The following is a 1153433-nucleotide window of genomic DNA, read 5'->3' on the forward strand; positions in this document are numbered from 1 at the left end:
AATAATCACCATCAATTCAATCCAATAATCAGGTTGATAAGTAATTAAACGTGTGGCTGAGGGGGCGCCCTATGATGATTATGTTTCATGAACATTATGTTGTATTTCGCTTGTTCCGATTATATGCTTAATGGGATTGGGAAGTAATGGGCGGCACTGGAGCGCGCTCGCGCCCCTAACACAATTGTCGCCCTAGGCGACCGCCTAGCTCGCCTATAGCAAACGCCGGCCCTGGGAATAGGGGTGCAACAGTCATATGATAGCGATGGCTACTAGTATTCCAGTACAGTTTTATATCCAATTCAATTTCATTCCAGAATACTCCTGCATATATCGATAAGAATGTGAGAGAACAAAAGCGCTAGAAAGACATAATACACCAAATAAGTGACCAAATAAAGGGTTTTCCTCTCACTGTCCCTGCTTGACATGTGCTCTGTGACTAATAGCAGGCCTTGAGCATGACACCAGACCAAAGAAATCAATTTATAGCGAGGGGAGAGGAAGATGACCCAAGGGAGCATCATTCATTTGATGGCCTTGAGGATTCATTTCTGTACCTTTCCAGTGTCAGAACATTATCATACATACTGCAACATTATCATACAATAGGAACTGTATATACCAAGAGAGATGATTTGCAAAGTGCATTTCTATAGACCAGTGAAAGGCTTCATTTAATACAATAAACAATATAAATCCACATTTAATGTGTGTTCAATGCTTTAATTATACCCCTGAAGGATGATTTCTCGGGCAAATACTGATATATATGATCAGCGCTGATTCATTCGATTATTTAATCAGCATATCATGTAAATTAAACCAATTACAACATTTAATCAATTACAAGACCTAATTAAAACAATTATATAACCACATAAAATGGTGAAAGGGAGATGACAATAGGAACAAAAAAAGATGGGGAAAAGATGTTGAAAGTTGGTGCAATCGCTCAGTGAAAGTATTTGTTCACCTGCTGAAAGAATCTGCACAGCATGAAAGAACAAATTTCTCTCACACTGACATGCTCTCTTTCTCTCACGTACACAGTTTGGAAAACTGTTTGGAAAGTAAGCATAGCCTTTTCTGTTTGCACAAGCAATGCAATCTTCTTGCACAATGCTATAAAACATACATATACAGTACACGAAATAGAAAATAGCTGTTTCCATCCACCTATTTTGGGATACCGAAAAAAAAAAAAATCCATGTAAAAAAACATGTTACTCAAGTGAGGTGGATCCTTTTTTTACTCACTAAAAAGACATGCACATAAACTACGATTAGGCGTCTCCGATTATGACAAAAATCATAATTGTCTATTATTCGCTTGAAATTGTAATTGTGATTATTAATGGCGATTATCACATTTTACATTGACAATGATGTTTTGAATGGCATATACCATTGTTTGAAGCAACTCTATGCCATATTTTTATATGAAAATAAACAAGCTGAAAAAACTTTTTTCTGCAGCTTTAAGCCTCAATTTTCAACTATACATTGGTTTGGATTCTTCTTTAAATAAAAAAAAAGTAAAAATATGCATGGCATTATAATGTTACACTATAGTGATTTCACAATTTTTAAAAAGAGGGAAAAATAGAGTGAGATTGATAACAGCAGTGAAAAGAGAGAAAGATGTTAATTTTACCACTCCTATAGATGCTGTATTAGAAACACCCTCACAGCAGTGGTAACTAATTTTTTGTAATTTGATGCAAAAGTAATAAAATACGAAGTATTAGTGTTATAAATGCACATACCTTATTTTAAAAATGAAAATATATAAAAAGTTGCAGGATTTACGATATTGATGACAGTTAAAACAGATCACAGTCTGTGAAAAGGGTCTATAGAAAAAATTAAGATGTAGAAAGAGCATACATATATATATTTTTTTGTTGTAATTACGCCATTTGATAATTATGTAATTGTGGCATCTGTAATTGTAATTATGATTAGAAATTTAATTAATTGTGCAGCCCTAACTACGATCTACATCTATCAAATAAATCCCTCAATGTCCAAATAAAATAATAATTCCCCAAAAGAGGATGTGATTTGAATAAAAGGACGAACCAGTAGAGCAATTTTATTGCACAATAATCACTGATTTTAGTTTGGTCATCCTGAAATGCCTGAGCCAAGAACTGTCATCAAAATGGTTGGGAATAATTAACTCCACAAAACCGTCTCACACGATTGCGTTCTCAAATATCAGGCATCCGCCTCCGAATGCAAGATAACATGACAGCATTTATTACGTTTCATTTGCACACTTTATGATGTATGAATAAAACAGTGGCTTCAGCTGATTTCAGCAACTTCTATTTTCTTTTTCAGGAAGTGATGATTTTGTTTTCTTGAACATGGTATGGAAAAGCGTACACAAGGTACATTGGCAACTTTTAGTGGGAACATAGTTATGTCATTCAACCACAGTGACTATCACCACCGCACGATATCATGCAACATAAAACCATGGTAGTTTCATCACACAGTGAGCTCATCTCTCTCATTGTCCCATTCTGTCTGAATCATTCCTCACATCAATGCAGTATGACATACAAGTCAACGGAAACCAACAGTCACACCTAGATCCAGGTCACTGTTCCACTTGTTATTCATCGGCCTGATGTGGGAACTTGAAACACTACGAGATTATCAGTTTTAAACCTGTTTTATACTGTTAATCTGTCTGTGGTTTGGTGTTGGCGAGGGCCTTTATGGATGATATGACACACCTGTTGTATAGGATGTTGTTTACTGGGAAAGTGTACCTCAGTTCAAGATATAGGTTACACAGAGGTAAACTGAGTGAAGGGAAGAGCTCGGTCTCAAACACATGAAAGCAGTCAAAATGAAATGACAAGGAAAATGTAAAGTAGTATCTTTAAAGTCGCCATGACTTGGATATATTTCACAATAGGGAAGAAAAGACTATCACAACTTCTGGTTTATGCCAACATTAAAACTGTTTGAAAAACCTTTAGCTTTTTCAAAAAGACATGAATTTCATGGTTAAAGACATGATTCTTAAATCTCATCATAATAAAATAAACTATACTTCAGCTGATAAAAAAATAAGCTAAAAAAAAAGCTAAGCCCTACTTTCACAGTGTGCAGTTTGAAATACTATTTAGTAGGCATTCCTTATAAAATAATTAAAAAAAGATAAATATTTAAATATTATTAAAAAAAGATGGTAAATATTGAAAAAGGGCACAAAGTAGTATAGGCAAAAAAAAAAAATGGGGAAAAGAGGCCAAAAGCTCACCATTCCCTCAGTGGAAGCATGTGTAAATAAAAAATATTTAAATATTTAGTAGTGGAAACTTGACTAGCTTTAACTAGCTAATTAAATAAATGTTAATTAGTTGCCCAACGGGACTAGTATTATCTAGGGACCTCTGGTGATAATAATTAATAATTGTAATAATTGCCGAGAATGTTGAATGATATGTTTAATATTAACATCAATACTATTCTTAATGAAAAACAGAACAGAACAATGACATAGGCGCTTTTACATTTAGCATTGAAACTGAATCATCCACCGTCTGTCAGCTTCTCACTCGTGATCTGAATCTGCCGCTGGTCTGTGCTCAGTTCATGGTGTCTGTTATCTAACTGAACGAAATTATGTTAGTTACTACTATAAAATAATCAAAACATCGGTGCCTGTTTATGATTTCATACAGCTATATCTATAATGAAGTCTTGACATCATATCCGGGAGAAGTCAGTAAATTGAATTTGAATAAGTAAATTCCCGTGCGAATGCGCCACGTAAAACTCAGACGTAAAACTCAGTAATTTCTAAATCACAGAGGTCCCTAGATAATACTAATCCCGTGCGAATAGTGCTTTAGTCTGAAATAAGTTCATAAAACTCAAAACAATACAGATTACTTCAAAGGTGTCAGTCAAAAAAAGCTCTAAATACTGATAAAAGTTCATTTGTTTGAACTAACTCGTTTAATTTGAGTCGGCTATACTCAAACCAATGAATTATTTTAACTGTTAAGGTTTCACAGTGTAGGTCTCTTATAAAGCAATGAGTCCTTACGCATTATAAGTTTTACAAAAACATTTATTGTTTGGAAATTCCAATTTGCTGATCAATTCCATTATCACCAGTATTATGAACCGAGGGTGATGAACAAGCTACTCGGATAATAAAAAAAACACTACAAAGATGATATTTTGGCATGTGTAGCACTCTGGCAATCAGCATTAGCACTAACAGAAGAGCCTGAAAACCGGTACAAAGGCAGCAAAGAGGGCAGCAATCAGACAATCAGTGCTTCACACAGCAGCAGGAGAAGTGCACAGATCTCCCAGCGTTTGATGTGCCTCCCAGAGGTTTATCGCCAGCAAAACAAATAGACACTTCCTACGGAGAACTAAGCAGTGCCTTAGTGGGGTTTTAATGTTTGATGTGAATAGAATATATCCATTGGAGAGGGAAAGGAGGGCGGGACAGAAAGTCAAGAGATAACGCTGTCAATTCTCCTCTGAGAACTCCAATCTCACCCTAATCTCTACAGCAAACACTATTCACATTATTCAATTATGAGCTTGAGAAGAAGAATGAAAAAAAAGAAGAGCTGACAGCTGAATAAAAACTAAAGGATGAAGCAGGAAGCTCTAACTGACAGACATATTCTTCCTTTGTGTCTGATAAAGGTGTGTTTGAGGATGAGGCGAAGCTAAATGGTTTACAACAATAACACTATAATGTATTCATCAGGTCATTTCTTCTTTTCTTCTAATGTAGTGAAGGTTTTAGGAAACAGCTGCACTAAAACATAACACTATATCCAGTATCCTGTATGGTTCCTCACAGACCTTGTGTCAAAAAGATGCTTTAAGCCATTTGGAGAAACCAGGAAGTGACCTCAAATTCTCTTGCTGTGTGCTTCCGTTTCCTTTCAGTCTGGTGAGTTTAACACTTGTCATTTAGCACAAGGGCTTGATATTTATGTAATGTACACACCATTTTTATATCTGCCTTTGCAAACTTTAATTTGTATTTTTTTTTATATTTACCCCCTGGGTATTCTTTACCTTTATAGACTGTGCCCAGACACTGAATGTAATAAAATAAGAATCATTCTCTAGTTACTATTTAATCACTGAACTTTTAATCCAGTAAGGCAAGTAAAATTCACTTTTCACACTAGGCAGTACTACGGTATATAACTAGCCACAAGGGCAGTTCCTCAAGAACTAAATGTTCCCCTAGGGCCATTTTCCTGGTTGCATTAAACCCGCCAATAGGAACTCTGAAGTTATGCATGCGTGCTTGTGTTTTTGACTTTTATTTTGAGGGCATGGCGGACATTTATTTTGATGCCGCTGAGAATGCCAGAGCCTGAGCAGACAGCGCTCCCATTCTCCGCCTTCATTAGTTTAAGATCTGTTTAACGGTCCTGTCTAATACGTTATTGAAATAACTTTTATGCAACAAAAAAAAAGACCGTATATGAAAATGTTTTAGCGTTTGCAGTGTGGTTGATGTCCAATGTCGCTAGCAGAGCAAAAATACATTATGTTTTGTTTGGTCCCCTCAAAGTTACGTTGGATTTTCTCCTTAGCGTAACGGTTGAGAGATCCATCTATCACTGTTTTCCATGTTTGTAGAGTTAGTACATGGAGTAAATATATAGACTATAATCTGTCTAGAGCTTTTTTTAATGGCGGGTGGTAGTTAGTTTCACATGCGTTCGGCCAATGAGCGTAGATTTAGGTAGTCCCTATTGTGCTGGGTTAGACCCTACTCTGAAGTAGAAGCTAATTTAGTTCCCTGCAAAAGCCGTTCCTAGAACTAAAATCGTTTCCAGTTCCTGCAGTGCGAACATGCCAAAAAGCGGGAACTTCCGCCATTATTTCTAGGAACTACGAAAAAAGGTTCCTACGGTGTGAAAGCCCCCTTTTACCCCTTCAAAGAATCTACGTGTCCCGGACAAGCATTATACCATGCCCTGCAGAGGACATTAAGGGTTTAAATAATAAGAACTAAGAACAGGTAACAAACTAATGACTAAATATGGAAACTAACAGGAACACAGGCAAAACTTATCCAAAACACAATGAAACTCAACATAACTAAACATAACCCTGGCAGTAAAATTCAAAATTTAGATTTTCCTTCGTTTAAACGTTTCATGAGTCACTTTCATTTCTTACAGCGACTGATATTTATGTTACAACCTGCAACATTTTAGTTAGCTGGACATTTTTCCAGAACCGTTTAGCTTCCATGACAACACTGACAGTGGCCTGAGCAATCATTCTTCACAGCAGATGATTTATCAGCTTTTTCTGGGAAAAGCCCACTAAGGACTGTAGCAACTGCCTGGAGCAACAATATTCATACAGAACTGACCAGTTCCAAAGCTGCATTGAATTGCAGATAGATCTGTCTAACCTACATAAGTTATGTCAAATTTGTGCAGGAACAACAATATACATATCTTTATTACATGGACATACTTAAAATTAAATTTTGTCTGTCAAAACTGAGAAAAAGAATCACGGCAGAGAAATAACAGAAAGGAGATAAGAGAAGAAAAGGGCAGTTGTAAGACACTCGTTCATTTAAGATGGACATGATAAGGCCAAGAAGCAAAGCTAGACTCCTCCATCTTCCTGACCGAGTGTTTTTTTTTTAAATATATATATCCGGCAGCATCCTGAGCATTCGACTTAAAAACTGATTAAAAGGTTGCAGCCTTGGAGGGGAGATAATACAATTTTAAAAGAAAGAGACAGTCTGAAGGAATATGGTGTCACTGAGAGAAGCCTCTCTGTGCGTCACGCGGGTTATCTGGAGGACAGTGAAAACTCTGCAGGGAGGGAAAAAACTATTTCTTGTAAGTCCTCCCAAAGCCTCTTTTACGATCAGCTCCTGCCAACTCAATTAAGCAAACAACTGCAATGCTGTCTCGCTCTAATGCAACAGGAAGATACGGGTTGTGTGCTCCTGGACTAACTTATTAAACAAGATTTTCAAATTCAATTATGCAGTCGAAACCATTTAAGCCCTGGTGATCATCTGATGCAATTGTTATTTAGCAGATGCTTTATAACCCAAAATGAACCACACGCTAAATTCTCGGAAAGTCTAAAAGGTGACGTAAGTAGGAACCCAGTTTATTGTTCACTCACTGACTACTATTAGTATGCCATTCATGAGTTATCTCCCCCTAAGGTATAAACATTGAGCCCCCCCGCAGGCACCATTCCAAACACTGAAAGCAGTCAGCACAGATCTGTCAATCTCTTTCCAGCTCAACCCATAGTGAGAGTTTGGGGCGTGGCCAGCGAGTGTTAAGCTGGTGTGGGAGCATGACTGACGTGTTACGTGGGAATAGATATTCAGCTTTGGTTACATGCATGGCAAAATTCACTTAAAGGAAAACTCCGGGGAATTTTTAAGTTTATCCTGATTGTTATACATTTGTGAGTACAGTCTATAGAAAAAAAAACAAACCGGATTGGTGCTTGCAATTAAAATGTCTGTCCAACAAGAACAGGGCCCTTACATGACAACGAGATGTGTTTAGCCACTTTGCCATTGTTTAAATTCACCTAAATAGTGTTTTAGACGGCTAGCTGTAGTCTCGCGCTGAAGTCCCATGGGACACGCAGTTGTAGCCGGAAAAAAAGGAAAACAGTCCAGTTGGGAAGAGCGTGGTGTGTGTAAAGCATGATTATTTTATTACTGCACATCTTTCCGCAAGCCGTGTGTGCCCAAATGGAAGGATAAATAAAGTTTATATTACTGGGCATTGCAGCATTGAAAATTGCAAAATCTATTAAATAAAAATAAAAAATATTTTAAATCTCCCCCAGCATTAGTGTGACCTTACCTCTTCATTCTCGATCTTTAGGGTGGCCAGGCGGGACTGCAGCTGCTGGAACCTCAGGAGGAGCTCTGCCTGCACAGGAGGTTGGGCTGTGATCTGACACACCTGGAAAATAAAACACAGACTTCCAATAACAGGAAAGCAAGATGACATCTGGCATTAGAGAACCTGCTCTTATTGAGCTTAGCTCCCTAAAGGAGTAATCTTCGATTCAAACAAATAACCAACACCTGGCACAAGCATTATAACTGACTCTTATGAAAGCAAAACCCCAGTTGCTTTCAATGATCGAGAGAGTACAGGCATGACCACAAAACAACAGGTTGTAAACCATGCGCAGACATGATATCAGTGACAAAATGGCCAATTAGTGAGAATAAATCCAATAAACACTCTCTAAAAATGGCTTGAAGGGGAGAAATGCAATATGATTTGCTCTCAGCACTCCGCGTAAACACCGCGCTGCCAGCTGAGACTCAATAAAAGAAGGATATGAAGCAATCCTGACCGCACATAATTCAGAATTTCATTAAGATGCTTTTCTCCATTCGGTATCCTGTATGATCTCATGCGCTTCACCACGGCCAGAGACTAGATTAACGTGGGGGTAATGGATGGGCCAGTGGATGGGAGCTGCATGTTAAAATGAAACATAACGTCTGCTTAAAGGTTATTTGGAAGGTAAAGAGTGTTGGGTTAGTCCTACAATGCAGTACATTTTCGTGGAACAGTGTAGAAGACTGGCACAGGCCAGAACGAAATTGTTGAATTAAGTCATTATTTTGTTTGTTTTTGCACACAAACAGTATTCTCGCCGCTTCATAAAATTAAGGTTGAACCATTGGAGTCACATGGACTATTTTAACAATGATTTGACTACCTTTCTCAACCTTGAAAGTGTTAATTAAATTGCTGTCTATGGAGGGGTCAGAGAGCTGTTTTCCGAAGATGAATGAAGGTCTTACGGGTTTGGAACGACATGAGGGCGAGTAATTAATTGACAGAATTTTCATTTTTGGGTGAACTGAACCTTCACATGTTCTTGCTTTTCTGTGAATAATCAATTTATAATTATTAAATTATCAACTTAACTTGATTTCCTCAACCTTATTAAGGGAGTATGCGTTTTTCTGTGAATGTGGGAGACTTCCCATTCCTATTAACCATCACAGGTAAATAAAGTGCACTATTTGTGCTAATAATTACACACATACATACATATATATTATATATATATATATATATATATATATATATATATATATATATATATATATATATATATATATATATATATATATATGTGATAACAAATACTAGTTTGCAATATAAGCAGCAGAATGGACTGTTGTACAGCAAAATGTGGATGACAGCAGAAGCCAGACACATTAAAGTTATAAATGTCCACGACCACTCTTAAATATACGGGTAAATCACAACACAAAATATATATATATATATATATATATAAAAGATACATAATACTACAGCATAACAGACTGTTAAGAAAATAAACCCATCTCATCTTAGGTTACATGGTGTTAAGATACAACTTAACCAAACATTGGGTGTCAATGTGGTTGCTACTGTGTGTGTACATATGTACGTGGGTTTGAGGGTAAGACTTTGTTTAAATCTGACCTCATCTCCCATATGTGGCTGGAACTCAAATTTGATGGGTGGGCAGAACGCTGTTGGGTACATTTCCATAAAACGCTGGCGGTCACTACGGGGGTCCAGACTGTCCACGGCGTTCTCAATGATGTCCAGGCCCTCGTGACGAGACGTCTCCAGGTTATATTCAGCTGAGAGGTAGGTCCGTAAAGCTCGGTTCAGAGAGGCATGATATCCCAGATCACAACACTATACAGGAAGAAAGAGAGGGGAGAAATTGTATGACATTTTTGAGAAACGGATGTTTTATCTATTATTTAAACCATTGTCATCCTGCCACTGATAGTGATGGGTAATGTATTTTAGTTGTGCAAGCCTATAAATTCATAAAATAGGTATTTAAGTAGCATTTTCTGTCAAGCTGCATCACAATTTGTCATCAACCATACACAAAATCTATCATGATCTCAGTCGATTTTTCAAATGTGAAACAAGATTTGAAAGCTGCATAAGCAATCCTTTAACCGAGACACCTTTTAAAAAGCAGTCACTATGAAACTGCAAGTGAAATCTCTCGAATTGCCTCAAAACTACAATCTCTTGGGTACCAGCCAAGATTTGTGACCACTAGGCCTTGTTAAGCAAATGTCAGGTCTGACTCAAAGCTAATATCTGAGATTCCAAACACATTAACATGAAAGGACACTGGGTACTGGTCTATCAGCAACTGTGGCTTTGGGAATATTTGTGTCTCAGTGTTCTGAGGTGACCTAATACATACTGAGTGTGCTCTGATGGTCTGAGTGCTGTCTTTATAAGGCCTTGGACTCTGAGGACAGTTGTAGCCTGGTTGTTTCCTGGCAGGGATTTCCATAATTTGATTTTGACTATGATACAGGAGTCATGGGAAACTGAGATGTCCTGGATAATAAAATATGGGGGATAACTGGGCCATCCTTGGTGATATTATTTAAGTTCTGACTCTGTGTCCCTGGAAGATCTGTATGTATGTATATGTGTGTGTGTGTGTGTGTGTGTGTGTGTGTGTGTGTGTGTGTGTGTGTGTGTGTGTGTGTGTGTGTGTGTGTGTGTGTGTGTGTGTGTCTATACACACACACACACACACACACACACACACACACACACACACACACACACACACACACACACACACACACACACACACACACACACACACACATATATATATACACACACTGATATATGGCCAGAGCTCAACTTGAGCGAGCCACCGTGGTCATCAGGTATTACATTAAAAAGAAAGAGTAAAAAAGAGGGACCAACTGAATATTATGAACTTCTAAAATTCACTTTAAGAAAAGGCCTCTGGTTTCTCCACCCACTTTCTCCACATATTTTAGCATGCTTAGTAAGTCCTTGATTAGATGTTTGATTGTTTTTATTGGGGGTTGGAGCTAAATTGCAGGACAGTAGGATTCAGGAGCAGGATTGGACACCCCTGCACTACAAGGAATGTTTTTTTTTTATCTCACACTGAGCACTACTGTGCTTCATTTTACAGAGACATTGTGTGTTAAACTCCTCCTCCTCCTCCATCAGGCCTTCATAAAACGTCTTCAAATAAGAAGTTTATGTTGTTGTTTGGAGATATGGAAATGAATGCAATTTAACCACAGTGTATTTTTTAAAACATCTCATTCCTGTCAGACACACCTGCATCTAAAGTCTAAAGAGCTTAAATTTGAATGCAACACTGACAGCTCTCGCTGCGGAATCTATGCATTTCCTCAGATCAAAGCAGGTGTAGACAAAGATGCATATTCAACCAAGAAACCGGTGAACAGTGAACACAGCAGCAGTCTTTGTCATATTTAGCATCCCAGCAGACCTGAGGTCAGTTTGAAACTATTTATAACTGTCCTACTTGTCACACAAACTTTCTTCCATCTGTGAAAGAATCCCTGCACCTCCTTTTCTTTCCCCGGTACTTACGTCTATTAAATCAGACAAGTCGTGAATGTAATACTTGAAGATTGAAGCATTAGTGGCTTCGAGTGTCAGCAGGTATTCGTTCCGAGCTTTGATCGACTTCAGCTTGTTCTCCGAGTACTTGGCTTGCCTCTGATGAGAGAGAGAGAGTGTAGAAACGAAACAGACAGAATTTGAGAAACCGGGTTGAAATATAAAAAAACATGCAAGCGGGCTTTTATCTCTGCATGCAATATGTTCCTTGAAGATTTTTTTTGTGAAATGACAGAACAAATCCTTCCAAAAATAAACCAACAGGGACGTGTAAGCGTATAAACTGCAAAAAAATCATTATACAGACATCCATGGACCAACAGAGCACATCTATGTGGTTAGAAAAAGATCTTAAAGCAAAGGATGTCATTACAAGTACTGTAAATTATAAAGTATTGCTAATTTCCTGTATCAGTAAGGATACTTCTAACATTCAGACCCACTTAGTCATCTAACTCAACTGACTGACCAACAGACAGTGAGTCATGCTAACTTCCATATTTTAACCTTCCCACAATGTCTCGTTCCAGGAAGCATCACATGGAGAAAAAAACACTCCCACAGCTGTTAAATCATTTGTCACAGGCTTTAACAGAAAACAGATATACTAAGAGCATAAAATGTTGCCATTCCTGTTAAAACAGAGTCAGGCATGGCTTCTTTAAAAACATGACTCATGCATAAAACTTAGCTCCAGGGGGATATTTATTATTATTAATATTATTATTATTATTATTATAATTAATAACAAATACTATACTTTTTTTTCTTGGTTTTTATTGTTTCATCTTTTTGTGTATGAAAAAGCGCATTACAAATACTAATAATATTAGCAAATTAAATTAAATCAAATATGGGTCAAATATACGGGTTATATCAAATTAAATGCTGTACAAATATTAATATGATACAAACAACTGTATTGTACAAAATATTATTATTATTTTATTATTATTATTATTTTATATTTAAATTGAAAGATTTTAGATTTTAATTTAAAATCTTTTTTATAATAAAATGATGTGTCTATTTTTTTCTATTTCTGTGAAATATGACACATTTTATGATTCGCCAGACTTTAATGAGGTATAAATCAACTGGGCCTTGAGAACTTGATGACCTGACAGTTTCATTGAATGGTTACTCATGGTTCTGTTAAGAACAACTACAGACCATTTCTTATTTACCTTCTCCTTCATCTTCTCAATCTTCTTCACAGAGCTTCGTCTCTGGTGTCTTTCCTCTAGTCGAATGTGAAAGACGGGATCTCCAACGCGTCCGATCTGCTTTTCCTCCTGCTTCTCTGCCTCTTTCAGTTTACTCTCGGCACTGATGCTTTCCGTGTGATACATATGGTAGGTTTTCATCACCTGCGGGACCGGAGGTCAGAGGTCAAAGTTCAACAACAGCCAGCTGAGCTCAAGAGAGCATCTGCTAGTCAAACACTTTCATCAATACACTTGACACAAATCAATTCTGTTTTCCTTCAAAGAAACAGCATTTTATATTCCTTTGTATGTAAAGCGGACACGATTTAAAACAACATCATATGTCCGTCATCTACCTTAATTAGCATTTAATTTGACTCTTTAGCTTTTAGCTTATATTTTACCCCCCAAAATAATATTTTTTCCGGTACATTAGCGATTGAAAAAATGACACTGGTGAATCTTTGTATGTGAAGTACACTAGTAATCACACATATTAAAGGTGCAGTGTGTAGTATTTGTAAAGATCTACTGACAAAAATGCAATATAATATACATAACTATGTTTTCGGTGGTGTATAAATACCGTTACCGTTATGTTTTTATTACCTTAGAACAGTGGTTATCAAACCTGTACTGGAGGACCACCAGCCCTGCACATTTTGTATGTCTCCCTATATCTGACACACCCATTTCAGATCTTGCAGCCTCTACTAATGAGCTCATGAGTTGAATTTGGTGCGTTACATGAGGGAGACATACAAAATGTGCAGGGCCGGTGGGCCTCCAGGACAGGTTTGAGAACCGCTGCCTTAGAATGAGCCATTTCTATTTACATACACCCTAAACGGGCAAACTGCTCTACAGTGTGTTAGCTACTCTCTGCTGTCTCAGACAACAACATTTCTGTCCTGTGACGGCCACCGTAGCTTCTCTATGTGCTTTGAAAGGGAGGGGTGAGCGGTGGGCGGTTGCAATTCACAACCTCATCACTAGATGCCGCTAAAATTTACACAGGGCACCTTTAAAACAGAAACAGTAATATTATATATATATATATATATATATATATATATATATATATATATAATTTGAAGATGAAACACATTATAAAGTACTAAGCTCCCATGAGGAAATCCAATTACTGAGATGTGACTGTGCAACATAATGGTAAATGCTGCCTCAGATGGCCTGAGTCATTGTTTTGGTTAGGTGGTTATTAGTCATATTCAGATTTTATAACAAGCATTAGGATGTGACTCACAGCTTATGAACCTGTACTAACAAACTAATTATCCCCACAATGTCAAACTCTTCACAAAGAGTGAGTGCTTAAAATCAACACTAGAAGCTTTTTCACATTATAATTGATGTAACATCGGCATGACTGAACACTGCATGCAGCTGATATTTCATACTCTCCTTAGTCCTTTCCTATAAATGTTTAAAAAGATGTCAGTTTCTGAGAAAGTAAACGGTTTGAAAGTACATATGAATCTTAAAGGGTTAGTTCACCAAAAAATGACATTTCTGTTATTAATTACTCCCACTCATGTCATTCTAAATCCGGAAGACTTTCGTTCATCTTCAGAACACAAATGAAGATCTTTTGATAAAACCTGAGAGCTTTCTGTACTCTCCATAGACAAAGCAACTACCATTTTGACGTTGACGCTTCAAAAAGTTCAGAAAGAGATTGTAGATTAGTCTTATGGGTTTAGAATGACATGAGGGAAAGTTATTAATGACAGAATTTTGGGTGAACTATTCCTTCAAGTGTAAGGAGTTTGGTTTATTTGCCAATTCTAAATATTGTCTCATGTTTTCCTGTCAGTCTTGCTAGCAAATTTATGTTAACGCCTATTGAGGTGGCATGTCTAACAATTTTCTAAGTATGATTGTAATGTTTTGTGCCTTGTGCTCTGTAAGCCTCTTGCAAAGCCTGACGCTAACGCTAAAGCGCTAAGCTCCGCTCATCAGCTTGCCTTCTCCTCAATCAAAGGTGACTGAGCACCAAGCTGATTACAAGGGCCCATTCATGATTAGACCCCTGAACACCGGGTCAGTCCAGGCCATAATCACTGTGGCAGCTACACAGCATTATAATTCACTGTACAGTAAAGCCTCAAAGGGCCTCAAAAGAGAGCTTGACTATAAAACGTGGACCAAACTAAATATTGTTCATAAATATGTACAGTCGGAGCAGCACAGTGCACTGCTGTCCACGGCTGTATAATTAGACACATGGTTAGAATGGCAGACCAAACCATGGGCCCCGCTCTCCACTTACTGGTCTGGAACTCTGTTTACATTTCTGCTGGTTTTAGAAGGACCAATTTTAGAGTCACACCAGACCTGTTATTTTACTGGCTGTGGCTGCATGGAGGGTTTCTGATGCAACGGTCCCACAGGAGTGATTCCCTCCCGAAGGCTAATTCAGGTCAAAAGGGATGATACCCTTCTACAGTAATCAAAAGGAAGCCATGGCGTGCGGTGTGATTACCAGAACAAACGTTCAGTAAATAAATAAATGTGACAGCTTCAAAATAAAAGAATCTGAGCTGAGTGTTCTTAAAGAGTTCTCATGATGGGAGAATGCAAAGACAAACCAAATTACCATTTATAATTGAAACCTATGTAGTCATTTTTAAAGTAGTAATTTTAGCAATTTTGTTAATTGTCTTTTTTTTCTTTTCTTTTTTGAAAAATTAATAGTTTTATTCAGCAAAGATGAAACTGATCAAAAGTGGCAGTAAAGACTACTTTGCTATCTCAAATAAATTGCTTACTATTCATGGTTTCTGCAAAAATATTAAGCAGCTGATTATCATCAACTGCTTTCAACATAAAATTAATAATATAATAATATGGAGGAGGAGAAAGAGGAAGAGGAAGAGGAAAAATTTGACACTGAAGACTGAATAATGAATTCAGTTTTGCCATCACAGGAAAATATATATTTTAAAACATTAACAGTTAGGGTAACCACCTGGTTATTGCAAGGCAGATGATGTGATTTTGCTGGACACGTGTGTGACACAGAGATGAATAGAACTATTATACTATGTAAATATTTATTTAAATTAGTTGGAAAGCCTATTTGCCATCAAATTGGATAACACCTATTTAAATCGTATTATTATATTTATATTTCTTATTGTGGTATTGAAATTTCAGGAAAGAAATTAAATTTTAAAAAAATTCAGGCATAACGAAAAGTGCGGGGCACTGATTACGGTTTGTCTCTCCCAATTTCGGGACTGTCTCACACTCTTTTTCAATTGCAATATTTCACAATGTTTCGTTTTTTTACTGTATTTTAATCAAATGAACATTAGATTTATTTCAAAAGCATTTGAAAAAAATCTTCCCGACCCTAAAACTTTGAAGACTAAGCTGAACCTGAATATACCATATATTCACTGCAATGTAGAATAGAAACAGAAATGCGCTGCAAAGAAACAAAATCAACCAATCAGAATTTAAATTTGATGTTTTGAAAACAGCAATGAGGAACAAGAAAATAGGCCAATAGCACTTTACCATGGGCAGAGCTAATTACACAATAAGTTAGAAATGGAAACCAATGACGGGTCTAAACTTTTTGCTTTGTGGTATTTTTGATACATTCACTCAGCGCTATTTTAAGAAAAACACTTGGAAGATTATCATGAAAGATATGTAATTTAATCACATAATTAATTTTAGTTTGGACACAAAGTACAAAGCAACAAAAGTGAACAGATTTAAAGGGAAAACACAACTCAATGTTGAGCATTGCAAACAAATAAACACACAAAAGAGGGCAAGTCCTCAGTCTAAAGGTGGTTTTTAAGACCTGGGAATATATTAGCATCGTATTAAGACCACAGGGAAAGCAAAGGATGCATGAATCTTCCAAGCCATTGTGGTGGACCTGACAGCGGTAATCAAAGTGTGGGAATTAATTATTGATTATTGGTATAAACACCATAATCTGCCAAGGTCAGAGATGTGAAAAGTGTGTGTAAAGTATAGGCGGTTTTATGGGTCTTTTACCATAGTACCCTCCTGGGTTTAGCCAGAGGCAATACATATTACTAAAATAATGTGAGCATGACATGCTTAAAAAAAAAACTTTTACAACGTTTAAAACGTAAAACACTTACCGTGTAGAGCTCGTTGAGGACTTTCATCAAATCCTCTTGCAGCTGAAATGTGATTTCTTTACTCTGAATAGAAAGAGAGATATAAAAAGGAGGAGGCATCAGCTATCAGATCACATTAAACTTCGCTAACAAAATAGGAAAGTAAAATTGTACTTTTGCATGAGATTTATGAGCACTCTTCGCACTGAAGGATTTTAGTTGAACTGTTTGTTTCAAATTTTAGCAGTTTGTGTGGATTACCTGCGTGAGGCTAATCTTTCTGTCTCGCAGGCCACTCAATAATCTCAATAACCCAATTATATCTCTACTGATCTGATTTCACAAGCCATTCCCAGCATCCCAGTGCTCAGGGGTGCTATGAGCAAATCCTTTTGCAACAGTTAGAGCAGGACCTAGAGTCAATCTTCAAAAATCAGAGGCCACAATGTTCTTCAAACTAAATTATACTCACAATGTATGACCAATGTGAAAAGAATAGGAGACGCTATCAGCATTTTAGTCTTGTTAGTCTTAGGTTTATTTATTTATTTATTTATTTTTATTTTTTTAATGGATGGATGTTTTAGGGTGAATCTCAAGCAATCATATATATTATTATATAATATGTACAAGAAATAGATATTTCTAAATAAATAAATAAATAAATAAATATACAAATAAATAAATAAACATATACATAATGTATAATATAACCTTAATTCTACGTGGCATTGATTCAACAAGGTGCTGAAAGCAATCTTTAGAAATGCACATCCAGGGCACGAAGCTCCTGTTCCACCAAATCCCAAAGATGCTCTATTGGGTTGAGATCTGGTGACTGTGGGGGCCATTTTAGTACAGTAAACTCATAGTCATGTTCAAGAAACCAATTTGAAATGATTCAATCTTTGTGACATGGTGCATTATCCTGCTGGAAGTAGCCATCAGAGGATGGGTACATGGTGGTCATAAAGGAATGGACATGGTCAGAAACAATGCTCAGGTAGGATGTGGCATTTAAGCGATGCTCAATTGGCACTTAGGGGCCTAAAGTGTACTAAGAAAATATCCCCCACACCATTACACCACCACCACCAGCCTGCACAGTGGTAACAAGGCATGATGGATCCATGTTCTCATTCTGTTTACACCAAATTCTGACTCCATCTGAATGTCTCAACAGAAATCGAGACTCATCAGACCAGCCAACATTTTTCCAGTCAGCTGTAGCATAAAAATATATATTGTGTTTTCAGGATTTTTTTTTAGATTATGTCTCACATTGGACATGCACCTACGATGACAATTTCAGACCCCTCCATGATTTCCAAGTGGGAGATCTTGCAAAATAGCAGGGTGTTTAAATACTTATATCCGGTTTTTAAGGCTGACGTCACGCGGCAGCGCTTCCGGGTCCAATGATGAAAACCTTCTCCAGAGTGCTCAAGACCTCAAACTGGGCCGAAAGTTCACCTGCAGCAACAGTGCAGTTGAGCTCTGTTGACATTTGACAATGCGTCGCTACGTTGCTCTGATCGGTTGAAGGTCTATCCAATTGTGGTCTTTCCTGGTTCGGTTGAAACACGCACCATAATCACAGCCCAATGGAGCAGTTTCAGACTCATATTCTGACTAGAATTGAGTATGACCACGTCAGGCTAACAATGACCCTAAGCACACAGCTAAAATAACGAAGGAGTGCCTTCACAACAACTCTGTGACTGTTCTTGAATGGCCCAGCCAGAGCCTGACTTCTGAACCCAATTCAGCATCTCTGGAGAGACCTGAAAATGGCTGTCCACCAACGTTTACCATCCAACCTGACAGAACTGGAGAGAATCTGCAAGGAGGAATGGCAGAGCATCCCCAAATCCAGGTGTGAAAAACTTGTTGCACTTTCCCAAAAAGACTGTATTAGATCAAAAGGGTGCTTCTACTAAATACTGAACAAAGGGTCTGAATACTTAGGACCATGTGATATTTCAGTTTTTCTTTTTTAATAAAGCTATAAAAATGTCAACAATTCTGTGATTTTCAGTCAATATGGGGTGCTGTGTGTACATTAATAAGAAAAATAAATAAACTTAAATGATTTAGCAAATGGCTGCAATATAACAGAGTGAAAAATTGTGAAGGGGGTCTGAATACTTTCTATACCCACTGTGTATGTATATCCTAACATTAAAAGGAAATCTTAATGCACTCAGTCCATTTAGTCCTTTAGACATAATTTACTACTTCAAAGGAAAAAAAGTATTTCCATTATATAAATGTCAAGTATGCATCCATTCATCAATAGAAGGTGACTTTAACAATTTTATTATGGCTATGCTATCCAACATAACATAGGTGGGTTAACAATCATAAGAAATGTATAATCTATGAAAAGAGACATTAGATTCGAAAATACTATCGCAAAGATCTTTCAATTGCCAAAATGAAAAAATTACATACAATTATGTTATATTATCTTCATGAGAATTACAGGGAAAAAGAATATCAAAAAGGCAGTATATTTAAATAATATATAAAATAATAGTTTTAGTTAATTTATATTTTTAGTAATAAATATTAAACACAAAAATGTAAGTATAAAAATGTTATTAAATATAAAAATGCAAAATGCACAAACAATTTATTCCAGAAATAAGAATAGGATAATTGTTAAAAGTAATTTAAAAAAAAAACTATATAATCTTTTTTATTTTTAGGAGGGAAAATATGATCTGGACATGTCATTCACAGGTTATTTGATATCAACTCTTTCAGACATTTAATTTAACTAATTTGTATGTTTAAAGCAAACATAAGACATGTGGCGTGTGGAGGTCAAGAGTCAAAATAATTTTGCTAAGATCTTCAAACACCCACACTGCTATTCTACACTCAACCTCTCAAGAGCAAACACAAGAGCTAACAGCTGTGTGTGTACATGTGTGCACTTCAGCACACCCGCAGGATCTCAGAGGCACACAAGTCTGCACTAAATGCTATCCGTGACTCATCATACAGTACTGGCAGCATCTGGGCATGCAGATCCAAACAGGCCTAAAAAGATTATTAACATGCCATGCCAGAGCTCTGCCTTCAATCAGGCCTCCACTCAGGCTCATCTAACACCAGCCAATTTTGCCTTTTACATAACCGTTTCCAGCCGATGGTCAAACTGACAGTTGCATGGATAGCTGGGGTGGCTCAGCCTATTCTGGGAGCAATCAAGCAGGTTGGCAATAGAGCACAGGATTGTGGGAAGCAGGGGTTTGTGCTATGAAGAATTGAATTAAGAATTAATTTCATGTATATGAATGGCCAAAAACACAAAAAGATTGCCCTTTTTAGTTTGCCCCTTAGGTGCTGGGCCAATATATGTCAAGTGAGAAGTCAAGTCATTGTGGCACTACTATCGACAAGTTGACTTTATTAAGGACTCTTTAAACAACTGTATCAAGCCTCTGGGTATAGAGGGTTACATCTTTCCATTAAAATTAATCTGGCTATGAAAAATGTACAACCTTCAAGGCACGAACATGAGATGCATGAGACAGCATCATGTGCAGGGCCAATGATGAAGCCATTCATATCAAAAAAACTGAGTAGCCATACAGTTTATAGCAGCAGGCAGCATATTGCGTGGCAATAAAGGAACTAAATAAAGTGCTGACAGCCATTTAACATGTGTGACAGTTGTAGACAGCTTTACTACATTGCAAATTATGATCAGGGCACTTTACAGTAGGGTTTATCCTTGAAGACTATTATCAGTTACCTTCTGTATTGTGAAGTACTGAACCCAGTATTGAAAATGGTATGCTATTAGAAATAATAATAAAAAATAAATAAAAAACTAGGAAAGGACACTTTTAAAAGAACAAAGATCTCATCTGAGTGCATCAGGAGAGTGTTTAAAAAAAATATTCACACTTGGATTTCATAAATAACCTAAAAGAGTTTTAAAAAAAGTATGTTGTATAAATAATGAAAAGAAAATACATGTGACAAAATCTGCTCTACCATGATGGATTTCCTCATTGTACATGCATACTCGACGAGAACGTGCGCTCTAGTGATGCTGAGCTCCATACGTGGGAGCATCATAGATCCTTTAACACACCCTTAGCTTTTTAATTTTTTTATACTGTTGTCTGTTGCTTCTGTTTTGGTAGCCCGTCTGGAAAACACATTTTCTTTGCGAACCCTGGCCCATACATGTCCAGCGTGCTAAAGGTATGTTCCGCATGTACACATAATTAAAACGATCTATAACAATGCAATACTATTACATATAAAAAAACACGTTTTACTCACACAAGTGTGTTGCATCATTCCTCCTGTCAGATCAAATATAGAAGAAATAGCATTGTGTTTTAATATCAAATGTCTGCAAATAGACCTGAGATTTGTTTACAGACGATTCCACAGTGAAAGGCTTCTCCATGAGAGCCAAATTAAATTAAGTTCCTAATATTAGGATCCGAAGGAAGCTTATGCAGCCAGCGACTTCGTTCTTCCACAACATCTTGCTATATTCTTCGGCATGTTTATTGCTGCTGGCTAGCGTGAGCCAATGAGTCGGTGGGCGGGGCTACTGAATTACACGTGTTTATTATTCAGTAGAGGCGGAGTTTCGTCAGTCGATGACGTCAAGATGTGAACACGATCGTTTTCTGGGCCTGGTGCCCATAAAAGCTTTTCTTTGACTAACAAGGACGTTTTCAGCTTTGAAACTTACAGGATATTCTTAGAATACAATGACCTTTTATATATCAAAAGCTCAAGGGAAAATTCCTCAATTCATCACCCCTTTAAATAGAAAGAGTTTCTAGCATTTCTTGTTTTCACTGTTAACTTATCAACTGGCTTTTTTTAAAGATTCAGCTTACATTACCGTTCAAAAGTTTGAGTTCTTTAGGGGGGGGGGGGGGGCTGTTTCGTGCATACTGAGCTTTTTTACACTGTTGAAGACTTGGATTCCCATCCTAAACATAGACAAAGTTTCAAAAACTAAGTTGGACGTTTGATGGAGTATTTCAGTGTCAAAAGTACTCCTTCCGGTTTCGAAGAGTTTTTTTCTAGTATGGATCCGCTTGACGCCAATAAAGTGGAATGTCCTTGTATGGGCCGTACAGGCTCTTCTCCTGGTAGGGTGCGCGCGCGTGACTAGAGCGAGAGAGGAAATGCACGCCCATAAACACTCGTCCGTGCAACACTTCTGTCCCACCAAGCTTCACTTTATTCCCATCCCATTCCTATGCGACTTCAACGCTTCAGCACAGCATTCCGGGAAGGCAGCGCTGCATTTGAACCGATTTAAATGCAGAAATGACAGGAAGCGGCACAACATCACGCTTTAATCGTGTCGCAAAAGTTGATCTCCACGGTCACTGCTGTCACAGGACTTCACGAAATCAACAGTTACCAAAGAAGTGTGTTTTTGATGGAGCGGTGACGATAAAGGTTCGGTCCTGCTTTGGAAGCAGCCGGTGAGTAAAACTGCTTCAAATGTCTGTTGTTGACTATCATCACGTGAGTAAACATCAGTAAACAACACGATCGTGTATAACGTTAGTTAATTTATCAATGGAGCATGTGATCTATAGGGTGTGTGTTTAAATACATTTGTTTAGCTGACCACTATAGCTGTCAGTTTGTTTATTGTAAAACCATCCAAACATAAACCTAGCATTTTCACAAAGCGTGCTTCGTCCTTCAAATGCGCTAACGGACTCCATTGCTGTTCTATGTATAACGTTACACTAGTCTGACGTGCAAAACCGTTTTGCTTGCTACTGCTAATGTTTAGTCGCATACAATAGTCCGTAAACCGAATCATGTCATCATAAACTGTGAGTAAACACACACAAATGTTGACAGGCCACTATATACAGTACATACCACAGAGACGGATGTCCTGCTGTTGTTGCTTCCCCTGTTCAATTTATTTCAGCCTCCGGATCTGATTCTGGATCATATATGTATTAGATGAATCTGATCAATAGCCGTTTTCTTCTCCACGCTTGAGGACGTCACCGCTTTGCACGATCGTCATTCTTTAGCTCCGCCCACACGATACGCCTCCGGCCGCTCTTTTTTTTCCGGAAAGACTCGGTACAGCCCATATTTCTTTTATAAATATAACAAAACTAAAGACTTTTCGGAGATATGAAGGATGCAATACTACTCTATAGGTACTCAAGATTGACATGAGATTGACTTAACCCCCCTCCCCCCCTCTCCTTAAGGTTGTTGAAACAAGTCTCTTATGCTCTAACAAGGCTGCATTTATTTAATCAAAAATACAGTAATATTGTGAAATATTATTAAAATGTAATTTCTTATTGTTTGCATATATATTTATAGAAACTGTGATGTATTTTTTCCAGGATACAATGTTCAACTTAAGCATTTATTTGAAATATATTTTTTGTAACAATATAAATTACTTTGCAATTTATGCATCGTAAGTATCCATTTCATAAAAAATAAAAAAACCTTAAATAATAATAGATGAATAAAATACTAAATGTGTATGAAACAAACATTTTAAAAAGAAAGGCATTAATTTAAGGTAACTAGATTCGAATTTAGAAGAATAGATTTAATTTGAATGCTATATAAATATTACAAATATGGATTCCAACAGTTATTGCTAAGGTTAACCAATAATAAAATGACTTGGTCTAAATACATTTAAAAAATGCAATCATTTATATATATATATATATATATATATATATATATATATATATATATATATATATATATATATATATATATATATATATATAGTGGGGGTACAAATTCCTAACTTCAAATATAAGCAACAATACCAATGACCACCACTAACACATCTTTTGAGAGACATTCTCGAGATCTGCCTCTCGGTTTCAGCTGTGCCTCTGAGGGTTGAAGTGACAGCAGGAGCTTTGCTCTCCTGTATGTGTGGCTCATTACTGAAACAATGTTGTGATCAAAGAAAGCAGGGTGCACTGATTACAGGGAAGAGCAGTTTCAACACCATGGGTGAATGACTGCCCCCCACCAACAACATCCAGCGCCCTTAAGGGAAACAACCCACTGCCCTCTCGCTTCTGCCACTCTTGTGTCACACAGACAGCAGAGAGCAAGAGAATGTGTGTAAGAGGTTGTTTTTGTTATATAACTAGCCACTTAAGCCATACAGACACATCAGCTTTGTTTTGAGGTTTGGAATTTCTGTCATGACTCATTAGGTCTTTAAAATTCTCCTCCATCGTACTTGAACATAAGGTGCTCATTCTAATGAAAACAGCTGTGAGTAGCGCAAAGAACACCTGGTTCTTATGTCATAGTAGAGTACCAAACCTTACAGTAATAGGCAGTTTCCCCTTGTGTTTCCATGCAACAATGAAAGAACACTACATCAGACAAATATAGCTCAACCAAAAATGAAAAATCAGCAGTTATCTACTCACCCTCAGGTTGTTTCAAACCATAATCACTTTTCTTCTTCTGTGGAGCAGTTTTGAAGAATATGCTGGTCACTTTTGCCAGAGTAGGGTTGTAAAAGTTCAAAAATGACAGAAATTTGCAATAGAAATCTCATAAAAGTGGTCCATTTGGATCTTGCACTAGATTTCCAGATATTTCAAGTAATTTACAGCTTCAACAAAAGGACCCGATCCAAAAATAACAACTTTATTCAACAATTTCTTTACTTCTGTGTGAGTCTCCGATGCTGTTGACGTGAGATGTAGAACCCGGAAGTGCTGCACTGTGTTTACAAGGTGAACAGCGTCAGAGACTGAAACGGAAAATAAGAAATTGTTGAATAAAGTCGTTTTTTAGTTTTGTGCACAAAAACTATTCTTGTCACTTCATAACATTAAGGTTGAACCACTGGAGTCTAATGAACTATTTGAAATATGTCTTTAATACCTTTCTGGGCCGTGAAAGTGTCTATGTGGGGTCAGGAAGTTCTCAGATTTCATTAAAAATATGAACAAAGGTCTTCCGGTTTTGGAACAACATGAGGGTGAGTAATTCATGACATAATTTAAATTTTTGGCTGAAGTTACCCTTTAATTATCCTCAGCTAGGCTTTTGAACATTGTTGTGGAAAATTAGGGGCCTTGGGAGTCATTTAGACCTCTTTTATGATATTTCTATGGTGCTTTTTTGACTTTTTCTGAACTTCACAGCCTCAGTTCAAAACTTAATTTCTTGACTTCAATGGAAAAAAGAAACTGAAACTGGTTAGGAACAACGTGAGGGTGGGTTAATAATGACAGAACATACATTTTTTAGGTGAACTCTCTCTTTAACCATCTCAAAGCCGGTCAGATCTGCTGGTCAAGCCCTCTGAGTAACCCTTGTTTGAGACCAAACTTATACCTCCCACATTCCAGCCTTGTAATTTGCTGTTGTGGTCGTCTCATATGACTCGCATGCATGGCAGCACATAATCTATTTGGGAGTTGTCCCCCTTCTGTGGCCTGCACTGGAGGGACCGCCACGTCGTCTTGGTCATGGGGCCGCAGACATCAAACGACGGGCAGGAGGCCATGATTAGAGTTTGGGCTTTAGGAACTTCTCAGAACAGAACCGCAGCTCAGAACCAGAGGTCCCGTATGGCCGGACCCACATCGTAAATCTGACAAGCGAACACACAAGCAATCCCGTTCCGCACAAAACATCACATGCCGCACATCTGAGTTAAGCAAGAACTAACTGCACATAGGTACACTTTTAAAATCTCTCAACTCCTGTTTACACAGCAAAAGCAGCACAAAAAGGTTTACACAGTATTATAATGCAGCACTGAGGTAGCCTACAAGTATTTACACAGTAATGACAATCTCAGGAAACTACTCATCTAACCCATTGACAAAACATTGCCATCTGCGCTCATTCTAATATATTAATGCTGATAGAAAGCAAGTCACGCGGATTGTCATAAAGACAAAATGACATGCAGTATTTTACTTATTTAAAGTGACAGTTCACCCAAAAATGGGTATTCCTTTATATTTTTATAACTTACTTTTAAAAATTGGTTTGTGAAGGTCAATAGGATCCAAAACACTTTAATTGTAGGACAAAAATATTTTTTATATACTTTATTCTGTGGAACACAAAACAAGATATTTATACAAATCTTTAAAATATAATATGTATTTTTTTTTACAAATTTGTAACAACAAATGATCACAGAATTTCCGTTTTTGGCTATCCATTTAAGAACAGTTTAATTATACTGTAAAGTTGCTTTTAGGGTCCACCATCCAGAAATATAAGAGTAACTGCTTGAAAGTAATATAAAAATTCAAAGGAATAAATATAGCTTTTTAGAAAAGAATAACAACTAAAAAACGGAAAGAGGACTGACAGTAAAACAATAGACGGGGAAAAATGAAAGTAATCTAGCTCAACGAAGAGCTTTTTTTGTTGCTATTTCCATTGCTAAAAATAACTGCACATCTTATTATGACACAAGTTTTGATTAATGCCTGGTTCTTACGAAATATCTTCTTTTTTTTCATGAGAGTTTTTAAAGGGAATGTTCCAAGTTTAGTACAAGTTAATCGACTGCATTTGTGCACTCTGTTGATCACCTCAGAAAATAATGTTAACCTGTCTCTTTTTTTGTAACAGTAATATAACACACCTACATTGGATATAAACATGGAAAAAGTTAAAAATTAAGTGACGAGTGAAAAGTTTGTCAAATATCTACTTAGCTAAAAACATTTTTTTTTTAAATTCTCCACAAAGAGAAAAGAATCAGAGGTGACCATGAAAAGCTGTGTCAATCAACGGGCAATCATTCATTTAGAAAACATTCCTAAGTTTGAGGTCAAATTTGTGTGGGAACTGTGGTTTTCTATTCTTTGACAAATAGAAAGTTTAATGTGACAGCATTTTTCTAAACATTTGCCAACCTGAATATTTCCTTTTTCATTTTAAAGCATGTTTTCAGGAGTCGACAAGTTATTTTGAGACCTTTGAGGAACATTTCGAAACTGGAGGTCTTGGAAATGTAATCAAAAACACTCCTGACCTTTTTCACAAGACGTGTGGAGTCTTCACTAATCTGCATAAAGCGCATGATGACGTTGTTCAGATAAATGTCGCTCAATGTCGCGTGGTCCTTGCTCTCCCGTCGAACCTGGTTCAGCAACAGATACCAGCAGTTCACCGGTGACAAGAGATTCTGGTCTTTCCTGCATGTCAGAGAAAAACAGAGAAATAGACACCGATCAAACATAATGAAAGACTCCTGTCTGCGAGCTGTCAGGACCATCTGTGCACTTAACTCATGAACTGAATGAAACCACAGACGGATCCATCTTCCCAGCACCCATCAGGATGCTTTAAGAACCATTCATGTGGATCACACGCACATTAACATCCCTCTCATCTCTTCCCTTGATGATACATGGCCTATTTAAGCATTCATGATCTGTGGATACTTTTGTAGCATGCATGCAGAGCAACAGAACCGCGAGTTGGACCTAAAAGTAGTGTGGAACTCGACGTGCTTCGAGGACATATGGGAAATTCAGAACGTTTCTGGGTCAGAACTCTCTCCAGATAATTACGTACCTGCAATATGACAAATACTCATAGTATTCCGTTATATTGTCATATTCATTTGCATAGCGACCGCACAAAATAAACAGAATGTGACAGAATGGGTTTATTTTGTGATACTGACTGAATGTCTATACTTTATCCCCTTTATTACAGAACAAATTCAGAAATACATCACTGTTGTAAATTCAAAAGTTCAATGTCAAAATTCTTTTGACAGAAATACTTTTATTCACCAAGAATGCGTTTATTTTTTTAAAAAGTGAAAGTTAAGATATTTATAAAGTTAGCAATATTAATAGCAATGCTTGTTATATCAAGTCTAAAAAAAAAAACGTTGCGAGGACAATGTGACATTGGCAGCGGATAGAGATTTGGATGTAAGGAAGTCTTTTTCAGCTCCATTTCCCTTTATAACCCTCCCTGCAAAACAGGCAATGCATTTCATCACTGCAAGTGAAGGAAATACGCATCCGCACCAGATGAGCCAATACATACATACAGTTTTTGACCTTAACAGTGTTCTTTAAAAACAGGAAACAAACTAAATCCATAAATATGATGGACATTCCTAAGAGTAACTGACTTTTTGCCAGGAGGATCAGTCATCTGTGTAAGACTGGATCAAATGGATAATCTAATTGAGCTAAAAGCCTAAAGATGCATGTCAAAATATGAACAGGCCAGGGATTCACATTGCAGGGAGAATTATTAGAGCCTGTGAGCTTTCTGTCAGTCTGCAATTACTGTAAATCCTTTCACAAGACTGTATCAGCCTATAGAGCACACACTCGGGTCTGTGTGTACTGTATGTAAAGAATCATACAGTACACACAGACTGTATGTACTATATGATTCAACAGAGTCATGCTGGGCTGTCTGAAAACTGAAAGTGTACACGTCATTCAGATTTTAGATTCATAAAGCAGCAAAAACACAGCTTTTGCTTCTTGATCGCTGAAATGGATGGGGAAAAAACAAGTCACAAGGCTAAAACATGCCTGATGTGCATGAGCAGAGGATGAGACAGAACTTTGTCTACCTGAGGAAGAATATTATATTTAACATTACTAACATTGTTCTACATTACAGATAATTACAAAACCATAATAATGAGCCTTAAAAATATACATGAATGATTATGGATGTGTCAAGAGAGAGAAAAGGAGACTGTCCGACTCTGAACATTTTAAATTATTAATAAACTGGTGTTTTGTAGGTCAATGTAGGAGGCAAAGAATACGAAGAGACTTTAATCTCCGCAGTACAGTGGATGCGTCTATAGAGAAATGCACATCGAGTTAAACGTCGTGCTGTAAATGCAGTATTAATTTTGCGTGTACACTCTGCATGAACACTTAGATATGCACCTAATAATAGTGCACATTTATCTAGGTTAACGTTAATGTTAAAGCAAGTGGGCATGCAGAGTGACTAATGTTAAGCTACTAATTGTTTAAATGTTTAAAATGATTAGCCGTGTTTTATGTCAATGAATGAAAAGTGAAATTTGGATTTCCTGGCAGATATAATTACCACATAGACCAGTCGTATGTAAACAAACTGTCTGTCGAACTGATTCCTGTGGTGTTTCAATTTTTTTAATTTAACATTTAATCGATTATTAGAGGGCAGCCCTACTTCATACTAGATCATAGAATAAAAATATTTGAGGCAAATGTGTCCGGAATGAAGAATGCAGAGATTAAATAAAGCTTACATGCCCGTCGAGGTTTGCGGATGACATTGTGATCTGTAGTGAAAGCAGGGAGCAGGTGGAGGAAAGGAGGTTTGCTCTGGAGAGAAGAAGAATGAAGGTTAGCCGAGACAACCAAGAGGAACAGTGAGGTTACAGGGAGAAGAGGTAAAGAAGGTGCAGGATTTTAAGTACTTAGGGTCAACAGTCCAGAGCAATGGGGAGTGTGGAAAAGAGGTGAAGAAGCATGTGCAGGCAGTTTGGAATGGGTGGAGAAAAGTGTCGGGTCTGTTGTGTGATAAAAGAGTACCAGCAAGAATGAAAGGAAAGGTGTACAGGAGAGTAGTGAGACCAGCGATGTTGTATGGTTTGGAGACAGTTGCACTGAGGAAAAGACAGGAGGAAGAGCTAGAGGTAGCAGAGCTGAAGATGTTGAGGTTCGCTTTGGGAGTGACGAGGATGGATAGGATCAGGAATGAGTACATCAGAGGGACAGCACATGTGAGATGTTTTGGAGACAAAGTTAGAGAGGCCAGGTTCAGATGGTTTGGTCAGGTTCAGAGGAGGGAGAGTGAATATATCTGTAAAAGGATGCTGAGGTTACAGCTGCCAGGAAGGAGGACAAGAGGAAGACCAAAGAGGAGGTTTATGGATGTAGTGAAGGAGGACATGAAGGTAGTCGGGTAAGAGAAGAGGATACAGAGGATAGGACTAGATGAAGGCAGATGATTCGCTGTGGTGACCCCTGAAGGGAACAGCCGAAAGAAAAAGATGCCCGTCGAGGCATGGACTCCTCTAGATCCCTGAAGGTGTATCTTGCACCAAGATGTTAGCAGCAGATCCTTTAAGTCTTGTAAGTTGCGAGGTGGTGCCTTCATGGATCGGACTTGTTTATTCAGCACATCCCCCTCAATTGGATTGAGATCTGGGGAATTTGGAGGCCAAGTCAACACCTCAAACTCTTAGTTGTGCTCCTCAAACCATTCCTGCACCATTTTTGCTTTGAGGCCGGGCACATTATCCTGCTGAAAGAGGCCACAGCCACCAGGGAATACCGTTTCCATTAAAGGGTGTACATGGTCTGCAACAATGCTTAGGTTGGTGGTATGTGTCAAAGTAACATCCACATAGATGGCAGGACCCAAGGTTTCAAAGCAGAACATTGCCCCGAGCATCCCACTGCCTTCGCCGGCTTGCCTTCTTCCCATAGTGCATCCTGGTGCCATGTGTTCCCCAGATAAGCAACTGCCATCCACGTGATGTAAAAGAAAATGTAATTCATCAGATAGTTCTGATGCTCAGGAGCCCACTGCTGGCGTTCTCAATGTTGGACAGGGGTCAGCATGGGTATCCCGACTGGTCTGCAGCTGTGCAGCCTCATATGAAACAAACTGAGACACCTTTCTATCAGAACCAGCATTAACTTCTTCAGCAATTTGAGCTACAGTAGTATGTCTGTTTGATCGATGTTATGCCTGATCTGTGAGGCCAAATCTAGACCTCAAATACACAAAAATAATACATACAATTGTTTTACAAAGTAAAAATGATATATACAGGAATTCAGGAGTCGTAGAGTCTATTAGCTCACAGCCATAGTGGGCATAGGAGTGATGATAACTGGACAGGAAGTTGTCACACTAGGTAATGAAAAGAAAAGACATGAGTTCATTTGGAAAGCACATGACTAATCAGGTCTGATCCAAAAGCAGCCATTAATGCTGAGTAGAGAGCAGAGAGCCAGCTGCAACATTAAAGGCTGCAGTAAATCAGCAGTACTGCTCAGACAAGATTCAATAACAACTGGCCTCAAAGCTGCCACCTATCCACTACTCTTCACTGCATAGATACATCTTGGTGCTTTCAAATCACTTCACAAGCAGAATTTAATCAGAAAACTTCTAAATAAGTTGAGAAATGAAAACAGTCAATAAAAAAGCTTATGGAAATGAAGGTAAAAGAGCAATAGATCAGGGGTTGGCAACCTAGGAGGGGGTAATCACTGGAACGTGAGCAAAAACGAAAGAGGTGTAAGCATTTCATTCAGATAAAGTACCTCATACCTGCATACAGATCTACTATTTGAGGTAAATACTCATCATAGTAACACAGCTTGTTTTATTATGGTAGGAATTATAAATACTGTGTGAGAATTAAACTCTGCAAGCCATTAGCGTGACCACTGCGCATCACAAGCACACAAGTTACTGACTGACAGCTTACAGTGTGGTATGCTAAAAACAGGTAGTTAATTCTATACATTTTAGAGATATTTACTCAACCAAGTAGACTGAGTCCTATAAAAGGTGCAGTATGTAATATTTATGAGGATCTATAAATAGAAATGGAATACAATACACATAACTGTTTTCAGAGGAGTATATTAAAAAAAACTTTTTTTTTTTACCTTAGAATGAGCCATTTCTATCTACATACATCGCAGTTCACCTTACAGTGAAGTCACCATTTTGCGCCACCATGTTTCTACAGTAGCCGTAAATGGACAAACTCCTCTACAGTGCACTAGCTACTCTCTGCTGTCTCAGACAACGAAATCTTTGTTTCTAGATTAGCCCTAAATGTACAAACTGTACTACAGAGCGCTAGCTACTCTCTGAGGTCTCAGACTATGACATCTTTGTCCTGTATCAGCCACAGTAGCTTCTCTATGTGCTTCGAAAGGGAGGGGTGAGCGGTGGGCGGTTGAAATTCGCAACTTCACCACTAGATGACGGCAAAATGTATACAGGGCACCTTTAAACATTCCACACGCATCAAAATGATTGTGATGCATGTGGAAACTCCATTCATGCGTATCTGGTCACTTCATGCGTTTTCTCTGATCGAATAGCTATCCAATAGTGATAAGACCGAAAGAGAGCATTTTTTCTCATTTTAGATGAAACTGGAAAAAATGCATCTAGTTGCTGAAATGGTAAAAACTAAACATGCGAGAGCGTGTTATAATGGCTCCCGGTCTCCAGATATAACAGCGCTACTGAGGAACTGAGCATCTCTTCAGCCAGCCAACATGCAAACTGCCGCAAATGAAACTGAAAGTTCAGCGTTACATCCTGAAGCTCAGAACACGGTTGTCTTCATTAAAAGTAGTGATACTTAATTATCTTACCAGTGCTGATGCCGCTCTCTCTCCAATTGTGGTCTTCGATCTTGGAAATGGCTGATAAATAAAATGAATGTGGCACAGTGATTTACTCAGAAACTTAAAGTCACTTAATGACAAAACAGTTGCTGACTCCTGGACTACACCATCTCAAGAGAACGGTACACTTTCTACAAAATGTTTAGTTATTTTAGAAATTAACGAAAGAAGTGCCATCAATGTCCACTTTAAAGCAATTATTCACCCAAAAGAGAAAACTGTCATTATTCACTTACTGCCTTGTCATTTCAAACCCTTATGACTTATTTTCTTCTGTGGAACAAAAAATTGTATTTATGGTATTGTGAAGACTTCACACTTTTTCATACAACAACAGTTCACACTAAACAGTGGTTTTTATTAGCTAATAGTTTTTAGTTGACTGAAATAAAGCAGTAATAAAATAACATATATGATTATATAATATATTATTATTAAAAATAATTAAAGCTACAAAAAAAGCATCATACAAGTAGCATAAATGCCGTAAGTGCTATATTTCGAATCAATCTGAAATTCAATCTGAGAGAACCGAACCGAATCTAGCACTTCACTTAAAAGCTCACTGACTTTGTTCTCGTATTTAGTTCTTGTGTTCTTTAAAACGCCTCATTTTTAATTCCAAAGAAAGTCAAGGGTTTGAACAAAATGTGAGTGGGTAAATAAGGACAGACGTTTAATTTTTTTTGTTCATGTATTTCTTTAAATGTGAAATTTAATATTTAGAATAATGATATAATAATTAAATAAGTCTAAATAAAAACTTTATTTTAGCATTTAAACCAAACAAGACAATAATTATGTAGTTATGATGATCTAAATATGTCTAATTGCAACTTAAAAGCATTACAAATCCCATAACGTTTTCTAAGACAGCAATAGAGGGTATATGTGTGTGACGTCACCGTCAGCCAGAGTGAATGGTAATGCCCACTGAGTGGCAAAAAGACTGAGGCGGAGCATTTGTTTTCAACATGAATGCCGCAGAAAACACAGAAAACATCTCAAAAGTGAAAGAGCTTTGAGATTGACAGTACAAACAGATTTGACACAAGACCTACAGAAAAGATAAGCAAATGGATCACTGCGATTCAGAAACAACTGGAGTCCAGGCAGCAAAACGTGAATTTGCAGTTATCATTTTGTCTTAATATGTTGAATTTTGAGGTGAAGTCATACTCTATAAATTGTAAAGAACACCTATATTTAGTTTAAACTTAAAATTGTTTGTTTTACTCCTACTTTCGCAGTTTCCCCCAATTAATTTAGAGCAGCTCTTTTGCCACCCAGTTCCGATTTTCCGGCGGGTAAGGGAACTCAATGCATACCCTCTATACCAATGTGCCAGTTACCAGGTATAAGCAAGTCTATATACAGTGGCGAAAATAAGTATTTGAGCACCCTGCTATTTTGCAAGTTCTCCCAATTGGAAATCATAGAGGGGTCTGAAATTGTCATCGCATGTCCACTGTGAGAGACATAATCCAGAAATCACAATATATGATTTTTTAACTATTTGTTTGCATGATACAGCTGCAAATAAGTATTTGAACAACTGTCCATCAGCTAGAATTCTGACCGTCAAAGATCTGTTAAGCTTGGAACATACTCTGCAAGAACAAAGAAATTTGTTTTACAGAAAAGACTACTGTACCAAATATTAACATTGATTTTCTCAGGTGTTTAAATACTTTTTAACTTTACTTTTTTAATTTCCAGCTGTATAATACAAATTAATAGTTAAAAAAAATCAAACATTGTGATTTCTGGATTTTTTTTAAATTATGTCTCTCACAGAGGACATGCACCTATGATGACAATTTCAGACCCCTCCATGATTTCGAAGTTGAAGAACTTGCAAAACAGCAGGGTGTTCAGATACTTATTTTCCTTACTTTAACTACATTAAAGGCAATTATCCAAATTAATTACACCTAGTTATCTTAACTAAAATTAATTAAGCCCTAATCTGCTGATATTATAAAAACAGATCATCACCAGTGGCATAAATAAACTGCAACTACAAGCGATGCAGTAACTGCATCCACACTGTTGCCAGAGGAACTTCATTCGGTGCTGGTGTAAACATCCTGCAGATCGCAAACATTATATTGACAGCTCATCGATTGTGAAATGCCAGAGCAAACTAGAGCGCTTCACTGGAGGGTTTGGCAGCCAACAGCAAGGTCATCAAAATGAAATGAGATAGAAGGCGCAATCACGCAGACAACTAAAACCAAACACACTTACTGAGACATAGCAGATAATTATAATACCTTATATGAAGTGCATTGAATTTCATTTTAGGCGTGTAACCAAAAAGACAAAGGCTCAAACCTACTGTACCCTAAAAAAACACACTCAGTTTCCTACAGGAAATTTGTCCTTGGAAAGTCTATTGGGCTAAAAGGCATCTGCAAAATGACAAGTAATCAAAAGGAAATCTAGAGCGCAAGGAGTGGCAGCTGGATGATGAATATAATTAAATAATTCCCATCCTGAGTCCAGCACCCCTCCCTGGGCAAACTGTATGTGACGCCTGTTAGCTCAGCAAACACGTGCACTAAACTAAGCACCAGTCGATTCGTCGCCACAACGACAGTGTCATCTGGGAGAAGTTTAATCGCACACAAATACCCTGCCATGTAAATGTGTGGACGGAACATGGAAAACCTCATGACATCAATAACCAGAGGCTGGTCTGAAAGCAGAAATATAGGCTACAACTGTTAAATTACACGACTTAATATATAAAATGAAAATCAAACTTTTTTCATTCAATATTTACTGGAAATTTACTAAAATGTGTCTTTATTGAAACACTATGTTGGCAATGTTTTTCAATGTTTTTGAAAGTCATCTTATTTGTTCAACAAGGCTGCATTTATTTGATCAAAATACAGTAAAACAGTAATATTCTGAAATTGTTACATTTTAAAATATTTTAATATATTTTAATATATTTTAAAAAGTAATGTATTCCTGTGATGGCAAAGCTGGATTTTCTGCAGCCATTTCTCCAGTCTTCACTGTCATATGATCCCTCAGAAATTATTCTAATATGCTGATATGTGACCCTGGACCACAAAACCAGTAATAAGTCGCATGGGTATATTACGACAATAGCCAACAATACATTGTATGGGTCAAAATTATAAATTTTTCTGCCAAAAATCATTAGGATATTAAGTAAAGATCATGTTCCATGAGGATATTTTGTAAATTTCCTACCATAAGTATATCAAAAATGTATTATTACAAATACGTGTTGCTATTAAGGCCTTAAGTTGGACAACCTTAAAAGGCAAACAAACCATACATCAATGTAAATCTTATTTATTCAGCTTTCAAATGATCTAACCAGGTTAATCTAAATTTTAAAACATTGCCCTTTATGACTGGTTTTGTGATCCAGGGTCACATTTAGTGTAACAAAATTCTTATATTACTAATGTTGTACAGTTGTGCTGCTTAATATTTTTGTGTCAGGATTCTTTGATGAATAGAAAGTTCAAACAGAAAGCATTTGAAATCAAATTTGTTCGCAACAATGTAGAAGTCTGTTACATTTTGATACATTTAATTCATCCCTGCAGAATAAGGGTTAGTTTAAAATGTGCAAAATGTATAGTGTAGGTCAGGCAAAAATGGTTATCGTACGGCCGGTATGAAATTCTCTAATATGGCTGATGTATTGCTCTAGCACTTTTTTAGTAACGAAATTAGATCCCGTGGTCAATTCTGTCATTACGTTTTTTTTTCTACCCCAATCCTCTATAGAAGTCATAAATCAAATTTTCAGTACAAAAAAAGACTCTACTAAAATGGAAACTTTCGGTTAGGAACTAACCAAATCCATACATACACTAGCTTTGCGTGGTAATATGACCACATCTCTCTGGTATCCAACTTACAGGCCCGATACATCACACTTTGCTCTGACAGAGTCACCTGAGATGCTCCTAGTGCAGTTGAGAAGATTGATTCTGCGACTACAAGAGTAAACAAGGTACAGTAAACTGTTTCTTGACAAACTGTCACTTAATCTTCCCTCTCACTGGTTTTGCAGAATTCTGCTGACTGCATATATCATGCCAACTTTAACAAAGGGGTAAAACACACCCTATACTTTGGCTCAGCTGGCCTCATCTCGGACACCATCGTTTTAGACATTAAGACAGACCTCTGGACTACGGAACACATTGGGATACAATCACAGTGGCAATGGTGTGGACATCTTTGCTGAAGCCCTGTGGTTACAGAAGAGTCCAAATTTAGCTGAAAGACCTGGTAAAATTACTCAAAATGCTTTTGAAATAAGACATTCTGTCTAACAACCCTGGGATGCAGATATCCCAGTTAATTACTGATAAATCTGCAAGCTCATTCTGATGTTAATTCCTTTAACAAGCACACAAGCTAAACTTGCTTTAGAAATGGTCATCCAACTTTACATTGGCACTTTAAACTATATAGTTAGACCTTCACCAAAAAACCCCGACTGTAATCTGTACTCTTTTTTACTTCTGCATCTTCTAATACTCTGTCAGTATTTAAAAAATGGCAAGTTTAGATACTTACGTTTAGGTATCTTATACTTCTCTCAAACTAACAGTCCACATAAACCACAAAGTGCCACGACGAGATTCTCCATTGCCTCCAGTTGTGCACACAGCTGCTGGACTCATTTTGGGCTATCAAACCAGCATTTGGTCTATTTAAAGACGTGAAAAGCAAACATGCTCAATATTTTGAGTTGCACCAGTGGTTTCTGTACCAAAATGAGGTAGATATATTTTTTTCCCAGCCAGTAAAAACTGTGTGTGTGTGTGTGTGTGTGTGTGTGTGTGTGTGTGTGTGTGTGTGTGTGTGTGTGTGTGTGTGTGTGTGTGTGTGTGTGTGTGTGTGTGTGTGTGTGTGTGTGTGTGTTAGTTTATTTATTCAAAGATACATATATTTTGAAATAAGTATAACATTCAAAACAAATATAATATAGGGATCCGTTTCAGATGGGAAAGGAAAAGTGTCATACAATTTTAATTCCTTGAAGAGCCATTCATTAATGGATAATGAAAGATAAGGTAAATGGGAGTACTATCTATTTCCACATCATTTTCTAAACATTTTGTAATCTTTTAGGGATGCAGTGACCCCACTTTTTTTAGAACGAGTCCAATACCAATACTTTTGTTTTTGGTACTTTCCGATACGGATAACAGTATTTTAACTGCATTTGTAATTTTTAAACGTATTGGGTAGAGAAACCAAAAGAATATGATTCATATTAATTGGCTTCATTTGTTTAGCAAATATATATTTCCTTGAGTTATTTTCATGCATTATTAAGCCTGCTAAAATGTATGAGCTTCATTCTATTGCTCATTCACATTTTACCTATAATATAATAGCACAGCACTTATTTAGAGCTTACTGCTAAGGACTATGCCACTGGTTCAAATGTTTTAAATATCTTAATTTCACATTATTAAACAGTCAGTAGTAAATTAAGCAAATAAATCAAATAGCAGAAATAAACACAATAGAAAAAAGAAAGGCTACAAATTAAACAAACAGTGGGGGTTTTTGGGGGGGGGGTGCAGATAGGTCTAACAGTAGTTTTCAGATACATAAATTGAATAAAGTAATCAAATGTGAACAGCAGGTTTATTAGGCTGCTGTCCCTTTAAGACTGAATGGATCCAATATCCTATTAAAACTTTTATTTCTGAACAGTCTACATTTATAACATTATCTGCGTTATATCTGTGCATCGCTCAATCAACTCCGTGTTTCAGCTCGCGCACCACAGCTATTTGGGCGTTACTATTCAGTGTAATATTCCACTAATTAGATCCATTAAGTTAACAGACAGTCTTCTATTTTATCCCCAATGTACTCTCTTTTGTCAGTGTTTCTTTATATGGAAGCAACCACTGTACACACACTGCGGGGTATTGGTAGTTGGTATCGCAGCATTTTAATGAGTACCAGTAAACTACACAAGCGCAGTATCGGTAGATGCATCCCAACAAGCTTTAATATGTTGAATAAGTGACACCATCATCTACATTGCATCATCTGAAAATAGTTCATATGGAACTATATAACAGAAGTCAAAATGTTCATTAGACAATAATAATGATGCTGTGGGTCAGTGGTTAAAGATCTGGGAGATGGAGCAAACGTTTCTAGATGCAAACCACAAAAATGTTGCCAGTAAAACAACACACTCACTTATATTGCTGGTGATCCTTGGTGCTCCTGGTCTTGGCCATAAAGCGTTCGGCAAGCTTCTCCAGGTTGCGCGAGTACTCCATCTCGATCTCGGACTTCTTGCGGAAGAAGTCCTGGAGGTCCTGAAGGAGCTGGACCCTCATGTCTGTCTGCTGCTCCAGACATTTCTGCTGTTCCACCAGCTGGGCTCGAATCTCTGAACAAACAGAACCAAACATTGTCTGTTGTAAGAGTCTCTCAACAGAAACCATGAACGAAGTGAAGGCAAATCATCAGTTTCATTGCATGCTTCAAAAGCTCTTTGAAAACCACTTGCTAGCAGCTCAGCAAATGCAAACTAAAATTTAAAAAATGGCCAGCAATATATCTTCTATAAATAAACCATTCAGATTTGCCCTGAGCTAGTTTCAATGTGCAGTATCAGCAAAGCTACAGTAATCCAGGCTCATCAGGTGGAGAAGGTAATGCCCTTGTGCTGCATTTTATTACAGCCAGAATGAGGAACAGCCCCAGAAACTAACCTAACGGCTCTTTAAAGCCAATGTGTGTACAGCTCTTACAGCCATGTAGGCACTACACTTCATTTAACAAGCATTTCTATGCCCAAATTACCTCCGGTTTCCTCATGTGATTGCCCCCTTGTCATTGGAAATGGAGCTCATTAAATTTGCAGTCCACTGTGGAGGCTCAGTAGCTCCATACCATAATATACATTCAGACTTCCTGAGATCTCTCAGCCCTCAAGTGGCCCAACATATTTTCTTATACATGTGGGATCTGTCCAATTTGACAACTTACACAATAACTACTAGATGCTCTAAAAGCACAGAAATTATGGTAATTGTATCCCGTTCGCCCCAAAATAGCGCATCAACGAATCTGTAATAAAGAAAATAAATGGCAAGAAAAAGCAGTGAAGTTTATATCAATTTAATATAGAACTGTTGTTTATATCAATAAACATGAATATCATGATATGTTTGATGATACTGATACTTTATCAATTCTCAAAAAACACAATCAATTTACATTTATTTGTTTACATTCAAGATTTGTGGCTTTGTGTAAATAAAATTAATTTAATTTAAAAAAAAAATTTTTAAAAAGCAATGCAAAGTAGTTAAAACAAAATTTAGAATTTCAATAGCAGGCTATAAATATATTCAGAAAAAAACTTGTGTGGTTTAAGCACATAATTAATTCACATATAAATAAATAAACTATATCGCCACACTTGTCTATCTGGAACACTCTGTTCTGACTGGTCTGCTCAACTGTCAAACAAGGGCCACTAAATTATAAAACAAATGTATACAAAAACATATTTTGCACTAATAACCAGCTGATTAAAAATCAGTTACATTATCCACAATACACCATTACCTCAAAAACATTCAAAGAAATTCCAAGAGTGATATACAACTTTCTGCACTCAGCTTTCCTTTGTCGCCAGTATCGAGTGACCTTCTGTGATTACAAAGAGCATTCCTGGCCCTGTGAGGTCATGTGTATGGTAAACATCTGCATGGAGTCGGTGTGCTCGAGCATGTGTGAGACCGTGTGTCTGATCAAAGCCCCTGTGATCCACTTCAAACAGAGATAGATGTGAGCACCTGTGAGCCGTCTGATACGGCACAAACAAGACCTGAAGGTGGAATCCAAGCCTTCCACTTTCTGTCTCTACAGTTAGCTTCAACAATTGTGCCAGTCGCAGGTGGGTTACTAAGATAGCTAATAGCTGGGAAGAGTGTTTATCGGAGATTGCATGCTATTCTTTAAATTGCAGGGAAATATGTGAGAACAGGGCCTGGGCCCATTTAGAGACAACTCAAAAAAAATTTAACCATTAATGACCTCCATTGGACATTAAAAGTAAGAAATTACCAAGAGCCAGAACAGCAGACTTCAGTCAGAGGCATCATGTTGAATTTAAAGGTTCAGTCAGTGTGTAGTATTTATGAGGATGTGTTGACAGAAATGCAATATAATATACATAACTATGTTTTCAGTGGAATAAACGCCTTACGTAATGTACCTGTGGCGAGGTAGGTGAGCGAGAGACATGGGAGGAGCGAGCGAGACCGGTGCTTGGTTGAAAATAAGCGAGGGGGGGCAATAACATCACTTGATGCCGCTAAAAATCTAGTTTAAAAATTTAAACTGGTATCTCGGTTTATAAAAACAACAGCATTCAGGATACCTTTTAGAAAACAACTTATGAATAATGAAATATGAAATATGAAACCATTGCAAATGTTTGCTAAATGTATAACAAAATATTAACGCATTAAGCCTCAAGTTTTTAACAGTTAACTCTTCACGTTGTGCCTAACTCCAGCCCTTACTGTTATAAATTCACTCTAAACCATGGCTTCATGTGGCTTATTCCTTTTATAAAGTGGTTACCTCACGATACAATGAGTCGAATGAGTCACTCAATAGCAAAGACTTTTATATTGAAAGCAGGACTAAAACTTGCTGTGTGAACACGGGAATGAGACACAACTGACAAATGAGCGCTGTCACTGTCAAGACAAACACCTTTACTGTAAAAAAGGACAAGATATCACAGCAGACATTCAACAGATTTTTTTATTATGAATAAAATGAAGGTCATAGGACTGACCTTAAGGAAAATGCTAAATCTGAATGCAGTTATTACACTCGGTCACTCAATCCCTCTTTCACAATAATACAAGCTTCAATGAACAATATCAAGAACAAACATATGTTTACATTGCTAAGAGTGGTTGCTAAGGGTGTTGTACAGTGATACAGAGAACCGATGGGTGAAGAGGCCATAGCAGTGTTTTATTGTGAATAACCAATTAGAATCAAGGACAGGAACTAACCGTTTTATATATTTTGCAACCTAAATAATGATTTTTTCATAATAATAATAAATATTCGCATTACGGTAATGGGAACTGGGATAGCTAAATGAGCAACAGCATAATATCTATGCTATTATGACAGCTTCAATATTCTCATACATCAACAGCAGCATGCTGCACTTTTTCCTCGTACAGTCCGTGCCAAAATCTATGTGGGACATACTGTACCAGAATCCTCTATGCAGACGATCTCATCAGCGCTACCTGAAATAGCAAGATTTGTCAGGAGACTTGTGTTAATGCACTGTGTTATCCAGAACTGCCATCTGCTTAACAACTCGGCATGGGGAATATACTTTCCAGACTGTCAAGTTCGCTCAATTACCAAAGTATTCTGTATTTGGGTAATGGATATGACATGTCAAGCCATGCAGTGTGACATGCCCATGGTCTGACATTCTTCTGTACACTGCATCTTAAACAACATCATTGTACATGCAGTTTTTAAGACTGTTCTTATAAAATGTCAAATAAAATAAAAAAACTATCTGCGCTATCGATCTGTCTTATCTGAACACCGCTAATGTGAACTGTGTGCACATCAACTCATAAAAGACCAGGTTCTCAATAAATAAACATGATATAAGTAATCCTTAATGGATACAAAAATCCCCTTTCATATACCCATAACAGATAGTGACTGTTTCAGGTAGACAGGTGGGCAGTGGCCAGGAGAATATCCTGTTTTCATAAAGTTCAGCACAGCTGGGAGAAGTCAGTCAGTCGGCCTTGGACCAGTGCAAAGGCGCAATGTGATCGCAGATAGCCAAATTGATTTTTACCAACTCCAGTGCATCAGGGAAAGTCTACTCACTTTTGACAGTTCAGAGAGCAGCGAGTCTGCATTCTACTACTAACAAGCTATCTTGTTACAAAAACTAGAAGGCATCCTGTGAACAGTGCTGTTTACACTGCAAATCGAAACGAGGCCAAACAGAATAAATACAGATGCAGAACGATTTCATAACAGAAGGCAAAACATGAGCCAAACTCTTGTTATATGCCAGTTTTCTAAATTCTGCCAACAATTATAACACTTAAAGGGGGGGGGGGGGGGGGGGGTGAAACACTCAGTTTCAGTCAATCTCATGTAAATCTATAAAGTAGTATTGCATCCTTCATCTCTCTGAAAAGTCTTTAGTTTTATTATATTTATAAAAGAAATATAGGCTGTACCGAGTCTTTCCGGAAAAAAACAAGCGACTAGAGGTGTATTGTGTGGGCGGAGCTAAAGAATGACGAGCGCGCAGCTACAGCAGGAGATTTCAGAAAGCTGACATCGTCATGCGTGGAAAATAAAACGTTACCCTAAATAAACCATGGCTATCAATCAGATTCAACTAATACATATATGATCCAGAATCAGATCCGGAGGCTGAAATAAATTGACCAGGAGAAACAGCAGAAGCAGGACGTCCGTCTTTGTGGTATGTACTGTATTTAGTGTCAACATTTGCGTTTGTTTACTTGTGGATTGTGAGGACATGACTTGGTTTATGGACTATTGTATGCGACTAAACCTTAGCAGTAGCAACCAAAACGGTTTTGCACGTCAGACTGTGTTATAGTGTTAACGTTACATAGAAAAACAATGGAGTAGCGCATTTGAATGTGCTTTGTGTGAACGTCACCTAGGTTTATGTTTCGGGTGGTTTTACAATAAACAAACAGACACCTATAGTGGTCAGCTAAACAAATGTATTTAAACACACGCCATAAGTTACATCGTATGCTTCATTGATAAATTAACTAAACGATTGTGTTGTTTACTCACACGACGATAGCCAACAACATAGACATTTGAAGCAGTTTTACTCAGCACCTGCTTCCAAAGCACGATCGTGAACCTTTAAGCCTAGTTCAGACTGCACGATTTTCAAACTCGTCGGGTCACAGCTCTATTCACACTGCATGACTATCTGGGGTATCATTCAGTCACTGCTGTGTTCACACTGCACGATGGTTTGACGACAGAGGAGTTCACACTGCATGACTGAACAAGAGGAAGAATCGCCGACAACTCTCTCTCTCTCCGGTGTGCAAACTACGTTTCCCAAACACACGTGCGATGTGACAAGTAAACAACGCGAGATCACACGTGCGTCAGACCGGAGTTCTCCCGCGAGACTTGGAATTGTTATTAAAAATGATAAACTGCACAAAGTTTGCTTCAAATTGTATGTGCGCTGATTTGTGGAGAAAAAGAAAAAAGATTATGGCGGAAGAAATTGTTGGAGAGACAGAGGGAGCCAGGATTTTGTTCTGCAAAGACAGTTTGAGGTAAATAAATAATTATTTAATGTGCTGCTGCTGTGGCTGGATGTGCAAATGTTTGGCCTTTGTTTCTGTTTGATAGAATTGTAAATATATCTATTAAAATACTGAAATTCTGCTTTATAACTCCTCCCTGAACCTCCTGCTGCCCTGTATCGCACTCTCTCATTGGCTGTCGGTGTAATTTTCAGTCAGAGCGCTGTTCACACAGCAGGAGTTTGAATCGCTGACAGGTCCAGATATTTAGCATGCCAAATATCTCACTGGCGTCGGCGACTCGTCGGCGATTCTCTCTGATCGCGTCTTTGATAATTCATACTGCGTGATTGTCACTCGCGTGCACGAGCACCGATTTGCCTGTGATCTCGGGCATTTGTCGGCGATTTCACAAAACCTGTCGGCGACTCAAAATCGGGGCACAAATCGGGCAGTGTGAACTAGGCTTTATCGTCACCACTCCATCAAAAACACACTTCTTTGGTGATGTTGATTTGGTGAAGTCCTGAGACAGCAGTGTTTATGGGCACTGTGCATTTGCGCTCTCTGGTTGCTCGCACACCCTTCCGGGAGAAGAGCCCGCAAGGCCCATACAAGGACATTCGCTCTGTAGTCGCCAAGCGGACCCATACTCGGAAAAAAACTCCCTGAAACTTGTGAGAAACCGGAAGGAGTATTTTTGACACAGAAATACTCCATCAAGCATCCAACTTATTTTTTTGAAACTTTGTCCATGTTTAGGATGGGAATCCAAGTCTTTAACAGTGTAAAAAAAGCTCAGTGCATGAAACAACATTCCCCTCCCTTTAAAAAAATAAGCATCTAAATTAATATTTAGTATTATTTGTGAAGGGACTAGTGAAAACATGGGCAAGTAAAAATTTGAACTATTAAACCAGCGTTTCTCAAAGTGTGGGGCGCGCCCCACTGGTGGGGAATAGAGACATGACAAGTGGGGCGCGACAAACAGGAGGAAATGTGTTAATTTTTTGTGCCCATCTCTATTAACCTTTTGAGCGGTCCCACATGGGATTTTTATGTCTATGCCCCTGAGAGTACGGACCCACATAAGGGATTTAGAATGTTCAATGACGTGACATCACTGCCAGAATTAAACGGTGGGACGCGCTTCGGCTGGCACTGAGCCAAATGCGGACGCGCTCAGCTCTTGACATACATCATGCAGTTTTCAACCACTTACTGTTTATTTTAGGTTTAATTTAATAGGTAACATTTAAATACACAAGTACAAGTAAAACAATACATTTAATGTTAGAGTTTGTAATACACACTAGTGGCTATGGAAGCAGCAATGACAATCCATTCAAATATAATTGGCTGACATGTTTTATTCATATCAGATACACATAGTGTAAGTAACTATAAAGTTTGCTCGATTCTTCTCCCAGTTCAACGGTCACTTACTTATTCCAGGAGAAGCTGATGAATATACGTGCTGTAAATCCAATTGACAGGACTCTGAACTGCAGTGCATTTGTTCAAACGGTTCAATAACGTAATAAAAGCGATACATCTGTCATACAGCGTTTTTTTGGTTGTGGTGAGTCACGTGATAAACATGACGCATTGCCATAGAAACATTAAGGTGAAACTTTCTAAAATAACGTTGCCTTAAAATAAAACTCACACTCTAGTCAGCTGACACTTTTAGACAGCTAAAATATTTTGACTGTACGCATGAAAGGTTTAAATGTGATGTTAATAAAATAAATGTTAACAGGCAAACTTAAAAGCCTAGATAATTACCATTTTGTTGGGGTGATTGGGGACAGGTGGGGCTCGGAGCCCTTCCCTACCTCCAAAGTGGGGAATGGCAGAAAAAGTTTGAGAAACACTGTATTAAACCAACCAGCCAGCCTTACACGTGGCTCTACTCTCTAAAGCCATTTCAATTGGTGGCAAGAACAAGAACATGGGGTGCAGATGTTGTTTTATCTGACTGTAAGTCTTCCTCAGACTCAGCAGGAATCTGAATCTCAGAGGACTGTGTCCAGCTATTAGCTCATTACCATTTCCTGAGATGGTCTGGAGGCCTGCGTACACAAACACACACATAAACAGGAAAGACTGGCCCCTAGGAAGTCTTTGTATATGCCTTCACAGTCTGGTCAGATTGTGGTCTACTGACCTACTGAGAAGCAGTTCCTTCCTGTTCTGGCCTTCAACGGGACTAAATTACACCTTACTGCCTGAACTCATCTGACCTTAAACTCCTCCACTTACTCGCTGCTCTCCTCAAATTTTAAACATGTATCAATAGCACATCCATGGAAACTAACTCAATGTTTGGAGATTTCTTTTTTAGACTGAGGCCAAGCACAGCTGCCAGTAAAACGACTTAGAAAGTATCAAAATTCTCAACGACATGGTCAGCCAAGACTGAATAAATATTAGAAGGTTATTTATTCAAGACAAATAAATGATTTTAGTAGGGAGTTTAATCTAGTTTTGGCACCCTGTTTTAACACATGGAGCCAAGTACAGCAAAATATATATAAAATAAGAAATAAACCAATATTAAAATTGACAAACACAGATCAGTTATTTGTTTTAGACATTTTAGGAAACCTAAACCAGGACAAAAACTCAATATATTATCCAATGAGATTAAGGGAGGAACTAGATCATTAACTCAAACAATTTGAATGGACAGACAACCACTTAAAGTCAGCATGAAACAGAAGTTGCTTATAATAAGCTTTTCTTCCCTTTTGGGATATGAAATGGCTTTTCGAACAAGATTTTTCTTCTTCTTTTTTTTGCTATTGCTGTGATCTTATGAGAGTAAATATTGTCAGAGAAGAGTAGAGATGTCACTGCAAGAGGGAGGGGAAGTTACTTTGAAGTTGATATTTAAAAGATACCCTTCCTTTATTTGCTCCACCCCCCAAAAAAACGAATATGATGCAACCATAGACTGTAAAAAAAATATGTATGTACTGGATGAATCAACTGTGATTTCAACAACGACAACAGCATATATTGGTTCTGTGAAACAGCAACAAAAAATATATATATATTGTTAAGGCTTGTTCACACCAAGGATGATAACTATCCAGCTGATGAATTATAAAAACCATAGCTAATCAGAATCCATACAGCTGTAACAAGCTTGAGACTTTAATGCGGCAGACAAGCAGGCACTTAGAATAAACAACAACATAATATCGTCCACTGGTATGGACGCTAATATAGTTATTTTTACCGTTATCATTCTTAGTGTGAACGCCTTTACTCACGCATTGAGCAAAAACAAAGCAACCTCTAATGTCTCTCCAGCTCTGGAAAGCTTCTCCAGTATTAACACGGGTCCTAGCTCTTGCCCTATCGTAATCCTTCTTCCAATTTCCTCTGACCTTTTCCTTTTTGGTAATTTTTCAGCCATCTCTCTTTCTGCAATCTATCTACAACTGTCCCGCTTGCTCACTTCTTCTCCTCCCCCATCATGAACATATACTATTCCTGATTGGGTACAAGAGTGTGTTAGTGCTCCGTGGATCGGTCCAATCCACTTTGTTTTTGTCCTATTTACATAGCCAGGGCTATGTACAAACACCCTATTTTTTTTAGCACAGACACAGAACCGCATTTTTCAGAAATCACTTTATACACCTTTAAATGTAAAAATAAAATAAAAAAGTTAAAAAAAAAAAAAAAAATTGATTCACATTGTAAGACAAAGTCCCAAAAATAATAAATTACAGACAGAAGTTGGTGATATAGTTTTATAGAACCTCCCAACAAGAGCAGACAGGTCCACTCAAGGCAGATGTGCACTCAAAAAATAACTCATTGGACAAACTCAATTTAATTGAGGACAGGTTTTCATCCAATAAATATGTGTAGCCCCAACTCATTAAAACCTATATCATGCAATGGAATGTAACTGAGTTGGTCCAACTCAATTTTATAAAATACAGTTTAAATTACATTTATATACTTTTAACACAACTTTTTTAAACGTGCCACAGTTTCATCATCATACACAATGTATTGAATGAAAATTGAAGAAAAGGCTAGTGTAACTCTTGCTATTAGCATAGCTCACTGAGTGCCCACAGCCTAAGCACCATTTTTAATGGTAACCACAAAATTCAAAAACATTACAGAAACTCCTCTTAATGTCCAACATAACTGAACATTAAACAATAACATTAACTAACAACACTTTCCCTTTACAGAAAAACACATAAAATAACACTTTAATCCCTAAATTTACTCTCCAAACACAGTCCCTTGCAAAGCATGCTGAGAACTACAGATCCACTGCCCAGTTAGTTATGTCAACTAAAATATTTCATGTAGTTTTAAAACAAATTAAGTAAACCTCAATTTTAAATTAGGTTGATTGAGCACAATTAAATTAAGTTGTGTCAAAATTAGATATGTTTATGTAAAGTGAACATAATTGAAATGTGTTATATCTATGAAGGGCCTGAACCATTTTTTTTGAATGTGCGTAAAACATCAATCACTGAGCATAATCACGCTGGCCCATGGCAGCAGAGGTGGACTGTAAAGTAAATTTACTTGAGTACTGTACTTAAGTACACTTTTTGAGGATCTCTATTTTACTTTAGTATATTTTTTTCTGGAAACTTATGACTTTAACTTCACTACATTTGAAAGACAAATATCACACTTTTCACTCCACTACATTTCTATCAAGGTCCTCGAAGTCGAAAGTCATGTCTGTTGCCGCTTTGAAAATCAGTGGATGTTTTTTTTATTTTTTAAAGGGTGTTTGGGTTTTTGCAGAAAGCCTATCAGGAATCACTCTTGTAGGGTCACATGAAGTTCAATGATTTCCCATCATTCCTTGAAAGAAGACTGAGGTCAAAATGTTGATGCTAATTTTGTAGAGTATTCACATAAACAAAGTTGATTATGTCTTAAGTAAGCATGAAAATTTGGGAGAATATCAGATGTGTATCCGTGTATTAGATCTGTGCATTCGGCCTTAAAGTCACAGCAGCTTTGTAAAGGGCTTTGTTTAAATTTTATACAAGTATTTAAATGAGTTTAAGTTAGTTGTATGCTAGTATGTCGGATGGAGTATCACTGACTGGCTTAAAACATGATAGTATAGTGTGCATTTATACAACAATAAAATAAAAATAGCCAATAAAAATGCATTGGCATTAAAAAGGAAATTTACTTTTGATACTTAAGTACTTTTAAATAACAAATACTTCTGTACTTTTACTTAAGTAAAAATCAGTTTTAACAGATAGAAGAAACGAAGTAGAGTACTTTGTCCACCTCTGCGTGCGAGTCATTACTCAAAACCAAACAAAATAAAGACAGTGGAAGCAGTAGAAATGTGAGATTTATAATTATATTATAAAGGGAATGGTTGTTTATTCAGCTGCTGTCTGATATCTGTTTGAGCTGGAAACATTAAAGACAGATCACATTTCCAGACAAAAATCAGTGTTCTTTTAGATAAATTATCTACTATCATCTTTTTTTGTGCATATAATATTTATTTTTTATTTTTTATTCAGCTTTATTTCTATTAACAAAAATATTTGAATAATTAGTTTCAATGAAACAATTAAGGCTAAAAAATGTCCTGTAGGTCAAAAACGTCTTAATAAAGGTTCAAATATCAACAAAGAGAGACAGAGACAAAAAAGGGAGAAAAATTCAGGTGCATAAATGTACAACCATAGTGAGCAAAGACTGGCCCTTTCAGTGATTCATATCCAGGCTGTCCCAGCTGCTTCGGCTGCCTCGGGGGAGGGGGAGAGCATCACAAGAAACTCAATACACGCTTTCAGACTACAGTTTCATACTGGAAAAGAACTACCCTCTCTCACGCATTTTTTTTCTACAAGAAAGTACCACTATGTTGCAAGATGACACTATGCTCTTTGGGTTCACTTTGTTCCTTTGTTTGGAAAATGCCAGCGAGAAGAGACAGAGGATAACATTTCCCTTGGAAAAACTAGTAACTTTGAGGGAGCAGCCAGAACACGCCACATTTGGAGTAAGACCCTTGGAAACGTGTGGAATGCCGACAGATCTTCTCCTGTAATTAGATGGGACTTTTCCCGACATCTGAGAGGTCAATAAGCATTACAAATACTACATCATGTTTACTCGGAAGGTTCATATCTTCTCACAACCAGAGATCAAAGGAACCGTTCACGTCAAAAATGACAAAATTACTCTTCTGAACTTCAATGATCGTTGTAAAAAATGCAACAGCAATTCCAAATGCCCTGCAGTGTATTGTTTGAAGTGACGACGACTATTCAAGAAACTGCATTCAGTGCTTGGGGGGCCCACTAGAGCAGCCTGACAGGGCCTCACGGACCACACGTGAGGCGGTTCAATCCCACACACAAACACCTGGACGGTTCAATCTAAACATCTGCACGGTCTAATGTTCTACATACAACTGTAAGGATCTGTAGGACACACCTGCAGAACTCCATCCCTCATCAGCCGACATATGTGGTTTATCCCATCCATGAATACACCACTGACAGGCTCCACAGACAATAAACAGTGCAGGATACTTAAACTAAAGGCCCTTTCACATGATACCTGAAGAGAAGTACGTTGTATACTGGGTAAACGTTGTAATTGGCTATGCTTTGAAAAGTTTGCTAATGATCACTAGACAATTTACATCAATAATAATAATAATAATAATAGATTTTATTTATAATGCACTTTTCATTCCGAAGAATCTCAAAGAGCAACAAAGGAGGGGAAAAAAAACTAAAAAAATGAATAACAAGTAAAAATATAGAATACTACAAACAATCAACCAACACAGAAAACAGAACAGAAACAGAGCTGATGGTGAACAGAAACAGAGCTGATGGTGAACAGAAACAGAGCTGATGGTGAACAGAAACAGAGCTGATGGTGAACAGAAACAGAGCTGATGGTGAACAGAAACAGAGCTGATGGTGAACAGAAACAGAGCTGATGGTGAACAGAAACAGAGCTGATGGTGAACAGAAACAGAGCTGATGGTGGAAGTCTCTGTTAGCTCCGCAGCACACTGCGGTCCACTCCATGTTTCAGATTTCTCCCAGCGGCAGTGTCCCGATGACATTGCCGAGGCACGACAGCTGAAGACCAGATGATGGGTCTTCATGACGATTCAAACGATGGGGATCGCCGCAGCACCATGCGGGAGGCAGAACATTTTTCCGGGGCACTTCTGTGGACACACCGGGGTCGGCGCAGAAGTCCAAGCTGCTCCACGGCCGCAATGCAGGACGGAACAGCGGCGCAGCCGAGAAGCGGAACATCCCAACATCATGCCGGACGCTGATGTCGATAGCCCGGATGACGCTAGCCCGGTGCAAACTTCAGCCACCATGCAGCTTAAGCACAAGGGAGACCACCAGCGAGCAGTCGCGGCGAGAAACATCAAATGTCCTCCAAACCAGAACCAACCGCAGCAATTCAAACACAAACATTAGAGAAGCGGTGGAAAACGGCGAAACGACGAACAACGTCCTCTCAGTGGCTGCCAGCAATCAGCAACAGTCCCAATTGTAGCTCTGACTGTTAGACTAGTCACAAACATAAGGAAATAAAATAAAATCTAAATCTAATAGTACATTAACATGATTTGTGGGTGGAGAAGCGGCGAACAGACAACGCCAGCGTCCTCTCCCCCACGTTGCCTAGCAACTAAATCTACATCAACTACATCAGGGAGCAGATATGAGAATGGATATCAGTTTTGAAATTTGCTAAAGATTTTAACAGAGTTATATTATGGCCGGTTATTGTGAGACACTTGTTGCAGTGTGCTAGATCAATATTAGGCAAGGTAAAACATGGTACTCGCAGTAAATCAAGAAAACAGGATTTAAACAATAAGACTAATTGTGTTGAGCTGTATAACAATAATTCGTTTTCTGTGGATGAATGTATCCAAACAGTTGCTCACCTGTCTAATAAAACATAATATATTAAAGCGTCTTTTGTGTTTCCATGGTTTTTACAAAATAAAATTGAGGGTAACGGGTATGATCCTGGTTAACATTTCTTATTTATCTAAATTCAAACATTCTTGGAAACATTTGGGATAATGCAAGTACACAAGTCAACAAAATATACAACATTGTTCTAGTGGTTTTTGATATTCTAATCCAAAAATCGTACATAGTTTGCCTTTAAACGCTAAAAAAGAGGAAATTAGGAAATAATTAAATATCCATTTGCCGATATATTTATTCAACACTGCCCTTTTCAATAAAAATAAAAATAAAATCTCTACTCCTGGCCAATAAACTGATGTATTGTGCATTCCTGATATTTACAATAAAGGGCAGAAAGTTGCTAAACTTGTCAAGATGTGCATTGCAGAACTGACTTGAATTTACATCAACTTTCTGCTAATGCAAATTTTCTCTTCGTAACCATTTACAAAGTCCATGATGGTGTTTTAAAATCAGTTCAGCTTTAGTGTATATTCCAGCTTTTAAGGGTCACAATGTCAGGTCAGCTGACAGGTTACAGTCGGTTTACCTGTAATGTTACTTCACTGCCCAGTAAACATGGGGTTGTTCTGTCAGAGAACATTATCAGTCCCTGGTGAGCTTCTGGCTGACTGCCCTCTTAAAGGAGTCCTTAGAGACCTCTCAGGCCAGAGCGGCTAAGCGACAGTGACACCAGAAGGGGCTTACAGCTGATAGTCAGGAGGCGTCTCAATCTTACACCACCATGCTTCATTGTATTGTGTTAGGATGGTATTGGCCAGGTGATAAGTTTGCCTGGTTTCCTCTAGACATGATGCTTGCCACTAGGCCAAATAGATCAATCTTTGCTTCATCAGACCAGAGAATTTAGTTTGTCATAGTCTGAGAGTCATCCAAGCGGGCTGTCATGTGCAGTCTGTCAACTCTACTATACAGGCCTGATTGGTGGAGCACTGGCGATGGTTGTTCTTATGGAAGGATCTCCTCTCTCCACAGAGAAACCCTGGAACTCTGTCAGAGTGACCATCAAGTTCTTGGTCACCTCCCTGACTAAGGCCCTTCTTCCAAGACTGCTCAGTTTGGCCAGGAAGCCAGCTTTAAGAAGAGTCCTGGTGGTTCCAAACTTCTTCCAGTTACAGATACAATCCTGATACAACTGATGCCTCGATACAATCCTGTCTCAGAGATCTAAAAACAATTCCTTGGACTTCATGGCATTGTTTGTGCTCTGAAATGCACTGTGGGACCTTATATAGACAGGTTTGTGCCTTCCCAAATCATGTCCAATCAACTGAATTTACCACAGGTGGATCAATCAAGTTGTAGAAACATCAAGGATGATCACTGGAAACTGGATGCACCTGAGCTCAATTTTGAGTGTCATGGCAAAGGCTGTGAATACATGTACATGTGATTTTATTTTATTTATTTATTTTTAATAAATTTGATTTCAAAGATTTCAAACAAACTTCTTTTACATTGTCATTATGGAGTATTGTTTGAAGAATGAAGAAAAATAAATTAAAAGGGGGGTGAAATGCTGTTTCATGCATACTGATCTTTTTACACTGTTAAAGACTTGGAATCCCATACTAAACATGGACAAAGTTTCAAAAGTTAAGGTGGACGTTTGATGGGAGTATTTCTTTGTCAAAAATACTACTTCCGGTTAGTCATTAGTTTCGGCAAGTTTTTTTCAATAATGGGTCCACTTGACGTTAATAGGTCGGAATTTCCTTGTATGGGCCGTACGGACAATTCTACCGGAAGAGTGTGAGAGAGAGAGAGAGAGAGAGAGAGAGAGAGAGAGAGAGAGAGAGAGAGAGAGAGAGAGAGAGAGAGAGGGAGAGTGCGAAAGCAACAGGCTACGCCCATCAAAGCGCTGGCTCGTAGGCTGTACTGCACAGGTGATGTGACTTCAAGAAATTAACAATGTCACCAAACAAGTGCGTTTTTGGTTGCCAGACCAAGACAGTCCTGTACAGATTGCCAAAAAACCCTGCATTAAGGCAACAAGGGTTTATGTCTGTTCACTGCATTTCGGTGCCGACTGTTTCATAAACAAGGCCCAGTTCGACGCCGGATTTTCCGATCGCCTAATGCTGAAGGATGGAGCAGTCCCAACGATAAAGGTCCCAACGTTAGAACCGCAGGCGGTGAGTAAGACTGCTTCAAATGTCTGTGTTATTGCCTATGCTCATCAAGTAGCCCAAACATGATCACGTATAGTTCATTGATCAATGGAGCATGCGATGTGTAGTGCGTGTACAATTGTTTAGCTGGCCACTATATGTGTAACTTTATGTTTGTGTATTGTAAAAGCACTCCAAACAACAATACACAAAGATTGGGGAAATATGTTGAACTAAATAAGCACGCTTCTTCATTCAAATGCGCTACTATTCTATGTCTTTCTATGTAAACACTAGCCTGCCGTGCAAAACCAGTCCACTTACTACAATTGTCTACACAAACCACGCGTAAACACACACACACACACACACACACACACACACACACACACACACACATACACGTTGTAACACTCACGCTTGACATGGTGTTCTAAAAACGTGACGTTAAAGTTAAAATCATGGAATAACGGTTTGATTGTAGTCTAGCAAGAAGTGCACTTCCCACATGTACACCTTCAAAGACAAAAAATACGACGATATAATTCAAGTATAAATATGTAAATAACACAAGCCGCTAAGCATATTATATAGTTAGTGTAACTTGTACCACATAGAGACGTCCTGCTCTAGTCGTTTTTGCTGCTGCTCCTGTTCAACTGCAGCCTCTGGGTCTGATTCCGGATCATAGATGTATGGCTGTATCTGATTAAAAGCCATTTTTTTATTTTGAATAAAGTTTTTTCCCGCTGTTAGGGATGACACAGCTTTACGACGCACTCAACACAATAACAGTGGCGCGCACTCGTCATTATTTAGCTCCGCCCACACGATACGCCCCCACCCGCTCGGCTTTTTTCGGAAAGACTTGGAACAGCGCATCTTTCTTCTATAATTATAAAAAAAATAAAGACTTTTCGGAGATATGCAGGATGCAATGCTACTCTATAGGTACTCAAGATTGACATGACACTGACTGAAACTGAGTGTTTCATCCCCCCTTTAATTTAATCTATTTTGGAATAAGGTTGTAACAACAAAATATTGAAATATTGAAGAGCTGTAAATACTTATCAGATACACTGTAGTAGGGATGCATGGTATACCGACCGTTAATGGGAAAAAAACTGTGGATATTTTATTTCAAATGGTACGATATCATGATTTTGCACATTTCGGTATATGCTGCTGTTCCGGCAAATGTGACAACTAGACAAAAAAAATGGATAAAGCAGTTGAATCTCACTCAAGATGCCCTAACGAATTAATAAACAGAGTAGTAGAAGGGAAATTTGTAATTATTTTGCTGATGAAGTGATGAAGAACCATCAAACCTAGCCAAGCATCTCTCACTATCCTGACTTTAAGACTTAAGAGATCGACAGGTGAGTGCATCATTGAAACCATCTAATTTAGACATTTATTTTCTTTTAACACTGATCAACGCACATACATATAACATAAGATCGAATATCACAAAATCTCCAGCGCTCGTTTGAACCAATGACAATTAGATCTCATAATATTTGCACGCGTACTATTGTACTATTTACATTCGTGCAAGACATAACTGACTCTTTTTATGCGAATACTCTCTAAAGCCGGACATTTGTACATCATTTTGTGTATTTGACAGTTTAAGGAAACTTATTCTGAATGTGCAACCTCTAAGTAACAGGCTGTTGTGTGTGTCGTTGGTATGAGTTATATTACTAAAATGCTATAAAATCTCTGGCATGATTTTCGTTAGCCACCCCGAAACGAACATGAAAATATTGAAACGGAGCATGCAGATTACTTTAGCGTAGGAGCGATTTCTTTTAAAGCCAGAAGCAATTTGCTTATTTTAAGAGATTTTTGCTGAAATTATTTCTCACAAGAAAGTTTTCAAATACTGATTTGATGTGATGATCTTTGTTGATTAATTTACTAAAAAAATAGTAAATTAATATTTACTAAAAAAAAGTATACATTTTGTTTCGTCAACTATTTTTAATGGAAAAACTTACAAACAAAAGTATGTAAGGGTACCTATCGTCTTGGTTGGAGTTCATTTTAACATACTAAAAAACAAAAAGGGCTAAACCCAGACATACAAGAGAACTATAATTGTACACAAGACACAGCAGGACAACACATGTGTGCCTAAAAGACAAATTACACAATGAGGCCCATCATGAACTTCAGAGGAACAATACAACTGAAATACCACAGGGCCACATGGCAGACATAACCCATCGGTGCTCATCCGAGACTATATCCTAGATCTTCTAAACAGTGTTTTAAGACATCCCATTCCCTACAACCCCCCCCTTTTTAGTGAAAAACAACCATCACCTCTACAGATCTTTTCAACCAAAGAAGTCCAAAGAAAGTAACCCTAGAAGGACTGCGTTTACATTCAAGTCCAAGCCTGTTGTGCTAGAATATCTGTCATGCTATGTTAGCTCTGGGGGAGAAGGATTCACCGTAATAAAGACGTAATTAGAAGTAAAATGAGAGAGTCTCAACCCCTCAGGGCAGAAGATAGTAGCCGATGTGATCCCAGGGCCTCTAATTGTAGTGCAGAGGTGCCACTGAGAAGTTTGTGCGATGGGAAAATTGAGATAGCACTCAAACTTGAAGTACGCAAAAGATTTGCGCAAGTTCATTACCTCTATAGGACAGGCAGTCAAGATGGAAACAAACATTTCATACTCAAATCAACCTGCTGATGAAATAATGACCAGGTGGAGTGCTCCAAGAACTACATTCAGTTAAACAGGATTTTAGGCTACCTAGTTAAGCAAACCCACAATAAGAAAAGCTATAGGAGTGCTATTGACCAATTGACAGAGCCTATTTTTTACCCTGGGACCAAGCAGATGTACTATTGACATGTCATGCATTATGTCGTGGTTGCCGTTTAGAATTACGTCACATATTGTTCCGTCTTTTATGTCAATGATAGGATCTTCTCTAGACTGTAGCAAACACAACAGCTCAAATAGAAGGTCTCACAAAGAGTGAATAGAAATGATCTGTACTCCTTTAAAATGACTAACAGACATACGGAAGTTAAGATGTTATGTCCTGGGAAAAGAATGTTTTATTGGATATGAAGTCGTTGTTGTTAATGCTTGAATTAAATTGAGAAATTAAAGTTTAAAAGTTTTGAAATGTTTTAAAATAAAAGATATATGGATTAATTATGGGTGGGTTGCATTTCATTCCAAACAACCAAATATTTTGGATGTCTACAACGCTTAAGTGTTGTATAGTCCACCATGAAGAACAGATAACAATCTATAAAAGGTCAAGAGGTTAGTTTGACCCTGCATCCTGGAAGGATGCAAGTTGATCTCAATTAGGCCACAGACTGACATAAAATGAATCATCAGTCTGATATCATATCACAATGCATGCAAATCAGACATGTAACAAAAAAATCTCTATGTGCAATAAAAATACATCCTAATGTGGATTTGTCCAAAAACGTCTTTAATACGCCTTCTACTAAACAAGATTTGTCTTTAGATTTGTTTTTGTGCTTAATGTCAAACCCCCTGGGGTACACAAACAACAAGTCCCAAAAAAGCTGCCTTTTGTAAAGATCTTCAGAGAGCTGGAGTTATGGGACAGGGTTTTGAATAATGGGTCACTGTGAATAAGGCTTCTTATCTCAAAAGGAACAGCTGGGACCACTAACACATCTCCACTGGACAACCAGACGACAGATATGATTCACACACTAATGTGTTCGGTCTCCCTCTCTGTCTCACTCACGTACACGTACACAGAAATAAATAAATAAAAATCACATCAAGTAACACAAACTTGAAAGCTGCATAAGTGACAAGCTACAATACTAAAGAAGATGATTCATAAATCACTTTACTCATCTTGTGTCTGTGTGGTCTCTCTTGCAACTAATTAAACAAAGCAATGCAACATGAACATTGTTTCATGAACATGAGTAATTTACCACCAGATCCTCCTGTTAACCCTGATGACAATGGGGATCTCACTAACCACACTCCAGTGGTGCAGGGTGTCTTGGACAGGTTAGGGGTCAACATCTTTTTCGTCTAAACTTAATCCATTAATACTAACACCTACTATCCTATTATGTTTCTATTATACATGCTATATATAAAACAAAAACCTTGCTACGTGTACTGTGCGAGACTAAGTGTGACTTGTCACAGCAATTTCATATTGTTTCCCTATTGTTGATTTAGGACAAAAGCGTCTGCTAAATGATTAAATGTAAATGCAATGCAAAACATTCCCCTTCTCTTGCTTTCTCCAATAATACCCAAATATAATACTATTGTTATATTTGCTTTCTACAAATTAGGGATGTGATCGTGAGGAACTTTCCCCTACCAATTAATCGATGTGTGACCACACCAGTAATGCCCGTATCACAGACTAATTCTAAACCGAGAGTAAAATGCGCACGGCCGCTCAGGCATTTATAATGGAGCATAGCAAAGTGAGTGTTTTCAATGAATTCCTATGGAAGTTGAGCTTTCATGACTCCTGCTGATGGTCTGTGCTGAGACTCTCACTCGGCTCACACTATATTAAGCAGACTCGTTCAGTTTTAGTTCTCGTTAGTGTGTTCTCTAACTGTGCAAAATTATTTTATTACTATAAAAAAATCTCTAACTCTAAAAAAAAAAAATCTAAAATCTACTTAAAATCTAACTACCAAGGCAGTCATTTTGACTGGAACTCAAAATGACTGCCTTGGTGGTTTTAAATTTTTACCTTTGTTGAAATTAAAGCCATATTTACCCTGAAATTTTTTAAATGTGCATATATTTTGTTCTAATATTGTTATTTTATTAAAATTACAAAACACAAGAGTTCTGAGTATTTCTAGAAATTTGAGCATATGCATTACAGACGGATGTATGCCGCGTATTATTTATTTGCTTTTCATCGCCAGAGTAGATGTGCATTACTGTTGCCTGTCTATATTTGTTGGCATGTAGACTTACAAAAAGCATTTTTTTCACTGCGGTGAAAAACTGCTCTCTCATTTGCCACACAGAAAGCTAGGCATGCACCTTCAGACACAGTCTAGTAGCTCTTAAAAAATTATAAGAGCTACTAGAGCTCGGTGCTCCATTTAATCCACATTGTTAGATTTTATTCAAATTGAGGATTTTGACACTTCTTTATGGCGATGCCATCATAAAATATGACAGACATATAAAGCTTCATTCTAAAACCTCAATAGAAACTTCGAATGTAAATATGACAAGGCAAATGACATTAGGTGCAGTCTAGTACAAAGTCAGAATGACCGTTATGGCCATTCTAGTAGTTATAGAATTCCGGCCGTTCTAGAGTTAAATAGAAAGTTAAATAGCACAATACTTTGCTTATGAGTCTGATACTGCTCCATTGGGCTGTAATTATGGGGCGTGTTTCAACCGAACCAGGAAAGACATCAATTGGATAGACCTACAACCAATCAGAGCAACGAAGCAACACATACCGTTAGTTGTCAAACGTGTTGCTAAGTCCTTGTTTTTTTTCCGCGGGTTGTTTTCCATGTCCGCGGGTTGAAGCGACTGCGACTGAACTGCCTGAGCTCAAATGTTGTGGGCAGGGCTGAGTTCGAAAAAGTGAAAATTGTTTCTAGCACACCTGAACAAGAACAGCATTTCCAATCAATAAGGTTACATTTGGGGGGAAAAGAAAGTAGCTTCCCATGCAGACAGTATACAACAAGGTATAGCTTACTAGGTTTTGGAGTAAAACTAGAGGGCTAAGCAATCAGAATTCAACCTCCTGAGCTTCAGTATACTGTAGAGAAACCAATTTTGTCTTCAACTGCAATAGCAGTAAGTGCAGTTAAAACCTCTCATCTAAGCTAGACAATTCACCTAATAGTAATTTATTTCAGATGCTGCATTATGCAATTAGACAAATTAAGATTCATCACAAACTGCATTCTCAAAATGAAGCAATTCTCTGTTGGCAATGTCACAGCATCTCGTGAAACACGCACCACATCCCCATCTCACTCTCGCTCAAGAGCTTCTCTTCTGGCAAAAACAGCAGTGCTCCAACGTGGATACAAGTGAGTGCAAAAACACTTCAGTGTTCACAGTGTCAAGCATGGTCTATTTTCAGTACTAGCTGCCTGTGTCCTTGAGTAACTGTTCTTTTAAGCAGAGCAACGCTCAACTCTGCTGTCAGCCCGGTTACTTCGAGCCATTATAAAACTGAACCAGGTCTACTGGGAGACGTGTCAAAAGCGAGTGTGCGCCTTTTCCACCCAACCTGAAAAACAAAGACCTACATAGCCCTATCGTGCAACAAAAAAAAAAAGATTGTGTGTGTAATGCGCACTACCTTGCTTCTTTGTGCATTCTCTGCTGAGCCAGAGCACTGGGGGTAGTTTTACATGGAAATCAGCAGAAATGCAGATAAGAAAACCTGATTAACACAATGGAGACCCGTGTCTCCGTAACCTTAGAAAACTTCCCTCTTGCTGATTCATCACGCTGCATTTGAGAGGCATTTTTGTAACACGTGAGATAAAAAAAATGATGTAAAAATTAATGAATAATTCAAGGGGACGACCACAGGATATCCACAGTCCCAGCTGTCAACGCCGGAGGCAATACTACTTCATTGAGAAAGGAAATAGCCAAGGAAGAAACAACATGGAAAACTGTGCTAATTGGTCCAAGATTTAGTCCAAGATTAACACAGCAATCCCCCTCTTCACATTCGACACGGTGCCATCGAGTGTTAAAACGCGAAAGGCGAAGCTTGAATTTACAGGTATGTCCCTCTTTGGCTAATGTACTTTCAAGATGGAGGGGCAACATGGCGACCAGCATTCAAACCCCTCACCCGTATGTATTTTCAATGACATACTATAAACTTACGAGAATACTTTATTACTTGAAACAAGTAAATGTACATTAATGGCAAATAGATTTTTGAAAGAACTAAGTGTTTTTAGCTAAGAATAAACTAAAAAAGTTACACAGTGTAGCTTTAACTAAAAAAAAAACTAATATTCAGTTCAATGCGTTGTCGCTAAAAATGGCACTCAAATTCCTTATGTGAAATAAAATGCTTTAGAATTAGAATTTTTTTTTACATCTAAATATTCCTTAAAGGGATACTTCACCCAAAAATGACCCTCATTTTGTTCCAAACCGGTATGAGTTTCTTTCTTTCTGTGCTAAACACAAAATAAATATTTGGAAGAATGTTTGTATCCAAGCAGATATAACAACCACTTACTAGCATAGTAGGGAAAAAATACTTTGGTAGTGAATGGTTGTTCTATCTGCTTTGTTACAAACATTCTTCAAAATATTTCATTTTGTGTTCAGCAAAAGAAAGAAACTCATACAGGTTTGGAACAAATTGAGGGTGAGTAAATTATGACAATTTTCCTTTTTGGGGCGAACTCTCCCTTTAATACTGCCTTTTAGACATCAATATATAATGAATTGAATAATAAATTGAAACACTCACACATACACACACATAGGTATAACTATATCTGCTATCCCTATTCTATAGGCCCATGTGTACTTGTGATTTGACTCCAGTATAACAGTTTCATAATAAGAAAAGTTTTGTATTCTATACCTTAATCTCAAAGCCCCTAATGATCATCAACCGCATGCTAATTCATGTATAGACCATCTGCAGTTCAGCACAGGGGGTGGAGAGACGACCCAGCAAGAAGAGATGTACCGCAAAAGATGCTGCTCTAGTGGGAAATGTCTGTTTATAATGGATCTATAGAAGACAACAGGCTCCATCTCTCTTATGATAAAACACTCCATAAGACACTTCCAGCACCAGACTTCACTGCTCAGCGGGACAATCATGAAGCTCACTGAAATATCAGACAAAAATGATACATTCCAGACCTGATGAAGAGTTAAGTATTCTAAATGAACATTTTACAGTTCAAATGAAGATAAATGTTGACAAGAATCTACATAATGTATGCCTGATGCTTCAAATCATGCAATTTCTTACGAAGTGCCAATTCTTTTTACAATTACAATTTTCTAGTTATTGTCAGATTAATCTGGAGTATTTTAGTGTAACATCAGCAATCCCCAATGCAGTTACATTTTTTCACTCTCATTTTATCCTTTATTGTAAACAGTTTTCTGTGAGATGTATTTTGTTAACTGGTGAAAAGTTGAAACTAGCCATTTCATAGAATAATGGTTCTGTAATGAATAAGTTGAATGAAAAAAAAAATTGGGAGGTTTAATCTCCTGTACGGAACGGATTATGAACTCCAACTTTTTGATTTCTTTCTTTTTAATAAGAAAACACTCTGGTGCTCTTAATAGTGTGCAGGGGCTTAAAAAGGTCACTGAATTGTAACGCAGCACTAATTTAAATTTCATAAAAGGACCCAAATAATATGCTTTCCGTGTGACTTGGTGAGTTTAGAAAAGAACCACAGCGCTCAGATTGGTATCAATAAATGGCCTTTTCTTTGGGAGTCCCACACATCCTTGGCTGGAACCACAAACGCTGTCTAAAGTTTCTGTCTCCAGGGAGGGAGCTGCACAGTCCAGGCAACGGCACATGAGATGAGTCTGTAGCCCCATGATTCTTTGCGACCACAGCTCGCACCCAGACCACAAAAAAAGGCTTTATCGTGTGGGAGAGATTGACAGAACACATGGCAAACAATTCCAAACATCAACTCTAAAAACAGACACAACCAGGGGCAAAGGCAACCGCATTAAAAAAAAAAAAAATCATAGAGGGAAGACATTCTGGTGACTTCACTGTGATGATACAGCATTGTATGAGTTACATAAATAAAGGACAGGGCTGTGCCTTTGCCACAAGTGATAATCAATCAGGCTTAGCGTAAACAAAGACTAGGGAAAGCCGTTCCCTGACATTTCATGCCTGACCGTTGCCTTCGAAAAGAATCGCCCCCAGCGATTCAGAGCCAGTGGCCCCAGACATCTTTTCAAGGAAGGTTTGCTGAAAGCATGGCCTTTGGCTATTGATTAGGCCGGGCTGGAACCCACCGCCTACCCCCTCAACCTTTAAAGTTCAAAAGGTCAGTGCAGGAGAAAAATGGGGGGGGGGGGTTGAGAAGAGATAACTACGGCAGTAGATGAATTTCCCTTCGATCAAGGGACTGCCACTTGGGACAACCCACACGAATCAGAAAATGGAAAAGAAAACTTTTTTCAGTGCAATATTTAAAGGTCCCGTTCTTCGCGATTCCATCTTTCAAACTTTAGTTAGTGTGTAATGTTGCTGTTAGAGCATAAATAATACCTGTAAAATTATAAAGCTCAAAGTTCAATGCCAAGCGAGATATTTTATTTAACAGAAGTTCCCTTTCAAAGCCTACAGCGAATGGCCGGGTTTGGACTACAGCAGGAAGTGCAGGGATGTAATGATGTCACTAGAGGCGTTTGTTGACTAAGGGTGCGTTCACACTTGTAGTTCGGTTCGTTTGGTTAGTTTGGTCCGGACCAAAAAACAAAAACAAACATAATAGTCCTGGTCCGCTTAGTGTTCACACGGGCATTTTTAACAGCGAACCTAAAGTTACCGAACCAAAGGCACAGGGAGACGCTCACAACCTGATTGGTCGGTTTATATGACGTATGAGCTCGTTTACCGAACATGCAAAACAACTGTGTGCGGATTACACGCGCGGGCATTTTATGCGTGTACATATGGCATTATTTTTTTACCAGAGAACTCATGAAGAGCTCATGAAATGTTCACAACATTCAAAACAACGCTGTGTGCTGGATTAAACGCGATCATTTTATGCGTGTAACACATATGGCATTATTTTTTACCAGAGAACTCATGAAGAGCTCATGAAATGTTCAAAACAACGCTGTGTGCTGGATTAAACGCGATCATTTTATGCGTGTACATGTGGCATTATTTTTACCCGCTGAGAACTCATGAAGAGCTCATAAAATGTTCAAAACATTCAAAACTGCAGCAGGATTTCCTCCGTTGTGCAGAACAGAGACGGCCGTTCTGTCGTCTGTACCTGCTAATAATGGGCAACACAGGAACTTTGATGAGAAGAGCCAGGTATGCTTTTTGTGTGTTTTTTCTAGCATTTTCGAAACATGCTCGTCAGACCAAATATTGATGAGGCTCTTCCTCGTTGCTCTACGTTTGCCCTCTAACGTTAAAGATACTCATTTTGGATACACCGATCTTTCCGCGTCGTCAAATCAGCTGCATTATGCGTGGCATCTTGTGACATTATACGTCCGGTTTTTGGTCCGTTTACATGTCTTTGGTCCGTGTTGCGTTCATATATCAATCGAACCGCACCAGAGTTTGTTTGGAAGCGGACCGAGACCCATCTTTTTAGCGGTCTTGGTCCGCTTGTTTGGTGCGCACCAGAGTTCGGGTGGCAGCGTTCACATATGTTCAAATGAACCGCACTAACCGAGCAACCGCACCAGGGTTCGTTTTAATCGAACCAAACATGACAAGTGTGAACGCACCCTAACCCTCCGCCCACAAGAACGCACAAAAAAGGGGGCGTGGTCTTGTTGCTCTCCCACGTGGAGAAGAGCGCGCATTCAGCACTTGCATCTCCCCGTTATGGTAAGAGGCGGGACCTTTCCAGACAAAGTGCGCTAAGCTGCTGTCCAATCACAACACGGGAAGCGCTGGCTCAATCAGAACTCGTTACGTGTTTCTGAAGGAGGGACTTCATAGAACAAGGAAATCATCAGGCCGTTTTTAGGACAGAGGAAACAGCGCTGTACAGATAAGTAAATTGTGTGAAAATACTGTGTTTTTTTACACGCGAAACATTAACTCGTTATATTGCACACAGTAAACATAATCAAAGCTTCGAAAACATGCAAAGAATGGGACCTTTAATACTTTGTGTGAAACTAAAAATACAGAAATATTTTTCTATCATAAAATTTCCTATTGGTAGTAGCCAAAATGTTTACATATTGATTGTGATTTTTTTTCTTATTATTATTATTGCTAAATAAAAATCAACAAAGAAATTAACTGGCTTTCCCACGTTTTCACTAACTCCCAAAAACCCATAACTGCTTTGACTTTGCGGTTCAACTGCCTTTAACTTTACCATCACTAAAATTGACTATTAATCTTTGAGCCTCTATTTGATGACGACAAACATGGCCTGACTTGTCACCACGATAAAAGATGCTTGTTTGTGGTAGCTGCCAAACTTTGATTGTTTGGGATTGCATTAGTTTAAGTAGGATGAAGACAAAGACACACTGGGCTGAGTGCCAGGAGCAGTTCTACTGCAAGAACAGCCAAGTTAGTAGACCTTATACCATCATTCACACCCAGAGTGGCATAAAGGGCCATGCAGAGAAACACAACTTGGTTATACAATATAGATACGAAAAACTACATATTTTTTTGGTTTAGAGTTCACCTGACTCCCATCAGATGATTACATAAGAAGAGTTCTTGCAAAAGACAGCTAGATGGAACACAGTGGATTGAAACAGCAGGGGTCTCGTTTAAAAAAGTTTGACTCTTTTTCACTTGACATTTCTTAAGAGCAACACTTGATGTGGAACAATAAAAAAATACAAATGTGGCAGCCAAAGACTTTAGGGATGCACGATATTATCGGCACGACATCGGAATCGGCCGATAAACGCTTAAAATATAAAAATCGGCATCGGCCGATATGAAAACATTATGCCGATATGCCTTGCCGATATGATAACGTGTTGATATGTGCCTGCAATAACTCACGTGTGCAAGGAGTGCTACAGCGATAAGACCATGTCAGCACTGCGGTCATTCTTCAAGTGAAAACAAGAAAATACATTGCATGTAAAGTGATTTTATATTGACTGTTTTTAAATGCTGCCTTGAATTTCTGAATGCACGTACAGAAGGACGTGACCGTCAGCAGCAGATTTGCCACGTTTTCACAACAAAACGAACCCAAAACAAGCCCAATCGCGTCTCCCCACTCTCTAGCGCGTGCGGCAGCCTCCACAGCAGCAGAAGCTCCTCCAGGTCCTAGTGCCCTCCAGCTAGACCGCTATATATTTATACATGTAGTGGGGGCGCTGTTGTTACAGTAATACAATGAAAAGTAGAATACACAAATAAATTGAAGTTACTTCTTGTTCTGAATAAACAAATCAGTAATGATGTCATAAATCCCAAGCATGACACTTGTAAATTAAATACTTTTATATACAGTGTATTAATCTGTCATAAAATTTTACGAAATGGATGATGAAAAATAATCCAAGGAGCTCTACAATAATTGTAGAATTAAAAGACAGCATCAATGGATGTCATGCCACCCCCACTTCATGTGCACAAACGTTAAATCCCAAAATACAATATTTAGGTTACAGCTGCATCTGGGGTGAAAAATTACTGACTTTATTATTGTTATTTTCAGAGCTTTTAATATACTCTTATCATAAAAAGAACTTTATTAACATTTATTTATCTTCAACAAGAATCCTTTTAGTAAGGATACCTCAGAAATCTGAAACCAGAATGAAAAAAAAATAGTTTTTGCTCAAAATGGTGTTGTTTCCAAACAAAGGGAAAAAATAAACATATATCAGCATCGGTATCGGCATTAGGGATGGCCCGATACCGATACTGGCATCGGGTATCGGGTCGATACCGTCCTCATATACTCGTACTCGTACTCATAAAAATGAGCCGATACCACGCACCGATACCACGTGCGTTTTGTGAAACGAAACTGTCCGCTGCGAGCCGCCGTTTTGTCTAGGTGAACGCCATATGAACGTAAAATGTCGGCGGTTTGGGCCCATTTCAAGATAAGGGATGATGACAGCAGCAAGGCAGACTGTAAGTTATGTTCAGCTAAGGTATCGAGAGGAGGAAAAGAAAGTACATCGTTTAACACCAGCAATCTAATTAAACACCTGAAGACGCATCATAGTGCTGAATACACACAGTTTAGTCAAGCTAAACAAGCAACTCAGCAGCCAACATTAACACAGGTTTTACAGAAGCGCGAGAAGATGTCCAGAGATAATCCACGGGCACTAAAAATAACAGAGGGAATTGCATACTTTATTGCACTTGATGACCAGCCATTGTCGGCTGTTGAAAATATAGGATTTCGACATCTTCTTGGCATACTGGAGCCGCGATACGAAATTCCGAGCCGCCATCACATTACCACCGCTATGCTACCGAAAGTGTTTAATGACGTGAAAAAGCACGTCAGTGGCCTGTTGCGTGACGTTTCGACCGTCAGTTTTACAACAGATATTTGGTCAAGCAGTGTCTGCCCAATGTCTCTGCTCAGTTTAACTGTACAGTGGATTGATGACAACTTTACTCTTCGCCAAGCCACCTTACAAGCAAAGCCGTTTCGGGGTTCGCACACCAGCAAAGCCATAGCAGACGCGTTCGATGGGATGCTTCAGACCTGGTGCATTCCGAAAACCTCTGTCCACGTTGTGCTACGAGACAACGCTAAAAATATGATTAAGGGCATGAATGATGCTGGACTCCCCAGCCTACCTTGTGCCGCTCACACTCTCCAGCTGGTGGTCCACGAAGGACTTTTATCACAGAGAAGTGTTGCTGATGCATTGGCTATCGGACGCAAAATCGTTGGCCATTTTAAACATTCACCTCTAGCCTACTCCTGCCTCGAAGACATTCAGTTAGAGATCGGTCAGCCTGCAAAACGACTACAGCAGGACGTACAGACCCGCTGGAACAGTACATTTTACATGATCCAGTCCCTGATTGAGCAGAAACGGGCACTAGGAGTTTTTGTGTCCGAACATGAACTCCCTGATAATCTCACGGCTCACCAATGGGCACTGCTGGAGAAGGTTGTAACTGTTCTGGGTCCGTTTGAGGAGTTAACGCGAAAAGTTAGCTCTTCTGAAGCTATGGCAGCAGATGTGATTCCTGCTGTCACTGTATTGCAGCGATTTCTGTCTAGAGAGACCGACGATGACCATGGCATCAAAACTATGAAAGGGACTTTAGCTGCAGCTGTCAGAAGGCGATTTTCTGATGTGGAAGAACAACCCCTCTACAGCATCGCTACTCTACTCGACCCCAGGTAGGTGTTGTGTGTGTGTGTGTGTGTGTGTGTGTGTGTGTGTGTGTGTGTGTCTGTCTGTCTGTCTGTGTGCGTGTGGGTCTGTATCTATGTGTGTGTGTGTGTGTGTCTGTGTGTGTGTGTGTGTGTGTGTGTGTCTGTCTGTCTGTCTGTCTGTCTGTGTGCGTGTGGGTCTGTATCTGTCTGTGTGTGTGTCTGTCTGTGTGCGTGTGGGTCTGTATCTGTGTGCGTGTGGGTCTGTATCTGTCTGTCTGTGTGTGTATGTGTGTGTGTCTGTGTGCGTGTGGGTCTGTATCTGTGTGTGTGTGTGTGTGTGTGTGTGTGTGTGTGTGTGTCTTTCTGTGTGCGTGTGGGTCTGTATCTGTGTGCGTGTGGGTCTGTATCTGTCTGTCTGTGTGTGTATGTGTGTGTGTCTGTGTGCGTGTGGGTCTGTATCTGTGTGTGTGTGTGTGTGTGTGTGTGTCTTTCTGTGTGCGTGTGGGTCTGTATCTGTGTATCTGTGTGTGTGTGTGTGTGTGCGTGTCTGTCTGTGTGCGTGTGGGTCTGTATCTGTGTGTGTGTGTGTGTGTGTGTGTCTGTCTGTCTGTGTGCGTGTGGGTCTGTATCTGTGTGTGTGTGTCTGTCTGTGTGCGTGTGGGTCTGTATCTGTGTGCGTGTGTGTCTGTATCTGTCTGTGTGTGTGTGTGTGTGTGTGTGTGTGTGTGTGTGTGTCTGTCTGTGAGCGTGTGTCTGTGTGTATCTGTGTCTGTGAGCGTGTGTGTGCTAGATAGCGAGTTAAGTTGCCAATGTCTTGCTGAAAAGTACATTTTAGGATTTAATTTTCATTAATAAATTATTTGATTAGGCTATATTATTATAATAAATTACCTATTGTCAGATGCCTCATTTTTTTCTCCCTCTGTTATAGGTACAAACATCTTTTTTTCTCTAACACCAGCACTGCTGCAAATGCCAAGGAGATGCTGATGCGTGAGCTGTTGAGGTCGTCTAGAGAAGAGGAGAATCATGACCTGCACGAGCCTCCTGCCAGAAAACCACGCAGGGACCAGGCAAGCAGCCTGGACAGTATATTTGATGAAATAGCAGATGAGCAAGCACCAGTCTCTCTAAACAGAGCTCAAGCAGGTTCTACTGCACAATTAGAGACATACCTAGGGGAGACCACAATTTCTCGAGAAGACAAACCACTACAATACTGGGCAGTTAACAAAGTCCGGTTCCCTACTCTGGCCAAAATGGCATCCAGATACCTCTCAGCACCATGCAGTAGTGTTGACAGTGAAAGGCTGTTCAGCTCAGTGTCACATATTGTGAATGAAGACAGAAACAGAATCACAGCTGATCATGCAGAGATGATTTTGTTCATCAAAAAGAACCTGCCTTTCATTCTCCCAAAAAGTACCTAAGCTAGTTCAGATCACATTGCTGACTGAAATGTTTGTTTAATTGAAACAAGGGAGCTGTCACTGTGCCACATAGTTTAATTGTTGTTCAATTGAAATATGCAGTAGTTTAATTGTGAATACACAACAGTTACATTGAAATTGAGTTAAATTGAAAGCTGAAGACGCTGTCAAACATTTCATTGATATATTGTTGAGTTGACATTGTTGACTGTACAATATGTTTTTATTTATATTTTGTCAGTTGTGAAGACAGTGCCAGTATTGAGGCTTTTTGTTTACACAGAAATATATATAATTTATTTTTTATTTGAAATTGCTTACATTTATTATTTTACTTATTATTTATTTTAGACTTGTTTAAACAAGCAGAGAAAATAAAAACAGTCTTCCAACCTGTGTTCTAAAATAGTCTTCTGTCTTCTTTTCTGGTAGCCTGTAATTACTTTCGTGGTAGAAATATCGGTATCGGTACTCGGTATCGGCAAGTACACAAATGTAAATACTCGTACTCGTATCGGTTTGGGAAAAAATGGTATCGGGCCATCCCTAATCGGCATCGGCCAAAATGAGCTGAAAAATATCGGCATATCGGATATCGGCAAAAATCCAATATCGTGCATCCCTAAAAGACGTCCATCAGAATGAATATGGCATGCTTTAAAGAGGATGAATTTAAAGACGCAAACTAAAACAGCTAAATAGCATCGTGTTAATTAAAACGGCCACAAAAATATTAAAACAATAAAATAAAATACAATAAATTATTGTTAAAGTTATTTTAAAAGCCATTCTTTAGTTAATGATTTACCTCGAATATGAGCAAGAGGGAGCTTGCAGTGCATCGCGCTCAGAATGCAGAGAACGTGCTCAGTGAAAAAAAACATACTTTTCTTTCGACCTGGAGTCTAATAAAAGTTAAATAGAAAATATGGTACCTTATGTAGGCTATAACTGCACTTGTTTCAGAGTAAGGTTATTGTTAACCCTTTTCTTTCCCTATTAATGTTGCTGCTGCATCCTTTACATCTATGGCTGATCTCAATTTCTCTACGTGCCATGGATCAAACAGAAAATGCACGCTGCGTTAATTTATATATAATAGCTTAAGCTCCGCTGTCATTCCATATGACGGAGAGGAGAGAATGAGGGAGAAGTGACAACCAGAATGATTTTCTCGATCACAGGACTCGTAAAATGTCTTTATCAAACAAACACAATGATTTATTCCTCATCGACCCGCGATTGATTAGACTATTGGACTACACATAGCCCGCAAGATCGGACGATATAAGCGCAAACCGCGCGCACACACATACACATTCGGCGTGCGTGCCACCCTTCAGATGTCAACGAGAGAGAATAGCAGAACAAGAACGGAATATAATGAGATTCATCGGCCTGCCGGGCTTTGCGAGCCCTGGCCTATACGTGTCTGAGTCCAGAGTGCTAAAGGTATGCTCTGTTAGACACACACACACATAAGCAAAACAAACAAACACACCTACATCTTAGATGGCCTGGGGGTACGCAGATAAACATCACATTTTCCTTTTTTAGTGAACTATCCCTTTAATTACTCACCCTCATGGCATTCCGGACCCATAAATATTAAGTAAGGACCTCTGTTCATCCTCAGAACACAAATTAAGATATTTTTGTTGAAATCCGATGGCTCAGAATTTTCATTTTTTGGGTGAACTAACCCTTTAAGTAACAGTGGGTGGCAACAAGTGATTGTTAAGAAAAATTATTGTCATTTAATCATTCAGGTTTGTTCAAAAACATAGATTCATAATGAAAGTATTTATGAGTGAGTCATTAAATCATTCAGTCAAAATATTTTTAAATAGACTGCAGCAATTAACATTTTGTCAGAACCTCCAGTAAATTATGTTATTTTGGAAGAATCGTTATCTCTATTTTTAACACACACAAAAAATATGATTCTTAATTTATCCATAATCGCACAGCTCTGCTATAAAGATGCAAATAAAATAGCGTGTCGAGTGGCTTGCAACCAACAACAACCCAAGGGAGGCCAAGCTGCTTTAGTGTGAGGCCTTAGGGAGGGAATGCAGGTGCCGTGAGGAGGCATCTTGGGTTACTTTGAGCAACAGACGATAAACAATGACAGAGTCATCAGCATGGTTGCTAAGGGAACACACACAACCAATCAGGGCTTTTTGACCTGTTGGGAGAGCGCACGCAAATGAGAGAAGGATTCATCACATATTCATCTCAGGAAAGAGCAAAAAGAGTAGAGGGGTAAGATGAAAGTACTTAACCATATTAATCTGATAGTAAAGAAAAACGAAATGAAAAACTAAAGCATGCCAAAGAAATGCTCCGTCATAAGTCTTTGCAGCAGCCTTGATTGTTTGCTGCTTATCTTAATGGCCAACAATTGTCTCACTGAAGCAAATCAGAGCTGATTGCACATTTCAAAATAGCATAGTGAATCATGTTGATGGCATCGAATTAGAAAAATCTAATTAATGCCATTTATAATTAGCCCAGCTAATATGAAGCCTCATACAAACCAGTATTTAAGGGATGATGTAGGCTTTCACTTGGGGGAATCAGCGGAGATCAATACCGGTCAATGGGTGAGCATTGAACACTGCTGAGATCATTCCAGCTCAGTAGAAATAAACAGCCAAAAGCATTACAATGTATAAGCACGTGGAGAAAACGAAAATAAGCTCAAGTCCTTCCAGGATGTTTGCAGTCACCTTTTTGAAGAGCCACTCCACCAAAACAAACTTCTCAGCTTCAAGAGTGCAAGTTAGGTGGTGAAAGAAGATTTGAAGAGATTAAAACAATTAGATTAAACCGGAGATGAACGGTAACGTGAGACCTTCTATGACTCGGGGAGAAATCTCACCTCCTGCTTTATCCCATGACAAAAACTGCACTCATTGAAGGCAGTATCGCCTTTCTTGTCTTGTAACACTGGTTAGGCTTAACAGTTCTAACTTAGGCCTTATGGGAAGGGGCTCTGGCAACCTTGATGGGCCCCAAGGGAAGGATTTCTGAGCTTGTTCTTTCATCCTGGCATGGGTTGCTCTTATTCAGGTCTAAGGTGGGTCACAAAAGGCCTTCTATTCTATGAGCTAAAGCTGCAAGAGCTACATGCCAGGGCATGTCTGAATATGACCAGTGCGTTGTGATGTACATCCACGTAAAATGATTATATAGAATAAGAAGAAACAAATGTACGGTTTAGACTTTGATCTTTCCTTCAGTTGAAGATTGGCTATAAGCACTTATAAACTTCTATGAAAAATGAAAATGAAAAAAGCCATTAATCACAGACTGACTGATCCCAAAGTGGCTCTTAATGGTCCATTTGAAAAATGAAAAATGGTACAACAATGTTGTGTATAGACGCAGATAAGGCAACCTAGCTTGTAAGTAAAACCTAACAATTCCTTGACATGCGGTGTATTGTTAAGACTCAGGATAGCGAAGTCAGGGTGTGACGTGGGTGGAGAGAAGCAGATTTTATTGGGTGGAGTGAAAAGCCCAGCATGCGTGGAAAGACTAGGCAGGAGACAGGCTTAGTTTATTAAACAAGAGAGAAGGAGAGTAGACACAGATGGTCCCATCAATAACCCCCACTCTTCCCTCAACCACCAAGGGTGTTCATCCACTGTTTGGGCACTAGAATCAAGCACAAAGGATGATGGTCTGGCCGGAGCAGATGGCAGGTATTTGTGGACCTGTGGGGAACAGTGGTACAGGATGCCTCAAGCAGGAAGTGTGGGAATTCTACAGCAAAAGAGACTTCATTAACAAAAACGGGCGGTAAATTGTAATGACATAGCTGTCAAGCAGAGGAATTGCTTTACTTACTTTAAACTGATTTAAGGATATAATTTAAGTTTTGTTAATAATATAGTTTAAATTTTAGTTTATACTTGTCTAAATATATTCTTGTCTTCAGTTTATAATCGTAATTTAGAGCAACTGCTAAACTTTCAGCAAAGAAAAGAAAAGAAAAGCAGATTCATTTGCACATTAATACTCAGACTGGGGCCTTTTAAGGAATTAGTCAAACTGATCAACAAAAAAAAGTGTAAAGGGGTACGTCCAGTTTGTAAATTATTTGTTTGACTGGCTTTTTAATTAAACCAAGTCAATGAAATAAGCCATGAACCCAACTACGGTAAGCATTCTTGACAACTCGCTTCCTAACTGAACCGACTCAGATTATTCACTTAGTGATAATCAGAATCCTGTAGTAAACATTGCCATGTGTTTGGCCTTTTTTTCAGTTTGTATACAAATCGGATTGATTAATATAATTACATTTGTGGTTAGTATAATCTGTGCACTTAAATTAAATAACTGGAAATCCAGGATAAGGCTAAACCAGAGAGAATAAAGTATGAGCTATGAATAATATCTTAAGTCTGTAGCACTGAAAATTACACAAGCCGCAAGATCATCCTGACAGTGACTTTTGAAACACCGAACAACCTTTAGGCCATTTTTAGACATTAACTCATAGCTCATTCATAATTAAGCAAGGTTGGTGTCATTATAATAAAGCAACAACTCAAGTGACAACTCAAATCTCAGTGAAATAATGTAAGATGAGCCACTACAGTACTTCATGCCTAACAAGCCTGTTTATATAAACAAGATTTTAGTTTTTAGTGTTTTTAAGTTTAAAATAAGCACATTAAAGTACACGGAAAAAGTATATTTTAGGTTGTGACTCACCATCATTCATTTAAATTCACATTTTTTAATCATCTTTTTGTCTTCAGTTGCCCATTTTAAAATAGTCATGGTTTGGCTAATTTAATCTTAAAAGTATAAATATTCTAAATATAGTTTCTCAATAAATATAACAAAAACTGAATGCATAATAATGAGAAAATTATGTTTAAAAAAGCTTAAGATGACACCACAGGTCATGCCAGCCCCACAAATATTCCCATCTCTATAGCCATATCAAAAAAAGGTTATAACATTTAATGGGGAAATATTTTCTGACAGGTTGAGGACAGCGTCCATGTCAGGAGCCAGCAGGGGCAGGCCAGTGAGTCGTGACCTGGAGAAATAAAATAAAAAACGCCAACTGTGCAATATCAAGCAGACAATCTGGCCAAAGAAACCAATGTTACTGTGCTTTGCTAGCTGGCCAAGGGACCAAATTATGAGTTTACACATCTCTATGATTACTTGCCATGAAGTAAATCAGCCATGCTTCATAAAGTAAAAATAAAAAGCTATATTTTTAGAGCACTATTCATACATTTCAATTTAGTAGAAGAAAAAAAAATAATAATAATAAAAAAAAAATAATAATAATAATAATTCGCTAAATGTGTCTGAAATGCTAATTTAACAAATGCATTATTGCACAGGGTGTGTTGTTCAAACTTGGCAGGTTTGGTTTGATTAAATGCGAACGCTGCCATCTGAACCTTGGTTCACACCAAAGAAGTGGACCGAGACTGCAACATGGTGCAAAGCAACACATTCTCACACCCAACTCGTCACATATGGACGCTTGACCCGGACCCCTTGTCGTCACTTTTCAACGAACTGGGCGTACCTTTATCGTCAATTTTCGACGCGCTGGGTGCTCCATTCATTACAATGATAAACCTTTGGCGTCATAAACAGACGCATTTAATTATTTGCGTTTATAAAAGCAGACATGATTTTATAAAATACAGTCACAAGTATTTATTGCAAAAACGGACCAAAACAGTATAAAAGTAACTCATGTTGCATTCCAAGTCTTCTGAAGTCATACGATGTCTTCATGTCAAGAACAGAGTTGATCTTGATGTTTTAATCGCTGAAATGATGATCCCGCTGCCCTGTGAACGAACTCATTCATAACTCATTCAAATAATTCAAAAGACTCCTGAGCATGACGCAATCAGTCACAAGACACACGAGAGCCAATGACATTTTACAACCAATGCTGACGTAATGACGCAATTGGTCACAAGATATACGAGAGCCAATGCAGTTTCACTATGAAATCTCACGTAACGGGCGGCAATATTTGAAATTTGATGTGTAGTGTTGTAGTCAAGACCACCTAAACCGAGACCAAGACAAGACCAAGACTTTGAAGGGCCGAGACCGAGTCAAGACCAAGACTTTGAAGGGCCGAGACCGAGTCAAGACCAAGACTTTGAAGGGCCGAGACCGAGTCAAGACCAAGACTTTGAAGGGCCGAGACCGAGTCAAGACCGAGACCAAGACAGGCCGAGACCGAGTCAAGACCAAGACCAAGACAGGCCGAGACCGAGTCAAGACCGAGACCAATGCATGTCCCCACACTTATGATAAAATGTGGAATATGCATATGATTGGCACTTCTCTCGTATGTGTGGGTGTGTAAGTGTACCATGAGAGAAGTTTTGATCAAATAATCAAAAGGCATTGCAGCTTTGTGGGAATTAATCTTTTTCTTCTATAAGCAAATAACACTTAACTTTTCGTCAATGGGAGGCACTGAAGACGACGTGTCCATATTGTTTACAGTCTATGGTGGACACAAACACCAAACTGATAACAGAGTTTTGTGTTTTGTTTTGTGAAAAGTGCTCAATCCCATTTTAAAACTCAAAATTCCCTAAGAATGCTAATCTGGATGAGGTATTAATCTCAGACACAGTCCATTATGTCTTAAATGAATGTGAATAACAGGAGGTGGAATATGTATCATACAGATATGCATTAGTATGCTGCTTAAGCAAATTATTTTATATATGTACATATTTGTCATTTACAAATTGAAAATGTTGTTGTGCAGCTTTATTGTGCAACAACAAGGAAAAGAAACCCTGTACGTGCATTTTTTGATTAACTACAGTTTGATTTAACAAATATCTCACATGTGCAGGGTTTTTCCTGAGTCAAAAATGGTCTTTGGTGATGGCTGACACACACACACACACACACACACACACACACACACACACACACACACACCATTTTTTTTGTTTAAATGCAACGAAACAATCATTCTTTATTATCTTATGTTTATATCTCATATTATGTATGATCTCTTATCTTGATGTTTCTTTTGTTCCAACAGGTTGAATTGTTTTGGTTTATAATCATATCAATATTAGAAATAGCATTAACACAAATAGCCACATTTTCTGCCATATACAATTTAATAAAATGATCAGCTAGCTAACAAACAACTTTGTTCTGTTTTCACCTCACTCCAGTCTAAACTAAATTATTTTAGACTATTTATTTTACTACACATTAGGGCTGGGCGATATGGCCCAAAAAAATTATCACGATATAATTTAGCATATCAGTCGATATCGATAAATATCACGATAAATGTAAAATCTTTATTTCTTTTAAGTTTAAAGGCATATTTTTGCTCCTGAGTGAAATATGTAGAAAACAAACAGTTAGCTGTGGTTTTAAAACTAACCTTTATTGTCAAAACATGACAAACACTTCCCAAACAAGTGAGAATTTTATTTAAACTGAGGTAGATTTATTTATTAAAATCTTTACTGTGGTCGGCATTATTTTACTCAACACTATATATCAATAATATCATTATACAGGGCTTGACATTAAGCATGTTCATGTGCTTGTCCTTCGAACAAGTAATCCGTTCAAGCTTGTCCAAGTAAAAAATTAGCTTGTCCGGAAAAGTGTGTGTGTGTGTGTGTGTGTGTGTGTGTGTGTGTGTGTGTGTGTGTGTGTGTGTGTGTGTGTGTGTGTGTTGTAAATATAATTTATTCTGAAGCATTATTCTCACCAGTGTTCAGTCAGCTTTGACATATTTAAATCTGCATATTTGTGGTTTTTATTTTTATTGAATCATTTGAAATTTGTGATATTTTTACCTTATATAAAGGGCATTTTCCCTTAATCTTATTAAATATAGGCTAAGCTTCATGTTTCATTTTATATTTGTAATTTTGATCAATACATTAAATTAAAATAAGACACTATAAGGGCTGTTACCAATCAAAATCAAAAATTTACACTGTAAAATTACAACAGCATTAAATAATGTTTTGAGATTTGTAGTTTTGATTAGACAAATAAGACATGTTGGAAAGTATGTTTAAAGATCAAATTAAACCACCAGTAGGTGGCAGCAGGTGGCCGTCTTAATGAGCGAGTCATTGAGTCGTTCATTCAAACGATTCATTCAAACACTGAATCGTTAATTTACCCACGTTGCTGTGAGACGCGTTGCGGTTCTGCTGTGAACGATTTTCGCAGCTGAAATAGAACAAAACGGTCAATATTGCATCATATATATTTAATTGTGTAAGTAAAACACTAAAAACGCAAACGGGCAAAAAAAAGCGTTTTAAGAAACATTTTGAGGCCCCTTCTCTTGCCTCACAGTGGATTGGTCCACCGTGCATCTCACCGACACACACACATACACACACACACCTCACCGACAGTGGGCTGGTCGGGAGAGAGAAAAGTTCAGTATTTGTGGATCTACAGTAAGGGCTGTCTAGTCTATTTTATTAATTTTAAACACCAGATGACATTATTTCTCTTTTGATACAGGCGATGCGGAGTCATTAATACATCACCAAAGACAAACAATTATGATAGCGATGTACAAGTCCGATGTTTTAGTGATTATAGTTTGGTAATGTTAGCTTGTTGTAAGTCACCCACTACAACTAAAAAGATAATAAGCCGGTGTGTGAATGTAGTTAATGTAGATTCACCGCTGTGTTGGGCTCAATGTGGAAGAACTTTGAAGAAACACGACAGTTTAATAATTAAATTCCGTGTGGTGAACGTGAACCTATGATAAGCAGCCCACGCACGTCGCTCTGTTTTATGTCTGATGGGATCGCTAAAATATCTCCAAACCACTGAAGTTGAGGGAACTAACTTGTCAACGATATCTGTGTCCTCCGAGCTGGTCGTGAGCGCTGCATTTTCTTCACTATTGCTCTTTTTTAATCGCTCCACTTAACTCCGATCCTCCAAGCTTGTCAGCCACAGACTGTAAACATCACCACGTGCAGCACCCACGAGCCCGGTCTGCAATACGCATGCGCAGCATTACGCATAGCGCGTAAGCATTATATCGAGAATTTATCGACCTGTTGTTATCGTTTTATCGAGGAAAATTATATCGTGATAATTATCGTTATCGTTTTATCGCCCAGCCCTACTACACATTCAACATACATAAGCTGAAATACTGTGGATAGTTAAAACTAATAAATCTTACTCTCCACTCTTGCTAAATTGGGTAAGCACACTTGTGTTCTCATTTCTGAGGTGTTCTGAGTAAATGATTAAACTGATTCGTTCAGTTCATTGTTGAACAGATCAGTTCTTATTACCGTCGTTAAAATCGTTCGGTTCAAATGAGCCATTTGGTCGTGAATCGGACATTAGCAGACCCGTTGTGTGTGAATCACGGCTGTCAGAACATCGCGGAAGGTTTGTCACACAGAAAACACTTCATAACTGGATAGAAATTGTTTTCTGTTTATTTAATGTATGATTTATGTCAGCTGTTTAGCTGGTCAAACATTTTTGAGCGCAATTCACACCGAGCGGTACTTCAAAACAGTTGTCCGAACGCGCAACATTCAACATGGATTCGGTTTCCTGAACTTTTGATTTAGATTAATATGTGAAGTATCAGAGAGAGCTTATGGGCTTATTTTGAAGACAGAGAAAGTGCGCGCAGGGTGGAGTTCTCTGCTCTTTATATGCCTTCAGCTGTGGTCTTGACCGGTCTTGAGACAAAATCCCGAGTCATCTTCGTCCGAGACCGAGACGAGACCGAGTAAAAATGCGGTCGATACCGAGACAAGACCAAGACCGATCTCGAGTACTACAACACTATTGATGTGTTTGTGCATGATCTTCGGCGGATAGAGATGCTGATCGCTTTTGGGGATTTTCCTCATACAAATCAATCGTTTGGCCTCGGAAAACTTGGATTATTTAACTTTTTGAATAACTCGTGGATGCAGACGTATGTTATATCCTGTGTTTTATATCATGTTCACACAAATGGGTAGGTTTAGGGATGGGATGGGGTTGGGTTACATGTTAAGCATGTCTAAATAGCGTAAATCAAATAAATGTAAATAAAATTATGCTTGCTGATTAAATTGAAAAACACACCCCAACATTTCATAATGGCAAAATCATAAACTAATACAATTTCACCATGACGATAACATTCCCAATACCCAGTGCGTCTGTTTATGACGCCAAAGGTTTATCATTGTAATGAATGGAGCACCCAGCGCGTTTATTGACGATAAAGGTACGCCCAGTTCGTTGAAAAGTGACGACAAGGGGTCCGGGTCAAGCGTCCATATGTGACTAGTTGGGTGTGAGAATGTGTTGTGCAAAGACATCTAAACAAACCAAAAACAGGATGCGATGTCACAAGATGCAACCCTAAAAAGGACAGAATGCTCAAGAAAACCTTTTAGCCTAGTAAATAAATGTGTTATCAGTAATACCAATGTAAATAATAGTAATAATTCCTTACCGTGATATCCCTACAATGTGGTCAGGTTTATGAGTTGGTAAGACTTAAGTTCTCCAGCAACTTTATGCGGAGCAACCACTGGGATTCTCTGACCTTTCAGTCATAGCTGGCTGACCCAACATGATAACTAAAATAAGCTTCATGTGACTCATGATGGTGGTGCTAAAGCAAACAATACGAGTCATTGCTGAGCTTATAGTTAGGCAGCACAGAAACAGCATGTGGAAACTATGAGCAAAAGTCATCATAGACTTAATATGTTAACCTTAAACCTTTAAAAATTCAAATACTTGATTTGGAAGCAAATCTTTGAAGTGCCTTAAATCTCTGATGTCCTAATACACATTCTAGTCATCTTACAGTGCATGATTTATCTCTATTCCATAGAACACACAAGTCTGTCTTCGTAATCTTCATCAAAATAGACCTTTCCTTTGCGGCTGACATCCCAAATCCCACTTATTTCCCCCTTCAACCTGCCCCATTCCGCCAGGTAACACCCACTATTCATAATCCAATCAATTGCTAATGAATAAGACATACTAATTAAGTCCTACCATACTTTTTATTTTACTTTCCAAATAAATCAGTTCACAATTATAAAATGGTTGTGAAACTGCCATTTACTTTTGACTTTATTAGCTTCCCAGCTGGATTGAATCAGAAAAATAAAATAAATAATCTAAGCACAAATAATATGATGCATGCTCTGTGACAGTCAGGATCAGGATAAGAAGACAATGTGCAAACACCAGGAGCCTAGAATACAAACAGCACACCACTTAGGACACAACGACACATGAATCCGTGGCATAAGCCGATAAAGAGGGATTCCAGGCACAGTTCAGGCCTTTCCTCTCTCTTACAGTATCACTTTCACAACAACTACAGTGTAGTAGTCAATCCCAAAACATCTCAAGTCAGATCGAAGGAAATTTAAGGAAAGGTGATCTGACTATATCAGTATGACACAAATTAGACATTACACCACTGCGGTATGAAAATACTTAATACTTTAGTATTACAAAAATCGGTTTCACCCGAAATAGGTTTGGAGGGCCAAACCAGTAGCCCTTCTCCGATGACATTTATTTTTTATTTTTTTTAAATGTCAGCATCAAATTTGTGCACACAAATTAGATAATACTCCAACTCCATTATGACAAACAAATAATTAGCAATATGTCATTTATTTTTCAAATGAAATACCAAGAGGCGACTCTTTGCTGAAGAACTTTACTAAGAGATTAGTTATTCCGCCTGAATGAACAAAGATTGTTCGGTGTATCAGTTTTAGGTATAGTGCACACAAGCAAGGTTTACACAAAATGTTACACGCACAATATTCAATACAAATAACCAAAAACCAATAGAATTTTATACATTTTGTTGACTTACTTGCACGTGCATCTAACAAAATGTTTCCAAGAATGTTTAAATCAAGAGAAATAAGCAGGACACGGAACGTGTCCATGCATCACATCATACTCGCTTTACCCTTGATTTCCAGTTTATTTTGTAGAAACTTTGGAAACAAAGGCGCTTCAATATATTATGTGTTTTATTAGTCAGATGAGCAAGTGTTTGGATACTTTCATCAACAGAAAACGAATTATTGTTCTATAGCTCAACACTGTAAATCCTGTAAATCCAGAGAGTACCATGTTTTAACCATGCCTAATATCAATCTAGCTTACTGCAGTGTGCAACAAGTACCCGGCAAGCTAACGCACAAACAAGCATTATAACTTTCAACACACTCAAAATAATATATCTAATATGATAAAACAGCACTGCATACGCATGACCGGAATAAGCTTAAGCGCTCGTCTGCGACATAATAAAAGCTCCTCTAAATCCAGGTGTCATCAAGCTACGCCCTTGTTTTGAATAAGCCACCTCTAGCGGCAAAAACTTACACATTGTGCCTTTGAATTCAAATGTATCTGATATGGATGCCAACATTTAGAAGACAATATAAAAGCATAATAAAATAACTGTCAACATTACAACAGCATTAAGTTTGTGCTACAACAAATCTTCCTCCCTCAGTCATGGAAAAAAACATGACTGTTAATCTGAGGGGGGTTTTCATGTTACTACAACCCCATTTGGCTACAACACAAAGCTAATGAGATGCTCTGCACAGGCGGATTCTGTGCATCATGCTGCTATTAACAGTCTTAGTCATCATCAGAGCGAGGGGATAGAGACATTCCTGCCAAATGAGCACTGCTGCTCTGACAAACGCAATGTCATGATACCAATGTACCTCTCTCTCTCTCTCTCTCTCTCTCTCTCTCTCTCTCTCTCTCTCTCTCTCTCTCTCTCTCTCTCTCTCTCGCACGCTCTCTCCCTCTACATAAATAATAGGCATTTCTGTCTGCAAACAGCCCTGGAGGACTCAGCCCTTGGGGTAATGCCAAATCCCCATGGTTACTACAATGCAGCAACTGCCTCTTTCCTGTGATGAGGATGATGATGCTCATGAGACAAAAAGGAAACAGACCATCCGGCTTAGTTTGCAGGAAAGTAAAAGGGAACCTTTTAAAAAGTTCTGAGAAGACCGGGAGCAAATTTGGCCAATGAGTTATAATGACTGTTCCAGTCATTTGCAATCAATGTAGCCGATATTTTTAGGCGCAACTACAAAATTGTACATTTATTTACAGAAAAAGGTGTCTGTATAATGAGCAATATTAGAGACATTGAGTGGCTTGGGGGAAGGACAGTGAGTAAGTGAGTATAATTGTGGAGAACAATATTAAAATGAGGGTCCTTGCAATTACTCAGTCAATTAACTTGGTATAAAAAACTCAAGCATCATCACCTTCTAAATTATAATATGACGGCATGCCACGAGAAAGCACATACCTCACATTTCTAGGTTCTCCTTTAAGGGTTACGATTGTATTAACTTTCAAGAATTTTCCAGGCCTGGAAATCATTCATTTAAAATGACCTGATACTTCTAGTTTTCTGAGACTGTGAGGACCCATATACTGTAGCGTTACTTCCAGATTAAATACTCAAAATTGAATGGAAAACTAATAAACTCAAACCAGAAAAGAGTTATGTTGAGCACAATATGCGCATAAATGACGATCCAATACTGAATACACAATGAACATGGTTTCAATTTAGTGTCTTATTTTCTTTTCTTTTTTTCTTCTTCTTTTACCAAGATGTCTAGGTTGATTGTCAGAAGATTGTTTAAAAATAAATAAAGAGAAGGTCTCCTTTACATTAAGCTTTGGCATAATAACAGCAATTTTATAAAGTAAAATAAAAATACAATTAATCATTGAAAAAGTCCATGTGGCATAACCAATATGAAAGAAGCCATTTTGCTGTCATGTGACAAAAAAGCATAAATGGAGAGGAACATTTATGCATTAAAAAATCAAACTTAATATTGTGACCTTTCTATGAATAGGCATTTTAAATGGTTCAATGGACAACACCTTGATTTTCGTGAATCAAAAATGCATTACTTTGACAAATGTTTTGAAAATAATGATCAAGTTCATAATTGATGTTATGCCACTTTAAAAAAAATTGTCAAAATATTTGGAAAAACAATATTGTTTAATGAGTTTTAACTAGATTATTAAACATTTATTTTTTGCAAGATCAACCTTATTTGTCATTGACAACATGTGAAAAACTTCTTGTTAGCAAAAAGAAAGAAAAAAACAAGATCACCTGATTTACATTCTTCTGATTCTTTGCACAAAATGTTCAGTCTGTGAATCAAACTATTAGCACGACGCACAAGTGATCCGTTCAATAATTAAATACTTTCACTGCACCACTGCCATAACCAACCATTCAACTAACACTGCAGTTCATGATTCTTACCTTTGACTTGAGTCTCGTAATCTGTAATGATCTCCTTTTCCTTTTTAAACTTCACAGGAGGATTCGACATTTTCAATGGTGAATAGCAATATCAATAGTTCAGTTATGAGAATGTTTGTAAACTGGCTTGTTTTGGGGCTTTTAGCAGCTACTGCAGCAAGTGCATCCCATAGATTTTCCAAGTTGCTCAAGCGGAAAATCCCACAAGCCAAACCCCGCAAAAATTCATCGTCCGAGTCCCGAACGATTCCGTTTGTAATTCCGCCGTCAATGCTATCAAAACAGCGCGCGCTGGAAGAGTTTCCTCCCAAACAAGTAACCCTTTCCTTGGGCAAATGTCCACGGCTTGCTCCAGCGAGAAGAAATTCAGCCCTTCAAGCTGTCTTTTAGTCACCCGCCGACGGACCTGGACAGACATAGCATGCCATGTTACACAGGGCTAGCTTGATTTTCAGCACCCTTTCCTCGCGTCCGTGTGACTGTTTGTTTCACGGAATCTGACTGACCTCAAAGCAGCTGGAAAAGCAAGTGGTTGGAAATGGGAGGGATTGGAGGTGGAGGGGGTGCACGTAGCGGAAATGTGGACGGGATTGACAACTTTTCTAACCAGTTGTCCCCGAAAGTAATTTTGTGTTGTTTTTAGTTTGAGCAATTCAAAATGTTGCATTTTGACAAACAAACAAAGCTAAACAGTTTGAAAACTTATTGTGAAATTTGTTTTTGAGATTGATATATGCTGTTAACGCTTAATCGTTACAGTCTTAATCCTTTGAAAAGTGCATATGATGTGGTAATGACTTTTAAAATTTTAAAGTAAGCCACAATTGTAAATATTTTTTACTGGTTTCAACTAGTTTGATTCATGCTAAAGCAACGCACCAGTGTGTGTTGTGTAGGACGCCTTGTGGCCAGTAAATGTAATTACATTAAAAATAAATAACCGAGCATGGCAAGTCGTTTAGCTTAAAGAGTTAGTTCATCCACAAAAGAAAATTCTGTCATTAATTACTCACCCTCATGTCGTTCCAAACCCGTAAAACCTTCGTTTATCTTCGGGAACACAAATTAAGATATTTCTGATGAAATCCGAGAGCTAGCTGCCCCCAGAGGGGAAAAGTCCCAGAAAAAGACATCGTTAAAATGGTTCAACCTTAAAGCTATGAATGCTTAATGCCCAAAAAACAAACAAAAATAACAATTTTATTCAACAATTTCTTCACATCTGTGTCAGTCTCCTAAACTAATTGCCAGCTGATGTCACATAGCACCTAATGGACACCTTTAGGACACACACAACTATCCCCTCGTAAGAGTTAAAGGCATCACTTCGTTACGAAGAATATATTGTAAACTTGGGGAAATGTTTTACCATGCTTTTAATTATTTTTGCTACTTTTACAGATGTATTTTTATATAGAGAATTTGTTTTTACTATTGCTCCAGACCCACTTTCAATCTACAAAAATCCATTATAAAAAGATGAATTATTACATGTTTATGACAAAATAATAACAGTGTCTTAAATATATAATATAGGCCTACTTTCTTCACATTAGATATTGACGGGATAATTTTCCTAAACAAAACATTGATTTAATTTATCTGCTAAAAATAAAAGTTAAAAATCTATTTATCCCTTCTGTGTGAATGAATGTCATGCACAAACAGTGCAGTTGTGTGTAGAGTGAGTAATACTATAATAGAAAATATGAAATTGATTTTTGGTTCAAAACTATTTTAATACCAGCCCCACCAATTTAGTAGAGATAAACAAAAATGATTTTTTTTTTAAAGCAAACAAGTTTAAATTTATTTTATTTTTTAAATACATGAACATAAGTTGACAATGGAAAAAAAAGAATTGTATTTGTACATTAGTACTATCAAATCGATTAATCACATCCAAAATAAAAGTTTGTTTTAAAAATATGTGTACTGTGTTTAAATATTATAATTATTTATTTTTTATGTTTATATACAAAATATTTATAATATCAATTATATGAATATATATACAATATAAACAAGCAAATATTTCTTGAAATACATGTATGTGTGTTTAGAGAATAATACATAATTATACACAGTACACACACACATTACGTAAACACAAACATCTATTTTGGATGTGATTAATCGCAATTAATCGACTTGATAGCAGTAATTTGTATGCGTTTATCACTTAACCTGTTGATGCACATAATATAAATATATATATATCCATCCATCCATCCATCCATCATCTTCCACTTATCTGGGGCCGGGTCGCAGGGGCAACAGTCTAATGGGTCCCGCACACTGCGATTTTTCAAAATCCTTTGCAAATGTTCCTTGTCAGACTGTACGAACATGATCCCCGATGTAAGCCATGTCACACTGTAAGATCTCAGTTGTCATTAATGTCAGACTGCACGATAGTCAAGGTGCGCCAAAAAAGGACGCGCGCTAGAAAACTCGTCCGGATTTATATATCATCAATGAATGACGCGCTCGGTGACAGTGAGCTGCATTATACGGGACTGAAATGCTGGCTACAAAGAAATCTCTAGCTCTCGTTTTGGTCATAGTTTGTCTTGAAAAACCGAGATATTTGTCTGTCGTCGTAGGAGAAGTCACACTGCAGGATTGTGTGCCAAATCTTCTGATCCTAGGCTAAAATCTGACGTCTTTGATCGTTAATTTGACGTGTTCACCAGCAGCCGTTTAATGAGCGCTGCGATCAAATTTTACCTCAGACGAAATTCTGGCAGTGTCAGAAGATTTGGCAAACAATCCTGCAGTGTGACTTCTCCTACGACGACAGTCAAAGATCTCCGGTTTTTCAAGACAAACTATGAACAAAATGAGAGCTAGAGATTTCTTTGTAGCCAGCATTTCAGTCCTGCGTGTAATGCAGCTCACCGTCACCGAACGCGTCATTCATTGATGATATAAAACTCCGGATGAGTTTTCTTGCGTGCGTTCGTTTTTAGCACGCCTTCACTATCGTTCAGTCTGACATTAATGCCAACTGAGATCTTACGTGTGACATGGCTTACATCGGGGATCACGTTCGTACAGTCTGACAAGGGACATTCGCAAAGGATTGTGAAAAAAAAAATTCGCACAGTGTGCAGGACCCATTACTGTCAGCAATGCGGATCAAACTACTGCTCCGGTCGTACAGGGACTTAACAGCCCTAAACAGGGGACCCTCAACAGCATTCTCCACAGGACACGAGGAACACTGTCGAATGCCTTCTCCAAATCCACAAAGCAAATGTATATTTGTTGGGCAAACTCCCATGAACCCTAACCTAGAAATCTAGACGCACCCTAGTGGCAGCAAATCTAATCGTCCGAGTGTCGTCTAGCAACTCTCAATACACTTCTGAGCTGTAAAAGCCAAACTCTTGTTGGGCCAATCACATTGTGTATAGAGTCGGTGGGCGGGGCTTAACATAATGACGGCAGAGTTGCGCTTGCGTGCTTCTAGTAAACACAGAAGCTGACGAACGGCGGTCTTTCGAATCAGCTTTAACCGCCACTCTGGAAGACTTGAAGTTAAGCTTTTCTCTGAGAAAAGAACAAAGAACGGCACTGAAGTCATTCTTAAAAAGGCAAGATGTGTTTTGAGTTGTGCTGACCGATACTGCGAAAGTTTAATCTGTCAACGGGCTCTGCTTCACCTTCGTTGCTTTGATTGGTTTTAGCGCTATCCAATTGCGTGCACGCCGTGCAGAGGGAGTTTGAAAGACAACCTTTTATCCCACCCCTCGAATGAGCCCTGTCAATGGTGAGTTTCCAGACCAAACATCTTGATGTGGGTCTGGCTTGTCAGGCTACATGAACCCTCCAGCACGCTGGCTGTCTTGGCTAACACACTTCTGCAGCATCGTGTAGCAGTTGGGGACAGTACCTCTAGACTGGCAGACCGGGAGTGGTGGTCCCTCTTTTCAAGAAAGGGGACCGGAGAGTGTGTTCCAACTACCGGGGGAATCACACTTCTCAACCTCCCCGGGAAAGTCTATGTCAGGGTACTGGAGAGGAGAATTCGGCCGATAGATGGAACCTCGGATTCAGGAGGAACAGTGTGGTTTCCGTCCCGGTCGTGGGACACTCGACCAGCACATGATATATTGTACACTATACAGTCCCTGACAAAAGTCTTGTCGCTTGTGTACAAATTGACCTAAAGTGTCGCTGAAATATATTTCTAATCAAGATTTTTTTTACAAGAAATGGCTCATTTTAATCCCACCAGCTTTTGTGATAATGTTTCAGTGAAAAACTAAACTTTCAAAAAGTATTCTAATATTCACAGCTTGGTAAAGCCCATTGAGTCAATTTTTGCAAAGACATAAGTGTTGTCACCTTGTCATATGAGCTTCACCTGTGACTAATAATGGATCAATTAGGTCTCAAGTGTGTATAAAAAGAACCCCAGTACGCTAGACCTTCACATCAACTGCAACTAGGCCTCTGCAAACATGCCTAAGATTCACCCAGAGACTAAAGTTTTGATTATCAAGAGGCTGAAGACCAGATCCACTGCTGATGTGGCAGACACCTTCAATGTGTCTCAGCGTCAAGTACAGAGGATAAAAGATTTGAAGAGACTGGAGACGTTTTTGACAAGCCCAGGTCAGGCAGACCCCGCAAGACAACTGCTCGAGAGGACCGTTTGTTGGCTTGAAAATCCAAGGCCAGCCCATTTTCCACTGCAGCAGAGCTCCACGAGACCTGGTCACCTGAAGTCCCTGTGTCAACCAGAACAGTTTGTCAGATTCTGTCTCGAAATGGCCTCCATGGTCGAATCAGTGCCCAGAAGCCAGCACTAAACAAAAGACAATTGAAAAACGTGTGGCATTTGCCAAGGCCCACAGCCTGCTAAAAGGATGGATGCTGGAAAAGTGGCAGAAGGTGGATTTTTCAGATGAATCTTCTGTTGAATTACACCACAGTCGCCGCAAATATTGCAGGAGACCTACTGGAGCCAGAATGGATCCGAGATTCACCCAGAAAACAGTGAAGTTTGGTGGCGGAAAAATCATGGTCTGGGGTTACATCCAGTATGAGGGTGTGCGAGAGATCTGCAGGGTGGAAGAAAACATCAATAGTCTAAAATACCAAGAAATCTTAGCTACCTCTTATATTCTCAACCATAAAAGAGGCCAAATTCTGCAGCAGGACGGTGCTCCATCGCATACTTCCATCTCCACATCAAAGTTCCTCAAGGCGAAGAAGATCAAGATGCTCCAGGATTGGCCAGCCCAGTCTCCAGACATGAACATCATTGAGCATATGTGGGGTAGGATGAAAGAGGACGCATGGAAGACGAAACCAAAGAATATTGATGAACTCTGGGAGGCATGCAAGACTGCTTTCTTAGCTATTCCTGATGACTTCATCAATAAATTGTATGAATCCTTGCCAAACCGCATGGATGCAGTCCTTCAAGCTCATGGAAGTCATACAAGATATTAAATTTGAATCTCACAGCACCACAAATTAATTTGCTGACATATTTTTGTATTTGCAGTAAATTTGTTCAATTTCTGTATAGGCGACAAAACTTTTGTCTTGCCAAAATTTGACCTTTCTGTCTTGATTAAATGATAAATATTTTTTCTATGAAAATTATTTATTTCAGTGCATTAAACATCATTTGGGAGGGTTTTAGCTTTTCATATGAGCTATTTCTAACACCAATTAATTAATTAAAAGTCAGGTTAATATCAGGTATTTCTAGAAAATAGATAAGTGACAAGACTTTTGTCAGGGACTGTATATTTAGAAAAGATCAGATTAATTAAATAAGTAGCAGTAGAATGAGGGGTAAGGAGATATGTTTAAAACAGTTTGGGAAAGCTTTTCGATTAATTTAAAAGAACTAAATCATATCATTCATTTGGGAATCAGACTACGCTAGTCACTCTGTTTCGTACTCCAACATGTTGGTACATTAATACAGTAATGTAGATATGTATAGCTAAGAATATATAGAATCACCAAAATGCCTAAAACACTGTCACTGTGACTGGTAATTCATGCTAATGTTGACAGCCTTATTCCAAAATTGATTCAATTCATATTTTTTCCCCTCAAATCTACAAACAATACCCTATAATGACAACATTGGGTTTTCGGTCACCTCCCTGACTTAGGCCCCTCTCCCCCGATTGCTCAGTATGGCCGGGCGGCCAGCTCTGGGAAGAGTCCTGGTGGTTCCCAAATTCTTCCAGTTACGGATGATGGAGGTCACTGTGCTCATTGGGACCTTCAATGCTGCAGAAATTTTTCTGTACCCTTCCCCAGATCTGTGCCTCGATACAATCCTGTCTCGGACGTCTACAGACAATTCCTTGGACTTCATGGCATAGTTTGTGCTCTGACATGCACTGTTAACTGTGGGACCTTATATAGACAGGTGTGTGCCTTTCCAAATCATGTCCAATCAACTTAATTTACCACAACTGGATCAATCAAGTTGTAGAAACATCAAGGATGATCAGTGGAAACCGGATGCACGTGAGCTCAATTTTGAGTGTCATGGCAAAGGCTGTGAATGCTTTTGTGCCTATGCTTATGCATATTCTTATGCAATTTATTTATTTTTTAATAAATTTAATTTAAAAGATTTCAAACAAACTTCTTTTGTGTTGTCATTATAGTTCATTGTTTGTAGTACTGAAGAAAAAAATAATAAATTTAATCCATTTTGGAATAAGGCTGTATGTGGAAAATGTGGATATTTTCAAGGTGCACTGTACAACAAATACATTTTTGTTACTTTGATTATAAGTGTACGTCACATCCACTTCGGCACTGTATGCAAGTCTAAATGCTTGATAAATAAAGATCAGATGGGTTAATGGTGGAATCAATTTATTTTATTAATTTGCACTGATCTGAAAGCAAAAGACACCTTCAAGAAAACAAAATTGAAATGTTAACTATTTTAAATATCTGTTTACGTAACCCAGCTAGGTTACAACATAAAAACACTGTACATGTTATTTTAATTGACTTAATAAATTAAAATGTTACATTAAACATGGAGGGCATTAATGCACAGCAGCATATGGTGAACCAGGTTATACTATACCATACAGTAGCATCTTTTATTTCACATGTTTAAAAAGAACTAAACATCAATGTATACAAACCAAATGAATGAACGGCTCCAAAAAAAGTGCAAACCCAAATGAATGTTGATGCATAGTATCTGCTTGCTGTCTTTATGACACTGTATTAATGTTCTATATACGAATCCTAGGTGATTTTGAAAAAGGCTTCCTCCAATACCTCTGTGAATTTGTCCTTCGTCTGTTGTCGAAAGCCACTGTACCACTCCAGAAGTCTCATCCTCCTCTCAGTTTTTTCTTTCTGGTTCATCCCTCTCTCCCTCTCCAGGATGGCAGGCAGATCCCTCCAGTCCTTAAGGAAGATGAAGGGTGCTCCTGCATCTTTAAGCAGTCGGAGCGGGGACCGGTTACCAACTGCACAGGCCCCTGGAGTCAGGACGTCCTCTACCACAGGCACAGAGCCATAGGCACAGGCTTCGTAGATGCGGTAGCACTCTGTGTTCACTCCCACCGGACAAAGAGTGAGGTCACTTTGTGCTAATGCCATCTGGTACTGTCTGGAGGTGTCTGCAGTCTCTTGAGGAAGCCACCTGATGACACAAAATGCAAGAAGTATTTAAAAAACAAACCAGCAATGTTTGGAAATTAAGAGTTTATGGGTAAAACAGTAATACACAGATGTGTATCTGTGAATCGTCTGACATAACTTATGCTCACCAGGGCTGCATTTATTTGAACAAAAACACGGTAATACCATGAATATATTATTACAATTTAAAATAACTGTTTTCTGTGTCATTATATATTTTAAAATGGAACTTATTCCTGTTATTGACAGCTGTATTTTTAACATGATTCCTCCAGTCTTCAGTGTCACATGATCCTTCAGGAATCATTCTAATAAGATGATTTGCTACTCAAATAACATCAATAAATGCTAAAATCAGTTGTGCTGCTTTATACTTTTGTGGAAACCGTGATGCATTTAAAAATATATATATTTTATAGATGAATAGAAAGTTCAGAAGAACAGCATTTATTTGACATAGACATGTTGTGTAACATTAGAAATGTATTTTGATCAATTTAATATGTTGTTTCTGAATAAAATTTTGTGTTTTTCTTTTAAAATCTTATTGGCTATAAACTTTTTAATAAGTATTTTACAACTTAAGTTATCCATCAATGTGAATGCAAATGATTTAAAATCAGACTGATGAAAAATTATGGACATAATTTTTTTCAGAAATACATACTTCTCTCTAACATGCATGAGGCAATCTTTCTCCATGCCGCTCTGCTTTAGGACACCCATCAGCGCTTCCCTGGAGGAGTTTTTGTAGATAGTGCCAAGGAAGTTACAGAGGTACGGTCTTGCAGTTTTCACCATCTGACCACTAAGTGTGACTACAGGGAAATACCTGTACCTGCAAAAAAATGTTTTACATTTGCTTAAACAAATAAACTGATATATATATATATATATATATATATATATATATATATATATATATATATATATATATATATATATATATATATATATATATATATATATATATATTATTTTATATATAAAATAAAATATTAAATAATAGTTATTATAAAATAAATAAACACTTACGTGGCAACACCCAGGGGCCACTGAAATATATCTTTATTGTTGACCCAAAGACTGTCGTACACAAGAAAGAGCAGGTCCACAAACCCACCATGCCTTTTAAGGTAAGGACTGATCCAGTCGTTATTGCACCGCTCATTGCCCAAAAGGACCACAGCAACCCGGGAGACAGTGCGTGCCTGCACCAGACCCTGGACATGCTGAAGCCACTGGGTGGAGTAGGAGATTTTCTGCTGCTCTCGGCCATTCAAAACCAGCACCACACTGTCTGTGTCGAGAGAAACATGCCCTTGGACCACTGCTGGCCCTGTGAAGAAACTGAGGACAGATTATGACAAAAGAGATTAAAGGATTATGGTTTCTGAAAATTGAACATAATGCTTTACTTAAAATAAAAATGTATTTAATGTGTTTTCTGCCTTTAACCCTAAATAGGGCAAGACCATAAAAAGAAATCAGAACATTTATTTATTGCTATTTTCCATCTTATTAGGACGCAAATTATACAATTTCATGTATTTTATTTGTTTGTATCCCACAAGATTCGTCATCCCTTTTAGGGTTAAGTAAAACTCCTTACTTATTAACTGAGCATGTAACATAACTTATACTACCAGTTGTTACGTTTTCTTAAATGTTTTTTTAAAGAAGTCTTGTGTAGGAAAGATTGTTGTTTATGTCATGGAATTTAAAATAAAAAAGGTAATTGTGACTTTTTATCTCACAATTCTGACTTTTTTGCAATTGCAAGATAATACCTTACATATTAGACTTTGTAACTCACAGTTCCAAGTTCCACACAAAATTCAGAACTGTGAGAACTAAACTGAACTGTGAGATGTAAACTATCAGTTGTGAGGAAAAAAGAATTGTGAGATAAATGTTGTATTTAGCATTTTCAGGCTTCTTTAGTTGCAATTATTTAAAGGGGTCATGACATGAGAAATCATATGTGCCTTGATTTTTTGACATATAAGAGGTATTTGTCCCATTAAAGCATCCTGCAAGTTTCATAGCTTAAATGTCCTGCTCATTTTAAACAAAGCATTTATTAAATCAATTCCAAAAATGGCTCCGTTTGATATTGAGGGATCTGTAAAGTCGAATATGGGGTCTCTGCGGAACAAAAGTGGGCGTTTCTAAATTTGTGGGTATTTGTAAATCATGCAATGAAAATTATCCCCTTCACCCAACCCCACCCACACTGTGACATGGGCAAATGAACCGCAAGGAACATATTAAAATAATAACACATGTCATGACCCATTTAAAAACAAATACTTTAAAAACAGTACATTTGTGAACTAAATATTACAATGGAAATGTTTTTGTTTTTAATTGTACTTTAATACTTTTACATTTTTAATTTATTCCTGTGACGGAAAAGCTGAATTTTCTATATTTTCATCTGAATTTTAGAACAGCATTTATTTGAAATAGGAATCATTTGTAACATTATAAAAGTCCTTACGGTCACTTTTTGCTTACCTGAAATTTATCTTCCCAGACTGAATCTCTCCTTCTCTCCATTGGCTGGATTTGTCCGATGGGTTGAGAGGCCCTTCTAAAATATGTTCCCACAAATAAAGTCCTACGAAAATGTGAACAAGAAACAATATTTGACTATGTTCTAAACTAATGCAAAACAACGATAACAAGAAATGCAATGATCTCTGGAACGAACAAACGAAGTCCACTTACCAATGGCTGCTTTGCCCCAGATCTGAATTTTATATGTTTTTGGCCTGTTTTTAGCAACATGATCTTGATATGATCTGAAGGCATCTCTTCGTTTTTGCAGAACTAAGGAGTGTGCACGCTCATCCTCTTCCCATGGGTTCCATTCTTCCTCTCCTCCTTTTCCATTATCTGGAAACACATACACTTTATTAAACAAATGATTTTTTATTATTTGTTTTTTTACATACGATCACAAATGCATGTGCTTTTATTTTATGTAGGCTATATAATATTGAATGTTTACTATAACAAACCCATAGAGTATGCTGGTTATATTATCTTACCTAGAATCACAGAGCCCTTTTTCACTACTCGATGAACGCGAGAAATAACCCTCTTGCTGAAAAACACATTATACGCGGCGTACAGAGAAAATATCGCATACGCTAAAACAACTACAATCGCTAACTTCCGGCGAAAGAATCTCATGTTTGATTTTCAGGTGACCATCCTGTGAATCCCTATATAATGTGTGCGAGAAATGTTCAGGACAGGTCGGAAAGATTCGCCCACGTTGATTCATTCAGCCGACAGCCCCAGTGGCCCCAGTTAGCTAAAAGATTCGGATGGAACTGTTCAAATGAACCGATTCGCACAAATGAGTCCAACGTCTCGTCAACCCACTGTTTACATTTTTCCCAGATATCCGTGTCCTGCCTGTTCAAAATGATAACACATATCAAAAAAGTTTACATATTTGAACAAATATTGTGAAAATAACATGCTGCATTTATTAAAGTTTATATTGTATTTACCATTTCGATAGATGATTTTTTTTATAATTTATATTTTACAACGCGCTTTACGTTCAGTCAATCTCCGGACGACTATGACGTGCTGAAGGAGGAGGTTCCGCGTTACTAGCTCTCTATTCAAAGGTCGGTGTGACCGTACGGGCTGTCAGCATCTTTCTTAACTGGGCAAAAATGATGTCCCTAGCCGCTCGCTTGGGGACCTTGTCCCCTCACCTGCAGGCTTGTGGACCGCTGAAAACATTAGTCCCCGGAGCAGTGAACACAGAGGTGCTGATGAAGTTTGCTGCGAGCGGTAGGTGATCATATAACGTGTTCATGTCATTAGTTGACAGGCTGGTCATACTCTTGACATGACATTCGGTTATGCTGCTTTTAGGTTTGCAAATTTCATAAGAAATAATGTTTTAAACGTAAACTTTTTAAAAGTAGGAAAAATTATACTTCTCTCTAAATAAATGTATATGGCAATCCATATGTTTCATACAGTGTAAAAGAGTTTTTTTTCCCCCACAGTGGATGCATAAGAGGCTCATATTTCATATTAAAGATGTAAACTTGATTGACTTCTTGATTTTGCATAACTCCTGACAAAACATAAGAAATTAATATCACCGATAAAAAGCAGATTTTTATTATTATAATATTTTATAATAAATCCAACTTTCTAGTGATTTTTAGTCATATGCTGCCAGCATGTTAACTTGTAACGTTAACCCTGCTGTTTTTTTTGTAAAATAAGTTGTCAAATATAAACATTATTGGTATTATATTAATATTGTTATTGTAAATAGTATATTTCTAATTTTGTTAAATATTTTTTATTAAGAAATAATAATCAAATCACAATAAAATAAAATCATAATTATAATTAGTCATTAATATATGAGTACAAAATGTTTTATTTGTATACATATACTTTTAATTTGTAAAATAAGAAATCCCATTTTAAATCGCAATTTTAACCAAAAAAATCACAATGAAATATTGTCCCAAAATATAAATTATAAATCTAACTGATGCAGTGTGGAGATATTTATTTAATCATGGCAGAAGTTGTATCCCATGGCCACATTCTGATCTATGATGACAATTCCAAGATTCAAATGGCTCAAATTGGTAATAAATGGTTGAGTGAGCATGAAGAATTATTTTCACACACTGACATGATTTCAGTCCTGATCTTAACCCCATTAAAAGTAGGGATGCACCGAATATTCGGCAACCGAAATTATTCGGCCGAAAATAGCCAAAAAAAGCACTTTCGGCATTCGGCCGAATAAGTAAAAAGGCCGAATAATTTTGGCCGAACAATGACGTTTTTAATGACGCGATCAAAAAGTAACCCACGTAGAGTAAGAGATGCGTGCTTTATGCAGCAAACATGTCAGCAGTGTGGAAGCACTGTTTAGTGCTGAAATTTAGTGCTCATGTCATCGATGAGAAGAGGAACCGACTTTCATGTGAGAAAGCAGAGAAGCTACTTTTCATAAAGAAGAACCTGCCACTTTTCCTGAAGAAGTAGGCTAAGTAGGCTTATGTCTAAGACAGTTATTTATTTGTTGTGGGTTCATCCACATTTTTTGCACTATTCAATGCACATTAGTTGTTGTAGACATACAGAGTTACATTCTTTCAGCAGTCAGTTATAGGCCTAACATAGGCTATTCAAGAAGGGGGGCTTCTAAGATGGCAAAATAAAAATATATTTTTTATTTTACTAATTATTTATTTTAAGTTATGTTGTGCTTAGTTTGTATAATATCTGCTGGAATGTTAAAAAAAATTCAGTGTTAAATAAATATTTTGAAATTGTATTTTTGTTATTTGATTTATTTCTCTGAAAAGCAACACAAAATAGTAAAAAGCAAATTTTTACTATTTAATTATTATAATGGTAAAAAAAAAATTGCCAAATAAATGGAAAAAATGCGAAACACCGCGTTCGGTATTCGGCCTTCGGTCTTCGGCCAAGCATTTCATTATTATTCGGTTTCGGCTTCGGCCAAGAATTTCATTTCGGTGCATCCCTAATTAAAAGTATTTGAATAGTGCTGGTTCCACTCTCCCATTGTATCCTAGTGTCAATACAAGATCTCAGACCAAAATTAAAGGAAGTGTATGTAAGATTGTGGCCAAAACTGGTACTGCAATCACTATCCCCTCTCCCCCTGACTCGAGGTTCCCAGATAGGCTGTAGGATCCAGCAGGAACGTTTGTAGCTGCAGCTGTGGTAACTAGAACAGATCTGGCCACCCGGGTGCCCAAACACAACTGACTTTGTGATTGGTCGATAGGTGGAGGGTGGAGCTTCAGGCCAAAACACAACAAGTCAACATCAATTGAGGGCTGCAACAACAACTTTTAAATGACAATATCCTGGTCGGACTACTGTTGTCAGTGATATAAGTATTTGAAATGAACATGATTTCTTAATGTCTAGTGACATATAAGGGCCATTTTATGATTCATTGAAAAACATTTCTTACATACAGTTCCTTTAATGCAACTGGGACTGACAGCAAAAGACACCATTCACTTAAATGTTATCTTCTTTTAAAAAAAGAAAGATACGTGTAACTATCCCTTTTAAGTTTATCCGATGACTTTTTCTTCTTTTTAGGCCATTCTGGAGCACGTCTCGCTCACACAGACATCAAAATCCCTGACTTCTCTGACTATCGTCGTAATGAGGTGTTGGATCCTAAGTTGTCCTCTCAGGAGAGCAGTGAAACTAGGCGGGCCTTCTCTTACTTGGTGACCGGATCCACTGCTGTGTTGGGTGTCTATACTGCCAAAACGGTTGTGACTCAATTCATCACCTCAATGAGTGCCTCTGCTGATGTCCTGGCCCTGTCCAAAATCGAGATCAAGTTGTCCGATATCCCAGAAGGGAAAAACATGACCTTCAAGTGGAGAGGCAAGCCTCTGTTTGTTCGTCACCGAACGGAGAAGGAGATCTCAGCTGAGCAGAATGTAGACCTCTCAGAGCTCCGAGACCCCCAGCATGACAAAGACCGCGTCAGCAACCCCACCTGGGTCATCGTTATTGGTGTCTGCACTCATCTCGGCTGTGTCCCGATCGCAAACGCCGGTGATTACGGCGGGTACTACTGCCCCTGCCATGGGTCACATTACGATGCTTCAGGAAGGATCAGAAAAGGACCCGCACCTCTCAACCTGGAGGTGCCTTATTATGAATTTCCTACTGAGGATACTGTAATTGTTGGATAGGATAAACAATGGACATTTTCTCTGTGTGCTTTTATCTTGCCAAACCTAACTGTTAATAAATATATATTTTAAAGCATCAAAATGCTAAATGTTTTTGTGTCTTTTGGCTGGGCATGCAAGTACCAAAATATATTAATTTGTGTTACGAAGATGAACGAAGTCATTACGGGTGTCCAACGACATGAGGGTGAGTAATTAATGAAATCATTTTCATTTTGGGGTGAACTAACCCTTTAATTAGAAAATACTAATCAATGGTTTGTGTTAAACCATAAAAAAACACAGACATATAAAAACATTGACTTGATTTTCACCACAGGGATTCTTTAATTAAATTATTTAAAAAAGGCATTCATTCAGCATTTCCATAGGTTCTATAATGCACAATCTTTCTAAATGTTCTGGAAATAAACCACACAGTAAATTATTTTAAATAACATCAAATGCTTCACAAATTGAAATGTACTATATAAATTAATGCCGGTACTCAAGCATCCAGTCAAACAATCCCTATAACGGATGATTTCAATGTGTCTGGCCAAATCTAAATATTAAAAATATATATTTTAAAGCAGCCAGCATCTATGTTTTTAAGGCTTTTGAATGGGCATGCAAATATTTATTACAAATTAAGATTTCTATTAAACAAAACAAAGTGTTTTTTTTTTTACTTTAAAAAGGCATTAATTCAACAATCGCATCCACACGTTCTATAATGCACAATCTTCTTAAGTGTTCTGAAAATGAACTGCACATCATGCCAGGGAATTTCAAAGAACATACAGTGCTTGTCAGATTCAAATGTACTATATAAAGTTAAAAACATATGACAGTTTCAACTACAGTCCTCAAGCATCTAATCAAACAACCCGTATGACATGATTATAAGGTTTGAAATGTTTTTTTGTTTTTATGAAGATGGTGTCAGTCTACATAATGCACTTCAGCTTGAAGTTCCTTATGTACATAGCTCAGAAGAGCAGCAGTTACCTGCTGCTGAAGTGTGGCATTTCCCATTACAAGGGCAGTCAGCTGTGCAACATCAGTCCATGTTATTGAGCCCAAGATGGCTAAAATATCCTCATAGAGTACGCGCTGCTGGTCTGGTGTCAGCTCCATGATAACCTGGGGGAGAGGTTTAAATTGTCCGCTTGTCATCCAGCATCCAAGCAGTCCTCCAACAGCCCCACCTTAAAAACACAAAGGTGCAGGTAAGAAAAACATCTCATACATACTATATAAGAGGTTGCCAGCTTTATTAAAGGCATGAATGTACTTGCCTACTGCAATTCCCAGAGGACCCCCTATTAAGCCTCCTGCAAAAGCTAGACCTCCAGCTGCTGCTGCTCCTTTTCCAGACTGCTTCACTGCTGTTTTTACTTGTTGATTTGCGGATAATTCACAACACAATTTCATGACGTCATCAACACGTGGAGGCATCTTGCTTGGAAAGAATTAGTGTAACTGCAACGTGAAAACAAACCAGTGTGACTCTATAATTTATAAAATACATTATAAAATGCTTTATATATATATATATATATATATATATATATATATATATATATATATATATATATATATATATATATATAGACCGTCTTTACAGTATAAAACGTTGTCTAAAGGAGACAAATAAAAAAGGGGGCTGCACTCACCGTCAAAAGCAACTTTTCGATTCAATATTAACAGAATATAACAAAGATTGTGGCATCAAACATTTAGCTATTCGGTGACACACGTCAAACTACCAAAACGCCAACAAGCGCTAGGTCATGATTTTTTTGAAAGTGTGAAGCTAGAAATAACTGTTTCACAATAAAACCCCTTTACAGATAAAACAAAATAAATATAGAAAAAAATACACGTATGCGTTATAAAAGTTAAACGTTTAATTGTGATTTTATTTGCAGAGATAATAATGTGGAACCATTTAAACTGTGAACTTTGCCTGTATTCTGCCAGTTAATGAAAATAAATACATATGCGATGTATTTCAAATAAATATCTCAATTTTTATTTATTTTTAATAAACCTACAAAAAATGTACATTTGTCAGTTTTATAAAAATAAATTCTGCAAAAATATACATGTTCATGTTGTAATGCCACTTTTAGCTGATGACGGGACGGTTCTCTTATTTTGAAAGTTTCTTCATCGGTTTATTTTTTTCAAAAAAAAATATTACAGTCAACCATTTCTTTTTCACACAAATAATTATTACTATGATCTTACGACTGGCTTGTATTACTGATCAGGATTGAATTTTGAGTATTGAGTGGTATATCTAACTTTGATGTCATATGTATAAGTAAACCAGCAACGTCCTAAACGTGCCCGGGCATGTCTAACAAAATTTGACTTTTAAATGGAGCTCATCATCATCATCTCCGCAGAGGCAATGATTGGATGTTTCCTGCATGGATGCTCTGCGATGACAACAGTTGAGCTGATGCTCGGACATCATGACAGTTCTGAAGACTGAAACTGCTTCTTTTGCTGGAATGAGTGAAAACCTGTGGTTGGAGAAAGCTTGCTCTATCCTTATTCCTGCTTTACCGTTGTGGATCATTGAATACGCATGGACTAAACGGATGATGGAGGTCTTAGAAGGTGTTTCTTAAAATGTCTTTTTTTATAACCCAACCAAATCTGCATGTTCAAAACCTGTAATTTATATCAAATTATGATACTGATAAGTGTAATTTATTACATATCTTGCATTGCTTTTAAATATAAACAGTACAATCTATTTAATTCATGTATTTGCATGTAACTACAGTTACTATGTTACTTGTTACTTTTTTATCCCAAATTGATTGCACAAATTGCAAATACTACACAAATAATGAATCTTACTGTATTAAAGAAATAGTTTACCCAAAAATTAAAAATCTGTCACTTAAAATTAATTTTTTTGGAACAAAGAAAAGGTCTTACTGAGCCTAAACCTTTTAAATACTCACCATCAATTCAACCTGTATGAGTTTCTTTCTTCTGCTGAAGACAAAAGAGTATATTTTGAAGAATGTCAGTAACCAAACAGTTTATGGACCCCATTGACTTCCATAATATTTTTCCACCCTATTATGGAAGTCAATGGGGTCCATCAACTGTTTAGTTCCCAATATTGTTCAAAATATTTTATTTTGTGTTCAGCAGAATAAATACATAAATGCATGTACGTTTGGGAAACTTGAGGATGAGTAAATGATGACATAATTTTCATTTTTTGGGTGAACTAACCCTTTAAGTCGATTCTAAGCCATGAATGATTGGTTAGGCATGTCACAATCATGAATTTTGTTCTGACCATTAGTTGACATGAATTATTGCGATTAACAATTTAATTCTGTCTTGTTCATGTCACTGACTGTAAATCCACACAGAATAGAATATAACATCTTAGTAAAATAAATAATAAAAAATATATATATATAATAAATCTGCCTGTATGCGTTACTTTAACGCTATAACAATGAATACCCAGATATCCGATTTACCCAGAACCAATTTGATTCTGAGTTTCGGTTGAGAGTTTGGCCACAGACCACATGGAATTAAGCCCCAAGATTGGCCCAAAAGCTGCTAGCCGAAAGTAAACCAGACCTATGCCGAAAGCTGACCAAAACTCACCCACAACATCTTCCATGTCCCCATAAATCAGGCATAACTGGCCCAAAACAGTGCCAGAATAATAGATACATAATTAATTATTTAAATATTATAATATTTAAAGTATTTATAATAATAAAATATAATGCAGTCTAATTAAACCCACAAAAAAATGGGAGATCTAATAAACTTTTGTTCAGTTCTAGGTCCTCCGTTATGGCTAGAAGGTGACTGGCATCTTCTGACCCTTGAAGAGCCGTGCAGAGTCCGTGTTGTTGCAGCAGAGGTCTGGAGGATCGTTCAAACCCGAGACATCAAGCACTTCGAGAGAGTCATTGGGTTTTTGGATGTTACATACACACTTGTGCCACGACTAGTGACTCCCATCAAACACATGAAGATCATGTTTGGTCTGCAGACACTGGTGAGACAAATCAACCCAACCAGAATTAACTTGCTGTCATGTATAGTGAGTTTTCAAATTGTATAAATGTGAAGTTGTTTTCATTTTCATAGCTGTATTACGATTCACTAGCGTTTTGTTTTGTTTTAGGTTGTCATGTGGATGTTGTGGAATGACCAGAGTACGGCGAATATCTCTGACAAGATCGAAAACTTTTTCCCTAACAGCCTGCCAGAGTATCACAAATGTGTAAGTATAATCTTCTTCCACCAGGGGCCACCACAAGTACATAAAAAGCGAAGTAGTTGATACATGCTCTATAGATGGCAAGGCAAGGCAAGTTTATTTATATAGCACATTTCATACACAATGGCAATTCAAAGTGCTTTACATAGAAAGGAATTGAAATAGGGATAACAAACGCATAAGAAAAAGAATACAATGTATAAAAATAAAAATAGAAACAGTTGTAAAGAGAATTAAAAAATAATACAATTATGATAACCAAAGAAAAGAACAGGTCAACTAAAACAGTTATAAAAATAATTTAAAAAAATGATGCATAGATAAGGTGCTATCAGTCGGGCGTACAGTGGCACAGTGCTCATTCAGTAAATGCACAGCTAAACAGATGTGTTTTGAGTCTGGATTTAAATCTGGCTACTGTTGGAGCACATCTGATCTGTTCAGGAAGCTGGTTCCAACTACGGCTGGCATAATAGCTAAAAGCAGACTCCTTGCTTTGAGTGAACTCTTGGTATTTCTAACTGATTTGATCCTGCTGATCTGAGCGATCTGTTGGGTTTGTATTTAATCAGCATATCTGCAATATATTGAGGTCCTAGCTCATTGAGAGATTTATAAACAAGGATCCTAAATGTAACTGGAAGCCAGTGTAAAGACCTGAGGACTGGTGTGATATGGTCATATTTTCTGGCTCTGCTCAAAATCCTGGCAGCAGCGTTCTGTATGAGCTGAAGCTGTCTATTGGTCTTTTTGGGAAGGCCAGTGAGATGGCCATTACAATAGTCCACCCTACTGGTGATGAAAGCATGAACCAGTTTCTCTAAGTCTTGGCTGGAAACAAAGCATCTAATTCTTGCAATATTTTTCAGCTGATTGACATGACTACTGAAACGCAGGTCTGACTCCAAAATTTTTTGTTATTAGACCTTTAGCCTCAAGATATGCGTTCACCTTGAGAATTTCATCTTTGTTTCCAAATGTAGTGATTCCAGTTTTGTCTTTGTTTAACTGAAGATAGTTTTGGCACATCCAGTTGTTAACTTCATCAATGCACAGCGAGTCAATGGGGCTGTAGTCATTAGGTGACAGTGCTAAGTAGAGCTGGGTGTCGTCCGCATAGCTGTGGTAAGCAATTTTGTTATTTTTCATTATTTGGCTCAGTGGCAGCATATACAGGTTGAATAGAAGTGGTGCAAGAATTGACCCGTGTGGGACTCCACATGTCATGGATGTCCACTCAGACTTATGGTCTCCTATACTCACATAATAACCTCTCCCTTCTAAGTATGATCTTAACCATTTGAGGACCATCCCAGAAAGCCCGACCCAGTTTTCCAGCCTGTCAAGAAGTATAGTGTTGTCAACAGTGTCGAATTTAGACTGTCTACAGTAGCAAAAAGAGTGCGTGTGTTGTTAATGTTTCTTTTTATGATATTTGAGAAGAAGGTCTGTCTAGCTTTGCCTAGTTCAACATTGAAAGCATGAAGGCTGTCTTTATAGATGTTATAATGGACTACAAGTTTTGTCTTCCGCCACTTTCGTTCAGATTTTCTGCATTGTCTTTTCATTATTTGAACTGCTGTTGAGTTTCTCCATTGTGCCTTTTGTTTGCCACTCTTTTTCCTGACTTTCAGAGGAGCAATATCACACTCTTAACTTTTGAGGTAAAGGACTCAAGGAGAAAATCAACAGTCTGCAGATATGCTTGGTTTTAGAGATAAAGCCTTCATAAACAGCACATTAGTGTTCTCATTTAAGCATCTCTTTTTGACAGAGACAGATCTAGCTTCAATGGCAGGAGAGATTGATATATCAAAGAAAATACAGAAATTATCAGACAGTGCCACATCCTTATTAACAATTGATGAAATGTTTAGATGAAATGTTTAGAGCTATTTTGTTGTACTGGATTCAGCATTGTCTATGTGAATGTAATATCCCAGCAATAGCAAAACAGTCAAACTCTGAGGAAATTATTGACAACAGTTCTGTAAATTCCTCAATAAAGGCTGGAGAGTACTTTGAAGGCCTGTAAACAATGATAAGCAGGATGCGTGGAGCACCTTTTAACACAATACCCAGATATTCTAGAGACAAATATTCACCAAATGACACTTGCTTACATTGAAAGAAATCTTTAAAAAGAGCAGCAACACCTCCACCTCTCCTAACAGCTCTGCAAACACTCATAAAAGTAAAGTTAGGAGGTGCTGCTTCATTGAGGACTGTTGCACTACAGTTTTCTTCTAACCACGTTTCATTTAGAAGCAATAAATCTAGGTTGTTAGTGGTTATTAAGTCACTGACTAAAAATGATTTGTTCGTAAGTGAACGGATGTTTAAAAGTGTAACAGTATTCATTTTTTCACCCACATTAGTCTTAGTTTGACAAGTGACAGGCAGCAGATTATATTGGTTTGCTAAATGGCCTGACAAGGCCTTAGACTATCTTTCACGTAACAGAACTGGGATAGATAAAGAGGCAGGCACACTGGGTTCCCACTTGTTCTGTAAATATTTGATAAAGTTACTGTTATCATAGTGGGGTGATTCCAGCTCTCACAAATCACTGAGAGCTGGAATCAGTTGTTTTTGGTTCACCTACAACAGATGGAGGAGGGTGTGGGCCGTAGCATTGTGGCCGAAGAAATCTCACAGGAGGAGGGGGAGCTGGGCCCACAGGCTTTGGGGGTTGTGGGGCTCGACACTTTTTGGTTGATATCTGGGGGCTCGAAGCAATCGAGTGTGATAGTCTAGTTCCAACAAAAATCCGTTCCTCCATTTTCTCTGAGAAGCTCAGATGCGGGGATGCTGGAGAGAGGAATGACATGTCCGGTAAGAGGGGCTGTTGCTCTGGTGTTATCGGAAGCTGAAGTATGTTGTCCTGGCTTTGCTGTCCATTTTCAAAAAAGTCATCATTGGGTGCTGAATCTTGGAGCAGTTCTAATCCATCACAGTCAGTCTGTGGTGAGCTCTGTGGGCAGGGCTTAGCTGGGAATGTGTCCATGAGCAATTGTTGTGGCTGCGTGGTGTTATCATTGTCCTTGTGGGATGTGTCAACCGAATGTCCATTCAGGAGCTGAAATGAAGTCCTGTGGTCATCCATACCCTGTATCAGGTTGAGTGGGTTAAAGCACACAGCGGAAGGATGCTGAAGGGAAAAATAAATATTGTCCTTTAACACTCTTGCACCAAGTTTGTTTGGATGGAGGCCATTTGATGTAAAGAGTTGTCTCTGACTCCAGAAGAGATTGAAGTTATCGATGAAGTTCACTCCATTCATGTTACAGGTTTTTGCAGCCATGTATTAAGCCCAAGCAACCTTGAGAACCTATTTGTTTCTCTTGCTGGCAGTGGTCCACTGAGGAACGGCTGAACTTTCAGTTTTCTAAGTGTTTCAAAAAGTTCATTGAAGTCCGACTTCATGAGTTCTGACCGCTCTCTCTGAATATCGTTCTTCCCCAGATGAATGATTAGTTGATTTGCAGTCTTATGTTTCATCAGAATATTCTCAATTTCCCTGTTTACATCAGAAATGGTTGCTTGTGGAAGGCAGCCGTAACGAGGTTCGTTGATGGAAGGAAGGAGCCGGGAACCAGCGAACATTCAACAAACTTTTTAATTTGAAAATAAGTAAATAAAAAGAAAGTAAACTGCGGGCAGCCCCTCATGGACAACTGCCCGCACATACACACACATAATAAAACGCGGGCAGCCCCTAACGGATGACTGCCCGCACACACACAACAGAACGTAAACAAAACATAACATAAATTCCAGGCCTGGCCCTCTCTTGTCTTTCGCTGCCTTTGCTCCTCCTTTTATGCTCCCTTCACTTGGCCGCGAGAAGAGACCAGTGTGTCGCGCAGCTGGCACTAATTACCACTCATCACCGGCCCGCTCTCAGAGTCCTTCGCCCCGCTGCTTGCCACATACCCCTATTGCCCCTTGCAGGCCGGGGGGCACTCCCGAGACTGCGCTCCCCCCCCCCACACACACACACACCAAACACCCCCCACCCCCGGCGATCACGGCGGCCGCGGACAGAGGGGCAAGAGAAATGGAGACGGGAGCACGAGGAGCGACAGAACGAGAGAGGGGAGAGAGGGAAAAAAAACATCTGGTCCGGTTCCCAGACACACTGCCGTTCGGCCCTCAGCCCGCAGAGAGGCTCTTCCTCGCGGTGCTGTGTGATGGCCCTGGACGCTTGGTGGACAGCCCGATCCACCTCCGCCCCCTGGTGGCCGGCGGTGACTCCTCCTACTGAGGGACCCGGCAGCGAGCCCCGCTCTCCCTGCTCCTCCCCTAACTGGCGGACGGCAGCAAGCTCCGGCTCACGGCAAGCGCAGTGACTCCTCCGCTCCCTCTCGGATGCCAGCCACCCCACCTCGAACCAGGGGCACAGTCTCTGTCCCACCTTCCTCGCTCCAGCACCACCGCCTGGGGCAGCCCTCGCAGTCTTCATTCATCTGCGCTGCCCGACCTCCTCCACACCGCAATCCCCCTCAGCAGCGAGGGGTCTTCGACAGCATGTCCCTCCTTCCTCCCGGGTTTTCGGCACCAGTGTAACGAGGTTCGTTGATGTAAGGAAGGAGGCGGGAACCGGCGAACATTCAACAAACTTTTTAATTTGAAAATAAGTCAACAAAACGAAAGTAAACCGCGGGCAGCCCCTCACGGACGACTGCCCGCACATACACACACATAATAAAACGCGGGCTGGCCTGGCCCTCTCTCGTCTTTTGCTGCCTTTGCTCCTCCTTTTATGCTCCCGTCACTCGGCCGCGAGACGAAACCGGTGTGTCGCACAGCTGGCACTCATTACCACTTTTCACCGGCCTGCTCTCACGATCCCTTGCCCCGCTGCTTGCCACAGTAGCATGTAGTTGTATCTCTGCTGCGAATGTTTCTGACTGTAGAGTCACCCACTATCAGAGTCCTTGGCTCGGCTGCTCTCTGAGCTGAGCGTCGCTGTTCTTGTTTCTCTATCTGTTGAGTAGCACTAAATTTATGGGACTCACCGGCTGTGTGCAGAGGGAGTTCATGATGAAGCTCTGCTGTGTGATTCTTCCGTTTTGGTGGTTCCACAAATAACTTTGTTTCAAGAACTGCAATCCTTTGTAAAAGTCTGTGGCAGTTTGTGCAGCAAGAAGATTCCTTAGCTAGAAGAGGCATTTTCTTATCCTTTTGAATGTAGGCAGCTGTGTTTTCCCTTCTGGAATGTAAGCTGATGGCAGTGTGGAGGCTGGTCGGATGAGAGAAAATATAGAAGCAATAGAGCAAAGCGCGGAGCAGTAAGCAAGAGCGTCCGAACAGTAGCGAAGCTGGAAGTACCCCCCCCAGTATAAGATGCATGGGTTCTCTATGCGAAGTATAATGTAAAAAAAATGTCTTCATCATACTTTTTCTTAAATCTAGAGCCGCAGAAACATGGACCTGATGCAGAAAAACCAGAAGGATTTCAAGTCCTTTGCTCATTGCCTGGCAAGAGACAGGGACATGCGCGAGACTTATATTCGGGTTAGTGAAAATGGCCTGTTGTTTTAAAGAGCATTATGAAATACTTTGAATGGCGCATTACTTATATCAGCACTAGTTTGCATCAATTGCAGATCTTTAAATCAAATGTGACCATTCATTGCAGGATTTAATGGAGGAGCAATACGGTGAACGGTATGCACAGAAACTGGAGGAGAGACTCTCACACTATTTGAGAGAGCTGGATAAAGTCCTACCACAACCTACATGTATTGAACAGGTTAGTGTTTATGTACATTCCTATCTAAAGTAGCTGCATCTTCTACTTACCGGTAGTTGCTTTTAAGACAGGCATTGCTATTTATTTTGTGCTGTTACTTTCTAAAAAAAATAATGCATAAATTGTTGCTGACAGATGATAAAACAGGTGAAAAAATTCCAACCACTTACATTTGTAAATATATATGCTAAATATCAAGATAGGGATCCTGTGGGTCCTTGTAAAGTCCTAAATGAGTAAAAAAAATAAAAAATAATTTAATAAAAATAAACCCGGAAACCGAGGGTAATGCAGATATGACGCAATTAACAGTTGACTCCCTTAGACACTATGCTCAGACGTCCTGGCTCCTTGGTTAAAATAGCAATTTTATCACAATTTACAAATAGTTGGAAACATTTGGGATATTGTAACTCAACTGAAAAAATATATATATAACACTGGCCTAGTGGTTTTTGGATATTTTACTGCAAAAATACTACATAGTGCACCATTAAATGGTACAACAAACATATCATTTTTAAGGGTTCTAACTTTGAGGACGTAAAAACTTTTAAAAGAGCAACTGGAATTAATAAAGCATAGACATTTCAAAATAAGAGTCCCAATGCATTCCCAAATCATGCTTTTTCACTTAAAATATATTATTGGTATTTTGTCTGGTTAAGAATAAACTATGTAGGAAAGACTAAAAACTTACTGGACAAACTCAATTTATTTGAGGATAGGTTTTCCATCCAATAAATATGTGTTGCCCCAACTCATAAAAGATTAATTCATGCAATGAAATGTAATTGAGTTGGTCCTCAATTACATTGGAACTCAATTTGATCAAATACAGTTTAAATTATATTTATAAATATATACATTATGTGTCAAACTTCAATTAAAACATTTATTGGAAAATCAATTATAAGCAGCTTCATTCATCATTATACACAATTTAATGGAAAAAAACTCCTGACATTAGCATAATCACTGAGTACCAGCCTAAACGCAGGAGCTACTCTTTCTGCATAATTGTAACCACAAAATTCTAAAACATTACATAGATTCCTCTAAATGTCCAACATAACTGTACATTAAACACTAAAATTAACTAACAAAATATTTCTCTTTACTGAAAAATACATAAAATAAAACTTTAATCCCTACATTTACTCTACTAATGCAGTCCCTTGCAAAACATGCTGGGAACTACAGATCCACTGCCCAGTTAGTTGTCAACAAAAATGATTTATGTAGTTTTAACATAAATGAATAAAGTAAACTTCAGTTTTTAATATATTAGGCTGATTGAACACAATTAAATTAAGCTGTGACAAAATGTTTACTTTTTTTTGTTACTTTAGCTCAGTTTAATTAATTAAACTCAACAAGAGGCAAAAAAACTTGGTTGAGTGTAATCAAAATATAGATTTATCAACCCACTTTAAAAACATTATTATTGTATCTAATCTGTCCACATTTGCATATGAATGTGTCCAGGTATTGAAGCAGTCCCATCCATATGGAAGGGGAGAGAAGAATCTGAAAAAAATACTTTCAAGGGATAGTGTGTCTCTAGCCACAGTTCTAAAGAGGCTCCTGTGTAGCGGTAAGAAATGCGTTTTTTGGCTCTGAAATCATCATATCAACTTTGAAATTGTTTAATTTTCATTGCCATTTTCTCTATATTGCAGCTGTAACAACAAATCTGAGCCTTGATGACAGTATCACACCATCCCTTTCAAACACTTGTGAGGAACCAAGGGACGATAAAGTTCTTAAACAAACCCATGATAACCTTCGTGTAATTTTGAGGCCATCTCAGAACAGCTCAAAGGAGAATCGATTCTCACAAACCAGCACAAAAGACCTCTTTAGTTCCCAAGTCTTATGGCAGAATAAAAACACAGGGATCATTTTATCTCAGGAGGAAATTTTTGGTGATGTCATTGTTACATCGACACAATTGTCAGATTCTGAAATGGAAAACCGCCAATCTCGTCTAGTGGTGAAGGACCAGATTGGGAGGCACAGACAGGCGAAGTCTCAATCTGAACCAGAAGAGAAGGAAAGTGAGACTGGTTTTACAGAGCAGATGTGCACCAGACATGGCAAAAAAATGAGGAGCATCCTTCAGGAATGTTCTGAAGAGCTTGATGGAGAAGCTGTACAGGCAGAATGCACTCCCACATCAACCCAAAGCACTCCACCTCTTTTCCCACACACACCAGAACCCCAAGCATCCCCAAACCAGCAGTCATTGTCCTCAAACCCTGATTCATCCTCTACGAACATTTCAATGTCCTACATGCAACAGGTCAGTCTTTCAGCAGTGTCCTTACAGAAACCAGTTGCTCCTTCACATTCAGGCAACCAGCAGTCCTCCTCATCACTTCAATCCACAGCCTCAAAGCAACTCAGCACTCCAAGAATCAATTCAGGACAGATTTTAGCTACTGTTGTCTTCACGGAACCAAGCAGAATCAAAGAACACAATCTAAAACTGTCCTTAGAGAGTCAAAGCTTCCTCATGCAGTCCAAGTGGCTTCAACCTCAAGTGTGCCTTAATAGACTAAGCAAGGAAGAGTGCGCCAGAGCCACAAATTCATACATTTTAGAAGGAGAACAAACAGCAGAACATGATCAATACTTGTTATTTGATGTGAATACACTGTATTCGGATTCATACTCCGAAGATTCAGACTCTGATGACCCTGATTACAATCCTAAAGGAGAATGAATCCGAGGATGTCAAAAAAGTGCTAGTGAACGCGGTCTTCATCATGTTTTGCAGAGGCATAGGTACTCAAACATCTGTTTTAACAGGTACTCGAAATTTATTTTTAACAGTTTACATCGAGTGGTTAAAAACACTTGCACTAGGGTTGGGGAAATATGCAGATTTTTTACCTTATTTTTACCTCATCAGTTTACCTCATGGAGTACTCCTGTCCTCACACATGAGTTCATCCCCTCAGTACATTTTGATGTCGTACATGCAAACCCAAAGCACTCCACCTTTTCCCCCACACACACCAGAACCTCAAGCATCTCCAAACCAGCACTCAGTTGTCCTCAAACCCTGATTCATCCTCTACGAACATTTTAATGTCCTACATGCACCAGGTCAGTCTTTCAGCAGTGTCCTCAAAGAAACCAGTTACTCCTTCACCTTCAGTCCACCAACAGCCTCCAAGCAACTCAGCACCCCAAGAATCAATGCAGGACCAATTTTAGCTACTGTTGTCTTCAGAACAACTTCTGAAAATATCTTCAGAGAGTCAAAGCTTCCTCATGCAGTTCAAGTGGCTTCAACATCAAGTGTGGCTTAAAAGACTGAGCAAGAAAGAGTGTGCCAGAGTCACAAATTCATACATAACCCATGTTATTTTAGGAGAAAAAAAGAGACATTAATATGTCTTATACAACATTAAAACAAACATTAATGTGTATTATTTGATGTAAATACTGTATAATGCTTCATACTCAGAAGATTAAGACGTTGATACCTCTGATTTAATGACTTATTAATACATAGGCCACTAAAAAGAAAGTGACAGTGAACATGGTGTTTATCATGTTTCTCAGATGCATATGTACTCAAACATCGATTTTAGCAGATTACGTCAGTGTACCACATGAAGGTCAAAGTGCTTGCTATTGATGGTCAGTGGCAAAATATTTATATCCTATTGACTCATGTATGTTTTTTGTGATTAGTCCATTTGTCCTGATAGGTCTTATGAAGCGAGTATAACTAAATCTACATGGTTTCCTCTGTGCTGTTGTGGTTTAGTGACGCATATGGTGGGCGGGTCAGGGTTATCGCTGGGTCTCTGGATGGTGTTCTTTAGTGGGTAGATGTTGACAGGGTTCTTTGATTGACTTGGATGGGTTATGTAAGGACAGACATTTTACATCATGATGCAATTTTTTTTTAAGTTAAGCGCACTGCAAAAAAAGGCTTTTCTTACTTAGTATTTTTGTTTTGTTTCCTGTCTAAATATATATTTAAAAAATGAATTTACTAGACAAGTCAATTGGCATAAAATAATGTCTTGTTTTCTGGATCTAAATTGAGTTTTTGTTTAAAACAAGCAGAATTATCTGCCAGTGGGGTGAGAAATAATCTTAATCCAAATGGAAACAAGATTTTGTACCCTATTTGCATATCATTAACAAGGCATTTTATGTAATTGTACTTGTCTAGTAAATGCATCTTGATTTAAGAATTTTAAGATATTTGGACTGGAAACAAGACAAAAAATAAAAAAAAGTAAAAAAAGCATTTTTATAGCAGTATTTACCTAAAATGTCACGGTTGCGGTGACCCTACTTTCAGTTTAGATAGCGCATCAGGGCAGATGAGTGTTTTAAGGTTAATCTTAGCCTCACTAATTCAATGTTGCATGTGTACGTGTTGGTTTTCATACTTAGGTTGTTATGCCAAGTAAAAAAAAAAAAACATGAAAGAGAGTTGTGGGCTTAAAGTTCAAGGTTATTCTGGCGTAAAACCATGTCCTTTTTAAAGTTTGTTTACCGACTTGAGTGTTCACTTTATCTGCCTTAAATGTTCAAACTTCTTGTTTACTACTTTGCACAAACGTTAGAATTTACCATTGGAGGTAGATGAAGCAAGTAATATTGTCAAGTGTTTTGCATACCGAATGTAAATCATCCAAGTGACAACTATTTATTTTCTGACCGTATGATATTTTATTAAAGGGATAGTGCACAAAAAAACTTTTGTCATTATTTACCTCATGTTGTTCCAAAAACTTTTGACTTTACTTTATGTGAAATACAAATGGAATATGCGCTTGTCACACTTCTCCATGCAGTTACAATTCAGTTGCAAGAAAAAGTATGTGAACCGCTTGGAAAATCTGTGAACAAGAGAGATCATACAAAATGCATGTTATTTTTAATTTAGTACTGTCCTGAATAAGATATTTTACAAACAAAAGATGTTTACATATAATCCACAAGACTATAAAAAAAAATAGCCGAATGTATTTAAATGACCCTGTTCAAATGGTTATGAACGTTTGATTCTTAAAGGGGTGATGAATTGAGAAATCAACTTTTCCTTAAGCTTTTGATATATAAAAGGTCATGGTATTATAAGAATATCTTGTAAGTTTCAGAGCTGAAAACGTCCTTGTTAGTCAAAGAAAAGCTTTTATAGACACCAGGCCCAGAAAACGATCGTGTTCGCATCTTGATGTCATCGACTGATGAAACTCCGCCTCTACTGAATAATAAACAGGGGCCTATTGCACAAAACTAGGATAAGGGATTAAGCCGGGATATCTTGGGGATCTTGTCATTTTTATGCAAATTTTAGTACACAGCTGTCATGTAAACATACCCTGAAGGCAAACTCATACCAAGAACGATAACGATAATGAAAGATAACTGTATATTAGTGGATAAATTGAGCCAGGATCACCCAAATATCCCGGCTTAATCCCTTATCCTAGTATTGTGCAATAGGCCCCAGGTGTAATTCAGTAGCCCCGCCCATGCTAGCCGGAAGCAATAAACATGCCGAAGAAAATAGCTTGTTGTGTAAGAACACAGTCGATGCATGAGCTTCCTTCGGATCCTAATATTAGGCACTTTATTTTTAATTTAGCTCACATGGAGAAGACATTTGATTATAAAACACATAATAATAATAATAGATTTTATTTATAATGCACTTTTCATTCCGAAGAATCTCAAAGTGCAACAAAGGGAAAAATTGCAAAAAGATGAATAACAAGTAAAAATATAAAAGAATACAAACAATCAACAAACACATAACAGTTAAAAGCTTTTCTGAACAGAAAACAATCCTATTTCTTTTATATGGGATCCGACAGGAGGAATGGTGCAACACACTTATTTCAGTATAACTTTTTTATGCAGCATGTAATAGTATTGCATTGTTATAGATCGTTTTAATTATGTGTACATGCAGAACATACCTTTAGCACGCTGGACTCAGACATGTATGGGCCAGGCCAGGGCTCGCAAAGCCCAACGTCCCGGAGCTGTGTGTCTTCCAGACGGGCTACCAAAAGGAAGCCCGTCGGCAGGCCGATTAATCTCATAATATTAATTTCTTGTTCTGCTGTGTTTTCTCTTGTGCGCGCGCAGTTCGCACTTATATCAACCGATCGTGTGGGCTATGTGTAATACAAAAATAACATTTTTGTATTACACATTTTTACGATTAGGCCTATTTGTTTTTAATGCCCCCCTCGGGTTAGATTAAACCATGTATACAAAATAAAGAAAACACCTGGTTAGTTTATTTATTTAACAAAATTATTTGTCAAAAGGCCAAACTTTAATGAATTAGCAAATATAAGTTTCATGCGAATGTACAAAATGGCATTAAAAAACTCAAATCATAGGCTACATTGATTCATGCATATTCAAATTTGTTGACTTGTTTTGTTTTTGATTACAGCAGTCATTTTCCTGGGTCTTAAAAAAATCTTTGTGCCTATAATTATTGTGTAATCTTTAGTTTAGACTTCAGTCATAAAACATGAATAGAACCGTTTTATTTATTTTTTAAAAAGGTTCTTTGCTATCCAAGGGTTCTTCATAGAACCATTTTTTATAAAAGGTTTTAATGGCCAATTATGGGTTCTATATAGAACCTCAAGGAACCCTTTTTTAAGAGTGTAGGCCTGCTGGAGAGGGTTCAAATATGCAAAAGATGCTGGAAAACGGAAGAATTTGCAGGACCTGGAGGATTTTTCTGAAGAACATTGGGCAGTTTAACTGCTCAGGATAAACAAGGGACTCATGAACAACCATTACAAAAAAACAAAAACAAAAACAAACAGATGTGTGGATCATCCATGGAATGACACACAGTGCCACGTGTCAGTGTTAAGAATCAATGGTTCATAAACTTTTGAACTGGTCATTTTAATAAATTCATATATTCATATATATATATATATATATATATATATGGTATATATATATGGTCTTGTGAACTATATATTTTTTTAAAACATTTATGTAAAATGTCTTATTCAGGACAGCACTGGCTTTGATTGATCGATCTTACAAACCCAGTTCATTGAGAAGATTTCAAGCAAGTTGTTTGTCTCATTAATAGAAAACAAAACATAAACAATTGATTTGTGCATTTGCATAATGGCTGGGGATTCAAAGTTAGACCATGAAACCATAAACCCTTGATTTGTCCATATTTCGGATAGTTGGCAAAGGCTTTCTTTGCACATAATAATAATAAGAATTTTAGCTGCATAGCAGAATGGCCCAGTGTTGGCACAAATAAAACCACTCCAGCCCCCCTAAAAATGTGGGATTGAATTATGTAAGACAGATGTGGCAACCAGTCCCTTTCATTCTCATTACATCTGTAGAGAATATTCTCCAAATGATGCTTGATGATATCTGAGAACATGATCGAGATTCTGAAATATAGCCTAGCCCAATAGTGTTAATCCTAAACTCTTCTTTGTTTTGCAATTGTAATTTATATGCGCCCTGGAAACAGGTGCCACAAATGAAATAATAGGCTAATTTAAAAATATATGAAGTTAAGTAATAATAGATCTGATTAGATTAAAAAAAGTCCATAACTTTGTGAGCACCGGAGCGTTTGCTCTCCTCGCGCTTTACGCATCAGATCGCGTGCAGAGATCATGTGCATCACAGGCTCACCCGCAGCTTCTAGAAAGAGGAGGAGGTTAAACCCCAAAACTACAGTATTTTAGACTTATGATGTAACGGGGGAGTTTTGGACGGCCCTCAGTCTCCACCAATGAAAATATGGGCAAGGTTCAACACCCATTTGGGGGTTCTGTATAAATTCAGTCTATGAATCAATCTATGCACATATTTACCTATTTACCTCATTCCCAGCCACTGGAGCGTGATTTTTTATAAAAAGCTGCTCAATAAGGTATTTATGTTACATTTTAAGTTATGTAGGCCTGTGTTGATTTTAAACTAGGCTACCATAGGCCTATTCTGGTGTTTTAAATATTTATTTCTACTGCTTTTTTGCATAATTATTTTAAACAATAGAAAGGAAATTTCCATATCACTTTTTTGCTATTTTTGATTTTTTGTCACACCAAGGGTGAATAGACGATAGGCTATTACAATTCTGCAGTCATATATTAATCAGATTATTTAGAATAGTATTTTGTCATATTAGCTATAATTGCTTGCCATTTTTCAGCCGGCCTAGCCTAATTTTACTTTTTTTTCTTCTTTTTTTTAGCAAACACAAAGCGTTTTTAATATATTTGTAAGGTGTAAACCTATAACTAATAAAGTGATTGCAGTACTAATATTTAACTATTAATTATTATTTAATTTAAATATAGGCTACAGTCCGATAATGATTTTATATTGTTGCTATGGTTACTGCCTCAGGCGAGTTCTCTGGTGATTTACCGAGCTTTACTGAAACACTCGAAACTTAAAATGTAATCTTATGTAGGCCTAAGTACACTGCAAAAAAAAAAAAAAAAGAACAAATAATAATAATAATTTCTTATTTAGTAGGCTATTTTTGTTTTGTTCCTTGTCTAAAATGTCTTAAATCAAAATGCATTTACTAGACAGGAAGGTTAAAAATAAATAAATAAATAAATAAATAAATAAATAAATAAAATGAAATAAAATAAAATTATTTTTGACGTCAGTCCGAAACCCATATCGCATAAACGTATAAGTATTCGATAACATATGTTAGCCTACTCTTTCAATGTCCTATTGTTTCCCTTCCTTAGGCATCATCTTTATAGAACAAGAACATGTCTTTTGTGGTGAAAATGAACGAAGCACAGAACGATGGCTTCCACAGTACGAACGGGAAGTTAGTGAACGGGAACGGTGTGCATCATGTGAGCGTGCGGACTCATGTGAGTGTTAACCCAGCCAAACTGAAGAGCAACCGGTCGAGATGGAACGTCAGACCCTCAGAGATGTCCAAGAAAACACTCAACCCCATCCGAGCCATAGTGGACGGGATGAAACTCTCTCCCAACCCCGAGAAACCCATGATTGCTTTATCTATTGGTAAGTTATGAGTCAACTACAGTGACACAATTGAAACTTAGTTTTGTCAATATTTAGTTATTTATATTTTGTCAACTGGATGAAGTTATTGAGACAGGAATAACTGTATCATCGCTGGAAAGTGTCATTACTTTGCTATATTATGTAGCCTATTACTTTATAATGCTTTTGGATTTCTTGCCTCTAAAATGTTTTCAACCGGATTTTCCTCCAGGTGACCCTACTGTGTTTGGGAACTTGCCAACAGATGACACTGTTTTGCAGGCAGTGAAGGAGGCCATTGACTCTAACAAATTCAATGGCTATGCTCCCTCAGTTGGTAAGATTTTTGTAAGAGTTAATTGTTGTATTTGGTATACATACAACAATACAATATTTCCATCAGGCTTTCATTCTGATAAAAAGTGTATTATGCTATGCGCATAATCTCATCTTTTTGACATCTACAGGTTACCAAAAGAGCAGAGACGCCGTTGCAAACTTCTACAGCTGTCCAGAAGCACCGCTGGAAGGCAAAGTGCGTCACATCCATCATGATTATTTTGTAATTTAGATGTTTATCAGTACATTTTATTAGCTACAGGATGTTTATATAGTTTTCATATAATGCTTTTGTAAATAGTAGAAGAGTAAATATTCATGATTTGTAAATAAATCTGCAGGATGTGATCTTAGCCAGTGGCTGTAGCCAGGCTATAGAGTTGGCCATCAGCGTGCTGTGTAACCCAGGGGACAATATCTTAGTTCCACGACCTGGATTCTCTCTCTATAAGACACTGGCAGTGTCTATGGGCATCCAAGTAAAGCACTACAATCTGCTGGTAAGTAAACTACAAGTCCATCTTCAGGTGAACTTGTTCAGGTGAACTTGTGAACTTGTTGAAGTAAATCACAAGTCCATCTTCAGGTTAAGAAGAAACAAATAGTAAAATATAAGTAGAGACTGTTTTAGAAGGACCTTTGTGTCATCGCACCATTAGGGAAAAAAATGCAATTTCAGCTCACTGCAAAAATCCTAAATCAATATGCAGTAAAAGGACAAGATATTATTATTTTTATTTATTTATTGAAGAAAAAAAATTAAGTGAGTTTTAACTTGCCAATAGGGTATGAAAAATAATCTTTATTCAAATGGAAACAAGATTATTTTTCTAATTGGCTCTTAATTTTGCTTGTTTTAAGCAAAAACTCCTCCAGAAAACAAGACATAATATCTTATGCAATTTTACTTATTTAGTGCATCTTTGATTTAATCATTTTTAGATATTTGGACAGGAAAAAAGAAAAAATTCCATGTAAGAAAAGCATTTTTTTTTACAGTGAGTGTACAAACATATGAGATGAGAGGGCGTGAGATGGGCCATTAAATACTATTGGTCGGTTTATGGAGTGGACGGGAGGAAAATGCTGTGTCATTCCTATATGGTGCACATCTGGGACTGATGATTGAAAACAACATATACGTCACCCACACGCACATGCAAATAACTCAGAACATTCTAGCTCAATAATACCACTGTTGTTCTGTAGGCTTTAATGTATACACTATAGATTAATGATTAGGTTTACTTGAAAGTTAATTATAGATCATAACAATTCAGGTAGAAATAATTTTATTTTTGCATATTAAGCAATAGGGATATGTTTTTATTGAATTGAATATAGTTTTAATATTCTTTAGTGCTTATATAATATAATTATATATAACCCCTTTGATCGAATTCTGTCTATACAATACCTCTTGTCAATAGTGATGACTGTATCATGCCTAAGATGAGTTTCTTTCTAACGTCAGTTGATCTTTTGATCCTTTAGCCGGAGAAGTCCTGGGAGGTTGATCTTCAGCACTTGGAGAGCCTGATTGATGACAAAACAGCCTGTCTGATCGTCAACAACCCATCCAATCCGTGTGGCTCAGTGTTCTCCAAAGAACATCAGCATAAGATACTTTCCGGTGAATGCACTGATTTACTCAATCAAATAATATTTGAAGAATGCGCATCTCAAAAGGAACGATTCCAGCATATTAATTGTCTAATATTCTTTTTGGCCTAGTGGCGTCAAGATACTGCATCCCTATCCTTGCTGATGAGATCTATGGAGACATGGTGAGCCCACAATGAATATGAAAACACATCCATGATGATGCATTTCTTAAAGCGCTTTATTTTCTTAGCTCTTTAAAGCGTCCTTGATGAGGTACTCAAAGGTCAGGTAGACCTCAGATCTTCTCACAGTGGACTTTTATGGAGATCACACTCTAAGCTCACATATAACTCCTGTCTGGCTTACTTGCAAGACACTTTTCAACCATAACATTTTAGTACACTCCATTAAAGCATTATTGGCATTACTGTGAAAACCCCTTTTGGAACCGTTTTACTGTACTGCAACTATAGTTAACATCCTCTTGTTAGGTAGCGTGCATTTTCCTGGCTCAGCTTCGTCCAGCAGTGGAGACCACATCAGCATTGATGGGATTAGAGTTGTGTGTGGTGAATGGAAGCCTGACAGCATTTCGGGCTTTAGGTCATGAAGGACAGTGAAGGTAGAGCTGGGGGCAACAGGTTCACAATTCGCAGTTGTGGCCAAGAGAGAATTTTTGTAATGTGGAGATTGGTGCCTTTTCAGCTTAGTATTAGAATGGTCACCTCAATGACTATGCATTTTTCAACGCATGTGTTTGTGGTTAGAACATGCGTGAAGATGATGTATTAGGGGTGGTGTAGGTAGTCAGAGGAAGGGGAATGTGCTTTTGAGCTCCATCTGGCATAGTATATTGGGGTATAGCACCCCATGTGGCCTCACTGTCTGGACCCTGTAAAAAACAACGGCAACAAAACATACTTATTCGTTTGAGCTCATGAAATAGGGCCAACACCGCAAATTACAGTATCTTAGCCAATGAGAGATGGGGCGGATCCATCTCCCAGACAAAAAGCCATACTCATAATTAGAGCCAGGTGGACGACTGCAAAACAGCTATAAGGAACGCTTTCTCTCTCTCTCTCTCTCTCTCTCTCTCTCTCTCTCTCTCTCTCTCTCTCTCTCTCTCTCTCTCTCTCTCTCTCTCTCTCTCTCTCTCCCTCTCCCTCTCCCTCTCTCTCTCTGTCTCTCTCTCTCCCTCTCTCCCTCTCTCTCTCTCTCCCTCTCTCTCTCTCATGCCTTGTAACTTTCTCAAACCCCTTCCTAAACTTCCATGTTCTGCATGGTAACAGCATGCATAAAATTCTAGAAATCAACTAACATTATATATATATATAGTGTATATAGTGTATATAGTGTATATAGTGTATATATATATATATATATATATATATATATATATATATATATACATATATATATATATATATATATATATATATATGTTTACGTGTTCAAAAGTTTGGTGTCAGCAAGATATTTTTTTAAAGAAATGTATGCATTTGAAACTGATCATTGGTGACAATAACAACATTTACATTATTACAAATACATAAAAAATTCTGACTGACAACAAAGTTTTGATTATATAAGAGCAAATTATATAATTTATTTTATATTATATAATATTTTATTATATTAATTTAAAGAACAATATTGCTATTTACAATGTTGTAGTTGGCTGACACATATCTGTCACTCTGCAGGTTTTCTCTGGCTGTGATTTTCGGTCTCTGGCACCTCTCAGCAGTGACGTGCCCATCCTATCCTGTGGAGGTCTGGCCAAGCGCTGGTTGGTACCTGGCTGGAGAATGGGCTGGATCCTCATCCATGATCGTAACAACATATTTGGAACTGGAGTAAGTATTAGCCTCTAACCTGTAACAGATAATGAAATACACCCTCAAAATACCAATAATGCTTATATTCACTCTAGATTCGAGAGGGTCTTGTGAAACTAAGTCAACGCATTTTAGGACCCTGTACTGTTGTTCAGGGAGCATTAGAGAGCATTTTGAATGACACGCCACCAGAGTTCTACCAAAGCACAATCAGTTTCCTCAAGGTAAGAGGAGTAGAGCTTCAGAGAGAAAAGTTAGATTCGGCATATGACTCTGACAGTAACACTTTTTTATGATTTTCTTCAGTCAAACTCTGAGATATGTTTCTCAGAGTTGTCAACTATTCCCGGGCTGAATCCAGTGATGCCATCAGGAGCCATGTACATTATGGTGAGTGTAATTTCCTGCATGATACAACTTAAACTTAAACTAAAGGGATTGACCAAAAGTTAAAATTCATAATTTACTCAATTTAATTGTTTCCCTGCTTCAAAATAACCACACACACACACATTATTAGAGTTAGGTGCTATAGAAGAATAGCTAGCCTTCCATTGAAGCTGCTATTTTCCATTGGACCATTTGACTTTGACTGACATTGGTCATCAGCCAATCAAATTTTGATGTGTAGTCATAGAACGGCCCAGAGGCCCAGCAATGTGTCAGCGCACTACCCTCCGCTGATGTCATCAGCCGTTTGAACTTTTCGCGGGTTGTGAGCATTCTATGTGAAATGGACTATTGCCGTTGCGGATGACGGGCTGCGTGCGAATAATTGATCCTGATGTCAAGCCGCTAATGTTAGCTAACAAGCTGTGTTTATTTTGATGTTCTTGATGGTCCATGTTTTTGTTTGTTTAAGAGCATTTGTGCCAGTGAGCTGATTTTGATTCATTTCACCATTTGCCTAAACGGTGACACGTGAGTGCAGTGGTATCATCAATAAATAGTCAAATTGCCTTTTTGTCTCGCGTATACTTTTTGCTTGGCAGCTTCCCAACGAACACTTTGAAAGCGAGGTTTGTAACAGTGTTGCGTACAGTTTATTATTGTATTTGTAGAGTGTGAGAGTGTGTGTGTGTTTGTGTGTGTGTGTTGGGGGGGGGGGGGGGGTTGCCATACCAGTTTAAAACATCCATACCATTTTAAAACAACAATTACGATATTATCGCAGACAATATATATCACACCCCCCTATAGTAGTGAGAGATCATTTGTTCTGTATTTTGCACATCCGAGTGATCGAAATAGATGCATCGGTTGTTTTGGATGCAGGCATATCTGATTGCAAGAAAATAGCCTGGGTCTAAATGATCTGAGAAATCCAGCAGTTCCAATCAAAAATGAAATGAAATCCATGTAATCATTCACAATAAGATCAATAACAAGCATTTAGAAGATTCAGTTGGGTGAATGTTTATTTGATGCCGACTGTAAACTTTGTGCCCGAATCACGTCAATTAGTTGAACTTGTTGACCAGGTCAGTTTGATTCATGAACAGATCATTCAGACTGGTTTTGTTGACTGGATTGACAGATTCAATGAAAAGATCAGATAAAAATAACGATTAAAGGAAGTGTATGTAAGATTGTGGCCAAAACTGGTACTGCAATCACTATCCCCCTTCCCCGACTCGGGGTTGCCAGATTGGCCGGAACAGCAGGAACGTTTGTAGCTGCAGCCGTGGAGTAGACTAGAGCAGATCTGGCAACCCGGATGCAGAAACACTACTGACTTCGTGATTGATCGATAGGTGGAGGGTGGAGCTTCAGGCCAAAACCCAACATGTCAACATCAACATCAGTTGAGTTGTTGTAACAACAACTTTTAAATGACAATATCCTGGCCGGACTACTGTTGTCAGTGGTATAAGTATTTGAAAGTAACATGATTTCTTAAGGTCTAGTAACAATAACATATTAGGACCATTTTATGATTAATTGAAATACATTTCTTACATACAGTTCCTTGAAGGAATCATATGTAAGAAATGTGTTTTAATTATTTATGGCCCTGATATGTCACTAGACATTAAAAAAATCATGGTCATTTTAAATGCATTCCTGCAGCCTGGCAACCTCGAGTCAGGTCATTTAAAAGTGATTGCCGTACCAGTTTTGGTCACAATCTTACATACTTTAATTTTTTGCAATTTGTTTTAGTACTTCAGTGGTGCGGTAAGGTAAATTATTGTAAATAATAGGTCATAAATAATAGGTAATAAAATATAAGGTAAATTATGTAAGAATTTTCATTTTTGGGTTAACTATCCCTTTAAGTGGCCTTATAGCCACTTAATCATACTTGGCACATTTGCTCATCAGGACGACCATATTAAGAAGTGAGCATGTTTGCAAAGAGTGCAAAGTAGCAAGTTAGCAAAAGGTTAAATGTGTTTTATGCTGGCTCATTCTCAGGTGGGGATCGAGATGGAACATTTCCCAGAATTCCAGAATGACGTGGAGTTCACTGAACGGCTGGTCACTGAGCAGTCTGTATTCTGTTTGCCCGCTACGGTGAATCTCCCGATCTTACCTTATTCTGATACAGTACATTTTCCATTTATTGTCTGGCCGAAGCTTGATTTCACCTTTTTTGTATTTAAATTCTGACACCCATGTTGTTTCTCTCTGCAGGCTTTTGAATATCCAGACTTCTTCCGAATTGTAGTAACAGTCCCAGAGGAGATGATGATCGAGGCATGCATTCGGATTAGAGAATTCTGCTCACGCCACTACCGGCCCCGGAGCCAAGACAGCCATGAGCTAGACCAGTGAAAGAAAGAGACAGAGAACAAAAGGTCAGAAGAAGATAAGAAAGGTCAAAAGACTAAATAATAAAGTGGTGTCCAAAGGTTGAAAATGAATTAAATTGTTAAAAGAGAGGACACAGTTATGTGCATTACATGTGACAATTGAATATTTTTCTTTTGAGGAAACCCAAATATCTATGCAAGCAACATATTTATATATATATATTTTTATATGTGCTAGTATTACTTAGGGGTAGGTGGTTAGGGAGTTACTGTATGAATTTATTTCCATCATTATAAAATATTGTAGTCTCTTTTGTAACAGACTGTTTTGTGGTTTGGGAAGCCTTGTGACCAAACTATAAAGTAATTTCATGTGTAACCAGCATGATGTGAAGTATTTATCCTTTATGTGATGTTTTAGGAATAGAACATTTTGTAGTTCATATGTTTAATTTGCATGCTCAACCACTCAAAGAGAGTCAAAATGACATATGGCACACATATGACATCTAATGTTCTTTAGATTTTTGTTTTCAATTGTTACACCTCAACAGTTATGTAAATAAAATTGTATCTTTTAAGTTCTTTAAGGAGCAACATTTTTAATGTGTTATTGATGCAAAACGTGTGGCTGTTACTATTACCCCACCATAAGGCACTGTTTTTTTTATTATTTCAGTGTAGTATTACACAACTGATTTTGTTTTTCATATTTCAAACATTGTACAAAAGATATGCCAAGAAATTATAAGAGGAAAACTAACAGACTCAACACCCCTATCTGAGATGAAGAGAGCAGAAACTGATGTAAAGGGTGGAAATTCCATCAGAGCTGTGGCAATTCTGGCAAAGAAAAAATATTGACAGGTCAGCCATACGTAGATATATAAGAAAGAAGGCGGGAAAGGAAATGAAAACCTTAGGGTACAGATGAACAGAGGGTCAACAAAGAGGGTCTTCACAGAGCAGGTATAGAAGGAGCCTGCAGACCACATCAAGAAACTGGCTGACCGGTGGCCTCACCCCGCGAAAATGCTGTGAACCGGCATTTGAATAGGCATTCAACAACAAAATTCCTGTCCCCAACTCGAATGAGAAGGGTTTAGCAGGTAGGTTGATGACATTCCTGAGTATGAGAGTTGCGGATCAGATATCACATATGTGTTGGTTGGTGACTTTCTTATAGTTAATTTTAAAACCAAATGAAGGACCTATCATTACATTAGCATGGGTTAGAAACTTGACGACAAAGCGAGTGCAAGAATCCAGGGGAGGACTGTCAATGAGAAACACACTTCTGCATTAAAATGAAAATGATGTGGCTTCTTTCCCACAAAGCGATGTGCTTAAGAAGCGATTAAACTGAAAGGCCTGGGGAAACTGCAAGAAGGGAGCAACACTTCATTTTTTCCCATTGCAACATTTAACCGGATTTTTAATGGTTGTTTTTTATGTTGTTTGACTTAAAAGTTATGTTAAATTACATTTAAATTAAATTTAAGAAACGTGTGATTCTGTATGTTCAGGTTTAAACTTGAAAAACGTCTACTCCCACGTCTCAACTTATCTCCGAGGCAAGCCAAATTTCCACGGCCCTTTGTTGATGCATTCTTATCAATTAATTTGACAGGAGACATCTGAAATAAAGTTTTCATTTGACTATTGTCTCATTTGTCCATGCATAGAGGGCAACACAAGTAAAGAAATATATAGGCTCAGCTTCACAGCTCACCACTACACTGGTGTGAGGAGGTGGATTTATGAAAAGGTTGCAAAGGGACTTTTTAACCACTTTTGACACAACATGTGAAAATCGCTGCATGGTTAACAAAGCTTTTAAGGTTTCTCAGACCAATCAAAAACTAACAGGGCTGATTTAGGCAGATTTAAAATACTTTTGTATGTCAGTGTGCTGCCCTCGAGTGTTTGATGTATGAATTGCAGAATACAAAGCAAAGCTCTTTAAAAAAAAATCCATACCTTTATTTGCGCACACAAACACATACATTACATGCATGTTAGGTTTTGGTATCCTTTTGGGGACTCCATACAGACGTGTTTTTATACTATTCTCCATCCCCTAAACCTACCCACCACAGATTTTTGTTGCATTTTTACATTTAAAATAAAAGCCCAATTTAGTATGTTTATTAATCCACTGGCTGGACCCTACAATGTAGATGATCTCAGGTTTTACTATGGTGGCATTTGGTCCTCACATTGTAGGTTAAACAAGTACACACGGACACACACACTCGCGAGGAAGTAACACAGGGTCACATGAGCTCTGAAGGTCACCTTCACAACTTTGCCAACAGCCTGTAGCTTCAGGAAACATACATAGAGGAACAATAGTAGTACATTATCTGCACTCACGCACATATACCCTGACACCCTCCATGTCAAGTTCAATGATTAACTGCAAAGATAAAGAGAAGGCAGGTCTGCTTAAACTGCAAAGAGGAAGATATGAGCTAGAAATATAGACACAGGAAAAGGACAGGAAAGACAAGTCAGTCCACTACAGCTACTCATTGCATTTACATGGAGGAGAGAACTGGACAGCCAAGGAAGATTGAACTAAATGATGGCACATGCATGCCACTGCTGGGACTTGGAACATGGAAGCCAGAGGTAGTATTCCATTTCTACAATGGCCTCATACTAACCAAACACGCACACACGCACGCACGCACGCACGCACACACACACACACACACACACACACACACACACACACACACACACACACACACACACACACACACACACACACACACACACAGGTTTAATTAAGATCAATCTGAAAACTTTGTAACATTGAAATTACTCTCAGATAAACATTCGGATGAACCTAAATAGGGGTAGGGGGCATTATGGGGCTAGTCACATTGGCAAGTTGAACTATAAGTTGCTAAAATGCTAGCTGTTGGTTTCAATTATTTTAATGATAATAATATACAATAATAATAATAATGCTATTCAATGACAGGTATCCATGGTGACAATAACATGTATGTTATATCACTCTATGTGTAAATGTGTTATTATATAAATTACCAACGAATTAATAACACATAAGTTAATATATTTATTATTAAGTGTTCTTTTTTTCCTGAGGATGTTCATTTTGTTTAGTTTTTACTTGTTTTCATTTTGTGATTTTTTGTTTCTTAAAACATTACCAACATGCATTGGACTCTTTCAGGACCAGAGGACAACCATCTTGTAATTTTTAACAGTGTAATAACGGCATGTTATCATATGCAACAGAAACTAGTAATGATTTAATGTTTTACAACATGGTGAACAGACCACTGGCACAGATATGTGTCAAAGGGCAGCTGAGGCAGCGATTGCTGCTGGATATCGGCATATAGACACAGCATACTGCTACCGGAATGAGACTGAGTTGGGGAAAGCCATCCAGTCCATGATACAGCAGGGCATCATCAGACGCCAAGACATGTTCATAGTCAGTAAAGTGAGTTCAAGTTATGTTGGTGATCTAAGGTGACATTTAAAAGGCGAAAAAACATCATACATGCAACAACGATGCCTCTCTTTTCCAGCTGTGGGGTACTCACCATGCTGCTGAAGACATTCCAGTATGCTTAAATAAATCTTTAAATGACCTTCAGCTAGACTACCTGGACTTGTACCTAGTGCACTTTCCAGTAGGACTAAAGGTAATACAAGGATCAGTGCCCTCAAAATTCTTTGGACCCTTAAAGGAACACTCCACCGTTTTTAGAAATAGGGCTTATTCAACTTCCTTCCTACATTTAGATATGTGGGCAAAATAAATGCATTTTTGTCTCAGTGCATTCATGGTTTTAGTTTGGCAGGGTCACCGCTAGCTTATAGCTTAGCATAATGAATGGAATCCTATGTTGCCAGCTAGCATGTCCAGAGTAAAAGTGATCAAAAAAAAAAAAAAAAAAACCCACCAACCTCATTACTTTTTGTGGCCTGCATATTCACAACGAGTAAAAATGGCAATGCAAATTAAGACTAGGCGATTTCCAGATATTGATTTGGGACTCTTTTATGGGGAAGCACAGGCGAAACACTGCTACTTGAACGCAGAGATATCACGGCTCTCATCCTCACGTCCTCCAGCTGTACCTTAAAGGGTTACTTCAGCAATTAGCATATGGCTTTGTATCAGTAGAAACCCTGGAGTATAATCAAAAGATTGTGCTTACCCCCATCATATCCCCCTGAGACAAGAGATTTATGCATTTTATTTCTGGAAAAATTCCTCCTATGATGCAAATTGACGATATTTGTGTCATCTTTGAAATTTTTGGCCAGAGGCTAAAGACTACAGCCAGCAGAGGGAGCTATTTCCACATGTTTTCAACCCGCACATGAGGGATGTTAGATTACACTCACAGCCCAGCTCGCAGCTGCAGGCATTAATTTAAATGGATGCGTTTTAACTTCTCAAATTAATTTCTATGAAAGTTAAGCTTCCAAAGGCATGAATTGAACACACGTTGTGAATGTATGCCGTGAATGTGGTTGCGATTACCTCATCAGCTAATTTATGATGTTAAATGTAATCTGACTCCTGCAGCGTTAGCGCTGTGAGACTCATGCACCCGGCGACTCGATCGTTATATTGAACAGACACGTTCAGTATTTAATTGTAGTGTCTGTTGACTCTGTTCTCTAACTCAGTAATCCAGTAGTAGTGGCTTTGGGAATGGCCTCACAGTGTAGCAAAACATTCTGCGAATTGTAGTCTTTCATCCCCATGAGACAAAAATACATTTTCTGTTCTCAGTCTAGAAGGCACCAAATTCAAAGATAATTTCACATTTCTACTACAATAATGACAAAATTTAAATACAGATTCATCTTTCCAGCGCTGAAGTACTCCTTTAAGCGATCACAATGTGTTGCGTGATATCTCTGCGCCCAAGAAGCAGTGCTTCAACTGTGCTTCCCCATAATATAGTCCCAAAACAATATCTGCCTAGGAAATCGCTTAGTCTTAATCTGAATTGCTATTTGTACTCGTTGTGAATACGCAGGCCACAAGAAGTAATTAGGTGGTTGTTTTTTTAAATCACTTTTACTCAGGACATGCTAGCTGGCAACATAGGATTCCATTCATTATGCTAAGCTAAGCTAGCGACGACCCTGCCAAATTAAAACGATGCATGCACTGAGACAAAACTGCATTTGCCCACATATCTAAATGTAGGAAAGAAGTTGAATAAGCCTTATTTCTAAAAGCGGTGGAGTGTTCCTTTAAGTCACACTTAAAAATAATGTATATCATTTTGATTTATTTAATAAATGTGAATTATTTATGTAGATAGATAGATAGATAGATAGATAGATAGATAGATAGATAGATAGATAGATAGATAGATAGATAGATAGATAGATAGATAGATAGATAGATAGATAGATAGATAGATAGATAGATAGATTTGTTTAAAATAAATGTCATTAATCCATTTTTAGTGTGATTTAAGTGCCCAAATAGCCTCCTTTTACTTCTTTATATAAATAACAATATCAACATAAATCTTAGGCTTCCAAACATAGTTTGCTTACTAGAGTGTTCAGTTTCTTACAGTTAAACTTGAATGATGTAGTCTTAGGATCAGTTACTGTTTTTAATAAACTTTCTTATGTTAAAGTATACTAATTGTTTGCTTAATAATAACTTACAGAAAGTTGGCGATGAGCTTTTCCCAGAAAAGGATGGAAAGATTCTCACAACTGACATAGACTATGTTGATGTCTGGAAGGTAGGCTAATAACTAACACTCAACATGTATATATCATATATGTTGCTAATGATGTCAAGGTATTTATAAGATGTCAAGGTATTTTCAAGTGTTTTGCCATCTGTTTCAGGGAATGGAAGCTCTGAAAGCCACAGGAAAGGTGAAAAGTATCGGTGTGTCTAACTTCACAGTCGAGCAACTGGAGAGATTGCTATATGTGGCCAAAATCCCACCTGCTGTTAATCAGGTGCATCATGTACATCATATGATTGTTTACCAAGTTGTAGATCAAATGAGGTTTGGGTTCAGGCCAAGTCACATGACATTCTACATTCAAAATGATGCGTTTTTATGGCAACACTATCAATGGCAAAATTAATCTGCTGTAGTCATGTCAGCTAGACTGGGTTAACCCAGCTTGATCTGCCGGCGATTTGATTTCGTCCTGCAGCTCAGGCTGGAAACCTGTACATACTTTTATCTTGGTTCTGTTACAAACCGACTTATCAACCTGCTTATCATCCATTGCTATTGGTGGGTTTAACACAATGACGGATAGAGAAGCGATGGACTGTTGGTCTGATTGGTTGAAGGACTATCCAATTGCTTACAGTCATTTGAACTATGCTCGTTGATCACGCCTCTTGTGCAGTAAAAACACAGCAGACTCCCCAGTTTACAAGCTACAATTTTGGATTTTAAGTTTAAGAGGACATTAATGCTTTTTACAAGTAGGAATTATGGAATTTCCGTGCAACATTGTAACAACATTGTAAATAGCTATTTGTATATCAACAGGTAGAGCTCCATCCTTACCTAGTTCAGTCTGACTTGATTGACTACTGTAAGTCTAAGAACATTGCTTTAACAGCCTACAGTCCATTCGGATCACCTGGGAGACCCTTAGAATTGTAAGTTTAAACTATATAAGAGTACAAAGACATTCAATGTAAATAAGCTTCAAATCTCACCAAAACCGCAAATGAGAACATTGGGAACGACAAGTTCAGTAAAAAAACATTTCTCATATGTTATATAACTTGAACATCAGATATATATTTTATACAATTCTTTTTTTTTTCTTTTTTTTTCATTTCCTTACCTCTGCAGCCAAACAGGAGATACAGATCCCATTAAATTACTAGAAGATTCTGTTGTTGGGGATATTGCCAAGAAGCACAGACGGACCCCTGCACAGGTCATACCTTTCTATGATTACAAGTATCATATTTCACCTTATCATTATCCTAGTTTTCTCTTTTTTGGGTTTTAATGTTGGATCTAATTGTCCTGCAGGTTCTGTTGAGGTACCATGTTCAGCAAAACATTGTAGTGATCCCGAAGAGCATGAAACCCCACCATATTTTGGAGAACACAAAGGTAAACGTCAGAATATTCAATTTATTCCAAAATTACATAACATTACTTCTAATGATGTCAGCTGTTACCTTTAACCATTCATTCAAGCAAAATATTAAGTGATAAACAGTGGACCTAAGAAACAATTGTACATTTTCCAGTCACATTTTCATCAAACTGCGGGTGTTTTTAAATACTGTAAAACGATGAACTATTATCCCTATGATATGTCTTTGTGCAGATATTTGATTTTACTCTAGATGAAGAGGATATGAATGCTCTAAAGTCTCTAAATCGAGGCTGGAGGTCCTGCATCATTACTCAGTAAGAGAATATTATATTCAATTTTTTTAATAGTATGTAAAAAAAAAAAAAGCATATGCAACTGTAAACACTACAAAAATTAGGTCCACAGTAGCATAAGTTTCAAAAATAACTGTTATTTTGTATTTAAGCAATTTTGAATGAAAACGTCTTAACTTATGAAATCAAGATGTTAAAAATGCAGCTGATATTCCTTCCAAACGATTCTTTTGGAAATGGAAAGTTGCACTGTGGGATGCAGTATTATAGACTTACTGTAGTATACTGCATTTCGGCAAATAGTTGATAATGTGGGTGTTTTGTTCATACAGAAAATTCAAAAAATGTGAATTGTATACTTACTAAATACTGTAAAAACAAACATGGCTAACATGCCGTTAACTGGATGGTGTTGTTGCTCCTCAGATTGGAACCACATCCCTTCTACCCTTTCAAGTGAAATGCTGTTAGTCTTGGATGACTAAGAGAACATGCACTAGAGAAAAATGCTGTTTTTGATCGTTAGGTTAGGTTCAGATATTCATATGTGCATAGATAAACTACGACATTGGAATAAAATGTTTTGAAAAGCACTCACAGATGTCATTAAAGGCACACACTACTGTTTAAAAGTTTGAGGTTGGTAAGATTTTTAAATATATTTCTGAAAAAAGTCTCTTATGCTCACAAAGCTATATTTATTTGATCTAAAAATGTAATGTAATTTGGCAAAGTCTTCAGTGTCACATGATCCTTCAGAAATCATTCTAATATGCCGATTTGATGATTATTTCTTAGTATTAACAATGTTGAAAACAGCCATGCTGTTTAATATATTTTACAGAATTCAAGATACATATTTTCAGCATTCTTTGATGAATAGAAATGTCAAAAGAACAGCATTTATTTCATTCAAATATTTTGTAATATTATAAATCTTTTCATTTTGTTCAAATCAATTTAATGTTTCCTTGCTGAAAAAGGTATAATTTATTTTAACTTAGCCTACTGACCCCGAACTATTGAATGATAATGAAAATCTCACCCAAAAAATAACACAAAAACAGTGGAAACAGTCATGTAAAATGGTCACTTCAGAATGTTTTAATTGTAACTGAGAACTCCAAAAAAGTTTGTAACAAAAACTACAATATTAGCTTGTGCTTTTCAACTTCAATTCATAGCCTAACATCTCACAGTATCTCCTGCTGACCTCTTTTCCAAAAGATCTGAGAAACAGCCAATGGCATCGGTCTTATGACAACCCTCATTCACAAAGTCAATTCTCTCATAAAAGTGTTCTTCAGATCACTTTGTGGAATTCAATAAGGTGCCCCAGACAATCACCTGTGCTGCTCTTGGGTGGAATTCTGTTTGTCTCTCTCTGTGTGACCCTCTATACTGTTGGTTTGCTGGTTTCTGACAAGGCACACACATGCTGAAGCTCCAGCAATATGCTTCGGTAGATTTGGACCCAAGACCCACTGGCCCTTGTCGGGATCAAAGACTTGAGTGCCCTGAGAAAAGTCCATGGCCTCCCAGGTGTACCCTCCCAGAACGTAGATCTTTCCATCCAAGACCGCCACCCCTGCCTCACTGTTAGGATACCTGAGTGGGCCTATCTTGGTCCATTGATCTGTCTGCGGGTCAAAGGCCTCCACTCCCAACACGTCAAAACGCTCCATGCTGTCCTCATGGTCATCACTGCCCCCGATGACATAGATTCTGTCCTCCAGAGACGCCATAGAGTGCCAGCCTCGTGCCAAGACCATGGCCTGTCGTTCTGTCCACGTGTCCGCAGTTTTAGGGTCATAACTTAGCATGTCTCGTCTGTATGGCCCGATCTGGTAATCATGACCCCCAGAGATGTAGACAATGCCCTTGTGAATAGTCCCCGCATGACCATATGTAAATCTATGAAAGAAGATTTAAGAAAAACATTTTAGGGTTGTTTGCAAGATAAGTTTTTATAATAACATTTGACACTTTTTCTTTAATTGAACGTAAGAAAGGATGAGATTTGAGGCATTTTTATGGTGTTTTTTGTGTGAATATTGTTGTAGATTTTCAGCCCCAATAAATTATCTTTATGATCTACAGTGGAAAGAAAATCCTATGTTAATAAATCACATGAACATGAGTGTGGTGCTTTTTTAATTTATTTTTGTGACAAAAGTACCGTACACTACTGTTCAGAAATGTCATGTTTTTGAAAGAATTCTCTTTATGCCAACCAAATCTGCATTTATTTGATTATTCATTTATTTTTATATTACTTTTTTCTCTGTGATGGCAAAGCTGAGTTTTCAGCAACCACAACTCAAGTCTTCAGTGTCACACGATCCTTAAGAAATTGTTTTAATATACTGATTTTGTGCTTAAGAAACATGTATTGTTATCAATGATGAAGTATTTTTTAAATGAATAGTTTAGTTTTTAACTGTGACACATTTTAATCAAAATTCTTTGATGAACAGAAGTCAAATAAAATATAAATCTCCTTAAGTAATGTTACTGACCCTAAACTTTGAACAGTAGTGTACAATTCAAAGTTTATAGCCACATAAACTGGTACAATGGTATGAAAAAAAAAAAAAAAAAAAAAAGAAGAAAAAAAAAATACAACCTTGGCAATCCTGCAACATAAGCCCAGTAGTCCTCAGCAGGATGATACACTTCAACAGAAGACAAAGCACCGCTATCATTCCGTCCCCCAACAGCTATAAGACAGTCTCCCATGGTTCCAAGAAAGAAATCCACACGCCGCTGGTTCATAGGGGCACCCTGCAGATCAGCAGATCACTTGGATTAACATTCAAACTCTGGCACAATTCTCTTCTTGTCTCATGCTTGGGGACAGTTTTTATTTTATTTTATTTTTTATAACCACTTAAATTGACATTTTATATCTTTATCTATATTGTCGTTTCAATAAAAATGAAAGCTCCAATGATAATTGTGACTTCAGTCTCCCACACCTATCATCCGATTGGGCTACCCATTTCTTCTCCCTGCAATTACACATCTTTTGAATATCATGCCATTACTGTTACTAAACTTGCCAAACTTCATCTTATTGTCATCTAGCGGCCACAAGGTCATCTAGGCAACTTCCTGGAAGAGCTGCACGTGCTGCTGTGCTGTCCTCTTCTCCGGAAGTTTCACCTAGACAAACCTCAAGTGCCTGATTTTCTAACTCTTCTAGCCTTGTTCGACCTCACAACACCGCACACCCCTGCGACACACATAAGCCACATTTCCACTGCAGGAATTTGGAACTTTGGGTGGTACTCTGTGTGTTTTGACCGCAGGGACAAGGGTCTAAATGAAGTTCAAGGTAAAAATCTTCCCCTCATAAAGTCCCTGCTCGTGAGGTATTACTTTTTCAAAGTTCAGTAACTCTCGGTGTGGGATTTGGGCGCTAAAGATGATGGCCAACGACAAGGATTAGGCTTTATTAAAGGGTTACTTCAGCGATTAGCATATGGCTTTGTATCAGTAGAAACCCTGGAGTATATTCAAATTATTGTGCTTTCCCCCCTCATATCTCCCTGAGACGAGAGATTTATGCATTTTATTTCTGGAAAAATTCCTCCTATGATGCAAATTGACGATTTTTGCATCATAGGAGGAATGTTTGCCCAGAGGCTAAAGACTACAGCCAGCAGAGGGAGCTATTTCCGCATGTTTTGAATCCGCGCATGGGGGATGGGCGGTCACACTCAGCTTGCAGGGAGAGCTCAGCAGGCAGCTACAGGATAATTTAAACGGAGCTATGGTGAGCAATGTAAGTCTTTTAACTTCTCAAATTAATTTCTATGAAAGTTAAGCTTGCAAAGGCATGAACTGAAACGCGCCAGACTGAACTCGCGTTATGAATTTATGCCGCGAGTGTAGTCGCGATTACCTCAGCTCTCATCACTCCTGCAGTTAGTGCTCAGTGCTGTGATATACTCGCGCGGTGACTCACTCATTATATTGAACAGACACGTTCAGTTTTTAATTGTAGTGTCTTCTCTAACTCAGTAGCTAATGAAGTTGGTGGCGTTGGGAATGGCCTCACAGGGCAGCGAAGCATTCTGGGAATTGTAGTCTTTCATCCCCATGGGACAAAAATACATTTTCTGTCTTTTCTCAGTCTAGAAGTCACCAAATTCAAAAATAATTTCACATTTATACTGCATTGATGACCCAGTTTAAATACAGATTCATCTTCCCAGCGCTGAAGTACCCCTTTAAGCTTATTTGCGTGCAGTCCTCACCGGAATAATTTGCCAAATCTTCACGGTACTTTAGACCACGATGGAAATGCAGACAGCACAAGGTCTGGGGGAAAAGGTTCCAAGAGGTTCGAAAACAAACGCGCAATGCTGCGTTCCCACCGCACACGAATGACGCGAATAAATCGCGCTATTCGCGCGAAGTTGGACGCGTGAACATTTTGAATTCATTCGCGCGTGAAATTCGCTTCATTCGCGTGTGACATTAACTACAACAGATGCGAATTTGCGTCATGGGAGGGGGTTCTGCCAGGCAGTGGCAGTCGGCAGAAGGACTAGCCGAGTGAAGGCTGCTCTCACCGGGGTTGATGAGCGCTGAGCTCCGGTGATCGCCTGGGTCTCACACCTCCGAAAACACCAGATCAAATTTTCAAATAGGAGCTCTCTTAATAATAAATCACATATTTGAGCTTTAAACAACTACATTCTCGCCTGAAAAACTATTAAAACTACATTTTGTGACACAATACAGTAGTATTTTTTAATTACTTTGGCCTCTGGGTTTCCCATCCGTCACTTCACCACGTGACAGCAGTAAGCAGGCTCCTCATTGGTTAACGCGGCGCGAATATCCGCCAAAGTTCCGATTTTTCTATTTGAGCGATTCGCGTTTCGTGTGATTCACGTGATCCTTGCTGCGTCATTCGCACAAATCGCGCTATTCGCGTGTGTGCATAAAGTGTGCATTCACTTGCATACGCTCTCGGACTAAATATAAAATATCTTAAAATATGTTCTGAAGATGAACAGAGGTCTTACGGGTGTGTAACGACATTAGGGTGAGTCATTAATGACATCAATTTAATTTTTGGGTGAACTAACCCTTTAAGGTTTACAGAACTACCACTGGAACAGCAACTTTCTACTTCAATTCTTTGCTACAAGATTATACTCCCTCCTACCAGCTAAGGTCACTGAATGTGCAACATTTTGTTGCTCCTTCACAACCAGGTAAAGTAATTCCAAAACTTTCACCCTCTCTGTTCCTTTCTGGTGGAATGAACTACCAACTTCCACCTTCCAGCTAAACCATAGCAATAATCACATCTTTCAAGAAGCAGTTGAAGACACATCTCTTTCACAAGCACTTAAAGGTGTGTGAATTCTAGTGGCATCTACCGGTGGATGATGGCAATTCACAACCTCAACGCTCACACCTCCCTTTCGAAGCACATAGAGAAGCTATGGCCGACACAGGACAAAAATGTAATCGTCGGAGAGAGCAGAGAGTGACTAAAGCTCTATAGAGGAGTTTGTCCATTTAGGGCTTCTGTAGAAACATGACGGCATAAAATGGTGACTTCACTGTAAGGGGACCCGTGGTGTATGTAGATAGAAATGGCTCAATCTAGGCCGGTAATAAAAACATAATGGTAGATTATGTAAGGTCTTTATAGTGCACTCAAAACATAGTTATGTATATTATATTGCATTTCTGTCAATGTCTGTCAGAGGAACATGTCGTGGCTGATCAGGCTCAATAATAGATCATCATAAATACTACACACCTTTAAGCACCCCTTACAAATGCACTTGCACACCCACTCACAAAATAAGTATTCTCTGCATTTCTTTTCTTCTCTATTTATCCCAAAAATGTGCACATTTGAAAGCAATGCATTGTTCTTGAAGTTTGGATGAAGATTTAATTGTGTAGTAATGTAGTAATTAGCACATAAAATAAAACATAGTAATAAACGTAGTTATAAAAAATAAAATAAATACCATTTAGTCATAGTTTGCAGACCTGCTGTTGAAACTTAAATGTCAATTACTTTTTAAACTGTCAGGAGTGAAGCAAATTACCTTAACCCACAAGTTGCTTCGGGGGTCATATCGATACAGCAAATTGCTTGCAGAATCTCCCCCATTGTCCCGTGAGGAGCTCCCACCTGCAGTAAAGATAAATCCCCCCAAAACTGCAACACAGTGGTGACTCCTCTGAGCTGGCAGTTGTGTCTCGACAACCCACTTTCCTGCTTCTTCATCCAGCCAGCACACTTCGGCACTCAGCTCCTCTCCACGTTCAGACACCTCCCCTCCCACCAACAGCAGACGCTCCACACCTCCTCGAAGACCTGTGCGTGTTGTCTGGAGTATAGGTTGGGCACTCAGTCTTGTGTGGTAGCCAACTGCTTCCTCCACTAACGCCTCACAACCTGCATCTGGAGGCAGCAGGGAACGTATGGTCGGCAATATGCGACCTATGAGGTCATCCGGCGGTATGAGAGCAAAACGAATGTTGGAGAGAAGCTGCTGGGCGACCGCAAGACGTTCCGGTCTATGACTCAACCACTGTAAGGCGACCTGCAGAAGAGCTTGCTCATTCTCGTGCTGCACCTGCTCATCTGCGAGGTAAGCACAAAGCTTGGGCAGGCGCACATCTTGGAGGAACTCGGATGTGATGGAAAGCGTGGTGAAATGCTCCAGAATAAAGTGGTCTATGAAGGCGTCCAGCCGGTCTAGGCTATAAAGGAAGGCAAGCTCCTGAAGGTACAAGTAGTTGTCCTCACGTACCTCTTTCTCCAGATACTGACAACAGAAATCTACAACTCGCCACACCTGCAGCAAGTGAGCAGTTTCCAGGACGTAGTCGATGTTTCCACCATCAAGTGGTAACTCTCCACTGTACAGGAAGTCCACTACTGCTTTAACACCAACGTATGAGGCTCCCACCAGCTCTACCTCTGCCTCGTGTTCCTCTCGCATGCCCAAGGTGAACATCGCCTGGAAGTAGGGGCTGGACACTGCAAGCAAAGCCCGATGTGCAGGGATCCGCTGGTCATCGGCCACCAGAACGACATCACACAGCTGGCCATGTCGTCTTTGCTCATTTAAACCTTGAAGGAGGTAGTTAGCCTGGTCTGCCCATCGATACACCTGTTGTACATCAAAGTTAGTGCATGATAGTTTCAAGACACTTGAAATACTTTTTAAAAGTTTTGCTTAATATTAAGCATGCAGTTTTTCTTATCATACCAGTGTTTAGACTTTATACTGACACCTGGGTGCATAAGGTTTGTTAGCTAGTCATGTGACGCCAACATGGTGACCCTCATAGGGCCCAATTTACAAAGAATAAAAAGTTTTCTAGCAGACTGACGTGTCTGGAGTCTTCATCTTGTGCAAGAGCTGAAGATTTTAATATTTTTTATTTTTATTATAACTATTATTATTTAAGTGGGTAATTTATTGATGTGTGAACTTTTTTATAATTGGTTAAAAAAAAGACTAGGCGTACCTTTAACTTACTATAAAATATTGCTTTTATTAATAATGCAATTATTCAATGTCAACAAATGTTTATATTATATTATGAATTTTAATTATTATTTATAAAATAAAACAGGTGACATGATTATGCATCAGTGTTATTTTATTATTATTTCTATATTATTATAGAATGTATTAATACATTGAATTAGCTTTTATGTTTATATTTTATTTTAATTTAATTGAACAAGGTTCAACTTCAACTTTAAAAAAAAGTTAGTTTTCATTTATGATTTTTAAGTTTAAGTTTTTCATCTGATATTTATATTTTATTGCAGCTTTATTTCAGTTAATGAAAATTATTTGAATAATTTTAGTTAATAATAAAAACACTGTTATGCATACCTTTGAAGATTCACTTATTCTGTGAGAACGTGACAGACGAGATTGCTTCCCAATGTCCATTGTGCCACCTGCCATAAGACTATCTGCAAAATACCGTAACCAAAATAAATGATCAGGAGTAATCAAATGTAACCATATAATATACAATTATATAAAGTTCACAACAGTAACAGACATAGTAAAAAAAAAGACAAAGACTGAATACAAAAGAAAAGGGACATTTACACAATAACTCGTGACTACGTTTCACTCAGATTCAATTTAATTGGACATATTTTATCGATACAGCTGTGACAACAACCATATAGTCAAATGCAGATATTATTTTACCATTTTTCCATTCTTTGTCTGTATTAACTACTAATTAAATATCCGCACGCGACTATAACAAGTTATTTTGACCGTGGCACCATGAAGCTGAGTTCTCACTTCCGTGTTGACCTTTCCTTCAAAATAAAAGTCACTGTTTTGTACTCAATTTCAGACTGTAGTCTCTACATAATAATAATAATAATAATAATAATAATAATAATAAAAATAATACGGTACACGAAAGAGGCTTATTAGCTCACTGATCCTCTCCTCTATATTAAAATGTTAACGCAAAATAGTTGTAACCTATTGTGATATGAAAATAAAAGACAAACAAATGTAATATGACAAAGACAACATACTGATCTAATATTTAATATTTAAGCCTATTTTTGTTATGTTGATGATACTTTTTCTAAGACCAAATTTCTAACACCAAATCGATATGCTATACCAACAAATTTCGGCCAAAATAGCCTTTTCTGACTGGTCCGACTTACAGTTTTTCTTAAACCGACGATCACAACTCCCCAAAATCCTATAGACTTACGTTGATGAAATTTTCAAATCACAGCCAAACCCTTCAATCTTTAACTGTCAAAAATTCAAATGTAAACGCACAGAAGCGGTCATCTATCTATCTATCTATCTATCTATCTATCTATCTATCTATCTATCTATCTATCTATCTATCTATCTATCTATCTATCTATCTATCTATCTATCTATCTATCTATCCCATTAATTCATCCATCCATCCATTAGGCATAACCTATTATATGTTAAGTTTTTATGCAAAATGATATTAGTTGTTTTGAAATAATTTATTTTATTTTGAATTTCAAGGGAAAGAATTTCAAGGGAAGGAATTTGCTTCTTGCAGTCTTGCAAATAATTGTAGGATTAGGATATGATCCTAAGAAATAGCTTAATTTTCTTGATTCAAAACTAAACTTTCTATTTAATTTTGAACGTCTTGCTTCTATTCAACTATTGTAATTCTCGACGTAATTCAACCATTACCGAGAAGAGCAACGTCTGGATGAATCCAAGTCCACAAGATGGCAGAGTAGGTCAGACCAAATGTTATGCAGAACAGAACTGGGTGGATTTAATGTAACTCAATACCCAGGTTGGCCATTAGGAGGAGGTGAAAAGCTCTCTGATTCACTGGAACAGCAACCTGACAGACAAATATCACTAACGCCCATTAAGAGGCAATAGGAAATGAATCTAGTCGTGAAATTAGTTGCCTCTCCATCCCACTGAGAGAAGAGACCTTCCTGCCACACCAGCAGCCCCTCTGCCGCACTTTGGAATTTATCTGCATTTCCTATTATTCCCCCGGCTTTGTTCTGCAGTTAGTTGCGTTATCTTCCTTGCATCGTCGAAATGGCAACGCGAATTGACAAAGAGGCTTGCAGAGAGGCATACAATCTGGTGCGAGACGACAGCTCTGATATATGCTGGTGAGTGAAGCCTTGATTTGCTGGAAACGCACATCCAGATATGTGCTGTTTGGCGCGTGCTCGCGGAACTCGTTACAATGTTTCAACAATTAGATTATTTCAAATGATACATTTTTACGCTGTTTGTAATTGATTTAATGACATCAATGTTTGTGGTGCAACATGTAGGGGTGGGTCTTTTAACCCGGGGCAGTGTTTCAAAATCTAGTTTGCAGCCAACATAGGCAGCATTTTCCCCCAAAAAATGTCATGCTTGCTATATTTTGAGACACATCCAGCGTTTAACTGGTAACAGTTAAAATATGCATTTTCTTTTTAAAGGGCATCTTTTAAATATGACGGATCTACTATTGTACCAGCTGGTCACGGGACCGACTATGAAGAATTCAAGAGTCAGTGCACAGGTGAGTTGATTTTCTCTCTATTTACCTGCTTTGTGTTGGGATTAGCCTACTTTTTTAAGGGCAATTTATTACTAAATTAGTTGTTAAAGGGATCAAATGAAAGTATAATAAAGCATAATTTACTCACCACATGTTGTTCCAAGCCTGTATGGCTTCCTTTCTTCCTTCCTTGTTAGGGACTGAAGACAAACTCAGTCACCATTCACTCACAACCAGAAAAATGCAATGAAAGTGAATGGTGACTGAGGCTTACATGCTCTAACATTCCTTTTTAGTTCCACAGAAGAAGAAGAAGGAAAGAAACTCATACAGGTTTTAAAATAAAATATGACTGAGTAAATTATGTCAGAAGTTTCATTTGGGGGTGTACTGCCACTTTAAGTTCTTGCATGATAGGGAAGTAATTCATATTCCATGGTAGACCATACCAAATATGGTATATCGTACTTGTCCTAGATGACATGACATAACTAGAGGGTGAGCAACTGGTGAGATGTTAATGAAATGTTTTTACTAAATACAAGTATATTTGAATTAGTAATAAATTGATCAATAGAACTCATTGGCTTTGTATTGATATTTAATTTTATGGTTTTGGGGAATGGGGACCTAATTAGCTACTATTCTGCATGCAGTATATTTTATAACTGTCTAGCTCCACCGAGAGAATGAAGTGATGTAATTTTTTCGCCTCTCATTCTGTCATCCTTAATGAACAGAGATTTGGGCGTGGTGCTCAGTTCAGTCTCCATGAGTAGAATGTGTAGCCACTAGCAGATGTAAACTTGTACAAGTGTTGCAATACCTTGGCTTCCGCCATTGTGGCCTGACAGATGATCAAGGATGTCTTCCTTTATGGAGCAGTATCATGTTACAATAAGCTATTTTATTGCCAGGAAATACTTTTTCTTAGTATTAAAAGTTTACTTATGAAACAGAAAAGTGATTTGCGCTGTAGCTGTCCATAAACTTTTTATCCAGCAATAAATATATATTTTTTTGTAGGTTCTTGAGTAATGTTCTGTGTATATGAGTATTGCAATCCCCTCTAAAAAGCTGTAGTAGACACAGGACAAATTAAAATAGAACAGCAAAATGGGTGCTTTATAAAGAGTATCATGAAGTGTGTCAGTAGCATAATTAACTACTTTAACTTTATCATGTGGTTTTATGTGATTTCATTGCTTACATTTGTGTTCTGCTTCACTTTTCATGTTAAACTTAGCTTTTTACTTTAACACAAACTCAAAATGGGTTTTTGGGTCAAAGTGACTAAAATGATAGAGCGGGTCACGTTAATAAAACATTATACATTTAGCATAGCATTACATCTAAAGGTTATGTTTTAGGTGATGTCTAACAAGTTTAATAATTTAAAATATTTATTTTTGCTGCATCATCATAGCCTGGAAACCTGGAAGTATAGAGTACACATGTAGTCAGCACAAATACACTGACTTTCTGGAAGTAAGTTCTTCAAAAATGTGCCGCAGACACACAAAAGGAAGTAAAAGTGTGTGGAATCATTGCCACATTTCGAGGATGTATGTAGTGTTTTCACACAATCGTAAAATAAGTCCTTGCTTTCCCACTGTTGACTGTTGGCATGTTGACTCATGACAAGCACATGCTCACTTCCCAAATGGGGTTTGTTTGAGGTTTTTAGTTTTATTGGAATACAGCTCTCTATACAGGTCTCTATAATGTGACTTAGATTCATCATCCACTTTGCTCTTGAAACTTTAACAGCCAATGTGCCAAATACAACTGACAGTATTACCCATGGTTCCCTGACTTAGCTTCTTAAACCTTAAGCCCAGTTAATCAACAACAGAAAACCAGATATTATCAGTCTCAAGTAGTACCAAGGGAATTCACACGGACATTTTTCCAGGAAAGCTCTATCTATCTATCTATCTATCTATCTATCTATCTATCTATCTATCTATCTATCTATCTATCTATCTATCTATCTATCTATCTATCTATCTATCTATCTATCTATCTATCTATCTATCTATCTATCAGCTATAATTATTAGAGATAAGGAGAAGTTTCAGCAGAACTATATTCACAGATCGATAAAGAACAAAGTGCAAAGGTGTGTATCACTAAGAAGTAAAATGGTTTAGTAAGAGCTTTCTCTGCATGCTATCTCCACTGCTTTCCACATGCTATCTCTGATACTGTCTGTGTCTCAACAGAGGAACGTCAGAGTTAGGTGCGATTGGTGTTATCTTTGAATCTTGTCCCAGCGCCACTGCAATGCAGTTGTAGCACATTTGGGAGGAAGTGGCCAGCTGTTAAGCTGTGAGAGACCAGGAGTGTTACATATTATAACACTCATATCAATAGAGTCGGTTAACTAGATCACCTCCTTTTCTCACCCACTTTCTCTGTTCCTTGTTTTTCACGTGATGTCATAGAGCTTAAATTTCTCAGTCTTGTCAGACGCTCGCACGTGATGCTCTCAGATTACGTTTTATGTCATGACTTCTTTCTCTGGAAAACTAAACAATGCAATAGTGTAGATTCAAAACATTCGCTACAATGGGGACAGTGTTCATTCAAATCAAAGCTGTTTAACAACAGACAGAGTTCAGCTAAACTGGAGAGACTGTAATGAAACGCATTAATGTTAAAATTAAAGTCAACATGAAATCAAACTCAATCCTATTTACTTTCACTCGCGTTATTCTACACGAACCATTGATGCATGTTATTCAAACTTACAAACTTATTGAAAAACTTAGTGGCAAAGTGGACTTATTTTATTATGTTATATTTTTTCGTTTTTTGTGTATATCTATATATACGTGTATATGTGTGTGTGTGTGTATGTATGTATGTATGTGTGTATGTATATATATATATATATATATATATATATATATATATATATATATATATATATATATATATATATATATATATATATATACACACACACAATATTTAAAAAAAATTGTGCTGGGAAAATAAATCACAATATAAAAGTTTAAGTGTGTGTGTACTGTGTATAATTATTACAAATACACGAGGATGTGTATATATTTAAGAATTGTTTTAATATTTATATATATATATATATATATATATATATATATATATATATATATATATATATATATATATATAATATAGGCGTGTGCATTTATATATACATAATAATTATACACAGTACATGCACATATATGATGTAAACACAAACTTTTATTTTGGATGCGATTTAATTGACTAATTTTTTCCCAGCATGTATATATATAATTAATAATGAATTATGTGTTATTCAGTTTGTATATTAAATATGGTTCTTGTCTTCCAGAGTGAGGTCTGATTTATCTTAATTTAGATTTTAAATTTCTTAAAGAAACAAATGCAAATCTAGAAAATGGCATGCATCCTCCTTGATAAGGTTCCTCTTTGCTTTCTCCCTAACTTTCAGATGACGAACGTCTCTTTGGTTTTGTGAGGATCACAACGGGCGATGCCATGAGCAAGCGTGCCAAGTTCACCCTCATCACCTGGATTGGTGAGAACATCAGCGGACTGCAAAGAGCTAAGATTAGCACTGACAAGACACTGGTTAAAGACATTGTGCAGGTGGGTTTTGAGTTTTCTAATTCCCTCGCTCATGCCGTATGCAAATTCTCTGACTCAGACTTACAAAATTTGACACACCCAGGCACGCAGATCCTGTGAATGTCCATTTTCACTGTAAACAAATCGCTGCGTTCATGCAAACAATCTTACATAGTCACTCATAGTGTGTTTGCTCTCCTTTTTCCGTGCAGAACTTTGCCAAGGAGTTTATGATCAGCGATCCCCGGGAACTGGAGGAAGACTACCTCCGCAATGAGCTGAAGAAGGCAGGCGGGGCCAACTACGATGCCCAGGCCGAATAGAACTTGGGGAAGGGTTTCCATAGGGTTGGACGAGAAGGAGGGGGGAAACGTCATCTCGTACACATGCGCACACACAGACAAACACACACACACAGACAAACGCAAATATACATACCTCACCCCTATCGCCAGTCTGGCCATGGTTGATTTATCTACTGTATTGTGCATCATCTCAATGTCATCTCTGCTAGTGCTATGAGGTTATCTTTTTTTCAGGGGCATTTTTGTAACTAATACGTTTCTGAGAATGCTCCTCTGGCTAAGAGTTGTCATCACTGTGATACGCTTCCATAATCAATGGAGAGCATACGAGTCCAGCATTGTTTTCTAAGGGGTTTATTATGACTCTTCATCTCCCCGCTGACTCCTCTAATACAGACCACTGTGTTTACTGTCTCAATCTCCCATGGAGAGGGAGACATCATGGAATGTGTGCATTTGTGTATGTGTGTGTTTGCAGACACTGCACTGTGACTGGCTAACTTGCATGCAGGGGGTGGAGTCTCAAAGGATCTCGTAGCCCTGATTGGCTGTTTGTCTCCATCCAACCAAGGAGAAGCCTTTTCTCTAGTGTAGCCTTCATTTTGGAGTAAATTAAAACACCCAAAAAATGTATTTTTTTTTTTTTTTTTAAGTAGGTTTAATTTACATTAAAAATACAATATGTGGTTCTTCCTTTACAATAAAAATGCCTCCCGAGCCAAGACAAGAAATAAGATGGTCACAAAAGCAATCATGTCAGAATAAAATTGTTGTTTTTTCAAGCAGCTTGTCCTTGTGTATTATATTTTGCTTTGCGATTACTCTTTGACGTTATTGCGCTGCGGGTTGGCCTCTGCCCCGCTTAGGTAATGGAAGCCGCTTGCCATGGCATTACTCCTCTGCATGAATGCTAACAATCCCAAGGGGCTTATGGGGGAGTCCCAGGGGTTGTCATGGCCACCGCTGTGGTCAGGCTTCTTCACGCCAAGCTGCTCTGCTCCAAAGGCTGTCAATAATGGTCTCTCCTCTCCCCCTCAAAACCTTTCTCACCCCCTTTCCCCTGTTGTAACCTCCTTTCTCCTCCTCCTCGTCTCTCTTCTTACTCTCCCTGCCTTGCATTTAGTCCAACAGATGTGGGTCCAACTTCTTCCAGGCTGCTTTTATGACGCTGAGTTTTGGTACTACAGATAGACGTGAGGCAGGAATGTAGACGCTGAAATTGGGGCCTGTGGATGATCTGCGTGTGTGTTAATAGTTGGTTAAATTGGGTCAGTAGATCTAAGTATTGCTAAGTGCAGGTTTTCCATTGTTTATGCTAAAGACATGAACGATATGAGAGATGTTATTTTACTTTTCAAAGACATAGAATATGCATTTTGTTTAATGCTTTGGTATTGTTAAGGATGTATATTGTACATTTTCTGTTTTTTTGGTAACTAACTAGACTTTTGCCTCAATAAACTCCTAATTACTGCTTACTAATGGATAATAGGGTAGTTGTTAAATTTGGCTGTTGGGTAGGATTAAGGGATGTAGAATAGTGTCATATTCAGTAAAGCATTAATATGTGCTGAATGACTAATAATATGTGCCTTAATGACTAATAAACATGACTAACACTTTTATTTAGCAATAAAAGATTTTATTTATTAAGTTGACAGCCAAGCCACATGATTTTAGAAAAGATTTCTATTTCAAAAATTGTTTATATACATTTTTCCTGAAAATCAAAAAACTAGTTTCAACAAAAATATTTAGAATCTACAGTAATGGCTGCTGAAAATTCTGCTTTGCCATCACAGAAAATTACATTTTAAAATATATATGTACATGAACATGTTACCTTAAATTTTTTGCAATATTTCTAATTATAATAATATAGTTTGTACTGTGAGCAGACTTCTTTCAAAAACTAAACCTAAACATTTTTAATGATCGTTACCATCAAACTGCTCTTAAAGTTAATCTTTTAAAATACTAATGATTTAATAACATTTTAAATATAATCTTTAACAAATCTCAATATCGTTATAATATCGCAGTGTCTAAATCAGGCTTAGATTAAGCCAGGATTAGGCCTTAGTTCAATTAAGGCATTTAAGTAGGTTTTATAAACATGCCTTAGGGGAAAAAAAGCCCTACTGGTGTCCATCTTAAGACAAAACAATGTCTTATTTTAAGATACGTCAGTACTTTTCAAACTAAATGATTTTTAGTCTTTGTTTGGTTTAAGCCTTGTCTGTGCAACCAGGGGTTTGTGTTTAGTGTTTTATACTTGTCTAATCTTGACTAAATATATTTAATTTTAATGTTTATTCATATATGCTTTACAAGATGCTAATTTTTTTTAAAATGTTAGCAGCTGCACTGCACCTAGATGAACTGTGTGTTTGTAACATCTTCGCTCGAATAACTTGAGTAGCAGGTGTTGTTGGGGGACTTTGGGGACGACTTTAACGAGATAAATTACATGTGAATGATAATTAGTCTCTCCTGACACTGGGGAAACAGGCTCTGTATTGATCTTGTCAACAAGAATTTCATGTTTAAGCCACTCAAGCACTCAGTCAGACCTGGCTAGTCCTTATCGTTATCTCCTTGCCTGCTTACGGGGCTTTTGAGTTGCATACGTGTTCGGACAACTCCAGCGTTGCTTGCTTTCGTTTGTGAAGCTCGCTGTCATACAGAATGTGTGTTTGAGAAAAGAATGTGAGCGTGTGTGTAGACATGTTTCTGAAGATTCTTTGGCATCTTACGCTCAAGGAAGTCATTGCCAGCTATTCTGCTCGGATCCTTCCTGCATTCCAGAGGCCTCCCAGTTCAAGCGTATTTCATACCCCACACACATACTGAAGTCATGTGATGATTGTTTTTGGATAATTATTACAAAAGAGAAATGTATACTATTGTTTTAAAGTTAAGGGTCGATAGGATTTTTAGATTGAAAGAAGTCTCATGATCACCAAAGCTGCATTTATGTGATCAAAAACACAGTGAATTGTCAAAGATTATTACAATTTAAATTGTTTTAATATATTTTAAAATGTGATTTATTGCATGATTTAGTCATGTGATTCCAAAGCTAAATTCCTTCAGAAATCATTATTTGTTGCAAGAACTTTCTATTCAGTTGTGCTTCTAAATAAAAAGTTCAAAAGTAATATATATTTACAATATAAAAGTCTTTACTGTCACTTGATTAACTACTACATATTTGCTCAAAGAAGTATTGTTAATTTCTTTAAAAAACAATAAAAAAAAAAACATCTTGAATTTAATATTTAGGTGACTGATTCTTACAGTCACCAAATGAGTCTGTCATGTACATTACATAATACATTTGCTAGCAGCTTTAAATCTATTCTGATTTCCAATTACTAAGCAAGTATTGTAGGAGGAGTCTGAGCGGAAAAAACACAGTCTTCTGTTAACCTTTTATGGCTCCCTCTGGAAGAACCAAAATTGAGAACAGGGTTCACACAAAGCTGTTTTGCCTTATTGGTTGCTTTTTGACGCTTCAGAGGTATTGGCAAAGGGAAATTTGCTTAAAGGGATAGTTCACCCTGAAATGAAAATCAAGTAATCTTTTACTCACCCTGCTGTTGTTCTAATGCCCTATGTCCTTCTATCTTTTTCGGACCTCAAAAGGAGACATTCTGAAAAACGTTGCACACCCTCCTCAATTTAATGGCAGTGCATGGCAACCAATCTAAAACTTTACAAAAACGATACAAAAGTATGACACAATAATACAGTGACACACGCACCATATATGAAAAGAGGCATACTATAAAGCTTTGCCAGAAAGAAACATTATTATTCTGTCAAAATACTGAGGTCGGCCATTACTCTGTGTGTGAGTGTGTAGCTAGCTTTGGTGTTAACATTCACCTAAGAAGGTTTACCTTATTATGAGTATTATTGTATTATTTCTTATCATTTACCTTTTAGAAGAGACAAGAGTCACATTTGTTTCTATTGAGCCTGATTTCTCAAATGGTGCGTGTGTGTGCGATTATCCTGGGTGACATGACAACAGTGCGAGTTATAGTAAGCGTGAGTGGCTGCTGCCGGCTCACGCACCCTCAAGAATCCACACAGAGCAACGGCCAAGCTCAATATTTTGACTGAATAATAAAGTTTATTTCCTTATAGTATGCCTCCTGAGCACTTTCCGTATATGGAGCATGTCTCATTGCATCTTTACTCAATACTTTTTTTATCCTTTTTGTAAAGTTTTAGCCTGGTCACCATTCACTGCCATTAAATGGAGGAGAGAATGCAGGGTGTTTTTCAAAATATCTCCTTTTGAGTTCCGACAAAGATTGAAGGGCATAGGACTATAACAACAGCAGGGTGATTTTTATTTCAGGGTGAAATACCCCTTTAAATACAAACACCTTTATTTACATTTTATGGGACTAAATGAACCAGATATCCAATTATATTGACACAAATATGGTTTGTGAGCACGGTTTACAGGAATATCTGGAGGAAGAGTAAGATGGGATTTTACTGGGACGAGAAAGGGGCGCCCATTGAGAGTGAGTGAATGGGTCACTTCGCAATGTTCCTGTGAACCGTTTAGAATCTGGCACAGTGCTGTCATTGTCATGAGCTAACAAGATGCACTCTAACCAGCCAAACCTGGCTCAGTGGTCCAATTGTCAGTAACCTGCTGGCCAAAAGTAGGGTCGCAATCACCAACACTGTTCCCAACAATCCAACTTGGAATTTTCTCATATGCTGTTGTCCACACATTTTGAAAGTCCTGGAAATATTTGAAAACAGCAGTATTTATTAAATATGTAAATGTTATATAAAATATGTCAGTTGTGGTTTGGAGTCAGCTTAATGTTGTTTTCAGTTCAGGGCCAAAAGAAATTAAAGGCACAATATGTAATTTTCACCACTAGAGGTCGCTTATTCTAAACAAAGGCATAGCTTGATGACGCCTTGATTTCGCAGTCTCATGTTGTCTTTACCTCAAAAGAATCCAACAGAAATCATATTAATGGATGAGCTAATCTATTAAAGAATTATTAACAGTACTGTAGTATGAATGAAATAAGAATGAAAGGAAATGAAATGAATGAAAGAATGAAAAGAATAAAAGTACAGCAAGAATGAAAGGAAAGGTGTACAGGACAGTAGTGAGACGAGCGATCTTGTATGGTTTGGAGACAGTTGCACTGAGGAAAAGACAGGAGGAAGAGCAAGAGGTAGCAGAGCTGAAGATGCTACGGTTCTCTTTGGGAGTGACCAGGATGGATAGGATCAGAAAAGGAAAAGAAGAAGACTGTAGTATGAAGCAGGGTGGGGCTAAAAGACGTTAGAGCGGAACGAGGCCGCTGAAGCGATTGCGGATCAGAGATAAGTGGGACACATGGCTCGAGAACCGTAGAGCTTTTATTATACCACAGACAAATGCTTCCACTTCTTCCGCTCATGTGTATGGGTAGCGCAGCGCTGTTTTATTATATTAGACACACTGAGTGAGTTGAAAGTTATGTTATAATGCTTGTCTGCACGTTCGCTCAGCAGCTACTTAGATTTATTCAGAAGGAAGTGTTCATTTGATCAAGTAAAGGCTTACATTGTGACAAAATAATATATATTTCAAATAAATGCTGTTTATTTTATTATATAACCATCAAAGAATCAAAATATATAAATAAATAATGGTTTCTAAGTTTTAAACATTGATGATAATAAGAATTTAGAATGATTAGGATACAAGAGGCTGGAATAATCAGCTTGACGTTGTACTACTTTGTACCTACTGTAAAACTGTTTCCTTTATAGTTTTACTCTTTTTTATAATAACATAGAAACCATTATTTATTTCCTTCTCAAAAAATTAGCATATGTGATAAAAGTTCATTATTTTCCATAATGTAATGATAAAAATTAAACTTTCATATATTTTAGATTCATTGCACACCAACTGAAATATTTCAGGTCTTTTATTGTTTTAATACTGATGATTTTGGCATACAGCTCATGAAAACCCAAAATTCCTATCTAAAAAAATTAGCATATCATGAAAAGGTTCTCTAAACGAGCTATTACCCTAATCATCTGAATCAACTAATTAACTCTAAACACCTGCAAAAGATTCCTGAGGCTTTTAAAAACTCCCAGCAATAATGGGTAAGACTGCCAACCCGACCCTGTCCAGAAGGCCATCATTGACACCCTTAAGCGAGAGGGTAAGACACAGAAAGAAATTTCTGAACGAATAGGCTGTTCCCAGAGTGCTGTATCAAGGCACCTCAGTGGGAAGTCTGTAGGAAGGAAAAAGTGTGGCAAAAAACGCTGCACAACGAGAAGAGGTGACCGGACCCTGAGGAAAATTGTGGAGAAGGACCGATTCCAGACCTTGGGGGACCTGCGGAAGCAGTGGACTGAGTCTGGAGTAGAAACTTCCAGAGCCACCATGCACAGGCGTGTGCAGGAAATGGGCTACAGGTGCCGCATTCTCCAGGTCAAGCCACTTTTGAACCAGAAACAGCGGCAGAAGCGCCTGACCTAGGCTACAGACTGTTGCTCAAATTTTGCATGTCATTCGGAAATCAAGGTGCCAGAGTCTGGAGGAAGACTGGGGAGAAGGAAATGTCAAAATGCCTGAAGTCCAGTGTCAAGTACCCACAGTCAGTGATGGTCTGGGGTGCCATGTCAGCTGCTGGTGTTGGTCCACTGTGTTTTATCAAGGGCAGGGTCAATGCAGCTAGCTATCAGGAGATTTTTCATTTCATCCAATTTCATCACTTCCATCTGCTGAAAAGCTTTATGGAGATGAAGATTTCGTTTTTCAACACGACCTGGCACCTGCTCACAGTGCCAAAACCACTGGTAAATGGTTTACTGACCATGGTATTACTTTGCTCAATTGGCCTGCCAACTGTCCTGAACCCCATAGAGAATCTGTGGGATATTGTGAAGAGAAAGTTGAGAGACGCAAGACCCAACACTCTGGATGAGCTTAAGGCCGCTACCGAAGCATCCTGGGCCTCCATAACACCTCAGCAGTGCCACAGGCTGATCGCCTCCATGCCACGCCGCACTGAAGCAGTCATTTCTGCAAAAGGATTCCCGACCAAGTATTGAGTGCATAACTGAACATAATTATTTGAAGGTTGACTTTTTTTTGTATTAAAAACACTTTTCTTTTATTGGTCGGATGAAATATGCTAATTTTTTGAGATAGGAATTTTGGGTTTTCATGAGCTCTAGCCAAAATCATCAGTATTAAAACAATAAAATACCTGAAATATTTCAATTGGTGTGCAATGAATCTAAAATATATGAAAGTTTAATTTTTATCATTACATTATGGAAAATAATAAACTTTTATCACATATGCTAATTGTTTGAGAAGGACCTGTATATATTTTGATTATTTGATGGTTATATAATAAAATAAACAGCATCAAATATATATTACAGCATTTTTTCAAATATATATTATTTTGTAACCATGTAAGTCTTTACTATCACTTTTGATCAAATGAACGCTTCCTTCTGAATAAAAGTATTATTTCCTTAATCAAAAATCTTACTGACCCCAAATGTTTGAACGTTAATGATCAGGAAAGGAACTGAAGCGGCTTCATAAATGCAACCATAAACATTAACCAGGAACCAAGATACTTTTCAGTAATGAAACAGGAAGTAGCCTTACCAGAAATCCTGTTTGAATCTAGCTCAGTTGAATTACTCCAAAACAAATCTATCAGTCTCCCTGAACTGTTAGCCGACTAGAAATGTCTATTTAATTGGGCTATAGCGCTTTAGCATATGGGTCAATGAGCTGGATAACAAAGTTATTCATTTATTGATTAGGCCCACTTCTTGCAAACCAATGTAGGGACACACACAATGTGATGAAAGGTCAAGCGCAAATATCAAAAGAAAATGTCAGCTTTTATAGTCTCAAACAAATTCAGCTGTTTAATTATAATTTAATTTAAACATCTCAAGTACACCTCCTATAATAAAATATCCAATTTGACCTCATATTTCATGGAGGTTAATTATATTTTAAGGTGGAGCATAAAAAATAAATAAATGTCAATGTAAGTATTATATTTAGCTATGCAAACCAAAATGAGTGTGCAAGAGTTATGGGTTAATAAAGACATTTTTTTTTCTAAACACAGAGCCTTTGATATTCTTAACCAGATGCCAGTGCAATGCATCAGTCACACTTGAATGCACTCTTAAAAAATTGGTAGCACTCATGACATTGGTGACTGCGCATGATATGCAAATGTGGGCAGGATAGATAGAAAAATAGACAATAGTGAGAAAGACTTTTGAGAGAATTGTTAGTTCCTTATTAAACAATGTGTGGTATTGATAACAGTGATGTGGTTAAGCATGAACACAAATGAGCACCACAGAGAAAGAACAGTGTTTGCATGCACTTCTATCACCGTGGGTGCTAAGGTTTTCAACATTTCCTGTATACAGGGTTTTACCATATAGGGCTGTGGAACGACGGTGGCGGATAAAGGAAGGAGAAAGAAGAAGCAATCGAAAAGAGCGAAACCTCGTGCCTCAACTTGCAGATTGGAGGTGCCACAGACAGTGACTATGGTTAGCCTATACCACCAGAGAAACATTTACATTGTTTCACATTAAGACTGCCTGTTGGAGACATGACACACAGAGCTACAAAACATGACCCTTCAGTGCAAATAGCTGTATTACACAACATTTGCTATAGTTTTGAATATGAGTATACATTTTAAAATGATTATGATTGAATACAATTAATTAAATAATAAAATACGAACATACAATATTATTAAGCACATTTATGGTTATATTATACAATTATGTGAAATGAATATATAAAAAGACATATATGAGGATGTGACCTTCGCACATATTAAAGCAAGAAGGGTGGTGTGATTTCTATAGGGAATTATGATAGGCAAAGGAAACCAAATATAGAGCTGCAGCATATTCAAATATTGCAACACATAAATAACTCAGTACATCGGCGGCACAGTTATGCTTCATGAAATAAAATGAGTTTACTTTTTTTCTGCATGCTTTCAAATTTGATTCTATGTGGGCAAGACTTCCACAGGAACAACAAAAGTGAAAAAGGCCGGGCCTATGCATGCACATGCTGAGAGCAGGTTGGTGTGCAGCACAATAGTGGCATTGTTGAGGTTTACACCTGCTCAGTATAGACTGCAGCTACACAGTGACAATGTGCAATTAGGTTGTAAAAACCTGTTGTTCACATGTACTATGACCTTTACGCATATATGTACAAGCCTTGACAATGTCAAGATTACTTGAAGATCGATAACTCTCATAAAGTAAAGATTTGACCAGTTTTGGTACATTTATTACAAATGCCAATTACAAAAATGGCTTGTGGTTATCTATTGCTGTGATCTCATTTGAGTGACAGGTTGTTGTCCTGCCTTCATGCCTATAAACATGTCATCAAAGAGATGGCACTGGAGGCAGAAGGTTATTTTAATTAAAGATGACAGATTAATTAAAACTTTTATAATAAATTATGCAATATTCCTTAAGAACATAAGAATTGTCTATTTTGATTTTATGGTGACTTTAAATCAAATCATGCTTTAAATCTAGTATTGTCAATAGGTTTGAGGGTTTCAATATAAGTTTAAAATGTAACCTAATACATATCAATAGGCTATATGAAAATTACCGAGTCTATGAGACGCGTATATAGTAGGCTACTTCTAAGATGTTTGTGTGTGTGTGGGTCAGTTTTGGCTTCATTGTGGAGACAATATGGCCACAAAAGAACAATAAAAACTAAGATCCTCTACAATGTGGGGACCAGTCACAAAAATATGGCTTAATAAGCATAGTACTAAATGCCTTAATGAAAATGTAAAGTGGTTAGTAAGGGCTGCAAGCAAGGAATAAGGGAAATCACTCCGTATATGAAAACAATAAGTTAATAAGAAGTTATACACATGGTAATACAACAAAGGTGTGTATGTACTTTGACTCGACAGAAGTATAGAATACAAATACACACACAGCAGTAGAGAATCTCCATGAGAATCTCAACTTGAGCACTGGCACAGCTACCATGCTAGGCGGATGGTTGATGCGCATGCGCAGTGGCCTACATTATTTTTTATCTGCCGTGAGGTTTTGCCATTCATTCATTACAAAGGTCTGTCTTTCTGTTTCTGTCACTTCGAATTGAATACGATCCCTCACTGCGGCTCATCTGATTTAAATATTTCCATTTCTCTTTTTTTTTACTAGCACTTCCAGTTACGGAAATGTCCTTAAACGGCTTCTTGTAAAACTTCTGGTTAAGACTGCTGAACGTCAGCGCGTCAGCAAGCATCACGCCCAGATCTCACATGAATCTCATGCCCTTAAAAGGCGTTTTTCATCGCCTGTTAAGAAAGATCTGTAAAGCCCCACGAAAAAGACAAAGCTTCTGCTTTAAATCACTGTATTAGTCTGACCTCTTATGGTCAACAAAAAGTACTGCACTACTCTACAATGACAGGCAAATTAGTTCGCTGAGCCAACCTGTAAAACTAGGCTAATTATGAACTATTTCAAACGAATTATATTATATAACCCATATTTATATATATCTAACCTACTTGCCAATCTTATGTGCTCTTTTATCTTCAGATAAGCAGAAAGGCAATGTAGTGACAATGAAAACACTCTTTCAGTTGCCATGGGCATCATTGTAGAGTCCCATCCTGAAATTTAAAAGGCAACTATTAATTTAATGTAAAAATACCACATTCATTCTCTGAAAATATATATTAAATAGGCTTAAAATATTTAGTTTCTATTATATAATATTTATTTAGATGCATTATTTATTATTTTTTAACATTAAAATAACTTTAATCAATGTTTTATTTATTTTAGTGTATTTTTTAATTGGGTTGGTTTCACCTTATTTTATGATATTTATTTTTTTAAACCTTTTACACTATTTTTATAGACTTTCCCCCAGTTTGAAATCCCCCTATTTAGTTAATTTAACAGCAATTTATGCTTTGTTCACTGTGTGGTATTGAAAACCCTAATGCAAATATGTTTCTATATAATTCAACTACATTTGTCTTTAACAGAAAGTAAACATTGCACAAACACTTACAGTAATTGTAAATAATGTTAATACATATAATAATGTTAATAAACAATGCTGAGGAAAAAGTAGCTACATCGAGCTAAAATTATCTGGTGTTTTTTTTAATACTGGAAAATGTAATAGTATTCTTCGTTATTATTGTTTTTTGACACAAATTGCAACTAATTTGCCTCCAGGGTTTTTTCTTCTTCCTAATTTGCCTCCAGGTAAGCCACTATCACTCTGCGAATGTCGCAACTCTGATCCAGCCAATCACAGCGCGGTTTGAAGTTTCTCTCCATTCATTGGTCCTCTTCGCATGAGGTAAGCAGAAGAACCAGGAAATAGATTTGCGTGTGTGTTTACATCGTGAGTCGAAATGTCAAACTGAACCGCTGACCAGGTCTGGAAATCTCACTTCAGTTTTTCAGGACACAAGTGTGTCCTGTATATCAGAGTTTCCCTTGAGCGCTTGTTTCAGTCAGCAGCTGAAACCAAGCATGTATTTTATGAATGCCCATGGCCATTTGTGCCCATCATGACAGTCAGACTAACCTGCATGAATTCATTCGTTTAATTTTACATTCATTAATTTTCCTCTAGGGTGATGGGGAACACCGACAGTGTTGTAGCGCAGAAACGACTGGCACGTTTTCGTCCGGATGAAAGACCCGTTATAGAGGGGACATTCGACAGGCTTCATGCAACTGGCTCCTCTGCTTCATCAGGAAAAACGGGGAAGGTTTTATCCCTAGACATGCTGAAGGTAAGGTGAGCAGGTGTGACATAAGCATTAACTAGATCTGTTATACTAAGACTGTTTATTTATTTATTATTTCATACATTTTATTTTAATTGTGTGTTTGTGTGTGTGTGTGTGTGTGTGTGTGTGTCATCATTTGCTCACTCTCAAGTTGTCTCAAACCGTATGCATTTTTTTCTTCTGCTGCACACTGGGCATTGACGGGGCCCATCAATTGTTTGGTTACTGACCTTCTTCAAAATATGTTATTTTGTGTTCAGCAAAAGAAAGAAATTCATGACAGAAGCATGACCAAATGTAATTTTTTTTTACTGTATAGTTCATACAGTAAAAAATAATATATTTATATATTAAAATAATACAATTTTATAAACAAAAATATCAAAATATTCATAACAACTATAACAGTATCTCAGTGTTACTAAAATAACTATCTTTAATTGCATTATTTAAAAACTAACTGAGTTTAGTAAATTTCAATGTCTACCACATAATTACTTGCCCATCAGTGGGACAATCATAACTATTGTTATTAGATAAAAATTTCAATGTTTCTTTTCAAAAGTAAAAGTCATTTGTAAGAAGGCTATTGTAGAATATCTAATAATAAGCATCTGCCTAGTTGTTATAGCTCGTAAACAGATGCAGGTCCAAAACTTTTCTCTTTGGATCGCATGTCTGTGCCAACACTTAAGATACATTGATATGCACTTTTTTTGTGTTTTCTTTTGTGTTTTGTGTTATATGTTTTCTTTTTATTTGTTTCAGATGACAATAGGAAAGATGTCCTCAGAGTCAATGATAAATAGAGTATTTCATGGCATTTACTGCATTGATCCAGAAGTGCCGCTGCCCCCTGGTGATGGAGTAAGTCGTGAGCAGTTGGTTATTTTCCTGGCAGATATTCTTAGAGGAACTGCAGAGGAACGTGCACCTTTGGTCTTGGCAATGGCAGAGGGTGCAAAGGCTACTGCTACAACAGCTGAGCAGATCAGAGGGGTAAGTATCACCAAAATCGAATTATATAAGTATTTCAGTATTAAAGGTGCCCTAAAATGATTTGAAACAATTTGTTAAATTGTTCTCTGATATCTACATAGAGGGTATGTGGCTTATTTAAGGGCAAAAATTGTCCAGATACAGTTTTACAGGTCCATTTACAACCCTATAAATTGTCACTACGATGTAATGCTCTGTTTTTGCCTTATTTGGAAGGGTCATGAATATTAAGGTTGAGCTCTGCTCTGATTGGCTTATTTCAGCAGCACACAGCAGTTCAGCTGTTCAGCGGCTCGTGAGTCCTGACCGTCCTGACAGAACCAGACCGACTGAATGACACACTTTAAGCAAAACATCTCAAATGAAGATTGCTAAAATGCAGCTTACTTGTTTTTTGGTGTTTTCAGATCATCCGCGTGCGAGAAAGAGCTCTCGTTCAGCGCCAGATTTCAGTAATTAAATCCCCCAAACAGAGCTTTTCTGTGAAAAGAACATGTATGCTATCCGGTGTTTTACCTAAACATGTCCAATCTGGCAACCATATGCACGCGAGCTCTCTTTCGCTCGCGGATGATCTGAAAACACCAATAAATAAGTAAGCTGCATTTTATCAATCTCCATTTGAGATGTTCTGCTTAAAGTGTGTCGTTCAGTCTACATTTTAGACTTGTCTTTTTTCATCAATGATATTGCACGTTTATATATCATTAGTCACAATGTATGTATAACATCATAGGAAACACCATACTTCAGTTCTCAAAAATATAAATATATAACTTATATTTTTACAAAATGAATAGCCTTGTCAAATGACTATCGTTTTAACTTATATGGTGGAAAGGGTGACGTTTGCTAGAAAGATCGAGTGAACGATCTGTAAGCAATGTATACGGTTGAATTTTGTAATACAAAATAATATTACCCTTTGTCATTAGACACACTATTTAGCTTTGTGTGGTACTTGGTGTTTTCTATTGTTACTGTAAGCATCTTGCGTTATCTATACAATGCGGTCTCTCTAAGAAACTCTCAATTTAATCAGAAATTGTTTAAACAGTCAATAAGTGGACAAGTCACTACTACTTACTGCTTGCAGGAATATAGTTGTACTTGCCACTTTCTTCAGTTTAAGATGCTGAGCGAAGCTTGCTTTGAATAGGCCGAACAAACAAACGATCTTGAATTACATTTTTGTGGTATCGGATTATAAACATCAACCATGACTGCTGACATTTTTTATCTGTGGGAAGTGTAGAAAATTCTCCTGCACAGCCTGGAACATGAAATGTGTCTATGCGAGAAGCTTGTTTACCTGATGATTCGCTCTGTCATTTCCGCCTGACAATGAACATGTTTGGACAGATGCAAATGTTGGGGGCGTGCATATAAATGATCCCCAACGCTTGCGTCACGGGTGGGTTTATGTTGTGAAGCACTTTTTTTCCGTGGTGTTTTGGATTCACGAGATTTACATAGAAAGTAGGAGGCAATGGTGTTTGAGACTCACAGTATGTGACGTCCATGTACTGAACTTTTATTATTTCACTATGGCAAGGCTAATTCAATTTTTCATTCTAGGGCACCTTCAAAAATATACTACAACTACTAGTACTACTACTACAACTGCTAATAATATAAGCCGCAAAGAGTCTAACTGTGCATTTAAGTAATTTACTGTCTCATAACAGTGATTTATACATGATTTATTTTTTTATTGCATATTTTAACACATTTCTACAAATGTAATATTCAAAAGGCAAGCAGTATGCCTTGAAGTAGGGGAAAGCGGGGAACAACCTAACACTTTTTGACTTTCTCAGTTTGAGTAAATCCACTTGGGTTTCAGAGTATTTTTTTTTATTTTTATGTCTACTACTGAACTCTTATTATTTCACTATGGCAAGTTTAATTAAATTTTTAATTCTAGGGCACCTTTAATTGTTGGGGACAATAGTTGTGGACAGAATTATTGGCCCCCTTGGTAAAAATTAACAAAGAAGCCTGTAACAATACTTGTGCATTGTTAATCCTTTTGATCTTTTATTTTTTTTAAAATAACAAAAACCTAACCTTTCACTGAAGTAAAATAATTGAAAATGTGGGGAAAATCTCTTTAGGTTTTTCTCCCAAACACATTGGACATAATTATTAGCATCCTTGTATTCAATACTTTTCAACTTCCTTTTCCAAAGATAACGGCTCTCAGTCTTCTTCTATAATAAAGCCTGATGAGTTTGGAGAATGCCTGACAAGAGATCACAGATCATTCCTTCATACAAAATTTCTCCATACCCTTCAGATTCCCAGCTTCATGTTGGTGCGTCTTCTCTTGAGTTCACCCCACTCATTTTCTATAGGGTTCAGGTCAGGGGACTGGGACAGCCATGGCAGAAGCTTCAGTGACACATTTTTGTGTTGATTTTGATGTTTGTTTTGGATTGTTGTCCTGATGGAAGATCTAACCACAACCTATTATAAGATTTCTAGCAGATGCTGTCATGTTGGTATTTGCTAGAATCCATGATACCATGTATCTGAACAAGATGTACAGGACCTCCAACAAAAAAGCATTAAAGCTGCTGTGCGTATATTGTGTATAAGATTTACAAAATGTTTATAATGAGAATGTACAACATGAATACATTTTCCAAACAGTGTGTTTGTCTTACCCTGAATCATTATAGTGCACTTATAATAAGTGTTTATATTGGGAATATTTCAGGCCAGACTGGTAGGTACCGCTGCGGAGGAGCACAGTCCCTACCTGAATCGCCATAGATATAAACAGAGAGAAGTAGCTCTGGCTGCAATTTTCTTTCGCAAGGCGCATGCAGTTCTGTTTGTTCACCGATAGAGCGCAAAAAATTACAGACTGCAGCTTTAAAGACTCAGCAGTATATTTAACTATGGGCCTGGGGTACTTTTTATCCCTTTTTTAACCAAACCCATCTGGTGGGTTGGCTCCCACAAAGCTCTATTTTTTTGTGTTTACTGACCACAGAACCAGGTCCCGTTTGAAACTTCAGCTGTTTTTGTATGAGTGAAGGGGATTTTTCTTGAAACCAATGTTCGCTCTAAGCTGTGCGCGTGCACTTTGCACAGAAAAAATAAAATGCAGCGCAGATGGCAGACGCAGATGTAAAATGAGGGGACGAATCGATTTGATTTACTTTCAATGAGATATAATTGCAGTGCTCTGTTCAACCACTATAGAGTTACTGCCGATATAGTGTTAGAACCGGTGAATGTGATTTAGAGGTTTCATAGAGAGAATGATGTCCTTCGTGAGCAGCAGCAAGTCATGTTTGCGGTCCAAATAGCTCAATATGAGAGGCAATGTGAAATGCAAAGACATGTGAAATAAAACGTCATCATGTTTTAAAGAAGAGTGGCTTGATTAAGTGGTGGAAATAACGGATGATGGGCACAGACAGCACGGTAACAAAATAGACATTTACAGTTACACCCACCAAAAGTGTAGCATGCGAAACACCACAGTAACGCGTCAGTTTTTAAAAGAGATGTGTGTGTGGTTTGGTTTTCAGAGATGTTTAGATAACTATAAGAGTTCACAATGTTCCCTTAACAATACTTAGCTATAAGATCTATGGGAATACTTTTTTTTTTTTTTTTTTTTTTTACAAATCAAAATTTAAACTGATAATAGCCTATACTAGTTTAAATACTTCAATTCGTTTTTATATTATATTATAGGCTGTTATAATTATATTAAATTGGAAGACTAATATAGAGTTAATCTCACAAGGGGATTGTTTAGGGATCCTTGCCATTAAAAAGTAAAAGACAAAAAACAACAACAACAAAAAATGATATAGAAATTAATGGAAATTCATGAGCAAATAAACAAACATGGTTTTAATGCTGCCTGTCACCAATAAAAACAATATCAGTGTAACTGCTTAATTTTTTTCATATATTATATTATATTATATTATATTATATTATATTATATTATATTATATTATATTATATTATATTATAATAAAGCATTCAACTGTTTTGGGGGAGATTTTGAATAGATTTTCTTGGTAAAGAAGATTTGTTCAGTTAAAGGAAGTTTATGTAAGATTGTGGCCAAAACTGGTACAGCAATCACTTTCAAATGGCTGTAGAGTGGTGCAGCTGTGGTAACTAGAGCAGATCTGGCAACCCGAATGGAGAAACACTACTGACTTCGTGATTGGTCGATAGGTGGAGGGTGGAGCTTCAGGCCAAAACACAACATGTCAACATCAACATCAGTTAAGGGCTGATGTAAGGGCTAACTTTTAAATGACAATATCTTGGCTGGACTACTGTTGTCAGTGATATAAGTATTTGAAATGAACATGATTTCTTAACGGGTTACTTCAGCGATTAGCATATGGCTTTGTATCAGTAGAAACCGTGGAGTATAATCAAATGATTGTGCTTTTGATTAATTAATTTGTTTTTCTGGGTCCCAGGGGGATATAAATAAAGTTGACTTGACTTGACCCATTAGAGAAATGTTTTGCTCAGTGAGAAAAGAGATTAGAGGAAACATTGCTTGAAACCCCCGTAAACAACATATGTGATGTAGGATTTTTTAGTCTTTCTGACCCCCAGTCAACTAATCTCTGCAATTCTACAACTGTGATCCTTACAGAGTCTTTGGTCACTCAAACTCTCCTCACCGTGCATTATGATGATATAGACACACATCCTTTTCCAGGCAGATTTGTAACATCTTTAATAATTAATTATTGCCCTGATGATGGAAATGGGGATTTTCAATGCTTTAGCTATTTTCGTATAGACACTTTCTATTTTGTGAAGCTCAACAATCTTTTGCTGCAGAACTATTTGGTTTTACTCATTGTGATGGATGATTAAGGCAATTTGGAATGTTCTTAAATTCCTGTGAAGTCATAGCTAGACAATATTATGTTTCTAGTCACCCTGGGGGTATTGCAGAAAGCAAGGTTAACTCACTGTTACATATACATAATAAATATATTTAAATTGAATTAATATTTAAACATTACCTTGTTCAAATTGCTTTAGAATGAATTAATATTGTATATTATATAACTGTAACTATATAACAAATTTAGTTATATTAATATAATATGAATCATATAACACACATCTGAATACCTCTTAAGCAATCTGAACCTGGAACATAACCTGCTTTGCTTTTTGGAACCAAAACTTGAGGCTGTTCGCTTACTCTTAAACATATCCAGGTATGTCACATAACCTCATTTCTGGAATACCCCCCCAGGTGTGTAACATTTTTAAAGTATTAATGGGACCCCCCCCCCCCCCCATTCTTTTACTTCTATGAAAGGTTACAGTTTTGTTATTTTTGAATAAAGATCAAAAGGATAAACAATACAGAATTATTTTTACAGCCATCTATGTTCATATTTATCAAGACGGCTAATCATACGGACCTCAACTGTATAAACTGTTACAGTATTTATTCATATTTTAATTTTTATTTGTAATTTTTATTAGATTTCCATATTTATATATTTATGTTTTATATATAGAACATATCTATATAGATTTAATTTGTTTGCCAAGTCAATTTAACAATGAAGTATTAATGCAATTTTTAAATAATTCTTGAGGTCTTATTATGGTTATTTAATGTTTATGATATAGTTTGTGGAAGACCTGGTTTCAGCGGCAGTTCAGACTCTAGCCCACAGGGGGCATCTACGAGGTTGGGAACCAGATCGCATGGCTGATGGCCAACAAGGGGTTAAACTGCTGGCAGAACATTTGACCTCTGAATTAAAATCTTCAGGTTTGTATCTTTATCACTGTAAATGCTGTTTTAGATCAAATCCAAGTGAAAATGAATAAAGTGTATTTTTTCTATTAATGTGAATGACAATAATTTAAATAAGAGGTGTTTTGGTATTATTTATATAATATACATTTAGATTTATATTTTATCATTTGTGCTTTTGTAATTTTTAATAGCTTTTGTTTTTGCTTAACAATAATTGAATTTGTTAACATTAGTAATCTAAATTAGTTAACATGAACTAACAGTGAAAAATAATCCTAATATTAATTAATCTATGTGAATCTATGTTAATTTTAAAATCAAAAGTCGTATCTCTTAGCATGACCTGAGCTAACATGAACTAACAATGAACAACTGTATTTTTATTAACTAAAATTTACTAATGGGACCTTATTGTAAAGTTTTACCTTGTTTTTTATATTTCTATTAAGCTTCGTTTTAAAAAAATATGTAAATGTCACTTTTATAATAAAACTGTAACTAACATATATAGTGCACAGCAAAAGGATTATTTAATATAATTAGTCCTTATCTCTTCAATAGATCAGAATACGTGTGACATTCCATGTCTAGAAGACTGGCTTTTCCGGATCCCTGCAATGGCCCTTTTTTTGGAGCTCCTGATTGGTGAGCGGCTAGGTGTTGGGTTGCCCTCTCGTCCTCCCCCGACTCTGTTGCCCCCATGTCGGTACGCTCCCTGGAGTGACTTCCAAAGTCTCTTGAATCTACCTCTTCTGATGTTCCTGTCCCCTCAGTTGCCCGCGGGACACAGCACCCCCTGGAGGTTGTTATTCTCCACAAACATACACGGGGAAAGCTTCACCCGATTGGTGGGTAACTGCAAAAGTCGGGGTCCCACTGTCATGTTGGTAAAAGACACTAAAGGCCATATCTTTGGGGGCTTTGCGTCTCAAAGCTGGGAGGTCAAACCTCAGTTCCAGGGTGAGTTTGGAAAAAGAATAAACCATATACAATGTTTTGCTATGCTGCGTAATTATGAGATGATAAACCGGAGTCGGAGCCGTTCTCGTCAGACTCGGAATTATGTGTTTCTATAACAACACTATCAGCACAAAAATGACTGTAGCAGTCAGGTGGTACATAGATCAGGTGGTACACTCTTATAATATTATATTTTACTTATACATATATTTTAAAATAGAGCCTGCTACAATGTCGCTATTTTGGTTGAAGTGTGTAGCGCTTAAACCTTTTTGTAATTTAATTAGCATTCTCCCACAAATGGATCAGGCAAACCAAACTGTAAGTCGTAGAGACTGCTTGTACCACCCTGTCTACAACGTCACAAGGCTTGCCCCGATGGTGGTGCTACAGTGATCAAAAATACATAATGGCTCATTACTCCTTAACTGTTTGTCGCAGGCTCAGGTGTCTTATATAGTTGGAATCCATATTGGATTTGATCATCAGAAAAATTGTAGGTATTTTGGAAATGTAAAATAAATAAATCAATCCAAATTTCGATTCACGTCCATGGGGGGATGCCAAAATGTCTGACACTTTTACTAAAACAGCTATCCCTCTTGAATGGAAAGGGATAGTTTCACCAAACTCTGTACACAGATGTATGGGCTCGGTCTGTGGTCGTGTAAATAAATACTGGGACTGGCCACTTGGTGGTGCTATAAAAAACAAAAACAAAACAAAACGGCTATAGTTACGCAACAGTCAGTTGCATGACTGACTTGAAAACTGACATGTGGTGTGTCTTTGTCCAAGCTGCCATAATTGTCTACGAGGACATTCACGTATCTTAAAAAACATAGCCACCGTCGGCCAGTTAAGTTCGAATGGCTGTTTGACCAGGTTAACGGAGGCCGATTGGGTTTGTTTGACTCGCGGCCAAAATTCGAAAAAAAAGGGCTCCAGGGGTCACCAGGCTTCACCTTTTTCACATGTGTAAAGGATTGCATTTTACATGTTTTTTTCGCCAAGCCCACAACATTCACATCATATGGTAGAACTCCTCATTCTCAGCAACTTTACCTCTAGGACCACCGCTGTCTATCGGATCGTTCTTTAAAGGGTTACTTCAGCGATTAGCATATGGCTTTCTATTAGTAGAAACCCCCCCCCCCCCCCCCCCCACATCCCCTGAGATGAGAGATTTATGCATTTTATTTCTGGGAAAATTACTCAGATGACACAAATATCATCATTATTTTTGCAAAAATTACGCAAAAAGTTTTGGCCAGAGGCTAAAGACTACAGCCAGCAGAGGGAGCCATTTCCACATGTTTTCAATCCGCACATGGGGGATGGGAGATCGCACTCACAGCTGCAGGAGCTATGCTGAGCAATGTAAGTGTTTTAACTTCTCAAATTAATTCCTATTAAAAGTTAAGCTTCCGAAGGCATGAACTGAAAACTTGCCAGACTGAACACGCACTGTGAATGTATGCCGCGAGCGCAGTCGCGATTACCTCAGCTCTCATCACGAGAGCTTATGTATCACGGTGTAATCTGACTCCTGCAGCGTTTGTGCAGTGACACTCCCTCAGCGGCTAAATCACATTATATTGAACACACACGTTCAGTTTTTAATTGTAGTGTCTGTTCTTTAACTGAACTGATTTTATGAAGATGAATGCAGTGGGAAAGGGATCAGTGGGCCAGCGAAGCATTCTGGGAATTGTTGTCTTTCATCCCCATGAGACACAAATACATTTTCTGTCTTTTCTCAATAAAGAAAAGCACCAAATTCAAAAATAATTTCACATTTCTACTACATTAATGACCCAGTTTAAATACAGATTCATCTTCCCAGCGCTGAAGTACCCCTTTAAATATCAGACATTATTTCAAAAACCTACTTTCGCAAACTAGTCCTAGGTTTTTGTCTGTTAAAATGCTTTAAAACATATTTCCTTAATACATTTCCTGATTTGGCAGTAAATGGTCTTTTCCATCTATGATCTAGGTGGTTACAGGCTTGCTAAAGAAAACATTTTTACGCATGTGCTTAGGTTTGATTAAAATTAATATAAAATGTTTTATTAAAACTAAATAAAACGATCCCTTAAGGTTCTATATAATAAGTGGCTATAAGTCTGAGTTTATAAATTATAATTACGAATTCTATACGGTCATGAATGCTTACAATTGAACATCTCGTAATTATGAGTGAACACACATTTTATACATTACAACCAGTGTTTTTTCTTCTTTTTGCACTAGGTGATTCAAGGTGCTTCCTCTTCTCCATTTCTCCCTACATGCGAGTGTTCACCTGCACAGGCTATAACAGTCATTACATGTACTTGAACCAGGGCCAGCAGACCATGCCAAATGGCTTGGTGAGATTAATGTTAAACATCGTTCAAGGCTTTACAACATCATGAAACAAAACAACTACATAGTTATGTCTTTTTTTAGGGTATGGGTGGTCAGCATGGCTATTTCGGCTTTTGGTTGGACTTCGATTTTGGACACGGCCACAGCAGGGCTCGACCACGGTGCACCACATACGGCAGTCCTCAGCTCTCAGGAGATGAGGATTTCAAACTGGACACCGTGGAGGTGTGGGGCGTTGGGCAGCTGCCTGAAGAACAGGAACAGGTCTGTGGTAATATGAATGCTGAAATTTGTAGGTTTTTGGGGGGATTTGCATTTTTTATATTGAAATGTTTGTTTCTGATGTTGACATTCAGGACGAGAAAAAGAAAAGTATACTAGATGCAGATCCTGAAGTACAGGCCATGATGGAAATGACAGGGAAGACCCTGCACAGCCAAGGCCTCCGAGAACCTGAGGAGGATGAGGGACAGTGAGGAAGAAGAAAAAGAAGACAACATGGAGTTCAAACCAGCAATGTTTCTTTTCAGTGTTTAGTTTGTGTTTTTACACATATAATGAAGAAGAAACCACACTGTTATGAACCACTTATTAAGGTGTTTTACACTGTAGGTTTTATGTGAATATGCAAAATCAAGGATCTGGTTTCCTGCTTTTTCTGTGAAATATTAAAATCTGCACACAAAGACATTCTGATGCTCTGCCCGAATACTGTTTATCACAGAGTATTGACAATGTATGACTGAATTCTTCTTACTGATTACTAATTACTGATCGAATATCTAGACATTATATTTGCATTTTGACTTGACTGGTAGCCTATAATGTGGTGTCTGAAAAAAAATTAAAGATTAATTTATTAAATTGAACATCCAAATACATAAATGTAGTTCTCAGAATGAAAACATGACATTTATGACATTTTGTTTCCACAGTAATTTCTTCGGGATTTTTCAGAGTTAATTACTTTGGTTAGATAAAGTGTAATAAACATTAAACTGTAACTTTGATAGATTTTTTTTTTCTTTAAGTACGACTTGACATTTACATTCTAGGCTACGGAACTTTTTTATTTGTAGCATGTTTAAGAAATAAATATGAGAACAAATAAAATCATTCATTAGAATCATTACACATAGGCCTAGCTTATATCACTGTGGAGGACCGAATGGTCTTCTGACAGCCAGCGCCCTGCAGCTGCCGACAACAGGTGCTTTCGTTTTCATATCGCCTCCTCAAAGTTTACTTAAGTATGCTTACATTTTTATACTTTGGCAATACCTAAGGCATTACGTTGGCATTTAGAGACATACATTTAGTTTTTACAGATGTTAAATAAGTTGTTAATGAACATAAAGAAGAGCGTTGTGATGTCACGATGACGTCAACAATGGCAACATGCGACTTTAAACAACTTGAATAGACACGGAAATAAACGCTTCTCCTGTATCCAGAACTCACGGTTTGGCATATTTTACACTGGCGCAAAGACACAGAAGTTTGAAAGCGCGGTACACACATCGCCCTCTCTTCCCTGGGGATTTTGCATAGATAATTTTGCTTCCGGATTTTTTTTTCCCTCATAATGTTCTCTTCACTTCCTTGTGTTTAGCGAATAGAGGAACTGACCACATTGTGACTTGACTGATCATATACGTTTTTTTTTCAATACTGCATTAGGCTTTTTTATTTTTTAAAATGAGAATTGGTTAGATTACAGCAGGTGGTGTTCGAAGTGGTCATTGATTTTCTTCTCTGAACTTAGGTAAGTGTTCTTTTTATTTGGTATTTTTGATGTTTATATTACGGGAAAGCTATTTATGTATGTAGTTATACATTTGATTTAAATGTCTATTTTTATTTTTTTTATTAAAAAACACATTGATCAAGTCTTAAGGATTTTATTCATCAATATTCACCACCAGTGGGAAAACTTACTTGAAATTACATTTGCAACAAAATGCACAAGCAATACAATAAAATGTACGTACATTTCCGTGGTCTATATTTTTTTATGTTGCAAAAGCAGGTGTGCATCTACTGCTTATATTTATCATTTAAATGATAACAATTACGTATTGTAGCGACTTACAGTAAAGAACAACTCAGATGTGGCTTATTCATTTCCTTACACTGTAGGGCAACAGATCTTCACTTATTCTTATCTTGTTATCATTTGTGTCTATTTTTGGCTTGTTAGTTGGTTGTTTTATCGTAGTGCTTTTTTGTTTTGTTGAGAGTGTTAGGAAAAAAGTGGTCTCACTATCACTAAGAAAGCTCAAAATGGAACATTTGAGGGTGTGTGGGTGATGCACAAAGCTTTCTGAATGAAAACCACATTGGTTTTATTGGATTAATGATTTACTTTTAAAGAGGGACTTGCTTTGGGAGACTTCCACAGTAGGCTACTCAGCTACTCATTTGCAATGCAAATATTGGATTCTATGGGGAATGCGAAATGAAACATCTATTTTGCTTGCCATGGTTCAACAGTTTGGAAAACTGACTTGTCTCTGAAAGGTGTACTGTTCAGTCAAAGATAACTGATGGTGATATTCCTCTTTAGGTTGTGATAATTTCTATTATCAGAGCTGACATGCATCGTTGGGAAGTTACAGTGTTAACATTGTCTTCCTCGCAAACTGTACTTCTTTAAACCCAAAGCTGTAAAGAGGAATCAATTGTACTGGCAAATTCTGTTTAAAGTGCACAAGCTTCTGTGAATGTATGTGCTACTGTCTACTTACTGTATACGCGTTCAATTACTCCAATGCAAGTTTACAACACAATAGATTGTTTAATATTGAAGTATTTCAAGATACTGCATGGATCAAACAAACAAGTAAAATAATTCACCAAAAAAAAATCAAAATTCTGGGTAACACTTTATTTTGCAGTGTCCTTGTTACAAATGTTACATGTACTTACCATAGTAATAACAGTAAATTATGCATAATTACATGCAACTAGCCCTCAACCAAACCCAAATCCTACCCTAACCCTATAGTAAGTACCTGTTGTTGTTAATTAATATTATGCAGTAGGCAGGCCTACTTAATTATATAATTACACTGTTACAATGGCACCTTAAAATAAAGTGCAGTCGAATTATTCACTCCCCAGGTGAAAAAGACGTACTATTAATGTACTAAAAATCATTATAGTATATTTGTATTGTAAAAAGATACTCTAGTGCATTTTTAATGAATTCAATAGTACATATTTTTCACCTTGGTCATTCTCGTTTCAAAAGCCTTTCATCTGCAGAACACAAAAACAATATTTTGAAGAATGTTTCAACCTTTTTTTTTGGTCCATAATAAAAGACAGTGGGGTCCCACAGACTGAGTAATAAATATATAATCATACAGTTGAATGGATTAAAAATGCTGTAATAATGTGTTGGCTGACATTGTTTTACAACATATTGTACTGTTACCACAATTGCTGTCCTTTATATCCCTTTTTTATTTATTTATTCATTTTATTTTATTCTATTTCTTTCTTAAAATATTGGACACTACTCTTACGGATATAATATCTGTTCCACAAAATATGTTGTATTTTTGTTTGTTTGTTAGTTTTTTCTTACAGCTGATATACTCAATTGTTGAATGTCTTTACCAAGTTTCAAGGTACCATCTAAATGTAAAGAAATGAAGAAAAGTACTGTAATAAAAACTTATGTATATATATATATATATATATATATATATATATATATATATATATATATATATATATATATATATATATATATATATATATATATATATATATATAATAAACCATTGAACGGGCAATGCAAATACTTTTCAATACTTTTGTGTTCCAGAGAAAAAAGATTGTCAGGGGTTTGAAACAACGACATTGAGTAAATTGACATAATTTTCATTTTTGGGTTAACTATTTATTTAATGTTTGTTTAGTTCCATGCAGTATCTTGAAATATTTGAATTTCAAATAGTCCGTTATGTTTTCATATTCAAAGTACCGACATTTTTTGCTAAATCATTCAGCTGCACAGAAAGCAAACATACCAAGTGTACATATGCATTATGAGACTACATTGCAGTTTGCAATAAGTTGACCTGTGGCCGTTTATTTTTGGCAGTGTGCGGCGAAAGGCAGAGATGGCAGGCCGCACTCAGCAGGGAGACCTGACCGAGTACAGGAAGAGTATCATTAAGCGGGACTTGGAGATGGGGATCGTGATGACCGTGTACAGACAAAGGATGGAGAGGCTTACCGTGCAGGTCATTATGGAGACGCGACAGGTGGCTTGGACGCGCACTGCCGACAAGACAGAAGGAGTGTGTGAGTGCCTTACCTCAAGCTCATTCCTTCCATTTACACTTATATTAAAGCAAACCCCTGACATTGGTGCTGCCAGTGCCATGTTTTATTTAAGCTACAGAAACTTTATAATAAAGGTTTATTAGGCAATTAAAACCAATACTTTAATTACTTAAAAGTGAATGTTTTCGTTGGACATTACAAAGATGTGGCCATATAAAGTGGCTTTACATTATATACAAAATAACAAAATATCACATTTAAATTTTAGTTTAGCAGACGATTTTATTCAAAGCAACATACAAATAAGGATCATCACAAGCGATTTATCAACAATATTTGCAGTACACAATGGATAAGTACATATTACATTCATATTTTAAAGAAATATTGGGTTAAAAGGATGTTAATGTGGTTTTTTTTGTTGTTGTTGTAGTTTAAAATAAATTTACTCTATGATTCAAATGTTTGGTGTCGGAAAGATTTTGTACTAAAATCTACAGCTAGACTACAAAAGGCTAGTTATTTGATGAAAATACAATAAAAACTGTAATATTGTGAAATTTGATTACAAGTAAAAAAACGAACTGTTTTCTATTTTAATATATTTGGAAAAAAAATATTGACATGTATTCCTAGCATTCTATTAAACAGATTTGGTCTCAAGAGCCATTTCTTATTATTACCAATTTTTTTTCTAAAAATGGTTTAAGCAGTTAAAAAATGAAGCAGTTGTGCTGCTTAAAATATTATTGGAAAACCATGATACCATTTCTTTTCAGTACTCTGTGATAAATAGAAAGTTCAAAAGAACAGTATTTATTTAAAATAGAAATCTTTTGTTAAATGTAAAAGTCTTTATTGTCCTTGCAGAAAAAAAGATCAGTTTCTTTAAAAAAAATGGTCTGATTCCAAACTCTTGAACGGAAGTGAAAATCACAAACTATTTTATATGAACATCCCGAGGATAAAATGAATAGTTAGATGATCTAACAGTCAGCTTTTAACTTTTCCAGGTTGATCTGTTTAGTAACAGAGAGCTGTTCAGTCATAGGCTGTGTCTCAAAACCAAGTGAGCTACTTCTCTGTCTCCATGAGCAGCAACAATCCAAACCCATATGGCACCATGATCTTGTAGGAAGACATTTCTTGAGGATGTGGCCACTGGCCAGTGAACTGAATGTCTGTTGGCAGTAATTATGGCGTTCTGTAGTGTGATCACACCCATCACAGTATTTTTGTCACACTTTGAAGTGCCCCGTGCAGTTTTACTTTTCCTCACCGACTAATCTTTCTACTGTTTCTTTTGTACATGACATCCCAGTGCATTTTATACTGTGCACACTGTGTTTTATACTTATTTTTCCTGGTTATCATGTGACATCATGCAACTTCTCATGGTGTTTCTGATATTATTTATATTTAGATATATATATGTATATATAAAAAACATACATTCATATTTAGTTCAAAAGAGAGTCAGAAGAGAGTTCAAAATCAGTTTTGATTGATTAATATTTTGAATTAGCTTTTATTTGTATATTTTCAAGGTTTTTGAGTTATTGGTATTTTGAATATTTAGCTATTTATCTTTAATATCATTTTATATTTAGCTGCCAGCATTTAAAATGATCAAGTTTTCCATTTAAATATTGTAACACTGAGTTCCAGGAAGACGAGGATGAAGGTAATACATAGGTTTATTAGAAATATCCACAGGGATAGCCAACGTGCGAAATAGCATGCAACATTAAACACAAACAATACCGGACCCTGAAATGTGACAATAATGTTTTATTTCAGTTTGTTTTTTTCAGTTACAGTTTAGTATTATTTACAGACTAATATTGTGTATTTTAAAAAATATATATTTTGAATGAGCTTTTATAGGTACATAAATTTTTTAGTGCTATTTTTTATATTTCTATTTAGCTTTTAATTTATTTTATATTTAGTTGGTAACATTTAACCTTTTTATAAAGTTTTTCTTCTAATATATGTAACACTGAGTTAAAGGAAGACGATGATGGTAATATAAGGTTTGTTAGAAATGTCGTGCAACATAACACAATTTTTTTTACCGTACCCTAAATTGAAAAAAAAAAAAAGTTTTTCAATTAATGTACATACGTTTTATTTCAAGGAACAAAAATGATTTTGAATAGTTTTACTTTTATTTAACAATTACAACACTATGATTTGCTGTCTGATAATCTGAATATTGTCAGTATTTATGTGTTTAAGTTTCTGTTGTTTCTCATTTTTGCAGTGGACCTTTTTGAGATCCGGGAAGTACGACCAGGAAAAAACTCCAAAGAATTTGATCGATTCAAGGACACCAAAGATAAAAATACAGACCCTAACACATGCTTTACCATATTCTATGGCTCTCAGTTTGTTCTGAACACTCTCAGTCTGGGGGGTATGTGAGTTTTCTTATACATATTACAAGTTATAAAACCATCTAAATCAAATCAAATGACTTTATTGTCACTCCACATGCCCAAGTGTGATATGCAATATGCACAATGTGCAGAATAAACAATATATACAATTCAGTAGACACAGCTGGCATAACTTTCATTATGAGATACAAAAAAAAAAATATATATATATACTGTATATGTTTTTAATATATATAATGTATATATAATGTGCATGGTAGGTAAGTATACTTTAGCATGTGACTAGCCTAAGTTTGGTGTAAGACTCTTGAGGGAACCGCTTCCTTTCTTTCAATATACGTTTTAGATTTATTTGATATTTTGATATTTATTTATTGCTTACCTGAGTTAACTGATACTCTATTCTTTGGGTGGTTAAGAAATGACTGTTAAAGGAAGAACCTGATGTGATCCTAAAATGATCTGTTGAAAAGATTGCATTGTTATTAGCACTGATAGTATTTGTCTTCCGCAGCCGATTCAGTGGAAGATGCAGAAAAATGGCTGACAGGACTGGAATTACTCAGACAGGAGACACTGGCAGCTCACACACCAGAGATAATAGAGAGGTACACAACACACACTCACACATGTAGTGTTTCCTTGTTTTATGGGGACTTTCCATAGGCGTAATGGATGTTATACTGTACAAACTGTATTTTCTACCCCCTACACTGCCCCTGCCCCCAAACCTACCCATCACAGGAAACATTCTGCATTTTTACTTTCTCAAAAAAACTCTTTCTGTATGATTTATAAGATGTTTTCCTAATGGGGACCAAAAAATGTCTACACAAGGACAAGGATTTCGGATATTGCCATCTTTGTGGGGGGTTTACGTAGGGCTTACCAGCCCACACACACACACACTTACAGAACGTGTACCTTGTGTATCCGTAAACTGTAACCAAAATCATATGTTTCATTCTCTGTCTTTCATTCTACTCTAGTTGGCTGAGGAAGCAGATGTACTCGGTTGATCAGACAAAGAAAAACAGGTTCTCCTCTTTCTCTTTGACCTGATTCTCAGACTGTTTCATTGCAGTTTTTGTCTCACCTCATTGCTCTTGTTTAATGCTCTGTCTCTCACAGCATGACCATGAAAGAGCTCAAGTCTCTTTTGCCACAAATGAACTTTAAAGTACCAGGTGGACGTTTTTTGAAGGACAGAATTGCGGTATGAATGATGCATTGTATACATATTATCTTGACGGAAGTGCACGCTTTGCATTGTATGAAAAACCTTATAGCAAGAGATTTCCTCTCCTGATGTTTTTGCAAATGATGATTTGTGTTTTTGGGTCATCAGACATTAGGTCTTGTCTCATTCACTAATAATTGCGTTGATTATTTCGTATTTGTACGCACAGGAGAACTTCTCGCGTAAAATCTCCACCTAATTCACAACACGTTCCTACGCACAGGAATTTGTTCTTAACCTCGTTCTGATGTTAGTGAATTTGGAGTTTTCTAAATGAGCAGCCACGTGCAAGAGGGCTTTTTTTGTCAACATTTTCTTTCACAGCCTTTCGCCCGATCCTCGAGCAATGCTAAGTTTGCCATTCTCACAATAAACACCTTTTATAAAGACCCAGAATACGACCTCTCATTAGCCAACTGAACATACGCATACATCTGCATTATTCAGAGAAACCTCCCAGATGAAGCTATTACACAGCTTTTCACTCTCTTTAACTGTATACTATGCTGGAATGTATTTAAGATTAAATTAAATTGTATTATTGATTAATTTTATTATATAATTTTATATATGGATAATATAATACAATATAATACTATGCAACATACTTTAATATGATTATATTTATGTTAGAATGAAATATAACTTCTGAACACGATTATAAAGCCGTACAGTGAAAGATTTTTTTGCATATTACAATTTTTTTGGTGAATCATGATTTGTTCTTAAAAGGACTCATTTGTGCATACGCATGTTTAGTGAAAGAGACCTAATTTATAGTTAATGACTTGGTAATTAAAGTGTCAACTTCATAATTTCAGCTGGTGGGAGCAAAGAAAGAAGTCCTGGATTTTGAGCAATTTCACAAATTCTACAATCTTTTGATATTTGAAAACCAAAAGACGGTAAGAGTGCAGTTTAGTTTGCTTAGTTTGCAGTTTAAATATGCTTTGGGTGTGATTTATGTGTATATATATATATATATATATATATATATATATATATATATATATATATATATATATATATATATATATATATATATATATATATATATATACACACACACAAATCACAAATATTTGATGAATAAAAGGTTCAAAAGAACTGCATTTATTTGTACATATATATGTTTCATGCCAGAACTTGGTATATATATATATATATATATATATATATATATATATATATATATACACATATACCAAGTTCTGGCATGAAACTCTAGAAGGCGCAGAAGTATTTAGTCAGCCACCAATTGTTTAAGTTCTCCCACTTAAAAAGATAGGAGAGGCCTGTAAAATGAGAGACAGAAGAAAAAAAATCCAGAAAATCACATTGTCTGATTTTTTAATAATTTATTTGCAAATTATGGTGGAAAATATTTGGTCACCTACAAAAAAGATTTCTGGCTGTCGCAGACCTGTAACTTCTTTAAGATGCTCCTCTGTCCTCCACTCAATACCTGTATTAATGGCACCTGTTTGAACCTAGCCTGACAAGCCAGACCCACATCAAGATGTTTGGTCTGGAAACTCACCATTGACAGGGCTCAATCCGAGGGGCGGGAAAAACAGCTGTCTTTCAAACTACCTCTGCATGCCGTGTACGCAATTGGATATCGCTACAACCAACCAGAGCAACGAAGGTGACTCCAAGTCCTCCAGAGTCATGGTCAAAGGTGATTCGAAAGACCGTCGTTAGCCAGTTTCTGTGTTTTCTAGAAGCACGCGCACACGCAACTCGGCCGTCATTATATTAACCCCTGCCCACCGACTCTATACACGATGTGATTGGCCCGACCAGAGTTTGTCGTTTACAGCTCAGAAGTGAATTGAGAGTTGCTAGACGACACTCGCGGCAAATTAGATTTGCTGCCGCTAGGGTGCATCTAGATTTCTAGGCTAGTTTGAACCCGTTATCAGTATATAAGACACCTGACCACAACCGCAAACAGTCAGATTCTAAACTCCACTATGGCCAAGACCAAAGAGCTGTCAAAGGACACCAGAAACAAAATTGTAGACCTGCAACAGGCTGGGAAGACTAAATCTGCAATAGGTAAGAAGCTTGGTGTGAAAATATTAACTGTGGGAGCAATTATTAGAAAATGGAAGACAAACAAGACCAATGATAATGTCCCTCAATCTGGGGCTCCACGCAAGATCTCACCCTGTGGGGTCAAAATGATCACAAGTACGGTGAGCAAAAATCCCAGAACTACACGGGGGGACCTAGTGAATGATCTGCCGAGAGCTGGGACCAAAGTAACAAAGGCTACCATCAGTAACGCACAGTGTTAGTTACTGTAATTTAATTACTTTTCCCTTGAAAAAGTAAAGTAAGGGATTACTCTTATTTTTTCTGTAATTTAATTACAGTTACTTCTGATGTAATTAAACTAAATACTAAATATAATTATACATAATTCAATAGTGGAATTAACATCAACATTTAAAGTCTAACTTTAAAATACATGTTTTTATGTATCCTTCTCACATTTTTAATACTTTGGTCAGTTAATAAGAGTAATTTATGTAGATTTATATTATGTATTTGAATGAATTAAGAGCCATTTCATGTCTATTCTTGAATTGCTTAACTCGAGGTTGATATAGAATTTAGAAAGTAATTAAAAAGTAATTAGTAATAAGTAATTAAAATACTTTTTGGAGAGAGTAATTTGTACAGTAATCTAATTACACTATTGAAGATGTAATTAGTAACTAGTAATTAATTACTTTTTTAAAGTAACTTACCCAACAGTGGTAACTCACTCCGCCGCCAGGGACTTAAATCCTGCAGTGCCAGACATGTCCCCCTGCTAATCCCATTACATGTCTGGGCCCGTCTGAAGTTTGCTAAAGAGCATTTGGATGATGCCAGAAGAGGACTGGGAGAATGTCATATGGTCAGATAAAACCAAAATATAACTTTTTGGGAAAAACTCAACTTGTCGTGTTGTTTGGAGGAGAAAGAATTCTAAGTTGTACCATACAAACATTGGGGGTGGAAACATCATGCTTTCAGGCTGTTTTTCTGCAAAGGGACCAGGACGACTGATCCGTGAAAAGGAAAGAATAAATGGGGCCATGTATCATGAGATTTTGAGTAAAAACCTCCTTCCATCAGCAAGGGGATTGAAGATGAAACGTGGCTGGGTCTTTCAGCATGACAATGATCCCAAACACGATCCCTGGGCAATGAAGGATTGGCTTCGTAAGAAGAATTTCAAGGTCCTGGAGTGGCCTAGTCTCCAGATCTCAACTCCATAGAAAATCACTGCTAGAGGAGATCTGCATGGAGTAATGGGCCAAACTACCAGCAGCAGTGTGTAAAAACCTTTTGGAGACTTACAGAAAACGTTTGCCCTCTGTCATTGCCAACAATTAGTATATAACAAAGTATTGAGATGAACTTTTGTTATTGACCAAATACTTATTTTCCACACCCAAAAAAAATCTTTAAAAATCAGACAATGTAATTTTCTGGATTTTCTTTGTCATTCTGTCTCTCATAGTTGTCTCTCATAGTTGAAGTTTACCTATGATAAAAATTACAGGAGTCTCTCATCTTTTTAAGTGGGAGAACTTGCACAATTAGTGGCTGACAAAATATTTTTTTGCCCCATTGTGTGTGTGTCTATATATATACATACACATACAGAGAGTGCAGAATTATTAGGCAAGTTGTATTTTTGAGGATTCATTTTATTATTGAACAACAACCATGTTCTCAATGAACACAAAAAACTAATTAATATCAAAGCTGAATATTTTTGGAAGTTTTAGTTTTTAGTTTTAGCTATTTTAGGGGGATATCTGTGTGTGCAGGTGACTATTACTGTGCATAATTATTAGGCAACTTAACAAAAAGCAAATTTATACCCCTTTCAATTATTTATTTTTACCAGTGAAACCAATATAACATCTCAACATTCACAAATATACATTTCTGACATTCAAAAACCAAACAAAAACCAATCAGTGACCAATATCGCCACCTTTCTTTGCAAGAACACTCAAAAGCCTGCCATCCATGGATTCTGTCAGTGTTTTGATCTGTTCACCATCAACATTGCGTGCAGCAGCAACCATATGTCACATGCCTGTCCTGTCGTGTGTGCACTTGTGGGTTTTGTTATGTTGAGCATGTGCTCGTGTCCCTGTCAGTTCCCTCCCCCTTGTTATCTGATTATTGGTTAATTTGCCCCACCTGTTCTCCCTCATTATCTGCCTTGTTTGTTCCCTTTATAATCTCCTTGTGTTTGTCAGTCTGTGTTGGATCCTTGTGTAATGTCTGCGTCTTCCGTCCTCCCCGTGATTCTGTTGGTTTGTTTAAGTTTATGTTTTATTATTCTATTATGTGTTTTTCCCCCTCGTGGGTTTTGTTTTGAGTTTGTTTTATTTGTTATAAATAAATATATCATTTTCTGCACTTGAGTCCTCGCACCCTTTTCCCTTGTCTGTGACGTGACAGAAGGATCCAACCATGTTGAGGACTCAGCAGAGAGAGGACTCGATCCCGGAATCGCTCACCACCTGTCCTCACTATGAGCGGATTCTACGGTTTCGAGTCCTCCACCTACTTCACCAGGAGGGAATGGAGATTAGGAATTTTGCAAAGAAGTTCCTAGAGACCGCCAAGGGGCTGAGGCTCAGTGACTCTGCACTCAAGGACCTTTTTAATTATGCCCTAGATGAGCCCATGGAGTGGTGGCTCAGAAGGGCATATGACGGAGGCACATTTGAGGCAATGGTGGAAGCTATCGCCTGCCAGCAGGAGAGAGCTGCCAGGGAGATGGCCCCTGCCCTGGCAGTCACAAGATCGGTGGTCCCTGCTCCAGTGGTCCTGAAACGGAGGAGGAGAAGGAAGTCTCCCTCCGTGCCTGTGCCGGTGGTCCCTGTGCCGGTGGTCCCAGTGCCAGCGGATCGTGTTCCGGAGGTCCCTGTACCGGTGGATCGTGTTCCGGTGGTCCCTATGCCGGTGGACCGTGTTCCGGTGGTCCCTGCTCCGGTGGTCCCGAAACGGAGGAGGAGGAGAAAGGCTCCCTCCGTACCTGCTCCGGTGGTCCCGATTCCAGGGGTCCCAGTACCGGTGGATCGGATTCCGGTGGTCTCTTTGCCGGCGGATCGTATTCCGGTGGTTCCAGTACCGGCGGAGCGTGCGCCGGTGGTCCCTGTGCCGGTGGATCATGTTCCGGTGGTCCCTGTGCCGGTGGATCGTGCTCCGGTGGTCCCTGTGCCGGTGGATCGTGTTCCGGTGGTCCCTGTGCCGGTGGATCGTGTTCCGGTGGTCCCTGTGCCGGTGGATCGTGTTCCGGTGGTCCCTGTGCCGGTGGATCGTGTTCCGGTGGTCCCTGTGCCGGTGGATCGTGTTCCGGTGGTCCCGAGTCCGGAAACGGCCTGGAGGGCTGTGATGGGATGCTTTGTGGTGGCAGTCCTGCATGCGTGGAAGGAGCACAGGGCTTTATCCGAAGCCCCGGAGGCAGTTCCGGTGGTCCCAGTTCCGGTGGATCGTGTGCCGGTGGTCTCAGTTCCGGTGGATCGTGTTCCGGTGGTCCCTGTGCCGGTGGATCGTGTTCCGGTGGTCCCAGTTCCGGCAGATCATGTTCCGGTGGTCCCAATGCCAGCAGATCGTATTCCGGTGGTCCCAGTGCCGGTGGATACTGCTGGACTGGAGAAGTTTCCCCAACGCCCTGCCTGCGCCGCTGAGGCGTCCTGCTCTCCGTGCGCCGCTGAGGCGTCCTGCTCTCCGTGCGCCGCTGAGGCGTCCTGCTCTCCGTGCGCCGCTGAGGCGTCCTGCTCTCCGTGCGCCGCTGAGGCGTCCTGCTCTCCGTGCGCCGCTGAGGCGTCCTGCTCTCCGTGCGCCGCTGAGGCGTCCTGCTCTCCGTGCGCCGCTGAGGCGTCCTGCTCTCCGTGCGCCGCTGAGGCGTCCTGCTCTCCGTGCGCCGCTGAGGCGTCCTGCTCTCCGTGCGCCGCTGAGGCGTCCTGCTCTCCGTGCGCCGCTGAGGCGTCCTGCTCTCCGTGCGCCGCTGAGGCGTCCTGCTCTCCGTGCGCCGCTGAGGCGTCCTGCTCTCCGTGCGCCGCTGAGGCGTCCTGCTCTCCGTGCGCCGCTGAGGCGTCCTGCTCTCACCGCGCCACTAAAGCGTCCTGCTCTCACCGCGCCTCCCTGGCGCCCCCTGCACTCACCGCGCCTCTCTGGCGCCCTGCTCTCACCGCGCCTCCCTGGCGCCCTGCTCTACCCGCACTGCCCTGGCTGCCTGAACTCTATGGGCCGCCCCGGCCGCTTGAGCTTGGTGGGCCTCCCGAACTCGGTGGGCCGCCCTGGCCATTTGAACTTTGTGGGCCACCATGGCCTCCTGAACTTTTTGTTTTCCTCGTTCCTCCCTTGTTTACCCCTCCCTTGTCTGTACCTTCTTTGTCTGTCCCTCCCGTGCCCCCCTGGTCTGTCCCTCCCGTGCCCCCCTGGTCTGTCCCTCCCGTGCCCCCCTGGTCTGTCCCTCCCGTGCCCCCCTGGTCTGTCCCTCCCGTCCCTCCCTGGTCTGTCCCTCCCGTCCCTCCCTGGTCTGTCCCTCCCGTCCCTCCCTGGTCTGTCCCTCCCGTCCCGCCCGGGTCTGTCCCTCCCGTCCCTAGTGGAGCGTCTGGTAGCCGCTCCTTAAGGAGGGGGTAATGTCACATGCCTGTCCTGTCGTGTGTGCACTTGTGGGTTTTGTTATGTTGAGCATGTGCTCGTGTCCCTGTCAGTTCCCTCCCCCTTGTTATCTGATTATTGGTTAATTTGCCCCACCTGTTCTCCCTCATTATCTGCCTTGTTTGTTCCCTTTATAATCTCCTTGTGTTTGTCAGTCTGTGTTGGATCCTTGTGTAATGTCTGCGTCTTCCGTCCTCCCCGTGATTCTGTTGGTTTGTTTAAGTTTATGTTTTATTATTCTATTATGTGTTTTTCCCCCTCGTGGGTTTTGTTTTGAGTTTGTTTTATTTGTTATAAATAAATATATCATTTTCTGCACTTGAGTCCTCGCACCCTTTTCCCTTGTCTGTGACGTGACACCATAGCCTCCCAGACACTGTTCAGAGAGGTGTACTGTTTTCCCTCCTTGTAAATCGCACATTTGATGATGGACCACAGGTTCTCAATGGGGTTCAGATCAGGTGAACAAGGAGGCCATATCATTAGATTTTCTTCTTTTATACCCTTTCTTGCCAGCCACGCTGTGGAGTACTTGGACGCGTGTGATGGAGCATTGTCCTGCATGAAAATCATGTTTTTCTTGAAGGATGCAAACTTCTTCCTGTACCACTGCTTGAAGAAGGTGTCTTCCAGAAACTGGCAGTAGGACTGGGAGTTGAACTTGACTCCATCCTCAACCCGAAAAGGCCCCACAAGCTCATCTTTGATGATACCAGCCCAAACCAGTACTCCACCTCCACCTTGCTGGCGTCTGAGTCGGACTGGAGCTCTCTGCCCTTTACCAATCCAGCCACGGGCCCATCCATCTGGCCCATCAAGACTCACTCTCATTTCATCAGTCCATAAAACCTTAGAAAAATCAGTCTTGAGATATTTCTTGGCCCAGTCTTGACGTTTCAGCTTGTGTGTCTTGTTCAGTGGTGGTCGACTTTCTGCCTTTCTTACCTTGGCCATGTCTCTGAGTATTGCACACCTTGTGCTTTTGCGCACTCCAGTGATGTTGCAGCTCTGAAATATGGCCAAACTGGTGGCAAGTGGCATCTTGGCAACTGCACGCTTGACTTTTCTCAGTTCACGGGCAGTTATTTTGCGCCTTGGTTTTTCCACACGCTTCTTGCGACCCTGTTGACTATTTTGAATGAAACGCTTGATTGTTCGATGATCACGCTTCAGACGCTTGGCTATTTTAAGACTGCTGCATCCCTCTGCAATATATCTCACTATTTTTGACTTTTCTGAGCCTGTCAAGTCCTTCTTTTGACCCATTTTGCCAAAGGAAAGGAAGTTGCCTAATAATTATGCACACCTGATATAGGGTGTTGATGTCATTAGACCACACCCCTTCTCATTACAGAGATGCACATCACCTAATATGCGTAATTGGTAGTAGGCTTTCTAGCCTATACAGCTTGGAGTAAGACAACATGCATAACGAGGATGATGTGGTCAAAATACTCATTTGCATAATAATTCTGCACTCCCTGTATATATATATATATATATATATATATATATATATATATATATATATATATATATATATATATATATATATATATATATATATGAACTACTGTTCAAAAGTTTGGGGTTGATATGATTATTTCAAATGATTCTAATGTAAAATAAAAACAGCAATATTGTGAAATGTTATTACAGTTCCAAATAACTTTTATGTTTTAATATATTTTAAAACGTAATATATACAGTGTATATATGTTGCTTGTCATTTGATTAGATTTTGGAGGAGTTTAAAAAGGAGATGTGTGCTTTCATCATGGGGTAAGAAACTGTCCATTATTTTGGTTGATTCATTTCTTCCTTAAATGTGTGACGAATTCATGCTAATGTTCTCTTTCTTCTAATTTTATTTTTATTTTTTCTCTGCAGTAACAATGACCAGCCTATTCAACTCTCCGATTTTCAACGATTCCTTTTATATCAGCAAAGAGTAAGACTGACATTTGTATTTATGTAATTCCTGCTCATCCATCCATCCATCCATCCATCCATCCATCCATCCATCCATCCATCCATCCATCCATCCATCCATCCATCCATCCATCCATCCATCCATCCATCCATCCATCCATCCATCCATCCATCCATCCATCCATCCATCCTTCCATCCATCCATCCAAATGCTTCTGTGAATTTTTTTTTGTAGGAGACTTGGGCTAACAATCTGAATCAAGTGCGAGAGCTGATGACTATCTTTATCGATGACACCATGAGGAAGACTAATGATCCAGTCTTTACTGCTGAAGAGGTACAGCTTAAGCTTATAGAGATCTGTTTACTTTATGTTCATTTCTATTTGCAGGTGATGTGTTTATAGAGCTTTCTTTTATTTCTGTCTTTCTAGTTCCTGTGCTTTCTCTTCTCCAAAGAAAACTCAATTTGGGATGAGAAGTTCTCAGAGATCTGCCCACTGGACATGAACAATCCTCTGTCTCACTACTGGATCAACTCTTCTCACAACACGTCAGTGTTACTGTTCTTCATGCTCAGCTCCTCCTCATCATGATAAGCTTCCTGCGTTACTTCATGTGTTTTTTCCCCACAGATATTTGACTGGAGATCAACTGCGCAGTGAGTCCTCCACAGAAGCTTATGTGCGCTGCTTGAGGCTGGGCTGCCGCTGTGTTGAGTGTCAGTGAACCATACCCTACATAAATATTCTTTAAATCTTTGCTAAACTGATGCAGACTTTTCTGCTTCATTATTACAGTCTGCAATGATGATGATAATAATATAGTGAAATCTGAAATCAGTGGGAGTCATTCTTGTGTCATTTTTTCCCCAATGCAGTGGACTGCTGGAATGGTCCAGATGAACCTATTATATACCACGGCTGGACCAGAACCTCCAAAATAAAGTTTAAGGATGTGGTTAAGGCCATCAATGATCATGCTTTCGCAACATCTGAGTTAGTCATCAGCAACACACACATCCACTCATTTTGTTGGTGAAGTTCTCTCTGTTATGGGGAAATGGGCGAATTTATAGAACATGCTCAGGTCATGATGTGCCCCCAAACTAAAATAAATAAGCAGTTATACTTTACAAAAAGAAAATGTAAGCCTATTTTTATAATGTTGTGACATTATTTGTATGACAATAAAACAAACTTCCCCCTAAATTTCCATTAGTGCTATTTGAAAAAATAATAACAATATATTATTTTAAATGTAAAGTTTTAAATATCATGGGTAGTATCTGTGTTACATGTGGGCATATGGACAGGCAAGGAAACAGACAGAGAAAAGGATCCACATGCATTTTAAGTTTAATTATCCAAATGAGAAACACCGAACGAGAGCATGAATAGCAAAAAATGACTGACAACCTACAAGAGAGACACAAGGGCAAAATATACACAGACTAACAAGCTGGGGGGTGGGGGGTGTAGTAAATTGTCATGATAACACACAAGGGTAACCAGGACACACCCAGGGAGAATAATTAACATGAAAAACTACAGAGAACTACAAAACATGGCGCAAAACAGGAAGTAACACAAGTCTACACAAGATCAGGGGAAACTGGAATCATGACAATTTAATTTAACCTTTAATTTGTTGCTAATCTAAATTTTTACCGTTTTACTAAAGCAATAGATATCAATGGAAGCTTGTTTCCTCCACAGAATAATAATTAAAAAAAGGTAAAATAAAAAATTGCGACTTTTTATCTCATAATTCAGACTTTTCAGAATCGCATGATATAAAGTCACAATTGAGAGATATAAAGTCACAATTGTGTGACACAAATGATTTTTCTCTCTTCAGAATTGGACTTTTGACCTTGTGATTGCAAGTTTATATCTCAGAATTATGACTTTATATCTCACAATTCTGACTTCATAACTCACAATTTGGACTTTATATCTTGCAATTATGACTTTATAACTCGCAATTCTGATTTTATATCTCTCAAAATTCTGACTTTATAACTTGCAGGAAAATTCTGAGGAAAAAAAGTCAGAGTTGCGAGGTGTTAACTCACAAAAGTTGCAATAATCTTTTAAAATGTCTTATTCTGTGGCAGAAACAAGCATCTGATGAGATCATCATTGAGAATTTTTGGAATGAACAATAAACTCAAAATGAAAACTGCTGGAATCATTCATTAAGATCATGGGGGAAATGCGTCTATTTAGCATGAAAATGTACAGAAATCTCAATGAGCTTGAATTTGAGATTAAATGTGACCTGTGCATCTTTCTTTACTTTTCATCTACATTGTATGTTATCCTTGTGGGAGGATTTTCAAATCATAAAAAGTTTATGAAGTAAGTTTGTGAATGTGTCTACTGCTTGCAGGTATCCTCTGGTGCTGTCCATAGAAGAACACTGTGATGTCAAGCAACAGAAAATAATGGCTCAGGTGTTTAAAGATGTTTTCCAGGACAAGCTCCTGATGGAGCCACTGGAACCAGAAGCAGAACAACTTCCATCACCAACCCAACTGAAGGGCAAGATCATCATTAAGGTAGAGAAGCTTCGCTGGGAAATCACAATGCAAAACCAAGCCATGCTTCGCAATCAATATTTTGCAATTAACTTTTTCATACAGCACAAGAAACTGAACATTGATGAGACGTTTGGCAAAAAGGACCTACGGAAAGGAGATAAACAGGGAGAGCTCTTCATCTGGGATCCAATAGATGAGGTACCGAAATCCACTTACCATCATCACGGTCTTGTGGGATTATTTCATATAATTGCAGTTGCCTTAATCGATTATGAATGTGCTTTCTTTGCGACTGTGTCCGTGTGCAGAGATGGTACAAGCACTACTGTGTGATCGAGAATAAGACGTTGTATTATGCTGAGGAGAATGAACTAGAGGAGGAAGTTGGAAAGGTATATCACTGAGATTCAATTTCAGAATGAGATTCACTTTGAGATGCCACAGGTGAGGGAACAACTGTGTAATTCAAACATATTACCGTCGCTCCAGGGAAGTGCAGAGCTTCATCAGTCAGAGTCCTGGTTTCACGGGCGGATGTCAGAGGGCAGACAGACAGCCGAGAGACTGCTGCAGGAATACTGCGCAGATTCGGGTGGAGTTGACGGAACATTTCTGGTGCGGGAGAGCGACACCTTCGTCAATGATTGCACCCTCTCATTCTGGTAATGTAGGCCGGCTCCAATACCCTACAAAGAGGGAGAAGGAATATTTTTTATTTATTTTATTTATTGAATTTAATTTAGTATTTATAAATGGAAGAAATAGGGAAAAGGCATCATATGCAGTTTATATGGGTCATTCCTATTATGCATCATACTAGATAAAATATTAATCTGGCAATTGCTTAAAGGGTTAGTTCACCCAAAAATGAAATTGATGTCATTAATAACTCACCCTAATGTTGTTCCACACCCGTAAGACCTCCGTTCATCTTCGGAACACAGTTTAAGATATTTTATATTTTAGTCCAAGAGCATATGCAGTCTATGCACACTTTACTGTCCATGTCCAGAAAGGGATTAAAAACATCAAATTTGTCCATATGTGACTATTATTAACCACTATCAGTTGGTTAATTAGAATCTCTTGAAAAATCGAAAATACATTTTGGTCCAAAAATAACAATAACTACGACTTTATTCAGCATTGCCTTCTCTTCCGTGTTCCTAAAAAAAAAAAAGATTCAAATGGCCATGAATCAATGAATCGATCAATGATTCGGATCGCCAATATCACGTGATTTCAGCAGTTGGGATCGTGTGTCCAACTGCTGAAATCACGTGACATTGGCGATCCGACTACTTTGATGATGTTTTTATTCCCCCAATTTTATTAAGTGGTCATAGACTGCATATGCTCTGGGACATCAATTTTATTTTTGAGTGAACTAACTCTTTAAGACTAAAATCTAAATAATTTTAGTAACATTTATTTTAAATCAATTCACATTTTAATTCATTTTAATCATGCTGCTTGTGGCATTATGACATTATCACACAGGAAGTGACATAATAACACATAAAAAAATCATTAAATTATATCAATGGATGTGATGATTAGATTTTTTAATGCTTTTTTTTCATCCTATTTGATAAAATTACAGAAATCAGTATGATAATATCTCAATTTTGAAGATAGATAAAATGTCATAATTAAAAGAATAGTTCACCCAAAAATGAATATTCTGTCATCATTTACTTATTTACTTTAAAAATGGGGTTGATGCGCCCCATAGAATTGCAAAAACTACGGAAGTCAGTGGGGTCCCAATACATTTTTGGTTACCAACATCCTTCAAAATATCCTCTTTTTTGTTGAATAAAATCTATACAGGTTTGGAACAATTTGAGGGCGAGTAAATAATGAAAGAATTTTCATTTTTGGGTGAACTATCCCTTTAATCTTAAATTGACACCTTCTTGTTATAGCTAACTCTCAATACCTTTTTTATTTAACGTATGCTTGTTTGAGTAACTCATTTTCATAATGACATCATCCTCCAGGAAGTGGCTTGCAATGCCTCAGTGACCAAGGGAACATTATATATATCATGTTTGTTTTTGTTGTTTCTTCTTTTACATTGTGTAAAAAATAAATAAATTCATAAATAATACATTTATAGAACATTTATGTGCCTGATGTTGACCAAAGTATATTTCTGAAAGAAATACTTCCATTACAATGAATTCATATGGTGCTGCGTAACAAGACATATATGATTCATATGAATAACTTTTTTCTTTGGTCACAATTAAATAGGAATGCACATTTTGCTAAATAAATCCACTGTGTGGTCTTTGCAGGCGCAGTGGACGAGTTCAGCATTGTCGAATCCGTTCCTGCATTGATGGTGGTCACACGGTCTATTTCCTCACAGACAACCTGCACTTCCCCAGTGTGTATACACTCATCCAGTATTATAGGGAAAACCTACTTCGCTGTCAAGATTTTAACCTGCGCCTCACGGAATTCGTGCCTCGACCAGATCAGCACCTGCGTGAAGGGTTAGTCGATACTTGATGCGCACACACAACTCTATGGTGTTTACCACATCCCGGCCAGCAGAGCTGCAGAAGACCACGTGGTCAAGCTCACAAAGCTTCTTCCAACTCTCACCAGAAACTGCAAGCACGTCGTATATGTGAAGTTGTGGGTTTTTTGTTTGTTTTTTAGGTGGTTTTACAGTAACTTGAGTCGGGGTGAGGCGGAGGACTATCTCATGAGGATCCCTCGAGATGGAGCCTTTCTGATCAGGCAGAGAGAAGATTCAGACTCTTGCGCCATCACCTTCAGGTGCTGCTCTGTTTTCCAACTCTTCATTAGCAGTGCTTTCTAAGATGTTTCATGTGTTTTTTTTAAAACACATTAACCCTAGTAGTACATACTTAGAATCATGTGGAGAGATGTGTGTATATATATATATGGCATGGAACTCTAGAAGGCACAGGCTGATAGGTCCTTAGCTCATTTGGTAGTGATTGCATTAGCATCTACATTGTGCAGTTGATTGGTTGCTGTTGCATCAACGGCTAATGAGCTGCTGCTTAAAGGTATAGTTCCCCCAAATATGAAAATTTGATGTTTATCTGCTTACCCCAAGGGCATCTAAGATGTAGGTGTGTTTGTTTCTTCAGTAGAACATAAATGAATATTTTAAAATCCCAAACATTGCTCATATAATGCATGTCAATGGAGTGTTTTCTATGAGAGCCACTATAAGAGTAAAAAAGACACAGACATACGAATCCATATTAAACCCTGTGGCTCGTGACGTCACATTGATGTCTTAAGACACAAAACGTATTTGTGTTATTTTTTTTGCCTTATATCAGACAAATATCATCTAGTATTCCCAACGCCATTTCTTCCGCCGATGATATATATATATATATATATATATATATATATATATATATATATATATATATATATATATATATATATATATATATATATATATATGTACACTCACCTAAAGGATTATTAGGAACACCATACTAATACTGTGTTTGACCCCCTTTCGCCTTCAGAACTGCCTTAATTCTACGTGGCATTGATTCAACAAGGTGCTGAAAGCATTCTTTAGAAATGTTGGCCCATATTGATAGGATAGCATCTTGCAGTTGATGGAGATTTGTGGGATGCACATCCAGGGCACGAAGCTCCCGTTCCACCATATCCCAAAGATGCTCTATTGGGTTGAGATCTGGTGGCTGTGGGGGCAATTTTAGTACAGTAAACTCTCAGTTTCTTGTCATGTTGAAGAAACCAATTTGAAATGATTTGAGCTTTGTGACATGGTGCATTATCCTGCTGGAAGTAGCCATCAGAGGATGGGTAAATGGTGGTCATAAAGGGATGGACATGGTCAGAAACAATGCTTAGGTAGGCCATGGCATTTAAACGATGCCCAACTGAGGGGCCAAAAGTGTGCCAAGAAAACATTCCCACACCATTACACCACCACCACCAGCCTGCACATTGGTAACAAGGCATGATGAATCCATGTTCTCATTCTGTTAATGCCAAATTCTGACTCTACCATCTGAATGTCTCAATTTTGTCCAATTTTGGTGAGCACACGGCCCATTCTCCTCTGCTAGCATCAACAAGGCATTTTCGCCCACAGGACTGCGCATACTGGATGTTTTTCCCTTTTCACGCCATTCTTTGTAAACCCTAGAAATGGTTGTGTGTGAAAATCCCAGTAACTGAGCAGATTTTGAAATACTCAGACCGGCCCGTCTGGCACCAACAATTATGCCATGCTCAAAATTGCTTAAATCACCTTTATTTCCCATTCTGACATTTAGTTTGGAGTTCAGGAGATTGTCTTGACCAGGACCACACCCCTTCAATGCATTGAAGCAACTGCCATGTGATTGGTTGATTAGATAATTGCGAAATTGAACAAGTGTTCCTAACAATCTATTAGGTGAGTGTATATATATATATATATATATATATATATATATATATATATATATATATATATAGATAGATAGATAGATAGATAGACAGACAGACAGACAGACAGACAGACAGACAGACAGACAGACAGACAGACAGACAGACAGACAGACAGACAGACAGACAGACAGACAGACAGACAGACAGACAGACAGACAGACAGACAGACAGACAGACAGACAACAGACAGACAGACAGAAAGATTGATTCCTCATTAGTGCCTGCGCGGAATGCGCGGATCAGTCGAATGATGCATCTATGTAAATATATATCTATGATCGCGCAGGGTTTTGACCTTTCTTGATGGAAGTAATGGCATTGGGAATACTAGATGAAAATCGTCTGATATGAGGTAAAAAAATAACACAAATACTGATCGGTTTCTTGCAGACAGGTTGGGTCAGCACGAGCCACAGGGATATGAATATGGATTCGTATGTCTGTGTCTTTTATACTCTAATAGTGACTCTCATAGAAAACACCCCATTGACATGCATTATACGGCAACAGTTGGATTTAAAAATCTTAATTTGTGTCCTACTGAAGAAACAAACACTCCTACATCTTGGATGCCCTGGGGGTAAGCAGATAAACATCAGATTTTTATTTTTGGGAAAACTATCCCTTTAACATTCAAGTACCGGTAGTGTTGCTGTTAGCAGTCTGCAGTGTGTTTTCGGAAGGCCTACATCTTCCTCAGCTCCACCTGCATAGATGCTATGGGTGGGTTGTTTTACGTATTTTACATGCAGCAGCAGTATTTCACAGGGGGCGTCGCGTCAACGCTTGATGGAGGGCGTGTCTGAAGCACGGTGCTGACACGACCCACAGCCAATCATGTTACTTTTCAGATGATGCATGAACGCAATTGGCTAGTGTCTGCATAGGCGATCTGATTGGCTGACGCCTAAGTTGCCGCTTGAAATGTCGAAGACTTTTCAACTTCTGCTGCGAGCAATGTCAGTGAATAGATAGATGCAACGGAACCCACAATTCAGTTCGGCAATGCATGACATCACCCGTTTAAAGTAAATGAGGAGCGTAGACGCAGACACTCCGTGTGAACGTATCGTTACTTTCTCAAGTTCCTAAGTGGTTTTCACCTGGTACATGATAAAACAGACAAAAAATATTCCCATATCTTTCCATAGACTTGGTTTGGTGTGGATCATAGGATGTTTCATGATCCATGTATTATTTTGGATAAAGATGCTAAACTCAAACAAGAAAAGTCTATTTGTGTGTTTTATGTGCTGAAACTGAATATTTGTAAGATTTATTTCCACTTAAAGGATTTGAGTTAAATACATTTTGTTGTAAATGCACGATAATGATCTGTGAATTTATGTTGGATATTAAAAGTTATTATCTGTATTTTTAATGGGAGATTTGTGGACACACAGTAATTATTAATTTAGATTTGTACAGTAATATTTTTTCTTAATTAACTAATTATAAATAAATAAATAAATAAATAAATAAATCAATCAATCAAGCTCAATTCCTCCAATTCATACCCTCAGAACTGGGGCAGAAGACCAACAGCATGTTGTTGTTGTTGTTGTTGTTGGTGGTGGTGTTTATATTATTTAATTGAATAATTATTGTCATTCATGGTGGGTTTTATTTGCTGCAACAGAGGTGAAGGGATGGTGAAGCACTGCCGGATACACAAAGACGGATCTATGTATGTGTTGGGCACCTCTAGTGAGTTCGAGAGCCTTGTGGAATTGGTGGATTATTTCCGAAAGAAACCATTGTATCGGAAGATCAAACTCCGCTACCCGGTCACACCAGAACTAGTTGAGCGCTTCAGTTCGGTAAGAAAAAGCGTTAAAACAGTGTAATAAAATAAACAACGGTTTCTTTTGGAATAGAAAACACATTTTGGTTCCACTTTATTTTAAGGTGACTGTGTTACAGTGTAATTATACATTTAATTACTGAGTGATAATAATTGACTACATGTGCTTACTATTGGGCATTAGAATTAGAATTAGGGTTTTGATTTAGGGTTAGATACATGTAATGTGTAACAAAGACTGTGAAATAAAGTGTTACCCACTTTTTATACAATACAGCCCTATACTGCGGACTGCACTAAACATTGTGCAGTGATTGTGCAAACATTTTTCCTTTGCGTGCAGTGTGTGCATACACTCTTCAAAGTGAACTAGCACATGTGCACCTCTTCCTTTGCTAAGGCCACAGTTTGCATGTTACACTTGTATGCTTTCGTCTTAAGTAGCTCTTTTGCTCTTCTCCTTTTTCCAATCAAAGTTCAGACCAAAAGTTCTGATTTAGTTGAACAAGTATAAAATGCACTAAGGTGTCATTATTTTTATAAATGTCCAGGAGACATATATACAGCACTCTTTTTTTAACTTCCTGATGACATGCTAAGGTTTTCCCCCTCTTCCTAGTATTGTATTTGCACCCCCACGCACCACAAAGCACATCTTTCCTGATTGAAAGAGCAACTAAACCTAAACAATGACCTTGATTTCACCGAAACATGATTGTGATCAATCACAGGAAACTGCCTTTTGATTAGTAATTATTTACATTTTTTAATTCAATTTACACCCTTAAATTTGAAAGAAGTGTCTTATGCTCACCAAGGCTGTATTTATTTATTTAAAAACATAATAAAAACTTTAATTTTGTGAAATATTTTTTTTTCACTTTAAGGACTTGAAATGGATTTATATATTTATACTGTTTTAAAAAATCTATATATTTATTTAATGTATTTGTGTTACGTCTCCCTAAAAAAAATATATGTCTATTATATATATATATATATATATATATATATATATATATATATATATATATATATATATATATAAATTTAACGTTTCTATAAACTTTTGAGTCACCACATGGTGTCTAATGCAGATCAACTGCAAACCACTGATCTAGAACAAAGACTAATCAGACATTATATAAAATGTGTTGTTTATAGATTTTTGGCTTAAGTCTAATGTGCAGGGAGAAAATTCTGAGAAATGCTTTATGTCTTTCTTTTCAGATAACCAAATCTGCTTCACTTTATGATTCTAAACAGTATGTGGAGGCCAACGAGATCGAGCCGTCTCTGGTAAGCACTTTGAAGAGCAAACACAGTTCCTGCATGTTAGCATGCACAAGAGGTCATCTCCTGTGGGCTGGGGAGGAAGTGGTAGAGCTGGCTATCTTTCTGTCACATAGGAAGCTGATCGGCTCAAAAGAGGAAATGCAGTCTGGCTAAAACAGCGATGTCATGTTTAGCCATATATATGCTTCATGTTTCTAGCTCCACGTAATTCACAAATGCCTTTTAAAGAGAATTTATTTAAGTCGTATTTAAGTTTAAGTTATTTAAGTCACACTGTTTCAACCACTGAGGGGGTTGTGGGTTATGCATTTGAAGATCTGTACAGCAAGATTGAACTTATTTTGATGTGTTGCAGCCCCAAAGCACAGTGAAGGCCCTCTATGACTACAGGGCCATGCGGCCGGATGAGCTCACTTTTTACAAGGGTGCTTTGATCCATAATGTGACCAAGGAGGCAAATGGATGGTGAGATGCAAATTATGTAGATAAAAGCAAGAAATGCACTATTTAGCATTGCAAAAAAGCTGTGGCAGTGCCATGATACAGTGAAAGTATTAAATATTTGCAAATGTGATAAATACCATGGTAACGTACACCACAGCATTTACACAATGCCCCAGGGTATGTTCAAAAGTTTGGGGTCGGTAAGATTTATTTAATGTGTTTGAAAGAAGTCTGTTCGGCCCTAGACTGCATTTATTGATCAAAAGTACAGTAGAAACATTAATATTGTTTTCCATTTTTTATATTTTAAAATGTAATTTGTTCCCTTGCTGAATTTTCAGCATCATTACTCTAGTCTTCAGTGTCATATGATCCTTCAGAAATCATTCTTCTAATAAGTTGCGCTGCTTAATATTTTTTGGGTAAACTATTATATTATTATAGGATTCTTATCTTATAGAATTTATGAATATTAAGTTCAAAAGAACAGAAATAGATTTGCTGTCATCATAAATGTCTTTACTGTTACTTTTAATCTATTTAATGCATCTTTGCCGAACGAATGTGTTACGTTCTTTTAAAATAAAGAATGTACCGACCCCTAACTTTTGAACTGAACTGTACATCAAAGAATAATGTGATTTTTACCATGGCTCATGTCCATAAAACATAGCTACCATGGTATTACCATGGTAAATTGTCAAAAAAATCATGTTACTTTTATTTGTATCACTCTCTTGACCACAGGGTGATTTGAATAGCTTCAATTTTGAAAAGTACACCAACATTTAATTTTCCTGTTTATCTGCTGATCCCTACAGGTGGAAAGGAGACTTTGGTGGGAAACTGCAGAAATTTTTCCCTTCAAATTATGTTGAAGTAGTGGCCAGTGCATCAGATGCGAATTACCAGGTAAAGCATATTAACATTTTGGATATTTAACAAAACAGATATGTACTTTGGTGCTAGTTAGTGCAGTATTTTGCGTATTTGCTTACATACATAGAGAACATCTACATCTAAAACACAGAACATCAACATGTTCTCTTTCAGGCTGAAGAGGAAAATCCATTAGGTGACTTATGTAAAGGGGTAGTGGACATCTCAAAGTGTACTGTTGGTAAGATGATTTATCTTCCTTGCCATTTAACACATGCACAGCACGTGGCGTTATAACGCTTAGACTTATTTTGCATTAATTTCTTCATTTCCAGTTCGCTCAGCCAAACACGGCAAGCCTGTGGTGGTCACGTTGCAGGATAAGGAAAATAAAGAGAACTTGTTGCCTTTCGATTTGGCCACCGAGACCACCGAGGAGCTGTACGAGTGGTATCAGGTGGCCTGGGACATCACACAGAGTGTGGAAAGAGGAGTGTTTGAGGTCTGTCTCACATGCTTAGACTCATGTCTCAAATAGGGCAAACCGGGGCTAGTTGTCAAACGGGGAAACTGTCACAAAGGTTTTGAGTCACCCATTCTGTAAATAAGGGATTGTTTGGTTAAAGCCAGACAGATTCCGGGGGTGTTTAAATGCTAGGTGTAACCCTAGAGAGAACATTTAACCAGTAGCATTCTAAGTATATAGTCAAGTATTTAAGGTATAATGTTGGGCTAGAGTTTTTGAATGTTTACAATAAATTCCCATTGCAGAAAAAAAAGCAGAGGGAGGTCGAGACCAGAGACGAGGTGGCCAGCGAGATGTCTGAACTGGTCATTTACTGCCAGCCTCGCAGTAAAGACAAAGAACGCTTTGGTACAGCTAAATAAATAAATATGCATTTATATACATATACATATACACTTCCATTCAAATGTATATTTTGAAAGAAATTAACATTTTTATTAAGCAAGTAGTTATTAAAGTATACTTATAGTAATGTTACAAAATAATTTTTTTCAAGATTTTTTTTTTTTTTTAGCTTTTTATCTATCAAAGAATCCAGTTTTTTTAAGCAACACAACTGTTTTCAACATTAATAATAATACATGTTTCTTTTTGCACAAATCAGAATACTATAAACATTTCTGAAGGGTCATGTGGCACTGAAGATTTAATGATGCTTAAAATTTAGCTTTGCCATCACATCTTAAAATATATTAAAATAGAAAACTGATATTTTAACATGTAATAATATTTTACAATATTACTGTTTTATTTGTGATTAAACAAATTCATATTTGGTGAAACAAAAACATTTAAAAATCTTACCGACCCCAAACATAAATTAAATGTGTATTAACAATGCGATTCTCTTTTGCTTTCAGATAATTTTACCTACAAAGAGGTCCGCTCCTTCGTAGAAAATAAGACACCCTCCAGAAACAAGTCGACTCAGTTTATGTTGTATAACCGCAAGGCGCTGAGCCGCGTCTACCCTAAGGGCCAGAGGGTGGATTCCTCCAACTATGATCCGTATCCTCTGTGGATGTGCGGCTGTCACATGGTGGCACTCAACTTCCAAACTGCTGGTAAGATGAAGTTGAGTAGATATGTAATTTATGGAGAAAACGTATCTATTAACCTTTCAACTAATCTCAATAGCAGTTTTTTTGACCTCACTGAAATTATATGACCTGTTTTTTTGTCAATGCTTTTCATCAGCATAATGGTTTAGTTAAGCCACCTACCAGCAGGGGCAAGAAAAATACACCACACAAATCAGCCAACCATTGACCTCTTGTGTAAAAAAGTAAACAAGGAAGAGAGGAAATTAAACAATGGAAGTTTTTATTGAAATAAGAGTTAAAGTTTAATAAATGTTTGCCTAAATGGATAGAGTATTAGATGGAAGTAGGAAACAGGGAAATAGGAAGATAGTGCAAGAGTAAAATAAGACATTATTTGGTAAGCTAACACTTTACAATAAGGTCTCATTTGTTAACATTAATTGATGCATTAGTTTACACGAACTAACATTGAGCAATATATTTTATAAAGCATTTATTAATCTTTGTTAATGTTAGTAAAAATCTAATTATTTTATGTTCACAGTGCGTTAACAAATACGACTGGATTTTTGGATGCTGAAATTATCATTGACTACCATTAATTAATGCTGTAGAGTGTAGAGGTATTGTTCATTGTTAGTTCATAATAACTGTGAGAGTAAGCACAAAAAAGTATTTCAGTCAGTCAACAAATAATAGCGTAGCATTTATTCAGTATATAGCCTACTGTAAAACAGCATTTTCTATCTCCTAAGATAAGTACACCCAGCTGAACAGCGCCCTCTTCAGCCTGAATGGAGGCACAGGATATGTGCTGCAACCTGAGCTGATGCGAAGAGATTCGTATGACCCTCATCAGGAGAAGAAGAATGTCAAATGTGCTATCACCATTAAGGTAAGACATGATCTTCAGTCATAGAGAATAAAATTCATTAGAGAACTGAACTAGAAGAACAACTTGAATATATATATATATATGCACAGGTGATAGGAGCACGACATCTTCCCAAACCATGCCGAAGCATTGCCAGTCCCTTTGTGGAGATCGAACTGTGTGGCCAAACAGAAGACAACAAATTCAAGACTACAGTTTGCCGTAAGAAATAGACTTTTTAGTTTTAATATCAATGAGATACTATCATAGTTTTTATTAATATTTCGAATTGTTTTATATTTGCATTTTAGATTTAGTTAAAGTCTTGTGTGTTTTTGTCGCTTTTATTGCTTTTTGTTTTTAAAATATGTGTATAAACTAGTGCTGTCAATTCGATTAATAGCGATGTCAACTTGTTTTGGAGGCTTGGGGACTTGCCAACGGATTTGAATGACTGACAGTTTTTAGTGATTATAAAGGGAGCACTCTTTGCGCGCTGTCTGGGCAATATAATTATTGTTTATTTTTTTATTAATAGGTCTATAATATATTCAGAATTTGAATAAAACTTTTGTTTTCCATTCGTGACAAGCAGCCACATACACGCTTCAATACACTGATCCATCCACATTTACATGCAGGATTCACTCGAAAAATGTCGAAATCAGGCTCATAAAAATGTCAGGAAAACACGATTCCTGGCTGCATGTCATTATCCATGGATCACTGAATCTGTGGTTAGTTGTAAGGACCACTATATCGAGCCCAAACTTTAGTTTAAACGGATAATTGTTTGCTCAACTCGCGTTTTCCTCTATTAACTGCAGTCACGCAGCAGCTCTTTTGCCACTCAGCCCCGGCTAAGGGGGCGTGTTCCGGCGGGAAAGTGCCGTCAATGCATTCCCTCTATTGGGACACCCATCCAAATCATTGAATTCAGGTGTTCCAATCACTTTCATGGCCACAGGTGTATAAAATCAAGCACCTAGGAATGCAGCCGTTACATTTGTGAAAGAATGGGTCGCTCTCAGGAGCTCAGTGAATTCAATTGTGGAACCGTGATAGGTTATCTCCTGTCAATCAAGTCTATTTGTAAAATTTCCTCACTACTAAATATTCCACAGTCAACTGTTAGTAGTATTACAACAAAGTGGAAGCAATTGAGAACAACAGGCCATGTAAATTCCCAGAGCGGGGTCAATGCATACTTTTCACTTTCTGTAGAGTCAACAGCTTCAGATTAGCTCAAGAACAGTTCATGGAGAGCTTCATGGAATGGGTTTGACTGCATCCAAGCTTTAAATCACCAAGTGCAATGCAAAGTGTCACATGCAGTAGTGTAAAGCAAATCGTCACTGGACACTAGAGCAGTGGAAACGTGTTCTCTGGAGTGATGAATCACACTTCTCTGTCTGACAATCCGATAAACGAGTCTGGGTTTGGCAGTTGCCAGGAGAACGGTACTTGCCTGACTGCTTTGTGCCAAGTGTAATGTTTGGTGGAGGGGGGTTATGGTGTGGGCAGTGGGGTTGTTTGTCAGGGGTTGGGCTTGGTCTCTTATTTCCAGTGAAAGGAACTCCTAATGATTCAGCATAGCAAGACATTTTCATGCTCCCAACTTTGTGGGAACAGTTTAGGAATGGCCCCTTCCTGTACCAACTTGACTGTATACCACTAAACAAGGTCCATAAAGACATGGATGAGAGAGTTTGGTGTGGATGAGCTTGACTGGCCTGCAGAGAGTCCTGACCTCAACCCGATAGAACACCTTTGGGATGAATTAGAGTGGAGACTAAGAGACAGGCCTTCTCGTCCAACATCAGTGCCTGACCTCACAAATGCGCTTTTAGAAGAATGGTCAAAAATGCTCATAAACACACTCCTGAACTTGAAGAGTTGAAGCTGTTATAGCTGCAAAGGGTGGGCCAATTCCAATTAAAACCCTACAGAATGGGATGTCATTAGAGGAAGTGTATGTAAGATTGTGGCCAAAACTGGTACTGCAGGTGTATCCCTCCTCCCCCTTCCCCCTGACTCAATGTTGCCAGATTGGCTACAGGATTCTGCTGGAACGTTTGTAGCTGCAGCTGTGGTAACAAGAGCAGAGCTGGCAACCCGGATGCAGAAACACTTCTGACTTCGTGATTGGTAGATGGGTGGAGGGTGGAGCTTCAGGCCAAAAAACAACATGTCAACATCAACATCAGTTAAGGGCTGCAACAACAACTTTTAAATGACAATATCCTGGCCGGACTACTGTTGTCAGTGAAATGAAAATGATTTCTTAATGTCTAGTGACATATAAGGGCCATTTTATGATTAATTGAAATACATTTCTTACATACAGTTCCTTTAAAGTTCATGTGCATGTAAAGGCAGACGTCCCAAAAACTCTGGTAATCGATTTGACAGCACTAGTATATTTTTTTTAAAAAGTAAAAATTTACGTAGATTATTAAAGTTATTAAAAATCTTCACAGATGATAATGGACTGAACCCTTTATGGCTCGGGCCTTCGGACACAGTTACATTCAATGTGTATGAACCTGACCTCACCTTTCTACGCTTTGTGGTCTTTGAGGAGGACATGTTCTCTGACCCCAATTTCCTGGCCCAGGCTACATTCCCTGTGAAAGGTGTTCGCTCAGGTAAGTCTGTCATTGCCAAATTATTAATTAATTATTTAAAGATTTGAGTACAACAACTGAGCTCGATGCTTTCACAGGGTACAGATCAGTCCCTTTAAAGAATGGATTTAGTGAAAACCTGGAGCTGGCATCTCTACTGGTGTATGTTGATATACACCTAGTGGAGGTAAGAAACAAACATTTTTACATTCTGTTGAGCCAGGTACTTTTGTTGATATAATTATAGAATATCTAATGTTGCTTTATTGAGAATACTGTGTTAGTTTAATGGAAATCCCCTGTCAAATCTGACTTGTTTCCTCAGAAAGCACAGGAAGAACTCTACTCCTCCTCGAAACAGTTGCAAAAGAAGCAGGCGGAGTCAAGCAATGAGTTCTGCCTCTATGACACTCAATCCAATCTGCAGCGTGCCGCGCCCCCTCAACGCCGTGATGACTTCTCGCAAGAGTTCACTTACTCGGAAAAAAAGTGAGTGTACGAATTTGAATGAGGGTATTTAATGTCAAAATCACACCTTCAATGAGGATATTCATATCTGTTATATTTGTCCATACAGGTTAAATAAACCACAGCAAAAAATAAACAACAGCAAGTTCTACTCATGAGGGAAAAAAAGAAGTCTAGTTCCCTCTCAGCCTGGTTCTAATGTTCTTAAGGGTCTCTTCCTCTCCATTCTGCTGCTCTGTTACAACTAGTTCCTTAAACAGGCTGCAAGGAACGGAAGTTGCCACCATCTCACTTTAAGGTCACGCTGGAATAAATCGGAAAGTGAATTTGAGCAATACTCATCTGTGAATTCTCTGTGGAAGGTGTAATTGGTCAGGTAGATGTTTGACCAGAACCCAGAAGCTGTAAAACTCTTTAAATTGTGGGCATGAAAACTGCGTGAAGGATTTTGTGTCTGTGTGTGTGGAAAAACTGTTCATCTGCTATCTTAATCGGTTTGTGACATTTCATTTGTAGTTGTAATAAACTCTTCCTTATTGTTTAAAAATTTAAATAAAACTTTTATTTGTTTTTTTTCTTGTTTTAAATATGCATATTGCTAGAGGAAGTTTTATCATGTTTGGTTGGATATATAAAGGCCAATTCACACTGCACTGACAGACGCCGACCAACGCATAGGCTACAATCACCCTAACATTTCTCTGACATTCCACGACCTGACAAACAGGGATTGAATGCTCAATCTGTGAAAACAAGCACAGACCAAATAAAAAAAGGCATAACTGGGGAAACACTGATCCAACAAATTCCAATGAACTGTCTCTACCCTTTACGCACACCTTGGCAATAGAATCGCCATTGGCTAGTACATTTTATTTTGTAGGCTATCAATATCTGTGTATGATGGCACAGCTTTTTAAATATCTGAATGTACAATCTTAATATCAGTCAATCAAGCATTAGAATATGTTATGATATTATGATAATCAAGCATTTAATGGTATAACTTTATAGTAATTAGAACTAAAACTGTTGGTACCCAATTTGATAGTTTAACTGAACTTTGGACTGGTGGTGCTGCTTAAAGGTAATCTAGGTGCTTTAATTCACTTCTGAGCTGTAAACGACAAACTCTGGTCGGGCCAATCACCGGTGGGCGGGGCTTAATATAATGAAGGCCGAGTTGCGCGTGCGCTGTTCTTTCTAATCAGCTTTGACCGCGACTCTGGAAAACTTGGAGTTAAGCTTTTCTCTGAGAAAATAACAAAGAATGGCACTAAAGTCATTTTTTTAAGAAAGGAAGATGTGTTCTGAGTTTTGCCGACCGGATACGGCGAAAGTTTAATCTGTCAACGAGCTCTGCTTCACTTTCGTTGCTCTGGTTAGTTATAGCGCTATAATAGAGTGCAAGCCGTGCAGAGGGAGTTAGAAAGACAACCGTTTTATCCGCCCCTCGGATTGAGTCACCCTGTCAATGGTGAGTTTATAGACCAAACATCTTGATGTGGGTCTGGCTTGTCAGGTTAGCTTAAGGTGCCTCCAATGAAAAATGTAATTAACCTTGCCATAGTGAAATAATAAGTGTTCAGTATATGGACATCACATGAGGTGAGTCTCAAACACTATTGCCTCTTATGTAAATACATAATTACTTCTCTTATTACTTCTTATGTAAATCTCGTGAATCAAAAACACCACAGAAAAATAAGTAATTCTTAACCTAAGGCCAACCGTGACACAATCGTTGTGGTTCATTTTGTATGTAAGTTATGCCCCCAACATTTGGATATGTCCGAACATGTGCATGTCAGGCGGAACTGAGTCAAATCTTCAGTACTGCACTGGCATAAAATATGCTGTTTACACAGGCTTTTATTTCAGAGTACCTACATCACAGTCACTGCGTAGCCTGCATTTTGACTAACGTTATAAACATACATTATCGTTGACGAAAAGAGTCTAAAATCACTGGTTTTGGTTTTGTCTGAGGGAAGAAGAGCATTCGTGCTTGCAGTTGTTAGATTTCAGTCATTTAAATCCCCCAATCAGAGCTTTTCTGTGAGAAGCACAGACAGGTATACTGTCAATAAACACCAATAAACAAGTAAGCTGCATTTTAGCAATCTCCATTTGAGATGTTCTGCTTAAAGTGTCACTCCAGTAGGTGTTCTCTCAGGACACTCAGGAGCAGCTTTGCTGAACAACTAAAATGCTGTGTGAGCTGCTGAAATAAGCCAATCAGAGCAGAGCTCAACATTAATATTCATGACCCTTCCAAGTAAGGCAAAAAACAGAGCATTACATCCTAGGGACAATTTATAGGGTTGTAAATGGACCCGTAAAACTGTATCTGGACAAGTTTTGCCCTTAAAGCTACACTGTAACTTTTATATTTTATTCTTAGCTAAAAACAATTAGTTCTTTCAAAAATATATGTGCTCATTAATGTAGGCTATATTTACTTCTTTCGAGCAGTAAAGTATTCTCGTAAGTTTATAATATGCCATTGAAAATACATCCGGGTGAGGGGTTCAAATGCTGGTCGCCATGTGGCTCCTCTATCTTGAAAGTACATTAGCCAAAGAGGGACATACCCATAAATTCAAGCTTCGTATTTCGCGTTTTAACACTCAATGGCACCGTGTCGAATGTGAAGAAGGGGATTGCCATGTTAATCTTGGACTAAATTGGCCACCGTAGGAGTTAAAAGAAATCAGAATTGAGAGGAACAGAAACTATTATTCACTGGATGGTCATATAGCTTTTCACCGCTAGATGGGGGGAAATATCACACAGTGTAGCTTTAAATAAGCCACATACCCTCTATGTAGATATCAGAAAACAATTTAACATATTGTTTCAACTCATTCTAGGGTACCTTTGAATGCACCAACCAAACAAATTCCTAAAAATGCATTCAGATACGGCCGTTCAAATTTAATTTTAGAACTATTTTTTAACCATTACAGGGCATGTCGGAGGAACGTTTTGCCAAGTCAACGGTCATCAAACGTTTGCTGGGTAATATGGGGCTTTCAAGTCCTCCTGGGGTTTTCGTATACGAGGTGAGAAGTGTTTACGACGTGCGTTCAAATCTCTTTGGTCGGAGCAAGATGACGGTGTACCTTCTTCTAATGAATTTCATGAACTACAGCAAGGTTTGTAACTCTGCTTAGAAAATGAAGAACAAAGAATGCGCGTCATGTGAGTTTTAATCTTTTACGTTTAGAATTAATTCATGAAGCCACTGTTAACGGTATCATTAGGCTAATTGTTACATTGTACCAGCTTACTTTGTTTCAAATAACAATGTTATATTCAACTACAGATGCATCCATTTCCACTATGTTTACACCCAACCCGTACAGATCAGGGCTAGAAAATCTTGAACTTTCCACTGGTTTTTACGACTTCTTGGTGGTGTTCACTTGTTTTCAACTCGATCTTTACAACATGACTCGAACGCACCAATTATCACCAAGAATCAGGTTGTCCTAGAGCTGTAACAAAACTGTTAGTGCAACAACCCCACACAGACTTCAGATGAAAATGTCCAGTTGAAATCCAAAATCTAAAATTGAATTACATTAGTTTATAAAAAGCTTAACCTTTTAAAACCTTAACCTTGTCGATTTAGTATTTTAGCAACCATGCTGTGATTTTCAAGATGCTACTATATGCTACTTCACATGGTGACTTACTCTAAACAAATTGCTTGCCATATATCTTCATTTCATAATCTATCATGATGCAAGCATTTATTTTTGCAACTTACCAAACAGTTGTACCAGCATTTACATTAAGCAATTTCCTAGATATCTCTGTCTGTGGAGGAATCAAGATACAAAAATAAAATAAAATAAAAAAACAACCAAATACAAATTTGCTTCATTTGAAATGTATTGTATGGTATAGCGCCGTACAAACCCCCAGTGAGAGATGTGAGGGTTCATCAACTAATATCTAAAGCAAAAATGTGTTCTAGTTTAGGAGCAGAAACAAACAAAGAAAAACCAAAACAACAAAGAAATGGTGCACAAAAAACACATTTTCAAATGTGGTGAAAGACCTTGCCAGTCCTATATTTCATGACAACTGTTAAACTGAGGAGGAAATTGCACATACTGTACATACTGGCATACTGTAACTCTCACACAATCTGTCTTTCCTGGAAAATCCACTTTTCGTCAATTTTTTAAAAATATTTTTCTCCACCCCCTTGTTTTAAAAAAAAGTCTGTGCCACTGTCTAGTCTATCATACATGATTTCTGCTTTTTACTGAGATTTTTAACCAAGCTTTCTAAATATTTGTTTGGAAGCCTCTGGTATCATAAATACATGTCATATTTTGTTTTAATAAATTAACTATTGAAGGTAATTAAAGGTAACTCCATGAAGATGATTTGGGGATTTTTTTTTTTCTCTATTGTCCTCTAGAAAATCTTTGCTTTTCATCATAGGAAATTAAAAAGCTGTTTATGCCACAGGATGTGATTTTTCTCAAGACCTGGCATGGACGATAACAACTAGATGTCATCTAGTCATTTCTCAATTTGATTTGTGAAACTGGAAGGTAAGTGTGGCTGTATATAGGCTACATTACATGAATAATCAAACTTTTTCCATAAACAAAACACATTCTTAAAAAAATAAAAATAAATTTAAGAGCGTAGTTGGTGTAGCATGTGTAGAGAATGATGCAAAAGAAATCAGGAAGCTGTTTTTACCACAGGATGTGTTTTTTCTCAAGACCTGGTCTGGACGATACCCACTAGATGTCATCTAGTCATTTCTCAGTTTGATTTGTGTACCAAAACTGGAAGGTAAGTGCATCTGGATTTAGGCTACATCACATGAATAATCTTACTTTTAACACAATTATTGCTTTTTTATAAATATAAAATACTTTATTTTAAAAATACTGTGTAGCACGTGTAATTGTATGTGTAAGATGCAGTGATGGTGGGCGGCAATAAGCGGAATGAGCTAAAAGAGGACGTGAGGAGTCGGATTATTGGGCATCTTCAGATGGGTACTGAAATGATGGTATATCAGCAGAGAACTGAGAGACTCACTGTCCAGGTCATTATGGAGACCATGCAAGTAGCCTTGATACGCTCTGGTGACAGGATAGTCAGATTTTGTAAGTTATTTTCTTGAATGTAGGTTTGACACTGTTTAAAGGTTTAAAGGGTTAGCTCATCCAAAAAAAGAAAAAAAAGAAAAATGTTGTGATTAATTATTCACCCTCATATCATTCCAAACCCATTTGGAGATATTTCTGATGAAAGCTGAGAGCTTTCTGACCCCTCATAGACCGCAACATCATAAACACTTTCATGGCCCAGAAAGGTAGTAAATAAATCGTTAAAATAGTCCATGTGACTACAGTGGTTCAACTTGAATGTTATGAGGCGACAAGAATTTGCTAAATAGTTTTTATCTTCTCTGTATAGAGCGATACTGTCGGATATCTGTTGTGTTCCTGTGTCCTAGTTTTCCCTGTCTTGTTAATAACTTATTTCATTCACCTGTGCCTAGTCAATCACCTCATTAATCTCATTTGCTTTGTGGATTTAAGCCCACAGTTCTCCCTCTGTGTTGACGGTTCTCATCTTTCCTTTGTAGGCTATTATTGTTATTAAAGTTCATGTCTCATGGTCATCCTTGTCTCTGTGAGCTTATATCCCACACGTAACGTGACAGGTGCAGGTATGACATCACTTTGTAGGCTAAAATGCCGAAGCAAGTTAGCGTTTTAGCACTTCCGGTTCCATTCTCCCGAAGTCAGTTTTTTTTTTGAATGCGGTTTTGGTTTAATGCTTAAAATAAGCTCTGTGTTCAACACAAGCTCTTAAAATACATCAGTATTACCCCACTTGTGATTTTTTTTATTTTTTTTTATTTTTTTTTAATGGGAAAAGGCAGTTATTAAGTGGCTAAATGGGGTTAAAATGTCATCAGGGCGAAAAGGTAAACTCAGTCCACTGTGTTTACAGCCTTATTATGCTTCTAATTGTGCTGTTATGAACTTTTATAACTCAAACATTCTGGGAAAATTTTTTGTTGGCCTACAAAAGGACATCATGCCTCTGTCAGGTGCATGTGCTCACGTGAATAATAGTCGGCCAAGTGCTCGGATTTCCTCAAAAAATCTTCATTTGTGTTCAAAAGATGAGTGAACTCAGTGAAGGGCTTTAGGGGTTTGGAACGACATGAGGGTACACGGGTGAACTAAAACACATTTTTAAAACAAATTATTGAATCAAACTGAGAAATAATTTTTAAAATGGCAGTTATATTATGGTAGACTAATGCTGCTTTCCAGGCAACCTGTAACCCGTGTTTTTTTTCGACCTTTTATCCGTGAAAATGCACTGGAATGGTCGTTAAACCCCGGACTTCCCACCCGTGATCTCGTACTAGATCGTTGTACTCCCAGTTTCGAGTTCTGACGTCACATAGCCCGCAAAACAACAATGGCAGCCCTGCCTAGGATGCAATGCGGTGTTTATGGAAGTCATACATTAAAAACCAAATCGTTTATTAAAATAAGGTATTGCTCTAATGTTAAATCGGCTCGTCTTATGCACTGTTATTTCTCCTCAATTTCCCTCAAATAAGCAAGGAGTAAGCATAAGCCCTGTATGGTCCGACATGCTTTGTTTACATCTACTGAAATTCCTCGCCCGTGACTTTGCCTGGAGCGCTACAAAGTCGTAAGTCGTGGTTTGAAGTCGTAACTTACGAAACCTGCCTGGAACGCAGCATGTACTTAAGCTCTAATTCTACCTCATTTTTCATAAACCTTATGTGATCTTCAAGATTTATTTATGCAAGCACTTGTTTTTAATTCAAAGGAATAATTATATCAAAGATTGTATAATTGCATTTTATTATGTGTTTTTATATTTGCAGTGGACATTTTTGAGCTCAAGGAGTTTCGCCAGTGGGAGACATTCAAGGATTTCCAGCGGTTTAACGAGAGCAGGGGGAGTAAATTTCGAAGAATCTTTTGCCAATCTGAAAAAGAGTTTCAGCAGGACAGCAAAACATGTTTGACCATTTTCTATGGATCTGAGTTTATTTTGAAGACACTAAGTCTAAAAGGTATGCAAATGTTCCTCACAAAGAGTTGACATTTTCACTGCCACTCTTTAAAAATAAAATAAAATCATAATACTTCTATTCAGCAAGGATGCATTAAATTGATCAAAAGTGACAGTAAATGCATTTATAATGTTACAAAAAAAAGGTTTTTGAACTTTCTATTCATTAAAGAATCCATTAAAGAGAGAGAAAATATTACACACAAAATATATTGTATTATAACACAATTCTTTTCAACTTTGATGGTAATAAGAAATATTTCTTGAGCAGCAAATCAGCATTTCTGACCAGAGTAAAAGAAAGAGAGAAATAAATTGCATTTAAAAAATATTATAATAGAAACCAGTTATTTTATATTGTAAAACATATGAGCATATGCATATTTTTCACCTGGAAAATGTAATGCTAATGCTCTTTTTGGTTGACTAAAGAAGTCTTTCTGGTTAAGCTAGCTAAAAAGCCAGATGAGGAAAGAAGCACATTATCACCAACATCTAAAACCTAGCATATTCTGGTAAATAGGAATGCTAGCAATAGCACACTTATCAGAATTGTCCCCATGGAGCACCCTGAGGTTATGTCCGACCGTGGTGAATGATAAAGCTTTTTGCAACCGTCTCACCACTTTATTATGTCATTATGATAGTCTTGTTGTGCATATTCTGTGATGGGATAACTGATCTATATAGAGCAGGGGTTTTCAAACTGGGGTCCGGGGACCCAGGGGTCCTCCAGAAGGTTCTCAGGGGTCCCCAGAAAAATTTCAGATAATTAAAAGACAAAGCAAAAATGGTTAAAGTATACCGAACAATCTAACTGTTTAATTTCTAAATGTTTCTCACCTTGTTTGCCATATGCATACCTTTCAGAATTGTATATGTTTGCTTTGTATCTTGCTAGTGATTTTTTTTCTCACTTTAGTCCCCTTTATGATGCTCACTGGGTTCGTAGAGCACATTTCTTAATGCGGTACGCAAGCTGCTTACCGCTACATACATTTATTGTGAAAGGTGCTTATACTTTCAAATTACTTTCAAGTTAATCTTTTATTGAACACCTTCTTCAGGTTTATATGTCCAAAATTAAGTATATCCTATTTAAATTTGGAAACAATGTTGTATTTAAAATGTCACACTTACTATTTATCTAACAGTTCTTTTTCATACATAAAAATATAAAGATGGGTTTAAGGGGTCCTCCATAAAGGTGCATCATATTTGGGGGTCCTTGGCATCATGAAGTTTGAAAACCCCTGATAAAGAGAACATCGGGGGAGATGGGACTCTGCTAACAGGGAACTTAAGGGATAGTTCACCCAAAAAAGAAAATGATCCCATGATTTACTCATCCTCAAGCCATCCTAGGTTTATATGACATTCTTCTTGCAGACGAATACAATCAGTGTTATATTAAAAAAAATGACCTGGCTAATCCAAGCATTCAAATGGCAGTGAATGGGAGCCCCTTTAGGACATTTTTAATTATACATTTTTTATTTATATCTATAAAAAAATGATAACATTCAGTAATCATTTTTGTACAACTTAATGGGAACGTTAGCAAAATGTTATAACATATTTTGTTTTGTCTTTCTCAGCTGATTCAGTGGAAGATGCAGAAAAATGGCTGACAGGACTGGAGTTACTCAAACAGGAGACACTGGCGGCTCACACACCAGAGATTATACAGAGGTACACACACATACACACACTTATAGAACATGTATCTTGTGTATCTATAAACCATAATCTGTTTGTTTCATTCTGTTTTTTCCCTCTATTGTAGTTGGCTGAGGAAGCAGATGTACTCAGTTGATCAGACAAAGAAAAACAGGTTCTCCTCTTTCTCTTTCACCTGATTCTCAAACTGTTTCATTGTAGCTTCTCAGCAGTCTCACTGTAGTCATCTGTTGTTGTTTTTCTGACAGTATCACCCTAAAAGAACTTAAGTCTCTCTTGCCACAAATGAACTTTACTGTACCAGGTGGACGTTTTCTGGAGGAAAGATTTGTGGTATAAATAATACTGAAAATATATCACTGAATTCTACTTTTACGTTAATGTGTTTGTATGATTTTATACAAAGCAGCGCAATATTTGATCTACTCCTTAAAGATTATATATATTTTTTACACTTATTGCAAGTCTGAGCGTTGCATTTTCAGGAGGTGGGAGCAAAAGATTATGTCTTGGATTTTCAGCAGTTTCACAAATTCTACAATCTTTTAGTATTTGAAAACCAGAAGATGGTGAGTGTACAATTAATTTTTGTTTCATTTTAATAAATTCTTATTTGAGTGTCAGTTCCATTCCATTATATATGAATGTTATTTGTGATATTGAATTGAATATTTACTTTAAACATGATATAAGCATTTAAGGTGAAGGAATTTATATTATTATTATTTTAATCATTTTATTAGTTGCTAGAAGAGTTTGAAAAGGGGCCTGCAGCTTTCACAATGAGGTAAAACAATTTGTTTTGGTTCAGTTTGGTGCTTTAAATGGGCAATATAATGAGAAATTGAATTTTTACTTGCTTCACTTTAAATAAATTGCTTGTTAATTGTACCATAAAAACATTTATTTTTCTATTCATTTCTCTACAGTAATACTGAATGGCCTGAATCGTCTGTAATTCCCCTCTATGATTTTCAAAACTTTCTTTTATATAGACAGAAGGTAAGACGAATGCATTATTATCTTCAAAAATTCAAAATGTATTGTACTGTTCAAAAAATTGTAGTTAGTAAGATTTTTTTAATGTATTTGAAAGAAGTCACTTATCCTTGTCCAAAGCTGTAATTTGATAATGTGAATACTGTGAAAAATAAAATATTGTAATTTCAAATAACTGTTTTATGTTTAATATATTTTAAAATGCATTTTATTCTTGTGATGTTAAATCTGAATTTTCAGCATTATTACTCCAGTCTTCAGTGTCACATGATCCTTCATAAATGTGCTGATTTGGTGGTGCTCAAGAAACATTTCACTGTATTGTCTTTATTATGTTGAAAATTGTACATTTGTTTCCTGTCTGTAGGAGGCTTGGGCCAAAATTTTTAATAAGGTAGAGGAGCTGATGACACTCTTCATCAGTGACACCATGAGGAAGACTGATTATCCGAAGATTACTGTTGGAGAGGTACAGGCTACATACATATGTTTAGTTTGATGACATCAAATAAATCTGGTTCTGCACCTAAATAAATCAATGCAAATACTTTCTGTCTTTCTAGTTCCTGTGCTTTCTCTTCTCCAAAGAAAACTCAATTTGGGATGAGAAGTTCTCAGAGATCTGCCCACTGGACATGAACAATCCTCTGTCTCACTACTGGATCAACTCCTCTCACAACACGTCAGTGTTACTGTTCTTCATGCTCAGCTCCTCCTCATCATGATGACTTCATGTTTTTTTTCCCCCACAGATATTTGACTGGAGATCAACTGCGCAGTGAGTCCTCCACAGAAGCTTATGTGCGCTGCTTGAGGCTGGGCTGCCGCTGTGTTGAGTGTCAGTGTGTTTCTCAGACATTTTATACAAAATCATATGCACCTATTTTAGTTGTTAAATAATTATAATCAGTGTTGGGGAAAGTTACTTTTAAAAGTAATGTATTACAATATTGCATTACCCCCTAAAAAAAGTAACGTTAAGTAAAGTTAATGTTAATTATTTACTTTTTATGGAAAATACTGCATTACGTTACTTTTGCGTTATTTTTTTCTCACCTTGCTAAGGCTCACTCTCTTCCAGGCCTTAAAGGGGATTTTTCTGAGAATGTTGGTAACCAGACAGTTGACACTAACCATGGATTTCCATGGTAGGAAAAAAATACTATGGAAGTCAATGGCTACCGTCAACTGTCTGGTTACCAGCATTCTTCTAAATATCTTCTGTTATGTTCAACAGAAGAAAGAAACTCATACAGGTTTGGAACAACTTGAGAGTGAGTAAACGATGAGAATTATTTTGGTGAACTATGCCTTTAAGGGTTATATTGTAGGACTCTTTTTATTGAAAGGTGAAAGTAATGTTTTGCTACTTTTGTACTATATGTCTGTGACTACATTGTAGAAAAATTTAATTCAGTATTTAAAAAAATGTTGGACATATTAGACATATTACATATCCCAAATGTTTCTAAGAAACCAAAGACACTTTAATATATTATGTGCTTTATTAGACAGGTGAGCAACTGTTTGGATATATTCATCCACAGCAAAATAATCATTATGTAGCTCTACACAGTTGGTCTTATTGTTTAATTCTCGTTTTCTTGAGTTACCGCGAGTACTATGTATTACCATGCCTAATATGGACTGCTCTGCAGTGTGCAACAAGTGTCTCATAGTAGCTGCGAAACACACAGCAGCATTATAACATAACTTTCAACACATTCAAATGTATCTGATAAAACCGTGCTGCGTTACCCAACATACGCATGACCGGAAAAAGTGGAAGTTCTTATATGCGGAATAATAAAAGCTGCAAAATCCAAGCGTCATCAAGTTTTTGTTTTGAATAAGACACCTCTAGTGGCGATAAATGACATGTTGTGGCTATATTCATGTGTAAATTTATAAAGTGATGTGTTACTTTACTTGTCACATCAAAAAAATAATCTGATTATGCATGTAATATTATTTGTTATCAGGCCCTATGCTATGTTTTCTTTTGTGTTATGCAGTGGACTGCTGGAATGGTCCAGATGAACCTGTCATATACCATGGTCGGACCATGACCTCCAAGATAAAGTTTAGGGATGCGGTGAAGGCCATCAATGATCATGCTTTCATAACATCTGAGTTAGTCATCATCAACAGCAAAACACATTTAATGACATTATCACTGCATTGTAAATGTAAAATTCAACACTCTTATTTCAATTCCTTTTGGCAGGTATCCTGTGGTGCTTTCCATAGAACAGCACTGCGATATCAAGCAACAGAAAATGATGGCTCAGATGTTAAGAGATGTTTTCCAGGACAAGCTCCTGACCGAGCCACTGGATCCAGAAGCAGATCATCTACCCTCACCAAACCAGCTGAAGGGCAAGATCATCATTAAGGTAGAAAAACTTTAAATTTGTCTGTTGAAGTGAAAAAAACTGCAGAGGTCCTCCTATTGCTTCAGTCTCCAATGTAACATGATGCATGAAGATGTCATGATGTGGCAGACTGAGAATAAACATTTTTGTAGTTTCATCACTGTCACAGTGCATGATTATCTATTTATTCTCTTCAACAGCACCAAAAAATACAAGAGCGCGATCACAGCGATAAGGTATCCACAAAACATGACGCCTTCCACAAATATAGATCAAAATGAAAGCAGATGCTTATCTCATCCATGTAACAAACCATCCTAGCTCTGTGTTTATTTCTAATATCACCATCTTCTGTTAATTAAATTCCATTAAGTAGTGCATTGGGTAAATTTAGGCTGTGTTTACGCTACATCCAGATCTGATTTGTTTTTAAAAGCTGATATTTTGTACATGAACTTGCAAACTTAATTAAATAATCCTAGTCACCTTGGTAATGTACAGAATTTTTGTGTAAACACTGATGCACATTGCTGTTGAATGTGGGTGTGAAAAATGAAAAGTAACAATGATTCAAATCAAAATAATTATTACTCATTAGAAGGGATATCACTTGCTCATTCTGTATATCTAACTGAATAAATGCACAGTTTTTTCATGCATGTCACATGTAAATTTATATGTTCTGAACAGCTGGAGGAAGAAAAAGGAAATGCGGCAGTGAAAAGAAAATTAGACAGCTTCAGGAAAATTGGAAACACTTACAGGGAGAAGGTGCATATGTTTTACACATCTGTCTTTCTGGGCCGTATTCATAAATAATCTTAATGCAAAGAGTAGCTCCTAGTGACGAAATTATTTGAAATGTGGGCGTTTACTCTTAAAATAAACAAAACATTTCTAGTAAAGAAAAAAGTAATTCACAAAGCATATTTACCCTTAAAAGAGGTCTTAAGGTCAAATTTGTTAGGAGCATGGACGAGGACTTTTAAAGGGATAGTTCACCCCAAAATGAAAATGTTATGTTTATCTGCTTACCCCCAGTGCATCCAACATGTAGGTGTCTTTGTTTCTTCAGTAGAACACAAATGAATATTTTTAACTCCAACCGTTGCTGTGTGACAGTCATATAATCATGTGAATGGGTAACAATTCTGTGAGAGTAAAAAACATGCTTTGATAACATGCACAAAGAACCCTTTGGCTCATGACCACACATTGATATCTTAAAGGGGTACTTCAGCGCTGGAAAGATGAATCTGTATTTAAACTGGGTCATCAATGTAGTAGAAATGTGAAATTATTTTTGAATTTGGTGCTTTCTGGACTGAGAAAAGACAGAAAATGTATTTTTGTCTCATGGGGATGAAAGACTACAATTCCCAGAATGCTTTGCTGCCCTGTGAGGCCATTCCCAAAGCCACCGCTACTGGATTACAGTGACTGAGTTCAGAAAGTACAATTAAATACTGAACATGTGTGTTCAATATAACGATCGAGTTGCCGTGTGAGTCTCACAGCAGACTCAGATTAGGAGTCAGATTACATTTAACGTCATAAATGAGTTGATGAGCTCTCGTGATGAGAGCTGAGGTAATCGCGACCACATTCGTGGCATACAAGGCTGGCCTTGTTCCTTCATCTCTAAAAACTGCTATCATCAGACCACTTCTAAAAAAACCTACTTTAGACCCAGATGTTAATGACAACTACAGGCCCATCTCCAACCTCCCATACCTCTCTAAGGTGCTGGAAAAAGTTGTTGCTGCACAGCTTCAGGTCCATTTGGAGCATAACAATCTTTATGAGAAATTTCAGTCTGGTTTCCGTTCAGGACACAGCACAGAAACAGCTTTGGTCAGGGTCACAAACAATCTATTGATGGTGGCAGATGCTGGTTCCCCATCCCTTCTCATCCTCCTGGACTTAACTGCAGCTTTCGATACAGTTGACCATAACATCCTCCTTCACCGTTTACATTCCACCATCGGTCTCTCTGACTCGGTCCACAACTGGTTTTCTTCTTATCTCACTGGGAGAAGTGAATATGTTGCGTTAGGAGAAGCTACATCCCTGTGACACAATGTCACCTGCAGTGTCCCTCAAGGCTCAGTGCTCGGACCCACCCTGTTCATACGCTACATGCTCCCCCTTGCCCGTCTCATCAGCCGGCATGGGATTTCTTTTCACTGCTATGCTGATGACACTCAACTTTACTTTAGGACAAGTTCATCTCCCTCTGCTGACCTCACACCATCCACTTTGATCACTTTCCTGGATGAGATAAAGGCGTGGATGAAGCAAAACTTTCTGCAGCTAAACAGCTCCAAGACTGAAGCTATCCTAGTCGGCACTCCACTTCAGGTCCAGAAGTCCGTTATCACCAGCATTGCTATCTCTGATCAGGCCATTCCACTTTCCACTTCAGTCACCAATCTGGGGGTCAGAATGGAATCGCAGCTTACTTTTGAAGCTCACATCAAACACCTGTGTAAGACCTCCTTCTTCCACCTCAGAAACATTGCCAAACTTCGTCCCATTCTATCACTGGCAGATGCGGAGAAGCTTGTCCACGCCTTTATCTCCTCCAGGCTGGACTACTGCAATGCGCTCCTTATCGGCATCCCTAGCAAAAATCTCCAGAGGCTGCAGTGTATTCAGAACAGCGCTGTTGAGGGTGCGCAAATACGACCATATCACCCCCATTCTAAAATCACTCCACTGGCTTCCTGTGTCGTTCAGGATCGAGTACAAGATCTCTCTCCTTACGCACCAGTGCATCCATGGTGATGCTCCCTCCTATCTTAAGGAACTCCTCACCACACAAACAGCCACTCGTAACCTCCGCTCTATTTCGCTGTATCGCCTTAAAACTCCCACAGCCAATCTCCGTACTATGGGAGATCGGGCCTTCTGCTCTGCAGCCCCCAGTCTGTGGAATGCTCTCCCTGACCACCTGCGGACTCCACAGACTATAGATGCTTTTAAGCGTGGTCTTAAAACCCACCTTTTTAGCAGAGCTTTTAATTGACTTGTTACTTTTTTTCCTTTTTTTTTTTCAGTTTTTTTTATTTTATTCATTTACTTATTTATTTATTGTTGTTGATTGTTTTTAATTCTGTAGCACTTTGAGATTTTGTTTAATATAAAGTGCATTATAAATAAAATTTATTATTATTATTATTATCATTTATACATTCACAACGCGTTTTCAGTTCATGCCTTTGGAAGCTTAACTTTCATAGAAATTAATTTGAGAAGTTAAAACACTTACATTGCTTAGCATCGGTTTAAATTAATTGCCTGTAACTGAGCTGTGCTGTAAGTGTGATCTCCATTCCCCATGCATGAGTTGAAAACATGCGGAAATTGCTCCCTCTGCTGGCTGTAGTCTTTAGCCTCTGGGCAAACATTCCTCTCGTGACGCAAATATCGTCAATTTGCGTCACGAGAGGAATTTTTCCAGAAATAAAATGCATAAATCTCTCTTCTCAGGGGGATATAAGAGAGGGGAGCACGATCATTTGAATATACTCCAGGGTTTCTACTGATACAAAGCCATATGCTAATCGCTGCAGTAACCCTTTAAGGAACAAAACGATCAGTTTGTGTGAGAAATCGAGCCATATTTATATAATTTTTTACCTCAAATACACTACAATGCTATATCTAACAGCCTGGAACGCGCTTCACTTCCGGTAAGGTCAATATACAAATTTATTTAAAATCTTAGTGTTCCACTGAAGAAACAAAGACACCTACATGTTGGATGCACTGGGGGTAAGCAGATAAACATCACAATTTCATTTTTAGGTAAACTCTCTCTTTAAGAGTTTCTTTAGCAGCATAGAAAATGGCAGAAAGACGAAGAGGGAAAATAAATGTGTTCCAGACAATGGATGACAGCAAGACGCCATGGTTGTGACAGATCGTATTAGAGACACGCTCACATCTCTGACACAGCGTAGGAATGCCATAGCGCCAGAAACGAAAGTAATTGCTACATTATGATATTTGGCAACTGGGAAAATACAACAATGCAGCAGTGATAATTTGGGTCTGTCACAACCTTCTGTAAGCAGAGTAATCACACAAACAATTACAGCACTATCAGAACCTCATATTGTGCCACAGTTCATTTCGTTACCACTGGACATTCCCACCTACATTGAAATTTCCTCCCTGAATTAAACCACCAATTAAATAGACATGCCAGAAAAAAAAGAGTGGAAAGAGTGGAACAATGTTTATAATTCTAAGACAATCAAATACCTTATATATATACCTTATATATACTTAAAATCGCTCTCTTTTTACCCTTTTTGGACAACCAACCAATCACAGTATTTAAAAGACTGTCATACACCGCAACGGGGTCAGTCCCGCCTCTTCACTAAGATAAAAGTTTTTGTATTTTCCTTGCTCAGAGTTGCTCTCAGATCGGTCCCGAATAGCTCTTAAGCTAAGACTCCTTTGTACAACTTTTTAAGCTAAATTAGGAGTTTTCTGAGCGGACTCTTAGAATCTTTATGAATACGGGCCCTGTGCTTTGTTTTTATTTCCCAATAAATGGTTTTAAAAATGTGTTTGCTAAAAGTGTCTGAATGCCGTTTTTCATGCAGCATTTTCTGTTACAAAATGTATAATTTTTCATATTTCAAATTTCAGATAAAAAAAGCAAAAGAAAACAGCATAGTGGAGAAGGAAGGAGAGCTTTGCATCTGGGATCCAATAGACAAGGTGCTTTAAATTCATTTAAATGTAATGTACTTTTTTAATATCCATTATTCATAGTCAGATAATTCTTAATTATATATATATACAGTATATAATTCTTTTTTTTCCTTCAATGTAGAGGTTTTACAAGCATGACTGTGTGATCTCAGATAATAAGCTGTACTATTCCGAAGAGAAGAGGGAGGAAGAGCATCCGGAGGTAAGGGAAGATGATTACAATCATTGTCTTTGTAAAACCAGTCAGTTCAACTACTTTTTTTCCATTTCTGAAACATTTAGGACAGTTCAGACCTGCATGTCTCAGAGCCCTGGTTTCATTGGCGGCTGGCTGAGGGCAGAAGAACCGCTGAAAAACTCCTCCATGAACTCTGCGGAGGGAGGGAGGGAAAAGATGGAACCTTTCTGGTGCGAGAGAGTTCTGTGTTCAACAGAAACTACAGTATCTCCATCTGGTACTCTGCACAACCTTTCATTACTCTTATTCTTTTTTTTTTATTTCTATTTAAAAGGTTTGTAGCTGGGTCTGAATATCCACACCTGTGCCACAAAACTGACTGCATATAATACAGTATCTCGAGGTCCATCAATGGCATTTTTAAGGATTTTTGTTTGCTCTTTGTAGGACGTGTGGGAGAGTTCAGCACTACAGAATTTTTTGGTCCTCAGAAAGTGGTCATACATCATTCTTCTTGACAAGCAAACAGCGCTTTCCAAGTATGCGTGCCTTGATCGAGCATTATAGGCAAAATTTTATTAAGTATGACGGATTCAACTTGCATCTTAAAATGTACCTGCCTCGGATCAATTTTGTGTCTCACCACCAAATGGGGTAAGAAGAAATCACAAGTTTTAAATGTAATTTTAAAACACTCATTCATACACACACAGATTTCAGTCACCTTTTTTCTTTCACAGAAACTAATAGAAACACCTAGAGACAAAGTTATGTTGTCGTCTTTAGGTGGTTTTACAGTAACTTGAGTCGAGCTGAAGCAGAAGACTGTCTTTTGAGGATCCCGCGAGATGGAGCGTTCCTCATCAGGCAGAAAGAAGACCCTGACACCTTTGCACTCTCAATCAGGTTCCTTAGTTTTTTCCCTTTTCATTTCCTTACTGACCTCACAGACACTAACTTTACTCTCTGTATCTATCTTTATTTGTTCATTTGTTGCTCAGAGTTGATGGGGATATCGAGCATTATCTGATATGCCGACACAAGAGCAAGTATGTGCTGGCAGACATCTACGAGTTTTTTAGCATTAAAGACCTGGTGAGCTGTTTCCGTGAGCAGCTTTTCTACGGCAAGATAAAACTACGCTACCCTGTAACGCCACAATTAGTGGAGCGCTTCTGTATGGTGAGAGAGTGAAAGAAATTAGAGAGCAAGAAATTAGCCACAGAGCCACTTAAATTATTTCTAAAGGATTGTTACCATATATATTTACAAACTATAGTTGATAACGTTTTCCTTTGCAGGAGGATATTTCAGCATGTTTTAGTGAAATGTACAGTGAGGTATGTATAGTATGGTCTGGCATATACTTGTTTTATACATATTATGGCCCTAAAAAGTATTTGGAGGGTCTTATAAGGGTGTCTTAAAATCTAGGATAGTATACATTTATAGAGGGTATGCACTGAAGTCACTTTACTGCCGGAACACACCCCATTTGCTGGACTGAGTAGCAAAAGAGCCCGCTGCATGACTGGAGTTAATAGGGGAAACTGTTCAAACGTGAGTAAAACAAACGATTTTCAGTTTAAATGAAAGGTTGGACTTGATATGTGTTCTTTACAACTCACCAAAGATCTAGTGAGTCATAGATATTGATGCAGCTAGGATCGTGTTTGCTGACATTTTATACATTTTTTATATATATATATATATATATACATTTCAGTTTAATGTTCATTATGTTCAAATAATGAACTTTATCACAATATGCAATTTTTTTGAGAAGGACCTAGGTCCTTCTCAAAAAAATTGCATATTGCGATAAAGTTCATTATTTTCCATAATGTAATGATAAAAATTAAACTTTCATTTATTTTAGATTCATTGCACACCAACTGAAATATTTCAGGTCTTTTATTGTTTTAATACTGATGATTTTGTCATACAGCTCATGAAAACCCAAAATTCCTATCTCAAAAAATTAGCATATCATGAAAAGGTTCTCTAAACAAGCTATTAACCTAATCAGCTGAATCAACTAATTAACTCTAAACACCTGCAAAAGATTCCTGAGGCTTTTAAAAACTCCCAGCCTGGTTCATTACTCAAAACCGCAATCATGGGTAAGACTGCCGACCCGACTGCTGTCCAGAAGGCCATCATTGACACCCTCAAGCGAGTGGGTAAGACACAGAAAGAAATTTCTGAACGAATAGGCTGTTCCCAGAGTGCTGTATCAAGGCACCTCAGCTGGAAGTCTGTGAAAAGGAAAAAGTGTGGCAAAAAATGCTGCACAACGAGAAGAGGTGACCGGACCCTGAGGAAGATTGTGGAGAAGGTCCGATTCAAGACCTTGGGAGGACCTGCGGAAGCAGTGGAGTGGAGTCTGGAGTAGAAACATCCAGAACCACCGTGCATAGGCGTGTGCAGGAAATTGGCTACAGGTGCCGCATTCTCCAGGTTAAGCCACTTTGTTCTACAATGAAGCAGCACTGGACTGTTGCTCAGTGGTCCAAAGTACTTTTTTCGGATGAAAGCAAATTTTGCATGTCATTCGGTAATCAAGGTGCCAGAGTCTGGAGGAAGACTGGGGAGAAGGAAATGCCAAAATTCCTGAAGTCCAGTGTCAAGTACCCACAGTCAGTGATGGTCTGGGGTGCCATGTCAGCTGCTGGTGTTGGTCCACTGTGTTTTATCAAGGGCAGGGTCAATGCAGCTAGCTATCAGGAGATTTTGGAGCACTTCATGCTTCCATCTGCTGAAAAGCTTTATGGAGATGAAGATTTCGTTTTTCAGCACGACCTTGCACCTGCTCACAGTGCCAAAACCACTGGTAAATGGCTTACTGACCATGGTATTACTGCGCTCAATTGGCCTGCCAACTCTCCTGACCTGAACCCCATAGAGAATCTGTGGGATATTGTGAAGAGAAAGTTGAGAGACGCAAGACCCAACACTCTGGATGAGCTTAAGGTCGCTAACAAAGCATCCTGGGCCTCCATAACACCTCAGCAGTGCCACGGGCTGATTGCCTCCATGCCACGCCGCATTGAAGCAGTCATTTCTGCAAAAGGATTCCCGACCAAGTATTGAGTGCATAACTGAACATAATTATTTGAAGGTTGACTTTTTTTTTTTTTTGTATTAAAAACCCTTTTCTTTTATTGGTCGGATGAAATATGCTAATTGTTTGGGTTTTGCCAAAATCATCAGTATTAAAACAATAAAAGACCTGAAATATTTCAGTTGGTGTGCAATGAATCTAAAATATATGAAAGTTTAATTTTTATCATTACATTATGGAAAAAAATGAACTTTATCACACTTTATATGAGAAGGACCTCTGTGTGTGTGTGTGTGTGTGTGTGTGTGTGTGTGTGTATATATATATATATATATATATATATATATATATATATATATATATATATATATATATATATATATACACACACACACAACATAATGACACAAAATGATTACTGCAAATCAACGTTTTGCTGCCTGGCGTTCAGTTTCTGTGAATTGCAGCAATCCATTTCATTCTGTTTTTCTGTAGCTTTCAGAAGTCTGTAGCTCTTTCCTGTTTTAGATGCGTTTGTGTGTTTTTTGCAGCATTCACACTTAAAATTATTGCTGCCACTCAGTCTTTTTGCCACTGAGTGGGTGAAAACACAGTGACTCTAGTCGACGGTGACATCTTGTGCATACCCTCTATACAAAGTTTCATATTGTTTGGATTTAAATAAGCAAATTCTTAAAAGCCTATGATTAGATCATTATTGCAGTGAGTATTATGTTTCTAGCATGTTAAATGTTTGGCAACAGTTCTTCTAACTCTAACTACTGTTATTTATTTCTTTAGCCGAGTTTGTTAGTACGAAATATCAGTTCACATTTAAAATAACCATGAATTAATTGTGCCATTGATTGCAATAATCCAGTGAGATTTTGCTTGCACAAGGAGATCTTATCTCACCATCATCGAGTCTGTCTGTAATTACATGAAGAAACAGATGAAACTGAGACAAATCAAATCCAGAAGAACTGCGGCAGCGTGTCCAAGACGCTTGAAGAAACTTACCCGCAAATCTCCCTGAAAAAATATGCACATTGCACAAGTGTACCTGAGGACAAAAGCTGTTTTAAATGCAAAGGGTGGTCACACAACTTATTAACTAAATCAAATCAATATTTAAAGTTAAAATAGTTTATAAGTTAATTAAAGGTGTTATGAACTGGCTTTTTTATATACTGTTGTCTGAGGTCAACTTATGATGTTTTACATTCAAAAACATCATAACTAATAAGTAATAGGCTATTTTCTACTCTGGTTTTGAGGCTCTCTCCAAAATGCTGGGTTTTGATGGGCGTACTGCACTGAAGACTTAGAAGTAAACGCCCACAGCTAGGATTGGATAAGATTGGCATAATTAATAAGCTTCTGCTCCCGTCAGTTCACATGAGGGAGGGATTGTTTTGAAAGTGACAACCTGAATTATTCTCTGACGGGGCTCTCAAAACGTATTTATTAAACATACACAATAAATTATCTCTCATCCACCTGTGATTGATTTATTTTTTTATTACTTGGCCTGCCCGATTGGTGGATATAAGTGTGAACCACACACACACAAATGCGCGCGCACTTCAAACACAACGGAGATCAGGAAATGAATGCTATTTCACTATTTAGGATTCACCGGCCTGCCGATGTGCTAACTTTTTGGTAGTCCGTCTGGAAAGCACATAGCCCTGGGACGATAGATTTTGCGAGCCCTGGTAGTCTGACCCGAATTGCAATGAACCAACAAATAAAGGATTCTCCAGCCTGTGACAGTGTGCTGGTATGCTCTATTAGACATGTCACATACACAAAATCAAAATGATCTGTAACAATGCAATACTATCGCATATAAAAAAACATGTTTAACTCACATAAGTGTGTTGCACAATTCCGGTTGCATCCAATATAAAAGGCACAGCACTGTGTTTTAATCTCGATATGTCTGCCAATCCAGTGTCGACGTAGCTAGTGTCGACCTGTGTCTTGTTAACAAGCGATTATCTTGCTATCTTCGGCATGTTTATTGCTCAGTAACGTGATCAGTTTAGCTCCACGAGTCAGTGGGCAGGGCTACAGAAGCAGGCATACACGGAGGCGGAGTTTCACCCTTCTAATACATCATTGATTTGAGAGCCTCGTTTTCTGGTCCTGGTGTCTATAAAATCTTTTCTTTTACTAACAAGGACGTTTTCAACTCTGAAACTTACAGGATATTCTTATATTACCATTACCTTTTCTATATTAAAGGCTCATGGGAAAGTTGAGTTCTCAATTTATCACACTTTTAATAATGAAAGTCTACTTATAACATTTTGAAAGCATCCTCATTTTACATCATACACAAGTGCCTAAATTGTTTACAGTACTGTAGCTTTGCAGGTAGGTTTCTTCAAGCGTCTTGGAGACTTTGCCACAGTCTGTCTCAGTTTCATGTTTCTTGTAATCACAGACAGATTCGATGATGATGAGATCAGATCTCTGTGTGGAACGTAGTGCATACAAAATTAAAATGATTAGCAAAATGAATGTTTGGAAATGTAAACTGATATTTCCTAATGACACACTAGAGCAAAATATATAAATAACTGGCTTAAAATAATTTTTTTGGGTGAAAATACTAACGTGCCTAAGACTTTTGCACAGTATTTTATATGTGTACTCAGATTAAGCTCAATGTTTGTTTCAGATTGCTGAAGACAATCCCTTAGGTGTCCAATGTAAAGGTGTGGTGGACATCTCTAAGTGTAATGTTGGTAAGATTTTCTTTGTCATCAGCGTAAATATGTATTGTGCATATACACACTATGCTTAGACTAAGTTGTGACTCGCATAAAAAAACACAAACTTTCATCTGATATTGTAAGAAAGATTATTTTCATTAATGCCCTATGAAAAAAGCTTCTCATTATACTCTTTTCCTTGTTGATTTTATTGGGTTCTCCTTAGCACGCAAAACTAAACATGGCAGACACCTCGTGGTGTCTCTTTTGGATAAGGAGAATTTGAAACAAACTGAGTTCACGTGTGAGATCTTAGAGCAAGTGGACGAATGGTATCAGGTGATTCTCAACATCATCCAAAGAGAGCAGAGTTTGGAGAAAGCGGTTGGTATATCTGTCTTTCGCAAGAGATGCCACACAAACTGACATTTATTGTGCTTGATTATGAATATATAGTGCACTGTGTCTTTATATTTGTATAGTTTTGATGACTGATAATTCATGTGAATATCTGTGCACTCTCCTTCACTTCTCAAAATAGAGAATTGCAGAAATGGAGTCCAAAACCAATATAGCTGTTGAGATGTCAGACATGGTGGTGTACTGCCAATCTATCAAAAAGAAATCTTTTGGTATGTCATTTCCAGAACGTTGCATGAGCGAAACACAAAAAATCTGAAACAAACTAAAATGAAAAGCATCTGTACTGTGTCAAACGCATCAACGTTAAGCAATTTCAAGGCCATGTTTAAACCATTCCAGAAATGTTTTGAGGTGAGTGAACCGGACATTTCATTTCACTTATTATTCCATTCTGCACTTTTATGACCTCGCAGAAAATTACAACTACAAAGAGGTTCGCTCCGTTCCGGATAACATGATTCTAAAAGAGGGAAACGAAACTGGCGTGGAGAAATCAGACGGCATTCTGGAGTATAACCGCAAAGCTCTCAGCCGTGTGTATCCCCACGGAGGACGGGTTGATTCTTCCAACTTTGACCCTTGTCCTTTATGGAAATTAGGCTGCCAAATGGTGGCTCTCAACTTCCAAACTTCTGGTATGTGAAAGAAAAGAGAGAAGATTTCTTTGCTGTTTTTGAAAATCTCTTATTATGCACACTAAGGCTGCATTTATTTGACAAAAAAATACTGTAAATACTGTGAAATATTACTATTTAAATTAACAGATTACTATTTTAATATATTTTAAAATTTCATAATTTCTGATGGCAAAGCGGAATTGTGCGCTGTGAATCTATGGAAGCGTTTACCTCAGCTCTCATTACGAGCTCATCCATGACTGCCAATATATCTGACTCCTGCAGCGTTTTGGGCTGTGAGATTCCCTCAGCGGCTAAATCACATATTGAACAGACACGTTCAGTTTTTAATTGTAGTGTCCGTTCTCTAACTGAACTGATTTTATGAAAATGAACGCGGTGGGAAAGTGATCAGTGATTCAGTAATCTAGTAGCAGTGGCTTTGGGAGTGGCTTCATAGGGCAGCAAAGCATTCTGGGAATTGTTGTCTTTCATCCCCATGAGACAAAAATATGTTTTCTGTCTTTTCTCAGTCTAGAAAGCACTAAATTTAAAAAAAATTGACATTTCTACTACATTAATGACCCAGTGTAAATATAGATTCATCCTCCCAGCGCTGAAGTACTCCTTTAAATAGCCTTAAGTGTCTTTAAATAGGCAGTGTCACATAATCTTTCAGAAATTATTATAATATGCTCATTTGGTCTTTGCTGTCATGTTTGATAACTGATTGTGTTCTTGCAGAATAAATGTAATTTGTATTTTTTTTAAAGAAAGAAATATTATTTTACGAAACATTGTAACCAATGGCCAGTTACTTGAATGTGTTGTGTCTTATCCCAGTTCCGTTATGCACTGCTTGATATAGAAAGCAACTACTTAATTATTTTATTATATTAATTATCATAATCATAAACACATTGGTTTGTTGCACAAATTATTTTAACATCTACAGGGTTTTATTGATTCGTCCAGTTATTTACCTATGGGAAGTCTCCACACACTCACAGAAATGGGTTACTTCCGCGTTGAAAATGAAACTATGCAATGAAAGCGAATGAGTACAGAAGCTCTCTATCTTTAAACATACACATACATTGCTGTGGGAGTAACAAACCTCAGTACTCAAGGGGGCGATATAGGGCTATGTTAACAATTCTGTTTGGAAGGAATGAAGTTTGCATAATTATGAGGCATATTCGGGCTGGATTAGTTTAACATGGGGAGATGTTATATTGTCATGTTTATCAAACTAAAACTGATAAAAACCATTGACAACACTTCATTGATAGTGTAGGTTTATATGTTGAACTTTAATCTTGTCCAAATAGACGCTTTATTAAGCAGTACATAAAGTATTGAATGAAAATGTCACTTGAAACATCTGTGTATTTGAGAAATATTGCGTTTATTTAACTTCAGCTGTGATAAAGTTTGCAAACGCAATGCAAGCGTCAGCATGGGAAGCAGAAAGTGTCCGACTTCAGGTCCGTTTGCAGCTCTTTCCCGCCTGCACGCGGCTACTCTCACCGATCGCATGCATCCAGCTGCAGCCGATGTCGAACACACCCAGGGGCGTGGGACTGGGGGGATAAAGGGTACTGAGTAACCAGGGCCCAAGGCAGGGAAGTCCGTTTTCTATACATACACATACATGGTACGGGGGCCCAGCAAGATGGTTTGTACCCAGGGCCCAAAATTTGGTGCTACGCCACCTAACATGAGCATCAGTCTGAACTCCTATAATACATGTTTTATAAAACAGTTAGGTCCAGTCTAACGATTTTAATTTGATTTTGTTGCTAATAGAGACTTTTTTCTTAGAGCTAAAATAAGTGTTGTGCCTCTAATAAGTGATTTGATCTTCTTTTTGCTTTAAAGCTACACTGTGTGATATTTTCCCCCATCTAGCGGTGAAAAGGTATATCACCATCCAGTAAATAATAGTTTCTGTTCCTCTCAATTCTGATTTCGTTTAAATCCTACGGTGGCCGATTTAGTCCAAGATTAACATGGCAATCCCCCTCTTCACATTCGACACTGTGCCATTGAGTGTTAAAATGTGAAAGACGAAGCTTGAATTAACGGGTATGTCCCTCTTTGGCTAATGTACTTTCAAGATGGAGGGGCAACATGGCGATCAGCATTCATACGAGGGGTTCGAATGCCGGTCGCTATGTTGCCCCTCCATCTTGAAAGTACATTAGCCAAAGAGGGACATACCCGTAAATTCAAGCTTCGCTTTTCGCATTTTAACACTCGATGGCAGTCATCAACGAGGTCGAACTGGAAGCCATGTTAATCTTGGACTAAATCGGCCACCGTAGGAGTTAAAACAAAATCGGAATTGAGAGGAACAGAAACTAATATTCACTGGATGGTCATATACCTTTTCACCGCTAGATGGGGGAAAATATCACACAGTGTAGCTTTAACCTTAGAAGTGTTTACACTATAGTGTCCCTGTTGCATGATTGTTATCTCTTTTCAGACATGTTCATGCAGATGAACAGCGCTCTCTTCAGTCTGAATGGAGGCACGGGTTATGTGCTTAAACCAGAGTGGATGCGAGTTCCAACCAAGAAGAAGACTTCTAAACAAAACATCAGAATCAGAGTAAATATCCATTTTGTTTCAGTTTGAAGTTTTATTGAGTTTTGAATGATGGCTGACACCATGGGATGTAAATGGGCTAGTTACTCACCACAGTGTGTTGTTCCAAACCCATAAGACTTAATTTGTGTTTTGATGATTAACGAAAATCCTATGGGGTTTGGAATGACATGGTGAGTTATTAATGACATCATTTTCATATTTGGTGAACTATCCCTTTAAAGTAATAAAAAATTACATCATCAATTGCTCACTTTTATGTCATTCCAAAACTTTCTAAATGTTCTCTTCAGGTGATAGCAGCCAGGCATCTGCCCAATCCAGACCACATCGTCAGTCCTTTTGTGCAGGTTGAGCTGTGGCCGTACACAGGCGGTCCAGCTGATGACTACAGTTTCAAGACTACTCTCTTCAGTAAGGAAGTGGAAAAGAGAATAATTAGTTTTAGATTACAGTATAGTTAAATGTTGGTACTGTACCTTCACAGAGGATAATGGACTAAATCCAGTGTGGCTGGGCCCAATGAATCCACCGAAATGCTTTGAAGTAGACGAGCCGGACCTGGCCTTCCTGCGCTTTGTGGTTTTGGAGGAGGACACGTTTTCTGATGCTAAATTTCTTGCACAGGCCACTTTTCCTATCAGAGGTATTCGCTCAGGTAAATCTTCCAAATGAATAATAGATTTGAGCAACCAATATGATTTGTAAATATTGAATTCTTTTAGTGAACAGACTTTATATATTTAGACCAGGGGTCTCCAAACTCGGTCCTGGGGCCCGCTCTTTGTACGTTGCTAACTCAGTTAGCTGGATTTCATGGTCGACAATTTCGCATAATCTTGGATTGTTTGATTCTTCAAAACTTATCCTGGACTTGCTGTCATAGCAACAGGTCCAAAAGCTTAAACCTGTTCGGGAGCAGATTTATTTCATGTAAACAGGGTTAGATTGCATCTTGAGGTGATACTTAAAATCTGTCTCACCCACTGCTACTTTATTACAAGACTTCATTACTGAACCAGGGGCAATAATAATTTAAAATAATAATAAATATAAAAGTTTATTTGAAAATATTTTAATGTTGTGTAAAATTTGCATATAATAGATTACTATAGACACAATTGATTGAGAGATTCATTTGTGAATTGTGATGGAATAATTACTTTATAGTTGTATTGGAGGTTTACACACAATTATTTTCGTTAATCTTCGTTGTGCATTAATTTGAGTGATGACGGATATTATGGGAGTGTCTTGATGCAGCGCAAGAGAGGCAGATAATTTGATCTTGACCGTTAAGAAACTTCAATTAATACTTACACATAACAAATCTGCTTCAAATTGAATTAAAAAGGAGATTATGACATTGAAATAAAAATATAATGTGTGTACAAATATTATAAAATCGTGAATATAAATCATGTTCATCAAAACAGTGGATAATTCATTTATCTAACTTTTACGTTGGTTTGGTCGTTTGTTTGTTTCCTATTAAAGGTCCAGAAAATCTTTTTTTTTTCTTTTTCTTTTTTTCTCCTTTGACAAGTTTTTTTGCCAGGTGGCTTTTTTAATTATATGATGTCATGCATATATGATGTCATGATGTTATGGCTGCATTGCTGATCGTGGTTTCATTGCATCTGCCCTCTTCATGGAACACAGGCACGATCATTGATCTCAGATAACTTAATCCAGATATTTTAATCCAATCTGCAAATTCGTTTGAAGAACCAAAATAGCCAGAGATCAGTTATCATGATAAAAAGATGTGGGATCTGTCAAATCATCTCAGATGTATTAAGCGAGGTATTAGAACAGGGCCACTATCCTGCAGAGTTTATCGCCAACCTCAAATAAACACACCTTAACCAGGTAATCGCTGTCTTGCTAGGCCCATTTGGGGTTGGCGGTAAACTCTGCAGGATATTGGCCCTCTATATATATATAATTGGAATTGATTCAACAAGGTGCTGAAAGCATTCTTTAGAAATGTTGGCCCATATTGATATGATAGCATCTTGCAGTTGATGGAGATTTGTGGGATGCACATTAGGGCTGTCAACGAATATTCTAAATTCGAATATATATTGGAATAGTTTTTAAAAAACGAATTTCGAAGGTGAAAATTAATATTTGAAAAAAAGTGGGGGGAAAAAACGCCAGCGGTAGTAGAGGCATGACTGTCTGCTTTGAATAACCACTTGTTACAAGTGAAGTATGCAGCGAAGCATTTGTGAAGCCACAAGCACAACCTAGAGGCGTATGGGCTACAACATATATATATATATATATATATATATATATATATATATATATTATATATATATATAATATATATATTATCCACCTGGCGTGCTATTGGCGGGTTTAAATAGAGTAGACTACTCAGACCAATGTTCAGATTTAAATTAAATTAATTTAATTCATGGTTGCATGAAATGCAGGTTTGGGAAACCCTGAACTAGGAGCATTACTTTTATTACCTTTCTTTTATTATATTGAGCCTCTTTACTTACTATCTCAAATGAGCTAATGCACTCCTCTTTTTTTATTAGGGTATCGGTCTGTCCCACTGAAGAACAGGTTTAGTGAAAGCCTGGAGCTTGCATCTCTTCTGGTGCATGTACAGCATTTAGAGGTAAGAAACACACACTAACTGATATCTTTCTCCTTTAGTCCTAAAGACGTCATTAACAACTGTCAATTTGTTAAAAGGCTAGTTCACACAAAAATCTTATACTCACCCTCGTGCTGTTCCAAACCTGCACGACTGACTAGTTTTTGAATAATGCTTGAATCAGATTTCCATTAAGTTTATGTGAACAGTGATGTTAGCAGCACCAAAAATAACTCCAAAAAGACAAAGGAGCAGCTTCCGAAGACTTCACTCACAGCTCCCCCTCCCCCTATTGACAGAAATGGGAAGGGATTTTTCAGGCGTGACTTTTTACTGTGCCGAGTCGAAATACTCTCAGAAGTGCTATTCTGCCATACATTATAGTTCTCCTTTTTAATCCGCTTAGAAAAGCGCCACGGTTTATTTTATGTCACTATACCAGGTTGTTCAAATATTTGTGTAACTGTATTTAAATAGGGAAAACGTGGAGGTGTTTGGTCGCTTCTAACTTGATCTCTGTTTGGTACCATAGTGGATGAACTGGGCTTAATGGGCTAAGCTAAATGCTATCAGATCGTCACCACACGTTAGAGTGATTAAGTGCACGCACTGAGAGTTGAGACGTATGTATCATCATTTTAGTTAAGGGAATAACAGTTTAATATGAAAAAGCGGTGAAGTATCCCTTTAAGGGGGGGGGGGGGGGAATTCATGCATTCTGACTTTAGACTGTTAAAGGTGCACTATGTAACTTTTACATCTGCTAGATGTCGCCTATTCAAAACAAAGGCGTAGTTTGATGACGCCAAGTTTGAGCGCAGAATCTTGTGGTCTTCATCTCAGCCGGTGGAAAAGAAACAGGAAAGGACTGGGGCAGAAATCATGGATGCGATTATTAACGTTATGTAGTATGAATTACAGCAGGAACTAGTGTTGTAGGAGCTGGGCAAGGCTGCTGGCCTTGTTAATAAATAGCAATTGTTAATAAGATGAACACAACACGCCTCTCGAGCTGCAGGACTTTTATTATGCCACAGTTGCAGGTGCCATTTCCGCTTTTCCGGTCATGAATAGCCTATGAGGTAACGCAGCAATGTTTATCATATTGGATACATTTGAGTGTGTTGAAAATTATGACGTTACTCTGTGCGTTCGCTCCGAGGCTGCTATGAAACTTTTGCACACTGCAGTGAGAATAAATAGTTTTTTGAAGGTGCTGCAGATATGACGCAATTGACAGGCGACTCCCTCATACGTCCTGGTTCCTTGGTTAAAAATAAAAAGGCAATTTTCTAACGATTTACAAATAGTTGGAAACATTTGGGATGATACATGTACTCAACTGAACAAAATATATAACACTAGCCCAGCGGTTTTTAGATATTTTACTGAAAAAAATCCTACATAATGCACCTTTTAAAGAGTTGGCCTAAATAAAAAAAACTGAGTCGGCTGCTTTCGAAAAGAATCGGTACAGCGCATCTGTCTTTTATTAATATAATACAACTAAAGTCTCTTTGGAGATATAAAGGATGCAATACTACTCTGTAAGTACTCAAGATTAACATGATATTGGCAGAAACTGTTATGTACACTTTAAAAAATATCTTCATTTGTGTTCCTGAAGATGGATGATTACAGGTTTGGAACGACATGAGGGTGGGTGAATAAATGACAGAATTTTTTCATTTTGGATGAACTAATACTTTAACCTTGAGACTGCTGATATATAAACAGTAACACCAGACCAACCTACAATACTACTTCCTCGTTCCAGTCAGTAATGAAAAATCTGTTTTGTCAACAGGTGTAAGATAAAGAGCAAGTGTTAACCACCCGGAAATAGCAGACCTGTCGATGTGAATATGATTTTTGCTTTGGAGGAAATGCATCATTGCGGAAGTGCATTTTACTGCTGTGATAAATTGAATAAGATCTAAATAAACGGTGTAAATATATGTATGTATGTGTGTATATATATATATATATATATATGTATGTATGTATGTATGTATGTATGTATATATATTGCATAAAAGATGTAAATTTGTTCATACGCTCATGGTTCATAATGACAACACGTTAAAAAACGAATGCATATGTTGTAATATGAAAACCCCATCTTTTCAAATGGTTAAACAAAAATGTATATGTAAAATGCAGCAATAAAAAAAGCTTTGAAAGCTTTCTATTTGAAACATATTCACAGACAGTTTATTTTGATTGAAACTGGTTCACATATTAGGCTTATTTTCCTGTTGAAGGTTGTGTGTTCTCATTACAACAGCCACAGAGCAGCAGCAGCAGCAACCCAGCTGTAGATAGAAGCAGAAAAACACAGAAGAAATAAGGGCGGCAGTTCAATCTGCAAAAAACTCCAGGAGTCATGGGTAATGTAGTTCATTCTGTATGTACACGCCTGTGCTACAGGGGCCGCGAGGGCCCCACCCACATCATATTAAGACTCAGTCTCAATTCAACATCGCAAAACGCGCTTTTCAAAGAAAAGACCAAAAAAAGTTAATGAGACGTTATATGTTGATAAGGAGACATTGGAAACACAAATAGCACAGTGAGCTCCACAGGATATTACAAATTAATCAGGAAACAGGTGACTGAAGTATAAACTGGATTTCCACCCCAATCGATAAGCCATTTTTTCAAAGAAATGGCCTTTTTCTTGTCTTTTTTTTTCTCAAGATGATTTTAACAAAATGAAGGCTGGGGGAAACCCTGCCCCCTTAATCCTTCCCCGCACAGAGAAAAATGCTCCACTGTTAGGACTGAAGACCATTACAAAGTGTCAGTCACATTACCACGGCTTGAGTTTCACCAGCGTACAGAATGGCACAGTTTCTAGCCACTCATGAACGCACCTTAATAACACATTCTCAATATAATCCATCGGTTTACTCCATGCACGAAAACTCTGTCCATCTTTCACTTTTAGAAACACGCATTGATTCATATGGTAAGTGGTTGAAGGGGGCTAGTGCTTTTACCCTTTATATTTAAACCTGTATGGTCAAACATGCAAAAGGAGAATTAAACAAACAGAACAGGCAACAAAAATGGATTAAACTTATCATACAGTCAAAAATAAAAAGACCTGAACACAATGACAGTGCACTTGGTCTGTGGGAGGGAAGGGGAACAAAATTAGGTGACCATATATGCACGCACGCACCTCAAAAAGTGAAGGCAACAAAGAGTCTCCCAAAAAAAAAACATGAAAGAGAAATGGGAAATTATATACACTCGTATGTACATTATACAGTATGCAACTATGCAAGTTGGCAGGTGCCCAGTACTGAACGCCCCCCGTCTGGACGGCATCTACAGCTGTGTGGAATCGAATGCGCGCACACAAGCTGGACCTACAAAAACTGCTACTTTCAAAACCGGCCACATGGACGGGGCAGCGACTTTATCTAGATATAGTTTAAAAGTGGGAGTGGAGACAGACACGCCTTTGTAAACATAAGAAAAACTCGAGTTGAAACGGCAAATTGATTGTTTTATTTCTGACCGTCTTCATGAGATTTTTTTTTTCTACAAGATCCGTCTCATTTCTCTACATGTCAAGGTACTGACTGTAATTTATTACAGTGGTCATAAACTATACGTTCGGAGAGACGTTGATCAAAAAAAAAGGCGAGAAAATGAAATATAAAAAGGTAAAACTGCATAACATCGCACAAATCTTGGCTCGATTTGATATAAATATGAGGAACATTGTCGACCGTTGTGGCAGGACACTCTTGGTGGACTCCTATCGACCACAAGAGGCAAAGTTTACAGAGAATAATAAAGCCTATTAATCTGTTTAAAAGTTCATAATGTATCTATGTACAGCTGACTTTCCTCAGAGTTGCTAGGTGATGCAATCTTTTACAGAAAATGTTTTAGGCACCGTCTTGGTTCAGTATGTTTGACAAAAAGTACTTAATAAAAGAAAAAAGGACCAGAAAGTGGGGGCTCATAAATACAAAGTAGTCCCAGACTACTTCCTGGACGACGTTTTCTTAAATATGGTTGTGAAATTAAAATTACACTGTACAATGTGGCTAAAAAAAGGAGAGAAGAGAAAGAAAAAGGAAATGACAAACAAAACGTCTTTTTTTTTTTCGTTGAGCGAAGCCCCTGAAATGTTTGCATTAAAAATGGGGATACGTCGATTTTCTTTACAAACACACATATATGAAAGCAGTGTATGGAAAAATATGCTTATTCAAGTTGATAAAAAAATGATTTTCAGAGCGATAGAGATATAGAGATGAACATGTCAAGAAGTGAACATTGTTAACAGACACATTTTACACAAGAAATCTTTGTGAGGATGCAAAAATGACTGAACCGAGAGGACCAAGCACACATGTAACAAGGACAGAAAAAAAAAAAACGATGTGGAAATTGGCATTCCACTCAGGAGGTGATATCAAAACTGTACTGGAATGTGGCTCTGAATATTCAGGCCTTCACCAGACGCTGGTACCACAGGGGAATTGGCTCCAGGTGGTTCAAGGAGAAAGGGAGAAATCGACTGTCTTCTATGGGGACAAAAAAGGGACGTCAGTTACAGGTTAAAACGAGGGACGTGGTTCCTCTTAAGGGGGTTTGAGATAAAGGCGAGAACGAGAAAGAGAAAGAGAAAAGAGTCCCCCGGTGATGCCGTTAGAAAGGTTCCTGTGCTGTCTGATGATGTCACGGGACTTGACTTGGATTTTGATGCCGCTATGAAGAGCGTCCTCCGATGAGACACTAGACGATTCTTGAACGTTTATGATATTATAAGAAGGTCCTTGTCGTTTCAATGATGTTCCTATAAATACGGTCCTCGTTTCTTCGTTATGTTGTGTTCGGATGATGTGTCAGATTTCCTGCGTCTATAAATCTCGAGCGTTGCGTTCACCACGCCTCTGTGTAGCGAACGTCCACTTCCTTTAGATTGGGTAGCTTGGCCTGCGGGTAGGATAGGTAGATATAGATATTAGATATTGAGATGCATTATGCGGCAAGTTCCTGGTTCAACATTCTTTGTCGTTCCTGGAACAACATTCCTATCGGCCTATCATTCTCTGGTTTTAGGGTAAAGGGTACGATTGATTGATTTATTGAACCAGGAACATGTCCTGCTTGTGTAAATCACATTGTGCACATAGGCAATAAAAAAAAACCTGTCTGCATGATAAGATTTAAAGGTGAATGTGTCATTGCTGCGCCGTTAGTGTCACCAAATGGAATTTGTAGATTGTTCAAACTTGTTTTCTGAACACTCTAACATTTGCTATTGGCCAACCAAACAGATAACAACGCACCCCAAACTCACACTAAGTTGCTATTTTGTGCTGGTTGTAATGCTCAAACAAACTGATGTTTTAAAAGCGCTACAGAATCCCAGTGTTTTGACTTTAGGAGGGAAAAACAGTTAAGTAAGAAAAAAAAAAACAAACAGATAAGTAAGGAAAAAAATACTATGGTAGTAAATGGTTACAAACATTCTTTAAAATATCTTCTTTTGTGTTCAGCAGAACAAAGAAACTCATACAGGTTTGGAACAACTTCAGGGTGAGTAAATGATGACAGAATTTTAATTTTTGGGTGAACTATCCCCCAAAAATCGACACACAACACCTTTAAATTCAAATATTGAAATTCTTTCACACAGTCTGAGGGTGTGTTGTGTCATCACTCTCTTACCTTCAGGTCCTCATAGGTGTCGGCTGTGAGTTTAGTACTGTTCATATTCAGGCTGCACAGGCTTTTCATAGCTGCAAGGAAAATTTGCACTATGTTAGTGGTCCTACATGTTAACCAGGGCTTGACATTAACTTCTTTGCCTTCCAGCCATTGTGGCTAGTGGTTTGTAACTTTAGACTAAATTAGTGAATATCGAACGTCCAATGTCAAGCCAACTTTATGCCATTCACATCAGATGTGCTGTATATATATCACGCTGCTGTGATATTTGTTTAAAACTATTTTCGCTGATTGACAAAACAGTCAATCAATGTATGATGAATGAATCTCTTATGTTCATTGCACATAGGCTACATCACTTCTTTGTAGTTTATGAGAGTGCAGATTTCAGTGTGTGTGAGAGCACGCTCTAAACAAACCTCTGGCGTTTCAGTGATGACTAATCTGATTCTGAACACCTTTGATTATTAGACATTCCAATAATAATCACAAAATAATTACGTGTAATTGGTTATAACGTGCAACACGATTATAACAGAGGCCTTTTGAGAAGACTACAATAAAATTCAACCCACCAAAGTGGCTAGTGGGAGTGGTTATGTTACACGGCTCAACTGAAATCCACACGCAAATGGCAGGTTGGTGGGTGTTAATGTCAAGCCCTGATGTTAACTAATAAAAATGTGTCAGGAGTCAGGACATACACAGAAGGCTTTTTTCATTTTTTTTGTTCACTGCATAATTTGGCAAAAATGTATCATTTACTTGGCTGCGTGGACCAATACAACAAAAGAAGTGCACGGGTAAAGCATAAGGGCCTGACTGAAATCTGAAAGCTGATGGGAAAAAAAAGTGACGATGCATAAGAGCATGACTTCACTGACGACAAAACCCAATGGATCTTGCGAACCCAAAAGGTTCTGACGTGGCAAGATTCAAAACACGACGGCGAATGACATTTGAGATCTATGGCAGAGAGGAAAATTATCTGCAAACAATAACTGTGGTTTCAGAAGACTTGGACTATAGCGCATGAGCCACATTTTACGATACTTTGGAGCTCGAGAGTATAAATCACTATCCACTTTTTCTAACTGTATATGAAAAACAGAAGCTCAGACATGTGTTCTTTTGTATTCCACAGAACAGAAAGTAAGTCATACTGGCCTGGAATAACATGAGGGCGAGTAAATCACAAAAGAATGTTTATTTTTGGATGATTTTGGACACCTTAACGACGACTTTTGGACTCTTAAATTCAGCAGCAGCTGTTTTTTAACAGTTCAGAATGAAGGTAGCTGAGTGCAAGATGTGTGTAATGCGCTCTTACAGCTGAGGGAGAGCAGGCCAGCGTCCGTGACTGGAGTCTCACACAAGTTCAAAACCTGCAGACAGGCCAGATGCTCTGATAGCAGACGGAGCCCTGCATCTCCAAACTGAAAAAGACAAAATACAAACCAAGTCAATTAAAATAACGATTGAAAAGTTATTTAGCAAGCATGCAGTAAATTGAACAAAGGTGACAGTATTATAATTCTTATACTTTGTAACATTATAATAATAACAACAGGGCCGGATTAAAAATATTGTGACATATATAATGTTTTTGAAAGAAGTTCTTGTTCTCATCAAGGCTGCATTTATTTGATCAAAAATACAGAATTTTTTTTTATATTGTGACATATTTTTATAATTTAAAATAATGGGTTTCTATTTTAAAGGTGCACTATGTAACTTTTCCGTCTGCTAGATGTCGCCTATTCAAATTAAAGGCATAGTTTGATGACGCCAAGTTTGAGCGCAGAATCTTGGGACATGTGGTCTTCACCTCACAGCCGGTGGAAATTAAGACTCCGGCAGAAATCATGTTCATGGATGTGATTATTAACATTACTGTAGTATGAAGCAGTGCAGGACCGAGTGTTGAGGGAGCTGAGCGAGGCCGCCGGAGTGATTGTTACAAAAAAGACGCACCTCGCGAGCAGCGGGACTTTTAATATGACGGGACGGGACAGTCGCCAGGCACCGACGCTATGAGTATGAGGTAATGCAGCTCTGGTTATCATATTAGATACATTTAAGTGTATTTAAAATTATGTTGTGACGTTCGCTCAGCAGCTGCTGTGACACTTGTTGCACACTGATAAGAGTAAAGCGGTTCTGCAGAATAAAACCAGAAACCGAGGGTAACGCAGATATGACGCAATTAACAGGCGACTCCCCCAGATGCTATGCTCAGACATGTAGTGTCCTTGGTTAAAATAGCAATTTTCTCACAATTTACAAATAGTTGGAAACATTTGGGATATTGTAAGTACTCAACAAAACAAAATCTATAACACTGGCCTAGTGGTTTTTGGATATTTTACTGCAAAAATACTACATAGTGCACCTTTATTTTAAATTGTTTTTTGCCCAGCATATTTCAGACATGTGTTTTATCCATCGTTAGAGTGGCAGCATCATTAAGTGCTGGGGATGCACAATGTATCGTCCACCATATTGGTATCGGCCGATATATATTCATTTTTAATGTTATCGCTATCGGCCCAATAAGAAAATTTATAGCCGATAAATACATTTATTATTTCCTTCAGCTGAGACACTTCAGATGCGCACCGTTCGCCATGATGGTTTTGAATTGCTTGAAATATGATTGAAACTACTTTCAACAAAGTAAAGTATAGTTAGGTGCAACATGCAGCGCAAGTCTGTCATATAGGCTACATAAAATTCTAATGAGAACATTATTATAATTGTGTGCTTGGGACATGGCTTTTAATGACGAGAGTTTTGTTTTTGTAATCAGGCTCTCTACAATTTGGACTTTCAATTATAAAGAATTATCGGCCAAAAAAGTCATATCGGTGCATCCCTAGTAAGTGTTATAAAGGTTATAAAGTTTACTGTAGCTATGTGGTAGCTCAGTGTTTTCTGTAATTTGGCCAATATCTCATGCTATTAAAGACGATGTGCTTCTCACAGGCTATTTTAAGATGGTACTGGCTATACTAGTGTCCCAAATCAAAGGCTGCATCCTTCGAAGGTCGATTGCATCACAGCTGCGCAAAAAACCCTGTCCCAATTCAAAGGCTCCTTCAAATGTGGCCTTGAAGTGCATCCTGCTTTTCACCAGCGAAGCGCTGCCTAGCTAACCCCAAAATTAAGGATAGGATTTACTTTTTTTTTGTTGAGGAATTACCAGATTACACAGATTTAAGAAAATGTAAGTATTGATTTCTACTTTAAAGCATTTAAATGTTGACATATTTTACCAAGATGTGATTTGATATAGTTTAGGCTCTTTGTTTTATACAGAAATGGGCTATGTTGAACATATTTAGATAGGTTGTAAACATGCATAGAATGCATATGCATAAATCCAGCCCTGAGGGAGGATAATTATAATTATAATGAAATATGAACATTTCAAAAATATTAAGCAGCACAACTTGTCAACACTGAGAATTAGAAAAGTTTCTAAAAATGATTCCTGAAGGATCATGTGACTCTAAGGACTGGATAAAATTCAGCTTTACCATCAGAAATAAATTATATTAAATAGAAAGGATAGTTTAAATTGTAATATGTATTTTTTAGTTTTTACAGTTTTTTTAAAAATTATAAATAAATGTAGCCTGTGTGAGCATAAGTGACTTCTGAACTGTATTTTATAAAGCATTGGGATGGTGCCGTTTGTTCAAGGGCACAGCTTGACTGTTTCTCTGGAACTATGGGACTGTGGAATGAGCAGAAGTAAACAGAGACCTGGGTGGACCACAGGTTGAGCTGTTTGAGGGATGGCAGTTTGATGAGCTGTTCGGCGCAGGCACTGGTGACGTTGGTGAACGCCAAGCTGAGGTTCTCCAGATTGCCGAAGGAACCGGAGCTCAGCAGGCGAGCCAAGTCAGCATCCTAGAGTAAAAAATATGGGTGGAAAAAAGCTTTGAGCAAGGATTTGTGGTACTGCGTTTAACTAAGAAACAACAGCATTGATGCAAGCACATACACACGTTGTAGTTTACACAAACACGCGCTTACCGTAGATTTAGAGGGCAGGGTGAGTCGGGTAGGGCCTCCTTTTCTTTGCTAAACGGAGAGAAAGATTTTACTAGTTCTGCAGTTTTCAGTTCAAACAACAGGTGACGCTTGAGAGTCAGCACTGTATACGTAGGAAGTCTGTAAATGGGTCACTTCTGTCTTTCTGTGTTAATGGGAGCACTGCGTTAAACCAACAGTCAGAGCTCGGCCTGTGACGGCAGCAATGATTGCACAATGACCGGCCACTGTTATCGAAATCTGCATGCGGCAGTGAAAATATCTCCGTGTTGATTGGTGAAGTTGGTTAGTGCACTCACCAGTTCTTTAAGTTCCCTCTGCCTGTCGCACAGCTGCTCGTACATGCGCAGGCCGACCTGGGTGCTCTCCAGGGTGGAGATGATTTGTAGCTGAGTGTCCTTGTTCTCTATGATGTTATACTCCAGCATCAAACACAGGATCTGCACAGAAGAAACAAGGGATGAATGTTTTATCCTATTTTTTATAGGATATACGTTTTATCCTATAGTTTCTTGAACTCTTAACAGATAATGTAGTGAGCTGCCGTGCTGTCTACTTGGGGAGCATTCACACGCAAATGGACCCTCATGGATAACTGATCTGATCTTTTTCAGGGGCAACAACCCTTAACGGCCACTTTGCATGCTGCAGACACTGTTCTTAATGTGACGCACTTGTCTAAAGGTGCTAGCCTGGTCCTACCAGACTCTCGTACATTTCATTTGTACAGAGAGTCTGGACACTCTACATTGACAAGTGCTAACTTCCTTGAAGGTGGGTACTCTGTTGAAGTTTAACTATTGGATCTGCCATAACTAATCACTAATGTTTGGTCGTGACAAATGTTATCCAGGGTTGCCAGGTTTTCACTACAAAACCCGCCCAATTGCAACTCAAAATTAGCCCAAAACAATATGGTTCCCTGGTAAAAAATGTGTTCCGGGGGGTAAATATATGTTTTTTTTTAAAAGGTTCTCCGCTAAAATGTGCATTCCGGGGATTAAATATCACATAATTGGCGTCATTTCAACCCGGGGACAACAGCACGCGGCAACAGTGTTAAAGTAGCTCAATTCTGCGGAAAAACCGCTGACTTGGCAACACTGTCATCTCAAACAAATCTCAAACCATAGACTGCAGCGCACAACATCAACGGCATCGTTCTCAGCCATTCCATCTTTTTGCTGATTGGACCGGTTAAAATTTGATCGGAGAAAACCAGAGAATATACCGCAATCCCAGAAGGAGTACTGAAGGAAAATTAAAATTGAGCAGAAGTACGTAGGAGGGTGGATCCAGGCTATAAAGGTGCAGCCACATTAGCAAAACTTAAGAGAAAGGTCCTTTCTGTCTATATTGTAGCAATGCATGAATCTCAGCTCACACAGAAGTCACTTTGTTGGTCAACACAAAACCTGTTGCGAAATTCCCAATTGTGCGGAATCCTATTGAAACGATTGGATTCCTCCCACGAAAAACTCGCAAAACAACTGTAAATGTGACCACACCCTACCGCTCTCAATTGATTCCAGTGAAATTGTTTGAATGTTGCTAAACTAACAAGTGGATACTACAAAAACATGCATTCAGTGCATACAAAAATTTGAATGAAATAGTAAAATATTGGCAGACATTTAAATTTGATTTGAATCACTGCAATGCATTCTGGGATTGCCAAATGCACAAAGAATACATGCAATATTGTGCTCCTGGATGCATTGTTGGCCCTTACATAGTCAAAGTGTTGACTATTTGGTCCACTTTGCTGTTTATCCTAGTCTAGAACTGCAAACTTAACTACCATTTATTTAGTTTTGTCATGTTGTTTAGGTGTAAGTTTAACTGAAAGTGATCATACTACAACAACAGATGGCTGGCTTTAGATTTATACATGCTAGTCTCAAGATAAATCTTATTATCGTCCTACTGGAGCTGCCAGTTTGCTAAGTTTCAAATATTCACTCCTTCAAGTGGAGTAATGCAGGGAATAGTAAATGAGGGATATAGGGATTTCGAACACAGCTTAGGTCTTTGAAGCTAGCAGTCTACGGTTTTGAAAAGCCTTCGGTTTGAACCGTCCATGATGCTAAAAAAATGTTACTCAGGTGGGTAGCTTACTACATTTCATCTCAAAGCAAAAGCAATTTGTACCTCCACCATGGTCTGGTTCCCCCGCAGGGCCAAGAGCATGCAGGGCCCCAGTTTATTTTCAGCCAGCGACAGTAGAAATTTCTTCGTCTTGTAGCAGGAGCCCATGAGGATGTGGACCTGTGAGGACGAACAACATCAGACCATTAAAGTAGATATAGTGGCAAGACAAAAGACAAAATGAGACATCTCGTATTTCACACAAACACTTTCATACCATGCTAGCAAACAACTCTCCGTCATCGTCGCAAGCTACACCTCCTGGACTGTAGAGCTGGAACCACCCGTCTTTTCCAGAGCGCACGCTGAGCAAACAGGAGTGGACCTGTGAGACACACACATATGCATATACAAACCATTACTAAGCCTATAGCGGCAATATTAAGCAAGCATTCAATTGAAACACCCTTTCTGCAAACAACACCTTCCTGTCTCACCTCTTGTCTGGGATCTTCAGCAAACCTCTGAATGACATATTTCAGCTCCCTGTTGCAGAAATAAATAAATACAGCATATCTGTTAGATGACATGAAACATGTCACACTGGTACACTTTCAAGTTGTTCCAAACCTGTACCTTACTTTTTCTGAACGATATGTTGCTCTGTCCCATGCACTTACAATAAAAAAAAAACTTACAATAAAAATAATTCATTTAAAAATAAAATAAAAAAATCACTTTTTCTGTGAATAATGACAAAGTGTGTTCCTCAAAAGTGTAGTATGGATTCAGAAGACTTACAGTGCCTTGCGAAAGTATTCGGCCCCCTTGCATTTTGCGACCTTTTTCCACATTTCAGGCTTCAAACATGATATGAAACTAATTTTTTGTGAAGAATCAACAAGTGGGACACAATCATGAAGTGGAACTTTTTTTAAAAAAAATAGGGCTTGCGAAATTATTCGGCCCCCTTAAGTTAATACTTTGTAGCGCCACCTTTTGCTGCGATTACAGCTGTAAGTCGCTTGAGGTATGTCTTTATCAGTTTTGCACATCGAGAGACTGAAATCTTTGCCCATTCCTCCTTGCAGAACAGCTCGAGCTCAGTGAGGTCGGATGGAGAGCGTTTGTGAACAGCAGTTTTCAGTTCTTTCCACAGATTCTCAATTGGATTCAGGTCTGGACTTTGACTTGGCCATTCTAACACCTGGATATGTTTATTTCTGAACCATTCCATTGTAGATTTTGCTTTATGTTTTGAACAGTTGTCTTGTTGGAAAACAAATCTCAGTCTCAGGTCTTTTGCACACTCCATCAGGTTTTCTTCCAGAATGGTCCTGTATTTGGCTCCATCCATCTTCCCATCAATTTTAACCATCTTCCCTGTCCCTGCTGAAGAAAAGCAGGCCCAAACCATGATGCTGCCGCCACCATGTTTGACAGTGGGGATGGTGTGTTCTGGGTGATGAGCTGTGTTGCTTTTACGCCAAACATAACGTTTTGCATTGTTGCCAAAAAGTTCAATTTTGGTTTCATCTGACCAGAGCACCTTCTTCCACATGTTTGGTGTGTCTCCCAGGTGGCTTGTGCGACACTTTTTATGGATATAAATGGCAAGAAGAAATGGCTTTCTTCTTGCCACTCTTCCATAAAGGCCAGATTTGTGCAGTATACGACTGATTGTTGTCCTATGGACAGAGTCTCCCACCTCAGCTGTAGATCTCTGCAGTTCATCCAGAGTGATCATGGGCCTCTTGTCTGCATCTCTGATCAGTCTTCTCCTTGTATGAGCTGAACGTTTAGAGGGACGGCCAGGTCTTGGTAGATTTGCAGTGGTCAGATACTCCTTCCATTTCAATATTTTCACTTGCACAGTGCTCCTTGGGTTGTTTAAGCTTGGGAAATCTTTTTGTATCCAAATCTGGCTTTAAACTTCTCCACAACAGTATCTCGGACTTGCCTGGTGTGTTCCCTGTTCTTCATGATGCTCTCTGCGCTTTAAACGGACCTCTGAGACTATCACAGTGCAGGTGCATTTATACGAGACTTGATTACACACAGGTGGACTCTGTTTATCATCATTAGCCATTTAGGTCAACATTGGATCATTCAGAGATCCTCACTGAACTTCTGGAGAGAGTTTGCTGCACTGAAAGTAAAGGGGCCGAATAATTTTGCACGCACAATTTTTCAGTTTTTGATTTGTTAAAAAAGTTTGAAATATCCAATAAATTTAATTCCACTTCATGATTGTGTTCCACTTGTTGTTTATTCTTCACAAAAAATTACAGTTTTATATCTATGTTTGAAGCCTGAAATGTGGCAAAAGGTTGCAAAGTTCAAGGGGGCCGAATACTTTCGCAAGGCACTGTATATAGACAACTTTTATGGTCATTTAGAGCTTGAAAACTACCCAACAACCAGTTCCCATTCACTTTTATTTTAATAACAATGACACTTTTCAAAACATCTCCTTTCATCTTCCACATAATAGAGAAAGTCATACTGAAGTGTTAAGTGTGAGAAAATGATGCCTGAATTTGTATTTTTGTATCTCCCTAAGTATCATAATGACTCAAAGGCTAACCTTTAGAACTTTACTCTTAAAGGGACAGTTCACTCAAAAATGAAAATCCTGTCATTAGTTTCTCACCCTCATGTTGTTCCAAATTTGTATAACATTTGTTATGTGGAAAATAAAGGAAGATATTTTGAAGAACTTGTGTTCCACAGAAGAAGAAAAACTAAGCATACAGGTTTAGAACAACATAAGGGTGAGTAAATGATGACGATTTTCATTTTCGAGTGAATTGTCCTTTTAACAAGTGAGATTGTTAGTCACTGACATTTTATATCTTAAAGCCTTGTTAAGCATCTCTCTAAATTATTCTGTATACAGTGTGTGTGTGTGTGTGTGGGGGGGGGGGGGGGGGGGGGGGGGGGGGCATCACTTAATGTCACTTACTTTGTAAATTTGGCATGTGCAAGTGCCCTGGAGAGAAAAGAGCAAATAGAGAAAAACATTGATTGACTCAGGTACACAAAAAGAGTGTCGTCATTCCACAATTACACAAGTTGCTTTCTTTATATGTAGGCGTGTTTGCCTCAACACGCATGATGATACAATTTCATCTAAAGTGTATGCGTGTCTGGGAGGACTTCATCAAATGTTTTGCATGTGAGCTCTGGGATGCGCCTGGCTGTTGTTAACTTTTTCTAATGAAGGCTGGAAGCTCGCCGTGGCGTACGAGCACAGGTGAGCCCCCCACCTGTGGCAACTGCAGGGCTCTGCAGAAGACCTGTAATGATGTGCTCTGTCCTACAGGGCCAATTACAGGAGCCACAAAGGACCCGAAACGCCTCACCCAATACCCACAATCCCACTGCAGAGGCCTGCTGCGGCTCGCCCACGTCAGTACTCTCCCCTGCACGCCGATCCTCGAGAGACCAGCCCACCACACGTACACAGAGAGCCCCTGTATTGTTATGTAGGCTACACATCTAAAAAAGGAATTAATTCTTTACATACACTACTGTCCAAAAGTGTGAGGTCATTAAGACATTTTTATGGCTTTAAAGAAGTCAAGGCTGCATTCATTTGATCAAAGACAGTTAAAATAGTAATATTGTGAAACATTGTTACAATTAAAAAATAATCTATTTTAAAATGCCCTGTGATGGCAAAGCTGAATTGAGCGGTCATAACTCCAGTCTTCAGTGTATCATTATCAGAAATCATTCTTAGGAAGCATTTCTTATTATCATCAATGAAGGATCTGCCAGTCAGCGCAAGTAAAATAGTTTTCAAAGAAAAGGTATTCTCAGAAAACATACAAATAAAGATACAGTCTTGTTCAAAATAATAGCAGTACAATGTGACTAACCAGAATAATCAAGGTTTTTAGTATATTTTTTATTGCTACGTGGCAAACAAGTTACCAGTAGGTTCAGTAGATTCTCAGAAAACAAATGAGACCCAGCATTCATGATATGCACGCTCTTAAGGCTGTGCAATTGGGCAATTAGTTGAAAGGGGTGTGTTCAAAAAAATAGCAGTGTGGCATTCAATCACTGAGGTCATCAATTTTGTGAAGAAACAGGTGTGAATCAGGTGGCCCCTATTTAAGGATGAAGCCAACACTTGTTGAACATGCATTTGAAAGCTGAGGAAAATGGGTCGTTCAAGACATTGTTCAGAAGAACAGCGTACTTTGATTAAAAAGTTGATTGGAGAGGGGAAAACCTATAAAGAGATGCAAAAAATATAGGCTGTTCAGCTAAAATGATCTCCAATGCCTTAAAATGGAGAGCAAAACCAGAGAGACGTGGAAGAAAACGGAAGACAACCATCAAAATGGATAGAAGAATAACCAGAATGGCAAAGGCTCAGCCAATGATCACCTCCAAAATGATCAAAGACAGTCTGGAGTTACCTGTAAGTACTGTGACAGTTAGAAGACGTCTGTGTGAAGCTAATCTATTTTCAAGAATCCCCCGCAAAGTCCCTCTGTTAAAAAAAAGGCATGTGCAGAAGAGGTTCCAATTTGCCAAAGAACACATCAACTGGCCTAAAGAGAAATGGAGGAACATTTTGTGGACTGATGAGAGTAAAATTGTTCTTTTTGGGTCCAAGGGCCACAGGCAGTTTGTGAGACGACCCCCAAACTCTGAATTCAAGCCACAGTACACAGTGAAGACAGTGAAGCATGGAGGTGCAAGCATCATGATATGGGCATGTTTCTCCTACTATGGTGTTGGGCCTATTTATCGCATACCAGGGATCATGGATCAGTTTGCATATGTTAAAATACTTGAAGAGGTCATGTTGCCCTATGCTGAAGAAGACATGCCCTTGAAACGGTTGTTTCAACAAGACAATGACCCAAAACACACTAGTAAACGGGCAAAGTCTTGGTTCCAAACCAACAAAATTAATGTTATGGAGTGGCCAGCCCAATCTCCAGACCTTAATCCAATTGAGAACTTGTGGGGTGATATCAAAAATGCTGTTTCTGAAGCAAAACCAAGAAATGTGAATGAATTGTGGAATGTTGTTAAAGAATCATGGAGTGGAATAACAGCTGAGAGGTGCCACATGTTGGTTGACTCCATGCCACACAGATGTCAAGCAGTTTTAAAAAACTGTGGTCATACAAATAAATATTAGTTTAGTGATTCAAAGGATTGCTAAATCCAAGAAAAAAAAAATGTTTGTACAAAATAGTTTTGAGTTTGTACAGTCAAAGGTAGACACTGCTATTTTTTTGAACACACCCCTTTTTAAACTAATTGCCCAATTGCACAGCCTTAAGAGCGTGCATATCATAAATGCTGGGTCTTGTTTGTTTTCTGAGAATCTACTGAACCTACTGGTAACTTGTTTGCCACGTAGCAATAAAAAATATACTAAAAACCTTGATTATTCTGGTTAGTCACATTGTACTGCTATTATTTTGAACAAGGCTGTACTTTAATAGCTATTTGGATCATTGGGTTCAATAGATGAGGACTTAAAAAATTTTTTCACTTGTTTTGCATGTAGATTGAAAATTCAGACTTATTTTGCCAGCATGGGGTACATTTATTTGAAATATAAATCTTTTGTAACATTAGAAATGTCTTTACTTCACTTTTGATCAATTTAAAGCATCCTTGAAAAAAAAAAAAAGTTAAATAAAATTTGTATTGACCCCAAACTTTTGAACGGTAGTGCGTTTTAAACTTTGCATGGGCATTCATTGGAGCACAAAAAAACAAATTCTTAGTCAAAATTCATTAAGTCACACATCCAGCTGCAGATGATGCTTTTCAACTTTTTTTCATCTTTTTGAGTGTCAGATGATGCAGGAATCAAGTATCTGTTGATCAGACTGGCTAAATTAGTGGCTCATTAGTTTCTGTTACTGACAGGCCTATCGAGTAATTGAATCAAAATCCGATTCAATTCGCCACTGCAATAGTGCGCAACTGCACAAAAACAAGTTGTACAGTAAGTAGAGATAATAACGGAACGGGAGTGGAGCTAAATTGCAGCAGCTATAAACGTAATGCATTACCCATTCAATATCAAATTAAAATTGTGTGTCCCTAGTTAAGAGTTAACACAGACGTCATGCAACCAGGTACAAAGAAAGCAACTGTGAGCCGGATGAGAAGGGAGTAAATGCCCTTACTCTTTCGGGAAGGGGATGGGTTGAAGCAGGCTGGCCAGTGCTGGTCTCCAGTCATCGTAGTCCGATCTGCAGAGAGAAAAGGCCAGAGGAGAAATTAGAGATTCGGAGGCAGGAAGAACGAGAACTGGAGAAAATAAGAACCTTATGTAAGATTGGCCAGCGAAAGCCGAAACCTCTTTGGCTCTGCTGTGATCTGCAACCGGATGGTTCACAATAAGATCAGATGGAGGAGGTAAAGGCTAAAAATGGATTCAGTTCAATAAATCTGTTATAAATATGCAGACAGGTTTAAGGTCACTCCTTATTGTGATTATAGTTGAGTCTGCTTTTTTATATACCAAAATGACAATTTAAACACCATGTGGGATGATTATCAGTGTTAGAGTGTATCTAAAAAGTAGCATTGCTACAGTTTTTCAGTGCAAGCTGTTTTTAAAATAGCAAAGGTTTTTCTGTACGCTAATTATTCCAACAAGCAGCAGTGTTACACAACAAAGTGTTTCTTCTAAAATGCTCCTCCCTCTCTGTTGCTTAAATAGTGCAGGTTAAGACAGTTTGTTGAAGCAAATGACTTTGATTAGGCAAATAATTTGAACTATCAAAAATATGTATATTTAGCAATTAATTTGACTCATCACCAGAATTCCCTATATGCGTTTTTTTTTCTTTACTTTTTTGGTAGTAATTAGACCAAAGTATTTAGCTAAATTAAATGTAGTTACATTTGGAACACATACGTTTAAACTAAATAGACTTAAGGCCCCAATATACTTCAAATGAAGCCAAAAAACAAACTGGCGTAATGTCTTTAAAAAAAAAAATCTGTTTGGAATTTGTGTATAAACCTTCTGTTTATACACAAATATGAACAACAAATATTGCATATTCTATGGCTGCAATACGCAGTGTTTACTGCCAACTGGCAACCCGTGGTGGCGAAATACTATTTGGTAAATTGGCCACGTGTGTTATCGCACAGACCAAAACAAAAACAGACATTCCAACACGGAAAGCACATTTCAAAGTAAAATAACTATCTGTAGCATTGTTTTTAGAGAGATATGAGTATGTGAACAGACTCAAAGCATGTTTCAAAAATATCTGTATCTCTAACATATTTTTTTATGCTTTACTAGAGCTTGTGCAAACATTTCCACTTCGCTATGATCAGGTGCTTTCTTAACTGCCGTTTTCTCACCGCTGTCATTTTTGTTTTAAGCTTATTTCATTATTGAGAGGAAAGCGCGGAGCACAGACTTACAGATTCATCTAAACGGCACTATCAAAAGCGTTAGGATGTTCACAAACAATACCGCTGAGCAAAAGATCGGAAAAGAACTTAGCTATGAGTATATTGGGGCCCCCATAAAACTAAAAAGAAATTGTTGCTGCAGAAAAATATTCTTCTGTTTTCAAAAAAATATATATACCCATTATCTAAGGTGATGTAGCTACTTGTAGTGTGTGTAGCTAACTAATTTTTTAAAGAGTAGATTATCTTCATTAAATTACCAGTAGAACGTACTTTGGCAAGCTCACCAATTAACAATTAATTTAGCACTATTTATCTGAGGTCCAGTGATGATGCCAGCATTTACCTCCAGCATGTGGGCAACTCTGGCAGCCATTACTGCCTAAAGGAACATTATAAAATTGGATGGAAACGTATAATTAGAGCGGAATTATAAAACAAAGATCCAGTGACGGCATACTTACAGCATCTTGAGGATGAGGGCGAAACAGCCCAGTACTCTGTCGGCGTGGGCAGGCAGCTGAATGGACAGGGCGTTGAGCGCGGGGCTGACCAGTAGACAGTCTATCAGGTTAGGTTCGCTGTCGCCCTCCGCAGGGGCCTTGCGCAGTGTGTTAGTGGTGTTGTTGTTGCGCTCCAGCTCTACCAGGATCTCGCTGGAATTGACGATGGAAGGGGGAGGTGAGAGGGGCAGGGCCGGGGGTGGAGACAGGTTGGTGGTCAGGGGTGGCGTGGGCGGCTCAGGCCGCAGCAGCCGCAAAGGCATAGGCGGTTTCCTCTCACTTTGCTGCTGACAACCGTTTCGGATTTCTTTCAGACTAGGAGAGTTGTCCCGACTAACAGAAAGAGAAAGAAAAAGATAATCCACTTTCCATTAATTAAACTATTAACTATATTATGGTAAATGGACTGCATTTATATAGTGCTTTTAAAAGACCTATGGCCACCCAAAGCACTTTACATATCGCCTCACATTCACCCATTCATACACCGATGGCGATGTCAGCCATGTAAGGCGCCATCCAGCTCGTCGGGAGCAGCTGGGATTAGGTGTCTTGCTCATGGACACCTTGGCACTTGGTCAGGTGGAACCAGGGATCGAACTGGCACCAACCTTCCGGTTTGTAGCCAACCTACATGAATCACTGAGCCTATAAAGCCTATGAGTATATACACTACTGTTAAAAAGTTTGGGGCTGTTAAGATTTAAAGAAGCCTCTAATTCTACCTAGAAAACCTCTGGTTGACAGTCAATATTTTGTAAAGGTCACCTCCTTTCATGGTCCAATTGTTGAAAAAGAAAAACACTTTTTAATAAATTTGAATGTAATATTATTATAGAGCTTTTAGGCCCTTTCCATGGAAATAACCATATTTGCATGTAGTCATACACAAAACCCCAGGTGTTCAATTTGCTACACAGCCACAGCATTTGAAAGACCTTATTTGACTAGCAAGTAACTATCAGACATCTGACTCTGGAATGGAACACAGAACGAAAACATGTAAATGTCCACATTTAAAATATCCACAAACTGTACAGTAATTACGGAAATTTGTCTTTGACACATCTAATGTCTCCTGAGTAATTGTGAATCATGGAAACTTTTGAAAATAGTTCCTCATTCATCTCAGGTGGGATCACCATGGCACAGAGGTTCAAAGTAATGACACAAACAGGAGAGGTGAGACCTAAATTGTCACTATAGCCACGTCGTTGCTGTGTCGCGCAGATGACAGACCAATGAGTATTTTAAGATTATTTAAGAACAGGCACATACAAATGTGGGGCCGTGGAGATGGCAAATGTGATTCAGAGAAATGTTTTGAGCTCAGGTCTCGGGGGTACGTCACATCTCATGGGTAGGAAAGCCAGTGAATCGGACGAACCTGTTGATGAACTCTTCGTAGCAAGAGTAGATGGCAGCAAGGCACACCGCCACGAGATTGGGGAGAACCCGAGGATGAGGGCACTGTCCGGTGGGACCGTGCATGCTGTAGTCAGTAAGAAAAGGTCAGGTTAAAAGCACATAAAATGACAGCTAAAAGAAAACAAAGCTGTAACAGGAAGTAAGCTCAGGGCTTGGTCCTAAACAAACCATTAAAATGACACAGTCTGATAGATAAAAGGATGTTACAGCTTGTGTACATATGAAGGCCTGTTCTTTGTTTGCAAGTGGGGTGGAGTCAGGATGAGGTAACATTGTGTCCTAACCATTCCAAGCTTTTATCGCTTGCCGCATTGCATCGGGTAAAGTCAATTCTGTTTTCCTTACTACAGTTTGGCTTGCAGGAAAAGTGATGTGTGTTTGTGTAAGAAAAAAAAAAAACTGTCACTCACCTGTGAATGAACTTCTTGACCACTTCCATGCCAGCGTTAAGTTCATTCAGAGCCAAAATATACTCCTGAGTAAAGAGACGGAGTCTGGGGCATTTCCCAAAGTCCTGGATCAAGAAGAAAGGACCAAGAGAGTCAGATAATGATGGCGCGGTGACGCGTGAATTCGAGAGCACGTCTGGCGTAGTGCGCACACCCACCATGTTGTGTTTGAGGATTCTCTGAACCACAGGAGTGAACACTTCAATCACCACCATCGACCGAGGACGCTCCCTACAGTGCTGAATAGAGGAACACAATCCCAAAAAATCTTGATTAATACATATATTATTATTATTAATCATCGGAAATCATTTATCCCATTGTACACATTTTCGGGTTGGTACAATTTTTTAAAATTATTTCTCTTATGCTCGCTCACCAAGGCTGCAATCAAACATAAAAACAGTAATATTGTGAAATTACAATAAAAATAACTGTTTTAAAACTATTTTAAAATATAACTTTTATCTGTGATGGCAAAGCAGAATTTTCAGCCTCATTACTCCAGTCTTCAGTGTCACATAATCCTTCAGAAATAATTATAATATGCTAATTTGCTGCTCAAGAAACATTTCTTATTACTATCAATGTTGAAAACAATTGTGCTGCTTAATATTTTTGTGCAAACCATGACACTCCCCCCCTTAATTTTTTTTGGATAAATATAAGTGCAAAAGAACAGCATTTATATGAAAAATAAATATTTTGTAACATTGTAAATGTATTTACTGTCACTTTTGATTAATTTGATGTGTTCTTGCTGAATCAAAAGTTTTAATTTATTTGAAAAAATATTGATAATGGATAATCCTAGTGAATTAAATACTGTACAAATAAATGGTGCATCTGATATGACCATTTTTTTAATGTAACGAACACAAGAAAATAAAGATTGTATTAAAAAAATGAAAATCATATTTTCAATCATATCAAGTTTACACTACTGAACTCATCTGTAGAATAGCACATTCCCCTGAAGAATAGCCAGAATCAGCACATTTACCTTGCAGAAGAATTCACACAGGTCAGGGGGAGGGTGGTTATTCTCCAGCAGGGGTGCGATGGCCTACAGACAGATTCTAACCATTAGTCACCTTCCCTACAGACATGTAGAGTCTTGTTGCTTTTCATCCACATTTTCGGGAACTGCATAACCTTCAGAAGCTAGTCCAGCACATCTGTGCATGCATGCCCTGTCTCTATGGCAGTAAACTACATTTTCAAATTAATTTTATTCTAGAGCATGTTTCACTGAGCCTTAAGACACATTATATAACCCTGCCTTTGTTAGCAATGGACTTTAAAACACTCTTGTGTGAAGACAACATGTGTTTTCATATTTTCTTTGTAAAGAAGCAGCCCCACTCACCACAATGATGTTCTCATGGTCCTGAGCGCTGAGGTTAGTGTTCTGGGAAGGAAATGACATGAATTCACTGTTGAGAACTTATTGGCCACAGCTAAGTGACTCAAAAACCAGCAAACCCTGTTTTTAAAATGTTCATTTTTTTCTTGGGAAAGCCTATGTGACTCAGAGATTCAGCCTTCGGGAATTCGGCCAGAGAGATCTGTTTTTAGACCTTTTAAAACATTTAAATTTTTGGTATAGGTGAGCTTAAAGGGTTAGACCCAAAAATGAAAATTCTGTTATTAATTACTTACCCTTATGTTGTTCGACAACCGTAAGAATTCCGTTCATCTTCTGAACACAAATGAAGATATTTTTGTTAAAATCCGATGGATCAGACTAGGGGTGACCCCTAATAGTCGAAGATTCGATGCATCGATATGCAGGACCGGATTCGACCACTGATCTCATGGTCGAATCTTCGCGGGTGTTATGAAACGAGGATTATACCATTTTGGCAATATGGGGGTGCTCAATCTTAGTGTTATAAAGACGTGTCGCGGCGCTGAGGGATCGCCCCTTTAAGGGCACTGAGCTTCGCACCGGACGCGCTGTGCCTTTAAAATTCGAACACATACACCGACGGCGGCATTCGACACCTGTCCGCGGCGATAAATGTATATTTCCCTCAAATCGTAAATGTATACTGATTTCACCCTGTACTACAAGATACACTCATCGTGCAGTGATTCAAAATTGAGCTCGCGCACGGCGCATTATGTTCACGTCTGCCTGGTGTGAGATCCTGAGACACGGCGCTGAGCTTCAGTCCGGTGTGCGACCCCCTTTAGGCACAATCGGCTTAAGAACGTGCATATAAACGCACTCAAAGTGTTCTTTTCCTCTCTAGGTAGGTATTGTTTTTAGGTTTATTTATCAAAATGTTCTTTTATATATTTGTGTGATGTTCTGTTTCGATCGCGGCCTTTAAATGTTATGAGAGAACGGTTCATTTACGAATGTGTAGTGTATAGTTTTAAAAACTTTATTAAAAGTGGTGGCTGTGTGCCGTGTGTAAAGTAAAATAAAAATAGTCTTAGCCTCCTGCTGACTAGTGTCCTGCCCTTCCCAACCCGTTTATACCGTTTATTTTTTTCCAGTCTATGGTTTACACACGCATAGATGATTCGACTATCGGTCGACTATAGAGAGATTCGAAAATTCTGATTCGAATGTGTAAATCCTTAGTTGGGGACACCCCTAGATCAGACAGGCCTTCATTGACACCAATGTCATTTCCTCTCTCAAGACCCATAAAAGGCACTAAAGCCACTGTTACGAAGTCCATCTCACTACTGTGGCTCTACAATAATTTTATGAAGAGACGAGAAAAGTTTTTGTACGCAAAAAATAAAACAAACGACTTACACAGTGATAGGCTGATTTCAAAACAAAGATTTGAACCGTTATGAATCAGTGTATCGATTCATGATTCGGATCGCCAGTGTCACGTGACTTCAGCAGTTTGACACGGGATCAGAATCATGAATCGATACACTGATTCATAACCGCTCAAAGCCTTGTTTTGAAATCGGCCCATCACTATATAAGTCATTATTCCGTTTTTTTGCCCACAAAAGCTATTCTTGTCGCTTCATAAAATGATAGTAGAGCCACTATAGTGAGATGGGCTTTGTAACGACGTCTTTAGTGCCATTTATGGGTCTTGAGAGAGGAAATGACATTGGTGTCAATGAAGGCCTGTCTGAGCCATCGGATTTTAATAAAAATATCTTCATTTGTGTTTCGAAGATGAACGTCTTGCGGGTGTCGGACGACATGAGGGTAAGTAATTAATGACAACATTTTTGGGTGAACTAACCTTTTAAATATATAATATTCATAATATTCATCTGCAAATCAAAGTACATATTCAGCCAGTGTTTTCATTTCTGCAAACCCTCTGATGAAAAGGAGCTTTTTTGTTCTGGAGCAGTTGTGTAGTGTTGCCACGAAAGAAAGGTTTATTTAACCACAGTTACAAAGGCAACCACACCACAGGTAACTCATAACCTGAACATGAGAACGAAATGAGGTGCAAGACGTACCTCAATTCACAAATGACACTCATAACCAGAAAGGAAAGCAGAATGCTGCTTGAGTTCTAAAAGAAAGATGCCAGCTATACTTTAAGAAAAAACTAGCTTAACAAATCAGAACAAAAAGTCATCAAAGATACTTTGTCTTGCTAAGGATAAGTGATATTTGTTGTTTCCTTCACTCATCTCATATTTCTTGTCAATTATGCAATTCTTCACTAACGGTATTATTTTATTATAAGGTATTATTTCACAGGTATATTATCTATCTGTAAATGTTACATTGTGATTTTAACCCTCTTTTTGCACATAATATATTGCATAGCCTACATTTATTACATTCACTATATTGGTTTTCAGAGCCTTCAACATCAACATTGTTTGTAGGACAACATTGGATGTAGAATGTGGATGTGAAATACATTTATAAAAATAATAGTACTTTTTTTTTTTTTTTGTTAAATCCAAATAGAATTTTTTTGGAAATACAGAGATATATATCGTATCACCATTTTACAAAAAATACCAAGATATGACTTTTTGGCTATATAGCCCATCCCTAATACATCCTTGCAGAAAAAAAACCACGTATTGATCCAAAATATATACTGTATAATTTGATATCTGTTATTAAAAGTATAGTGTATCTGCTTTTGTAGAATTTATTAAAATAAAAGTGTATTTATATATTAAATAGCCATGTGAGACATTTTGCAAATTCCTAGAGAACTAAATATTGTGCAAATTAAAGGTACTTCACATTTGACCTTTTTTTCTTTTAATTGTAATTTCATGAACACAAGCCAAAAGATTTAAAACAAATTAAAATATATATTTTTATAATTAAAAACAGCATTGTATAAGAAATACAATTTTATTTCAGCAGAAATCATATATCTGATGCCTCAATGAGAAAAGAAACTCACAAACACAAACTAATGTTGTAGAGTTTAGGGTTGCTAACTTGTCACTTATTGACGTAAATTAAGAGGACCTCTGTCAATATAAATCTGTATTTATTTGACCATCAGGTGAAGTGTGTAAATACAATAGCTTAAAGGTCCCGTTCTTCGCGATTCCATCTTTCAAACTTTAGTTAGTGTGCAATGTTGCTGTTAGAGAATAAATAATACCTGTAAAATTATAAAGCTCAAAGTTCAATGCCAAGCGAGATATTTTATTTAACAGAAGTTCCCTTTCAAAGCCTACAGCGAACGGCCTGTTTGGACTACAGCAGGAAGTGCAGAGATGTAATGACGTCACTAGAGGCGTTTGTTGACTAACCCTCCGCCCACAAGAACACGCAAAAAAGGGGGCGTGGTCTTGTTGCTCTCCCACGTGCAGAAGAGCGAGCATTCAGCGCTTGCATCTCCCCTTTACGGTAAGAGACGGGACCTTTCCAGGCAAAGTGCGCTAAGCTGCTGTCCAATCACAACACGGGAAGCGCTGGCCCAATCAGAACTCGTTACGACTTCATAGAACAAGGAAATCATCAGGCCGTTTTTAGGACAGAGAAAACAGCGGTGTACAGATAAGTAAATTGTGTGAAAAACTGTGTTTTTTTACATGCGAAACATAAACTCATGTTATATTGCACACTGTCAGCATAATCAAAGCTTCGAAAACACGCAAAGAACGGGACCTTTAAAAAAATAGTTATAGTTCACTTATCAATAAGATGCATTATTTGAAGTATCAAGTATCATTACACACCAAAATTCTGGGCAGACATATACGTATGAGCAATAAAAGTGATGCATGCCTCAGCAAGCACAATTAATGAGCTTTGCTTAAGAGCAACACTCATTTCGAACTTAAAATTTATAACTAATCTTACCTCACCAGTTGGGCATGTAAACGTGTGTGACATACCTCAGCAAGCAGGGTGGAGATAATATGCAGTGGAGCCTGATGAATGGATTCGTCCTGCAGGGGTGAGGTGAGGGCCATGTCCACCAGGGCCCTGATCTCCTTCAGAACCACATCCCAGCGGCTCGGGTTATTCAGAACCTTGCGGTACTTGTAGATCTTTTTCTGCATATGAATCAGATAACCCAGATTACACACACCTGCCTTTCACCACTGAACCAACAGTTACGAAACCGGGACGCATTTACCGCCATAAATACAACAGCGGTTTTATATATATATATATATGATAACAGCAGTTAAACTACATTGCAGTGTAATGTTTGTTGTGAATTTACCCAGAAATGAGCTGGGGTAATCAGGTCTAGGTATTTAGGGTGTGGAATTCTTATTTTATTCCATTTGATTGGCCTCATGCATGGATGTTTTTTTTAACCACAGGCATTTAAAAAATGGAGCAGAAGAAAAGGCACACACACACACACACACACACACGGTATGGTGTTGGGTTGATTTTCAGTTGGGCTTGGCCCCTTAGTTCCAGTGAAAGGAACTCTTAATGCACCAGGATACCAAGACATTTTGGACAATTTCATGCTCCTAACTTTGTGGGAGCAGTTTAGGGATGGCCCCTTCCTGTTCCAACATGACTGTGCACCAGTGGACAAAGCAAGGTTCATAAAGACATGGATGAGCAAGTCTGGTGTGGAGGAACTTGACTGGCCTACAGCTGATAGAAGTACACCAGTCCTGACCTCAACCCGATAGAACACCTTTAGGATGAATTAGACCCGAGACTGCGAATTAGGCCTCTCGTCTACCCTCACAAATGTGCTTCTAAGAATGGTTAATCATCCCATAAACACACTCCTACACATGTGAAAAGCATTCCCAGAAGATTTGAAGCTGTTATAGCTGCAAAGGGTGGGCCAACTCCATATTAAACCCGACAGATCAAGAATGGGATTTTATTAAAGAAAGTGTGCATGTAAAGGCTTTTGGCAATATAGGGTAAATATTAGGGATGTCACAATACTCAATATAATATTGAACCATTTGGTACGGCATTCATGGTTCAATACACACTGGTGAATTGCGTTTTTTTCCAGTTTTGCATTTAATTAATTATTTCCATTTCCCTCCGTTTGAAATATTCATCTCAGTTTATTTCGGCTCTTTTTGAGTGTGCCTGTGAGTCTAAGCACTGATTTGAGCAAATATCCAATCATTTGCACTAAAGTTAAGGGGTGTTTACCTGCGTTTTAAAGCCTTGCCGGTTAAACATTTAATTCGCGTACATGCACTATTTTGCATTGAGCAGATGCACTAAACGTCTGTCAAACACACGTTATTACTGGACAGTCTTACTGCGCCAATACTGTGAAATATACAAAAGGTTAACATATCCATATTCCCGAACTCTGACCTTTCCCATGATTGCTATATAAACACAGTCGGTTATGTCTAAAGTGAAAGTAAAATCGCATGCGTCTATATATGAGATGTGACCAGGTCTTCAATTGACAGCAGTAGCCTAGTGAACCGCTTGTCCTTAGGGACCTAAGGGACAGTTCACCTCTAAAATAATGTTAATAAATAAAAAGACCTTTAATACAGTAGCTTTTAATAAATGTTGTATATTCAAGACTATGTAGTTTTAATTTAAGCCTACATTTATTCATTCAATTTCATACTTAAATGCTACTGTACATCTCTGAGCTGCCACTGTAAATCTTTATATATATTTATTTTATATTATAAAATACACTAGGAATGTGTACAAAGGTTTTTTAGGTAGAGTTTTAAGTTTAAGTAAGGGTTTTCAAGTCTTTTATGTAAAATATAGAAAGAGTATTGCAATAAAAACATGTTCTCCTTAACCTTTTTCTGTTCCTGTCGCCTAAGAATAGAATAGCAAAAAAAAAAAAAAAAAAAAAAAACACGAACTGAACCGCAAAACCGTGGTTAAAAACCGAGGTATGTATTGAACCATGGACTAACTGTATTGTTGCATCCCTAGTAAATATATATTTAGCTTCAGTGGAGATAATTTCCTTCACACATCATATCTCATATTTCCTATGAACCATGCTCTTCTTCACAGATAAGATTCCTTGGTAACCAAATATTAACTTATGATAAATTACGGTGGAATTGACGCCAAGGCACTGAATGTAAATAGTGTAGAAAATATTATAAATCATTTGACAATAGTATTCAAATGGATCATGACGGTTTTATTCTTCCTCACAAGAAAGATTCAATGTGAAAAATCACATAATAAAAATAGATTATAGAAATAGAAATCAACCCATGGAACAACAAAATGCTCGTAGTTGAACAAACACCCACTTACGTTTAAAATTAAACTCTCATTAAAACCATGCAAAAAGTCATTACACCAATGCTTTTTGCAAGTTTAGCCTTCCAAGACGTGTGATCTTACCTTCCACTGTATAGAGTGAAACCACTGGTCCCGCAGATAGCTGTTAGCAGCCTGTGAGTGCACACAAACATTCACAAAATGAGTCAGAGCGTAATCGCAACGTGAGTGCCATGAAACAGTGAGGGGGCTGGAGATACCTGCAGGAGAACCGTCCCTCCAGGGAAGCTTAGCTGGACACAGTATTTGGGGGCATTGTCCCAGGACAACAGCTGCAGGTCCTCTATAGTGCTGTAAGACAGAGGGGCCTCCATGTATCCTGTGGGCTACAGAGACAGGAAGAGACACATTAATGCTAGTAGAACACATTCAGGGCTTTAACACCTCTCAGGAGGAGCGTCACAGACCGCATTGACCACCTTAATAAAAGTGTCCGCATTTCATCATAGAAGGATGAATGTCTCTTTGAATGTCACACTATACAGCGTCACCCACATAATTTTTTCAAAGGTCCATAGCAAACGTGGTTAAAAGTGTTTGAACTTGTTTGCATAATTTAAAATGGCAAGACCCTTTCTAAACCTAAAAACAACTGATTGCTAACTATATTCAAGCAGAAAGTAAAACAACTAAAATAATAAAAAGCACAATGTTAAAGTGTACAAAGTTTGAAGAACATTCACTCGTCTGAACATTTTAATTATATTACATAAATGGGCTATACCAACAATAGTGCTTTTACTGTTCCTGCTCCCATAAATATGATTACTACTGTTACATGGAAATAAATAATAAAAAATGTAAGTGTACTTTAGTTAGAATTATTGCACCCCTATTCTACTGCACTCCATCAGTTTGATGTGCATTTATTTGACTTGTTCATTAAATTCTGCGAAGTTTAACAAGACTCGCTTGCTGTCATAAATTGAATATGCAAAATGGAAATACTTGCAGGACTTTCAAAACATTTACAGATAAGGATGCAGATGAAACCACATCAACCACTGTCAAAGGACAACAGGGCAAGATGTGGTAAACACTTATACATTTTCATGTTTCATTCTCGGGTCATGTACCTTTCCTGCAGCAGCTCATTCTGTGTCCTACACTATGTTTCGTCGATAAAAATAGCTAATTCAGTACTGTGAAGGGACATAATAAATAATAATAATAGATTTTATTAATAACACACTTTTCATTCTGAAGAATCTCAAGTGCTAAATGACTGGCTTATGGTTTCCAAGAACAGAGCGCAGACGGGACTAATCGATAATCAACTTTGTTGTCGATTATTTTCATTATCGATAATAATCGATGTTATCGATTAGCTGTTGCAGCCCTGAATTAATCTCACAAATGAGAAATACATAAAACTGCTGAAATTAATACATAAAGTTAGATGCATTGGGACGTTTTCCGGGAAGTAGCAGGCAATTTTTTTAGAAATTTGATGTGGCATCATCTTATCTATGTCAGAGGACATAGATCGTGGACAACGGATTATGAGCAACGTCTGGTTCTCCATTTACGGCGAATTTAAGGTTCCCCTTCTTAACGCTCTTTAAAAGGAGCATCTTCATTTTCATTATTTGTCACATGAGCCAGCTCATTTCTCAGTTCCACTCCTGACTGAAGTGTCGGTGATCACATGACCTCAAATGTCAACAGGCTGTTCCCAATCTCCTTCCCTCTACAATAGCACACTGCGGCTGTTCCTTTATTAGCCGCCCGCCCTCCTTTACAGCCCGACAACAGGCTCTTCCGTTATTAGCGCCGTCCTCCCTCTGCTCCTTTGCACAAACAGGCTATTGCTTTATTTGTGCTGCTCTCCCTCTAGACACAAACCAAACCACAGTTCCTGTATTTGTGTCAGCCACCCAGTTCAGCAGAGCAAACAAGCTGTTCCTTTCTTTGACTCATTCTCTGCGTCTCTTGCATGCTCAAACAAAAAGGCAGCTCGTCCGCGTATAAGTGAATAAAGCAGGTCTGTCTTTTTATTTACATCCCCCACTCTAAGGTGTTAGAGCAACTGGCTGTTCTGCAACGGAGGTGCTGCTCCATCTGATGGCTGATTTGCCTTCCTTTTAAAGGGTCACTGTGATTAGTATTAAATGATATCTAATTTTTCAAGAAATCAATCACAAGTCTGCTAGCAGGCTTGTGTAGGGTGTAACACGTGCCTCACTTAGACAAAACAAGTGGCCAGAGGTGGCAGAAACCCAGGTAAACGACTTAAGTGGGCTTGTCTATATACATAAACATACACAAACACATAAAAGGTTGCCATATCTACAATATCCTGTATGACGATGTGACGGGAACTTGTGGTGAGCTTGCGTTCTATCTGCTTATCTTCATGTCACTCGCTGCCCCCCCTGTCCTCTTTTCCACATCTCTGTTCCAAGAAGTCCGATTCTTCTTCCTTCGTCTCATTCAGCCTGTTTTTCATGGTGCAATTTTTCTTTAAGGAGGACTTCAATAGCTCTCCTCTCACCATTGCTTTGTTGCCATGGAAACAAAGAGATGAAATAGAGACATATGTTTTTTTTTTTTTTGTGTTACCAGGGAGATCCAGATGGAAAACGATGTGGAGAAAAACATCAGTGTGTTCAGGTGGCGTCTCTATAACTGACAAACTGATCTTGGAGAGCACTCATCAGCACTGCACTGCACCTACTAAACAATGAGGAAGCACAGCGAAAACAAAGCTTCTGATATTGATATATTAAAGAAGAATTGCAAAAGTCAGACAAATCCATTTTAAATGATCATATCAGCAAATAAATGGATAATGCAAAGTTTCTGAATTCAAATATTGGTATTGAATTGAATGGTGTACATATGAAGTCAATGTTCAATATATATTTTTAAAGTCTCTAAGTCTTTAATTAAATTGTAACAGCATATAATAACATATTTTGGCCATTTCACTCTCTAGTTATCAGCATCAGACATTTAAAAACCAATAATAGTTGACCACAATATTTAATACCATGTTATGTTATGACTGTCGCAGCCAAATGTGTTGCTAGGTAGCGGTGTGCAATATACCTATATTGTCTGCGCTGATATTTGATATTGCGATCAGACATTGAGTATGTCCTAGACTGGGTAAACCCAGCCTGATCTGCCGGCGATTTGATTGCGCCCTGCAACTCAGTCTGGAAACCTGTACATTAACTTCTACTGCTTCTGTTACACTTTTGTGGGAACCAATCACAGACTGGCGTGCCATTTGGTCGGTTTAACACGATGGAGTATAGAAAAACGATGGGTCTTTGCCTGTTGATCACGCCTCTTGTGGTTTGATTGGTTGAAGGACTATCCAATTACGTACAGAGTCATTTGACTAATGCTCTTTATCAAGCCTCTTGTGCAGTAGAAAATACAGAGCAGACTCCCCAGACCATAGCCTGACATCGTCATACCCAATTCTAGTCAGAATATGAGTCTGATATTGCTCCATTGGGCTGTAATTATGGGGCGTTAAAATTGTAAAGCAATCGAACTTGGGTTCGGCAATCGAACCAAGTGTGAAAGCACCCTTAATATTAGATGTCAAATGTCAACAGAACTCAACTGCACAATTTTGCTAAGTCTGTGACTCTCCTGTGGGCTGTTTTCAATGTCCGCAGGTTGAAGCGAACACACATTTTACCCCCCAAATCGCCAATTGTTTCCAGAGAACCCTTTTGGGCTAGTAATTGCCAGGTTTTGTTGTAAAAACTTGGCAACCCTGTCTGCACGCAGGCTGGAATAGGTAACGTTAGAAGAAAAAGATGAGATACACAGAGTATTTACCAACAAGATCATTTTTGAGAGAAATAGTGAAGGTGAATGCATATAGGAACAAGTTCTCCGTTTAGGATTAGAACAAATTCAACCCAAGCGCCTTTGATGACATGGATGATTACGTTACTGTTTATTATCTGTCCATCATCGCCTCAAGCCCGTCCTGACAATTTCATTGGTCCGAGCGGTTTTTGTTCGGGCATAATTACTCCTCTGGATCAAGTCCAGACCGAACTGCCCAAGCTCAAATTTTGTGGGTTTTGAGTTTGGCTGGCATCCAGGCTAACCAGACCAATGTTCAATCTTAAATTGAGCTTGGTCTGGTGATAGCCAGACAAAGTATATCCCACACTTTACAAAAAACACCTAGAGAGTCCCAGGTATGCCAGGTCTGTGCAACAAAAATAGCCCAATGGCCAATCAAAAGTAGCCCAACGCGAATTTCTTCATCAAACTGCTGAATTCTCTACTGAATTTGTATGTCTAGGGGGGTGTTGGAGCGCAAAATTGTATTGAGGTGGAAATCAACACGCCAATAACTTAAAAGTTTCCAAATTCTGCAGAAAAATGCAGACTTGGCAACACTGGTGCTAGTAGATTAGACTAGTGTGCTTTTAGACTAGTGCATTTAGAGTGAAGTATTTTATTAAAATGTTTTTAAAATGCCCCCAATATTCAAAGGAGGCAAAAATGTCTCTATGTCTTTTATATTTATATAATTTAAAAACAGTTCAATAAACAAGTTAATATTAAGTGACTTCAATAGACACAATAGTACCTGTTTTGCTCTATTTCGCCAATGAAAATGTTCCGAACAAAGCCACAGGCTTGTTTTGCATCTCTGAGCAACACACAGCGGTTTCCTTACTGAATTAACAAATCGTTAAAATGAACGATTCAATGACTCACTCATTAAGACAGTAAAAGGCTGCATCTGAAATAGCATACTTCCCTACTATACAGTAGGTGAAAACCAGTATGTCCAAATTCACAGTACTCATAAAAAAGTCGGCAAAAAGCACCCAGATGACCTACTACTCCAGGGGAGAATCTGAAGTGTCACATGATAATGACAGAATGGCGAATGTAGAACGTCCAGATCACATTCACACTATATAAAATGTACTATTTTTAGCATATTCAAAATAAGTACCTACTTATATGTGTGATTTTGGATGCAGCCAAATGCTTTTTTCCTGAATGAATCAGCTAAAACACAAAGTAAAGTTTTCTTTTTTTTTAATCATTTCAAATATCAATATTCAACATTTTATGTTTCAAATATGAAATAAACATTTATCTAAATGCATCTAAATGTCACGTCTAACTATTGTTCTTTATAGCTCATTTGCACATTAACTGATTGAAACATTTACTTTATACATTTTTTATTTTTATTGTATTCAGAGTTTTTTAATAAGAAAAAAGGCTATACCTTGATTAAAACTTTAGTAATTTTTCCAACATGAAAATTTGATAGCGTTCCTTATTTATTTAATGTTGTTTTTTGGTTTAAAGTTGCTGTTCTTGTGTGTGTTGTATGCACTTCTGATGTTATTTTATTCCCTCTTTTCCTTTTTTAGTTCATGTGGAAGTTTGAATGCAATTTCGCATCATATGACAGATCCAAAATTGTGTATCTCCTTTTTCTCCTTTCAAACTATCCTTGTTCTGTCTCCGTTTGCTGCATGGTGCTTTTTATTTACTTGTATAAGAGATGGCTCTCTTATACAAATTAAGGACTATAATACATATATGGGGTATTTCAATGTTATCTGTGATTTGTGTGGTGTATTCTGCTTATGTGGAGAAAATCAAAAAGTAAGAAAAAAATAAAATAAATGATACCGTCACCGATATATCCATAACTATCACTAACTTGGAAATGAAAAAAAATCCCTCATAAAATGTTGACATGCTTTAGCAAAACTGTTCAAGCCCATGCAAATTCTGTGTAAATAGACAAAAAAAGGTAATGCATGGAAATGTAAAAACTACGAAAATGTGCTCTCTCCCAAAGTAAACATAGCTTCTTCCAGTTAAACTCTTCACCCATGATATATTAACAGCAAACCATGGCAGGCCAAGAGGAGGAAGCCATTATGCAAGCCAGAAAAAAAAAAAAAAAAAAAAACTCAAACCAGTAAAGCCAACTGTACAATAGTTTACTTGATCTAGTTATTTCCTGTGCATCTAAAACCACTAAAAGCAAAAGAGAAATTCAGTTACTCTACAGACGGGTACGACTGCATGCCTATGGGCTCTATACAGCACTAAAATCCCAAAGACAGCTGGCTTCAATTAACGCCATATCTGTTCAAATATCCATGCACGTGAACAGCAGTAAAGTCAGTAAAGCTCACATTTGCGTCCAGATATGTGGTTTGCACGTGGTGCATATAGGTTAAAAACAAAACACATCTCTTGTGAAATCTAGTCCAACAAAATTCTCAGTATGATGCAAATGACTGTGGTATGCAAAGAGTAATGCAGTCAAAATAGAGTTAAAGTGAAATATCTATTTTTAACCTTTGACTATTCTCCGTATTGCCAGAACTCACAAATACGTTTAACTAGAAAGTAGAGACAAACCAGTTTTACTTTAGGTGGGCTGAATAGGCAGAATTTTAGGATACCGTCATTCATTCATGCGTCAGCCTAACCACAAATTTGATGATCTGAGATGGTTTATTTGACAAAGGGAAATTTGGCGGAGAGTGTCTACATTACGGATGTCAACGTCATTTCTGTTTTAAAACCTCAACAGCTAGCAGCTGAGCAGATAAAAAAGCTCACACATAATCAGCAGAACTAACATCATATGATACATCTAATTACACACTCTTTGATTTATAGCCAAACCTATTGTTTACTCTGAGGGTCTCTGCACCTATAAACCCAATGAAGTCAGAGTGAAATCTCCATTTTGTTTTCATGCAGTACAACAAATTCATAGCCAAATAAATGATTTAATAGTTCATTAAGTGCCAGATTTTTTTTTACGTTTATTTGCATGCCATTATTAGTTATAATCAGTAAGCTTCCCACATACAAAATCATGTTAAAAATTATCTAACTAAAAATACTGATTCTGGTTGATTTTACACACACACACACACACACACACACACACACACACACACACACACACACACACACACACACACACACACACACACACACACACACACACACACACACACACACACACACACACACACACACACACACACACATTTTTAAAGACAAATTCATACTTTTATTCAGCTAGAACACACTAAATCAATTATTTTACAAAAGCTTTTGATTTTTAAATGAATGTTGTTCTTTTGAACTTTCTATTAATCAACAAACATTCATCAGCACAACAGTTTTCAACATTGATAAAAATAGTTTCTAGGGCACCAAATCAGCATCTGAAAACTGCTTTTTGAAGGATCATGTGACTGACTACTGGAGTAATGATCCTCAAAATGCAGGTTTTGCCATCAGAGGAATAAATGACATTGTAAAATATATCACGATGCAAACATTTTTATTGTAATAATATTTCACAATAAAAAAAACAAACATTTTGATCAAATAAATCCAGCCTTGATGAGCAAAACAGAGTTTTTTTTAAATATATATTTTTTAAATCTTATGATCCCCAAACTTGTATATTAAGCAAACTTTATCACAGCTGTTTAGGTACTCTCTAAACCGATCGGACACTGTTAGCCAAACACATCAGTTAAAAATGTTGGGAATCCCATTCCAAGATGCCTTCAAACCCTTAAGCTAATCATGTGAACTAGGGCTGCACTATATACTGTTTTAGCACTGATGTTGCGATGTGCAAGTATAGGGAATTGGGATTGAAGTTGACCCGTGAACCGTACGGGCCAGCTACCCTCCGGTTTGGAACGCATGTGATTCTCGGATTAATTGCAAAATTCAACCTTGATAAAGTGAAAGTTTGTCATTGCATGTGTTTTTAAGTCCTGTCAGTTTAAACATCAAGCGCAAGAAGACTTAATTTCCATGTTTTCTTTGCACGTATACAGGGCCACGTAGACAGTGTGTGAACACCGAATTAAGCAATTCTTCACGGCTGCATTCCAAAGTAGGAAGGCATCAAGGCATGTCTGAATCCAATGTTAGGTGCACTTCCTGTCTCCTGAGATAACTTCATTTTATGGATTATGGAAGGCAGCAAAGATGTATGGGTGGCCGATAGACCGGTAGACACAATTAACTGGTAGAGATTTGGGGATATTGTCTCTATTGCGACGTTTCTGTGCTGCGCGGTCATGAAAGCTTACTGTTTGCATGTTTAAGCATTGCGGTAGACCAAAAATTTATATCACTGTGTTTTTCAAAATTATACTGGTTTCAAGGTATGACGATATTTTTTCCCCCATGCATGACCAGGTGTTAACCCCATTTTCTACTGATTGAGAAAGTAAATACTGCAGTAGAATGCCCTATGTTACTGTCATGAGTCAATGTTGTAGAAAATTCTGCCTCAGAAGACCTGCAACATGCTCATTACAGACACCTGAATATTAAAATATGACCACGAAAAAAAGAGTTGAGGGAACATTAAGCATTGAAAAATGTAACCCCATAAAAACAAACTGTATTTAAAAGGTCTAAGGATAATTTCGGTACATTTAAGAGCACTAGTCTCTGAACTAGGGATGCTCATTTTGGTTCATTTTCCCGACCGGCAACCGATGCTCATTAATCGATTATTAACTGTTAACTGATAAGATTATAATTAGGGCCGGGACTCGATTAAAAAAATTGATCTAATTAATTAGAGGCTTTGTAATTAATTAATCGAAATTAATCGCATTTTAATCGCATATAAATATTTTACCTGAGAACAATGAGAAGTAATTTTTCACATGTATTTTTAGTATACCATTGAATAATGACTGAATACATAAGCTTAATCAACAAAATATTGTTTATTTATTTCAGTCCAGCAGACCAGCGCAATGTTTGCCATTAAGTGTAGCAAAAGCATATTTGTGATATTTGAGGCTCGATGTGCTGCGGTGATACGCTAATTCCTTGTTGTATAGCAGGGGTGTCCAATCCTGCTCCTGGAGGGCCACTGTTCTGCTGAGTTTAGCTCTAACCCCAATTAAACACACCTGTACCCGCTCATTAAGGTCTTATTAGGCATACTAGAAACTTTAGCAGTGTATTGAGGCAGGAGCTAAACTCTGCAGGACGTCAGTGGCCCTCCAGGACCGACTTTGGATACCCCTGTTGTATAGCTTGCACACAACCATGCTCTTGTCGACGCTTCCATCATTTCGTTTTTTAAAACTAAATTTCCCATCCACGGGGCCAAGCAAAGCGGTCTCATCAGCTTCTTCGTTCATGTTCACTATGGTTTGTTGTTTTCATGGTTGTTGTCGTGACTCCGGAGCGCTAGTTGGTGTTCCAGTATAATCGGTCCGTCAAAACTCATTCATTGAAAAACGTTCCGCGGGGCAAAAATAAGTGCGATTAATTTTTTTTTTTTTTTTTGCGTAATTAATTAACGCGTTAAAGTCCCGTAGTTAATTAATCTTAATTAACGCGTTAAAGTCCCGGCCCTAATTATAATATTGAATTGGCATTACATAAAAATACAATTGACGAGTGTCTGTGACACGTTAAAAATATTTTTTTTCACGTGTTTATTTTATAGTGCAAACAGCAGAATACAGAACAGCTCAATACCAGAACCTAGAGTCACACTAGAGCCCTGCATTTAAGCCCGAGCCCGACGGGACCCGCCTTTTTTTATGCCCCTCTAGGGCCAGGCTTCGGGCCAATTTTCATGTCATACCTGAATGCGGGACAGGCTTCGACCTTTTTTAGGCTTCTCCTTCGTTTTTATATTTATTTTATTAATTAAAAGAAACAATGTGCTGTGTTCGTGGAAACAACAGACCATAATAGCTTACGAGACTGTCATATACAGGTCCTTCTCAAAAAATTAGCATATTGTGATAAAGTTCATTATTTTCCATAATGTAATGATAAAATTTAAACTTTCATTTATTTTAGATTCATTGCACACCAACTGAAATATTTCAGGTCTTTTATTGTTTTAATACGGATGATTTTGGCATACAGCTCAAAACCCAAAATCTCAAAAAATTAGCATATCATGAAAAAGTTCTTAAACGAGCTATTAACCTAATCATCTGAATCAACTAACTAACTCTAAACACCTGCAAAAGATTCCTGAGGCTTTTAAAAACTCCCAGCCTGGTTCATTACTCAAAACCACAATCATGGGTAAGACTGTCGACCCGACTGCTGTCCAGAAGGCCATCATTGACACCCTCAAGCAAGAGGGTAAGACACAGAAAGAAATTTCTGAAAGAAAAGGCTGTTCCCAGAGTGCTGTATCAATGCACCTCAGTGGGAAGTCTGTGGGAAGGAAAAAGTGTGGCAAAAAATGCTGCACAACGAGAAGAGGTGACCGGACCCTGAGGAAGATTGTGGAGAAGGACCGATTCTAGACCTTGGGGGACCTGCGGAAGCAGTGGAGTGAGTCTGGAGTAGAAACATCCAGAGCCCCAGTGCACAGGCGTGTGCAGGAAATGGGCTACAGGTGCCGCATTCTCCAGGTCAAGCCACTTTGGGGCTACAGAGAAGCAGCACTGGACTGTTGCTCAGTGGTCCAAAGTACTTTTTTCGGATGAAAGCAAATTTTGCATGTCATTCGGAAATCATGGTGCCAGAGTCTGGAGGAAGACTGGGGAGAAGGAAATGCCAAAATTCCTGAAGTCCAGTGATGGTATGGGGTGCCATGTCAGCTGCTGGTGCTGGTCCACTGTGTTTCACTGTGTTCAAGGGCAGGGTCAATGCAGCTAGCTATCAGGAGATTTTGGAGCACTTCATGCTTCCAATAGTTAAAACATTGAGGTATACATTATCTAACTATAAAATAAAAAAAGAAAATCACTTTAGCTTTTTGAAATGGCTGTTTTAATGAGCTTTGAACCAACTAAACAGTTCATTCCCTTTAAAGGGGGGGTGAAATGCTGTTTCATGCATACTGAGCTTTTTACACTGTTAAAGACGTGGATTCCCATCCTAAACATAGACAAAGTTTCAAAAACTAAGTTTGACTTTTGATGGAGCATTTCTGTATCAAAAATACTCCTTCCGGATTCTCACAAGTTTTGGAGAGTTTTTTTCGAGTATGGATCCGCTTGACCTTGATAGAGCGGAAGGTCCTTGTATGGGCCGTACGGGCTCTTCTCCCGGAAAGGTGCGCGCGCGCGTGACTAGATGCACTCCGCCCATAAACAATGCTCTCAGGTGCAGCAGATCCAGTCGTCCATGCAACACGTCTGTCGCGCCGCGCGCCACTTTATTCCTATGGGTGACATCAAGCGACTTCAACGCTTCAGCACAGCATTCCGGGAAGGCAGCGCTGCATTTGAACCGATTTGAACGCAGAAATGACGGGAAGCTTTACAACATACGCTTCGGTCGCAAAAGTGGATCTCCAAGGTCTCTGCTGTCAGGACTTCAAGAAAATCAACAGTTAACTTACCAAAGAAGTGTGTTTTTGATGGAGCGGTCCCAACAATAAAGGTTCACGGTCCTGCTTTGGAAGCAGCCGGTGAGTAAAACAGCTTCAAATGTCTGTTGTTGGCTATCGTCACGTGAGTAAACGACACGATCGTGTATAACGTTAGTTAATTTATCAATGGAGCATGCGATCTATGGTGTGTGTTTAAATACATTTGTTTAGCTGACCAATATAGGTGTCAGTTTGTTTATTGTAAAACCACCCAAACATAAACCTAGCGTTCTCACAAAGCGTGCTTCGTCATTCAAATGCGCTAACTGACTCCATTGTTGTTCTATGTATAACGTTACACTAGTCTGACGTGCAAAACCGTTTTGCTTGCTACTGCTAATGTTTAGTCCCCTACAATAGTCCATAAACTGAATCATGTCCTCATAAACTGCGAGTAAACACACACAAATATTGACAGGACACTATATACAGTACATACCACAGAGACGGACGTCCTGCTGTTGCTGTTTCTCCTGTTCAATTTATTTCAGCCCCTGGATCTGATTCTGGACCATCTATGTATTAGTTGAATCTGATAGCCATGGTTTATTTAGGGTAACGTTTTCATCTCCACGCTTGAGGATGTCAGCTTTCAGAAGCTCTCGTGCTGTAGCTGCGCGCTCGCCATTCTTTAGCTCCGCCCACTTGATACGCCTCCAGGTGCTCGTTTTTTTCCGGAAAGACTCGGTACAGCCTATATTTCTTTTATAAATATAATAAAACTAAAGACTTTTCTGAGATATGAAGGATGCAATACTACTCTATAGGTACTCAAGATTGACATGAGTTTGACTGAAACTGAGTGTTTCACCCCCCATTTAAGTTCTCAGATTTCTGTCCAACTCAAATCGCACACAAACGCGTTCTACGCATTGTTTAAATATTCTGTTCTCTTCCAGTTGAAAAATAAAAAATTAGGCTGCAATTCAGCTGCAAAAAAAGTGATCAATAAAAGGTGCTGCTTAAACTGGACATTTACTTCAGGGCACAAAGAATGGTAAAATATTACTCTGCAAACAATTATTACAAGTATACAAATTAAAATCTTTTTTACATGGCAATTGAGCTGACAGATTCTCATTCACCTTTTAATTAACAGTATGAAACAGTAACTGAATGATCCTGTCTCCTTTTGTAAGTCGTCATGCATATGGAACAAAATACAGGCAAGTGATAAGACTATAATACCTAACAGTGTTACAATAAGGACTCCTAAGCTCGATCAAGCTTTATTCTATCCAAAATAAATCACATTACTGTAATTATTATTTATAATATAATCATTATTAGTAGTAGCATTGCCTTATCCAATAAATAGATTTTCCACTAATAAGTTAGCTTCAGCTGGAGAACTCTCCTCTCACCAGCTCCTCTTGTGCCAGGATTGTTTCATCTTTAAGTGCTTCACATGCAAGTTGTGCTCCCATTAAAAGCAAGTTGCCCCTTGCATGTATTGCACATGAACGCAAGCCAACACAAATGGCCGTAAATGAAAATTAAAATATGTTTAAAAAAATGCTCAAAAAAAAAGATCTTCAATAAAAATGTATAAATGATCTTACCAGTGCTTATGGTCGCTTGATTTGTTTGCGAGCGGCGTTGCGAGCTGTAGGTTATATCAGCCTGCCTCAGCTCGTCAAAAATGTATTTTTACTGTGGAGGTAATATTATAGTAGGCTAAATGAACTAACATTGTGATGCTTGAAGTGTTATATCTATGAATTTTATTATAGGTAAGACATATCAAGAGTTGATTTGATAGGCTAAACTGATTAAACTTGTGGTTAACTCACTCGCTTGGTCGTCACTTAAAAAATGTAAACTTTAATTTAACAAACAAAATATTGCTCTAAATTAATTTAACAAATAAATGAAACGAAATATAACTACTTTGACATTAACTTAAACATAACTGAACTATTTTAATGGCTGCGACAATGTAAGCCAATGTAAGCAACAACAAAAAAAACACGGGCTCCAGTCGGACTCGGGCTGAGATTTTTGATAAGCTGTCGGAGACAAAACCACACTACGAAAAGCATTAATCAAGGCTTCGAGATGGTCCTACATAGTTTGCATCTTTACCATTGCTTCATTTTGCAATATATGTCTGCGTCAGCACGTATGGTTTGTTGCATGTGTGGACGCCCCCGTGAGTAAAAAACAAACCTTTAATCCATTTAACTGATAGGGTAAATCGGTCAAAATTCTTACTATCGGTTAACGGTTAAACGGTCAATATGAGCATCCATACGCCGAATAAAGTGACTTTTTTGCCCATTCTTCTTTGAATTGTCTACTGTGTATGAGAATAATCCATCGTGTCATCACGGTCATGATCAGACGTACGGCTGTATCAGTGTTTTCTTGTTTGCACATATATTTTATTTGAACAAGACGTGACAAAATATGTGCGCATACACTGTGCTGGTTCATGTTTAGAGCACTCGAGAGTATATGAAATATATCCATAATTTTTTTAAAACTCACTGTCTCCGGTCTGTATCTGACCTATATGATCCATGTGGCAAGCACTCTCTTGCCCGCGCCGCATGTTGTATGAATTTTCTGCTGTAATGTGATCTCAGCTGTGCCCTCACTACATTGCGTGAAAAGGGACCACTCTCAAACCGAATGTTGTTTAATCGATATACCGGTGGGTATAGTGGTTCATATCATGATGACAAAAATAAATATTCGGTATTGAACCAGTATAGTGCCCAGCACTACATTGCAGTTTAAAAACAGGTGATTTTAAACCGTTAAAGTGAAATTAGCAGCGAAAGACAACTCCTTTCTGTTTATGCACACACTCTCTGAGAGACTCATTCTCAGCACTGTCTAAGAGATGATGCTCATAAAACAGCTGTGGTTTGTGGTCAGTTTGTGTGTAAATGTACGTTTTTGACCAAAGTTTTCCACTTCTGATGTAATTTCTAGCAAAAAAAATGTAATAAAAAATACTATTATAGTAATTAAATATTTGCTTAGCTCTCTTTATTTTGCCGTATATCATTAAACCAGTACACTGACTCAGAAGTAATTGCCATAAGGCAGCAAGGCAACAAGTCAGCTGCCTAAGTCTTTGAACGCATCCTTCCTCTTCTTTCTGAGCTTGAACAGACATGTGTATGCACGCAAAATTACGTAGAAATGCCCATCTCAGCGAGTATCCTCGTAACCACAGTCAGTTATGTGTCGTATAAAATTGAGAAAGAAAACGGATGTGTATCATTATATTGGATCTGTGCATTTGTCCTAAAGCGACCGCAGCCTAATAAACCCGCATCTGTTTGTGTCACAAATGTTAATCAAGCAACAAAAGAGAAAGAGACTGAGAAACTGTATTCATTTATTATATTAAATTATACAATCATTAGATGTCATTTTACATTTGATTATTCATTTTCTGGAGCTGAATACTGTCATATTTACCTAAAAAACAAAGCACTGCTTATTTAATTGGTGTTTTTGTTCTATTGTATTTATCTATGCTCATAATTTATTTATAATTTTCCATGCAGATGCACTCCCCTTCAAAATCACCCTAGCATTATTACATCTTTACAAATGGAGCCGTTTAAATAATTTGATGTAATTGTTTTCATATGGCGATATATATAATCCAGAAAACCTGACGTAGCAATATTTTGTTTTTTTCCAATATCACGCAGGAGGACATCCACAGACAAAGCCCTATACATTGCCTCTGGCACCCTCACATGAAAACATCTCATTTCATCAACATGGCTCTGCTGTTTGTTTCGCTTGAAAATATTGTCATTTTAAATCGTCTAGATATGAAAAGAAACAACATCAACCAACCGGTTCCATCCATCCGTACTTACAGCAACAATAATGAAAAATCGCTACAATATCAAGACACAAACAACACAGCACATGCAAAACACTTCATCTGAAACCCTGCCAGTGTTTGAAAATGTCCTCCTAATGGCTTTTCTGTGCTACAAAAACAAAGCCAGCTCCTACATCTCAATTACAGAGCATATTTGGATGGTGGCCGAGGGGATCTCAGGGAGCCACAATAGTTTATGTGCCCAGTCATCACTGTAGCTCTGTTTGTTTACAGCAGAGAGCCCAACAGTCCCGTTAAAATGGTTTGTTAAGTGTAACCTGTTTTGTTTTTCCCCTGACCTGATCATATTTAGCTGAACTCATCACAACCAGACTTGTTCAGCTTTAGTCAGAAGCGTTCCTCAAAACGCGGTGACTCTTCAGACGTGAACCGTACTGTACGGAGCTGCGTTTGTTAACATGTCCTCAAGCTAAACTAAGACAACCAGAACAGCATTTCAAATGCACAGTATCCAGGAGTCCAGCAACCACCCGGATCCAGCAACCACCCGGACCCAAAATGGCAAAACACGACAACCAAAAACAGTTATGCCGCTCTCACCTCAACTAGCTGTGCTATGTTTATACAAAGGATGTGTTATGGTGTATACGGGCTGTTGTCACATCTGGTATTTCATCGAATTAACAGGATCTAACTTGAACAGCAACTATACCCTGCAACACAAACAAAATGGTGTGCTTGAGGCTATAGGCATAAATGTGTCTTTAGAGGTAGGGCTTTCGATGTCTTTTTAACAAATGAGTGACAGGAAGCATTTATAATGGCTAGCTGTTACGCAAATATGATTTAGACTCTGAGAGCTTAGGAGACGGGGGTGAGTCACATCTTTTATATCTTCTAGTGAGATCATTTTCCAGAGCTGACTACACTTATCGAAAATGAGCTATCAAAATTCCAAATGTTTAGTCTTTGCTTAACACACGGGTACTTGAGAAAATCATGGAAAGTCATCTGCATCTTCAGAGAAAATAATGCATTTATCATCAATCAGGCGTCATGTGCTTCATCTACAAAGCAAGCAAGGTCAAATATTTTAAGTACATCTGAGTGAGATAATGTAATTTCAATGCAACCCTGGCATGGTTTGTGCAGGATAAACACCAGGTGAGGAAACCAAAGCATCAAAATCGAACAATTTATATGCTTAACATCAACAATAAGGCCTTTCTGTTGATATACTGACCTCTTTCTGAAGCACAATGGTTCGATGCACACTAGAATCACAAACAGGCTAGTCTTTGCCAAAAGAGAACATTAGCCACAGACAACTACCTCCATTAGCTACGGTCAACTGAACAAGGGTCACTAGCTAAACATCTATTAGAGACCTTGAAACTAAGAGAAAACCAATACTGAGTGACAAGACTGTCAAAGTACAAAAATCACCTAACGCTTTTGAACGACATAAACCGCTGCGAAATGACAGCATATAGTTGTAAACATAAACAGTCTGTGTTTGGCTTGGGTTAATCTCAGCTAGCCTCAGAAATCCCAAGGGCCTCTCGGTGTCAGCGGCTGAGCTTCATCCGACAGTCAGACCGTTGTTAAACAAGCAATCTAATTCATTCTGAAGCGTTCATTTCAGGAAGAAGTCAACGGCTAATTCGATCATATCAAAACGATGAAATATAGCTGTAAAATTTAAACCTTTAATTTAATCAGCCATTTGACGATGGCTCCATGAGCAGACTGTCAAGAATATCCTGAACTAAGAGACTATAGAAGACTTCATTGGCAAGTCTGAGATATGATTCATGCTACTCATCTGAAACAGGCAGAGGGTAAAACATGACTGTTCTCTCCACAAGCAACCTAACATCACTGACTGCACAATTTATTTAAAAAAACTGACATTGAGTGGATTCCCAGATATCTCCCAGGTGGGCGAATCCATTGTGACCGTGACATTACTTTTCCATAGACAGGCCTCTTGAGCAGCAATTAAGATGTAAGCAGTTATGTTTTCAAATATCTAAGCATTGGATCATGAGGCTTAAACTGCAGAGAAGCGAATAAACATCAGCAAGAAAAAAAAGAAAGAACAATAATTATCCAGTTCATCATCTCCACTGACAATAATTCAAATTTAAGGTATCCCAACACCGCTTTATCTGACCAAATTGAACAACTCATGTGTAGCACATGAGCATCATTCATGCACCTGCGATACGCTCACATATTAAATTAGTAACTCCGCTGACCTAAAAAAAAAAACATGACTCTTGAAAAATCTCATCTAGGTCCATGAACATTTTAATAAAGTTAATATTCCTGATAAAAGTCATTCTAAAGGGTGTCTGGGTGGGGGGTCCTAACCTACTGTGAACACCTGAATTACCTTTATTTAGGATTTATTCTCCAATACACTGGACTCCAATCATGGCATTTGTTAATGACGACTCTTTACTTAAATTATAACTTAAATGTCATTCACAATGAATGGCTGCTAACAACTTTTACGGTTTGTTTTTATAGCCAACCCACCTTCTTGATATTAGCAAACAAGGGAATTTAGATTGGAATGAAAATGTGTGCTTTAAACATGTTAACATCAAAAGGCCTCTAGCCTACATGGAAAGATGTAGTATTACTGACATTTTATAATCCTTTCCATAACAGATTATTGAAAACTTGAAATAAGGTTCAAATACCTTATGAACCAGACATTTTTTTAAACGGTTAAGATTTAACTTGAGGTGGTGCAATGCAACCAGCCTACTTTTCCTTACTTTTGTAAAAGATATTTACTTTAAAAACAATCGTTTAAAATTAAATTGGCACACGTCATGGAATGACCCCCCCAATAAAAGATATTATAATATAAACCCGGAAAACGACGACAAGGAAGCTGTTGAATTGTTGTTATTGTGACGTCACGGTGTTTCCATATCTATTTCGAAATACATCCGCTGGATAAGATAATTTTTTCGAGGATATGTTTTATTTATTTGAGTAAAACTTTTCCTAAATTATTTAGATTTTATAGAAACTATGTTGTCTTTGGTATGTTATTGGATAGTAAGTATGTAATACTGGTTCCGGGTATGTCATTCATAAATTAAAACGTATTTAAGACGCAAAAACGTATTTTTCGTTTTTAAAGACATCTTCCATCCTTAAATCTAGATGACAGTCTTAGTAACAATCCAGAAAACCAATTAGGATTAATCTGGAATTTAATTTGACAGCATTTTTTTTTTTTTTAAATTAAAGTGCTGTATTGTTGTAACTGGTACAATATGTTAGCTTAAGACTGCTCGTCTCAGAATTGCCATTATACAAGTACAATATTTGGTTCACTACTTTAGTTTTATATATTAGAGCATGTATACAATGTTGAGCTCAATATGAAACCGTTTCAAATATGGCCATTCAAAAGCGACCCCTGCAGCGCGGTTCTTACCGTGGCAGAGACCAGGCTGCTGTCCGTCAAGGTGAGGTGGTGCGGCTCCCACCTCCGTAAAAATTTGGAGGTGAGGATTTTACTGAGGAAGGTCCGCGGATGTTTGACCACGCACACCTGGATGTCCCCCTCCTGGAGCAATTTGTATCTCATGCCGCTGCTGTTGTGTAAAAGGCTCCTCTTGCTGCAGGGCCCTGCTTTGTGATTATTATTCCCCTCCGGCGGCGGCTGCTGCGCGGACATTTCCCCCAGAAGAGGCTTACTCTCTTCGAACGGATAAAACTGGTTGTTGTGCAGCTCATTTCCCCCACCGCTCCCGTTAAAATCCATGTTTCCCCTCAGCGAAAATCGACGGCTTTGGATCAGATCAGGTGGCTGTCTTTTGATTTCGAGGCCGAATAATGGTTGTTCCCGTGTTTGGCATATAGAGGTTCACGCGATCCACCGTGATTCGACCTCAACAGTGGTACGGAAAAGACAAGGGTCGGTGGCGGCGAGGACTGAAGCCATTAAACAACCCCGTCAAGATGAGGAAGGTTCGATAAAGTAATGTCTTTCCTTTGCGCGTCGCAAGCTATTCAATATGTTCGGGCCATTGCTGTATCCATTCCGCCTCTCCACTGCATAATATTCCAGTCTCCACGCTCCAAATACAAGATCCACAATGTGTTCAATTCTCCGTATTTTATTTGTTCTTTAGATGCTCGGAGTCATGGTTCCCTTTTCTGTCTTTTTTTTCCTCCCTATCTCGGTGGAGGAACCGAGTGCTTCGGTAGGGCTGTGTGTGGATTGGTCCGGGCTCGTTCATGTGATACCGGAGTGACGTCAATGGGGAGGCGAACGGATGCGCGTTTCTGTTTGATAGGGAGCGCGCACTTCCCCTCTCTCGCGCAAAATGGAGAAAAGAAAAGGGGGATTATGGCAAACCGTTTTAACAATGATTTCTTAAAGCTAACTAGTAACGATTTAATGTTAACCAAATAACTAAATGAAATAATTCAATTAGTAGTCGTATCCTATGCAATTCAATCACGAATGGTGCCTTTTCAATTTTTCTAAGTGATGCGCAAATTTCTGTTTATTACATAGGCCGTTAAAAAAATATGGACGACGTGAATCCATTCTCTTTTGCTGAAGTTTTTGAAGTCTCTGGATATCGTGTGCAGATTTGGGACAGAGTCTGTGCATAGTGGTCTCCGGACTGGAGTGCAGTAGAGAGCAGGAAGTAGAGGCGCAATACCAATACCACACTCTCACAGATGCAGAACAATTCATTAGGTTGGTGTGAAATAAACAGAAATGTAGAAATTAAAGCCCCCCCCCCCCCCCCCCAATAACTAGCTAACTAAAACTAAACTTATTTAAAGAATGAACACTTGAAATTAAATCATTACCATAAAAACTGCCTAAAAAGACTGAAACCAACTTGGGGGGGGGGGGGGGGGGTGTTTAGGTGTAATTTGATTTTTTAGTTTGTCTCGCATCCATTAAAAAACACAGAGGGGTGGGGGTTATGGCATATACTAGGACTAACCACCAGGGGGCGATCGAGGCACAGAGGCTTCAGTTTCTGAGAGGAGTGCTGCAGGCCCAGTTTATTACAGGCTTTTAGTATTCTGTTTCTTGACTAAAGTGCACTCAGCCTGATGGTTTTGGCTATATTGCTACTATGTTTGTTGAGAAAAATGCAATAAATTTGTTCTTAAACGTATGTTATTAAATATAAACAATTTCATTTAACCTTATACGCTGTAGTAGGCCTATAACTTCATTTCATAACAGAGTTTTGCATTATTTTCTGCACAATGGCCTACATGTACACAATGTTTTTACTCTTTTTTTCCCATGTGTTGTACATATGCTTATTAATAAATATTCACCTTTTGATTAATAGCCTACTGTTGCCTTACTGTAGTTATTCTGCATGTGATTTTTTATTTAAGGTTCATTTTAAACAAGTAAATATTATACTTAAAAATAGTTAAGACAGTCCACCCTGTTGAGTTAAACATTTAACTTAAAGGCTCAGTTCACCCAAAAATTTAAATTCTGTCATTAATTACTCACCCTCATGTTGTTTCAAACCCATAAAACCTTTGTTCATCCTCAGAACGCAAAGTTCGGGCTCTCTGACCCCTCCATAAAGACTGCATCATTATTATTACTTTTAAGGCCCAGAAAAACATCATTAAAATTGTCCGTGACTACAGGGGTTCAAACTTAATGTTATGACGCGATGAGAATACTTTTTAAGTATCTATTTTAAGGGGTCAGACAGCTATCAGATTTCATGACAAATACATTAACTTATGTTACGAAGATGAACAAATGTCTTAAAGGTTTGGCACGTCATGAGGGTGAGTAATTGATGACGGAATTCTCATTTTCGGGTGATCTAACTAAGCGCTGGGTTTGTCTATTTTACCCCAGTGCTGGGTGGCCAAAAATTACCTGGGTTGTTTTTAACCCATTAAAAATAAAAATGCAAACTGTATTATTATCTTTTGGATATTTACTAGTAATTTAAAAAAAAGTAGCCTACTAACTATTTTAAAGTAAAATAATAAATATTAAAACAGCTTGCCATAGAGGACACAGGGTTTATGTCATACTGTCATTTTCTGTACACATCCATTCTGTAAGGCTTCTTTGTTGCTGAAGATGAGCCATCTGTCCTGTGGTTCACAAGCTTTCATAATATATAACCAGTTCAAATGAATAAAAATTGATTTGGGGGGGTACAAGAAAGTTGCCAATTTTTTTGTTGGTTGTTTTAAAGAATAAGATATCAAATGTATATGGAAAACAGCTGTTTTCCAAATGCTGATTCCAGAAATAGTATATTTGTTTGGGGAAAAAAAATAATGTAAAAAAAGGATATATTTTATATTGGTATGTTATATTGTGTAACATTCTTTCAAATGGCGTTTCAGTGGTCTTGTTTAAATGACACAAATACTGTAAAACAATAGTAAAAGAAACATATACTAAAAAAACAAAACATTGTTTTTGCTAGCATAAACTGTAGTTTATTAATTGTAAAAATATAAAACACTGGTGACAACTTTCCCTGAATAAAAAAACATTTTAAATTAGGTTTGAATCTATTTTTATTTTATTGTTTAACTACCCTAATGCTGTGGTTTGTTGTGTTCTCTTGTGTAAGCCTACTCCTATTACAAACTAATGTGGTATTAGAACTGTAGTCATGAGAAGATTGTAGGAGAATTCACAAAATGTGTAATAGCCTAATTTAGAATAGTTTTTAATCTATTTGAGCTCTACACCCTCAATGTTCATGAATAGGCCTGCAAAATTATGAAGTTTACCCTCATTGTGCTGCAATTCACAGCTCTCCGTCGGACTTTGGTTTGACTTAAACAGCAAACTCTGAAAATAAATAGGCCCACATTTGGTCATTTGAGTTAGATATTTATTCAACTGGGATACTACTTCTGACCGCTCGCTCTCGTTCCGCATTAAGTGCACAAGATTTCTTGGGAGGCTGAAGCAAACGAGGCCACCCGCACTCTAAACAAAGACTCAGTCACAAAAATGAACACTCCCCCGCCTCTGACAACATTGTTATTGTGCTTGTAATCTTTCCTAACGCATTAGTGGCAACATATTTTATCAGAATGGGCTGAGACAGTGCGGAGCAGATGACCAAAACCAACAGAGATAGTGTTTGTTTATGCACTTCCAAATTCAAGAGGTAAAATCCTTCACTGAAATGCACCAGTGCTCAGATGCAAAAAGACTCATGAAATGGCCTTTGTATCAGCAAGTTAAAGGGAAGTGAGATTCTTATCTGCCCTCTCATTCTAGACAGTGTTCTAGTGGAATCGTTTAGTTTAACCCCCTGGTATTTTTTGGTTATTTTAGACCAAACAATTTTGCTTTTTCATTTTTTTTTTTTAAATCTGATAATCTTTATCTGAATGTTAAGAAATTGGGTGACTTTAATCTGCCTCCAGTCAATGTTAATTTGTATTAATTTAAAATGAATTAATTTTTAACAAAGATAAAAATAAAAATAATAATTTTTAATTACCTTTATCCTCAATTTGTATCTTAAATACTGTATTCATTTAAAAATAATTTGTAAATTATAATGCCGAAATAATAATTGGTTTGAGTTGAGCCAACTCAAATTAAACAAATTGGTTCAATCCAATTAACTTTTATGAGTATTTAGAACTCTTTTGTTCTTTTGATTTCACAAAACTAACACATTTTAAGTAATCTGAATTGTTTCAGTTCAACTTGAAAAAAAACTTCAAAGCATTGTGTTACCAATTAGCAAGGTATTTATTGAATTAGCTAAAGCAAGCCAAGTTCCCACTACTACAAATATTTAAGTTGATAATTAAAATTTAAATTAATTGATATTTTAGTTACATTTTGATGTAAGTGATTGCCTTATTTTTTTGTTTCTTGTTTTTGTTTTGCCAATTTATTCGGGTTTACAGTGAAATGTGTTTTCATAATTTTTTAATAAATAGTCCATAATTTAGATATTGTTTAGTAGACTGAGATATAAAATATAAAAAGAAAAACATTATTGAAATGAAATACAGAACATTTGTTTAATAAAAATTTAAATATTATACGATTATAGGTCACCAAATGTACAATACACTCAGCTAAAGGATTATTAGGAACATCTATTAAATTTCTTATTAATGTAATTATCTAATCAACCAATCACATGGCAGTTGCTTCAATGCATTTAGGGGTGTGGTCCTGGTCAAGACAATCTCCTGAACTCCAAACTGAATGTCAGAATGGGAAAGAAAGGTGATTTAAGCCATTTTGAGCGTGGCATGGTTGTTGGTGCCAGACGGGTCGGTCTGAGTATTTCACAATCTGCTCAGTTACTGGGATTTTCACGCACAACCATTTCTAGGGTGTACAAAGTATGCGGCAGTCCTGTGGGTGAAAATGCCTTGTTGATGCTAGAAGTCAGAGGAGAATGGGCCAACTCATTTAAACTGATAGAAGAGCAACTTTGACTGAAATAACCACTCATTACAACCGCGGTATGCAGCAAAGCATTTGTGAAGCCACAACATGCACAACCTTGAGGCGGATGGGCTACAACAGCAGAAGACCCCACCGGGTACCACTCATCTCCACTACAAATAGGAAAAAAAGGCTACTATTTGCACAAGCTCACCAAAATTGGACAGTTGAAGACTGGAAAAATATTGCCTGGTCTGATGAGTCTCAATTTCTGTTGAGACATTCAGATGGAAGAGTCAGAATTTGGCGTAAACAGAACGAGAGCAGAATGAGATCCATCATGCCTTGTTACCACTGTACAGGCTGCTGTTTGTGGTGTAATGGTGTGGGGGATGTTTTCTTGGCACACTTTAGGCCCCTTAGTGCCAATTGGGCATCGTTTAAATGCCACGGCATTTACCTGACCATTGTTTCTGACCATGTCTATCCTTTTATGGCCACCATGTACCCATCCTCTGATGGTTACTTCCAGCAGGATAATGCACCATGTCACAAAGCTCAAATCATTTCAAATTGGTTTCTTGAACATGACAATGAGTTCACTGTACTAAAATGGCCCCCACAGTCACCAGATCTCAACCCAATAGAGGATCTTTGGAATGTGGTGGAACGGGAGCTTCATGCCCTGGATGTGCATCCCACAAATCTCCATCAACTGCAAGATGCTATCCTATCAATATGGGCCAACATTTCTAAAGAATGCTTTCAGCACATTGTTGAATCAATGCCACATAGAATTAAGGCAGTTCTGAAGGCGAAAGGGGGTCAAACACACTATTAGTATGGTGTTCCTAATAATCCTTTAATGTATGTCATCCATATGTCAATCCAAGGCCATATGACTTTCTTTCCTAAAAATGTCCTATAGTCTGTCTTTTCCAAATAGTAAAATTTCACACCTTTATTCCATGAAAAAAAATGGGTAAAACATTCTTACGAAATTCCCTTGCAATGGAAAAAAGAACAGTCAAACAGGTTTGGGTTGACATGCGGGTGAGTAGATGAACTGTGCCTTTAACAGTTTTGATAGGTTATCTGACTCATGTCATATGTTTAGTTTTCGGATAGATTTTGGTGTGCTGTGGTGTGTAATACGATAAATGAGCACACAGCACCCTCCACTCCTAATGACATACTTGGAGAGGGTTGGACTGTCATATCTATCACTGTATTTTGCTGATAGTTTAAATGTGTATGGTCTGTGGGGCAGTACAGACAATGACATCACCACAGGACTGATACCAGCCTGATTAATCCCCTGCCTGAGGATTTCTTCCATGCATGGCTCCTGGAATGAAGGCATCACATCCCTGCTAGGAATATGTGGTAATGCCGTGCTGTGTAAGCAACCAAAATGGTGAGTAAGAAAGGCAAACTGCATCACTTGACTTCCCCAAACAAATGAACTGCATACCTCCTGACCAGCTTCTCGACGAGGAAGTGAATCAGGCCGAACAGATCATACAAAGTCATTCACAAAACAAATCAAATGGAAAGGAGGAAGCCATCTGTTTATGTTGTGAGTGAACATGGTGGGGTTGAAATAAGAGGTGTCAAAATGTGCAAATCATAAATCTTACAGACTTGCATTCAAATGAGGTTTTTTATGCCCCGCATATAAGACAAAGAATCTGGTCTTTTTCAATCACACTCGCATTACTCAATCTGACCAATGGATTTCAAAGTCGCTTGTCTGGACCATATAAGCAACACTTGAACACTTGGTCACAAACTGCAAAAATGGTCACATGCTGTAAACTTAAGCTGAAAGTGAAACAGCTGTTTGTGGTTGTTTGTTTCTTTGATGATGGGGCATTTACAGGAAAACACCCTTTTAAAATAACTTTTTTCAGTATAATTAGTGAATTGTGTAAAAAAAAAAATGTAACCATTAAGGACCAAGATTTCTGAAGTACATTTTCCCTACAATTACTCCTCTAGATGTTTTACCCCTCATTATCCTCAATCTCATTTTTTTTGTATTTATTCAAAGATTTTGGTGTAAAAACGGTATTGCACATAATGAAAATAATTACTTTTTATTTTTTAATTAGGTTGTCAAATGATCAAATTTTTTCAATCTGATTAATTATGAAATAAGCAGATTAATTAATCAAATCAATTACAAATTAATCGCACATCAAATGCTAAGAAATTGCACCCCCCCCCCCCCAAAAAAAAGGTAATTATTGTGTTAAATGAGAAAAGCCTCAAAAAGACCTTACTAAAAGTAGCTTTTTTTCAGAAGCCGCATCTGTTTTGGTATTTAGATATGTTTTCAGATCGTTTATTGCAGCTCATTGGTGGCATGAATTCATTTACGCTGCAATTATAAAATTGCATTAACTAATGCCATGAGATTAATGGGTTCTAAATTAGTATGAAAGTGATAGTTCTGCCAAAAATGAAAATTCTGTCATCATTTACTGTCCCTCATGTTGTTTTTAAACCTATATGACTTTGTATCTTCTGTGGAACATAAAAGAAGATAATTTGAAAAATATTACAGTATTAACAATTGGGTGAGACGTTTAATAGGCAGACATATTATAACATACTTTTATAATTAAAAAAAATCTAAAATGTCTCCATTACCTTTTTCATACATAACCGAGACATTTTATAAATAATAAAATAAATAAATAAATAAATAAATAAATAAATAAATATAAATATATAAATATATATATATATATATATATATATATATATATATATATATATATATATATATATATATATAGTCAAAAAAAAGGTACATTTCTGTCACTGGGGCGGTACTCTAAAGTACAAAACTGAAAAGGTAGTAATATGTACCTTTCAGGTACTAATTTGCACTCTTAACGTACTGATATGTACCTTTTAAGGTACTAATATATACCATTTAGGGGTGAGTAAGGTACAAAGATGTACTTTTTCACTTTTGTACCTTTGGGTACCGCCCCATTGACAGCACTGTACCTTTTTATCTGAGAGTGCGTGAAATTCCTGTTATTGTTTATATTTCCTGTTATTGTTGAGTCATTTTGTTGTTTTTGATTTTTATAAGTTTTATTAAGTTTATTTAGTTTTAGTAAACAATAACCATGGATTTGCATTCGCATATATATATCTGTATATATATATAAAAGCTAACAGACTCATAACGTCAATTTTGATTTTATGTCTAGAAATTGACACCTGCCCTTTTCACACATTTTGCAGGTACAAACCAGGAGAGACCCAGCATGCCTGCCTTGAGCAGCACTAGCTGCCCATCAGTGTCACAGTCACAAGACCTCTGGTTAAATTTAAGTCCCGTCATGTGAGTGGCCCAGTTTGATTGAATTTACCCCATCCTGTTTATCTTCAGTAATCCTGTTAATCCCATGCCTGCCTGTGCTGTTTATTCATAAACACGAGACCCAACTTGTTCATAGACACAACTTATGATGACACCCATTACGCCATGAAAACCCCACTTTGGTAGCACTTTGGCATACCAGAGTTATGCAACAATCAAGACGTGCTTACAAGAGACAAAATTCCCTGCCGTGTTTCAGTTTTACGAGACGTTATTATGACTTGTGTACTGAGTGAACGGATGCTGTACTCCTTCAAATACCTATCATCACATTCTCCTTCTTGAAAGAATGCCTCTTTCAAATTTTTATCTCTATAACTGAGAGGAATCAATACCAAATACATCTGAATGCTACTGTTCAAAGTGAAGTGGCAATGTCAGAGCTGGTGTCAAAGCATTGGATTGCATTTAAGCCATAAAGGATGGAATGAGTTAATTTTAAACATTTCAAATCAATATCAAAATAAATTATTAGTAGCATTTTAATAATTTAAAAGGTGCACTGTGTACATTTTAGCGGCATCTAGCGGTGAGGTTGTGAATTGCAACCGCTTACCCCTCCCTTTCGAAGCCCATAGAGAAGCTACGGTGGCCGTTACAGGACAAAGATGTCGTCATCTGAGACAGCAGAAAGTTTGTCCGTTTAGAGCTACTGTATAAACATGATGGTGCTAAATAGTGACTTCACTGTAAGGGCACCCATGGTGTATGTAGATAGAAATGGCTCATTCTAAGGTAATAAAAACATAACGGTTCATTATGTAAGGTCTTTATGCACCTCTGGAAACATATAGTTATGTATATTATATTGCATTTCTGTCAATAGATCCTCATAAATACTACACACTGCTCCTTTAATTTCTATTATCAATTATGATTAAAGCTTATTATTTTATGCAAAATGTAAAACCTATCGGCATGGTTACATTATTTTCATGCCAATTAAGCACATTTCACTTTTTTCTTTTTATGCATTTTGTTGTTGTTGTGGATATTCAAATTTTCATTATTCTCAAAGGTGATTCTCTTTGTATTTTTCACTTGATTGTAAAAATAAAAAAATAAAACTAACAACAACAAAAACCCGTATATATATATATGTATATATATATATACTTTGATATTTAATTAAAATAACTGAAAATGTAAATCATTTTAATGATACATTAATAACTTTACATAGTATATAATTATATATATATATATATATATATATATATATATATATATATATATATATATATATATATATATATATTCCCTCTTCCATCTCATACATGTTTTTAAAAAAACACAAAAGCAATAACAACAGATTTCTGCATAAGATTTTATTTTTATTTTTCAACATTGCTGTAGAGGCAAATTTAAGCCTGACTCGCACTCCAAACCTTCACAAAAAATGGTGTGAAAATTCCACAGTGAAAATGTTCCTTTTATACCAGAACACTGGAATGCTACATTTTATTAATCACAATGTTCTGGCAGATGCCAAGTGTTTCAGTGTTTTGAGCAAATGGAATCATGTCAATGTTTATAGTAAAGTGAGTGTGTTGAATGGTTTTTTATAAGCTTGAATTGTGTGCGAAATCTTGGCAGGGAACACACATTACATATCATGCATAGTTGGTATATTCTACAGAGTACAATTTTATATTAGATGTCAATAACAACAGCACGTTTTGTAATGATACAGAAAGAACAACTGACACAAATGGTGTTGGTGTGCCAGTGTACATCTTCAGTCTAGTGACCACATTGGTGCAGACACCACAAATTGGTCCTGTAAATATTTTGTTTGGTCTACACATTCCTCTTTCTCATACATTTTGACAAATGTTAGTGTCTACTGTGTGGTATTTATTCCTGCTATTGGTGTGCATTTCCATGGTGGTGAATATGCAAAGTTCGTCCCTTCAATTAGAACAGACAGCAGCAGCTGAATCATGCACAGAACAAATGGGGTCACCAGATGCCAAAACCATCCACACTGACAGGAAAGCCAGTTCAGAGGTCATTCACAAAATACATCTCGCCACATAAGGGTGAGACCAGCAACTTGCATCTATTTCTGACATGCTGTGGTGTTTTGAGTCCCTGGATACAAGACCAACAGCAGAAATTGATCAGACGGGAAAGACCATCACACAAAAAATAGGCAAATATCCCGCACCTTCAGTTTTTACTTGGACAATTAAGCGCATATGAATTAGTCTAAAATGTAAACTTGTGATATTCTTGCCGAAGAACCTCTGATCAGAAAAAACGTAATTTGCATATTAACTAAGGCTACCAAAGTTAACTTTTGGGACTAAACATTGGGAATGTTTAACAATATTCATTAAACTAATATTTTTATATTATATATATATATATATTAATTTAATGAATACTGTTAAACATTTAATTAGCATATATATATATATATATATATATATATATATATATATATATATATATATACATACATATATATATATACATACATATATATATATATACATACACACACATATACACACTTTGGAATGGGCTGAGCCTGGGATTTAGTGAAAGTATTTGATGAAGGTATACTATGTGGAGAGAGCATTCACTCAGTATTGTTATCGCATTTTTGACCCAGGTGGCTTTTAGAGAATTTTGCATTGGAAGTCTTCATACAAACCTGATTCTAAAAAAGTTGGGACACTGTACAAATTGTGAAATAAAAAAGGAATTAAATATCAAATGCTGAAAGTGAGACATTTTGAAATGCCATGCTAAATATTGGATAATTTTTGATTTCATGATTTTCATGAGAGCTACACATTCAAAAAAGTTGGGACAGGTAGCAACTAGCAATAAGAGGCCGGAAAAGTTAAATGTACATATAAGGAACAGCTAGAGGACCAATTTGCAACTTAATAGGTCAATTAGTAACATGATTGGGTATAAAAAGAGCCTCTCAGTGTGGCAGTATCTCTCAGAAGTCAAGATGAGCAGAGGATCACCAATTTCTACAGTGCTGCGGTGAAAAATAGTGGAGCAATATCAATTGCAAAACATTTGAAGTTATCATTATCTACAGTGGATAATATCATCCAAAGATTCAGAGAATCTGGAACAATCTCTGGCGTAAGGGTCAAGGCTGGAAAACCATACTGGGTGCCTGTGATCTTCGGGCCCCTAGACAGCACTGCATCACATACCGGAATTACAGGAACTGGGCGAACCAGTTCACCAAAACGGACTAAATTGTTCTAAATGGATCGCGTCTCAAATCAGCGCTGATCCCACAAGTTACTTTAGTTGCTCACTTTCTGACATGAGTGACAGTCCCTCAGAATAGAAATAAACTAATGTCTTGAATTATATGTTGTAACTCCAACCGTTCACTGAACTGAGACATGTTTTGTTAAGGGAACTGATGACCAGCTGATACTGAGCATGTGTGTGTAACTGAATGTGCTGCGGTTCTCGGATCAGCAGGACAGAATCGAAAGCAGTTTCTTTCGGAAACGTTCAAGACACCCTTTACTTGTATTTACGTGTATGCCCCCATAACTGCCGTTTTAGCTGAGTGGGGGCTCTGGGCATTAACTGTAATAGCTCTGTGTTGCAAGCACCAATCCGGTTCGTTTTTTTTTCTATAGACTGTACTCACAAAGATTTAACGATCAAGATAAACGTAAAAATTCGCCGGAGTTGTCCTTTAAAGGGGTGGCAAAACACAATTTTACTTTTCTAAATTTAGCTAGTGTGTAATGTTGCTGTTTGAGCATAAACAACATCTGCAAAGTTACAACATTCAAAGTTTAAAGCAAAGGGAGATATTTGCTTATAAAAAAATTAATTTCTAAGGACTACAGCAAATGGCCAGTAGGGACTACAGACTTTTCCTCCAGGGTTGCTGACATCACCAGCCCCAATATTTACATAAACCCCTCCTCCGAGTATATTAAATAAGAGGGGTGAGGCCATTTTTTATTACTGTGGAATAGTAGGCTGAAGTGTTGCACAATGCCGATGAAACGCTGTTATTTTTATCCGGATTGTAGGTCCACTTTGTTCAGCCTTCTTATGGATGGGGGAGTTAGGGATCAATGGATAACATTTATTTTAATATATTCTAATAATTATAACCAAAATTTTGCTTCCAAGGAAAGCTTCCACAATCGTTGCGAGTTCAATGAAGGATTCGCACAACAGCTTGTCCTGAAAGATGGAGCAGTTCCAACTTTAAAAAAAGAAGCTGTTTACAGGCCACAACCTGGAAGTATGATTTATTTTTTGTCAAAGTGTTTTCCTGTAATAGTTTGTATTGTTAGTATGATTTATTTTTTTGTCAAAGTGTTTTCCTGTAATAGCTTGTATTGTTAGTTGTACGTTGTAGCAAGGAAGTAAACAAATGACAACGTTGTTTGGCTCTGCAAACCAGTTTGTTAAATGCTCATAGCTCATTCATACTTAACGTTATCTGACGAACACCTAATGTTAGAAACTTTTTTTAAATCTCAACAGCGAAGTTGGAATTAGTGTAAATTATTCTTTGAAAAGGGCTTTTATATATTGTTAATCTACATGCTTGTTTATCTACAGGCATGCTAAACACATAGTTCTGTGTTTGATTTGGCTACTATATACTGTAAAAAAAAATCAGGTTTCCAATTGAACATTTTCTAGTGACTGATCACATTTAAAATGTTCAGTTGGTCAAATTGAATTTCTGTGAATTGATGCAATTGACAGAAATTCAATTTGGCCAACTGAAAATTTCTGATGTGATCAGTCACTAGAAAATGTTCAATTGGAGACCTGATATATATATATATATTTTTTACAGTGTATTAAAGCCAATGTTTAGTGTTTGTTTTGGGTTAATAATTCTTGCGACAGATATTTGGCTATAATCATTCTAAAAATACAAAAGATGACATTCAGTAGTAACGATAATTTTAGATCTGCAGTCTGTACAGACTGCCGGTAAAGGTAAGGGGTTTCCGAGAAACTTGCACTAGGCGGTTAGCGAATCACAAAACACTGGGCCAGCTAACCACTGTGTATTTTTGAGGGACCGGCTTCATAGAACCCGGAAACCATCAGGCCGTTTTTACAAGGAGGGACAGAGCAATGTAGAATAAAGGTAAACTATATAAAAAATAATGCAATTTTTTAAAAACGAAGCATGAACATGTTACAGTGCACCCCACAAACACAAAGCCGTCAAAAGAATGTGTTTTACCACCTCTTTAAAATGATACATTTTCTCAGTTTAAATATTTGATATGTCATCTATGTTGTATACTGAATAAAATGTTGAAATTCGTAATTTCCATATCATTGCACTTTGTTTTTATTTACAATGTGTAGTGTCACAACTTTTTTGGAATCGATAAATCTACTTATCAGCAAAACATTGAGATTAATCACTCTGAAAGGTCTAATATTAAGACATCTAAAATCGTTTAAATAAATCAAACACATTTCCACTTTGATTGTACAGTAGATAGACAGACACTTACATTAGCAACATAATTGTGCTTGATATACCACTAAACCTGGTTAGTTCTTGATTTGTTCCCTTACTTATTGAACCCATATTTATCAGTATAAAATATGCAATTTAGACCTCCTTCACCAATGTTCAAAAATGTTAGTGTCAAATAACAAGCTACAACAACTGCCAGGTAAAACACGGTGACTACTCAAATTAAGCAGTTCAAATAATGAGCAGATCCCATCTAATGTAACAGCATTTCCTGTGTCTGAAAGTCATGTAAAAAATAACCAAAAAGGATGTATAATTTACCGTCTAAGAAAAACAAACTTAAAAATACAAGACAATTCATTCAAGCTTTCCCACATTATCACCAAACCTCATCTGTAGCCAATGTGATTCGACAATCCCCTGCATCCTCCTTCAAACCAGCAGACGACGGAGGAGTGACAAAGTCAGTGGTGAGGATGCAGGTTGTTTATGTGGATGGAATCCGGATCTGGAACTGTCCCTGATGAAGCTGCAGGCGGAAAAGCTTACAGTTTGCAATGCGTAGGGTGGCACAGCTCGTCTTACTCAGATCAGAGGGCATGAGGGGTCTGGTGGAGTGCCAGGTACCCGTACTTCTGCGGAACTCCCGGACATAGTCAAAATTGGAGCCTGCAAACAAAACAAAGGAATCTATATATGTAGAGTGTATTTTATGCTCTGCTCTACACAAATATTGTGCAAATAACATTTGTCACGTTTTATTGTGTGTACTAGCCTGACGTGGTCATACTTAATTCTAGTCAGAATATGAGAACTGCTCCATAGGGCTGTGATTATGGGGCGTGCTTCAACCCAACCAGGAAAGATCACAATTGGATAGACCTACAACCAATCAGAGCAACGAAGCAATGCATTGTCAAATGTCAACAGAGCTACAACTACTTGTTGCCAAGTCTGTGTTTTTTTCTGCGGGTTGTTTTCTATGTCCGCGGGTTGAAGCGACTATTATGTGATATATAGACCCCTGAGTGCGAATTTTAGCAGGCAACCTTGCCAAAATAACACACATTTTACTCCCCAAACACCATTTTTTTCCCGAAGAACCCCCGGAGAAGCTAATGTTTAGGGCTAGTAGTAAGCGCGTTTTGTTGTAAAAACTTGGCAACCCTGTCTGCACGCGTGCTGGAATAAACGATCTTTGCCGGTGTCGTAAAAAAAGAAAATAATTTAATGATACACAGAGTACTTACCCAACATGATCATAATTTTTGAGAGAATTAGTGAAGGTGAGTGCAGATACAAATGTGATGATTATGTTACTGTTGATCATCTGTCCGTCATTGTCTAAAGCCCGCCCTGATGATTTCATTGGTCTGAACAGTTTCTGTTCGGGGATAATTACTCCCCTATGGATCGAGTCCAGACCGAACCGCCCGACCTAAAAATGTTGTGGGCGGGGCTAATTTCGGCTGGAATCCAGGCTGTGTGTGTTCAGAACTACAACTGAATAAGCAAGTACAATTGCAAAATGTGGCCCAGTTGAGCACATTTGTTCAATTTAAGCAGTTCAAATAATAATCTGATGATTCTGAGAGAAATAAACAGCCCTCTGGTACATAATTCAAAACGTGTTATTTTAGTATAACATAGGTTATATTCATATTTTTGGTAATTTTTTAAAATACATTTTTAATTAATATTTTATTTTTATTTATTTTATTTCGGTTTTAGTTTTAGTTATTTTAGTACACCAAGTTAAACTAAATTAAAATGAGACGTTTCCTATAGGCATCTAGCTGAAATAAAAGTTGTTGTAGTATTTTATTTAATTTCAAGTAACTTTTAGTTAACTATAATAAGCCTGATTCCAAATATAATTCCTTCTTAATAACATTAATATAGTTTTTGTGTACATAACTACTTAAAAAAGTCAAATCAAAAAGTTAGCTTGACTTAATTTACTTACCTATAGTACATTAGTTGTTTGTAACTTTTCGAAGTATCTTGTGCTTACTGGTTTTTGGCCCATGAAAATGTTAAAAAGCTAAAATATGCATTAGTTGTAGCTTAAATGAAGAAGTAATCGCAGGGCATTTTTTGACCTTCTCAAGGACTGAATTTGAAGATATCGGAGTAAAAAGACGTACCTAGATAGAGCATAAAGTGTGATTATAAGCCCTTATCAGCTTACCAGTGTCAAGTTCTCCGACCACATATATACTGGCACCAATGGGAACAGCTCCATACACAAAAGATGATGTGGCTTGTATGCAGAGATTTTGGTCATCTAAGAGCACCCACCTGAGGGCAATGATGGGCACGTATGAGCATACACATCACTCTAGTCCTGCTCTGTTTGAGTGTAGCATTGAAGAGATCACCTTTTTAGCTCATCATGGAAGAACTCAGACTTGCAGATGGTCATCTGACTGGACTCTGGATTGTCAGCATCTCTGTTCCGCACTCCACCAAACACGTAGAGCTCTTGTCCAATGCCACATGCTACCGCCCCAAATCTGAGGAAAACCATGTTGAAATAATTAGTGATACTTTTAGCAGAAACGTTCTCAACAAAGAATAGCGCACACTGTCACTTATCAAAGAGATCATTTGCACTAGTGTAAAATGCTCACAAAGGCTGCATTTATTTGATGAATCACAAATATTGTGAAATATTATTATTTAAAATAACTATTTCCTATTGAAATCTTTTATAATGTAATTTATTCTTGTGATGGCAAAGCTGAATTTTCAGCAGTCATTCATCCATTCTTCAGTAACACATGATCCTTCAAAAATCATTTAAATTTGCTTATTTTCTTATTATTAAGGAAACATTTTTCTTATTATTAAAGGATTCAGCATATTAAACTTACGAAAAAAGAGTGAATGAAAAATCATATGTACCTAGGATGGCTTGACGGAGGGTAAGTCACAGGATAATTTTAATTTTAAAGTTAACTAATGAAAAATAAATTAATAAATAAATAAATATAATAAAATAAAAAATAAACTGATGAAAAAAATTTGTGCTGCTTAATTTCAGTGGAACCTAGAAACAGTTATATTTTTCATGATTCTTTGATAAATAAAACAGTATTATATATATATATATATATAATACTTTATATATATATATATAATACTTTATATATATAATTTATTTATTTATTTTTTATTATTATTAAATTTTTTTTTTTTGTAAAATGTAAATGTTTTTACTATCACTTTTGGTCAGTGTATTGCATCCCTCCTGAATAAAAGTATTAATTTCGTATCTGTCTTACTGACCCCAATGGGTTTCCAAATAGCGTCATGCTAAAGCCAAACTCTATTGAAATAAATTGTGAATCAATTGCTCTTCGCCAAGTGCTGCATGCAGAGTTACTGACAATGCATTTTCCCAAATCAGTTACTTATGAGATTTTGTGAGGGTTAGGATGCTGCCTTAGAAGGCAGTAGGCAGCTCATTAGGTTGTGTAACAGCAGAACAGAGCTATGGACAAAATACTTCATTTTTTTTTACACCAAGAAAAATGACTATTTATGTTCCTCCAGATGGTGATCAAGCGTTTCCATTTATATGGGTTAGACTGATAGGTCCCTTGACTACTATTGTTCTAAAAACACATCCGTAAGACATCACAGATCATAGGGCGTCTCTCAGTTTTCATAGTTAGAACCAAATGAAGATGTGCTGCCTTTGACTTAAAATGTAATCTGTTTAACTTATGACATTTCTCTGCGTCATACGCCGGATGGGAAAAAACATTCTCTAAATTCACATCTACAAAGCATATGCCGCTTTAAGCATCCGGTATTTGTGGTTTGAATGCATGGGACCAAGTTATGCAGAATTATGTTTCTACTTTAAAAATACAGACCCTTGCACAAAATGTTAAAGTGGTCATGACATGAGAAATTACATTTGCTTTGATCTTTTGACATGCACTATATTGCCAAAAATATTGGGACACCCCTCAAAATCATTGAATGCAGGTGTTCCAATCACTTCCATGGCCACAGGTGTATGAAATCAAGCACCTAGGAATGCAGACGCTTCTACAAACATTTGTGAAAGAATGGGTCGCTCTCAGGAGCTCAGTGAGTTCTAGCGTGGTACCGTGACAGGTTGCAACCTGTCCAATGTGCAAGTACATTCGTGAAATTTCATCACTACTAAATATTCTACAGCCAACTGTTATTGGTATTATAACAAAATGGAAGCAATTAGGAACAACAGCAACTCATCATGCCATGTGAAAATCACAGAGCAGGGTCAGCGCATGCGGAGAAGTCGCCAACTTTCTGCAGAGTCAGTAGCTACAGACCTCCAAATGTTGTGTGGCCTTTAGATTAGCTCAAGAACAGTGCGTAGAGAGCTTCATGGAATGGGTTTCCATGGCCGAGCAGCTGCAGCCATGCCTTACATCCCCAAGTGCATTGCAAAGTGTCGGATGCAGTGGCGAAAAGCATGCCGCAACTGGACTCATGAATCACGCTTCTCTGTCTGGCCATCCAGTGGATGATTCTGGGTTTGGCGGTTGCCAGGAGAGCGGTACTTGCCTGAATGCCTTGTGCCAAGTTTAAAGTTTGGTGAAGGGAGTATTATGGCGAGGGGTTTCTTTTTCAGGGGTTGGGCTTGGCCCCTTAGTTCCAGTGAAAAGAACTCTTAATGCCTCAGCATATCAAGACATTTTGGACAATTTCATGCATCCAACTTTGTGGGAACAGTTTGGGAATGGCCCCTTCCTGTTCCAACATGACTGCAAACCAGTGCACAAAGGTCCATAAAGAAATGGATGAGTCCTAACCTCAACCTAATAGAACACCTTTGGGATAAATTAGAGTGGAGACAGCAAGCCAGGCCATCTCGTCCAACATCAGTGCCTGAACTCACCAATGTGCCTCTAGAAGAATGGTCAAAAATTCCCATAAACAAACTCCTAAACCTTGTAGAAAGCCTTCCCCAAAGAGTTGAAACTGTTATAGCTGCAAAGGGTCGGCCAACTCCATATCAAAACCTACAGATTAAGAATGGGATGTCATTCAATTTAAAGTTAATGTAAAGGCAGATCCCTTTTGGCAGTAGTGTATAAGAGTAACATCCTGCAACTTTCATAGCTTAAAAAGTCCCCCTCATTATAAAGAATTTATTTAAATCAAGCTTTCCAAAAACGTCTCGTTCTGATATTGTGGGATCTGTTATGTCACAGTTTGCCGTTGCATATGACTGGCTCTAAAGTAAGACATTGTCGAATAGTTATACACCATTATTACACAGCTCTGTACAATACTTGATTCTGATTGGTCAATCGCGCATTCCAGCAATATGTTATTTCCAGATAACAACCGCTCATCCGGGTACTAAGAGTTATCTTGACCGATACTTCTTCTATGCTTAACGCTGGCACCATCTTGTGGCTGTTAAATACTTAAACAGCCTTGGCTAGAATGGAAGACTTCAAGGCGGGTTTCCTTTATAAAGTTTTAAATATGGATATTTTTCTTACACAAACGCATCGATTCGAATCAGAAGGCTCTATTAACCCATTGGAGCCGTGTGGAGCATTTTTTATGGACTTTAAAAAGAGCTACAACTACTGCTGGGATTAACATTAGCCTGGACTTTTTAAATTTAACTCTGATTGTATTTGTCTGAAAGAAGAATGTCATATACACCTATAATGACTTGAGGGGGAGTCAATCATAGGTTTGGTTTCATTTTTGGGTGAACTAACCCTTTCAGCATTCATTTTCAACATTTAGCAGCAATCGATAAAGGCTTGAAGCAGTTTGGAACTGTTGTTCTTCGTGGAAGCTTTGCGTAAGAGCTAATCAAAAATTTAATCTCAAGACAATATTTTGTGTCTAATTTTTTTGAGACTAGTAGCCGTGTAATAAGCGGGATAATGTACACCCAGCCGGTTGTTATGCAGAATAAACCCCTTCAGAGTGATGATCATTCTGATCACTCTGTCGGTGTTTATTCTGCGATAACTCTGTTATAATACCTGTTAATACCGACAATTCTTTTATAATACCACTAACAGTAGAACTGTCTGGGTGTACATTTTCCCTTACTTGCAACATTTGCCTACACTGGATGTGAGCTTTGTGTTGTGTCAAAAGCAAATAGAACCCATTAATAATCACTGATGCTGACTACACTGAATGCAGTATACAGATGTGTGTTCAGTTTCTGACATACTCCACACACTTGAGTCTGTTGACAAAATGCCAAATGGAAGAGTGACAAAACGCTTGCGCTCATTTTAAACAGCTCTTTTGTGTCTCTGTACAGATTTAAAAAGTATCCCAGTGTCAGAAAAAACAAGTGGATGTTTTACTGTAATGGCATCCTTGATCGTGTCAGAGGGTTATATGTTTGTTCGGAACAAATGTGTAAAACAGTGTAAAGCCTTGTTTATACTTTCGCATGGTTCCGCAGCACAAGCCTCCGCTGCCAGCAGAGACAAATCTTTATTTAAAAAGGCTTATTTCAGCTTTTGTAGGCTCATTTTGTAAATAAGCACCTAATTTGTATGTGCAAACTGGATGCCGGTGTGATGAGACGTCATGCTCGGCTGGATTCAACTAGAACTCGTTCATCTTCGGATGCAGTCGCACGTACTGCTACAAAAAATGCGCTGCACACAGGCAGGCGAAATAGGGTCTTGTGCAGCCAACGCGGACGACCGCCCACTCCACGTTGACGTAATTTTTGTCGCGCACACTCTCGCGTTCGTGCGGACGCGTCGAGTGTAAACAAGGCTTAATGGAGAGTTAAGATGAAGTCAGTTGCATCGCATCTGACAGCTGCTACATCGCAAATCACAAGTAAACAATTGCATAATGCTTTCTCTGTAAATGACGGTTTTATATGGATAATGTTTTCAAAACACTTACTCACGTGTAATAGCGAGTGGGCGTTGATACGGTTTCCTATGCAATGACGTTAGCCAATCATAAAAGTGTCCGTTTACTGACAAGCCTTAAAAGGAGCCAGCCCTTAAAAACAGATAATTTCAGACAGAGGGTCAGAATGAAGGTTGAACATAATTGTTTTTCTGCATATACCTGTTCTTTGTTTGTGTGTGTGTGCAAAAACCTTTATCAACATTATAAGCAAACTGCGATGACCATGTCATGACCACTTTAATGGTATTGGCACGTGTTTCCCAAACTTTTTGCTTACATTTTTTTTAAAATCTGTATTAAACGGAAGTTATGATTTTTTCACTTTTCTCCCCTATTGTGATGTATATCTGAGTAATAATACTTCTTGAACGAGAAAAAAAAATGTAGGGTGGGTCATACATTTTTTCCACCTGGAATGATAGGATCATTGTTGTTTGCTATTGCTGTGATCTCACGTGAATGACAGGTTGTCCCGCCCTCACCAGTAAATGCGTCATCAGAGAAGATGTTGTTGCAAGAGGGAGAGGAAGTTATTTTGATTAAAGATTACGAGGGAACATGAATCTGCGCTGATAAATTATGTATAATAAATGTGGCAATATTGCATAAAAAACATGACTTTATCCTGTTAACTTGTTGATCATGAACACAATTATTTCCATACTATATGAACATAATATGCAAATGTATGTAAGTGGCTTAGGAAAGTATCTTCCGCTAAATAATCATCCATGCACACATTTACCTCCTCTCTTTAAGAGGGCAGACTGTTGTCCACTGTTGAGTTTTGGGGTCGTAGCACTCCACAGAGTCATAAATCTTCCCATACGATCCGCCGCCCATCACGTACAGTTTCTTTTTCATGACGGCACAGCTACCAAACTGAGGAATAAAGAGGCAAAAGTATAAGAAACATGAGTATTGCAGTTTGCGAATTAAAAGAGAGAAATGAGCTACATCTCACCTTGCGCACTGTGGTCATTTTTGGCTGTGTTCTCCAAACGTTACAATGGGGGTCAAACACCTCCATCGTGAGAAGGACCTCAGTGTCCTCATTTTCTCCACCCAATACATAAATCATCCCATCCAGCTCTGCTATGGCGAAGTGCTGTCTGGCCTGGGCAGACAAGAAAATTCTATATCACGATACTGACACCTAGTGGTTCTTTGTAAGAACTGCATCAAGAGGTGATGAAATTATATACAGCATTTTCAACCATTTAAAATCAGTAATCTGTATATTACCAAATTTAAATTGCATTTATCTCTGAAATAACACAAGCTGGTTAATTACTAGTCTAACAGTAGCATTGTCATTCAAATTTCCCCATTTACATCCATTTACCAGTAACTGTTATTCAAAGCAACTTGCAAATCACAAGCTTTTTCATTGCACTTTTTTTTTTTTTTTAAATCACTTACATAATTCACAGTGCTTTATAGGATAAGTAATTTATTCAAAATGTAAGTATGCAAGTATTAAAAACATATCTTAAGAGATTCTGTTTAATTCTGTTGTGCTCCGTTTCTTTTTTAAACAGAAGAACACACACTTAATTAGCCTAATACAGGGTTTCCGTACAGATTACTTGACTAGTCGTTCAAGACAATCCACCAACTAGTCGATAATGACACTACGGAGCACATCTCGGAATACCTGCATCATTGGTGGGATTTGGGTCCAGGTGTTGGTCTCTGGGTCATATTTTTCTCCACTGCTCAAGACAGTTTTATTCTCATCCATTCCTCCTACCGCAAACACGAATCCCTCTGATTGGACAGGCAGAATATCAGTTAATTATATACTACCAGTGATAATATCTTTAAGGAAGCAGAATAATTCTCTGGATGAACTCATATGAAGTCTCATACCATTTACAGTTTATAATCTAAAATGTAATCATTTAGATTCTAAATGATTGAACATTTATTTGAAAATTATTATAATAATAATAAAAAAAATTCCCCAAAGAAGTCTGCATTTAATTTATCAAAAATACAGTAAAAACATTGATATTGTGAAATATAATTATTATTTAATATTTTCTATTTAAAGGGGTCATATAATGCTAAAGTTAATATGACTCTTTAGTGTCTAAAATAAAACTTTGTAATATTCTTTAATTAAAAATTCTCATTAGCATTGTAAGAAAACACTAATTTTACCTGGTCAAAAAAAACAACATCTCTGTTTTCACCAAGCCATTTCAGTGCATATGGCTTTAAATGATAAATGACCCCGCCCCTCTGTAATGTGGGCCAGCACGTGGAGCTGTTGCCCTTGACAATTTTGGAGATACTCTGACCCAGACGTCTTAGCCATCCCAATTTGGCCCTTGTCAAACTCCCTCAAATACTTTAGCTTGCCCATTTTTCCTGCTTCTACCACACCAACTTCGAGGACAAAATGTTCACTTACTACCTAGTATATCACACTGAATAGAAAGTAATAAAAACTATTTGGAACAATATGTCTTTACTGTCACTTTTGATCAATTCCCCGCTGTATAAAAGTATCCATTTCTTAATTTTTTTTATAAATACAAAAAATTACCACTGACCCCAAACTTTTGAATAATAGTATAGATCACAGGAATATTTTGTTTACAATTGTGGAATTTATTCAAAAACATAAGCCTTAGAGTTCAAATAACTACAAATAAATAACTAATTAAATAGCAAAAGAATGTAAGCTCCATTCCCTCACAATGCTGAGCAAGTACAAACCTGCTGACACAACCCCATGACCAACTCGCCTCTCATTCATTGGCTTCAGGTCAATCCAGAGCTGCCTGTTTCGGTCATAAAGTGGACAAATGCAGCGAGCTGCTGCTGTGGCCTTGCGAGAGCTAAATGGGAAACACACATGAATTTAGGGAAAAACTTGTTACAGATCTATCCTTGCATAATCTCAATCTATCATCATTTTTTTGCATGAGTTGTGTTCATACTCACGTCCTCTCCTCACCGCCTACTGTGACAATACACTCAGAGTATCCACGGGGTTTGAAGGCAGCAAGCAGCGCCTCCCCATGCTGCACTGCTCCTCTCAGCGACTCCGTACAATAATTCCTTATCACCTCCCTCATTAGGGAGTCTCCGAGCATCTGCTCCTGGAGGTAGCTCTGGTCCAGGCCTTGAACCCAGACGGCAGACATCACCTCTTTCATATGGACCTGGAAGAAAGGGATTCTATTTAAACAGGATTGAATGAAAACAAACTAACAAATAATACCATTCAAAAGTCTGTGGTCAGTAAGTATTATTTTAATAAATTAATATGTTTATTCAGCAAGGATGCATTTAAATAAATTGACTAAAAATGCAGTAAAGAAATGTATATTCTTGTTACAAAACATTTCCATTTCAATAATGCTGTACTTTTAAAGTTCTATGTATCATATTATCCTGACTAAATGATTCATGGTTTCCACAGATTTTTTTAATGTATATATAAACAGACATTTTTTACCCCATAACGTAGGGTTTACCAGGCCACCCACACACACCCACACGTCTGGTTCACTATCTTTGTGGGGACTTTCCATAGACGTAATGGTTTTATACCGTACAAACTGTACATTCTATCCCCTTACACTGCCCCTGTCCCTAAACCTACCCATCACAGGAAACATTCTGCATTTTTACTTTCTCAAAAAAACTCATCCTGTGTGATTTATAAGCCTTTTTAAAAGTGCGGACTGTTGGCTGGTCCCCACAATATAGGTGATCTCAGGTTTTACTATCCTTATGGGGACATTTGGTCCCCACAATTTAATATAAACAAGGGCGCGCATGCACACACACACACACACACACACACACACACACACACACACACACACACACACACACACACACACACACACACACACACACACACACACACACACACACACACACGGTGTAACAATATATTGTCAAAGTATACCATAATACTGAATTGCAACAATATGTATTGTGGATAGTGACAATTTGTACTGTGTGTTTAGTTCAGCCAAAATGAAAAATACTCTGTGAGAAAATATCCAAGTTGCAGAGTTCTGTAGTATTACATTAAACTACTATATGCAATGTTAAAATATAATGTATAATAGTGCAATGGGGGAAATATTTGTTGGTCCTGATAAATGCCAAATATCTTATGTTACCAGTAAACCATGCAATATTTAGTCAGTGACAGAGTGCAAGCATATTAATCTAAAATAATTCTGTATTTTCAGCTTCAGAATCATGAATATTGTTATTTCGGTGTCACCACTGTCCTGTGCATTCGGTTACCAGCAACAAGTCCAAACCTATTCATTTCCACCCCCAATGTAATTAGAATATAGCAATAATATAGTATGCGAGTTCATTATCATGATATGCATCAAATCGTGACATGAGGGTATCGTTAAACCGCTAATTTATATATTTATATCAATTGTCTATGCATGTGCATATGGAACCCTCCTGAAACACCTGTTCCACTCACTCGCCGCGCTTCGATGTCATGGTCTAGCCAGCGGACCACAGCCTCCAGGACGTGCCTTTCGTTCCCCACATTGAGCTTCTCTATGGACAGCAGCTCACACAGGCGATCGGGCGGCTGCTCCAGGAACTCCTCCGTGTTGGCCACATCTCGAAAATGCGTCTGCAGAAACTCTGTGGCCACATGGTGGACGTGGTGCAGGCAGTAATGCAAAGAGAAGACCCTGATGCCTATGCAGTTCTCTGCAGTAATGCAGCTCTCCAGGAATTGGCAGCACAGAGATTTGAGATCAGTGAGGAGCAGAAGATCAGCAGCCTGGACCACATCCTGGATAGTGTCTTCATTTAGAGTAATCTAGAAAAGCATTGACGACAATCAGCCAACTAGAAAACCATTGACAACATGACAATGGAAATCCAATAGTTTGTATACATTCATAATTCATATACAGTTTACCCACAGCTTTTAACACATGAATAGTGTTAATGTTGTCAGCCATTTTTTATTTATTTATTTAGACTTAGTCCTGTGTCAAATTTACTTTTTAGATTTTACAGTGTCAACCTACAGTGTCCTGTATTTTGTTTGGTTGAATTTTAGTTGACTAAAAGCCTGGGAAATTTGGTCTAGTTTTAATAAATTAAAGCAGCACTTGGCAACTTTTGCTCTCGAGGTCCCCCTACAGTTGGGAAAAAATAATGTCCTCAACTACTGTCGTAAGCTCTGTCATCCTACAACAGGGAAATGCCATCGCGCATGCATTTGTTGACATAACAACCCTGATAGCCCTGAACTAATGATGAGCGGGTCGTCTCATAACCCGCGGACCCCGTATGTCTATTTAATGGTCGCGGGTGCGGGGCGGGTTGTCAAAATATATACAGTGGTGCGGGGTGGGCCAAATAACTTCATAAAAGCGTCCCCGCGGGTTGGTGCAGCAACCCTTCAGCTCACGCCAACGAGCTGGTCACATGTTGATCCTCGTCCTGCCTTTAATCCGATCACTTTTTTGTTTCCTCTTATTGCTTTCCTCCAACAAAACCTTTTCTTTCTTATTTGTCTGTGCTGCTTCGGACATGACTATATTATCCGACAAACAAAGTTGGGCTCGCACGTCCGAATTTAAGGAAGTTCTTTTTTTTCTCGGGTTACTACCCGAAACCTGAAGTTTAAAAGTACGATTAAAAACGATACAGACCCCATCAAGCTTTGGCAGACGTGCCATTCAACCTATTGTAAGTCGATGTATCATCACAAGAGTCTTGAAAATATATTATGAAGGTTGAAAAGTTACCTAGTGCTGTTTAAAACTTAGTCATATGTTAGTCATGGTGTATAATGGTTAAACTAATAATCATAATTATGCGACTTAACATCTAGCAACCACAAACATAAAAACTTTTGGAGGCTTTTACTTCCGTAAAATATTATTTCTACACTTTTTTTTGGTGAAGAAAATAAAATAAGAGATTTAGATTTTTATGCACTATGTAGTATTTTTGCAGTAAAATATCCAAAAACCACCAGCCCAGTGTTATATATTGTGTTCAGTTGAGTTCTTACAATATCCCAAAATGTTTCCAACTAATTGTAAATTGTGAGAAAATTGCTATTTTAACCAAGAAGCCGGAATGTCTGAGCAAAGCATTTGAGGGAGTCGCCTGTTAATTGTGTCATATCTGCGTTAGCCTCTGTTTCTGGTTTTTAGAAACTATTTACTATTAGCAGTGTGCAACAAGTGCCACAGCAGCTGCTGAGCAAACACACAGAGCAACGTCACAAAATCATTTTAAACACACTTAAATGTATCTAATAAGATAAACAGAGCTGCGTTACCTCACACTCATGACCAGAAAAGTGGAAATGGCGCCGGCGACTGTGTCCCGTCATAATAAAAGCCCGGATGCTCGCGAGCCTTTTGTTGCACAACAATCGCTCCAGCAGGCTCGCTCAGCTCCCTCAACACTCGGTCCTGCACTGCTTCATACTACAGTAACGTTAATAACCGCATCCATGAACAGGATTTCTGCCCGAGTCCTAGCCTGATTCTTTTCCACCGGCTGTGAGGTGAAGACCACATGTCCCAAGATTCTGAGCTCAAAATTGGAGTCATCAAACTACGCCTTTATTTTGAATAGGCGCCCTCTAACGGATGAAAAAATTACATAGTGCAGCTTTAATTCTTGTCTTTTTTCCATCAACAACACTGCATGTAATACACCATAGTCAGTGTGTAATGATGTTGTCGTCTTGTCTTAATCATGAAAAAAAAGTCATAGTTTTTTCGTCATAGTTGTCGCTTAAGAAATTAACACTACTAATGAGTTGTTTTTAAAGTCCATAAAAGTGCATCTATCCATCATATAACTGCTCCACATGGCTCCAGGGGAAGTGGCTCCGAAGTGATGCATTTGTGTAAGAAAAATATCCATATCTAAAACTTTATAAAGTATCTAGCACTGCCACGTAGCATAAACATTTTGAAATGCGTGAGGCACTACACTTTTTCCGTAAGTTGAATATGGAAGGCGATCTGGTGGAAGCTATATAATTTACTTTATAATGTTTTAAAGGGGTGATGAATTGAGAAATCAACTTTCCCTTGAGCTTTTGATATATAAAAGGTCATGGTATTATAAGATTATCCTGTAAGTTTCAGAGCTGAAAACATCCTTGTTAGTCAAAGAAAAGCTTTTATAGAAACCAGGCCCAGAAAATGAAAGTATTCACATCTTGACGTCATCGACTGACAAAAAAAACACCTCTACAGAATAAGTACATTTAATTCAGTAGCCCCGCCCACCGACTCATCGGATCACACTAGCCAGCAGCAATAAACATGCCGAAGATAGAATATAGCAAGATATTGTGCTATTTCTGGTTGTGGAAGAACAGTCACTGCATAAGCTTCCTTCGGATCCTAATATTAGGAATGTGTGGTTGAACTTTATTTTTAATGAAGTTCCAGCTGACGTGGGGAACTGCTATTCTTCTACATTGGATCCGACAGGAGGAATGGTGCAACACAGTTATGTGAGTAAAACGTTTTTTTAAGTTTTTTATATGTAATAGTATTGTTATAGATTGTTTTGCTGATGTGTACATGTCTAACAGAACATACCTTTAGCACGCTGGACTCAGACACGTATGGGCCAGGGCTCGCGTTTTCCAGACAGGCTATCAAAACAGAAGCCCGTCGGCAGGCCGATGAATCTCGTAATATTCATTTCTCGTTCTGCTATTTTCTCTCTCGACTTGACATTTGAAGGGCGCGCTCAAGCACGTGTATGTGTGTGCGCGTGGTTCGCGCTTATATCGAACGATCGTGCGGGCTATGTAATACAAAAATAATAGTCCAATCAAACGTGGGTGGATGAGAAATAAATCCTTGTGTTTGTTTGAAAAAGACACTTGAATCATTCCGGTTGACGCTTTCAAAACAACCCCTCCCTCATGTGAACTGAACTGACAGGGGCATAGATATGACAGGAGCTGAAGCTCATTAAATATGCAAATCTTATCCAATCCTAGCTGTGAGGGTTTACTTCCATGTCTCCAGTGCGGCACGCCCATCAAAACCCAGCGTTCAGGAGAGAGCCTCAAAACCAGTGTTAAAAAATAGCCTATAGCTTATTAGTTATTATGTTTTTGAATGTAAAAACCACACACACGTCATTAGTTGACCTCAGACAACAGTATATATATATAAAAAAGCCAGTTCATGACACCTTTAAATATGGATATTTTTCTTACACAAAGGCATCGCTGCACTTTTATGGACTTCAAAAACACTTCACTGCCATTATAACATTATAAAGCTCTGAAGAGCCAGGACATTTTTAAAATAACTCTGATTTTATTCGTCTGAAAGAAGAATGTCATATACACCAAAGATGACTTGAGGGTGAGTAAATTATAGTTTATAAACATAACTAACCCTTTAAAGATTTTTACAGGCCTAGAAATCATAATTGTAAAATTCCAGCTATTTAATGACTGTGGGAAGCATGCATATAGTATAATAAGTAAAGTAATATAATTACCTCCCCACTAAAAACATAGTCCAATATCTGCCTCATGGTCGTGACCGAGATCCCTTGCAACTCGATTTTGTATACAGATCCATCCTCCTTTGGTGGGTTGTAATTTAATTTGGTCCTGCAAAAATGTAGCAACACAAGTTCATTCACTGTGGATCTAATAAAAGGACAGACTTAATATCTTGGAAAGTTGCACTACATTCGGGGCAGTTGTGTTCTGATGGTTAGATAGTCAGACTTGTAACGTGAAGGATGAGGGCTCGATTCTCAATACAGGCAGGAAACAACTGAGGTGCCCTTGAGCAAGGCTGGCCACCGTTCCAAGTGTGCGTGTCCACAGCTTGCAGTGTCTTTGTGTGTTCACTACTCACTGCTCCTAATGTGTGTGCACTAACTTGGATGGGTTAAATGCAGAGGACAGATTCTGAGTATGGATTAACAAACATGGCCTTCACATGTTTTTACAAACTTTTCAGTTTTAGCTGATTTGAGATTTGTAAAAACCTGTTAGGCTTTACATGACAGTGTTGAACTATTTGTTTAACTTAAAATGCTCTTTATATGTCATGTACAAAATTGCCTGGAACAGAATCATCAAATAAAAAGAAAAAAAAAATTGCTGGACTTAATTGCATCAACATCAAATAATATATAATTGAATAAACATTGAGTAAAACAGTTTATAGTAGTGTTACATTATCATATATACATTTATGTTTTGTTCATAATTTGATATAATTTTTAGATATACTTTGTATATCTAAAATCTAAAATCTGTATATGTTCTGTTTTCTCTTTAAATTGAGTTGTTGTCATTTTATTATAATTTTCTTTTTAATATGACTATTGTTTTTATTAGGTTTCAGTTATTTTAGTACTTCAACTTAAACTTAAAAGAAAAGGTTTTTATAATTTATTTCATAAAATGTTTATTTCTAGTAAAGTATTTTTGGTTACACTTTATTTTAAAGTGTCAGTTGTTAGTGTAATTATATTGAAGTACTGAGTAATAATAATGAACTACATTACTATAGGGTTAGGGTAGGATTAGGGTTTGGTTGAGGGTTAGTTACATGTACTTAAGCTACATTTACTGCTATGGCAAGTACATGTAAAATGTGAAACAAAGACACAGTAAAATAAAGTGTTACATACTTATATATCATACTTTCATGGTGATTTTGTGTCCTTTTGGGCTTTTAGTCACCAGCCATTGTCGACGCATAAAAAAATATTGACTAGGACATTCACCAAAATGTCCTCTTTCATGTTCAGCAGAAATCTTACTGGCTGGTAGTTGAAAAGAGGGTGTGTAAATTACTTTTTTTGGGTGAACTATTGCTTTAATTGACCCCAAGCGACAGGCAAGGTGGGGCCGTGTGGCACACCCATATGACACATTGCTCAAGGGTCTGCTACATGTCTGAGCAAATATACCAGCTCTACTGATTTCATGCAAATGTAGCTCGTTTCAAGCTTATTCTCATACCTGATGTATGGGCTAGCAGCAGCCAGAATGTTTTTCTGAACAGGAAGCTGCTCTCCTTCCAAGACCAGCACTGCATCTTGAAAACAATCATCTTGTCTTAAAGCCTGAAGGACCCTTAGAATCTTTTGGGAGTGTTGAGGGTCTGACACCACTGATCCAGCATCAGCTCCAGCTGTTTTAGGGTCTGACATGCTGTTGGAACAGACAGACATGAACAGTTAAGATAACAACAACAACAACATGGTTCACACTGGTAAATGTCTTATTTAAACAGACGGTTTAAAACATTCAAACTCACTCCAGTGTACTCGAATTAAACGTGTTCGTTATGTTCGCTGTAACTCCACCTGCGCATTATCAGTCAGAGGACCGTACCACCGTACACGGCAGAAAAACAAATCATGACGTTTCCAGGAAGCGCGTATTTGTTTCATAATAAAAGTTAGTTGTTTTCATAATAAAAATAATCTTTAAAAAAATCTAGATATTTTTTTTCATAATTCATGCATGAAAGTCCATTTTAATTTTTACAAAATTTAGGTTTATTTAAAAGTTATTTAACTGTCCACGTATGTGGACACCATGCAACTGAAATGGGACATAAAGCCACAGATGACAATATGGAACATTGTGTTTTTTTATTATGGAATGTTATGCTATATACAACAGCCCTGTTATTAAAAACAATAGTATATAATATAATAACAATAAAACACATATTGTAGGAATTATAACGGTAGTTACATATATGCGGAAACCTAGAGCTGGGCTTTGCTGGCCCATACTCCTCATCACTGCTGTCACTGTCACTTCCACTGTCCTCTGAGATATTCTCTATTATTCTGGACTGAGTGCTTGACCTGTGCTGTCCCTGTACCTGTGCAAAATGCAAATTTGTCTTGGCATGTATGTGTAAGGCTGCCATTTAATGCCGTAATATGTAATTTTTAATGGTTATTTATGTTGACATATTTGTTTAAAGTCTGTTTTATTACAATACAAGACAAATCATAACATCTGTGCAAAAATAAGACTATAATATAATAGCAATAGATATAATACAATAGATATAATAGCAGGTTAGCCTACAGAAATCAGATTTTATGCAATCTTACTCCACTGTTGCATGACGTCCAAAAACGTGGACAGTTATTTTTTTGTGCATAAAAACTACATTTTACTCTAAATTTTAGTTTATAAAATACTAACATATTCATCATACTTTACTGTACATACTAATATTTTTTTTTAGCTCAATTGACCTTGTATAAAAGTTTTTTACAGATATGCCTGGGGCATTTGGCACCATAGACAGTAAAAGAAATGGACAGAGCGTTCCCATAGACGTCAACGGCAGAAAATGAGGTCAACTAGAGGCACTCACTTCCTGATGGCTGAGCGCACTGCGCAGGCTCAGACTGAGCTTGAAGACGTAGCAACCTGTCTGACAGTTGTAAGTCTTCTAGTAGTTGTGGAAAGGGAAATCTGAATCACTTTGTTTAAATATTTACTCCCGTTGCTTTTGGCTCACTATCGGCTTCTCCCCATTATTCCCCCTTGACTTTATCAGACTTTATGTCTTCACGTCCCCCCGACTGCCTCATAGACAGTAAAAGATTGCTTCTGAGCGTCTCCTCCTGTCTATACGGTAATTTCTCAACTGCGTGACAGAGTTGCATTGGTTATGAAGCAATCGTTAGCCTATATTTTTACAAAAACAGCTTCTACGGGGCGATAGTGTAAGATACAAGGTATGGAGCCTTTTATGCATTGTCGTATTCATTTATAAATAAACAATGGACAAATGGAGTCTTTAAACACCTCAGATGTAAAGTTATTCACTGTCAAAGTGACTCAAAAATGAATGGGAGTCAATGGGATGCTAACAGCAGGTGATGGCTTGGCTAGCAATGGGTGGATTGCACCCGCCCCTATGGGTGGAACGCTTTCCGAGTGCTAGATTACCCCCTTGTTTGGCACATGGCTATCGCTGTCAGCCATCTTGGATTAATGATGTCATCAAGCAAAAATATGAATATTTGGAATACAAGACAGTAGCCACTGCTACAAACTTGGAGAAATTGGAGAAAATAACCATGAGAATATTTTTTTTATTTTTTTATATTTTTTTATGAATTGCTAAATGTACATAACAAGAAAGGAACAACCAACATGTAAGACACTTTCATTGAGAAAAACACAAAGAGTTAAAACAAGAAAGCAAAATAGCCTACTGAAATAATAAATAAATAGAACACCATTTGGAAAATACAAATTGTAAAATATTCTATAATAATATTGTAAAAATATTGTACAGCCATTACACTAAATTTTATAAATAAACTTTATTGGTACATTTTTTACATTTTTACGATAATAATTTATATCCATGTCATTCAACAAATATAGCATTCAACAACTTTAAATGCTGTTTATTTTTGTATATACATTTTTTTCTTCCAAAAAATATTTACCATGGATTGTCAATAAACATGTTAAAATGAGCAACATATATTTATAATCAATGTTTAAAATGCCTCGAAATGCGATACAGAAATTACAAATTTGATGGGCCACCTGTTGAAAATAAGCATCATTATGAGAAACATAAAATAATGATGAACAGTTGCATTTACAAATAAATATATAATAGCCTCTTGTGAATGTGCAAAGAACCTGTGAATGGGCCAATATAGATTAATTTACAATAGGCCAACGTTTTGTGAAGTACGGTGAGTTTAAGCTATTATTTGACAAGCAATAGATTATTTCTCTGTAAAATAAATTATAGGCCTACTTACTAAAGCATTAAACTAGTACTACATGAGGACAAAATGTACTGCATGTTTAGGCTATATGTAGCCTAAAGGCTACTCATGGGATTTCCCTTTAGGTAAATGTCACGTTGATTAATTTCAGTTTTCATTTCAGAGCCAAGATTCATTTCTTTGAAACGGCCACTCTTGCGCAGGTGTAATGCATTTTAATGAAACATTTATAGGACAGTAAATCCCTCTGTTGCTTATAGTCATTAAAGCTGTCATCAATCACGAGTTCCCGTCAGGACATTATGGGAGAAGAGGTTTGTCAGAAAGAAGTCTACAGTGGACAAATCTGTCCTTTATGCATAGAAAGAAAGAGAATTAAGCTGACACATTAATGGGCCGGTAACAAAAAAAAAAAAAAGATTCCGAGGAGAGGTTTTGATTTATGAGAAATCATGACCTCAAAGATGTGAATGAGTGAGACGAGGAAGAAGATTGAATTAATATTTCATTAAGAGAGAGCTATATGGTGATTTAACACCCGTTTGTGGCACTGATCAGCTGTGCCAGTTATCGTAAAGAGGCCAGAGCTATTCCCTTTAAGTGATTCATGTGTATTTCAATGGAATATAAAGAGGAGATTTTAATTACAATCTGTAGGATATACCCTTTACCAAGTATAAAATCTTTTATAGTGTATTAAATTGGCCTGGACCTTCAGTGACTTGGAAAGTCCTTTGACGCCTAAATTAAAGACCACCCTACCACTAGATGGCGCTCACAGAACACACATTTCTGATACAATGTCATTTCAGATTGTGGTTATCAAGTCTATCAAATCTCTCCACCAGTCCATCAGATAAAAAATAAATAAAAAATATATATAAAAAAGACATAATTTACAGAGTTTTATCCATCTTTAAAAGCTTGTGTCTGTCTGGTTATCTTTGATGCTAGATTCTACATTCAGAGGCCCTCTCTCTGTCCCTGATTATTCTGTCTCTTTCAAGCTTTATCCATATATTAATCAATATCATTCTATTTTATATTCACTCTTTGATGTATCAGGGAATGTCTCAAAGACAGGAACATGCAAGCTGTTGAAAACAAAGAGAAAAAAAATATACGCAGCAGGTAGCAGAAGTGCACATGATGTAAGAGCTGCTGGTTCACAGTCAGTAACCCAGACTTAAGTCTGGCATGAGGTATTTCTTATCATGTTCCTACTTTCTCTCCTATCTATCTACACCATTCAAGCATAACATTATGACTAATATTGTGTTAGTCCCCCCTTTGCTGACACAACAGCCCTGACCTGTCGAGCCGTCGAAACATGGACTCCAGAAGATCCTGAAGGTGTGCTGTGATAGCTGGCACCAAGATGTTAGCAGATGTTAAACATTTTCTTTGTATTGCTGCTGAACTTAATTTAATTCAGTAAAGATAGAGGGGTGAAGTTATGAGGTTTGAGGGTCCAACAAGATTTTGTCACAAGGTCTTTTAAATACCTTTTATTGGCTATAATATTTGTAAAACAGACAGGCAGACGTAATGTTGATAGCTTTCATTTATAGAAGAAAAGAAAAAAACACATCACCACCAAAAAAAGGGCACTTCACAGTGTAAGGGCAAATAGGGCATATGATCTGCACAGGTTGAGCCCCACATTTGCATGTGCCTGACAACTTATAGTTAATTATAGTACGATCAAGTATGATGACATAAAATAAAACATGCCGCTTTTCTAAGCGGATTAAAAAGTTGAACTATAATGTATGGCGGAACAGCACCTCTACGACTTGGCACAGTAAAAAGTCCCGGCTGAAACATCCTCCCTCACATCTCCCCCTCCCCCCATTGACAGAAATGAGAGTGAGGAGGAGATGTGAGGGAGGATGTTTCAGCCGGGACTTTTTACTGCGCCGAATCAAAGTATCTATTAGTGTAACTGTATTTAAATAGGGAAAACGTGGAGATGTTTGGTCGCCTCTAACTTGATCTCTGTTTGGTACCATAGTGAATGAACTGGGCTTAGTGGGCTAAGCTAAATGCTATCAGATCGTCACCGCGCGTCATAGTGATTAAGTGCACTCACTCAGACGACAGAAGTATGTATCAACTCGTTTTAGTTAAGGGAATAACAGTTTAATATGAAAAAGCGGTGAAGTATCCCTTTAAAGGGGTACTTCAGCGCTGGGAAGATGAATCTGTATTTAAACTGGGTCATTAATGTAGTAGAAATGAATTTGGTATCTTCTAGACTGAGAAAAGACAGAAAATGTATTTTTGTCTCATGGGGATGAAAGACAACAATTCCCAGAATGCTTCGCTGCCCTGTGAGGCCACTCTAGGGGTGTTTGATTCCAGGTTTTTTGGAGTCGACTCTGATTCCCGACTCCCTCTATGGGAGTCTATTAAATCGATTCCTCGACTCCATTTACTTCACATCAAAACAGGGTAAGAAATCAGAAATAAAATGCTGTTGTTACATATTTAAATTATTCCCCCCTGACTCAAGGTCCTAAAATCCTCTTATTAAAACCGCACACTTTTAGCGTGGCCGTCCAAATTAGTCCAAATTAGCGATGACTTTAGTGGCTATCATGTTTCTGTATCTATTGCCAATAATTTTACATAGGAAAAGTCACGAAAAAAGATGTGATTGTCGAGTGATGGCGCTACATGACCATTGTCATAAAAGGTGAGTTAAGATACTTACCTATACATAAAAAAATGCACATTATTGATTTTAGACCAAAAAATAAAAATAAACACGTGTCTCGCACATGATGCATTCGATTTGCGTTTGAGTAAAAATAAATACTTACTTTTAATGGAAATATGTTAATAAATACTTATCCACTTTTATGAATTCCACAGAGGTCAACATATTTTCAGTAACGTTAAAAAGTTCAGTTAGTGTTGTGTAGGAGCAGAGAAAAGCTTTAGAGAACTTTATGGCGACTGACGAGACACCATCATATGCTTGTCTTTGAAAAACTTCAGAACCAGGCCATTGCTTTCCTGTTGATATGGAGAACCTCACACCTGTCCTTAGCAGTCATTCATTTTCATTGGGATGTTTGTGAAATGCTGCTGTAAGCCCAGAGTTATTAGAGGCACTTCATATGGAATCTGATTAGCATCTTTGAGAGTTCCTAATTATTTCTCAAGTGCTGTCTGTCTGCATCCCTCCCATTTAGAAACAAAATGAATTAATGGAAAGTAAAGTGAAGGCAAGGTCAGGATGTTTTTAAGGTGGCGCGTGTGCACCGATTTCTCTTTGTTCCGTCTGAAAGACAGAATACATGTTTGATAATTAGCTGAGCCTGCGCTGTCCAGAGTTTTCTAAGCAGAGGACAGACTGACAGAATGGGAGCAACTTGAAGACAGAGGCACTGTAAGCATTAGTCTATTAACCTCTCTTTCTTATCTGTAACAATCATTCTTTATGAAGGCATGAGCAAAGGTGAGCCTTCAAGTTCCAGATCTGTCTAAGAAGAACAGCAAATTTAGTTTCTCACATTAGTCCCTTTCATATCTCACCATAGTTTTTCCACCTTCTCTTATTAGGCATTAATGGGTTTTCAATGGAGTTCAATATCCTCAACCCCTTCTTTGACTCGTCAGGCTCCACCGCTCATAACCAGGAGAATTAATTACAATTGATTAAACTCATCTTTGTGGGAACCCATTCCACATCTAAAAATAATTCACCATTTCCTTTTGTTCTTTAATCAGGGTGGGAAGTTTTCAACATCCCGGAGGAAATTGCCTGACAAAAGAGGGATGTGTTTTGTGATTGGGTGGTCAGGAGACAGCGGGTGGTTGGATTGCTCTTTTATGTCTGACCACAGTGATGTAAAGCATGAACTTAAAAGACTTTAAAGGAAGCACTCCACATCGCACCACTGAGGGTTACAGTGAAGCACAGTCAGCCGAGCTATTTTGAAGGCAGAATATATTATTGGTCAGCAAAATAAAACAAGGATTTGTATCCAATTTTACACTAATTACAACATTTTTTGACACAACTTTGCCCAAAATAAAGTTGTATCCAATGTTTAAAGGAGGAAAACAATCCTATAGGAATATTCCTTTATTAAAACAAAAATGTTGTTAAGGAGTTCATTGAAAATGGTGTTAACTTGCACAAACCAAGCCTGCAGCACCCCTCTCAGAAACTGAAGCCTCCTCACATCGAACGCCCCCATGGGACCGGTCCCAGTAGCCGCACCTCCAGGTTTTCTAATGGATACGAGGCAAATTGAACAATCGAATTCCATTTCAAATATTTTTTACGCAAAGTTAGTTTATGTCATTGTAGGCAGTTATCATCACGATGATTTCATATCAAGTGTTCATTTTTAAAATAAGTTTAGTTTTAGTTAGTTATTTGATGCTATAAAAATGGGGGGTGTGACGTCATGATTGACAGCTGAGATCAACGGCTTCTCTGAGTGAAGTTGTCACTGAGGCACTAACAGACTTTTTTCAAGATTTTTGGGAGCAGATTGGAGCTTTAGCTTTAATTTCTACATTTCCACAGATCAATGATTCGGATCGCCAGTGTCACATGATTTCAGGAGTTTGGCATGCAATCCGAATCACTGATCGATTCACTGATTCACAACCGTTTAAATCTTTATTTGAGGATTGAACAGAAACAAGGAAGAGAAGACTGATGCTGAAGTCGTAGTTTTTGTTATTTTTGGACCAAAATGTATTTTCGATGCTTCAAGATAAAGCTTGAATTTACGGGTATGTCCCTCTTTGGCTAATGTACTTTCAAGATGGAGGGGCAACATGGCGACCGGCATTAGAAGCCCTCACCCGTAGGTATTTTTAATGGCATATTATAAACTTACCAGAATACTTTATTACTTGAAAGAAGTAAATATACATTAATGAGCACATATATTTTTTGAAAGAACTAAGTGTTTTTAGCTAAGAATAAACTAAAAAATGTACACAGTGTAGCTTTAATAAGTTAGTTAATATTCATGTACCCTAACAAGTAAAGTCATAACATAATGACACCTTTGTTAATCATTAGCTAATGATTAATTAAGGCAGATAACTTGAAGTTGAAATGCATGGCTTATTATTATTAATATAATATGTTATTAAGGAATTAATACATTATGACACATTTAATAACAATTTAATGATTACTTATCGTGTAGAATCTTCATTAGTTGCAGATGCAGTAATCATTAATAAATGGGTTAGTTCACCATTAGTAATACATTAACCCATGATTATCTGTGCATTAATTAAGCATGAATTAATGGATATTACTGCGCTCTTGTAAAGTGTTACTGTTTTTAATAAAGGGAAAGACCTTTTAGGGTTTAATGCTGTTATGTTTGACATTGGCACTACACTGACTCAGTGACAAGTAATATCTTGTTCATTAAATATACAGTGGTGGCCAAAATTATTAAACACTTGGCATCTGGGAGTCATCTTATAAGGAATCTGCTGGAACACTGAAAATGATGGACTGGCCCCCTCAAAGTCTGGACCTTATCCCCATCGAGTACATTTGGGGCGAGCTGGAAAATAAACTGAACAGATTGTACATTCTAAGAAACACCTTTGGCTTCAGTTGCAGAAGGCACGGGATAACATTAGTGTTCTCAGAGGAAATATATTGACACTATGCCAGAGACATGTGCTGCTGTAATTGCTGCAAAAGGTGGACATACCAAATATTAAAATGAAAAGTGATTAAAAACAGACTTACTTCAGCTGATATTTGATGGTCAGCACAACAAGCTGCATTAAAATGAAAATGAAATAATGTTTTGCAGGCAAAAATGGTCAATATTTTCAGATCTGTCAGATGTTCTAATAATTGACAGCTGTTGATTTGAACTGAAATAGATGAGATTAATTGGTTCCAGGTCTACACCTTTGGTAGTTAGAGCGACTTAAATTTTTTTGGGTTCTCAACCTTTAAAAACTTGTTTATGCTACAAATTATTAAGTTCCTCTAACTGCTGGTTGAATGTTAAAGGGGGGGGGGGGGGGGGGGGGGGGTTGAAACACTCAGTTTCAGCATCTCATGTCAATCTTGAGTGCCTATAGAGTAGTATTGCATCCTAGAATTGCATCTCCGAAAAGTCTTTAGTTTTATTATATTTATAAAAGAAATATGGGCTGTACCGAGTCTTTCTGGAAAAAAACGAGCGCCTGGAGGCGTATCGAGTGGGCGGAGCTAAAGAATGACGAGCGTGCACAAAGCGGTGACGTGGAGAGCGTGGAGAAACGCATGGCTATCGATCTCAGCTAATACAGATATGATCCAGAATCATTCGGAGGCTGAAATAAATTGAACAGGAGAAACAGCAACAGCAGGACCGTCCGTCTCTGTGGTATGTACTGTATTTAGTGGCCTGTCAACATTTGTGTGTGTTTACTCACAGTTTATGAGGACATGATTCGGTTTATGGACTATTGTATGCGACTAAACCTTAGCAGTAGCAAGCAAAATGGTTTTGCACGTCAGACTAGTGTAACGTTATACATAGAACAACAATGGAGTCCGTTAGCGCATTTGTATGACGAAGCACGCGATCGTGTCGTTTACTGATGTTTACTCACACGACGATAGCCAACAGCAGAGACATTTGAAGCAGTTTTACTCACCGACCGTGAACCTTTATCGCTGGAACCGCTCTGTCAAAAACACACTTCTTTAGTATGATTTGCTGAAGTTCTGTGACAGCAGTGACCATGGAGATCCATGATGTTGTGACGCTTTCCATCATTTCTGCGTTCAAATCGGTTCAAATGCAGCGCTGCCTTCCCGGAATGCTGTGCTGAAGCGTTGAAGTCGCTTGATGTCACCCATAGGAATAAAGTGGAGCGCGGCGCGGACTTTAACGACATAAGTGTTGCTCAGACGAGTGGATCTGCAGCTGAGTGTTTATGGGCGTTCATTTCCTCTCTCGCTCTAGTCACACGCGCACCCTACCGGGAGAAGAGCCCGTACGGCCCATACAAGGACTTTCCGCTCTATTAACGTCAAGCCGAGCCATACTCGAAAAAATCTCTCCGAAACTTGTAAGAAACCGGAAGGAGTATTTTTGACACAGAAATACTCCATCAAACGTCCAACATTAGTTTTTGAAACTTTGTCTATGTTTAGGATGGCAATCAAAGTCTTTAACAGTGTAAAAAGCTCAGTATGCATGAAACAGCATTTCACCCCCCCCCCCCCCTTTAATTCACATTGTCGTAATAAAAAAAAGGGATGTAACGCATTCTTTTTTTTAGAGTGCCTGGCCTTTTTTGTGCTACAATGTCTTTTTTTTATAAGATCACATTCAACACAGATGGCCAATTCACATCCGAATCAGCTCATACAGGTAAACATTTTTTTTTGCCTTGGCACTGAAGATTTAGGAGCAGGGGAACAGTTTGACACTACTGAAAAGTAGTGCTGGTAACAGTCATTTATCTCATTTGTTTCAAGTGACATGACTAAACACAATTAAGTTAAACGAGCTATGAAAGAAACCTCTGAGCAATAGCCCCCATTCACACCAGGAAAGTCAAGCATTTGAAGATTCAGACATGTCTCACTCTGTCAGTCGTTGATACCTGTATAGCTCATTCAAATGTGGGGTTTGTACCGTTTGGGTTCACTTTCATTTAGTTGCTATCTTCAGTGACCTGTAAGATAACTGTGCCTAGTGGTTTTCTCTGCTGCATTGCTTTTCTGTTTTCCCCTCTTAAGTGCACTGAAGTCAGCATCATCTCCTGAGAAGGAGTCTCCAGGGGTGAAATCATTTGTCATAACTGCAGCAAACAAGCTCTATTTTTCCTCTTACTGATACCTGCATCTTTCCCAGGAGAATAATGGAGAGCAGCAACATGCCATCACACATTATTATACCATGTCAGGTGTGCTTCATGAGAAATGCTTCCTGTGAAGACAAACCTGGATGAAGACTTCATCACTAGAGTGCCAGCCTATACCCTTCTACATTTACTTTTTCTATTTTTTTCTCTAGAATGGTCCTACAAGACTCTCGTACATTTCATTTGTACAGAGTCTGGCCACTCTCCATTGATAAGTGTTAACTTCCTTGAAGGCGGATACTCTTTAAAACTATTGGATCTGCCCAGAGCAACTCTGGATCTGTGTGACGTATGTCATCTCAAACCATAGTCTGTAGCGCATGACATCAACGTCATCGTTCTCAAGCCACTCTCTCTGTTCGCTGATTGGACCGGTTAAAATTTGGCTGGAGAAAACCAGCGAATATTCCGCAAACCAGACGATGTACTGAAGGAAAATTAAAATTGAGCGTAAGTATGCAGGAGGACAGAGCCAGGCTAATCCCCCCCCCCACCAAATCACTTTACCAGAAATTCTGCATTGTAGCTAATTCATTGGTTAATGTTACAGAGGCAGGTAGGGGACATGGGCGTGGCTTCTGATGTCACATTGGATGTGGGGCAGGTTGGATGTCCATCATAAGGTGCAGCGAGACATCAATTCCCGATGGACCAAATGAAGTCCCGTCCTACATTTATTCTTGTTCAAGAAGACGTTCATGCTGACTTTAATGCTGCCAGTGACAATGCAGACCCCATGCAGTGCTATGCATCGGCAATCCAGTGCATTAATAGCAATGAAAATGACATGCTGTTTCCATCATGTTAAATCCCATGGACGTTCTTTCTCACGTGTCAGTTTGTTACTTAGATCGATGCCAATTTATCCTACACGGTGTGTGTGTGGTTTCTTTGTGGTTCAGATGGCATTTACATCAGAGGACTCGCTAGTGAGCCGAACTTATTTTGATTTACACTATGGGGGCTGGTTAATATACATGCATACAGTTCATGTTACAGCTAGGTTCAGGTTAGATGATTTTTAATGTTTCCAGATGACAAGCTTCATTAGCTCCCTGCTCTGGGCCAAGCAAACGCATATAAAACTATGAGGGAAAATATGGCAGCGCTTTTAAAAAGCACCTTGGGGGTTTAATGTCTCATAAGTGCATGCAAAACATGTGCTTTTCATAACTCCCCCTGTTCATTCACTTGTCCACATTTTGATCGAATATGTGCATGAACTTATTTATTCACTTAGCTATTCATTTATGCGCACTCAAGGAACGTGGTGACATTATTTTACACTCATCAAAACAGTTCTCATACTCTTGTAGTCAGGGAAAAATTTAAGTGTCACAAAGATGTATGATCCTCTGTAAAAATTAAATTCAGCAAATGCGCTTGGCCTGCTGTGAAAACATGTAAGGTGCTTTGGGTGGATTTGTGTGGGTTGAGTGCACATGCGTTCAGAATGTAATGGGACACTCAGAATGAGTGCAGAGCATACAAAGACAAAGGATGTCGGACAGAAGGAATGAGAGAAGAGTTGATCATTTAGCTTTTATTTGCTCCTCCTTCATATGTTGTTGATATGTCATGTTCCTGCTGTTTCCAATAGTGTGCAACACTAAGCTTCTGGAATTAAAATTCCCTTTCATTCACTCCATAGATGAGGATTTTTAGAGATAACAAACCTTTTGAGACCAGTACGAGCTTTGAGAATGTTAAACAAATAAATATGCCTGCTTTCAGTATGATTTCAGCTTCATTTAAAACAAACAAACAAACAAACAAATAAATAGTCAAACTTACATTAAAGGTGTACTTCAGCGCTGGGAAGATGAATCTGTATTGATGACTGGGTCATCAATGTAGTAGAAATGTGAAATTATTTTTGAATTTGGTGACTTCTAGACTGAGAAAAGACAGAACATGTATTTTTGTCTTATGGGGATGAAAGACTACAATTCCTAGAATGCTTCGCTGCCCTGTGAGGCCATTCCCATGCATCATAGGAGGCATGATTCGAGAAATAAAATGCATAAATCTCTTGTCTCAGGGGGATATAAGGGGGGAAAGCACAATCATTTGAATTTACTTCAGGGTTTCTACTGATACAAAGCCATATGCTAATCGCTGAAGTAACCCTTTAAAGCCGCACTTGGCTACTTTTGCTCTCGGGGTCCCCCTACAGTTTGGAAAAAATAATGTCCTCAACTACTGTCGTAAGAGCTGCCATCCTGCAACAGGGGATGCCATCACGCGTGCATTTGTTGACATGACAACCCTGATAGCCCTGAACTAGTGATGCGTGGGTCGTCTCATAACCCGCGGACCCCGTATGTCTATTTAATGGTCGCGGGTGCGCGGCGGGTTGTAAAAATATATACAGTGGTGCGGGGCGGGCCAAATAACTTTATAAAAGCGTCCCCACGGGTCGTTGAACACAGCAAGAGGAGCTCAGAGTTCTTCTGGCGTCGCGTGTGAAATGTCTTCATCCCAGGTACAGTCAGTGGCTTATGTTTCAGCATGTCATATGAATATAATTTCATGGGTTTTATTTTTTTCAAACGCCAAATAATCACGATGCTCACGTTTACAAGCCAGCGTCATTATAGTAGTCTATTGGTTACCGTTTTCCAGAATCTATATGATACTTCAGTTCAATGTTTGAGTGGTAGCTCACCGTAAGAAGCAGGACAGCATCGGTCGGGCACGCCTCCTTCAGCTCACGCCGACGAGCAAACGCTGGTCACATGTTGATCCTCGTCCTGCCTTTAATCCCATCACTTTTTCGTTTCCTCTTATTGCTTTCCTCCAACAAAACCTTTTCTTTCTTATTTGTCTGTGCTGCTTCGGACATGACTATATTATCCGACGAACAAAGTTGGGCTCGCACGTCCGAATTTAAGGAAGTGTGGGTGGTGGTGGAAGTGACGTATATGCCGTAAAGCAGTCGAATTTTGTAGTTCTTTTTTTTTCTCTGCACTGTAAAAATTTTTTTTGCGATTTTGTTATTTAAACAAATTTTTTTCAGTAGAGATAACTAGATTGTCCAGACAACAAGGCATTTTAAGTTTTCTTGTCCTCAACTAGACTGAAAGTTAAGTGAACAAGTATAATTGTTGTTTTAACTCAAAAACATATGTTGAAATAACTAAACTAGATTTTCTGTTGAATGAACAAGTATAATTGTTGTTTTAACTTAAAAACATAAGTTGAACTGTTCTGGATTTTACTCCATTTATACTTTAGTCTATTTATTTAACTACAGTAAACTAAACTTAATCTACTATGTGCAGCTGATTTATATACAACACTCTAATTATATAGATATGAGCACATTTATTTAACTTACCGTATTTAATATGTACCATTCCACACCATATAAACCAAGTCTTAATTCAAGGAGTCAATGCGTAAAGAGTTTTGTATTAACACGGCTAGTGAAAACAGCGCCATCTGGCGGAGAGGATAATTATGTACATCCAGGAAATGCACGTGCTTTATGCGCGCGCCCCCGTATCCCCTCCCCCACCGACTGACAGACCAGACGCCATTTCCATTCAACCGCAATGCTGAGCAAATGAGTAGTGTTTACACCGGCATAGTGTTTTATCTCATTAACAGTATGAAGTTTATAACATTATATTGTGGTAGGATGGTATGTGTGTGTGTGTGTGTGTGTGTGTGTGTGTGTGTGTGTGTGTGTGTGTGTGTGTGTGTGTGTGTGTGTGTGTGTGTCCGTGCGCACCTAAACTTAGAGATATCTTCTTTGACTCGCGGTGCAGAGCGGAGGATAGAAACAGGCGACTGAGGCGAGAGAACTTTTTTACAGGGAATTATTATAAAGTAAGTGTTTTATCTCATTTACCATTTGTTTTTCATAATTTATTGATTTATACCAATATGTAACTTATATGCTGTGCGCGTTTAAACGAGCCAAAATCTTTCTCTCAGGGGACATGACTCACCGTGCAGTGCAGACATGGAGTTTACTTTTAACCAAGATAACACAAAGTAAGTTACGTGTTTAACCTCATCTACAAAGTGTATTTATGACATTATATTGTTTTATAATTATATTTGTGTGTGTGTGTGTGTGCGTGTGTGTGTTGTGCTCCCAGAGCAGTTGAAATACAGAGTTCCTAACGTTACACGCTTTTACCTCGCGGGCTTCATGGAGCTCTCAACAACTCGCGCCGTCTATTTGTTCGAATGGTTGGAGGTGGACAGCAGTTTCACTATATTTGCTGCAATTTCTGGTAAATATTAACTTTATGAATTTAAATAATATCAAATTGTGAAATTTGAAGTATTCAGCCCTAATTAAATCACATTGAGTCATTGTACAGTGTAAACATTGCAACATGTTGTCAATAAGCCTATAAAATGTTTTTTTTTTTTTTTTTTTTTTTTAAATGTTTTTATCTATTGCTCCTTGACAAGAAACTGAACTGGTTTACGGATCGGATGAAACTACATCTCGCTTCACTGCATGGTCTCTCTCTCAGATCGCCATCAGATACAGATAAGTTTCATGAAACTCCTTGAAAATTATTAAATGTGAGTTTGAATCGATACAGGTAAAATAAATAACTATTAAAGGGTATGTTCACCCAAAAAGGAAAATTACCTCATGATTTACTCACCCTCAAGCCATACTAGGTGTATTCCAGACGAATACAATCGGAGTTATATTTAAAAAAAATCTAAAGCATTATAAATGGCAGTGAATGGCAGTCCAAATTTTTAAGCCCAGAAAAAAGTGCATCCATCCATTGTAAAAGTAATCCACATGGCTCCAGGGGGGTTAATAAAGACATTCTGATGTGAATCGATGGGTTTGTGTAAAAAAAAAAAAAATCCATATTTAACAAGTTATAATGTAAAATATGTAGCTTCTGGCGGGACGGCCTTCCGTATTAAAGTTACGGAAAAAGTGTAACTGGCACGGCGATGTCGTCGGATGTAGAGGGGAAGAAAAACGCAACTGGCGCAGCGACGGCATTGGACATGGTGTAAAAAAAATGTAATTGCCGCGACGATGACGTCGGACGTGGCGTAAACCTTTTGAACTTCGAGAAGCATTACACTTATTTCGTAAGTTGAAGGCGGTCCGCCAGAAGTCCGCCAGAAGCCTTTATTAACCCCCCGGAGCCTTCTGGATTATTTTTATAATGGATACAGGGCTTGACATTAAGCATGTTCATGTGCTTGTCTGGAAAAAAAAGTTTGATATTTTGTGTGTGTGTGTGTGTGTGTGTGTGTGTGTGTGTGTGTGTTTTAAATATAATTTATTCTGAAGCAATATGCTGACCAGTATTCAATCAGCTATGACATATTTAAATCTGCATATTTGTGAATTTTTTAATTATTATTTTTTACCTTATATAAAGGGCATTTCCCCTCTAATCTTATTAAATATAGGCTATGCTTCAGGTTTCATTTTATATTGTAAAATTTGATCTATACATTAATTTAAAATAAGACACTATAAGGGCTGTTACCAATCACATTAAATAATTTACACTGAAAAATTTAATTTGCATTAAATAATGTTTTGAAATTTGTATTTTTGGATAGACCAATAATGTTTAAACATCAAACCAAACCTCCAGTAGGTGGTAGTAGGTGGCCGTTTTAATGAGTGAGTCATTGAGTCGTTCATTCAAACGATTCATTCAAACGCTGAATCGTTCAGTAACACACATGTTGCTGTGACGTGTTGCGGTTCTGCTGTGAATGATTTTCACTGCTGAAATAGAACAAAACATTAAATATTGCTTCTTAAATGTAAGTGACTTTAAGGGAATGTTAATTTAAGTGACTGTTAATTGTTTTGCTATGAACTGTCATATGAAGTCAGTGTCATTTTCAGTCGTGGTGGTATTCAGGAAAACAGGTCAAGTGTTGTAATGTCTTCTCTAGAGGCTGCACAAGTGTCAACAGCGCGACCTTGTTATCGTCAGTTCATTATATATTATTATTCACTATCAATCACCACTTACACTAAATTAATGCAATCATTCTTGCATTTTGGTGATTCGCTAGCTATTTTTTGTTTTAATCAGGTCCATCGGGCAAGTAAAATTCTCTTTCACTTGTCCCTTCGAAAAATCCACAAGCGTTAATGTCGAGCCCTGGGATAGATGCACTTTTTTCTGGGCTTCAAAATTTGGGCAGCCATTCACTGCCATTTATAATTTTTGGATTAGCCAAAACATTTTTTAATATAACTGATTCAGGGCTCGACATTAACGCTTGTCTGGGACAAGTGAAAGAGAATTTTACTTGCCCGATGGACAAGGGCCTGATTAAAACAAAAAATAAACTAACGTTAGCGAATCACCAAAATGCAAGAATGATTGTGCATTAATTTAGTGTAAGTGGCGATCGATAGTGGATAATAATATATGATGAAATGACGATAACAAGTTTGCGCTGTTGACACTCGTGCAGCCTCTCGAGGAGAAATTACAACACTAGAGCCATTTAAGCTGTTTCCTGAATACAATCACGACAGAAAGTGACTGTATGTGTGATGATTTCATATGACGGTTCCATAAACATTACATTAACATTCACTTAGTCACTTACATTTTAGATGCAATATTGAGTGTGTTTGTTCTATTTCAGCAGCGAAAATCGTTCACAGCAGAACCGTAACGCGTCTCACAGCAACTGAACAGTGTTTGAATGAATCGTTTGAATGAACGAATCAATGGCTCACTCATTAAGACGGCCACCTGCTGCCACCTACTGGAGGTTTAGTTTCATGTTTAAACATACTTTCTAACATTTGTATTTGTCTATTCAAAACTACAAATCTCAAAACATTATTTAATGTAGTTGTGATTTTTCAGTGTACATTATTTTATTTGATTGTTAACAGCCTTTATCTTGTCTTATTTTAATTTAATGTATTGATCAAATTTAACAATATAGAATGAAACCTGAAGCAGAGCCTTTATTTAATAAGATTAGGGGGAAAATTCCCTTTATAAAAGGTAAAAATATCCTACATTTCAAATGATTCAATATTTTTTTTTTAAATCATAAATATGCATATTTAAATATGTCAAAGCTGATTGAACACTGGGGAGAATATTGCTTCAGAATAAATTATATTTACAACGCACACACGCACGGAAAAACAAAAAAATATCGAACTTTTTTCCGGACAAGCACATTTTTTATTTGGCCAAGTGAATGAACGATATGAAACAAGAATGTAATACACCTAGGATGGCTTGAGGGTGAGTAAATCATGGGCTAATTCTCACTTTTGGGTGAACTAAGCCTTTAATATGACAGTGGTTTTAAATGTTGTTTTTGTTGCTTTTTTGCATTTGAATATTGCACTTTACTAGTAGATACAGCATGAAATAAACATGTATGAACATCAGAGAATATGTTTAAAGATACAGTACAATGTATGAAATCTGTATTGTCTCATGTAATCGCAGTGTTTCAACTGCGCAAACGTTAATAAACGTCAATAAATAGCTTTTAAGCAATGTCATGTCACATTTACCTCAGAAAAAATATTCTGTCAGCTAGAAAAAGTATATTTACTATATTGCATAGTTATTGTATTGCTGTTCTTTAGTATTTAATGTATGTTTGAATAAATATTTTATGACAGCACCACTTAAAATTTGTATCTGTGTATTTTTTTCCAGCCAGATGATGATGAGAGAGACATTGTTCATGGGGTTAATGTAGGGCATCTTGACCATGAGTGAGGACATCAGACATGATAGTGCCTTCCCAGATGATGTGGATGTGGCTGTCATACTGGACGGAGATTGTGGTCATGGATCTAGAAGATGCCCTAAATGCCTTTGCCACACTGTTTGGGCTCGAGCTATGAGGTTATCCAACTTTTTATTTTATTTTTATTTTTAATCTAGGTTTAATGGTTGGGGAGAGCTGCAAAGCTGAAAAAAATGCAGTGAGGTAACACTGGTGCATATGTGCTGTTTATGCTCATTGATAAATGTACTGAAGCTTGAGAGCTTACACATTGTTAATTAAAATGAACTTAAATTAAGTTTAAATTAAAATGGTATAAAGCCAAATCAGAGGTGTTTAACAGTCTGTGCCGTTTCTTTTTGCAATTTTCTGAAGAAAGGACATTTCAGACCTTTTGTGTGGTTGTTTTTGGTGTTTGTTTTTGCAATAAATATAAATGTGTACTGATATGTGTTGCTGTGATTTTAATTTGCTATAGGTTTTATTCTAAATCAAATGTAATTTACAAATCAATATAGTAATGCAATTAATACTTATTAAAGCAGCTTTGCAACCAACTAAAGTGAAGTTATGATGACTAGAACATTTAAGTTCAGAAAACTAAAGTGAAGTTATGATGACTAGAACATTTAAGTTCAGAAAACTAAAGTGAAGTTATGATGACTAGAACATTTAAGTTCAGAAAACTGAAGGGGAAGTTTTTATTACTAAATGGAATTAGTTCAGATAACTTATCCAAATAAGTAAGAGAAACTTAAAAAAACCAATGCAAAAAGATAACAAAATATATTAAGTTAAGTCAACAAATAATTTTTTACAGTGTGTAGACTAACTTAAAGCTACACTGTGTGATATTTTCCCCCATCTAGCGGTGAAAAGGTATATGACCATCCAGCGAATAATAATTTCTGTTCCTCTCAATTCTGATTTCCTTTCAACTCCTACGGTGGCCAATTTAGTCCAAGATTAACATGGCAATCCCCCTCTTCACATTCGACAAGGTGCCATTGAGTGTTAAAACGTGAAAGGCGAAGCTTGAATTTATGGGTATGTCCCTCTTTGGCTAATGTACTTTCAAGATGGAGGGGCAACATGGCAACCAGCATTCGAACCCCTCACCTGTATGTATTTTCAATAGCATATTATAAACTTACGAGAATACTTTATTACTTGAAAGAAGTAAATATTAATGAGCACATATATTTTTGAAAGAACAAGTGTTTTTAGCTAAGAATAAACCCCTAACAGTTTTGGTGGAGGATGCGCGGGCAATCATTCCTTGGTGACACCCCTGGCAACTCAAAAGAGAGAGTAAATGTTAAAATCAAGTGTTATATAATGTAATAATTTTTATGTTAAGTACATTATGTATGTTAAGTGTGCACTTTAGTGTTTAATGCTTTGCTATGTTAATGTAAAATAGTTTCTGTGAGGTTTTTTTGAAGGGTTAACATCATGGTGACGAGTAGCAAAAGTATCAATGTATTATGTTATCGATTACCAAGTTAGCCTTTAAAAATGTAACATTTTATAAATGGTTAAAGCTAGCCAAGTCTCCACTACTAAAATATTTAAGTTAATATAAATAATATTACATGATCATTTTATGTTAAATGCATAAATTTACTTACTCAAACATTTCAAGTTAAGAGCAATTCAAATGTATGAAGTTCTGCTTAAACTTTGAATTTGTTAACCTAAAAAAATTATAAATGATTACCTACATTTTTTGAGTTTTGCCAACTTATTCTGGTTTTTAAAAATATAACTATTATATATAAAAAAAATAAAAATAAAACTTAATATATATTTTTAAGACTTAAAATAAAGTCTTAATATAGGGTCTTTACAGATCAGCACAGTACAAAAATTTGTTTTGTTAAAACTGCCTAATATATATATTTTCTATTACTGTGGGAACCTTCTTCACAACTTAAGTAGGCCATTGACTCATTAAATGACATTAATACACAGTTTTATAGTGTTCTATTTATTATTGTTGTAAGTATTATTAATTGCTTTAATCAATGTACGTAATGTTGTGATAAATAGCTGGTTGATTTGGTTCATGGCTTTTAATTACAGATTTAGTTTAAAAGAAAACTAATGAAAAAAAAAAAAATATTACAGAATCAGGGCTGTTGAAAAAGTAACACACTGTCCAGTGCCCATCCACGTGGTCCACAGTGCCAAGGCCACGGAAGCCATTTGAGGTTGACCATGACCTCTAGAGGGCAGCAGCGCTCCACAGTCCAAAACCTGCAGTTTGCATTGGAACAATTTCAATGGCTTTGTAGTATTGGGTTCACCCTTTCTTCTCTTTTCGATTCTCAGCTGTATTCTTGTGGGCAGATATAATTAATGGATCACTATTTACATCCCATCTTTTTATGCCCCCATCTCCCCCTTCCTCCACCTTACAGAGGCATGTGTGCAGATTGACAGATTGGCTATTTCTGTATATCAGCTGTAATTAAAGCTCATTTAGGCTGCTGATGGCATTTTCCGCCCCCTCCATCCGCTCCAATTAGAGACAGTATTAGGTTCCAAACATTGTAGATTAGAAGGGGAATGCAAAAGGTCCAGGGCGAAAAATGTACCCCTTTGTCTAGTGGTAGGCTTTCGGGGGTAGTCGTGGAGTTATGGATGTTCTATAATGCATGATGGGTGAGCGCTCGGTATTGATCAGATAAACACTCAGAGCTCAGGATGCTATAGATCACACGGAAGATAAATCTTCGGTCTGCTAGTGCCTCTTCTGTTCGGTCCTTCCTCCCTCTCCTCCTGTCGGACTTTTCACGATTTTGCTCAGTTCAAGAAAGATAAAGTGACCAGATGTTTATGGACAGCATGAATAGTTATATAATTATTATTTTTTAAATATTACAAATGTTAACACATGCATTCGTCGCCAATGCGGAACAAATATTAAAATAAAGTATTATGGATCGAGTGAAGTCCAGTTTTCGAACAAATGACTTTAGTGTCCCTATTATTCTTAAGGCTCCTAATTTTGTTTCGGAGGTCAACAAGGTCATATCAAAGGTAAAAAAGGAAAGTTTAATTTTTTCATAATATACATTACACATCACCATATTTTTGAATTTTTTTCAAACGACTCGTCAGATCTGTCCCTACTTCCTTCTTTCTACAAGCGACATTGATCTGATTGTTCTGATGGCCCATTCTGTTGTGATTGGTCTACCGTGTACAGCGTGTTTTAGAAGCTAAACCTCCATTACCATAATTGAACTTCAGCTCCGTTGAGAGGCTTCCTAAATCATCGATTGTACACTGTAAAGACAGTACCGATGGCATTGATTTTAACGTATCAATCCAGGTGCGAATCCGATGATGAAAATTCTGAGATGAAAAGGGCGACTGACTTAAAGGACATGCATGTAAGATTGTAGCCAAAACTGGTACAGCAATCACTTTCAAATAACTGTAGAGCGGTGTATCTCCCCTCCCCCCACCCCCTGATTCAAGGTTGCCAGATATGCTGCAGGATCCAGCAGGAATGTTTGTAGATGCAGGCGTGGTAACTAGAGCAGATCTGGCAACCCAGATGCATAAACACTACTAACTTTGTGATTGGTTAATAGGTGGAGGGTGGAGCTTCAGGCCAAAACACAACATGTCAACATCAACATCAGTTGAGGCCTGCAACAACTTTTAAATGACAATATCCTGGCCAGACTACTGTTGTCAGTGATATAAGTATTTGAAATTAACATGATTTCTTAAAGGTGCCCTAGAATAATTTGAAATAATATGTTAAATTGTTCTCTGATGGGTACATGGCTTATTTAAGGGCAAAAATGGTCCAGATACAGTTTTACTGGTCCATTTAAACCCTATAAATTGTCTCTAGGATGTAATGCCCTGTTTTTGCCTTATTTGGAAGAGTCATGAATATTAATGTTGAGCTCGGCTCTGATTGGCTTATTTCAGCAGCTCACAGCAGTTCAGTTGTTCAGCGAAGCGGCTCGTGAGTCCTGACAGAACACAGACCGACTGAATGATACTTTAAGCAAAACATATAAAATGGAGATTGATAAAAATGCAGCTTACTTTTTTATTGGTGTTTTCAGATCATCCTGTTGCTAGGTTCATGCGGCTGCCAGATTTCAGTAATTAAATCCCCCAATCAGAGCTTTTCTGTGAAGAAAAAAATGTATGCTATCTGGTGGTTTACCTAAACATGTCCAATCTAGCAACCATATGCACGCGAGCTCTCTCTCACGCGCGGATGATCTGAAAACACCAATAAACAAGTAAGCTGCATTTCAGCAATCTCCATTGACTATCGTTTTAACTTATATGGTTGGAAAAGGTGACGTTTGCTAGAAGGATCGAGTGAACGAAGCAATGTATCTACGGTTGTATTTTGTAATACAAAATAATATTAACCTTTGTCATTAGACACACTATTTAGTTATGTATGGTACTTGGAGTATCCTATTATTACTGTACTAGCATCTTGCGTCATCTAGACAGTGCTGCCTCTCTAAGAAACTTTCAATTTGATCAGAAATTGTTTAAACAGCTAGTCAATAAGTGGATAAATCACTACTTACTGCTTGCAGGAATGTTGCCCCTTAAGACGCTGAGCGAAGCTTGCTTTAAATGGGCCGAACAAACAAACGATTTGTTGTGGTATCCGATTATAATAAACCTCAACCATGACTGTTGACATATGACAACAGTCCCCTGCACAGCCTAAACATGACGTGTGTCATGAGAGCCGTTTTTGCTGTCCTCAAGTGTCGTTTGATGATTCGGCTCCGTAATTTCCATGTTTGGACAGATGCAAATGTTGGGGGCATGCATATAAATGATCCCCAACGCTTGCATCACAGTTGGCCTTATGTTGAGAATCACTTTTTTCCGTGGTGTTTTTGATTTACGAGATTTACATAAGAAGTAGGAGACAATGATGTTTGAGGCTCACAGTATGTGACGTCCATGTACTGAACTCTTATTATTTCACTATGGCAAGTTTAATTCAATTTTTCATTCTAGGGCACCTTTAATGTCTAGTGATGTCTTGAATCAATAACAGCACATATGTTAGCCGAGCACTAATGTGAATGACTGATGTAACAAAAAATGTTTGAAGAACAAATGCTTGCTCTATCCTTTATCTTTACTCAAAGTAGTAAGAATGACAGACAATCTGCATTTATATATTTTTTATTTATTATTATTTTTTATTATGCAAACAGACAAGTACAATATTTACAAAAGAGAAATTAGATGCAAAATACAAATACAAAGACCAATGAAACATAAAAGCCAGTACGATTTGGGTGTGCGTAATGACAGGTATTACAAGGAGAGGGCGAAATATGAGGACAATCCCCATGTCCCCACTTTTCAAAAGGCTAATAAATCATACAGGATGAGTTTTTTTTTGAGAATGTAAAAATGCAGAATGTTTCCTGCGATGGGTAGGTTTGGGGGCAGGGGCAGTGTAGGGGATAGAAAATATGGTTAATATAATATTAATATTAATAATAAATAGCGTGTAAATGGGTGTCTGGGGTGTTTTGTGTGTATAGACAATCTGCATTTATGACAGTTTTAGGTAATAGTGGCCCACAGCTGCTCAGAACAACTATTTCTGTAATAATGTGAGTAAGCCGTTTAGTGGGAAACACAATATAAAACACAAAACTACGTATTTTGAACACTCGTTAGAAGATATATACATCAATAATTATTCATACAGGTTGTGGTTCTGAGAAGCAAATAAACAGGGTACTGACCCATCTTTTAAGAGCAAGCGTTTTACAAGATTTGAGAAGCAGTCAGTAAAGTGATGTTTGAGGGCTGGTCAAGTTGATGTGGGTGGACAATATACAATATAGGTGGGCATTATGCAAATGTCTTCTCTAGTGATGTAGAACCGCCATGCAGTGGGTTTCGAAATACAAACAACTTGTGTAGAGTCAGTTATTTAGGGAGACAATGGGTCTCATTCACTAATAATAGCCAGCAGCCATATCACCCTGTAGCCCAAGACTGGTTTACGCAATAACTGAATGTGCAATATGCTAACGTTGTCTTGATGTCACAACAAAACGGCTTACAATTCACATAAAAAACGATTATTATAATTGACTCAGAGTCGACTCTCACATTTGAGAGACTATAACTTTTTTATACCGTGCACATTCAGATTTAAAACTTTGCAGGATGTTTTCATTCACTTAGAACTGTTACACCATAAATGAAAGATCATTTTCAAAAATCCATAATAGGGGCACTTTAATCGGACTGTATGACTACCTGACTGGCTGTTCATGGCAAAGTGAGATGGGCTGTGCATTGTGAGTTTTGTCAGAAATAGGCTTTTTTATAGAAATAAAACAATATGAAATATATTACAACCTTTTTTTTGTTGTTTTTGTCATTTTAATTTGAGCATTTGGCTTAAATGCAAAAAACAAAACAAAACAAACAAACAAACAAAAACAGAAAAATGGCATATGTGAAGTAGAATGCCATGTCTTTTTTTTTTTTTTAAGTATACCAGAGATCCTCCACAGTGCTTGTAAAGTAGTACAGTAGTACAAAATAGGAAGCACAGATATCATGTAAAGAAAGCATGTTAATACTGAGGCACCATTATTCTGGTGATTTTACAGTGTATCCTTGTGTCCGGTAAATAATTTATTCTAAATATTTTTTGTTGTTGTTGCAAATAAATACTATTGTACTGCTGACTCTCTCTCTCTCTCTCTCTCTCTCTCTCTCTCTCTCTCTCTCTCTCTCTCTCTCTCTCTCTCTCTCTCTCTCTCTCTCTCTCTCTCTCTCTCTCTCTCTCTCTCTCTCTCTCTCTCTCTCTCTCTCTCTCTGTAAAGTATTGCGTAATATCATGAATAATTCATTACTCACATTCAGCCATGCAGTGTCCCATAGACGTGCTCTTGTAAACTCAGCAATGGATAATAGCAGTTGAGCTTCTGTGTTTGATTCCAGGTGGACTTTAAAGTCTTTTTTAAAGATTTATGAATTTCAGAAAGCATCTAAGGTAAAAATTCTATCCCTCAGGCATGTTCCTCTTGCTCCACTCAAAAACACTTTGTCATGGTAAACACTTCTTTCAGAATGTGTTCATATGCATGCCTTCAGTCCCAGCACACAGCAAGATGCCAAAAGAGCTACATGAACTTCCCATAATGCTCCTCATCCACTGGATTGATGGACAAAATAAGTAAACCTTTAGTTTGGTCTATTTAAATAGCAGATATGCTGTGGTACTTTCAAAAGAGTTTCTTTCTCTTCCACTCCTGCCGAGAGAGACTTTCATAAAACTGCTAATCTATTTCCACCCATTCAGTCTTTTAGTAATTCACTGGCAGTATCTAATGTGACACTTAAATGTTGAAAATGGAAAAGAAACAAAAAGATGATGTGACAGCATGGTAATCAAAAAAAAGTTACTGTTAATGAAGATATATTCGAAACCACTAAAATCATTTTTTCTACATGCAGGGAAGTAATTCTTTGGTTAATGGTGGTTTGATTGGAAGCATATACAGAGTAAAAAACTTAAAAAAAAGAAGGTATCTCTCACTATGCTAACTTGTATTAAAGGTTATATTTAATAATTGTGAGTTTTATATTACTAAATTATAATATAATCTTACATTGTGACTATCACAGTGGCTGTGACATATAACTTTTAATAACTATATTATTTCTACACCATTAAAAAGTTTGAGGTCAGATTTATTTTAAATTGATACTTTTATTCACCAAGGACGCATTCAATAGATCAAAAGGGACAGTAAACGATTTCTATTTCAAATAAATCTTGTTATTTTGTTAAATCTTGTTACTTTCTATTCATCAAAGAATTCTGTTCCCACAACGGTTATCAAGGTTTCCACAAAAAATATTAAGCAAACTGTTTTCAACATTGATGATGATAATAATAAATGTTTCTTGACCACCGAATTATGTGAATGGAATAATGATGCTGAAAATTCAGCTTTGCCATTACAAGAATAAATTATATTTAAAAATATATAATACAATAGAAAACAGTTATTTAAATTGTAATGTTTTATGATTAAATAAATGCAGCAATGGTGAGCATAAAAGCTCTCTTAAAACATTCTTTCTTTCAAAAACATTCAAATAAAAAGTCTTACTGACCCCAAACTTTTGAACGGTATCTGTTTTATTTCTTTACTCTGTGGTGGAAATGACTTCCGTAGTATTTCCTTGTGTGTTTATTAATGTAATAGCCTAATTTACTTATTTTGCTTTACATGTTGTCAGTTGAACTGCAGGAAATAAATGTGATATGTCCACAATTTGCTGTTCCAGGAATTTGAAAATGAAATCAAATAACACTTTGTCAAATTCCCAATACCAGAATGCATCACTGGTGACTTTACATCCTGCCATCAGCGTTGATCTGATGCATTGATCACAGGGGAAAATGCTTTCACCAATAATGTAAGGGCTCTAAGGAGGGGAGAGGACAACCAGTAAGATGTTCTTCCATGCAAGAAAGAAAGCAGAAGGACATAATTTATGTATGAATGATGATAAGGGATATATACACTCACCTAAAGGATTATTAGGAACACCATACTAATACTGTGTTTGACCCCCCTTCGCCTTCAGAACTGCCTTAATTCTATGTGACATTGATTCAACAAGGTGCTGAAAGCATTCTTTAGAAATGTTGGCCCATATTGATAGGATAGCATCTTGCAGTTGATGGAGATTTGTGGGATGCACATCCAGGGCACGAAGATCCTGTTCCACCACATCCCAAAGATGCTCTATTGGGTTGCGATCTGATGGCTGTGGGGGCCATTTTAGTACAGTGAACTCAATTGTCATGTTCAAGAAACCAATTTGAAATGATTTAAGCTTTGTGACATGGTGGATTATTCTGTTGGAAATAGCCATCAGAGAAGGGGCATGGTGGTCATAAAGGGATAGACATAGTCAGAACCAATTCTCAGGTAGGCCATGGCATTTAAACAATGCCCAATTGGCACCAAGGGGCCTAAAGTGAGCCTGCACAGTGGTAAAAAGGCATGATAGATCCATGTTCTCATTCTGTTTAAGCCAAATTCTGACTTTACCATCTGAATGTCTCAACAGAAATCGAGACTCATCAGACCAGGCAACATTTTTCCAGTCTTTAACTGTCTAATTTTGGTGAGCTTTTGCTAATTGCCTCTTTTTCCTATTTGTAGTGGAGATGAGTGGTACCCGGTGGGGTCTTCTGCTGTTGTAGCCCATCCGCCTCAAGGTTGTGGCTTCACAAATATTTGGACTGCCGCATACTGGATGTTTTTCTCTTTTCACACCATTCTTTGTAAACCCTAGGATGGGTTGTGCGTGAAAATCGCAGTAACTGAGCAGATTGTGAAATACTCAGACCGGCCCGTCTGGCACCAACAACCATGCCACTCTCAAAATACTGTAGCTTAAATCACCTTTCTTTCCCATTCTGACATTCAGTTTGGAGTTCAGGAGTTTGTCTTGACCACGACCACACCCCTAAATGCATTGAAGCAACTGCCATGTGATTGGTTGATTAGATAATTACATTAATGAAAAAATTTAACAGATGTTCCTAATAATCCTTTAGGTGAGTGTATATAGACATATAAAGCATCTGTGGATGATTAGCTTTGACAGCAAAGCGGATGAATGTTTGTGGTGTGCGCTCCCGTACGAGTATGTCTTGAATGTGGGGGTGGGCTACTAGATCAATGAAAAAAGCATTAAATGGAGGGATTGTTTTGTGATGTGAAGTCAAACGCCGGAGATTTGGTTGGTATGATAACAAGACTGATGTTAGAAAGCAAGGGATGTTGGTTTTCTGATGACCCATGCACCCATCAGCGTCTTTCAGATATGAGGGGGCATATTCGATATACTCTTGGAGTGATCGGATATGCTTTTATAAGAACCTCAGAGCAGACGTTTGCCCGCGACAGATTCTTAGATGTTCTGTTCTTCTTCTTAGATGTGCTCTTTCTGTTCTCCTTCCATGTGTGTGACTCACACTCGCTAACACTAATTATCAATTACATTGGTGTGTAATTATTGGGTCAACAGGGAACACAACACACCTTTAACGAAAACAAGAGTCTTTGAGATATGCTTATCTGCTTAGATATACACTAATTATAAAAAATATGAAAGAAATAATAATTGTAGTCACTGAATACACTTGGTCGTCTCTAATATTAGCAGCTGCAGTGTGTAAGGTTCAGTCTTGGGTGAAGGTAGGTGTGATTATCTGTGTGAACGTGAATCTCTTTTCTGAGAAAAGCTTATTTAGTGCAAGGACTTACACTGACCTGGACTAACCTTGAGCCTAATGCATTAACTTATTTAAAAAGCGTTCATAATCTGCTCTGCAAGCAATGATCTGAGGAAACCTTGTTCTCACATTGGCATAAACCGATCACTGCTGATACAGTATAAATACATTATTGCCTTCTTAGGGCCCCAGAAATGGACCTTTGGCAGTGGAATCTGTCAGTATGTGATATGCAGCTTAACAAGTTTTCAAAAACATGTAGTTCTGTATCTTACAGTTTCCTCTGCTGACCCCAGTAACAATCTTGGGGATTGAGCTTCTGTTCAATAATGGCCAGCGTGTCTACTAGACCTTGTGCCTGGTGCATGTAATCGTCTTACAGAACCAATATCCTGCAGATAAAACAGAGGCGTGAGGTACGAGAAGGCATGGTAGACTGAAACCTTGAGTATGTTGAGGACATGGGTACATGTGAAATGGAAGTAGTTTAGACTACATACAGAATAGCATGCTACTCTTACTATTTCTGCCAGAAAGACTCGGGAGAATAAATGCTGTGACAATCATCCATTTATTAACAACCCAGCAAGCAATAAAGTACTTTTGGTCCGTAGCTTGCAATCAGAGGGTAAGGACTCTGCATATCCTGCCTGAAAACGAAGGCAGAGGTGCTTCGATGAAACTTCAGGAGACCGACGAGATGCTTCCACAGGGAGAGAGATACGCGGCGTGATTGACAGCTTTGACACCAAATGGATATACGTGAAAATCAGATGACATGATTTCACAACTTTTCATTGGTCATTTAGATATGGGAAGCACACTGTATACGGAAATGAACCTGGACATTCAATCCGTCAAAAAATCTCAAAATTGGCAAAATGGACATACGTGGTTTTCACCGGACAGCGATGATATAGTTGTGATTGGAGTCAATTGTTTTATTCGTGACAACATTTCAAATGATGCAGATATAATTTTTGGCCAGGAACACAGGCAAAAAACAAGAAAGAACCAACAAAATATTAATAACTAATAATGTTGACTTGCTGAGTCCAAACACATGGTAGCAACCCAATGCATTTATGCATGTAGACATGTTCAAGATGATCTGCTGAAGTTCAAACTGAGCAGCAGAAATGTGAATTAACTGACTTTGAACGGGGCATGGCTGTTGGTGCCAGATGGGCTCGACTTCAGTATTTCAGAAACTGCTGATCTACTGGGATTTTCACGTACAACCATCTCTAGGGTTTACAGAGAATGGGGCAAAACTGGACAGTAGAGAATTGTAACTGCCTGGTCTAGGGATTCTCAATTTCTGCTGCGATGGTAGGGTCAGAATTTGGAGTAAACAACATGAAAGCATGGATCCATCTTGCCTTGTATCAACGGTTCAGGCTGCTATTGGTGGTGTAATGGTGTGGGTGTGGGGTATTTTCATGTCACACTTTGGGCCATGAGTTCACTATACTCATATATTATACTGCTCATATAGGATACTCCACAGTCACCAGATCTCAATCCAACAAAGGACCTTTGGGGTATGGTGGAACGGGAGAGTCGTATCTTGGATATGCAGCCGCCAAATCTGCAGCAACTGTGGGATGTCAATATTGACCAGTTATATGTAAACCAAGTTTACATATAAAGCTTGCTATCCAACTCAGTCTGTTTTTTTTTGAAGAGAAGTGTCTTCCATAGGCCACTGTCCAAAAGTCTTGGCCTCACTGTGTGTGCCGATTTATTCACACCCACTTGCTGCCAATATTGATAAAGCTCTGCACTGGTGGTGACACGATTCTGTAGCCAACTCCTCTGGAGGAAACAATCCTGGTCCATGCTGGACACTCTGGGATGTCCTGAAGCCTTCTTTAGTGCAGTTTAACCTCTCCTTGAAGTTCTTGACCATCTAGTAAATGGTTCTTTCAGGTGCAATATTCTTTGCAGAAACATCCTTGCATGTGTGGCCATTTTAATGCAAATAAATAATGACTGCACATCTTTATTTGTAGGTAACCATTGCTAACACAAGAACACAATGATTTTTAGCAATCAGCCTGCTCTTATAATCCAATCAGAATGACAGTGATTTCCCCTGATTATACTTGTTTACACTTTCACATGTGCTGCTATAACCCCTCTTTGAACCGCCCACTCCAAGTGGGACTCGAACCCTGGTCCGCCGGCATGAGCGTCGGATGCTCTAACAAGGAGGCCAAAGGCTGCAGCCTCTAGCACCAGTCGCTAGATCGTCTCTTGAGGACAGAGGAGTGAGGTTTACTCGCACAGTGACTACCGTTACACTGACTGCCGATGACATGATCAGTGAAATAATTTAGCTGGTCATTTTTTGCCAGGGCCAAAAATACAAAAAACAACACACACACACACACACACACACACACACACACACACACACACACACACACACACACACACACACACACACACACACACACACACACACACACACACACACACACACACACACACACACACACACACACACACACACACACACACACACACACACACACACACACACACACACACACACACACACACACACACACACACATGTCTGGTGCGCTATCTTTGTGGGGACTTGCCATAGACGTAATGGTTTTTATACCATACAAACCATATATTCTATCCCCCTACACTGCCCCTAAACCTACCCATCACAGGAAACATTCTACATTTTTACATTTTCAATAGAACTCATTATGTATGATTTATAAGCTTTTGTACCCATGGGGACCTCAATTTAGGTCCCCACGGTGACACGAGTCCCCATGAGTCTGTGTGCATTCAGTTTGAAGTCCTCACCAGGCTAGAAAAACATGTACACACACACACACACACGTGTCTGGTGCGCTATCTTTGTGGGGACTTGCCATAGACGTAATGGTTTTTATACCATACAAACCATATATTTAAAATTCATCTGTTCACTCTGCACAATAATCTTGAAACAATGTGATTCAACCTCAACAGCTGAAGCAGCAAACTTTGCGAAAAACAAAATGTATGTCTGGCAAATTCCCAATACTTTTGACCCCCGCTGTTTACTCAGCAAAAAAAATGAAAAGAAAAACGAACATTTTTTTAATTCCAGAATTTTTCTTAACGTGTAAATATTTGTATGAAAAATCAATAACTGAGACATAAACTGAAAATATTTCGTAGATGAACAGAATTGGAATAATATGTCCCTGAACAGATTGGGGGTCAATATCAAAAGTATAAGTGGCCACCAGCTGCTTTACATATGCCGCATGGACTGCACCAGACTGACCTGTTCTTGCTTGTTACTCCACTCTTCCACCAAGGCACTTGCAAGTTCTCAAACACGTCTGGGAGGATATATGGTTACATGTGGTTTGGCACTGCAAGGCTGATCAGCTATCCTTCCTGTCTCTCTGTAGCACTGTCATAGGCGTCTTACATGATGGACATTGCAGTTTATTTCTCCTTTCACTGCAGTCCTTATAGATTCCTGCAGCAGGACTATGAGATGTTCTCGCGTGATGAGGCACTCTGGGTGTCTTTCTCCTGGTGTTTTTCAGAGTGAGTAGAAAGGTCTCTTTAATGTCTTAATTATTGGAACTGTGACTTTAATTGTCTACCACCTTTAATCTGTTAGTGTCTTAAGGACTGTTCCAAAGGTGCTTGTGCTATAATTGTTTATGGTTCATTGAACAAGCATGAAAATACTCTACACCCTTTCAAATAAAGATATGATAACTTAATTTCCCCAAATTCCTGGAACACACTTCCTTAATTCCTATGTAGTTGCTTCTATGCCATTTCCTCAGCTAATCGAATGGCTTTGATGATGACGGTATTTTCTGGTTCTCAACCAAAACGGATTGAAGTTGTTTGGATTGTGATTAGTGACATCGGGCATATAAACAACATCCACTTAGGCAAGAGGTGCCTTTTTTGGCAAATGAAGAAAATGTTTGTCACATGTCTGTTTAAGTGATTTTTGGTTAATTTCAGAAATGGTAACAGAAATGTTATGCTTGCACTAAAAATGTGTGGCCTGTTCTATAAAACTGTAACCCCTTCTGTTTGGACTGGGACTGCCGGCATGAGAGTCGGACGCTCTAACAAGAGGCTAAAGGCTGCAACCCCTAGTGCCAGTCGCTAGAGCATCTCTTGAGGTCAGAGAAATGAGGTTTACTCGCACAGCAACTTCTACTAGCTGGCCTCTGTTACAAAACTTTCAACCTCTGAAGTTTTTTGACTGGGGAATTTGGAGGTCAAAAGTCATAAAAGGTCACAGCCACTAGGGAATACTGTTTTCATGAAAGGGTGTAAATGCAACAATGCAAGATAGGGGTCGAACGACTTTAGATTTTTTAACTTTGACATTTATGTGGTGAATGTCGAGTCGACTGATGACGTCATTAATTAAAAAATAACCCTAAACCTTGAACTGAGATGTGAACATGGGTTTTCTGGCAACAGGACAACTATGACACACAGCGCTGCCCTTAAGGTTTCTGCTCCTCCTACATAATAGCTTTTGTCTCAGTTCTTTCAGTCGTTATATTTCTCAAAGATTTCTGCTCGTTCTAAATCAGATACTTAGCTCAATGAAGATAACATGTATGTAATTGAATGCCTCAATGAGAGAGCAATTGCGTGTGAATGAATTCTACCTGTCAACGTCTCCCTACTAAGAGTGAAGCTGTGACTGTGAGCTACTAAGAAATATGTGCTAGAACTTTTCAGTTTTTAAGATATATTATTGATAAAACACAGAAAAGTGTTGACAACACATTTTGCGCTACTGAATGATTTTGTGTGAGACATATGCAATATCTTTATGATGTGTGAGCTATGTGTGTGTGTTACAACGAATGCAGCCTGCATAAGTTTAGAACAGTGATTAACTTACCTGTATAATAAGCGTGCATTCTCCCGATAGATTTTGAGCATCCAGATGGTATTATCAAACATGTCTTGTGGAGAACTCTCTGAGTATGCATTTAATTGTCATTTTAACTTTTGGAAACGTGCGTGTCAGGAAATGGCTTATCCTATTGCGCTCTTTATAGGCCAGCGACTAGTCGAAATCAAGCTTAAAGCCTTGTGGCAGAGCATTAAAGTGGACTAGTTGATTAGTCAACTAGTTTGTGCCACCCCAAAGTAACATTCACATGGATGGCAGGACCCAAGGTTTTCAAGGAAAACATTACCCAAAGCATTGCACTGCCTCTGCCGGCTTGCCTTCTTCCCATAGTGCACCATGGTGCCATGTGTTTCCCAGGTAAGCAACACACACGGCCATCCACATGATGTAAAAGAAAACGTGATTTATCAGACTAGGCCACCTTCTTCCAATGCTCCGTGGTCCAGTTCTGATGCTCATGTGCCCACTGTTGACATTTTTGGTGGTGAACAGGGGTCAGAATGGGCACCTTGACTGGTCTGAGGCAGGGCTGGACTGGTAATCTGGCATACCGGGCATTTGCCCGGTGGGCCGACGTACTTTGGGGCATTTTTTTTTTTTTTGTGTGCCACTGACAACATGCAGCGACAGCGGCCCATTGGTTTGTCTTCTGAATTGACAAGCCGAAGTGAGAGAGACCTCCCCTCCATATTAGGCGCTATTTATTTATTTATTAGTATTTGAGCGCATGGAACTGCAAAAGGCGAATATCCGCACAACGCAGCCGCTGACGAACATACGCTGCGTTTAGATGCTGCTCTATACGGCACTTTGACTATGTATTCATGACGAGGTAAAGTGGAAAACGGCAATACACACAAACGCTTCACTTTAACATAACCACAATTTACATTGCTGCTAACAGCAAAGAAATATGGTGTTTTGGAAGAAACATTTATTAAAATTTTTGCTATATTACTTACATTAATATTACAGAATTTTAGAGGTTGTTTTCGTATTTTTTACAGGTGTTTTTTTACTTACAAATATAATAGGTATATGTTTTATATATTTTAGAAGCCATATAGCCATAATGAGGAGCAAGGTTTGTACAGTCTATGTTTTTTACCCTGTGACTACCATGATCTTACATTTAAATGAAACTGGCCTACAGTTAAACTACAGTCTATAAAACAGTTTTAAAGTCTGGATCACATGAATTAAGGACAAAGCTTTTTTTCCTCTTTAAAAGTCGTATTAACTTTTTTTTAATAGATTTAATGAAATTGAATAGCCTCATAAAAAATAGATATCAGTGTCTTACTTAAAGGATGTGTTAACTCTTGAAAAATATGATTATTCAACCGAAAAATGTGATCATTTACTCACCCTAATGTCATTCCAAACCTAAATGAATTTATTTCTGTGTAGCATAAAATAAAATGATTTGAGTCTGTTTTTTTGTTCATACAATATTCAAACGGTAGCCTAACCAAAATGGCTTGGTTGCCAACATTCTTCAAAACATCTTATTTTGTGTTTCACAGAAGACATGCAGGTTTGGAATGACACGAGAGGGGGTAAATGATGACAGCATTTAAAAGCAGTAAATTTACTTTAATGCATCCTAGCTCAAAATCATGCTTTACTGTCAAGGGCATTTCTGTGTGACAAAAAAAGTTTATCTGCATTTGCAGCAAATTCGCTAATATCTATCATTATTCGTCCTTGTCCTAGTTTTATTTATATACTCCAATTTAAGGCCCCAACCCCAGCAAAAACATTCACGGGGAACTCATGGGCCGGATGTGCTGGGTATGCCAGTGCTCAATTTTAGCCCCAGTCCAGCCCTGGTCTGAGGCTATGCAGCCCCATACACAACAAACTGAGATGCTCTGTGTATTCTGACACCTCAGAACCAGCATTAACTTCTTGAGCAATTTGAGCTACAGTAATCGCTCCCCACGTGCATCAATCAGCCTTGGCTGTCCATGACCCTGTCACTAGTTCACCATTGTTCCTTCCTTGGACCACTTTTGATAGATACTGACCACTGCAGAATGGGAACACCCCGCACAAGCTATTTTGGAGATGTTCTGACCCAGTAGTCTAGCTATCACAATTTAGCCCTTGTCAAACGTGCTCAAATCCTTACGCTTGCTCAGTTTTCCTGCGTCCAACATTAAGGACAAAATGTTTACTTGCTGCTTAATATATCCCACCCACTAACAGGTGCTGTGTTGACGAGATAATCATTGTTATTCACTTCACCTGTCATAATGTTATGCCTGATCGGTGTACATAGTGCTATATAATATTGTCTTGGACTTGTAGGTTACATATTTTGCAGAGCGTCCCAGTGTCTCGACATGTCAGCTGATTAACATTTAATATGCGTCCTCCCAACGCCGCTTCCTTAAGTCCTTCACTGTTCCTGTGCTTCAGTGCACTTACATCATGTCGAGATTACTCTCACATTATACATCAGATTCCCATCAGATCTGCATTAAGTAAAATGCCCAAGAGGTGCATCGCACTTAGTTATCATTTCATTATTTTACTGCTGAAGGTAGAGGAGAAGCCTGTCACATTCTATTCTGTTCTATCTTCTCTCTCTCTCTTCTTTTTCCTCTACTTAGCTCCCACTCTGTCTTTTTCAAGCCAGACTTTGACGATACACTCGCACACAAATGCATGGAAACACACTTACTGCTAATATATTCAATTTGAATGGATTTTCAGGCAGTATTACCTATGTGTGTAAGCTACGGATCACACAGGAAATGACTAAAGATTACAGCTACCCCGCTGAGGATAATGCGCTAATTTTGTTATTTGCTAACTCTGCTATTATGCTCAGAATTTCTTATTCACACTTGCAGACAGACATAAACTGATCAATCTACTCTTTTAAAGCTATTTTACCAGTTCATCCTACAGGAAATTACCTAAATCTACCATGAAAGTGCAGGTGATGTGCCTTTCAAACATACTCCCACATAACTGTATGTTACATCACTTGATTGTGTCTAACTATGTATGAAGGAATGAACTAAGACCTCTTGCGCTACTCCGGAGAGCGTCAAGGTAATTACAGTGAGTGCTGGTGAGGCATGGTCAAGTGATTTACGTGCATTTGGCTGCAAATCTATAATCACATCCGAAACATTTTACATTACGTGTTCATTTTTGTCTCCTGATCTTCAGGGCTACCCATAATCCTGGGATTTGCATCCAACAAAGGACAAAGCTTCATGTTTCCACCATGTCCTTGGTTATGCATCATCACCATGTTGATAAAAAGCAAACATGATGCGCGCATACGAAATGAATACAATTCTTGTCTTTTCTGTGCATCACTTATGTCAATAGGGATGGGGGGAAGTCAAGCACTAAATTACCCATTACACTGTCCATGCATGACATATTTAATTTGCATATTTAATCATGATATGTGTAAGATGGGTCATTGGTTTCCCCTTTGGGCCTTCTGTACTTGTTCAGTATATGGTATAGAATAGCACAATATATTTTCAGTGCTTGAAAGGACACGGTGAATAGCAGAAAACCTGCATAGCTTTTATTGATTTTTTGTTAAAAAGCCCTTTGTGTCTGAATCAATTTGTACAAATTCTTCAGAGTAAAAATGGTCAAGTACAGTTCAACTGTATATTCACATATCTTAAAAGATGTGCTGAGAGTTTAGATTTAAATAAAAACTACATTTAATGAGCATTAATTATTTTTTTACTGACAGTCTTGCCTGTACCTGGGAGAAAAGGTCATTTTAAAGAAATGTTAGCTGTGGGAGGTATTGTAAATTACAATTAAATTACCACTATTGGTAGCAGTTTATTTTACAGTCCTGTTCCGCATGTACTTATTATAGCAATTGGAATAACTGGGTTATAATTAGGTACTAACTCTAAACCTGCCCCTAAACCTAACCTTACCCATACAAATTTATTGTAATTTTACATGTTTTCCCTTGAGGAGGCAACGGAGGCAGTGCCTCCTCAAAAAAAAGCCGAGAAAATAATTCATATTACAAAATAATACAGTACAAGTAGACTCGCAGGTAGAGTTAGCGGGGCTCTGTGTCTCTCGTGCCTCTCCTGAGTCCATTGACTTTTAACAAACCGCTAAAATGTGCTATGGGCTTATTTTCGGGTTATTGAGAATGAATGGGGGAAAGTCATGTCAATGCCTCCATCGTGTTATGATTGTATGTGATGTGATTATAACTGGTTATTGGTTCTCGCGATAAATCCCACCTCGTGTTTTCCATGCTTGTGGATCAGTGATCAAAAGGAAGGCGTTAATAAGAAGACTTAAGACTTAGGAAGAATAGGAAGTAAAAAGGTAAGCAAGCAGCTCCACCACATATAACTGCTGTATGTAACATCAAAATCAAACTTGAAATGGCCTGACAGCACGATGACTTTGTGATTGATCAATTTTCTCAATTTTCCTGATCAATTTTATCTAGTGGCATTTTCATGTGTAAGTCATTAAAACAAATCATAATTCTTTCTTTCTTGTTGTTGCTGTTGCTATTGTAATTGGTTACATTAATTTGTAACACGGGCACTTCTTTTGAAAAAGGCTTAATCAGTGTTTAAACATTTAAATGTTTGGATTAAAACAGCATGATTAAGTGATGATTAAGGTCTTAAATCTGGGTTATCAGAAGACAGCACAGAGATGAAAAGACAAACATTTGCTAAATAATACAACTCTAAATAAAAATGCTACTGAAACACATGCTGATGTGTGCTTTGGATGGTGGTATTGATTGGTTTGAACTAGATATGTGGGTCTGAATGCCTTCTTACAGAACTTGGGTCCTCATCTATTAATCATGGTGGAACATCAAGCTTATGTTATCTCATTAAGCATGTCTCATGAGGGGCTATGTATTGGGTTGTATTTTATCTTTCTTCATAAGCGGAGTTGCTAATAAATCAAGGGATTCACCATGATTTGATAAAAAAAGAAGAAAAAAAGAAGTATGATCTCTTCCTTTTAAGTAAGCTGGTGAGATACCTTTAACGCTATAAAGCAGTGGTGTCCAATCCTGCTCCTGCTCCAGTTGTCTTGCAGACTTTAGCTCCAAACCCCAATTAACCACAACTGTACCAGCTAACCAAGATCTTATTATGCATATACTCGAAACTTTCAGACAGGTTTGTTGAGGCAAGTTGGAGCTAAACTCTGCAGGACAGCGGCTCTCCAGGACCGACTTCAGACACCCCTGCTATAGAACATTAAACATGTTGTACGTGTGAGTTTGTTTCAAAAAGAAGATGATTCATTCTGACAAGGGAAAATGTAAAATGAGAGCTAAGCGAAGAAAATATTCAAACAACATACACTCCAAAAAATGACTTGTTGAATCAGCTTAAAAAAGCAGCATCAAGTGGATGCAGACAACTATTGAGTATTTATTTTTTTTATTTTTTTTTACAAATAAATTATAAAAAAGATTCAAGTAAAGGTGACAGTTACTTTGAGTAAATACAAACCAGTTTGTCACTGTTAAATAATGTTATGCTACATTTGTAAATGTTTATGTTAGGTGAACACATTTATCGATTTTAATTTTCCTTATTAAATTAACTTAGCTTTGCAAGTTTAAGTGGAAAACTATTAAATATCAACGAGCATATTTTTTTTAGAGAAAAAAAGGCAAAAATAGACTAAAACTCTATTTTACTGAGGGATACTATTCAATAAATGGATGGAATTAATTGATTAAATATGTAATTCCATCCAATAAATATCTATGAGTGCCCTAAACACAGGCACCACTCTTCTGCATAATGATAACCACAAAACTTAAGTAAAGCTGACAATACAAATTTTTAGTAGAAACAAGTGATGAACTGTGCCCTGGAATCTCATATGGTCCGCTGTTTCCAAAAGAAAGCACTGAACGCAACAGAGAAATTAAATAAATACAAATAAAAATGTCCATATAATTAGATTTCACAAACTTAATTCCTATCGACCAGCTCACTTAGCACAGCGTTCGTCGCTCGACTTGTCGAGACTGTTTTCCAAGATGGCGCCTGACCGTAAACGTGTAATGCACTACGCGTAATGTCTTGTATCTTCTTATTAAACTGTTTGTACACGTACAAAGTTCTCAATGCTGCAGTTTGCATGTAGGGACCTTTATTATGCTACTGTGTTAGTGTGAGGCTATTTTGAGCCTTGCTAGTGGTATTAAGTAGCTATTTAATTTCACTTACCCTTTGCCCCATAGACTAGCATTATAAGCTAATCTTAGAGATAAAATTCTAAAAAATGAAAACGCATCCCAGAGAACGATCTACTTGGTAACCATCTGTTAATTACCCCTAGGGGCATTTCTCACCGGAGTTGTCCTTTAAGTTCATTACATGAGTTTTTAAGTAATGTGAACAAGGATGGTTTGAGTGCAACTAACAACAGTGAAAGTTATTTTTTTCGAGTATACCTATATGGTTATGATGATATCGTCAGACAACTGATAAAATCATTTAGTTGACATGCAGTGTTTTGCCTGACAATAAATGGAAAATCAAAAGAGCTGTGGTTTCACAATAACTGCATTTCTTCATACGTCTTAATCAACCTCAATGATGACAAATTTGGTGAATAAGTTTCTCTTCCAAAACCAATGTATTCACTACTAATTCAACACCATTTGAATAAAATTATATTCAATTCATTTGACTTCTAATCTGATTCAATTGTGATTGAAATCCAACTCCAATTCTAATTAAAAATCATTTTCAATCAAATTTCAGTCCCTTGACCCAATTCCGACTCTATTCCAGATCCAGTCAAGTTGAGGTTGGGCTCATCCCGTTTATTTAATTTCACTCCAATTATAATCAAAACATTTTATTCACTGTAGCTAAGATACTCCTTAATGCATTTATATAAAAGTAGCATTTTCATTAGAGCATTTGATCTAATGTAATTGTGAATATAAGTTTAATACCATACCTCTCTACCAATTAATTGTCATGTATTTCTGTAATATTGGAGCTGTTCATAAATATTTTACACATTTCTACTGAGAGAAGCTAATCTAATCATGCTGAAACTATCTAATTGTTCTGAAACAAACAGACGTTGCTTAATAAACAAAAGCAGTAACATAGAACTAAGCAGATTTACACCTAACTAAGAAAAGACACTACGCATATCTAAATTCTAATTCTGCACTGGAAAGAAAACACATTTTATCTGACAGCTACACCTAAGGTGGCCTTTGACAATTATCTCTAGATATTCAATGATGTTTTGTCACCAAGATATGTCATCTGTCAAGCCTCTTTTCTTTTCTGACACTGTGTCACTATTTACGGGATCTCGCATTGTCATTTCAGGGCAGATGAGGCCAAGATCCATGGCACACCCACACCAGAGATTTTGAGATGAATCAGTTTCCCACTGTTTGCTCTGTCAGTCTAAATGAAGTCTAACAGCTTATTTAACATTCCTGGGAGCACAAATTCGTATGTGCCAAGTATTGGTTGTTTACACAACTGGATGTTCTGTCCTCATTGTTGTTCACTTTAGCTGTGCTGCAGACTTACTAATCCCAGGCCATCCTTATTGAATGCATGGTTAAATCTCTTGTATTGTTGCGCACAGATGCAGCTGGTTCTTTCCGGATCAGTGACTATGGTAAGAATATCTCATTCAAGGGCAACCGCAGCTTAGCCATACTTAACTTCTCAGACCATGGCTGAGGGGCAGATATGTTTCTGTGGGTTACGATTCAGTATGGAATGATAACCAGAGACAATGGAAAAACAGCTTTTTAAAGATCATTTTAAAGAGTAAATAAGTTAAAAGCAAGCTGTCAGAGCTGGAAAGCTTCAGTGGTGATTAATTGTTCACTAATTTGTTTAGTGACGCTTTCTGGAGTTACATCGACCGTTGTCGTTGCAATGACCGTTTTTTGTTTGTGAGTGAGTCATCAAATTCTAGTCTCCAAAGTTCTTTGTCTCACAATCTTTGTCATGTCTACAAATGTACAAAGAGACTTTAAAAATAGTGCTGTATATCTCAATGTATCTCTGAATCAAATTTTTCTATCAAGCGGGTTTTAAACAAGCTATGGAAAACAAAAATAGACTGATATAGACGTTCAATAATGCCATTTACCCAACCCCAAATGTCTAATTTTTGAAACAGATTTACTCTCATGCCAAACTGAACAAATGACTTGTTCCCTTGCAACCACTGTCAGATCTTTATGCCTTTTAGTTCAGTTCATAACATCCCATAATTAACAAGAAGTTCCTTACACATAGTAACAATTCTATTTAGAACCAAATTGTCCTGAAGAACTATTCTGTGCTATAATGGTTATTTGTGTTAGAGTTTAGACTTAATTGTTACTTATTTTATATATCTGTACCTGTCAAAAAGTCCTTTCAAAGCCACCTCATTATCGCTTTTCAGGAGCTCAACCATCTAAGTACACAGACTGTCAACACACTCTCAACTAGTACTTAATATCCATCTTGAAATGTCTGTACATTTTAACTTTCAAATTGTTACTGTTTCCAACTGTACAAATCATGTCTTTTTTCTCTTTTCTTTTTTTACTGTGAGCTAAGTTGAGACCATAGGTGACAATGGTGCTTTTAGGGAAACACAGTTCCACTCTCCTCTACTCCACCATGCAAATGGCAGACATACTGTACTGAATTGAATATCCATATTCTTAATTGTCAGTTATTTCTCTTTTTATTAGTATCATTGTAGCAATGCTAATGTTTCAGGGAAGAAGGAGAAACTGGCAAACGTTTAACACACTTTAATCATAAAATAAACAAACATCAAGTGAACACAAAAACATAACGTAAAGTCCAGACCTGGTCCTCTTTTGTCTTGCACTGTCATCACTGCTCCTTTTATCCTTCTGGACGTCCTTTCACGAGACTCAAGACCGGTGAGACGCACAGGTGGCGTGATTACTAATGAGCGTCACCTGTGCGTTACACTGGTCTTGAGTCTCGTGAAAGGAGGTCCAAAAGGATAAAAGGAGCAGTGATGACAGTGCAAGACAAAAGAGGACCAGGTCTGGACTTTACGTTATGTTTTTGTGTTCACTTGATGAACGCTCCCTTTTCATGGCTCTTGGCCCCACCCTGCTTGCCACATATCCCCATTGCCCCTCACAGGATGGAGAGCACTGCCATCTGGTCCACCTCGATGCCTGGTGGTAGATCTGAATCCCTCATTCCCAGCTCCCCCTATCATGGCGGACTGCAACAGGCTTTGGCCTGCACTCGAATAGTATTTTCTCATGCTATAATCAGTCTGTATAAGAAGGGAAGCTGTCACTTTTTTCAAAATGGACAGAATGCCGTCAGTAAACAATAGGATTCATTCACTTATAATAATTAAAAACATTACAAATTGTTTACAACCTAATGGCTATATCATGTTTTCAAAGTATTTTCATATATATTTAACAAACATACTTTGAAAACATGATATTAGCCATTAGGTCGTAAACAATTTTAACTGTTTTCGCTGTATTTTGGAAAAATAAATGCAGCCTTGATGAGCCAGAGGGTCTTCTTTCAAAAACATTGAAAATAGTAATGTTTCCAAAACTTTTGACTGGTAGAGTATATTATTTTTGTGATTCAGCATTATTTCTCCAATTCATTCAGATTTCAGCATTATTACTCCGGTCTTTAGAGTCACATGATCCCTAAGAAATCATTTGAATATGCCGATTTGTTGCTCAAGAAACATTTATTATTATTATCACTGTTAAAAACTTAATTTAATTTAATAATTTAATTTAATGATAATTTAATGAATAGAAAGTTTAAATGGACAGCATTTATCTAAAATATAAAGCTTTTGCCACAGTATAAATATATAATGTCATTTGATCAATTTAATGCATCCTTGCTGAATAAATATATTGTCCCCCCCCCCACCAAAACATTAAAATAAGAACTGTTTTCAACATTTAAGGTAATAATCTGATAATAATCATAAATTTTCATTGAGCAGCAAATTATCATATTAGAATGATTTCTGAAGGCTGTGGCACTGAAGACTGGAGGAGTGATTCTTAAAATTTAGCTTTGCATTACAGGACTTTTTAAATATATTCAAATATATTTATAAAATTTTTACATTTTAATAATATTTCACAATATTACAGTTTTTTTATAATATAAATGCAGCCTTGGTGAGCAGAAGAAACTTCTTTAAAAACATAAAAAAAATCGTACTATTTTCGTACCGTAACTTTTGAATAGTAGTGTATATATACTACAGTAATATGATTTAAAATATTATATTTGAAGTACCTATAATAAAAACAGCTTTAATTAACAGCAGCTTCCATCAGAGGCCAGTACAGCACAATATAGCAGCATTAGCAATACCAACATTATTATGGGCAGGCAGTCGTATTGTTGGGCTTCTGTCGTGCAGGCCTCAATCAAAACTCTTCTGGGAGCTGCATGAGAGACATTAACCTCACCATGTTGTTTTGTGCTGCGCTCCTAATGGAGGGTAATGAAGCGAGGCCATTAGACTCTGTGTATATCATCCAGAGTGCCGAAACAGATAAATAGATAATTAAATCACATCCTTAATTGCGTAATGGTGCAGGGAGTGTGGTCAGTGCGACTGACGCCTGGGATTCGATCTGGGTGTAACAAAATTCGCTCTCAGTCCCTTGTATCCTCCATAGGCTCCACAGTTCTTGGAGGAAAATGTAACTGATGGGTGTATAGGCCTTACAGCAAAACCTCTCCTTCACTATCAGACCTTGGATTATAGCCGACCGCCTGCCTTCTTTATCTTGAATCGTCAAGCTCCTTTATGGTTGCAAAGCAAACGTAATTGAAAATTTTCTTGCGGAATGGCCTTTTATACTTCAAAAAATGAGATCCATCTATCTCTAGATCAGTCTGAGTTTTGTTACCTGTCACTCTGCATGGCTTCCGTTGCTCACAGTAGTAGTTTTTTTTCCTCCTGGTCTATCTAATTATTCTTCAGACTTATTCAAGAGGGTCTTTAATCATTTCCGAGAACAGCTATGCATCAGACATATGATAATGTTTTATTTCATAACCAATCACTGGTACATTGTTTACACAGAAATGACTTGAATTTAGTCTTGAATTTAACCTTATTCATATTCATAGGAAGTGTGATTCTAGACAGCCTCTAAAGCATAAACCTTTTAGGAGGAAAAGTTTTAAAGTTGGGAGGAAAGTGGTAAATTTAATTAATTATAAACAATAAAATCCTAATCATTGCATTAGGGCATAAGACATCCTATTTTACCTCCAGTTCTCTCTGAAAAGCCTGCAAAGTGAACGGAACAATAGCATCTGACTGGCACAATCTGACTGGTACTTCTACCATACTTTTACATGGCAGAAATAATAGAGTAGTGTGCAGATTCTTTTAATCTCGCCACATTACATCCACAAGTTCACCCACACTTTCTTAATGGATCACAAGGAAGGGAATGTAAAGACTTAGTTTTTTCACAATTTGGCACTTCTGTAAATCTCAGAGGCATCTCTTAACATTTTTTTTTTTTTGCTGGAGTGATCCTGTATTTGAGTCTCTCTTGAACTACTACGGGACATGTGAACTGAAGTATATTCCCATTAATATTTACATGTTTTAGCACACTAGGGTGACTAGGAGCATGCAATTGTTAAGCTATGACTTCACAGAAGTGTAAATATGAGGAAACACAAAGGCAAACTTCTCTTAATCATCCACCACAAGGAGTAAAACCAAAGAATATAGTTAAGATGTGCAGCAGTAAGAAGCTGCAAGAAAATAGCAAAAGCTTTGACAATCCCAATTTCCTAGCCTAGAAATCTAGACGTACCCTAGCTGCAGTAAATCTAATCTGCCGCGAGTGTCGTCTAGCAACTCTCAATACACTTCTGAGCTGTAAACGCCAAACTCTTGTCGGGCCAATCACATCGTGTATAGACTCGGTGGGTGGGGCCATAATGACGACGGCCGAGTTGCGCTTGTGTGCTTCTAGTAAACACAAAAACTGGCGAACGGCGGTCTTTCGAATCAGCTTTGACCGCGACTCTGGAAGACTTGGAATTAAGCTGTTCTCTGAGAAAAGAACGAAGAACGGCACTGAAGTCATTCTTAAAAAGGGAAGATGTGTTCAGAGTTTTGCCGACCGGATACGGCGAATGTTTAATCTATCAACGAGCTCCGTTTCACCTTCGTTGCTCTGGTTGGTGTAGCACTATCCTATCGCGTGCAGAGGGAGTTTGAAAGACAACCGTTCATCCCGCCCCTCGGATTGAGCCCTGTCAATGGTGAGTTTCCAGATTTCAGTTATAGATGTTAAAAATGCTGTATTTAAGTCTCTCGTACTACTTCATGATATGTGCAAATTGGTGGGCGGGGCTAAAGAGGCAATGATGTAGCCGGTCATTCATCGCACTGATGTAATAATGTGACAAAGTCTTTTCTGAGTTTGGCTTCAATAAAAGCTGTTTTGGACAGTTTTGTGTTATTATATACTAGTTATTCGGAACATCGGGACATCCAGTATTTATTTGGATTCAGTAGTGAGTGTATTTTCCCATTTTGCATGTCACCTATCTTGTTTGTGGCATCCCCAGATGCCATAACACATGTGAAACATTCCTGGCACCGGGGCTGACTCTCCTTTCATCTGGTCTTGTGTGTGTCCTACGAGGCCCTGACTCCACTCTTTCTACACATTGCTTGGCAAACGACAGCCCGTCTCCTAATTTGACAGGAGCACATAATGGGGTTTATAATTAGCCCTGAGGTCATGGAAGTTGTGCTCGGCAGTTCCTGTGCTGTCAGGTTAATAGATATGCCTGCGGGTGATGAGGACTAGAGGATGAAGAGATAGAGCTGCAGAAGGCTACGGTGCACGACCTGCGGTTTGACAGCCCACATCTATAAGAGCGAGCTTACCTGATAAAATGCAATTAGTGTAAATTCGTAATAATATGTGCTTGAGAAGGGAGGACTGTAGCCACTAGCTAGACTTATCAAATCTCACTAGCTAGACTTATCAAATATATATATATATATATATATATATATATATATATATATATATACCTATGTATATATGCACCCTATGTAAGTATAATTAAAGATGGCTGTATACATCTGCATTGTTTATCCCTTTGATTTTTCATTTAAAAAAATGCAAAAAAAATCTAACCTTTAATTGAAGTTTAAGAATTGAAAGTGAGGGGAAACACGTTATGATTTTGTTCTTCTTCTCCAAAACACGTTGGCCACATTATTGGCTCCCCTGGAGAAAAATATCTAGGAGCATGAAATTGTCTAACTATGGCTTCACAGAAGTGTGAATATGAGGAGACACAAAGGCAATATTCCCTTAATAATCCACCATAATGAGTAAAACCAACGAATATACTTGTGAATATACTGATTTGCAGCAGTAAGAAGCTCTAAGAAAATAGCAAAAGCGTTGAAAATCCCCATTTCAACCTTTAGGGTAATAATTAAAGCTACACTGTGTAACTTTTTTAGTTTATTCTTAGCTAAAAACACTTAGTTCTTTCAAAAAAAAAAAAAAGTGCTCATTAATGTATATTTACTTCTTTCAAGTAATAAAGTATTCTCGTAAGTTTGTAATATGTCATTGAAAATAAATACGGGTGAGGGGTTCGAATGCCGGTCGCCATGTTGCCCTTCCATCTTGAAAGTACATTAGCCAAAGAGGGACATACCTGTAAATTCAAGCTTCGCTTTTCGTGCTTTAACAATTGATGCCACTCATGGACGAGGTCGAAATGGAAGCCATGTTAATCTTGGACTAAATTGGCCACCGTAGGAGTTAAAACGAAATCGGAATTGTGAGGAAAGGAAACTAATATTCACTGGATGGTCTTACTTTTTCAACGCTAGATGGGGGAAAATGTCAAACAGTGTAGCTTTAAGAAGTTCCGATCAACTATAGATGTTACAAATTTGCCTGGAAGAGGACGTGCGTTGATATTGTCTTAATGCACATTTGCGAAGGAGAGTTTGAGTGGGCAAAGACTCTCTAATGATCACAGATGGAGAATTGCAGAGATTTGTTGAATCTTGGGGCCAGAACGCATACAAAAATAATAATAATAATAATAATAATAAAAAAAATCAAACAACCCCTACATCACCACATGTTGTTTGGGAGGGTTTGTTTTAGCTGCTGGATCTTTAATGCTGTGGGCCTATTTTTTGTTGTTGTCCTGGATATCTTGTTCAGATACATGATATCATGGATTCTAGCAAATACCAACAGATTAAAAATAAATAAAACCTGACAGCATCTGCTAGGAATCTTATAATGGTTCGTGGTGGGATCTTCTATCAGGACAGCAATCCAAAACAATCATCAAAATCAACACAAAAATGTCACTGAGCACAAAATGAAGCTTCTGCCACGGTATCAGGTCAGGGTCAGTTCCCTGACCTGAACACTATAGAAAATGAGTAGGGTGAAGTCAAGAGATAAAGCATCAACATGAAACTCACTCAGAACTGTTATCTTGGCAAAAGGAGGTTGGCAAAAAATGTATTTAGTATTTTTACAGGCATCTTTGATCATATTTACTAGGGGTGTCAACAACTCGATGACAACTACAGTATATACTGCATGTATGTGTGTGTGGTCCTGCTAAACACCACCACCCCACAAAGATGGTAATACCAGATTTTTTTGACAATGAACAGAACACAGAAATGGGAGCTCTAGTGCAGTTCCTCCTGGAAGACTCAAATGTCACATCATTAATTTATTATAACTAATCATTATTCATCTTCTTTTCCACCCATTACTACGTTCACAGATACTGATGCCAGCGTTCACCTCCATCATCCCCACCACTACCAGGTCAGTCCTCGTCCATACATCGGAGGGTAGACTCCGCTACTGCCTTCAACTTCAGGCAGGAAATGCAAACATCCGCTACCCTCCGAATTCGAACTATAGATGGAGCCTATGCCAAAGAACTTCATAATTTCATCTATTCAATACTCATTGTACACAAACTGTAAATAAATCTTATTCAAATGTTATTCTCGGTTAGCGTTAACAACTTTGTGACTCTGCTGCATTTCAAAGCAGCTATATTAGCTCAACGAGTGGTGTGACTTTATATAGGGCTATACTCTTAAAAAGAAAGGTTCTTTACTGGCATCTATTTCTCTAAAGAACCTTAAACATCCAATAAACCGTCCATATGCACAGAAGGTTCTTTGTATACAAGGTTCTTCAGATTATTAAAAACGGCTCACAACTAAGAAAACTGATTTTCTTTTAAGATCTGTTCCTTGAAAGGTTCTATGGGTAACCAAAATGATTCTTTAATCACTGATTATTCCCTTTTGGAACCTTTATTTTTAAGAGTGTATGTGTTTGACTGACCAACTGGAGACAGGGGAAGTGTTCAGGACAACTTTTTGAAATTACATTGCACACTTTAAATCTTTACATTACATTATCAGTATTACCAGACAAAATTTTACCACATGCACCTATGGATTCGTGCATTAAATAACATTAGGATTTATCCCGTGGCTATGCAATCGTTTTAAAACCTTTTCAAACTTTCTTAGAACAGATTCTGTGATAGTATTTGTCGGTGGAATTAATGGTAGGTGCCATAAACCTCCTTTGTTCATTTTAAGGGTTTTGAGTTGTCATTCCTGTTTGTTCATTGTAGTCTTAAATGCTATTGATCGGTCAACTGTCATTTTCACAACGCCAGTGAATTTCACCATGCAGGCTCACAAAGGCTATCTATGCAGAAAAAAAGGTATTTTTAAAAGAAACACAACTGCAAAAATGTAGAGAGCCATTCACAGATCTGAAATGGTCTATTATGTTTATTTTCTTTCTATATCCATGAATAGTAGTTTTGCTGTATGATATTCAGAGATAATTCTGGCTGATATCGCTTATTTTCAAGAGATCCATGTTCTTAGGAAATGAAGTATGGATGGTCTATAATTCACCACATCCATCAAGGTATAATTTACAATCAACTTACCGAAGGAACATTGAAAGCACTGCCATTATTCCAGATGTATGGACTTTTCACATAGATCAAACAATGGCCTTTAATGAAGACTTAAGTGCCTCTATGGCAATAATGTGGCAACTATCTAAATTGGACCCCAAGCATCAAAATCAAACGACATGATGGCTAAAATACTATTTCAGAGGCATTACAGTTATAGCAGGGGTATTTTATTTATCTATGAGAGTTTTAAATATTTTCGTTTGTCATTTTTATTGTTTTTATTTCACTCTGGAACATATTGGCTGTTAAACTTGCAACTGCTTTAACATGACGTAGGACTATAGGGTCTTTGAAGTCACATTTTCCACTCTGTGACCACTAATAACATTGAAATTAGGGTCTGATGATATAAAGATGTGCAGATAATAAAGCTTTGCAGATCACATTTAACTCATTGGCTCCTAGTTCAGGGTTAAGGCCCCTTCTGTCTGTGTGGATCATTCCGTGTGTTCAGGGGCCACTTTTGTTTGCTTTCACTGAAGCCACAGACCGGCTTCTGATTGAACTGTCTTTGTTTTAGTGGACTGCTCTCTCTTTGAACATAATTACAGTCTGTCTCGCCATAGCATTCTGCTCGTATACACATATGCCATTGATCTATTTCCTTCTCAACCTCTAAGATCTGTTGCTCTTCAGACAGCTATTGCTTTTATAGTGATGGCGCAGTGGGAGTTCAGAGGCAGGGAAGATGAGAGGGATGAAGAAAACATATTTTGAGGCGAGTCATTAAAAAGAGACCTTAAACATACAGTTTTATGTCTAGAGAGCAACAGATTCCATAGTTTCCAAAGTTCACTCATGCTTCATATATTCATTTTCAGGTTTTGGAAGGAAACTCTTAAGATTTGTTGGCCTTGTGATCCCGGGGGAGTTTTCAAAGCCTGAAATATAATTAACATAATAATTACTGCACTTCATAGTATGTTTACGCAAAAACAATGTACTAAAAATTATGTACCTTTGCTTTTGTGTGTGTGCAGATGACGACGTTCCGTGATCCGAGATCCGTGAAAATGACTAAAAGGGCTGTTGTAGTAAAGTTTGTGTGTGTGGGTAAGGAAGAAGACAAAGGGGTCAGCTGGCTGGAAGTCGAGGCTGTTTATTCCTCAATAACTCAGGCAGTAAAACAATGTGCACTTCACACAGATCACACAAACTCAGTCTTTCAAATAGTTCTCCAGTTTCATTAAGCAGTTCCTCTCTGCAATGTCCCAGCTCGAGTCCCAGCGTGGTGTGTCTCCAGCTTCTCTCTCCCGGACGGCATCTCCTGCGTGGCTTATAACCTGTCTCTCCATGCCAATTACTGAAACAAGAGACAGGTGTTCATCGTTTGCACTTGATTCATCCTCCGACTCTCTCTCCCGTCACAGACCTCGCCAAACCACGGCCCCCTTGCCACATACCCCCACCGCCCGACTCCGCAGCCTACCTTACATTTACATTTACATTTATGCATTTAGCAGACGCTTTTATCCAAAGTGACTTACAACTCAGGAGAACAGGAAGCGATCCGTCAAAAAGAGGCAAAGAAACACAAAAAGTGCCCCAAATATCAAGATTTGTATACCTTCCCCTATTTCTGGAAGGGAAGTCTGCCACAACCCTCTGAGCACCCGGCCTGTGGACCACCTTGAACTTAAGCAGCTGTAAAGCTAGATACCAACAGGTGATCTGGCGTTGGTATCCTTCATGCGGTGGAGCCACTGTAGAGAGGCATGGTCTAAACAAAGGGTGAACTCCCTCCCCAGGAGATAGTAACGGAGGTTAAGAACGGCCCACCTGATTGCCAAACACTCCTTTTCAATGGTGCTGTACATCGTCTCTCTTAGAGAGCTTGCAACTGATGTACAGCACCGGCTTTTCCTCTGCCTATCTCTCCTGGGTCAGGATTTCCCCCAGCCCCCTGTCCAACGCATCAGTCTGCAACATAAAGGGGAGAGAAAAATCGGGTGACTGTAAGAGCGGCCCGCCACACAGAGCAGCCTTCACCTGCGGGTAAAAGACTGCTGGCACAGCTCTGACCACTGGACCGGGTCTGGCGCTTCCTTTTTAGTGAGGTCAGTTAGTGGGCTAGTGAGGTCTGAATAATTAGGATCAAATCTTCTATAGTATCTATAGTAGTATCTTCTAGCCCAAGGAACTGCCTCACCTCCTTTTTAGGTCTTGGGTCTCGGGCAGGTTGCCATGACCCAAGTGGAAACCCAGGAACCTGACCTCCACGCTCCCAAACGCACACTTCTTCGGGTTGGTCGACACCTTCCAAAAATCCACACAGAATTGGACTGAGCCGTCCGTGTTAGGAACTAAAACTATCGGGCTGGCTCAATCAGTGTAGGATTCTTCTATGACTCCCATATATAGCATCGCCTCTAATTCTTCTTGAACAACTTTTTTCTTGTTTTCTGGTAATCTATACAGCCAACTGCGAACTACCACACCAGGCTCCGTCTCGATATGGTGTTGAATGAGATTTGTTCGACTGAGTATGGGCGAGAACACATCCGAAAACACTTCCTGCAACTGGGCTATGTCAGTAAGCTGCAACGGTGAGAGGTGATCTCCCCTGGTGCCAGAGTGAGGGATGTACCTTTTGTGCTCACCTCTGGCCCGAGATCCTCCTCCCCACTCACCGCCGTTGCCAACATCACTGACTCTGCCTCACTCATTTTTTAAGGAGGTTAAGGTGGTATATTGGATGTGCCCCGGTCCTATCTGACCGAACTACCTCATAATCGAGATTTCCTATTCGCTGTGTGACCACAAAGGGCCCTTGCCACTTGACGAGCAATTTTGAGCTAGAAGTTGGGAGTAACAAAAGCACTTTATCTCCCGGTGTAAATTCACAATTCTCCTTTTGTACAGCCAGCTTTGTTCGTCTTGAGCCTGTTACAAATTCTCCATGGATAGCCGCCCCAATGTGTGGAGTTTTGCTTTCAGGTCCATTACATACTGATAGAAAAAAATGGGACAACATTCCTATTCCTAAACTTGAGCAACTTGTCTCCTCAGTCCCCAGATGTTTGCAGTCTGTTATAAAAGAAGAGGGGATGCCACACAGTGCTAAACATGGCATTGTCAACTTTTTTGAGATGTGTTGATGCCATGAAATAGAAAATAAACTTATTTCCCTTTAAAATTATAGATTTTTATCAGTTTAAACATTTGATATATCATCTATATTCTGAATAAAATATTGAAATTTGAAACTTCCACATCATTGCATTTAGTTTTTATTCACAATTTGTACAGTGTTCCAACTGTTTTGGAATTGGGTTTGTATATTGTAAAATCATGTAAAATCAATTCTAATTAAATCTTTTGTCACTGCACACATAGCATCACAGTTCAGAAAAAAATTCACAGAGCATAAGGACAAACAGATTGAGAAAGTGCTGTTCTGCTTGTATAAGAAAAATAATAATAACAACAACAAAACAATAAATAAACTAGTAAAAATATGAACATATTTGCTTCACACACACATTGTGTTTTCATGTTTTATGGGGATATTTCATTGACATGATTATTTTACTGTATATTCTATCCCCTAAACCTAAACCTGCCCATCACAGAAAACGTTCTGCATTTTTACATTTTCAAAAACATAATTCTGTATGATTTATAAGCTGATTTCCTCATGGGGACCAAACATGTCCCCACAATGGAATATAAGGGAATACAAGGACCAGACACGCCTGTTTTTTCCCCAGATTGGGATGATGGTCAATTGAATTTGATATTGAAGTAAAAATCAGAGTGAGTGCAACAGTTGAAAATGAGTAAGATTTCTGATAAAATTAATGAAAAGGGCAGATGATTTCATCTTAGAATATTGGATGCAGATCATTCCCTGGTGATAAAGATGAAGGGAGCAGTACCCGATAGACAGTAACTTTTTGTGAGGGCAGTATAATTGTGTGTGGGACGAGCAGTCTGTGAGCGAAAGATAAAAACATCTCAGTACTTCAGACACTCAGGTTTTTGTACGTGGATGGGTTTACAACAGGGTCATTGGCTAAAAGCTTTGCTGTTAGATCTGGTGGGAATGAACATGTGTGTGTTGGTTGGTGAGTTTTGATTGCAGTGCTTTTGCAGCTTGGAGATGGAACTCCCAGCTCTCACATCGGACAGGTCGGGTTATCTAACCCTTTGCGATTTTTCAAATGGCATTTCCTGGCAGAGGTCACTGTCTGCCTGACCCGCTCCCCCGTTTACCCTACCAGCACATCTCCTGCGTCCTCTTTACTCTATCTCAGATTGGATGTGGGCAATATTGGCAGCTGTAAATGTCACAGCGCACTCATCCAGTGTAAATGAGAGAGTGTTGTCCGGCTAACTGCCCTCCCTGTGTAAACTCATTCTACAACTATCAAAGTGTGATCATTTGCTTCACTGCTGCAGTGCAGCATTTCACAAATTATAAAAAAATGAACTTTTAGCTTCTTTGTTGGTCTTGACTTCCAGCAATAGTCAGTTTGATCACAAAACCCACAGTCAACATGTTTGGTAAACTCACTACACTTAACACTTACACTTATCGTACTCTAAAATTACTCCAAATTATAGTGATTTAAGAACAATCAGGATTATATTCCAATAATATAATATCCATGTTGACTTAAATGAATGAATGAATGAATGAATGAATGAATGAATGAATGAATGAATGAATGAATGAATGAATAAATAGAGCTCTAGTCGGTTGACTTTCAATTTCAGTCAACTGAAAAATAAGTTTGATTATAGTGGACCTATGAATGAATACTCTGAAAGTTTCTGTTTGGCATTTAAGTGTTTGCAGAACATAATGTAAAGTGTAAACAAAAGAGAGTTTAGTCTTTGCATACCATGGGCAAGCCATTTTGTTCTTTTAGTCTGATATCTAATGCAGCAGCAGCAGTAATATTTTACATGTGTCATATCACAAGGAATCAAAAAGTCCTTAATTTTTTATGTATTTTATAGCGTAGAGCTTCCTCTGTACAAAACGCATTGCACTTGCTTGTTTAATAATAAAAAAAATTGCATGTATATATATTATTAGTATGTATATTACACTTGTACTTTTGATATGCATTCTCATGTGATAGTGTTGAGCTTGCACAGAGTCCTGACCCACGTCAGAGATAGAACACCTTAGGGATGAATTAAAGGGGAGACTGTGAGCCAGGCCTTCTCGTCCAACATCAGTGCCTGACCTCACAAATGCGCTTCTAGATGAATGGTCAAAAATTCCCATAAACACACTCCTAAACCTTGTGAAAAGCCTTCCAATAAGAGCTGAGGCTGTTATACCTAAGCAAGGTAATGCTAGCCCGACAAGCCAGACCTACATCAAGTTGTTCAGGATGTCTGGGAACACACCGTTGGCAGGGCTCAATCTGGGGGGTGGGATAAAGGGTTGTCTTTCAAAGTCCCTCTGTTTGCAATAGGATAGCATTACAACCAACCAGAGCAATGAATAAGATGATGTAGACAGAGGAGCTTGCTGATAGATTAAACTGTGGCAAAACTCTGAACACATCTTCCTTTTTTAAGAATGACTTCAGTGCCGTTCTTTGTTCTTTACTCAAAGAAAAGCTTAATGGGTTTCTTCAGTGATTTATAATTAAAGGATTAGTTCACCCAAAAATGAAACTGATGACATTAATGACTCACCCTAATGTCGTTCCACACCCGTAAGACCTTTCATCTTCGGAACACAGTTTAAGATGTTTTATATTTAGTCCGAGAGCATATGCCTGTATGCACACTATACATAGAAGGGGGAATGTATGTGACATCAGCTAGTTAATTAGAATCTCTTGAAGCATCGAAAATACATTTTAGCATGTTTTCTCAGTTCTCAGGGGGAAGCACGATCATTCGAATATATTCCTGGGTTTCTACTGATACAAAGCCATATGCTAAATCGCTAAAGTAACCCTTTAACAAAGCCGATTGAAAGACCGCTGTTCGCCAGCTTCTTTGTTTTCAAGTAGCATGTGGAACTGTCGCAACTCTGCCATCATTATGTTAAGCCCGTCCACCGACTCTATACACGATGTGACTGGCCTGATCAGAGTTTGGTTTTTACAGCTCACAAGCAAACAAAGAGTTTCTAGATGACCTGCAAACTAGATTTACTGCTACTATATGGTGCGTCTATTTCTAGGCTAAGGTAATGCATGACTAAAGGAAAAACACATACATAACTATATACTAGACCGAACATATCAACCATATCAATCATGCCAATTGCTTAGAGAGTTGTTGTGACAGAAATATATTAACATTTATATACATACATTCACTGTAGGGCACCAAGTGAGCAAGAAAAAAAGGGTCCAGATATTGGTGTCATCAGAGTTGTCATAAAATGACAGGTTACAGAGGCACTAAAGAAAGAATGAGAGAGACACAGAGGCATGGCTGTTTAGTAGTCATCTGAAGTGCTGGGTGTAATTAGAGCGGTCATGCATTCCCTTCTCGCACAGCAACAGAAGGAATACAGGGAAGCAGAGAGGTTGTTTCATCTAGTCTTATGCTGGCATTCTCCTGGCAGAGTTTAAAACGACTCGTCTCCATGGAGTTCATATGTAGACAAACTCCTGCTCAGCACACACATGGACATCAAGTGAATCAAGAAGGTAGAGAAAAAGAGAGAATGTGTGACACATACAGAGAATAAAAGACATCATAAGTTGGGACTAAATAATAGGACCAAATGACATTTCTTTCTTCTCCTGACACCCATCATTCACAATGTTTTTTTTGTTAAAGGAATGAGCCTTCATGCAAGTCATTCTGACCTGGTTGGATGGAACAAAATGGACATGCACTTTGCAGGGCAGATCCATCAAGTCTGAAATACTTGTGAGAGTACTAGGCAGGATGTGATGCATCCAAGTCTCTCTCTCTATATACGTATATATAATGTTGTCATATAATATAACTTACTAATTAAGTGGTGTAATGAACTGATTTAAATTAGAAAAGTAGAAGGATTGTTTCTTGTGTTGAATTGGTATTCCCTGTAGAGCCCCATTCACTTCTACAGCAATTCAATTTTCAGGAAGGTATAATTAAAAGCTGGGAAAAGAAATTGATATTTTTGTGTCTCAGTGATCTGTAAAAAACGACAACAAACAAGTAAATTAAAATCAATAGTATGAGATTTTAGGTTGGGAACAGAGAACAAAGTGCTCATTTTGAACTTGTATTCTCTGTATTTCCCCCCTCCCCTCTACCTATAATTCAGCTCTACAACCATCTAAACAGACTAGTTTCATAAGAGAAATGCAAATATTTACGTATGCTGCAATTTGGTTCTTGACAGTATCTCTGTGATTAAGCTGCCTTGGCTTTGCCACTATATCCATGGACCTTATGTGATCATTTAATTGCTTAATAACCACTAATTCATTACTAATTAGCAGCAAATAAGCTGTGCTTAAATATGAACTTAAACTAAAATTGCTTATTAATTGCTAATGTGATTCAAGTTGTCACAACTGTCAAGCTCGATAACACTGGGTCGCCTTAACACAGCATGCTCTCTCGTTTTAGGCCTAGTTCGTTAACTTCCCCTTTTTTGTGCCATCGGCGCGTGTCTCTCTGCACCATCTCAAAATGTCACGAGTCGTGTCTGGATGTCTGTTTAAAGCTGTGTGCTGTCAGGGCAGAGTAACTCTGAAATCACTTTATATGACTAAATCCTTCCTGTTTATTCCTGCTGTGGCTGATAAGACTCTGTGTGAAGAAGGTGATGCAATAATCGGCGCTTCTTTTAGAATCGCAATCAAGATCAAATTTACTTTTATCTGTCATTTGTAATACTAAGCTCATGTCAGTCTACACACAAATTCATATTCCTTTAATGCATGGTGCTAATTGTTTTCATGGCATAAGATTGCATAGTATCAGTTTAAAGTATCAAAAAGTGAAGTTAATCTGCACAAAAGAAAATATGCAAATGTGCAAAGACAAGGCCTACCAATTACAAACTGAAAGAAAATGTCTCAGATTGTTATGTCTCAACAATGTGTCTCAACAGTTGTTTTGTCCAGTAAAGGGATCATGGTTATGTTCTGTACAAATGTTATATTGTATTTTGGTTCTGCCTCATAGATCTGTGGTCCACAGATCCAGTTTCCTCTTGAGTCTCCAACATCGAGCTTTCGCCTACAACGCTGGTCCCGTCCGGTGATCTGATGCTCCGGTCTCATCCAAAAATCTTCCTTCTCCAGTGTTCCCACCTGACTTCCTGGTCCCATCTCCCTCGCTGGTTCCGTCCTTTCCTCTGGATCTGCTCCTCGGCTCTGCCTCAACTGCTAACTCTGTGCGTCTTTTCAGTTCTGTCTCAGGCTTTCCCTTCACCAGCTCAGCATGACATCGATTGCCCAGCTGTACCTCGGGTCTCCAGGCCAATGTCTCCACCTCAGCCTGTCAGCCCGTCGGCACCACCCCTGCTCTGTAATCTCTCTTCCCTCAAGATCAACCTCAGTCAGTTGTCACTTTGCTTCCTCCATGGATTTCCGGGTCGGACTCGACCATCCACCCCTTCGGTTCCTGTTCGGTTTCTCATCATCCTCACTCGCTCCATTGTCACCCCAGTCAACCGAGTCCAGAGACCCAGCAGCTCCACCTTGGGCTTCCAAGCAGTGGATTTTGTCTGTCTGCCACTTGGCTCCATGGGTTTCTCCACACACCCTGATTCCGCCTCATTCAGTCGGTCTCTGGGTTCTACCCGGTTATTCAGCCAAAGCTCCACCCTGTCTGCTCCATCGTGGTGTCTCTCTCCAAAGACTACTGTACATCACCAGGTATGTACCCTAATCAAAACCATCCTTCCTCTCTCCATACTCAAACTATGAGTTACACCGCAAGGACGCGCCTTCCGGGAGGGGGGGGGGAGTACTGTCACGGTTATGGGTTCTTATTTTGATATTCTGTTTTTTCCTTTAGTTCCTGTTTCCCTGCTCTTTTTAGTTTCTTGTTTGTTTCTGGTTAATTATCATCAGTTATTTAGTTCCTGATTATCCCCTGCAGAAATATTCTTTGTTCTGTTTAGTCCTTTGTCGGTTTTTGCCTTATGCAATGTGGTTGTGTTACTCATGTGTTCAAACAAAAAAACATCAAATACATTAAGTAATTTCTCTATTCTTTCTTCACTTGGCACATTACGTAAGAAGAAAGAAAGTTCAAGAATGGAGAATGGAAGGGATACGGAGGCACATTATTAAGTTATTGACTACAAAGGAGAGGAGTACTTGTTAAAATCAGTGGATGTCTTCAAAGGACAGTTAGAAAGGCAAAACTGTAGCTGAGCTGCATTAGTGGAAAAGAAAAGGTTTGGAGTGAAGAAAGAAGAGGCTGCCGAAATGTATCACTGGTGCTGTAGTGTGAACAGTACAATTCAATAACAAAACCCTGGTGGTTTTCTAAAATATGGATCTTTCACACCTGTATCGTTCAATGTCTCTGTCTGAGGTGGTAAAATATAACGGAAAATGTATTCTAGTGCTAATTTATTCTACTTTTTTTCCTGCATCTCAGTGTAATCATCCTCATTGCTTTGTAATATCCGTGTTTCTGTGCTGTTAGCATGAAGAACATTTAGACTGTTGTTTTCAATTAAGGGGGAACCATGGTGAGGTAGTGCTTCCGCTCCCCAGACCTCCATATGAGTTGTTTTTTTTCCTTTATCAAACTTTTCATTAGTGATTTCAAATGGATTTTCCTGAAAGTCACAATGCATTCTCAATATCACATTAACAAATCTGCTAACTTGTGATTGTCAGTACACTTAAGTACTTTATATACGTACTACATAAACCAATCAGGCATAACATTATGACCGGTGAAGTGAATAACATTGATTATCTCTTCATCACTTCATTTTGTCCTTAAAGTTGATGTGTTACAAGCAGGAAAAATGGGCAAGTATAAAGATTTTGAGCGAGTGTGACAAAGGCTAAATTGTAAAGGCTAGACGACTGGGTCAGAGCATCTCCAAAACTGTAGCTCTTGTGGGATGTTTCCGGGCTGCAGTAGCCAGTATCTATCAAAAGTGGACCAAGGAAGCAACAGTGGTGAACCAGGGTCGTGGGCGTCCTAGGCTCACTGATGCATGTTGGGAGTGAAGGTTGGCCGTTGTGGTCCGATCAAACAGATGAGCTACTTTAGCTTAAATTGCTCTATAAGTTAATGCTGGTTCTGATAGAAAAGTGTCAGAATACAGAGTGAATTGCAGTTTGTTTCATATGGTGCTGCATAGATGAAGACCAGTCAGGGTGCCCATGCTGGCCCCTATCCACCACCAAATGCGCCAACAGTGGGCATGTGAGAAATGGAAGTAGATGGCCTGATCTGATGAATCACTTGGCACTCTTTTACATCACATGGATGGCTGGATGTGAGTGTATGTGCATCGCTTACTTGGGGAACACATGGCACCAGGATGCACTATGGGAAGAAGGCAAGATGGCAAACGCAGTGTGATGCTTTGGGCAATGTTCTGCTGGGAAACTTTGGGTCCTGCCATCAATGTGGATGTTACTTTGACACGTACCACCAACCTAAGCATTGTTGCAGATTATGTACAAGCTTGTAAGGAAACGGTATTCCCTGGTGGCTGTGGCCTCTTTTAGCAGGATAACAACGAGTTTGAGGTGTTGACTTGGCCTCCAAATTCCCCAGATCTCAATCTAATCAAGCATTTTTGGTGGATGTGCTGAACAAACAAGTCTGATCAATGAAGGCCCCACCTCGCAATACAATGATTGCTAGACACAAAAAGTAATCTTGATAAAACATTTGTATTTTCCTTCCTGAAAATAATTTTTCATAAAATGTCTGATGCTGCTCACAGTAACATGCCACTTCTCCTGGGATCTCAAAAGGTGATGCAAGTGTATGATAGTTGATGACATCATCGCAGCTCTTTTCTTACTTGTCTAACTGACAGTGTTACAACTGACCCTGCGTTACAGAATCTTTATTTCCATAGCACTTAAAAATTTAGACTGTTTTAAAGCAGCTTTACTGGAAAAAACAGCAAAATAATTATTCAGTGATGCAAACAGAGCTCAATTCAGCTATAATGCAGCTCTGCAGAAAACGGTGATATCATTGTCCAACTCAGTTCAGTTCTCATCCAATAGTGTCAGTAGCCTACAGTCAAAGTAATGATATTGCGGAATATTATCTGCTGAATATCATTTGAGCAGGGACTGTCGCTAATGTGTGAAATAATTCATGTAAGATCAAGTATAATCCATTCAATGTATTTTACATCCCTCTAATAGAAAATTTAATCCACAACCCATGTTCTATGGGATGACTTTTAATTTTTCACATGGTCTACTCCACCCTCTCCAAAAGTTTAATCCACTTCTCTAATGCATTTAAAGCAAAATTACATGTAAAAACACATCTGTAGTATTGCTGTTCCTTAAAAACTACAATTAGTTTTAATGGACAAACAATAGTTTTTTATTATTATTATTATTTTTGTTTTTATTACACTACAAGTGTTACGATTCCGGTCTTGTGTTTTCCACTGTTTTGTGTTTAAAGAGGTTTGTTTTGAAGTGTATTCTTTTCTTCTTGTTTCTGCTGTTTGACTTCCCGTGATTAGTTCCTGTTAGTTCATTCACTATTCCCTACATTAGTCCACTGTTATAGTTGAGAGAGAGAATGAAAACGAGTGAGCGAATTTGGGCACTGAAAAAGCATTTACTTTTAAAAAATAAAACATTGCTGTATCTGAATTATGATCAGTTTATATAATTTATCTATAATGGAAAACATTAGCAATTTTGAACAGAAATCAATTTCTAATATTGGTAAGATCTGAAAATTACTTTATGTTTAAAGAAGCACTTGGCAACTTTTGCTCTCGGGGTCCCCCTACAGTTGGGAAAAAATAATGTCCTCAACTACTGTCGTAAGCTCTGTCATCCTACAACAGGGGATGCCATCGCGCGTGCATTTGTTGACATGACAACCCTGATAGCCCTGAACTAGTAATGCGCGGGTCGTCTCATAACCCGCGGACCTCATATGTCTATTTAATGGTCGCGGGTGCAGGGCGGGTTGTAAAAATATATACAGTGGTGCGCGGCGGGCCAAATAACTTCATAAAAGCGTCCCCGCGGGTTGGTGCAGCACTAACAGTTCCCCTGAACACTGCAGGAGGAGTTCACATGCAGATGTTCTTCTGGTGTCGCGTGTGAAATGTCTTCATCCCAGGTACAGTCAGTGGCATATGTTTCAGCATGTCATATGAATATAATTTCATGGGTTTTATTTTTTTCAAACTCCAAATAATCACGATGCTCACGTTTACAAGCCAGCGTCATTATAGTAGTCTATTGGTTACCGTTTTACAGAATCTATATGATACTTCAGTTCAATGTTTGAGGTAATCACCATAACAAGCAGGACAGCATCGGTCGGGCACGCCTCCTTCAGCTCACGTCAACGAGCAAACGCTGGTCCAATGTTGATCCTTGTCCTGCCTTTAATCCCATCACTTTTTCGTTTCCTCTTATTGCTTTCCTCCAACAAAACCTTTTCTTTCTTATTTGTCTGTGCTGCTTCGGACATGACTATATTATCCGACGAACAAAGTTTGGCTCGCACGTCCGAATTTAAGGAAGTGTGGGTGTTGGTGGAAGTGACTTATATGCCGTATATGCCGTAAAGCAGTCGAATTTTGTAGTTCTTTTTTTTCTCGTGTTACTACCTGAAACTCGAAGTTTAAAAGTACGATTAAAAACGATACAGACCCCATCAAGCTATGGCGTGCCATTCAACCTATTGTAAGTCGATGTATCATCACAAGAGTCTTGAAAATATATTATGAAGGTTGAAAAGTTACCTAGTGCTGCTTTAATACTCCAGTAAGTAGCAAAAACACTGTCCATGATGCCATTAATCTTTTTTAATTGATAATCTTAACCATACATTTTTACCAACCACAAACAAATCTTTTTAGATGAAGGTTTGGAGTGTCTATTGACAATAAGTGCAAATAGCCTGCAAACAGTTGTATTATTATGTATTAATATTTATTATGTAGTATTATTATGACATTCTCAAAGAACTGAATTGATGTCAACTCCTTAACATTCATTTTTTTTAAGGAAGTAGACCTAAGTCAGCAACAACAAAGGCATGCTCTAATCACATCGCCAAAGGTAGTCATTAGTTCTTGGCTCCTTTATCACTAAAAGACAAGAATCAGTGACAAGATTTGTCAGCGATTGATATGAATGTTTATTTTTCTTACTGACAAAGCTTGAAACCACAGGGCTGTGCTGTCACGTGAACACAATTAACGCTGCTGTTCTTGTGCAGCAAACAGTAACTCTGTTAGGAAACCATAATTAAAACTTGGAAAATAAATGGATATTCCTATGTCTCAGTGATCTGTAAAAACCGCAACAAAAAGGGAGTGTAAAGTTAATTAAAATCAATGATGTGAAATTTTTAAGTTGGTGGCAAGGGAAATCATGAAGAAAAAAAAACATGTTAGTCATGACCATTTTTTGGGATTATATGACAAAGGACAGTAAATCTCAAGTCCTCAAGTATCAAAATATAGTACACTTGAAGGAAAAGTGAGAGTAGAGGGTTGGGTTCCACATGACAGCAAATTTTTCTCCTCAATTACTTGTCTTGAAAAAAACTCACTTAATGTCATGCATCTTAACATCCTCCAATTAGAAAGCTGCTGAACACTTGAAGAGGGTGTAATTACAGAGGCAGTTAAGAGCTGACTGGCGGCGCGAGAATGAAATATGAACAGCGTTCTGATCGTAGAGCGCCCAGCTGAACAGAGGCACTATAGATTAGGATAGATAAGTATGATCCTTCACAATAACCACCTTCAGAGCCATATGCAATTCTGCCACACAACTAGATATCACTCATATTTAAAAAGAATGGGTACATGTCAAGGCCATCAAACATTATGTTTGCTGGTCCCACTTTATATTAGGTGGCCTTAACTACTATGTACCTACATCAAAAAGTAAGTACAATGTACTTATTGTGTTCATATTGTATTGCAAAGCACTTTTGCTGATATTGAGGTGGGATACGGGTAGAGTTAGGGACAGGTGTGGTGGGATGGGTCAGTTTAAGGGTAGGGTTAGGTGTAGTGCCAACTGTGTAATTTCAAATTTAATTACAGAAATTAATTACAGACGTAATTACATGCAGGTATTTTTAAAAATGTAAGTACAATGTAAATCATGAATGTACACAATAAGTGCATTGTATCAAATTATTAATTACAATGTTAGTACATAGTAGTTAAGGCCACCTAATATAAAGTGGGTCCTGTTTGCCTTCCCTTATGATCCAACGATATCTGTGACATATGTTTAATCAAAATAACTTGCCCTCCCACTTGTGAAGAGACTCTCTCCACTTCTCTGATGACGTGTTTACTGGTGCGAGTCATGTTAAACCCGCCAATAGCACGCCAGGTGGGTAAGCCAGTTTCCGATTGGTTCCCGCAAAAGTGTAACAGAAGCAGTATGAATGTGCAGGGCGCTGAGTTGCTGGGCGAAATCAAATCGCTGGCAGATCAGGCTGGGTTTACCCAGTCTAGGAAAACATGTCAGTTCATGTCGCTAAGTTCGAGAAGCTGTTTTACTCTGATATACAGCTGTTTATTCCTAATATTGTGTTGGTCCCCCTTTTGCTGGCAAAACAGCCCTGACCCGTCGATGCATGGACTCCACTAGACCCCCGAAGGTGTGCTGCAGTATCTAGCACCTTGATGTAAGTATCTTCTGTTGCTTCTGAAAGGCAGTACTAAGTGAAAAATAATTAATATATATATTTAAACAAAGTAAGACAACTTTGGACATCATCCTGTTCAAAAGTTTTACCCAATGAATCTTTGAACCTTTTTCAATTGTTGTGTTTGAGTCCCGCAGTCGTCCTCAATGTAAAAGATGGCTCTCAAAAGCATACACTGCTGGAAAGGGTTCAAATATGCAACAGATCCTGGAAACCTGAGGAATTCGCACAACCTGGAGGATTTTTCTGAAGAACATTGGACAGTTTAATAGCTCAGGACAAACTCTAGAACAACCGTCACAAACAAAAACAAAACAAAAACAAAATAGCTGTGGATCATCTGGGTAATGACACAGCAGCAGTTTTAGAGATGCTCTGACCCAGTCGTCTAGCCATTACAATTTGGCCCTTGTCAAATTTGCTCAAATCCTTAAAGGAACTGTATGTAAGAAATGTATTTTAATTAACCTTAAAATGGCCCTGATATGTCACTAGACATTAAGAAATCATGCTAATTTCAAATACTCATATCACTGACAACAGTAGTCCGGCCAGGATATTGCCATTTAAAAAGTTGTTGTTGCAGCCCTCAACTGATGTTGATGTTGACATGTTGTGTTTTGGCCTGAAGCTCCACCCTCCACCAGATCTGCTCTAGTTACCACAGCTGCAGCTACAAACGTTCCTGCTGAATCTGGCAACCTTGAGTCAGGGGGGAGGGGGAGAGGGAGAGGGAGACACCGCTCTAGAGTAATTTGAAAGGGATTGCAGTACAAGTTTTGGCCACAATCTTACATACACTTCCTTTAAACTCCATTTAAACTCCTTTAAAGGGTTACTTTAGCGATAAGCATATGGCTTTGTATCAGTAGAAACCCTGAAGTATATTCAAATGATTCTGCTTTCCCCCCTCATATCCCCCTGAGACAAGAGATTTATGCATTTTATTTCTGGAAAAATTCCTCCTATGATGCAAATTGATGATATTTGCATCATAGGAGGAATGTTTGGCCAAAGGCTAAAGACTACAGCCAGCAGAGGGAGCCATTTCCGCATGTTTTGAACCCACGCATGGGGGATGGGAGATTACACTCAGAGCTCAGCTCGCAGCTACAGGCACTCATTTAAACGGAGCTGTGGTCAGCAATGTAAGTCTTTTAACTTCTCAAATTAATTTCTATGAAAGTTAAGCTTGCAAAGGCATGAACTGAAATGTGCCAGACTGAACTCACGTTGTGAATGTATGCCGCGAGTGTAGTCGCGATTACCTCAGCTCTCATCACGAGAGCTCAGCTCATTTATCTGACTCCTGCAGTTAGTGCTCAGTGCTGTGACACTCACGCGGTGACTCACTCATTATATTGAACAGACATGTTCAGTTTTTAATTGTAGTGTCTTCTCCAACTCAGTCACAGTAATCCAGTAGCGGTGGCTTTGGGAGTGGCCTCACAGGGCAGCGAAGCATTCTGGGAATTGTAGTCTTTCATCCCCATAAGACAAAAATACATTTTCTGTCTTTTCTCAGTCTAGAAGGAGCCAAATTCAAAAATAATTTCACAATTCTACTACACTGATGACCCAGTTTAAATACAGATTCATCTTCCCAGCGCTGAAGTACCCCTTTAAACTCCATTTAAACTTCCATTTTTCCTGCTTCAACTTTGAAGACAAAATGTTCCTTTGATAAAATATTCACTTCACCTGTTTTGACTGATTGGTGTTACAAAAACAAAACAAAACTATGGACCCTTTTCACATTTCCGAGTTTTTCGGAAGCGGAAGTCATCGCAGTTGGGTAAACTTCCATAGTGGTGAATGAGAGACTACATTAAATATATGACTTTGTGTTCCAATTTGTTCAAATAGAAAATCTTCACAATAGTGTTTTCACAACTTTCAAAAAGAGGGAATAAATAGAGATAGATTGATAATGGCAGTCAGAAGTGTCACCATCACCCGTTTCCTCAGCTCCCAGAATCCTCCCAGAATCCTCCCTGCTCACCAGCTGCACACACTCCACTATCACCCGCCCTTGTCAGCAATCACCTTCGTTATCTCACCCTTTATTAAGCAGTCACTTTCCACCTCATGGTGGCTTGGTCTTATCGCTGTTACCCAACACAAGCCTGACTACTTACCTGTTCAGCCAACCTGCTCTACTTACCTGAGATTGCTGCCATCTGTCTTCTGCTTCTCTCTGTGGTCTAGTCCTCGAGTGTTCTATTCTCCAACCCCATCTACAACATAGATAACTCTGTTAACATCCAGCTAAATCCTCTAAAAGCTATCTGACTGCTGATATACTCACCATTGACTCCATTTCCAGCTGTTCTCCAGAACCTGCAAATAAAGAACTGTATTTTGCTACTCACCTTGTTTGTCCTCTTCCATTGCTTGACAGTAAGAGAGAAAGATTAAAGAAAGTTCATTTTACTTTTACCCTGAAGGCACACTCACACCAAGAATGATAACGATAACGAAAGATAACTATATTAGCGGATAAATTGAGCCAGGATCACCAAGACATCCCGGCTTAATCCCTTATCCTAGTTTTGAAAACTTTTTTGTAAACTGTGTCAAAGGTTCCGGGTTCTGATCCAACCTCATAGTTGTTTTTTCTTCTTCATTAAAAATCAAACATGTTCATCAATGATTGTTTATTAAGAGCAGGGACACGTTTGTGTGCAGTTTTTTTTGTGATTTCACTGGAAAGAATAGAGTCTTTCTCCACAACGGCATTAAACGATAGATTGACACTCTCATCTGTGTAGACTGTGCACGAGCCATAAGAGAACATAAACCCCGCCTACTTTGATTTTATTGGCCATCTCAAACATTTAGATATTGACGAGCACTGAGGCAAACCACACTAAAAACGTAACTTTTAAACCTTTTTGTCATCCTAACATACGGAGCGCTGCTTCATGAAATGCAGCAATATTAAATATTGGGGGTAGGGACAATTTGGACATTTCTAATTATTTGGGGGGACCATAGACTGTAATAAATAGACATAGCTTCTGTGACGTCTCCCATATGATTCTGATGAGCCGTTCTGAAGCGTAAAGTAGAGACGAGCTGGCCGTTGCCATCTTGGCAGCGCGTCATCCCACGTCTCTCCCGGATAACTGACAATTGGCAAAGAGGCGGGACGTGGGCGGAGCTGAGGTGATGCTGAGGTGATGACTAACAGACAGCAGAAAAATGGCTATCCACCTGTCACTTAAAGTGGCCCTTAGTTATGCAGAACTTAAAGGCTTTATTTAATGTAAATTAATGAGTTATAAAAAAAAAATCCAAATCAAAAGTTGTCACGAAGGGTAAAATTAGCCGTATAGACCAAAACCACAATTTGTACCAGGCTGTAAATATGTTTTTTTCTGCTGTAAAGTTGGTCATTTTAACATGGGGCTCAATGAGATTCTACTTCCTTCTGGAGCCTGTCCCTAGTGTCCGGTCGATGAATTGCAGTTTAAGTCACATCCGTATGAAAACCTGGGTGAAGTTTCTGTTTGTGGGGGACTTGTCCCCTTCTGTCTATTTTGGTTAAGGTCCTGGTTAAAACGTGTTATCCATTGCAACTTGTTTCATTCCAATATTAGTTAACGGCTTAGTAGGCCTACACTAGTAATTTCATACAGTTTGTGCATTTATGTGCAAAGAGTTCTCATGCAAAGTTTTCACATAAAATTTCCGCTGGAATCCCAACATTTGCACATTTTTTTCCCTCCCTAAATTTGATGATTGTTATTTTTAATGAAGGAATGTGTGTAGCTTTTCATGCATTTTCACCTCTCTCGTGCACGAGCATGCTAGAGGGAGTATGCACTTAGCCCCGCCCACAATATTGATTTCATATTCTGACTAGAATCTGAGTATGATGAAGGCTAGGAGTATGTGATTTTTGAGTATGTTGATTTCTACACTGTAAAAAAATATTAAAACAATAAGTTACCTGGTTGCCTTAAAATTTTGAGTTCATTGAAAATAATGAAATTAATACAATGAACTTTTTTTTTTTAATCGACAACCTTTATTCAAATATTACCAAATGTTTGGTAATTATGTGTGCTTTATTTGTGAAGATGCAGTGAAACATGCCAAATTGTGCTTTTTTATAATTTCTCATTTTTTTAATGTGATTTAGATATAATTATATTTTGAGTTTCTATTTATTTAACCAATTTCCTTCATTGTATCAACTCAATTTTTTATTTCAATAAACTCAAACAGCCAACAAAATTTTAAGGCAACCTTACTTGTTTAAGTTAAACCAACAATATTTTTTTTACAGTGTAGTTTTTTAGCGTAATTTATCAATGCAAACTTTAAATACTGATGTTAAAAACATATTCCCTAATAACATAACTATACTCAGAAAAATTTCTGAATGTTCTCTGAACGTTCAAAATGCTTAGTTTTTAAACATTTTTACGTTTTTTTCCTTTGTTCGTGAAGGAAAAAAAAAAAACTTTTGATGAACAATGTATAAACAATGTCTTTGTGTTATCATTTGGGGACATTATTACAGAGCAGATAACTTTGAACAAACATTCTATTAACGTTGGAAGAACATTTGTTCATCATTTTGAGAGAACCTTACCAGAATGTTAGCTAAAGTTCTGTGAATGTTCCCTGTCAATGAATGAGTCCTTAGACGTTACGAACATGTTGAAATGGGATTACTATATATATATATATATATATATATATATATATATATATATATATATATATATATATATTGTGACAAGTGTCCCGAGCGCTCATCAGCGTCGCCCTGGAAACAAGGCGGGAACACCTGCACCCGCTCATCACAGGCTGAGCCGTCACAGCTGCAACTCATCAGCGGGCGGCTTTATAAGCCTGCCCGCCGCCCAAAGAGGTGAGAGATGTCTCCAGAAGACTCGGCTAACTGTTGTCTCCATTCTCCCTCCAGAGAGCAGCGTGTGACGGCCAGCACTCACTCTGAGCACGGATCCAGATCACCGCGAGCACCGAGGACGCTAGAAGAGACCACACCGAGCACGGAGCACCGCACTCAACGCACATTCACTTTCACTTTGTTCAATAAATCCACCCTTCGGGGAAATTCACCTGCCCTCCTGTGTCGTGTACTTCTTCACCCCGTCACACTGGTGGAGAATGCAGGCAAGAGTGTGAAGAAGTACCGACATCAGGTTCACGTGGAGTGGTTCCCGTTTCCCCGAGACTTTTTCCCTGGATTTATTTTTTCCCCACACTCATTGGTTTTTTCCCTCTGTTTCCCCAGGTGGCGCTCCTCCCTGCAACGATGGACGAACTGTTGAAACACCTCACCGAGGTGAGCATCCGCCAGCAGCAAATTATGGAGCATATGGCCTCTCGACAAGACACTACCGAGCGGGAGCTGCTCACACTGCGGGCGGCCGCGGCCCAACGCGCTCCGCTGCCTGACCCTCGCGCCCAAGCAACCCAACTCATGCCACGGATGACCGAGCACGACGATGTCGCCATATACCTGGAGATGTTTGAGACCATCGCTACCCGCGAGGCGTGGCCAGAGGATGAGTGGGCTCGCATCGTCGCCCCGCTGTTGACCGGGGATGCGCAGCGGGCGTACTTCGCGCTTCCCCCTGCGCAAAGCACTTCGTATGCGGTGCTAAAGAAAGAGATCCTGGGCCGTGTCGGGCTATCCGCGATCAGCGCTGCACAACTCTTCCATGATTGGTCCTATGACCCACGGCGCCCGCCCAGACTCCAAGCCGCGGATCTCTCCCGTCTGGCACAACACTGGTTGCTGGCCGAGGGTTCCACCGCCATCCAGGTAGCGGAGCGCGTCGTCATTGACCGCCTCCTGCGCGCGCTCCCGCGCCACCTCCGTCAAGCCGTGGGGATGCGGAAGCCCACCACCAAGGATGAGCTGGTCGAGGCTATTGAGCTGGCGGATGCCACCTTCCACCGGGAGGTCGGGGAGCGAGCGTCGCCTTTTCCCCGAAGGGTGGTCCAGGAGCGACGCACGCCGGAGGGTACCTCGCGACCAGTAGGCAGGCCGGCGGCTCCCGGGCCTCCGGACGAGCCCATGCCCACCGAAGCCCCGCGATCCCCTGGACGAGCATGGCTGGCAGGCTGCGCCGTGCACACAGAGAACGCGCCGCGGGCGGAGGTGAAGATTAACGGCCGTCCCTTCCTGGCTCTCCTGGACTCCGGCAGCGCCATCAGCCTCGTACAGGCGGCAATCCTGCCGCCGCGAGGAGATTCGAAGACCTCCGTCCCCATTGTGTGTGTGCACGGCGATACCCGAGAAGTCCCCGCACGTCGCGTGTCCATCGAGGCCGCCCCGGGCACCTGGGCCATCGAAGTCGGGATCGTCAAGGATCTGCCGGTCCCCGTGTTGCTCGGAAGGGACTGGCCGGGGTTCGACCGTCTCCTCACCGCCGCCACTCAGCCTGTCAGCCAGCCCGGGAGCCGCCCAAAGCGCCGGACCGCGCGGAGACCCAGACGGCGTCCTGTGCTGCTGGCTTCGGACAGCCCCCGAGATGGTGAGTCCACCCCCCAAGCTGCTAACCTATTCTATGATCTCTTCCAGCAGGTCTCGGGGGCCGGGGCGTTCGCCCGCGAGCAGCACGAGGACGACCGTCTGAAGCACTGCTGGGCTCAAGTACGGGTCGCGGAGGGGAAGGACCTACAGCCCGCGCCGCACCCTACGCCCCACTTCAGAATTGAACAAGGCCTGCTCTACTGTGTCGCTCAGCGAAGGGGGGAGGAAAAAAACCTGCTCGTCGTGCCCCGCAGCAAGACCGAGGCAGTGATGGAGATCGCCCACGCGCACCCCATGGCAGGCCACCTCGGGGCTCAGAACACCATCCAACGGATCCGAGATCGCTTCCACTGGCCCGGCCTGGAGGCCGAGGTGAAGCGCTTCTGCCAAGCCTGCCCCACCTGCCAGCGGACATCGCCACGAGTTCCTCCCCCCAGCCCGCTGATTCCGCTGCCCATCATAGAGGTGCCCTTCGAGCGAATCGGAATGGATCTGGTGGGACCGCTGCCGAAGTCCGCCCGGGGGTTCGAACACATCCTCGTCATCGTGGACTATGCCACCCGCTACCCAGAGGCCATTCCCCTCCGGAAAGCCACCACCAAGGCCATCGCCCAGGAGCTCTTCCTTCTGTGTAGCCGGGTGGGCATCCCCGCCCAGATTCTGACTGACCAGGGCACCCCGTTCATGTCCCGGATGATGGCAGATCTCTGCAGGCTCCTGAAGGTCCAACAGCTCCGCACAACGGTGTACCACCCCCAGACCGACGGCCTCGTCGAGCGGTTCAACCAGACGCTCAAACAGATGCTGCGGCGGGTGGCCGCCGAAGACCCGCGGGACTGGGACAAGATGCTGCCCTACGTCCTCTTTGGCATCCGGGAAGTCCCTCAAGCGTCCACCGGCTTCACCCCGTTTGAGCTCCTCTTCGGCCGGCAACCTCGCGGACTGCTCGACGTGGCCAAGGAGGCCTGGGAGCAACAACCGGGGGTACACCGTTCCACGATCGAACACGTGCGGCAGATGCGCGACAGGATCGACCGCGTGATGCCCATTGTCCGGGAGCACCTGGCCAAAGCCCAGCAGGCCCAACGGAGGCACTACGACCGGGCCGCCCAACCCAGAGAGTTCCAGCGCGGGGACCATGTCTTGGTCCTGGTCCCGACCGCCGCCTGTAAATTCTTGGCCACCTGGCAGGGTCCCTTCACGGTCGCCGAGAAGGTCGGGCCCGTCACCTACCGGGTCCGACAGCCTGGGAAGAGGAGAGCCGACCAGCTGTACCACATCAACCTCCTGAAGCGCTGGGTCGGGACCGGGCCCCAGCTCTCCGCGTTCACGGACTCCCCACCCGTGATGGTAGACATGGACCCCCAACTGTCGGCGGCCCAAAAGTCGGAGCTGCAACACCTGGTCAGTCAGTTTTCTGCGGTGTTCTCCCCTCGCCCCGGGCGGACTCACGTCTTGGAGCACGACGTCCGGACGGCCCCAGGAGTCGTCGTTCGGCAGCGGCCCTACCGTGTTCCGGAGGCTCGGCGACACGCCATTGAGGCAGAGGTACAGGAGATGTTGAGGTTAGGGGTCATCGAACCATCACGCAGCCCATGGTCCAGCCCGATTGTGATGGTCCCAAAGCCCGATGGCACCTTCCGCTTCTGCAACGACTTCCGCCGGCTCAACGAGGTCTCGGAGTTTGACGGCTATCCCATGCCCCGCGTAGATGAGCTGCTGGACCGCCTGGGGAGGGCGCGGTACATCTCCACCCTCGACCTCACGAAAGGGTATTGGCAGGTACCCCTCTCCGCTCAGGCCAAGCCAAAGACAGCCTTCTCCACTCCGAGCGGCCACTGGCAATACCGCGTCCTCCCTTTCGGCCTGCACGGAGCCCCCGCCACCTTCCAGCGGCTCATGGACATCCTGCTCCGACCCCACCAAGCCTACGCGGCGGCCTACTTGGATGACGTGGTAGTACACTCCGAGACCTGGGAGGACCACCTGGACCGGCTGCGGAAGGTGCTGTCGGAGTTGCGTCGGGCTGGGCTGACCGCCAACCCCCGGAAATGCCACCTAGGACTCGCGGAGGCCAAGTACCTCGGCTACCAGGTGGGACGGGGCCTGATCCGACCCCAGGAGAAGAAGGTCTCGGCAATTCTCTCCGCTCCCCGTCCCGCCACGAAGACGCAGGTACGAGCCTTTTTGGGGTTGGCGGGTTACTATCGGTGCTTTATCCCTGACTTCTCCTCCTTAGCCTCTCCCCTGACAGACCTGACCAGGAAGGGGCTGCCAGAGAAGACCCAGTGGAGCGCCGAGGCGGAGGCGGCGTTCCACCGCATCAAGTCGGCCCTCACCTCGGCACCGGTCCTACGAGCGCCCGACTTTAATAGCCCCTTCCTGCTACAAACGGACGCCTCCGACACCGGGTTGGGAGCCGTCCTCTCCCAGGTCACCGACGGCGAGGAACACCCGGTGATCTACATTAGCCGAAAGCTGACCCCAGCAGAACAGCGCTACGCAACCGTGGAACGGGAGGCGTTGGCCGTCAAGTGGGCAGTCCTGGAGCTCCGGTATTACCTCCTGGGCCGCCACTTCACCCTGACCACTGACCACGCACCACTACAATGGATGGCCCGGGCCAAGGAGACGAATGCCAGGGTGACGCGGTGGTTCCTGGCGCTCCAGGACTTCAACTTCACCGTCCAACATCGTGCCGGGACGGCCAACGCCAATGCCGATGGTCTTTCCCGGATGTGGTCAGCTTTCGCAGGTCTGTCAGGCTCCACTCCCCAACCCCCCCCAATTTCCCCGCTTCTCCGCAGGACCAGGACGTCGCTTAGGGGGGGGGAGTGTGACAAGTGTCCCGAGCGCTCATCAGCGTCGCCCTGGAAACAAGGCGGGAACACCTGCACCCGCTCATCACAGGCTGAGCCGTCACAGCTGCAACTCATCAGCGGGCGGCTTTATAAGCCTGCCCGCCGCCCAAAGAGGTGAGAGATGTCTCCAGAAGACTCGGCTAACTGTTGTCTCCATTCTCCCTCCAGAGAGCAGCGTGTGACGGCCAGCACTCACTCTGAGCACGGATCCAGATCACCGCGAGCACCGAGGACGCTAGAAGAGACCACACCGAGCACGGAGCACCGCACTCAACGCACATTCACTTTCACTTTGTTCAATAAATCCACCCTTCGGGGAAATTCACCTGCCCTCCTGTGTCGTGTACTTCTTCACCCCGTCACAATATATATATATATATTTTAAATCTTGTCAAGTTTCACAGCAAAACACTCTAATTGTCACATCCATATGCCACACTGAAGGAATAAATGAAAATATCTGTATGAAATGATAATACACTGCAAGATGCATCTCAACCCCATGACAACCATTCTGGAACTGTGAGATATAACATGACCAGAAAACATCTACCTGTTCAGCATAACAAATAAGTATGTGCTTTGAAAAAAATATATTTTTTATTTGTTTATGGAGCTGTTACAACTCTCATTGGGTTTGGAAGGGCAAGCAGCAGCTGATGTATGATGAAAAACGGCAGCTATTTTCTCACCTCTTCGTACCTCTTTGGCACCGGCATGCAAAATACTTCATTATGCATCATCAGACAGTCTCCTAATGGAAGGCCGAATGCCTGTTTCATTATTCTACATAAATTAGCAATGCCTTTTCAGCATTAAAGACCTGGAAGCATTCCGGCCTCCAAATGTAATACTTTAATTGCAGTCTGGATTTACAGTATATGCAATTCGGCCACCATTTGTGTTAAAATACATTTGATGCATTTTGTGTGGTATTTCAATTAGCAAATAGTATGCTTGATTAAAGGCAAACATTTCCATCTCATAATGGTGATACAATTTTTCTTGAATCAATTTATTTTTGTAACCTGTACATGCATTTATTAACAGTGAATTGTTTTCTCCTACTAGTTTTAGGCAGAGAAAAACTAGTTTATTTAAATAAATAAACTTGATGTTTGTACACTTAGGCTTACACATTATTTTGGTCAAATCGCTTCACGGGAATTGCACATAGAATGCATTCCCAGAATGAATTGTGATTAATAAAATAACCCTAAGATGGTTAATGTTTGATTAATGATTAATTAATAATAATTAAAGTAACTATTTCATCCATCACCTAAAAAGTTTAATAAAATAAATATGTATTAATACTTGTTTTCTGTGGCAAACAGGGGTGGGGCAGAGCAGAATTAATTGGGAAACCTGTTTGGAAACAATTCTGTTACTTCTGTTTGCTGGATCAAAAATGGCACTTTTCACATTTAAATACATTTGTCCCTGCAACAATAAAAGTCCTAATTGGAAAATTGCAAAGTGTCTCTTTTAATGTTTGAATCGATGGCATGTTGTTCTTTTCATGATTTAATCATGATTTGAATAGGCGCTAATTAACGGCAAGAGTTTCTATGCCTCTCAGCATGGTCTGCTGATATAGGTAGATACATATACAGTATTCTTATGGGATTTTTTAGACAATGAAGTAGTTATTTTAATGATTCACATGCAGAGTCCAATTGTGAGATGATTGTATTCTCGTTAGGGCAATTGTTATAGGGCAGTTGAGTATCTGAAACATAGGGAAAGAATATATGAATAAAGTGGCAAGAAAAAGTGTGAACCGCTTGCAGAATCTGTTATATTACAGATATTTCACATAAAAGATTTTTACATAATAGTCCACAAGACAAAAAAATGTATGAATTTATTAAAATTACCCCGTTCAAAAGTTTATGAACCCTTGATTCTTAATAATGTGTCACCTCATTTAAAAAAAGAAATCAGGCCCCAATTGAACATTTTCTAGTGACTGATCACATCTAAACTTTTCAGTTGGCCAAATTGAATTTCTGTCAATTAAATTGCATAAATTCACAGAAATTCAATGTGGCCAACTGGAAAATTTAGATGTGATCAGTCACTAGAAAATGTTCAATTGGAGACATTTTTTTAAAAAAATTCACAGTGCTGGAAAATCCATGACTTTTTGTTTTGTGAAGGTTGTTCATGACTCCCTTGTTTGTCCTGAGCAGTTAAACTGCTGAATGTTCTTCAGAAAAACCCTCTAGGTCCCGCAGATTCTTCAGTTTTCCAGCATCTTTTGCACATTTGTACCCTGTTCAGATGTGACTGAAGGTTCAAACATTCACTGATGTTCTGAAGAAAACGCGATTCATTAAGAACCGAAAACTTTTGGAATTTGAAGATAAAGGTAAATTGTACCTAATTTGTCTTCCGGGAAACATGTAATTATCTTCTGCTATTTCCGAAAAGCAGTATTAAATGAAAAAATAAAAATTATATTTAAACAAAATAAGAAAAATGTGAACATATTCATCCTGTTCAAAAGTTTTCACCCCCCCAGCTCTCAATGCATCGTGTTTCCTTCTGCCGCATTATTGTTTTATTTAGTTAATGTTTGGACTTTTTTTATTAGTTGTAATTGAGTTCCTCAGTCGTCCTCAGAGTTAAAAGATGGATCTCAAAATCATACAGTCACGATTGGAAAGGGTTCAAATAAGCAAAAGAAAACATCTGCAGGACCTGGAAGATTTTTCTGAAGAACATCGGGCATTTTAACTGCTCAGAACAGACAAGAGACTCAAGAACAACCATCACAAAACAAAACAAAAAACAGCCGTGAATCATTCAGTGAACAACACAAAGTATTAAGAATTCAACGTTCATAAACTTTTGAAAAGGTCATTTTTATTAATTCAGGTATTTTTTTGTCTTGTCAACTATAACAATCTTTTATGTAAAATATCTTATTCAGGAGAGTACTAAATAAAATATAGCATGCATTTTGTATGATCTCTCTTATTTTGTTAAAATTATTCACATTTTCACAGATTCTGCAAGGGCTTAATAAACTTTCTTGCCACTGTATATATAAACATTTAGGCAACTAATAAATCAGTAATCACAAATTCATCAGTCTAGTCCATGAAGGACGATTGTTTGTTCATGTTTGGACGGTTGATGAAAAAGAAATCCATAGCAAACAAAAACAAGATCTCCCTGTTTGTTTTCTATTACATTATTTGTTGCCTGTCTCTTCCTTCTTTTGTCATTACCATTGACCACATTTCTTCCCATCCTTTTTCTTTTCTATCTAACAGCATCTCCTCCACTATCCGCCCTCCCTGAATTGCCCCATCACATCCTGGCTTGGGTTTTGTCTGTACCATCTTTGTTGTCTTTAGGTAAATTACTCAGACAGAATCAATGCGGCATCTCCAACCTTTCACTTCCTTTCGCATTGGCTCTGTTAGCAGGATATTGTGAACTGATGTGCACACTGAGAAGAATTCACAGGCCCTTGACTCATTTAATGCACTTTGAATTATAATAGGAAAACCTGCTATGTATAACAGGGTCATCTGTCTTTCCTGAGTTTTCATGAAGAAGTTTTTTATTTGATATTGCGCTAAGAAAAGGACTGAGGCGTCTCCTGCCTCCAGTGATCTGTTTCCTCTTGCAATCTTGAGCCTTTCACTTGATACCTGAGGAGATCTGTGAAAAAATTACCTTTCCAGAAGTTTCATATAAATATATTTGCCTGACAGACTCAGAGTTACATTCTCATCGCAATGTAAACAAACAGAGCACACATATAAGTATCAAACGGCAAAGCCATAGGGGGGAGTTAGAGGATTTGCAACAAAAAAAAGGACGAAAAAATATTTGCATAGATTCCTATATTATGGATGCATTGACGAACTTTATTTTTAATGATGATCGAGCTCACGTGGGGAAGACATTGAGCGTTTGTTCCTTCATTCGTTTGTAAACAAGAGACTGAATTTGCAGACAAGATGAGATTACATGAATGAATGAAACAACACACTAATGTGAGTAAAAAATGTTTTTTACCCCTGTGTGCATCATGGACCTTCCAGCAGTCAGGCTTATGTTCCTTGAGCAGGGAGAAGGCTCCCTCGAGAGACATTTGGAACTGTATATGGATCTCGCCCATCAGACCACCTTCCCGGACTACTGCATGTGCTGGCATTTTCACAGATCTTTTGATATCTATTGATTAATGTGTACATGTCTAACTGAACATATCGTAGCACGCTGTCACAGGCTGGAGAATCCTTTATTTGAGGTGTCGTTCGATCAGACTCAGACATTTATAGGCCAGGACTTGCAAAGCCCAACGTCCCGGGCTCGATAATCCAGCTTATAACATATTACAATTATGACCGGATGGGTTATATAGATGAAAAGAGGAAAAAAACATATTAGGAATATAGTATCTTACCTGTCGGACACATTTTGTGAGCTGATGCTTAAAACTTTGAAACACTGAGGGGATTAAGAGGCTCCATACGCTGTGGAAATGAACGGGTCCTTATCATCGCTGAAGTGAGCGACAATACGATCGCAAATGGACAAACAAGCGAACATCACACTCGAGCGTATTCAAGCAAAAGCCTCATATATTAGTTCTTTCTTGACTAATGTCTGTCCTGTGTGACTCGTGTGTTTTGAATAATGAGCCTCTCTTCTCACCATAGGCACGCCCCTTACCTGCTGATTGGCTACAAGTTTGTTATTCCACTCGGCGGAGTCCTTTTTCTAAAATGTTTTTGAATAAACACTTACCCCACCTTTAATTTATTTTATTGATAGTGCTAGTTTTTAACTGAAAAAAATATTTTACATAGATGCCTTTGCATTTTAGGAGAATATTATTCCCATAGAAATGACTAATGCAAGTTTTGTTGTGCACCCGTTTAAAAAAAAGCTTATATAAAAATGATCAGTTATGTCTTCATAGTCTTTTTCCTTCGTTGTCAAGTGAACTAAATATGTAGACCTTTTGCTCTCCAGTCTCTTGCAGCAGCTGCGAGTGTTGTGACAAGCTTGTTGTGCCACAATGGAATTCAGATTCTGATACATCTTTGAATGCCACACACTTAAAAAAAAAAAAAAAAAAAATCACCCTGAGGGAATCAGTCAGAATATTGTGAACTTCTGTGTGAAAAGGTTAATAAAAAAAGTATATGGCAACATTGTACCTAGTACACCTTGTTCCCTGGCTGTCACGCTGATATGCACAAAACCCAAATGCCATAAAACGTGGGACTGAAAGCCGAGTCAGCCGTTATGGACTTTTTATTCAGATCTTTTAAGATGTGAAATTTAATTTAGAGGTGAAAAGTCTTTAATCAACACAACAGTCTGGTTTGTTCTAAAAAATGTGTGGACCTGACTAGCTCGAGAAACAAATCCTCAACGTCACTGAAAACCAACATTTTGACAAACGTCAAGAAGTGCCCCCCCCCACCTTGCGGAACAGCTGAAATATTCTTATCAGTTCCGCTTTAGTTTTTCCCGAAAGGTTAACTTGAACGGGTTCACTGTTTAAAATATCTCTGTCCCTGTCAATGTTTCTCTTTAGTTCCACTGAGCTTTCAGCTTTATTTTGTTCTCTTTTATGCTCTCCTCATTCTGTGAGTGCCATGAATGCTGCTCAGTGCTCTTTATCTCACCTTGTCTTCTCTGTAATTGGCACATATTATCATTGGTTGTGTGCAAATGTTCTAGACCTCACAGAGTTTCAGGTCTTTGCTTATGAGAGAACAGATACGATTTAGCTCCACCCCTATCCAACAAAACCAGTAATATTGTGAAATATTATTACATTTTAAAATTATTTTAATACATTTAACATTTTTATTTATTCCTGTGATGGCTCTTCAGTCTCCAGTGTCACATGATCCTTCAGAAAACATTCTAAAATACTGATTTACTGCTGGTTATTATCAATGTTGAGAACATTCTTGCTACATTGGCCGAGAGAGATCAACTCGCTGCTCACTCATTCCTTCCGGTTTCACCTTGGGCTCTCACTGTTCTGGTTTTGCTGTGGACTTTCGGGCTTCAGTCTGCATTTCTATCCTTCACCTCTTGGTCCTCACTCTCTCCGGTGTCGCCCCCTTCTGTCAGGACCTCATCCTCACCTTGGTCCCTCAAGCCAGCGGCATCATCTTGGAATTCTGGGCCTTTGATATTGCTCTGCGCTGTTGTACTCAAAGCTTCACTGGGGTCTCAATGCAAGGTCTCTATCTCTGCATCCATCTGTCTGCCCCCAGGCTCTGCCCAGGAAACCTATCACGGCTCGACATTAGCTCCTCATTCCTTCATCTCCACCATGTGGTTCCCCTTAGCAAGTTCATCCAATTCCCTGCCCTTCGCCAGCTCCTTGTCCACCTCCAAAACCATCTCCCTCTATGATGTGACAGTTGGTTAAGGCGCGAGGACAAGCTTGGAGTGATGGGGGAGTAATGTTATATTTAGGGTGCATTCACACATGGCATGTTTGGTTTGATTAAAAGGAAAGCCAGGTGCGATTGCTTTGTTAATGCACTGTAAAAAATATGGTTGGTTTACTTAAACTTAAAAAAAGAAAGTAACCTAGTTGCCTTAAAATGTTGAGTTTATTGAAATTATTTTTTTTGTTACAATGAAGGGAATTGATTTAATAGATAGAAACTCAAACTATTATTGTATCTGAGCCACATAAAATGTTTTGATAAATCATGAAAATAGCTATTTGGCATGTTTCACTGCGTCATCACAAATTAAACACACACAATTACCCAATATGCTTATAAAATCTTTTAATAATATTTGAGTAAAGGTTGTCAATTCTCGTAAATTCATTTTATTAACTAAATTTTTTATTTCAATGAACTCAAAATTAAGGCACCCAAAGTAACTTATTTTTTTAAATAAAAATGAACTGTACCATCCAAACCCTGGTGTGCACAAAACAAGCGGACCAAGATCGCTGCAAAGGTGAAAAAATTTGAATAAAATATGAATGCAACACACACCAAAGACATGCAAACTAACCAAAAACCGGACATGATGTCAAAAGTTGCAACCCTAAAAAAGGACAGAATGCTCAAGCATACCTGTTTTTTCTCATCATCGTTGCCCATCGCAGGTATCAGAACCAAGAGGAGCCAAGGTGGAGTGATGTACGACGTCACCTTGGGGACGATTGGAGGCAATGGTGATGGTGACGCCCACCGCGTAGACTGAGGACCGATTGGGTGGAGCGAGACCGAAGACCTCGGCAGCCGCGATGGAGCCTCCACGACGACCCCCTGAGGTGGAAGCAGGGATCCGGAGGACAGAGGTGGAGCGGGAGCGATCAAGGGCGGAGGCAAAGCCTGAAGGAAGGGAGAGCTTGCCAAGGCTGAAGGGGTGGAGGGCCAGAGAGCAGCGAACGGCTCGCAAGTCCGCAGCAGAGGCATGGCGATGTCTGACACAGGTGGAGCCAACGTACCGAGGGAGCCCTGCGATGCCGAATGGCCAATGGTCCTTGCTGGAGCTGAGAGAGGAAGGAGTGAAGGCGCAGGAGCCAGGATGACAGGTCGAGGTGGAGCGGAGCACTCGGAGGCTGGAGGCAGAGCCACGGCTTCAGACATCCAGTGATCGGTGACTCCCAAAGGATCCGAGGGGTAGCCACGCCACTGAAAGGAGGCTGAGGTGAAGCTGAGGGACTGATGGGAGGAAGCGATGACTGGATTGTAGGAGTGGCTGAGGGCTGAAGAGGAGACTGAAGAACACAGAGACTGGTGACAGGACTTTGGTTGTTGATGGCAGTTTGGAGAGGTGGTGGGAGAGGGAGGATGGGTGGGGTAAACAAGACTGAAAAAAGAAGATTCAGATGAGATGAGGGGGCACAGGAAATTGGTCTCTCCACACATACACAAACTGTCCATGATGTTCCGGCAGTACTCACTGTCAGTGGCGGGAGGGTGGGCGGGGCTCGTCTCCATTCCCTCGAACTCCACGAGGACTCCCTCGGCGATGGCAGGGTCAGTCGGCTTGAACACCTGGTCAAACGGGTTCCCCTCAGGCTTGGGTGAGATATCCGGCTCCCTCGCTCCTTCCAGTGCGGGCTCAGACGTCGCTGCTGAGGTCTTCTCTCTGTCTGCGGTGGGCACATCCTGCCATTCCTCGCAGAGAGGTGGTACTGGGCTGGGTCCTGGATCAGGAGTGGGGCTGGCAGCATCCACGATGGTGACCAATGAGTTGCAGGATGCCAGCACCCACTCCAAATACGTTAAAAAGCTCCCTCGAGGACCCTCCCTTGACAACTGTGCTCGTGTGGCGGCGTTGAGACCCACATACAGGGACCAGCACAGGCAGTAGTCCGGGAAGGTGGTCTGATGCGCGAGATCCATATACAGTTCCAAATGTCTCTCGAGGGAGCCTTCTCCCCGCTCAAGGCACATGAGCCTGACTGCTGGAAGGTCCATGATGCATGCAGGGGTAAAAACAGAAAAAAAAACACTGAACATGAAAAAGGGGGAAAATAAACTCCTACAAACACTCAACGTAGCTTTACTTTTCTGTCTTTGTCCGTCGATCTGTCACACACCAGTGTTGAGAACAACTCACGAAGATGAAGAAGAACTTGGAACAGGACTTTAATTAAGAGGTTAGTTATACAACTCTTTCATAGAATACTCACACACTGGTATACATAGATGTATAAGGGGGCGTGGATGGAGACGTGGATGGAGACATCGACGCACAAAGACAGAGTGAAACAGAGGGCTTAATACACACACAGATGATGGACATAACGAGGGGGACAGGTGACACAGATGCTAATTAATTAAACACAGCAGGACTGAACTAAACTAACGAGGAATGAAGGTGGCAACAGACATACATGTGACAATTTCCTTCAGTTTAGTTCCCATCTTCTTAGTTACTAATTCCTCCCTGATTGTAGGTTACTAATTACGGACAAGAATTCAGTTGAGAAATGGCCCCTGTATTTATTGTTTATTTCAGCTTTATTTCATTGAACAAAAATGTTTTACATAGTTTTAAATAATAACCCTATTTACTGCATATTTTGGTAAATTATAAGTAGATCATTTTGGTATTTCATGCAGAGAAAATGTGCACGCTGTACTGTTGAAATAGAATGAGTTGTATGGTAATATGCTATTCTGTCCTTTCCCCCCACCTCAGTTGTCATATGTAACATGAGTAGATTTCTGCGTCTGAGGTCACCTTAAGGATTTCAGTTGGATAGAGGGACAAAGAGAAAAAGAGACACATAAGAGCCCATGCAAGTGGAAAACTGGCGTTCATATTCATATGTCTGACAGATGCACAACAGGGTCCTTTTTATATTCATTATGCCTGACTGCCAGTTATGTTACCGCTCCATAGACAAGCTGGAAAATACAATATGCTTTTTCACGATTACAGGAGAGTGTAATACATCCATTTCCACAAACTGCGCTCTGTTGCTGAAAATGACAGTGACTCCATGTTCATAACTATTGTGTTTCTTGACTGTTGGCTTTTTGTGCTCATAAACCGGTGCTTTTAATATGTAGATTTATCTCTGTACAGGCAAACGCGTACACATAATCTGTTCCAAAACCTAGGGAGCTGAGTTTAAGGCATCATAGGTGTGCTAAGACACGAAGTCTGTTCTAAAAGAAAGGCATCTTAAAGTCGAAAATTTAACTTTTTAGAATTAATATGTTAGCAAAAACTGATCTCACTATGTATTTTACGAGGTGGCTAATTCGTACTAATTTGTATGAGCTGATTGAATTTGTAAAAGTTTTACTAAGTCATCCGTATTTGATGAGTTGCTCAATTCGAATGATTTCCTACCTTCTGCTGTCTTGAAACTAAAATGTCCCGTCCCCTCATTCTAAATAGATGCTGATGCTGCAGCTTAAATCATTCACTTGTTCACAAATTAGATATGTTTTAAATTAAAGGTGCAATATTTCAAAATATATATATTTTTTAATTAGCCTAAAATTAGGCCTATATCTGCATTTATGTCAACCTAGAGATTTTCAAACACCAAAATGTTATTTATTAATTATGATGATGATGAAATTAATAAATTCTATATTAATTAATTAATAATTAATATTAATTAATTAATTATGTATTTGTGACAAAATGACGCATCTTTTCATATTCCATTTGCCTGGAAATGCTTTCAACACACTTGCGTGTTACGTGAAAAATAGGCATCGGTTCTATTTCTAGCATGCATATGTTTTTGGCGGTTCGAGCCACGCCTGAAATGCACATCTCATGCGGGCAGTGTGCAAGCTCTAACCTGTTAACATGAGAGCAAATAAAAAAGGATACGCAGCTGAAATGCCCACACCACGTAGCCAGTGTGTAGTCGGCCTAATTCTTTCGCATTTAATTCTTTGCATTTGTAGACATGATTTTATGAATATTTATAGGCTACTTTTATATTTTGGAGCAACTAACCCAACTCCTACCCTAAACCTACCCACTTCTCAACAATATAAAACACGTAACAGGCAAATCAAAAGTATAGCCACAGGTATTTAGTGCAAAAACAGTATAAAAGTATACAAAAGATACACACAACTCTTTAGCCTGACACAATCGGTCACAAGACGTTTTTGGGGATTTTCTTCACACAAATCAATCGTTTGGTCTCGGGACACTTGGAATATTTTTACTTTATGAATAAATTGCGCATGCAGTCATATCTGCCTGTAATATCCTGTATTTTATATCATATAATACACAAATAGGAAGGTTTAGGGATGGGGTTGGGTTACACGTGTCTAAATATCGTAAATAAAAAATACATGTATATAAAATTATGATGGCTGATTAAATTGAGAATGAGGGGGTGAGAACGGGTTACTTTAACTATGCTTTCCATTGTGGTGAATGAAGTCTGGTTCCACATTAGTGTCATGCAAACCCATGCATTAGTACGCACTCAGTCTGCTCCGCCCCGTTGCGTAATGCTTTTGATCTTGATTCTGTATAGTATATATACTATACATAATAAGAAAAAATATGTTTGTTTTAGCACTAGTTTAAACATTTCTTGGGTCAAATTACATGTGCCATTCCTTAATATTCACTTGTGAGTGATTATATAAGTATCATTATTCATTAAAAATATTAGGATGCAAGTAATTCAAGTTTTGAAATTTCACATTTAAAGAAATCTAGTGTTTGATCATCATATCTAAATATTTATTAGAATGCAAAGACTGCAATACTTTTTTGAGCAACCAGATTAGATACATGGATATTTATTAAAGAGCCATAAGGCACCTACTGGTTAATGGCATTACAAATAAACTTTTTTTTTTTTTTTGCCACAAAATGACTGTATGTTTCCTCTTTGAATTGGAATTCTCTATTTTAACATTAATTACTAAACATATTGTAATATAAATATTAGAAGAAATATATACAAATATTAAAAGAAATTTTTTTAAGTGGTCATTTATTGACAATAGCCTAATTGTTGCACAAATAGTATTTAGTACCAAAAGATCTCCTCAAAATATTCAATAAATATAATTTAATGAGTATGAGTGTGACCAATTAGTAAGGAATACCTGAGGGCTAAATACAAGAATAGCATTAATGTTAGCAATGTTGCATCTCTATCACTCTCAATAATAAAACGATCCTGTAAATATGGCTGACTTAATAATCAATACACACTAACACTATGCTGTGCTGTTTACCAAAACTTGCAGCAAACATCTATATGGTGAAACTGTTGTGTATCTGCTTAAGCCATTTAAATTCATTGGCACAGCGCTAGAAGTATTGAGCGCTCATGGGCCACGTGACCAGCGCGCGCCACAGGGAGACGAGAGCATGCAACTCCGCTTTTCAACGCCTCTGGCTTTAACATTATGCCACATTAGCGCCAAAACGCTATTTATTGTTTGAATTTCATTAAAACACATTTAAAAAAATAAAGCTTATAGCTTTGTTTAATATCAAAAGCAGGTTTGGCAATTTGGCGTGAGATTGAGTTGGGCGGAGTGAGAGCGTGAGACAGAGCCTGAAAGCGTGAGTATCACGCCAGAAGCGTGAGAGTTGGCAACCCTGTTGTTATCAGCCTTGTGACTTTCTGATCAATTACCTCATGTCTTGAGAGAATAAACTTTTATCTTATTCGCAATTGGATCCTCTGTTCTTTCTCCTAGCGCACACGACAGAACGATCTTACCAATCATGGATCCAGCGAAGACGATAGAACAACAAGGATATCTGACTGCCAACAGTCAACGTATGGAGAGGCAGGAGGAGCATGTCACCGCCAATGCACGGCCCGTGCAGGCACTCGTTAAGCAGGTGTCCGAGCTCACGACTCCATTCCCCACAATCCAGTCGCCGTCATCAACCTGCACGAGCCACGCATCCCAACACCAGAGAGGTACGTGGGTGAGCCCAAGTTATGCAGACCTTTTTTGACTCGTTGCGCTCTCTTCTTCTCATTACCGCCTCTTACGTTCGCCACGGAGAAGGCGAAGGTGGCGCTGGTCATCATCTGTTGTCAGGCCGTGCGGCGGTCTGGGGTGTGGCGGTGTGGGAGAATAATCATCGTCGCTGCTCTTCGTTCCAGGCGCTCTCAGCGGAACTCAGACTGGTGTTCGACCGGGCTGCCACTGGTCGAGAGGCGGCCCGCAAACTCTTGGATTTACGTCAAGGCAAGCATTCAGTATCTGAGTACATCATTCAGTTCCGGACATTGGCCGCTGAGAGCAAATGGAACGAGGAGGCGCAGTGGGACCGATTCCTGCATGGGCTGGCCGACCATGTCCATAAGGAGATCTACGCCTTGGAACTTCCCAAGAATCTCAATGATCTGATGGACCTGACCCTTCGGGTGGATTCCAGACTGGAGATGCGGGACCGGCGTACCCTCGTCAGAGAATCTCTCGAGCCCTTCGAGTACCCGGAGAAGGACACAGTCATCCCATCCAGCCATCCCGAGCCCATGCAGGCTCGGCTTTCCCGGCAGGAGAGAGAATGTCGTAGAGCCGAAGAACGGTGTATGTACTGTGGTGCGGCGGGGCATTTCCTCAATAACTGCCAGTTAAAGAGATCTAACCTGGCAGTAGGGAGGAGGCTACTGTCGGGTGGAGTGTCATTGAGGAAATCCTCGTCCGCAACTCTCTTGCCGGAAGGAGTGCAATGGGCAGACCGGTCACACAAGTGCCAAGTCTTTACTGACTCAGTAGCGGAGGGTAATTTTATGGACTGTTCACTGGCCACCCAGCTCCAGATTCCCGTGCACCCCCTCAGTACCCCCATCGCTGTGCATGCACTCAACGGACAAACCCTTCCTATGATCACACACACCAAGGACTCTGTCACACTCACCATCACGGGCAGTCACACAGAAACCATCACCCTCCTCATCACTGACACACCTCTTATGCCCGTCGTCCTCGGTCATCCCTGGTTGGTCAAGCAAAATCCCACGGTTGACTGGGGACGCAGTTCGGTTTCTGCTCGGAGTAATCAGTGCTATGCCTCTTGTCTTGTGTTTGCTCGTACGTCTGTGTCTAGTTCTGTGTTACAGGAGGAGGCGGTGAATTTGTCAAACGTGCCCAAGGAGTACCTCGACCTGAAGGAAGTGTTCAGTTAATCCAGGGCTGCTTCTCTTCCTCCTCATCGTCCCTATGAGTGTGCTATAGATCTTATGCCAGGTACGTATCCGCCTAAGGGCAAGTTATACTCACTTTCTATTCCAGAAAGGGAGGCCATGGAGTACCTATCCTTATCCTTTGCCGTTGATGTCTTCAGCCTTTGAGAGGTTGCAGGGAGCATCCATATTCACAAAACTGGATTTACGTAATGCTTATCATTTGGTCCGCATAAGAGAGGGGGATGAGTGGAAGACTGCTTTTAATACCCCCAGGGGGCACTTTGAATATTTGGTCATGCCCTTCGGGCTGTCCAACTTCCCAGCAGTCTTCCAAGCACTAGTCATTGAAATGCTGGGAGACATGGTAGATCAGTTCATTTATGTCTACCTGGATGACATTTTGATATTTTCTTCATCTCTCCAGGAACATGTCCAGCACATTCGACTAGTGCTCCAGAGGTGCTAGCGAATGGGCTTTTTGTCAAGGCGGAGAAATGCGCTTTCCATGCACAGTCTGTTCTGTTCCTAGGACACATCGTCTCGTCCGAGGGAATGTGCATGGATCCCGACAAGGTTAAGGCTGTGATAGATTGATAGATACACTTTTATCTTATTCGCAATTGGATCTTTCTCCTAGCGCACACGACACTACTGGCTATTTAAAAAAAAGTTAGGAACTGATCGATATGTCCCAACCTGTCTTCCTGTTTAGAAATTACATTAACGCATTGAATAGTGCTGCACGTTTCAAGGCACTTCAGTGGGCCTTTATTGTGCTGCTTCCTCATAGATCATTTGACTGATTCTTATGAAGCACATATGTGAATGGACAATTATATCCCAGAATGCATTCCAACAAGCTCAGTGAACAAAAGATGGGCGACTGAAGTGAGAAAATATAATAAATATTTTTATTCTATTAAATAAACATAACTAAACGTCATCTACTAAACATGTTATTAAATATAGTTAACTGTAATTAAAAAATGAATGAATATTTTGACATAATATTATTTTATATCATATATGAAGCAACTGTGCAAAGGTGGTGATGCTTGATAATGTGTTCTTTGAAAATGTGTTTTCTTTTCTATTACACTGGGAGATAACTTTGCTTCTTGCTAAATTAATATAAATGATCCTCTGTGCATGTGCAGTTCTTAATTGATCCATCAAATCAGAGCTCATATTATAATCCCACTCTGCAAACAGGAAAGGAGACAGATAAGGATTGTAAAAAGACAAAAAGAGCGAGATTCTTTTAAGAATCAAGCAAGATCCATTAAACGGACGACTCAAACACTTTGCAAGCTATCCGAACGTTTATGAAGAAAGAGACAGACGTTGTTTTGAGACACTAAAGCTCCATCTGTTCTGAGCAACTGTTACAACAAGACTCTTCCGCATTCTGAGTTAGCAAACATTCTCTCTCTCTCTCTCTCTCTCTCTCTCTCTCTCTCTCTCTCTCTCTCTCTCTCTCTCTCTCTCTCTCTCTCTCTCTTCCTTCTCTCAGGCTCCAGTTTGTCTATGCATTCTAATTTAGCTGATTGTTTTGTCCCTCCGTTGCTCCGTTATAAATGGCAGGCAAAAATAAGACCAACTTATTAAGACTCCTCATAGAGCCATTATCACAGAAAGACACAATTAGCCTTAATGACTGTGGCCACATCTTCATCTGGAATCGAATGAAGGGAAGTTGTGCTCCAGAGGGATGACATTTAAGAAACCGGTCTAGACTCAGTGGTTCGTGAGAATCGAACCGTCCTGCTTCTGTGTAGATCATATCCTGCTCTTTCCATTGAATATGGTAGACTGCAAGTTGCATGACTTGAAATGCAGTAGAAATACATGAAATACATCCTAAAGATATGCTGGGTCATAGATAGTTCCCAAATTTGAAAAGTTGACCCAAAAAGAAATGTTCATGTCGTTCCAAACCTGCATGAACTTTCTTCTGTAGAAAACCCAAAAGCCAGTATTTAAAAAAAAACTATTTTGTACATAAATTAAAATTAAAATTGCTCAACATTTGGTACGCTACAGTAATGTTATTAGCTGCATTCATTAACATGATTTCTTCCAGAGTCCTATCCTGATTCTTTTCCGCCGGCTGTGAGGTTAAATCCCCATGTCCCAAGATTCTGAGCTCAAACTTGGCATCATCAAACTACACCTTCGTTTTGAATAGGCGCCCTCTAACGGATGGAAAAATTACATAGTGCAGCTTTAAGTTGTGATTGCTATTTTTAAATATTCAGACTTGTGTTTTTTGCTTGACAGATGATAAAAAAATAACAAGACAATAAACAAAACAAAACAACAAATCCCTTTCATTTTCTTGGGACCATAACTTCATAGAGCTTGTTTTTTTACTTTCACTTGGTTACAAAGAGGGTGGGTTGCTCAGGTTGACCGGGCAACTTATGCCCTTCTCGACTTACGTTGCCATTCCGAGGTGGAAAAATAATAATAAAAAAATCGTACAATGGATGCAGAATTTCACGTAGGCCTAGATACAAAAAAATATATAAATAAATTAAAATTAAAATTTTCGCAAAGCCTCATTCACTTCCATATTCGGGCACCCATCCGAAAGCGAAAGTCAGGGGAAGGACCGACTCTGTTTACGTGGCTGCAGCGCTGCACGCGACTGGCACCTGAGCTGAGCCTACATGAGCGCCACTAGAAGGAGATTGTCGCAGTTGTCGGGTGAGATGACTTAACGTTGTCGGAAAGGTAATAGACAATCATCATCATCAAGTTTTATGAAATGAATTAAAATCTTCATAAATTCACTTTTTCTACATGGACACGGAGCATATAAACATGCAACTTGTACATTATTATTACCTGTGAAACTGTTGATTTATATGGCAGTTAAAATAATATTGTCTTTTTTATTAGACTATTAATACTGACTGGTTTGAGTTCTTTTATTGGTATATACGCAAGGGGCATGGCCTTAAAGGTCAGAGCAACTGCCCCTCAAAAATCCTGTGCCCGTCCCTGCAATTTACCCAATAGCTCAAGGAACAGTGTGAATAAAAGCAGAGTATATTTTAGGCAGAGACTGAGAATTATACCTTTCCCCCTTCTCTGTATTGACAGATTGATTCTTTAAGAGGAATACTGTTTGCATCCATCTTTCCACAGTTTAAATGATGCATTAGAGAGGCCCGGTGAAGTTATTCGCTCAGAGTGAAAAGCACTGCCATCATTTAGGCATTGAAACAACATAATGAATATGGAACAAGGGAATTCCTGAGGCAAAAGAGAACACCCTTCTGAGCAACCATCTATGATTTCTAATTAATAATTGATAACAGTGGCATTATTACCTTGAAAGCTAGCATTTTTCTGTTTATCTGTTTGTGTTTATGTAGGCTGTGGTAGTCAGGGATTTGCACTTGTAATTATTACAAATTCTATGCTGCGTGCTTCATCTAAAACTTCACACAAAACTACATATTTCAGTATAGCCATCAGTTTCACACTCTCATCTCTATTTACACTTCCCTGTGGTGTCAGAAAATCTGAGATGCCCGGATAGAGTTGTTGTTTTATGATTTTTATTGCATCTAAACTGGAAAAAATGGTAATGAGATTGCAGCTTTGCGAGGTTGAGCCTTTGTCTTTGTTTGAGTTTATTGCTTGTCTCCCCATTGACACTTCAAACCTCTCTTTGGTTTTGTTTCATTCTGAATTGTTACTGATGCTGGGGAGGTATTTGCTCCCTGTATTTCTTTTGTGAACATCTAAATTTACTGCAAGGCTGTTAAAATGACTTTCTCCGCAAGCTGTTGCTTTCCCACCCAACCTGCCTGACTCATCCAACAGTCTGTTAGCTAATTGCGGCAAACAATTTCATTTAAACTTCGACAACAATCGGTGTCTGAACTATAATAATGCTTAAGGTAAGATCCATTGTTTATGTTGCTAATGTATTCGGTATGGTTAGGCAACTGCTTACGTGAATGAAATATTGATGCATGAATATGCCTACCATCTGGGAAAAATATTGACATTGAAACTACCCTATTTTCCACTAATGGGAAATTTACAAAATGAGAACACTTCCTGTGGAAACTATTTAATCTGTAAAACAAATAGTCAGTGGTGAAAATGATGAAAGAGGGAAAAGTGAGAGTGAGGGAAAAATCACCATGTGTAGGATGTCGGAAACAAGACACATGATGATTCACCACCATAATCGTCTGTCATTATCATGATCTTCACTGTCATTGTCAGTCCCCATCATAATCGCAATCGTCATCATTAGTCAACATCATCATCAAGACCACCATTATTGTCATCATCTTCTTCATCATCAGTCAATATCATCATTATCATCTGTCATCGTCATAACTGTAACTGTCAATAACCGTCATCATCACATCTCGATTTGAATAAAACTTTTGTTTTCCGTTCTTGACTAGCGCCCACATAAATGCTTCAATACATTAGTCCAGGAAAGTGACGTCGTTGCATACCCTCTATATCAGATCCGTGCATTAGCTCTTAAAGTGACAGCAGCCTAATAAACCTGCTGCTGTCTGTGTCATAACTTTGTATCTATCAATTAGAACATATATCTGGAACATGAATATATTTGGAATCAACATGCAGAATTGAAATGACTAAAATTCAAATGATACCTAACCTTATTGTCATCATCATCATCATAATCATCATCATCATCATCATCATCATCATCATCATCATCATCATCATCATCATCACCATCGTCGTCGTAGTCGTTGTTGTCATCATCATCATCATCATCATCATCATCATCATCAACAACATCAGTTAGTATATATATAATCATGATCATCACACATCATGATCATCATCATCATCATCGTCACTTAACATCATAAATGCCGTCACCATCATCATCATCATCATCATCATCATCATCATCATCATCACCATCACCATCTTTATCAACATTATCATCACCACAGCAGCAGAAGCATTTTATCAGAATCTTATATTAGAGAATTTTTTGATGTCTCTGGACAGACAAAAGTGTTGTTGTATTCAAGACCAGATGAGACTGGATTTGAATGCTTTTCTGGTCTCTGTCTTGACTCAGACTCGATTTAGCTGGGTTCGACTACAACAGTGGCAGGCAGTTTAGTCTGTTTTTTTCTCTCTCTTTTCCTGCCCTTTTTTATCAGCTATATGTTATGTTTTTCTTATTAACCTTTTATCATTTTCTGTTGTAGACAGATATTTGGCTGTATTTTGTAAATGTAGAGATGCTTCGCCATAATACATTCTAAAGATCAGAGGCTACATGGCTTTCACTTCTTCATAAAGACCTCTCATGAATGAGAACCCATGCCGGTCCATAGCATCACCTAGCAACAGTTAGCCTGCCAGTATGAGCAATTAACGCGTGATTGAAGGAAGCTTCAAAAGGCACAGAATGTCTTTATCAAAGACCGCTGGATTCTGTGGAGCTGCACTGCTGATTAAACAGAAATATTATTAAAGGTACCCAAAGTTCAGCTTGATGTTGAAGACTTGGCCCCTTTTTGATAAGTGTTCACTGTACTCTTAATGTTTACCAGCATTTGCATATTAAACCCTGTAAAAATACATACGAAATAGTTCGTTTTTTTAATAGTTAGTTAGTCTCTGTCTGTTGAAACTTAATAAAAATACACAAAAATATAACGAAAAGGGATTAAATAATTTGCTGGTATTGTAATTGTGGCTGCCATAATACTTTACATCACAACACAGAGGTGGACATTTTGGTATATATACTATATAGCCTATGTTAGTGAACATGTAAAATAAGATTGAATTAAAACAAGAACAAAAAAAGAGCATAATAGAAGCAATGCCTGCACTAATTTGACTGACCACTTTCCCACTTGTATAATGTGAAACAGAGACCATGCCTAATTTTAATTACGTCAAGGCTAACAAGCGACTGGAAAACAGTGGCATTAACAGTGGACGCCATTATGTTCATAATAATGGCCAATCAATTAAATGCTGTGAAATTACCTGAAAGTGGTAACTGTATTATGTGAGTTCTATGTAGGAGCTGCGTTCTAACAGTTCTGCTGTTAACATTCACCACACAAGGGCAATGAGAAGACTAATTGGAAAATGTTGAACTGTACGCCGAATCCTGTGGGGCGACAACAGACATGAGTAGTTTTTATTGTTTTTTTGGTGTTTTTTTTGTGACGCTGTTGCTGTGGATATTTCTGTTTGTTATCAAGTGTGCTTGTTTTGTCTATCTTTCAGAACCAGCATTCCCAAGATCAAGCTTGGGATACTTTTGAGCTGGAATCTGCTAGTCTGCTTGTCTCCACTTTGACTCCACTTTCCATGATATATCTGGAATCAAGACCATCGACTGACTCCCTCTACACCGGGGGTCTCCAACCCTGCTCCTGGAGAACTACCGTCCAGCAGAGTCCAGCTCCAACCCTCATCAAACACGCCTAAAGCAGCTAATCAATGTGTTCTTGAAAATTAGGGAAATTGGAACTGAAGTCTGCAGGAAAGTATCCCTCCAGGAACAGGGTTGGAGACATCTGCTCTGCACATATGTCGCTGCCAGCTCAACAAATGTGTTATGGTGGTGCTTATGTGTCTGAGGACCGGCATTAGTGCAACCCATTTGGTGGCCCACAAGCTCCTGAAACTGTACTCTGTGGGAATTTAGAAACACTGGCTGCCTCACCCATTAAAATCACACAGATAAATGCACCTGTGCAGATAAATGCACCTCTGCAGACTGTTCTTCTCACTCTGTCTTTCTCTTAACTTACACTTTGTGTGTCTATTTACCTTTATATTGCTTCCTATTGCCTTTTGTTGCCATACTTTGTTTCTTAATGTCTTTTAGTTATTGATTGTTATACATGTACATACATTGTCTAAATCATTTAAAACAATACACTAAAAGCAAAATTCTATTATTTTAAGAGCTACAATTGCATGTACAGTATGAAAATGGATTTTCATTTTGAGATTTGCTAAAAACTACATTTAACAGTGTTATTAAAGATTAAAGATTACATTTAAAAACAACAGAAATACACAACTAAATACATAATACTGGATATTATATACACTGCCCTCCACTAATATTTTTCACCCTTGGTAAAAATATTGCTAAAGTTAATTCCCATTCATATTAATATTCTATAGATGTTGGGGACACTAAAATTATGATCTAAGTTATTCAATTAAATATACAAATAAAATTAATTAGGTCCTATTTAATTCTATAAACTATAATACTGATCTGCCAACATTGTCGCTATATGATAAATTAATATAAGCTGATAACATCACTGTTTTCTCTAATTTTGTTGCAATATTGTCCTGTTTAACACTGTGAAGCTGCTTTAAAAAACAATCGTCATTGTAAAAGCGCTATATAAATAAAGTTGATGGATGTGACTAGGGGCGTGAAATAGTCCAGCTATGACTTCCTTTTCCACAGGAGTATAAATATGAGAACACACACATGTTACAAATCTTCCTGGAAGAGGACGTGTGTCTATATCGTCCTAATGCACGGTGAGGAGGAGAGTTTGAGTGGGCAAAGACTCTCTAAAGATCACAGCTGGAGAATTGCAGAGATTTGTCTTGGGATCAGAAAGCCTAAACAAAATGATTAAACAGCACCCACATCACAAAAAGTTGTTTGGGAGGGTTTCAAGTAAAATCCTCCCCGCTCAACCAAAAACTCCATCATACTGTATTCAGCTGTCATACTCGACTGGAACTTCAAAAGGGTTCATTCTATGGTCGGATGAACTAAAAAAGAGCTTTTTGGCAGCAAACCCAGCAGGTGGGTTTTTTTTGCAAACAGGGATAAAAAGGAAATAAATGTTTTTCTCCAATACATGTTGGCCACAATTATTGGCACCCAATTATTGCAACGTCCTTTCCCCCCACTCATTTTCTGTAGGGTTCAGGTCAGGGAACTGGGACGGCCTGGGACGGTTTACAAAGAATGGTGTGAAAAGGGAAAAACATCCAGTATGTGGCAGTCTTGTCCCTTATGAAAGGAAAATATATTTACCAATATATTACTTGAAATATATTATAATATATTATAAATACATGGAGTAATATATTGATGGCATTATACAATATATTATATATTCATGTAATATATTGCAAAATATACAAATGATTGTCGCTTTCAATATATTTCAATATATTGGAAAATATAAATATTAAATCCCATATATGTGAATATATTGCCTAATGTATTACATAATATTTTCCAATATACTGCAATATATTTTTGTTTCGTAAGGGGTGGGCGGAAATGCCTTGTTGATGCTAGAGGTCAGAGGAGAATGGGCTGACTGATTCAAGCTGATAGAAGAGCAACTTTGACTGAAATAACCACTCATTACAATGAGGTATGCAGCAAAGCATTTGTGAAGCCACAACACGTACAACCTTGAGGCTACAAAAGCAGAAGACCTCAACAGGAACCACTCATCTCCACTACAAATAGGAAAAAGACGCTACAATTTGCACAAGCTCAACAAAATTGGACAGTTGAAGACTGGAAAATGTTCCCTGGTCTGATGAGTCTCAATTTCTGTTGAGACATTCAGATGGTAGAGTCAGAATTTGGCGTATTTGGCGACTGTGCATGCTGGTGGCGGTGGTATAATGGTGTGGGGGACGTTTTCTTTGCACAATTTAGGCCCCTTAGTGCCAATTGGGCATCGTTTAAATGCCACAGCTTACCTGAGCATTGTTTCTGACCATGTCTATCCCTTTATGACCACCATGTACCCATCCTCTGATGGCTACTTCCAGCAGGATAATGCACCATGTCACAAAGCTTGAATCATTTCAAACTAATTTCTTGAACATGACAATGAGCTCACTATTCAAAAATGTCCCCCCCAGTCACCCGATCTCAACCCAATAGAGCATCTTTGGGATGTGGTGGAACGGGAGCTTCATGCCCTGGATGTGCCTCCCACAAATCTCCATCAACTGCAAGATGCTATCCTATCAATTTGGGCCAACATTTCTAAAGAATGCTTTCAGCACCTTGTTGAATCAATGCCACGTAGAATTAAGGCAGTTCTGAAGGCGAAAGGGGGGTCAAACACAGTATTAGTACACCCTAAATAATGCTGGGTTGTTTTTTAACCCAAAATGCTGAGTTAAGACTCTTGGGTAATTTTTGTTGGTTTATTTGATCACATTTTAAACACCATTGGATAGTTTCAAATTTCCAGTCGTTGGGTTAAACCTGCTGGGTCGCAATGCTTGGTTGATTCTACCCAGCGCTTGGTTGTTTCACGTGCTTCCCGCCTTGATTCGTTTAAATTCGCTCCCAAACTGTCATTTTGAAAGGACAATGCAAAAGGCAAAGCCACTGGTTGCAGATGTTTTAAGATAAGTTCATATGTTTTCATTAATAATCATTTTAATTATTAATAATCATTTTAATTAATTATTAATTTAACCCAGCATGTGTTCTGTCCAATATTTACCCAGCTGTTTTTAACCCAGCCATTTTTAGAGTGTATGGTTTTCCTAATAATCCTTTAGGTGAGTGTAGATGCACTTGTATATACTTTATTATTTAGAATAAGCAAGTGTGAGTTTTTCAAAAGCCAAGTGAGATACAGTATATAAAATGCTTGGTGTATAGAGTCAATTCATTAGGTGGATGAAAGTATCCATGTTACTTAAGAAAGATTCTATGGCCCACGCAAACATGACCAAGGAATTTTTTATCAGGAAATACCCTGACACATCACTTCATCACCCACAATTGGATGCTCCACTTAAATTAAACCTTTCCTCTGGTTGAATTAGATGCTCGCCTAAATGTTGCAAAGATCAGAATAGATAAAAAGTAAATAAAACGCTACTTAGCTCACAATGTGCTATGTATGAAACAGCTCTCACTCTTGCAGAGCTTGTCGATTGCCAGCCAATTTGATGTTCAACCTCAAACTGAGACTAGTCTTCACACTGTAGGGAATGCAATATTCTCACCAAATTGCTGCAGAAAATATAGCCAGAAAACCTCAGCTAAAGGTAAGAAACTCTATTACAGAGCAGTAAGAGGTCATGTCTTTCATCCAAGCAACACAATACTAAAAAACATGTCCAAGAGAACTGGCCAAGAAAAGTTATGCACTTATATTGAGAATTAAACTGCCATTTGTTGGTGAAGGAACTAGAGATGTTCCAGTCCAAAAAGTACAAACACCAGTGTTCTTGTGCTCCACGACGGCCACTCAACAGCTTCAGAATTCCCAGCGGAGCAGCTAACAGGCAAGCAGAGACCATTTTAGAGACATTGACATGAGGTGAATCTAAAATCTAGTTTTATTTGCTTGCATTTTAAACAGATTTCTTGCTGGGCTCACCAAGCCCCAGTTGTTTTACGCTCAAATGCAGAAATGAATGATAAAAAAAAAAGATGAAAGAACTATTTTTCTTCTGTGAACTCCGACGGAGGCACTGATGCAGTGGCTGGGTAAGGGCGGACAATGTTCTGATAATGAAACCTGTGAGGCTTGAAAACACATCTTCTTGTAACAGTGTAGGATTGCTTTGCTTAAGCAACTGTAGCAGAATTAATGCTTGAACTAAAGTCACTGAAAACTTCTCATTAGCCTTTCAAAATCGAGCTTTGAAGCATTTCGCAAAAGCAGAAACTGAGAAATTAATGAGGAAAAAATATGTCCCGAACATCAGATGCACAAACGATACACAAATTCAACATCCTCACTATGAAATTTGTGGAGTATTGCAGTCTTTATTATGTTTTTTTTCTGCGCATATAATACTTTTTTTATTTTTTATTAATGTGCCCTCATAATCTTTAATCAATATAACTTCCCCTCCCTCTTGCAATTACATCTTTTCTCTGATGACATTTGTGAGGGAGGGACAACCTGTTACTCACATGAGATCACAGCAATAGCAAACCACAACATTATAACCAATTCCTGTTGGAAAAAATCAAGTCACGCTTTACTTTTTTTACTGTTCAAAAAGCCGTTTGACTCAGATATGCATCACAACAGGGAAGAAAAGACTATTGCAATTTCCATTTAATGCCGACTTTAAAGATTATTAATGGTTGTATGTGAATTTAAATGTAATAACTCACACCCTACAGGAAGTGAAAGTGACTCTGAAGGAAGGACAATCCTGTAGGAGGCAGGATATGAACTTGCTCCAGCACAGAATGTTGATATTGGAAAGCAATCACTGGGCTTGCTGAGACTGGATCCTACAAATATGTTTTCATATAGACATGACATAAGCAATATCTGCTGAGCTCGTTGAGGCTGATCCCAGCTGGATTTTTAAACAGATAGATAATATATTCCTTTGGAAATTGATGTGAGGAATGTGGCTATAGAGAGTTTTGGCAATGCTCCCAGTAAGGGACTGAGGAGAGAGATTGATAGGAGGGAAGTGGTGAATGTATTCATATGGTGTTCCTAATGGCCCTGTGATTAAACACACTCTCAGATGTTTCTGGCAAGCAATGGGAAAAAATGGAGAACTCCTCTTTCCTGTCGCATTTACTATGGCTCAAATTCAGGCGTGCGCACACACACGCACACGCACACGCACACACACACACACACACACACACACACACACACACACACACACACACACACACACACACACACACACACACACACACACACACACACACACACACACACACACACACACACACACACGAAATTGTCACTGCAGTGTCTATCAGTGCTCCTTCAGGTTTCCCTACTGGAGTTTATTTGTATTTAGTGTATTTGGATGAAAGTACTATATAAATGCATCATTACTAGTCAGCTTTAGTCTTCAAAAAACATGAAATCATGATTATCTTAAAGCTTATGCTAAGAAAAATAAAAAACTGAAACACAAGGTGGTTGCATTTGTATTCGAGTAAGTCCGCAGTAATATAAGAGGCTGTTTACGTATTGAACGGGAAAACCGGCAGGTCTAGAAATGCCTCGTCCTCGTCCGGAAGAAGGTGCAACGGTCAAACTCCAGTGCATATTTACATTATAAAACAATGTAAACTCAATGGACTGTAAAAACTCATTCTTGGTAAATTGCACCAGGGAGAACGAAACACACCGGTTTCTTGTTGAGAGTATGAGGGACAGCTTCAAATCCGAGAAAAATCCAAAATCTGAGATCCTGCGGTCGCCCTTTGACGAAATAAAATCAGGTTAAGATTAGTATGGTAGCCATAAATAAACAAAGTATCCTTTAACCACTTAAAGTCTATGGATCCTGTACAGAAATGACATCATTAAGTATATATTTTTAATTTTAATTGTTTGTGGAGGAGCTCTGACCTCATATGTGGTACCGTTTGAAAGATTGGAGATATGCATCACTTTGGCATTTGTTTTACACAAAGTAATGTATTTACACTAAATTACTCTGATGTCATTTCCGCCTGGATTTGGCCTACCCAAATTAAAAAGCTTCCCATACACACATACAGACTTGAACTTTTGAAGATTTGAACTAAGTTCAAAATGTTGGTGCCATTTTACAGGGACCCTTTGAAGTTATATAAAACACTGCTGAAAGTGATAAAGTGATAAAGAAAGTGATGAAGGTCCTCCCTTCAGGTCCATTTGAGTAAATCTTGCATACAACATGACACAGACAAACTTCTTTTTTCCACTATTTTCTGGAATTTAGTGGAAACAGCCCAAACTGTCTGCAGATTAAACAGCTCAAACTGTCTGCAGGGTGCTAGAGCTCACAGGGCCTGAGTTACACACTTTCAAAACTGAATTTATAAAAAAGGCGTCTCTTTTTGGGGGTTTATTACAGCTTAGACAACGCATCCTTACATGTTAAAGAGTTTTAGCAGTGTTTTATGTAACTTCAAATGGTTTCCCGTAAAATAACACCAACATTTTGAACTTAGACTGTGGTATGTGTGTATGGGAAGCTTTTCAATTTGGGTAGAACCAAATCCAGGCGGAAATCCCAAAAATGGTCCCAGAACTTAAGAGGTTAAGGGATAACAGTTTTGGGAGACTGTAGCTACTAGCTACAGGCCATTTATTTTGGCATGTCATGTGTTACATTTTGCTCAACAGATCCTCAACCGCTCACAAACTCAAAGACAACCCGCAGCCAAAAAAATATGGCATGTTGTCCTCTGGCAGTGTGAGCTCCAGGAGTCCACTCTTCTCTCCATCTCATCTGTAACCCAAGCCTTCCAACCAGTCTTTCAGTATGTGTGTGTGTGTGTGAGTGAGTGAGTACAGAATTTCTTTCTTAAAGGGATACTTCACCACTTTTTCATATTAAACTATGAACTATTTCCTTAATGCAGCACTAGGTAACTTTTCAACCTTCATAATATATTTTCAAGACTCTTGTGATGATACATCGACTTACAATAGGTTGAATGACACGTCTGCCATAGCTTGATGGGGTCTGTATCGTTTTTAATCGTACTTTTAAACTACGGGTTTCGGGTAGTAATCCGAGAAAAAAAAGAACTACAAAATTCGACTGCTTTACGGCATATACGTCACTTCCACCAACACCCACACTTCCTTAAATTCGGACGTGCGAGCCCAACTTTGTTCGTCGGATAATATAGTCATGTCCGAAGCAGCACAGACAAATAAGAAAGAAAAGGTTTTGTTGGAGGAAAGCAATAAGAGGAAACAAAAAAGTGATGGGATTAAAGGCAGGACGAGGATCAACATTGGACCAGCGTTTGCTCGTCGGCGTGAGCTGCAGGAGGCGTGCCCGACCGATGCTGTCATGCTTGTTATGGTGATTACCTACCACTCAAACATTGAACTGAAGTATCATATAGATTCTGTAAAACGGTAACCAATAGACTACTATAATGACGCTGGCTTGTAAACGTGAGCATCGTGATTATTTGGCGTTTGAAAAAAATAAAACCCATGTAATTATATTCATATGACATGCTGAAACATATGCCACTGACTGTAACGTTACCTGGGATGAAGACATTTCACATGCGCTGACTGTAGAAGAACAGAAGAACACCTGCATGTGAACTCCTCCTGCAGTGTTCAACTGTTAGTGCTGCACCAACCCGCGGGCCACTTTTATGAAGTTATTTGGCCCGCCCCGCACCACTGTATATATTTTTACAAACCGCCCCGCACCCGCGACCATTAAATAGACATACGGGGTCCGCGGGTTATGAGACGGCCCGCGCATCACTAGTTCAGGGCTATCAGGGTTGTCATGTCAACAAATGCACGCGCAATGGCATCCCCTGTTGTAGGATGACCGAGCTTACAACAGTAGTTGAGGACATTATTTTTTCCCAACTGTAGGGGGACCCCGAGAGCAAAAGTTACCCAGTGCTGCTTTAACTAAGACGAGTTGATACATACCTCTCTTGTCTCAGTGCGTGCACTTAATCGCTCTGTCCCGCGGTGACGATCTAATAGCATTTAGCTTAGCCCACTAAGCCCAGTTCATTCACTATGGTACCAAACAGGGATCAAGTTAGAAGCGACCAAACACCTCCACGTTTTCCCTATTTAAATACAGTTACATGAATAGTTGAACGATCAATATGGTGACATAAAATACAACGTGGAGCTTTTCTAAGCGGGTTTAAAAGGAGAACTATAATGTATGGCGGAATAGCACTTCTGAGAGTACTTCGACTCGGCGCAGTAAAAAGTCCAGGCTGAAACATCCTCCCTCACATCTCCCCCTCCCCCCTATTGACAGAAATTAGAGAGGGAGAGATGAGAGGGAGGATTTTTCAGGCGTGACTTTTTACTGCGCCGAGTCAGCACCATACATTATAGTTCTCCGTTTTAATCCGCTTAGAAAAGCGGCATGTTTGATTTTATGTCATCAGACTTGATCGTTTAACTGTTCGTGTAACTGTATTTAAATGGAGAAAGGTGGAAGTGTTTGGTCAATTCTAACTTGATCTCTGTTTGGTACCTAATGAATGAACTGGGCTTAGTGGGCTAAGCTAAATGCTATCAGATCGTCACCGCACGTCAGAGCGATTAAGTGGTATGTATCAACTCGTTTTAGTTAAGGGAATAACATAGTTTAATATGAAAAAGTGGTGAAGTATCCCTTTGGAAAAACAACATGGAAAGTCCTTATTAACACAGCAATTTAGGCCCTTCGTTTCGTTTCACTTGAAATATATATGGGTCATATGAACCCCTTTTATAACACTCTTTTCATCTTATATATAGTGTGGTGGCCAGAAAGAAGTATGGTCCCCAACAGAGCAGCACAGAGAAATGCAGCACCACGGACAGCGACACCAGAGGAGGCCACGCGGTCTGGGCAACCCAGTTAGGATGATCAGGACCATGGATAGCTCCTCCAATAAAGGTGGGCACCTTTTCCAATTTGACAGGGAGCCTTAGCTGCGGGCTGTTAGGCACAATCAATTAAGAGGCCAGGAGAGCAGGAGGGGAGGTGAGTGGACGCAAAGTGCTGGATGTCCCATAGCCCAAACGTCGGACTTGACCTAACCCTTGAGCTCTTGAGGGCAGAGGACGAGCGGAGGATTAGCCGATCCACCTTAACTAATCCGGAGGGAGTAATTTGCTGCAACAAGGGCAAACCCAAAAAGGAACAAATACCTTCGTTTACAGTTCTCTCCCTATCCCCTCTCCCACACCTAATCAAGAATAAAGAAAATTGAGTTCCTGCCTGGTGAATTATTTGTTCTGAAACCTTGAGTTGAACCCTACGAATCCTGTGTTTAAAGGTAACAAAATGTAATGCGTGTACTGCTAAAATGTATTGAACGCAGTGTGTTTGGATAAAAGAAACTCATGAATGCACACACAATGAAATATTGATAAAAAAACACCTCAAAGTAAGATGTGTTCCTTCACAAGGAGAAAGATTTAAAAATAGACGTGCAATGGAAGGAGGCAAGAAAATCTTCACACTCTCATTTTAAAAGTAGGTTCATAAACAGTTTCAGGAATAAATTACCGCTATTTTGGCCCTAGATCCTTAATATCTTCAATGTGTTTCATCAAAAACGTAACTGTGCACATGTCAGAGAACAAAGTTTCATTTCACAGGATGAAACTTTCAGCCCCCTGGGCAGTGTCAATCTTTTTCAGAACTCTAGACAGCTGCTTTTAGGGTGAAGTGAAATGTATACTTTTGTCTGACCATGCCAGGGATATTTTCCTGTGAACTGCCATAGTATTTTCTCCTCTGCTAAATCCCCCGTGCAGTTCTAGCTCCACTCAGCAAGTGGATATTTCTCCCAGAGTGCATCTCCAGAGTGCTGGGGAAAATGCTGTTTGCTTACCCTTTAATCAACAAAAGGGAACAGATGAGCTCCTACAGAGTTGCAGTATTTACTCTGGGATATTTTAATGACTTAAATTACATTGTGTTAGCCCGGACAACATGGCATTGATTAAAATACATATCATCATATTTTTCTCTCATTATATTCTAATTTGCTCTGAAGCAGACAGTCTAATAAATAATTATTTACAAGGAGCACAGCAGTTGGCATCTTTAAGCCTGACAAGTTTAAATACCATAATCAAAAGACATATTCTTCCTCTTGGCATAAATACATCAATGTCTCCACTTTGACCTTTTGTTTTAGAGAAAGGGAGAGATAATGTGGGAAACAGCCAAATGCGTATGGCAAGAGCGCCAAGCTTTAAGACGATGCTGTGTGCATCCTAAGACTGACGGGAAAATTGACAATGGAAGTCAGTCAGATTTAGAATATAGGCAGTCATGTTGTCAGATTTATTTACATATTTTATTATTATTATTATTATTATTATTATTATTATTGTGAACACTAAAAATGACTTTTAGAAAGTAAGAATACACAGCTGTCAGTGGAGAAAGATGCTTTCAAATAATTACAGCAAATAGCAACCAACTGTTACAAACCAGGGATGTTGCAGGGAGGAAACAGGAGGTGGATTTTAAATAAAGATGGGTTTAATGAACATCAGAAATCTAGCCAAGGAACAGGAGAACACATAAGAGCAACATTAACAAAGTACAGTGAGGGTTGGGGAGTAAATCAAAAATAAAGGGAGTGCTAACGATGAAAACCAGGTGCAGGGAATCCAGAGAGAGCGGGAGAGATTATGAGGAAGTGAGTTCAGGTGTGGGCCAGGGAGGATCATGGGAAATGGAGTCCGGGACAGGCGTGACATGTCACACCAGCTGAGTCAATTCACCTCTTCTCAGCATGCACTGGGGAAGAAATACAACCATTGGGGCAATGTTTGATTTTGCCAGATTTGCTTATATATATATATATATATATATATATATATATATATATATATATATATATATATATATATATATATATATATATATATATATATATATATATATATATATATATATATATATATATATATATATATATATATATATATATTTTTTTTTTTTTTTTTTTTTTTTTTTTACACCGTTTTCTTTTTTTTCCCCCTCCTTTAAAATGATCATTTATTTGAATGCTACTCTACTTATGGTACCAAGTGTTGGGTTATGTGCATGTTTGATATTCTTTTTCAGTATGTTAAAAAATTTTTTTAATTTAATTTCACATCCAGATTTGATTAATTCAGCTCACAAAATGCAAACCATTATTATTATAATTAATTAAAACTATTAAAAATGTTTCTGTTAATTAAAATGAAGCTGAAATAAAATTAAATATTAGTAGAAAAATGAGACATTTTCTCTTGCACTGCAATAAGTTTAAGTTGAAGCACTAAAATGATGGAAATAAACTGGAAATAAATAAAAACTAAAATGACCTACAAATAAAACAGAAATAATAATACATTAAACCTAAATAACAATGTTAAATAAATAAATAAAATGGCAAAAAAAAAAAATTAAACTAATAATGTAGAAAAAGCTGTAATTAAAAGCTCATTTAAATTATTAATAAAGGTATAATAAAGCTAAAATAACACTGATGTGAACTGTTGACAATTTCTACATTTATTTATTATTTAATGTATTATTGATTTAATGAATTCATTGTTTTCTGTTTATGTTATGTCTAGGTGTTGATGACGAGTTTTGGGGGTAATGCATTACAAGTAAATTGAGTCACTTAATCAGATTACTTTTTCAAGTAACTAGCCTACTAAAGTAACGCATTACTTTTAAAATGTTACTTTTAAAATGTTACAGAGTTACTTTTTCAAATAAGTAACACAAGTTACTTTGTTTTCACATTTTTTGACTGATAAACTCTCTCATCCCAATGTTGAGAAAAATTAGAAGTGCAAAGTCATTGTGTGTAAACTAATCTTTTCTAATCTCACTTGGGCAAATAAAAGAAAAGATTCGTTCTTCCTCAAAATGAATAAAACGGGGAAAAAAGTATGTATTTAACCTTTATTTACCATTGTACCTGCTGCTGACCTTTGAATTAGTTAAAGGCCCACTTGAAGTGCTTTGAAACGCGCCGCATTATTCAATGTGTTGACGTGATTTCCCCTGAAACGGCTTCACCTGTTAGCAGCTCCTCCCCTTTTTTGAAACAGCCAATAGCGTTTCGTTAATATACAGTTTGACTAGAGCGCAAGAGCGGACCTTCTCTCTCTGTTTGGTAAAGCCAGTTTCCTCTAACACTGTTTACCATCATAATCTCCTCCATGTCGCTTTGAAATGCAGCATTCTGTGCAGAATTCAAATGGGACTATATGTTTGTTGTCTGCGTGGAATCGCGCTTATGATCCGCGCTGCGCTCTCTGTAGTCTAAATTTAGACCAGAGCCGTTGGGGTGTGTGCGCTGCTGCGTGTGAAACTAACGTGAAAACAGACTTTATTCGCCTCAAATGAAAGCATATTTACACCGAATCGTTTCCTATCACAATTATAGTGTGCTATGTGCCTTTCACCATGTAGAAATGAGTAAATGTGTGTTAACAACTGACCGATTTCTGCTTCAGCAGTTTAGGGGGCGGGCTTTAGATTGTAGAGCGCATTCTGATTGGACAGAAGATTTGAAGTCTGCGATGATGTCACCAAAATCTGAGATTCGTTTTAGCAGAAGTGGGAGACTGTAAATTTTGAATGCTTATATCTCCTAAATGCAAATTTTGTCATAGTTTTGGAACATACCAGCTTATTCATAACTTTAAGGCTAACACAGTCATACTAAAAGCTAAAAAACTTAAATTTTCATTCCAGTGGACCTTTAAACCATAAGCAAAACTACTTTAGATTTTGTGTTTTTATTGCTGAAGTAAGAGTGTTACATTTGCCCCAAAATCTAATTTTTGTTCTAAAGCCCAGCCCAGGTGAAAAAAAGTAAAACATAAAAGTCACGTAACAAATGACCTTTCCTAAAAAGTAACTAAGTAACGCATACTTTTTAAGGGAGTAACGCAATAATGTAATGCATTACTTTTCAAAGCAACACTGTTGATGACAATACAAAAATGCAATGGGTTCTGTAAAGCTGTGGATGATGGTGATGTTGTACTTAGATATTCTGATTTAATCTAAGGTGGTTGGTGACCTGAAGGGTTTAAGAATCATTGCTACAAAGTAATTGTATTATCATCAACTTGTTTAAATTGGTTTATAATGTGTGGAGGCATTAGACATATGGATGTGCAAGAAGCCCAGAGAATTGACTTGGTCTTTAGCAGACAATCCCTATAGAGCAATTTAGGCAAACGCCTGGGGCACAATAATAGAACAGAACTGTTATCTCAGAAGCTCTGCAGCTATTTGATTGTCCTTCAATGGATTTAAACCTTTAACCTTTGCATTAGCAGCCTAGATCTTAGACCCAAACCACAGACCTCTAAAACTAGCAATCTAACACAAATGTATATTTCTGATGTGTGTGTGTGTGTGTGTGTGTGTGTGTGTGTGTGTGTGTGTGTGTGCACAACAGTTAAGTCTAATTGCATGTATGTTGTTATATTTATGCATTTGCACACTGAGGAACAGGATTGATAATGTGGTGGTTTTTTTATACTCTTGTTAGCTCAGACTATGCATCAATATATCACATGACGTTCCAAATACACTTTTTGATGATTATGGTTACAATGGAGCCCGAGAAGGCTAATTTTCCTTTGAGGACTCATAAGGCAGCCTGCAGTCTCCAAATGGCTTATTAACTGTACTCTGACTCTTATGTGGAAAAGAGAGCCTATCTTCTAAACACACCATCATTCCACTTCTCTACCCCTCTAGCTCAGCAATGGAGCCTTCATTTGCTTTGTTGCCTACTAGAAAGCAGCTCTAAAAACACCAGGGGTGCAAAAAATGAGTTGCACAGCACACAAGGCAAAGTCATGTTTTTTTTAAACGCACAACTTCTTAAAATAACTAAAAATAACTAGGTGCAAATTTACATTTGCACAGTTTGGCAGACACTTTTTTCCCAAAGCAACTTACAGTGCAGTCCATTCAGTGTTTGCATTGTGCTCCACTGGGGCTCAAACCCATAGCTTTGGAAGTGCATCAATAACAACAGAAAATTATATTTTTGCATGTGACTACAGAATGCTGGAAGGGTCAAATGGCATTTTTAAATTATGCAGAGTGATTAAAGCACACTGAAGGTTAGTAAGTCCTTTTTAGTTTTTGCTCCAGTAATATTTAAAGCTGCACTATGCAATTTTTACATCTGCTAGTAGGCGCCTTTTCAAAACAAAGGCATAGTTTGATGACGCCAAGTTTGAGCTCAGAATCTTGGGACATGTGGTCTTCACCTCACAGCCGGTGGACAATAATCGAGATAGGACTGTATGTTCGGTCAGTGGCTGCTATGACACTTGTTACACACTGCTAAGAGTAAATCATTTCTGCAGAATAAAACCAGAAACCGAGGGTAACACAGATATGACGCAATTAACAGGCGCCCCTCAGATGTCCCAGTTGGTTAAAATAGCCATTTTCTCACAATTTACAAATAGTTGGAAACATTTGGGATATTGTAAGTACTCAGCTGAACAAAATATATAACACTGGCCTGGTGATTTTTGGATATTTTACTGCAAAAATACTGCATAGTGCACCTTGAAAGTCATGATATTAATGTTTCAACAGATATTGTAAAAAAAATATTTGCAGTGTATCATATTGTCATGTTTTATAATGTAATTAAATGGTTATAGTTCACCCAAAAATAAAAAGTCTGTCATTAATTACTCACCCTCATGTTGTTCCTAACCTATATTGTGTTCCGAAGATGAAGACCTTCTTCTTCATCTTCGGAACACAATATAATAACAATAATATTTTTGATTAAATTTGAGAGCTCCCTCCATAGACACTTTCATGGTCCAGAAAGGCAAAAAAAAAAAAAAAAAAAAAAAAAAAAAAAACAAACAAAAAAATAAGGCTAATAAGGCTGGCTTACCATTGGCCGAAGCTGCTCACGTGAGCACCCCGACACATGCACGTGATACTGACGCAGGAACTGACAACTGCACAGGAGACTGAAACGAGAAGAAATTGTTGAAAAAAGTCATTTTTTCCCTTTGCACACAAAAACTGTTCTCCATGCTTCATAAAATTAAGATTGAGCCACTGTAGTCACATGGACTATTTTAACGATGTCTTTAATACCTTTTTGGGGCCTTGAAAGTGGCAATTAACTTGTTGTCTATGGAGGGATCAGAAATCTCTTGGAGTTCATTAAAAATATATTTGTTTTCCGAAGATGAACGAAGGTCTGATGGTTTTGGAACAGCATGAGGCTGAGTAATTAATAACAGAATTTTTTTCATTTTTGGGTGAGTGTTTAAAAATGTATTTATTTTATTTTATGTTCCTCGTTAAATAAAAAATCTTTTCGATTTTATAATGTCCAATGTTAAAAGGCATTAAACAGCTATGTTGATTTCCTATGCCTTATGGTTGGTGGACAGTAGCATTTATATTACACACTCCTCAACAAATGGATAGTTGCACCTATACGAAACACAGTGCATATTTATTTGACTTCTGAGTCTGAGGCTTTTGTGTGTTGCTGTATGCATTCGTCACACTTTTTAAAGGCATTTCCTGTTATCTGTTTAATGACAGAATGCAATGTAATTGCCCTCACTGGAGCAGAACTCAAAGAGGTTCATGGGGGTTCTCATCTCACTCGCTGAAGGGAACCATTGTGTTTTATTTGTTCTGCACATCATTATCCTGGGGCTTAATTGATCTTCTTATTGAACATGGCTTTGGGTTTCTTTATTTATCCAGTGCACTGCACTCTTAAAGATAAGGACATCTTATCATTCTCACTCATGACGGTTCACACCGAATCATTAGAAACGTTGTAACATTGTGAAACCAGGTTAATTGCACTATTAAAGAACATACTGTTTGAAGTATTGTATGTTTCAAGTTATCAAGTGATTTTTTCCCCAGTTCTACACCTTAGGCTGTAAGTGGTAATTGCAAAGAAAATACCCAACAAAAAGTAAATGCTAGCAGTGTATTGGGTCATATTATGGAAAAAAGCCATTATTTTTGGGAACATGCTAACATGCATAATTAGGATAGCAAAACAATTAAGATTATCAGTTTTAAAATGGAGGAGAAAATCTTTTGTTAAAGTATAATGAAAGTTGAATGAATCAAATTTCTAAAACTGAAATCAAAATAAAAAATAAATATTAAAAAAATAACAAAAAACTAATAAAATATTTAAACTAAATTAAAAAGAATATATGAAAAAACAATATGAAATATGAAAAAAATATATTAAAGGGGTGATTAATTGAGAAATCAACTTTCCCTTGAGCTTTTGATATATAAAAGGTCATGGTAATATAAGAATATCCTCTAAGTTTCAGAGCTGAAAAGAAAAGCTTTTATAGACACTGTGCTTCATACTTACGTCATAGCGCTACGAAACACCGCCTCTACAGCGCGTCTAATCCACTAGCCCCGCCCACCAACTCATAGAGGTGATCAGCTAGTGCAAGCTAGCCAACAACAATAAACATGCAGAGGAAGATAGCATTTGTGATAGCAGATTGTTCTATTCCTGGTTGTGGAAGAACAGTCACTGCATAAGCTTCCTTCGGATCCTAATATTAAAAATGTGTGGTTGAACTTTATTTTGAATGAAGTTCCAGCTCATGTGGGGAAGACAGTGGCGCTCACTTCAGTTCACTGCAGGATCGTCTGTAAACAAATCTCCGGTCTATGCTGGATTTGGATCCGACAGGAATGGTGCAACACTAGTGATATTACGTTCATGAACGAATTGTTCTTTTTGAACAAATCTTTTAGGTGAACGAATCGTTCTCGTTCACGTAGTCTATTGACTCATGTTCCTCGTTCACTGAAATTCCTCCCTCCACCGCAGTGTGGCGCTATTAGCAGCGAGCGCATGCGCAGCTCTGTCGACTGTTTCATTCTGTCAAAGAATGACAAAACCTTAAGCCAATAGCGTTCGAGTATGAGATGTGACGGAGCATGTGATTTGTTGAATTCAGTGAACGAATACGCCCTTTACTGACCGAGAGGCTTTGAGTCTGACTCTGAATGAGAAATGTCGTTCCTGAACGAATTGGTAGGCTACATGTCGTTTGTTCGTGAACGAAATGAACCAGTTGTTGAAGGATACTGATAGCGAACAGCTCGGCTCGTGTAGGTGGCATATTTGCTGCAAAGAAAGAAATGTACACTTTACCACTGTAATGAAAACAGTGTAATAATGCAGGTTGATGGTTAAATGATTACTACAGAGTAAAGTAAAGTGTTTGTTTTTTATTTTATGTTTGAACCGTTTTCTTCATTACGTTTGAGTCATGTCATGCACTTCTCTAAAAACTGTAAAACAAATAAAAAATGTGACAGTGGCCTATGGTTTAAAAGATCTTGTGTGTTACGTCAGTAATAGCATTCTGAGCTACTGAACGAACTTCACTGACAGAATCGCTGTTTTGAGTCTGAACGAGAGAGAGAGATCTCGTTCGTGAAACAACTGGTACTTCTCGTTCGTGAACGAAATGAACCAGCTCTGAACGAGAGAGATCTCGTTCGTGAACGAACTAGGCTAACTTACCTCGGTCATTTAGCATGCGTGTCAATCTCGTTCAGCAATCAGCAGAAAGCGGATGCAAAGCACAGTTATAGACAAACCTCATGTTTATAACCCCATGTTTACCATAATCCCAGATATATGAATGTCTAAATGTTTGACTGAACAATTAAATGTTAATCATGCAAGAAAACATGCTTTGGTTATCTGAACCACTTATTTAGACTTTATTTAATGAGTAGATTATGCACATTTTAATAAAGCCAAATCAGTTTTTTTGTAAGTAAATACGTTCGTTGACTTAAGACATTAACGTTACACATAAAACACTCTTTTTCGTCACCTGCGGTTATGTAATTTTTTTTTTTTTTAAATGTTACTGAACGAATCAATGAACGAATCTGAACGAATCATTTTGGTCATGACCCATCAAAACCCAGCGTTTTGGAGAGAGCCTCAAAACCAGTGTAGAAAATAGCCTATTACTTATTAGTTATGATGTTTTTGAATGTAAAAACCACACGAACATCATTAGTTGACCTCAGACAACAGTATACATTTTTTTAAAAGCCAGTTCATGACACCTTTAATATTAAAATGAAAAATAAAAATTATATATAGATAAAATAACAGTGGAACAAAACTATGTTAATACTAAGTTAAAATACAATACAATCAAGACTACACCACTACTTTAAAGGATTAGTTCACTTTAAAATGAACATTACCCTATAAACTATCCTGTGTACATATATTGTGCAGCTATTGCATTGAGAACGACTGAAAGCTGTGACATACTTAAAACGTGGAAATAAAACCCTGTTGTACTAAATAAACAATGGCTATCAATCAGATTCAGCCATACATATATGATCCAGAATCAGATCCAGAGGTTGAAATTGAAGAGGAGGACTACAGTAGAACATCTCTCATTATGTACTGTACTGGCACTGTATATATTTGCTTAGCATATATTGTGTAAATGACTAATTTCTACTTTCATTATGTCATCGTAATGTTTTTTTTATTTTACGGTTTTAAAAGGTGTACATGTGGGAAGTTGCACATCGCATGCTCCATTGATAAATAGGGCTTGGGCGTCATGACGTCATTACTTGGCGTGGCGGCCATGTTGATGGCATCCTTTACTGCTACTCGGACTACTGTGCACTGTTTATAGACGTACTCCCTCTCCCTCTCTGTGTCTTAATTTGATTATTTTGGCGTTATTTCAACTATGGTAAACCGTTGCTGCATTTTGGGGTGTAACAGCGCAACACATAATCACCATGGGAAATGTCGAAAATGGATAAACTTTCCACCGCTTTCATGCTTGGAGGCGCAACCACGGACAAGAAGTAATAACAGTACGATGTGCAAAAAGCAAGACTTGTCACACAATCAGATGGTTTTTAGTGTTTATTTGCAAGTAGTGCAACCTGAGAACACAGAAATGTGGAATGCTAAAAGGTTACAAATAAAAAATGGAACACAGAAAACGGAGTGCAAGTTGTTGCACTTTATATAACGGAGTGCACTTTATATAACAATAACAAATACACTTTAAAAAAAATAAATTCATTCAATACTATATAAGCAAATAAATAGGTATCTATAAAATAACAAAAGACACAGAAAATGGAGGAAGTGCAAATTATAAATATAGTAAACAATAACATTGCAATAACAAATAAAAACGGAGGCAGTGCAATTTCTTATATAATAATAATATATACGTTTCGGTTAGACTTTATTTCGATAGTCCACTTTAAACATTCTACTAACTATGTACGTTTTCAACAGCATGTCAATTAACACTAATTAGAGTATTTGGTAGGTTATGGTTATGTGTTGGGTTCGGGTTAGTAGAATAAGTTGAATTGTAGTTGCAAAGTTACTTATAGTCAGTAGAATGTCTGTTGGGGACCAACAAAATAAAGTTTTCGTCGTCGCCGGTGCTCCGCTCTTTCTTTGGAAATTCATGTGGATCCAAAACTTTAATAGTTCCGATTTTGTCTCTATAGCGGTCCCTGCCTTCCCTATTTAACGTATCCCGGTAAATTCCACATCCCTTTTGGGATTTTAACATGTTTTTTCTTTTTCCCAACTCTGCTTCTCCTCATTCGACTTGCTGTATGTTTACATTAGCGAGGCAATCAACATGGCCGCAACGTCCCAGAATGCAACACGGTGCCCAAGCCCTAATAACTATACAGGATCACTTACGCATCGATAGCCAACAACACACATACAGACATTTGAAGCGGTTTTACTCACTGCCTGCGATTTTACTTTATAAAGTTTTAAATGTGGATATTTTTCTTACACAAACTCATCGATTCACTTCAGAAGTCTTTATTAACCCCCCGGAGCCATGTGGAGCATGCTATTTGATGGACAGATGCATATTTATGGACTTCAAAAACAGAGCTACATCTACTGCCATTAAAAAGCTTGGATTAGCCATGACTTTTAAATATAACTCATTTATTTATCGGAAAAGAAGAATGACTTGAGGGTTAGTAAATAATTCGCTAATTAAAATTTTTGGATGAACACCTTGAAGTCTAATTCCATTGTAACCCGTGGTGGTTAAGTGTTTCAGTCACAAGATGGCACCAGACAGTCAACGACAGCGGAGTAACACGTTAAGCATATAAGTAGTACCGGTCAAGATAACTCGTAGTACCCAGATGAGCGGTATGTTATTCAATTTGGTGGTTGTTATCTGAGAATAACATACCACTGGAATGCAAGATTGACCAATCAGGGTCAAGTATTTAGCAGAGCCGTGTAATAACAGTGTAAAAAGCTCAGTATGCATGAAATAGCATTGCACCCCCCCTTTAAAGAAAGTGCAAGGGTAGGTGTCTGGGTTGTACTGCTGTATGCCAGTACTTTATTGAGATGAGATGACTTGTTAACTTCAGTAACTCAATAAATCAATGTTTAGATGTCAGCAAATCTATCTGTTCAATTCAACACAAGGAAGGAATTTACCTCTCTGCCTACTTGGGAATGCTTTAATGAAGCCAGAATAAATGCGTTTTTAACACATTTAAAAACACCAGCAACAGAACAGAAAACGTCTGTCTATTGTGATAAATGCAAATTACTTGTGAAATTCTTGGATTATGAATGTCAGAAACCCGATAGCATTGACACATGACCATGTGACATTTCAAATTCAGTGATACTTGGTGTTCAGAAGCCTAACACTTGAATCGCTTTCAGTTATAAGGACTGAATTGGAAAGGCGCTTATTGCCAACACACTTTCATGACAGCTTGTAATAATATGTATGAGATGGTGAAATCACATTTTTAATTACAATCATATACCAGTTTGGTTGTAAAAATTCTTACAATGTTGGGAATTATTATTTTAATAATGATAGGTGGCATACTAGTAAGATATGGGGCAGGTGAAAATAATTGTTATCTGCTGTTTTTGTTGCATGCAACTTCATTGTAAGTGGATCTTTGGGAAAATAGTGAACAATTATTTTTTTGTCAATATAGGAAGAGCTTTCTGCACACACTGAGGTTTAAATCTTGATGCACAAATGTTGAACATATGCACAGGTTTCTCAGTAAATTGAGGTTACAGTACCGACCACCAGCAAGAAAATGTTGCACTTCATGTTAAGTGCGATTATTTTCATTGAAAGCCCGTCTTTAAAACGTTGAGACAAGTACAGCGCTGAATGTTGCCAGTGAAACATGGTGAAATACAGTAATCATCCCTGAAGCAAATGTATACCTGCTTTCAGAAGCACAGGTTATGAATGTATGCTTCTTAAGCTTATGTGCCTTAATTACCTGAAGGACTGCAATTTTGCTGTTTGCAGATCTAAAATGTAGTTAGTCTTGCATCTGAAAGGAAAGAAACGCAGAATGCCTGTCACTCCTGATGCTTTTTTTGCCTCTTACTTTTGTGAAAAAATAGTTTCAGAGATTGTTGATTTGGAGAATTTCTACTTTAATGACAATTGACTTTTCTGTCAAACATGTCGAGGAATTGTGTCAGACGCCTTGTGCTTTTGCAGATTGCATATTCAGCCTTTGGCTTCTTTGTTTTTTTTCAGTAGCATTTATGAATAGAGCCACTGGTATTCTACAGTTTTGCCAAGGAGGGAATGGTGATAAGTCATGAGTGGGTTTGTTCTGATTAGAGCAGCACACACACATGATTAGATCATCATTATTGCAGCCTGATGATGCACCCACCCACATTGCCCAGATAACGCTGCCAGTGTCCTCTACGGGTCTATCTGCCCACACACTGTCTAGCACCCTAAATACACTTTCTGTCTGATAGAGCAGTTCTCATCATGCACTCATCAGCGCTCCGTGAGCTGATCACGCTTTTGCAGTTTGGTCTGTTTTTAAATGAAATTATCATGGTGTCACACAACAGGAAACCATGCTTCTGTTTTTTTTAGTTCATTCAAGTTGCTTAGTTATGACTTTAAGCAGCACTGAGATTCTATTTTGTATACGGATTATTTTAATTTAAGGGGGGGGGGGGTCAATTCAGTCAATCTCATGTCAATCTTGAGTACCTATAGAGTAGTATTGCATCCTTCATATCTCCGAAAAGTCCTTAGTTTTATTATATTTATAAAAGAAATATGGGCTGTACCGAGTCTTTCCGGAAAAAAACGAGCACCTGGAGGCGTATCGTGTGGGCGGAGCTAAAGAATGACGAATGCGCAAAGCGGTGACGTCCTCAAGCGTGGCGAAACCACGTAATAGATATATGATCCAGAATCATTCGGAGGCTGAAATAAATTGAACAGGAGAAACAGCAACAGCAGGACGTCCCTCTCTGTGGTATGTACTGTATTTAGTGGCCTGTCAACATTTGTGTGTCTTTACTCGCAGTTTATGAGGACATGATTCGGTTTATGGACTATTGTATGCGACTAAACCTTAGTAGTAGCAAGCAAAACGGTTTTGCACATCAGACTAGAGTAACGTTATACATAGAACAACAATGGAGTCCGTTAGCGCATTTGAATGACGAAGCACGCGATCGTGTCGTTTACTGATGTTTACTCACGTGACAACAGCATAGACATTTGAAGCAGTTTTACTCACCGGCTGCTTCCAAAGCAGGACCGAACCTTTATCGCTGGGACCGCTCCGTCAAAAACACACTTATTTGGTATGATTTGGTGAAGTCCTGTGACAGCAGTGACTTGCTGTGCTGAAGCGTTGAAGTCTCTTGATGTCACCCATAGGAATAAAGTGGAGTGCGGCGCAGAGTGTTTATGGGCGTGCATTTCCTCTCTCGCTCTAGTCACACGCGCGCGCGCACCCTACCGGGAGAAGAGCCCGTACGGCCCATACAAGGACCTTCCGCTCTATTAACGTCAAGCCGAGCCATACTCGAAAAAAACTCTCCGAAACTTGTGAGAAACCGGAAGGAGTATTTTTGACACAGAAATACTCCATCACACGTCCAACATTAGTTTTTGAAACTTTGTCTATGTTTAGGATGGGAATCCAAGTCTTTAACAGTGTAAAAAGCTCAGTATACATGAAACTGCATTTCACCCCCCCTTTAAAAAGTTGTGATTATACCTACTATATAGTTAGGAATTTACTTTTGGACAAAGCAGTGTTTTAACTTAACTCAGTAAATTATTTGTGTCCAATATAAAGTGTGTATTGTTTAATGCACATCCTTGCTAATAAACAAAACTATATGAAATGAACCAAAGACAATTACTGCCCATGCACCTTTGGATCTGACCTTAAGACATTATTACAATTAAAGGGTTGGTTCGCCCAAAAATGAAAATGCTGTCATCTTTGGAACACAAATGAAGATCTTTTTGATGAAATCAGAGAGCTTTCTGATACTGCAACGTAACTACCACTTTCAAGGCTCAGAAAGGTAGTGAAGACATTGTTAAAATAGTTCATGTGACTACAGTGATTCAACCTTAAAGGAACACTCCACCGTTTTTAGAAAGAGGGCTTATTCAACTTCTTTTTAGATATGTGGCAAATGCATTTTTGTCTTAGTGCATGCAATGTTTTAGTTTGGCAGGGTCGCCGCTAGCTTAGATTAGCATAATGAATGGAATCCTATGTTGCCAGCTAGCATGTCCAGAGTAAAAGTGATAAAAAAAAAAAACACCCACCTAATTACTTCTTGTGGCCTGCATATTCACAACGAGTCCAAATAGCGATGCAGATTAAGACTATATTATATATTGACTTGGGACTATATTATCGGGAAGAACAGGCAAAGCCATGCTACTTGGGAACAGAGATATCACGGCTCTCATTCTCACATCCTCTGGCTGTTGAGCGATTGCAACATGTTGAGTGATGGAAAAAAAATTGAAAGTGAGAGGATCCCCCCTCATGCTAACAGATATGTAAAATGTATCTTTACCCCTTACTGACCAAACTTCTTGAGTCAGTGAATATAACGCATTTGAATTTAGCAAGAAAGGCATATTTTTATTAGCATTTTTTTCCATAGATAGCATGTGGCACAATGAGGCCCAGTTCTTCTATGGGGGTCTTATAAAAATAAGAGCATCATTAATCACAGGCCCCTTGGATCTTTTGACAGTATCAGCATTCATTTATTTATGTATGTGTGTAAATCTATTAAAGTAATGTGGAATAATCATGAAGACCAGTAATTTTGATTTCCTTTTTTTTGACAGCAGACAGGAATTAAATTTGGCCCAGGCCTTTTTTCTCTCTCCAGATTATTCCTTTTATTGATAATTAAATGTAGTACACTACATAAAAAAAAGGGGTAACACTTTATTTTGATAGTCCACTTTAGACATTCTACTAACTATAAGTAACTTTGCAACTACATGTCAACTAACTGTCATTAGAGTATTAGTAGATTGTGTGATTAATATGTACTAAAACGTAATTTTTTCGGTCCCCCAACAGACATTCTACTGACTTTAAGCAACTTGGCAACTACAATTCAACTTATTCTGCTAACCCGAACCCTAAAGCTAGGAACACACCAAGCCGACGCCGATCAACTAGTGGCGACGAAAGCAAACTGCTGAGTCGGCTCACGTTGGCTCACGTCGACAGCGTCTTGGGTCCAAAGCGGTCCAAAGTTGCCCTGACACACCAAGCCGACGCTCGACATCCGACGGCCAATAGCGCGTCTGTTCTGCGCCTGCGTTAGAGGAAATACCTTTCCGTCCCAGCTGGTGGCAGTAGTCTGTTTTCGTTATTCGAAGCGGGAAACCGGAAGAGCTATAAAGATATCAGCTGTCGTTTTCGTTTCCCCACACAGACGGATTCGTGCATTTCAGAACGTTCCAAATGGCATTGCCGTTGTCAGCCCTTGGTCTTTTACTTGTGGGAGAGGAAAGGTAGAAGCGGACGCGAAAAATACGAGGAACGCTCACTAAATGGGTGAAACCATGGAGAGCCGAAGTCGAAACCATAGATTCGAAATGTGAAACCATAGATTATTAAACTTGTTCACCTATCAATGAACCATAACAATAACAGGGCATAGCTCAAACAATACCCTGCAAATTGGCTCATTCAGATGCATTGTGGAAGTTAATGTGACACAATCTGAACAATGGCCACTTACCCAAAGGATTGTTAAAATAAATATATGTGTATGACGCATTCTGATTTACAGTAAATTATGTTTGTGACTATGCTTGGTGCTAGTTCAATGAATTATGACAGAATTTGTATATATTTTTTTCATTGGAAACATGCCTATGGTGACATTTCTTCAAAATGATATCATGCTGCTTCTTGCACATCACATAACAGCAGTTTGGAAATGAAATCTCCAGTGGCACAGAAATGTTAATGAAAATAATGTAACACTAAACCATACACTGAACTTAACTGACAGTAACCATGCTAACTATTAATTTACAGATATTGCACTTTGATAACATTGTATTGTGGAAGTACCACATTATGAAAATATGTCTCTATTAATTGAAAATCTATTTATTCTTAAATTAAAACATCAATATAGATGTGTTTATTTACCGTGCTAGTTAGATGTCAAATTGCAAAATAAGGGTTAGAATTCTGCATCATCTTGTGTCTTGTGATCCTTTTTTACATAAAGAACTGTGAATGCAAGTACCCAAAGTCAAAGTTTTTTATTTTTCAATGTTCAGTACAATGGGCACAAATAGCTATATAGAGAATAGCTATAAAAGTAGCTATATAGGTAGATACAGCCAAGGGTGTAGTGGGCCGTAGCTCAGCTCCTCACGGGTGCCAATCCAGGTCTCACTGTTGGTACCATCTGAGGGTAAACAGGATTCACTTTCAGACAAAGGTTCCTTAAAGACACAATTAAAATGTGAACAATGTGATACAATAGATTCTTACACTTGTTCACCAATAACCCATAACAATAACAGGGCATAGCTAAAACAATACCCTGCAAATTGGCTAAATGGATCTATTCAGATGCACATTGTGGAAGTTGATTTGTTGAATTACTTGTAAATAGACCCATCTGAACATTCATTGGCCACTTCACCAAAAGCAAAATGTTCATTTGTTCAAATGGAAAGAAAAAATAAATAAAATAAATTATACACACACACACACATATATATATATATGTGTGTGTGTCCTGATAGTTAGATTTGAGGTGCACGCCTTCCTTTTCGTGTGAGGTTCTAGAAACTGCAGGTGGGTCTTCTGAGCTCCAGAACTTCCTGAGGGTCCATGTTTCTTGTAACACATGTACTGGGTTCGCAATGAATCCCACCGCTTCTTGAGCTCTTTCTCTGAGGGACAATAAAAATTAAAAAAAAACATTACGCTGAGTTATGTCAATTTCATGGCTATTGTAATGTTCATTTTTGTTCTACTTTTAACTGGATGTATTCTGGATGACAGCATTTTTTTTTTACAGTCGCTAGAACACATTTCTCAATACATTTAGGTCACTTTTGCAAAACTCTCCACACAGTTAGTACAACCGAAATATATGAGGGCTAAACTGTGGATTTATCATTGCTTTTGGACATAAAGACATGCATTAAGTGTTTTGATATCTTTAGTGCATTTTGAATGTGAAATTAACTGCTGTGCAAAGATGAAAGTTGCACACAACAATCTAACATGCAGTTTTTTTTAAATATGGACTACTGAAGAAGAAAAAACTATTGCAAAAAAGCAAATCTTACCTGACATGACAACTTTATTTGCGATCTCACGCCACAGTTCTGCTTTCGCCACACAGTTGACATAACGTTAACATTTTCCCGTAGTGTGATACTAAGCTGGCCTTTGCTGGATCATGCTGATCAGTTTGTCTTCACTTGCCTCGGTCTACACAGCCATATATATTAACATGTGTTAGCATGTATCGGAATGAGGAATATAATCAAATGAGACGAGACCATTCTTTTACTGTCTATGTCTGACAGGCGTTCTGTGTTCCCTCTTGACTCTGTCGTTTACTTGCTTCGTCACTTCCGTTTTATTTTCTCGTGCACTGGTTCGCTAGCTGAACAGCAAATCAGAACGATCATATGTCCCGACTGACCGACATGCGGCGACGCCGATTTAACATGTCGAATCGGCTGAAAAACAGCCGACGAGGACCAACGCCAGCCGACGGCGTGGAACTGTGTGGAACACACCGAGGAAACTTAGTTGGCCGATGCACAAAAACTGCCCGACGGCCGACCGTCGGCTTGGTGTGTTCCGGCCTTAACGCCTAACCATAACCTACCAGTCTACTGACAGTCTACTAATACTCTAATGAGAGCTAGCTGACATGTAGTTGCAAAGTTACTTATAGTTAGTAGAATGTCTAAAGTGGACTGTCGAAATAAAGTGTAACCCAAAAAGGTAATATAATGAAATGTTATAGTTTTTTTGTCTTATCAAAGCAAAGTCATCACAAAATTCTGCTGAGATTCATGCTGATACTGTCCAAAACCTGATTTTTCAAACATTTTGGGGGACATGTGCCATACCTTTGCTCCAGTTCAAACCTCTGAACACCGTCTGTAGATCAATCAAGTATCAGATAAAAATAGACCATCAAAATGTCGTTGGTAAATGGTACTTTAAGTGTGAAATTTTAGCTTGTCTTACTTCACTGGACCGAATGGAGATTAAATGAAGCCCAGGTCCAAAGGTCTAATGTGAAACATCTCTTTTCCGAGCTGCTCAAAAAACTAGGAAGTGTTATGTGAAGTGATAATGAATAGAGGCACATGAATAAAAGGGTCATGAATTGAGAAATCATAATGTCCTTGATATTTTGACATGTATAAGAGGTCATTGTACTGTAAAGACATCCTGTAAGTTTCAGAACTCAAAACTTCATTGTTAGTCCAAAAACAGCTTTTCTTGACTTTTGAATTTTGTCACATTATGACGTAATAGTGCGATGAAAGACCGCCTCTGCAGACTCAAATCATCGCCTACTTCTATATAATTGAGTCTTTGCCATCTGGCATGTTAGTGATATGAGAAGAGAGATACAGGATCACTGTTCTAAAAATAACATTATCTTTCAAAGGATCCTAATGCTTGGAAAGTGGTTATTTATTTTCAACTACATATATGTCTTAGTAGAGCATTATTTGTTTGTTTAGTATATCTCACTGTGGATTCTTTGATAATGTAATAATCAACACTTTTCACTATTAGCTAATCTTGACAGCTGTAAGGCCATGCGTCCTCCAAAGCTTTTTTTTTTCAAGCGGCTGGCTGGTATATTCAATGTAAGTGGTTAGAACTAAAAGTGTGGTGAAGGGGTGGAGGAGGGATGCTGATAAATTGTCAATAAATGGAGGTAAGGCGTATATATATATATATATATATATATATATATATATATATATATATATATATATATATATATATATATATATATATATATATATACACCACTGATTGTTCATTTTTTTTAGAACAGAGAATTGAAGAATGTTTAAAGAGTCTGTTGCAAGAATGTTGCAAAGAGTCTCAAATTAAAAAAACGCTGCACTGACAAAACGCTCTGAAGCGCCCGCAGCAAGGTGTTTTCAGCAGTGTCCAACGTTTTCACCTGGCTAAAAAAACCTCTTTGGTGGACATGCAGCCTAATGGTAAAAACTTTGTTCTACTTTCTCAAACAATTGAGAGAGTTCCACATGTAATACTTATTTCATATGCAGAATGTTAGCCAATCACAGCAGTGGGCATTTACACACCCCTTCAAACAGAAAACAAAGAGAAAATTGCCTATTATTTCTAAATTATTTTTAAAAAAAATATGTAAAAACCATACTAACATTATAAATGCACCTTAGGAAACAATACAAAATAACATTCATAAAATAAAACATATCTAGCTCTATAGTTTTTAGAGCAAATAATAAGGGTTTCAAATTGTTTAATGTCCATTAACACACTGTCTATACTATGTGATATTTAAGTAGTCATTTAATTTAGGTTTTATTTCATTGGTTAGAATGTGTCATGTGACTTAGGTTAGCGGTCATTGCGGCCATAGTTTTCACTTCTCAACAGCAGTGATGCAGCAGCAGATGTCTCTAAATCAGGTAAATATAATTATTCTGATAAGGCATAAACAATAGATCATGTTTTAATAAACTGTAAAAAAATATGAAGTAGAAAGTTTAAAATTCATTAAGGAATTAAGAATGGACATTGATTAATTAAGAGTAGAGAATAGTGCTGTTATTAAAGGTACAGTAGATAAGAATTGGTTAAAAAACTTTTTTTTCCAAATGTGTTTAAACATCTTTATATGTCAATACATAATTCAAATGTAAGTACTCTGAAAAAGAAAGTATAAAAATTGAGTGTCTGTAGACCTCTCACGACTGTTTTAAAGACAGCTCATTATTTCCATTCACTCCACCTTCTCCCTTCTGGCTCTTTCCAAAGCCACGCCCCCAAAATACATGAACGCACTACACCGACCTCAGCTGGAAGACGCATTATTTACCAGAGAGCGGAGTGCATGTAGTGACATCATGTCAGAATCACATGTAATAAAAATCTAACTTTATCAGTATGAATATAAACAAATAAGATGTCTTTTAGTACTCACTATTGTAAGGCTGAAAAAACTAGCAGATGCCGAAATGTCTAATCAAGGAACAAGGACTCTGAGAAAACAAAGGAAATTAGCATCTGAACTCATTCATACAGTTAGTGTCTCCGTTGTTGACGACATCACACTAAGTGAATCATCTACAAATGACACTAATTTACATGCCTTTTCTTTCACATGAAACTTCCCCCAAACTCCTGCTCCCCCTCATTGAGATCACCTGAAATACACCAGAAATCTCTTTGTTACAATGTCAATCCTCACAATACAGTATTATATCTGTTATAATTTGAAATTTCTCAGTGTGACTGGTACAAAAATCTCAACTCCACAGAAGTAAACATCATAAATGTTCCTCTTCCTAGGTTTTGTGCCTCGTGCACTTGGGCAGATCCTGTAGCGAAAGCGGTGGTAGCCATGGTAGCGAGAGAGAGTGACAGTCGCCCAAGCCAATCACTTGTTTCGTCCCGAACGAAAATAATGAGCGGTGTTTATTGCAGATTAATGTCACTCAATTTTTATACTCTTTTTCAGATTACTTACATTTTAATTATGTATTGACATATAAAGAAAGTTTAAACAAATGCAGACAAAAGTGTTTAATATTATTCTTACCTACCCTACCTTTGAGTATATTAAAGAAATGAGAATAGACGGGAGAATTTAGGTTTTGTGTCTTTCTTTTTTTCTTTTTTTTCCTGATTATTAGTGCTTCACTATGAAGATTTCAAAGTAAACCACCGAAAAAGAACTTCTTTGGTTTCAACTTTTTCTTCAACCTCCATCCTGTTTAACTATCTGTTGAGGTGCAGCAGGGACAGAATACACTGATTGGAAGTTTATTTTCTTATTTGAGTTTACAAAAAGAACTCAATGCACGTAGTCCAGAGACTAAAACCTATGATTCTATAATACCAATCAGATGCAAATGTAGTGTAATATTTGGCGGCGCCATCAAATCCCCAAACCGTTATGATTTATAGCCCAATCTCAGCTGTAGGTGGTGAATGAGATTGACATTCGGGTTAATTTATTCTTTTATATGCTGTTGCCTATTCTTCTCACAGTCCCTTTTCTTTGTCATCCGTCTGCAAAATCAGTCAATAGTAATTGATCGCTGTTGCAGGATTACTCTGTTTCTACTTCACGATGCATTCAGAGAAGTCATTTATATCATTCCTGCTGCCCATTCATCATAATTTACCTGTTAACAAGCAATCTCATACACTCATAGAGAGAGCAGATACATTTAGCATATGTGATCACTCAATTCTATTAGAAAACAAACAAGGAAGATGAACTTTAATGGATTCATTGTAGTCAGCTACTAAAAATAACCTTGTCGAGGAGGCTGATGACTTCAGTCTTTTAAATGAGTTCTTGTAAATTTCGAAAATGTAAACTCTTTGAGGCTGGGCTATATAAACAAATGTACCATATCAGTTGTTATAATTTAGAATTGATTCGTTTTATTTCTATTTTAATTTTAGTTATGCTGCTTAATGTGCTTACTGGTGTAACTGAACAAGTCTAATATTATTTATTTAATATTATTTATACACAGATCAGGTATAACATTATGAAGCACCTTCCTAATATTATGTTGCTCCAGATTTTGCTTTCAAAACAGCCCTGCCCCGTGATGAAATAGACTCCACCAGACCCTTAAAGGTGTGCTATGGTATCTGGCACCAATATGTTAGCAGCAGATCCTTTAGATCCTGTAAGTTGTGAGGTTGGGCCTCCATGGATCCGACTTGTTTGTTCAGCACATCCCAAATATGCTTGATAGGATTGAGATCTGGGGAATTTGGAGGCCAAGTCAACACCTCAAACTCGTAGTTGTGCGCCTTAAACCATTTCTGAACCATTGCTTGGAGGCCGGACGCATTATCCTGCTGAAAGAGGCCACAGCCACCAGGCACCATTAAAGGGCGTATATGGACTTCAACAATGCTTAGGTAGGTGGTACGTGCCAAAGTAACATCCACATGGATTGCAGGACCCAAGGTTTCCCAACTGAACATTTCATGTTGTGTTTTCATATTTTATGGGGACATACTTTACATAATATAATGATTTGTATATTCTATTCCCTAATCCTAAACCTACAAAAAACTTTCTGCATTTTAACATTTTCAAAAAACATAATTTAGTCAAATTTAAAAGCTGTTTTTCTCATGGGGACCAAAAAAATGTCCCCATGCAGACATGAATTTTGGTTATTAACGTCTTTGTGGGGACATTTTGTCCTCCTAATGTATAGGGTTTACCTGGACCTCACAGTTTGATGTCACACTTGAATGATGTCTCTCTGTCGTTGCAGGGAAAGTGTAACCTTTGTACTCTGAAGACAAATTGCACTTATCTCATCTTCCATAGCACAATGGATTGGTGTTTTATTAATTTAGAATCATTAGATTGCTGTTAATGGAAAGTGCTTTTCTGTCTCAACTCCTAATGAATTGACTCCATGATGCTGCGGTTGTGGAGCTTCTGTTAACGCGGTGTAATTCTAAACCTTAATGGACTATTATCCCACTACCGGGATCATTTGCCTTTTTATGCCTATGTCTTTCCGTACTTTACAGAAGAGGAAAGCAGCTCCTTTGTCCGTAACCTCTCTTACCATTTATGTGTGCAAGAAGGACGACGGGTCCAAATACTGCATCTTTAAGATCTGGTTTAAGTTAAAAATAATGCAGATCCCTATATAGACAGAGATCAATAAGGATGCAGATGGAAAAACGAGAGCTGCTTTTTACCGTAAGTATGATTTTTGGTCTTGATAAAAAGTTCTGTACAATTTTTTTTAAATAAATAAATAAATTGTTAGACAAATATTGTATTAAATATTATACTAAATACTTGTGGCACTTTATTTTGGTTTCTCAGATTTATTCCAGTGGGGGATTTTAAAAATGCTATTCTCTGGGGAACTTGCAACCAAACTTTTAATTGGAATCCACGTCCTGCAAGAACTGTGAGCTAATGTTCCAATAATTTAATCATAAGTAAATACTTGTAAGACATTTGAGGCTTTTTTAGTTTGTTTTTCTTTTTTCTTTTCAGTGTAGGGAGCCACTCTAATTGTGCTACAATGTGGAAAAAAACATTGGCATACACCGATCAGGCATTGTGACTAATGTTGTGGTGGTCCCACTTTTGCTGCCAAACCAGTCCTGAACCATCAAGGCAATTTATGGACTCCATTAGACCCTTGAAGATGTGCTGTGGTACACTCTAAAAATGGCTGGGTTAAAAACAACCCAATTGGCAACCCAGCGCTGGGTAAATGGACAGAACACATGCTGGGATTAAATTAACCCAGTGGCATTTTAACCCAGCAGGCTGGGCTGTTGAGAAAACCCAAAATGTAGTAGCCTATATTTTTTGACGGGTTGCCGTGACCTTTGAGTGTCTGTGTTCATGACATGACGCACCCCCGTCATTCACACAGAGACGCAAAACATGGAAGAGTAATATTTAAATAGTATTTAATATACACAGACACTGGTATATATTCGGCTACAGTCTGGAGCCCTGCGTGACGCGACTGAACGCAGCTGCGGGACCGAATATAGTCTTGTGAGTCGATGCTATACAGATACTATCGTCACATTTTTAACATTTCAAATGTACTTGGTACCGAAGTACCGGTACTTGTGACATTCCTACATACAACCATGTTTAATTTTCGTAAGGGGATCATGGTTTTGTGTAATCACAAACTGTATTAATCTATCGTCTCACATGCCTAACTTTACCTAAACTAACACGAGTCAGTAACATACATTGCATCGGATTCTGAGGTAAAACTTTTGTCGTCTTAACGTCATGTAATATGAATTGTTGCCGTGAAGAAAAAAAACTATAATTATGCTAATTAAAATGATTATTAATGAAAACATATTAACTTATCTTAAAACATCTGCAACCAGTGGCTTTGCCTTTTGCATTGTCCTTTCAAAATGACAGTTTGGGAGCGAATTTAAACGAATCAAGGCGGGAAGCACGTGAAACAACCAAGCGCTGGGTAGAATCAACCAAGCATTGCGACCCAGCAGGTTTAACCCAACGACTGGAAATTTGAAACTACCCAATGGTGTTTAAAATGTGATCAAATAAACCAACAAAAATTACCTAACAGTCTTAACCCAGCATTTTGGGTAAAAAAATAACCCAGCATTATTTAGAGTGTATGTTCCTCAAACATTTTTGCTTTGTGCAGGGCACATTATTCTGCTGAAAAAGGCCATGGCCACCAGGGAATACCATTTCCATGAAAGGGTGTACATTGTATGCAACAATGCTTGGGTAGGTGTTACCTGTCAAAGTAACATCCGCATGGATGGCAGGACCCAAGGTTTCCCAGCAGAACTTTACTCATAGCAAAACACTGCCACTGCCGGCTTGCCTTCTTCCCACAGTGTATCCTGGTGCCATGTGTTCCCCAGGTAAGTGACACACATGATGTAAAATAAAATGTGATTCGTCAGACATGGCCACCTTCTTCCATCCCGCTTTTGGCGGTAGACAGGGGTTAGCATAGCCACCCTGACTAAACAGCCTCATACGCAACAAACTGCAATGCATTGTGTATTCTGATACCTTCCTATCAACATTAACTTCTTGAGCAATTTGAGCTACAGTAGCTCATCTGTTTGATGAGACCACACGGGCCAGCCTTTGCTCCCCTTGTGTATCAATGAGCCTTGGCCACCCACGACGCTGTCACTGTTTCACCACTGTTCCATCCTTGGACAACTTTTGATAGATACTGACCGCTGAAGACCAGGAACACCCCACAAGAGCCGCAGTTTTGGAGATACTCTAAACTAGTCGTATAGCCGTTACAATTTAGACCTACCTTGTCAAACTCCAAGCTTCACCATTTTTCCTGCGTTGAATAACATGGTCACCATCAGGTTATAAACCAAATACTAAGACATTCTGTAATTTTTTAATTCAAGTTTTCCCTCTAATGGTGAGGAGTTTTACTAGTGATTTCAGACTTTTCGTCCTCATTGTACTTATGTATTATTTATTTTATGGTTGCTTGTTTCATCTTGTTTGTTCAGTCTCAGAAGTTTATTTGGCTGAACTGAGAAGAGACAACAGCAGAAGCCTTTCTCTGATCTCTCCAGGTGATTATCTGGAGATTAGATTCTGATGAAATGTTGCACCTTCTTATTTAAATATTCATTTAATCTGTCATTTCCTGCAGTGTGCCATCAGAAGAATGAAGCCCAATTTGAATCGCCCGAAATTCTTTCTCTCGGCTTTCTGATTGCCCATACTGAGCGCTTGACTCTAAAGGGAGATTAGTTTATGGAGATGGGAAAACATGAATTTAATTGCTTTTCAAAGAGTATGCAAGGCATGTTTATTATAAAGCTGAAAGCTAACTCCTCCTTTGTACATGTCTCCTCTCTGCCAATATTCCAGTCTGCTTGCATTCCTAAAATAAACGCAGTACTAAAACTCTATTTCCGTAAGCTCCAGACTGAAAGGCCCCGAAGACACACGATGCACCTCTCAGTTCTTTTCAATTTATCAAAACAGCAAACACTCCTTTATCTTCCTCCCGCAACACGCAAGCCAAATCTAACCGACGATGTACCCTGCAAGAAAGGAAGCTAATTTAATTACCATTGTGTAGTCAGGATCTTGGCTTTGTAGATCTCACCATCACCAAGTGATGAGAACTTGCAGAAACAGTGGATTTTTAACTGTTAGAGGCATTGGGCTGCAGTGCGCTGCTCTTTTCAAACATGCTGTGAAAAGTGCTTGAGGTAGATGTGTCGACTACTGCCGTCGGTTTCCCAGCACAAGGATCACGCTGACTGACTCAGCTCCCTCCTACATATGACAGCAGGTAAGGCAGCGCTTTCTGACTATTTGTGTCACCATCTTGTGACTTCCTGTTTTAATTCACTCTGTGCCTGTGGAACTTGTCTCTCACTGTTTCTCCGCACATATATGCACTTCTCGCTGCCTCTTTTGGGATGTGTATTTGTGGCTTGTACTTTTCTCTTCCATTCCCATTGTTTAAGATCTTTACATAAGCAACTTTGGATTTTGGTTCTAAATTTTGGATAAGGTAAATCTACGGACGATTTGCTTTCATTCCTCATATGCCTCATATTGCTTTCTTGGCACCTTTTGAGCCTGAGGCATGATGGGATATTATAAAAAAAACACAAAAAAACCCATTGAGATGTTAAACCATAGCCTAGGAGGAAAGCTCATCTGAGATCAGAGGCCGTATGTATAAAACCACTCGGAGTAAAATTGTATTCTTAAGTGTGTCAGAATTCTAAGAATGTCATAATTTTAGTCTTAAGAATAAGTGTGATTTCATAAAGGTTCCCAAAAGACTGTCTCAGCTCCTAAATTATTTAAAAGTGCCGGCGGTGTCCTAACCTTTCCACACACAATTCCTATGAGTTATATGATGACGAAGAGTTAATAAAGCCATATAAGCTCACTTAAAGATGTATTTAAAAATATCTTACCAGAAAAGGTTTTAGATTTTTTTAAATCACGTTTATATTATTAATTGCTATTATTTTTATATTTTATTATAAATCGTATAATATTAATTGCTGTTTGCTTGGGTTTTATTTTGTATATATGTAACTCTTGTATTATTGTAATTCAGTTTTTGCCATGACGATGCTGACATGGCATTAAATAAAACTATATGATACTGATGAAACCATACAAGCTTATGGTCAAGGTATTCTTTTTGTAACTGACCCAAGAAATGTAATTCCCACTTTACAAATCAATGCTCTAAAAAAGGCAAAAAGTGATGTCCGGCAGGGATATTTGTTTTTAACAACACTACAAGTTCACTTAAACCATCAAAATATGAGGGAAATATTTTATATTTTTTAAATGTTAAATATGAGTGAAGAACAAATGCATAGAAAAAAAAGCCCACAGCATACATTGGCTACAACAGTGTTTCATTGTTTGTGTGTGTGTATGTGTGTTTATTTCTGTGTGGAAAAAAAATGTGTTCAAAAAACAGACTGGCCAAAAATTTTGGTCACACAATTTGGCATGTGTCATTGCTTTATCACAAATAAAACAATTCACGTTATAAGCACAACAGCAATATGCTTACAAAATATTTAACACAATTATATTAACACGTGGCTATGTGGTAAACATGTCAGTTCCAGACATTTCTTTTGGCCAGTACTGTATGCTGTTTATCAGTTCCTTGACTTTCATTGCCCAAATGTAGCGATCCAGTATATGATAGAAAAAGATTCCACAGCATATGTATGTATTTGTGACCTGTATGTATTTGCACAATCCAAAGAAAAAAATAGGATGCATTTAAATAAATGTCTAATCATTGTATTATAAATAGATTAAATTATTGGTGTCATGCTGCTGTGACTACCTTTCCAGGCTGATTCCTCTTGGCTGATTCAGAAGTCAGCCATTTTGGGGTTTGTAGTCCTCAAAGGGATAGTCACCCAAAAATGAAAAATTTGAATTAGACCCCATTGACATGCATTACACGAGCAACGGTTGAAGTTAAAAATCTTAATTTGTGTTCTACTGAAGAAACAAACACACCTACGTCTTGGATGCCCTTGGGGTAAGCAGATAAACATCAAATATTTATTTTTGCGTGAACTATCCCTTTAAATTTGTTCACAATACTTAAGTGCCACCTTCAGCTTCTTTCCAAATAGCTCCTACTCTTACACAAGTGCTACTTTTTACTAAGAATTTTTGACACTTAAAGCTTGGAACATACTCTGCAAGAACAAAGAAATTTGTTCATTTTCTCGAGGTGGCAAGAACAAGAACTAAGTTCGTTCTGTCAGTACATTCAAATGAGAAAAGCAGGCGCTGATCATCTGGATTTCTCCACATTAACCACGCCCACTTTAAATGCATGACCAATTACATAATAGTTCTCGGACACCCTCAAGAAAAAAAGTTCTGCTCAGACGTTGTGCCGAGAACAAGCTGTGAGAACTCCCAAACCAGGGCTGTTAGAACAAAATGATGTAATTTTCTGGGAGTGAGAACTTTTTTCTCTGTTCTTGTGGAGTATGTTGAAGCCTTAAGTCAAAGCTATTCAAAGTCTATTCTTAAGAGCATTTTTGAGAAGTTTTAGGCCCAGGTTTTAATTTTTTACAAATGATCTGTTTTACCCTGTTTAAGAAAACAATCAAACCCTTTTAACCAGCCCGTTCCATAAACCAGCAAACCGACTGGTTTAAAGTGTTATTTTAACATTTTCTGATGTTTAAAAATATCTGTTTTGACTTGGACTTGACTTTGACTTAGATTCAGGACACTGCTGCAAACACATTTATAACCCAGTAAATAAAAGTCAGTGTTTCTGTGGGAATGACATTCAGATTGCTTGGAATTTGAGATCTAGTTACTACAGGAATTCAATTCAATTCATATTTGTAGAGCTCTTTTCCACAATACATTTTGTTTTAAAGAAGCTTTACAGAAAATGCACGGTTCTACATTACATTTTAGAGTAACTTGTTATCAGAGGTGACTGGGTCGAAATAATATGTCCAGAAATGTACAATTAATAGAGCTCAATGATATAAAGATAATACAAATCATATATAGCTAACATCATGTATTCCTTTAAGCGGAAGCAATTAACTCAGTTATTACAAGTTGTGATCATGATTATAAGATTTGGCAGTTGTGTTGGCGTCGACTGAAGTCCTGGCAGGGGTTGGCGTCTTCTCTTCACAGGTGTTGGGTCATCTGAAATCTTCATGAGAGGCTTGATCCAAACTGGAGCTGGCGTAATCTTTAGCTGCCAGAAAAGCAAATGGAAAATAATTAGCATAGCTGTTGTTCATAGCATTTCAAGCAAAAGATAATCATGTGCACAGATTAGTACACGGTTATGAGATGCATAATGTGAATACTTGGCTAAAGAGATGTCTTTAATCTAGATTGAAACTGGGAGAGTGAGTCTGAGCCCCGAACATTATCAGGAAGGCTATTCCAAAGTTTAGTTTTGAGACCTTAGAGAGTTTGATGGATTGTAAGGCGATCAGAAGATTGGTTAAATACACTGTCTGGAGCTGAACCATTTAGGGCCATATATGTCAATACAGCAACACATCAATATAGCAATATGTTGTAATTGATTGTCGAACTTAATAGGTAACCAGTGTATAGGAATGATAACATTTGTGTTATATGATCATATTTTCTGGTAAGAACTTGCCTGAATTTATACTGACTGTATTGTTTATTGAGGATGGAGGTCAACCACCTAATAATTCATTACAGTCTTCCAGTCTAGAGGTCATGAATGCATGAACAATCAATAAATCATCTGCAACTATATGCAGTATAGTTGCTATGATTTTTATTTAGAGTTTTCTATTAACTGTAACTAACGGTTTTCATACATTTTAAAATTAATTTTATTCCTGTGTTGGAAAAACTACTCCAGTCTTCGATGATCTTTAAGAAATCATGTTAATTTGGTGCTCAAGAAGCATTTCTTCTTATTAATTTTTAGAGTTGTGCTGTTTAATATTACAAATGTAATACTTCAGAAGAAGAGCATTTATTTGCAATTTAAATATTTTGTAACATTATAAATGCCTTTGTCACGGCTGATCAATTGAATTAATCCTTGCTGAATAAAAGTGGTATGGCACGCATTTTTTTGCGTGCATATGATACGCACTTTATGGCGTATTACATGTAAAAAAAAAACCACCCTTCCATCCTAATCCTACCCAAGAGCGTCTCACATGCACGCGAAAAACTGCGTAGCACATGCACGCCAAAACTCATTTTGGCATATACATTCCACGAGATTTCACACTCGTAATATTGATATTACCATGAGATCGTGTTGCACCGGGGGTTCATAAAGGCCTCATAAAGCGAAGCTGCAATTGTGTGAGAAAAATATCCATAATTAAAACTTTATAAAGTAAAATGAAGACTTCAGCTGCAAAAGCCTCTAAATCCATCTGACGTTTTCTTAAAAATAAGCATTTTTGTCACCCTACCATGTATAAGTTTCTACCTAAGTACCGATACTTCTGAATGGGATGATACTGGGATTTAGTGGGTTTGAAGTGAAAGTATTTTATGAACAATATGCAGAGAGCATTCACTTAGTATTATCTAATTTTTGACCAACGTGGCTTTTAGAGACTTTTGCATCTGAACTCTTTAAATATCAAGCTTCCTCCAGACCGTCCTCCATATTTAACATACAGAAAAAGTGTTACTGACGTGACGTCCGTGTTACACTTTATTCGTAAGTTGAATACTGAAGGCCGAAAGCTTGATATTTTACTTTATAAAGTTTTAAATACTCGTGTGGAGTAATTAGTTTATGATGGATGGATGGATGGATGGATGGATGGATGGATGGATGGATGGATGGATGCATGCACTTTTTGTGCTTCAAACTTTGTGCTGCAAATTCACTGCCATTATGAAGCTTGGAAGAGCTATATTTATTAATTGTGTTCATCCGAAAGGAGAATGTCATATACACCAAGGATGGCTTGAGGGTTAGTAAATCATGGGGTAATTTTCATTTTAAAGTGAACTAATCCTTAAAGTAACCAAATATATTTTGGAACAATTATATGAAGAAAAAGAAAACTTTATACTTTATAATAAGTAGCTAGTTATTTTACAAGTGTATTTTTATTTTGTCAAAAGTTTGTGTTTAGCAGTGTTGAGGAAGCTACAGCTATTTATAAGCTACTTTTCTGATCAAATGAAATCAGTGAAGGAAATGCTGTTTGAATGCAGTCTGAATACTTCCTCATGATGGCCTGGACATCTGGCCTTGAAACATTTGTATTTTATTCTAAACTATTTCAGCATCTCTGAAGTCGAGGTCTAGTAGTAAGCTCATCAGAGCGCTGTCCTCGACTTGTTGATTTTTTTGAGAGATGTACTGCACTTCCAACAGGAATACATTACTCGATGATGAACTCTGAGGCTGTCAGAGAGAGCAAATAACTATAAGATAACCCTCATGCACAGCCATGCAGATAAATAGTTTGTTGTCTGTTATCTTAATAATGTCTTCCCCCGAATTGATTTAGAAATGAAAGGAGACTTCCTGTCAACGTGCTGAAGACGCTCGCGAATAACTCAACTCATGCTGAGCAAATGTGACTTTACTAGAGAGCAGACAGGCAGTCGTGTGCTTTCAAAGACTTTTCCTGCTGTAACTCGTGTTAAGTTCTAACTTGTTCCTTTTTAAGTAATGAGTCACCCGTATTTCTTTTGTGTAAGAGTGAAACTACATGGTTTCTCCAGCTCTGCTGTTCTCCTGTGTCGCATATGCTGGACTGCTCTGGTTTAATTGTAATGAGGTGGAGGGAGGGAGGAAGGGCGGGAGAGAGTTACAATCATTACAAAGACCCACTTCTCCATGTGCTGTAATTTTAGCTATGCTCATAGGGAACATGATTGCATTATTCCAAGGATATTATGTATTGTATTACAATTCCCCTTTGTATAATATGAAAAGCATAATGTTAATTGCAAGGATATGGAATTGACAAAAAGCAAGAAACAGGATCAAACAGAAAGAAAAAAAAAACCCTTAGAAAGGCAAGAGAGTATCCACTTTTATTTATCAAATTTAAAGTAAGGACAATTAAAGGTGCCCTAGAATGAAAAATTGAATTAACCTTGCTATAGTGAAATAATAAGAGTTCAGTACATGGACGTCACATACTGTGAGCCTCAAACACCATTGCCTCCTACTTCTTATATAAATCTCGTAAATCAAAAACACCACAGAAAAAAAGAGCTTCTCAACATAAACCCACCCGTGACGCAAGCGTTGGGGATCATTTATATGCACGCCCCCAACATTTGCATCTGTCCAAACATGTTCATTGTCAGGCGGAACTGATGAAGCCGAATGGACACGTCATGTTCCAGGCTGTGCAGGAGACTTTTCAACCCTTCCCACAGATATAAAATGTCAACAGTCATGGTTGATGTTTATTATAATCGGATACCACAACAATTTAGTTCAAGATCGTTCGTTGTTGTTTTCAAGCAAGCTTCGTTCAGCGTCTTTAACTAAAGAAATTGGCAATTATAACTGTATTCCTGCTAGCAGTAAGTAGTGATTTGTCCACTTATTGACTGTTTAAACAATTTCTGATTAAATTGAAAGTTTCTTAGAGAAACAACATTGTCTAGATGACACAATATGCTAGTACAGTAACAATAGAAAACACCAAGTACCACAAAAAACTAAAGTGTGTCTATTATTTTGTATTACAAAATGCAACCATAGATACATTGCTTACAGATCGTTCACTCGGTCCTTCTAGCAATTGCACCTTTTCCACCATATAAGTTAAAACGATTGTCATTTGACAAGGCTATTCATTTTGTAAAAATATTTATTTATATTTTTGAGAACTTAAGTATGATGTTTTTGCAGGCTTATGTTTGAGTACATCACAGTCATTGTGTAGCCTACATTGTGACTAACATTATATAAACATGCAATATCGTTGACAAAAAAAGACGAGTCATCAATGGTTATGGTTTGGGAAAGAAGATTGTTCGTGCTGTTGCCAAATTTCAGTAATTGAAATCCCCCAAACAGAGCTTTTCTGTGAAAAGAACATGTATGTTCTTTTCACAGAAAAGCTCTGTTTGGGGGATTTCAATTACTGAAATTTGGCTCAACATGTCCAATCTGGCAACCATTTGCACGCAAGCTCTTTCTCGTGCACGGATGATCTGAAAACACCAATAAACAAGTAAGCTGCATTTCAGCAATCTCCATTTGAGATGCTCTGCTTAAAGTGTCATTCAGTCTGTCTGTGTTCTGTCAGGAGGGTCAGTTCTGTCAGCTGCTTTACTGAACTGCTGTGAGCTGCTGAAATAAGCCAATCAGAGCAGAGCTCAACATTAATATTCATGACCCTTCCAAATAAGGCAAAAACAGAGCATTAAATCCAGGGACAATTTATAGGGTTGTAATTGGACCTGTAAAACTGTATCTGGACAAATTTTGCCCTTAAATAAGCCACATACCCTCTATGAAGATATCAGAGAACAATTTAACATATTGTTTCAAATCATTCTAGGGCACCTTTAAATGGAATCATGTAAAATCAACAATATTTCTTAGCTGCTTTTTGTACAATTAGTGATTATTTTCTAGAACTGTTACGTAATATGTCAGCATCATTTTTTCCTTTTTGACCAAGGGCTATTTTACTGATTCCTAAACACCAAGTCTTTTACTCCATATAGGGTCTACATGTGTAACTTTACATTAGTAAAGGATATATGAAGGACGGCAGTTCTTGTGCGAAAATGCGTCTTGAGTTTTAGAATATACTGATGATGTTTTCCTTTGTTTCAGGCCCCTTTTACACCTGGTAGTAAAGGATTAGTTCACCCAAAAATGAAAATGATGTCCTTAATGAACACGGATTGAAATAAAATATGGAAGAGAAGACAATGCTGAATAAAGTGGTAGTTTTTGATATTTTTGGACAAAAATGTACTTTCAAAGCGTCAAGAGATTCTAATTAACCAACTGATGTCAAATATATAGTACTTTGGTGATGTTTTTATTCCCTTTCTGGACATGGACAGTAAAGTGGGCATAGACTGCATATGCTCTCGGACTAAATATTAAATATTTTAAACTGTGTTCTGAAGATGAACGGAGGTCTTACGGGTGTGGAACGACATTAGGGTGAGTCATTAATGACATCAATTTCCTTTTTGGGTGAACTAACCCTTTAAAAACCTGTTAATGTATCATTACAGTGGTACATGGCTTGTCTGCTATAATCCTAATCTTAATAGCTTATGTGAGAAACAGGCTGAAATCTAAGCCATTATTCACTGATAACCGTGTCCTCTGGTGAGCTGTTAGCCACAGTGACCAGATCACTGAGATGAATTTGAGAACTGGGTCAAATGATTGATTGAACAGATCTCTCAACAAACTAATTCATTCATCATTCAAACATCAATACATCTCTTAGGACCTTTTATGAACGTGCAATGTAGAAGCTTATGGTGTGTTCCTCACAAAAAGCTGTCATATGTATTCAGAAGACTTGGAATATAGTGCACAAGTCCCTTTTATGGCGTTATCTTTTTTGGAGCTTGACAGCCCCAATCCTTATTCACTTTCGTTTGAAAAGAGTGGGCTGAAAATTCCCCTATAAACTCAACATTTCGTGTTCCGTGGAATATAGAAAGTCATACAGGTTCGGAACGTCATGGAGGTGAGTAAAAAATGACAGATTTTTCATTTTTGGGTGAACTACCCCTTTAATCTTCAAGGCCTTTTGAGAAATTCTCTTTTTAACAGCTACCTTTTCCAACCCTCTCATGTGTGGTGAGTCAGTGAGATATACGTGCAATATCCCGCGAGCTGTCTGGTTTCACCACCCATCACCTACAGCCTTTAAAAGCTCCACTCAGCTTTCCCGGATGCATTTAAGTACATCCAACCATGAACAAGATGTCAAACTGTATATGAATTCAATATGAATCCCCCCCATAATGCATTAGTTCTATATGAATAGTTTACACATGGACATGGTGACACTATGCAGTTTAACTTGGAAAAAGTATCAGGCATGTAGGAATAGCAACGTGCAAATTGTCCAACCTAGTAATTTCAAAGAGCTGCCTTTGAGTGTAGCTATTCATAAGTGTTGCTTAAAAGCCAATAAGCAATTTAACAGTATGCCACTTTTAGATGCACCTGTGGGATTCATTTACACTTGTGGGACCGTTTAGCATTTGCATGAAATGGTTTGTATAAAATATTCACATAGTTAATGTTCTATTTCATGTTCGTGTATGGATTTGGCCTCAGTCATCCTGTCACACTGTACTTTGATATAAAGAGATATGAAAGAAGTTAACCTTTTTTTTTGGCTAGTACTGTAATAGCATAAAAGCAGACAAAGCCACAATCTGAGACCATATATGCACTGTAAAAAAAAGAAAAGTTGACATAACTTCAAATTGTAAGGCAACTTGCTGCACACTCTGTTTTAGTTTACTCAAATTTTACACAACGTAGTTCACTCAATTCAATTAACTAAGTAAGGTCACATGTCTCCTAATTTTAGATCTTTTTTCAGCTAATTGAGTTTAAAAAAATAAATTAAAAAAAGGGTTTTATTCTGAATTGATTTGTCACCATCATGGTGTTTTCTTTAGTTGGTCAGTCTGAACCAGGTTTCTCTGAATAAGAATTGAATCATTGTGGAGTGGTTTAATTCACTGATTTTATGACTGAGTTTAATATGAGCATACTATTAACTTTGTTTTATTGTGATTCTAGAAGAGATAAAACTTTAGTTGCATAATACAAAGTTAATAGTATATTGCTCATATTAAAGTCAGTCATAAAATCAGTGAATTAAACCGATTGTACATTAAGCGCTTAGACTTCCTGTGAGATTTCCTGTGAGAATCAGCCTATGAATCTCAACAATGGTGACATGCTTCATGCCGCAATGCATGCTGGGAGCCACGAATGAGTTTTGCATGATGCACCCAGAATGCATTGTTAACTTGTTGCAATTCGTATGTATAATACGTCATAAAGTGCGTCATATGCACGCGAAAAACCACGTGCCATAAGCACGCCAAAACTCATTTTGGTGTATACATTCCACGAGATTGCAAACTCGTACTATTTATACGCATTTTCGTGAGATCCGTCTTGCTAAAACATAATCATTAGCCTACATTTTTGTGAGTTGGATTTTTTACAGAGTGTGACTCTGCACCGCAAAACCAGTCCTAAGAGTCAATTTTTGAAAACTATTTTTCTATTTTTAAACTGTTTTTTAAACTTTTTAAACTATTTTGAAAAATCTAAATATTGGGAAAATCACCTTTAAAGTTGTCCAGCAATGCACATTACCACTAATAATCGATTTTTTATATATTTAAGGTAGGAAATTTACAAAATATCTTCATGGAACATGATCTACTTAATATTCGCACGATTTTTGGCATAAAAGAAAAATCGATAATTTTGATCCATTATGCCTGATTTTGTTGTCCATACTGAAATTCTATGATTTAAAATGTAATTTAAAGGCACAATACGATTTTTGGATTAAAATATCTAAAAGGCACTAAAACAATGTTATGTATTTTGTTGACATGTGTCAACATTACATAATCTACATTATCCCAAATGTTTCCAAGAATGTTTAAATCTAGAAAATAAGCTATTTTAAACAGGACATGGACTTTGTCCGTGTGTTGCCTATAAATCTCCTGTTTTATTTTGTAGAAACCATGGAAAAACAAAGAAACTTTAAGATATTATATGTTTTATTAGCCAGGTGAGCAACTGTTTCGATGCATTTATCCACAGAAAAAGAATCATTGTTATATAACACAGTCAGTCTTATGGTTTAAATCTTGTTTACTGTGTTTACCATGCCTAATATCGATCTATAGCTCTGCAGTGTGCAACAAGTGTCTCATAGTAGCCGCAGAGCGAACGCACAGAGCATTATACCATAACTTTCAATTTCAACACACTGAAATAATGTATCTAGTATGATAAAACAGCTCTGCTTCACATACGCATGACCAGAAAAGGCGCAAGCAGTCATCTCTGGTATAATAAAAGCTCTGCGAAATCCAGGCGTCATCAAGCTACGCCTTTTTGAATAAGTGACCTCTAGCGGCAGAATTCTTTTTTTTTTTTGTAGGAAAAAAAAAACATGCTGTTAAATAAATAAATATTTAAGATTCAGTATTATTTTTAGGTCGCTAATCATGTGAACTCCTTTGTACAGTTGGTCAGATGTTCATTCATTGAAGCTTAAGATGCTTTTGGGGTCATCTCAAGTCACGCTGAAGAAATGTATGAGTAAAACTCGAAGATAACAAAAGGGACAAACTAAATGCAAAGGCATTCTGAAATGTTTCGTTCTATGTTGATAATGTAATAAAAAAAAATAAAAAAAAATCGAAACAAAATCAAAGCATAGTAGTTTCAGACTTACGGTTCCCACTGTATACTGTTAGTTCAAATAATCCGCAGGAAGCTCTTAACCATGTGCCAATTTAATTATGTAATCATGCCTTTCATTTATTTAATCAGCCAATAGCAATCAATCAATGAGTATTGTACTCATGCTGTGTGTAAAAAGCTAGCGCCCCAAAACACTTCTTGTTATCAGTTTTTAATTTCTTTTTCTGTGTCTCCAATTTAATTTCTCCAATCAAGCTTTCTGGGATGAGTTACATTCCCTCTAAACCTGACGGAGCCTCCGATGAGTGAACCAGTGCATGCAGAAGGGAAATTCTTCTGAGGCCTGTTGTTTGTGTATTTGTCTCATATAGTCTGCGGACTGTGTGCTTTCATGCGGGTAGAATATTTTTTGTTTCTCCTTCATTTTCAACACTTCTTCCCTGGACGCTCTCAACCCCGTAGCTCCTGGAGCGAAGCTGAAAGGACACAATACATCCAAGCATAGAATATGTATATGACAGGAGGAAGGGAGGGGAGATTAGCAGTAAATGATATTTTCATGGGCAGACATAATTCAGCCTGCATTTGCAGACATTTGAATAAACACCATAAATTCAGGCGGCAGCGCCTCTTTTCTGGCGGTAATAAAAGGTAAAATGAATTGCGGGAGGTTTTAATGCGTGGCGCGTCTGATGTGGAATGATAGGCATCTGCCGGGGCACAAGGAGCGAGGCTGGGAGGGCGAATGAGGCCTAGAGCTCCATTTCACTTGTAGATTTCCCTCAAATTTTCATTTCGCAATTGCTCACCATCCTGCCTGACACGGGTGGCAATAACAAAGGGATGACAGGTGAGAGTATATACTGCCCTCCACGGCAGGAAGAAAGAGAGGTTCATGTTTGACAGGGGGCACAGACCCAGACAACCTGCGGTACTAAATCTACTCTTAGATTGACTGAGAGTGCCAGAGAGACAGAGATGCATTGACTGTCACTGTCGGGCTTGTTTATGCACTTGCTTGATATGTTGGTATGGCTAGTGGGTGTGACATATATATTATCTTTTTGTTTGCGTCTGTAACTGAAATACTGAAGGCAAGTTTGAGGATCCCAAGTGCAGCTAAGATCCCAACATCCTTCTATGACCTAAAATGACGAATGGGACACCCCTGCGGTCTCGTGGACTTAACAGACAAGCACACGCAGCTGCCATTGTCGACAAGACCGAAAGTGCACATGAAGTGTTCCATTTGGGACAGGGCCTAAACATGACTGGGAACATGGCTGTGAACATGACAAACTCAAAAACATAAAAAACACAAACCAAAAAACCCTGTGACACCGTCTATTAATTTCCAAAAGTAGGTCTACTTTTCATGTGGAGTTAACTTTTTCATCTAAAAATTACCAAATGGCTGTAAAGAAGTAGGCTATTTTATGTTCATCAGAGCCTAATTTATTCAATCAAAAATACAGCAAAATAGTAATATTGTGAAATATTATTATAATTTAAAATATATTTTTTGTAAAATTTATTCCTGTGAAGGCAAAGCTGAATTTTCAGCAGATATTACTTTTTTTGTGGAAATCATGAATCATGAATGAAAGAATGTTGTGGTTTCTTTGAGGAATAGAAAGTTGACCTTATTTATTTGAAACAGACATTATAAATATAATATAACATTATTATAATTTGGTTAAATCTTAAATTATATATAGGTCCTTCTCAGAAAATTAGCATATGTGATAAAGTTCATTATTTTCCATAATGTAATGATAAAAATTAAACTTTCATATATTTTAGATTCATTGCACACCAACTGAAATATTTCAGGTCTTTTATTGTTTTAATACTGATGATTTTGGCATACAGCTCATGAAAACCCAAACAATTAGCATATTTCATCCGACCAATAAAAGAAAAGGGTTTTTAATACAAAAAAAAAAGTCAACCTTCAAATAATTACTGTGCTCAGGCCAATTGAGCACAGTAATACCATGGTCAGTAAACCATTTACCAGTGGTTTTGGCACTGTGAGCAGGTGCCAAGTCGTGCTGAAAAACGAAATCTTCATCTCCATAAAGCTTTTCAGCAGATGGAAGCATGAAGTGCTCCAAAATCTCCTGATAGCTAGCTGCATTGACCCTGCCCTTGATAAAACACAGTAGACCAACACCAGCAGCTGACATGGCACCCCAGACCATCACTGACTGTGGGTACTTGACACTGGACTTCAGGCATTTTTGCATTTCCTTCTCCCCAGTCTTCCTCTAGACTATGGCACCTTGATTTTCCGAAGTCCAGTGCTGCTTCTCTGTAGCCCAAAGTGGCTTGACCTGGGGAATGCGGCACCTGTAGCCCATTTCCTGCACACGCCTGTGCACGGATGTTTCTACTCCAGACTCAGTCCACTGCTTCCCCTACTCCACTGAGATAGGAATTTGGGGTTTTAATGAGCTGTATGCCAAAATCATCAGTATTAAAACAATAAAAGACCTGAAATTTTTCAGTTGGTGTGCAATGAATATATGAAAGTTTAATTTTTATATTGTTACATTATGGAAAATAACTAACTTTTATCACATATGCAAATTTTTTGAGATGGACCTATATATATATATATATATATATATATATATATATATATATATATATATATATATATATATATATATATATATATATATATATATTAACATGTAAATCGTTATCTCATTTTTGACCGAAGTGGCTTTTGAATCTGAACTCTTCATACATATATATATATGAAGAGTTCAGATGCAAAAGCCATTTCGGTCGAAAATTAGATAACAATATTGAGCTAATGCTCTCCGCAAATAGTATAAGTTCATAAAATACTTTAATTTCAAACCCACTAAATCCCGGCCTGAGCCTATTCAGAAGTACCGGTACTTAAGTAGAAACCTATTAATGGAAGCCTGACAAAATGCTTATTTTAAAGAAAAACATCAGACTGATTTAGAGGCTTTTGCATCTGAAGTATATATATTTAGGTCACTTTATAGGTCCCACTTTATATTTCTCTGTACTAACATTTTAATTTTTTTTACCTTTAATTCTTTACACCTACCCATACCACCAAACCTGGCCCTAACCTTATGTAACCCCTCCTGTTCGAACCGCCTGCTCCCAGCGGGACTCGTACCCAGGTCTACCAGCATGCGAGTCTGACGCTCTAACAAAGAGGCTAAAGGCTGCAACCTCTAGTCGGTAGAGCATCTCTTGAGATCAGGGGAGTGAGGTTTACTCACACAGCAACTACTAACTGGCCTCCGTTTCACATTCACCTGTATCCCACCCCAGCAGCAGCGAAAATGTTTCGCAATACAATAGGAACACAATAAGTACATTGTACTTATTTTTTAATGTAAGTACAAACACACCTAACATAAAGTGACCTATTAAACGGGAGCTGGCATTCATTTGCAAAGCAAATTCGTCTGTACATTTTCCAGTTTAAAACAAGTCACACGTCTGTATGTGATTTTCATGTGTTTGGTAAATGTATTTGCTCATGTAGCAGTCAAAGTTTATGTGCGTTAACTCTGGCAGTCCGGTGCTTTGCACCAAACAGAAATAGATGGTGTTGTTAAATCATTGATTTAAAACATTGACTCTCCACCATGGATGGCAGTTCAGCCAATAGATTACAATTATTTTCATAGAAAACTCCCTTGGCATGGCTTTAATTTGCTTTAGTTTGCTTGATTGTTTGCTTTGACTTTAGCATTAACATTGAATGTCATCTGAGGTCAGTTTGAAATCCTGGTATTTATTTATAAATTCTATATTTTTGTAGTTTTACTTGCCATGGCTATTAGTTTTCAACAGCAACTGAGGAGAAAAGGAGACAGAAATAGAATTGATCAAAACAGTGATTCCCTGTCTTTTAGTCTAGATGTAGCCTATGTATAAAGGTCTTTTTTGGGCCAGTCTGTAAACTTGATTTGTTCAATCGAGGCCGCAGGCACCTCCATTCCACTCTGATTTCATTTTGACTTGCCTGTAAATGAAAAAGCCGTTGTCCCATCTGCAGAGGTGAAGGGGCAGGGCACTTGGGTGATTTACAACCACACATCAATACCGCTATGCTTTTTCTTGGCCTGCTTTTGTTATTTTGCGCTATAAAGTGATGCACATTTGTAGGGTTTGAAAGTTATTACTGAATTGATTCTTACAAACTACTTCAGCTGATAAATCAAATGTCATGTTTTACTCTCCAGTTTTGAACGGCCATATTTCATGGAATAATTCACCATTTCTGTTGTTGTGAAGGTCACTCAAACACGGTTTCAATATAATACAAGACTTTTTGACTCTGAGGCAAAGAACAACCTGTTATATCATCTGTAATGTCTTTTGCATTTGCAGTTTGAACACAAATGTGTCAAATCCGAAGGCCTACGCATCTGTCAATCATCCATTGCATTAAAACAAGGACTTTATTGATGCATTTCAAAAGTTCTATTAATATATTAGATGGCTAAAGTTAGAAATTATCTAATTTTGGAAGTATTTAAAAAAAAAAATGCACTGACCTTGAACCTTTTGAAACAAACAGATGAAAACAAGCAAATAAGGCAGAGATATATTAGTTTCAAATTCATGTAAAAATAGCTGTAACTCAAATATGACAAAGCACCTGTCAATTTAATGTTTGCCAGTTTTAATCAAAATGAGATTTCATGAATATAACTGCATTACATTATATGATAATAGATAGGAGCATCAAACACAATTACCAGTGTCAGTACTCTTACATCGCTTAAGATATTGGCTTTGTTTGGAACAGCTTACTGCCATGCTTGTAGGCGTACTATTTTTACAGCATGCTCTATGCATTCACATTTGGCTATGTTGGTGTAATGTGTGGCCTTTTGTGCTCTCTGTGACCCAGTTCATTGGTTTCCACCTGTGTTCTTTTAATTATCTCATTAAATCCTTCGTTTGGTTCCAAGTCCTCAGTTCTCCCTCGGTGTTTATCAGTTCTTGTTTATGTTTGAGCGTGAGTATTTCCTACCTCCTGTATTTTTGATTAAAGTATCCTTTTGGGAAATCTGCCTTTACATGCACATGAAGTTTAATGACATCCAACTCTTAAACTGTAGGGTTTAATATGGAGTCGGCCCCCTTTGCAGCTATAACAGTTTCAACTCTTTTGAGAAGGCTTTCCACAAGGTTTAGGAGTGTGTTTATAGGATTTTTGGACCATTCTTTTAAAAGTGTATTTGTGAGGTCAGGCACTGATGTTGGATGAGAAGGCCTGGCTCGCAGTCTCAGCTCTAATTCATTGGTGTTCAATCTGGTTGAGGACAGGACTGTGCAAGTCAGTTAAGTTCCTCCACACCAAACTCGCTTATCCATGTTTTTATGGATATTGCTTTGTGCACTGGTGCACAGTCATGTTAGAACAGGAAGGGGTCATTTGTAAACTCTTCCCACAAATTTGGGAGCATGAATTGTCCAAAATGTCTTGGTATGTTGAAGCATTGAGAGTTTCTTTCCCTGGAGCTAAGGGGCCAATCCCAACCCCTGAAAAACAATCCAACACCATAATCCCCCCTCACAAAACTTTACAGTGCAGTCAGTCAAGTACCATTCAACTGGCAACCGCAAACATGAATTGATCGCAACACCTGAATTCAATGATTTGGAGAAGTATCCCAATACTTTTGGAAATATAGTGTATGCTTTATCTTCATCTTCATGAGCTTTATCTACACAAAATGTGACAGTTGGGAATAGAAAAATACATTTCAATATTTCTACTACATATAGGCCTACACTATGAAAACTTTTCTATTTAAGCACCTGTTTGAGTAAATGTCAGAGCTCGCTGCAAGCTGTATAGGACCCCTTAAATCTAAGACTAGACAGGCAAAGCATTCCGGGTGTGAATGGTCAGCACTTTAAAAAAAAGAGACTGTGGAATAATGACCGACTTGAGCTGCCAAGCAAACTGTCGCTTTGTTGACTATTTCTGTCTTTAAAAGTCTTTCGATGACTTCTGAAATGTGATGTAATTCTAGCAATTGCCTGTGCAAGCCTGAGATTTTATTTCTAGTTGAATTGGAAAATGTTGGTGTTTTTCTCTGATCACCCAGGAGAAAATTCACAGCCGAATTACCTGTTTTAACGAAGTCCAGGATTGTGCAGTAATTTCATTCCTATTTGGGTCGTCATCTTCATGCTGACATGGAGGAACTTGCCCAAAAGTCATTTCAAAAATCTATTTGACCACTGCTATGTGCCCCAGGGCGGCTCTCTGACAATTTTGCACACAGCATAAGCATAAAGATGCTTATTTCAGAGAAAATTAACAAGTTATGTACAAGCTTTTTCAATGATACTCACAGAACCCAAGATGACTGTCATATTGACAATAGCAATGCAAGCAAGTTTTTTTTTTGTGTCACTGTTGTTTTTGGGAGATAATTATGTTATAGACACAATTAACTCTCTATAATTCCTAGAAATGTAATAACCATAGTTAGCTGCAGTGTGTATGTGTTGTTGCTTATATGAACAAAATTACATCACAACTCTGAATGCATGAGGATCCAAACAGATATTATTTTACAGACGTCACCCCGAGAAATGATTAGTTTGAATAGTGCTTCTGAGTGTAAGCCAGAAGTACAAAAGCATAATTCATAACTAATAAGCATATTCTCTTGTCTTTCATTTAAAAATAATGTAAGTTGAGTTAATTCAGTGAATTTGTTCTAAAATTATTTGGGTCTCTCATTGGTCATGCTCATTAGCTCTAACAGGGATAAACTGATTAATGCAGATTCCGAGCTGGATAATTCTCAGCTGGAGGACTTTCACAGAGTTGAAATTGTTCATTGAGCCACTTATTCTCTCTAAATCGGCATTTGCATGCAGTCTCAGAGCTGAATCAGTGGAATGATACTATAAATTCATTCAGTGAAATACTGTACTGAGAAATGGATTAGTGTCAGTTTGACTGACTAATACGGCAAATGGTTGGTATTATCTGCCCAGGGTTTCAGTGATGTAGAGATTGTTGTGCGAGACATTAGCTCTCATTCACCACCATATTTTAAAAATTCCAAATTCTTAAATGGTAACACTTTGGAATATTGTTCTGTCATTACCGTCATAGGTGACAATAGGGCGGGTGTGGTGGGCAAGGGGGGCAGATGCCTCCCCATATTTATTTAGTGTAGTCATGGAGTTTCCGATGTGAGCCGTCAGCTCCGCTACATGTTGGAGTGGTTAGTCAGGCCTCCACAGACAGCATTCGTCCTAAGAGAGAGCTAAATTCACATGAGTGAATTCACTATTCAGAGAGTCACTCTAATCTACAGTATAGTAAACGGCAACCTTATTTCCTTAAGAACCTTAAAGTTATTTCTCGTCATTTGTTTTCAGTCCACGCAACCAAGAAAATTCTTCAAATGAATGCGCTTCACTTCCGGTAAGGTCAATATACACACTCTGGCATCGTGTATGAGATTCACTTCTGCCGTTGGCGTAAACTACACCAGATTGTGTATACCGGAAGCGATGTCTTAACATGTACACAATGCCAGAGCGTGTATATTGACCTTCTTTACCGGAAGTGAAGCGCAGTCCAGGCTGTTGGATATAGCGTTGTATTTGAGGTAAAAACTTATATAAATACGGCTCGATTTCTCACACAAACTGATTGTTTTGTGTCTTAAGATATCAATGTATGGTCATGAGCCATAGGATTCTTTGTGCATGTTGTCTAAGCATGTTTTTTTTTGCTCTTATAGAATTGTTACCCATTCACATGTGTTATATGGCTGTCAAACAGCAACGGTTGGAGTTAAAAATCTTTATTTGTGTTCTACTGAAGAAACAAAGACACCTACATGTTGAATGCACTGGGGGTAAGCAGATAAACATCACATTTTCACTTTTAGGTGAACTATCACTTTAAATAATGTAAATCCAACAGACTTTTTTTTCAGTTTGTGTGTATGTGTGTGTGTGTGTGTGTGGGGGGGGGGGTGGTCGTGTGTATAATACGCCATAAAGTGCGAATCATATCATGCAGATATATACACATTCCATACATTGCACGACATTGCACACTTGTATTATTGATACCACTTTCGTGTTTCATAAGCTTCATAAGCTTTCTGTGAGTTTTTGTAAGGTTTTGAATAGTAATTCCTTCCGAGAGATTTAGTAACACTTGAGTCATGACTAGTGGGTTACCATGAACTTCACTTTAGAATACACTTCCAAATAATTAGTAATTCCAAAACCTTACAAAAACTCAAGAGCTTACAAAATCTTCAGTCATTACAAGAGAGTTATCATGCTTTTCAATTTAAAATACTGTTCCAAATAATTAATAATTCCCTCTGAAGGATTGGCAATACTTGAGACTTTAGTGGGTTACCATGATCTTCACTTTAGAATTAATTATACATTATGCATTATTCACATTAATTATGAGCCTATAGTGGTCCTCAGCCTCTGGGAAGTATGAAAAAAAAGTAGTTACTGTCTTAACTACCTCATTCAGTGTTATTACTTACTAATTAATGAATTAATCAGAATGTCTTGTTAGTTATTAGAATATAAATATTACGCTACTAATGTGTTACTGTGTAGTATGTATGCATTAATGACGGAACAGTTTTCTAAAGTGAATTAGAGCTATGGTGAATGATCACCACATTATACATTAATGCAAAAAGCATCACATTTCAGCACATTTAATTCTCAAACATTTCCATACAGGTGCTTTCACTGGGTTGTACTGTATTCAGTGATGTGTAGAGGTGGTTTGTGTTGAGCTTTCAGTAAATATAGAAAATGAGTCTCTTGAGTGGCGGCTCAATCGGGCGAGTGTTGAAACAGGTGATTTGAAGAGAGGATCAACATAAAATAATTATACATGAGGTTATCTGTCATTTGGGACCTTGATTGTGTTACGTTGCATGATTTACTCATGGGTATGAAGCATCAAAAATGAAGTAGAATAATAGTGCTAAGTTAAATAATAGAGTGTAGTTTTATGTGTTGAAGGTCATTGTATCCTTTTGGGAGGCGAACAATAGAATCCAGATAAAAACAAGCAACAATTGAGACAGCAGTGGCTCTTCACTATTTTGTGTTTTATAACCGTTTTTGAGAAAACAATTATTTTGAGAAAGCATCAATTGAAAAGCATCAGTATCAGCATCAGACAATGAACTCTTGGGTGTTTGGTAGGCTACTCCATATTTCGCTGTAATTTCACTGCTTTTGAGAGTGGGACTAGTCTCTGTTTTAGCTAGATTTATACCACTCAACCTTGGTATTGAGAGTGTTTTTGTGTAGGAATGGATTGGGACTGTGTGCTGGCCTAATACAAACCACTGTCTTCTGTGTTATCAACTTCTTATATTGATTTTCATTGTATTTCTGAAAAAAAGCTATTTTTACATTACATTACCTTTTTACATAAAGTGGTTGAAGAATATGTAATGGAATATGATCATAGATACCTAAAGCTTCCATTATTAATAAACAAGGTATCGGAAATGCATTTGACTGCATTTATTTTTTACAGAATTTAATAATTTGGCCTGACTGTAATGGACTGCTGAACTTCCGTAAGCGACCATGTTTGATTTCAAGCAGGTGAGGAAACATCCATCCATCCATCCATCCATCCATCATAGGTGGAGATACTATGTTTTCGGCTAGGAATGTTCCAGAATCAACAAAATATTTTGATCCAGGATCATGTCTTACTTTTTTTAATTGTATTTAGATTTTTAGTAAAAATCACGGCAACAGAGGAAACTCGTGCCAAGATACAGTAGCAACAATATTTGGTCGGGACGGCTGTGGGAAAGAATGTGCCTAGGGAGCTGCTCTGAAAAAAGTTTTCTCTAGGATGCAATTTGTTTTAATTGCATGAATGCACAATAGATAAATGAAATGCCTGTTTAAGTGTTGTGCAGTGCATCCAATTCTGCCCTAGAGAGCGTCGTCTGACAGCTGCATCAAGATCTGTCACTGCGGTTTAAATGGTTCGGCTTGATGGTGTCGGAACATTTTCTTTCTTTAACTTCTTGTTTACTTTATATCCAAATGTGTGTGTGAGTGTTTGTAACCACAGTGTTTTCCCCTTGATTCCCCATTTAACATGTTGCATTACCTGACAAATAGCTTTTAATGCCTGGAGTCGGCAAGGTAAAAGAATAAACACAGGTAGTGCATCTTTAATGAAATTCATTTCAGTTCCAGCAAACATTGGGTCTCATTCACTAAATGTATGAGTACTTGTAATGGAGGGCAGCTAGTAGTTGCTGTGTGAGTAAACCTCACTCCTCTGATCTCAAGAGATGCTCTGATGCACAGTGACTAGAGGTTGCAGCTTTTAGCTTCCTTGTTAGAGCATCTGACGGTCTTACCTGTGGACCTGGGTTCAAGTCCCGCTTGGAGCGGGTGGTAAGTAACAGGAGAGTTCACATACGCACACATTTGTGTGTGAAATCCGTGTACGAATGTTTTCACAAACAAATCGTGATTCAGCAAAAACTTGTACTAAATGTACTAAAACTTATTACAAAAAACGTACTTATTCTAAATGTACAAAAAAGAAATTAGTAACAACTTAAATCACACATATGGAAGATCAAAATATTATTGTATCTGAACCACATAAAAAATTTGATAAATCATGAAAATAGCACTATTTAGCATGTTTCACTGTGTCATCAGAAATAAAACACACACAATTACCCAATAGGCTTTCAAAATCTTTTAATAATATTTTATAAAAGGTTGTAGAATCTCTAAAAATGTTCATTGTATTAACTCAAAATTTTAAGGCAACCAGGTAACTTTTTTTCTAAATAATTTTTTACAGTGTACATATATCCTCCCATGGGACCCATGGATAGAATAGTTTACCTTTATTCAAATATTATTAAAAGATTTTGTAAGCATATTGTCAGCCATTTTTAAAGGCCAAGAAGAAGTGGTTGTCCTGCTGAAAACTTCAAACGCAAAGCCCCGATTCCAAATGTGCTCTTTATAGACTTCATAACATTTTTTGCTAGTTTAACTTAAAAAAGTAAGTAACCTGGTTGCCTTAAAAATTTGAGTTTGTTGAAATACATTTTTTGAGTTGATACAATTAAGGAAATTGGTTTATTAAATAGAAAATTAAAATATTATCGTATCTGAATCACATAAACAATGTGATAAATCGTGACGAGAGATAACACATTACACATTACAATAATAATGAACCTAAACAACTTGCAGAGCTCTTATGCCGAGTTCAGACTGCACTATTTTCAAACGTATCACTGCTCTTTACACACAACATGACTATCTTGGGTAGCATTAGTCCATGTTAGTTAATTCATTTTGTAATGTTAACTAATGACAATTATTCTTCAGTGTTACCGATTCATTTCGGTGTTGGGGGTGCTGATGTAACCCCTTCTGTTCAGACCGGGACTCGAACCCGGGTCTGCCGGCATGAGGTCGGACGCTCTTACAAGGAGGCTAAAGGCTGCAACCTCTAGCGTCAGTCGCTAGAGCATCTCTTGAGTTCAGATGAGTGAGGTTTACTCGCACAGCAACTACTAGCTGGCCTCTGTTACACTGACATAAAAACGCATTAAAAACATTGCCTACCCTACATTTAAGAACAAATTCATATGTGTACGAGGAGGAGATTTTTCGTAAGAAGTTCTCCTTTGCATACAAATATAAAACAATCCATGCATTTATTAGTGAATGAGTCCCATTGACTTTCAGTGTTACGGGTTAAGAAAATGAACTTTAACTTGATTGTGGTCTGCTGCTTTTTCTTTGTTTTTCTTTGTTAATGCAGGCTGGATCCCCACTGAGAGCCTATTGAAAGGTTCAGAATGTTTTTAATTTTAGTTTTCTATGTTTATGGCTGTTTGCTTTCACAACACGTGTGTTTAATTTTTGTGCGTGCGGCGTGGGGTTTAACCACAAGTTCATTCGTATAATAAAGTAAAGATGATGCGTTTGCTATGGGCACAGAGGGCAAATCAGTTGAGTAGACTTTTAATTGACCACAGGGCAGAGTAATTTATTCTGACTAATAAGAATGCTTTATAGTTATCAGACTCATTTATTCTTGGCTATAACAATAGTTTATGGAAATCGGGTCATGTTCTGGAGCTCACTGTCCATGAGGCCACCTGCTCCTGCTGATGAATTGGTGCCTGTAAATTCTGCCAGTAAAGAGTTTGTGGATTTAGGTGAGAAATTTCCCTGAATTTATTGCAAAAGAGCTTTTGACACGTTCGAAAGTGTTATTTCACATGTTGCATGAGTATTTTAGTCTAAAAGCTTAAGAGGTTCTGTCATACAAAATTTTAGGTCACCTCAGACAGGAGGTTTAAAACCTCAAATGGATTGCAAATGAGGCACTGTCCCAAATGGCACACTTCAGGTGCACTTGTGGTCTTGTGGACTTACAGCGGCTGCCACATGTGCATGAGCCATGTTAAGTCCATGAGACTGTAGGCTCTCCCATTTGTCATTTTAGGTTTCAGAAGGGTGCTCGCGAGCGTTGTTGATATGTGCCTTCAATGAGCACTTTTGCAGAGCCCACACTGAAGTAAACTCCGTAGCTTCTCCGGACTTCTTCCTGACAGTCAAATCACTGTTACATTACGAAAGTGCAGACTCATAGGAAGGCCAAAAGAGACATTTGAGATAGGGCCTGACTGAGCAACAAGCAGCATATTTATAAAGACTCTGCCATGTGACTTGACACACTCTGTTCTCTCTCTTTTTGCAGACATTTGTTTATTAATTTTAATAAACACGATTATTGTTATTGATGTAGTGTTTCTCTTTGTAATAACATATTTTTGCTTGTAATTAAATATGGAAATATATTATACACAAATTTACCTTAGAAATTTTTCCAGAATGTCATAGTGTTTAGTATAGCAAAGCTTTGGGAAGCGTAGTTTCCTTTCTTTTTAAAATTGTTGATATACTATGTATGATATTATTACTTCATTTAGCATTATTTTACCCTGCCGAACTAATTTTAAAACCCATTTTCGGGTCGTGACCCACCAATTGAGAACCACTGATCTAATGGCCCCTCATTTCCCATTCATCTAATCCTAGTAAATGGCCTTTAAATGGAAGGGGACATTATTCCAGCAGTTAAGTAAATTCAAAAGCACAGTATTAATATGTAGAACCAGACATCCTTTTTTGTGCAAATTTTTTCTTTCACTGATATTAATGTACTGAAAAGCAGCAGCGGCGAAACATTTCAGCAAAATGTTTTAAACTTATAACACTGAAGTGATGAGTAAAGGTAGGGTAGCAAGCTTTAAAAGCATAAAATCCCACTCTCCCTTCACAGCGCTCTCCAAAGCCATGCCTCCTCCAAACATATGATTGTGCAGAGCAGAGTCTGCAAAGCGCCACAAGATGAGAAAACGCAATAAATTACTTCATGTCTCAAAGCATGTAACATTACAATAATAATTAAAGCTGCAAGTGTAACAGAGGCCAGCTAGTAGTCATTGTGCAAGTAAACCTCACTCCTCTGACCTCAAGAGACGCTCTAGCGACTGACGCTAGAGGTTGCATCCTTTAGCCTTCTTGTTAGAGCATCTGTCTCTCATGCTGGTGGACCCAGGTTCGAGTCCGGCTTGAAGCAGGCAGTTCAAACAGGAGGGGTTACATTAGTACCGTGACCCGGATGGGAGTGAGGTTTAAGGGGGTGGGTGTAACAGAGGCCAGCTAGTAGTCACAGTGCAAGTAAACCTCACTTCTCTGACCTCAAGAGATGCTCTAGCGACTGATGCTAGAGGTTTTAGCCTTTAGCCTCCTTGTTAGAGCATCCGTCTGACAGGTTCGAGTCCTACTTGGAGCAGGTAGTTAGAACAGGAGGTGTTAAACAAGCAGTGATGAAAGGGTCCTTGCACCTGGGACCAGCTGTGGCCTCAGGAAAACAGTGAATAGTGGGTGACATATATTACTGAGGACATATTAACTATATTAGGACATTACATAGACTTCCATTGATTTTATATCAGATTAATATGTTCTATCTCCTAACGGTTAACCCAATCCCTATAGCTAAACCTACCCATCCCAGAAACATGTGCAAAACATGTCCCATATACTCTTATATCAGGAGAGTTTTATATTGTTGTGGCAGGTAAATATAGATCCGTGTTGCTAAAGACCCGAATATGTAATAATGATTGGCAAAAAATTCATGCATTTAAGGGGTAATAATTACCAGCCCGCCCCACCCCATCTGCCCCCTGGCTGTCTGATGTTCTCCGTGAACATCGCTCTGGACTCAGGGTGGCAGAGAGGAAATGGCCGAAATCTAAAAACTATACTGACCTTACCTTGTATCAGTCTCGTCTTTCTCTACAAATGTCTCCACTGCTAAAAGAACATACTACCACAACAAAATCAACAATTGCTCTGACTCTCGCACACTCTTTAAAACATTCTCCTCTCTCCTTTGTCCTCCTCCTCCCCCTCCTTCATCAACTCTTACAGCTGATGACTTTGCATCATTTTTCACAAACAAAACATCTCTCATCAGCAACCAGTTCTCCTCACCACAAACTGACATGCACTTCTCAACAACTAACTTCTTCTTCAATAACTCCTGCACTCACTCACATTGTCAACACTTTTCTTCACACGGGAAACTTTCCCACAGCATTTAAGCAGGCTCGGGTAACCCCACTGCTAAAGAAACCCTCTCTGAATCCAGCACTTTTAGAAAATTACAGACCGGTATCCCGTCTGCCTTTCATTGCAAAGACACTTGAGCAAGTTGTGTTTAATCAACTCTCTATGTTTCTTGAACAGAAGAACCTCTTGGACAACAACCAATCCGGCTTCAAAAGCAGCCACTCGACTGAGACTGCCTTGCTCTCGGTAAGACTGAGACTGGCAAAAGCAGCTTCCAAATCCTCAGTGCTCATCCTGCTGGATCTGTCTTCTGCTTTTGACACAGTTAACCACCTGATCCTCCTTTCAACACTTAAGAAGACGGGGATCTCAGGAACTGCTCTCCAGTGGTTCAGATCTTACCTCTCTGGGAGGTCCTACAGGGTGTCATGGAGAGGTGAAGTGTCTAAGTCACATCATCTAGCTACTGGGGTTCCCCAGGGTTTAGTGCTTGGACCACTTCTCTTCTCCATCTTCATGTCATCATTAGGTTCTGTCATTCAGAAACACGGCTTCTCCTATCACTGCTATGCTGATGACACTCAACTCTACTTCTCATTTCAACCAGATGATCCTACAGTCAGTGTTCGTATCGCTGCCTGTCTGACAGACATTTGTGACTGGATGAAGGAGCATCACCTTCAACTCAATCTGGCAAAGACAGAATTACTTGTTGTCTCAACCAACCCAGTACTTCATCAAAATTTCTTCATTCAGCTTGGTTCATCAACCATAACTCCATCCAGGACAGCCAGGAACCTTGGAGTTGTGATTGGTGACCAGTTAAACCAGTTTAACTGCAACAGCCCGGTCCTGCATATTTGCTTTATACAGCCTTAGAAAGATTAGACCCTTCCAATCAGAACAGGCTGCACAACTCCTGGTTCAAGCTCTTGTTCTCTCCAGACTGGACTATTGTAATGCTCTTCTGGCTGGGCTTCCAGCATGCATTATCAAACCCTTGCAGCTGATCCAGAATGTAGCGGCGAGAGTGATCTTTAATGAGCCGAAGAGAGTGCATGTCACACCTCTCTTCATCAGACTGCACTGGTTGCCAATGGCTGCTCGCATCAAATTCAAGGCACTGGTTCTCGCCTACAAAGCACCAATTTTTTGCACTAATATACCTAAACTCGCTTGTTCAGACTTACACACCCTCCTGAAGCTTGCGTTCAGCTAGTGAGCGACACCTCGTGGTTCCATCCCAAAGAGGCATGAAATCACTCTCACAGACATTTTCCTGGACCGTTCCTACCTGGTGGAATGACCTGCCGATCTCAATTCGTGCTGCCGAGTCTGTATAGCCATTTTTAAAAAACATCTTAAGACACATCTTTTCTGATTGCACCTGACCGATAAAGAATAGCACTTAACTATCCATTTAAATTGAAAATTTAAATTTTGTCCAAAAAAATAAAAATAAAATAAAAATAAAATTTGTTTGTGTACTGTGCTTAATTAACTGAGACTTCTTACAGCTCTTACAGGTTGTTGGTCTTATTTGTTTCGTTGCTTCTATTGCTCTCCCCTTCTTTGTAAGTCGCTTTTGTAAGTCGGATAAAAGCGTCTGCTAAATGATTAAATGTAAATGTAAATGTAAATGTAAATGTAAATGTAAATGTAAATGTAAATGTAAATGTAATAACACTGGTAAATGGACTCACTCGCAAATCTTGAATATCTTTTTTTTCCATGCTGTACATTGTTACATTTTTATTTGTTTAGAAAAAAAAATCATTATTAACGCAAAAACTAACATAATTTTATGATATAGCTTCAGAAAATGTTGTATATAGCATTTAGGTAATATTGAAGTTTTTTGAACACTTCACTTTCATTTAATGGGAAGGGGCAGTGTGAACATTCTGCTGAACTTCTCCATTGTGTTCTACAGAAAACCTCCTGGAAGTTAGGAACGGCATGAGGGTGAGTAAATGACAGAATGTTTATTTTTTGGGTGAACAGTCCCTTTAAACACGTTCAAACTATTCCTTGTAATCACACCTTTCTTTTCACCCATTGACAATCTCTTCATTTATGATGATTCTTAAAAATAAATGCATTAAAAAAGCATGGGGACAAAATGTTAGAGCCGCTTAGAGAAAAACGCATGTTGTTTTGGAGAAAATGAAGAGACATAATAAAGAGGGTACAGGCTGTAATAAAGCATCAAATGGAGGGACCATCAATCTGCCCCAGCAGTGCTGGCACATGGGAGCTTTCTCTGGCCCTGCTCTGATTCTGGCAGTGCATCACCTGCTCACTCCCAAGGACAAAAGCTTCTCGCCCGGACATAGAGAGGGAGTACTGCTCCACTGGACAACATCATGTACCTGCCGAGAAGGAGGCTTTTGCCTCACCTAGTGTCCATTTTTTGTAATTACATCCTCAGGAGGACCATACATCCAGAACAAGAGGACATTGTGAAAAGAGCATATGGATCAGGTCCAGCTGGCATTTACTAATTTTGCTGGGCAGTGAGAGGTAAAAAGGTCCATGTATTGTATTGCAAACATGACCATGGCTGGCATTTAAAAAAACATTGCATTGTGTCGCAGTGTGCCCTTGTTTTCGTTACGGCAAATTTATTTAATCAGTCTGAATAATTGGGCAACATGCAGATGGAGGTTTTCATTTATTTGTTTGGTTAAGGTTCAGCTCTCTGGAGACTGGTGGTGTTTCTTCACCTGGACATTGATTCCATTATCTATTACTTCACACAGTGAGCAGAAAGGATGGAAAACCATTATGAAAGTAAATCAAATTGATTCACCTGTTGTTTTTAATTAATGTGAAGGAAGATATCATAGGCTTGTTAACTGAATGTTGGGGAATTTTAATCAATGTTGTAAATCTACTGAAAGCAATTCTTTGTTTTTTCTTTGGCAGATGCTCGCTTACACAATCATCCCTGGTGAAAAGAAGAGAAGAGAAGCACCTGTGGTATAATAATACATTCATTTTTACACAAATACTCTGTATGCAAAGACCTAATAAAGAAATAACCTTTAAAACATGTCTGGGTGCTGTTTATGTCAGTAAACCTCTACCTGAAGAACTTAGGCTACACAACTTGAGAAAATGCAGCTGTATGATGCAGGTTTCTTTGAGGTGAATATCCAGTTGAACTATTTTTTCCCCATAACTTTACAGACTATTTTTTTTTAAACAATTTCTTTATTGATTTCAGTCTTGTTGATTTAGCTTTTTCGGTATATGCCATTATGCATCTGTGCCTCTTTGCCATTTTATTGCAATTGCCCTCTGTACTAATTCTCTCTTTTTTAAAGAGGGGGGAGTGAATTGTTCCCCATAAAGAATATTTTCCAGCGCTCTTACTCCCATTCAATATCAGGAGACAGTTTCATCCCTCCCTTTTCAAGACAAGATAACAAGACGTCAAGATAACAGGATGTCAAGATAAGTCAGAAAAGTGAAAAGCTCCATTTGTGCCTTTTTTTTTTACAGCAATCTCATATATATATATATATATATATTTATATATATATACAATTTACTATTTTCATATAAGGATGCAAGGATATGGTCAAAGTCTATTAAGTTCAAACACATTTTTAGATATTCCCGTCTAAATTGTTGATTTGGTACTTGCTTAATGGGAAGAACGAGGAAATGTTTTGTCTTTGTTTTTTCATTTTAAACTTTTTATATAGACGTAACATCTCATGTGTATGAATATTGAATCAGGAGAGTTATTCCTTGAGTATTCACGCCCGAAGAGGAGATATATTGTCTTAAAACGTTTTGCTCTTGTCTTGACATTTTAATCGTTCTCATATGGTTTTGTTTTGCAGTTCTTCATTTTTCACCTAAAATTGCAGGTAGCTCCCTCTTCATCACCTCCTTGACAATCCAAGATACTGGAATGTTTTTCTTCCTCTCCCTGCACACCCTATTAACATATGCGTTTTAGACAAATCCACAGCAGTCGTAATGCTATTTCCAGCCCGGATCCTTCGATAAAGAGATGTAGCGCAACAATTCTGCAACATTGTCTTGAGAAAGCAATTCCTCAGGACGTCACAACAATTCCTAGCCTCATTTTTCAGAGAGTGAGGGAATAGAGGGAGGGGAGGTGGGGGGTGGGAGAGATGGTGGCTCCTGAGGTGATGGTTCGCATCATAACCCCACCCTTTTATCTACTCCACAAAGATATATGCACAAATCTATCCATTTGTATGTGGCTGCAGAGAGTTGTGGGTAGAATATGAATGGATTAAGCAGTCTTTCATTATCTTTTAGTCCTCTTCCTTCGAAAAATGAAAAAGTTTCCGTCCTTTTGCAGTCAGTCAAAGTTTTAACAGGGAATGGCGATGACAGGCAGAGAGAGACTTGATGAGACTGTAACCTTTCGGCCTGATGGGAAACATTTGGCATTTTCTGATTTATCATTTTCCCTCGATCTCTTTATTTATATTGCTGTGTTTTTAAGCTGAAATAGTTAACTAAGACTTGTCCGAGATGTTACAAAGGTCAGTGATCTGCATTTCAGTGTTTGACTGGCCTCACTGTCTTTCATAACAGGAAGTGTCACGTTCACTTGACGTACGTCCAAGACATGTTGATATAACAGTGACAAAGGAGTGCTTGAAGCACAGCTGTATTCCCATACCAAATATACAGTAAATATGTCTTTCTTTTTGAAAGGTTTGGCCTGAAACACCTGTGACTGTTGGGCGAAGAATATTTGCTTGTGCTCAGTATGGGATTCGTGGGCCATTATGATGGATTTTTGGACACTTTGTAGTTGTACTGGCCCTCATGACTCAAAAGCCAATGCCATGCTTCATGGTACATAGGGGAAATAACAAACGGTGAGTCAAAAGTAAAGTAAACTAATATCCAAAATCAAACTTAAAGGGGTTACTTCAGCGATTAGCATATATGGCTTTATATCAGTAGAAACCCTGGAGTATATTCAAATGGTTGTGCTTCCCCCCTCATATCCCCCCGAGACAAGAGATTTATGCATTATATTTCTGGAAAAATTCCTCCAATGACACCAAATTGACGATATTTGCGTCATCAGAGGAATTTTTGGCCAAAGGCTAAAGACTACAGCCAGCAGAGGGAGCTATTTCCACATTTTCAACTCGCACATGGGGGATGGGAGATCACACTCACAGCTCAGCTCGCAGCTGCAGGCATTCATAAACGGAGGTATGCGGAGCAAAGTAAGTGTTTCAACTTCTCAAAATAATTCCTATGAAAGTTAAGCTTCCAAAGGCATGAACTGAAAACATGCCAGACAGAACACGCGCTGTGAATGTATGTCGCAAGCGTGGTCGCGTTTACCTCAGCTCTCATCACGAGAGCTCATTCAGCTCATTCAGCTCATTCATCACGGTTAATGTAATCTGACTCCTGCTGCGTTTGTGCCGTAACACTTGCGCGGTGACTCACTCACGTTCAGTTTTTAATTGTAGTGTCTGTTCTCCCACTAAACTGATTTTTATGAAAATGAATGTGGTGGGAAAGTGATCAGTGATTTAGTAGCAGTGGCTTTGGGAGTGGCCTCTTATGGCAGCAAAGCATTCTGGGAATTGTTTTCTTTTTATCCCCATGAGACAAAAATACATTTTCTGTCTTTTCTCAGCCTATAGAAGGCACCAAATTAAAAAATAATTTGACATTTCTACTTCACATTTCTACTACTAATGACCCAGTTAAAATACAGATTCATCTTTCCAGCGCTGAATTACCCCTTTAAAATGCTAAAGATTCATGTAAATTGTTATTTGTACCCAGCTGACCATGTGAGCAAACTTTTGTGGATTATTTTAGCTATTTTATAATGTTCATAATAAGTTATCTGTAACTCCCTCTCCAGTCAACAGAATCGGACACAAGGCGTTCTTCTCTACGGGCATTTATTAGTCAAATTATGTCATCCTCGATGCCATCAAACATGCCGTGAGAACTAAATGAAACATAAAGTCACATAAGTTACAGAGATAATAATATTCTCACAGAGAATAGCACATTATTAAACAAACAATACAACTCCAGATAGACTGTTAATAAACCGTCACACAGTTATACCTTACATTGATAATTACACATCAAATAACTATGCATACCTCGTTGGCCGCGTTAACTCCAGGGAGTGAAAAACAGGTAATAAAGGCACTTCTCTTCCGTATGTCTCTTGGTGAACTTACAAATGTAATAATGACATTACCAAAGCTTTGCGAGCCGCAGTTAGCTCCGTATGCGCTAGCTGGTGCAACATCAATAATCGTCTGAACCAACCAAAACACAGAAAAATAGTTCCGCTATACAAGCCTACAAAAACAAGTCAGCTTGAACGCATAGTATAAAGTAAAAGAAATACAGATAAATATAAATATATTACGATATATTTAAATGTGGTAAATTATTAAATTAAACCTTTTCTTTTATGGAACTTAAATTAGGCAACTGTTTCTGCTGGCAGCTACACTCCCACCAAATCACTGGTGATTTTTCCTTTTCTTTTTTTCTTTTTTTCTTTTTTTTTATTAACTTAATAAACATAAGATTCTAACTTAATCATAAGACTTGGTTTGAGTGAGGTAGCAACAACCAAGACTGCTTTATTCAGCTTCAATCAGGGTTACAGTCTTGTGGATAGGTCGTTCTAGGTAAGTCTGCTTTGTGAGCCTCTTCCCTTTGTCATCTAGTGCTGATTCACTGATCAGCAATCGCAGCTTTCTCACACGTCCATCTTCACCAGGATACACTTCAGTGACCTTGGCGAGTTTCCACTCATTTCGTGGTGCATTGTCATCTTGCACAATCACGATATCGTTGACCTGTGCATTTCTGTGGGTTTTTTGCCATTTTTGTCTCTCTTGAAGATTTAACATGTACTCCTTTTTCCACCTAGACCAAAACTCATTGGCTAAGTGCTGAACTTTACGCCATCTTTTGCGAAGATAAAGGTCTTCCCTCACAAAGTCTCCAGGTGGTGGCAAGACTATGGAAGACTTCATCGTCAAAATGTGATTGGGCGTAAGAGGCTGCGGCCCAGCTGGATCACTCAGCAAATGTGCTGTTAAAGGTCGGCTGTTTATAATTGTCATTACTTCGTAAAGGTAAGTTCTCAAAGATGAACTGTCAAGTCTTTGGGATGCCTGATCTAGAATAGATGTCAACACACTTCGTATTGTCCTGATCTGCCTTTCCCAGGCTCCACCCATGTGGCTAGCAGACGGAGGGTTCATGACAAACTCACATCCCAATCGCTTGAGGCATTCTTGGTCCATCTCTTTAACCGCTTCCAGGAACTCACGTCTTGCGCCAACAAAGTTGGTGCCCTGGTCAGAACGAAGTTGTCGAACGTTACCACGCAGAGCAATGAGAGCACGAAGAGCATTGATAAAGGCATCAGTCGTCATATCATCAAGCACTTCTAAGTGCACAGCACGAGAACACAGACAAGTGAACAGCAGGCCATAACGCTTCATTTCCCTCCTTCCATCTTTAACGTAGAATGGCCCGAAACAATCCATCCCACAATATGTAAAGGGGGGAGTTGTCTCCATACGTTCACGAGGTAAATCTGCCATTCTTTGTTCCTCAGTACTCCTTCTGAACTTTCGACACTTGACACACTTGTAGATGTAGGATGACACCACATGACTGCATCCAAGTATCCAAATCCCGTTAGCCCTTAGCTCGTTCATTGTAATGCCACGTCCTTGGTGTTGCACTCGCTGATGGTAGTGGGCTACCAGTAACTTTGTTATGTGACTGGTCTTTGGTAAGATCGCCGGGTGCCTGATATGAGGGTGCAGAGCAGCATGCTCTAAACGACCTCCCACCCTGAGGATGCCTTGTCCATCCACAAAAGGATTTAGCTTTTGCAGGTTGCCTTTGGTTACTTCCTCATTGCACTGAAGACTGTGAATTTCCATAGAGAAGTTCCTTCTCTGGACAATGCTTATGATGGTAAGTTCTGCATCTTCTCTTTCTTCCAGGCTACTAGCTTCGTTAGTTCTTGATGTCAACCCTTTGAACTCTTTGACACATCGCTTAAGCCTAGCGATGGCTTTGACCAACCTCGTCCAGCTGGAGAACTTGAGAAAGCGTTTAAGCAGTGAATCTTCTGTTGTCAGCGTCTTATGCACAAAGACCTTACGAACTTCTGGGTCTTCAACTGCAATGTCTCCCACCTTACTATCTCCACTGGGAAGCTCTTTACACCAAAGAAAATCTGGACCGCTAAACCAGTTAGAAGCAATGAGCTCCTTTGCTTTAAGGCCCCTTGACGCATGGTCAGCTGGATTTTCTTCCGACGACACATATCTCCATTGACTTGGTCTGGTACTGTCTTTAATGCGCTGAATGCGGTTTGCCACAAAAACATGGAATCTCCTTGCATCATTGTTCACGTATCCAAGGACGACCTTGGAGTCAGTCCAGAAGAATTCCTGGACCTCTGCTATGTCCAACTCCTTTCTGAGCAGATCACTTGTACGCACAGCAACAACAGCTGCTGAAAGCTCAAGTCTTGGAACGGTTGTGACTTTCGTAGGAGCCACTCTGGCTTTGCCCATCACCAAAGCACAGTGAGTTTGTCCTGATGTCCCGATCACTCTCAGATAGCTGCACTCTCCATATCCTGTGATGCTAGCATCAGAGAAGTGATGGAGCTCATATTTCCGGTCTTCTGGAAAACTTGCTGGAAGGTAACATCGGTCTATCTTGAGATCACCTAGATTCTGTAGGTCCAAGAGCCAGGATTCCCATTGTGGTCGAAGATCATCCGACAGTGGTTCATCCCATCCAACCTTGTCCCGGCACATTTGCTGAAGCATCTGCTTTCCGACTAGAACGAACGGTGCTACAAAGCCAAGAGGGTCATAGACAGACGCAACGGTCGATAACACTCCTCTTCTAGAGAAAGGTTGTTCACTCACCACTATTCTGAATCTGAACTGATCTGAGGTAATGCACCAGTTAACACCTAGAGCTCTCTCCATTTGGTACTCTCCCAAGGCTAGATCTTGATGTATTACTGTTTGAGCACACTCTTCTTTGGGGATTGATTCTAGCACCTCCTGACTGTTAGAAACAAATTTGTGAATGCGTAGCTTGCCATTGCTACAAAGCTGCCTCGCTTCACTGACTAGCTGTTTCGCTTCTTCTTCCGTTGACACACTAGTCAGCCCATCATCCACATAAAAATTTCGTTCAATGAAGCGGATGGATGCTTCACTGAAACGACCTTGCCCTTGTGCAGCAATGTGTTTCAGGCCATAGTTTGCACAGCCAGGAGACGAGGCTGCACCAAACAAATGCACTTTCATCCGAAAGACAGATGGTTCGAAGTGGTAGTCCCCATTCTCCCACCAGAGAAACCTTAGATAGTCTTGGTCTTCTGCTCTTACGTGAAATTGGTGAAACATACGTTCTATGTCGCACATTATTGCTACTGGACTTTTGCGGAAACGACAGAGAACACCTACCAATTTATTGGTCAGCTCTGGCCCAGTAAGCAGATGATCGTTCAATGACACGCCTTGAAACTTTGCTGAGCAGTCAAACACAATGCGTATCTTGCCTGGTTTTTGTGGGTGATACACCCCATGATGAGGGATGTACCAAACAGGGCTCTTGTTAATTTCTTCTTCAGGAACTTTCTCAGCATCTCCACGCGTCATTGTCTCGTTCATGAATATTAAGTAGTCCTTGTGGTACTGTTTATCCTTCTCAAATCTCCTCCTCAAACACTTAAGGCGATGAACAGCACATTTCCTGTTGTCTGGCAGACTCGGCCTGTCTTCTTTAAATGGCAAAGGCATTTCACAGTGACCATCAGGCTTGATCTTAATTCCTTCCTCCATTATTGAAATGAAGCGAAGATCTTCTTGTGAGAAGTGAGCATCCTCCACGCTTCTTTCATTAAAGTCTGACTCCAATATCTTCACAACATTTGGCGGAGTAACTAACTCCTTGACTTGCGTTCGACATATGTATCGGACTTCACTTGTCAGATTGGCAGATGACTGAAGGCATGGCATTACTTGTTTGACAATAGTTCTGTGGCTGCATCCAATGGCATCTCCGTAGTCGACACAGGAACTACCAGGGCCAACAATACTCCAGCCGAGGTCGGTTTTTTGAGCAAAAGGCTCCTCATCTCTGCCTGACACAACTTCTCTGGGTAACAGGGCTTGAGAACAATTGTAACCTATAAGCAGACCAACGTCACAGTCAATTAAAGGAGCGATCTCGTCTGCAAGATGCTCTAGATGAGGCCATGCTCTTGCTGTCTTGGGTGTGGGAATGTGACTTAAATTGACAGGAATGAAGTCTCTTGAATAGGTTACTGGAAGAGTGATTTTCTTAGTTGAATAAAACCCTCTGATCTGCAACCCAGTTACCTTCTGACTTGGAATGACTGTACTTCTCGATGACAATGTTGAGAGTTTTAGTTGCACTGGCTCCTTCTGTGTGTCCAGAGCATCTGCCTTTTCTTTCAGGATAAAGGTGGTGTCACTTTGATTATCCAGTAAAGCATATACGAGAACTTCATGCTCTGGGCTACTTGTTGTTGACAACCACACTGGAATAACGGTGGACGTGTATGTTCCATTCATGTTTTGCACCACACGGTTTGAAGTGGCTTCCCTAGAAGCTTCCATTGACTGTTTAGAATCCGTCCTTTCCTTTGACCTCTCCTTCTCTTTGACCCGGTCTTCATGCAAACAGGTTGGGTGCTTCCTTTTACATGTGTCGCATACACTCCTCCATTCACAGTTCTTAGAACGGTGTCCTGTCTTCAAGCATCCAAAACACAGTCCTTTAGTTTGCACAAACTTGACCCTTTCTGAAATGGACTTTTCTTTGAACTTTCGACATGTTTGAATGCCATGGTGTAATTTCTCACAAAAGACACATGTTTTAGGCTCTGGGTTTTCTTCTGAGCTGCTTACTAGCACCTTTGCACCAACATTTCGAGGCTTTGGGGTCTTAACCCTTTCACTATCACCAGACTTCAAAGCATGAAGAGATGTCACAGGGTTACATGCTATCTTGGCTTCTCTTGCAACAAACTGAACAAATTCACTAAAGCTTGGAAAATCATGTGTCGATTCTTCAACCGCCAGGACCTTTCTGTTCCATCTAGCTATGAGCCAATCAGGAAGCTTGTTGAGCATTCTTTGGTTTTCACTGCAGTCATTTAGGACTGCAAGACTCTTGATCTGCAACGATGCTGCTTCACAGCTTCGTAGAAAATCGGAGAATTCTCTTAGCTCAATGCTGTCCTTGGGTCCTATTTTTGGCCATGAAGTTATCTTATCCCTGAAGGCCTTGGCAAGCACAAAAGGGCTTCCATACCTTTCTTCCATGATGTCCAATGCTGAATAGTAGGCTGCATCCGTGCCTAGCAGGAAGTAACCCTCAATAGCCTTCTTTGCAGGTCCTCCAACATACTTGCGGAGGTAGTAGACCTTCTCATTCACTGGAATATTCTTCCTACCGATCAATGTCTCAAAGGACGTTTTCCAGTCTTTGTACCTTAGTGGATCTCCATTGAAAACAGAAGGCTCTGGTATTGGGAGATGGCTTGCGTTGATCGACTCTGTTATTGCTTTGGCAAGTGCTGTAGTGCTATCTTCTTGATGAGCAATGGCAGCAGGTTGCACACTTTCAACAGTCTGTGTCACCATAGCAGGTTGCACATGTGTGGCGTTTTGTGGTGTAGCCACATGATGCACAGAAAGACTTCTTTGGGTAGTTTTAGATTCTGTTTTCACATGCTTGCTGCTATGGAGCAACTCTGATATCTCTTCGTCCGAGCCCACTTCATGTTCGTAGACCTGTAGACGTGCTTTTGCAGCATTCATTTTCTTTACTGTCTCTAAGCGCTCTAACTGCCTGCGCTTCTCCTCTAATAAATTTTTTCGTGCAGCATTTTCTTCTTCTTGCAGTGCAAGCCTCTTTCTGTTCTCAACTTCGAGGTTCCCAAGCTCTTGTTCCTTAAGTTCCATGTCTTCTAATACCCTTAATGTGGCTTGAGTTGCAGCTAACTCTGCTGCAGCTTCCAGTTTCTTTGAAGAGGTCAGGCTTGATTGCTTGGAACTGGTGCTTGCAAACTTTGAACTTCGTGAACATATACTAGACCTTTTGGAGGTTGCGCGTGTAAGCACTGAGCCAGTATCAGTCCAGTATACTTGTTCTTTGTAAGTAACTGGTATCTTTTCTCTTAATTCAAGAGAATCCTCTGCCTGTTGCAATAGCTTTCCTGAGACAGCATCACACGTGTCTACTCGGCGGCGCGTCTTTCCATCCGGAGTAGTGTGTTGGCGTAAATCTTGATAAGCTTGTTTTACACTTGTTGAAGCATTACTGATCTTGGTTATGTAGGTTTGCAGAATTTCAGTGGAGAATGTTCCATCGATTGCTTTCCTAGTCTCTTTTGCAAGAACTTTCCATTTGTCATAAGAGGAAGTAAAGCGATGTTGAAGCTTTTTAGTTTGGCTGTCATACAGTTCTTGACCCTTTTCAGTGAGCTCTCGGGTTCTTTGGCTTCTTCTTAAACTTTCCTCTACAGCAGTTGGAGTTGTTACCTCAGTCTCTTTTGATGGGTGTGTATCTATATTAAGGTCTTTTAACTGCTGCTGTAAACCTGTTGCTCCATTGTTAGCATCTGAGCCCTTTTCATTTGTCTCATACTCGTGCTCAGACATTTTGATATTTTTGAATTGGCACTTTAACACCTTTTGTTTAGTAGATAAACTAAAAATGAGCTAAATAAAGTAAATGACAAAACTAGCTTAATGTTACCAGTTAGCCTTTGTTTAAATTATAATGATGTACCTTAACTTTACCTTTAGATTTAACCAAGTTTGTTTGTACAGTGTGCTCTGTTAGAAACTTAACAGTTAAGCTAACTGTTAGCTGATGTTAACTTATTTTCACTTAAACAGAATAAACACTTCTTAATAGCAAATTAACAATAATAAAAAAAAAGAAATATTATGATGGTCTCTTTAAATAATTATTTACCCTTAAAATAGATCAACAGTAAATAACTTGGTGAGTTGAGCAATCACTTCCAAATGTAAACATGCACAATACAAATTAACATTTAACTTTTAGCACTTATAGAGCCCCTTTAGCAGTTGAAGGTTATTCCACTTCTTAATATTTAACTTGTTTTAAATATTCAACTTCTTGTAGGTTTAACAATGCAATGCTACCGGGTTCTGCTTGCCTCTTAAAGTTAACCTTGTATGCACAGTCTTATCTTTTGACGCTCACATTCAATGTAAACGTGCGTGCAGCTCCGTTGACGGATGGCAGGCGCGTTTCATCATCTCCCCCACGTCTCCACCTCGTGTCGAGCAGGGCGAGTTCTCACTGTAACTCCCTCTCCAGTCAACAGAATCGGACACAAGGCGTTCTTCTCTACGGGCATTTATTAGTCAAATTATGTCATCCTCGATGCCATCAAACATGCCGTGAGAACTAAATGAAACATAAAGTCACATAAGTTACAGAGATAATAATATTCTCACAGAGAATAGCACATTATTAAACAAACAATACAACTCCAGATAGACTGTTAATAAACCGTCACACAGTTATACCTTACATTGATAATTACACATCAAATAACTATGCATACCTCGTTGGCCGCGTTAACTCCAGGGAGTGAAAAACAGGTAATAAAGGCACTTCTCTTCCGTATGTCTCTTGGTGAACTTACAAATGTAATAATGACATTACCAAAGCTTTGCGAGCCGCAGTTAGCTCCGTATGCGCTAGCTGGTGCAACATCAATAATCGTCTGAACCAACCAAAACACAGAAAAATAGTTCCGCTATACAAGCCTACAAAAACAAGTCAGCTTGAACGCATAGTATAAAGTAAAAGAAATACAGATAAATATAAATATATTACGATATATTTAAATGTGGTAAATTATTAAATTAAACCTTTTCTTTTATGGAACTTAAATTAGGCAACTGTTTCTGCTGGCAGCTACATTATCAGATTTACCTTGTGAAAATCTGGAGACGCTGTGACTCAGACATTCATTTTAGTTCCCTGTGATTACTTGTGGTAATTTTTGTGGTCAGACTGCACTTACTGATATTCTAATAGACATTCTGTCTTTTCTGAACTCCATCAGATTTTTAAGCAAAGAATATCACAGCATGACAAGTGACTGAAATTCAGTGATTCAGCTGGACATTGAACATGGTCAAAGGAATATTTTCACCATGGAAAAAATTTTTTTTTATAAAAAAGTTTCTGCCAGAACTTTAGGTCAGAGAGAGTTTTGCTGAGTATAACAAAATCCAAAAGAGCCCGGGAGGTTAGCTGTTGTGTCGCTGTCATTCAAGTCCAGACACAAAAATCCAGACATATTTGCCAATTTAACCCTCATGGTTGTAACAAATCAGAACTCTGGTAAAACTAGTGAATTTGATGTTATAAAGAATCATCTGTTATAAAGAATTAAATGATTAGCATCATTTCAAATTATCCTCAAAATGTTTTTATTATATTTTACATTGGGTATCAAGTGCCGATCATGCACAGGGATCTGTATTTGCCTAGCTGTCAGTCATTTGGATCAATATTTCATACGTTCCTCAGAGAACTTATGCCTGTAGGTTCTGAAACTGGTTTGATTGAGCCTATACTCTCAGAAAAAAATGGTACAAAAGCTGTCAGGATGGTACCCTTTTAAAAAAGGTTCAAATATGTTCCATTTAGGTAATAATATATACACTGCTGGTACCAATATCTACCTTTAAAGGGGTGGTTCCGTGTTTTTTTTCTAGGCATGCTGTGTTTATGTAATACCATCCAACTGCGGCCACAAATGGGCGTTATCTTGCTGGTGGGGGTTACCGTTTTCGCAGACTGGAACGCCCCCTTCTTCTTCCTCGCCTCTTCTGCTGAACTGGCAGCTGTCACTATCCGGATTAATATGTTCAACATTCGCTAGTTAGTTTTTCTGAAACAGGAGCTTCAAAATAAAATCTAGCATCTTGCAACATGAAATCATGGCTTTGCGTAAACATGCACGTAACTTTCTAAAGCCAAGTGCCGTGTTATCTGTACGCATTTTTAAGCTATCACGTATTTTAAGCTAGATTTATTCTGCATGTAAGTCTGCGCCGAAATGAACCATTATGTGTGTGTGTGTGTGTGTGTCCACAATGTAAATGGATTTATGAACGTACTATATTATATTTTTTTGAAAATGGAAAAATGCAGAATCTTTCTTGTGATGGGTAGGTTTAGGGATCAGGGTTGGGTGTAGGCAGTCATTACTGCGATTGACATGGCTAATGAAAATGTTTACAATCAGTTGCAGGGCATTTCCGCTGAACTGGTTGGGGGGGGGAAATCACGCATATGGAAGGGGAAATGACATCATACCCAGTGTGCCTTGAGAAACTCATGGCGATTGGTCAATGAGATGCAGAAACGGCCAATAGGCATTCTTGTTTCATGACGGGACCACCCAAGCCGCAGCTGGACCCTTCACTGTTTATGGGCCACAGTATAACATGTCTTAATATATATATATTTTTTAAATGCCGTATTTGTCTTATATTTGACCTTTATTCTACACCGCTGTCTCCACTGTCCTTTGAAAGGGTTGTTTGTTTCCTGCTTCTATGAAGCCTATCCCTCTGAAAAACACAATGGTCTTAGATTGGTTAGATGGCCAAATGTGGTTTCATATATTTTTATTGGCTGAAGTGCCAAGCACAGTTTGTCCAGAAACGGCACGCCCATTGCCATTACGGGCAGAAGTCACATATGAGGCAGTGTTTATGTTAATAGCAAGGGTTTATGATGTCACCAACCTGGGAAGAAGCTTGTTGTAGTCCAAACTGGCCATTTTTGTAGGCAATAAACTGCCATAACTTTAAAAGAAAATATATCTGCATGCACACATCCAGGTCATGAGTCGAAATTGCAGGCTGCAAGTAAAACTGCATCAAATGTCTGTCGCAGTCTGGCGCACAAGTGCATATAATGTACACAACACGAACATATCGTGAATCAAATGTTATCCAGGGATAATGTGATGATGTAGTGTGTGTGTGTGTGTGTGTGTGTGTGTGTGTGTGTGTGTGTGTGTGTGTGTGTGTGTGTGTGTGTGTGTGTGTGTGTGTGTGTGTGTGTGTGTGTGTGTGTGTGTGTGTATGTGTATGTGTGTGTGTGTGTGTGTGTGCATGGCCGCTCGTGAATCTTAGCTCTGCGCCAGGCACGCCGCCACAAGGTCGGCTGTTTTCGGACAGAATCGGTACAGCGTATCTGTCTTTAATAAATCTGATAAAATCAAAGACTCTTTGGAGATATGATGGGTTCAGTATTATTAGAGTTGTAGTAATCAAGACCGTTCTCGGTCTTAAGACCGTTTTTTGAAGGTCTTGATCTTGTCTCAACCACATTTGTACAATCTCTTTTCTCTGTCTCAGAGTTACAGGACTCTGGATTTTGTTTCAAGGCCACAACTGCTGGGATATTAATAAATTGCCAGTGCATTGTCTGATTTATTGATTAACATCTTTAAAATGTTATTGGGTAATTTAATTTGTTTACATTCATTTGTAACAACTCTTTATAGTTTTTTTTTTTTATTCTAATTATATGTATTGATTAAAAATGTATAATTTCTACGATGGTATGTGGATCTTTATGAATTTAAAGAGTACTGGTCTCGTCCTGGCTTGTCTCAACCCCTCAAAGTCTTGGTCTCAACACACATTTGGTCTCGGATTAGGTGGTCATGACTAGTACTACTCTGGATACTCAAGATTAACACGAAATTGGCAGAAACTGTGTGTGTAATGTACCCTTTAAGCTACTATATGCACTCTTTAGGCACAGTGACAGCTTTTGTACCTTTTTTTCTGAAAGTGCACTCTTAGAATTTAAAAGGTTCTATCGGCGTTACGCATTTGGAACCCCTAAAAGGTTCTATACAGAACCTTTGGGTTAAATCAAAATAACGCTTTAGGGTTCTTTGTAACTAGGAAAAAGGTTCTATATGGAACCATTTAGGGGTTCATCCATTATCATTTGTTTTACCCAATCATATTATTGACAAATATTTCACTGCATTATTCAGTGTATTCAAAAGCATTTATCACAAAGTTAAGATATGGGGGTTAGAAAAATTTATATATTTATCTCAATTTATGTAGTTAATCAATATCACACGAAGAGTGCCATTTCAGTTTTTCTCCTCCAAAAATCAGCATGATTAAAATGTGATATTACTACAACAGTTTAATAAACAATTACTACAAAATGTTGCAGAATAATGTAATATATAAATGAATAATAGCCTAAAGAATCTTTTGACAAAAGGTTTTTTTCTTGTCATTATATAACCTTTTTTTTTAGCATAAAAGGTTATTTGGAGTTGAGTAAAGAACCCCAGCCCCTTTTTCTAAGAGTGTGTAATATATTTTATTATTACACAGAGTTTATTATTATTATTTTTTTTTTACTTAATACTTTATTTAAAATATAAATAAAATAGATTTTGTAATAGATGATTTTTTTTTTGCATAGTTGTATTTTATTATTTGCATGATTTTTACCTCCTCCTGTCCACAACCCAAACATAACAGACCTGTGACCCATTTTAATGTCACAGCCCATCAGCTGAGATTCACTGATCTAGAGGACAGTCTATAAAGTTAAGATATATGATCATAAACCCTGTCTAAGCTGTTATTATCTTATAAAAAATAATTAAACACGAAACCTTAAAAGCACAGTGAGTCTATAGCCTACTGGAAGCATGCATGTCTGATTATTCTATAATTCTGTTTCCATTAAGTGAGTGAATGTGCATATGCCGCCCTATTAAACTACTATCCATTGTCTTTCAAAACAGAAAGTTTTAGATCAGCAATGCAAAGGTGATGAGACTCGTTCATGAACATCAATGCGAGCATGGCAGGTTCACGCGAGCGTCAAAGAAGAACCCCCCTCCTATAAATCTATTGGTGGTGGACTCCAATGCTCTGCTCACGAGGCTGCAGTTCTATTTGGGAAGTTGGCAGCTCGAGGCAGAGGGGCTTTACTCTCGCGACTCTGGAATTATGAACAGCGCTGGTCCGACCAGCATCTTGTTTTAAACATTATTCCCACTGATCTGAGACCATGGAGTTCGGAACCCGCATTTTCATCGCATTCCTCGTTTCCCAGGTAGGCGCGAGAGGTTTCATTCCGTTATGTTAAGGAATATCGCTTGAGCGGCTTTTTAATTTTTTTTTTAAAATTAATTTAGTGTAATTAAAATTGTGAAATTATTTTGTGAGCGCATTGCACGCATTTACAACTCGCCGAGCAGAAGGAGTTGCACTTATAGCTGAATGCAACGACAAAAAGAATAGAGATCAGAGTAATGAAACATGTTTGTTCTTTATTTATATTAATTTGTCACCAGTAGCGATGTCTCTAATGCATTAAACGTTGACATCTGACGTTTAGTCAAGTCCGTTCGTGTGAATCAGTCTAATGCACTGGGTTCAGATGGGTGCAAATCACGAAAACTCAGTCTCAGATCGCATCTATATTCCGCTCAGCTCTGAAGTTGAGCGCTCCTTTGGCTCCCTTCATCAGGAGACATTCACACGACGGGCTGACTCACGGAGCCATTCACCAAAGCCAGTAAATGAGCGAACAAATAAACGATACAAGACTAAAAACAGCCCCTATCTAGACATTTAAGATCAGTAAAACTAAATAAACCATTAACAACCAAATCAAAGATAAGATTCCGTTTACTTCTGAGGGAATTCAAACTCAATGGACAAGATCAACGAATGGCAATCAAACAGAAAATTAGCATTGACATCACCTAGTGTCGCTTTATTCGCTTCAAAACGATACTAATAGATAAATACAATAAGTGGTTGACTGCGTCCCTCTTTAATCGAAGAGCTGAAATGAAATAATCGAAACTGCTAAACGAACTCGACCGACTATTAAAAGAACCGCGCGCTCACTTCAAACAGCTGGAATCAAGTAATGGAGCGTGTGAAGAAGTAAATCGATTCAGTTTAAGGCGGTAGATGTGTATGTGTTTTAAAACATTGAGGCTGGTTTCTAGTTTGTCCTAGATGGACATATGCAGGATCAAGTTTGTTTACCATCTTGGAAATGCAACAAAACAGCTACAAGTGGTCAAGCTGGCTATTGGGACATTTGTAGCTGGTTAACCAGCTGCCAATGACCTTTCACCAACAAACCAGCAGGTCAGCTAGAAACCAGCCACCATTTTCAGCTTCCAGCCGCTTTTTACAAACGCTCACCTTTTGGTCATTTTTTTCACCAGAGGCTGTTAATAATAGACAGTTTATATTGTCTTGTTCTTTGCATGGGCATTACAGTAGTCAGTGACATAGCCAGTTGGGAGTGAAGGAGACACTGTTATGGCGTCTTGCATTTAAAATGCTGATAGCTCATTTGTAAGCTACAGCTCAGCAGTTAATTCCTTGTACATGATAATGAACAACAGGTGTGGTGGTTATTGGTGTTTTTTTCCTCTCACATATTAAATGCCATTACTTTCACAGAAAATGATGGATAATGCTCAAATTCTGTCAGTTCATAGTCCTTAAATGTGACTGCTGTGGCCCTTTGAAAATAACATGCATTTGATGGATGTTTTGTGTTAGATAAACGTTACTATGGATTAGTTATTAGTGTGTAAGGTAATTTATATCTTTCCATGGCCTCAGCATGTGGTATATGCATTATTCACTATTTAATTTAAATACATCTTTACTGTATCACACGGAAAGCTCTAGGGTTTGTGCGCTGGTTAAAAGAAAGACACATTATTCTTGAGAACTTCAATAATTGTAGCATTATGCACTTATTATTAGTACTTATTAGGCATTTGTACTTATTTTAGCTATTCCTAGATGAGTCTCTGCGCTTTTACTTTTATAGTTGTAAAGCATCTCAATGCTTTGAATACTCAGGGAGTCTGTAGAGATTATAACATGTTCTTTTTAACAATTCATTGTAAGCAAGATGTTGTCTTGGTTTACCTCTCCTAATAAACCACCCTAAATAGATTATAGCGTCATACAATGCGCTCTACATGGTTGTCTCGCCCTCTCCATCTACCTGGCCAGTGGTGTAAAATCCCTTTTTTCCCTCTCTGGCTCCGTGTGTGATCAAGTGAGAAGGATCTTATTTATAGTCGTGCAGGTAGGGCGCCAAGTTTCCCTTGCGTATCGGAGCCTGTGAATTTCCCCCTCTATAAATCCCTGTTTCCAAAATGAAACGTTAAGCAGTCGCGAGCCGCTGCAATGATTCAGAATAAGCGTGGCATACCCGTAAGGTGCAGACATTTATCTTTTTCTCTCTCTCCCCTATTGCTTTTGTGTTTTATTTTATTTACTTATCTATTTACCCAGTTCCCCCCAGCATGACGTTAGAAAATGGGAAAAAGAAAGAGAGAAATGGAAGGGAAAATAATTCCCCTCACTTGCTGTAAGATCCCTAAGTGGCAAGGATTGTGTGGGACAGAACATGCTGTCCAATATCTCAGGTAATAGATAAGCCATTGTGGCCGTTTAAAGTTTTGAGAGGATGTTGTTCGCTCCAGGGTGCACATATTGGCTTTAGATCTTAGGCCACACTCAACACTTTTGAATTTCTTTCTGCATCCCTTTACCCCTTGACGTCCTTGTGGTGTGACACTGACGGTGTGCGTTTGATGACTTTGCTGACACTTATGTGTTACTCTGGTGATTCATCAGTCTTAATGAGAGAAAGAGGCGCTGCTTTAGGCTGGTGTCATTTCTATTTATTGCAAGGCCAGGGTAACAGGTGCACATTGCTCCAGCACAAACACACACACACAATCACACTTTCCCTTTAGTCGCAAAGCCTAAAGGCAGTCATGCAGAAGGGCTGGCTTCAGCTGTGTCCACTCTCTGTGTCTAGGGTGCTCATCACCTGCTACAGAGTGCATGTATGTATGTCTATAGTATCCGTGAATGGTGAAGTAAGATAGCTACCCTGTTGCTTGAGATTTTTAATCCATATTCCAATTAATGATGTCAAAAAGCATAGCACCTTAAATATTTAAGTGTTTACTATTTACTCTGTTTAGATTCTTTACTTTACATTAGGATTACCACAAATGCATTATGTTGCAATTTCATGGTTTTCTCAGCAAGGAGGTCAATAAAATATGTAAGACGGGAATGCCGTTACAACATCTTTGATTCAAAATATTGTTGATCTATATCTATTGATTAGCGATAACACATTGGCTTTCTCCATTAGAAGTTGCACAAATTGTAGGGATGCAACGAAGTAGTTCTTGTTAACTAACTAAAGCTTAACCTATTTTAGTTAATGAAAAAAAATATGTATATGTGTGTGTGTGTATATATATATATATATATATATATATATATATATATATATATATATATATATATATATATATATAAATGTATATACATTCTTTTATAAATGTATATTTTTTAAATATCTTATATTTTCATTTTATTTTAAACATATATAACATATAACATATAAAAATAAAAGCTAATTCAAAATATGAATGAATACTATAGTATTAAAATTTTACTAAAATAACAATGGGATACAGCCATATAAAATTCTAGTCGATTCCCAAGGAAACTGGAACTTGGGTGTCAGAACATAATGTAAAGAATAAAAAAATCTATATTTGAAAAAAAAAAATACATGTGTTTCTCTTTGGCTTGCAGAATGGTGTAATTGCTGCATTCACTATAAGCAGGAGCTAACAGTCGACACTAACTTGACCCCTGTGGTCTTCACAATGCCCCTAAGTGACCTTGTACTGAAGCACAGACCGAATTTGGGAGGTATGGTTTCTATTTAACCTTGCAGAGGGACTGTACTGTGACTTACTTTCATTTTTAAAATGTGCCATTAGATGGAAGCTTGTGTTACCAAAGTGAGAAATCTTGATTAATTCGCACACTAGCTATTGAGCACAATATGCTAAATGAAGGTCTGGTAATGATGGAGATAATGAGAGCACCCAGTCATTAGCACTGCAGTGGATCTGAATGGATCGCTCCCTGTGTTGACCCTCCTTTGTGCTCACTACCCATCCTCTACCAAGGTCGCTGCTTTTGCTGCATAGGTTAGGCTTGATTTCTGTCTTAATTGCGCAACTCCTTCAAGGCAGATATGTTGTGCGTGCATGTGGGTTATAGCTGATGGTGAAGAATGTGTGATTACAGAACGTTCCTGGTGGGGATGTTACACTTGTCTACATTCTCAGAGGTCAAGATCCACTGACCTACAGCATCTCTCTTGGCTCCCGGGGTGGGAGCACAGCGCATGTAAGAGCTGTATTGTAAAGGCACAAATTTGCATTTAGCTTATATGTAGACAGTATGTGGTGGAGTAGGCGCTAAGTCAAAAGGCTTGGGTAACGGAAAAAGAGATCAAAGCAGAACGATTTGTTCAGCTTTTTTGGCCTTAAAAACAGACAGGTCGAGATTTATTTAATTGTAGAGACTTTTTAGATTATAAATACTGTAAGTGCTTTGAAGATGTTATACACAGATATACACACACACACACAATCATTCTGAACCCATTTCTTTGTGTTTTCTCCATGTGATTATGGTTTACATAGGGGTACCAGACTCTCCCTTCCCTTCCCTTCCCTTCCCTTCCCTTCCCTTCCCTTCCCTTCCCTTCCCTTCCCTTCCCTTCCCTTCCCTTCCCTTCCCTTCCCTTCCCTTCCCTTCCCTTCCCTTCCCTTCCCTTCCCTTCCCTTCCCTTCCCTTCCCACCCCACCCCACCCCACCCCACCATAAATCTTTCTCAGGTCGTGTCTTCAAAATCACCACCTCTATAGCTAGCCGTTTTGTAGAATTGCATTTTGTTTTTGCATCTATGAAATCAAATATGACACACTGTTACATGTCACATGTCAGGTTTGATATTAGTCGTTTCAGATGTCCATCAAATATTATTGCCTCTTCTGTGTCTCAAATGTCATCTTGCGCTGTCATATTTCCTCTGATAGCTACAGCGGACGGTGTCTTTTTCCTTACCATTGATTATTTTATTTTGGTTTGGGACTTGAGCAAACCTTTCCTTATTTACTTGAATTACATGGCATAAAGTGTCCAGTATATTCTTCAAAGTTTCGCTTTTTGTGTTTTGTGCCAAAAACTGCATGGGGTGAGTAAATGATGACAGAATTTAAATTTCAGGTCAAGATAGGACAATGTGTCCGACAGTTGTTCGCTCGTTTTAACCAAGACCATATCAGCAATTCCAAATCATGCTATGAATGTAACTGATTTGGAGAAGTCTGGGGGAAATAAAAGCTCACTTGTGCTAGAGTTTGCTCCATTTTTGAGTGCAAGAGTTGCATTAGAATCCCCACGCACTGATTTTGCAATAAGAGATCTCATATTGTCAGTTTTCTCATTTCACAAGGTTCTATCCGTCCCAAGTGCCCATCGTTCCCAGTCTATCTTCTCTCTGTTTGCATAGATCATCCCACAATCAGGCAGATAATTGTGAGGAGAGCCTGGATCTTCTAATCCACTTTTCAAACACTGTGTGGCATGCCAGGGCTGCAAAAAGTCCCTGGACTGCCTCTTCCCCCAGAGAGAAGTGCAAATTTGATATAATATTACTGTATTTGCATATCGATTCATAGGCAATTACTGCTGGAATCCTTTCTTTCAGAATATCTAAAACCACCCAGACGGCCTAGTCTGCATTAGCCAATCCAAATATAATTGCAATGACTCATGCAGTAAACATGGACGGCTCTATCTGTGACACTGGATCTCACTAGTTGGAAGCAATAATTAATTGAATTGTGGCGTTTTTCTAACTCTGTGTGTTTGTTGTGCACGGTGACCTGTGGAGCCGGAGGCAATATGGGGATTTGTATCAGAGACATGCACACATACACAGATCTCACAGCGAGAACAGCCGAATGTCACAGTAAACATGATACATGTTTATCTCTAGATGCTTATGCGGCACAATTTTATGTATTAAAGGTACAGAATAGGGTACCAGAATACTAATGGCAGATAAGCAGTGTAACAGTGTAATGGCAGTGTAACAGAAGTGTCCTCCAGTGTGTGTGTGTGTGTGTGTGTGTGTGTGTGTGTGTGTGTGTGTGTGTGTGTGTGGGTGTGTGGGTGTATTTTTTGAGAAAGATGTACGTTGTTGGGTATGATTGATGACAGGAACAGAGATAAATGGAAGACAGAGATCTGATTTGTGATAAGCAGACAGGATGTGCCCTGCAGGCCTGACCACCGCTGTTCTGATCTTTCCATCTTTCATAGTTCATGCACATAAGCATAAATATGTATTTCATAGTCAAGAAAAAACAGAACATATTAGATGAAAGGTCATGAAAAAGTAAATGTTCTAGTTATGCTCTGCTCTGAAATATTTTGACTTTTTCCTATACACAAGGAGTCAATTTTGCTATTTTTATTTTTGATATTTTATTTACCAGTATTGCTTTAGCTTTAGGTTGCTGTTGTGCTTTAGCTGTTAGATCACTTCAACTATAAAACCCCCTCAGAAAGGTTGTCTTCAAATTCATGCCCTTTAAAGCACCACCGCTCTGGCCATTTGCTGCATTTTGCAATGCTTATGCATCCTGCCAACATTTTTATTTTAAATACAGCTTGTCAAGTTAAAAAATCCAGAGAGACCCCTTCTTTCTATTCCATTCGGTTCTAGGTGAATGTGTCTCATGTAAACTGCAATTTGGGGTCAGGTGAGTCCAAAGTCAGCCAAATTATTCAGTTTTTCTTTAATATCGATAAATAGACTACTCACTTACTAATCGTTAGGCTGACTGACTAGTCGATTTTGAAAATATGTCATTTTACACCCTTTTAAGATCGGTTTCATAAAAGCTATCCCAGTCTAAAATGATAGATTGCTTTTCCTCCCTGCATAATCTAATTGGACGGTGATATTGAGTGCTTTGATCTGCTTCATCTTGGCGCGTAGCTGTTTTTTGCATTGATTACGGAAGTTTAAATCAGCCAACTAAACCCTACCTTGGCTGTAATCCTTTATTTTCTTCTTTTGCATTGATCTCTTCCCTATATGGCTCTCACATGGCTGCAGGAGAGCCTAAACCTCAGCTGTGCTGTGACTAACACCTTTTTTCCTTCCTCTAGAGCCGTGTCTCAGATAGGACTTGGGTAACTGGCAGAGATGTGAAGGGACATCAGCTTCCACAGCTCTCTCTCTCTCTCTCTCTCTCTCTCTCTCTCTCTCTCTCTCTCTCTCTCTCTCTCTCTCTCTCTCTCTCTCTCTCTCTCTCTCTCTCTCTCTGCCTCTCTTTTCCTAAGTGTGGCTCACTCTGTTTTCTTTAATTTGCCGTGATTCACAGCAGATCGCCCCAGCTAAGTGCCACATCTGAGAGAGGGCAAATCAATCTCTGCCTTGCAGTCTCGCCTCGCAACCCCCCCTCTCAACACCTGCAGTACTCACTCCCGCCATATAGATGGCGACATAGTGCCAGCAATTCTGAAAGGACACTGCCTTCCACACAAAAAACAATGACAGGTGAGCAAGAGCACCTCTGAGTGAGTTTGTTTGCTAAAGTTCTGTAAGAATGAAGTTTAAACAGTGTATTTGTTTAGAAGAAGATCAACAAGTGTTCAGTGCTGCCGACTTGATGGCCTTTGTTAGAGTTATACTGTAAGACAGACCTTTGGATTTATTGTACTTGATGGAGCTGTTGAGTAAGAAGAATGTGCTTTTTCATGGCTTGGCTCTTCTGAGGGCTAAAGTTCAACTGCCTCGCTGTAAATGCAATCAATGCCTCATTCTTTTCTTCACGGTGGAACGGAAAAGTGTGTGTGAGTACAACAACTTGCTAGAGCAAATTTAGTCGCCTCTTTAGCTTTATTCGTTCAGCACGGCAAGTGTATTTTGACACATTTTTTTTGTAATTATTATTCTTTGCACCACTAAGCGATCTTTAATCATTCCAAAAAAAATAAAAAATAAAATTCTTACATTGTCTAACTATTCAGTCACGTAGAATACAAAGACATAACTATGACCACCGAGTTGGGGCATGGGTTTTTCCCTACAAAGGAATTAAATAAAAGATTTAAAGTGATTTTAAAATAGAAAGAAGAACATTAAAACTTATTGTAAACTTGTATGCACAATATGCCGAAAACGGCTCTACATGTTACATTTCAGTTTACAATGGCAAAATTTGTCACACAGATATAGCATCTCTGGTATTTCTGTTTTATAGTTCTGTTTTATATTAAAACAATAGAAAAATATCTTACCTTGCACTTGTGTTGTCAAAAAACATCAATGTTTATTATCAATGTGTATTAATACTGAAATATCTGTTCCTGGAGTTTTGATACACCAGCCGATCCACATTCTGTATTGCAACTGTTTAGACTCAGCAGACCTGGAGTGTCTGCTGAGCCGTGTCAAATGGTGTCTCCTCCGAATTTGCCTCACTTGCACGACATGCTCAAAACCCGTCTTCGGCGCAATAATTCCGATCTTTCATGTATTCATACTCTTGTGTAATCGACGCCCCATCCTAAATAAATCTGTCTCTTCCGTGATACCCTGAAAATTTTGAATAATCCGATCTAATATGATTTCCGAACTGTAAGGTTGCCAGAATAATAATCTTACACGGTGTGTTCATGGACCAGAGGAGAACTGGCACCCCGACTGAGTCTGGTTTCTCCCAAGGTTTATTTTTCTCCATCACGCCCTGATGGAGTTTTGGTTCCTTGCCACTGTCGCCTTTGGCTTGGCTTGCTCAGTTGGGGACACTAAAAATATGATTAAAGTTATTCAACTTATTATACAAATAAAATGTATGAATTAGGTCTTATTTAATTCTATAAACTATAATACTGATCTGCCAACATTGTCGCTATATGATAAATTAAAATAAGCTGATAACATCACTGTTTTCTCCAGTACGACTGTACAGCCAAATCTAATTTTGTCGCAATATTATCCTGTTTGACACTGTGAAGCTGCTTTGACACAATCGTGATTGTAAAAGCGCTATATAAATAAAGTTGATTGATTGACTCGATTTGTGTGTCCACGCCACTTTTTAGTTTTCCGGAATATCTGCTTTGGTTTCTATGACAATGACGTTGCATTGGCGTAAGCCTAAAAAAGCAATGACAACTGCAACACAGAGGGGTTTCGCAATATAAATGTTGTCTTATTTATAACATGACATTGTGTAGCCGTGGCACTCTCGACTACTTCACATTGGAGAGTTCACACTTTCTTAATCCAATCGGATTTCAATCGAATATGCACAAAATGTATGCACAATATGCAGTCTGAATGTAGCCTAGGCGGCTTGCACATAAAGCCACCTGTCAAACAGCTTGCAAGTACCAATTTGACGTATTTTTCCTGGCGTATTGCGCTTAAACGGTTAAACACTCACAAAATGATGTCAAAATGCAGATTTTGCAGTCTACCCAGTTAAACACAGTCAGTTTTGGAATGTAAATAGTTAAGAGAAAATGCATTTTGTGTACCAGTATATTGAATTTGTGTAGCTCTTAAAGTGACAGCAGCCTAATTTAACTGCTGTCTGTCATGTTAATCAAAGAAAAAAGGACAAAGAGAAAATAACTCGCTGCTCTTGACTTTAGTAACTTTAATTGTAATTATTAATCTGTATTCATTTAAAAAAAAAAAACTGTTCAGTGTTATTTTCCATTTGATTTCTTTTTATTCTGTACTATTTCTTGCCTGGATACTACTGTTAGACCCACCTGTTTCATTTATCCCTTTATTCTGTTGTATTTTTTGTGCTACTGTTTGCAATTTGTTTCTTTTTCTTATTGTATTACTGTTTATTTGTCGTTTTTTGTAAATGTAGTTTAATGATTCAAATTAAGCCTCCCTGTGCTTTCTGTAAGTTAATACAAAATTACGGCGGTAAAATTATGACTTGCATATGTTAGTTTTCCCCATGGCATCAAAAATGGTATCATATCGAAGCTGGAAATTCCAGTATCATCACAACATACATTGTAGCGTTCCACCATTAAAACTGAAGTGTTGTGCTGAAATTCATGTTTGGCTACTGTAAACAATAAAGCCAGCCTTCTTTGAGTAATCTCAGTAATTTTGACTTTGACAAGCCTAAAAATGTGTGTACACCTGTGCATTCCATGCAAATGCATGTTGAGTTTATTGAGGTATGCAAATACATTAGCAGCAAAAAGGAAAATAAATGTTTCAGGGACATAATTGAAGGGAATGAAACACCCTACTAAGCTTCTCTCTCATAAAGACGCAACCTCCTTTGAAGCATTTCTAAGAAAAGAAGACAAATCCTCTATCCCGAGAAACCTTTTCTGCTCCACTACAAAAACTGGCATGATGCTGATGTGGCAGGGAGCGATTGTTGATTACCGTATCAGAAATCTCAGTGTTTAAGCGGCTTTCGGGACTATTTTTGGGAAAGGCTGCTGTTGTTGTAGATGATTGAATGGGAACGTATGGACACAGTTTTGATGTGCATTTCTGTAGTTGGGTGTCAGGCGAATTGGCCCTCATCCTCTTAACCTGTCACCCACATGAACACGCAGCATGGTGCGGTTCTCTCGTACACTTCTTCTTTCTCTGTGCATCTGTCTCTTTCGGTCTTCAGTTGAGTCGCAGAAAGTCTCTAGAGGCACAGATTAGTTTCTGCGAAGGCTTTATAATCAGAACTTTTGAAAGGCTTGACAGCGCTGTGAAGACCTCATTAGACCTTGAAATAAAGTAGAATGGATGTACTTTACTAAAAGTATTAAAGTAAGGAGTCTGGATACTTTAGAAACATTTCTCAGTTTTTTTCTCTCCGACGGGTAAACAAGTGACAAGAACAAAGGATCCTTTGTATTCGCTTGATGAATCAGACATCACTACTGAAGTGCAAATTAATATTGTCTGAACTTCACAAGTATCTAATGCAGAAAGCAAATGCTCCCATTAAAAGGAAGCTGATATTTGTCTTGTGAAATATATAGACATAGACATTTCAAAGCTGGGTTAACATGTACAGTGGTGTTTTGCTTCAAGATTGGACTTGGTTTGGATGTCATTTTTTATATCAAATGTAATTCCTGGTACATTTCAATATTTTAGCAGATAAAAGTATAACATTGTGCTGTTTATCTGCTAAATGTAAATGTGCATAGGATATTTTGAACGAATGACCAGGAATCTAAATCAGTACTATTGATTTTTAATGGCCCGCATAGATTAAGGTTCATTGATTTCTAAACAAATCATTTTTGTTGCAGATTGGCCACCATTTACTTGGTGTCTATATTTCTGCCCCATGACACATACGTAATGCCTATTAATATTTATAAAAGTAGTGTTTTCTTACTGTAAAACATTGTAAGGCATAGTGCATTATGTATTTTTTAAAAGCAAAAGTGTGGCGTTTGTGACACTTTATGCACTCAAAGATTGCAGTTTTATGTAGTGCAAGGTGATGGGCTAAAAATGCTAAAGCTAATGGAAATGCATTAGGTTAGTTTGAAATGTAATTTCCGGAACTGGAAAATGCTTTCATGTGGGCCTTGTAAAAAAAAAAAAACTTGTGTTCCAATATTGTAATGGCACTACTCTTCTAAAATTCCTATACTACATAGAGTACATATATCGCTTTCAATCATTGTTTTTTTCTGACTAATGATTGGGTGAGTTATCAATTGAACAGGACTTTGCATCAAATGGCCAATAGTTTGATGATATTAAATAAAATCTGTTTAACATTCATAATCTTATTTTGTTCATATTGGTACAGTGCAAAAATTATTACTGGAGTACGTTTTAAAAGAAAATACAATTTCAGCTAGGTCAAAATTTCACATTTAATTAAATGTGTTACTTGCCGTTTCTTTATAATTAATTGTACAATTAAGATATCTCTAATTGAAAAGAATGTTGTTTCTACTTTTTCAGTGTATTTGTTTATTATTAACTCTTTCCCCATCATCGTTTAAAAAAAAAGTTGCCACTGTGATGCCACTGTTGTCACAGTTTTGACTATTTTCACAAAAATGTAACAGCCCATAGAATATTTTGTTTTATGAATATCCGAGAAAACATTATATCAAAAGAAAGAGCTGACCCTCTTCTTTAAAAAACAACAACAACAACCTTTTATTCTAGATTTATGCATTCCTTTTTTATCAACACTTGAATATGGGTAAGTTTCATAAAAAAAAGTAGCATTTTGAACAAAAAGCTGAGAAAATCACGCTTTTGTCAAAGACTGTATCCAGATCAGATTCAGAGCGATGATCAAACACAGATGAAGTAGAGTCAGTCAACACCCCTAATTCTTAAACAGTCCTGTAGCTCGTCGTGGGCCCACATGTCATTCAGTAACATTAGATAGTTTTGATTTATATGATGTTTAATATTGATGATAACTTTATTTTGCATACATCTGCCTCTTCTGAATGAATACTGAATATCCTGATCAAAACACACACGAGGAATACGCAGTAAAACAAGTGATCATATGCAAGCATATGCATCTGCTTACATGTGATTTCTTGTTTTACTGCGTCTTCCCTGCATCTGTTTTTAACAGGATATTTAGTATTCATTCAGAAGATGCATAATAGCACCCCCTTAGCATCTAACAGTGGAAATACAGAAAAACACAAAATTCTGTGTTTTGTGGGAAAGCGTTTTCTCACAAATAATGGAAAAATTCTGTGTTTTTGTGTGGAAAGAGTTAAAGTACCATTCTTTGCCTGGTCAGATATTTTATTTTTTAGATAGTTTAAGATGATTTTGGACTGCTTTTTGCACACACACACATACATGCTTACATCTGGTTTTCATGTTTTATGGGGACTTTCCATAGACAATGATTTTTAAACTGTACAAACTGTATATTATACCCCTAAACCTACCCCATCACAGAAAAGTATGATTTATTAGCTGTTGTCCGATCAAGGACAAGGATTTTGGATATTGGCATCTTTGTGAGAACATTTAGTCTCCATAACGAAGGGTTTTCCAGCCCCCAACACACACACACACACACACACACACACACACACACACACACACACACACACACACACACACACACACACACACACACACACACACACACACTGGGTTACCATGTTGTATGTGGACTTTCCATATACATAATGCTATTATACTGTACAAATTGTATACTCTGTTCCATAACCCTAAACACAACTCTTCACAATGTCACACAACGATTCACAATGTACTGCACCTCATGGTGACCATGAGTGACCATCTGGTTAACTATCTTTGTGGGGTTCCATAAACATAATGGTTTTTATACCATACAAACATTCTACATTCTATCCCCCTACTCAGCCCTGCCCTTAAACCTACCCATCACAGGAAACATTCTACCTTTTTACTTACTTAAAAAAAACTAATGTATGATTTTTGAGCCTTTTGAAAAGTGGGGACCGCTAGCTGATCCCCACAATATAGGTGATCTCAGGTTTTACTATTCTTATGGGGACATTTGGTCCCCAGAATGTAATATAAACAAGGGCACACACACACACATTTATATATCTGAGAAAATATGTTGTTGTTATTAAGTGACATCTGTGCTTTACCATTTCTAAAAACACCTTCTGGACACATGCATTTACAGTGTAGAATATTTGTTTTTGTGATTTACCTCACTCTGTTTCCCTTTAGACCCAGAGGCACATATGATTATCTGGTTTGAGCAAGCCCATCTGCAAAGTTTTGATTGTGTAGGTGGGATTCCTGAAAATATGTATTGCATTAGATTTGGTTTTCATTAGAATTTCATGTCTTGGCTGTCATATCCTGCACGCTTTGCTGGACGCAATTTTACGCTCCTTTGGACCCACATGGACGGGCTGATCCCCACCTCTCATTTTGCCAGCTATCATACTGTCCAAGCGTCACACGAGCTAGACGGTTAGCAGCATCTCTCTATCTTGCTCCGGCAATACAGATGGCACGTGTCACGGCCTCTGTCAACTTTTAAGACTCACAAAATACACAAAACCATCAATCTACGCAAGCATCCAAGATTGTTTATCCTTCTGTGCTTTGACTGAATCAATGGGAGATAATTTGGCGTGTCATAATGCTAATAGAATACGAGATGGACAGCACGGAGCAGGGAACAAAATATCATCCTCACCCAATCCTCATTGAAATGCCACAGGGTCCTGTTTGCTTAACAAGGCAAATACGGGCTGATTGTCAGACAGAGTGAAAGTTAACCTTCACAGCACATCTTCAAACAATGAACTCTGTAACTAATTTATAGCCTTACGCGTACGGATGTGTGAATTCTTGTGTTGCCGGCAATTAAACTTTGCCAGGTTCTCTGTTGTAACCGTAATGCTCACTACATTTTTCCACATTTGATCGACGGAGCGTGCACATCGGCCGTATGGTTCACGAACACAAGCTTCTGTCGTCTCAATTTTACATTAATCTCTTCCAATTAAACCCTGTTTTGCATTCTCATGTATTTCAGAGACCGTACCAATCTGCAAATTTCTACATTAGTGACAGAGATTCCCCTCTGAGCCATCATACCCTACTGACATCCTTTCGCCACGTAAAAGTCAAGGAAGAAAATCAGACACTTTGTCTAATTCTAAATCTGCTCATTTAGTCCTTTACCAAAATAAGTATCTGGGGGCGACACAGCTGTTGTACCATCTATCAAATGGCTCTGGTGGTGGAGAGTTTTGGCTGTAGGGCTGATGGGCACGTGGTGATTGTGTCCTGAAGTGCCCAAATAATGACACAGCTGTTGCCGTATGCCTTTTTTAAAAATTGAGATTGTGCCAGTGGCATTTCCAGCTGTCAGTGTACACCCTGTTGTTAGTGACCCTCACCTCCCTCTTGAGTTTTACAGAAAGAGCCTGCGTGTGGGAGAATGTGGGCATGTGTTCGTGGCACTTGCATTCGCTGGCTGTGTATTTTTGGTACAATTTAATGAATTCGGATTAAGCTGGGCAACTGCAGATACACTTTTATTTGTAATTAGGAAGCAGCCTAATGATGAGAGACATATTGTATATCAGGGCTGTTATTATTAATTATCAATCTTAGGGATGCTAGACAGGATATTATTTTAACAATCTATTTTCTACCTTTTTGGGCCCTGATAGTGGTCAATGTGTTGCTGTCTATGTGGGGTCAGAAAGCTCTCATTTTTCACCAAAAATATCTTCATTTGTATTCTGAATAGGTCTTACAGGTTTAAAATGACATGAGGGTGAGTAATCAATGACAGCATTTTCATTTTTGGAGTGAACTATCCCCTTAAAGGCGAAATGTGGAATTTCTGAACCAATAGTAGCACCAACATTATGTTTAATACATGAGGACCTGTACTTCAGTCCAATAGAATATCAGAATGGACTGGGCTATCTGGTGCAGCTCATTTATAGTTATTTCTTCACTGTAAATTATGGTATTACAATGCAATATATGATGTTTCATTAACAAAGTTCGGGAGGAGCACGTTTAATTGCTCTATCCAATCATGCTGCCGTTCCAACTAGCTGTCAGCAATCAGTAATCAACATGTCTACTAATCAGCTCAAGCGGAGGATCACATAAATACCCAGTCAACTCACCAATGTTCCTTGACAGGTTTTCAGCATCCCTCCACAACCCTGTCTTCCACAGCCTGGTTCAGACTACACAATATTTTTGTCTGTTACGATAGTCACTGTGTCAGATTGGTTACTTCTAAAATCTTGTCGTGTCCTGGACAAGAAACATGTCAGACTACATGTTGCTACTCGACCAATCATCACTTGCTGTCATGACGCGCATAATGTCATTGACTTCCAGAAACAAGAGCATAAACAAACAATGTCTGAAGCAGTGTGTTTTGTAGCCTACTGTCAGTAGTTTAAAGTAACGAATTACAAATACTCTTGTTACTGTAATTGAGTAGTTTTTCTCAGGAATTGTACTTTTTGAGGTAGTTTAAAAACAGTGTACTTATACTTTTACTTGAGTAGATTTTAAGTGCTTATCGGTACTTTTACTGTACTATTACTGCGTAACCTGCCATCGCTACATTTAGGGCTGGGACGGTATGGATTTTTTCTTACCGTGGTTGAAAAGCAAGAAATTCCCGCGGTTCAGTAGGTAAACCAATTTTAAACCCGTAGTGCCACGCCCCCTGTTGCGCGTCTTGTTGTGAGTGCGAAACAGCCTAATCTTCTTCTATAGTTTGCTCTGTAAATTAAATTGAGAGTATAACTAATGTATATATGCTACTTTGATAAATTAAAATAAGTTGATAACATCACTGTTTTCTCCAGAAGACTGTACAGCCAAATCAAATTTTGTTGCAATATTGTCCTGTTTAACACTGGGAAGCTGCTTTGAAACAATCATCATTGTAAAAGCGCTATATATATATATATAATATAGCCTAATTTTAAAATAATAAACGTTCAAACATCCATTTCATAAGCATGTATGTTTATTTTCTGTCAGTAAAACAACACACTACAACCTGTAAAACATTGAAATGATTATAAGTATATAATGGTAATCTTAAGAATATAAGAAAATTAAATATTTGTTAAAAAAATATTTGTTTAATAGCCTATTTCCCCGCAAAGATGTGGCATGTCGCTCTGCACTTTGATATGAATGTGGCACACGAGCTGGATAGATACCTTCTCGAGTATCTTCGTCTTCATGTTTTCTCCTGATGTTGCAAAGCAACACTTGTAAATCGTCTGAAGAGCGAGTTGTATCTTCCACAGGGTCAAGACATTTAGGCTATGTTTGATTATGCACTGCTAGAGAAAACGTAAGTAAAATCGCTGCGTGTGAACTCCTACAGTGTTTTTCTACATTACCACAGTAAAAGATGTGAATGGGTATAATAGACTTAAGCAAACGAAAGGAAGAAATGTTTAAAATTCCCTGCGAAAATGAGTACAACGCGAGTGAAGAAACAAGATGTCCTGTAGGATAAAATGGATTAACGTTAGGCCTATTGTTAAAGGGGTGATGAACTGAGAAATCAACATTGCCTTGAGCTTTTGATATATAAAAGGTCATGGTAATATAAGAATACCCTGTAAGTTTCAGAGCTGAAAACTTCCTTGTTAGTCAAAGAAAACCTTTTATAGACACCAGGCTCAGCAAACGGTCCTGTGTTTCATACTTACGTCACTGCGTGATGAAACACCACCTATACAGAACATGTAATTTAGTAGCCCCGCCCACCGACTCATGGAGCTGTAAGGTTGATCACAAGCCAGCAGCAATAAACATGTGGAAGAAGATAGCAAGCAAGATATTGTGGAAGAACACAGTCGCTGCATAAGCTTCCTTCGGATCATAATATTAGGAATGTGGGATACTTCATTTATTTTTAATGAAGTTCCAGCTCATGTGGGGAACACAGTGGTGCTCACTTCAGTTCACTGCAGAATCATTTGTTAACAAATCTCTGGTCGATGCTGGATTTGGATCCGACAGGAATGGTGCAACACACGTATGTGAGTAAAATGGGTTTTTATATGTAATAGTATTATTGCCTTGTTATAGATTGTTTTGCTTATGTTTACGTGTCTAACAGAGCATACATTTAACACGCTGGACTCCGTGTTCCACCGGCAGGCCGATGAATCTCATTACATTCCGTTCTTGTTCTGCTATTCTCTTTTTTCAACATGCTAGTCTTTCTGTCGTGACGTCATGAACTATCGCAGATGTGTATTCAGTTGTCGTATACTATGCCAGAGTATATGAGATGAAACTATCAATTCTTGCGTCCCGACATCCATTGTCGTTTACGAATCCCTACGACCCCGTGACGTCAAACGGATCGTGCCAAATTCGGGCTAAAATTGTGTAGTCTGAACCAGGCATAAGAGATAAAAAAGATACCGGGGGAGTACTCTGGGTTCGGGCCTAATACCGAGCTCGGAGCCCTCTCCTCAGGCAACACGCCAAATGTGCATACTATTTATTCTATCAGGCTTATTTGTAAGTGTGAACTTGTGAAATATATATTTTGCCAATTTGGCCATTTCTAATTATGGGAAGGGCAGGGGGACTTGGTGGTTACGGCCCTGGTTACCAATAACAACACTGATCACTCAGTTTTTTAACTGGGTTATGTGATAAATGTACATTTAGATAAGCATATTCCCAGTTGCTTTGTACTTGGGCTATAGACCAAGTTGTTGCTCGTGGCATCCATAGTTTCATAATTGCAGAGGAGACATTTTGTAGCCACTTTAGCCCACATGGCTTAATGCAGCAGAAACAATGGCCATTAAACATGTCCAGGGTGAGAGATTCTCTAGATGTCTCTGGCTGTTATTTTTAGACTTGTGTGAACAGTGTATGCGAATGCTCCTACTCCATGGCCATTAATCCCTCGCTCCTGTGCCTGACAGAATGAAGAAAGTAGCTTTATTTTCTTAATGACCTGTTTACTCAGCCGTGTTTATGTGTAGCTGAGGTCACATTCCTGTGTGTTTCATTAAATGCCTCTGGATTTCGCAATCCCAAGAAACGAAGCCACAGCGTACTTACTCATTTTTGCTGTATTTCTTTCTTACCTGTATTTTTTTTTCCTGTCCAGAGTTGCTCCCTTAAAATTTAGAGCTGCTGCAGGAAAAAGATTGGGTTGGGTGTTTTGAGTCACCGTTCAGCCTAACGAGGACCTGCTTGAGCTGCTCTGAAACAATCCCAAAATAGGCAAACTACAAACAATAAGCCAAATGCACTATTCTCTCTGCCATTTCTAATGAAATTGGCAGGGTTTTATCTGTATTAGGGCTGTTTTGTACTGACTGTTTGAATGCATTCGCATACTGGATCCTTGGACTGAAAACTTGCAAGGCGTTTATGGTATAAAACAGAAGAAACATCTGAAACATAACATCTCTTGTCAAAAAACATGCTTCTTTTTGTTTTTAAGTATTGTTTTTCTGTTATAATGTATTGATTAAAAATATTAATCAGAATTTTTTTTACCACTCTGCGCACCTCCCCCTGACATGTACATACACTATATTGCCAAAAATTGTGGGACATCTGCCTTTACATGCACATGAATTTTAGTGACATCTCATTCTTATTCTGTAGGGTTTAATATGGAGTTGGCCCACTCTTCTAGGAAGTCTTTCCATAAGGTTTAGTAATGTGTTTTTGGGAAATTTTGACCATTCTTCTAAAAGCTAATTTGTAAGGTCAGACACTGATGTTGGATTAGAAGGCCTGGCTCACAGTCTAATTCATCCCAAAGGTGTTCTATCGGGTTGAGGTCAGGACTATGTTCAGGCCAGTCAAGTTTCTCCACACCAAACTTGCTCATCCATGTCTTTATGCACCTTGCTTTGTGCACTGGTGCACAGTCATGTTGGAACAGGATGGGGCCATCCCCAAACAATTGTTCAAAATGTTGAATGTACGCTAAAACTTTAAGAGTTCCTTTTACTGGAACTAAGGGGCCAAGCCCAACCCCTAAAAACAACCCCACACCATATTTCCCCCTCAACCAAACTCTACACCTGGCACAATGCAGTCAGGCAAGTACCATTCTACTGGCAATGCCAAACCAAGACTTGTCCATCAGATTGCTAGACAGAGAAACATGATTCGTCAGTCCAGAGAACATTTCTCCACTGCTCTAGAGTCCAGTGGCATCGTGCTTTACTACACTGCATCTGACACTTTGCATTGCACTTGGTGATGTAAGGCTTGGAAGCAGCTGCTCGGCCATGGAAATCGATTCCATGAAGCTCTCTATGCACTGTTGTTGAGCTAATCTGAAGGCCACACAAAGTTTGCAGTTCTGTAGCTATTGACTCAGTAGAAAGTTGGCAGGTTCTGCCAACTGTGCACCTCAGCATGTGCTGACCCCACTCTGTGATTTTGCGTGGCCTACCACTTCGTGGCTGAGTAGCTGTTGTTCCCAATACCTTCCAATTTGTTATAATGCCACTAACAGTCGATCGTGGAATATTTAGTAGTGAGGAAATTACACAAACCTCGTGTAACCTGGGTAATCAGGTTACCAGTTAAATATGAAAGATTATTTAAACATCAAGTTAAAGAAAACTAAGAGAAAGAGGAAAGTTCCAGAAAGAAAACAGTTTTGTCCAATGAAGGCTCTTATTTCAGTGACCCATGTACTGAACTCGTTATTCAACTATGCCCAGGTTAATTCAATTTTTAATTCTAGAGCACCTTTAATTGTGCCTTGAGATCACCAACTGGTAGGAGAATTCCAATTTTCCCTGTTTTTTGAACACAAAAGACTTTTATTCGACGAATACATTTGATATTTTTGCTTCAAAAAGGAGAGTTTATCTTTTAAACCTGAACTGATTAATTTGATTCACAAACTTTTGTCAACCGAGTCGTTTGATCCATGAACTTTGCTCGATTGAATCAATTAATGGATTTGTAAAATGTTCAACTCATATTGTTGATATACTGCTGAGTTTAAAAGGAATTGAAAGTGATTTGTTTCAAGGAATTCTGAATAATATTCAGTGTTTGAATCAAATTGAATGTTCAGCTATATTTCATTTGGGTTACTGGATATGTCTTGTTTAAGGTTATATTATTGTGAAATATTTTGCTCGAAGTGAAAGACAAATACGTTTTTTTGGGGGGATAATTTTCTTTATTTTTATATTTTACATTATATTTTGTGGAGAGTGTGAAACTTCAAATTGAATTGAAATTGTCAAGTTGTTAAATTATTGAACTTATAAGAAATGACCAATAATTGGTTAAAGGTTTATTTTCTGGATTTACTTTGTCAACCATTATTCACCTGCTGCATCATCTCCTCCCTCCAGTAGTCGTTCCTTCCTTCTGATACGTTTTGGCCTATACTGAATATCATTATTAGGTGTAGCACATCAGTTACATTGCATGCTACGTGCACTTGAATTCATTGAGCTCCTGAGAGCAACCCATTCTTTCACAAATGTTTGTAGAAGCAGTTTGCATGCTAATGTGCTTGATTTTATACATATGTGGCCATGGAAGTGATTTGAACACCTGATTTCAATGATTTGGAGGGGTGTCCTAACTTTTTTTTAGTATAGTGTATACATTTACATACACTCACCTAAAGGATTATTAGAAACACCATACTAACACTGTGTTTGACCCCTCTTTCACCTTCAGAACTGCCTTAATTCTATGTAGCATGGATTCAACAAGGTGATGAAAGTAATCTTTAGAAATGTTGGCCTATATTGATAGGATAGCATCTTGCAGTTGATGGAGATTTGTGGGATGCACATCCAGGGCATGAAGCTCACGTTCCATCACGTCCCAAACGATGCTCTATTGGGTTGAGATCTAGTGACTGTGGGAGCCTAGTGTAGACTGGAAATTTATTATTTTAATATTATTTTATTATTTTAATATTATTTCATTCATAAATGGATATTTTATTATTTTAATATTATTTTATTCATAAATGGATGTATAATGTGTTTGTGAAGTTTAAATGCATGAGAGAGTTATGTATATACTGCATGAACATACATTGGAATCATATGGCAGACACAGGGGAGGAAGAGATAATTTTGCCCATACAGGAATGCATACATGTAACACGTGGCATTAGTGACGTATCATTGACTGATGGAACACATGTGTATGCATGAAGTATACATTCTATTTTAACCATAGGATGCAAGTTTTGCTACCTTGTAAGGAATTGCAAATCCTTTTGTCAGTGGTATATAATGCTCACTGTAAATGCACTGCCCCAGAGAAACAGAGAAAACCGAAACAGGGAAACATGCAGCTGGCATGACGACAACAAGTTTCTCTCCTATGCCTGATACATATGACAATAAAAGAGCTTTTTGACATGGCAACTGGTATCCGGTCCTGTGATTTCATCATAACGGGGACAAAGCTGTAAATTACAGATCAACACTAGTACAGTGAACTCATTGTCATGTTCAAGAAACCAATTGGAATGATTCAAGATTTGTGACATGGTGCATTATCCTGCTGGAAGTAGCCATCAGAGGATGGGTACATGGTGGCCATAGGAATGGACATGGCCAGAAACAATGGTCAGGTAGGCCATGGCATTTAAACGATGCCCAGTTGGCACTAAGGGGCCTAAAGTGTGCCAAGAAACCATCCCCCACACCGTTACACCGCCACCACCAGCCTGCACAGTGGTAACAAGGCTGATGGATCTCATTCTGTTCTCTTTCTGTTTACGCCAAATTCTGACTCTACCATCTGACTGTCTCAGGCAACAGGTTTATTACCAGGCTACATTTTTCCAGTCTTCAACTGTCCAATTTTGGAGAGCTTGTGCAAATTGTAGCCTCTTTTTCCTATTTGTAGTGGAGATGAGTGGTACCCGGTGGGGTCTTCTGCTGTTGTAGCCCATCCGCCTCAAGGTTGTGTGTGTTGTGGCTTCACAAATGCTTTGCTGCATACCGCGGTTGTAACGAGGGGTTATTTCAGTCAAGTTGCTCTTCTATCAGCTTGAATCAGTCAGCCCATTCTCCTCTGACCTCTAGCATAAAGAAGGCATTTTCGCCCACAGGACTGCCGCATACTGGATGTTTTTCCCTTTTCACACCATTCTTTGTAAACCCTAAGATGGGTTGTGAGTGAAAATCCCAGTAACTGAGCAGATTGTGAAATACTCAGACCGGCCCGTCTGGCACCAACAACCATGCCACGCTAAAAATTGCTTAAATCACCTTTCTTACCCATTCTGACATTCAGTTTGGAGTTCAGGAGATTGTCTTGACCAGGACCACACCCCTAATGCATTGAAGCAACTACCATGTGATTGGTTGATTAGATAATTGCATTAATGAGAAATTGAACAGGTGTTCCCAATAATCCTTTAGGTGAGTGTATTTTAAAAGTATTTTGTAAGTGAAAATATACTGGAGGAGAGCTAAATGGATAGAAGAAAAAAGAAAGAAAAAAAGGTAGAGGTTACAAGGGAGAGTATTTCTCCTGTACAATTGCCTGCAGGAGATGGGCGGAAGGCTTGATTTGGGAGAAGGTGAATTGTGGCTCTGCAATGGGTTCTGACAGGCACATATTTCAGCCACAGATTTACTTACCATCTTACCTATGCAGGGTAGAAGACAATCCAGTGGAACCAATGAATATTTATATGGCAGACAATAGGATGTTTGATTAGAGGGGCATGCTGGACTTTCTCAAACTGTTTGGAGGTGAGCTAGAAGGGGAAATAAATAACATGACCACTCTTTCATTTTCATTTCTTTTTTGAATTTGGAGAAAGGTCATTTATACATGCAGCCTGGAGGCAAGCATACAACTGACAGCATTGAAGTAAATCCATCTGCAACTCTTTACCTGCGCACAAATAAGCAGCAATTGGGGACATTTTGACTTCTGACCCTTATCGCACAAAAAACACTAAAAAAGAAGAATAATGGCCATGGCAAAGCTTTAACCTTTACACTTTTTTAGCCTGATTTCCATTTTTGCCACCTTGCATTAATTTACAGCACATCTCTTCGTCCAAGTAATTTGCTTTGCTATCTACTTCATTGTGAGCTAGCAGAGAGAGGATAATTCATGCACAGATTTTATATAGCACAGGTGTTTCTGGGAAGGCATCCAAAGCCCAAATAAAACATGCAGCCCTCTCATCATTATGAGAGCCTCCGCATTGATTTTTTTTTATCCACTTTTAGTAGTAATTTCCACCCATATTTTACCCATCAGTTCTAATGTTGGTTATACATTCAAAGCTTTGACCACACAAATGTTATGAGGAAATGATGCTGTTTCAGATTTTAGAGCCCATTGCATTTGCTTTCAAAGTGAGAGCTACGTTTAGTCAATAATTCGTTTTCCTCAGGCTTGCTGTTGATTTTTAGGGTTTTATGGTTGACCAACAAGACAAAGATAAAGGATGGATTTATTTTCAGAGGCTATGGGCAGCTAAATCCATCCTTTTAACCCTATATCTCAGTTGGGCAAAAGGCTGAATTCATCCTTCAAAACTGTCAAACAAGATCTTGTCAAGCTAACTTTCCACATTCTTGACAAACCTTTCTACTGTTACGTGAATTTCATTGAATTTCATTGAATTCATTGAGTTCGAATTGCAGTTTGATATCCTATTTACTACATTTAACCACTGTTTACTACATTTTACCATTTTTTCTAACTGAATTCAGATTCAGGAATTGATTTGGAAATTAAAAAAGCAATCTGAATTTAATTCCAAACAGCACGATTTAAAATTGGGACCATTTCTGCTGTATATTACTCAGCTAAATAGAATGTCATATAAAATTGCTCAGATCAATGCTACTTTTACTTTGTTTCAATTTACACTGAATACTTTAAATGACAAGAAAATGTAAGAGTTTTGAGTGATTAAATATGACAACCGTACAATTAAAATGATGGGCTTTATTTCTTCTGCTATTACACATCTCACAGGTGACACAGGCTATACCTAATGCATTTTAGCAGAGTCTTTGCAAATTTGATGCATTGGATAAAATCGCATAAGTGGTGCAACTGAAATGGATTAGCTGGAAATCCAATGGTGTTGTTTTCTGCGGTGTAATGGAATGTAAATGCACTGATTGAAACCTCTCACTCTGTTGTCTTTTCCTAAAATTTTTTGAAAAGAGAGATTATAGGAAAAAAAATGATCTGCTGTTTGATGTTCCGCTCTCGTTATTGTTTTCTGCTGTGGTTTTTATCGCAACAACAGGAGCACAGGGCTAATAGTCATCCCCGCCACAGGGAATAACAAATCGCACTCGTGTTTGAGTTGGTGTGTGGCTGCATAAGACTCACGCATTTTAACAGTTCTGATGCGGTTAGAAGGGCCTTCATTCTTTAAAGATGCAGGAGTCTGGAGAGAGAGAGAGAGAAAAAAAGACAAAGAGAAAGTGACGGAGGGAGAGAGACAGAGAGAGAATGTTCATTAGATCGGTTGTTGGATGAGTTGCAAAGACTTTACACATAAATTTGAGTTTCGATGTTAAGGTTTATAGAAACTAAGGCAGGAGACACACTGCAAGCATGTCGTGAGCGTCTCACTGCACTTGCATTGTGTCTCCGGCCTAAGGTTTAGTAAAGAGAGGTTGTTCAAGCAACATCACTCACACATCTGCATTCTTTTTCATGTTTTCCTCTGGTGTGTGATGTGTTTGTGCATGTATATGATCTGCAAAGTTACACCACTCATAGTTTCCCACAAAGGGATATATTCTATCTAACAGAGAACACCAGCGGTCTCATTTATAAAGCGTGCGTACGCACAAAACCGGGCTGGAAACGTATACGCCAGTTCCCACACAAAGTGATCTATAAAATACAAACTCGACGGGAGAATGTGCTCACCTTTAAGCAAAATTTGAGCCGTGCGTACACAAATTCTGGAGACAAAGGATAGCGGCAACACAGATGGTGAGTTAGATTGTAGAAAATAAATGTGAGAAAAACGATTATAAGAATGAATGACATCTAATTTTCACTCCATTTCATACGTTATATCCACATCATAAAGATTAAATCCAACAGTGTTATTTGTGCTGATTGTTTTAGGCTATATACATCTAGTAAAATCTAAACGTAATTCAAAATGTATTAAAAAATAAAAACAAAAATAATAATCAGCGCTGCCTTATAGTCCCATGGTCCAAAACGGGAGCACAGGAGGAGATGGCGCGTCTACATGTGATACAGAATAGTATGAAATACCCTTTTATTAGAGAACCACAGAACACAGTGTACAAATGAAATATTTTCCTTAATGTACATATATCATAAAATGTCAGTCTGCAAATACAGTCATAAAGCACAATTGCTACTCATCATCGGACCTAACTATTACGGTGTTCATTACAAAACCGTCATGAAGAAGCATGTGTTCAGTTGCAGCCACGCTCTGGCGGTGGGAGGACAGTTTTCTCTTCGCCTCCACCTTGAATGAATGAGAATCTTTATTTCACATATTTTGCATACTGTATGCACATGCAAATAAAACTTTTTGAAAATCAATATTGCTATATATATATATATATATATATATATATATATATATATATATATATATATATATATATATATATATATATATATATATATAGCCTAATAAAATACAAATGTTTATATATATATATATATATATATATATATATATATATATATATATATATATATATATATATATATATATTAATAAAATACAAATGTAATATGTTCGTAAAAAATTTGTAAGGTCGGACCATTTTTTCTTTAATTCTTCAACTGTCCGTTCTGTCCCATTGACACAATTGACAGCAGAAGCAATACTTTGCCACTCGCACTGCTTCTTTTACTAGAGACCCCACTGCTGTGACTGCCAAATAACACAGTTTTCCGAGCCTACAAGTGTTTCAATCTCAGTGTCTGAGAAATTACATTTCCCCCCCCCCCCCCCTCTTTTCTCACCTGTCGCCATTATTCAAAGTAACACAAATACATTGTTTTCTCTTTCTTGGTTTAGTTAATTGGCAGGTTGCATGCCAGTGTTCCAGGTATATGGGATTCCACTCTCCTTTACATGCCCATCAGCATTCAAGAGGTGATTTGAATTGACTATTTATGGTTAAAAATGGGCGTGTACATGGCGGGATATGAGGCTGGTTCATATACGCACATCTGCGGGTGAACTGTGATTTATAAAGGGAACATTGCTTACAGGTGTGCGTATGCACGGTTTTATAAATCAGAATATTTTTTGCCGTAGGCATTATTTGGCTTTTGGGCGCACATAAACTTTTAGTAGGGATCCTATGCACAGTTTTATAAATGAGGCCCCAGACCTGCCTAAAACACCTTAATCAAAGTCCAGATATTACTTCCTAAAGCGTCTGTCACAATGTGTAATACAGCATAAAGCCCAAATGCATGCGCAAAAAAGAAAAGATGAGGCTTTAGTGAATTGCGGAGATGCTGTGTAGAAGCAAATTTTCTTTTGTTTGGCCAAAAATGGATGAAATAAGGAATTAGTGGTTAAAATGAATAGCACTGTTTCCTAGCAGCACATTTTGCAACACATTTTATTGAGAACAGCTTCATGAACCTGTCCATGACAATGGGCGGCGAGAGGCAAGAATCGATTTACATCTCGCAGAGTGTAACTATTGTAACAGACTAAAATATTGTGTAGTCTGAACCAGCATTACAGTTGAGGAATGCAACAAGCGATTCATCTTAATAATGTAATAAACATGAAAAGTGCCAGTAATATATGGTTTCAGTCATCATTCCAGATAGTACTAGCTTGAACAGGAAGAGGTTAAGGAATAGTGAGAGCATAGGCAAAGGAATAGTAAAAGCATAGATTTTTTTAAAGCAGTTGAGTGCTCAAAAAAAAGAGATTAGTTTTCAGCTGTTTTGTGAAAATTGTCAGGGATTCGGCTGTCTGGATGGGGTTGGGAAGATCATTCCACCAGCAAGGAACAGTGAACGAAAGCATTTTTGAGAGTGATTTTGTGCCTCTCTGCAATTGAGGCACGAGGCACCGCTCATTTACCGAATGCTTCTTGAGGGGATGTAGACTCGTAAAAGAGAGCGGAGGAAGCTGCAGGCCCCGTGGCTGTTCTGTAGGCAAGCATCAATGTCTTGAACTTAATGCGAGCCGCAACCGGAAGCCCGTGCAGATAAACAGAGGTGCTCTCTTGTGCTGATTTGCTTTGTAGAAATCAGCATGTTTCAGAGAGACTGGAAATAAAGGTACTGCGGCAATGGACAGAATGTGGAAAAAAGCATTAAAGCATGTTAACCTGTGCTGTTGCACCCAATAAACAAAACAATCAACCTTTAAAATTGCATTATGTGACCCCTTTACATTTTTGGATTACCTTCCTTAACACTCTTGAATTGTTCAGAGATGTTTTCATGATGTAGACAAAAAATTCCAATGAGAGATAGTGTTAACTTAAGGTTTTACTTGTAGCTCTCAGGAGTGTATGTTTACTGGGAATAGCTGGTCAAGAGATCCATCAGAAAAAATCCAAAGGGACCCAGTCCATCGCCCTGTGGCACTCCTTTAAATGGCTGCGTCTGGAAAAAGACAAGAGAGTGCAAATCCAAGAGAGATCCTGGTGTTTGTGAGCAAAGAAGACAGGGGCAGAAAAACATACAGATGGGGTCTCTGAGGTTTTATGAGACTTCTAGCCACTGGGAAAGAGCAAGGGAATTCCACGGGGAGACTGTTGCCTTCCTATCTTAGAGAAGAGGTCCGGTAAAGTGAATCTTGTGTGTGTACGTGTTAGGAAAAACAGTGCGTGTGTGAGAGAGAGAGAAAGCGTGTTACATAGTTAGGGTGGTGTGAAAGGACGGTCCAAGGGGATTGCTGATTAGACTGTAGAGTCTGGAGTGTGTCTGGGTTTTTAGCGTCTCTATGCAGCCAACTTTGAGCTCTAGTCCCTTGAGACCCATATTAGGCGGCGGGAGGAATATAAACCAACAACACTTAGCCTCTTCATGGACACTTCACTGTGATGTGTCACATTGCATAGCATAGTTGGATAAGTCTTAGATTATAAGAAGCGAATGTGAGAGGACGGCAAATATAGAGCACAGCAGTTGAAGACCTTCCTGAAGGTGACTTTTTTTAGGGGTATAAGCTCATTGCTCTCCAGTAAGCTGTTAAAAAAGCACAATAGCAATACAAACGTATCTCTATACAGATGAAAAGGTGTGTTATGAAAATGAGACTGCAGGCAGTAGCCAAGGTGATGTGTATGTATTTGGCATATAAATTATGATTGAAGAGTTTCCCTTGAGCCTTTTGCTGAAGTGCATATAATATAAAATCTCAAATGTGATGCCTTGAAAAGACAACTTCAGAATGTTAAATGGTCTGTATGCAAAAGTGTAACAAGACATCAAATGATGCGACATTAATGCTATAGAGCCTTTTTCTTTTAGGGAGAGTGAGGATCTGACATTACTTAGGAAATATCAGAAGCTAGTTGAAACACTGACATGCAGAGGGTGTGTTTCTGTCATTCACATCAATTCTACGGCTATGTAAGCTCTTCCTATTTAACACCGTTTGATTAACGGGTCTGTTTTCGTTTTGTTGGTTGACGGTTACACTTGGACTGCTTGCCAATTAGAGTCCATCATCTCTCAAACTGTTACGTGCTTTTGGAAAGAAATGCATACATAAAAATAAAACAATTATTAATCTAAATTCCTCCTTCAATATTGGTTCCCCAGGCATTTTTTATTAAGACATGTTCTGCCAAAACCGCCCACTCCAGTGAATGTCCTTAACACTTACGTCTCGCTCTTCATTTTCACTGTTATCATTCATTCTCTTCGTCCTCCCACTCCCGTGTTCATGCTGACCTTTGTAATCATTGCATCGTGGTGCCCACCTGTCCAGTTCAAACGTCAACTTTACGGACAAGAATATGCACCACACTGTTCCTTACTATTGCAAAAATAAAGCTCTACATAGCCTGAGGGGAAAAAGGCTTCCACTTTGACTTTGAAGCTCTTTTCATTTCATATTTATGTCTCCAAGCAAGCTATACAACACTATATTTGTGAGAGATAAGAAATTAGAATCACAGGAGGAAATGGCAGTACTAACCTGCAGGCATGCTTTGTAGGGATAAGAATCACTACAGATCATTAGAATACTTTATGTCTTCCAGGAGATTTCATTTTAAGGCAACCTAGACACTCCTGATGCAATTTCCCACTATTTTGGCAATGCCAAAATGCATTGCGATGAGGTGTATGATGGCATACTACTGTTGATTGTTAATTGATCTAGATTATTTATTTTAATATAAGACGTTGATTAAACATTTTTCAAACAAATAAACATGAAATATGAAATATTTCAATTATACAGGTCCTTCTCAAAAAATTAGCATATTGTGATAAAGTTAATTAATTTCTATAATGTAATGATACAAATGTAACTTTCATATATTTTAGATTCATTGCACACAACTGAAATATTTCAGGTCTTTTATTGTTTTAATACTGATGATTTTGGCATACAGCTCATGAAAACCCAAACTCTCAAAAATTAGCATATCATGAAAAGGTTCTGTAAACGAACTATTAACCTAATCATCTGAATCAACTAATTAACTCTAAACACCTGCAAAAGATTCCTGAGGCTTTTAAAAACTCCCAGCCTGGTTCATTACTCAAAACCGCAATCATGGGTAAGACTGCCGACCTGACTGCTGTCCAGAAGGCCATCATTGACACCCTCAAGCGAGAGGGTAAGACACAGAAAGAAATTTCTGAACGAATAGGCTGTTCCCAGAGTGCTGTATCAATGCACCTCAGTGGGAAGTCTGGGAAGGAAAAAGTGTGGCAAAAAACGCTGCACAACGAGAAGAGGTGACCGGACCCTGAGGAAGATTGTGCAGAAGGACCGATTCCAGACCTTGGGGGACCTGCGGAAGCAGTGGACTGAGTCTGGAGTAGAAACATCCAGAGCCACTGTGCACAGGCGTGTGCAGGAAATGGGCTACAGGTGCCGCATTCTCCAGGTCAAGCCACTTTGGGGCTACAGAGAAGCAGCACTGGACTGTTGCTCAGTGGTCCAAAGTACTTTTTTCGGATGAAAGCAAATTTTGCATGTCATTCGGAAATTAAGGTGCCAGAGTCTGGAGGAAGACTGGGGAGAAGGAAATGCCAAAATGCCTGAAGCGTCAAATACCCACATTCAGTGATGGTCTGGGGTGCCATGTCAGCTGCTGGTGTTGGTCCACTGTGTTTTATCAAGGGCAGGGTCAATGCAGCTAGCTATCAGGAGATTTTGGAGCACTTAATGTTTCCATCTGCTGAAAAGCTTTATGAAGATCAGCACGACCTGGCACCTGCTCACAGTGCCAAAACCACTGGTAAATGGTTTACTGACCATGGTATTACTGTGCTCAATTGGCCTGCCAACTCTCCTGACCTGAACTCCATAGAGAATCTGTGGGATATCGTGAAGAGAAAGTTGAGAGACGCCAACACTCTGGATGAGCTTAAGGCCACTATCGAAGCATCCTGGGCCTCCATAACACCTCAGCAGTGCCACAGGCTGATCGCCTCCATGCCACGCCGCACTGAAGCAGTCATTTCTGCAAAAGGATTCCCGACCAAGTATTGAGTGCATAACTGAACATAATTATTTGAAGGTTTACTTTTTGGTATTAAAAACACTTTTCTTGTATTGGTCGGATGAAATATGCTAATTTTTTGAGTTTTTTTTTTAGAATTTTGGGTTTTCATGAGCTGTATGCCAAAATCATCAGTATTAAACAATAAAAGACCTGAAATATTTCAGTTGGTGTGCAATGAATCTAAAATATATGTTTAATTTTTATCATTACATTATGGAAAATAATGAACTTTATCACAATATGCAATTTTTTTGAGAATATTTTATTATATATATTATATATATATAATGAAATATTTGTGCTGTGTTTTTTTCGAGTCATGCACCGTAATATGGAGTCTCTTGTGCTTCATGTGAGGAATGCTATTGATGAGGCATGCATGAGTGAGTGTTGACAGAATTGCTGCCTATGTAGAGTGTTTCAAATCAGTCTCTAATGGAGTTTCATTTCAGTTCGTTTCCTGCACTCCCTAATAGGGTTGAGAATTGAAAATCGATTCCAATTCTGGAATCAAATACTTAAGGACGGGAATCGGATACTTATTATAAAATTAAAATTTGAATTCCTCTTATCGATTCCTTGGTGTGCAGGTTATTATGACTTTAAAGCATTCCGGCGCTAGACCCGTGCATTGTTTTCTGTGCTGCACACACATCCAAACTGAGTTCTCTTCTGCATGTTTTTGGACTCGAAGTTGAACGGACAAATACACACAAAAATGTCAAAATATTCTTACAAACTATTTGGGCCCTATCACCCGAAGTAATGCGCCGCCAGGTGCAATGCAAGTGTTTTTTAGTAGTTTCAGTCCAATGCAGTAATCATGTTCACGTCCTGCGCCACGTTGTTTAAATAGCAAATGCATTTGCGCATTTGCCTACTTGTCATATGATGGATTATTTCGCTTTTTTAAAGGAAATGGGAGACTCTGATTGGTTTATTGTACGTTATGCCCAAAACACACCCATTACTCATTAAGAAAATAGGGGCAACCCCTTTAGACCATGCACAGGGTGCTGACCATTTTACCCGTAGTTAAACTAGCAAAAGTGGATTCAGACACGCTCTATGTAAACTTGCGCCATGCACTTTAGACCATGGTCTCAGATTGTTAAAATAGACAAAACATATTTTGTCTAATAGATAAACTTATGACTTAAGTGAACGTAACAATGGAGTAGGATTCATGCAGCTCTTAAAGTGACGGCAGCTTAATATTCCTGCTGCTATAACGTTAATCAGACAACAAAATACAAAGCTGTTCTTGACTGAATAACTTTTGTAACTATATTTGTAATGTATATTTTCTTCCTAAAGTGCAGTTATTTTACACTTGAATACAGTTTTTTTCAATAATTTATTTGTTCAATAGTATATATTTATGCAAATTGCAGATTTTTTATTTGTTCTTTTGAAACTACAGTGTTTACTTGTCTTGAATGATACTTGAAAGTTATATTAGTTAGGCTAGTTGTTTTTTCTATGGTTATTTTTTAACCATAGGAAAAACTTGCTCTCCTGTTGATTTTTGTTCATGGTATTCAGCTAAAATTAAATGTTTTGCAATAAGACTTCAATAATAAATTTGAACGATATAAGTTATTTGTTTTGTTTTTACCTTTTGGAATCAAAATTCAGAATCGATAAGAATCGGAATCAATAAGCAGAATTGGAATCAGAATTGTTAAAAATGAAAACAATACAACACCCTACTCCCTATGTAGACAGCAGACTTCAAAGTGGCTAACTGGATTTTGTTACAGAGTATGTAGTATATTCTCAAGTGCATTGTAAAACAAAGTTTTTCCTACTAATTTACACATGTGTCTTTGTCGTCATATACTAAAGCAAATTATTATCAATGTTAATTAGTTCAGTATCTTTGTCTGTCCTTAAAGGAACTCACTCAAAATTCCAGCCGACCCAATAAAGGGTCCCATGCTTGAAAACCCCTGGTTTAACAAAACCTTTAAAGCATTTGTTGAAAATGTATCCATTTATTGACAAAAATCATCCTATTAGCCTTGATTGATCACTCAGGGGGTTAGTGTCAATGTATTGATTTCATAAAGTGATGAAAGGTTATTACAATTCTTTAGACTATCAATATTTTCCACCCTCTTTAGTACCCTCTTGGACTCCTAATAGAGCTGAGAATCATCTGTATCTTGCCTGGATTCATTACACTGACTTCTGCCTATGCAGTACAGCAGAGTCCCCGGCCCTGACTATGATTTAGAGGTATTCACCATAATTATTCCCTTTGCTTTTTGGCTGCAGATTTATCTTTGTCTTGGCCTCGTACCTCACAGCCATCCGGTCTCACCAGCTGAGGATAAAATAACTGCAAAGAACTATTCAACTCTTTTGAATGGTTTTTAGGGCTGATGAGGGGAGAAAAGTAGGCTTGAGATGGAATTAGCCATTGCTGGATTACAGAGAAGTCTGGTGGTGTGGGTTGGTGTGATAGATTGACTGAGTTATTGCCATGAGGTGCCAGATTGAACGAAAGCTCGCCGCTATAAAAGGAAGTGAGGGTAAGAGACTGCAGTTGGAAGAAATAAGAAGGTTGAGAAGGAGGGGAGAGGAGAACGGTTTATCTGCTCTGTGTGAGTGATCGAACAATGCACGGCTGGTTGGGAAGATGAAGGTGGCCTCAGTGCTGGAGAAAATGTTGCTGATATGGATGCAGGAAGTAATTTATTCTCCCCATTTTGAGCAAAGCTTACTTCATATCTATTGCCGTTTCCAGCTGAAAGTAGATAACGGGTGACGAGTTTTCCAATTGACCAAAAGTAGAGGCACACACAAATTTCAGAGCTGGACTTCGCAGCTGGTGGCCAGACCCATTGATAGAAGAGATTTAAAGGGATTTGACATCATCTGCAGGTGGGTTGAGGGAATGTGACTGATCCATCTATGCAAGATTGTATGCGTTAAAAATATCTATTTGAATAAACAAAGCAGCCCATAACTTCTCAAAACTTTATTATAAATTTGCTAATAAATACTGTTCTTTTGAACTTTTCTATTCATTAAAGGTCCCGTTCTTCGTGTGTTTTCGAAGCTTTGATTATGTTTACAGTGTGCAATATAACATGAGTTCATGTTTCGCGTGTAAAAAAACAGTATTTTTCACACAATTGACTTATCTGTATAGCGCTGTTTTCTGTTCCAAAAAACGGCCTGATGATTTCCTTGTTCTATGAAGTCCCTACTTCAGAAACATGTTATGAGTTCTGATTGGGCCAGCACTTTCCGTGTTGTGATTGGACAGCAGCTTAGTGCACTTTGCCCGGAAAGGTCCCGCGTCTTACCATAACGGGGAGATGTAAGCGCTGAATGCGCGCTCTTCTCCCCGTGGTAGAGCAACAAGACCGCTCCCTCTATTTTGCGTGTTCTTGTGGGCGGTTCTTGTCTCATGGTCAATAGAGCATGGGGCAAGTGTACTTAAGAACCGACCGAATCCACTTTCGCTAGTTTAATGACAGGAAAAATGGTCACTGCACCTGGTGCATAGTCTAAAAGGGTTGTACCTATATTCTTTTAATGAGTAATGTTTTTTGTTTTGTTAATGGGAGTAATGTTTTGGGTGTAACATGCAATAAATCAGGGTCTCATCTCCCATTTCTTTTAAAAGCCAGTTATGCTTGCACCTTGGTGGAATGTGTTCAGTAGTTTTCACTTGCCTCAAAATAGCAATTCACCAACAATGCACCTAAACCCTTGTCTGGTTATCTGCTCTGTATTTTCTACTGCACAAGAGGCGTGATCTAGCATTTTTTGAGTGATTGTAAGCAATTGGATAGTCCTTCAACCAATCAGACCACAAGAGGCGTGATCAATAGGTAACGGCCCATTGCTTCTCTATCTGTCATCGTGTTAAACCCCCAATAGCACGCCAGGTGGATAAGCCAGTCTATGATTGGTTCCTGCAAAAGCGTAACAGAAGCAGTAGAAATGAATGTACAGGTTTCTAGACTGAGCTGCAGGGCAATATCAAATCACTGGCAGATCAGGCTAGGTTTACCAAGTCTACCTAAACACACCTCATTTTCAGACCAACACGCCCATGGGTGTCCAAATGGGTGCAAATACATCTACTATTTAAACAACGTGGCGCTGGACGTGAAAATGATTACTGCGTCGGGCTGAAACTAGCGGAAAATACTTGTTTGTGCCAGTTGTATGATAGGGCCCTTTATGTTTTATAGGCTGGATAGCTGAATGGTTTGACATAACAAGAAATATAATACAAATTTCAATTCAATGTGTCGTGTCCAATTCAGTTCAAAGCCATGAATCGAAAGGAAGCTAATTCGTGCACAACCTTCAGCATTTGTAATACTATATTTATATGGCCTTATGTTCCAAACCCAATGTTTATGGTATGCTGTCCACAGTAGTGAAATAATTTACTTTTTTACCAGAAAACTTTCATTTTTGCTCTAAAGCATAAGCATCTGCTTCAGAGAGAGTAAGGCTTTAAATGAGCATTCACAGTGTGTAAAGAAGAAACTACCCACACTCACAGCGCACACACTCGTGGAGAGTGTCAGTTGTCCCTTATCTCTCTCTTCCTCGTCCTGTTTTTAAAATTCAGTGGGCGACTAGTGCCTGATACAAGAGTGTCCAATTTTTTATTTGCTTAAAATCCAACACCTTGCTTTCCCAACCTCAGGGTACATCTCTGCTCAATTTCACACTTACAGTCCAGAAGAATGTCCTAATTCAATTTGAGCCTGTTTAAGAAAGCAGGGGCTTTCCGTCTCCAGGGTAAGTTTATCTCAGCAAGAGGCCAGGCATGTCAGATTTGAACAACGACACAGGCATTTCCCATTAGTAGCTAGAATGAAGTATGTAAATCAGTCTTGGGGGCTCGGAACCCATTAGGGCGACCCGACAACTCACCCAGCAAGCACCCCGCAACCATCTTTTGCTCTTAGTTACTGCGAGGTCACCTGTTCTCAGAGAAATCGTATTACAGGACTCCTAATGCTTGTGTGTACTGTCTTTCAGCATTACCTTCAGGCAGATGACAGGATCCTTATAACTTCCTATGGTAATGAGATCTTCACTCTCGGTTTGAGCCGTTAACAGCATGAACAGAGAAGCCAAGGATGGTGCAGATATTATGTAGATATCTGTCTTGCTTTAATTAAATGCAACTGCATCTACGCACAATGATACAATTTACAACAGGTCTTTGGTCTTTTTGCCACATATAGTGTATGATATTCAAACATGAGGCTAACACAGACAAAAGTCTGACATTTAGATGTTCATCTGATTCCGCCCCTTAAGAATTTTAAAGAGGTTTAATTGGGCAGCAGTTGAAGAGTTTCAGCTGCTGAATTATCCTCATGTTTAAATTCATGCCAGTTTAACAAACTCTGCTGGAAAGACTAGCAGGGATTTCCATGTTAGTAATGGTCCCGGTTCTGGTTTGTACAGAATTTTTGGTATAGCTGGGGGCTCACGCTGTTGTCCACACCTCTGTCCTTACAGTTTGTACTTTTACCTTACTAGCATATTAAAAATGACATTTGATGATATTGATGATAGATGATATTTAGCTTACGTGCAATTTTTGTAATGCAAGAGGAGTCTTGGTTTGGCTTGTCCTGACCTGACCTGATTTTTTTTTTTTTTTTTTACCAGTGATTTTCTGTGACTTTTCCAGTTTCCAGAAGATATGGGTTTTATAGACACCACTCTAATAAAGAAGAGTCATTTCTAGGCGATAAAATACTTAAGAACTCAGCATAATTTCCACGACTTTGCAGTGACCTTTTAAGATGATCATGTTATTAATTTTCATGATTTTCAATGCCTCAAAATCACAATTTCCCTGATATTTTCCCAGGATAGTTGGAACCTGGAAAGATACTGGTCATCCAGCATGATGTTTCTAATTACTTTTGTTTAACCAAGAAATTAAGCTAGTTAAAAAGATGATAGGAACAACAGAATTCTTTATTTTTCTTTCTCTACTCTGTCAGCCATCTCATTGTCTATACAATCAACACGTATTACTTGAATCAATCCCCAAATGAACATATGTTGAACAATAAAGGTCAGTACATCATTAGGGTAAGTACATCATAAGCATTGAACAGTAGACATAATACTATCACAATAAACAGTGCAATAGTATTAGAAATGATGAAGGTTTTGCATGAATTGGTTCCCTTTTGATCCCTTAGCTTCGAATTGAATTGGACATATTGCATTGAAATTGATATTATATTTGTTGTTACGTCAATCCATTGAACTATCCAGCCTATAAAACTTAAAGAGCCCTGTCACACACCTGGTGCAAACAGCGGCAGGCACGTTGCAAGTGATTTTTGTTAGTTTCCGCCTGTCACAGTAATCGTTTTCCCATCATGTGCCACGTTGTTTAAATAGCAAATGCATTTGAACCCATTTGGGCGGCCATTTTGGGATGATCTGAAAACAAGGTGTGTTTCGCCACATTGTTTGCACATTGCTATTTTGAGGCAACTGAAATAGACTGTGCCATTGTCCAACAAAAACCTGTTCTAAAGTTAATGTTGCAATGTATTTTTTTGTTATTTAAAGGGGTGATGAATTGAGAAATCAACTTTCCATTGAGCTTTTGATATTTAAAGGTAATGGTATTATAAGATTATCCTGCAAGTTTCAGAGCTGGAAATGTCTTTGTTAGTCAAAGAAAAGCTTTTATAGACACCGTGCCCAGAAAACGATCATGTGCTTCATCCTGACGTCATCCAGTGGTGAAACACCGCATCTACAGAATAATAAGCACGTGCAATTCAGTAGCCCCGCCCACCGACTCATCAGATCATGCTAGCCAGCAATAAAGACGTTGAAGAAGATAGCAAGATATTGTGGAAGAACAGTCGCTGCATAAGCTTTGGATAAGCTTTGCATAAGCTTTCCTTTGGATCCTAATATTAGGAATGTGTGATACTACATTTATTTTTAATGAAGTTGCAGCTCACGTGGGGAAGAACGTGTGTTCGCTTCATATTACTACTTAATCGCGTGTAAACAAGTCTCAAGTGCTGGATTTGCAGACACAATGTTGTGTCTTCTATATTAAATCCGGCAGGAATGGTGCAACAAACTTACGTGAGTAAAACGTCTTTTTATATGTAGGCTAATAGTAGTCCCGTGGCTGTGTGTTTTCCAGGCTATCAAAGCGTACGCCTGTCAGCAGAAATCATATTTTTTTTATCTGGATGTATGCACGTGTGTGCGTGTGTGTGTTCATGCTTATATTCACAGATCGTGGGCCATGTAATACAGAAATAATATTCCAATCAATCGTGGGTGGATTAGAAATAAATCATTGTGTTTGTTTGATAAAGACGTTTACGAGCCCTGTGGGAGAATCATTCTGGTTGCGGCTTTCAGAACAATCCCTCCCTCATGTGAACTAAACTGAGAAGGGGAGCTAAAGCTCATTAAATATGCAAATCTTATCCAATCTTAGCCGTGGGCGTTTACTTCCAAGTCTTCAGTGCGTCACTCCCATCAAAACTCAGCATTCAGAAGAGAGCCTCAAAACCAGAGTTGAAAATAGCCTATTACTTATTAGTTATGTTTTTGAATGTAAAAACCATACACACGTCATAAGTTGACCTCAGACAACAGTATAAAAAAAATTAAAAAGCCAGTTCATGACACCTTTAAAGAGAGTGTTAGAAATATGCGCCTATAGGCGGGTCCTCAATGGCGTACACTCATAAACTGCGTGCTTATTGCACAAACATTTTTAAATATGAAATATTCTTCCGTGGAGAAGCGTTCAGCATTCTTTTTTTATTAAATTAGAATTTTTGTTTGTTTTATCAATTCTATCAACCTGGGAGACATTCAATTATTTTATTTTTTTAAATGGACAAATGTAGATTTTTGGCTGTTAAAATGTGTTTTTTTATTTATTTAATTTTTGTATTCCTTATGCATCCTTTTTGCTACTTCAATTCGAATTTGCAGTTCAACATTTTGAGAAATTGAATTGAGCCCTGAACTCTTGATCTAGAGCCAGTGCTCACAAGCGTTAATAGTTGAATGTAAATAATATAATGATTAAAAAAATCCTTTTCATTTATCAAGCCTCAGCCTGCTTGGCTTGCTGTGCTCTGCTTAGTCCTCTGACATGATGAATGTCACAGCTTTGACTGTTTTCTTTCCTCAGTGCATTTCACTGGCACCCACAATGCATGACCTTTGGCTCCTACCTCATTCGCTGCAGAGGTCAAGCTTTGAAATCCTTTAGTGGGCAGCTACATACGGAACCGCTCACATGAATGTGACATGCTATTGTCAAGGTTAACCACCAACCTTGCGCAGCTAAAAGCACCTAGAGACCCCAAGCCTGCAATGACATTTCCTTACAGAGCTGGTGCCAGCCTGCATGTCATTTTCCTTTGATACCTCCCCTTCCTCCATTGTGTGGGTGTCTACACGGAAGAGACAGCTTGGCAGGGAGATGGAGACGAGCACATAAAGAGAGGACCACAGGCGTTTGCGCAAACCTCTGTTGCCTAACTGCCTGGAGAGGTACGGCGGTCTCAGCAGACACCGGGTTTGTTTGCGCCCGTTTATCAGCAAGGTGCAGTCAGTGTGTGCCCCGTTTAGCTTCTGCAGATGGCGTTGTGCCTGTGTTTGTGTGGGAGCCCATCACTGTCAGTTTGGGGAGCCCAAGGAGGCCCTCCTTCCCTGTCTGTTCTTCATCGCAAGCCTCCGTTGTTCTCCATTCATTCTCCGCAGGCCGTTTCTGTCCTGAAGAGTGCAGCAGTCAATTCACAGCTCCCACAGTCAGGGTTGTGCTCCATTCAGAATAGAATTGAAAATGCTATTTAAATCCAGTTTAAGTCTAGAATTTGAATTTAAGAAATAGTTCACCCAAAAATGTAAATCCTTTCATAATTTCCTTACCGTCAAGTTGTCTTGAGGGAAAGTATTCTTTTCTGTTAAACAGAAGAAAGAAACAGGTTTGGAACAACTTAAGGCTGAGAAAATGATGAAAAAAGAAAACTTTCCATTTAAGGCAGCAAACAGGATTCAGAGCTGTAACAAAATTTTAACCTAATTTAATTACATTTATATTCAATTAGATTTAAATTAGTGTAATTGATAAATCTTGCTTTTCCAATAAAACAAATTGTTTAATTAAATGATTGGTTTTAAAATGTTCAAAAGGCCTCAATGTTTGAAAGTTTACAGGTTTTATATTATTTATCAATTTGAATGCAATTATGTTTATATATATTAAACAAAATATTAAAAAACAAGAAAATCTTGATAGTCTGATAAATAATTTTGAATTCCAATTCAGTAAATTCCTTGTCTGGCTATCACCAGACCAGGCTCAATTTAAAACTGAGCATTGGTCTGGGAGTCTGCTCTGTATTTTCTACTGCACAAGAGGCGTGATGTACGTTTTAATATTCTGTTACAATTTCTGAATTTTGCTAAACCCTGCTTACAGCTGAGCTGTTGTTTCATCCAGAACTGTTCTCAGCCTATTTTAGAGAAACACAGACAATAAATAAAGGTTACAATCCGCAGAACTGCTACCACTATGGCTGGGTGAACACCACAACAAGTCGGTTATAGAGACATTAACCCCAAACCAAAAGCTGTGAACCTTCTCAAGACTTGAATTTGGTCATCCTGTAGAAGCGTGGTACCTTTCTCAGGATATGTTTGGCTTTCACTTTTTTTGCTATGTGTTCAGGGTGAGCTAAAACATTTGGAAAGCGTCAGCTCACATTCCTGGACTGCCTCAGATGTAGGCTTCTCTCAGGTGAGTGAAACGCAAATGCCTGTGGGAAAGTTTCCACCTCCCATCCATGAATATTTACAGCACTTCAGGATGCAGAGGCGAGGCAAAATACAGTTTCATCATTAAATCCAAAGGCTAGAAATTTCGCAAGACGCTCTCGACGCTTTTTGTTTTTGGAATGCTTCTGCTTAAGCTCAATTACCTACGTAAATTAATTTTTGCATGGATTAGCTTTCCACGTCAAATGATAGCTCATCACACCTTACTTATTATACGGCATGGAAATGGGAGATATGGGGCACTACGGAGGTGATGAATAATGTGTGTCAGTGGGTGCGTGATGGATTTTTCACTTTCATTCCTCTCATATGCAGAGGCGGAACACTTTGCGGATTGAGAGGGAGTTTAGCTTTAACCACAGGTTTAAATGAAGGCCCGTTTTCACAGATCAGCCCCACATTTAAATGCATGAAAGAGTAGAAGGGGGGTCATAGATCACAATATGACTTGGAGAGTGCCGGCAGCCCCAGGCACTGTGACAACCTGATCCTCATTCACGATCGCACCAAATTCATGCTATTAGCTTTGAAAATCTGCGGTATGTGGTGTGAGACTCATACAAAAAAACAGCCTTGAATAAAAAATATTTCTTGCAGTTTACAAAAAGAATAGAAAAAGGTCATTATTTCATGTCTCATGTTATTCTATACCTTTATGACTTTATTTCTTCAGTGGAGATTTACATTTACAAAAAGTATTTTTTTTAAAGTATATCATGGACACTCCATTGTAATTTAATGATGCCTGGGGCTGTAACAATTCATAGACAAATCATAATAGTGGTCCATAAGATTACATATATATTCCACATTTTCAAAAAAATATTAAATGGTATTTTTGTGAAATGTATTAAATGGCATTATTCACTGATAATGTTCCACTCCAGTAACTGAACGAATCATTGATTAATTATTGATTCATGAATGCTCCAAAGAGAAATGACTTATGTAACATATGATAGTAATAGCTAGCATATGTTTTGAGACAACTTGGAATGTAATGCCAAGTACACTGTAAACATTTTTTTTTTTTAAATAAGTTACTTGGTTGCCTTAATTTTGAGTGTAAATGAAATCAAAAATTTGAGTTAATACAATGAACATATTTGAGAATCGACAACCTTTATTCAAATATTATTAATAGATTTTGTAAGCATATTGGGTACTTGTGTGTGTTTTATTTATGACGCAGTGAAACATGCCAAATTGTGCTGTTTTCATGATTTATCAAAAAAAAAATATGTGGTTCAGCTGCAATAATATTTTGAGTTTCCATTTATTAAACAGATTTCCTTCATTGTATCAACTCAAACTCAAGGCTACTTACTTTTTTAAGTTAAACCAACAGTTTTTATTTATTTTACAGTGTAGTTTTGTGATAAGTTATGGTTCTTTTTTGGAGCTTGGGGTGAGTAAATAATTCAATACATTTTGTGTCAGAAATTTCTTCAACATGGACTGTGTATGTTCACTCATCAGTTATTCCCGGAGCCCATTTTTTGGATGTATACACATTTCTGCCTGGTGAACATTCACCAGTGTGTCCACCATGTGTAAATCAGGCATGGGTCAATCATGGAAAACCTAGTTGTGTGCAGCCATGCTGATGGTGTGAGATGCAGCAGCAGGCTGTGAAATTGAGAGGATGGTCTGTCAAAGGTGTGTGGATAGCAATGGTCTGGAGTTTGGGTGCTGCGGGTTGAAGGATTGGAACTGTGGAAAATGTGATTAAATCCGCCTGCTTTTCGTCTGTGGTCTTTATCTTTCCCCCTACCCCAGGCACACAGGCTGCATACTGAGTGACACATTGATTACTGCTGTTAAATCACCTATATAGGAGCTTGTAAAGCTGAAAATATATTTTGGTCTCAAGTCTTTAGGAAAATGCATGCGACATATAAAGGAGGCAAATGGTTAGCTAGTATGGGCTATATAACTGAAAGAATAAAAAAAAATATTGAGAACAAAATGTACAAGCAAAAGCAAAATAAATACATGCATCCATCATGCAGTGCAGTGTAAGTGTGATGTTTGGAAGGAAATGAACTGTTATGGCCAAAATCTAGCCTGGAGATAGACGTTGGAATGTAGCTTTGGGCATGCATGCCAATTTTTATAATGGAAGGTCTGATTCAAAGTCCAGGAAGTCATGCACATTAGTTGTCTTCTAAATGGACATTTCTGTCAGTTACTATAGCAGAAAACCAATGAAGGGCCAGTGCTGTATGCACATGACGCCTGAGGGCAGTAATTTCAGTGATGCTGATGTCAGATGTTCATAGCTCTGTTTTGAATCATGCAGAAAGAGATGTCCTTTGAAAAATCCATTTCTTGGAAATGTCGCACAGACAACTGGACATTTCTACAGCGAGGCAACATTTTACTGTTAACAAACATGCATATAGGCATTTCCCCACAATACATATAGTTTGAAAGTTTGGTATTGCTGTATTTCTTTATAGATATTTCAATTCCATGACACTTCACAGTTTCTTTAATTTAGGTTTGTGACTTTATTATTTTCATTTTTTGTGTTGCAACCCCTTCTTTGGAACTCAATTTCTTGGAGATGTCGCATGGTGACAACCAGACATTTCTATGGTAGGCAGAATTAAAGTTAACAAACACATGCATTTCACTTGTGTGAAATGTTTTAAGTTTTCCAGACTTTCCTTTCCTTTCCTTTCCTTTCCTTTTTTTAATTTTAATTCTAATTAAGGTGGTGATTTTGTCAATTTCATTTTTCATATACTGTGTTGAACACCCCCAGCCTGTTCGTCCACAATTCTATATTTGTAAAATATGAGATTTACTATCTATTTTTTTCCCCCACTCATTATCATTTTCTGTCTTAAATCAAGAAATGGGTTTCATCATTGGATCGGCCTAGTCTCATTCCCTCAAAATGAAGCAGTGTCACATCTCCACTTTTTACATAATCAAATAATGGTAGTAACAATATCGTTATGTGTGAATCTTCTATCGTCATGTCAAGTAGGGATCCTATCAGGGTTGCCAACTTTTAAGTTCAGGTTTGAGTGAGGTTGTTTTTTTGTTTTGTTTATTTATTTATTTTTTTTGGGGGGGGGGTTTCGATCTTGATTCAGTGTCAATTAATATGCAGTATATAGCCTACTGTACATAATAAGGACATTTTTGTTTGTCTTTAAACTTTTCTTGGGTCAAATTATATGTGCCCTCATTCATTAATATTCACTTGTGCTTATATAAGTATCATTATTCATTAACAATATTAGAATGCAAGAAATCTAAGTGTTTTATCATATCTACATATTTATTAAAATGAAAAGACTGCAATACTTTTTTGAGCAACTAGATTAGAGATTATTAAAGAGCAATAAGGCACCTACTGGGTAATGGCATTACAAATGAACATTATTATTTTTTAGCCACAAAATTACTGTAATTTGCCTCTTTGAATTGAATTCTCTATTTTAACCTTAATTACTACACTAATTGTATTAGAAGAAAAATATTTTAAGTGGTCATTAATTGACAATAATTATTGCACAAATAGTATTTAGTACCAAAATATCTCCTCAAAATATTCAATAAATATTATTGAACTAAAATATATTTAAAAAGAATATTTGAAAAATAGTTACGGCGTATGGTCACATTTGTCACCAATGAGTATGAGTGTGACCAATTGTTAAGGAATACCTGGAGGCTAAATACAAGTATAACATTAATGTTAACAATGCTGCATCTCTATCACTCTCCATAATAAAACTATCCTATAAATATGGTTGACTTAATCATTAATGCACACTATGCTGTACTGTTTACCAAAACATACTGCAAACATCTGTGTAGTGTAAACTGTTGTGTATTCGCTTAAGCCATTCAAATGTATTAACACAGCGCTAGAAGTATTAAGCGCTCCATGAACCACATGACTGTGCGCGTGCCGGGAGATGAGAGCATGTCGCAACTCTGTTTCACAACGCCTCTGGCTTTAACATTATGCCGCATTAGTGCCAAATCGCTATTTATTGTATGAATTTCACATTAAAACTTAAAAAAAACTTAAAAGCTTAGCTTTGTTTTAGCTTTGTTTAATATCAAAAGCAGGTTTGGCCATTTGCCGTGGGATTAAGTTGGGCAGAGTGAGAGCGTGTGACAGAACCTGAAAGCGTGTCTCATGCCAAATGCGTGAGAGTTACCAACCCTGTCCTATTGATCTGTGATCCAGTTCAAAACACTGTGATTCCACCCACACCCCTGTCAATCATGAGGTTACACCCCATTTTTATAGCATCAAATAACTAATAACAACCAAACTTACTGGGAAAATGGACACTTTAACATATGTCTGTGTGGTAAGAGCAGGCGTACCTAAAATGACAGAAACAAAATTTTGTTGTTGTGTAATTGGATTTTTTGGTTTGACTCGCTTCGATTACATGGAGGGGACGGGGTTTAAGACCTATACTGCAGCCAAGAAATTAACCAGAGGTGGATCATGTACTGTAAAGAAACATGGACGATGCACATTCACTTTCTTCCATAGAAAAGAAGCTGCCAATGCCCCAAGATGGCATCAACAATTGCATATAGTATCTCACTTTTCCGTTCAGGAGAAAATATTTTTCTTCAATATTTTTCCATACAGCAGACGTAGTGAGATTTCTTTTCCACATGTTATTAATTAACTAATTTCTTCTGGTTATTATGTTTGGCAAGTCTGTGTTCTCAGTCTGCTTAATAGTGCAGATATTTATAGTGCAATATCCATCTGTTGGCCTGCTTATTTAACACCTTTCCAAACTGAGCATTTCAGTCTTGGTTCTAGTATAATCGCCACCTCTTTTAGCATCTCTGCATCTCTCTGGCTGTCAGAGTGGGGAATTGCTTTTTTTTGGACACTTCATGTCTGCCACAGATAAGAACACTTTGATTTCTTGTTTTGCTGTTTGTGCCAGTCGGAATAATGTGTTCCTGTTGGAAATGCGCTATAATGTTTGCTTAGACGTAATGGCAGCTGTTTCACCTGTCAGTGTTCCTGGCGCTATGCTTCTAGCATGTGCTAATAATGTCTTTGCATGATGTCAGTGCAGGTTGAGGGGACCAGAAGCATTTCAGATGGGTGTCTAGTCTGGCTCTCATTTGTCTGTTATTGCTCACACTAAGGTGTAGCTCTGGAAGGTTGAAACTGTAGTAGGAGACGTTGCATCATCATTTTGCAAACTCTACCACTGAAAACTGGAGTATGTTTGCTCCAAACCTCTCTCTCTCTCTCTCTCTCTCCTCTCTCTCTCTCTCTCTCTCTCTCTCTCTCTCTCCTCTCTCTCTCTCTCTCTCTCTCTCTCTCTCTCTCTCTCTCTCTCTCTCTCTCTCTCTCTTCTCTCTCTCTCTCTCTCTCTCTCCTCTCTCTCTCTCTCTCTCTCTCTCTCTCTCTCATCAGCTGTTTATGTGGTGAGCTGTGACAGTTGCTGTTGCTGATATGTAGAATGGCAAAATTAGTTTTTGTCCTAAAAAGTGTTCAAACTATCTTCTTACCTTAACCCGATTCACAATGGTAAGCTTTTAATAATGATGTTACAATTTAGGTGGTACTGGTAGATTTCCACGGAAATTTGAGCATGTCTTTGATTCATTACGTCGTTTCTGTAAACCAAGGAGTCGGGCAAGTAATATCGCATGTGAGGATGCTGCAGGTGGCGGATCATTTATATCATTTTCTCACAGCAGCTGGAAAAATTAAATGTGTCATTTTCAATGCATATTTTAATCCAGAAAGGTCCAAACAACAATCATCAGAGACAACTAGAGATTCACTCTAGTCAAAAGCTAAATATTTGACTGTACATAAATTTAAATCGACTGGTCATCATCGTCACACAATGCTGAATTTGTTAACATATGAGCTAAGCGATCATTCATTTCAATCACCGATTTATTATTATTAATGTTTTTTTTTTTTCTCAGTTGGTCAAAACAAAAGTGGCAGACATTTTACTTGTTCAGATTAAATTTTGCAGGGTCTTAAGTAATATTCTAATTTCATGAGATACTGAATTTAGGATTTTCCTTAGTTGTCAGTTATAATCATCAAAATTACAATAAACATTTGAAATATATCAGTCTGTGTGTAATGAATGAATATAATATACAAATTTCAACTTTTTGATGATATTCTAATTATATGACCAGCACCTGTATAATGGGAGTGAATGGCAGTTTTTCTTTTGAAGTCCATAAAAGTGCATATATCCATCATAAAAGTTCTCCGTGTTCCTCAAATAAAGAATCAAACGGTCATGATTCAAGATTCTGGCAAACTGCTGAAATCACGTGACATTGGCGATATGAATCACGAATCAATCTGCTGATTCACGACCGTTTGATTCTTTATTTGAGGTTTGAAAACAAACGCGGAAGAGCAACAAAGTCGTATTTTTTTGTTATTTTTGGACCAAAATGTATTGTCGACGCTTCAAAAGAGTCTAACTAACCAACTGATGTCACATATGACTACTTTGATGATGTGTTCATTACCTTCTGGACGTGGACAGCAAGTGGGCATACACTTACATTCAAAAAGACAGAATATCTTAAACTGTGTTCCGAAGTTTTACCAAGGGTGTGGAACGACATTGGGGTGAGTCATTAATGAAAGAAATTTCATTTTTGGGTGAACTAACCCTTTAATAAAGACCTTTTGAAGCAAAGCAATTCGTTTGGGTGAGAAAAAGGGGTGAGAATACTTTTTCTATTGCATAGTTTCTGGAAAAAAGCTTCTTTTTTTAAACAAATCTTATCAATTCCAAACTTTTGAACGTTAGTGTAAATTGTAATAAAATACATTCAAAGCGATTAAGTTTGAAACCTTTAAAATGTTTAAGAGCAATGGGATCACATCGCCTGAAACTGATTATAATACCAAGTATAAACGTATGATTTTGTTGCAAAATGAAAACTTTTTTTAACGCAGTTTGACACCATTCCACCTTCACAGTTTATCCCTTTAGAGTGAGCTCATCCCACAGAATCATTGCTATAGAACACTTTTACGGTTGTATTTGCTACACTGATATGATGCGAAGGAAAAACTGATGCTTTAGATTTGTCAAAATGCTTCAGGCCCCTTGTTTTATTCGTTCTCACCGGGATATTGTCTAGAAATTGTTTCGGCTCAGTATTCACAATCGTAAGGTTGTTTTGAACTCTTTTTTTTTAACAGGTAAAAGAAGGAGTGAGAGAAATGGAAAACTGTAAGCAATTCGCAAGCCTACGGGTTAGATTGCTGCCTTAAATAAACACTTACCTTAACTTCTGCTCAATTCTCACACGTTGTGAAACATTCTCATTCATCCATCCATATGGACGGATTTGAAATAGAATATTCTCTCACCTTGCACGCTATCTCTCCGCCTTACACTTAAGCAGAAACGGTTATCTTCAAACATACATCTTTGCTTTGCGACTGCTAGTTGTAGCGCCTAGAGCACCTTGTCACCACGCCTTTCGATAATTAACTTAAAAGAAAATTAAGGCGTAATCTTGTGTGCCTTTCTTCTGTTTTCTGACAAGATTATCCCCTTTTACAGCCGTGCTTGTGTGGCAGAGGTTGAGTGCTGCGAGAGGGCTGTCGTATTATTGCATTTATCTCCTCATGGCCTTGTCTATTTAATGAGTCTTTCAGCCTGACAACGTCAAATGTGCTACCACTTCACACTGAGATGCCTCTCTTCTCCTTAAGCTCCCCTAAGTAGACGTTTCAGCTGTAATTTAATGGACCCTTTTTGTTGTTAAGTGAAGGTTATTTTAAGTGTTTAATTACTGGCCTTTGATCACTTGTTTAAGTGGATGGATGGTTGAAAAATCAGCTATTTAAAACCGCTCCAGTTCATGCATAATGACCTCCATTCAGAGAGGCCAGATGAAGCGTTCAGTCACAGATTACATATGGTGTTTATTAGGGGTGGTCATAAGTACTCAGAAATGAGTGGGAATTGTCTTAAATCTTTCAGTTGTAATTTTGGGATTAGTTATGGTAGCGTTTTGCGTTGTTTCTTGTGGTCTTATTGGTAAGAGTTGAGGCTCTCAGGTGTGGTTATGTCTAAAATCAGACTTTCAGTGTATTCAATGAATAATTTACTTTACTGACTTTTGCCAAAATGTTTTTTTTATAAGTGTGCAGTTGAGAATAAATCCCCAGGCATACATTATCAGTCATCTTTGCAATATAATTTTTACATACCTCACCAAACTTTTGTCTTACATTACAGTATTTTCCTTTTACAGTCATAAGTAGGTTTAGTCTTAAGGGTTCGCTTTTGGTTTGAGATTTGTTTCTGTGTGACTCAAATTGACAATTTTGCCAACCAATACGAGAAAAAAAATATCATGACTAGGTTTGTTCTTCACAATTTTTTTGTTGCTACTTCAGTTTGGCAATACCTCAGCTTCTTTTGCCTCACGGGAAAGAAAATAGCCAAGATATACAGTTTAGAATGATTTTAGTTTTTTTTTTTTTTTCCATTTACAGGTTATTGAATACTCTGATAGTATTATTGAAAAATTCAGTTTGACGAGGGTGTAACTTACGCAAAGGGGCTTTCAGAATTATTGCCACCCCTGATAAATATGATCAAAGATGGCCATAAAAATAAATCTGCATTGTTTATCCTTTTGATTTTTCATTTTTTTTTTTAAATCTAACCTTTCATTGTAAAAATTCAAAGTAGGGGGAAATATCACATTATGAAATGAATGTTTTTCTCCAAATGATTGGAGATAATAATTTAACCACAATTATTGGCACCCATAGAATTTATTATGAGTAGAATATCTCTCAAATATATTCCCATTAATTTCAGCACATCAATGGTGACTAGGGACAATTATCTAGATATGACTTTTTGTTTCACATAGGCCCTGTTTACACCTGATCACTTCATGTGTTTTCTTAGATCGGATATCTATCCACTCGATAAAAGACCAAGTGTAAATGCCCTCCGAAATGAATTCGAGACGTATTTAAATCCGATCACTCAAACCACTTCAGGATGTGGTCTGAGCCGCATTGCAGATGAAACTGAACAGGTCTAAATGCATCTTGTTGTTGAAACCACATGTAAATTGTGCTCTTTATGAAAAATAAATGCGTGAGCGTACTTGTTATGGGCTATATGACATGTTAAAGCATGATATGACAACACTACTGCAGCATGAATCGCAGCAGACAGCAGCTGAGTATCTCTTCATCAAGCCAGCGCACAAACTACCGCAAATAAGAATGAAATTCGCAGATGCTCAACACATAATCATCTTCATTAAAAGGAAAGAAACGAAAGGATCTCACCAGTGCTGTTGCCGCGGTCTCTCCTAATGCGCTCTTTGATTTCGAATTTAGCTGGTCCTTTAAAAAATGCAGCTCATATCTGTTGCTTTCAGTGACGTGAACTCCATCAAATCTGCATATTGAGATCAGATTTATATCCGTTTTGCGAAAATTTATGTGACTATGAAATCTTTTGATATATCGGATAGATCTGATCTTTAAAAACACATGAAGTGACCAAAACAGGCCCATAAATACGAGAAAACACCAATAGCAAATTCTCTTCTCATTCATCACGTTAGGTAAAACCAAAGAATAAAGTTCTGATGTGCAGCAAAAAAAAAAAAAAAAAGTTTAAATAATTTGTTTTGCTTAACTAAATAGAAAGTATCTAAAGCATAAAAAAATCAGAGCAATAATTATGAAGTTCCAATTATATAAAGATGTTATGAATCTGCCTGGAAGAGAACTTGTCTATATCGCCCTAATGCACAGTTAGGATGATATTTTGAGTGGCCAAAACTCTCCAAAGATCACAGATGGAGAATTGCAGAAATTAGTCTTGGGGTCAGAAACCCCTACATCACCACATGTTGTTTGGGAAGATTTCAAGAAAAATCCTCCTCGCTAACTTCAAAAGCGACATTGTTCTATGGTCAGATGAAAAATGGTTTTGGCAGCAAACCCACCAAAATTAGGTTCCAACAGGGATAACAAGTGCCCCATGCCCACAGTTAAATATACTGCTGGATCTTTAATGATGTGGGCTGATTTTTTTCAACAGTTTAACTATTTTACATTTTTAAATGCAATGCACGTTTGCACCTGCACCAACAATTACGAAATTGCTTCTTTCTTTTCCAAGCACGTAAAAATGTCCAAAATGCATATTCCTAGTTTCCAGGCATACTTGGGGGTGATGGACGGTCTATATGGCTTCATTTGTTATGCGTATACGTTGCCTTTTCACTGTTTACAGCAGTCCACACAAGGTTAACAGATCACTCCAGTCGGCTCATTCATAAAGCATGTGTTTTGCATTTGTGGAATCGAGAGAAGGGTGAGTGGAGAAAAATGAAAGTATTCGCAGATCCATCACATTGTGATATGTTGTCATGCCCGACTATTTTCCCAGAATTCCATTGCACGGACACCCTAAGGTAGGGTTCCGCCTGCCAGCGTGAAGGGCACAGGCGGTCACACTGGGCATCAATCATACGGCAGGACATGATGCCAGTGTAAAGCTTTGATAAAGAGTGTCGTTTGAGCTGAAACCCCGTCAAGGACTTATTAAAGGCCTGCCTTGCTGTGATTAACGATCCGGTCCGTTCTGCCTAGACCAGTCTCTCTAAGAGGAGTGGAAGGTGAGGATGTAGAAGGAAAGTGTGCATGGGTTCACCCTCACTCTCCGAGGGAGAATGTGAGAACACAAATAAGTTCACTACAAGTACAAATGACTTTTAATTATCCTGCTCGCACACTGCCTCATAAGCACATGTAAAATACTTATCAGTGTTGGGAAACAACAAACTCAAATTGTATTTAGCCGTTATCACACTTGTACAACAAACAGCGGTTTAACATGATTAAACCCTACAGCGTTTTTTGTAATATTGCCTTGTGCGCGCAAGTTTATAGTTTATAGTGTGTGTCGTGACATACTAATGGAACTATCACCAAAAAGTTATTTTTCTCTAGTCATTTTATTGAATCCGTTTGCTCAGACGTTTCACTTGCAGTAAGTGCAATGGTTCACTAAGACATTCATTGATTAATTTGAGTCCATGCACAGACATTAATATAGTAACAAAACATATAGACTATATTGTCAAAAGTTTTGGGACGCTTGCCTTTACATGCACATGGACTTTTATGCCATCCCATTCTTAATCTGTAGGGTTTTAGATGAAGTTGGCCCACCATTTGCAGTTATAACAGCTTCAGCTCTTCTGGGAAGGCTTTCCAGAAGCTTTCGGAGGGTGTCCTCTAATTCATCCCAAATGTGTTCTGTGGGGTTGAGATCAGACTCTGTGCAGGCCAGTCAAGTTCCTCCACATCAAACTTGCTCATCCATGTCTTTATGGACCTTGCTTTTTGCACGGGTGTGTATTCATGATGGACCAGAAAGGGGCCATTCCAAAACTGTTCCCACAAAGTTGTCTTGGTATGCTGAAAAATTGAGTTCCTTTCACTGAAATTAAGAGACCAAGCCCAACCCCTGAAAAACAACCCCGCGCCATAATCCGCCCTCCACCAAACTTTACACTTGGTACAATGCAGTCAGGAAAGTACCATTCTTCTGACAACTGCTAAAACCATCGAATTGCCAAGCAGAGAAGGGCGATTCGTCACTCCGGAGAACACTTCTCCACTGCTCTAGAGTCCAGTGGTGGCATGCGTTATACCACTGCATCCTGCACTTTGCATTGCACTTGGTGACGTAAGGTTTGGATGCAGCTGCTCAGCCATGGAAACTCATTCCATGATGCACTGTTCTTGAGCTAATCTGAAGGTGACATGAATTTTTGATGTCTGTAGCTACTGACTATTGAATGTTGGCTACTTCTGCGCACAGTGTGCCTCAGCATGACCCCACTCTGGTGACCGAGTTGCTTTGGTTCCCAATTGTTTCTACTTTGTTATAATGCCACAAACAGTTGACTGTGGAATATTTAGTGGTGAGGAAATTTCACAAATGGACATACTGCACAGGTGGCTCCCTATAACAGTACAAGTATTCAATGATTTGTAGCAGTGTATAGGCCAGTATAGTGGATATTGAAATGAATGGATTGCACTGCTGTTCAAAAGTTTAGGGTTTATTAATGTGTTTGTCATTGTTTGGGGTTTATTAACGTTATAATGCCTAGCAAGGCTGCATTTGATAAAAATACATTAAAACCATGATACCTTAATAATTCTTTTTAATTATTATATTTTTTTATAAAGTATTCTTGATTAATAGAATAGCATTTATTTGAAATGTAATTTTTTTGTAACAATAACAGTTGTTGCTGTTGCTTTCGCTGATTAAAGTATTAAAAAATGTAAATTGTACTCAAATAAAATTAGTGTCTTTAAATTTGGTAAGATAACATTTCTTTATATACATTTTAAATTCAGTTTTTTCCCCCCCTCGAAGCCACAGAAGGGAGAATATATCCATACATATGGCACTCAGTTCCATATGTCACTGGTCCACACTTTTTCAAATATCACAGCTGTTTTTTGATACTTTCTCTTGTATGAAGTGAATTATTATATTTGCTTCGCGTGCCCAGCCTGTTCAGCACAATAGCCACGCCAGGCTGAGAGGAAAATGGCCCTGAAGGGAACCGCACGTGTCCTCTTATGAATGCAGAGGGTCTATTTGTCGGGCATCACATACTCTCCATGCATTCTTATACACTGTGTGTTATCAGCTAAGCCGCAAGCACACGCAAAATACACACGTTTGCCATTGTGTACAGCTGTGTGCACTTCACTATGTAAATGTTTCATGCAGGAGCGGTGTTGTACGTCAGCCTCTGCGCTGGCATTTAGAAAGCCTAAGTGCCTAAAGCCCTCTGGGTTTACCATTTTCAAACATCCATGCGTATTTCCTACAATTTACTCTTTTTCACAGAGATTGACAGTTGAGAATAATCCACAATATAGAGAAGCTGTTTGCCCGCTGGTGAAGTCTTCACAAGGGCTATACACTGAGAGAAGGTTAAAAACTAGCCTCTACTGTAGTTATTGAAACTCATATCAAAAATGTATGCAGCGAGTGGTCTGGGTCTTCTTTACGACTTCCTGCATGACTGTGCAGTTTTAGTTCCTTGATCATCAGTTTTCCACTCAGCATGCATTGCATTTTTAACTAGTGTTCCAATGATGTTTTTTCCCCGTTTTATTAGGATTGATTGAGCGTGCTTTTTAATTATTGATGAGGCTGTTCAAATTACTCAAATGCTGGCTGCGAAACTATGGCGATGTAGATGCTGTTGCAAGAGATTCCATCACTGCGAAATGTCTGTATGATGTGAAACAGGAAGCTTTGTTTATGAGCCCATATTGGTGATTTGCTCCAGCCCAAGTCTATACTAAAGCTTCATACAGAACAGAGCGGTGAACTTGTGTGCTTCTTTCTGTTGTATTTTTGGATTTATTACAGTTCCCTTCTAAGAACACCCACCTCTCCCAGTAGGAAAGAGGAATCACAAATTAGATCCTTTTTATATCTCAATTGTTTAGACAGCCAAGCAAGAAGATCGAAAGCAAATGGAAACCTTTAAAGTTTTAAAGCTTAAAATAGCTTATTCACCCCAAAAATTATTCTGCCATTATTTATTCACCCCAATGTTGTTCTAAATCTAAATTACCTTTCTTCTAAAAATCTCAAGTGTTATTTTGAGGTCCTGATAACTACAACACAATTTAAATCAATAGGGCTTTACAATAAGCTTTGGTGTATGAAGCATGCTAAAAATGTTTAATAAATCATAATCTTTAGAAGACTTTTAATAGTAAGACAATATTGTGTGTGAAACAGACCAACATTTAAAGGTCCCGTTCTTTGCGTGTTTTCGAAGCTTTGATTATGTTTACAGTGTGCAATATAACATGAGTTCATGTTTCACGTGTAAAAAAACACAGTATTTTTCACACAATTGACTTATCTGTACAGCGCTGTTTCCTCTGTCCTAAAAACAGCCTGATGATTTCCTTGTTCTATGAAGTCCCTCCTTCAGAAACACGTAACAAGTTCTGATTGGGCCAGGGCTTCCCGTGTTGTGATTGGACAGCAGCTTAGCGCACTTTGCCCGGAAAGGTCCCGCCTCTTACCGTACTGGGGGATGCAAGCGCTGAATGCGCGCTCTTCTCCGTGTGGGAGAGCAACAAGACCACGCCCCCTTTTTTTGCGTGTTCTTGTGGGCGGAGGGTTAGTCAACAAACGCTTCTAGTGACATCATTACATCCCTGCACTTCCTGCTGTAGTCCAAACCGGCCGTTCGCTGTAGGCTTTGAAAGGGAACTTCTGCTAAATAAAATATCTTGCTTGGCATTGAACTTTGAGCTTTATAATTTTACAGGTATTATTTATGCTCTAACAGCAACATTGCACACTAACTAAAGTTTGAAAGATGGAATCGTGAAGAACGGGAACTTTAAAGGGTTAGTTCACCCAAAAATGAAATTGATGTAATTAATGACTCACCCTAATGTCATTCCACACGAAAGACTCTGAAAGACTTGGAGTTAAGCTTTTCTCTGAGAAAAGAACAAAGAACAGCACTGAAGTCATTCTTAAAAAGAGAAGATGTGTTCGGAGTTTTGCTGACCGGATACGGCGAATGTTTAATCTATCAACCACCTCTGCTTCACCTTCGTTGCTCTGGTTGGTTGTAGAGCTATCCTATCGCGTGCAGAGGGAGTTTGAAAGACAACCGTTTATCCCGCCCCTCAGATTGAGCCCTGTCAATGGTGAGTTTCCTGACCAAACATCTTGATGTGGGTCTGGCTTGTCAGGCTAGAATAAAGTCGCAGTTTTTGTTATTTTTGAACCAAAATGTATTTCCGATGCTTCGAGAGATTCTAACTAACCAACTGATGTCACATATGGACTACTTTGATGATGTTTTTATTCCCTTTCTGGACATGGATATTATAGTGTGCATACACTTTCATTGAAGGAACAGAAAAGCTCTCTGACTAAATATTAAATATCTTAAACTGTGTCTGAAGATGAGCGGAGGTCTTACGGGTGAGGAATTACATCAGGGTTCATTATTGACATAAATTTCCTTTTTTGGGTGAACTAACCCTTTAAGCTGGCATGAAAGTGAGCAAATAATGAAAGAATTTCACTTTTGGGTGAGCTATCCATTTAAATCTCTATGGAGACTTTGTATGGAGATGCAGACGATAGACTGACACGGGACATTCTGTAAAATGTTCACAGGACTAATTCTCCCAAGACCAAATTATCTGAGTGGTGCTATGTCAACAGTTGTCTCATTTTTATCTGTTTTATTATTATTTCTCCTAAGGAATTTTAGGAGGCACACCTGAGACGAGTAGATACTTGACATAACCGTGATCTCAATTACATGCAAGTCTCATGAGCTAAGAAAATGCAACCTCAGAGGCAAACACTTCTCCTCTGGGTCCAAAGAAACACTCAGGAGACATCATGCAGAGTCTTTAGTTTTGCGGAGAGTTTCTCCATTGAGACTGCGTCCACATGCTAAACCTGATAAACAACATGGTCGTCTATATATAGTGGAGGTGTCCTAGATCGGAAGCACAAAAACCTGCATGTGGTCTCTATATATCATGGATCGGTTAGACCTGTTTGGACTGGGAAAGGCTGCATTTGCGGAATTCATCTGATGGATTATTGTAATGAAGTCTGTGTTGTTTACCAGCATCTTCCTGCTGTCTTTTCAATGCCTTTCTCATATATTTCCCTCCACTCCCTTCCTGTCTCTCCTTCATTGTAGTGTTTATAGGCTCAGATTAATCCCAGCATGCCTGCATAGAACATCATCAAAACATCATCACATAATGAAACAGAAGATGTGAAATGCATTTAGATTATACCGAATGAGGGCTTATATACGAGGAAAGGACAAACATGCTTTCCTGACCGAATTAGCACTGTGTAGATACTATTTTTCCAGCTTTCAGCTCCTCTTGCCGTCCATATTAGTGTGGTTGTCTTGAAACGGCCCACATGAATTATTCAATCAACCAGCTGATTGTCTCAATTAGATATCGCATTGCCCCTTAATCAGCGTTTTGTTAACCAATGCACAATTTCCCCGCTTGTATGCGTAAGTCGCTTTCTTTTCCTGTAGGGGTGGAGAGAGTAAAATCGACAAATATCACAAATTTGTGCAGTTCAATTAAATTAAGCTTCTGTGCGAGACAGCAAGCGAATGTAAGGACACCCGTGCATTCAATTCAATTGAGAACGCTGCCAATAATTGAAAACAAATCTATTTATGGCAGTATCTGCACATAGTCTCGGTCTGAGATGATTAATGAGGCCAAGGAGAAAAATAGGCACTGTATTTGAGTTAAACATAGCTGAATGGGGATGTGGAGAAGGGAGAGGGGAAGACAGGGATCAGGCATCTCTAGTCCTGTCTGTCTGTCTACCCATCTAACTGTCCGTATGTCTGTCTGTCCGTCCATCCATCCATCCATCCATCCATCCATCCATCCATCCATCCATCCATCCATCCATCCATCCATCCATCCATCCATCCATCCATCCATCCATCTATCCATTAGTCTGTCATGTATCTCTATTCATCAATCTATCCGTCGTCCGTCCGTCCAACCGTCCATCCATCTATCTATCTATCTATCTATCTATCTATCTATCTATCTATCTATCTATCCATCCATCCATCCATCCATCCATCCATCCATCCGTCCGTCCGTCCGTCCGTCTGTCCATCTATCCGTCTGTCTGTCTGTCTGTCTGTCTGTCTGTCCGTCCGTCCGTCCGTCCATCCGTCTATCTATCTATCTATCAGTCCATCCATCTATCTATCTATCCATCTGTCTATCTATCTATCTATCTATCTATCTATCTATCTATCTATCTATCTATCTATCTATCTATCTATCTATCTATCTATCTATCTATCTATCTATCTATCTATCTATCTATCTATCTATCTATCATCATCATCATCATACTGGAAAACAGACCAGCATTTAAAGTAATTTCAAGTTCTTTTTGATTCAGACGTAACTGTAAGTGATAATATCTGAGTGGGTGAGTTGCTAAGAGGTACGGTCACCCTCTGAAACATTATCCACTGGTGTCTGCAGAGTTTTAATTTAGCGTTACTTTATTATATATTTTATATTACATTTTTGTTTGCATTCTGTACCACTTAATAGTTTTCACATGTTTACTCTCTCCTTCTGCCTCAGAGAAAACACCCCTGACGTAATCTCTGGACATAATAAAGATGACCGCTCCACAACACGTTTGTTATCAGACTAAAAGCAGTGGGCAATATTTTCAGACAGCCCAGCACAATTGGGAGCTCTCAGATCCGAAAGAAATTAATGAGTCTTCAAGTTTCGTTCAAAGCCGTGGCAGGTGACTCTGTGGGAGAGTGTTTTTTTCGTTTCTTTTTTTTTCTTCTGTTAGGCACTCTAGCTTTCCACATAAAGTGTGGCATTTGAAATGATATTGCAGACAGTCAACATCTTTCTCGCTCGTTTGCATCCACCACATGTCAGGTTAAATTTGCACTTTTTTGAGCTTCAAAAAGCAGCCACTCAGTGTTAGGTTAGAAATAAATCAAAATGTTTCTGGCAGTCCTGCCTCACTTGAAGCTCCAGGCGAAGTGAGCCGTATATACGGGACTCAATATAATGTTAGACGTATACAGAATATACTCAACCAGAATAAGTCTTTTGCCACTGCATATTAATCTCATGGAGCAGTTTTTGTTTGGCATACGGTTGCACACAAATGTCCTTATTTTAAGTCAGAACACATAAATTTAGTTATGCAAAAAACAATAGCTTCTTTTTGATATCTTTTTTTTGTTTTTTATATGTGTTTTAGAACAAGATGAGGTTGGGTAGACGAGGAAAGATTTTTTTCGGTTAAAGCAACTGATCTGCAGGAAGTGTGACTCAAACTCACCAAATTTAGCTCTGTATGCTTTATGTAACCTCTATACCTTAATTTTCATTTAATTTGAAATCTAAAAACCACTTGGTTAAAAAATCTTAGTAGGTACAAACTGTGGATGCAACAAGTTAGTACACGGTTCAAAAAATACCTTGGTTTTTAACCACGGTTTTCAGTTCATTTAGGTTTTTTGCTATTCTGTTTTTAGGCGACTCACTGTAAAAAAAATATTTTAAAAATAAGTTACCTGGTTGCCTTAATTTTGAGTTCATTGAAATAAAAAATTTTAGTTAATACAATGAGCATTTTTGAGAATCGACAACCTTTATTTAAATTTTATTAAAATATGTAAGAATATTGGATAATTTTATTTGTGATGCAATGAAACATTCCAAATTGTGCTATTTTCATGATTTATCACATTTTAATGTGGTTCAGATACAATAATATTTTGAGTTTCTATTTATATAACCAATTTCCTTCATTGAATCAACTCAATATTTTAACTTCTATAAACACAAAATGTTAAGGAATCCAGGTTACTTACCTTTTTTAAGTTAAACCAACATTTCTTTTTAACAGTGCATGAACAGAAAGAGGTTAAGGAGAAAATGTTTTTATTACAAAACTTTAAATAGATTAAAATAAATAGATTATTTTACTTTAAAGACTTGGAAAAACCTTTCTTAAACTTAAAACTTTACTTATAAAAATAAATGTATATAAAGATTTACAGTGGCATTTAGGTATGAAATTTATTCGATAAATGTAGGCTAAAATTAAAACTACATGGTCGATTCAATATACAATTAAAAGCTACTATATTAATGTTTTCTTTTTATTTTATATTCAAGAGCCGATTTAAGAGTCTCTGTCTTCTGTTGTTTTAGTAACATTTGAAAATGTATGTCTATCTTTTAATTTTAGCCTGATTGTGCTCGCATCTCATATACAGATACACACAATTTTACTTTCACTTTAGACATAACCGACTGTGTATATATGTTAACCTTGTGTGTATTTGACAGCATTAGCACAGTAAGATTACTTACAGTCCAGTAATCACGTGTTTGTCAGGCTTTGTCACGCAAATTTAATGTGTTAAAACTGTGCGCAACCACGCAAATTAAATGTTTTTACCAGCAAGGCTTTGTTGACACACATTAAGGCTTTAAATAATGTGATTTATTTATTTAAACTTTTGTGATTGTGAATAACTATAGTGTTCCGTGAGTATGACGGTGACATCAGCATTTCCAGCGTGGCTAAACACCGCCTAACTTTAGTGCATATGATTGGATGTTTGCATCAGAGCGTAGACTCACAGGCTCACTCAAACAGAGCCGAATTAAACTGAGAGGAATATTTCAAATGGAGAGAAATATAAATAATTAATTAAATGCAAAACCGGAAAAAATTCGCAATTCACAAGCATGTTTTGAACCGTGAATGTCGTACCGAAAGGTTCAATATTATATTGAGAATTGTGGCATCCCTAGTACAAACCTTCATATTGGATTTCATTACCTGACTTTAATGCTGTTTTAACCCAGGATTGCAGTCTATGCTCGTTTTGACCAGTCCAGTCCAGAGTTGACTGATTTCACAGAATATTGCATAGTATATGATGGGTACAGGCTTTGATTTTTTTTACCCTCAGACTGTAATTCCATCTAGCCAGAGTATATCAAATGGTTTTGAAATCGAGCAGTATATAAATCTCCACAACTCAAGCTCAAAGTAGAACTTTAGCTGGATAGGTACAGCTGAAATTTAACATCATTTAATAAATAAACAATTGCAGTTTGTTAGTTTGCAAGTGGCTTTAGGTAACATTGAATGTCAAACGCACAAGTTTGTTGTTTTCGTATAGATTTGATAGTTGTGTAGCGTGTGTGATCGTCAATCCTTTGGCATGTGATGCCTTGGTTGTTGTTTGTTTTGCACTGATATTAATTGATAGGCCCAGCAGTCATCATCAGCCATGAAGTTTGTTCATCTGTGGAAAACCTATTAATTTTCTCTCGGAGCAGTGTATTAATGTCACATGCCTGTCCTGTCTTGTTTGCACATGTGGGTTTTGTCATGTCTTGCATGTGCTCCTGTCATTGTCTGATCCCTCCCCCTTGTTATCTGATTAGTGTTGATTTCTCCCACCTGTTCCCTCTTGATTTCTTCCCTTTTATAAGCTCCTTGTGTTTGTCAGTCTGGGTTGGATCCTTGTGTAATGTCTGCGTCTTCCGTCCTCCCCGTGAGTCTGTTGGTTTGTTTAAGTTTGTATTTATATTATTCTATTATGTGTTTTTCCCCCTCGTGGGTTTTGTTTTGAGTTTATGTTTTATTTTATAATAAATTATCATTTTCTGCACTTGAGTCCTCGCACCCTTTTCCCTTGTCTGTGACGTGACAATTAAGTACCTAATGTTCTCTTGTAAATTACCTGACAAACTCAAGTGACACCAGCCGCCCTTGCTATTTTTCCAAAATGACATTTTCTTGTCAAGATGTATTGTTTCGAATTTACTAGGAGAACTTTATTAACATGGATTTAATTCTGTTTATTTGGCATATTGGACACAGATAGTGATTTTTCTTAGCTCCATGCCAGACAGCCACCCTTCAAGGGAAGAAAATTACCTTACTTGCTGGCAGGTACCAATGGAGACTCTAATAATGAATATGACATCTCTTCGCCTGTCGGTCTGTCTATCTATTGGACTCTATTTTTCCCAGTTTTTAATTTCAGCATGCTCTCATCTGCGTTTCCTCACTGCTATGTAAAAAACTGCTTTTAATTAGCTTAAGAAATGAAAGAAAGGTTAATAGGTTCAAATAGTGGGTGGAGATGACATGCCATACTGGGTGACAGTGTCTGACAGGTGTTTGTGTGTGTGTATGCATTTGTATTTGTTTACCTGTGTGGTTTGGCATACACGTCTATCCGTTGCAAACAACTTGCCCTGCAAGAATTTAAAAAGCGGACATTCTTCATTTTGGTAAGGGGCCATGTTTTGACGGGGTTATTGCATGCACTCCAAAACGGATTGAGGCCTATTTATAATTTACAATTCATTTTGCATTCTACTTTCTGACCCAGCCTTCCATTTAAACCACTTTATTTGCTTTGCCCGACCCAGGTGAGAGACCTTGAATCAAGGGCACTAAACACCCAGAGAGACTTTCATCCATGTCCTTTTAGAAGAGTTCTGCAAATCCCTTCAAAAAGCTCAACTTTAGCAAAAGCAAGTGTTCTGAATTCCGAGAAGAGCTGGACTGTGTTTTAAAAATCATGAAAGCAAACCAGTGGACGTACTTTGCTGTTTTTCTCCCAACCCCAAAAAAGTAAAGACTGCATTTTAGGGGTTGAACGACCATTTTTTTAAAGTCGACATTTATGTGATGAAAGTAGAGTCGATGTCGACTAGTCGCTGATGACGTCATTAATAAACAAATAAACCTAAACCTTGAGCTGAGACGCGAACACGGGTTTCTTGTGCACAGGACAGCTATAGCATATGACAGCACTGCTCATAAGGTTATTGGTCCTACATAACAGCTTTTGTATCAGTTCTTTTGTCTTATGGTCGTTATATTTCTCACAGATTTCTGCTCGTTCTGAATAAGATACAGATAAAGTAGCACAATAAAGATTACATATGAATGCATTAGTTGTTGTGTGTGAATGAATTCTACCTGGAAGCGTCTCTACTAATAGTGAAGCTGTGAGTTTTAGTTATCAAGAAATATATGCTAGAACGTTTCAGTTTCTAAGCTATTTTATTGATAAATCACAGAACTGTGTTGACAATACATTTATGCGCTTTTGTGTGAGGCGCGCTCCGCGTGATCAGGCTATGTGTGTGTGTGCGTTGCAATGCAGCATGCAGTTTAGCACGATGGTTAACTTACATGTACAATAAGCGTTCATTCTCCTGATCAATTTTGAGCATACAAATGGTAATCAAACATGTCTTGTGGAGAGCTCTTGAAGTATGCATTTATTTGTCTTTATTTTTAACTGTTCAAAACAGAGCCTGTGTGTCAGGAAATTGTTTATCCTGTTGCGCCCTCTATAGGCCAGCGACTAGTCGACGTCAAGTTTAAAGAGGGGGTGAAACATTCAGTTTCAGTCAATCTCATGTCAATCTTGAGTACCTATAGAGTTGTATTGCATCCTTCACATCTCCGAAAAAAAGTCTTTAGTTTTATTATATTTATAAAAGAAATATAGGCTGTACCGAGTCTTTCCGGAAAAAACCGAGCGCCTGGAGGCGTATCGTGTGGGCCGAGCTAAAGAATGACAAGTGGGCAAAGCGGTGACGTCTTCAAGCGTGGAGAAACCCATGGCTATCGATCAGATTCAGCTAATACAGATATGATCCAGAATCATTTGGAGGCTGAAATAAATTGAACAGGAGAAACAGCAACAGCAGGACCACCGTCTCTGTGGTATGTACTGTATTTAGTGGCCTGTCAACATTTGTGTGTGTTTACTCGCAGTTTATGAGGACATGATTCGGTTTATGGACTATTGTATGCGACTAAACATTAGCAGTAGCAAGCAAAACGGTTTTGCACGTCAGACTAGTGTAATGTTATACATAGAACAACAATGGAGTAACTGTTAGCGCATTTGAATGACGAAGCACGCGATCGTGTCGTTTACTGATGTATACTTAGGCGACAATAGCCAACAGCAGAGACATTTGAAAGTTTTACTCACTGGCTGCTTCCAAAGCAGGACCGAACCTTTATCGCTGGGGCCGCTCCGTAAAAAACACACTTCTTTTGTATGATTTGGTGAAGTCCTGTGACAGCAGTGGAGATCCACTTTGCGACGCGACTGAAGCGATGTTGTGAAGCTTCCCGTCATTTCTGCGTTCAAATAGGTTCAAATGCAGCGCTGCCTTCCTGGAATGCTGTGCTGAAGCGTTGAAGTCGCTTGATGTCACCCATAGGAATAAAGTGGAGCGCGGCGGGACTATAAGGACATAAGTGTTCACGGACGAGTGGATCTGCACCTGAGAGAGTGTTTGTGGGCGTGCATTTCCTCTCTCGCTCTAGTCACACGCGCGCACCCTACCGGGAGAAGAGCCCGTACGGCCCATACAAGGACCTTCCGCTCTATTAACGTCAAGCTGACCCATACACGAAAAAAACTCTCCGAAATTTGTGAGAAACCGGAAGGAGTGTTTTTGACACAGAAATACTCCATCAAACGTCCAACATTAGTTTTTGAAACTTTGTCTATGTTTAGGATGGGAATCCAAGTCTTTAACAGTGTAAAAAGCTCAGTATGCATGAAACAGCATTTCACCCCCCTTTAAAGCGTCATGACAGAGCATTAAGGTTGATTAGTTGACTAGTCGGTGCAACCCCTACTGCATTTGTGGTCAGTTTCAGAAGATTGGACTGGCACTACTGTATATATACTGGTGCACTGGTTTCCAGATCCATGACTTTCTGTTTGGTATTTGCACTTCTAGATGTGCGCATGTGCGTGTGAATATGTTGGGGCAGATCGGACTCTGCCGCTCTGATGGGTCTTTTATTCCAGTCTGTTGCCTACAGTGCCTGACATGGCACCATCGCAGCAGTACCACGCTGTGATGTACGGGTGTGATAGGCGCGAGTTGTAGTGGTCTGGTATAGTGTCAGCTGTGAAGAAGTTATCCATGCCATCTGTCCTTTATCTGCATGGAGTCCCTCTTGTCAAATTCTCTACACTATGCTCTCATATCCTCCCTTTTCTATGCTCTCTTTTTTTTTCTTTTTTCTTTTTTTGGGTTCTGCCCCGGACAGATTTCAAGGCACCTTCACATGCTCAGACTTTGTCAAAGACTTCAATGGAGTTTATTGCTGAGGCTAGTTACTATGCCCCCTTTTAGTATATTGTCTTTCAATGTCAGTTTTATGAGGCTTGTGCAATCATATTTTATCTCAGTTAAAATAAAATGTCACTATCAAAATGGAAATTTCAATCATTATTTGCTTACCGTAATGTTGTTTGCAAACCTTTTATTAAAAAAATAAATAATAATAATAATAATAATAATAATAATAATAATAATAATAATAATAATAAAAATGTATTAATAATATCCTGGTCTCTGTTTCAGTCTAATGAAAGTAAACGAGAACTGGGACTGTCTAGCTCAAACCAAAATCATAAAAGTGGTCCGTATAACTGTATTACATTTTTTTCTAATGTTTATTCTAAAACCATGTAACAGCTTTGTGTGAATAACAGACCAAAATGTTTTGTTAGCAGTGTCCATTTTATGAAAAAATTGTTCAGATCTTTTCAGTTAATCACTTGACAATCCAATTCACAAAACGGTCTGATTGATTTGTTCACAAATTGGAATGATCTGTTCTTTGAGTTCTCTGACTCTAGCAGCAGTTTACAGCTCAATTGGGGTGAATATTATCATGGCATAACTCTTTTATTTTTATGTAAAGGCGTTGTATGATTTCAGAAGATTTTGAATCAAGCATGCCACACGAGTCCTGAAAAGCGAAGCCAATGGGTCTCGATCGCCCCCCAGGCGGCTGGATGCAGTTTAGGTCAGAAACTACACCCTCGCCATGAAATGTAATGGGACAAAGACAAACGAAATAATCAAATTACACTTCAAATACATTTTTTTAACAATGGTTTCTGTCAGGTTTTCTGTGTTTCTGTTTAGGCTGTTTTTATCACGCTGATGTTAGTTCAAGTGTTCGTTCTTTAAATAATTTGGAGTTTTAGTTATTTAATGCTGTAAAAATGGGGGTGTGATGATATGATTGACAGCTTCTCTGAGCAAAGTGGACACTGAGGCACCAATGGGCATTTTTTTCGGGAACTTCTGGAGGACATTGGTGCTTCAACTTTAATCTCTACATTTCCATAAGTGTTTATTTCACAAAAAGTTGTTGATTAGGCGGGAGTGTGGGAGGCAGGGACCTTGATATAGTGGCTGCAATTCTCGCTAACTACTGTGCAGGCTCGGGTTCCAAGTTGCTACTGCGCAGACTCAAGACCCAAGATGTCAGCACCGTATTTGAGCACTGGCGGCTTCACTTACCCCCAATGGAAGAGTGAGTGAAGGCGTGTTGTCCATCTTTTACAATATATGGTTGGAATACAGTGGACAAATCTTCTAAACAACTTTAATGGCTTATGGGGATGAGCGTGAGTAAATCACGCTCCCCCCACCCCGCCATTTTTCTTCAAAGGAAAAATGCATTTATGATCTGTAAACTCTGAATCAACCTCTTTAAAGTTTCAACAACATATTTATACACAAGTTTATAAGGGTTTAAAGCAACACATTAGCTTTGAAATTTCTCCTTGAACATGCTGTAAACACTTGCAGACAAGTGTTAGATGTACAGAAATAAACTGCTTGAAGCTTGTTGAGACTTGGAATAGACTGAATATCAAACAATTCTTCAGTGGCACTGCGGCGGGAAGCGAAAAACTGGACAGTATTACTGCTTAGATCCAGTTACCAGCGGAGATTCTCTGTTCAGGTTTTCTGCAGCCATTTGGGACTCCTGTGATAGATATTCTTAATGAAGTACTGATGTTTAAACATCTTCGCTAAATGAAAAGACAAATTTAAAGTGGGCAGCCATGTGTACTTCATCTGCGTATGATTAAGTGTACGTCTGCCAGAGCAGATAACCACGCCACTGCAGGGTCCTTCGCAGAAGTTTAGAAGTCCTTTTCACAGTGTCCTCTTTCCATTTCCTCCATCTTCTAGCATTTTTAATGCGTTTGCCCACCATGATCTCCCTCTGTGCTTCCCCACACACCTTGATGTATTCCGCTTTTTCCCCTCCCTTCTGCGCTCGTCCTGCTGCAGGTGGGATTCATCTCTGGTTTCCTGGCTGTTGTTCGGATAAACAAAGCATTCAGCAGTGGAGAGTGATTCAATTAAGGTTAATTGAAAAGCTCAGTCCGTCTGGGGCACACGTCTCCCTTCGGTCTGCCAGCCTGGTGTAGAACACTGCTAGAACTCCTCCTACACTGCAACTCTGCCTCCTCTGCTTCTTCCACAGCCGAGGTTTGCCTACCCATCCCTGGATCTTATCTAAGCTGATCTAGTCTCCAGGGCACTAGCCAACAACGGCCTTATTAAAAAGGGATGTTCGCTTTCAAAATTCCTCATGATGTCTTCTCCTGCTGTATGCTTTGTGTGGGTTGATGTGGTGGCTGCTTTTTTATGGCTAGTAGATTCAGAGCTCAGCCATGACCTCTGTGGATCCATGGAGATTTATTGAATGTTGGAATGCATTAGTTTTCATTTATAATAAATGTTAAAATGTTTCATATTCAAGTAAATCTTTTCTGAAGACTAAAAAGGTTCCAATAGCCTCAGTCTGAACCTTAACCGTACCCATAAATTGACTTTTTTTTTTTTTTTTTTTTACTTTTCCCATTGTGCGCAGTTAACCAGTACCCTTTTTTTGGGGTCAAATTTGCACCTTGTTGAAATGAGTGATTCTAAGGGGGGGAAAACTGAGGGAAGTTGCTGTATTTGACAAAGATTTGAGAAGCCTATGACATTGTGAGTTTTGCAAAAAACTGCACATGCTCAGGAACTCTTCTTAAAGTCTTTTAAATTGCTATTCATCCTGGAAATAAACAAAAAATATCTATATTTAGCTTTTTTACAGCTTAAAATATTTGGATATTATTTCTGGAGAGCACAACTCTAACCGAAAAGTGCACAAAAAGGCTCCTAGTTCTCAAATCTCAGCAATAATTGAGCTTTCACTTTGTTGCTGAGTAAACTACAATATGCAGCCAGTTTTTATGTGCGACATTACGTTTGATTTATAGAGTGAATTACAGCTCTGAATGATTTTATTAGTTATTAAAACCACCAGGTGTGAAACATTCACCTTGGAATCCCACTTTATAGTAACATAGCTTGGAATGTTTATTGATTTACAGTATTTAGGCATTAATTCTGGTCGAGCCATTCTTTTATTATTCTAAAGTGTTGAAACAAGTAACAGAAGCCAAAATGCATTTAATATGTGAAATAAGACATTGTGATACATAATATGTTTCAGTTGTTTGCTTGGATAGGTCAGGGTTGTGTAGTTTAATTACGGGTCAAAACATTGTCGTTAGGTCTGACATTTTGAGATCGTTGCCATGCGTTTTGTTGTGTTCGCTTTTCCAGCGGTAAAGCTTGTATAGCATGCTCATTAAGTTAACAAGCGGAATGCTTGACTCTGAATTGCTGAGCAGGTGAGATGCTCTTATTTTAGACCAACATTATTCCTGATGAAGCATTTTGGTAAACAAACATAAATTGACCCGTGGATGATGTTGCATTCGTGGACCCTTCTACACCTGCTCGTAAACGGCTAAGTGAATTTACAAAAAAATAAATAAAACAAACCCGAATGTGTCCCCATTCTCTCAGTCTGCATGATTCAGCATAACTTTTGGGTGCCACTGTTTACCTGACTAATGAATATCCACCCACAGAAAAGTGGCTTTGTTCCTACTTCGCTTGATTTAAAAATCTGTGTTGCACCACAAGATGTCTATTGTTTCTGAAAACAGCCATGTTTGGAAGGATTTATAAATGTGTCAAGGTTGAAATGGGGATGGACAGGGGCTGACTCGCTGAACTGTATTGAAAGCCAGTCGCATGGTGGTGCATATGGAGGAAGATTCACCTTGTCTTCAAGCAGCTGCAACTTCATTAAGGCCTTGGCGGTGTGTTAGGTAGTCCCATCTGTCGCGGCTGATGGTGTTGGCGTTAGAGCCTGGACCGTGCACGTTTCAGCTTGGCATGTCTAATTCACCCAGCGTAGCCACTACATGAGAGATCCGACTGCGAGCAAGTGTTGGACATTACCTAGCTGTTTCCCATCGGCCCTTCTGCCCATCAGAGGTGGGAGGCCGGACCCATTTTCATTGTGCATTAGTAAGACGGGTCGGGATGAAATAAATGAAAAGATGTTTCCACTATACCTTACATCAACTAGGTCTGAACAGGATTGATGCTCCTTACCCTTGAGTGAAATCTTTAAGTTCTGTATGCCTTCATCTTATTTTGGTGATCAGGTCTGTTTAAGCAGTAGCTGTTGGGCATGGTTCATTAGGCCAGAGATTTTTTTTGCTCAACGAGCTTGTTGAGCTTCTTTTTCCATTATGAAGTGTTATAATAATTTCAGCAGTTCAAGTGTTTGCTTAAGCAGCGTAAGCAGAAACTATATTTTATATTAGCTGTGGTCAGTATTTGTTCACACTACAGTTGAACTCTCAGACTTTGGCATGAGTAAGTTTGATCTTGATTGATTTGTTTACTCTGTGGGTCTTGATGCCCAATACCGATTTGTTGAATATATCCTATTTATTGGGCAACCATCTAACATTTTCTTTTAAAAGTGATCCATATTAAATACTCCTGGTGAAACAACCCAAAGTAGACATACTGTCTCCGGAAAAACGTAGGCTAAAAAGAGAATAAAAGTGGCGCGATTTGCAATGGATGCAGAGAAAATTATTATTTGAGCTTTTGCTTATTATACCATCTTTAAAGGTCAGCAAAACATTGGTCTCTCAAGGTGGCGAACAAAGAGGATAGCCTTTATTGCAGCCTGGGCATTGAAAAGAGTAATGCGATTATGGCTGGTGTCCACCTGAGTTGACGTCATTCGCCACCGTCGCTTTTTCAATTGTGTATGACTGGCTTTGACGAGTCCATTTGTTTTTTTCCTTATACATTAATGGGTCATATCCGATCTGTGCCACATGGGAGGAAAACATTGGAATTTGGTCACTTAAACCATGTAATTTGAATGCGGCCATAATGATGATGATGACAATAATGATAATAATAATAATCATTTTATTTATAATGGACTTTTCATTCCGAAGAATCTCAAAGTGCTACAATAGGGGCCACAGGGGTTGATAGGTGGACATAGAAAAGGGCTAAGTTATAATTGATTTTTCCATTTGTTACAGTAAACACAGGTTTGAACTCTTTAGATAAATTGTGATTATTATTATGTATTTTATAATTGTTTACCATTATATAAAAGTGTTATTTTGGAAACATAAAATCCTATTCCGAAATAGTTTCTTTTTTATTTTCGTACTCGTTATTTTTCTCTCACATAGAGAACAAATGGTTCTATACGCATGAAAATATGTGTATTTATTAGGAAGGCAGGGGGAAATCAATGAATTTTGAGAACCGGTCTTCTTTTTGTTCTGCTTTTCCTCCTCCTTCTTGCATTCTGGCAAGCCGAATATTAGGTGGACAAAGTGTAATAAAAAAATGTAAGAACTGGTAATAACTGATTTGTTTTGTCTGCTGATTAGTGATGCATAATATGTTGCCTTCAGTGTGCAGCCCCATATTTGGAAGCATGAGGGCAAATGCTATGTCGTACTTTGGTTGCATTTATTGAAATTGAGCATTTTGAAGATAAATAAAACACTTTCTTTTGTATATACTCCTACCCCAGCAATATAAATGGAAATGAGTCCAAATATCCTGATGAAGACACACCATTTAGCCAATGACCCATTAAAAAAATTATCACTTATTATGTCTATTAAACTGAAAACATGGCACTTTTCCAATAAACTATTAAGTAGTCACTTATTTTTACAAGAGTATTGACTAAGATGTTTATTTCGGTCGCTCCTTAAAATGGATGTCTCTTTGATAGTCATAGTACGTTGCATCTGTCACAATATTAAAGATGCCTGTGAAATTAGCAAAGCAGACCGTTCTGAAAGCCTTTGTCAAATTAGTGCTGGATGTGATGGTGAATAGTGTTCATTTAACAGATTTCTTGATGTTGTGTTGATTTGATTGATTGATTTTTGGATTTCATTTGATTGATTTAAATGAATCGGTGTATAATCGGTAATTGACCAGTAGTTCTAAAACAGGTTATATAACCATTTGAACATTTGCAAGCTCTCATGCTTCCTTTTCCCTTCTTTCTCTGAAGAACGGCTTAAAGAGAATATTAATGTTTTCAGCAAGTTGTGAAGTGGCAGGTGAAATTCCCAGTCCAAATCATGGCTGAGGAAGGATCAAAAACTGTGTAGAGAAAAAAAGCTAGAAATTTCCCCCTATTGTTACCTTAAGAATTTCCTGTCCGATTGTTGCGAGATGTGGAATGAATTGCAGGGTTCTATAGCATGGTTGACAATGGAACACTATCATTTGACAAAAAGCACCACCAAAAACTACAGAGCGAAATCTTACAAGTAAGTGCTTTTCCAATAAATGGGCCCATTTTAGAGCTAGAGCAGTGATGGGAAATAATAAAAAAAAAGCAGAATGACAGAGGCTGACTGAAGCCACCTGGACTGTTTATCTCACGGTAGCTGTCGTGTGGCATCAGTGGATTCTGAATTTTTGTTTGTGTGTGTGGGTGTGTGTGTGTGTGTGTGTGTGTGTGTGTGTGTGTGTGTGTGTGTGTGTGTGTGTGTGTGTTTGGAGGATTGGGGTAATACCTATAACACACTGGAGTATATTCCTCTTCCCCTGAGGAGAAAAGGAGGCAGATGTTTTATTGATCAGGGTTGCATTCTTCTTTGCTTCCTTCTGCCTCATGCTCTTGTCGTTTTCTTGAATGGCATTGATTTGTTTCATATCTGTGGTTGTGATCCCACTGTTCTACTTTATCTTTTTGGAAAAATTCAGCTGTTTGCGTGCACACGCTTTTGTCTTTTTAAATAAATTCAACCCAACTGCAGTGCTTATAATAAATATTATGCCAAAAAACTTTTGTCCATCCTAAACAATATTTCTATTATTTTAAATCGCAAATTAAATCGGATTGTAAAAGCAGTTTACAATTTTGGCAATTGTTCTTCAGTTTAATATACAGGATTACAACAATCAGATTGGATTATTAGGGTTCGTAAACGTAGTTGGTGATATAGCACAAATGTGGTGCTTTCTTTGGATAAAGATTATTTTGGTTAAAGGTGAAATATGTAAGATTTTTGCAGTAACATGTTTTGTTTTGTTCAGTTGAGTATATCCCAAATGTTTCCAACTATTTGTAAATCGATTTTAACCAAGGAATCGGGGTGTGTGAGTGAGTCACCTGTCAATGGCATCATATCCACATTTCCCTCAGTTTTCAATTTTACTCCTGTAGAAACCATGGCAACAGACTTGGACAACTGCTTAACGTCTAGTGGCACGCTGTTGTAGTTTTGTTCAAACATGACCATGGCAAGCAGACTTTGGAACAAAGGTTTGGAACTGAGGTATCAGAAGAGGGTGGTTTTCGAGATGGCGAGAGCTTGGCAACAAACTTTGACTTGGCAGAGATGCCGTCCTTCCATGTGCTTTATTAGACAGGTGAGAAATGTACATAAAAAAACAATGTTATGTCGCTCAACACAATGAAATATTAGAATATCATCAATATGATGTACGAATGTTGATGTAGCTTACTACTATTCCCATACATCCAACAAACTAAAACACAGAATGACATTATAACTTTCAACAAACTCAAATGCAGTTTAGACAGTGTAGACCAAGTGAAACAGCATTGCGTTTCCTTACAATTTTAATTCGTCAAATAAACTGATCTGTATGAGTAGTAAATCAGCACTTGTGGGTAGTTCGGTAGAAGGAAATGTCCTCATTTCTTTATATCCCCCGGGACTCTGTCTCTTATTTGATATCTGCCCATTATTAGTAATCGCACACTGCTTCATACCACCACAGTTACGTTAAAAAAAAAATGAATGCATTCACTCATAAATGAACGTTATTTCCCCGTAAACATGATTAGATCCATCGGTATGACGACAAGTTCCAATTTAGGTCGACAAGTTCATCAATCTCCGCCTTTGTTATTGTTTTGAAGAGGTTAGTGACCCCTAGCTGCAAAAAAGAAAAAAACATAGTGTAACTTTAAACTTGTTTATCTAACACTCTCCATGTAACTTTTTTGACAAGCACAACTCACAATTATGAACGGCAGCATATACCTCTCAAAACCTAACAACTGAATTACCTCACTTTTATTTAATTTCACCTCATTTGTCTTTGCCATTTGTCATCTACATTGTAAAAATGTATATATATATATTTTGCTCTTTTATCTAGATGGGATTTTGAAGGATTTTGATCTGTTTGCATGAACGACTCTGTTATCCGTAGAGTGTTTGCACATTAGGAACAGAATATATTCTCAAGTATATTATGTAGTTCTGTGTGCTTTGCACATTTGCAATAATAGCGAAGTGAACAATAATGGGTTTGACAGGAATAAAATTAGTGTTTTGAGTCAACACTCAGTGATGGTAGAGTCACAGTTTTTCAACTGAAAGTGTTTGCATACATTTTATGTATTTATCATTTAGACAACAGGCCTTTTCTGTCTTTCTCAGCTTCTATCTAGAACATAATATATAGTTGTGTAAAAGATCTTTTGGGAGATGATTTAAGTTGTCACAATGCTGTCTCTCTCGTTTACATGAACTATGTGTGCTGCAATATGCATGAGGCGGAATTACTTCAAATGAAAGTGGAAAGCAACACACGTTTTATAGTTCGACATCAATCTGAATGTTTGCCTTGTGCTTCTTCATGACTGCGTACTAGGTATACGCATGAGGTACAAGGCTGTGTCATCTGAAATATGACTTTATCCTTTCAGAATGAATCTGCCCCCTTGTAACATTATGTCCATTATTTTGAGATGCGTCTTTGGATGTCTTCTCATACTTGGATGAGAAAATAGAAACGTTTTTGAAAGACTATTAGGGTAGAAGATGATTAGATACGCCTTTTCTTTTTGATCTGACAGGGTTGGGTTTTTGAAGTGGAAGTTGATGGAAAGCAAGATAACAAAAAATTGTAGGCTTGGAATAGAAATGCATTGTAGTCAATCATGGTACTTGTGACAAATTGAAGAAGTAAGCCATTTCTGAAATACAGCCGGAGCTCGTTTTGTAGATAGCTTTGCATTTCTCTTTTGAATATGCTGCTTCTTGGAGTTATTACCAGTGTCATACGTTCTTGGGTTGCAGAGTTATTTGTGGCCTATGCATATGGTTTTTTTGGCCTTGCATTAATTTACGGACTGACAGGACGTAAACAGACCACAGGTAGCGGCACAACAGCTGTTCTTAAGGGTCATCTTTACTCTTTTGCTGATCTGAAACCATGCACTCCAGACATGCAATCCAATCTATGGCTTTCACATTGCTCGCTATCAGTCTGAAATTGCAAATCAAAATGCAACTCCTCTTCTTATATGCATCCACTATTGTTTTTTCTATCTTCCTGAAGTCATATTAGAAGTTCCCACACTCTAAAAAATGCTGGGTTAAAAACAACCCAAGTTGGGTTGAAAATGCACCGACCCAACAATTGGGTTGTTTTAACCCAATGGTTGAGTTGTTCTTACCCAGCAATTGGGTTGTCTTAAGCAACATTTAACACAACCACTGGGTTAAAACAACTCAACCATTGGGTTAAAACAACTCAATTGTTGGGTCGGTGCATTTTCAACCCAACTTGGGTTGTTTTTAACCCAGCATTTTTTAGAGTGCAGAAGCAGATATAGGAATGAAGCTAAAGAAATTAATTTGAGCACTTGTATGGCATACTGTCCCTTTCCAGAAAGGGAATAAAAACATCATCAAAGTAGTCCATATGTGACATCAGTTGGTTAATTAGAATCTCTTGTTTGCGAATTAAAATTGAGTTAAATTTCTCTAGCCACACCCAGGCCTGATTACACCTTTTCTCAATCAAGAAATCACTTAAATAGGACTTGCCTGAACAAGTTCTATTTCTAAGTTTTCTCCCTGACAAAGTGAAGTAGAACTAAAGATCTTCAAAAGCTAGACATCAGCTGAGATCCAAAGAAATTCAGGAGCAAATGCGAAAGTAATTGAGATCCATCAGTCTGGAAAAGGTTATATAGCCATTTCTAAAGTGTTGGGACTACAGCAAACAAAAGTGAGAGCCATTATCCACAAATGATGAAAACATGGAAGAGTGGTGAACCTTCCCAGGAGCGGCTAGCCGACAAAAATTACCCCAAGAGCGCAGCAATGGCTCATCCAAGAGGTCACAAAAGACCCCACAACAACATCCAAAGAACTGCAGTGTTCATGACTCCACCATTAGAAATAGACTGGGCAAAAATGGCCAGCATGGCAGAGTCAAAGATGAAAACCACTGCTGAGCAAAAAAAACATTAAGGCTTGTTCAATTTTTACCAGAAAACATCTTGATGACCCCAAAGACTTTTAGTAAAATACTCTATTCATCAGACAAAAGTTGAACTTTTTGGAAGGTGTGTGGGACATTTTTTGCATTTGGCGTAAAGCCCTGTCCCAAATGGTATCCTAAACCCTCACGGAGGGTCCGCACTTTCGCGACGTAATGCCGCTTTGACTGCCGGGTAGAAGTCCTCTGCGTAGTTCGCAAACTTGCGGGCTCTGCTGAAGTGCGCATCAAGGGCGCATAGCAGCCACAAAGGGGGCGCTCACAAGCACCCTTCTTAAAGCTTAAATGACGAATGGGACACGCACACGCAATGACCATTGTAAGTCCACAAGACCGAAAGTGCACATGAAGTGTGCCAATTGGGGACAGTGCCTAAAAGTATACCGCATTTCAGAAAAAGAACATCATACCAACAGTAGAATATGGTGGTGTTAGTGTGATGGTCTGAAGCCGTTTTGCTGTTTCAGGACCTGGGGCCGGATTCACGAAAGTTTTCACAAGACTAATCATTTCTCAGAGACATCCGAGCCCGCAGCAGACGTCAGAAGAACTGCCCGATGAAAGGCTGCTCTCAGCGCTGAACACCCGTTGACCGCCTGGCTCTTACAACTCCGAAAACGGCAGATAAAATGGTCAAATAGGTGCTCTCTTTATAAATAAACCACAGATGTAATTGAGAAGGACCTATCCTATCTCAATCCTAAACTGAAGGATTGAGAACTTTGTAAGTGTACAAACAGTTTAATAAGAAGGTACTTTATAAAGACAGTGCATTACGCGTTCACGGACAGGCGCCATCTTGGAGAACAATAAAATAGATCCACGAGCGCTGTTCTAAGTGAGCTGGTCGATAGGAATTAAGTTTGTGAAATGTAATAACATGGACATTTTTATTTTTATTTATTTATTTTCTCTGTTGCGTTCAGTGTTTTCTTCCGGAAACAGCGGACCATATGAGATTCCAAGTCACAGTTCATCACTTAGCAGAGCTCTTGTCACTCAACGAATCTTCAAGATGGCGCCTGTCCGTGAACACGTAATGCACTGTGTTTATAAAGTATCTTCTAATTAAACTGTATGTACAATTACAAAGTTCTCAATGCTTCGGTTTGCATGTAGGGACCCTAATGATGCTACCGTGTTAGTGTGATGCTATTTTGAGCCTTGCTAGTGGTATTAACTAGCGATTTAATTTCACTGCCATGTGCCCTATAGACTAGCGTTATAAGCTAATCTGTTTTTAGAGATAAAACTCTTTACATTCGATTTTCATGAAATGCATCTCAGAGAACGATCTACTCTGTCACCATCTTTTAATTACGCCTAGGTTCATTTCTCACCAGAGTTGTCCTTTAAGAACAATCATAAGAAAAAAGATAAGAAATTTTTTAAGGAAAGTTTTTTGGGAATACAAAATATTCTTATATTTTTCTTAAGTTAGACAATAAGAAGAAATTGGCAGTTAAGAATAATTTTATTCTTAAGAATATTTTGTGAACCCACCCCCTGGAGGACATTGATCCAAAACACACCAGCAAGTCCACCTCTGAAGGGCTGAAGAAAAAACAAAATGAAGACTTTGGAGTGGCCTAGTCAAAGTCCTGATCTAAATCCTATTGAGATGCTGTGGCATGACCTTAAAAAGGCAGTTCATGCTCTCAAACCTGAATTACAACAATTCTGCAAAGATCAGTGGGATAATTTCTCCTTAGCGCTGTAAACTCATTGCAAGATATCACTTGATTGCAGTTGGCGATGCCAAGGGTGGCCCAACCGGCAGGGGACAATCACTTTATCACACCATGTAGGTTTGGATTTTGTTTTCCCTTAATAATAACATTCATTTAAAAACTGCATTTTGTGTTTGTTGTGTGTTATCTTTGACTAATATTTAAATTAGTTTGATGATCTGAAACATTTATTGTGTGACAAACGTGCACAAATATAAGAAATCAGGAAGGGAACATTTTTTAAATCTTGGTATTTGTCAAAACTTGCAACTCGTGTGCTTTTGAAGTTGTTGTTTTAATGACTTTTGGACTTTTCTAATCTTTGTTATTGCTCACTTCAGTTCTCACTTGAAAATAAGCAAATAGAACGGACCAATCCCACCCCTTTTTCTTCATAACACGGATGCTCATGGGTTCGTCTGTGTCTGATTAAAGGCCCCGAGGCGACGCGTCCCTGAGCTGACAGTCCTCAGCCTTGCTTTAGTGCGTGCGCGTATTTATCACCGTCTTAAGTGCTCTCATGAACCGTCTCTACCACTATAACTCTGTCTAATGGAAAACAAAGGCACAGCCAAGGGAGTTCAGACACTGTGTCTCTCTTCTGGCACTAATGCACTATCAAAGGGTGCTGTACGCACACCTCTGCTGGTCATAGCTCACACACCTGCCCACGACAGTACAACGTGTTGCTCTAAGATAGAAGTTGATGAAAAGCATGCAAGGGGATGCATAGATCTGACTGCCGACTTCGAGATTGAGAGAGTGAGTGAAAGAAGGTTTAGTAGTGAAGTCTATCTTGGGGAATACAGTTTATTCATTCGTAATTAATTTATTTATAGCATGCATGCTTAACTTAATCATATCCTGAAAGCAAAGCAAGTGCTTGTAAAGAATTAATTTTACTTTCTATCTAGAGGAGTTTTCATTGACTAATATTGGGTTTATACTTGATATTTGTTTTTGTCTCCTAGCTCACAGATAAACTCTGCATTTTTCGATTTTTTATTAAACCCTTTTAGTGTTTATTAAGACATTTTATTCATTTGGTGGGGATTTGGTGATCCTTTGGCAAAACCTGCCCAATAAATCAGACTTTTAATCTATGATACAGAGCTCGGCCATGTTCAGAGAGTTTTTTAATGAAGATGATTAAGCACAGTATAAGCATACACAATTATGATGTCGATGTGGTGTTCGATACTAGCCTTTATTTATTTCGATTATTTATGTGTCAAAGATTAAAAATAAGAAATCTAATATTAATAAATAAGATACATTTCTTTTTCTGCTGTTGCAATATAACTTTATATGAGAAGCTTTTTGTCAAAACCTGAATAATCGAGACAAATGATGAGACAAATGGAGATGAAATGTGTCTGCCAACCTTCTACTCAGCCTTCACTAACTGTCAAGATAATGCTTCGTTGAAATGCAGTTCCTCTTTTATACCGAAACCTTCTTAGCTGTGATGCAGTGAACAGATTCTGTTTTGCTTTGTAGCTCTCACCTTCTACAGCCAAACAGCCGATAAAGCCTCAATGTAAAAGCTGTCGGGTTCCTGCCTCAGCAGTTATTCATTACTACTTTTGCTCTCTATTTCCACATACATGGAAAATTAAATATTCAATTATGTTGTGAAGCACGATAGGAGTGTCAAGCACATCCGTGAGTGTTTATTTAGTACTTAATTTTAAAACCATTGGCATTTATAGGGAAATGGTCCACTCTTCCACTCTTTTGGAAAGGCTTTCTACTGGATGTTGGAACATTTTTGCAGGAATTTGATCCCATTGAGACATGGGCATCAGCAAGGTCAGGACCTGATATTGGACGAGGTGGCTTGCAGCTGTTGTTCCTATTCATTCCAAAAAAGTTGTTCAGTCGGGTTCAATTCTGCTTTTTTTCAAACCAGTCAGGTTGTTCTAGACTCTGCAAATGATTATTGACATCCCTTTGTGTACAGAAGCATTGTCATGTTGAAATAGAAAAGGATTCTTCCCAGTTTGTAAATGTTAGATGGTCTCAACTCTGGTCAGGCCCATCAGTTTTAATTTTAGAGGGGTTTGGCACACTTTTTAGGAGATCAGCTCACTATCTAAAAAAAAAAAAAAAAAAAAAAAAACTTGTCAGGATGGAAGACTAGCTAGACACGTTTTAATAAGCTATACATTTTCTAGAACAGAAGAGAATTCTCTAGAATTTACTGCATGTTTTATGGTCTTAGCCATTTTTGTTGATTGCTAGTGGCACATGCTTTTATCTATGTTTTGTGTGTGTGTGTGTGTGTGTAAGTGTAACCTCTCCTATTCAAACTGCCCGCTCCAAGCTGGATTCGAACCCTGGTCCGTCGGACGCTCTAACAAGTAGGGATGGGCATTTTCCCCAAATATTGTATTCGAATATTTGAGCTCATAAAAATATTATTCAGATATTTGTTTATGTAAATTGCTTATTTTGACAAAATGAGAGAGGATTTCTTTGTTTTTTCTTTTTATTAATGTGTCATCATTTCTGAACAAGCTTACGATTATGCAATGTACCCAACACTCTTACATTAAACAGAATGTGTAGCAGTATGTTTCAAAACATTAAACATGTGTAAACTAAAAATATAGGCCTAAATAACAACCATTATAGGCTCAAGCAGCGCGAGCGGAAAGAAACACTACACTAAGTTTGAGTGAAGCACTTTGTGTTTTCTGTTCTTAAACCCGTGATGAAACTTAAAGCAAGCACTTGTCTCGAGATTATTTTGCTATCATAAGTTATCTCACCCTCACTCGGGGTACAAATGGGCTTACCTGCACTTGTGATCGCCGTCTTTTTCTCACTCGTTTGGATTTCATGTGATTCTCGTTGTGGTGGTGATATTATGATAACTCGGTTTCAATAATTAATTTAATCAAAAGTAACTCCATTTTGTAGGATCATTTTCAATTTTTATCTAAGTAGTTTCTTCTCTCGTGGCAGACAAAATTATTGATAAAATTCAATCAACTTATTAACCTGCTCCACAGCGCCACCCAATGGATTTAGTTATAACTGCAAGTTTTAGTGGGATTTCTCATAGATTCACTGCATTTACGGCCAGCAAATCAACGCAGTAAAATTCGAATATTATTTTTAGTTTTTAAATAATAATTACGGATGGGATATTTGACTATTTGCATATTTGTGCACACCAACTAACAAGGAGGCTAAAGGCTGTAACCTCTAGCATCAGTCGCTAGAGCGTCTCTTGAGAACAGAGGAGTGAGGTTTACTTACACAGTGACTACCGTTACACTCTCCCCCTAAACCTCACTCCCATCTGGGTCACGGCACCAGTGTAACCCCTCCTGTTCGAACCGCCCGGTCCAAGCGGGACTCGAACCCATGCTATCATGCTTATTTTGCTCTCCTAAATCTCCACTATTTGGCTCTATATAATAGGGGTGTTAAAATTAATAATTACATCAATGCATCGTGATGTGGACTATTCTTCATCGATACAGTAATAGACCATAATCAATTATAGCCTAGGCAAGGCAAGGCAAGTTTATTTGTATAGCACATTTCATACACAATGGCAATTTAAAGTGCTTTACCTAGAAATGTATTAAAATAGCAATAACATATGCATAAGAAATAAGAATACCATGTGTAAGAATTAAAACAAAAACAAGGACAATTAAAACAGTTGTAAAGAGAAATTAAAAATAAAAATAAAATGGTGAGAAATAGATCCCTATCTGCCCGATTCTAAATTCGGGTACCCCTATCTTAGATGGAAGAGATGGAGCAGGTTCGCAATGTCTCCTGGACCTTACAAGTCCGTCCAAGACGGGCTCCTGTAGGGGACGTTACCTATGCCCCGCAGGGCCTCCCCTTTTCTGAGTCTGCTTCTTTACACTGTTTGCTACCACAAGCAGAATGAAACGAAGCACACTGCTCTCCTTTCCAATCTCTCTGGACTACTGACCTACTGACATTTCTCTGACATATTTTATCACATAGGGGTTCTTGTAAAATGGCGGAGGGAGGCGAAACACAAAAGCGAGTAATAAACTATTTACGTATTTATTCATTATTTAATATATTTCATTTTTTTTTTTACATTTTAACATTTACTGTGTGTGTGTGTGTGTGTGTGTGTGTGTGTGTGTGTGTGTGTGTGTGTGTGTGTGTGTGTGTGTGTGTGTGTGTGTGTGTGTGTACAAAAAAGGTACATTTCTGTCACTGGGGCGGTACTCTAAGGTACAAAAGTGAAAAGGTACATCTTTGTACCTTACTCACCCCTAAATGGTACATATTAGTACATTAAAAGGTACATATCAGTACTTTAAAGGTACATATCAGTACTTTAAAGGTACATATTAGTACCTTTTTGGTTTTGTACCTTAGGGTACTGCCCCAGTGACAGAACTGTACCTTTTTTTTCTGACAGTGTAAGTTATGGGGACAAAATGTCCCCACAAAGATGGCAATATCCGAAATCGTTGTCCTTGTGGGGACATTTTTAGGACCCCATGAGGAAAACATCTTATAAATCACACAGAAGGAGTTTTTTTGAGAAAGTAAAAATGAGGCTGTGTGCGTGTGTCTGTGTGGGCGCGCGAGCGTGTTTGAGCGTTTTTGTAACTTAAGCACACTTGACAGTTTCATGCGCTTTTAGTATTTACTAGTTTGTTCTAAATGGTTCTGTTGTCTGCTGTGTTCAGACTGAAGTGGTGTTTGATGTTTGCTACATTCAGGATGTGTACTTTCTTGCAGCAGATAAAATAAAAATGTTCATATGTCTGACTGCTCGTTTTCATTGATGAAAATGTAGCCATGTGCATTATACAATTGAAAAGTGAGGATGCAGCGCATCGTGATATCCAATTGTTGACATGACAATCGAACTGAATCGTGAGACCAGGTAAGGTTTCCGTTTCTTTCTCCTCCTCCTTTTGTTTTTCATTTTGATCATAGTTCCGTCATATAGAGTGCTCATTTAGGGTCTGGCCATGTAAAGCTAAAATGCTAAACAAAGGTGTAGCAAGGTGTTCTAAGGCAGCTTATGTCATCCATCATGTTTTATTCTCAGCAGTTGGTCTCGTATGCAACCCTTGCTGTGCAACTCGAAGTGTACCCAGAGAGTCCCTGTTCATCACCATTACCTTTATGGTAAGGCTCTCTTCTCCAGAGAGCAGTAACAAGAGGAAATAAAATCTCACACTGCTTTCTTTTGCACTAGCAGGGATTTAGACGATAAGGCTATTAGAGGAGAGAGAACGGGCCGAAAAGTCATTACTCAAAGTGTCCCTCTTTTAAAAGTTTCGTCTACGAGCAGGTGCTCGGTTTTCGGCGGCAGTTTTGAGAACGCATTCACCATCTGAACAAGCCTGCGGACAGTTCATCACAACGGAAAGCGTTTACATGGTGACACATTTGTATTCAACTCGAGTGGAAATGTCTTCTCAGGCACGCACACACACATAGATGGCTGCTCGGCCCACTTTCGCTGTGCATCTGTGTATGTGATGAATTATTTCTTGGCATAGTGACCTCGTAGCTTAGTATGTATGATAGCACCTATGGCGCCTGGTATTTCGGTCTCACAACAAAACAGTAGATAAATAAATAGCAACTAACCGCAGTCAATACTGCACACTTGTTTTTTTTTTTCTCCCACTGGGTTATTTGAGTTTCATCAAACAAATTCGAAAGACATGTGAGATGAGATGACAGTGTGGTAGTGTTTTGGAGTGTGAAGTGCTTAGTGTGATGCTAAAGTTGTAGCGTTAGGCATGACAACATAATGAGCAGAGGGGGTTCTCAAGGTTAGATGAAGAGGACAGGCCACATTTTCAAGAGGGATCAATATTTTGTACATTGTGCACTCTTTCCCGCCAGTGCCTCCTTGCCAAACCTCCTGGGGTGGTTACAGAGGTTTTCGGAACAACGAGAAAGGTAGAAGAAATAGATTCTTCCATTCCCTGGGGGGCGGCATGTGTGCCGGCGCTGTGAGGAAATAGTGAATGTGTAAAACAGCATTGATTGGGTGAATTGGATCATTCCTTACTTGTTATAATCTGAAAAGATTGAGAGAACTAGTAACTGCTGCGTGGTGGTGATGGTGGGAGTGTTGCTTCATTTTTTTCTGTTGTCCTTTCAATTCATATATTGTGCTTGAAGTCAATACAGGATCAGGGATCAGGATCACAAAAGATGTATTACTCCATACTGCACCTAATGTATGTTCCAGGCAGCAGACCAGGAGGACATCAACCCCACGTCCTCCAGCCCAGCTGGGGGCGACTGCACCAGTGAGTGATCCTGGTGTGGAGAGGTGACCTTAAACATATGCTGCCTTCTAGTGTACCTAGGAAACTTGTTCCTCCAAGTCAGGCATTCGTTATTAGTACATGCCACGCATACGAAAAATAGCCTTAAAAAATATTAATCACTGTGTGTGTGTGTAAAACTAAATGTTGATTATGAAATGCTGAAAGCAAACAATGATTAAAAATTAGGCAGCGGCTATTTGCACTGTTTAATTAGTTACTATTTACACTAAGTGCAAATATAGCGATAGATGCTATTTACACCAAGTGTTAATAGCAACTAGATTCTATTTACACTCAGTGAAAATAACACATTTTCTTAACGATAGATGATATTTACGCTATTTACACAAGTGCAAATGACTGTAGTTTCTATTTACTAAGTGAAAATAGTGAACTATTCTATTTACACCATATAAAAGTAGCAATTTTTTTCCATATAAATAGTAATTTATTTTTCATTTACTTTGACAGATACATACCATTTGCACCTCAGAATTGTTGTACATTAACAGGATGCAATTACCCTGGATGCCAGCCGAACTTAGCCCCGCCCACAACATTTTTAGGTCGGGCAATTCGGTCTGGCATTTGCTCCATAGAGGAGTAATTATCCCCGAACAGAAACTGTTCGGACCAATTAAATCATCAGGGCGGGCTTTAGACGATGATGGACAGATGATCAACAGAAAACGTAATCATCACGTCATCAAAGGGGCTTGGATTATATTTTTTCGAATCCTAAACGGAGAGCTTGTTTGTATATGCATTCACCTTCACAATTTCTCTCAGAAATGATGATCATGTTGGGTAAGTACTCTGTGTATCATTAAATTATTTAATTTTTTTACAACACCGGCAAAGATCGTGTATTCCAGTCTGATACCAGTGCACGTGCAGACAGGGTTGCCAAGTTTTTACAACAAAATCCGCCAACTACTAGCCCTAAACAATAGCTTCTCAGGGGGTTCTCCAGGGGAAAAATGGCGTTTGGGGGGGAAAATGTGTGTTATTTTGGCAAGGTTGCCTGCTAAAATTCACACTCATGGGTCTATATATCACATAATAGTCGCTTTAACCTGCGGACATATAAAACAACCCGCGGGGGAAAAAGAACGCGGACTTGGCAACACAGTGCAGTTGAGCTCTGTTGACATTTGACAATGCGTCGCTTCGTTGCTCTGATTGGTTGTGGGTCTATCCAATTGTGGTCTTTCCTGGTTCGGTTGAAACACGCCCCATAATTACAGCCTAATGGAGCAGTTTCAGACTCATATTCTAACTAGAATTACGTATGACCACGTCAGGCTAGGATGCAATAATAACAGAGTGTGAATTATTATTTTTTATTTAAATCATTAAATGGATGCAGCCTACAGCCCTACACCAATCCCTAACCCTACCTAATAAATGCTTTCATTATAATTAAACATTTTGTTTGGAACTTTATTTACACATTTTGAACATTTTCTTCATTTTTATTGAAAATAAATGCCTTTCCGATGTGATTTGTGATGAGAAAAGAGAAGAGCAAGCTTTGCAAAAGGCAGATTCAAAGCCGTGTTGATCACGACATAAGTGACCTATTAGCCATGCGTACACTTTGCATTTACACATTACACAGAACGTTGCATTTTGGGCGTTTTTTAAAATGTTGTTGGGCGGAGCTAGTAGGAGTAATATATTTGCTTAGTGCTGTCAAAGTTAGCGTGTGACTTTTTGTCCGTTTAGTGTGCTTAAAATATTTAGCTCAATTAACGGAGCATCCGTTTTTCTATCAACTTTTGGCGTAACATTTATATGATCACTCTCTTATTCATGCAAATGCTTTTAGACCATTTAATGACACACACGCAACGCACAGAAATACCCGCAGTAGTATCGCGTGCACAAAACAGAATTGTGACAAAATGCCTGTTTGGTCATATATGGTTTGGCAGTATTCTCATAAGAGCAATCTTAAAGTTAGTTAAATAACGTCTTAAATGAACTCTTAAATGAAATGTTTGGCAGCGACATATCTTAAAGTGACAGGAGCCAAATAAACCAGTTGCTGTAATGTCCGTCATTACCGTTAATCAAAGAACAAAGTTAAAAGAATATGTCTAACAGGTAGGAAGGCCACAGTAAATATGACATTTATTATAATGAGTTTATGTGAAGATTGTTTTAAGTTTACTTAAATTAAAAAGTTGCTTTTTAAAAAAAATCCTAATAAATGTTGAAATTGATAGCTTTCCATTATACTGTAATGTTTAATGTCTATGATTAATGTTTAAAAATCAATTTCATAGAGACATCAGCACCAGTTTTAGTATCAGTGATCAGTATTCATTTATAAAAAGATGCCATTACAACAAATATTTATGTATATGCTGTCTTTAAGTTGTTTCTACATAAATGTGAAGAGTAACTGGAAATATGAAAATTCAAAAACTCCAATGTTTTTAATTACGATTAGTAACTTTTTTATCGATCGACAGCACCGATTTGCATATAGTGCATGTTTCCCCCCTGAAATCTGAGCTCCATATTCAAAGTCATTAAAGCCTCATGTATCAAATACTGTATAAGCACATACAGACTTAAAAAAGAAAGAAAAAAGATTGAGTCTAACGGTTCAGTAAACCGTTCCATTTAAAAAGAGGTCAGTTTCATTCAGTATTTTGCTATGTCGTATTCATAATTTTGTTGTGCTGATGCAAGTTGTAACATTATGTTTATATTGTGCATATTTAAATACGTAACCTGTATCCATGTGTCCAGGTTTCATGCTGCACATATTCGGCATCATCGAGCGCCCTTTATGGAGCTTGGACCATAATCGAGGCCTTGATTGTCTGAATGGCTGTAATTAAGAGTAGTGGAGGGAGACAGAGTGGAAGGGCTAAGTATTGACATGCTCGTGTTTTCAGTGCTCTTGCAACGAACAGACATAGGGAAATATGAAGGTCACCGACAGCAGACCGGGCGGAAATCGGTGTTGTTCCCGCAATCAGCCCTTTCTCTTGTTACCTGTGCGTGTTCTAATTACTCTCTACATTCAGAAGGCTGCACTCCCCTAATTACATTTCCCTTTTAGCCCATACTGGGAAGCCTTATAATTAAGGAATCCCTCTCCCCTTGCCAGTGAAAACCCTGGGGCTTCGCGATATGTGTCTTTTTTGCACCCCCTCCAGCCAAATTATCTGTAGAGGAAGGACACACTTGAGGGTGTCCGGAAACCTGCTTCTTCCAGCGTTGTAAGTTCAGCATGTGCCTTTTGGCTCAAACTAGCTTGTTTATATCTAAATAAACTTTTTGATAGTGCTATCCAAGCATTTCATGTCCCAGAAAATATCTTCAGAAGGAATAGATTTTGTACACACTCAACATAACTCACCCTAAGGCCCGCAACTTTCTCTCCACACGAATCTGTACATAAATGCTTCTAGCTACACACGCTCAATTACAGGCATCTTTGCGTTCCAAATGCTTTTGCATTTTTACCATTGCTATAAGGGAGTATTGCTTTTAGGTCGACTTCTGCCGGTTGAGCAACGGTTTAAATAGAATTTTGTTTAGCATGTTTGTTAAAGTTGCTAGTAAAGTTGCATTGCAAGTATGACTAGTATAAACATGTCTTCAGAAAACTAACCATTCAAAATACATCTAAACACTTATGTTTTTATGCAAAAATACATTTTCATTATTCCATTATACTTAAGCTTGTTTAACTTTTATTTATTTATTAATTTATTTATTAATTGTATTCATTCTAAAACTTGAAAATAAAGCTCCAAATATCTATTTTCAAAAGATACCACAACTATGCACACAGTCATAGGGAAGACAACCATTTGAGTTCAAGCATGACATTTTCTTATTTTGGGCTCAAAAGGGGGTTAAATAATATTATACAACGTGATTCTAATAATGTGTTTGTAAATGCTAAAATTAGACGCACCCTAGTGGCAGCAAATCTAATTTGCAACCAGTGTGTCAATCAACTCTCCGTTTGAAACAAAACTCTGGTCAGGCCAATCACATTGTGTATATAGTCAGTGGGCGGGCTTAACATAATGACGGAAGAGTTGTGACGATTCCATGTGCTACTTGAAAACAATAAAGCTGGCAAACAGCGGAAGACTTGGAGTCTATCAACTTAATCTATCAACTTAGCTAGCTACATGTTTGCGGCTTGTACTAATGGGTCATACCTTTGAACACAACTCTATTTCCCTTGCGTAGTTTGTTATTGGCACAGTAATGCTTGACCGCACATTGTTGCAGTATGTTTCTGGCCTCATATAAAAGTAATATCTGAGTTTTCAAAAAAATCAACCAATAAGCCTCTCTTATCTCTGACGAAAAAAAAATCTTGCATGGACCATCATTTTTTTATAGTTACTCCCGATGACTTCTGTTATCTCTATGTGGCTGCGTGTGCACTTGAGTTCTGATGTGTAGAGCCCTTATGCACAGCGTGCCAGGGCCAGATGACCTCTGGCGGAGATTGCTGCCCGGTTCATTAATCTCCCAAGGGCCCTGTCCTCTCAGCAAGCTAAAACACCCACAACACCCAATACAATGCCATCATCTGGGGTTCTTCTCTCACTTTTTAGCCTCTGAAAAGCAATGACTAATATTTTCTATATTCCCCAGCAGGTCCAAACAAAGGTCACGGGTTAGAGAGAATGTCCAGTAGACGTTAGCAGGATTTGCAGGAACTGTATCATTTCTCTGGTAATTTTGCCTATATATGCTTTTATTAAAATGCTGCACTATTGAAAAGACTAGCTTAGACAAGCATGAATTTGATAGGGTTCTGATCGTGCTGGTTTTGAGTTCAGTGGATTGTCACAGTGGACGCTACAGTGGGTCTTATATTATGTTACTCTTTTTTCAAAGAAATCTTTATTCACCAAGCCTTTATTTATTTGATCAAAAATTCAGTAAGTATATACTTTATATACTTTGTGGAAAATTAACATTTTAAATAACTCGAATTGCTCAACATTAATATATTTTAAAATGTTTAATGTCTGTGATGACAGCTGAATTTTCAGCAGCCATTACTCACCCCCGCTCTTAGCAAGACCCTCAAAGCTAAGTGCTCTTGACTTTCTTCTCCAAAGAAAACAAATAGCAGGAATAGAGAGTGAAGGTTTTATCTAACAAAACAATCTCCTCCATACACACCTGTGATAATAGAGAGTAGCTACTGTTCAGCTGCTGAAGACATGCTTTGTCAATTAAACATGCTGTGCATATCTGAGGCTCTCAGTTTGATTGAAGAACCATGTTGGGAAGCACAGTAATTACATGAACCTCAAAGGTGGCCCATGCAGTGAATCATTCTTCCGTCACAGAATTCAACATTTACATGAAAAGACATATGTGGGTTGGATATGTCTAGAGAGATTTTGTTTTTATTTTATAATAAACAATAAATAACTGTGGAATGGTCTCACTGATGATCTTAAGAGGAGCAACTTAGAGGATAACTTTCACTTTAATCCATACATTTTCTCTCCTAGCGCAGTCCCTTGCAAAGCATGCTGGGATCTACAGATCCACTGCCCAGTTAGTTATGTCAGCACAGATATTTCATGTAGTTTTAACGCAAATTAATTAAGTTAATTTCAGTTTTAAATATATTTGGCTAATTGAACACAAACATATCTAATTTTGACACAGCTCAATTTAATTAAGTAAAGTAAACATAATTTAAATGTGTCTTATCTATGAAGGTGCCTGAATATATATATATATCATCTATGTGTGTAAACCATAGACCGGAAAAAAATAAACTGTATAAACGGGTTGGGAAGGGCAGGACACTAGTCAGCAGGAGGCTAAGACTATTTTTATTTTACTTTACACACGGCACACAGCCACCACTTTTAATAAAGTGATCAAAACTATACACTACACATTCATAAATTAACCGTTCTCTCATAACATTTAAACGCCGCGATCGAAACACAGAATATCACACAAATATATAAAAGAACATTTTGATAAATAAACCTAAAAAAATACCTGCCTAGAGAGGAAAAGAACACTGAGTGCGTTTATATGCACGTTCTTAAGCCGATTGTGCCTAAAGGGGGTCGCACACCGGACTGAAGCTCAGCGCCGTGTCTCAGGAATCTCACACCAGGCAGACGTGAACATTATACGCGCAAGCTCAATTTTGAATCGACTTCTGACAGAAGAGCTTCACGATGAGTGCATCTTGTAGCACAGGGTGAAATCAGTATGTACATTCACGAATTGAGGGAAATATACATTTAATCACCACGGACAGGCGTTGAAATCCGGCGTCAATGTAAATGTGTTCGAATTTTAAAGGCACCTAATAGTCGAAGATTCGATGCATCGATATGCAGGACTGGATTCTACCACTGATCTCATGGTAGAATCTTCGCGGTTGTTATATATGTTATGTATATATATGTTATATATATGTTATATATATATATATATATATATATATATATATATATATATATATATATATATATATATATATATATATATATATATATATATAATACATATGTGTGTGTGTCTGTTATATGTAGTAGGAGCCAGAGCTTGCACATTGCCCCCCTGCCATTTATAATGATGTTCTTTCTGGCATATGTTCACTTGGATCAGCTGATTTTATTGTGGAAAGTGGTTGTAGTTCTTTTTGAATCACTGTTTGACTTTCGACAAGGTCAAAAGAGCAATTACCCCCTTTACCAACCGTATCAATACCAGCCATGTGTAGTTTGCATCCGTCGTCCAATCAAATTTCACTTTTGTGACATGACTAAAAGATTCTGACATTTTACAGACCCCAGTTCAGATTCCTGCATGTTCGTGACAGACGGTGCTTAACACTTCATTCAACACCCAGGTCCAGGGTCTGTTGTTACAAGCCCTATCGTTAAACACCGGAGCTGCCATTCATTTCGGTTTGATTAAGAACAGCTTCCGCAGCTGCGTCCCCGCATCTCTCCCGGGCTCGTCTCTGGAGTGCGCCGGCATGCGCCGAGCCGGACGTCTCTATTAAATCCTGTTTGTGCATGCATGGTTTTATTATTCTGATTTAATACAACAATGCCACCAATATCCATTCTGCTTCTTTCACTTCTTATTTATGCCATTTTCCGCCTGTCTCCATCTCGCCGCTGAGGTTGGTGGGACAATGGATATTAAATCAGATTTATTGTGAGGGTATAGAATAGTGTCTGACCTGCTGCTCTGCCATCTCCTCTCCCTTGGCCCTTAGCTCCCCCTCCTCTTGCTGAGCGCCAGAGGCGACAATGCAGCCCTTTGCACAATTGATGGCTCTTCAATTTGCTCTTGGGAATTGGTTACATTCCGTCTTGGAATGACACCGGGCCAGAAATGGAATTAGGGACAGTCAGCTAAACGTTGCGTTAGAATAATGGTGACCGCCCTGCCGAGCTGTTCCCTCTAAGCGTGCGCGCGCAAACACACACACACACCGGAAGTTTCGAAAAACAAAACAAAAACACCTTGACAAATTCTGATTACTGTGCAGTTTATCTGATTTCAGGAGAGTGTGTTTGCGAGAATGTGATATCGACCTGATTTGCTATAGTGGGTTGTGTGGAGAGAACATATGCAATCTTCTGTATCCAACATGTAGTCACCATGATTGCATCAGGCAGAGTATATTAACATGCATTTCTTTAAATATTTAGCTTATGTGAGTTTAAACATTCTGTGGTTGAGCTTGAGTCTTAAGTCCCCCCGTGGTGAACACCAAGCTTTAATGTTGTTCATATGTCTATGTAGTGTTTTTAATATGCTTTAAGACAAGCCAAATTCAAATTCAGTTATGTCTTGACTTATGTGCAAATTCATAAGTCAAGACAACACCAATTCTGAGTATTTTATTTAAAGCTGCTGTCCGTAACTTTTTTTGTGTTCAAGATTTACAAATATTATACAATGACAATGTACAACATGAATCCATTTTCTAAACAATGTTTTTGTCTTACCCTGAATCATGGTACACTTATAATAAGCATTTATATTTGGACTATTTCAGGCCAGACTGGTAGGTACCGCTGCGGAGGAGCACAGCCCCTGTGTGACTCGCCCATAGACATAAACAGAGAGAAGTATTTCCGGCTGCAATGTTCTTCCGCAAGACACGTGCAGTTCTGTTTATTAACCGCTAGAGCGCAAAAAGTTGCGGACTGCAGCTTTAACAAAGACACCACCAGAAATATAGCCTAGAAATATAGACGCACCCTAGCTGCAGCAAATCTAATCTGCCCGCGAGTGTCGTCTAGCAACTCTCAATACACTTCTGAGCTGTAAACGCCAAACTCTTGTCGGGCCAATCACATCGTGTATAGAGTCGGTGGGCGGGGCCATAATGACGACGGCCAAGTTGCGTTTGCGTGCTTCTAGTAAACACAGAAACTGGCGAACGGTGTTCTTTCGAATCAGCTTTGACAGTGACTCTGGAAGACTTGGAGTTAAGCTTTTCTTTGAGAAAAGAACAAAGAACGGCACTGAAGTCATTCTTAAAAAGGGAAGATGTGTTCAGAGTTTTGCCGACCGGATACGGCGAATGTTTAATCTATCAACAAGCTCTGTTTCACCTTCGTTGCTCTGGTTGGTTGTAGCGCTATCCTATCGCGTGCAGAGGGAGTTTGAAAGGCAACCGTTTATCCCGCCCCTCGGATTGAGACCTGTCAATGGTGAGTTTCCAGACCAAACATCTCAAAGCAGTGACGTGTCTATTCTACTTCTCAACTTCTTGTGTTGACTCTTTTTTCTACTACAGTCCAAATGCCGCAGGTCTCCGGCTAAATTTTCTGACCACCCACTCCCGCCCGCAGCAAAGGGAAAACCGCCCGCTCCCGCAAGATTTGCGTTGAGCCCAAACCCAGTGTAGCCCTCTACTATACAGTTAATGCCCAGAGCTCCCACTCAGCTAAAACGGCTGCTATGGGGGCAACACAGTGTAGCCGGAAAAAAAGGCAAATTGTCCAGTTGGGAAGAGCGTTGTGTGTGTAAAGCATGATTATTTTATTACTGCACATCTTTCCTCAAGCCATGTGTGCCCAAATGGAAGGATAAATAAAGTGTACATTACGTCCACAGTGATTGCATCCGTCTTCAACCACGGAATGGCATTTTTCTTCAACTGGCCCCGCTGTGTTGTGTCTGTAAGCTAGTCATCCTTGTCAAAGCGTTTGCTGCAAATATTCACATTCTGTTGTTCCAATTCGGAAAGGCACAAACGTGAACCATTTCTTCTTCCCTGTGAGCCCGATCGGCTCATCACTCTAGTGATGTCCGGTTCATGAACTAACCGTTTTTTTTTAGTGATCCGGGCGAACCAGTTCATCAAATCGGACTCAATCATTCTAAACGGTTTGCGTCTCAAATCAGCGCTGATCCCACAAGTTACTTTAGTTGCTTACTTTCTGAAATAAGTGACAGTCCCTCTAAATATAAATAAACTGATGTCTTAAATTATATGTTGTAACTCCAACCGTTCACTGAACTGAGACATGTTTTGCTGAGAGAACTGATGAACTCACGAGCAGCTGATACTGAGCATGTGTGTGTAACTGAACGAGCAGCGGTTCTTGGATCAGCAGGACAGAATCGAAAACCATTTCTTTCGGACACGTTCGATATTGAGAACCGACGAGCCAATGAGCAGAGCAATGAGATTACTCTTCACACACACAAAACGCTCTTCCCAACTGGACTATTTGCCTTTTTTTCAGCTACAACTGTGTTCCCATGGTACTTCAGTGCGAGACTACAGCTAGCCGTCTAAAACACTATTTAGGTGAAGTTAAACATTGGCTAAACGCATCTCGTTGTCATGTAAGGGACCTGTTTATGTTGGACAGACATTTTAATTGCATTTTGTGTCTATTAAAAGGCACAAATACACCCTTTATGTTTATGCCCCCATAGCTGCCGTTTTAGCTCAGTGGGGACTCTGGGCATTAACTGTAATGACTGCGTCTTGCAAGCACCAATCCGGTTAGTTTTTTTTTCTTCTATAGACTGTACTCACAAAGGTATGAACGAAGATAAACTTAAAAATTTGGAGTTGTCCTTTAATGATCTTCCTTCCTAAAAACTTTTATATACTTTTTTCTTTAGATGCCTAAATTATTTATTTTACAGTCTCATGCTTAGACAGCATGCCTACAGATCACCCACACTGATCATCTGATGCACATTCCACACAAAAATAGAAAGCACCGCCTCGATCTGGCAACTCTCTTGGCTGGCTTTGTGAAACTTTTGGAAGCAAGATAAAACAGTTTTTGAGTCCATTTGAAACAGAGTGATGTTAAAAAGGTAACAACTTTTTATTGTTACGAAAGAGTTCGGTCACACTTTATATTAAGTGTCCTTAACTATCATGTACTTACAAAATCAAATATAAGTACAATGTACTTATTGAGCTCATATTGTATTTCAAAACACTTTTGCTGCTACTGAGGTGGTATACGGGTAAGGTTAGGGACAGGTTTGGTGGTATGGGTAGGTTTAAGGTTAAGGTTAAGGTGTTAGGAAAGCGTACAGAAATAAATTGCAGCTGTAATTACGTGCAGGCATTTTTTTTAAATATATAAATATCCTGCTTCTGTTACAAATTTGTGGCTTATCTATCTTATCCTGGTGTGCTATTGGCAGTTTTATTACAATGACTGTTAGAGGAATGATGGATGGTCTAACTGGTTGAAGAACTATTCAATTTTGTAAAGAGTTATTTGAACTATGCCCATTGATCACGCCTCTTGTGTTCTGATTGGTTGAAGGACTATCCAATTGCGTACAGTCATTTGAATAATGTTTATCACGCCTTGTGCAGTAGAAAATACAGAGCAGACTCCCCAGACCAATGTATAATCTTAAAAGATTGAGCTTGGTCTGGTGATAGCCAATTGATTACATTAATTCAGCCTTGGACTTATTTAAAAAAACAAAAAAACAAAACAAATCATAACTCCAGATGTACCTGAAAAAAAAGTTTCATAAAAAAAAGGAAAATCTATTTGAATATGCATTAACTCTAATGGTCTTTTAAGCTTTATATATTATTTAGAAAGTTACTATTTGCCTTTGCACAGGCCACTTGGTTTGATGCACAGCATTAGAGACCCAGAAAAGCAGGCTGACTCTCTTTCTTTCTCCCTGTTTAACATTCTGGCAGCATGTGTGGGTAGGAAAGGCTGTCCCAGAGTGGTACCGTGAGGAGTCTCCTCTTGTGATGTCTGTCAGGCTCCGTCCACATGGTGTTTTGGGGGATGGAAAAATGAGATTTCAAAAGAGTTATTTGTATCCCTCACTCTGCGCTTGCGATTGCATTTCTCGTGGGACAAAAACAAACTGGATCTTACGGATCTTGTATCGCAGCTTGTTCTGCTTTAGGCCACTCCAGTGAGTTAATCATGAAAGAAGATATGACAGCGATTTATGAGTGTGAGAAGTGAACTGTTTGTATCTGATATTGATTCAGAGTCTAAATAAAGCTAGTTTATCTGAACAGTAATCGTTGATCTTTGGCCTTGAGCCCTGAGCGCCACTTGTTTATGTGTGTGTAGGTTCAGTAATCCGACAAAGCCTTTCTTATGGGATGTCTGAGATGGAAAAACATAAACGAAGTCATTTATTGTAATGCAAAACATTTTATTTTAGGTGTAGGAATAGGCTTTGAACTGTGGTCAGGGAATGGTAAATAATCTCTCTCTCTCTCTCTAAGAAGTTAAGTTACACACGGTTATTTCAAGCAGTGGTTTGCATGTACAAAGCAACCTCTAATTTTCTGAATTTTATACTCCAAAGGAGTAGTATCATATTTTTTGCTTAAGGTGTTAGGTAGTGAACACGTTTAAACCACACTTGCATAGATTCAGACAGGAGCCTAACTATAAAATCACCATATTTTCACTGAAAGGTTGAACTATGCTCTTGATAAATGAACAATGGCATTGATAAATGTCAGTTCAGGGCATGTTATTTGTTACATGAGTTTTATATGCTGTCAGTTTATTCATAAGAATTTTTTTCAACATTCCTGTTGGTCAAAACAACCATTTTAATAAGCTATTTAATGGCCTGTTTCCATTGTGACAACTTCCCCAAATCATTTAAGGGTTGTTTCTTTAGAGACTTTACAAAGGATGAAATGAAAATTCTGAAGATTCTATCATTATCATTGGAACACAAAAGAAAAGAGGATACTTTGAAGAATGTTAGCAGCCAATTAGTACTGGTTACTCTTGACTTCAGTTGGACAATCAAACATTCTCAAAATATCTTCTGTGTTTCACAGAATTTTTGGAATGACATGAGGGCGAGGACATGATGACAGATTTTTTTTTGTCCTTGCGTGGAATTCTGCATGGATTCCTTTTGTGATTGACTGCATTTTGGCCAGGAAACGGTAACATTTGAGGCCGGTTTACACCAAGAAAGATAACTATAACAATAACTATATTAAGGCTATTGTTCTGTTCATAATAAACACTCTTTAAATGCTTAAATGCTCAAACTCTTAAAAAGGGTTAGATTCGATCAATGTATTTATCGTTAATTATAGCTGTAAAAAAAGAAATACTAATTCTTGTGAAAGTGATTCCAATGATATTATTTATATCGTTATTGTTGTGATGTGGACCCCCATTTTTATACGATTTTATACGAACTATATTGTTGTCGTTATATATATATATATATATATATATATATATATATATATATATATATATATATATATATATATATATATAATCTCATCCTTTACTCTGATGGCTAAGCACATCTTTGCTCTGATGCCATGCTAAGCACATGTGTTGTGTACTTGTTAGCCCTCACTTTTGCTATTGTACATTTCCCTGAATATTTTTACCCCTTTGCCTTGCATAGCTCATCTGCAGCATTTATCTAAATGTCTCTATGAACAAAATCCATTATTTCCTTCTACGCTGTTCACATTCGGTTTGTTTCCGTCTTTTTTCACTACAAAGAACAGTGCATTTTGTTTCTTTGTCCATATTCCCCATGGTTCATCATGTTCCATTAAAGAGAAAATTGTTCTGCTTAATGCACCAAGCTCAGGTACCTATGGTGTGTGGTGTCCAGTAAATGGAGGAAGATTAGAGGCATTACGAAGTAAAACTTTCATAGATGAGTTCAGCATATCTCTATGGAGTTTTACAGTATGACGGATAAGTGGTTTCTGCTGTGTTATGAGCCGGTGTATTTGTGGTTTGGCTGCATGGAGAGATGGTTCAGAAGTAGGTGAAGACATGGCGAAGGGTGCACAGTGACAAATGCATTTCTCTATTTCAACACTGCATGAGCCTGCACGTTTCAGCAGCTTGAATGAGTAAATATCCAGATCAATCCATCATTTCAATGCCCCACACAGAAGCCTGCATCTGATGCTCATGGATCATTAAACCTGGTGCTTTCACAAACCTATACACAGACAAGAGAGTTCAAGAGTTCCTCTGAGGCTCTCAGGCGATTCTGTCGAGATGAAATAACCTAACCTAGCAAAGTCTGATCTGGTCAAATTAATGTAGCGTCAAGAAACAGAGGCCATGTTTTACTGTTTTTGGACAGGCTGGTGTTGTAGTAGAGACGGGGTAGTTTTCTGTGCAGTGTCAAATGATGTCTGGAACACGCTGTTTTCTCACAGTGTTTCTTGTTGAGCAGGAATGAGTCTAATCCATCTTCATGAATCCACAGGACCTTCAAAATCTTCCCGGTCACCTTTTTGCTGTTCTGGTATATTCTTATACTGACATTTTCTGACCTTTTAAACAGGTCTGCCTCTACGAATGTGAGAATATCTATGTTCATCTTTCTGCTCATTCTCAAATCACTCCACTCCAATTACTGGTTTTTCAATTTCAGATCACCTTGCTCTGAGTTGGCAAAATTCCTTAGCGAAATTTGCAACCAGTCACACATTCAGTATTTTTGTTTTTAATATGTCAATGACACTTATATTTTGTCCTAGTCATTTATTCAAAAATGTAAACATAAAATTACAAAAGCTTCTAAGAACCCTATTCATGCTGTTTTGAGCTGTCCTTCCTGTAAGGCTGCTCAAATGGTCCCAATGGAGGCTAACGATGGCGGGTGAAGGTCGCTGTGCGTTCGGTCTTTTCAGCTGGGCAAAGGGATTTTATTCCAATTCCTCTTTATCTGACTCCATTTAATCATAACAACGTAAACTCCATGGACTCTGTACAGGGTCCAGAATGACATCGTCATGTATATACTTTCAATTTTAAATGTCTGTGGAGGAGCTATGATGTCATATGTGGTACCATCTGAAAGCTTAGAGTCTCTACTTCCTGTAGATATGCATCACTTTCGCATTTGTTTTACACAAAGTAATGTATTTACACTAAATTACTCTGGTACCATTTCTGCCTGGATTTGGCCTATTCAAATTGAATTTTAAAAGTGTGTAACTGAGGCCCTGTCTGCTCTAGGACCCTGCAGACCCTGTTTTCAGCATATATAATTAATTTAATGACACTGGAATATTGCATTTATATCACTGTATATGGTGGTGGGAGAGGGTGGTGATGGGGGGTAGCAGGGTCGGGGGAGGGAGGGAAAGGGGAAAAAAGGGGGGTCATCCCTTCAGACCTACTTGAATAAATCTTGCATACAACATGACACAGAAAAAAACTTATTTTTTCCACTATTTTCTGGAATTTACTGGAAGCCCAAACTGTCTGCATGCACCTAGAGCGCGCACCGCAAAAATGCTTGTCTTACTTAGTATTTTTGTCCTGTTTTAAGTCCAATTATCTAAAAATTCTTACATTAAGAAGCATTTACTAGACATGCAAAAAATGTTGTCTTGTTTTGCGGGGAAATTACTCAAAATTAAGTGAGTTTTTGCTTAAAATAAGCCAAGTAATCTGCCAATGGGGTAAGAAAAATAGCTTGTTTTCTGTTAAAATTAAAATTATTGCCCCATTGGCAGATTATTTTGCTTTTTTTTAAGCAAAAAACTTTTGAGTAATTTCCCACCAAAACAAGACAAAACCTTCAGCTTGTCTAGTAAGTTAAGTGCTTCTTAATGAAATCATTTTTAGATATTTGGACTTAAAACAGGACAAAAATACTAAGTAAGACAAGCATTTTTTTGCAGTGCACAGGGCCTTTTGAATTTAGGTTAGAAGGCCAAATGGTTATTTGGTAATTTATATTTAATAGTTTAATCACACATTTAATTATTCTGTTTAACCATTTGCTGAAATTATATAACCTCCTAGAGATCAATAATAATTCCAGAGTATGTCAGAATAAATCAAACTGCAACGATTTATTAACAGTCAGGCAAATATATATGCCAATTACATAATACATTCAAAGACAATCTATACATAATATCAAATATTCTGAGCGAGAGATACATTCCTGACTCAAAAACTCTGAAAAAAAAAAAATGGAAACATATGTTAACAATGAAAATTTGCATTAATCAAGTCCTATAGACCTCCACTGATGAAAGACCACATGGCTGAAAGCCACACCCACCATACTGAGGCAAGATATTTCTAAACTCTTAAAACATTGATTATCTTTTGGCTAACTTCTGTGGGGATGAGACCTTTGTACCAGTCCCACTGAGACATTTCCAATGATATCAAACACATATAATGCTGTATTGTGAGCATTGACATTGAATCAAAGAGATTTTGGGTGTTTTTTCAGTGCTCTCAGCATTATTTGGAGTATTAGTTGGGGTAGAGGGCGTCAACAGAGTAAGATGTAGATTAGCTGATACTGAGGTGAGACTTGCGTCTCCAATCATGGGTTGCATGCATGCAGTTCAGATTTCCTTTGTTTTCTCAGGGAGTCCCTGTTCCTCGATTAGACATTTCGGCATCTGCTAGTTTTTTCCAGCCTTACATTCCTTTTAAACTTTTAAAGGAAGGTTTTTTGTTTCTGTATTATGTAGACTATTAGACCTCATTGACCCATAGTATTAACATTATACATCGATATATTACTTTAAAGGGTTAATGAGCTGCATAATTGTTTTATTATGTTTCCTGTGGTGCACTTACGATGTTTGTATGATTTTTTTGCATCAAGAATTTTCATATTTCAGAAATAAAAGGCATTTTTTGACTGTTTATTTGATTTAGTGACACTTTGACAAATAACACCTGACTGTACATGAATCATTACATATCAGTGATATTTTTACCAGTTTCTTACATGTTGTCGCATTACAGTTGAGTCGATATCGTCTGTTTGCAAAGCCTGCCCCGAAATTACGACCACTGTGAAATGTATCAAATACAAATAAATAATTCTTAACTGAGACATTCACATTGTTGAAAATAAATAACCACATTCCTATCATAAGAATCCTCTGGAAGGGAATGTTATTTGTAGTCCATGTGTTGCTCTTCTTTACTCATCATCTCACTAACATGCCAGTGGGCGGAGCCAAAGTTGCAATGATGATCAAGGAGTTGATTTTCTTCTTCAGAGGCGGTCTTTCACCTATAGATCAGCACATTCCACAACGAGTTGATATTTGGGCGTGGTTACAATAAAAGCTGTTTTTAGACTAACATGAAAGTTTTCAGTTCTGAACGTTATAGGACATTCTTATAGTATGATGATCTCTTATTTCAAAAGCGCAAGGAAATGTTGATATCTCAGCTCTGTTTTCTATAGAAATTTCTATATTTTTTTAATTCAATTTCTATTATTCCCAAAAATAATTCACTTTCTGCTTCCTGCTTTTTTTCTGCTTGTTTTTCATGGCTGTTTTTTAGAAATATAGAATATATTTAATATATTTATAGAAATATTGAAATATATTTTTAAGGTCTTTGTTTAGAAAAACCCAGTGTTAAAGCGGCTCAAAAAGTGTAAGCTTAACTTCATTCAATAACGTGTTGACTGCTCCAATAGCATGGCTGCCACACTGAAGCAAAGTTGATCCTGACATTGAATTGTGCTCTCATTGCATAATACTCTCACCCAAAAAGGCCAAAATGTTTCTGCCTCTCTGAGCATGCAATAAATTGAGTTATTTGTCAGAATTGTGAGACTTGTAACACCTTCATGACAGACAGGTAATCAAGCCTTGCGTGATACGAGATCGACCGAACAATGGCCGAGCAGGAGTCCTGACACCTTTTGAAGTGGCCTAGAAATTTTAAGCTGCCAACCTGATCTCACTAACCTATTCCTGGCCGACGCTGTATTGAAATTTTCTCCATTTCCTTGGCATCAATATCACCTTTCTTTGTTATGTTTAAATATAAACCTAGACGAGACTGACTCCCTCCATGTATCTGCTTGTCGCTACGCTGTTTTTCTTGCATTATCTCAGAACTTCCACCCGTCTATCTGTCACTCTTCTCTGCATGACACATGCAGTAATTGTCAATCTTTGTCAGTTCTCTTGTACCCTGACAAGTGAAAGTGGCAATATTGTAAAATTATCTTCCAAGTTTTTTTGTTTTGTTTTGTGTGTGTGCCTTCACTTACTTCTCAGAATCTTCCTATTTTACATTTCAGACTCAATTTAATTCCCCCCCCCCCCCCCCCCCCCCCAGTAAGAGAAAGCCACTTATGTTAGTAATGATTATCTGGAATTAAAACAAGTTGAAAAGGAAAGGAAGTGACATGCCTGCTGGATGAATGAATGAATTGAAAATGAATTGTTGGAGATAAAGTTTCTCAGTTTTCTCAGTAAGAAATATATACATCATACGATTTAATTCGATGTATTTAATAAAAAAAAGGCAGTGAAATAGATTTTCTTATGATTTTACTGGCTACAATTCATTTCAATGAGGTCAATAAACATAATAATAGCACTTTGTTTTTTTAACATTGGCAAATTATGCAATTTTCTATTAACAGCTGAGAATTGTATTAAGGCATTTTGTTTCTTTTATGTGCAGGAATTTCCCCATTGATTGATAATGGATTTCTTGCTGCATTGAGCGAGTATGTAAAGTATTCATTTTGTATTATGAGAGATATTGTAATATATTCAGAGGGTAGTGGAGCAGAAAAGCTTTTGAATGGTTTGTGATAATGAAAAATTATTGTGGTTGTTCTGTAGTATTCTGTTCTACAGTATAAGCTATTCTGCAATTTTTGACTTCACGGTTATCAGCATTAAACTCGAATGGAACAGTGAGGTGTTCTAATGTATTAACCAACAGAAGCATTAGCAGAGGGTATAAGACCATTAACGTTTTATCCATTATGAACGTCAAGGTTTTAACGCAGAGCATGGTGTACAAAAAGATTGTTTGAATGTTTGAAAGCATGTTGGCTCATGGTAGTAGACATTACACATAACATAAAGTCTGATACTACATGACTTCAGATAGTGATTGGACATGTTACAACTTTATTATGTTATTATTTCTAAGCCATTGGAATAGGGTTGCGCAACATTCAGAACTGAATAGAGAATGTCTGATCCAATTTAATTCCTGAAATGTACTTTTCTAGTTGATGGATGGATTTAAGTTTCAGCTTTATTTTAGTTAATACAATTTTTTGGGGGATTGTGAAAACATCGTTTTTTAACATAATTCCTTGCCAGCTATTCAGAAGCTCAGGGGATGTTGCGAGAGGTAAATTATAATCATTACCCTTAGTTTTGCTTTTTCTTCTGCTTTTGAAGCAACTCTAGTGTGGTAACCTTTAAGTTCCTTTTTACTTTCTTCGGGGGTTGAACAAAAGACCAGCTGCCGATTATTTTGGGAGAAGACGGCATCAGGAGTAAATATTGATTCAGACAAAATGGATTTTTCAGCTTCCCCCTCTGGAGATGATAAAAAAAACAGAAAACAGAAGAAACCTTTCACAGCCCGTTCAGTGGCCTTTTAACGTGCCTATAAAATGCTATTAAAGAGTTTGATTCTGAGGAGGAAAAAAACACAAGCGCACGGCCTCTGTTGTCATTAATCACGACAGCAGTGGGAGATTTAACAGTAGGAGAACTGCAGACGAATTGACGTGGGAAAATGAAAGGGCCCAGATCAAACGTGCAGATGTATCAAATGATCTGAAAAGACGCTTCATTTGCATATCTCTTTTGTACCGCCGGTTGTGTTCCTTTGAGCTTGGCTTAAGCATCTCATTGGCATTGTTGACAGGGAGGAATTTTAGGCTCCTTTCAGAACACGCCATTAATTGGATGGCTTAGAACACAAAAGGAAAGAGGTACAGAAGATGAAATCACAGATATTTAGCAGTGAGGGAAAGAGACTTAAAATCCAAAGATCGGGAGACGAGTGAGGGCTGTTTACTAGCTAAGATGAGAAGTCAAAACGTTTGACTCCGCTCTGGTAAATTCCTGTGAATCACTCGATGTGGTAGCCAGGGGCAGAACCGTACAATATTTCCCAGAAAGCATAGACCACCACGGCCTCCCAGGAAGGGGATAAAGCAAATACCATGTCAGCAGGAATGTATTGGGCCGGTAGAAAATGTAGAAGTCCTGTTCGATATCTTTGGAGCTCCCCCATGAATATCGCCCAGTAGTTTACTCTGCTCACTCAAAATGAAGGAATCTTTCTTTTCCGCTCTCAATCCACTATTGAACCTCGGTGCAAGGAAGAAGAAGGGCTGCTTCATGGGTTGAAGGGCTTATTGGCAACTTTGCCCTTTATACTGATGGATGGTGTGACCGTAGCTGGATTTGACAGCGAGACTTGAGCAGATAAACGTAAAATGGACACAATCACTCACTTCGACCATATCTTGCATTCAGACGCCTCGGTGGAAGAGTTCAGGACTAGCAGAAGGTTGTTTGGGAGTATGTGAGTTATTGCTAGCTTTGCTGGCTAATCTTGTCCATTCCTCTCCGCCACTGCCCCGATAAAGGAGATGAAAACAGAAACTTGACTTTAGGACTCTTTTGTAGTTGCTTATCCCCATATTGGATGGCACCCTTTGACCCTTAATACCCATCTTAGTGCGATGCAATGCCACATGAGTTGATGGCACAATTGTTGTAGGTGAATTGTCATCTTCCCGATTCCGATGGAAAGACCTTAGGGCCAGAATCAGCAGGTATCAGTGGAAGTGCCGCACCAAATATCCAACCACTGTTGCTGAACTTGCTTAAATGTCACGGCAAATATCATTCAGCCATCAGAATCATTTTGATATGCTTTGATTGTTTTCAGGCTCTTTAGTCAGCATGTTTTGTGATCACATTCTCAGGTGAGTGATCATCCTCTAGAAAAGACAATTAGCCCATTTAATTTCAACCTATTTCCAGCTAAGCACATGTATAAGCATAGCTGCATATCTTATTCACAAAAAAATGTGCCTGGTTGCATAATACTCAACAGAAAGTGGTAAACAGTAAAGTAACATAATATATTTTACTATCCTGTAATAAAACAAAAACAAAAAAAGAATAAATGTTTTTTATTTAAAATTTAGCTGAATCTAAAAAGTTTTAGTAAGACCAGACTTACTTTATATTGTTTCAAATATTTATATTAGTTAAATTGATACTATGTTTCAAATATTAAATTCAGTTCTTGCTTTCCCGGGGAATCGAACCCATGACCTTGGCGTTGCTAACGCCACGCTCTACTGGTTGAGCTACAGGAAATTAGAATATTGATATGTAAATATCGCTATTTAATATCAAAATTGATATTAAAAGAATGATTTGATGGACCTTGTGACACTGAAGATTTAAGCAATGGCTGCTGAAAAGCTTTGCCATTTTAATAATATTTCACACGTTTTTACTGTTCTGGTCAAATACATGCATCATTGCTGAGCATAAGAGACTTCTTTTAGAACTTCGTCTAACTAAAATTGTACTGACCTCAAACATTTAAATTTTAGTGTATTAGTACTTGAGATATGCTGTTTAATATGGTACTTAATTGGTTGCTTAATTAAAAAAATGTGTCTCTGATTTCCTACTGGATACTTGGAAAAGATAATATAAGAGCCAAAGCAATATTATTAATATAATATTAATAGACCCTTTAAATATTATGTAACTGAATGTGTGCAGATTTTACTACTTTTTATGGATCTTTGACACGGCCATCTTTCAGAGAGGCAAATGGGAACAGCTCTGGTTATGGGACTTATCAGATAATACTGTAGTAGATTATACTACACAAATGTGGTCTTTTTTTACCAGGTTTGATCCAGTATTTGCATCAAACATCTAAAGCTTAGAGCAAAAAGAGTCTAGTCTGGCTCATGGGGCCTTTTTTTCAGCTTGCAGACTGATTATGACCCCAGTGATCTGCTTAGTCATCCAAGGCCTGCTCTCTGCCCTTTAAAAGAGTGGCTAAGCGCCAGCTGTTTGGCCCTGCGGAATGGCAATGTCTTAAGGTAAACAGTGTTATTTTCTTCTGCTTTGTCCTGATGTGCCCTTTATTCACGCTGCTGTGGTTTTGCTTTTTGTTGGAAGCTTTAAGTTTATGCTATATTTTTCCAGTGGTTTTGAGGTGCAGGACACCCAGGTTTGTGTTCCAGTGCTGCAAGATAAAGTTATACAGAATCTTTGTTGGTTAAATTCAAAGGTTAGAAAAGCTATTAATTAGGCTGGACAGATATGCTATCATCTTTTGCTGCATACAAATAGTTTATTTTTGCTAAACCCAGTTTAAATCATAGGCCAGGATCCCTCGGTGGTGCATTGTGTTTGCACATCTGGAGTTGGAACCACACTTGCGAACCCTGTCAGACCTGCCTCCTAAATTACAGCAACAATGCAGACACCATCCAAGATTGAGTGTCTCTTTGCTGTGCCCATGCAGTGCCTGGCTTTTTTATCAGCTTATGGACCAACCCTTATTCATTGGCCCAGCAGGTGTGATATGTCCAGATTCCAGATGGTTGTGCAGGCTGCTTCTCCCACTGGCAAGCCAGATGCAGCTGTTTGGAAGGCAGACTGATTGATTTCGCTGCAGCCTCTCGCTGCGACCGGGCCTGGGTCACTCCTGCTACGCCCTCCGTGTGCACTGACATTAACCACCGAGCAGAGGACTCAGTCCAGGCTAGAGAAGGGAAAGATGCAGGAACGTTTTTCTTGCCCAGCTGGGGGCGGTTCACAAGACATCCCGGTCTTTTCATTGGACAGATTTGAAACGGAGACATCAATAGGGAAAAGATTTGGAAGGGAATTTGGAATTTGTACCATCCCAAGCGATTGTAATCATTAATGCACATTAGATACAATCTGGTGGGTGTGGGTATTTTCCAGGGGTCAATGAATATTAGGGATTTAGTAGGCATATGCGCATTAGCCTGAGGCCTTCCTTTGATGAGTATTGAAATATTATAGACCTTGAAATGTATGTTGAAATGTTACATCTGTTTACAAGGATGGATGAACCATTTGGGGATTTGAACACATGCCCAGGGTCACCACTTCCAAGGTTGGCACGAAAGACTATGGTCTAGAGATGAGTTTTTAAAATATTTAGAATGCGGTGTCATGCACAAGATGCTGCAAAAGATGTGAAACGTGAACGCAACACATCCATAGCGCATGTTTATGAATGCAAAAACAAGTAATGCGTGAGTGACCAATAATTATTTGATTAGCTGATTATGGCAAGGTTGACGGCATCAGTCGATCAGGCTGTAGAGTTCTGTGGTTCTCAACCTTTTTCACTTGAAGGCTCCCATTGTTCAACACAATGTTCAAAGGTCCCTCATATGCACTAATATCTCTTGTATTTCTGCTGTAAAAATGGCAAAGCTGCTTTTTTATGTTTATATATATATATATATATATATATATATATATATATATATATATATATATATATATATATATATATATATATATATATATATATATATATATATATATATATATATATATTAAATAACACAAAGTTTAAAAAAAATATATTAATTTTGGGACTCCAATAGTTATATTTTTTGTTGCAGGATGACCTAGTTGAGGTCAACCTAACTTCACACAACAAGTTGCTGTCTTAAATTGAGCTAATCCCTTAAACATCTGCATTTTGTTATAGTTTTAGTTATTCATGTGATCAATTTAACCACAATATGTTCTGCAAATGTTTTTCTTTTCCCTAAAAAGTGTCTACAGAAAATGCTACAACATAATTTAAATTGCAGATTAAACTGCACCAGAACATAGTAAAATCTCAATATAGAGCTGAAGTGAATCTCTGAATGGTTTTTAAAAGTGACAAAATTGCTATAGGCATTAAACTTGTTAAGACAATGTGGACAAAGGTTTTGGGACACCCCTCCAAATCACTGAATTCAGGTGTTCCAATCACCTCCATGGCCACAGGTGTATAAAATCAAACACCTAGGCATACAGACGCTTTTACAAACATTTGTGAAAGAATGGGTCGCTCTCATGAGCTCAGTGAATTCAAGCGTGGTACCGTGATAGGTTGCCATCTGTGCAATCCATTCGTGAAATTTCCTCGCTACTAAATATACTACAGTCAACTGTTAGTAGTATTATAAAAAAGTGAAAGCAGTTGGGGAAGAACAGAAACACATAAAATAAGTGCATATTCTGAGGCACAGTGCGCAGAAGTCGCCAACTTTATGTAAAGTTAATTGCTAAAAACCTCTACACTTTGTGTGGCCTTCAGATTTGAGTTTTAGAGAGCTTCATGGAATATGTTTCCATGGCTGAACAGCTGCATCCACGTAAAGTGTTGGATGCAGTGGTGTAAAGCATCTCGCCACTGGAAACTAGAGCAGTGGAGATGGCTTCTCTGGAGTGAAAAATCATGTTTCTCTGTATGGTAATCCAATAGATGAGTCTGGGTTTGGCGGTTGCCATAAACGGTACTTGCCTGAATGCATTGTGCCAAGTGTAAAGTTTGTTGAATGGGTGATTATGGTATAGGGTTTTTCAGGGGTTGGGCTGGGCCCTTAGTTCCAGTGAAATTAATTCTTCAGCATACAAAGACATTTTGGACAATTTCATGCTCCCAACTTTGTGGGAAACATTTGGGGATGGCCCCTGCACACCAGAGCAAAGCAAAGTCCATAAAGACATAAGCTGTGTCTCATTTCGGAAGGCTGCGTCCTCCGGAGGTCGCATTTAAAGGGTGCATACGTCATAAGGCCGTCTCATTTAAAAAAAAGTGAGTAGGACACTCCAAATGCGACCTTTGAATGCGTCCTTCTTTTACAGGAATTCGGAGTGTGCATGAGGTGTATCCTTCACGGCTGGAGATAACCCACAATTCTTTGCATCTCGTCATATTTTTTTTATATTATATAAAACAGACACCACCGCCAGATATACATGCAAGCGTAGGCGTGGTGTTTAAATTAAGTAGTTCAAGCTTTTTTTGTTGTTTTTTTTAAGCTCCATTACCTAGTTGTGGTAAACAGGATTACAACTGTTTAGTGCATTTAAAACTTTTAGAACAGTACATTGCTGTCAAGACAAAAAACATTTCATAGTCATTTTCAAGTTATAAATAATTTTCATTCATATAAACTGGCGTGAGAGCACAACTAGGCTGAACTTGTTGGCATAGCAACGAGATACTTCCTGCCTGTGTGTCCTACTAAGGATGTTTAATTCTGATTGAGGACACTCCGTATACTGCATCCTACACAGGATGTGTCCTCCGGAGGACGCAGCCTTCGAAATTTAACGAAATGAGACACAGCTGTGTGAGTTTGGTGTGGAGGAACTTGACTGGCCTGCCCTAGTTCTGACTAGGGGTGTGCACGAATATTCGAATATTTGATCTGTAATTAACATTCGAAAACTAAAAACACTATTCGAATTTTACTGCGTTGATTTGCTGGCTGTAAATGCACTGAATCCATGAGAAATCCCTCTAAATCTCGTAGTTATAACTAAATCCACTGGGTGGCGCTGTGGAGCAGGTTAATAAGTTAAGTGCATTGGATCACAATGTCGTCGTCTTCCTCGCGATGTTTGAACTACTTAGATGAAAATTGAAAATTATGTTACAAAATGGAGTTACTTTTGATGAAATCAATTACTGAAACTGAGTTATCATAATATCACCACCACAAACAAGAGTCACATGACATCCAAACACAAGTGGAATGAGCGATCACTGCATTCAGGAGTGCAGGTAAGCACATTTGTACCCCAAGTGAGAGAAGAGATTACTTCTGATAGCAAAATGAGACAAATGCTTTCTTTCAGTTTCGTCGAGGGTTTATGAACAGAAAACACAAAGTGCTTCACTCAAACTTCACTTATTCTTTGTCTTTGTTATCTTTGTCTCTACAACGCCTAGTGGCGCATTTTCTCACCCGAGAATCATAATCCAATATTATTATAGTTTCTCTCAACATGAAACAATACAAACACGACAGCCATATACCGACTCTTGTGTGTGTGTGTGTGTGTGTGTGTGTGTTTGTAGGGTTCTGCACGCGCTCTGCTTTGTTTCCTTCCGTTTCTTTCCGCTTGCACTGCTTGAGCTTATAATGCTTTTGTTCTTTTGGCATTTTTTTAAACACTGTTTCATGTTTTAAAAACCTTAAGTTATAACGTAAGCGTGTTGTGTACATTGCCTAATCATAAGCTTGTTCAGAAATGGTGACGACATGTTGAAAACAAAGAAAGAAGAAACGTGTCTCTCATTTTCTCAAAATACCTAATTTAAATAAACGGATATTCGATTTTTATGAGCAAAATTATTCGAAAATTATTCGGGAAAATGCCTATCCTAGGTTTTGACCTAAACCCCATAGAACACCTTTGGGAATCACAGCCTACAGCATATTAAACCCTACAGATTAGAGAATGCGATGTCATTAAAGGTCACATGCATGTAAAGGCAGGCGTCCAAAAACCTTTGGCAATATAGTGTATTTGCGGCTCAAATCAGAAACCCACCCTAATGCCACAAACTCTTCACACACTTAGAGTGCTGCAGCGATTCCCAATCAAGTTGTCTTTGAACTCATATGATACTCATATTGATTTTTTTTTTTCTTGAGCTGACATTTACACCAGACTCTGCCTAGTGGCTCTGGCTGCACTGGCTTTCATCAATGAAGTCTTAACCTTAATCACACTTCAGGACTGTCACAGCACCTGCCCAGAGGCCATCACCACTACTCTTTAAAAAGACAGCGCCTCCCTGCTAAAGCCTCCAGGGTCCATTGCAGGGTGACCATGCGCACAGGTTCATAAAAAAGCCACATGCCCAGAATAGACTTCTTTAGCCTGCGTCTAAATGTCATACACTGAACACCACTGGACAGAGTTTACTCAGAGCGTCTGTGGCATCCAAGCTACTTACTTACAACAGAATTCTATTTATGACCTGCAAACAAGGTGACGTGTTAGTGCCTTCATTACAGGAATTAAATCAAGTGTCTTTTAGTACGTACTGCACAATTTTAGCCATTCAAAGATGGCTGATTTTAGTATTGTTACCAATGCCCTTGAAGTATTAATTTAAACATACTTTGTTCACTTTCTACTTAGGGAACGTTTACACGACAACGATGTACTGAACGCGGAAACTTTTTTTTTCTTTGTGCGGTTGACAACGTTATGAAAATAATACCTGTTTACACCAATCCACGAATGACTAAAATCTTTTTTTTTTTTTAAATAAATAAATAAAAATTGTTGAAATATGCATGCCAGGCCAGCCGTTGTCAATGTCACTTATCATTGACATACACTGTTCATTCTGAGCATACTATTCTTTTTTTCTTTTTTAAACTTGAAAATACATCGTCTGTTTAAAGCGCTTGTTATTTATATCTTTGTTTGTTGTGTTATTAACTGTGTACATGTCTTGAATAATTACTTAAATTCAAGCTTTAGGAGACATATTAACTATTCATATTATTAATAATAAATTAATGTGAATCTGTTTATAGAAAGTACCCTCATTAGTGTATTCGTTTTGTGATGGTTCTTAAATATTAACATTGCTTCAGTAATAGTAAAGGTTTAGTTAAATATAAATATTGCTTTAGTTTTTAACTTATTTTGCTTATGTTTAAATATTTAAATTGGGTGTTCAATAACATATTATTTTTGCAAGGTTTAAATTGGTATTGAGAAGCCTGTAATTTCATATAGTCTAAAATTATGGTGTATTGATGACCCATATGTTTGTGAATTGAGTGTTCTCAGCCCATTTTTATTTCATAATGTGATGTATTTCCAAGTGACATTAAATCGTTTATTATATTAGTGAATGTTCCATACCTAAATGAAGCTTAATCAAATCTGATTTTTGTCCAAATAATGTCTGAATAGCTGTTTGGATGTTGATTAACAGTCAGTTACTGAAGTGACATCAGTATCATTTTGGGAGAGCAAGTTATTATATTTTGATCAAATATTAGGAAGAATTTATTTTGTCTTAAAACAAGAACAGATGAATTGTAATAGGGCTAGAAATGTGCATTATGGAAGAAAATTGTGTCTATTTTAAATTCACGCTGACCTAAGCAATTCAGAGTTAACTTCACTAATACGTATAGAATTGCGCTGTGATGCTGTTATAGTAGAAAATACTTTTTTTTGCTAATTTCTGTTAATTTCTTTCTGACTTATTGAAGGTGCCGATGACTTTAATGAGCTAATTCATTAAAGATTAAGATTCTCTGATAAGCATTAAGAATCTATAAAGAATGAATAGCCTATTCTACCATCATTTTGTTGATATCATTTTGTCCTGATTTAGTAGTTAAATGACAGTAGGAGGTTTAACTTGGACTCTAGAAGATAGGAGGACACACTTAAAGCTGTTAGCTTTCTCTTTTAGCAGATAATGTTGTGACATATCGATCTGATACTCACCATGGCCGTTGCTTTTCTCTTACCCAATAAAGCAGGTGAACTTTTTATTCGCTCCTCTGACATTTTTATTTAGGAGAAAAATCTGAGGCACAAAAAAGAATCAGTGAGTTTATGTGCTTCGGTAAGTGCCATCAATTGTGTAGAATGCAACTCGACCGTGGAAAGTCTCTTTGCTTTTAGCCATCTGCAGTGATTGTAATGTTCCTGCTGAGTTTTTTTGTTCCTCAACAGTTATATTAACCTTAAAACCCAGTCTCCCATTTCACTACTCGGAGTGTAAGACTGAGTTTGCTAATGAACCTTTGCAAACTAGGTTGTACAATTTAGGCAAGCTGTAAAATGTGATATGGGACATTAAAATTGCTTTGGGTTACCACAGCATCTGAAAGAAAATGAATCTTGGCTCTTGCGGCCTGCATTACAGCTATGCTCTTGCTATTATCCTCCAGTAGTTTTGAGGTTAGAAGGTCTAATGAGTAGATTACATGCCTTGGAAAGGGATTACAACACTTTAGACCTGATAACTATTGCTTTGCAGTGATGTAGTTGCAGGAAAATATGTTGTTTCCAGACTTTTATTGGAAGAATTAATCCAGGCATTATGGGTAAGCTGAGATTCAGTGCCTCAGACGCTGACCTCATTGATGAAGTCTGAAGAAACCAGCTATCGTGCTTAAATCACATCCATAAATTATGGTGTGGGCCTTGGAAAAGTGCTAAAGCTAACGAACAAAAGAGTTTTGTCAGATTCTCATCAAGCTGTTTTGCTCGGTGTTAATGTTGTCGGAAGGCAGAGGAAGGTACACGTTTAGATCTTCAATATCATCTCAGAGCTTTATAGCGCAGTTTATGAGCGGAGACGGAGGATGGGTTTGAACTCTGTTTCCCCTCAGTGAAGCAAAACAAAAAAGAGTCTCTCCCAGGAAGAGCTGAGTAAACCAAAACCTCTATATCATTGCTGAGTCTGAAAAAGCCATAGCAAAGAAATGGCACTCATCAGTTTGGAAGTTTTTTTCTTCTTTTTCTGTCACTTTATTTGTCAGTTCTCTTGTCACCCGTATCTTTGTTTATAACAGACACATCCCTTGCTGCTACCTTTTTATCATTTTCCTAAAGGTACTTAAAGGCACTGTTCATCTACAAATGCCAATTCTGTCATTATTTACTCACCCTCGTGTCGTATGACTTGCAGAGATATATTAAGTACTGTTTTCTTTTGTGCTGTTACAATAAACAGTGATCATAAAAGGATTATGAAGTGGTCCATGCAACCTTGTATGCTACATTTTCCAAATGAATGGGTCTCTGCAAATCTCTAAACTTTGGCACGTTCAGGAGAGTTAAAGAGGCTGAGGATCTTTTCAATTAATTTATTCCGTTAACAAAAAAACCCCTGAATCATTAGTTTATATGTTTAGGGACTGATCTGGTTTATATCAACTGACTCAATCAAACTCACTGATTCCAAGTATTATAGGCACATGGCTCTCAGCAATCCAGGACATCTGTATTCCTGGAAAGCCATTAAGGTCAATCTCCACACTGAGGGCTAGATATATTAAACAGGACAAATTAGTGCGAGAGCGCAATTTAAAAAAAAAGTGCCAATGGGAATGGAAAGATCTGTGCTTGATCTACTGACAATGTGTAAATTAAAGAATACAGAAACAGCCGGATCATTTCCATAATGGCAAACGCAATCTACCAGTTAGCATCTGACTTAAGACATGCTTTTTTGGGTGGTAAATAACCTTAATAAATCAACTTGCATGATTCATTTAAATAATCACCTCCCATAAATGTTGCATCTGAAAGGGAAATTCCTACACATGCATATGCAATAAGGTCAACCACAAAAATAACTGTGTCCATACCTCTTCAGTGCTAATTTTATCACTGCATGTCTTTAGTAAATCCTGAAAGTAGTTTTTTAATGCCAAAAGCAGGTTTGTGCTGGTGTAAATTGTTAGTGACTCTGGTCCTAATGCTGCATTTTACATTGATAGTTTACATCCATTTTGTTTATGTATGGCCCTGTTTCAATGTTCTGAGCACATGGTGCACTTAAGAAGTGTCCGAATCCACTTTTGCTATAGTTTAACGATGGAAAAAAGGCTCAGCACACCAGGCACATGGTCCAAAAGGGTTTTACTTGTGCTGTGTTCCACTCAACGTTTAGACACGCACTTGTGAACTTCCCTAATCACTTCCCTTTGAGGAAATCCCTGCTGCCATTTTGAAGTGCATTCCACTTCATGAAGTGGACAAGGAAAGTTTATGCAGACCCTTGCTCCCTGGATTTTGACTAAGGGGGCATGTCTTCATATGTACACTTCAGGCAGCTTCATATACCACAATGCAACACGATTGTGATGTCACCGCATATCGCGTTTAATTTACCCCACCACAAGCTCTATGATATTTTAATTATATTTTAAAAACATTTAAAATACACCTATATACATATAGAATGCTGCATTAAACAATTTCATAAAGGAAATAAATAAAAAATATATAAATCAACTCCATAGTAGATTCGAAGTAATGAAGGGCGTTTTAGTTCTGTCCATTGAAAAAGTTCCGCCAGTAGTGGGCTCTAATGCAAAGCAAGCAATGATGCACATCCGACTGAACAAGACGGAGCACTGCAAAACATGCTTTTGTCTTTTTTTTTCCTCAAAATTTCAAAAAATTCTTACATTAAGAAATTTACTAGACAAATAAAAAAATATTTTCTTGTTTTGGGGGAAAAAAAACCCTCAACATTAAGAGTTTTTGCTTAAAATAAGCAAAATAATCTGCCAGTGGGGTAAGTAAAATAATCTTGTTTTAAGATTATTTTGCTTACCCCACTGGCAGATTATTTTGCTTATTTTAAATGAAAACTCTCTTAATTTTGAGTTATTTTTCCCCAAAACAAGACAATTACTTTTGCACGTCTAGTAAATACTTTTTGTTTTAAGAGATTTTAGATGTTTGGACTAGAAACCAGACAAAAATACTAAGTAAGAAAAGCATTTTTTGCAGTGAGGGAAGTTAGAGAGTGAAGGGCATAATAAAAACGAACTGTTACGCAGCACTAGTCTTTGAATGAGTCACGGGTGGGTTTTGGCTGTAACGTACAATAAACCAATCAGTCTCATCTCCCTTTCCCTTTAAAGCTACACTGTGTGATATTTTCCCCCATCTAGCGGTGTAAAGGTATATGACCATTCAGCGAATAATAGCGTCTGTTCCTCTCAATTCTGATTCCGTTTTAACTCCTACGGTGGCCGATTTAGTCCAAGATTAACATGGCAATCCCCCTCTTCACATTCGACACGGTGCCATCGAGTGTTAAAATGCGAAAGGCGAAGCTTGAATCTACGGTTATGTCCCTCTTTGGCTAATGTACTTTCAAGATGGAGGGGCAACATGGCGACCAGCATTTGACCCCCTCACCCGTATGTATTTTCAGTGGCATATTATAAATTTACGAGAATACTTTATAACTTGAAAGAAGTAAATATACATTAATGAGCACATATATTTTTGAAAGAACTAAGTGTTTTAGCTAAGAATAAACTAAAAAAGTTACACAGTGTAGCTTTAAAAGCCAATTGTGCTTGCACCATGGCGGATTCTCTATTTACATGGTGGAATTTGTGAGCGGAAAGACTGAGCTCTTCTCCAGAGAGGAATCCTTTCATTGTTTAAAAATTGTTGTGTGCTGCTGCGCATCCCTGTGTGTGTAATAAGCAGAGTGTATGCGCGTTGTCCATCTATAGGTGTATATTACTAATGCAGCCTTCAAATAACACAACAAAAATACTGTGTTATTGACTTTAGAACAGGTTTTGGTTGGTCAGTGACAAAGTTGTTTTCAGTTGCCCCAAAATAGCAATGTGCCAACAATGCGCCTGAACAGACCTCGTTTTCAGACCAGCACGCCCATGGGTGAACAGATGGGCACGAGTGCGTTTGCCATTTAAACAACGTGCCGCTGGATGTAAAAATGATAACTGCGTCAGGCTGAAACTAGCGAAAAACCCCTATGTGTTGCAGTAGTTAACAGCCCAATGGATGGGAATATTTATATCGTGTGCCTTTATAATGTCAGAGCTCCTGGAATATAGTGCATAAGTGACATTTTATGTGCTTTGTGTGCTTTTTCACAGCTTCAGTCCTCATTCATTGCATGGAAAACTGTCTTAAATATCTCATTTTGTGTTCCACAGAAGAAAAAAGCATCCCACAGGTTTGTAATGACACATGGGTGAGTAAATGGTGACAGAATTTTAATTATTGAACGAACTATCCATTTAATGGATCCCCTTTGTCATTCACAAGCAGTTCGACCTAAAAGAAAAGATTTCTAAAAGCACATTTAAATGTTTCTTTCTCTGCACCAGCAGGGAGCATTGTCATTTTCTAACCCCTGTCCCCACGATCACAGCCCACCAGTGTCATCTTCTGTAGTTGTGTTTAATAAAAGAATCGTGCTGAGTCAAATTATTAGAAACTAATGAAGTCTCCACACAGCTGTATCACAGAAACAAACCGATAAGGTGACCAACATGCCAAGCAATCAATTACGCTTTCCAGTTCAGACAGAGGAGAAGAAAAGCGAGCGTTGTGGACGGAGGGAAAGAGAGGGAATTATTTGAGGCCAGGCAGCAGGTGGTGTTCTTGCTTTGGACGCCCGTCTCCCCGTAAACAGCCATGCAGCGGAGATGAAAGCAGGCCTGCACAATACCCGTAGACACACATTTCTGTGGACATGTGTACACTTACGCTTTTTTCCTCTTACCTCATTTCTTTATCCTCTCATAACGTCTGCCTTGACACCAACTTAGATACTCTTATACACACACATTGTTACTACTAGGGATGCCACAATTCTCAATATAATATTGAACCGTTCGGTGCGGCATTCACGGTTCAGTACGGGCTTGTGAATTGCGTTTTTTTCAGTTTTGCATTTAATTACTATTTAATTTCTATTTCTCTCCGTTTTAAATATTTCTCTCAGTTTATTTCGGCTCTGTTTGAGTGAGCCTGCGAGTCTACGCGCTAGCCCTACGAGCAAACATCAAATCTTATGAACTAAAGTTAGGGGGTGTTTAGCCAGATATAGAGTATAGACTTATACTTACGGAACACTATAGTTATTCACATTCACGAAAGTTCATTATTTGCATGCATTTTAAAGCATTAAAACATTGAATTAACATGCGCTGAGCACGCGCATGCACTAAAAGCCTGACAAACTCGTATTACTGGACTAAGTAATCTTACTGCGCTAATACTGTCAAATACACACAAGGTTAACATATATAAACACAGTCGGTTATGTCTAAAGTGAAAGTAAAATCCTGTGTGTCTGTATACGAGATGCGAGCACCAGCAGGCAGCAGCGCAGCCAGTGAACATGCAGCCGCGTGTCCTTAAAGGGACAGTTCACCTCTAAAACTGTTACTAAAACAACAAAAGACAAAGAGAAAATCACTCTTGAATCTGCTCTTGAATAATAATTAAAAAACTAATACAGTACCTTTTAATCAATGTATATAATTTATTGAAGACTATGTAGTTTTAATTTGAGCCTACATTTATTCATCAATTTCATGCGTAAATACTACTGTACATTTCAGAGCTGCCACTGTAAATTGTTATATATATATATTTATTTTATATTATACAATACGCTAGGAATGTGTACAAGGGTTTATTAAAGTACATTTTTAAGTGCAAGTAAGGTTTTTCAAGTCTTTTATGTAAAATACAGAGAGTATTGCAATATTTTTTTTCCCTTAACCTCTTTCCTGTCGCCTAAGAATAGAATAGCAAAAAAACGAACCGAACCAAAACCGTGGTAAAAACCGAGGTATGTATTAAACCGTGGACTAACTGTATTATTGCATCCCTAAATACCACTCACACTTCCTATTTTAAAAGTAGCTTGACAGAGTGCAACAGAATTAAACAGAAGACACGTTTATAAATGCATGTAGTACACTTGTCCGTATGTAACTATTATCCTGACAAAGTATGTAATTAGAAAATATATTAAGAACATGTATAATAAAATAATAATAATAATAAAAAAAAAAAATAAAAAAAAAAAAAAATATATATATATATATAAAAGAAGAAAAAATTATATATAATATAATATAATTTTTTTTTTTTTCTTCTTTTTTTCTTTTTTGTTCATCTGAAAATGAAAATTCTGTCAATAATGACTAACCCTAATGTCGTTCGACACCCGTAAGACCTCGTTAGTTTCGAGCGTTATGAATCAGTGTATCAATTCATGATTCTGATCTCCAATGTCATGTGATTTTGGCAGTTTGACATGCAATCCGAATCCCGAATCAAGATGGAAATATCCAGATGGAATTCAAGGTCATGTTCTTTGTGAACGGTCCCTTTAAATTCCTTTAAAAATTTAACACTTTTTTTTAAAAACACTTTTTACAATTTATTTTTTTTCCTGACACTTTGCCTCGGGCATTTTGAAGGACACAACATAATTAATGTCCAGCCTTTTCTTTTCCCTCTAATCTTTTTCCCCATTTTCTTCTTCATCCTATTATTCTCTTTTTTTTCTGAGAGAGGGCAAACGTGCATACATAGCCTGTGATAATATCTGCTCTGACATTTTTTTGTCTGGGTGGATGTTCAAATGATGTTTCACCATGCTGATTGGAGAAATTTATGTCATGCTGTCTTATATGCAATGTTATCTCTGCCCTGCTGAGGCAATTCTATGAATATTTGCTTCCTATGCGGCTAAGAAAAGTCATTGAGTTCCCGAGTAACTAAACTACATTCTGTTCTCTTATGAGGAACTCCATTAAGCAAACTCCTGAAGGACTTTGGAAGCGGTGGGTAAAATAGAAACAACCATAAAGAGCGGAGACCTTGTTTGGAAGTGGCACCCTTTACCCCTGATGTATTTGTCATTAAATTAGAGATAAAGCAGAGTAGGCCTTTGTGAGTTTAACAAGAGAAGGCATGGTGTTAACCGAGCGTCACTTAGGGCAGTACTATTTTAGCAGCAAATTAACCTGTAGAACAAGAATGATAGTATTTTTTCCCCATTTCAGTAAACACAGCACTTTTGTCAGATTTGGCTCATTAAATCTAAAAAAATAAGCTAAAATAAGCATTTATTTTCCCCTCAAAATACAACATGCTGAGATCCTCCATTATTTTTTCAGGCTGTCTCGTATCCTAGGGGACACGTCAAAGAGAACTTTGTGCCATATTGCTGAGTGTGCGATCGCAAATGGCTTTTTTTTCAGCTACAGCTTTTCCTTGAAACTCTGAATTGCTGTAGTAATAACATGCTTGAAGCTCCCTAATGCTGAAGCTCCCTGGCATGAATTCTTCTTTCAAGAGATTTCTGAGGTAGTGACAGTGAAGAAGCATACAATCTCGCATCCAGAATGCTCATCTGAACACACAGTAAGGTGCAGCAGCTGTTTGAGCACTGCCTTGTTAATGTGCATCCCGTATCCCAGCTGGATTCTTACAAAGTCCTTCCCGCCCAACTCTCTCTAACTCAACTCTCCATAAAGCAAATCAAACCAACACTGACTTTTTTTTTGTCTGATCTTCTATAAATTACTTGTATAATAGTTTGAAAAAATGCAAGTATCTAAAAATGCAGTTTCTCTGGATTTACCTTTTGAGTAAATTTTTTTTTTGTTGTCTTATTCTATAAATTACTAAATGTTGTCATTTAGGCAATTTAGGGACCCATATTCAATAGCTGCATTTACACTATACCCTTGATGAAACAACCCAAAGTAGATTTACTGACCCGGAAAAGGCTGAAAAGGAAGTAAAAATGGCAAAAATTGTAATCTTTAAAACAAAATCGGGTAAAGCCTCTATCCTCGACTGTGCCATTGTAAAGGGGCATGTGATCGTGTTTGTCGTCCACCTGAACTTGAGTAACTTAACCCATGTATTGTTAAGGGAGTTTATTTGCAGAAAATTACTGGTTAAACAAAAACTGGTTAAACAAAAAAGATTTTCAAACCTCAATTATCCAAACAGGTTCATATTAATTTTAAACGACATGAAATCTGTGTTTGAATTGAGGGAAAATCTGTGTTTTAATTAATTTCCAATTACTTCTTTAATGCTTTCTCTTGGCATGCTCTCTATTAGTCTTTCACATTGTTGTTGGGTGGCTTTATGCCACTCCTGACACAAATAAATAAATTATAATATATATATATATATATATATATATATATATATATATATATATATATATATATATATATATATATATATATATATATACAACTCATATATATATATATATATATACAACTTTTGTTTGAGAGTTGATTACTAAATTAATGTGATTAATTCATTGATTATTAATATATATATATATATATATATATATATATATATATATATATATATATATATATATATATATATATATATATATATATATATATATATATATATATTATAATTTATTTATTTGTGTCAGGAGTGGCATACAGCCACCTAATTATTATTTTTGAATAATATATATTTTATATTGATGTTTATTGATTATAGTGTGATGGATCTAGTTTAGTCACACAATAATATGTCTGTTGGGGTCCTATTTAGGTCAAGTCTAGTCTCATTTATTTCATTTTAATAAGCAATAAAAAACACAAAACAAACAAAAAACCTGTTAACATTGTAAAATACATCAAATAACCCTCAGGGATCTGAGGTAGTTTTGGGGCCCTTTAGAAGTTTTGACATGCTCTGATATTTGTGCAAAAATAAAAGTGAAACCAGCTCTTCTCCTGAGGTAAATTATTCCACCATTATTACTCAAAATGATGTGAATCTCACTAACCTTGATGCATTTTTTTTTTCCTTCTTCTTTTTCTCGAGTTAATGCAGGTGGGGATACTTGAATGGTTCGGGTCAGAATTTGCCTTTAGATAGAATGGGCTCTTCGTGGGTGTGGCCGCGTTAGCAAATAATGAGGAGACTTGCAAATGACTGATATCTGTCTTTTCTTTTAAATAAACAAAAAAAAAAATTTTTTTTAATTTTTTTTAAAAAAAAATTTTAATTTGATTTACATTATTTAAAACCTGACGTTGCTTTAGAAACGTCTCATGTTTGTGTGGCAAGTATTCGCTAAGTTACAGTTCATTTTCTGACGAGTATAAGAATGGACTTCATTGAGAGAGACGGCAGATTATGCATCATGTTTGCTTTTTAATTTTGCAAAAAGCATATCATTTTGTTTTTATTGTGAGTTTACACAAATAAAAGAAGACACTTAACAATTGTTGTAACACCTATCTGTATGACCAAAATCGACAGATTTTAGTCTCTTTCACACTAAGGAATAAAACTCTACAGAAGATGATAGTGCCATCAGCTCAAGTCAATTCAGTGTTGATTCAATTCAGTTCAATGTTAGTGTTAGTGTAATGTCAGTGTTAGTGTTAAAAAGTCCTTATGTCAATAATGTCAGTGCAGTTAACTCGATAATATTGCTAAATATTTATTATCAATAAATCACCTCGGAGCGATATAGGTATATTGCTAAGAGGAAATGTCGGCGATGCATCTGTGCGCTAATGCTTTTGCTTTGAAGTTATTAAGAATAGTTTTTTGGGGGGCTACAAAGTGACTCTGTGCATATACTTTCATAAGTAAAGGTTGTTAAGAAAGCATGGGATTTTACTAAATCACAAAGGGAGAAAACTGAGCCAAAGCCTTCATTATTCATGAATGGGTTATCAGACAGCGCGGCTGATGATTTATGCTCTGTGTTTTTGATGTGTTGAATCTGTGGTGAATGCATTCCCAAGGAAGAAACTGTTGAGCGGATCTCTGAAATTCCGTCTATATGTCTAGAGTTGTTATGCACTATAGAACTGAGAGGAGGAACAGGGCTGTATATTCAAGGACAGCATGGGGGGGGTGTCATTGTCAGAAAGAATCCCTGCTTCCCTTCAACTGAAAGGGTGATTGATGGAGAGCAAAAATAGGTGTGAAAGAGTAATAATGTTGCTGGAAGTAAAAGAGAATGATGGACAGAAATGTTAGAACTGCGCTGCTCGCAGGCCCTTACAAAAGGGAAAAAGCAATCTTAAAAACCTCCCTATCTACCATTGACCTAAAAGCCACAAAACATCAATTTTCTCTGAGTTTTAAAAGCTGGATGATTACCTTTAATTCTTAATGAAGACAAGCTTTGCTTTCCTAAGTGGAAGGCAAACTAAAATGAGTATAATTGACCAGAAAAGCCCTCAACAGAATCGTTGTGCTCTTACTCGCTGTAAAAACAGCATTTAGTCTTCGCTGGGCTGACAGAAAATGGACTTGTTGATCTACGTGAATACTCCAGCTTTGGTCAGTACACTTGTTTTAGCAGTGCATTTGAAGCCGTTTTTAACTAAGAACAGGGAAAACAAAGTCTTTGTTCATTCAGAAGATAAAATAAACAAAGCAAAATCAGGTTGTACAATTCCTTTATATAGAAAACCTTGTCTATGTAGTTCAGTTCTGAGAATAAATTACAGAAAAGTGAGAAAAGTGCACTGAATGTTGGCACTGTGAGAAAAATATGTATTTCTTAATGAGTATGTATATAATTAGTTATGTTTGATTAATATTCTATTAGCAATCCCTAGAGAAAGATTGCGAAAGGGCAGACTCTGGCAATTTTAACTGGGGTCAAAGGTGAAATCACTTCTATTCATACTGATACAAATGTTGGGAGAGCTGAAACTCAAGCTCATGCAAACAATTTCTTATGCTCTGTGCTAAACTCCTTCAATCATGCAAAAGCTAGAATAATAGTTGTCTCTGGTTTTGCCATCCTGTATAAATGTAGGGAATGCCTGAACCACATACACTGTGGTGTAAAATGTTTTATTGCTATTACTATTTATTCTGTGTTGTCCATTCAAGCACGAAAGAGAACTTAATGCGCTACTGGCACACTATCTGAAGCGGCTTTCTGTGCATGTGACCATTTAACCATTTAAGTGCAATAAGACAAAAGAGAATTCAGTGCTGTAAATTCTTTTATTGTGACACGCACGACTCATGCGCACAGAAAGCCACTTTTAGATCACACTTGAACAGAAAAAAAACCACAAAATGAGGCCAAAATGCCAGTATTGTCGTGTATCCTCGCAAGCACAATCTTAGATGAGTTTAATTAAGTCAAATGAACGTCATGTGCGAAAATCACTCACTGCTCTTGACTGAATAAGTTTTGTAGCTTTAATAAGGAATTTATCTATTTTTAATTTATGTAGTGAAGACTTAGAAGTGTTTGATAACTTTATTCCGTATATATATCCTATCTGTTAGAACTTTTCTGACTGGGCCAATAAAAAAAGTGAGCTGAAATATTGAAAGGCATAGGTGACATATTATAATGGGTTTATGTGAAGATTGTTTTAAATTCACTTAACTTAAATATATAGCTTTCAATTATATTGTAATGCTGAAAGGCTACTATTAATTCCAAAAAAGTAGCAGTATTGATATCGGTTATTTACGGAGCCCCGCACATGACATGCAGTAAAAACACTCGTAGGCTAAATAGTGCCCGCAATTTGCTATTTCGTTCCCTTGATTTAGAAATAGTGCGCACGTTTTACTAATTCGTTCCTTCGATTTACTAAATCATGCACACAATTTATAAATCGAGGGAACAAATTAGTATAACGTGCGCACGATTTATAAATCGAAGGAACAAAATAGTAAATCGTGCACACTATTTAACTTTTTTCTTGCATGTCATGTAAGGGGCTCCGTAGTTATTCTTAAAAAGATGACATTAAACAAATATTTCAAATATAGGCTACTGTCTTTTTGTTGTTTCTGCATTAGTTTGGAGATTAAATGTGAAATGTTATAAAAAATAAATAAAAATAAATATATAAAAATATATATATTTCATTATTATCATATTTCTTTCTTTTTATATAAATATTTGGATGTACTTGCCTTCGATAATCCACTTTAGACTACTAACTATAAGTAACTTTACAAGTACACATGTACACGTACTCTCATTAGAGAATTATTAGACTGTTGTAAATTGTTAGAAGACCGTTAGGTTAGGTGTTAGGGTTCGGTTAATAGAATACGTTGACATTAAGATGCAAAGTTACCTAAAGTCAAAAGATTTTCTTTTGGGGGACCATCAAAATAAAGTGTTATGCAGACATTCTATTAATATTCTAATGACTGGTAGATGACATATAGTTGCAAAGTTACTTATAGTTAGCAGAATGTCTAAAGAGGACTGTAATAACGTTCGTAGAAATGGGAAGGAAGGAGGCGGGATCCGGCGAACGTTCAACAACTTTAATTAAATAAATAAACAAAACGAAAGAAACAAAACGCTGACGACTGCACGCACACACATAACAAATCATAAACAAAACTCAACGTAAAGTCCAGGCCTGGTCCTCTCTCGTCCTTGACTGGTGTCCCTCGTCCTTAAATGCCTCCAAGCTCCCTCATGAGAGGACTCGAGACCGGTGTGGCTCGCGGGTGACGCTCTTTCGCAATCACCTCCCCGGTCTCACTCGCTCCTCCATGTCTCCACCTCGCCACATGGACCATCGAAATAGTGTAACCATATATTTACATTTGAGTTACAGCTGCACTGTTGTAAAAGCAGTCATTATTTATATAAACCCGCTGTATGTCAAATAATTTACTGTATGTGTATATGTTTGTTTCGCAAAATGTTGCCCCCTTTATTCAGTAATTAAAAGGAAATCTTTCTTTCCATTTCAGGTTGTGGTCACTGGAGCGCAGGAAAAAGAAGAGAAAGCTGAATGTGTACCGGGATTTCAGGAGAAGGAGTACCAGGTGGAGTACAGTGGAGGGTTCCTCAAAGACCTTCCTCTGCTGCAAGGTACGGCAATGATGTCATCAGCGGTGAATGAAATGGTTCAGGTTTGGTTGGGGAATTTGGGTATTTTTGGCTTTCTCTTGCCTCTCTCTTGTCTGAGCCACATGTGCGTGCCAGCTGGAGAATGAACAGTTCTCGAGAGCCTCTGGTGAATGTTGATTGTTCATTATTCTCATTATCATGCGCAATACTTTTTTCATTTATTAAAAAAAGAGAAGAAAAAAAAGCTGCAGTGTCCAAACAAAACATCAAAATGATCTAGTGCTCATACATTATTCCATTTGATCGTGTGGATGTTTACAAAGCCTTTGTGATTCCCGTCTCTTTCAGCATCTGCTGTTTGTAACTGTTGCACCAGTGTATAACTTTCAGCATAAGGATTCAGACCATGCCTCCATCCAGACAGATTATGTCTGCGTCATATTTTTCAGAGGCAGTTAAGACGCTTTAGAACGGACAACACATACTTTTACCTCGTCAGACAGGAATCCAGCAGAAAAAGAAAAGCAGAAAGTGAGAACTGCTAACAGTGGAGTCATTCCTCACAGGTCTCCACGTTCACACAATAAAACTCTCCCGGGATCCCAAGAATCAGAGTGATTAACGAAATTACAGTCTAATTACACATTAAGCATGTACGTCCCCACAGGATACTCGTACACTGCCTTGCATGAAAAAGGCATCACCACGAGTGTTTTGAGAGCAACAACATATTAATCAGTTTTCCAGAGAAATCATAAACAATGTGTTGCCTGGTGGTGTTGTAACCCACCCACCCCGAAAGCATAAGACGAGAAATGCCGAAAATAAATTAAAAAAATGCAAATTCAATCCACTATGTGTTGTTCACCTCATAGATGTCCAGAGGTCCTGTACTGCATGTGAATACAAATCAGACAGGGGACCAAACATGCTGCAGAGGTCAGTGCTGCAGTGAGAGCGGGCAGACAGTGGCTTCACTCAAGCAGGATGGAGTGTGAGGTGCTTGTATTACACTGATCCCCACTTGGGGAAAATTCTAAACGTCATGTGAGATGGTAGTGGCGGAGTATCGGTACGCAAAATTGCCTGAATGGGTTACTGGTTGGACTAAGCTGTAGCTATCATTTGTGAGAAAACATTTCCTCGTCACTGAGGGAAATTCCATGTTTTCACTGTTATACGGTAGGGGGCGCATTTTACACATCTTTACACAACTCATCTTAAAGCGTTCTGTATCTTCTAATCAAAACACATGCGAAGAAGATGCAGAAACAACAACCCGTTCTCACTCCCAATGCGCCAAAATCTGAAGCATGGTCAAGTGCCTTCCACGTCACAATGAAGACGCTAAAGTAACCCCTAGGTGTCATTTTTTCACGCGCAGGGTGCTTTATTGATTTCAGTGAGAAAACGTTGGCATCGTACGCAGGCGTGTTTGGCATGGGAACGTTATAGTCATGATAAAATTATATTGGGTTATGATTTTGCTATTATGACATGTTGGACTGTGATTCTCAATGAAATCAGCCAGTATAATTTTATTTTCACTTTTTAGACACGTTTAGAACATGTAACCCAGCCCCATCCCATCCCTAAACCTCTATTATATGATATCAAATGCAGGAAATAACAGGCAGATACGACTGCATGCGCAATTTATTAAATTGATTAAAAAGTCAAAATAGTCCAAGTGCTCCGAGACCACACGATTGATTTGTGTGAAGAAAATCCCCAAAAACGTCTGAAGATCATGCGCACAACAAATAAAAAAACGCCCGTTACGTCAGATTTCATAGTGAAATCCCACTGGCTCTCGTGTGTCTTGTCTTGCCAAAGAGTCGTGTGTATCATTTGAATGAGATATGAATGAGTGGATTCACAGAGCAGCGGGATCATCATTTCAGCGATTCAGCGAAACATTAAGATCAACTCTGCTTTACATGAAGATATCGCATGACTTCAAAAGACTTGGAATGCAACATGAGTTAATACTTTTATACTGTTTTTGGTCAGTTTTCGCAATAAATACCTGTAACTGTATTTATTTGCCTGTTATGTGTTCTATATTGTTTAGAAGTGGGTACGTTTAGGGTAGGAGTTGGGTTAGTTGCTCCAAAATATAAAAGTCGCCTCTAAATATTCATAAAATCATGTCTGCTTTTACAGTTATATATATCTACAGTTAAATGCGTCTTGATCTGATGCATTGGACAAAAAAATTAAATTAATGGAGTACCTGTGCGTCGATATAGTGACGCCTGGGGGCACCTTTAGCGTCTTCATTTAACGCGGAAGGCACCTTGCCTCAGATTTTGACGCCTTGAGAGTGAGAATGGGTTGGAAACAAGCAATATTATCTGTTCACACCCTTAGTAATCATATGCATATTATACGATCACTAACATTAAACAGCATATAAATCAAAACTGCCTAATGTTACTGAATGAAATGTCAATCCAAGGCGAGCTATATGACTAGACTCAATCTTCTCCATCTCTGTTTTGATACATCATTCTGAAAATGATTTGGATGTAGTATTTGACGCAAAAAGTATTTTTTCAGGTTTTTGCTCAAAATGTATCTTTTTTTTAATTAAACTTACCCACATTCAATTGATGATAAAAAAAAAAAAAATTCTCAAGCTAAAATGAAACAGATTGTTTTGTTTCTTTTAATATATATCATGTTCAGATATTCAAACAACAAACTATTCTAGGAGTCATGACATTCTTGTGAAAATTATCAAAGATGCTGGCGTTGGCTGGAAACAAAAAAAAAGAAACACAGATCTAGCCTGGATGCCAGCCGAACTTAGCCCCGCCCACAATTTTTTTAGGACGGGCAGTTCGGTCTGGCATCGCTCCATAGAGGAGTAATTATCTCCGAACAGAAACTGTTCAGACCAATGAAATCATCAGTGCGGGCTTTAGACGATGACGGACAGATGATAAACAGTAATGTAATCATGCACGTCATCAAAGGGGCTTGGATTATATTTACTCGGAGAGCTTGTTTGTATATGCATTCACCTTCCTAATTTCTCTCAGAGATGATGATCATGTTGGGTAAGTACTCTGTGTATCAATAATTTTATTTTTTTTACAACACCGGTTAAGATCGTTTATTCCAGCGCGTGTGCAGACAGGGTTGCCAAGTTTTTACAACAAAATCCGCCAACTACTAGCCCTAAACAATAGCTTCTCGGGGGGTTCTCCGGGGGAAAAATGGTGTTTTGGGAGTAAAATGTGTGTTATTTTGACAAGATTGCCTGCTAAAATTCGCACTCATCGGTCTATATCACATAATAGTCGCTTCAACCCTTGGACATATAAAACAACCACGGAAAAAAACGCAGACTTTGCAACACAGTGCAGTTGAGCTCTGTTGACATTTGACAATGCGTCGCTTCGTTGCTCTGATTGGTTGTAGGCAGGGATGGAAATTAACGTTTTTGTCCACCGGCCACTGTGGCTGGTGGATTTCAAAATCTACCAGCCACTCCATGTTTTTACCAGCCACTTTCTTGTTTTTAACCGACAATGTGTAACTGCATGTGAAAAATTAATACTACAAGCTCTACAATACTTAAGCAGTTTATTTAATCTCAAGTCTCAATGAAATACTGACATTTTCTCTATCTCTCTTATACACTCACAAACCATGAACTGATATACATTTCATTAAATGAGTAGGGCTTTGTGCGCTTCTTTTTTTACCTGGATGTAAAAAAGTTGGAGTTCTTGGCTATAGACTGCAGGCCATTCTATGCCCCTAGAGAATTTGCCTCCGTTATATTTGGTTGTGTGTATATTCCACCTGAAGTTAACACACGGGAAGCGCAGTATATTCTAACGGAGCTGATTATAAACATTGAGGATAAGCACCCTGACTCTCTACTACTTGTTATGGGTGACTTTAATGCATGTCATTTGAAGCATGATCTGCCCAAATATAAACAGCTAGTTAGTTGTCCGACTAGGGGAGGAAATATATTGGATCATTTTTATTCTGTTCACAAAGCAGCATATCGTTCACTTCCCCGTGCCCCTCTTGGGAACTCAGATCATGGTTTAATTCAGATGGTCCCCATCTACAAACAAAAATTAAAACTAGCAAGGGCGGTACAGTATACATCTAAAAGATGGACGACGGAGTCAATTGGGATGTTACAGTCTTGTTTAGATACCGCTGATTGGGAATCCATGCGTGCTTCTTGTGACTCTTTGGACTCATATACTGACACTGTGTGTTCATATATTTCATTCTGTGAGCAAGCTTGTATTCCCACCAAAACTGTGGTAAAATATAACAACAACAAACCCTGGTTCACAAAATCCCTCAGGCTGCTCAGGGAAACCAAAGAACAGGCCTACAGAGAAGGGAATAAAGATGAATATAGACTGGCCAGACAAAAGTTAAATAGAGCTATTAGGACAGCAAAAAGTGCCTATAAAGTGAATATGGAGGAACAATTTGGCATTAATGACTCTTCTTCTGCTTGGAGGTCGTTGAAGAACTTGACAGGCTATAAAAATAAAAAACATCAAATCACTACATCTGCTAAACTGGCCAATGAATTCAATGTTTTTTATAAAAGATTTGAGAAATCTTCATGCCCTCAACCTTTTCCTCCCGGGGATGTTACACGCAGAGAGGGGAAGTACATTGGCCCTCAAGATCAAGTAATCTCTGATACTGACATTGGAATTGAGGAGAAGGATGTGTATCGGCTATTTAGCCGACAAAATATAAGGAAAGCGAGTGGCCCTGATGGGATTTCACCTGCAACTCTGAAGTACTGTGCTAGTCAGCTAGCTTCAGTTTTTACGGACATTTTTAATCAATCAATTGTTTTATGCAGAGTTCCGAGTTGTTTTAAGTCATCAATCATTATTCCGGTGCCGAAGAAAAACAAAGTGGTGGACCTAAATGACTACAGACCAGTGGCCCTTACATCGGTGATCATGAAATGTTTGGAGCGGTTGGTTTTGTTACATCTTAAACCTATTACAGCTCCTCATCTTGATCAACTACAGTTTGCTTATAGGGCAAACCGTTCGGTAGATGATGCGGTCAATTTAGGACTGCATTATGCTTTGGACCATCTTGACTCTCCTGGCTCCTATGTAAGGATGTTGTTTGTAGATTTCAGTGCAGCCTTTAACACCATGCTCCCAGAGCGACTGTGGGAGAAGCTGTCACTGATGGGAGTAGGACCATCTATGTGCCGATGGATTATGGATTTTCTAAGTAATAGACAACAGTATGTACGGCTTGGCCAGCACATGTCTACTTCTCAGACTACTAACATTGGAGCACCTCAGGGGTGCGTGCTGTCACCTTTTCTCTACTCACTGTATACAAATGATTGCACTTCCAATCATGGTTCCACCAAGCTGATTAAATTTGCAGATGATACTACATTAGTGGGCCTTATAAAGGGAAACGACGAGTCTGCTTATAGGCAGGAAGTTGCTAAATTGGTTGGGTGGTGTGATGAGAACAACTTGGAGCTTAATCAGCAAAAGACTGTGGAAATGGTGATAGACTTTCGTAGAACACCTACCTCCCTTTCTCCTCTAACTATCAAGAGCTCCGTTGTGAAGAGGGTGGAGTCAATTAAATTTTTAGGCACTGTTATTACAAATGATTTAAAATGGGAGGAAAATAGTTCCTCCATTCTTAAGCGAGCCCATAGTGGAATGTTTTTTTTGAGACAGTTAAATAAACTAAACGTTTCTAGCTCTGTTAGGTCTAGATTTTATAGAGCCACTGTGGAAAGCCTTCTTTCAGCATCCATCACTGTCTGGTTTGCATCTGCATCAGCCCAGGCAAAGGTCAGACTACAGCGTATTGTGCGCACAGCAGAGAGGCTGACTGGACAAAGGCAGCTGTCACTGAATGACCTGTATGAGGCCAGAGTAAGGAAGAGGGCGGCTAAAATTGCTGCTGATCTGTCCCATCCAGCAAGTGACATTTTTAGGCTGCTCCCTTCAGGAAGAAGGTACAGAGCAGTGAGGACAAGGACCTCACGCCATCTAAATAGTTTTTTCCCAAGAGCCATTTCTCTTATGAACAGCTGATTGTGCACTATTTTGGACTATTTTATTACTGATTGATTGTTTTAGGCATGCCTTTGCAGCTTTATGCATATATGTTTGTGTGCTTAGTTTGTGTGTTACTGATGGCCATATCAAATTCCTGTGTATCTGCTGATGCATTTGGCGAATAAAGTGATTCTTATCTTATCTTATCTTATGTGGCATTTGGATGATTCGTGATCTTTTATGGCTTCCAGGTTTTTAGTCCCAACAATGAAACTATTCGTTTTGGCATTTTCTGAAGCGTGTTGACGACACACCGAGCAGAACATTGTCAGTAGGGACGCACAGAAATAAAATTCTTGGCCGAAACCGAAACACCAAAAGAAATTATGCCAACTATTAGTACCATTGCATTTATGGCTAATGCTGTGACTGTGTAACTTTACTAAAAATCAAGGCATTGCGATTGCATAAATTAATATTAAAGTTTCAAATATTAATCAATTACAAATTATGCAAATATTTATTTAGCACATTGCAACAATCCACAGTATAAAATATAATTCAAACTAAAATGTTTAACTTGACCTCACTCATGTGTACATTTAATAATAGCTAATGTACAGGCCTAATGGCCCGCAGAAAGGTACAGAAATTCAATAAAGTAATCAAATGTAAAATAACTGCATATTTTAACTGTTTAAATTAAAGATTAATCCTTATTAAACTTACAAAAGCTATTCAAGAGCAGTGAGTGATGTCCTTTTGTTTGACATTAAACAGACAGCAGTAAAGGCTACTGCCCCTTTAAGACCTTTGCAGGGATATGCTCTTCTTTCTCGACTGTACAACGTTCACTTGAGGCATATTCAGACTATGTCTGCTTGGATACTAATCAAGATGGACATGTTGACATACTTTTTGTGTGAGTTTGTCCATTTAAGCTCAAGACTTGAAAGAGAACTCAATATTTGCACGATGTGAGACGAGTGCACGTTCTCGGATGATGCACAGTGACGGATCTTCTTTCAGCGTGCGCGAGTTCGTATTCGCGTCTTCTGGTACTACATCCGGGTAATGACGGCGAAAACGACTGGTCATATTCGGACATACGGCTGCACTCGCATGCATTGAACAAAGTTTACAAAGAGGGGAAACAGCATGCTATTTTTATTTACCCGCCACGGTGGCCGGTAGGTGAAGCGAGTTTACCCGCCACAACTCAAAATCACCCGCATTTGGCTGGTGGCGGGTGCTAATTTCCATCCCTGGTTGTAGGTCTATCCAATTGGTGTCTTTCCTGGTTCGGTTGAAACACGCCTCATAATCACAGTCCAATGGAGCAGTTTCAGACTCATATTCTGACTAGAATTGAGTATGACCACGTCAGGCTAATACAGATCCATCTGTCCATCCATTGTTCTGGCTTGAAAAAGAAGAAAAAAAGTTTTATCCTTATCAGTGTTGCTGTCCGCTCTGTTGCTTAAAGGGATTCCCTGGTGTTAAGACTTGTATGGCTTAATATATGCATGTTTGAGTGTGTTTTAAGTACAATTAGCACTTAGCTAATTAAAAAGCAACTAATTGGTTTTGTTTAACTCTAAAACAATTTTCGAGTTGCGTTGTGGAAAAAATATCTAGGGGTAGCATCAGCTGATTGCCGAGTGCAACCATTCTACGTCATCAACCTAGAACGCAAACAAAATGGCGCTGCCCATGGTCCAAATATAAAATAGATTTTTTTTTTTAAATAATGTAGATCTTTAATGGGTTTTCTACTACATATTTCAGTAAGAGACATTTATTTATTTATGTAACACCAGGGGATCCCTTTAAAAATATCAACAATCACAGTTCGCACTCGGGGCTACTTTTAAAAATGTACTCGCATACATTTTTTTCCTTTTTTTTTTTGCAAGCTCTGACAAGCACAGATTGTGGAAGATGGAGAAAATTACATGAAAATGTGTAAATGAGTGAAGATGTACAGGTTTTCATTTCTGTGAATTTTTTTTCTTTTTTTTCCTAGCATTTCAGACAAGTTGGCAGCACTCAAAAGACAGTGACATTGCTAAATTAACACATAGTTTTATACAAATGTTATGCACAATATGATGCTGTTGTGACTGCCTGAAATTTTCAGAAGTCAATTTGGTCATTGCATTTAGTTGTCATTCCAAACTCTGTGTTTATTTTGGAATATATATAAATAATTAGACGTACACTCCTGAGCAAAATCTTAAGACCAGGGGATGCATTTCAAGTTTTACACATTTCGTACATGTGGACCATAACCGGGTTGTAAGTGCTGCTTCAAAATGCCAAAAGAAGAAACAGGAGCAAGAGACAAAAAATAGAGAGTAGGCAATTTATTGAAAACTGCATTTAAACTGAAACAGGCCGTTCATCAGCTGATCAAAAGTTTAAGACCACAGCCTTAAAAAGGTCAAATCTGCACAAAAATATGGCTTTCATGGCATTGTCCTTCAAGCAGTCATATTGTCAAGATCTCCTGATGACAAAGGCAAAAGGCGTTCTCTCTTTGAATGTGGCAGGATTTTTGAGTTGCACAAGCAAGGCCTTTTGCAACGCGCCATCGCTGCTGAGGTTGGACGCAGTAAAACCTGAGAGTTATGGGACAAAAAAGTGGTAGACCCAAAAAGATTTCACCTGCACTGATCTGCAGGATCCAGCGGGAAGACTCAGGTTGATCCTCAACCCATATTAAGGCTCTTACTGATGTTGACTGCAGTCCAATAACCATAAGACGTCATCTGCTAGAGAAGGGCTTCAAGAACAAAAAACGTCCTCAAAGGCCACGTCTCCTCCTACGACACGAACTTGCCCGTTTAGAATTTGCAAGGGAGCACCAAACATGAGACATTGAAAAGTGGAAGAAAGTTTTACTCTCTGATATGAGAAAATTTAACCTGGACGGTCCTGATGGCTTCCAACGTTACTGGCATGACAAGGAGATCCCACCTGAGATGTTTTCTATGCGGCACAGTGGAGGAGGCTCCATCATGATCTGGGGTGCTTTTTCCTTCAATGGGAAAATGGAGCTTCAGGTTGTGCAGGGGCGTTAAACGGCGACTGGCTGGCTGTGGATCTGTTGCAGCGGGCATCCCTCTTGACCGAGGGCCCCCGTCTGTGCGGTAATGACTGGGTCTTTCAACAGGACAACGCTGCAATTCACAAAGCCTGCCTGACGAAGGACTTCTTCCAGGAGAATTACGTTGCTCTTTTGGACCATCCTGCGTGTTCACCTGATCTAAATCCCATTGAGAACATTTGGGGATGGATGGCAAGGAAACAGTCGCATCAAGTATGCCGAAACGAGTTTTTGAAGTGATCGACAAGAACGGTGGGGCTACTCACTACTGAGTCCTTTTTTGACACGTTTAGTACTGTTGTGCGTTTATTTTGGGCTATGGTCTGAAACTTTTGATCAGCTGATGAACGGCCTGTTTGAGTTTAAATGCAGTTTTATAAATAATAAATAGCCTACTCTCTATTTTTTGTCTCTTGCTCCTGTTTCTTCTTTTGGCATTTTGAAGCAGCACTTACAACCCGGTTATGATAACAAACAAAAATAACGACTTTATTCAACAATTTCTTCTCTTCCATGTCAGTCTCCTACACTGTTTACATAGCACTTCTGGCTTCTACGTCAAAACGCCGCTCACTATTGGCCAACGCTATTCACGTGAGCACAACGTTGCATGCATGTAATGCTGATTCAGGAGCTGGCCAATCAATGGCCAATACTGAGCCGGCATTCTGGCGTAAAACCCAGAAGAGCTGAACTGTGTTTACTACGTCAACAACGTAGGAGACTGACATGGAAATTTTGTTAAATAAAGTCGTTATTTTTGTTTGTTTGTTTGTTTGTTTGTTTTTTGCGCACAAAATGTATTCTTGTCGCTTCAAAATTGTATAATTTGTGTTGTTCGGAACAACATAAGTGTGAGTGAATAATGACAGAATTTTCATTTTTTTGGGTGAGCTAACCCTTTGAGGCTGCTAAGTGTCACCAGAAAGATTTGTGTTTTAACAGAAAGGTGTGTGATTTGATTGGTTAATCAGGCTCTGTGGGATCTCTTATGATGATTGTCAGTCCTCGTTCATAAAAAAGAAAAGAAAAAAGAAAGCATCAACAACTGTTCCTCTTGATTGTCACAATTCACTGGACCGTGTCTCCTCAGAGATGCACAGTAATGTCTTCAAGCCTTTCTTCGACTCCTCTGGGATCGGCAGTAATGTCTAGCTGGCAATGCTTCGGGCCCCACTGGGAATCTAGTAACTCTGCCAAAGTGCCTTTATTTTCTGTCTCGTCTTCCCAAATTGACAGTCGTGTCAACAGGTTGCACAGTAAAAAGAGGAAGAATGGGCAATGTAGTCTGCCAAAACATCACTGCGGATACTGCAGTTTGTGTGACGATGAGTTTTTGTGAACGTTTGTGTTTGCATGTGCGGCTGGGCATGACTGTTGAGTTTGCACACAGTTACCAATTTTTAGCTGGTTTGACCGCTGTGTTCCAAGTTTTTGTATTTGGGGAGAGCTATTGATCCATGTAATTAGAACAGTAAGAGTGGCGGCAGTCCTTACAAAAGATCCTTTCCTCTGAATTTCAATTTACTTAAGCTACAGAACATGATTACACTGACATAGCAGACCACTCAACACCATTAAGCTGACAGACGAAAGCACAGTCATCAGGCCCAAAAAAAAAAAAAAAATGCAACGAGAAGTACCACTTTTTCCAATGGAAAAATATATATTTTATCACCAATTCAGCAAGATGGCCAATCTCGCCTGGAGTTTCAATCTCTTATTCTATTCTATTCGATAGGGAAGGGCGCTGAGGCATTCTGTCATCTAGGGACCCAGCGATCCATGCACATGGAGACAGAGCTCAGTTCCGCTTTACTGAGTCACCCTGTAACCACTGTGCACTTCTATTACCCTGAATATGCTCCTGTCAGCACAGCACAACACACAAAACGCACTCACTTACGTGCACAACTTCGCACGTGGGCAAATAACTTTCCTAGTAAACCGAAATATAAACGATGGCATTGCCATGCTATGTTGTTTGCAAAAGCGTGATCATTCAATCAGAGAAGTATGCTTGCATTTCATGAAGCTTATTTGTTGCAAGCTCTAGGCTCAGGAACCTTGCAAGCTGCTACACAAGAAAACTAGCCTGGGTGTTCTCATTTTGTATTTATAGATTCATAGATATTTGTGTAGTTCAGGTATTCCCTGTGTTGTGGGACAAAGGATAGTTATACCACACATTTTTGCTCTCAAGAAACATTTCTTATTATTATCGATGTTGAAAAAAAGTTGCGCAGGGCAGGGCCGCGTTATCCTAATGGGCAACATACAAAAGTTATGTTTTTATAAAAAAAGCTTAGCCCAGGGCCCCCCAAAGGCTTAACACGGTCCTGGCGCAGGGTGCAGCTTAATATATTTTGTGGGAACTGTGAAACTTTTTTTAGGATGCTTTAGACGCATTTCCACCACGGGGATTTTCCCCAGGAACTAGGGACTTTAGGGTGGTATTCGGCGTGTTTCAACAGTAGGAACCGGGGTCAAATTAAGTACTTTCAGTATTGATTCTGAAAGTTTGTGCTTGATGCCGGAAACAGACATCATTGCTTCTCACACACCAAGCACGCACGTTTGAACTTGTGTTTGAAATAGAAACCTTTTATAAAATTAGTAATTTCTTTACTGCCACTTTTGATCAATTGGATGCAGCTTTGTTGATTAAAATTATTTATTTCTTAAAAAGCAAAACAATATTGCTCAGACATACACAGCAATTTGTTCTACTGTTGCTTTGATTACAAGTATTTTTTGCTGATGGAGCAAAACAAAAATGAACTGGCAATATTGTGTACAAAATGCAAGTTACTAAAGCAATTAAGTTTCTTATTAACTTCTTGTTTACCAAAGCAATATCATACTCGCAATCTATGATTACACATGAATACTAAAATGCGCATTATTAACAACATGTAAACACCTAAATCCCTGTGCACATGTATACATACCTTTAGTCTTCAAAGATTCACTGGTGGAACTGAAATTGCTTGAGCATTTGCCAGGATTCCGAGACAAAATTATATGATTGTTTACCCATAAAATTGTTGCAGTTTGAAGGGAACATGTCTAACATAACATCAGCCAAACTCAGTATGGCAGGACACTTCATTATACCCTTAAAATGAAGCATAATCGTTCTGGTACGAATACGAGTGTTGTTGAAGGTGGATCATATAACAGTGATGAGGTTATCGCGAGCGAGGTCTTTCTGTGTGCTGAATGCATTTACAGTGTGTGTGTGCTTGAGAGTTTGTGTTTGCAGGTGTGTGGCTGGTGACTCATAGCTGGTGTCAGAGGCAGTCAGCTGTACAGGTGACATATGCAGATTTATGTAAATACACTGCTCTCCTCTCCTCCTGTTTGGCTATGCCTGCTCAGTAATTATGCAGATGGAGGCAGTCTCGAGGTGGTCAACGCTAACCACCTGAGAGTCCTAGGTCAACAAAATTAATTAATTAAACTCTCAGAAAGACTGCAAACATGCATAAATGTCTGAGTGCGTATGAAAGAACACTGTATTTTGGAACATAATGGGTGCAGAATTCTTGCAAATGCACCTTTGTGGTACAACCATGGTTTACTTTTGTGTGTGTGTGTGTGTATATATAGTATGAACACATTTGTATACACTTTTAGAAGCTTCATTTGACTTGTAAAATAAGAAGCCAGTCCAAAGATGAATCTAAGTGAAACGTGATTACTTTTTCTCCAACCTATCAAATTGTGCTCCTAAATTAGGAGTAAAGTCATTTTCAGGAACCCTCGCCAATAAGAGCCGGCGCTTACAGAAGTGCGACATTCTCTCGAATGGGATATCGTTTTTATATTACTAAGACGAAAATCAAATAAAGTGGAGTGCTCTCATTTCTCTGGATACTCACCGTATAGGTATCGCCGTTCTCCTCGTCCTACACTATAATGAAGAAGGAAAAATGGAATGCAATTTTATGAAAGCCAATGAGATTGATCTTTTCTTCTCCCAGAGCCCCTCACCGTTAATTCAACACCAGCTCCAATTTCACACACTTATTATCCCGCAGCTGGTCGCACCAAAAATACAAACTCTGCTCGGCTCGAAACTCCTCCGCCGCTGGGAAATTAGAATATCACCCGATGCGGATCAGAGAGATCACGTTTCAAAGTAGAAGGTGACACTTTTGATAATTAAGTCACAGCCTGAAGACTGGACAATTTATCCTTTTCTCACTGCACTCTAAATCCATTCATCTAGATCTTCTTGCAAAACTTTACCTATTTGAAAGATTGCTTGATAAGCACACAATAAATTATTTTAGAGCACAGTTGAGAAAGTAAATTCATTGTGTTTGTGAGTAATGACAATATAGCACCAAAATTAGATTTATATACATTTTAGAAAGCCTGCTTGAATTTTTTAAAAGCAGCCAGTAACTTTTTGGCTCAATGTTAAGTTTTTTTTTTCTTCTACTGACCTGGTTGGGTAATAAAAGTTATACAGTCAAGAGCAGGGAGTTATTTTTCCCCCTTTGTCTTTGTTGTTTAAAAACTCAGACAGCAGCAGGTTTATTGGGCTGTTGTCACTTTAAGACTGAATGCACAGATCCAATATACTGTTACATATGTGCTTTCTTTCTCAACTCTTAATGTTCACTTAAGGCGTAACCAACTATGTTTGCTAGGATACTTGACAATTTTGACATAATTTTGTCAATTTGTCAATTCAAGCGCAAGAAGATGTGAAAGATAATTCTATCATGACTCTCTAAGTGTGGCATGGTAATGGTTATGACAATGTTAGTATGTTTGGTCTTAATAGATCTGTTATGCTGCTGCTGCTTTTATTGCTGCTGCTGTTGGTTATTGCTGCTGTTGCAGAGCAAGTTCGGAACTTGCTACTGCCAATAAATACACGACACGGTGCTGTGAGCAAGCAAGACATGCTTCTGCTGCAGGGCCGTGCCCGGTGGCTAGAGCCACTGCCACTCTGCCCTCATCGGCTAAGGTGTCCCTCTCACCGCCTCCCCTTCCTCTCCCCCAGGGGATTCCCATAAATGTGTTCTGTTCCGCTAAAAATCCACTAATTCCGTTAATCCGTTCCGTGTTTTCCTGCTCGCTCCACAGCATCGCTGAAAGTCTGCGGCTGTGTCCGCTCTCTGTGGAGACGGAGTATATTACGAACTACAATCGGCATTACTGACAGTGGTTGATCCGCGGAATTAGTTGTTTGGTAGTTGTTTGTTTCAACATTTGTTTGTTGTAAACATGTATTCAAAGCTCCAGCATGCCAGCATGTATATCGTAATAGCCTACTGTATAGGCCAACTGAATATTTATCTGACAGCTTGTCACTCTTTAATGCCTGTAAAATATAAGAGTAAAAATGTAACTCCAAGTCTTCCAGAGTCACGGTCAAAGCTGATTCAAAAGACCGCCGTTCGCCAGCTTCTGTGTTTACTAGTAGCACACAAACTCAACTCTGCCGTCATTATGTTAAGCCCCACCCACCGACTCTATACACGATGTGATTGGCCCGACCAGAGTTTGGCGTTTACATCTTAGAAGTGTATTGAGAGTTGCTAGACGACACTCACGGCAGATTAGATTTGCTTTCACTAGGGTGCATCTAGATTTCTAAGCTACAACGTACGAGTACCAAGTTGAGTTTTCTTTTTCTTTTGAGTCACTTTAATTTTTCATATTAACTTTAAAAACGTGCAAATGACACATTTTCATGACAATGCTGCACTGGAACGATCGGTAGAGTGACAGTTCGGTCAACTGGCCAGAGCTCCTTTCACGCTGACCCCAAGTCATTTGGCATGTCCTCATTGAAGAGACCTCTACTTAAAACGTAAGACCCCTTTTTTCAGTGTTTACAAGCTACTTTAGTTTTTTCTTAATGTAAGTGTGCTTGTTTCTTTAGTCCGGGACTTTTTCCAGTAGATTCTAACTCCCCATTTGTAGTTCATACATTTACCTCCATCTATCCCTTTTGCTCACCATTACAACCATACAGGCTTAAATCTTTGCACTAGAGTCATTCCTCAGACCGAATACAGTCACTGTAACATGCAATGTGTGATTCACTATTGTCTCTATGGCACTACGATTCTGAGTTATAGTCTTGATTGGCCATAATCACAATAGTGTTCAGATATTCCTCAGCTCTCAGTCCATACAATAGTGTGTCTGTTCAGGCCTGGCACAGATTATTAGCTCTGGATTACCTCTTCCTGGAAGGAACTCAGACTTCCTCCACGGTGTTGTGCTTGACTTTTTTTTCCCATCCTAAGTGCACTCAGCCTTTTTCATTGCGTACTGGTTTTAAGCAAATCGAATTGAGATATAGCCTCAAGATCGTGGAGTTTACAGGCAAAAGCCTTGTCATGCATGTTAAAGGCACATAAACATGCTTTATATTAATATATATATATATATATATATATATATATATATATATATATATATATATATATATATATATATATATATATATATATATATATATATATATATATATATATATATATATATATATATATATATATATATATATATATATATATAATATAATATATATTATTTATTTTTTACGGGTGTGAAATGACGGTTAACTCCAGGACCAAATAACATAAATTGTTTTGTATGTGATTGTAGTGGTAAGAGATGATGACTGTGTGTATATATAAATTATAAGAAAACATAAATGCATATCGTTTTTTAGCATTCATAGGATTTTTTTTAACCCTTAAATGCATGAATGTCTTTAGGGACCCGGATCTATATCTAGCACTGATGATCTCTTTCTGCCGAATGACATTGTCATGCATATACTTTCCATTTGAAATTTCTGTGGAGGAGCTATGACATCATATTTAGTTCATATTTCATAGTTCATATGATTTCATATTTAGTAGCTGGCAACGAGGGGGAGAGGACGCTGCCGTTGTCTGTTCGCCGCTTATCGCCCCACAAATCATGTTAACTGAACTATTAGATTTAGATTTTATTTTATTTTATGTTTGTGACTAGTCTAACAGGCAAAGCTACAATTGGGACTGTTGCTGATTGCTGCACTGTCAAAAAAATAAAATAAATGTTTTTTGTTGGTTTAACTTAAAAAAGTAAGAAACCCTGTTGTCTTAAAATTTTGAGTTTATTAAAATTAAAAATTTGAGTTGATACAATGAAGGAAATTTGTTAAATAAATAGAAATTCAAAATATTTTTGTATCTGAACCACATCAAAAAATTGATAAATCATGTCACTGCATCATCAGAAATAAAACACACACAATTACCCAATATGCTTACAAAATCTTTTAATATTTTAATAAAGGTTGTCGAATCTCAAAAATGTTTCATTGTATTAACTCAAAATTTTAATTTCAATGAACTCAAAATTTTAAGGCAACCAGGTAACTTTTTTTTCGAAATAATTTTTTACACTCTGGCAGCCACTGAGAGGATGTTGCCTTTCGCTGTTTTTCACCGCTTCTCGGATGTTTTTGTTTGAATCGTTGTGGTTGGTTCTGGTATGAAGGACATTTCATGTTGCTTTCTACGGCTGCTCTCTCTTCTGGGTGTCGGCTGCTCACTGGTGGTCTCCCTCGGGCTGAAACTGCATGGTGGCTGAAGTTTGCATCAGGCTAGCGTCATCAGCGTCCATCATGATGTTGAGATGTTCCGCTTCTAACGGCCGCAATGCAAGACAGAACGTCATCAACAGTTCATCAACAAGTCAGCAACAGTTGCGTTGCTGTTCTGTCTTGCATTGCGGCCGTGGAACAGCTTGGACTTCTGCGGCGACCCCGGTGTGTCCACAGAAGTGCCCGGAAAACTTTGTTTGCCTCCAGCATGGTGCTGCATAGATCCCTCTATCTGGTCTTCAGCTGTCATGCCCTGACGTCGTCATCAGGACACTGCCGAATTGGGAATATGTAGCAATAGCGCTGGGAGAAATGTAATACATGGAGTGGATCACAGTGTACTGTGGAGCTTACAGAGACTTCCACCATCAGCTAGGTTTTCTGTTCATAAAAGCTATTAACTGTTATGTGTTGATTGATTGTTGGTATTATTCTATATTTTTACTGTTATTTTTTTCCCCTTTTTTGCACTTTGAGATTCTTCGGAATGAAAAGTGCTTTATGAATATAATCTATTATTATTATTATATGTGGTACCATTTGAAAGCTTAACGTCTAAAGGATAGAGGGCAAACCTTTTAGACCATTCTTCCTGTCGTTTAAAAAAGCAAAAGTGGATTCGGACACATTCTAAGTGGCGCCGTGCACTTAAGATCATGTGCTTAGATTGTTAAAATAGGACCCTTAATTATTGTTGTGCAGAAAAAAATATACTTACACTGTTACACACCTTAGGTCATTGGGAAAACAGGCATTATTTTATGATTATGAAGAGTTCTTCAAACCCACTAAAAACATCCGACGGATTTAGAGGCTTTTGCATCTGAAGTCTTCATATTTTTCTTATGTTTCTTATAATAAATTGATTGAGGAATACTGACAAGGTTGATGTCTAACTTAAAAGAAATTAATGAGGAGCATGGTAGCAAGTGATGGGTCACTAAAGACCTGAGGTATGCGTTTAAGGGTTAACCACCGCACTCCCACCCCACCCCCAAAAAATGTTCAATGTGGTTCATGGTAATCTATTCTCTGTTTTAGCCATGTAGCAAAGCCCCTGTGTCTCTCAACATGGCTTTCTCCAGCTCATGCCACTTTCACAGCTGTAATTGTTCAACATTAATCACACGGCCCACATACAACAGGGCCCACTGCCACTTTTTAGGGTATTTTTAATTGACTATAAATCAGGTTCACACTTGACAAATGACGGTAATTACAGTGCAGTTGTTTCAGTGCTGGGGAGAGTGTTTCCCTTCAGTAAAGAGAAGGGTCGGCAAGGTGAGGCAAACACATGTGCATGTGCGTGTGTGTATTTGTTTGAGAGGGAGATGGAGAGAGAGAGAAAGGATCTCAGGTGAACCAGTTCACACTTGCCTACATGACCTCCAATGCAAGCTGTCCTGATTTTGAATTGAAGTGTAGGGCTGCACTGGGGTGAGGGGTAATGACGTCATAGAAAGGTGTGCCTCAGGAAATGTTTTAATGGTTGTGAATGGTCAGCCTAATGAAGAGTGATCCACCAAAATGTCAACAAGCAAAAATGAAAATTTTCGAGGGACAAAAAACATTGACCGAAATGGTGACATTTAATTGCAGCTTTACATTTTCATGGTCACTCATGCACACAATATGGATAAGTTAAAATGTTTCTGAACCAAGACTTTAGTCTATGCTGTTTTCAGCTGATACCAGAACAAAACATTAAATAATGTTTATAGATTGTTTAATTGATAATGTTTATACCATCCAAAGATCTAAATAAGATTGGTACTTTGTTACTTTTGAGCAGCATGAAGCGCACGTGAACCGATCATATCTTCCTCTTTACTATGTTATTTAGCAAATTAAAATGTTTGTTGAAAGAAACAATACAACTTAATGAAATGTACAGTATGTCTCGGATAATCACTTAGTCAGTGTTTTAACTGTCGTTACTCATGTAATTTTACATACCTCAGGAAAGCCATTCAATATCCATAGCTCATTAGTTAACTAGATTTCTTTTTGTGCAAAAAATATGAGCTATTACACACTGCTAGTATACATTCCAATTTCGCTTAACCTTCATTGGTTAATGTATGTTCGAATAAAAACTTTTTTATTACAGCGGCTATTTAAATGTTTATATTTCAACAATGAATCAGAGTAGAAACATATGTTGACTTAAAAACTGCCTTATATTTACAAGTATATATATATATACAAGGAAAAAAGTTAATCACATTAATTTAGTAATCAACTCTCAAACAAAAGTTGTATGTGTGTATATATATATATATATTAGGGCTGTGTTGAAAAAATCGTTTCACCAATTCGGAATCGATTTTCATATTAATTTCTAAAGATCGATCCGTAACTCAGAGGATCGATTTAATAATAGGCCTACATTTTCCCTGTGAATTTTAATTTGCCGCGTCATTGAATTGACGCATGCGCGCGAAGTGGAAGGACATTAAAACAACGAACATGGCAGTTTTGAAAACTCCAGAACCCCCGCGGACAGAGAATACTAGAGTAGATAAACAAATTCAAGCCGAAGCTCTCGTCACTATACCACCGCCGCCGTGCTGAAGAAGCGCCGCGGACAGACCGAGTTTTCCTCACTCTTCCTCTTCTGTCGTTACCGCGGCGGACAGACAATACTAGAGTAAGGTAGACGAGTAAACTCGGGCTGCTGGATATGTCGAGAACACGGCTTCCGTCACAGCCGTTCTCACTGCAGCGCGCGCTTACTGCCAAGGAAGTTGTAATGGCTGCCTTGTCATGACAGCACGCGCTCGCTGACTAGAGCCCTCTGGAAGGGGGATTGTTCTTTACAACCATCAATACTCCATTAATTTGCAGTTGAATGTCTATAATAATAGTGTATATATATATATATATATATAATATACACATACATACATACATACATACAACTTTTGTTTGAGAGTTGATTACTAAATTAATGTGATTAATTCATTGATTATTAAATAAACTTTGTTTTTGGTGTAAAAATTATTATTTTATTTTGGTCATCACTGGTGATGTTGATGAAGATTGGTCAGGCTCTGAGACCATCGTAAACCAGTTCAGGCTATTTTAAACCATATAGGACCAAAAAAACCTGTTGAGTAAATGTCTTTAACCAGCTTAAGCTGGTGTTCTGGTCTTAGCTGGACTTTTAGACTGGTCCCTTGGTTAATTATAGGGAGATTTTTGTGAACTTTTTAGCTTGCTTCCCAAATAGAAAGAGGGAAGGGACAGTTGTGGCATAATGGTTAGAGTTAGACTGGTAACCCGAAGGCTGCATGTTTGATCCTCAGTATCAAAAGTAAATCACTGATCTTATCCCCAATCACTCCCCATGCCACAGCAAGGTGGCTGCCAGAGCCTACTGTTCTGGGTGTGTGTGTCCATGGTTTGCAGTGTGTTCACTACTCCCTACTTCTACTTTGCCTTCACATGTCACTTTTTATCATAAACACCAACATAGCCTGACTGATCAGTTTAAGCCTACTATCATCAGACTGTTGTTGTTTTTGTTGCAGGAGTGCTTTAAGATCTTTTGACATCCCTATTTTCTGTAGCTAGGTGTCTGAAAGCCATGAGATGGTTGCTCTGTGACACTGGCCATGTGAAAGTCCCTTTGTGAAATCTTGTACTTCTGGTATCCTTCCTGAGCACTGACCCATAAATTCCAGTATGTCAGCAATGGCGAGAAGTAGATGGAGGTTATTGGATTGAGTTCTAGGACATAACTGAGAAAAAGGTGGCCTTAAGGGGGGAGTACCGTACTGGCAGCTGCTCCCTGTCTGCTCCGGGCACGGGGACTGCCATTTGATCTCTCCTCTGCCGAGGCAAATGGCACAATGCAAAATGGCCTCGCTCCACTCACTAACCTACTTAGTGAAAGATTTTCCGTTTCTGATGCAAATCGTCTGTGAATCCGGATGGACTAGCAAACATCGTTCACAACAATAAAACAAACATGTTTAATTCAAATGCGCCCCTTTGTCAATGTGTGTTCATCAATTAGTAACATGATCTTTGCAATTGCATCTTTGAAGGGGAATGTGAAGAGTCTAGCATGATTCACACTGATATAAACTGCCGGAATGAATGCTCTCCAGTGTTCGACAGTCGCTTGTTTAAAATGACTAGAATACGGAACCATTAGTGTAGAATCTGCTACATCTCTGCTGCCTAAAAGGTCAGCGGCAAACTTATACATTTTAATGAGCTCTTGGAATCTGAAGCTTTTTTGCCATAAATTTGAATAAGTGCTGCGAAACAGGAAGCATTGGCTTTTTAGCGCTAAAATGTTAAAATGGTCTGTTACGATCTGATTGTTGAATGAGATATTTGTTTATCAACACCTTCTCATTATACTTTATGCTACTGTATTTTACCTGAACTAGCACATGCGATTTAATATTAGACTCCACACTGTACACAAATTATATTCCATTAAACTGTGAACAACAGCTTTAGTCTGTGATCATTAAACTATATGCAGACCTCAGGGTGAAATTTTTATATGTAATTTAATATAAAAAAGCCCTTGAGCGTGAGTTAATGAAATTTTTTTCTCTTCCTTTCTAAAGTCTGTTTCATGTTGCTGGCTTCATCTTGTAGAGGAAATTAAGTGTCCTAATCTTATAGAACGAATCATATATGAATAAAATGCATTGAATAATTTCTGTTGGTGCCATTTAAAAAATAAAAACAAAGTTTAAAAAGTGAATTTACTAGTGAATTTACTGCTTTCGGCAGTGGACGGGTCAGCAGGCACCCAGACTGGTCTTTGGCTATGCAGCCCCATACACAACAAACTGCGATGCACTGTGTATTTTAACACCTTTCTATCAGAACCAGCATTGACTTCTTGAGCAATTTGAGCTACAGTAGCTTATCTGTTTGATCGGACCACACGGTCCAGTCTTCACTCCCCACGTGAATCAATGAGCCTTGGCCGCCCATAATGACCCTGCCGCTGGTTCATATACATTAATTCATACAATAGAAAAAAAATATATTGGTGTATGTTATGCTTTATGATAACATCTGTAGGGGGTTCATATTTAGGGAATTAGAATTTTAAAGTCATTTTCAAATAATTTCAGTTTTATCTGGAATTTACTGTACTTTATTTTCAATTCAAATTCAGTTAACTTAACTTAAAATTATATTGGAATTTTAGTTGAAAAATTATTCACCAATTCTGTCAAAAACTATTTTAGTTATAGTGTACATGGGTCGGCAAACACAGGATTAACCTATGCTGCACTTCAGTTTCCAAGTTATTCTCAGGTGCTTGTGTCCTGGTTTGAAATGTGTATATAGTAGGTTTGTTTATATCTGTGCAAGGAGAGGTCAGTCTAACATACTTAAAAGAAACTGAAACATAACAAAAGAAACCACGGGAGACTTGGCATACAGACAACACTTCTTTTTTTGGGGGGGGTGTCTTACTGTTTCCTCTTTCATCTCTGCTAGGAAAGCTTCAAAAAGATTCTCAGCAAATCAAAGCTTTTTATCATCAGCGCATTATTTTGCGCATTCTGTTCAACTCCGGTGGAGATTTTCTTAGCTTCTCGAAATTGCACCGTAGTTGCTGATGATTGTCGAATGGGGCATTTATATGGACAACCATAATAACCTGCTTTTTAGAACTGCCATAACCATCGTTGAGTATCTAGACAGGAACAATCACTGCATCAGAGTATGTGAGGTTCATAATTTTTGAGAAAGCAGTCAGTTTGTAAGTGATTACCTTATTTCATCCATTGTGATAAGCGCTGTGCTTTACCACTTCGACAGATGATAGATCAAAAAAATGACTTGAAAATTACAGGAGCTCGATGCTGAGCGCAGTTCAAGGCACAATCATGGCATGTGTATGTATGTGTGTGCGTGCACTTTCTTTTTTTTTAGTTTGTGTGCTGTATATGCTGCGGTTTTCTGGTCCTGATGACTGAGCGGATGTTTGGCCTGGTGCCGCTGGCCCCGGGCAGTCAAGTGGTAGTGAGATTCCTGAAGTCTGATCCCTGGCGTCTCTGGCTTCCTGTGCTCTGATCGATCCACTGGTGAGCAAAAGACGGGGCCATTCAGCAGTGTGCTAAAGACAGACAGGTCTGCAGCCTCCTCGGTTCCCTCACAGTAGGAAATGTACTCGAGGAAAGTCTTTTGAGCCCAGACGGTAACCCACACCAGTGGTCATTTGACAGCATAGGTCATTGGGAAAATAAGTGGTAATGTAGTCAGTATATGTATATGTATAGGTGTATGCAAACCATTCTACCTCCAAGGCAAAAAGACTGCCACTTGGGCAAGGGCACTGTACTACACTATGCAGACACCAAAGGCGCCTAATCATCCATATTGCAATGATTGGTAAACCCATTACTTTTTTAAAATAAACTTTTGCAATTAATACGGTGAAACAAACCCCATTATTATTCAAATGAAGCTAAACTCACAATATCCTGATATTTTTGCGCGCTACACTATGTGTATATTAAAGGTGTCATGAACTGGCTTTTTAATTTTTTTATACTGTTGTCTGAGGTCAACAGGACGTGTTTGTGTGTGTTTTTTTACATTCAAAAACATCATAACTAATAATTAATAGGCAATTTTCTACACTGGTTTTGAGGCTCTCGTCTGAATGTTGGGTTTTGATGGGAGTGACACACTGAAGACTTGGAAGTAAACGCCCACGGCTAGGATTGGATAAGATTTGCATATTTAATGAGCTTAGGCTCCCCTGTCAGTTTAGTTCACATGAGGGAGGGGTTGTTTTGAAAGGGGCAACCGGAATGATTCTCTCGACCACAGGGCTCGTAAACGTCTTTATCAAACAAACACAAAGATGTATTTATCGTGGCCCGCCCCATCGGTGGATATAAGCACGAACCGTGCCCGCACACATGCACACACCCTTCAAATGTCAAGTCAAGAGAGAGTGGACAGTGCAGGAAAGGATCACTATTTCACTATTTGAGATTCACCGGCCTGCCAACAGTCTTACATTTTGGTAGCCCGTCTGGAAAACACAGAGCCCCGGAACGTTGGGCTTTGTGAGCACTGGCCCATACATGTCTGAGTCCAGTGTGTTAAAGGTATGTTATGTTAGAGACTATTATGTAAGCTACACATAATCAAAACGATCTATAACAATGGAACACTATCACATATAGAAACACGTTTTACTCACATAAGTATGTTGCACCATTCCTTCAGATCCAATATAGAGCATTGTCTTAATCTCAGTATGTCTGCAAATCCAGCATCTGAGACTTGTTTACAAACGATTCCGTAGTGAAATAAAGTAAACACATGAATGTCTTCCCCACATGAGCTGGATTTTATTAAAAATAAATGAAGTATCACACACTCCTAATATTAGGATCCAAAGGAAGCTTATGCAGTGACTGTGTTCTTCCAAAACCAGGAAAATCGTCAGCATGTTTATTGCTGCTGGCTAGTGCAATCCGCAGAGCTCCATGAGTCAGTGGGCGGGGCTTCTGAATTACACATGCTTATTATTCGGTAGAGGCGGTGTTTCGTCAGTCTATGACAATATGCCCCCATGATCGTTTTCTGTGCCTGGTGTCTATAAACGCTTTTCTTTGACTAACAAGGGAGTTTTCAGCTCTGAAACTTACAGGTTATTCTTTTATTACCATGACCTTTTATATATCAAAAGCTCAGGTGAAGGTTTATTTCTCAATTTCTCACACCTTTAAGATGGGCTATAATTTTTTATGTAATATATTATTTCATATAGTGCTGTTAAACGGATTCTTAAACAACTCTGATGGGCTGTGTGTTCACACACTAAATGTCTGTGATTGGCTACAATGATCAACGCATAAAAAAAAACATGCTTGGAAAGCAAGCGTTTGAGATCCCTATATCGCTGAGAGACAAATCCGCTGATAGATGCCTGCTTTCAAACGCTTCCGTGTGTATCTGTAAGCACTCTGTGAAGAGCGTCAAAGATGTATATTTACAGCATGTTTTTGAAGCATTGATCATTGTAGCCAATCACAGACATATATTTTGAGCGTGTGAACATGACGGCCAATCATACGTGTTTCTGATTCAGTTCAGCAACAGTGCCGTATGGTGTTTGCTAGTAAATGCTGGCATCACATTTGTTACATTTAAGTACCGACTTGAATGTACTTTTGTACAACACTGCTTTGATATACCATTTATTTAGAGGTTGAGACATTTTAGATTGTAAAATTGCCGGATTTTATGAGGAATTAATTATTAGAATCGATGGTAAAATCTATGCTCTTTGTGCAAAGCTTTCATTGAAATCAATGAGGTTATTTTAAAGGGGTCATGACATGAGAACTCAAATTTGTCTTGATATTTTGAACACTAAGAGGTCTTTGTACCATTAAAACATCTTGCAAGTTTCATCGCTTAAGACGTCCTCCATAAATAAAAGAATATATTTATTCAAGCTGTAAAAACAGTCAATTTGGACAGCTGTCTGACAACAGATTGCAAAGAAACGTTTGCTGAACGATGAAGCAGCCAACGGTATTTGATCTGACAGCAGCTACATCCCAAATCATAAGTAAATGATTTCACAATGCGTTCTGTTAATTATGTTTTATATGGATGTTTTTAAAGCACTTACTCATGTTTAATAGCAAGTGTACGGTGATACTTTTTCCATTGCAACAACATTCATCATAACATTACCGTTTACTGAAAAGCCTTAAAGGAGCCACACTTAAAAATGCTTAATTTCAGACACAGGGTCAGAATCAGGGTTGAAAATTTATTTTGAAGAAATTTTGAAAATGTATTATATATTTTTAATCAAATAAAATCCATGTCATGACCCATTTAAAGGCACCGGTAAGTGAGAACCACAGCATTCAACTTTTTATTTGTTTTAACTACACTAGAAGTACTAGATATCAACTTATAGAAGGGCCTTCTTATATTGTCTTGGAAGAATGTGAGCCCTTAGAGTCAAAAAGGTTGAGAACCAGATTACACATTAAAATCATGGTTGAAGACATAACAATTTAAGCCAGACGATTTGGAATATAGTGCACAAGTAATATAGTTTTTAATGATACTTGTTGATATCCCTGTCTGTGCAAATATATTTTGGAGCAGCTTGAATTTGAAATATAATTTGTATTCTGTCAGTAATATTGATTGCTATGACTTTAAAGGTCCCATTCTTTGCGATTCCATCTTTCAAACTTTAGTTAGTGTGTAATGTTGCTGTTAGAGCATAAATAATACCTGTAAAATTATAAAGCTCAAAGTTCAATGCCAAGCGAGATTTTATTTAACAGAAGTTCCCTTTCAAAGCCTACAGTGAACGGCCGGTTTGGACTACAGCCCTGCACTTCCTGCTTTAATGACGCAACTAAAACCTTTGTTGACGAACCCTCCGCCCACAAGAACACGCAAATTCGGGGGCGTTGTCCTTTTGCTCTCGCACTTCGAGAATAGAAAGCGTTGTTTTTGTAGAGTGTGTTTGTCGCCATGCCATTGAAACGCTGTTATTTTCATCCCGGAGTCAAATCACCTTTGTTTGGCCTTCCCACGGACGCTGTACGCAGAGATCAATGGCTACAGTTTATGTTTAACTCGGTTCCGGAAAATTATAATCACAATTTAAAACTATGTGCAGCACATTTTGCTGAGGACTGCTTCCTCAATCTCAATCAGTTTAATGCCGGATTCGCAGAAAGATTATTCTTAAAAGATGACGCAGTTCCCTCTTTGTCTGTAGAAGGCGTTGTTATGGACCACAAACGGTAAGTGTATTTTATTATTTAAGTCGGTCCGTTTAACAGTTTATGTAACTCATTACACAAAGTGCAAAGCTGTTTAGCTTTGTTAACTAACGTTAGATGGTAATTGAAACTAATCCGAAAAATTTTGCATATAAAAGTGTAGTAATTCATTCAGACACCATCGATTGTTGGTGTTTGTAATGATCAGTTTAAACTACTGAATAGACAGCTTACCATTCTGAAACATCCAGCAAAAGTCTTTCCTAAACAGGTTGTAATCGATCCTCTTCGATATTCTCCAGGTCTGATTTCGACTCAAATTGATAAGGCAATATAGACATTTTTGCAATAACATTGAGTGCGCGTATCTACCCGTTATGATAAGAGGCGGGACCTTTCCGGGCAACGTGCTAAGCTGCTGTCCGCGGGAAGCGCTGGCCTAATCAGAACTCGTTACGTATTTCTAAAGGAGGGACTTCATAGAACAAGGAAATCATCAGGCCGTTTTTAGGACAGAGGAAACACCAGTCTACAGATAAGTAAATTGTGTGAAAAATACTGGGTTTTTTTACACGCGAAACATTAACTCGTTATATTGCACACTGTAAACATAATCAAAGCTTCGAAAACACGCGAAGAACGGGACCTTTAAGGTTACTAACATGACTGGTCACATGACTTCCATAGAGCTGATTCAGTACAAAGAACAGTCACCTTTTTTTAAAGCATTGCTTTTTTGTTTTTGTTTTTTTCTTCCTCACCCCTATTCCTCTCAGAGAGTCAAAGAAAGCTGCCAACAGTCATTCACCTCGAGTGTGCTGATGTGAGACGGGTATAAGCACTCTTACGTGAACTGTCAAGAAAGACTGACAGCTGTAGAGCTGAGATGTCTTCTAAGTTTAGTTTTTTTTGTTTCGTTTTTTTGCTAGCTGATGACGCTAGATCGCTGAGAGAGAGAGATAGAGAGAGAGAGAGAGAGAGAGAGAGAGAGAGAGAGAGAGAGAGGGAGAGAGAGAGAGAGAGAGAGGAAAATAGCTCTGACAAAAAGCCATGCTTTTAATAAACCCATTTTGAAGTTTGTTGTGATGATAAATTAAGATACCAATCCTCTTTGGAATCCTTGAGCAATTCCTTAGATCAAACAGATGCTTCAGTCCAAACGCCAAGCTTAAGAAACTTAATGGAAACATACAAATATATAAATATATATATAAGCTGGGCTCAGAATGCCATTACTGAAGTAATGCAACCCTGTTGTGTGAAACTTCAAAAAGCTCTGCCCTTGGCTGAATGAGCTGAGTAAAAAAAAAAAAAAAAAGAATTTGGTGTTTACTGCTACTGGTCAGTTTGTATACTAAACAAAGAGATATTTTAGTTTTGTCTGAAGGATGTTTGAGTGGTTTATTGTTTTAAATGATGGCTGGCTCTTTGTCAGACTATTATGCTCTTTTTTGTAATTATCTTTATTCATAACTTATTCAGTCTGTTTTGTTTATCACAGACTTTCATGCTGCAATTAACTCAAGAGATAGCGTGACAAAATATTCAAGCTAAGGTAATATTTTAAGCACATAGAGACTTAAACATGATGTCATTTAAATGTTAAATTAGGATTTAAATGATAGAAATATTTTACTCTCATACAAAATAATAATAATTAATATTCATATATGGATAATAATCAAAATGAAGGCATTTCTCTCCTATTGCTTGACATTTTTTTTAATTTTCTCGGACAGCCATTAAAATCTACAACAGCCATGAGATGCAGATTTGAGTTTGCCGGTACTCCACAAAAGTTAGTGAGGCAGTTTGAGCCAGGCCAGTAATATCCGTGCACCTACTTTAATGCTGCCTAGAAGCATCAAGATGCGCATAAATTCTAAAAATACGCATAAAAAATGTAGACATGCATAAACTATGATGGACACACATTTACAATCGATCGATGCGCACCAGAAAAACTCTACAGTGGATGTGACTGGATAGCAGCGGACCGGTTTCATTACACAGAATCTCAAATATTGGATTGATCATTCTGAAATGCCTGAGCCAAAGTCTGTCATCGAAACGATTCGGTTTAATTATCTTAAACAGCATCATTTATAATGTAGGAAAAAAAGAAACATGTAAATTGAAGCATAGCTAATGACAAACCAACTAAAGCAGAAACTGGAGAGGCATCAGTTAAGGTACTTTTACAGTGAATAGGAATAAATGTCTCCTCTTTTCTATAAGAACGCTTCACAGCAGACCCTGCATCTGTTATGACAGCAGTTCCTTCTTTGTTCTCACCTTCCTAGAAGAAAATCATTTTGCTATCAGCAAGGCAGGCTGATTTCTCAGGCTAGTTTAGTTTTACCTAAGGGTGCACAATTTCTCTCCAGGAAAAGTAATAGGACAGTGTAATTTTCCTGTCTGTAAAAAAGTTACGTTTCATTGCTTTCATTAGAAATGGAGGCACTCTGTCATAAGACGTCATAAGCCTCAAATCGCCCGATATTGCTTTTATTTCCGGGAAACCTATGGAAATCATAGGCCTCAATGAATCGTTCAAAGAAAGACAATGATGCTGATTCGCTACGTTCACTACTGATTTGCTACCTGTGAGAGTAAGATGCGTGTGTGATATTATGATGTATAATGGTGTGACATCTGCTATGGGAAAAATACCATGACGCTGTTATTTCTCATGCGGTCCACCTACAAGCTCAAAGTGATGCAACATTTGCTGAATATGATTGTGTATAACGTCTAACTATTGGAAACTATTCCAAACTGTTGCTGTAGTGCTGGAGTTTTGTAGAAACTAAAATGTGTATTATGACATCTGGCAGGTACTTTTCGCCGCCGCTGTATGTTGCTTTTTTTTAGGAAACAGAACATGGCATTTTGATTGTAATTAGGCCATGCAAAATCAACTTAAAGCTTAATTAATGTTTAATTTAATGTTTATTTAAAAAATGTTTTGATTTTGTAAGTGAGGAGAAGGGTGAGAAAGTATTGGTGTGTGTGTGTGTGCGTGCTTGCGTGCGTGCGTGCGTGTGTGTGTGTGTGTGTGTGTGTGTGTGTGTGTGTGTGTGTGAGAGAGAGAGAGAGAGAGAGAGAGAGAGAGAGCGAGAGAGAGAGCTGGCTGTGATTTCAACAGCTTTGTGTCGATAACAAACAAGAAGCGGGGTCCCCATAGGGGAAATACACAAAGCAATTACGGCGAAGGAAAGTTGCCTGGAGAACCTTATTAAAATTTAATAAGCCCAAGGTTCTTTTCTGGCCGTTGTTCTGTGATGGCAGAACATTATGTTTCCCTATTCTCAAATTAAATCACAGAGTGAGGTGAGACGCACACACACACAAAAAAAAAAAAAAAATAGAGATGAAAATCAAAACAAAAATAGAGTGAATTTAGATTGCTTTTCCTCATATCTGTGCCATATTTAAAATCCTACTGCTAGAAAAAGAGAGGATTTTTGACATTCTGTTAAGTATTTGTTCACATGTGTGTATTTTCTCTTTGCCAGTCTCTACTTTTTCTTCAGTGACATAGTCTCCAGAACCCAGAATTGTTTAGCGGTATTGCATTTTGGGATGATATTTAAATGGTGGCCAATACTGATTAGCTGATTACTGGCCAAAATTGAAATGATTTACTATCTTGTGTCTAAATATGCAGGTAAATAAAATCAGTTGTTTTTAATGTAAATCTAAGTGTATTTCTGATAATGTACAGTCAGAAACATTCATTATGTTACACATATTACAGATAATTGACTTAAATATCGACCTAAACCAACACACCAACCCACCCTAACTGTCTAACCCAGCCTTTCTCAAACTCTTTTCAGTCAGGGCACCTTTCAAAAGTGCATAAAATTTCAAGGCACCCCAGTTTAAAATATAATTTAAAAACACTGCATAACCCAAATTTAAATGCAAATGTCCTGTTTATTTAGACAGGACAGGAATGATCAGAGCATAATACGAACTGTAAATAACAACAATAATAACAACTTTATAGCAACTTTAAAAACACAGGTTTGCAAAGTTATTCACAAAATAATTAATCATAGACACAAATTTCATAAAACCTTAAGAGGTGGACCGCACTACAAGAACCCAACAACAAATCCTGACCAAGAGAACTAAACTGAAGTGCAGGATGCAGTTAAAATAAAATAAAAAGGGGCAGACATGTTTAACCCTTTCACACGTAAATTTAAAACATTCTGGCTGACCCCCCCCCCCCCCAGCGTGAGTTTTTCGAAGCGACCGTTATTAATGTGCCACTTTATGGTTTCCATGGTGACGTGTCATTGCTTGTCACGTGACACACCGCAGCAACAATAACAGAGCTGAATGAATTATCTGCTTTTATGTAATTTTTCCTTTTTTATTCAAAATATTCACAGATTTGTTATATATGGACTGAAATATCTGATATTCCGATTGTCAAATATATACAAGTGGAAGTGTTTTGTCGTTTAAACACCTTTATAACGATATCACGTTAGTTGAGCTGTATGCACGATGGGCGCCGCCATCACCGCCGCAGGCGCAGTTCAGAAAATCGGATCTGTTGGATTTACAAGACGTGAACTCATCCACTTCTTCCAAAATACATAAAATAAGTGGCAGGTGAACTGGGAGAAGAATAGAGTAAACTTTAAAGTTACTTACACAATGTGTATCTGATATGAATAAAACAAATTATAATGGAAAGGATTATTATTGCCCCTTCATTTTTCATCATTGTGTATTTTACAAACTCTAAATGTATTGTTTTTATGTACGTTTATGTATGAAACCTAAAATAAACATGATGTGGCAGTAAACACTGAAAAGTTGTGATATATGACAGCTCTGAGCGAGCCTGTCTCTGGCTCAGTGCAAGTCAACGCGAAAGCACATTTGAATTTACATTTGAATGAACGTGATGCACTGACCGTTCTAATCACATGTGTGAATGTGTGATCGTATGTGCAAAAGGGTTAAAAAGAAGAAGAATGTATTTATGTAAATTCAAATATATTTTATATATGAAATTTCAGAATTTTTTTTTTTTTTTTTTTTTTTTTTGGGCGGCACCCCTGACACAGTGAGGGGGCACCTCAATGTGCCGCGGCACCCACTTTGAGAAAGGCTGGTCTAACCTACCTTCCCACCCAACATTATCTGCCTACCTATCCAAATTTCCACCCTCCCACCCACCCAACCCACCTACCCTACCTTAACCAATCCATCCATCCACCCACCCAACCTACCTACTCAAACACCCACTCACCCAACCTAGCTTCCTACCCACCCACCCACCCAACCTACAACCAATCCAACAAAACCACCCAACCTATCCAACTACCTACCTACCTACTCAAACATCCACTCACCAACCCTACCTACCCTACCCACCTATCCACCCAAACTACTTACCCACCTACCCAACTTACTTACCCAAACACCCCCTTACCCACCCTACTTACCTACCTACCCATCCACCAAAACTACCTACCCAAACATCCCCCTCACCCAACCTACCTACCCAAACAAACACCCACTCACCCAACTACCTAACTACCCACCCACTCAACCTACATAACCACACACCCACACAACCTTCAAACGTCTCAACCTACCTACCTACCTACCCTCCCACCCAACCCAACCTACCTACCCTCCCGCCCAACCCAACCTACCTACCCTCACTCTCACCTAATTAATGATCAAGACAGTTGTGAGAGAATATATCAGGAAAGTAGTGGCACATTGTGAATTGTCCTTCATATTTTTGTTGTCCTCATATTTTGTGTGGGTGTATGCTGGTTGAAACCTGTTGCTATGGCCCTGCTGACTCTCAGAGATAACAAGCAACCGCACAGGAAAAACATAAGTGTGTACTCTCATTATTCCACCATTATTACCATACAGCACATGCACATACACACTCTCCTGCTGCTAATCTGCAGTAATACACTGTAAGCACACAGTGAGTCTTGCTATGAAGCTAGCAGAGAATTTAGCTGAACTCAGAGGCAACTGCGAGATAATTTGTGACCTGTAGCATTAGAAACCAAGAGCTTCAAACACAACAGTTTTTCTGACGGTTAATCCACTGATGAGATTTGTTGGATTCGCCTAGAAAAAAAAAAAAAAAAAATGTTTGAACTGCTGCCCTGGAGCACCCTTAGGGTATTGAGCTGAAATTGGTTCTTATACTTGATGGCATCCAGAATAGTGGCTTCTGCTTTTGCAGTTCATTTCTGGTCCCTGTGACGACTTAAAATATCTGATTTAAGATTAGAACAACACTAAAGGTGTTTTTTTTTTTGGTCCTTTTTCCCCCCAATACCTGTAACAATAGCAAAATAAAATTCATTTTCCATTGATCGGGTTGATCCCTTGTGCTGAGATGCATTTCATTATGATTCACTACATGAGTTTGATCCCTATTGTTGCAGAATGTACATTGCAGAGAGAGGAAATGACTTTGCTCTGATGTAGACGAACATTCATATTATTTCCAAGAAAAAGCAGTACCTGATAGGAGTGTTACACCTTCCACAGTCTTCAATCACTGTTCTGGTATTTGTGACAGTTTATTTTGCAGCAAGCTATTTATCTGTTAAGGACACATTTAACAAGCAATTGTGTTTGTAATTAGGCAATGAGTTTCCTGTCATTTGATATGAATTAGTTTAAGATTATGTTGTCTCAGTGCTTAATAGCCTTCTGAAATAATTATTTGTTGTGTCCATTGAATATATCAGATGGGATGTTTTCAGAATTGTTTGTGTGTGTATATATACATATACATGCAATTGCTACATATACATGCTTCATAGTATTTTGAAAGTCTGTGGTTTTCCCACGGATTTGGGCTACTCTTAAAGGGTTACTTCAGCAATTAGCATATGGCTTTCTATCAGTAGAAACCCTGGAGTATATTCAACTTATTGTGCTCCTCCCTCTCTCAACCCCCTGAGACGAGAGATTTATGTATTTTATTTCTGGAAAAATTACTCTGGTGACGCAAATATCGTCGATTTGCGTCACCGGTAAAATGTTTGGCCAGACGCTAAAGACTACAGCCAGCAGAGGGAGCTATTTCCGCATGTTTTCAACTCGCACATGGGGGATGGGAGATCGCACTCACAGCTCAGCTCGCAGCTGCAGGCATTCATGGAAACGGTGGGGCCAGCGCAGCAAAGTGAGTATTTTATCCTCTCAAGTTAATTCCTATGAAAGTTAATCTTCCGAAAGCATGAACTGAAAATGCACCAGACTGAACACGCGCTGAGAACTACTGCCGCGAGCGTGGACGCGTTTACCTCAGCTCTCATCACAAGAGCTCATTCAGCTCATCACGATGCGTGTAAAACTCCTGCTGCGTGTGTGCTGACACTTCCTCAGCGGCTAAATCACAATATATTGAACAGACACGTTCAGGGTTTTTTTTGTAGTGTCTGTTCTCTAACTGAACTGATTTTATGAAGATGAACGCGGTGGTGGGAAAGTAAAAGTGATTCAGTAGTGGTAGATTTGGGAGTGGCCTCACAGGGCAGCGAAGCATTCTGGGAATTGTAGTCTTTCATCCCCATGAGACAAATACATTTTCTGTCTTTTCTCAGTCTAGAAGGCACCAAATTCAAAAATAATTTCACATTTCTACTACATTAATGACCCAGTTTAAATACAGATTCATCTTCCCAGCGCTGAAGTACCCCTTTAAATTGTTGTCACGGGTTGAAATTCAGTCCAAATTCAGGAAATTACAAATTATTTTGTTGAGCAGACCTGGCAACCCTGTTCACCGTTGATGTTTGAGAGATATTGAGCCTTTTGTTGCCCAAATATTGGATTTATTTTAACATATTAAATCTAAAACAACATTCTAATTATTCTAATTATAAAACCAAACAATTAAACTCACCGCCTACTCACCGTGGCTGAGAGTTTTGTTTGAGAGCAGCCTTCTCAAAAACATTGCATTATGATTATGATCTCAGATAAATGCAGATAGCAATCTCAGATGAATACATATTAATTGGCTAGCTTCTCTTGACTATCATTGTCCATTAACATCAGTTGCCTGTATGCTGCAGCAAAATGTTTTTTTGTGTGTGGAAAGGTGTGTGTGGGTGGCTGAGGTTAGGCTTTTATATATGCATGCTTTTAACATATTAAGAGAAGTAACCTCTAACTATATATCTAACTTCTGCTGAAAATTTTATTTAGACATCCAGCGTATGGCGTTAGTTCTGGCAAGGCATGTTAATCAAGCTCACACCAGCTAAAAACCAGCTGATCACGTCTACCTATAGGGATACGATACCTATCATAGTGTATATATATTAGGGGTGATCCCTAATAGGCGAAGATTAGATGCATCGAAATATGCAGGACCGGGTTCGACCACTGATCTCATAGTCGATTCTTCGCGGGTGTTATGAAACGAGGATCATACCATTTTGGCAATATGGGGGTGCTCAATATTAGTGTTATGAAGACGTGTCGTGGCGCTGAGCGATCGCCCCTTTAAGGACACTGAGCTTCGCACCGGATGCGCCGTTCCTTTAAATGTCGAACACACATACACCGACGGTGGAATTCGACGTCTGTCTGCGGCGATTAAATGTATATTTCCTTTAAATCGTGAATGTACATACTGATTTCACCCTGTGCTACAAGATACACTCATCGTGCAGCTCTTTTGTCAGAAGTCGATTCAAAATTGAGTTTGCGCGTATATAATGTTCACGTCTGCCTGGTGTGAGATCCTGAGACGCGGCGCTAAGCTTCAGTCCGGTGTGCGACCCCCTTTAGGCACAATCGGCTTAAGAACGTGCATATAAACACACTCAGTGTTCTTTTCCTCTCTAGGCAGGTATTTTTTTAGGTTTATTTATCAAAATGTTCTTTTATATATTTGTGTGATGATCTGTTTCGATCGCGGCTTTTAAATGTTATGAGAGAACGTGCGTAGCGTAGCCTAGTTTTGATCACTTTATTAAAAGTGGTGGCTGTGTGCCGTGTGTAAAGTAAAATAAAAATAGTCTTAGCCTGCTGCTGACTAGTGTCCTGCCCTTCCCAAACCGTTTACCGTTTATTTTTTTCCGGTCTATGGTTTACACACACATAGATATTTCTATGGTTTACACACACATAGATATTTCTATGGTTTACACACACATAGATACTGACATTAAGCATCCATCGTTTCTTCTGTTCTGTTTACCCTAAGGGGGGTTTATCATTGCTCTCCTTGCTCGTATCCATGCTAGGCTGCATGGATGTGCAGGGAGTTCTTGCCCAGAACAGAACCATAACACCAATCTAAACTATATGCTAATTGTCTATCACTTTGACGATGGTGATCCTGACAGAAATGCAGTTTTGGCTCTATAGGCAGTGACAAGTTTGGATGCTTTAGATAAAGATTTTAATATCATTTTAGAATCGCATATGGCGCTTACTGATATCTGACTAAATTTAATATTATGCTATCACCACTAGTCCTATACCGTTTTATTTAATTTTAATTGTATTTTATTTATTTATTTATTTATTTATTTATTTATTTATTTATTTATTTATTTATTTATTTATTTATCTATTTATTTATTTATTTATTTAAGTGTTAATCGATTAGAATTAAATTATCATTTAAGAGAGTGATTTATTTGTGTTGTAAAGCTTTGTGTGCAATACAACTTAACATTAAAAACAGAAATGTAACAATTTGTCACACTACACTGCTAAGTGTTGGAAACTAAAGGTGGACCCGCTTATTAGGTGGCCTTAACTACTATGTACTAACATTTTAATTAATCATTTGATACAATGCACTTATTGTGTACATACATTGTTTTACATTGTACTTGCATTTTAAAAATACCTGCATGTAATTATGTCTGTAATTAATTTCTGTAGTTTTATAATTTTAGAATTTGTAATCACACAGTTGGCACTTCCCTTACACCTAACCCTACCCTTAAACTGACCCACACCACCACACCTGTCCCTAACTCTACTCGTATCCACCTCAATATCAGCAAAAGTGCTTTGCAATACAATTTAAACACAGTAAGTACATTGTACTTAAGGTCAGCTAATATAAAGTGGGGCCCTAAAGGTTGTTACTAGAAAAGTTACTTTGTTTGACTACTCCGAATCTTGTTAAGCTAATAGACCTTAATCAGTGTAGCACCATATTTAATTTTTGATAGGAGTGAAAAAGTGTGTAAGGGGTATAATATATTTCCAAGAAAAGCTCCATAAAACTTGCTTGAGTGAAAAATTACGTGATGTATAATTAGCTTGACATTGTAAAGACTACAGACTAAGTCTATCCCTCACAGCTCCAGAGCCAGAGAGGGTGTCCAGGGTGCCACCCCAAAATTTAGATCTCTTCACTCTCAGAAAAAAAAGAGGTACGTCGCAGTCACTAGGGTGGTCTTTACTCACTTAAGGGGGGTGAAACACTCAGTTTCAGTCAATCTCATGTCAATCTTGAGTACCTATAGAGTAGTATTGCATCCTTCATATCTCCGAAAAGTCTTTAGTTTTATTATATTTATAAAAGAAAGATAGGCTGTACCGAGTCTTTCCGGGAAAAAAACGAGCGCCTGGAGGCGTATCAAGTGGGCGGAGCTAAAGAATGACGAGCACGCAGCTACAGCACGAGAGCTTCTGAAAGCTGACATCCTCAAGCGTGGAGATGAAGACGTTACCCTAAATAATAATTCATTACATTTATATAGCGCTTTTCTAGGCACTCAAAGCGCTTTACATAGAAGGGGGAATCTCCTCAACCACCACCAATGTGCAGCATCCACTTGGATGATGCGACGGCAGCCATATTGCGCCAGAACGCTCACCACACACCAGCTGATTGGTGGAGAGGAGACAGAGTGATGAAGCCAATCAGGATAGGGGGAAGATTAGGAGGCCATGATGGACAGAGGCCAGTGGGCAAATTTGGCCAGGATGCCGGGGTTACACCTCTACTCTTTATCGAAGAACATCCTGGGATTTTTAACGACCACAGAGAGTCAGGACCTCGGTTTAACGTCTCATCCGAAGGACGGTGCTCTTTGACAGTACAGTGTCCCCATCACTATACTGGGGCGTTAGGACCCACACAGACCACAGGGTGAGCACCCCCTGCTGGCCTCACTAACACCTCTACCAGCAGCTACCTGGTTTTCCCAGTTGGTCTCCCATCCAGGTACTGACCAGGCTCGGCCCTGCTTAGCTTCAGTGGGAAACCAGTCTTGGGCTATAGGGTGATATGGCTGCTATTTAAATAAACCATGGCTATCAGATTCAACTAATACATATATAATCCAGAATCAGATCCGGAGGCTAAAATAAATTGAACAGGAGATGCATCAACAGCAGGACGTCCGTCTCTGTGGTATGTACTGTATTCAGTGGCTTGTCAACAGTTGCGTTTGTTTACTTGTGGATTGTGAGGACATGATTCGGTTTATGGACTATTGTATGCGACTAAACCTTAGCAGTAGCAACTAAAACGTTTTTGCACGTCAGACTGTGTTATAGTGTTAAATAGAAAAACAATGGAGTAGCGAATTTGAATGTGCTTTGTGCATGCTTCATTGATAAATTAACTATACGATCGTGTTGTTCACTGATGTTTTACTCACGTGACGATAGCCAACAACATAGACATTTGAAGCAATTTTACTCACCACCTGCCTTCAAAGCACGATTGTGAACCTTTATCGTCACCGCTCCATCAAAAACACACTTCTTTGGTGACGTTGTTGATTTGGTGAAGTCCTGAGACAGCAGTGAGAGCAGTGTTTATGGGCACTGTGCATTTGCTCTCGCTCTAGTCGCTTGCGTGCGCACCCTTCCGGGAGAAGAGCCCGTACGGCCCATAAAGGACCTTCCGCTCTGTCGACGTCAAGCGCCAGACTCGAAAAAACCCATACTCGAAAAAAACTCTCCGAAACTTGTGAGAAACCGGAAGGAGTAGTTTTGACACAGAAATACTCCATCAAACGTCCAACATTAGTTTTTGAAACTTTGTCTATGTTTAGGATGGGAATCCAAGTCTTTTACAGTGTAAAAAGCTCAGTATGCATGAAACAGCATTTCACCCCCCCTTTAATGTATCGGTACATTAAGAGTGTGTATTAGTACTTTAAAGGGTTAGGTTTTTCACTTTTGTACCACCCCAGTGACAGCACTTTTTTTCTGACAGTGTATTTCCATTTCACCTCCTATTGAAAAAAGCATTTAATTTGTCATACAGCGACATTGCACATTGTTCATGTACGCTATTAACGTTGAATATTAAGAGACTAGTAACGTTAGTTGCCAAACAGACAGGGGTCTTGCATAAGCGTACAGTTGTTTAAAATCCTGCAGCGCCATTCACATAGTTCACAATAGTGCGAACAATAGCGCAAACACAGAGCGTGTGCCTTGCGCTTAAATGGACAAATATGCATAAAGGTATGCAAAAAATATCAATGTCTATGATGTGGGTTTATGAATTAGATTCATTATTGTGCATTTTGTCATGCAGCAGCCTATAGCCTACCTCTTCAGTCTGTCAGTTAATCAAAGAAGAAAAGAAAGAGAAAAAAAATCACCAACTGATCTTGACTGAATAACCTTTGTAGCTAGTTTTTACATGCATATATTTCATTTATACAGTGAAGTTTATGCAGTGTTATTACATTTGATTTAGGGCTGCAACAACTAATCAACAAAATTGATAATAGATAATGAAATTCATCAAAAATGAGAGAGAGAGAGAGAGAGAGAGAGAGAGAGAGAGAGAGAGAGAGAGAGAGAGAGAGAGAGAGAGAGAGAGAGAGAGAGAGAGAGAGAGAGAGAGAGAGAAATTCTTGTTTATTTTACTTGTTTCTTTATTAAAATATAAAATTCATTAATTTATACATTTATCAATATGTCATAGTCTACCATATGTCTTAGTCAAAGCTCGTAATACTAAGTCTTTCTACATGAAAGCAGAATTTTTCAATGTGTGACAGCGTCCTGTATCATAACTAAGTCTCTGCAGTTTGTAACAAACCAAACCATGTGAAAATCCGGTAAAAACTCGGGGAGTTATGATCATTGTAGTTGAGAACACATCTTCCTCTGTAGAAATGGGGGGGGGGGGGGGGGGGGGGGGGGCATTAGGGACCCATCCAAGATGGCGCCGCACTGATACGTCCGCTCCAATAGGCAGCGTCAGTCTATGGGGCGTCTACGTATATTATGTCTATGTGTGGAATAGTGTTTTGTCAATAAAAGAAAAAGTAGCCTTTTATCCGATTAATCAGAAAAAATAAAATAAATAAATAAATAAATAAATAAATAAACAATCGTCCAACTAATCAGTCATCAAAATAGAGTAGGCTTTGCCCTAGTTTGCCCTAGTTTGATTATTTAGTTTTTTGTACCTGAATTACTGTTATGTTGAAACTGCAAACATTTAATTCTTAGCACTGCTCTTACTTTATTGCTAACAGTTCACTAATTCAATAATGTTTTACATTTATATTATTAGGCTTGTAGTTTTTGCTGTGAAATATCAGTTGTAATTAAGGAATTGTGATATGTCACTGGTTTCGAGACACTGTACTTTTTTTGTTGTCTGTTTAACTTAAAAAATTAAGTATCGTGGTAGCCTTAAAAATTTAAGTTTATTGATATTAAATATTTGAGTTGATACAATGAAGGAAATCTTTTAATAATATTTTAATAAAGGTTGTCGAATCTCAAAAAATGTTCATTGTATTAACTCGAAATTAATTTCAATGAACTCAAAATTTTAAGGCAACCAGGTAACTTTTTTTCTAAATACTTTTTTACAGTGTAATTGTGGATGCTTTTTTATCAGAATGTTAAATTGGTCAAAACAATGAAAACAAATAAGTATTACACATGATATTCTTTCACAGTGTATTGGCCCCCTAAATTATGACACCATGTATAACAGTCTAGTTCCGCCACTGCATTCACTGCGTTTTATACATAGATTTTGCCTCTCGCAAAGTTCCAATAACTTGTTTTCCCCCACTGCGTCAGCAATAGTGTGTGCTAGTGGGTGGTGTGTGTTTGTGGGCAAATATATTTATTCTTGATTATGAGCTACAGTGCGTATTAATGACATGTATTTAGCATTGAAAGACTCACCAGGGGTACTTCACTATATGAAACATTCTGTATAAAAAGACAAGATGACTACAGGTCTGTCTGACTTTGCACACTTCAAAGACTTTAGTCCTTAGTGGTTACTTCCACCACATGCTTTTAGCCAATGCAAGTATTCATTCATGCGTCTACTTTACGATAATCATGTCTGAGTGTGTACGAATATATATTTGAAATGCCTGAATTGTCGCAATTCAGATCTTACTATCTACCTGAAAAGGCACAGGATGGCTGCTATGGATAACCTCACAGATCCAAGAGAATAAAAGCTATTGAGTAGGCTTAATAGCAGAAAGATTCTATCTATCTATCTATCTATCTATCTATCTATCTATCTATCTATCTATCTATCTATCTATCTATCTATCTATCTATCTATCTATCTATCTATCTATCTATCTATCTATCTATCTATCTATCTATCTATCTATCTATCTATCTACCTACCTACCTACCTACCTACCTACCTACCTACCTACCTACCTACCTATCTACCTATCTACCTATCTATCTATCTATCTATCTATCCAATAAAATTAAGCTGTTATGTAGGAGCAATAGCATTGTGGGGCAGCGCTATATCACATGCTACAGTTTCTCGAGGTTCGGGCTTATTTATTAATTTATGACGTCATCGGTTACATCTTGATAACCTTCCTCTGTACATACACGTTCAAATGGAGATCTTTGGCTATTGCTTCTCCGTCAGATAGGCTTAAGGAACAGCAGGGGGACAAAGTGCTTGGCTTAGGCCAAGGTTGCTCAGCCATCAAGCAGAGCTGAATACGGTTGGCACTGGCTCAGTGATTACCCACCAGCCTAGCGAGATCAATTCACCGAACGTCCCTCATCCGAGCAGCTGTGAATGTCAATGGGTTCCTGTAAAAAGCCCCGGTGAAAATCTGAAGGAATTCCAGTGGGTTTGTCTTTTCCGGTCCAAACTGAGTTGCAATATTTAACCATCCTTTTCAAGACACTGGGATCTAGCCGACTGGCGGCTTTTAAGCCATTGTGAGAGAAAAGCAGGCCAAGATGATGAGGACGGTCAGTTCTGCAGGATCAGACTGCTCTTGTTAAGAGAGCCCTTGAGACCAACACCAGCCAAAGAGGTGAGTAGGTGGAGGTGAGCGGACAACGTGTGGGATTACTGAGCTGGTTTAGAGCCTTACCTTCAATTATGTTTGACATTTTTGTAGTCCACTGACCTGTCTGTAACTCCCAAACCGGCGAATACGGATACAAGCTGGTGTTTTGATTCATCAGATGAAAACGTGGTTGGTTGGCCAAGGGCTGTAATCTCAGCAGAGTGTAAGAATAGCTTTAACCCAAGGATTGATGTCTTTATAAAGCTGTGCAGATAGTCCTTGAGTAGACGTTTCTCGTTGCTGCTCGTTTGCTTTTGAGCTTTAGATGTTGGATTTGAAAGGTTTTGCTTGTATCTTTACAGTATTAATATGTCAAAACTCAGTGCACTGCGTGGAAAATAGGCTTTTGGCCCACCCATGGAGCAGAAAGCTGTGTTTGTGACTTCTAAAGCGAATGTTAGATCAGCCCTTTAATGGTCTTTATCTGAGAACCACAACATGAAAGGCTTGAGTTAGACAGAGGCTTCAGTTGAAGAGCCCACAGCTGGAGAAGAACCCAACCACAGAGAGATGAAGCAGGATTGGCTAGTTCTATGAGATCAGATGAATCAAACGTTTCACCTCTGATCAGGAGTACGAGCAACTGAAATGCCATCCCGGTCGTTGCCTCCCACTGAGCTAAATCTAGCGTAAGACTGTTTACTCGACTGCAGATAAACATCCGCATATTCTAATAAGCTAGTTAATGGTGATTAAACCATCAGCCATTAAAAAAAGGGTGGACGTTTTACAACACAAAAGTAATGATATCATGTACCGGGTTTTAAGACTGTGCTGATAGATCAGTGGTTGTGTAGTCCAAAGTTAAATATGCAACTGCTGTAGGTTCAAGCACAATCTCTCAATTACTGCCAGTCCCATGTATTTTTGTAGCTTGAATGAGTTTTTATCTGCAGACTAGAATTGCATCGGTCAGCCTTTAACCCTTAAAGACCTAGAACATTTTTGGGGCGCCTGGTGTGCCTCTACTTTTCTTTGTTTTTCTCACCCATTCTAGCAGTTAGCATCAAGTGCTATATGTCATTTTAAACAGGAGAACCTGAAGTTTCCATCTAGCTCATTTGATGTCCCAATTTTACATTCATTTATTCTGAGAATGGATTAAATTAATATAATTTCAAGAAAAAATGGCAGCAAAAATGAGATGTTTTTACTGTGAACTCGAACAGAATTTCATGAAGTTTGGATTTTATCCTTAAGAAAGTTAGACTTGGTTGTTTTACACTTCCAGAGGAAATTTTGTCTACATGTAACAATCCCTCAGCAAGTTATAGCCATTTATTATAACATTATTCTAGGCGTTTCTAGGTTTTTGAGTGAAAACAGGTGTATTTTATTTACTGACAATGTGTCCTAAAAAATTCAAGTAGTAAAGTAAATAGAAAGATTGTTATATAACAACAACACTGAAACATACATTTTTTCTTCAGAGAAATATTTTATAATTTGAGCATGAAAAACAAATGCAAACAATACATCAAGTTGTGACAAACCGTGAAATAAATTATACTGAGGCTACCTTTACATGTGGGCGGCTATTTTCATAAATGGACATTTCAACTTCTCTGCACATAATCTTCTCAAACACAAATTGAGGAGAATATAATAGTGAAAATTGTGTAAAACACAAACTACATACAAATAGAGAAATATACTGACTGTGTGCTGTGCTCTGTGAGAGAACGCTTTGCACGCGTTTATTTCTGTTTGGTTTCATGCAGCAAATTCACACCCACTTTCACGTTCATTTTTCAGAGAAGGGGGGGGGGGGGGGTCTAATGATAAAAAATAATAATTCTTTTTGGCTCAGGGGAACAACCCATGTGTGTTTCCTGGACAAATAAATGCTGCATATTTTGATGACACCTCCACGCTGACTACGGAGCCTCTGAATGATCAATCGCGAAACATATTATACCTATGGGAAGCGGAGATTCTCCTCTTTATGGTGCAATTTATAGCATACTGATTGGATTTGCGGTATAAAAGTTATTAAACATTTTAGAACGATAGTTATTTTTAGCCGCCGACGGCTGTCTCTGTCTTTAAAGGGTAACTAAACCCTAAACCAACTTTTTTTTAGTTAATGATCTGTAAGACTGGGGCTTTATTAATGCTGTTTATTGATTTGAGTAAATGTTTTGACATTTGGGTATAAAGTATTTTAATTCTATAATATATGGTGTAAAAACATCTTAGTGCTGCCCTCTTAAGGTTGAACGGTGGCTACTGCAGTCGATTTTCCTATTGGACGTTGTGGTACTTCGTGACGTAGGATGGTACTTCCAACGGCTCACTATCCACGCCCCTGGCACGAGCTCACCACGCCCTAAGAAATGTTTTCCCTTGATCACATGATGAGAACGGCTTCAGTCCAGTATGAGCGCTCGTGTTACATGAAGTAGAAACATTATGAATGAAACTTTCTCGTCACTTGCTTTCAACATCCTAATGAAGAAAATACAGATAAATAATGCAGTTGTAAGCACATGTTAAGCTTTTCTTGTGATATTTCGCCGCCCGTCATGTCTACAGAGTTTTTATACTTCAGACGCTTTCAGACAAACCCTGACACGCAAATGGTCGCCGTGGTGATGAACAACAATACCGTAACGTGCTGGTGTATAATGTTATAGTCTAACTTTTATTTGAGGAAATCTGTTGTAATAGGCTATTAGGTTTGAACTTATTGGTCCTGTGCTTTTTTTAGTGGCATTCAGTATAAGGATATGGCTGTTTAATGTTCATAGATTAGTTAGTGGTCTCATTCTCTCTTGCGCTGCTACTTCGCTAGCATGAATGAATGAATGAAAGCATCGTCGGCATCGGGAGTTAATGCAGTTTGAGCCAGCGGCTGTGATTGATAAGGCACTGTGTCTACAGACATTTCACTCTCCTCCACTTCAGGTGAAGGTGGTGGAGAAAAGTCATCTACTTTAGATGACCGCTCTGTTGCAAAGCTAGTGTCCTCACTCCAGTCACTATCCATCTTTGCGAGTCTGACAAGTTGTTACTACAGGTCTCAGGTGCACCCCCCCCAGCCCCACCTTCGTCTCGTCTGCTCTGTCTCCGCTGGGCTCTGACCACTTTTTCAGCATTTTTCAAATACTATCAGAGGGCGGAGTTAGGCTGTGAACAGGGGTTTAGTTACCCTTTAAGCTGCAGTATTTAATTTTTCCATCCGCTAGAGGTCACCTATTCAAAACAAAGGCATTGTTTGATTACGCCGAGTTTGAGCGCAGAATCTTGGGACATGTGGTCTTCACCTCACAGCCGGTGCAAAATAATTTGGATTGGACTCTGGCAGAAACCATGTTAATGGATGCGGTTATTAACGTTACTCTAGTATGAGCAGAGCAGGACTGAGTGCTGACGGAGCTGAGCAAGGCCGCTGGAGCGATTGTTGGCTTGCGAGCAGTGGGATTTATTATAACGAGACACAGTCGTGGGCACAATTTACAAATAGTTGGAAACTTTTGGGATATTGTAAAAACTCAACTGACAAAAAATAAAATAAAAAAAAAAAATAAAATATATATATATATATATATATATATATATATATATATATATATATATATATATATATATATATATATATATATATATATATATATATATATGGGTTAGGGTTAGTTGGTTTTGGTACTGAAAGTATTTTTTCCTATTGATTTTCCCATATTGAATTCCTTAAAGGCCCCGTTCTTCGCGTGTTTTCGAAGCTTTGATTATGTTTACAGTGTGCAATATAACACGAGTTCATGTTTTGCGTGTAAAAAAAAAAAAAACAGTAGTTTTCACACAATTGACTTATCTGTACAGCGCTGTTTCCTCTGTCCTAAAAACGGCCTGATGATTTCCTTGTTCTATGAAGTCTCTCCTTCAGAAAACGTAACAAGTTCTGATTGGGTCAGCGCTTCCCGTGTTGTGATTGGACAGCAGCTTAGCGCACTGTGCCCGGAAAGGTCCCGCCTCTTATCATAACGGGGAGATGCAAGTGCTGAATGCGCGCTCTTCTCCACGTGGGAGAGCAACAACACCCCGCCCCCTATTTTGCGTGTTCTTTTGGGCGGAGGGTTAGTCAACAAACGCTTCTAGTGACGTCATTCCTGAAGAAAGTGCAGGGGTGTAGTCCAAACCGGCCGTTCGCTGTAGGCTTTGAAAGGGAACTTCTGTTTAATAAAATATCTCGCTTGGCATTGAACTTTGAGCTTTATAATTTTACAGGTATTATTTATGCTCTAACAGCAACATTACACACTAACTAAAGTTTGAAAGATGGAATCGCGAAGAACGGGAACTTTAATGAATTTTTTAGACTAATCATTGAATTACATGAATAATCACAAACTTGATTTTAATAAATCTAGAGAAAAAAATGATAGATAAATAAAATAAATCTAAGGGAAAAAAAGAGGATTTGAATGCAAGGTACTAAACTTTGAAGCATTGCAAATAACGCAATCAGATAAAACATGGCAGTTTAACTTAAAACTATTGACCTAGGGTTGTTGATTCTAAGGATAAAACTATATATTTGTTGATTGCAAAAAATATTTAGATATTTACAAATATGTAGAGTTAAGGGGAGTCATTTGCAATGCAATGGGAGTTTTCTGCAGAACATATTTGGCACAGTTTTCATTTCCTTTTCTTTCTATTAACATATCTAAGAAGAAATTATATTGATTTGCATTCTACAAACATAAATCATCCAGTCCGTGGTAGGCCTGTCTGGAAAGGTTTATATGTTATTGTAAAAAAAAATCAATTACCCTGTAGACAAAGTTAATGAGATTTTTACTACTGAAACTGTTCTGCTCTGTTAAGGTTTCTCGCTATCAGTTGTTGACACATCTTTAATGCGTAAATGAAATGTTGTTAGCATCAGATCTGGGCTTTGTTATGTAATGTGGATATCACTGATAAAATATCAACTTGTGTAGAAGCAAGTTCATGTGTGTATTTGAATCCTGACTCACACAAGTGAGCACAACTCCCACAAGATTATCCTCGTCTCACGATTCAATTTGAGCTAAAAAAAACCCCTCATTTTAAGACGAGAGGGGTCTGCTATTGACAGCCAACATCAAAGCAGCCCGTAGCCATACACTCTCCAAAACACTCCTGTCCTCTACAGCAACAAACGCACAATACCATCAAACACTCACTGCTCTGCTTTTGAAATGCCTGACACTGTTTGCTTTGCTACTGACAGACTATAAAGAGCTTCCCCTTCTCATTGAAACCAATCGAAATTGGTGTAATGGAAAGGGAAATGAGGAGATACATGGCGCTTGAGAGATTTACTACGCCTATGCTTAATTCAGTTTTTCTGTGTAGAATAATCCTTTGACTTTGCTATTTGTTAAGACCAAATGGCTGTTTTCCTAGCCGTCCTCAATTATGCCGGCAAGCAGGGATGTTTGACAATGCTTTTGTGTGTGTTGGTGTATGCGTTTTTTAAAATAAAAAATGGCCCTGAAAGCTGTTGAGAGAGATAAAAGAACTAACGGCTGAGTTGGGAGGTTAAGTGCTCAGAGAGAAAACTTCTGTGGATTTGATTTGTATTGATTTAGTAGAGACACTGCACTAACCAGTTACCCTCTCTGCACCTAACAAACAAAGCTGAGGTGGAAGCAGAACAGCTGAAGATGGAGGGGTGATCGCTCGTGTCATATCGGTGTTTGGTTTCAAGAAAGAAAACCAAACACTAGAAACACAATAGCCTGGAATTGTTTTTATTTGAGAATTTAAGCATCCAAGTTTTACAGATAAAAGTCCTTTTTAACTCTTTTCCCAAAATTGATGAGAATTTCCTTCATGTCACAGTTTTCCATGTTTTCACAGTTATATGGTAGGGGGCGCTTTTATGCATCTTCTAAAAGAGTACAGAAAAACATTTAAAACTGCATAACGTTAGCCGGATGAAATGTTTTGAATGTTCTGCATCCGATCTGGACAAAGTATTTCACATAAAAAATTTAAAAAATCCAGCCCGATCTCTCGTTCAAATACGTTCAAATTGTGAGGTTATACACATTTTTATGATTTTTGACAATTCTAACGTGTTTGATGAGTTGCTCAATTCGCATTAATCCGTACAAATGACCTGCCCCTAACCCCGGCCCTAAACTTACCGGTCACTGGGGTTTAGACAAATCATGAGATATAGCATGTGATTTTCTCAGATTTTATTGACTTGCTTATATTTTTTTATACCATACAAACCATTTTTTTCTATCCCCTTACACTGCCCCTGCCCCTAAATCTACCCATCACAGGACACATTCTGCAGTTTTACTTTCTAAAAAAACTCATCCTGTATGATTTATAAGCATAAATTATAATTTATAATGTATTTATAATATTTCACACTCTCCTTGTAATACCTGTGTCCTACCCATGTCATTATACACATTTTTGTAAATTTCACAACCCCCCCCCCCCCCCATACACAAACTCAAACCCTATTTACAGAATATATAAATAAATAATATAAATAATATTTCATATTAAGTGCAAGTTATAATCTTTCATCAAGTTTCGGAAGGTTAAAGCAAAATACAAAGATTTAGATCCCTAATATTCCTACAGCAAAATGGCTAGCAACTTAAAAAAATAAATAAATAGAATAATAAAGCGCTGGCAGGAAAAGAGTTAAGTAACTGATATATTCTTTTGAGTAGAATTATGTAATGACTAAACATTGTTCTGTCAAATGTTGTGTTCTCTTGGGAAGTTCCTATATGCACATGTGGAAATCGTAATCACAACACTATGTGAATGCGCTTAAATGATTGCTGGACAGTTCTCTCTAGTGTTTTCACTTCCCGACAAAAACAGGAAGCTTTTTAGCTCTAATGCAATGTAATGAAGAGCGAAGGATGCACATTAGGTGTGTAATTGCTGTATTTTATCATTCTTGTGCTGCTTCAGAGAATGATGGGAAATGTTTGAACAAGTTGCTGTTTTTGACACCAGCTAGTGTCTTGCAACACCGTGCATCATGTTGCAACATGTGCGAATATGATCTTGGTGTTTCCTTTATGCAGTTTATATTGGATGCCTGATTTTTGCCTCTCCATGAGCAACAAATGGGTAGTGGACATGAAATTTGAAGCAGTTTCAACAGTGTCCTGTTGGTGTGATTATATAATAGACTACATATAATGATAGTGATTATATAGACATATAATTCAACTGAAAGATTTAGACATCTTTAATTTTGTTTTTCAAAAATGGCTATACACTCAGTTTTTATGAGCTCACATTAATTGACTGTATGGATTCTGTTTTTACACCTTTTTATGTGTGTCCTGCAGGACCATTTAAAATAAACTAGCAATGGAAACAAGTTATTAAAATGGCAGAAAAAGAAGAATAGTCACAGGACCTAAGGTATACATTTCCTACTGGACCCAAGGTATATATAAAAAGATGTAAATACAGTTTATGTGACCCTGGACCACAAAACCAGACATAAGTCTCACAGATATATTTGTGTCTATAGCCAACAATACATTGTATGGGTCAAAATTAATAGATTTTTCTTTTATGCCAAAAATCATTGGGATATTAAGTAAAGATCGTGTACCATGAAGCTATTTTGTAAATGTCCTACTGTAAGTATATCAAAAAAAAAAAAAAAAAAAAAATATATATATATATATATATATATATATATATATATATATATATATATATATATATATATATATATATATATATATATATATATATATATATATATATATATATATATATATATATATATATTAGTAGTAGTAGTAATATGCATTTCTAAGGACTTCATTTGGACAACTTTAAAGACGATTTTCTCAAAATGTTGCACCCTCAGATTCCAGATTTTCAAATATTCATATCTCAACCAAATATTGTTCTATCTTAACAAATGCTGTGTGTGACACAATGGCCACAAATATACAGTCAAACCAAAAGTATTCAGACACTATATACGAGAGAATAGCAAAATAAAGTAAGCTTGACATATTATAGGCCTACCCCAAAAAATTTCATATAATGGACTACCGGTAATTTATTCAGCCAAAATTATTCAGCCACTTTGACCTGAACATGTTTTGCTAAAGTGTTTTTTCTTTACTAATTCAACCTTTTACACCACATACTGAACACAATAAAGCATTGCTTGGTAATAGATTGACCTAAATTGGTATTATCTAATCGTGTACTTACATTTAACAGCTAACAGCTGATTTGTTGAACTTTTTATCAAAGTTATCTGACATTATCAAGATGAATTTGTTCTGAAACAGTTTAACTCTTGAGCTCTTGTCATATTGTATTTCCATTTTCTAAATTATAGCGAATAAACTGTGATAATGTGAGAACATGCTGAAGGTGTCTGAATACATTTTGGTTTGACTGTAGAGCGAACAAACCAGCTCTATAATTTTGAAACTATGTCTAATGTGAAATATGCATTTGAATGCATATGATATGAAATATTGTTTCGTGGCTGGTTAGAGAGCCCGATCACATGAAACAATCAATAAAAGAGTATCATATGCACGCGAAAAACTGCGTACTATATGCACACCAATACTCATTTTGCCGTATACATTCCACAACATTGCACACTCTTACGAATGATACACATTCTCATGTGGCCGTGTTGGGTTAGAAATAGTTCTGGCTAAAGCAACAAAAGTGACACTCGCATTTGATGTACACCCATTTTAACCTGCTGCCGGTGAGTATCATTTTATTTCCCCAAGTCCCTCTTTTAACTGTCTGACCTAAGATGAATCGCTATTGTTACACCCGCCATCACAAAACACAATTTGACAAAGAGCCTCTGACATGTTGGATAAACACAGGTGAAAAGAAGATTTAGATGAGAGAGGAGGAGAAAGTGAGATGAGACTGAGAGGAATTGCTTAAAGGTGGACATTTAGAACAAAAACACACGTGAATAAGTTGAAAGGCTATAGGGGAAAAAAAACACATAAACAAAGCTGAGAGTATAATTACAGTACAATCTAAGAAGAAAGGTTCTATCGGTGCTACGTGTTTGGAACCCCTAAAAGGTTCTATACAGAACCCTTTTTTAGTGCCAAAATGGTTATTTCTTGTCATTTTAGAACCTTTTTAGCATAAACGGTTCTTTGGAGTTTAGCACTTAAAAAGGGTTTCTATATAGAACACTGCAAAAAAAGCATTTCTTATTTAGTATTTTTGTCTTGTTTTCTAGTCTTATCTAAAAATTCTTACATTAAGAAACAATTACTAGACAAGTAAACATTATTGTCTTGTTTTGGGTAAAAATAATTCAACATTAAGAGAGTTTTTGCTTAAAATAAGCTAAGTAATCTGCCAATGGGGTAAGTAAAATAATCTTGTTTTAAATCAGCACTAAGTAACTTTTTAACCTTCATAATATATTTTCAAGACTCTTGTGATGATACATCGACTTACAATATGTTGAAGGACACGTCTGCCATAGTCTGACAGGGTCTGTATCGTTTTTAATCGTACTTTTAAACTTTGGGTTTTGGGTAGTAACCCGAGAACAAAAAGAACTACAAAATTCGACTGCTTTACGGCATATACGTCACTTCCACCACCCCCACTTCCTTACGAGCCCAACTATCATGCGAGCGAGGACGTGCGAGCCCAACTATCGTGCGAGCAAGGACGTGCGAGCCCAACTATCGTTTGTTCGTCGGATGTTATAGTCATGGCCGAAGCAGCACAGAAAAATAAGAAAGCAAATGTTTTGTTGGAGGAAAGCAATAAGAGGAAACAAAAAAGTGATTGGATTAAAGGCAGGACGAGGATCAACATTGGACCAGTGTTTGCTCGTTGGCGTGAGCTGAAGGAGGCGTGCCCGACCGATGCTGACTTGGCTGCTTGCTATGGTGATTACCTGCCACTCAAACATTGAATTGAAGTATCATATAGATTCTGTAAAACGGTAACCAATAGACTAGGCCCCACTATAATGACGCTGGCATGTAAACGTGAGCATCGCGATCATACTAGTTCAGGGCTATCATGGTTGACATTATTTTTTCCCAACTGTAGGGGGACCCCGAGAGCAAAAGTTACCTAGTGTTGCTTTAAGATTATTTTGTTTACCCCACTGGCAGATTATTTTGCTTATTTTAAACTCTCTTAATTTTGAATTATTTTTTTCCCAAAACAAGACAATTACTTTTGCTTGTCTATGAAATACTTAGCCTGACGTGGTCATACTCAATTCTAGTCAGAATATGAGTCTGAAACTGCTCCATTGGGCTGTGATTATGGGGCGTGTTTCAACCGAACCAGGAAAGACATCAATTGGATAGACCTACAACCAATCAGAGCAACGAAGGGACGCATAACGTTACTTGTCAAATGTCAACAGAGCTCAACTGCACTGTGATGCCAAGTCTGCGCTTTTTCCGCGGGTTCTTTTCTATGTCTGCGGGTTGAAGCGACTATTATGTGATATATAGACCCTGGAGTGCAAATTTTAGCAGGCAACATTGCCAAAATAACACACATTTTACCCCCCAAACACATTTTTTTACCGGAGAACCCCCCTAGTATTTGCTGCGTTTTGTTGTAAAAACTTGGCAACCCTGTCTGCACGCACGCTAAAATCAGGCTGGAATACACGATCTTTGCCAGAGTTGTAAAATAATTTAACGATACACAGAGTACTTACCCAACATGATCATCATTTCTGAGAGAAATTGTGAAGGTGATGCAAGTACAAACAAGCTCTCCGTTTAGAATTCAAACAAATATAATCTAAGCCCCTTTGATGACGTGCATGATTACGTTACTGTTGATCATCTGTCCGTCATCGTCTAAAGCCCACCCTTGATGATTTCATTGGTCCGAACAGTTTCTGTTCGGGGATAATCTCTCCTCTATGGAGCAAGGCCAGACCGAATTGCCCGACCAAATTTTTTTGTGGGCGGGGCTAAATTCGGCTGGCATCCAGGCTATGAAATACTTCTTGTTTTAAGAATTTTTAGATGTTTGGACTAGAAACAAGACAAAAATACTAAGTAAGAAAAGCGTTTTTTTTGCAGTGAACCTTTTAGGGGTTCCAAAATACGTAGCGCTGATAAAACCTTTTAAGGTTCTATATAGAACCTTTTCTTCTAAGAGTGTATGTGTTCCTTTGAGCACTCCAATTCTGCTGTTGATGATAACAACAAAAAACAACCGTGATCGGTGGGTAGTTTTGACAGACAGACTGAACTCATTACAGCCGAGGTGCAAGAGCAGATTTCAGCACACACTGAACTGCTACCGTCCCCGGGGCCCGGAGAGAGACATGAACACGGGAGCTCATTAAGACCCTCAGTCTAGCTCTTCCTGTGTCTTAACCCCAGCACACATCACATTCAGAGTGTGAGAGATTGACTCTGACTTTAGTTCTCACCGCAGCTGAGGAGTACTGTACTGCTGTTGATGATTATGAGTAACTGTGAAGGAAAGACAGAGAGAAAAGAATCCGGAATGATCTTTGTTTCCTCTGGTGATTCTGTGTCACATGCAGGACCTGTGTGTATGTGTTTGACCGCACCACATGGTATTATTCAATGTGTCTCAAGCCCTGTTTTGTTGGTGTACTAGTTTTAGTCTTACTTTTACTCTCTACTTAAATCCATTTTTGTGTAAGTACATGCACTTTTGTACTCCAATATATTTGTTTTGTAGTGATGGGTATTCCGGCTCTTTTTCGTGAGAATTTAAGAATTGTTTTCACACCAATTATAAAAATATGTTCTATTGTACATCAAAGTCATAGTTAAAACATTTATTTTCAGTGAGCTGAGTCAAACGAGCTGGCTCTTTTGGCTCACAAACGGCTCTTCAAAAAATATTGTTTTTAACTATGACTTTGACTATGATTGGTGTGAAAACTATTCTAATTAAATTATTCAATGAAATCTTACTCACAGTGTCTCGCAATTTCTTTAAAAATGTATTGATTTGTTATGACAAAAGTAATGCTAATAAATGTTTGCATTTAAATCACAACATTTTAATGTATAGAAACAACATTTGAATCTGAACAACTTCAAAACAAAAATGAATTACTGAAATTATTAAACTGCTCCCTCTTTTTCTCTCTTCTTTATTGCCATGTTATAACCAGTATGATCTCTCACTAGGTATGTGTACAACCAGCCAGATCTCACGAAAAATGTGTATAAATACTACGAGTGTGCAATGTCGTGGAATTTATGTGGCAAAACTCATTTTGGCGTGCATATGATACGCTGTTTTTTGCGTGCATATGATACAAGAAAGCGTGTCATATATACGCCATAAAGTGTGTATCATATGCACGCGAAAAACAGCGTATCATATGCACGCTAAAATGAGTTTTGGCGTATACATTCCACGGCATTGCACACTCGTACTATTAATACACATTTATGTGTGATCGGGTTGGTATAACTAACACACACACACACACACACACACACACACACACACACACACACACACACACACACACACACACACACACACACACACACACACACACACACACACGCACGCACACACACAATGCTGACAGTATTTTTATTTTATGATTGTGTAGGTGTGCGTGCGTGTGTGCGCGCTAGTGTGCATGTGTGCGCGTAAGCGCGGCCCTCCCTCATGCAGTTTAATTAGTCGACACCGCGTGATTGACAGGAACAGAATGTGAGGCTGATCAGACAGTCTAAACTTATGTGTGTGCGTCTTTTTATATATATATATATATATATATATATATATATATATATATATATATATATATATATATATATATATATATATATATAATAAATATATATATATATATATATATATATATATATATATATATATATATATATATATATATATATATATTTAAATTTTTTTTTTTTTTTTTTTATAGAGTCGGTTTTTCAGCTCAACATAGACTGTAAAAAAATATGGACATAGAGTCCCTGACATCACCCATAGGATTCTGCAGAGCAGTTTTGAAGTGTAATGTAGAGACGAGCTGGCCGTTGACATCTTGGATAACATAAACCAAATAAATGGCTATCCACCTGTCACTCAGAGTGGCCACGCCCTTAATTATGCAGAACTTTAAGGCTTTATATAATGTAAACAAATGAGTTATAAAAAAAATTCACCCGCCTCACAGTTGTTATGAAGGGCAAAATTGGCCGTATAGACCAAAACCACAATTTGTACCAGGCTCAATGAGTTTCTGCTCCCTTCTGGGGCCTGCTCCTCCCTAGTGGCCAGTCGATGAATTGCAGTTTAAGTTACTTCCGTATCGGCTTCAACACAAACTGGGAGAGGTTACTTGGCAATTACACATTACATTTTGCATGGTGCCTAACCTTTTCTGCAGGATTTGATTTCTGCTATAAAGAAGTGCTATCTTCATCTAAGGACATTGAAGGTACTATATCTTGTGCATTTCACCTTTCCTCACACAAACATGTCAACAAGGCTACTTTACATGAATGCAAGTGCATTAGCAGGTAGTTGATGAATCGCGTGTGTTTTATTCATGAGGTAAGGACATGACTGCAGCCGGTGATGAGGCTGAAACCAGCACATCCAGTGCAAGTAGACTTTGATTTTGCCTAACATAACTTTATTTATCCGCTATATTGATGAGACCTTATTAAACGACATTGATTACTTATGTTCTTTTTGTGAACTTGAGCTTAACTGAGACTGGAGAGTTTGTAGACGTTTAAGGGGCCTTGATTTATTGCAGTATTGAGGTGTTCAGATTTATTTAGATTTTAAAATATAATCATGATTTCCCATTTTAGAAATTAATAGTTTCTTAAATTTAACTTGTATGTATCTCAGGTGTTGAGGACTAGTGCATATTTGAGCCTATATATGAGTAAAATACTTAAGTACTGTTGAAATCAGATACTTTAAGACTTTTACTCAAGTTGTATTGGAATTGGTGACATGTAAATTGTCATTTAGTAATCATTTTTGCTGTAAGGAATCTGTACTTTTACTCAAGTATGGTTTTCAGGTACTCTTTACACCTCGTTGTATTTGTGTGTGTGTGTGTGTGTGTGTGTGTGTGTGTGTGTGTGTGTGTGTGTGTGTGTGTGTGTACATTAAGGACGATGAACAATTAATAAATTAGCAAAAAAATGATGTAAATAATAAATACAATTGCAAATAAATGTAATTACATTTATAAAATTACATTTATTTGCAATTGTATTTAATATTTACATTAATTTCTTTTTGTTAATTTATTAATTGTTCATCGTTCCTTCATTGCAGTGTGCATATGTTCTAGAATAGTTCAACATATGAGAAGTGGAGGATTGTGTGCTCCACTTTGTATGAAGTTGCTTTGGAACAATACTGGGGACTTTTTTCTTCTTCATTCAGGCAGATTTTGAATATAGCGTTGAAGGACACATTACTGTAATGTTTATAATGTGATGATAGTGTCCTGAATGTGCCGATTGCCTGTGTGCACCTCTCACCAGATGCATATTTTTGAGTATTTCCTTCAGAAAACATAACACATTTTTCCTGCCGCACCACCTGCTTCCTGAAAAGAGCCCATAACATGAACATGAAGTATTCTGTCCACATAAAAAAAAAGAGAAACAAAAAGTGAATTTGCTTGAAAGGCATTAAGATACCCTTCTCTGCACCGTTAAATGATCTCTTCCGATGGAAACAGATGCTTCCGCAGGCAATAAAGTGACTGTTGATTCGATTATTTGCAGTTTCATCACCTCTGTTCATGAAGGTTATCGATAGGGTGTCACATTACTGATTCTGCCTCAATTCAATTAGCGGAATTGATATGTGAGATGCTCTGTTGTCATACTGGGCTAACGCTGTTCGCACCCCTTACTTGACTGTACTGTAAGTGAGAGAACCAGACAATATCTCCATTTTGCACCTTCATCTGCTTGCTTCGAGTAATAATGCATTTTTTATCCGAGCAACCAGTGTGGCTCACAAAGAAAGTTTTGGAGAGGAAAGAGCAATCTTGAATGTAGCTCATGCACAGGTGTGAGGTCCAAAGGTTTTGTTTTGTTTTGTTTCTGTTATTTTTGGCGTTCTGCAGTGAGAAACGTACATATCAAGACTGATAAGCGGATAAAGCGAATTGGTCACCGAGCTATTCATTTTCGAAGTGTCATGCCAAACACCTCTTTTTTTAGGGAGCTAGCGTCACATTAGTCGTTTTAAACAGAAATGCCATTTCTGAGCGAACGCAAAATAATGTTACTGGCACTGTTCCAGCTCACTTACTTAAATTAAATCTTCATTTAATGCATTTAAATGGTGTATTTAAACAGGGCTATCATCGGTTACAGTTCTCACTTAAGCTTTTATGGATGTAATTGAATAAAAAAAGAAAAAAAAAAGAAAAAGAAAAAAAGGTTCAAATGCTGAATCTGTGAAGGATTTTATGCGTTTGCATGTGTACATGAATGAGCCAAAACATTATGACCACCTGCCTTATATGATGTTGGTCCTCCACATGCTGCCAAAACAGTGGCGATCCTGTAGGTTGCAAGGTGGTGCTGCTGTAACCCCTCCTGTTTGAACTAGCCCCTCCAAACGGGACTTAAACCTGGGTCTGCCGGCATGAGAGTCGGACGCTCTAACAAGGAGGTTAAAGGCTGCAACCTCTAGCATCAGTCGCTAGAGCGTCTCTTGAGATCAGAGGAGTGAGGTTTACTCGCACAGCGACTACTAGCTTCACTCCGTTACACTCACCCCCCCGAACCTCACTGTCATCTGGGTCATGGCAACAATGTAACCACTCCAGTTTGAACCGCCCGCTCCAAGCGGGACTCGAACCCGGGTCCGCCATCATGACTGTCAGACGCTCTAACAAGAAGGCTAAAGGCTGCAACCTCTAGCGCCAGTCACTAGAGCTTCTCTTGAGGACAGAGGAGTGAGGTTTACTCGCACAGCAACTACTAGCTGGCCTCCATTACACTGCTGTGGTTTTAACTTTTTGGTCACATCCCCCAGATGCTCAATTGGATTAGAAATTTGAATTTGGAGGACAGGTAAACTCCCTGAACCAAACCATTCCAGAACAATTTGTGTGGTTTGGCAGGGTACATTATCCTGCAGAAAGAGACAACTTAATGAATGCCATGGGTGATCCTGGTCTGCAGCAATCTACGTACACATGAATGGTCGGACCCAGAGTTTCCCAGCAGAACATTGCCCAGGCATCACACACCCTCCACTGGCTTATCATCGTCCCGCAGTGCCAGAGCATCCTGGTGCCTTCACTTCCCCAAGTAAACTGAGCACACATACACGGCCGTCCATGTGTTGTATATAAGGCTCATCGGACTAGGCAACTTCTTCTACTTCTTCAATGTCCAGTTCTGACGCTCGTGTGCCCATTGTAGATGCTTTCAACGGTGGACAGGGTTCATCATCATAGGCACTCCGATTGGGCTCCGCAGCCCCATACACAGTAGAGTACGATGCCATGTGTGTTGTGACACATTCCACCATAACCATCATTAAAATTAACTGTGGCGTGTACCAGCTTTGTTCTGTTGGCTTTGACTAGACGGGATATCCTCCATTACGGCCAAAACCCTGTCAGTTTATGGTTTGTCTCCTCAGACCACTGTTGGTAAATTCTCACCACTGCCGACCGGAAGCCTTGCCGTTTCAGAGATACTCAGACCCAGTTATAAGTGACAGTAAATACATTTATAATGTTTATATTCCTCAAAGAATTGCGGGAAAGGAATGATTTGCAGAAAAAAAAGAAAGAAGACATTTTACTTAAAATCATTCATATTAAAAAGACTTCTGATAGATCATGTAACACTGACTAAAGACTAGTAATGACTGCTGAAAATGCAGCTTTGCCATCACAAGAATAGATATATTTAAAAATATATTAAATGAGGAAACTGTTATTTTATATTGTACTAATACTTCAAAATATATCTGTTTTATTGTATTTTTGCCCTATTATTATTATTATTATTATTATTATTATTATTATTATTATTATTATTATTATTATTATTACAATTAAAGGGATAGTTCACTTTGAAATTAAATTTTGATATGTTTTAGCTTACCTCATGAGCATCCGAGATGTAGGAGGATTTGTTTCCCCAGTAGTTTCAATTTTGATCATTTCAGGTCAAACCGTTCTTGTCTGTGCCTCACATAATGCAGGTCTATGGTCACAGGTCATTTTGTGTCTTAGGCCATCAGTGTGTACTTACGATGGGGGATTGTTTAATTTGGACTTCTCTGTGTATGCTCTTTGAGGTGGTGACCATAGACCTGCATTATGTGAGGCACAGACAAGAACGGTTTGACCTAAAATGATCAAAATTGAAACTACTGGGGAAACAAATACTCCTACATCTCGGATGCCCATGAGGTAAGCTAAAACATATCAAAAATTAATTTCAAAGTGAACTATCCCTTTAAGGTAATTTATGTATTTACTTAGTTTAAATGGGGAAAATATTCAGTTAGAACATAATGATTAATATACAGGCATTTAACATTAAATTACATTTAAATTAACATTTAAATAAAGGGGTAACGTAAAAAGATTAAAGGGTTTACATTTCTGGCATTAATAGCTATCATAAAATAAACTGGAGATTTGTCTCATGCTGTCCATTTCACATCTCTCCCCAGGTCACCTTGTGTTACAAGAACATAATTTAGAGTGTCTAAGAGGGTGGTAAAAAGAAGGAAAAGGAGAGTTATGGATGAGAGAAAGAGGAATAGGGAAAGGAAATGGGAGGATGAATATGTCACAGAGGACAAAAAGAGTGAAAGCGAGGTATGGAGCGTTGAGATAAAATGGAGACGGGCACGATCAGAGGGGATAAGCTAGCGGTATCTTCCACGGTCAGACCTGATTGGCGAAGATGAAAGTGGGGTCGATAGTATTGAGGGTTAAAGTTCTCTATTGCACGTTTATATACATTGATGAATGAGCCATATTCTATTTATTACCTGCTTTTAGCTCATGGATGGATGAGCTCGGGGATAGCTTCTTCACACCAAATCCATTTTTCATCAACCAGAAGGGATGCATCACCTTAAATGAGGCTTTTCTTGGCAATTTTTTACAGTAAAAGTGATACTAGGCGACTTGTGAATGAATGCGGTCATCTTAGCAATGCTATCTGTGGATAATGCTATCCGTTAACATTCCTTTTCATCTATATGATGGTATATATTGACTTGGCTCCATATTGGTATTTCAAGTCTTAGACTTTATTTCTCATAAGCTAACATTCAATCTCAATCAATAACACTCAATATCTGCTTTTCTTTGTTCATTTTTCTGCAGTGGTGTTTGACGACTGCGCTGGAAACGAGGGTGTGGAGTTTGAAGTATCGAACCCAAACTTCGGAATAGATGAGAACCTGAATCTGGTTTCTAGACGAGATGTGATTGACAGCGGAGATGTCATGTTTGTCCATGGTGTCAACATTCATGTCGATGACATGGCACAAGTGACCATTTTGGGAGCGCCGTCCAGATCTCCTCAGACACTCCGGGTAAGTCTCTCTCTCTCTCTCTCTCTCTCTCTCTCTCTCTCTCTCTCTCTCTCTCTCTCTCTCTCTCTCTCGCTCTCGCTCTCGCTCGCTCGCTCTCGCTCTCGCTCGCTCGCTCTCGCTCTCGCTTGCTCGCTCTCGCTCTCTCTCGCTCTCGCTTGCTCGCTCTCGCTCTCTCTCGCTCTCTCTCGCTCTCTCTCGCTCTCTCTCGCTCTCTCTCGCTCTCTCTCGCTCTCTCTCGCTCTCTCTCGCTCTCTCTCGCTCTCTCTCGCTCTCTCTCTCTCTCTCTCTCTCTCTCTCTCTCTCTCTCTCTCTCGCTCTCGCTTGCTCGCTCTCGCTCGCTCTCGCTCGCTCTCGCTCTCTCTCGCTCTCTCTCTCTCTCTCTCTCTCTCTGTGTATGTGTGTGTGTTTTGTCAAATGGCCTAAAGTTTTCGATCTTGTCATTTTAAATGGTTTTCTATGCTAGAGAAGTCATATGTCGGGTCACTCATGATCCTCTTCTTGCAGAACTGGACATGCGTGTCAGTCAGTGTGTCATTACTGCCATCAAATCGACAGACTCCAGCTCAGACTGGAAATTACCCATCATGTCCTGTCATTGTCTCTATGAGGACGGTCCCATATTTCATTCAGAGGAGATCCGTGTCAGAAATTAACTTTTCTTATTAAGGGAGAAAAAGTGCCCCCTGGGGCAATTTTATGTTCACAAGGGCATATTTTTCTAACCATATAAAACACAGCATGCTTTCTAATCATGTTAAATACTTTAGTTGAATCAATTCCTTGGAATGAATTGTAAATATGAACAATTATGGCTCATGAAATTAAATTAGCATTAAATATGCTTTTCTTGGTTTATAATGATTGTGATTTAATTGAAGTTCAGCAATGCTGCATCACATTTATCAGAAGCAATTTAAAGACTTTACTTTGTTACAAAATAAGTCTATTTCAAACGAATGCTGCTCTTTTAACCTTTTTAAACTTTCTATTGAAATTCTATTAAAATGAAAAAGAGTTGTTTTTAATTGTAATGATATTTCCCATTAAATGCATATTGTAATTTACACAATGAATGATAAATCAAATAAATGCAGCCTTGAAAACCAGCTTAATGACCACAGACATTTGAAAGGTGTGTGTGTGTGTGTGTGTGTGTGTGGGGGGGGGGGGATTATGACTTATACACAAATGTGTATAATGACATGGGTATGACATAGGTGTTACAAGGAGAGGGTGAAATATGAGGACACTGGCCATGTCCCCACTTTTCAAAATGCTTATAAATCATACAATTGGAATTTTTTTTAGAAAGTAAAAATGCAGAATGTTTCCTGTGATGGGTAGGTTTAGGGGCAGGGGCAGTGTAAGGGGATAGAAAATACAGTTTGTACGGTATAAAAACCATTACGCCTATGGAATGTCCCCATATGTCACAAAAACAAACGTGTGTGTGTGTGTGTGTGTGTGTGTGTGTGTGTGTGTGTGTGTGTGTGTGTGTGTGTGTGTGTGTTTATGAAACCAAAATGTATTCAGAAACCTTCAACATTTTCTCACATTATCACAGTTTATTTGCTATGGTTTAGTAGACGGTAATGCAATGTGACAAGAACTCTGAGTTAAACTGTGTCAGAACAAACTCTTAAAAGCCAGATAATGTCAGATAACTTTGATAGAAATGTATTTAATGAATTACAATCAACCAATCAGGGTCAACCAATTACCAAGCAATGCCTTTGTTCAGTCCGTGGAGTAATATGTTACTTAAGCAATTGAAAAGAAACAAAAAACATTTAAGCAAAACATGGTCAGATCAAAGTGGCTGAATAATTTTGGTCCCCAATATTGATACATTTTACTGGTAGTTCACTGTATGAAGATTTTTTTTGCATATAGTGTCCTAGTGAATGAAAAGCACATAGCTACTCTCCTCCCCCTCCCCCTTGAGATGATAAACTATGAATTATACTCTCAGATGAGATATATAGCATACGTGAAGTGATTGCTATGTAAGAGAGCTCGGGGAGAACAGCGGCGTGTGAAGAGGCTGCGGCGGGAGCCTGGGAGCTCGGTCATTATGGACCATACATCCTGTAATCACAGTCAGGCTAAGCCTTTCAAAAATAAACCTTGCCCCGCACTGGTTTGTTCCCAGCAGAAGACCTCGCATCAGCTGGCGAATCTCGAAGGGAAACGCTTCTTATTGATGCCATATTTGACTTAATGCCCATTTTATTGGATTTTGATTAAATGATTATTGATAAATGTGAGTGGAAATTGGAAAAAGGTCTCAGTCTTTTCCAGAGGCTGATGTGAAGGGTGAAGAGAAAGCCTTATGAGTAAAGTGAGAATTCAAGCTATAATTCAGTATTTTACAGAGGATCAATATACGAATTAATTTCATGATTTGTTTTCCTCCCTGGCGTTTCAGTGTGTGAATGAAATGGTCTTTCCTTGTGGAACCACCAAATGGAGTGAAAAAATATATATAAAAAATACTGTGCATTTGTAAGACCTTGGCATTTCAATCTGTAATGTACTGAAAAAACTGGATGCTTGAGGAACAAATACATTGGGCTTTCTCTTTCACAGTCATTTGTCATTTATTCTAAAGAAGAGGATGACCTGGTCGCAAGGTTACAGGTCAGAAATCAGTCTTGTTTATTGCCGTTACTTGTTTATTGGCCTTTCTGCTTTCTTTAGCCTTGGGAGGTGGTATGTTTTTGTGTCATAGCGACTGGTAGTTGCTTACCCTTAAAGTAGGTTAGCTTGTTTGCTGGCTTTAGAGGCGTTTTAGTTGGCAGTTAGTCTTTTCAATGCGCCCCCCATAGAAGCTTGCTTCTGCCACAGAATAGAACAATGCAAAATAACAACTTTTAATTTTACTATTCTGGCTTTTTCTCAGAATTACAAGAATTTATATCTTGCAATTGTGACTTTATAACATGGAATTGCATCAATTCTATAAACTTTATATCACGCAATTCACAGAAAAATTCACTTTTTCAATTCTGTGGTGGAAACAAGCGTCCATAGACCTCAGTAGTTCCTGTGAGAATGTGGGATTAAACAGGACTGTTAGGATGAATCACTAAAGGCATATAATCTGCAAACCCACAGGTTTCTGTCTGGCACTCTGACTCGTCTCTCCATCTGTATAAACGAGAAGTCAGAAATGAGTAATGATACATCCCAGTACGGTAGTCAGCAGCAGAATGGCAGAACTGACAAGGACGTGGTGCCTCTGTCCACCCTGCGTCTTAATTAATAATGAGTCTTGATGACTACAGGAAAAGGATTTTGATCTATTTTTTGGTTTTTCTGCACTTGCTACCAGACTTATAAACCAATAAACAAAAAGTTTATTGAAGTTAAACATATTGAGTTGTTACAATGAAGGAAATTGGTTTAATAAATAGAAACTCAAAATATTATTGTATCCAAACAACATAAAAACTGTGATAAATCATGATAGCACAATTTGACATGTGTTACTGCATCTTCACAAACAAAACACATAATTACCCAATATGCTTACAAAATCTTTTAATAATATTTGAACAAAGGTTGTCGATTCTCAAAAATGTTTGTAGCATTAACTAAATTTTTTAATTTCAATTAACTATTTTAAAAATATTTTTGATTAGAATGGTTCTTGGTTCTCAACCTTACTGACACTTACCACTGTTAATATTTGCACACAATTTTATTTTATTTTGTTTGTTTTTCATTTTCATTTATTAGTGAAGTACAATCAGGCATGTAGTGGTGAGAGAGGTGGAAATTGGGACAGGACCCAGGTCAGACATGAACTTGAGTTCCCATAAGCCAACAACTCACTTTGTGATGGAAAAGTTGCTCGCATGGCAGATTTGACCAGAAAAAGGCATGTGGCGCATTGTAACGGTTGAGGCTCAGAGCTGGCAACCTACAATTTGCTGGTACAGTTGCAAGGAGGTAACCATGAGTCGTTGGATTATTACAGGGATTGAAAATAAGCTAAAACATATTAAAACTGCTTAACACGCATAATTTATTTGCTAAATGGTGGGAATAATTTCAGAAAACGTAATCTTCAATGCAGCTCAGCAGTGCAATGTACTCTACGGCTGGGATTCGTTTGCCACTAATCTTTAAGCTCCCCTGTTTCAGTTATTAATGAGAGCTCAAACTAGCTCACAGAGCGGAGAAAGCCGGAGCAAGGATGATTGTAGCTCTGTAATTTATGAACAGGAAACATTAAAGATTCATGACTATCTTCTTTTCAGCTTGTCAGCACGCTCCAGCCAACAGTGTTCATCACTGGCAGAGGGAAGGCATAGTAAACGCATACAACAGGCCTTGCACTCTGTTCTCAGAGCGATGTGGTGCGTTATTCTGTCCTTGAGAATGTGGAGGGGGAAGAGTGGCAAAGGAGTTCATCAATAACCTCAATGCAGACCTTCATTTTTCCAACAGACAAGGTTCTTAAAGTTCCATCAGTCTCTCTGGTTCTCTCTATCGCTCACCGCGGAGAGGCGATGAGTTGACGGAGATGTTTCATCATCACCGTAATACCGTCACTCTCACTTATGCCTCTTACGTAGTGGATGAGAATAACATAAACTCCCCTTATTATGGGAGGACATATTGCTTACTTTCTCATGGAAATGTGCCCTCAGCCAAGGTGAACTTCACAAATATGATGCTGTTCGGGCACGTTATAGGTGTCAATACAGCAGCTGAAGAACACATAGTAACTTTAAAGCAATCTCTGGTGGTAATGTGAGTATTATTATGAGTTTTAATCATTGTACCAAAGATTATTGCATATGAAAGAGTTAAAGTGGGTAAATTTTAAGAACAACCCAGCAAGAATAACCCAGAATAGCAAATCCATTAATGGGAAAATTGACTATATTTTGGGTTTTCTCAACAGCCCAGCCTGCTGGGTTAAAATGCCACTGGGTTAATTTAACCCAGCATGTGTTCTGTCCAATATTTACCCAGCACTGAGTTGCCAATTGGGTTGTTTTCAACCCAGCCATTTTTAGAGTGTTTGTGTTTTTGAGACTGTCTTTGGTTCACTACCGTTTTATAGAGAAAATACTCTGCAATGGTGTTGACTTATGCATCTGCACATGGTTTGTCTGAAGGCATATTAAAAATGACGTACGGCACAGTACAAATAGAAGGTAATTCTGCTCAATAGATTGTTATTTATTGGTGTTTTCTGTTTTGATTGGTTAAAGGCAGGCGTGCACCGAGCGTGTGACTCTCGGGAGGTTGTGAGATATTGCACACGCTACTAGTCACTTAACTTGATAATCACGTCAAAGCAGCTGGTACACGGCATGCGTTTTCTAGCTAAACACAGAGACTGGAGCATTCAATGTTGCAGCAATCTTTGAATGGAGAATTATTTGAGAACAGCAGCCATTTCTTTCAACAGGAACAACCACAGAGAGGGAGAGAAAGTGCGTTTGTGTGTGTGAGTATGCACACACTGTCCTGTTCCTCTCACATACTGCCTACGAGCGTCAACGATTGCCACACGAGTGAAAAAAAAATCAACTGCGAGCTCGTACGACAGCCAAAAGATACGATTAAAAAAAAAGTGATAAGTCTCACAGTAAACTCATCATTACAATCAATAACCCTCAATAACAAAGCACTTAAAACTAATGTGAAATAAACTTCTCAGATTCTGATCGCATGAATCACATTCAAATGTGCACAATATAGACATACACATGGTAACACTTTAGAATAATGGTCAGTTAATAATAGATAACTGCAGGAAGTAATGGAGCACTTATAAGTAGCACTACATTAACACTTCAGCTACTACTATTAACTAATATAGAAACAAGCTTGGGGGGGGGTGCTGTTTCATTCATACTAAGCTTTTTACACTATCTATGTTTAGGATGGGAATCCAAGTTTTTAACAACGTTTCAAAAACTAAGTTGGACGGATGATGGAGTATTTCTGTTTTAAAAATACTCCTTCCGGTTTCTCACAAGTTTCAGAGAGTTTTTTTCGAGTATGGGTCGGCTTGACGTCGACAGAGTGGAATGTCCTTGTATGGGCCGTAGGGGCTCTTCTCCCGGAAGGACGCGCGCTTGACTAGAGCGAGAGAGGAAATGCACGCCCATAAACACTGCTCTCAGGTGCAGATCCAGTCGTCCGTGCAACACTTCTGTCGCGCCGCGCTTCACTTTATTCCTATGGGTGACATCAAACGACTTTAATGCGCCCGCACAGCATTCCGGGAAGGCTTTCCGCACGCAGAAATGATGGGAAGCTTCATAACATCACGCTTCGGTCGCGTCGCAAAAGTGGATCTCCATGGTCACTGCTGTCACATGACTTCACAAAATCAACAGTTATCAAAGAAGTGTGTTTTTGATGGAGCGGTGACGATAAAGGTCCACGGTCGTGCTTTGCAAGCAGCCGGTGAGTAAAACTGCTTCAAATGTCTATGCTGTTGGCTATCGTCGCGTAAGTAAACATCAGTAAACGTCACGATCGTGTATAACGTTAGTTAATTTATCAATGGAGCATGCGATCTGTGGTGTGTGTTTAAATACATTTGTGTAGCTGATCAATATAGGTGTCAGTTTGATTATTGTAAAACCACCCAAACATAAACCTAGTGTTCTCACAAAGCGTTATTGGAAAAACATGTATCAGTTCTACCCGTTTTTAGCTTTGCCTTATAAACTAGCTTGTTACCAAAACAAACAAAAATATATTTTAAACTTTACCAGTATCGGTATTCTTGCTTGATAGTGAGTACTAAAAGACATCTTATTTGTTTATATTCATACTGATAAAGTTAGATTTTTTATTACATTTGATTCTGACATGATGTCACTACATGCACTCCGCTCTCTGGTAAATAATGCGTCTTCCATCTGATTGGTAGGTGAGGCGTATTCATGTATTTTGGGGGCGTGGCTTTGGAAAGAGCCCGGAAGGGAGAAGGTGGAGTGAATGTAAATAATGAGCTGTCTTTAAAACAGTCGTGAGAGGTCTACAGACACTCAATTTTTATACTTACTTTTTCAGAGTACTTACATTTTAATTATGTATTGACATATAAAGAAAGTTTAAACACATTTGGATTTTTTTTTATTTTTTTTATTCTTACCTACCCTACCTTTAAGTAATTAGTGATGCATTTTATGACCACATCGAGAGAAAAAAAAAGTCTCATCTCAGACATGTTAATGTTGTGATTAGTAATTAATTAGTAATTCTTTATCATTTTTCCTTGTTACCTATTAGTTATTAGTGACTCCAGTCTCATTCAGTAAATATTAATTACCTAATAAGGAACTATCTTAGTCCTGGATTCAATGTTACTTACTGATTAGTTAAGCTTGTTTCTATATTAGTTAATAGTAGCTAAAGTGTTTATGTAGTGCTACTCATTAGTCCTGCATTACTTTTCTGCATAGTTATCTATTAATAACGGACCATTATTCTAAAGTGTTACCATAAACGTATTGGTTTGCTCCATCTATCTGTGTGGGTATTGGATATAGCCAAGCTATAATGATGCGTTTCATTACCTGGCCATGAATGCTGTGTCAGAGCAACGCAAACAAATGACATCATTCCGTTCATTCCATTCCACCTCTGTTCGCTCCATCATCCTGACAGCCTTTGGGCTCCAGCAGCAGCACCGAATCTCCAGCCTCTCACATTCCCCCATCATTCGACTGCTGCCACGCCTGACCAAAGACACCCAGCAAGGACAGAACGCTCTCTGCTTCCGATGTAAATGGAAAGTTTGTGACCGCACCCCGACCATTTGCAGCCTAACAAAAAATGACATACGAGTAGGACACAATAAATAGCTTGTCAAGGGTATATCTCTGTCTTTGGAGTACTTGTAAAGCTGGTTGGACTTTGGAAGAGAGGAGCAAAAATCACGGGGAGATAAACAAACGGAAATAGAAATAGATAGAAATGGAAATAGAAGCATAAAAAGGACTGGTTTGGCAAAAAGCGCCTCCTTTGTGCTTGTTCAGCCTTGACAAACTATGTATGTAGTCACTGTAGCTGCTGTTTTTCAGTTGCTACTAGACGACATTCTTTTCTTTTTTTGTCCTCCCTCTTTCTCCCTCCCCCTCGTCCTCGTCTTGTAATGCTGCTCAGATAGGTTCACTGTTGTAATGAGTTCAGATGCATGCTGGGATCTCTGTGGTGGCGTGCTGTCGTCTTGTCCTCAGCCTCAAGTCAGCTGAATCGTTTCTAAAGCCGTTCTGAATAAACAGAGATACAAGGATTTCTTTTCATTCTGTTTACTATGAAGCAAATTATGATATTAATATACCACATTTGTTCTGATAACAGAATTCATCTCTGTGTTTTTCGGCGCTTCTTTTGCTCATGACAGCAGGATGGTGAAAATAATTCCCTTAATAAAGGGAGTTTTTGGAGAGAGACAGTGTCGTGTATCTGCTAATGACATCAAAACAACAGGAGCCTGCAAAAATTCATTCCAAGAACAGATTTGTATTACTAAAATGAAATGCTATTAAGGCGTGTCCATTGGGATTTATGATAAATGTTTAATTTTTTGCATGGAAATATCTGAAAAAATCCCACCAATCAATCTGAAAAAACCACCAATCATTCTTGATATCAGGCTGAAATGTACTCGAGACATTTTTCCTCACATTAATAACCCAGGCTTTCCCCAGAGATGGTGGTGTGATGTATCCGTTTGGCAAATGGAATCTTCTGTCCAGTCAGATCAAGATGGGCCATTTAGGTTCTAATGTGATTGCTAATGTACTTTTAGTTTATCTCTGTGTTTGGCCATTCATATTTAATGCTGTACTGTTAGGAACAAGGTGGTCTGTAATGCTTCGGGAAATCTATCCGTTAGCTTTCCCATTCTTCTCAATTGCAGTTGCTTGCTTGACACATCAGTATATAATTATATAATGTAAATTTTGGTCTATTTTTCTAGTTAAATGTCACACAAAAAAAAAAACTTATTTTCAGAAAATGTATCTTATACGATTTAATTTTAAATCCCCCCTCACTTATTGTAAGAATAAACAAGCTAACGATTATATTTATTGATTTAGCAAACAAAATGCACTTGTATCCAAGATGCTACTTAAGAAAAAGTCTTAATGTCTCATGCAGTGTTGCTTATCAAGTCCAATTATCATTTAATTTTTTATATATTTTTACTAAACTGACATTGAAAGCAACAGATAAGTAATATATTACAAAGTAAAAGTATTTTTAACCAAATATTGTGTGTGTGCGTGTGCGTGTGCGTGTGCGTGTGCGTGTGCGTGTGCGTGTGCGTGTGCGTGTGCGTGTGCGTGTGCGTGTGCGTGTGCGTGTGCGTGTGCGTGTGCGTGTGTGTGTGTGTGTGTGTGAGAGAGAGATACTCTACCATTCAAACATTTGGGTCTGAAGTTTTTCTTTTGCAAAATGTAAAAAATGACAATAACGACAGTTATTGTATAATGTTACACTAGTTTTCTATTTCTATTTACTCTTTTTTTTTGCAACTTTATTTATCAAGAATCCTAAAAAAATTAGCAGCATAATGGTTTTTCAACTTTGCTGATAATAAGAGATGTTTTTCTAGCACCAAAATAAGCATTGGAATGATTTCTGAAGGATCTTCAGACTGAAGAGTAATGATGCTGAAAATTTAGCTTTGTTATCATAAGAATAAATAAATATAAAAATAAATAAAATAAACTAGAAAATGTATTAAAATAGAAAACATTTATTTTAAAATCTTATTATTTCACAATTGTATTTTTAATAAAATGGCGAGCATAACAGAAGTCTTTCAAAAACATAAATATTTTTTACCGACCCCGCGCGTTTGAATGGTAGTCTATTACACAATGGGCCCTATCATACACCTGGCACGACCATTTTTTTTGCTTGTTTCAAACTGATGCAGTTAACATTTTCACGTCCTGCACCATGTTGTTTAAAAAGCAAATGCATTCGTCCCCATGCTCCTCTGAAAACGGGTGTGTTCACATGCATTGTCCGCGCATTGCTATTTTGAGGTAACTGAAAATGACTGCGCTATTGACCAATTGAAACCTGGTCTAAGGTCAGTGGCGCACCAAAAATGTTTGTTATTTAAAGGCCGTGTTAGTAATATGCATCTATATGCGTGTGCACAACGCACATACACTCTTCAAATATTACAGATAAAGGCATTACTCTCTGGAGAAGCGTTTAGTCTTCCACTTGCAAATTCCACCATGGCCAGAGCGCAACAGGCTTTTAAAGGGAATGGGAGATAAGGCTCTAACTGGTTTCTTGCACACTACGCTCAAAACACACCCGTTACTCATTAAGAGAATAGGGACAATCCTTATAGACCATGCGCCGGGAGCGCCGACCATTTTTCCTGTCTTTAAACTACAAAAGTGGATTTAAAGTGCACTTGCGTGATTTGAGCCAGGTCATCAAAAAACATTATAGGGCCATTTACTCATGCCACATGGCCACCTAGGACCAGTGAGATCTTGCATGGGTCGCTGCCACCATGCTAATATATTCCATTTCACCCTGCTGTCAATGCTGAGTGACAAATATAATTTGTGCTGCCATCTAATTGGCCTTAGGGGCTCTAATTGCACCAGTGTTGACAAAGGAAAGAATAGAACAGAATGGCAAAGAAGAAAGAACGAATCAGAGCGGGTAACATGAGAGGCTGATTAGCTGGTTTATTGAATTGAGATGCTAATAAACTGGAGATGATCGCATGGAAGCAAGCCTGATCCCACATAAAACCAAACACATTTACTGCATTTATATACTATATTGGACGTTCTGTATCCTAAAATCGGTACGCTCTGGAATGCTTGATTCTAATTGGTACAATTGTGCTCTTCTGTTGTCAAATATATATTTGTGATAATGACCAATTGGCTGTACACTATTACTTCTACAGTATAATGTCTGTTTGTCTGTCACTGTTTTTTTTTTTTTTTTTCTCTGTATGACTCAGTCTCAACTCAATTCCATTTTAGAGCCAAAGAATGAATGCTTAGAATGAATCTGCTTTGTTTAAGTTTCTGAAAGGGGATGTGGTTGTCAATTGGGCTTCTATCTAAACAAGGGAAGCAATGGTCGGAAAGGTGGGAAACCACAGAGACCACAACTGCCCAAATGACCACTTTTAATGACTTAAATAAGAGCACCATGTGGCTTGTTTGTATCGATGTGTTCCCCAGAGTTTTCTATTAATGCTATCAGATGCCTGCATAGTTCATTAGCTCTCCTGTATGTAAAACGATGTATTATGGCTGTTTTTCTATTCATTGATATAATATTATATGGACGTATATACTAAATAGTTTGTAGTGTCCTTCATGGAGGCATTTACATTGATTTTATGAAGTATTGATAATATTATGGGACTAATGTGGTGTATAATAGCGAAGCAGTTAAATATCTGGGATGGCAACAGAAAGGTTGTAGGTTAAAACTCTCCAAACAGTGATTTATGATCCATCACCATTGTCCCCTTGAGCAAAATACCTAGCACAATGGTTGTTCCTCGAATAAAGCAATCTGCTAAATGTCCTTTTTAGCAAAAAGATGACCTAATATTTGGTGTAAAAGTACAATAAGACCTCACATTTGAACTATTTTTGCTTCTTGTCTGTGCTGTGATTTTTAGGAGATCCTGGGTCTTTCGGACATAATGCCATATCGATCCAAAAGATCCCTGCTGGTGCCCCCCATGTTTGTTCCAGAGAACCAGCGAGCCCCCTTTCCCAGGTCTATTGGAAAGGTAAGAACTTGCATTTGCAATTCTTTTTTAACTTATTGCTACTAATGTGCATTGCCACTGTGATCTTGGACAACCATAGTGTTGTAGTGTGGACTCTATCAGTGTGACAGTGCTACTCGCTGGTTTAGATAAGCCGTTCTTTGGTTTTCAACTGTGACAAAACAAGGATTATGATTCATAAACTGAAGCCCAAATATAATCTCCTGATGTTTAAAAAAAAAAAAAATACATTTATGGTCATCCAGTGTCAGTGAAAGTTACTTATAAGTAATAAGTAATCCTTTACTCCCTGAAAAATTGCCTTACTTAGTTAATTGTTATATAAATTAGTTACATTACTTTTGCATTACTTTTTGTCATATGAACTGGGCTTGCTAGGTTTTTATTTTATTTCCTTTTTTTTATAACAAAAAACTTTTTTTTGCCAAATATAAAGGTAGAAAAGACATTAAGTGAGATTAAATACATAGTGTATTTGTGTAATTGAAAATATTTAATTATTGCAGGTGTGCTTGATATTCTGAGTTGGCATTTCACTTTTTAAAAAAATAATTAAAATAAAAAATTATATATATATATAGTTTTTTTTATGGTGCAAAAAAGAGTAAATGCCTGCTCACATTTAGTCGAGAGCTACAATAAACAGCTGATTGCATTACTTTTGATTGAAAGTAATGTGCTAGATTACTTTTGTATTACTTTTCCTCACATTGGCTGGGCTTGTTTTTGTGTTTTTTTCAATAGCAAAAAACCCCAAAAGTTCTAATTTTGGCAAATGTAAAAGGCCCTTTTTACACCAAAAGTGAAATGAGTAAGCCTCAGGCTGAAAGAAATACACACCAGTCTAGTAGAGGATGCAGCTCACATAAACCTTTCAGCTGTGCTGTCATTCTGGATTTCAGAAGAATAAGACACTTCACGACACATTTTATTTTTAAAAAAGAAGAAAGAAAAAAAGAAAAACATTGTGAAATTTATCTAAAGCCTATCGGTATGGTTAAATTGGATCATTGAAAGCGAAACACATAAATTAAAATTAAAATACATAAAGTATATGTTATTTGACATATTTAAATATTACAGGTTGGCATGATATTCTGAGTTTGCATTTGACTGTTTTTATTCATTTTAAAGGATATCTGTTTTTGCGCAAGTGAGATGAGTAAATGTCAGCTCACATTCAGTCTAGAACTACAATAACCATTCTGTTTACACAGAACACACACACACACACACACACACACACACACACACACACACACACACACACACACACACACACACACACACACACACACACACACACACACACACACCCCTCTGCTCATCACTCCCGAAGAGAGATGTCAGTCAATAAAGGGGAAAACAAAGTATCTTTAGTAATTTGTTTGAAAAAAGTTACTTTACCAGTTACTTGAACAAGTAATGTGATTACATAACTTGCGTTACTTGTAATGCAATACCTCCATATCACTGATGTATTTTGTCATAGATAAAATGATAAAGACAAAACCACAGTGCAAAAATAGTTTTCAGGGTTTAGGACTTTTCTGAAGCATCTCATTAGTGCAGAGATAATGAAAAAAGAATACTTTACAGCTAAGAATACAGATCCTTGCTGCCAGATTTCTTTCTTTCACATTCTCTTCAGTAACTTTTGGACTGTTTTGCATTGCTGCGTCACTGAGGGTTAATGTATTAAATTGTATGTCATTGTATCGTTTCAGATTTGTGTATTCCGGTTTCTTTGTTTGTTTGGCACTTCTTTTCTTTTCTGCTTAGTTTTTTCAGCGCTCTATATTTTGAACACAAACCAAGCTTTTCACATCATACTTGATTTTCAAGCTTGAGATATGGGAGTTTTGCCCTAGTTGTGCCCCCTGCCCATTTTTTTATCACCATACTAGCCTTTTTACTGTATACGGATGTCCCTGGGGAGATTCTGCAGATTTTTGCAGAATATTTCAGTTTGAGCTTTGTGATGATGCCATCGGTTCAGCCATGGATTTTAATACAATAGTCGAGTGCTGTTCTACCATTCAGGGTGAAAGATAAAAGAAAATGGAAATGGAATGTTGGGGGGAAATAATTTGTTTTGGAGATGCGTGTTTACAATAGGAAACTAAGAGGTAGAATCAAATGTTTTCAGCACTTCCTGTTCACTTTCTTTTTGTGGCTGTGTCCCAGCGTGGGCTGGAGTTATTCCTTAGCGAAATAAGTGCTAGATTACAGGACCACAGTGAATAAACCACTGTGTGTGGTAACTTTTTTGAGTTGTTGAATGCAAGGGCTGAACTGTATTGCCATTTCTTCCACCGACAGAATAACCCCTCCATACTGCACATGAATTACTATACTTCAGCAAGTGGAAGAAAATACAGAGACATTCATTGAGAGTCTGATGAGGCTGACCTCCACCAGCCTCTTTCTATTTACATCTACATATACGCTCTCTCAATCTACAGGACCTCTCTTACAGCAGTTTCACAATAGCGAAACACACAAGGGGACTGGCTACCGTGACCTATTTCATTTGATGGCACTGCTGTATATTGGAAACCAGGCAAAATGGATTTTCCACATGGCTAAATCTTGTTTCCTTGCGCTGTTTACCTACCATATGGCGTATATTCATTTTTCATAATTTCCACTGAACGGGAAGGCTGAAGGAAATTGGGAATTGCCCCTAGGATGATAGAAGCTTGAAGAAAAACAGGGGTTTCCCAGATGTTTTTTTTTTTTTCTCTCTCTGGGAAATGCAGTAAACATGTTGGGTGTTTGGGAAAGCCTACTGTTTCTTTTTAAATTTCCATCATTCTAGTGGGACATTGTTTACTTTCATTATTGTCATACAAAGATGTATCACGCTGCCACTGATTATTTGCGGACAATTTTAGAAAAGCCACTAACTGAATAAAAGACACCGTGATAGATTTGCCATCACAATCCTCCTTGGCTCATTAGATTATACAATTTACTCTCTACATCCTCTTTTATTTTATACTGACACCTACTGGTGTGGATGCATGAAGTATATTTATATACTCTGGAAACCAGAGTTTCAAACTATTAAAACTATTAAAACTATTATTATAGTTTTAATCTAGCTTTCTTTTTGTTCTTATTCCGTGTAGAATAAAACTGAATGTTCTTGGCCATTTCTATTACATATTGATGGAACACAACACTTGTACAGTTAAATGTTGTTGTTGTTATATTTTTCTTATATTGTATAGTTCTAGAGTGCCCTCCACTTATATTGGTATCCTTGGTGAACTTGAGCAAAGGCTGCCATGAAAATAAATCTTCATTGTTTATTTCTCCGATGCATGTTGGCCACATTTATTGGTATCCCTAGAAATTCTCATGGGTAAAATATCTCTGAAATATATTCCCTCGTATGAACTTTTTTATTTATTTGTTTATTTTTTAGCACACCAGGGTAAAAATGAAATTGTCCAGCCAGTAAAGGGTAAAACCAAAGAATAAAAGTTCACAAGATAGGAAAGGATGCTTCCTAGTTTGGAAAGAAAATAGTCCCCATTTCCAATATCAGGGAAATAGTTAAAAGGTTAGTTCACCCAACAATTAAAATTCTATCAATAATAACTTACCCTAATGTCGTACGGGCACAGAAAGGCCTTCATTGACACCAATGTCATTTCCTCTCTCAAGACCCATAAAAGGCACTAAAGACGTCGTTACAAAGCTCCTCTCACTACAGTGGCTCTACAATAATTTTATGAAGCGACAAGAATATTTTTTGTGCACATCAAATAAATAAATAACAACTTATATAGTGATGGGCCGATTTCAAAACAAAGTTTCAAACGTTATAAATCAGCATATTGATTCATGATTCGGATCGCCAATGTCACGTGATTTCAGCAGTTTGGCAGTTTGACACCCGATCTGAATCATGAATCAATACGCTGATTCATAACCGTTCAGATCTTTGTTTTAAAAGCACCCCATTACTATATAAGTCGTTATTTGTTCCGATGATAAACGGGGGTCTTACGGGTGTCGAATGACATTAGGGTAAATAATTAATGACTGAATTTTCATTTTTGGGTGAACTAACCCTTTAAGACGTTCCAATTAATTAAAGATGTTACAAAGCAGCCTGGAAGAGGATGTGTGTCTATATTGTGCTAATGCAGTTAGGAGGAAAGTTTGAGTGGGCAAAGACTCTCCAGGAACCACAGATGGAGAATTGCAGAGATTAGTTGATTCTTGGGGTCAGAGAGCCTAAAACATTTTTATTTTTTATTTTTTATCAAACAACACCTATATCACCACATGTTGTTTGGGAGGGTTAAGGAAAATCCTCAGTGCTCATCCATGCCCACATTTAAAAATACTAATGGGCTTTAATGTTGTGTTTTGTGCACATCTTGTTCAGATGCTATCATGAATTCTAGCAAATACCAACTGACCGTTTATGCTAGAATTCTTACAATGGGCCGTGGTTGGATCTTTCATCAGGACAACAATCCAAAACAAACATCACAATCAACACAAAAATGTCACTGAGCACAAACTGAAGCTTCTACCATGGCCGTCCCAGTTCCCTGACCTGAACCCTATAGAAAATGAGTGGGGTGAACTCAAGAGAAGACGCACCAACATGGAGCTGGGAATCTGGAGAAGTCTTTATGAAGGATTCTTTATGCGTTCTCTAAACTCATCAGTCATTATAGAGTATCTTATGTATGACTCTTGACATAAGCCATTATATTAGGTAAAGGATGTTGCAATAATTGGGTGGCAATAATTGTGTCCAACCTGAACTAGAGAAAAACATTTATTTCATAATGAGTCCCCCCTCCCCTCACACCCACTTTCAATTGATTTTTGTAAATAATAACAATAGTAATAATAATAATTGAATGAAAGATTAAAAGGTAAACAATGCAGATTTATTTTCACAGATGTTTTTGCTCATATTTACCAAGGGTGCCAACATTAGTGGAGGGCACTGTATGTTGATCCCTAAAGGAAGAAATTGTGGTACGGTTATATAGAGCAGTGGCGAGGCCAGAAATTTTTAACTGAGTGGACCTTGGTGGAATAGGGTGGACCTCAATGACTACTCTCAAATTACACAAATTTAACAATACGGGACAAAATCAATAGACAGTAAATATAAGCTATATATGATTTATTTTTTGCCAACAAATTCATGTATATACAACATTAATTTATAACAAGCAGCTACTAAGCCTATTGCAAGGAAGACAAATATAGATATTGTGCTGCTATATGACCACTGTGACAAGACATCAGTGTTCAGTAATTGGGTTCATTTTAAAATGGAATAACCAATTCTTGTCAACTAATGCAACTCAGTATAACTGTTATCAAACATGTATTTGCAGCTTAACCTGTGAGAATTTCGTCTCGTGTTATGCACCGTGGCCCGTGTTAAAAGTTTATTTTCACTAGCAGACGTAAACTTATCTTCCCATCCCCTCAACAATACGCGATTGGCTAAACATTACTACTAAGCTTATTGATTGGCTGCTGCAATAAGTCAGTTATATGAAAATGTTTTCGCTCTACAGTAATTATTTTTTAATAGGGCTGTCAATCGATTAAAATATTTAATCGCTATTAATCGCATGATTGTCATGAGTTAACTCGTGATTAATCGCAATTTAATCGCACATTTTTAGCAATTGTAAATCTAAAATTAAGTTTTTAATACTCTAATCAACATGAGTATGCTATGCATGCTTTATGCAAATGTACATTTATTATTAGTGAAACCATACTTATTCAATAATAATCAATACAGCATGAAGATTAGACGTATCAAAGGTCATAGATGTTTATTTAAGAAATTGTTCATGTCTCTTAAGCCTAACCTTAAAAATTAAGAGTAAGCAGTGATTTTTCTCATTTTAAGAATATAAAGGGAGTCTTTACACTGGCAGTTTAATTCAGAGCAGGGCACAGTTCGTATGAAAAATTGGTAATGTGTACCAGTGAGCGCACCAGATCCACACCATACCTGGAGGAGGTCCATACTCCACGAGTAGGAATATAGTGCGGCCCCTTTAAGAGACGCGCGCTCCCTATTGAACTGCCGGTATTTTGCGTGTGCACGCCGAACTGGGCCGCGATTTACGTGGACAGTGTGAAGAACATGGACTCGGGAGCGCGCTTGTTCAGGGAAGTAACCTGTGCATTCGTTTTAGCCGATTGTAATGTATTTAGTTCAATAAAACAGGTGTACTGTAAGCGGTGATGATGTTAATGATTTACCTCAGACATGAGCGAGAGTGAGCTGCAGTGCATCGCGCTCAGACTGCAGAGAATGTGCTCAGTGAAAAAAACGCACTTTTCTTTCTGAAGTCTAATAAAAGTTAAACAAAAAATGTGGTAGCTTAGGCTATGTGGTAGCTTATGTAGGCAATAACTGCACTTTTGGTTTAGAATATTAATGTCAACCCTTTTCTTTCCCTATTAATGTTTGCTGCTGCGTCTGACTGCTCTCACTTTTTCCAACTACGGGCTATGCCACGGATCAAACAGAAAATGCGCGCTGCGTTAATAAATTTAGTGCTGTTAAAATGAATTTGCATTAACGCGTTATTAGCATATTTGACAGCCCTATTTTTTAATGAAACTTTTTGTACGTGTTTAAGTGATTTGTGTTGTCACATAGGCATATTATTTTCTGCTATCACAATTTTTTTTTTTTTTTTGTCTGTTCTGATTGGGTGGGCCAGCCGTCAATCTGAGTGGGCCAGTGCCACCCTGGCCCTTATGTAGCCTCGCCCCTGATATAGAGGGTTTTCATTTGATAAGAACCACCCTTTCCATCACTGTTCTGTGTTGCCACAAGTTAAATCACACAATGGGCAAGTGGTTTTACTCCATCCCTTTCTGTAGAGATGAGTTCTATTGGAGGGTGTTGACTTGAGATCCACTCTCGGTTAAGGGGGCTTGAAGTATTGGAAAAGTAATAAAGAACAGATTTGCCCTGATTCCTGTTCTGGCTTTGACATCAGTCTGCTGTGGGATTATGGGGGATTTATTATGGTGGAGTGTTCACCTGTAGCACTGCAATCTCACAAATGGGAAAAAGTCCAGAGGTTCCCTCTCGGACCTGCCTGTAATTGTCCCTGGGCTGGTTTTATGGCCCTGGTGTTTTTTTGTTCTATAATGTGTTGGACCAAACCTCCCCACAGCAACTGAATTGCTCAGTTGATGTGTACTTTTTGGCACCCGGAACTGCCATATTTTGTAGCTTAACAGTTTTACTCATTTTCACTATCTGCAATAGTTTTCACCAAACAGAAGGAATATTTGTGCCATAATAATAGTCTCGCACTGAAGTGTTGATGGATGGCGGGCGTTGGATGTGTTTATTTGTCGGTATTTCTGTGCATCATTAATACTGGTTGGGTGCTGATTGTATTTCATTCTGCTTTGACCTTGCATTAACAAACATGAGAGAGAGAGAGAGAGAGAGAGAGAGAGAGAGAGAGAGAGAGAGAGAGAGAGAGATCCTGTGCTCTAGAATTAGTTAAGTGCTCTTTGTATATATATTTGTGCTTCTTGTTTTGCACTCCAGAGAGTATGACCATTTTTCTCTCTGTCTTGCTCGTTTCCCTCTGTTGTTATTCCTTTTCTCACACTGAAAGCCATTTGTCAGCAGCAAACACAAAAGCTGAGATGTTTTGAAAGAAATTAATACTTTTATTCAGCAAGGATGCATTAAACTGTGACAAAAGTGACAGGAAAGACTTTGACATTGTAAAAAAAAAATGCTGTTGTGTTGAACTTTTTTAATACAGTGTATTAATACACTGAAAAAAGTAAAAGCAAAAGTCTTGTTTTGTGAAAAAAATAAAACTAAAAATTAAGAGAGTTTTTGCTTAAAATAAGAAAAATAATCTGCCAATGGGGTAAGCAAAATAATCTTGAAACAAGATTTTAATTCTAAAATCCCAGTGAATATTCATGTAAGAACGCATTACAAATTTCAAGTTTTGGTTCTTAGATATGGCCCAGGTCTATTGGCTTAGAAAAGTATTAGCACACATTTTATGTAGAATCTTTCATGTCCAAAGCACAAGCAGAGTTAAATGCATAGTGTTATGAGTTCGTTCATATCTGTAACCCAAAATTTGAGCAATAGTAATAGTAATTCTTCCTTTAGCAAGCATCACTTAGTTCATGCTTTTTGGATTGTTTTCAAAGGGAAAGTTAAGTACACTGTGTCTAATACACAGTCCCTTTGACATCAATTTCGATTCAAAGTCAAGCATCCGTAATTCAAGGGAAATTATACAACACTGCAGTGCTCATACAGCCGAAAGCTATCACTGTGGAAAGACAGAGTGAGAGAATAAGAAAGTGAGGACATATCCTCTCCTCCCCTTCAGTGCTGTATTGTCAGAGAAGTTCAAGTCGGGTCCCTCCTTCCTGTCATATACATGCAGTGGCAAGAACCAGCTGCTCTTTCATGTCCTCCCTGTTCCTAATGAGAGCTGATAGAAATAGGTGAGCATCTCCCCCAGAGGTGTTCGCTGACATCTAATGACTGAGAAGAAAGCCGAGGGAGACTGTGTAGGATTGTACGTCTTTGTGTATGTATTTGTTTCGACGTTCAAATAAACCACCACCGGTGAGCACGCTGCCAGCGCCTGCGATACGTTCCCACGGCCTCTATCGCCCCACCACACTACTAGCCTTGATCATTCTAAACTTGTAGTCACTTTCAGACAGTTCCTGGTATTCTACACACCACTCATTAGATGAATTTCGCTTTGGAAGTGTGCATCAGTATGCCCTGCTTACTCCAAAGGGCACATGAAGGGTGCAGGATGTTGTACAGTGTATGAGACAGTAATATTAACTACTACCTTTATTTTTCAAAAGTTTAGGGTTGGAAAGTTTTTTTTTTTTTTTTTTTTGGAAATAAGTTTCTTATGCTCAAAACTACAAAAAAATACATTATGATCAAAAATACATTTATGAAATGTTACTACAATTTAGAATAATGCTTCTCTACTTTAAAATCTTTTCAAATGTAATGTGGCCTCCAGTCTTTCATTATTTATTTATGATGTGAACATTATGTGTGTATATATATATATATATATATATATATATATATATATATATATATATATATATATATATATATATATATATATAATAAATACATTTATATATAAATAAATAAATATATATATATATATATATATATATATATATATATATATATATATATATATATATATATATATATATATATATATATATATATATATATATATATATATATATATATATATATATAGTAATTGAATTTCTGTGAATTAAATTGCATCAATTCACAGAAAATCAATTTTGACAACTGAAAAATTTTGATGTGATCAGTCACTGGAAAATTTTCAATTGGAGACATTTTTTTTACAGTGTATATTACAAACTAAAAGTCTTTACTGTCATTTATGATCAATTTGATCCAATATTTGCTGAATAAAATAATTAATTTCTTTCAAGAAGAGAATAAAAAAAATCTAAATTGCCCCAAACTGAATGGTACAGGGTATGTTTAAAACATTTTTCAATATATAGACAGTTTCAACGGCAACAACATAAACAAACGTTCCTGTGCATGCACACTTTTCAATAAGAATCAAAGAATCAATAGGAAAATTCTTATGCGTAATCATATTTCGTTTTAATTTTGCAACATTATCTTAATGTATATGTTTTTATTGTTTCAGCATGTTTATTATAAAAAAAAGTTTTAGTTCAACCAAAACTGAAAACCCTCATGTCGATCCCAAACCATTAGACCTTAGAGAAGAAGAACAGAAGAAAAATATCTTAATTTGCGTTTCAAAGATGACCAAATGTCTAATGGGTTTGGTTTAAAATGACATGAGGGTGAGTAATAATGACAGAATGTGGATGTTTGGGTGAACTATCCCTTTAAAGACAGTGTAATGCCGTTTGTACAGTATCCTATGCTTGCCTGCTTGCCATGCGTCAGAATAGCATGTTTCTTTGTTTCATAATATAAGATTATTGCTGGGAAACTTAAACTTGTAGATAATACCCTATTTGAGATTGATTGCATATGAATGCATCACAAAAATCCCGTGCTCCATTAATAGAGAATAAAGCAAATGTTTTTTTTTACACTGCATGATAAAGGTTATGTTACCTGTTACGTACCTAATTTAAATATTTTGCGGGAAACATAAATCCACCTGATGGCGACCACGTGATGTGAACAGATGTAAATGCACTGTCCTTGTTGACTGATCAGCCGATCTGCTTGATCGGATCACATTGATCGCATGTTAATGCCAAGTGGAAAAGCAGCCAGAATAAGTTACCTCTAGAGTGAATTATTTCTGATAACTAAAATAAATAAGAAGTAAATTACATTAGACATACAGTACAGTCTAAATTACATTAGGCACTGCTCTCGTATGCAGTCAGCGCTGGATATTTATGAAGCATTCAAGGCTTTTTGGTCTCATTTGCTCTCTGCTTGTTTGTTAATATGTAATGTTAGCCAAGAATAGTACATCATAAATGTGTTTTTCTTGAGTAGTGCGCCATAGTATCCACTAGTCAGACGGCCCAGACCGATAAACAAACACAGACCAGAAGTTAAATTCGGGGTATCCGTGGTATTCGTGTGCGTCCGATTAAACCATCTATAATGATGTTGTAAGTTAATGAATAATGTTATTTTGATATGTATCAACACAATTTGTGTTTGTAGCTGTTGAGATTGCTTATAGGCAAATAAATGTGTTGTTTCTGTAAGCATTTATTTTTTAATCGTGTCAGTGTTTGTAAAAAACAAAACAAAAAAACCAAGCAATTTTTCACTACAAATCTGTACCATACTGGTCAGTGACCACTATTAGCGATTATATTGCTTTTGGAAATGCAATAGTTCATGCTAATTTCGTCTTATAATTTACTTTCAAATGATCTTTTCTCTCATCTAATGTGTAAAGTTACTCTTTAAAAACAAATAATTTATTAAAGGTGCACTTTGTAGTATTTTTGCAGTAAAATATCCAAAAACCACTAGGCCAGTGTTATATATTTTGTTCAGTTGAGTACCTACAATATCCCAAATGTTTCCAACTATTTGTAAATTGTGAGAAAATTGCTATTTTAACCAAGGACCGGGACATTTCAGCATAGCGTTTGAGGAAGTCGCCTGTCAATTGCGTCATATCTGCGTTACCCTCGGTTTTATTTGGCAGAAGCGCTTTTCTCTTGGCAGTGTGAACATGTAACAGCAGCGCCGAGCGAACGCACAGAGGAACGTCATAACATCATTTTAAACAAACTTAAATGTATCTAATATGATAAACAGAGCTGCTTTACCTTATATTCATGACCGGAAAAGCAGAAATACTGCAGGCGCCCGGCGACTGTGTCCCGTCCCGTCATAATAAAAGTCCTGGTGCTCACAAGCCGTGTGTTAGTATAACAATCGCTCCAGCGGCCTTGCTCAGCTCCACAACACTCGGTCCTGCTCTGCTTTAGACTACAGTAACGTTAATAACCGCATCCATGAACATGATTTCTGCCCGAGTCCTATTTTCCACCGGCTGTGAGGTGAAGACCACATGTCCCAAGATGCTGCGCTCACACTTGGCGTCATCAAACTGTGCCTTTTTTTTAATAGGCGCCCTCCAGTGGACGGAAAGTTGAATAGTGCACTTTTAAATCTTCAGCCAATTTAAAAAAACGAATGTCCAGTTTTCTTCAGTGCTTTATTTCTAGGCCTTTTTAGAAAACACACTGAAAAAAATGTAGTATTTACTGATTAAATTGTGTATATTGGTCCCACATGAATTAATTAAGTTAAACAAACATATTTTGTTCATATAACTTCAACATCATGGAATGAATACAATTTAAGTGATCCAATTAAGTAGTTTAAAATAGATTTTTATATGGCTCCCTGACATGATACAGGCATTCAAAATCGTATATTCATGCACCCACTTCAGTTTCATATATTTAAATGTTATACAACTGAATTATAATACTGCAATTGGCTAGCTATTTGACAAACGTTTAGCTAGCAATAACACACATTCGCATTAAAAGCTCTTTCAGCGAAGCCTTAATGACATTAGTTGTTTAGTCCACTTCCTAAGCAAAGGTTCCACTCTTCTCCATAATGGTAACCCACAATAATTTAAATTGTTCTAATAATTCTAACCTAATTGAATATTGAACACTATAAAATAGAACCAAGTCTCCCCCTTTCTCATCTTTTTCAAAATACATAAAATAATACTTACATATACATATACAATATATGTTACATATACATTACATTTATTCTCTCTCTCTCTCTCTCTCTCTCTCTCTCTCTCTCTCTCTCTCTCTCTCTCTCTCTCTCTCTCTCAAAATATTGCTCAAGATGATTATAGCATCTAAAACAATTATTTTAGTTTTAAGGTTTTTTTTTAATTTTTTTATTTAGAAAAAATATAACATTTGAATGTTTTTGACATTACATTTTTTACTTTTAATGTCTTTAAAGGCTTTTAATGTCACTCCTTCACCTTTTTCCTCTGACGGTCCTTCTATAAAATCTCAAGTATAATGCCAGAATTTATGGCCACTGTTACTGTCTTTCCCCCCTGTCCCATTTCCATCTATTTCTTATCAACACTCCTCTGGGGCCATGGCTCCTTTCGTTTTCTGTTCTCTTCTAATTCTCTCTCGTGCTGAAAGAGACCACCGCACCTTTAATAAAATACCTCTGAAGTACACCGAGAAAAGTTGTGTTGTATTGTTTTATCGGATCAATATTGCAGCTGTGTGCAGCTTACAGCAGAATGAAAAACCTTCATAGCAACCACTCAAAAGACATTCCCGGAGCCGTTATGGAGTTCTTCACAAGGCCAAAAGCAGTGTGGGAGGAAGACAGACACGACTCAGAGAAAAGAGAAGGAAGAACTGAGCCTGACGGACTGCTGTAAACATGTGACACTGCAGTTTGTTCGGCTATCTTTTGGCTCTCTCACAATGGGCAGAAGAGTTCATTTACAGACGACCTGCGGTGGGATTCAATTATGATTGTGTCACAGGAATAGGCTACCTTCTCTACGGGAAAATACTTCGCTGGGCTTCCTGTCTGTGCTTTTTGTGAATAAACTGCAACCCTGCTGAAAAGAAAACGGCTTAAACCAGCTGTTTTGCTGGTCTTAGCAGTCTGACAAATGTCTAAAACCCCTTTAAGACAAGCAAACCAGACCAGCCTGGAAGGTTTTTTGTTTGTGATTTTGTCATCATGAAACAACTGGCCACCCCAGAGTCCTGCAACGGGTCGGGTACCCGCGGGTATCCGCGGGTACCCGCATAAAAGTGGCTAAAACGGGTGGATTATGACATTTATAAAATTCACGGGCGGGGATGCGGGCGGATAATTAACTCTGTGCGGGCGGGTAGTAGCGCGGATGGGCGGATGAAAAATATGTGCAATATTTCTGTGGCAAAGTGAACGCGAGAGCGAGAGAGAGAGAGACCAGGGCGTGATTGTGAATGAGCGTCACCTGCGAGCCACACCGGTCTCGAGTCCTCTGAGGGAGCTCGGAAGCATATAAGGACGAGAGATCACCAGACCTGGATTTGACGTTGAGTTGTGTTTACGTTTTATTATGCGTGTGCGCATGGGAGATGTCCATGAAGGGCTACTCACGTTACTTTCGTTTTGTTTGGTTAAGTCTTTTAAATGTTCGCTGGTTCCCAGCTCCTTCTTCCCCCATCCAACATTTTGTAGGCTATTACAATTTCTATGTCCAAATTACCATTACACATACACGCAACAATGATATACCATTTGACCCATCACGTCACCACCACTGCGACATTGAAACTTTAGTTGATGCCTCTCGTAGCGCAGAAGGAGCGAGCGTTGCAGGAGTAGCAATGGATGAAGTAAAAGTAAAGCTGGTGAGTGGAGTAGCTATATGAAATTGTTGACAATGAGTCTTTAAAGGCACTTTTGCCTGTTTCATTAGCCCATTCATGACGCTGTTGATGTTGAGAGAGGTGTAGGATAAAAAAATAAAGCATTTTAATTTGAATGTTTTAGCGTGTGGGATTTATCGCGGGCACGGGTCGGGTAACGGGCCAAATATTAACGGGTCTGGGCAGGTACGGATTTAATTTTGAAATTTTCACGGGTCACGGGTCGGATCTGGTGCTAAACCTTGCGGGTACGGGCGGGGGCGGGTCTCCAAAAATGGACCCGTGCAGGACTCTGGGCCACCCTTTCTGGATCTTCTGTATTGATTTTCATGCAATTATGATAATTTGTTGAGACATTAATGGACAATAATGGAGACATTTAAGGAGATGTGTGCTGCACTGTAGTACAGGTGCTGTGGAGATGTTTGTAGCCTGCAGCTAATAATCCTACAAGTTTTGGACAAGCTCTCAAAAAAATTCCAAAAGTTTGCACAATCTAACACAACATTGGTTTTGGAATGGTTTTGTAAAATTGGATCACGTTTTTGTTTGTTTTTTTGTTGTTGCAAAAAGTGTTCCGTTTTAACACAAAAAGGTAAATTTGTCTACACTAAGTATGCTAGCTGTAATAAGCTTTGTCTCTCTTACAAAAAAAAAGAGAGTATGCTATTAGGATACTTTTAAACTAAAAAGATGTAAGTATACTTTCAATGTACCTCTTATGTTCCTATGAGAAAAATACTTATAATTGCACTTTAGCATAGTTGACTTAAGCCGCGTTCCAGGCAACCCCTAAAACCCGTGTTTTTCCAACCTTCTACCCGTAAAAAAAAAAAAGTGCACTCGAGCAGTGATTTCCTTGTTCTATGAAGTCCCTCCTTCAGAAATACTTAACGAGTTCTGATTGGGCCAGCGCTTCCCGTGTTGTGATTGGACAGCAGCTTATCGCACTTTGCCCGGAAAGGTGCCGCCTCTCTACATCTCCGGGGAGATGCAAGCGCTGAATGCGCGCTCTTCTCCACGTGAGAGAGCAACAAGACCACTCCCCCTATTTTGCGTGTTCTTTTGGGCGGAGGGTTAGTCAACAAATGGCTCTAATGACGCATTCCTGAAGGAAGTGCAGGGGTGTAGTACAAACCGGCCGTTCGCTGTAGGCTTTGAAAGGGAACTTCTGTTTAATAAAATATCTCGCTTGGCATTGAACTTTGAGCTTTATAATTTTACAGGTATTATTTATGCTCTAACAGCAACATTTCACACTAACTAAAGTCTGAAAGATGGAATCGCGAAGACCTTTAAAGGCGATTTTCTTAATATTTTTTGCGCCCTCAGATTCCAGATTCCAGATTTGCAATAGTTGTATATTTTTAACTATGTCTCAATCCTATCCTAACAAGCCATACATCAACGGAAAGCTTATTTATTCAGCTTTCATGTGATGTTTAAATCTCAATTTCAAAAAAATAATACCCTTATGACTGGTTTTGTGGTCAGTGGTCACATTTTTTGAGAAATGTGAGAAAATGTGCAAAAAGCAATGAAAATTCAACAGTTATACAGCTCATACAGTTAAACAAAATTGGTTTTAAGAGGTTAATTATTTAATAATGTTTAAGAACATATTTGACCAACTATTTCATCTGTTTTTCCCCCGCCAACGAGCACTTGACAAAAACCATCAGGCTGAGTGCCACCAAGAATCACACAGATTGAAAGCCTGCATAAACTAAAAAGTTAGGAATAAATTATGTATTACAGTGAATTGACAGGATTTTATCCTCTCTATTTAATGTCTTTATAATCACTCACTTTTAAGCACTCTCAAGCGCTATTCCAGCTTGTTTCGTTTCCGCTCATCAGTCCATTCTAGTGATTATGGATGTGGGAGAAAACACTCAGACAAAATCCTCCAGTTTTAAAAGAATGCGCTCCTCGCTGCACATATATTCTGCACTAATTTGCCACATACACTATATATTGCCAAAAGTTTTGGGATGTCTACCTTTACATGCACATGCACATCAGTGTTAATTTCGTTGACGAAGACTATGACGAAAAATATTCGTCAACTAACCTTTTTCACGGACGAAAACTAAATAAAAACTAAATAAAAAGTCAGATATGATGACGAAGAACGTGACGAAATATAATTGGCACTTTAGTCAACGAATAAAAATGAGACGAAAATATATGGGAGGGACGAATGGAGAAGAGATCCAATCATAAGTACTCTTTTTGTGGGCCGTGTTGGGCAGAAATCCAATCAGAGCGAATCTTTGAGGGTAGGTTGATCTATGCAGAAGCAGCCGAGAGCCATTTAAAAAAGCCGCGACAAATGGAAGCGCAACAGCTAAACAAACGCAGCAGCAGTTACACACAGAAAAGACAGAACAGAAATGTCAGAGGCACATGAGTTACATGCCAAAGCATGCACGCCAAGTTTATTTTATCAGATAAACCACCGTGTTTCCGCTAGCTGCTAAACTTGGAATAAAATAGAAGCTAAAGAAAACCACGTCTGACCTGTATTGATTAGACCAGCGTTTCTGACCAGCGTGCGTGTAAAACGCACTTGCACCGCGGTCCATCTTACATCTGATGATGACGCATCTTTGATATGGGTTGTAACTTGAAAATAATGCTTTATGTATGTTTCTGTCGATGGATACACGTGCTGGCTCCTCAGTGATAGGCTACACTACAACAACGATAATAAAAGAAAAACTGGCAAAACGGTTTCTCTTTGTAAACTGTGTTCAATGCACGCGAGTGCTGCCGTTTGTCCAGTCATTTCGCCGTCCTCACCCGGGACGGGTAACGTTATATTCGCCAGAAGACGCGAATGAGAGCGCGCACGCGCTGTGTGAAGATCTGTCATCCGAGAGCGCGCACGCGTCCCACAGCGCGCAAATATTCAGTTATCTTTCAAGTCTTGCGCTTGAACGGACAAACTCATACAAAAAGTATGTCAACATGTCCATCTTGTTAAGTATCCAAGCAGACATAGTCTGAATATGCCTTAAGTGAACTTTATACAGTCGAGAAAGACGACGCATACCCCTGTCTTAAAGGGGCAGCAACCTTTAATGTCAAAGAAAATATGAGGACTCACTGCTCTTGATTGAATAGCTTGTGTAAGTTTAATAAGGATTAATCTTTCATTTAAATAGTTAAATAAGTAGTTATTTTACATTTGATTATTTATCCTATTTCTCTACCTAAAACTAACGTTAGACCTACCTGAAAAACAGGAAATGCATTGTTCATTTTATCAGTATCTTTGCTCAATAGAATTTATTTGTGCTACTGCTTGTATTTAAGTTATTTGCTCTTATCTTCTTTATTTTTAATAGTCCTTTATTCTGTGAACATAGCAAATACCGAACCGTACTGAAACCATGAACCTAAAACGTTATACAAACCGACCCGTGAGACTAAGACTAAATCTCTTATGATATTTAGTCGACTAAAACTAGACTAAGACTAAAAGATTTCAGATGACTAAAATGGGACTAAAACTAAATGGTGTGTTATTCAAAAGACTAAGACTAAGACTAAATCTGAATTTGCTGTCAAAATTAACACTGATGCACATTCACTTTTTTTTATTATTATTATGGAGTTGCCCCACCCTTTGCAGCTATAACAACTTCAGCTCTTCTGGGAAGGCTTTAGGTTTGGGGATTTTTGACCATTCTTTTAGAAGTTCATATATTGATTTGGACTATATTATGGGGAAGCACAAGACAAAGCACTGCTACTTGGGCACAGAGATATCACGCAACACATTGCGATCGCTTAACACCCGGAGGACGTGAGGATGAGAGCAGTGATATCTCTGCGCTCAAGTAGCAATGCTTCGCCTGTGCCTCCCCATAATATAGTCCCAAGTCAATATCTGCCTAGGAAATCTTCAAGTCTTGATCTGCATCACTATTTGTACTCATTGTGAATACACAGGCCACAAGAAGTAATTAGGTGGGTTTATTTTGTTTGTTTTTAGATCAATTTACTTGGGACATGCTAACTGGCAACATAGGATTCTATTCCTTATGCTAAGCTAAGCTAGCTTCGACCCTGCCAAACTAAAACAATGCATGCACTGAGACAAATGCATTTGCCCACATATCTAAATGTAGGAAAGATGTTGAAAAAGCCCTATTTCTAAAAACAGTGAAGTGTGCCTTTAACTGGAACTAAGGTACCAAGCCCAAACCCAACCACCCCCACCCGCTAAACTTTACACTTGGCACAATGCAATCCATTGGACTGCCAGACAGAGAAGCGTGATTCGTCAGTCCAGAGTACACATCTCCACTGCTCTAGAGTCCAGTGGCAGCGTGATTTACACCACTGCATCTGACGCTTTTCATTGCACTTGATGTAAAGCTTGGATGCAGCTGCTCGGCCATGAAAAACCCATTCCATGAAGCTGTTCTTGAGCTAATCTGAAGGCCCCAGTGTTTGGAGGTCTGTAGCTATTGACTCTGTAGAAAGTCGGTGACTTCTGCGCACTGTGCGCCTCAGCATGCGCTGACCCCATTCTGTGAATTTATGTGGCGTGATGAATTGCTATTTCTCCCAATTGCTTCCACTTTGTTATAATACCACTAACAGTTGACCGTGGAATATTTAGTAGTGAGCAAATTTCACAAATGTTTTTTTTTTTTGCACAGGTAGTAACCTATCACGGTACCACGCTTAAACTCACTGGGCTCCTGAGAGCGACCCATTCTTTCACAAATGTTTGTAGAAGCAGTCTGCACACCTATATGCTTGATTTTAGACACCTGTGTCCATGGAAGTGATTGGAACACCTGAATTCAACAATTTGGAGGAGTGTCCCTATATACTTTTGGCAATAGTGTATATTCTCGTCATACCAAGTTTACGCTTAAGGTATACTTAAAAGTATACTTTTATACACTAAAAAGTGGTATTGAAATGGTACACTTACAAGTGTACTACTGATATTAGTATACTTGCTACATAAAGTATACTTAAAATCATACTTGAACTTTACTTGTGTATACTTAATAAAATTAAGTTGAAGTATACTTTTTTCTTTAAGGGCTAGCATACTTATAAAAAGTAGCAAAAGATGTGTGATTTGTGTACGTTTGTAGCAATGCTAGCTAGCTTTATTTGAAACAATAGAGACAACTGCATGTGAAGAAAATGTTAATGTATACAGTACTGTACGTGTGTGATTGTATTTCTGTCTGCGTGACTGCTTGATTAGAGATTATTCTCTTTAGTCCATGTTAGTCACGTACATTTACAGCCCGTCCACTGAACAAATAGCTTTTATTGTGCTATAAAATTCTGCAATTTCACAGCTGTTCGCCGGCTACAGTAAATACACCAGGCTTTGAAGGCCTCCTCCGGTGAAGCCTGCATTTGTGCCTTAGCCAAACCAGTCTGTGTATTTCTACGAATATTAATGTTCCCTGAGTTAACAGAGCCTGTAATTATAAAGGAGAAAAACAGTATTAGTGTATGATCTGGCAGAAAGGATCTGTGTGGGGAAGATAAATAAAGCTAACAGGGGCTTTTTGTGTGGGCAATTCCTTTGCTTGGATTCATTTTCTAAATGGTATATTTCATCTTAAGCTTAATTACAAGATACAAGAGAGTTTAAAGTGGGCAGCCTCTGTGATTCGATACACGCACTGTGGTTTATTGCTCTGATAAAACAACTTTTAATCTAATTTGCACAAAATATACTTTACAAAAAAAGCCAAATGAACTGCAGGTGGTAGCACTGGTCACACTAGTCAATGAACCGTGTTTTTAATATACAAATAGATCTCATTTAAAAGCTTCAGCTACTTTATTAAAACCCTGGTTAACATAATCACGTGGAGAGTGGTGTTATGTCATGGTTTGAGTTATGTGTGTGTGTTCATCATCGGCAGCAATAATTGTTTGGTAATTATTTCTGATTTAAAATGTGGGAGCCAGCAAATGAAAGTATACTTAGCATGCGTGCATGTTATATTCACACATAACTGTGTTAGTCTGTGAGTGTGTGCCTGTAATTAACGTTTCTTGTTTTCTTTGCTTCTAACTTGCAACACTGATGAAACACAATGGACCATTTATCCAGTCGCATGTAAGTACAGCTGACAAACTTCAATGAATGAAAAATACTGTCTGCATTGTGTTTGATTTGGATTATTGATTGGCCGATTGTTTTGATTCTCAGTTTTGGCATGATGATAACTAAATAATCATTGTACTTCAAAAAACAAACAAAAAAAAAACAGAAAACTAAATATTAACCTTCCTTCCTTCCTTCCTTCCTTCCTTCCTTCCTTCCTTCCTTCCTTCCTTCCTTCCTTCCTTCCTTCCTTCCTTCCTTCCTTCCTTCCTTCCTTCCTTCCTTCCTTCCTTCCTTTCATCCATCCATCCAACCACCCTCCCTCCATCCCCCCATCCATCCATCCATCCGTCCATCTATCTATCTATCTATCTATCTATCTATCTATCTATCTATCTATCTATCTATCTATCTATCTATCCATCCATCCATCCATCCATCCATCCATCCATCCATCCATCCATCCATCCATCCATCCATCCATCCATCCATCCATCCATCCATCCATCCATCCATCCATCCATCCATCCATCCTTCCTTCCTTCCTTCCTTCCTTCCTTCCTTTCATCCCCCCATCTATCTATCTATCTATCTATCTATCTATCTATCTATCTATCTATCTATCTATCTATCTATCTATCTATCTATCTATCTATCCATCCATCCATCCATCCATCCATCCATCCATCCATCCATCCATCCATCCATCCATCCATCCATCCATCCATCCATCCATCCATCCATCCATCCATCCTTCCTTCCTTCCTTCCTTCCTTCCTTCCTTCCTTCCTTCCTTCCTTCCTTCCTTTCACCCCCCATCTATCTATCTATCTATCTATCTATCTATCTATCTATCTATCTATCTATCTATCTATCTATCTATCTATCTATCTATCTATCTATCTATCTATCTATCTATCTATCTATCTATCTATCTATCTATCTATCATTCCATCCTTCCTTTCATCCTTCCTTTCATCCTTCCTTCCTTCCTTCCTTCCTTCCTTCCTTCCTTCCTTCCTTCCTTCCTTCCTTCCTTCCTTCCTTCCTTCCATCCATCCATCCATCCATCCATCCATCCATCCTTCCTTCCTTTGTTCATTTCATCCTTCCTTCCTTTCATCCATCCATCATTACTTTTATCCTTCCTTTCATCCATCCATCCATCCATCCATCCATCCATCCATCCATCCATCCATCCATCCATCCTTCCTTCCTTTGTTCATTTCATCCTTCCTTCCTTTCATCCATCCATCCATCCTTCCTTTTATCCTTCCTTCCTTTCATCCATCCATCCATCCATCCATCCATCCATCCATCCATCTATTGAAAATTTTGCACAGAAATTTGACCATTTATTGTTCAATCCAATATAAAGAAAAATAAACAGATATTAGTATTTAGGTTACCAACAGATGATTTATTTGACAGATCCTTCCTTCCTTCCATCCACCCATCTTCCCTCCCTCCCTCCCTCCCTCCCTCCCTCCCTCCCTCCCTCCCTCCCTCCATCCATCCATCCATCCAAAAGTTTGCACAGAAATTGGACCATTTATTGTTCAATCCTATCCACAACTTTCCCGAACTCTGACCTTTTCCAGGATCGCTATGGCAACGTAGAACACGCCGGTAACGAACTTCCGGTTTACGTTAGTCTGTACTGTTATCAGCTAAACGCTTGGTTGTATTATGAGGATTCAGGAGTAAACTTTTATAACAACGCTTCAGGTAAAATGATCACATGTCCCAGATGGTCGCATGGATCTTACAAGAACTTACTAATATCTGTAGCACTAAGCGATTCACATGAGTTATGCGGTGCACACATTTTGCCACTGTGGTAGGCTTGGCTGTTCCTATGATCCACGCAAGATTTACCTTCCGTCCATGCGCCTGTAAATCGATTTTATTTTATTATAAATAAAGGTTTATTTGTTTCTAGTTATTTATTTTGTTAGATATTTCCACTTTGCGGTCCCGCAAAATAATTTTATTTTCCCGCGACATGCACACAATAATATCTTGCCACCCGCATCCGCATTCACCCATCAAATATGATCCCGCGCCGCACTCGTTTGTGCTGGATCCCGTGGGAGTGCATGTCTCTATTTAACGTTAGGTTGTTAGAGCGGTCTTGCTAAACAATAAATCTGTAAATTTTTGAAAACAATAAACATACCCCTTGCAAAAAAATATACAGTTGTACTGCAGTATTTTAAATAGGTTAAACTAATATATTATATAAACTCAATAATTAAATTTACAGCAATGAAATTTTAATTTTTATTACAATGCACTGACATGATTTCAACAATTACAAATATTCAAATATAAATATTACTTCTACATCACAATTCTTGAGTTTATTTGAAGCTCGTTGGGCATTGAATGGGTGCGTATGGTGCTAGGCAACATGTCAAACAGGTAGAAAGTAGGTTTCTGAGGTGAGAGACCCAGGCGTTCAGCGGCGCTCAGCGCTCATCAACCCCAGCGAGAGCAGCCTTAACTCGGCTCGTCCATCTGACGACTGCCGCTGCCTGGCAGAAGCCCCTCCCATGACGCAAATTCGCATCTGTTGTGTAGTGAATGAAGCGAATGGATTCAAAATGTTCACGCGTCCATGTTCGCACGAATAGCGGTATTTATTCGCGTCACTCGCGTCTGGTGTGAGCAGCATAACTGTAACGTGTGCTAAACCGGAACTGAGATACCGTCAACCGGAAGTATCGAGTGTCATGGCGACGCCCACTAAGACTCGCAGGAAAGTTGTGGATACAAAGAAAAATAAACAGATATCAGGTTACCGACAAATTATCTATTTGTATTTAAATGTGTTTAGTTTCAGTGGTTTCTAACTTTGTTTATGTGTATAATCCTGTCTCCTAGGTGATCTCATCTGACATGAAGGAAGACCACATCTTCCGTCTGACAGGAAGGGGAGCAGATCAAGACCCTAAAGGCGTGTTCAGCATCAATCGACTGACAGGAGAGGTGGCGGTTAGCCGAGCCCTGGACAGAGAGGCCATTGCGTACTACCATGTGAGTGCGATATTAAATCTGTTATCTACCGCGTTCTGTTTCCTCCACTGCATACTGTCAGTGAGTATGTAGTTAAAGAGCTCCACATGAAATCTGCAGGTTTATTTAAAGCACATCAGACTGTTGCACGAATAACCAAACGTCCCTAATCGAAAAGAAAATATGTTTCTGCTTCACTCCATGCATCAAGGCGATTAATGGCTGCAATGACTCGTGTCTCTTCGGCAGCCAGCGAGCATCTCAGTGAAGGAAAGCCGACTGCTGTACAGGATGTGGGACTACAGTTAGAGGAGGCAGTTATTCTACACAACGTGTGCGATATCAATGATGCAGCTGTCAGCTGGCCTGTCAGACACTTGGCTAATGTGGGTTGCGAGTTTGTGCGCGGACACGGTGGTCTGACGTTGACTTACTTTGGTTCATTTGATAGCTTTAAAAGAAGGGGGGGGGGGGGGGGGACTCTCTTTAAAGACCTCATCAAACCAAAATTAGAGTTTTGAGGCTTTTAGTCCATGTGTGTTACACTACAGCTCAAAATTCTGTGTTCAGTAATAAAAAAAAAATAAATAAATAAATAATATATATATATATATATATATATATATATATATATATATATATATATATATATATATATATATATATATTAATACTATTATTCACAAATTATACATCACATTGATAGCCTGGTCCTACCAGACTCTCTGGCCACTCTACATTGACAAGCGTTAACTTGCTTGAAGGCGGATACTCTGTTGAAGTTTAAAACTATCGGATCTGCCCAGAGCAACTCTGGATCTGCCATAACCAATCGCTAACATATGACGTATGTCATCTTAAACCACAGACTGTAGCGCATGCCAGCAACATCATCGTTCTCAGCCACTCTCTCTGTTCGCTGATTGGACCGGTTAAAATTTGATCGGAGAAAACCAGCGAATATACCGCAATCCCAAATGGCGTACTGAAATAAAAAATGTACGTAGGAGGTCGGAGCCAGGCTATTACATTGATCCAAAAGATTTATATTTCAAATAAATTGTTCTTTTGAACTTTTCATTCAAAATAAATAAATAATTACAATTTTAGCAAAAAATGGACCTGTATGTAAGAAATGTATTTCAATTAATCATAAAATGGCCCTGATATGTCACTAGACATTAAGAAATCATGTTCATTTCAAATACTCTGATCCCTGGCAACAGTAGTCCGGCCAGGATATTGTCATTTAAAAGTTGTTGTTGCAGCCCTCGACTGATGTTGATGTTGACATGTTGTGTTTTGGCCTGAAGCTCCACCCTACACCTATCAACCAATCACGAAGTCAGTAGTGTTTGGGTATCTGGGTTGCCAGCTCTGCTCTATTTACCACAGCTGCAGCTAAAAAAGTTCCTGCTGGATCTTGTAGCATATCTGGCAACCTTGAGTCAGGGGGGAGGGGGAGAGGGGATACACCTGCAGTACCAGTTTTGGCCACAATCTTACATACACTTCCTTTAAGAAGACCAACCTTTTTCAACATTGATAAGAAATGTTACTCGAGCATGAAATCAGCATATTAGAATGATTTATAAAGGATCATGTGACATCGAAGACTTGAGCAATAATGCTGAAAATCCAACTTTGACATCACAGGAATAGATTACATTTTAAAATATATTTCGATTCATAGCTGTATTTCACAATATTAATGTATTTACCACATTTTTAACCAAATGAATGCACCATTGGTGAGCATAAGATACTTATTTTATTTTTCAAAAACAAAATCTTAAAAATGGTAATGTAACTGAGACAATTTTTATTGTCTTGTTCAAGTAGACAATTTACGGTACTCGCCGATTTAAATTTTGAGAATTTATTGATGACTCTCATGTTAGACTACACAAAATGTAACATCAGATGCTCTCTAGAATAATGTCCCTCCCTTAACTATATTGGTATCTGCAACCATAAAATGAGGTCTGCGATACTTGAAAACATCAATCTGAAATTCATTTATCTTGTCAGCGGCTGCAGGACTAGAGCTTATTGGCTAACCCTTCGATAAATCCCACCCCTTCTTGTTTTAATAGGCAATTCATCAAAACATAAAAGAAATGTTGTGGTGTCTTTAACCCGAAAAGGTGAGACCTTTCAATATGTAGAGCTTCACCAAAAGAAAGGACCACCCTGTGGCAACTCTAGATAACAAGATAGACAATACGATTCCTTTGAATTGTTTGCTCGGTTGAGCAAGCTGTTACTTTGATTCGAGAATTCTGGAGCTCCTGTTCTCTTTCTCTTTGTGTCATTTGACAGATAAAGAAGGGTTTACCTGGTTTTCCATCCCCCTGTAGAGGAGAACTAAAGCGGCACTGCTTAGTTTGATATCCACATGTCTGGCTAACAGCTTTAATAAAATAAGAGTTGCTCCTCTTCCACCTTCATTTTGTTGTGCCCCACTGGTATCCTCCGATAAAGTGTTCTTAGTAACGTTTTTGAAAAATCTCTGTCAGCCTGACGCCTTGGCTTGTCTTTTCAATGAAAAAAATATTTTTCTAATAAGAGATCATTCCTTGTATTATTGCTTCTTTTGTGGAGCCACACACTGTTCTTGCTCAAGGCACATCAAACTTTAAGTCAGGAGTGGGTGTGTGTTTGGCCCAAAAGTTCTGTGAGAAAAGATGGCAGATTTCAGATCTTACTTGCTGGCATTCTCCACCAGCTGAGGAAATGAGTTTGGTTAGGGTTAGTTAATTAGGGTTAGTTAGTTAGTTAGTTAGTTAGTTAGTTAGTTAGTTAGTTAGTTAGGGTTAATGATAACCAATTGTGGGTCTATTTCTGTCAAAAAGCAGCAATATTTAAAGGGATAGTTCACCCAAAAATTAAAATTACCCCATGATTATCTCACCCTCAAGCCATCCTAGGTGTATATGACAGATGAATACAATCAAGTTATATTAAAAAATGTCCTGGCTAATCCAAGCATTATAATGAATAGGAAGCCAAAATTTGAAGCCCATAAAAGTGCATCTATCCATTATAAAATTAATCCCAACCCGATCACACATAAATGCGTATAAATAGTACGAGTGTGCAATGTCGTGGAATGTATATGCCAAAACTCATTTTGGCGTGCATATGATACGCTGTTTTTCGCGTGCATATGATACGCACTTTATGGCGTATACGCGCTTGGGTAGGTTTAGGGTGGTGGGGCATATATATGACACGCGCTTGGGTAGGTTTAGGGTGGTGGGGTGGGGGGTTCATATGTATAATACGCCATAAAATGCGTATCATATGCACGCGAAAAACAGAGTGCCATAGACACGCCAAAATGAGTTTTGGTGTATACATTCCACGACATTGCACACTCATACTATTTATACGCATTTTTGTGAGAATACCCTGTTAATCCACATGGCTCTGGGGGTTAATAAAGGCCTTCTTATGCCAATCAATGCATTTTTGTAAGCAAAATATCCATATTTAATAATAATAATAATAATAAAAATTCATTACATTTATGTAGCACTTTTCTAGGCACTCAAAGCGCTTTATATAGACCGGGGAATCTCCTCAACGACCACCAATGTGCAGCATCCACTTGGATGATGCAACGGCAGCCATATTGCGCCAGAACGCCCACCACACACCAGCTGATTGGTGGAGAGGAGACAGAGAAACTTTGTTTTAAATATGGATAAAGTAAAACATCGAATAAAGTTAAAAGTAAAATATACAGCTTCAGCCAGGCCGCATTTTGTATTCAGTTCAAAAACGCAGTTCAAAATGCTTACGCTACATCCTAAAAGAGGCAGTTAAACTTTTTCCGTAAGTTGAACTATTTATATTGAATTATATTTTACTATTACATTTTATAAATACTTTTATATATAATGTATTCCTGTGATGGCAAAGCTTATTTGTTGATTTGGTTCTCAAGACATATTTATTTCATTTATTTTTCTTTTTAGTATTGAAAACGATGTTCAATGTTGTGCTGCGTAATCTTTTGTGTGTGTGTGTGTGTGGAAATCCGATTTATTCTACTGAGTCATTTCAAATGAAATGATTGTAATTGTCATAGCAATTAACTATTTTCGACTTGGGCCCCGTCCACACGGAGACGCATCAGTGTTTCGTCCACACGGATCCACCGTTTTAGAAGCATGAATCCGATATTTTTCGAAACCGGGTCCCAAAGTGGATAAATCTGAAAACGACAATCTTCCGTTTTCGTGTGTATATTTCGAATCCGTATATTTTCTGAAACGGTGATGTCATCACAACGTCCAGCACAGTGAAAGAGTTAAGGGATACAACTACGGGCACTGGGCATGCGCACATCAATATCGCGTCATTTAATGACCGTATCTAAATTATTGTAAGGGTATATTTTGGGTAAGGGTAGGTGTAGGCATTAATAAAACACATCTGTTAAGTACCAAATGTATTTATTGTTATTTTATTGAGAGATTTTGCCTCACCTCCGACCACTGCTATACCCCTTCTAGCCACCACTCTTCTTCTCCGTTTTTAGTGTATTTCTGTGGCAGAATTACAGCGCCACACACTGGCCTGGCATGCAAACTACGTCGTTTTTAGTTGGTTTCGGTAATCTCGTGTGGACGCAGATATTTCTTGAAACGAGGGGAAAAAAAGATCGGATTGGGAAAGCTCTGGCTTCATGTGGACAGGGCCTTGGTTATCTGGTTTTGGTTGCATTTAGAACAATTCAGCATTTCTAGTTTGTTACTATCAACTCATTGAAATGAATGCATTAATGCAGCAAAAATTCTGCTCTGTTTAAACCATGTCATGAGACATCATCTTTGTGTGGAGCTTGTTAGTGTAGCTAATTCTTATAGCTAATAGTTTCAAATGATGATTAGCTTTAAGCTATTTCCAATGTAGCTGCCCCAACACTGCGGCTAGCTTTCTATTTTGGTTCAGGCCTAGTGGTCATGGCAGATCGGTTGTGTGCTCTGAAGAGGAGGGTAATCTCAGGTACGCAGACCCCAGTTGGGATCAAAGCCCTCACTCGGCAGAGCACTTGACATTTACATCTTCTTATCTCCTTTTCTCTCACATCCACACCACCCGCAATCTCGAAAGCATGCGACGAGCACATGCACATCAAAGCTTGACATTTTACAGCACTAATGCTCACACACTTCTATCTTGATGAAGGAATGATGCTAACCGCAGCTGTTTTTACATCTGTTGGCTGTCTTTCTGACAATGATAATTCTTACTTTTAGTGATTCACCGTGTTTTTTTTTGTAGTTTATTTTTTACAGAAACATCGAAACTGATGCTGAAAACCATAACTGAAAATGCGGTTTTGGTAATTACATTTAGGTAATTAAACTTGGGTCACACGTTAGTTTAGGGCCTTATTCAACATTTTGCCTCTACAAACTCCTGATTACTGCTTATTAATAGAAAGTAACCTGTTGTTAAACTTAAGTTGTTAAGTTTTGGTATTGGGTAGGAATAAGGGATGCAGAATATGGTCATGCAGAATTAATAAGTGCTTTATAAGTACTAATAAACAGCCAATATCCTAGTAATATGCATTCTAATAAGCAACTAGTTCGTTGCAAGAATTGGACCCTAAACTGAAGTGTTACCTAAACTTGGTATGCTTTTCAGGATGTTGTATTCTAAATATGTTTGGTCATGTCAATGTGCTTCCAAACTGTTACTGGTTACCTGTTGTAGCTAATCTGTGCTCCTATATGCATGAAATGGATGATAAAACAGCCAAAATCTGTCCTCGTGCAACCAAACCTTCTGCTTGACATGACGTTCTAAAAACAAACCAAACATCTCAAGTTGAAATATAAGGACGAGCGCATCTATCACTTGATTCCATTGCAGGGACTCTATTCTTTCCGGTGAAATCACAAAACAAAATGCACAAAAACATGTCCCTGTTTTTAAGATACAATCATAAAACATCTTTGATTTAGAACCTGTAACCTTCGATACGGTTTACAAATATTCTACTGCCAGACCACTAAGGAATTCAACAGTTATGAATACTGTTGCTCAGCTTTACAACACTCGCCCTTCTCTGCTTCATACTACAGTAGCAATAATAATTGCATCCATGAACATGAGTTATATCCCAATTCTTTTCCACTGACTGTGAGGTAAAGACCATGTCCCAAGATTCTGAGCTTAAACTTTCCACCTTTGTTTTGAATAGGCGCCCTCTAGCGGACGGAAAAATTACATAGTGCAGCTTTAAAGTTACTATGGGGCAATGCATTATCATTTTATTGCACAATCAGCCCATCCACAGTGCTGTTTCTCTAGATGTGCGTCAAAACTAAACATGCAAGCTTTATACTACTGGTAATTGACAAAAAATTGACTGTACAGTTTTTACTGTACCAATATATTTTTATGAAGCCTTGAATTTTCCATGTGGGCCAATAGAGCCGTCTGTTGTGCAAACAGCCCATTTCATGGTGTAATGAATTAACTTGCTGTCTCTCGAAGTTGCATAAATAATGCTTTAAAGCTAAAATTTGGTATTTGAATTAGAGGTATTGGTCTAACAATATTACTTATTTTAAAGAGAGTTTTTACTGTACTAGGCTTTTTAAATGACACTTTGAATTTGCATAGCTACATGAGTTGGTAAATGGTTTAAAACAAATGGGTAGGTTACCACAGAAAAATGTACAAAATTTGAATTTCGTTAGACCATTACCTCTGGTATAAATTCCTTAGATTTAACACACCCTCTATACTATAGTGGCCGAGAAAGGGAGCATTTCTGTTGTGTTGTGTACTACTGGGCCACCATATACTGGGAACAAGTCACATCCGATTAGTGGGCATTTTAGAATTGCAATAATCCACTAGCTCACCTGCTATGGCTGAGAGCCTTGGAGCCCCTGACCCTAATGGCATGTTGTTCTCCATCTAATCACACATATGGGCCAGTTCCTTTCTCGCTTCAACCATCTCTCACACACATATGTAGTGCAACACCTCCGTGCCGCAACACTTCACTTAATTCCCATGCCACACTGGTGGGAATAACCGCATTTTCCGGCTGATCCCTCTGCAGCACATCAGGAGTAATTACACCACAGCTAATTCCAGTCATCTCACACTAGGAGTAATCACAGGCATGCGGGAGCCAGTGCGGCCCAGTACAACGCATAAGGGGAGGGGGATCCAGGCCAGAGACTGTTTTTGCAGGCGGTGCCGCATCACTGCTGTGTATCTTAGTCAATGACTCTGCAGGACTCAACTCGCAGCAGTTTCTGGCAGTAACTTCTTACACTCTGCTGTTTATTTCTCCCCACTGGCATGTGTGTGCATTAGTTGCCTTATGAGCCATGTGAACAAATAGCATTTTTACTTTTCGAAATATTTTTTTAAATATCGTCATTTTCCTAAGCAAATAGGAGCCAAACTTACATGCTGCAAAGGTGCCACTATAATGTGGTTTTGGTTCCCAAGGTGTTGTAGTGTGGCCACAAAAGTGCTCTAATGTGATTTAGGGTGTTATGTGTCTGCTATAGGGTGTTGTTGCTGGTTGTTATGGTTGCAGTAGGGTTGTTGCAGTTATTAGCATGTTAATAAGTGGATGCATGGTTATTTGTGTTGGTTGCCAGGTGTTGCTGTGTGGTTTCTAAAGAGTTATTACCACCCATCCCCTTTTTTAGTGGCGCTGATAAGGTTCATCCTTATGTTAAGATGCACATTTGAGCTTCCGCAAGAACCAGTGAGGTGAATTTTCATGTGACGCAGTACGTTTGAGCTTCTGCAAGAACCAACGAGGTTCACTCATGTGTTATGCAGCATGTTTGAGCTTTATCATGAACCAATTAGTTTCGTTCTTGTGTTAAGCAGCACGTTTGAGCTTCTATGAGAGCCAATGAGGTTCATTCTTGTGTCAAGCAGCACGTTTGAGCTTCTGCAAGAGCCAATGAGGTTAATTCTTGTGTCAAGCAGCACGTTTCAGCTTCTGCAAGAGCCAATGAGGTTAATTCTTGTGTCAAGCAGCACGTTTGAGCTTCTGCAAGAGCCAATGAGGTTAATTCTTGTGTCAAGCAGCACGTTTGAGCTTCTGCGAGAGCCAATGAGGTTCATTCTTGTGTCAAGCAGCACGTTTGAGATTCTGCAAGAGCCAATGAGGTTCATTCTTGTGTCAAGCAGCACGTTTGAGCTTCTGCAAGAGCCAATGAGGTTCATTCTTGTGTCAAGCAGCACGTTTGAGCTTCTGCAAGAGCCAATGAGGTTCATTCTTATGTCAAGCAGCATGTTTGAGATTCTGCAAGAACCAATGAGGTTCATTCTTGTGTCAAGCAGCACGTTTGAGATTCTGCAAGAGCTAATGGGGTTCATTATTGTGTGTTACACATGAGCTAATTCAATATTTTAGCTTGTTTATTTTTTCTACACTGATTGGTGTAATTCTTTGTACAGCATCATGAGTAGTTTTTCACCAGGAATTCTGCTGTTAAACATGCTTGTTCTAAAAATAAGCTGAAATAAGGCAGACTGATGGCTTCAGAAGAAGCAAACACCATTACTGAATACAGTGTAATGACACCTTTGCCATTAATGTGTTTAGCAACTGAAAAAAAAGCACAAATGTCAGAGTGTATCTTCTACAGTGCCCTGAAACAGTTCAGACTTCTGAGGGTTAAAGGGTTAGTTCATCCAAAAATGAAAATTATTTCATTAATTACTGACCCTGAGAAAGGCTTCAGAAAGGCCTCCATTGGCATTCAGTACATTCCCACTCACAAGACCCATAAAAGGCACTAAAACATCGATACAAAGTACAAAACAAGATACGAAGTAAAACTTGAAAGAAGACAGACAAATTATAAGAGGCTGACAAATAAATGCCAATTATTTATTCTCACATTACAGCAGTCTACTGAAACTGTTTAATTCCCACTGTTTAAATTTACATCCCACAGATCCAGCTTGTTGGGAATGAGCATGCAAGCACCAAGAGACAGGCAGATACACACTCTCACACGCCGCATGACTATACAGAGTCCCGCTGACTCTCATTCACACATATATGCAAATACAGAGGTGCCCACACACATTACTGCACGTGTGTACACACACACACATACACATACACACACACACACACAAATCCCCCGAGCAATTCTTTCGTATTTAGGAAGCGTAGCATTTCCCCAGACCGACTAACTAACCATGCAATTGACATCTTAGAAGCTCTTTCTCTCTGCGAGAGCCACAAAGTGACTCTTTAATTACGTTCTTCTCTGTGGCGTTCATGGCCAGACTGCTGCAAAACACAAGGCCATGATAAAGGCTCTATTATTGGACCGGAATCAGGCTTCCGTGTCATGCCTTTTTAATGTCCTCAGAGCCTTCTTACCGCAGGGAAATCGCACTGTAAAACGTTGAGCATGAAGGACCTCTGATGAAGGACTGGAAGTTGTGATCGCTGTACGAACTGATTATAGAGCAGCTTCTAAACAAAGATTAAAAGAGCATGATTCTGTTTTACAACAAGATGGAAGATCAGGCAAGTGTGAATAATAATAGTAATACTACTAATAATATAATTATTATTAAAAGATTGTATTTTAAGCTGTGGTCTTTAAGCAAGCACAATACTCTAGATACTGTATCAGCCTTCGAAGCTAGGCATGTTATAAGAAGATCTGCAATTTTTTGGATGCAGTTCAACAAATTGATTTTGAATTGTTTTAATTGTTGAAAAAGAGTAGGGGTGTGACCCCGGCATCCTGGCCAAATTTGCCCATTGGCCCCTCTGTCCATCATGGCCTCCTAATAATCCCCCTCTCCTGATTGGCTTCATCACTAGGTTTCCTCTCCACCAATCAGCTGGTGTGTGGTGAGCGTTCTGGTGCAATATGGCTGCCGTCGCATTATCCAGGTGGATGCTGCACATTGGTGGTGGTTGAGGAGATTCCCCCCTTCAATGTAAAGCGCTTTGAGTGCCTTGAAAAGCACTATATAAATCGAACACATTATTAATTATTATTATTATGTAAATATATTTGTAAATTAAATGTTCAAAACTGATTTAGGATAAATATAGTTTATCAAAGAAAAGCCTTAACCTTAAAAAGCGTTAAGCTTAGGTCATTTAACTAAAATATACGGTGTGCAGAATTATTAGGCACGTTGATTTTCTGATCATATTTTTTTCCAGGCACATTTTACCAAACCACATTATTCCAAATAACTGCTATCATTTTGTATGTAATCATTTATAAGTGATATATAATTGTTCATGAAGGCTGGAAATGAAAAATGTTCAGGTGTGCAGAATTATTAGGCATGTTTTCTTTTACAGATAAAATGGGCCAAAAAAAGGAGAGCCCAAAAAATAAAAGAAAAAAGAGATTAAACATTATTAAATACCCATGAGAAGGATACAATACTAATGCAATACTAGACACTGCAGTTAAGGCATGACCACTGGACAGTGAAATGCTCATTGGGTCTGCAGGGTCAAACTAAAACAGGTGGCGAAGAAAAACAAATGTTAATTGCAAAATAATTAAGAATTAAGGTGAAGAATTAAGTGTGAACCCTTTAGTCTCCAGTGCTACCATTTTACAGAACTGAGTCTTCAGAAGTGCAAGGTGTCAGGATCTCAGAGATATAAGTAAGGTAAAGAATCCTAAAAAAAAAAAAAACACTTAATAAGAATCACAAGCTGAAGTGTTGTAAACATAAGGGCAGAGGTGGACAGTGACTAAGTACATTTACTTGAGTACTGTACTTAAGTACACTTTTTGAGTATCTGGATTCGACTTTAATATTATTTTTTTCTGGAAACATAGGACTTTTACTTTTTACTCCACTACATTTCTATCAAGGTCCTCAAAGTTGAAAGTTGTTTCTGTAGCAGCTTTGAAAGTCAGTGGATGATTTTTTTCTTCTTTAAAGGGGGGGTGAAACACTCAGTTTCAGTCAATCTCATGTCAATCTTGAGTACCTATAGAGTAGTATTGCATCCTTCAAATCTCCGAAAAGTCTTTAGTTTTATTATATTTATAAAAGAAATATGGCCTGTACCGAGTCTTTCCGGAAAAAACCGAGCACCTGGAGGCGTATCGAGTGGGCGGAGCTAAAGAATGACGATCGCGAACATAGCGGTGACGTCCTCAAGCATGGAGAAATCCATGGGTATCTCAGCTAATACAGATAATGATCCAGAATCAAATCTGAGGCAGAAATAAATTGAACAGGAGAAACAGCAACAGCGGGACGTCCGTCTCTGTGGTATGTACTGTATTTAGTGGCCTGTCAACATTTGTGTGTCTTAACTCGCAGTTTATGAGGACATGATTCAGTTTATGGACTACTGTATCCGACTAAACATTAGCAGTAGCAAGCAAAACGGTTTTGCACGTCAGACTAGTGTAACATAATACAGAGAACAGCAATGGAGTAACGTTAACCGTTAGCGCATTTGAATGGCGAAGCACGCGATCGTGTCGTTTACTGATGTTTACATACGCGACGATAGCCAACAGCAGAGACATTTGAAGCAGTTTTACTCACCGGCTGCTTCCAAAGCAGGACCGAACCTTTATCGCTGGGACTGCTCCGTCACTTCTTTGGTATGATTTGGTGAAGTCCTGTGACAGCAGTGGCGTGGAAATCCACTTTGAGACGCGACTGAAGCGATGTTGTGAAGCTTCCCGTCATTTCTGCGTTCAAATCGGTTCAAATGCAGCGCTGCCTTCCCGGAATGCTGTACTGAAGCGTTGAAGTCGCTCGACGTCAACCATAGGAATAAAGTGGAGCGCGGCGCGGACTATAATGACATAAGTGTTCACGGACGACTGGATCTGCACGCGCGCGCACCCTACCGGGAGAAGAGCCCGTACGGCCCATACAAGGACCTTCCGTTCTATTAACGTCAAGTAGACCCATACTCGAAAAAAAACTCCGAAACTTGCGAGAAACCGGAAGGAGTATTTTTAACACAGAAATACTCCATCAATCGTCCAACATTAGTTTTTGAAACTTTGTCTATGTTTAGGATGGGAATCCAAGTCTTTAACAGTGTAAAAAGCTCAGTATGCATGAAACAGCATTTCACCCCCCCTTTAAAAGGTGTTTGGATTTTTGCAGAAAGCCTTTCAGGAATCAGTTTTGTGAGTGCACAGAGACAGAACTTCTCTTAGCGCGCGAGTTCTCACTCGCTGTTGTAATGTATCACTCAGATGCCAGCACGTGTGTCCATCGACAGAAACATACATAACGCATTATTTTCAAGTTACAACCCATATTACATATGCGTCATCAGATGTGAGATGAACTGTGGTGCACCTTTTACACGGCACCCCTGCTCACGTCAGACAGCACCCCTGCTCACGTCAGACGGCACCCCGGTTGGGAAACGCTAGTATAGACCCAGCTCCCAACCCAAATTTGAGAATAGATTAACGGCGTTATTTTTTTTTTTATCGCCCGATAAGAGTCTCACGTTAACGCAGCACGTTAACACCGATAACGGCCCACCACTCGTTTTTACAACTTTCACTTGTAACGGAGTAATATTTGACCAGCAGTACTTTTACTCAAGTAATGAAGTTTAGTACTTTGTCCACCTCTGCATAAGAGTGACTTGATTTAAAGAACATGTTGCTCATCTCTGTGCATAACGATACTCTCAGAAACCATTCCTCATTTTCAGCCGCATGAATAGAAAAAGCAGAGAAACACCTAGTCGGAGAAAAAAAAAAAAATGATGAAGCCACCCATGCATTGATACAGAACATATGGGTGATGTTTTTTTTCCCTGTGTAGCTGCAGCCAAATGACAGTGCCGCTCCGCTGCCTGCAGGAGAGTCACATGATGATGTGTCGAGGGCTGTTCTGGTGCCTTGTCTCAGGTAGACAGACTCTGTGCTCGCCCACAGCAAGTTGGCACTGAGATATCATGATGGGATGAGGCTCGTCTCTCACAAATAACTGCTCTGGTCCACCGTAGGGCTGGAACAAGACCTGTGTGTCCAACAGCTGCTTGTTTGCCATGGACCTGACACACACCCTGATCCGCGGGGCACTGACACGCTGCGTTTGATGGCGGGGGAACGCCGGCATCTGTGCGTGTGTTTTTTCTGTGTGCGTTTATTTGTGTGTGGGTGCGTGCCATCTGTCCTCCGAGTAATTGCTGGTATTTATATGATCTTAATTGTATACTGAGCTCTGTGCGCTTTCAGAGCTAGTTTAAACGGAACTGTTTTAAGAGATATTAGATTTGAAACACGAGCGATCTTTGCACGGCAAACCAATCAGCTAACCATCTGTGTCGGCTTGTAGTGTTTTATGCGTTTTATGTTGTACTTATTGCTTTCCTACATCCGTCACTAAAAGGACCGTTTGTCCTCTATCACATCACAAAAACTGTCCTTTCGAGTGCAAATCCCGGACTATTAGGTTAGCTGGAAGGGGCCTAAGGTAATATCCCGTTGTAACATCAATTAGAGTTCTCATTATGTGTGGCCTAACACTAATTACTGCAATTATTTCCTGCTAACAGTTATGATCCCTGTAGTGGCGTACGCCGAGATGGCTTCTCATTTTTTAAGCATTTGGGAAATGGCACTTTTGGTCCACCATGACTTACTGTTTCCCCCTGCTGGGGTTGATCCATCGGGGACGTCCAAGTGCTTCCTCACGCATTACAGTAATGACCTTCACGGTTTCCACAACTGTGAGACCGGCGGCTTCTCTGTTTTCAGATTGTACTTGTGATACCTAAAACCAGGCCAGTGGTTGCATTTAATGGCACCCGCTGGTATTGCTGTCTAATCAGCCCCCTCCGTACCTCGCCAGTCACGGCCGCGGAAATGAAACATTAAACATTTAATGGGAGATTAAAACCTCCATTAGTCAGAAGAGTGCTAAAATGCTGGGGGAAAGTGGTCAGGTTTCCAGATTTCACCGTGTCCTAGTTTATCACATGAAGGTCAGAGCCAATCAACATGTGTGTCAGCAAATAACGATAAGAAGTGAAGCCAGCGCTGCATAGATTGTGTGATAACTGAAGGCTGAATGGATATTCTAACTATAGTGCTTGCATACAGTATTGATATTCCTGAAATGAACTGAAAGAATTAAACTTTATTCATGTGCAGGTCATTTTACTCATTTTTATCTGTCCAACACCATTTATCTATCTATCTATCTATCTATCTATCTATCTATCTATCTATCTATCTATCTATCTATCTATCTATCTATCTATCTATCTATCTATCTATCTATCTATCTATCTATCTATCTATCTATCTATCTATCTATCTATCTATCTATCTATCTATCTATCTATCTATCTATCTATCTATCTATCTATCTATCTATCTATCTATCTATCTATCTCTCTCTCTGTCTGTCTGTCTGTCTGTCTGTCTGTCTATCATTATATCTGTCGTTCTGACAATTGTTCTATCCATCCATCCATCCATCCATCCATCCATCCATCCATCCATCCATCCATCCATCCATCCATCCATCCATCCATCCATCCATCCATCCATCCATCCATCCATCCATCCATCTAATGTAAAGCACTGAATTGGCATTGGGTATGAAATGCACTATACAAATAAACTTGCCTTGCCTGCCTGCCTGTCTGTCTGTCTGTCTGTCTGTCTGTCTGTCTGCCTGTTGTGATGGAACGGCTGCCTGTCCATTGTTATCAGCACCACACTGTCCCTGAAATCGCCGTCCCTTCACCAGGTTCCTGACTGTTGTGGGTGTGAGAGAGAGGATGGGCGCTAAAATAACGAGAAATGCCGACGAGTGATGAGGCACCTGAAGATAATGAAGCCTCATCCCCACCGCTGTTAACGGTGCACTATGTAGGATTTTTCTAGCAAAATATCCAAAAACCACTAGGCCAGTGTTTTATATTTTGTTCAGTTGAGTTCTTACAATATCCCACATTTTTCCAGCTATTTGTTAATTTTGAGAAAATTGCTATTTTAATCAAGGAACCGGGATGTCCGAGGGAGTCGCCTGTCAATTGCATCATATCTGCGTTACCCTCGGTTTCCTCGGTTTTATTTGGCGATTCACGTTTAATTTAAGCCGAACCGAAACCTAAAACGCAAGCTTAGCTAAATCTTTAACGCTATTAATTTGCTGCCTTGCAAGTGCTAATACTTCTTTCAAAAATTGGGAATCTAGTTGAACATCCCTGAAAAGAATACATTGTGTGTGTAGATCATAGACTGTAAAAAAAATATGGACGTAGTGTCCGTGATGTCAGCCATAGGACTCGGATGAGCCGCTCTGAAGCTTGAAGTAGAGACGAGCTGGCCGTTGTCATCTTGCCCGGATAACAGAAAATGGGCAAAGAGAAGGAACGTGGGTGGATCTGAGATTATGCAATGACTAACAGACAGCGGATAAATGGCTATCCACCTGTCACTTGAAGTAACCACGCCCTTAATTATGCAGAACTTTAAGGCTTTATATAATGTAAACGAATGAGTTATACAAAAATTCACCCCCTCGCAGTTGTCATGAAGGGCAACATTAGCTGTATAGACCAAAACAACAATTTGTAACAGGCATTTTTTTTCTTCTGTAAAGATGGGAATTTTAACATGGGGCTCAATGAGTTTCTGCTCCCTTCTGGAGCCTGTCCCTAGTGGCCAGTCGATGAATTGCAGTTTAAGTTACTTCCGTTTTGGCTTCAACTGAAACTGGGGGAGATTGCCGCTTGGTTTAAATACTGTTGTTTTAGAAAGCATCCTCAGGCAGACCATGCTAATCGATCGGGCCTCCAGATGAAATCCATATGGCTAGACTTGTACCTAACCTGCTCACTGCTTAATGTGCCTTTTAAAACAATAAAGCCTGTGTTTTCCCAACCAGTAACATACATGTGATCTCAAACAACAAGCCAATCAGATCCAATGATCATTGAATGTTACATTATTATGTTTTTGTGGTTTTGTTCAGAGAGAGGCGTCATGAAATAAGTGTGGATGTGTCAGTGCTTAAATGGAAGTAGACTGGAGGACTTCTCAGGTCTGGCCAGTGAAGGCTTTATCTCAGTGGCTTAACGATGATGGATTCCTGCAAGGTCACTCTGTAAATTGGCATAATAACCACATAGCTTAAGAGGATAAAATCGATACGGACTGAAATGCTGCGCGCACACAGCAGATGTTTACGAAAATCTGTCCGAGCAGAGAAACACTGTTGACTTGTAGTTGTGTGTAATGTCTGGTGAGTTTAACTGAAGCTGAGGGACAAATTGTGTTCAGTTGCAGAGAGACCCTTTGATGATAATACATTTTGGGAAACATTTCAGCGCCACTCAAAACCCAAGGACACTTTACAATGCTTTTTAAAAGTTCAATATCTTATGGAATCATGCGTTACCTTTCTAAATAGTGTCACTTGAAATGCTATTCATTTTTAAAGGGTTTCCATTAATATGTAATACTGTCATTCTGTGGATCCATTAGCAATTTTTGAGCTTAGTTTAGTGACCTTAAGTAAAGCACAAGGTAATTTCAGGTGATTTTGCTTACAAGTAGTGTAAGTTGCTTATAAGATCAAATGAATATCATGTGATTGATGGAAAAGTAAAAATTTTGAGAATGAATCCATCTGTGTGTGAGAGAGAGCAAACTGTGTTTTGATGACACATTCAAGTTGTTAGAACAAAGTGAAAGAAGTGAAAGCTGTTATAGCATCTTACAACAGCTGTGCGAGATTAAATACATTTCGGAAATAAAAAATAATGCTGGGAAAGAAAGGGAGCGTTAACAAATATTTTCTCAAGAAGAAAACAGTTATTTGTCTCAGATAAGCAGACAAAAAGGGAAAAAAAATCTGAAGATTAAAGGGAAACAACATAAGAGAAAAAAAGACCTTTTTTATTTTATTTATTTATTTTTTACTTTTGATCAATTTAATGCATCATAGCGGAATAAGTGTCAGATTCGTAAAAAAACAAAAAATACAACACACACACACACACACACACACACACACACACACACACACACACACACACACCCTACCCATCACACAAAACGGAAAATATGAATCGGAAAATATGAACACACACACTCAGACTGTTTTGGGGGCGTGTGTGTGTGTGTGTGTGTTCATATTTTCCGATACCAGTGGGGACTTCAACCTGAATGCTAACTGACTCACCGGGACTTAAAACAAGCTTATAAATCTTACAGAATTATTTATTTCTATATTTTTTTTTTTGTGATAATGTAAAAATGTAGAACGTTTTGTGTGATGGGTAGGGTCGGGGAGTATAAAAAGTATAAAACAGTATAAAAAACATTACGTCTATGAAGAGTCCACAAAGGTAGTAAACCAGTCTCATAATATCTGACTGTACCTGTATGTCATCCTTACCATATTTATGTAAGATCTGAGTCGAATATAAACAGAATTGTACGGCTTTCCCCCTTTGTCTCCAGCCTGTGCCAGTGTGTATTAAGTATGCTAATCTGACAGTGTCATAGATTTCTACAACCACTAATTACCTGTAACACAATTAAAACAATGAATTCAATTTTCTCTGTTTGGAAAGAAAGAAAATCTGTTGCTGACCTGCGCTTTTTCTATAGCTTTGACTTACAGGATCCATTATCTCTGGCCTAAATACATCATCATTGTGTCAGAACGATGATGGAAACTCTTTTGAAATTAGTGGATCATCATGTCACTTAGAAGGTTCTTATGGAAGTGATGATTTGATGAGTATAAGAAAAAAAAGGAATGGAGAGGAGGGGAGGGATAAGAGTCTCTAGACAGCTCTCCCGTAGATGCCAGATCTTAAGATGTCTCTCCACTGCAGAGCCACATGTTTCAAGTGTCTCTCTGGAGACTCATGTCTATACACACACACGCACGCACACACACACACGCACGCTTACACCTGGTAAAGAGGGTCTCATGGGAGCCCATCTGGGCTGACAACAGAACACACACCAACCACACCTAATAACTTTTTATAAAATTATAATTGGAAATGTCTAAAAATGTGCTGCTTCCACACATTTTAGATTAGGTGACTAATAGCTGTGGATTTAAATAGACGTGTGATTTTTTTTTATACAGTGGCAAGGTGTTCCAAATAAGCAAACAAGACTATTTCACCTCTTTTTTCGCATGCGTTATTTATTTTTAAACGACTTGCGTCTTTCTATTAATTGTGTCTATATATTTCCGGCAGTAGAAATGCACGGCCCGTGGCCGAGCTGCCGTTTCACATTAACGGATCGGTGAGCGTAAACCAGCTTTCTTGGCATGAGGATAAAGGGGTGGTACTTTCGGGAGGGGATTTCCGATTAATCCAAGAGGCAGGTGGAGGGCTCAGCAGCAAAAAAAAAAGAGAAAAAAATATTTGATTGCGGTGTAAAGGCGCCTTGAATTCCTCCGATGGAGTGCGCCCGTGCGAGAAGAATAACCAGACAGTTGTCCACTTCATTTACGAGTGGCTTTGGAGATATGTCCAGAGACAGGTGATGTTCACCTCCGAATCTCTCTCCTCTTTTCTGCTTGGCTGGCCAGTAATTTACTGGCCATTGGTGAGCAAGGCACGCTGCCCTGCACACAGGAAACTGTCAGTTTTCTTCTTCACCTTTCTGCTTTTTCTCTCTGTGTTTCTCTCTGAAGATAACACCTCTTCCTTAGCCTTTCAAGTAAAACTCAATATGTGCCAACAGACACGTATAAATATTATATGATAAAAAGCAGCTCTTGTGTTTTAGAAATACCGCTTTGTCTTGAACGCTTCTTTCAAGAATCTACTTATTTGAGGCTTTGTGAACTGAATAGTTGTTTTTCCCATTTTATATTTTCTTAATGTCTTTAGGTGTCAGAAGTTTCTTTTTGTACAGACTCAAACTGAGAGACAGCAGCAATTTCTTTTTATACATGAATGCTTGAATCTGATTGGTTGATGTTAGTTCTAAGATGTGCAGTTATTTTTAGGGAAACAGACGGCTAAAGTAGTTCCAGGCAGGTATTGACCGTATTACAGTTCCATATCATTTCGCCAAATTATCGTTTTCAAAGGTCCTTAAAGAGTTAGTTCACCCAAAAATGAAAATTCTGTCAATAATTACTTTGTTTGACACCTGTAAGACATTCATCTTCGGAACACAAATGAAGATATTTTTGTTGAAATCCGATGGCTCAGACAGGCCTTCATTGACACCAATGTCCTTTCCTCTCTCAAGACCCATAAAAGGCACTAAAGACGTCGTTACAAAGCCCATCTCACTACAGTGGCTCTACAATAGTTTTATGAAGCGACGAGAATAGTTTTTGTGTGCAAAAAAACAACAGCTAAATAACGACTTATATAGTGATGGGCTCATTTCAAAACAAAGATTCGAACGGTTATGAATCAGCGTATAGATTCATGATTCAGATCGCCAAAGTCACATGATTTCAGCAGTTCAGCAGTTTTCAAGCTTTCGTTAATAGTTCTAAAATGACGTTTTGGAATTGGAGGCTTGGGTATAGATGCGTAAGAAGTTAGTCCTACACACAATGACGAACAAAAAAAAACCAAAACAACAAATAAACTTGAGGTGTGGTAGCAGAATAATTGACTCTGGGCCATTAAATTATTAGAAAATAATGTACACCTGAGGTGTAACGGCCACTTCGCTCCACATAACCACCTGTACATTATTACACACTGTCAATTATTACTTAACTTTTTTACAGTATTTAAAAAAAAATACTGTATATTTATTTCTTCTATCCAGGACAATTTTCCTGAAAAAAAAACGTTAATTTTTAGAATTACCCACTTGCTACCTCCTGTTAACAATTGCCAATGGTCTGATAGAGCCAGAATCCCAAAGCATGTCAATTAGCTAATTTACAGCCATCTCTTGACATTTTTGTGTAATATGCATCAGACATTCAGTGGGCGGCCTGTCTGTGGATGGGACTATGTAGTTTCTGCATCATTTGCCCTTATTCGTTTATTTATGGAGGATTCTGATTAAGAGCTCTCGCAAAATGTATTTTTGTTTCCGCTGTGTTTGCGTCTTTTACAGCACGTGTGCCTTTACTTCGGGGAGTTATTCCCTAAATGAAGATGTATTCATGCACACCAGAGTGGATTGTTTTGTCATGCCCCTCTTTAAAAAGTGGAAAAATGCCACTTTTCCTTCTCACTTGCCCCACAGGTCTTTAAATGAGTTGTGTTATTGGAAAAGGGAACGACTCTCACATCCAGGGACTTGCAGGTCGAGATCTGAGCCGGTCTTTGAGGCTTTCTCGGGCGGCGGCATCCACCGCACAAATGTGAATGAATAATGCCTTTAGAGAGGCAAGAGCCATTGCTCAAGAATGAAACACCTTCTAAAGCCCTGGTGACTTTTTTCAATGCTTTTCAGCCAGCAATTATTTTTTATCTGGCTGCTGCAATATCTCATTTTCACGTTTTGTTCATTTATTCCATCACCTCTGTCACGACTTCTTTTTCTTTTAAAGTCACGATAGTTTACCTAAGTGAATCAGTATTTTTTTTTTTTTTTAAGTGTTAATCTCTTTGTGTTTATCTCTTTTCTTTAATTTTATTTCTCCCCTCAAACGTTCTCTAAGGGGAGTTTTTATGGTAAAATGTGTTTACTCTCACAAATGATGTGCACTTCATACATATTCATGAAGATTAATGAGCCTTTTAAAATACAGGTAGTAATGTAATCAATAAGTGCTCAATCATGATGCTTTCGGCATTCTAAATATCCTCACAGTACTTAGAGAAAAAGTGAGGTTATGTTGAAAAACCCACTCAGTCTTGTCTCATGGATGGATAGATTGCAAATCAGTTATCGTGACTCATCCAAGCTGTTAAGGTTTATAATTGATCAGATTTTTGATTTTGGATGATCAGTAAATTAGCTGTTTAATGTTGGCATAAATATCCACATTAGTTGTATTGGGTTGTAGAGAATACTTGGGAACGTGCTACACCAGCACACTTTAGCCACACTGTAAGTTGTAAAATAAAAGCAAACACGACAGTAGAATACTTTAACATAGATGTTACATATATTGTGCATGATGAAAAAATCCTAAACTTGTTTCCAAATGACAATGGCTTGTGTTTTCACATAGCAAAGCCGTTCCCTCAGGTCTGGTTCCTCATGTTTCCATATGCCACTTTGATAATGGATGTAGTTCCCACAATCTCTAATGTACAAAGAGACCTGCAGTTTACAGCACTTGCACCTGGACTGTATTTGTAGCAAAACAAGATGCATGGCTCCTTCTTAACCCAGCAAATATGCTCTGTGCCAAGTAATATTGTGCTGCAATGAGTGTTTTGCTGTTTCAATATACCTTTTGTTTTCATCCTTTTTATCGTCCTGTTAGCCTTTCTCCTCTTCACTTGGCAATGAACAACAGAAAAAAGAAATGAGTCTAACACTCCGGCTAGCTCAGCTGCTCTTCGATGCCTCTTTGAAATATTTAAAGTCCATCCAGACACACAGCAGATGTGAACAGGATTTGTGGATTAGAGATCGTCTCATAGGAGTTCTCTGGCAAGATGTCCCAAGTCCACTTTCCTTTAACGCTCTGTGTACATAAAAACCTTATGATGTCTGCAGAGTACGACATACAACATCTTTTTAAGAGCAGCTCAAGCTATTAAACATTGAAATATAGGAAATGCATTACATTTAAATTTGCATTTAATCATTTAGCAGATGCTTTTATCCAAAGCAACTTACAAAATAATATATATGCATTACAGTTGCATTCCCATTAGATGGATAGTGGACAATATTTGCGGACCCTATTTTAACGATCTAAGCGCATGGTCTAAAATGCACAGAGCAAGTGCACTTTTGCTTACTCTATGTTTAACGACGGGGATTAATGCGCATGTTCTAACAGGATTTTCCCTATTCTGTTAATGAGTAATGGGTGGGTTTTGGGCATAACGTACAAAACAACAGTCACAGTCTCATCTCCCATAGGCACATATTAATAATGTACCCTTAAAATAACATGCAAAATACTGCGCTATTGACTTCAGACCAGGTTTTTGTTGGTCGTTGGGCAGTCTCAGTTGTCTCAAAAAAGCAACACGCCAACAATCCGCCTAAGCACCTTAATGGAGCGTCTATTCAGACTAAATGCAAATAGCGTGCCTTGTTGGCAAGTGCTATTCGCACTAGCTCCGCCTAACAATGCCTGGCTGTGCCTTACAAGATAAAAATAAAATAAAATAAAAACACCCATAATTATTAAAACGTATGACTAATGGATCTTTTTTTTGTCACGACCAACAGGTTTGAATACGCCTTTTGCAGAGCTTGCTCTTCTGTCTTCTCTCATCACAAATCACATCGGAAAGGCATTTATTTTCAATAAAAATTAAGAAAATGTTATAAATGTGGAAATAATGTGCCAAACAAAATGTTTAATTATAATAAAAGCATTTATTGGGTAGGGTTAGGGATTGGTGTAGGGAGGGCTTTTAGTGTAAGGCTGCATCCATTTAATAATTTAAATAAAATAATAATTCACACTCTGTTATTATTGCATCCTGTTAAAGCTGCAGTACGTAACTTTTTGCACTCTAGCGGTTAATAAACAGAACTGCTTGTATCTTGCGGAAGAACATTGTAGCCGGAGCTACTTCTCTCTGTTTATGTCTATGGGCGAGTCACACAGGGGCTGTGCTCCTCCGCAGCGGTACCTACCAGTCTGACCTGAAATAGTCCCAATATAAATGCTTTTTATACGTGTACCATAATGATTCAGGGTAAGACAAAAACACGGTTTGGAAAATTGATTCATGTTGTACATTCTCATTATATAATTTTTGTAAATATTGAACACAAAAAAAGTTACGCACAGCAGCTTTAATGTACAACAATTCTGAGGTGCAAATAGTATGTATCTGTCAAAATAAAGTATAAATTACATGTACATTTCAATTTATATTACAAAGAACTGCTATTTTATATGGTGTAAAAAGAATATATCACTATTTTCACTTAGTAAATCTAATCAGCTATTTGCACTTAGTGTAAATATCATCTATCGCTAAGAAAATATGTTGATTTCATTGAGTGTAAATAGAATCTATCACTATATTTGCACTTAGTGTAAATAGCCACTTCTACATTAGTTGAACATTAACAGGATGCAATAATAACAGTGTGAATTATTATTTTTATTTCAATTATTAAATGGATGCCGCCTTAAAGGAACACTAAAAGCCCTCCCTACACTTATCCCAAACCCTACCCAATAAATGCTTTTATTATAATTAAACATTTGCCTTTTTTATGTTTCCAGCTGGAGAGTCTTTGTAAGTATGTCCGCTATATTTTTAACTTGGCTATTTGTGCAAGTGACTTTACCATATGGCTATTTTATTTATCAATGCTTACTATTCTGATCAAATATTAACAACTCAATTCCTTCTATTAAGAAGGAGTATTTCTTACCATTCATCCAGAGTTTCCCATTCATTTTTCTATAGTCGTCTGTATTCTTCTCATGTACTGTCTCTGTTATTTGTACAGACTTTTTTTTCTGACCACAAAATCTCAAAACAGATAAATGCTGCTGGGGTCTCTCATGTGAGGAAATGTCACCTTCAGGCCCATTTCTTGAAGATTTCTATTGGGAGAACCTCTCAAAATCTTCCAGCCCCAGAGGACTAGAGTCTCAGAGGAGATGAGCAACTCTTCAGAGGACACATATCATACTCCCTCCATATGTGTAGCTTTCTTTACTTATTCATTACCTCTTTTAATAGAATGTTACAACACCAAGTTGCTGTTTTGTGGCACTAAAAGAGCTTAAATTCGATAGAGCTCACATCTCAAAGAAACATTATCTTCCTCTTTTTCTGGTGTGCTTAGTTGTAAATATACCCTTGCTGTTGTTGTTAGAAAACAGTTACAGTAACTTTTTTTGGTCGGAACGTGGGTGTCAGATGCCAAAAGTCAGAGCCAGTCTGTAGATATTGAGCAGTTGGAGTTGACAGATGTTATTTTTTTAATGTTTATTTATTTATTTATTTTTTTACAGAAAATCGGGTAGTGCATGATTGGCACTGACTTTGATTTTGTAGCTTCAGTTTTTGAGCCTATCCAAGTGGAGGATACTAAACATGTTTGATAGCCTAGAAATCCAGATGCACCCTAGCGGCAGAAAATCTAATTTACAGCCAGTGTTGTCTAGGAACTTTCCGTTGGGTTACGAGCTTGAAAAACCAAACTCTGGTGAGGCCAATCACATCGTGTATAGAGTCGGTGGGCGGGCCTAACATAATGACGGCAGAGTTGCAGAGGTTCTGCGTGCTCCTTGAAAACAAAGAGGCTGGCGAACGGCGGTCTTTTGAATTGACTCTGGCCACGACTCTGGAAGACTTGGAGATAAGAGTTTCTTTGAGAAAAGAACAAAAAACGGCACTGAAGTCATCTTGAAAAAAAATGTGTTCTGAGTTTTGCCGACCTGATACGGCAAAAGTTTAATCTATCAACTAGCTTCACCTTCTTCGTTGCTCTGGTTGGTTGGAACACTATCCTATTGCGTGCTGAGGGAATTTGAAAGACAACCATTTATCCCGCCCTCCAGATTGAGCCCTGCAAACGTTGTGTTCCCAGACCCAACTTTATCTTGATGTGGGTCTGGCCTGTCAGGCTATATGTTTGATATTATGAGCTGATTGTAAAACACATATTGTTTTCATTTGTCACACATCTAATAGCAACTAGGCACACATTACTGTGTGATTGTTTTTGTTCCAGAATGACTAGAAAGTCTGTTAAGGAGGTAATGTAAGTAAGTTATGTATTTCAGCCTTTTTATGCCAATAACATGACCTCATGTTTTGCTTTGTGTTTTACAGTCCAAATAGACAAGTATTAGTAATTAAATATAAGCAATTGATGAAAATGACTTACAGGTCATTGAAGAGCCATTCAAAGGCAAGATAAAATAGTATGAACGCCTTTAAAAAATCATATTTTACTGTACCCAATCAGAGACATTGTGCTGTATTCTGGCTAATCAGTGTTCATATCCATATTCTGTGCAGAGAAAAATAGGAAGAGAAGACGGTAGCCTTAAGAATTCTGTTTTAGAAAGATATAATGAGCTAACGAACATGGCGTAATAGTGTCTAGTAGCTAATTTTGGCTATAGAAGACATTGATGTGAACATCTTTAATTTTCACTGTTGTGAAGACAGCGTATTTTCTCATTCTCTCTCTTCCTTCACATGTAATAAGTCATTTTCATCCAAATTAAATGACTGTCTCCTCATGCACAGCTACTTTCACTTGAGAACATTTCTATGGATGCTAGCAGAAACCACTACCTCCCTGGTATATTGAAACAACAGGCATTGCAGTGGGCTGAAATGAGGAGGAATATTTCTACAGGCATACCGGGATGTGGCACTGCCTCTTGCTGTGACTCTGTCAGGAGAATTTAACCTTACTGGGAGGCTTTAACACGGACATGGATCTTTATAATCTTTTGAACCATGTCAGTGGCAAAATGTCACGAAGATGTTCATCATGATACAAAGCACTGTGCACATCAGTCACATTTATTTTTATTTTTTTTATCCAGCAAAGATAAGAATCGTTCACAAACATATCATGAGTGTAACGGTTCAGTGTTCTTTGAACTGAATGACATTTCTAATCTTTGAAATTGAAGTTTACATTTTGAATGGCGCAGAAAAGATTTAAGTTAGAGCTCTAGAATCTGATCCAACTGAAATTGACATACTTTGATCAAAACAAATCAAAACAATAAACAGCATATTTTTTCGAATAGAAACCCTTTGCTGCATTATTAATGTCTTTACTGTCACTTTTGATACAGCAACGAATGCATCCTTGATGAATTAATTAATTTAGAAAATACATGAATTAAAAATGTGCTGTCCCTAAACGTTTGAGCAATACATTTTACAGTATATGTAAAAATATACTGTTTATATATATATATTTAAAAAAAAATAAAAATCCTTAATTACAAAGCCTAAATATAAACATAAACGGATAAAACACTGAAAAGATCTTGACAGTTGGTTCAGTTTGTGTTGGTTAGAAGGCATAATTGCCTCGCTGATTTTATTTACGATTTCTCTAGTAGTTAACACTGTATATGTTTACAGATAACTTCATGGAAATTTTGGCAAAGCTGCCATTATTACATTTTTAGCAAGTGCAGTATTTCATTATATATTTTGTAGTTTGCAAAGGGTATGCATTCCCATGTGGTTTAATTGCAATATGCCACAAAATCTGGGGAAAACTTTAATAGAGAGTACAGTGTTTATATACATAACAATCAGACTAAAATTGGAAACTAAGCATGTCTTAAATATTATCATGATTTTGTGGCTTCAAGCTATGTTAACAACAGTCTCATGCACAGCATGCAATGTAGACTTTGCTTGTGAAAATGAGTTTCACGAGTGCACCGGTCCTCCTTCACTACTATACTCCCTCCCTGCATCCCATTTAGCATACTTATACTACGTCCTAAAAGTATATACTCTTTTTGTGTAGAAAAAGTACATACTTTTGAGTGTGTAGCAGAAAAGTATGCATGCTTTGGGACATACAACGTTGTCATCTTTAACGGACTCTGCCGCTTAGTTACGTGCATCCCATCATCGTTTAAAACTGCCCTGTCAATCGTCAGATTCGTCACAGTTCAAATCCTGTTTCATTTCATACCGTATGGGAGAGAAATGTAGCCGCACGTTTATTTGCCATGTGTGGGTCTTTATTGCAGAGACTCCTCGTGTTTGCAGTTTAAATATAATGATGCATAGTTTTGCTTTATGTAGTTAATGGCCAAATGTGTCATTACAAAAATTCACAATGCTGCTGCAGGTGAAACATAATCTAGATAGCACTGAATAAATATATTTTCGTCAGGTTAAATACTTATAATTGATCACTCAAACCTTTATCTAAACCTCTCTAATAACCGGACTTGCACATCTGTCATGTTTGTAGTTTTTTAACACTTTTTATCCACGTTTGTGGTTCTCACAATGGATTGTAGGCAATATCAGCCGTAAGGAGTGTGCTTCAATCCGCACTTCGAATTCTGACCAGAAAGAGTTGAACCATCTGGGTATCTTTGGAATAGTATTTTCAGCATACTACGGTTTGGGACATACACTTGCACAAAAAAACTTGCACTGTTGGTAGTTGCACTCGAATCATGCTTGTTCACATTACTTAAAAAACACATGTAACTAAATAAACTTAAGTTTACTGAGTTGTTTCTACTAAAAAGGAGTATTGTCAGCTTTACTTAATAAGTGTTTGTTCGGTCGACTTAACATTGTGTGTGACTAACATTGTAACTAAGTGAAACGAAACAAACTGGCTGGCAGATTTGTAGTTCCCATCATGCTTTGCAAGGTTCTGCATTAGGAAAGTAAATTTAGGCATTAAAGTGTTATTTTATGTTTGTTTTTTTTCTCAGTAAAAGGATAGATGTTGTTAGTGTGCAGTGTTTAATGTTCAGTTGTGTTGGACATTTAGTGGAGTTTCTGTAATTATGGTTACCATTATGCAGAAGAGTGGTGCCAGTGTTTAGGCTGTCAGAGACAGATTTAGAGACACATTTACTGGATGGACATCCAGCCCTCAATTAAGTTATCTTTGAGTTTTGTTTTTAAATATTCACTTGTAGAAATAGTTAATTTAGTAGTTAATTATAGTTAAAGTAAATTAAATCGATAAATGTGTTATTACGTCTATAATGCCAATATTCCCATCACTGTGTAACGGAGACAAATTCAAATGGTTTGTATTACTTAAAGAAATTTTGTCAGCTTTACTTGACATTCTGTTGTTCATATAACTAAATTTTTATTTGTAAAACTTATTCAATATAGTTGTGTGGAACCACTTGACCATGCTTTTTTTAGGTAAATTTTTATTTTTATTTTTTTATTTTTAGTGTACTAATTCTATTTTCGAATACTATTTAGTATGGAGAGTATGCGAATTGGGACGCAAGGCCTCTCTCACACTCTGGACTACACTTCCCAGCATCCCTCTTGGTTCTTACCCGCACCCACCACTGATCATTGTCTCATCAAGACACACGTATAAGCACACACCTTGCTTACCCTGGTCTTGTTTATACAAAAAGGACTTCTTACCTGGAACTAACTGGCGTTTTCTCTTAATCTCCGTGTAATGCAAAAATTTGTTTATAAGAATAAGCGTAGTTTATTTGACTAAAATTGGAAACTCAGCATGTCTTTAATATAATAATGATTTTTTTTAATCTGTAATTATTCATATTAAAGTAATTGAAAATTGCTGTTTACATGGCAACTTATACATATAATTGTATCAGTTGAAATAATATTCTGATTATAAACACAGCTAATGAGGTGTAGTAAGACGAATGCTGTATTTTCAGGTGTTTGTTTGTACTGTATGCGTGACCATATTTCTTAATTGTCATGACATTGTCACTGCAGGTAAAAGCCCCTGTAGCAGTGTTATGGTGTCCGTGGTGTGCACTGGATAGCTGACAGTCGTTTCCATCCATCAGAGCAGATAACAACCTTTATAGTGCACACAAATACCCACAACACTCTCACTGATCTCTTGTTGCTTAGTGATGTTCTAATATAATGAATAATAAATAAGGTTACTGAGTTGCATAATTAAAGGCCAAATAGATGCATGTGGCCTTTGATGTACGTAGAATATTTATTTTATAGTACATAATAGGGTTTTTTTCAGTTTGACGATACATCATGATACAATTCCAGATGATTAGTATTACCATTTCATATTTTAATTATCCTGAAAAGCATGTTTTATTAATGCAATTCCAAAACCTCACCGTAGATACTGTCCAGTATTGTGTTAAAGGAACATGCTGAGATTTGGGACTTTAGCTTATTCACCATATCCCACAGAGTTAGATAAGTCAATACATACCATTCTCATCTCCATGCATGCCATAACTCTGTCTAATGCAGCCACTGCTAGCCTAGCTTAGCACAAAGACTGGAGGTGAACGGCTCCGTCTAGCCTACTGATCATTAAGTGACAAAATAACTCCAACATTTATCTATTTACATGTTGTAATGTGTATAGTTACACTGCGTACTAAGGCCAATGGAAAATATAAAAAAAAGTTGCGATATGATATGCAGCGCCTGAAAAAAGGGCTAACTTACGTCAACATAACCTGCTTGCACAGATAGCGTGCTGGGGACTATTTTCAGGCGCTGCGTAATATCATCCCGCCGCCGCACCCATGGTACGGCAACTAAGTTCATGGATTATTACGCAGGAAAGAGAGTGTAGTACCTAGCCATATCGGTCTAGAAAATCGCAACTTTTCATTTTGAACTTTTCAGTCAGTTTTAGTTGACAATGGAACTACACTCATCACAACATGTAAATAAGAAAATGTTGGTTTTATTTTGTCACTTTTTAAGCAGTAGGCGAAATGGAGCAGTTTACCTCCAGTCTTTGTGCTAAGCGTGGCTAGCGGTGAGTCATGAGTGCACCGGACCTCATTTGCTGCTAAACTCCCTCACTCTCACTCTGGACTACACTTCCCTCCTGGTTCTCACCTGCACTCATTCAGCCATCACCGACACCTGCCACTGATCATCATCTTATCAAGACCAGGGGTGCGTCTCAATCCACTCCCTAGTTCACTAGTCAGGGCACTGATTAGGACATAAGTCAATGGGCTGACTCCCTGATCAGTGCCCAGGCAACTGAACTAGGGAGCTAATTGAGACGCACCCCAGGGCTGCATCCAAAACTGGCAAAATGCTGCCTTCGGAGAACACATTTCAGGCACGTCCGAATCTAATATTAGCTTCACTTCCTGTCTCCTGAGAGACCTTCACCTGATTGAACTTTGAAGGCAGAATAGATGTATCCTTTGCTGCCTTTGATATCCCACAATCCTGTTCTTTCCATTCAGTGACAGTTGAGCCGGGGGAAAAAGATGGCATCCGAAAGTTGCGTGTGCTGGTCAGTTTGTGTGTAAATGAATGTTTATTTACCAATATTTTCCACTTCTGGTGTCATTTCTAGCGGGAAATTACTAATGCGGTAATTAAATATGTGTTTAGTTCTCACCAAAGCTCTCTCTATTTTGCTGTAGATCATTAAACTGTTACACTGCCTTAGGAGTCTATCCGAAATCAGTTTTGTGAGGTGCCTTTGTGCACAAAACGCTGCCTTACAAGCCATTGTCTCAAGGCAGAGAGGCAACGAGTCAGCTGCCAAGGTTTTCAGACGCAGCCCAGGACTGAGTGGCAGAAGAGACTCTGCATGAATAGATTTAATAGGGGAAAACGTGAGTACAAAAAAAAAAAAAAAACGGTTATCAGTTTAGGCGGGATATAGTGTTCCTTACAACTTACCAAACATCCAGTGATCCATAAATATTGACATGCAGCCAGAAATCATGTTTTCCTGAAATTTATATCAGCCTCATTTCGATACATAAACATTTATCACAGTTTCAAGAGTGAATCCTGCATGCATATGTGGCTGGACCTATGTACTGAATCATGTATGTGGCCACTTGTTGAGAATGGAAAATAAAAGTTTCATTCAAATTCTGAATATATTATAGGCCTGTTATTATTTTTTTATATTGCATAGACAGCATTCAGTAAACACAATCTCACAAAGTTCCGTTATATTAATCAGTGAAGCTAACACAAAATTATTTATTTATTTAATATATTTATTTTGGGCAAGTGGACATTTTTATACCATGAAACATAAATAGCATATTTTTGTTGCAGTAATCCACACATGCAATAACAAAAAAACTTGCATATAATGTGCAAGGTTATTTTCCCATTTGCCCAAAAAGGAGTGGGAAGAAGAAAACTTTTTTTTTAATCACATAAATCATAACATAACATAATGAGCTTCCTTTTTGTTTTCAAAAATATTACTTCATATGATTACACTTGAGGACAATAAGTAACTGTTGTATCTTTGGTAACTTAATCATTACATTGCAATAATAATAAGATACCAACAATGGTAAGGAAATATGAACAGATACCGACAATGGTTACTGACAGCACATACCAATGATGGTAAGAAAAAACTTTTACGAGTGGTTCGGATATTGGATAATTTAAAGTATCCATATCCTCTTAAATTATGAGTTCTCTCTTTAATTGTAAACAAGCCTTGCAAATTACTTGGCAATAAATTGTTAAATGCAAAAATAAAATAATTAGTGTGTAATATTTTACAAGATCAGGAAATTTTAACAGCTTGGAGTAAAGAAATAGAGTATGAGTGTGTTCTAGAAAAAAACAACATGAATGATTCGCATGGCACGTTTCTGTAAAAAAAACTATTGGATTAGCTGTGGATTGGTAGTATTTCCCCAAACCTCAACACAATATGTGAGATAAGGGAGTACCAAGGAACAATATAATGTACGTAATAAATTTTGATCAAGATCGTATTTCAATTTGTTTATTATTGAGAGGTATATGGAAATTTTTGTTTGTATATATCTAACGTGGGCTTTCCATGTTTGGACACCCTCAATCATAATTGGTAACTCATATTTCGTTTTTAAGTTCCCAAACATCATAGCTTTGGTCTTCCTTAAATTAAGCGACAATTTATTGGCATCCATCCACTTTTTTATATTATCTAGCTCCTCATTTACAGTACTTATAAGTTCATTATAATTATAACTACTATAAAATATATTGGTGTCATCAGCGAATAATATAAGTTTTAGTGACTGGGATACCGTAAAAATATAATTTATGTACAAATTGAACAGCTTTTACCTCAACACTGAGCCCTGGGGGACACCACAATCAATATCAAGTTTATTTGAACATGAGTTTACAATGAATCTCTTATTTGCATAATGTCTGCACTTTATTAGAGAGGATCTGCTCACGTGCAGAACTCAGGACTGGACAAAAACTCAAGCGGTGAGAGAGATTCTAACTTCAACATCTGTGATTGGCTTGCCTAGAAATGTAGATGCACCCTAGCGGCAGTAAATCTAATTTGCAGTTAGTGTCATCTAGCAAATCTCCGTAGACTTGCGAGCTGGAAAAATAAACTCTGGTCAGCCAAGAGTCGGTGGGCGGGCTTAACATTATGACGGCAAAGTTGCTGAGGTTTCTGTGTGCTAAACAAAGAAGCTGGCGAACCGCAGTCTTTCGAATCGGCTTTGGCCATGACTTGGTGTTAAGCTTTTCTTTGAGAAAACAACAAAGAACAGCACTGAAGTCATTTTAAGAAAGGAAGATGTTTTCGGAGTTTGCCTGACCAGATACGGCAAAAGTTTAATCTGTCAACGAGCTCTGCTTCACCTTGGTTGCTCTGGTTGGTGGTAGCGCTATCCTATCGCGTGCAGAGGGAGTTTGAAAGACAACTGTTTATCCCGCCCCTCGGATTGAGCCCTGTCAATGGTGAGTTCCCAGACCAAACATCTTGATGTGGGTTTGGCTTGTCAGGCTAACAACCTGTGTGAATGGCCCTAAACTGATAAAGAGATGAACAGCACATTTTTATTTCAGTGCTTCTATTTAAACAGTCAGCTTGCCTCGTACATTTAGTTTACAGCATTAACAACAAGTCAAATAGGGCAAGGTTTCAACTGAACTATGCTTTGCATTTTAAACACTTAGCTACATTATTTTCTAGCTCTGTTCATGTAATAAATGCACGTTCTTAAATGAGCAAGTTTTCAACTTTATCTGCAAGAATTGGCCTTGAATCACATTCATTCTCTCTCTTAAACATAAAGTGACCTTTATTTTTATATTTTTCATTGACCACTTAATGTTTTGTGTGTGTGTGTGTGTGTGTGTGTGTGTGTGTGTGTGTGTGTGTGTGCGTGCGTGTGTGCGTGCGTGTGTGCGTGCGTGCGTGCGTGCGTGCGTGCGTTCGTTCGTTCGTGTTTCCAGGAGAAGTGTTTTGTTCTCATGTTTCCCAAAGCCTGTGTTTTTTAAACTTGTGTGTTGCCATTTTAAAATGACCCCATTATAGCCTCCTTTATCCTGTTGTTTGTGGATTTTGCATGAGGCATATTTCTTTGTGCAGACAGGGATATTGTTCTTTCATATGGTTTTACATGCCATTTTGTAAACATTTATAAAATAAACACTATGCTGACAGGCTAAGTGATGATAGGGCTATGATGTTTATTCGTGTATCTACACTCTAAATTAAGAAACGTGAAAGTAAAGTAATAAGTAGTGAAGTTACTTTTCAAATGCAGTAAGTTTAGTAATCTCATTACAATTTACAGAAGTAACTAGTAACTAATTACTTTTTTTGAGTAACTACCCCAACACTGTAGCCTGACGTGGTCATTCTCAATTCTAGTCAGAATGTGAGTCTGAAACTGCTCCATTGGGCTGTGATTATGGGCGTGTTTCAACTGAACCAGGAAAGACATCAATTGGATAGACCTACAACCAATCAGAGCAACGAAGCGACGTCAACAGAGCTCAACTGCACTGTTGCCAAGTCCGCGTTTTTCCACAGGTTGTTTTCTATGTCCGCGGTTATAGTCCTATTATGTGCCATGAGTGCGAATTTTAGCAGGCAACCTTGCCAAAATAACACATTTTAACCCTCAAACACCATTTTTTTTCTTCCGGAGAACTTCCCCCCCCCCCACCCCCCCCTGAGAAGCTATTGTTTAGGGCTAGTAGTTGCCGGGTTATGTTGTAAAAACTTGGCAACCCTGTCTGCACGCGCGATGGAATAAACGATCTTTGCCGGTGTTGTAAAAAAATAAAACTCATTTAATGATACACAGAGTACTTACCCAACATGATCATCATTTTTGAGAGAAATTGTGAAGGTGAATGCATATACAAACAAGCTCTCTGTTTAGGATTCGAGTAAATATAATCCAAGCCCCTTTGATGACGTGCATGATTACGTTACTGTTGATTATCTGTCCGTCATCGCCTAAAGCCCACCCTGATGATTTCATTGGTTCGAACAGTTTCTGTTCGGGGATAATTACTCCTCCATGGAGCGAGGCCAGACCGAACTGCCTGATCTAAAAAATTTGTGGGCAGGGCTAAGTTCGCCTGGCTTCCAGGCTACCAACACTGCTCACCGAAGTGAAAAGGTGTTGGAAATTGAATCATTTGACGACAGCAGATACTGATTATAACGCAGAAAACAGATCCTAGACCAGCAGTTATGGGCAGCTTTTCCCTCTAAAAGCAATCAGCAGCAGAAGCAACAGGCGGCAGTGGTTTGAGTGAGAAAATTACACGCTATTATCAAGTCCATCTCCCTCTGTCCGGAGGGGGACAGGGATGTCCAATTGGTTGGCCACTGGCGGCGGGCCTTGTTTTGTCTGTTATTCACAGCATTCACATTCAGCCAGATTGAGTGGCATAAGAGCTGCTGCATGACTGAATTTAATAGTGGAAACTGCCAAAACGCGAGTAAAACAAATAATTATCAGTTTAAATGAACGGTTGGACTCGATACAGTGTTCCTTACAACTTACCAAAGACCCAGTGATCCATGGATATTGCTATAAAGCCAGGAATTGTTTCCTGACATTTAGATGTGAAATACAAAGCAAATTCGCCCGTGAATGCTTTATGTAAATACAATATAGGCAGGTCTGAATTCATGGGATCACTCATATCATGTTATATCGTCATATAGTCCAGCCCTAAAACTTTTATAGTTTTTGTCAGTGTTTAAAAACATCCAGTTTATGCAGAATATAAACTGGTAAATATGTAACAGATGAGATGTCAATAAAATATACACATAAACAATACAATATGGTATGATTTTACCACAAAATTAAACATACTGACACAAAATGATAACTGCAAATCCACTGCCTGGGGTTCAGTTGTTTCTGTGAATTACAGCGATCCATTTGCTTCTCTTTATTGTAGCTTTCGGCAGTCTGTAAAAATATATCGCAGATGTCTTTGTCAAAGATAAGTACTTTTTGAACATCACCAGTAAATTACAAATGTCCAAAAGCACTGATCATTGCCGTGATAATATTGATAACAGTGGTTATTTTGGTCACTAAAACTGAAAATCGTTTCATCTCTACATAGTCGAGGAATTCTGATTTGTTCATTGTTTTTGTATAAGGCATGAATGTGACATATGCGAAGGAGGTTCCTTGAATAATTTTTTTCAAGAATGGAAACGTGCTCCTTGGCTGTAGAGATGAAACCACAGGTTTGTCATTAGCCTCTAATTTCTCTCGCACCCTAACACTTATTTTTGGTGAATTTAGTGAAACTCCCACCTCAGGTGAGGCATTTGACATTGCCGTTAATGAATGCCCTTTCCCTGGTGCTGGTACTGATGTGGTTACAGATTTAAAGGGATAGTTCTACCATAGATATTGTCTCTATTCACTTTTATTATATGGAACAAATCAGCTTATAGAATCTGCTATTATTAACAAGCAAATATGTGTTTAATGTAGGAAATGGTTTAAAGCAGCACTAGGTAACTTTTCAACCTTCATAATATATTTTTTAAGACTCTTGTGATGATAAATCGACTTACAATAGGTTGAATGACACGTCTGCCATAGCCTGATGGGGTCTGTATCGTTTTTAATCGTACTTTTAAACTTCGGGTTTCGGGTAGTAACCCGAGAAAAAGAAAAGAACTACAAAACTCGACTGCTTTACGGCATATACGTCACTTCCACCAACACACACACTTCCTTACATTCGGACGTGCGAGCCCAACTTTGTTCGTCGGATAATATAAACGGGCTTGTAAACGTGAGCATCGTGATTATTTGGCGTTTGAAAAAAATAAAACCCATGAAATTATATTCATATGACATGCTGGAGCATATGCCACTGACTGTAACGTTACCTGGGATGAAGACATTTCACACGCGACGCCAGAAGAACTCCTCTCGCAGTTTTCAGGGGAACTGCTGCACCGACCCGCGGGAGGCTTTTATGAAGTTATTTGGCCGCACCGCACCACTGTATATATTTTTACAACCCGCCGCGCACCCGCGACCTTTAAATAGACATACGGGGTCCGCGTGTTATGAGACGAACCGCGCATCACTAGTTCAGGGCTATCAGGGCTGTCATGTCAACAAATGCATGCGCGATGGCATCCCCTGTTGTAGGAGGACAGCTCTTACGACAGTATTTGAGGACATTATTTTTTCCAAACTGTAGGGGGACCCCGAGAGCAAAAGTAGCCAAGTGGGGCTTTAATGTAAGTGATTTTCATTTTTTTAGGATTTTCATTTTCAGGTGAACCATCCCTTTAAATATTTCCACAATGTTTCTGGAAGAAACCCTCTCTACATATTGACACAAGAGCAGTGAATATATAGTAAGCTCTAGTGGGAAAGAATATGTGTGAATATTATTTGCATAGTATTGGCCAATAATGTGACAACTGTGATCTTTTTTTGCGGTAATCACGAACGGAGCGCAGACATAAAGAGAGCAGGAAGCGAGATTGGGAGGAAGATAAATGCACAAGTTAGGCTGTGAATTCACTCTGGAGAAATGTGGACAGATCTAAGGAAAACAGACAGACTGACACTGGCTGTGTAACTGCCAGACTGCATGTCAATGGCCAGATGCCTGCTCTGAATGTAAAGTAATGCATCTCGCCAGCACAGGCTAAGCACAGCACCACTAAATAACTACAGCTCTCAATTGGGTACAGTATTTTATTGCATTTTCATGATCGTAAATTCAGTTGTTGATGAGTTTAGTTTGATGTTACAGAAAGAGAAATCATTTGTTGTGCTCCATTTAGAAATTAATTGACAGTGTCTTCAAAATTCTAATTCTGTTCATTCACAATGCAGAATTATAATTTGAAATTGATACTAATAAGAAATGTTTCTTAAAGCAATAGTCTACTTAAGAATGTACTTACCCTCAAGCCATCCTCTGGGTTTATATGACATTGTTCTTGCTTAAACTATCCCTTTAAGCACCAAATATGTTGCAGCTGGCATATTCTAACCTTTTTGGATGTTTGGAAATTAAAATAACATTTTACTTAAAGGGATAGTTTGCCCCAAAAATAAACATTTTGTCATCATTTACTCACCCTCATGTTGTTCTAAACCGGTATGATTTGATTTGATATTTTATGAGTATTTTTTTTTTTTTAACATCAAATAAATGCAGCCTAGATGAGCATCTTTTTTTCTTTCTTTCAGAAACAAATTTGTGATTCAGTAAATCTATCTTAATTATGAACTTTCCGCCTAGGTTTTATTCATAAATAAAATGTCTGTTGGGAGGGTATTTCTCTATGATTTATTCATAAACAAATGCTAATTAGGGACTATTCCTATTGATAGAAGTATTTACTGTAAGCTGCAATTCTAATCATGTATGAGTCGGTTCTGAAGCTTCCGATCATTTCCAGAACAAAATAAAACGTTAAATTTTCAAAAAATAAATAAATGCTATAGGGCTGGGTATCGATTCAGATGTTCCAATTCGATTTCGATTCACAAGCCCTCAAATCGATTCCGATTTGATTTTGAATTCTCAATTCAACTCAAATGAATATAGATTACTACTTCTACAAATACTATAGGTATTTATAAAAACAGAACGCATCTCTATCCATACAATTGTTAAATACAATTTTGATGCAACTTTATTCTAAAATTATCTGAGAGGTTTTTTATGGATGTTTTGAAATATTTATTCTAAAACATATTGGATGATTTTTTTTTTATTTATTTTTTTTAGCAATTTTAGCAATTTCTTTAGCAAAGAAACACGTTCATATTTTTTTTTTTTTTTTTTTTTTTACAGTCTATGGTTAATTCCTGGTCACAAGCAGTTGCCGTGGTAACATACAACAATACCTTAACTTGCTGACTTAAGTTGACTGTGGACTAACTATTATTTGAGGAAATCTGTTTATAAAATAAGCAATTAGGGTTTGAATTATTGATCCTGCGCTGTATGTGGACTATAATTTGAATATGTCTATAATGGCAAAGGTACGTCCTTAAGTGACCGCTCAAGTTTGATCCTAATGCAAGGCAAGCATTCGCGTGTATGTTATCTATTTTTAGCAGTTGTGTGCTCGGCTGTGTGTGTGTGTGTTGTCACATTAAATGGTTCCGCTGATTTTTAGTATTACTACAGCATTTCACCTCAGTATTACAAAGGGCGACAACGCACCGGAAGCTGCCATTTAAACACTGAATGGATAAATGATGTGCGCCTCTTACTCCTTTGTAAGATCACGGAAGGCAAATTGGTGACATCTAGGGGAGAAAACTAGTAATTAGATTTACGTTAATCTTATGTTCAATGTTAGCAGAAATAAATATGAAAAAAAAGATTTGTGGCCTTTAAGAATCGATTCTGAATCGAACAGATTTTAAAAAACGATTTATCGAAAAATTGATTTTTTTGCCCAGCTCTAATAAATGCATCAACACCATTGAACATTCCATTAAAGCTACATTATGCAACTTTTCAGTCCGCTAGAGGGCCTTTTCAAAGAGCGCCTTTTCAAAACAGACATAGCTGGATGACATCAAGTTTGAGCTCAGAATCTTGGGACATGTTGTCTTCACCTCACAGCCGGTGGAAAAGAATCGGGATAGGACTCAAGTCTCATAGATGTGATTATTAATTTTACAATTTTTGCGCAACATACGGCTCGCGAGCAGCGGGACTTTATTTATGGCGTGACACAGTCACCGACGCCATTTCCACTTTTCCGGTCATGAGTATGAGGTAACACAGCTCTGTTTATCATATCAGATACATTTAAGTGTGTTTAAAATTATGTTATGAACATGCTCGGCGGCTGCTGTGACACTTGTTGCACACTGATAAGACTAAAACGGTTCTGCCAAATAAAACCGAGGGTAACGCAGATATGAAGCAATTGACAGGCGACTCCCTCAGACGTCCTGGCTCCTTTGTTAAAATAGCAATTTACTTATAATTTACAAATAGTTGGAAACAATTGGGATATTGTAAGATCAAAACTGAGCAAATGTATAACACTGGCCTGGTGGTTTTTGGATATTTTACTACAAAAATCCTACATAGTGCACCTTTAAATCACATGTATCACCACGGAAAAGTAAAAATCCCAGAACTGCCATTGTCAGTCCGCTATTGTCCTCAGAACAGAGTGATTTCAGTGAGTTTGTGCCATTTGTTTTCTAGTGGATCACCTGAGGACGTTTTGACTTGTGATGAGAGGAGAGAGAGCACTTGTCCGTCTCCCGTGTCTCAGGGTTCACGGGGGCTGTGTGAAGACCAGTGGGGTATAAGTGCACTTGACAGGGATGTAAACACCCCTCAGATGAGAGTCAGAAAGAGCATGCAGCAGAAAGGAAGGGCAATAGGATGAAAACAACAAGAGCAAGAATGGCAAGCACTGTCAGTTAAGGATGGTGTCTCTGTGGGATGACAGATTAGGATATCAAAGGTGCTTTTAAGGGAATGAGGCTTCTGGATATGCGAGGGGAGCCACTTTTTGAAGTCGGCTTATGTAAGTTTTGTCCTGCTCCTGCAAGCATGATTGCGTAGTTGATACAATGGATGACTGTGTGCATACTTTTCTAGAAATGAGGCCCAGAATTCTGTGTGCTGAGAGGAGAAAGCTCCTGTAGTGCACTGGCACGTCTGTTTTTACAGAAAATGAGCCGCACGGGGGGGTCTGACGGGGTGTAATGATGTTTGATGTCTGCTGTAAAATATGTGCGGCACTCTTGCATAGCTTAAAGCTACACTGTGTAACTTTTTTAGTTTATTCTTAGCTAAAAACAATTAGTTCTTTCAAAAATATATGTGCTCAATAATGTATATTTACTTCTTTCAAGTAAGTATTCTCGTAAGTTTATAATATGCCATTGAAAATACATACGGGTAAGGGGTTTGAATGCTGGTCGCCATGTTGCCCCTCCATCTTGAAAGTACATTAGCCAAAGAGGGACATACCCGTAAATTCAAGCTTCGCCTTTCGCGGTAAACACTCGATGGCACTGTGTCGAATGTTAAGAGGGGGATTGCCATGTTAATCTTGGACTAAATCGGCCACCGTAGGAGTTAAAACGAAATCAGAATTGAGAGGAACAGAAACTAATATTCACTGGATGGTCATATACCTTTACACCGCTAGATGGGGGAAAATATCACAGTGTAGCTTTAAGTCGCTATGAATTTTGTTTAGCTTTGGGTTTAATAGGCATACATATATAAAAGATCTAAAAGGAATACATATGTTTTTCAACAGTTCATGCTGACACGATTTGCATAAGAATCTGAGGGAATTGAGAACTGAGGCTCTTATCACTTTCCTTTAAAAATGCAATGTCCTTTTCTGGATGTTTAGAAATTAAAATGACATTTTACTTAAATGGATAGTTCTCCATAAAAAGGAAAATGTTGTCATCATTTACTCACCCTCATGTTGTTCTAAACTGGTTATTTAAAAAAACAAAAGTAATAAAAAAAGTAATGTAAGTAATGACAAAATTACATTTTTAGGTCAACTATCCCTTAATTTTTTTTTTTAATTTACTCATCCTAAAAGGTATGACTTTATTTCATGTGAACTTTATTTATTCTGTGAACAACACAATATTTTTAGATTATAGTTTTTTTCTTTCTTTTTATGACAGAACTTAAGATTTTTGGATGAACTTTCCCTTTAAATTGTTCAATTTAGTGTAACTGTACATTTCACAACTCCATTTATTGAAAGTAACATGCAAAAAACATCTTGTTTCAGACTTCCACAACATTTGATATTTGAAAAAAAAAAAATATCCCTTTTTTACTCATTTAAATTTTCTCTGATTTGTATATCTCATGTTTACTACTCTATTCCTCACAGATAGAGATTTATTACCCATTTGTGAATGACATATGTATTTTATACAAGATACCCAACAGTTACTCATTTAAATGTGTCGAGGGTGTTTACATACCCTTAAATGCACAGGCCACATGACAACTACGGACAGAACTAATCGACTAGTTGTGTGAACCCTAGTAAATGTTCTCTCACTGTCCGCCAGAGTGGAGCGCAGCAGGCTATGATGATGCATCGAACCATTAGTGCTATAAACTCTGATGTGGGCAGTCTGTATCATTAAGATCATGAGATCTGTTGAGCGGACTCATGACTGCACTGGAAGTGCCCAGACAAAGAGACTGACCTATGCTTCCACGAGAGACAGAGAGAGCAGATGAGAGTGATGTCATGCATTACTGGCAGCGATCGCAGAACTCGGGTAATGTGCTGGCAGATAGAGGAACTCCCCTGTTTTGGCCACTCTGCGTAATGGATCATTCCTGATGGGCTCTTAGGGTAATGCAAAATGGCAAGTGCTATCATTGGTCATTTCCACTGGGGTGAGAAGGGAGGGGAGAGTCATCATCCGTTAATGCAGCTAGGAGTTATGAGCAGCTAATTTGAGCTCTTAATGTTTCCTCTCTGAGCCAGGGAAGTTGTGAGTCATGTTATGAAACGGGTGCCTTTCCAGGAGCTTTTAAAAGTGATTTTTGTAAGCTACAAAGATTGGCGGCTCTGTAACAAATTGCTTTCTCTATTGAAATAATTTTGTTTTTTGTTTTTTTACATTTTTGATTTTTAAACATTCTGTCAGGAAAGCCCACAATTGCTTAGATAGCTATACATTTATATATACATAGATAAATATATAAAGCATTCAGTGACACATGATCCTTCGGAAATATTTCTAATCTGTTGGCTTGGTGCTCAAGGAACATTTATTATTATTATCATCGATGTTGAACACATTTGTGTTGTTTAATTTATATGGGAACCATGATGAGGTTTTTTTTAATGATTTTTTTATTGAATAACAAACCATTTAGCTGACATTTCAATAACAATGTGAAAGTTTTGGATCTGTCTCTTTTGATCAACTGAATTAATCCTTGCTGAATAAAGCCCTATCCAGATTGTTTATCATGTGGATGTTCGTAAAAATACATTTCCATGCCACCTCAGTGATAAAACTTGTGCATTCAGATGAAGATTTATTTGTATTATTGTTTTGTGATCATATGAACCTGGGGACATTCTGCTCGTCATTCAAATGAGTGTCTGCTGTTAATAAAATGTTGGCTTGGAATAATAAGAATATATTTAATTAAATAATAGGAAAGTAATAATTATTTAATTAAAAGGAAGTAATTTAAAAAACGTGGAAATGAGCAGAATATAGTCTCTTATTTACACGAGGTAAACATAATTCTGCTAATTTAATGTATATAGTATAACAGTAATTACTGCCGTAATAATGGGCCATTTCAAATGTTAACTTGTTTTTCTTCTACTTATCTTTTGAGCAGTAATAAAAGATTATTCTTGTAAATACTTTCCAGCATTTTAGTAAGTATAGGCTAGATCTTTAAAATTCAGTGAAGCCCAAGGCTACAGACGGCAATAAAATCACAGACTAGCCCCTGTAAATGAAATGGTATTATGAAAATACCTTACGAACTCACTAGAAAACAATTACCACCAAAATAGGGCTCAAGACTATAATTTCTTTAAAAGGGACCTATAATCTCATTCTGATTCTTTCTGACTATGCAAAATTCACTTTTATAAGGTGTCTGAACACTGATGTGTGTCCGAGAACAATCAGCCTATACGAATAAAAATCCAATCCCTCTTTTTTTTTTTTTTTTTTATAATTTCCATAAATCAAAAGCAGTCTCTTATAAAGAGCTGACTCAGATACAATAACTTAATTTTAAGCCCCGCCCACAGCCGGTGACGATCTACCCTATTAGCATAGACAGCCCTGAGACCGCCATTTCTGTATTATCACTGTAGCAGCTGTTCCTAAAGTAATTTCTTCTTTTTTTATACAGAATTTCAAATGTTTACTGGTATTTGTAGATTATTTTACATTTATGGTTGCAATTGCAAATATAGTTTCACACAATCATAGTTTGTTGTTTACCAAAAAGAAAATAAAAATAAATTAGCATTTTGAAATTTCACTCAGTATTCAGCAAAACTTACTGTGCAATTATATATTGCCGCAAAGGATCATATTCAGCTTGATAAACGGTACATATATAAATAAACATTTAAACAAACAGGCTCCAGTCCAGGGTGATTTTACACAAATGCCGTAGCATGTCATTGAGCTAATATAAAAGCCACACAAAGTTTGGAGGTCTGTAGCAATTGACTCGACGTTAACGACTTCTGCGCACTGTTGCGCCTCAGCATGTGCTGACCCCGCTCTGTGATTTTACGTGGCCTACCACTTCGTGGCTGAGTTGCCGTTGTTCCCAATTGCTTCCAATTTTTTATAATACCACTAAAATTGAATATTTAGTAGTGAGGACATTTCATTAATGGACTTACTGCACACCTGTCACAATACCACGCTTGAATTCGCTGAGCTCCTGAGAGCGACCCATTCTTTCACAAATGTTTGTAGAAGCGTCTGCATGCCTAGGTGCTTGATTTTATACACCTGTGGCCATGGACATGATTGGAACACCTGAATTCAATGATTTCCAGGGGTGTCCCAATACATTTGGCAATCTAGTGTATATAAATAAAAAAAGTTAATATGAATGTTTGTTGATTTTTTATTTATTTTTAGAAAAACAGACAAAGAAGCCATCAGATATTTATTGCTAACGTTGTTTTTTTACTTATTTAATGCAATATATATGAAGGACACAAGTAGCATCTGTTTTGTAGAATACACTTGTATAGTGAAAACTTTGCAAGTCTGTCAGCACAAGCTCTTTATATCTCCCCTTCCCACCAGAATCTGGTACATTAAGTTTAAAGTGTTGCTTCAGCATAGTGCGCAAATAAAACATAACTCTACAGGGTAGCGTTAGAGCTGCCCAGTAGGGGAGATCTGAGCTCTTTTATCAGACAGTGATTTGCGTCAGGTTAACGTGTTTCACGGGCCAGTTGCTCAGGAGCGTCGAGTAAGCAGTAACATGTCTGGCCTGGGGTATTATGTTTGTCGTACAAGTGTGCGTGTTTGTGTTTAAGGCAGAGAGACGGGACGTGCTGTGTGTTACGCCTTTTTTGCTTTGCGATGCACACCTCCCGGGGGTGTACGGAACGCACACTGTTACGGCAGCACTAGGAGATGGGAGGAATGAATAAGTGATGTGGGCTTTAGGGAGGCCCAACTCAGGCGGCGGGGCTGAGAGATTGAGGCACAGAAGCGAGGCAGATGCTAGCGCCTCAACCATCACTGCGCTCTCAGGTGGGCCCTTGTGAAACTTCACACTGTGAAAAGCAGATAAATGTTCTTTCTCTCCTTTTCTTCTCGCGAACCCCACCCGTCACACTTCCGAACACGTCCCCGCGCTGTTGTTATTTTTTCATATGCGTTCTCATTTTCCCCACACGACTCGCTGCTTTGTCTACCTGTTTTTAAGGTTGTGTACGGCTTCCCATCGCTATGTTTCTTTTTGTCTCTTTATGAATTCATCCTCCCCTACAGTTATACCTCGTTTTCAGTCACCTTGGACTCTGTGGTCCGGCTCTTTGATTCTTAGTGAGGATTTTTGGTCCATTTGGGCTGAAACAAGCTGAGAAAATAGGATATTGAGGAAAAGCTGTGAAAAAAACTCTTAAAGGGGTTGTTCACTAAAAAATAAATTTCTTTCAGTATATGTCTGTGCCAGAACTCTTTGAAATATCTTTTTTTGTGTGTGCTCCGCAGAAGAAAGTGAGTCATGCAGGTTTGGAATGACATGAGAGTGAGAAAATTATGACAAAAAAGAATAAAAAAATACAAATTGGGATTGAATTATCCCTTTAAGTCCAATCACAATAGTCTGTATTCACTTAGAACCTGACAATTCACTTCACATTAATTTTAGCCAAGGGTATACACAGGTTCTCATCGCATCAGTTTGATTTGATTCAGTAAAAGTGTCAAATTTGCCTAAGTTGTAATTTGAGCCATTTCTGTTGTATTAGCATCTCCAAATTGTCCAAAATGTTTCTGACTTAATGCTCAAATGCTTGCAGGATAGGGAAGGATCAGAAAACACAACTCTCTAAGGTGTATCGTTATTTATAAACGACGCAGAGAAAATTACATTTAAAAATGCAATATTAATATTCAATAAAAAAAAATAAAAAAAAAAAAAAAAATATATATATATATATATATATATATATATATATATATATATATATATATATATATATATATATATATTTAGTACTGTTGTATGATATCCCCTTCAGCCAATAAAAATCTGTGCCATGTGCTTGACATTTTTGGAAACTAGGAATTGAAGGAGACATCAGCATATGTTAGGTCACATGCTGTCAAGGCTCCGTTTATTTTAGACTATAGGAAATACACAGTATAAATTATTTCTTTATTCATTCTTTATAAATCAATTTACGGTATATATGGTTTCTTGCATTTTGGGTCATTTTCAGTGCACATTTTGTAAAATCAATTTAAAAAAAAAATCTGTCTGTTAAGCATAAATGACCTTTTAGGTGATACATAATTTTTCTGTAGAGCTAGCACTATTGTTCAGTACTGGCAGGCAGGATAATAGTCTTTTTCCCCCTGTGTTTTATAGAAGACAGAGAGGAAAAGCTGCTCCTTTTCCAGAAAGTATTGATGATAGTTACATAGTGAATTAGAAAAAAAGAAAAAGTTCAAGGAGGTTCAAGATCAAGGAGGATAGAAGCAGTGAGGGTGATGGCAGAGAGAAAGAATATAAGTCACGGATTGTTGTGGTAGACAGGCACTTTGGTACATTACCCTATGCCAGTTTGGAAGATGTGATCCATACTACAACCAGAGGTCAGGAAAGATGTCCTCAATGCACTGACAAGTGGAGATGCTCTAAAACTTATGACTAAACAGGTCCAAATCGAATTGCACACGGAACAGAAGAGTATTGTTGATTCTCACTTTGCACGGTTTCACTGCTTTCCAGGGAGTGAAGATGCATCTGAATGTGTGTCTATTTTTTGACATTTTCACATTTAAGTTCCATATAGGGGTGGGCAATTTGACCAAAATCTTATATCACAATATGAATCATTTTTATATATCATTATATAGTTATATTTGCTTTTAATAAAGTTTTCATGATGTAAAAATTGAATAGAAATATCATAAATCTCATCACTGATTGCAAAAATAGTGATAAAATAGGAACAAAGAAAATAATTACCAACAATATGATAAAAAACTACAATAGAACAAAGACAAATGAAAGACCTACCTGAAAAACATTAAGCACTAGAAATGAAAACAAAACAACACAACACATTAAAACAAAGCAGATTTATTAGGCTGCTGTCACTTTACCAGCAAATGCACTGCTCTAATGTACACATGCACTTTCTTTCTTAACCATTTACATTAGTTTACGACGTAAATTACTCTGTTTATGAGTATACTCGCAATGGATTTGACTGTTCATGCCCATTAAGGCGCTAAAAAGAACTTCAGTCGCCAAGTTCAGTACTCACATGCTGTATGCATTGGTTTAAATCACGCAGGGTCAGGGGACAGAGGGGTCAGGACCAACATTGTCCTGGAGGGTTGTCTGCCCCCAAAACATATAATTAAAAACCACATTGTGTATTGTAGATTATATAATTATATATAATGAAAATATATTTGTATAAGTAGTAAAACAATACAAATGTGAAGTTTAGAAACATTTAGAGCCCCCCTCTCTTACCTCAGTGGTTTGATCCAGTGTGCACCTCACCTACACACACAAGTCTGGTGGGAGAGAACAAAGTTCTTTGGTGGTTTTTGAACTCCACTAAGTAGGCTGTTAATGCTATTTTATTCACTTTAAATAATCAGATGAAATAATTATTTTCTCTTTAATACAGACAATGTTGACTTATTAATAAATTAGCAAAGACAAATAAAGGATGATAACTGATTTTTTTTCCCCATGAGTCCGATATGGGACTGATTATTGTTTGGTAGCTTGTTGTCACCAATGTGTGAAATATTATGCTAATATTGTAGAGCTTCCGCTGTGTTGGAATTTGCTCAATACCATGTAGAAGACGCTAGATAATTTAATAATTATGTTACCCACGCAGTATATAAACAACAAAAAATATAAAAAACGATTGCTATGTGTTGTTGCCCAGATAAAATGACAGAGATAAGAAATACAAAGATGAGATTATTTTTCAGTGTACCACAATGCCACACACATCCTTACAAATACATTTTTGCCTGTATTATTTGTGTCCCCTTCAAACATTGCCCTTGAGAAATGCTATGTTTATTGTACTCCCTAACTGTTGTATAAGCAGCGGCTTTATGTGTTCACTCTAATAGCACAGAAATGAGTCCTCTTTCACTGCTTTTTGAACATATTTTTAAACCGCAAGGCTTAAAAAGCATTCAAACTATATGTTTTCAGAGCACAAAACAATAACTGTAAGTGTAACCACGATAGAGATGATAGTCCAAAATCACTGCCAGTTATTCAACCGGTTTTCTACTGGTTAACCGTGTCTATCGCCCACCCCTAGTTCCGAATAAAATATAGTAGCACAAGATTAAATTTAAATCTTTGCTTTTTTTGTGTTTTTTAGACACAAAGACTTTTCCCCTGCTTTCAGATAGTGTGTGAATTTTGACAATTGGCCAAAAATAATTTACCTTAATTGGACAAAGTCAGTTATAAATGACGGCACTCTAAAAAGGGTTAAAGTTCAGATGTTGAAAATTATTTTTGGAAAATTATTTTAGCCTTAAATGTAAAATACAAAGTCATTTATTTATTTTTCTAGTTGTGATTTCATAATTAGTCCCATAGAGGGCTAATGTAACCGTCTTAATGGTGAAATAAAAAGTACATTAAAGTCATACTTAATCAAACATTGCTTATCATCTCAAATATGGCATGAATATTAAATGTATATGCCAGTTTTATCATCAGGCAAGCAAGAGGCAGTGGCAGTACAATTTAATCAAATTGTGCAGTGCCTTCAAAAAATGATGTGTGTATTTTTGATAGATATTAATCTGTTCGTCCTCCGTATCTCTTCTCCTCAGCAGCATTGGAGCAGACAGGCTCTCACAGTGCAGATCAGCCACAATCACAGACAAACACTCATCTTCACTCAGTCTTTCAATAATTACTGGCCACAGGCAGCACAGGTAGCCATTACGCATGAGGTAAACCTAAAGACTGTGGCAGTCTGTGTTTATTTTTTTATTTTTTTGCACCATCATCCAAACTATTTTTCATCGCGAACTATGAGAGACACTGAACAGTAGGATTAGTCATGTTGTGAAATGAAATAATGGTCATGAAAACACTTTAGAATAAATTACAGTTGTTTGTTCTGTTCGTCTGTAGATGTTTCTTCAGTTGCGGTCAGGGGTTTTTATGTCTCAGGGGTTGATTGCATTAACATATTTTTTACATTTGTCTTCTTCTGACGCAAAGTGCTGAATTTTAGTAGGGAAATATCCATATTCATAACTTTATAAAGTATACGCTTCAGTCCGCGATTCTAGTTCCAGTGGAAGAGTGGACTCTGACTCTGCGCATGATGTATTGATGAAAGAAAAACAAATCACTGGTCGCAAATTAAAAGTCATTCATTTTATTGGTGAACTAACCCTTTAACGTTTTCTATAAGCTAGTGTCCACCGAAACAATGTTAAAAATTCTGATTTAGAAGATGTGAGCGTTGAAAATGTTCAGTCTCTCACTACCGCCAATATGGATCTATGATTTTGATGACATTACTCTGCACTTTAGCTTCTCTTCAGATTTTCAGTCCAATCAAATGCTCTCTAGAATCGAATGTGTCCTCCTATACTATAAAAAGACGCTGAATCTGTGGCTGAAAATCGTTCAGTTGTACACAGTTACTATTTTCTATATGGTGAAAGGTAGTGTTGTAGTCAAGACCACCTAAACGAGACCAAGTCAAGACCAGCGTGTGCCGAGACCAAGACAAGACCTAGACTTTGTGGGTTTGAGACCAAGACAAGACCAAGGCAGGGCGAGACCGAGTCAAGACCAAGACCAGCACTCCTTAAATTCATCTAAAAGATCCATATCTACTATCCGAGAAATTACTTATATTCAGTTAATATATGTAATTAAAATAGCAAGACACTATAGTGCTGATACCAGTCAAACCTCTGACAATAAAATTCATGGCACAGAAGTTGCATCTGAATTGATTAATTTATCATTGAAACATTAACATTATTTAACATTCACAAAAATAATTTATTCAACTGATTTGTTCAAAGCAGCTGATTCATTTATTAATGAGATGTTGCCGAATTAGCAAAGACAAATATTAACTTCTTGTTTATTGAACGTTTGTTTATTGAACGTTATGAGTCAATATAATTTGCAATCACACTTATTTCATGAAAACAGCCCTCTGGCTCTTGTGATATTGCTTAATTATATTCTATGTTTAATTAAAAAAACTAAATATAAACTATAACTATACTATACTAACTATAAAACTAAATTTCAGAATTTTGGGCATTTTTGAGACAATGTTGCATTGATTTTGAACCCGGCAGCACAGTAACAAAAGAAATCACATTACAAAGAAGTTATTGATTGCATTTTAAACGGTAAGTTTTACATCAAATCACATTTATGATGTTAAATCAGACAATGCACCAGCAATTTAGTGATATCCTTGCAGTCGTGGTCTTGTCTGGTCTTGATATAAAATCCCAAGTCCTCTAAGTCCGAGACCGATCCAAGACCGAGTTTAAATGTGGCCGAGACCGAGACAAGACCAAGACCTTCAAAAAATAGTCTTATAAGACTGGTCTCAAGACCAAGACCGGTCTCGAGTACTACAACACTAGTAAAAGGCACATAGTGCATTAGGGGATAGGGAACGATTTAGAAAGTGTAAATATGCAAATTAAGTCTGGTTTTGCGTTAGTGTCACATGAACCTAGTGATTTGGAGGAGATTAGGAGGAGGGCTAGATAGAATCATAGAAGAGATAACATTCTCATGACGATGAACACTGTTTTTCTTTAGTAACAGTTTCATATTAAATCTAAAAGAGAATCCATTAGACTGGCTGTCAAATGCGGCTTTGACAAGCTCAACAGCTCTGGCCGAACTGTGATATATGTAAACAAACCTCAGTGGGTTTTTAAATAGGATTTAATTGTATGTAAGTAGGTTAAATGCAATGCTAGGTGTGAGATGAATATTAAAACAAAGTTTTTATAATTTATTTGAATTTATTATCCACCAAAAATGTGTGATTTGAGTTGACATGGAAATGACATTTGTTCATGGTGGTTCTAGGAATATTGAGACAGTATACAAATTATATAAACTATTGAAACATGTATTTATGGTAAGGCCAAAAGTGTCCATACTGAAAGAGACATCTTTCTGTTTCATAATGGTGAGCAAATGGTGAAAGAAAGAACAAGTGAAATATAGAGCATTTCTTGTTTTCTGTATACATGATTATTCTTAAATATGAAAAATTGTATTTCTTTCTTTTTTTTAAATCTTTTTTAAAACAAAAATCCTGTTATCCATTCAAAGTTTTCTCCAGGTTTCTCTTTAAGAATCGTCTCGCATCACATAATGTGAAATCTCAATTGCCTGACACTGAAAGCAACCGAAGAAACACTTCATTTACTTTGTCAGTTACTGCCAGAAACAAACAACTGAGTTTTTCCCTTTTTTGTCTTTCTCTCTCCCATAGCTCCAGGTATCCACCACAGACCTAAGTGGCAAGTTGGTAGAGGGACCAGTAGACTTGGACGTATCTGTTATTGACCAGAATGACAACAGACCAGTCTTCAAGGAGCCACGCTACTCTGGGGAGGTCCTGGAGGGCTCCCCCACAGGTACTTTACCCTTACCCGACAGTGTTCATGTTATTGTGGTTGAAATGAATGTGTCTAGGGAACTGATTACTGGAAGAAGAAAGTCGAGAGAATTGGCTAAGGGTCTAAAGGTCTTTGATACTAGTGGCAGTACTTTGCTTCAGTTTGATGGAACACAGCCTGTGAAAGATAAGGACTGTAACTTGTTGTTTTTCATTAGTTGTGTTTGCATCTCTATGATTATAGTGCATACTAAATGCCTTGGAGAAACTCATCCCGCTTTTGTGCTACAGACGTGAATGATACCTCAAATTGTGTGGCTTGTTGAATAGTGTGTGCTGTTACTTAGTGACTAAGTGATCGAACTTCACCTGGCAGATAGAAATAGGCTTATTGAAGTAGAGCCCCAAGCAATATCAAATGCAATGGTTCTCAGCAAGGTTTCGTTTCCAACAAAGATAAACAGGGTTTGTGTTGACCACAATGTTGTACAATAAATTGATGCAATAAAAACAATATTTTCTAAAACTATGTTCTGTTCTAGCTTAATAATTATGCTTATTTATTTAGCCCTATATCCTTTAAGGTGCAGTGTGTAAATCTTCGTGGCCTCTAGTGGTAAGGTTGTGAATTGCAATCACCCACCACTCACCCCTCCCTTTCGTCCAGATTCTACGAGTGTCAGCAGAGGACAAAAAGTTTGTTGTCGGGGAGAGGAGAGAGTGTGTTTTGTAGAGAAGTTTGTCCATTCAGGGCTACTGTAGAAGCGTGGCGGCACAAAATGGCGTCTTTACTACAGTATAAGGGGACCCGTGGTGTATGCAGATAGAAATGGGTCATTCTAAGGTAATACAAACATAACGGTTCATTATGTAAGGCCTTTACTTTGACTCTAGGACTTTAAGGTTTTACTTACTTGACTCTGTTGATGTTGACACTACAAATGTTTGTGCGTGTGCGTGCGTGCGTGCGTGCGTGTGTGCATGTACTCAAATTAATACTTTTATTCAGCAATGATCCATGCACTTGATCAAAGTTGACATAAAATACTTTTACATTGTTACAGAAGATTATATTTCAAATAAATGCAGTTGTGTCATGGTTTCCACCATCAGAAAATATATTTGTGGAAAACTATATAAATTATATAAAATTATATTAAAATATATTATTAAAAAAATGCATTTTTAAATTATAATAATATTTCACAAAATATTGGGTTGTTGTTGTTGTTGTTTTAATCAAATATCAAAATAAATGCAGCCTTGGTGAGGAGATTATAATACATCTTGCCAACCTCAAACTTCTGAATAGTGTGAGAAGGATGGTGTACTATTTTTTTTTTTTTTTTTTTTTTGCACTGGCAAAGATAACTTTTCTTCAGAAAATATAAAACCAAAAATTTTCTTTTTCGAAAAACAATTCAGTCCTACAATTTCATCATCTTACTGCAAAGAGAATGTTACATAAATAATGCATTTTATATCATAATGTCTAAAGTGTTTGTAAAGGGTTGCACATGATCCCTTTTGTTTCCTCTCAGCATATCTATAAAGCAAAGATTACATGTTTTATTTTTTTTAAAAGTGCACTTTCCAAGTCATCCCTAATGAGCAAACACATTATCTCCGTGCGTGTATGTTCACAACGCGCACCGCAGAGATAGCTTCGCCGAGCTAATCGTGAGCATCCCTCACAAATGGCAGCCTGCGTTTATCTCGCCACCAGAGAATGCTACATTGTTTTCATGATGTGTCTGATAAATCATACAAGAATTGGACCATTTACAAACGGCATGACACTCTCTTTAGTCCCTTGCCCTCCAGAAAAAAAAAAAATTCATTGAGACATAACCCCGTCCTTAGAGGCCTCAGTACTGCACTTCCATTTCACGATCCTTTCATCATTTTCCCCAGAATTCTTCAACAATTCCATGACTGCACTTTGCCTCTTTCCTTTTTATTACTACACTTACTCCATTTCCTAAATCACTCACACACTCACCAAAAAAATGCACACACACAGTTAAACATACTCTTGTAGCTGTATTGTACATGTGAACTCCACCTCAGTGAGCATGGTTAGCACAATAGGACGGGAGAGATCATATCAAATCCTTTTCTCCGTGAAGAGTGCGCTGCGCTGCTTTCATTACAACGTAAACAAACAGACGTCAGCCTTAAACATCATTGATAAGGGCAGGATGAACTGATCCAGGTAGAGTAGGCGGATACAATGTACCTGCTTTGTAGATACATTTAGCCCGATGAATGGTAATGTGCGCTCAGTCAGGAGTGAGTTAGAGCGGAAGGAGATGAGAGTCCCTAACAGTGGGGGAACTTTCTGCCCGCTTCCAGATTTGCTTTAACTCAGTTAAGCAAAGTGAGTTTATCTAATCACCAAAAGAGGAATGACATTTGGCTGAAAGACTTAATGAAATTAAACTAAGACCTTCATGCAACCAGGGAGAACATAAACACCTTCAGGCCAAGCATTGTTCAGTCAGAAAGTTTCTTTTTATATAATTATATCTTATTATATTATATATTAATTTGGGGGAAAATGTTTATTAAACCATCAGTTGTTATAATAACTTAATTATTTAAACAATCAATTGTCAATATTAAATTATTAATAGCTAACTAATGAAAAAAATATATATGTATATATAAATGCATTTTATATAATATTTTCACTCACCAGCCACTTTATTAGTTACATTTATTCAACTGCTCGTAAAAGGTGCATTGTGTAATATTTATCAGGATCCATTGACAGAAATACAGTGTAATATACATGTTTTCCATTATGTTTTTATTGCTTCAAAAGGGGGTGGGTGATTGCAATTCACAATCTCACCACTAGATGCCTTTAAAATATACACACTGCACCTTTAAGGCAAATATCTAATCAGCCAATCACATAGCAGCAAATCAGTGTGTGGTCAGGACGATCTGCTGAAGTTCAAACTGAGCTTTAAAATGCAGAACAAAGGGGACTTAAGTGACTTTGAAAGTTTTCACAAACATCAATCTTTAGGGTTTACAGAGAAAGTCCTGAAAAAGGGACAATATCCAGTGGGCGGTAGTTCTTTGGGCAAGAATTACTTGTTAATGCCAGATGTCAGAGGTGAATGGCCACCTGTTAAAATTTAATAGAAAGGCCACATTAACTCAAATAACCACTTGTTACAACTGAGGTCTGCAGAAGAGCATCTCTGAATGCATAGCATATCAACTTAAAGCAGATGGCTTACAACAGAAGATCCCACCGGGTGCCTCTCCTGTCAGCTCAGGCTGAATAACACAAGGACAGTCGAATTGTGCCAAAAGTGTCTCTGATGTGTTCAGCGATTAGAATATAAATGTTTACCATAAACTAGCGTTAAATTTACAGTCAGGAGCCGCTACTGAAAGTTAGGATCCTGCCTTGTATCAATGTTTCAGGCTGTTCCTGCACTTTGGGCCTTTTAGTACCAAATAAGCATTGTTTAAACACCACAGACTGAGTATTGTTGCTAAACAAGTTTATCCCTTTATGACCACAGTGTGCCCATCTTCTGATGGCTACTTCCAGCTGGATAACGTGCAATGTCACAAAGCTCAAATCATCTCAAACTGGCTTCTTGAACATGACAATGAGTTATACTCAATACTCTAATGGTCTCCACAGTCACCAGATCTCAATCCAATAGAGCAGGAGTTGGCAGAATACATACATACATATATATATATATATATATATATATATATATATATATATTCTGCCGACTCCTGCTATATATATATATATATATATATATATATATATATATATATATATATATATATATATATATATATATATGTGAAGAACCAAAGAGAGCTTAGTTGTTAAAAAACTTTCCCTCTCTTTTATACTCTTTATTGCCATCAGGACTGAGTGCTTCTTTTAAATTAATTTATATTTTGGCTCTTATTCTTTGCTACAATTTTCATTGGCATTTCTCTCATCATTTAAGATACCTTAATGGGGAAGATTTATGGAGAGTAGATCCATTTGAATGTCTATTGCTTCTCAATTATAATAATTTTCCCATGGAACATATTTTAAGTCGATCATTTGAAAAGCCTCACACCATTTACCAATAATAGAGGTGCTTTTTATAGTTTCATCATCTTTCATGCTAATCAAACTAATTGCTTTTATCGTTTCATGGCGTCTTGTCCTGACCAGTTGTTCAGAGGTGCAGAGTTCCTGTTCAGATTGCTATTGTCACTGCTCTACTCAAGGAGCACGTGTGCAGTGCATTGTGGGGGCAGGTGTGCGCCGCAGGGACTGGGGTTTTTCAGTGACTTCCTCTCTCCTCTTTAGGCTTGTGTATGTACGGGTGCAGATGTGCACAGCGTGCCTCCTCCGCTATGTCTCCTGAGCGCCTGGCAAAGGGAGGATGAATCTGTATTGCTTTTTAACGCCGCTTTTCAAAGGCCCCGTTAAGCAGAAAAGTATGCCAGTGTGTGTCCGGAGAGGAAATGAAAAATGGGAATTGAGAGCTTTTTAAAGGAGCCTACATTAATCAGCACTGGAACCCACAGTCACAGGCCTCCCACTTGGGTCTTGGGTTTAAGATATTCTGCCCCTACCCCCTGCCTGCTTTAATCAGCATGACCGCTGGCACAGGTTAGAAATTAAAGGGCTCAGCACGGTGCCTGATTAGTGAAGGTTTCTGCAAGCTGCCTTTTCAACAAGTTGCAAGGCTGTGAGACTATATGCACATGTGCACGTATTTACTTCTGTCAGTTTTAAGAAGTGCCAAGTCAAGAACTAAGTGAAATGACATTTAAGGAGAGCTAAATTTAGGGCAAGTCTTGATTTTATTACTGATCTAATCGGTTTTAAGGTGATGATACATGGGGTGATGATAGATTCTCAATTGGAAAGCGCCCAAGCAACATCGCCCAAAAAAATGGCCCCGTGTAGCGTCACCTTTTAAGTCCCAATCTGAGAGTCTTAAGCCGCGTTTCCACCACAGGAACTTTACCCGGGAACCAGGAACTTTGGGAGGTACTCGGTGTGTTTAGACCGCAGGAACCAGGATCTAAATGAAGTTCTGGGTAAATATTTCCCCCTCCAAACGGCCATGCTCGCGAGGTATACTTTTTCAAAGTTCAGGAACTTTCGAGGGCGGGACTTTGGTGCTGAACATGCTGATTGGTTAAGCATTTTATTTCAACCGGCATTTTTAAAAGTCTTTTGAAAGGTTCGGCCTACGTTCAGTAAATATCAGTTGCTCTCTGTCTGATGACGTGCGTTCGTCTCAGCCATCTCACGTGCAATGTCCGTAATAGCTGATTATATACATTGTCATTTTAAATCTAGCTTTACAAGCTTTCTGAATATGCTGTTTCCTGTAAAAAAGTTCCTGGTACAAATTGTTCCGAGTAATTTTGGTGCAAGCAGGGCTTTAGTTTGTCAATTATAAACACATTCTCTGTAAATGTAGACAAAATGACTAGGAACATCCATTACGGAAGTACATCAGGACAATGTTGATGGTGGTAGTAATGAACATATGGCTTGAATGTATAATTATTTCTCTCTTTCTCCACCAGCTCATCCCCACCTCCCTTCTCATTCTTTTGCGTGTGTCGTTTGAAATGTTTATTTTGTTCTGAATTGGGAGGACAGTTGCCTATTGGGGAAACACAGCAGCGCACTGACATTTCTGTGTGTGGTGATAACTGAGCAAACAGTTAGACTTCTGGCAGGCCTTTATTCTCTCTCTCTCTCTCTCTCTCTCTCTCTCTCTCTCTCTCTCTCTCTCTCTCTCTCTCTCTCTCTCTCTCTCTCTCTCTCATTCTCTTTCACTCTCTAGGCTATTTTTTTTGTTGGGGAAAATATCTTCATTTCTCAGTTGCCTTTGCTCTTGTCTGCTTTTTTGTCTCTTTTTTTTTGTTTTTCTATTTTTGAAGTATAAACAGCTTCCTTATTCAATTGACCTGTGATTTTCAGCAGCTCAAATGAGTGTTACAGGTTCAGTACAAGTTGGGCTGTATCCATGATTAGAAAAAAGATTTAACTCGTACCTTTTTTTTCACTCCCCACGTGCATCAATGAGCCTTGGCCGCCCATGACCCTGTCGCCAGTTCGCCACTGTTTCTTCCTTGCACCACTTTTGATAGACACTTTTGATCTGACCACTGAGTTTTGGAGATGCTCTGACCCAGCCGTCATGGCCCTTTGTTAAACCCATTAAAATCCTTACACTGCCCTTTGAGGACAAAATGTTCACTTGTTGTCTAATATATCCCACCCACTAACAGGTGCCGTGACGAAGAGATAATGTCATGCCTGATCGGGATAGATAGATTTACTTAAGCTTAACTAGTACAGAGGTATAATTGTGTGGGTTGTGCCATAGCTCAGGTGGTCTGTCAACACCACTGACCCATTTAGACTGTTGTAATCATTGATGTTCTTCTCTGTGGCAGAGGTTGGTGACTACCTGATGCTCTGCCTGTATATCTTCACCTTTTGACAGGGCTGTTCAACATCTCAGCTGTGTTGCAGCCTCCGGCCTGACGTGGCAGCTCGGAGAAAGTGGCATGGGGCTGGCGGAGCGTTGGCCTCAGAAAATAAAAGGCTAAAAAAATCAATAGCTAATTGCCAGGACAGGCCCCCGAGGAGGGTCGGCTAGACCCCAGCTCGGATTGATCTTGGCTGGAAAATGATTGGGCTGAGGGTGACACTAATGCCGGCAGGTAATTTGTAGCATAATGGCATGATGTCTGTGCCATTAGGATTTCCCAGCGCCAATGTCTCCCTCGCAGAGCTCTCACAGGATGACCCCTGCTCCCTGCTGCAGAGCGGCTTTTCAATCCCATAATGCCTCATTATCTGTCGATCAATCACATGCTGACTGCTGTATGATGGACTAATACTGAACTATTCTCTGAATTGTTTGTGCTAAAGTAGAAAACTTGTTTTCGACCAAGAAAGAACAGTTTTGTGGTTGTATACAACACTTAGTTCTGGTCCTTGGATTTGATTTGCTGAACGGCATTCTGAACGTGCAGATATTTAGAATAACGTTATATTGTATGTTCCACTCATTCATCCACTCATACTCTTCTTAACTTGTTGTCAGTAAATTTAATGGAAACACTTTATTTTACAATGTCCTTGTTACATATGTTACCTTTGCTTACTACAGTAATAACAGTAAATTATGCATAATTATGCAACTAACCCTGAAACAAACCCTTACCCTACCCTAACACAGTGCGCGCACACACACACACACACACACACACACACACACACACACACACACACACACACACACACACACACACACACACACACACACACACACACACACACACACACACACACACACACACACACACACACACACACACACACACACACACACATATATATTGTTAACTTTGGCCAAGTCAATACAGTACATTAGCATAAATACAAGTGCTCGTACACTGCTCGTCACCTGGCTGTTTATTCGCTCTCACCTGCTGTGTGATTTTGTCCCGGGTTGCAGCTGTCTTTCACATGAGAGTTCCTTTCCATCTGGTTTACACAGATATATCCCATGAGGGATGACACAGGTGTTCAGGGCAGCATCTGCATCCCTCACAATCACAGCTGGATTAGCTGTCAGTCAGAGCAAGATATTTTACTTAGTTTACGTTTTACTTCATGCAGCGTTCTCACATGCCAAATTACCACCAGACTATTCATCTATCTTAAGACTTCAACTATATTCAGTGTATGAGTCATTTAAATTAAAATCTCTCTCTTTCTCTCTCTCTCTCTCTCTCTCTCTCTCTCTCTCTCTCTCTCTCTCTCTCTCTCTCTCTCTCTCTCTCTCTCTCTCTCTCTCTCTCTCTCTCTCTCTCTCTCTCTCTCTCTCTCGCGCGCTTAAGCTTGTGTCTGAGTTTTGGAACACAGTGTCTGGTTTCTAGCTGGTACAAGCCACTTATGCTTATATTCTCTACTGTGGATGTAATCTGTGCATTTCCAAATTTTGTTACATTATTATTTCCCCACCATTGACTGAATTTTCCGGCACTTCACATGTTGTTATATGGTATGAGGCGCTATTACACATCTTCTGTACAGAATCTTTGGATCAAAACACAGGTGAGGAAGAAGCAGAAACAAGTGATAAAAGCATTGCTTATGCACATGTAATATAACGCGATCATCAAACATTAAACAGCATATTAATCAAAACTGCCTGACTGAATGAAATATCAAACCAGGTCAATGTATAGGACTGTGAGGCTTGAGGGGATGTTATTGGACTCATTAATGTTTAGATCATCGTTCCGCATCCAATCTGGATGTAGTCTTTAACAAAAACGTTTTTTTCCTCTGCTTTTTGTTCATAATGTTTCTTTTCTTTTATGAAACTTACCCACATTAAAGTATTGATAAAACAAGAACACATGAAGATGTAAAAAACAACAACATTTGTATTATTATTATTTTGTTCTTTTTATGAGTCAAATTTGGTTCAAACTACATATTTGGAGTTTTTGAGAAATATGACCTGAATCAGTGTTAGGAGGTACAGTACAAGCTGGTCACTGAGAGGTCGACAAGAGTATCATCTTCAAAAAACCAGCTAATGAGGAGTTTGGACCAGCCAGAAACCAGTTAACATACTATCAAAACACAGATTGCAACTTAAGCGGGATTTTTCAGAAGAGTCTCCTTGAGTTTTTGATTCGATACCCTCCAAACATCGTTTGAATATATTTCATGAATTCAGTGTAAATCACATCATCGCACTTGAACTCAGTGTGCTAGCCTGCATCATTTCAAAGCTAAATTGCATCATTACGTGCCATTCAAATTGATTTTTTTTTCCTCTTTATTCTCTCATTCACTCTCGTTTTGCTTGTTTATAGTCCTGGGGGTTGTGATGCAAATGGCAAAGACACTCTTGGAGTTTCAGGGGCCTGTGAAAGGACAGGGAGCTGCCCCAGACATGAGTGGCGGGTTGGCCGTGGGCTCCCTGTGGGGTTTCCGCTACACGAGTGCTTCTAATCTATTAAAGAGCTTCAGCTCTTTCCTCTACCCACAATCCACCAGCCCTCCGCAGGCCCGCACTTGATTATCTGTCCCTCACTTTTTCTGTTACTTCTCCCAGTGAGGAATAGAAGCAGACAGAGCGTGCAAGACACACGAAAACCAATCTCGGCCCATCTCCCTGTCTCGTTGTCCCTTGTCTTTGATGGCCGATGCTATTTTAAAGCCCCGGGACTCCCAGAGCTCCAGGCCTGGTTATCTTCCTTTCACTTTTACGCTGGTACATTTCCAGATGAGATAATTGTTTTAGATGCGTTGGCTTTTAAAGCGCTTTGGAAAAAAAAATGTAAGGCGACCAGCTGGTTCAGAGAACAGAGCATTCATAAATAACAATCCTATTTTCTTTTCTTTTCGTTTTTTCTCTTTTCTAGATGTGTTTGATTTCAAGCAGGGGAGTAATGTTATTATTATGGCATTAGTCAGTGTTTTAGCATAAACATAACTGGCTTCTAATTATTTAATGTCTGATGATATAAAACTAATTAAAGTAGGGTTTAGTGCAGTGCTTCTCAACCAGGGGTATTGGCAAACTTCCAAAGGGTCCCCAATAAGTTTTAAATGAATTAAATGTTGTTGTATTAAACCTGTTAACCGTGTCATGCTGTGCTTAGCTATCATGCTAGCTTGCCCTAGAGCGATTATGTTTTACAACTAATTTTGAAAAGTAAAGATCGTTGGAATGGTTTATTTTTATATACAAAGTCAAAGAAAGTGAAGTGACAAGTTTGGAATTAGGAGTTAAAACAGAATGGAAAGGCATCAGTAAATATAATAAGGACAAAAGAATAATACTTAGAGCCTCTTAGAGCCTGAGAATATGTGTAGGAGACACATGGAACATGAATGGGGCCATTTGTCCCACAAAACAACAATTGATTGTTGCCATAATATAGTCAATAATTCATTTTGATTATGTTTAGCACACTTGCAGTATGATTGTAGTGCAAAGGCTTCATAAATGATCTATTTTAGTTTGAGTTTGCCCACTAAAACAAGGACCAAAAATAACTATATTCAATAGTATAGTTAAATATATACTATAAATATATTATTATGGACAAAATGTATAGCACACCTATATAGGTTTGAATGAACACTGTAGGGGAGAGCGGGCCACAACTTAACCAGTTAGTTCCCTTTCGGGGAACTCGAGCTGCGTCGAAACGCTGTGAGAACGCCTCTGCGTTAATGCGTCGTGAAGCGCCTGTAGAACCATTCCATCGGAAAAAAGATCGATCGTCGGCGTGATGACGTCATCGACCGGAAGCTATAAAACGTCCGTGAAAACAAACAGGAACTAGCTTCTGTGCCTTCAGTAAGCGATCTGTGTGAACCTGTCTGTCTATTTGGTGTTTTTGTCTGTCTATTATCAGAGATTTTCCACCCTTTTGTTAAATATTTCATATATTAACAGAAAAAAGAGAAAATAAAATAGATAGAAATGGCGAGTGAAAGCAGCAATTTCAGAAAGTGTGTTCCTCCCTGCCCACGCTACATCACGGGCGGGGACACACATCTTCTCTGTGTTGCATGCTTGGGAGCGCAGCATGCCCAGGCAGCCCTCGAGGGGGCTGCTTGCGAGCACTGTGAGCGTATGCCACTGAGAACGCTGCGCTCCCGCCGGGCACTCTTCGAGGAGGGTGCCTCGGCTCGTGTTCCCCGCGGCTCTGGTCCCGCTGCTGCCGAGGCAGAGCGGAGGCTGCAGTCGTGGGGTTCACAATTGGATGTTGCAGAGGGGTTTGAGACGGGCACTGCCTTATCTCTGCCCTCACCTGCTCCATCCAGCGGTTCTTCTCGGGGCTTGGAAGCACGCATTGCGGTTTCTTCCCCCCCGAGAGAGCCGCCGGTGCTCCAACTATCCAGCTCCGAGGAGGTGGACGTTGAGAGCATCGCGACTGAAGATTCGCCACTTCAGTCCCCTGCGAGTGATGAGCTCGTTGAGGTTCTAACGCGAGCCGTGGCCAGATTAAATATTGACTGGCCCGTAGAGAGATCTGAGGCAGGAAAGAGACGATCTAGTAAATTAGATGAAAGATTCCTGCCCGCTCGCGCTTCAGAACCTCAGCGGCGGGGCCTGCCATTCTTCCATGATTTGCACACCGAGGTGGCAACGTCATGGAGGAGACCGGCATCATACCGTGTGTTCAGCCCTCAGACTTCGGTCTATAGCAACATCATGGGGCTGAAGCACTACGGTTATGGGGCGATGCCAAAGGTAGAAGAGACGCTCGCGAGCCATCTCTCGCCTTCCTCGGCATCGTCCCTAAAGGCCCCGACTTTGCCCACCAGACCATTGAAAACAACGTCGGCACTGGTGGGCAAAGCGTACTCGGCGGCAGGTCAGGCTGCTGCATGCCTACACACCATGGCAATTATGCAGGCTTATCAGGCTGACCTGCTCAGGGATCTAGATGGACGCGATGAAGTGGGGGGTGACGTCATAAATGAGCTTAGAACAGCAGCCGATCTAACTCTCCGGGCCACCAAAGAGACGGCCAGATGTGTTGGCCGCTCGATGGCAGCATTGGTGGCTACGGAGAGACATTTATGGCTCAACCCCACCGAAATCAAAGAGAGGGAGAAGAGCTTTCTGCTCGACGCGCCGCTGTCTCCTGGTGGCCTCTTCGGTGACGCAGTACACACTGTCACCGAGAGGTTCCAGGAGTCAAAGAAACAAGCTGCGGCGCTAAAGCAGTTTCTCCCTCTCCGAGTCCAGGTCCCTGGGGCTGCCGCTGACATCAGGCAGCCCAAGCCGAGTACGAGCTCAGCTCACAGGGCACAACAAAAGCAGAGCGTCGCCGCTCGGGCTCCCCCTCAGCGTGGGGACGAGGGGCGGCGCTCTCAGGCGAGGCCTTCGAGGGGCAGGGCTGATCTGCGGACAGTCCTGATCGCCAAGAAGGCCTCGTCGAAGCGTTCCTGACGCCAGAAGCGTCAGGACGCTGAGGGTGGTTCCCCCCGTAGGGAAACGGTGTCTACCCCTGCCAACGGTACCCGTTTCCCTGCGGCACCCTCGGGGGGCCGCGCTGCCAACCCCGCCGCAATGCCGGGGCGCAGTCGGTCTCCGCGGGCCACCCGAGGGTGGTCCGCACCCCCTTCGGGGGGTCCCCGAGCAGTCAAGTCAGTCGTTCCCTGCCGGTCCGCCGCTTCAGGGCACTGCATTTGTTGCTTGAAGAACACCAGAGGCCAGCCTCGAGAGGCTGGTTCCCTTAGTAGATTTTCTAGACGAATGGAAACGTCTATCAAATATATCTCATTGGGTCCTGCAGATAGTAGAAAGGGGGTACGCCATTCAATTCAGAAGTCGGCCACCTCCTTTCTGCGGTGTCCTACCTACAGAGGTGGGCCCGGAGCAGGCTCTGGTAATGGCACAGGAAGTAGAGACACTCCTGCAAAAAGGGGCTATAGAGAGGGTTCCCCCTCCCAGCAGGGAGTCTGGCTTTTACAGCCGTTACTTCATCGTGCCGAAGAAGGATGGGGGCTTACGCCCGATATTAGATCTGCGGCTATTGAATCGCTCGGTGGCCAGGCTCAAATTCAAGATGCTTACACTCAGACAGATTGTAGCGCAGGTCAGATCGGAGGATTGGTTTGTCACCATAGACCTCAAAGATGCGTATTTTCATGTCTCCATCCTTCCACATCACAGGAAGTTCCTGAGGTTTGCCTTCGGGGGAGAGGCATACCAATATCGTGTACTTCCCTTCGGTCTAGCACTGTCACCCCGCACGTTCACCAAGTGTGTGGATGCAGCTCTGGCGCCGCTGCGTCTTCAGGGCATCCGCATACTGAACTACATCGACGACTGGCTGATTCTAGCGAATACAGAGCAGATGGCGGTTCAGCATCGAGATGCTGTTCTCGCCCATATGTCGAAGCTGGGGTTGAGGCTGAACGCCAAGAAGAGTGTGCTTTCTCCGGCTCAGAGAACCACTTTTCTAGGTGTGAACTGGGACTCGATAATTATGCGGGCGCAATTATCGCCAACACGCATAGCGTCGATCCTGGCAGCCGCCAAAGAACAGAAGCTAGGCCGAGCCGTCACTGTGAAACAGTTCCAGAAACTGTTAGGTCTCATGGCAGCAGCGTCCAACGTGATACCTCTTGGCCTACTGTACATGAGGCCACTGCAGTGGTGGCTCAAAACACAAGGGTTCTCCCCGAGGGGAAATCCGCTCCGCACGATCAAAGTCACGCGGCGATGCCTACGTGCTCTGGTCATGTGGAAAAACCCGGGGTTTTTATCTCAGGGTCCCGTGTTGGGGGCTCATGTTCGTCGCGTAACGCTAACGACAGACGCCTCCCTCACGGGCTGGGGGGCGACCATGAGTGGTCGCTCATCCCAGGGTCTATGGCAGGAACATCAGCGGCACTGGCACATAAATCGGCTAGAGATGCTCGCAGTGTTTCTTGCATTGAAACAGTTCCTGCCCGACCTCAGGGGCCACCACGTACTAGTCAGAACAGACAACACGTCCGTGGTGGCCTATATAAATCACCAGGGGGGTCTGAGGTCTCGTCCGTTGGACAAATTGGCACATCGGATCCTCCTGTGGGCCCAAGGGAAATTGCTGTCAATCAGGGCAGTATATATCCCGGGGGCCCTAAACCAGGAAGCAGACAGCCTGTCGAGACAGGGGCCGAGGCCCGGGGAATGGAGACTCCACCCAGAGGTGGTGGAGCTCCTATGGAAGGTTTATGGGAAAGCAGAGATAGACCTGTTCGCTTCGGCGGAGAATTCTCACTGCCCGCGGTGGTTTTCTCTGACCCATCTGGCCCCGCTGGGGCTGGATGCCATGGTACAGGAGTGGCCGAGGCTGCCTCTGTACGCCTTCCCCCCGATTGTCCTGCTTCCAGGAGTTCTGGAGAGGGTACGCCGGGACGGGGCCCAGGTACTTCTAGTGGCCCCGAACTGGCCGACCCGAGTATGGTTTTCGGACCTAATATCTCTCCTGGAAGGCTCTCCGATGGAGATTCCGACCAGGAGGGATCTACTCTCTCAGGCGGGCGGGAGATTCCTGCACCCACGCCCGGAGATGTGGAAACTGTGGGCCTGGCCTCTGAGGGGGCTAGGCTCATAGAGGAGGGTCTCTCGGCCGAGGTCGTAGAGACCATCCTTCACTCCAGAGCTCCGTCCACGAGGAAGCTGTACGCTTTGAAATGGAGACTTTTCTCAGCATGGTGCAGAGAACGCCAGTGGGATCCAGTTAACTGCCCGGTTGGTACAGTGCTGGAGTTCCTGCAGGAGAGGTTCTCTGCAGGGTTGACCCCCTCCACACTTAAGGTGTACGTGGCGGCCTTGGGTGCTGTCCACGTCCCTTGCAGTGGAGTGTCTTTGGGAAGACACCCTCTAATTACACGCTTCCTTCGTGGCACATTAAGGTTGAGGCCAGTTATGCACTCGAGGGTCCCGGCATGGGACTTGGCCATTGTTTTGAGGGGCTTGTCCGGACCTCCGTTCGAACCTCTGGAGGAGGTTTCGGATAAGTTCCTCACCCTGAAAACTATCTTCCTTTTGGCCATTTCATCTCTTAAAAGGATAGGAGATATTCAGTCCCTGTCAGTAGGGCCCTCATGTCTAGAGTTCGCGCCTGGGATGGTGAAAGCATTTCTGCATCCCAGGCCGGGTTATGTCCCCAAGGTTCCTACGAGCCCACGGGGCCCCATCACTCTACAAGCCTTCTGTCCTCCTCCATTCTTGACGTCAGACCAGGAAAGTTTAAATCTGTTGTGTCCAGTGAGGGCACTGGATACTTACGTCCACAGAGCTGCCCTGTGGAGAAAAACTGAACAATTGTTTGTTTGCTTCGGACCCCCTAAGAAGGGGGCTCCTGTATCCAAGCAGAGGATGAGCAAGTGGGTGGTCGAGGCCATTTCACTTGCTTATGAAGCTACCGGGCAGCCATCTCCTTTGGCTGTCCGGGCACATTCAACCAGGGGTATGGCTGCTTCTAAAGCACTTTTGTCGGGGGCTTCCCTCCATGATATATGTAACGCGGCCGGATGGTCGTCTCCTTCTACCTTCGTCAGGTTCTACGAGCTAGACCTGGCATCTACAGTAGGGGCACAGGTTCTCTCGTAACCGTGTGCGCTTCGGCTTCACACATACGAGACACTTGGTCCTATGGCGATGTGGGTATAAGCGTTCTCACAGCGTTTCGACGCAGCTCGAGTTCCCCGAAAGGGAACGTCTCAGGTTACGTATGTAACCCTAGTTCCCTGAGGGAACGAGACGCTGCGTCGCTCTGCCATACTCCCGGCGTGTCCGTGATCACTTACTTCAGGCTTTATCAGAAGTTAGTTCCTGTTTGTTTTCACGGACGTTTTATAGCTTCCGGTCGATGACGTCATCACGCCGACGATCGATCTTTTTTCCGATGGAATGGTTCTACAGGCGCTTCACGACGCATTAACGCAGAGGCGTTCTCACAGCGTTTCGACGCAGCGTCTCGTTCCCTCAGGGAACTAGGGTTACATACGTAACCTGAGACGTTAACACACATGGTTGAAAACTTCACACACTTACCAGGATGATGAAACATTGTGTAATTAGTAGTTGCCTACTATCAACATTATGTTGAGAAATATTCTATTCCATTCCATTCCATTCCATTCCATTATGAATTCTGTTGAGAAACCATGAGGAAAAGGGTGAATAAAGACTGAGAGTCAATGTTCAGAAATGCTTTTTTTGTGTGTTTATTGTCTAAATTTATTATTTGTTTATTTAACTTTTTTTTTAACTCCTATTTTATTGACAAACTATTTTAGTTTGTCTTAAATATTTTTTTGATTATCAGGTAACATTTTAAGCTGTCATATGTAAATGTTACATGTTGCCCCTCACGTTACAATGTACATTTTACTTTAATTTTTTAGGGCAAATCAAGAAAAAAGTATACACTGTATAAACGAAACAAAACCGCATAATTGTACTAGGCATGTGAGAAATTAATGTGGGGAAAAAAAAAATACTCTGAACCACAAGTGGATCTACACAAACTGAGGAAGTCAAAAAGGTTGTGCCCCACTCTCCGCTATGTTTGCCATTTACAGAAAAAGATGGATAGTAAAAAGAAGGGAAAAAAACATAGCAGCCTACCACACAAATATAATTACTGTTTCAACCTCTATGTCAGATTCCTCATAAAATAGCGATGTGACATCTCAGTTAAAACAATAATTTATATATGTATTGTATGCTGCTGTATTTCTGTGTCTTTTTTTTTGCTTTCTTTTTATTATTGAAATCGACCACTGAATCGCATACAGAGGATTGTGGGTGCTTGTGCAAGTGTAGATGGTGAATGTTAAGTCTCAGGATTAAGCACCAAGTGTCTTTCTGAAGCAAGCTTAGCTGCCAGTGACATACTGTCGTCTAAGAAGCAGAAGTAGTGACACTTTCTTCAAGTGTCATTTCAGATGCTAGTTACAAATCACAGTGGAGAGAACAGCTTTTGACGCTTCTAATCCTCCAGGCCATGATCTCCACATCGCGACCAAGTCTTCCATGTCCTGCATGTGTCTCCCCTCTTTCTATCTAATGCAATTCAGTATTTAGTGTAACTGAGTTTGTTTAGTTTCAGGTACCAGCTGCCTCTTATAGTCTTGCTTATTTTAAAATATATCGGAAGGGCTTGTTTGTACAAAAAGTTGGATATTAAACGAGTGCTCTTTTTGTTTCTGGCCTGATGTGTTCCTGTCTTACAGTCTTTTTTTAATTATTTGTGTCCCACTTTAGCTGCATACAGTCTGTTAGCTGGGAGGATTGCTGCCTGAGTGCACATTTGCTTTAGGGCCTGAACGCTTTGATTGGATATTGATCACAGACCTCGGCGGGTTTGGGGAGCATGGCACCTCATGGGCTTGTGGGATGGTTGCGAGCACTTTTCTGATCCATCTACCACCCTAATCATCTGTCCCATCGCTGTGAAAATTTGACTTTGTAAAATTGCGTCACACAACTGACTCGTCACACAAATTGACTTGCCATTGAACTCTTTTTTTTCTGTTTCACATGTTTGTTTGTTGTGTGTGTGTGTGTGTGTGTGTGTGTGTGTGTGTGTGTGTGTGTGTGTGTGTGTGTGTGTGTGTGTGTGTGTGTGTGTGTGTGTGTGTGTGTGTGTGTGTGTGTGTGTGTGTGTATATATATATATATATATAGACAGACAGACAGACAGACAGACAGACAGACAGATAGATAGATAGATAGATAGATAGATAGATAGATAGATAGATAGATAGATAGATAGATGGATAGATAGATAGATAGATAGATAGATAGATAGATAGATAGATAGATAGATAGATAGATAGATAGATAGATAGATAGATAGATAGATAGATAGATAGATAGATAGATAGATAGATAGATAGATAGATAGATACTATGCAAGTCAATGAGGACCATCAAGTGTTTTGGTTACCGACATTATTCAAAATATCTTCTTTTGTGTTCAGCTGATGAAATAAATGAATACCGGTTTGGAACCAGTTGAGGGTGAATAAATGATGACATGATTTAAATGTTTGGGTGAACTATCGATTTAATAAATAACATGCTTATTTAATCAGGAAACTTTTTTACATAGGAAACATAGTAGTTACCACAAAAGATTGAATATAAATCACTTGAAAACACGCATGACAAATGTTCACAGGTATGACAGATGTTTATTATCCTGAAAATTTGTCAGAAGAAATCTGCTAATTATTAGGCTACATACTGTGAAACATCAGAAGGTGTAGGTGCAAAACTGTAGAGAAAACATGTCTTTATATGTTTTCATTTAATTAAACAAAAGTGACAGAGAACAAGATTGATGGAGTTGGAGAGGTGAGAAAGATAGGTTGTGTTTATATATATATATATATATATATATATATATATATATATATATATATATATATATATATATATATATATATATATATATATATATATATATATATATATATATAATTCAGTTTAAGCACTCAGAAGCTTTGTGACATCCTCGCGTAAACTGTTTTTCCCACTTCTTCATGTCAACAAAAATTGGCATACAGTATTTTTCTGCACTGTTTTTCATTCTCATTCCCCCCGAACTCAAAATACTTTTAAAATGCGTCGTTAAATGTGTATAACCATCATAATAAAATACAAAACAAGTTCCAAACCTGATTAACTTTATTGTAAGGAGTAGTAACTAATATGAGACATACACTGAACAAAACGATAAAAGCAACACTTTTGTTTTTGTCCCAATTTTTCACGAGCTGAACTCCAAGATCTAAGACTTTTTCAATGTACACAAAAGGTCTATTTCTCTCAAATGTTATTCACAAATCTGTCTGAATCTGTGTTAGTGAGCACTTCTCCTTTGCCGAGGTAATCCATCCACCTCACAGGTGTGGCATATCAAGTTGCTGATAATACAGAATAATTATTGCACAGGGGTCCCATGGCATGGCCACAATTAAAGACCACTTTAAATCAGTTGTAGTCTTTGAGGGACTTGATCCCATCCATGTTCAAGTCTAATAATGTGGCATGAAATACATTAATTGAGGAAGTATGTTGTGTAAGCACAGGTTTAAAGCCGAGAAGGGAAGTTCGTAAGCCGTCTGGTAAAATCTCACACAATTTTTTATAGAGGTTTTATAGAGGCATACGTGAGTTGCATTAATAGAAGAAGGAATAAGGTCATGGCAGGCTCTTTTGAGTTGAGAAATGAAGGAAAGAAATCAATAGCAGAATGTCTTAGAGGTGAACGGAGTGGGTTTGACATTTATGAGGTGGCAGGTGTAGAGGTGCCGTATGAAAGAAGGGAACGGCAAGAACAAACTGTGCACATACAGCGTAATCAATAGGCCTCTCGGTCCCACCTGGGCGGCCTCAATCCTGTAGATTTAGATGTTTAAAGAAAGCCAAGTCTAAATGTATTGTAAATTAAATGTGCTTCATTGTCTTATTTTCCTCCCAACTTCCCAGCCGCTTTGACAGACATCGGAATAGATTTTCAAAAAGCGCTATGAAACTAATAAAGCAGGCGAAATAAAAAGCGGGAGGCTGGTTACATTTCCCTGACGTTTTTCATCAAATGACTTGAATTGCTTTCCACCCTTGCATTTGTCAAGATGCATTCAGGCTTACTTGGTCCCTTGGGGTAAACACAAGCATGGCATTTATAGCCCCACAAGTGAAAAAGCTTCTTAATTACTTCATAGACCTTTTATAGTTTCACGCATCATAGTTTTGAACATCAAAAGTGATTTTCAGACAGCACTCAAGAGATCTGGATGGCTTAGCTTGTGCCACGTAGCGACTGAAGAAAGTCTGATGGAGTGGGAGGGGGAAAAGCAACTGTATCAGCTCAACTGACAAGAGAAAGTGACTGGGTGAGCTTGTAATTCTTTCTAAGTAACTGGTTATCTGATGACAAAAGATTGCCTATTACTGTACTGATGTCTTTGTAAGGTCCAGTGATGATTCTGATTAGTTTAAGGGTTTACGCAATACTGCGTAATGTGTAAATTAATGATATCTTTAATCTCCAAAGCTTTTTACATTTCAATCTTCCTGATATTACATCCTATCAAGGAACACATTTATATAATGTGTTGGTAGTTTGTTTTCATATAAAATAACAAAAAATTTAAAAAAATCAGTACTATCAGTACTTACAAAAGCATCACATTTAAATGTAATCACATTTTAAATCAACTCATGACAAATCACTGCGAAGGTCCATCAATTACCTATCACAATCCGTGACTTAATACATCATTGTATCCACTTCATCATTCGATTGGCTATTTTTGAATGTGGGCATGATCTAGGGCGGATGGAGAGACAGTGATCGCTTTTGGGTCTTTTCTTTACACAAATCGATCGTTTGTCCTTGGAACACTTGGAATATGAAAACCAAATATTTAAACTGTAATAAAATATCACAATATTAAAACATTTTTTAAAACACTTCACCACCACAGGTTACAGTGGAAGATTGGAAGACAATGGAAGGCGATCGCCTGGAACTTTAGTTTTAAATATGGATATTTTCTTACACAAACGCATCGATTAGCTTCAGAAGGCCTTTATTAACCACCCAGAGCCATGTAGAGCATGTTATTTGATGGACCGATGCAGTTTTTATTGCCTTTAAAAAAAGAGCAACAGTTACTGTTTTTTATAAAGCTTAGATTAGTTAGGACTTCCTTAATATTACTCTTTCATTCGCCTGAAAGAAGAATGTCATATACACCTAGGATGACTTGAGGGTGAGTAAATCATGGGCTGATTTTTATTTTTTGGGGTGAATTATCCCTTTCAGTATTGATTTCAACATATGGTAAAAACTAATCTTTTCTGATCACTCTGTCTGGGTTTATTCTGCTGTAACAACTGGTTGGATGTACATTATCTTAAGTGTTTCAGTCACAAGATGGTACCAGACAGTTAATGACAGCAGAGTAACACGTTAAGCATATAAGTAGTACCGGTCAAGATAACAGTACCCAGATGAGCGGTGTGTTATTCAACTTTGGCGGTTGTTATCTGGGAATAATATACCGCTGGAATGTGAGATTGACCGATCAGAATCAAGTATTCCACAAAGCCATGTAATAATTTTTTATATAGTTTTTTTTTCCTTCCCTGAGTTTAGCCCTCTAATATGAACACTGTTTGACAGGGGGCGTCAGCTGTAAACTTCTTTAAAAATCATGTATATGAAATAGCTACACTCACCAAAAGGATTATTAGAAACACCATGCTAATACTGTGTTTGATCCCCTTTCACCTTCTGAACTGCCTTAATGCTGAAAGCATTCTTTAGAAATGTTGGCCCATATTGATAGGATAGCATCTTGCAGTTGATGGAGATTTGTGGGATGCACATCCAGGGCATGAAGCTCCCGTTCCACCACATCCCAAAGATGCTCTATTGGGTGGAGATCTGGTGACTGTGGGGGCCATTTTAGTACAGTGAACTCATTGTCATGTTCAAGAAACCAATTTGAAATGATTCAAGCTATGTGACATGGTGCATTAAAGGATGGGTACATGGTGGTCATAAAGGGATGGACATGGTCAGAAACAATGCTCAGGTAGGCCATGAAATTTAAACGATGCCCAGTTGGCACTAAGGAGCCTAAAGTGTGCCAAGAAAACATCCCCCACACCATTATACCACCACCACCAGCCTGGTAACAAGGCATGATGGATCCATTTTCTCATTCTGTTTACGCCAAATTCTGACTCTACCATCTGAATGTCTCAACAGAATTCGAGACTCGAGTCTTCAACTGTCCAATTTTGGTGAGCTTGTGCAAATTGTAGCCTCTTTTTCCTATTTGTAAGGGAGATGAGTGGTACCCGGTGGGGTCTTCTGCTGTTTTAGCCCATCCACCTCAAGGTTGTGCGTGTTGTGGCTTCACAAATGCTTTGCTGCATACCGCGGTTGTAACAAGTGTTGACAATTCAGTCTGAATCAGTCGGCCCATTCTCCTCTGACCTCTAGCATGCATACTGGATGTTTTTCCCTTTTCACACCATTCTTTGTAAACCCTAGGATGGGTTGTGCGTGAAAATCCCAGTAACTGAGCAGATTGTGAAATACTCAGACCGGCCCGTCTGGCACCAACAATCATGCCACTCTCAAAATTGCTTAAATCCCCTTTCTTACCCATTCTGACATTCATTTTGGAGTTCAGGCGATTGTCTTGACCAGGACCACACCCCTAAATGCATTGAAGCAACTGCAATGTGATTGATTGATTAGATAATTGCATTAATGAGGAAATTGAACAGGTTTTCCTAATAATACTACTAGGAGAAACAATGTGAAGTTGACCGTTTAGTAACTGGTTTGATTTACTTACACATAGATAAAGAACATCTGGCTGTATACACAAATCATAACATATCAGAAATCACTGGTCACAGATCAGGCATTAGAATTAACATGGTTACTTACATGTTGACGGATTACTGTCGAGTCCATTTTTGCAAAGCCTGCGCCAAAATTGCAACTGATTGAACCAAAGAATCCACAGTGAAATGTACCAAATACACATAAATAGTGCTCAGCTGAGGCATTCATAGCAATAGAGTCTTTTGGATGGTAATGTTATTTTTAGTCTAGTGATCCTGTATCGCTCTTCTTTCCTCGTCATCGCACTAACACACCAGTGGACAGGGTCAATGTTGCAATGATAAATAAGGTTTTGATTTTCTTTTGCAGAGGCAGATAGGCACATTCCACAATGTTAAAGCTGCACTATGCAACTTTCAGTCCACTAGAGGGCGCCTATTCAAAACAAATGCGTAGTTTGATGACACAAAGTTTGAGCGCAGCATCTTGGGACATGTGGTCTTCTCCTCACAGCCGGTGGAAAATAGGACTCTGGCAGAAATCGCGTTAATGTATGCGGTTATTAACGTTACTGTAGTATGAAGCAGAGCAGGACCGAGTGTTGTGGTGCTGAGCATGGCCGCTGGAGCGATTGTTGCACAAATACTCGCCTTGTGAACACCAGGACTTTTATTATGACGGGACAGGACACATTCGCCGGGCGCCTCCACTGTTCCGTTCCTTCCGGTTATGATTATGAGGTAATGCAGCTCTGTTTATCATATTAGATACATTTAAGTCTGTTGAAAAGTATGTTATGACGTTACTCTGTGCAATTACTAGTTCACACTGCTAAGAGTAACTGAGGGTAGCACAGATATGACGCAATTGACAGGCGACTTCCTCAAACGCTATGCTGAAACGTCCCTGTCCTTAGTTAAAATAGCAATTTTCTCACAATTTACAAATAGTTGGAAACATTTGGGATATTGTAAGTACTCAACTGAACAAAATATATAACACCGGCCTAGTGGTTTTTGGATATTTTACTGCAAAAATACTACATAGTGCACCTTTAACTGGGCTTGGTTACAATAAAAGCTGTTTTTGGACTAACAAGGACGTTTTCAGTTCTGAAACTAACAGGATATTTTTATAGTATATGACCTCTTATATGGCAATATTCTCCAAGAAAATTGTATTCCTTATCATTACCCCTTTAACAAGAATGCCTTAAAAGATAGAGTAAAGGCACTTATAATGTCTGCCACTTTTAACACTCAACCTTTTTAAAGTTACATGGATTCTGATAAGCTGTCAATGTTTTTATTGATCATCAGCTGGAAAAAGTCATTTTGAAAGTGATTCCAAAGATACCACTGATCTGCGTCATTGTCGTTATAGTTGTGTGAATTCCTCTATTTTTCCATAAATTTAGAATGATTTTTAAAATGGTATTGTTATATTCTGGTATGAACAGGCCTTTAATGAGATGAAAGAAAACCTTACAATATTACAACCTCCTCTTATAATCTTTCCTTACTAAAACATGTGTGTATATTTATTCCTATTTTGTAATGTGTGCACAAATTAGCATAAACATTTAATGCTATCCACAGGAAGTGGGTCAAAACATTATCACAGCCTCAGGAAATGATAAAAACAGATGCTGCATTAATTGCATTAATGTTTTTTAGAGTGTAGAGTCCACATTAATCACAGATTTTAGCATGCTGATTTTTACAGGTCTAGTTAAAATACGTTTTCCATTCCATCTTAAATCATCTGTTCTCAGGTTGATTTTTGCACCTAAACTTTTTTTTATAAATATAGTCTACAAAGCAGGTAACGTCTGTGTCCTCCAGAGCTCTACTTAAGGGCTTTGTGAGCTCCTGGGCTTTTGAACTCTCAACCTGTACCATTTTTTTTCCTCCGGATTTGATAAAAGAGATAGAATAATACATAGTTAAGTGTCAGCAACTTTAGCGGATTTCAGCTCAGTGCTGACTCAGCCATGACTTCTGTGAACTTTTGAACAAGGGATATTTTAGAGATCAGGACCAAGGCAGTCCACTGTGTATTTTAAGATTGTTTAATTTGTTCATATTATTTGTGATTTTTGGATTTATACTGGCATTAAAGGAAATAGTTCACCAAAAAATGAAAAAAAAAAAAACCCACTATATTTAACATTTTAGTCGTTTCTTATCTTTTTGTGGGAAAATACATGTTTTGATGATAATGTTCCAAATAAGAATATATAGGTTTGGATTGAGAGTGAATATTACTTGTTTTTTTATTTTTTTATTTTTTTATTTATTTTTTCCTTTAAAGGGATAGTCAATAATGAAAATGACCACATGATTTACTCAACCTCATTCCATCTTAGGTGTATATGACATTCTTCTTTTTAGACAAATACAATCGGAGTTATATTACAAAAATGTCCTGGCTAATGTAAGCATTATAATGGCTCCAAAATTTGAAGCCCAAAAAGTGCATCCATCCAATATATCAGTTATTCACACGGCTCTGGGGGGTTATAAACAAAAAGGCCTTCTGAAGCGAATCAATGGGTTTTTGTTATAAATGTTATAACAAATAAATTAAAATATACAGCTTTCAGGCCATCCTTAAAAATATTCTTGTTTGCCGTAACCCGACCGACCCTGTCAATTTAGGGCCGACTCAATTTTTTATTTTTTTTCCCTTTTAGTCCGACCGACTTGCCGGTTGTAAATTGGCTTTAAGACCGACCAATTTCTTTTTTTACTTTTCAAACAACTAATACAACAGTAATACAATAATATGAATTATATTTTAGTAAGTATTATAAATGTATAAATTGCCTGGGCCATACAAACGAAGGCTACGTTCTTTCGTTTATAGAAAAACCCGTGACGTCATCTATGTTTACACTATGGTTAACGGATGTCACACTATGGCCTGTGCGTTCGTTTCGGCTCATTCTCTCATTCACTGTAACGTTAGACTATTAAAGTCCTGTCGGAGATTTCGCCGCATTGTGTGACAGGAGTCAGGACCATGGACACGTTACACACACCAGGCAAGTGCACTGCAGAGGGGAGGGCTTTAAACCCCTGTCCTTTTTGAAAATGAATCAAAAGTGCCCCTCTCAACATTTATCATTACTATATTGTGGCGAATAAAACATATTTTGAATTATAATTAATATAACAACGTGTACAAAACAGTAACAAATGGTGGAAAAGCCGTTTATCTTGTCTCTTTCAGTCTGAAATGTCGTTGTCCTAACGCGTTGCTATGGGTAGCGTGTTCTGCTCGACCCCAGCGTGTGGTGGGAGCGGCGGCACTGGTTGTAACTTGAAAAATAATGCTTTATTATGGTTCTGTCGATAGCCTACACGTGCACTACAACAGCGATAATAAAAGAAAAAGTGGGCAACACGGTCTATCTTGGTAAACTGTGTTCAATGCATGCGAGTGCTGCCGTATGACCAGTCATTTTCGCCATCATCACTCAGTATATTCTCCAGAAGACGCGAATGAGAACCCTCTGCAGTAAGAGAAGATCTGTCTCTGTGCGCAGCGCGCGCACGTCTCACAGCGCGCAAATATTGAGTTCTTTCAAGTCTTGCGTTTGAACGGATAAACTCACACAAAAAGTATGTCAACATGTCGATCTTGATGAGTATCCATCAGACAGTCTGTATATGCCTTAAGAGATCTGTATACAGTTGAGAAAGACGATGCATATCTCTGTATTAGGTCTTAAAGGGGCAGTAGCCTTTACTGCTCTCTGTCAAACAAAAGATAAGGACTCACTCACTGCTCTTGATTGAATAGCTGGTTATAGCTACTTAATTAATTGAATTCATAAAAACAACTTTTTGCTTTTTAATATTCAAATGCACTAGTCTATATCACCAGATGCGTTGGTCTGGCAAGAAGTGCAAGCCACTTCAGAGACACAGATAGTTGCGTGTTCACAATCGAGCGTAAAACGACCCCTTTTTACACAATCGAGCGTAAAAATAAGAAACATATCACGGGAAAATACTAAAACGGGAAGACAGCGGGAAAAGAGCTAAAATACGTGAGAAACCTGGAAAAAATGGGAGGGTTGACAGCTTTGAGTCAATGACAGCTAGCTGGTGGTTGGACACTTTTCTTTAAGAATGCACCTGAAATTTATGCAATAAACATGTTTTTGACAAATATTTCAATTTGTTTGTGGTCTATATAGCCTGCAATAAGCCTACACGCCCGAAGGCACGGCTTGAAGACCCAGTCAGTGATGTCACGATATGCCAATTTGTTTAAATTCATACCTACGTAATCACCATCACCAAAAATGTACTTTTTTTTTGTATTAAAATTTGAAAAAAAAATATAGACCTACCTACCGACCCTTTTTTTAAAATTTTTTACTGTTACTGCAAACCAAAATATTTTTAAGGATGGCCTCACCAAACTGCCTTCTGTATTCAACGCTATGTCCGACGTCATCATTAATCCAATTACACTTTCTACATAAATTCAATATAGAAGGGGGTCTGGCGTAATCTACATAATTTACTTTATAAAGTTTAAATAGATTTTTTTTTTTTTTTTTTTTTTTTTTTTACAACCCATCGATTGACTTCAAAAGGCCTGTATTAACCCCTTGGAGCCGTGTGGGTTACTTTTATAATGGACGGATGCACTTTTTTGAGTTTTCAATATTGGGTTGCCATTATAATGCTTGGATTAGCCAGGACATTTTTATTACTCAGATTGTATTCGTGTGAAAGAAGTGTGTCATGGAAGGATGGCTTGAGGGTGATTTCTGGGTGAACTATCCCGTTTTAAGGATTTCAGTTGAGCAGTATAAATGTGTCAGTCATTCAATGAAAATACATCTCTATTTAATCTTTTTTTTATTTTTTATTTTTTTTGGCTCTGACTAAAGAGAAATCTGCTGCTCTGAAATTTTCCAAATTAGCCAGATCTTAGCAGCATCTATGTGCATCTCTCAAGCACTACTTCTTAAAAGTGAGATCACAGCTTCAGCTCTCAAGGTGAATCAGGGATCACAAGCTGTTCAAGCTACAGGGTTCCTTGTGCTTAAATCTCTGATCCTGCCATTCAGACTTGTGCAATGCGCAGACACAACAAAAACGCTTTTTACCAAGCCTCCAAATGCCATGTTAGCAAGAATACAAAGCCCTGCCCCACTTTTCTGTGCAATTTAGTCTTTCTGCTGATTGCATCACTAGAGGAGAAATTGATGCATTTTGTAGGAGAGAAAAAACACACAAAAAAAAGAGAAAAAAAAGAGCCAGATAAAGTTTACTACTTTTTTATGCAGTGATGACCAGTTTGTTCTTCTCGGTTTTGAAAGCGATTGAGGACAGTGCTTGAACAAGTTTTCTGCTGTTATCCTGCTGTTGGTGTATGAAAGTTTGTTTCCCTTTTCATTCTGGATGATATCAAATTCCCAACGAAGCCGTGAAAGTGTCAAATTTAGATTGCGCACAATTATAACTCTCCAAAAGAACATTCATTTTATATCAAACAAAACCAAGATCAGAGAGTTCAATTGCTTGTATTACATATTTTTATGAGACTACTAATATGACATTGTCACATTAGACCTTGTTTCCATGGCATCTGTTGTCAGGGAGACCTGGCAAGCTATTACTTTGATATGCTCCTTGTGTGTATAAATATCCCAAGTTTGCAGTGCAAACTTCTAAGAGCTGTAATGTGTGGGTCGGTGGCATCTTTGGATGTGTCTGTTGTGGGGGTTCAAGAGCGTTTCGTTTAAAAATGATCACTCATATCTGTGGCCATTCTGTATCTTGCTCCAAGTACATATTGTAAGAAAGAGAAAATGTCCTTGAAGGACAGAACATCCTCTCATCACAGACAAACCATCAATGACCATTTATGTAATACCATGGGCGTAGATTACGCGGGGGACGGGGGGGACGTGTCCCCCTCACTTTTAATAAAATGTATTTTCGTCCCCCGCACTTTTACTGGGTCTCACCGATCCTAGTCGACCCGCTCCGAGCGGGATTCGAACCGGTGTTACTCTGTGTGGGGGCGGACAAGTTAACAGGGACGCTAACGACAGCCTTCTCTAAACTCGGTTGATAGCGCGCTTCTTGAGGTCAGGGGCAAGTGTATTTACATAGAAACCAATGTGAATACATCAAGATTTAAATTCAGAGACAAAAAATTATCTATGCATGACCTGTAATTTTTTCCGAATCTTAATATGAGGAGGGCGCTCTCACAGAAAGTCCAAAAGTGGGTTCGTAATACCCTGTCAAGCTGGAGCTGCAGCTGAAGGAAAACAATCGTTATGAGTGATGAAACGTGACGACGACAATCAGACGAGTGCGACAATATATGCTTTATGTGTGTTTTTTAAGTCATCTCAATGTAGCCTATTTATTGACAATAAAGTATCATGAATAATGCAGCTTTTTTAATGTTTAGTATTCTGTTCACCACGGCTGCATTTATGTAATCGAAAATAGTTAAAACAGTAATATTTTGAACATTATTACAAATTAAAACCGCTTTTTTTCCCTATGTGAATATATAGTAATTTATTCCTGTGATCAAAGCTGAATTTATCATCATTACTCCAGTCTTCAGTGCCAGATGATCCGTCACTAATCATTCTCAGATGAGGATTTCATAATCAAGAAACATTTATGATTATTATCTGTGTTGAAAACAGTTCCCAAAATGTTGTGGAAACCATGATAGCCTACATGTTATTTTTCAGGATTCTTTAATGAATAGAAAGTTCAATGGACAGCATTTATTTGCATTTATTAAATAAATTATCTAATTTGTAATATTAAAAATATCACTTGTGATCAATTTAATGCATGTCTGATCAATAAAAGTATTAATTTCTCTCTTTTAATTTTACCACAAATGTTTAGAAAATTAAGCATCACCATGGGCAGCACAACTGATAATAATCCTAAATGTGTGTTGATCATCAGATCCTCATATGGGAATGATTAGTGAAGGATCACTGAAGACTGGAGTAATGATGATAAATTCAGCTTTGATCACAGGAATAAATTACATTTTACTATATATTCACATAGAGAACAGATGAGTTACATCAGAATATATATATATATTTTTACATTGCATAAAATCTATGAAGTCTTAATGCAGAAGTGTTTGTAGTATATAAACCAATCATAAAATTGGCACACAAAAAAAAGGAGAATAGGAGAATAATATTATAGATATTAATTATTGGTTATTGTTCAGCAGTGTATTTGATATCTTGCCCAATTAAAAGCAAGAGATGCGATAAATTATATTGGTCCAAAAAAAAAAAAAAAAATGGTATTACGACATTTCTGTCCCCCTCACTTCTGAAAAGATGGCTACGCCCCTGTGTAATACCACGCCAGTGTTACATCAATGATGTGCTCTATGTAAACAATATAAATGTCTTGATTTTTTTTTTTTTTTTAAATGGTGTATGTCCTTATTGACCTCCATCTTGAGGGATCTAATCACAATTGGAATTCATTGTTTTAATTGAATTCACAATGTAAGTATGTAAACGCATGTTAATGAATGGGGGGGGGGCACAAAATATCATTGCAAATAATTTGATAACCTTATTTTGAAAAAACACTGTGGCTTTAGTGTCATTTTCAGGGGCACTATTACATTTTGAACGTTGTTTACTAATGTAAACTGCATAGGAGACTGACACAGGCTAGACTGAAATTGTTGAATAAAGTTGTTACTTTTGTTTGTTTTTGCGCACAAAAAGTATTTTTGTTGCTTCATAACATTACTGTTGAACCACTGGAGTCACATAGACTATTTTAATGATGTTGTTACTACCTTTCTGGGACTTGAAAGTGTTAATTAAATCAGATTTCATCAAAAATATCTTTCTGATAAATATCTATCCGAAGGTCTTACGGGTTTGGAACGATATGAGGAATTAATGACAGAAATTTCATTTTTGGGTGAACTATCCCTATAAGGATGGTCGTATACCCCAGGAGGCACTTCAGAGCGAGATTTAAATTGTATTACTTCAGTAAACATGTTACTTTCAAGTCATAACTTCTCATTAAAAGTTCTGTAAAGGGCACTATACTGTTTTCACACCTTGGTGATATTTTATACTGGTTAAGCTTCTATGATATTTAAGTTCTACCATAAAAAAAGTTTAAATGACTTTTGTTAAACATCCCATCTAGATTCGATTTATAAATACCGTTAGGTCTTTTATAGATAAAGTTTCTCTACATTTGCCCCAGACCTGTTTTAAAAACTTTAAAACTTGGATGTAAAAGCAACATAATGGTGTCTGTTTGTGTGTATGTGTGATATGGTGTTAGAGAGGGAGTTGGAAGCATCATAAAGGGATTCATTAGAGATGAGCGCTTGGTTTATGTCACTCAGCTTCTGATAAAGTTGTATCTTTTTTGTGTCTCAGCTGGAGTTTTGTGGACTTCATGGCTTGCCGTAGGCTGTAAACCAGAGCAAAAGATGACTTTCATGTAAAACATAGCCATTTCTCCTCTGAGAGCCACACTGAAGCCAATAGCTCAACAGGGACGGGGAGAAGTGCGGAGAGAGAACTTTTTATTTCATCTTTGTGCTTCATTTATGTCGACGCCTGAGTCCATTTCACATTCATCAAGTACTCATCCTTAATGTATGTACACGTCCTTGTATGTACTGCAAGAGGGGGCAGAAAAACAGATATTTAGAAACCTGACTAGAAAATAACATTTCATTAATACAACCTGTTCTCACTCCCAAGGTGTCAAAATCCGTCATAAGGCGTCATTTTTCAACGCGCTGGGGGCAACATTTTTTGAAAATGAGAAACTTTTGGGATCATACACAGATGTGATGGGCATGGGAATGTTATCGTCATGACGAACTTTTATTGGTTTATGATTTTGCCATTATGACATGTTGGAGCATCATTTTATTTACTTTTATTTTATTTACGCTGTTTAGACATGTTTTAACATGCCCCATCCGATCCCTTAACCTACCCATTTGTGAGAACATGATATAAAACACAGTATATGACAGGCAGATACCACTGCATCCACAATTTATTCAAAAAGTAAATAATCTAAGTTTTCTGACCCCAACGATTGATTTGTATGAAGAAAATCCCCAAAAGCAATCAGCGTCTTCATCCGCTGAAGATCATGCACACATCCGATTTCAAATATTGGCGCCTGTTACGTCAGATTTCATAGTGAAATTGCATTGGCTCTCATGTGTCTCGTGACCAATTGCATCATTACATCAGCTGTAATTGTAAAATGTCATTGGCTCTCGTGTGTCTTGTGACCGATTGCGTCGTGCCAAAGAGTCGTGTGTATCATTTGAATGAGATATGAATGAGTGTATTTACGGAGCAGCGGGATCATCATTTCAGCGATCTTAAAACATTAAGATCAACTCTGTTCTTTACATGAAGATATCGTATGACTTCTGAAGACAACGTGAGGTAATAGTTTTATACTTTATACGGTCAGTTTTTGCAATAATTACCTGTGACTGTAATTTCATTTCCCTGTTATGTGTTTTTATTGTTTAGATGTGGGTAGGTTCAGGGTACGAGTTGGGTTAGTTGCTCCAAAATATAAAAGTAGCCTTTAAATATTAATAAAATCATTTAAAATAAAATCATTTTCAAGAATTAAATGTGTCTTGATCTGACACATTGTCTAAACAACTGAAATGAATGGAGCAGAGTCCTGCACGGGTCTGATTTTGTAAATCCGCACCACCCGTACCCGCGGTGCGTTAAACCGCATCTGTCCCGTTTTCCGACACGGAGCACTAATTAAAATCCGCACCTGACCCTTAAAATAGAACCGACACCCGACCGGCACCCGAAATAAAATCAGTTTAGCATATAACATTATATAGGCCTACACATTTATTGCCAGGTCATAGAAAAGTAAATACAGAACCGTGCCACGTCTTTAAAATTCATGTACTCCGCCAGTGTGTGCCAATGTACTGATTTCACCCTGTGCAACAAGATGCACACATCGTGCAGCTCTTCTGTCAGAAGTGGATTCAAAACTGAGCACGGGCGTAGGCCTATATAATATGCGCGTCCGGTGCTGAGCTTTGAGTCCGGTCTGCGACCCCCTTGAAGCCTTGTGTGATTTTTTTGAAAGTGAGAGAATCTCCGGAGAGGGCGCGTGGTGGCGCGAGCACAAATAACCTGGTATTATCTTACAATCGTTTGATTAACTTGAAATACAGGCAAGACATATTTTTGTAGATGTGTTCCTAAAAATATGCATACATTTTTACGTTCACGTGACTGTTTTAAACCCATGTTAGACCCCTGTTTCCCCCTTGTCCGACCTGACCCGTATCCGACACAGTTGGATGTTTTTCATCCGTTTTTGCAAAATTTGCGGGTCGACCAGTCGGGTACACATGGGTACCCGAACCCGTGCAGGACTCTGGAATGGAGTACCTGGCACGTCAATATATATTTTAGCGTCTTCATTGTGATGGGGACAGTGTTGGGGGTAACGAGTTACAAAGTTACGGATTACAGTAATGATCAGTGATGCCAGTAACGCGTTACTCTAATCTAATCTAACGCGTTACTATTTCCAAACCAGTAATCAGATTAAAGTTACTTATCCAAGTCACTCTGAGTTACTATTTTAGTCATTTTCCTTAGTAAAAACCGACAGCTTATCAAAATTCTCAGCCCGAGTCCGGCTGGAGCCCGTTTTTTTTTTTTTTACATTGTTGCAGCCATTAAAATAGTTCAGTTTTGTTTTTAATGTCAAAGTAGTTATATTTCGTTTCGTTTCTTTATTAACCTAATTTAGAAAAATGTTCAGAGCAATTTTTTGTTTGTTAAATTAAAGTTTATATAGGCAAGACAATTCAAGAGCTGGTTTGAGAGACTATTAAACATGCGGTTAACTCATTGGGTCGTCACATAAAAAAATTAAAACTTTAATTTAACAAACAAAAAAATTGCTCTAAACATTTTTCTAAATGAACTTAATAAAGAAACTAAACAAAATATAACTATTTTGACATCAAAAACAAAGTAGGCTAGTTATTATACCACCACAAAGGCATTTTTGACGAGCTGAGGCAGGCTGATAGGCTATCCTACTGCTCGCAACGGTGCTCAAAAAAACTAAACGGGCTACACAATCTAAACAAAAAAAAAGAACATGCAGGTTTTCTTATAGCCTTATGGCGTAAGCTATCATGGTCTCATGTTGTTTCCAACAGCACAGCACATCTCATTGTTCCTTTTAATTATTAAAATTAAGATAAAACGAAGGAGAAGCCTAAAAAAGGGGCGTAAAAAAGTCGGGGCGTCAGGCTCGGGCATAAATGCAGGGCTCTAGTCAGGATACATTATGCACTTCCAATAAAGTGTGTTGCCAAAAACGGTTGTCATTTCTATGTTGAGGCGGCAGGGGTGTTGTCGGCAACTGCTAAATGTAACTAATAAAGTAACTTGTAATCTAACTTAGTTACTTTTAAAATCAAGTAATCTCTAAAGTAACTAAGTTACTTTTTAAAAGGAGTAATCAGTAATCAGATTACTTTTTCAAAGTAACTGTGACAACATTGGTAATGATATAACTTTTTTGAGTAATGAAGTTAAGTACAGCATTACACTAAAATATCTAAATAAATAACTGCACTACTTAACCAGACTATAGGAATGCGCTTTCGTGAGTTGCCCGAGATGTGTTTGCCTGTGTGTGAAGTTTTGATCTGTTTAAGTGCTCTGTGCATGCACTGTGTGTGTGCTTGCCTGGGCACCGTTGCCATAAAGATTGATTTGAGTGACGTAGCTCCTGGTGCGAGGAGAGAGGGAGACTGGGACAGGGGGGTTCGGCCAGTGGTGATATTCACATTACTTTCACTTTAGATAAACATTTTCACTTTCTTTTTCCTTCTTTCTACTGTCCAGTGATAATTTGGAAAGAAAACTGAATGGAAGCCTACATGTTAATATAGCAATGAATGCAACCTTAATTGCGTTGAGAGGGGCAATTTAATGCCACACAGGATGTTTTTTGTTTTGTTTTATTTTTTCCGTTGCGCTACTTTTCTTTAATTTTTAATCTAATCATTATCAGACCGTTTGACTGTTGCGCTTGCATCTCTTCCTTATGTTTGCATAGTATCGTGCATGACGCGGCTTTATAAACACGGCACTCAAGTAAAAAAAAAAGAAATAAAATAAATCTCATCTCTAGACCTGCATATCGCATTTTTAACCACAAAACCTTGCCTGTGTGAATGGCCCTAAACTGATAAAGAGATGAACAGCACATTTTTATTTCAGTGCTTTTATTTAAACAGTCAGCTTGCCTCGTACATTCAGTTTACTGCATTAACAACAAGTCAAATAGGGCAAGGTTTCAACTGAACTATGCTTTGCATTTTAAACACTTAGCTACATTATTTTCTAGCTCTGTTCATGTAATAAATGCACGTTCTTAAATGAGCGAGTTTTCAACTTTATCTGCAAGATTTGGCCTTGAATCACATTCATTCTCTCTCTTAAACATAAAGTGACCTTTATTTTTATATTTTTCATTGACCACTTAATTTTATTTTTATGTGTGCCATGAATCTAATAAAAGGCTGGTTTTGTTCACAGGAGAAGAGTTTTGTTTTCATTATAGCCTCCTTTATCCTGTTGTTTGTGGATTTTACATGAGGCATATTTCTTTGTGCAGACAGGGATATTGTTCTTTCATATGGTTTTACATTAGCCTGACAAGCCAGACCCACATCAAGATGTTTGGTCTGGAAACTCACCATTGTCAGGGCTCAATCCAAGGGGCGGGATAAACGGTTGTCTTTCAAACTCCCTCGGCACGCGATAGGATAGCGCTACACCAACCGGAGCAACGACGGTGAAGGGGAGCTCGCTGACTGATTAAACATTCGCCGTATCCGGTCGGCTAAACTCCGAACACATCTTCCCTTTTTAAGAATGGCTTCAGTGCCGCTCTTTGTTCTTTTCTCAGAGGAAAGCTTAACTCCAAGTCTTCCGGAGGCGCGGGCAGAGCTGATTCGAAAGACCTCCGCCATTCACCAGTTTCTGTGTTACTAGAAGCACGCAAACGCAACACAGCCGTCATCATTATGGCCCCGCCCGCCGACTCTATAGCCTACACGATGTGATTGGGCCGTCCAGATTCTGAGGAATACAGCTCAGATAGGTATTGAGAGTTGCTAGACCACACTTGCGGGCAAATTAAACTTGCTACCGCTAGGGTGCGTCTAGATTTCTAGGCTAGTTTTACATGCCATTTTGTAAACATTTATAAAATAAACACTATGCTGACAGGCTAAGTGATGATAGGGCTATGATGTCTGTCCATGTATCTGCACTCTAAATTAAGACATGCGAAAGTAAACTAATAAGTAGTGATGTTACTTTTCAAATGCAGTAAGTTAAGTAATCTCTTTACAATTTACAGAAGTAACTAGTAACTAATTACTTTTTTTGAGTAACTACCCCAACTGGATGCAGAAGGCACTCGACCATGCTTCGGATTTTGAAGCCTTGAGAGTGAGAATGGGTTGATTAATACTATAGATTTGCATTGCTATCAGAGGAAACAAAAGCTGAGACATGATGACAGTAGAAGCAATATGATTTAGAGCTAAGCTTCAGAGGCACTAACAGCAAAAACAAAACTTAAACACCCCAGGTGTCTGTTGAAAAAAACTGTAATCATACAAGACCAGAAGTTTTAAAAAACATTGTCGCAATTTGCTCACCCATATGACTTTTTTATTTATTCAGTGTAACACAAGAGTAAAAATGTTCAGGGCTATCTTTTCTATACAATGAAAGCTCTAAAAGGACAAATGTGCTATTAAGGCCCTATTAAAACATCTCATATGGTATATTCCATTCACTCTGTAGCTGTTTTAATAGATTTGTGTTAGGAATAGATTCTTTTATTCAGCAAGGATGCATTAAACTGAAAACGTTTTTGTTGTTACAAAAGTATCTACTTCAAATAAATGCTGGTTTTGAACTTTCTGTTAATCAAATAATGTTGAAAAATATCAGTTTTCACAAAAATATGAAGCCTCACAACTGTTTTCAGCATAATAAAATAAAACCATACCAATAGCATATATATATATATATAAATAAATGAAGCCTTAGTAAGCAAATTATTATTTAAAAAACATAAACACCCCTTTACCCATTGAACATTCTCTCAACTGCTAAGTAATGTTTCACCTACATGTCAACTAACTCTCATGAGAGTATTATATAAATATATATATATATATATATATATATATATATATATATATATATATATATATATATATATATTATATATATATTATATCTGTGAGTATTAGTAGACTGTCTGCTTAATATCAGCTATGGCTTTATTGTGACGGTCCTGCAACAGACATTCCACTGACTATAAGTGTAACGTAGGTGTCACGTTACAGACAAAGGAAATGGTGCGAGGACTCAAGTGCAGAAAAGGATATATATTTATAACAAATAAAACATAAATACAAAACAAACACCCACGAGGGGGCAAAACACATAATAGAACATAAACTAAAACTCAAAACATACCAACAGAAGTCACTGGGGGAACGGGAGACGCAGACATTACACAAGGATCCAACACAGACTGACAAACACAAGGAGATTATAAAGGGAACAAACAAGGCAGATAATGAGGGAGAACAGGTGGGGCAAATTAACCAATAATCAGATAACAAGGGGGAGGGAACTGACAGGGACACGAGCACATGCTCAACATAACAAAACCCACAAGTGCACACACGACAGGACAGGCATGTGACATTACCCCCTCCTTAAGGAGCGGCTACCAGACGCTCCACTAGGGACGGGAGGGACAGACCGACCAGGGAGGGACGGGAGGGACAGACCAGGGAGGCACGGGAGGGACAGACCAGGGAGGCACGGGAGGGACAGACCAGGGGGGCACGGGAGGGACAGACCAGGGGGGCACGGGAGGGACAGACAAAGAAGGTACAGACAAGGGAGGGGTAAACAAGGGAGGAACGAGGAAAACAAAAAGTTCAGGAGGCCATGGTGGCCCACAAAGTTCGAATGGCCAGGGCGGCCCACCGAGTTCGGGAGGCCCACCAAGTTCAAGCGGCCGGGGCGGCCCATAGAGTTCAGGCAGCCAGGGCAGTGCAGGTAGAGCAGGACGCCAGGGAGGCGCGGTGAGAGCAGGGTGCCAGAGAGGCGCGGTGAGTGCAGGGGGCGCCAGGGAGGCGCGGTGAGAGCAGGACGCTTTAGTGGCGCGGTGAGAGCAGGACGCCTCAGCGGCGCACGGAGAGCAGGACGCCTCAGCGGCGCACGGAGAGCAGGACGCCTCAGCGGCGCACGGAGAGCAGGACGCCTCAGCGGCGCACGGAGAGCAGGACGCCTCAGCGGCGCACGGAGAGCAGGACGCCTCAGCGGCGCACGGAGAGCAGGACGCCTCAGCGGCGCACGGAGAGCAGGACGCCTCAGCGGCGCACGGAGAGCAGGACGCCTCAGCGGCGCACGGAGAGCAGGACGCCTCAGCGGCGCACGGAGAGCAGGACGCCTCAGCGGCGCAGGGAGAGCAGGGCGCCTCAGCGGCGCACGGAGAGCAGGGCGCCTCAGCGGCGCACGGAGAGCAGGGCGCCTCAGCGGCGCAGGGAGAGCAGGGCGCCTCAGCGGCGCAGGGAGAGCAGGGCGCCTCAGCGGCGCAGGCAGGGCGTTGGGGAAACTTCTCCAGTCCAGCAGTATCCACCGGCACTGGGACCACCGGAATACGATCTGCTGGCATTGGGACCACCGGAACATGATCTGCCGGAACTGGGACCACCGGAACACGATCCACCGGCACAGGGACCACCGGAACACGATCCACCGGAACTGAGACCACCGGCACACGATCCACCGGAACTGGGACCACCGGAACTGCCTCCGGGGCTTCGGATAAAGCCCTGTGCTCCTTCCACGCATGCAGGACTGCCACCACAAAGCATCCCATCACAGCCCTCCAGGCCGTTTCCGGACTCGGGACCACCGGAACGGAGTCCACCGGCACAGGGACCACCGGAACACGATCCACCAGCACAGGGACCACCGGAACACGATCCACCGGCACAGGGACCACCGGAACACGATCCACCGGCACAGGGACCACCGGAACACGATCCACCGGCACAGGGACCACCGGAACACGATCCACCGGCACAGGGACCACCGGAACACGATCCACCGGCACAGGGACCACCGGAACACGATCCACCGGCACAGGGACCACCGGAGCACGATCCACCGGCACAGGGACCACCGGAGCACGATCCACCGGCACAGGGACCACCGGAGCACGATCCACCGGCACAGGGACCACCGGAACATGATCCACCGGCACAGGGACCACCGGCGCACGATCCACCGGAACTGGGACCACCGGAGTGGTGGATGACACCCTGTGCTTTTCCCAAGCATGCAGGACTGCCACCACAAACCCTCCCATTACGGCCCTCCAGGCCATGTCTGGACTCGGGATTCCCGGACTCGGGACCCCCGGAACTGGCACCGAGGGAGAACTTCTCTGCTGAGTCCTCATAGTATGGTTGGATCCTTCTGTCACGTTACAGACAAAGGAAATGGTGCGAGGACTCAAGTGCAGAAAAGGATATATATTTATAACAAATAAAACATAAATACAAAACAAACACCCACGAGGGGGCAAAACACATAATAGAACATAAACTAAAACTCAAAACATACCAACAGAAGTCACTGGGGGAACGGGAGACGCAGACATTACACAAGGATCCAACACAGACTGACAAACACAAGGAGATTATAAAGGGAACAAACAAGGCAGATAATGAGGGAGAACAGGTGGGGCAAATTAACCAATAATCAGATAACAAGGGGGAGGGAACTGACAGGGACACGAGCACATGCTCAACATAACAAAACCCACAAGTGCACACACGACAGGACAGGCATGTGACAGTAGGCCAGTAAGAGCTGTGCATGTAAGCTGACGCTACAGACTTTAGCGTCCTTTTTAGCGTGCTCGCCTCCCACACTGGAGACCCTGGTTCAAATCCAATTCCACAAAACCATGATGCCAACTTTTCCATTGTTAGGTAAGGTAAACTAACACATTGTCACATAATGACTAAAGACTAATAGTTGTGGTTTAAATTTTCTCCCAAATGCTTTTGAGATCAGCCCAATCACTCAAATCACTTCAGGGGGTGGGTTGAGATGCATTCCAGATGAAACAGGACATATGTAAATGCATCTGGTTGTTGGAGCCACATATGCACATTTTACTCCTCCCAAAATGGTAACAAAATTATAGGCTACCGGCAGCCACATATGACAGCGCTATTGCAACACGCATCGCCACAGATATGGCCTGCTGCAGATGAGAAGTTGAGTATCTGTTTAGCTAGCTGTCGCACAGACAGATGCGAATGAAACTGAAAGTTTGTTGTCGCATCCTGAATCTCAACACACAATCATCTCCATTAAAAGTAGTGAGACTAAGGTTCACACTTGTCATGTGTGAATTGTGTGAAATGTATGATTAAAACGAACCCTGGTGCGATTGCTCGTTTAGTGCGGTTCATTTGAACAAATGTGAACGCTGCCATCCGAACCCTGGTGGGCACCAAGCAAGCGGGCCGAGACCGCTAAAAAGATGGGTCTTGGTCCGCTTTCAATGAACTCTGGTGTGGTTCGATTGATACATGAATGCAACATGGACCAAAGGCATGTAAAAGAACCAAAAACAAGATGTAATGTCACAAGATGTGATGCATAGTCAGCTGATTTGACGACGCGGAAAGATCGGTGTATCCAAAATGAATAACATTAATGTTAGAGGGCAAACGTACAGCAACGAGGAAGTGCCTCATCAATATTTGGTCCGATGAGGATGTTTTGAAAATGCTACACTGTAAAAATTATTTAGAAAAAAAGGTTACCTGGTTGCCTTAAAATTTTGAGTTCATTGAAATTAAAATTTTGAGTTAATACAATGAAAGTGTTTTGAGATTCGACAGAAAGTGAATTCGAGATTCGAGATCTTTATTAAAATATTATTAAAAGATTTAATAAGCATATTGGGTAATTGTGTGTTTTATTTCTGATGACGCAGTGAAACATGCCAAATAGTGCTATTTTCATGATTTATCAAATTTTTATGTGGTTTAGATACACAAATTTCCTTCATTGTATCAACTCAAATTTTTAATTTCAAAAAAACTCAAAATTTTAAGGCAACCTATTTACTTACTTTTTTAAGTTAAACCAACAAAAACCAACACATTTTTTTTACAGTGTAGAAAAAATGCACAAAAAAGCATGTCTGTTTCTTCTCATCAAAGGACCTGTGTTGCCCATTTGATGGTGCAGACGACGGAACTGCCGTCCCTTTTGAATAAGAGATGCCCGTCTCTTTTCTGCATACAATGGAGGAATCCTGCCGCTGTTTTGAATGTTTTGAACATTTTATGAGCTCTTCATGAGTTCTCAGCGGGTAAAAAATAATGCCATATGTACACGCATAAAATGATCGTGTTTAATCCAGCTCCTACGTCATATAAACCCATCAATCAGGTTGTGACCGTCTCCCTATACCTTTGGTTCGGTAACTTTAGGGTCGCTGTTAAAAATGTCAGTGTGAACGCTAAGCGGACCAGGACTATATGTTTTGTTTTTGTTTTTTGGTCCGGACCAAACTAACCAAACGAACCGAACTACAAGTGTGAACGATCTTAATCTAAATGATCTTACCAGTGCTGATACCGCTTTCTCTCCTATTGCTGTCTTTGATCTTAAAATGAGCTGATGATAAATGAAATGAAGCTAATATCAGTAGCTTTTTATTAACTCTGTTCAATAAGCATATACACTGTAGAAAAAAAAAAAGTCTCCAATTGAAAACATTTCTAGTGACTGATCACATCTAAATTTTTCAGTTGGCCGAATTTAAATTCTGTGAATTGATGCAATTTAATTCACAGAAATTCAATTCGACCAACTGAAAATTTCTGATGTGATCAGTCACTTGAAAATTTTCAATTGGAGACCTTTTTTTATTTTTTATTACAGTGTAGCATGGAAATGTATTTATATTTGTTTTGCTGCGACACATTTATGTGGCCAAGTGTAAATGGATCTGTTTTAACAAATTGAATAGATGTTTGATAAGTAAAAATGCATCAGGTGATCATATGCAGACAAACATGAAATGTCAGATGACCTAACTAGGTCTGGGACGGGGCAAGTGTGTTAAATGCGTAAATTGTAATGCATTATTTTTGCCATAACTAATGAATCTAATTAACGCATTAAATCGACAGCCCTAATCTAAATGCAAGTAAAGAGTGAGCATAAATTTGTATGAAATCGTGTTGATTGACAGCAGAGTTTTTGCACGTTATTAGCCAAGTTTTCTATTCGCTCTTCAATTAAACACTTCTTCCCATGGCTTCATGTTAATGAGTTTTCCACTTTTCTTCGTCATAAAAGAAATATCTCCCATAATTTCTAGCTTGCAGGTAGAATTCAATCTTAAATGTAAGTTGGACTGCTCTTGTTGTGAGATATGAGACTGTTACTGAATGCTGGGTGTCTGCTACACCTCGGATCTCTGAGGAACCATATTGGTTTCTCAATTACTGACCCGAGGCACTCGTCGCCTGGTGTACGCTTGGAGAATGCGATTTGAGATAAACATAACACAGTTTATGCTGCTTTTGCATGTATAACGGCCTTAATCAAATTCCCCCTCTCAATTTTTTCATTCCCCGTTTTTTTTTTTTTTTTTTTGCGTATCTCATTTAGCACCACCTGCCTTAAACTCTGTTCATCAACACCTTCCTTCTTTCTGTCTTCTCATCCCCAAGAGTTTTTATCTTTTCTTTCTCAGCGTTCATCTGTTCCCCTCCTTCCTTTCCAGGTTTCCTCATTTTCTGTTTTCATCTCATATCTTTGGTCTATTGGTTGCTTTGAGTATCTTTTAACAAACACAAGCTAATAGGTTTTCAGTTTCATGCAGTCTTGTGAAATAGATGTACCATCACTAATAATGAATAGACCTGTCTGTTTAAAGGACTTTCTTCTTTCGAATTGATTCAGACCAGGGAAGGAAAGTGTTGTGTTTTTTCTCTTATTGATGAAAAAGAATTGCATAGGGCTTATGTTCAGTTAAATAAAGAGGCATTTTAAATGCCGAAATGTTGTATAATGTTGCCCCCAAGAAATCCATTCAGCTAAACCTGTTTCTATCCCTTGCTTTAGTTTTGAGTGGCATTTTCCTAAATGCAAATGTTTGGGACTTGAAATGTCAAATTCAGCTCTTTGTATTATTTTCAACTGTCCTTTTGGCTGGCTGCCGCCCGTCAAAGCAGAAAATACTGTGGAGATGTCAGCTCTGTGTAAGTCGCCTTAATGATGTTTAGCTTGCTAGCAGATGTTGCGTTGAAAGGCCCGTCAGTTTTGCACCATCAGCTACTGTCTCTCAATATAGCTTGAGCTGAGTGGAAATTCTGAACACTCGCACATGGCACACATCTTCCTGTCTCTGCTGCTATTCGAACTGGCCTGGCATGACTGCATATCTTTACATCGTTTCATATGGTACGCTCTTTTTTTGTTTGTTTGTTTGTTGTGTGTGTGTGTGTGTGTGTGTGTGTGTGCATATATATATATATATATATATATATATATATATATACCCAGCTGGCATTCGACTGACATTAAACGTTTAAATGTAGTTGAAATAATGTCAGTTTATGAAAAAACATTGTTTCAACTTCAAAACAACGTTGAACACCAAATAGTTGAATTGGTGTTGTTAACTCAATAAGAATTCAACATAGAAATATCAACAAGTTTTGAGTTGTACGTCAAATCAACATTATTTTTACAACCATGACTTTTAAAAATTTTGTTGAAATATATCAGTAGAAAAATAACGTTGGAACAACGTCCAAACAATGCTGATCAATTAACTGTTGAAAAAGAGTTGATACATGAATAATGATACAACGTTGAAATATCAACTCTGAATTAAACGTTTGTTGAGCACTTTCTACATCTTATGGATTACTTTGACAGCAAGTCCGATTGATCATTTTGGTAAGTCATTCCATACAAGAACAATATATGCAGTGGCGGCTGGTGAAAATATTATATGTGGGGCTGTTTGTGTGGGGGTCTGGGGATATACATTTCCCCCATACAATTTTACATTTTGTAGATGTGATTTCCTGCATTCTGGTGCATTTTAATTTTTATATATTAAGTTGTATATATTAAGTTAATTTTTATATTAAGTGGTCTCTTAATTTTTCTTCCAGAGCTAGAAGAAAAATTAAGCTATGTTTGTGTGTTATTTTTTTAATTTTAAGCGGTCTGTTAATTTTTTTCCAGAGCAGTTGGTTTTTTCCAATTTTTATATATATATATATCCTACACAGTTCTGGAAAAAAATTAACAGACCGCTTAAAATTAAAAAAATAACACACAAACATACACACACACACACACACACACATATATGTATATATATATATAGACACACATATGGACGGACACACACACACACACACACACACACACACACGAATACAAGATGTATGGCTTGATTGGAGGACAGCGACTTCCACACAACACCTGCTTGCGCGTGCGCGAAGTGGGTCTGTGTCGTCATCGTCAGCCTCGCAGGTTCTGACCTGGACCGATTCGACTGAATTTGGGCATAACAGCTCAGACGGTAAGCAAAGTTTTTGAAGTCACATTTTATAACTAGAAAATTCCTAAATAAATGTTGAGTGTGCCTGACTCTGGTCCATATACGTATTGTGTTAATAAATAATGTGTTTATATGGGCAGACTAACGTAGTTTAACCACGAACCGGAGTTAGTGCTAGCTAACCGTCAAACGCCGTTCTTATCTGTGTGTGTGTAGACGTATGGGCAGACTAGTTTAACCGCGAACCGCCGTTAAGTGTAACGTTACGGGCAGACTAGTTTAACCGCGAACTGCCGTTAGTCCGTCGTTCCACCGGCGTGTATGTGTGTACGCTCCATGAAGCTAACGTTATACATTTTAGATCAGTTTGAATGTTTTTGTCTTGTACTACCGTTACCCAATCAGGGAGAGGCATAAGAATATCTATACATCTTTAGCACGTCACATTCTTCTTTCTTCTTTTTTCCAGAGATTTGGAAAAACGACCTGAAAGTCTCCTTTAACGTTAAGTTGTCCCCATACCTAACCCAACGATCTATTTGAATCTGAAAGTAACTAACCCTTAACTTATTTTTTTGTTACATTTTTGTAAAATTTAAATACAGGTTTATGTGGAAGACTTTTTATATATAAAATGTATATAATAATTTCTGATCAAATCATTGCATGTTTGAATGATTCGTTTTTGACTTGAAACAGTTGCATATTAAACTTAAATTTAGCTTATCCTTCCTATTTTGTTGGTTTTGGGGGGCGTGTTAGAGTGGGATTTTGTAGGTGGTCCTCAGAAAAAAATTGGAAGATAAAGTGGTCCTTTGGCTGAAAAAGTTTGAGAAACACTGTGTTAAATTGATAGTAAAGGAGATTTATATTATTTGAAAATGTTTTTATTTTGAATAAATGCAGTTCTTTTAAACCTTTTATTCATCAAATATATTAAGCAGCAGAACTGTTTCCAACACTCATAATAAATCAGAATATTAGAATGATTGCTGAAGGATCATGTGACGGTGAAGGAATGATACTGAAAATTCAGCTTTTCACAGAAATAAATTGTAATTTAACATATAATAAATTGAAAACCAAATATTTAAATTGTAATAAGATCACAATATTACTTTTTTTTTTTTTACTGTATTTTTGATCAAATAAATGCAGGCTTGATGAGCAGAAGAAACTTCTTTCAAAAACATTACACATAGTAATGTGTCCAAACTTTTATATATATATATATATATATATATATATATATATATATATAAATATATAAATATATAAAATACTCCATTCTGGGCTCTAGACTAACTTCTCTACCTGCAGCAAGGGTTACTACCAACTGCCTTTTGTTGCTCGCTCAAGCACATGATTATCAATGACCTTGCATGTTGATCAATACTAATTGATATACTTTGATCATTGGCAATGCCACAAAAGTTGATATTTGCTAAATATTTTAATTTGAGAGAGTAGTGTTTGCTAATACTGATCTGTTTTTTTTTGTTTTTCTCATCAGATGTGGTCTTGAGCTTAAAGCCAATGAAAGTAGACGAATACATGGCCAAAGACTTGAAATATGCACCTGAGAGGACTGGTGGCGGTAGCAGAAAGAAGTAACAAGAAAGGAAGACTTAACCAGCTGTGTTTAATGTTGCCCAATGTTTGGGCCGTTTTTTTTTAAGGTTAAAAAAAGCTAGTTCACCCAAAAATGAAAATTCTGTCATTTACTCCTCACCCTAATGTCGTTCCAGACCCGTAAGACCTCCATTCATCTTCAGAACACAGTTTAAGATATTTTATATTTACTCCGAACTTTCTGTCCCTCCATTGAAAATGTATGTACGGTATACTGTCCATGTCCAGAAGGACCAGAAAGATAATAACATCATCAAAGTAGTCCATATGTGACATCAGTGGGTTGGATAGAATTTTTGCAATGAAAGCAATGAAAATACATTTTGGTCCAAAAAAAAACAACAACATAAAAAGTGACAGTATACCGTACATACATTTTCAATGAAGGGACAGAAAGCTCTTGGACTAAATATAAAATACCTTAAACTGTGTTCCGAAGATGAACGAAGGTCTTACGGGTGTGGAGCGACAAGGCGAGTCATTTAAAGGGTTAGTTCACCCAAAAATGAAATTGATGTCATTAACTCCTCCCCCTAATGTTGTTCCACACCCGTAAGACCTCCGTTCATCTTCACACACAGTTTAAGATATTTTATATTTTAGTCCCAGAGCATAATGCAGTATGCACACTTTACTGTCCATGTCTAGAAAGGGAATAAAAACATCATCAAAGTAGTCCATATGTGACATCAGTTAGTTAATTAGAATCTCTTGAAGAGTCGAAAATAGATTTTGGTCCAAAAATAAAAAAAAGTACGATTTTATTCAGCATTGTTTTCTCTTCTGCGTTTGTTTTCAAACCTCAAATAAAGATTCAAACAGCCATGAATCAATGATTCGGATCGCCACAATGCTCTGGGACTAAAATATAAAATATCTTAAACTGTGTTCTGAAGAGGAATGGAGGTCTTACGGGTCTGGAATGACATTGGGGTGAGTCATTAATGACCTCAATTTCACTTTTGGGTGAACTAACCCTTTAATGACAGAATTTTTGGGTAAAGTAAAAGTTTGACATGTGTACAATTGGTGTAAAAGGTTGGCACAATTGCAGCTATGTAATAAAGCATGTTTCCTACGTCAGTGAAATGTCTTTATTAATCTTCTTCCTGGTCTTCCTTTGACCAATTGGCTTCTTCCAAGCTGACTGTGCGTGTTTGCAAACTTAGTGTTTATGTATCCATTTCAAGGTGTTTGGTGTTGCTGTTGAACACATCAATACTTCAGTGAAAACAGTTTAACAAAAACTATGTTGAAAAGCAGGACTTTATAGTGACGTTGAAATTTCAACGTTGATTGGATATGCAAAATCTAAACTTAAATCAATGTTGGCAAATTCACCTATGTTGAGAAACATGACGTCGGAATGACGTTGCCATTTCAACGTTGATTAGATTTGCAAAATCTAAACTAAAATCAATATTGTTTCAATGTTGGCAAATTCACCTATGTTGAGAAACATGACGTCGGAATGACGTTGCCATTTCAACGTTGATTAGATTTGCAAAATCTAAACTAAAATCAATATTGTTTCAATGTTGGCAAATTCACCTATGTTGAGAAACATGACGTCGGAATGACGTTGCCATTTCAACGTTGATTAGATTTGCAAAATCTAAACTAAAATCAATATTGTTTCAATGTTGGCAAATTAACCTATGTTGAGAAACATGACGTCGGAATGACGTTGCCATTTCAACGTTGATTAGATTTGCAAAATCTAAACTAAAATCAATATTGTTTCAATGTTGGCAAATTCACCTATGTTGAGAAACATGACATTGGAAAGACGTTGCCATTTCAACGTTGATTAGATTTGCAAAATCTAAACAAAATTCAACGGTTATCCAACACTGGCACCTGACGTTGATTCAACAGTGGCTCAATGTTAAAATGCCAGCTGGGTATATATATATATATATATATATATATATATATATATATATATATATATATATATATATATATATATATATATATATATATATATATATATATACACACTACATATTTTGCCAAAAGTTTTAGGTTCTCTGCCTTTACATTCACATGAACTTTAATGACATCCCGTTCTTAATCCGTAGGGTTTAATGTGGACTCGGCCCACCCTTTGCAGCTATAACAGCTTCAACTCTTCTGGGAAGGCTTTCCACAATGTTTAGGAGTCTGTTTACTGGGATTTACCATTCTTCTAGAAGCGCATTTGTGAGGTCAGGCACTGATGTCGGGCGAGATGGCCTGGCTCACAGTCTCCTCTCTAATTCATCCCAAAGGTGTTCTATTGGGTTGAGGTCAGGACTCTACAGGCCAGTCAAATTCCTCCACACCAAACTCGCTCAGTCATGTCTTTATGGACCTTGCTTTGTGCACTGGTGTGCAGTCATTTTGAAAAAGGAAAGGGTTGGGAGCATGAAATTGTCCAAAATGTATTGGTATACTGAAGCATTAAGAGTTTCTTTCACTGAAATTAAGGGCCAAGCCCAACCCCAAACCCCTTCCCCATTGCAGTCAGGCATATACCGTTCTCATGGCAACTGGCATACCCTAACTCGTCAACTGTATTGCCAGACAAAGACAAGTTTTTTACTGTTTTTGTGTAGTTGGTTTGTCTTATCCATCCTAGCCCATCGATTTGCGTTTCTGTGTATAGTTGGAGTCAGTGTAAAACGCCTGTCCTCAGGGTGTTATCAGATAAAGTGTAGCTCCTCACAAGACTTTGGTGATGGAACCATGTCAAATCCATGTATGAATTTCCTCAACGTGAGAACATGCCACTTCAAAGCAGCTTGTTTTGATAGATCTCCAATTTCCATGCCCAAATCATGGCCTGACAAGTGCCTATGTATTCATTGCCCATCGCTGTGCACAGAGTGTGTTCTTCCTCTACTGAATTTTAATGCTTGACATGTCAGCAGACTATAGTCCAAGTTATGTAAAATCATTGTAAAGCCACCGTAAACTTGTCAGTGCTGATAGACAGGGCAAGATGTGTGGTGGACATTGGCAAACAAAGATTGTATTACAGTTAAGGTCTGTCATTATAATTTTTCCACTGCTAGACTGATATAAAATCGCTTTGTAGACAAAGAAGCGCAAGACTTTTCCAACATTAAAGAGTGCCTTTATTTATTTTATTTTTGCTGATTAAAATCACTATATAAACTTTAAAATGCAGCGGAGGACAAGCAGCGGTTTGTGATTTAATCTGTCGGCTGATACAGACCAGAATGATTAATTAGGCTTTGTAAGAATAAAGAAAAATTCCCCCACATCTCTCTCAGTAGATTAATGGACTTGTTGTAAAACATGAAGACTACTGGGTTTAGTACTTTTTTCATTAAGTGTATCATAGATCATGAACAGATTTAATTAATTGTTAAGTAAGCCTCCCCACCCACCCCATCCCATCCTCAATGTCCTCTTTTAAAATTTTAAAAGATTTTCCTGTAATTTACAATAAAATGTACATCTGTTTAAATGTGAGTCTGTAAGATTTTTGTAACACTTCAGTATGGGGAACACATCACTTTTAACTACGACTTTTGCCTCAATAAACTCATAATTCACTGCTTATTAATAGTTGGTATGGTAGTTTAGTAGCATTTAAAGGGGTGGTTGCATGCGATTTCACTTTTTTAACTTTAGTTAGTTTGTAATGTTGCTACTTGAGCATAAACAGTATCTGCAAAGTTACAGCGCTGAAAGTTCAATGCAAACGGAGATAATTGGCTTTTAAAGTTATGGAAGTTTATTGCCTACAAAAACGGCCGGTTTGGACTACAACAAGCTTCTTTTCCGGGTTGGTAACATCATAAACCCTTGCTATAGACCCTTTTACAGCCCACGTGATCAAAGAGTTGCGCACGCATTTTGGCAACGGAAGTGGTGTTGTTCCCTAGTGGTTCTAACGTGTGAGCAACTCCGAAAGTTTATCAAAACGGTTTCCCAGCATCAAAATGTCTGGCTGTTGCGTTTTTGGTTGCACTAATCGCTATTCCACCAATGGGCTTAAGTTTTAAAGGATTCCGACAGGATCACGGCCGTTTCAGAAGAACCGGCGGTACCTGTGGCTGCAGGCGATTAAATGCAGGCGATTAAATTTGTAAAACATTTACTGCACTTGAAACTTAATTATTTATAATAAACCTCCCAACATTGGCTGCCACTGGTGTGTATGTACCCCCACCCCCAGATTATCATATCAATAATCACAGTACTTATCAATTTCATTTGTACTGATTTTATTAATAGTTTAATTGCAAAATAACCATCTAAGAAATGTATGCAAGCAACATAGTTGCTATTAAAGTACTATAGCATTACAAAATTAAACTTTAAACAAAAGTGTGTCGACAGGAATCAATAACAACAAAATGTAAGGAAAAGGATAAATGTATGTCAGGTTGAAGAATAAGAATAAATGTAGAAAATTGTATTGGACATTCTGTACATGCCCACAGACAACGTATTCATAAGCATCCAGTGATTTATATGCTTGTCTCGGGTGTACACGCTCGGTTTCTCAACTAAATACGTATATATCCGACCACTAAGTTATATCTGGCCATCTGCTAACGTCTTCTCTCCACTCCACTATAGTACACGGATCTGGTAGCCGAATACCATTTGATAAAGTCAACTTTTTAAAATAACTTTCTCGGTTTGTGTAGCTTAATCCGCTCACGTAGCTTGACATGCTGCTGATTCTTGCCACAGTTTGTTGCCAAAATGCACGCGCATACGTTGCTACGTCATCATTGTATACAAACAGTAAAAGGGTCTATAAACATAAACAATGCCCCCGCGAACACGCAACAAAGTGGGTGAAGCCACGTCGCATTTATTTCGGAAGAGAGAGCTGTTGCAGAAGTCTAGAGTGTTGCAGACATGCCATCGAAACAATGTTATTTTTACCCCAAGTGCACGACTTCTGCGTTCGGCCTTCGACTCCTATTAACAGGCCTCTGTCTCAAGCGCCTGTATCCAATAACCTAGTAATATGCATGCTAGTAAGCAACTAGTTAATAACTGAACCTTAAAATAAAGTGCTACCAGATTTATTTATTTTTTAAAGAATTCTCTTATGCTCATTTTAAAATCTAATTTAATTATAATTATTCAAGGCTGAATTTTCATCAGCCATTACTCCAGTCTTTGGTGTCACATGATCCTTCAGAAATCATTCTGAAAAGCTGATTTGATGCTAAAGAAACATCAACCTCAAGTCATCCTAGGTATAAATGACATGCTTCTTTCAGACGAATACAATCAGAGTTATATATACATTAAAAAAATGTCCTGGCTCTTCCAAGCTTTATAATGGCAGTGAATGGCAGTTTTTTTTCTGTTTTGAAGTCCATAAAAGTGCATCTATCCACCATAAAAGTGGTCGACACAGCTCTGCGGGTTAATAAATGCCTTTTGGAGTGAAGCTACGCGTTTGTGTAAGAAAAATATCAATATTTAAAATAAATGGTCTCATGAACGTGCGTACGAGAGTTATATATTTTAAATATTTATTAACTTACTATGAATGTCTCTACTGTCACTTTTGAACAGGTTGTGTCATTGTGTCATTGCTTATTAAAATTAATTTATTTAAAAATAATAAGAATAAAGAAATCTTACAGAGCCAAGTGTTTTGAATGATATAGTGTATTACCTTTCAATTGGTCCAATTCAGATCAAAGTAGTGCAAAGTATCACAACACAGAAAACTCTGGAATATACTATTCTGCTCAGGGATATAATGTAGCTTCTTAAGTGTTTTTACTTGCTAGTAAGGGTAGGCTATAGATGGTCTGAAGCTGAAACAATCATTGCAAACATGTCTCGTTTTTCAGAATCAGTTTTATATCCAGGTAAAACAGCTTTCCAGGCAATACTCAGAGCAATCCTATGTATGCTGAGACATCACCTTAAACCTCACTGGGCTAACAAAGGTTCACCTAGACAGCTTCAAGAGCCCTGGGACCTGAACTACGCCTGAGCTGTGTAAGCCACACGGACAGCAATTTTTATAGAACAGGCCCCAGAGGAGACAGTTCATCGCTAGGGTCTCAACTGACAGGAAGTAACCGAGGCGGACGGGTTCTGACCCTGAGCTGTCAAGCATTCTGTAAACAGTTTTGGAGGGTGAAACATCAGGTAAAGATCTGGGATTTCCGTAACTTTGATCTGACTTGTTTTACATGCTTCTAGTGCAGGGATTTTGGGTTGGAAAGGGCAATTCAGTGTTGACAGACCCAGTAATTCTCCACGGACCTGTCCTAAAGCTGCAATGTTCTGAAAGAACTCTGACACATAAATGACCATGGTCTCATGAATCTATAAAATGTTCTTGTTCTGAAAGCGAGACTTTTTTGGGGATTGTCAAAGCTCTTTAATCCAAAGTCTCCATCTTTAGAGTTTCATCAGCCGTGGTGTTGACAGAGATTATTATTTATTTTTTTCCCTTTGAGTTCCTGTGAATGCTGTGGGGAAAGACTTTGACTTTTAAGTTCACAAAGGGAAACAGAGAGCAATTTTTGTTCGTTTAAAAAAAGGGAAAGTAATATCCCCAGGCGCTTTTCGGCCAGTGGCACAGCGGATTCTGTGAAGGAAGAATTGCGTCTGTGTCTTCGCATGCTGTGGTCCATTTGCTGCAGTCTCCGATCTATGTTCGATGAGTTCCCCATATGTGGTTGTGTTAGCATGCATGCTGCTGTCAGTGTGAAGTGTTAACTCTAGACTGATTGTGTAAGCGCGTTTGTCAGAAAGGTGTCATAAGGCTTCTGCCTGCTGTCAGGTTATAGAGCACAGTGTGTGACCACACACAACTGATGAGGTGTCAGAGACTGTCCACTGTTACATCTCCAAGATGGAAGCTGTGGGTCAGAAGAAAGAAAGAAGCAAGATAATCTTACTTAATCTAGCACATTTTTGTAATCTCACTACATATTTAGAAAGGGTCCATCATGTCCAGTTGCCTTTTCATAAAACCGTTTCATACACTACTTTTGCATTACTTTTTTACGGCTGGGCCTGCTTGTTTTTAATTTTTTAAATAATAATAATAAAATGCTATTTGGCAAATTTAAGGCCTTTTCACACCAAAAGTAATGCAAAAGTAGTGTACCGTTTCATAAAAAGTAACTAAGTAATAAAATTGGTTAGAGACACTCGATATTTGTTACGCATTACAATACAATATAATGCATACATTTTAATGCGTAACAAATATTGAGTGTCTCTAACCAATTTCATTACTTATTTACTTTTTATGAAACGTTACACTACTTTTTTAATGGTTCGTTACTTTTGCATTACTTTTGGCGTGAAAAGGACTTTTAATTTGGCCAAAAAAAACGTTTATCATTATTATTATTATTATTATTATTATTATTATTATTATTATTATTATTATTATTATTATTATTATTATTATTTAAAAATAAATTAAAAAAAAACAAGCAGGCCCATGCAAAAGTAGTGTACCGTTTCATAAAAAGTAAATAAGTAATCAAATTGTTTAGAGACACTCAATATTTATTACACATTACAATACAATTTATGCATTACACTTTTCTAAACTATTGTGTTTCTTCACAAGAAAAAAATGCAATAAGCCACTAAGTTCATATGGACTCGTTTTATGATCTTTTTATGAACTTTTTAAGTTCAACGTGTCAACGTGGTAGTTGCGTAGCTGTCTATAGAGGGACATAAAGTGCTCAGATATAATTTAAAATGTCATCTAAATTAAGTAATTTGTGTGTGAATTAACCATTTTATGATGTTTATTTATTTGTTTATTTGCTTGCTTGCTTAAATATTTGGCCTTATGTTATAGATGTTTTCTTGTAACTTCAGTAAGCAGACATCCTAATATCCAATGATCTTATTTGCTTCTATTCTAGAGGACAATGTAAATCAAGCATGTCTCAGTTTACTCCACTCTCCCCTGCCCATATTGAATTGGATTGTATTAAGTTCAGGTTTGTATTAAGTCAGTTAACCTGAATGATAGTCTGAACTGTTTATTTGCATTGTTGTTTCAGCAAAATGCTGAATGTTGTGAAACAGCAAAATGTTGTTTCAGTCAAGCTTAATGTCTCCTTATGCATTAATTCTGCCCTTCTGAGGACTCCCGGTCCATGTTTCAGTTTAATGAGCGCTGCCATAGTGGTACACATTATGTTTTCGCCACAGCAATGTGTGCATTAAACCGTACATATGCTGCGCACTGCCAGGATTCAAACGGATTCCTGCTGCTTTACGGATACACTGTGAAACAGTAAGCTAATGCAGCAAGCCCCCACAGAGGTGTTAATTAGATTTTTTCATCCGAACATGACTGCACAAATACTCTTGCACTCCCCCTCAGATACACACGCACAGACACAAACAAATTTGTTATCTAATTGAACACAATTTCATTTGATGATATTCATTCCAATCCATTTCCACTGCATGTACACACACTCGTCCACCGTATTGGCCTCGTTTGCATTACCAGAGCATGTTATTCAGGGGCTCTTATAATGAATACACAATATAATAGGAATTGTTGGGGTGACATTCTGCTCCCTAATCAGCTGCCATCCTTGTTCCTGTGACTGGTGTCAATTTCCTGAACCAGCTAAGGTCATTGAGTAAAAAAAAAAAAAAAAGTGTTTCCAATAGTGTAAAAGTAGATCAGCTGTTTTCAAGATATTTTAGAAGTCCCCCACCAAACACCATATTTTAGTAGTGTTTACTCTTTCTCTGCCTCAGCTTTTTCCCAAAATCTTCATGGGCCCCAGAATATTTTGCTGAACATGCATCAGTTTTATTTTTAGCTGAATGCGTTATTTTTTTATCATCACTTTAATTTCATAAAAAAGTAACACTTTGAGCAGAAAGCTGAGAAAAAAGGCATTTTTGTCAAAACAAAATGTCAAAACATGGAGTAGATTGAAACCATCAACACCCCGAAAGCTTGCACAGTCCTATAACTTGTCCTCGGTCACCATTTCATTAGCCAGTTTTGATTCATATGCTTTTATAATGTTCATGACCACATTATTTTATATGTTTTAGCGCTTATTTCTGCTTCTTTTTTCCTGTTTTGATCAGGAGATGCTGTACTCTTTTAGAAGATGTGTCATGTGCCCATAATGTATAACAGTGAAATTTTCATCGATGGCAGGCAGGGAAAAATGTAACCATGTTTGAGTTGGGGCAATGATATGTTATCTGCATTAAAGAATGATTGACAGATTCAGTTATGTGCGGAATTCTCTGACTGGCATTTTCAAAGCACTATTCAGTTAAACGCTACTGTTTGTGACAGATTTCAGCTATATTTATAGCTAATTATATTATATTTATATTATATTATTAAAGGGGGGTGGGGTCTAATGCTTGTTCATCCATTCTGACTTATTTACACTGTTAAAGAGTTGGATTCTGAGTTGGTAAACATTGGCTTTACATTTTTTATGGCCCTCTGTGACGTCATAAATTGTGGTATTGCTTGTGTATGGGCACTTCTCACGGATGAGCGCATGCACACATCAACCGGGGGTGCGTTTACCAAAAGCATCGTTACCCACCTATGGTCGCAAGTTCTTTCGTTGTCAACATAGTTCAACCAGCCGGTGTTTCCCGAAACCATAGTTCCAACAAACATTCGCAAACTGCATCGCAAACTTGTGTGGTTGCAATGTCAGCCCTCAACCTGTGGTTTGAAGAATAGTTTCTCGTTTCCATGTGGATTCATAAATCCTTATCTTGAGCAAAATAAGCAAGCTGACATTTAGTACTATCGTATCTTTTATTTTGAAATCCATACAAATGTCATTTTATGTCTTTTAGTTTGTCAAGACATTTAAAGCACCTTTTTTTTGAAGAGTGTGCATGTGCGAATGTGCTCTAGTACGTACGAATTTGAATATGGAAATAAAGCAAAATATCTGAGAAAAAGATTTTGTCCTCAAGTATCATGTCCATAATTTATAGCAAAAAAAAAAAATCTAGCATGAATTTGATCTCAAAATATTTAATTAAAAGCAGTTATTACCCCACCACCTCCGTGACAGGAAATGCACCCCTGAGCAAGAGCAAGAGTAAGAGCACACCCATCAACCTTCGTTCAGGTTACGGAAGCCGTCAGCAACGCCGTCATTTTGTTTTTAGACCACGAAATCAACAGTGTTACTAAAGACGTTGTTTGTTTGTTCCCGGTCATGAGTTTGAAACCTCAGGTGGTGAGTCCAACTGCATCAAATGGCTGTGTTTTGTTGGCAATCAGCACATAAGTGCATGTAATGTAAATAACACAATAGTGTACAACACATATAGTGAATAGAAAGTTACCCAGGGATAATGCCATGATGTGTGTGTGTGTGTGTGTGTGTGTGTGTGTGTGCGTGCGTGCGTGCGTGCGTGCGTGCGTGCGTGCGTGCGTGCGTGCGTGCGTGCGTGCGTGCGTGCGTGCGTGCGTGCGTGCGTGCGTGCGTGCGTGCTCACAGCTCTTTAGCTCTGCCCACTGCATGCCTCCACAAGCTCGCTGTTTTTGTTAAAAAACGGTAGTGTATCTGTCTTTAATAAACCTGATAAAACTAAGACTCTTCGGAGATATGAAGGATGCAGTACTACTCTATAGGTACTGTAAAGATGTAATGTAAAGATTAACAGTAGACTGTGTGTGTGTTATAGACTTGGTAAACCCAGCCTGATCTGCCGGCGATTTGCTTTCGCCCTGCAGCTCAGTCTGGAAACCTGTACATTCATTTCTACAGCTCCTGTTACACTTTTGCGGTAACCAATCACAGACTGGCTTCGAATAAATCTACCTAACGCGCTATTGGCGGGTTTAACACAATGACAGATAAGGAAGCGATGGGTCTTTGCCCGTTGATCACGCCTCTTGTGGTCTGATTGGTTGAAGGACTATCCAATTGCAGAGTCATTTGAATAATGCCCGTTGATCACGCCTCTTGTGGTCTGATTGGTTGAAGGACTATCCAATTGCAGAGTCATTTGAATAATGCCAGTTGATCACGCCTCTTGTGCAGTAGAAAATACAGAGCAGACTCCCAGACCGATGTTCAATCTTAAATTGAGCTTGGTCTGGTGATAGCCAGCCAATGTGTGTTGTGTACCCTTTAAAATATATAATATTGTTACTACATACAATTTTTTGATTGAAGTTGAAATATTAAAAATATTTTGTAGCTTGGCAAGATATCATTTTGAAGTATTTCCTAACACTGTTTAAATAATGTGTGTGTTTATAGGTACAGCTGGCTCTGCATTGGAAACTGTGAACATGTTTTAGTGATATGAACAGCGGTGCGGGTAGAATTTAATTGGTCTGCTGCAGGTTGTGAAGGTGAAGAGGTGGATGTGAAGAGTGGTGTGTTACCGTCACTCTGCCACATGACACTAGACCACCTTCACACAGTCAAAGATTATTATATAACATTTCAACCCGAAAATAGAGGATTCACGTTAGCAAATAGGCTATATGCGATTGTCACTATTCACTACTGAAAGTTTGCAGTGTGCGGCTATTGATTCTTGTGTAAATGCAGTATTCTACATCTGCGTTAAGTTTAAATACTTTATACAAATGCCACTTCGGGTGTTGCTTGCATGCAGCGTAAAGACACGTTTTGTTTGCTTTCATTTATTTTTATTCCAGACACCTTTACATTGGCTTCTCCTTCTCTGTCATTTGCTTTCTCATCCTCTCTCACTCATCACACACACACAAACACATACGCTGACACAGACCGTGTTAATAAGTGCTACCTCTTGCTCTCTTCTTTCATATCAGTAATGGAGAAGCTGGAGACGAGGACGAGATGGGAGAATGATGTGTGGCTTTATGCGATAGCACTTTCCACCGCAAGCCTGGTATCAAACTGGACACACAGATTACATTTCTGTGTTTACTTGCCCGTGTACATCGTGGTACTTTATATGAGGTTCCAGAGCTTCAGAGGCTTAATGAAGAATAAAAATGTGGAAGTACAAGGTTAAGATTTGATTTTAAAGTAGTTTCCTTTGTTAAGGGCATTTTGGTAACGTGTTGGGTCACCACTTGGTGTCCAATGTAAAATCACTAGTGTTGTTTTACAACAAAAGGTTACATAGTGGGACATTATAACGCTGAATCATGTTGAAATTAGATTGATTCTTTCAATTTAAGTGTCACTTTTCACTTCCTGGAGAGTTTTAGCTTCGATCCCGAGAAACTAAATTAGCGTTAGCTAGGTGAAACATGTATCGGTCACTATAGATAGTTTAGATAACACAATAGAGTGCTAGAAGTGATCTGTGGAGAGGATTGCGACTTGATAAGCACTTGTATGCATTAACTCATTTACATACAACACCATTGTCCATTATTAGCCTTTTACTGGCGCCCTGATGTTCACCTGTTATGGAAATCATCCACTCTCTCAAAACATGGAGTTTTTACGCACTTTGTCTTCCTTTGGGATTCGGAAAAGGATGCTTTAGAGTGAATCAATTATAAATAAATGCAGAGTGTTCTGTACTTATAGAAACAGTTCACCAAAAAGTTCAAAAGTTTACTCACTGTTATGTCATTCCAAACCTACATAAACATTTTTTCTCTAGAACACAATAGGAAAACACAAAAACATTTAAAATACAATGACAAAAAGCACCATAAAAGCAGTCCAGATGACTTGTGGGCTGTAGTCTTTGAAACCATAAAACATTTAGATTGTTGTTCAGTGACATATAGGGCCCTATCTTGCACCCAGCGCAATTGACTTTGTACACCGACGCATGTGTCATTCCTATTTTGCACCCGCGCAAACCGAGCTTTTCCCTCCACAGAAGCACGTCCCTAAACTAGTGAATGAACTTGCGCTCGCTGGGCGGTTCAGCCCAAAAAAGGAGGCGTGTTCCGGCGCAATCAATCCCTGGTGCTATTTTGCTGTTCCATTAAACAATTGCGCCACTGACCAGAAACCTAGTGTAAAGTCAGTGGCGCGTTGCGCGTTGTTCATTATGCTATTTTAAGGGCGCATGCTTGACCATAATGTATAGCATGCACAACGTGCATACACTTTGCTCATGTAATCTACACAGATGCAAAAGTTATTTTTGCAAATCATAAATTGTTGCACTAAAAAAATATTAACACATTGTGGTGTGCCACGAAGATGTAAAAAAATAGGCATAAATCTAGCTCACAAATTATTCAGACTAATTGTAGTAATTAAGGATCAGACCTGTTTGCCCAATAGTGGCAAGACATATATGTATATAAGGACATCTGACAAATTGGTTTGTCCGTCAAGAACCAGGAAAAAAAAAATCGACTGAAAAACTGAAAAAACTATTTAACCGACGCTATTTTGGGTGGGTTTCTCCCATCCCCATACAACACAACTTCTCTGTCTTTCACTGCTCTTTCAAGAACATCAGTCTCCTCGGCTGTGAACCGCTCCTGGCGTGCGCCTGGTAAATACGCCATAATAATAGCAATCTATAATGGAACTTGCGCACCTGCTTTTAAAGGGAATGTTGGATGACGCTCTGATTGGTTTATTCACGTTACGCCCAAACCACACCTATGAATAATGAAGCTACTTCAGACCAACCCATTTTAGATTTTCGCCAGGTGCAAGAGTCATTTATCCCGCCGGGAAAATAGCAACAGCGCCGAGACCCGCCCACAAAGTTACTTGCGCTTTGACACTTGCGTTTCAAATCGTTAAAATAGGGCCCATAAGGTTATGAAAGGGATCATTGAGTCAATGAGTAGAAACTGCATCAATGAACAAATTTCTTTTAAATACGAATCATTTTCATTGAACTGGCCATTTCATAAATTGGACTGATTCATTTAGAAATTATCCTGGCACAACACTGTTTCTCACACAAAGCTATCGTGTTGCAGGAAGAGTTGTCATATATCATACTTTTATGCATTTTTTTTTTTTTGTGTGTGTCTTTGTCACTATATGCCATGCCATGTTGTATGGAAAAGACTTGCATACATACTTTCCTATATATATATATATATATATATATATATATATATATATAAAATTATTATTATTATTTTTTTTTTTTTTTTTTTTTTTTTTTTTTTTTTGTGATACATACAGGTTTGAAAGTCATTAATTTACAAAAAAAAAAAAAAGTGTCTGCCTTAAATTAGTACAATCACCTTGGATGTTTAAGTGATGTTTAAGTCAACTTAAATTACATTAAAGTGACTTAAAAAAGAGTTGAATCTTGTGTTAAAAAAAAAAAAACAGTTGAAAATTGTTTGTTTTTTTGAGTAGTTAAAGCAATTTAAAAACATGTCATGTAATTTATTTATTTATTTATTATGGTTATTTTTTATTTATTTTTTACAGTGTATTGAAACTAAATGTGAATTAATATTGACACATTTTCTGGTAAACTGTTCCTCTTGGAAGGAAATCAAGTCTTTCAGTTGTTCTATCTCCCTGGTCACGTGAATAAACCGTTAGCTGAGGGCTACTAGTTGAGCCGTAAATGTGTAACCTTCTAAATATCCCTTGAAACATTATCCTCTATTTCTTCCCTTAGGTTCAGTATTCTACGAGTGTGAAAGTGTGAATGCAGAGCTTTATACAGCACTGTTTCTTCCTGGGATTACGTTTTGAGGGAATGAGTAAATTGCAGAATGCCCAGCGGTTAAGGGGTTTCCATAAAAATGGTGCTTACTCGCCATGGTGTAATGAAACAATGAGAGCGTTGAATAGTCGGACTTTGCCTGCGGACCTCTCTTAGACAGACCACTGAATTTCACTTGAGTGCCTTTAACCTAGGTAGAGTAAGGCAGCTGGGCCATTCAGGCCAAGAAAGCAGAAAATTTCACCTCCGTGCTCCATTCCACATTGTAGTCCATTTATCTTTCTCTAGAACTGTTAGATGTATTGAATTACCTCCCAAAATGAAGGGGAATACCGCTCTGTGCTTTTCTGTTGCTATGTAGCTGAGATTGCCATGTAGAATTGAGTGCTTTTTGAGGTCTTGCGCCCCAGGCGCTGCAATCACCAATCTATGAGCCAAAAAGTTTAAAATGTGTTCTTAATATAAATCTCTGCCCGTCTCTGAAAAAAAAAAAAAAAACATAATTCATTAGATTTCAAATGGAATATTAGCCTCATTATTTGTACACTTTAAACCTATTCAAAGTCCAAAAATAGTGATGTGATCCCTTGTCCAGAAGCTTCATTGTCTGTTTTCCCTGCAGACCATGTATCCCCCCCCTCTCTCTCTCTCTCTCTCTCTCTCTCTCTCTCTCTCTCTCTCTCTCTCTCTCTCTCTCTCTCTCTCTCTCTCTCTCTCTCTCTCTCTCTCTCTCTCTCTCTCTCTATCTGGTATCTAGTACGATCACTCGCTCACACACACCTGCTCCATCATTATTTCATCCTGTCTCAATCTTTCTCCCGTTCTTCCTATTATAAAGCCCATCACACAGTGCGCTGGCTTTCCTGGTGTGAATGAGATTCTGAAGTCATATTGATTTCCCTGGATGTCTATAATAGAGGATATGCCATGTGTAACACCGGCCTTGTGTTAGCGCAGTGTAGCCCTTACTTTCTTTTTCAACTCTTTTTGTACAGCACTGTAGAACTGTGAACAGAGAGGGAAACTAAAAATGAATTGTCCCTGCTAATGCTGTTCTTTATTTATTTAAGTTGTTTGCATTGTTTTAGCACCTAAAGGAATTATATAACTGTTAACAAATCAAATGTGGCCGCAAAATTAGCACTGAATGCGATTTGCAGTTCTAAGTGCTAGGTTGTCAGGGATTTAGCGTACCATGATGGGAATGTAGAGTATCGCTCTGCGATACCACTGGGATTCACTCACCTTAATCGGCTCTTTAAAAAGGCAAAACTGCTAGACTACAGTGCACCAATTTATTTACCTTTAAAGGAATAGGTTGCATAATTATTTTTATTTATTTATTTATTTATTTAAAATATATATATATATATATATTTTTTTTTTATTTATTATTATATATATTTTTTATTTATTTTATTTTATTTTATTTATTTTATTTTTATTTTTATTTTTTTGGGGGGGGGGGGGATTTTGATTAAACTATCCCTAATTATTAGGGATGCACCGAATCCAGATTTTTGAGGTTTGGCTGAATACCGAATCCACTGGTTAAGATTCCGAATCCAACTCCCAACTCCCATCCTCAGTCCATTATCACAGTAAACACATTAATGACATAAACAACGTCCACAGCAGTGTATTTTTAATTTAATTTTAATTTAAAAAAAGGCAACATTATGCCAGGATGACTGTGCCGTATTGCTGTCTGTAGATTTCTTCATTCCTTCAACTCTTATTCTCTCGGATGGGAAGTTCGGTTATTTGCCCGGAAACGGTTCTTTCAGAGAGTTTGTTTCAGTGAACCGGTTAAAAAAACCAGATCACCGCTTCTTTTACGTAATGACGTCATTTCTATCATCCCGGCGGATGAAAATACATTCAAACACATTCATATAAAGTATTTGTAATCAAAACTTAGTATAGTAATAATTTTTATTGTCATCATCATCTTCTTGGATACGTTTTTTGCAAAAGCACTCAATACAGCCACTGTCGTGCAAACACTGATGTTTTACACAGATTAAATAAACTTACATTGACATAACATAAACTTACACAAATCCTTGGTTCACCCGTGCTCATATATTATCAACATCCGTTTTCCGAGAGAAACAGCAGCCGTCCCACTCCGAGAGAAACAGTTCTGTTCAAGACAACGCTATCACGCATGCAGAATCTCAGCTCACCGGTTCTCACAGCAAAACATGTCTCAGTTCAGTGAACTGTTGGAGTTACAACATATACTTCAAGATATTAGTTTATTTCTAGTCTGAGGGACTGTCACTCATGTCAGAAAGTTAGTAACTATAGTAACTTGTGGGATCAGCGCTGATTTGAGACGCCAACCGTTTAGAACGATTCAGTCTGATTTGGTGAACTGGTTCGACCGGATCACTAAAAAGATCTGGTTAAAAAGAACGATTCGTTCGCGAATCGGACATCCAGCGGCTATTATTTAGGGTTCTTGCCACCACGAGACAAATCGGCATTGCAAATTGAACATATAGCTCGACTTGAACTGCCTTCTTGTGACTGAAAGTACTGCCAAACAACACATTTTCTGTTCACAAGTTCCATTTTCACTTTCTCACAGCCAACTGCATTCGAACGGTCCACCTAGTAAACACGTTGCCATAATCAACCACGGCATCATGTTCGACCAGTATCGTGTAGTGCAAGCGGGTTCGGTTCGGTGGGAAAAAAATTCTAAGGTTCGGCAGAAACCGAACCCAGTCAAAAAGCCCAATATTCGGCCGAATCCGAACCCGAATCCTGGATTCGGTGCATCCCTAAAAATTATGCTAGGCAAATAAGACCAATTCACAGATAAATGTTAAAGTTTTTGTGCCAAAAGAAATACAATAGTAGCCTGACAAGCTAGACCAACAACAAAATGTTGGGTCTGGGAACTCACCATTGACAGGGTCAATCCGAGGGGCGGGATAAATGGTTGTCTTTCAAATTACCTATCTATCTATCTATCTATCTATCTATCTATCTATCTATCTATCTATCTATCTATCTATCTATCTATCTATCTATCTATCTATCTATCTATCTATCTATCTATCTATCTATCTATCTATCTATCTATCTATCTATCTATCTATCTATCTATCTATATACATATATATATATATATATATATATATATATATATATATATATATATATATATATATATATATATATATATATATATATATATATAATGAGTCTTTCCAGTTATGATTTTGCTTTATGTTTCTTGTTCTCTAAAGTGTATGTTTGGTCTCTGAGGAGTGACTAAGGGACAGCTAATAGCAACAAGGTGTTGTGTGCTTGGATTTTGGAGGTATCACACACCCCTAACATGCCAGGAGTGAAGTAACAGTGTTTGCTCACTTAGCCCGGCTTCCAGATATGAAATAAGGATTTGCCATCCATATAATTTATTATATTTTATAGTTCCTTTTACTGAAACACTAAAGTGTCAAGATGAATATTGCCTGTACTATTGTCTGTATCTCTCGCTGAGAGAAAGCATGTTATCAGTATGTTTTGGGAACATTCTAGTTAAAACTGGAGTTTAATCAGCTCCAACCTTGGAGAGACTTTGTATCTTTGTATGTGCGCAGTATTCTGTGTTACGGATCAGTGTTGAGAATGGACATTCTAAGTGATGAGTTATTGTTGATTTGTAGTTCTGGGCAAGCTTGCTCCAGACCAAGCTTGCTCACCCATCTCTTAGAATGTCCATTCTTAACACTGATCTGTAAAAGGAAATATAAAATGAATAAAATAGGCTTAACTTCAAAAACGCCAAAGCCAATTTCGAAAGACTGCTGTTCGCCAGATTCTTTGTTTACAAGAAGCATGTTTAACCTCTGCAACTTGACCGTCATTATGTTAAGCCCGTCCACCGACTCTATACACGATGAGATTGGGCTGATCAGAGTTTAGTTTTTCCAGCTCGCAAGTCTATGAAGAGTTGCTACAACACTCGCTGCAAATTAGATTTCCTGCCGATAGGATGCGTTTAGATTTCTATGCTAATACAATAGCTGCCATAGCTGGATTTCCATCCACATATATTAATGTGAATTTGGAGATTTTGCATTCAAACTAATGAAATCACAAAGATGCAAATACAATAAAATAAAAAAAGCTTACTTGAATCATGGATAAATGTGTCACTCTGTGATAAAAATAAATAAATAAACTGTATATTTACTGTATAAATTCCTAAATGCGCATGTAAAAAAAAAAAAAGTGACTGCCTCAACAAGATTGACTGAATTTGAAAATATTGGTAACACTTTAGTTTAGGGTTCTGTATTTAACTCATGGAAAAAGTGTAGTGCCTCTCGCAGTTTAAAATGCTTACGCTACGTCTGACAAGCGTAACTGGTGTGCAATGTCGTCAGAAATAGCGTAAGCATTTTGAACTGCATAATAAATGTAAGTTGAATATGAAGGCGATCAGCTGGAAGCTAGATAATTTACTTCATAAAGTTTAAAAAAAAAAAAAGTTTTGCAACAAACGCATCGATTCACTTCAGAATGCCTTTATTACCACAATTTGGATATAAACTTAATTGCAATGTTTGTTTGTTTTTTTTTCAAATCCCAATTTCAATATGCTTAGTGCATTGTTAAACATGATAATGTGTACTTAGCAAATAAAATGCATTTTCCCACTGAAATAACTGCCTTTAGGGAGACAGACGAAAAAGAGGGGACAATAGCAACAGATTGAGGATAAGAAAGAGTAAGACATAAAAATGGTTCGATTTCTTTGCATTCTTGCCCGAACTGTCTTTATCAGGATATAAATATGCCCTTTTAATGCCATGACACACTTTGAGTTATTATGTAAAACCCTTCCTCCACAAAAGACTGAAGGGCCCAGCTTTTCAGCTAGCGCTTGATTTTAAGCAGCTGGGGCCATGTCGAAGTGGAAGGCACCCTGTGGAGCAGCCCACGGTTTTGGATGGCACACCACTGCCTTCGGTTCTGGAGTGGGGCTCTGTGATTGGCACCCAACGGGCTTCAGCTGTTGTCAGAAGGCAGAGATGCCCACTGAAATGCCTCGATCTTCCAAACAACACATTCTTCTTCCACATCAGAGAGCGACCGAATGAGAGGACGAGAAGAGTGTGTACAACAGATAAAGACATTGCTGGAGATATAGACACAGCAAGTCTGAATGGTTGACTTAAGAAAGGTTGAAAACGCACATCGCAGATCTACTTACCTGTTCACACCTCGGTTTATTTCAGCTTGCCAACGATGTGTGATTGCAGCCTTAGTTAATGCAGAGTTAGACACACAGCCTGATATCAAATTAACTGCTCAAGTCAGGCATTTTATGAGACATTATTCATTTCAATGTTCTGCCTCTTGTTCAGTGTGACAAGATGGTGGAATTAAAAAGTGAGAAAGAAAGAGCCAGAAAGAAAAAGTCCTCGCTCTGACTGATCCCATAGCCCCAATTAGATGAACAGAGTTGATAATACAGTAATGGAGACCCGCAGATTCAAGTCTAGCCATTTCAGGTCCTCCCATTAAACCTTCCAATGTAGTTAACATTGATTCCGGCTTGGCGCTGGGGAGAGTATGGACTTCATAAAGGAAGACAATAGCTCTTGAATTGGGCTCAGCTTTGACATAATTGCCTCATAATTGCGTAGCAGTGATTTGCATTCACTTTCTGGCCCTTCCCATCAACCAATTAGATCCGCTTGTTGATTTATGTGTGTGCTGATGGGAGCTGATGGCTTTTGTCATGGTTCATATTGATGAGCGCTAAATACCTCAAGGTTTTTTTATTTTTTTTTATCATCTTTATGAGGGTGCAGGAGGAGAACAGGTTAATAGAACTACAGGAACCGGATTGAATGGTAATTTAGAAACAAGCATTCATGTGGTGATAAGGTTCGTTTCTTTCACAAATATTTGTTTAGTTGTAAAATTTCTTGATTATGAATATATTCAATATATAAACAGTGCAAAGTTTTGTTTTTTTAAAAGCCCTATTTAGTAGTATAGTGGACAGTATTTTGGAAGACGTGGGTTCGATCCCCCGACTTGAAATTTTCTTCTTGGCGGACAGTTGTGGCCTAAAATTTAGAGAGTCGGACTTGTAACCTGAATGTTGTGTGTTCGAGTCTCAGTACCGGCAGGAAAATGTAGGTGGGTGAAGTGAATGAACAGCACTTTATTCTACTCTCATTACCCACAACTGAGCAAGGCACCTAACCCCCAATCGCTCCCTGGGCGCCACAGCCAAAAATGGCTGCCCACTCCCCCGGGGGTGTGTTCGCGGTGTGTGTACGTTCAATACTCACTGCTGTGTGTGCACATATTCTGAGTATGTAACTTGTCATCTCACTTATTTGTACAGGACTAGTTTTCACTGACAGCAAAAACTAGACTTCTTTGTGATTCAATGCCAAATCCTTAACACCCACGACAATATTTTCCAGATCAGTATGAAGTAATTGTGTCTCAATTTTAACTCAAATGTCTCGGAATCCTGTTCAAATACTGCTACAGTTATTTTTTTCTTCTTCATCTGAGCAAAGATGCACAGTGCTGCTGTGATTCATTTTGACAGGATTTACAGTCATTGATTTAACTGAGCTCGAATGAAAAGACAAAAGAAGCTCTTCAGCTTTTTGAAGCAAATGTTTTATTTTTTATTTATTTTTTTACATTTATTAGACATTACTTTAGACCTTACAGGTAAAAGAAAAGTTAGCTTGAGCTATTTTACATGCTCATTTATTGTATATGTTCATATACTGAATATATATTCAACAAAATAATGTTATAAAATTAAAATGTGCAATTAATTGTGCCCTCTGACATTTATGTAGAGCCCATTAGGTATGCATTTGGGAGCTTTTCTTAGTAAATATTGATATGCTACAGTTTAAAAGTTTGTTGTAAATGTTTAATGTTTTAGAAATAAGTCTCTTGTACTCACCAAGGCTGCATTTATTTAATAAAAAAAACAGTAGAAACAGTAATATTGTGAAATACTATTACACCATTTTCTATTTTAATATATATTTAAAAATGCGTTTTAATTCCTGTTCGTTTTCAGCTGCATTACTCCAATCTTTAACTCCTTACCCGTCAAAGATCGTATACGGCCCCAGATTACTGATGTCAACATTCAATGCAAGTTAAAACATCATACTCTAACTTAATCTGGAAAAACTTGGTATAAATATAAAGTTAAAAACCTTGTCACATGATCCAACAGAGATCATTCTGATAGGCTATTTTGTGCTCAAGAAACGCAGACAGTTGCCTTATAATTTTTGTAGAAACAGTGACATTATATTAATGATTGTTTGATAAATAAAATTGCATGTATGTCCCTTTTAATCAATTTAATGCATCCTTGTTGAATAAAAATCAGAATTTCTTTATACAAAAATACTTATATACCCCAAACTTTTGAATGGCAGTGTTTTAATTAATGTGATTGATTGCCAAATGATGCCATTTTTCATGCCTACGACTAACAAGCTGACAAGTACAACAAACAAATGACAAGAACAGCACTTATCTGATAACTAACAGGTTTTTTAAACGTAATCTCAATTCGAAGTTGCCCTTCATAAAGCTGAGCATGAGTGCTCTCGTCTGGGTGCTTGTCTTTCTGTATGTGTGTGAGAGAAAGAGGTTGTACATGTCAGCGTGTGCGCACGCATGGTCGGCGCACACTCGACTGTGTGTCTGTGTGTGTGTGTGTGTGTATCTGCGATCACGGAGGTCGTATAACTTGGTGTAACCGAACAGTGAAGTGGAACCGCTCGCTCTGACTAGCGGTGTCACGAGAGAGCTCCGCTATGCGCTTCAGCATGTGTAATTAATCATTAGAGGTGTACTGCTTAACCGCCGCCTAATACTATCTCTCTCCCCTTGCAGATACCCACTTCTCCCTTAATTACTTATAATTGCCTTTTACTCATTCACTCTAAGATGCTAATATTCCTATTTGAGGGTGTTCGGCACCCCCCTCCCCAACAGGTTTTTTTTTTTTTTTTTGTCTACTGGATTTATTCTGTACAGTGCGGGATGCTCGTAAAGGATGATCGCAGAGGTTAGCGTCAGTGATAGAGGCCATTAACTTCAGGAGATAGAAATGACTTAGCTTCATGTCACTCTCTGGTCACTGTGACTTTGAGAGGCTCCGGCTCCATTTTGCGGGCCACTTTTGCACATTCAGATGAGATGGAAGGAAAATGAAATAGATGAGCGGCGCCGCTGAACTGAGATATCAGCCCCTTTCCGGATACCTTTGAGCCGCTGTTCATTCCAGAGGCCGCATCTATGAGAGGAGGCGAGCAGATATGTCAAGGATTGACTAGGATTACAGTTCATCTGCCAAGAACGGCATTCTTATTTTAGATGCAGTACAATATAAAACTTGACTGTGCTGGGAGAATCATAACAGCCTCTTAGAAGTGTAGTTTTGCTCTTCTGTATTTCCTTTCTGCCTTGAAGTCCCATTAAAAATGTTTCTTCTCTCGCTCGGCTTACAGAGATCGATTAAAGGGTTAGTTCCCCAAAAAATGAAAATTCTGTCATTAATTACTCACCCGTATGTCATTCGACACCCGTAGAACCTCCGTTCATCTTCGTAACACAAATGAAGATATTTTTGTTGAAATCCGATGTCTCAGAAAGGCCTTCATTGGCACCAATGTCATTTCCTCTCTCAAGACCCATAAAGGCACTAAAGACGTCGTTACAAAGCCCATCTCACTACAGCGGCTCTACAATCATTTTATGAAGATGATCATTTTTTGTTTGGCTGTTCGGTTTAATGACAAATGTCTATGCAAGTGGTGTCGGTGTACAGATAAAACCTTAAGGATATAGTTGGAACCAAACCATAGAATCCTGCCCATTTGTCTCCATTAAAACTCATTGGTTTTAAATTGTTTTTGGCAGGCACTACAGTGATGACCATGACGGCTTACGACGCAGACGATCCCAACACGGACAACGCTGTGCTGCGCTACATTATCATGCGACAGCTGCCCGACAAACCTTCACCCAATATGTTCTACATCGACCCGGAAAGAGGCGACATTGTCACCGTGATATCACCACACCAGCTCGATAGAGAGGTAAGCGCTGAGTTCCTCTTTTTGATTGTTGGATGGACATGGGCTATATTGATGAAGTAATAACAGATTGCTGAATAACATGCTGTACGTTGTTGTATGATGTTTTCAATCAATGGCATACCGTAAATCTTGGGGCCTCCACATGTACCATGAGACAGGGTCCTCTCCACAGCTAAATCTGGCAATTAGATGTTTTAGTAATGAATATTATCTACATACATTTTTTTTTAGCTCAAACTTGACTTGACTTTTGACCCCATTTTGAAGTTGTACTCTATTGTGAATGTACTCTGCCTTTGTTTGCAAAAAGTGAGAAGTCACACCAAGGCAAATAACTTCTGCATTGTCAATATTTGGTTGCTGATCACCATTATAAAACATTTTTATAGTAACACCTGTATAAAATCTAGTAATCATGGCATTTATTTGAGATGATTTTTTTATATGGAGCAGTTTGGTAGCCTATTCACTGGATAGCTGACTAGCCAATTTATGCCATAGGCTGCTAGCTAAATGAAGTAGATTGCGATCTAATTATTTAGTTATTCTAATGCTTCTTTTGTTTTACAAAATTTCTTATCTTGACCTTGATATCTGCATTTCAAAGCCATCTCAACCGTAATCTTCTTTCGAGAGCAATGAGCCATCCTTAAAACGTTATTAGTAAAAGCAACCACTCAATTATTTCTTTTACCTACACTTTAATTCACGTATTGTGTGTGTCAGGAGTGCTTCAGTGACATGTATGACAGGCTACACCACAATTTAAAAGCAGCAAACTTTAATGCCGTAACTCCAGGCTGGCACAGTAACTTCTAAACAATGGCTAAACAATAGCAGAGTACCGTAATTCAATTTGAGCTTTCCAAAACAAAGGCAAAGAGCGGTAACTGGTGTTACGGTCTACTGCCTTCGTTTCTCTTGGACTTTTGGAAGTTACTGTTAAGACAACCCATTATGTTCTCGGAAAACAACGGAATTGATTTAAGATGCTTATGCACATGATAAAGGTTTGATTTAACTTTCACCGAATCGGTCAGCAGAACTTGGAACTTATCTTCCTCACTGCAAAAAAATGCTTTTCTTACTTAGTATTTTCTTATACTATAATATTTTTGTCTTATTTCTATTCAAAATTTCTAGAAATTCTCACATTTAGAAACATTTACTAGACAAGTAAAAAATAATAATAATAATTTAGCAAAATAATCTGCCAGTGCAAGCAAAATAATCTTAAAACAAGAACATTATTTTGCTAAGCAAAAACTCTCTTAATTTTAAGTAAATTTTTTCCCAAAACATCAATATTTTTACTTAAGAAAGCACTTCCTTTAGAAAGTTCTTTGCTCTTTTCTCAAAGAAAAGCTTAAAGGGATAGTTCACCCTGAAATTAAATGTAAAGCCATCTTTTACTCACCCTGCTGTTGATTTAATACCCTATGTCCCTCTATCCCTTTCGGACCTCAAAAGTAGTAATTTTAAAAATATTTTTGCACGCGCTCCTTCCTATTATGGCAGTGGATAGCGACAATACAACAATTATACAAAAGTAGGAGGCAATGATACAGTGAGATGCCCGCCATATATGGAAAGTGTCTAGGAGGCATACTATAAGGTTTTGCGAGAAATAAACTATTATTCAGTCAAAACACTGAGCTCAGCCGTTACTCTGTGCGTGTTCCTGTAATGACTCGTATGAACCGTCTGCATGCGCGACATTCATGCTCACGCACTGTTGCCCTGGCACCCAAGATAAACACACACTCACAACCCAAAATCAGGCTCAAAAGAAAGAAAAAAACACCACTCTCGTCTTTTCTATAAGGTATATGATAAGAAATAATACAATACTACTAATAAAACCTCCTGAAGTGAATATTGTGTACCGGTTGTCATGACAACAGTGCGTAAGCATGAGCGGCGCGAATGCTGACGGTTCATACGAGTCATTACAGGAATGTGCACAGAGTAACGGCTGAGCTCAGTGTTTTAAATGAATAATAGTGTATTTCTTTCAAAACCTTATAGTATGCCTCCTGGATACTTTCCATATATGGCGGGCATCTCGCTGTATCATTGCTTCATACTTTTGTATATTTTTTTTATTGTTTTACCATGGTCACTATCCACTGCCATAATAGGAAGGAGTGTGTGCAGAACTATTTAAAATTACTGCTTTTGAGGTCCGAAAGGGATAGAAGGACATAGGGTAAATCAACAGCAGGGTGAGTAAAAGATGGCTTTAATTTAATTTCAGGGTGAACTATCCCTTTAACTCCAAGTCTCCCAGATTCACGGCCAAAGCCAATTCGAAAGACCGCTGTTCGCCAGCTTTTTTGTTTACAAGTAGCAAGCGGAACCTCAGCAACTCTGCCGTCATTATGTTAAGCCCGCCCACCGACTCTATACACGATGTCATTGGCCTGACCAGAGTTTGGTTTTTCCAGTTTACAATGCAACAGAGAGTTGCTAGACTACCCTGTCTGCAAATTAGATTGGTTGCCTCTAGGGTGCGTCTAGATTTCTAGGCTAAGCGATGTTAGCACTGGATTCAAATCCTTCAGCAAGTATTTGCAAACATAAAGGAGGAGAAAAGCTATTTCACCAATCTTTACACTGCTGCTCTGGCATGTCAGTCAGCACAGGTCTGATATTCAATATTATACGAACAGTAAATTTATAAAATGTACACCAAATGTTTTAAATATACCTATTTGAATGTTTTACATGACATGCTGTCCCCTTAAAGCTTCATGAGAAGAACCTCTAACAGGAGGGCATAGAATGGAGGCTTTCTGTTCAAACCAAGCTGTGCAAATAAACAAGCGTAACACCAGCAAACATAAGGGGCAAATCTGTGGGGAAAAACAATAACTGCGGTGTGTTTTAATGTTTAACTATCCTCAAGACACCTTTGGAGCAAGTATATTAGAGCAGTTTCTTCCGCATTTTAAAGCAGGGTTTTTAATGTTGTTAAGAGACAGGCGGTTGGATGAATGCAGGGAAGATGCCACGGTGTCTTGAGGACAGGGGGTGTTAGCGGTGCATGCTAATGAGCAACTGGAGGCAGCGTTTCCAAGCTCCTAAGCAGAGCGAGACAACAGCATGATTGCTTTTTCTGCGGGGTGACGAATGAAGGAACATCAATTCGGCCCGCTGCTGGAAGAGGAATATTAGCTGTTGTCAGACATTTAGAGCATGCTTTAATTGAGGTTATACACACTTATCCACCAACATCGGCTGTGTCCGACAAGGCCAGTAGAAAACCCCTCAGCTGGAACAGAGCGAAGCCATCATTAAACGCATGTTTGTATGCAGTCGAGAGCACGTTTGATAGTCGAGTTGACATCATAATTGAAATGTTACATGAAAGGTGTCTGATTGTAGCCGTTTATTCTGATTTCTTTATAGCGAAACTCTGGATGTTGACAAACTCCGCTAACTTTCACTGTCACCGCTACGTCTTACTGACACCATGTTTCCTCTGCATGATTCCCGTGAGTCTGCGCTTCGTCGCAGTTGATCTCATATGTGTGACAGATGTTTTACACAAAGAGCTCCAGGGGATTTTAGGTGTTTTAAGGAGACAGGTGTGTGACGGACGTGCTGTGTGTGCCATTTCCTGCTATAATTACAAGTAAAGGAGTTTCTTTGCCAGAAATGTAATGGTATTTATAAAGTTTGCACGTCTGCACCATGCAGCTTGAAAATGAATGAGGAATTGTAAAATCTATTGTGTCTATGAATTCTCTCAAGCTATAAAAAAAACTAGTCAAGATATGCACATTTATTCCTCCCCACTGTGTTCTTTCCTCCGTTTTTTTCCCTGGAAGCTGTGGTGGAAGGTAAATTCTGGCAGCTTAAGGTTGAGATTAGAGTCGCTTTTAGACTTTGTGTGGCTGCGTTTATATCAGTCAGCAGAGAGGGAGAGAGAACAGGAAGTCTGGACTGAGAATAGCAGATCAATTCTCTGAGAGTGATTAGTAGTGCACTTATGTGTCAGTTGATTAGCTTAAAACAACTTGTATCGGGAATGACCGGTAAGCCCCACACCTCAAATGCAGATGATCCAATGGCAGTTGAGTATAAATTGCACAGGGACTGGAACATCTTTGTTTCAGCTGCATAGAGAAACATTGAAAGATCAGAAGTTCTCATCGGTTTGGATGGTGTTAATGCTACAAAAATAGTTAAACATTGTACCTGGGGTACTGAGAGGATTTTCTGGGTGTCATACTATCATTATGATACAATTAGTTAGTGAGTAAGTGTCACAAGCTAGTGAGTCCATGCTAACGTACAACGCTAAATAGGTCTTCTACCAATTGGTCAATTGAGTTCTTATGAACAAAAATGGCAGCAAATCTTTGAATGCTAAAAAAGCATGATAAGATACATACCATATACCATCGGGGCCGGCACCAAGAGGAGGGGGGGCATTTGCGGGCCATAACCCCCCTCAAATGAGCAGACATAACAAGTTAGTGTTTTGTGGCAGCACTATCAATGCCAAAATGAATCTGCAGCAGTCAGTTGATACAGCTCTGTAAGTTGTTTATTATTGTAAAATAATGTGTTTCAAGACATGAGGTAATTTAACGCCCTCTCTCATGACGCTTTGCAGACTCTGCTCTGGCGTTCATGTGTTTTGGAGGAGGCGTGGCTTTGGAGAGCACTCTGAAGGGAGGGTGGTATCTTACGCTTTCAAACTAACTTTCTATAGAGTGGTGCAGGTATGACATCCCCAAACGCGGCCAACACGCGGATAGAACTTAGCATTTTAGCCCTTCTGGTTCCATTGTCCCAAAGTCAATGTTTTTTTTGTTTTGTTTAAATAGTTGAAATAAGGTTTGTGGTAAACACAAGCTCAAGACACTTTCACATTTTATTCTACGACATAAAATGCATGTTTTTTTAAAAGCTGGTATGTGTTTAATTGTATTTCATTTTATTGAAACATCTGCCTAGAGCATAGCCTATGGAAATGAAGTATAATTGGGGTTTTAAGTAAGAGTTTTTATTATGGTTTTATATTATAGTTTTATGGTTATACTTTCTTTTCTATTTTCTAGTTTTGTTCTGATTGTGATAAAGTGTGGCATATCTTTGTTTTTTGTATTGTTTTTGTTTTTTATCAAGTGTTTACCGCAAAATATGGTACCATCACATTGTAATGAAGACTTTCCGAACTCGTAACTTCCCTGGGAACCTTGAAGGCAGCACACAGCATAAATATCTTGATGTTCCACATACAAGAATTGGACAGGTTGATCTGATTAAAGCATAATTACTCACATATAACTGTTCTGCAATAATGTCAGTTTGGCTAGTTCAGCTAATGGCTTGTCGACAACTTGCAAAAGCATCAGGAAGAGAGTTTTCTCAGTGCACGCATTTCTCTTGACAGGTCAAAAGTGCCTGTTCTTTCCGCTATCTTTCAGATCACCTTGCGTGACTAATAATGTTTGTAGCTTGGAGTTGTAAGCTTCTCGTACAGTACCTGGTGTTCCTAATGTAAAATTAATCACAGCAATGTGTGCTGAAATAGGAACATCACAACTTGGTTCAATTACATTCTGCAATCTTATGTCATAATAGTAGCCATCAACTATGCGGAATATAATTTATAATTAAAAGGAAACCAACAGCTCCTATATAACCCCAGATCCAGTTCTCAAATCATCATCTGTTCATGTGCAGCAGACCTTCTTTCGAAAAGATGCAAAGGATGATCACATGCACCTGTCGTGGATTTATCTTGTCCTCTGATTTGATTGGTTCAGAAGCTTGCAGCACTGATCCTACACACATTGCCTGTTGTCGAGGAATACCCAGTAATGTAAATGATCACACAGTGTTTCTGCTACACCACCTTTTCATCATTAAAGGGGCTGTGTGTCGATGTCTGCATGCGGTTATGTGTGTGTGAGCACTTACTTTTGAATGTACTTAAAAATGAAATGTTATGGACAGTATCATTCATTATTTTATATTTTATTATATTTGTGTTAATGTAATTCATTTAATATTTTTAATCTGTAATTGTTAATTTGTAATAAATGTGTTTTATTTGTATTTAATTCTTTAATAATAATTTATTTAATTGTATTCATTATTTGTTAGTATTTTTATTGTATTATTTGTAGTAGTATTTTTATTTGATTTAGTATTTGTTAATGTATTTTTTAAAATATATTTTATTGTTTTAATCAAAGAAAATCACAAATAAGTGGTACTTCTTTAGGACACTGAACATCATATCATGCGTTTCTTATCATTAAAGTTGTCTGAGTTTCATATCATAGTTCTGACATTCTTTTTGAAGTTTAGTTTTCAGTTTAATTTAGACAGACTGACAGATTGCAGACTCGCTTTGGGGGGTGTTCGCCGTAGGACCTCCTCGAACTAATATCCGTGGTCAGTCCGCTATCGTTGTCTACCCACAGTGCATCTGCTCCTTTTCCTGGCAGTCAGAGACCTGCCACTAAATCTGACAGCCGATTGACAGGCAGAGGAGCCCCACCTTTGTTTCATAAGCCCAAATGACACAGTAGCAAAATAGACATCTTAAAATCAATACCCAGTGACAGGCTTCTGGCAGTGCTCTTATGGAGTATGTCTAATCATTATAGTCCTGCTTCTGATGGCCAGTCTGTGGTCAGATAAGAGCTCTGTTTCCGAATTCTAGTGAACTGCCTTGCTGTCAACTTTCCTACATAGAGTTTGACATTAGCATGCTGTTAAGGTAATGATGCTGGTAAGAATAAAAATACGTATCACATACAAATATTGAATAAAAGAGTACATTTATATTGTTAATATGTTTAGGTATTTATAGCCATCTATTGCCATATGTAGGTTGCCAGATATTTTCCCAACCATCCCATTACATGACTTGGGACTCACACACACATGCATTCACACCTATAGACAATTGTGAATATTCAGTTAACATATACTGCATATTTTTGGATTTTGGGGGAAACCAGAGCACCCGGAGGAAACCCACACATGCGCAGGGAGGACATGCAAAATCCACATAATATACATAAGGAATAATTGAGGGTCATTGAATTATTATAAAACATTATGTTTTTCAATAATTCAACGTCCCGGAGTAAATTATTCCGCTTATTTTATGGTTCCCACACCTCAAAACATTGCTCATGTTGTACTTCATGACATTTGTCACGTTTTGGCCTTAAACGCTCTTGTGTCTAGGTCTAGCATCTAAACCAAAGCCCCTCTTGCTAATTCCAAAATGTAATTTTAGAGCAAATAACAGAGGCTTGAGCCACTGATGGAAGACTATCAGTTATCAAAGAGAGAGCATACGTGAATTGCCTGAGTAAAGTGAGTCTATCTCAACAGTATTCGGCAGCAGTGTCTACTAATATGAGAAATAAGAAATGTCAGCGTTTAAGTTGTTAAACTTTTGTACTGATAAAATCATCAGAGCAGCGCTGACAACACGTTTCGGTGCAAGTGTGTGTCCGTACGTATGTGTATTAGAAAGAAAGTATTTGCATATCATATACATAATAAAACGTAATTGTGTGGCAAAAAACATGGAAATAATTTGTTGTTTTTGTCCTATTATTTAGTATATTTATTTGCGTGGTCAGTGTCATTGTGGGTTTTGGTTCTGTTATTGTTGTCGGCTATAAAGACATTTGAAATAACAAAAAATCAGTCAGTGTCTAGTGATATGGAACTGTAATGCAGTCAAGACGTGCCTTGATCTACTTTTCATTGGTTCATCAACCAATAAGATCCAAGCATTCAACAGTCACTACTATATAGTATTATATTATATAAAATAATAATTACAGATGTTAAATATTTGTACATTTCAAATGTTTCACATTTGGCAGAAACTTTTATCCAAAGTTACGTACAATCATCTGTCTCATTTATTTATTTATTTTTTGGTAAAAATCCAGAACATTTTTTTTTTTTATGATTGGTAGGGGTAGGGGTAGTGTAAGGGGATAGAATATAATGTTTGTATAGTATAAAAATCATTATGTCTATGGAAATCCCCATAAAACATGTAAACCGTGTGTGTGTGTGTGTGTGTGTGTGTGTGTGTGTGTGTGTGTGTTGTGAAATATCAGGACACAAATATATATAATATTGATACGTATAATGACGGGTATTACACAGGTATTACTAGAAGAGGGGGAAATATGAGGACATTACCCATGTCATCACTTTTCAAAATGCTTATAAATCAAATGGAGGAATTTTTTTGTTTTGTTTTTTGTTTTTTGTTTTTTGAGAAAGTAAAAATGCAGAATGTGACCTGTGACGGGCAGGTTTAGGGGCAGGGGCAGTGTAGGGGGATAGAAAATTTCCGTTTGTTTTTTGTTGAGAAAGTAAAAATGCAGAATGTGACCTGTGACGGGCAGGTTTAGGGGCAGGGGCAGTGTAGGGGGATAGAAAATACAGTTTGTACGGTATAAATACCATTCTGCCCGTGTGTGTGTGTGTGTGTGTGTGTGTGTGTGTGTGTGTGTGTGTGTGTGTGTGTGTGTGTGTGTCTTTGTACAGAAACAAGATACTATTGCCTCTCAATGGCACATTTAACAGCAATTGTGTGAATATTGTTTCAAGCTCTCACAACCATTTTAATATCACATCATCTATTTATAAATTGCAGAGTTTACTATCAAAGTGTGAATTTTAAAGCTTGCTGGTTTTGTAATAGTATAAAAAATGCAGTGCAATTATTACGGACAATTGCGATTAAAGGTCCATTTTACAAGCTTCATCAAATAAAAAATGAACTGCATATAAACACATCTGCGTGCATTCCTTGCACGGGCACATGCACAGACACACAATGGACATCCAATTACTGAGAGGTCGTCCCTTACAGCCAGGGCCCAAACGACCGTTCAAATTACAGCTCCGGCCTCCCCTCCGAGCTCGCCCGCAAAATAGGCTTTTCAGACATGCTTTTTGGACTTCTTTTTAATCTGATCTCTCTCGCATAATTGAATGTCAGTCGCCATATGAAGATTCTTCCCCGCTCTCAATTAATGAATCATTGTGTTTGGCAGGACGGCTAGACAAAACAGACAGCAAAATATTTACTCCTGCAGGTGGTTCCTGACTTATTATGTTATTTCATCTAAATGCAAATATTACAGTGAACAGAGGAGGGGTGTGGGCGTCAATTGAAAACACTGCATTATTGCATTATTTGATGTGCACTTCAGTGCATAAAAGATATAAACTGTCATTTATTCAGTCATTATTATGTAAAGATTGAGTTTAGTTGGGTAGGAAATAGACTTGAGAGTGAGTTTTTGCAGGACGGAGAATACTGTAGGATTGCCACATGATTGTTATTAAATGGCTTTTATTCAGCAAATTTCCCCTCTGTTTTTTATTTAAATCTTAAAATTAATTTTTACCTGGGGCTTTATTATTGATATCCAAAATATAGTACTTGCATCAGAAATCAAACAGCTGAATTATTTCAGTAGGTGTGAGAAGATTTTCACTATATCTGCCATTCAAACTTTTTTTTTGTGGCTATTTGGTCCCAATGCTGGGAGGCTCTGTCAGAAACATTTGTCATTTTCATTGTGACACATTGTCATTAGACACATGATACCAGTCACCAAACGTCAGTGCTGGGCCTTTGATGGTATACTCGTGAAAACTTCACCCATTCCATCAAGTCCAGGGGTCTGTAGAATAAGAGAAACTCAATCTTATGATAGACACTAAACTTTGTCAATTTCTATAAATACACTAGAGAAAGGTGTAATTTTTCTCTCTCTCTCCTTCGGTCTTTCCGTCTGTCATCTTGCTAAAAGTCTACTGTGGCCATGTTTTTGCCAAAAAATATGGATTAAACATTAAGACAATGTTTTACAGGTTAATATGGTGACACTTTCCGGGTTCAATTCTCACGTTTAACTAGTTGCTTATTAGCATGCATATTTCTACAATTTTGCCTGTTTATTAGTACTTATAAAGCACATAATAATGCCTAATTCTGCATGAAATTTTCCAGCCTACTCTTCTCCACAGCAATAAAAAATGGCCTCGCCCCCCTTATTTAATATTCTCAGAGGAGGGGTTTATGTAAATATTGAACCCGCTGATGTCAGCAAGCCTGGAGGAAAAGGCTTGTAGTTCCCAACCGGCCATTTGCTGTAGTCTTTAGAACTTGATTTCCCTAAAAGCAAAATCTCCCTTTGCTTTAAACTTTGAGCGTTGTAACTGCAGATGTTGTTTATGCTCAAACAGCAACTTTACAGACTAGCTAAAGTTAGAAAAGCAAAATCGTGTTTTACCACCCCTTTAAATTATGTTATTCCCTTAAAGGGTTACTTCAGTGATTAGCATATGGCTTTCTATCAGTAGAAACCCTGGAGTATATCCGAATGATCGTGCTCCCCTCTCTCATATCCCCCTGAGACGAGAGATTTATGCATTGTATTTCTGGAAAAATTACTCCGGTGACGCAAATATCGTAGATTTGCGTCATCTGTAAAATGTTTGGCCAGACGCTAAAGACTACAGCCAGTAGAGGGAGCTATTTCCGCATGTTTTCAACTCGCACATGGGGGATTGGGTCGCACTCACAGCTCAGCTGGGCTCAGACATTCATGGAAACGGTGAGACCGGCGGAGCAAAGTGAGTATTTTATCCTCTCAAGTTAATTCCTATGAAAGTTAATCTTCCAAAAGCATGAACTGAAAACGCGCCAGACTGAACACGCGCTGAGAACTACTGCCGCGAGCGTGGACACGTTTAACTCAGCTCTTCCTCAGCGGCTAAATCACAATATATTGAACACACACCTTCAGTTTTTATTTGTAGTGTTTGTTCTCTAACTGAACTGATTTTATGAAGATGAACGCGGTGGTGGGAAAGTAATCGTGATTCAGAAGGGTGGCTTTGGGAATGGCCTCACAGGGCACAGGGCATCGAAAAATGACGCTAAAAGGGTACCCTGTGCATTAAAAAGTGATGTTGAGGGGTCCTGATCAAGTGTATATATTTGACAAGTTGGGTGTGAGAACGTGCTGTGTAAAACTGAAGCAAATGTCTAGACGGTTATGTCTGTGTGCTGTGAGAGTCACCCTAACCTGCCTCTTTGTAGCATCTGAACAAACAAAGCATTCACATTCACATCTACATGGTTTAACCAGAGAGCTACTTGACAAGCCAGAAATTTCAGTTGTGGTCCTGAAGTGCATAAAACAGGTGGAGTCCATCTTGAGTGATTAAAAAAGGCACCCTTTCTCCTCTATCATGCCTCTGTCTACTTGCATTAGCGCGGAAATGAGATTCCACTAATTAATTAGATCTCCAAGTGCTAAAGATGAAGATTACATCCCAATGAAGGTTAGGAGTGTCAATCACGTTTTTTTTTTCACTAGCTGTGGATTCCTGGAGATAAATTGAGCCCCATGGGAATGGTGAGCAGAAGAAAAAAAAAGGTCAGGCAGTTAATCCTTCTCCGTTATTAATTGAGCCTCGTTGATCTACTCAGTCAATAAAGGTGTGGAACATCAGAAACAGAAAGATAATGTAAGATGAGTACTGTTTAAATTTGTGGAGAACTTAGAGACAAATAACAGTAGCAGAGTGGGATGTATTAAACGGATGGATAGTTCGCCTATATTTTTAAACTTTTTTTTTTACACGAGTCATCCTTGCATCCTCACTGTAAACCTTAATGCTCAAAATAATTAATCGGTTTGAGCAGAGCCAACTCAAAGTGTTTAATATTTAGTAGGATCTATTGACAGAATTGCAATATAATATACATAACTATATTTTCAGTGGTGTATAACGACCTTAGATTATGAACCATTATATTTTTTATTACCTTAGAATGAGCCATTTCTATCTCCATACACTGCAGGTGCCCTTACAGTGAAGTCGCCATTTTGTAGCGTCATGTTTCTACAGTAGCCCTAAACAGACAAAAAAGTTCTACAGAGCGTTAGCTACTCTCTGCTGTCCCAGACGACGACATCTTTGTCCTGTGTCAGCCACCATAGCTTCTCTATGTGCTTCGAAAGGGAGAGGTGCAGTTGCAATTCGCAACCTCACCACTAAATTCCACAAAAATGTACACTGTGCACCTTTAAATGTTTTATATTGCTGTACTCATTCAGCAAATGTTATGCTAATGCTATGAAATTAATGTTACCAATTAGCAAGATGTCATTAATTGAATTAGCTAAAGCTAATCATGTTTCCACTACTAGATTACATTATATTTTTAAGTTAAACGTACGAATTGGAGGCAACTGGGGAAAAAAATGGAGGCAACTGATTGCCTAAATTTTTTGAGTTTTGCCAACTTATGTGGGTTTACAAGCAGGAGCGGTTTTAGGATTTCACCCTATAAGGGGGGCTTAGCCCTCACTGCTGATAACACTACTGACTGTTATGGCTGTGTACTGCAGAATGTCGATAGCACAAATATAAAGGTTAGCACAAATGTGCTCATAGCCGAATTAAATTAGTTTAAATAAACCTAAAGCTACAAAATGTACAGTCTTTGTTTTATTGTTTAGGTTACTTTTAATCCTTTCACTTTCTTTAAACAATGACATATTTCTTTTCTTTTTTCATTAATACTTTTTTTCTGAAGTACCAAAATTAGTTTGAGAAGCGTGATGTATTAAATTGTTAACTTTAAATTAAATTTCACTAGCATTGACGTATTCAATTGTAGTATTGTACGAACACAGTATAGTCTATTAAAAACACTTGTAGTACACTTGAACCTGTGTATGAAAATAAAGTGTTTATAATATGTGTTCAAGTGTACTTACAGTTGAGTACACTTAGATGTTCTTAAAGGAGAAGTTCACTTTCAAATTAAAACCAGCCCATGACTTATTCACCCTCAAGCCATCCTAGATGAAGGAAGTCATATACACCTAGGATGGTTTAAGGGGAAATCATGAGCTGGTTTTAATTTGAAAGTGAACTTCTCCTTTATGATTATCTTAAGACGTACTAAAGAAGAATTTTAGCATATAAAATAGCCCTCAAAACTAGTGCTTGAAAAAAGCAGGGGTTTTCAAACTGGGGTCCGGGGACCCAGGGGTCCTCCAGAAGGTTCTAAGGGGTCCCCAGAAATATTTTAGATAACTAAAAGATGAAGCAAAAATGGATAGTATACTGAACAATCTAAGTGTTTAATTTCTAAATGTTTCTCACCTTGTTTGCCACATACATACCTTCCAGAATTGAGTGAAAGGTGCTTATACAAGTAATATTTAATTGAGCACCTCCTTCAGGTTTAAACGTCCAAAATTAAGTATATCCCATTTAGATTTGGAAACAATGTTGTATTTAAAATGTCACACTATTTATCTAACAGTTTAAATGTTTTTTTCATACATAAAAATACATAGATGGATTTAAGGGGGTCCCCCATAAAGGTGCATCATATTTGAGGGTCCTTGGCAACGTTAAGTTTGAAAACCCCTGACGTAGTACATTATTGTAGTGTTTTCTACTCTTTTCACCTGAGATCTCATTATTATCATACTGTTGTTAGCTAGGTAAATGAAATTTAAATCGATTGCTTTGGTTTGAACAAGCATTGCTGAAATAAACTGGATGATGATTAACTACAGTACGAACTGAGAACTCATTCTCACCATTTATTACCTCATTTCAGTAAATCACATCCACAATTTAACTAAATAAATACGAATTCTTAACTAGTGGCTAGTTTGCCCATAGCAAACGTATATTTTGCCCGCATATCATGTGCTGGGCTCCATACTATGGAAAATTAATTTGGGAAGGACATTGTATACATTTAATGCATTAATTCAGGCTAATCAATAAAAAAATAAAAACACAGAAAATGCCTTCTATAACGTCCTATGTACTGTGCAGGGATGTGATTTTTCCGGATTAATCCGGAATTCCGGATTTTCCGACCTGAAAATGTGACCTACGTAAATCATGCAGATCTGTAAAAAAAAAAAAAAATGGCGGGGGCGGGGGGGATTGGTGGGTTGACCGTCATCTCACAGCCGTCACCATGGTAACCCGGGTCGAAACCACGATCGCGGGATGGGCAACAAGGACTGTATCGTGACAAGAACATCACCGGATCGGATGATCTGGGTATACTATTGCTTGTGTCTATATATAACCTATAAGTTACTAATTTGACTTTGTTGTCGATTGATTAGATGATCGATTTTGATTGATTTTCCACTATGGCAGGATGTTTAAGCTGCATTTAACATTAACTTGACAGCTAACATTACTTGTATTTGCTAGCACTAGCTATATATGCAAACAGCGCGCTTTTCGGCGCCCCCCGCTTTTTTCACGTCAGTTTGGGTGACAAAGTCATCTGAAGCCATTCCATAGCTTAACCCTTAAATGCATGACTGTTTCGCCAAACATTCTTACATATTGGGGACCCGGTTCTATATTTAACATGGATAACGTTAGACCTCTACCTGTCGCGATAATATATACAACTCCTGATGTTAGAGTAACAGCTACAGAAGAATAAAATAAAACGTATTTCGTTACCTTTTGGAGCTTGGAAGGGTTCAGTTTGAGCAGATGTTTAATACCATCATCATCTGTCCTCGTCAGAGTTCGTTTACCAGTATATTCAGCATCTGCCTCATATTCGCGATCTCACGCATATTCTCCAAACTCATTTTCAACGTCTTCAAAATCAATATTTTGCTCACTGACAGCTTCTTGACCACATCCATCATCAAGAGACAGTGACACTAACATATGATTGTGTTTAGTACTTGCTCTCTGCAGTAAATCACTGAGTCATTTCAAGTTTTGCAGATTATAATTATTATTGTTTCGTTTTCTGTCAGAGGTAACTATGAGTGAAACGTCACATCATCATTGTGTATCAGACATCGCCACCTTGTGGAATAAATGTGAATTGCACCCCCATTTCGTCATTATAGATTAATTTATCATGCCAGGCGCAAATTCCAAAAGAAACGTGTAGAGGCTCTAAAAAAGCTTTCTACAAAGGCTAAAGAGTCATAGAAAAATTGAGGCCTTCTTTTGACATGAAAATGTGCATGCTGCACATTTAGCTATTAAAATTGGGTAAAATTGCATCCACCAAATAATTAGTTATTTTTCATACTGTACAAAAAAGTTATTACAATAAAATGTATTTTTTTGTTCAAATAAGTTGTTATGGGTCCTGCTTTACTGTCCGTATTGATCCGCCACCAGTTTGTTCGGCGCGGGGGTGGGGTTGGTCTATATTATAAAATATGGTATATTTTCCTGCTTTTTTGTCCTTAGCCAATCACATGCCTGACTGTGAGATGTCATGAAAGTCTTTTATTTTAATCGTCTCCCACCTCCGGCTGACATGCAGCCCAAGCGTTGCACTACTGACGAAGAGCTATCACGACACGCATGCGCAGAAAAGCAATGAGAATAAAAACATGTAATGAAAAAAAAGAAGAAAAAAAAATCTTTATTTAATCAACATGCCCAACATTTTTTATTTCTAAAGCCCCTCTAAAAAGGGTCTCGAAGCGCCCCTGGTTTACAGTGTGCATGACTTTCTTCTGTAGGGCACAAATGTCATGGAAACGATGTCATTACTATGTCATTGATGACATCATCAGCATTGTCCTGTTTGTTTCCATACAATGAAAGCCAGTGTGATCCAGTGTTGTTTAGGACTCACAGACCATGGTTAAAAGCGGTATATATTTTTTGCTTTTGCCTTTTGCTTTAGTAATTAAGTAATTAGCTCTGGAATGATAAAAGAAATCTCTTTTTGGGTAAATCTCTTTAGACATTTCTAAGGACTTGAGTTTTGTTTAAAAAAAAAACCTTTCTGAGACACACTGCACTCTAAAGAAAGCTTGGTTAAAAACACCTCAAGTTGGGTTGGAAATGAACAAACCCAGAAATTGGGTTGTTTGAATGGGTCCATTCACTGTGGGTTCAAACGACTCAATTTCTGGGTTTGTCCATTTTCAACCCAACCTGAGTTGTTTTTAACCCAGCATTTTTTAGAGTGTGATGATTAATATTGTGAGTGTCAATGATTCATCTCGATGAACTGAAGATACAAGTTCAGAACACTCTGAATGGCCATTAGCACAAACCAAAAAAACTCCAGGTAGTTTGGCCTGCTGTGGTGTCCCTTCCCTGAAGAGTTATTGGCACAGAAATAGAGCTCAAGTACCCTTTAGCTCTCTTGTTTAGCTCTGGATTAAGCTCTAAACTCCCATTCTGTGTCATAAAGGTGCCAAACTCATGTTCTCACAGGCAGGCTTTCATGCAGGTGTCTCTTACAAATGTACTTCCTTAGCACTATTGAACTCTCCAGGACTTGGCAGTAATGGTCTATGTGTAAAATATGCATCTTTTATTTTACTGGCAAAGAGTTGGGAGCGATCTAAGCACAATCTGTCCCCAGAATGGTATAATATAATGGGCAATTGTCTGCATTTATAGGGAATGAGCAGGTAGGTGCTCGCCTCTCGGTATCCCGAGAAGTTCTAAATGTCTCCAATTACCGCAACCCTTATGTTCTGGAAGGAAATGATGAGTGCGTATTATAAATATCTCCAGCTGGCTTGTAAAAGTGTATTGATGTTTTATTGGGGGCTGTAAAGTCGGGCCACGCCTGAACAGAGGCGGACAAAACTAAGAAAGAACTGAAATAGGATGGAGATAAGTAAAGTGTGGTAGACTTCTGATTCCAGCTCTGCCTCAGATCAGAAAACTATAGCTAAGATGGTTGCACTTTCATCAAAGTGTCGAAATAGAGCATCACGCATCAAGGTCAGACTTTAATTCCTGGACATGCCTACCGGCTTGACCGCTCGTCCTGCTAATCCCATCCTAAGAAAGCGTCACCTCCCGGCCCACGCCCTGATCTCCAGGGTGCGATGCAGGCATTCAGATTCATGCGTCTCAGATGGTTGTGTGGGTTGAGATAAGAACAGAGCCAGTTGTGTCTGGATACAGGAGGACGGAGGGGTAATGAAGTGAGTGATGAGTTTCTCCTCTTCCTGACTGAGCTTTGGGTCAGAGATCACTCGGCGTCTATAGAGAGCGAGAGAGTGAGTTACAGCAGATGAGAAAGAGGAATCATTCTTTTTTTTTCATTTATCAATGTGACTGGTTGACTCATGAGGAGGTGTAGAGAAGGATTTGGTCAGATCTGATCGCCCTGAGCGGGTCACTGGGCACGGTTCACAAAAGTAATAGGGTCCTAAAGGAATGCCAAAACCAGTGATTTTGTTCAGGTTGTGCTGTACTATTTGCCTGAGCATTCTGTTTAAGGTTCTTCAACTATGTTTTTGATTTAGGTGTTATCTAGTGATGCTTTATACCAAATTCATTTATTTTGATTATTTTACAATGCCACAAAATGCATTGTAAAATAATCAAAATAAATGAATTTGAGCCAGCATAACTGTAGATGGATAATTATATTAGTACTGTCAATTGATTAAAAAACAACGTCACATTTTCCCGCTATAGGTCGCTTATTCAAAACAAAGACATTGTTTGATAGAGTTTTATGCCACATACTACTGCTTCCGCTTTTTCAGGTCATACATACGCAGTGCTGTTTTATCATCTTAGATACATTATTTCAGTGTGTTGAAAGTTATGTTATTATACTCTGTGTGTCTGCTTTGCGGCTACTGAGACACTTGTTGCACACTGCAGTAAGCTAGATCAGTATTAGGCATGGTAAAACATGATTCTCGTGGTAAATCAAGAAAACAAGATTTAAACAATAACAATAACTGTGTTGAGCTATATATCAATGATTAGTATTTGTATCCAAAGAGTTGCTCATCTGTCTAAAACACATATAATATGTTTTTGTGACATATGAGGACACAAATGTGTATAATGACATGGGTATGACACAGGTATTACAAGGAGAGGGTGAAATATGAGGACATTGGCCATGTCCCCACTTTTCAAAATGCGTATAAATCATACAGGATGAGTTTTTTTTGAGAAAGTAAAAATGCAGAATGTTTCCTGTGATGGGTAGGTTTAGGGGCAGGGGCAGTGTAAGGGGATAGAAAATACGGTTTGTACAGTATAAAAAGCATTACGTCTATGGAATATTCCCATATGTCACAAAAACAAACGTGTGTGTGTGTGTGTGTGTGTGTGTGTGTGTGTGTGTGTGTGTGTGTGTGTGTGTGTGTGTGTGTGTGTGTGTGTGTGTGTGTGTGTGTGTGTGTGTGTCTGTGTGTGTCTGTGTGTGTGTGTGTAATGGTATCTTTTTATGATTGAAGGCTAGTCACTGATACTGCTACTGATGTCTCAATGCAGATCATTTTTCATTCATCATTACAGCATAATTGAAAGCTATATCAATGTCAACATTTATTAGGCTTTAGAAAAATACCAATTTAAGTGAACTTAAAACAATCTTTAAATAAACTCATTATAATAAATGTTATATACATAGATTGAATAAAGTTATCAAACAGGCTGCACTGCATAAATAATAAATTAAATGTAGATTAAGCCTTATTAAAGCTACATTTTCTCTGTTTTCTTTTATTGTTCTTTTATCAATAATTACAGATCTCATAGCAACTGTTTTGTTAGGCTGCTGTCACTTTAAGATCCGCCACTGTCAACGCGGATCTGACGCACTGTCATGCGAATCTCATTTTCTCACAATTCTTTAAGTTAATTTAAGATGTTATTTAACCAGTTTAAGATTGCTCTTATAAAAAATACTCTACAAAAATAATTCAGTGTTATGATTTGTTCAATCGCACCTATTTCTGTGCATGCGTGTGTGTGTATGTATATATATATGCTGATGATGTCCTCAGTAATGTAGAGATGATGTCGTCAATGGTGATATAATAAACCATCTTATTTTTAAATGTCCTGTTTGTATAAAAACAACACATTTTAAGAGCATAATGTAGTTTTGGGTTTGTTTGAATGCAGTGCATTTTGTGAGCCTACACAGTTAAAGGGTAATGCTGATGCCATTGATAATGATATAACAATCAAGCTTATTTTTAAACGTACTTTACATATAATTGTAATGCATTTTGTGAGCCAGCATAAGGTGTCGGCATAAGTCTGTTTTGAGCCAGCATGAGTTGTTAGAGGACAATGCTGATGATGACATCAGTGGTGTAATGATAATGGCAGTGCAATAAATCAGCTTATGTTGTAAGGCACTTTTTGTATGGTCGCAATGTACTACCTTGTTCTGGTATAAACCCGCAATTTAAAACTTCTCAGTACATTTCCCCTACTGATGACAGCGGTGACAGCTGGAGGCAGAGGCATCAGTAGCTATGGGCTATTTTGTCTCTCTGCCAGAGTCTAGAGCGCTTTTCCAAACAGTGGACCCACTGTGCTGGATTCACAGACTGCACATTCACATACGCACACGCACATTTATCAGAGATGGAATATCATGTCACCAAACGCCAAATGTTTTATGTGTGCTCTGTGTAGAGCAGTTGCGGCACCTGTCAGAAATGTGCATAGCAGTAACACTTATGTTATATTTAACGCATGTTAAAATATATGTTTTAATTTAAGAACACATCTCGAGACCCTGTGCCCTTTTACATTTTTAAAACAAAGCATTCTGTGTGCATGGATTGCTAATTTAGTTATTAAGCCGGCCTTTATATAACCACTGTTGACCAGTACCTGTTCTGACCAGAAGCAGGGACTGTCATTACCTCAGCTTTGATTGTAAAATGTCATTGGCTCTGGTGTGTCTTGTGACCGATTGCATCATGCTAAAGAGTCGTGTGTATCATTTGAATGAGATATAAACAAGGGGGTAATCTATCACCCAGAAAGTGTACCTCCCATAGGGGCGGCCATTGCTAACCAAGCCATCACCTGCTGTTAGCATCCCATTGACTTTTATTTATTTTTGAGTCACTTTGACAGTGAATAACTTTACATCTGAGGCGTTTAAAGACTCCATTTGTCCATTGTTTATTTCTAAAGAAATGTGACAATGTATAAAAGGTTCCATTACCTTGTATCTTACACTATCGCCCCATAGAAGCTGTTTTTGTAAAAAAAAAAAATAGGCTAACAATTGCGTCATAACCAACGCGACTCTGTCGCACAGTTGAGAAATTACCGTATAGACCTGAGGAGACGCTCAGAAGCAATCTTTTATTGTCTCTGAGACAGTTGGGGGGGACGTGGAGACATAAAATCCGATAAAGTCAAAGGAGAAGAATGGGTAAAAGCCCATAGTGAGCCAAAAGCATCAGGACAAAACATTTAAACAACGTGATTCCGATTTCACTTTTTCCACAACTACTAGAAGACTTACAACTATCAGATCTACGTCGTCAAGCTCAGTCTGAGGCTGCGCAGTACGCTCAGCCATGAGGAAAGACTCTTCGAATTGACTTTTCGCCTTTGAAATCTATGGGGTCGCTGTGTCCATGTCTTTTACTGTCTATGGATATGAATGAGTTTGTTCACAGAGCGGCAGGATCATCATTTCAGCGATTAAAACATTAAGATCAACTCTGTTCTTTACATGAAGATATCATATGACTTCATAAGACTTGGAATGCAACATGAGTGGATACTTGTATCCTGTTTTTGGTCAGTTTTTGCAATAAATACCTGTACTTTTATTTGCCTGTTATGTGTTTTATATTGTTGAGAAGTGGGAAGGTTTCTGGTAGCAGTTGGGTTAGTAGTAGCCTCTAAATAGTCATAAAATCATGTCTACTTTTACAAAACCAAAGAATTAAATGCGTCTTGATCTGACGCATTAGCCAAACAATTGAAATCAACGGAGCACCCTGCTTGTTAAAAATGACACTAAAGGGGTACACTGTGCTTTAAAAAGTGACACGAGGGATCCTGACTAAGCATCAATATGTGACAAGTTGGGAGTGAGACTGTTATCAGTGTTGATGTTCGATAGAGCTGATGGCTTTGAAAAAAGCCAGATATTTTCTCTTCGACACGCGAACCTCACTGAACCTCTGATCCTCACTGTCTCCGTCCGTATGCCCTATGGTTCTTAATTTGGCGCTCAAACGCTTTGAGGTGGTCATCTAATTTTAGTACATCAACACAACATGCAGTTAAAAAGCCATACATTTTTTAATCATAACATGTAAATTTACATGGTCGCCAGTAGCAATCTCAGCTAAAATAACCCAATTAATAAATTGTTAATAAACTGCATGTTGTGTAATGAGTAAACACTCTTTAAAGGGGTAGTTGCATACGATTTCACTTTTTTAACTTTAGTTGGTGTGTAATGTTGCTGCTTGAGCATGAACATTATCTGCAAAGTTACAGCGCTGAAAGTTCAATGCAGACGGATATATTTGCATTTAAAGTTATGGCAGCTTATTGCCTACAAAAATGGCCAGTTGGGACTAAAACGAGCTTCTTCTCGGGTTGGTGACATCATAAACCCTTGTTAATCACCGCATATGTGACTTCTGCCCGTAATGGTAAGGGGCATTTCCGGACAGCCTGTGCTTAGCACTTCGGCCAATAAAAATAAATGAAACTACATTTGGCCATCTAACCAATCTAAGACAATTTTGTTTTTCGGAGGGATGGGCTTTATAGAAGCAGGAAGCAAACGAGCCATTCAAAGGACAGTGGAGACAGCGGTGTGGAATGAAGATGAAGATCAAATATATGAAAAATACGGCGTTAAAAAAAAAAAAGTTTTAAGACATGTTATACTGCGGCCCATAAGCACAACCAAGCCTAGAAAAAACCACGGAACCATCCCTTTAATGTGGCCTGGCAGATCATTCACTCAGCCTTTCGACCTTGGAAAGAACTTGTGTAAAACAGCTTAAGAACAATCATGTCAAATCTACAGCAGAAAATACATTCAATGCTCATAAACTCATTAGTCATCTAGAAAAATAACTATAGAAAGGGGCACATTGCTAAATATATACGCTCACATAATCCTTATACTTTTACTTTAACTGTAGGAGCTAAAAATGAAATTCAGCGCTGCCTACATAATTGCATGTGATGAGCTGCATTTCACCAAATTTATCCTCTCAGATATTACTGATATGAATGAAAAAGGAATATTTGTGTGTAAGACGCTGTTTATAGGATGCATTAGGAGGAGGCCAAACTATACTCAGTGGTCAAGTGATAGAAAAAAACGCAATGCAATTAAGAGGAGGACAGACGTGACAACACATGACAAAATTAAAACACATGTATACCCCCTATAGGAGCCAGTGGCTTCTTAATTATTATTTTTTATTTTTTTGTCTGGAGCCCTATTGAGTGTGTTGAAAGTTATGCTAATGTTGCTTCTGTGCGTTAGCTTGGTGGCTGATTGTTGTGCATTGTGGTATGCAAGATCGATATTAAAATATCACTGTAATAAACAGTGTGTTTGTCTGGATACTTGGGTATAAGGGCTTTTGATATATTGTATTTGACAACAACACTTTATGTAAAAATTCACCCTTGTGACTCCATGAACACAACATCTGTTCTTATGGGTCAGAGACTTTAATGAATATTCATGCATTCTGAAGTTAAGCTACTGCAAAATGCTGGAGACGTTCCTGCAATCTCGAATGAAATACAAAGTTTGTAGTCCTCAGTATAGATTTTGTTTCCAGTTAATTCATTGAATTATCGATTCTGTTTTCCATGTCATCGATCATAGTCACGTCACATGGTTACCTACTAATGTGGCACGCTATACAAATAAAGGTGTTAAGTGGGTCCAGATGGAAGGAGAGGCTCTTGAACCATGAGTGCTTATGGATGACTGATGGTATGACACTTGCAAAAATACCATGGAGACCTTTTCAAAATTCAAAATGGCCAAAACAATCTATTGGTTTAGGCAGACAGACACTATCAGTCTATCCAAAGGAGCTTTTTGAAAGGGCAGAGAGGAGAGAGAGAGAGAGAGAGAGAGAGAGAGAGAGAGAGAGAGAGAGAGAGAGAGAGACCCTCAACTAATCCATATTGAGAAACGAGCCATCAAAATGGAAACATCTATAACTGAGTGACCCTAACTCTAACCATTTTAAAGCCCTTAAAAACCATGAAATGAACACTGAGAAGAGTCCCCTGATTCAGCTGGTCCTGAGGCTCCACAAACAGACTAACACCACTAACAATAATCAGCCTCAGGACATTGACACCCTCATCCACATAATCCGGCCCAACCAAATGAATATTGCACAAATGTCTCTTATTGAATTTATTAAATCTTATTGGAATGGCAAAGCAAATTACATTGTTGTTTGGCCCTAAACAGAGATTACACAACAGAATACCTGAGCACGGTCAAAGACCAGAAACTGAGGAAGAACATGATGAGGTACAGACAGAGTGACCAGAGCCTTGCTAAAGATAAGAACAGATACAGACAGACCTGCCCAGAGAGAGCAGGTTATGCCTGTGCTGTAGCCAAGGGGACATGAAACAGAGCTGCACTTCATAACCACCTGCCCTGATTCTAATGACATTCCAAAACAGTTCTTTCCCAATTTTGAAAAAAAATTCCCAACTTCATAATGTTGTAGAATGATGCAAAAGCTCGATATTTACTTGGCGAAAAAGGGAGACTGCATTTCACTAGTAGCAAAATACAGAAATTCCTGCCACAAAAAGAGGGAAGATTCGACTAAAAGTGATGCGTCTGTTTGAACACACACACATACACACACGGGTAATTCCGATGTTATGGGGACAAAATGTCCCCACAAAGATGGCAATATCCGAATTCCTTGTCCTTGAGGGGACTTTTTTTGGTCAGCCAGCGGTCCCCACAATGTAAATGAATTTATAAACATATTAAATTATGTTTTTTTGAAAATGTAAAAATGCAGAATGTTTCCTGTGATGGGTAGGTTTAGGGTCAGGGGCAGTGTAAGGGGATAGAAAATATTGTTTGTACAGTATAAAAACCGTTACGTCTATGGAAAGTCCCCACAATTAAAAAAAACCTAACGTGTGTGTGTGTGGGGGGGGGGCATGTTTTTGTGACATATGAGGACACAAATGCGTATAATGACATAGGTATGACATAGGTATTACAAGGAGAGGGTGAAATATTAGGACATTGGCCACGTCCCCACTTTACAAAAGGCTTATAAATCATACAGGATGAGTTTTTTTTTTTTTTTTTTTTTTTTTTTTTGAGAAAGTACAAATGCAGAATGTTTCCTGTGATGGGTAGGTTTAGGGGCAGGGGCAGTGTAAGGGGATAGAAAATACGGTTTGTACGGTATAAAAACCATTACGCCTATGGAATGTCCCCATATGTCACAAAACAAACGTGTGTGTAGGGACACAAATGGTATTTGGTTAATGACTCAGTCTCTACACTCTTGTTCCTCTCATATAAACACTTTCTCCAAGGTTCTTGTTGAATTAGGCATGAGGAAATTTGTCATCAGCCAATTTCCTTGGCTCACCCTGCATAGCTCAAAACATTCTGAAATTTAACACAATTTCATCCTTCCCCATTTCCTCTTGGACAAATAAAATGGTAGGAAAAAAGACTTTTTAAATATTTTTAGCCTCAACAGAACCTTCATACTTGTACCACGAAGGAAGGTTGAAAATATGGCAAGAATTAATATTTATTGTATTTAAAATCAAATAAGGTCCCTTACTCACCATAAACTAACACCAAGACCTCTCATGAGTCCCATGCTGTTCAAGTTCATAGATAACCACGGACCTGTCATCGCATAATTGCCAAAAAAATGAGGGCAGAAATAAGCTGAATCCGCACAATGGCTCAACAGTTCCGACGCCGGTCTCATTCAAATGGAAGTGGCACAGCTTCGACCCATTAGTGTCACCGCAGGGATCCGAGGCACATTATAAGGCTGTCCGAAATATTCACAGTACAGAAAGTGTTCCTTATAATTTTGACAGTTCAAAGGGCAAGCACGGGGCAGGCACGAGCTGATTGCTTCTTGGCGAGTGCGTTTCCACGCTCCCCCTAAAGGCATCAGTCATCCTCTTAACTCAGGAGCTGTTGCCTGGGGCCTCTCCGCAGGGGTCGCAGAGGTGATGTCTAAGGAGGGTAACCCTTGTTATCACTTCATCTCCCAGTATATGTCTTCATAATGCTAGAATGCTGATAGATGATCTTGTTTAGACTGATCTCAGACCAGTGTAATCGAACACCCCCCCCCCCACCCACCCCAATACCGGACTTTTAGTGTCAACAAGAAATCAAAACCGACTCTATTTGCTTCACTTGAACAGCAGGGGGTTAAAGTTGGTCCAAATGAAGATGAAAGTGACAGATGTGACCTTGTTAGAGCTGTTCTGCTGCTGCGCTCGCTTTACTTGCGCCTTTTTTTTTCTCAGCGAGTAAGATTAATGTTTTAGACATGCTTGAATTGTGCGAGTACAATGGCAGTGATCTCCAGCCCCCTCATACACGAGCACTTTATTGACTATTCTGACCTTGATCGATTTCTTGTTGTGCTGTAAAAAAGGTTTATAAGTAATATGAATGACTGCTGTAAATTAATGCTGCATTTTAATATACGCCACATATTACATATTAATCTATCTATCTATCTATCTATCTATCTATCTATCTATCTATCTATCTATCTATCTATCTATCTATCTATCTATCTATCTATCTATCTATCTATCTATCTATCTATCTATCTATCTATCTATCTAATCTATCTATCATCCTGTCCTCTGTTGTTCTATTGTTCTATTATCTATCGTTCTATCTATCGTTCTATCTTCTATCATTCTATTGTTCTATAATCTGTATCCTCTGTCGTTCGGTAGTTCTATCATTCTATCCTCTATCACGCTTTCATTTTATCCTCCATTCTATCATCTGCCATTCTTCGTTTATCATTATATCCTCTATCATTCTATTGTTTTTCCCTTTATTGTTCTATCCTCCATCATTCTATTGTTCTATCCTCTATCGTTCTATTGTTCTATCCTCTATCATTCTATTGTTCTATCCTCTATCATTCTATTGTTCTATCCTTTAGCATTTTATCCTCTATCATTCTATTGTTCTATCCTTTAGCATTTTATCCTCTATCATTCTATTGTTCTATCCTTTAGCATTTTATCCTCTATCATTCTATTGTTCTATCCTTTAGCATTTTATTCTCTATCATTCTATTGTTCTATCCTTTAGCATTTTATCCTCTATCATTATATTGTTCTATCATCTATCATTCTATTTTTCTATCCTCTGTCATTCTATCCTCTATCATTCTATTGCTCTATCCTTTAGCATTCTATCCTCTAGCATTCTATTGTTCTACCATCTGTCGTTCTTCTTTATCATTCTATCCTCTGTCCTTCTATCCTGTATTGTTCTATCCTGTATCGTTCTATCATTCTATCCTCTATCACTCTATCCTCTATCATTCTATCATGTATTGTTCTATCCTGTATTATTCTATTGCTCTATCGTTCTATCCTCTATTGCTCTATCGTGCTATCCTCTATTATTCTATCCTCTATCATTCTATCATGTATTGTTCTATTCTGTATTATTCTATCGTTCTATCCTCTATTGCTCTATCGTGCTATCCTCTATTATTCTATCCTCTATCATTCTATCATGTATTGTTCTATTCTGTATTATTCTATCGTTCTATCCTCTATTGCTCTATCATTCTATCCTCTATCATTCTATCCTCTATCGTTCTATCCTGTATCATTCTATCCTCTGTCATTCTATCCTCTATCATTCTATTCTGTATTGTTCTATCCTGTATCATTCTATTGTTTTATATTCTCGTTCTATCCTCTATCGTTCTATCCTCTATCAATCTATCCTCTATCGTTCTATCCTCTATCGTTCTATCCTGTATCTTTCTATCCTCTATCGTTCTATTGTTTATTGTTCTATCCTGTATCATTCTATGATTCTATCCTCTATCACTCTATTGTTCTATCCTTTATCATTCTATCCTGTATCATTCTGTTCTCTGTCATTTTATCCTCTATCGTTCTATCCTCTATCACTCTATCGTTCTATCCTCTATCACTCTATTGTTCTATCCTTTATCATTCTATCCTCTATCATTCTATCCTGTATCATTCTGTTCTCTGTAATTTTATCCTCTATTGTTCTATTCTGTATTGTTCTATCCTGTATTGTTCTATCTGGTATTATTCTAACGTTCTATCCTCTATCGTTCTATCCTCTATTGCTCTGTCGTTCTATCCTCTATCATTCTATCCTCTGTCATTTTATCCTCTATTGTTCTATTCTATATTGTTCTGTATCATTCCATCGTTCTATCCTTTATCGTTTTATCCTCTATTACTCTATCGCTCTATCCTCTATTGCTTTATCACTCTAGCATTTTATCCTCTATTGTTCTGTCCTCTATCGCTCTATAGTTATATCCTCTATTACTATATAACTCTATCCTCTATCATTCTATCCTCTATCGTTCTATCCTCTATCATTCTATCCTCTATCGTTCTAGCCTCTATCATTCTATGCTTTATCATTCTATCCTTTATCATTATATCCTCTGTTGCTCTATTGCTCTATCCTTTATCATTCTATCCTCTATCGTTCTATCCTCTATCATTCTATCCTTTATCGTTATATCCTCTATTGCTCTATTGCTCTATCCTCTATCGTTCTATCCTCTATCATTCTATCCTTTATCGTTCTATCCTTTATCGTTATATCCTCTATGGCTCTTTCCTCTATCATTCTATCCTCTATCATTCTATCCTCTATCGTTCTATCCTCTATCGTTCTATCCTCTATCGTTCTATCCTCTATCATTCTATCCTCTATCGTTCTATCCTCTATCATTCTATCCTTTATCGTTCTATCCTTTATCGTTATATCCTCTATTGCTCTATCCTCTATCATTCTATCCTCTATCATTCTATCCTCTATCGTTCTATCCTCTATCATTCTATCCTCTATCGTTCTATCCTCTATCATTCTATCCTTTATCGTTCTATCCTTTATCGTTATATCCTCTATTGCTCTATCCTCTATCATTCTATCCTCTATCATTCTATCCTCTATCGTTCTATCCTGTAGCACAATGATTGTCCGTGTCATTACATTGTAAAACATGGCTTGTATTCGGACTCTAGTGGTCTGTCTCTGGCCTGACAGGAAGAGGTCGATACGCATCTGCTACTTTCCCTAAGCGAAACGTCTTAAAGGTCTACTCTGAGATTATCAAATCTAGAAATGAAATGGAGCTTAACTGTGAGAAAACCCAGTAAAGCATATAAGATGATCTATAATTTTGTGCTTCTGATGTTCATGTGACGTTCATCTTTACTCGCTTAATGCACTGCTAATGGGTTACAACAAATTTTTATTTATTTTTTTGCTTTTTTATTTTTTGACAGCATCTGTTGTGTTATAATGTCATAATTGTGACTCAGCCCTCAGTTTGTGCATTTACAATACATGGCATTTCAGATGGTTTGAAAGCAGCCATGTGAGACTTGTATTTTTTGTTAAAGCACTTATTATTTAGTAATAATTTTACAACATTTAAATAACAGTGTTATTTGATCTGTAAATTTGACTGGATTTTTTATTCTAGACGTAGTGTTTTCAGTGTAATTCTTATTGAAGCCCTAACTTCTACCCCAGAGTAAAAAAATAATATGAATGAAGTAATTATGAGAAAGTTTAAAATAAGCTTTTGTGAAATAGAGAATCTCAATTGGGATTTAAAAGTATAATTGTAGTTTATGAATTTATAATGTTGTACTCTGAGGTGGAAACAGCTTTCATACATCTATGTGCACATATTGAGTGAAAGTCACTACGTTTATCAGTTTTATATGGTCATGACAGTATACAAATTGAATTTTTGCACAAACCACATTGGTCAGCAATACGGTTTCATGTGTTAACATTGATTAATGTAGTAACATGAACTAACCATGAGCAAGACTTACGCGACGATAGCCAACAACACAGACATTTGAAGCCGTTTTACTCACCGCGCACGACCGTGAACCTTTATCTCTGGGTCAAAAACACACTTCTTTGGTAACTGTTGATTTCGTGAAGTCCTGTGACAGCAGTGACCGTGGAGATCCACTTTTGCGACGCGACTGAGGCGTGATGTGACGCTTCCCGTCATTTCTGCGTTCAAATCGGTTCAAATGCAGCACTGCCTTCTCGGAATGCTGTGCTGAAGCGTTGAAGTCTCTTGATGTCACCCATAGGAATAAAGTGGAGCGCGGCGCGACGCGACAGAAGTGTTGCTCAGACGAGTGGATCTGCACCCGAGAGAGTGTTTATGGGCGTGCATTTGCTCTTTCGCTCTGGTCACGCGCGCGTACCCTTCCGGGAGAAGAGCCCGTACGGCCCATACAAGGACCTTCCGCTTTGTCGACGTCATACTCGAAAAAAACTCTCCGAAACTTGTGAGAAACCGGAAGGAGTATTTTTGACACAGAAATACTCTATCAAACGCCCAACATTACTTTTTAAAATTGTGTCTATGTTTAGGATGGGAATCCAAGTCTTTAACAGTGTAAAAAGCTCAGTATGCATGAAACAGCATTTCAACACCCAATTTAAAAATCCAGCCATTCGTTGTTTGTTCATTTGTTCACATGTCAACAAATATAACTTCTGATTTTAAGTAAATAGTGAAATTATCATTAAAAAAGATTAATAAATGCTTGTGTTAACCAATGTAGTTAATTAATTTTAACAAATGAAACCTTATTGTAAAGTGAATTATTTTGACATCAACATCATACCACAGATGCTGGTTAATAGACTTGCATTGAGCCTGGAGCATACTTTTTACTATAATGTTATGGATTACATAAACTGTATATTTATCGAGCCAATCTGAGGCCAAAGGTCCAGAAACACTCTGCTTATGTTGATAATGTGTGAAGCATTAGCACTTACAATGAACAGCAGCTATGTGAATATCTGTTATTGTGAAAAGTGCTCATTACTCTCCTTCCCCATTTACTGAACTATCATCAGCTTTGCCTTGTGGTCGTGCCAAAAGCACTATTTCTCAGCCCCCTCACCTATTATATTTTGAACGTATTAAGTCACATAAGCACCCGTAATGGGCTTAAAACAGGCATTGTTTACCTAAAATCAAGCATGTCGAATTTACATGTTTGATTTTCCTAATACCTCTTAATAATGAATTATTTGATTCCTTTTTCCCCCTCTCTTTTTAATTAAAGGCTGGTTTAACTCTTGAGAATTACTAGTGGAGGAGAAACGCTTGCCAAATGAGACTCTATTGCCAAAACGAATATGATATTTCCAAAAGTTCATGTAAGAGCAGTGACTAGGCCTGAAAATTAAGATTGCAGTCAGAAATTCACCCTGGATAAATAAGTATGATTACTACTAAGAATCGTGGTAAACAGATGGGGAAGTTTCTATTTTTAAACGATTGACTCTCTTGTGGAATCGCTGTCGGTAAACAGCTGAATTGGCAGAGCTATATTGCTTACAATATAAGTTATAGAGCAGTGGCCTTGTGCTTGTGCAATATGATATTATTACCCATAATTAGACACTAACCTTGTGATGTTTAGAGTGGATATGTTAATTATGTACAGCTGTTTGAGATTTCTTTATGGGGACTGAGTAAATAGCACCAGTAGCATTGCATTAAGTGCTCTCAAAGTCCTTCAAGGCAAGAAAAATGAAATTGATTCTGCCTTTTTCACTAATATAACAAAACGAGAAAAAAAGAAAATAGAAGCAGGGGATAAGAGGAACAAATATAAGCCAAGGTCAATTATTTAAAGTTACCGCCATCTGTTTGTCTCATCTCTTTTCATCTGAGGAGGACGTGAGGCCATGTACACGGGCTAAAATGGAAAATGTGCCTAATTAGTTCTTTTCTGGACTTAAATATAATCTAATTGGTAGACAATTCTGACATTTTCTGGCTGGCATTTAATGACAAAAAAACATCAAAAAGCATATTTATTACTGTATGATTATGTGCTGTGAATTTTCATTTGGATAGAGTCAATTTTGTAGTATTTCTGTCTTGTTTTCCAGTGGAAATATTTAAACAACCTTAAAACAAGATCAGTTTACTTTAGAAATGAAATAGTTCATGATAATAAGACTTGTTTTCAGAGAAAAACATTGTTCTTTTCCGTCTGGCAAATATTTTTGAAGCATATGACTGGAGTAGGGAAAGTAAACAATACAATTCATAAACAAAACAATTTGCTTCTAAAGTAAAATGATCTTTGTTTTAAGAATCCTTGGCTATTTCCACTGGAAAACAAGATATAATTGTTCTTTTTTTCTCTCTCCTTCTATTCTAAAATATAGATACACATACACTAGATTGGCAAAAGTATTGGGACCATCCAAATCTTTGAATTCAGGGGTTCCAATCACTTCCATGGCCACAAGTGTATAAAATCAAACATCTAGGCATGCAGACGGTTCTACAAACATTTGTGAAAGAATGGGTCGCTATCAGGAGCTCAGTGAATTCAAGTGTGGTACCGTGATAGGTCCATTTGTGAAATTTCCACACTACTAAATATTCCATGGTCAACTGTTAGTGGTATTATAACAAAATGGAAGCAACTGGGAACAACAGTAACTCAGCCGAAATCACAGAGTGGGGTCTGCGCATGCTGAGGTGCATAGTGGGCAGAAGTCAGCAATTTTCAGACCTCCAAACTTTGCGTGGCCTTCAGATTAGCTCAAGAACAGTGTGTAGAGAGCTTCATGGAATGGGTTCCCATGGCCAAGCAACTGCATCCAAGCCTGTCTTGTTTTCCAGGTGCAATGCAAAGTGTCAGATGCAGTGGTGTAAAGCAACATCAGTGTCTGACCTCACAAATGCGCTTCTAAGAATAGTCAAAAATTCCCATAAATGCACTCCGAAACCTTGTGGATAGCCTTCCCAGAAGAGTTGAAGCTATTATAGCTGCAAAGGGTGCGCCAACTCCATATTAAACCTTACGTAATAAGAATGGGATGTTGTTAAAGTTTATGTGCATGTAAAGGCAGGCATCACAAAACTTTTGGCAATATAGTGTATGTTGACAAGATTACACATTTTGTTTGAATGTGCAAGATCTTTGAAACAATGTTCAATGTATATTGAAGGAAGGGGAAAGGGTCAGCTGGCTGGGACCTGTGTGTTTATTTATAATTCTCTCAGTTCACAAAACAAAGTGTCACACGTGCTTTCAAACTCAAGTTCAGTCTCTCTGTATGACCATAACAGATGTGCTCTCCAGAGCTTCCTCTCCCACATCCACACGAGTCCTCAGCTTCTCTTTTTCCCGGCTTCCTGTTTCCCCTGGCTTTTATCCAGTCTCCCCACAGCAATTACTGCAACGAGACACAGGTGAATGTCATCCTGCACTTGATCCACTTATGTACTGCTCATCACCTGTCTCTTCTCTCCTTTTGCAGACCTCGCTGAACCATGCCCCCCCCCCCTCCCTCTCGCGACAGTCACAATTTATTTTTATTAAACACAGCATTTTTTTATTATATTGGATATACTGTATAAATACACTTTTCAGTCATTCGTTTGTTTGCTTATTTATTTTTAGGTCGGCACGTATAAGTGTAACGGAGGCCAGCTAGTAGTTGCTGTGCGAGTAAACCTCACTCCTCTGACCTCAAGAGTCGCTCTAGTGACTGACACTAGAGGTTGTAGCCTTTAGCCTCCTTGTTAGAGCGTCTAACTCTCATGCCGGCGGACCCGGGTTCGAGTTCCACTCAGAGTGGGCGGTTCTAACAGAAAGGGTTACATTGGTGCCGTGACCCAGATGGGAGGGAGGTTTAAGGGGGTGAGTGTAACAGAAGCAACCTAGTAGTTGCTATACAAGTGAAACCTCACTCCTCTGACCTCAAGGGACGCTCTAGCGACTGATGTTAGAGGTTGCAGCCTTTAGCCTCCTTGTTAGAGAGTCCGACTCTCATGCCGGCGGTTACATAAGCAGGCTATACCTATATGCATGGAGATTTTCTAAATAAAGCAAAGTAGGGCAAAATTGTTATCCTTATCCATGAAGTCACTAACCATATTGAGACTCATGATCTGCCTGGTGTTTCATTGACCAATCAGGTAAGCTTCCATAATGAAATTCTGAAATTCTCACCTGGATAACATTCTTGATGACATAACAATAACAACAAAAGAACAGTTCATATGGGGAGTAAAATTGCTGTTGTTGAAAATTAATTCACACAACATCCTGGCACATGATACACATAAAGTTTAAGATTTAAGACATAACAGCTGTTGTTTATATGCTTTCAGCAAGCATTTATGGCTGTATTTATGACTGACTCATGCTGAGGTGCGCCTTATATTGCTGTCAGTTTATGTTGTGGGTGTGAGTCCTTGTGCGAGAACAATACACAACACAGAAGATCCAGGGGTCCAGATGTGGTTCAAAGCGGCATTATTGACTGTTTCACTAGATTCAGCGAGTGAGGTTTTGTTTCTCATATCACACACAGAGCTCACACCCAGCTGAGCCAAATCAACTACAGCACTAATATTAGCATAAGATTATATGCCCCACCTATAATGTTTTTCACCAGCCGCCACTTGGACCAAATTGTATTTGTCATCATCTCACAAAGTCTGCAATACAGTTGAAGAACTTTAAATTGTTGCCATTTGTAGTAGACAAATGTGGCTATTTTACCTAAAAGTTTCAGACAAAAAAAAGGGTAGTTTTAGGTGCTGAAGAAAAAAGTGGTATAAACCATACCACATCTCCCCTATAGTAAGATTCTGTCTCTTAAATAATCAGATTGGACCCCAAAACAATTATTTTGCCTAAAATAATCTAGTTTTAAATAATATGCAATACATTATATTACATAATCAAAGCTATAAATTGTCAAATAAACCAGTTAGCCTACTAGTTTTGCATACCATTTGTTGATTAGCCTGCTAGCATACCATATATGCTGCCTTCTACTATTATTTATTTGTGCTACTATTTAGCTATCACTCTTACAAATGATACTGCTGTTTAGAGAAGACAGGACATAGAGACAGACATGTATGTGCATGTACAACTTAAAATATTTTTCTTCCCGCCTTTAGGTTAATATAATTAATATGTGTATATTAATGTGGTGTCAATTGATTAAAAAGAAAACTAATGAATCGCATATTTTTCTGTAATGAATTCAAGTTTTTTAATATTTTTATATTGTAATAATTTCTCAGTTACTCTTCAAATTAATGTAGAAACAACTTAAATATATATTTTTTAATATTTGTTGTAATAGCATCTTTTTATGAATGAAGGCCATGCATCAATCTAATCAACTAATGTTGTTACTGATGTCTCTATGAAATGCATTATTTAAGCATTAATGATAGACATTCGATGTGACAGTCTATTTGAACGCTATCAATTTCAACATGTATTAGGCTTTTTGAAATAACTTTTAATTTAAGTGAACTTAACCCTTTAGAGTTTTTTTCCTAAAACGTTCTATTTTGACATCTTAATACGTGGGGATTACATTTTCCCATCTAATTTGCATATTATGACGTCATAAGGTGGTGGCAATCTTGGATTATAGAATTTTCATGAAAAGCCACATGTTTAAAACGATCTTCACATGAACCCTTTATAATTAATGTCTTGTTTTCCTATGGCCTTCATATAATCAATATACAGAAATGTTATAAAGTCATCAAGCACTGTACAGTCTTAACAGCATAAATTATAAATTAAATATATATTAATTCTTATTAAATCTACAAGTTTCTCTTATACCTTTGTTCTTTGATTAACTTTAATGACAGACCTCATAGCGTCTGTTTTATTAGGATGCTGTTACTTATAAGATCTGCCGCTGCTGGACATGACGCAGATCTGACTCTCTGTCGCACGCATCTCATTTTCTCATGTAAGACTGCTCTTTTGAGGATACTCGACAAAACGGACATTTTGGCATAATTCTGTGTGCTATTGTAATGTCGATTTTGGTATTTACCAATGACAATTTGAGTGGGTCATATTCATTTAAATTTTTCTAATTAGTGATTCTTTCAAATTGTGCAAGCCCCTGCTGGAAATTTGCATGTGTTTGGATGCAGAAAGTTCACGGCTTGTTCACGTGGCATTAGCATGTTGTGCTTCATTAAATATTCGCTCATCAAGGTGAGCATTTTTTGGGGGGTGGGGGGGGTTCGGTTTCTTTTCTGCTGAGCAACAAATCACTCGTAATCAGCCGTGGTGACATTTTGTGGCAATTATGCCCTTGCTGTTACACTTTCCTGAGGAGTTTTTCAGACGAATTATGTCATTTGAACACATTTGCAGTGGTGGTGATGGTGGCAGCCATTTCAAAGGTTTTACCATTAATCAGAGCTTGATTCTCCTCGCTCAGTCACCTGTACCGATTGCATATTATTCAGGTGTGCGTTTGCATTTTAATGCGTGTCTGGGCGCAATTATTTGTGTGTACAAGCCGCTTTTTAGGAGCAGTATTATTGGAATTGGCCCATCATGGAAACTTTTGTTGAATCGCATTCACACTCGGAGATAAAAAGCCTTTACTATATACACCATATGTGAATTTTGAGGGAGATGGATTCATCCCAGATGATGGGCTAAATCTCTCATCCCCTCAAGCTCCATCCATCCCGTCTCACTGCCTCGCTATCTCTCAATCCCTTTCTCCGGGCATTTGTTTACTCGGTCTCCTAAGCAGATTGAGCATTTCCAGCATGTGTGCTCTTCTCCCGAGAAATAGTTCTTGCACTTAGAGACTCAGCCTGGAATAGACTGCAGACGGCGGGCCCACTTTAGGACTCAGTGTGGGGTCTTGGCTCCACTCTCTGTAGCTCCTATCTGCTGCTGGAGGACTGTCAGGGAAGAGTAGGCTTCTCTCTGACCCCATTATCTTTTTGGCCAAAAACTCCTAAAGGCTTTCCCTACTGATCTCCGGGAGAGATGGAGACTGTTTTCCCATGCCACCTACAGGGATTTAAACTGTTTAATTCAGGTCGTAACTTGGATTATTTAAGCAGTGTTATTTAAGCATTTAAAAGCCCGCTCTGCATATTTATAGTCATAATTATGAACCTAATTATTAGTTTTGCACAAGTTATGGTTATGTCCACTAGCATTTCAAAGCCCACGCATTTGGGAGCCACAGTTGTAAAACCTCTCGTGCAGTTTAATGGAGTAAAATTATGTGCACATGTTCAGCACGCTCTCTTCTGCTATTTAAATAAACTTTCATCTGTGCCCTCTAAATGTCACACATTGCTATCTTTATGGTGAGTAACATGCTAGGATTTTTTTTTTTTTAAATCTGACGCTTCCCTATAACTATATGTGATGTGATATATATCTATGATTCAGAGGTTACAACGAGATCAGTACATTACAATAGAAAACCATTATTTTAAAATGAAAACTTCAGATGCAAAAGCCTCTAAGTCCGTCTGATTTTTTGTCTTATGTATAGGTTTCTACCTAAGTACGGTACTTCTGAATGGGCTGAGGCTGGGATTTAGTGAGTTTTGAAGTGTAAGTATTTTATAAACTTATATGCGGAGATCCTTCACTCAGTATCATTATCTAATTTTTGACCAAGGTGGCTTTTAGAGGCTTTTGCATCTTAACTCTTTAATTGTACTCATATTTTACAATATTACTGCCTTTTCCCTGTATTTTTGATCAAATATATGTAGGCTTGATGAGCATAAGAGACTTCAAAATCATTACAAATAGTGAAGTTGCCAAACTTTTCACCGGTAATTTATTGAGGAAACAAAGCAAGGTTTGCAATGTGTCTTTTCTCAAAAACTAGTTTTAATGATATCCAACTTAAAGGTTACTTTTTCATACAGTCACATATTTAAGAGAATCCATGGCTTGGGGCTGCTGCTTACACACCTCCCTTCGGAGTCGAGAGTGAGGGTCTTTAGTGGCGCACGGTCACACACACTTGGCCAGGTGAACAGACATAGATACCGCATCAAAGCTAATGCGCCAAAGCCCGGCCTGTCTACTGCACAGCACGGTGTATAAATCTACACTAAGCTCCCTCCCGCACACACATACACACATCCGTTGCTGTCCACGAAGATTGAAGCTGCAACCTGCTGACACGTTGCCATGGAAATGATCCCAAGAGGCTAGAAAAATAAAGGAAGAAACTAAATAAGCAAACACGCTAACAACGGATACCACAGTGCATGAAAAAGCATTGCTTTCTGCATCAAAGCATAGCCCTATGTGCCACTGATGTGCTCCGAGACGTTTACAAGTTACGGCTATGTGGAAGCCACAGCTGGGTATGTTACACAGGCATTTTTTTAGGCATGGGGGATTCTCTCTCGGCTCAGGAAGACGCACGCCTTCCTGAATTCTGAGGGGTTGAGATAGTACTTTCCCATAGTTGACAGTACTTTTGTCACAGAGGAGATGTGATGTGTAGTCGCATGCGATCAATAGTAAATCTGCAGAAAGAGAAATCCCACGGCATTCTCATACACACAAAGAGAGAAGAACGTGCCAGGGGTTTCAAATATATACGTCCTTTGTGTTATAGGGTTTGACAGTGTCCTGCTGCAAGTTTTGAATCAAAGATAAAATGCATGAGCTGGATTGCATATAGTATAAATGTGTCAGGCTAGGTTAAAACCGTTTTAGACGTTTAAACGGTCTTGAAACAAGATGCAATCAGAAGAAAATTATTATTTATGGCATTTTGGGTTTTTATGCCTATTGTTAATGGCGATTTGTAGGCACAGTCATTCATTTAGACATATTTTTATTTTTTATTTTGAAGTGAAAACCCTTGAGTTGAGATGGCCACCTGTGGCATGTCATTACTAATAATTTTTATAATTCATTAAATTTGTATTTTGTTTTCATTACATCAATTTTAATTTATTGTTTAATGCTATTACATCCTTCAAGTAAAAATAAAGGCGTGTATATAATGTATTCAATTACTCCATACACTCGTGAAACATGAAGGGGGTTTCGCTGCAATGCCATAGAAGAAACTTTTTTTGGTTCCTCCAATAACATTTTCTAGTTCTATTCCACTATTTTTAAAAAAACCTTTTGCGCAGTGAAAATCTTCATGGAATTAGATGCCAATAGAGAACCATTATTATTTGTAAGAATGTAGTTCAGATGCATCTCTATGCCTCTGAAATAATCAGAACCGATTACTTTTGGATGGAGTTCAATTGTGCTTAATCCTTCTGATTGGTGGTTTTGTGATAGAATACGCTATATGTGCAGACCACATTGTACATTTGATTGAATGATATATTTTTTTTCTTCCAGGACCAAGAAGAAGATTGGTCCAGTGGCATGACAAAGTTAAAGTCACTTTAAGTGAAGAGCAGCCAAAAACATCTTACGGGGATGACACATAGGCAACTTTTTTCCTCATTGAGAATGGGCAAAACATTTCTATCTGGACACTTTAGATGGGGTGTGAGCCCTGTGTCTTACCTTGTTGCCTATTGACGGCAACATTGCTCAAAATGTCATTGCCCTTGTGTATAGTCAACTTAAAGGGTTAGTTCATCGAGAAATGAAAATTCTGTTATTAATTACTCACCCTTGTGTCGTTTCAAACACGCAAGACCTCTAAATCTTCGGAACACAAATTAAGATATTTTGGATGAAATCCGAGAGCTCTCTGACCCCTCCATAGACATCAATGTTACAGCAACTTTCAAGGTCCAGAAAGGTAGTAAAGACATTGTTAAAATAGTCCATGTGACTACAGTGGTTCATCCTTAATGAAAGTTGCTGCTGGAGGGGTCAGAGAGCTGGAGGGATTTCATCAAAACTATCTTCATTTTTGTTCGGAAGATGAACGAAGGTCTTGGAATGACATTAGGGTGAGTAATTAAAGGGTTAGTTCACCCAAAACGTACTTACCCTAATGTTGTTTGACACCCATGAGACCTCAGTTCATCATCGGAACACAAATGAAACATTTTTGTTGAAATCCGATGGCTCAGAAAGGCTTTCATTGACACCAATGTCATTTCCTCTCTCAAGACCCATAAAAGGCACTAAAGACGTCGTGACAAAGCCCATCTCACTACTGTGGCGCTACAATCATTTTATAAAGAGGCAAGTTAGTTTTTGTGCACAAAAAAACTAAATAACAACTTATATAATGATGGGCCAAATTCAAAACAATGTTTTGAACATTATGAATCAGTGTATTGATTCATAATTCGGATATCCAATATCACGTGATTTCAACATTTTGGCAGTTTGACACGCGATCCGAATCATGAATCGATACGCTGATTCATAACCCTTCGAAAACATTGTTTTGATTTCGGCCCATCACTATTTAACTCATTATTTCGTTTTTTAGTCTGTTTGAGCCATCGGATTTCAACAGAAGTATCTTCATTTGTGTTACGGGTCTTAGGGTTGTCGAACAACATTAGGGTAAGTAATTAATGAGGGAATTTTTAGGTGAACAGAATGACTTTGATGACAGAATTTAGTTTTTTGGTTGGACTAATCCCATAAGTTTATCCAATCCTCATATATTCTGAAATGACAGAACACAAAGCATCCGGGTTTGATCACAGTCTCAGTAGAAACCAGCGAAACCAGCTTTGATAAACAGATTAATCCGTCTCAATCAGTGGGATAGGAAGAATTCATACCCCCCTTGTCCCTTAGAGACCTCCCCGGCCCCTGTCGGCAATGTAACTGCTCCCCGTTGGTGGCAGTCTGCCTTTGATCTGTGCTAATCTAATTAACAGTTAAACAGCAACACCTGTGCTCTTCAGCATAAGTGCTGCTGCCACTTCCCAGATGGGCTTTGATGGCCATGATGAAACACCTCCCTGCCTTCCCTTCTTCTTCCTCCTCCTCATTTTCTACCCCCCTTTATGTCCTCAGTGTTTCTGGGTGTAATAGGGACTATTTCCTCCCTATTACTGGACTGTAATTGACAGCGATTAGTTTTTGGTTGGACGATGTGCTTGATTAGATTAGCCAGGCTCATTTTTTCTGCTCTGTTTCATCAAACCCCGAAACCCCAACCTTGACCCCAATTAGCCCCACACACGTCAGGAGATGCTGCATCTCTCCTGCTTATCATCAGCTCATTAATTTGGTTGATGAGTTTCTGTAAATACAGCCAGAGTTAGGTGTTTGTGCTACGAGTTTTTCATCTTTTGCAAAGTGTCCTGAAAACTTTACCATTGGCATAAGCACAGGATTAAACAATTTGAACACCCTGGGACACAGTGATGTGTGCACACACTTTGTTTTTTGAGTCTGGCTTGCATCCTCCTTACATCCTCTTCTCCCTACCATTTCCTGACTTCACTTTTTTTATCTATAAAAGTGGTATAGTTTTTATTGTGCTGTAATATGAATTACTCTGCACTTTTTTTATTACGCAAATACTTTTTGGAACAACTTGAGGGTAAGTAAAGGTTGACAGAATTGACATTTTTGGGTGAACTATCCCTTTAAGGTCATAAGTAGACAAGGAGGACAAATAACCATTTACTCCTAGTGCTTAAGGCCCCGTCCACACAAAGCCAGAGCTCCCAATCCAATCTTTTTTTTTTTCTTCTTTTTTTTTTCATTTCAAGAAATATCTGCATCCACACAGGATCACCAAAACCGACTCAAAATGATGTAGTATACATGCCAGGGCAGTGTGTGGCGCTGTAATTCTCCCACAGAAATACACTAAAAACAGAGAAGAAGAGTTGTGGCTAGAAGGGGTATGGCAGTGGTAGGAGGTGAAGCAAAATCTCACGATAAAATAAAAATAAATACATTTGCTACTTAACAGATGTGTTTTATTAATGTCTACACCTACCCCAACTGTAAACCTACCCTTACAATAATGCAAATATGGTAATTAAATGACGCAATATTGATGTGCGCATGCCCAGTGCCCATAGTTGTATCCCTTAACTCTTTCACCACTCTTTCACTACATTACATGCTGGACCGTTTCATCACCGTTTCAGAAAATATACGGATTGGCTGTACACACGAAAATGTAAGATTGTCGTTTTCAGATTTATCCACTCTGGGACCCGGTTTCAGAAAATATCAGATTCATGCTTCCAAAACGGCGGATCGTAAGTCACACAGGTTTGGAAGTTGGAGTGTTTATGGGTGATGCAAGTTCATGTCTGACTGATACTATTGTACACTCTCAGAAAAAAAAGGTACACAATTTTGTCTTAGGATACAATAATACCATTGTTTCCCTCCAATTAGCGGTAAAAAATGTTACCCTTAAAGAGTTAGTTCAACCAAAAATGAACATTCTGTCATTGATTACTCACGTCGTTTCATAACATAAGAGCTTCATTCATCTTCAGAACACATATTAAGATATTTTGATGAAATTTGAGAGCTCTCTGATCCCTCCATAGACCCTCCATATAATGAACACTTTCAAGGCCAAGAAAGATAGGAAAGACATTGTTATAATAGTCCATGTGATAACAGTGGTTCTATCTTAAAGGTTAGTTCACCCAAAACTGAAAATTCTCTCATCGATTACTTAGCCTAATGTCGTTCACCCTTAAGACCCGTAACACAAATGGAGATATTTTTGTTGAAATCCGATGGCTCAGAAAGGCTTTCATTGACACCAATGTCATTTCCTCTCTCAAGACCCATAAAGGCACTAAAGACGTCGTTAAAAAGCCCATCTCACTACTGTGATTCTACAATCATTTTATGGAGCGTCGAAAATAGTCATTGTGCGCATTTTTTTTTATTTTAAATAACGACTTATATAGTGATGGGCCGTATTCAACACAAAGTTTCGAAAGTTATGAATTAGTGTATCGATTCATGATTCGCCTATGTCACGTGATTTTAGCAGTTTGACACGTGATCCAAATCATGAATCGATACGTTGATTCATAACCGCTCAAAGCTTTGTTTTGAATTAGGCCCAAGTCATTATTTAGTTTTCTTGCGCACAAAAACTGTTCTCGTCGCTTCATAAAATGATTGTAGAGCCCCTGTAGTGAGATGGGCTTTGTAATGACGTCTTTAGTGCCTTTACGGGTCTTGAGAGAGGAAATGACATTGGTGTCAATGGAGACCTGGCTGAGCCATCGGATTTCAACAAAAATATCTTCATTTGTGTTTTGAAGATGAACGGAGGTCTTACGGTGTCACGTGACATTAGGGTAAGTTATTATTGAGAGAATTAAAATTTTTGGAGTGAACTAACCCTTTAATTTTATAAAACGACAAGATTACTTTTTGTGCGCAAAAAGAAACAAAAATTATAACTTTATTCAACAATTTCGTTCTAGCTTGTCAGTCTATACTCTCTAATTATCTTTGTACAACAGTCTCTAAAAAGTGTGTTTTGATCTTCTGGTAAAATTAATGATTGTTATGCGCAACCATTTTAAGTCTAAAATTCATGCTTTTAACTACATCTGTCCTGTCCTATACCTGTCCTAGTTCACTGCAACAGCAGTGTGTGTGATATTAGGTGATTGCAACCAGGCTCTTTAGTTGACATCATCCCTCCTGTGTCTCTCCGGATGCCAGGATGTTGACTCAAGAGAGCCACAGGGCAGAACTTCTGTTTGAAATGTCAGAGGCAGGAAAGCGCCAGAGATCAATCCGTGCCCGTGTCACATGCGCACACAAAAATGCACTCTAAATCGAGACAAAAGGACAACAGATGAGGGGGAAAAAAATAAATGAGGCTCCCCTCTGCCTCTTTCACTAGAGGCAGAACTCGCTTTTTTCCGTGGGCCCTACGCGCCACCAGTAGCCTTGTAGCCCAATAGAGTTGTTTTTTTTTTTGTTTGTTTGTTTGTTTGTTTGTTTGTTTTTGGGGGGGGGGTGCTTTGTTCCTGGGACCATAATCATTCAGCCACAGTTGGTTGTTTCACACACTCACCTTTTAAACTGTATTATCATGGGGCAGCAGACAATACTCTAACTGCAGTGACAAGTATTTCCATAGTCAGGACCGTTCAATGACTTCTCTATTAATATTCAAGCACAGCTTCAGACTGTAATAAATTGGGTTATGTCATTAGCGGAAAACGATATCTTGGTGTGTATTTGCCAAAGGGAGAGGAGTTTTAGGAGCAAGCGGCATCTTCTGTGAGCCAGTGTGTGGCGAAATCTGAATAGCTTTCCAAATTGACACGCAACGCTCGGATGATCGTTAATCATAATTGGACACATATTTGCATATTGCGGTGTCAGTGGCTTCGTCATTGGGATTGTTCATGCATTAGTGTTCATTTTTTAATGGCAATTAGTCTCCATCTCATGATTCATTTATAAAATAAGGCTAGATTTTTGAGCTCCATTAGTGGACGTCCAATGAATCAAGCGACCAAGCGCAAAGAGATTCATCAGATATGACGGCTGTTTGCTGCTTTTAAGTCATCAGTGAATAGAGGGCTGAGAGACATGCTGAAGGAGGCAACACATACAGACTTTTGCAGGAACTTCTAAAACACTACGTAGCACGGAAAATGGTAAAAAAGACCAAGCCCATTCAGCAGTGTTCATTCAAGCATAGTGTGCAGTAAGCAAATTGAGCTGAATCTAGAAGTTGTTCAATGCAATCTCTGCCGGATTTGGGAAGTTATGTAGGAGAGAATGTCTTCATTAGGTGTAGCATTTAACAAATATATAAGATTAGCCTTTGGATATTGTAATAAGGTTCTTAGTTGGGAAGGAAGGAGGCGGGATCCGGCAAACGTTCAACAACTTTTAATAAATAAACAAACAAAACGAAAGTAAACCAAGGGGCAGCCCCTCACGGACGACAGCCCGCACACACATAACAAATCATAAACAAAACTCAACGTAAAGTCCAGGCCTGGTCCTCTCTCGTCCTTGACTGGTGTCACTCGTCCTGAAATGCCTTTGAGCTCCCTCATGAGAGGACTCGAGACCGGTGTGGCTCGCTGGTGTTGCTCTTTCACAATCACCTCCCCGGTCTCACTCGCTCCTCCCATGTCTCTCGCTCGTTCACCTCGCCACAGATATAATATACTATAATATCATATCATATCATATCATATCATATCATATCATATCATATCATATCATATCATATCATATCATATCATATCATATCATATCATATCATATCATATCATATCATATCATATCATATCATATCATATCATATCATATCAATCATATCATATAATATAATATAAGGGATAATGTACGCCCAGCCGGTTGTTATCACAGAATAAACCCCGACAGAGTGATCAGGACCCTGATGCGAAGCGGAGGGTCCAGATTTTTTTTTAACCCTTTAAGTCTTGTCAGAATCATTTATCAACCCTGTCGCATCTTTAATTTAGCTTTACTCTTTTGATTTCTGTTTATTATGGTCGTTTGAGTGTGTATTTGCAGTCAGGAATTTACTACAAAGGTTCATCATTGCTGCAGGTGACGTTTAAGGGTCAGCGGTCTTTCCCGACTAACTTCACTGACGTTGGCTCAATTTCCATCTCGACCACCTGACTGTCACTCATCCGACGCATCCGCCACATTCTTCACAAAGCATCCTCATTTTATTTGCATCAGCACCCAGCCATCATCACATTTAGACACCCGTTACCGAGCACATGGTGTTAGCTGGGGATTTCCAGGGGAGCAAATTCGTGATGTGTTCCTGGATGTGCAGTGTTCAGGCTGACTGGCATTGTGACTCCCCTCTGAGCTCAGTGGGATCCAGAGCCAAAGGCAATGTGCCATGATCCAGCAAGCTGCTCTGCCACTCGGCTACTAATGTCTGTCTCACTTGGCCCAGACTGTAATGCAAACATTTTGCCGAGATGGACATGGAAATCATGTGTGAATGTGAATTATTTTGTTGTTACCCACAAGTGTAACACCTTACAACTAGTGCTGTCTGCATTTTTTTTTACGTGTTAAATATTTAATTAATTTAACGAAGCATCCGTTTGTCCCATCATCCTTTGGCTAGCGTTACACTTTATGATTACGCTCTTATTCATGCAAATGCTTTTAAACCATTGCAAGCGTGATAAAACATAAAAAAGAACACAGTGCAGTACTGGAGTGCGCATCTGTGAATCTCATGTCTGTGTGACACACACACGACTTCAGCCGCAATGGACAAAACACACACACGTATGCCAAAAAGCCTGTTCAGTTGAGTATCCATTGCAAGCAGTCTTAAATTAGTTTAATGAAGTCTTAAATTAACATGAACATTTGTTAGAAAATGGGATATCAGATCCGCCTCATGTGCCGCAGGTCTTAAAGAGACAGGAGCCTTATAAACCTACTGCTGTTTGTTATTGATAGATTTTTTTTCCCTCAGTTTTAGCTATTGATGTTGCACTGTGACAGTCATATAATGCATGTCAATGGGGTGTAATTCTATGAGAGTAAAAATATATATATATATGCACAAACCACTTCAAATTAAACCCAGCGGCTTGTGACGACACATTGATGTCTTAAGACACGAAACAATCGGTTTATGTGAGAAACCGAACAGTATTTAGACTTTTGTTTTAGCTCAATTACACTGTGTACAACCGCCATAACTGCATGCTGGATGAGGTAAAAATACACAATATGTCGTATCTCAATGAGATACAAGTGATTTCTTGCGCGTATCGTATGCCATATCGTGTATTTTGACCTCATCCAATGAAAGTGAAGGCGGCTGTTGGACATAGTGTTGTATTTGAGGTAAATAATTATATAAATACTGTTCGGTTTCTAACATAAACCAATCGTTTCTTGTCTTAAGACATCAATGTGTCGTCACGAGGCGGAGGGTTTCATTTGAAATTGTTTGTGCATGTTTTTTTGTTTGTTTTACTCTCATAGAATTACACCCCATTGACATGACATGATATGACTGGCAGAGTGCAATGGTTGGAGTAAAACATTCTTCAATTGTGTTCTACTGGGGAGGGGGGGGTGAACTATCCCTTTAATAGCAGCTGAAACTGAGGGAAAAAATCTCTTTCATAGAGTCATCAGTAGCAGTATGGTATCGTGATGTCTTCTTTCATTAAAAAAAAAGATGCCATTAAACAAGTATTACAAATATAGGCGACTGTCTTTATCTTTTTCTACTTTAAATTAAAGTGTAAATGTGAAAGTATTACAATATAAAAATGTATTAAAAACTTTAATGTTAGGTGTGATATCATTTACATTCATTTACATGTAAAATGCAAGAAAAATGAAGGCAGTGTTAGACTTGATGAGATGATTGAAAATATTTTACACCATATATTCATATATATGCTTTACAGAAAACCATTATGCACAAAAAAATGTGTGTGTGTGTGTGTGGGGGGGGGGGCAGATTTATTCAAGGTGTGGAGAAAATTGGAAAAAAGGTAAATGAGGATAACATTCCAGGGATCGAGTGGAAATGTGAACCCATATAACCATCCAGATTGCAATCGTGTAGAAGTATTAAAACCACCTGTGAAACATACAGGAGACATTAGCATATCTACGACTTACACCAACTTAGTTAAAGCACACAGTGAAAGGTATGGGAAAACCAGCTGGGATGAAAGTGAAATACTGTAAGGAAGACGGAGACATGGCCAGCAGGAAAAGATTCCTTTATTAGACAGCTTTATTCATCATTTCAGCTGCTGCTTCTGTGGCTTTTGTATGGATCATTATGTTCTTGGGGAATAAAAGGTAGAACAGTGAATAGGCTGGGAGGTTAGGAAAGGCAGACAGTTTCTTTCAAAGTGCTTGAGAGAACAAAAAGAGGCTACATAAGCATAATTATGACATCGCATCCAATGAAACGGACGAGGTGGTATCTCGTTCAACGGGTCAGAGCCAGTTCGGTGCATATTTCCACCTTGCAAAGGCTATATTATTTAAGTCTTTAGACACTCTGGCCATGGGGAAAGCCTTGATCTATTATACAAGATGATCTTGATTGCATTTAGTCTGATTCATAATAAGCATTACTGGACATTAAATGGATCTGTCATAGATAAAATCTCGAAGGATCCGGCATGTTGAAGTGATTGACATAACTGGGGCGCAATACAAATTGTTATGCAACATTAAAGTTAATGTGTTGTCTCGTTTCACATTCACCGTCAGACCTGGGATGTTTCAACACTCTTCCAGATTTTTTAACGTGTTTGTTTTTTTGTTAGTTTTTTCTTATGACCTTCAAAAGCATGCGGAGAGGTCACAGGTGCCTCACTGCGAAAGATTTGAGTGGGTGAACAAGAGAGATGGGAGACTCATTAAGATGTTTTCACGCCAAGCGAAAGCTTTGCGCGAGTCTTTGACGCCACCAAGATTTAATCTGCACTCACCTCCCTCTTATCCAGATGGGTTTCTCTTCTTTTTTTCAAGTCACAGGTCTGTGAAGTACCATCTGTTTATCAGCAGTAAATAAGTTCTGAGTCGTTCGTCAGTGACAGCCGTCCTAGCCGATCTCAGCCACCGAGAGCACTGCGCGTCATGGTGGCTTAAAAAAAAAAGGAAAAGAAAAAAAGATTTCAGTATGATGTCGGATGAGGTGTAAAGCTAGACTGTTGGTGCACATCGGTAACTTCCATCCGCCTTTCTTAGCATTTCTTATTCCACTTCCTGGGGTCTGGGTTGAATCGCATTAGCAATATACTTCCGAAGCGCCATGCCCACTCAAATGTGTTCAGATGTTTGAGATTTTTACTCTTTACTCGCAAACAGTTTTCACAGAAAGAAAACGTACATTTGGTAAGTTTAGCCAATTCAGCTACAACATCTCCATGCAGGCGCTGGAACACATCCACTCCAACGAGGTCATCATGACCATCGGCCGCTCCAGGACGGTGGAAGCGTTCCTGAAGGACGCGGCGCGGAAACGCAAGTTCCATGTTATCTTGAATTTATGAATTCATTTCATAAATTCAGAATTTATGAAAATTCAGCTACCGTTACGTTTAACATCATTCTAATTTTGTAGGAACTATTATATTTTATTGGGCCTTATTTTAAGAATATAGCACATGGTCTGAAGCACATGGCACAGGTGCACATAGGGAGTGTCCGAATCCACTTTTGCTAGTTTAATGACGGAAAAAACGGTTGGCACCCCGGACGCATGGTTCAAAATGGTTGTAACGCAACGTGGGAATAAACTAAAGGGAGTCTCATCTCCCATTCCCTTTAAAAGCCAGTTGCGCTTAGCCTGACAAGCCAGACCCACATCAAGATGTTTGGTCTGAAAACTCACCATTTACAGGGCTCAGTCCGAGAGGCGGGATAAACGGTTGTCTTTCAAACTCCCTCTGCACGTGATAGGATAGCGCTACCACCAACCAGAGCAACGAAGGTGAAACAGAGCTTGTTGATAGATTAAACATTCACCGTATCCGGTCGACAAGAACACATCTTCCCTTCTTAAGAATGACTTCAGTGCCGTTCTTTGTTCTTTTCTCAGAGAAAAGTTTAACTCCAAGTCTTCCAGAGTCGCGGTCAAAGCTGATTCGAAAGACCGTCGTTCGCCAGCTTCTGTGTTGACTAGAAGCATGCGCACGCGCAACTCTGGCGTCATTATGTTAAGCCACGCCCACCGACTCCATACACGATGTGATTGGCCCGTCAAGAGAGTTGCTAGACGACACTTGAACTATGGCAGATTTGCTATTTACATGGCGGAATTTGCAAGCGAAAAGACAGAATGCTTCTCCCGAGAGGAATCCTTTTATTTTTAATATTAAGAAATGTTTGTGTGCTGCTGCTAGTCCCTGTTGGTGTAATAAGCAGAGTTGTATGCACATTGTGCACCCGCCTATAGGCGCATATTACTAACGCATCCTTCAAATATATATATATTTTTTTTTTAAATCTGCGGTTTATGTTGGTCAACGCCACATGTCGTTGTCAGTCGCCTCAATATAGCAATACGCCAACAATGCTCCTGAACACACTTTGTTTTCAGACCAGCACGCCCATGTCATCCTTTTTGAATTGCACTTACCGGTAAATAAGTAATTCACTGGCTCATTGGGTTTCTTTAAATGCTATCCCTCGGTTAAACACAATAAAATACACGTCATTATTTTTCTTTTTAAATGCAATAAACTGTGATTTTACACTTTATTAATTGCAGCTTTGTTAGAATGACATACTTCTGAGCCACTATTTGAATCCTGAGATAGCAAGAGTAATTTATACAAAGAGGCAATGCACCATGGGTAAATGACTGCAGCACGGGCCTCCTGGGCATTATGTGAAACAGATGGATGAGTTTTATTAAGCATGTGGTACTTAACACTGCACTGAGTGGGATTTCAATAAAGGAAATAAATGTTAGCATTAACAGCACCTCCCTGTGTAATGTGCCATCATGGCTTTCCAGCAGGGTTGACTTATTTTAACAAATGCTTGTTGTCTTGGATTTATGAATATTGGACTTTTGGTCTAGAGAAGTAGGTTTATTTCCCATATGATGAGTAGGTGGTGTTTGATAGAGATGAAGCGGTTTCGAGCACTCCGAAAATTTGTTTTGAAGAATTTACCTTTTCCTTTGCGTCAGAGAATCCAGATGTCTATATAAAGCGTCTGTGCCCATTTCTTTAGCTAATGTATTATTCATGCAGTGATTGCAGGATATTTCTCCTGAAATATCTCTGAAATAACCTTGGCTTCTCTCAAAACTTAATTTCAGGAATTTGTATCTGTCTGCTGTCTTTCACAATATCTAAAGAAAACTATGTAATATAAGTAAACTTGATAAAAAAAGGCACATCTTGAATAAAAATGCTGACAGTTGAAGAAAATAAACTCTTATTTTGACAGTCACTTATTTGTTTAATTTGTTAATGTTTATCAAACAATATTATAGCATCATTAGCTGCAACTTACAATATAATGTCTTGCAAATGCCAATTTCATAGCTTTATGTATCCAAAATACATACAATATTTGTAATACTTCCTCAAATTACAGCTAATTGGAATTGACACAATATAAATATTGTACTCATAAGTGATATTTACCTCAATCTTACATTATCATACTTTTGATAATGTAATAATTCATATTTTTAGGACGCCTGTCTTTAATGACATCCCATTCTTAATCTGTAGGGTTTATTATGGAGTTGGTGCACCCTTTGCAGCTATAACAGCTTCCACTCTTCTGGGAAGGATTTCCACAAGGTTTAGGAGTGTGTTTATGGGATTTTTTTGACCATTCTTCTAGAATTTTTCACATTTGTGAGGTCAGGCACTGATGTTGGACGAGAAGGCCTGGCTCACAATCTCTGATCTAAATTATCCTAAAGGTGTTCTGTTGAGTTGAGGTCAGGCTGTGCAGGCCAGTCAAGTTCCTCCACAGCAAACTTGTCTTTATAGACCTTGCTTTGTGCACTGGTGTGCAGTCATGTTGAAACAGAAAGGGACCATCCCCAAACTGTTCCCACAAAGTTGAGGACAGAAATTGTCCAAAATGTCTTGGTATGTTGAAGCATTAAGAGTTCCTTTCACTGAAACTAAGGGGCTAAGCCCAATCCCTAAAAAACAACCCAACACCATAATCCCCCATCCACCAAACTTTAACTTGGTACAATGCTGTCAGGCAAGTACCATTCTCCTGGCAACCACCAAACCCAGACGTGCCATCAGATTGGCAGACAGAGAAACGTGATTCGTCATTTCAGAGAACACTTCACTACTCTAGAGTCCAGTGGCTCTTTACACCACTGGATCTGACGCTTTGCATTGCATTTTGTCATGCAAGCCTTGGCTGCAGCTGCTCGTCCATGGAAACCCGTTCCACGAAGCTCTCTATGCACTGTTCTTGAGCTAATCTCAATACCACAAAAACGTTTGGAGGTCTGAAGCTATTGCCTCTGCAGAAAGTTGGCGACTTCTGCCCACTGTGCACTTCAGCATGTGCTGACCCTGCTCTGTGATTTTTCTGTGGCCTACCACTTCATGGTTGAGTTGCTGTTGTTCCCAATTGCTTTGACTTTGTTATAATACCACTAAGCTGACCGTAGAATATGAGGACATTTCACGAATGGACGAATTGCACAGGTTGAGCTATATATATATATTAAGATTAAAAGTCAGGGTCTGGGACATTTTAAAAGTATCCAAATCAGTTGTAATGTGGCCTTAAAGAAAAACTTTTCTGTCTGTCTGTCTGATTTTTGTTAGTTTAAAAAAATAAATAAAATTAATCCTCCATTGGGACAAAAAAGAGCCCAAAGTTGAAGCCCACACAAAAAATGTTTTCTTTCTCTCTCTTTCTCTTTTGACATTCCAGTTAAGGACGGATCTTCACCTTGAAGGAAAGGTGGTGTGGGCGTTAATTGACATTTAGATGTTTTCTTTCAGTATTTGAAAAGCATCTGAAACTTGACATTTATTTAGACTAGCACCTGTCAGGGAACGTCAATGCTGTTGCATGAAGCCTTTCTCATTGTTTCGGGATCCCTGAAGAAGGCCATACACAAGAGTAAATGTAAATAAACAAAAGGATATTTTGGTCTCATAGATAACCGGTCAATCATGAGCAATAATGAACCTTTTGTACCAATTGACTTTAGCGTTTGAAATGTCAATGATGAACTGCGAGGCCCTTTTTAGGTGAAGCCATGATTCAATACAATGATTGGTTAATTAGATCCTAACTGCTCCACTTTTCCAGTTAATTTGCAATGTAAACACTCATTAAAAGTATGTGGGGATGTTCAGTGCATATTGACAGCGTCTAACCAGCACTAAAGCAGTTGTGAAACAATAACTTGTTCTCCATTTAGGCCGCTTAAGTTCTCATCACGACTATACTCCCTCTGTTCTGAAGCTCTACTGACTGTTCACATCAATGTTCTTATGTCTCCACAGACTCTTCCAACCACGCAGTACGAGCTGGAGATCGTGGCGAAGGACATGGCTGGAAGTGAGGTGGGACTGACGGGAACTGCAACAGCCACCATCACCATCACAGACAGGAATGACCATGCACCTGAGTTTACACACTCACTGGTAGGAGAAACCTATTTTCTGTTTTTCATCTCCCCCATTTGTTTCTTTCCTTCTTAATAATGTTATTCATTGACAGTATGTGACATTCTCCATCATTTTCAGTCATCGCTGTGAAGTCACCTTTTTGTGCTGTCATGTTTCTAAAGTAAAATTTACACAGTGCACCCTTAAGTTGCATTTAAAGGAACTGTATGTAAGAAATGTATTTTAATTAATTATAAATGGCCCTGATATATCACTAGACATTAAGAAATCATGTTAATTTCAAATACTTATACCACTGACAACAGTAGTCCGGCCAGGATATTGTCATTTAAGAGTTGTTGTTGCAGCCCTCAACTGATGTTGATGTTGACATGTTGTGTTTTGGCCTGAAGCTCCACCCTCCACCTATCGACCAATCACAAAGTCAGTAGTGTTTGGGAATCCGGGTTGCCAGCCCTGCTCAATTTACCACAGCTTGAGCTACAAACGTTCCTGCTGGATCCTGCAGCCTATCTGGCAACATTAAGTCAGGGGGAGGGGGGAGAGGGGATACACCTGCAGTACCAGTTTTGGCCACAATCTTACATACACTTCCTTTAAAGGGTTACTTCAGCGATTAGCATATGGCTTTGTATCAGTAGAAACCCTGGAGTATATTCAAATGATTGTGCCCTGAGACAAGAGATTTATGCATTTTATTTCTGGAAAAATTCCTCAGATGACGCAAATATTGTCAATTTGCGTCATTGGAGGACTTTTTGGCCAGAGGTTAAAGACTTCAGCCAGCAGAGGGTGCTATTTCCGCATGTTTTCAAACCCCGCAGGGGGGATGGGGTTCTACTCACAGCTCAGCTCGCAGCTGCGGGCATTCATGGATGCGGAGTGAGTGTTTCAACTTCTCAAATTAATTCCTATGAAAGTTAAGCTTCCAAAGGCATGAATTGAAAACGCGCCAGAATGAACACGCGCTGTGAATCTATGCCGTGAGCGCGGTCGCGATTGCCTCAGCTCTCATCACGAGAGCTCATGCAATATGGTGTAATCTGTTCTCTAACTGAACTGATTTTATGAAAATGAACGAGGTGGGAAAGTGAAAGTGATCCAGTAATCTAGTAGCGGTGGCTTTGGGTGTGGCCTCGTAGGGCAGCAAAGCATTCTGGGAATTGTTGTCTTTCATCCCCATTAGACAAAAATACATTTTCTGTCTTTTCTCAGTCTAGAAACCACCAAATTAAAACATATTTTCACATTTCTATTATATTAATGATCCAGTTTAAATACAGATTCATCTTCCCAGCGCTGAAGTACCCCTAGATCACAGTATATATTTATTATCTTAATGCTGTGCACTTCTCTAAAGTACATTTACAATAAGCTATGGAAATTAAATGCTTTTCCTGAGGTAAAAGGTTGCACGACTGGTGCATTGAAACGTTATTTATTGTTTTCGTAGAACATGTCACATATAGTAATTGTTTTAATCAAATTAGAATCCAGGATCATAACTGTTCATTTTGTAATTGAATATTTCACCCTATGAACAGCTAAATACTTTGCTGCATTCATTTTCGGTTGAGATGATTCATAGCACTCTGAAGCAGCTTAACACATTCAGTCCTCTACCAAGAGGACAAACATTGGAGCTTCTCAGTTCAGAAGGCCTTCACCAATCATTTCCAATTGTCAATCACTCAAGTCACACAAATACAAACAGAACCCCTCAATGCTCAGCCAGGGCTTCAGCTATTCACTCAGATACACTGACCTTGCGGGAAAAAGCCCCCTGTGCATCAATCACTTTAATCTCAGGTGCACTGCGGTGACAGCTGTGATTCACAAATACTCACACACAAAGGTCCTTCTCACTCGCTTATCCTCTGCGACCTCCTGTTTGCAGTCTGAAATGATTGTGTTATAATACTCAGGGTCTGCCCTGGCAATAATGGTTTGTGCATGAATGGAGTGTATTGTTTGTGTGTGTATTGTCGTTGTAATCATTGGTATTTCTGGACTTTTTTAGCTACACATTTTAGCTATAGGCCATAAAATACAGATTAGTCCTCTGCTAAACAGTCACAAATAGAGGCCGCGCCTGCCATTCAGCAGTATAAAACCCGGAGGGCAAGAAAACTGCACTTATGCTATGTGCAAACTTAAGCTGCATGTCCATTTGAGCCCACCTGTGATGAATTTGTCAGAAAATGCTAGACTTGCACTTTGGTAGCCAGTGGAGAAAAAACAACTATGCCAAGCTGATGCAGAGACACTTATTTCGAGCTATATGGTTTTTTAGAAGAAGTGCCCTGGGCTGTTGTCAGAGACATCACGTCCACCCTCACTTGGCCCATTCCCAAGATGCACTGCTGTGCCAGGGAGAGAGGGGCTTTTTGACTGGTTGATGTGGACACTCATTCGGTTTACCTATTCATGCTGCTGCTTTAAGTTTTATTACTGCAAATACTAACAAGATGAATATATGCAAAGAATTTGCATAAAAATAATTTTATTATTCTGAAAAAAACAGTTATATCTATCTATCTATCTATCTATCTATCTATCTATCTATCTATCTATCTATCTATCTATCTATCTATCTATCTATCTATCTATCTATCTATCTATCTATCTATCTGTCTATCTGTCTCTCTGTCTGTCTGTCTGTCTGTCTGTCTGTCTGATCTATGTCGAAAATGTTAAATACTTAACTGAGCGTATGTTATTTTATTTATTTTACTTTATGATTCATTTTCGACAGTGTTTCTCGCTTACCACGCCTTTAACATGAGTATTTATAAGTTAATTTGGGGTTATGTCAGAAATTATTGGTTATCAGATAAAACTCTCTTAAAAAATTAAATACAAAATACAGACTGAATATGTTTACTATATTTACATTTTCAAATATCATTTGCTGAACCTAAAATAGAGTACAACATATCTCTTTTTCTGATAATTATGTGCATAAAGAAAATAGATTAGAGTAAACCAGGTTCACCAACAGGAATAATGATCCTCATAATGGTGACTAGAAGATCAAACTATGTAATCAGCACTAATTAGAGCTAGTACTTTAGATAGTGACATTTTTTAAGCATTTTAGAAAATCTGTATTTGTAGTTTTGTCACTTTTTCACTCCTTAACGAGACGTGTATTTGTGTTTAGTATGTTTTTAACAAGCTCTTTCGATTATAATTGTTTCTCCATTTACCAGTCTGACTGGGTCTGGGCTCACTGCAGCACCTCCTCTTTGCACAAGCTTGGAAACACTCTGGACTGTGAAATTCAGCAGTAGGGAAGCCTGCTGTCTCCACACAGGTGCTTTTTGAGTGCATGTCTTTGTTTTTGGCACAAGTCCACCCTGCGGGACTAGAGAGCTGTGTTAGTGGTCTTACAGACCACTGTATCTGTCGGACCTCCCTAAATATTCCTTAAAAAACACCTTTGAAAGTGGGACATTTTGAAATTTCAGTCCTTATGAAAAAAGCCTAAGATGGTTTCCTGGTCTTAGCCAGATGGCTTCCTGGCTAAACCACTTTCCCAGACTCGGTGACCCTGTTAAATTACTGTATGAAGACTGGAAAGCCAGCATGGGCTGTGTCTTTGGGAGACAACCTTTAGTTGTTAAGGAAAAGTTCAGCCGGGAAAAAAAAAAATTCATCATTTACTTACCCTCATGCTGCTCAAACCTGTATGACTTACTTTCTTCTGCAGAACATATAAGACATTTTAAGAAATGTCTGTGTTTTTGTGTCCAGATTGGAAGTTGTCCAGACACCAAAACTGTTTGGTTACCAAAATTCAATTATTCTTTTGTTTTCTACATAAATAAAGAAAGTGACACAGGAATGACATAAGGGTGAATAAATGATGACAGAATTTAATTATTTGTGTGGAACTGTTTTCTTTGTGTCACTTTCTTATCAAAGACAAGCTCAATTCTGCCTCACAAATGCCTGAAATCCGGCCTATTAATACTGCACATACTGCTTCACCATTTACAATTCTGTGATAAAGCCCAGATTGTTACTTGCCTCTGAAGTGACACAGTGTACTTCCTCAAATCCCACAAATTTAGCAAGAGCAAAAAGCTTCACCTTAAAATCAACCAAAGCTCTTAACTTCTTAATAGAATTCCTAGAAGAAGCAAGCGAAGAAAAACATGCTATCTTCCAATGTTTCCTCAAATTTTCCTAATTAGCAGATGCATACTTCTCAGCATAAGATTTTGAGTACTCTATGATCATATCCACAGTTTATTGTACTCATTTATTGTCATTAACTGGTCCATTTGGATCTAAAGGAATGGTTGCATTTACAATTACTACTGTTGTAGCATCGCTACTCTAATGTGAATCCACCCTTTAGCTCACTGTATTGTAAAACCAATATGACTCTTAATAAAAACGAACAGGCCTACCCAATGAAGCTGTATTATTTATTTGCATCAGCAGCACAGCTTCCCAGAGATCTTTTTTTCAATATCTGGTTCTTTATGTTGTAAATTGCTTATCACAGTGACAATCAATTGGAATTTAAACTATCCTACTGAGATCATATCCTTAAATGAACCTGAAGAAGATTAAAGAATGTTAAGATCTGCACCTCTTGTAGTACATCGACAAACCGCCTGACTTCCACTAAGCAGCACAGCAGAGTGTGGCAGAGCTTTTGGTTTTCCTTTGACCTCAATTCATTCCATGTATTTAGCATCCGAGCCACCATTGAACATTCGTCTTTTTAAATAAATGCCGGCAGTGTGTGACAAGAGAATTATTGTCTGCCCGGAGATAATTCTAGGCCTCGGTCAATGTATGGGGTCACGTAACGGTGTCCCGCAGCGGGAGTATTATTAGGATAATAGCAGACCTATCCACGCTCCCTTTATTATCGCTGTCTCCCTGGGTCCCTCCGACTCCTGCTTTCTGTTTCGGGATCTTGGAGCTGTGGAGGGAGAGGCCAAAGGCTGAGGTAGTTGCCGCAGGTGGTATGTTCATGCCGCCCACCCACTGGCACTTTGTGATAACTGGCATCTATTTCCGATGAACCCCTTCCAAGTGCTGCAGCAGTCACTGATCCGGCTTATCATGGCTGTCACTCAAGGGAAGTGACAGCTTATCTGAGCTGCCTCTCTCCCCAGCAGTGACAGCACGGCGCTGCCTCCGTCAAAATGCTAATGACATCAACAATGATGGCTACAAGTCCGCAACATGATTATTACAAAAGTCAGTTCACTTTGGGGGTCGACTCTGATTGGATGGACGTTCTTTTTTGTTCAATGGCCAATTGACTTTGCCTTTGCAGGACTCCAGGCCAACATTCAAGAGCAGTGGCGACAGGGGGTATTAGTATTGCACCATCTTTTCTCTCTTGGAAAGGCATATGTGACAGCATCTTGAGATGGGATGCGGATGCAAATTCATTTTCAGGAACAAAAATAGTAGGGTAGAGTGGGAGAAAACACGTCATACATTTACAGCTAAATCAGTACAAGTTTGTCTGGCTATCACCAGATTAAGCTCAATATAAGATTGAACATTGGTCTGGGGAGTCTGCTCTGTGTTTTCTACTGCCCAATAGGTGTGATCACACATTATTTGAATGACTATGCAATTAGATAGTCCTTCACCCAATCAGACCACAAGAGGCGTGATCAACAGGCAATGACCCATCGCTTCTCTATCCGCCATCCTGTTGAACACGTCAGTGATTGGTTCCCACAAAAGTGTAACAGAAGCAGCAGAAATTAATGTACAGGTTTCCAGACTGAGTTTCAAGGAGAAATCAAATCGCCGACAGATCAGACTGGGTTTACCCAGTCTAAGTACAAGCAGTTTTAGCTTAAAATTAAAGACATGCCACATATATATATATATATATATATATATATATATATATATATATATATATATATATATATATATATATATATATATATATATATATATATATATATATATATATATAATTGTCAAATTAACGGAGGGACCCAGACTGTCAAATTAATGCGTTTTATGCAAATAAATTTTAATGGCACTAATTTTATTAACGCGCGATTAACACAGCGCACATTTTCTGTTTGATCTAGACTTTTCTCCCAGTCTTTAAAACATTTTTTTATTTTAAATGACAATTTTTATAGGGTAAAATTTAAATATTATGTCAGAGTTAGGAATCTGCTCTTATTAAATGGTATTGTACATTTGTAGATGATGATAACCACAGGTAGAACCCACACATGGCACCTCACTACCACAGTAGCCTTGATTTACAAGGCCTCTCTCACTTCCCACAGATGTGCTCAGGGTGATTTTTAAACAAACAAAAGGAATACTACTGCTAAGTGTGATTGGCATTGTTCCAAAGTCTAGTGAACTGCTTTTGTAGGCTGCCAAATTTCAGAATAATTTTACTGCCTTCTGAGATGTCTTGTTTTGGCCAAATTGTATAGGGCAGAATTGCATGTATCCTTTAAAGAGAATGGAATCCCAGAGTGCATTGCAAAAAGCCATCCGATGGTGGATAAGGTGAGAGAAGTTTCAATTTATACCAAGGATGTAGACCTTTATTAGAGATATTATTAGGGATAGTATTAGAGATAATAAGGCTTAGCTGGCTTAGCTGGTTTCAGAACAGTGACAAGGGATTTGTTGGACCATATACAGTAATTGTAACTATGATGGTTCTTGACCTAGGTAAAAGGAAAATAAGAAAGGCCAGTCAAGATGTTCTCTATCACGCCTCCATATTTGTCTTTTAAATTTTGTCCATTGTGTGCAAATAGAGCCATAGCCCACTCAATATTGTTATGGATTAAATCATTTTGACTCCCACTTGATTTTCTCAGTAAATGAATGACCTTTTGGTTCTGCAAATATTTCTTCTTCATTATTCATCTTATCAACCTTTCCCACTCTCCTGTTCAGTTTTTTTCCCCTTCCAATATGAGGACAGATAACATTTCCAGATGTCAACTCTATTGTGAGTTGAAAACAATGTGATTAACAACAGTAGAAAAGTCAAGTTTAGCCTTTTATATTATCTATGACGTGAAATTATGTCCCATTCCCCACCGCCCCGGGACCCCATTTCTGGCATAGCTTAATTCCTACAGCTAAACCAGCAATTATTGATGGTCATGGAATCTAATTCCTGGATGGATTTTGTACTGTTTCTGGCTCTCTGTCTTAAAGTTTCTCGGTAGAATATTGAGTCAAACTCATTGGACCGAATTAAGTAATTTCCAAAAATGGATTTCGGTTTCATTGACATTTGAATAAAAAACGTTTTTTGAATAATAATAATAATTACTATTTAGTCTTCAGTGCCACATCAGTTTCCTTCAGAAATTGCCGACAAATCAGCATATTGGAATGACTCCTGAGGGATCATGAGAAATTGAAGACTGGAGTAATGATCCTGAAAATTCAGCTTTGCCATCACAGGAATACATTTCATTTTCAAATACAAAACAGTTAATATTATTCCACAATATTACAGTTTTTACTGTATCAAATAAATCAAGTTTTGGTTAGAATAGGCTTTCAGTTATTTCAAACTTTTGACCATATGTAAATGATTAATGCAAAGGGGGAAGTGTAAATGTGTAATGCGTAGTGTGCAATGAAATAGCGCCTTTTAAATGAAACATTTCTTTGTCCTTGATAAAAGCACTTCTGTTGAAAAGTCAAATAAAAATAATTACCCATGACAATTCTGGTCTTAAAAATAGGTGACTATGTCTTGCTGCCTGATGCTAAGTAATCTTGAAGGGCACTTTCAGATCCACAGTAGCACTACTAATAATGACAATATGTCAAAACAATGATTTTCCAAGCAATGTTCTGCCGTTTAGTGTATGAAGACTCTGAGAGATCAAGTAAAATATCGTCTGGCCTGGAAAACACAGGAAGATTTGTGGAATAAACTACAGTGGCCGACGGTCCACAGATGACATGATTAGGGCAGTACGTTTTCTTGGAAATTAAAGTAAATACTGTACATAGATAGCACATAACCTTTCTCAAGATACATTATTATTCAATACTAACAGATCATCCATTCAAGGATTATTAATCGGTTTTGTATAGATTGTATATCTATGTCCATGTCCAGAAAGGGAATAAAAACATCATCAAAGTAGTCCATATGTGACATCAGTTAGTTAATTAGAATCTCTTGAAGAAACGAACATACATTTTGGTCAAAAAATAACAAAAACTACGACTTTATTCAGCATTGTTTTCACTTCCGGGTTTGTTTTGAATCCTTAAATAAAACGGTTATGAATCAGCATATTGATTCATGATTCGTATCGCCAATGTCATGTGATTTCATGAATCAATCCGCTGATTCATAACCGTTTGAAACTTTATTTGAGGATTTAAAACAAACCCAGAAGAGAAGACAATGCTAAAGTAAGTCGTAGTTTTTGTTATTTTTGGACCAAAATGTATTTTCGATGCTTCAAGAGATTCTAATCAACCAACTGATGTCACATATGGACTACTTTGATGATGTTTTTATTCCCTTTCTGGACATGGACAGTATAGTGTGCATACACTTGCATACGCTCTCTGACTAAATATAAAATATCTTAAAACTGTGTTCTGAAGATGAACAGAGGTCTTACGGGTGTGGAATGACATTAGTCATTAATGACATCAATTTCATTTTGGGATGAACTAACCCTTTATGCATCAAATCATTTGCATCTATATATGTTTTAGTTGTTTATGTAATATCAAAGCACCATTATACATATTTTTTTCCAAGAAAATAAATAGGATAGCCTTTCAATTAGAACTTAAATTAATTTATTCATGCTAACGTGGCATGTCAAGAAAAGGAAACCGGCTTCTAACACTGTGTATTTCTTTATCAAATCTGCAAAGTCATTTTAGCATATTTAGTGAGCATTAATATAAATTAATGTTTCTCATAAGTGTGTATGACAGGACTGAGCAGTCTTTCCGTTTGTATAATGAAAACACCAGACCACATTATAGTTGTTTAGCATATTTCATATTATGCAAATCTTTTCTTTGAAATCTCTTAATTTGCATTTCTGCGTTTTTAAATTGTTTACAAAACAACATGCTCGTCTCAAAATGCACCAGATCGCTTTGCCAGCTTGTTAGTTCTTTTGGCATGTTTATGCATTTATGATTTTACTCCTCATAAGCTGCAGTTATACATCTGTTGCCATCTATATGTCATTTTCATATCCATCAAGAAAAGACATATCTCTTCGAGGGATGATGACTTGATCGTGCCCTCATTTGTCACTCAGTATGAGTTTGAGTAGCTAGTATACATCAGTTTAGTAAGAGAGTTAAGATAAAGTTTTGAACATTGTCCTACTTTTATATAGACATGTCAAATGGGTGGTGAAACCTGTGGGGTGAGATGACATTCAGAATAATTCAGGCACAATTGTATACAGAGTAGAAATGGCATCCATCCTTTCTAGTTCAACACATTTAAAGGGTTAGTTCACCCAAAAATGAAATTGATGTCATTAATGATGTCATTGTCGTTCCACACCCGTAAGACCTCCGTTCATCTTCAGAACACAGTTTAAGATATTTTATATTTAGTCAGAGAGCGTATGCAAGAGAATGCACACTATACTGTCCATGTCCAGAAAGGCAATAAAAATCAAAAGTAGTCCATATGTGACATCAGTTAGTTAATTAGAATCTCTTGAAGCATCGAAAATACATTTTGGTCCAAAAATAATAAAAACTACGACTTTATTCAGCATTATCTTCTCTTCCTTGTTTGTGTTCAATCCTCAAATAAAGTTTCAAACGGTTGTGAATCAGTGTATTGATTCATGATTTGGATGGCGTGCCAAACTGCTGAAATCACGTGACACTGGCGATCCGAATCCTTGATCGATTCACTGATTCATAACCATTTGAAATATAAAATATCTTAAACTGTGTTCTGAATATGAACGGAGGTCTTACAGGTGTGGAACGACATTAGGGTGAGTCATTAATGACATCAGTTTTATTTTTGGGTGAACCAACCCTTTAATATGTACTACTAAAAGAGATTAAGAGAGTGAAATATTTATTAACTATAACTTTCAATTAGCGGATATTAGCATGTTCTGTTGTGGAGATAATGTCAAAGATTGTGAAGTGATGTGTGGGTGTTTGCTTTCATTCGTCTCATGTCTTTTATTATTTGGTTTATGGAGAGCGCTGAATGGTTGTTATATCTGAAAGCACTGAACTCAATATTTTGAATCAATATGGTTGTGCCAATCTTCTTATTGTTTGAGACTTTTAGTTACATATACAACTCTCATAACTTTATGGATTGAAACTTCAGCTCAAAGCGGCACTAAGAAAGTGATCGTAAACAATATTCTGAAGTAAAACTCTAAAGTCAGCAGAATCAGAGAAGCAGCGAGCAATAGTTTATCAGCAAAAGAGTTGCTGACTTGTTTATATGACAATGTGGCTTAAACAAAAAAGTATTAATAGATGATAAAGTTTTAATAGTGTTGTTCAACATACAATTAAGTCTAATTATTGAATTGCATATATGCTCTGAAAAAACTCATTAAAGGTTCATTAACATGTCTATGTAAGCATAATTTTTGCAATAAATATTTTACATTTATCTATGACTGAATTTATCTATTACATGTAATCTCAGTTTTTTTAGTAGTTGACTAGCTTTAACTAGCTAATTCAATAAACGCTACCTTGCTAATTGGTTACACAATGCTTTGGTAGCATTAGCATAGCATAACACGTGTAATACATTTAACATCTATAATAATAATAATAATAATAATAATAATAATAATAATAATAATAATAACAACTTTATTTTCTATAGTGATTTACAGTAAAATAAAAATACAACAAACAGAATGTAAAGATGAAAGACAGCATAAAAAATAAAAAATAAAAATAAAAAAAAAACAAGAAGGGGGAAAATAACCAGGAAACCATAAAAAAATGTAACTGTGTTTTAAAAATTTCAAGAGACTGAGCTTTCTGATTTTCCATTGGAAGTTGGTTCCACAACCTGGGGGCAGCTATAGAAAAAGCTCTGTCACCATTGAGCGTAACCGAGTTTGCTTAACTCAGCTCATCCTCAACTCAAATCCTCAAAAAAATTATAAATAAATAATAATAATAATTTTTAAAAAAGGACACACAAAAAAAGATAATATGGCGCTTTGTCCCTTTTTGAGTGTCATGGCAAAGCATCCTGGGAAATCCCAGCCCAGTTTCGGTTAAATTTAAGTTAGTCTAAATGAAAAGAGACAAGTTCATAAAACTCGAAACAATTAAATAATTCAGATTACGTTTTGAGAATTCAAAAGAAAAAAAAAAGTTCTAAATACTAAAGCTAATTTGTTTCATTTCAGTTGGCTCTACTCAAACCAATTAATTACTTTGAGCGTTAGGATTTACAGTGCATTTTAATGAATATTACAACAAAATATCCAATAATCCAACAGATTAGCAGATTAGTAGTGGTGGTAGTAGTTAGTAGAACATTCTCCCACATATAGTGTTAATGTTTTTTATTTATTTATTTTTAAGCTTTGACACTTTCCGAACTTAATCAGATTGTTAAATTCTGCATCCCATATGGATTTAACACAATCCCGTTCTCTTAATACAAGACAATTCCATTTTACATGGGACATTTGGCAACCCTAAATGTAAGACAAGTCATAACTTTAAGATACTTTTATGAGTCCCATCTGTCCTGTGAAGTCCAGCTGGCAATTCATGGGCTACAGAGACATACAACAGTTTCACGTCCTCATAAATAAAATCAGTTTGTGAAAAGTCAGGGATTCTCATTACATGCAGTGTGTGTATATATATAAACTGAAAGTGTCCATGAGGATGAACTAATTTGTCAGTTAAAGATATTGCAAGATGCCAGAGGCTGTTATCTGTATGGAAAAATGTCTACTTGCAAATTTGCCATACAGGTGAGGGACGCACTTAAAACTTCATTCCAGTTTGCATACTATTCATCATTACTTGTATGCAAAATTAGAATTATAGCATCCAAAATTATAGTATACTTAAAATACTATGCTTAATGTGCCTGAATGTGATAGATTCTAAACTTATATGCCAAAATGAGCAATATGTGACATGATGGTCATGGTGTTTTTATGCTGTGTTATGCCACAAACCTGGTGTACTGCATTTTAAAATACTCAAAAGTTTGTATTTTCTCCATCACCAGCAAAGTGCATACTTCTAGTGAATGTAGAAAACAAATTAGGATGCAACACTTCATTTTGTGGGTTTGGCATTTAGTTTAGCATTTAGTTCCATCGCTGCTCACACACACCTGTCTGTAATTTCCAAGTGAGCCCAAGACATTGATTAACAGGTTCAGGTGTGTTTGATTAGAGTTGGATCTAAACTTTGAAGAAAGGAAAATCTGCATAAGCAGGAGTGAACCCCCTCGGCTAGTGCAATATGCTTAATTAAATTATGTCTACACTGTTCATTATTCCACATATATTTTCTCTGGGTAGGAAAGGAAGATGGCAGGTTTACAGTGCAATGTATTGACATTAACATAATTCTTGAATTATTAGCCAGTTATTTTAAATAATTAACATAAGACCTGAAACCAAAAACCAAGCTACTGCAAAAGCATGATTTAATGTATCACTGAGTTCCAAAATGCTGCTATTATGGAGCAACAGATTTACTTATAAACTCTTTTTAAAGGGATAGTTCAAACTAAAATTTTATGTCCACATTTATTCACCCTCATGTCATTCCTTATTTTTTTACGGATTTAATCTGTCACGTTTGTTTTTGAGTTTTGAAATCATGTTTCTTATTTTGAAGATTTCCTTTTTCATGTTCCTGGTTTTTGGTGTGATTCCGTTGTCCTGTCATGTGCCTCTTATGCACAATGTGTAATATTAGGGTTGTGATTTTTGCTAGTTTCAGCACGACGCAGTTATAATTTTTACGTCCAGTGCCACTTTTTTTTTAATTGCAAATGCACTCATGCCCATCTGTTTGCCCATTGGCATGCTGGTCTGAAAACAAGGTATGTTCAGGTAGCCTAGAAATCTAGACGCACCCTAGCGGCAGCAAATTTAATCTGCCCGCAATTGTCGTCTAGCAACTCTCAATACCCTTCAGAGCTGTATTCCCCTAACTCTTGCCGGACCAATCACATCGTGTATAGAGTCGGTGGGCGGGGCCATAATGACGACGGCCGAGTTGCGTTTGCGTGCTTCTAGTAAACACAGAAACTAGCGAACGGCGGCGGTCTTTCGAATCAGCTTTGACCGCGATTCTGGAAGACTTGGAGTTAAGCTTTTCTCTGAGAAAAGAACAAAGAACGGCACTGAAGTCATTCTTAAAAAGGGAAGATGTGTTCGGGGTTTTGCTAACCGGATACGGTGAATGTTTAATCTATCAACAAGCTCTGATTCACCTTCGTTGCTCTGGTTGGTGGTAGCGCTATCCTATCGCGTGCAGAGGGAGTTTGAAAGACAACCGTTTATCCCGCCCCTCGGATTGAGATGTCAATGGTGAGTTTCCAGACCAAACATCTTGATGTGGGTCTGGCTTGTCAGGCTAATGTTCACGTGCATGGTTGGCACGTTGCTATTTTGAAGCAACTGACGTCAATAGCAGAGTATTTTTTGGTTTATTTAAAAGGTTCATTAGTAATATTTGCCATTTTTAAATATTACAAATAAAAGGAATCCTCTCTGGAGAAGCGTTCAGTCTTTCCGCTCGCAAATTCCGCAATTTGAAAATGCAAGCACAACTGGCTTTTAAAGGGAATGGTAGATGAGACAGATTGGTTTATTGCACGTTACAGTCAACATGGCTCATAAGTGATTAGGTACAATCCTTTTGGACCAGGCCGGCCATCTTTTCCGTCATTAAAACTAAGTGCACCTCTGCCATGTTTTTTCAGATCATGCGCTTGTATCTCTTTTCCAACTCGAGAAAGCTGGAACTGTGACGTATGCCACCAAAGCACCACAGAGCGATTCGAGCACATTCAGCCGGTTCATTCTACACAGCTTCTCCAAAGCGGCTGCACAGGCTCTGACAGCACAGCTGTTCCACGATTGGCCAGATTAACCATGTGACAGAGATCACGTGTGTCTCATGCTTATTCTAAAACATTCAGTTACTCTAATGCTCACAAATCTGCTTTTGTAACAGTAAAGGCTCTTTTCATTTAATTGCAATGCTATATTGTATCATGTTTATCAAAAACGTAGACCCCACTTTATTGATGGCATTGACATTGTTGTACAAACTGATGCTGTCTTAAGCAGTAGGCCTAAATAAATATCTCTGAAACATTTGTGTCTTTGACAGATATTGCATTGATTGCGCTTCAGCTGTGGTAAAGTATGTTAAAACAGCACAAGCATCACTACAGAAGCAGAAAGTGTCCGACTTCACATCTCCGTTTTCAGCTCTCTTAAGAAAATTAGTTTTATATAAAGCCCTCATGTTTCCATTGTCTCTTGTCTAGGTTTGTTTGTTTCCTGTAACCATTGTTAGTGAGTTTATATCCATGTTCTTGTTTATGTTTAAGTTCATATTTCAAGTCAAGCCAAGTCATGCTCGGTTAAGTCTTTGTTTATTTTGTATTTTGGAATAAAACTGCACTTGGGTTCGCCAAGTTCGCCTTACTTGCGCAAGCGTTTTTAAAGAATTTTTCTAAATGTTTTATTTTGTGGTCCACAAAAGAAAGAACTTCATACAGGCTTGGAATGACATGAGAGTGGAATTCAAGATGACATTTTCATTTTGCTCTGAACTATTCCTTTACAATATTTTACCGTATTTAAATCCATTCTTCCAAACTTCCCTTACAATCAGAACTAAAAATCTGGATGGCCCCATTTTAGTTATTTTAAAGTGTTACCATAAGTTCTGATGGAATATCTGACACCATAGGGGACGCTGGCTCCTGATGAAGGGCGTCAGACTGTGGAACGTCTCAGTCTGTCACTCTGAGAGACTGTGAAGAGAAAGAATACGAGTGAGGTTCCCTGTGGCATAAAAGGCACCTGTGTTGTCATCCACAGGCACATCAGGAGAGACCCTTCACATGACTCTTGTTCTCTGAAGCCTTCTGGAGTGCCTTTCACCTCGAAAGCATTCCTAGTTTGGCTGCACGTTGAAAGTGTTATTTTCTTCAATCTCGTTAAGCTGTGAAAACAGCACGTGGCCTTTTCTCTTCACATTCCTGGTTTGAGATGTGCAATTTGAGACTTGTAAGTCAGGTGAAGTTTCTCGAAAGGTCATGAATGTTGATTTGATTCCTCGAACAGATGTCGAGACGCCCCTTGTGTTACAGTATGAGGTGCAACATTTCTGAGCTATTTGTTACTAAAGCAGTAGCATAGCTCAAAATGAATCTCCTATAATGCCTTCACACTGCGCTGCATTACTGATAATGAATGGAATGCCAAATAATCCCAGTCATTCTTGGCTTCCGGCTGCTCTGGAGGAAGTGATTTATCTCGCTCCGGCCACATTCTCTCTCTTTTTCCTCCTCACTTCCCTGTGTTCTGTTCCTGGGGGGCTTTAACTAGGCAGCATCTACCTCACACACACAAACCCACCCCGTCCTCACAGTTTTGGGGTCTAGCCTCGGGTTGATAACTTCCCCGTTTGTCACACTGCTGGTTGCTTTGTGAACTCAGAGGGATTGGGGTCTTATCAGTGGTATGGCAGGGCCAGGGTATCAGCAGCCAACAAAGATTTAATACATCCATCTGACCGCTTCACTGCCCCAGATGATTAAATGGAACACGACCGGTCAGCGATGTGAAGATGCACAGCGTGAGGCTGTGCGGGTGCATTCGTGTCCCTCTGTAAACATTTGTGACAATGTTTGTTTAATTGTTTATTCCACATATGATAACATCTTGGTTGATAGCAGGAGAGTATCTTCCGCCGCTGTGTGATTTTGACAGGGATACACCTGCAGGGCTCACTGTAGACACAAGACTCTCATTGGAGCTGAAGTAATATGTAAGAGATGTAATCGCTCCATGGCCTTCAGCAGACAGGTACAATCTCATCTCCTTTGAGGCACACACAAGTTTTAAGGACAGGGTTTAAGGCCTGTGTTTCAGAAATAAAACAATGAAATGGAGATCTATTTTGAGGAAAGGATAAAGCACGGCTTATGTGAGGCTGACTCCCTCTCACTCTCGCAAAATCACTGGGCTCTTTCTTTATACTCTTGAAGAAGTTATTCTTATTGGGCGGTGGGCCCCTACAAATGAAAAATCTATATTTTCAGGTGTAATAAAATTACTGAGGCTGAAAGTCATTGCTTGAATCTTCTGCTTGATGTGTCTGCAGAATATTGTGGTAGCAGTACCTTTTCACAACCAATGGTTTTTCAAAAAAATGTTTCTTTGTTTGTTCATTCATTCAATCATGTAGTTGTTCTTTTTTCTTCTAAATTGCAACTTTTTCCCATGATTACAAAAGTAAATAAATATTTCTTCTTGATTTTGCATTTACCTTGCATTTTTAAATTATAAAATGTAGTTAATTATTTGTTTGTTTGTTTATTTATTTATTTATTTATTTACAACTTTCTGTTTATTTCCAGGTTTAAAGAAAAGAAAAGAACATGTGCAGTGTGGTTTTGCACTTTTAGATTGCCCTTTATATATAAAAATAAACTAAATGGCCTAAAAAGTGCCTATTGTATAGTTCGTCTGCATATGATCACGAAAACAAATCATACTATAAATAATACTAAGTGATGCATTTTGAAAATGTAAAATTGCATAAAATTGTCTGTGGTGGGTAGGTTTAGGGGTAGGCTTAGGGAAAGGATAGAATATACAGATAAAGAATAGAATAACCAGCAGCCATATCACCCTGTAGCCCAAGACTGGTTTCCCACTGAAGCTAAGCAGGGCTGAGCCTGGTCAGTACCTGGATGGGAGACCAACTGGGAAAACCAGGTTGGTAGAGGAGTTAGTGAGGCCAGCAGGAGGCGCTCACCCTGTGGTCTGTGTGGGTCCTAATACCCCAGTATAGTGATGGGGACACTGTACTGTCGAAGAGCACCATCCTTCAGATAAGTCAATAAACCCAGGTCCTGACTCTCTTTGAAAATCCCGTGGCACTTCTCGTAAAGAGTAGTAGTGTAACCCTGGTGTCCTGGCCAAATTCCCTAGATTGGCCCTTGCCAATCATGGCCTCCCAATAATCCCCATCCATTGATTTGGCTCTATCACCCTCTCTCCTCTCCACCTATCGCTGGTGTGTGGTGAGCACACTGGCGCCATTGTACTGTGGCTGCCGTAGCATCATCCAAGTGGATGCTGCAAATTGGTGGTGGTTGAGGAGAGACCCCTGACATGAGTGTAAAGTGCTTTGGGTGTACAGTAGTACATATGAAAGCGCTATATAAATGCCTCATTCATTCATTCATTCATTAATTCATTCATTCATGCAGTTTGTACAGTATAAAATACATTATGTCTATTGAAAGTCACCATAAACAATAAAAACCCAATGTGTGTGCATGTGGGTATACATGTATGCACGTCTGCTTGTGAGCTCGTGCATTGAGAGTATCGAGAAACAAATGGCAGCAAGTGAAAAAACAAAGTGTGAATGTTTGTCATTGTAGATGTGCCTCCTTGACATTAAGGGTTTCACTGTTAATCTGGGATGGATCACAACTGTGGCTCCTAATTCGATTTTTATAAGCATTAAGTTAAAGAGAGGGCTTATTAGCAATACTTCATTCACAAATGTGTTTAAACTGCTGAAGTTTGCTTTCCAAACTTCTTTAAATCATCCTGCTATCCAGATCCAGCAGCACCCTCTTCAGGGCGCTGATGACCTTTGCTTTTGGCCCCCTACACTCTCCCCACTGGACAGCTTTTATAAAGGGAGGATATCCCTGAGGCAAAGAAGGGGTGCTCACTTTACAAGCCACTAAACAGAAATGATAGCAGAGCTGATGGAGACCAGAGCTCATCTGGCCCTTCTAGGAACACTTCATCTCCCCAAACAAGCCTGTGACATTGGGCTGGATTGGGCAAGGACTATGGAGATTTGTGACACTCTGAATAGAGTGGCTTTCATCCAGTGACAAAAAAACAGGACAGGAACTGTTACACACAGGCTTAGCTTTAGCCTTATCTTTGACAGAGGGGCATAAAGAAGGGTAGGGGGAGGTGAATGTAAGACAGTGATTCTGCATGTACTAAACAAGGAAGGAAGGAATTGATGCAGCCGTAGGTTGATCAGTGCTTCTCTCATTACTCAAGCTGGTGCGCGGTTAGGCGAAAACAATAGACCCTGTCCCCCTGGCTGTGTTCATCGCTGTAAACATAAGAGGCACAATTATAGAGATCTAGTCAAAGCATTCATTTCCACAGCCAGGTACTCCTCCACTGCTCATTCGGTATTATTGTTTTAAGATATCGGAAAGAGAATTATTTTTATTGATTGAAGACTGGAAATTCAAATAATGTCTCTATCTACATGTGAGAACAAATGCTAAACTGTTGGTTTAATACAATTTCCTGGTTTGAAACATTTGAAAAATCAAAGCAATCTGTGCTGTAGTTCCAGGCATCTGTGAATGAGGGATCAACTGGGGTGGTAGTGAACCTGACGGTGGACGACAGAGACGACCCAGCCACCGGAGCCTGGAGAGCCATTTACTCCATCATCAATGGAGATCCCAACCAGAACTTTGAGATACAGACCAACCTGGACAACAATGAAGGGATGCTGTCAGTGGTAAAGGTGTGTGATGCCTCTTTCAGTCATGTGTTTTGTTCGGTTACTTGATTGGCTCGTAATTGTGAAGACTTATGAAAGTCACTTAAGGATCTCACAGGTTCAAGCCCAAGAAGAGGACCTTCATAAGCCACTTATGTAGGATTTGTAACTACTTAACTGCAGATATGAAGTTAGATAGATATAGTTAGGGTAGGGATATCCAATCTCCTAAAGGGCCACCTTTCTGTTGAGAAGGAGTGTGCCTACTCCTGGAGGGCCAAAGTCCTGGAGAGCATAGTGTTACCAGTCTTAACAACTCTGCTCTGAGCAGGACTCAAACAGCAGTCTCCAGCGCGGGAGTCAGGCTAAATACTGCAGCCTCTAGCGTCAGTTGCTAGAGCCCCTCTTGAGATCAGAGAAATGAGGTTTACATACACAGCACTTACTACCCCATGTCTGTTACATTAGCTCTAATCTGTCTGCCTAGCACACTTGCCTGTGAGTTTCTAATATTGAGGACCTTATTTAGCTGGTTCTACTGGGTTTAATTAGGGTTGCAGTAAAATTCAGAATATTGGCAAGATAGTGGACCTCCATGAGCATGTTTGGACGCCCCTGCTGTTGAGTTTATCACTAACTGAACAACAACGAAGGGATGCTGTCAGTGGTAAAGGTGTTTGACGCCTCTTTTAGTCATGTGTTTGGTTCAATTTATTGATTGTCTTGTATTTGTGAAAGTCCCTGTCTTGGCTTGAACCTTTAAAGTTTAAGGTTTTAGGTTACCAATTACCCAGAATTTAACCACTTAAGATCTTGCTTGGTATTTGAAACTTTCAATGTTTAAACACAAGAAAGAGAACTTTATGAGCTACAAATGCAGGCTTTGTAACTACTGAACTTCAGAGATGGAGTGGTAGTTTTAGGGTAGGTATGTCCAATCTCCTAAAGGGCCACCTAAAGAGATCTTAGCTCCAACCTGACCTAACACTTGCTTGTGAGTTTCTAATCTTGAGGACCTTGATTAGCTGGATCTACTGGGTTTACTTGGGGTTGCAGCTGAACTCACGACAGTGGCAGGATAGTGCCCCCCTAGGAGCATGTTTGGACAGCCCCGTTGTAGAGTTAAACTCCAATTCAAATAAAACACACCTAAAGCCACTATTTCTAAGTCTTCCGGATTATTAGAAATTTACAGCCAGGTCTCATGGTGCTAAACTCTACTGAAAAGTGGCCCTCAGAATGAATGGACACCCCTACTCTTGCTCATGTCGAGCCCAACTTGTACAAGAAAGCATGTAATGATGATAAAGAGTCATTTACTTGGTATAGTTACATGCTGTTTAGTTGACCACTCTTACATAATTCCAATTGTCTTTTGTGTTTCGCAGCCGCTGGACTATGAAAGTGCAATGTTTCACACACTACTGATAAAAGTAGAAAACGAGGACCCTCTGGTTCCTGACGTTGTGTATGGCCACAGCTCTACAGCGACAGTTTACGTTACAGTTATGGATGTGAATGAAGGACCGGTGTTCTTCCCAGATCCTCTGGTTGTCATCAGGAGAGAGAATATTCCTGTAGGGAGCTTTGTGGCCATGCTGAACGCTACTGACCCAGACTACCTACAAAGCCAGAACATAAGGTTGGTGCTGATATCATTATTATGACTATGACCCTGTCCCAAATGTGATTCTCTGTTGTTCCTCCAATGCCACACTTTTGTGTTGTAATATTGCATAAACTGTTAGGGAGCCATCAACTGTGATGTGTAGTAAAAGGTTGTGTTCAGGGAACATCACTGGCACAGAAGGGAAGCTCATGAGCACTTTTCTGATTGATATAATTGGGGTACACCATTTCCAGAGCCAATTGATAAATAATGTTTATTTTCTGTTGCACTGCTTGTACACTGAAAGAATAACTTTGATGAACTACATATTTTCAAACTAATTTCCCAGTCTTAAAATTTAGGGTTCAGGAAATCAATTTTGCCTGGTTACATTCTCATAGGAGTCGGACAAGGTAGTTTGCAATGACAGTACATACTGATCAAAGCCTCAGACAAGTGGGATGACCCATGCCAACACCTGCCTTGACATTTCTGTGTGGTTATTTTTGTTCTCTGTCCTTATTCCAATATATTAGCTGTGTTCTCAGAGATATGTTTGACATGAGCACATGGCTCTGCACAAGAGAGTTTTACCATCTGTGCAGGCATTCATCTTGCAGCCCAACTACATTATTGACTAAGTAATTTATTGAGCTGTTATTTCTAAAATGATTCTCAGAGTCTTTTGACAGATCATTACTTTAATATAGCTTTTTAATTTCCTCAAAACATCATTGCCTTCTCGACGCATAGGCTAATATTTTAACCCGGTGTAGTTCTTATCTAGTATGGTTGGTCAGTTGCTTCTGATGTACATTTCTTTGAGGGTGTAAATCTGGTTTGTGTTTTCTTGCTAGCCTGTGAATGCATACAGATTTTAAAATAATGTCTTGCGTTTCAATTGCAAGGTTGAAACATATGTTTTAAAATAAAAAAATAGCTGAAGTGTGTTTGAACACATTTTTTTTTTTAATTTTTTCTCTTTTCGTTCCCTCAGCCTTCTCAGCTGGATGTAGTGTGTACACATTTGCATTTGCAATGTGATCTCAGTGTAAGCTGTGCCACGCTTGTTCAGATCAGGAGAATTTAAACAAGCTCCTGTGATTTGCCATGAACACTGAGCGTGTATGAAACTCTGAGAATGAAACTCGGTGCGCCGCTGTGATCGTGTGCTTTGCCATTATTACCGCTCTGTCCTGCTAGTTAAAGCGAGCCCTCCTCATCACAAACCATATGAGCTCTTTCCCTTCTCTTTCTCATTCTGTCCTCTCTTCATTCTTCGTCTCTTCTATATCTGTCCTCTCACTGCTTGCCTCACCTCTTTTGATCTCCTTTTCCCAGTAAAAGGCTCTTTGAAGTACCATAGCTTTCACCTGAGGCTATAAGTGGCAGGACTAAGTAAGAAAAAAAGAGCGGGCTGCAGGAAAATGAAGAGGAAGGACAGAGGGAAAGCTTTATAGGAGACGACAGAAGGAAGAGGACATACATGTACATATACAGAAGTTTATATATATATATATATATATATATATATATATATATATATATATATATATATATATATATATATATATATATATATATATATATATATATATAATATACATACACACACACACAATCAGGTCATATTCTTATCAATTCAAATCAATTGTTTAAACAATCCATCCATCCATCATATCATTCTCTCATTCAGTTTCCATCTCTCTGTCCTTTTATATCTTTTCTTCTGTACTTTTTTAATTCCATGTAACACAGTTCTGATATTTCCCCATGATTTCCCTATAGTAAGGACAAAGAGTACAAAAGAAAGTGAAATCCCTATCGGTGAGTCCCATGGTACTTCTTAAGGACTGCATTAATGCAATCAGGCGCCCTTGATAAAAGACAAGCATTAAAATTGAGGGATGACTACAGAAATAGTAGACTTACCAAGAACTACAGATAGTGAAATTGCTAGGGTTATTAGTCATTATATAGACCTCTGATTTGAAGCAGAGAGAAACATGTGCTTTGCTGTGCACATTGCTTTCAAAAGATGTTGTTGTATTTCTTTCTAGTAACCGTTTATATTCTGAAAACACAGAAATAGTTCTGCTTAAAAGAAGGAAAAAGAAACCATTGTTAGGTCTTGTTTGATGTCTGAATCTTTTAATTTTATTTATATGTATGCTCTAATTTTGTTGAATATTGCACTTGGACAGAATTGGCATCGATTTTTCCATACAAACATATGGTTCTCCATCATAAAAAGCTTGTACAGGAACCATAATACACAAGGATGCTTTTGACATCCTCTCAGTTTTATCTCTCTTTTGATGAAAGATAAAAGGAAAATGGGCTGGAGGGATTCAGTAGAATTATTTATTAGAGATAGTTTGTTTGTTGCTATCAATGCAATCTGATTAATTACATGACATTTTGCTGATCTAAGAATGGTCTGATTGTTAAGGCTCTTACAGCAATCCATATTTACCTTCATTTTTTAGTGTGAAATGAAACCTGCCATACATTGAATCATCGTGCTTTTCAATGGCACCTCGTTGCAGACATGCTTGAAGCTCTCATTTGAACTCTAATCAGTCTTTATCTGACGTACCTCTGAGTGCTTCTCTAAATTAGTTATTCAGAGGAGCATGTCAGACACGGTTAAGATTTGGGGGTCTCTGATGTGTTTGCTCAAAGATTTTTCAGAGTTTTCTTTCATTCCAACCCTCTATTTAGCTCTGTCAGGCTTGTCAGAATAAGGTGAGCCGTGCATCAATGCTAGCCTGAGGGAAATCACAAACACAGACACTATCAGAATTATAGGAAGGCTCTCTGGGTGCAAGCTCCCTCCCTGCCACAGGTCATTAGAAGTGATGCTGAGAATTACACTTAGCAGAATTTGTGAAATACATTCAAATCTATTTACATTAGCATTAGCAATTATATTTACATTATATATATATATATATATATATATATATATATATATATATATATATATATATATATATATATATATATATTGCCAAACAAGTTAATACAAATTATTATGACATGTTTTGTCTCTTATGCTGCGTTCACACCGCACGCGAATGATGCGATTCGCGCGAGTGATTTACTTGTTAAGTCAATGCAGAGACGCGAATAGGCATTCTGCGGCGCGATTCGCGCGAATGAGGCGGCGCGAATAGCGCAATTCACGCGAATGAGGCGGCAAGGATCACGCGAATTGAGCGTTTTGAATGCGTGATTCGCGCGAATCACGCGAATCGCTCAAGTTGAAAAATTTGAACTTTGGCGGATATTCGCGCCGCGTTAACCAATGAGGAGCCTGCTTACTGCTGTCACGTGTTGAAGTGCCAGATGGGAAACCCATAGGGGAAACCTCGAGGCCAGAGTAATTTAAAAATACTACAGTATTGTGTCACAAAATGTAGTTTTAATAGTTTTTCAGGCGAGAATGTAGTTGTTTATAGCTCAAATATGTGATTTATTTATTAAGAAAGCTCCTATTTGAAAATTTGATCTGGTGTTTTCGGAGGTGTGAGACCCAGGCGATCACCGGAGCTCAGCGCTCATCAACCCCGGTGAGAGCAGCCTTAACTCGGCTCGTCCTTCTGCCGACTGCCGCTGCCTGGCAGAACCCCCTCCCATGACGCAAATTCGCGTCTGTTGTGTAGTGAATGTCACACGCGAATGAAGCGAATTCCACGCGCGAATGGATTCAAAATGTTCACGCGTCCAACTTCGCGCGAATAGACCGATTTATTCGCGTCATTCGCGTGCGGTGTGAACGCAGCATTAGAAATGCGCATTTGGGATATTGATGTAATTGAATGTTCATTAACAAAAACAATAACATCTAGCCTACAAAATTGTAACAACCACATTTTTATACATTTTGTATTCCATAGTATTTGGATCATGTTAACCACAGGTAAAACCACTCATTGCACCTCACTTCCATTGTAAAAAGTAACTATTGTTTATGGTTTTGTTATGAAAAACAGAAGCTATAGTAACAGATATTTACTATAATACAAATCACAAAAGCCACTATAGCTTAATAACCAAAAATACTGTAATTATATTCCAGTTAGTGTTACTACAGTAAATCACGGTAAATGTTGAATTGAAAAGCCTCCTCGTTTCACTTTATTTTGATAGTTTTGAAGTAATGTTGCACCTACATGTCTACTAACTCTAGGGTTAGGGTTAGAATAAGTTGATGTATTTGTAAAGTAACTTTTAGTTAGTAGAATGTTTGTGAGAGGACCATCACAATAAAGAGTTAACAGAAGAGTTAACAGATATTAAAAACAGACAGTCTACTAATACTCTAAGGAGAGTTTTTCTCCATTGTTTCTTCTGTTTCCATGTCAGTGTTGTTGAGAATGTAAGCGCTATTTCATCTGGCTTTAAAGGTAGGATTGACCGTATCTAGTGGTTGAAATAGGTACTGCAGTCCAAATTCAAAATATTTAAAAGATCATAAAAGGTTGCTGTTTCCCCCGCACCCTCCTCCTCTTGATGCTCACACGGGTTGCCAGCTTGAGGACAGGCAACAGGAGCGAGCGCAACTGACAATGACAGGCACACATGTAAGTTGATGAGTTGATTTATCCACGTTTTAATATGCTCTCTTTCATAAAGATTTTTTGATGGATGCTGTTTTTTTTAGGTCAGGTAGAATCTGCCATCTTTAACCGTTTGTTTGCTCGCTGGCTTTCATGGCTTTTCAATATGCTGTGTTTTCTGCCAGCTGGCAACATGTGGTGTCAAAATACTATTGGATAAACTGGTGTTCGGTATCGCACAGACCAAAACAAAAACAGACATTCCGACACGGAACGCACATTTCAAAGTAGAATAACTGGAAGTAGCTTTGTTTTTCAGAGAAACAAGTAGGTGACTTTAGCATGTTCCCTACATCTCTCCAAGCATATTATGGTATTTTTATGCTTTAAGAAAGTGAAAAACTTACCTTTAAACTAGTTTAAAGCATGAGACATTTGATTTGTGATTGCTTTGTTTGTTTCTCATACAGTATGGCAGCACTTATCAGTGATTGGCACCAGTGCAATGGTTTGAAACGATGGTTTGATGGTTTGATGGCTGCATTATTTGCATAGTGCATATCGAACCCTTATCAAACTTTTGTTAGGGAAATTATATTGTGATAATAATCATTATCATTTTATCGCCCAGTAATCTGCACATGGTCATATTGTCCACGCAGGGAGACTGAAGCCTGCTGTAGAAATTGCTCCCCTGCAGAGAACCATCCAAAAGCTAGCACTTTCCCCTAGATCAGTGCATGAATCCCAGTCCAACTCTGCTTCAAAGCTGTCTTTGAGTTCATCTCGCTTCAAAAAAAAAGTTTTCAGAACAGCTCTGTACATAATTCTGAGTTTGTTCCTGCCTTTGGCTGTGCTGCAGTTTAAAGCTCTGAGAAAAGGAGGTGAGAGAAGACGGCTGGAGCTTGCTTTTGTAGGGAATTTCTCACATCTCCTTATATGCCATATAGTGATCAAGATTGCTCATTCCTTATTTACAGCGACAACGAATTTGTTTGCCACCTTGTGCTAGATGTTAGATTGCTTTCTAATTTAAAAGTTTATTTTTATTTGATAGGATATTGCCGTTTACTCTTTGTTTTAGTTTTTTTTTTTATACACTACCAGTGAAATGTTTCAGAACACTCCTTAGATTACTTTGAAATTAAACACAAATAAATTTAACAAATAGTAATTGGAGATTAAACAATTCATAATCAATCGTTGTGTTTAACAACAACAACAGCAACAATAAAAAAGATTATAAATATCAAGTGTAAAATATACTTTTTTTTAAACTCTTAAATACATCACAAATTAGCAGTAACTCATTGCGTAAATTATTCATTTAACTCTTTTCCCACCAGCAGTTGACTGGGTATGTTTCTGTAAAAAAAAAACAATAAAAAAAAAAAACATTTGAACAAAAAGCTGAGAAAATCGAATTTTTGTCAATTATTGTCTGGATCGGATTCAGAAAGACACTCAAAACAGTCCATCAGCACCCAAAGCTTCACAATCATTAATCCTTCTTGCGTCGACATTTAATTCGGTAACGCTAGGCAGTTTTGATTTATTTGCCGTTTATTGTTAGCCTGAGAAGCCAGACCCACATCAAGACGTTTGGTCTGGAAACTCACCATTGACAGCTCAATCCGAGGGGCGGGATAAACGGTTGTCTTTCAAACTCCCTCTGCACGACGTGCACGCAATTGGATAGCGCCACAACCAACCAGAGCAACGAAGGTGAAGCAGAGCTAGTAGATTAAATTTTCGCCATATCTGGTCAACAAAACTCCGAACACATCTTCCCTTCTTAAGAATGACTTCCGTGCCGTTCTTTGTTCTTTTCTCAGAGAAAAGCTTAACTCCAAGTCTTCCAGAGTCGCGGTCAAAGCTGATTGGAAAGACCGCCGTTTGCCAGTTTCTGTGTTTACTAGTAGCACGCAAGCGCAATCTGCCGTCATTATGTTAAGCCCCGCCCACCGACTCTATACACGATGTCAATGGCCCGACAAGAGTTTGGCTTTTACAGCTCAGAAGGGTATTGAGAGTTGCTAGACGACACTCACGGGCAGATTAGATTTGCTAGGGTGCGTCTAGATTTCTAGGCTAGTTTATTGTTTGATAATCACGTTATTTTGCATGTGAATAAGCAACGCCTCTATCACTTGTTTCTGCTTCTTCTTCTCCTGTGTTTTGATCTGGAGATTCTGCTCTTTAAGAAAATGAGTGAATAGTGCCCTCTATCCTATAACAGTGAAAACATGAATGGCTGAAAAAATCTGTCAAAGGCAGGGAAGTGCAGCTGACTTAATTCAAGGATTTCTTTTATTTAAAAAAAAAAAACCTTTAATGCATGTTCGATTATTATTAGAGTGCATGATTAATTCTAATAAATGCATGTAGTTAAGCAAGACTAGTATCAAATATCTGTTCATGTTTTAAACCAGACTTGAGCTGTCTGTTTGCATTTATTGCTCCTTATGTGCGTTAGAGTGTTCGTAATATGAAAAAATAGTTAATAGACGTGTCTTTGTCAGTAGTAAAAGCTGTTAAGTGATGCCGTTGTTTAGGACACAGCTGCAGTCTATGGAGACGCTGTATCATCTATGCTGCTCTAGTGAAACACTATCACACCTGCACTATCACACTTTATGTTTAACAAATGCTCATTTATATATCGCAGCCAATATGCTGGATGATATTTAATGTCGCTTAACAAATTTCTCACTTTGTTTAGCAATGCTAAATCGTTCCTGACATTGTTGTTCACTCCTATGCTGTTGCAGTCTGGAAAGGTTGTAGTGATAATGACAGTCAATGAGATGCAGAATAGTAACAGTTAATAATGAGATGCTGGAATATGTTTGAAGAACATTTGCTCACCAGACCTACAGGATTGTGACCAAACTACTTTCTCCTTCGTGGGGTCTGTTTTCTGTGCACCCTCCTCTCATTAGTATGTGCTGGAACTGCAGTACTCAGCAAGAACTGAAAGATGACAGACCGTGTCTAGATGACAGTTTTCCACTCATTAGAGCAGAACATCTCAACCTTCATAACTCTAAGGTCTATTGTTGAAGGTCACCCTAAACAGGCTGTTATTTTTTCTATTTATGCATTTTTTTTTTGTCTTCAAACCTTTTTAACATAAATTAGAAGTATAAACTACAATAATTGTGATTAACCCATAAACGTTCTTTAGTGACCCAGGACATCATTCACTACCCTCCTCATTAGTTTTTACATCAATATTCTTAGTATTTCTCAATCAATTAATTATAAACAAAATAACGAAAACAAATACCTGTGAATACCTTTTTTATTTTTTTTGTAAAAATGTAAAAGGGTCACTGTGACCCGAGGTGTGTAACAGTATATATTTTTTCTGCACAACAATAATTTAACATTTGATGACTGAATAATTGCAGTTCACATTTATTCCACAAGGTGACAATGTCTGATACTTAATGATGAAGTGATGTTTTACTCAGTCACCGCAGGCAGAAAACAAACGGCTTGAAATGGCTCTCACTGTCACTTGATGGTGGATCTGGTATAGAAGTCGTCAGCGATCAAAATATTGTTTTTGAAGATGTTTAAAATGATAGTTTTGAGAGTATGTTTAAGATCGTGAATATGAGGCCGATGCTGAATGTACTGGGAAATGAGCTCTGATGAGGATGGCTATGATGGGATAAAACTTCTGCCCACACTGAACCCTTCCAAGCTCCATAAGGTAACAAAATATGCTTTATTTTATCCTTAATCTAATATAAGGGGAGTTTTATATTATTGCATCAGGTAGAGAGCCATCCGTGTTAGATATAGATCCGGGTCACTGACCTGAATATGTAATAATGATTGTTGAAACATTCTGGCATTTAAAGGTTAAAGAAAAAGGACGAAATAAGTTCTTTGAATGTAGAATTTGCTGTGTCGGACATTCACTGTAGCTTAAAGGAACACACTGACTTTTGGGGACTTTAGCTTATTCACTGTATCCCCCAGAGTTAGATAAGTCCATACATAACATTATCATCTCCTCAACTCTGTCTGACACACCCAGTGCTAGCTTAGCACACAGACTGGAGCTAAACGGTGATAAACTGGAGCTAAGTGATGAAATAATGCCAACATTTTCCTAATTACATGTTGTGATGTGTCTATACACTGGCCTATGTTACATTGTGTATGAAGAAAATTACGCTTTTCTAGACCGATGTGGCTAGGGACTATACTCAAACGTTGCTGCCAAACCATGGGTGCAGTGGCGCAATGATATCCCGCAGCTCCTGAAAATAGGCTAACTTCCGTCAACATAACTAACCTGACAGCCTGCTTGCACAGAGAGCGTGCTGGGGACTATTTTCAGGCGCTGCGTAATATCATTGTGCTGCTGCACACATGGTACGGCAGATAAGTTCCTGGATTATTACGCAGAAATGAGAGTATAGTTCCTAGCCATGTTGGTCTAGAAAATGGCAAAGTTTCATTTTCGGTCGGTCTTAGTACTGTAACCGTACCAATGTAACTGTACACATCAACATTTAAAAAGGACAATGTTGCCGTTGTTTTGTCACTTATTGAGCAGTAGGCTAGATGAAGCCATTTACCTCCAGTCTTTGTGCTAAGCTAGGCTAGCAGTGGGTGTGTCAGACAGAGTTATGGCACACACAGAGTTGAGAATAGTATGTATGGACTTATCTAAATCTGAGGGATACGGCGAATAAGCTAAAGTCCCCAAAAGTCGGTGTATTCCTTTAGGGTGCGTTCACACTTGTCATGTTTGGTTCGATTAAAACGAACCCTGGTGCGGTTGCTCGGTTAGTACGGTTCATTTGAACATATGTGAACGCTGCCATCCGAACCCTGGTGCGCACCAAACAAGCGGACCGAGACCGCTAAAAAGATGGGTCTCGGTCCGCTTCCAAACGAACTCTGGTGCGGTTCGATTGATATATGAACGCAACACGGACCAAAGACATGTAAACGGACCAAAAACCGGACGTAATGTCACAAGATGCGACGCATAATGCAGCTGATTTGGCGACGCGGAAAGATCGGTGTATCCAAAATGAGTAACTTTAACTTTAGAGGGCAAACGTGGAGCAACGAGGAAGTTCCTAATCAATATTTGGTCTGACGAGCATGTTTCGAAAATGCTAGAAAAAACACACAAAAAGCATACCTGGCTCTTCTCATCAAAGTTCCAGTGTTGCCCATTATTAGCAGGTGCAGACGACAGCGGCCGTCTCTGTTCTGCACAACGGAGGAAATCCTGCTGCTGTTTTGAATGTTTTGAACATTTTATGAGCTCTTCATGAGTTCTCAGCGGGTAAAAATAATGCCACATGTACACGCATAAAATGATCGCGTTTAATCAGCAAACAGCGTTGTTTTGAACATTTCATGAGCTCTTCATGAGTTCTCTGGTAAGAAATAATGCCAAATGTGTTACACGCATAAAATGATCGCGTTTAATCCAGCACACAGCGTTGTTTTGAATGTTTTGAACATTTCATGAGCTCTTCATGAGTTCTCTGGTAAAAAATAATACCATGTACACCCATAAAATGCCCGCGCGTGTAATCCAGCACACAGCATTGTTTTGAATGTTCGGTAAACGAGCTCCTACGTCATATAAGCCGACCAATCAGGTTGTGAGCGTCTCCCTGTGCCTTTGGTTCGGTAACTTTAGGTTCGCTGTTAAAAATGCCTGTGTGAACGCTAAGCGGACCAGGACTATTATGTTTGTTTTTGTTTTTTGGTCCGGACCAAACGAACCAAACGAACCGAACTACAAGTGTGAACGCACCCTTAAACTCACTACTTGCTTTGCTTAGCTAGATTAAAACTTTTTAAAGGGAACATAAAATGGTTCAATATCTCTGGATGAATGGACATAAAAAATTAATTTACAATATATTTTAGATCCGTTGACATTTGTTGGAGGGAAAAATTACAGATTTGTCAATTTAGTTTGCCAAGGTTTTATGCTGCCAAAAAAGTGTCAGAGCTTGTGATTTGCCTCCAGATATGCAAGTTTTCTTGTAGAACTGCCTTGATGACATTTTTAATTATTAAAATATTTGAACATGACATTAATTATTTCAAACGATTTTAAGGTGTCTTGCTTCCCCTAGCTTGTGTAAATGTATTTGGTTTTATATGCTGTTGCAGTGACACATGATCTATTTGCATGCTAATAGTTTTTAGAATCGCACTTTCCTGGACTACATGATGTGGATTTGTATATGTTAATTGTCTCGTTGTGTATATGTGGGCGAACCCTTAATTAATCCCCAGTGTTAAATGAACTCTTTTGCAGCGTTAAGGTCAAGTTTGCTGTAATTTCTTAGCGTTGATTAATCACCGGTAATTGTAAATGTGTGCATTGTGTTTATTTGGAGGTCTCTCTGTTCCTATTAAACAATGCAATACTGTAGTATTGCTGTCTGTTTTAATTAACAACAACTCAGCAGCTTTTGCATCTCGGGAAACTCTTACGACCACGGCGACCCCTTATTCTATCCACAAGTTCCTGGAACTTAAAGATTGTCGTGAATAAATAAATAAAACAAGCATTCCGAATAATCTCTTCTGAGCTGCTTTGAGTTAGGAGGCAGTGGAGGAGGGAAGAGTTCGGGCTGTTCTCCCTTACTCTGCAGTGGCTGCTAAAAAGAATAACTGCGCTCGGAAAAACTGAATTAATCATGATTATTGTGAATACACCTGGCCTCTATGACTCCTTTCTTAAAAGATTTAACCATTTCTACTTACAGAATCAAGATAGGGATGGTTTTCCTGATTAGTTCCACAGTGTCAGCTATAATAATAAGGAAGTTGCTTTTCTTATTTGCTTGCGCAGAGCCGGCAATGTCTTCATGGTGGTTGTTTACGCTTTATTGCCTGCTGATACATAAAATAAATCTGGTTTATTCTTGACAAACTATGTATATTCAGGTCTAGCAACAATTACTGATATTTGACCTTTGTTTTGAATGTTATTGTTAATTGTTGCTTATTTAGTAACTTTGAGTAAACAATGTAATTTATCTTGATATTGGTATTTTTTCAGAAACAATTGGTAAATAATATTAATAAACCTAATTAAACATAATGTTACTCTGGTCAGTACGATTTTTATTAATTTTGTTACTGTTTTTGAAAAAAAAAGTATTTTATTAATACTTTCAAATAGCTGTTTTCTATTTTAATATATTTCAAACATGTATTCCTGGGATGTCGAAGCTAATTTTCAGCACCATTACATTACTCCAGTCTTCAGTGTCACATGATCATTCAGAAATCAGTCTAATATGCTAACTTGTTGCTCCTCAAGAATATTTTCTTATTATTATCAATGTTGAAAACAGTTGCACTGCCTAATATCTTTGTGGAAACCATAACACTTTTTTTATTCCAGGATTCTTAAGCAAAAGTTCAAAAGAATAGCATGTATATTTGAAAAATAACATTATAAATGTCTTTACTGTCAAACAATGCATTCATAGGCCTGCATACATACTATACATACTGTACCTACATACATACATAAATGCATACATACATATGGTAAATGGACTGCATTTATATAGCGCTTTTAACAGACCCTATGATGCTTTACATCTTGCCTCACATTCACTTTTTCACTTTCTCATTCATACACCGACGGCGGTGTCTGCCATGTAAGGCGCCATCCAGCTCGTCGGGAGCAGTTGGGGTTAAGTGTCTTGCTCATGGACACCTCGACACTTGGTCAGGTGGAACCGGGGATCGAACAGCCACCACAGGCCTACATACATACATACATACATACATACATACATACATACATACATGCATACTGTACATAGGCCTACATACATACATACATACTGTACATAGGCCTACATACATACATACATACTGTACATAGGCCTACATAAATACATACATACATACATACACACATACCTACATACATACATACATACATACATACATACTGTACATAGGCCTACATAAATACATACATACATACACACATACCTACATACATACATACTATGCATACTGTAAATAGGCATACATACATACATACATGCATACATACATACATACATACATACATACATACATACATACATACATACATACATACATACATACATACATACATACATACATACATACATACATACTATACATAGGCCTACATACATACATACGTACATACTGTACATACATACATACTGTACATACATACATACATACATACATGCATACTGTACATAGGCCTACATAAATACATACTATACATACTGTACATAGGCCTACATACATACATACATACATACAAACTATACATACTGTACATAGGCCTACATACCTACATACATACATACACACTGTACATAGGCCTACATAAATACATACATACATACATACACACATGCCTACATAAATACATACATACACACATACCTACATACATACATACTGTACATAGGCCTACATAAATACATACATACATACATACTATACATACTGTACATAGGCCTACATAAATACATACATACACACATACCTACATACATACATACTATACATACTGTACATAGGCCTACATAAATACATACATACACACATACCTACATACATACATACTATACATACTGTAAATAGGCCTACATACATACATACTATACATACTGTAAATAGGCCTACATACATACATACATACATACATACTGTACATAGGCCTACATACATACATACGTACATACAAACATATATACATACATACATACATACATACTGTACATAGGCCTACATACATACATACATACATACTGTACATAGGCCTACATACATACATACTGTACATAGGCCTACATACATACATAAATATATCAGGAGCAGAATAAAGTACTTATTTAATGCTCTTTCAGCCAATAGAATGAATTTGAGGAATAGGAATAGATGAATAGGTTTCTGCGAGGGAAAGAATCTTGCACGACTCTGATTGTATGCCACAGGATACCATTTGTCTCATTTTCATGTAAATTCATAAAATATAGGCTTGTCCTACGGAAATAGACTGCACAAAACTGTATCTGATCTCTATTTCCTCTTGACATTAATAATGAGCAAGGTGGTATTAGTCTGGGAAACAGTTGTGAAAGACAGCCATTATGTGGTTAAATAATTAAAACTATCCAAAAGGTGCCACCAGGAAAGAGCGTGAGTGGCAATGCATCTCTGAAGCATGAAAAAATTGCTTTTCTCTGACTTAATTACAGGGTTAGGATTTTCAACCGATGCAAAGAGCTGCTTTTTGTGCCTTATTATGATAATAAATTAGATTTTATGTATTGCATTACTGAGGCATGATAATTTATGGAAATGAAGCTGAAGTAGTGGTTCCTGTTAGCTCTGTTAAGCAGTTTAGTTCTTTGGTGGTGAGCTCTTGCACAAGGCAACAAAAAAAAGTGAAAGAGATAGAGGATGGATCTTTTAGTGTGTGTGGTGTGTCCTTACGCTTGACTGCTGATACCACACCAAGAGCTTTGATGATTCTCACAGTCTTTGCTTAAGCTTACTGTAATCAAGTCAACGTTCGTCTGAACACATGCTCCAGAATCCTCAGTGGCTGAATAAACTTTACACAGCTTGGCACATCTTTGCTTATGGGAGTCTCGATTTAAAACGGCATTGTGCTAAGAGGTCATTATGTCATGTCCAGCTAAATTACCTCCCTCTAACCAGCAGGTGCTTAGGCAGGTTCCAGATAGTGTGTTGACTTATCAAACTGAAATTATGATTTTAAAATATATGGTATAAATTCACGTTCTCTTACAATTATCAACAAACTTGCATTGCTTTTTTTCTTTGCTTCTTTATATCTTTCATCATATGTTCTTTACGTTTTCTATAACATAACTATGCAATAGCTAACATGATATAATATATTTGCATAATTTAGTAATCTTGGTAAATGGTGTTAAAGGGGTAGTTCACCCGAAAATGAAAAACAAATTGTCATTACTCTACTCTACTGAACTTAGCCAACTTGTTCCACACTCTGCTTATTACACAAACAGGAACACACAGCAGCACACAAACAATTTTTAATAAATAAAAGGTTTCCTTTCTGGAGAAGAGCTCAGTCTTTCCGCTCATGTAAACAGCAAATCCGCCATGGTGCAAGCACAACTGGCTTTTAAAGGGAAAGGGAGATGAGACTCTTTATTGCACATTATGGCCAAAACAAACCCATGACTAATTCAGAGACTGGGTACAACCATTTTGGGCCATGTGTCGGGCATGTTGACCATTTTTTTCGTCGTTAAAGTAGCAAACGTGGATTTGGACATGTCCTAAGTGCTCCTGAGCCATGCGCTTCAGACCATGTGCTCAGATCATTAAAATAGGGACTGATATTTTAAAGAATGTTGGTAACCAAACAGTTAAAGGCAACCATTGACTTCCATATTGTAATTTTGTTGTCTGGTTACCAACGTTCTTCAAAACATCTACCTTTGTTTTCAACAGAAGAAAGAAACTCATACAGGTTCACACCAACATGATGGTGAGTAAATAATATTAATAAAAATATTCGGTGAACTAACCCTTTAATTTCTATATTTAAATCTTTCTATCCCCTTATATCATATTAATTTATTGCATACACAAATATGCTGATAACTACCAAAAATAGGTTTATTGGAATAACCCAATTTATCAGTTTACATGCAAATCAATAATATGCAAGTAAGCAGCGATGGATGGATGGATGGATGGATGGATGGATGGATGGATGGATGGATGGATGGATGGATGGATGGATGGATAGATAGATAGATAGATAGATAGATAGATAGATAGATAGATAGATAGATAGATAGATAGATAGATAGATAGATAGATAGATAGATAGATAGATAGATAGATAGATAGATAGATAGATAGATAGATAGATAGATAGATAGATAGATAGATAGATAGCTTGTAACTTAACAAGCAGCATTTTCTAAGTAGCTTCCCTAACAATGGAGAGAGTGTGTGTGTGTGTGTGTGTGTGTGTGTGTTAAACCTGTGAAGGCTGTCAGAGGGTTAAGCAGCGGAGTGAGATGAATGGATAGCGAGCGACAGTCTGAACTTTAACGAGGAGTTAATGGACAGGCTGGCAGAACGGACTGCACCCACAGAAGGGGTCTGATTCCCTCTGAGTCTGACCATGGCTGATTGATGGGCCGTCTCCCCCTGTTTATATTTTCCTGCCTCCCTGTCACATTTATTTCCTTTGTACAGCTCTTTCTGCCAATATGGAACCGAAATATCTGCAGGGGTGACAACGGCAATTTGTCCCAGACATGAGAGCGAAGGGAGAGTTTATGGCGCAGCTGTTTTTCATCAACCTCTGCATCTTCGTGCTCTGATCTGATCTGGGGTCTGGTGGATACACGTATGGGAGTTGAGTTGAGTTAAGCCAGTGTGACTGAATCCCCCCGAGATATGAACTTAGAGAACGATGCTGAGTTTGGGAAAGGCGATTTTCACTCAGAAAGTGGTTCAGAGCAGTTACAAACGACATTGCCATTAAATTACAATGGCTAAAAGTAATATCCTAATGGGGGCATCCATCCTATTTTACAAACACAGGCCAGTCAGAGCATTAGTATAAGTGTAACACTTGCTTGTCTCTGCAGATATGTGTTTGCTGATAAAGAGGTCTGTTTTTTGGGCCATAGCATGCAAAAAAGCTTAACACAGAACATTAAAAATGAAAGCACATATTAGAGTGAATTTTCAACTTTATTCAGTGTGTAATGTTGCTGTTTTGAGCATGAAAATGATTGCAAAGCTACAAAGTCCACTCTAAAAGGAGTGTTTCTGAAATCCTTGGAACGTACATGTCACAATATTCCTTATTTAAATATTTATTGCCCAAGGCATATGCAAAATAAGGGACCAGGCCTGGTGGAGTAGCTTTAGTATTAAAAACATGCGTTTATGATAAAGGGCATGACATTTCTGAAACACGCTCAAAGCCATTGAGCCAACCAATCAGAGCACTCAGAGGGGCTTAGTAGTCTTAGTAGAGAAAAGTAGTCAGAATTGCGAGATGTAAACAATTGTAAGAAAAAAAAGTTGCAAAGATCTTTTAAAAAAATGTTTTATTTTTATTCCATGGTGAAAAAAAGCTTTCATAACTGACAGTCTACTAATACTCTGAGAGTTAGTTGACATGTAGTTGTAAAGTTACTCATGGAATGTCTAAAGTAGACCATCAAATGAAGTATAACAGATTATTTTGTTTTACTAAAGGTCCCGTGGCATGACATTTTTATTTTTTTTCAACATTAATATGAGTTTTTCAACATTAATATGAGTTCCTAGCCTGAATATTGTCCCCAAGTTGTTAGAAATTCTGATCGGTGTAAACCGAGTTCTGGCTGACTTTCTCTGCCTTTGAGAAAATGAGAGCTCAGACGCGCTGATCTTGAATTCTCCTGTTATGATGTCATAAGGTTCCCTCCCCATCCTCTGCTTTGCCCGCCCACAGAATTAGTAGAGAATGAATTCAGTTGATCAGTTGGGATGACAGCAGCACAGACTTTACCATATGGATTTGACAGCATCGCCACAAACAGTGAGTAACAGTGTTCATTAATGCCTGATCTGGGATCAGTGATTTCTGATGTGTAGCTAATCATTCAAGTTCACACAGACTTTCTTTCTAAATCGTTTAATACTGTTAGTCCCGCCGCTGGCTGTCTTGATGCATCAGTGAATCAAGCCAGTGACTAAAACAATCAACTTCACGTCGTTTCTGTTAGTAGCGTGAAACAAATCTGTTATTTAAATGATTAAACTACAGAGAGCGATCAAAGAACACTCTATATAATGTTCAGATCTCTCAATCACACGTATATCTGCAGTGCAGCTGCTCAACAGAAGCTCTTACTGTGTTCATGTCGCTGTCGTGTTTGTTGTTAGTTGTGGTGAAAGCGTTTTGTGAGAGAAATAACGTTGCAAAGTTCACTCGTGTTTATTCAGAGCTCTCAGATACAAACTAAATAAACTTGCACTTTAAAAAAACTCCTTACAATAACACTTCTTCAGCTATCTTTCCCCAGCTCTCCGGCTGCGTCCGAAAACCTAGGCAAAACTCGTTGCCTCACTGCCTCATCAGACAATGACTTTACAGGCAGTGTTATGTGCATGAAGGCACCTCACAAAACTAATTTCGGACAGACTTCTAAGGCAGTATAAGGACGTGTGTCCACCTAAGCTTTTTTTTTTTTTCACGCAGCTGGCTGGCGTTTTCAATGGGAGCGCGTTTTTAGAATGCCTGGAGCGCAACGAGGCGCTGAGCGAGTATTTTACACTCATTCGCTGAGCGCTCTGCGTTTTTTACTGGTCACCAAGAGTTGAAGAATGTTCAACTTTGAGTAAAACGCAGCGCTCTTCACTGTCACGTTTCACCCAGCCGACCAATCACAGTGGAGGGGGGCGGGACAAATACAACACAGACCAACCGCCACACTGGTCAACAGTGTCGTCAACAGATGAAAATATGCGATTAACAATAACAAAATTATTTAAAATAAGAGCCAGAGCAAATACTTTACATTGTATCTGCAAGTTTATATAGAATCAATACAGAAACAAACTACCTGTGAAATTAGTAATACTTCCGCAGATTTTCCGTATCATAACAAGCAAAGAGTCTCAACTGGGAAAAAAACGCTGCCTGCCAAAACGCTTTCAAGCGCTCACAGCGAGGCGTTTTCAGCAGAGCGCCTAGCGTTTTCAGCTGGCTAAAAACACTTTGATGGACACACGGCCTAACAGTTCATTGATCTACAGCAAAATAAAGAGCTTTGCTGAGAACTAAACACGTATTTAATTACTACAGTAGTGATTTCTCGATAGAAATGACATTGTGTTGCCGCATCTTCTGAAGATTGAGACTCTAACACTCTCCATTCAAGTAATTCCATTTTTATCACGGTTTTAATATAATATGTAACATGTCGGTAAAAAACGTACATTTACACACAAACTGACCCGCAAACAACTTCTAGACACCATCTTTTTTTCCCAGCTCAACTTTTACTGAATGGAAAGCACAGGATTGTGGGATATCAAAGGCAGCGAGGGATACATGTGTGCTGCCTTCCAAAAATCGATCAGATGAAGGTCTCTCAGGTGACAGGAAGTGAAGCAAACATTAGATTCGGAAGCAGCTTGATGCCTTCCTGCCTTCAAATGTGTCCTCCGAAGGCAGCATTTTCCAGGTTTCGGACGCAGCCTCCGTCTCTCTCTGGACTGGCAGTGCTGCTCGCGCCTGACTAAACCACGCCCCCTCCGCCACATAATCTCATTTCAAATGCAAAGATGTCAGCCAATCACAACAGTGGGTGTTTTCACTGAAGTCTCACAGCAGACACGCCCCTTGAAACAGCATTCAAGCCAGAGGGCGGTAATATCAGTATTTTTTGATGTGAAAAACATACTAACAATATAAGTACACCTCAGGAAACATTCTAAAAAAAGTTTTTTTTTTGTAAATCCATTCCATGGGACCTTTAATAATTAGTTTGAAAGCAATATTGTTTTTTTTTTCAATTGATGCTGTTAGTGCCCATGTTTTACACTTAAAAATGCACAATGCATTATTTACCCACAGTGTGTGGCTGTGTCCAACGTGTGAGGCAGCATTAGTTTCTCCTCACACAGATCCAAGCCGTGAGCACAAACCAGGAATAAAAGGATCAGAATTTATGTACGAAGAGGCCAGAATGGCCCTCCTGCAGCAAAGAAGCTGTTTGCAGCTCTCCCCTGTTCTCTATTAGAAGGTAACGAAGAGAAAAGCCCCTCTGGCCTCCGCCCCCTCGCAGTGATACAGGAGCATAAATATGCACCGCACCCCGGGCCGTCTCCAGGCCTGACACATCATGAAAGGGTGTAAGGAGTAAAAAAGTATATAAAAGGTGTCTCAAGGAGAGGCATTTCTTACATTTTAGATTGGGTGAAGAATAACTTTTCTTTTTTGGCTGAAGGTTTAAGGCTTCTTCTCTACAATGCCCTAACTCTGGTGAAGTGAGCTTTTGTGTATTTGTGAGCAGTTGCTATTGTGCGATTGTGGATTGTGTTTTTTTGTCTACAGTCCAGCTGTCAGGCACATTAGCAGCATTGAGGCCTGAATGAACTGCTAAACATAAACTAAATGTTTACATTTTTACTTTTTTTAATCATGTTTAATCATGTCATGTCATTTTTGTTAATTTTAGTTTTATTATGACTAAAATGACAACAGAAATCAGCAAAAACACATTTTATATATGATTTGACATGTTTTTAGAAAGAAATATCTGGTAAGTATATGATTGTTTCATATCATATTCTTTCTAGATTTCCCCTAAAAGCATTGTACATTACTCATTGTTAATATCTTGCAATGTCACATTTTCCTTATCATATTTGTCAATAGTATGTTTTAATTAAAGCATTCAGTTATTGCAGGATTTTTTTGTCAACTAAATCGCTTTAATCTAAAATATTAATTTAGAGTATATCCACTGACTGAGATTCACCCAAAAATATAAAAAGATTCTGTCATGATTTACTCTCTTGAATGTTTGGTGTAACTAATTACATGCATGCCATTTATTTTGTATAAAAACTATTTAAAAATATATTACAGCCACAAATTACAGGTTTGAAACAACATGATGGTAAGTAAATGATGACGGATCATTTTTGGTTGAACTATCCTTTCAATATTTCAAGAATTTAAAACATTTGCATCTTCTCTGATGTCAGTTACCAGTAATGGGAAAAACATTAAAGTAAACAAATAAAATATTTAATTTTCTTTTTTAAGTAAGTGTTGTGCAGTTTTTGAAGTATTTTAATTTAACATTTTTATGATTTAACTAAATTCACAAGCTCCCTGCAGTTTCCTTACAAATTCCTAGAGATTTGCGAACCCCGATTAAAGAAACTATTGAATTATTGGGATGATGTGCCTTTTCCATCTCATCTTTGGGCCTGTTTACACCTGGTCCCTAAGTGCATTTTTACTGATCAGATATATGTTATGTTAAAGCTCTTCCCTTTGCCAATGGCCACATAAATGTGTCTCAGCGAAACTAATATAAATGAGTTCTTCGATTCCTGCTCTATATCACGCCAACGGAAGCAACAGATATGAGCTGCAAATTATTTATCATCAGCTAATTTCAAGATCAAACACTGCAATCAGCATTAGAACTGGTAAGATCATTCTGAGTCCAAAATCTCCCCATTTACCCTCATTCCCTTTTGCCAAAATTAGTGCACTAATATATTTCACTTGAGGGAGAGAATGAAAACGAGTGTGTTTTCAGTCTAGGGGCGATTTTTACAGCCTTAGTCTCACTACTTTTTAATGACGATGATTATATGTCGAGCTTGAGGATGCGACAGTGAACTTTCAGTTTAATTTACAGCAGCTGCATGTCGGCTTGCTGAAGAGAGAGGCTACAAATCTGCAGCGGGCATTATCTGTGGTGATGCATGTTGAAGTAGCGCTGTCATATGTGACTAGCAGGAACCAGTAGGCTATAATACACTCTCACACGTTTATATGCGTTCATATGGCTTCAGCAACCAGATGCATTTACACTTTTTCAGTCAGTTTTGTCTGGAATGCATCTCAAACCACCTACTGAAGTGATTTCAATTGTAGCATTTACACTTGGTATTTTCACAATGAGATTGAGAAAACCCTTTGTCTTTAAAGACATCTTCTATTTACAAGCATTTTCTTTAGTGATTTTCTTGATGAGATTAGCGCTGCACAAATACAATTTCAAAGCATTGCATGGTTTTCCAGCATGTCTCTTAGACAGTTGCTGTCACAGACATTGTTACTGTAGCCAAAAAAAATCACTGTTCATACAGCAAGAGACCCATGATGCACTGGGTTAAACTTATGCTGTCTGAAATAGCATACTGTCTGAGTAGGTACTACATTTGAATTTAAATTGACTGTGCGAATGTTCATTTTTGTATATAGTATGAATATGTAGTCTGGCTATCACCAGACCAAGCTCGATTTAAGATTGAACATTGGTCTGGGGAGTCTGCTCTGTGTTTTCTAGCACAAGAGGCTTGATATAGATGATTATTCAAATGACTGTACGCAATTTGATAATCCTTCAACCAATCAGACCACAAGAGGCGTGATCAACGGGCAACGACCCATTGCTTCTCTGTCTGTCATCGTGTTAAACCCGCCAATAGCACGCCAGGTGGATAAGCCAGTCTGTGATTATTGGTTTTCGCAAAAGCGTAACAGAAGCTGTAGAAATTAATGTACAGGTTTCCAGACTGAATTGCAGGGCAAAATCAAATCGCCGGCAGATTAGGCTGGGTTTACCTAGTCTAATGAATATGGGCAGTGTGAATGAAATTCGGATGCACTACATCCACCATGTTGTTACAGTCATGTGACCCAGTATACGTTGCATTCTTTCACTTCCATTCATAAATCCCCTCCTGTGGCCTCAAGGGATAGAAAAGTGTCCAACAAAGTGGCACTTCAGAATTTCAGCAGAAGTAGTAGGTCATCCAGGGACTTTTCGTCTACTTTTCATTTTTCAAATCTGATTTTTCCACGTACTATATAGAGAAGTATACGATTTCAGACCAGATTTTACTGTCTTACAGACTAAAACAGATGAAGAAGGTCAGACCCAGATTCTCCTCAAGACTTCCCAGCTAATGCCTGGCTCACACTACAGGAGTTTAAGGCCGATTTTTTTCCCGATTTCCCCCTCCCGAGACTCTGAGAATTTTTTTTTTTTTCCAGGACTCGATCGGTTCCGATGTTAGCGCAGATTATCTGGTAATGTGAGGCGTTCACAGATCAAATCTCGCACCTCCCGATCTGCTCTCATGTAAATCGGGCTCGCCCCGATCATATCAAACATGTTTGATATTTATCGGGATGAGCAAGATTGTAATAACGTCAGTACTGTCACAATAGCCAATAGGAAACAAGTCTACGACGAGACGGACATTTCGAAATGGCAACAACGAGTTGAGTTGCCCTAGTTTGCTGTAACGTTAGCTCTGAGATTAGAGAGAGAGAGAGAGAGAGAGAGAGAGAGAGAGAGAGAGAGAGAGAGAGAGAGAGAGAGAGAATTTCAGCATTTCTTGTTTTTCATTTGACAGCACAAATCTACACTGTGCTGTGCTAACAGTGACGATCGCTTTTGAACTAGGCAGCGGTAAACATTCTAGCACACTAGTGTGACATAGCGTTCGTGCAGGGTTCGCCTAAAATACTCAGAAATAAGAAAACAATAAATGACAGTCGTCTGAACGCTCCTTCACTTTATTCTCGGCCACACGCGTAATAACTAGCCTGAAAAACCTGCTACACTCCAGTACAATAGGTGTGCATGCACTACCTCTATACGGCAAGCCCCGAGGGGAAAAATACATTGCAAACACACACACACACACACACACACAACGAGCGCCAGAACAACAGGATCAAATAAGGTCAATAAAATTACCTCCATTTTTCGCTGAAGAGCTGACAATCCAAGCTGAGCCTGTCTCCCCAACCATTTTCTAACCCACACTGGTTTATTCTTACACTTTTGTTTTTTTTTTTCACAACAAAGGATCATTATTGATATACAGCAATCATGTTACAGTAGTAGGCTGATCCATTTTGTTTTCACGCTTATGATCTGCTGTGTAGATCACGTGACACACTTCCTCTGGCACGATAATCTTAATATTTTGTAGTGTGTGATGCTCCTCGATTTTCGTGAGCATGTTTAAGATTTGAGTTAAGAAAATCTGCAAAGATTCTCCTGAAGTGTGTACAGCAACCAGATTTTACAATCTGATAGGATTTTAAAACTCCTGTAGTGTAAGCCAGGCATAACAGTGAACATTCTCAGAACTTTGGCTAACGTTCTGGCAAGGTTCTCTCAAAGTTCCGAACAAATCTTTTCCAGTAATGCCTATAGAATATTGGCGTTGATAGTGTTATCAAAGTTTGTGGCATTTAGTAATGTTCTTAAAATGTTAGCACAGAAATGTTATTTACATTCATTTTGTTCATCTTAATTTTTTTTAAATATTACTTCTAGTTTCTGAACGTTCAAAGAACTGAACTAAATGCTAAAGTAACGTTCCTATGTGTTTGAAGAATGGAATATACCCAAGAAAAATACATGTTTAAAACATTTCATAAACTGGACGATTTGAACATTCTGAGAACATTGAGAAATAACATTTGTATAGCTTAATAAGAACCTTGGCAAAATGCTTTTAGAACACTTTTTTTTTTAGATGGGATGCTAGCAAATCACTTTTCTCTACAAACAAGAAGCTACAAAACTTTGACCAAAAGGACGAGGACTTTGTGGTATCCTTCGAAGTTGTTGTTATAATTTTTGAAAACACCTACATCAGCTGAAGCTTTGATAACATGTTAAAAGTCTTTGACAGCTTATTTGTGGTCATTAGCACGTATCGTTATAGATAACATATTAATTTGCATAATGTGTTTATAATGACACGCTAATGACACTGAGACGAGGCTAATTGAGTGAAGCACTGTGTATTAGAAAAACAACATTGTTTATGAAAGAGTTTTCTAACAATGCATATGAATAAGTGTCTAGGCCACACCCCCATTTGTAAACGTTCAGGCTGTCGGATTAATTTAGAGGGTCTGAGAAATGGATTCAAGAATTGAAATATCCATTGGTTTTGTGTCGATATGAATCGCCAGTTCTTCCAAGGTGTATAGAGTGAAAAGAAATAGAGGGTTGTCAAAGCAGACAACACCAAAAAAGAAAGAAAAAAAAGGAAATAGCTTCTACTTACTTTATGTGGGTTTGCATGTGTTTATGTGTGATTTAAAAAAAAAAATTTAGCTAGTTTTTTTAATGAAGACAAGAAAATGACACACTATTCAGATTACTTTTTTCAATTGCAGAAGATTTTTTCCTGAAGAGTTTTTTATTATCATATACTAGATAATGGCACACTATTTTAATATTTGTACTTGGCGTACAAAGCTGCTGCCTTATCCAGTGGCATAAAGCTTTTGACTGCATTTGCAGCCTTTGTGACACTCCAGGCCAAAAAAAAATCTCCAATGAGTATACCCACTCTCCAACAAATAACAGCTGATTTTACAGGAGAATTACAAACTATCCACTCGCGCATCTGAGTCAGGATGTAAGGTATTTGTACCCAGAGCAGCGTGATGGTAATCTCACGCTAGCTTGTTTCTGAGAGCATGTCCTCATGAATCAGAGAACATTTCCCTGAGATGTGTTGTGATAGAGTGTTGATAAGCTAGAATGGCTTTGTGAAAGGTGCTTTTTGCTGTCGGAAGAGAATATAAGGGGGCACAATTGAGCAAAAAAAAGCTTACTTTTTTTAAGACTGCATACTTTTTTATCTTACAGAAAGTAGTACATGGGTAAAATTGTGACTGTGCCTGTTTTACAAATCTTAATTATGTATTTTTTTCTTTCTTTTATTCTTAAATATAAACCTACAAAAACATGTTATTTCAAAAATAAGAATTATATACAGTACAGAGTGACTCATAAAATGAGCTGTGACTTTATTCCACATCCATTTCTGTTTTTGCTTTAGTGAGCAACTCCAATGTTTTTGAATCCCTTAGGACACGAAAAACATCTTTGTTGGTTGTGTGAATGTTTGTGTTCATTTGGGAAAAGTAGCCGAGTCAGCAAGACTTTTCAGAAAAAATAATATTCCCCTCCTATGTTTTGAAAAAGTCTCTTTGGGTTTCCTGAAAGCATTAAAGCTTGAGAACTTGGCATTTCATTTGGTGTGTTTGTCTTTTGTTTAGCCTGTAAATTTGTGACTTAGTTCCACATTTCAGCACTACTGCAACCAGTTTTATCCGATCGTACATACGCACATGCTTTGTTGTTCTGGGGGTCATGGCTGAGATATCTTCGGACGGTTATTCAATTGCAAAATGGCTCATTACTCTTAGAGGTATCGTTGCAGGTCATTTATCCCTCCTACATGTTTCAGGTGCTCTTCTTGCTCCATTTCTTCTTATTTCACTTTCAGCTGACCTTCCTGATAACCTGTCACCACTATGTAGTGCTTGGGGTCATGTTGTTTAAAAGTTAACTAGCCTAACTCTTCCCACTGGCAATATTTAAAAAATGCTGGAAAAGTGGGCAGAGCCCGGCGGAGACTACCTGAGCACGGGGCTGAGCGGGGGTGGGGGGTGCACCTGAGACCCGCAGTGATGGATACATTGACAGCTGTCAGACTCGCAAAAATGGAGAATGACTGGAGTGATGCCAGTTGTTTTGTAACAGATTTGCCTTTAGAAGTAGAGGACTTTTCTCCCCCACCTTCACCTGAAGTGGAGGAGGGTGAATTATCAGCAGGCACAGGGCCGCTGGCTCAAACTGCGGTAACTCCCGATACGAAGGATGTGGTGAGCTTGCACCAGGGTCGTCGTAGTGAGCCGTTGGAAGAGGCGGCTAGGACGCGAATATTGATATGCATTGATAAGTTAATTTTCATTTAATCCGTTGGCATGGCTGGTGTAACGGAACCCCAACCTACTATTAAAAAGCAAAAAACACCTCTGCAGGTACTGTAACTAATCTATGCACAAAGATAATACGACTTTTTGTCCCCTTTTTGTTTTAAGCCTTGATGAAGAGAGCGCAAGCAGCTGCAAGAAGGACAGTGATGCACACGTAAAGGAGTGATTGATTGTTCGTGGCGCTGTGTCCAAAAAAATACTTCACAATTATTTTGTTATTTTTATTTAAGCTTATTAGCATTAGGCTATACAGAAATATCTGATTTATGCACTGTTACTTATTGTTACTTACTACAACAGTCATTGTTTTTGTGTTTTCTTTTCCCAATGACATTTGAGTTCAAGATTTTTATGTTGTTTTTTGTGGCAGACTAAAGACTAATGACAGACTATTGATCTTTCAATAAAAATATGTTTGGTTCAGGTTTGAAAATCATTATTTTTATTATAGGTTACGCAGTCTAATATCATAGAAGCCCCCCATCCCGTCACCACAGATTTTTTTAATAAATACCTATAGTATTTGGATTAAATCTATATTCATTTGAGTTGAATCGAGAATCAAAAATCAAAGCGTAAATTGAAAACGAATCGATTTGAGAGCCTGTGAATCGAAATCGAATCCAACTGGAACATCTAAATCCATACCTAGCCCGATTTTTGACCATATGTTGAGGGGATTGGCCCCTGTAATAAGTGGACATATAAACTGAAAGACATTTAGAAATCTTTGCGTTTTGGTCAACTTCAAAAGCATGACCCATTCTAAAAGTTGCATATGTTAAGTGTATGTAATGTTCTTGTGTGCCCCACAGGTTCGCTGTGTTGAGAGACCCGGCAGACTGGTTGATCGTGAACCCGTTCAAAGGCAATGTTACCACCAGGGCCATACTGGACCGCGAGTCTCCACATGTTCACCACAACCAGTACACTGCTCTCTTCATTGCCACAGATAACGGTAGGACATTTTTTGCATGGGTCATTTTATTAATGTGTATTTTTACATAAAGTGTGGTTTTATATTTCTACATTCACTTACTTTTCAAACACACTGAAACATACACTACTGATGCATTGACAGCAATAAAACCCTATTGTGATGATCTGAGTGCATGGCGCAGGTGCACTTATATCTGCACTTTTACTAGTTTAACGTCAGGTGCATGGTCCAAAAGGGATGTGCCCAGTCTCTTAAGGAGTCATGGATGTGTTTTGGGTGTAACATGCAATAAACCAATCAGAGTCTCATCTCCCTTTCCCTTTAAAAGCCAGTTGCACTTGCACCATCGCAGGTTTACTATTTACATGGCGGAATTTGCGAGCAGGAAGACTGAACGCTTCTCCAGAGAGGAAACCTTTTATTTTTAATATTTAAAAATGTTTGTGTGCTGCTGCGCATCCCTGTGTGTGTAAAAAGCAGAGTGTACACATTTTGTGCACCCGCCTATAGGCACATATTACTAACGCATCCTTTAAATGACACAAAATACTGTGATATTGACTTTAGAGCAGGTTTTTGTTGGTCAGTGGTGCAGCTGCCGACAATGCACCTAAACACACCTGGTTTTCAGACCAGCATGCCCATGGGTGAACAGATGGCCATGAGACGTGCTATTTAAATAACATGGCACTGGACGTGAAAATGATAACTGCATCTGGCTGAAACTAGCAAAAAACACCTGCATTGCACCTGGCATCGCATTGTGCCGGGTGCATGATATGGCCCTTGGACATACAAATGTGTACAAATACTTATTTATCAGTATTATAACCATGGCATTAATATTTGATTGTATTGTATTCGATTGTCATATCAATAGCGATGTTTCTGCAAATTTAACTTTGCACAAAACGTTTGCAAATAAAGCACCATTTCCATCCAGTGAGCCGAAGAGAACAAAATCATCACATCCTGGTAAACTGCAACTAAATATCACAAAGAAAAATGGAAGATGCTGCTGAGAAGAAGCAGCCACTGTATATAATAATTCTTCGTATATAATAAATTACTTAATAAACATGTTATTCTGCTTTCGGAGGTGAATGTCTGCTGTTAGGGAATGGTAACAGCAGACGTTCTCTTAAGACTACACACATTTTGTATCCAATATTTATCATGTAATATTAATTTTGTTTGCGTTGGGACACAAAAGGCATTATCTACGTATGCTGTGACTGACAATAAAACCATAACGAGGCAAAAACACAACATAAATTCACAAAAGTAATACAAATATATTGTAATCCATATCTTTATGCGGGTCCCCGCATAAAAGTGGCTAAAACGGGTGGATTTATAAAATGCACGGGCAGGGATACGAACGGATTATTAACTCTGTCCAGGCGGTTAGTATCATGAATTACTGGTTACCGGTCTCGAGTCCTCTGAGGAACCTCGGAGGCATAAGGACGAGAGCTCAACAGATCTGGATTTGGCGTTGAGTTGTGTTTACGTTTTATTATGTGAGTGTGCGTGGCAGATGTCCATGAGGGGCTGCCCACATTACTTTCGTTTTGTTTGGTCTTGGTTAAGTCTTTTAAATGTTCGCCGGTTCCCGTCTCCTTCTGCCCCCCTTGAACATAATGTAGGCTATTACAATTAATATTTCCAAATTACCATTACACATACACGCAACAACGAAATGCCATTTGACCCACGTCACCACCACTGCGACACTGAAACTTTTGTTGATGCCTCTCGTAGCCCAGATGGAACAAGCGTGGCAGGAGTAGCAATGGATGAAGTAAAAGTAAAGTTGGTGAGTGGAGTATATGAAATTGTTGACAATGAGTCTTTAAAGGGACTTTAGCTGGTTTCGTTAGCCTATTCATGACGCTGTTGATGTTGAGAGAGGTGCAAGATAAAAAATAAAGCATTTTAATTTGAATGATTATAGCGTGTGTGATTTATCATGGGCACAGGTCAGGTAACAGACCAAATATTTACGGGTCTGGGCGGGTGCGGATTTAATTTTGATATTTTCACGGGTCACGGGTCGGATCTGGTGCTAAACCTTGCAGGTACGGGTGGGCGCGGGTCTCCAAAAATGGACTTGTGCAGGACTCTGGCTTACAATGTTGAAATGTTTCTGAAATGTCAGATCAAGCTAGCCTGACAAGCCAGACCCACATCAAGATGTTTGGTCTGGGAATTCACCATAGACAGGGCTCAATCCGAGGGGCGGGATAAACGGTTGTCTTTCAAACTCCCTCTGCACTCGATAGGATAGCGCTACAACCAACCAGAGCAACGAAGGTGAAGCGGAGCTTGTTGATAGATTAAAGATTGATAGATACGGCAAACCTCCGAACATATCTTACCGTCTTAAGAATGACTTCAGACTTCACTTAACTCCAAGTCTTCCAGAGTCACGGCCAAAGCCGATTCAAAAGACCGCCGTTCGCCAGCTTCTTTGTTTACAAGTAGCATGCGGAACCTCAGCAACTCTGCCGTCAATATGTTAAGCCCGCCCACCGACTCTATACACAATGTGATTGGCCTGACCAGAGTTTGCTTTTTCCAGCTCGCAAGTCTATGGAGAGTTGCTAGACGACACTGGCGGCAAATTATATTTAAGGGTGCGTCTAGACTTCTAGGCTAAGATCAAGCAGCATGGTAAGTGCATCATAAAACATTTCACTGTTTAAAATGTGCTCTTAATTAGAACTGACCCTTCTATAAATGGTGTGGACACTGTGAATATAAAGCATTCATACTTTTGTCACCTCAATTGTCATCAAAACAACCCACCATCACGGTGAGCCCATTTTCTAGGGTTCTCTATTCAAGTCATCAGCCACGGATTATTCTCCCACCACAGGAAATTACACGCTTCTGCAGGTCAGAGAACACAGTTGTTACATTAGTGCTCTCTGGGTAGTGTAGTAATTTCACTCACTTGGCATAAACAACATTTAATTAACCTTTGAATGAGTCACTTCTCAATGTCAAATCTTCTGACAGGGACACTAGGAGGGATTCGAGTAAGAAGCAATGTTCTCTACTCTTCCCATTTTCTCACTCTCCTCTGGTCTGTTTGTTTTTGTGTAGAAGGAGGTTGGATTTGGCATTTGAAAGATGACAGATCCATTAAAGGAAACAAGCCAACCAAAACACATCTCAAAAGTGCTCATATTTGCTGCTTTTACATTTGTGATTTCATACTGTGAGAATTCATACATTCTTTTAAAAGAGGAATCAGTAAGGGCGAAATTCACTTTTCCTCTCTCTATGTACTTCACTGGGTTTGAAACCGCACACAGCTATACTACTCTTATTATGCTTTGCTGTGTGCACAGTGTGTGTGGTATCCAATATGCCTACAAAATCCAAATGACCCACATTTGTCTGATTTTGCACTGTATAAAACACTGCAATTTGCCACAACATTTTTATTGTTGTGGCATTGTCACCCCCCCCCCCCCTTCTCTAAAAATAGTAGGACAGCATTTGAGAATGGAGTTTGCAGTCAGTTATTGAAGTTTGCCCTTTCATTACACTTCAATTTACATTTGCCATTCAATGGTTTGGGGTCAGCCAATGTTGTTACATTATGAATGCCTTAACTGTCACTTTTGATCAAGTTAATGCATCCTTGCTGAAAAAAAGTATTTATTTATTTGTTTGTTTGTTTGTTGGTTGCTTGGGGGAAAATCAGATGTACCCTCATCTTTGAAATACTAGTGTACATTGCAGAGACAAACCCATTTTTCCCCCATTTTTTCTTTTCTTTGTAATATCGTACATTAAGGAATCTAGCACAATAAGTCCTGGTTGGACACTGTTTAAAAATACTAGTACCTACTGATAACATTTGTATATTTAATCTTTAAAGTCCCCCTGTAGTCAATAATTGTATTCCTTAAATTATTCACCAAAATAACATATTTAAGTGTTTTTTTCCTGTGAAAAATAAGTCTTCATGCCTTAAAATAGCTTGAATAAAACCCTACACCCTTGCCTAATTTAGTATACGCTACGTTATAATGGCAGCCCAAAATCTGAAGCCCAAAAAAGTGCATCCATCCATTATACAAGTAATCCACACAACTCCAGGGGGGACACATTATGAAGTAAAATAGCTTCCACCAGATCGCCTTCTGTATTCCACTTACGAAAAAAGCTTAACTGGCACGTCGTATGACGTCGGACATAGTGCAAGCATTTTGAACTGCAAGAGGCATTACACTCTCTGCGTAAGTTCAAAACGGAAGGCGGCCTGGCTGCAGTTCACTGCCATTATAATGCTTGGATTAGCCAGGACATTTTAACATCTGATTGCATTCATCTGAAACAAAATTTTCATATACACCTCGGAAGGCTTGAGGATGATCAAATCATTGGGTAATTTTCATTTTGGGGTAAACTATCCTTTTAAACCATATTAAAAATACCACATATACAAAAAAAACGTGATTTTCACCACAGGGGGACTTAAAAAAACATAGGCAGTATACAGTATATACCGTATACTAGTATTCTATTCCAAACATTGCCTCACTCTATTTATATCTTTCTCTTTCCTCCTTATATTTTTCTCACATATAATTAAGTCAACAACGTCTGGATGAGATGTGCTCATTTCAGAGTATGTATATCCGCAGTCTTCCTGTCATCACCACTCTTCCCAAATCTCTCTCTCTCTCTCTCTCTCTCTCTCTCTCTCTCTCTCTCTCTCTCTCTCTCTCTCTCTCGCTCTCGCTCTCGCTCTCACTCACTCACTCACTCACTCACTCACTCACTCACTCACTCACTCACTCACTCACTCACACACACACACACACACACACACACACACATGAGGGAATTGGGGAGTGTGAGAGATGTTGATTTTAGGCTAAATTGCTTTCTGTGATCGTGAGGAAAGCTAGATTGTGAGGCCAGAGAAATGCAAGTGGCTTTGTTTGCATTGGGGAGTATATCAAGGCAGGTGAGCCCCACAGCAAAGTGCAAATAACATATAAGAATGCCACAGCTCAGACATCAATCTGAGTATATATGCAAATCCAAGTTTAATTTAAGATCGATAACGGCTTTATTTATTTTTTATTTCATACTCGTAATAATAAGTTATTAATCATTGTTTGCTGAGGTTTCGAAAAGGTTACAGTGACTTAAGGCTATGTGTCAGAGGTGTTATTTGCATTGAGATGTAGACATTTGTTATGCAGACCAGAGGCTTATTTCAATAAATGTCAAATGCCCAAAATAGGTTTTACTTTGAGGTCACTTTCTGCATTATCATTCTCTGTTTACTTGTTCAACTAAGTTCACTTGTAGGAAAAGAATAATGTATTGTTATACACTATTATTACACGGCTCTGTGAAATACTTGATTCTGATTGGTCAATCGTGCATTCCAGCGGTATGTTATTTCCAGATAACAACCGCTTGTCCGGGTAATGCGAGTTATCTTGACCGGTACTACTACTATGCTTAACGCTGACGCCATCTTGTGGCGGACTGGCTGTTAAATACTTAAACAGCCTTGGCTACAATGGAAGACTTCAAGGCGGGGTTCCTTTATAAAGTTTTAAATATGGACATTTTTCTTACACAAACGCATCGATTCGAATCAGAAGGCTCTAATAACCCATCAGAGCCGCGTGGAGCACGTTATTTGGCGGACAGCTGCATTTTTTATGGACTTCAAAAACAGCTAACGTTATAACTACTGCTTGGATTAATGTTAGCCTGGACTTTTTAAATATAACTCCAATGTATTTGTCTGAAAGAAGAATGTCATATACACCTATAATGACTTGAGGGTGAGTAAATCATAGGTTTGGTTTCATTTTTGGGTGAACTAACCCTTTCAGCATTAATTTTCAACATTTAGCAGCAATCGATAAAGGCTTAAAGCAGTTTGGAACTGTTTTTCTCCGCGGAAGCTTTGCATAAGAGCTAATGAAATATTTAATCTCAAGACAATTTTTTGTGTCTAATTTATTTGAGATTAGTAGCTGTGTAATAAGCGGGATAATTTGCACCCAGCCAGTTGTTATCGCAGAATAAACCCCGACAGAGTGCACGTGATCAGGACCCTGACGCGTTTATTCTGCGATAACAACTGGCTGGGTGTACATTATCCCTTACTTAAAGTCATAATGAAATCAAAAATCTTGTTTTTTTATGTTGCAGTGTTTATTATAAATTATTTATCCGTGTATATATATATATATATATATATATATATATATATATATATATATATATATATATATATAATATCTATAATTCATGTACATTCATAATCTTTAATCAAAAACGCAAACCTCGCCTCCCCCTCCAAACGACATGTCTCAGTGGAGGGTGGAACTAAATATCCCCCACAACTGACTGCAAACTGCCTTTCAGATCTGCCTCCTGTTAGTTACCAAAGCCCAACATCCTACGAAATCAAGTCCTGCCATACTTATTTTTTTCTCATTCCAGAAGCCGTTTCCCTCAGATTTACGTCACAATAGGGAAGAAAAAATATTTTTCCGCTTCACCCAAAACTCTTTAAAAAAATGGTTCATATGACTTGATCACTGTATTACAAGTTTCATGAAGCCATACATTCGCATTTTGTGATGTACTGACTGAAATTTTAATTATTCACAAAAAATCTTCCTCACTGTAAATCTGGCAAAATTCAAAACATTTGAGGTAATCGGTTATATACCTAATTACCTAATTATTCAATAAATGCTACCTTACTAATTGGTTACACAATGCTTTGATAGCATTAGCATAGCACTTGCAATATAAAACATTTTACATACCTGTTCTCAAACTAAGTTGGCGCTCCACTCGTCGCCATGATGGTAACCCTAAAAGAAGAAAAAAACATAACAGAAAATCTTTTAAACTAGCGTAACAAAACATTAACACTCCTAAATCTCCCACTTAATGTTAATCTTGAACAACAACAAAAAAAGTGTCAAAAAAGTGCCCTTTTGAGTATCGAGTATCATGGCAAAGCATGCTGGGAAATAGAATTCCCAGCTAAGTTTCAGTTAAATATAATTTTGTCTTGTTCATAAGTCAAACAATTAAGATTAAATTTAAAATATGTACATTTTGTGAACTTTTGTGAAGAAAGTCCTAAATACTCATAAAACTTAATTTGATTGAACTAATTTGTTTAATTTGATTTGGGTCTACTCAAACCAATTAATCATTTTGAACAACATTTTTGTTTGTATCAGCGCTTCAAGCACAGTGCTAACATTATGCTCTTATTTTGTGTGTCTGTGTGAGTGCTACAGTGCTGGAGTTTGCACCGCCTGTGTTTCCCTGGTATCCCAGGCAGATCTAGTCTATCACAGACTCCCTATTCTGTGGCAATCTGTCCGATGATTGCATGACATGAAAGTCACACTGGTCACTAACAGGCTATCGATCTAGACTGGAGTCCCATGTCTTTATTTCAAGGGCTCAAATGAGTGTTGCTTCTCTATCTTTCTCTCTCTCTCTCTTTCTCGGTCTGACCGCTGACCACAGAGAAGAGGAGAGCGTTGATTGAACAAGAATGATAGAAGGGAGAGGGAAAATGAGAAGATGCTGTATTGATAGTGGCGGGCAGCTAGGACTAGAGGGAGAGTTGATGTAGCTAGTCTGTGCTACCCTTTTCTACCCTTGTGTGTTTACACATATGTCTACATGTTAAATGAATAGTTATTTAAAACTAAATAACTAAATAAAATGTTTAGATCATTTACTCACCCCCAATGTTAATGTTCACATTCATTTATTTGTCTTCTGTTAAAGCCCATATGAACATGGGAGAATAAATGTCTTTGCTTTTATTCTTTAAGGTGGGTGATGATTTACTTAAACGAAATCTCTTCTGCTATCTCTTCTACTATGCAATAAGGATGCATTTATTTGATCAAAAATACAGCAAAACAGTAATATTGTGAAATTATCAACAGCCATTACTCAAGTCTTCAGTGTCACATGATCCCTTAGAAGTCATTCTAATAAGCTGATTTGGTGCTCAAGAAACATTTATTATAATTTTTGAAAACAGTTGTGCAGCTTAATTTTTTTGAAAGAAACTGTTTTTCTTCTTAGAATTCTTTGATTAATAAAAAGCTCAAAAGAACAGAGTTATTTTATAATTATATGAATTATACAGTTTTTTGAACAATTTGAAGTCCTCACTGTCACCAGTGTAATGTGTCATTGCTGAATATAAATGTTGATTTCAATATTGAAAAACTTTTGAGAACTCTACAAAAGAGTTTTTACAAAAGAAGTATCTTTAAACATTTGTGGCTGAATTTTGTAGTACAGATTGGTGATAAAATATGAATATACATCAAGAAATGTTTTCAGAATTTTATCTTTGAGGAACAAAAACATGTGATGTCATGTAGCCTGTAGATTGTTGAGTGATTGTTGTTAGATTGAGTGTTGCTTAATAGCCAAAATGCAAGCAAGCTGTTCCAAACCTCTATGAATTTCTTTCTTCTTCTGAACTCAAAAGAAGATATTTTGAAGTATATGAGTAATCAAAAAGTCGATGAGCCCCAATGACTTTCATAGTATTGAAAACTATGGAAGTCAATGGGGCCAGTCAACTGTTCGGTTACCAACATTCTTCAAAATATCTTCTTTTGAGTTCAGCTGAAGAAAGAAATTCATACAAAACTTAAGGGCAAGAAGGCAAAAACTTAAGGGCAAGTAAATGACAGAATTTTCATTTTTGGGTGAACTATCCCTTCAAGTCCTAAAACGAACTAAAATTCTATGCTAGCAATATGGAAGAATCAGTCCCACCCTTCTCTAACCTGGAGTTGGAATAAATGGATCCATTTTGCAGCTCCCAATGTGTGAAGTTGCAGACTCACTGGAGTGGTGGGGAGCTGCTGAAGTGCAACACTTTTCTGAGCCTGGTGGGCTCAGTCTTGTCTGTCAGCCTGGGGTTAATGATTCAAGTCCTTACAACACCTGCTGGAAGCGCACCACGCTCAGAAGCGTAGAGATGGAGGGACTGCACTATTTCAACATTGGCAGAGGGTCCGTCGTTTAGAGGGCCTAATCAGTTGTTTCGGTGTAAGAGACAGGCAGATTTTTCTTGTTCCTTTATTCCCCACTGCGCCAGCAGATGTTCACCCATTCCATCACTCTTCAGGGGGTGTGTATGTGTGTGTGTGTAATCTGCCCACCATGTTTATGTCCTGCTTCCTATAGAAGCTTGGTTAGCTGCATAACTTTGTGCTCTTCTCCCTCTTTTCTAGTTGACATGGTTCTTCCTTGTGGGGCTGGGATTGGATTCAGATTGCCTAATTAGATTGAATTTAATTCTATTTTATTTAAATATATGTAAATATTTGTGTGTCAGGTAGTAGTTGTATTCAAGGAGTGCTTAAAAATGCTACTTTTCTTTTTCTTGTAATGTTTTAAATAATGAGTTCATACTAAATGATAAGTATGGTGGCCTAGAGAGCTGGGTATATGCTGCAACTGAAGAAAACACATGCAAGTAGAACAAAACAGATTTGCAACGCAACCGAATAAGCGCTCCGCAAATACTCACAACACAACCGTTTACCGAAATATGCTGCAACTACTCACAATGCGAGCAAATACAGAAACTCACTGAAGATACAACAGAGCCAAAGAAATGTGCTGCAGATATTTTCAGTGCAACCAAATACTGAAACTCACTTCATACAACACAATCAAACACAGAAACTCACTTCACATACAACACAACCAAATACAGAAATGTGCTGCAAATACTCACAACGCAACCAAATTCAGAAACGTATTTGTATTAGAGCGTATAAAAGTATTAGAACACTTGGCATCTGGGAGTTGTCTTATTGGGCCTGGATTTATTTTCCAAGAGGACAATGACCCGAAACATTCTTCTAATGATTGCCAGATTCTATTGCTAGAACACTGAAAATGATGGACTGGCCCCCTTAAAGTCCGGACCTTAACCCCATTGAGCACATTTGGGGCGAGCTGGAAAATAAACTGGACAGATCTATTGTGCATTCAAAGTAAAGCCTTTGGCTTCAGTTGCAGAAGGCATGGGATAACGTTAGTGTTGAAGTTCTCAGAGAAAATATATTGACACTATGCCAGAGACATGTGCTGCTGTAATAGCTGCAAAAAGTGGAATTACCAAATATTATAGTTAAAAGTGGATAAAAACAGTATGACTCACTTCATCTGATATTTGATGGTCAGAGCAACCATCTGCATGTTTCATGAACATTGTGAAATTAAAACGTTTTGGAGGCAAAAAAAGGGGGATGCTGCACATTGGACGTGGTTGAGATTCCCTCCTTCTATATGTAAAGTGCTTTGAGTATCCAGAAAAGCTATATATAAATGTAGCATCCTGTAGCATCCTATATAAATAGGACATCCTGGAATTTTTAATGACCACAAGTCCTCAGTTTGAACCAACCGGAGCTGAGGTGACGCAATGACTAACAGACAGCGGATAAATGGCTATCCACCTGTCAATCAAAGTAACCACGCCCTTAATTATGCAGACCTTTAAGGCTTTATATAATGTAAACGAATTAGTTATGATTTTAAAAAATCACCCCCCTCACAGTTGTCATGACAGGCAAAATTAGCTGTTTAGACCAAAACCACAATTTGTACCAGGCTGTAAATACATTTTTTTTCTGCTGTAAAGTTGAGCATTTTAACATGGGGCTCAATGAGATTTTTCTCCCTGCTGGAGCCTGTCCCTAGTGGCCAGTCGAGGAATTGCAGTTTAAGTCACTTCCGTATTGGCTTCAAGAGAAACTGAGGGAGGTTGCCGCTTGGTTTGAACTCACTCAACCACCTTACATAAGGCTATTTAATCCTTCCTCATCTGTCTGTATTCTTGGTATCTTATTTGACTCATCTCTATCTTTTGACTCTCATATTTCTTCTGCTGTTAAAAACTCTTTTTTTTTTTTTCATCTTCATAATATTTTCCATCTTCAATCTTCTCTCACTCTGGCTGATGCCGAAATTTTAATTTATGCCTTAATCACATCACGCCTGGACTATTGTAATGCTCTATTTCTTTGTCTTCCTAAAAACGTATTGAAAGGTTACAGTAGCCTATGTTGAAAACTCAGCAGCAAGATTTCGCACCTCCACCAGGCGCTCTGCTCACATATCTCCTCCACTGCATGATCTTCACTGGCTACCTGTGGCATCACGTATTCACTTCAAGACATTACTCTTAACATGCAAGGCTTTACATGGTCTTGGACCTCCATATCTCTCTGACCTACTCCTCTCCTACTCTCCTGACGGTCCCTCAGATCTTCTGAGCTTGGTCTTTTGTCCATTCCTTATTTTCGGTTGTCCACTGTAGTTGGTAGGTCATGAAGTGTCAATGCCCCGAAATTATGGAATCTGCTGGAATTATGGAATCTCTATCATTGTGTTATGTATCATCTCTGTATACCTTCCAGACCCAGCTAAATACATATCTATTTATGTATTTAGAATAATGTGTTTACATAAGGCCTGCCCTGTACTTGTATTGTTTATGTGGGTGTGCAAATGTATTGTATAGCACTATGTAAAACGACCTTGAGCTACGGAAAGGCGCTATATAAATAAAACTTCTTCTATTTTTTTCTTCAACTTGCTGCTTATTCAGTGATTTCGCTCTCTCCTTATCATGAAAAATTTGTATTATTGAATAAGCCCCCTATGTAGGGCACGTCTTCCTGCCTCCAGTCATAAAATATCTCCATTAAATATCACCTGGAAAAATAAATGTCACGTAGCTCAACACCACTCCACTAAGAAGCAGCATGATGTTGTCGCATGCTGTGCTTTCATGTTATGTCACAGTTGCCCACATCTTTGCATTTTATTTAAAAACTCAACTGCTGATGTGCACTTGTCATTTAAGCCTGGCAATGTATTATCAGGAATGTTGCTGCACAATATAAAAGGCTCTTTATGTATGCATGAGAGGTTTGCTTGGAGCATTAGCATATACCGCTGAGGCCTTTGAACATCCGCATTGTAGAGGGAGGAACTGTATTCATCGCTCCAGTGCTACCAATCTAGCTCCGAGGCACTTGTTTGGATAACATGCTGTTTTCTAGTATTTGGCCTCCACACCTGCCCTAGTTTTACACAGAGATTGTTGTGAAGTCCTTGCTAATTTAATGTAAAATTGTAGCTATTGTTGTAGCCAGTGTAGAATTGGGCCAACTTCCAGGGAAACAGATACCAGAGGCCTGAATAACAAACATATTTTTAATAATAATAATGTTTACTCAATATTTCTTAAGATACATTTAAATACATGTAAGTATTAGAACAGTCAAAGTTAACGCATTAATGCAAAATCATTTTAACGGCACTAAATGTATTAACGCACGATTAACGCAGCGCACATTTGATCCGTGGCGTAGCCTGTAGTTGGAGAAATCGAGATAAGCCATAGACATAAAGGATGCAGCAGCAAACATTAATAGGGAAAGAAAATGGTTAACATTATTTATTCTAAAACAAAAGTGCAGTTATTGCCTATAAGCTACCATATTTTCTGTTTAACCTTTATTAGACACCAGGTCGAAAGAAAAGTGCGTTTTTACTCCGAGCACATTCTCTGCAGTCCAAGCGCGATGCGCGAATACACTGCAAGCTCACTCTCGCTCATGTCTGAGGTAAATCATTAACACCATCACCACATACAGTACATGTGTTTTATTGAACTAAATGCATTACAATCGTCTAAAACAAATGCACAGGTTACTTTTCTGAACAAGAGCGCTCCCAAGTCCGTGGTTCTCACACTGTTCGCGTGAATCGCGGCACATTAGGCGTGCACACACACAGAAACAAAATACCAGCAATTCAATAGGGATTGCACATCTCTTAAAGAGACCACGCTATTTTCCTACTCTTGGAATATGGACCTCCTCCAGGTATGGGGTGGTACTGGTGCACTCCCAGGTCCGCATGACAGCTTTCACATTACCAATTTTTCATACAAACTGTGCCATATAGTGTACTACACTGCCAGTGTAAAAACTGCCTTTATTTATATTCTTAAAATGAGAGAAATCCCTGTTTATTCTGAATCTTTAAGCTTAGGCTTAAGAGACATGAACAAGTTATTTGATAAACATCTATGACCTTTGATAAATGTCTAGTGTTCATGCTGTATTATTGATTAAGTATGATTTCACTAATAATAAATGTACGTTTGCATAAAGCATGCGTATTTGTCCATATAACCATGTTGAGTATTTAAAAATTAATTCAAACTTAATTTAAGATACATTTACAACATATAAAAATGTGCGATTAAATTGCGATGAATCGCGAGTTAACTCATGACAATCATGCGATTAATCGCAATTAAATATTTTAATCAATTGACAGCTCTATAGTAAGTATGTAAATAAGTGTAAGAATTTACAGTTATTAAGGAAATGTTTTTTCAAATATAACAAAAATATTGTTCTATAAAATTCTCATTTATTATAGGAATGTTTTGTGAATGTGGTAAACATCTTATGACTGCAGTGCCATTCAGATGAATCAAACTCTTTCTCGTTCAGAATTTCACTTCATCTTTAAAAAAAAAATAATAATACACCTTTTCTTTACTAGTTGGTTCAGAGAAGAGTACAAGTTAAGGGAAGTCCACGAATGTTTGCCTGCGACACTGCCTTGTCCATAATTGGTGCTCTCCAATTTAGAGACATTTCTTTTGGAGGAGAACTCCAAGTGAGGAACAGATGTCAGCAGAGAGGGGTTTCTATCCGGCAGATCCTCTCTGGTACTGTACTTTGAAGTAGAATGAAGATGTCCAAGATGGCACAAGGAGCTATATCCAAGAGTTATAATGGTGCCATAATGAGATCTACCCAGAAAGCCAAGGACCTCACAGTTCTTAACACGGCTTTGGTTTCTCCACTGCTTCTCTTGATAAACTCATTCTGCTCTCATAACAGTCAAAGCATCTTTCCACCTCCTCTGGCTCTCAAGGGCCATAAGATAAAAGGGGGTCGGCTACTGTGCAGGAGTTGCTTTTTGAGAGCAAAAGGTGCTTTTACTGTGGAAAGAAACCTGTAAAGGGCATAGGTGTTGCCTGCCACAGGTTGGCTAGGGCTTGTGGAGAACAAGTGCTTTAGTTGGATGCGTTATCAAGCTAATAAGACAGAAAAATACAGGATAGTGCCACACACTTTCAAATTATTGTTCCCTGTCTGCTGGGATAAATTGACACTGATTGGTTTCTGCAGACACTATGGCATCTTTTTGTCTCTGGACTTTGAAGTCTGAAATGCCGATGGAAGAACACCCTTGTCTCTAATAACACAACTCCTGTCACGTCCACTTCTGCGGCTTTCAAGGGGGAAATGGAGCTTAATCACGCATCCTCTCTTCAAATTAAAGGGGACTGTGACATAAAGAATGATGTCAGGTCTCGATTCAATATTATATACTGATGAAAGGATGGTCTAGGCATTGTCAAAGCAGAGTTAGAGAGTTCCTTCACTCCAGGTTTCTCATTAAAGAGAACCCATGAGGCTAATCAGAGGCTTTTGTTCTAGAGGGACTTGCAGGTTTAATCGGCTACTCATTGTCAGGTTCCAGCTGAGCTTCCCGTGAAGCAAGAGGGCCTAACTTTAATTGCAGATCAATTTTCTCCCTTGTTAAGTTGACTGAGTGTCCACTGCTATATGCGGCCATGTGTTGGATCTCTATACAGTCCCTCTAGTGCTGATTGAGAAATCAGAGGTTGCTGGAAGGAGAGCATGTCAGATTCCTCTTTTGTAAATTAAATGCATGTTTTTGCTCATTTTAATTGTTTTTCAATAGGCTTTTCCCTGTGAAGTTGTGCAGTATTTATAAGGCATTTGAAAATAACCTCCCTCCCTTGTGAGATTTTATTTACTCAAAGAAATAAGGCACCAGCACAATTTTACAAAACAAGTAGTTTGTTGCTGTTGTTTTACTTCAAAGCAGCACAACTGGTAATAATAAATCTTTCTTTAACACCAATCAGCAAATTAGAATGATTTCTGACAACACTGTCTCACTCCCAACTTGTCACATATTGAGCTTGGTCACATTTTAACACCCATGGTACCCCTTTAGCATTTATTTTTCGACAGGCAGGGTGCTCCATTCATTTCAATGAGAAACCTTTGGCATCATACACAGACACGTTGGGCATATCATCATGATGAAATTCTATAGTGGGTTATGATTTTGCCATTATGACATGTTGGAGTATATTTTTATTTGCATTTATTTTTATTTACGCTAGTTAGACACGTTTTAACATGTAAACAAACCCCATCACATCCCTAAACCAACCAATATGTGTATTATGTGATATAAGACACAGGATATAACAGACAGATATGACTGCATACACAATTTATTCAAAAAGTACACATATTCCTAGTGTTCCAAGTACAAACGATTGATTTGTGTGATACCCCGTGCGTTAAAAATTAATGCAGAGGGGTCCTGACCAAGCGTCAATATGTGACGAGTTGGGAGTGAGACAGTGTTGTTCCTGAATGATCATGTGACACTGAAGACTGAATTAATGGATGCTGAAAATTCAACTTTACATTTAAGTATTTTTAATAATACCGTATATACCCGAATATAAGACAAGGTTTTGTGTCCTTATAATAGACTGAAAAATGGGGGGTTGTCTTATATTCACGATATAGACAAAATCACATATCTATTAAACTGACGATTACAGTTTAAGTCACGCTGTTGACGCTCGCACAGCCTCTCGAGGAGAAATCACAACACGAGCGTCGATCAAACTGAGAAACTGTGCTAAACATTCAAAATGTTGTTTTTATATTTATAACATAGGATACAATTAAACAACATCACTCGACCGAACAAGTGTTTTCCTGAAAACCATCACGACTGAAAACGACATTTCATATGACAGTTCCATAAACACATTAACATTAGGTTACTTACATTTTAGATGTTACATTTGAGTGTTTTTGTTCTGTTTCAGCAGTGAAAATAGTTCCAAACAAAGATTCTAAGCAACAAAGTTCCAAACAGCAGCACCATAACGCAACTCACAGCAACAGTGCGTGTTACTGAATGATTCAGTGTTTGAATGAATGGGTTGAATCAAAGTAAACGACTGCCTCATTTTTGAATGAATTAGCAGTTTGAATGAATCATTTGAATGAATGACTCACTCATTAAGACTTGCCTACTGCCTTTAGTTTCATGTTTAAACATACTTTTTTTAAATGTCTTATTTATCCAAAAATACAAAGCTCATAACATTATTTAATGCAACTGTAGTTTTTCAGTGTTAATTATATAATTTGATTGGTAACAGCCCTATAGTGTCTTATTTTAATTAAATGTGTAGATCAAATTTAAGAATATAATATAAAGATTAGGGGGGAAATGCCCTTTAAAAAAAGGTAACTATATCACAAATATTCAGATTTCAATATGCCAAAGCTGATTGAACACTGGGGAGAATATTGCTTCAGAATAAATTATATTTACAACACAAAAAATAAAACAAATAAAAAATGTAGGGGACAGAATATACAGTTTGTACAGTTTGAAATTTTGTCTATGGAATGTCCCCATAAAACATGAAAATCCAAGTGTGTGTGTCATTTAGTGGTCGTCAAATTTAGTGAAATCCATTTGATAACATTATGATCCACTAAAAATCACCTTAAGATCACTTGAGACATTTAGTGTGAATTCTAAAGTTTTCTTAAGTGTCTAAACTATTTTGAGACTTCTCTGCGTCTCAAAAGATAACATTTAGAAGCGTTGATTAATTGAACAAGCTTAATATGCATCTTTTAGAAAGTTAATGTGCTGTTACAGTGCATGTGTATAAGTTGTTTTATTCCTATAGGTCTTTGCACTGAAGCTTAAAAATCTCAGCATGCTAAATCAGTGTGTGAAAAGAGCCATCTGCTCGAGTCCTGTGTGTCCTCTCGAAGTCTGTCTCACTGCGTGGCCACTGCAGTGAACAACCGCAGACTTCACACCCCCACTGTGCATTTCCTTATGACTCAAAAACCCTCCCGATCACATCCCCATTCACGTCCTGAATCTCAACTCTGTTTTGTCATGGTTTTTTTTTTTAATAGTTTTTGGAGATTTATTGACAATTGCTCAAATACTTCAGCAACTTTAATAATCAAAATCTGTGATTTTTTTATTTATTATTATACTTTGCCGCTAGCCATTGCTAAGCTTTAGCATTGATGGAGTTGCCAAAAATGACCGGAAATCATTCATTTTCAGTTAGAGCTGGTGATTTGAGGTGCATGATGCAAAAGTGCCTTAAGGCAATGCGACAGAGTTGAGCAGAGTTTAACTGAAGTGCAATGATTTCCAAAGGGAGTGCAGACAGTGGCGCTCAGGGGTGCGGCCACCTGACACAGATGGTTACTGCAGTTAGGTAGAAATTGCTGTAGAGCGTGGCAATAACAAAGCCAAAGGTCATGGATTTCCGGGGAATGCACAAAATGATCAAATGTATACCTTGAGTGCAATGCAAGTTCCTTTAGATAAAAAGTCTAACCAAATGCATAAATGCAAATGTAGATATTCTGATTGGTTTTCAAATTTGCTTTGCTTTGAGTTAAGAGTGTTTCCTCAGATTTCTAAGCTTAAGGCCAAAATGAGTAGAAGACCTGACAGATCTGAAAATATTTACCTTTTTTTGCCTCCAAAACACGTTTTCATTTCATAATGTTCATGAAACCTGCAGATGGTTGAGCATCACATATCAGATGAAGTGAGTCGTACTGTTTTTATCCACTTTTAACTATAATATTTGGTAATTCCACTTTTTGCAGCTATTACAGCAGCACATGTCTCTGGCATAGTGTCAATATATTTTCTCTGAGAACTTCAACACTAACGTTATCCCATGCCTTCTGCAACTGAAGCCAAAGGCTTTCCTTTGAATGCACAATGGATCTGTCCAGTTTATTTTCCCCGATTGTGCTCGATGGGGTGAAGGTCCAGACTTTGAGGGGGCCAGTCCATCATTTTCAGTGTTCTAGCACATTCCTTCCGTCGCAGCTAGTTCCAGCAATAGTTAGAAGAATGTTTCGGGTCATTGTCCAGAATCAATAAGACGACTTCTAATCATTTTGGCCACCATGTTACTTTACTGCATTTACCTTCAGAAGTTTAGCAGGTGATTTTATCTAAAGCAACATACAAATGAGGAACAGCGCAACCCCGTAGAACAATGTGGTGTAAAGTTATGAAATTTAGCACAGAGATAGAGGAGTCTGAACAATGATCACAGTAGTCTCTATGTCAATTCCTCTTGCGCCACCAACTGCCCAAAATTGCTTTTACGTGTACTAATAACTTTTGAACAGTAACTCATTATATTTAAATAAAAAACATATAAAAATAAAATAAAAATCCTTTGATTCCTTAGCTCAAGATGATGCAAGTGCTATGACGTAACTTTCCATCATTCTTGATTTATTTTTACTTCTCCGAAAATCCTAAATTTTCGAACTCGTCCTAGAGAGTTTGTCACATTTTGTTTGCACAACTTAGTGAGGCTTTTTTTTGTGCTCTGCCACTTTAGTACTACTTGCAGCTTTATGTATGCATGTATGTACAGTTAAATCCAAAAATATTCAGACACTAAATATAATTTTACTAGAGGGTGAAGGACACAATAGTTCATTAATGTAAGTGAGGATAGCAAAATAAAGTGAACTGTGACATATACCCAAAAAGTCTTCATACAGTGGACTACCAATGCAATTTATTAAAATATGGGAGACAAAATTATTCAGCTGTTTCTGCAATTGCTAAAATGACCTTTTACACCACAGACTGAACAAAATTAAGCATTGCATGGTAATTGGTTGACATAAATTGGTATTATCTAATCGTATACTTAAATTGAACAAATGACAACTGATTGGTTGATTGTAATCCATTACATACCTTTTTATCAAAGTTATCTGACATTATCAAGATAAAGCTCTGAGCTCTTGTCATATTTTATTACCATTTTCTAAACTTTAGTGAATAAATTGCGATAATGTCTGAATACATTTTGGTTTGATTGTATGTATTAAGAGAAGTGTTAGTGTATAGGGAGTGCCTTTTGTCTATGGATTGAAATTGTGACTTCAACACGTGTTATACATGTAAGGTTTTGCCACTGATGCCATGCTATTAAAAAAGTATAGGTCTGAGAGAGAGAGAGAGAGAGAGAGAGAGAGAGAGAGAGAGAGAGAGAGAGAGAGAGAGAGAGAGAGAGAGAGAGGAGAGAGAGAGAGAGAGAGAGAGAGAGAGAGAGAGAGAGAGAGAGAGAGAGAGAGGAGAGAGAGAGAGAGAGAGAGAGAGGAGAGAGAGAGAAGAGAGGAGAGAGAACATAAACAGACTGTATCACAGTGACCCAAACTGCTGTAGTCAATTGGTCCGTCTTGCAGAAAAGCATCAGGTGGAACAGGCACTATGGGCCAGTGGGTCAGTACAAAAATAAAGTAAGCCACTGAACCAATTGTCTGTCTTTTGGGTCTGAGGGGATGAGATAGGGTCCTGCACTGTCACAAAATCATTAATGCAACCAACGGCATCATTCCCCAACACAACATTCAAACTTTACCTTAACAAGGATGGTACATTTCAGAAATTGTTTTTTTCTGGGTGTTTCTTCAGCAATTGGTATTTGTGGACTTTTTACAGTTTAAACTTATTTTCAATAGTTTATAAGCATCACCGGATATTGTATTGCTGATAACGTGAATGATTTTTGTTGTTGTTGTTGTCATTTTTCTGCTACTGTATCCTAAATACATGCAATTATTATTTTTTCTCTTTTTGCATCATTTGATTATAAATAGGACACAATACAAATGAAGAGTTCATATGCAAAAGCCAATAGAAGCCTATACAAAGCTTATCCGCATATAGTATAACTTCATGAAATACTTTCACTTCAAACACATTAAATCCCAGCATCAGCCCATTCAGAAGTACGCCTACTTAGGAAGAAACCGATACATAAGAGCGTGACAAAAAAATCTTATTTTAAAGAAAAACGTCAGAATGACTAATTGACTGATATTTGACTGAAGTCTTCAAATAGTGCTTACACATAATATTTAGCCTACCTTGTTTTTTCTTTGTCTTCACTCGTAACGTGAAAAGTCCCTGGGACTTTTGCAATATGTAAAATATATATTTACAGTGCACACTTTTTTTTGTTTTTTGTTTTTGCTTGCCATTAAATTGGAATAGTTTTCACAGCTATAAAATAAAATAAAAATAAAAAGGGTTTTTAATGAAGAGGGAAAAGACAAAGAACAGTTTTGCATTTGATTGCGAATCTGCTCACGAACAGCTGTGAGGCTGAAAAACTATCTCTTCCATATCAGCAATGTTTAGCGATGCATTAGGAAGAAGTTTAGAGAAGAGGGAATTGGATCTCAGCGAAGTCAGACAAGATATGAGCCTGTATATATCAGAACACCATGACAAAGAAGAAAATAAATCACTCTCATTATGGACGGGAACGAAGACAGCATCCAAAACATCCAGTCCCATTACATGCTGCATATGTAATAGACATATTTATGCAAACAACCCTTTCTTATCCTTGTCTCATGAATATCTTTTATGTCAGGGCTGCATGTTAAACAAAGCAGTGTGTACTCAACTACTCATGAAGTGTGCTGTATATTTCCGCTCACGTTTACCTTAATCAATACTGATGTTACAGGGGTCGCCGGTTTCTAAGATAAAAGTTATTAAGTGATAAACTGCAACATGAAGCGCTACTGCTCATTTCTAGAACACTTTATGGTGCATCTAAATGTGTGTAATAGACCTTCAATGTGAGTTAGAGGAGGAGGGAGCTCTAGCACTGCCAATGATGATAATGATGATGAGGATGCTGATGAAGATGGTAAAGACTATAGAGCAATCAAGCGAGGGAATGTGTTTTTTCTCAGTGAAGACAAACAGCGTTTATGTTTTCTCACCACATACAGCAGCCGTGCTTGTTTAAATGGGGAAGATTTGCATTCCCTCATTCATATGTCTTCCCTGAATCCCACAGCACACATAGGAAAGCTTCGCAAAGCCTGACTGATACGATTTAACAGCATGATGTATTTTCTAGGAGCAGAATTGAAGAACTTTGTTCTAGTTGCTCAATACCTCATTTGCTCACATTTTAAAATGTGTGAATGTCATTCCATTAGGTAGAAAAGTTCCAACCAAGTGGCATTTATTTCCATGAAAGAACAATAAAACAACATTTAAAGCTAAACAAAAAGAGGAATTATAACTATCTATATTTTCAAAAATGAAAACAAAAGGAATTTGGAAAAGTCTGGACAGTGAAGAATCACGAGCTGTAAGTGTTTTTGTGAATACTCAGTTTAGCTGTATTGCTTAGCGTATTACGTACTAGTGGGAGGATACATTCCACTTTTCCTCTATTCCTCTTGCTTGTGCTGCACTGAGTAATGTCCAAAACTTGATATTTCGGGCACTTTTTGTGTTTCTTCGCCTCTTCATGATGGATTGCTTACTGTATTCCTCAATTGTAAGTCGCTTTGGATAAAAGTGTCTGCTAAATGCATACTAATGCATTGCAATGAACAGTGTTGGGAACGTTACTTTAAAAAGTAATTGGTTATAGTTACTCACTACTTGTTCCAAAAAGTAAATTACTCTATAATAAAAGTAACTTATTACCAGGGAAAGTAACTATTTGCGTTACTGTAAAAAAAAAAAAAAAAAAAAAAAAAAAAAACAGTTGAAAATCTAAAAGTCAGTTGAAATGAGTAGAACAGACAAGTGTTTGTACTTGTCAATAATTTTCGATATTTATTGCCAGTGTTGGTCAAGTTACGTGTTACACTTTTTTAAAATGTTCAAATATGTAAGATAACTTGGATGCCGCCAATATTAAATGAATGAAATGGACACTAAATAGAATAAATTATTATTATAAAACATTGTACACTAATCTACACTATTTTAATGTTGCTGTGGGACAATGTGAGAGACACATCTATCAAATTCAATACATTATTGTAAATATCAGTAATATAGTGGAACAATAAAACAAAATAGATTGTTTAGAACTGTAATATTTATTGCACAGACCCTAACTGGCCATCAAATAAATCTAAAAATAAATGATGCTCCTTAAGAAAAGTATACCAAAAATAGAAAATAATAATAATACAAATATATTAGACTAACTTACATAGCCTAGACTCTTTGTAGTGCACATTAAAATTCTAAAACTGTCACACAACTTCACAACTGGTAGACATACTGTAGCCTGCTTGAAGTATTTTTTTCCTCACAAAAGTAAATAGTTTAACAAGAAGTGCTCTCAAGTCTTGTTTGCATGGCGGGTTACCCACTCTCTCGCGGGTATTTTTGAAATGATTGCCCAGAAAGAATCCGACTCAACTGCCGACAATGGCAGCATGTCCTCGACTAAAGATATTATTTTGTTCAATTCTGTCTGGGTGATAAGAGTTTGCGGTGAAGAGAAACCTAGTTTTGGTGTCTTTAATGTTGTGGCTCTGTCTCCTCCTTTGGAAGCGGAGCTCACGTTATCTTTTGCGTTCACCGCCACGGACAGACTCTTCCTGGGCATAAGTTTGCAAAAGTTAACTTTGAAGTCATTGGACATGCCATCGCTCTGACTCCTGGACCTGATCACTGGTCGCATGCGCGCACTCACGCACTCACACAGCTGCAGGTCTGCTGACAGAGAGATGAAAGTCAGCCTGTTCGGATGAAAGCCGCTCCAGTGAGCTCAATTATAGTAACGCCGCATTTTATTCTCAGTAACGGTAACGGCGTTGTAATGGGGGAAACAGTAATTCGTTTGATTACTCATTACTGGAAAAATATGTGCCGTTAGTTACGCCGCTTATCTATAACGCTGTTATTCCCATCACTGGAAATGAATAGGATTTAAGTAGAGCTACACGGTTAATCGTTAAACGATTGTGATTACCCATGCAATCTTATTCTTAAATGACAGCGATTTGGGTCTGTCTTAACCTTTGACAAGTGCAGTTGACAAGTTAAACAGCGTCATAAACAGTCTTGTCGATCTTACAGAATCATTATTTCTGTCTTACAATAAAGCATATTATCACAGAAGTAATAGGATAAAGTGTATACTTCAGATATAAACACTGATGTCTACTGAATTAATCAAAATAGAATAAATCACCTTTTCAATCAATCAATCAATCAATCAATCAATCAACTTTATTTATGTAGCGCTTTTACAATGACAATTGTTTCAAAGCAGCTTCACAGTGTTAAACAGGACTAGCCTAGAAATCTAGACGCACCCTAGCGGCAGCAAATCTAATCTGCCGTGAGTGTCGTCTAACAACTCTCAATACCCTTCTGAGCAATACCCAAGAGTCGATGGGCGTGGCTTAACATAATGACGGCAGAGTTGCGCTTGCGTGCTTCTAGTAAACACAGAAACTGGCAAACGGCGGTCTTTCAAATCAGCTTTGACCGTGACTCTGGAAGACTTTCGTTTTGAGCTGTCAATGGTGAGTTTCCAGACCAAACATCTTGATGTGGGTCTGGCTTGTCAGGCTAAAACAGGACAATATTGCAACAAAATTTGATTTGGCTGTACAGTCATTCTGGAGAAAACAGTGATGTTATCAGCTTATTTTAATTTATCATAGAGCGACAATGTTGGCAGATCAGTATTATAGTTAATAGAATTAAATAAGACCCAATTAATTAATTGTATTTGTATATTTAGTTATATATTTATAAATATATATAAAATATATATTTATTTTAGTGTCCCCAAAGTAACTGTCATTCAATCACTCATTGAAGAGCTTTGTTCAAAAACACTGATTTATTCAGTAATGAAACAAGTTAAGTGTTTATGAGTGAGTCATTGAATCATTCACAAAAAATCTGGTCCTGGGACAGGATAGATGTGTTAGTACATTTTTGTTTGTCGGCATTGAAGTCCTCCCATAGCCTGACAAGCCAGACCCACATCAAGATGTTTGGTCTGGAAACTCACCATAGACAGGGTTCAATCCGAGGGGCGGGATAAACGGTTGTCTTTCAAACTCCCTCTGCACGCGATAGGATAGCGCTACAACCAACCAGAGCAACGAAGGTGAAGCAGAGCTCGCTGATAGATTAAACATTCACCGTATCCGGTCTGCTTAACTCCGAACACATCTTCCCTTTTTAAGAATGACTTCAGTGCCGTTCTTTGTTCTTTTCTCAGAGAAAAGCTTAACTCCAAGTCTTCCAGAGTCGCGGTCAAAGCTGATTCGAAAGACCGCAGTTCGCCAGTTTCTGTGTTTACTAGAGCACACAAACGCAACTCGCCCGTCGTCATTATGGCCCCGTCCGACTCTATACACGACGTGATTGGCCCGTCCAGATTGTGAGGAATACAGCTCAGAAGGGCATTGAGAGTTCCTAGACGACACTTGTGGGCAGATTAAATTTGCTGCCGCTAGGGTGCGTCTAGATTTCTAGGCTAGTCCTCCCAGCCACGCTCCTACGCAACCCTCCCAGCGGGCAGACCCTACTAGTGCATAGCCAAGTGATGATGATGATAATTATGCTGATGATGATGATGATGACGACGACTTAGTCTCAATATCATTCCCATGTGCAAATACTTCCATAGTCTTTGGGGAGAAAATAATGGAGGTCAGCAGCGGTGTGTGGAATGTTTGTCTTCACCAGACCAAAACTAATCGCAATGCAGCAAGTTCTCATATTGCCGTTAGCATTCAGAAAGGTTGGAAGTGTTTGCTTTTCATCTTCTAAGATTCAGATGCATTTTTATAATATCAACCAAAATGTGTGTGTGAGAGAGAGGCCCAGTATATTAATATAAACTATAGTGTGTTTTTGTGTGACGTCTTAACTTTATTGCATTTGCCTTTATGTATAAACCTCACTTGAGCATGTAGCAGTGTGGTGCATTAAATATGAATGCATTTTAGTGTCTATATGAGTCACAGATGTGATCTCTCATCCGAAGGCTCTCCGTTCCAGTGGAATAACACAATAAACATGCTACCAGATACGTCCCCGTGACTGATCTACAGACAAACAGAGGCTATTTTCATGTATATTTATAAAAAAGTTGTTGCGGAAGATTTCAGCTCGCAACCTCTTGCACTTGAGGCCAGAAATATTACTCTGAACCATATCAGCTCATGCTCTGGTAGGTGCCCAAGCCCCCCTGAATATTCTAGAGTCACCCCTGCATGCCTCTGGGATTTTTATGTGATCCATATCTTGTGTTTTTAGCTGTTGTTCAGGTCAGAAAGCGGTCAATAGGGGTTGTTATGAGCATATCAATTCTCTACCATACACTAAAACAGCTGGCTGTATATATGTAATAGTTGCCCTGACCTTTGCCATCTTTCAGTCATTGGTTTGTTCACTGGTGTTGAATGTGAAGCAACGGGCGTATTTACTAATGCACACTCAAGCCACGTCTAAATTTTTAAAGAGTTCATGATTTATAAATCAGATTGCTGTTATCGCTCATGGCGGGACGTGTTTGCTTCTGTGAAGCATATTTCGAGAAGTCTGCCGCTTTTGGTGTTAGGCAAGACAGTTTGCTTTTGTCCATGGATACGCGTTCCTTTTCGTCTTGTGAAAGGTCTTGTTACGTACTTGACAATCTTTTTGAGCAGAAAATCAATAAAACACAGCAAGAACGCCATTGTTCTGCCTCTAAATGCTGTTCTGCAGGTGTAGAGACGCAATTGGAACAAACCTGATTTTCTTTTTTTCTAGCGAGACATTACTTGTTCTCATGTTTTGACACCGTGTCTTTTCTTCTTCCCTTTGAGGCCTGAGTGTTCCTGGGAACGTGAGGACAAAATCACACTGTAATTACTGATCCTGTCATCGGGTGTTAATTGCGAGTGACCTCCAGGGCTGTTTGTAATTATGCAGTCCTGCAATAACTACTAATCTCTCCGAAACAGAATATTTCAAAAGCCTTGAATAATGCTTTTTTTTTTCTGTGCTATGTTCAATAAAGTGCTATCTGATACAAAACTAGGCTTCTTTTAAATCAAGATCATTTCGGTTACTCCCAAGTCAGAAACTGAATGTTTTGATTTGGTGTCGTTTTTCCTTCTGTTTAGACATTGATTGCTGATGTCTGTGTTTCTACATCCCGTCTGACCTTTGGTGAAAAGTCTTTAACCCACTTTGCTTTACAGTAACAGTCGGTTGGGTGTGAGATGCTGGTGCTTTGATCGCAGTGATCAGTGTTAAGCGCAATCCTCCTGTGCATTTAAAAGAAAACTATCGATTTGGCCTATGAAGCCAGACAGCTTTAGACTGGAGAAGGACTTTTATGTGGTAGTGAACATCAAATTTGACCCTTTTTATTTTCTTAATGCTCTCTGCTGGTTTTTATAGAAGTTTCTTTTTCAGAATATCTAAAGATAAATGTGGTATTAAAGTTAAAGGTGAACAGTCAAAGAAATAGTCAAATTCTGAGAAATACAATCAGTGTGGCTGATGAAAAAACGAATGTTTATCTTCATAATATCTTATTTCCCACTTCCCCCTCCCTTCATCCATTTATTGATGGATAAAGCCCCACCCAGTGTTATTACTCTTAACTAAATCTAAAAATACTGGAAATTAGTTTTGTTAATTGGCTAAGCTAAAATAAAATACATTATTAATATTAGATGAACAACTTTAACTTCAAAAGGTAAACGAAAATGAGAAATGTTACTTTGGAAATAAACAAGTTTAAGATGAAGTACTAAGATTCCGGTGTGCTTCTATACATTATTAATTCAAGAACTTTTTGCAAAATTCCCATACTTTTGAAAATCCACCATTTAGCGCTCGTTGTCATAGTTGTAAACACGACAGCGTTCTTCTTTCATGAGGGGGTTCGGCGACAAGGCATTTGTTTCTAGGTGGACCTTTAAAGAACGCAACACATCTCGCGGACATCCTGTAGAATTCAAGCAATGGGATGATGAGTCTTGATCAGATGAAACTCTTGAAGTGTGCCATATCAGCCAACTGTCCGTGGGCATGATGCCTGAGGCTGAGACTATAAAGTTGCTTAAACTAAAAAAATTAATAAATAGCAACATTAAAAAAAAGACAAAAATTATTAAATGAAAACTAAAAATTAACAAATAAAAGCTTATTACACTGCCTCCAAAATAAAATAAAATAGCAATATATATATATTTTATTACTTGCATAAGTATTGCATCATTACTGTCTGATCCAGAAGTCACAGCATCGTTTTTTTTAAGCTCATCCTGTTTGCTAATCCACTCTCTTGATTACAAACGAATCCGGTGAAATGAAGCGAACAAATGCAGCGTCTTTGCCCACGTGAGCTGGAACTTCATTCAAAATAAAGTTCAACCATGCAAGGCTAATTTTGGAATCCGAAGGAAGCTTACTGCTTGGAAGTTTAATCCGGCTAGCTCCACGTAGGCCTGTGTTATTTATCTAGCATGTCATTACATGCACGAGTCGGTGGGCGGGGCTACAGAATTAGGTTTACGTTTTGAGGCGACATTTCACTGCACTCCAACGTCACAGGGATGCACATAAGCAAGATCATTTTTTTGCTGAGCCAGCTGTCATTGAAAGGTTTTCTTCGAATAACAAGGAATTTTTCAAGCTCTGAGACTTACATGATATTCTTATATTACCATGACCCCTTAAAAAAAGACAAAAGCACAGTAAAATGTATAATAATAAAAACATAAAATCTAAATTAAAATGAAAACTAAAAAGATAACGAATAAAAGCTTATTAAAAATATAAAACTAGACTAAAATAACTAGACTTTTTTTGTTACATATTCTGTTTTACTAGGCAATCCACCCGCCACGGGAACAGGTACATTGATAATCACTCTGGAGGACGAGAACGACAACGCTCCATACGTCTTCCCCTCGGTGGCCCGAGTGTGTGAGGACGCTAAAGACATAAATGTGGTGGTGATCGGGGGACGAGACAAGGACATTCATCCTAATACAGATCCTTTCAAGATCGAGCTTGGCAAACAGCCAGGGCTGGAGAAAACATGGAAGATCTCCAGGATCAATGGTAAGTTAATTCTCAGATGGGACAGGAACAGGCACTCACCCATGGTTATATACATACCAGCTATTTCTACAGCTAAATATACAAGGTGTTCTTACTAAAAGAATAGTTTATCTTAATATAGTTAAGCATAATTGTTTTTTTGTTGATTAATCCATTCCAGCACAAATGCATTTAGTAATAATGTAATTAGATTGTGAAAACACTGCATATACAGGCATCAATTACTATACTGTGTAAATATATTATTTTCACTACAAACATTGAACACATTTGATTGATTGTTAATTGTAATGACACATCACCCGTGAACATTTTTAAACGTAATGGAGTGCCGCTTTAAATCAGGCGGAACTTTTGAATTTACCGAGATTATTCTTGAAACCTGCCATCCCTATAGTGATAAGCATTATTGTGGCAGTCTACCAGCTATACCAGCACCAAACTAGCTCTAACAAGTCAGTATAAAAGTTGAAATGATCCACATTAGGCCCGGTTACAGAATCATATCACTGAGGGTGCGCTAGTAAAGTGCAGATATAAGCAATGGCAGAAATGTATGATTACTTATTAAGTATTCACTGAATTTCAAAAATATGTTTTGCTACAAATGTGTGTCTATTAATATTAGTCTGCCTTTACATTGCTTTAATGCATTACTATAAGTTTAATATGTAATCTTCCTAAAAAAACTGAAAAAAGAAAAAGGTTTTGTGAATTTAGATTTTTTTCCGGTCATTACTTTGTTTGGAACATAAAAATAATGGATATTTAAAATGTTATATCCTATATTCTCTGCTCTGTAAAGGACAGCAGAACACATTTATTGAGAAAACTAAGACATGAATAGACAAAAACAATGGGATTTTTTTTTTCATTCACTAGTCAGTTTGTATGCTTTTTTTATCCAAACTTTGTATAAAGATGATTCTTAATGTTATGAAAGATATAACAGAATAATTTGATATACCATTTTACTTATATATACATTTTATGCAATATGTGTGAACATGGCTGATATGCCTTTCCCATTCTATGCAATCCTTCTATACACTATCTAATTAGCATATTCATGTGTTTTTGGGACAATATGTAATGTAAAAAGATGTGTAATAATATTTCATAAGAATATCCAGACTTGTTGTCAGAGAAATTAGCCAAAATAATGTCCTCTATTAATGCAAAACTGGGTCTCAGGAGTATATTTCTGTCTCGGGCATTTATATTTAGACGTCACTTCCGAAACTTTGCAGCATGCAATTGGCCGTTGAATTTTATAGACTGTAGCCTTGAAAGATCACAATCACTAAAATGTTGCTGTTGCTTTGTCGTTTCATCGAGATCTCACAAAGTTCTGTTAGAAAAAAGGAAGTTGTCAACAATAAATCTCTCGCTTACATCGTGTCTTGTTAACGGGGATTGTGAGCCTGCATTTACTCAGCACTGAATAGCCTAAAAACTCTGGCGATTTGAGCAGTGAGATACTGATCGTGTTCAAGAGATCAACTATAACTGTGATTGGCTCCATTACTCATCGCTGCAAAAACCCGCCGTAAATAGCTGCGTTTGACGCTCTCCAGAGCCTGGACAGAAATGTGCTAATCTGCCAAATCGGTTTCGTCAATATTATTACAGTATCAGCTGAGGGTGCTTGCAGCTTGCTAGCACCCCCGTAGAACCAGGCCTGGGCCACATGCTGCTGAGAGCGAAAGGATCCCTTTATTGTCACAGACAGTGTGTATCATTATCATGCTGACCAAATAGCTGAGTGTATTTGGGGTTTATCTTAGCAGACTCTCGATTACCCATCTCTCCTGAGAGCACACACTCAAATATAGAAAGGCTTGTGACTTCTGTCAGCTGTTTGAGAAGTGAATCAGTGGCAGATGCTTTGATACAGAGACAGAACACGAGAGGTTATTTGAGATCGAGTGGCTTATAGTCTCCTGTAGCCAAATCTTTTGCAGTTTGGAGGGGAAGATACAGTCTGACATGTAAAGTGGGCGGAATGGTACGTTCAATTGTTTTCTGATGTTTTTCAGACACTCATTCCCAGATAATGTTGCTGCACAGTCTTAAAAAGGCCAACTACAACCTGCCGCTGGTTCTGACTGACTCTGGCGTCCCTCCCATATCCAACAACACAGAACTGAAAGTTCAGGTGTGCACCTGTAAGAAGAACAGAATGGACTGCAGCCGTGCCGCCTCGGTACAAACAAACCTCTTGCTGCTGCTCGGCCTGGTTCTGCTCTCCATGCTCTGTAAGTATACGGTCGCTCCAGCCCTTCACAACACACTCCTGATCTTTCTTATCAGAAAGTCAAGGTGATTTATTAAAATGTGGAGTTGTTAAGTTTGAGAGGTGCTGCATATTTCATGGTTTCTAATGAAGTGCACATAAATATTGCAAGTGTTCCAGAGCCACAGTTTTGCCTGATAGGCAAAATATGGAAAGGCAGAACTCTGCAAAGTTTATTATTGTACAGAATTCTCTTAATCCTTGAACCTGGAACCTTGTCCATTCTGTGCAGAAGTGGCACATCTAAACAGACTTTTTTGCAGGACTCCCAGGGCATTTAAACCTAGTATTAAACCTTTTTGGAAGTATTAGTACACTGTATTAGTAAGTAAGTATTAGCACACTGCAAAAAAATGCTTTTCTTCCTTAATATTTTTGTCTTGTTTCTAGTCAAAAATTTTAAAAATTCTTACATTAAGATTTTTGACATTTACTAGGCAAGTAAAATGATTGTCTTGTTTTGGGGGAAAACTCAAAATTATATTTTTTCTTAAAATAAGCTAAATAAATTGCCAGTGGGGTAAGCTAAATAATATTGTTTTAAGATTATTTTATTTACCCCACTAGCAGATTATTTTGCCTATTTTAAGCAAAAACTCTCTTTATTTTTTATTTTTATTTTTTTATTAAAAGTTATTTTTTTTCCCAAAAGAAGACTATTACTTTTGCTTGTCTAGTAAATACTTCTTGTTTTAAGAATTTTTAGATGTTTGGACTAGAAACCAGACAAAAAATATGAAGTAAGAAAAGCATTTTTTTTTTTTGCAGTGTATAGTCCAGTTTACAGGCTGCTTGTAGAATCATTCCCATTCATTCAGTTTGTTTAGGTACCACATTCTCGAGGGCTAAAAAACAATCTGCTCTCATGTGGCACCTTCACACACTCCCTCACACACACACACACACACATCCATATTTCAGTAACACTTTAGAATAAGGTTAATTAGTTAACATTAGTTAAAGGACAACTCTGGCGAATTTTTAAGTTTATCTTGATCGTTATATCTTTTTGAGTCTATAGAGAAAAAAAAAAAAAAAAAAAACAGATTGGTGCTTGCAACACAGAGCTATTACAGTTAATGCCCAGAGCCCCCACTCAGCTAAAACGGCAGTTATGGGGGCATAAATGTAAATGGTGTCTTTGTGCCTCTTAACAGACACAAAATGCAATTAAAATGTCTGTCCAACATGAACAGGTCCCTTACATGACAACGAGATGCGTTTAGCCATTGTTTAAATTCACCTAAATAGTGTTTTAGATGGCTAGCTGTAGTCTTGTACTGAAGTCCTGTGGGAACGCCGTTGTAGCCGGGAAAAAGGCAAATAGTCCAGTTGGGAAGAGCGTTGTGTGTATGAAGAGGCTCTGTTCGTCGGCTTGTCGGTTCTCAATATTGAACGTGTCCGAAAGAAACGGTTGTGGTGGGACAAGCAGCGGGGCGAGGGACCGCGAGAGCGGGCCGGTGATGAGTGTTAACGAGTGCCAGCTGCATGACACACCGGTCTCGTCTCGTGGCCATGTGAAGGGAGCATAAAAGGAGGAGCAAGGGCTGCGGAAGACGAGAGAGGACCAGGCCTGGAATTTATGTTGAGTTTTGTTTAAGTTGTATTATGTTTGTGTGGGCAGTCGTCCGTGAGGGGCTTCCCACGTTTTATTTTGTGGGTATTTGTGGGCAGTCGTCCGTGAGGGGCTGCCCGCGGTTTTACTTTCGTTTTGTTTATTTAGTTGTATATTAAAGTTTGTTGAACGTTCGCCGGTTCCCGCCTCCTTCCTTCCATCCACGAACTGTATTACAACGGTTTTCGATTCTGTCCTGCTGATCCAAGAACTGCTGCACAATTCAGTTACACACACATGCTCAGTATCAGCTGCTCGTGAGTTCATCGGTTCACTCAGCAAAACATGTCTGAACGGTTGGAGTTACAACATATAATTCAAGACATTAGTTTATTTCTATTCTGAGGGACGGTCACTCATGTCAGAAAGTGAGCAACCAAAGTAACTTGTGGGATCAGCGCTGATTTGAGATGCCAACTGTTTAAAACCATTCAGTCCGATTTGGTGAACTGGTTCGCCCGGTTCACTAAAAAGAATGATTTGTTCGTGAACCGGACATCAAAGAATGATGATCCGATTGGGCTCACAGGGAAGAAGAAATGGTTCACATTTGTGCATTTCCGAATTGTGGGAACAGAATGTGAAAATTTGCAGCAAACGCTTTGACAAAAATGACTAGCTTACAGACACAACACAGCGGGGCCTGTTGAAGAAAAATGCCATTCCGTGGTTGAAGACGGATGCAATCACTGTGGAGGTAATTTAAACTTGATTTATCTTTCCATTTGGGCACACATGGCTTGAGGAAAGATGTGCAGTAATAAAATAATCATGCTTTACACACACAACACTCTTCCCAACTGGACTATTTGCCTTTTTTCCAGCTACAACTGTGTTCCCATGGGACTTCAGTGCGAGATACAGCTAGCCGTCTAAAACACTATTTAGGTGACTTTAAACAATGGCTAAGTGGCTAAACACATCTCGTTGTCATGTGAGGGACCTGTTCATATTGGACAGACATTTTAATTGCATTTTGTGTCTGTTAGGAGGCACAAATACACCCTTTACGTGCCCCCTAAGCTGCCGTCTTAGCTGAGTGGGGGCTCTGGGCAAATTCTTACGCTTTCCAGCATCTTTCGTGTATTTGAACCCTTTCCAGCAGTATGAATTTGAGATCCATCTTTTCACACTGAGGACAGCTGTGGGACTCAAACACAACTATTAAAAAAGGTTCAAACATTTACTGATGCTCCAGAAGGAAACACGATGCATTAAGAGCCTGGGGTGAAAACTTTTGAACAGGATCAAAAGCAACAGAATATACTTACATGTTTCACGGAAAAGAAAAATTAAGTACAATTTACATTGATCTTCAGTTTTTACCCCCTGGCTCTTAATGAAACGTGTTTCCTTCTGGAGCATCAGTGAATGTTTGAACCTTTTTTTAATAGGTGTGTTTGAGTCCCTCAATTGACCTCAGTGTGAAAATTGTTTTATTTCAAAAAAATATTCGCTGCTGGAAAGGGTTCAAATATACAAAAGACACAAATTTGCAGGACCTGGAGATTTTTTCTGAAAAACATTGGCCAGTTTAACTGCTCAGGACAAACAAGGGACTATGTACTCAGAAAAAAGGTACAATCTTTCTTCCTTATTTACCCTAAAAAAGTACATATTAGTACCTCAAAAGTATATACTAATACTTTAAAAGCACATTAATATAGCTTAATTTTACATACTAGCATCATCTAGTTTTTTACTGCCGCAGAGACAGCTTTGTGTGTTTACTGTAAAACTAAAGATATTGCTTAATCTTTTTTTTTTTTTTGGCAAGGTACACTCGACCCTCAGTTTTAAAGGTTTTCCAGCATTTACTTGTTGCTACTTCAGCTCAGTTTTAATTCTGATGATGTATGCCTTGCTGTACATGTTTGACAGGAAATTGGCTTCTCTTCCAAAATGTCTTCAGTGACCCTGTATCTATTTACTGTGGTAAAGCCTGGAACTGCATTAAGAGTTGATCCATATCGGGCTAGATTTACAGCATGTATAGGGCCACTATTACAGCCACCAGAGAGACATAGAAGCATTTAAAGTAATATGCACAGATTAAAGGTTGCTTTACAGCAGGTCTTAAGCTTGTCAGTGTGTGTGTGCCGATGTGTATTATATGTTTGTCCCGTAGTTAATCTCCCATACAAACCTGCACACAGTCCCCTGGTGACTCTTTCTCCCGGCAATAACATTAATAATTCACTGCTTTAGAGGGGCTGGAACATAATGGAACTCTATACAGCCATTCTAAAATTGAAAACAGACGAAAAATAAATCTGTTCAGAAGGGACGTCCTGCTCTGAGGATTTCTGTTACTAGATTCCTTGCCCAAGCCCTCGTTTGGATAGAAGTCAGATCCATCTTTGATTTGTGGCACTGTGAAGCCAATATCTCCAGATCTGCATTAAACATTAAAGGCAGTAGTCTAGAAATCTAGACGCACCCTAGCTAATCTACAGGCTAAAATCTAATTTGCCGCCAGTGTCGTGTAGCAACTCTACATAGACTTGCGAGCTTGAAAAACCAAACTCTGGTCAGGCCAATCACATCGTGTATGGAGTCGGTGGGCGGGCTTAACATAATGAAGGTTCCGTGTGCTACTTGTAAACAAAGCTGGCGAACGGCGGTCTTTTGAATGGGCTTTGGCCATGACTCTGGAAGACTTGGAGTTAAGCTTTTCTTTGAGAAAAGTACAAAGAGAGGCACTGAAGTCATTCTTGAGATAGGAAGATGAGTTCCGAGTTTTGCTGACCGGATACGGCAAAAGTTTAATCTGTCAACTAGCTCAGCTTCACGTTGCTCTGGTTGGTTGATGCGCTATCCAATTGCGTGCTGAGGGAGTTTAAAAGACAACCCTATATCCTGCCCCTCGGATTGATAAAAACACTCTTAAGCACCTGTAAGGACACTTGAGCAAATTATGACCCATAAACTGGATTAACTATACCCTCTTAAAAAAAAAAACATATATATTTTAGTATATTCCTGAAAGGGAACTATACAGAAGAACTAACACCACTAGCCTACTATCACCATAATAAGTGTGTATGCACCTGCTAGTTGTGAACTCAGCAAACAGAACTAGATTATGCATCTATAATGAATGAAAAGAGACTAGAGCATTTGTACTTTTCATAACTAGCATGCATACGTTATCCACATTTATAACGTACTGGACTTTTTATATTTAAATTTCATCCATGTAGGTTATTGTAGATTATTGTCAGTGAAGATATGTTTGTCATACGTAGTAATATGTGGAAAACTAGCTAGTGACAGCAATGAAATGTCCAACAGGCTATTAGTTGATCATATTGATAATACTACGTACATTTATTTAGTTTGACAACTTAATGGCTGGGATTAAGAAGATTTACCTCTATACTGGGTTTCTTTTGATCTTCTTCTTCCTTTCTCTTGTTCCGTCCCTGTGCATCCATGGGTTTAGACGCCTCATTTTTGATGAACGCGCTAGTGATGAGCACTTGCCTGACCTAACGCCTGAACCAATAATCAATAATCACCATCAATTCAATATAATAATCAGGTTGATAAGTAATTTACGTGTGTCTAAGGGGGCGCCCTAGGATTATCATGTTTAATAAACATTATGTTGTATTTCACTTGTTCCGATTCTATGTTTAATGGGAATTAAGCCTATAAAGGGCAGCACTAGAGGGTGCTCGCACCCCCAACACGATTGTCGCCCTAAGCAATGGCCTAGCTCGTCTATAGCAAACGCCAGCCCTGCCTCCGTGCGGGTATAAATAAGGAAGTGAATGCACCGCATCTTTACTTTTCCGCTGAGGAGCCGAACTTAGTGACTTGGCCATTCAGTAGAGGTACAGCAACTGTGGCGACGGGACGTACTTGTCCGTTTCCCTCCTTCAGGGACCGGGGATTACATACGTAACCGAGATGTTTTTACTAGGAGTCTCTGATGTTTGGACCCCACTGTAAATTAAGTGTGTGTGTGTGTGTGTTTCAGTGATGAATTGAAACAAGCAGTCTTAAAGTGTTTGCATGTGTTAATATCTTGTGGGACATGACACAAAGCTGATGCTTGCTGGTCTTAGAACTGCACGACACGCTCACTAATGTCTCCTGTAAGGATGCGTTTCACTGTAGCACAGGAAGACAGTCGAGGAGGGGCCATGTCGCTATGTCGCACACTGATCGAGTGGGAGGGAGAGAGTGTCTGACTTCAATTTCCTTATCACCTTAATGAACCCTGACCCCCACTGAGAGAGAGCAGTGAGAACAGGCAGATAAGCCCAGAAGCTCAAGGATGGAGCTCTGCAAGAGAGAAATGGCTGAAAGATTACAGAACTCGCTTCATCTGTCTCCTCTACAGGAGACACATCCTCACACACACACATGAATTACTGATGTCACACCTGCAAAACAGCATTTTGATAATCCTTCTATAATTATTATTCACAGGACCATTTAAAGAGATGAAAATTTAAAAAACAAAATGTCTTTTCTTCTGTGGAATGCAAAGGTTTGGAGGATAAAATAATATATTCAAGATATTTTAGGGTGAAATGACTTCAGGTTCGAGCCTCCTCCGTGGTAAGCAAGCCAAGTTTGTTTTACTATTATCTTTCAAGACTTAATGGGCAGAAAAATTTAGGAATTACATAAATTAGCTTATGCCTGCATATCAATTTAAAGTCCTCATGAAATCAAAAACGATCTTATTTACTTTGTTAGCACATATTACAGATCTTAGAGTGAACAATTAATCTGTGCAAGTTAATACACCGAAAAAAATTGTTTGCCGTGGTAATCTTTAATAAAAATCTGAAAAGTAACTTCCGGTCTGGAATGGCGTTCCTTCTCAGATGACGGCAGTTTGACGGTTTAGGTTTGAAAATGCTTAACCACTCGCCTCCAAACGTTATTCTGCTATGAGTGAGAGATGGAGAGGAGGAGTGCTGAGGTAAAATCCTGCCCTATATTTAATATTCCGTTTCACTTGGAAATACATCACAGCACTGAAGAAAAGTCACTCGCGACTTCCGGTTCACTGGGACGTTAGCATTGATTTTGACCATCTTAAATATAAAAGGGCACATAGATCTGTCTGTACATAGATATATGATGATCATTGAAAATCTACAACAGTTAATACTGGTTTTAATTACGTTTCATTCAGCCTTTTTTTAAAGAGAAGTGTTATGTTTCTAAATCGTTTGTGTCTTCTCCTCTGAGCTTACCTTCACGGACCCTCAGGATAAAAACACTGGCTCTCTAGCTGATGCATGGTTGTTTGGTCCCAAGTGTGAGCATTTCTTCTATTTCTCTGTAACTATGTTTCCTGAAGATATACCAGACTAGTGTTAAAGTTTTAGGTAAAATAATAGTTCGAAAAGTTGTAGACCCAAATACCAATAGAGGGCGAGACAAAAGTGAAAAAGATTGTAATATTCGTGCAACAGTCCTGTTCACTTTTTTAGTGGCTTTGGTTACGGAATAATTTTCCCATTCATTTTTATCACAGGTAAATTATAGTTATAATAAGCCATGAACCAAACCAAGCAGCTATGAGGTAAATCACAATTGCAAACTTTGATTTGAAGCAACAAAATAATACTTAAAGGAACACTAGCTGCTTTTCCACAATCGAGCCAAACCACTCTCATTTCTTAAAGGGATAGTTTGCTTTGAAATTAATTTTTGATATGTTTTAGCTTACCTCATGGGCATCCGAGATGTAGGAGTATTTGTTTCCCCAATAGTTTCAATTTTGATCATTTTAGGTCAAACCGTTCTTGTCTGTGCCTCACATAATGCAGGTCTATGGTCACCACCTCAAAGAGCATACACAGAGAAGTCCAAATTAAACAATCCCCTATCGTAAGCACACATTGATGGCCTAAGACACGAAAGAGCCGTTTGTGTGAGAAAACGAACAGTATTTATATAGTTTTTACCTCTTGTACACCACTACGTCCGACTGATCCGAGGGTGCGCGTGCGTGTTTCCTGCTGTGTACAAGAGGTAAAAACGATATAAATACTGTTCGTTTTCTCACACAAACCGCTCGTTTCGTGTCTTAGGCCATCAATGTGTACTTACGATGGGGGACTGTTTAATTTGGACTTCTCTGTGTATGCTCTTTGAGGTGGTGACCATAGACCTGCATTATGTGAGGCACAGACAAGAACGGTTTGACCTAAAATGATCAAAATTGAAACTACTGGTGAAACAAATACTCCTACATCTCGGATGCCCATTAAGTAAGCTAAAACATAACAAAATTTAATTTCAAAGTGAACTATCCCTTTAACCGTTCCATTCTGAGCCAATCCCGGCCAGCCGAGACGGATATGGTTTCATTTTCCACTAACTGGTAACGGAGCTCTTTGGAATGTAATACAAATGTCTCTGCCATCGTCTTGCTAATGCAAGAGTTTACAGACAATGAGGTATAAATAGCAACCGTTATGGAGGATTATCAGATATTTATTTAAATGTTATTGTTAATTTGTGTTTACGTTGCTTAAATGCGCACTTAGCCAGCTACAGTGAAATTGGTAGCCAGGCAACAGACAAGTGACCAATCCTGAGTGGCGACATCTATCCACCATTCTACCATAATCCAACTGTGCTGAGAATTCCGGCCCGAGAAAGGTTTGTAATCGTGCTGTGATGTACCAGGCTTAAGTGGAAATACAACAGAAACCTTGCTGTTCTTATCGTTCGACCTGATAGTGGAAAAGCAGCTTATGTAACTTTTGGTGGTTAAAAAAACAACCACATACATTTTGCAGAATACATTTACTTATTTATTTTGTTGTGCACTGCGTGATTGTGCGGAAGAATATGGTTATCCTATTGATCATACAACATTCACTACTCGACTTGAGATAAATAACCAGTTTAGATTAAAATAAATTCAATCTGACTAGCTGAAGATGTTACTGTATCTTTATCCATTAATAGCCATGGTACTTAGGTAAAAATACATTTCTAACAGAACTACAACAGCCAGTATTGTAATGACCCTTCACAATAGATAATGCTTCACAAAGATCTCTGTTGAGAGCTACATATGGCAATTTATCTGTTCAATTAAAATTCCTTACTCATTGAGTAATAAAAAAAAATGGCATAATCAAAATAAACATTCTGGATAAATATATATTGATTTAAAGCTGTTGCTATTTAAGTATCTTCAGAGTGTAAGGAAACTGACTGTTATTTGCAGTGCTTCATGGGAGTGTTTAGGCACTAAATAGTTATTTTGGCACAATTTGCATGTTTTAAATATCTATTATCTATGATTTCTTAGCAGGATCATGGGTAATGTAGTTTTTTGCAGTGAATTCTGCTGCTAAACACTACTATTTAGGGGGGGGGGGGGCTGATGCTTCAGTATGCCATCTGTATACATCATCTAACAATTTCAAAGCTCACAGTATGTATGTCTTTACAGGTTTTAAGGGTAACACTTAAGAATAATGGTCATTAGTTAACATTAGTTAATTTTATTAGTTAACACTAATAATGAACTGCACTCATGAAGCATTTATTTATCTTTGTTAATGTTCATTTCAACCATAGACTGTAAAAAAAATATGGACAGTGTCCGTGACATCCCCATAGGATTCTGAGGTGCAGTTTTGAAGCTTAAAGGTTGCCTCTTGATTTCATAATTTACCAATGCATTATTAAAACCTTGTTAACATTAGTTAATGCACCGTGAACTAGCATGAACAATCCATAAACAGCTGGATTTGTATTAACTAATGTTAACAGAGATGAACAAATGCAGTAACAAATGTACTGCTCATGGTTGGTTCATGTTAGTTAATACATTAACTAATGTTAACCAATGATCATTATTCTAAAGCGCTACCATTTTAAGTCAACCCAACTGTTGCACTCGGTATGGATTTAAAAAATGTAAGAAAGAAAAAGTATTGTTTAGGATTTGAATCGCATTTCAGTAGCCCTATTCCAACGGCCCAGGTGAATAATGCACTATTAAATGTATTCAAATGAATTATGTAATATTTGTATTTGCACTTAATAGTATGTATTGTTTTTTTTTACCCGGGGGGACTAGTTTTCCAGGGGGACGTTAGAGAAAGTCGTTAAACATACATACTTTGCCATTTTAATCCAGTCCAAATCTGCCAAGTCTGAGTTTTACTCACACAACCCTCAAAAAAATTCCAGGGAATTTATAAGGCAAATTACCTACTGTTTTTCAGGCAAACTCGACTGTCCTCTGGGAAATCTAACTTAATCCCGTCTGAATGAGAATGTCTGTGATTGCCAATATTGTATTATCCTAAAGCTTGTCTACCATTTGCACACTAGTCTTCAGCATCATTTCATTTCAATTTGGATAGTAGGCCTATCTGATGAAAAAATAAAATGACAAAATTAATAAATGGAGCCAAACTGCAGAACTGCGAAGACTGTCCATTTTAATATCAGTGTGGTAAGATAAGATATCTATAAGCTATCTAGAAAGATATATGCCTTGATTTCTCCTCTCACTTGTTTATTATAAACAGCTCTTCTATGAGCTCTTCTGTTCATAACTCTTCTGTGAAGTTTATTAAAGGGTTTTTATAATTAATAAAAATGAAATCAATAAATAATACATTAAAAAGACGTCATTTGTAATGCACGCAAGCAAAAGCAGATGAGCTTCTGTAATTCTCCGAATCGGTACATGAAACATACGTGAATGATTCGAATTTTAACTTAAATATTGTTTAGAAAACTAGTTCCATCCATTTCCTGAGGTTTCGAATAAACAAAATATAAATAGTGAAATTGAGGTGCTGGATTTATTTTCCATTTGTATTGAAAGGTCTTTTAAAAAAAAAAAAAAAATGACAGCCACCACCAGGGTTTTTGACTATTTTCACAAAAATATAATAGCCCATTTAATATTTAGTTTTATGAATCTGAGCAGGCATCAAAAGAAAGAGCTGACCCTCTTCTTCTTTAAACAAAATAAAACCTGTTTTATTCTAGCGTAATGCATTCCTTTTTTAATCAACACTTGAATATGGGTAAGTAAAAAAAAATGTAAAAATTAAAAGCAACATTTTGAACAAAAAGCTAAGAAAATCCCATTTTTATGAAAGACTGTATCCAGATCAGATTCAGAGCGATGATCAAACACAGATGAAGTAGATCGAGTCAATCAACACCCCTAATGCTTACAGTCCTGTAGCTCGTCCTGGGTCCACATGTCATTCAGTAACATTAGATAGTTTTGATTTATATATGAATTTTAATGTTTAATGATCATGTTATTTTACATATGCATCTGCTTACATACGATCGCTTGTTTACTGTGTCTTCCTCACGTGCGTTTTGATCAGGAGATTCAGTACTCATTCAGAAGATGCATAACAGCGTCTCCTAGCGTCTAACAGTAAAAACACCGAAAATTAGGTGGAGAAGGGTTCTCTCACAAATAGCGGAAAGTTTGGCAGGGAAAGAGTTAATGGCTGAAAATAGGACAAAAAGAAGAATCATACTCAGAGAGAATTTCACTTTAAAGTGACCGTTTGTGTGTGTGTGTGTGTGTGTGTGTGTGTGTGTGTGTGTGTGTGTGTGTGTGTGTGTGTGTGTGTGTGGCCTGGTTATGGGGACAAAATGTCCCCACAAAGATGGCAATATCCGAAATCCTTGTCGTTGAGGGGACAGTTTTTAGTCCCCATGAGGAAAACATCTTATAAATCATACAGGGTGAGGTTTTTTTTGAGAAAGTAAAAATGCAGAATGTTTCCTGTGATGGGTAGGTTTAGGGGAAGGGGCAGTGTAAGGAGATAGAAAATACGGTTTGTACGGTATAAAATCCATTACGGCTATGGAAGGTCCCCATAAAACATGGAAACACAACGTGTGTATGTGTTTTGCTGGATGTGTATTTTTAGCTTACATGTTGCTAACCTCCTGCTTCATGGACTGAAAAAAAATCCATAGTCTCTGTTCTTCCTCCATTCTCAAGGATAAAGGACTCCAGTGGACTTTCATTTGTGGCCTCTTAAATAATGTATGGAAGCCTCTGGGAGAACACAAACAGATCCTCTATGAACTGACACAAGTTCCTCATGCTTTAGACCCTCATGAAAGTTCCAAAATCCTGCGCCAGATATCTGCGTGTGCCACATTACGGGGGGCACGACTGGCACCGTCTAACACGCACTCAGTGGTCTTGACGTCTTCGATCCCACAGGAGCCATTGTTGCTGTTTCTGATGACAGTTTGCCAAACATCACCTTCTGTGCTGATTTGCCCTTTGAGTCCATTGATTTTGCTTGTCCTTCGAAAACGTCGCTCCATTGAGCTGTGTATCTGATTACACCGGCAACGTTAATGGCAGAGAGGAAGAAAAACACATCATTTACAAAACAACACAAGGCCAGGATCTGAAACAAATAGAGAGAAAATCAAATAATATTTTACACTGACAAAATAGGCTATGATGTAGCAATTGAGCTCAGGACCAGATCACAGAGGAGACTGTTAGGTGCACATGTTCAGCAGAGGATGGGTCAAACAATGCCAAGATGACCTTACTGCCCCCTGTAGGACTGGTTGCAAACTACAATTCAGAGATAACTCCATTTTGGGGTCAGATTTTTTTATTATTATTTAGCCAAGACACATTAAGTTAATCAAAAGTTAAAAAAAAAAAAAATCTAAAATGATAATCAGAAATGGCTATTGAGTAGAAAGTCAGCATGCATGATTATTTTGTAGGATCATGTGACACTGAACTGGAGTAATGATGCTGTGAATGCAGCTTTGCCATCGCAGGAATTAATTACATTTTATATATATATATATAAAAATAATGTTTTACTGTATTTATCATCAAATAATTGTAGCCTTGGTGAGCATGATTACTTTCAAAAACATTTGTAAAATTCTAACTGCCCGTACATTTTTAGAACAGTAATATTAGTATAGTAATGGCTATTATAAGGAAAGCATATACTGTATTTGTGGAATAGAGATTACTGATTCTATTTCAAACTGTTGCTTTTTGCAATATCTGACAGGCTACTTTTTTTCTGCGCCCACCATTTTACTTTTTTACAAATAGCATATTGCATCTTTTTTTTAATACTTTGTGTGAATATCATCAGGTAACTTTTTTTCTTAAAAAAAAATGATTTACAGTGTATTTACATGCATGTAATTTGTAATTAATAATTAATAATTAATATTGTAATTAATATTTTATAGTCATAGTTTAATTAATAATTGCTATAATTGAAAATTACGAGACAGTGGTTTGGAGTATTTTCCTAACGTGATATTTTCTGTCAAATGAAGTGTTGTGATATACCCAACAGGCCTCTAAAACTGCTCTTTAATCTAATGAAAGATGCCCAACAGGGGTAAAATATAATTAATCCACAACAGGGAAATAAGCCTGAGCCCAGGCCCACTGAAGTTTAAATCCCCTTTTCTGCCAGGATGGGCATTTTTACTCTTTAATCCACTCTGGGTACTAATGTGGCCTGTCTTGAGGGGAAGAGAAATTTCCACAGCATCGACCCGTTTACTGGCTCTTCATCCCACTTGTTTTGACGTGCCATCCGCAGTGCACCTGGCAGATAAGGCGTAACCTCTTCTTGTTAATGAATTTTTAAGCGTGAAAGGAATAATTAATGCCGCTTGTTAAGGAAAAATTACAATTTCTGTTTCTAATATATATACTAAGGGATATATACAATATATAATACGGGAAGTTTAGTTTAGGGTCCAATTCTCACTATTAACTACTTGCTTATTAGCATGCATATTACAGAGATATTGGCTGGTTATTAAAGGATTAGTTCAAACGAAGATTCCTACGGTTATGAATCAGCATATTGATTCATGATTCGGATCGCCAATGTCACGTGATTTCAGCAGTTTGACATGCGATCTGAATTATGAATCAAATGCTGATTCACAAACAGGGAAAAGAAGTCAGTGCTCGATGCTTCAATGGACTACTTTGATGATGTTTTTATTCCCTTTCTGGACATGGACAGTATAGTGTGCATACACTTGCATACGCTCTCAGACTAAATATAAAATATCTTAAACTGTGTTCTGAAGATGAACGGAGGTCTTACGGGTGTGGAACGACAATAGGGTGGGTCATAATGACATCAATTTCATTTTTGGGTGAACTAACCATACAAGTGCTTTAAAGGATTAGTTCACTTCAAAATAAAAATGTGCTGATATTTTACTCACCCCCATCTTATTCAAGATGTTCACGTCTTTCTTTCTTTCTTTCTTTCTTTCTTTCTTTCTTCAGTCATAAAGAAATTAAGTTTTTTGAGGAAAACATTCCAGGATTTTTCTCCTCACAATTGAGTTCCATTGCAACCAAAATGTTGAAGGTCCAAATCAATACAGTTTCAAAGGGCTTTGAGGGGTTCAGGGGCTCTGTGCGATCTCAGCCGAAGAATGGAGTCTTACATAGCAAAACGGTTTTGAAACCTTCAAAGCCCTTTGAAACTGTATTGATTTGGACCTTCAACATTTTGGTTGAAATTGAACTCAATTGTGAGGAGAAAAACCCTAGAATGTTTTCCTTAAAAAAAAAAAAACTTTTCTTTTCGACTGAAGAAAGAAAGGCTTGAACATTTTGGACGAGATGGGGATGAGTAAAACATCAGAATTTTTATTTTGAAGTGAACTAATCCTTTAAAGCACTTGTATGGTTAGTTCACCCAAAAATGAAATTGATGTCATTATGACCCACCCTATTGTCGTTCCACACCCGTAAGAGCTCTGTTCATCTTCAGAACACAGTTTAAGATATTTTATATTTAGTCAGAGAGCATATGCAAGTGTATGCACACTATACTGTCCATGTCCAGAAAAGGAATAAATGGGTGTGGAACGTGTTGAACGTGTTCCTATTGTCGTTCCACACCCGAGGTCTTACGGGTCATTAATGACATCAATTTCATTTTTGGGTGAACAAACCCTTTATTCTGCATCCCTTGATCCCACCCAATAGCTAAAGTTAACAAGTACCGTACTGACTCTTAATAAGCAGTAACTAGGTGTTTATTGAGGCTTTTTAGTAAATAGTGAGAATTGGAGCCTACACTAAAGTGTGAACATATAAACACAGTTGAAATCTTGGCTTTCATGGCTTTAAACTCGAAATCCATCATGAGCAATTTTCCTTATTGTAAAGACAAATGTAGGGAGTGAATTGTGATGCTCGTGTAAAGAGAGAAGTGTATTACTATTCGGACCAAAGCTCTGGAGTGCAGGGATCACGTGTGTTGTTGTGTCTATCTCAAATGCAGCTGACTGCTGCCACAACCACTTTCCTCCAATCAGGCTGATGGTAATTAGATCAAACACACTTTCATCTTTCTGCCCGGATAGCACATTCCCTGCACACTTACCTGTGTTTTCCCCCCTTAGGAAGATGGAGCGAAGAGTGCATGTATGGAGAGCTGAGAGTAGGGAGGATTTTTATCCACTCCTCGTCTGACTTTATTGCGTGCGAATGTTGCGAGGTGAATTGATTTAGTTATACATTTTGATGTTCCAGGCTCACATTCAGTTCGCCTAAGGGGGAAAGAATTACCTGGTCACATTTCGGGCCCCCAGCGCACGGATAAGCTGGGCCGGAGTCTCATTATAATTTGCAAATGGCATTTGCGGAACATAGCAACCTCAGCCCTGCTCTTAAGTGCCGTTCTAAGTCTTATTTTTCTTCCACTGCCATTTAGGACCAAGAAGTAGAAACATATCTAGTGGAAAGAAACAACAAGCAGCAAAAGGGGAGAGAGAAAAAAAATCAATAGTCCTCCCCCCCTCCACATTTAATATTCCCTCGCATCGGATCTGGCACGGTTCGATCGCCGTTGAATTTCTGAGATCCGCAGGCCAATTCATTTCACTCAAGTCTTGCGAAATTAGACCTTGCATTTTTCAAAGTTACATTTTAATCATATTTTATTATGATGGCAGCGTGGAGTAAGGAAGGAAAGGGAAGGAAAAAATAAACGGCTGACTCTTTAAAGGCTTCCTGGAGCTTCAACGAGAAAGACATATCTAGTTTCTAATTGGTTTAATTTATTAATTCAAATGCATTGTTGAGGTTTGACATGTTTTTACACATTCATTGCATACATATTAAAGTAAATATCTCATGTTCACCTAAAAATTTGATTTCATTATTACCACAAAAGATGTTCTGTTAAATTACCAGTTTTTCATGTTCCTTCTTTTCTCTTTTAGGCTTGTAAATTCCGCTGATTCTTTCTGTAGTCCTTTTGCAACACTGAAGAAAACCGTCTTCTCTTCTCCACACACAAAGCAAGCAGAGAGAGAAGACCTCTTCCCCAAAAGACACCTTGAACCCTTCATTTTTGCTCCCCTCATTCTCGCCGTCCCCTAACCGGCCTCCACCTTTTCACCAGGAACCCTCCTTTGTCCTCTCCCTTCTTCCCCTTCACCTCGTCTTCTCATACCCCTGGAATACTTCACAGACGGCACCGCCTCGATGAACTCTTGTCACTGGACAAAGATATATTGGATGGGGACGAAGCGATTGGACATTTCGATGTACTTTAGTTTCCTCTGGTTAAAAGACTACTGTATTTGATCATGTTTACTAATGTAAGGGAAGGACACAAGGCCTCTTTAGTCTGCAGTGGTTGTGTTTTCTTAGGGCAGGTTGATAGCCAGAAGCCTTCAGAGTAAAAAAAATAAAATAAAAAATGCGTCTCTTATTTTATTTTACATTTTTTGTTCAATTGCATTAGTTGTTATGGAGTGGAACACAATATATCTTTATAGTAATGTGTGAAATGATGGGGGGAAATGTACACTATATATATTTTATTTTTTACCAATGTACAAAAATATTAATTAACTTATGTACTTTGATCGCTTATTCTTTAATGACCCCTCACGAGAAAAAATAAATAAAGAACTGTATGTTTTTGCTAAATTTTAGGGACTATTTCTAATGCCATTGATGTTTTTCCCTCTTTTTCATGTACGAGCTTGTGTTTTAGAGTGCGGTTCTTGAGTCTAAAGAGCGATTTGCAGACAGAGAATGAATCTGTCTTGTAATTCTTGTTTCTGATGGTGATACAGCGTTTATTTTATTGTTTCCCCTTATCCCCTTGGATCGAAGAGGCCAGGGAAGCCTGTTGATTGAGTTTTGTTTGTTTTTTGCGCTTGTAAGAAGACAACAAAAAAGAGAGACAGAAAAAGATAACATATGAAAACAAAATGTGTGCGTGGGTTTGTGTGGAAGACCCCGTAAGTTCTGAAAATGCAAAGAAAAAGATGACGTGGTGAATGAGTAATGTCTGTCTTTTGCACTAATTTAATAAAGCTGTTACTGTACTTCCCACCACTATAACTTTTCTTATTTGTTTAAAGTCTGAAGACCAAAAGGATTGCTTGATGTCATGAAATATGCTTCTACTCTTCTAGTTATAGTGGAGACTGAATGGATTCCAATGGGGATACGGTTGATACAGTAACTATACAACATGCGTACATTAGATCATTTGTATTTCAAGGATATAGAAAACTTAAAGGTCCCGTTCTTCGCGTGTTTTCGAAGCTTTGATTATGTTTACAGTGTGCAATATAACATGAGTTCATGTTTCGCGTGTAAAAAAAAACTGTATTTTTCACACAATTGACTTATCTGTAGACCGGTGTTTCCTCTGTCCTAAAAACGGCCTGATGATTTCCTTGTTCTATGAAGTCCCTCCTTCAGAAACACGTAACGAGTTCTGATTAGGCCAGCGCTTCCCGCGCTGTGATTGGACAGCAGCTTAGCACGTTGCCCGGAAAGGTCCCGCCTCTTATCATAACGGGTAGATACGCGCGCTCAATGTTATTGCAAAAATGTCTATATTGCCTTATCAATTGGAATCAGACCCGGAATCAGACCTGGAGAATATCGAAGAGGATCGATTACAACCTGCTCAGGAAAGACTTTTGCTGGATGTTTCAGAATGGTAAGCTGTCTATTCAGTAGTTTAAACTGATCATTACAAACACCAACAATCGATGGTTTCTGAATGAATTACTACACTTTTATATGCTAAGTTTTTCAGATTATTTTCAATTACCATCTAACGTTAGTTAACAAAGCTAAACAGCGCTGTACTTTGTGTCATGAGTTACATAAACTGTTAAACGGACCGACTTAAATAATAAAATACACTTACCGTTTGTGGTCCATAACAACGCCTTCTCCAGACAAAGAGGGAACTGCGTCATCTTTTAAGAATAATCTTTCTGCGAATCCGGCATTAAACTGATTGAGATTGAGGAAGCAGTCCTCAGCAAAATGTGCTGCACAGTTTTAAATTGTGATTATAATTTTCCGGAACCGAGTTAAACATAAACTGTAGCCATTGATCTCGTACATCATCCGTGGGAAGGCCAAACAAAGGTGATTTGACTCCGGGATGAAAATAACAGCGTTTCAATGGCATGGCGACAAACACACTCTACAAAAACAACGCTTCCTATTCTCGACCTGCGAGAGCAAAAGGACAACGCCCCCGAATTTGCGTGTTCTTGTGGGCGGAGGGTTCGTCAACAAAGGTTTTAGTTGCGTCATTAAAGCAGGAAGTGCAGGGCTGTAGTCCAAACCGGCCGTTCACTGTAGGCTTTGAAAGGGAACTTCTGTTAAATAAAATATCTCGCTTGGCATTGAACTTTGAGCTTTATAATTTTACAGGTATTATTTATGCTCTAACAGCAACATTACACACTAACTAAAGTTTGAAAGATGGAATCGCAAAGAATGGGACCTTTAAGCGTTTCCAACAGTCTTACAAAGTTAAAGAGCCTTGTCCATTCTTACATATTATTATTATACAGTTCTACTCATAAGTTTACATACCCCTAGCAGAATAGTATGCAAGATACAAATAACATAATAAAATAGCACAATATGCAAGATAGTAGTAACATTAAAAACAGAGAGACTGTCCAGAATAAGCTGTTTTACATTACAGATGACTATGATGTTGCGATCCATCTTTTTCAATCCAACAATTGAGGGATTCATACATTTTTCTTATATTTGCTTAAAGATCCTGAAAGTTGCTTAATGCATATTCTGCAAGAGGTATGTAAACTTATAAGCAGAACTGTACATCATTTTATGCTGTAAATTATTTTTGTTTTAATTTTATAATAATTATAAGTAATTATACAATTTTATTTATATATCGTAGATACAATTATAAATAATATTTTGGGTAATCCATAAAAAGTACAGTTGTATCATTTAAATGGCACCATCTGCATATGTAAATATTAGATTTATTTTTACTGCATATTTATATCATAAATCCAGGCATCCGTTTGTACCTTCTTTTCATGCAGCCATATTCGATTAAGCTCATCTAAGCAATATTGTTACAAGGGTCTGAAAATAAATACTTGTCATACTTGTCCAGTGTAAAATGGAAATGTCTTGGTTTGAAGGTCATGGTACACTTGCATATTAATTGTGCTTTAATGAACTAGCTCACGCATTTAACTAGCTTTTGCATAAATTTTGAAAGCAGAAAATAAAAATCTACTTTGGCCGTCTCGAGTCATCATCACTTAGAACAAATATCATCTGATAATTTCTTGCCAATTTGATTACCTAAAATAATTAGCTCATAAACCACCATTAACATTTCCCAGGAGATGCCAGAGTACAGTCTAACAAACCAACACCATCAGGAATGATAGTCTGAAAATAAACATGTGAAACTCTGAAAGTTACTTGAAAGAACCCTGAAAGAACAGGGACATTTTGCAGCAATACTTTTATCTGAATTGCCCAATTTAAGGCCTGAATAACAGGTCTTGATAGTACTTTTTTTTTTTTTTTATACCGTTGTTACTACAATAAAAAAGAATAATGGTGAGCAAGCAATGTAATCAGCCCTCTCCTCCTAACTCAACTGAATTAATCTAATTTTGATTTCATACTCTGTTTTTGTCCCACATCAATTCTTTATCACTATATAAATACTGGAGCCACAGTCCTGGAAGAAGTTTGTTATATAAAGTCATCGCCTTTTTGTCATAACAATTACTCTTTGAGAAAGCACAAACGTGCGAGACCTCGCTGAATGGGTTGAAATCAATAAATGAGCATGCTTGGCCATTCGGATCTGGGTAATGACATGTAATTGGAACATGTGTTTGGTTCGATAAGAGTGCACAGGTGTTCATGGCCTCGATGAAGTCACTGAAGATATGATTGGTGTTTCTAAGATTAGATTAGCTTGATCTGAGTGGGGGGGGGGGGGGGGGAACATTAAAGATGTAATATAATCAATAATGAATATTTGTGTATTTTAGTCCATGGCAAGTTTTGAGAGCATATGTATTTTAATATGCTTCCTCTAATACAAAAATAGGGCAAAAATATCCATGACCTACAGTTCTGCTCATAAATTGTATAACACTTTAGATTAGGGAATACATATTTACAACTAGGAGTTTTTCCTCAATAAATTCCTAATTACTGCTTGGATCTGTCAGAACCAAGTCAATGATGATAGACAATTAGCATAGAGATCAGATTGGCTGTATGGTTCTGCCCTGCGCATTCATCCATGCAGCCAAGCATGGATAAGAGCAGGGAGAGCAGTGATAAACTCGAGTAAACAGAACAGAAACGAACCAATGTATTGCAGATAGCATTAATGTCAATAATAAAATGTACAACCTAATTCATGAATCTAGTCTGATTCAGGGGGACTCAGAATGCCAAATCCTGACTGACAAGAGGAGCTGGGGAAGTAGGAGGGTATTCTCCTACTAAGTATGATCAGGCTTAACATTATTATATTCCTAATATTGTGTCGGTCCCTCTTTTGTAAAAACAGCCCTGACCAGCTGAGGCATGGACTCCACAACACTCCTAAAGATGTTAGCAGAAAATCTTTTATGTCCTGTAAGTTGCAGGGTGGGGCCTCCATGGATAGGTCTAGTTTGTTCAGCACATCCCACAGATGCTCGATTGGATTGAGATCTAAGGAAATTGAGGCCAAGTCAACATCACAAACTTGTTGTTTTTCTCCTCAAACTATTCCTGAAACATTTTTAGGTAGGCTGCATTAATCTGCATTCTTCAAAGGTTTGCATTCTTCCCATAGTGCATGCTGGTGCCATGTGTTCCCCAGGTAAGCGACGCACACGCACCCGGCCATCCACGTAATGTAAAAGAAAATGTGATTCATCAGACCAGGCCACCTTTTTCCATTGTTCAGTGGTCCTGTTCTGATGTTTACGTGTCCACTGCTGGTGCTTTCAGCAGTGGACAGGGGCCAGAATGGGCACCGTGACTGGTCTGAGGCTATGCAGCCCCATATGCAAAAAACTGCAACGCACTGTGTATTCTGATACTTTTCTATCAGAACCAGCATTAACTTATTGAGTCTGTTTGACCACACAGGCCAGCCTTCCCTCCCCACATGCATCAATGAGCAATGGCCGCCCATGACCCTACCGCCGGTTAACCTGTTCCTTCCTTGGACCACTTTTGATAGATACTGACCACTGCAGACCGGGAACACCCCACAAGAGCTGCAGTTTTGGAGATGCTCTGACCCACTCGTCTAGCCATGACAATTTGTGAACTCGCTCAAATCCTTACGCTTGCCTTACGCATTTTTCCTGCTTCTAACACATCAACTTTGAGGACAAAATTTTCAATTGCTGCCATATATATCAATCCACCAACAGGTACCGTGATGAAGAGATAAAAATACATCACGTGTTATACGTCACAAATACGTGTTATACGTCACCTATCATAATGTTATGCCTGATTAGTGTATATAGTGTATATAGCACATATACTGTAGATCATATTCTACAAGGGGTAGCTATGTGCAGAACATTACCCCATTCATATATAGTTTCATGATGCCTTAAGGAGAGAATGTTCATATGGTGGCACCTGTAGGTAATCTGACTGGTTTGTATTACACTCAGATGTTTATAATGATCTTGATTATCATTGAAACAGTGAACATTTGACCTGTTTAAACATCATATTGTATTCATCACATTCTAATATGTCTAAAACTGACGAGGGAAGGCAAAGACGGTCTCAATCAGGTAGGTTGGTAGCCCTCATGCTCTCCATTTATTCAAGATTTACTACATTTAGTTGTAGGGTAGAAGCAGCTTTCATCTCCTGTCCTTCTCTCACAGGTGACATGAGGGATTTGTCTCCACAAATTTCGATGACTTCTAAATCCTCTGAGAGCTTTTGAAATGGCAGATTGAGCAGAGAGGAAAAACCCTCTCAATGTCAGTCGTTCACCTCCAGACTTCACTATTACATTTCAACAACCAACGTCACAAAATATTCAAAATTGGAAAAGCAGATTGTCTTGGGGGGCAGTTCACCTAAAAATTAGCAGATTTGTTGGTCCACACAATAAAAGTCATCGGGTCCAGTGTTTGTTTTTTCATGTAATAACAATTTTATCATCTTGTCTCTGGTTACCCATTTAATTTCTTTACCAATTGCAATGCATTGCTACTGATAAGGCCCTAAATAGTTCAGCTCCTCTGTAATTAACCAACCTTCTATCGCCCTACAATCTATCATGCTCTTTAAGGACATAAGACTCTCGACTTTTGGTACCCAAGATATCTAAGCCAACTAAACGACGGAGAGCGTTTTCACATTTGACTCCTAAACTCTGGAATAGCTTTCCTGTGTTATGTTCGTGCTCAAACTTACTCAAGTTTAAATCTAGATTAAAGACATCTCTTCAGCCAAGCATTCACATAATGCATCTCATAACCTTGTACTCCAGTTATACCAGAGGACTGCACATGATTATCTTTTGCTTGAAATATTATTGAGCAGCTTTGCTAATTATTTATCTCGGTTTTATCTCGGGATGGCCATCCTTAGGTAACTAGAGATTGTGCCAGCCTCAGTTTGAATCCAGCCTCTTACGAAGAGTTCAGATGACCAAACACCTGCGAAGAGAAGACGCCAACCCCTGCAAGGACTTCAGACGATGCCAACTCTGAATCAACATACACAACTGCCAAATTTTCTATATATTGTAATCATGATGTAATCTTAACTGATTTAATGAGATATTTATAGCAGTTAATGATCCCTTGCCTAAATGAATACATTATTTTAGCTAACTACATGATTTTTTAGCTGTACATTAATGGACATTATTTCGACACAGAGAAGAACGCACAGAGTCATAACATCATATAATTTTAAACACACTTTAATGTATCTCTTATGATAAACAGAGCTGCGTTACCTCATACTCATGACCAGAAAAGCGTAAATGGTGCCCGGGGCTGTGTCCCATCATAATAAAATTCCCAAAAGTTGCTCGCAAAATGTGTTACAAATCGCTCCAGTGTCCTTGCTCAGCTCCCACAACACTCTCTCCTGCTCTGCTTCATACTACAGTAACGTTAATAACCGCATCCATGAACACAATTTCTGCCCGAGTCTTGTTTTCCACTGGCTGTAAGGTGAAGACCACATGTCCCAAGATTCTGTGCTCAAATTTGCCGTCATCAAACTGACGCCTTTGTTTTCAAGAGGGGCCTTCTAGAAGACGGAAAGATTACATAGTGCAGCTTTAAGCCACAAATTTGTTTGCCTAGAAATCTAGACACACCCTAGGGGCAGCAAATCTAATTTGCAGCAAGTATCATCTAATAACTGTCCATAGACTTGTGAGCTAGAAAAAACAATCTCTGATCAGGCCAATCACATTGTGTATAGAGTCAGGGGGCGGGCTTAACACAATGACGGCAGAGTTGCATAGGTTTCACATGCTAACAAAGAAGCTGGCGAACAGCGGTCTTTCGAATCGGCTTTGGCCGCGACTCTGGAAGTCTTGTAGTTGAGCTTTTCTTTGAAAAAAGAACAAAGAATGGCACTGAAGTCATTCTTAAGACGGGAAGATGTGTTCTGAGGCATTTTTTTTGTTTGCAATAACATATTCAGAATTTGTATTATTTTTCAAAGGTGAAAGTGTCCATATTTTCCTTATTTGTGTTTAACATTCTTGAATTTGGGTGGTTGTTTATGAAGTGTCATAGATGCTGTACAAACACTGTGTCCACATCTGTTCTGCTTGGCTGAAGACTAGTAAATAAAATTCAGTTTTTGGGGGGGCATGAGAAAGCATGAACGCAAGACTGATTTGTGTATGTTTTGTTTTTCAGTCATGTCTCGCTTTTTCTATCATTTCTGCTTTCCCTGCTCACCCTTCACTTCCCTGTGATCCTTTTATATCTCTCATTGTCATGCCGTCTCATCTGTGATGTATTTTTTCATGACGGGACTTGCAAGCAGGGACATAGAAACAACCTGAGAAGTTATGAAGAGCGTGTGAGATTACTTTAAATCGTATAAACATTTAATGAATGTGGCATCACGCAACTAATATTCTATTTGTTTATACATAGTAATTATTAAAAAATCGTTGGACGTAGGATGCTTATTTAAAGTGTGTGTGGAAGGAAGATGTTGTGCTTAAAATGGTGTGCACTGTAGGTGTGTTAGTGTGTGTGTGATGGATATGGCAGGTGAGAGCCCTGGGGGAAGATTGCACCTTACACCAGAAGAGAAACCGAGCTGTTGGAGACCTAATTGTCCCTCAGAGCTCCTGATTGGATAAAACTGAGGAAAGAGAGAGAGCCTCAAGTATGTCTGCTGGAAATAAGAGTGCAATATATCAACACACTGAAACTCTTGTGTGTATAACACAGAGTCTGTCAATACACGAGTTTGTGCAGGGCAGCACTGAGGTCCTGTTGTCTTGGCCCATGTTTGTTGCAGACATCACCTTCTGTCTGAATGCAGTTGTTAATTTATCCAGGTTTTTTGCCGCAAGGAATGTTTTGTCTCTGAGTTAGTCTTAGAATGATGCTGGCACTGACTGACTGCAGTGCAGATGTACTACAGCTCTAGAAGGTTTCATAATCCTTTTCTCTTTGTAGTTATTGGCCACTAGAAACTAGGTTTTTACATTTTCTGAAGAGTACTTTTGGTGCGCACCCGGGTTCGATTGAAGTCAGAGTTCGGTTAGTTTGGATGATGTGAAGGCGGTCTTCCGAACCTGGGTGCGCACCTGCTAACCGTACCTGAGTCGCCTTAAAAAGTTGGTCTGGGTTTCGGTACATGTGAACCCTGGTACGGTTCGTTGCTGATGTAAACGCAATCATACTAAATGGCGGAAGAAAAATGTGTTTTGTGTGTGCTTCACTCATTTACCTGACGGGTGTCACAGACATACTGCAAGCAGAAAGCTGTAGATCTCATTTCTGCTCGTCTTTAGCATTATTTAGGGCATTTGCAGTGCATTCGCGGCAGATAGACGCAACTGCCATTACGTACTAAAGCTTTGTTAACAAAACCAACGGTTCAAAAATATGAAAAAATATTTAAAAAAATATAAAAGTGACGAGAGCAACGCTATGCATTTTGCCACCTTCATGCTCGCTGTCGTTACTAAGCAGTAGTGTTGTCACGATACCAAAATTATGACTTCGATACGATATCAGACTAAAAAAAATCGATATATCGATACTAAATCGATACCACAGTAAAAAAAAATAAAATAAGATAAGATGCTTAATATGACAACAGAACTTGTTATTATTCATTGTTATTTATTACTAAAAATTCATGTGGCCAGCATGTTCCTCATGTGGTTGGGCATCGTTTTGATTTGAACAATTATTGATCAATTGATCAATTACTATTAAAATTATCTCACAAATTTTTGCTATCTCAATGTATTTTTTACAATGGTGTAATTGTGTTGCAATAGCTTACACACAGCACAAGAAAGCTTGATTTCAAAAGGTATATTGAATTTAAAAAGACGAGTAAACAGTAATAAAATAAGAACAAATAAACAGATTACAAACAATAGCACAAATAAATACAATAGAATAGAAGATACAAATTAAACAGACTGCTTTATTTTTTCAGGTAGGTCTAACATTCAGATAAGAAACTGAATTAAAAAAATGCATAGTAATTACATTTAAAACAACATTGAATAATGTTCTTTGTAAAAAATTCAATAGCGTACAGATGAAACTATTAAAGTTACACAAGTTGATCAGTCAAGAGCAGTTGATCGTGTCTTTTTGTAGTTTGAATAGCAAATGACTGCGGTCCCTTTAAGACTAACAGACGCATGGATCCTGAACACTGTTCCTGTTACTCGTTCTTCCTGAACTGTTTGCGACTGTGCTTACATTAATACTCTTCCAGATGTGCACTGATAATTCTTTGAGTGTATTTGACCAATAATAAGCTGGAAAAGGAAGCAAATGTTTGCACTTGTATCATGTCAGAGGCGGCTTTATTACGGTAGGCTATGTGTGTGTGCGCTTCAGATGTGGAGCACGAAATCTGCGGGGATTAGTAGAATTAATTTATGTGCAATCCCGCGCGAAATTCAGACCGATCACTCACTAACACTAACACACTGTCATGAGGAAAAAGTCCAGCAGAACGCGCGTTCGCCCGCTTCGCCGTGCTCAGAGGTTAACCGGGCTGAGGGAGAATATGCCGGTGTGTGTCAACTCGCTGACGGTCAGAGAGGAGAGCGCAGCTGATATCGATACTGTAAAAACTGAGAATCGTATCGTTTCAGATATTCCAGTATCGATATATATCGAAATATCGATATTTTTGACAACACTACTAAGCAGACGCAAACAAACCCCGGTTCGGACCATAGACTAAAAAAATATGGATGTAGTGTCCGTGACGTCACCCATAGCATTACTATAAGCCACACTGAATCGTAAAATAGGGGTGAGCTAGCCGTTGCCATCTTGCTAGCGTGTCTTTGCGTTTAACTCCCGGATAACAAAAAATGGGGAAAAGTGTGGGATGTGGGTGGAGCTTATGTGACAGAATGAGTAACAGACAGAGGATAAATGGCTTTGAGCCTGTCCCTAGTGGCCAGTTTAGGAATTGCAGTTTACATTACTTCCGTATTGGCTTCAAGAGAGATCGCGGAAGGTTGCCGCTTGGTTTGGACCCAAATAATATAATATGAACACAGTCTAGCAGGGGCAGGGGGAGGGAGGAGCAATTGAACTGGAGTTCGGTCCAGGCAAACGAACCAAGTGTGAAAGCACCCTTAGTGTCCTTTATTTAAAAAATTTGGCCAGGATGAGTGTTGTGAGTGGATTCCAGGGTGTCGCTAAAGGATCTATAGTGGTTTTTAGCCCATTAATAGGGTGCTGTGTGGTTGCCAGGACATTGCTATGCAGTTGCTAAGAAATTTTTAATGATTTTTACTTGTTGCAGTTTTTTTTATCTCAATAGGGCTGCCAGGGCATTGCCATGCCTTTGCTATGCAGTTGCTGCGACATCAAGAATGATGTTTCACCTGTTGCAGTGATGTTGTTGGTGTTTGCCAGGGCATTGCTTTCCAGTTGCTAAAGACGTTCAGAATAATTTTTAACCTGTTTACTCTCTTGCTAGTGTGTTAAGGGTGGTTGCCAGTGTGTTACTAGGGAGATCACAGTGTTTTAGCACATTAAAAAAGTATCATGTGTGGTTGTCAGGGTGTTACTATGCAGTTGCTAAAATATTCAAATTGTCAACACAAAAAATGTTTTTACCTGTTCCTGTGTCGTTACAAGGGTGTTGTGACTGGTTTCCAGGGTGTCACGCAGTTGTAAAATATTTTAACCTGCTGGTATGCACTTGCTTGGATGGATGGTGTTTGGGTGATCTTAGCACAAAGCTGTCCAGTTTATAAGGTATTGTGGATGGTTTACAGGGCATTACTATGAAGATGTTTAGAGTTGATTTTAGCATGTTGTTATGCTAGGTTGTGATGGGTGGATGCCAGGGCATGGTTGCTTTAACAAGTACCGCTCTTTATTCACTAGAGAAAACCTGGCTAGTGTAATTTAATTCGCCAGATTCATATTGCCCACATAGCATTGAAGCTCAATTGTGAAGACCACATGTACCATTATTCCAACTTGACTACATTTTCATCTTCCATAAGAACATTCAGCTATACTGTCTGTAGGATAGTCCGTACAATCATTTTTGATATGTTGAAATATGAAACGGACAGCAGCAGAGCTTCACACCTTTTGTTAGCATATTGTAATAGCCTACAGGGATTCCATTCTCACCACTGAGGGTGTGAAAATGCAGGGCTGTGTTTGATTTACAGCCATTGAAAAAGGACGAGACGTCACAGAAGCCAACCTAGATTACCATGATCCGTCGTTACATCCGCCCGAGCTACAGCTAAAATGAGAGCAAACATCCAGCCACATCTACCTGCGTTTTTCCATTCTCTCACAAGCCCTGCTAAAAGTGAAAGGGAGAGGGGGAATACACATTCCTTTCGCCTGTTTTTTGTCTAGTTATGTTTTGCAGAATGGGGAAACGGTACTGTGTAGCAATGTTGACTCATGAATTATTGACTGCAGCCGCATCACCTGGGCCATCTCATTATCGACTCACTATGGAGAAAGAGCAAGCCAATCATTCCGCCAACAGTATACTGCTAGCACATCTCCATCGCAATTACCAGAGGCTTACACACACACACACACACACACACAAACAAGTAAATCTACCGACTATGCATGCTTGCATGCATTTATTGACTCGCATACGAGTCTGAATAGGTATGTACACAATAAATATAAGTGCTACGTTTTCATTCTGTGGCATAATGCATAAACATACACATGCAGCCGTCACCTTGGCAAGGACACTTTACTCAGTAATCAATACCTGCCTGTAATGAGTGTATCAGAAATGGGGAGTTTAAACACACACACGCACAGTTAACAGCGCACACGTACTAAACTGCACACACTTCATCACCCAAGCTTAGACTATTCGCTCATCAATACACATCAGCACAGGATTAAAGAGCTTCATACTGACGGCAGGGGGCTGGTCAGCGCTTAATCACATGTCCAGGTAACTTACACTGTTTTTAGAGTAGTAATGAATAAGGAATGTCCTCACATCCCTGTAGAGATTGTGTATAATGAGTAGCGTTTTGTTGTACTCGAGACTGGTCTTGGTCTTGGTCTTGAGACCGGTTTTAAGACCATTTTTTTTAAGCTCTTGTCTCGGTCTTGACCCCATTTAAACTCTGTCTTGTCTCTGTCTCAGACATGGAGGACTCAGGAATTAGTTAAGACCACAACTGCTGGCATATTACTAAATTGTCAGTGTATTGTCTGATTTATTCATTAAAGGGGTACTTCAGCGCTGGGAAGATGAATCTGTATTTAAACTGGGTCATCAATGCAGTAGAAATGTGAAATTATTTTTGAATTTGGTGTCTTCTAGACTGAGAAAAGACAGAAAATGTATTTTTGTCCCATGGGGATGAAAGACTACAATTCCCAGAATGCTTCGCTGCCCTGTGAGGCCATTCCCAACACCACCAACTTCATTACTGTGACTGAGTTAGAGAAGACACTACAATTAAAAACTGAACGTGTCTTTTCAATATAATGAGTGAGTCACCGCGCGAGTGTCACAGCCCTGAGCACTAACTGCACGAGTGATGAGAGCTGAGGTAATCGCGACTACATTCGTGGCATACATTCACACAGGAGTTCAGTCTGGCACGCGTTTCAGTTCATGCCTTTGCAAGCTTAACTTTCATAGAAATGAATTTGAGAAGTTAAAAGACTTACATTGCTCACCATAGCTCCGTTTAAATGATCCTGTCTGCAAGCTGAGCTCTCCCTGCCAGCTGAGTGTAATCTCCCATCCCCCATGCGCAGATTCAAAACATGCGGAAATGGCTCCCTCTGCTGGCTGTAGTCTTTAGCTTCTGGGCAAACATTCCTCCTATGATGCAAAAATCGTCATTTTGCATCATAGGAGGAATTTTTCCAGAAATAAAATGCATAAATCTCTTGTCTCAGGGAGATATGAGGGGGGAAAGCACAATAATTTGAATATTCTCCAGGGTTTCTACTGATACAAAGCCATATGCTAATCGCTGAAGTAACCCTTTAACATCAATAATGTGATGTTAATAAATAACATGTAAGGTTGCTTTCACATCTCTAGTTTGGTTCATTTGGTCCGAAACAAGGGCAAACCATTATACATTGTTGCATTTTATGAGCTTTTTTGGTTCCTTTTCACGCCACACTGATTGCTTTGGTCCGAACCAATTGAAACTAACCAAAATGCAGGCACATGACAATATCCACATCACTCATTGGCCATGGCATATTTCTTAAACTGCTTTTTGATTGGTCAGAATTTAAGTGTGGGAAAGTTCCAACAGAAGAGGGAACGCCAGCAAACTACACAACTATGGAGAGACGACTGCGGAGGCTGTTTTTGTCCCAGGCCATAATCTAATAATGTGTGTATTTACCACAGTATGCAAACAATACATTTCTATAATGAAGCACAGATGTGACGTTCTAATGCACTGCAAACGGCGAACTCGCATCGCTCGTCACTTCAAGCGGAGGCGTGCATTAATTATTCTTAACTCCGACAAGATAATTTTCTGAAAATATTGCCAACTATCTATCATGTAATGTCAGCACATAATGGCACATAATGGCACATAATGTCAGCGCAGCTGGTTTAGTCAAAAAATGATCAGTATTTTGCAGTTGTTTCTGTTCGAGGTTAGATCACGTTCTCACCACAAACGAACCGCTCCAGAGTTTTTTGGGTCAGCTTTTGGTGCGCACCCGAGTGCGATTGCTGCTTTCACACCTGATCAAACGAACCGCACCAAAGAGGAAGATGAACTCTAGTACGATTCAACCGAACTAAATGAGGCAGATGTGAAAGCACCTTAAAACTTATTTCTGTCAGGTCTATTAAGTCAAGAACAAAATAGATATGATTTAGGAATTTTTGAATAAATTGCAGTTCAAGTTGATATTTCTGAATTGAATGTTTTGGCGGTATGGCTCTTTTCAGGGAGTCCCCTGACCTTTCATGAGCACCATGAAATAGCAGAGAGTCAGAGGACAGCAGCAGCATTAGGGAACGTTCTCACAGTTTAGGGCTGTGAGAGCTGAACTATTCCCCCTATGAACAGAGCAGCAACAATGACAAAGTAAAATGCCACGTTATACACGACATTGAGGAGCTGGTGAGGTGGTGGGCAGCAAAGAGCTAGCAACAGCATTTTGGAGCGAACTGAATCTGTTTGAAGATGCGCGCTGTTTATATCATGGCCATTAGCAGCGAGGGGAGTTTGAACAGCTGATGCACTGATGCAAATCAGCTGATGCAACTCAGCTGAGCAGAAACAGCTGATGAGACCAAATAGCGTTAGCAGCGTCTTGATTACCTAGCCTGCCAGAACTGACGCTTACGCTAGATTGCTTCAGATCCAATCAATAACTTAATTCTACTATGATGAATTTATTGTGCCGGTTTAGAAATCAATGAAGGATTGTGTCAAAATACTCACAAAATTCAAGATGTTGCAAAATAGTACTTTTATGAGATCTGGATTTTTATATTATAACGTTATATAATTAAGCAATAGCACAAGATCAAGAGAGCGGTTATCACAAATTTATACATGACTGGTAATGTGAATCTTTATGAAAGTAAGGAGTGCGGGTTGGTCTTGAACTCGGATTAGGTGGTCTTGACTACAACACTAATAATGAGATATAGTTGATTCGCTAACATTATTGTAGCCGTTTTACAAAATTTACATTTTCTTTCTCTTATTCCAGTAAATGCAGAAATGTTCTGGATACAAAAACTTAAATATGAATCTAATTTTTCTTTTGCAAGTTATTTTGTTCTTTTTTAGTTTAGTTTTTAGTTTATTTATTTATCTAACAGGGACCATACACAACAAAAATGTTGTGCCAGAGTTAGCTAAAATAGCTAATTTGCATCTGCTGTCCCTGGGCAGGATGATGTTAAATACAATTACAGCATTCAATTACAATTCAAGAGAAAGGGAAAAAAATAACAATAATAAAATAAACAAATAACAATGTCATATAATATCAGAAATATTGAATCACTTAGAAGTTAATGATATTAAAAAATATATATATAAAAAATGTTCTTAACCATAATTTGAGTTCTGTTTTAAAAGTACTAAATGATGTATACTCTCTAATATCCACACGCAATGAATTCCTACTTTCTGCTGCTCTATTTGAGAAGGCCGATTGTCCAAATGCAGTTTTCTTAAATTTAACTGAACAATTGCCTCTAGCGGATGCCCTGGTTTCCCTAAAGTTGTCTTAACAGAAAGTGATACACTGTTTAAGAGGTCTGGTTGTATGGTGCTATATAATAGAACAGCAATCAAATGTCATTATTTGCAGTTTATTTATTAGCACGTCTCGTTTTGTGTTGCCAATTGTAATAGAACGGCAATATATTTGTTAAGTTCCCTTTCGAAAGGGAGCTCGCGCTGCGTCAGCTGACGCTACGGGGGGAACGCCTCCAGCGTGACCGGTGTCTGAACTACTATCAAATCACGGCAATCCTATTGACCGGCGACAGCTGGTGACAGCTGATGACATGATGTCATCAAGGTGTGACCAGGAAGTATATAAGGGCGCCTTGCAAACATGACACCAGCTTTTTCGTCTTCAGGGACTGTTTTGTCTGAATGCTTCAAGTCAAAAGGTAATCCAAATTCATTTATTTCTGCCTGGGATTAAGAGCGTGCACAGGCAAGCTCTTATGGAGTTGATTTTGTTTGTGTGCAACGGGAGCATTTGTTAAACACAGTATGTGATCGTAGAGCCCTGCACGGGCCTCAAATCTAGGCCCTAGCCCGGCCCAGGCCCGAGACGCTGAGGCCCTAGCCCGGCCCGTGTCCGACAGCTTATCAAAATTCTCGGCCCGAGTCCGACTGGAGCCCGTGTTTTTTTTTTTTTTTTTACATTGTTGCAGCCATTAAAATAGTTCTGTTTTGTTTTTAATGTCAAAGTAGATATATTTCGTTTCGTTTCTTTATTAAGTTAATTTAGAAAAATGTTTAGAGCATTTTTTAGAGCATTGTTTGTTAAATTAAAGTTTTATTTTTTTTAAGTGACGACCAAGCGGCCAGCGGCCGACAGCGAGTTAACCGCATATTTAATCAATATAGTCTCTCAAAACAACTCTTGACTTGTCTTGCCTATAATAAAATCCATAAAACACTTCAAGCATCACAATGTTAGTTAATTTCGCCTACTATTACCACCACAGTGAAAGGCATTTTTGACAGGCTGAAAGGCTGATTCTGCTCGCGGCTCTCGCAAACGGAGCTAAACAAATAATTTAAAAAAAGAACATGCAGGTTGTCTTATAGCCTACCTTAAACCTACGCAAAATGAATATAAATCCGATCTTCAATTCCCGTGGTATATTCTCATTTAACGGAGTTCACAGCAACAAAAGCATAAGATTAGATGCATTTTATTCAGCAGCTCATTTCAAATTCAAAGACCACATAAGAGAGAACGCGACCTAAGCGCACTGGTGAGATAATTTAGTCATTTTGCAATCAGATAAATACCTGTTCAGAGAAAAAACGAATGAAGGAACCAGTTGTGAAAAAAGGCCATAACGCCGGGGACACACTGCAAGCGTGTCGTGAGCGGCTGCGTGGCGTGTCCGTTTTTATTTTGGCTCCCATGTTAACCGGTTAGAGCTTGCACACTGCCTACGTCGGTCCGAGCCGCGCTGAAAACGCATGCATGCTTCAAATAGAAGATACGCCTATTTTCACGCGACACGCGAGCGTGTTGGAAGCGTTTCCAGGCGAAATATAATAGGAAAATATGTTTATATGCCATTTTGACACGAGTACATATTAATAAAAATGACATTTTCATGTTTGAAAGTCTGTTAACATAAATGCAGATATATGCCTAATTGTAATAATAAAAAACAAAATAATTATTGATTTTGAAATATTAAACCTGTATAGAACGAAATATTCTGTAGCCTTTTGCCGTCAATACCATGGATATGGTATGGGCTGGCTACTGCCGACGTTGTCTTTGCTGTATCAATAGGCAATATATTTATATTTAACATGAAGTAAAGGGCTTCCCTGTACATTAATAGCAGCAGACACGCCACGCTCACAAGAAACGCGCGCTGCTGCTGCTGGCGCGGACTCTGAACCTATGCTCTGAACACTCTGCGAGCCATATCTTGACAGTCGCGTTAGCTATTATGGTCTCGTGTTGTTTCCACCAGCAGAACATCTCATTGTTCCTTTTAAATAATAAAATAAATATAAAACGAAGGAGATACCTAAAAAAGGCCCGAAGTCCGGCCCGCGTTTTAGGTATGACGTGAAAAAGTCGGGGCCCGTCGGGCTCGGGCATAAATGCAGGGCTTTATGTGATGGCTCCGCTCTCGTCTGACTCTCTTCCTAAAGGAAAAGGATTGTTGCATCTGAGACTAGTGACATGGTCCCACTCACGCCGAGGTTGAGCACGGACACACGTCATGGTTGCCTCGGATGGGGCTCGTCGATCGTCACAAGAGGGCGGATCCCTCTGGCGATCTGGCGGCTGACGAGATCTATCAGAAGTGCTCTTAGGAATGGCTGGGGAGAAAAACTAGTTTGCAGCCATCCTGAACGTTTATGCAGAGCCGATGAATGTTATGGAACGCGCTGCAAGCAGGCTGCGGCTGCCATGTGGGCGCGTTAGAGGAGAGATCGCTCGTATTAGACTTACGATCGATTTCTCCCCGGCCATAAAATCATCGGCTCAGTTGAGCTTTCCATTCCTTTCTGATCTCCTTACTGAGATCGGCAGGGCATGGAAGAACCTATATCCAGTATGTGCTGACATCAGCGGATATGAATGCTGATGTTTGGAGGATGAGTGGATTTGGGTAGGTGTTCTCGCCACAGGTTGTCATTAAGAGTAATCTCCGGTCCGGGTAGGCTGGAACACTGAGAGCTCCAACCTGCATCTGAGCTTTTTCAACGATAAGTTTTCATTAGATGGCAGGGCATACACGGCAGCGGGTCACCCTGGAGCTACTTTATACACAATGTCGGTGTTACAAGTATACTGGGAGGGTCTGCTGAGAGATCTCAATCAGGGCAAAAATAAAATAAAAAATAAATTAAAACCCTGATGCAGGGCGGCGGACATGCGCCACACCAGCGATAGCAGGGCCCAAGGGCCGGCATCACGAAAGCGTGTGCGGTGCTGTCTGAGGACCCGCACGCCAGTCTCCAGCTACCCGATAGTTTGTGTCGACTGCGGTCAGGTGGATGGCCTTTCTGGGCCTTCCTAAGGGTCTGCCGGAGGTGATCAGGCCTCTTTTGGCCTCCTCCGAGGGGGTGTGCTCGACCCTGAGGTCATTCCCTGGCCCCAGTGCTGGCTACTAGTAGCTGGCAGGTAGCAAGCCCTCCAGGGCTTCCCAGTGGGATTTGCCATTGGATAAGCACCATCTGTCACCGGGCCTCTAACAGGGAGCTGCCTTTCGGCAATAGGCCTCTCCAGGCCGCCCTAAAGACTCTCTACGGTGCGTGAGGCCTCAAACAGGTCTCCTTGGAGGCGAGCTCCGGGAACACAGTAACTTCTTACAGTTTGCACGTCTGGCTAGAAGGTAGCAGGCCTCTCCAGGCCTTCCTGAGGGTGAGCCCCCGAGCTCGGTCGCTCGGTTAGCCGGTGTAACGTGCTGTTAGGTGGTAGGCACCTCTGGGCTTCCCTGAGAAGGGATTCCCGGATCCAGTCTCAGTAACAAGCTAGCCGTTAGCAGGCCTTGCTGCCAGGACGCAAAAAATACGTCGACGCAAAATATGCGCGTCGATTCGTCAGACTCAAAATAAAGATGGCGGCGCCGGAGAGTAGTAGCAACCATAGATGTACATAATAAGTATATTATTTATTATGTATATCTATGGTAGCAACACGAGTGGCTCCTCAGACTTTAAGAAGTGCAAGGCTTGCGGGTTGGCCACAGTCTATGGGGTTGGCGCGCGGTGCGCACGGAGCATCACAGGCATGCGCGCACGCGTTTTGTTGTCACGGCTACATAAACAAATTTCTGCACACAGGAAGACAGATGTTTTGGTAATATTTGATGTATTTTAATCACAAAAACAAACGTGTGCATCAAGTGAAAGCATCGGACACATTGGCTCCGTTACCTACATAATAAGCTGTTTTAAATTTAAAATGTTCAATGTCTAATCGCCCTGATGTGACCGAGGGTATCCATCCTCTAAGTGAGCAGTTTCATCCCAGGACTATTCCGGTTTTAAACGGAATATTGGCGCCCATAATGCACTCTACATGTATCTTTTTTCACTGTCATGCCGCGGATGCGCGTGGCGTTTCTGTTGCGTGTCAGCCACGGGGCTGCGTGGCGTTTTCTCTGCCTTTGCACACTAGAAGCGTGTCTGACGCGGCGCTGCTGCTGCTATTGATGCGGAGGGAAGCCCTATCCCTAATGTTAAACAGAAATAGCCTACTGATACAGCAAAGAAAACGTCGGGAGTAGCCACATATCTATGGTATTGACGGCAAAATAGGCTACATAATATTTCATTCTGTATTGACAGTTGCAATATTTCAAAATCGATAATTGACGTTTTTTTATTATTACAATTAGGCCTATATCTGCATTTATGTAAACCTACAGACTTTCAAACATGAAAATGTAATTTAATAATATGTATTCGTGTCAAAATGATATATCGTGTGTGTGTGTGTGTGTGTGTGTGTAGCTGTTTTCAAGGTTTTATTGAATGCATTGCTCTTGTATAGTCTTACTTTGGAATTTTAAGAGCAATAAACATATATTGCAATGTTAAGGGATTCGTTTTTTCATTCAGATAATTAAATCAACATGTATAAATTGCTATTAGGCAATTAATGGGTAGATAATCGGTAATCGAATCGAATCGTAACCGAATCGGCCAGGAAAAATGAATCGTTAGATTAATCGATGCATCGAAAAAATAATCGCTAGATTAATCGTTTAAAAAATAATCGTTTATCCCAGCCCTACTGCCAGGTAGTAGGGGCCTCCCTGAGGGCGAACTCCACTGTTTGGACACTCGCGCAGCTAGCATGGGTGGCTTCTGGTGTTGATGGCCTCATTGGCCTCCTTGAGGGGACCAGTTAAGCCACCTCCCTGTGGCCTGTAACAGCTTGCCTCAACGGTGCCAGGAAAAGGTTCTTCTTCGGGCCTCCCTGGGGGAACGAGTCCCTTGGATGGGAACACATAACTGGCTTTATGCTGACAGCTAGTGGTTGCCCGCTGTCAGGTTTTGGCCTTAGCCGGCAGTACCCAAGGGCGGGCTCATGCTCTAGCACGACGAGACGCCGTTTCTGCTACACGGCCCCTTCAGGACAGGGACCTGCCAGCCTACAGCATGGTTTACCTACCAGGCAGGCTTAAGGGCTCCCCTCAGCGAGGGTCGTCTGCGAGCTTACGGCCGCCTGAGCCTGATCCGGTCTCCTGAGAACCCCTGTAATATATGTGTTCAGTAGATCCTAGGATCGAGCAGAAGAAACTCCCCTCGCTTGCGAGAGTTAGAAAGCACTATGCTGAGTAATGCTCTCCAGGATTCCCGTCTCCGAGTTCCGGTTTGAGGAGGACACTGCCAGTTTGCAGTCCCTCAGTCTGGATGCTAATGAGTAAGCAAAAGTCCGGAGGCTCTGTTTCTAAACAGACAGGGTTGGCCAATAGAGGATGGAAACCCGAGCCCGACGGGTTCCGACGGTACCCGACGGGTCGGGCCGGGTTCGGACAGATATTTAGATATGACGTTCGGGTTCGGGTCGGGCTCGGTCATGTCAGCGCGTTAAGGCATTGAACCTTTTAAATTTAAAACTGCTTATTATGCAAGTAGCCAATGGGCCTGTTTAACTTGATGCAATGGTTTGTTTTTGTGATTAAAATAAATGTAAAATATTACCCTAACATCCGTCTTCCTGCACGCGGAAATTTGTTTATGTCGCCGTGACAACAACGCGCAACACGTGCGTGCATATTGCCCGCGGCATCCTTGTCATTCCAGTGAGCGCAACTTCAGTGCTGCTGGCAGCAGGACAGCCTTGAAGGCACCCACAGTTGATGCAATCCTTTTTCTGCATAAAACCTCGATTAGCCTAAACTTTGATGGATAGATTATGTAAATAGATCCCATGTTGCAGTTTAGGAACCATACAGTTTGAGAAAATTGGTAAGATGACTTTCATTTCAATAAGCATTTCAATTGTGTTACGATAATGTTTTGTTCTGTTAGCTTGGGCCATTTTTAGCAGACCTTTGTTCATTTAATTTCAGTTGGCTATTTGATTGGGCTCTGTGTAACGTTTGATGCCCCGTGTGCGCGCTGATGCGCTCGTCTGTAAACATTTCAGAATGCCTTCCAAAAGTTGCTTAATAAAAGCGGGCTTTCCACACAAACAAACCTACGTGTCATTAGTATATGAGGGGAAAAAATAGATTTTAACTGTCGGGCTCGGGTCGGGCTCGGACATAAATATTTTAATGCCTGTCGGGCTCGGGTCGGGTTCGGTTACTGCTCTGTCGGACGCGGGTCGGGCTCGGACAGAAAAATGCGGCCCGATCCGCACTCTATTGGCCAAGCCGGGTTGTCCCATTAAGTGATGCCAGGTTAGGCTTCCCTGGTGGCATTCAGTGAAGGATTTCCCGAATAGTGGCTGGCTGGGGCGCCCTCGAGAGGAGTGGTTCAGACTTTTCATTCGAACGTTTGTCCGGGCAGTTGTCACTGCCAGTAAGGGGCATGCACTCCCCTCAGCATGGAGGCGTGGGTATATCGTTCCCCGTTGCGTCAGCTGACACAGCGCGAGTTCCCTTTCGAAAGGTAACGTCTCTGGTTACGACTGTAACCTTAGTTCCCTGAGAACAGGGAACAAGACGCTGCGTCATGGTGCCATGCCTCGGTGCCTGCCTGCCAAACAGTCCCTTCAGACGAAGAAGCTGGTGTCATGTTTGCAAGGCTCCCTTATACTTCCTGGTCGCACCTTGATGACATCAAAGGCTTTCGCCGGTCAATAGGATTGCCGTGATTTGATAGTAGTTCAGACACCGGTCATGCTGGAGGCGTTCCCTCCGTGGCATCAGCTGACGCAGTGTCTCGTTCCCTGTTCTCAGGGAACTATGGTTACAGTCGTAACCAGAGACGTTATTAAGTCATGTGATAATACCAACTTTGAAAACCAGCTGTAATCATTCAAGCCCGGTATCTATGGGAACATGTATTGATGATTAATTAAAATATTTGAAAGTCTCTTAGAGGTTAAATTCTTAACCTCTCACACATTCAAAAGCTACCAAATGATAGATCATAAACTCCGTCCAGATTAAACTCACTTATTAGAGAAAATCACATTGCAAAAAGAGTGAAAATAAGTGCAAATAAGTGTCATTGAGCAAATCATGAGGTGTGAATAGTGTGATATGAAAGTGACAAGCAAAATGCAGCTCCTATAACGTCATTGAAGTCAAATTTAAAGTGCAACTATACCTCTATTAATATTTTTTGCATGTACTTTAAAAAAAGGTTTTAGACACAAACAAAAAAATTGTCTACTAACACAAATCTTTCCAAGTGTAACATGCTGGGTCTGATGTGTCACACTTATGGTTCAATATGGGCAAACTGATTAGAAGAAAAGGGGCAACAACTGGAGAGCGGTAGACAACACAGCAGGTAGGTGAAAACCAAGAGTTTTGTTTACTGATTGATATCTTGCGTTCATTGAGGGGTTTCTTAATCGCAATTTTGTTTGGAGTGTGTAAATCACAAATACTGTCAATTAACAACATAATATGTATGTCAATACTTGTAATCCACTCTTTTTGAAATTTCATGTAGTTGGATTTAAAGGGGGGTTTCAGTCAATCGCATGTCACTCGCAGTTTATGAGGACATGATTCGGTTTATGGACTATTGTATGCGACTAAACCTTAGCAGTAGCAACCAAAACGGTTTTGCACGTCAGACTAGTGTAACGTTATACACAGAACAACAATGGAGTAACCGTTAGTGCATTTGAATGACGAAGCACGTGATCGTGTCGTTTACTCACGCGACGATATGATAGGATGGGAATCCAAGTCTTTAACAGTGTAAAAAGCTCAGTATGCATGAAACAGCATTTTACCCCGCCTTTAAACAACCCAAACAGATCAACTCAACTGAGAAATAATTATCAAAGAAATAAAATACAAATATTTAGGAAAAACTAAATGTTACACACTCAATAACTCACTCGTTCCTCACTAATTCCTCTTTTTTTTTGTCTCTCTGGTTAAAGGGGTCATGAACTCAGTTTTTTTATTATATATATATATATATATATATATATATATATATATATATATATATATATATATATATATATATATATGTGTGTGTTTTCTGGGGTGATACACTCTTAGAATGTTTGTATAAAAAATTGTCACAATTTATAAATAAATGGCATTTTTCCAACTCTGATTTTAGCCTTCTGCTCTGAACGCTCAGTTTTAAGGGGTGTGTCTGCTCTGAGACTTCAGTGTAAACGCCCACTGCTGTGATTGGCTACCTTCTTTGCATTTCAAATAGTATTACTCCCTCGTTTAACTCTCATTGTTAACTAATCGTTAAAAGTGTTGCATTACATTTAGAACTATGGCATTATATTTAGATCGTAGCATGAAAGGTTGCAATGATGATCATTGTAGCAGATCACACACATGCTGGGCGCATGAAAGCAGTGATCTCGTCATTGCAACTCAGTTTCTGTATACTAGTGAATGCTTTCATCTTCACTAACAGTGCAAATGTGATATAGTTAAGATATTCGTTGAATAAAACTGGAGTCACTCATAAACTCTCCCTGTTTGATTGACAGCTGCAGCGCACGCTGCTCAAACGATTGCAAATGGAGCTTTCTTTGATCACTTTCTTTATAGAATTTAATCACTGTTAAATAACAGATTCTTTTCATCCTACTAAGAGAGACAACGCAAGTTGATGTTGATGCAAGCTGGTTTGATTTACTGACACACAAACATCTGACTACATGAATCATCACATTTCAGATCAGACATGAACACAGTTACTTACATGTTGCATTACTGTTGAACCCAGTCACTGCACAATGTTTTGTATTCCTCAACGGCATGTTTATTGCTTTTTAGCTCAATTGTTTAACACTAGCCCTATGTTACATGAGCAAATCGGTGGGTGGAGCTAAACAAGCAGTGATGAAGTAGGTGTTGATCTTTTGCTGAGGCAGTGCTTGCCTCCCTTTGACGTCATAGATCCCCAAACTGTCGTTTGTTGGGCCTGGTGTCTATAAAAGCTTTTCTTTGACTAACAAGGAAGTTTTAAGCTCTGAAACTTAGAGGATATTCTTATATTACCATGACCTTTTATATATCAAAAGTTGATTTATCAATTCATCACCCTTTTAAAGTTCCCTTCTAAATGAAAAATAGACAAACAAAAAGGGCTGCATTCACAGCCCCGACAAAGCGTTGCAAAATGTTTTTTAAACGGAAATGGAGCTGCGTTGAACACCTTGTTTTGTTTTTGACTTTTTGACTATGGCAGTTGAGAAGTCCATAAAAATATTATTTTATGAAATGACAAGAACAGTTTTTGTGCGGGGGAAAAAAAAACGTATAGTGATGAGCCGATTTCAAAAGAAAGTTTCAAACGGTTATGAATCCGCGTATTGACTCATGATTCGGATTGCGTGTCGAACTGCCAAACTGCTGAAATCACGTGACAATGACAATCCTAACCATGAGTCAATACACCGATTCATAACGCTTGATAATTTGTTTTGAAATTGGACCATCACTATTTAAGTCGTTATTTAATTTTGTTTTTTTGCGCAAAAAAAACTACTCATCGCTTCATAAAATTATTGTAGAGCCAATGTAGTGATATGGGCTTCGTAACGACGTCTTTAGTGCCTTTATGGGTCTTGAGAGAGGAAATGACATTGGTGTCAATGAAAGCCTATCTGAGCCATCGGATTTTAACAAAAAAATCTTCATTTGTGTTCCAAAGATGAACAGAGGTCTTAGGGGTGTCGAATGACATTAGCGCAAGTAATTATTGATAGAATTTTCATTTTTGGGTGAACTAACCCTTTAAACTGCAGCTGTTAATCATAGTCACAGTTCAAATCCTCCACATTCAGTTTAATTTCCTACCATATCGGAGAAATGGCTTCACACGTTGATCTGCTATTCGTGGGTCTTTAATGCAGATACTCTCCACGTGTAAGTTTAAATATAATGATGCTTTAAAAAGTTAATGGCCAAACGTGTCATTACAAAAGTTCACAATGCTGCTGCAGGTGAAATATAAAGTAGACAATACTGAATAAATATCTTTTTGTCAGGCTAAATACTTATAAATGATCACTCAAACACCTTTATCTAAACCTTTCTACTTACCGTCGGTCTCGCACATCCGTCATGTTTGTAGTTTCTAAATACTTTTTTTATTTTGTAGTTCTAATCAAAATTGGGGGGGATTGTGGGCAATATCAGCCGTTAGAGTGTGCATCAATCTGTGGCCCTCTCCCAAATGGCACACTTCATGTGCAATTTGGGTCTTGTGAAGTTACAATGGCTACTGCATGCGTGTGTCCGACAAGTCCACGAGACTGCAGGGTGTCCCATCTGTCATTTTAGGTCTCAGAAGGGTGCTCGCGATATGCTCCCTCGGTCCGCACTTCTGGCGAGTTCGCACTGGCGCGGGTTACAATAACTTCTTCCCGGCAGTCAAAGCGGTATTACATTGTGAAAGTGCGGACTCAGAGGAAGAGCTTGATGGGTTTAGGGTGCCATTTGGGACAGGGCCTAAACTTCAAATTCTGACCAGAAATAGTAGACGATCCGGGTATCTTTGAATACTCTTTTCAACATACTATGGTTTGGGACATACTAATTTTTATTTCAAAATAATTCTAATTCTATTTAGCATGGAGTGTAGGCTAATTGGGATGCAGGGCATGTCTCAAACCCCTTGCACCCTATTTCCAGGAAAAATGACGTTTAACCAGAATCAAAACGTTGCGTACCAGTTTGAGCTTTGAACATGCCGTTCAACCCAGAAACCATAGCGCACTGGTCAAGGTGCCCAAGGTCTCGTTGAGGTCACATCCGTTTTGTTCATAAACAAAAATAATTTCCTACCAGTTTTGATGAGTTCAAGAGCAACAGACAAATCGAATCCGTGGGTGGCTCGCCAAATGTATGCTCAAATGCATCTGTCCAGGATGATGATCACAATTTCTCAGAATTGGGAAAAAATGGCCTTGTAAAAACAAAAGGCAGAAAAAGAATGAATCTTCCATTCAAACACTTTCATCAACAAATTATGTATACACTTTTTTTTTTTACACATTAACTTAATATATTATTTTGTCACTCTTCATTGACTAAAATCATCTTCACATGTGACTAGCTTTAGCCAACGTGCAGTTAGCACTAACGTTAATGTTTTGCTGCCGCAACAGTTTTCTTGCTAAATGACAAGCGGATTTCTTGAAGGGACAAGTGAAAGATTTTTTGTACTTGCCCGACGGTCAAAAGACTGATTAAAACGACAATAACAAAAAAATAACTACCGAATCACCAAAATGCAGGATTCTGCATTAATCTAACGACAACAACACGCTGTTGACGCATCTCGAGGAGAAATCAAAACAAATGAGCTGCTCACACAGAGCAATTGCGGTAAACATTCAAAATTTGAAGTTTTATATTTATAATATATAATACAGTTAAATAACATCACCAACAACCAAATGTGCTGTTAATACCATCACGATTGAAAATAACACTGATTCATGACAATAAAGTTCCATAAACAATAAACATTTAGTTACTTACATTTTAGATGCAATATTGAGTGTTTTTGTTCCATTTCATCTGCGAAAATAGTTCCAAACAAAGATTCCAGGCAACAAGTTCCAAACAGCAGCACCATAACGAATAAGGAATGATTCGGTGTTTGAATCAATCTGTTGAATCAAAGATTCAATTACCTGTTTGTAAACGACTGCCTCATTCTGGAAGGAATCAGTCCGTTGAATGAATCGTTTGAATTAAATGACGCATTAAGACTCACCTGCTGCCACCTACTGGTGATTTAGTTTCATATACTTCAAGTACCTTTCAACATTTATTTTGTTTATTCAAAAATACAAATCTCATAACATTATTTCTGCCAGAAAGACTCGGGAGAATAAATACTGTGACAATTATCCATTTATTAACAACCCAGCAAGTAATAAAGTACTTTGGCATAGGCCCCGTCCGTAACTCGCAATCAGAGGGTACGGACTCTGCATATTCTGCCTGAAAACGAAGGCAGAGGCGCAGCCGACCCCTGGATAGATAGAAGTTGAAGTGACGTAACAATTAAGTCTTCCCGGCAGAACTTATGCTAAAGCTTTCATTTAATGATTTTGTAATTTTTCCTTTGTAAATTATTTAATTTGATTGGTAACAGCCCTAGTGTCTTATTTTAATTTAATGTATAGATCAAATTTAAGAATATAATATGAAACCTGAAGCATAGCTTATATTTAATAAGATTAGGGGGGAAATGCCCTTTTTAAAAGGTAAAATATCTTAAAGCTACACTGTGTGATATTTTCCCCCATCTACTTTCAAGATGGAGGGGCAACATGGCGACCGGCATTCGAACCCCTCACCCGTATGTATTTTCAATGGCATATTATGAACTTACCAGAATACTTTATTACTTGAAAGAAGTAAATATACATTAATGAGCACATATATTTTTGAAAGAACTACGTGTTTTTAGCTAGAATAAACTAAAAAAGTTACACAGTGTAGCTTTAAATATGCAGTTATGCATGAATATGTAAAAATATGTCAAAGCTGATTGAACACTAGTGAGAATATTGTTTCAGAATAAGTTATATTTACAACACACACACACACACACACACACACACACACACGTTGGTCTATGTGGTTTACAGGGATTCTCCATAGTATAAAAACCCAATGGTTTTTATACTGTACAAACCGTATTTTCTATCCCCCTACACTGCCCCTGCCCCTAAACCTACCCATCACAGGAAACATTCTGCATTTTTACTTTCTCAAAATATCATCATTTAGTATGTTTTTAAGGCCATTTGAATTATGAGGACATTTGATATGTCCTCATAAACCACATTTATAGTGTAATACCAGTGTGTAGTTATACAAATTTGTGTCTTCATAAACCACATAAACAGGCTCATACACACACACACACACACACACACACACACAAACACACAAATCTAACTTATTTCCAGACAAGCAACTTTTTTACTTTTTTACTAATGCCAAGTCAATATTTTAAATATAACTCACCAAGGCAAAAATTTGACATCTTATTCAACAGTTAATTGGTGCTTCGATGCCCCGCATGTCTGGATCGGCCTTTATTCCTGATTCTCTGCCTCATCCTTTTCTCACTCTGGCAACAGCTTCTCCAAGTTATCACATTTACTCAGAAATCTAATATTTTCATTGTATTTAAGTCACTTTTCTTGAAATCTATCTTTTGATGCAGAGTTTCTTGAGATAACTTCGTCTGACTCGTTTGCTCACCTTCAGTGTCGCCGGCGCAGTCTGAATGCGCTGCTACCATTGGCTCGTTAGATCAGCACGATCAATGATTGGACAAAACACTTTTCCTTGTTAAAATGTAAAAAAACAGCTTTTGTGTTCCACAAAAGGAGGGAAGTCATACACTTTTGGAAATGTTGTGAGGGTAAGTAAAGGTGAGGGGAACACTCAAGTTATCAAAACTATGCCATACAATCCTCACATGGAAAGACAGATAACCTTTTTCAAGATTACCCTTTTAAAACGTTTTCCTCGAGAATATGTAATATTCTGAACATTTTTCATATCCTAAAGCTGTTTCAATAAGGATGGGTGATATTTTCAAAGGTCTTTTGTATTACCAAAGCATTGTATACACCATTACTTGGTCAATATGAGAGAAAGAAAAACTAAACAGGAGAGTATCATGGATATGTGGAATATAAAAGATATTGGGCCAAGTTGCTAACCTATTGGAAAATTTTAGCTCAAAATGAATATACATAAGATAATTATTGAGAATGTGTTTGGTACACTGCTAAAGCAACATTACTTGTTTACAGTATTAAAAATGTGGTGTTTTAATATGGAACGTTTTGTAATCATTTAAAATGTTCTGTAATCCACATTAAATAGCTTGGCTGCATTATAGTTACAAAAGAGAAACCATAAAAAGGAAACCAATCCAAAGAAGCTCCTGAGATGTTAGATGTTTAGGAATGATATTGATTTAATTTACATGAAAACGGGGTTCTTATCTGCAATCTCTCTGGAGCTGAATGTATAATTTTCATTCCATGGTATCTACCAAGTGACCATGTTGTATGGTTGAATGATAATGGTGTTGAGGAATTATTTAAAATGGCTTTTCACAGTGGCAGCTGGTGAATGTTCAGTGTGCTGGAGCGCCAAGCAACCTGAGGCCTGTAAAAGTGACGCTCGGTTAAGCAAAGTGCACGTATAATGCTGCCTAACGTTCTAATACGCCACCTCAATCACTCTTTTGTAAACATGATCATCTTGGCAAATAGCAGTGTGGAGATTAGCGTTTTTAATTTACTTGTTGAATGTGCAGCAGAGTGGGCAAAGTAAACCAAGTGGACTTGATGATCTCCAGTCGAGACCGCAGGAAACAAGAATGGGTTTCTGTCACTATCTTTATCTTTTAAAGCAGTGATGCCAGTTTGACACAGTTTTCTGGTACAAGTTACAAAAAATATTTAAGCATTGCATTATTAAACTTATTTGAAATGTAACCCATGCGTATACACTAAATTGTTACAAAGCCACTGACCAGGCGTAAGTGTTGGAATAAACTAGCACACTGATTGAATTACGCCCAAGATCTACATCTTTATTTTAAAATGTAATTAAGTGTACACTGTTTTATTTAGACGAGTGGGTCAGAGCATCTCCAAAACTGCAGCTCTTGTGGGGTGTTCCCAGTCTGCAGTGGTCAGTATCTATCAAAAGTGGTCCAAGGAAGGAACAGTGGTGAACCGGCGACAGGGTCAAGGGCGGCCAAGGCTCATTGATGCACGTGGGGAGCGAAGGCTGGACTGTGTGGTCTGATCAAACAGACAAGTTACTGTAGCTCAAATTGCTCGAGAAGTTAATGCTGGTTCTGATAGAAATTTATGACTGACTACTTTAACTGGCAAAAGAAGCTTAAAGACAGAACTGTAATACTCTGCTTTTCAACGCTGCTTATTTTGACAGATTTCAAGTCTTGTTAGATCAAGGTAAATATTACTGTTGTATTATGTGACTACACATACTTGTCATAAGAACAAACTGTGCAAACTCAGAGGACCCGGTACAGGGTCGGAAATGACATCGTCATGTATTTACTTTCCATTTTAAATGTCTGTGGAGGAGCTCTGACCTCATATGTGGTTCCATTTGAAAGCTTAGAAAACTTTCTGGAGATATGCATCACTTTGGCATTTGTTTTACACAAAGTAATGTATTTACACTAAATTACTCTGATGTAATTTCCGCCTGGATTTGGCCTACCCAAATTGAAAAGCCTCCCATACACACATACAGTGGTCTAGGTTCAAAATGTTGGTGTCATTTTACAGGAAACCCTTTGAAGTTACATAAAACACTGCTAATATAACCCCCCCAAAAAATTATGCGCTTTTTGATTTTTTTATATAAATTAATTTTTGAAAGTGTGTAACTCAGGCCCTGTGTGCTCTAGGACCCTGCAGACACTTTGGGCTGCTTCCAGCATGTGTAATTAATTTAATGGTGTAATTAATTTAATGGTAATATATGGTGGTGGGAGGGGGTGGTGGAATGGGGTAGCAGGGTCGAGGGAGGGGCAAAAAGGGGTAAAAAAGGGGGGTCATCCCGTCAGACCCATTTGAGTAAATCTGGCATACAACATGACACAGACAAAATTCTTTTTTCCACTATTTTCTGGAATTTAGTGGAAACAGCCCAAACTCTCTGCAGGTTCCTAGAGCACACAGGGCCTGAGTTACACTACTTAACCACCACGGGTTACAATGATAGAAGACTCCAAGGTGTCAAAATTAGCCCATGATTTATTCACCCTCGAGTCATCCTAGATGTATATGGCATTCTTCTTTCAGGTGAGTTATATTTAAAAAGTCCTGGCTAATCCAAGGTTTTTAATGGCAGTAGATGTAGCTCCGTTTTTGAAGTCCATAAAAAATGCATCTGTCCATCGAATAGCTTGCTCCACACGGCTACGGGGGGTTAAAGTCCTTTCGTCCGATCACATTCCGTGTTCAATTTATGAGAAAAGTGTTGAAAGTGCCTTTGCAGTTTAAAAGTCCATACGTATCTTGAACTGCGAGAAGGCACTTTGAAAAAAAAAATCCATAGAAGGTGAAAGGCTTAAACTTTATAAAGTTTACATTATAAAGTTTTAAATGTGGATATGTGTCCTACACAAACACATCGATTCACTTCAGAAGTCTTTATTAACCCCCAGAGCCATGTGGAGCAAGTTATTTGACAGACAGATGCATTTTTATGGACTTCAAAAACAAAGCTACAACTACTAGCAAAGCTTGAATTAGCCAGGACTTTTTAAATATAATTTGATTTTATTTGTCTGAAAGAAGAATGTCATATACACCTAGGATGACTTGAGGGTGAGTAAATCATGGGGTCATTTTCATTTTTGGGTGAACAATCCCTTTCAGCCTTTATTTCAACATGGTTAAAAAAGAAAAGAAAAGATAACAACCAGCTGAGTGTACATTATCCCTTACTTTAATTGCCGTAATGTCTATAATGAATGTATTTTTTTATTTTTTTATTTCTTTTAACAAGACAAACCTTTATTTATTTAAATATAGTTATATGTTTAAAATATATCGTTTTTTAAAATAATAGTTTGTGAGCTGCAGGAGCTCATCTACGGTATTTATACAATGTTGAAAAAACTCATATCTTGGGTTTCTTAGAAAATTGGCCACCTTTTGTGACAGGCATTTCTATCTATATTCACAAATGAATATCTTATGGTAGGTTGATGTTGAATGTGTTTGTGACGCTCACTGATAAATCTACTGATTAATGCTGAAGTCACAGTATGCTTTGAAAAATTTCTTTGGACCCAGCATATGTCACGGCCTAACCAGGCTCCACCGTCTCGCACAACCAATGCTCACTCTCCCACGAATACTAATCACCTGTATCAGCACGCCAATCAGGACCTGTATAAGAGCACACACCTCAGTCACACTTTGTCTGGTCTTCAACATGGTTTACTGAGTCCTTGCCTGCTTGACACACCTGCGAATATGCCAAACAATCACCTAATTGGACTCCTAATATCTACCTGTGATACACCAGAGATCTCATGTACTTTGAAACCTCTGAATCCTTCATTCCTTTATTCACCTGGCACCTTACCACTATCATTCAAAGAGATGTGTGCTCTCCCGCTCAAGTTTCAGTCAATATTTCTGAAACCTGGCAAAGAAACAAAGACCGTTATTCTGCATTCATCTGCTATCATTTTCGTAGACTTCTTCAAATTTCTCATCTGCTTGTGTAGTTTCTCCTCTGTATCAAATGCCTGTTTGGGTTGGACTAACTCTCTGTGTCTGAGTCTGATATTCCTGACAGCAACACTGCAAACCATGCAGTTTTTAGGTTTCTGTGTTCTTTGAATTCAGCCAAGAGGTCAGTCTGTGATGTTTAGATCCTGTGATGGTCAAATGTCACAGGTAAGAGAGATGTTGAACTTTTGCTTGCAGCAGAAGATGAAACTTCCTTGCATTTTTGGCTGCATCCGTAATTGCATCCCTACAAAGCAGTATGTTGCAAAAGTATGTCCGAATTCACAGTAATCAAAAATGAGTATTCCAATACGATGGACACTTTATCCCATGAGGCTTCGAGAGAGGATTTGTGAAGGGCAGTGAAGTAACGTAACGGATGCTGGTAGATCACATGATGATGACAACATGGCGAATGTAGTACATCCAGATTACAAATCCTTACTATATGGAATATACTTTTTTCTTTATTTTATTTTTTAGCTGTCGTGTAGTTACTCGAGTGAATGCAACATAGCCTTTTGTTTGGTCTCCTGCATCCAAATGTGTTCAAATCAGGGTTGTGTGCCATTCAAAACTGAATTGAGAATGTTATTCCTGGATTTAATTTGAGTTCAGGCTTTAAACAGAATTCAGAGTTGTAGAATGTAATAAAGCAGAATTATAGTACACACACAGAAAAAATAGGGTGTCAAAATTGTACCTTTAGCTTGTCGCTGGGGCAGTACTCTTAAAAGGACATCTTTGTACCTGTTTTACTCCTAAAAGGTGCATATTAGTACCTTTGAATACAAATGCGTACCTTAAGGTACTACTATAAACCTTTTTGTGGTAAAAATGGTACAACGTTGTTCTTTTAAGTCCAGCGACAAGCTGCCTAAAGGTACAATTTTGACACCCTATTTTTCTGTGTGCATTGAAATGAAGAAATTCACAATCTGTGACTGCAAAAGACAAACTTTAAAATTTGGCTTGACACAACCTTGTTTGAAACTTAAGTTTAAATGTTTATAGACCTGGGGACCGTTCTTCATATGTCACTAACTCTCTTAGTTGGATTTGATTGTTGACAATTTGGCAAGATCTTTGATTGTTTGGTTCTTCTTTGCTTATCTTGGACTTGATGTCATTGCAACAAGTCCGTAAGCTTAAACCTGCTCGGGAGCAGGGTTTATTTCATGTAAACAGGATTGCATCTTGAGGTGATATTTAAAATCTGTCCCAGCCACTGCTACTTTATTACAATAATTCCTTACCGAACCAGGGGCAATAATACTTTTAAATAATAACAATTTTGAAAAGAATATTATAATATTGTGTTAAAGGTATATAATACTATACACAGCCACTTGGTTGAGAAATTTATTTGTGATGGAATAATTACTTTATAATTTTTTGGGTGGTTTACACACGTTGTACAATTATTCTGAGCAGTGCATTAATTTTGAGTGATGATGAGAGTGACTTATGATGCAGCGCATGAGAAGCAGAGAACTTAATTGATCTTAACCCTTAAGAAATTGAAATTGTCACATAACAAATCTGCTTCAAATTGACGTAAAAATGAAATGAATTGCTAATTACAACATTGAAATAAAAATGTAAAGGGTGTACAAATACTATAAAATCGTGAATATAAATAATCGATGCATCTGCCCTCTTCAGTGAACACAGGAATGTGCAGTAATCTAAAATCCAGATATTTTAATCCAATCCGCAAATTTGTTTGAAGAACCAAATGAGCCAGAGATCAGTTATCACATTTAAAAGATCTGGATCTGTCAAATCATCTCAGATGTATTAAGCGAAGAACGAAGAATGGACCCCTGGATGGACATTTATATTTTGTTTCGTTTTTTCAAATCATTTTTATGTTTATGGGCCATGGTCCGCTTCATTTCCTGTCTGTTGTGGCCAAATCAATACACATTCATAAATTGAAAAAGAACCAATTCCTCAATTCGGAATTGTAACCCCTGGTAGAAATGCAAGTGAATGGAAGGTTGTGTTTATCATTACAGAATTAGCCAAAAGTTATTTCCTCTCCAGAAATGTATCAGACACTATTTATTTGTCTCATTGCAGTTCTGTGTTTATTATTCTACATTTTATATTTTAAAAATGCACTAAATTACACTCTTATTATGCCCTCATAAAGTGGGAAAGCATGATGCAAGGACATTGCCGACCATTGCAGGTGCTCACTAGAAGCACATCAATATTTTTCCACGTAACGCTCCTCCAAGCTCCAGTGCTTAACATGAGCAGAAAGCTTCCGAGCAAAGGACAACAACGGGTCATTAAATAAATTTCCCTTCTGCTATTGTTGTCTTTCATGGCGCTCAGTGTGCATGCTCTTGCTGATATAGATTGTTTTCAACTAACGGGCGGTGAAAATAGTTGCCTCATTATTTTTAATGGGGTTTTCAAATCGCTCCATTTCAGCAGCGTGCTGTCATTTAGTTGGCCAGGCATACCATGGGACTATAGTGGAAACGTTAGAGTTGCCAAGGGAAATGGGTCTAATTCAGCACAATGCTGTATCTCTACACATTTAATATTGGTCCAGAGCCTAATGCCGTCGTCCTGAAAATATTTTAATTTGTTTACGTTGATCAGCGGCCCTTCATTTGAGATGAGAGTGGCAGCGAGAGAGAAACTATGTTAGGTTATCTTAATGGTGTTTATGTCTGGGTCTGACCCAAGTGGCCATCACACACTAATTGTTATCATTTTTCAATTTACATTAGGCAGTTGTTTAGCGAACCCCCCCATGATTTCCCACTGTCCCCAGATTACTTGTCTCCCAACTGCACTGCGGCCCCTAACAAATGACATTCTCCCCTGCATTTTCAATCAAGATGAGCTTTTAATTAGGCCTTCTCTTCATGCTCTCTTGTGGGGTTTCTAATCAAATCAGGGGAATCAAATCTCTTCTGCTGCTGTTTTCTGAACGATCACCAAGCATCTGTTTAATTTTGCTGCATTCTTCTCGCGCAGCAAAAAAAAAGGCGCTTCAGAGTGCTTGGTCCGGATGCGTGTCGAAGGGATGGAGTAACAGTGCCTGTTGTCCTCAGCAGAAACAAATCATGTTTGATCAAATCAGCAGAAACAAATCAAGTCATGACATGAATTGTTTTCGTTATTTTAATATGTTCTTTGAGGTTCACTTATAATCTTAATAAAGTTTTTTGAACAAAAATATCTATATTTAAGTATATGTGCAGAAAAAAAAAATCTTCATTCTGACTCTCTGTATAGGCCGTTAAAGGTCCCATTCTTCGCGACTCCATCTTTCAAACTTTAGTGTGTAATGTTGCTGTTAGAGCATAAATATTACCTGTAAAATGATAAAGCTCAAAGTTCAATGCCAAGCGAGATATTTTATTTAACAGAAGTTCCCTTTCAAAGGCTACAGTGAACGGCCGGTTTGGACTACAGCATGAAGTGCAGGGATGTAATGACGTCCCTAGAACCGTTTGATGACTAACCCTCCGCCCACAAGAACACGCAAAATAGGGGGCGTGGTCTTGTTGCTCTCCCACGTGGAGAAGAGCGCGCATTCAGCGCTTGCATCTCCCCGTTATGGTAAGAGGCGGGACCTTTCCGGGCAAAGTGCGCTAAGCTGCTGTCCAATCACAACACGGGAAGCGCTGGCCCAATCAGAACTCGTTATGTGTTTCTGAAGGAGGGACTTCATAGAACAAGGAAATCATCAGGCCATTTTTAGGACAGAGAAAACAGCGCTGAACAGATAAGTCAATTGTGTGAAAAATACTGTGTTTTTCTACACGCGAAACATGAACTCATGTTATATTGCACACTGTAAACATAATCAAAGCTTCGAAAACACGCGACGAATTGGACCTTTAAGCAACTGCATGGCAGAGGGCGGGGCCTAAGGTTACTATTTGACGATATGTTTCCTCTGGATTCCTTTGGATGCTGATCATATGCAAATACATTTGCATATGATCCCAGATCCCTCAATATCAAAACAAGCCATTTTGGAGCTTGATTAAATAAATGCATTGTTAATAATGAGGAGGTTTTAAGCTAAACTTACAGGATGTTTTAATAAGACCTCTCTTATGTATAAAGACAGAGGAAACTTTGATTTCTCATGTCATGGCCCTTTTAAAGGCACGCAGACTACAAAAAAGTATGGTTATTTTAGGATTGGTCTTAAAGTAGTTGGCCAAAATTAACATTCTGTCATCATTTACTCTCCTTTTTACAGTTCCAGACCTTCTATTTTCTTCTTTTTCTGCAGAACACAAAAATTACAGAGGGAAATAATGTTTAAATTTTTTAGAATAATTTAAAATATTTTTTACTTATGTGTTGTAACACTGTTTAATGACTGGTTTCATTGTGACAACTTTCTAAATGCTCACTAAAACTGGCCATTAAATGTGTGGAATGTGATATTGGCAGTGGTTGAAATGGGCCCTGCCTTACAAATTTGAAATATTGTTGAGAGTTGTTTCCCCTGGCCCCTCCTCTTCAGACTACACTCACACTTGAGGACACGGCCATCCTTAAGTTGAGTTTGAAATATTGTTTGCCAATTATAAGTTTCCCAATTATAAACCATCTCATTTAGATGGATATAGGCTTTTCAGTTTGCGTAGAATCTGTAATCTCTGACCCAATTTCTTTGTTGGCTTCCATGGCTGCAGTATGTTTTTTTTTTTCTGCCAACTGACAACCCGTGGTGGCGAAATAATACTATTGAGTAAATTGGCAGTGGGCGGGATCACAAAGAACAAAACAAGTATTTAAACTATATATAGTTTGACAAGGGGCAAATTGTGATGGCTAGACGACTGGGTCAAAGCATCTCCAAAACTGCAGCTCTTGTGGGGTGTTCCCGGTCTGCAGTGGTCAGTATCTATCAAAAGGGGCTTAAGGAAGGAACAGTGGTGAACCGGCGACAGGGTCATGGGCGGCCAAGGCTCACTGATGCACGTGGGGAGCGAAGGCTGGACCGTGTGGTCTGATCAAAAAGATGACTGGCTACTGTAGCTCATATTGCTCAAGAAGTTAATGCCGGTTCTGATAGAAAGGTGTCAGAATACACAGTTTATCGCAGTTTGCTGTGCATAGGGCAGCATAGCCTCAGAACAGTCAGGGTGCCCATGCTGACACCTCTCTACCACGAAAGCTCCAACAGTGCATGTAAGCATCAGAACTCGACCACGGAGCAATGGAAGAAGGTGGCCTGGTCTGATGAATCACGTTTTCTTTTGCATCACTTGGACGGCTGGGTAGAACACAGGGTGCACAATCGGAAGAAGGCAAGGCAGAAGCAGTGTGAGGCTTTTGGCAAATGTTCTGCTAGGAAACCTTGGATCCTGCATCCATTTGGATGATATTTTGACACATACCACCTACCTAAGCATTGTTGCAGACCATTTACTCCCTTTTCATGGAAACGTGTTCCCTGGTGGCCGTGGCCTCTTTCAGAAGAGTAATGCGCCCTGCCACAAAGCAAACATGCTTCAGGAATGGTTTGAAGAGCACAACGAGTTTGAGCTGTTGACTTGCCCTCCAAATTAACCAGATTTCAATCCAGACGAATATCTGTAGGATGTGCTGAACAATCAAGTCGGATCCATGGAGGCCCCTCCTTGCAACTTACAGGACTTAAAGGATCTGCTGCCAACATCTTGGGTGGCAGATACCACAGAAAACATGTAGGGGTTTAGTGGAGTCCATGCCTCACAGCGCAGGTCTCCCCTTTTTAATATACACTGAAACCTCTGTTGTCTGGACTGGTCAGGTTAGGTTATTTTATGTGTTTAGCTGTTTTTTCTTAAAGCAATTTTAATGTTAGCTCTAAACACTACCAAAGACTGCAGCAGGGTCTTTGCAACTTGATATATTTTAATGTCTCTTGCTATTTTCTCTTGTGCAAAATTCTTTTTTATTTGGACTGAGTGTTCCGTGACATTTTTTATAAATGACAACCATGGAAAAAGATGAAATGGAAGATTACACAATTGTATCCTGACTTGTGCCAAATGCAGTCTAAAGGAATACGACAAACAGATGTTTTTTTTTTAAATAAATGCTTTGTTTAAAAAAAAAACTCTGGATTTAGCCCAATATGTCATGCTGTACAAGATTACATGCATCAGGCACCACACACATATGCAAAGCAGGTGTCTCTGCTTTGTCCAAAGACACTCCATGACGACTGGATTTCGCTGCCTGTTAGGAGACAGAAGAGTTGTACTGCTCGAGTTGCAGCATCTTAAGATACTAATCGTCTTAGCAGCCGAAAGAATCAAACAGTATCCCTGAAAGAATATTACTGACGGATAAAAAGCTATGCTCAGAGGAGAAAGATTTGCTTTTGCTGGCTCCCTCATTCCATTCAGCTGTAGCGACTATATGAGAATGCAGTGGCATCTGTATTCTGTAGGATCATTGAGGAGATGGAAGCGCCCCTGCATTTGGAATTCAGCATCTGTCATGTGATTCACTCAATAGCTTTTGAATCAGTTGAAAGCCAACCACATCAAAACAATATCAAAGCCTATTTAGAATGGAAGCTGTATGTAGATGTATACATCTCATATCCTACCACTGCTACTTTGCTTTACTTTATTGTTTTCTTCTTCTTAATTCAGTGAATTTCTATGGGGCTTTTTCTGAAAATGGCAAAATGGCCAGTAAAATCCTTCCAAATTTTGTTGAAGAGCTGCTGTAGAAAAGACAGTATTTAATTAAAAGCATGCATCACAATTTGATTTATTTGTTCCTACTTGGGGCTAGTAATTTCAACAAACCACTAATTTTAATATGAAAAGATACTTTGTGCTAAAAAAATATAACTGATGGCATAAATTATGTTTCTTTGTTGAGGGAAGGTTTGCTATTTATTTTCTAAAAAAATAAAAAAACATACAATATACTTAGTGGAAACAGCTGACAGACAGATACTATTTGAGTATGTGTATTGATTTTATAAAACAATATGAAATAATAACTACACAGATTATATTTATTAAAACATAATTCAATAAAAGGGTGATTTCTGTCAGTTGCTTCAAAAGATAATGCCTCCTCTGCCTTACTCTCCACATTAATTCTGTTACCAGCAGGGTTTCTTGTGTAATTTTGTCTGTGCTCAATCAGACAATGGTGGTTTGGAGTTAGTGTAAGTAGCATATGCCAACAAGGCGGCCACGAAAAAACCCAGGAAAACTAGTTTTTCTAGTGGTTCCCTTGACATGTTCCTATATTATAATGGGGGTTTTCAATGTATCAGCACACACCAAAATAAAAAAAAATTTTAAGCTGTTTATTAAAAGAATGTTTCTAAGTAACTAGATAAGATTGTTTAGGGTGTGAGTGTATGTGAAGTTTACATTGAGCAAAACTTTTTTAGTTTACATGAGCATACATTTAGTTTACATTTACCACAGACCTATGTACAATGAAACAAGCTTGCACAACCATGCAGAATATTGTTAAAAGGAGTTACACTTGCATCAGGTGGAGATCAACACTTGAATACAAACTGAAAATAATCTTGCTTATGTAGCCTACCAAATCACCTAGAGGATGAAATGTGTTGACCTGTTCAAATGTGACCTTGTATATACATTATTCTGTTTATTTGTTAGACAGCCTTAAAGGTCAGTGGTTGAACAACAGGACAATGTTGATTTGTTTTTCTTTGGCCTGAGGGCGTTGACTTTCATAGAGGAATCCTTTTCACGGAACAGTAGAGCTGCCGAGAGATTTCGGTTATTTCAGTCTGGACTGGTGAAAACAAAACCTGGAGTAGAGATTTACAAGCTATTTATGCAGGGAAATGTTTGAGTGTGGTACTGAGGTGGGATTTAGGGAAGGGACTATTGAGAGGAAGTGTCTTTCCAAGCCCTCAAACCAATGAAACCTTTAGGAGTTTCTGAATGAAAAACTCATAAACAGACTAGAAAAGTCCTGTGATGTACAATCTCGTCTGTTCTTTGCAAAGGGCCATCATGGGAAATATCTCAAAAGCTTACTGAACTGCTTAAATGCTTATCAAAAATGCTCTTTGATCGATGTTTCCAAGACCCTTTAGCGAGCTGCCGGAGCACTTCGGTGTTCTTTCCTAGAGACACACCAAGAGTCTGAACAGTCTGTTGCAATATTTCATTGCTGTCAGTGATAAATTTGCTCTGAAACCTATGTAAGGTGCATGGACAATATCTGCTGTCAGTATATTGCCCCTAGTGAGATGGTGACTCTAGGTCTGTTAAAATAAACCTTGATTTGCTTCAGGGGGAATTTGTCTGCTTGACAGGGTAAGGGCCCGATCAGACAGAACGTGTTTTTGCAGCGAGAGCGCCTTTTTTGAATAGATTTCTGTTGGCAGAGAGCGTTATGCACGCTGCTTATGTGCCCCGGGCACCTTGCGTTTTAACCGCCTGCTGGGGCTCTCTCAGCGCATGAAGTTGGAAAAAAAAATCAACTCTGAGCGGAAAAGCGCCCAACATCATCGTGGTTTTTTTTATTGTCTAATCGAATGAATGGAAAGGCGGGCCCTCCATTATGGTGATGTTACCTTGATTCGAGTGATTCAAGGGTTACCTAACAGTATAAAAATAAAAAATAAAACACCAGACTGCTCTTTTCTAAATTAAAACACATCAACCAAAAAAGGCAGTGCAGTGCCCCTCGCGTTTTTGAAACTGAAAAGCACGTTGTGTCTGATCGGGGCTTCTAAATGCCTTGGGTTCCTGCGGTTGCTTTTTGTGAATTAAATATGTTCTGCAAACTCAGAAACGGTCTAATCAGTTTCGGAAATGATTGTTACTTATTGGGCTCATTGGTTTGGAACTGTAAAAAGTCAACTTTATAACTCAATTTCTCAGGTCACCTTTTTTTTAGCTCCAGCATTTCTCTGTGAAGAGAGGGGAATCTTCCAGAAGAACAACCATCTCTGCAGCACTCCTCCAATCAGAACTGTATGGTAGAATGGCCAGACGGAAGCCACTCCTCAGTGAAAGGCTGCCTGGAATTTGCCAGAAGGCTCCTGAAGGACTCTCAGACCACAAGGAATAAAATTATCTGGTCTGATGAAACAAAGATTGAACTCTTTGGCCTGAATAGCAAGGGACATGTCTGGAATAAATCAGACAATGCTCATCACCTGGCTAATACCATCCCTATATTGAAGCATGGTGGTGGCATCATCATGCTGTGGGGATGTTTTTCAGTGGCAGGAGCTGGGAGACTAGTCAGGATCGAGGGAAAGATTAATGCAGCAATGTAGAAAGACATCCTTGATTAAAACATGCTCCAGAGCGCTCTGGACCTCAGACTGGGGGGAAGGTTCATCTTCCAAAAGGTCAACGAACCTATGAACACAGACTAGATAACAAAGGAGTGGCTACGGGACAACTCTGTGAATGTCTTTACGTGACCCAGCCAGATCCAAGACTTGATCTCGATTGAACATCTCTAGAGATCTGAAAATGACCGTGCACCGACGCTTCCCATCCAACCTAATGGAGCTTGCGAGGTCCTGCAAAGAAGAATGGGAGAAACTGCCCAAAAAAGGTGTGCCAAGCATGATCATACTCAAAAAGACTTGAGGCTGTAATTGGTGCCAAAGGTGCTTCAACAAAGAGCAAAGGCTGTGAATACTTATGTACATTTTATTTTTTTAATTTTTTTAATTATTTATAAATATGCAAAGACTTCAAACTAACTTCTTTTACATTTTTGGTTGTCTGGCCATCACCAGATTAAGCTCAATTAAAGATTGAACATCGGTCTGGGGAGTCTGCTATGTTTTTTAAACTGAACAAGAGGTGTATAAAACCAGCATTATTCAAAATAATACGTACGTAATTGGATAGTCCTTCAACCAATCAGACCACAAGAGGCATGATCAATGGGCAATGACTTATAGCAAAGACGCCTCGCTCTATCTGTTATCGTGTTAAACCCACCAATACCGCCAATAGCCAGGTGAATAAGCCAGTTTATGATTGGTTCCCACAAAAGTGTAACAGAAGCCGTAGAAATAAATGTACAGTTTTCCATACTGCATTGCGAGGCGAAATCAAATCAGCAGCAGATCAGGCTGGGTACCAAGTCTATTATTATGGGATATTGTTTGTAGAATTAAGGAAAAAAATATGAATTTAATCCATTTTGGAATAAGGTTGTAACATAACAAATTATGGAAAAAGTGAAGCGATGTGAATACTTTTTGGATGCACTGTAGACTGTTTCTTTAATGATAATCAAACAATTGTGGTATCATGGGGAAAAAAAGTTGAGTATATATTTTTCCTTTAAAAATTTGGTGTTATTACCAGAGATTTTAAGGTGTGTTTTCCAGGTGAATTTGTATTGGAACCTTCAGAAAACTCAATTATTCAACCTTTAAACTCAACTCGATTTTTCTCAAAATTGATTTTCCTGACTCTATCAACTTCAAACAGGTGTAGCTCAGTCAGTTTGTGTCCAATTCCAACAAATCATGCATCATTTTGTAGGTTGAATATATATATATATATATATATATATATATATATATATATATATATATATATATATTTGTATATATTTATAAAATATATATACCTATTGCGACTCATTTTGTCAGCATGGGTCACATATAATGAAGTCAATAATGACTTTGCATCAATAATGTCCATCCATCCATCCATCCAAAAACATCCTTAAACAGATTTTGCTTACAGATGTGGTGGACATGAACACGATAGGTTTTGTAGCAGTGGTACAATAATATTTTTTTGAATGCAAATTGTTTTTATGTATTTTATCCTGCATGTAGAGAAGCATCATTAATCTCAATTTCTTGCCAAATCTTGACCTTGAACATTGATCAGACCTTCTCCAGTACAACAATTTTGCCGTTTAGTTTGTGGTTCACTGCAGTGATTGACTTTTGCTTGCTCCGTCAAAAGTGTCAACTCTTTTTGCCCCTTTTTGGCAAACATTTATTTTTTCCTATGGGGTGCTCTCCTCTGGTCTCAGTGCCTCAGTCATCAGTTTTTGCAGAAGAAGTAAGAAAGAAAAAAGAGAGAATAAAAGAGTAGGGTATTTGTTGTGTGAACGCAGTCTTGGAGCCTGTTACCAGTGTAATTTTGGCGTGTAATTGCAGGCGTGTCGTCTGTCTTAATGTCGAGTGATTGCTGTGAAAGTGGTTGATAACTGCAGTGCTATGCCTTGCTACCCAGGACATTACACGCTCCTGCCTGTAAAGTAATGGAAATGTGTGATTGTATCAAAGGCATCAGATGTGCTGCGCTCTCTTTCACAGGCAACTGTGGAGTTTTCCAGCAGTGTCATTTCCGTGTTCAACATTGGCATGCTGGTAAATTGAACTGGGTGTGGATCATTTGGTGCTATTGTATGTAAGAAAAACACATCTTGACCACACACCTAGTGTACTTAGTTGCGTAAAAGATATTGGAATAGCTCATACTTCTAAATAAACAAGCTTGCTAATTAGTCTTTGGACAAATACAGTGTTCTAGTACATCTTTGTCCTTGTTCCAGTCATTTCCATGACCATAGGTGAATGAAATCAAGAGCCTAGGCATGCAAACTGCTTCTACAAACATTTGGGTCGCTCTCAGGAGCTCAGTGAATTCAAGCGTAGTACCGTAATAGGTTACTATTTACTATTTGTGCAAAAAGTCAATTTGTGAAAGTTCCTCACTACTATATATTCCAAGGTAATCTGTTATTATGACAAAGTGGAAGCAACTGGGAACAACAGCAACTTTGTTGTAGGCCATGTAAAATCATGAAGTGGGGTCAGCACATGTTGAGACACAGTGCATATAGTCAAAAGCTACAGACCTCCAAACTTTGTGTGGCCTTCAGATTAGCTCAAGAAAGTGCGCCTGAGGCATAATAATAATAATTATTATAATGCGTTCGATTTATATAGCGCTTTTCAAGGCACTCAAAGCATTTTACATAGAAGGGGGAATCTTCTCAACCACCCCCAATGTGCAGCATCCACCTGGATGATGCGACGGCAGCCATATTGCGCCAGAACGCTCACCACACACCAGCTGATTGGTGGAGAGGAGACCGAGTGATGAAGCCAATCAGGATAGGGGGATTATTTGGAGGCCATGATGGACAGGGGCCAATGGGCAAATTTGTCCAGGATGCCGGGGTTACACCCCTACTCTTTTCCGAAAGACATCCTGGGATTTTTAATGACCACAGAGAGTCAGGACCTCGGTTTAACGTCTCATCTGAAAGACGGTGCTCTTTTGACAGTATAGTGTCCCCATCACTATACTGGGGTGTTAGGACCCACACAGACCACAGGGTGAGCCCCCCCCTGCTGGCCTCACTAGCTGGCTTGGCATAGCTTGGCCAAACAGCTGTATCCAAGCCTTGCATCACCAAATGCAATGCAAAGCATCAAATGCAGTGTAGTAGAACACACCGCCACTGGACTTTAGAGCAGTGGAGACGAGTTCTCTGGAGTGACGAATCACGCTTCTCTGTCTAGCAATTTGATGGACTGGTCTTGGTTTAGCGGTTGCCAGGAGAACAGTACTTGCCTGACTGCATTGTGCCAAGTGTAAAGTTTGGTGAAGGGGGATTATGGTGTGGTGTTGTTTTTCAGGGGTTGGGCTTGGCCCCTTAGTTCCAGTAAAAGGAACTTTGGTCCCACTTTATATTAGGTGGCCTTAACTAAGGCCACCTAATATAAAGTGGGTCTGGAACTCTTAATGCTTCAGCATACTCAGACATTTTGGACAATTTCATGCTCCCGACTTTGTGGGAATAGTTGTCATAGCTGGCCATTTTCTGTTCAAATGTGGGAATTCATTTGGCACATGACTCTCACAGTGTATGGGTATTCTCTAGCCATTGAGCTGGTGTACTGTGGTATTAAATGAGTGCACTCAATAACATCCACTATGGTTTTGCACACCACTAAATGGCTGTCCCCTCAAATAGTGCCCTATTTAAGGTTATAGGAAGCAATTATTTTGTATGTGAATAATCGCCAAGTCCCAAGTCGGCATTTTGACATTATTTTGTGTGTATTTGACTGTTTAAGCGCAATATCAGACAAAAATAACTCATTAGTACTTTGCTTTGTGACTATTTCAAATTTTAAAAAAAATCAATATATATTTTTTTTAAGTATATTGCAGGATATATTTTGAAGAATCATTATAAATAATCTGGAAAAGCAACCAGCAAATTACAAGCTCTCACATTACCACAGTTATTTTTTAATAATTGAAAGTTAAAACATTTGTTTGATCAAATTCTTAAATTTCATTACACTAAAAGTAAAATTAAAACCAACATGCCTTTTTGTTGAAAAAATAAATAAATAGAAACACAGGTAAAACTAAAGAAACACACATTCTTTACAAAGCATATTATTCTTTAAAATTCTTATAATCCAGTACAGTCCTTTTGACAACCTTTATGCAAATATTATGTAAAATAATGGTCAAAAATCACTCTAAAGGATGCTTAATAAAGCATCTCAATGACCGTGTCAGAGGTTACAGTGAAATATCGATCAGTGGAGACACCCCTACTGGTGTGCAACACGTTGAATTCCTCCAGGACATCCATCATGCTCCCTCCACACAGACTAAAATGCACTAATAGGGGGAACAAGTAGGAGGAAAAATATAGAGATATGTGTGTTTCTTTACCTGATTAGAATTATAGTGTGACAACAGTGGAGATCCCTGATCTGTAGCTCAACCCTGTCAGACCACAAGATAAATTGCTCTTCCAAAGGACCGGTTTTAATGCAAATTTGTACGGTACACATCTCAGGGCTTAGGTTCTCCCGTCATGGCGCACGCAAGCACACATAAGGCAGCCACTCAGTCACAGGCTAGGAAATTAGATGTCTTGTCCTGAAGTGGACCTGAACTTTACAAGCATTCAAACCGGCCATGTGAGGAGTCACAACACAGAGATTGCCGCAGGAGATTTGAGTGGTTTATGTAAAGTGGCATGTACAGAGGTCGATACCGTCCAGCCGAGAGCCATCGCAGAAATGGCTTAATGGTAAAATCACCCAGTGTGACAATTAGACTGGTTATTGTGGAGGCTGTAGTGCAGCAGGACGCCTGAGGACGTTGGTGCACTAGACGGGAACATGACAAGTAGGTGATGAGGAACATTCCACCATGATGGTTTTTCATTTATTTCCACCTAGCGGATTAAAAGTAAATGTAAATGTTTTATCAACTGTCAAAACATGTTAAAATGTGCTTTTAAAGCCAATATAAAATCAAAATTGGCCCTTAGTACACATTTCCCATAACCCTTGTGGCCTATGACGACACATTGATGTCTTACGACATGACATGGTTTCTGCGAGAAACCGATCAGTGTTTGTGTTATTATTTTTTTACCTCATATAAGACGAATCTCATTTAGTATTCCCAACACCATTACTTCCAATGAAGAAGGTCAAAAACCCAGTACGAACATACAGTAAATATATTATATATAGAATCCTCATTAGTGTCTGCGCAGATCGGTCGAATGAGGCATCTATGTACACATATCATATGAGCAATGGTTGGAGTTAAAAATGTGTATTCATTCGTGTTCTACTGAACACACACACACACCTTAATCTTGGATGCCCTAGGGTTAAGCAGATAAACATCAAATCTTCATTTTTGGGTGAACTATCCCTTTAAGCTTGTTTGTTGCTTGTGTATTTATACCACCCTGTTTCCCGTTTTCAGTGTCAGTCGATGTTACACTGTTGATGCTCTTGCTTCTTTTTTACTGGAGTTTTCAAGCTCTGTCTTTACCCGTGTTAATAAACCTAATCTGCATGTGAATCCGCCTCATCCTGCTTTTATTCAACCTAGCATTACACTATCAATTGGTGGTCAATAGGTTTATTTTGAGTGGAATTTCTGTCAATAGGGGTGAGGGGGAGATGTGAGGGAGGATTTTTCAGGCGTGCCTTTTTACTGCGCCGAGTCGAAGTACTCTCAGAAGTGCTATTCCGCCATACATTAAAGTTATCTTTTTAAACCCGCTTAGAAAAGCGTCACGTTTTATTTTGTGTCACTATACTTAATTGTTCAATTATTCGTGTAACTGTATTTAAATAGGGAAAAGGTGAAGGTGTTTTGTCACTTGTAACTTGATCTCTGTTTGGTACCATAGTGAATGAACTGGGCTTAGTGGGCTAAGCTAAACGCTATCAGTATGTCACGGCGCATCACAGCGATTAAGTGAACGCACTGAGACGAGAGAGCCATGTATCGACTCGTCTTAGTTAAGGGAATAACGGTGAAGTATCCCTTTAAGGAATCATATTTAAGAAATGATTGTTCAATTGCTTGCAATTCCCATCCCAATACATGTTTATCGCATATTATAAATTCATTTTATTACACACTTGAGAGATTTGTCACAGTCTTGGCTCTTATGAAGAAGTTTTGGGACTTTATCCCCTTGTTCTAACGTACGCTTAACTTTTAATGTCCTTTTAAATTTAATACAGGTTGAGGAGAGCACTTCCCCTTTGCACTTTGGCTGGAGAGGCAGTGGATTATGGGTAGCGTCTAGATATGTGTTATGCAAGATTATGCCAGAAAGAAAAACTAATTTCGAGGTCTGCTCTGGTGTTAGCCGCTTTACTGTTTACGCTGTAATAACTATGTTGGATTTCGCTCCTTGAGTGTTTGCGGGATATATATTTATATGTGTGTCTGTGTGTGTGTGCACGTCAGGTTTGCCCGGCTTGGAGAACGAGTGTTGGCTCTGTCAGTCGGAATGACGATAAACATGCATTTCAGTGAGGGCTCTTGCTATCTTTAAAGCCCAGACATCGAAAAAAGACAGACAACATAGAGGCAAACATTCATTCTCATTATCCTTTCTGCTAAATTATTCACACCATGCATTGCCCGCTATCTCCCAACAGCACCATTCTGCTCTAAGCTGCCCTTTAACCATAATCAAGAAGCTCAAGACTTACCTCCTTCCTCTCCTCTCGCTCGCTCCCATTCTTCGTCTTTTCTTTGCCCTTTGTTTTTCTGACATTGATCCTCACAATAGAGGTATACCTCTCCACAGCTACTTTATTTAGCATTCCCAGCAGTCTGTTCATCAGCAGTGGGTAATGCGCGAGCAGGTGGGATGGTTTCAGGAAGGGTATTAGAGCGGGACCCTCAGACCAGGAAGGGCTCTGGGAGGCGTTGATGGAGGCCAACCCGCAGGTAACTGGATGTCGGTAAACATCAGTCACACACGCGCCCCAGGGACAGCACGGGCCATGTGTACGACAGCGGCCCCCTCTCACCCTCCCCCGCGCGCATTTGTATACGTGTGACAATCTCAGCTTTTTTTTACCGATGTTCATTTTTATACTCATTAATACTAATGAGGCAATGATTAAATAAGATAAAGAACATTTTATCAAGGCCTATTAGTATAATGCATCAGATAATAAGTCTAATTGTGTAATTAGATTAGCGGCAACTGTTTGTTTAAAGATCATAAACAGACAGCTGTGGCAGAGATTGCAGCGCAAAGATAAAGAGAAGGCTCTTGAAAGAAATCATTATGAACGTTTTATTGTGCATAATGGCTCGTGAAAAAAAAACTTTTCTTTCGCCTGCCGCCTGTTTAGCTTTTGTCACTTTAGCTTTGGTGTGAACAGGTAAACAAATCCACTTCCTTTGAGGAAATTATCCACTGTGAAACGACAGCACTGCATCTAGCAGCATTATTACTTTCCTGCTTTTGTTTGCTAGCATGGATAAACGCATGGGTTACGCAAACCCGTCGCATTTTGGAGATTCCACAGGACACAGCCTAAGTCTCTTGGTCAATGCGAGACTGCTTTCTTTTCTACTCTGGATGTAAGCCACTGAAACCTCTGGCTAATCCACTGTTAATTATGCTTAAATAGAGCTCTCTTCATGATGGAGAAAAAGGAGGCATCCAAATACTCTCCATCTGTTTCTGTTGCAAACGCATTTTCTTCCTCCTCCTCAGTCACACGCCTTGACGTTCTTTTTCTCACTGGCAAACATATGCTTGCTTATTTGCTTTGTTATATTGTGGGATCTCAAGAGCTAGCTTCATATTTTATAGCTATACCTCCTTTAATAACAGTGAGTCGTCTTAAATACTGTCACGGTTGGTTTCAGGTTTTGTTTCACGTGTCCTCCTTGCCCTTATGTGATCATGTCTTCCCTGGTTTCATGTGTCTTGCTCGGATTGGTTCACTTCTCTATGTGTCATGTTCTCGTCGGTTGTCATCCATAGTTCTCATTGGTTCATTGTCTTGTCATATGGTTGAGTTCTGGCTGTTCATTGGTTAGAAGGTCTAGTATTCTGTAACGTAACTACACTGGAGGCGAGTGTAGATGAAACCAAGTATTGATTTTCAATATGAACAGATGCAAGATAAACAACAGACTTGACAAGACGCTCACCGACAATGGTACAGGGACAATACTCAACAAACTGAGGACTAATATATATATATATATATATATATATATATATATATATACATATACATATACATAAATATATATATAGAGAGAGAGAGAGAGAGAGAGAGAGAGAGAGAGAGAGAGAGAGAGAGAGAGAGAGAGAGAGAGAGAGAGAGAGAGAGAGAGAGAGAGAGAGAGAGAGAGAGAGAGAGAGAGAGAGAGAGAGAGAGAGAGAGAGAGAGAGAGAGAGAGAGAGAGAGAGAGAGAGAGAGAGAGAGAGAGAGGAGAGAGAGAGAGAGAGAGAGAGAGAGAGAGAGAGAGAGAGAGAGAGAGAGAGAGAGAGAGAGAGAGAGAGAGAGAGAGAGAGAGAGAGAACACATGAACATGACAACCAATGAACAACCAGAACTCAACCACATGACTAGACCAACCAAATAAGGACATGACACATAGACAAGGGAACCAATCAGAACAAGATGCAGTATACGGAGTGTCCTGAGTCAGAATTAAACGAGATGTCCTTTGTAGGACACACAGGCAGGAAGTATCACGTTGCTATGCCAACACGTTCAGCCTCAGTATGCACTCAGCCAGTTTATATGAATGAAAATTATTCATAACTTAAAAAATTACTATGAAATGTTTCTTGTCTTGACAGCTATGTACTGTTCTAAACGTTTAAAAAGCACTAAACCATTGTAATCCTGTTAACCACAACTATCTGTTTGAAGTAATAGAGCTTAAAAAACAAAAACAAGCTTGAACTTACATTTTAAACACCACACCTACGCTCGCATGTATATCTGGCAGTGGTTTAGTTTTTTTTATATAATATAAAAAAATATATATGACGGTTGTTAATGGCGACGCAAAGAATTGTGGGTTATTTCCATTAAATCCCGTAAAAGAAGGACGCATTCAAAGGTCGCATTTGGAGAGTCCTACTCACTTTTTTGAAATGAGACGGCCTTATGACATATGCGGCCTTCAAAAGCGACCTCCGGAGGACGCGGCCTTCTGAAATGAGACACAGCTATTGTCCATGAATATATAGTAAAATAGCTCCTATATTATTATTATTATTAGAGACTGTTCACTCAAAAAAAAGGTCATTATGTGCTCAAAAATGCAGCGTTAAGTTTTCTTCACATGTGAGATAAAATTGCATTCTTGTATAATTATTTGGATGCAAATTACAGTTTTAATAAGACACTAAACCATTCTCTGAACCAAAATTCTCAATAGCCTAAACCAGTAAATCTGTCAAATAAATTACTCTTTCTGTAAAACCTTAAATAAGTTCAGGCTGTTTGACACCATGTGCGAATCTCATGCACACTTTTTTTTTTTTTTTGCAAAACTCTAAACACATTCTCACTTACTAAAACACATTTTGCCCTGTGATGCACTTGTGCTGAAAAACACTAAGCATGGGCAGGAAAAAGTTAAACACAACTAAAAGACAGTTGTCATAATTTACACCAAACGACTCTAAACTGTTTACACTCATTTGCAATGATGTGATCAAACCAACTAGTACAAAATAAGCCAATACAGGTGGCACGGGTAGACTGTTGATACGAACAATAGATACAAACACTCTGAAAAGGAAGGAGATTGTGTAAGATGTGGTGGATGAGGAGGAAGAAGATGAAGAGTAGGAAGAGAAATATCAAGGTGTGGAGCGGTTGGCTCCGGCAAAGTAGAGGGTTTTTCCCTTTGCCTGGTAAGAGATGATATTGCCTGTGGGCAAAGTGTACTGCTGTAACATGCTTTTCTTTTTATTTTGTTATTTTTAACTTTTTGGCTTTTGCTGTTAGACTACTGTATTTTTACAGTTTAAGTACTGAATATACAGACATTCAATAAAATACAATATTGCAGAAGCCTGACAAGCCATACCCACATCAAGATGTTTGGTTGGGGAACTCACCATTGACATCTCAATCCGAGGGGCAGGATAAACGGTTGTCTGTCAAACTCCCTCTGCACAACATGCATGCAATTGGATAGCCCTACAACCAACCAGAGCAACGAAGGTTAAACAGAGCTTGTTGACAGATTAAACTTTTGCCGTATCTGGTCGGCAAAACTCTGAACACATCTTCCCTTTTTAAGAATGACTTCAGTGCAGTTCTTTGTTCTTTTCTCAGAGAAAAGCTTAACTCCAAGTCTTCCAGAGTCGCGGTCAAAGCTGATTCGAAAGACCGCCGTTCACTAGTTTCTGAGTTTGCTAGAAGCCATAGACAGTAAAAGAAAGCTAGAAGCACGCAAGCACAACTCGGCCGTCATTATGCTAAGCCCCGCCCACCAACTCTATACACGATGTGATTGGCTCGACCAGAGTTTGCCGGGTATTGAGAGTTGCTCAACCCGATCACACATAAATGCGTATAAATAGTACGAGTGTGCAATGTCGTGGAATGTATACGCTAAAACTCATTTTGGCGTGCATATGATACGCTGTTTTTCGAGTGCATATGATACGCACTTTATGGCGTATATATGACACGCGCTTGGGTAGGTTTAGGGTAGTGAGGCGTATATATGACACGCGCTTGGGTAGGTTTAGGGTGGTGGGGTGGGGGGTTCGTATGTATAATACGCCATAAAATGCGTATCATATGCACGCGAAAAACAAAATGAGTTTTGGCGTATACATTCCACGACATTGCACACTCGTACTATTTATACGCATTTTTGTGAGAATACCCTGAGTTGCTAGTTGACACTCTCGGGCAGATTAGATTTGCTGCCGCTAGGGTGCGTCTAGATTTCTAGGCTAATATTGCAGTGCATACAGTAAATGTATTCACTGACTGCAGTATGTTGCCTTGTTATTTTAAGCACACTATATAGAGACTGTGTATAAATGCAGAATGAATGTGACATTAACTGCATCTCGCTACTCACACTGTGGATAATATAAAAGCAGAATTAATCCACAGCTTTGTATTTTTCTACATTCAAGTGCTTCTTTGAAGCTGTCACATCTGCTTGTGAAAATGAATTCATGGGCAGGATCGGACAGAAACGGAGGACGTTCAGGCATCAAGATGTCAAGTGTTTATCTCGCATACCCTTCCTCCATGGTTACTCCAGCATCTTCAGAGAACAGCTCTTGCTTCGGATGACATAGCTTTATTGGAGAAGGGATCATTTCTGCTCTGCTGTCCTGTTCCCCTACAGAGGGCATGGCTGGACATCGGCTTTCGGGTGGGTGAGATACTAATCCGGTGTTTGCGGTTGCAGGGAGCGTGAGAAGATTACACCATTCCCTGAGGCAGAGCTCTGTCCAAAGGTCCTGTTTCTCTGGGGTCTCGTATCGTCTCGCCATCTCTCTGCGGAGTTCTCAGTCAAGGGCACAGCTGATGGATTCTCACAGATTAGGTAAAGGCTATCTGAACATTTTGCTCAAGAGGGCCTCAGAGGGCAAATGAGTAGGTGAAAGTAACACACAGCTCTTCTGCCACCAGGCTAATATTGATGTACTAGGCTATGTTGAGGAAAACAGTTCTTTGAGCATTTAGTTAAAGGAGATGTGTGCTATTTTTGATATTGACATATTTTACCCAGCTTAATGTGGAAATAAATAATAATATTAAGCTGTATATAGATTTTCTAGAAAGAAAAATAGCTAAATAGAAAAAAATAGAATACAAATATGTATTTTAAGGAAGAGCATGTAAATTCTAACTCATTAATATTCAACAAAATTACTAATTTTAAGTAGAAAAGCTAAATTTGTCTGCTTATACAGACTCAAGATAAACTTTGAAGGATGGCTTGACAAATCTTTTACTTGTTGCAACTTTGAGTTTGACCTGTTATTGTAACGAATGAAGCTGATAACCATTCAGCCGACCGCCAGAGGGAGCCCTCTCCTAAATACTAGTCATGAACTGTTTCTTCTGTGGTTACTTCATGTTATCACGGCTGCATCCGAAACCTTAGCTGTTTCCACTCCACTATTAGACACGCCTCCTGCCTCCGGAGAAACCTTCATCTGATTGAGTTTTGAAGGCAGCATAGATGTATCCTTCCTGTGTGCTCCATTCTGTGATAGTTGAGCTGGAAAAAGAAATGGCGCACAAGAGTTGTGTTTGCTGGTCAGTTTGTGTGTAAATGTACGTTTTTTGTTTTTTTTTTACCAACATTTTACATTTCTGATGTCATTTCTAGCAAGAAATTACTAATGTAGCAATTCAAAATTGGTTTAGTTCTCACCAAAGCTCTCTCTATTTTGCTGTAAATCATTAAACTGTTACGCTGCCTAAGAAGTCTGTCTGAAATTAGTTTCATGAGGTGCCTTCATGTACAAATTCTGCCTTACAAGTCATCGTCTGATAAGGCAGGAAGGCAACGAGCCAGCTGCCAAGGTTTTCGGACACAGCCCACCTAAATCTATTGCAAATGTTTTATTCAATTAGCTAATCGTCTAGTGAAATTAAATATTAAGTGTCTTCATGTTCTTTTATCAATTGTCAGGGCTTGTTTTGTTTGTTCCATGGACAGCTCCAATAAACAGGCCAAGACTAGACTATCAGCTGCTATTATTCATTTTAATTATACTAATGTCTAATCAAAATGTCTGCAAATGTATAAAACTGATCAGAGATCAGGTAAAACCCACAGCCACTTGTTCAATGGTTCTCAGTGACTCCTCATGATTCATAGGTTCTCAGTGACCATCACCCCCTAGTGGTGAACCATTGCCATTTCAAAGTTTTTCAAAACAGTGATGACATAAAGAAGCCTCGTTTAGTGAAATCACGTGACTTTGGCCGTTTGATAGACACTTCAAACCAATTGATTCGAAACAGAAGATTAGTAAAGCTTTGAAGCTTCATGAAGCAGTGTTTTAAAATTGCCATCACTAACAATTATCAGTTTAAACTAAAGTTGTTCCTTATACCTTACCCAACATCCAGTGATCCATGGATATTGACATGCAGCCAGGAATCGCGTTTCCTGACATTTACAGTGTGTACTATTAGACACGCCTCCTGCCTCCGGAGAAACCTTCATCTGATTGAGTTTTGAAGGCAGCATAGATGTATCCTTCCTGTGTGCTCCATTCTGTGATAGTTGAGCTGGAAAAAGAAATGGCGCACAAGAGTTGTGTTTGCTGGTCAGTTTGTGTGTAAATGTACGTTTTTTGTTTTTTTTTTACCAACATTTTACATTTCTGATGTCATTTCTAGCAAGAAATTACTAATGTAGCAATTCAAAATTGGTTTAGTTCTCACCAAAGCTCTCTCTATTTTGCTGTAAATCATTAAACTGTTACGCTGCCTAAGAAGTCTGTCTGAAATTAGTTTCATGAGGTGCCTTCATGTACAAATTCTGCCTTACAAGTCATCGTCTGATAAGGCAGGAAGGCAACGAGCCAGCTGCCAAGGTTTTCGGACACAGCCCACCTAAATCTATTGCAAATGTTTTATTCAATTAGCTAATCGTCTAGTGAAATTAAATATTAAGTGTCTTCATGTTCTTTTATCAATTGTCAGGGCTTGTTTTGTTTGTTCCATGGACAGCTCCAATAAACAGGCCAAGACTAGACTATCAGCTGCTATTATTCATTTTAATTATACTAATGTCTAATCAAAATGTCTGCAAATGTATAAAACTGATCAGAGATCAGGTAAAACCCACAGCCACTTGTTCAATGGTTCTCAGTGACTCCTCATGATTCATAGGTTCTCAGTGACCATCACCCCCTAGTGGTGAACCATTGCCATTTCAAAGTTTTTCAAAACAGTGATGACATAAAGAAGCCTCGTTTAGTGAAATCACGTGACTTTGGCCGTTTGATAGACACTTCAAACCAATTGATTCGAAACAGAAGATTAGTAAAGCTTTGAAGCTTCATGAAGCAGTGTTTTAAAATTGCCATCACTAACAATTATCAGTTTAAACTAAAGTTGTTCCTTATACCTTACCCAACATCCAGTGATCCATGGATATTGACATGCAGCCAGGAATCGCGTTTCCTGACATTTACAGTGTGGTAAAAAAAGTATTTAGTCAACCAACAATCTTGCAAGTTCTCCCACTTAAAAAGATGAGAGAGGTCTGAAATTTTCATCATAGGTACACTTTGAGAGACAGAATGAGGAAAACAATCCAAAAAAATCACGTTGTCTGATTTTTAAAGAATTTATTGGCAAATTATGGTGGAAAATAAGTATTTGGTCAATAACAAAAGTTAATCTCAATAATTTGTTATATACCCTTTGTTGCCAATGACAGAGGTCAAGCGTTTTGTGTAAGTCGCCACAAGGTTTTTATACATTGCTGCTGGTAGTTTGGTCCATTTCTCCATGCAGATCTCCTCTAGAGCAGTGATGTTTTGGGGCTGTCGCTGCACAACACGGATGTTCAACTCCCTCTAAATATTTTCTATGGGGTTGAGATCTATGGAGACTGGCTAGGCCACTCCAGGACCTTGAAATGCTTCTTACAAACCCACTGCTTCTTTGCCCAGGCAGTTTATTTGGGATCATAGTTATGCTGAAAGACCCAGCCATGTTTATCTTCAATGCCCTTGCTGATGGAAGGAGGTTTTTACTCAAAATCTCACAATATTTGGCCCCATTCACTCTTTCCTTTACACGGATCAGTCTTCCTAGTCCCTTTGCAGAAAAACATCCCCAAAACCATGATGTTTCCACCCCCATGCTTTACAGTAGGTATGGTACAACCAGCCGGATCTCACGAAAAATGCGTATAAATAGTACGAGAGTGCAATGTCGTGGAATGTATACGCCAAAACTCATTTTTGCGTGCATATGATGCGCTGTTTTTCGCGTGCATATGATACGCATTTTATGCCGTATTATACATACGAACCCCCCACCCCACTACCCTAAACCTACCCAAGAGAGCGTGTCATATATACACCATAAAGTGCGTATCATATGCACGCGAAAAACAGCATATCATGTTTCGCACAACCCTGACAACTCGAAACTTCCTGTCTTATGTGGTGCAAGGGACACATCTCTTAAAGTAAAAAATAAAATAAAATAACATTCTTCATTTCAATATCTGTGTATTATTCCTTGTTGTTTCAATGGATGTTTCTACTGTAGCCATTATCATTCATTCCTTGCAGTTAAAATAATGAGTACAGCATATAATGACCCAGTTCTCAAAAGAACCCACATTTACTCAATTTGTATCAGAGAGAGAGAGAAATGTGAAACACAGAGCGACAGCGATCCAGAGAGAAAGAAATAGAGCTAGACAGTTCATAACACGTGTGAAAGAGAGGAGCAGAGGGGCTGGCTTCTCTGTTTTAATTGACTTTGCTAGCATGGTTAATAAGGTAGACGCTCTGTAGGCAACGAGACAGCGAGCTGAGCTCCTGAACATAATGGGTCTCTGAAGATCACTTCCTCTACGAGAGAGAACACACAGACCTCCCTTCGCCATCTGTCCTTCAGTCCGAGCGCATGCTGAGTAAATTACGCCACGCATAATGGACTCGAGTGAAAAATAGGCCGCTCTCAGAGTCTGAGTGCTGGGTTTAATGCTGGGGTTACAGCAGCGATCTGAAGATACTTGGCGGTAAATTGCAGAAATGTTCTAATGTCACCTCTCATGAATGAATCCCATCTGTGATTTATTTAATGGCATGTAAAGTGAGTAAATATTATTGAAAATGCCCTGTCCTTTGAAACACCAGAGTGGCCCCATTTCAAAGCGGATTTGTTTAATCCTATGGCAAATTGATCTTATTCCTATAGGAAATTACACAAAATCGTTGGTAAACGGCTCTAATTCTATGATAAATTATCCCTCCTACTCCCTGCATATGCGGTTGACACTGGCATAAATTGGCCTTGGAAAATAGAGCCGGAGAGTCATTTAGGGACAGGAGGAGGCAATACACCATTCATGAGAGCGATTACAAAGATGCACAAGTCAGTGATTTTAAAGGAAAATTAGTGGGGGAGCTGGAATTATTGTAACTCTCCTTGGCTTTTGCTCTTTTATTTACAAAACATTTAGCCAAAAGCTTACATTTGTTTACCCCAGACATCTTTGTTAGTGGTCGTTAAATGTGCCAGTTAATTATACAATTTGCACAATTAGACGTGCACAAAGACCATATCGCCTAGGCTGCATAATTGTAACTGTGTGTGTTGCATTCACAGTGGGGTCCAAATGTCTGAGGCCACTCTGGTAAATGCTTTTCCTAAGAAAGTTTTTTTCAGGAATATTCCCTTTCATGCAGTGTGTACACCAGTTGTTTTTGAATGTAAACCTTCTGCAAAATTGTAAAAAGTCAAAAGTGCATGATAAATAAAGTTGTCTCCCAAAAGAAAGAATCAACAATTCGTTTGTATTTTGAATCCTACTGCGTGACAGTTCTACAATACGTCACTAGAAAAAACGTTTGCATAATGCCTGCATATGTTGTACATTGTCTGCCTGCAAAAAAAAAAACTTGACTAGCCTTAGAACGTCATTTTACTGACGACTGTTTCTCAAATCTCAACAAGACTCAACACAAGATTCGCCCAATTCTTGCTCTTGAAAGATGGGTCACACTACCCAGTTTATCTTGACCAGCTTGCTCCTCAAAATCACAACCTGTTAGTATGAATAATTATTGATGTATATATTTCTACCGGGTGTTCAAAATATGTATTTTTGTGTTTCCTATTGTGTTTCCGGCTAACTCACATTACTGTCTTACTGAAATACTTTTGCTGAGCAGTTGTGTGCCACTGTTACCTAAAACTGTCTATTGCAGATAGTCTGTCGTTCTTATGACTCTGAGTAAAGATAAAGGATGGCATACACATCGGTTTGTTGATGGACATGCTCGTCAATGCTGATTGTGAGGAATTACATCTGCAACATCTCATAATGTACCTCAAAATGAGAAATGTATATCACTGAGAAACGCCCTTCTCATGTCGTTCTTGCGAAGGAGGGTCGGGCTATGTTTCTTCCAATGTTTCATCATCGGACTTGCGCTCAGATTGATCTAGTAAAATCAACATCATCATTGCAGTGTGTAACCTACATTCACTTTTGGAAGCCTCAGGATGGAGCTGAAGTTCTGTTAAGCTTGGAACATACTCTGGAAGAACAGAGAAATGTGTTCGTTGTCTCGAGGTAGCAAGAACAAGAACAAAGTTTGTTATGCATTCATACTTTAGGAGAAAAGCAGCCGCAGGTGCTGATCATCCGCGTTTCTCTGCATTAACCACGCCCACTTTAAATGTATGACCAATCACACAATAGTTCTCGGACACCCACAAGAAAAAAGTTCTGCTCAGGCGATGTGTCGAGAACAAGCTGCTAGAACACCCAACACAGGGCTGCGAGAACAAAATTATGTCATTATGTTCACGCAGCCCTGGAAGCGAGAACTTTTTTCTCTGTTCTTGTGGAGTATGTTGCAGCCTTTATGGTAATGGATGTTTAGCTTCCGAAACAGAGCTGTATGCAATAAACCAATCAGAACAGACTGGGCCCTCTGGCCAATCAGAGCAGAGTAGCTCGCAGATAGGAGGGATTTAAAGAGGCTGATTCATCATCTGTCGAGTCATTTGAGAATCACTGAAACCTGTTGATGTGCAATATTTGTTATGAGAAAATGTAAGTGTTTTTTGACCATGTAAACCTGTTGTAGGAGACTTCGGAGCCTTTAAAATAGCATAATAGGGTCACAATGCCATAGTGGATTACTTCTCATTTAAAAAGCGTTTTCCAAAAAATACATGTGTATTGTTACTGAAATTGTTGTTTTGTAAGGCAGGGGATTGAATTGTGCACTGCTGCAGAGCTATACAGAAATTTCCCCTCATGTTTAAACATCACAACATTTTCTTTTTATATATTTGATATCTTCACTTTAAGAACTTTTCCGCAAGTGGAGGATAATTGAATCTTATAACCAGGCAATGAAAAGTCATATTGACCCCAGTGGTTAGAGGCAGCTGAGTGGAATAAAGCACATGCGTCTTATATCAGAGCGAGCATGAAGTAAACACGGAGGACAAACTTGTCCCCTGGTGAGCGGCCCATCTCTTCTCAGCGTGTTAGAGGTGCCTGAGTGCCAGCAGTTCCTGTGGGACCCCGGGAAACTAGAATAGAATGGGTTGGTGGTGCGAAATGCATCAACCCCGTTCTCTCTTTAAGGATCTGTGTGCACAGATTGATCTCAGCAAGCTTGTTTATTCACATGTAAAAGCTCACCATCACAGGCGCTCTGTACACAGTCATGTGCAAGTGGATTATGCCACAAAAAAAAGCTCCTTGGCTTTCGTTTTTCAAGAGTGTGATTGGCTATTGTTGTTTGTGAGTGTCTGTTCGTGTTCTGAAAGGCAGAGCAAGCGAGAGAAGGAGATTGTATTGCATTGTTTTTGTCAAAAGTGCAGAAAATAAAAACATGGCAAAGCAGGATGACTAGAGAGAGAGAGAGGATAAGCAATGGTATACCGAATATCTTGGGAGCCCCCCATGAGATGTCAGATACCATGTTGATGTCATACACAAAAGTTTAACTCAGTAAAAAAAAAGAAGGAAAATATTTTTTTGGTATGGAGTTTTTTGTAACGATTCCGAGTCAAGTCTCAAGTCATTTTAGATCAGTCTGAAGCAGTGGCGGATGGTGATGGAAAAAGTAGGGGGGGCTGAGGGACAATGTGGTTTTAAATTTTTTATTTTAACAATTGAACAATTTCTGCTGTTTATTTATTACATTAACACCAAAGTAATGATTTAAAAACAAATAGCATCTAATGTAATTATTAAAGTATGAATTTAGAGTGTCCTTGTAGATTTCAAATATTGTTACTGTTATTAGATGGAGTAACCACTAGATGAGGAAAATTACCAATTATAATGGTGGGTGAGCATTTTTCTCAGTTCTTAATGTACCTTAAATTAATATGTTTCAAGTTTTTAATACTCTAATCAACATGGGTATGGATAAATATGCATGCTTTATGCAAATGCATGTTTATAGTAAAACCATACTCAGAGCATGAAGACAAGACATGTTGCAAAGGTCATAGATGTTTTTCAAATAACTTGTTGATGTCTCTTAAGCCTAAGCTTAAAAAATCAGAATAAGCAGTGATTTCTCTTATTTTAAGAATATAAATAAAGGGAGTTTTTACACTGGCAGTTTAGTGCAGAACAGGGCACAGTTCGTATGATAAATTGGTAATGTGAAAGCTGTGATGCAGACCTAAGAGCGCACCAGTATCACACCATACCTGGAGGAGGTCCATATTCACCAGGAGTAGGAATATAGTGCTGCCCATTTAAGAGCGGGAATATAGTGCGGCCCTTTTAAGAGCTGGAATATAGCGCGGTCCCTTTAAGAGCTGGAATATAGTGCGGCCTCTTTAAGCGATGTGCGTTCCTGCCTGTATTTTGTGTGTGTGTGTGCGCTGAACTGTGCTGCGATTCACACGAACAGTGTGAGAAACATGGACGCGGGAGCGCTCTTGTTCATAACCTGCGTATTCGTTTTTGCCGATTGTAATGAATTTAGTTCAATAAAAGTAACACATGTAGCCTACTGTAGGCTAAGTGGTGATGGTGTTGATGATTTACCTCAGACATGAGCGCCAGTGAGCTTCAGTGCATCGCTCGGACTGCAGAGAATGTGCTCAGTGAAAAAAACGCACTTTTAATAAAAAGTTAAGCAGAAAATATGGTATTTTATGTAGGCTATAACTGCACTTGTTTCAGAGTAATGCTATTTTTAACCCTTTTCTTTCCCTATTAATATTTGTTGCTTCATCCTTTACATCTATGGCTGATTTCAATTTATCAGATAAGACTTTAAATTATATGCATCTGTGGTGAAATAAGATTTTCACTTCAATAATCAGTGCTGACGTACCGCTCCTGAAGGCACTGCCGGACCGCATCGGTGTGCAGTGTGAAAGCTGTTATCCGTTAACATGGGTACGGAAAAAATACTGCAGACGGACTGTGTGAAACCGGCGGTAGAGTTGAGTTGCGTTGCGGATCACTAAGCAGTTCTTGAGTAATTTGTTTGAACAACAATAGAAAGTGTAGAAAAAAAAACCAGAATTAGCACCTAGACTGAGCTTCTACACATTATCTTCGTTACAGAAAGACTTGTTTTCTTGCTATTATCTCAACACAGAAGCGCCGCTGATGTAAATCGGTAGAGGAAACTATTTATATTTATTACATTGGGAATTTGGGATACACTGCTGGGGTGGCAATGGTTTTTCTTAGGGTGGCAGTTGCACCCCACCCTGGTAGATCCGCCCCTGCACCGTGCCACGTCACACGTGACTACACCAAACTCATGTTATTCTCCGATGGGCGCTTTGCCTCTGCCTCTGAGAATTATTACTGCGCTTCACTGATTGGTTGAATTGATCATATTTAGTGACGTTTTATAGCATATCAGCGCTCCATTGGTTAGATAGTGTGGGCGCCCTTTCTCGGCGCCCCGAGCATAAAACTACACATTTTTGATGTTATGCGGCACATGATGAAGCTGACAGACAAAAATACCCCCCCCACACACACACACCCTCATTCTTGTGTGAAAAACACGTAACATTACGTTTTTTTCAAACTTAATTTTTTATTTTTATTTTTATAAATCGCATTCGCACATACAATCAAATCGGCATCCATTTCGTCTCACAGACTAGCTGTCATAAAAAGGCGCTTTTTTGTGTTGTGTTTTGGTCCAAGCGGCAAGTTAATGTGATTGGCTGTTTGTCACTATGACGATACTTTGGATTTTACAGAAGTTTCCAGTGCAAAAGTTCTGTCAAGCCCTGCTACGTGGGATGTGGGGAATAGTCCTCATCTTTTGGATTTAATATCATCTCTATCCTGCGATTAAATAATTTCCCCCAAGATTGGCAAGAGAGGTGTAAAATACAGAAGGCTTACTGATAAAACACAAATAGGTTCTGATTGGTGTCACGGGAAGGCAAACAGGCGCCTCTGGCAGGATTCGTGGAACTTAATAAGCTCTTTTAATGCTCCATCAAATGTGCATTTTGGGTTAGAGGTATTACTTAACCTTGACGAGATCAGTCCGTGTGATATTCGAACATGTACCTCTATTGGTCTTTGTGGATGGCTTTCAACTGCTAATTGAGATCAAATGTTCATTTATGGGGCATTTTTGCAGGAATAGACAAGGAAAGCATTAGGATAATCAAAGTTACAGATAAGAGCAGCAATTAAGATGATTCTGCATTGTTTATCACAATATCTCTAATTACAAATAATTTGTATTAAATTGCACTGCTGCAAAAGAAAAGTAGGCCGTCCCTGCACTGAACATCGTTGAACAGCCATGGTTGGCCCTGTCCCAAATGGCACTTCATGTGCACTATCGGTCTTGTGGACTTGTGTCTTGTGTCTTGTGGACTTAAAATGGCCGCTGTGTGCACGTGTCCGTTAAGTCAACATCTCATAATGTACCTCAAAATGAGAAATGTATATCACTGAGAAACGTCCTGCTCATGTCGTTCTTGCGAAGGAGGTTCGGGTTATGTTTCTTTCAATGTTTTATCATCGGACTCGCGCTCGGATTGATCTAGTAAAATCGACATCATCATTACAGTGTAACCTCCATTCACTTTGTAAGACTGCAGAGTGTCCCATTCGTCATTTAAACTTAAAGAAGGGGTGCTCGTGAAGCGGCCCTTTTGCGGCTGCTATGTGCCCTCGATGTGCACTTCAGCTGAGCCCACAAGTTCGCGAGCTAGGACTTCAATCCGGCAGTCAAAGCGGCATTACATTGTGAAAAGTGCTGACTCAGAGGAAGACTGTGAGGGTTTAGGGTGCCATTTGGGACAGGTCCGTAGTTTGAAGTCAGTAGGGGAGACAACGGGTATAGTTGTAACACAGGGAGAGTTGTAACATTACCAATTCCATGAATCAGGGATAAGATAGGAGTCATGTGACAGTTTCAGTTTTCTCTGGCTTCCTTTACGATCCCACATGGAGGTTTTCCAGTCTGTGTTTCTATCTCTTTTATAAAAAGTAAAATAAAAAAAACTCTCCTGAAACTACAGCAGAAATGATGAATTATGAGGTAAGAAAGTAAAAAAAAAAAAAAAAAAAACATGATTATGTTTTGTTTAGGTCAAAGTGTAGTTTCTCTAGTAAAGAATGGTGTATCAACCTCCCGCTAATTTCAAAGCACTATGCTAATACAACCATCCCCTTGCATACAGCTAAGCACATTTTTGTGATTTAAATAACTCTACAGAATGCCTATGTTTATGTTAATTGCTCTCACACACACACACACACACACACACACACACACACACACACACACACACACACACACACACACACACACACACACACACACACACACACACACACACACACACACACACACACACACACACACACACACACACACATATGAATGTGCACATACAAACACACAAACAATGCACATACACTCCCCTTATTCACACATATTTTATGGTTGCAGCTATTTATTTAAAATAAAACTGTTGTTGTCATCTCACAAAGTCTATGATATAATTGAAGAAATTTTAATGGACCCAATTTATATTAGGTGGCCTTTACTACTATGTAGCCTACTAACACTGTAATTAATAATTTGATACAATGTACTTATTGTGTACATACATGTTTTTGCATTGTACTAACATTTTAAAATGCATGTAATTATGTCTGTAATTAATTTCTGTAGATACATTTGTAATTACACAGTTGGCACGTCCCTTACACCTGACCCTTCCCTTAAACTGACCCACACCAGTTCCTAACTCTACCCGTATCCCACCTCAATATCAGCAAAGGTGTTTTGCAATACAATTTGAACACAGTACGTACATTGTACAATTTTTTTATGCAAGTACATAGTAGCCACCTAAAATAAAGTGGGCCCTTTTGATTGTTGACATTTGTAGTAGACAAATGTGGGTACTTTGCTTAAACGTTTCAGACGTGTAGCTAAAAAAAAGGTAGATTTAGGTGCCAAAGAAAAAAGTGGTACAACCATACCCTTAATGACAATTTTATAAAGAGGAACCTTAGACCCAGGGACTACTCTAAGAGCAAACAAAAAAGCGTATGTACTGCCGAGTTGTTCCAATCTCAGGGCTCTGTCACTTCAGTTATTCTTGGTTTGGTGGCAGAACTCTTGTCTTGTTTTGTCATGGTGAGTGTGCGGTCCCTAGTTTGCTTGGGCCATGCTCCTCCGTCCATGTGAGTTTTATGTGAGGAGTGTGGTGTTGTGTGTAAAGCTGAAAATGTCTAATACTCTTTGAAGGTGCATGGTGGGTCAGAGTCCATAGGATTCTGCTTGAGGGCCCCACAGCCCTGGTTTTCTGTTTATATAAAGGCTTCAGCTTAAACAGCTTTCCCAATGCATTATACACCTTTCATTGTTTTTGTTGAAAGAGGTCTGGAAGTTTTAAGCGTCTGATGATCAGAGAATTTCTGTTCCTCTGGTTTTCATGTCCTTGACTAAGCAAGGTGACAGAGAATATATTAAGCTAAAACGAATCTGTGTGTGCATGTTTATGACCTGCCTGTCTGTGTGTGCACTTAGCAGAAAATTAAATTAGTTCTCGAAGTGTAATCAAAAAAAAAAAAAAAAAAAAAAATACACACACACACACACAAAGCTCCGGGCTAAAAGCACATGATTTTTTGTGGACTCATAAATCATTATGTAAGTCCCAGCGTGCAACACAGCATTATGGATACGACTGGTACCCTGTGTGAAAAACAACTTAGAGTGGCGGGCCTCTCTGGAAGATGATGACTGAAAATGAATTTAATCGGCATCCAGCAGAGAGATTTCTCGCCTGTTATATCTCCCCCCACCCCCATCCCGCTCACATAACATTGCTGTCCCTTTTGGCCCCTGGAGAAACAGAATAGGTGTGGAGGAGTCTGGAATGTGTTTCTATGGTTACATATGGCAGCAGAAAAGAGCGGTTTAAGCCGGAGGGAAACGGTCAGGATGCAGGACGCAACCTTCTTTCACGGTCCTTTTCCATAGAACTTTCACCTCAATTTTAGCAGCAGGAGACCAGAGGGAGGAACAGGCAAAGGTCACTTCACTGAATGCCTACTGCGTTTCTCAGTGTTTCTGCATCATCTCAGCATCCGGTGCAAGTTTTAACTCGTTCTCTGCTAGGTCTGAAAATGTTTCACTGCTAACTCGTAACAATATCTCACTCTTGTTATTGGGGAATAATGTACACACACTTTGAAAACAGAGAAAACACAGCACACTAGGAACAGAACACAAGGGTATCAAGATGTGTTTTAATCTATTTTAAACTTCAACATGCTTGAAATAACTTATCCAGCGGGCAAAACAAGTGTGATAGTTATCTTCAAATATGTGACATTATTCAGAGCTAGCTATAATAACTTAACTTTGCTTTTAACTTAAACCGAAATCTGTTGAGGAATGCAAGGGCGAAGCTGGCAGAGTTTTTAGGGTGCTTTACAATATGCAAGGGAGGGAGCTATGCAAATCCGTTGAATTGAATGGGAATGGTGTGTCAAGTGGACATTTGCGAAAGTGACACAGCAAAAAAAAAAAAAAAAAAAAAATTGTGGCACCATTGTCCAAAGAGCATTTCAGACAAACAATTAATACCAGAAAGTATCAAAGACAGAAGACAGAAAAAAATAGTGTTAATTTTGCATGTAACTTGTTGGCTTTGTAACCAGTCCTACTCAACCCCCTTTGAATGGGATTCAAATCGAGGTCTCTGGTGTGAGAGGCGGGCGAGCTAACAAGGACACTAAAGACCGCTAGTGCACCTCTTGAAGCTAGGACAGTGAGGTGTACACACACAGCTCTTACTGGCCTACATGTTACACTCACCCCCTAAACCTCACTCCCATCTGGGTCATGGCACCAAATGAGTGGTATTCGAACCGGGGTCTCCAGAGTGGGAGGCACGTGTTCTAACAAGGACACTAAAGACCTCAGTCACTTGCTTGCCTCTTGAAGCCAGTACAGTGAGGCACATACACAGCTCTTACTGGCCTACATGCATTACAGTCACCCCCCTAAACCTCACTCCCATCCGGGTCACGGCACCACATTTAACCTGTCCTTTGCGATTCCAAACGTGATGTACGGAAAGCAATGGCAATTGTAAACACATTATTCTGTGTTGTGTAGCTTTGTGGAGTTAGACACGGGACAGCAGGTGGCAGTTTCGCTGGATCTTTGACATAAAAAAACGTTAACGTTAACGCCGTTAACGTGCCTCTTGAGTCAAGGGGAGTGAGGTTTACACACATGGCTTTTACTGGCCTATGTTACTCTCACCATCCCAGAAATAAAAAAACATTTTTAAATTGATTAAAATAGAAAAATATAATTTTTTCCGTACATGAGGTGCAGTTGTGAAATCGACCAGCAGGTGAATACTGGATTGCTAACCAGCCAAACCTTGAACAATTTGTGCACCTAAAATATACCTAAGACAAGGGAGCCTGTGGTATCAATATGCATTTTTATGACGTAGTATTGTGCAAATATTGGTATATTCTTACTACACACTTAAATATTTACTTTTCCATTATCAGCAAAGTATACTTACTTTTAGTGCATAGTATAAGTATGCAAATTGGGTCATAGCCTCTCTCCGAAATTTCAGTCGGAGGCCCATCACTCTCCGTCTCTCTGTGTTAATTACTGAGATCAATAGGGCTCTTTCTCAGGCACACTAAACTTGAGCACTCGGGAAATGACTAATTAAATCTTTCCTGCCCACCGTGTGTGTGTGAAGATATGTAATTTAAAAGAGGAGCAGATGGTCACGCCTTTAGGAGCGCCCCCTTTTCCCCACAGTGGAAAGAGGAGGACCCAGACAGGCACATTAGACATCTTTAAATGCCTTTAATTTATCCGGAAGGTCGCAGCAACTTCAAAATTAAAAGAATGAGAGCATAAAACTGCCATTTATAGAAGTCCATGTGTTTTTATTTACATGTTTTATCCAAGAGGGGGAAAGAACTCTATAAAACAGGATGGGACTTTTCAGAAATATTGAACAAATAGTAACAAAATCATATTTGTTGTCTTTTTAAACAAACTAAAAAAAAAAAAAAATGATGGTGAAAGAAGGTGCTTAGTTTTTACCCTTAGAAAATTATGATTGCCAACCTCCAGAGGTCAAACTCAATATTATAATCTTTAAAATGATTTTTAAAAGGTTTGCAATTTTTGCAAAACCAACATTAGGTACATTTAACCCTCTATGGTACGCAATATGATTTAAATGAGAAAAAATTATTTGTGGTGTTTTTCCTGCTTAAAATAGGACACTTTAACAATAGCAATAAAAAAAAAATCATAATTTTTATTTTTATTTATTTTTTAAAAGTTTGTTGCCTCAAGGCAACATTGTACCACAACGGACAAATTTAAACTTTTTACGTTTTCATGTAGAAAAAAAATGAATAAATTTATTGAAAAAATCAATTTCTTTAACCAGAGACCTGAACAAACACATTTATCCAGTTTATAATGTATTACAAATTTCATTTTTGTGTTTGAACAATACATTGGTGTTTCATTTGATTAAGAATAATCTAAAATAGACTATGTTGCCTGGAGGCAACACCGTACCATAGAGGGTTAAGGTAAATTAATTCTGTATAAATTGTTTGGGGCCAGATGTTGATTTATAGTTGTTCATAAAGTAAAGAAAACCCATTTTTCCACAGTATAGCTTGGCTTTTGCGTTTAACACATAATTTTAAGTTCAATTATGTCAAATTAACATAGAACCATCATTTACTTGTCATCTCACCGTGCTGTAGAATACTTCCAAATTGTGGTCACAATATACTTTGTGACTTGTGATAGTCACAAAGTATAATTTTTGTAATTTATTTTATGGTAAATAAGCTACTTAGTAATTCTTTGTTGATCCTGGAACAACATTTCAATCAACCAATCAGATTTGAGGAACATGTTTACAGTGTATGTCAAGTTTAGGCTAGTTCACCCAAAAATGAAAATTACCCCATGATTTACTCACCCTCAAACCATCCTAGGTGTATGACATTCTTCTTTCAGATGAATTCAATCAGTGTTGTCAGAGTTGTATATATATATAATGGCTGCTATTCTTTGCCATTATAATGCTTGGATTAGCCAGGAATATATATATATATATATATATATATATATATATATATATATATATATATATATATATATATATATATATATATATATATATATATATATATATATATATATATATATATATATATATTTTCCTGGCTAATCCAAGCATTATAATGGCAAAGAATAGCAGCCCAAAATTTGAAGCCCAAAGATAGGTTTGTGTTAGAAAAATATGAAGTATATAAAGTTACAAAGTAAAAAAATCTAGCTTCCAGCAGACTGCCTTTTCATAATCAACTTATGGAAACTGGTGAGACGTATGATGTCGGACGTAGAGTAAGCGTGCTGAAACTGTGACAGGCGTTAAACCTTCTTTGTAAGTTGAATACAGAAGGCAGTCTGGCGGTAACTGGAAATTTTTACTTTATAACATTTTATGGTTATTTTTCTTACAAAAAAACATTGATTTGCTTCAGAAGGCCTTTTTTTAACCCCCGGAGCATGCAATAGTTTTACAATGGATGGATGCATTTTTGGGGCTTCAAATTTTGGGCTACTATTCATTGCCATTATAAAGCTAGGATTTAATATAACTAGGATAAATGTAACGGCAGAGCTGCATCATATTCTCGCGTGAGAATATGCCTCGAGTTCACATCAATAACGTTGTTATTTTGATTTTTGTGCGCAAAATAACTATTTTCGTCGGATTGTAAAATTATTGTACAGCCACTGTAGTGAGATGGACTTTGTATCAACGTCTTTTGTGCCTTTATTGGTCTTGTGAGTGGGAATGTACTGAATGTCAATGGAGGCCTTTCTGAAGCCTTTCTCAGCCACCAGCTTTCAACAAAAATAACTTAATTTGTGTTCCAAAGATGAACGAAGGTCTTACAGGTGTCCAACGGCATGAGGGTGAGTAATTCATTAAATAATTTTCATTTTTTGGTGAACTAACCCTTTAAATTTTGTAAATCTAGTTTATTTGCTGTAATCATAGGTTTCCCTTTGTTCTGTTGAATCTAGACAAACACTTGTGCTCCAGGAGTCCCTTTCATTCAGTGTTTGGTTCATGGTAGTAAACATGTCAATCTCTCATTCATTCACGTTGAGACCAGTTGTTGTTGTGTGACCTAATGCATTTTTGAGCAGTGCTTGTTTGAAAAACAACAGAGGAGTATCTTCCCTATGTGGGATTTAAAAAATTCAGCATCTTTACTTATTGATGGTGCATTGTGTTTGTGTTTATTTCACAATAGACGAACCATAACAGTCAACGTAAAAGACAAGAAGCACTGACTAAGAAGCTAATGATTACAGGTTTACAAGTTCAAAACAAACAATTTGCCAATGTGTGTTTTAGTCAGTATTTATGATGGAAATAAAATTAAATTAGAACATATGTTTTACATTTTCTAAAGAAAATATATGTGGTATTTGTCCAAGCAAGAGCTGAGGTGAAAGCGATGAGGCAAAAGATGCTTGTTTGCTTTGGCTCGACTGATGAAATGTAGCTGTGACACTGACTGCTGCGCTCTCTGACACTCTGGCCTGTAATTTGCGCAGATCAGCCCTTTGTGTGACAAAACCCGGCAATCACCAGATCCAATTAGACAAGCAAGGAGGCCAGAACCCACAGAGTAGCACTGAGGGCATTACAGCGTGAAGAGAGGTGCGCAGAGAATGCTAAACTGAGAGAGAGAGAGAGAGAGAGAGAGAGAGAGAGAGAGAGAGAGAGAGAGAGAGAGAGAGAGAGAGAGAGAGAGAGAGAGAGAGAGAGAGAGAGAGAGAGAGAGAGAGAGAGAGGAGAGAGAGAGAGAGGAGAGAGAGAGAGAGAGAGAGAGAGAGAGAGAGAGAGAGAGAGAGAGAGAGAGAGAGAGAGAGAGAGAGAGAGAGAGACTTTGAAATCCACTTTAATTACTAAAAATTAAAAACCATCATTCAAGAAATGCATGAACAAAAAAAGTAAAAAAATAAAATAAAAACTAAAAACATACAACCAAAAACAACCGAAAAAAACAAACAAAAAAACAGAAATACAAACATATACAAAAAAAAGTACTTCTAAACATACATCTTTAAAGATCCATCATTTTCAACTTCACAGATACATTGATTTACTCCCCATATGTTATTAAAAGTATCTAAATCTTCAACAATATTATAAAATGTATATTCTATTTTTACTCTGGACTTTATTAAACCCTTTAGAATAAGCACAGCATCATTTGACCCCAAACCACAAAGTTTACTTTTTCGTGACAACCATATCGCCATTTTGGCTTGCCCAAACAAGAAATTCATTAAAACATGAACTTGTTTTCTATTCCAACTATATTTAGGTCCATAAATAAAAACCATTTCAGAAAAAACTTCCCCCATAGTCCGACACCATTCCTCCATTTGAACAAACAATGGTTGTAATCTCATACATTGACAGAATAAATGAAAAACTGTTTCAGTTTCTCCACAAAAAGGACACTCAGACCCGACCTGTGGATCAAGGTGTGCTCTGTGTCTGTTCGTAGCTATTATACCATGCACTATCCTCCACTGAAGGTCTCCAGACCTTTTTTCAATGGGAGGTTTGTACAGGGTCCGCCAGCTACCTTTAGGGGATACCTCTAGTCCAAAAAACTCCTGCCATTTTGATTCTTTGAGTCCTTCCAAAGAACAAAGATGTGATGCCTTTATGCACGAGACATACAGTGCCTTTTTCCCTGCATCACTAAAAAGTTCAATTTGGGGAGTTTTGAAAGTGAGCAGACTCCCTTCTTGTTCCAAAAAATCTTCGACAGCAATTTTCAGTCTTAGTTCTGGGAAAGAAGATTCCTCATCATCATCCATTTTTTCCAAGGCAGATTTGTAGTCCATTGGTAAAAAAACACATAAATCTTTCAGTAATCGTTGTGTTAGTCGGATTGACCTTACACCCATCTTAGTAGCCAGGCTCTGCGCTGACATCCATCCTTCTGTTGTAACCAAGTCTCTGATTTTAATAATTCCTGCATTCCTCAGAGCATTCCTCATATATTGGGACTTCAGTATTTCCAAGTCCATTGCAGGATTATGCAACAAAGGTTCCTCTTTTTCCCAAAATCCTTCAGCTCCATCTAGCTTCCTTGAAACACAAAAAATTCTCCATGCTTTCAACATTGAGTAATAAAAAGGTGTCAAACCAGACAAGTCCATTTCTTTACTGTCCATGAGGAAAAGATGACGGTCTAGCCCCAAACTCTCCACCTTTTTCAAGAGCGCACAGGCTACCTCAGTCCAGCTTATGTTCTCTCCATAAAGAAGTCTTTTAGCTGTCTGAAGTCTAAAAGACATTAACTTGCTTTTAATATCCACCAATCCTTGGCCTCCTTCTTGTCTTGGTAAATACAAAACTGGTGCTTTAAGCCAATGTTGACCGGACCAGAAAAAATTAATCAATTCTTTTTGGATAACTTTCACCAATTCTTCAGGCGGTTCTAAAATTGTCATCTTATGCCATAAAGAGGCAGCTACAAGGTTGTTACAGACGAGTACCCTTCCCCTATAGGATAGCTGGGGTAGCAACCATTTCCAGCGAGACAACCGAGCACACACTTTCTCCGCCAGGCCTTCCCAATTTTGTCTTCTATAATCTTCTCTTCCTAAATACACTCCTAAATATCTTAACCCAGAACTTCTCCATTGCAATCCACCTGGAAGTAAAGGTTTCTTATGGTCCTCACCACACCACATTGTATCACTTTTTTCCCAATTTACTTTACCAGATGAAGCTTTGCAATAACACTCTAAAGCTCTTTCCATAATTTGTACCTCATTATCATTTCTTATAATGACTGTAATATCGTCTGCATATGCAGAGACTTTTACATTAACATTTGAGTGTATATCAATCCGTAAACCCGTTAATTCTCTCCTCAATTTACAAAGAAAAGGTTCAATGGCTAAAACATAAAGTTGTCCCGAAAGTGGACAGCCCTGTCTTATTCCCTTTTCCACCTTAACAGGGACACTAAGACCACCTGCCATTTTAATCATACATGTTGCATCCTTATAAAGTAGTTTAACCATTGATATAAAATTATCTCCAAACCCAAAAGCCTTCATGACATTGAAAAGAAAATTATGGTCAATTCTATCAAAAGCTTTTTCTTGATCCAATGATAAAATACCCATATCAATATTCTCATACAAGGCTAAATCAATAACATCACGCATCAAATGCAGGTTATCAGTAATATATCTGTCTTTCATACAGTATGATTGATCTTTGTATATGATACCATTCAACACTTTGTTCAATCTGATAGAAAAACACTTTGATAAAATTTTATATTCTGAACACAATAATGCAACCGGTCTCCAATTCTTCAATAAAGTAAGATCTCCTTTCTTGGGCAGCAGAGATAATATTGCCCGTTGACAACTCTTGGGCAAATGGCCTTCACTAAGCGATTCTTGCAGTACATTAAAAAGATCGAGTCCAATTACGCTCCAAAAATGTTTATAAAATTCATTAGGAAGTCCATCTATTCCAGGAGTACGGCCTGAAGGAAGTCCCATTACTACCGCACTTAGTTCTTCAAATGTAAGTCCAGAGTCAAGCATTTCCTTATGCTCAGAAGTTAAACATGGGAGATTTTTTAATAGCTCATTTTGACTCTCATCATCTGTGTTCTCAGCAGCAAATAGCTGTGAATAGAAATCCACCGCAATTCTGCGCATCTCTGCAGGATCATTAATGACAAATCCATCACAATTTTTCAAACTTAACATTTGCTTTTCTTGCACATTTTTACCTTCCATATTAAAAAAAAATGATGTCGGACCATCTATATCTTTCAGTAACAAAAAACGATTTTTCACAAGGGCACTTTTAACCTTCTCATTTAAAACAGAACTCAATTTGTTTTTCTTCTCAGTCCACTCCTGTACATTAAAAACATTATTTTCCATTATCATATTTTTTTCAGTAACAAGGATGTCTTTCTCAAGCCTCTCAAAAATCCATTTCAAACACGTATTTGAATGTAAAGTATACTGTTGACAGAAATCTCTAATGTGAGCTTTACCAATTTCCCACCACTGAGTCAATTTGTCATATCTAACTTTTTCATTTTTCCATGATTCCCAGAAAGATTTAAAACTTTCACAAAAACCTTTATCTTGTAAAAGCTTCACATTGAAATGCCAATACACACTTTTATATCTTCTCAATGTTAATAAACAATCAACAGTAACTAATTTATGATCAGTAAATGGTATGGGGACAATAGCTGTGTGTACCACTCTATTTCTCAAGTTCTTTGACAAATACAGTCTATCTAAACGTGCTGCTGAAATTCTATTAGCATTTACCTTCACCCAGGTATATTGCCTTATTAAGGGATTATTTTCTCTCCACATATCCGATAGATTAAATCTTTTAACAATACTAGAAAGAAGAGTAGAAGATTTCATGCAAGGTTCTTCGCCATTCCTATCAACATGAAAATTAAGGGTGCAGTTCCAGTCTCCTCCCATTATAATTAAATCATCATCTTTCTGCTCTCTTAAAAAGGACTGTAAATTGTTAAATGTTTTTATTCTATCAGATCCCCCATTAGGTGCATAAATATTAACAAAAACAAAGCAAAGATCATTAATTCTTACTCGTACTGCTAATATTCTCCCTGGTTCAATTTCTGTTTTTGACAAAACTTTAGCTTTAATTGATGACGAAAAAAGAATACCAACCCCTGCACTAAAATTACTCCCATGACTTAAAAAAAAAAACTTTTCTCCACCACAAACTCCAATCAGTCTCATTGCCCAAATCACTATGAGTTTCCTGCAGGAAAATCACATCAAGATTTTTCAATTTAATAAATTCTAAAATTGTTTCAGCTTTCCTCTTTTCCCTCATCCCATTTACATTAAGGGATCCTACCCGAAAAAAATCCATAGGAAAAAGAGAAAAAAGAAAGAAGAAAAAAAACAGGAAGAAAAGACCATTACCCATAGTGATTAGTTATTTTTCCCCTTCTTTGGTTTCCCCTTTCCCTTCCTTATAGCAGTAATATGTTTCTTTAATCTGTAACGCTTTTGCTGTGAAAGTTCAGTATCGCCATTAACTTTCCTTGCCCACATTACAGAAGCCACAAATTTGTCTAAATCAGGGAAAAAATCCCTCACCTCAACACTTTTCCCTTTTGTCTCATCGAGAAAAGCATTGATTTGATCTACAGTATACAGATCTCCTTTAGTTACTTTTGACGTCTCATACTCAGACCACAGTTCATCATCTTTCATACTATCATCCGTGCATTGTGACACTCCATCAAACTCCTCTCCCGAACCATCCTCAACCGTTTTTTGATTCATTTCCTCAACCTCATTTTCAATTTTGTTAAAAATATCATTTAAGTTAGTATCAAAGGTAGAACTACCTCCAGCTTGCACATTCATATTAACATGGTCACCGCATTCACTCACCTCATCTGATGCATTTACATCTTTTGCAGATGTTTCCGCTTGTTCCTCTGTTCCCTTTTCCTGCCGTAATTCCATTCTCTTGTTATTATCGTTAGATCCATTTTGAGGTATATCATCGGATGATTTTTTCTCTCCATTATTCACGTTTTTATGTGGACATGAGAACTGTTTGTGTCCTAGATCGCCACATTCAAAGCACTTTAGATTTTCTGTGCTTGCGTACACCATATAAGAATTATCTCCGTGACTAACACGAAAAGAGATCTCTAAAGTGCGCTCAGGAGAAGTCAAAAACATTAACACTTGTCGACGAAACGAAAGAACATGTTTGAGTGCACTGTTTTTGCATCCAAGCGGAATCATTCTTATTGGACTCGCGATCTTTCCATATCGCATCAATTCTTTAACAATGGCATCGTTTGGGACAAAAGGCGGAATATTGGATATTGTGATTTTTGTTGCCGGTGTAGCTAAAGGGGTAACGGGCACAAAGGTCTCTCTCACCCATAACCCACTTTCGGTTAATTCATTGATCAACTGTTCCGTTTTTAGAAATATAACAATTGCTTTATTCATGCGCGAGGCTGAAATAATGTTGTCGCATCCAATTTGTTCTCCAACTACCGTGAGCACTTCTTCCACGCTTACACCAGGTTCTGGTACACACCTGCACCCATTACGCCGTGTCAGGTGTGGTATGCCTTGCCCAGGGCCAGGGGTAAGCGCCATTTCGGCTCACACAACAAAACCGCGCCAAGCGCGGTCAAAGAAACCACGTCGTCACCGCTCTGGTATGAAACAATATAAACCAAAAAAGGGGGAAGAAATACAAATAAAAAAGTAAATAGATAAGTAGATAAGGAAAGGCAATATAAAGACCAATTCCCTACACCCGTTTTTGCCAATACGCTCCACTCTCACCCACGCACCCACACTCCCAGCATGCACCTCTCAGAGAGAGAGAGAGAGAGAGAGAGAGAGAGAATTTAGAGTATTGTGTTTAGTATATTTATTTATTTATTTATATATATTTATGGAACTGAAATTATTTGGCGTAGTGATATGAAACTTTAAGACCTACTTTAGCCACACATTTCCCTGGAAATAATTGCACACCTTAGAATGTTCGTCAACCAATCAGATTCAAGCATTTAACAGCCCTGTAAAAATATATAATTTAGACCTGATCCTTCAGAAATCAATGTAATACTGAAAACTGATGCACAGGACTAATTTATTATTATCAATGTAGATAAGTATCATAGACAAGTATTATCAATGGAAAACAGTTGTGCTGCTTAATAGTCATTTTTTTATGAATAGAAAGTAATATAATATTCAATGAAGCAAAAGGTTTCATAAACTTGCACATCCCTAAATTTGTTTATTATAGATGCTGTCAATATATTAATACTATGAAAAGGATAGTTCACCCAAAAATGAAAATGTGATGTTTATCTGCTTATACCCCAGTGCATTCAGCATGTAGGTGTCTTTGTTTCTTCAGTAGAACACAAATGAAGATTTTTTTTTAACTCCAACCACAACCGTTGCTGTGTGACCGTCATATAATGCATGTGAATGGGTAACAATTCTATAAGAGCAAAAAAAAAAAAACATGCTTAGACAACATGCACAAACAGCCCTGTTGCTCATGACCCTACACAGCAAATTACTGAGGGATAAAAACCTGGTGTTGGGCATCTAGTGATAAAATCTGGTGTTAATTTACAAATATTATATGCTTTATCACTTGTTTAGTGTTAAAGCACAGTGTTTCCTTTGGGTGATAAAGCACAGTGTTTCCTTTGGGTGTTAACAATCAACATCTGCGCATGTGCAGAGCATTTTAAATTTCCCAGCTCATCCTTCGGTCTCTCCATCTTTATGGATTTCCCTGCACACACAACGGTTACAAGGACAAGGTATAGTATAGTATTATTATCTTATCAACTTGTGATTTATTAATGGGCTTGTATAATGAGTACCGTAGCCGATGTGGATGACTTAACTCTTAGCGTTTTTTTTACCTCAGTTTAAATTTAGCGCGCTTTTGATCCGCCATTCAGTTTAACATAACTGAATAACCCCCACTAACACACTAAATTCGTTAATGGAGGACGAGATTTACGTAAGTGACTTAATTTCGTTGTATTAATTTTGTAATAATGTAGCAGCATTAACATTATGTGTCATTTTTTAACTCACTGGACTTGGATAGTTATTTCTTCTCATTTGGCATATAGCGTATCTTTAGGGCTTCCAACCTTTATAAGACCGTTTATATCTTTCACCCCGTAACTACGAGTTAATTCTGGTGTTTTGAAATGTCATTCAAATGAGAAAGCAGACGTTAATCGAATGAATTAATTGCTCTTAATTTTTTTTTCTTGTGTGACGCCGGGGCTCGATCCCTGGCCGAGCACCCACGGATAGCACGGTCCATCATTGTCGGCGCTGCGCATACTGATCGGCCTGCAACATTTTGCGAGTGAAATGCTCTGTTCTAGCAATCTTCTCGTTGTACTTTGATAACATACGCCGACCATTCTGTACAGCGCTCCAAAATGTCGAAAACATCGTAGGACACGCTTTTCTTCATGAACTGCTTCAGTCATATAGAAACTCAAGATCGAGTACGAGTGTGCAATGTCGTGGAATGTATACGCCAAAACTCATTTTGGCGTGCATATGATACGCTGTTTTTTGCGTGCATATGATACGCAATTTATGGCGTATTATACATACGAACCCCCCACCCCACTACCCTAAACCTACCCAAGAGAGCGTGTCATATATACGCCATAAAGTGCGTATCATATGCACGCCGAAATGAGTTTTGGCGTATACATTCCACGACATTGCACACTCATACTATTTGACATTTTTCGTCTTATTTTGTATTAGTTCAGCAGACATGCATTAGTGCCCTTCCATGCGCGATTTTTTCTGTACAACTTAGTTCTAGCCTTTTCTAGTTGTAGTATTGTAAATCTGTAACAGTAGTGCTTATGTTTTGAATATAACGTTTTCTTGCTATGTGTTGGTATAAAGATAACCTGAAGTAAAACACAAAGTGACCTGATTATTTTGAGTCTTTTAGTTTGCTTTCTGCTTTGGAGGATTTTTGTTTCATGGAATATTGTTTATTATTGCAGAAGGAAACCACTTAAGACCACAATCTATGTATGCCCTTGGCATTTTTACTCTACAAACCTAAACGATCCTGAAAGGAAGACAGGCTATGTAAGTATCTCTGCTTGTTGATTGAAGATGTTTGAAACTTTATATCTTAGATTTTTTTAATGTGTTTGTTTTAACCAAATTTGTCTCTTTAACAGGAACGATACTATGTGTTTGGATCATTTTGAGGAGCGCTATCAACGCCAAGATCGTGGGATCGATGAATTGGGAAAGCAAGAACTGACAAAATGTAAAAATACGTACATTGAATGCAATGTAAGTCTCTTTGGATAAAATCATCTGCCAAATGTAAATGTATTAATTTATAAAGGAATAGTATTTTTTATCAGAATGAATTACAAACCAGACAGTTTTTTAACATTAAGGTTGATTTAATATATACAATGTTGAATTTTTGTATTTTCAATTAAAACATTACTTGAGGAATGTTTCTTTGTTTAATCTTGTTTGAAACGCAGTAGAGATTTATCATGGTAAGATGTTATAGCATTGGAGTATAACAAGAAATTGTTTTATTCAATTGTATGTGTGACTACAATGGCTTTACTGTAGCGATTCCCGGCGAAAGCAAGAACTGACAAAAATGTTTTTTTTTTTTTTTTTTTTTTAAATGGTATTGAATGCAGTGTAAGTCGCATTGGATAAAAGTGTCTGCCAAATACATAAATGTAATGGAATTGATATATTACAATTTCAATAAATATTCAAATAAATTTGTAGTCACTTGATTTTTTGGGGGAAAAAATAAAATAATATATATAAATTGTTTTAAATTTCATTCACAGTGCCATTTTAGTATTTAAGTATTTACATTAAATAAACATTAAATACACTGGGTGTGTGAGATTAATCACCATAAAGTGTTAAATGTACACTTATGAGTAATACATTTCTCAACACCTTGAGTGACTAAAAAGAAACACTAACACAGTGTTTGTATAACGAACACTTTCGTCAGTGTTGTTTTAACACTAGCAAAGACGGACCTGTATGTTCACCCGGAAAGTGATAAATTTAACACCCGTGGTGATAAATCTCCCAACATGTTTTTTGCTGTGTACATTGATATCTTAAGACATAAAACGATCAGTTTGTGTGAGAAATCGAGCCATATTTACGTCATTTTTTACCTCAAATACAACAAACACTATATAGCCTGGAACGCGCTTCACTTCTGGTAAAGAAGATCAACGCTCTGGCGTTGTGTACGTGTAAAGACATCACTTCCGGTATACACAATCTGGTGTAGTTTACACCAATGCCAGAAGTGAATCTCATATGCCTGGTTCAGACTACAAGATATTTTTGTCTGTTACGACAGTTACTGTGTCAGATTAGCCGATTTTTACTCCTAAAACCTTGTCGTGTCCTGGACTAGAAACATGTCAGACTACACGTTGCTACTCAACCAATCGCTTGTTGTCACGATGTGCGTGGTGTCTTTGACTTTCAGAAACGAGCGTAAACAAACGATGTCTGAAGCAGCATGTATTGGCCGTTTTATGTTTAGAAAAGCGCAAAAATAGAAAGAAAACCCGACAAAGGACACGTTTCTGGCTTGCTGGAAGAGGACAGTATGGGCTGTCAATCCTCCAAAGAGAACTTGAGGTAAAATAGTTCTTTTTATATAAATATTTAGTTATTAGCCAGTAGTAAAAGCTTGCCACCAAAACGTATTTGTAAAACAATCTTTTAAGCTTACATTCCAGTAACGTTACTCACCGGGTTCCTGAAGGGCTTCCGCTATCGTTCGCCAGCATTTTTCTTATTTGGTTGTTGTGGTACGTAGTCCGTCGATGACACATCGTACAGGCAGGAGTACTGTTGCCACAACTCCACGAACCTTTCCTCCATTTTATAATTCCACCTAAAGTTAGCCGCTCCGTCATCTCTCATGCATTTCGCCGTGTTTGAAAGCTGTGTACGAAAACTGTCTGTGCTCCGTTTGGTCAGCGTCACACGTGACAAAACCCGTTGTGAAGGACCGCAAAAAAAATTAAACATGCTAGTCTTTGTCATGACGTCGTGAACTATCGCAGACGCGGATTCGGTTGTCGTATACTATGACACACTATACGTGATGAAACGATCGATTCTTGCGTCCCGACGTCAATTATCGTTTACGAATCCCTACGACACCTTGTGTCAAACAGATCATGCCAAATTCGGGCTAATATCATGTAGTCTGAACCAGGCAATACGCGACGCCAGAGCGTGTATATTGACCTTACCAGAAGTGAAGCGGGTTCCAGGCTGTTGGATATAGCGTTGTATTTTAGGTAAAAAATGATATAAATACGGCTCGATTACTCACACAAACGGATCATTTTGTGTCTTAAGATATCAATGTGTGGACATGAGCCATAGGGCTGTTTGTGCATGTTGTCTAAGCATGTTTTTTTTTTGCTCTCATAGAATTGTTACCCATTCACATGATTATTTGACTGTCACACAGCAACGGTTGCGGTTGGAGTTAAAAATCTTCATTTGTGTTCTGCTGAAGAAACAAAGACTCCTACATGTTGGATGCACTGGGGGAAAGCAGATAAACATCACATTTTCATTTTTGGATGAACTATGCCTTTAATATTAAGTATATAAATATCTGTGTCTGTACAAATGTATAAAAATGCCAGTGATAGTGCCAGACTTTACATATAAATATCTACTATATCATCTGTGAGCAGCTGTATACAGAAAACAACAAAAGTAAACTGATATGTCATTCCTCTTGGATCATGTATTACACAGCATCAAGCATTCTGATCGTGACTTGTGTACGTATGTTTTGTTTTGGCATATCTAAGGAAGACACGATTGTCTTTTATCACAGGTGGTGTTTTGCTGTAAATGCACTCCATTGATGCTCCGTATTTGTTTGTATAAATCTGAGTCTTCCTCTCTGCCCCTCAGCATCACAGCTGGAACTCTTCTGGCTGTCTCTCTAAACACTCGAGTGCTCGCTCGTCTTGCCCTTTTTGAAAAGAGCTCTTCTGCATCTTGTTTTTACAGAGCGAAGGTAAATATGACGATAAGTGCTCATCTTTATACCTTTCTTCTCTCTCTCAGACACTGTCTGTTTGCATGGGGCGGAGAGCGGTGGGCGTTGGGGACTGGGTGAGCTAATTGGCCCCAAGCATAGTGCTTAATCCCCATCTAACTCATTAGACAGAGAAACAAACAGGGCGGCTCAGAGAGAGACTATAATTAAGAGAGATCTGTGACACCAAATCCTGTGTGGCATGAATCTGATGCAAACACATCTGTCAAAACAATCCCCCTCTATGTGTTTTCCCTAGCCCCTTTCTTCTTACTTGCTCTCTTTCTTTCTTTCTTCCTTTCTTTATTTTCCTCCTTTATTGTACACTATCTATCTATCTATCTATCTATCTATCTATCTATCTATCTATCTATCTATCTATCTATCTATCTATCTATCTATCTATCTATCTATCTATCTATCTATCTATCTATCTATCTATCTATCTCCATCTGTCCATATATCTGTCTGTTTGTCTGACTATCCGTTCATATATCTGTCTGTCCATCCTTCCGTCCATATATCTGTCTGTCTGTCCATCCATCCGTCTGTCCATATATCTGTCTGTCTGTCCATATATCTGTCTATCTGTCTGTCTGTCCATCCATATATCTGTCTGTCTGTCCATCCATCCATCCATCCATCCATCCATCCATCCATCTGTCTGTCTGTCTCTCTGTTCATCCATCCTTCCGTCCATATGTCTGTCTGTCTGTCTGTCTATCTGTCCGTCCGTCCATACGTTATTATCTGTCTGTCTGTCTATCCATCCATCCGCTTATCTGTCCATCTATCTATCTAATGTCCATCTGTCCATATATCTGTCTGTCTGTTTATCTGTCCATCCGTATATATATTTTTTAATCTGTCTGTCCGTCCATCCTTCCATCCATAGATCTGTCTGTCTGTCTGTACATCCATTTGTCTGTCTGTCCATATATCTGTCTGTCTCTCTGTTCATCCATCCATCCGTCCATATATCAGTCTGTGTCTGACCATCCATCCGTCCAACCATATATCTGTCTGTCTTTCTGTCTGTCTGACCATCCATCCTTCCGTCCATATGTCTGTCTGTCTGTCTGTCTATCTGTCCGTTCGTCCATCCGTCCATACGTCAATATCTGTCTGTCTGTCTATCCATCCTTCCGCTCATCCGTCCATCTATCTATCTAATGTCCATCTGTCCATATATCTGTCTGTCTATTTATCTGTCCATCTGTTCATAGTATATCTTTCAATCTGTCTGTCCATCCATCCTTCCATCCATAGATCTGTCTGTCTGTCTGTCCATTCATATGTCTGTCCGTCCATATATCTGTCTGTCTGTCCATCCATCCGTCCGTCCATATATCTGTCTGTCTGTCTGTCTCTCCGTCCACCCGTCCGTCCATATATCTGTCTGTCTATTCGTCTGTCCGTCCATATATCTCTCTATCTGTCTGTCTATCAGTCCATCCATATATCTGTCTGTCTGTCCATCCATCCGTCCATATATCTGTCTCTCCATCCATCCGTCCATCTATATATCTGTCTGTCTGTCTGTCTGTCCATCCATCCATCCGTTCATATATCTGTCTGTCTGTCTGTCTGTCCATCCATCCATCTGTCCATATATCTGTCTGTCTGTCTGTCTGTCTCTCTGTTCATCCATCCGTCCGTCCATATATCTGTCTGTCTCTCCATCCATCAGTCCATATATCTGTCTGTCTGTCCGTCCGTCCACCCATCCGTCCATATATCTGTCTGTCTATTTGTCCATCCGTCCATATATCTGTCTGTCTGTGTGTCTGTCCATCCACCTATCAGTCCATATATCTGTCTGTCTATTTGTCCATCCGTCCATATATCTGTCTGTCTGTCTGTCCGTCCACCCATCCGTCCATATGTCTGTCTATTCGTCCATCCGTCCATATATATGTCGGTCTGTCTGTCCGTCCACCCATCCGTCCATATGTCTGTCTATTCGTCCATCCGTCCATATATATGTCGGTCTGTCTGTCCGTCCACCCATCCGTCCATATGTCTGTCTATTCGTCCACCCGTCCGTCCATATATCTGTCTGTCTGTCTGTCCACTCGTCCGTCCATATATCTGTCTGTCTATTTGTCCATCCGTCCATATATCTGTCTGTCTGTCTGTCCGTCCACCTGTCCATCCATATCAATCTTATCTATCTATCTATCTATCTATCTATCTATCTATCTATCTATCTATCTATCTATCTATCTATCTATCTATCTATCTATCTATCTATCTATCTATCTATCTATCTATCTATCTATCTATCTATCTATCTATCTATCTATCTCCGTCCATATATCTGTCTGTCTGTCCATCCATCCGTCCGTCCATATATCTGTCTGTCTGTCCATCCATCCGTCCGTCCATATATCTGTCTGTCTGTCTGTCTCTCCGTCCACCTGTCCGTCCATATATCTGTCTGTCTATTCGTCTGTCCGTCCATATATCTCTCTATCTGTCTGTCTATCTGTCCATCCATATATCTGTCTGTCTGTCCATCCATCCGTCCATATATCTGTCTGTCTGTCTGTCTGTCTGTCTGTCTGTCTATCTGTCTGTCTGTCTGTCTGTCTGTCTGTCTGTCTGTCTGTCTGTCTGTCTGAACACTCGGGTGCTCGCTCGTCTTCCCCTTTTTGAAAAGAGCTCTACCTGCCCTTTGGCGAGAGCTTTGCAAAATGTTTTGACTTGACAGAGTTCTTGCATGTGCTTTATTAAACAGGTGAGCAAATGTACATAAAACAAATCAATATTATGTCGCTCAACACAATGAAATATTAGAATATCATCAGTATACTGTTCGAATGTTGATGTAGCTTACTGCTAGTCTCATACAGCCAACAAACTAAAACACAGAGTGACATTATAACGTTCAACACGTGTTAAGATTGTGAAGCACCACTGCATTTCCCCTAGCGGCATAAAAATACATACTGTAGCTTTAAACTTTTTTAAAACTAAGATAATTTGACAAACTTCGCTTTTCTAGTTAAGAATCAGTTACATACATTTATTGATTTTTTTATTAATTGTACCTCAACACAAATTCTATGTAAATTTCATCTAATTAAAATTCCATTTAAAAAGTATTCTGAATTCCACACAACCCTGTTTGAAACATGCGTGTGAGTACATTTCTGTCATTATCAGGTAAATGTATGTTGTTTTATGGTTTGTTTTGTTTGTTTTTTGTTTTAAAAAAGAGAGAAATATTCATTAAGAAAATGATGGCACAGTGGGCCTACCCCACACACACTCTCTCTCTCTCTCTATTTAGAAGAGTGACATATTGACTAATGCATCCCCAAAGCACTCCACTAATGCCATCTCGAATGTGTAATTTAATGATCGCACACACACTCTGTCACTTCTCTCTTCCACCATCATAATCCCCTTTTCTTTCACTTATTCTCTTTCTTTTCTCAATTTCAATCGTGCATGATAAGCTCTGGCATTAATCCTGACTGTCGGAGAGAGCCACAGGCCCGTTCTGCCCTCCGTGATGTGATATTTACACATGGCAATCAGCGCACACAGCCTCTGTTCTCTGCAGGGCTACAGATTGTATCATTACAGTGCAACATCACACATCCATCAGTTTATGAAGCCAAATTATTGTGTGCAAACATCAGTCATGCCCTCTGGTCAAATTTGTACTCTGACAGTTACTGCTTGGTAAAGGATTAAATTCACTCACTGATAACAAACACAGGCACACACCACACCACACCTGATCAGGAATTTGTCATTCAACATTGCCATCGACCGATAACACCCAAACCATGGTTGTTACAGTTCCCTAAAAACGAAATATATTAAAACATTTCTGGTAACTGAAATAATGTTTAAATATTGGTTGAAAAGGTACAGAAAAATTACCTTGGCAGAAAATAAGTTAAAGCACATTATTTGACGTCCTGTTTTTGCAGTTAGAAACTTTCCTGGGTCAACATATTTTGTTGATCCTGGAACAACGTCTGAAAATGTAACATCCCTACCTTTAAGTTAGGCTATCTTTAAAATAAGAAGCAAATGTCGGGTGAATAACACTGACGTAACCCTGGTTGTAAGCCTAAACTTGACAAGAACTAAACTTGTCCAGAGTTTTTTCCAGGATCAACAAAGATGCTGATCCAGGAACAAGCTGTACTTGGTGAAATCAGGTTCTGCAACATGATAAACTGTGAATAAACAAAAACTAAACCAAACTGAAATAAAAATTAAACTTAAATAGCCATTTAAAAATTACTATAATAAAAGCACACTGTGGAGCTTTTGTCCATCAGTTTAAAAGCACACACACCTGTCCTGCAATTAATAAAAACGAAACTAAAATGAACATAACTAAAAAATATAATTATAAAAGTCACTCATTTAAAATATGAATAAAACTATAATAAAAACTAAAATAACGCTAACCTTCATAACGCAAAAAAATAACGCAAATTTTCAAAATGGAAAAATAAAAATAGGGTCCAAAATTATACTCTAATAAACAATTAATTTATTTTGCTTCACTTTATTTATTAATTTTAGCGATTTTAAATGACATTAAATTAAAAATTTATAATAAAAAGTTTATTTTAATTTCAGATTTTCCTAAAAAAAATATATTTTATATTATTTGTTTATTATGATATTATTACATTTATGTTTTATTACTTCATAACATTCTTAGTTTATATATATATATATATATATATATATATATATATATATATATATATATATATATATATATATATATATATATATATATATATATATATATATATATATATATATATAATCCAGACTTTCAGTGTGGTCTCAGACTTGTTAACTATCTTAAAACCAGAAGAATGAGAAAACAGTTTGCTGTGTAGTAAAATCAGATTGAGAAGTGTTAGTTCAGGTTTTGTATTATTATTATTAATATTTTATGTATATAGTTTGAATGTGTGCAGGGAGCATATCTTGTTTAAAGACAGCACTTGCCTCAGGGAACGGATGAATGGCATGAATTAATGGTGCATCTTTGGACAGAGGTTGCACTACTGCCACAGGGCAGCGGTCCAGCACTTTCTGCATACAGGCTTGTATTATCTAACTGAGCATGGGTGGATGACACAGGGATCAAGGCTTGAGCACAATTACTTATTCAGTAGTACTGTAACTGCCCTGAGATATGCATTCAACTCTCACCTACCTCATACAGTAATATTCAAACTATATAAACAGCATAATGTTTGGAAATACAATAACCTGCCCACATGCAAGAGATACTTTTTTATTAGCATAAAGCGAAATCTGCAAACTTGAGTATGCAATGACTATAGGCCTATATGTACATTTAGATTAATGTGTAAAGTGTAGTTCAGTATGAAATAAAACATTGTTAGTGTGAGTGGAGTTACATTTTAAAAATGCATTTAAAATACAATTCATACAGACATTAACCCTTATACGCTGCCCTCCTCCTCATTCATTTATTTAGATAATAATCTTCTTAGTATTTCTCAATCAATGTATCACAAACAATATAACAGCAAATACAATGCCTGTTTTTCTTCTTCTTTTTTTTTTTTGTAGGGTCACTATGACCTGAGGTGTGTACACTGTAAAAAAAAAAAAAAAAAAAAAAAAGGCACATTTTGAACTTTTGTAGTACAATCGACTTGGATGTTTAAGTTATTTCAACTTAGATTATGTTAAACTGACTTTTTGAGTTACATCTTGAATAACTTATAAAAAAAAAAGTTTAACATTTCTTAACTTATTTTGATGAGTTAAAACAATGTAAAAACACGTTTTCATAACTTATTGAACATATAATTTTTTACAGTGTATACAGTATTTTTTTCTCTAAAACAATAATTTAATCTTTGATGAATGAATAAGTGCAGTTCACCTTTATTCTACAAGGTGGCAAACTCTGATACACAATGATGAAGTGACGTTTCACTCATAGTTACTGCAGGCACAAAACAAAAGAATTGGAAGTATCAGCAAAACTTGATATGGTGCATCGATTTACTGCAGAGCAAGTACTACACACAATCAAATATTACTCATGTCAAGTTACCTTCATTTATAAAGCACTTTTATGGTTTTAAAACAGCTTTACAGTGATAATATAATAAATTAATTGAAGAGAGATTATTTTGGCTGTACATTAGCTCTCTATTGTAAGAAATCATTAGTTATTTACTTTGGGGCCACTTACACGACACCCTTTTTAACCAAACTAGAAAACTGTCAATGCATTCCGGCCGCTCATCTGCACGGCAACAGCACCTGGCGGCTAGAGAACACAAACCTTGACACAGATTTTGAAATATTTTTGAAACGATACCTGCTTTGTGTAAACCTTAAAAAACCTGATTCTTTCGAATCAGCTTTGACCGCGACTCTGGAAGACTTGGAGTTAAGCTTTTCTCTGAGAAAAGAACAAAGAACTGCACTGAAGTCATTCTTAAAAAGGGAAGATGTGTTCTGAGTTTTGCCGACGGGATACAGCGACTGTTTAATCTATCAACGAGCTCTGTTTCACCTTCGTTGCTCTGGTTGGTGTAGCACTATCCTATCGCGTGCAGAGGGAGTTTGAAAGACAACCGTTTATCCCGCCCCTCCGATTGAGCCCTGTCAATGGTGAGTTTCCAGACCAAACATCTTGATGTGGGTCTGGCTTGTCAGGCTACACTTTTGCAGGAAACAATCACAAACTTGCATATCCACCTGGTGCGCTATTGGTGGGTTTAACACAACGATGGATAGAGAAACGATGGGTCATTGCCTGTTGATCACACCTCTTGTGGTCTGATTGGTTGAAGGACTATCTAATTGCGTACAGAGTCATTTAAATAATGCCAGTTGATCACGCCTCTTGTGCAGTAGAAAATACAGAGCAGACTCCCAGACCAATGTTCAATCTTAAATTGAGCTTGGCCTGGTGATAGCCAGACAAGACTGTAGTATCATTAGTAAGGGATAATGTACACCCAGCCGGTTGTTATAAACCCCGACAGAGTGATGCAAGACCCTTCCGCTTCGCATCAGGGTCCTGATCACTCTGTCAGGGTTTCTTCTGCGATAACTGGCTGGGTGTACATTATCCCGCTTATTACACGTCTACTAGTCTCAAATAAATTAGACACAAAATATTGTCTTGAGATTAAATATTTCATTAGCTCTTACGCAAAGCTTCCGTGAAGAAAAACCGTTCCAAACTGCTTTAAGCCTTTATCGATTGCAAATTAATGCTGAAAGGGTTATTTCACCCCAAAATGAAACCAAACCTATGATTGACTCACCCTCAAGTCATTATAGGTGTATATGACATTCTTCTTTCAGACAAATACAATCGGAGTTATATTTAAAAAGTCCAGGCTAACGTTAATCCAAGCAGTAGTTGCAGCAGTTTTTGAAGTCAATAAAAAATGCAGCTGTCCGTCAAATAACGTGCTCCACACAGCTCCGATGGATTAATAGAGCCTTCTGATTCGAATCGATGCGTTTGTGTAAGAAAAATATCCATATTTAAAACTTTATAAAGAAAACCCGCCTTGAAGTCTTCCTTTGTAGCCATGGCTGTTTAAGTATTTAACAGCCACAAGATGGCGCCAGCGTTAAAGGTGCACTATGCAGCTTTTGTCCACTGGAGGGCGCCTATGCAAAACAAATGCGTAGTTTGATGACGCAAAGTGTGAGCGCAGCATCTTGGGAGATGTGGTCTTCTCATCACAGCCGGTGAAAAATAGGACTCTGGCAGAAATCACGTTCATGTATGCGGTTATTAACGTTACTGTAGTCTAAAGCAGAGCAGGACCGAGTGTTATGGACCTGAGCAAAGCTGCTGGAGCGATTGTTAAACAAATACCCGCCTTGCGAATACCGGGACTTTTATTATGACGGGACGGGACTCATTTGCCGGGCACCTGCACAGATCCACTCTTCCGGTTATGATTTTGAGGTAATTTAGCTCTGTTTATCATATTAGATACATTTAAGTGTGTTTAAAACGATGTTATGACGTTACTCCGTGCGTTCAGTTGTTCACACTGCTAAGAATAAAGCGCTCCTGCCAAATAAAAGCCGAAACCGAGGGTAACGCAGATATGACGCAATTGACCGGCGACTCTCTCAAATGCAATGCTGAAACGTCCCTGTCCTTGGTTAAAATAGCAATTTTCTCACAATTTACAAATAGTTGGAAACATCTGGGATATTGTAGGAACTCAACTGAACAAAATATATAACACTGGCCTAGTGGTTTTTGGATATTTTACTGCAAAAATACTACATAGTTCACCTTTAAGCATAGAAGTAGTAACGGTCAAGATAACTCATAGTTCCCGGATGAGCGGTTGTTATCTGGAAATAACATACCGCTGGAATGCGCGATTGACCAATCAGAATCAAGTATTTCACAGAGCGGTGTAATAAGTGTCACTATCACCCTACGTTACTTGGATCTGGTAAAGAAGCCGTCAGTGATCAAAATATAGATTCTTAAGATGTTGAAAACATCTGCTCAAACTGACCCTTCCTGACCCATCCGTGTTACACTGCAAAAAAAAAAAAAAAAAATGCTTTTCTTACTTAGTATTTTTGTCTTGTTTCTAGTCCAAACATCTAAAAATTCTTAAAACAAGAAGTATTTACTAAACAAGCAAAAGTTATTGTCTTGTTTTGGGGAAAACAACTCAAAATTAAGAGAGTTTTTGCTTAAAATAAGCAAAATAATCTCCCAGTGGGGTAAACAAAATAATCTTAAAACAAGATTATTTTGCTTATCACACTGGCAGATTATGTTGCTTATTTTAAAGCTGCAGTCCGTAGTTTTTCCTCTTTGTTGCCATCTCTGTTCGAAAACTGCAATTGCAGTTATTTGCGGAATTATCATCTTTACGTGAGTTGTGCCTCGGCACAGCACAGCGCGGAGGAATCTAATGTTTTAGAATGAGAAGAATGTGCAGCTGTCAGTCATCGCGCCGGTGTGAACTGTCATTTGAAATAAGACTCTATTGTTTGAAAGTATGACCGACATAAGAATGTAACATAAGTCGATCATTAACATCCACTTTTGTTATGAACAGCTAAGGGGAAAAAAAAAACATTGCAATAAACTGCGGATTAAATCTAACGATTGTTTATTATATCATGTCAAAACACACAAATTATACTTTTTCAAATTGTTAGCATTAACATCAGCATTGCGTGACTACATTTAATAGGCTACCGGTAGTTCAGTTTCCATTCCTGTGCAGTCTTTCGAATCGTCATATACCAACAAATTAATGTGGAGTAGAGGTTATCTACTAGTTCACACCACCTTTAAAAGCCCTTTTTATCCTTGTTTTCACATTGGCACGGTTGAAGTCTTCTTTTTCTATAGCCACTCCGAAGTCCGAAGACATTTGCATTTTCCAACGGATGAATCAAAAACGGAGCAATATACCCTGCTGACCGGGACACCTTCTTTATGTGTACAGATGTGACGCAATGATGCAAAGATATGCTTAAATTTCCCACAGAAATCCACCCGTACCACTGAAATTAAAAATATTATTACAAGCTTAATGTTGTAAATTGAGCTAAGGTAAGCAGATTGTTTGGAACACTGGTTGGTTATGCTCACAAATTTATTTTGGATAATTTTTAAGCCAAAAAAGTTACGGACAGCAGCTTTAAGGAAATACTCTCTTAAGTTTGTGTTATTTTTTTTCCTAAAACAAGACTTTTTACTTGTCTAGTAAATGTTTCTTAATGTAAGATTTTTTTTGTTTTAATTTTGACTAGAAACAAGACAAAAATACAAAAAGTGAGAAAAGCATTTTTTTTGCAGTGTAGTTCGCTAAAGACCTGAATAAGAATGATTGGCTAAACATTCTAAGCTAGCTAACATGAACTAACAACAGTTATAATAATAGTAGTAAACATTTATATAGCGATTTTCTAGGCACTCAGAGTGCTTTACATATAAAACGGGGGAATCTCCTCAACCACCACCAATGAACAGCATCCACCTGGATGATGTGATGCACTGTAAAAAAATTGTGGTGGTTTTTGTTGGTTTAACTTAAAAAAGTAAGTAACCTGGTAGCCTTAAAATTTTGAGTTTATTGAAATAAAAAATTTGAGTTGATACAATGAAGGAAATTAGTTTAATAAATAGAAACTCAAAATATTTTTGTATCTGAACCACATAAAAAATGTGATAAATCATCATCAATTTGGCATGTTTCACTGTGTCATCAGAAATAACACACATTATTACCCAATATGCTTACAAAATCTTTTAATAATCTTTTAATAAAGGTTGTCGAATCTCAAAAAATGTTCATTGTATTAACTCAAAATTTTAATTTCAATGAACTCAAAATTTTAAGGCAACCAGGTAACTTTTTTTCTAAATAATTTTTTACAGTGTGGCAGCCGCATTGCTTATTGTATTTCCATTATCTAACGTCAACAAAGATGAACAAATACTGTAAAGATTGCATTTATATAGCACTTTCATATGTATTACTGTACACCCAAAGCGCTTTACACTCATGTCAGAGGTCTCTCCTCAACCACCACCTTATTATACATGATGAACTAACATTATGAACATTGTTAGTTCATAATGAATCAACCAGCAGTACCACAACGTCATTGTAAAGCGTCGAGTATATATTCAAAGTAGAAAAATATTGTATAACTTTTTACGTGATTGTTACACTTGTCATTAACCCATTTACAAAAATGACTACATTTAAGTATTATGTAAAGAACTAATACTACATCTTAAAAAAAGAGGAAAGTCAGCTGTTGCCATCATAAACATGCCATCAGTTCACATAGACTGAAATCTTACAACCCAATGACAGTGTCTACCAGGTAAGCGTTTTGCCTCAGTATAACCTTAATCAGCCTTAGGAATGAATAAATTACCAAACCATTTGCCTCCATTAGCCTATGCTGATGAGACGGGGAGGGAAATGACACCTGACCTACACTGGGGAAGCAGCTGCCATTGATGGAGGACAATCCAGCCTCATTTAGCTTCAAATTACCCCGGGAACTATAACACCCACGATCACCTTCAACATGGCTGATTCCGCTCCGCATTCAGCCAATCACAAAAGAGCTTTGCACGCAATATTTCGGATATCGTTTCTCTCCGGTTATTCTCTCAATAAGTGCAATTTTATGGTCAGTTGACTGGAAGTAATGGTATCCTTTAAGACTGATTAAGTTCATTAGTTTCTTCACTCAGGACACACGGTGGAGCGTAGAATATCTCCATCCGACCCCGTCCATCTTTTCCCAGGTACATTACTTATATCCTCTCCACTTGCCAGCAACATCTGCCAGTAGTCATCATGATATGGATAAAAATGGAAACGCTTTTCAGAACTAAATCTTTTGTTACGGCTTGCCCTTACAGAGTGAAATGAAGCATACGTTATTAATTACTTCCGCTCAGGCCCCAATGTTCCAGACGGGGAGAAAGTAAAAGTCCATTTTTTAATACTTGAAAGTTTGAGAAAGTTTTCCAGAATCGTTCACCTTAGAACAGTGAACAATGCATGTTAAGAGCATATATTGGTCAATAGGCTATATGATTGAACCAATTATATGCCTATTCTTAAAGGCCTTTGTTAATGTTCTTTTATATTGCATTGGGTGCCGACCTGAGCTATACTGAAATATGTTTAAAACCAAGTCATGTGGCGCTTGAAAATTTCACTTGCCACATTGTACAATTTCAGACCTTTTCCCCTGTATGTTTAAATGAACAAAAAAGCCACTTTCACTCTTCCTTTCATTTCCTTTATACACTTGAGCAATTCCATAGTCTTATCAAAAGACAGTAAAATCACTTTTCCCCTCTCGATGCCCCCCCTTTTTTTGGACTAAGCTGTCTTCCAAGGTAACCTTTTCGGTGAAATCCTCCGCCTCAATGACTTATTGTGTGAATTCAGCGAGGTATTAAACCGCATATTTGCTCATTTCAGCCCATTCTCATATCCATCGCTTCGCATGCATTTTTATGAGCACTCCGCATGCTTACAATACAAGCCACTGTGTCTCAATTAAAAAATGGTTTGCGAGAAGACCTCAGGTAGCACATCAATATGTGGAAATGAGAATTCTCATATTTTCTGTATGCGGAATTCATAAGAATGGCAATCAAACAGCAAATTGATTAATGTGCTGTTGGAAAATTTGCAACAAGGCAATAGAACATTGTTCAGCATGTGCTTTGCTTAACTGTAATGACAAGCTCACAGCCACTAAAAAGGGTGTAAAGTGCCTCCTAATCCATCCTGCCTGTAATTGCGTATTAACAAATGGGCACTAAAATGCTAATGTGCGGTTGGCTAGTAGCTGCGGGTGTGCTGATTAACATGTTGTGCTGAATCTTCCAGGTCACTGTGTATTGCTGTTTGAGGTCTTGAATGCCTTGTGTTTAGATCTAATTTTGCTATTCTGGTCAGGCAGATTACGAATGCCTTTTGAAATTATATTAATAACTAACACAGTATCATATTATATACCTTTCATTATAAAACAGTTCAGGGCCAAGAAGGGATGTAACAGTGCAGCCCGATCTCACAGCATTTGAACATTTGAATGTTATGAACTGCTAAAGTCAGAATGAATTTAGATGTGTTGCTATTAACTTTCTTAAGGCATGTACCTGTTGTGCAAAATTCATCAGTACACATTCCACATAAAAAATACATCTTTCATCAATATGTATTTATTATTGAGTGCCAAAAGAACAAAAGGTACCGACACAGATTTTACAACACTGATGCTGGCAGATTAATGATAATACAAAAACATGACGCTTTCGGTTTTTGTGTCTTCCAAAAAATTATATTAGTTATAATTTAAACTAATTTTTAAAATGTAATACATTTTGTTCATTTATTTTGTGTATTTATTTTTTTAATAGGAACAATGCTTCCAGACATAGCTACAATACAAGTACTGCAAATGATGCGCAGCATATAGAGTTTATAGCTAGTGCTCATTCTCAACTCCTGTCCCTGGTTGGGCTTTTCTAAATAATTTCAAAAACATATACATAATATATAGTACACAATGTACACAATGTAACTTGATATTTGTCCTATTTAATAAAGGACTCTTCTGTAGCCTAGAAATCTAGACGTACCCTAGCGTCAGCAAATTTAATCTGCCCGCGAGTGTCGTCTAGCAACTCTCAGTACCCTTCTGAGCTGTATTCGCCAAACTCTTGCTGGGCCAATCACATCGTGTATAGAGTCGGTGGGCGGGGCCATAATGGCGATGGCCGAGTTGCGTTTGCGTGCTTCTAGTAAACACAGAAACTGTCTTTCAAATCAGCTTTGACCGTGACTCTGGAAGACTTGGAGTTAAGCTTTTCTCTGAGAAAAGAACAAAGAACGGCACTGAAGTCATTCTTAAAAAGGGAAGATGTGTTCTGAGTTTTGCTGACTGGATATGACGAATGTTTAATCTATCAACAAGCTCTGCTTCACCTTCGTTGCTCTGGTTGGTTGTAGCGCTATCCAATTGCATGCACGCCGTGCAGAGGGAGTTTGAAAGACAACCGTTTATCCCGCCCCTCGGATTGAGCTGTCAATGGTGAGTTTCCAGACCAAACATCTTGATGTGGGTCTGGCTTGTCAGGCTAACTCTTCTGTAAAGTCTTTGGTCATTTTTGAGCGAGATGCTAACGCTCTAATCAGTTTCAATAATCTATGTTAAGCTCTGCTAAAAGTGCTTTAGCCTGACCCGGAGATCGACTGGATGGATTAAAAAAGGGTACAACTCAACTGTTTAACTCTAGGGGAGATGGAAAATTAGTCTATTTTCCAAAAAAGTAGTGTTCCTTTAATGCTGATGGTAAGGAATTACAGTTAAAACATCTCATAACGTACCTTAAACTGAGTAGCATCGTGAGAAACGTCTCACTTAGCTCTACAAGTAGTTTAGAACTTTAGATTTTTTGTTTGAACTTTAGATTTGTGATTCAGTTTCTTATAACAGCTTACACATTGTGCTATTCATCTGTACAGAGTGTCTGTAATGTATATGCCACAGAAGCAAATAATTTAAATATCAACAAATACATTACCCGAGGCTTATCTGTAAAGTCTGAATACAAATGTCTGATGAGCAACACCTTTAGTCCTCCCCAGAGTTGTCCCATAAGTCCTCAAAATGCATCTTTTTCAAGTAGCGCTACTAGCACGGTAAACCAATTAGGTCATAATCGGCAACTGAATTCTTGTTTGCTTCAATTTTGTGACATAAACAATGCTAGATATTCATTTTACTTGTATGAAAATGTCTTTTCATGAATGGATAGAAATATCAGGACTCTTTACACTTCATTTCCTCATCCATTATGTTTTAGTGAGGGGGTAAAAACGAATAGCCTTTCAGTTTCACTTCAAATATCCTAAAACCATAAAGCAAAACAGACACATATTTTCGGTTTCACTTCAATTACCATAAAACCATGCAAATAATGCAAAACCAGACATATTTTCTACTAAACAACCTTCAGATTTGGGAAAAACTAATCTGAAGGGGACAAAGGAATTGCGTTTGAACAGTGTCGTGGATGCTATACTAAGTTGCCCGGCAGTTGCCATGGTAACCTCATGTATTTGCCTCAGAGTAAAGCACTTGATGATGTGAAGTGTGTCCATCCAGCTTTGGGCCTGTGGCTACAGATGTGTTTATCCACACTTCCTCTCGCACTGTGGGAGGAGTTTCTCAAGGGCATCCTTTAAACACTGTCCGCTTTGTTCCGTTTCCACCTCGTGCTCAGTTTAAGTGAATATCATACATTTATCATCAATTCATTGTAACTTTATTTCTCACTTCATTAGATTCTAGGGCACTGCACGGAGGGAAGGAGGGGTGTGTAGATGCGTGCCTCCTTTGAGAGTTAAAAATGCAATTTCACAGTCAACTTACACTGAGATACTTTACACAACAATAGAGGGAGAAAAAGAAGGGAGGCCTACTTGAACACTGGAGTCTGTTATCAGACACTAGAGTCACGGAGGAATAAAGTGCTTGTTGGAGAGTGCTAAATCTCTTTAAGCACTGCCAGTTAAAAAGCCATGGAACAGATCTGTCCAAATGTGATAGGATCTGCATGGCCCAACGAGACTGTCCCGTGTTAAAAACGTTTGAAAGTCCTCCATTGCCCAATAGTGATCAGACGTCCAAGATAGCACATCATGTTTACAACAAAAAACAAAAGTGGGAAAAAAGGTTGTTTTGGAAGCCAAATTTTAATATACAAATAAATACTTTTCGCAGGCACATTGAGACACATTTGAACACACAGACAGCCATCAGATCACACTAATGAAGGAATCAAAACATCATTTATTACAGCAGCTTCCACTCAGTCGCGCTGGCACGCTCTCCTACATACACACGCTGAGAAGGCAAAGACATGACAGGGGCTGATAGATTCTTCCTGCTTCATTACCCACAGTCTTTCAAAGTGTAGCATAAGTCCACATCAAAATCAGCAACCGGCTAATCAAACAGACGCATAACTCAAGCACGGCTGAAAATGGCTAAGGAAAATCGAGTCATTTTGGACAATTATCATTTTCTTCCTTGAAGTTAGTGGGTATTTGGCACTTACAAATCGTGTCATCGATTCATGCTGCAATATCAGTAAACCAAATTAAAGGGATAGTTCACTCAAATTATAAAAATGGTGAAATCATTTAAACACCCTCATGTCATTCCAAACTACGCCATTACAGTATATTATATCAAGTTATATACAGTTGAATTATATATGTAATTACAACATGTCAAGCTCCGTAAAGAAAGATAAAGCACTATAAAAGTGGTCTATATAAATTGTGCTCTAAAAGTATTTTAAAGGCACACAATGTAGCTTAAAAATGAAAATTTGATGTTTATAAGATCTTTAACTCCTGCTGTTGCTCGTATAATGCAAAGTGATTTGTACTCGAGACTCGGACTCGAGACCATATTTTAATGGTCTCGGTCTCGTCATGGACTCGTGTGTATTTGAATTGACTCGTATTCGAACATATTAGGACTTATTTCCGAGTCCACCCGATTCCCATTCAAAATATTCATGATTATTACTCAGTGTTAATATTTCTTTAAATTGATGTTTGATGCTTCCAATGATGTGTGGGTTTCTTAAGCGCAACTGCACATGACCAACGCAAAGGTAGCAGGACTCAGGTCAGGAAGGATATCATGTGGAGCGAGCCTCTAGCTCTTAACTGTGTGTGGAAATGTCTGCTACATCATCTGATATGCAGTTTGCATATAAGAGCCACAAAGAGTGTAGTAAGAAAAAAATTCTGCGATGTGTAAATTCTGCGGTACATCAATTACCGAAGCAAAGGGAACAACGTCCAATTTTCATCGACATGTGGAGGGAAAGCACAAAGATTAAGAACTAATAATTTCTGTAGCCTATATGCATAAAATCTCCGCATTTTGACAGCTAATGCTTTGTAGTTCATTCTTTGTAGAAGTCTGCAAGGGACTTTTTACGCCCGCGCTCATGCTCACGCTTCTATTTTACTGTGTCCACCTGGCATCCTGTAGAGATCGCGTTTTCCAGAAAGTCACATTGCCGCTTCATTATTTGTCTCAATTGTTATTTTTAATATATTTACTGTTTACAAAGTAGGACAAAAGTGTCACAGAGAAATGCAAACCTTGTTTAATTAATAATAAAACAATGTCTAGGGTCGCCCGCCCTCTCTTTCTCCGGCACACTTCTCAAACACACAGACATATGATGGGTCGAATGAGGATGTAAATATATTTGTGTCTCGACTCGGACTGGACCCTTTTTGAACTCGGTCTATATATATATCTACGATCACGCCAGGATTTTGACCATCTTCGGCGGAAGTCATGGCATTGGGAATACTAGAAGAGATTTGTCTGATATGAGGTAAAAAAATAACAAATATTGTTCGCTTTCTCACATAAACCGATCGTTTGGTGTCTTAAGACATCAATGTGTCGTCACAAGCCACAGGGTTTAATATGGATTTGTATGAATATGTGTTTTTTACTCTCATAGTGACTGTCATAGAAAAACACCCCATTGGCCTGCATTATACAAGCAACGGTTGGAGTTAAAAATTCTCATTTGTATTCTACTGAAGAAACAAACACACCTACATCTTGGATGCCCTGTGGGTAAGCAGATAAACATCACATTTTCATTTTTGGTTGAACTATTCCTTTAATGTAATGAATTGAATGTGCTTTCATATACATGTGTGTATGGCAATTTACATTTTCTTCACAAAAAGCTATTGTATGTATGCCTTCATGGAATATAGTGCACAAATCACATGGATTACTTTAATACTTGAAATAATGCTTTATCATCCTTTTTTAACACTATGTGGTCGTTGTCAACTACTGTTAGATGGAAAGGCTGCAAGAAGAATCTCTAAAGAAAAAAGAAACTCATACAAGTTTTCAGGGTGAGTAAATGTCCCTTTAAAATTGGATTCATTGGATTATTGTCTTTCAGACAGGCAGAGTACAACTGTCCATCTCTGAGCTAAAAAAGGAAATGTGACATTCTGGTGTCAGTCGCAGAGCCCAATGGATCTCTGTATAACGTTTGCTTAACCCTAATTGCGTTTGTCCACCCAGTGCAGATCAGAATTATTAAAAATGGTAACCCTGAATTTAAGTGCAACTTGTCCCCATGCAGAGGCACAGATTTGATTCAGAGTTTGCTGCTCTTCTGGAATTGCGACACCAGTCCCAGCACCTGCTCCGAAGCCTTGATGACTTTATTCTGCATGTAGGCAGCGCTGTTAGTGCTGGTCTCTTGCAAGAAGTAACGATAATTAACCATTATACCACAGGAGTTGGCGATGCCTCGCGGGCTCGTGTCCGCTTGCCAGTTCAGCCTCCACATGGTGGCACCATTCTGAAGGTGGAAATTGGCCACAGGGTTTAGGGCGTAACCTCGTCGTTTCTCTCCGTACAGGTACCAGGCACAGAGCCGCATTAGCGCAGGTTCCAGAGCGTGGACCAGGCGATCAGAGCGGATCCACTCGCTGGTGCCGATGAGCCTGCGCAGGGCCTCCAGAGCTGGAGCACCGGGAGCAGCTCCTGTCACGTCCTCCACCTCCCTCCACTCCTGCTCAGAGAGAAGCTCCGTGGCACGTCCCTCCTTCTTGTGCTGTCCGAGAGCTCCTTGTAGCCATAAGGAGAAGCCAGGGATGGGAGACAGACTAGAGAACTGGGCTATGTGGGGGAACTCACTCTGTACAGAAAGATAAACACAGATAGTTCATTCTCAAATATCTATACTAACTAGGGATGTGACGGTGAGGAAAATTTCCCACCGGTTAATTGAAGTGTGACAACACCGGTTATACTGGTATCACCAACTGGGGCTTTTAAATCACTAATTCCATCTAAACCGAAAGCCTGTTCAGGCATTCATAACGCAGCGCAGTGGTTTCACTGAATTCCTATGAAAGTTCAGGATAGTTCACCCAAAAATGAAAATTCTGTCATTAATTACTTATCCTATAATGTCGTTCGACACCCGTAAGACCTCCGTTCATCTTCGGAACACAAATGAAGATATTTTTGTTGAAATCCGATGGCTCAGAAAGGCTTTCATTGACACCAATCAACAAGTAATTAATGACAGAATTTTCATTTTTGGCTGAACTAACCCTTTAAGCTTCCCTAGCAATGAACTGAAAACAGTTCTGCTGTAAATGCACACTCTGTGCAGCTGTGAATGATTGAGTTCGGCCGTGCACATTTTTGTTACGGTTTTGAATTAGCGCCAATTCGGTGGGTTCATTAGCCTACTACTTTTAATGAAAATACAAATGACAAACTCATTTAAATAGGTGCTTTTACATTTCACTTTGAAACCAAATCTTCCGAGATCATCTCAGTCAGCTCCTCGCGCTTGTGATAAATAAAACCGGACTCCTGCTGCTGGTCTGTGCTGCTGATCATGCTTTCTTAAAGGGTTAGTTCAACCAAAAATTCTCGTCGCTTGGTAAAATTATTGTACAGCAACTGCAGTGAGATGGACTTTGTAGCGACGTCTTTAGTGCCTTTTATGGGCCTTGTGAGTGGGTCAGTGTACTAAATGCCATTGGAGGCCTTTCTGAAGCCTTTCATAGGCCACCAGCTTTCAACAAAAATATCTTCATATGTGTTCCGAAGAGAAATGAAGGTCTTACAGGTGTCCAACGACATGAGGGTGAGTAATTAATTAAATCATTTTTATTTTTGGGTGAACTACGTTAACCCTTTAGGCAGACACGTTCAGTTTTTATTTGTATTGTCTGTTTTCTAACTGAACTAAATAATTGTATTACTAAAAAAAAATAAAAAATCTAAATGAATCACTGCATTACTATTAATTTAAAATGACACTTTTCTATTTTAAAGTAAAAAAGTTTAAAGCAATTGTCAGCAGCCATTACTTAGTGTTAGAATCCTTCAGAAATCATTCTAACATGCTGATCTGGTGTTGTTTTATGCTGATTTCCTATTATCATCAATAGCCATGTTTCCATTACCCTTCAAATTGTGCAAATTGAAATTGCACCCAATGGAAACACGTGATTTTCACGGAATCTGACATATATCGCAAAGAAGGTTTTAAGCCTCACATGAATTGGGTTTTCGGGCAATTCGAAAAAGGAATATTTCGCACACCAGCAATGTTTTTTTCTCTCCCTCGCATTTACAGGTCATCTGAAAAATCACATGATCATTCTTTAAAAATGTGCAGTATGTTTGGTCAGAAGACGAGACGGAGGTCTTTTTTAAACTCATAAAAGGATTACGGAAAACTAGATTCAATCTAAACAACAAAGAAATGCCACAATTCATCGAGACCTTGAAGCGGATATGAGGGAGAAATGCCCAGAAACACCTTATACGTGGCTGCTCCCAAGTATAAGATGCTTTCCTTGCCATTAATGCTTGGATAACACTCGTGCGTCTTTCTTATGCAAACCTACCGACATCCGTTGCCATGACTTCTGGAATTACTTATCACAAGAGGAATAAGTTATGTTTTTCATAACATCAGTAAATGAAAGGCCATCATTTTGCATTTTTATCAACATTTAGAAGTTTTGTGCAAATATGTAATGGAAACCCGGTTAATGTTAAAAACAGCAGTTTTTGTAAAGAAAGTTTGAAAGAACAGCATTTATTTGAAGTCTTTTATAACTTTATGCCTTTCCTGTCTTTTTTGATCAATATAATGCATCATTGCTGAATAAAACTATTCATCTCTTTTAAAAAATACACTTTGAACTGCAGTATATCCTCTCTTCTACTTCTTTTTCTCCTTATTTCCTATCCCACACACTCCATTTGAACTAATTTAAAAACCATGTTGAACAAGTCCACAGTGTCTTTTTCTCTTCCCCCACAAGGACATATACACTCATTTTCTCTCCCTCTTATGCCCACATTCAAGCAGAAGAAAGCACTGAACAAACCAAACGTGTCAGACTGGCCCCAGAGGAGCAGAGATTTTAAGTCCTCCACATCTCAAGTCCAACACACTTCTCTCTCGCTTTCATTCTTTGCCATGCATCACTCCTTCAGACAGGCAGGAGCGAAGAAAGATTAAGCATGTCCAAGGGTCACTTTTCATTCATCAACTCAATTTACTGTAAAACATCGGTCAGCAGGTTTAAAGCTACAGAGAGCGAGAAAGAGAGAGAATGAAGAGTAAGGACAAGAAGAGAGTGAATGTAAGACAGAAAGCGAGTGCAAAAGAGCCTCATGAGGATTCTGCTGAAAGACAAGCAAACCCTCCTCCTCTTCTCCTAAATCACACCATGACCTTTCTCCACCTCTTTTTTTACTGTCTATCATCCATCCATCACACCAATCGTCCCCTCGTGGCATGGTGAGTCACCTTTACACTTTCTTCAGCGGAAGGATGATCTCCGACTCGCACACTCTTAAAAATAAAGGTTCTTTATTGGCATCTAGCTGAAAGCTTCTTTACTTGTTTAAACAGTGTTAAACTTGGCAATGTTCTTTAGAAAATGGAAACAAATCTCACACTAACTGGAGTAACAATGGTATTTTGTTAGAAAATAGGGTTGAAAGGCTCATGATGATATTTATGGACTGAGATGGAGAGAATTCAATTCAAAGAAAAACGAGCGATCCACACACACATACACACATGCATGCGCGCACACACGCACGCGCACACACACACTTCAAAAACAATCTAATTCAAATACAAATCCAGAGTATCAACATGCACAATTTGCATGAAATAATATCTATCAGCTGTCATTTCCACTCAAGCGACGCCTTCAATCTCTCATATGGGTAAATCAGCACTCCGACGACCGCAGCCGTTCCCAGAGAGCTCTTTACTAGGTTTTACCTCTATTACATAAACAGTCACCCGGCACATTTTTTTCACCAACACTCCCGCTGAAGAAAAACTCATCCAAATCTATAAACCTGAGTGCCTCTCGTTTCTTTTCCATTTAATTCCGCCTTCATCTAGTAAAGAGGTAGCTCTGTGACATGCCATGTGTCCCTCCTCCTTCATGTTATTGAGGGTGACAGCTGAAATTTTATGAGTTTTCGTGCTTTTTTTCTCCCTTTCAGATAGAATCATACTAATGTACAATGCCTGACACTAGGTGATGCTGTGGTACAAATATATTATAGTATTTAGGTTTGTCAATCTTTGTTCTTAATTGATTACAAAAGACCAATTCATTAATTACATTAAATATTTGTTGACAAAATCCCCTAGACAAAGATCATTTGAATATATCGAATTACTGATTAACATAGGCCACTTTTACACATTAAACCTGGTAAAATGACCAGACTGACTTTTCCAGGAAATAAACACAAAATTCAATTTGGAGCAGCATACTACTGTTACTATTTCTGCCATAGAAAGATGTGGTAAAAATTGTAATTTACCATTATGAAGGGCTATTGATTGTTCAAAGCAGCTTTAAACTTGAACTTGTACTTGTTAAGTCGATATATCGTTTTATTTCTTATTTAATATTACTTTATGTATTGCATATTGCTTTTTCTGTATCTTGCACCATAAGCACCACAATACTAACTTTATTAAACTGCAAAAAAAAAAAAAAAAAAAAAAATCAAGAGGTAAACTGAAATTTTTATGTAATTTTCCATCAATAACTATTGTTTATTTGAAGAAAACTCTGCAACGTCTAAAATCAATTATTAATAACTATAATCAACTTGTGTTGTTAAAATTAGTGCATTAGCGCATGCGCATGTTTCAGTTTAACGCGTTCAAATTATTTAATGCAACTACCTGAAATAACGTCTTAAATGAATTGAGATGCGTGCGATAGCGAGTCAGATCCTCGTCATGTTCGGCAGCGGCAGATCTTAAAGTGACAGCAGCCTAATAAACCAGTTTTTGTAATGTCTGTCATTAATGTTAATCAAAGAACAAAGCTAAAAGAGAAAATTTAAACTTAAATAAGGATTAATCTATATTTAATGTATAATTTAGTGTGACAACTTTATTACATTTCTGTATAAGTCTAACAGGTAGGAAAGCCACATGTGATTATAACATTTATTACAATGGGCTTATGTGAAGTTAGTTGTTATTTTTTAAAGCCTAATAAATGTTGAAATTGATAGCTTTCAATTATACTATAATGTTGAATGTCTATCATTAATGTTTAAAAATAAATTATTAGAATATAAAAATATTTAAAAAACTCCAATGTTTTTAATCACAATTAATTACAGAAAAATTTGCGATTAATAATTTTTTTTGAATCAATTGACAGAACTAATTTCAACACTTTCAGTTTTTTTTTACAGCATTATATATATATGCTGTCATATATATATGATGTGTATACAACATGTATATATGTATATGTTGTATATATATATATATATATATATATATATATATTTTTTTTTTTTTACAGTCTTCAATACAATAATTCTTTAAATAGCTGTGATGAACTTATTTTCCCATTCATTTGCCCACCTGCAGTTCACGGACAACCCTCTTGATGAGGTAATTCCCAAGCTCCACCCCCTGCAGCCCAGCCTGAGTAGAGGAGATGGAGTAAAAGATGGCTGCATTGATCTTGTTCACATCCTCGTCTGCATCTACAGCGGCAAACTCTCTCACGATTCCCTGGGAAAATAAGAGGCACATAGTAACACACTCACAAGGGATTTCCTGCAGGCATTGGCAGATTTCTGTACATTCTGTTCCCTGTCTTACTCCACTACTGTCTCTGCATACATTTGTCTGATCCTCACTCCTAGCAGGTATGTCAGTGAGAAGTAATGATATTGCACAAGGACACTTTTTCCCATTCATGGAAATTCTGACCATCAAGCTTTCAATTATTCTTTGTGATGAATAGCAAATGTGGTTTCCGTTTGCATTCACCTGGATATTATTGGCTATGTCCTCAGTTAAGGCAACATGCAGGACTACCAGTGGTTCTCCGGGCATTGAGGCGTGGGTGAAGGCGTAACATCGACGGTACGGCCCCACTCTGCGTTTGATATCCGTCCAGTTCCGCACAGGGTGGACTGCCTCGTACCTGTAGTATCAGACGAAGAACAAAAAATGGCTCAACTGAGACAGCAAATTAAAAGGAACTTGTTAATCCATACGAGATATATCTTACTGGCTAATTTTCTGAAGGATCTCGCAAGGGGACTGCCAAGTGATTCTTTCAAGTTGGAGTAACCCAACAGAGAACCATTCCGACAGAAGACTCTTCAGAGTGCTGTTCAGATCCTAAAACACAAAGATACACAAAAACAGAAGAACAGAGATGAAGAATGTGAGAGGGCAACATGCACTTCTGACAGACAATATTTTTGGCGCAGTCGTGGCCTAATGGTTTGAGAGACAGACTTGTAACCCAAAGGTTGCGGGTTCGATTCTCAGTACCTTGACCCTCAATCGCTCCCCGAGCGCCACAGCAAAAAATAGCTGCACACTGCTCCTAGTGTGTGTGTCCACGGTTTGCAGTGTGTGAATGTCCACTACTAACTACTCCTAATGTGTCTGCAGTAACTTGGATGAGTTAAATGCAGAGTATGGGTTGCCATACTTGGCCTTCATGTCATTTTCAGTTTCATCATCAGAATAATATTTTGAATTAGCTTTTATTTTTTAAATTTTTATGTTTCAATTTTAGTTTTAATGTTTAGTTATTTTTATGTGCCGTTTTCTTTTTCTCGAATTTTTTTTATTATTTTTTTATTATTTTTTAGGACAAATTTTAGTGCTTCAACAAAATCTTTTTCATCTAATATTTACATTTCATTCAGCTTTATTTCAATGAAAAAAAATATAATAACTAGTTGTAATAAGTTCAATAATAAATAAATACATTTTTCATTTTTTTATTTAACCATATTAACCCTAGACTAAAACAACTAAATCAATTAGACTTTAATCAAAACATTTTGTTAATGTTTTTCCAAATACCAACTGTTTCCATAGGCACAAAGTTATGTTAAAATGTATAAATGTTTAAAATATATATATTTTTTATTTCATTACAAATCCAACACAAACCCTAAAGCCTAGTTTTTCAAATACAAATGCACTCAGACCATTCATGAAAAATAAACTTCAAAAACGGAGCAATCGGTGCTCCATCATCCTCGCACCATCGGTGTTCTGGCCCTTAAAATGTGTCATCCAGAAATTATCACATTATTGCAAAGAGGATATTTACATATATAGTTCAGGCCAAAAGTTTAGATGCATTACTATTTGTATTGTTTTTGAAAGAAGTTTCTTCTGCTCATCAAGCCGGTATTTATTTGATCAAAAATACAGATTTTTTTTTTTATATTGCGATATATTACAATTTAAAATATTTGGTTTTCAATTTATTATACTTCAAATTATCATTTATTTCTGTGATGCAAAGTTGAATTTTCAGGATCATTACTCCAGTCTTCAGTGTGACATCCAGTCTATCACATGATCCTTCAGAAATCATTCTAATATTCTGATTTATTATGAGTGTTGGAAACAGTTCTGCTGCCTAATATATTTGATTAATAAAAGGTACAAAAGAACGGCATTTATTCTAAATAAAAACATATTTTCAAATAATATAAATCTCCTTTACTATATTTTTTTTTAATAAATTTAACACATCCTTGCTGAATAAAATTATTGATTTATTTCAAAAAAAGAAAGGAAAAAAAATGACTGACCCTAAATTACTGACTAGTAGTGTATATTGTTGTTACAAAAGATTTCTATTTCTAAAACATTTGCTTCATTTTTTTTTTTTTTTTTTTTTTACTTTTTATTCATCAGAGTATTATAAAAAAAGTATCACAGGTTATAAAAAATATTAAGCAGTAGAACTGTTTCCAGCTTTGAAAATGAATCATCATATTAGAATGATTTCTGAAGGATCATGTGACACTGAAGACTGAAAATTCAGCTTTGCATCACAGAAATAAATGATCATTTAAAGTATAATAAATTGAAAACAAATTATTTTAAGTTATAATAATATATCACAATATTACATTTTTCCTGTATTTTTGATCAAATAAATGAATAATAAACTTCTTTTAAAAACATTACAAATAGTAATGCATCCAAACTTTTGGTCTGTACTGTAGTCTTATAAATAGAGATACAAAACCAGCCTGTTTAATCGTAAAGGTCAAAGATAGTGTTGGAAATGGTCATGCAAAACTAAATCATGTGCAAAAAACCTTGACTATTATTATAAATGGACTTCAAGGGGGGAAAAAAATTATATACTGCAAAAGAACATGGCTGGTTTAATATAATTCATGTGTGATACCCAACGATTTTCAAGAATCGTTCTCAGGACAGCTGTGCTCATAAAGCTGCATAATTATAAAGTGTGTGGCTTCCGTAATTAATATTTCACAGGCACGTTCACAGATACGTGTGAAGCAACCGCACCAACTCGCAGTTGCTGCCATTGCTTCTGTACTGTATACAACACTTTCAGAGGAGTCTCGTTTCCCTCCGCAGCTCTTAGCGTCTGTTTATTTGCTCTGGTGTTGTTCTCATTAGAGCACCGGGATCTGTGTTAGCGTCCATACGAGGACGGTGAAAGATTTCTGTGGTAAACACAGTTCCATTTCATCAAAGAGCTGTTGCTAGCCGCATGAGATATGGTTCTGCACTCTCCCTCGAGGGTCAGATTTCTTTCATAATGGTGATGAGCAACACAACACGCATACAAATATCTAGATCTAGTCGCTGGTGCGCTCGCACAAAGCAGCTTTAAAAATTCTAGGCTAGCCTGTCCCACAGATGCATGCGCTTAAAAGAATTGTGGGCCTGTCAATCAAACGTCGACACCGGCCGTCTGCGTGTGCTTCGTCCTCATCTATAGGTAGTACACGTAAAATTTGACCTTACTGTAGCACTTTCAGCAGTGCCTGCAAGCAAAAGATCTCGAATTATCATTTCTCGGCACGCTTTTCTCTATGAAGCACGCTCGCCTAGATCAGCATACATAAATGTGCCACTAAGTGATGCATTTGCATGTAGAAAATAACCAGGGGGTGTGAAGGAAAGGTGTCGGATGTTCCCAATGTAGTGTTGCCTAAAAACAGGATGGCTGTTCGAGGAAAGCCGGCCATCTGGGACTGAACTGGAGTTGTAGTCTACAGCATTTTGCTTTTCTGTCTATTTCAGCTTTACTCAGAGTGCAATCCACAGCCTATGGCTGCCCCAGCAGTCACCGTTCCACTTAACATTAAACTCATCAAATCCTCTCTGGGCAGGAAAATTACTTCTAAGCATTTATTCGATGTTCTACCTTAAAATTCAGGGCAGCTGAAAGTAGTCGCCCAAAAGAGTTTTGTATTTGCTTACACGGCTGAATTTACTCTGGGGCCAAGCGTGCATTAGTGAATCCAACTTTGATATGTACCATCGCACTGCAGGCCACAGCTTTCAAAAGTGACGCACTGTTTGGGCCGTTTTATATATTTTCTTGTGTGCATAAGAGAGGGGAAGATATCTAACTCGCACTAAACTATAAGCGTCAAGGCAGATACAGAGATCACAAATTATTAATCCCCCCAAAGTGCTAGAAAAACCTTTGCCACGGCTCAAACTTAAAAGGGCAGAGAACATTCGCTGCGTGGAAACTGCATTGCGCAAAAGAAGCAAGAATGTCAAGGACGTGTCAATGACTGCGCCTGAAATTGGGCTTTTGACATTCTCAGATTTTACTGACATGAATGAAAAGTAGAGAAGACAGGTGCAAATGGAAGAAATCATGGCATTAAAGCAATTCCTACCTGTTCACACATCAAATGAAAGCCTTGAGCTTTTGAGAAAAATACTTAGTTACACGTTACTAAAAGCCTTTCTGTGATGCATTATAAAAGTTTTTTTAATGTATTAGTTACTGCCTATGTATTGTAGCGACTCAGGCGAATCAAACACACAATCGCCAGTTACATTTAACAAATATGTTTTGAAAGTTGTGCTCACTAGCATACCTTCCCCCCCAACACAACAGAGGGAGATTCTTCAGTCACCCTGGAAACCATCTGATAAGATCTTTTTATGGCCGGAAAGAATGTGGCCACAGAGCTTTTGACACAGAGACACAGAGCTTTTGCCTCAAATTATAGACAAACCATCTATAAATGAACATGCACCCCAGGACATTATATGTAAACACATAATTGTTTTGTAAAATGTTTCTTCTGTATGGTATTTTGCATCTTTTTGTCTGTGTCTTAACAAAGTACTAGTTCAGATAACCTCATATATGTCATGTCTCCTATCAAATTAATGCTCACTTCACGACTTACACTTCCAGGTATATCACTTATTCAGAAAATGCAGTGTGTGTTTGTTGCATTAATTATAGTATGAAGACTCAGAGACCCACTGAGTCGAACCTTCAAACAAAGAGCAATAAAGTCTGCTGAGGAATTTCCCGCCGGGAAATCCCAACACTCTCATTGGTTAAGTCTAACCCTGGAGGGTGGGACTACGGCCAGACCATAAAAGGAGGACCTCGGATGCCCTCCTTCTCTCTTACACTCCTCTCTCTCTCTTCTCTCTCTGGCTGAACCAACACGTCATCGGGGCTGGCACTCAAGCCATGCCACCAATGCAGGCCCTCCAAGCAGGCCTCATCTCTTCCAAAAATCTTCTCTTCTACAATCCGATCTTCAAGAACACGAAGCATCGCTAAAGCAAACAGCCGCTTCCCTCCCAACCTCGGAAAGGACCGCCGAACACGCAGAGACACGCAGAGACACATACGCACACAAGCGAGAAGCCAAAACGAAACCAAAAAGAATGCAAGTATTCTATTTCTTACTGCTGTAAAGAGGGTGTGTTATTTTCCCGTTGGGATAAATTAACTCTGTGAAGGTCGTATTTGGTTGAACTGAAGGAAAGCTGTTTCTTACCCTCCCCCACTCTCTTTGTCTCTCTCTCTCCCTCTCTCTTTGTCTCTCTCTCTCTCTTTTATCTCTCTCTAACTTCAGTCTATTCATTATTCTCTTTTATGTATTCTTTCGTTAATATCTATACTTCTACTCTCTTGATGCATATTTAGTATGTACTTTCTGTGTGAATTGTAGTGTTATTTTTAGTCTGTGTTTATTAAACCTTCAAAAGACATTTAATGAGTTGAATCTGTTATTCTGCCACATACACAAAGTCAATGAAACTTGCGATCTAAACGTTACCTAACTGCTTATGCTACTATGTTAGTAAAGTAAACTGTATGACCATTTGAAATATTGAACTTATCCTGATCAGTAAAGTTAATGTTTCTTATGCGCTCGCAAAGCAGTAATCCCTTTATTGAGAATTGATTTGAAAAGTCTATAACTAATTTGCAGGACAAACTTAGTAGGATAATTTCAAGCAATTCCGTAAAGGGTTACTTGTATTTAATTAAAAAATTTTCCCTATCGGAAAATTTTAATACGTAATGAACAACTGGCAAATCATATTCATAAATTCATGAATATTGAATATTAAATCCCTTTTGAGTTAAGTATTCCCCGAGACATTAAACTCATGAGTCGTTGTTGTTACATTTATATGGTGGAGAAATATCGGGCAAGTTTCAAACGTTTGTGTATGTGTGAATGATATTCATATTCTATTCATTGTGTATTTTTGAGGTATTAATAACCTGCACGCGCGTTTTGTTTCGTTTTTGTTTTGTTGTTGTTTGGAGAATTGTGAGGGTACGCGCAAAGCGAACCCAAGCATAAACAGATGCTGAGAAATGTTGAAGTAGCCGGATTATATTAATGAAAATATGAACGGTACGCGCAAAGCCAACCCAAGCATAAACAGATGCTGAGAAATGTTGAAGTAGCCGGATTATATTAATAAAAATATGAACGGTACGAAAATCCGCGTGATCTCCGAAAAACTCTGCAGGCCGTAGGCGCAATAGGTTTTATCCGCGTGATTTCCAAACAAATGTATTGTAGGAAACCCATACATTTGACTCGAGCAATATATTATGTGTTCCATCAAAATAATGAGATTTTGATGTGGTCTGTAGACACGTACGTTGCGTTATCCCGCTTGATCTGAACTACGGAAAGTTTCTATCATTGCGGAAGATTGGGACAGGGCGAGACTCTCCTGTACAATATAAGGGGCCTCAGAATAATTATTATATCGTTAAGATAAACGATAACTCCTGGTTTAAGTCTGGCTTAGCTAACCAAAGACCTGAGACCTAAAACATTTGAATCAAAAATGCTGAAAACCGTCAGCCATATTGATAAATGTCTATTGGAGTCCATGTAAAATGCGTGAATAGGCAGAAGATAAATTCCTGTTTGTCACCCGTTTCGTTGCTCGTGCACATAAAGTGCAGTCATTTTTAAATGAGTGCAAAAGCCAGTAGAGTGTAGGGAACGCCGCTTGCAAACCGACAGAGGGCGACTCAAGAATTGCAACACCGCTTGCAAACCGCCAGAGGGCGACTCAAGAATTGCAACGCCGCTTGCAAACCGCCAGAGGGCGACTCAAGAATTGCAACGCCGCTTGCAACCCGCCAGAGGGCGACTCTAGAACCAGACAAAGCCATCTGGTGAGCATTTCCGCCTAACTAACTCTAGTCTAGGGCGGGCGCAATAGCGCCATCGTGTGGATAAATTCGGATAGTTTCACTCTCCGTCATTTGATTCTGCCTTAACAAAATAAGTTTGAGCCTATAAATTGTTTATTGCTTACTGTTGTACACAGTTTCATTTATACAATTTTTCTAGCAACAACCAAGTCTCCTTTCTCGCTGATTAAACACCCTTATTCGAATTTGAAGTTTAAAAAGAAACATAACTTCCTCTAACTCAAAGTGAAATTAGGTTTAAGTCACACAGTCCAATTGGAAGGAAGGACGCCACCGTTAAGTCAGCGCAACACTAAATCACTACTCCCTTTCTGATTAATTCTTTTATTTGGATAACTCCCACTTAGAGATTAATCGTTATAGGATAAGATTTTTGATTGGTTTTCTTTTATTTGATTTTCCTTACAGGCTTATTTAAATTTCATTTAAACTTGCTTTGAATTTAATTTGAATTAAGTTGAGCTTCTAATTCTTTTATTTTATTTTATTTATAATTTTATTTTAATTTTTAATTTTAATTTTTAATTTTAATTAATTTTTTTTTTTAATTAAATTTTTATTTTTATTTTTATTTTTATTTTTCTCTGCAAAAGTTTTTCTGTTCCCCTCCCATTGGGAATAAAGCTCAGTCTGGTAATTACAAACGGTATCAAAAGTGCTTTTGTTTATCATTACTTGACAGAAACTTTTGCCTTTTTCTAAATTGCTCTTGATATTTAATCTTCCACTTAAGCGACCTCAATCCACCCCGGATGAGCTAAATGGGATAACCCATAGTACAAGCCGAATTTTAGTATATCTTGAGCATTTAGCCAATTAATTTCCCTAACACTCCCGGCGCGCACGCTGACATTCCTTTCATTACAGACCAATTCATCTTGTGTTTGTTTCCACTGTGCTCTTTCCTATCCTCACTGTTGGACTATCACGATTGTGTTTCTTTCAGTTCACCAAGAGACCCCAAGGAGAATTAGATAGTCCCGGGACGACCGAGCAGCAGTTCACCAAGTGACAACCAGGGCTACCGCCCACCTAATTGTCTGAATTGTCTAATTATCTAACTGTCTACATCAGTTAGCCAAAATTCCCAGCTATCCGTACGATAGCTCGTTAGCTTAGAACAAGTTTGCATTGGCTCTCTCTCTGTGTGTGTGTGTGTGTGTGCTGTGTTTCTCTCGTTCGCAGTAATGTCCCGTGCCCCCAGCCCTGCCGTCCCGTGGGACCGCCTAACGACATGGCTGGAAGCGCTAACGGCCACCAGTCAAGGAAGTCTGGTGCAGCTGAGCCAGGGACAACTGGACACCGAGCTAGACCAGCTGATGACACACGACCCCACGCAGAGCTACTCCAACAAGGAAGTGGCCAAGATCCTCGGAAGCCTCGCCCACGTCCTCATCGCACAGGCACGTCTAAGCGAAGGGAGCTACGCCAACCTGGAACATGAGGCAGCAACGCTAAAGCTTCAAGCCAAGGAGGCCCGGAGAGACCAAGCCCTCACCCAGCTTCGTCTAGATCAGCTTCTAGACACAGAGAAAGACGACGAAACAGACAAAGAACAAAGAAAAGAAATAGAAAGACTTCAAAAGACCCTGAAGGAGCTCCGTCGTGACACCGACCGACGAATACAGTCAGAGAAAGACGCCAGGAAACACCTCGACGAAAAGCTTCGGCGTGGCGAATTCCTCCTGGAGAGAGCCACTGATGAACTTAAAGACAGAGACATTAAAGCTAAAGTCTATGCAAAACATTTGCAGTCGGCACAAGCCGAGATCGACGAGCTCATCCAGCAAAGACACGAGCTCAAAAATGAACTTGACATGGTGCAAAGAGAACTGAGACAATCATATATAGTGCAACGTTACCGGAAGGGGGAAACACACAACACACAGTTTCCCCTGACCAGTTACTCCGCACATTTTAGCCACGAAGCAAGAGCTACGAAGGGGAATGACAGCCCCCTGTTTAAAAGAGCACCCGCCAGTCTCCACGAATCCCCATCAGCAAAGGAAAGGACGCCCTTCCAGGAAGTCAAGGTCAACAGCCACGAAGCTTCAAAGAACCTTGACAAGCTGGCCAGAAATATTCCTACCTTCAGCCCAGACCCGGCAGGAGGACACGACGTCCACGCATACTTAAAAGACATAGACTTTTATTTGCAAACTGTCGCTCACGCGAACAACTGGGACAGACTGTACCTGCTCAGGGCCACGTCTAATCGTGATGTACGGTGCTTTCTGGATCGACAACCAGAGGCCATTAAAGCGGACTACTGGCATCTACGACAAGCTCTAATTCGTGAGTACTCCGACCCCGAGTCAGACCAGGGGTTCATCACTGCCATGGACCTCAAGCAAGCTCGACGTGAGACCTCACAGAACTTTTATAACAGACTGCGACGTGCCTACTTCGGGGCACGTAACGACCCAGGCATGGAGGAGGACATCAACTTCAAAACTCTTTTCCTCCGAAACCTGCACCCTACCATCAGTTACCACCTGGGGGTGCTGGCGTGCCCGCGCAGCATGGGCACGCAACAGTTAAGAGACTTGGCTCACAAAGCTTACGTCAAACAGAAAACCATTTCTGAAAAGACTGTAAAACAGCCCACCATCTGCCCTGTCTCTGTGCACCACCCAGAGCTAACCCTAGAGGGTGCCAAACAGAACCACAGTTACCGACCCGTCAACAGAGAGTCCAAACCACTCCAAGCCAGCAGAGGGCAGCGTGGTCATAATGGCGACCGTCCACGGTACCAGAGCGATCGCTCTGAAGGATCCTGGGACCCGCCTCGCCCAGAAAGCCAGCGAAGAGGCCACTCTCGTCGGGACAATGGTAGGCCCAGACCTGAACCCACGTCTGGCAAAGAAAGTGTAGCTGCTTCTGAAGTTACAGAGCTCATAAAGATCCTGAAAGAGTTCCTCCGACAGAAACCTCATAAGGAAGACAAGAAGGACGGACCAGGTACAGCACGACTAGACATGATACCTGAAATCAACCTTCCCGCCCTTCCTGCAACTGAATCATCCACCCTGAACACTGTTCCCCAACCACGGACTAGTGTACTAACTGTTGCACCCCCACACGTCAGCAGCACACCCACACGACAGCTGACAGCAACAGCCTCTAATCAAGACAGTATCATGGGGCAGGCCAGCGTACCAGAAAGCGCTGTTTTGATTATTTGCACGCATAATGAGACACTTGACACATATCCAGACGGCTTATTAAGCAACACACAGGTCCCCACACCAAGACTCCTGGGAAACCTAATCGAGAAGGGGATGGCTCGAAAACTCTATCTGACTATCACTATGGAAAGGGAATTTAAGCTCGAAGCCCTAGTTGACACTGGCTCCGACCTCACGCTTATATCCGCCCAACTGTTTGAAAGACTCAGATTTGAAGCACAGAGGAAAAATCGCACCCTTAACCTTCACACTTGTAAGCTAAATGTGCAGTCCTATAGCCAAAACGACATCCAGCTCAAGCACGTAGCTTCCATCCACCTGACAATTGGACCTATGAGGCTGATACACCCAGTCTATATCTCCCCTATGAACACTTATCCGTTTCTCATCGGAAAAGACCTGCTGGACCGCTTCGAACCCGTACTGGACTTCAAACAGCTGAAAGTCTGGGCTCAAGTGCGTGACCCTCTGCCCCTTCAGACACACACACCGTCTGAGCAAGACTGTCAAGTCACAGAGGTCACGGGAACTCCCACAGAGCCAGACTGCCAGGTCACAAAGGCCACGGGACCCCCTGCAGCACATTGTGACAACACAGCCTCAGCCCTAAAGCCAAGTTCAAGTTCGCTACTTTGCACATTTCAGCTATCCAAAGACTCTGATGCCTTCTGCCCCCAGGTCATGAATGACCTACAGCTGAATGACATTGTCACAACGAACAGTATCCCTGCACTGTGGGCAGACAACTCAACAAACAGTCTACCACTGTGCAATACAATCAGTAAAAACACAACACACGGCGACATGTGGGCACCCCCGAACCCCACATCCAGCCCCATTGTTGCAGTGCTAACCCACAGCAAGCGATCGACACCGGCTACAATGCCGGCCTTGCAGCTGCTATCGCTAACTCTGCAAATTTCCAACAACGATATTGCGGATATGCAAACCTCTGACACTGCAATAAAGACAATTCTTGACCACCTCTCAGACCCCTCCAACCACCCTATCACTGACTCTGAGCTCATTGATGACTCTAGCCACAAGCATCTACATAACTCCAGACACATGATGCGTATTATGGACAACATTCTCTGGTGTGCACCCGATGGCAACACAGCGCCACAGCTTGTAGTGCCACGGTCGCAAAGGGGGGTGATGCTAATGTACGCCCACAACACACCATGTGCTGGACACCACGGCACCAGAGCCATGTATGACACACTGAAACAGGTGGCATATGGGCCTGGGATGCATCAAGATGCAGCAGAGTATGTTAGAGAAGGGCTAGTTCGCTGCCAGTTCCAACCAGCAAACCCGAACCACAGAGCCCCACTGCAACACAGAGGGACCACGTTCCCATGGTCAAACCTACAAATCGACCGGGTAGAACCCCTGCCCAGGTCCACAAAAGGCAAAAAGTACTTTCTCACAGTGGTGTGCCAGTTTACCAAGTGGGTGGAGTGTCAACCAGCAGCCAACGACACCGCCCAGACCACGGCATACCATCTGATGAATCACATCTTTTTCCTATCAAGATTGCCACTGAGAATCAACTCAGACAGAGGCATCCACTTCACTACTGAGGCCATGCAACAGATCTGGAAATGCCTAAGAAACGCGGCCGTGATCATGCTCCTGTGCCTCCAGACAATCAGAGGCCAGCCACCACCAGACATCATCACACCGGGTCCGACCTCGGGCATCGCACTGAGAGAGCAACCTGGACTGCTGATCACCAACTGCAAATGAATCCTCAAAAGAAAGACGTACTCTCCTGAACTTCACATCAGCAGCGCAAGCTCCTCCAGCCCTGCACACAAACGCAGAAGGGGGGAGGAGCCCAAGCCCTCTGCCCAACCTTATACCAGCTTCAAGAACCTTCTCCTCCAACACCAGGTAGCCACCTTGTAGGCAATACTGCCAAGCCCCACACTATGTCATGCATGTGATTTGAGAAAGAAGGCCTTTAACGAACACAAGGCCGCCTCTGAAGGGATTCTCAAAACCCCAATGACTTTGAACTTTGAAACAGAGAAACCAAAGTGGATCACCAGAAGGCACCCAGCCTGGCCACAATGCGAGGCACCCTCTGGAAAAGTTCCTAGTCAGCATAGGACATAAAAGTGTCAAGATGCACAGTCCATCTTCCTAGGCAGGAGACCTAAATGACTGACTGGCCATTGCGAGGAACATGGTTCCACCCAGGGCTGCAGAAAGCCCACAGCACACCTGCACCACACAAACAGACTTCTGGATGACAGGTGACGCACCGTCAGGGCACCTGCTGCCTCGACACCTGCTGCACAAGCACAGAGACCTGAACTGGGCTACTGTCTGCCTTATCTGCCGTGGAACGACCATAACTTCGGGAGACACAAACAACTGGAGCCTAACATGGCTATGGTGTGTCTGATCTTCCTGAATCTTTGATATCGCTCGTTGTTGTCCATAGGAGGGACAACAACTAGCGAAAGGGGGGATTATGTAGCGACTCAGGCGAATCAAACACACAATCGCCAGTTACATTTAACAAATATGTTTTGAAAGTTGTGCTCACTAGCATACCTTCCCCCCCAACACAACAGAGGGAGATTCTTCAGTCACCCTGGAAACCATCTGATAAGATCTTTTTATGGCCGGAAAGAATGTGGCCACAGAGCTTTTGACACAGAGACACAGAGCTTTTGCCTCAAATTATAGACAAACCATCTATAAATGAACATGCACCCCAGGACATTATATGTAAACACATAATTGTTTTGTAAAATGTTTCTTCTGTATGGTATTTTGCATCTTTTTGTCTGTGTCTTAACAAAGTACTAGTTCAGATAACCTCATATATGTCATGTCTCCTATCAAATTAATGCTCACTTCACGACTTACACTTCCAGGTATATCACTTATTCAGAAAATGCAGTGTGTGTTTGTTGCATTAATTATAGTATGAAGACTCAGAGACCCACTGAGTCGAACCTTCAAACAAAGAGCAATAAAGTCTGCTGAGGAATTTCCCGCCGGGAAATCCCAACACTCTCATTGGTTAAGTCTAACCCTGGAGGGTGGGACTACGGCCAGACCATAAAAGGAGGACCTCGGATGCCCTCCTTCTCTCTTACACTCCTCTCTCTCTCTTCTCTCTCTGGCTGAACCAACACGTCATCGGGGCTGGCACTTAAGCCATGCCACCAATGCAGGCCCTCCAAGCAGGCCTCATCTCTTCCAAAAATCTTCTCTTCTACAATCCGATCTTCAAGAACACGAAGCATCGCTAAAGCAAACAGCCGCTTCCCTCCCAACCTCGGAAAGGACCGCCGAACACGCAGAGACACGCAGAGACACATACGCACACAAGCGAGAAGCCAAAACGAAACCAAAAAGAATGCAAGTATTCTATTTCTTACTGCTGTAAAGAGGGTGTGTTATTTTCCCGTTGGGATAAATTAACTCTGTGAAGGTCGTATTTGGTTGAACTGAAGGAAAGCTGTTTCTTACCCTCCCCCACTCTCTTTGTCTCTCTCTCTCCCTCTCTCTTTGTCTCTCTCTCTCTCTTTTATCTCTCTCTAACTTCAGTCTATTCATTATTCTCTTTTATGTATTCTTTCGTTAATATCTATACTTCTACTCTCTTGATGCATATTTAGTATGTACTTTCTGTGTGAATTGTAGTGTTATTTTTAGTCTGTGTTTATTAAACCTTCAAAAGACATTTAATGAGTTGAATCTGTTATTCTGCCACATACACAAAGTCAATGAAACTTGCGATCTAAACGTTACCTAACTGCTTATGCTACTATGTTAGTAAAGTAAACTGTATGACCATTTGAAATATTGAACTTATCCTGATCAGTAAAGTTAATGTTTCTTATGCGCTCGCAAAGCAGTAATCCCTTTATTGAGAATTGATTTGAAAAGTCTATAACTAATTTGCAGGACAAACTTAGTAGGATAATTTCAAGCAATTCCGTAAAGGGTTACTTGTATTTAATTAAAAAATTTTCCCTATCGGAAAATTTTAATACGTAATGAACAACTGGCAAATCATATTCATAAATTCATGAATATTGAATATTAAATCCCTTTTGAGTTAAGTATTCCCCGAGACATTAAACTCATGAGTCGTTGTTGTTACAGTATTGTATGATCTCATGAATGAATGTAATCACAGTTATAATACATCACATGACATGCAAGCAATTTCAGATGTAACAAGGAATCTGCAATGCTAATGCAAACTAATTTAGATATAATATAAGATATAATGCATTATAACCAAGCGAACCTCCCTCAGTTTCTGTTGACGCCAATACAGAAGTAACTAAAACTGCAATTCATCGACTGGCCACTAGGGACAAGCTCCAGCAGGGAGCAGAATCTCATTGTGCCCCATGTTAAAATTCCCATCTTTAAAGCAGAAAAAACATGTTTACAGCCTGGTACAAATTGTGGTGTTGGTCTGTATGGCTAATTTTGCTAATTTACAACTGTTAGAGGGTGAATTTTTTTATAACTCATTCCTTTACATTATATAAAGCCTTAAAGTTCTGCATAATTAAGGGCGTGGTTGACAGGTGGATAGCCATTTATCTGCTGTCTGTTAGTCATTGCGTCACATAAGCTCCGCCCACATCCCGCCTCTGTCCATTTTCTGTAATTTGGGAGTGACACGCCTATGATTATAACGTATATTATGAATAACCTTATAATGCATTATACATAAAGGCTTTAAGTAAATATTTAAATAATAATAATTATAAAAAGGATGTTAGATATGCTGTAAAAATATATAAATGGCTTAAAGGTATAGTTCACCCAAAAATGAAAATTCGGTCACTCACCCTCTTGTGGTTTAAATCTGTATGATTTTCTTTCTTCTGTGAAACACAAAAGAAGACATACTAAAACTCAATGGGGTCCAAACAAGATTTTTGGGTAAACTACTCCTTTAATAGGGAAGAGAGAAAAAAACTGTATTTAAACTACCAAAAATAATATAACATCTAGTTCATAAATAAAGCCTAGTAAAATACGTTGAAATGGCCTAGACATATTATAATGTTAATCAAACTTATATAAGTTATGGCAGTTTTTATTTTGGATTCCTGCCAAATAATTTTCTGACACCACTAATGCTTCAAAATGCTTTGAATACACTTGTATACAGTATTTTTAAAAATGCTTCAGAGAGCAGACCTCTCCTGGTATATGATATACACCTCGTAAACGTAAATCTCAAAACTAATGGACTGAGGAAATGTAAATGGCTTACTGACAAGGCACCCAATGTAACTTTCAATCACTAATATTGCAGAGGGCATTTCAGTGCCGTCATCCTAAATTGCTTTGTGGAAACTGTTGCAAGCAGCTTGCTGAGAGTCCAATACAGTGCAGACTTGGAGGAGCTCTTCAGGGCACCTGTTTGAGTCCAGACAGACTACATCTGTTTATCGATTATATATCAAGACATGCACCTGCACAGAGATTTGAACTGACATTTCTTTGGGATCCTGATAATTCTGCTTGGGAGAATTTGGGATGTGTGATTAAAGTTTCCTGCAAAGCTCAGCATCTTGGCTGTTCTTGTCTTGACCGATTATTGTCATTTTAATGCATTTTGCTCTTCAGCATTTTGACTGGTAGGAGGTGAGATAAATCCGTTCAGGTGCTAGTTCACAGTTAATGGGTTTCGTATCTAGTTTTCACTCTTTGTCTGTGAATCAGAGGTGCTGTAGTCATTTAAAATACAAAGAAAAGCTGTTTATTTTTACACCAAACCTGGTAATTGATGTTCCAATTAACAGGTATAACATAAATCAGTCAGAATACTCTAGGGTAAATAAATGTTATTATTTCTGATTATTTATTTGAAGCAGTAAGAATGTTCAAGAAATTTCAGGTGGAAAAAGATGCTCTGAGATGCCACACTTGATTCCTTGTACAAATATATATTATATATATATATATATATATATATATATATATATATATATATATATATATATATATATATATATATATATATATATATATATTTGTACAAGGAATGAAGTGTATATATATATTTTTATCTTATATATAAATATCTTATATATTTATATTTATTTTATCTTATATATAAGTGTATATATATAAGTGTATTATATTTAAGAACTTTTTAAAGAACTTTTGAAAACAGGCTCATTTTCCAACTCCCCTAAAGTTAAACAGTTGAGTTGTACTGTTTTCGAATCCATTCAGGCGATTTCTGGATCTGGCGGTAACACTTTTAGCATAGCTTAGCATAGATCATTGAATCTGATTAGACCGTTTGCATCTTGCTCAAAAATTACCAAAGAGTTTTGATATTATTTTCTTATGACTCTTCTGTAGTTACATTGTGTACTAAGATCGACAGAAAATAAAAAGTATGCAGTTTTTCTGCATATTAATCGAGGAAATTTGCTGGCGTTCCATGGGTGCAGAGGTGCAATGATATTTCACAGCGCCTGAAAATAGGCGTACTTCCATCAACATGACCAATGTGACAACCTCCTTGCACAGGGAGCGTTCTGGGGACTCAAAAGTTCCCGGATTATTATGCATGAATAAGTATACATTGAGGAAAATAAAAATAAGTATTTGAACACCCTGCTATTTTGCAAGCTCTCCCACTTGGAAATCATAGAGGGGTCTGAAATTGTCATCGTAGGTGCATGTCCACTGAGACATAATCTAAAAAAAAAAAATCCAAAAATCACAATATGATTTTTTTAAACTATTTATTTGTGTGATACAGCTGCAAATAAGTATTTGAACACCTGTCTATCAGCTAGAATTCTGACCCTCAAAGACCTGTTAGTCTGCCTTTCAAATGTCCACCTCCACTCCATTTATTATCCTAAATTAGATGCACCTGTCTGAGGTTGTTAGCTGCATAAAGACACCTGTCCACCCCATACAATCAGTAAGAATCCAACTACTAACATGGCCAAGACCAAAGAGCTGTCCAAAGACACTAGAGACAAAATTGCACACCTCCAATACGCTGGAAAGGGCTATGGGGAAATTGCCAAGCAGCTTGGTGAAAAAAGATCCACTGTTGGAGCAATCATTAGAAAATTGAAGAAGTTAAACATGACTGTCAATCTCCCTCAGACTGGGGCTCCATGCAAGATCTCACCTCGTGGGGTCTCAATGATCCTAAAAAAGGTGAGAAATCAGCCCAGAACTACAAGGGAGGAGCTGGTCAATGACCTGAAAAGAGCTGGGACCACAATTTCCAAGGGTACTGTTGATAATACACTAAGACGTCATGGTTTGAAATCATGCATGGCACGGAAGGTTCCCCTGCTTAAACCAGCACATGTCAAGGCCCGTCTTAAGTTTGCCAGTGACCATTTGAATGATCCAGAGGAGTCATGGGAGAAAGTCATGTGGTCAGATGAGACCAAAATAGTGGTCATAATTTTGGTCATAAACATAAAACTTTTTGGTCATAATTCCACTAAACGCGTTTGGAGGAAGAAGAATGATGAGTACAGTCCCAAGAACACCATACCTACTGTGAAGCATGGGGGTGGTAGCATCATGCTTTGGGGGGTTGGGGGGTGACCAGGGGCATGTATTGCGAGATTTTGGGGAACAACCTCCTTCCCTCAAAGATTGGTTGAGGCTGGGTCTTCCAACATGACTATGACCCGAAGCACACAGCCAGGATAACCAAGCAGTGGCTCTGTAAGAAGCATATCAAGGTTCTAATGTGGCCTAGCCAGTCTCCAGACCTAAACCCAATAGAGAATCTTTAGCCCTATTCGCATGAGACTAGTATTATCTCTGTGATTTAGAAATTACTCCCCCACATCTGAGTTTTGCGTGGCGTATTCACAAGGGATAAGCAAAGCCTGTGATTTTACTTGAATTTACTGACTTATCTCCCAGTCCCAGATATGATGTCAAGACTTGTAAATGTTTTTTTTAGTTAGGCTATAGATATAGCTGTATGAAATCATAAACAGTCATATGTATCGATATCGTTTTGATAGTTTTATAGTAATACAATGTATTTAGTTCAGTTAGAGAACAGACGCTACAATTAAAAACTGAACTGAACAAAGACAGCAGGAATCCGATTTAATTTATCACGAGTGAGAAGCTCATATACGGCGGAATATTCAGTTTCAAAGCTAAATGTAAAAGCACGCATTTAAGCGACCTTGTCATTGTACTGTTTTGTTGTTATGTTTTTCATTAAGAATAGTATCGATATTAATATTAAACACACCATTCAAGCAATTTCTCCCAAATTGGTACTCATTCTAAAGTGAAAGTATATCTTGTGCAGGAATTCATAATGGTGCACATTATGAATGCAGCCTCCAATCTTCGTGAAAGATAAAGGTAGAAATGCGCACATGTAACAAAAACCTTGCAAAAACTATATACGATCCGCCTAATCCTGGCCAAATCACAGAGATGCCGATTCGCACAGGACCAGTATTATCACAGGACCTCGGTGTTCTGCGAAATATGGTAATTTGCGGGGGAATTTTTACTTTACAAATTACAGACATGGCCGATTCGCACAGAATTGGAGACAATTTAGGAGGGAGCTCAAACTCCATGTTTCTCAGCGACAGGCCAGAAACCTGACTGATCTAAAGAAGATCTGTGTGGAGGAGTGGGCCAAAATCCCTCCTGCATTGTGTGCAAACCTGGTGGAAAACTACAGGAAACGTTTGACCTCTGTAATTGCAAACAAAGGCTACTTTACCAAATATTAACACTGATTTTCTCAGGTGATCAAATATTTATTTGCAGCTGTATAATACAAATAAATAGTTTTTAAAAAATCATACATTGTGGTTTCTGGATTTTTTTTTTTTTTTTACAATTGTCTCTCACAGTGGACATGCACCTACGATGACAATTTCAGACCCCTCCATGATCTCTAAGTGGGAGAACTTGCAAAATAGCAGGGGGTTTAAATACTTATTTTCCTCACTGTAGTTACTAGCCATATCAGCCTAAAAAAAACGCAATCGGTCTTAGAACACAATGTAACTACAGAAGAGTAGTTTTAAATAAGAAAAATATCGAAACTCTTTGGTCATTTTTGAGCGAGATGCTAACGGTCTTATCAGATTCAATGATGCTAAGCTATGCTAAAAGTATCCAGAGATCGACTGAATGGATTCGAAAACTGTAAAACTCAACTGTTAAACTCTAGGGGAGTTGGAAAATAAGCATATTTTCAACAAAAAAAAGAAGAAAAAGTAGTGTGTCCCTTTAAATCACATTTTACTGTAAATTGCGCTGTTCACTGGACAAGTCGTAAAGCTTGCTGAGCATGCAACAGAAACTAATCTTAGCAATGGTTCAACTGATGGACAGTTTGGGTAACAGAAAACCTCCTTACACTGCATCTGGCTGCTATTTCACCCCACTGTCACTAACTCAGACATATTAATGACACATCTTTTCTGATAGGGCCCAGCGGGCTGGAGTTGTGCCAGACAGTTTCTCTGAAGCATTCCTTAGGGATATGCTGTAATGCAATATTATGGAGAGTGAGAAGCAGGGGAAGCCACCGCTGAGAGCTGTACTAACACTCACTAACAGGTAAAAAGGCTTTTAAATGAAGCCCAGAATACACAATGAATGATCATGTGACCAAATTATTGCTTGGCTGAAAGTCAGCTTAACATAAATTGTGTTTTCAGAAAGTATTTAGCTTTCATTATTTCCCCCTCTTAAGTCAAATTACAACCTATTTAAATTGATATTTTATTAAGTAAGGCTTTATAATGTCCTGTCTACTCTCTAAAAGTTAATACTGTGTGGAATAGCCAACTATAATATTACCCTTTTTATTTATTTAGAATTACATTACAAGTATGTAGAAAAAATTAAACAAGAAATATTACAATTAATAACCATTTTTATTATCGGGCCGACCAGTTCTTACAATGGTACCATTTGTATTTCCACTTGAGCCTGTCACGTCCTGGCACGATTACAAACCACTCTTGGCAAGGAACCCTTGGCACGGTTGGCTAATACTGCATTGGTGTCGACGCTTGGTAGTGGGTGTGTCTGAAGCTGGTGCTGATGCGACCATCATAGTGACAACAGCCAATCATATTACATTTCTGGTGCTGCATGAATGCAATTGGCGTCTGAGCAAGGGTATTTGTATAGGTGATCTGATTGGCTGACTCCCGTGTTGGCGGTGTGAAAAGCATGTGTTGCCGAACTGACTTGTGGGTTGCGTTCACGTGGCAACCTCCCCAGTTTCTGTTGAAGCCAATACAGAAGTAACTTAAACTGCAATTCATCGACTGGCCACTAGGGACAGGCTCCAGCAGGGAGCAGAATCTCATTGTGCCCCATGTTAAAATTCCCAACTTTACAGCAGAAAAAACATGTTTACAGCCTGGTACAAATTGTGGGGGGGTTCATTTTTTTTTATAACTCATTCGTTTACATTATATAAAGCCTTAAAGTTCTGCATAATTAAGGGCATGGTTACTTTGATTGACAGGTGGATAGCCATTTATCTAGCCTGAATCCCAGCCGAACTTAGCTTCGCCCACAACATTTTTAGGTCGGGCAGTTCGGTCTGGCCTCGATCCATAGAGGAGTAATTATCCCCGAACAGAAACTGTTCGGACCAATGAAATCATCAAGGCGGGCTTTAGACGATGACGGACAGATGATAAATAGTAATAGCCTGACAAGCCAGACCCACATCAAGATGTTTGGTCTAGAAACTCACCATTGTCAGGGCTCAATCCGAGGGGTGGGATAAACGGTTGTCTTTCAAACTCCCTCTGCTCGCGATAGGATAGCGCTACACCAACCAGAGCAATGAAGGTTAAACAGAGCTCGCTGACAGATTAAACATTCACCGTATCCGGTCGGCTAAACTCTGAACACATCTTCCCTTTTTAAGAATGGCTTCAGTGCCGTTCTTTGTTCTTTTCTCAGAGAAAAGCTTAACTCCAAGTCTTCCAGAGTCGCGGTCAAAGCTGATTCGAAAGACTGCCGCCGTTCCCCAGTTTCTGTTTACTAGAAGCACGCAAATGCAACTCAGCCTTCGTCATTATGGCCCCGCCCACCGACTCTATACACGACGTGATTGGCCCGTCCAGATTGTGAGGAATACAGCTCAGAAGGGTATTGAGAGTTCCTAGACGACACTTGCGGGCAAATTAAATTTGCTGCCGCTAGGGTGCGTCTAGATTTCTAGGCTAAAACAGTAACGTAATCATCACGTCATCGGCTTGGGTTATATTTGTTCGAATCCTAAACGGAGAGCTTGTTTCTATGCATTCACCTTCACTATTTCTCTCAGAAATGATGATCATGTTGGGTAAGTACTCTGCGTATCATTAAATTATTATTATTATTTTTTACAACACCGGCAAAGATGGTTTATTCCAGCGTGCGTGCAGACAGGGTTGCCAAGTTTTTACAACAAAACCTGCCAACTACTAGCCCTAAACAATAGCTTCTCGGGGGGTCTCCGGGGGAAAAATGGTGTTTGGGGGGTAAAGTGTTATTTTGGCAAGGTTGCCTGCTATAATTCACACTCATGGGTCTATATATCGCATAATAGTCGCTTCAACCTGTGGACATAGAAAACAACCTGCGGAAAAAATGCGGACTTGGCAACACAGTGCAGTTGAGCTCTGTTGACATTTGACAATTAGCATAATGCTCCGTTGCTCTGATTGGTTGTAGGTCTATCCAATTGATGTCTTTCCTGGTTCGGTTGAAACACGCCTCATAATCACTGCCCAATGGAGCAGTTTCAGACTCACATTCTGACTAGAATTGAGTATGACCACGTCAAGCTACCATTTATCCGCTGTCTGTTAGTCATCATGTCACCTAAGCCCTGTCCCGCCTCTTTGCCCATTTTCTGTTATCCGGGCATGACACGGGATGACGTGCTGCCAAGATGGCAACGGCCAGCTCGTCTCTACTTTTCACTTCAGAATGGCTCATCGGAATCCTATTGGTGACGTCACGGACACTACGTCCATATATTTTTTGTCTATGGTTGCGTTGCATCTCTGTCATTGCTTGCCCTCAGTCAAGCATTGATGCCCCGTGTGAATGCAGCGTAACCATTGTCGGAACTCAGGATTGGCAACCATTGCATTCCAAAGGGGCTCCGTTATCAACCCCACAGTGGAAAATGAAACCATATCTGTTGTGGCTGGTGCGGATTGGCATAGAATGGAACTGTTATGCAATTACAACTGTTTGGCCCAATGGTGGAAAAGCGGCTTAAAATTATTTTCTGAACATTAACAATTCACCTCATGTACTCAATTCTTATGTTTTTCAATCCACCTGGGCTCAATTTCATAATAAATGCTGGCTTTTTTGAAATCTCATTTCTAAAACAGCAGATCATATCACCCCTGCTGCCATGAAGACCAAAGAGCTGTCTATGGAACTTTGAGATAAGGTTAGAAAAAAAAAAGAAATTAAAGGAAAAAAAAAACTTGAGACGGTTATAAAAGCACCAGCAGAGCTTCAAACTTTCCAAGAATCCCTATGAAGTTCTTTGTAACAAAATGGAGTTGAGATTGGACTGCTTCAAAAAAAGAAAAGAAAAAAGCATCAGGACAAGGTGCTGTGCAAGTGACCCAGAGGCCGCATAATATACTAAGAGATCTCTTTGGCTGAAATGGGGGGAACTGTCCAGACTTCAGTGATTTCTTTGCACTTCACAGAAAAGCTTACTTTTGAAAAAGGCAGACAACTGATGTTTGCTAGGCACCACAAGAGAGAACCTGAAATATTTTTAAAGAATTACCTTCTTTTTTGGGGGGTCTGGCAAGACCTATTTAGCCTCCAAACACTCAAATCAAACGAAGCCCAACATGCAGGAATTCCTGATAAATCTTATTCAAAATAGATGCTGCGTTACATTTTTTGCAAATGAAAGCAAGGATGTATTTTAATAATCTGAAGAACCTTCCTCCTGTATAATGAACTTTTATTTTTAAGATTGTACGCTGTGTGAAGCATGACATTTTTATTGTATGATTGTTGCCATCAAGGGCATTACAGATAAGGCCAATTACAGACAAATCTTTGAGGAGAAAAAGTGTCAATCTGCCAATGTTGTGTTGATGAGATAAAAACAGAAAAATGAACCAAAGGACAACGAATACATAAAAAGGAGGTTTGTCTGGAATGGCCGAACCAGAGCACAGACTTGAATCCTAATGAATAGCTTATCCTCAGTATGTCCAAAGCCCAGATGGACTATTTACACATTTTGCACTGTTTTCGAGAGAAAAAAAAAATCTAGATTCTGTAGAAAGGATTTCAAACATGGTACGGGTATAAAATGTCAGAAGCTTTCTTGACAGAAGCCTAAAAGCAAACTAAAAAAAACATTCTTGATTGCAATTAATTAAAAAATAATCTTTCACGGATAATACATTTTATGAATTTGACTAAATTTGGAGGAGCTTAAACAGGAACAAAATGTTGAACACTGTAGACTTTTTGACTTGTGTGCAACTGACATGTGATGTTCAAATGTATATTTGGCACCAAAACATTACAAACTATGTCACAGCTGAAGTCTGTGACGTTCACAAATGAGGGACAAAGGTCATCTGGCTCCAAACACTACCAGCCATGTGAAATCAGAGACCACCAGGATCTAAAGTAGGGGAAAGGGCAAATCACAAGTTTGCTTGCCATGTCATAACCAAAGCCAATTTTAGGAATGTATCCACCACTGACACCATCGGAAAAGCCAAAAGGCCTGCCTACACAGTGTTTATTAGAAGGATGATGATGATGATGACATGTATAAGCCTATCAAGTTTTCGATAATTATTTATTTACTTTACAACATTATGGAAACAGAGTTTTAGGAAAAAAAGAAACAGTTACTAAAAAAATGTTGAGATGTAACCTAGGGTCGCAACTTAACTTTAATGTTCACTAAAATCTATACTGAAAGAAATTTAGAGTAAGGTGCAGACCCCTTGTGTAGTGTGAAAGGGACTTTACATTTGCCAAAAATAGAACTTTTGTTTTTAGTTATTTATTAAATTTTGTTATTAAAAATCAGTGTTAGAAAAGTTACTTTGGAAATGTAATCGGTTACAGATTACAAGGTACCCTAATTAAAATTTAATGAGTAATGTAACTATTTAAATTACTTTATTAAAGTAATGTAACTGATAACATTTATACCAGGCAGGTTTAACCTCTAAAAACACAGAGATAGTTATATTTAAAAACAAAATTCTAGATCATTATACTGTAGTAAAACATTTTTTTTAATAAAATAAAAAGTAAAACATAATATCTTTTTTTTCTTACAGATAAAAAAAAAGCTGCATACTTTTTTTTTTCTTTTTTTTTTTTTACCAAAATTTGTCTAGGGGAAATTTTATTATTCAACATATCCTAACTTTTTACAGAAAATATTCAAACACTTTTCCCTTTGTATCGTTAACATTTTCATAAGTAACTGTTATTTAATTACACTTTTTTTTCTCAATAACTCTAAATGAATACAATTACATTTATTTTGTAATTAAATTAATTCCGTTACATTTAACTAGATACTCCCCAAAAAGTAAGGCAAATGTAACGTAACGCAATACTTTCCATAAAATGTAACAATTAGCCTAGTTACTTTTTAAAGGAGTAACACAGTGTTGTAACACAATACTTTTTTTTTTTTTTTTGATTGACCCCCAAAGACAATTACATTTGATTTCTATATAAAACGATTTAAGGATTTACCCTCAAATGTGGGCTGTCACTGATTTTTGAGGATGCGAACTCGATGAGATCTGCCCTGAGGTCCACCAGAAACTTCACCCCGCCCTGAACCTTGCTGATGTGCGTGAGCAGTTGTCGGTACCGAGGTGTTAAACTGTACCGTAACCTGTCCTCCACCTGGAGGATCGTGGCCACATCCCGCCCACGAGCGTCCAGCAACTTGGCAGCCAGATCCGATGCCCATCTGTGATCTACCCCAAAATCATGAGACAGCTTCTCGAGAAACTCCAGTCGTTGCTCTTTCTCTAAACTCTTGTAGAAGTGCATAAACTCCAGACTGTTGGATTCAGGTGGAGGTGGAGATTTCTCTCTCATCTCATAGGTGGGCAATGGGGCCACTGTCTTTTTCAGGATCTCCTCCATGCAATTTTGCTCTGCGATAGAAGTGCATGGATACATGTTTATGTACTCCCACACTCTGAGTCCCTGGACCGTTTTTAATACAGCTCTGTGTCGATAAGACTTTAGCAAAGAGCGCGCGGCTATAGATAAGTGGAAAGGTGTCATTGCGCGCTTGATAAACACGCACCAAAATAAACCTTGTATGATATGTGAAATGCACATCTACTTCCGGGATCTCTTAAAGGAACCGCGCACAGTTGTACGTCAAATGCATGACAGTAACACCGTACAACTTATGATGATGATGATGCTGATCCTACAAACCACAAACTCACACATTTGAACTAAGCTTACAAGCTTACAGTTGTAGAAGCTTACAGTAGTAACCAGGGGATGAAATTGGGATTTTGAAGGGTAGGAAATCATAACCTATTTCCCAAGCTTGTTCCCAATTAGAGTATTTTAATATAAGTGCATATATATATATATATAGATAGATAGATAGATAGATAGATAGATAGATATATAGATGTGTGTGTGTGTGTGTGTGTGTGTGTGTGTGTGTGTGTGTGTGTGTGTGTGTGTGTGTGTGTGTGTGTGTGTGTGTGTGTGTGTGTAAAGCATCATCATCAACAACAACAAAAAGTAAATTAATAAATCAAATATTATCTATATAAGTCTTTATTCAAAGTTCAAAATTATGCACTTTAATGCACATTTAATTAGATACTGCCTTGTTTGCCTATTTAAACTGAACATTTCAGAAAACTTGGTCAAACAAAAAGACACCTGCAGTGTCTAAGTCATATTTTAAGATATGTATAATTATATTATAATAACTTATTATATTAAATATTATTTTTAATAGTTATTGTCCTGTGTTGGTAGAATCAATGTTTTCTGTGACAGGAGAATAACCGCGGTGTGGTAGCCAATCAGATAACGTAGAAACAGTTCTCTGGCAAAATCAACCAATGGCGTGAACTTGAGGCGGGAATACCTTTCTGTCTGACCAATGGCAGACTTCTTTGGGGACACCTGTTTGAAAGTTTTTTTCTTTCTTTTTTTAATTCCGTTTGTTGTCACTAGTGGCGCAAACGCGTACGCAGATTTTATACTGAAGTCCGAGACATTTCCAACCCACGTGTGATTTTATTACCCATTTTAAATTATTATTCGTTGAACCACCAGGTAAGTTTACACTCACATTTTAAACATAGCATAAAACGGATTAAAAAATACTCAAGACACCAAAACCTCAAATCAATGGACCGTCTGTTTGATTAGGAACCACGCGGATTCACAATAACCACTGCACAATGTACATATTTTCTGTTATTATTTTAAAGCTTATCGAATTGATTCACATGTAAGAGCAAATATCCCTGTTTTAATCCAAGTTCCATTAGAGCATTTAATTGTTTGTTAAGTTTGTGCACCTATTAAGACAATGTAAAATTGTTGAATTGCTTAGCATCAACTTTAAGGAATGGCAGAAGACTTCACATCCGTGAACACCATGGAAAAGGAGTTGAAAGATAATCCATGCTCGAGTGAAGATGCATTTGCGTGAGTACAGCTGTTCCTGGAATTATAACGCACGACTAGGCCCTTTATACATCACCAACAAATGCTGCACGGCATGTCCAATCACGTCACATCCTCACACACTTGTCCAAATGTTCTGTAGTTAAGAGAAGCTCTTCTTGACTTCTGACATCCTGTAATTGTGCTCTTGCTGGCACACTGCACTCAAATCTACACATCAACTCTAACGCATCTATGAATTCTAAGTGTACAAGTAGGCTAAATATTTGTTGTTCAACTGAGAATAAGCACGAATTAATGGCAACACAAACAACAGCTGCACACTATTAGACACAGCGCTGCACTTTGCAGCAGGAAACGCCTTTCGTCTTACTGTGAAAGATGGAGACAAATTGAGCCTCCCAAACAAATGATGTGCATCAGAAATCGTAAATCTAACCAAGTGTGAACTGAGTGCCAGAGAGCTTGCGTTCATTATTCAGAGAGTTGTACTCCATCTTCTTTATGAATAAATTATTTTACTTTGATATCTAATGCATTATATGGGCACGCGAAAGCCGGGGACATCCATCCGTCTCTGGCATTTGTAATTAATCTGATGAAAGACTTGGACACCTGTAAGTGTTGCTGACAGCAGCCTGTTGTGACGAGGCCTTCTGGCAGACTGTCAAACACTCCAGTGAAGGGAGAAGTTTATTTTTAAAGCGATTATATGGATTCAGATCCCTTGAGCACTAATGGCCTTTTTATGCCCCCCCCCCCCATCTCATCTCATCTCATCTTATCTTTTTTCATATGTGTTTGTCTTTTGTCTCATATTCTTCTCATCATTCATCCTTGTTCCTCCGCAGAGTAAACCCAAAGAAAAAGAAATCAAAGGCCAAAGGAAAGGCAAAGTCTCAGCATGAAGGGAAGGAGAAAACGCACAGGAAGGTAGTTCTTCAATGTCACCATTAATTTTCTTTCGTCATGCCCCTGGGATTGTCTCTTCAAGTCCAGCTTAATTAAGAGACCCTGTTAGCTTTGCTGTAAAGGAAAATTTATGCAGTCATATCATTCTGAGTTTTCAGCCTGTTTGTAGGTTACAGAGACCCAAATATAACAAGAACAGACTGCTACACAGAGCATAACCTAAAAGCATTTAGTCAGCGAGCAATCAAGTCTGTGAGCGGCACGACAGATTCATAGGTTACAAAAAAACCCAAGATATAACAAGAGTAGACTGTTACGCAGAGCAAAGCAAACAATGCAATTTCCCCTTTTCAGGGCGGTTGCACCAGTCCACTCATTATCTCTGAACAATAGTAATAGTATTTTGCCATTATTCAAGTCTATTCTCCAATGCAACCTACTTCCAGCTATGCAGATATTTTCGTAGTGGAATACGATTCTCCTTGACAGCTTCAGGCGCCAGTTTGGCCTCAAGTGATCTAGATGGCTTTCCCTAATAGCAGGTTGTAAGCCATTGATTAGACTGGGCTTCCCTTTGGTGCGTTAAAACCCACAAATAGCCTTTCTTTCCCTTTGCACCTTTACATTAGCATAACAAGGCTGCTTGAGTGTCTTCATCTCTTTGATATTTCCATGTGTTGCCTCTTCTTTATTTATTTCCTGCCACCTTAAAGCCCCACTTGGCTACTTTTGCTCTCGGGGTCCCCCTACAGTTTGGAAAAAATTATGTCCTCAACTACTGTCGTAAGCTGTCATCCTACAACAGGGGATGCCATCGCGCGTGCATTTGTTGACATGACAACCCTGATAGCCCTGAACTAGTCTCGTCTCATAACCCGCGGACCCCGTATGTCTATTTAATGGTCGCGGGTGCGCGGCGTGTTGTAAAAATATATACAGTGGTGCGGTGCGGGCCAAATAACTTCAAGCGTCCCGCGGGTCGGTGCGGTCGGTGCAGCACTAACAGTTCCCCTGAAAACTGCAAGAGGAGTTCTTCTGGCGTCGCGTGTGAAATGTCTTCATCCCAGGTAACGTTACAGTCAGTGGCAGATGCTTCAGCATGTCATATGAATATAATTTCATGGGTTTTGTTTTTTTTAAACGCCAAATAATCACGATGCTCACGTTTACAAGCCAGCGTCATTATAGTAGTCTATTGGTTACCATTTTACAGAATCTATATGATACTTCAGTAAGTTCAATGTTTGAGTGGTAGCTCACCGTAACAAGCAGGACAGCATCGGTCGGGCACGCCTCCTTCAGCTCACGCCAACGAGCAAACCCTGGTCACATTTTGATCCTCGTCCTGCCTTTAATCCCATCATTTTTTCATTTCCTCTTATTGCTTTCCTCCAACAAAACCTTTTCTTTCTTATTTGTCTCTGCTGCTTCGGACATGACTATATTATCCGACGAACAAAGTTGGGCTCGCACGTCCGAATGTAAGGAAGTGTGTGTGTTGGTGGAAGTGACGTATATGCCGTAAAGCAGTTGAATTTTGTAGTTCTTTTCTTTTTCTCGGGTTACTACCCGAAACCCGCAGTTTAAAAGTACGATTAAAAACGATACAGACCCCATCAGGCAATGGCAGACGTGTCATTCAACCTATTGTAAGTAGATTTATCATCTCAAGAGTCTTAAAAAATATATTATGAAGGTTGAAAAGTTACCTAGTGCTGCTTTAATAAAGGGTTTTACTGGTACTTGCACAGTGGAATGAGATAGAATTGTAAAAGAATGTCCTTGTCAAGTCAGAAAGTAGGTCGCTTGCAACTTATTTTTGATTTGTATTATTCCATGTGTAATTTTTTCTGCTAAGGAGAATTGAATTGATCAAAAAAATGTACAGTGTTACTATATGTTAACTTTATAAATCCAAAAAGTCCCTGTTTCCACGAAATTATTAGGCAAAGCAATTATTTTCAATATTGATAATGAGGACTGTTTCTTGAGAACCTAATAAACATACTAGAATGATTTGATCATGCTGAAAATTAAGCTTTACTGTCATACAAATATATTATAAAATAAAATAAAAGATAATCAATTATAAAACATTATTACAATTCTAATTTATTACGGTTTTTACAGTTGTCTTGCAGCCTTGGTGAGCATCAGGGGGCTTATTTAAAAATAAAAATGTGTATTTAAATAAATTAATAATGTGATGATTAAATATTTGTTCATTACATTGTTTTATATCCATATTTACATTAAACCCTGCTGTTTAAAGGCACACTATGTAAGATGTTTGGATTAAAATATCCAAAAACCACTTGAACAGTGTTATATATCTTGTTGACTGTAATTACGGTGGTTATGAGAGTATTCAGACCCCCTTACATTTTTTACTCTTTGTTATATTACAGCCATTTGCTTAAATCATTTAAGGTATTTTTTCTCTCATTAATGTACACACAGCCCCCCACATTGACTTAAATTGATATATTGCTAATATTGATGCTCAATTGGGTTTAAGTCAGGGCTCTGGCTGGGCCATTCAAGAACAGTCACTGAGTTGTTGTGAAGCCACTCCTTCGTTATTACCTGTGTGCTTAGGGTCAATGGCCCTCATTTATCAAAAGTGCGTACACCAAATTTACAGCGTACACCTTGCGTACACCCAAACCCACGGTGACTTTGAGATTTATCAATATGGACGTTGGCGTACGGCACGCTCCAATCCTACGCCAGCTCAGGAGGTGGTGTACGCACGTTTGAGAAAAACAATTCCTAACACCACAAAACGCACTGAACAAAGATCTGCTATATTATGACCCACTGTAAAAAACAAAAACAACATAGTAATTATAAACTTCTGTGTTTATTTTGTGCAACGTATTCAATGTTTAATTTGTGTGACTATAAGCTATCAAAGCATTTGAGGCATTCCTCCAGTTGTGAGTCTGTACGGCAGCTGCGCACGGACTGGGACTGAATAATTCAGACTGACAAAATAATAAAAATTACATTCTTCTTCTTTTAAATATTAATAAAATAATAACGACATTCTTCTTCTAAATAACAACAAGCGTCATTAATAATAAAAATCATACAAATATAATAAAAAAGAATCTTACAAATTGTCATGCAATTATTAATGTGAATGAATGGTACTCCACATCACATCATCATATCGTACACCCCAATACATGTGCCGTGATACGAAATTAAATGCTAATTGTTTCAAAACGTGCTGTAAAATAATACACTGTGAGGTAGGCATAATTTATCATCCAAACAGCTTTAAACTGCTGGAATGCGCTTCTCAACCTCCACACTATTAACAGTAGGCTACTCGTAATTTGGGTCCATATTCGTTTGTTTTTTTGGGTGCCTTTAATCCCACTCTTTAAACTCCCAAATAAAACAATTTCGCTTTTTTCCACTTCCCTGGTGGCTGGTGATCGGCTCGATGGGCGCTTCTCAATCATCTCACTAGTTCAGTAGTCAGGGCAATGATCAGGGAGTCATCCCATTGACTTATGTCATAATCAGTGCCCTGACTAGTGGACTAGTAAGATGATTGAGAAGCGCCCGATCTCCACGTCGGTGAAGTTTTGCTTCTTTGCCGTCTTCCGTGTATCCATGGCGTAAAATGAGGGCGTGGGGGAGGCGGAGACTTGAATATATAGGGGCGTGTTATTCTAATGACGATCGTTTTCAGCCGCGGCATTTATCAAGGGCAGGTATTGCATACACCTGAATTGCAGAGGTGCGCACAGCTTCATAAATCAGGTGGTAGAGGAGTGTAAGCATAATCTTACGCCAATATATACACCCGTTTCTACGCAAGATTGATAAATGAGGGCCATTGTCTTGTTGGAAGGTCAACCTTCGGCCAAGTGTGAGGTCTTGAACACTCTGGAGAAGGTTTTTGTTCAGGATATCCCTGTACTTGGCTAGGGATGCACCGATACCATTTTTTCAGAACCGATCCAATCCAATATTAAATCGGTCGATACCGATACTAAACCGATCTGATACCAATGCAGTTTTGTTTAAAAATTCTATGTAGAATTTCTAAACCTTAGTATGTTGAATTGAAAAATCATTCTTTTTTTGAGGTTAAACCCAACCAACTAAATACAGACTTCATTATAAAAATATAAAAATAAATAAAAAAAAATCTATGACAAAAATAGTCTACTACTATAGATGGTGAATAAATTATATCAGTGAATAATTCAGCAGCAAAAGTTACAAAATCATGAGTGCTCAATAATTGTATAAAATCTAAACATTTAGTGGGGGAAAAATAAAGGAAACCACAAAAGTGAATACGTGTAGCTGTAAATCTGGTAAAATGTTACACAAAATATATTCATGAAAAACAAGTAAATATGTTTATAGAAATAGGGCCTATATACTAAGAAATTGCATTTATTGTAAATGTATAGTGCATCTTTTTAATGAAGAAAAAAAATAAAAAATAAAATGAGGCAGCAACATATTATAGATAGGGCAGAACAAGAAAGGCTATTAATAAGGCTTTCATAGTGCAAAAGTATTATAATATAGAGCTGCACATATGCGCATTCCATGCCCAGGATGATGCACTTAAAGCAACACAGAGTCACATGCTCACAGCGCGCTGCACTCCGTGCCTCCGTCCACATTGAGAAGTTCAAAACAAGATATAGACGCGTAATGTATCTATGCAGTATTCTTATAAGCCGTTTATTTTAACAGTTTAACATTTCAGTTACTGTGTGTGAAGAACAATATAATCTCTAGTCCAGTGTTGTGATCTAACAGACACCCGGTAGAAAGTAACACAATTTACAGCAATAAACGGCAGCAAGATAAAGTAATTTTTTGAGAAACTAGAGCGTTATCTACAGATCATGCATAATAACAAACAATAAATAATCTTGGAGAGAGTTTCATCGTGTTGACTGTCGTAACTGAACGCGACACACAGTTTAAAGCTGGATGGAGAGTGACTGACAGCCACAGCAGAGGAAAGCATGCATTGACGTGAACTTGAATTTAATGACTTAAATATGAATCTGTACTCACATTAAACTATGGAATGGCTTCAGAATACTTATAATATAGTGCACGAATCGTTGATGCTGCTTTATAACGTTTTTGTGCCTTTTGTGGGGCACTGAGGCTTAACAGTAACAGAATATTATGCGCACAGTAGCGAATTGTGTTCGGTCCCATGATCTGTCCGATACCCGATCCGGCAAATCATGGCGGATCGGAGCCGATACTGATCAGAAGTATCAGAAGTATCGGTTCGGTGCATCCCTATACTTGGCCGCATTCATCTTTCCTTCGATTGCAACCAGTCGTCCTGTCCCTGCAGCTGAAAAACACCCCCACATAACTGTGAGTTGTAAGGTCTTATATAGACAAGTGTGTGGCTTTCCTAATCAAGTCCAATCAGTATAATCTAACACAGCTGGACTCAAATGAAGGTGCAGAACCATCTAAAGGATAATCAGACGAAATGGACAGCACCTGAGTTAAATATACGAGTGTCACAGCAAAGGGTCTGAATACTTAGGACCATGCGATATTTCAGTTTTTCTTTTTTAATAAATCTGCAAAACTGTAAACAATTGTGTTTTTCTGTCAATATTGGGTACTGTGGGTACATTAATGAGAAAAAAAGGAACTTAAATGATTTTAGCAAATAGCTGCAATATAACTAACATTGAAAAATGTAAGGGGATCTGAATACTTTCCGTACCCACTGTATTATCCCAAGAAAGTTTAAATCCAGAGATCTAAGCAGTTTTAACCAGCACACGAGTGTCCCTGTACGTTGCCTATAAATGACATCATACCCACGTTACCCTTGATTTCTGTGGGAAACGCCAAAGATGCTTTAATATATTATGTGATTTATTACAGGTGAGCAACTGTTTGTTTACATTCATAGAAAACTCATTGTTATTTAGCTCAACAGTTAGTCTTATTGTTTAAATCTTGTTTTCTTGATTTAACATGAGAATCATGTTTTACCATACATAATATCCATCTAACTTTCTGCATTGTACTAGGGATGGGACGAAATATCGTTTGACGAAATATCGCGATACAAAACGTGACGAAACGTATCGAGGTCGAAAAAAATGGATCGCGAAATAAAGATATATGGCACTGCTGCATGATTAGCGTAGTATATAAATAATTTAGTGTATTATATGTATGTATGTATGTATGTGTGTGTGTGTGTGTGTGTGTGTGTGTGTGTGTGTGTGTGTGTGGCAGACATGACAAAACGCAGCGCGCATTTTCTGTTTGATCTGAGGCATAACTTAGTCCGTAGTTGGAAAAAGTGAGAGCTGTCAGACAAAGGATGGCAGCAAACATTAATAGGGAAAGAAAAGGGTTGACATTAGCAATTATATTCTAAACCAAAAATGCAGTTATTGCCTACATAAGCTACCATATTTTCTGTTTAACTTTTATAAGACTCCAGAAAGAAAAGTGCGTTTTTTCACTGAGCACATTCTCTGCAGTCTGAGCGCGATGCACTGCAGCTCACTCTCGCTCATGTCTGAGGTAAATCATTAACACCATAACCCCTTACAGAACACGTGTTTTATTGAGCTAAATACATTACAATCGGATAAAACGAATGCACAGGTTACTTTCCTGAACAAGCGCGCTTCCGAGTCGTCCGTGTTCTTCACACTGTCCACGTGAATTGCGGACCAGTTCGGCGGCGCGCACACGCAAAATACCTGCAGTTCAACAGGGAATGTGGATCTCTTAAAGGGGCCACACTATATTCCTACTCGTGTAAAATAGACCTCCTCCTGGTATGGTGTGGTTCTGGTTCGCTCACTGGTACACATTAACAATTTTTCATACGAACTTTACCCTGTTCTGAATTAAACTGCCAGTGTAAAAACTCCCTTTATATTGTTAAAATGAGAGAAATCACTACTTTCTCATTATTTTTAAGTTTAGGCTTAAGAGACATGAACAATTTCTTAGATAAACATATATATGACCTTTGATATGTCTAGTCTTCATGCTGTATTGATTATTATTGAATAAGTATGGTTTCACTAATAATAAATGTACATTTGCATAAAGCATGCATATTTGTCCATACCTATGTTGATTAGAGTATTAAAAACTTAATTTAAGATACATTTACAATTGATAAAAAGGTGCGATTAAATTGCGATTAATCACGAGTTAACTCATGACAATCATGCAGTTAATCGCGATTCAATATTTTAATCGATTGACATTCCTACAGTGCCCTCCACAATTATTGGCACCCCTGTTTAAGATGAGGTCGCAGACTTCTAAAAATTCTCCTTTTTTTTTAAACAACATAGAACCAAAATGCAAAAAAAGAGGAAAATCCTACCTTTCGTTTAAGTACATTACTTAGGTGGTACAAAAAAATCACAGATTTGGAAAAAAATAAAAAATATTTTGATATCGTATCGTGACATATCGTATCGTAACCCAGGTATATCGAGGTGTATCGTATCGTGGGTTTATGTGTATCGTCCCATCCCTTCATTGTACAACAAGTGTGTCATACTGTAGTATCTGCTGAGCGAACACACAGAGTAGCAGGATAACAACTTTAAACACACTCAAAAGTATCTAATATGATAAAAAAGTGTTGCATTACCCACGTACGCATGACTGGAAGAAGCAAAAGCGCTCGTCTGCAGTTTTATAAAAGCTCCATGGCTCTTGAGATTTGTCAAACTTGTCTCTCATTAGCAGTCGCTCCAGCGGCCTCGTTCCGCTCCAACGGCTTTCAGTCCCACATACTACAATAACATTAATAAATCTTTGATACGTTAGCTCATCCGTGAATAGGGTTTCTGTCTGAGTCCCGTTTATTGTTTTTTCTACAGGCTGTAGAGGTGGAGACAACATCTCCCATGATTCCGTGAAATCAAGGCGTCACCAAGCTATGCCTTTGTTTTGAATTTGAAGCGACTGCTTCCAGCGAAAATGACATATTGTGCCTTTAACTCAGCATTGTTATTGATAGCCATCCAAACGATCAAGTCAGTAGTGCCACCATAATTGGGAAAAGCCAAAAAAAATGTACCAATAGCCACTTAAGTTTTTTTGTTTAATCTTTCAATCTTTCAGATGAAAACGCCTAAAGAGGAGAGCATGGACTTTGAAGAAAGAAGGTACAGTGAGACCACGGGGTCACATGTGAGGGTAATTTTAGTAGCTAGTACTGCACATATCGCAGATCCAGACTTTTGATTTAGAGAAATGGCATCAGCAGCCAGCAGCTGCACTTGGAAATGAGTTTTAATCCATTTACAATTCAAATATGCAATCATCCTTTTTTTTCTCTTTCCTTTAGAGTTGATGAAAATTAATTCTGATGATTTGAAAGTGCACAGTTCTGGACAATATCCATTCCGATTTTCTCGCTACATTGGCTGTCTTTCAGGGAATTAATTTATTTGTTAGAAAGAGAGCTGTGGCATGTCAGAAAAGTAATAAGTGAAAAGCATTTAGATCAGACGGGGGGTGGGGGGAATTGAAGCCTGAGGAATAAGTCTGTGAAAGCAAACGTTTAACATGAAGCTACATTTCAAATATAATTGAATATGTACGATTTTCAGATATAAAACTTAAACCATCTCAAATCTCTCTTTGACTGTTTCCGTCTCCTGATAAGGACAGCACATCTCTAATCAGGGAATTTGACATTCAGACGTTTTGTAAATCAAGTTCTGCTGGTGATTACAGGTGGGAGGTTGATTTACGTGATAGAGGTCAGACTTAAAAACTGATGAAGGTGTCCGAGTGTTCTTTTACACTTAATCTCTCCCAGAAAGTTCTCTGCTGGATTGAACCATTTGTTATGGCAATTGTAATTAATTGATTTGGTCTGCTCACCTCCCTCCACATCTGAATCATGCTTTATGGAAATTGAAGCTTGCATCTCTCTGCAATTATCCTTGGATATAATTACTGTAATTATATAATTATCATCAGTGGCTATTAAGTATTATTGTGTAATCACCATAATTTAGTCATTGTCATTGGTCAATGCATATTTGTCCTTTAGGTTTCCACAGCCTTCAAATGTGTTGTCTTTTTTAGGTCTAAGCTGAATGTGAAGGAAGAGCCAGACAAAGATCCAGACTTTGTAACAGAAGAGAAAGGGAAAAAGAGGAAAAGAAAAGCAGATAAAACGGATGGTCCCTCTTCTACTTCTGAAGCACCTTTGTAAGGTTTCTTTATCTTCTGGGTGTAGCAATGAAGAAGCCATTAGCAGATCCTTTTCCACTTCATAAATGTCTGATTTATAGGTGAAGTGGGGTAAGCTGTGCCACTTCACTGTAAGTCCTCATGAAATCAAAATCAACCTTATGTAGTTTGTTAGCAAACATTACTGGTCTTGGGGTACACAGAAAAAAAAATGTTTGCAGTTGATGGAGATTTGTGGTATCCCACATCCCAAAGATGCTCTATTGGGTTGAGATCTGGTGACTTTGGGGGCCATTTTAGTACAGTGAACTCATCGTCATGTTCAAGAAACCAGTTTGAAATGATTCAAGCTTTGTGACATAGTGCATTATCCTGCTGGCAGTAGGGTACAATGGTGGTCATAAAGGGATGGACATGGTCAGAAACAGTGCCCGTGGCATTTAAACGATTCCCAATTGGGAATAAGGGGCCTAAAGTGTGCGAAAACATTCCACACTATTACACCAGCACCAGCCTGCACAGTGGTAACAAGGCATGATGGATCCATGTTCTCATTCTGTTTACGCCAAATTCTGACTCTACCATCTGAATGTCTCAACAGAAATCGAGACTCATCAGACCAGGCAACATTTTTCCAGTCTTCAACTGTCCAATTTTGGTGAGCTTGTGCAAATTGTAGCCTCTTTATCCTATTTGTAGTGGAGATAAATGGTACCCGGTGGGGTCTTCTGCTGTTGTGGTCCATCCGCCTCAAGTTTGTGCATGTTGTGGCTTTACAAATGCTTTGCTGCATACCTCGGTTGTAACGAGTGGTTATTTCAGTGAAAGTTGCACTTCTATCAGCTTGAATCACTCGGCCTATTCTCCTCTGAACTCTAGCATCAACAAGGCATTTTTGCCCACAGGACTGCTGCATACTGGATTCCCTTTTCCTCAGACCGGCCCGTCTGGCACCAACATCTATGCCACGATCAAAATGGCTTAAATCATCTTTCTTTCCCATTCTGACATTCATTTTAGAGTTCAGGAGATTGTCTTGACCAGGACCACACCCCTAAATGCATTGAAGCAACTGCTATGTGATAGGTTGATTAGATAATTGCATTAATGTGAAATATAACAGGTGTTCCTTAATCTTTTCGGTAATTGTATATAATATTATGATTACCACAGCAAACTATTTTTTTCTGTGTATTAACTTGCATTTATTAATTGTTCACCCTAAGACCAGTGATGTTTGCTAACAAAGTAAATAGCATGAAATTTTTAATATTAGCAGCTATTACTTCAGTCTTCAGTGCCAAGATTCATATTCAGAAATTATTCTAATATGCTGATTTGGTGCACCAGAAACATTTCTTGTTATCAGTGTTTAATGAAATGTAAGAGATGAGAAAGGACTCTTTACATGTATTGACTGCTTTCTTACTGTGTGTTCCTTAAAGGCCAGAGAAGAAAAAGAAGAAAGTTTCAGAAGAGGGACAGAGAGACACTGCAACATCAAAGAAGAAAATAAAAAAGGACAAAAAAGAAAAGGTGAGTGCATTAGTGGTACATTGATTATAGAGAGAAGAACTTAGTGGCTGAAAGGATAGTAATTTAGGTATTTAAAAACAAAAAATCTTTAAAAAGGACACATGCTGAGATAAGCTAAAGGAGTAGTCAGAAAGTGAGTTTACATTAATATAAATAGATTTTTATATTAATGCCTCCCCGCAGGTTTTTCTTTTTTTCTTTCTTTTTTCTTTTAAAAATAGTCTTGGTTGAAACTTACGTTTCTATGATGAAAAGGCATGCAAGCACTTTTGAATTTGTTTTGCTCACAAATCATTTCATTCATCTTTGGCTATTCATCTAAACTGCCACCGGCAGGTCAATGACAGCTTGTCCTTCGCAGTGACCCTACAATCTGATGGATTTAAAAGACCATATCACAAAAGCGATTCCCTGTGCTGAAAAGCCGTCATTTTCTTCAACAACTGTTGGTCTCCTCTGTTGATAGTGATTTTAGTGCTGCGGAGAGAAGTTTTGGAGAAAATTTCTCTCTTGCAGAGCTCAAAATATTATTCTCAGGAGAAACCGTTTGCAGTTTTGTTTTTGGCTTACTGCTAAAAGATACTGTCCATGTCCACACTGCCTCAGGAGTTCATTCTGATCAGGTGTTGTCTGTTCCCAATGCCGACTTGACTTCTGTGCACTTCAATTTCTCTAAGTATTTTGATCTTAGGAAGAGTAAATGTTTTTGATCTCCTGTGGATCCACCGACATTTCAAACAGGAACGCTTTTTGTCTGAATAGCCAAAATGCCATTTGCCACTATTGTATTCCTCCATTATAACAAAAAATACATGTCTAGAGACCCTGAAATTTTTACATCAGAACTCTCTAAACAACAAGAACTCATGAACAAATTATCAACAGCAATGCAGAGTTAATTATGTTTTATAAAGCTCCTGTTTTACAGTGTATGAGTTCATACCTGCTGTTGATTTGAATGTTAATCCTCCTGTTAGTGTTTGGTATATAATGTTGTGCCAACGCTGTTGTGAAAGTGATGAGTTATATGTTCAATTAAAGTTTTTTACTAACTTTTCAGGGCTCGGACATTAACACTTCTGAGATATTTTGAACACATATATATATACATACATGTTAAAGACTTGGATTCCCATCCTAAACATAGACAAAGTTTCAAAAACTAATGTTGGACATTTGATAGAGTATTTCTGTTTCAAAAATACTCCTTCCGGTTTCTCACAAGTTTCGGCGAGTTTTTTTCGAGTATGGGTCCACTTGACGTTAATAGAACGGAAGGTCCTTGTATGGGCCGTACGGGCTCTTCTCCCAGTAGGGTGCGCGTGTGACTAGAGCGAGAGAGAGGAAATGCACGCCGTAAACAGTCTCTCAGGTGCAGATCCAGTCGTCCGTGAACACTTATGTGGCGCGCCGCGCTCCACTTTATTCCTATGGGTGACGTCGAGCGACTTCAACGCTTCAGCACAGCATTCCGGGAAGGCAGCACTGAGTTTGAACCGATTTGAACGCAGAAATGACGGGAAGCTTCACAACATCGTTTCAGTCACAAAGTGGATTTACATGCCACTGCTGTCACAGGACTTCACCAAATCATACCAAAGAAGTGTGTTTTTGACGGAGCGGTCCCAGCGATAAAGGTTCGGTCCTGCTTTGGAAGCAGCCGGTGAGTTAAACTGCTTCAAATGTCTATGCTGTTGGCTACCGTCGCGTGAGTAAACATCAGTAAACGACACGGTCGCGTGCTTCGTCATTCAAATGCGCTAACGGTTACTCCATTGTTGTTCTGTATAACGTTACACTAGTCTGACGTGCAAAACCGTTTTTCTTGCTACTTCTAAGGTCTAGTCGCATACAATAGTCCATAAACCGAATCATGTCCTCATACACTGCGAGTAAAGCCACACAAATGTTGACAGGCCACTAAATACAGTACATACCACAGAGACGGACGTCCTGATGTTGCTGTTTCTCCTGTTCAATTTATTTCTGCCTCAGATTTGATTCTGGATCATTATCTGTATTAGCTGAGATAGCCATGGGTTTCTCCACGCTTGAGGACGTCATCGCTTTGCGCGCTTGTCATTCTTTAGCTCCGCCCACACGATACGCCTCCAGCTGCTCGGTTTTTTCCGGAAAGACTCGGTACAGCCTATATTTCTTTTATAAATATGATAAAACTAAAGACTTTTCGGAGATATGAAGGATGCAATACTACTCTATAGGTACTCAAGATTGACATGAGATTGACTGAAACTGAGTGTTTCACCCCCCCCTTTAAGTAGGTGGTACGTGTCAAAGTGACATTGTGGTGAACCGGTGACAGGGTTAAGGGCAGTCAAGGCTCATTGATGCACGTGGGGAGCAAAGGCTGGCCTGTGTGCTCCGATCAAACAGACAAGCTACTGTAGCTCAAATTGCTGAAAAAGTTAATGCTGGCTCTGATAGAAAGGTGTCAGAATACAGTGCATCGCAGTTTGTTGCGTATAGGGCTGCATAGCTTCAGACCGGTCAGGGTGCCCATGCTGACCCCTGTCCACCGCCGAAAGCACCAACAGTAGGCACGTGAGCATCAGAACTGGACCACGGAGTAATGGAATAATGTGGCCTGGTATGATGAATCACGTTTTCTTTTACATAACATGGATGGCCGAGTGCGTGTGTGTCGTTTACCTGGGGAACACATGGTGCCAGGATCCACTATGGTAAGAAGGCAAAGTGATGCTTTGGGCAATGTTCTGCTGGGAAAATTTGGGTCCTGCCATCTATGTGGGTATTACTTTGACAGGTACCACCTACCTAAGCATTGTTGCAGAACATGTACACCCTTTCATGGAAACAGTATTTCCTTGTGGCTGTGGCTTCTATCTCGTTCGCATCTCGCAACTCGCAGGACTTGAAGGATCTGCTGCCAACATCTTGGTCCTAGATACCACAGCAGACCTTCAGTGGTTTAGTGGAGTATTTAGTGAAGTATGCCTCAATAAAGGGGGTAAGGGGAGATGAACACAATATTAGGAAGGTGGTCATAATGCTATGCCTGATCGGTTTACATATATAGTGTGTTTTACACCTTTTTTTTAAAACTAGAGTCCTCTTTAAAATGTGCTTTGAGCAACAAAGCTGTTACAATTTTATTTGAAAGTAAGCAGCTATTTTAAATATTATTTTCAGACACAAGTTTTTAGTACCACAAAAAAAAAAAAAAAGAAATTTATGGAGAAATTAAAACTTTCATTCCTCCACAGGTGGCTCCACAAGTCCAGCTGTCCACATTTTTAGACTGAAAATTTGCTGCTACTGCAAAATGCAAACGCTGTTCACAAAGTTTGCAGTGATGACCCTTTTTTCCTTTCAAAGGTGATAAAAGAAGAAGGAGGTGGTTCGGTCTCCACTAAGAAGAAAAAAACCAAGGAGGAGATTGAGGCAGCCAGGTCTCTTAAGATAAAGAAGAAAGAGGAGGAAGAGAAACAAAGATGGAGATGGTAGGCTCTCTGCATGCCACTACTTTGCAGCTTTTAGCCCAGAATTTTTGTATGTCACTATCCTGCTTTTCTTGACTTATTGACCCCTTCACAGGTGGGAAGAAGAGAAGTATGAGGATGGAATTAAATGGAAGTTTCTAGAACACAAAGGGCCGTATTTCCCCCCAAAGTTTCAACCCCTTTCAGATGATGTTAAGTTTTACTATAACGGTATGTGTTCTGACTTTCTTGTTGCATCTGTTGCGTGGAATCGTTTCACATCAAAGTGTGTTCAAAAAAAGAGATTTTGTTCAGAAAGGGGGGCAGTTCACTGGTCGGTGCCGTTCCCATTAATTTTTCTGGTCTGGGCACACAGCCATGCTCGAGGTTGACCTGTTCCTCCGTTAGTGTCAGGCCTACTTCAGAAAGCACAGGAAGAGTCTTTAATCTCTTTGCTAAACTTTAAGGTCAGCTTCCTCTATTAATATCCACTCTGCCATTTACCGTAGAGAGGCGTTTCTTAAACTATAAGTGCGTTTAGGAAGGCCCAGACCATTAATCTTGGTACAATAGCCCTGAGGGGGAAGTATTTGGATTTTGTACCTGAGAATCCCTGAACGGTAAGCTATAAATGCAGTTTTGATTATATTTGTCCTAGGCCATGATTCTCTGTGATGCATTTAAAGTCCTATATTGCGGGGAGTCCTGTGGGAATGTGTGTCTGAAGTCTCATCTTAACGTGGTTAAAAAAATACATTCTGTCTGTGGATATGATATCTCTGTGATTTTGTTGTCAGTTAGGTATTTTTTATCTACTTTATTTGCCGACAACTATTCTAGTCATTAAGTGATTAGTGCTGTTGATTATTTATTTGGTATGAATTTATTAAAGGGGGGTGAAACACTCAGTTTCAGTCAGTGTCATGTCAATCTTGAGTACCTATAGAGTAGCATTGCATCCTGCATATCTCCGAAAAGTCTTTATTTTTTTTATAATTATATAAGAAAGATGCGCTGTTCCGAGTCTTTCCGAAAAAAGCCGAGTGGGTGGGGGCGTGTCGTGTGAGCGGAGCTAAATAATGACGTGTGCAGCAGCGCGCTGCAGTGAGGAAAGTGAGTCGCTCTGTGAGGAAAGTGATTCGCTCTGTGAGGAAAGTGATTCGCTCAGTGAGGAAAGTGATTCGCCCGCCGCGTGAGGAAAGTGATTCGCTCTGTGAGGAAAGGGATTCGCTCAGTGAGGAAAGTGATTCGCCCGCCGCGTGAGGAAAGTGAGTCGCTCTGTGAGGAAAGTGATTCGCTCTGTGAGGAAAGTGATTCGCTCAGTGAGGAAAGTGATTCGCCCGCCGCGTGAGGAAAGTGAGTCGCTCTGTGAGGAAAGTGATTCGCTCAGTGAGGAAAGTGATTCGCCTGCCGCGTGAGGAAAGTGAGTCGCTCTGTGAGGAAAGTGATTCGCCCGTCGCGTGAGGAAAGTGCTAATACAGATCGACCGCCGGCCTATCAGTGGGTAAGTCAGTAGCTACTGGTTATATCACCTGTTTAGCATCCTACAAGCCAGCGCTTTGATGGGCGTAGCCTGTTGCTTTCGCTCTCTCCCTCGCTCTCTCTCACGCGCTTCCGGTAGAATTGTCCGTAAGGCCCATACAAGGAAATTCCGCCCCCGTTAACGTCAAAGGGGACGCATGATCTCAAAAAACTTGCCGAAACTTATGACTAACCGGAAGTAGTATTTTTGACAAAGAAATACTCCCATCAAACGTCCACCTTAACTTTTGAAACTTTGTCTATGTTTAGTATGGGATTCCAAGTCTTTAACAGTGTAAAAAGATCAGTATGCATGAAACAGCATTTCACCCCCCCTTTAAACATTTAGGCCAATAGTTATTTTTATGTCAGTTATGCAGTTTACCTATAAATGGCCAAAATTAAAATTCTGTTCTAGGAAGAGTCCAAAATAAATAAATGAAATATCCTAAAAATTATACACTTAAAAGTGAATTTAGGCATCACTGTTACAAAATGTTACAACTAGGGCCGGGACTTTAACGCGTTAATTAAGATTAATTAATTACGTGACTTTAACGCGTTAATTAATTACGCAAAAAAAAAAAAAATTTACCACACCGCGGAACGTTTTTCAATGAATGAGTTTCGACGGACCGATTATACTGGAACACCAACTAGCGCTCCGGAGTCAAGACAACAACAAACCATGTGAACATGAACGAAGAAGCTGATGAGACTGCTTTGCTTGGCCCCGTGGATGGGAAATTTTGTTTTAAAAAACGAAAGAATGGAAGCGTCGACAAGAGCATGGTTGTGTGCAAGCTATACAATAAGGAATTCGCGTATCACCGCAGCACATCGAGCCTCAAATATCACAAATATGCTTTTGCTAAACTTAATGGCAAACATTGCGCTGGTCTGCTCGACTGAAATAAATAAACAATATTTTGTTGATTAAGCTTATGTATTCAGTCATTATTCAATGGTATACTAAAAAAACATGTGAAAAATTACTTCTCATTGTTCTCAGGTCAAATATTTATATGCAATTAAAATGCGATTAATTTCGATTAATTAATTACAAAGCCTCTAATTAATTAGATTAATTTTTTAAATCGAGTCCCGGCCCTAGTTACAACGTTAACATTGATTTAGCATTGGTTGATTTTAACATATTAACGGATTTGAGTTCGGCTGAAGATTACATTTAAAGGTGCGCTATGTAGTATTTTTGCGGTAAAATATCCAAAAAACACAGTGTTATATAGTTTATTCAGTTGAGTTTTTACAATATCCCAAATGTTTCCAACTATTTGTAAATTGTGAGAAAATTGCTATTTTAACAACGGAACCGGGACGTCTGAGGGAGTCTCCTGTCAAATGCTTTTTATTCTGCAGAAATGCTGAGCAAACGGCCAGAGTAATGTCACAACATCATCTTAAACACACTTAAATGTATATAATATAATAAACAGAGCTGCATTACCTCATACCCATGACCGGAAAAGCGCCGGCGATTGTGTCCCGTCATAATAAAAGTCCCGCTGTTTGCGAGCCGTGTTTGTGTAACAAGCAGCCTTGCTCAGCTCCTCAACACTCGGCCTTTCTCTGCTTCATACTAACTTGCATACAAACTTGGTGTCATCAAACTATGCCTTTGTTTTGAATAGGCGCCTTCTAGCAGACGGAAAAGTTACATAGTGTAGCTTTAAAAGCATTATTACATTTATTTTAACATATAAATTATTAAAGTCATTATGAAATAGAAGTAGTGACAGATCTTTTCTTCCATATTTTGATGTATAAACATTTAAATGTAACATGATTTAAATTATATTTACATGTATTAAATGATTATCAAAAAAGGGTAAAAAAAAAAATGTAGGTTGAGTTCTTGGTTTAAACAGACTAAATGAGTCTTGCATATGTTACCAGGGCGAAGTCTTGTCATTTTCATTGGATGATCCAGTTATGACATTTTGATTAAAAGCTGTTTCAGTTATTTTTTTGTTGTTTTTTTATTAAAGGGGGTGATGAATTGAGAAATCAACTTTCCCTTGAGCTTTTGATATATAAAAGGTCATGGTAATATAAGAATAACCTGCAAATTTCAGAGCTGAAACCTTGTTAGTCAAAAAAAAAGATTTTATAGACACCAGGCCTAGAAAATGATCGTGTGCGCATCTATACGTCATTGCACGACGAAACGCCTCTACAGAATAATAAGCAAGTGTAATTCAGTAGCCCTGCCCACCGACTCATGGAGGTGTTCCGAGTGCGCTAGCCAGCAGCAATAAACATGCCAAAGATAGCAAGATATTGCGCTATTCCTGGTTGTGGAAGAACACAGTTGCTGCATGAGCTTCCTTCGGATCCTAATATTTATAACAGTGTGTGATACTTCATTTATTTTTAATGTAGTTCCAGCTCATGTGGGGAAGACATTCGTGTGTTTGCTTTATTTCACTGCGGAATCGTTTGTAAACAAGTCTCAGATGCTGGATTTGCAGACATATTGAGATTAAAACAATGCTGTCGCTTCTATATTGGACCTGCAGGAATGGTGCGACACACTTATGTGAGTAAAACGTGTTTTTATAGGTGATAGTATTACATTGTGAAACTGTAGATTGTTTTGATTATGTGTACATGTCTAACAGAACATACCTTTAGCATGCTGGACTCAGACATGTATGGGCCAGGGCTTACAAAGCCCAACGTCGCGGTTCTGTGTGTTTTCCAGATGGGCTACCAAAACAGAAGCCAGTCGGGAGGCCGGTGAATCCCAAATAGTGAAATAATATTCCTTTCTTGATCTGCGCTGTTCACTCTTTCTTGACTTGACATTTGAAGGGCGCGTACGTGTGTGTGCGTTTGTGTGTGTAAAGACGTTTACGAGCCCTGGGATCGAGAGAATCATTCCAGTTGCCACTTTCAAAACAACCCCTCCCTCATGTGAACTGAACTGACAGGGGAGCTAAAGCTCATTAAAAATGCAAATCTTATCCAATCCTAGCCGTGGGCATTTACTTCCAAGTCTTCAGTGCGTCACGCCCATCAAAACCCAGCATTCAGACGAGAGCCTCAAAACCAATGTAGAAAATAACCTATTGATTATTAGTTATTATGGTTTTGAATGTAAAAACCAAATGAACGTCATTAGTTGACCTCAGACAACAGTACATAAAAAAAAAAAATAGTTCATGACACCTTTAAAAACGTCCATGGATTATTAGTTCAAAATTAAATCAATAACATGGGTTTAAAAATAGATAGGATGAATTTTAATTTCATGCCAAAAAAAGCATTTATTTCATTTACTTTGAACAATAGATAAAACATAAATATTTACGTTCCATTTCTGATCAACAATATGAAATGTATGTTGTTCTTAAAATGCAGTATGCACTTTAACCCAAACAACTCATAATTGTTTGTTACCTGTTTGCTCTTTTTCACAGTGATGTTCATGGTAAGTGAAGATGTTCTGTTTTGTTGTAGGAAAAGCAGTGAAACTCAGTCTGCCAGCTGAGGAAGTGGCACTTTTCTTTGCTCAGATGCTGGATCATGAATACACAACAAAAGATGTCTTCCGCAATAACTTCTTCAGGGATTGGAGGAAGGTAAACCATTCCTGCACTTGTAAGCCTAGCTCAGTCTTTAACCAGTAGCTTTTACAGTTAGGAGGGATGGGTGTCAGGTTACGCGTACGGAACAGTTATGAAGCTTGCAGCATCCCAGAAGGCCTCGGGGCGTATCATGCAGAATTAATTTCGTGCTGCTTAGTGCTCAATGCTCTTGAAAATACGATTTGTGTAAAGGCATTGATATGCTAATCCAGACAACTCGCTTCCCGCATATGAACAAATCCAATTTAACTGTTTTATTATAACACGGAAGCCCCTGCTCGCTTCACTGAGCACAGTCTCCACCCCGTCCCCAACTGTCAATCACAAGAATGAGCGAGAGAGGAATTCAAGGGATGAGACACCGGCACTGTTATTATAGTGATTTCGAAAAGTGTTGCATGAGTGTTTTTGTCTCCACCTGTTTGTTACTCGCGTGATCTGCAGTGTAGCGTGTGCAGCAAAGCAAATGGTTGTTTAAAAGTGTTCATTTCATGACCTTTTGACCCATTTAGTACTTATTAATGGAGACTAAACCTATGAATACTATTGAGGGTTCAGTGGATAATGAATTCCTTGTGTTTAGTATACGGCCAGCCACAGTTGTGCCTACATTCACAGACAGTACATTCACATGCAGTGCAGACAGCAATTAGGAAAACAAGGTCAATGAAAGCATGCTGGGAGGAAGGAGGCGTGTTTATGTACTTCTTAGCATTTGGCAATTACTGCACATTAGAGACCTGCCAGAACTGGGCACCACAGGACGTAATCGTAGAACAGAGAACTCATATCTAGCTACAAAACTGTGTTCAAGATAAGTGCAATTACAGGTATAGGAGAATCCATCTTTGATTGTCTTATAGTGATGGCTCCAAACAGCGATATTGAAATTCTAGTCGATACTGATATCTATATTACGTTATAGCAGGTAACCTAGAAATCTATAATGCTTTAATAAAAATAAATAGGCCATTTTTACATATTTTGCCACAGAAATGAAACTTTTCCTTTAAATACAGCGACACATTTCTCAGTTGCTTCTGATAGCTATTTGTGATCGCCATTTAGTACATTTGATTTATTCAACAATATAGTGTCCCGAATCGTGCTGTGCTCCTAACCACGGTAATTATTTAGTGAGTATATGAGGTTTTAGAATGTCGGTTTGTCTACCTTTTTTTGGGCCTTTTTTCTTTTCCCTCATTTTACTCTTTACCTTCACTGTGCTCTGGGCTTTGCTCCCTGGCTAATGGCCCAGGGGTGCCATTTATGGCCGAGCATGTGTATGTGTGTGACAGAATGGGGAGATGGAGGGGGGCAGGTCAGATGAAATTGCTTGTGTGAGGTCCCGTGGCGCAGGTTCTCTTCACCAGCCCCAGGAGGAGAGATTAGAGTGAATCAGTGTTAGTGTGACATTTAGCACCGCAAAAGTGCAAGAATAAATCATAAGCCGACAAAAGGCGAAACGCGTATGTCAGTCCTTCGTGACCCCTCCATCCGATACTTACTTTTCTCTATTCTCATTTTTTGGTTGTCCTTATCGTCTATCGCTTTTCCTGTGCCCTATGGGAAACTGTGATCATCACAGGTGAGGGGATCTGTCCTAGTGTTTTTCTAATGATCTGTAGGACCTTCTGATATAGAAAGTGCTATTATGTTGTTGAATGCCATGAAACAGGCCATATCCTGAAGCAATATCAGTGCAAAGGATCAGAAGGCAGCCTTTTTAAGTCATTGAGATTTATAAAACTGCTATAAAAAAAACATCAGAAACTTCAAAGTAGGGCTTTCTCACATTATACACCAGTTAATTAGTGACATTTCAGTATTTGTTCCCAAAAGTAGATAATTCAAATACATTATTATAGAAGATATATTAAATAATTGAATACCCAAAATGAAGCTTTAGAAATCAATTCATTTTTTGCTTTATACATGTTATTGAACTTTATCTCTGAGGTAGACTTAAGCGGGTTAAACAAAGTGTTCTTGTATTTTTGACAAAGCAGCACAAGGCAACAAACACAATTTTGACTAAGTATAAAGGTCAAATAAGGAATTTTATGCGAGCAACAGGAGAAATGTTCTAAAAAATAGAGACTATTCTGAAGATCATATATGCCTAGGCTGACTTTTTTCTATGCGCCACAAAAGTACCAAGCATTTCAACAGAACAGAATGTTTTGCCAAGCCTAGAAATCTAGACGCACCCTCGCGGAAGCAAATCTAATTTGCTGCCAGGGAAGTCGTGCAACTCTCCGTTGGATTGTGAGCTGGAAAAAACAAACTCTGGTCAGGCCAATCACATCGTGTATAGAGTCGGTGGGCGGGCTTAACATAATGACTGAGTTGCAGAGGAAAGAACAAAGAACTGTACTGAAGTTAAGAAAGGAAGATGTGTTCGGAGTTTTGCTGTCCGTATACGGCGAAAGTTTCAGTCTGTCAACTAGCTCCACTTCACCTTCTTCGTTGCTCTGGTTGGTTGAAGCGCTATCCTATGCAGAGAAAATCTGAAAGACAACCGTTTATCCCGCCTCCGGATTGAGCCCTGAGTTCCCAGACCCAACATCTTGATGTAGGTCTGGCTTGTCAGTCTATCTTTTGCCTAGTCTGAAGAAAAATGTATGATATTCCCCTTAAGCCTAGTTCAGACTGCACGATTTTCAAACTCGTCGGGTCACTGCTCTATTCACACTGCATGACTATCTGGGGTATCATTCAGTCACTGCTGTGTTCACACTGCACGATGGTTTGACGACAGAGGAGTTCACACTGCATGACTGATCAAGAGGAAGAATCGCCGACAACTCTCTCGCTCTCCGGTGTGCAAACTACGTTTCCCAAACACACGTGCGATGTGACAAGTAAACAACGCGAGATCACACGTGCGTCAGACCGGAGTTCTCGCGCGAGACTTGGAATTGTTATTAAAAATGATAAACTGCCCAAAGTTTGCTTCAAATTGTATGTGCGCTGATTTGTGGAGAAAAAGAAAAAAGATTATGGCGGAAGATATTGTTGGAGAGACAGAGGGAGCCAGGATTTTGTTCTGCAAAGACAGTTTGAGGTAAATAAATAATTATTTAATGTGCTGCTGCTATGGCTGGATGTGCAAATGTTTGGCCTTTGTTTCTGTTTGATAGAATTGTAAATATATCTATTAAAATACTGAAATTCTGCTTTATAACTCCTCCCTGAACCTCCTGCTGCCCTGTATCTCACTCTCTCATTGGCTGTCGGTGTAATTTTCAGTCAGAACGCTGTTCACACAGCAGGAGTTTGAATCGCCGACAGCTCCAGATATTTAGCATGCCAAATATCTCACCGGCGTCGGCGACTCGTCGCCGATTCTCTCTGATCGCGTCTTTGATTATTCACACTGCGTGATTGTCACTCGCGTGCACGAGCACCGATTTGCCTGTGATCTCGGGCATTTGTCGGCGATTTCACAAAACCTGTCGGCGACTCAAAATCGGGGCAAAAATCGGGCAGTGTGAACTAGGCTTAACAAAGTTGCAGTTCATGACAGGACTGCCAATTGGAATGAACCTGAATGCAAGGCTAACTCAGAAACCTGCTGTAAACACTCATAATCTTGATCCTTTTAAGCAAGGTCAAAGTCAAATTTAAGCCTTTTCCCAACATTTAGAGTGATGTAAACAAATATTTAAAAGTTTGAGGTCTGTACGATTTTATTTACATAAAAAAGTATTTTATACTCACCAAGGCTGCATTTATATGATCAGTGCAGTTAAAACTGTAATATTGTGAAATATTATTACAAGTATTTCCATTGATGGCGAAGCTGAATTTTCTGCTGCTGTTATACTTCAGTGTCACATGATTCTTCAGAAATTATTCTGATATTCTGATTTGGTGCTCAAGAAACATTTAAATCATCAAACAGCTGTGTTGCTTAAAGGTGCCATAGAACTTGGCATAGTTATAAAATAATAAGAGTTCTGAACATGGAACTGATAAACCATGAGTCTGAGTAAACCAAAATTTGACAAAAGCATTCTTTGGTTTTGTTGGGGGAAAGAGAGGAGTGTTCAAGCAGTCATGCTTGCAGTTGCCAGATTTCAATAATTTAAATCATAGCTTTTCTGTGTAAAGAACACATATTCTATCCGTTTTTTTGTTTTTTTGTACAATGTTCTCTCTCGCTATGTCGCACACGGATGACCTTAAAACAACAATAAACAAGTAAGCTGCATTTCAGCACTCTCCATTTGAGATTTTCTTCTTAAAGTGTCATTCAGGTGGTCTGTGTTCTGTCATGACTCATGACTCACTTGTGCTGTTTGTGATTGTGTTTGCCAAATAACTGCACTTGGTGTGAGCTGCTGAAATGAGCCTATCAGAGAAGAGCTTAACATTATTATTCATGACCCTTCTAGATAAGGTAATAACAGCCCTTTTCATTCTAGGAACAAATCCTAGGGTTGTAAATGGACCTGTAAAACCGTATCTGGAGTATTTTTGCCCTTACCTAAGCCACATACCTTCTAGGTAGAAATCAGAGAAGAATTAAAAATATTGTATCAATGCATTCTATGGCACCTTTAATATTTTTGTGGAAACGGATGCCTTTTGTAATGTTTTTTTTTGCTAAGTAGGAACTTTAAAAGAAAAAAATGACCTCGTCTTTCAAGGGTAGAGATCCATAGAAGCTGTCTCAGGGAAGAGATATTGACCTGAAGATGTACTGATTGCTGTCATGACTCATGAATTGTTTTTGTTCCTCAAAGATTCTACTCTGAGTGTGATGATTCAAAGCCTTTTATTACACGACAATTTAGATGTTTCATTGATTCTCTCTAATCAGTTTCTTTTCAAATATTCTTCTTCATAGCAGTTTTTTGCTGTTGTACAGAAAAAGGGCATGTTCTGGTGTGCAATTCTTGCAGTCAAGTGTGTATGTTGCTAAAAAAAAAAACATCAGGATGCTTTTCTGATCTTCGCACACATATGCTTACCCAAGGTCAGCTAAAGTTCATTTAGTTGAAGTAATTTGTGTTCGGTCTATCACCCTATGTGGATACAAAACGGCGCCCTCAGCTTCTTTCTTATAAGATGTCTTGTAGACGTATGAAGCAAGCAGAAACTATCTTAATACCTTGCATGGATGTGACTAGTTTTCCCTCAGGAGTTAAGTTAAATTTCTGTTTCTCAGCCTTTCATATTGATTTTAATCCTGTCCAAACTGTTTTTCTTATCCAACCTTGGGACACATTTTGTAGCAAATTGTTTTCTGTTTTTCGTCTACCCTGCGGTCCTCAGAGAAACCAAATGCCATCTGGTTAGGAATGTCTGTGATTGCCATGCATTATTTTAGCAAAACGATTCTCCTAATTTAATTCTCCTAATTTATAACAAATTTATGCAACTAAGACCGCATTTACAGTACATTGTTCAAGTGACCCAGTTCAGGTTTTTTTTTAATTTCTCCTCCCCTCCCATGTGGAACAGATATGACCCACGAATGTGTAAGCAGGAAAAAAGCACATGGATTCCGATATTCTCAGATCGGTTTCCGGCCTCATTCATATGTGGAAAAATGCTATATGAATCAAATATGTGCATTTGCATTTGCCATGATAGATCATTAAAAAAGCAATGGTAGCAAATGCATCAACTCAGGTGGACATCAACCATGATTGCATTACTCTATTTCAATGCTGCAATGGAGGACTAAGGCTCAACCTGATGTTTTGCTTATCTTTAAAGATGGTACGGAAAGCAAAAGCTTGTATTATCATTTAATCTGCATCCATTGAAATTGTGCCGCTCTAAGTTTTTCCAGGTCAGTATGTCTTTTGGTTTGTTTTTCCATGTGTATAGTCTAAATGCAGATTGGATATGGGTCACTTTTAAAAGATGTTAGCTGGTAATCAAAATAATTGAATAAAGTCAACATATCAGAATTGGGCATCAAGATCTGTGGTGTAAATGTGGCCTAGAGTAAAATGTTTTAGTTTCACTGCCTAGTGAGCCTTCAGTATTAACCTTTTTGCCAACTTTTTGATTAAAATAAGAGTTGGTGGTTTAATTACTGGTGACATCTCATCCGATTTAAATCAATGAGAAAAGTAACAGGCTGCTTAGAACATCCACTGTAGAGTCTGGTCTGATCCTCATCATTAATTCTTTCCTTTAATTATGTACATAATGACATAATGTTAAAATAAATATATTTTAGAAATTGTGTATATATATATATATATATATATATATATATATATATATATATATATATATATATATATATATATATATATATATATATATATATATATATATATATATATATATATATATATATATATACACACACACACACACACACAATAAAATGACAAAGCACTTAATTTCTAAAATATAATCTAAAATTAAACTAAAAAATTTAAAAAGCTATTTCATAATATTAATAGCTATAAAAGTATAAATCTGCCTGTAAATGTTGTATACAAATTCTATAATCCAGACAATAAACAATCTTATTAAAAACTACAGGGATCTTGATACAGATAGCTTATGTTATCCTGACTTAATTTGGAAACTCTTGATGGTTTTGAAGGTTTATGCATGTTCTTGTGCACAGGAGATGACTTTGGAGGAGAGAAAGCTAATCATGGATCTGAACAAGTGTGATTTTGGGGAGCTCCATGCTATGCACAAACAAAAGGTGGAAGTCAGAAAGAACATGAGCAAAGAGGAGAAGTTGGTGCGTGTCCTCCATAACATCTAAATATAAATTTGAAATATAAATCAAAGTTACTTTTTTGAATGAACTGCCTCATCCCTTATGCTAGGTGACAAATATTCCTCTGATTTTCCTCTGAATTGATAAATGTTCTCCAGGTTAATAAAGAGTTCAATCAAAAAATTGTTGACGAGTATGGATTCTGTGTGTTGGACCACCATCGTGAGCGCATTGGGAACTTTAAGATAGAACCTCCAGGGCTTTTCCGAGGCAGAGGAGACCATCCAAAGCAGGGAATGCTAAAGAAGAGGATTCGACCTGAAGATGTCATTATCAACTGCAGCAAGTGAGGCTTTCATGTTTTTCAAGCTGTATTATATTTCAGAAGTGGGATCATTGCTGTAGCACTGTGGCATGACTATGAGGCCTAACAAAGGCATGTTGCAGATGTATTCTATAGAAAGTTGTATGCCATATGTATGCAATGTCAACTGATATTTCTTTATTCAATCAGTGTTTTGTTTTCAGAGCAAGTATAAGATATGAATTTAATCCTACAGGGACTCTCGTATCCCAGAACCTCCTGCCGGTCACCACTGGAAGGAAGTCCGTCATGACAACACTGTAACGTGGCTAGCCAGCTGGACTGAGAACGTGCAAGGATCTTGTAAATATGTGATGCTCAATGCCAACTCCAAACTTAAGGTATCTTTTATAGTCTCCACTTCAGATTCAAAGCTTTAGCACTTGCATATTTATTAATTGTATTAATATTTATTAAACCAGGGGTGTGTTTAAACTAAAAACATACTTGTTGCCCTCTTCTTTCTCTCTCTGTCTTTACTTCCCTTGATTTCCAACTCATCTTCACATCCTTTCAGGTCAAGACTGTCTGTCTCTGTCACCTTGTTAATAATAGATGTGATTTGATGTTACCGTTTTCTGGGCCAATCAAATCAAGCCAATGTGTATTCTGGTGTTCTGCCGAATCACGCTCACTTAGTTTCAGCTCAGCACCTCATCTTCACCCTCGTTCCACTCACTTCCTCTCGCTAATTAAATAAGGAAGAAAAGCAATCCTTTTCATCAGAACTTAATGATGGACACCTTTCAAGAAATCTGAAAATCAAAACACCAATTCCTAGCCACCTTATTACTTTGCTTTTCTTTTTAACCGAGTCCATTTATCTGTCTGCTTTCTGTTGCTTTTTATGTACTGAATTGGCTTGTGAAGGTTAAGTTATTTTACACTATGTTGGTCACTGTGCGGTTGCTGTGTCAAAGTAACTTTTTATTTGTACAAATTAAAGTGCTAGACAACCTGATAGTAAAATGCAATTTTAAAGACCTGTTTTCATGATTTATTAAATGGGAGACGCACTACAATGTTCTATTCATTCATCATCAACTGAAAACACCATACAGAAAAAGATCGATCTAAGAATTGAAATCGGTTCATAAAAATGAGAATCAATTAAAATCTAGAAATCTTTTTATTCAGCCCTAATCTATATTATAGTAATGTACTTGTAAAATATATTTTTTTTTTAGCTAATAATTCCTGGCAAGAAAATTGCTTTTGTTTTGTGGAGTCCTTCTGTTATCAATAATGTTTTCCCTTAAAACTCATTGCAAAGCATTTGTCTGTTGTGTCAGTACATTATAAATAAAATGAGGCATCAGTTTACTGTTCGGTGTAGAGACTAGAGGTCATCCGATTAATTGGCAACAAGAGCTGATTGGTGGAACAATCAATATCTGCAAATGTCCATACCGATAGTTTTTCCGGGTTGTTTTTTTATTATTATTTCTTGTAATAAAGTTCAGCACTGTTTTTCTTGGTGTTATGTTGTTTTTGAAGACTTGAAGGAAGAACACTCAGGACATTTCAGTCTGAGCTGTCCTTCGACATGTCTTTTAGTTACTTGCTTTACTTTTTTTGTCTCCCATAGGGTGAGAAGGATTGGGAAAAGTATGAGGTGGCTCGTAGACTGAAATCATGTGTGGATGCCATCCGAACCCAGTACCAGGAGGACCTCAAGTCCAAACAGATGGGCACACGCCAGAGAGCCGTAGCCCTCTACTTTATTGACAAGGTCAGGCCACACAAGCTGCACAGACATTATTTGTGCACATTAGAGGGGTTTCAATCATGACTGCTTTATTTTGGAAAAGACCAAAGGATTTGAACGTACCGGTAATCACTTCACGTCAATTAAGCTGTTGAGAATAAATAGCAAAAAGTAAGGAGATATCACAGAAGACATTTACTATTTTTGCAGGTGTTCACTTTGAAGAGGTCATATCATGCATTTTGTAATACTTTTTCCTTCTGTGGTCAACCAATCATGTTATTTGAGGGCTTTTGGATGGTGTCAAGAGACAAGGGATTTTGGTTACTGATGTTGAGTTTCAATTAAGTATTTTTGCATCTTAGTTTCAAAATATGGTTGTTCTGGAATGAAGTTTTAAGTTCTGGAAGTTTCAGTAGTTTCTCTTTTTATGGTAATTTTAAGTTATATTAAGCTAAACAGTAATATCCTGCAGAGCATATGAGCGAAGTGGAGCGGTGAGAATCTCCGCTCATCGCTCACGGAACTGTTCACCCCTCCGCTCCCCCGCTCAAAGCTACATCAGGCCGCTCCACTCATTATTGCTCAGCGCTCAACGGAGTTTGCTTCGCGCTCCACTCAAATCGCCCCCCGCTCGCTCCAAAAAAGAAAAAAAATCTACATGTATATCACTGAGCAACAACAACATTTTTCAAATAGAAATGTTTTATTCCAAATTACAAATTAGGCTAGTCACAAAAAGTCCTGTAAAATTAAACGAACAATGGGCATAATAATATAAATAAGAATGATATAAACAAAAATATACATAAACGTTTTAAAAGTAAATTAACTATTAGGCCAGAACTTTGATTAGTGAACTTCTGCGCAACGCGCACGATTAAAATTTAAATAGGCTTATATCACCCATTGTACACACAAACTGCTGTAAAATTAAATGAATAATTGGGCCTAATAATATAAATAAAATGTATAAACAAAAATATAAAAAATCCAGAAACATTTTAAAAGTAAATTAACTATAGGCCAACATTCTTTTAACTGATTTTTGCGCAGCGCGCAGAATTAATTTAAAGTTAAATTGGCTTATATCAATTGTAGCCTACAAAAAAAAAAAAAAAAATGCTGTAAAATTAAACGAATTAATGGGCCTAATTATATAAATAAAAATATACAGGCTATAGGCCTACATCAAAGTTTTAAAATTAACTATTAGGCCAAAAGTCTTAACTGAACTTTTGCGCAGAGTGCAAACAAAAAAACAAAACAAAAAAACACTGCTTTCCTATCTACAGTTCTTTTGAGTTCACCTTCAAGAACACAAGTTTGGACAATGTCTGAGGCTTCAGACTCATGCGGTGGTTTCTTGAGAGCAGGCCAGCAGCGGAAAAAACCCTCTCTGCGCTCGCCGACCCGCTTGGGATGCTGAACACAATGCGAGCCACTTTAGACAGGCGGGGAAAAGACGCTGAGCTTTCTTTCCAAAATCGAATGACATCTGCGTCCGGGTTCTGTCTCGGGGATGAGAGGTAATTTTCAACTTCACCTTTGGCATCTCCAGTGCGTTGCTGCTCGCTGAAGTATGAACCGAACAGGCGAACTCTTTTTGGTTCAGGCTCGGGATTCAGGTCAGCGGCGGGTGGTGTGTCGTTCTCGGATGTCCCGGGACCGTTCATTTCCTCCGCTTCTTTTATGAGGAGTTCACGGATCTCCCTGAGTTTGTTGCATACAGACTCATCTCGGATTATCCATTCTGTCTTGAAACGGGGATCTAACACTGATGCTAAAATGAGATGTTTATCAGTATAGTATATTCCATAGCGAGTTGACACATTGTTTGCCAGTGTTTCTGCAAAAGCAGCGATGCCCATTGGAAGTGCAGCGTGAGTGTCATCGGTGAGCAGGGATTTTATTTCTGTGACAGCAGGGAGGATCATCCCCAAGTTCCCCAGCTCCTTCTGCATTTTGTCTGTGAGATCTGCCAGAGGTGTAAGCACACTGACAAGGTGCGTCAGCTGGCGTACTTGATTCAGGGTGATGTTAGCAACATTAGACTTGAGTTTGTTTTGCCATAACGGGTCTTTTTGGAACAACCGGATGACCGACTGAATCATCCGAAGCTGGCTGCTCCATCGAGTGGCGCAGGCATTTGTGGGGCGGACCCCTAATTGGTCTGTTTCCTCTGTGTTCAGGGTGCTCTTGCGTACACTTTTCACCAGCTTGCCGACTTTCACTAACAGCCTATTAATGTTGTCGTGCTCGTTAACGGCATCTTTGATCGCTAGTTGAAGCATGTGAATGGGGCATCTCAGATGTAAATTTGACACAGTAAAGTACTGATTAATCATAGTTTCTACATTAGTTATTATCCCTTCCACACTGACTTGCGAGGGCGCCGGTGGTTCCTCATCCTCCTCTTCATGTTCAGCGCTGCTGCTGGCATCCGCGGTCACTTCACCCTCCTCCTCCTCTTCAGTACCAGGGAGGAGGTTAAAGGCCTTGATCATGTTGCTGGCACTGTCAGTGACGACACGAATCACACGTCTTTGCACGTTCCAATATTTCAGTACACTTTCATACTTTTGATAAATACGATCTGCGGTGTGGTGCCCTTGTATGTGCTCACAGCCCAACAAAATCGTGTGCCCCCGGAACGTCCCATCAATGAAACTGGCCACGATGCCAAGGAAGCTGTGCCCTCTTCTACTGGTCCAAATGTCCGCCGACAGAACGAGCCCATCACTATTTTGCAGTAGGTCTCGCAGTTTGGCTTCCATCTCTTCCAGAGCATGTGGCATTAGCGTGTCGCGTACGGTATTGTAGCATGGGGGTGTGTAGCCCGGTTGAGCTGCGCTGGCGAAGAGTTGCATCCCTTCACGTTCTCCTTTACTCAGCGGTTCATAGTCCATGTAAATCATTTTAAAAAATGCTACATCCAGCTCTCTTTTTCTCTCCCTTGTTATGGTTGGGCCTTTGCGTGCAGTGAAGAAACTTTTGAATTCCTCAACAGTTTTCTCTTGTTGCTGCTGCTCCTCCTCTCGCTCTATCAAATACAAATTCACGGACGACACAACATAAATAAAACTAACCATTAGGTCTACTTGAATGACAAAAATGTGTTGAATATTACGCTATATTTAATTTACACTTTGGTACAAGTTCAATTTGCTAACCTTTTGCTTTCTTCCCTGCGTGTTCACGTAGCACACTTTCATGCTTTCGGGAGATGTGCCTTTTTAGATTCCAAAAGGAATCTTTACTAACTGAAACGATGTCTCCACATTCGTTTTCTTGTACCCCATTTTCACTAGTTCGTTTTTTAATCGTACACCTGTATGATTTCTCGTTTTCTTTTTTGAAGTACTGTTTGAACTCCATTATGAGCAGTTGTGAGCCGAGGTTTGAATGAAAATAGTCTGTTGATGACAGTGCAAGACAGATGGATTCTGGGTCAGGCTTGACTGAGCATGCTTCAGACTCGTGGTGTGAGCGGAGCGAAATTGGAGCGGGAAACCAACGCTCCGTCCTTTTTAAAAATGCCGCTCTGCGCTCTGTCCAAGACCTGCCCGCTCGCGCTCCCCGCTCGCTCGCGCTCCACTCCGCTCACATGCTCTGATATCCTGTTGATTGATGAATATATCATATACAAAGAGAGAGGCTGTTTTTCTAGCTATTTATCATAATTGTGACTTTTGCAACATAATGCAATTATTTCTCATTTCATCATTGACTTTGTCACAATTGCAACTTTCTCAAAGTTACAACTATTTTTCATAATTCCAGCTCTCACTATTGACTATTTCCCATGACAGATTTTTCAATTGTGACTTCCTCTGACAAACTATTTCTCATAATGGCAAATGTCACATTTCTCATAATTGCCACTTTTTTATAATTGCAAATTCTTCTCACAATTTCAAATACTTATAATACAAAATTTATCAATTGGTACTTTTTCAAAAATGTGTTCAAAACTCTTTCTTAATTGTGACTTGTCACAGTGAAATTTTATTGCACAATATGACTATTCAAATTCAACTTTTTATCTCAGAATTGCAAGCATTTATTGCCAATTTAAGTATCTCATACGTTTTTTTAGATCTTACAGTGACAAATCATCTAGAATCATATATACCCCCCTAAAAATGCCCAGTTCTGTGTTGAGATACTGGATCAAAGGTTACATCCAGTATCAAAGGTTTTGTAAGTCAATTCTTATTACACTCAACAAAACCATACTACAGTTTTCAGTCCACTCTCATGTCCAAACATGACCGCAAGCAGCTAAACATTCACTCTAAGCTGTTCTGGAGATCCAGTGTCATGTCTGTATGAAGCAGGCGTATATTTGTGTTAAACTCTTCAGCTGGCTCTGAGAGCAGGTAATGAAAAGGAAGAGGGTGAGACGGCAGACACCGTGGGTTGTTGCTCACTACGTGTGGAGCACATCACTTTACACGACACACTGGATGGGCAAAAGTGTGTAGTAGAGTTCGACTTCCTGGGTAAAGATTGCATCCGCTACTACAACAAGGTTCCTGTGGTCAAAAGGGTAAGAACACTTTTAACGTTTTACATTTCTGTTTCTGGTTTGTATAAACTTGTACACTATACTATTTCATAGTAAAGTTTGATCATCTTCCATTGCCTATTTAAAAAAAATGTGTTGCCTTTGTTTGCATACTGAATTGTGCCTGGTCTGTTCTTTCCTACATGTATTAACACTGCATCAACACAAGCTTCCCTAAAACACTTCCTACTGGAAATGCAAATCTAGTGCAAAGTGAATTCATCACATTTATCAATTACCTCCTTAAGTATGATAATTTTAGTCATAACAGGTGGGTTATTGTTGTTTTAGCACAGCTCATAGCTGAAGATTAGTACCGTTTCTCCGCTGTTCGCTAGCGTGCAGGTCAGGCTAGAGGGGCAGTGAGAGATCTTGTTTGCTTGCATAGGTTTCATAATGTAAATGAGAACATTTGAAAGAAGCTCATCAAGTGAAAATTAATTAGTTTCTGAATATCTTGCTAGTGTATTTGACGTCAGGCAGACTGCGGAAATGTCAGATATAATTGCAGGTATTGTGTGAACTCCACTTTCTCATCAGCACATTACGACTTAATGAATAACAATTAAAGCCTCTGCCACTTCGTACCACATGGTCTTGAGCTGCAATATGCTGCTATTCATTTTCTTTTTTTATAAAATAACAAATGTCTAAATAACACACATATTGTATGTATGTATTTATCTATGTCCAGAAGTCTAAGTTTGCATGATCGGCACAGATCTAATATATATATATATATATATATATATATATATATATATATATATATATATATATATATATATATATATATATATATATATATATATATATATATATATATATATATATATATATATATATATAATAAATATATATATATATATGTATATATGTATATGTTAGACGTGCCGATTTTCGATAATGCGATTTATCACGATAATGAATATGCACGATATTGTAATCGTGGGCACTTTAAAATATCGTAAATAATAATTTATTAACAATTTATAAAAATGTTATAATGCACTCAAGAATACTTTGCCCATCAACCGTATAAATGCTCAACACTGCTGTATTCTGCGTCAAAGGGACACGCGCTCAGATATAAACAAGCCCAACGTGCGTTTGCACATGACTGAACCGGTGAAGGAGACGCGCTGCGCTGCTGAAGTGCCGCTCAGTGACAGCAGAGGGCGCTGATGAACTGCAGAATGAAACCGGTTACCCCGGAAACCCCGCAAACAAAAGAAACCGCGTGTAGTTTTTAAAACAGCCATTTGTTTTTGTAATCTCAATGTTGTTCATCACAGCACCAAATACTTAATACTTAAAGACTTAATAGGCTATTTATTTTCAAACTTAAACAGTTTTATGCTTTAATCTGGACTACAACATGCCCTAATAATTAGAAGTGTTCTGATTATTTGTTTATTGTTCAGTAAAACTTTGAGACATACGACTTCATTAGTTAACATGTTAATTCATTATTACCAAACTGACAATGAAAAATAGTTATAAAGAATTAATCATTCTATGTTAATTTCTTAGTTACTGTTTAATAACATTACAATCAAAATAACTTTTTAATGGACCTAAGATAAAACTAACAATGATCAGTATTTCTTAACTAACATTAACAAAAACATTATACTTTCTGTACCAAATGTAGCTATTGCTCAATCTTAGTTAATGCATTAAATAATGAGACCTTATTGTAATTTGTAAGCCTACCTGTTGTTCTTTATTGCCTAATTCTTTTGCAATTTAATCTGTTTGAAAATTGTACTTTTACAGCTCTGAAAAATATCAAGAGACCACTTAACATTGATTTCTCAATGAGGGGTCTCTTAATTTTTTTCCAGAGCTGTATATATTTTTGGTGCATTATTTTATTTAAACATTCAGTTATTTTTGTTCTTACAAAAATAGTTCTTAAAGATGTTATGCTATGGCAACACTTTTTTTTGCAACTTATTTCAATATTGTGATAATATCGTACATCGTGATAAAACTTCATCAGTTAATCGCAACATGAAAAATTGATATCGGCACATGCCTAGTATATGTATATGTGTGTATATATATATATATATATATATATATATATATATATATATATATATATATATATATATTAGTGCTGGGCAACGATTAACGATTAAAATGTTTAATCGTGATTAATCGCAGTATGCGCAATATTCAATAATGAATACAAAAGTGCTGCTAAACGAACAAAAGTTCAATAACATATGGTTTGCAAACACTTTAAACAAATAAGGTGCTTTTTACAGCAGTTAAAAGTTAGTAACAGTTACAATATTTCTTGTAAATATCAACATTAATTTAATCAAATTAAATTAAATTGGTGGTATACATTTATTGATTCTGTAGTAATATTCTCATCAGTGTTCTGTCAGCTTTTACATAGGCCTACTTAAAGGTCCACTGAAATCAAAATTTAAGTTTTTTTTAGCTTTTAGTATGACCGTGTTAGCCTTAAAGTTATGAATAAGCTGGTATGTTCCAAAACTATGACAAAATTGGCATTTAGGAGATATAAGCATTCAAAATTTACATTCTCCCACTTCCTTTAAAACGAATCTCAGATTTTGGTGACATCATCAACACTTTTGACACGTCAAATCTTCTGTCCAATCAAAATGGTCTCTAGAATCTAAAGCCCGCCCCCTTACACTGCTGAAGCTGCGGCTGAATCGGTCAGTTGTTAACACACATGTACTATTTTCTACATGGTGAAAGGCACATAGCACACTATATATGTGATAGGAAATGATTTAGTGTAAATATGCTTTCATTTGAGGCAAATAAAGTCTGTTTTCACGTTAGTTTCACGCACTGCAGAAGCGCACTCACTCCAACGGCTCTGGTCTAAATTTAGACTACAGACACGAGAGCGCAGCGCGGATCATATGCGTGAGTCCGCGCAGACAACAAACATATTGAGCCATTTGATTTCTGCACAGAATGCTGCATTTCAAAAGCGATGACCGATCTTGCGATCTAGTCAAACTATATATTAACGAAACGTTATTGGCTGTTTCAAAAAAGGGGAGGAGCTGCTAGCAGCTGGAGCCGTTTCAGGGAAAATTACGTCAACACATTGAATAATGCGGCGCGTTTCAAGGCACTTAAGTGGGCCTTTAAATCTGCATATTTGTGATATTCCCCCCTAGGGCGTTATTTAATTTTATAAAGGCCATTTTTTAAAATCTTATAAAATGTATGCATCATCTTTCCTGTTAAAATCTTTCATTTGATTAATAAGTTCAGTTATAATAATAAAAACACTATAGACTGTTACCAAATTAAATAATTTAAACTGCAAAAAATATAGCTGCAATAAATAATGTTATAAGATTGATGTTCTAAATAAAACATGCAATTTACTTTTAAACATAACCGCCAATAGGGGGCAACAAGTGATCGTCTTCATAAGTGAGTCAATAATGCTTTTGATCTTGATTCAGTATAGTATATATACTATACATAGTAAGAAAAAATATTTTTGTTTTAGCACTAGTTTAAACATTTCTTGGGTCAAATTATATGTGCCATTCCTTAATATTCACTTGTGAGTGATTATATAAGTATCATTATTCATTAAAAATATTAGGATGCAAGTTATTCAAGTTTTCTAGTGATCTAGTGTTTGATCATCATATCTAAATATTTATTAGAATGCAAAGACTGCAATACTTTTTTGAGCAACTAGATTAGATACATGGATATTTATTAAAGAGCCATAAGGCACCTAATGGCATTACAAATAAACTTTTTTTTTTTTGCCACAAAATGACTGTATTTGTCCTCTTTGAATTGGAATTCTCTATTTTAACATTAATTACTAAACATATTGTAATATAAATATTAGAAGAAATATATACAAATATTAAAAGAAAAATATTTTAAGTGGTCATTTATTTACTATAGCCTAATTGTTGCACAAATAGTATTTAGTACCAAAAGATCTCCTCAAAATATTCAATAAATATAATTTAATGAGTATGAGTGTGACCAATTAGTAAGGAATACCTGAGGGCTAAATACAAGAATAGCATTAATGTTAGCAATGTTGCATCTCTATCACTCTCCATAATAAAACGATCCTGTAAATATGGCTGACTTAATAATCAATACACACTAACACTATGCTGTACTGTTTACCAAAACTTGCAGCAAACATCTATATGGTGAAACTGTTGTGTATCCGCTTAAGCCATTTAAATTCATTGGCAGAGCGCTAGAAGTATTGAGCGCTCATGGGCCACGTGACCAGCGCGCACCGCAGGGAGACGAGAGCATGCAACTCCGCTTTTCAACGCCTCTGGCTTTAACATTATGCCACATTAGCGCCAAAACGCTATTTATTGTTTGAATTTCATTAAAACACATTTTTTTTAAAAATAAAGCTTATAGCTTTGTTTAATATCAAAAGCAGGTTTGGCAATTTGGCGTGAGATTGAGTTGGGAGGAGTGAGAGCGTGAGACAGAGCCTGAAAGCGTGAGTCTCACGCCAGATGCGTGAGAGTTGGCAACCCTGACCATGCCTATCATAAGTGAACTGTGGGCAGATTGTTTCCAAAAAGCTTTTGCAGGACAAAAACAATCTGTGTGGACAGAAGTCCAAAATAACGAGAAAAGATTAGTGTGGACAAGGTCTATAATGAAAAGAAACGGACTGATGTACAATAAGAAATATTCAGTGCTAATGTTCTGAATCTTCACTAATCAACTACGCAAATTTGTGAAAGTATGTAAGTAAGCATGTGACTCCTTTGAATAGATGGTTTGATTCGCTCGTCGGATCATCTTAAATCATGCTATAGAAAATGATTATCTGGTTTTACACAAACTTGTATAGCTATAGTTCACACAGCTGCTATCATTGAAAAAGGGTAGAAAAAAAATGAGACATTCTGAAATTCACATTAGTTTCCAAATTCCACTTTTTACCCTATTATGCTGATAATATAATTTGTAATGAAAAATATTGAGCTATATTTAGGGATGCACCGATACCGATACCGGTATCTGGTATCGGCCTCGATACCACATTTTCGAAAGTACTCGTACTCGTTAAAAGTCCCCCGATACCGGGGACGATACCATGGTCTGAGAAATGTCTATGCTTGAGCGGTGTGTAAGGGGTTAATCACAGGTGCCGAGTGCCCGCCCCCAGGCCCGGCTACAGCTCAGAGCGGGGAGAAGGCGAGACGAGACAAGATACGTCAGCAGTGTGGAACTATTTCAAAGTGCATGAATACGACAAAACAAAGGCGGACTGCAAATTGTGCTTAGCGAAATTGTCCAGAGGAGGCTCAAAATGTAGTGCATTTAGTACAAAGTAATGAGTACAAAGAGTTTACCCACGCTTCTAAACCAACACAACCCACACATCAGCAAACTCTTGCAAGACGAGAGAAAATATCCAGAGACAATCCACGTGCTGTGAAAATAACACAGGCAATCATCGAGTAGCCCCGTGTCACTAATTAGCCCAACCTCCCAGTGGATAGACGAGAGTTTCACGCTGCAACAAGCCATATTACATGCGAAACAATTCCGCAGAATTTATATACTTTTATGAAAAAAATACTTGAGTTGCACTGTCACTGTTTAATTTTTTAAAAATAATTATTTATTCTGTAATATGTTGCATACAACATGCTTTTAAATAAATGTTCTTAATTCCAAACTAGTCCCTTGTTTTTAAAGTAAAGCTGTTACCTGTAAATTTAAATCATGTTTTTTTTTAAGTACTCTGTATCGGTATCGGCGAGTACTGAAATGCAAGTACTCGTACTTGTACTCGTTTTCCAAAAAAGTGGTATCGGTGCATCCCTAGCTATATTAGTAAACTGGGTAAACCCAGCCTGATCTGCCAGCGATTTGATTTCACACAGCAACTCGGTCCTGAAACCCATGCATTCATTTCTATTGCTTCTGTTATGCTTTTGCGGGAACCAGTCACAGACTGGCTTATTCATCTGGCGTGCTATTGGGGGTTTAACATGATGATAGATAGCGAAATGATGGGTCGCCCATTGATCAAGGTTGCCCATTGATCACGCCTCTTGTGGTCTGATTGGTTAAGGACTATCCAATTTTGTACAGAGTCATTCAAATAATGCCTGTTGATCACACCTCTTGTGCAGTAGAAAATACAGAACAGATTCCCCAGAACAATGTTCAATTTTATATTGAGCTTGGTCTGGTGATAGCTAGACAACTATATTAGAAGAATGCAAAAATTATTTTCGCTAGCAGTCTGTGAGCTTTGGACCCGCATTATCTGGCCATATTAGGGTGAGTGTTGAATATGTGATCATGTTAAGTGTTGATCTCCCCTCTGTGTGCTTATTAGACCGGAAGGTCAGCATATGAATCAATCATTACTAACATTTGACCGTGTTAAATTGAGGGAAAATATTCCAGAAATATAAATTCTGTCATTGCTTGGCGAGCAGTCTGTTTACTTTCTTCTTCATGCATTTGGCTCAAGGATAAATTGTTATTCAAATGAGACTGATTTAAAAGCACCACATCTGCTACCATTAATTAGTTCCATGCATATTTTAGCTGGTTTATTTAGTAGGAGGGGAGGAAAACAGGACTTCTGCAAAATGTCAAATATAATTGAGTGTCTCCCCCCCCCCTCTCTCTCTTTTCTTTCTTCTTTTTTTCCTCAACCTCTGTTCTGTGCATATGATAAGCAAACTAAACATGTGTTTTCTGTCTCAGGTTTTCAAAAACCTCAAGCTTTTCATGGAAAACAAGCAAGGAGGAGACGACCTCTTTGATCGACTCAATGTGAGTGTAATGTTCTGAAACAGCAGCAGACAGTCATAGATTTTTCATTCGGAGGGATACGGTTCTCGAGAGGCTTGCGTCATACGAGCTCACACTAAAGGATGGTAGTTTTTCTTTTCAGCTCGTTTTTCTTTTAAATATTTCAGTCTTAATTTTTGCAGCCAAAGGATTCTGCCTGTGCTGAAGGACAGAGAAAATTGGAAAAACTTTTTGTGTGTGAGAGAGATGCAGTCGAGTCAGAGAGAGAGAGATGCAGTCGAGTCAGAGAGAGAGAGAGAGAGAGAGAGAAAAATGTGCCCCCTCGATGAGGTCAGGTTGGTTATGGTGGGACATTGTGGGGTGGTGGTGGTGGTGGTGGTGGGGGGGGGGGTAATCTGTACTTTGGGCTCTTCCGATTGATATGGCGAAAGGCTGAGCAAAGGGGTGAACGAGGGAGGATGCGGCAGAGACTCTAATACTGGCCCTCTTCCACAAAGTGCTGCAAATCTTATTACATGCTGCTGTGCTTTTAAGCTTGTGTGTGAGTATATATGCTGCTCAGAAAAAAATAAATGTCTTGAACTTGGCTGAACCCTCTCCAGAAAAGACACTGTTTTATATAATGCAATACAAATACAATCAGACTTATTTTTATAGCTACATAAACAGTCATTTTTAATGAGGGGAGGTTGCATAGGAGAGTCATCTTAAAGGGATAGTTCACCCCCAAATGAAAATTGTATGTTTATTTGCTTACCCCCAGGGCATCCAAGATATAGGTGACTGTTTCTTCAGTAGAACACAAATGAAGATGTTTAACTCCAACCATTGTCTGTCAGTCGTGTAATGCATGTGAATGGTAAAACATTAGAGTAAAAAAAAAAACATGCACATACAAATCCATATTAAACCCTGCAGCTCGTTGCGGACACATTTATATCTTAAGACACAAAACAATCGGTTTGTACAAGATGTATTATGCGACTGACAGACTGCAAGTTGGAGTTAAAAATCTTTGTGTTCTGCTGAAGAAACACAGTCACCTATATCTTTGATGCCCTGCACCAATATGCAATGACAACAAAGGGCTTTTCACACTGTTCTTGAAGGAACACGTCGACTTTTTTTTCACTGTATCCACCAGAGTAAGACAAGTCCATACCATTCTCATTTCCGTGAGTGCCATAGCTCTGTCTGACGCACCCACTGCCAGCCTAGTTTAGCACAAAGACAGGAGGTAAACGGCTCCATCTAGCCTACTGATTGATAATGACAAAATAACGGCAACATTTTCCAACAGTTGTGATGTGTATAGTTACATAGTGCACTAAGTCCACAGTACACTCTTATTCCTGCATAATAATCAGGGAACTTTGCTGCTGTACTATGGGTGCAGCATGGCAATGATATTACGCAGCGTCTGAAATAGTTCCCAGCACGCTATCTGTGCAAGCAAGTTGTCACGTTGGTTATGTTGATGGAAATTAGCCTGTTTTCAGGCGCTGTACGAAGATGAGAATGTTATGTATGGACTTATCTAACTCTGGGGGATACGATGAATAAGCTAAAGTCCCAAAAAGTCGGCGTGTTCATTTAATCATGGGTTATCGTCTTTCAAAAAATCTTCTTTAACCCCGGGTAAAGGAATGTTTTAATCTTGTAATTTAGAAGCGGCACCACTTTTACCCTGGGGTTATGAAACCACGCTCCGGAGCAGGATTAGAACCACTTTTGCAGTAACCACACATTGCGGTGGCAATGCAAACAATGCAGTGTTAGAATATTAAAAGACAACGCCGGTGAGAAATGACCCTAGCGGTAATTAACACGTGGTTACCGAGTAGATCGTTCTGTGGGATGTGTTTTCATGAAAATCGAATGTAAAGAGTTTTATCTCTAAAACAGATTAGCTTATAACGCTAGTCTATGCGGCACAGAGTAAATTAAATTAAATTGCTTGTTAATATCACTAACAAGGCTCAAACACTAGCCTCACACTAACACAGTAGCATAATGAGGGTCCCTACATGCAAACCGAAGGATTGAGAACTTTGTAAGTGTACCAACAGTTTAGTAAGAAGATACTTTATAAATACAATCCATTACTCGTATAGAGGGAATGCATCAACGTCACTTTCCCACCGGAACACGCCCCCTCAGCCGGGGCTGAGTGGCAGAAGAGCTGCTGCATGACTGCAGTTAATAGAGGAAAACGCGAGTTGAGCAAACGATTATCAGTTTAAAGGGATAATAAACCGCTTTTTCATATTAAACTGTTATTCCCTTAACTAAGACGAGTTGATTCATACCTCTCTCAGTGCGTGCACTTAATCGCTCTGACGCGCGGTGACGATCTGATAGCATTTAGCTTAGTCCACTAAGCCCAGTTCATTCACTATGGTACCAAACAGAGATCAAGTTAGAAGCGACCAAACACCTCCACGGTTTCCCTATTTAAATACAGTTACACGAATAGTTGAACAATCAAGTATGATGACATAAAATAAAACGTGAAGCTTTTCTAAGCAGATTAAAAAGGAGAACTATAATGTATGGCAGAATAGCCCTTCTGAGAGTACTTTGACTCGGCGGAGTAAAAAGTCCCGGCTGAAAAATCCTCCCCCTCACCCCTATTGACAGAAATGAGAGAGGGAGGATTTTGCAACCAATGGCAACCAATGCTGCCTCTCAGTCTTTTTGCCACTCAGTAGGGCGTAATCACAGTCGCTCCAGCTGACACTGACGTCACGTGCATTCCCTCTATACAGGCAGGAGCCATCTTGGAAAAAAGTCTCAACGAGTTGAGCCACGAACATTATGCTAAGTAAGCTGGTCGATAGCAATGAAGTTTGTAAAATTATTATTTATTTATTTTCTCAGTTGCGTTCAGTGCTTTCTACTGGAAACAACGGACCATATCACTCTTAGATTCCCAATCACAGTTCATCACTTAGCACAGCGCTCGTGGCTCGACTAATAAAGTATCATCTTATGAAACTGTTTGTACACTTACAAAGTTCTCAATGCTCTGGTTTGCATATAGGGACCCTCATTATGCTCACAGCATAATGATAAATGCCTTGTTAGTGGTATTAACCAGCGATTTAATTTCACTACTCTGTGCCTCATAGACAAGCGTTATAAGCGGATCTGTTTTAGAGATAAAACTCTTTACATTCGATTTTCTAAAAAACGCATCCCAGAGAACAATCTACTCCATAAACATTTGTTAATTACCCCTAGGGTCATTTGTCACCGGTGTTGTCCTTTAAACTAGACACTTAGCAACAGACAACCAATCGTGTACAAATTTGCTAACTTTGTATAGTCACAGAAACACTGCACATTGTATATAAACAGTAAATTCAGTGTTTTATAGGAAAAATGTCAAATGCTGACAAAATGTGATGATTTGAGTGAAGAGGGGACCGTTTCATTGTAACCTTTTATAGTGCGAAGTACAATGTGAAACATCAGCTTATTAATACCCAGGGTTAATTGTGAATAAAGATAACCCACGATTCAGTTTGCCTGTGGTTTAGAATGACCCAGAGTTAACTATCTAAGTTGTGAAAAGCCCTCAAAAGTACTTAAGCTAACATTAGAGGATATTGTGTAGCAGAAGTGTTCTCAGAAGTAAAGCTTGGTTAAACAAACACACACAAACCCTTAACTAAGTTCCTTTGGGTCACAAAGTCAATGGTGAACAATGCTGAACCGACCGGAACCTCACCGCACTTGTATCGCCTTCCCCTGGGTCGCACCAAACCACAGTTTCTGGAGTGAATGTTTTCAGTACTTTCAGTTTTAAAAGAAGAGTGAGGAAGGATTTTTCAATTTAGATGTTTGAGTCTGATGTAAGTATGCGCATGCTTGGTTGTGTAGCTTGTCTACGGGGTCCTTTTTAAGATGCTCATCTTGAAGATGTAGCACCAGATTTAATGGATGTTTTCTTTATGTCTGGAACATACAGCCCATACTCCTGCACTCATAAATCCATTAAAGTTGGCACTAATGTCTAATGTCTTTGCTCTAGCTCGCTCTATTGAGAACTGCTCTTTTGTGTGTGTGTGTGTGTGTGTGTGTGTGTGTTATATTTATTTCTAGACAATCAAGGCAACAGCGCCATCTAGGGGTTTGCAGTGAAGGTGCATAATAAAATATGGTGATTTCTCTGTGTGAATACTACATTTATTATCTTGTTTTTGTCATTACAGACTCAAGTGCTGAATAAACACCTGAGTTCCCTCATGCCAGGATTGACTGCAAAGGTTTTTAGGACATACAACGCCTCTATAACCCTGCAGCAACAGCTGAAAGAACTCGGCAACAGTGAGTGCCTTGTTTTTTCTGCCTCTCTTTCGCTCTCCACTTTTCTTCTTGCATTCTGTCAGTCAAACTTCAAGTGAATCTTCAACATAGTAGAACTTCCAGATGTTCAGTCATGCCGTCAGTAAAGATGTGCATTGGAACATTTGCTAAAAACGCTCAAATATGATGCCAATATGGACTGCTGTCAGTGTGTTCAAAAACAAAACATACATTTTGACAACCGTGAGTCCACAGGAACATATGGATATAGTTAGTATGACAGTGTGTTTAAATTCAAGCAAGTGACGTTATAGTTAACAAAGTTTCTACTGTGAGAGCACGCAGCGTGACTGGCTACAGTTTCATGTCAGTGTTTGAGTCTGTAGTTCTATGCAAGTTCACTCATCATCAGGTTATTATAGGTTTCATTTTTTTCTTTTACTTAATTACTATACAGTTTTTATTTCTACTTTTTCTCAATTAGTCTTTTTAATTTAATTAAATTTCTGTTTTTATTAATTATTTTGTACTTAATCAATTACTATTATTATTTTTCAGTTTAGCTTAATTGTTGTCGTTTTTAATTACTGTTTTTATTTGCATTTTTAATATTTTTGTGCTGCTTAAGTTAATGTTTAAAGATGTTTTATTTGAATTACTTTAGAATTATTATTTATTTATTTATGTTAGTTTTGGAGTTATGAAAATAGTTTTTCAGTTTTCCCAGTTACATTTCGTTTAGTTTTAGTAGCTTAACTAAACATAAATATTTACATTGAGTTTTGTTTGCATTTTTCCTATATTACTGGCCATAAATCATAGATGTTTGAGCACAAACCACAAAGTATTAGCTGTAAACTGCTCAAACATCTGGATTTAGTCAGATTAAGAAAGATTAGAAAGTGTTTAAGTGCTTTTATGTTTGTTAATGAAAACCCTATTTTGCTAAATTTATATACAGCTCTGGAAAAAATGAAGACCACTTAACATTGAGAAATCAAGTGAGAAAACTGGCCTCATAAATAAAAAAGTGTGTGTGTGTGTGTGTGTGTGTGTGTGTGTATATATATATTATTTATTAAGAGGCTACTTAACATTGAGAAATCAATGTTAAGTGGTCTCCATTTTTTTTTTCAGAGCTGTATATAAATTAAGCAAAATAGGGTTTTCATAACATAAAAGCATTTAAACACTTTCTAATCTTTAAGTGTGTGTGGGGGGGGGTGGAGGGGGAGTGTAAGGGGATAGAAAATACGGTTTGTACAGTATGAAATCCATTATGCCTATCGACAGTCCCCATAAAACATTAAAACACTGTGTGTGTGTGTGTGTGTGTGTGTGTGTGTGTGTGTGTGTGTGTGTGTGTGTGTTTATATATATATATATATATATATATATATATATATATATATATATATATATATATATATATATATATATATATATATATATATATATATATATATATATATATAAACACTTTCACAAACACACACACCAAAATAATCTCCTTATTTTATGCATTTAGGTTATTTTCTGGCAAATCTACCTGTTGCTCTTTGTTTACCATAGTCATAAATTGCTACAGCAAAAACGTATTAACATGGAAGAGATCGCTGGATGACATGTTCTAGTTTGTTGTGCCGCTAGCAGTGTAAATGGGGTTCTTATTATTAGTTACTGTACTGTGTTTTTGCACTAATGAGACTAATGAGTTTTATGTTTGCTTGTGGGTAGTGTAACTATCTGATTATCTCTTAAGCTAGTGCTGCAGTGTGTGAGTGTGTGTGTGTGTGTGTGTGTGTGTGTGTGTGTGTGTGTGTGTGTAATGCTGAGGTGTCGGATCGCTGCTGAGAGGAAATCTGTTTTTTACATTCACTACAAGCTCTAATTAAATCAGCTCTGTGTGTGGCAAGGTCTCGCCCATCAGGTGCCATGTGCTGTGTGTGTAAGTGGTCGGCATGTTGGTTTGTAATTTACAAAAAGAAGCTTGTTTAAGGTCTGAGAATTGTTAGAATTTATTAGGAATTATTACAATTATTAGTATTATTATTCTAGCCATTTTAACAATTACAATACTTGATGTTCTATTAGACTGAAAATATTAATTATAATGAACCTCAAAAATGCATTTTACAAATGTCTGTAATTATTTCATCCTAAAGGTTTGTTTTTTTGTTTTTACGAAGAGAATGAAGACTCATTTTATAACTATAAAGAAATAATTTATCATTTATAAATCTTTTTTTTTTTTTACTATAATGTACAAAATGGCATTCTTATTTAATGATTTTTTATTTTATTTTATTAAAGACGTAATACTTAATCTACGTACTGCACTTATCTCCGTATATTTTGAAATCATTATTCATATTAGGGTTATTATCATTAACTAAAACTATTACCAATATTTCTAATAATTGAAATATATTTTAAATAAAATTAAATATAAAAACTAATAACAAAATAAATAAAAAATTTAAATGTTGCCTTAATAAATTAAAACAAGTTCAAGCACTAAACTTATTAACTGAAAATGAATAAAAACGGAAATAGAAATAAATTATACCTAAATAGCCATAATTTTAATTAACAAAGAAACTAATAAAAATACAAAATTACATCAAAATGAATAAACCTTAATTATAATTATTCTTATAATATAAAACTAAAATAACACCGATTTGAATCGGATGGTTCTCATCACAGTAATACAAATTAACATTTTATTTATACATTAAATTTTATACAATAATTATTTTTGTGAGGGGGGAAATATGATACCTTAATTTTTTTTTGTGGTATTATTTCTTAATAGTAATGAACTTTATGATCTGTAATTTTTTTTAATAGTTTTTGTTCAAAAGAATTTGATGATTGCCTTGAAGAAGGAATCTAAAAGCTGCCAGTTTCCTCATTTAAATGTATCTGTCACTCAGCAGATCTTCTCACTCTCTTTCTCATTCTGTATGTGTGTGTTAATGTGCCATTCTTACTACAAGTGAAGGATAATGTGGCAGAGAAGTTACTCTCCTACAACAGGGCAAACCGTGCGGTTGCAATTCTATGTAACCATCAGCGGGCGCCGCCAAAGACCTTCGAACAGTCCATGGCTAACCTGCAAGCAAAGGTACAGGAGATGAAACTGAATAGTTTAAAAAAGAAACCATTAAATAACATGAAAATAATGTTTAAATATGATGCTTTTTTATTTAGTTTTGTTTTTTCTCACTTCTCTTTCTCCTTTAAGATTGACAGCAGGAAGGAGCAGCTGGACTTGGCTAAGAAAGAGCTAAAGCAGGCCAAGAAAGAAGCCAAAGGGAGCTCAGACAGCAAGCTGCTCATGTCAGTATCTCATTCCAGGCCATATATATAAAATATGTGTGTGTGTGTATATGTGTGTGTATATGTGTGTGTATGTGTATATATATATATATATATATATATATATATATATATATATATATATATATATATATACAGTCTTGTTCAAAATAATAGCAGTACAATGTGACTAACCAGAATAATCAAGGTTTTTCGTATATTTTTTTATTGCTACGTGGCAAACAAGTTACCAGTAGGTTCAGTAGATTCTCAGAAAACAAATGAGACCCAGCATTCATGATATGCACGCTCTTAAGGCTGTGCAATTGGGCAATTAGTTGAATTAGTTGAAAGGGGTGTGTTCAAAAAAATAGCAGTGTGGCATTCAATCACTGAGGTCATCAATTTTGTGAAGAAACAGGTGTGAATCAGGTGGCCCCTATTTAAGGATGAAGCCAACACTTGTTGAACATGCATTTGAAAGCTGAGGAAAATGGGTCGTTCAAGACATTGTTCAGAAGAACAGCGTACTTTGATTAAAAAGTTGATTAGAGAGGGGAAAACCTATAAAGAGGTGCAAAAAATGATAGGCTGTTCAGCTAAAATGATCTCCAATGCCTTAAAATGGAGAGCAAAACCAGAGAGACGTGGAAGAAAACGGAAGACAACCATCAAAATGGATAGAAGAATAACCAGAATGGCAAAGGCTCAGCCAATGATCACCTCCAGGATGATCAAAGACAGTCTGGAGTTACCTGTAAGTACTGTGACAGTTAGAAGACGTCTGTGTGAAGCTAATCTATTTTCAAGAATCCCCCGCAAAGTCCCTCTGTTAAAAAAAAGGCATGTGCAGAAGAGGTTACAATTTGCCAAAGAACACATCAACTGGCCTAAAGAGAAATGGAGGAACATTTTGTGGACTGATGAGAGTAAAATTGTTCTTTTTGGGTCCAAGGGCCACAGGCAGTTTGTGAGACGACCCCCAAACTCTGAATTCAAGCCACAGTACACAGTGAAGACAGTGAAGCATGGAGGTGCAAGCATCATGATATGGGCATGTTTCTCCTACTATGGTGTTGGGCCTATTTATCGCATACCAGGGATCATGGATCAGTTTGCATATGTTAAAATACTTGAAGAGGTCATGTTGCCCTATGCTGAAGAGGACATGCCCTTGAAACGGTTGTTTCAACAAGACAATGACCCAAAACACACTAGTAAACGGGCAAAGTCTTGGTTCCAAACCAATAAAAATTAATGTTATGGAGTGGCCAGCCCAATCTCCAGACCTTAATCCAATTGAGAACTTGTGGGGTGATATCAAAAATGCTGTTTCTGAAGCAAAACCAAGAAATGTGAATGAATTGTGGAATGTTGTTAAAGAATCATGGAGTGGAATAACAGCTGAGAGGTGCCACAAGTTGGTTGACTCCATGCCACACAGATGTCAAGCAGTTTTAAAAAACTGTGGTCATACAACTAAATATTAGTTTAGTGATTCACAGGATTGCTAAATCCCAGAAAAAAAAAAATGTTTGTACAAAATAGTTTTGAGTTTGTACAGTCAAAGGTAGACACTGCTATTTTTTTGAACACACCCCTTTCAACTAATTCAACTAATTGCCCAATTGCACAGCCTTAAGAGCGTGCATATCATGAATGCTGGGTCTCATTTGTTTTCTGACAATCTACTGAACCTACTGGTAACTTGTTTGCCACGTAGCAATAAAAAATATACTAAAAACCTTGATTATTCTGGTTAGTCACATTGTACTGCTATTATTTTGAACAATACTGTATATGAATATATGAATATGATATACACTTGTAAAGTGTAGCATACTAAACATAGCATACTATGTTTGTGTTCAGTGTGGTGGAGAAGAAGAAGAAAGCTGTGCAGAGGTGTGAGGAGCAGCTGCTGAAGATGGAGGTTCAGGCTACAGACAGAGAGGAGAACAAACAGATCGCCCTGGGCACCTCCAAACTCAACTACCTGGATCCACGCATCACCGTGGCCTGGTGATAGTCACACTCAAACACAAAAACTTTCTAAGGCCTCTAATTTTAATATCAGAATTATTTCAGCATTTATTTACTCTGTTTTCTGCTTCTAGGTGTAAGAACATGGAGGTGCCGCTGGATAAAATTTACAACAAATCCCTAAGGGATAAGTTTGCCTGGGCTGTCGACATGACTGAACATGACTTTTTGTTCTGAGTGGAATTTTGTTAATTTTCCAGTTCAACCCAATGTTTTATACATGCATATATTTTTAACAGACTGTTTGAAACCGAATTGGGCAGCCATGTTCTTTGGTGATATTGTTGGCAATTTTATATTGTTTTATCAAACTAAGGTGTTCTGAATTATTTTTAAAAAGTTCAATAAATGTTAATTCTTTGAAGGGAAACATTTTAAGCCTTTTTTATGTAAATGACCACAAACTCTTTTTGGGAGATGCATTTCACCTCAAAAAACCTGAGAGGGTTTTTTTTTTTTTTTTGCAGTGTGACATTGTTCTCCTTAACATACGAAAAATTATATAAAAATAATACATAATGAAAGTCCTCTGATCCAGAATTGATTTTATTAGATGATCTTATTATATTGTTATTAAAAACACCATAAATTAAATTCTATCTGACACATTATGGCATGATGTATGGACACTTTTATTATATTTCTAATTTAATGTAAACTATTATTGAACTGCTTTTCTTATCTTGGGACAAATACCCAGACATGTTCTTGACAGATTTTTTTGAGACTGTTTACGCAGGTTTTATGAAGGTCAATTTAAGACCTTTTTAATCCCAATTAAAGGTGCACTATGTAACTTTTCCATCTGGTAGAGGCCACCTATTCAAAACAAATGCGTAGTTTGATAATGCCAAGTTTGAGCTCAGAATCTTGGGACATGTGGTCTTCACCTCACAGCCGGTGGAAAAGAGTCGGGATAGGACTCGGGCAGAAATCCTGTTCATGGATGTGATTATTAACATTACTGTAGAATGAAGCAGACCAGGGCTGAGTGTTGAGGGAGCTGAGCAAGGCCGCTGAAGCGATTGTTAATAAGATGAACGCAACACACGCCTTGTGATCAGCGCGACTTTTATTATGCCACAGTCACCGGCACCAGTTGTGCTTTTCTGGTCATGAGTATGAGGTAACGCAGCTCTGTTTATATTAGATAAATTTGAATATGTTGAAAATTGTTATAAAGCTACTATGTGCGTTCGCTCGGCAGCTGCTATGACATGTTGCACACTGTTAAGAGTAAAATGTTTGTGAAAACGAGAGTAACGCAGATATGACGCAATTGACAGGCGACTCCATTAAACATCCCAGTTCCTGGGTTAAAAGGGCAAATTTCCCATGATTTACAAATTTACATTTGGGATATTTTAAGTACTCAATTGAACAAAATATATACAACCGGCCTAGTGGTTTTCACATTTTAAAAAAAATCACAGTGCACCTTTTAAAGAAAATAAGGAATAAATTGAAGGGAACATAACACATCAATGTTTTCTAAATGTAATTTTCTAAGAACAAGTTGAGTTATACTTCAAAGTTTGACACTTCAAAGTTTGAACATACAATTTCCAACAGATCTCCATGACTAAATTTTACACACAAAAAAGTTTGAGATAAGACGATTGTATGATAAAGGGATTGAATGATTTAAAACAAGCAACAAAAAAAATCTGCCAATGGGTTCATAAAAATCAACTTCATTCAAATGTATTGAGTGATTTAGTCCATATTTTCTAAAGCGACTATATCGTTTTATATGATGAAGTAAAGTCTTACGGGTTTGGAGCAAAATTAGGGAGAGTAAATTAGGGAATTAGAAAATTAGAATTTTCCTTTTTGGGTGAACTCTTCAAATGTACTGATCTACCAAAATTTTGCATTGTGACATTCTGCACTATACAGTAAATTCCATTTTTATGAATGGATTGTGTCATTCCGTCCATATTTTCTGCATCGCAGAAATCATAGGGCCCTAATTTAATACCATGATATACAATTTAAGACTTCCTGATTATGTTTAAGGCCTTAAATTGTGGGGGGCCAAATTAAGACTTAAAGACTCGGAAACCCTGATGTTCCGCATCATGCTGTATACAGAGATGGGCATAAATACATGGAAATGTATTTAAAATACAAATACATAATACTGTGAGGAAAAATGTATTTAAATACAAATACAAAATACTGTGTGGAAAAATGTATTTAAATACAAATACAGTATTTTGTATTTTGAAAATACACCAAATACATGTGAAATTGGCAATTCAGTGAAGGTATCCATATTAGGCTGTAATCTATCTGGGCCTATTCTGAATGCCAAAAAGCATTTAGATCTGTGCAACTGCTTAGAAACTTTCGTTTTCAATTTGAATTTGAATTTCCTTTAGCGGCAGTTATAATAACACAAATTACGTCAATAACTCATTCGCCCTCACTTCTTTTTCCACTCCAACATTCCAATTATTCCTGCCCACTAAAAGCTGCACAGATATATGTGCTTACCCCGATAAGCCTATCTATGTAAATGATTTAGAAAAAGTTCCATCGATTCACATTTTATATTATTGCTAATCTACGATATGTATTGTCATATGATATCACTCATCCCTAACATGCAGTAACGTTAATACTTCAAACACATTTGACAAGCTACTTTAATCAACAAGTAGAATTGACCATGACATCCTCACCTTATTCCAACAATTTTGTAAAGTTGCCGATCCAAGGCTGGGTTGTACTAGCCTAGAAATCTAGACGCACCCTAGCGGCAGCAAATCTAATCTGCCACGAGTGCCGTCTAGCAACTCTCAATACACTTCTGAGCTGTAAAAACCAAACTCTGGTCGGGCCAATCACATCGTGTATAGAGTCGGTGGGCGGGGCTTAACATAATGACGGCAGAGTTGTGTTTGCGTGCTTCTAGTAAACACAGACGCTGGCGAACGGCGGTCTTTCGAATCAGCTTTGGCCGTGACTCTGGAAGACTTGAGTTAAGCTTTTCTCTGAAAAAAGAACAAAGAACGGCACTGAAGTCATTCTTAAAAAGGGAAGATGTGTTCAGAGTTTTGCCGACCGGATACGGCGAATGTTTAATCTATCAATGAGCTCCGCTTCACATTGCTCTGGATGGTTGTAGCGCTATCCTATCGCGTGCAGAGGGAGTTTGAAAGACAACCGTTTATCCGCCCCTCGGATTGAGCTGTCAATGGTGAGTTTCCAGACCAAACATCTTGATGTGGGTCTGGCTTGTCAGGCTAGGGTTGTACAGCTGCGGCTCACCTGAATGAATGTTGGGGGGAGGGGCGTGTCTGGTCTGAACTAGTAGATGCATGAAAACAGCTCCTGATAAAGAGGTTGCCTGGCTCAAAGTATTTTGAGTATTTTGAAAATACAAAAATACTCATCTTAAATGTATTTAAATACAAATTACATTTGATTTTTTCCAAAGGCTTTAAAATACAAAAT

The 1153433-nt window shown here is 38.4% G+C and overlaps 18 protein-coding genes and 2 long non-coding RNA genes across 28 annotated transcripts in view; 13 read left to right on the forward strand and 7 right to left on the reverse strand.

The window, feature by feature from the left end:
- Positions 1-84172, reverse strand: part of srgap1a (SLIT-ROBO Rho GTPase activating protein 1a) — a 129917-nt gene extending 45745 nt beyond the window's left edge. For 2 of the 5 annotated variants that reach the window (XM_067420230.1, XM_067420228.1), the window contains exons 1-8: positions 83635-84170; positions 38496-38691; positions 26870-27032; positions 16855-16917; positions 12686-12868; positions 11469-11597; positions 9522-9743; positions 7884-7985 (exon numbers count right to left, since the gene is read on the reverse strand). In XM_067420230.1, the coding sequence (XP_067276331.1) occupies positions 7884-7985; positions 9522-9743; positions 11469-11597; positions 12686-12868; positions 16855-16917; positions 26870-27032; positions 38496-38691; positions 83635-83704 (1128 nt within the window). In that variant the 5' untranslated portion in view covers positions 83705-84170. Of the gene's footprint in view, positions 1-7883; positions 7986-9521; positions 9744-11468; positions 11598-12685; positions 12869-16854; positions 16918-26869; positions 27033-38495; positions 38692-83634 lie in introns of all 5 variants that reach the window. The other 3 variants (XM_067420229.1, XM_067420227.1, XM_067420231.1) reach the window with 2 other exon arrangements.
- Positions 66538-69804, forward strand: LOC137043430 (zinc finger BED domain-containing protein 4-like). Its single transcript, XM_067419704.1, has 2 exons — positions 66538-67857; positions 68765-69804. The coding sequence occupies exons 1-2, from the start codon at positions 66560-66562 to the stop codon at positions 69261-69263; spliced, it is 1797 nt and encodes a 598-aa protein (XP_067275805.1). The 5' UTR covers positions 66538-66559; the 3' UTR covers positions 69264-69804.
- Positions 84173-90484: 6312 nt separating the features above from the next.
- On the reverse strand, positions 90485-94618 carry rxylt1 (ribitol xylosyltransferase 1). Its single transcript, XM_067419705.1, has 6 exons — positions 94347-94618; positions 94024-94191; positions 93811-93913; positions 92326-92640; positions 91958-92128; positions 90485-91291 (listed from the first exon to the last, which is right to left on the reverse strand). The coding sequence occupies exons 1-6, from the start codon at positions 94489-94491 to the stop codon at positions 90889-90891; spliced, it is 1305 nt and encodes a 434-aa protein (XP_067275806.1). The 5' UTR covers positions 94492-94618; the 3' UTR covers positions 90485-90888.
- A 303-nt stretch (positions 94619-94921) lies between these two features.
- On the forward strand, positions 94922-98130 carry LOC137043432 (cytochrome b-c1 complex subunit Rieske, mitochondrial-like). Its single transcript, XM_067419706.1, has 2 exons — positions 94922-95109; positions 97438-98130. The coding sequence occupies exons 1-2, from the start codon at positions 94989-94991 to the stop codon at positions 98046-98048; spliced, it is 732 nt and encodes a 243-aa protein (XP_067275807.1). The 5' UTR covers positions 94922-94988; the 3' UTR covers positions 98049-98130.
- A 221-nt stretch (positions 98131-98351) lies between these two features.
- On the reverse strand, positions 98352-99848 carry zgc:112052 (protein C19orf12 homolog). The gene is made up of 3 exons (XM_067419707.1): positions 99707-99848; positions 99329-99512; positions 98352-99238 (listed from the first exon to the last, which is right to left on the reverse strand). The coding sequence occupies exons 2-3, from the start codon at positions 99486-99488 to the stop codon at positions 98973-98975; spliced, it is 426 nt and encodes a 141-aa protein (XP_067275808.1). The 5' UTR covers positions 99489-99512; positions 99707-99848; the 3' UTR covers positions 98352-98972.
- Positions 99849-100243: 395 nt separating this feature from the next.
- Positions 100244-112789, forward strand: LOC137043796 (uncharacterized). The gene is made up of 7 exons (XM_067420232.1): positions 100244-100661; positions 101864-102087; positions 102217-102315; positions 107731-107832; positions 107957-108070; positions 109559-109667; positions 109753-112789. The coding sequence occupies exons 1-7, from the start codon at positions 100514-100516 to the stop codon at positions 110796-110798; spliced, it is 1842 nt and encodes a 613-aa protein (XP_067276333.1). The 5' UTR covers positions 100244-100513; the 3' UTR covers positions 110799-112789.
- Positions 112790-115900: 3111 nt separating this feature from the next.
- On the forward strand, positions 115901-124232 carry tat (tyrosine aminotransferase). The gene is made up of 12 exons (XM_067420233.1): positions 115901-115997; positions 116836-117124; positions 117339-117443; positions 117574-117641; positions 117787-117945; positions 118940-119078; positions 119180-119232; positions 120757-120909; positions 120987-121115; positions 121198-121281; positions 123310-123408; positions 123529-124232. Exons 2-12 carry the CDS (start codon positions 116860-116862, stop codon positions 123667-123669), a joined length of 1395 nt encoding a protein of 464 aa, XP_067276334.1. The 5' UTR covers positions 115901-115997; positions 116836-116859; the 3' UTR covers positions 123670-124232.
- Positions 124233-125964: 1732 nt separating this feature from the next.
- Positions 125965-131991, forward strand: zgc:56622 (uncharacterized protein LOC326033 homolog). Its single transcript, XM_067420236.1, has 10 exons — positions 125965-126281; positions 126961-127131; positions 127220-127336; positions 129341-129418; positions 129528-129644; positions 130196-130308; positions 130508-130595; positions 130694-130777; positions 130998-131080; positions 131486-131991. Exons 1-10 carry the CDS (start codon positions 126192-126194, stop codon positions 131517-131519), a joined length of 975 nt encoding a protein of 324 aa, XP_067276337.1. The 5' UTR covers positions 125965-126191; the 3' UTR covers positions 131520-131991.
- Positions 131992-132140: 149 nt separating this feature from the next.
- klhl36 (kelch-like family member 36) lies at positions 132141-143902 on the reverse strand. Of its 2 annotated transcripts, none has more exons than XM_067420235.1 (5): positions 141270-143902; positions 138958-139040; positions 137146-138219; positions 133686-133843; positions 132141-132973 (listed from the first exon to the last, which is right to left on the reverse strand). In XM_067420235.1, exons 2-5 carry the CDS (start codon positions 139030-139032, stop codon positions 132403-132405), a joined length of 1878 nt encoding a protein of 625 aa, XP_067276336.1. In that variant the 5' UTR covers positions 139033-139040; positions 141270-143902; the 3' UTR covers positions 132141-132402. The 2 variants fall into 2 exon arrangements, with proteins under 2 accessions (XP_067276336.1, XP_067276335.1); XM_067420234.1 differs by lacking the exon at positions 141270-143902 and adding an exon at positions 139288-139398.
- cotl1 (coactosin-like F-actin binding protein 1) lies at positions 140437-145811 on the forward strand. Its single transcript, XM_067420237.1, has 4 exons — positions 140437-140738; positions 141060-141142; positions 144588-144745; positions 144937-145811. Exons 1-4 carry the CDS (start codon positions 140662-140664, stop codon positions 145045-145047), a joined length of 429 nt encoding a protein of 142 aa, XP_067276338.1. The 5' UTR covers positions 140437-140661; the 3' UTR covers positions 145048-145811.
- Positions 145812-156482: 10671 nt separating this feature from the next.
- meak7 (MTOR associated protein, eak-7 homolog) lies at positions 156483-167715 on the forward strand. Of its 2 annotated transcripts, XM_067420243.1 has the most exons (8): positions 156483-156548; positions 156749-156911; positions 157677-157907; positions 163560-163704; positions 164254-164652; positions 166909-167027; positions 167107-167289; positions 167382-167715. In XM_067420243.1, the coding sequence occupies exons 2-8, from the start codon at positions 156753-156755 to the stop codon at positions 167499-167501; spliced, it is 1356 nt and encodes a 451-aa protein (XP_067276344.1). In that variant the 5' UTR covers positions 156483-156548; positions 156749-156752; the 3' UTR covers positions 167502-167715. The 2 variants fall into 2 exon arrangements, with proteins under 2 accessions (XP_067276344.1, XP_067276343.1); XM_067420242.1 differs by having other exon boundaries at positions 156483-156911.
- Positions 167716-167858: 143 nt separating this feature from the next.
- plcg2 (phospholipase C, gamma 2) lies at positions 167859-201116 on the forward strand. Its single transcript, XM_067420239.1, has 33 exons — positions 167859-168790; positions 171140-171342; positions 173591-173743; positions 174241-174334; positions 174716-174763; positions 174858-174942; positions 175788-175871; positions 183398-183441; positions 183550-183610; positions 183827-183928; positions 184025-184143; positions 184226-184311; positions 184471-184588; positions 185985-186153; positions 186238-186333; positions 186444-186527; positions 186625-186797; positions 188439-188639; positions 188809-188928; positions 192245-192425; positions 193640-193708; positions 194061-194170; positions 194971-195061; positions 195203-195269; positions 195364-195530; positions 195800-195902; positions 196415-196618; positions 197353-197492; positions 197582-197693; positions 199952-200119; positions 200197-200285; positions 200424-200587; positions 200676-201116. The coding sequence occupies exons 2-33, from the start codon at positions 171159-171161 to the stop codon at positions 200722-200724; spliced, it is 3735 nt and encodes a 1244-aa protein (XP_067276340.1). The 5' UTR covers positions 167859-168790; positions 171140-171158; the 3' UTR covers positions 200725-201116.
- A 3938-nt stretch (positions 201117-205054) lies between these two features.
- On the forward strand, positions 205055-231659 carry si:ch211-260p9.3 (1-phosphatidylinositol 4,5-bisphosphate phosphodiesterase gamma-2). 2 transcript variants are annotated; one of them, XM_067420241.1, is made up of 33 exons: positions 205055-205140; positions 205300-205390; positions 205497-205710; positions 207486-207677; positions 209275-209368; positions 209463-209510; positions 209605-209689; positions 209842-209925; positions 210100-210143; positions 210286-210358; positions 210723-210824; positions 210919-211037; positions 211108-211193; positions 212371-212488; positions 212583-212751; positions 212931-212966; positions 213421-213501; positions 217396-217467; positions 217583-217663; positions 217744-217916; positions 218087-218293; positions 218426-218545; positions 218641-218821; positions 218941-218979; positions 223393-223459; positions 223653-223810; positions 223968-224058; positions 224263-224484; positions 226958-227082; positions 227373-227493; positions 227567-227737; positions 229635-229717; positions 231504-231659. In XM_067420241.1, exons 3-33 carry the CDS (start codon positions 205527-205529, stop codon positions 231507-231509), a joined length of 3432 nt encoding a protein of 1143 aa, XP_067276342.1. In that variant the 5' UTR covers positions 205055-205140; positions 205300-205390; positions 205497-205526; the 3' UTR covers positions 231510-231659. The 2 variants fall into 2 exon arrangements, with proteins under 2 accessions (XP_067276342.1, XP_067276341.1); XM_067420240.1 differs by having other exon boundaries at positions 205519-205710.
- Positions 231660-232087: 428 nt separating this feature from the next.
- Positions 232088-278513, reverse strand: cmip (c-Maf inducing protein). Its single transcript, XM_067420244.1, has 21 exons — positions 277705-278513; positions 259248-259373; positions 259111-259161; positions 256668-256829; positions 252718-252759; positions 252352-252414; positions 251507-251587; positions 251310-251413; positions 250859-250963; positions 249433-249804; positions 247717-247782; positions 244509-244535; positions 242041-242089; positions 241821-241928; positions 241607-241723; positions 239755-239895; positions 239438-239485; positions 239165-239311; positions 236727-236832; positions 235397-235467; positions 232088-234658 (listed from the first exon to the last, which is right to left on the reverse strand). Exons 1-21 carry the CDS (start codon positions 278032-278034, stop codon positions 234605-234607), a joined length of 2370 nt encoding a protein of 789 aa, XP_067276345.1. The 5' UTR covers positions 278035-278513; the 3' UTR covers positions 232088-234604.
- Positions 278514-290811: 12298 nt separating this feature from the next.
- Positions 290812-308881, reverse strand: gan (gigaxonin). Its single transcript, XM_067420245.1, has 12 exons — positions 308759-308881; positions 308461-308652; positions 306975-307089; positions 302935-303285; positions 301413-301633; positions 301185-301306; positions 300115-300227; positions 299422-299574; positions 299203-299339; positions 293918-294052; positions 293728-293837; positions 290812-292205 (listed from the first exon to the last, which is right to left on the reverse strand). The coding sequence occupies exons 2-12, from the start codon at positions 308649-308651 to the stop codon at positions 292024-292026; spliced, it is 1830 nt and encodes a 609-aa protein (XP_067276346.1). The 5' UTR covers position 308652; positions 308759-308881; the 3' UTR covers positions 290812-292023.
- A 13747-nt stretch (positions 308882-322628) lies between these two features.
- On the forward strand, positions 322629-327284 carry LOC137043434 (uncharacterized). Of its 2 annotated transcripts, XR_010898479.1 has the most exons (5): positions 322629-322931; positions 323040-323099; positions 323207-323344; positions 323529-323645; positions 326765-327284. It is a non-coding gene; the product is annotated as an uncharacterized lncRNA (long non-coding RNA). The 2 variants fall into 2 exon arrangements; XR_010898478.1 differs by lacking the exon at positions 326765-327284 and having other exon boundaries at positions 323529-324319.
- A 154585-nt stretch (positions 327285-481869) lies between these two features.
- Positions 481870-968210, forward strand: cdh13 (cadherin 13, H-cadherin (heart)). Its single transcript, XM_067420253.1, has 14 exons — positions 481870-482046; positions 605808-605928; positions 666145-666356; positions 678028-678141; positions 701123-701275; positions 752047-752191; positions 821100-821278; positions 873139-873279; positions 891874-892056; positions 893421-893674; positions 920623-920765; positions 948687-948920; positions 950960-951178; positions 967082-968210. The coding sequence occupies exons 1-14, from the start codon at positions 482002-482004 to the stop codon at positions 967087-967089; spliced, it is 2151 nt and encodes a 716-aa protein (XP_067276354.1). The 5' UTR covers positions 481870-482001; the 3' UTR covers positions 967090-968210.
- On the forward strand, positions 795791-798606 carry LOC137043815 (uncharacterized). The gene is made up of 2 exons (XR_010898572.1): positions 795791-795917; positions 797410-798606. It is a non-coding gene; the product is annotated as an uncharacterized lncRNA (long non-coding RNA).
- Positions 968211-1065183: 96973 nt separating the features above from the next.
- mlycd (malonyl-CoA decarboxylase) lies at positions 1065184-1098589 on the reverse strand. The gene is made up of 5 exons (XM_067420254.1): positions 1097965-1098589; positions 1073540-1073652; positions 1073296-1073452; positions 1072882-1073034; positions 1065184-1068120 (listed from the first exon to the last, which is right to left on the reverse strand). The coding sequence occupies exons 1-5, from the start codon at positions 1098565-1098567 to the stop codon at positions 1067575-1067577; spliced, it is 1572 nt and encodes a 523-aa protein (XP_067276355.1). The 5' UTR covers positions 1098568-1098589; the 3' UTR covers positions 1065184-1067574.
- An 836-nt stretch (positions 1098590-1099425) lies between these two features.
- Positions 1099426-1150360, forward strand: zgc:173742 (DNA topoisomerase I, mitochondrial). The gene is made up of 20 exons (XM_067420255.1): positions 1099426-1099536; positions 1099820-1099914; positions 1100745-1100826; positions 1108939-1108982; positions 1109914-1110039; positions 1111467-1111557; positions 1114915-1115039; positions 1115134-1115249; positions 1120023-1120144; positions 1126755-1126877; positions 1127015-1127202; positions 1127417-1127561; positions 1128809-1128952; positions 1133295-1133480; positions 1140246-1140314; positions 1144511-1144625; positions 1147607-1147734; positions 1147855-1147949; positions 1149801-1149950; positions 1150046-1150360. The coding sequence occupies exons 2-20, from the start codon at positions 1099835-1099837 to the stop codon at positions 1150146-1150148; spliced, it is 2232 nt and encodes a 743-aa protein (XP_067276356.1). The 5' UTR covers positions 1099426-1099536; positions 1099820-1099834; the 3' UTR covers positions 1150149-1150360.
- The last annotated feature ends 3073 nt before the right edge of the window (positions 1150361-1153433 follow it).

This window comes from Pseudorasbora parva, chromosome 16 (assembly GCF_024679245.1).
Source record: "Pseudorasbora parva isolate DD20220531a chromosome 16, ASM2467924v1, whole genome shotgun sequence".
NCBI lineage: Eukaryota > Metazoa > Chordata > Actinopteri > Cypriniformes > Gobionidae > Pseudorasbora > Pseudorasbora parva.

What these genes read in the sequence shown, in the direction of transcription:
- LOC137043430 (XM_067419704.1), top strand. Translation starts at nt 66,560, where the DNA reads ATGTCGGCGGTTTGGGCCCATTTCAAGATAAGGGATGATGACAGCAGC. An exon ending in GCTACTCTACTCGACCCCAG is followed by an intron (nt 67,858 to 68,764) that starts GTAGGTGTTGTG and finishes CCTCTGTTATAG; the next exon opens with GTACAAACATCTTTTTTTCT.
- rxylt1 (XM_067419705.1), bottom strand. Translation starts at nt 94,491, where the DNA reads ATGAGATTCTTTCGCCGGAAGTTAGCGATTGTAGTTGTTTTAGCGTAT. An exon ending in TCTGGGAAGATAAATTTCAG is followed by an intron (nt 92,641 to 93,810) that starts GTAAGCAAAAAG and finishes ATCTGTCCTCAG; the next exon opens with TTTCTTCACAGGGCCAGCAG. An exon ending in TGGCCCCTGGGTGTTGCCAC is followed by an intron (nt 92,129 to 92,325) that starts GTAAGTGTTTAT and finishes ATTTTTTTGCAG; the next exon opens with GTACAGGTATTTCCCTGTAG.
- LOC137043432 (XM_067419706.1), top strand. Translation starts at nt 94,989, where the DNA reads ATGATGTCCCTAGCCGCTCGCTTGGGGACCTTGTCCCCTCACCTGCAG. An exon ending in GATGAAGTTTGCTGCGAGCG is followed by an intron (nt 95,110 to 97,437) that starts GTAGGTGATCAT and finishes TCTTCTTTTTAG; the next exon opens with GCCATTCTGGAGCACGTCTC.
- zgc:112052 (XM_067419707.1), bottom strand. Translation starts at nt 99,488, where the DNA reads ATGCCTCCACGTGTTGATGACGTCATGAAATTGTGTTGTGAATTATCC. An exon ending in TCCTCTGGGAATTGCAGTAG is followed by an intron (nt 99,239 to 99,328) that starts GCAAGTACATTC and finishes TGTGTTTTTAAG; the next exon opens with GTGGGGCTGTTGGAGGACTG.
- LOC137043796 (XM_067420232.1), top strand. Translation starts at nt 100,514, where the DNA reads ATGACAGTTCTGAAGACTGAAACTGCTTCTTTTGCTGGAATGAGTGAA. An exon ending in TGCCAGAGTATCACAAATGT is followed by an intron (nt 102,316 to 107,730) that starts GTAAGTATAATC and finishes TCTTAAATCTAG; the next exon opens with AGCCGCAGAAACATGGACCT. An exon ending in AAAGAGGCTCCTGTGTAGCG is followed by an intron (nt 109,668 to 109,752) that starts GTAAGAAATGCG and finishes TCTATATTGCAG; the next exon opens with CTGTAACAACAAATCTGAGC.
- tat (XM_067420233.1), top strand. Translation starts at nt 116,860, where the DNA reads ATGTCTTTTGTGGTGAAAATGAACGAAGCACAGAACGATGGCTTCCAC. An exon ending in CATGATTGCTTTATCTATTG is followed by an intron (nt 117,125 to 117,338) that starts GTAAGTTATGAG and finishes ATTTTCCTCCAG; the next exon opens with GTGACCCTACTGTGTTTGGG. An exon ending in CAGGAGCCATGTACATTATG is followed by an intron (nt 121,282 to 123,309) that starts GTGAGTGTAATT and finishes GCTCATTCTCAG; the next exon opens with GTGGGGATCGAGATGGAACA.
- zgc:56622 (XM_067420236.1), top strand. Translation starts at nt 126,192, where the DNA reads ATGGAGGAGAGAACTGGACAGCCAAGGAAGATTGAACTAAATGATGGC. An exon ending in ACAGACGGACCCCTGCACAG is followed by an intron (nt 130,596 to 130,693) that starts GTCATACCTTTC and finishes ATTGTCCTGCAG; the next exon opens with GTTCTGTTGAGGTACCATGT. An exon ending in ATATTTTGGAGAACACAAAG is followed by an intron (nt 130,778 to 130,997) that starts GTAAACGTCAGA and finishes GTCTTTGTGCAG; the next exon opens with ATATTTGATTTTACTCTAGA.
- klhl36 (XM_067420235.1), bottom strand. Translation starts at nt 139,032, where the DNA reads ATGGCAGGTGGCACAATGGACATTGGGAAGCAATCTCGTCTGTCACGT. An exon ending in GAAGCAACTTGTGGGTTAAG is followed by an intron (nt 133,844 to 137,145) that starts GTAATTTGCTTC and finishes GCTGATCTGCAG; the next exon opens with GGTGCCCCTATGAACCAGCG. An exon ending in TATGTTGCAGGATTGCCAAG is followed by an intron (nt 132,974 to 133,685) that starts GTTGTATTTTTT and finishes CTTCTTTCATAG; the next exon opens with ATTTACATATGGTCATGCGG.
- cotl1 (XM_067420237.1), top strand. Translation starts at nt 140,662, where the DNA reads ATGGCAACGCGAATTGACAAAGAGGCTTGCAGAGAGGCATACAATCTG. An exon ending in ATTCAAGAGTCAGTGCACAG is followed by an intron (nt 141,143 to 144,587) that starts GTGAGTTGATTT and finishes CCTAACTTTCAG; the next exon opens with ATGACGAACGTCTCTTTGGT. An exon ending in TGGTTAAAGACATTGTGCAG is followed by an intron (nt 144,746 to 144,936) that starts GTGGGTTTTGAG and finishes TTTTCCGTGCAG; the next exon opens with AACTTTGCCAAGGAGTTTAT.
- meak7 (XM_067420242.1), top strand. Translation starts at nt 156,753, where the DNA reads ATGGGGAACACCGACAGTGTTGTAGCGCAGAAACGACTGGCACGTTTT. An exon ending in CAGCTGAGCAGATCAGAGGG is followed by an intron (nt 157,908 to 163,559) that starts GTAAGTATCACC and finishes TTTATGATATAG; the next exon opens with TTTGTGGAAGACCTGGTTTC. An exon ending in AGACCATGCCAAATGGCTTG is followed by an intron (nt 167,028 to 167,106) that starts GTGAGATTAATG and finishes GTCTTTTTTTAG; the next exon opens with GGTATGGGTGGTCAGCATGG.
- plcg2 (XM_067420239.1), top strand. Translation starts at nt 171,159, where the DNA reads ATGGCAGGCCGCACTCAGCAGGGAGACCTGACCGAGTACAGGAAGAGT. An exon ending in GGGCTGCCGCTGTGTTGAGT is followed by an intron (nt 184,312 to 184,470) that starts GTCAGTGAACCA and finishes TCCCCAATGCAG; the next exon opens with TGGACTGCTGGAATGGTCCA. An exon ending in ACCAAGGAGGCAAATGGATG is followed by an intron (nt 194,171 to 194,970) that starts GTGAGATGCAAA and finishes TGATCCCTACAG; the next exon opens with GTGGAAAGGAGACTTTGGTG.
- si:ch211-260p9.3 (XM_067420241.1), top strand. Translation starts at nt 205,527, where the DNA reads ATGGTGGGCGGCAATAAGCGGAATGAGCTAAAAGAGGACGTGAGGAGT. An exon ending in TGACAGGATAGTCAGATTTT is followed by an intron (nt 205,711 to 207,485) that starts GTAAGTTATTTT and finishes TTATATTTGCAG; the next exon opens with TGGACATTTTTGAGCTCAAG. An exon ending in GAAGACACTAAGTCTAAAAG is followed by an intron (nt 207,678 to 209,274) that starts GTATGCAAATGT and finishes TGTCTTTCTCAG; the next exon opens with CTGATTCAGTGGAAGATGCA.
- cmip (XM_067420244.1), bottom strand. Translation starts at nt 278,034, where the DNA reads ATGGATTTTAACGGGAGCGGTGGGGGAAATGAGCTGCACAACAACCAG. An exon ending in TGTGTGAATTCTTCTGCAAG is followed by an intron (nt 251,588 to 252,351) that starts GTAAATGTGCTG and finishes TCCTCTATTCAG; the next exon opens with CACTGTAGGGAGCGTCCTCG. An exon ending in ACACCTATGAGGACCTGAAG is followed by an intron (nt 234,659 to 235,396) that starts GTAAGAGAGTGA and finishes TCCTACCCGCAG; the next exon opens with GCCAAGCTACCCAATCTAAA.
- gan (XM_067420245.1), bottom strand. Translation starts at nt 308,651, where the DNA reads ATGTCAGACCCTAAAACAGCTGGAGCTGATGCTGGATCAGTGGTGTCA. An exon ending in ACTATGTTTTTAGTGGGGAG is followed by an intron (nt 303,286 to 306,974) that starts GTAATTATATTA and finishes ATGCTTTTCTAG; the next exon opens with ATTACTCTAAATGAAGACAC. An exon ending in TGCCCTCTTAAAGAGAGGAG is followed by an intron (nt 294,053 to 299,202) that starts GTAAATGTGTGC and finishes GGTTTTCCTCAG; the next exon opens with ATTTGGGGCGGTAGCATGTG.
- cdh13 (XM_067420253.1), top strand. Translation starts at nt 482,002, where the DNA reads ATGGAGTTCGGAACCCGCATTTTCATCGCATTCCTCGTTTCCCAG. An exon ending in TCGCATTCCTCGTTTCCCAG is followed by an intron (nt 482,047 to 605,807) that starts GTAGGCGCGAGA and finishes TTTCCATTTCAG; the next exon opens with GTTGTGGTCACTGGAGCGCA. An exon ending in TTCCCAGGTCTATTGGAAAG is followed by an intron (nt 678,142 to 701,122) that starts GTAAGAACTTGC and finishes CCTGTCTCCTAG; the next exon opens with GTGATCTCATCTGACATGAA.
- mlycd (XM_067420254.1), bottom strand. Translation starts at nt 1,098,567, where the DNA reads ATGTGCATTTCACATATCATACAAGGTTTATTTTGGTGCGTGTTTATC. An exon ending in GTGACAGCCCACATTTGAGG is followed by an intron (nt 1,073,653 to 1,097,964) that starts GTAAATCCTTAA and finishes TTTGTGTTTTAG; the next exon opens with GATCTGAACAGCACTCTGAA. An exon ending in ACATAGCCAATAATATCCAG is followed by an intron (nt 1,073,035 to 1,073,295) that starts GTGAATGCAAAC and finishes TTATTTTCCCAG; the next exon opens with GGAATCGTGAGAGAGTTTGC.
- zgc:173742 (XM_067420255.1), top strand. Translation starts at nt 1,099,835, where the DNA reads ATGGCAGAAGACTTCACATCCGTGAACACCATGGAAAAGGAGTTGAAA. An exon ending in ATGGACTTTGAAGAAAGAAG is followed by an intron (nt 1,108,983 to 1,109,913) that starts GTACAGTGAGAC and finishes TGTCTTTTTTAG; the next exon opens with GTCTAAGCTGAATGTGAAGG. An exon ending in AGGTTCCTGTGGTCAAAAGG is followed by an intron (nt 1,133,481 to 1,140,245) that starts GTAAGAACACTT and finishes TTTCTGTCTCAG; the next exon opens with GTTTTCAAAAACCTCAAGCT.